We start from the raw sequence: 1,153,433 nt of genomic DNA, 5'->3' as shown, positions 1-1,153,433 counted from the left end.
AAACATGAGCATGCCTGCAATGGTTACAATGACACGAGAAGCACAAACTCATCGCTCTTTTGAGGTTGCAGTTAGGTCTGCAACTTGATGACTTTATATGGGTTTGTAGCTGTGGATGTAGACGAGACTGCACGTTTGTGCATGGCCATGATCTGTTTGCTTTTTTTCACTGATACGTCTACTGGGATGATGTTCCTATAACTTACTCACAACTTTGTTTCATCACCGGCTCCACAGTTTTCTTCGTTCTCAACAAACCCTTTACCCCAAAGTGTTATAACTTACATGTTTTTTCATCAGTATTCACTGTGTTTGTTTCTGGGTGGGCTGCTCATTAAATTTACTTTTGCCACATCTTTTTGTTAGTGCAGACTAATTGTGGTGATGCAACTCAAGAGTTACCCCAGGTGCAAGACCTTTTGTCTTTGCTTGATTGAACTGTTCACCTGGATGAGTGGCAATAATTGTACAACTGCGTATGTCTGTTGCACCAGCCAGTCTTTCTCGATGTTGTATTTCCATTCCTTAAGATGGCTTTTCTGGAAAATATCGTTCCCTCTACTAGTTCGTCTGCTTCCATGCCCAATCTTATTCTATTCAAATATTCTTCTCCTTTCCCGTTAGGTGTACTCTGTGGAGAGTTCAGGCTGTTCAACCATTGTGTTAACTGTTGCGCGTTCAGTCCCATTAATGTGGCACTTACGTCTACTGCTACTGATGGTTTCAGTAACATTTCTGTTTTTGAAGTTAGCGGTACTATTAGTGGTGGACCTGACCTTACCACAGTTGACGGAGCACAAGCTGGAATTGGACTGAATTCCAACAAGGACCCAGATCTATTTAGCAGTGTACCTACCGGAGTCGTTTCTTGAGTATTTTCTATGCATCTCCTTCCTGTCTCATTTTGTGTCATTACCCCTTAGTCGCACACATTCGGCTTTGCCTGTATATACAATGGCACTGGCGGACCTACAGTGATAGGCAAAGATATTGCATCCGGATTCTGTCTGTTCCCCGAATTCTGTGACATGTTAATTCCCACATTATAGTTCATCATTGCTGGCATGTCTAACTGGTTTTCTGCTATTTGAATGTATTTCGGCACTTCTTGCATCTGCTTTTGAGGCATCAAAATTTGCGTTGATTCGGCTTGAATCAATGTCGGTCTTTGGTAATTCTGTCCTCCCTGCACCATTAAATTAGAAGTCATTTCCAGATTATGCTCATCACAATAGCACCTCTGAACCTGTGGCTGATAATCATTGACAGGTTTCAATTTCGCCATGTCGGGGTATATTCTCTGAACTTGTGATATTTCTGGTGTAAAAGGCATATCGGGACTACCTTGCCTCTGCAATATTCTCAAATTCGGTATTACAGTACCCTGTATTGGTTCTGGAGGGGCAGTACTAGTGCTTGGGCCATTTTCGCTTTCCACATATGGTGGCGGGCAGTCATTTAACAATTGCAGAATGAACTCCTCATCGTCTGATTCGTCTGACCTTTTCGAATTTCTATTGTTTTCTCTATCTCTGGACTGACTCCTTTTTTTTTATAGGTAGCTTTCCTTCCTTCTGTCTCTTCTTCGTCAGTAATTGCTGGAAACAATTTAATTCCCTGCAATATGTCTGATCTCCAAACCTTTTGAGTACTATCCCATCTAGCATCCGCTAGTGTCTTTTCTACTTTTCTCACTCTTGTCTCAAATTTCTTTTGAAGCTGTCTCCTAACCATTTGCTCCCAAATTGCTAATGCTTCCAACTGTGCTGGTCTTGGAGGTACTTTCATGTCGTATAGCGCGAATCTTAGATTCTCCAAAACTCTTAGGTTAAACGACCCATGGATAGAGAATGCTACACTTCCATGCTTTTCTGTTAATTTACACCATTGCTTTAACCAAAGACATGGTGCGACACCCTTTTCTTCAATCACTATGTAAGCTGGTGTACCCTCAGGCGGTGTTTCTTCTCCTACATTTGCTTTAATATATACATCTCCCCTCAAGGCACTCTTAAGTGCTTTGAAAAATGTAATCTTTCCGTCTTTTATTTTCTTAAAAAATGTAATCAATAAGTGACTTTAATTCCCGGAATACTCTTCGCTTGCCTTTCCCCACCAATTGCGCTTCACGGACTGCGTCCAATCCGTGCGCGGCCCTTCTCACCAACCAACCTATCCCAGCATGGCTCCTAGAGACGTCACACCCACACACTGCGGCTGACAAAGTCTCGCGGCTTGTCCTCCTTCATTCAGCTGCACTCAAAACTAATTTCTGCAATATATCGCGAGCACTTACCAAAAAGAAGAAAACAAATCTGTTGGTTTACTACAGGAAGGGTAATACAATCGCTTCAGAAACCTTAGGGATTTTTCACTAGCCTCGGCAGTTATTCCATCTTTCTCGGTTTCCCACTTTCGCAAGCAAAATTTGACCTGCAAACTTTACTCTCAACTGATCAATGAACTATTCTAGCGCGCCTTAGAATTCGTCAAACCTCAAAGTCGAAAATATTCTTTCATTCCTCAATATTCATACTGACTCGTTGACCACGCCCAATCAACCTATTAAACCGAACAGATTACAACATCAATCAAGTGTCCCATACACTTTTCAACATACTCCGGAGTCTCTTGAGCTCGCAGGGCCTGTCTCAACATCAACAACCACTTGGACAATTTTTCTGCACAAAGCGCTACACACATATGAAGTTCGACGACTTCCCTACTCTCACACTTTGGAGTATCACTCCTCTAAAATTTTTGATTGGAGTTCGTAACCCCCTAAAATCCTCACAAACTTCACAATTCATCTGCGGCATAAGCAGTGCAAGCGTGAAACCCTAACTTCACTCATACCGTCACTAGAAACGCCGAAAACATCCTCACACCTCCATTTCCTCCATTCGCAAAGCTCCGAGATTCCGGGAAAGTCATTGGGGATTTAGGGCATCATCATCTCTCCAACTTGTTTTATCAAAGAAAATTCTAACTTCAATCCGTCTATTGTTCGGATGGGGTCCCAAAGGGCTAAACCATCAATCTCTGCTTCCATCTACTGATAGCGCGTCCAGTCTTTATAAATTACTTGTACTTGGACACGCCGGAGGTCGGTTAACCTTTTAACCGAGCTGGGTTCTCCTCATCCAAGAATAGTCGGATCACTTGAATCAATAATCAATAACCATTATAATCAATACCCAATACTCAATTAATAGATCAAACAACACATTAGGAATCAATAACAATCAGTATTTTGACACACCATGACCTTTCAGTAATGAATAACCACACCAGTTTATTAAAAGTTAATTTATTTATTTCCCTATATTAACAAAGCTAGCACAATATAAGTGAGTCTCAAAATCAAAAGATATACGTATACGAACATTACTAGCTGTCCATAGCGACGGAAGAAACGCAATCTACTCAAAATCTTGATTATAATGCACTCGGTTATAGCAATGCAAATCACTAATATAAGTAACTGAATTTGACTAATTGCATACATCGGTCAGCATAACAAGATTTCAATTCAACATGGTGCATCAAGTGAATATCTTAACTAACCTCTAATTAGATTGGCATGTGGGGCTTCATGCAAAACAAATTTAGTCAACACAAATTTCGAAAACTTCTAGCTTGGGCCCTATCAAAATAAGTAGTTGGTACCTAGGAAGGAAAACACAATGCATAATACAATTATCCTTTCATATTTACCAAATACAATCAGCATTCAAGAAAAGTCTTCGTCCTTCAGGTATCGGTTCGATCAGCATGGGGCAGATTTTAAGGGGCAAAGTTAAAGCAAGTTTCCTTGCGGCAGCAGGAGAATGGGGCAAAAGTTACTACATGGACAGGAAGGGGCAAAATTAAAGTTAAAGTCTCTAGGTGAGAATTCTTTAAAGTCTCTTTCTCTGCGACAGAGAAAAGGCATCAAAGGGCTCGTTCCAAAATGGTGTCTTGAATCGGGCTTCAAAATGGCATTGTAGAAAATGGCTGACTTCTCTTTGTCCGGTGGGTTTAAGTAAGAAACATTCCAAATTCTTCAGGGTCTTCCATTCGAGGGTTCATAGGGTGGCTTCAATTTGACCAATGAATAATGTCTTTCTCCTAGTACTCATTTTTACATACATTGTACTTGGAGGCTCGGAACACAAGTTGCAACAAAGTTTGCCAATCAATTTTATCTTAGTGCCTTTATTGTCATCAAAGAGGATGAAACCAGCCTAGCACGAAACCATGAGATAAGTGTATTAGTCATCTCTACTGGAAAAATACAGCCTTAAAGTAAAATAATGTCTTTGTTAATGCAAGTAAAAACCACGCAGTTAAAATTTTAGACCAGGCAACTAGGCCAAAGCCTCTGCTAAATTTAAGCTATGCATATAACAGTTTCAACAAGAAAATCATGGAATACATTTGCAATTATGACGGATTACTACATTTGGCAATTCTTCATGATTAATTAAGCCCGTTTATAATAATGGCGAACTACCCCGTGGGCACAAATTTCCCACGTACATAATTTTTCTTTGCTAAAATCACACTACCTTATACGATTTTGGTTACATAATATATGAATATTTGTTAGTCCTTCTTTTTCTGCGTCATCACTATCTTGTTCCCCTTTTGGATTTGTTGCCTCAGGGGTTCGCGCTTACTCTAATTAAACACTGCGTGAACAAGAACACAATAACCAAATTATAAATTAAAAGACTAAAAAAATGGATGGTCCAAACGAAGTAAAAATTATGAAAAATATACTAGCTTTTACCTCCAAAACATGAGTTTAAAAATGATAAAATGAAACGTGAGGAAATGGATACAAATGTAATAACTATAAAGCAAAAATCTCCAAAAATAAGAGCAAGAAGTGTCTGTTTAGGATACAAGTGTATTTGTCACTTATTAAATGTATTAATCGGAAAGTATGAAAACATTTTGCAGAAAAAACGAATGTTCAAATTTATTAAAAGTTTGCAACCAGATGTTTGTTAGTTTTGTAACCAATGCATAGTGTTATGCTGGGATTTACTATTGAATGCATCAGAAGTAGGATAGTTTCCCAATGTAACACTTTATGTTATTAAGCATCAAGAGAGCTTTACATAGGTGGTACATGAGCTTTGATGCAGATCCTTATCTTACTGAAAAGTGTAAGTTACCTATGAAAATCAGGCCTATAATGCATTGTACTAATCAGTTGTATTAACTTCATCCAAAAATGAGCAAAAGAGGGTGGTAGAGATTGGCCTTATTAAAGCTGTCACATTTATGCTGATGGGACAACATCTTGGCTCCTATTAATAGACCTCCATCTAGGGGCACCATCTGGGTATAACCACTGCTCAGGTTTACACTCGTAGCCACTCTATAAAACTCACCAGAATGTTCCCTTACAGAGATACTGCGCCTGTGCCTCCCCTACACAAGGACACTGTTTATTTGTGATTTGACACACCCCATTAATGTCTGAAAATTATAAATCTCTAGACAATTCTCATTTTCAGAAGCCCTTACTGACATACAAGGGAAAGCAACGCAAAGTACTCCTCCACACTGTGGCCTCTGTTACCCTGTTACCCTGGACACTCTTAGGCACGAGCTGAAGGAAATCTTCTATAAACTCAAAGGAACAAGCCTCTCAGAAATCCTACGAGAGATGAGAAAGATGCAATAAGAAATGTCTAACTTCAAGCTGCCATTGCATGGGCTTTTGCTGGAAGAAAGCGATCCGGTTTCAGTGAAGGAGGGGGTAGAAATAAACTTAATAAACCCACACTCTACACTTTGGTGGTCATTACAACCCTGGCGGTCGGTGCTAAAGCGGCGGTAAAACCGGCAACAGGCCGGCGGGAAAAAAAATTGAATCACAACCGTGGCGGAAACCGCCAATAAAGACAGCCACTTTAACACTCCGACCGCCACGGCAGTACAAACAAACAGCGCGGCGGTCACCGCCAACAGACAGGCGGGAGTCAAAGTACCGCCCACAGTATCACAACAGTCCAATCTGCCACCTTTTCCGGGGCAGATTCACCACTGATAAAAACACGGCGGAAACAGGCATTTCGAAGGGAAAACGCTCACCTCTACACACCCCACGAGGAACGAGGACACCATGGACCCGGAACTCCAAATCCTCCCAGCCATAGTCTTCCTGCTCCTCTACCAGGAGCACGTACGCCGGCGCAGAAGACAACGGTGAGTACTGCACCTACAACACAGGGAAGGGGGGAGGAAAAAAACACACACACGCAACACCCCCACCCCCACCCTCACCCACTACAACACACACACTAATACATATCTATTGATCACAGTTACACCCCCCAGACCACCTGGAAGAATGCAAAGACAAAAGGAAATGACTGTAACCATTGAAATATATTGAAATACAGCAATCAAAAATATATACACACTAAAAACTATTATATACACCAAATTTACAAGTCCAGGCATTGTACCAGGCATTGTCCGTGGACCACTGGGCCCAAAAAACATGGGCAAAGCCCACACCGGATACCTGACCAAAACGGAGAGAACACTGCAGGGGCATCAGATAGCAAAACTACAGGCACCTCGGGGGGAAGGGAAAGGGGGGCACCTCAGCCGGATGAGTGCACGACGCCAGATCCACGAGGGGGCTCCATGCCCCCTGTTCCATCCTGGGGAGTGCAAAGCCACAGTCTCACAAGTCTCTACAGTGGGTGGGTTTCCCACTGTTCCATCCTGGGGAGTGCAAAGCCACAGTCTCTCAAGTGGATAACAGTCTCCACTGGTTCTGGAGGGTGCCTGTTGGCCAGAGTGCTTCTTCCTGTGCAGGAATGAGGTAGTGGATGCATGTCTCCACTGGTTCTGGAGAGGGCCTGGTGCCCAGAGTGCATCGTGCAGCCCTGTCCGACACAGATGTGGCACTGCCCCTGCCGCTCATGGGCCAGCGCTGCGTGAGATGGCGGTCCCCTGTTCAGCGGTGCTTGAGATGGCGGTCCCCTGTTCAGCAGTGCTTGAGATAGGCGTGCCCTGTTCAGCGGTGCTTCAGATGGCGGTCCCCTGTTCAGCGGTGCTTGAGATAGGCGTGCCCTGTTCAGCGGTGCTTCAGATGGTGGTCCCCTGTTCAGCGGTGCTTGGGATAGCCGTTCCCTGTTCAGCGGTGCTTCAGATGGCGGTCCCCTGTTCAGCGGTGCTTCAGATGGCGGTCCCCTGTTCAGCGGTGCTTGGGATAGCCGTGCCCTGTTCAGCGGTGCTTCAGATGGCGGTCCTCTGTTCAGCGGTGCTTGGGATAGCCGTGCCCTGTTCAACGGTGCTTGGGATAGCCGTGGCCTGTTCAGCGATGCTTCAGATGGCGGTCCCCTGTACAGCGGTGCTTGGGATAGCCGTGCCCTGTTCAGCGGTGCTTCAGATGGCGGTCCCCTGTTCAGTGGTGCTTGGGATAGCCGTGCCCTGTTCAGCGGTGCTTCAGAAGGCGGTCCCCTGTTCAGCGGTGCTTCAGATGGCGGTCCCCTGTTCAGCGTTGCTGCCCATGCCGGGGTGCTCATGTGCCATCTGGCCTGGGCCTGGCGGGGCCCTCCTGCCCACCTGTCCTGTGGGTGCCGGGGCCCTCCTGGGCAGCTGTGCTGGGGCTTTTGGTGGCCTCCTGGACAGCTGTGCTGGGCCTTTTGGTGGCCTCCTGGCCAGCTGGGATGGGGCTTGCGGGGCACTCCTTGCCAGCTGGGCTGATGGCGGTGTTGTCGGGTGTGCTGCCCTTCCCAGCCTTTCCTGCTCTCCTGTGGCCCTTCCCCACCTTGGCCGGTGTCCCAGCTGCTTCGACACTCCCGCCTGGAGCCCTGGTAGGGGTTTTTGTCCCTGGTGTCTTGACCCTCTGCCGCCGTGCACTGTCAATTTTTGGATGTTTCTGAGGGTGGGGGCTGCCTGTGCTGTGGCTCCGTACCAGACTGGCTGCCCTGGTGGGCGGTGCACTCCAGTGACCATGTACGACATGCACCACCGGGCCCGGTGATGTAGTGGCTGAGGTGCTAGCTCTGGGCCTATGACATGGACGGGGTGGGGGAGTTGAGGGAAAGAGGTTAAGTCTGGAGAGGAAACATTTTTTGGGAGCAGTGGGATGGGTAGGTGTAGTGGGTATGGGAGTGGAGGAAGAGGTTGTGGTTGTAGGAGGTGTAAGTGGGGTGGCTTTGGGTGCAGGTGCCTGGGCTGTAGGCTGTTGTGAGGTGGATGGCTGGTGGGTGGGTGGCTGCCTGCGTTTGTGTATCTTGGGAGGGGGCGGCACAGACACACTGGGAGAGGACACAGGGAACGTGTAAATGGCAGTGGGGGTGGTGAGTGCACATGTGCGGGGTGTTCTGGTGTGTGTGCTGCTGAGGGATGTAGTGGCTGAAGATGCTGTGCATGCAGGTGTGAGTGGAGACAAGACTGGCAGGGAGGAGGGAGACTTGGAGGAGGGGGACACAGTGGAGGCAGTGGATGTTGGTATGTCTGTATGTGGATGTTGCTTGTGTGACTGCCTGTGGGATGTGTGGTGCTTATGTCTGCATGAACTGCCCTTGGGTGTTGAGGTGTGTGCAGGCTGGTCTGATGGTGTGCTTGGGATAGGCAGAGGTACAGGGGATTGGGTCTGGGTGTAGGAAGTTGGAGGGGGGAGGCTAGACACAGGGACAATGGCTGCCATCAGTGCTGAGGCCAGAGATTGCAGGGTTCGATGAAGGGCAGCCTGACCAGAATGAATGCCCTCCAGGTATGGTGCACTTCCCTTTCTACACCCTGGATGGCATTCAAAATGGTAGACTGCCCAACAGTGAGCGACCTCACTGAGGGCAGCAGGGGTGACTGGGGCAGGGCCTGAGGTGCCTGGGGCGAAGGAGATGCCCACCTTCCTGGGTGAGCGGGCACGAGGCAAACGCTGAGGGGCTGCTGGGAGGGCGGTGCTGGTGCGGGGGGTGGCGGCTGTACCTGTAGATGGGGGTGGCACAGATGTTGCCGCCACCACAAGGGAGCTCCCATCAGAGGACGAGTCCGTGTCACTGGTGTCAGCTCCTGTCCCCGCCGTGGAGCTCCCCTCACCCTCCGTCCCACTGGTGAGTCGGTAGTGTGGCCCTCCATGGCCATGTGGGATTCCACCCCCATCGTGCTCTGGTTCCACTGCTCCTCCGCCTGATGATGCTAATGCACACATGAACAGGAATACCACAAAAAGGGGGGGGGGGAACAGAAGAAAGACATGTTGAGTGCATGAATTCCCGCTACCGTTGGCGGACAGCATAGACACAGAAGCCCCCTGCACTACGCCGCGCACTTGGGGTCCACTTTGCAATCCCTGGGACATGGCCTACAAGGCTATGGACGACATCTGCACACATAGGTGACACAGGGCCATAAATAGCTGTACTTGGCACCCTACAATGGTGGGGAGCGGGGGCACAGGGCTGTGCCTTACGGAGGGGCCTCGCCTACGGAACTCGCCCTGGCCTAGGGATACCCACAGCCCTCCTCCGCCACCCAGACACCTCCACAGCGCACAAAGTTAGCAGAATGTGAGTGTACTCACCCCCTTGTGTCTTCTGTGAGGCCCTCACGCGCCCATCCACCTCGGGGTAGGCCACCGCCAGGATCCGGAACATCAGGGGGGTCAAGGTCCGACGGGCACCCCTCCCACGTTGGGAGGCCATCCCCAGCTGAGCCTCCGCCGTCTTCCTGCTCCAGCGGCGAATGTCCTCCCATCTCTTCCGGCAGTGGGTGCCCCGTCTGTGGTGGACCCCCAGGGTCCGGACGTCCTTGGCGATGGCACGCCATATATCCGTCTTCTGGTGGGCGCTGACCTATATGAAATGTACAGGGGCAGAAGAAAAGTAATTACCTTCTGCACCATCGATGTGAGTGGTCCCCCATCCCTACCCTTGCCATGTGGCACATGCACTCACCATCGTTTCAAGCATGCCTCAATCTCTCCCCCCCCCCATCTTTCATCCACCCCACTCAACACAGGCATAGTCCATACAGCATGCTCCCAGTGTATTTACCTGTTTGTCTGGAGGACCGTAGAGTAGCGCGTACTGGGGGAGGACCCCATCCACAAGCTTCTCCAACTCCTCCGATGTGAAGGCAGGGGCCCTTTCCCCAGTCGCATGAGCCATTGTCCCTTCCAGACCGAGGTCACAGCAGCACTTGCAGTGTAGGTCCTCTCCTGTCGAAGATCAGGTATCGAGTGAATAAACAGAGAGAAAATGCCGGTCACGTCCGCGGCGGTGCGTACCGCGACCGCCGGCCCACATCATCATTGGCTCCTGAGACCAATAGGGTCCAATGTTAACCAATGCAGCATTGCGCTGCGGTCTTCGACCGCCTACCGCCACGGTGTGCAACGCCAGCGCAGTTACCTCACATCCCATTGTCACACTTTACAGGTCAGGCAGCAGCCATTTCAGGGTCCCACATGCCTTACTTTTTGTACTGCGTCACACATACCTAGGCCTTGCATCCACACTCATACAAGCCATTCGATGGGTTAAGATCCGTGTTTTTTTAAAGCTGTGGTTACGTACCTCTGTGATGTTTGACTCTGTGCTCGCTGTTGTCCTTCATAGGCACCGTCCGCTGGGACATGTGAGGAGATGGCGGCATCCTCCGGTGTACAGACCGCTGGTGGACCTGTCGACAATGGAGGAGAGACATCTCATCCTGACAAACAGGCTTGACCGTGCCACTATTCTGGAACTGTGTGCCCAGCTGGAGCCAGACCTGATGTCACCTATCCGCCATCCCACAGGAATCCCCCCTCAAGTGCAGGTGCTGTCAGTACTCCATTTCCTAGCAAGTGGGTAATTTCAAACAACAGTGGCCATAGCATCAGGGATGTCCCAGCCTATGTTTTCCAACGTGTTGTCCAGAGTGTTGTCTGCCCTGCTGAAACACATGCAGAGCTACATCGTTTTCCCTGAGGTGGAGGATTTGGCTACAGTGAAAGGTGACTTCTATGCCCTTGGACATATCCCCAACATCATAGGTGCCATTGATGGGACCCATGTGGCTCTGCCCCCCCCCCACAGGAGTGAACAGGTGTACAGAAACCGGAAGAATTATCATTCCATGAATGTCCAGATGGTATGTTTGGCAGACCAGTACATCTGCCATGTGAATGCCATGTTCCCTGGCTCAGTGCATGACGCCTACATCCTGCGGAATAGCAGCATACCTTATGTGATGGGTCAGCTCCAGAGGCACTGTGTGTGGCTAATTGGTGACTCTGGTTACCCCAACCTGTCATGGCTACTGACCCCAGTGAGGAATCCCAGGACTAGGGCAGAGGAACGCTACAATGAGGCCCATGGGCGAACTAGGAGGGTGATTGAGCGGACCTTCGGCCTCCTGAAGGCCAGGTTCAGGTGCCTCCATATGACAGGTGGATCCCTATTCTACTCACCAAAGAAGGTGTGCCAGATCATCGTGGTCTTCTGTATGCTTCACAACCTGGCTTTGCGTCGCCAGGTGCCTTTTCTGCAGGAGGATGGTCCAGATGGTGGTGTTGTAGCAGCTGTGGAGCCTGTGGAGAGTGAAGAGGAGGAAGACGACATAGACAACAGGAACACGGTGATACTGCAATATTTCCAATGAACAGAGGTAAGAATACAAACCGGCCTACTACATGTACTTAACACTACCTCTGTACTGTCTGTCCTTTTCACCCAGTGTATGGTAACTGAGTTGTCACTTTCCCTTACGATTTCAGAGATCTGGGTCCCACAGTGTGACATCTGCTTTGTTTCCCCATGGACTACAGCTGTGTGACATTGGTATGTTGGCATCACAATGTAAATAAGCATTTTGGCACTGTAATTACAGATAACTATATTCACATTCACAGACAGACTCCTGATTGTTTTGTGCAATAACGGTGTTTATTAAGGTGCAAATTATTGGAGGGGGGTTGTAAATTGGTGAGGGGTGATGGTGGAGGAATGTCCATGGCAGAGTCCAGTCTATTAGTCTCACAGGTGCATTGTCCAAATGGGTCTGGGAAGTGGGGCTGGGGCAGTTTAAGGATGGACAGGGTGACAAAGTGGGACAGTGGGATGACTATCAGGGTGGTATCCTTTCTTGGCGGGGGTCTTGGCATCTTACTCTGTCCTCTTCCTGGATCTGTGGGACCGCTTGCGGGGTGGTTCTCCTTCTGCAGGGGGTGGGGTGCTGGTGGCCTGTTGGTCCTGTGTCGGTGCCTCCTGTCCACTAGCGCCGGCAGAGGTGGTGTGCAGTTCTTGGTCCATGCTAGTGTCAGGGGCCCTTTGTGGTGCCACAGTGTCCCTCAAAGTGGTCACTACCAGATTCAGCACCCCTACGATGGTGCACAGGGCGGAGCTGATGGTTCTGAGTTCCTCCCTGAAGCCCAAATCATGTTCCTCCTGCATGCGCTGGGTCTCCTGAAACTTGGCCAGAACCGTAGCCATCGTCTCCTGGGAGTGGTGGTATGCTCCCATGATGGAGGAGAGGGCCTCGTGGAGAGTGGGTTCCCTGGGCCTGTCCCCACCCTGTCACACAGCAGCCCTCCCAGTTCCCCTGTTTCCCTGGGCCTCTGTCGCCTGGACCGTGTGCCCACTGCCACTGCCCCCCGGTCTATGCTGTTGTTGGGGTGGTGGGTTAACCTGGGTGCCCTGTTGTGGTGAACACACTGCTGCTTGACGTGTCCTGGAGACAGAGGTGTGGGCCCGCTGGGTGGGTGCTGTGCTGGTGTTTCCAGAGGGGGGTAGGTCTGCAGTGGCCTGTGGCTGTGTGAGGGGAACCGACTGTCCCGAGGTCCCCGATGGGCCGGGCTGGTCATCTAGATCCAGGTCGACAGAGCTGCAGTCATCAATGTGGGCCTCTTCTGGGGGGGGGGTGGACATTTGTGGACCCTCCTGTGCGGTGACGTTGCGTAGGGGTCCTGCAGGGGTATAAAAGCATGATTATTGCATCTGTGTGTGGAATGGTGTGCAATGGGTGGGTGCCCGTGTCCCCCAGTGCTTGCATTCCTGTGTGGGGGCTTTTGTGTCAGTGGTTTGGGGGGGTATGGGTATGTGCAGTGGACATGCTTTGGTGATGGGTGTCCATGCTTTGTGGTCGCATGCAGGGCTTGGTGTTGGGGTGGGTGGGTTGTGATGGTGGGACATTTGCAAGGAGTAGGAGTGATGGGGGTGAGGCTGAGGATGGGGGTATGTGTTGGCATGCAGGTTAGGTGGGGTGGGGGGGATGAAGTAGTGAAGATGTGACTTACCAGAGTCCATTCCTCCAGATACTCCGCCGAGGCCCTCAGAATGCAGGATCGCCAAGACCTGCTCCTCCCATGTCGTAAATTCTGGGGGAGGAGGTGGGAGTCTTCTGCACTGCAAGCCAGTGTCTGGATACCACGAAACGCACCTTCCCCCGTAGGTCGTTCCACCTCTTCCTGATGTCATCCCGATTTCGTGGGTGCTGTCCCACTGCGTTGACCCTGTCGACTATTCTGCTCCATAGCTCCATCTTCCTTGCAATGGACGTCTACTGCACCTGTGCTCCGAATAGCTGTGGCTCTACCCGGATGATTTCCTCCACCATGACCCTGAGTTCCTCCTCCGAAAACCTGGGGTGTCTTTGCGGTGCCATGGAGTGGTGTTGGTGATGTGTGGGGTGGAATGTGTGGTGATAAGTGTGGTGATGTGTATTGTTGTGTTGTGTGAAGTGCGTGGTATTTGTGTGGGTGGTGGTAATATGTGCGCCTGGGTGCTCAATTCTTCTATATGGTCTCTCTCTCTGTGCGTCGTCCCGATTTTTTTGTGGTGGGTGTTTGTGGGTGATGTGGGTGTGTGTTTTATATTGTATTGGGTGTGTAGGAGTGGTGTTTGTATTTGTATCAGGTGTGTGCATTTGGATTTGTCCAATGTGGCTGTGTTTTGTAGGAGTGTGTGTATTTTGAGCGTGGCGGTGTGTGCCGCCAATGGGATACCGCGGTTGAAAGACCGCCGCATGGATTCGTGTGTCGTGATAGTGTGGGCGTATTTCTGTTGGCGTGACGGTGTCAGTTTGGTTATCGCCAGTTTATCGCTGGCCTTTGGTGTGGCGGACTTCTGTGGGTGTCTGTATTTTGGCGGTTTCCGAGTTGTGGGTCATAATGACTGTGGCGGTTTACCACGGCTGCGGTGGTGTGTTGGCGGTCTTCTGCACAGCGGTAAGCGGCTTTTACCGCCAATGTTGTAATGACCCCCTTTATCTTCTGTACCATATGTTGGGCTTCCCTTTTTAAGGTAAAATCAAGGAGGACAGTTACCATAGTAGATCAGTTAACCCCAAAGGCTAAGGCATCCTTTAATCCCTCGTGTAATCCCTCATTAAAGGCAGCTGCAGCAGATCCATCAGTCCAGGCCACCCCTGCTACTAGCTGTTGTAAATTACTCATATTGGAAGGAACAGACTGGAATAAGCTGTCTGCGTGTTTTGCCTCTCGCTGAAGATTGCTTTAAATTGAGTTAAAAACAGAGAATATTCAGATAACCAGGGGCTCCGACTAATTGTAATAGCCATATCCCAGGTTAAAGTGTCTTTATTGAGGCAAAAACTGGCATGGCAATGTCAGCGGTGAACTGATAAGAGTGAGAGAGGAAATGTAACTGCCATTGTCAAGAAAGGATTGGTATATTTGCTAGGTTGGGCTATCAGAATGTTTCCCCAGAAATCTATCAATTATTTACAGAAGAAGCCACTGCGCTGCCTCGCTTGATCTTTGATATGGCCTGTGGCATAACCTGTGAAGGGCATTCTACGAGATCCATAGCTCTGGCAGTCAGCCTGGCAAACTGCAAGAAGCTTGAGAAAGGGCTATGATGTTCTTGAGAATCCTATTCCTGTTGCATCTCTCTGTGGATGGATAGGGCATACGCACATCAATTAGAAAGAATAAGGGGAAAAAAGGGCAGAGAGAGAGAGACCCAGGTGCCACTCGTCTACATCTTTAGATCAACATTGAAGTCAGCAAGCTCAGGAGGGATCTGGATCTTTATTACAGAGAAACATACAATCATTAGATGGTGCTGTAATAAGCCCCTCGCTGACCAGGAACCATGCACAGAACCCCAGGACACCTAAGAGCCAGTATTACCTGATGAAGGAATAATGCATCGAAACAAATGAGCAAAACAAAAATAAATCTGCCTAACACCACCAACAAAAGGAAACTGGAAAAGGGAAAAAACAAGAAAGGTGAGGGGATGGGATATGTGCCAGACTATACCTGATAAAGAATGCCTCAACCAGGAAGCCATAAAACACGATAGAAATTTGCCAGACAGCTTCTGCATGTTAAACTCATGCTTAAATACTCTTGCTGGCTAGAATTCACAAGAAATGATTGTCCTAACCAGGAAGCAAGTACACAAAGTGGTTAGTTTCTAGTTCTTGAGTTTAACCTCCATTGCTATGTTTTTCACCTCTTCCCATCAACCTTGTGGGCAATTCCCCAATCATCAAGTGTATCTAGGAATATTTATATTGTTTCCTGTCCTTATCCTTGAATTGTATCTCTTCTCCCATTGTTAGAGCAAACATTTTACTAATGCTTTAGTTGCACAGAAGTCAGCATTAGGTGACTTTATATTTGCATGTAAATGCCTAACTGAGACACAAGAATATGTATCTCAAAATGTACATGTTTGATTCATAGTGGACATTGTGCCTACCATTGGTGGACATTATACCTACCTACTATGGCACAACTGTGTTTAATAAAATGCTAACCTAATTTATAACATTGTTTGAGAAGTATTACTCATTACACTGAATTATTATGAGTAAAAGATAATTATTATTTATATTGATTATATGAGTTATTAAAGTTACATATGAATTGTGTGCAGAAAAATAAATCCACCTCAATCATTTGTAATGTAATGTGTTAACAAGGATTGCAATTAATAGTGACATTCTATGATATAGTATTAAAATGAGATATATACATAAGTTTGCATAATAATGTGTTTTATTAGAAGCAATATTATTTCATTGAATTTCTTGTGTTAGCATAACTAGGCCTGAAGTTCTATATTTGCAGCAGCATTTAAGGACTGAATCATTTCTTTCCCTGTAACCTGAATTTTTCCATTAGGTTGTTTTACGTGTTTAGCAAAGAGTTCTATTGTATTATGTGTAAGTTAGTTCAGCAGCAACCTTGGATGTTGCAATACTAGAACATGAGGACTGGAAAGTAAAGCAGTACTATTGTTTAACTGCTTGTTCCCATGTGAAAGGAGAAAACTGTTGTTGGCCATGGGAAGGTTTTGGAATGTATCAAGTAATGTGCAGAGTTGCTAGTTATTGCCGATGTCACAAGGAAGGAGAGATGACTTCTCACCTACCCTGGCAGAGTTTGGAGATGTTACAAACCTAATGGGTTTTTTATTCTTCATTGGATATTGTTCTTACATGATGTTGGCCCACACAGTCAATCAATCAAAATGCTTTAGACATTCCTAGTTAGACAGATACTCTTGCAACTTTTAGTATGTCTTATTTTGGTCTTCACCCTGTTAGTTCCTTCTTGATCCCCATGCTGTTAAGCTCTTGTACTGTTACCTGTCCTTTTAACTTGTCCTTTGCATGTTCTTGATGTGCAGCTTGGGTTCTGCACTTTCCCCCAATGATACTTCTAATGAATGCTGCGGATTTTAAACTGCTCTGCTGAGGAACCTGTAATGTATGCTGATCCCAGAAAAGGTATAATCAATTGCAACGTTATTTGCCCCCTTGCCTTTATTTAATTAGTTTAGCACACTGACACCTGCTCATGCTTTTTAGTTAGTCTAATTTAACCCAAGATAGATTAATTTTTCAAATTATTTTTCTCTTCTTTTGCCTTTTGCTTTAGCCAGCATTTGTTAGCCCATTCCCACACATGCTTGCCCTAATTTTTAATAGTAATATGGATAACCTTGCCCAAAAATGTTGATGTATTCATCCGTGGATCCGGATTTGACTAATGTCACCATGGAATGATTTGAAATCTGTTTTTGTTTCACAAATTATATCATTGCTTGTGTGTGTGATTCTTTTGAAATGTTTAATGGTATTAATGTTGAGTAGATTAAACTTGTTTGGTCAGACTATGGTTTTCATTTATTTATACAACTTATTATTGCACACTATTTACGTGACTTTGGCTTTGTGGTTATAATAAAGTTTTGGAGCTTTTCACAGATTGGAGTTTTGTTTCCGTGGCCAAATTTGTCATGGTGTTTACATTTGTTGTTATATTGGTTGAGATTGTAACAAATGTATTTGGTTAACCACGCTCTTCACTGGGTCCAAAGATCCCATCAACCTCAGTGAAAGCATTTTCGATTCCTGACCCGGAGGAGAAAAAGTTTTAGCACCATCAAGGTTTGTGTGATATTACCCCATTGTGTCAGCAAGATAGTGCCTCAAATTTCTAAAAGGATTACCCGGTAAAAACTTGCAATTGTGGATCCTGTGGTCGTAAATACAGGTTGCAAATTGTATTTCTGTGTGTAAAGGTATAACACACCTGCATAACTTGTGACTCAACAAATGTGCCCTTACTGGCAAACCGTTCACCTCTAGAGACAGTTTTAAGCTAGCGCACCAACATGTTACGTTGTGCTACTGGGCAATTAGAAATAAGATGTGATTAACACTAGAATAAGCTTTCAACCTCCTGTTTCATGGTCAAACCTATGAATTCACCAATGATGGGAAAACTGAGTCATCTTTTGAAGTTGTCATGGACAATGGTGTGTTGCCAGGATGTGTCTCCTTCTTTTCACTCAAATGAGTAAATCTCTGGTTCCTTCAATCAGTGAAGCTTATCTCATTATTAGTGACACTCCTGTGGCTTATAAAATGAGAACAGTTTATCTAGTATTTCAAAAGTTGTTGCCTTCCCACAATCACTATATTCTATGTCATCTGTTTGCATTTCCTCATTTATTGAATTTCTCACAAACAGAACTAAGAAAACTACTTTCTACACAACAGAAAAATGTTGTAGGCTTCCTTTACCACATTAACAATATGCTTTCTGCTACTTTTATACACCTGCACAGTAATCAATACTCTCCAAGAATGCCATTTTTTAAAGTTGGCTGCCTTGGAGTTAGCCCTGTCTGCAAGGTCATCCCTAAACTTTTTGCCTTAACCCTCCTGTTTTCTGAACCTTTTTCCAATGGCCTTTAGGAATCTATGCACTGTGCCACTGCTAACCACTGTTAAAGTGCTTGTGCTTTATCCTTTCAACATAGTGAAATTGTCTTACACCCAATTGGTACATTTCACTTATGTGTAAGCCCCTTGTAAACTGGTACTACAGGTACCCAGGGTCTGTAAATTAAATGCAACAAGTGGACCTGCAGCACTCATTGTGCCACCCACTTAAGTAGCCTTTTAAAGCATGTCTCAGGCCTGCCATTGCAGCCTGTGTGCACATAACTACCAGTTCGTCATGGTAAAATAAACCTTGTTCCAGACCTCAACCTTCATTTTAATACATATAAGTCACCCCTAGAGTAGGCCCTAAATAGTACTTAGAGAAGGGTGCATTGTATTTAAAAAGTTGGACATGTACTTTTAAGTTTTACATATCCTGGAAGTAAAACATGCCTAAATTCATTTTTCACTATTGCAGGACCTACCTCTCCCCTATGATAACATTAGGGAATCTTATTACATGTAATAGCATTTAATTGGAACCAGGTGGGAATGTCCTGTTTGATATTTGAGGAATCACAATTTAAAACCCCAAAGCCCTTTTTATAGCAAAGTCTGATTTTAAGTCAAAATTCTGAAAATGCCACATTTAGCAAGTTGGCATTTTCTTGCCCTAACCATTTGATGCCTGCAGCCTTTTTCCTGGGTCACATGACTAGTTGTAGTTGGGATTTGGCCATTGTATATTCATCTTAGAAAGTATCACAATTGAAGGTCTGGGTGTTGGCAGGATGGGAGGTGGGAGAGGCTGTCACTTGCCACACTTGCACTTCAAGGCACTTAAGTGCAAGTGTGCTACAAGTGCTGAAGTCACTAAGGGCTTCACGCTAGCCTATTTTGTCCCAGAGAGACTGAGACCAGAGCGGGGAGAGGAAATTCAAGTCACTTCTGTAGGGGGAAACTCCAGAAGCTCTCCCACTTCATAGTAGGCATCAGGTATAAAAAGGGGACCCTCAGACCCTTGAGATGACTTCAGGACCAATGGAAGGTCTCAGAAGAAGGACTGCTCCACTGCCCTTCTGCTCTGCTACAAGTAGGACTGCCCAGCTGATTTCCTGCCCTGCTGCTCTGCCAGCAAAAAGGACGGCTCTGCTGCCCTGCAACCTGAGGAAGAGGGGCTGGACCTGCACCTTGAACCCACGAGTAATAGAGTGGCTCCAAGGGCTAGTTGGCTGATCTCCTATTCTGGGCTAGCAGGACACAACAAGCTCCAACACCCTTGCGCCTTGCACTTGGACTCTGCCTGCTGTGAGTCCCAACCATCCAAGTGATGCCTCCCCCGAATCCTGGATCCTTGGAATTAGGAATAAAGGTGCTCTGCCAGCCAATTTGTGGACCCCTACAGCATCAACACAGTGAAAAGCAACCCAATGCAGCCCTTGCAGCTCCTCATCGGAACAACACAGATCAACAAAGCTCAATGCGAATCTTGCATTGCAGCCCTCTCAGCTCCTCATCGGAACTGATGTAGTGCAATGCAACTCGATATGTATTTTACATCGCAGTCCTCACAGATCCCTATCGGAACCAACGCAGCATGATGCAACTTGACACATGACCCCACATCACTCATTGGAACCGCTGCTCCGTAGCCCACATCCAGGACATAAGGTACAGTTTTCAGTGGGACTAACCTGGTTCCTATATCCGGGCCATGCTCCATTGTGGTTGGGCTGTACTTGTGACTTTGTCCTGGTCCAGCACGACTAGATAACTACAGTTGGCACTTTGTGCTTTTGAGCACAATTTTTACCTAAACATTTCAAATTGCGTAGCTCAGGTTTTACTAACTGGATGTTTGTCATTTTAGTGTCAAATAATTAGTTTAGTAATCATTTACTTCATTTTTCTAAATTGGTGTGTGATTTTTCTTGTTGTGTTTTAAAAAAAAATGTTATTATTGTTTAGGTGATGCATAAATACTTTACACATTGCCTCTAATCCATGGATGCTCACAGACATCTTCTCAGGGACTAAAATGTACACTCTGGGGTTTGCATGAGGGCCCCATTAATACTGTGAAATTCCCAAGGAGACAGGGTAGGTTGGAAGATCATCAGGACAGAAAAGAAAAATTTACCATTTCTAAAGATAACTAGTAAAATGTTTTATTTGGAAAAAATGAACATTTTGCAGAAGCTTATCCTATACTGGGTGTAGCCTATACATTTTTGTAAATAATAGTGTATTCTGGGCTAGACTGTGTGTAATAAATTTTTAAAGTAATTACATGCATGCTTACTGTGCTGTCAATAGAAGGTACTGCATAGCATTATATATGCATATCACTTTTCCCCAGTAGACCAACCAGGATGTAACTCAGTGTCCCCCTAGTTTCACACATAACTCTGTAGAGAGCTCATTAACTAACTGCGCTTTCCTACCAAAACCATACATTTCCATAGATAAGTTTCACTTGCACTTATTTTTTATGTAAGGTGTTTGCATCACATTTTATATTCAGGTACCTGTAGGTTATAAGAACATCAAAATAATCACAGAATATTTTTCTTTTGAACTTCTTGTCTGCAACTGCTCCCGAAAATCACTGACCTGGCCCATTATACTCACAACAACATTACCCATTATTTGTTAAGCATGTTCACAACTCTCTCAACTAAACTTTCATCAATGAGTAAGTCTATCTTGTTCAAAGTAGAATGTGAAATGGTTGTAGAAGCAAAGACCATAACTAAAAGAGCAAAGCAAGTGCCTTGGCAACATCATTTTTATCTTTCTCATTTTAGGCTTTGTTTCTACAGTCATTTCTGTTTGTTCTATGAGCAGAATATTGCTGTTCCTAAAACAGGCTGAACTAACTATAGAAAACAAGCCCAGAATAACATAACAAGGTTTCTTGGTTAGCAGAATTAGCCAATAACAGAAGTGGAGCAGCTTTCTCTCCAGATTTACGGAGGCTCTCATAATATGATCAGCGGGTCACAATGCAAGGTCTGCTGGGTGGCTGACGGCCCATGGGCCGCACTTTGAGTATCAATGCTCTAAATTAAGCCTGACTACTTTGTGCAAAGCTACAGAGAGTTAAGCAAAAGCTTAGTGACATTTTGTGGTTCACCCTGACGAGATTGTGGTTGTTACTTCAGAAGGATTTCCCCTCTCTCAACCAAAAACACAATTTCTCACAGGCTGTATGCATGCTGATGTTAACCCTGTGGCAAGAGTCTTTGCTCTTTCTTGGGTTTTTTGGTGTATCGCTCTTTTCAGCTGGCTGTTGTTCACATTTATGCTGGAAATAAAGGAGCAAGTGGAGTGATTACTAGACTTAGAGTGCTGATTTAGCTCTTAGCGATCTTTATTGTGTCCATCAGGGTGGTGGAGGACATTATGTCCACCACCCTAATGGATAGAAGCCTGCCATGTTTTGTGTTCATTGCCAGCATGGTGGCGATCTATGTGCATTCAAAGGAACTATTGCCATAGCTCATGTGAAGGCACAGAAAGTTTGGTGTGTGGCCACCATCGTTTGGGCCAAACCTTTTCATTTTTCAGAAACAAACTTGTAACTTCTGAAAATCAAATAATGGCACTCAGGATTCATCCCAGTTTTCTCCCACAACGTGGGGTCTTTCTGTTTTTTTATGTTTTTGATGGACTGAAACAAAAAGGGCATCAGACTGTCTGATCCACTCTAAAAAGGACAGGTGGACTGATGCTCTTAATTCAACAGTTTATATTCGGGCTGATGATACAAGTACGTTTTTGGATGGCAGAGCCTGTGGGAGGTGCCGCCATCAGAATAATAATGGGCTGCCTGACTTTGTGACTTTATTTTTCGGATATATTTAGCCAAGTTGGATATCTACATAATATGATGAGGCACTAATGACCATTTAGTACAGCAATGGACAAAGTAAGGAATTGAACTCTGGACCCATTGACATTTGTAATTGTGTTCTGGAAAAACAGTACCCAAAATGTTATAACAATTGAAATAGCCCTTAAGAAGTCGATGGCAACAAGCTCCAATTACTAAACGTGGGTTGGCTAGAAATCTGATGAAGAATAAAACACACCTGCCTGTTAATCCAGTTTTAACATCCAAACTAATGTAAAGCCACTCTCTATCTCTAAATAGTAAAAAACAAAACTATTTGTTGATCTCAGTTTAAAAAATCTATTATTTATGAAAACCATATTTCACAATAAAGCAATCAATTACATCCATATAATGTTCCAATACACAAACTCATTACATATTCATATTGCACATCAATTCTCTTAAAAATCTGTTGATGTGGAGTTTTGGTAGGTTTAGATGTTGGTTTACACCACCAAGGATGGGCCAGTGGTAGGGATGGAAAATAAACTGGAGTTTTAAACCTTGGGGGTCCCTGATGAACTTGAGGGAATTGTGATACATAAAAAACAAATCCCAAGAGACAAAAACAACCACAAGATAATTGTTTTAAATGATATGTCCTGATGGAGGACATAGTCATACATGCAATGGGGGCCATCCATTTACGTCTTCGCATCTCACCCCCACAAGAAAGAGGTTCAATCTCAGCAAACAGCACCATTATTATCTTCAAAGAGATAATGAAAAAGATCAATGTTGTATGATATAATTTTTGGAATGTTCCATAAAATCACGGTGGATCGTATCAGAACAAGTAGCTGGCGGCTGTCTATGTAGGCCTCCCTTCTCCTCCCCCAGAAGGCCGTACTCTTAGCTTGCCCCCATTTGAGAACTTCTTGCCTCCACTGGGATTAGGGTGGAATAAGAGATTTACACCTTTTGGCCAGGTAAACGGATAGATCAATAAATCTCGTAGCAGGCTTCTTGCTCTTGGACGTAGGGAATAAACTTAGCAGACAGTGTTGGACTGTAGCAACATTTGTCCATTCAGTGACCTGTGTAATGCCAGACAACACCAAACTCCAGAATTGTCGCAGCAAAGGAAATGACCACAACATATGCAACATGACTGCCTTAGAAATCTGACAGCAGGACTAGGTGTCTGGCGTACTGGGATAATTTTGGTGCAACCTATAGGGAGTTAAGTAGACTCTATTTAAAGTTAAAAAAACTGGATACTTTTGAAACAGCATTCCTAGAAACTTTCCTATGGCATTCCAGGATTCTTAAACAGAGTAATTGAATGCATAACCTAAAGAGCCCTTACACTTATTCCTCAATGGAGCAAGGACCGTCAGTGTGTCTTATTGAAATGATATGTATAACCAAGTGACTAGCCACCAGTCATGCCAAATAGTGTGAAGTGTGCAAAAGTAGATTACTGTCAGGTTCCTGATCTACAACAGTTCAATGAATAGAAAGTATACTTTTTATTGTGCCGTTGAGCACAAAGGACCTGCTGTACAAGTTATAATGGTGATGTAGCTAAAATGTTATTGCTACTTTTGATGTCACAGTAATCATCTATACATGACAGGGTTTGCATTTTGTTGTTTAAATTCTAACACGTTAACTATAAAGTGGTGCACTGAAAGCCTATATTAATGTGCATACACTGTAGAATAGTAATCTAATGTGATGTGGTATAGCCCTAAAACTTTAAGTATAATCATTTGTTTATATTTTGTGTGTTTCCCCATGATGTTAATTATTAGGTTACACTAAAACAATAATGATTTTCTAAAAGAAAATGTTTTAAATGTCATATGTTAATGTTGGAAATGTAGTTCTCCTCTATAGCTAAAGACATATATTAACACGTTATTTTGCTTTTGCAATCACTGGAACATGATCCTTTACAAGATTTATTAATGATGGCATTACAATTATATTGTTATACATGTATTTTATATTTTCTGTGTGTTTTGTCTAAGGCAAATAAATGTGCCATGTTAATTCCATTTTTCTTCAGTTAAGCCATATTAATTTGATAGGTCTCTGGATTTGCAGAAATGTGAGAAAGCAGTTTTTTAATATTTTGCTAACATATCATTTCTTTCAGACTTCAGTCCCATATAATGTTAGCTTGGAAACAGATGTCCTATTGTTTTACGTATAGAGAGCCTGAGAAAGTAATCTTGAGTTTGTTGCATTGAGGAACTGTGGACATGGATGATATGCAATTGTTTCAAATCGTACAGGAGAGGAAAATGGGTGCTTTCCCCATGTTGATAATGGGAATCTTTCCTGATGTTGCACATGACTGTCATATGATGGACTATGACTGGGTAATTACATGTTCTGATTCATGTGGTGTGATGGATGGCCAAATCATCCTTCACTTTGGACTTTAATTTACCATTTCCCAATTGGACTTTGAGCATTTGGACTTTGAGAAGGATAGACCTCTTTGGCCTTGCCCCACACCTTAATGCTGAGATGAGAAGACCTAGATTTTCTTTTGACCAAACTTCTGACATGCTGACACTTTCCCTTTTTACTTAATTTTTGTCAACTTTAGTTAGCTTTATCCTGCCCCAGATGTTATTTTCCCAAATTATTTTTGTCCCTTATGTCCTTTTTACTTTTTGTCCCCATGTTTTATAGCCCAGCAATAGGAGAATTTGGGCACTTTATATCTTTAAGGGAGCCCCACCTGTTTAGAGAATTAATTGGATAATTGAGATTTATGCCAATACTTAGACGAAATGGTCAACGTTTATTCTCAGAGCATCAGGTACTAGTACTCTTGTTTTGTTTTGCATTGATAGCTCTCTTAGTGCCTGATTTAGTGACAGAGTATTCCATCGCCGAGATCTAAATCAGGCCCTTAGCATGTTAGATGTTAGATAAGGTTTGGTTGTTCCCAAGAGTTGCACATCCAATGGTAATTCTGTATCTTTGTAACATTGTCTTGAGAAATGTCTGCATTAACCTGAGTCTGAGTTTGTAATGAAACACTTTATTTCCAACTTGGGTTTTTCCATGTGTGGCCAAATTGGTCATACTGTAAATTTAATGTTGAGTGATTGTGCCATTGACTTTTTCACCACCCCTTCTGTTAGGGTGAAAAGATCTCTTAACCTCATTTAGAGTACATCTGAGAGGCTCCAGAAATGGTCTCTCATGTCTTGGAAGGACAAAGGGGTCACTTTAAAAAACAAATCCCTCACTGTGTTAATGCTGGCTTCCTACCCTGCCAACAGCATTCCAGCCATGGGCATTGTTCATCCAATAGGGCAGAGGCAGTGCTGGGAAATAAGGGCTCGGTCCAGCAGCTCAGGGAAAGCCTCACCTCAGGTAGCCTTGGGCCGTACTCAGTATGAGGAAATGTGGCCCCATATGGCTAGAGCCAGGGACCGGAGCTCTGGCTAGAGTACCCTCCCTTATCTGAGTACTCCAGAGCCCTGTCTTGTTGAGGTAATATCATCCAGCCAATACGTCACACACTAGAGTTGTGCAGTCAGGTAGTAATTTAAAAAATCTGAAAGCCTTATACCGGCTCCTGAGGTTGGGAGTTTTAGTCTAGCTAGTGCCACTCTCTAGCTGGTGCCACTCTTCTCCTTCCCTTTCCCCATAAAGGGTCAACTAGAAGGGGACTGATCTCATGAAATGCTCAAAGTGGAGCACAGACGAGGAGATTGTTGAAAAAATAAAGGAGCCAAGGGAGCATCATCATTTTAAAAATGGTTATACAACCTGCCATAGAAGTGGAATGGAGTTCAGAATGTAATTTGTGAGTGCAGTGATCTGATGGTCCTACCTAGATTGTCCTCCAACAAAACTGTGTTAGCGCATCTGACCTTAATAAGTAAAGTTACAAGGGAATGCGAAAAGTCGATAAACCTTTCGCAATTAAGATGTTCTTACCATAGCTCCAGTACGTAATCAATAATCAATACACAATAATCAATAATCATTAGTAATCAATAACATCAGCAATCAATGGAGTCAGTAATTCTCACGCACCATGACCTGTCAGTCATAAATAACCACACATTTTAGTAAAAGTTAGAATATTTATTTCCCTGTATTAACAATGCTAAGGTCATGTAGATTAATCTCAAAACCAAACGAAACACATACAAAAACAATACTGGTTGTCCAAAGCAGCGGAAGAAATATAATCTAATCAAAGCTTGAACTACAACATATTCTAAGGCTATGGTGCAAATTAGTAACAAAGTCAACTTTGTCAAAGTAATTTTATACATTAAATTTAGCAGCGAAATTCATTAAGCCTTAGTCCCTATTAACCTGATTTCATTAGTGAGGATCCTTAACTAACACCAGATTAGCATCAGCATGTTTGGCTTCATGCAAAACAATTTAGTAACATGAATTTGGGAAACATCTAACTATGGCTCTATCAAAACAGTGCAGTTGGTACCTAGAAAGAAAAAGCAAATGCACATCAATCAACAGTCATTTTCGTTATACCTATCCTCAGTGTGATTCAGCAAGCAGTGTCAGTCTTTGTCCTCAGGACATCAGTCAATCAGCAAGGCATCAAGATTCAGCATCAAAGTTCAGAAAACGCAAAGTCTCTAAGCATTAAAGTTAAGCACGACCCTTGTCAAGATACAACATCGACAAGAATGAGTCTTTCGGCTAGCAAGAAAAAGGGCAATGACGGTGACTTCTCTCAGAGTTATCCCGTTAAGTCAATCGCATGTTCACACTTTGTCCAATAAAACTAAAATTCCAAATCTATGAATTCAACTATTACTCCGTTCACATGTTGTTGATTGGTTCGTCTTGCAATGTCCTCATCATCCGGCTTGTCAGGTAACAATATTGTTTCAGCTTCCACTCTAGTCAGTATCTCCATTGTTCTTCTCCTGAGAAAGTTAGTCTCACACACATTACACACAAAATGTTACATTTGAAGGAACATCATCTTCTAGCAGTCGGCTCTCATGAGAAAGCTTCCGTTATGAGCACATTTAAACAATGCAATAGAAATCACAGTTTAGCTGTCTAGGACGGCCATTTCATTAAATGCTAAGAAATACAGCTTTTACATGCGGCCTGGCAAGTAGGCCAAGACACTCGCTAAGTTAAGGCCTACAATTAATAAAGCTGACGCTTACTGCATAACCCTTAATAAGACATATTACTATATTAATCAAACATATATTCAATATTTCATATTATTAAATCATTGATTAGTACATTTCGTTAACATTGATGGACATTCTTCGTAATCACATTTTCAAATGCGTGAATTATTTTTCTATGTTATTTTACTTTCTACACAAACTTATTATTCAGAATACATAAACATTTGTTAATAATTTTTATTAAAACACCTGCGCCTGCAATCCCTCCTCTGATGACTAAACGTGTCATCACACTAACTATTACCCACAATTTTTTGCATCAGCTAAAATTCTGCAATACAATCCCTTCATACTTTAGTTTCCCCTTTGAATTTTCTCTATACAATTTTCCCTTTTCTTTTCATCCCTCCTCTGATTATTCTTTGACTTTTTCAATTTAATTCTTTTGCATAATTTACACAATCCCCAAATTCCAATTAGACAAACCACAACAATTAATATGCCTTGCAAGATTTTCAATAGTATCCGATTCCAAACGTTGCTGAGACAATTTCCCACTGAAGCAAACCCTCTGCCAACCGTTTCCCAAACACCTGGTTCTTTCAATTCTTTCAAATTAGTACTTTCATTAGTCAGATTAGTAAGTAGGTCTCTTATCTCTCTACTTTTATCAGGAATATACGAACAGAAATGCCTAGAATTAATCATTCTACAGACTCCACCATCCTTTTCCAAAAGAATGTCTAAAGCAAGACGATTTTGAAGAGTCATAGCTCTATTAGCAGCTAATTCAGTATCTATCAGGAGTTTGGCCCCTGAAAAAAATGTCAACATGTTATCCATCTATGTTATAGTAGACAACATTCGAATCTTTATCAAATTCAGAATGACTCCCACTGAAGGAAGCACTGCTCCAAAACTATCTCCCACTATACCAGAAGAGGACTCCCTCCTCTGTCTCTAATGATGTAATTCAGTCACTTTCAGAAATTTCTTCAAATCCTCCATTTGATAAATCTTTGGAAAACTATCCCCAAATAATATGTTCCATACCATCCTCTTGGAAGATGGTAATAAGCATTAGGACCACAGATGTAATAAATCCCTGGAATAGCAGGGTCCTGTCCATTCAAAATAAACGTCCATTTACTCTGAAACAAAAACACATGCCTATATTCACTCGTTCCCACAAATAAAGTTTCCCTACGTGTTGTGCATCTAAAGCTAGTTTCCCTTGCGTTTTAATTGCAATAGAAGCATAATCATTCCTGTAAGTCCTTTTCTCTAAGCCTTTTTCTAATTTCTCCTTTAATGCCTTTCTACTGTGATCTAAGAAGCTTTTCTCTAAAGGTGTAAGCAAGCATGTCAGATTATTGTGGTTTGCATAAGCTGTGCCAAACGTCAATGTAGGTTCAAAGAAACCTCTAACTATTACTATGTAATTATCTTTAGCTACTCTACTCCACTACCTAATTATAGGAACAAACGAAAAACACTACATCATAATTCGAGCAAAAGTACTGAATGTACTCCTGGTTATAAAATCGTGTTAGTAACAGAGTGCAACTTATTCCGTAAGTTAAAGGCAAGCTATGGTAGGTAACTCCTTACTCGACTGATGAGGAAATCTGCGTACACACATAACAATTCTTTGCATCCATTGTCTCAACATACTCACTCAACAAGCGATAGAAAACATTAGACGAAAGTTCTCCTTGTGCATTAGTATCCCCATGCAAATATTTCTCATCTAACCTGAACTTCTCTATTGCAGTTAGTGCAGTAGTCATTTCAAAAGCAGAAGTATGGTTGGCTTCACTCTTATCAAGAACAGACATACCCACAATCAGCACCACAAACAATATCCCACACATAAGTGCCAAACCAATACTCATATATTTACAGAACCTAGCATTTCTAATGTCACTCATGGTCTGTAAAGAATCAGAAATCAGAAGAAATTTAGAAAAACTTGCAGCAAAAATCAAAAATAGGCAACTCTTCTTTCAGCGATTATTTAAGGCGCTCAATCTCTCTTCCTGGATCCCTTGTCAAAAATCAGTTAGAAGCTTTGTCAAAATCAGGTTTCAAAAGTCAAATCAGGTTATCAATGTCTCTTTCACCCCAAAAAAAATTCTCAGATTGTTTCAACAGTTCAGTTCATTAGCTTTTTTCAAGTGACAAAATATTGACCAGGAAAAAGACAAAAACACTTGTTGCCATTCATTCGTAGTTGCATATGCCCATTCAGGACCTGCGTATCTTTGAATTGCTATTCTCTTTCTTTTCAATTTTCAATCACCATTCAGTTCTCCTTCACTTAGATCCTCTCTCCTTGTGGTATCTACTTCTTCCTCGATTGTTGGTTCAACAACGACTTCTTTCCCTTTTTCTACTTGCGGCTCCGGCCACTTATCTCCTTTCAGTGGACCCTTTGTCAGTGTTCTCTTCAGTGTCCAACTTAAACTTTCTCCTTGTTCTGCGGTGTTTTCTCTTGACGGACCTGCAACCAGTTCAAGAGGAGTCAGATCACATTGACTTTGATCCACCTCAACTCCTTCCCCTTCTGGGTCTGGCAATTGCCTGTTTGTTTCTCAAAATCATCTGCTTATGGGAAAGACCTCCTCTGACTAGGCTCTCCTGCTTCCTCAGTTAAGATAAGCTCTCCATCACCCTCCTAGAGGTCTTCTCTCTCGTCTCTCACAGGAGTGACTGAACCATCCTCAACGGGCTCAGATCCGGTCTCAGTTCCTCTTCATTCTCCTCCGGCTCTGAGACCTGTCTCACTGTTGTTGGTACTCTCAACAATGCTTCTTCATGATCCAGTGGACCTGCCACTTTCTTTGTATGACTTGCGTGAATCCAGTTCAGAATTCCAGCACGCTTCACAGCTGTGGTAGTTGTCAAAACTACCTGATAAGGTCCCTTCCAACGAGGCTCCAAACACGTTTTCCTCACGTGTTTCCGGACCACAACCCAGTCCCCAGCACTCAGGTTGTGCTCTGGGTCATGGATCGGTGGCAGTGTGGTGGCTTCCACCTGCTGAGAAAAAGAGCAAACCACATCAGCCAGACCTTTGCAGTAATCCAAAACCATATCACCTGTAATGTTGACAAGTGCATTTGCAGGCACTGCTGGCAACCTCATCGCTCTGGCCATGAGGATCTCTTGCGGCGACAATCCTGTCTTCCTGTCGGTTGTGTTTCTCATTGACATCAACACTAAAGGCAATGCGTCAGGCCATTTCAAATTCGTGAATGCACACATCTTTGTAACTCTCGACTTCAATGTACCATTCATCTGTTCCATTAGCCCTGATGCTTCAGGGCGGTAACTACAATGCAACTTCTGCTCAATGTTCACTGCTGCACACAGTAATTTAATTGCTTCATTGTTGAAGTGACTTCCCCTATCAGATTCTAAAGAGATCAGAAATCTAAAACACAGTATCAGTTCCCTAAGCAGTAGTTTCGCTACTGTGAGACTATCATTTCTTTGTGTAGGGTAAGCCTCAATCCAGTGACTAAAGATGCAAACAATCACCAACACATATCTCAAACCTCCACACACAGGCATTTCAATAACATTCATTTGCATTCTGCTGAATGGACCTCCTGCTCTTCCAATGTGGCTCAAATTAACCACTGTCCCTTTCCCTGCGTTTAGCTGTTGGCAAATGACACAATGATGGCAAACTGCTTCAGCAGCTTGTCTAAACTTTGGGTTGAACCAATCATGTTTGAATAAACAAATCATTGCATCCCTCCCATTATGTGCTTGACCATGATAGTACCTCGCCATTTGAGACAACGGGCTATTTGGCAAAACCAATTGGCCCTCTTCTAAAACCCACAACTCATCTTGTCTTTGCACACATTTCATTTTGCTCCATGAACGTTTTTCCTCCCTATCAACCTTATTCTGCAACATTTTCAATTCTTCCAAAGTGTCAATTATTTTCAATGCATAGCTTGTACAAGTTTCATCTTCTTCAGGTAATAGTTCCCACTTTTCTTGGAATGATATACAGTTCAATGCGCAAAACATTGCAACTTGATCCACATATCCATTTCCCAATGACACAAAATCCTGCGACTTCAGATGTGCACTGCATTTCACCACGGCAATCTTTTCAGGCATTTGAATAATATGTAACAATTCTTTAATTCTTTCACCTTTTCTCACTGGTGAACCAGAAGAGGTCAGGAAACCGCTTTGTGACACAACTGGCCAAAATCATGAACTATTCCAAATCCATACTGGCTATCCATATAGATTGTAACTTTCAGATGAGCAGAAACATGGCACGCTCTAATAATGACTACCAGTTCCGCTACTTGAGCAGAATGCACTCCTCGAAGCCAAAAAGCTTCCAAAGTACCAGTAATCGTGCACACAACATATCCTGCTCTCAGTGTCCCTGTATTGTCTCTCAGACAAGAACCATCATCAAAGATAATTTGATCATTTTCTTCCAATCAGGTATCTCTAATGTCAGGTCTCGGTTTTGTGCACAAGTCAGTTACTTCAAGACAATGATGCTCAACATCTTCCACTTGCTCAATTTCGACATTTTCACTTGGAAGTAAGGTTGCTGGGTTCAGCACTGTACATCTTTTCAATGACACATTTGGTGAGCGTATAATACTTGTTTAATATCTGGTCAACCTCGCACCAGTCAAATATTGGGCTTTCGTCCTTCTAAGTAAAATCTCAATAGAGTGAGGGACCATTACAGTCAGGGGATGTCCCATCACAATGCCTTCACACTGTGTAAGGCTTTGACCAACTGCTGCAACTGTGCGCAAACAACCTAGTAAGGCTGCTCTAACTGGGTCCAAAGTAGCTGAAAGATATGCTACTGGGTGGTTTACACCTCCATGGACCTGTGTCAAGACAGACAAAGAAAATGCATCACGCTCGTGACAAAACATTGTGAAAGGTTTCATGTAATCAGGCATACCCAATGCTATAGTGCTGCACAGACTCTCTCTCAATTCAGTGAATGCTTTCATTTCATCCTGGTCTAACACTATGGGGTCAGTGATTTCCTTATGAGTCAGTTTCTGAAATGGTCTCGAAATGACTGAAAAAGTTGGAATCCATTGGCGACAGTAGCCTACCATCCCCAAAAACATCCTGACATCTCTCTGTGTGGTTGGGGCATTTAACTGCAAAATGGTTATAATCCTCTCTCTGGCTATCTTTCTTGAACCCTTCTCAATCTGGTGACCCAAATATTTCACCACTTTCTGACAGTACTCACTTTGTGACCATTCTTTCCCAAATGGTCCAACAGGGCAATCGTATCATTCTTGCACTCGTCCCTTGTCTTGGACGCAATCAGCAAATCATCAATGTACTGCAACAAGGTTGATTGGAAAGGCAATTCCAACGACTCTAAATTCTTTTGCAAGATCTGATTGAATATGGAAGGTGACTCTGAAAACCCTTGAGGAATCCTGCACCAGCAATAAACTTGATCCAGGAATTTGAAACAAACGAGAAATTGATTATCCTCATGAATAGGCACATAAAAGAAGGCTTGTGACAAATCGATGACAGTGAATCATTGTGCATCACATGGAATCTGGAACATTATCACAGCTGGATTTGGCACCACGGGACAACATTTGACGACAATCTCATTTATTTTTCTCAAGTCCTGAACAATTCGAACTTTGCCACAGGGCTTTTTCAAACCCATTATTGGTGAATTACATGGACTGCTCAATACTTCTTTCAGAACCCCTTGCTTTACAAAGTCTGCAATTATCTGGGCAACCTTCATAAGGACAACTTGCGGCATGTGATACTGTGGAAGTTGAGGATAAACTGCATTCAGCTTCACAGTAACTTTAACTGGCTCAACTCCCTTTATCAAACCTACTTCTTTTCCTGTCAAATCCCACACTTTCTCTTTAACCGATCCCTGCAATTCAGGATGAAGCTCTTTCACTGTGAACATCAGGAAGAATTCAATCAAAGGGTACTCCTCATTTGTAGTTTCACACTCTATCTCTGGGGCTTGATCATCTTCATCATCACTATTTGTCTGAATCTCAATTCCAGCATTTGAACAGGTAATCAAACACGTCATTTTACACAGCAAGTCTCTTCCCAGTAGGGATACCGGACTTGAATCGCAGGTTACAAATTTGTGCAATCCTTGAAGGTTGCCAATCTCAACTTGAACTGGATCTGTAATCGGGTTTGTTAAATACTGGTTCGCTACTCCTACAGCCTGAACTGTTCTACCTAAAAGGGGAAAATTTGGAACTTCTTCACTTCTCACTGTAGAGCGTGTAGCTCTTGTGTCAACCAAGAATGAAACTCTGTGACCCATAACCTTTCCCTTCACATAGACCTCTTTGATCTACTTCTAAGGAAGTTGCAAGCATACATGGCTCCTCATCCGATCAGTCACCCGTCCACTCATCATTTATTCCATTCTCACTGTGTAACAGGAATTGGTGCACTGTGTTACTTCTTTGGTTATGCCTCCGACCTGTGACCTGTTGAGAAAGCATCATCTCTTGCTGGTCCATCAGGGCTTGAGGTATTTGAATTTGCTGTCTAGGTACCATGGAACCTGCTGATGCATTGGCTGCAACTGTGACATTTGTGCACGTGGCATTTGCACCTGCTGCATGGGCTGAAAATGTTGCACTTGATTCAGATTATTCTGAAAATTTAGATTAGGACCTCTCACTCTCGGTCCTCTCACATTCTGGAATGAATTGATGTCATTACTCTGCTGAACGACAACTTCCTGCTCCATCATCGGACACTCCCATTTCTAATGTCCAACTGCTCCGCAAATATGCATTGGCAATAACTTCTTAATTCCCTGCACATCATTCTGAACCACTATAGTATTCAAGTCTGGACCACGATTCATATTTCCTCCACGACCTCTACCTCTCATCTGGGGCTGAAACATCATATTTCCCTGCTGCTGCTGTGGCTACTGATATGGAAAATTCCCTTGCACTTCTGTTTGAGCTGCTTTAATCTGCATCACCATTGCCTTCCCTTTCAACTTTTTCTGCTTCAACTCAATCCCATCACTACAGTATTTCGCATACTGCAACACCTCATCAATCGGCTGTGCTTGCCAACACGTCAAATGAATCTTAATCATCTGGCTAATTTCAGGTCTCAATCCTTCCACGAATCTGAACACAAAATGGAGCATGTCTTTCGCCTCAATTGTCTCTCTACCACTGTATTGTTTGAATGCCTGAAACAATCTCTCATAATACGCATGTATCGACTCCTTTGCTTCCTCAGCTGCCCTGTCAATCCTCTGCCAATCAATATTCTTTGGCGAAATTCTCGTTTTCAAAAACCCAATCACCGTATGGTAATATTTCATTACCTCAGGAGACGGTGCACCTGTATTTTTGTCTCTCTTTGGTTCACTTGTTGGCCAATCTACACTCCTCTTACACTCGATCCACAAATCAGCTGGAACCACTATCTCTAGTAATGTGTTCAAGTCTTCCCACAAACACTTCTCAAGTTTCACAAACCTGTCTATCTGCTGATACCACTCTACTGGCTTCTCTCTCAATTTTGGGTAATCATTTGTAAGCGACAGAATGTCACTTCTGCTCCACGGGACATAAACAAAAGTCCATGTGGTTGTTGATGTGTGGACCCTGCATGGTCTAAGACTCCAGAGTATATTGAAAAGTGTATGAGACACTTGGTTTTATATTGTAATTTGTCTAGTTTAGAAAATGCAAAGTCTCTAAGCATTAAAGTTAAGCACATCTCTTGTCAAGGAGCAACAGAGGCAAGAATTAGGCTTTCGGCCAGCAAGAAAAAGGGCAATCACGGTGTCTTCTCTCAGTGTAATCCTGTTAAGTCAAAACTGCTAAAACTTCCCCCAAATCCCTATTGGTCAGTTAATCACATGTTCATACTTTGTCCAATAAAACTAAAACTCCAAATCTTTGAATTATACTATTACACCATTCACAAGTCGTTGATTGGTTCGTCTTGCAATGTCCTCATCATCCCGCTTGTCAGGTAACAATATTGTTTTAGCTTCCGCTCTAGTCAGTATCTCCATTGTTCTTCTCCTAAGAAAGTCAGTCTCACACACATTACACGCAAAGGGGGTCATTACGACCCTGGTGGTCGGCGATAATTTGGCAGTAAGTACCCCCAATAGGCTGGCAGTGCTTACCCAACCCGCCAATGTACCACTCCGAACGCCACAGTGGTAACAGCCACCGGGCTGGAGATGTCCATTTCCAGCCCAGCTGCCGCCATTGTCCCATCTGTGGGATTATGACCCCACCTACAGCCATGGTTTTTGGGGCATTTGTAATGCCATGAAAACCATGGCAGTAGGCCATATCAGTGACAGGGAAATCCTTCACTGTCACCAATGGGGGTCCCCCCACTTCCTCTCCAATTACCCCCACCTCTCCAAACCACCCCTACATTCACACCCCTCCTTCACACACGCATACACACACCCATTCCCACATGCCTTCACGCATGCATACATCCAATCACACACATCCGCACACACTTCCAAACATACATGCAGACACGGATTCACATTCCACAACATACACGCACTCACACGTCTGTACATGCACACACACATTCCACACTCAACACACACCTGCATTCACACACACACATACATTCACACACCCCCACCATCCTCTGTCAGAGACCTGACTTACCTGTATCCAGGGGGTCCTCCGGTAGGAAACGGGACGGGGCACTGCTACCGCCAGCAGAACACTGCCAGGCTATATTATTGGTCATAATACGACTGGCGGCGGTCTACTGGCGTGGCACTCTTGGTGGTAGGAGCGCCATCTTACTGCCATCTGCCGGCATCCCACAGACGGATTTCCGCCATTCTTGTTGCAGAAATCTGGTGGTGGTCATAATATGGCGGACGGCTGCTAACCGTGGCGACAGTCTTTTGGCGGCCATCGTCGCGGCAGTAGGTGGTTTTTACAGCCAAAGTTTTAATGAGGGCCAAAATGTTACATTCGCAGGAACATCATCTTCTAGCAGTCGGTTCTCATGAGAAAGCTTCTGTTATGAGCACATTTAAAAAATACCATAGAAATCACAGTTTAACTCTCTAGGACAGCCATTTCATTAAACACTAAGAAATACAGCTTTTACATGAGGCCTGTCTAGTAGGCCAAGACATTGGTTAAGTTAAGGACTACAGTTAATAAAGCTAAAGCTTACTGCATAACCCTTAATATACTACATTAATCAAACATATATTCAATATTTCATATTCTTAAATCATTGATTAGTACATTTCATTAATATTGGTGGCCATTCTTCGAAATCACATTTTCAAATGTAAGCATTATTTTTCTATGTTATTTTACTTTCTACACAAACTTATCATTCAGAATACATAAACATTAATTAATAATTTGTATTAAAACACCTGGCTAGCTACTGTCTGTTCATGGTATTGACTGCCTAGATACTTAAAAGTGCCCATTCCACAATTGAACTCTATATTCTGGCAAATGTTTATGAAAAGGGAACATAATATACCTATTATAAGTTGCCTTGACCTTGAACTAAATTCCTGTAATGTGTTCACTGGGAAATTCAAATTACTGTGAGTGTGTCCCATACTTAGATGGCACAAAGAACTCATAATTACGAGGCTTGTCCCCTCAGATTTCGGCTTCTTTGTGGGCCACCAGATGCAAAAAAATGGGGCCCAGAAGGGCTTAAATGTCTTCCTGGGCCGGCACTGATGTGGGTCCTCAGCTGCAATTCACAATGCACGGCAGGATGCGACGTCCTCCGGACTTCCCCGGCCTTCCCCAGCACCCTCCCGCGCCTTGGGGTCCACAGGTCCAGTCACACCAGGACAAATCACGGCCTATGCCGCAGGAGCCTGCCACAGGAGTAAATCAGATGGTAGGCCCTCACAGCAGTCCACGAGGCTCATTCTATCTGCCATCTAGCTGGTCGGATCCAGGTCCAGATATTGTGCAGTCAGCTCGGGCTCCGATCACGGCCTCCCACGGGACTCTGGGCACAGTCAGGGTGGACTTCCAAGATCTGAAAGGCCAAGCCTCAAACAGTTTACTGAGGCTGCCTTAGGTACTTCATATACCAGTAATATGTATGCCTGCCATGTGTAATTTCTCTCGCGCCACCGAGTGTGAGCAACAGCTAAAGAGCAAGAGGTGCCATGGTATGAGAGGCATCTTTGGATTTGGGGGATATACATGCTCCTCTTGTAATAGTTTGCTCAGCCACAACATTTAAAATGCTAAACAATTTTGAATATACATTTCTGACAACTAATAATTCCGCGAATTTTGTGAATGTCAATGGTGTGTTTTTATTCTTTAAAACGATCTACAATTGCCTACTGTTCTGAGTGTTTCATCGTCACTAGAAACCTACGATTCGCAAAGAATTTTAAAGGAATTTGAAAATAACTTCATCACAGGTCCTCTTATGCTTTGGATATACTTTGAACAAAAATCTAATTCAGCGGTAAGCATCAATTTTTGTTAAACAGACTTTTAAGATGCTTTTCTCTGCATAAAGGCGTGGGCCATAGTTAAACGAGATCATGCAAAGCTCTCTCTTCTAAAGTGACAGTAATTAGCTTTGATGAAGAGTGAAAGCTCTTTCCTGGGAGACGATATAGGCCTGTCTTGCACGCAGGGAAATAGGGACAGAGAGGAGTTAATTATAAACTTCTACATATGGAATGTGGTAGAGAGGAGTGGACAGTTTAAGCAAATGACCTGGCTATGGCCTATATCAGCGGTTACAAACCTGTGGACCGGGGACCCCAGGGGATCTGTGAAGCCTCCTCAGGAAGTCCGTGGCTGCTTCGAAAAATTAAATAATATTAACACATTAATAAAGTGTGTATAAGTAGCTAAATGCACAATTGAAAATCTTAAAACGTGCACTAAATGTCAAGGAATTTGAAACTGGAGGTTAGGAATTAAATTAGTTTCCTCAGATTGATTTGTAGGAGCACTGCAGGTGCATCAGACAGAAAATAGCATGGATGGTGTTTGGCTTCAATTGAATTTAGAAAAGCTTCAACCTTCCTATTCAAATTATGTTTTAATGTTCTTATTTATATTTGTTTGTAAATGAAATAACATGCATTATCATGTGTGTATGTGTTTGATGAATGCTTGTTTGTGTATTTTCTGTATATTGTTTTGTATTTCAAATCATCAACACTGTTTAGGCTGGGGTCCGCAGCTTCCAGTAATGACTGAGGGGGTGGGGGTCCCTGGATTCTAATAATGATTCAAGTGGGGGTCTCCAGGTTTTAGTATAATAAAGTGGGGGTCCACAGAAGTCAAAAGGTTGAGAACCAATGGCCTATATACATGCAGATTATAAAGACAATAATAGTGTCAGGATTTCCTTTGACTGTGGTCTGGTCCCAACTTGTGTCTGTCAAAAACAAGAGGAAACATGGCCTTGAAAGCAGCAGGAGTTTGTTTTCAATTGAAGGTCCCTCATTGTCTCTCATTGTAACAAAGCAACGTGTGGCTCTGTAGTTCTGACATTTTGAAACCACATTAGAACAAGATCCTGGCATTGCTTACTAGAAAGCAACAGGATGGAATAGAAATGAAGACTGACTTGAACATAGGAATTTTCTTAGGAATGGACAGAGAGTTGTAATCAATCAGTGGCTAATGTAACTTACATAAAAAATATGCCCACTACTACCCTATCAGAACAAGACTTGTCAGGGGAGTAGAAAAGTAAGAGTGTGTTGCTGTGTTTTCCTGAAAGAGGGTTGAAGTGTGGATCTGCACTCCTTTATATTTCAGCTCTGGAAGTGCTGTATAGGGCCGGATCAGCTGGCCTTCTGTGGTCTTGAGCATATAAAAGGCTGAAGAAGGGCACCAGTAGACCAGTGAGCACTGGGAACTGTGTTGGGTACATGGCTGAACTCAGTGGCTGAGCCTGCTTCTCATTGAAGAAGTGTGTTGTGGGCCACAAACGCCTCTCACTGCTGTTAGGGAGCTCTAGGAATAACCAGGCAAATTTTATCCAGCATCTGAAGAAAATGTGAGACTGCTGTAACAGGAGTGACGGTTAGAGAACTGTTTCCTAGTAGCTTTTTAATTTTTGGGGCAGTGGTCTCCGGCATTCACGTTTGATGTTGCACAGGGTCTAAAATTGACTTTCATGACCCCATTGTTATTATTCTGAGTATTTGACATTTTTCTTCAGTAATTGTTTTGGCCTTGTGTTATTCGTTGGATTGTATTCTTTTTTCGTAAATTGGTTTTGGAATGTTACCAATTGGTTTACTGACTTCAATGTTGTTTTAGTGCTGCATAAATATTTCACGTACATTTCTCCCAGGAAACATAATCTGCTTTATGCCAGTGATATCAGGCACTAAGGGCCACATTACGAGTTTGGCTGTCCCAGGACTGCCATTTTGACACTCATACCGCCGACGACGGTGAAGACCCCCAAATTATGACCATGGATGTCTTGCCAACAGTTTACAGCTAATACACTCCCAGTTCCTCCAGTGCAGTTAGGCCGTTGCCGACAGCAGAAGGCACCGCCAGACTGGCAGGGACCATGTTTCTGCCGAACATATTACGAGGCTGCACACTGCCAAGCTTTCTGCCGCGGTCGCACCGCCACCAAAACCCTGGCGGAAACTAACTCAATAAAAGGAGACACTTAGGAGTCCTACCATATACTAGGGACTTATAGGTAGGTTGATACTGCCAGTTATAATTAGCCTAATTTGCATACTCATAGTACACAGAGCATAGGCCCTGGGACTGGTCAGCAGTACCCAGGGCACCATCAGAATCAGGAAAACACCAGCAAAAAGTGAAAAATGGGGACAAAAATTTAGGGGGCTTCTGCAATTAGCCCTTTTTTGTCACACACCCAAACACACACCCATAGCAACACACACACAACTACATACACACACGCACACACAAACCACACACACGCATACCAAAAATACACACACCACATCCAACTCACATGTGCCAACCACACACCACCCCGCACACACGCATCACCAGCACTAGCTAACACAAACACAACACCACTGAGTCACGACATCACAACAGCAACTACACAAAAGCATTGGCAAGCCAATGCACTACACACCTACACAGGACAACACATACTGACAACAACACGGAACGACAACTCAGAACCAATCAACACCATCACACACCCATACAACGTACCATATGCCACAAAACACCCACACAACACACAATGCATATGACATAGCCATCACCACACACACGGACGGATCAGCTGCCAATGGTTTTCTGCCATGGAAGGGCCGCTGTGCTGATTTGTGGGTTGTAATATGGTGGGTGGTAAGTTGTTGGCATGGCGGTGCTGGTGGTGGGACCGCATCTTTCCCACCCATCAGCATCCTGGCAGTGTCGGATTTGTGGCTACTTTTTGTCAGTCTTCATTGTGGACTCTTAATACGGCGGGCGGGGTACCGGTCTTTTGGCGGCTGCCATCGCGGTGGTCTCACCAAAAGACCACAAACTCATAATGAGGGCCTAAGTCCAGTGTTCTCATTGGACTGTGATCTACCTAACAAGGCACTGATTTGCTAGGTTTGTCAGACTCCCTGTATAGTACTCTCCTCGGTTATTAATCATGAATCAGACAAAGACTTAGAAATACCTCTTGATTGTCACTGAAGACAGACATAACTTTGGGTCTAAAAAGTGACTAAGAAAAAGTTTCAGGCCATCATCTGAACTTGACAAAAAGGGGTGAAAGAGAGCACCTACCCTGAGCTCTCTCTCTTTTAGCTGTTGTAATAGTCACATTAAAAACAGCCAGCCAAAGTCATTGTGAACTTTGGGTGGTATAGTTGGAAGGAATAACAGAGAGGGAATCGTGGGAAACGTAGAGATAAATATGGGTCTTAAATTAGCATTCCAGGACACCGGTCCTGTCGCTTCTGCATAGTGATTCACTTCGCGCTGGAGATTTGGGGGCTGCGCATATCCGATGGAAAGTCCATTTTATCATCCTAATGCGTGGCGAGAGTAAATCAGAGTGGACAGGATGGCTCATTTCATGTTGTGTTGTAGAACATACCAATGAGCAGCCTCGGACAACCCTGTCCGCATGGATATGTTCTGCTTCTCATTTAAATGCAGTATTCAGTCCATCGTCCCCAGTAAACACACACAGACATAGAAACGAGCGTGACTGTTTCATCTGTTGTTTACCGGGCTGATGGCAGTGTTTGCTGCCAAGATGACTGACTCCGGTGTTACAAGAAAAGTAAACGGCAGCGGGCCAGTTAGTCATACACATTGACTCGACTTCAGGGAAAGGCGAATCACATTCGGGATAACGAAGATGAGTAGGAAAAGCGACTTGCAGTGATTACACTAAAGTTCGTATGGCGGTAGAGAAATCTTAAGAAAAAAAACAAGCCTCGGCAATGCCAACCGGTCTCATTAATCTTTACATACAATGCTTGTTACATACAGTTGCTGAAATGCCGGATGCTATGAGGGGGCATTTTTTAACTATCCCGGAACTTCCATGGTGTGCTATCGTGGAAGGGTTAAGGGCCATATTTATACTCCGTTTGCGCCGAAATTGCGTCGTTTTTTTTGACGCAATTTCGACGCAAAACTAACGCCAACTAACGCCATATTTATACTATGGCGTTAGAGGCGAATAGCGCCAAAGTTCCCGGAATGTGCGTCATTTTTTAGAGTGAACCCCTTCCTTGCGTTAATGATATGCAAGGGAGGCGTTCCCGTCTAAAAAATGACTCCCAGGAGTTTACGTGGTATTTATACTCCCGGGCAAAAGAGACGCCCGGGAGTTGGCGTGGCTAAAAACGGCGCATTTGCGCCACTTTTTAACGCCTGCTCAGAGCAGGCGTTAAGGGGCCTGTGGGCTCAAAATGAGCCCACAGGTGCCCTCCCATGCCCCCAGGGACCCCCCCTGCCACCCTTGCCCACCCCAGGAGGACCCCCAAGGATGGAGGGACCCACCCCAGGGACATTCAGGTAAGTTCAGGTAAGTATAATTTTTTTTTTTTTTATATATTTTTTTGGTGGCATAGGGGGGCCTTATTTGTGCCCCCCTACATGCCACTATGCCCAATGACCATGCCCAGGGGACAGAAGTCCCCTGGGCATGGCCATTGGGCAAGGGGGCATGACTCCTATCTTTACAATGATAGGAGTCATGTTGATGGGGGATGGGCGTCGAAAATAAATGGCGCAAGTCGGGTTAAGACGATTTTTTCGACGTAACCTGACTTGCCCCATTTTAAGACGCCCATGCGCCATTTTCCCCCTACGCCGGCGCTGTCTGGTCTACGTGTTTTTTTCCCACGCAAACCAGGCAGCGCCGGTCTGATTGCGCCGTCTAACGCCATTCCATAAATACGGCGCCCGCTTGGCGCTTCAGAATGGCGTTAGACGGCGCAAAACTTTTTGACGCTAAACTGCGTTAGCGCAGTTTAGCGTCAAAAAGTATAAATATGGGCCTAAATGTCCCCCGCCCTAAGACCATTTCGAGAAAATGGAGTAAACGTGCATTTTTCGGCACAATTACGCCAAGAATGTCTAAAACCGAAAGCTGACATAGTCTTATCAGAAAAAGCAATTTCACGAGTCTTAGCATTTATCAAACCATTCTAAAATGTTGTATTTAATTCCTTTCTGTTTTTACTCTGAACGTGCAAATCAGATTCACATTTATATGTGAATTCCATTGAAAGGGTAAGGTGGAAAATTGAAAAATCTAAAGGACAACCGTACACTTTCAAACAGCACAGCAATACTTCACCGATTTTTAAAAGCCCATACAGCAGTACTACAATTGTTGAAATACTTTCTGAACCATTCTTTTTGCGTTGTGCTTATACTCAACTCAAGCACAAATGCATATTGAGAGGAAATTTCAATAGGATGCGTTGAAAATGACTTTGGGAAGACATCGCTGCTGGCAGTTGAGCGTAACAAAAGAAACATCGATTTGTGATGTTGTTTTGCCATCTATCGGCGAAAATGATTAGCACATAGTTAGACACAAAACGGCACAGAAATGTCACCTAAAAGTATGTGTCGAAGTGATACATGTGACGCCTTCTTAGCGGAGATTCGAAGCTAGGGTTGTAAAATCATAATGACTAGATCTTCTTTCTTCCTCCCTCTCTCTCTCTATTTCGCTCTCAGTTTAAACGTAACATTTTAAACTAAAAAAAAACGGAAATTCACCAGTTCTGGTTAACTGAAGTAAGTATAACAAGCGCCCTTCCCATGTACAGTGCTGTGATCAATAATATAATTTTAGATGTCATCAGGTATGTTATTAATGATGTAAGAGAACATGCCATGAGTGATGTAAAATGTGAGGTCATAAGCAGTGCCTGGTGAGAGTGGGAGTTTGAGTTATAGTTACTTCAGTTACTTCAGTTAACTATAATATATTACTTTTTAGTTTAAAATGTTATGTTTAAACAGTGATTCATTTGTGCTTGTTGTTTCTGGTGTGGAGCACCAGTACTTATTTTTGAGGGCTGGCACTTATTTTTCTGCCTCAAGCATTTACTGCGAGCAAAAGACACATATGGGAAACACGGAGGAAGCAAAAAACTAAAAAGCGCCACAGTGGGAGAAAGCAGAAAGCTGCAAGAGTGAGCTGAAGGGGCAGGGAGCGACTTTAAATGGATTGCAGAGGCCCGAGATGGCTTCAGTATTACGCTGCATCAGTATTCCATGTTTGCACATTTAATTGCAGCAGTCGCATGTTTAAAAGGAGGGCTTTAGGCACTGGCACATTTTTATTTACAGATTAAGCACTGAGTTTAAATCAACATTTTCATCTACATATAGCGTCATTTTAAACTTTGTTTTTTCTGCAAATTTCTATTTTTTTTTAAACATAAAGTAATAATTTATTACCATACATAACTATGCCAAGCACCTGAGGGCTGTCAAACCTCATGTGTGCACGACATTTGGCATGTGGTTAACCGCAGGGCATGCACCCAACTCCCACAGCAAACCAGGCCCTACTGTGCACAGCCTTTTGCCATGCTTGGCGATCATGGCCAACCGCCCATGCACAGTTAACCCACCACAGAAACTCACATCAACTTTTATTTTTTTTTAAATGGTATTCTGGGCCTATAAGACTCTTGCGGGAGCCAGCAAGGGCTCCTATGCTATTGCACAGATCTCACAGAAGCAAGTGGGATAAACTGCCCCCCCCTGAAGATCATGCAGGATCCTACTGGAGTCTCTCAGGATCACAGCAAACCAAAAAAAAAACATAAAAAGAATTTGGCTCCAGGGGGAGTCCCTCTAGGACCACTCAACAAAGTACCTCTACCCCACCCCATGTCCTGTAGCTGGTCAACAACATTTTTCTTCATGTTGCAGCCAACCAATCACACCGCGAGCTCCCTCAGTAGCCTCTCGTCAAGGAACTTTGGGTAGTTCCCAAATTTAGGTGGCGATCACCTCCTACATAAAGCATCCTACAACACCAGCTACATTCTGAAGTGGCTCACCTGTCTTTTTTTCTAGCAAATTTTTAGGCATAGGGGTAGTGCAGTGCCATCCATGCTGAGCTAGAAGGTGACAAAGTATTTTGCCATTTTTACAGCAGTCATTAAGAATATCACTGGGAACTACCCAGAGGTCATTGCTTTCTTTTCTGCAAAATGTATGCAACACTCTAGCCTGAAAGGGTATTGTTTTGACTTATGGTGGGTGCTCAATTGTGTCTGGACCAAGCTATATCTCTCTGAAGAGCTCATAACAAGAGCAAAACAAGTGTCAGGGGTTGCTTTTATTCATTCCAGGTTGGTTTGGATGGTATTTTACCAATCCAAAAATGCACTACTGTGCCCAGAGTCCTAAAAGGCTTTTCTTATTTTTATTTCTCTGCATGGCATGGCATGGCACTGGCTCATCCTGTGCTATAGAGGGGGAAGGAAGGGAGAAAGAACATCCTGTCATTATGATTGCTCTACAATTTGCAACACATACACTGGGCAGCGAGGATGAAATCAAAATTAAATGAATTCATTATTAATAAATCATTTGTCACACATTATAATAATGTTAACTTTGTAATGTAATCTGCTAATGTGCATGCAGGACGTGAAGTACATTCATAAACTCCATCATTTCGAATGAAGCCACAGGCAAAGGCTATGCATTCATGCTGAATTTAAACTGACAATATAAAGTCTGTTTCTTTTCTCCTGAATAACTCAAAGCTCAGTGTTTCAGGTTATATTGTCTGGAAACCAATCCAAATACAGAGAGCATGGGAGAATCAGAGAGAAATCTGTGGTTAGACAGAGACTCTACCAGAAGGAGTGTTCAGGAAGGTAAGTAACTTGTTCTTCTGATAGAGACTTCTAGCAACAGATTCCTCTTTTTTTAACAGATACCAAAGTAGAAACTATTTGGAGGCTGGTCTGTGAGTAGGCTCAAATCAGGAAGTCTTACAGGACTGAATGGGCAAAATACCCATCTCAGCGAACCTGATACTCTAGGCAATAGTGCCTCATGAATGTATGGGAGGAACCCCACATACCCACCTGGCAAATGTCTAGGACAGGGAATACACATGGTAATGCAGTGTTAATAGCTTTGGCCCTGAAAGAATGAGCATGCAGTCCATATGCAGGCTGCTTTTTAGCCACTGCATAGCAGATCTTTATGCAGAGTATGATCCAGGAGGAGATGGTCTGTTTCTGCATTGTCTCACCTTTTTTCGCTCCAGATAACCCAACAAAGAGCTAATCATCTATCCAGTGGTCTTTAGTACAATCGATGTAGAAGCTTAGCGCTCTTTTGGGGTCCAAGCAATGGAGTTTCTCAACCTTAGTGTGGTGAGGTTGAGCATAGAAAGCTGGCAGAGTACTGGATTAGCCAACATGGAGTGGTGTCACAACTTTCAGCAGGAATGATACCCACGTCTGAAAGCAGGTGGTGTAAGGCGGAGTGACATAAAGACCCTGAAGTTTACTTGTGCCATGGTAACAGCAGTAAGGAGCATAGTTTTGATGGTAAGGAGCAGTGTAGGACAACTGTAAAGTGGCTCAAATTTAAGTTAGGACCTACTAAGGATCCACTGGGGCATTACAAAAGGAGAAGGTGGAAACATATGCTGCAGCCCTTCTAAAAAACAAATCATAATGGGTGAATTAAACAAGGAGGGCTGGTCTGGAAATCTCAAGAGGGCTGAGAAGCATGAAATATAACCCTTAATTGTGCCTAAAGAAAAGGATTGCCAGGCAAGAGACAAGGTACAGAAGAATCCCAAGTTCCAATTGAGGCAGAATGCATCTCTGAGTAAGAGATGCCTTGGAAGCTCAAACACACAGAATTGATGACATTTTATGTTGTCAGCCTTGGTGACTGAGGCAAGGTTCTCCCCATTCTTGCAAGAAACCTTGCACCACCTCTGGATGTAGCTGCCACTTGAGATTCAATAGGCACCGATGGCTAAGTCAATCCACCTTGCATTCAGTGAGGTCACCAGGTGGTTTGCCCCCAGGAACATTTCTTGGTGGTCTAGCCATTTCTAGAGGTGCAAGGCTTCCTGGGACAGGGTCTGTGACCCCATCCTATCCTGTTTGTTGCAGTACCACATGCTGGTGGTGTTGTCCATGAGCACCTGTACCAACTTTTCCTTGATGGCTGGCAGAAAGGCTTTCAGTGACTAGCGAATAGCCCTCAGCTCAGAACATATATTTCAGAGCTGGGACTCCACTGAAGACCAGAGGCCTCTGATCTCCACATCTCTGAGGTTATATCATCAGCCCAGAAGTGATACATTTGTCAACACGGTCAGCTCTGGATGGGGAAGGAAGAGGGTTCTGTAGAAGACCCAATCACAGTCCAGGAGCCACCACTGCAGATGTTTTGCAGTCTCCTCTGAAATCTGAACATGGTCAGAGAGGTCCTGTTGATGTTTGGCCCACTTGGATCTCATTGTAAAGCCTGCATATTCCACCTGTTGTGCTTGACCATCAGAGTACAGGAGGCAATTATTTGCAGAAGCCTTAAAGTAGACCTCGCTTGTATCCAGGACCAAGGCTGAAAGTTTAGAATCATTATCTGAATGTCCTGGGCTCTCTTTCCCAGAGGAATGGGATGAAATCGAACCATGTCCAAAATGGTTCTGATGAAGGGGGAACATTTGAGAAGGAGTCAAGTGTAACTTTGACAGCTTGACAGTGAATCCCAAAGATGACAGGAGGTTTGCCATAGTCTGGGGGTGGTCGATGATTGCCTGGGGCAAGACTGCCTTCAACAGCCAGTCATCAAGGTAGAGGAAAACTGGCACCCCAGACCTCTGAAGATAACCTGATACCTCCACCATCACTTTTTGTGAACACCAGAAGGGCACTGGTGAGATAAAGGGGCAGCAGAGCAAACTGAAAATGTTCCTTTTCAGCCATGAACTGTAGGTAGCGCCAACGGACCGGCAAAATGGGAATATGAAAATTAGTGTCCTGCATGTCCAACATCACCATCCAGTCTTCAGGGTCTAATGCAGATGAAATCTGAGCCAGGGTAAGCATTTTGAATTTCTCCTTCTGGCGGAAGGCATTGAGTGGGTGCATATCTTGAATATACTGAAATCCTGTGTTCTTTATGGGCACCAGAAAGTAGCTGGAATAACAACCAAATTTTACTTCTCTCATCCGCACCCTCTTGACAGCCCCTCTGGCCAAAATGGCTTGCACTTCCAGACATAAAATGGAGAGATGGTCCTCTGTTAGTCTCTGGGTGGACAGTGGACGGTGAAGCAGGAACAAAAGGAAGGGTAAAGCATAACCTTTGCAGACGATCTGAAGGATCCACCTGTCTGATATGATTGATTGCCAACCCAGACAGAATCAGTGGATTCTGCCTCCCACCGGTTAGAAGTGACCCATTAAGGGTACACTAAAGGGGTTGATGTATGGGGCTAGGGGGGCAGTGGATGCAGCAGCATGCTGACCTTAACTATTAGCATGTTGTACACCTCAGTTCTCCTGTGAAACTGCTGGGTTCCTTGCTGGGGCAGAACAGGCTGGCGGTATGGGGCGCCTTGTACAAAGCAATGAAACAAATTATGGAATTGATGTAATTGGCAAGGCTTGGATGAGAGGCCTCACAAGTTAGTGGTAGATCTAATCTACTTGAAGCATTCAATGGCAGAGTCAGCCTTGTCACCGAAGAGGCAAGTCCCATCAAAGGGCATGTCCATCAGAGACTAGACATCCCACGAGAATCCAGTTGATTGCAGCCACACATGGCAATAAATGGCAACGCTCGTGCCTATAGATTGCCAACAGAGTTGGTGGTGTCAAAGCCAGAAAAAACATCTTGAATGGACTGTTAAAGGACAGGAAGAAAGTTTTCCAGCACACGAGGGAGGACTTGTGTCAATGTGTCCCAGATGGCATAAGTGTAAGGGCCGTACAAACATGAGGCATTGATCAAATGCAGGGCCAAACTGAAGGAGGAGAAAAGGTGCTTCCCATATGTCTCCACTTGCTTCGATTCCCTGTTAGGTTGAGGTGGTAGGAAAACTGTTGGGGTTGGTTTGACTAGTTGAAGCCTGCACCACAAGGCTCTATGGAGAAGGATGTTGCAACAAACATGCCTGGTCACCTAGAGTAGGGCTGGTTGGAGGACCTCAGTCAATCGATTAGCTTTTATCTGTATTGTGGGAAGTTGGAGGTGTGTAGGACTTCAGCTGCACTATGCAAAAACATAGTGTAGGAGGCAGTTTTTTTCTATGGCTTTGCCAGACTGGAAAACAGTTCTGTGTCCTAGGAGGTATCCAGTCCACTAGCCCCCTGCAAGTCCTCAAACCAAATTTCTGCGGCACAGGGCTGAGTGAACGCATTACCCTAGTCATAGTCATTATCAGAGTCAGTCCCAAAAATGAAATCAAAGGAATGTTGCTGGATTTGAGGTAACGCAAGTGCAGAAATATGCTTCTCGGATGGATCAGGTCACAACATCAGTCAAAGTCAAACCAGAGTCAGAAAGTACAATCAAACCACACCTCTTTGGGCAGCGAGTTCGGCATTGTCAGCGATGTGCCTTGGCCTGGTGTAGCTTTAGGCATCAGTGGCGACATCGGAACTGGAGTTCGGGGCAGAAGCGACTCGGGGTCCACCTAGTGCTGAGCGGGAACCCGCTGGCAGTACTCCAGGTGGAGGGCCTCTCAGCTCAGTGGAGCCCGAAGGTGCACCAGACTGAGTCAGTAAAGATCCAAAGAGCCAGAGCAAAGCTGCGCAGAACTCTTTGATTTGGAGCAGCATGGCTGAAGGCCCCTGATACTGGGATTGTGCTGGACCCAGCTGTGGAATTGGCTACCAACTCAGCCAAGAGCAGGAGAGCGAGAGTGGGATGGTTGGCACCACTAATTCACATCATCAGGGGAGTGGGAATGGTGTGAAAGAGCAAAAGAATGCTTCAACTTGTGTTTTTTGTGCTTACTGGGAAACTTGGAGCATAACTAAGACCAGTCTCTAGAGTGGCTCCAATAACTCCATAAACTGGAGCAGGACCAGGATTGAGTCACAGATTTGGAGTGGGGCTTAGAGCCATCCTGATGCTGTACCTTTTAGTGCATAGCATCATAAAGTTTTGCCTTACGTTCCCTGATGGCCTTTGAGTTTAGTGATGTGGAGTCTCCACAGGTCTTGGAGTCATGCTTACCTACCCCAGCCACCACAGGCAAACCTGGTGGGGATCTGTCACTGACCTCTGCTTGCAACAGTCCTTTCAGAGCTTAAAGCCTGTCAGCTTAGGGGTGACATCCCTACCAAACTGCATACATTTTGAAGAAAACTGAGAAGAAGTGTCTCAAAGAGATGAGAAAAGCTCTGTATTCGAATCTGGTGGCACAGAAAGAAAGGAATTGACATCAGCATGTGGGAGTGGCACCTTTATATGCACCTGCATGTCGCTTCTGCAGTGGAATGGCGTTAGTGCAAAGCAGGAATGTGTCATTTTCTGGCATACTGCAGTACTACGGAAAAAGTTTCTGGATTCAGTTTGATACCTGGGGCATATTTAAAAGGTGCCAAATCTGCAGCTAGAAATCTCAATCAGAACAGTCCAGCATTTCCTTGTGAAAGAAAACACAGTGTCAGTGAATCACTCTGTAATAGGTAATCAGTAACTTCTTTTGTCATGGTTGAGAGTAGATCCGGGGGGAGGTAACCAAATAACCCCCAGAGTCTCTGTGGATACTTTTACACTTTAGGGAGAGCTGGTTGACAAAAGAATGCTGCTAATCATATTTATTTTCATTTTAAAATGGTTAACTGAACATAATAATATGTGCATATCTGCACATTTTTTAGGATAATGGTGAGAAAATGTGTTTTTATAGGAGGCCCTGATGATATTTTTACATGAGGGGGCTGAGGGTACAGCATTAAAAAGTTTGAAGACCATTGCATAAGGCTATTTTCAAAGATGAAGTTCACACGTTAACACAAAGTCCATGCTTGTCCTTATGACCTATTTGGAAATGAGGCCTGGACGACTTTTGTTTACCTTGAAAGGATGTGAGGCTGCACATTACTGAAAGTTTCTCCCAAGGTGTATTCGAACCAGATTCAAATACATCACATGGTGGTACAATAGTGACTTCAATATACCAAGCTAGACCTTGTTGTAGCAGGTCAAGGACAATTCTTCCTCAAAGAAGTGGTGCGATTTGTAATAAAGGAAAATAAGTTACAATGAACAAAACAAAGGTAAAGGTGTTTTTAGCTTATTTAATTCATTTAATGCTCACACCATTGATATAGAGTCACTGCTAACATAGATAAACTCAGAGGTACATCTAGATTATTCCTTCTCATAAAAAAACATTTGTACCACATTCCATGTAAACAATGTCCTATTATATAGATTACAGTCTTTTGAGACATTATAGAGACAAACAGTAGAGAAGAGTGGTAAAACATTTGAGGTAGGTCACTGCCTTTGAGTTCTTTGAATGATTTCTTGTACCATAATGCACAAGCCTAATCCTCTGTGTTTTTACTTCAGTGTGTATCTAGGGAGACAGGCAAGTCTAGCTAGTTTCTCATATCTTCCACATTACCCGCTGCCCGTCTGTCGCTCTACTTTTTCCTCCACCCCCCCCCCAAGATTCAAAGTACTAGTAACCTAGTCTGACAGGGTGGATTATAGACCTTCTTCCTGTTCCTGATATCCCCTTGCAATCATAGCTCAATGACAAACAGACAGCTATATCCTAACCCCTTAATTGCTGGGTTTTCCTTCTAGTACTGAGCCCTTTTTTGGCTACTTGTGGTAGTTTGCACTTAGGGCTGCATACCTTTATTTCCACAACAGATATCCAGGCCAAATATGCATCCTTCTTTTCCAACAACCTGCAAATTTTAAAGGTATCTGGAGTTTGTGGATTCCCCTGGAGGGGACCGAGAAAATAGACTACATATAGCAAAATGTTGAGCTTTAAAAAAGAAATAGGAAAAAGGTGCCCCGGATAAAATTGCCTGCTTTTTTTTTTCAAAAATGGCATCAATAAATGGTTTTCTGTGCTAAAGTCACCATCTGCCCAGCTTTCATGAACATGCAGAGCTAAATCAGAAAACCTAAGTTTGTATCTTGATTTTGGCATATTTCAAAGAGGCAGACATTGTTCCTATTTTTATGTTCCGAACCTACTTCCAGTTTGTGGTGGAAAACAGTGTGGAACCCATGGGTGATTCAGGAAATTTATAGAGCTCTGAAAAGTAGAGAAAATTCCCAATTCAGCAAGTGGTCATATATATAGATTCCTCAAGGTTTTCCCAAGATAAATATCTGTTGAAATAAAGAAATACTGATAATGAGAAGGAAAAAATGTCCATCTGTGACGTTTTCATCTGTTTTTATTTTGTCAGAAGGCCATATATCATTATGTCCACTAGACCCTTTTGATTGTAGATTCTCCAAAAACCCAAAGAACCCAGAGCCATCAACTGGGCTGCGCCATACAATGATTTTTTATTGAGTGCTGAGTATAGATCAATTCATATGTTAAATATGTAGAGTGAAAAATGGGTATTCAAGAATCCTATGTATTTCTAAATTAGGCACAAGATATGGCATTTAGAAGCAGTGGTTATTTGTACAGCTTTGAACTAGTGTATGATTTAGAGGGTATTTTTCAAAAGTTCATCTTTCTTATACACTGTCTTACGTTTGAAAGGTTCAAAGGCAGTATAATCCAATTGGAAATACAAATGTTCTATTTTTCTACACCCCCAGTCTTCCGATTAAAATGGCACCTCTCTTATGTGGGTAGGCCTAGTGCCTGCAACAAGAAATGGTGCAAATACATCATGGACGCATCACATTTTTCCATTGAAAACAGACCCTTTTTTACAATGTGGCATTTGTAGGTTTTGAACACTAGCTCAGCCGGCACCCAGGAAAACCTAGCAAGCCTGTATATTTTTAAAAACTAGATGCCTAGTGGTATCCAGGGTGGGGTGACTTGCATGGATCTCCCCAGATTTTCTTATTTTTTTTTAAGTAGAATCCTTTGAAAACCTCAAACTTTCCCATATTTCTATGATATATAGTTCAGGAATCTGCAGGGAGACACAAACTTACTTCCACCAAGCATCCCCCCAAGTATCAAAATACAAATGGTACCTTACTTGTGTAGGTAGGCCTATAGCCTGTAACAGAATATGGCACTAAACCCAACATCAATGCATCACGTTTTCCACTGAAAACATATCCTTTTTTTCCAATGTGGGTAGCTGTAAGTATCGGACTCTAGCTCAGCCAGCACCTATGGAACCCTTGCAAACCTGTACACTTTTGAAGCTCTGGAATCTGTGGGAGCCACAAAGTTCTGCCCACCAAGCAGTCCCCCAAGTCTTCCAATATAAATGGTATGTCACTTGTGCGGGTAGGCCTAGTGCCTGTGACAGGAAATAGCCCAAAACACAACATGGTTGTAACACATTATTTCACTGAAAACTTACCCTTTTAAACTTTGGCTCTAGTTCACCCAGCACCTAGGGAACTGTGAGAAAAGGCCTCCTTTTGACATGGTTAGCTCCTCACTTTTTGCCTGATGTATGTTGTAACCTAGAAATTGTGGTGCTCAGGGCCCATGCTATCCAGGATCCCTGGGCTAGAGTTCTTTCCCTAAAACTGTTGTGATGCATTGGCACGATTGGATAGACCTTTAGCTACCACTATAAGTCCCTAGTAAAAGGTACTTAGGTACCCAGGGCATGGGGTACTAAGGGTAGGCACCTGAGGGCAGCAGCACTGATTGTGCCACTCTCTAGGGCCATGCATCCAGATGCTCCGAGCACTGCTATTGCAGAAACTCAAACTCAACATAGCACTCTGCCTGTGTGCCCTGCCCAACATACACTGCATACACTATGGATAAGACACCCCTCTGGCAGGCCTTCAAGCCCTAAGGTATATCATATATGTGAGGGCATAGTTGCATTAGCATTATGCCCCCACTGTGTCCTTGCCAAACCTGGGACATAGTGAGTGAACAGAGCAGCCATTTTAATACATGTGCTGGACACTGGTCAACACGAGTTTCCCAGGTACATGATGGCCACTCTGAACCCTGGGTTGTTTGGTATCAAATAACTCAGAATGATAAATCCAAACTGGTGCCAGTTTTGGATTTATCCCTAAATGTACCCTGGATTCACCTTTAAGGTGCCCCATGCAAAAGCTAACTACCCTGGCATGGTTGGTGACTGGTCATATCCTGCCTGCCAGCTCTAGACACCCAATCTACAAACCCTGGGGGAGAAATCCATCTCTCTGGTTTGAGGAACAATGCCCTTCCTGGAGTAGGTGCAAACACCCCCTCCCTCAGGAATGTGCACTGCCCAGGTGGCAAGCTTCAAAGGGCTTGCCACCTTTGAAACTTGATCCCCCAGGCCTCCTGCTAGCAGCAGATGGTCAACCCCCTTGGAAATCCACACTTTTGGCAGGAGCAAAGGTGGAAAACTACACAAAGAGTAGGGGGAGCGGCTACACATGGCATGCACCACCCCTAAGGTGTTGCCTGCAAGGTGGGCACTCAATTTCAGTTTCCTCCATCTTAGATGGAAGGAAAATAGCCAGTCAGGGATAGGGTGGTGACCCTTCCCACAGGAAGTGGTCACTGTAGTGGGTGTAGCTACCCAGAAGTAAGTGTCCCATTGGACATTACCAGGTTCCCCCTAAGACGCCCACTAAATTCAGTATTTAGTGGCCATCCCTACACCAGGTAATCAGATTTGACGGAAAAAAGACCAGCACCAAGAAGATCCAAGACACAAGAACTGTGGTCCTGCTGCACAACGAAAAAGGAGCCAAACCCTGCCTTCTGCACCCAGGACCCGACAATCGCCGTTGAGGAGCTGCTGAACAAGTGAAAAAACTCCGGAGAAACCCAAAGGAACCCTAAGCTTTGAAAACTGCCCAAGAACTTGCTCTAGAGTGGAGGTACCACTCTGTAACAGAAGAAACCAGCAAACCGGTGAGGGTCACTACACTGACCAGCCACTAACTACCAAACCAGAAGTCACAGCTGGACCTGATGATACACCTACAATTGTAAGGACAAATAATGCAAGTGTGCCAAGTTTGGTGGCACTGCAGCCTCCAGTGGTCAAACTGTATCAATACCCTGGGTAGTGGTCAGCTAACGCCGGACACAAGGAAAACCAGCCCACCCTGGGCTGAAAAAAGACCAGGAGGAAGCCCCAGTCAAGGGACTTCAGTAGCATCCTGGACCTCCCACCAGAGTGCCCCCGCTGTCCTGCAAATGACCCTTGAACAAACTTACCTCCAGCTCCAAACGGCATCCTTGCGTACAGCTCCTGGCTCACCAATTTGCTCTCAACCTGGCCACCCTGTGCCCTGCAATGAAGAACCTGCTATGCCCTAGGGGTGCCCTACCCCTTGTGACCTCAACACTCTAAGGGGACCCCAAGGAACCACCTCTAAACTTTCATGAGCAGTCCTTTTCCAAGTGGTCCCTCGCAGTGACCCTGCATTAGCTTCAGAAACCTTTTTATCGCTGCTCCCACCAGAACCGGGAGCCACCCACACTTCTCCAGCTGGTACCACCAATGATCTTAACCTACCTGAAAAAGAAAAACTTAGTAAACCAACTGTACGATTTTATATGTATTTTTAAAGGTGACTGTCCATTGATTCATATGGTGCATAATTACGCACAAAAAAGAAAATTTTTATTAAACTTTCAAAATCCATATTCCAAAAAGTACCTAATCAATTTTGATAATCTTGGTCTTAAAAATGACATAACAATCTGAAGTACTTTTTTTGGTCTCAAGTTATTCCTTGGAGTATGTGAGTTGCATGATTGATACTGTAAGAACAACAAATGCTTTGCATTTCTCCAAGATTAGCATAACTTCATGACCTAGCTACCTTAAACATTATAGCATTAGGTGATCTATTGTTTACCCCTGTAAACCAAAATGTGGTTGCCTGGACCCCCTGCACAGTGTGCCTAGCTTTGCACACCACATCGAGGGCCAGCCTCCTACATTTGGTGGATCAGCGGTGGGATAAAGACTTTGCATTTGCTGATACCACACATTTTTAAATCCTTGGTTTAGTTGGCCTACCCAAAAAGGGGATTGAGTCTAAGGGCCTGATTTATGAAAAGTTAGCACCACCTTTATGTCATTTTTTGATGCAAAAACGGCACTAACTTTTCATAAATCAGACCCTAAATTTCTAAAAAGTAAAACAATGACAGATGTAGAGACCAAGACCCAGGAGTTCGACCTGGAACCTTATGAGGCATTTAGCTATGACCAATTAAGGAGACTCTGCAGGCTGTACCAAATTTGTACTAGAAAAAGCCGAAGTGCTGAGAAACTTAAGTTTCTGGTGGCCCGGTATGAAAAAGATAATCCCCCAGATGATGGAGAAGATGATGCATCTGTGGGGTGAAGAAGATCCTGTGGATAACGGGGCTGAGGGTGGCTTCTCTTATACAAGAAGCTCTGGACATTGCCAGGCTGACCAAGAGGCTGGCCTTAGAGAGTCAGCTCTTGGAAATAGAGAAACAAAGAAAAGAGCTGGGACTACGATCCATCTCTGGTGGCAGCATACAAGTGCCGAGGGAGAAATCTTTCAACATCAAACTCCCAAAAGGAGTTGTCCCTCCCTTAACTGAAAGGGATGATATTGTTAAATGGTTTTCTGCCTTTGAAAGACCCTGCATTGGGTGTGAAATTGAGGAAAAACATTGGGGCACACCGTTGTGGGAGTTATTCTCAGGAAAGTACAGTGATAGGCTCCTTACACTGAATGAGGCAGATTCTAAATCCTATGACCTCATGAAGGGTACTTGATTGCGGGCTTTGGTTTTACAACTGAAGAGTACAGAATAAAGTTCAGGGAGGTTCAGAAAACCCAGAGCCAAACCTGGGTAGACTTTGTGGACTATTCAGTAAAGAAAATGGGTGGTTGGTTACAACAGGCTACATAACCTGTTCATGAAAGAGCATCTGCAACATAATTGCTTCAATGAAAGGCTACATCAACATCTGGTAGATTTAGGTCCACTTTCCCCTCAAGAATTGGGGAGGAAGGCAGACCACTGGGTCAAGACAAAAGTGACCAAAACTACCACTGGTGGGGGAGACCAAAAGAAAGAGGCCAATAAGCCCCCCAAGGGAAAGATGGGAACCAAGGCAAAAGTAATAAAGAGTCTTCCCAAGGCCCCCAAAGAACCTGCACAGGGTAGTGAGCCCAGAGACTCCTCACAGTCTAGGGGAAGGTACAAAGGTAGACACTTTGATCCCAGCAAGGCTTCGTGCCAAAATGGCAAAACTTAAGGGCACCAAACTGGAGACTGCAGCTGTAAAAACAAAAAGAATGTTTTTAGTCAATCTGTTTTAAAGTGCAGTTGTCAATCTCCAGATGGGATCAGAGGTGTGGCCTGACCATGTCAGTGACCCCACATAGGCAACATTAGTTAATGAGGGTGGGTTAGAATTATCCTGTGCTGTCCGGTCAAGTAATATGCAAAAATACAGGCAACACCCTTTGTTTAATGGGTAGAAAGTGGAAGCACTGGGGCACACAGGATCTAGTGTTACCATGGTAATCCAGCACTTGGTCCACTCAAATCAGTTCCTGGTAGGGACGTCTTATCGTGTCACCAATGCTGACAATGAGACAAAGTTCCATCCTATGGCTATAGTAACCTTTGATTTGGTGGGAGTAGTAAGGTAAAAAGAAGTGGTTGTGTCCTCATCCATCCCAGTAGATTGCCTGCTTGGACTTGACCTGGAACACTCCCCTATGCTGATGTGGAACTGAAGACCCATGCAGCAATTCTAGGGGTCCCTGAGTGGGCATGTGTCAAAACAAGGGCACAAAGCAAGCTTGAGAGAGAAAAAGGCGAGCCGGATCCTGAAATAGTGGACCAACCTCCCAAGACAAAAGCCAAGAATACGGGGGAAAAGCCAAGAATACGGGGAATCCCACATCAGGATCCCTCTTCCTGGGAAGAGGAGCCAAACCTTCTTAGAGGGAACTGAGCCTGAAGAGCTTGGGACGTACCACCCAGAGCTCTTGGGCCAAGAGGGACCCTCCAGGGAAGATCTGTGCCAGGGGCAGAGGACCTGCCCCACTCTTGAAGGCCTGAGGCAGCAAGCTGCACAGGAAGAGTTAGGGAGTGTCAGTAGTATCCACAGGATTTATTGGGAGGAAGGGCTCCTGTACACTGAGGCCAGCGACTTCAAGCCTGGTGCAACCAGGAGGGTTGTAGTGCCCCAGCAGTTCAGACAATTCCTCCTCACTCTGGCCCATGACATCCCCCTAGCTGGGCATCTAGGCCAAAACAAAACTTGGAGTAGGTTAGTTAACCACTTGTATTGGCAAGGAATGTCCCAAAAGGTGAGGGACTTTTGCTAGTCCTGCTCCACCTGCCAGGCCAGTGGCAAAGCAGGTGGGCACTTAAAGGCCTTCTTAATGACACTACCTGTGGTTGGGGTACCCTTTGAAAGGGTTGAGGTCAACATTGTTGGCCCCTTTGACCCTCAAACAGCATCAGGACACAGATATATACTAGTGGTAATGGTTCATGCCACTAGATATCCTGAAGCCATACCCCTTAGGACCATTACTGCACTTGCAGTTGCCAAAGCCCTCCTGGGTATCTTCACCAGGGTAAGGTTCCCCAAGGAGGAAGTATCAGTCAGAGGTTCAATACTTAAAACACATGTGGCAGAAATGTGGGATGGCCTATAAGGTCACCACCCTATACCATCCACAAACAAATGGGCTGGTTGAGAGATTTAATCAGACCCTAAAAGGCATGATTAGAGGACTCTCTGAAAAGCTCAGAAGGAGATAGGATGTCCTGCTTCCTTGCCTGCTGTTTTCCTACAGGGAAGTGCCACAAAAGGGAGTAGGTTTTTCTCCATTTGAACTTTCCTTTGGGCACCCTGTTAGGGGACCAATAACTCTTGTGAGGAAAGGCTGGGAGAAGCCTCTCAAAGAGCCAAGCAAGATACTGCGGACTATGTGCTTCGCCTGCATTCAAGGATGGCTGAGTACATGGAGAAATCCAGCAAAAATCTTCAGGCCAGCCAGGAGCTGCAAAAGCTCTGGAATGACCAGAAAGCTGCTATGGGGGAATTCCAACCAGGAAGGTGGGAACTTATCTAGTTGACCTAGGCAGTTGCAAAAATCCCCAAAAAATAATACATGTCAACCGCCTAAAACCCTTCTATGACAGAGCTGATATGACCATGCTTGTGGTTACAGATGAGGGACAGGAAGATAAGAGTGAGACTCTCCCTGATCTCCTCTCCAGCAACCCACAAGATGGTTCTGTGGATGGAGTGGTCTTACCAGACAGAACAACAGCAAGCTGATTGCAGGCAAGCTCTCAACCATTATGCTGAGTTGGTCTGTCTGACCCCTGGAAAGACAAACTGGTGTACCCATGATGTGGACATTGGTGTGACAGCTTGCCTGTCAAGAACAAGATTTACAGACAGTCAGGCCATGTCAGAGAGAGTATTCAAGCAGAAGTTAAAAAGATGCTGGATTTGGGTGTCATTGAATCCTCCAGGATTCCCTGGGCTACCCCAGTACTTTTAGCCCCTAAACATCACCCCAAATGAGAGAAAAAGGAAATGAGGTTCTGTGTAGACTACAGGGGCCTCAACTCTGTGACAAAACTGATGCTCACCCAATTCCAAGAGCTGATGAGCTCATAGACAGACTAGGGTATCCAAATATCTGAGTACTCTTATTTAACATCTGGGTACTGGCAAATTGGTCTGACCCCAGGAGCCAAAGAGAGGTCAGCATTTTCTACTCCTAGAGGGCATTATCTGTTCACTGTTATTCCCTTTGGACTAAAGAATGCAGCTGCCACCTTCCCGAGGTTGGTGAACCAAGTCCTTGCTGGACTGGAAACGTTTAGTTTTAGTTTAGGTAGGATCACCTGATTCAAATAGGGAAGGTCATTGAGGCTCTGCAGAAGACATGCTTCACTATCAAGACCAGTAAGTGCCAGATAGGGCAAGGAAAAGTTGTTTACTTGGACACCTGGTTGGTAGAGGCCAAGTACAACCCGTCCAACCCATGATTCAGATTATTATGGCTTGGGAAGCTCCCACAAAACAGACACAAGTCAGGGCATTCCTTGGTTTGACTGAGTACTGTAGGAGATTTGTGAAGGAATATGGCACTATAGCTGCTCCCCTCGCAGAGCTAACCTACAAGAAAATGCCCAAAAAGGTTAACTGGACAGTGCCTTTCACAATCTGAAGGAAGCTATTTGCTCTGCTCCAGTTTTACAAGCACCAGACTACTCCAGGCAATTCGTAGGCCAAACAGATGCTTCTGAGATGGGGACTGGACCAGTTCTTTCCCCAAAAAGCGATGATGGACATGACCAGCCAGTTGCCTTTATAAGCAAGAAACTACTCTCTAGGAAACAAAATTAGAGTGCCCTGGAGAGGGAAGCATTTGCTGTGGTTTAGGCCCTGAAGAAGCTAAGGCCATACCTGTTTGGCTTTCACTTCATAGTTTAGACTGACCACAGGCCTCTGAGATGGCTACAATAGATGAAGGGTGATCCACTTCCCTATGGAGAATGGACTTTTATGTAGAACACAGACCTGGGACTGCCCATGCCAATGCAGTTGACCTTTCCAGGTTCTTCCACATAGACGATGAAGAGTCACTATGGAAAGGGTAGTCTCATCCTCGTTTCGTTTGGGGGAGGAGGGTTAGTGTGAGAAAAGGCCCCTTTTTGACATGGCTAGCCCCCCACTTTATGCCTGATGTATAATATAGCCTAGAAATTGTACTGCTCAGGGCCCCTACTAACCAGGTTCCCTGGGCCAGAGCTCTTTCCCTAAAACTATTGTGTGCATTGGCATAATTGGATGTACATTTAGCTACCACTGTAAGTCCCTAGTAAAAGGTACTTAAGTGCCCAGGGCATGGGGTACTAAGGGTAGGCCCCTGAGTACAACAGCACTGATTGTGCCACCCTCTAGGGATATGCATTCAGATGCACCCAGCACTGCCATTGCAGGCTGGGTGCCTTGGTGCAAACCTAAACAAAAACTCAACATGGCACACTGCCTGTATGCCCTGTCCATCATACACTGTATATACTATGGATAAGACACCCTCTGGCAAGCCTTCCAGCCCTAAGGCAGGGTGCATCATATTATATGTGAGGGCATAGCTGCATGAGCAATATGCCCCAATTGTGCCCCCACTGTGTACTTGCCAAACCTGGGACATAGTGAGTGAATGGAGCAGCCATCTTAATACATGTGCTGGACACTGGTCAACACAAGTTTCCCAGCTACATGATGGCCACTCTAAACCCTGGGTTGTTTGGTATTAAACAATTCAGAATGATAAATCCAAACTGGTACCAGTATTGGATTTATCCCTAAATGTACCCATGGGTCACTTAGAGGTGCTCCTGGCAAAAGCTAACTACCCTGGCATGGTTGCTGACTGGTTCTATCTAGCCTGCCACCCCCAGACACTCAATTTGCAAACCTTGGGGGAGAGGTCCGTCTCTCTGGTTTGTGGAACAATGCCCTTCCTGGGTGTGGTGCAAAGACCCCCCTCTCAGGAATGTGCACTGCCTTGGTGGTGAGCTTCAGAGGGCTAACCGCCTTTGAAACTCGACCCCAGGCCTCCTGCTAGCAGCAGATGGACAACCCCCTTGCAAACCCCTACTTTGGCAGGAGGAGCAAAGACGGGAAACTACATAAAGAGTAGGGGGAGTGGTCCCACCAGGCATGCACCACCCCTAAGGTGTTGCCTGTAAGGTGGGCACCCCATTTCCTTTTCCTCCATCTTGGATGGAAGGAAAATAGCCAATCAGGGATAGGTAAGTGACCCTTCCCACGAGAAGTGGTCACTTTAGTGAGTGTAGCCACCCAGAGGTAAGTGTCCCATTGGCCACTATGCGGTTCCCACTAAGAGGCCCACTAAATTCAGTATTTAGTGGGCATCCCTAGACCAGGTAATTAGATTCAATAGACAAAAAAAGACCAGCACTAAGAAGATCCAAGGCACGAGAACCAAGGACCTGTTGCACAAAGACAAAGGCACCAAACCCTGCCTGCTGCACCCAGGACCCGAGAATCGCCGCTGAGGAGCCACTGGACAACTGGAAAAACTCCAAAGAAACCCATTGACAATCCAGGCTTTGAAAATCACCCAAGACCTTTCTCTAGGGTGGAGGTACCATTCTGCAACAAGAAGAAACCATCAGACCAGTGAGGGTCACTTCACTGACCAGCCACTAACTCCTGAACTGGAAGTCACAGCTTGGCCATACCACACACAGATGACCGCAAGGACAAACCCTGCAAGTGTGCCAGTTTTGGTAGCAATACGCCTTCCAGTGATCAAACCGTACCAATACCCTGGGTAGTGATCAGCTAACATTTGACAAAGGAAAACCAGCCCGCCCAGGGCTGAAAAAGGACCAGGAGGAAGCCCCAGTCAAGAGACTTCTGGAACACCATTGACCTCCTGCCCCCGTTGTCCTGCAAACAACCCTTGAACCGACTTAACTCAAGCTCCAAAGGGCACCCTTCCACACAGCTCCTGGCTCACTGATTCGCTCTGCATTTGGCGATCCTGTGCCCTGCAATGAAGAACCTGCTGTGCCCTAAGGGTCCCCCACCCCTTGAGATCTCGACACTCCAAGGGGACTCCAAGGAACCACCTCTAAACTTACTTGTGCAGTCCTTTTCCAAGTGGTCCTTCACAGTGGCCCTGCATCAGCTCCAAAGACTTTTCCATCACTGCTCACACCATTACAGGGAGACGCCCAAACTTCTCCAACTGGCACAGTATGCCCACCGATTACCTCGACCATCCTGCAAAAGAAGAACTTGGTAAACCAACTGTACAATTTTATATTCATCTTTAAAGGTGACTGTCCATTGATTCCAATGGTGCAATATTACGCACAAAAGACAATTTTTATTACACTTTCAAAATCCATATCCCAAAAAGTACCTAACCAATTTTGATAATCTTGGTCTTAAAAATTACATAACAATCTGAAGTACGTTTTTGGTCTCAAGTTATTCCCTGGAGTGTGTGAGTTGCATGATTGATACTGTAAGTACAACAAATGCTTTGCAGTTCTCCAAGATTAGCATAACTGCATGACCAAGCTACCTTAAACATTAGAGCATTAGGTGATCTAGTTTTTGCCCCTGTGAACCAACATGTGGTTGCATGGACCCCCTGCACAGTGTGCCTAGCTTTGCACACCACATAGAGGGCCAGCCTCCTACAGGAGCCTTAGAAAACCTGCATGTTTTTGAAAACTAGAAACCTAGAGGGATCCAGAACAGGGTGACTTGGGTGGCTCTGACCAGTTTTTTTTCTTCCAGAGAACCCCTGCAAGCCTCAAACATTGGGATAAAACACATTTTCCTCACATTTCTGTGATGGGAAGTTCTGGAACCTGTGTGGAGCCACAAACATCCTTTCAGTGGGTATTCTCCCAAGCCTCCCAATACCAATGGTACCTCACTTGTGTGGGTAGGCCTACACCAGGAAATGGTGCAACACCCAACATGGATGCATCACATTTTTGTTTGTGTCTCCCCAAAGATCTCAGAACTTTCTGCACAGAAATGAGTGGAACAATGTGTGTTTCTTACCAAAGTTTGATATTTGCAAGGGCTTCTGATAAAATTACCAGGTGAGAGCCACACAAGTCACACACCCATGAACTTCCCTTGTAGTCCAGTTTTAAAAAATGTGCAGATTTGCCTGGGTGCTAGCTGAGTTAGGGCCCAAAATCCACAGCTACCCACATTTCAAAATAAAAAACAAACAAAAAATAAAAAACAAGGCTTCTGACTAAGGGCCATATTTACATTTTGGCTGACAAAGAAGACATTATGCCCTGCCAGGGGACCTAACATCTGCCATGCTGAGACTCTATCCAACAAATTTAGAACTGCCCGTCAAACTGGAGGTCAATTCAGAAACATTGACATGATCCGCCGTCACAGCTGTTGCTGTAAATGCCTTTTTATGTTTGACACACTACTCCACCAACACGACCGAGCTATCCATCATTTTGTTTTCTAATTTTCAAAAACAACATTTTCTTTTTGAAAAAAAAATGCCCCTCTCATCATGGGAGTTATCTCTCATGGCCAGGGGGCATTAGACAGTTATCGCTAACCCTTACGGTTTTCCAGGTGCTGACAGACAGTAAAAACTGACCTGTGTGTCTAAATTATGTGGGCAGACATAGAGCTCAACCACAGATGGTCATTACTCAGTCAGGATATTGAAGGGTTGCAACCGTGCCAGAGGTGGAGTAGTCTTCCCCACAGTTACATCAATGGTCTATCCACATATGTATAAGGTGCCCACACCATTATCTTCACAGTAAGGACTCTGTTGCTATTGAATCTTGTATTAATTTTTTTAAGTTAGGTAACCACTTAGCGCCACCAGAAATGTTAGCTTGAAAGCACAAATATTTACCAAAGTACCTAAATATTGAAACCAAGACTACTGAAGGTGAGCCATATAGCAGTGTCTAGGCACCAGTGCCTTTATGGACCATTCACATGCCATTCGCGCACCACACACAAGACTTTCATATTGCTGGCCACAGGCCCAATCCAAGAGATCAATGTGCTCACATCAACATACCGCCACCCTGCAAGGGCCTATCACATTTATACACCACAGTACGGACTCCCCAGGCAAGAAAACCCCTCAACTAGTCAACAACCAAATTGCACACAAACAAACCTCTATATGCACATGTCTAAACATGTTGACAGTTGGCGCATCCACATCCTTCACAAAATGAAAAAATTGTTTGACTACTTTTTTACCACCTGTCAAGTAGCCATCGCCTTTCTGAACATTACTAAACACATTCCTAGTGAACCTTTACTAATGGCACCCATGACAGCCACATGAGGTTCAGGAAGGCATGTCTTTCATGTGTCCTTAGCGCACTCACTATGGTAACTCCAACTCATACGTGTTTGTAGATGCAAGCTGAGGGTATCTAAGAATCCCTTCAAAGGCCTACAGTGGTCAAACTGGGTGAGCATATCTACCTTTGAAACTAAGACAAACATGCTGAGGAATACTGCCTAAGTTCCCCAAAGTAATAAGCCAAACAGATGTCCTGTGACTCATTTACCAACACTTCTGCTTTTGCTTTGAAAGTGTGAAATCTCAATTATTAATTTGCATTATAACCAATGTTATTGAAAAAGGGTACAGGACACAATATCTTGTACACTGATTCTTTTCACATTTTTGGTATAAGGCCAATATACATTTCATCACCTATCCAAATTATTGCAGGTGATGTAGTGTTCAGACAATGAACAAGTATAAATGCAACATAAACAGATCCCAAGGTTGCATAGGATTTTATATAAAAACAAACATAAACGGCTAACCTGTCTGGTCATAACTGGCATGTCCTGGTGAATCACAGCATGTTTTGACAGCAACTTAAGGAGGGGACGTCAATGTTTTGACCTGCAGTTAGTTTTCGTTCTCACCAGCACAAAAGTCGTCTGACTAAAGTTCTGTGGTGGTCTGAAGATAAACAATGGATGCATTGCATGTTGCCATCTGGATCTGTTGGGTAAACAGCTTCTTATACCAATTCAGAGTTTTAGGACTTGCACTGTATGGTTGAAGAACCTGGTCATTCTGATCCACTCCGCCCATGTAATTGTTGTAATCAAATATACAAGTGGGCTTGTGAACTTCGACCATCTGAACTCAAACCATGATGGGAAGTTCTCTCATCATGAATTGTAGTGAGCAATTACTCACATCATGCCTATCGTTGGAATGCAAAACAGTGCTCTGGGATTTTTAGAGCTTCTTACAAACAAACTCCCAAGGGAATCCTTTGAGGTGGCAACAAACTGTGTTGCATGTCACAATGTCAGCTTTGTACAACTTACTGATGGCAACAAACTGTACTACATGCCACAGTGCCAGCTTTGTACAGTTCACTGAACAGCTCTACTCCTATGTAGAAGTTGTCCACATAAATGTTATAACATTTGTGAAGGAGTGGCTGGACGAGCTCCCATACAAGCTTTCCTGTGACTCCTAGGGTGGTTTTGGAGTGGAGTCCTTCACTGTACACACTCTCAAGCTGTACACATAGCCAGTAGAGCTCTCACACACCATGTACAACCTGATGCAATAGGAGCTCTTTTGCTCGCAATGTACTATCTGAACAGCAGTTGCCCTTTGTACAGGATTAAGGATTCATCAATGGCTATAGTATTTCCAGTACTATAAATCTCTGGAAACCCAGCCGACAAATGTTTAACAACAGGCCAAATTTTGAACAACCTGTCATGGTCTGGATGGTCCTAGGGCAATGCAGCAGAATTGTCACTGAAATGTAGCATGCACTACTGTAGCAAAAACACTATCTCTGCTTCTGTATGTTTCGAAGATGGGTGTTTTCCAAACCGTGCGAGTAGACCAGAAGGAAAGCAAGCTTGATTTGTTCAGTAACTCCATTTTGAGTGTAAAGTCTAAAAATATCTTCAAATCTTCAAGTGAACTGGCAGTCTACTGGTGTGCCCTAGAATTAGGCCTTAGAGTGCCTTCATGCTCCCTCAGAGATTGTTAGACATGCACATTTTTTGCTGCACAATTTGATCAAGGAAGTCAGCTTTCAAATAAAAGATGGATGTAGTTAATTGGAAAAACTTGCCCCTATTGACTTTATATCCAGTGTCACCAGTGTACACAGAATTTGGGGCTTAAGTATATTGGGGGCTTCCAAGAGAGCACTCAGTCTGTGCTGGCTCCCACACATGCCCTCTCTCTGGGTTGATCTACCCTGCTATGGTTGCTTGGCTGCACAGAGTGTGCTTTCAAAGGGACAGCATGACTGCCATCATCCTGTCTCTCAGAATCGCTGTGAGACAAGTCATCGGATGAAACTCACCAACAGAAAAATCACTTACAGATTTTGCTCCATTTCCTTCGCCCTCAGATGTTGTCTCAGTATCTGCTGCCTCATTCTCTGGTCCTCACTCAGAGCTGTTCTCCATAACCCGGGTTAGGGCCTGGGCAACAGTCACCCACCAACACGCCATCTCTGCTGACCGGCTAAAGCCTCCCTTCTAAAACCCTGCCCTACATAGATGGCAGAAGTTTTATTCCAAATCAGCCAGTGGGTGTGTGCATCTGTGAGATGTGTGCAACAATAAGTAAACAAAAACACTTAGGGCCATATTTATACTTTTTGACGCACAACTGCGCCAACGCAGTTGTGCGTCAAAAAAGTTAACGTCGGCTAACGCCATTCCAAAGCGCCATGCGGGCGCCTTATTTATGGAATGACGTTAGCCGGCGCAGCTGACTGGTGTGCGTCAAAAAAAATGACCCACATCAGGCAGCGCCGGCGTAGGGGAAAATGGAGCTTGGGCGTCAAAAAATGGGGCAAGTCAGGGCTGAGGCAAAATATTGGCCTCAACCCGATTTGCGCCATTTGTTTTTACTCCCAACCCCCATTGAAAGGACTCCTGTCTTAGCACAGACAGGAGTCATGCCCCCTTGCCCAATGGCCATGCCCAGGGGACTTATGTTCCCTGGGCATGGTCACTGGGCATAGTGGCATGTAGGGGGGCACAAATCAGGCCCACCTATGCCACAAAAAAATAAATAAAAATTACTTACCTGAACTTAACTTAAGTTCCCTGGGATGGGTCCCTCCATCCTTGGGTGTCCTCCTGGGGTGGGCAAGGGTGGCAGGGGGTGTCCCTGGGGGCAGGGGAGGGCACCTCTGGGCTCCTTCCGAGCCCACAGGTCCCTTAACGCCTGCCCTGACCAGGCGCTAAAAAATTGCGCAAAAGCGGCTGGACGTCATTTTTTTTGACCCGCCCACTCCCGTGCGCCATTTTTGCACGGGAGTTTAAATAAGGCGCACATGCCTTGGAGTCATTTTTTAGACGGAAACGCCTACCTTGCATATCATTAATGCACAGTAGGTGTCCACGCTAAAAAATGACGCTAACTCCAAGATCTTTGGCGCTAGACGGGTCTAACGCCAAAGTATAAAACAGAGTATAAATATGCCCCTTCTTTTTTCAATTAATCTATGGATACTCTAAAGATACTAAAAAAGACTAAAAAAGACACAGTATTACTACACCTTGTCACCCATCCAAAACAACCACATATTTTTGTCATGGCTTATGCAAAACGTTATTGTTGTGGCACCTGCTGGACCATTGCCAGTATGAACGTACTTTCACCAAAGCTACTAAACTACCATTGATTTCAAGAAGCACACATTCACATAGCAGCAGCTGCAACTTTAAGAGCAGGCCTGCTCCTTGTGAAAACTCAAAATGCTATCACTAGGGGCAATGGAATTATGCAGCACAAGAGTACCAAATTATGCAACAGGGTTGATTAAACTATGCGGCATGAAAAGGCAACTTATGCGGCGAAATGCAGCACTTTTTTAATAGTACGACTTCATTATTTTATGATTTGCAACCATGGTAATGCTGTCTGGGTAAAGATTCCACCTCATTAGTACCAATTTATCAACCAAATACAGAAATAAGCAACTGAAAGAATTATTGCATGCAAACACATGTTGCTACATCCATTAGTATATATTGCACATGTACATAAATCTACCATATACTGCATAGTCTTCAGGTGGTAGACATGTGGCATATGCAGTATATATTTATTTTAAGAAATGTGTGATTTCCCCTAAGGGGCACAATCTGCCCCCCAGGAGAAAACACACATTTGAAAAGGGAATACTCACCCCTTTCACATGGGGCCTCCCTGAAACCCGGGGAGGCTGTTTTTGGCTTTTTTCCACCACCTGAGTGTGAGAGAGCACTCACCTGCTCCTTTCTGCTATTTCAGTGAGGAAACGGTGACATCAGTGAGCAACGACACAGATGGGTGGGGGGCAGGGCCTGTCGCACTAAATACGCATGCTCCTGGCTGCTGAGATGAAATTTGCCCAGCTGATGATTTCACAGACCTGTCTACATGATCTCCTCAGCCTGAGAAAAGTAACTCAAGGCCCTCCAGCTTGTGATAAGCGGGAAAATCACAAATTGCTTCAGATCTGGGTGCTCCTGTTTTAAGACCTGAAGTGCCAGGGCCAGTGTCAATCAGTGACACCTCATCACAGACTGAAGTGGAGTTACCAATGTCACTGACCCAATCCCACTCTGTGACGAGTGAGGGGCTGCTGCCTTCCCTCATTGGCTGACCTTAGATCAGCCAGTGAGGAAAGACAGCACTCCCAACCCTCCTGGGGCCTCTGAGGCTTCACACTCTACAGTGAAGGCAGGGTGTTGGACCTGGCCCTTTCTGCAGGGTCATCCCCAAACTTTTTGCTGTCCTCCTCCTCTTTTTCTGTCCTAATTTTTGTTCGTTTGAGGGCACTGGGCCCTAAAGCCAACCAGTGCTAAAGTGCATGTACTCTCTGCTTAAAACATGGTAACATTAGCTTATCCACAATTGGAATATTTAATTGAATTACATGTCCCTAGTAAAGTGCACTTCATGTGCCCACTGGATATAAATTAAAGGCTGCTGGTGTGCCCACAGCCCTAATTGTGTCACCCACTCCAGTAGCCCTTCAAACAAGTCTAAGGCCCACCACTGCAGAGCCTGTATGTGCAGCTACAAACTGCCATGTTGGCCAGGCACGTTAACCCTCTTGGCAGGCCCAAACCTTCCTTTTTAATACATATAAGACATCCATTAGGTAGGCCCTAGAGAGCCCAAAGGCAAAGTGCAGTGTATTTAAAACATAGGACTAGTACTTTTAAATTTTACATGTCCTAGCAGTAAAAAACTCTTAAATAATTTTTTACTATTGCAAGGCCTATCACTCCCATAGAAGAACATTGGGATTAACGTATTACATGTTATAAGTGTAAATTCCAATTGGAAAGAGATGGGACTCCCACAAGTTTGGTGTCTCTGGAGTCACAATTTAAAATCACAACTCACGGTGAAGTCGAATTTTAAATTGTAATTCTGAAAATTATGCTTTTAGAAAGTTGGCATTTTCCTACTTTAACCATCGGGTGCCTTCTGTCTGTCTCTGAATACACATCTGGGTGGGTGACAGCTTGTGAATTCTGTCCAGACAGCCACAAACAAAAGGAGCTTAGGTGTGACTGATGGGCCATCCTGGGCAGGATGGGAAGGAGGAGCTGACGCTAACACCTGAATGGTTGTGTCCTGATCCCACACAAAGGGTTGCATAATCCCCTGTAGCGTGTCTGCATCCAGAGCAGGAAGGGAAGGGACTCTGCGCACTTCAAATGCCTTCTTTGAAGTGTCCCCTACTTCAAAGGTACCACTGGGAATAAGAACTGAACCTCAGACACCACCAACCCAGTACACTTCTGGACCTGTGGATACTCTTCTAGAAGAAGGACTGCTGTGCTGCTGAAAGGACTGTCACTCTGCTGAACACCTCCTCTGCTGTGCTGACATGCTGCCCTCCTTGTCTGGTAATGTGAAGAACTGGACCTGAATCTCTCCAACCCGGAACCAATGTGACTGCAAGGACTTGATGGCTTGCCTCCTGTTCTACAGAAGTCTCAGGGACCTCGAAGACTTCTCTTCATTCTGCAACATCACCTTGACTCTGCTTGCTGCAAGTCTTGCCCTGCAATTGGTGCCAGTCCAGTCTTGGGCCCTTGGAAATGGGTATAAAGTTCTGCAAATGCCAGAACCTGAGCAAACCTGGCCAATCAAACCTGGTGCATCTCCACTGATGCAGACACACTGCCTCTGTTGCGAGGGTCAGGAGCACTGCATTGCTGACTATGCGACGCATAGCATCCGTTCTCGACACATCTCCAAATGTGAACAGCTCAGAGCCAATGCATTGCCCTAATATGCAGAATCAATGCCAAAGCATTGCCTCCATTGCTCCTTGCATCTTGTTCTCATTGTCGGTGCAACTCCAAATCAAGGTACTGTTTTCAGCGGGCCAAGCTGGTCCCTGCATCTGACCCACGCTGCATAGCGGTTGCCCTGACTTTTCAGATTTGACCCGGTATAGCACAACCAGATAGCCACCGTTGGCGCTTTATGCTTTTAAGCACTACAACTGAGTTTATTCTTTAAAAATTCATATCTTGGCTTCCAATTATTGGGCTTTTGTTGTTTTGGTCTTGTTTTCTTCATTAACCTCTTGGGTGCCTTGGACGAGATGATCTCGTCCAAGGCTACAGTTCCCCTGTGCCTTGGACGAGATCATCTCGTCCATGGCACAGGGGAACTTGGGGGCGCGCTAGCGCGCCCCCCGTGCACCCCCCTTCCCCCCCCAAGTCGGGGATGGAAGGGGAAGACCTTCCCCTTCCACCCCCGACCCCCCCCCACACCCCCCTGTGACGTCAGCGCGCGCGCGCGCGCTGATGTGTCACAGGGGCCTCCCTCGTCGCGCTGGAAGCTCTGCTTCCAGCGCGATTGAAAAAGAAATGCAAAAGCATTTCTTTTTCAATCACTTGGGAGGCCCGGAGGGGCTTCAAAGGGAAGGAAAAGTATTTCCTTCCCTTTGAAGTCCCTCCGAGGGTTTCAAAAGCCGGATTGCTTGCAATCCGGCTTTTGAAACCCCACTAGACACCAGGGATTTTTTTTTTTTCTTTGAAATTGACAAAAGGGAGCGACCCCTTGGGCAAGGGTCGCTCCCAGGGGGGGCATTTTTTTGAAAAGGCCTTTTCTGCCCCCCCTTATTAGGCCGATCTGCCCCCAGGGGGGGCAGAAACCTCTAGGCACCAGGGACCATTTTTTTTTTTTTTTTTTTTTTTTTTTTCATTTTTTTTTATTGAGGTGGGGAGCGACCCCTTAGGCAAGGGTCGCTCCCCTTGGGGGAAAATTATATTTTGGCCATTTCTGCCCCCCTTGGGGGCAGATTGGCCTATTTTGATGAGGCCAATCTGCCCCCAAGGGGGGTAGAAACCACTAGACACCAGGGATTTTTTTTTATTTTTATTGTTATTGACAAAAGGGAGCGACCCCTTGGGCAAGGGTCGCTCCCAGGGGGGGCATATTTTCGGGAAGGCCTTTTCTGCCCCCAGGGGGGGCAGAAACCTCTAGGCACCAGGGACCTTTTTTTTTTTTTTTGTTTCATTTTTTTTTTTTTTGGTGGGGAGCGACCCCTTAGGCAAGGGTCGCTCCCCTTGGGGGAAAATTATATTTTGCCCATTTCTGCCCCCCTTGGGGGCAGATTGGCCTATTTTGATGAGGCCAATCTGCCCCCAAGGGGGGTAGAAACCACTAGACACCAGGGAGTTTTTTCTTTGCGTGAATTTCATGCAAAGGGAGCGACCCCTTAGGCAAGGGTCGCTCCCTGGGGGGGAGGGCAATTTATTTTAGGCCATTTCTGCCCCCCCTGGGGGCAGATCGGCCTATTATTAGGCCGATCTGCCCCCAGGGGGGGAAGAAACCTCTAGGCGCCAGGGCAAATTTTTTTTTTGTGTTTTTTTTTTTTGTTCTTTCTTTTTTTTAGAGATGGGGAGCGACCCATCAGGCAAGGGTCGCTCCCCTGGGGGGCAAATTGTATTTAGACCATTTCTGCCCCCCTCGGGGCAGATTGGCCGATTTTAGGTCAATCTGCCCCCAAGGGGGCAGAAACCACTAGGCACCGGGGATTTGTTTTTTGGCGCCAATGTCACGCAGGGGGAGCGACCCCGTAGGCAATGGTCGCTCCGGGGGGGGGGGGGTTGGGTGGACAAATTTATTTTAGGCCATTTCTGCCCCCCCGGGGGACAGATCGGCCTATTATTAGGCCGAACTGCCCCCGGGGGGGGGGGCAGAACACTCTAGGCGCAAGGGCAATTTTTTTTTTGTGTTTTTTTTTTTTGTTGTTTCTTTTTTTAGAGATGGGGAGCGACCCATCAGGCAAGGGTCGCTCCCCTGGGGGGGCAAATTGTATTTAGACCATTTCTGCCCCCCTGGGGGCAGATTGGCCAATTTTAGGTCAATCTGCCCCCAAGGGGCAGAAACCACTAGGCACCGGGGATTTGTTTTTTGGCGCCAATGTCACGCAGGGGGAGCGACCCCGTAGGCAAGGGTCGCTCCCGGGGGTGGGGGTTGGCGGGGCAAATTTATTTTAGGCCATTTCTGCCCCCCCGGGGGACAGATCGGCCTATTATTAGGCCGAACTGCCCCCGGGGGGGGGGGCAGAACACTCTAGGCGCCAGGGCAATTTTTTTTCTGTGTTTTTTTTTTTTGTTGTTTCTTTTTTTAGAGATGGGGAGCGACCCATCAGGCAAAAGTCGCTCCCCTGGGGGACAAATTGTATTTAGGCCAAGGGGGCAGAAACCACTAGGCACCGGGGATTTGTTTTTTGGCGCCAATGTCACGCAGGGGGAGCGACCCCGTAGGCAAGGGTCGCTCCCGGCGGGGGAGGGTGGGGGTTGGGGGGGCAAATTTATTTTAGAGCATTTCTGCCCCCCCCCCCGGGGCCGGCTGAGCTACAGGCCAAACACCACAGGTAGGCACCTTGCAAAAAACACCTCTGTTTTCTGTGAAAAAATATGTTGTGTCCACGTTGTGTTTTGGGCCATTTCCTTTTGTGGGCGCTAGGCCTACCCACAGAAGTGATGTACCATTTTTATCGAGAGACTTAGGGGAACGCTGGGTGGAAGGAAATTTGTGGCTCCTCTCAGATCCCAGAACTTTCTGTCACCGAAATGAGAGGAAAAAGTGTTTTTTGGGCCAAATTTTTATGTTTGCAAAGGATTCTGGGTAACATAACCTGGTCAGAGCCCTGCAAGTCACCCCATCTTGGATTCCCCTGGGTTTCTAGTTTTCAAAAATGCACTGGTTTGCTAGGTTTCCTCAGGTGTCGGCTGAGCTACAGGCCAAAATCCACAGGTAGGCACTGCTTTTTATAAAAAAATTTGATGTGTCCACGTTGTGTTTTGGGCCCTTTCCTTTCGTGGGCGCTAGTCCTACCCACACAAGTGAGGTATCATTTTTATCGGGAGACTTGGGGGAACGCTGGGTAGAAGGAAATTTGTGGCTCCTCGCAGATTCCAGAACTTTCTGCCACAGAAATGTGAGTAACATGTGTATTTTTAGCCAAATTTTGAGGTTTGCAAAGGATTCTGGGTAACAGAACCTGTCCGAGCCCCGCAAGTCACCCCTCCTTGGATTCCCCTAGGTCTCTAGTTTTCAGAAATGCACAGGTTTGGTAGGTTTCCCTAGGTGCCGGCTGAGCTAGAGGCCAAAATCTACAGGTAGGCACTTCGCAAAAAACACCTCTGTTTTTTTCCAAAATTTAGGATGTGTCCACGTTGCGCTTTGGGGTGTTTCCTGTCGCCGGCGCTAGGCCTACCCACGCAAGTGAGGTATCATTTTTATCGGGAGACTTGGGGGAACGCTGGGTGGAAGGAAATTTGTAGCTCCTCTCAGATTCCAGAACTTTCTGCCACAGAAATGTGAGGGACATGTGTTTTTTTAGCCAAATGTCGAGGTTTGCAAAGGATTCTGGGTAACAGAACCTGGTCCGAGCCCCGCAAGTCACCCCTCCTTGGATTCCCCTAGGTCTCTAGTTTTCAGAAATGCACAGGTTTGGTAGGTTTCCCTAGGTGCCGGCTGAGCTAGAGGCCAAAATCTACAGGTAGGCACTTCGCAAAAAACACCTCTGTTTTCTCCCAAAATTGTCGATGTGTCCACGTTGCGCTTTGGGGCGTTTCCTGTCGCGGGCGCTAGGCCTACCCACGCAAGTGAGGTATCATTTTTATCGGGAGACTTGGGGGAACATAGATTAGCAAAACAAGTGCTATTGCCCCTTGTCTTTCTCTACATTTTTTCCTTCCAAATATAGGAGAGTGTGTAAAAAAGACATCTATTTGAGAAATTCCCTATAATTCACATGCTTGTATGGTCACCCCGGAATTCAGAGATGTGCAAATAGCCACTGCTCCTCAGCACCTTATCTTGTGCCCTTTTTGGAAATGCAAAGGTTTTCTTGATAGCAATTTTTTACTCTTTATATTTCAGCAAATGAATTGCTGTATACCCGGTATAGAATGAAAACGCACTGCAGGGTGCAGCTCATTTATTGGCTCTGGGTTCCTTGGGTTCTTGATGAACCTACAAGCCCTATATATCCCCGCAACCAGAGGAGTCCAGCAGACGTAACGGTATATTGCTTTCCATAATCTGACATTGCAGGGAAAAGTTACAGAGTAAAACATAGAGAAAAATTTATGTGTTTTTCACCTCAATTTCAATATTTTTCTTTTTCAGCTGTTATTTTCTGTAGGAAACCCTTGTAGGATCTACACAAATGACCTCTTGCTGAATTCAGAATTTTGTCTACTTTTCAGAAATGGTTAGGTTTCTGGGATCCAGTATTGGTTTCATGCCCATTCCTGTCACTGACTGGAAGGAGGCTGAAAGCACAAAAAATTGCAAAAATGGGGTATGCCCCAGTAAAATGCCAAAATTGTGTTGAAAAATTGGGTTTTCTGATTCAAGTCTGCCTGTTCCTGAAAGCTAGGAAGCTGCTGAGTTTAGCACTACAAACCCTTTGTTGATGCCATTTTTGGGGGGAAATCCACAAGCCTTCTTCTGCAGCCACTTTTTCCATTTTTTTTTTTAAAAACGAAATTTTCACTGTATTTTGGCCAATTTCTTGGCCTCCTTCAAGGGAACCCACAAAGTCTGGGTACCTCTAGAATCCCTAGGATGTTGGAAAAAAAGGACGCAAATTTGGCTTGGTTAGCTTATGTGAACAAAAAGTTATGAGGGCCTAAGCGCGAACTGCCCCAAATAGGCAAAAAAAGGCCTGGCACAGGAGGGGGAAAAGGCCTGGCAGCGAAGGGGTTAAATTAAGCTCTATCTTTCGAGCCAGATGTTGTATCTTTTTATGTGGTATTTTCACTGTGTTACTGTTTGAAGTGTTGCACAAATACCTTATACTTTGCTTCTCAGGTTGAGCCTGCCTGCTCTGTGCTAAGCTACCAGAAGATGAGCACAGGTTAATCTAGGGTGTGTATCTGACTAACCCTGACTAGGAATGTGGTCTTGCTCAGATAGAGTTCATATCTCTGCCAACCCAAAACCCAATTTCTAACAAAGAGGATTACTGTTTGTTTTTAATACTTGCACACAAGCCCAACGTCTTAAGTACACAGAAAGTCACAAAGGTTTTGCAGCACACATCTGTTATTTATCCAATCCAAAATTAAAAGTGCAAATTGGTGGCATGAGTGACCATTTTCACAGGCTGTTTGTGGGAAGTGAAGGTGTATTGTGGAAATATTTGATTGTTAATTTAAGCAATTGTGTATTGAAAAACTTTTCACCTCCAGGACTATGTAAGTACAAACCAAAACATTGACTTTCTTAAGCACAGTAATCTACATATATTAAAGCAAAAGAAATACACTGCCTTGTTTTACACCCATCAAAATAAACATCTCTGCAAGGTAAGACATACTGGGGGTTATTCTAACTTTGGAGGAGTGTTAATCCGTCCCAAAAGTGACGGTAAAGTGACGGATATACCACCAGCCGTATTACGAGTTCCATAGGATATAATGGACTCGTAATACGGCTGGTGGTAAATCCGTCACTTTTCCGTCACTTTTGGGACGGATTAACACCTCCTCCAAAGTTAGAATAACCCCCACTGTCTGCTAACAGTGAAGGAATTTAGGCAAAGCAGGGAGTATCAAAAGAGGCAGATGACTAATCATTTGGGTGATGATATCACACATCACATTGACATATAATGCACTTAAATACATTACCCCAATGAATGTATAATGAATAACTATAATAATGCGTATAAACGAAACAGAATATTCACGAGAAGGGTGCACTTGTTTGAGACATCCAGAACCTTACCCCTGGCGAGCTGAAATATTTGTGACTCAAATTGTGTTTCCAATCAAGAGGAGGACCCAGATGTTCTTGACTATGTATATTTGAATATTCACCCTGTAAATAATACATACGTGTCCCACTAAGTGTAGAATCTTAGACACTATTTTTCATATACGCACTGTTATGGCTCTCCAGTGTTTCAGCATATACACTCTTGCCTCAGGAGGTTGTTATCCACTGTTGCCTGCTATTAGAGAGCCCCTTGATGTCTGTCACATCATATAGAATGGCCAAGCTGGACCAGATGGCAATTGCATGGTAACATGTAGAGGTCATGAGGTCTCATATGCCTTATCAATACAATGTGTAGAAAAAGTGACCCCATTTTGAGTGGTCGCCTTCAGTTCTTAATCTTTTTTTGCACTCACTTGCTGGTAACTTTGAACTCTAACAATGCTGTCCAGTGCCCAGTGTATCTGTTTCTACCCCTAAAACGTAATAGATATTGGCTTAAGCATATTTAATGGTATCAAAGTTCATTGTATGTGGTGTAAATGTCACATGTGAACTGAAGGACTATATTATGCCTTTCCCTTTATGACTCTGAACACATGACACAGGCCTGCACTTAGGTCTGATCGTTTGAACCTGCAAGATCTCAGGTTTAAAGACAGACCTGTAAAAATTATTTTAGAGGTCTAAGCACATGCTTCTAAGCACTACATAAGTAACGCCTAGAATTGTGTTATTGCCCATAACAGAGGGTGCATAGTGCCTAGAAGTTGCACGTGCCTACATTATTAGTTAACACACACCTATATAGAATAAATAACTAAACCCTATTTTCTCTATAGTGGGTTGAGCTGTCTCCATTGGAAATACTGGTGAAACATATTAAATCACTATGAGGGTCATTCTGACCCTGGCGGCCGGTGGCCGCCAGGGCCACCGACCACGGGAGCACCGCCAACAGGCTGGCGGTGCTCCAACGAGCATTCTGACCGCGGCGGTTCAGCCGCGGTCAGAAGCGGAAAGTCAGCGGTCTCCCGCTGACTTTCCGCTGCTCGTGTGAATCCTCCATGGCTGCGGAGCGCGCTCCGCAGCCATGAGGATTCTGACCCCCCCTACCGCCATCCTGTTCATGGCGGGAAAGCCGCCATGAACAGGATGGCGGTAGGGGGGGTCGCGGGCCCCTGGGGGCCCCTGCCGTGCCCATGCCAATGGCATGGGCACGGCAGGGGCCCCCGTAAGAGGGCCCCGCAAAGTATTTCAGTGTCTGCCTTGCAGACACTGAAATACGCGACGGGTGCCACTGCACCCGTCGCACCTTCCCACTCCGCCGGCTCGATTACGAGCCGGCATCCTCGTGGGAAGGGAGTTTTTCCCTGGGCTGGCGGGCGGTCTTTTGGAGACCGCCCGCCAGCCCAGGGAAAAACTCATAATACCCTCCGCGGTCTTCTGACCGCGGAGCGGTATAATGGAGGGCGGGATCCTGGCGGGCGGCCTCCGCCGCCCGCCAGGGTCATAATGAGGCCCTATGTATGCATTATCCAGTAAGAAACTACAACAGGAAAATGTATTTAACATTTCTCAACTGTTTTTAAAAATCCACTTCAATGGTAAAATCAGATTTTTTTTTCTAACTAGTTAGGAAATATACGTTTCAGAACATTATACTTAGTCGATTGAGTATCCGTAGGTTCAATAGTCTCAGTCTACAGCTGCTGGCGAGCTCTGCCCTGCCTGTAATGAGGTCTGCAATTTTCAGTAAGAAATCTCAAATCTCCAGAGCGCCAGCGGGACCAACTTGCTTAAAGTATCTGGCCTTGAGTTTCACAGCAGCAGCTAAAATGTCAGCGCTTCCCATTGGTAACGCCAGGTCATATACTAGGTGCTGATCTAAAATCCATGAACATGGTGCAGCGTCAGCTCTAGCAGATCGCTCATCCTCATCTTCTGATGTGAGTTACTCTGTCAAGCTGTGGGGTGATGACTCCTGGTGAGATGCTTCTGCTCCAAGCCAGTTTTCAGACCACCTCTCCTGCTACAACAGGATGATATAGACCTGCAGTCTAGAATCATGGCACGGTGCTGAGCCCCCTGATGAGTTTTAGGCTATTGCAGGGCTATTGCAAAAATCTTTCTATGTTCAACATCGGTGTTGCTCATCTCCGTAGCAGACATCTATTCCTCCCTCCCACCTAGGAAGAGCTGTTGCATTAGGGCAAAGCCCAGGTTTAGCCGACATCCTGCAAAAACTGATCTGCCATTGCCATTGTGGGTAAGATCTGCCTGGCAATGTTAGGTGAGGCAAAAGTTTGATTCATTGTAATTGACTTATGTACCAATTTTTGTGAATATGTTCTACCTATATTTCAAACTTAAGACATACTTACTTTAGATTTATGGCTTTGCCTTGCCAGGTTTCATGAACTGTAGGTCTAACTTAAGAATGAATGCATGAACATGATTGTCGTAAGTTATGTCTCTACAATATTTTTCCACAAACATAATCCTTGATTAAGGAAGCACGTAGATGTTTAGCCCCTACACAATTGATAGTCACTGCCACTGGAGAAATCTGGAAATATTTAACTCACAAATGTTCTCAACACTTTAACAGTATTAAAAATGAGTGGGGCCTACAAACAGGCGTCTTGATTTCACTTCTTTTTGGTAAAGCAAGTATTTAAAATTTGGCAAACAATAACAACAATAGCATTGAACACGTTTGTTTTTTCAAAGCCTTAAAACCTTTCTCCACTGTGCACAAAAACCATAAACCATCCTTGATCCTGGCAAATGGATCTTAAACAAAGAGAGAATGTAGGCCCCTGGTACCTACACAGATGGGAAGAGGCACAAACATCGTTAAAGCCATAAAATGCTCCCCAGCCACGGTGGTAAGAGTGACGACAATCACTTCTTGTTTGGTGCCTGCAGGTGAAAAGGTTCTTTAAAATACAGACAATGCAATGGCCTGGGGCCCGCACAGGCGCGGATTTGGATGCTGCCAGTCAGTCTCCCAGTTAGGTACAATATGCAGGTAACATTGGTTCAAGGCAACTTTCTGGACCTCTGCAGGTTCATGTCTCTCATCAGGTAGGATGCGTGAAGGTTTGGAAGGAAGAAGTAACTGCCTCTTTCCACCAACGTTAAATCACGACCTAAGGTTCTAGCAGGATTCCAGTTCTTACACTGGCTCACTGCTATATCAAAATCGTGTGTATTCCTAAATGGCTTGGAATGGAATGGTTTTAAGGCTGGAATTCCCATTGTCATTTCCCACCCTGAGTTGTTATGTGAGCGAACAGACGATTAGAGATACAGTTATAATGAATGCAGCAACAGGATGTGCTAAACATCCTCAGGTGTTTCTTGGCTGAGGAATCATAGCACAAAATATTTGCAATTTCTTTATCGAGGGGAAGATCTCTAGATGGGGCTAATTCTATTGTGAAGGTGCCAGAATGTTGCAAGATTACAGCCTGATGCGTGGTTAGGAGTGTGTTAAAATGGAGAGCAGAAGATTTGTTGAAAATATTCTGTAGATAACAGTATTTGTGGACAAAAAAAGAATTGTCGGAAAATATACCGACGTATTGCTTATGTTACTTCCCTAATGCTAGTGAGGGCGTTGCTATGGCTATTATTGTACGACTCATATTTAGATGTTTAGTCGTCCTTAGTAATATTGTTTGTTATGGAATCACATCTGGATTTGTAAGAATGATTTAAACCCTGCTCTTTTAGCCTGCCCGATCACTATAGCCTATGTGGTCTCTCTGAAGTGGTAGTTCTGAAGTCTGAGGTTGGCAAATTGGCCTAAACTGAGGTTTTAGGTCTGCGGTATAACTCTATGAGGGTCATTACAACAGTGGCGGTAAAAGCCGCTTACCGCAGTACAGAAGACCGCCAATACACCGCCGTGGCCGCGGAATTCCGCCACCGCTATTATGACACACATCTCGGAATCCGCCGAAATTCAGACACCCACACAAGTCCGCCACACCAAAGGTCAGTGTTAAACTGGCGAAAATAAAACCTCCACCTCCACGCCAACAGAAACACGCCCATGCTATTAGGACCCACGAATCCACGCAGCGGTTTTCACCAACGGTATTCCATTGGCGGTACACACCGCCGCGCTCAAAATACACACACATCTCCAAAACACCGCCACATTGGACATTTTGAAATACACACACCTGATACACGTACACACACCACTCCCACACACTCAATACTATATAAAACACACACCCACATCACCCACAAACCCCTACAACCAAAAAATCACGAACGAAGGCCAGAGAGAGAGCACAGAATAGACAACCCCACCACACAGAGGCACACAACACCATCACCCACACAACATCCACGCAACAAACACCACACACCACTACACATCACCACACTCATCACCACATACACCACCCTACACATCACCTACACCACCCCATGTCACGCCAAAGACACCCCTGGTTCTCCGAGGAGGAGCTCAGGGTCATGGTGGAGGAAATCCTACGGGTAGAGCCTCAGCTATTTGGCTCACAGGTGCAGCACACATCCATAGCCAGGAAGATGGAGCTATGGCGCAGAATAGTCGACAGGGTCAACGGTGTGGGACAGCATCCAAGAAATCGGGAGGACATCAGGAAGAGGTGGAACGACCTATGGGGGAAGGTGCGTTCAGCGGTCTCCAGGCACAACATCGCGGTTCAGCGGACTGGCGGCGGACCCCCACCTCCTCCCCCACAACTAACAACATGGGAGGAGCAAGTCTTGACCATCATGCATCCAGAGGGCCTCGGAGGAGGAATGGACACTGGTAAGTCAAATCTTAACTATCATATCCCCCACCCTACCTGCATGCTATCACACATCCCCACCCTCATCCCCTCCCCTATCACTACAACTCCTCACTAATGTACTCATAACACAAACCACACATCCCAACACCACGCCCTCCATGACACAACTAAGCATGGTCACCCCTCACCAAAGCATGCTCACAGCACATACCCAGAACACCCCCCAACCATCATCACACAAGCCCCCCCACAGGAATGCTTGCACTGGGGTACACGGTGAGCCACCCATTGCACACCATGACACACACATATGCAATAATCATGCACTTATGCCCCTGCAGGATCACGAAGGACCGTCACCACACCGGAGGGTCCAGACAACTCCACTCCACCCACAGAAGAGGACCACAGTGACGATAGGAGCTCTGCCCTACTGGATCCTGATGACCAGCCCGGACCATTGTGGGCCTCGGGACAGTCGGTTCCCCTTGCACAGGCACAGCCCAACACTGACCTTCCACCCTCTGGTAACACCAGCACAGCACCCACCCAGTGGGCTCATACCTCCGTCTCCAGGACACGTCAATCAGCGGTGTGTCCATCACTACAGGGAACCCAGGATAACCCACCACCCCAAAAACAACAGGGACCTGGGGGCAGTGGTAGTGGGCACACGGTCCAGGGGACGGAGGCACAGGAACACAGGGGAACTGGGAGGGCTGCTGTGCGACAGGGTGCGGACAGGCCAAGGGAACCCACTCTCCACGAGGCCCTCTCCTCCATCATGGGAGCCTACCACCACTCCCAGGAGACGATGGCGACGGTCCTGGCCAAGTTTCAGGACAGCCAGCGCCTGCAGGAGGACCAGTATTTGGGGTTCAGGGAGGAGCTCAGGACCATCAGCTCTGCCCTGGGCACCATCGTAGGGGTGCTGAAGGACATCAAGCAGACCTTGAGGGACACCGTGGCACTCCAAGGGGCCCCTGACACTAGCATGAACAATGAACTGCCCACCACCTCTGCCGGCGCTAGTGGACAGGATGCCCCGCCACAGGACCACCACACCAGCACCCCACCCCCTGCAGACGGACAACCACCACGCAAGCAGTCCCTGAGATCCAGGAACAGGACAGAGCAAGATGGCAAGACCCCCGCCAGGAAATGAGACCACCCCGATCGTCCTCCCACTGTCCCACTTTGTTTGTCCATACTTTAACTGCCCCAGCTCCACTTCCAAAGCCCATATGGCCAGGGAACCTGTGTGACCAATGGACTGGACTCTGCCATGGACATTCCCCCACCGTCCCCCATCACCATATTACAACCCCCCTCCATTTTTGAGCCCTTAAATAAACACCCTTGAACCACAAAACAATCTGGAGTCAGTCTGTGATTTTGTAAAATGTATTATCAATGACAGTGTCAAAATGCCTTTATAGTTGTAAAGCCAACATACCTATGTCACACATCACAAGTCCTTGAAGGATGCAAGCAGATAACACATGTTGGTAACCACACCTGTGAAACCGTAATGGAAAGGTACAACTCAGTTACCAAATAATGCTATGAAATTACACACGGGATAGAGGAAGAGGTGTGACAGTGAATGTAATGGTAAAAATGAAAATGTTCTCACCTGTGTGTCACTGGAAATATTGCTGTATGACTGACTCCCTGTTGTCGTTGTCTTCTTCCCCAGCTTCCTCTTCATCACTGTCCACAGGCTCCACAGGCTCCACGGCTACCACAACACCACCATCTGGACCATACTCCTGCAGAAAAGGCACCTGGCGTCGCAAAGCAAGATTGTGAAGCATCGAGCAGGCGATGATGATCTGGCACACCTTTCTTGGTGAGTAGAATAGGGATCCACCTGTCATATGGAGGCACCTGAACCTGGCCTTCAGGAGGCCGAAGGTGCCTTCGATCACCCTCCTAGTCCGCCCATGGGCCTCATTGTAGCGTTCCTCTGCCCTGGTCCTGGGATTCCTCACTGGGGTCAACAGCCAGGAAAGGTTGGGGTAACCAGAGTCCCCTAATAGCCACACACGGTGCCTCTGTAGTTGACCCATCATATAAGGGACGCTGCTATTCCGCAGGATGTAGGCGTCATGCACTGAGCCAGGGAACATAGCATTTACCTGTGAGATGTACTGGTCTGCCAAACATACCATCTGTACATTCATGGAATGATAACTCTTCTGGTTCCTGTACACCTGTTCACTCCTGTGGGGGGGGACCAGAGCTACATGGGTCCCATCAATAGCACCTATGATGTTGGGGATATGTCCAATGGCATAGAAGTCACCTTTCACTGTAGCCAAATCCTCCACCTCAATTATGTATCTCCTTACGTGTTTCAGCAGGGCAGCCAACACTCTGGACAACACGTTGGAAAACATAGGCTGGGACATCCCAGATGCCATGGCCACTGTCGTCTGAAAAGACCCACTTGCAAGGAAATGGAGCACTGAGAGCACCTGCACGTCAGGGGGGATTCCAGTGGGATGGCGGATTGGTGACATCAGGTCTGGCTCCAACTGGGTACATAGTTCCTGGAGAGTGGCACGGTCAAACCTGTGGGTGACGAGTAAATGTCGCTCCTCCATTGTCAACAGGTCCACCAGCGGTCGGTACACCGGAGGATTCCGCCATCTTCTCAATTGTCCCAGCTGACGGTGCCTAGGAAGGACAACAGCGACCACAGAGTCAACAAAGTTCCAGGTATGTACCCACAGATACACAGAACACAACACCAAACACAAAACCCTTCCTGTATGTGTGTTGAGTGTAGGCCTAGCTATGTGTGACGCAGTAGTAAAAGAAGCCATGTGGGCCCCTGAAATGGCGGCTGCTTGACCTCTAAAGTGGGACAATGGGATTGTGAGGTAACTGCGCTGGCGTTGCACACCGTTGCGGTAGGCGGTCGTAGACCGCGGCGCAATGCTGCATTGGTTAACATTGGACCCTATAGGTCCCAGGAGCCAATGAACAGGTGAGCCGGCGGTGATGATACGCACCGCCGCGGACGTCACCGCCGCGGACGTGACCGCCATTTTCTATCTGTTCAATCACTCGATACCTGACCTTCGACAGGAGAGGACCTACACTGCAAGTGCTGCTGTGACCTCGGTCTGGAAGCGACGACGGCTGCTGCGTCTGGGGAAAGGGCCCCTGCCTTCACTGCTCAGGAGTTGGAGAAACTAGTAGACGGGGTCCTCCCCCAGTACACGCTACACTACGGTCCTCCAGACCAACAGGTAAGTACACAGGGCGCACGTTGTATGGGCTAGGCCTGGGTGGAGAGGGCTTGTTGTAAGAGGGAAGGGGGCTGAGTTCAGAGAACATGAATGCATGTGAATGCATGTGCCACATGGCAAGGGTAGGGAGGGGGGACACTTACATCGACGGTGCAGTTGGTAATGACTTCTCTTCTTCCCTTGTGCATGTCATGTAGGTCAGCGCCCACCAGAAGAAGGACATTTGGCGTGCCATCGCCAAGGAAGTCCGGACCCTGGGGGCCCACCAGAGGCGGGGCACCCACTGCCGGAAGAGATGGGAGGACATTCACCGCTGTAGCAAGAAGACGGCGGAGGCTCAGCTGGGGATGGCCTCCCAACGTGGGAGGGGTGCCCGTCGCATCATGAACCCCCTGATGTTCTGGATCCTGGCGGTGGCCTACCCTGAGTTGGATGGGCGCTTGAGGGCATCACAGCAGACACAAGGGGGTGAGTACAACCTCTTTCTGGGTACTTGGCGTGCAGTTGAGGGGCTGGCTGAGGGAGGAGGGCTGTGGGTGTACCTAGGCCAGGCAGAAATATGTATGCTAGGCCCCTCCGTAATGCAGGGCATGTGGCACTCCACCCCACCTCAGTAGTGGCCCAAGTACAGGTATAGATGCCCCTGTGGCATCCATGTGTGCAGATGTCCACCATAGGCATGTAGGCCAGATCGCAGGATTTGCTTCTGTAGAGGCCAAGAGCACGGCGTAGTGCAGGGGGCTGCTGTGTCTGTATTGTCCGCCAACGGTAGCGGTAAGCCATGCACTCAACCTGTCTTTCTTCTGTCGTACCTTCCCCCTTTTTCTGCTCTCCCTGTTCTTATGTGCATCAGCATCATCAGGCGCAGGTACAGTGGCACCGGGGCACGAGGGAGCTGCATCCCACATGGCCATGGAGGGCCACACCACAGACTCAGAATGCACCAGTGGGACGGAGGGCGAGGGGAGCTACACGTCGGTCTCCGGATCACCAACCAGTGACACGGACTCGTCCGCCGATGGGAGCTCCCTTGCGGTGGCGGCACCATCTGTGCCCCCCACTTCTACAGGTACAGCCGCCACTTCCCCTACCAGCACCGCCCTCCCAGCAGCCCCTCAGCGTTCACCCCATGCCAGCTCACCCAGGAGGGTGGGCATCACCTTCGCCCCAGGCACCTCAGGCCCTGCCCCTGTCACCCCTGCTGCCCTCAGTGAGGAGGCCATTGACCTCCTCAGGTCACTCACTGTTGGGCAGTCTACCATTGTGAATGTCATCCAGGGTGTAGAAAGGCAGTTGCAACACACTAATGCATTCTTGGAGGGCATTCCTTCTGGTCAGGCTGCCCATAATCGAACCATGCAATCTCTGGCCTCAGCACTGATGGCAGCCATTGTCCCTGTCTCCAGCCTCCCCCTTCCAACTTCCTGCACCCAGACCCAATCCCCTGTACCCCAGCCTGTCCCAAGCACACCATCAAACAAGCATGCACACACCTCAACACCCAAAAGTAGCTATGGCAAACATAGGCACCACACAACCCACAGGCACACACACAAGCATCACCCACATGCAGACACAGCAACATCCACTGCCTCCACTGTGTCCCCCTCCTCGTTGTCTCCCTCCTCCCTCCCAGTCTCGTCTACACTCTCACCTGCATGCACTACATCTACAGGCACCAGGACTCGCACTAGAACACCCAGCACCACACCCCGCTCACCTGCACTCACCACCTCCACTCCCATTTACACGTCCCCTGTGTCCTCTCCCAGTGTGTCTGTGACGCCCCCTCCCAAAGTACACAAATGCGGGCACCCACACACCCAACATCCATCCACCTCACGACAGCCTCCAGTACCTGCACCTGCACCCAAAACATCTAAAGTGACACCTCCTACAAACACCTCCTCTTCCTCCACTCCCAGACCCCCTCCAGCTACCCATCCCAGTGTTCGTCAGAAACTGTCCCTCTGCAAAGTTGACCTTTTTGCCCCCACCCCTCCAATTCATCAGTCCTGTCGTAGCGCCTCAGCCAAAAAGCCTCCAGTACCAGTGGTGCGTGTTCAAGGTTTGTGGAGTGCACCAGCCACCAGGGCAGGCAGTGTGACACGGAGCCAAGGCACATGTTAGTCCACCCCCTGTAAAGGCTCTGGAGTTGGAAAGTGGCCGACGGGACCGGGTGAAGACTCCTGGAGGCAAAACAACTCACAGGGGTCCCAGGGGGATTGCAGAGTCAGCTGTGACTCCTCCAAAGGTGGGGAAGGGCCAGAAGAAGTCTGCACAGCCTGGTGTGAACATCACGGCGGAGAAGGGCAGCATCCTTCCCGGCGGACGGGAAGTCACCGCCAGCACCGTCGTCACTGGTCAGGAGAACACCGCCATTGGCTTTGCCCAGGAGGGCCCAAGTATCGTCACTGGTCAGGAGACCACTGCCAGAGTCATTGCCCAGGAGGGCACAAGTATCGTCACTGGTCAGGAAACCACCGCCATTGGCATTGCCCAGAAGGGCCCAAGTATCGTCACTGGTCAGGAGACCACCGCCAGAGTCATTGCCCAGGAGGGCACAAGTATCGTCACTGGTCAGGAGCCCACCGCCATTGGCACTGTTCAGGAGGGCCCAAGTATCGTCACTGGTCAGGAGACCACCGCCGGAGTCATTGCCCAGGAGGGCACAAGTATCGTCACTGGTCAGGAGAAAGGAGACCCACCGCCGGAGTCATTGCCTAGGAGGGCCCAAGTATCGTCACTGGTCAGGAGACCACCACCAGAGTCATTGCCCAGGAGGGCCCAAGTATCGTCACTGGTCAGGAGACCACCGCCGGAGTCATTGCCCAGGAGGGCCCAAGTCTCGTCACTGGTCAGGAGACCACCGCCATTGGCATTGCCCAGGAGGGCCCCGGCAGCCACAGCCCCTCTGGGCAATGAGGGACCGTCATGCCACACACCAATGCCCAGTCCAGAGACCGCCATGGCAAAGCACCGCTGAACAGTCCAGAGACCGCCATGGCAAAGCACCGCTGAACAGTCCAGAGACCGCCATGGTGAAGCACTGCTGAACAGGGCATGGACCGCTGAACAGGGCATGCACCGCTGAACAGGGCAAGCACCGCTGAAGAAGGAAAAGACAGCAACATCAAGCATCGTTATCCCATGTGCAGCTGGGACAGTGACGGGACAGGAACTGTCATGGGGAGACTAATCCAGTCTGGGCACCATTCCCCCTCCAGAACCAGTGGAGAGATCCATCCACTACCTCTGTCCTTCACAGGGTGAAGCACTCTGGGCACCAGTCCCCCTCCAGAACCAGTGGAGAGATCCATCCACTCCGTCTGTCCTTCACAGGATGAAGCACTCTGGGCACTAGTCCCTCTCCAGAATCAGTGGAGGCTGTTATCTACTTGTGAGACTGTGGCTTTGCACTCCCCAGGATTGAACAGTGGGCAACCCACCCACTGTAAAGACTTGTGAGACTGTGGCTTTGCACTCCCCAGGATTGGTCAGTGGGCAACCCACCCACTGTAAAGACTTGTGAGACTGTGGCTTTGCACTCCCCAGGATACATCAATGGGCATGGAGCCCCGTCGTGGATGTGGCGTGGTGCTGTAATCTGGCTGAGGTGCCCCCCTTTCCCCCTGAGGTGCCTGTTGTTTTTCTCTCTGATGCCCCGGCAGTGTTCTCTCCGTTTGTGGACATGTATCTTGTGTGGGCCTCGCCCATGCATTTTTGGACTAGTGGTGCACGGACATTGAGATGTGCATATCTGCACTGCTTCTCGTATTGTATATACCTTTGTATGAGTTTATATACATCTGTATATATTTGACACATGTATATTGATACATTACAATGTTTGAACTGATTTCGTTTTGTCTTTGCATTCTTCCGGGGGGGTTGTGGGTTGTTACTGTGATGTTTGTAAATGCATTGGTGTGTGTGTTGTAATATGCGAGGGTGGGGGTGGGGGTGTTTCGTGTGTGTCCCCCTGACTTTTGCCTCCCCCTCCCCTATGTCGTAGGTGCAGTACTCACCGTTGTCTTCGCCGCCGCCGGCGCTGGTCTTCGTAGATGAGTAGGAAGAGAATGGCAGGTAGGATTTGTAATTCCGGCTCCATGGTGTCCTCCTTCCTAGTGGGATGTGTTTAAGGTGAGCGTTTTCCCATTGCAGAAACTGTTTCCGGCATGTCTTTATTCACGTGAATCCGCCCCGGAAAAGGTGGCGGATTGGCGGGTTTTGATACTATGGGCGGTACATTGTCTTCCGCCTGTCTGTTGGCGGTGACCGCCGCGCTGCTTGTCTGTACCGCCGTGGCGGGCGGAGTGTTAAAGTGGCTGTCTTTGTTGGCGGTTTCCGCCACAGTCATGATTCCCTTTTTTTGTCCGCCGGCCTGTTTGCGGTATTACCACACCTTTAACACCGTCCGCCAGGGTTGTAATGATCACCTATATTTTATCTGCATAGTGGCAACTCTGTTACATCATTTTATAACTTTGCCTAATCTCAGAAATACATTTGTTGCATCTGGTCTGACATACTGAGAGCGGTGTAACTTTAAACATTTCTATACTGCACCTTCCGGGTGCATTCTCAATCATAACCTATTACTGAGAGGCAGGATGGAAAAAATAAGGGAAGTGGAAAGTAGAAGTGAATAAAAATGTGATAAAACATTTTAAAGCATAAGATCCCTATCAAATTGTGTGCCCAGATTTTTTGAACGACCTGTTAAACCTGTTTGTTCAAGTTGACCAAAACGATGTGCTACAGTTTTGTCACCATTAAACTAACCATTCTTGGAAAGGGTGGCCACTCAGCACCCCATGAAAGGTGAGCATTAACTAGCACACCCTGAAACCATTCATGTTTTTTTTTTTTTAAATGCATCATTTGACCTTTCTTGGGGGAAGAACACCCTCTACTTAGAGGAAGTCGGGCTGGTTCTGTGCAATTCGGAGTGGGTGCACATGCCGCACTTTCAATGTTCACCACTCAGCACCTGAGTAGTTTGCTTTCTTAGTGTGTGTCCTGTCACGGTGATCTATTAATGCGCCTGCACTGAGCCTATTCCTTCTATCTCTAACCTACCGTTTCCCATCGTACTCCAGGATATAGGGTCTCACAAACATGTCTCTAGAAGCAGCATAGGTTTAAATCCAGGCTGACTCAGGAGTGTGCCAACAATGCACTCCTCATGGATTCAACCATAGTGCCAGTAGACAATTAGGAATCAATAGCTCAGCAGTTAGAGACCGCTTCCAACCAGACCTTGGCCTCAGATCTGAATTACTTTCCTCAAAGTTCGTGGCTGATTTTAGCGCAAGTGCTTGACTCAGCTATGGACATCCCCTGTGGGCCAACAGTGGAACAGTTTTAGGAGATGCTCAGTCTCCGAGTCTATTCCAGGTGTAGAATCTTTCGTATACAGTGTCATTGCTTGTACGTAAGTGCCAAAACAGCTCCTTGCTTATCGATGTAATGAAATGATCACCTAGACTGAAAAGCACTAATTCTTGTCACATGGAAATGTGAGCTAAACATAACTGCAAGTTGGACTGTAAACACTTATGGAAAAATATTCTGGTAGCAGTTCTTCCTAAAGGTTGCATAAACTCCAGATGATTATAACCCGTTTGTGGCTCTGATGTACCTCCTGTAAGTCATCCTGTTGTTTGTTGCTAACTCTTCAGTGCCAGTCCCCGTTAATAATGTACAATCAAGTCTGGAATTGGAAATGTTCCTTGCTCTAGTGGAGGCAAAATTAAAAATGAAATAAAATTTGCATTAAAATCAAAACATTCCTTCATTTTCGAATTTATATCCAGAGGACAAAAAACTATTTTCTCAAGTGGTTTAGGCAGGAATCGAACCTACAGTGTGTATACTGTTACCAGGACTGTTTATTAACAGACAAATCAACTCAATAAAAATATTAACAAGCGAGAAAGAGGCGTCGGCTCTGCATGGTCCCGGTTATAGGACGCCAAGGCTACCAACTGACCGAGGAAGAACCTGTCATGTGGTTTAAAAGAAAAAAAAAGCTTTGAAAACAATGTAATATTAACGTATAGGTAAACGATGCATTCGCTTTAATGCAACGCCTATTTGTGATACAATTGCTCTCATTTTTATCGGCAAAGTAACAATTAACAAACAAAAGCTAAAACACAGCAGGCTATGGCAAAGCCGATTTGTTTTCCCTCGCAAACGCTGTCTGGTCACAGTTCTTGCCTTTTCCAGTGCCAGATGCTTTATTAAATTATTCTGGCATCGGCAAAGCCATTTCAAGCAACCAGCCATCCTGAAAGTATACAGTACTTGTTGTGCTTTCAAGGTGGCTGCAAAGTGGCGAGACGCAACATGGCAGCTATCTTGAATGCATAGAAAATAACATTTGTATGCCACTTTGTGCATCCAACATCTGCAAAGACAATAGCAGCAGCCAACATGGAGTCGAAGGGTGTCAGGGAACTGAAAGATATCTAGGACGAGGGGAGACATAGATGGAGAGGTGCATAATGGCTGCACACTGAGCCACAGCAGTGATCAGTGCCGAGCTCATGGAGACAGGGTTGCAGGACGGACACAAGGGGTGGGATGTTGACTGGGCGAGTGAGACAGTGAGTGCACCCTATGAAAGAAAGAGCAGGACATGCACTAATGCTGCCATACTAGAACCGCATGTGTAGCTTGGCACTGATCAGACCCGACGCTTCTGTGCTGAAGCCGTCTTGATTTTATTAAACAAGAAGGGATGAAGAGCTGAACATAAAGCACCTGCAACCGTGATGTCAACTACAGAATTCCGTAGCACAGACACGCCTACATTTGGGAAAGATTGATGGGAGAATTTGAAAAACAAATTGGGAGGATTTTATTTCCTCATTCACTTGTTTTGAAATACGCCAACCTGTAAGTGTGAGAAAACACTTTTATAGAAATATAGGGAAACTGAATGTGTTTCCTTGGTAAGTCTTTATAAAGTCTTATCGGATATGGTTATAATGCTGGAAGAGCAACTAGAATGGACGAATAATCTGATTACTATTAGCAAACTGATGTCTGTGACGAAACCCTGGCTCACCCTTGGTAACTTGGCACATGCAGGCTTTCATCAGAGAAAAGTCTATGTGGCACATATGCAATAAATCTAAAACACCATTAGCCAAGAAACAATTGACTTACGGTTTGCAAACCGAATAAACTACAATATTTAAAAAGAAAGAATAATTTCATCAAAAGGAAGAGCATAGAATGTAAGGTTCTGGAATGCTTAAAAAATGTTCCCTACAAAACAAGAGGAACAAAGTAAATCAATGGTTTGATCGAGGCCAGGCACCATCCAAGGTTAATAGGTGAAGAAGCACAATTCAATATGACCTGATGATTCATCCAAGTAAAATGTTACAGAGAGGCATGGTCTAGGAACCTTTTGTAGCTGACTGGTGATGGTTCAGTGAGGTCAAGGAGGATTTGATGGTTGGTCCCTGTTAGACCTGGCATCTTTTGGCGGGTTACCCCTGTCTTTTTGTCTTCTGACCTCCTTTTTTATGGTATGCTGGACTTTGGTTTTGCTGATTTACTGTCTTTGTACACTTTAACACTGCAGATCAGTGTTGAAGTGTAAGTGCTCCCTGTGTAAATTGTATTGGTGATTGGTTTATCCATGATTGGCATACTTGATTTACTAGTAAGTCCCTAGTAAAGTGCCTATGTGTGCCCAGGACCTGAAAATCAAATGCTACTAGTGGGCCTGCAGCACTGATTGTGCCACTCACATGAGTAGCCCTGTATACATGTCTCAGACCTGCCACTGCAGTGTCTGTTTGTGCAGTCAGGAACTGCCGATTCAAGCCCAAACCTTTCATTATACTACATGTAAGGCACCCTAACGTAGGCCCTAGGTAGCCCCATGGGCAGGGTGCAGTGTATTTAAAAGGTTGGATATGTACTGGTGTGTTTTACATGTCCTGGTGGTGAAATACTGCCAAATTCCATTTTCACTATTGTAAGGCCTATCTCTCCCATAGGTTAACATGGGACTGCCTTTAAATATCTTTTAATTGCAGTTTCCCAGTGGGAGCAGATAGAGATGTGGAGTTTGGGGTCTCTGAACTCACAATGTAAAAATACACCTTTTGGTAGAGTTGTTTTTTAGATTGTCTGGTTGAAAATGGCACTTTGTGAAAGTGGGCATTTTCTTGCTTAACCATTTTATGCCTCTGCCTGTCTGGGTCAGACTGACAATTGGTCTGTTTGTGAATTCCCTCTAGACAGTGGCACAAGGGGAGCTGGGGTGTGGCCTGCATATTATGATGGGTCTCCTGGGGTAGAGTGGTGAGGGAGAAGCTGACACCTGCACCTGAAAGGGTTGTGCCTGTCCTCACACAAAGCAGTCTTCGTCCCCCGGGAGTGTGTCTGGGGCCAGGCCTGGGCAATGCAAGATCTTGTGAACAACAGAGACTTTCCTTTGAAGTTTTCCTACTTCAAAGACCAGGAGTGGTATAAGTTGTGGACCCAAAACCCCAGACACTTAGAACTCTTCTGGTTCAAGAGGAACCTCTGCCAAGGAGTAGAGCTGAAGAGCTGGAGGAGTACTGCCGCTTTGCTGTGTGTGCTTTGCTGAGTTGGCCTGCAGTTGCTGCTTCTGCCTTAAAGAGGGAAAAGACTGGACATTGCTGTGTATCCTGCTTGTGGAATTTCTCCAAGGGATTGGAGTAGAGCTTTCCTCCTGTTGGAAGTCTCAGGGATATCAAAGAACAGTTTCACTTACCTACAGCACCGGGAACTGTGTGTTTTGTGGTGTAACAGAAGAAAAACCACTGTGACGCTGTCAACAATGCTGCTGACTGCATCGTGACCTGATGACAACGCACGGAGCAACCCTGGTCTCAATGATGCCGCCACCTGACGCCGTCACTGAGCTGCTGCTTGCACTGTGACCCATGCGCCCCGCACTCCGCATCACCTTGGCATTGGCATCTCCAATTGTGCGCTTCATGCTGACACCAGCGCCGCTGCCTGCACCGTGGTCTGAGGACACCACTCGTGAGGTACACAAAGCACCGTCCCATCCCGCACGCAGCCCTGGTTCACCGACGCCAGTGCCATCAACTCCAGCATTTAGCAGACACCCCTGCCTGCATCAGGACCCGTGTGCACCGCATGGAGTCCGCCCTGCGTTGTACCACCACCTTGGGCCCACCGATTACAATGCTTCAGCAACAACCATGCCACTGCCTGCACCCTGACCTGGAGACACCGCACGCCACACTGCCCCACTTCACACCGGAGCCCTGGTCTCACCAATGCCGCAGGATGCCATCACCCAGCCGCTGTCTGACTAATGACCTGCAGGCATCCTTGCATCGTCCCGCTTCGCACCGCAGCCCTGATGCCATCAACGTACGCACTCCTGACTTCATCATCAGCCCGGAGTTCAATCTTCAACGCATGTAACTTCAAGTTCCCGATGATCCCTGCACCGACCTCGGGAACTGACGCTGGACTTTAGATCACATCACCCTGCATTTCCAAAGTTCTGTTTGGGGGTCTTTCCGACAACATAAGTGGCCCACGAAGCCACAGCCAGCCTTAACTGTTGGATTTGTTGTTCATGACGCTGTGATAATCCCAGACGAAGCTATCGACTTCAACTAACTGTATTTTTAATTTAAATTCATATATTTATTATTGGATGTTGGATTGTTCTTGTTTTGATCTTGTTTTACAGAGATAAATATTGGCTATTTTTCTAAAACTGGTGTGGTGTATTTTTGTAGTGTTTTCACTGTATTACTGTGTATTACGTGCAAATGCTTTACACACTGCTTCTGAGATAAGCCTGACTGCTCATGCCAAGCTACCAAGGGGGTGAACAGGGGTTATCTGAGCTAAAACTCCCTTATCCTGACAAGAGTGAGGGTCCCTACTTGGACAGGGTGCAAACAGACTGCCAACGAGAGACCCCATTTCTTACAGTCCCACTCAAGACTTTACCTTCAAACTTCACATTTTTCCAGTGGTCAAATATGTTCTACAAGCCAAGTTTTGAACATGTAGCAGACCAAGGCTCCATAAACCTATATATTTCTTCTTTATGGTCATGCGGTGGCCTCCAGCTTTGTAGACAAATCTCTGATCTGGGCAAAACTCAGATTGTCTGCTTATTTTTCAAGCACTCTGTTCGAGTCCACCACAATTTTTTTTTTTAGGGTCCTAACTTTTAGAAATAGTTCTGTAACTTATTGGCAGGTACAGCAATGTTTCAACTCATTCAGGAAAATCTTATTTCCCAATGGACTGCAAATTCAAGTTCTGGTCAGCCCTACAGCAAAATGCCTTGTTGCAGTTAGTTCCTGGGATCTTAGCTCCTTCTCCCTGAGTCTGCAGGTCTTTTATAACTACTCACACACAAGGAAGAAGTTTCACTTGGGCTCGGTGTACAAATGTTCCACTGTAGATCAATGGCTCATTCTTCTTCAGGTAGACAGCTTTTTCCATCTCAGTGACTACCTGCATCTACAGATTTAATGAGAAGTTCTGCCCTGTTTGCATTATATTATACCCACAGGCCTTTTGGAAGCAGGGGTGGCCTAGACTTGGGAAAGTTTGAGCAGAGCAGAGCAGAACAGAACTTTTGGGGATGAAAGGAGTTGCCATTTCAGTTGAATGCACAATGGAATCTGGTAGTGCTTTGCCTTAAGGTGCCTTTCAGAAATAGGAAATGAAACACGTTGTAAATATTAGGCAGAAAGTTTTAAGAAATGTAGTTTAATTTGCCTGATAGCTTTCAGCATTTACAATCTAAATTCCCATTTAAAATAACTGCTGCCTATTCTCTCTCAGTGAGATAGCTGTCTTGAACAGAAGAAGAGGAAATTAATTCCCTTCAGCCTGATAGAGAACTATGCAAAGAATCTAATTTTCTCTAGCTTTATCATGATTCTCTGAAACTGGACAGTTGTTCACAAGGGTTATGGAAGATAGCCTTTTTTGGCACCACAACGACAAACGGATCCAGTAATTCCTTGGGCAAAGAATTGCATGTACTGTGCTCTACCTACTTATCTTTGCACAGCGTATTCACATGCGTAAAGTAAACGGCTCTATTTTTTTTTTTTTTTAAATAACTAAAGGTCGGTGAAGAATTTTGCTTAAACCAAATGATTGTATCAATGTTAGTTCCATTGTTAAATCCTGTGAAGAGTGACAGAGATGTATTTAACAGTATAATGGACACAGATTTTTATCAGGTGTTTTGGTGACCATAGCGGTAATGATTTCAAACAGAACATATTCAAAGTAATTTGTTTTCATTTCAAATTAGTTAAGCGGAAACAGATAATTAGTTGCCACCCTCAAGGATTATCCATATTCTACTTTGTCAGACATCTTTCAGGGCTATTACAAGGGTAACCTACGGTTGTGAGAAATTTACATGTGTAATTCATTCTTATACATTTTAGTAAATTTGCCACTTTTGGCTGTTGGCAAAATACATGTGTAGAGTTATTCAAAAAGTTTAGACTTTTTTGAGGAGGTGGAGCCATAATTATGAGTGTAAATTACTACTGCCAAAAAAAAGAAACAGTAGTATGTCCAGCACTACACAGAGCCTACCACTAATATTTCACCACCCGCCCATAGAAAATAATGGAAGTAAGGACTTAAAATAAAACCATATCAGAAATAATGTTGAATTAAATAGAAGGTTTTTAAATATTGAATATCTAAATAAATATAATTTTATTGGAAAATGCATAAATAAAAACATTTATTAGTTATAAAATATTTTTGCAACCTTCATGAATTTGTAAATTAATGTAACGTTAATTTGTTCTAAAATTTAAGGGGATTAATTGTATTGAATTCTGTACACCACTTTTGATAATCATTAACTCATAATAAAACAATTTTTTACTTTTAGTCTGAATTTATTTTGTGATTTAAACTTCAGAAAAAAATTAATACATTTATTTTAATAGCAGTTATATTTTGAATATTAGGTTAATAGCCCTTTCACGTCTTTATGTTGTTCTACATTTAAAATAAATATAGAAATGTGATTTACATTAATATGGAAAATAACATAATTAAAAAAATTGATTACAATGTTTATTATTTTGTTTTAAATGTTTCTCAATACTTTACCATAAGGGGGTCCCCATGCCAACTATGGAGTCTCCCTATAGTAAAGTATATTGAAAAGTAAAAAAAGCTTATATAACTTGAAAAAAATAAAATATTGTTATGTTAAATATTAATGCAAATATATTTTATATTTATTTCAAATGCAGAACAACAATAAAAAACTGACAGCACTATTAACTTTTTTTCAATACTAACCCTTGGGGCACCAAACATGACATATCTCGCTCCTCTTATTTCAGAATTACAGTTTATAAAATGTAACAAGGAATTCTCAATTTTATCCTGAGGGAGGGGTAGGCCTCACAGTAGTAAAAACATGAATTTAGGAGTTGCACATGTCCTACCTTTTAATTACATAGCACACCCTGCCCTCTGGGCTACATAGGAAGTACCTTAGGGGTGACATATGTAATAAAGGGGGAGTTTAAGGCTTGGCTTGGGGGTTTAAATGCCAAGTCAACATGGAAGTGTTGCATTGCATTCAGGCTGCAATGGCAGGCCTTGAACAAGTTTTAGAGTCCTACTTAGGTGGATGGCACATGAAGTGGCAGTATTTCTTAAATCGTGTGGGCATTATGCAACACAAATCTTCACCTTGCCTTGTTCTTTCACCTTGCAGGTGACAATGATTGGGATTAGACAGTGTCTGGTCACTTGCGATGCCTTCAATGCCTCTGCCATGCAAACTGGGTAAGTTGAAGGCCTTCGCTGTTGAGCAGCTGAATCGGGTCCCTGTTCCAAGTTTGATTCTGCGCAGAAAATGGCAGAGGAATCATCTGCTCAGAACTTTTGGTTCTCTGCCTCTGTTTGTAAATAGGTGGGTTTTGCCCCTCCAGCAAAGGCTTGGGTCTGTGTTGCTTTCATTCAGTGAGGGTCATCACATTTACAGTATTGCTTGTATTTACTAGGGCGCTGATCTCTGGGGCCTCGACTACTTCTGGCCATTTTTGGATTGCCCCTTTGTCCCTTGCCACGTTCGTATGACTGGTATCACATTTGTTTCTTTCTTATCCTATGGCTCCTGGTATTGCCCCTGCCCAGAAGTCATCATGTTGGCTGCTGCCCCTTTGGCTACTGCTTTACTATTTTCTCTGACCCTTAAGGCTTAGGGCCATATTTATACTTTTTGACGCAAAACTGCGCTAACGCAGTTTTGCGTCAAAAAAATTAGTGCTGGCTAACGCCATTCTGAAGCGCCATGCGGGCGCCGTATTTAATCAATGACGTTAGCCGGCGTTAGCCGCCGGCGCTGCCTGGTGTGCATGGAAAAAAACGACGTACACCAGGCAGCGCCGGCGTAGGGGGATATGGGGCTTGGGCGTCAAAAAATGGGGCAAGTCAGGTTGAGGCAAATTTTTCGCCTCAACCCGATTTGCGCCATTTTTTTCGACTCCCAACCCCCATAGAAATGACTCCTGTCTTAGCAAAGACAGGAGTCATGCCCCCTTGCCCAATGACCATGCCCAGGGGACTTCTGTCCCCTGGGCATGGTCATTGGGCATAGTGGCATGTAGGGGGGCACAAATCAGGCCCCTCTATGCCACACAAAAAAAATAATAATTACTTACCTGAACTTACCTTAATGTCCCTGGGATGGGTCCCTCCAGCCTTGGGTGTCCTCCTGGGGTGGGCAAGGGTGACAGGGGGTGTCCCTGGGGGCATGGGAGAGCACCTCTGGGCTCCTTCAGGGCCCACAGGTCCCTTAACGCCTGCCTTTTCCAGGCACTAAAAAACGGCGCAAAAGCGGCTGTACGTCATTTTTTTTGACCCGCCCACTCCCAGGCGTGAATTTTGCCCGGGAGTGTAAATACGGCGCACATGCCTCGGAGTAAATTTTTTAGACATGAACGCCTACCTTGCATATCATTAACGCAAAGTAGGTGTCCACGCTAAAAAATTACGCAAACTTCATGGACTTTGGCGCTAGACGCGTCTAACGCCAAAGTATAAATATGGAGTTAGTTTTGCGGCAGAATTGCGTAAGAAAAAACGAAGCAATTCCGGCGCAAACGGAGTATAAATATGCCCCTTAGACTTTCACAAAGTGGGCAAGTTTCCGCAATATAAGCGCCAAACGTTATATGATTATCGCAAGTGCATCCTTAAATTGTATCAAAAATTGTATTTGAACTGTTCATCGTAACAGGGCAAAATCGGTGATTTGTTAGACTATTACGATAAATGCAATAGTACCTTGATCAACGTAAACTACGTTTGACGTGTAAAATTAGGTAACGTAATCTTGAATAAATAATTTTATGTTATAATGTGCTGCAGCATAGGTCAGGTTACATGCTATATGTTTAATTCTGCCCGGTATTTCATTTCTCTTCTTATTACAAGTGGTGGTCTCAAACAGGGCTTATTCACTACGCAAAAAGTGAGGCGACACTGCCATCTTGTGCTTAGTTATCGTTCTGTTTGCAGCTTTCTTGAAAAGCATCTACCATGAGCTGTTTCAGAAATACATTTTAAATTATTTAAATATTATAACTGAATAACAGCATTCACAATGTAAGCGAAATTATTAAATAGAGACTCCAAGCGTTTTGATATATCAAACAAATGTGTGGAAAGACAGGGATCGTTTTTAAATTCGTTCTTACCCCGAACACAGTTGGATGAGGTTCTGTTCTCGATGGACTATCTGGAACAATATTGCACTCCATTAGTACCAATTTAATTCCCAAAGCAACTGGAAGATGGTCAGCCAACCTTTGTCTGCTTTTCAGTGCACAAAAGGGATCGTCATGATTTTTAGTAACTTTTGATCCGTTGGAACTAGAAACATTTTTGTTTGTTAAAATCTGCAGATTATGTACTAGAGGATGGATTACTTGGCAAATGTGGCAAATCCATAGTTGTACACAAAAACACGCCTTGGCCACAGATTTAAATAATTCCCATGGCCCTGATTATAGGACCTTGTTTCATAGATAGTGTATTTAAGAACCATATAAGAGCCGCCTTCTTCTGATTTTCATGCAGCTGATATTTCTAAAATCTGCATAATTTGGTTTTCTGCTGAATATATTTTAAGGGCAAAACAGGATATTTAAAATAGTGGAAACATAGTCAATCTGCTACAGTCACACCCAGAGCTAAAGCAGCTTTGCTCGGGAAGCACAGATGAAATAGAATTTATAAAATGAAAAACTGCATTCACTAAATGGTTTGACAGGAGTAACTAGAACTAGTCCTGATGCGGCTAAGATGGTTGGCGGAAAGAGGGCACTGTCTACCTCCTTGGCTATTAATCTTACTAAGGTTATTTGTTAGACCTGACATCTTTGGCGTTTTTTTCCCTGTCTTCTTGCCTCTGCTTCCTCTGTTTTTGACTGTGTGCTGGACTTCATTTTTGCTGGCTTTGGTACTCTGGGCTCTTTACCACTGCTGACCAGTGCTAAAGTGCAAGTGCTCTCTGTGTAAACTATATGTGTAATTGGATTTTCCATGATTGGCATAATTGATTTACTGGTAAGTCCCTAGTATAGTGGACTAGAGATGTACAGGGCCCGTAAATCAAATGCTACCAGTGGCCCTGCAGCACTGATTGTGCCACCCACACGAGTAGCCCTGTAAACATGCCTCAGACCTGCCACTACAGTGTCTGTGTGTGCAGTCTTGCACTCACTTGCCAGGCCCAAACATTCCCTTTTTGTACATGTAAGGCACCCCTAAGGCAGGCCCCAGGTAGCCCAATGGGCAGGGTGCAGTGTATGTTAAAGGTAGGACATATAATGATGTGTTTTACATGTCCTGACGGTGCCAAATTTGGCTTCCATTGTTGAAAGGCCTATCTCTCTCTCATAGGTTAACATGGGGACTGCCTTTAAATATCTTTTAAGTGCAGTTTCGGATTGGGAGCAGAATGAGATTTGGAGTTTGGGATCTCTGAACTCAGTTTAAAAATACATATTTTGTTAAAGTTGGTTTTTAGATTGTCAGTTTGAAAATGCCACTTTTAGAAAGTGGGCATTTCCTTGCTTAACCATTGTGCCTCTGCCTGCTTGTGGAATCCACGTCTGGGTCAGACTGCCAGTTGGGCTCTTTGTGAATTCCCTCTAGGCAGTAACACAAAGGGAGCTGAGGAGTGTCCTGCATAGCCTGGTGAGTTTCCTCATCAGGCTATGGGGAGGGAGGAGCTGACACTTACACCTGAAAGGGCTGTGCCTGTCCTCACACAATGCAGTCTCCAACCCCTGGTGTGTGTCTGGGGCCAGGTGTGGGCAAGGCAGGATCTTGCAAACAACAGAGACTTTCCTTTGAAGTTTGCCTTCTTCAAAGCAGAAAGGAGTATAAGTAGTGGACCCAAAATCCCAGACTTTTAGATTAATTCTGGATCAAGAGGAACCTCTGCCAATGAGAAGAGCTGAAGAGCTGGAGGAGGAGTACTGCTCCTTTGCCTGTGAGTGTGCTTTGCTGGGTTGGCCTGCAGTTTCTGTTTCTACCTGAGAGAGGACAAAGACTGGACTTTGCTATGTTTTCCTGCTTGTAAAGTGTCTCTAAGGGCTTGGACTAAGCTTTCCTCCTGTTCTGAAGTCTCAGGGCCATCAAAGACTCCTCTGCCAGCAAAAAGACTCTCTTGCTGAGACTCCGACCCTGACAAGTGGTGCAAATCCAGTCCCTGGGCCCTTGAAAGGAGAAGCTGGTGGATCCAAGACTGAAACCACACACAGGAGCCGAGCGGGAGAAAGATCGACACAGCACCTGCTTTGCTGCTGAAAAATTGAACCACCACCAGCATCGCGGCTGGGGAATCGACACACCACCCGCTGCGGCTGCCAGAATCAACGCATCACCCATGCAGCATGGTTCTTTACCACCGTGCACCAAGATTTCAAATGCATCGTCGCTGGGCGTCAAAACCACAGCGAACCTGTGCAGACCCGAGGTTGCCCGTCTGGAAATTGACACATCACTTTTCTGCGGGAGAGAAAAACGATGCATCATCTACCCCACTAGAGAAGAAATGACGTACAGCCTCACTTGCAAGTCAGCAATCAACGCTTCGCTGACTTTTCCAATGCACGCTCGCCCGTGCTGCTTTTGTTTTATGCAAAGAAGGTACTTTGTGTAAAAACCAGGCATCCATTGATTTCTATTGATTAAGACTCTTTTTAAATTTAAAAATTCATAACTTTGCTTGTGTGTGTTGTATTTTTGTCATTTTTATCTTGCTTGATTGAGATAACTATTAGCTATTCTTCTAAAATGGTGTTGCGTCCCTTTTGTAGTATTTTCACTGTATTACTATGCGTGTTGATACAAATACTTTACACAGTGCCTTTGAGATAAACCCGACTGCTTGTGCCAAGGTACCAAATGGGTGAGCAGGGGTTGTCTTAGGAGTGTAACTCCCTTACCCTGACTAGAGTGAGGGTCCCTGCTTGGACAGAGTGCAAACTGACTGCCAACCAGACACCCCATTCTAACATCATGTCTTCAAGGAAGTTATTCCCTTTGATAACAAACAGAATGCTGATGAGATGACTGCGCCTAGGGCACTATATGTACTAAATGGTGCTCAAGGACACATAGCCTACTCGGCTCTAACAGCTGGAAAGCTCCAAATTAATGGGAGCAGCTCGAAAGATTGTCACATGTTTACTAAAGAGGAGAATTCCCCTCAAGGCAGATGACTTCAGTTGGCTGGTTGAAGTGTTGAGCTTTTGTGAAGTCAAACGTGGGTAACATGGTAAACTGACTGTCAGCCACAATCCATTATAGTGACCAATCTGTTAGGTTTCCTTCTTGGAATGTGGTAGGATTATCACACATAATCAAAGAAGTGGTTTCTGTGGATTGTTTGGTAAAGTATGATATCCTATGTATTCAAGAACTGTGGCCTTGCTACCAGATTTCCTTAACAAGCTTACAGTGCAGATTCTGTCAATGCTTGTAACGTTAAAAATTAGGGATTGCGCGAAAGGAGATTGGCTATTTATCTCTCCAAATTGTTGAATTGCACTTTTAAGTCTATAGATCACAGCCCCCAATATGTTCAGGCAGTACAATTTAAAAGCACGGTACAATTAGGGTGTGTAAATACTCTCCTATTCATACATTTTTATCTGTATCCCTCTGGTAAATAAAGGAAACAAAATGTTTACAAACTGATTTCACTTGTAAGCTCTTTCTCTGATGACCATAAAAATGTGTGAGCCTTATTGAGCAGTGATGTTAATATTAATTGCGCCTACACTTTTAGAAGGTGATGAAGTATTTTTCTCTGCTGAGTGTGTATGGGGAACTCTGACTGTTACGTACCTTACTCAACGAGGGATGTTCAGGGTTCAATCTGTCATAATTTCTTCATTCTATTAGTTTGAGATCTGTGAACAGAAGACTACCCACTGATATTGCAACCGCATATACCTTTTTTCTAGTTATAGAAAGGTGGTTCTCGGTTGTACGTTTGTTACAGCAACCCCACTTTTGGAATAGTAGCAAGACTAGAGAGTGATCATGTCACCCAAATGGCGTCCTTTGCTCTTAACCTCCTGAGACACTAAGGCCCACATTATGAACACAGCGGTCCGTTCTGCGCCGCTGACGGTGGTGGTAAAAACCACCAAAAGAGGAGCGGGCCGGACTGCTAAATAATGAACCAAATGAAAGACAGGCATCCCGAAAACCACCCACCGCCAGCAGAGGAGTGCCGATGACGACGGCAGAGTCTACCCACAGGCCGGTGAAAAGGCCGAACCCGCCCATGAAATAATGAACCACCAGTCCGCCGCCAGTTCCGGGGCGGGATCCACCGCCACGCAAAGCCAAGCGGAAATGAACCTAATATAAGGAAACACTCACCGGAGGCCCACACAACGCGCCGAAGCAGACATGAATAGAGAGCTGCAGATCATGCCAGCCCTGCTCCTTGCCATGTACCTCCATGACCGAGACCACCAACGAAGACGATGACGGTAAGTACTGCAACCTACGAAACAAGGGAGGAAAGGGCACATTCACATACCCACCCACTCCACCCACCATGCAACGCGCCCCCCAACCCTTCACAGCAGCACAAGACATACACCCCACAGCAAGAGGTACTTACCCGACATAAGGCAAATCCAACTTGGCCATAGTACAAACAAATGCCCCACACCCGTAAACAATGAAACGAAAGACCAAGGTTCATCAGTGTGCCGCCAAAACACAGACCACACAGAAATCTTTAATGAAAGCTCACAGAGCCAAATAATCCAAACAGGGCCAATGGCCAGTCCGTACGGCTACAATTGCCATGGGCCACAACGGACCCAACCTGACTCCCAAAAGTGAACGGTACTCCACCTAATGGGGCAACGAAGGGGAATCCAGGCAACTCACAGAACGGGGGCATAGGGTGGTGGGTGGGTATATTTGCGATGGGGGTGGTCCTTGGACTTTCGTTTGGAAAGGTGGCGGGGGTAGGCTTGTCCTTTGAAGGGGGGGTGTTTTGAGCGGGTGGAGCCAGATGGACTAGGCTCAGCCCGGGCCTTTTTTTTCTCTGCGGAAGGGGCACGGGAATGTGAAGGGTGGACAGGGGTGGGCTGTGAAGTGGAAGGAGTGGAAAGGGCAAGGAGGTGAGCACGCTTGGGGACAAGAGGGGGTGGGCCATTGGGTTGGAAGAGGTCAGCACGGGAGAGAAAACGTTTCTTCGGAGCAATTGTGGTGGTCCTGGATGAGGGCGTGGGAGTGGAGGCAGAGGCAGTGGATATATGTGGTGTAGGGGTGTGTGTAGTGGGTGCAGGTGACTGGACAGTATGCTGTGGTGGAGTGGATGTGTGATGGGTGGGTGTCTTGGTGCGTTTGTGTGTTTTTGGAGGGTGGTGGACACAGTGGGAGAAGACAGGCAGCTAGTGTGATGTATGTTGTGTGGGTGTCTGCAAGTCGGGTGAGTGTGCTGCATGTGTCAACTACAGTAGTTGTGGTGAGTGTAGGTGTGGTGCATGGGGTGCATGTATGGATGTCTGCTATTGTGGTGAGTGCAGTAAGAGGAGCAGCAACAGTGACTGAAGGTGCAGTGCATGAGGGTGTGGATGTAGATGGAACAGACAGGGTGACAGAAGAGGTGGGCACACTGGGGGAAGTGGATGTTGTTGGGTGTGCAAGTGTCTGTTGGCTGTTTGAATGCTTGTGGTGGAAGGTGTGGTGCTTGTGTTTAGAACAGTGCTTCTTGTGTGTTGATGTGCTTGACTGCATGTCTGAATGTGTGCCTTGGACAGGTGAAGGGAGTGGGGTGCAGGAAGGGGCAGAGGGGGGACGGATAGCCAGGGAAACTGGCTGCCATCCAAGAGGAGGCCAGAGCCTGAAAAGATCTCTGTAGGGCAGACATGGCACCGTGAATGCCATCCAGATAGGCATTTGTCTGCTGCACCTCTGATGCTAGCCCCTGGATGTCATTGACAATAGTTGTCTGCTCTACAGAGATGGTTCTCATGAGGTCAATAGCCTCCTCTGTGAGGGCAGCAGGACTGACTGAGACAGGGGAGGAGGCACCTGGGGCGAAGGAGACGCCCACCTTTCTGGGTGAGCGGGCACGGGCAACTTGGTGGGGAGCAGAAGAGAGGGTGGTGATGGAATGGGGGTGGCAGAAGATGTCACTGTAGTGGTGTGGCCACTAGGGTCCGCCACCGCCAGGGAGCCCCCATTGGAGGAGGTCAAAGAGTCACTACCTCCTGTGGTAGTTGCCTCCCCCGTGGAACTCCCCTCGCCCTCCTACCCACTGGTCCCCTTGGCGACGGATGTCTCTGCCTCTGAGGATCCTTGGGCCGCTGCTTCCCCACTTGCCGGTTCCTCAGCTCCATCGCCAGATGTTGCTGCTGTACCAAACCAACACAAGAGAACAGGGATGGGGAGACAAAACAGGAGAGACAATTGGAAATAGCTGAATGGAAGTACATAATGGCCAGACATACACTCATCCAGAAGACACACCCAACAGGCAGAACCGTTCACTATGCCCATGGACATGCCCCTGACTACTGACCTGAATCCTGCTCTACACCCATCCCCTGGACTGCCGAAGGAGGCGATGTGTGGGAGACCTGACAAAGACACCCCTACACCCTTTGGGGACCATAAAGTAGATGGACACCAGTCAGAGTCCCTGCCTCTAAGCAGCATGAACCCTAATGCACACACATCCTTCCAGACTGAAGTTTGTGAAATGAGTACTCACCCCCTTGTGACTGCTGCGAAGCCTTCAAACACCTATCCAGGTCTGGGTGCGCCACCGCCAGGATACGTCGCGTGAGGGAGGACTTCCCCAGCTGGGCTTCACAGATCCTACGCGCTGCAGGTCCTCCCACCTCTTTCTGCAGTGGGTGCCCTGACTGGTGTAGACCCCCAGGGTCCGCACCTCCTTGGCGATGGCATGCCAAACTTCACTCTTCTGGTGGGCGCTGACCTAAAAGGGTGACATAGATATGGAACACAGAGTTCAGCCACTTGCAAGATAGGTACAGCTGGCTAATTGTCCACTATGGGACGGACAGTACCCTCAGACTTACATTCACAAGCAGCATGCCATGCACCACGGGCCCTTTCCCCTGCAACACGAGCCAGAGACAGGCCACAGCTGTACACACAGTGGAGTACCTGTCCGCACGAGATCAGGGAGTCAAGTGAATAATCGATGATGAAATCGGGTACGTTCCGCGGCGGTGTGCACCGTCACCACCAGCGGCGATCATCATACTCCAGGATTCCCCATTGGCATCCATGTTAACCAATGACGGTGCGAACAATGGTAAACACCGCCTCACACTGTGACGTCAACCGCTAGCGGTATGAGGTCACTTTCACAACGAAAGGCCTGGATTACAGTGGGCAGACATTTTGGCAGTAATTACGCATCTATGAATAAAACTTTGTACAATGCAGGCCCTACTAGCCACATGAAGCACCTAAGCATGTGTCCATTCCGTAATATACCACACATGAAATACTCTGTTCCCTTATTGTGATGTAGATGTAGATCTGTCAGGAAGCAGTTAATGTTGAGTCACTACAATGAACTATGCAGTGCACAAATGATGAAATGTGTGCCTATGTATGTGTTTTCATCACACCCTGTTGAAACCCCTCGTAGGTACCGACCCTTGTGGCGAGGAAAGGCACCATCAGTGTACAGACCACTTGTGTATATGAGGACTATGGTGGAGCGTCAGATCATAATCAATTACAGACTCACACGTGCAACAATTCAGGAACTTTATGCTTTCCTGGATCCTGCACTAACTCCGGGAAATCGTAATCAGCATGCCATCCCTACTGAAGTTCAGGTGCTCTCCGCACTCCATTTCCTGGCCACGGGCTCATTTCAAGAGACAGTGGGCATAGGTGCTGGATTTTCACAGCCAATGTTCAGTATGGTACTGACGAGATTTCTGAATGCATTTGTACGACACCTGCAGTCCTATGGAGGTTTCCCCAAAGTACTGACCTCCCTGCCATCAAGTTGAATTCTATGCCTTTGCCAACATACACCATGTTACAGGTGCCATAGATGGCACCCACATACCGATCATCCCCCCAAGAGTGAGTGAACAGGTGTACAGAAACAGAAAGAACTTTCACTCCATGAACATCCAATTGGTATGTACTGCAGACCAGTACATCTCACATGTGAATGCCATGTTCCCAGGTTCAGTCCATGATTCCTTTGTGCTGAGGAACAGTAGTGTGCCACACAGGATGGAACAACTCCAAGAGGACAGAGGGTGGATCATAGGTAAGTGTGCCGGTCACTAACTGACACATAGCAGATAGCCAGGCTGTCTGACTAAGAGGCATAACAATGACGACTCTGTATTGCACCTTTTTTAGGTGATTCTGGCTTTCCAAACTTGTGTTGGCTCCTGACACCAGTGAGGAATCCCAGGACGGATGCAGAGAGTAATTACAATGAGGCCCATGGATGTAGTAGGAGGGTGATAGAGCGAACTATAGGTCTCCTGAAGGCTAGATTTCATTGTCTACATATCTCTGGGGGTTCCCTGTCCTCCGGGCCTGATAGGGTGTGTAGTATAGTGGTGGCGTGTAGTATAGTGGTGGCCTACTGCATGCTGCACAACGTAGCAGTGAGACATTCTATCCTCCTCTTGGAGGTGGAGGGTGCTGTATGTCCTGACCAGCTACCTCAGAGAAGTGAGGAGAGTGATGGTGATAATGAGGAAGGGGAAGATGTCAATTCCAGGACGCAACTCTACTTCCTGTACATGTGTGGGACTTGGGCCTGACATTGGGGTTTGTGACACATACTGGCAGTGTGCTCAGTCATATGGGGGTGGTTGATAATGATAGGTGAAACATGGTCCACTTCTGCATTGTACAGATTGAAATTTTCTGCATTTACTTATTGCCAATATTTAGGCACACAGAACTCCCTTCATGCACAGATTTCACAATAAAGTAATTATCAGCCAGTTGCATTCATACTTCACTTTGTTCACAATTTAACACAGGGGACAGTGTTACAGGTGTGATATGTGTTTTATTGGTTGAAGTGAGCGAATCGTGCTATTTACAGTCGTAAGGGGTGGGCGTCCTCAAGACCAACATGGTGGCAGCCTTGTTGGTACTTATGATGGGTCCATCTTTTACTTCTTGAAGGGGGCCTTGTTCTTTGCTGGGGTTCCAGTGCCATATCTTGGCCTGAGGGTCCATTTGGGCACCTGCTGTTGATCTTCAGGGGATGACATGGTAGGCCCTTGGGTTTCCTGGGATGTTTCTGCTGATGGTGTATTCTCATGGTGGGCCTCCAGTGTTGTAGTGGGGGCCTCTTGTCCTGTGTGGGTGTCAGACTGGTTTTGGACCAGCTGCAGCAGTGCTCCTGCTATGGTGGCCATTGTGGCGTTGTGCTGTTTCCACTGCTCCATGGCCTGTTGGTGGTGTAACTGCTGCATCCTCTGACTGTGCTCCAGGGCGGACACAATCTGTGCCAACCTGTCATGGGTATCCTGGTAGGCCCCCAATATCTCTGATATCACGTCCTGGGCTGCTGCATCCATACTGTGGCCTCCCCCTGGCCCACTGCCACCCTTGCACTTGCCCTAGCCCCCTGTGCCTGTGTCCCCTGCACAGGTCTGGCAGTACCACTTGTACTGGGGCCCTCGCCTTCCGGCATGTTGGGAGTGGGAGACTGTGGCCTCTGTACCTGTGTTCCACCAGTCTGTGGCCTGGTTACATTGGTGTGGGGACGCTTGCCCTGGGCTGCTGGTCTTGACTTGGTGGTAGGGGTGACAGTGGTTTCCTGGGTGGGGCTGCTGCATGGTGACAGTCCAGGACTGTGTGAAGGGCCTGCCTGCTCATCAGTGTCCAGGGATCCTTCACCAGTGTCCTGTGAGGTGCCTCTGTCTCCCTGGGGGACTGGCACTCCTTGTCCAGTCCGTTAGGGTTGCATGGGTGGTAGTGCTTGTTGGGGGACATAGACATGTCTGTTACAGCTGCATGAATGTTTGAGTCCAGCTGCAGGACTGGGATATTTTGTGCTGGGGTTACTTTCAGTGGCCTTACAGGGTGCCTTTATGAGGTTGACACTGCATTTAGCGTCGGCTGTGGGGTTGCATTGTGGTAGGGGGTGTTGTTCCATTGTGGGTACTTGCAGGGGTAGGTGACTGTGCGCAGGGGGAGGGATGTGGGCCTGTTAGTGGGTTGTGGTCATGCAGAGGGGGGGTGGATCTAGTGGCTGATGCCTGGGTGGGGTGTTGGTCCTGGTGGGTGTGGGTGGGGTGGTGCATGCATTACAGGTATGGTGTATACGGGGTATATGTTGATGGCTTACCCGAGTCCATTCCTCCAGTGAGTCCAGTGAGTCCCTCAGGGTGCAGGATGGCCAGTACCATTTCCTCCCAGTCTGTGTATTCTGGTGGTGTTGGTGGCGGTCCTCCTCCAGTCTTCTGGACTGCGATGTGGTGCCTTAATGCCATGCCCCTGACCTTCCCCCGCAGGTCGTTCCATCTCTTCCGGCGTCGTCCCTGGTGCGTGGATGGTGTCCCACTGCATTGACCCTGTTCACAATGATCTGCCATAGCTCCATCTTCCTTGCGATGGGTGTGTGCTGCACCTCGGCCCCGAATATTTGTGGCTCCACCTTTAGGATCTCGTCCACCATGGTCCTTAACTTCCTTTCGGTGAAGTGTGGATGTTTGGGGGGTGACATGGTGAGTGTGGTGAATGTTGTCGGGGCTGGGAACACGGTGAGGTGTGCGTCTCCTGTATGCTGGCGTTCGATGTTTGCCTCTGGTGCTCTCCGTCTTCTTGGCCTGGTTTCGTTGCAAAGGATTGTGGGGTATGTCTGGGGGTGTTTGATGGGGTTATGGATGTGTGTCAGGTGTGTGGGTTACACGCTTATCCAATGTGTGCACTTCTTGCTGTTAAGTCCATTTGCCGCCCGTGGCGGTCGGAGCCGCCAATGGTCGTTCGGCTTCCACTGTCCGCCAAGGTGATTTGTGCATCATTATTTGGAGGGCGGGATGTGGGTGTGCTTGGCGGTGGCGGGGTGGGGAGGTCCGGGATTCCCGCTGACAGGGTCATGGCGGGGAGTGGTGGACTGGTGATTTTTGGCGGGGTTGGGATTTTTGTTTATTATATGGCGGGTTTCCATTCACCGCCAACGGCGGGATTCTACTCACCGCCGCCATGGCGGTCGGCGGAGTTTCCTGCCGTGTTCATAATGACCGCCTAAGTTAGGGAGACTGGGAAGGCAGATAACAGGAATAAAAAGGATCACGTACTAGATTGAGTTTGAAGGAACCAGAGATTTGTGTGAAAACGTAATTAAGTTGGGCAGTGATCCTTCCCAATGGTGCTCCTACTGGAGGCATATAACCAACATCATACTACAATACTGTAGTAATTCCATAAAGGGAGTAATCAACTCGCTGCTCAGAGGGAGTTAAAGAACAGTAGATTAAATGCTAAATTAAAAAAGGAAAGAAGACGACCAAGTAGAAGTTTGACAGTGCTTTGGCAATCACCATCCACCTAAAAGTTCACAGCAGAAAATCAAGACTTTAAAGGGCCAAGGCAAACAGCAGATCTCAAAAGAAATACCTGTTTAAAAAAACACATATTTTTGAAATTTGACTTCCAGGCAACAGCAAAAAGTGCTGGCAGTTTACTAACATCCTGCGCTCACATCAAGAATCTGATCTAGGTAGCTCAACCCCTGAAAAATCCTGGGTAGAGTACATTAAGCAAAGTCATTATATTAGACCTTTATACTTCACTCATTCCTGGACCTTAATAAAAACAGATGCTATCAGTAAATGAATACATTTTAAAGATCTAATGCGTCCCCCTGCACAAATGGACTACCAAATAATCATTTTAAGACAATCACAAGAATCTGGTCACTTTGGTTCTCTTCTTTTTATACTCGTCCATTCGTTCAATTTGGCATCTGATCTACAAAAAGAGCGACCCCTGCCTACTCTCAAGCTATAGTGATAGCTCTGATAGACATATAGCCAAAGTACTATGTATTCCTCATAATAAATTAGAGAAATGGGACAAAGCAAAGAACCTATTAGCATATAACCAGGCCTGATGTAAAGCAATTAGCAGTGCAGCTGGTAACATACTGGTACTGTCTACGCTGATTCATGAAACTGTAAAGTTAAAAACAAGATTGACTATTTGCATGTTTGATTGACCACCACATGGCCTTTCACTGTGTTGACTGTGTTGACTGTGAAATGCTTTGCGCTATAGTTGAAAAGTGGGGGATTCCCCCTCAATGCTTTGAGCAATTCAGTCACTGTACTTATGGGCGAACGATAAACTGGATTAGAACAGACACCTTTTGAACAAGAGACCAATACATGTTTGATATAGGGATGTGTGCTCGCCTGCTGCTCTTCTAACCTCTATACAGTACATATGATGGAGGCAATGTCTGAGAAAGGGGTCATTCTCCGAAATTAGGAGACAATACTCTGCAAGGTCTGCAAAGCCACACAGTATAATTGTACTAGATCACATGGTTGAGGGTTTGAAGCAAGGTGAAAAATAGCCAGTCTTAGTAATCAGTAGGAAAGTATGAAAAATGATTTAGTGACACATTGGTGAGGTTCTAGTGGGAAGGAACCGTGAATATAATGATCTAGAAGTTTGGAGATAGGAGCCAAATTCTGAAAATACACACCTTCCCACAATGAAAACAAAATCTGCGTCAGAAATGTATGTTTTTCCACTGCTCTATAACAATGTGCACTTCCTGTCTGTTAAGCTGATTGTGACAGTGATTGCTGAATGACGTCTCTTACCCGTAGTATTGCAGCTTTTCCAGGGATGTTGAGCTTATCGCTGCATCATTTATAATGAAAGTCCTTCAGATTGATGTTTGGTTTATCTATGTCCACCAGCCTTTATTAGAACAGACTCCAATATAATATGCAGCATCAGTGGCTTAAAACGATGTCACATCGATTTGCTGACATTTCTTATGTCATGAATCTAAAAATACCCCAAAACATATGCTGGTCTGGTCACAGTGCTTACATCAGCCTATTCGCAGGTGGTACAATATACATTACAGCTTGAATCCTTGTTTGAAACTCCAGTGCTTCCGGGCAGCTTTAAATTGTTCGTAGGAAAACAAATGAAGGCTTTGTAAAATATCTGGTCATTACTAAGAGTAAAGGCTATGTATGACCTGGGTATCAGTTTCCTTTTGAATGGCAAAGCACGTATCGCCTTTTGGTAATGTTACTGGAATTTAGATCATTGCCCAGCATTAAAAGCAGTGACAAACAATACTGTGTAGGAGACATTCCGAGCCATCACCTCCACGTCTTACCTTCCTCGTCACAGACCTGACAATGTATGTATTCTGGTACATGAAACCGTCTTTCTGTTAAGCACAATAACGTTATTTCTTTACTCTATATTTATTTTTAGAACATTGTTAATAGTCCTTTCCCTACTTCACTAAGGAAAACAAGCCCTTACCTTTTCTTACCCATAATGGTGGAGTTCATCAATCGCATTTCCTAAAACAAAGACTGGAGAAGTGGAGGAAAAGGAAGAGATTGTGTTTTTAACTTACAATGGTTTGCAGACCATAGTCGACAGAGCACTCCATGATGAATTATGAAGAACTACAAAGAAATCTGTTTTCATATCCGATGATGACGAGACTTCTGAAAAGAGCCACTAATGGAAAACTAATCCAAGGACCTCAGTTGTAAGACGTAATGCAACACATAAGATCATTTGTTTCATACGTGTGGTCCTGCTCCAATTGACGCTTTGTCGTTCATAATGCCGTACAAAATGCATTAATTCGAGAACAGAAAGACATTGGGAAATCAAGGCCTCCGCGTTTTATCTCAAAATATTACATCCTTTCCCTTTTCATAGATCATTTTGAAAAGGATTTTAATCCAAATATAAAAGTTGACTCTCTGTTAGCCAGCATGGCATCTTCTTTAGATATAGCGGACTCTTTACCGTCATGCCCAACAGATTCAGAGAGGTCTTTAAAAAGAGCAAAATGGAGTTGATTGCAATTTCATTTTAGTAACATTATTTTTGATGTTTTATGTTCTATTGCCACTTCAGCTGGAGCAATTTTGGCAAGTTTCTGCCTAAGGCAGTAAAACATAGATGCAGCAAAAATATAGTTGTGAATACACCAACCTTTTACAGGACAGGCATTATTTGGAGAGGAATTATGTGACATTTTAAAGAAATAGGCCAAAGAAAAGAAATTATTACAGGCTTTTGAGATAAAAAAGGCAAGATCATTTCTGTTTCACAAAATCACAATAGATCAAAAAGCCCTTTTGCTGGCAGGCTCATATTGGGGGAGCGGCCTGTGGAGACAAACCCCCAACCCACAAATATGAGTGGAACAGCTCAATTACCAAATGCATACCTAGGCCAGGAAAGAGGAGTTGCCTGCAGGGACATGAGTGAGACATTTTCCCTATGCTAATGAGAAAAGATAACGCACTAGTAAGCTGTAGCGCTTGCCACTTGCCCTCACAGCAAGATTGCACTCTCTAAGATGATAGTCCTTCCCCGCCAACTCTATTATTTCAGTAATGTGCTGGTGTTCCCAACTAACATTTCTTTCATGACCTGGACCATATTTTGGGGCATCTACTAAGGAATGGGAGGCGATGCAGGGTAGCCCTTAACAAGCAGCCGCTGCCTTTGGGACAGAGTGGACTTGGGAACCCATCCTTTGAGACCAACTAACTTGCGGCACAGCTTCAGTGGGTATCTCAGTGGTTAGCGGAAGTAAACTTATTTGAGACCAGCACTGGGGAAGGGCCTCTTTCCTTGCATATCCTTTGCCAGTTACTTTTTCCTGCCGTTAACGTCCACCGCTCCTGGTCACTTCATGTTTGGACGGCCAGGCACTGCCTTGTCAGGGTCACCCAACTGCCAGATGGGTGCTCACTTATTCCCCCATTATTCCTCTCCAGCATCTCCCATGGCCTCTGGGACACTTTACGGCTGACCAACTGGTGGCGTGGCACGATCGCTCTCCTGTCACAATGGGAAGTCTCTTCCAAGATGTCCATCTGGTCACATTTGATCATTTACGACTGGATCATGACATCCCCCAGACCAATTTCTGTAACATGGGCAATTCCTGGCAATGCTCCAGTCTGTGTGGCATGCGGTGGATGAGGAACCCTCCCACCGCCCATGCCATCATATACACCCTAGACACTATGGGGAGTGGCCTACTAGGGAGACACCTAGTAACTTGGTTCTATCAAGCAATTCGGGAACACAGAGATGCCCCTTGACCCACCTTTGCTAAGTCTAGGTAGGGATTTGGCACGACCCTTGCATGATACTGAATAGGCCAGAGCACTAGAGTTCCCCTCAGGTTATTTCACGAAACGCATGCTTCAAAAATATCCAATACACAGTGGTACTCAGGGTGTATCTCACACACTCGTGGCTGAACGGCATGTTCCCAGAGACTGGTCTCACCTGCCCTAGATGCCAGGTTTCAACACCTGATCTCCAACATATGCTCTGGTCATGCCCAGGCATAGCTAGCTACTAGCAAGCAATACACTCCACCTTGTTCACCATTGCCGACCTCACCACATGGAACTCTTTGGAGGCCAAGGCCTCAGCTATTTTCCCTAGAGGGAAGAAACTTAAAGTGCGGGCTTTCTTTCGCCAAACTCGCTCTCCTACTGGCTAAGTGACTCCTCACCATACACTGGAGAGCCCACTAGCCAACAACGCCTCTCCAATGGCACAGGCCACTTATCCGTTGGGGTGAAGCAAAAAGCACTGCATTGTACTGGGACGAAGCCCCAGGACTCCGCTGATGCCCCATTGCAGGAAACTGGGACACCATGCTAATCCAGTTTGGAGGTTATAGGAAATGCCCCTCCCTTTGCCTCACCCCCTAGGCTCCTGCAAAGTCCATGAGCCACCGAACCAGTCCAGAGCTGGTCCCATAACCCCTCTAACTCCCCTCTGCCGTAGCATACGGTGGGGCGAGAGTTCATATTGGCGACAACATCATCACCACCAATCCCCTTTGTCCCCAGCCTATGCTCTTCTTCTTTGCCCTGGATGATCACTTTTCACCTCCTCTCATGCCCCCACCCTTTGTTACCTCTCATGTTATGTGTTTCTCTGCCACAATTATGCTCGCTCTGTACGTTTCTCTGTTCTTCTACCCTATTTTGTTGCATCCCCCCTGAGGAATGCCCAAAAATTTTAAGTGTAGATAATGTATTATCCAACTCCGCTCATGACTCGATGCCAGATGTTTTACAATCTTTGGACTGTATTTGCGAGACACTGTATATTCAGTTTTGTCTATTTAACATGATTACTCTTTTTATTTGTCATTTTCTCTTCCATTGTTATGATGTGACAACTATCTTCTCCTCTTCCTATGACGATATACTGTAATCAAACCTTTTCATTAAAGAAAAAAAAATCACAATGACAATTATTTTTTAAAAACCGGACTAGAAAGCTGTACAAATAATGGAAAAGGGATATTAGTTGGAAGTTCAAGTCTCATCCTACACTAAATTATTTAAGAGTCACTCTGCGTCCTCCAGATCCTTCTAAAGGGAGGCTTTGTTAAATGCAGCATAGCAGTACTGGCTGTAGTACCTAAAATGACATCTAACACCTCTAATTTAACACCTGTTAAACTGTTGGCACCACCAATTCACAGTACAGAACCAGACATTCCAATTCAAACAAGGAAAGAGATGTGGACAGGAGGAGATGTGGCCTGGCGGTTAGGACGTCTGTCTTTGCAGCCAGGGGACCCAACCTTGGTGGTTGACTGAACATGCTGGGATGCTGGATAGATCACTTAATCTCCCTCTGTCTAAATATGTGTAAAAATATACATGTGTAATCGCCACTTAAATAACACGATTTAAAAAAGTTTAACATCAGGCAATGTAATACACCAACCAATTCCAGTAGTAGTGACTAGGGATGCCAGTTTAATAGGTTATGGAGTGATGCTAAAATGGCAGAACATTCAGGAGAAGTGGAATAAGAGGAAGCAAGACAGTTCTCAAATTGGAGAGCGGTATATGCAATCTACCTAGTCTTAAAAGCATTTTTCCCAATGGTTCAGAAAAGGGCAGTATTGGTTTGTACAGACAATCAGGGAACAAAAACGTACATTCGGAGACAGGGAGGAACAAAATGTACCAAATTGGCATCCCTAGCTTATTCTACAGACATCTGGTGGAAGAGAATTTAATGTCCCTAAATGTCACGTAAATGGTATAAATAGAAGAAATTGCCTTGACAATTTATCTTCTTCTTCTCCAAGACATGTTTCAAATCATTACAGACAACACAGGAATACCATGAGTAAATCCCTTTGCCTCAAGGGCGGATGCTCGCCTTCCCCTGTTCTGTTCCGCCTTCTTCCAGAGATTAATTCAAACTTTCATATGGAATATATAGTTCTTCTGGCGTTTATGTAAAGCCTATCGTCTTCGGAAGAGGAAATCTTGTAAACCCAAGACGTACAGAGGGCAAGTGTGATTTATTTAGTAAGAACTGAATCTTTCATGATAGTAACTCCCTCTTGGTTAATTATGAAAAAGCAACAGAGGGAAAATACGTACTACTGCTAGTGAGAGTAGATGAGTAATGTTTACTGTTTTAAATGCACATAGATCTATATAGAAATTAATTTGTGTGTTCATGGTTCACCAACAAGGATCTCTAAGGCTGTAGCAGAAAGTATTTTGATACGGAAGATTTGTTGAATGGCCTTATGGACTTCATCTAACACTTTTGTAAATCAGTATCTGTTGGACTCGGACCCCTCTCTGCATGTCACCCCCAGACTTTTTGCATTCAGTCCTCCTATTTTCCTAAATTTGTTTTTGGTGGCTTTAGGATTTTGGGCTGCTAACCAGTAATAAAGTGCTTGCGCTCCCTGTTTAAAACATGGTAAGATTGGTTTACACCTGATTGGCATACTTAATTTACTCATACATCCCTAGAAAAGTAGTATACCTTATACACAGTGCCTGTAAATTAATTGCTACTAGTGGGCCTCCAGCACCTATTGTGGCACCCACTTAAGTACCCCCTTAAACTTGTCCAGGCTCGCCACTGCAGCCTGAATGTTGTTTTAAACTGCCATTTCGACTTGGCAATATAACCCCATTGCCAAGCCTTACACCCCACTTTTATTACATACAAGTCACACCTGAGATAGGCTTTAGATAACCCATAGGGCAGGATGCATTGTATTTAAATGTTTGGACATGTACTTTTAAGTTTTTCATGCCCTGATAGTGAAAAACTCCCAAATTAGTTTTTCAGTACTAAGAGGCCTACCTGTCCCATGGGATAACATTGAGTTGTGTTAATACACTTAGTAAGGGATAACTTTTAATTGGGAACAGGTAAGCATTTCATGTTTGGGATCTAGGTAATTGTAATTAAAATCTTCTTTAACGAAAAAGTCTGAGTTTAAATTAAAATTTTGGAAATTACACTTTCAGAAAGTTGGCATTTTCCTGTCCTTGCTATTTGGGGCCTGCGGTCTGTTCAAGGTCACATGACTGGGTGTAATTGGCAGTCAGACTTTGTGAATTCCTCCCAGACAGACACACACTTGAGGGATTAGGTGTAGCTGGATTGGTCATCAACTGGTGGGATGGGAAGCGGAGCTGGGCAGTGCCCTAGTCGTAACTGAATAGGCTGTGCCCTGCCTTCATAAAAAGGACTTGGAGCCTGGGCAGGGGAGTCAGGAAACCTCTAGGACTTCTAAGAGAATTCTCTAGAAGCTTCTCCTAGTTCAAAGAAGGCACCATGTTTAAAAAAAGGACCCTCAGACCCACTCTTCAGTTTTCTTTATGGATCTGCAGAAGGACTCTCAGAGGAATGCCTTCTGCTGTGGCCTGTTGTGTACTCCATAAGACTACCTTGAAGCACCTGCAAGGACTTCTTTGCTGCCTGAAGTCTGCCTTGAAGTCTCAGAGGCCTGCCCTGCTGCATGAGCCCTGCTTCATCACTTGCACGTGGGACTACCAGAGTGACACCAATGGCTAATTTGCTGACCTCCTCTGAGCCTCAGGGACAGAAAAGGCTCCCACCATCTTGAGCCCACACCTGAACCCTCCAGGGGTGCTCCTCCCATAGTGGACCCTTGGTGGGGGTTTTAAAGGTGCTGAGATAGCCAAAATGTAAAACTTGGGACTTGATAATTTTTTGGCTAAAAACTGTTCTGAGAACCAAGGACCAGGACTCACCTTTTCGTCGATCCACCCAAGATTCATCACCAGTTGGCCTGAGTTTGTGGCTGCTCCTGCTACGTTCTTCTCCAAAGGAGCAAATCCTGTTCAGTGGTCCTTCGCCAAAGGGCTATCCTACCTCATGGAACTATCTTTGGCTTCAGCCACCTGCCTTGTCGGCTGGAGATTTTCAACTACCATAAAAGTGACTAAGTCCGAACTTACAAATCTTCAATGCAACTTCCTCCCACAGCTCCCCGATGACAATGCTCCCTCCTCAGGCAATGCCAGCACTCTTGCTCTGCTGAACCTTACCTTCTCGGACCTTTTTCTTCAAAATTTCTTCTAACTCCGAAGGGAAGTGCCGACCGGGCTTAATTAATTTCTTATATCCTAACCGCACTCCATCGCTGTCAGCCATATATTTCCACTTTGTCCCATTCTCGCTCAACTAGATGTCTGTGGTTGGCGCTTTGATCTTTCAGGTGCTAGTTTTTCCTCAAAATTAAAAAAATTCATTACTCCGATTCTACTAATTAGATTTTTGTTGTCTTGGTGTCAAATATTTTATTAAATTTTACTCTAGTGTTCAAAATTTGTTTGGGATTTTACTTGTGTTGTTTTTTTCACTTTATTACTGTTTGTGTGCTGCATTAATACTTAATACATTGCCGCTAAATTAAGCCTGACTGCTTTTTATGCCAAGCTACGCAAGGTTAAGCACAAGTTAATTTAGTGACTTATTGTGGTTCACCCTGTCAAGGATTGCAGCTGTTCTGTGACTAGGGCTTGCACCCCAGTGATCCAACAACCCAATTTCCCACAGAATCGATAGCAGATTACAGAAAAAGTTGAAAGATGTTTTTGGTTTAAGTCTATAAATACTATATGAAGATAAAAGCCAAGATCTGTTATCATTTCATTTTTGTCTTACAATTTACTATAAAATAAAAAAAATGACGTGTACTTTAATAAGATTTGGGATTGCTTCATAAATCCTCACATCGTTAGGAATGTGACAATGAAAATGAGACATGAAGGTAATGATCTGAAAAAATACCAGTAATCTCCTAGTTTTAGTCTTCTTCGTCACAGTTCAAATATCCCTTCTCACCATTAGGGGTGGTTCCTCCGCAGTGGTGGAGGAGCATCGCCCCTCTGCCAAGAGCAGGGAGATGAAAAATAAAACAATAGCTTACTATTATTTTATTTTTCATCTGCTGGTTCAGCTAGCAGTGCAGGTAGGGACGGGGTGAGTCATGGGAGGTGGGAGGGTAGAGGAGGAGAGAGTGCACCTAAGTAAACATGTGTGTTTGGCCAGCCGTCTCAGTCCCAAGGGCTGTGTCTGAGCAGCAGTCAGAGCCGTTCATACGAATCCTGGCGTTGCTTTCATGCTCGGTTTAGCATGAAAGCAGCACCAGGATTGCTGGGAAGCCAGTGCTGGTGTCCCAGTGAATGCTGGGACACCACAAGAAGAGAAGTGACGAGCGAGGAGGCAGGAGTACACAGGAGAGGTACATGGGTTTTTTTCTCATTGTTTCTACCATCCTCCTCACCCCCCTATTGGCATTTGCGGTGGCCGCCGCTGCTCACCATTCGCATGGTTTGAGGCAATTCCTAATTCTTGGTATGTCAGGAAGTACATTTGAAGAACTTCAGTATTATGGGCAGGCGAAGGGGGTGGGTTATTTTCCTTAGTGAAGCGAAGGGAGGATTATTAAAAACGTCCTCCTCTGTAAAAACAAATATGTAGATGAAGAAGAAACTTGCTTAACATAATGGCTGTCTCTCAATGGGTATGCGCACATCATCAGGACCGTGACAAGTAAGACTTGGACTGTGAGCAATTAAGATTACCAGCAAGTAAGTGATCATCAATCAATTTTTGTGCTCTCCAGCAATATTAGAAGAGTGCTGAAGGTAGTAAACATCCTTCATAGTAAAGGTATGTGGCCAAGCTATTGAAGCTGTGAAATTCGCTTTGCTTGGTCCTCATCTAAAAATTAACACTTTCTATAGCGAAATTCATGGCAATGCTTCACTCTAATGAAGTAAGTCAGTAAAACGTGAACACTTAATGGGTTTTTAATGTAAAAGGCAAAAATGCTGGTTTTAGTTTTTAAAATCCTTAGGGCTTTCCTTACTTTTTGCTTCTATATGCAACATTACCTTTTTAGACATCGCATTTTTTTCTTGTTTAGTAAGGAGTAACCACTGGGTTTTGGGGGTCACAGCATTGATACATAACGTTTGAGTATTTTTTAATAACTTGAAATTGTTTTGCTTGTTATATATGTAAATGATATAATTTGTGGTATGATTTAATTGCAAGACTTTAAATATTCAACAGCCAATTGCAATTTATTTTATTTTTATCGTACTGAGGCTTATGATACAACAATTGTTGATTACTGATTAGACTTTAACTGAATGTGTTGATTTTATTGTAAGATTTTAATTCAGTTACAATAAAATTCCTAGCACTACTTTCTATCCTAAAAATCACCATGTACAGTACAAAACTTGCTTCAAGTGTCTGAATCTCATTTCAGGTGAGTAGCTCTTTTTTTGTAAAAAGCTATATGCTTTGCAGTCAATCACCACAAACATTTAGAGAGGGCAAACTGAAAAATTAAACTTCACAAGAGCTGCTAAACAGAGCAACCGTTTGAATGGCCAGTCACCGCCCTGCTCAGGTTACTGGCATGTCAGAAGTCTTGGGGATTCCAGTATTGATATGCTTTGTATTAAGAGGTGTGTAGGTCAACATGTTGTACAAGATGGTGCTAACTTGGATTTTGGATTTTGATAGCTGGGCACCTTTCTTGGCACAACTGAAGTTAACTAACAGGCTATTTTGGACTTGTACGAATGGCTCTGTATGTTCAAAATAGCATGCTACCAATCTCCACACATCTTCATAGTGCTGCTTGACACTCCGAAGAGAGGATGGATTGGGGGTGGATTGGGAACTACAGGCTGAGAACCTTGCAATCTGAAAAACATTTCAGATAGTGGGTGCCATTTATTTGTGATCAAAATTCCCCTGGTTGTTTTCCTGAGGTGCTGACAAGAAGATCGTTTTACAGATGCAATATCTAGGGCCAGAATGTCAAGAGTGGGCGTGAATTAAAAATAATGAATTTTTTTTTTATTCAAGAGTTGACGAGGAAAGGGGTTGTTGCGCGTCTAACCTTAATAAGTAAACTTACAAGGGGACACACATAGGTCAATGAACCTTTTGACTCGCAATTAAGATGTTCCCACCATAACTCCAATACATGCAGATCAATAATCAATAATCAATCAATAACATCAATAATCAATGATAATCAATAACATTAATAATCAATGAAGTCAGAAATTGTCACACACCATGACTTCTCAGTCATGAATAACCACACCTTTAGTAAAAGTTAGATTTTTTATTTCCCTATGTTAACAATGCTAATGTCACATAAATTAATCTCAAAATCAAATGTTAAACATACAGAAACAATACTGGCTGTCCAAAGTGACGAAAGAAACGCAATCTAATCAATGCTTGAACTATTACACATTCTAAGTTTACAGTGCAAATCAATAAGAAGAAGAACTGCGCAAACTATATCACATACATTTAGATTCAGCGAAGAAAATACATAAAATGTTATTCCCTATAGCAGACTTTCATTAGTGAAGAATCCTTAACTAATACCAGATTAGCATCAGCATGTTGGGCTTCATGCAAAACAATTTAGTAAACACAAAATAGTGTGGTTGGTACCTAGAAAGAAAAATCAAAACGTACATTGCAAGTCACATTTAGTAATTTGAATACCTCTCCTCAAATGGATCGGCAAGATAAGATAGTCTTCGTCATCAGGACATCAGTTCGGTCAGCAAGGCATCAGGATTCAGCATCAAAGTTCAGAAAACACAAAGGGGGTCATTCTGACTTTGGCGGGCGGTGGAGGCTGCCCGCCAAAGTCCCGCCGTCAGAATACCGCTGCGCGGTCAAAAGACCGCAGCGGTAATTCTGAGTTTCCCGCTGGGCTGGCGGGCGACTGCCAGAAGGCCGCCCGCCAGCCCAGCGGGAAACCCCCTTCCATGAGGATGCCGGCTCCGAATGGAGCCGGCGGAGTGGAAGGGGTGCGACAGGTGCAGTTGCACCCGTCGCGATTTTCAGTGTCTGCTTGGCAGACACTGAAAATCTTGGTGGGGCCCTGTTAGGGGGCCCCTGCAGTACCCATGCCATTGGCATGGGCACTGCAGGGGCCCCCAGGGGCCCCAACAACACCCATTACCGCCAGCCAGTTTCTGGCGGTCAAAACCGCCAGAACCAGGCTGGCGGTAAGGGGGTCGGAATCCCCATGGCGGCGCTGCCTGCAGCGCCGCCATGGAGGATTCCCTAGGGCAGCGGGAAACCGGCGGGACACCGCCGGTTTCCCGTTTCTGACCGCGGCTGTACCGCTGCGGTCAGAATGCCCATGGATGCACCGCCAGCCTGTTGGCGGTGCATCCGCGGTCCCCGGCCCTGGCGGTAGTCAACCGCCAGGGTCAGAATGATCCCCAAAGTCTTTAAGCAGTAAAGTTAAGCACGTCTCTTGTCAAGACGCTCAAGAGATTATGACGGTGGAAAAAGGCAAAAACACAATGATAGTTTCTTCTCATTGCAGTCCTGTTAAGTTAAATTTCCTAAAACGAATTCCCAAGTCCCAATTGGTCAAGGGATCACATGTTCACACTTTGTCCAATAAAACTAAAACTTCAAATCTATAATGTCTACTAATACTCTGTTCACATGTCGCTGATTGGCTTCTCTTGTAATGTCCTCATCATCCGGCTTGTCAGGTAACAATATTGTTGCAGTTTTTTACACCAGTCAGTGTCTCCACTGTTCTCCTCCTGAGAAAGTCAGTCTTACACACATTACACTCATAATGTTACATTCAGCAAGAACAGCATCTTCTAGCAGTCGGTTCTCCTGAGAAAAACTTTTATCTACGAGCACATTTAGACAGTACAGCAGAGTAATTCTCTGAACAGCCATTTTATTAAACATTTAGAAATACAGCTTGACATGAGGCAGTGCAACTAGGCCAAGACACCGCTAAGTTAAGGCCCATAATTAAGAAAGCTAATACATAATGCATAACCCTTCATAATATGATGCATTACTACATTAATCAAACAAATGATCAACATTTCATATTAATAAGCCACTAATAAGTATACTTCGTGAACATTGGCGGCCACTCATCGTGATCACATTTTCAAATGCGTTCATGATTCTCTCTATGTTATTATATTTTCTACGCAAATCCATTATTCAGAATACATGAATACTCATTAACATTTTTATTAAACTCCTGCTACAGCAGAGTAAAGCTGGTCCCATTATAGCAAAGATGTGATTATTCTGTCCCTTTTCTACGTCAGTGCTATGGATTGTGATAATATATACTGTATATCGGGTGAGCTGAGTGTTTACAATGCATTGTCAAGCTCATTTGTATGTCCATATCGGAGCTGCTGTATGGAAGGTGATTGATTCCACATGCAGTCTTTGACCCTGGTGGATTACCACTTCAAACTGTTGAAGCCTTAGTGTCTCTCTGTGTGTTCATGCACATCAGACTCAGCACATTCATTCTGCATTCCGTTTACCAGTATGGAGGATCTGTGAAGAAAACTGTCACTTACAGAGCAGTGAGAGATTGTGAAGGCATTGTCCAAGTGATCCTGTGTGTCCTTTGTATGACATGCGCACAAATAGAAAATGTGGTGCAGTTTGCATTCTATCTCAAGTGGGATCTTCTCTTAAAACCATGTTTAGCCATACTAAAGAGTAATTAACAGTATTTGCTCTAAAATTATTTTCCATTCTGCTTTAATGCACTATCCAGGGGATTGCATTAGGATGCACGTATTCCAAATCTGATAAAAGGATGCCTGCTCCGACTGGCTTGGTATTTCTTCCAGTGCAAGACCTTCTGTGGGTCTATCCAGTCATTATTGAACTGAAGGGTACGTTTCCTAATCATACACAAGCCACGTGTCAGAGGGAACATTGAGTGCTACGATGAACACACGGGCCTAAGAGAGGAATTTGGGTGCTTAGTCAAGCATCACAAATTACATGAGGGGTACATTGGGTGTGACACAGACAACTTTGTTGTGAGAAGTCCTGTGTCTATTTGATACATGGAGAGAATGTTTGTTGCCTTAGCTAGAGTTGACAATGCAGAATATAAAAGATCCTCCATATTTTTTATACCCACAAGGGAAAGAAACAATGAACTGGTCAAAGTGGAAGAAGCCAATCCTCCATTATCTACCAATCATTATTGTTGTAAGTGTTGAGCAAAGGATTGCAATATTGACATGCTGTAACTATGTTTTTGAGAGCTGGTTTGAGCGAAGTGAATGAAAATGAATACAAAGAGTTTGTGCATGTTTAAATAAGTTAGGCAAGCCCCACACACTTGAAGCTAGTGTGGTTTCAGAGAGGTAACATAATTAAGAAAATTAGAAAAAACATGTGAATTTGAAGCAACAATGGGAAAGCATTTACAAGATCTTACTTATGGTTTACTGCAATGGTTCAAACTTTAAACCTTAAAGAGTAATAGTAGCTAAATGGGGATCCCAATCTGAGTGACATTTTGTAAGTAGATAAGAGGAGACATTAATGTCAGGTCTGGCAGAACTAGAATGAAAGAATGGATGCAAGAATGATTGTGTTAAGATAATCTCATTAATAAACGTTTGATCCAGTGCTATATTGTACATGACCTAAAGCTGGGCCCATTTTAACATCAAGTATCTGTCCCATACCAAAAGAGCTGATTTTGAGAGTATCCTTTCCTGAAAACCACGAACCTGGATTTCAAAATTCAAGATAAATTAAATAACTTCTTGCCAAGAAAGATGAGACCTATATATCAATGGTTTGCTGCTGCTGGGGGCATTCTTTCTGCGTTCTAAAGTCCTGAAATCTATGATTGCTATCCATTTTATTCTTGGTAATGAGCACTCTGTGTCAGGTTTCACTGTTCACTATTATTTTCCCAACTTCCAGATTTCCTGAATGACCAATTTACACAACCTTTTTTGTGATCCAGGCAGTTGGCAGAGCCACACACAGCAGATTGGCAGTCAATAGGGACCTGAAGGGGACTGGTGTCTTAGCTAAAGACCTTAACCATTACCATGCAGGGGCAGGGCGAGTGAAGCAGGCAGAAGACACTGTACACAGTCACATCTGGAGGCATCAGGAGGTGTGTGGAAAGTGGAAAGCACTAAGGGCACCCAATTTGGAGAGGCATGTAGGCCCCCTTTTGTGATGCAGACATGTAAAACAAGAAAGGGGGAATATTTTAAGGTGAATGTGAAGAGAAACATGCCCAGGAATCTGAATGCGGCAGATTGAAAGTGTTCAATATTAAGTTACATTCAGAGAACAACTGCGGGGCTTGTACAGTTTGGATGGTGAAACAGATTTTGACCAGCAATCATATTTGCGCTATGGGTGTTGCAGTGGATGTATGCCAGGCTTAATTTGTTGTGGTACCTTGGACAGGCAAAGGCAGAAGGCAGTAGTTCTTAAATGGTCCATTCCCAACCAGGCCAACGGTAAGTGTCATGGATTTGGAGGTCTTGATGCCAGGCCCACACCGGGCCAGCTAGTCCTTGGCCAAGTGAGCACTGTAACGCATAGCAGGTGCAACCCCCATGGGCTTATCATAAATTCAGTTGCTGCAGCCCAGCATAGGTCAGGTGCAACTTTGGTAGTTGTAGCCCCACAGGGCTGCTCCCAGCTGGGGTAGTTGCAGCCATGCACAGGCCGATCACAACATCAACACACATATTAAGTACTTGGGATGTTAGCAAAATGGAGGGGAACTTTACACAAATGGCTCAAAGGGCCTTCACTCATGTTACTCAGATAAAAAGGTCTACTCACAGTAGACATTCTCAAAACAAGGTATTCTGACACCACAGCTGTATATTCTAAAAACATGACAGGGACAGTAGTCCATTGTTAGCAAATATTGGATCGGTTGAGGTGCCCCTCCAGATCAAAGGGCAAACCTAGCACCTACTCGGGTAAGGTATAAGACTAGGCCTCAGCATACATGCTGGATAAGAGAGAAGCCAGGACAAAAATCAAAAGTCAAGATACCAGATACATCCAGTTAGGGACTAAAAGCAGGAGGACACACATGTATGCGATGCAGGGGACCTTCCCACTCCCATTGTGTGTGATTCCCCCAATTCCATGCCCTTCTCTCCTTCATCTTATTCTTCTCTTCCAGACTGTAAACCTGAATCACGATTCAAACATTCTCATCTTCGTTGGCACATTCAATCTGTGAATTACTCATCAGTGACATGGACTAAGCCCTGCAAGTTATATTTTAGTTGGGGGAAGGTGTAGTGTCTTCACTTATGTTAGCACGTCTGACCTTATTTGGCTTTTTATCTTTAATTTATAAGCAGACGCATTAGAGGTTTGATGGTACTTTTTGACTGCACTGAGAGAAAGTCCCACCATAAGATTCATTTCAATACCAATCAATAACAATATCAATCAATAGAATCAATAATTTTGGGAGTCAGTAATTTCCACGCACCATGACCCCTTTGGCCAAGAATAACCACACCTTTGTGCAAAAGTTAGAATGTTCCCTATATTAACAAAGCTAATATCCCGTAACTTAATCTCAAAATCAAATGATAAACATACAGAAACAACACTGCACTGATTGACCAAATCTTCTAAAGAATCTCAATTTAATCAGAGCATGTATTGTCACGCATTCTAGGATTACAGCACAACTCAATAACAAAAATAACTGTGAAATAGACATAGCATACATTTAGATTCAGCAAAGAAATTACATCAACTGTTGTTAATAATTAGCAAGCATCTTCTGTGAGTCTCCTAGCTAACCTTCTGATTAGAATAGCATGTTTGGCTCCTTGCAAAACAATGTAGTCAAAACAAATTTGGAAAACATCTAGCTATGGCTCTATCAAAATTAGCAGCTGGTACCTAAAAACAAAAGACAAATTACATCAACAATTTGATCGGGCTAGTACCTTTCCTCTGTATGGATCAGCAAGCTGCGACTGTATTCGTCAATTGGACATCTGTTTGGGTAGCATCAGAATCGGGATTTAGCAATAAAGTTCAAGATAGAATTCTCTAAGTAAAGGATCAAGGCGAGTACACCTCATGGTGAAGAGGGAAAATGGGAAAGTCTCTCAAGGAATGGGGATAATTGGAATAGCAGTTCTCACAAAAGATTAAGAAAAAGTGAGCTCTCCTCTCTTTGAGCAGTCAGGCTAAGTTAAAACCATCCAGAACACTTTCCATGTTGCCATTGGTCAAAGAATCATACGTTTACATTTAGTCCAAATCTAAGATACAACTAAAACTGTCAATCACATGTCGATGATTGGCTCCTCTTCTCCTGTTCCCATCGTCAGGCTCATCAGGTAACAATTTTGTATCTCTCTCTGTCCTCAAGTCAGTGTGTACACTGTCAGCTCCTGGGAACATCGTTTTCACACACTCTAAACTCTACAATGTATTGATAGCTAATGCAGCATTTTCTAGCAAGCAGTTCTCATGGGAAAGAAAATCATTTACTAGTGTTTGGTCAACACAGTGGAATAACACAAGTATTTATTTCTCTAAACAGCCATTTTGTGTGATTTTGGTAAGCAGTGCAACTTGAGGCTGTGCAAACAGGCCCAAGACCTTGCTAACGTAAGGCCTACAATTAATAAAGCAAACACATAATACGTAATTATTAATATTACATACAGCTACATTAACCTAAACATGAGCACGTCATTTCATATTAATGAGCAATTTATAAGGACACTTTGAGATTACTTGCGGCCACTCTAGTAGGCACATTTTCCAAGTCGTGCATTATTTTCTATATTAACTTATTTTCTATGCAGATTCAACATTCAGAATATATTAATATTTATTAGTAAAAATTCTGAGTTAACACAAAGCCTCAGAAGCAATGCTGACACTTCTTATGTACGTGTCTTTAAAACATGCAAGGTGGAAGCACATGGCAAGGACACAAGAGAGTTCCCAACCATTGCAGAGGTTGGTCATATCAAAGCTGTAGTCTTTTCAACTGCAAATACGGCTTTCTCTTGTCATGATATAGATTACCCTATTCAGCCACACCGATGGTAATTTATCTGTTATGTTGTATTTGGCTTCATTTGGAAGCCTTTAGCATGGACGTCATTTAGGGGTAGCCAGGGTTCGCAGCTGCGACCCCTGGCTTACCCTCTGTGACCCCTGGCACTGTCTTTGCGACCCCAGGCTTCAGAGGCTGCAAATTCAGTGCAGGAACACAGTGGCAGCTCTTCCTTCTGAATGTCAGCCAGGGCTCCGCTCCCTTTGATCACAAAAAAGTCAGTCCTGGTGCCAACTCAGCACCTCTAGTTGATTAGAGCAGTCCTGGACACAAGTAGTGGGAGAATGTTCCTTCCATCACCAAGAAAAGTGGATTTGCAAATTCCAGAAACAGCAACAGTCAGAGAATGGTTAACAGTACAGGGAGGCATGACTACTTCACATAATGTGATACTTTGGGCATGCAGTTCATCTACAACAGTCAGCACCATATTTCCTAGATCACTGGAGTACAGTGCCAGAGAGCTATGAGGAACACATTCCAGAGCCGCTTACCATGTCAGTCCCTTCTTTATTGGCTGAATGGTCAAACCCTGGAGAAAGGGGTTCATCTATTTCTACCTTCCCCTGTAATAATAATAATAATAACTACACATGCCATCACTAAAGGCAGGGGTGCAATTTTCAGGGCTCTCGAGGCCCAGCAATTATGGAATCAGGTAGAGAGAAGAAATGTGTACAAATGCAGGGAAGTGGCAGAGACTTTATGAGCCATTCTATTCTTCCAAAACCAAATCGGAGCCAAGTATTTTGCAAAAGATTGTTCATTTGAGAGACATGTTCGTGTTTGAACATGCAGGGCAGCATCAAGAACAGGTCACTATCAACTCCAGTGGGCCAAAAACAATGCCTTCCATCTCCAGGTAGTTCATCTTCCAGAGAACAAGAATGGGCCTTCAGACAGTATGATCAGAGTTTTTCTAACTTCGTTGACAATGTTACTAATACAAATTATTTTTCAGTGAGGCGATTCAGATGCCTGTCGCTAGATCTGTTCGTGTTGATGGACAATTCACTTCTTCCAAAGGTTTGTTCTCTAACTCCATCTGCAAGAGCCTGAGGCATGAATCTGTTAATGATTCAATGGCCCCTGGAGCTATTACATGTTGCCCCCTTTTCTGTTAATATTAAAAGTCTTGAACAAGATCTAGGTGCAGAAGGGCAGGGAGCTTCTAGTAGTTCCGTTCTGGCCTACAAGTTAACGGTACCCTCAGTTAATCCAGTTAGCTCAGAAATCTCAATTGATATTGCAGATATTCTTCTATCACAGTATTCATTGCCATCTAAAGATCTACCTCTTCCAGCCCTCAGATCTCTATGTCTGGGGTATGGTACTTAAAATGGTAAAGGATCTTCAAAGCAGGTTAGCTGAATGTATACATCAGCCTAGACAGACTCAAGATTTATTCTAGACATTTGGTAAATTTTGAAATGCGGTGTCAGCTGGCCAAGATTTTCTAAGAGAAGGGTTGGTTCTAGGCTTATCAGTCTCAAATTTGAAAAGTCAATCTGCTAAGATCTAAGCTTTTAGTGGGGGAGAAATTTGCAAATGTTCTATGGCTAGTAGGCTTTTGAAGACTAATTATTCTAAAAAAAAGGCCATATTACAAGCTTTACAGGAAACTCCTTTTGAATCCCTTGCTTCTGTCAGCTTGAAATTGTTAAATGCAAAAGTATCATATTTCTTTGCGGTATGTTCAGACTGGGAGAGTTGGGAGTTCCTGAATGTGAAAAGCCAAACCGAAGAAGTTTTCTGGGCAAGGTGGTACTAAGATTATCTCTTGTATTCTTCCCAAGCATGCTATAAGTCTTTTGTTATTGCATACAAGACTTGGTATTTCCAGTGTTTATTTTCTTCCCCGTCCTCTCAAGTAGAATAAAAGTTACATTGTTTGGATATTTGCAGAGGGCTATCTATTTATTTACAAAGAACATCTTCATTCAGGAAGCCCAATTTCTTATATGCAACATTTGTTTCACCAGAAAGGGTGGTTGCCCTTTTCCTGCAAACTTAACCAAATGGATGAGTGGCCATTTCTACTGCTTACGTAGCTAGGGGGATTTGTTAGAGCATCAGACCTTAATAAGTAAACTTACAAGGGAGACGCAAATAGGTTGATGAACCTTTTGACTCACTTCGAGGTTTTCCCACCATATATCCTGTACATGCAGATCAATAATCACTTACAACCAATAACATTAGTAATCAAGAAGAGTCAATAATTGTCACACACCATGACCTTACAATCATGAATAACCACACCTTTATGTAAAAGTTAAAATATTTATTTCCCTATATTACCAATGCTAATGTCACGTAGGTTAATCTCAAAATCAATTGATAAACATACAGAAACAACACTGGCTGTCCAAAGCAGCGAAACAAACGCAATCTAATCAAGGCTTAAGCAACTACACATTCTAAAGTTACAGTACAAATTAATAGAAAGAATAATTGTGCAAACAATATTATGTACATTTAGCTTCAGCAAGGAAAATACATCAGCTGTTATTTCATTTAGCGAACTTCATCAGTGAACTCCCTAACTAGCACCAGATTAGAATAGCATGTTTGGGCTTCATGCAAAACAATTTAATCAACACAAATTTGGAAAAACATCTAACAAAGGCTCTTTTAAAATAGTGGATGGTACCTAGAAGCAAAGGCAAATAGACATAGCGAACAAAATCAAAGTCAATATACCTATCCTCAGTTTGGATCAGCACGCTGTGACAGTCTTCACGATCAGGACATCAGACTGGTCAGTGAGGCATCAGGATTCAGCATCTAAGTTCAGAAAAGGCAAAGTCTTTTAAGCAATAAAGTTAAGCATGTCTCTTCTCAAGACGTAAAATGGGCAAAATGGTCTAAACTGTCAATAAGAATGGGGAGAATGGCATATGGCAAGTAGTAGTTTCTTCTCAGTGCAGTCTGGCTAAGTTAGATTTCCTAAAACTACTTCCCACGTCATAATTGGTCAGGGGATCGCATGTTCACACTTTGTCCAATGAAACTAAAACTTCAAATCTACATTTCTACTACTAAATGGTTCACATGTCAACGATTGGCCCCTCTTGTCCCGCTCTCATCATATTCTTTTTGTTCTCCTGAAATAGTCAGTCTATTTCTATTTCTCTTTTCTATTTAATAATTTATAGAGCACATGGGTGCCCGAAGGCCTCCCAGCGCTAATGGAGGACCAAATTAAACAGACAACACTGAATGCCCATAGAAGAAAATGGAAAGTCTTCAATAATTTACGGAAAGGAAGTTCAGAATCCACTAGGCGAACTTCAGCTGGAAGAGAGTTCCATAAATGGGCTGCCCTGAATGCAAAAGATCTACCTCCCCATCTCGACCTCTTGACCCCAGGTATATTAATCAGGGATGCAGATGAAGATCTGAGTAGTCGTTGGGGAGTGTAGGGAGTTATAGTCTGTCTAAGAAAGGCCGGACCTCTGTTGTGAAGAGCTCGGTGAACAAAGCAAGCTGCTTTAAGGTTTATACGCTGTTCAATGGGTAGCCAATGAAGGGAGGCAAAGACGGATTTCGCCGAAAGATGTCTAGGAATCCCTATCAAGAGACGGGCAGCGGCATTCTGTCCCACCTGCAGCCTCCTCAGAACATATTTGGGAGAACTCATAAACAAGACATTGCCATAATCAAGACGCTAAAGGATTAGAGCCTGGCTAAGAAAGGAAGAAATGCGAAGATTTTCCTACAGGTCCTCAAAGCACAGAAACAAGAGGAAGCTAGTTTCTTTGCTTGGAATTCCATTGTAAGTTGGGTGTCTAACCAAAAGCCTAAACTTTTAATGGTATCTTTAGACGGGGGGAGGTTGTTTAGTCCTACTGAAGCTAGTATATGGGTCTGAGGACACAAAGAGTGCCCTATCAGCATGACCTCTGTTTTTCCGTCATTTAATTTTAATTTGCTGTGGGACATCCAACCAGCAATGTCTGACAGACATGATGAGAGGACGGCAGATTCTGAGTTACTATCGGTGAAGAAGGAAAAGACCAATTGTGTATCATCCGCATAGGAGATAAGTGATAGTCCATAAGTTTCCACGGTTTTGCCAGCGAGGCCATATAAATATTAAAAAGTGTAGGACTCAGGGATGAGCCCTGTGGAACACCACATGACAGGGGGAAAATATCTGAGTAGTATGTCTGATTCAGCCCTTGAAACGTCCTCTGAGAAAGAAAAGAAGACAGCCATTTAAGGCATGTGCCTTCAATTCCCATTTGAGTGATTCTACGTAACAGAATCTTGTGGTCCACAGTTTCAAACACCGCACTCAGATGAAGAAGAATGATGGCTGCCTAACCGCCTGCATCTAAGTGGCGTCTAGTGTCTTCGGTAACAGCCAAAAGGGCAGATTCGGTGCTGTGGAATGGTCTGAAACCCACTTGGGTGTTGTGGAGAAGATTGTGTTTCTCAAGGAAGCCTGACACCTGGGAATTAACATGTTTCTCCATGATTTTAGATGCAATGGGGAGAAGAGCAATTGGTCTGTATTTGTCGGGTACAGTTGGGTCAAGATTCGGTTTTCTTAGCAGATGCTTGAAGACAGGGAATCATTAAGAATCTTAGTTAAAACTGGCATTACCACTTTTGATCCTGAGGCTAAAGTGGACAGAGGAGATGGATCTAGAGGGGATCCCGATTTTATAGAGCAAAGATATTTGTCCATCTCCTCTTCCTTCATAGGCTGAAAGGCTGAAAGTAGAATACGGGAGACTGGACCATCGGTGCGTGGGACCACATTATCCCCCTTTTCCACATTAGTGGAGTTGTCAGGAAGAGATACCTGAATGCCAGATATTTTTTACAGAAAGAAGCATGCCAATTCATTGCTGTATTCCTTGGAGCCTACTGTCATAGTTTTGCCCGGGGGAAGCTGAGTCATTTCTTTGACAATTGAAAAAATCTCTTTGGGGGAATGGGATGACTGTTCAATCCTAGCAGTATAGGAGGAAGCCTGCGCCGCTTTAATTTCTGAATGGAAAGATTGGGTCAGGCCTCTATAAACATTTTTTAAGCCAGGGTCATGTGATTTCCTCCATTTCCTCTCCACCTGCCTGCATTCTTTAAGCACAACAGATGCGGGGAAAACCAGGGAGATTTCTTTAGACGATTAGTCTTAGTAATGATCTTGGTGGGTAGTACGGTATCTGAGGATTGGGAAATCCATTTATCAAATCTATCTGCAGTGTAAGATAAGCCGGGGAATTATATAGCCTGCAAATTCGTGAAGGTGTTAACCCAGTCTTTCTTATTTAGTTTTGACCACTGACGAATAGTAAGGTGGCCACGCGGCTGGAGGACTGAGGGGACAGAAGTCGGTAGCGTCAGTGTGATTAGAAAGTGGTCAGTCCAAGTTAGAGGAAGGGGGGGCTCCACTACTGTATTACACAGGTTGCTGAAAACTAAATTGAGTGTGTGTCCTTTACAGTGTGTGGGGCCAGATGTAAGTTGTAAAAGGCCTAGAGCTGCTAGATTCCCTAGTAGTGTTGTGCCAGAGCCACTATGAGGATCCTCAGCGTGTATGTTAAAATCCAACAAGATAGTACAATTGGAGTGTTTACAAGCAAAGTCTGCTACACTCTCTGGTAGAGCCTGAAGGAACCTCCCATAAGGGCCAGGAGGCCAATATATTAGAATACCCGAGAAATTGAAAGTGGCATCTATTGCCAGTGAGAAGGCCAAACTTTCACAATCAGGAATGGAGAGGGAATGGTTAAGACATTGGATTGAGTTTTTATGAATTATTCCAATCCCTTCTCCTCTACCCATGGATCTGCCTAGGCGTAGGATCAAATAATTAGGGGGCATAACCATAATCACATCGGGAGTGGAGCCCACTGATAGCCAGCTTTCTGTTAAAAACAGAACATCTGGCTTGTATTTGTTTAGACGTGAATATATATATAATTTATGGGCTGGTAGAGAGCGGCAATTTAATAACATTAACTTGTTAATATGTTCCTTCTCCTTTGTTATGTTTAGAGGGGATATGTGTTTTAGAGTTAATTGACAGGGATTATGGCCCTCATTACAACCCTGGCGGTAAACGCACTTACCGCTGTGCTGACGGCCGCCAACATACCGTGACCGCGGCAGTAATCCGCCACTGGTATTATGACCCACACATAGAAATCCGCCACTATACAGACACCCACACAAGTCCGCCACACCAAAGGTCAGTGATAAACTGGCGATAGCAAAACCCACACCGTTACGCCAAGAGGAATACGGCCACAGTATCACAACCCACGAATCAACACAGCAGTATTTCAATCGCGGTAAACCATTGGCAGTACACACCGCCGCGCTCAAAATACACACACACTTACAAAACTACACCACATTGGACAATTCAAACTACACACACCTGACACACATACACACACCACACCCACACACCCAATCCAATATAGAACACACACACACATTACCCACAACCCTTTACGAGAAAAAAAAAATTGCGAACAGAGAGAGACACAAGCCAGGAGCACTCACTCAATCTGAGCCACAGAACACCATCACCGATACACCATCCACGCACCTCAACACAGCACCCCAGACGTCCTCACACATATCACTCACACCACATCCTTGGCACCCCAAAGACACCCCAGATTTTCAGAGAAGGAACTAAGGGTCATGGTGGAGGAAATCATCCGGGTAGAGCCATAGCTATTCGGATCACAAATGCAGCAGACCTCCATTGCAAGGAAGATGGAGCTTGGCAGAAAATCGTGGACAGGGTCAACGCCATGGCACAGCATTCAAGAACAAGGGATGACATCAGGAAGAGATGGAACGACCTACAGGGGAAGGTGCGTTCTGTAGTTTCAAGACACCAAATTGCTGTACAGAGGACTGGCGGTGGATCCCCACCTCTTCCCCCACAACTAACAACATGAGAGGAGCAAGTCTTGGTGATCATACATCCTGAGGGCCTCGCAGGAATAGCAGGAGGACTGGACTCTGGTAAATCAAAGCTTTAATCTATAGCCCCCCCCCCCCTACCTGCATGCCATCACAAACTCGTACCCCCCCCCATAATTCCACCAACTCACATATATCCCACTAACACAACCCACCCATCCCAAAACTAAGCCCTGCATGCACCCCCAATGCATGGACACCCATAACAGACCTGCATGGGCACCCATCACCCCAGCACGCCCAATAGAGAGACTCACCCAGCCCACAAAATCACCACTCACACAAGGCCAAGCCGACAGGGAAATCACTTTCATAGAGGGAAACACAGCTATGCACAAGATGACACACGCAGATACATTGACAATGCATTTTCCTCCCAACAGGACCCCTTCCCAACGTCACCGGAGAGGAGGTGCCAGTCACATCCAGCCCCCCCGAAGAGGCCCACAGTAATGACAGCAGCTCTGCACGCCTGGATCACAATGACCAACCTGGCCCATTAGGGACCTCCGGACAGTCGGTTACTCTGCCACAGTCCCAAACCACCACTGAGCCTCCCCCCTCAGGAAACACCAGCACAGCACCCACCCAGCGGGCCCATGCCACCGTCCCCAGGACACTTCAATCAGCAGTGTGTCCACCACTACAGGGACCCCAGGCAACCCCACAAACACAGGACGATCAGGGACCTGGGGTCATTGGCAGTGGGTACACGGTTCAGGGGACAGAGGCACAGGACAACAGGGAAGCTGGGAGGACTGCTGTGCGACAGGGGGAGGACAGGCCCAGGGAACCGACCCTCCACGAGGCACTCTCAAACATCATGGGAGCGTACCACCATTCCCAGGAGACCATGGGCCAGGTACTGGCCAAGTTACAGGAGACCCAGCGGCTGCAGGAGGGACACTACCTGGGGATGAGTGAGGACCTCACAAAAATATACACCATCATGGTCACCATTGCAGAGGTGCTGGCTGACATGGGCAAGACCATGAGGGAGGCAGTGGCACAACAACGGACGCCTGACAGTACCCAAACCGAGGAACAGCCTTCCACCTCCGCTGGTACTAGTGGACAGGAGGCCCCGCCACAGGACCAACAGGCCACTAACACCCCACCACCTGCAGAAGAAGAACCACCCTGCAAACACTCCCTGCAATCCAGGCAGAAGACAGAGAACATTGCCAAGACCCTCGCCAGGAAATTAGACCCTCCTGATTGTCACCCTTCTGTCCCACTATGCCACCCTGTCCACCTTGAACTGCCATTGCTCCACTTCCTATGTCCCCTTGGACAATGCACCTGTGATACCAATAGACTGGACTCTAACCGGACATTCCTCCACCATCACCCCAGCCCCTTGCACATACCCCCATACTTATTGACACAAAAATAAACACTCTTGAAACAAATACCATACTGGAGTCAGTCTCATGAATAAAAAAATGTATTAGTACAACATTATCAAAGCATTGCAACATACATGTTCAGTGAAATATACTGCAGGATGACCTTTGGTGGGCAGCAGTACATATAGCAGGAGCTAGAATGGGGCACACAGATCTGAGAATAGAGAATCCAAAGGGTACAGTCAGTGTCCATAGACAGAGGGTACGAGGCTGCCATGTACAATGTCCAAAAGATTACTGAAAAGTAAAGTTGAGTTACAGTCTCATACTTGTGTGTCACTGGAAATACTACTGTATAATGTTTTTTCTGTTGTCCACATCTTCTTCATCTGCCTCCTCTTCCTCACTGTCCAAAGGCTCCACCGCTGCCACAAGACCATCTCCAGGCTCATCCTCCCGCAGAAAAGGCACCTGACATCTCAAGGCCAGGTTGTGCAACATACAGCATGCCACGATGATCTGGCACACCTTCTTCGGTGAGTAGTACAGGGATCCACCTGTCAGATGGAGGCACTGGAACCTGGCCTTCAGGCGGCCGAAGGTTCTCTCAATATTGTACTCCCATGTGCCTCATTGTAACGTTCCTCTGCCCTTGTCCTGGGATTCCTCACTGGGGTCAGTAGCCATGAGAGGTTGGGGGTAACTAGAGTCACCTGTGAATATCGAGGGACAACTGTTAGGCACACACTAACCCTTAGGGACAACCCCATACCCAGACACCTACTTATAGTGGGTGGGGACCTTGGGCTCACCTAGTAGCCACACCCGGTGCCTCTGGAGTTGGCCCATCACATTAGGGATGCTGCTATTCCTCAAGATATAGGCGTCATGTACAGAGCCAGTATATTTGGCATTCACATGGGAGATGTACTGGTCCGCCAAACACACCATCTGCACATTCCTCGAGTGATAGCTTTTCCTATTCCTGTAAACCTGTTCATTTCTCCGGGGGGGAACAAATGCCACATGTGTACCATCAATGGCACTAATGATGTTAGGGATATGTCCCAGGGCATAGAAGTCAGCTTTCACTGTGGCCAAATCATCCACCTGGGGAACACAATGCAACTGCGCATGTGTTTCAGCAGGGCAGACAACACTCTGGGCAACACATTGGAGAACATTGGCTGAGACATTCCTGATGTCATGGCCACTGTAGTTTGAAAGGAACCACTTGCCAGGAAATGCAGCACTGATAGAACCTGCACTAGAGGGGGTATTCCTGTGGGCTAGCGGATAGCTGACATCAGGTCTGGCTCCAATTGGGCACACAGTTGGCACGATCAAGTCTGTATGTGATGATAATGTGTCTGTCCTCCACTGTCGACAGGTCTACCAGGGGTCTGTACACCGGAGGATGCCGCCATCTCATCATCTGCCTCAGCGGTTGTAGCCTATGGAGGAGAACGGTGAGCAGAAGGTCATATTTCCACATAGAACGCACAACTGTTGCAGAATTTAGATCACACAAGCAGTATGTGAAGTCAAGAGTCATTTGATGGGCCACTGTCTGCTGTGACACAGTTAGGTGCCATGCCATGTGCCCCCCTGAAATGGCTGCTGCCTGACCTGTGAGGAGGGACAAGTGGAAATAAGGTAAGTGCACTGGCGTTGTGCGCCGTCGCAGTAGGCGGTCGATGACCGCCGCGCAACTTCGCATTGGTTATCATTGGGCCCTATGGGTTCCAGGAGCCAATGGCGATGTACGCCGGCGGTGATGGTACGTACCACTGCGGACGTCACCGCCATTTTCCAACTATTCACTCACTTGCTACCTGACCATCAACAAGAGAGGACCTACACTGCAAGTGCTGCTGTGACCTGAGTCTGGAAGTGACAATGGCTACAGTGTCTGGGGAAAGGGCCCTTGCCTTCACTGCTGAGGAGTTGGAGAAACTGGTGAAAGGGGTCCTACCCCAGTACACGTTACTCTATGGTCCTCCAGACAAACAGGTGAGTACACTGTGAGCATGATGTGTGGGCAATGCATGTTTGGAGTGGTGTGGATGTAAGCCATATGTTGGGGGGTGCTGATGCGTCCTGGCCTGAGTGCTGCAAGAGAGGTGGTCTGTGCATGTGTGTCAGGGCATGGGTGGGAACTGGGGGGCAATGACCATGCCGGCCAGGACGGGTGAGTAATTTCCTTTACTGCTGTCTTTTCCCTCTAGGTCAGCACCCACAGGAAAAGGGTATTTGGCGTGCCATCGCCAAGGAGGTACGGACCCTGGGGGTCTATCACAGGCGGAGCACCCACTGCCGCAAGAGATGGGAGGACCTGCGCCGCTGGACCAAGAAAACGGCGGAGGCCCAGCTGGGGCTGGCCTCCCAACGTGGAAGGGGTGCCCGTCTCACCATGACCCCCCGATGTTCCACATCCTGGCTGTTACCTATCCGAAGTTGGATGGGCACTTGAGGGCATCACAGCAGCCACAAGGGGGTGAGTACAGATTCTGAATCCCCACTTTGTGAGCTTTAGGAGCTAGCTGGGTGGGGGATGTGGGCTGTGGGTGCTCCTAGGCCAGGGCGATCACGGCAGGGTAGGTCCCTTGTAGGCAGGCTCTGAAGCACTCCAAACCCAATGGTGTAAGTGGGCATATACTACTGGGCAGGGTCCACTGGGTGTCAGGTGTGCAGATGCTGGTGTTAGGCATTGTACCCCATGGGCTTGTGACTACCTTAGTGACTGGTTGGGCATGGCCTAGTGCATAGGGCAGTTCCCTGTGTGTTGTGTACGCCAACGGTAGTGTTGTTGCTGGCATTGACCAAGTGTATCCTCTGTATCCCCCCCCCCCATTTTTGTTTCGGCACCCTGTCCTTGTGTGCATTAGCATCATTTGGCAAAGGAGCAGAGGCACCGGCGACAGAGGGAGCTGCATCCCACATGGCCCATGAGGCAGAATCCACCGAGGGTGAAGGCACCAGTGGGATGGAGGGCGAGGGGAACACCACAACGGGGACAGGAGGGGAGACCAGTGACAGCGACTCCTCCTCCGATGGAAGCTCCCTGGCGGTGGCGGACACCTCAGTGCCAAAGTCCCTGTGTCTAGCCTCCCCCCTCCAACTTCCTCTACCCAATCCCAATCCCTCAACCCCAGCCTATCCCAAGCACACCTTCAGACCAACAATCACCCAAATCAACACACAGAAGTGGCTCAGGCAAACACAAGCACCACACTTCATCACACAGGCACTCACACAAGCACCATCCTCATGCAGACACACCAACATCCACTGCCTCTACTGTGTCCCCCTCCTCCTCCTAGTCCACTCCCCTCCCAGTATCGTCTTCACTCATACCTGCATTCACTACATCCTCACTCACTACGTCCATCACCAGCACACCCATCACAACACACCCTTCACGAGCAGTCACCACAACCATGCACATGTTCCCTGTGTCCTCTCCTAGTATGTCTGTGACCCCTCCTCCCAAAGTACACAAATACAAGCACCCACCAACCCAACAGCCATCCACCTCACAACAGCATCCAGCCCGTGCACCTTCACCCAAACTCAGCAAAAAGACACCTCCTACAACCACTCCCACTTCCTCCACTCCCTGACCCTCTCCATCTTCCCGAACGAGTCAGTCTAAATATCTTTTCCTTGCAAACTTTGACCTCTTCCCTAGGCCTCCCCCCCATCCTTCCCCTCGGGCCAGGGTGTCAAGATACCAGGCCAGTACCTCAGCCACCAAGTCAGCATCCGCTGTGGTACCTGCAAGTCCCAGGTGATCAAAGGGGGCACCCAGCAGGACCAACTCACTCCGCCACTTGCCAAGGTGAAGAAGGTGCCAGCATGCAGCACGGCCAAGAAGCACGACCCACCCAGCAAGGCCTCCTCAAAACTGCATCTGCCAGTGCCAAGGTCCCAGCAGCGTCTGCCAAGGTGGGGAAGGGCAAGAAAACCCAAGGCAAGGCACTTCAGGCCTCGGAGCCTCCAGGTGAGGGACTGGTGCCCACCATCAGTACTGACAGCCCAGCAAGCTGTACCACAGAAAGCACCACCGCAGGCACCGCCACCTGCACCGACATCTGCCCCACCACCTGCACCGCCCCCTGCACCGCCACCTGCACCGCCGCTGCCACAACAACAGTCAGCAGCATAATCCCCAGTGGGCAGCTGTCCAAGGCTGCAGGAGACGGCCTGGTGTCTCCCTCCACTAATACCAGCACCTGCACCACGGCCAGCACCGGCAGGATCTCCGCCGCAGCCACCGCCGCAAGCACCTTCATCTGCACCACCATCTGCACCGCCATATGCCCAGCCGGTGCCACTACATCTGTCATCAGCAGCATCCCCAGTGGGCAGCCGTCCCGGGATGCAGGAGGCGGCCTGTACCCTCCACCCACCACTTGAAGCACCACCACAAGCACCTGTACTACCAGCAGTTTGCAGCCTAAGTCGCCACAGGATGGAGTCTGGCTCTGCCTCCATGGAGTATCATGCTACCTGTTCCCTGCACATCTCGTGCCTCAGACACCCAGGTGAGGGAATGGGAACTGCCACACACCAGGTGCAGCATCACTGGGCACAAGGCCCCCTCCATATCCAGTGGAGATATGCATCCACTATCACTTTCCTTGGCAGGATGAAGCAGACTGGGTACAAGGCCCCCTCCAGAACCAGTGGAGATATGCATCCGCTGTCACTTTCCTTGGCAGGATGAAGCAGACTGGGCACAAGGCCCCCTCCAGAACCAGTGGAGATATGCATCCACTATCACTTTCCTTGGCAGGATAAAGCACACTGGGCACTAAGCCCCCTCCAGAACTACTGGAACATGTCACCCACTTGAGAGACTGTGGCTTTGCACTCCCCAGGATCAAGCAGTGGGCAGAGCACCCACTTGAGAGACTTGAGAGACTGTGGCTTTGCACTCCCCAGGACCAAGCATTGGGCAGAGCACCCACTTGAGAGACTTGAGCGACTGTGGCTTTGCACTCCCCAGGACCAAGCAGTGGGCAAACCACCCACTTGAGTGACTGTGGTTTTGCACTCCCCAGGACCAAGCAGTGGACATGTTGCCCAATCCAGGAGCAGTGGCGTAGTACCATCTTCTGGCTGAGGTGCCCTCCTCCCCTTCCCCCTGAGGTGCATGTGTGTTTTCGACCTGAGGCCCCTGCAGTGTTCTCTCCGTTTTGAGGCAGGAGTCAAGTGTGGGCTTCGCCCATGTTTTTTTGCCCACTGGGCCACGACATTTGCAAAGGACAGTGTACGGCCTTCTGTACATATTGTAAATATTTGTATATACTGTTGTTTACAATCGTTAACTTTATCTGCATATTTCTTAATATCACTATTTGCACTCAATTCCTTTTGTCCTTGCGTTCTTCCAGGGGGTTACGGGATATAAATGTAATGTTGATGCATGTTTTTGTGTGTATGGTGTTGTGGGAGAGGGTGGGGGTGTTGCGTGTTGCATGTGTGGGTCACTCTTTTTTTCCTCACCCCCTCCCCTGTGTGCTAGGTGCAGTACTCACTGTGGTCGTCACCGTCGCCTTCTTTGATATTCCGGGTGTATTAGCAGATACACCAGCATCAGCAGGACCTGTAGTTTGGGCTCCATGACGTCCTGGTTCTTCGTTGAGTGTCGAAAGGTGAGTGGTTCCCCTTCTGTGTACTGTTTCTGCCGTGCTTTTGATGGCGTTGGTACCGCCCCGGAAAAGCTGGCGAATTGGTGGGTTGTGATAGGGTGGGCGGTACATTGTCTTCCGCCTGTCTGTTGGTGGTTGCGGCCACGGTGTTTGTTGCTACCGCCGTGGCGGTCGGAGTGTTAAAGTGGCTGTCTGTGTTGGCCGTGGTCGTGATCCCATTTTTTTTTACCACCGGCCTGTTGGCGGTAGTACCTCTGCTTTATCACCGACCACCAGGGTTGTGATGAGGGCCTATATCTAGTAGCCAGGGGATCTGAATCCAACAGGCATTTACCCAGATTCCCTGTCTCTTTATTAAGATCTAGGAGAGATTCCCTTGAGTATACTACTCTATCAGGGACTGAAGTCAAGTTATTTCTGTACCCTGGACCCTGCCGGACGCGCACGGGCGCGGACGGGTGCAGATGGGCTTGCCTTTGGCACGCCAGCGGTGCGTCTGCTTCCAGAGGGGCATTGAAAGGTCTGGGGGGGCCTAAAAGGAGACAGCTAGACCGCTAACCCAGTAAAAATGGCGGCTCTAGCTGGAACCACCAAGGCCCACCAAGAGGAGAAATGGCAGCCCAGAGAGGGGTAAATGCTGAAGGAGAAACCCTCTCCCGACAGAATGGAGGGACAGAGACCTTCCCTAAGGACTACTGGCTCCACTGAACACGGGTGCCGGAGTCCTAAATGTTTCTAGTTCAAAAAAGTGCAAATTGCAAAAAGTTAAAAGGTATTAAAAGAACACAATCTTAGTCATAAAACAATTTAAGAGAGTACGGGCAACGCAGCGTTTACCTGTTGATCAGGTCCACTGTGCGTCTGCTTCCAGAGGGGCATTTAAAGGTCTGGGGGGGCTGAAAGGAGACAGCTAGACCGCTAACCCAGTAAAAAAGGCAGCTCTAGCTGGAACCACCAAGGCCCACCAAGAGGAGAAATGGCCACCCAGAGAGGGGGAAGTGCTAAAGGAGAAACCCTCTCCCGACAGAATGGAGAGACAGAGACCTTCCCTGAGTACTACCAGCTCCACTGAACACGGGTGCCAGAGTCCTAAATGTTTCTAGTTCAAAAAAGTGCAAATTGCTAAAAGTTAAAAGGTATTAAAAGAACACAATCTTGTTCATAAAACAATTTAAGAGAATACGGGCAACGCAGCATTTACCAGTTGATCAGGTCTCACACGCATTACATTAAACATTGTTGCATTAGCAAGTACAGCATCTTCTAGCAAGCAGTTCTCATGAGAAATACTTTTTTAGCTACGAGCACTTGGTGAGTACAGTGGAAAATCACAATCTAATTCTCTAAGCAGACATTTTATTAAACGCCTAAGAAATGCAGCTTGACATGAGGCCAGGCAACTAGGCCAAGACCTCGCTAAGTTATGGCCTACAATTAATAAAGCTAATACATAATGCATAACCCTTAATATGACATATTACTACATTAATCAAACATAAGCTCAACACTTCATATTAATAAGCCATTAATAAGTACACTTTGTGAACATTGGTGGCCACTCAGGTAGTCGCACCTTCAAATGCGTGCATTATTTTTCCCTACGTTATTTCATTTTCTATGCAAATTCAACACTTAAATTACATGAATATTCATTAATAATTTCATTAAAAACTCAGCGTCAGCAGGTTCTCTTGTCAGAAGCGGTTGAGGGTAGGTCAACAAGATCCATTGCAACTTTGTTGACAGCCTTCACCCGTGAGACATTGAGGGACATCTGTATACCCTGCACACCTTTGCCATTCACTAACCCTTAAAGGTGGGAAGGGGGGTATTCTGCTGAATTTGCAAGATATTTTGAGTGCAGTGAACTCAACTTGAGCTTTTAGTCACAGGATTGTTTCATTCTGATGGTGGTTATTGATAAAATAATTTCCTAATTAATCACCCATTTGTGATTTATAAAGTTTCATTTACTTATGTTATCAGTCCCTGAGATTATTTAGAGGCTTGGATACTGCCTCAGCAAATGAGTACCAAGATGAGGAAGATAGCAAGGAAGTAATGAGCCAGCTACTTACTGTTAATCTTCATTACTCTGAGGCATATTATTTCTCGACCAAGTAATAAATAAGCACCCCACTGTACAAAAGTAAATCAGAGGGATTTATGCTTTAAAAAAGCAGAAAACCTCATACCCTTAAGTTATTCTGATTGGTTTAAGTGTTTGCTTGGGCAGGCAAAAATCTGTCTGGTGCAGGGCGTGTTCCTCATCTGGTGAGGATAAGGAGGAAGAAGACTGTTACTCAAAAGAAAGAAAGTCACAAGTAAATAACCAAGTCATTTTCAAACAGGGTTTCTTTGCACATGTGAAAAAAAAAATACCATCCATTATTTCACTCTACAAAGGTATAGACATACTTAAAGAGGACTTTTTAGACAACATGCCTGTATTCATTTGTAATATGGCTTTTCTCTTTTTTTACTATATGAGTGAGAGATCACTAAGGCAGCTCTAGAATATATTTTAAGTGCTTTCTTCTTATATTTGCTGTTTGAAGTATGTACTAATAAGTGGGAAAATGTCAGCTGTAGGTGATTGTCCTAATGTTTGTACTAAGCAGGACATTAAAATACTGGCCATGCTGGAAGAAAACTGGCAAGGTGGTAACTTTATTCGAAAACATTGGTCATTCAAGAATCTGGCCCTGGAGGGTATGACTTGTACACCAGCATTTTATTTTCAATTTGAAACCCCTTTGTGCAGAGCATGGTGCAACCTCATGTAAAGAATGGGTAAAATTATCTTACCTTCTTGATAGAGGTGGGCAAATCACTGAAAGTCTGAGCCAGGATCAAGCCAGAAGCCTGGCCTTGGCTCAGTTCGAGGTCCTCTTGGGATCTCTTCTCATAACTAGCCGAGCTTTTACCTGGCTTCTGTCTGCCTCCCTCAACCAAAGATGTGGTGTTATGGTCAAAGGTGACAACTGTGGACCTGGTGAACCTGGTTTGAGTCTTGACGTCAGCTCAACTTCCTGTGATTCTGGGCAAATAACTTAACACCTTAGCTGCTGAGCCCTTTTTTTGGCTATTTGGGGTAGTTTGCACTTAGGCCCCGATAACATTTTGTGCACATAAACTGTCCATGCCAAATTTGTGTCCTTTTATTCCAACATTCTGGGGATTGTAAAGGTACCCATAGAATGTGGGTTCCCTTGGAGGAGCCCTAGAAATTAGCCAAAATACAGCGAAAGTTTTTTTTTAACAATATTAAAAAAGTGCTGCAGAAGAAAGCCTTAGCTTTTTCCCTGCAAATAGCGTCAACAAAGGGTTTGCAGTGCTAAAATCACCATCTTCCCAGCTTTCAGGAACAGGCAGACTTGAATCAGAAAACCACATTTTTCAACACAGTCTTTGCATATTACTGGGACATACCCCATTTTTACTATTTTTTGTACTTTCAGCCTCCTTCAAGTTAGTGACATAAATGGGTGTGAAACCAATGGTGGTTCCTGGACAGCTAAACATTTATGAAAGGTAGACAAAATTCTGAATTCAGTAAGGGGTCATTTGTGTAGCTCCTTCAATATTTTCCTACAGAAAGTAACAGTGGAAATGAACAAAATATTGAAATTGAGTTGAAAAAAAACAGCCCTTTCTGACTATGATTTCCTCTGTAACTTTTTTCAACTGTGATAGAATTTTGAAAGCAATATACCGTTATGTATGCTGGACTCTCCTGGCTGCGGATATTTATAGGTCTTGTAGGTTCATCAAGAAACCAAGCAACTCAGAGCCAATATATAAGTTGCACCTTGCAATAGGTTTTCATTGTATACTGAGTAATCAGCAATTGATATGGTACAATATAAAGAGTAAAAAATTGTCATCAAGGAAACCTATGTATTTCCAAAATGGGCACAACATAAGGAGTTTAGAAACAGTGGTTATTTGCACATCTCTGAATTCATACTAGCATGTGAATTACAGGGCATTTCTCAAATAGACTTTTTTCTTACACACTGCCTTACATTTGGAAGGCAAAAATCTAGAGAAAGACAATTGGCTATAACACTAGTTCTTCTATTCTGCGTTTCCCCAAGTCTTCTGATAAAAATGGTACCTCATTTGTGTGGATTGCCTCCGTTCCCGTGACCGGAAACACCCCAAAACGCAACATAGACATCACATGTTTCCATTAAAAAATGGTGTGATTTTTGCAAAGTGTCTAGCTGTGGATTTTGGGCTGTAGCTCAGCCTGCAACTTAGGAAAACCTATCAACCCTATACATTTATGGAAAGACGACACCTAGGAAAGTCCAGTATGGGGTGACTTGTTGGGCTTTCATTGGGTTCTGTCACCCATAATCCTGTGCAAACCTCGAAAATGGGCTAAAAAAACTCTTTCCTCACAATTTAGTGCTGCAAAGTTCTGGTATCTGAGGGGAGCCACAAACTTCTGTCCACTGAGCATTTCTCCAAGTCTCCCGATAAAAATGGTACCTCACTTGTGTGGGTAGGCCTAGTGCCCACAACAAGAAATGCCCCAAAACACAACGTGGACACATCACATTTTTCTAATGGAAACAGAGGTGTTTTTAGCAAAGAGTCTAGCTGTGGATTTTGGCCTCTAGCTCAGCACCTAGGGAAACCTACCAAACCTATACATTTATGGATGGAAAGTAGACACCTAGGGGAATCCAGAATGGGTTGATATGTGGGACTCTCTATGGGTTCTGTCATCCATAATCATTTGCAAACCTCAAAATTGGGCTAAAAAAACACATTTACTGCACATTTTGGCAATGGAAAGCTCTGGAGTCTGAGGGGAGCCACAGACATCCTTCCACCCAGCATTCCCCCAAGTCTCCTGATAAAAATGGTACCTCACTTGTGTGGATAGGCCTAGTGCCTGTGACAGGAAAGGATCACACAACGGTCAATGAAAGTCCTTACATGAGGGTAACTGTTGACCCTGGGGTGATCCATTCCTGACGCAGGCACTAGGTACGGGCACTCAAGTGAGGTAGTTATCAGACAGGTGAGGAAATACTGGGTGGTAGGAATTTTGTGGATCCCAGCATACTCCTGTAGTTTATGTGACAGAAATGCAAGAACAAAATAGAGTTTGTATTCAACATTTCACCTTTGCAGGGTATTCTGGGTAAGAAAACTTTGGGGAATCCACACAATCCACACCTCCGTTGACTCCCATTGGTGTCTAGTTTCCAGAAATGTCTGGGTTTGGTAGGTTTCCCTATATGGCCGCCAAGCCCAGAACCAAAAACGCAGATGCATGCCTTACAAAACCAGGATGTTTTATGATAGATAATATTTATGTCTCCACAATACAATTTGGGCAGTGGAATTTGGGGCTGAACTTAATTGGGGAGCTCCCAAGAGAGCACTCTCCATGCTTGCCGCCACATGCACCTGCTCTCTGGGTTGGGCTAACCCACTATTATCCCGCTGCACAGACTGTGCTTGCGAAGGGACAGCATGACTGTCCTCATCACCTCCCTCAGAATCACTGGAAGAGGAGTTGTCGGATGGGACTCCTCTGACTGAAAAACACTCCCAGAGTCTGCTCCATTGTCCTATTCCTCAGATGCTGTCTCAGAATCTGCAGTCTCTTTCTCTGATCCTACGTCAGAGCTGTCCTCCATAACCCGAGTTAGGGCTTGAGCAGCAGTCATCCAACCAGACACCATATCTGCTACTGGCTAAACAGTCCCTCTAAAACACTTGCCTATGTAGACGGTCACAGTATTGCTGGTGGGTGTGTGTGTGATGCATGCAACAGTGAAGGTCAGTCACCTTACCTACGCTTCTTCCCTCAATCAGCATGTTCTTTCAAGACACTCAAAAAAAATAAAAAGACAAACTATTACTTTACCTTGTCACATACCCATTGTCACAGTCTTTAGCTGTCACAGTATTGGTGCTCCCACTCCCATGACCTCCTCCTTGGATTCCCTCACTACCACCCAGCAAAAGTGCCCTTCATCTCTCCATAGCCCCCCTCGCAAATACATTTCATTTGTATTATAGCGCAGGTAATGGCTGGCTTTACTAATCCACTCAGCTATTCACATAAAAAACATATTTGATCTTTGCAGCAGACATATAAACCATCTGCGCTACTTTATGGCATCAAAACTGCCACTAGACATTCTTCTCTAGCAGAAACATAATTACAAGCGTTAGCTTGACCATTTTATTGCTGCCTAAAAGCTACTGTTGAAACTCGTGGGCTGGAGTATGTGCATTGCTTTGAAGACGCGCACTGCGAGACAACTGGTGGCATATATAAATATATATATATATATATATATATATATATATACACATGTTTATATACAACCAATATATATAAATAAATATATATATATATATATATATATTTATATGGAAAGAGATCACTTTTATATGTGGGTGTGGTCTCCGTGATGGCCGAAAGTTATATATATATAGTTTTATATATATATATATATATATATATATATATATATATATATATATTTTCAATAGCTGTATGGTTTCCCTTGGGGGGGGGAGGATCGTGTCCCTCAGGGAAACCATATATCTATTAAAAAAAAGAGTTTCCCCCACAGGGGGTCAGCCCTGCTCACAGGCAGTTTCATTCAGGAAATGGTAGCGCACAATGAATAACATGAATTAAGTACAAGAAATGAATTGCGCGTCTTGACGATTCGAATGCCACCATGTGAATGCCAGGAAATGGTAGCGCACAATGAATAACATGAATTAAGCACAAGAAATGAATTGCGCATCTTGCCGATTCGAATGCCACCATGTGAATGTCATGAAATGGTAGTGCACAGTGAATAACATGAATGAAGCACAAGAAATGAATTGCGCGTCTTGCCGTTTCGAGCGTTCAGCATGTAAATGCCATTAAAACACCAAGCACACACTCACACGCACAAGAACAAAATTGTTTCATCATGCAAATTAGGCTCAAGAACTCGAAAGCCTTCGAGAACAGGATCAGGGGGCCCAGCCCGACCTCCGTCTTACCGCCCTAATCAAGAATCACCAACAAAGTGAAAGGGCAAGGCCTGGAAGATCAAAGTAGGCCTCCGGAACTGGAGCTCAGGAAGTTGCTGCTGCTCTGCACCGGGACCTCTGAATAGTGAGCACGTGGAGCTGGGCTGGCTCCCTTATATAGAGTCTTGGCCCAGCCCACAAACCACACCCAGGCATGCTGAAGGGAAAGCTTCTAGAAGGCCCTGGAAAGGGACCACACCCTGACACACTCTGAAAGCCTGCAGCAATACATTGCAAATGAACAGTATTTATAAGCACCTTGAAAATAAGTCTTCAGGATTAAACTCTGCAATGCAAAAGGTTAAACAACAGCATATCAGCACAATGCATAAATTACGTTATCTTGAAAGTGCTGGGTTTTTGCATTCTAGTTGCCCGTAGAGCGCGCACTGCCCTGATGTTGACAGGTGACCAGTCTCTCTATATGAGACCTCCGTGCTTCCTGATGCCTGGTGTGGAGCTTCTCTCAGATGCATTCTCTCTCAGCAGGATTCCTCTTTCACAGGAATTCATTGGCGGTCCTTGCCCCTGGATTGCCACAGGACTGTGTGGGCTGTGCAGGTCAACATAGGCCTCGCCAAAAGAGTTGCTCGGAACTCCCAACAGGGCCACATCCAAGTCTTGTGCAACCCCAAGGGTGGATGGTCCAAATGATCTGGTCTGCTCTCACTGGCAGGTGTCTGGATCATGGGGCTCATGGCAGGTGTTCAGGTGGTAAGTTTCTACGTTGTCAGACATGCCTTGTCAGCTTTGGTTCTTGTTACTGACTCTGGCTCCAGTCAGGTGGTGCTGTGCTCCTTCGGTGTTTGGGTGATGCTCCTCATCATGATGATGATCTGTTTTGCATCCTTCTGCAGATCAGACAGGTGGTGGCATGTTCGTCGGTGGAAGGATCACTTGATGGACGTCGTGGCCACTGGCGGGTGTTGTGTGCCGTGTGCAGATGGCGACAGGGATACCATCGCAGCCAAGCAGCCGGTGACAAGTGACATGACGGTTGCAATGAGAAGCGTGAGGGTCCACCCGCGTAGCTGTGTTCAGTGACGTCTGCTCACCCCGGTGACTGTCTTGTGCTGATGGATACCTTCTCATCTGCTCACACGAATCTTCAGTTGTGTCACTCTACTTCCTTCTGCTTGCACACCTGTGATGGAGTCGATCTGTGGTGCAACCGGTCTGTCACACTCCTCTCTTCTTCTTCTTATTTCTTGTTGTGGCATCGTGCCACTCTCTCTCCTCCTTTTCCTCCTTGGTGTGGCGTAGTGCCACAGGGCGCATGTTGCGTCACATGGACCTTCCGCTGCAGCTCTGCTGGTGCATCTTGCTCGGTCACAGCCTCTTGCAGGCTGAGTCCTGCGGGTAGGACTTGATCCGCTCTTCTGGCAGACCTCTCCCGGTCTGGTCCACTCCCAAATCCTCTTGGCGGGAGGGTCACCGTTCTCTTCCTCCATCTCTTCACTCAAGGGCGCCACTCTTGCGCCTCGATGCTGCGCTGTTGCAGTGCTCACTCCTGCCTCCATCTGCTTTGGCAGGGTCGGTCGGAACTGATGACCTGCTCACTGATGGGCCAACGGTGGCCATATTCTGTCATTGTGTGGCCGGCTGACACGGCCTCTGGTCCTGTGCGTTACGTCACGCTCTCGGGTCCTCTCTACATCTTTGCGGGATTCTGCCCGTGTCGTCACGTTCTCTGGCATAGCTCTCTGCGCACATGTAATATAGTCTATTTTTCCTTCTGGGCATACATTACCGACCCTTGTCATGTCCATTTCGTATCTTGTGGTGATGTTCATCACTGCTGGGGACCTGTGATGTTCCTGCGGTGGCGGCGGACATCCGCCAGGGGCTACACAGGCCATGTGCACTCTCCTAGTGCCTCGCGTGGCACTTAAGTCCATTCCTCACCGTTGCAGCTTGGCTGGGACAGCTGCAGTCTTCTCCTTCTCTGTGCACCTCTTACAGTGGTGATAGACCCATCTTCCACATGCTCGGGTTCAATCTCAGGTTCAACTTGCTCTTGTTCTGGCTCACATACAGTCACTTGTTTCGCTGTTGTTGGTGCTCTCAATAACATTTCTTCATGATCTTGCGGACTAACCACTCTCTTTGTATGGCTTGCGTGTATCCAGTTCGGCAGTCCTGCACACTGTACAGCTGTCGTAGTTGCTAGCAGCACCTTTCCAACGCGGTTCCAAACAGGTCTTGCGAAAGTGCTTTTTGATAACGACCCAGTCTCCGGCTCTCAAATTGTGACCTGGGTCATGGATGGGTGGCAGGGTAGTAGCCTGCACCTGCTGAGAAACAGAGCGAACCACATCAGCCAGACCCTTGCAGTAGTCCAACACCATATCATCTGTAATCTTGACAAGTGCATTGGCTGCAATTTTCGGCAGTCTCATTGCTCTCCCCACAAGGATCTCATGGGGCGATAGCCCTGTCTTTCTGTCAGGTATGTTTCGCATGGACATCAACACCAGAGGTAATGCATCTGGCCATTTCAGATTGGTAGCGGCACACATCTTGGCAATTCTTGATTTTAATGTACCATTCATTTGTTCCACTAGTCCTGAAGCTTCTGGGCGATAGCTACAATGCAACTTCTGCTCAATGTTTAATGCTGCCCATAAGAGTTTAATCACCTCGTTATTGAAGTGAGTTCCCCTATCTGATTCTAAAGAGATCGGAAATCCGAACCGTGGTATTAACTCTCTAAGCAACAACTTTGCTACTGTGAGACTGTCATTTCTTCGTGTGGGGTATGCTTCAATCCAATGACTAAAGACACACACAATCACCAACACGTACTACAGAACACCACGTGCAGGCATCTCAATTCAATCCAATTGCATTCTGCTGAATGGACCTCCTGCTCTTCCAATGTGGCTTAAGTTCACCACTGTCCCTTGTCCCACATTTAATTTCTGACAAAATACACACCAATGACATACTGCCTCTGCTGCTTGTCTGAATTTAGGATTGAACCAATCATCCTTAAACAACCTGACCATGGCATCCCTTCCAATATGTGCCTGCCCATGATAATAACGGGCCAGCTGAGACAATAGACTATTGGGCAACACCATCTGTCCCTCTTCAGAAATCCAAATTTCTTTGGATACACTTCAGCTTAACCCAGAGTCGCTTCTTCTCTTTATCTGCATTTTCCTGCAACATTTTAAACTCTTTCAGAGTATCGATCACTTTTAAGGCAAAGCTTGTGCGATTATTCTCTTCCTCAGGCATCAATTCCCACTTGTCTTTAAACAATGTACAGTTCAATGCGCAAAACCTTGCGACTTGATCTGCATATCCATTTCACAATGAAATGTAATTCTGTGTCTTTTGGTGTGCACTGCATTTTACCACTGCCATTTTATTCAGGTAACTATATTGCGTACAACAACTTTTATTTTGTCGCCATTATTACTGGTGTTCCAGCCCTGAGCATTTTCTTCATTTTCTAGTGCATGAAAGCACCATCACGGCTTCATCGATGCGGCCCAGCAGCTGTCCTTTGAGCTGTGGGTCATGTGGTAGTCCTGAAGGTGGGGACGGCCGGCCTCAGCCATTAATTAAACATACATCTCAGTACTCGACTGCTCCGTTTGCCCACCTTATGCGCGGTCCCAGCAGCCTTTGCACACGCTGTGGGTCGCGTTGCAGCCGACACGGGGAGGTTGGCTTCTCATGCCTTGCACCTCAATTACGGTGACCGCAGCCGTATTCACAGTGCTGAGGGGCGCTATGCTCCTCACCTTTCCACGTGGTGCGTGTCTGCACCATAGCGCTTCTGCTGTCGTGGCCTCAGTAGCGCTTTCTTCTTCCTCCTAGGACAACGTCTTAGTTGCTACGTGCGGCCACGTGGGATCATCCCACTTGCCGCCAGCGTAGTGTTGGGGGCCCCAGGCCCTCATGCTACTAAAATAACGGACACAGACTCAGTAGCATGTGCTAGCGCGCCTGGTCCTTAGTAAGTAAACTTAGAAGGGGACGCTTACAGGTCGATTAACCTTTTGAATCGCATGGAGTATCCTAGTCTTGTAGTGACCGGTAATCAATAACTAACATCAATAATCAATGAACATTCTATAGAAAAATAGCTCAAAACCATCTACTCATGAATAACCACAACTCAGTAATGAGTTAAACAATATTTATTTCCCTATTGATTACAGTTCTAAATGATCCGTTAGTTCAATCTTTATTCAATTCACTCAATTTATTATTCCGTTAATGAAAAACATCATAACATAACTTTAAGAAAAACCATATGCATAAGCATCTACACAATTTAAGAATATCAGCATTAATTGCAGAGTTCAGCAACTTGTTCGTCAGTCAAGTCCAACTGTTAACGTTATCCCTAACAGCCTACCTAGCCAAGATTAGCATAAGGATGTGGGACTTCATGCAAAAACATTTTAGATAAAACATTAATTTGGAAAAATCTATCTAAGTGAGAAATCTATAATCAGCGCAGTTAGTACCTAGAAGAAAAGGCACAACTTGTCGGTCACATTTTCATAGCTACCTATCCAGGATGGATCAGCAACAAGTCAGTCTTCGTTTTCAGGTCATCAATTAGTCAGCCACGCATCAGACTCACAGAGTATGAGTCCAACGACAGAACCTCGAACAGCGTCTCCTGACGTCATCAATTCTCCCCTCGCATCTGCCTAAATTCTGAAATTCTAGCCCCTTGTCATGACTTTTTATTAGGGTCTCCCAGTCCATCCCCCTAATTCCTAATCAGTCAGTCAGTCAGAAGATATGACTTTAACCTATAATATTTGTTTACCAAATCTACTAATTTCAATATCAGTCTGTTCACAAGATGTGGATTGGTTCGCCATACGATGTCCTCATCATCCGGCTCTTCGGGTATCGAAATTGTTGCATGTTCCTCTTCAGTCAGTACCTTCATTGTTCAAGTCATGTGAAAGTACATTTAGCCTGCTCTACACATAATTGTATCAAATTGTCTTCATCATCTCCTGTCCGCCGGTACATTGCAGAAAATTCTAGCTAAGCAACTTTAACATCGGGTGGGTCAAGGTCGAACCATAGCAGCTTCTTTGCAAACGCGATTATTGTTTCTGCTCTCTGTTGTGCGAGGCCTAGGAAGACTAGGCCTTAAGTTTGGCTAAGTTAATACTACAAATTAAAGTAAAACATAGGTTATACATTTCAATATGACATATTACTACATTGTTTCACATATATTTTTCATTATTTCATACAGTTTCAGTTATATTAGTACAATCTCGTACACATGGAGGTCGTACCTTGAGGGCACAATTTCAAACGTGCACATTATTTTCTCTACGATTAATTTCTCTACATGTTTTCATTGTTAATCACACAGGAATATTAATCATTTTCTTAATAAGCATATCTGCTTCAACAGTCCCTCCTCTGATGACTAAATATGTCATCACACCTTTCTTTTACCAATATTTTACAATTCAGTTTCTGTCGTATTTTGTCTTCTTCTCAAACTTTCCCTATAAATTCTTCCTCTAGGTTGTTCTCCCCTCCTTTGATTATTTTTAGATTTTCTTAATTTTAATTTTTGCCATAATTTGCATATGCCCCATAATCCTAATATACAAGCCATCACAATTAGTATTTCTTTTACAATTTTTAATAATACCCCATTCCAAATTTGACTAAACCAATTGCCTACTGAAGCAAATCCTATTCCAACCTTTTCCCAAACCCCTGGTTCCTTCATTTCGTTCAAATCCTTACTCGAATTAGTTAAGTTAGTAAGTAAATTGCTTATCTCCTTATCATTATTGGGTATATAAGAACAACAATGCCTAGTTTTAATCATCCTACAGACTCCGCCGTCTTTCGCTAAAAGTATGTCTAAAGCAAGCCTATTTTGAAGCGTCATAGCTCTATCCACAGCTAATTCAGTATCTAGCAGGAGTATTGCACCTGTAAAATTCGTCAGCATGTTATCCACAATAGTAGACAACTTTCGTATCTTGATTGCATTCAAAATAACTCCTATAGAAGGAATTACTGCACCAAAAATATCTCCCACAATTGCAGAAGAGGTTTCCCTCCTCTGTCGCTTATGATGTAATTCAGTCACTTTTGGAAACTTCTTTAAGTCATCTATCTGATAGATCTTAGGGAAAACTATCCCCAAATAGCATGTCCCATACCATCCTCTAGGAGGACGGTAATAAGCATTGAGTCCACAAATATAGTAAATCCCAGGAATCGCAGGGTCCTGACCATTCAGGATAAAAGTCCATTTACTCTGAAACAAAAACACACGCCTACATTCACTCATTCCCACAAATAAAGTGTCAGTGCATGATTTTGGTCTATATATACAAAGCTTCCCTACATGTAATGCATCTAAGGCTAATTTCCCTTGTGTTTTAATAGCAGTGTAAGCATAATAATTCTTATAAGTTCCCTTTTCTAATCCTTTCTCTAACTTCTCCTTTAATGCCTTTCTTCTATCATCAGTATGCCCTATAAAGCTCTTTTCTAATGGTGTAAGTAAACATGTCAGATTATTTCTGTGACCGTATGCAGTGCCAAAGGTTAATGTTGGTTCAAAGAAGCCTCTAACTAATACTATATCATGCTCTTTAGCTATTTTACTCAGATTTCTAATAATAAGAATAAATGAAAACACCAGGTCATAATTTGAGTAAAAATATTGTGTATATTGTTGGTTAGAGAATGTTGTTAGTAGCAGACTACAGCTTATGCCATATGTTAATGGCAGACTATGGTACATAACTGCTTCTTCCATGGAGAGAGGAATTTACGTACACACAACACAATTCCTTGCATCCATTGTCTCAACATACTCATTCAACAAGTGATAGAATAAATTAGAAGAAAGCTCTCCTTGTGCAGTAGTATAGACATGCAAGTATTTCTCATCTAACTTAAACCTCTCTAAAGCTGTTAGTGTAGTAGTTTCTGGAACGGAAATAATAGTATCCTCTTTCCTTTCATGAACAGACATTCCCACAATCACTATTATAAACATTATTACACACATAATTGCTACCCCCACACTCCAATACCTACAATACCTAACGTTTAAAATCTGGTTATTTAACTCAGCCATGATCTGTAAAGAATCAGACAGTAGAAGTAACTCTTAGATAAAGTGCAACAGAAAAAATCAAAAGATGGAAAAATATTTCTTTTTCACAGTTCAGTTTCACATCCAGGAACCCTTTTCACTCTGTCAAATTTGATTAGCAGCTTGTCACATTCGGTTTTTCAATTGTCATATCAGTTTATCAATGTCTCTTCCAGTTTTATTTCAACAGTCTTTTCTTAGGTTTCTCCTTTAGATCAGCTCAGCAACTCAGTCTCTTGATCGCCTTCAGGTTACATCAAAGTACTGACTCTGAACTTCTCTTTCAAAACAAAAAGACATAAACTTGTGTTGCCATTTATTTGTAGCTGCATATGCCCATTCAGGACCTGCGTATCTTCGGCTTGCTATTCTTTTCCTTTTCAACCTTCATTCACCACCTAATTCTCCTTCACTCAATTCTTCCTTTATCGTGGTATCTACTTCTTCTTCTATTGTTTCATTTATGACCAATTCCTTTTTCTTTACGATTTGTGATTCTGGCCAATTATCTCCTTTCCTCGTTCCTTCTGTTAATATTCTCCTCAGGATCGGACTCTGTTCTTTTTCTTTCTCTTTGGTGCTTTCTCTTGATGGACCTGCAATGGGCTCAGGAGGATTCAAATCACTTTGGCTTTGATCCGTCTCAACTCTTTCACCCCCTTGATCTGGCACTCGATCTTTTTGCTTTTCAGCACTGTCTGCTTCTGGATGAACCCCTGCTGTGCCCGGTTCTCCTGCTGTATCCGTTGGATTAGGTTCTTGCTCACCCTCCTGTAATTCTTCACTCTCGCCTCTTACAGGGGTGATAGACCCATCTTCCACATGCTCGGGTTCAATCTCAGGTTCAACTTACTCTTGTTCTGGCTCACATACAGTCACTTGTTTCGCTGTTGTTAGTGCTCTCAATAACACTTCTTCATGATCTTGCGGACTCACCACTCTCTTTGTATGGCTTGCGTGTATCCAGTTCGGCAGTCCTGCACACTTTACAGCTGTCGTAGTTGTTAGCACCACCTTTCCAACGCGGTTCCAAACAGGTCTTGCGAATGTGCTGTTTGATGATGACCCAGTCTCCGGCTCTCAAATTGTGACCTGGGTCATGGATGGGTGGCAGGGTAGTAGCCTGCACCTGCTGAGAGAAAGAGCGAACCACATCAGCCAGACCCTTGCAGTAGTCCAACACCATATCATCTGTAATCTTGACAAGTGCATTGGCTGGAATTGCCGGCAGTCTCATTGCTCTCCCCACAAGGATCTCATGGGGCGATAGCCTTGACTTTCTGTCAGGTATGTTTTGCATGGACATCAACACCAAAGGTAATGCATCTGGCCATTTCAGATTGGTAGCGGCACACATCTTGGCAATTCTTGATTTCAATGTACCATTCATTTGTTCCACTAGTCCTGAAGCTTCTGGGCGATAGCTACAATGCAACTTCTGCTCAATGTTTAATGCTGCCCATAAGAGTTGAATCACCTCGTTATTGAAGTGAGTTCCGCTATCTGATTCTAAAGAGATCGGAAATCCGAACCGTGGTATTAACTCTCTAAGCAACAACTTTGCTACTGTGAGACTGTCATTTCTTCGTGTGGGGTATGCTTCAATCCAATGACTAAAGACACACACAATCACCAACACGTACTTCAGACCACCACATGCAGGCATCTCAATTAGATCCAATTGCATTCTGCTGAATGGACCTCCTGCTCTTCCAATGTGGCTTAAGTTCACCAATGTCCCTTTTCCCACATTTAGTTGCTGACAAATTACACACCAATGACATACTGCCTCTGCTGCTTGTCAGAATTTAGGATTGAACCAATCAACCTTAAACAACCTGACCGTGGCATCCCTTCCAATATGTGCCTGCCCATGATAATAACGGGCCAGCTGAGGCAATAGACTATTGGGCAACACCATCTGTCCCTCTTCAGAAATCCAAATTTCTTTGGATACACTTCAGCTTAACCCAGAGTCGCTTCTCCTCTTTATCTGCATTTTCCTGCAACATTTTTAACTCTTCCAGAGTATCGATCACTTTTAAGGCAAAGCTTGTGCAATTATTCTCTTCCTCAGGCATCAATTCCCACTTGTCTTTAAACGATATACAGTTGAATGCGCAAACCTTGCGACTTGATCTGCATATCCATTTCCCAGTGAAATGTAATCCTGTGTCTTTTGGTGTGCACTGCATTTTACCATTGCAATTTCTTCATGTAACTATATTGCGTACAACAACTTTTATTTTGTCGTCATTTCTTACTGGTGTTCCAGTAGAAGTCAAGAGACCTCTTTGCAACCACAACTGACCAATATCATGAACAATTTCAAATCCATATTGACTATCTGTATAGATTGTGACTCTTAGTCTTGCAGAAACATAGCATGCTCTAGTAAGAGTTACCAATTCTACAACTTGTGCAGAATATACACCTTGAAGCCAGGAAGCTTCTAAAGTGCCTGTAATTGTGCATACCGCATATCCTGCTCTCAATGTCCCTGTTCCATCACTGAGGCACGAACCATCAACAAAGATAATTTGGTCATTTTCTTCCAAATACGTATCTCTAATATCTGGTCTTGGTTTTGTACACACCTCAGTTACCTCAAGACAACCATGCCCAATTTCTTCTTCTTTTTCAATTTCAACGGTATCACTTGGAAACAATGTATCTGGATTCAGCACTGTACATCTTTTCAATGTTACATTTGGAGCACCCAATATGCTCGTCTCATACCTTGTCAGTCTTGCACCAGTCAAGTATTGCGTTTTCGTCCTTGTCAGTAAAATTTCAACAGAGTGTGGTACCATTACCGTCAAAGGGTATCCCATGACTACCCCCTCAAATTGCGAAAGACTTTGACCAACTGCGGCTACTGCACGCAGGCAACCTGGTAAAGCTGCTGCGACCGGGTACAAGATAGCTGAAAAATAGGCTACTGGGCGATAAGCACCTCCATGGACCTGTGTCAAAACATACAAAGAACAAGCATCACGTTCATGACAAAACAATGTGAATAGCTTTGTGTAATCAGGCATTCCCAACGTTGGAGCTCAACACAGACTCTCTCTCAATTCAGTGAACGCTTTTATCTGCTCCTTATCTAGGGTAATGGGATTTGTGACATCTTTGTGTATCAGCTGTTGTAATGGTTTGGCAATCTCTGCAAAATTCGGAATCCACTGTCTACAGTACCCCACCATTCCCAGAAACATTCTGACATCTCTCTGTAAGGTCGGAGGACTTCTCTGCAATATTTTGGTAATTCTTTCTCTGGAAATTCTCCTTAACCCATTTTCAATCTGATGTCCCATATATTTTACTGATTTCTGACATACTGCAATTTTACAGGTGACACCTTATGTCCACAATTTCCCAAATGATTCAACAGGGCAATCGAGTCATATTTACACTCATCCCTTGTCCTGGAGGCGATCAGCAAATCATCAATGTATTGTACTAGAGATGACTGGTAGGGTAATTCCAAGGACTCCAGGTTCTTTTTCAAAATCTGATTAAACATTGATGGTGACTCTGTATAACCTTGTGGAAGCCTGCACCAGATGTAGACTCTGTCTAGGAATTTGAAACTAAAAAGAAACTGACTATCCTCATGAAGAGGCACAGAAAAGAAAGCTTGTGACAAGTCAACCACTATGAACCACTCTGCATCGCAAGGAATCTTAAACAGTATCACTGCTGGATTTGGCACTACTAGACAACACTTGACCACCATATCGTTCACTTTTCGCAAGTCCTGCACAATGCGCACTTTTCCACATGGTTTCTTTGAGCCCATTATTGGTGAATTAGATGGACTGTTTAACACTTCCTTCAAAACTCCTTGTTTTAGGAAATCTCCAATTATTGGCGCCATTTTCATCAAAACATCTTGCGGCATGTTATACTGTGGAAGTTGTGGAAATACTGCATTGGGCTTCAAAGTGATCTTAATCGGTTCTACTCCCTTAATCAAACCCACTTCTTTGCCTGTCAGGTCCCAAACTTCTTCTTTCACTGTTCCCTGCAAGTCTGCATGCAATTCTCTCACAGTGAACATTGGGGAAAAACTCAATCAATGGGTATTCCTCACTAGCATTGTTGATCGCCGTTTCAGCCACCTGTTCTTCATCATCGCTATTAGTTTGTACTTCGATTCCAGTGTCTGAACAATTAATGGAGCATTTTGTCTTGCATAATAAGTATCTTCCTAAGAGGGACACTGGATTCGAATCACACACCACAAACCTATGCAGTCCCTGGTAATTGCCGATCTCAACCTGTACTGGTTCTGTGATTGGGTTTGTCAACTGTCTGTATTCCACTCCCACAACTTGAACTGTTCTGCCTGAAAGAGGTCAATTCGGGACTTCCACGCTTCTTACAGTAGAGCGTGTAGCTCCGGTGTCCACCAGGAATGAGACCTTATAACCCATCACCTTTCCCTTCACAAAAGGTCCTCTCTGATCTACTTCTAAGGATGCTGCAAGCATACACGGTCCTTCATCCGAACTGCCACTCATCCATTCTTTGTTTATTTCATCCTCACTGTAAAATGGGAATTGGTGTACTTCTATCTTGTCTCTGACCCGTGACCTGCTGAGCAAGCATCACCTGTTGCTGCTCCATCGGGGCTTGAGGTATCTGCATTTGCTGTCTAGGTACCATGAGAACCTGCTGCTGTATTAGTTGCAACTATGTTAATTGTGCACGCAACACTTGCATTTGCTGCACGGGTTGGAAATTCTGCACTCAATTCTGAACATTAGGAATAAATAATTTCATTCATGGGACTTTCACAGTTTGAAATGTACTGACATCACCTCCTTGCTGAACGACACCATCCTGTGCCATTAACGGACACTCCCAATTCCAGTGTCCCATGTTTCGCACAAATGACACAGTAACATCTTTTTCACCCCCTGCATGTCATTCTGACCCACTACAGTACCCAAATCTGGACCACGCATCATGTCCATTCCACGACCTCTACCTTGCATTTGAGGCTGAAACATGACAGTTCTCTGCTGCGGCGGCATAGGCGGCACTAAAGCTCCTTGCACTCCTGTTTGAGCTGCCTTTATTTGCATCACCATTGCTTTCTCCTTCAGCTTTTACTGCTTCAATTCAATCTCATCACTACAGTATTTTGCATACTGCAATACCTCATCAATCGGCTTTGCCTGCCGCAAATCAAATGACTCTTAATCATCTGTCCTAATTCTGGTCTAAAACCTTCAATGAACCTGAACACAAAATGCAACATGTATTTTGGCTCAATAGCCTCGTTACCACTGTACTTTTTGAACGCCTTCCACAATCTCTCGTAGCTGGTTTGTATCGACTCTTTAGACTCTTGAACCGTTCTGTCAGTTCTTTGCCAATCAATATTTTTCGGAGAAATTCTTGTCTTAAGGAACTAAATCACCATGTAGTAATGTTTCATCACCTCAGATGAAGGTGCACCCATTACTTTATCCCTTTCTGATTCACTTGTTGGCCAATCCACTGCTCTCTTACACTCGACCCACAAGTCAGCTGGAACCACTATCTCCAACAATGTGATTAAGTCTTCCCACAGACATTTAGAAAGTTTCACAAACCTGTCTGTCTGCTGATACCACTCAACCGGTTTCTCTCTCAGTTTTGGGTAATCATTTGTGAATGACAATATATCACTCCTGTGCCAGGGGACATTAACAAACTGCCCTCCTGGAATTTCTCTCATCTGAAGCATTTTTACTGATTCCCTTTCTTTCTGAACAATTTCAGACCCATCTTGTGAATCTCGTTTTCGCTTATCCTTCTTCTTCGCCCATCTACCTTCCCACTTTTCTAATGCTCCCCAGATCTGAGCACTCTGCAACAATTCTTTCAAGAGAGCCTTCATTCCCGCTGATCTCATATGCTCAGAATCCTTCACCTCGAAATCTAACCTGCAACTGTGTTTCAAATGTTTTGTTTTCTCAATCTCAATGTCATGTTTTTCTGCCAGCTCTGCCAATTTCTGATGTATTTTACCCACGTCTCTTGTAACCCTGGGACACAAATACCTCAGCTCTTCTTCTGTGTAAGATTCCAACCTATTCACTCCCATTGTTCCTTCAACTAACTCAGTTGCTTCTGTAGTTAACCTCACACGGTTTATCTGCTCTTCCCCCGTGGATGTATTTTGAGGTGTGTTTAGACTGTCTAACCATTCACTCAATTGCTGTGCTGATAATTCCTGTAATGAGATGTTACTCGCATTTGGCACTGGTACCTGTTGCATCACTGCACCTGGAGCTTGTGGTGTCAACATTTTCAAACTCTGACTCGCATTTGGACCATTTACTGCATCTGGAAGTGCTACAAGTGGACTAAGATCCATCAATGGTCTAGATCCGTTAAAAGTCTGACCCACAGACGACACCATCTGTACAGCATGACTCACTCCCCTTCTCACAAGACTCTGTGACATCTTGTTCTGCTCTCCCACACTTGCTTTCTTTTGCACAAATAAAGGTACCGCTGGACCAACAGTAATCAGTAGCGGTATTGCATCTGGAGCTGCCCTGACAATCGCACCTTGTGGAAAGGTTATCCCCATTGCCTGGCTCATGACTGGTGTAACGTCTGACTGTGTTCCTGTTATCGGTGTAAACTTCGGCAAACCCTGTGGTTGTGCCGGTGGCAATAACATTGGAGTCGGCTCTGTCGGAACTAGCATTGGCCTCGGGGGCACTTGTTCTGATAGCACTACTTAGTTTGAAATCATCTCAAGGACTCGCACATCTGGATAAATCCTTTGTATTTATGGTGGATGCATCTGCGCTTGAACCACAGTAGTAGTCACTGCATTAGGTGTACTCTGTACCACCCCCAGTATCTGTCCACTATCTGTCTGCAATGGTCCCTCTGTTCCTGATACTTGTGCTGGAGCAGTTGTAGCGGCACTAGTACTTGGACCCCCTGAATAAGTCCCAAAGGGTGGAGGTCGATCCCTCAACAACTGTGTAATAAGGTCCTCAACATAGGAATCCTCATCTTCTACATAAGATTTTTTTTTTCTTTGTCCCTGCTCTCCACTCTCCACTTTCTTTAGCATTTTCTTCTCTCTGTCTCGTCTTCCTCTGTGATTGCAAGAAATAATTTAATTCCCTGTAACGTCTCTGTTCTCCACCTTTTCTGTTCCCAATCACATATAGCTTCAGCTAAAGACTTCTCCACTCTCTTCATTCTCCTTTTAAATTTCCTCTCTTGCTGCTGCCTGGCCACCAGCTTCCAAACCGCTAACGCCTCAAACTGTGCTGGCCTCATTAATGGCTTCATCTCATATAATGCCTTTCGCAATTCGTCCAAAATTCTCAAATTAAATGTTCCATGCTTTGGAAACGCTAAGGGTCCTAACTTCTTTGTTAGCTTACACTATTGCTTTAACCAAAGACATGGTGCGACACCTCGCTCCTCCATTACAATATATGCCGGAGACTTTTCCGGTGGGGTCAGCTCCCCACTGACGCCTTAATGTAAGAATCACCTTTCATGTCACTTCTAAACGCCTTGAAAAACTTCATTTTGTCTGTTGTATTTGTTTCGATTCAATAATGAAATGACTTTTACTCCCAAGATTCCCTTCACTCGCTTACTCAACCAATTGCCTCTTACGGACGACTGCCAATCCGCTCCCGACTCTTCTTACCAACTAACCTATCCCGGCGCGGCACACTCTGATGTCATACTCACATACTGCGGCTGACAAAGTCTTGCGGCTTGTCCTCCTAAACTTCAACTCGTACAACTAATGCAGATTATTGCGAGCACTTTAACCAAGATCCAATAACTAAAACAAACCTGCTGGTTTACTACTGGAAGGGACACAACCATTTCAGAAACCTTACGGATTTTCACTGATGGCCCTTTCGCTCATGTAGCTATTCCTCTTTCTCAGTCTCCCACATTCGCAAGAAAAAATTTGACCCGCAAATTTCACTCTCAACTGGTCAGTGAGTCTATCCTGGTGCACATAGGACTCACCAAATCTCAGTCGAAAAGATTTATTTTATTCATCTAACTCACACACCACCAACTTGTTGACCATGCCCGATCAACCTACTAAACCAGACAGATTACAACATATAACCAGGTGTCTCCTACACTTGTCAATATACTACGGAGTCTTAGACCACGCAGGGTCCGTACATCACCAACAACCATGTGGATAATTTTTTAGCACAAAGCGCCACACACATATGAAGTTCGATGACTTCCCTACTCTCATACTGCTGAGTGCGCACACTCCTACTAAACCTTAACTGTAGTACGCAGACTCCCTACTTTACCTCACATACATCACAATTCACCTGCGGTTTGCTCAAGCTTGTGCAAGCGCAACCTACCAAGTTCATACTAACACAAAACACGCCGAGAACATACCCAACTTTACTAGCAGGATCCAGGATCTTGGAAATTCATTTCTGGGCTTAAGGGAACATCATCTTTGCTACAATTGCCATTTCAGAAAAATAAAATTCAAACCTCATAAAATACGAACAACTAACCCTAACTTAAACAACCACCATAACCAGTATCACCACATAACTAGTTCTCCAAGGAAACTAACCATCAAGCTGCTACCAAAAACTGCTAGCGCGCCTGGTCCTTAGTAAGTAAACTTGCAAGGGGATGCGTATAGGTCGATAAACCTTTTGAATCGCATGGAGTATCCTAGTCATTTAGTGACCAGTAGTCAAGAACTAACATCAATATTCAATAAACATTCTATAGAAAAACAGCTCAAAACCATCTACTCATGAATAACCACAACTCAGTAATGATTTAAACAATATTTATTTCCCTATTGATTACAGTTCTAAATGATCCGTTAGTTCAATCTTTATTCAATTCACTCAATTTATTATTCCGTTAATGAAAAACATCATAACATAACTTGAAGAAAAACCATATGCATAAGCATTTACACAATTCAAGGATATTGCATTAGTGGCAGAGTTCAGCAACTTGTTCGTCAGTCAATTCCAGCTGTCAACGTCATCCCTAACAGCCTACCTAGCCATGATTAGCATCAGCATGTGGGACTTCATGCAAAAACATTTTAGAGAAAACATTAATTTGGAAAAATCTATCTAACTGAGAAATCTATAATCAGCGCAGGTGGTACCTAGAAGAAAAGGCACAATTTGTCAGTCACATTTTCATAGCTACCTATCCAGGATGGATCAGCAACAAGTCAGTCTTCGTCTTCAGGTCATCAATTAGTCAGCCACGCATCAGACTCACAAAGTATGAGTCCAACGACAGAACCTCGAACAGCGTCTCCTGATGTCATCAATTCTCCCCTTGCAGCTGCCTAAAATCTGAAATTCTAGCCCCTTGTCATGACTTTTTATTATGGTCTCCCAGTCCATCCCCCTAATTCCTAATCGGTCAGTCAGTCAGCAGATATGACTTTAACCTATAATATTTGTTTACCAAATCTACTAATTTTAATATCAGTCTGTTCACAAGATGTGGATTGGCTCACCATACGATGTCCTCATCATCCGGCTCTTCGGGTATCGAAATTGTTGCATGTTGCCCTTCAGTCAGTACCTTCATTGTTCAAGTCCTGGGAAAGTACATTTAGCCTGCTCTACACATAATTGTATCAAATTGTCTTCATCGTCTCCTGTCCGCCGGTACATTGCAGAAAATTCTAGCTAAGCAACTTTAACATCGGGTTGGTCAAAGTTGAACCATAGCAGCTTCTTTGAAAATGCGATTATTGTTTCTGCTCTCTGTTGTGCAAGGCCTAGGAAGACTAGGCCTTAAGTTGGGCTAAGTTAATACTACAAATTAAAGTAAAACATAGGTTATACATTTCAATATGACATATTACTACATTTTTCTCATATATTTTTCATTATTTCATACAGGTTCAGTTATATTAATACAATCTCGTACACATGGCGGTCGTACCTCAAGGACACAATTTTAAACGTGCACATTATTTTCTCTACGATTCATTTCTCTACATGTTTTCATTATTAATCACACAAGCATCTCTGATAGTTTTCTTAATTAGCATATCTGCTTCAACACATGTTTGTTAGAACTGCACATGGGCCTGGACCCTTTTATTGGCAGGGTTACCTGACTGGTGACACAAGTCTTGGGTGGGTGTGGAGTAAGCATGGAAGACAAGCCCTCAGTGGAGAGGCTGGCATAAACACTAGAACGCGTCGATCAGGAAACAACAGAAATAAACTTTCTCATATTTTACATAACATTTGTTGCATGATTTACATAGAAAATATTTTCCGGGTTCGGCTCGAACACGAAGATCGGAGCTAGACCCTTGGCTCGGCTCGCCTTGTTAATTTGTTGGCTCGCACAGCTCTACTTGAACGTGGCTGTACCATGCCATCTACCTGTACATATTTATCTTATCTTATAAATATATTTAGACATACATCCGTTTTTTTTTTAGAGTCCTCTCTCTGTTTCCTTTCTTTTAGATTCCTTTCATGTTGCAGTTCACTTCCTGGTTAGTCCTGCCCTAGGATTACCTCTATCGCCTCACGTGATTTGGGAGAGATTAGTCACGTGATATGAGTTTATGTTCAATATACATTGCCGGTTTTACCACTGCAGCAGGTGATCGTTAACTGGCACCAATTGTGCCGGCTACACAAGCTCTTAGAGCTCGGCTGCACTTTACTTGCTGCTTGTACTTGACGAAGTGTACATTTCAAGGTAATTCTCTTAAAACTATCATTTTAAAAAGTATCCGCATGAGCTTGCCCTTATGCGTGTTATATAATTGTGATAAGTAAGCCACGTTCAGTGTATGTGCGTGCTTCAAGGTGACACGTTTTCTGCCGTCGTGTTTATAACTGAAACAAGTTTGTTATGTGCATGTGCGGTTCCACTTGCCCAACAGCGTACTACAACCTCGTTCAGTTTAAAGGTCGCGGGGACGGTATTGACATGTTTTCTTTGTTTGCCATCAACTTCTTTCTCTTTTGTGTCTAGTATAGTTTCATGAGGCTATTAATTACGCCGTTGCAGTTTCTGTTGTAATGCCATGTGTTTTTCTTTTTGCCGGACAGTTGTTTCACGGCGATGAAAAACTCCAGCAGATCATATTTTTCTGAAAAGATCGCACTTTAGGGCACAATTCTGTGGTCACAGGTTTGAAAGTATTGCTGTACCACCGCGTCTCCACAGCAGGTTTTGGTTTGTACGTACCTACATATCTGCTTGCTGAAGCTGTTATATGTGGCATTTCCAACCATTCATATTCTGGGTCTTGTCGTTTTGTTTTCTCATGAGCAGTAGGGGGCACAAGTGTTGGTAACTCAAAAAACCAGAGCTGGTTGATGGTTCCACACCTTATATTGCTGCATTGCTCGTATGGTGGCCTTGTTACTGGCTGGCTTTACGGACTCTCGTTTACAGCCCTTTAATTTAATCTGCAAATCATTGTTTTCAGGTGTGTTAGTCGAATTAATTAAAGCGAAGCAAAACAAGACTACAATACCCAGAATACATTAGGGTGCCAAATGAAAGTGCGGCAGCGGAATGAGTGTTCATAAGGACCTGGATAGAGGTGGTCTCCCCACACGCGGATACTTTGTATCGATGTGGCCGCTTAGCAGCTGTGACCAATGCACGCACATTTCTTTACTTTTCAGCCTTCAGATAATATACAGTTTAAGGAAACGATTTCAACTATACGTTGACGATTTTGTAAATGTGTAGCAGTACACAAAGCCGAATGGATTATTAAAGTTTGTGTATACTCTTCAGAAACCACTGGTGACTTGGGAACTGTAGTTCAAGGAGTACATTTATATGGAGTCTATAGCGAAAGGCCATATACTGAATTCGGACATGGAACATACATGCGGTGCGTGTTACGGAAAAGGTTCGTTGCGCATTTTATCGCTCCAAGAAACTAGACTGTTGGGTAGTGCTCCACAGCCCTGCACATAAAAGTAAACTGGTTTTCCTTAAAATTAGTAGTTCACCTTTAGTATCTTAGCTGTAGCAGCAAGTTAATCCTTGAAAAAATTTGTGCAGTGTTATGTATGAGAGCAAAAGGATAGGATCATTGGATAAAAAAGTCACAGGAGATGTGAATTGGATTAAACTAGTAGAGATAATTGGAAATGAAGGCGCACGAACATAATTCCTCTACCCAAATGGATTTGAAGGCTTCAGTGAGATTCCTTCCCTTACTGACAGAATGAGGTTATAAGAACACTTGCACCCTACACAGAGTGCTGGAAAGAGTGAGTTTAGTCCCCTGCTTTTGGCAATGGATAAAACTCTCGATGGCGAGAGTAAAAGTAAATGGTACTCGGTCGGACCCCTTCCAGCTGGAGAGAGGCACAAGGCAGTGCTGTCCATTGTCCCCAGTGTTATTTCCTCTCTTGCTGGAGCCGTGATCTGCTGAATACAGAATGACCCTTTGATCTGGGGACTGGGTGGGGAAGACGACTGCGAGTATAGAATATCTCTATCTGCAGATGATATCCTCTTGTACGTGGCACACACAAGTGAAACCACCCCTAGACTCCTACGCGTTTTCTGTATCTTCGGCTCACACTCCGGATACATCATTAACTTGGAAAAATACCTATTCTACCCACTGAAGGGTTGGCCCTTGAAGAGAGAACATACGAATACCTCTGGAGAGCCTTAAACATATATTGATATACGTGACGGACAAGGACGTCTTCCTATTGAAAAATCTACACCCCATATTGCACAGTTTCAGGACCGAGGTTCGCCATTCGAGAACTCTGCCCGTGTCGATGTCGGGCCACAATGTTCAAAATGATCACTCCTCCCAAACTCCTATATGTCTTCCAAAACACCCCTTATAAAACCTGCTGTCGTTTTTCTAGAACACTGAAGACTGAAATCAGATTGCTGAGGGAGGTGCTGCAGATAGCACTGCTCAAACCTACGAGGGGAGCTTACGATGGTGGGATCGCACTACCGGACAGCTGGAAATGCCACTTGGCATCACAGTTAGTGGTTACCAACTTGACCTTTGCACCCCAAGATGAGCCAGCCCTGAGAGCGGATAGACTGGCTATGGAAGAGAGGGTCTACTCGGCTGCTCTATTTGGACCTGGGACAAGGGCAGGCCTACCTGCACACACCGAGTCCTTGAGTAGAGCCTGGAAAGAGGCTACTAGATTCCCAGGGTGGGAGAAACATTACCAAATCAAACCCCTCATCTGGACAAAGCAGCATTGTGGAAGAAGCAGAGATCCAGGAGATGGGACAGGATAGGCATTAGTAACTTTGAGAGACCGTTCCGGTGGGAGTACCAGATGCCAGAGACTGAGGTCTTTACCTACATCCAGATTTGCCATGCTCCGGTGATTCACATTGCGGTGGGAGCACAGATAGCAGAAGTGTCCTCCCTGGAAGACCACCTGTTTTCAGAACTACTGACTAAGAAGGCCATCTCGATGACCTATGCAAAACTACTCAAGAACTCCCTGAATGTTCTAGAGCAGTTAAAGAGTGACTGGGAACAGGACCGAGGGAACATTGACGAGGAGGTATTGTGCGTCTACTGAGATAAAGTAATGCGGGTTGGCCTTTGCTTGGTCCAGCTGTGTATTCTGCATATATCCTACTATACAAAATCTAGGTTGTTCACAATGAGGAAAACAGGCCTGGATCTCTGTGCCAGGGGATGCAGTCAACTGGGAACTTGTATCCACACACAATGGGACTGCTTCCGTCTATTTGGCTGCTGGGGTGAGACATGCGTTGGTCTGAGGCACGTCCCCGGTTTCCAAGCTGAGCTATCCCCGAGGCTGGTGGTGCTTAACATCTGGGACGATGGAACACACTCCCTCACGAAAAGATTCACCTCAAACTGGGGCTCATAGTTGAAAAACGGATGGTGGCCAGAAATCGGGACCTTATACACCTCTAGACTTGACCTCCATAGAAAAACGACATATATTGGCAAAAAAGTAGGTCTTAATGGAGAGCTGCTCCCCTAAGAATTGAGGAAAAAATATGGCCGCAATGGCAAACCTACAGGGGTCTGTAGCAGGTTGGTTTGTGTCTGGGAAGGGGGCAGACAACAGAGAGGTAAAAACAAATTAAGGCTGATGGAAAAAGAAGGTTGAAGGTTATGTGAGAACCGAGTTACTGTGACCTACATGCTATACTGTATTACTATTCTGTACTATCTGCGATTGTGAATTGTAAGACTGATAACGTGTTATAAAAAAACAACCAGGAGGACTGGGTCACAGCCAATTTCCCAATTTTATGGTTAGACTTCCCGGTTTCCTCTCGTGCACATACTTGGCAGGAATTCACTACCTCTACTGCAACATTTTTCCATTCAGCTTCCTGTTTTGAACCCCTGCTAAGCCCCTGACCCTAACCGGTTGTCTTCTCCGTTTCATTCTCCTCTCTCCATACCATGCCACATTGCCTTTTTTGTAACGTACTACTTGACCAAACAACCGTTTGACCTTTAGTTGAAGTTTATTGATCAGGTACGTGTTCAGTAATGTTGACGTTTGTCCAAAGGACATAGACCCATCCTTTAAAGTAAAGTTTTTTTCTGTATATAGTTCATATTGTGTTACCCAAACAAGTGTATTCCCTTTCTAAGAACAAACTATGCAGGTCGGATAATCCTTTAGTCAGTGCATGTTTCTTGACTGTACCATAATGAAGGATTGTATCTAAATTGGGTCCACTCGTTTGCCCAGTCCTTATTTTACCTGAACACGTGCATGCTCTGTTCTACCTTCAGTGCAAATCTGCCCTAAAAAGACAGCCTACATTACCTAAGTTAAGCATTGCAGATAGTTTTGAAATGTTACAGTGTAGGTAGTCCAATAGGTGTATTTTAGTCTCAAGGAATCTACGATCGCCTTTAGCTGACACATAAAATAATCTAGTCTTGCAGAAGTATTTGTAGCCCCTAATACTCAGATGTTAGTAGTTGGAATTGTAGTTTAATATAACAGGAGTGTTTCAATGTCTCTCCAAAAGAATTCCAGTGTAGTAAATTTCACGCTGAGCCAGGGAATTAAAATGTTCTTAGAGTAAGTCACTGTTAGGCTTTATAGGTTACAGAGAAAATACCAGTCAAGTTAGAACAAAAGCGACCTAGTTTTGCTCAAGATCAAGGGAACCCTAATATAGCATCAAGATTTCATCACTTCTCACTTTTGCAACTCTGCAGTAGACATGTACATTTCTCCAACACCAGAGCATGATTCCTTTTTAATTGTGTTGCAAAATGTGTACTAAGTACTTCTGGATGATGGGTGTCCTCCAGTATGAAGAAGTGTATTTTTTTTCACTTTAGAACACTGTAATGTTGTCTGATCCAGTGAGGTATTCATGTATCTAGGACTTGGGCAAAACATTCTGGCATGAGCTGTAGGCTTTTAGGACTGACCCAACATTAAGCTCATTGCTGTTTCCCTAAACTGGTCCTTCATTGTCCTCTGAACCAAAAGGGTATAAAGTTAAATTATGGGATGGTGTTGATTGACGTAGGCTTTCTGTAAAAGCTGAGTAGTTTTAGTACCACTTACATATATAAAATGTGTGTTCCTTCTTAATGAATTTCTGTATTTGTTATCATTTCTCAAATCTCCATTCGCTAGTTCGCCTTAAGTGCTATACACTAAACAGACATTCATAAATAGGTCTACAAATTTGGCAGATTTTTTTTTTTTTTTTTAACCTTTTGGTGCAAGGGTATGCCAGAAATTGAACAAACCATTATCTGCATATGTTAGAAACTGGGGTAGCCAGTGGTTACTTGACCACAAACCTTTGGGTTGGGGCACTTTATCTTTGATATCTTGGACCATAACCTAACATGGCAGTACTTAGAAGAGTTGGGAGGACTGCATACAAACAGTTTAAACCACTTGCAGTCGATTTGGGTAGCATTCTATTCCATTGTTTGTGCTCACTGTTTGACTATAGACAGGGGACCACCCTATGCAACTCGGTACAGAGGACCCTGATCCATATGAGAACAATCCAAAATGAACCACCTGTCGAGGTCCCCTCCAGAAGGGAACAGTCTACAGAAAAGTATGTGGTAAGTCATACCACAACATCAGCTTGCTCCCACACCGCTCTCGTGTAGGCAGAGATGAAACAAGTTCCTTTGTCACAGGTTATAGTCTTGGGAAATCCAATTTGTGAAAAGCTATTTAGGAGTGAACTCTCAAGTACCTCTGCGGTTGTCCTCTCCATAAGTAGCTCTTTTGAGCAATTGGTGGCATGCCGCATCACAGCCAAGATGTCTGATGCTAAGGGGGAGGCTAAATGGACAAAGTACTACTGGTAATGGCACACCTGCCACAGGTAACCGCACCAGTAGCATTGTGGTCTTACCACCAGTTCTGCCACTCAGCAGGTTGAACAGGTCCTCTCTGTGGTCTGGTGTATCCCTGCCTAGTAAAATAAGTCTGCTCTTTTGTATTTCCAGTTTTCCTGCTTGCAGAACTTTGTGAGCCAGTGATAGCAAGAAATCCCTGTCCACTAGAGAAACCACTAGCCTCTTCATAGCTTCCCACTCAGAATTAATAGGCTGACTATAGAGCAGTCTATCCTACCATCCAACATAATATTTCACAACAACTCCCTCACTAACCTGTCCCTTGGCTTTCGTCTGAAGTATGGTACGCTACTTGAGCTCAGAGAACTCCTCCTGAACTCTGCAGTTCTTATAGTGACCCAGACTCCAACATGTGGCTCACTTTGGGTACTTCTTCCTCCTCTCCATCCCAGGAAGGGACAATGGGCACCACTGCAACTGTGGGGTGACCAGTCTCCTTCTGAGACTGACATGCAGTTTGTGCTCCGGTCATCACTTGATGTTGCCCAAGCCATGTAAACGTCTCCCCGTGGTACTAACCTGGGTGTAATGAGACCATTGCCCAAAAGACAGCCAACTGCCACTTTCTCTCTTACACCAATATTGACTATAACTCTCTTGCTATTGACCTTGACTACAGCTCTGGCAACCGGGTACTCTGTATTGTCTCTATAGGCTTCTAGGCCTGTGCCGTGGCATCAAGAGCGGATCTTCCCAGACTTCTTCTTTTTCTTCTTCTGAACCATTCTTCTGTATGTGCCAATATCTCTCAGAGCAGGAACCCTCTTCCCATTGATATCTACCTCCAATACAAACTCCATGGTGTTTGGGAAAATGTATTTGAGGGCATCTGGGTCCCTCGCCCAGATGTCCATTACTACCTGGTTTTGTGCCACAACACCCTCTTTGGCCCCTTTTCCCACAGATACTATTCTATCAGAGGAGTTTGGTACTTGAATATTAAAATATCGAACTCTTTTGTAATACCCTTCTCTGTGGCACTTATACCAAGTCACCACCTTGCGCATAGCATAATACATTATCCCCACTTTCTCCTTGTACTCTTGACCAGGAACCCAGCTCCTTTCTGCCCAGCCCTGGGTGCTTGGTAACTGCTCTGACTCTTCCCTTTGGTTTGGAATTATTCTGTTTTGGGATCCTGTCCCAGTTTGTGTTAGAACCATGGAGTTTCTGCCTTATTTTTAACCCTGTTTGCTAAACACTTGCTTGCATACATTGCAAGCTCCTCTGGATCCTCTTCGGGTAAATCCAACAAGTATTGCCTGGGTCTGAGTTGCTCGATCAAGTGGCTGAAGGTCCTGTGCGTCCATCATTCTCACCCATTCATTCTGGTCAAACAACAGCTAATAAATCCAGACCTCAATCAGAACGCCACCTACTATCATGTTCTTGTGAAATATCTCAATGTTTTGGGCTGGCTTCAACCCAAACGGTCTGGTCAGAGTCTCATTCACCCACTCAAGTTTCATGTTGTCAGCTACATACATTGTCGCACTGATAGCCATTTCTTCCATTGGCAAGCATTTCATTAGAGCTGTTGCTTTGGAAACTTAATTCAACCCCTGTGTTTTACTAGCGATCTCAAAACTCACAAATCATTCCTAAATATTTCAAGCTGCCAAATAGATAAGTATAAACTCATTTGGAATTCTGGCAGTAGGTACCTGGGATATGGAGGGGGAACTGTCCTTTTTGCATTCTAGACTTTTCTGCTGCAAATCTGAGCATTTCCTTTTCTAAGGCTATGTACTTTCTCCAGGTCTGTCTTTTTATTTTTTGCCTTTCCGTTCTTTTTCCCTCTCCTGTAAGGCCAATATTACCCTTTTCTCCCTTCTCTTCTCCTCTTGTTGAGGGCGAACCAGGCTCATTGTCTCCCTCACAAACTCTATGGTCTCCTCACCCTCCAGAGTCTTAGGTTTAAGACAGGCAAGCTGAAGCACTAGGGTCTCTGCTAAACGTGTTCAACCCAAAGGATGTCTTCTGGAGTCTGTTGCAGTGCAGCCTTTGAAACTGGAAGCTGAGGTATTTGTTTTCAGCAAACATCAGAAATGTAATCTTGGCACCAGATTAGATGTGTGCAGCTAAAACAGTTTAACATTCCAGCATACCCTCCGTTGGTTCCTCCCATGATACCCTCCCCACACCCGTTTTTTCTAATTGGTCTGTAACAAGCCACGCAGGGATTTCTCTGTCCTTATTGGAGGGAGCCCTGCATAATTCCCACAGCTTTCTTTACTGTCGAGGCCTACTCCCATTAATATTTTTTCTACCATTTATATATGTAACTATAGTCCTGTTGAAGTGGAACTTTTTGTTCTGATCAAGATGATTGGAATTGTGCACTGCTTAATACCAGTTATTAGAATCTGGCCCATGAGGTAAGCAAGGATTACTGGGCCCTAAACCTACGGGTTACAGCCTTTCACCACTCGAGTCCGGAGGCCTGATCTACTGTGGCATTACAGAGTGGAAGCTAGCTACAGCCTTTGTGCACTTGACTGTCAGGACGGGGGAGGCAGTGGAGGGCAAGCAGTCCAAGGTTTCTTATGGAGGTAGTGTGGGGGATGAGACTCAAAGCTCAAACAGCAGACACAGTACGTACTGTCCAACCCAGTGCCTTTGTTTGTAAAAAGAGACATACTTTAATAAAAAATAATGCTAAACTTAGGGATCGCTACTCAGCTGTACAGTACTATGACTGATGCTACAGGGTTTGGTACACAGAAATATTCAAGCATAAATCTGGCATCGGTGCATGCTCTCTGTATTATGGTGCAAGTAGCTTCCCTGGTCTCCGCTTTCCCTGAACAAAAGCTGAACAAGATTAAAGGCTCCTCTGTCTTAGTACAGTCCTGGTTTTATGTGTACTTCAAATAAATGGGGCTATAGTTGTGAAGCAGTTCCTCATGAATTGTGAAAGCACTCAAGTGGAGGCAGAAGGATACATCGAGACAGCCAGTACTCTTTAGTGCGGAATGACTGGTTCTCTGGGCTGCGACAGAACATGACGGGCAAAACGTTAAGTCAGTGGCTTGAAAGAGGCTTTTTTCAAAAAGAGACAATGGTTGGAAGAGGCAGACTTAAAGCCCACTATATTTATATCCGTAGCAGTATTTTTTTTTATACCTGTGTTGCCAACATCAAGACCTAAAATAAAGTTGTGCTATTGTGAACGGGCAAGGGTAATTTGCAGTTGTTCTTGTAATACATTGCAGGTTCCCCCTACGGTGGCTTTAGCAATGTGACCGAAGCATGAACAGGGAAAGAATCATAAGTGGACTGTATCAAGAAAAACACTTTTTATGATACCTGCTAGAGAAGACCTGTGTAGAGGCTAAATCTTCCTTAACCCCTTCGCTGCCAGGCCTTTTCCCCCTCCTGTGCCGAGCCTTTTTTTGGCTATTTGGAGCAGTTCGCGCTTAGGCCCTCATAACTTTTTGTTCACGTAAGCTACCCACGCCAAATTTGCGTCCTTTTTTTCCAACATCCTAGGGATTCTAGAGGTACCCAGACTTTGTGGGTTCCCCAGAAGGAGGCCAAGAAATTAGCCAAAAAACAGTGAAAATTTCTTTTTTTTAAAAAAAAATTGGAAAAATGGGCTGCAGAAGAAGGCTTGTGGTTTTTTTCCCTGAAAAGGGCATCAACAAAGGGTTTGCGGTGATAAAATCACCAGCTTCCCAGCTTTCAGGAACAGGCAGACTTGAATCAGAAAACCCAATTTTTCAACACAATTTTGGCATTTTACTGGGACATACCCCATTTTTACGATTTTTTGTGCTTTCAGCCTCCTTCCAGTCAGTGACAGAAATGGGCATGAAACCAATGCTGGATCCCAGAAACCGCAACATTTCTGAAAAGTAGACAACATTCTGAATTCAACAAGGGGTAATTTGTGTAGATCCTACAAGGGTTTCCTACAGAAAATAACAACTGAAAAAGAAAAAAATTGAAATTGAGGTGAAAAAAACATCCATTTTTCTCTAAGTTTTACTCTGTAATTTTTTCCTGCAATGTCAGATTTTCGAAAGCAATATACCGTTACGTCTGCTGGACTCTTCTGGTTGCGGGGATATATAGGGCTTGTAGGTTCATCAAGAACTCTAGGTACCCAGAGCCAATAAATGACCTGCACCCTGCAGTGGGTTTTCATTCTATGCCGGGTATACAGCAATTCATTTGCTGAAATATAAAGAGTAAAAAATAGCTATCAAGAAAACCTTTGTATTTCCAAAATGGGCACAAGATAAGGTGTTGAGAAGCAGTGGTTATTTGCACATCTCTGAATTCCAGGGTGCCCATACTAGCATGTGAATTACAGGGCATTTCTCAAATAGATGTCTTTTTTACACACTGTCTTACATTTGGAAGGGAAAAATGTAGAGAAAGACAAGGGGCAATAACACTTGTTTTGCTATTCTATGTTCCCCCAAGTCTCCCGATAAAAATGATACCTCACTTGTGTGGGTAGGCCTAGCGCCCGCGACAGGATACGCCCCAAAACACAACGTGGACACATCACAGAAAACAGACCTGTTATTAGCAAAGTGCCTACCTGTAGATTTTGGCCTGTAGCTCAGCCGCCACCTAGGGAAACCTACCAAACCTGTGCATTTCTGAAAACTAGAGACCTAGGGGAATCCAAGATGGGGTGACTTGTGTGGCTGGGACCAGGTTCTGTTACCCAGAATCCTTTGCAAACCTCAAAATTTGGCTAAAAAAACACATGTTCCTCACATTTCTGTGGCAGAAAGTTCTGGAATCTGAAAGGAGCCACACATTTCCTTCCACCCAGCGTTCCCCCACGTCTCCCGATAAAAATGATACCTCACTTGTGTGGGTAGGCCTAGCGCCCGCGACAGGAAACACCCCAAAGCGCAACGTGGACACATCACAGAAAACAGACCTGTTTTTAGCAAAGTGCCTACCTGTAGATTTTGGCCTGTAGCTCAGCCGCCACCTAGGGAAACCTACCAAACCTGTGCATTTCTGAAAACTAGAGACCTAGGGGAATCCAAGATGGGGTGACTTGTGTGGCTGGGACCAGGTTCCGTTACCCAGAATCCTTTGCAAACCTCAAAATTTGGCTAAAAAAACACATGTTCCTCACATTTCTGTGGCAGAAAGTTCTGGAATCTGAGAGGAGCCACAAATTTCCTTCCACCCAGCGTTCCCCTAAGTCTCTCCATAAAAATGGTACCTCACTTGTGTGGGTAGGCCTAGCGCCCACGAAAGGAAATGGCCCAAAACACAACGTGGACACAACATATTTTTTCACAGAAAACAGAGGTGTTTTTTGCAAAGTGCCTACATGTGGATTTTGGCCTCTAGCTCAGCCGGCCCCAGGGGGGGGGGGGAAATGCCCTAAAATAAATTTGACCCCCCACCCCCCCAAACCCCCCCCCCAAAAAAAAAACATTTGCCCTGGCGCCTAGAGGTTTCTGCCCCCCTGGGGGCAGATCGGCCTAATAATAGGCCGATCTGCCCCCTGGGGGCAGAAATGGCCTAAAATAAATTTGCCCCCCCAAACCCCCCCCACCTCGGAGCGACCCTTGCCTACTGGGTCGCTCCCCCTGCGTGACATTGGCGCCAAAAAACGAATCCCCGGTGCCTAGTGGTTGCAGATTGACCTAAAATCGACCAATCTGCCCCCAAGGGGGGCAGAAATGGTCTAAACACAGTTTGCCCCCCAGGGGAGCGACCCTTGTCTGATGGGTCGCTCCCCATCTCTAAAAAAACAAACAAACTAAAAAAAAAACACTAAAAAAAATTTGCCCTGGCAACAACAGGTTTCTGCCCCCCCTGGGGGCAGAAATGGCCTAAAATAAATTTGCCCCCCGAACACCCCCCCCAGTCCCCCCCCCCCCCAGACCGACCCTTGCCTACGGGGTCGCTCCCCCTGCGTGACATTGGCGCCAAAAAACAAATCCCCGGTGCCTAGTGGTTTCTGCCCCCTTGGGGCAGATTGACCTAAAATCGACCAATCTGCCCCCAAGGGGGGCAGAAATGGTCTAAACACAATTTGCCCCCCAGGGGAGCGACCCTTGCCTGATGGGTCGCTCCCCATCTCTAAAAAAACAAAAAAAAAAACAAAAAAAAAACACAAAAAATGTTTTTGCTCTGGCAACAAGAGGTTTCTGTCCCCCCCCCCTGGGGGCAGATCGGCCTAATAATAGGCCGATCTGCCCCCAGGGGGGGCAGAAATGGCCTAAAATAAATTTGCCCCTGAACCCCCACCCCCTCCGGAGCGACCATTGCCTACGGGGTCGCTCCCCCTGCGTGACATGGGCGCCAAAAAAAACAACTCCCGGTGCCTAGTGGTTTCTGCCCCCTTGGGGCAGAGTGACCTAAAATCGACCAATCTGCCCCCAAGGGGGGCAGAAATGGTCTAAACACAGTTTGCCCCCCAGGGGAGCGACCCTTGTCTGATGGGTCGCTCCCCATCTCTAAAAAAACAAACAAACTAAAAAAAAAACACTAAAAAAAATTTGCCCTGGCAACAACAGGTTTCTGCCCCCCCTGGGGGCAGAAATGGCCTAAAATAAATTTGCCCCCCCGAACACCCCCCCAGTCCCCCCCCCCTCCCCCCCAGACCGACCCTTGCCTACGGGGTCGCTCCCCCTGCGTGACATTGGCGCCAAAAAACAAATCCCCGGTGCCTAGTGGTTTCTGCCCCCTTGGGGCAGATTGACCTAAAATCGACCAATCTGCCCCCAAGGGGGGCAGAAATGGTCTAAACACAATTTGCCCCCCAGGGGAGCGACCCTTGCCTGATGGGTCGCTCCCCATCTCTAAAAAAACAAAAAAAAAAACAAAAAAAAAACACAAAAATTTTTTTTGCTCTGGCAACAAGAGGTTTCTGTCCCCCCCCCCTGGGGGCAGATCGGCCTAATAATAGGCCGATCTGCCCCCAGGGGGGGCAGAAATGGCCTAATATAAATTTGCCCCTGAACCCCCACCCCCTCCGGAGCGACCATTGCCTACGGGGTCGCTCCCCCTGCGTGACATGGGCGCCAAAAAAAACAACTCCCGGTGCCTAGTGGTTTCTGCCCCCTTGGGGCAGAGTGACCTAAAATCGACCAATCTGCCCCCAAGGGGGGCAGAAATGGTCTAAACACAGTTTGCCCCCCAGGGGAGCGACCCTTGTCTGATGGGTCGCTCCCCATCTCTAAAAAAACAAGCAAAAAAAAAAAAAACACACAATTTTTTTGCCCTGGCTCCTAGAGGTTTCTGCCCCCCTGGGGGTAGATCGGCCTAATACCAATAGGGCGATCTGCCCCCTGGGGGGGCAGAGATGGCCTAAAATATTTTGGCCCCCCCCACCCCCCCGGGGAGCGACCCTTGACTACAAGGTCGCTCCCCTTGTGTGACGGCGCAAAAAAAAGATCCCTGGTGCCTAGTGGTTTCTGCCCCCCTTGGGGGCAGATTGACCTCAAATCGGCCGATCTGCCCCCAAAGCGGGCAGAAATGGCCTAAATACATTTTGCCCCTCCAGGGGAGCGACCCTTGTCCAAGGGGGTCGCTCCCCATCTGTAAAACAGAAAAACAAAAAAATCCCTGGTGCCTAGTGGTTTCTGCCCCCCTTGGGGGCAGATCAGCCGAATCAAAATAGGCTGATCTACCCCCCCCCCCCCAGGGGGGCAGAAATGGCCTAAAATAATCCCCTCCCCCCCCAGGGAGCGACCCTTGCCTAAGGGGTCGCTCCCCTTGCGTGAAATTCACGCAAAAAAAACTCCCTGGTGTCTAATGGTTTCTGCCCCCCTTGGGGGCAGATTGGCCTCATCAAAATATGCCAATCTGCCCCCAAGGGGGACAGAAATGGCCTAAATATAATTTGCCCCCTAGGGGAGCGACCCTTGCCTAAGGGGTCGCTCCCCACCTAAAAAAAAAAAAAGAAAACCTAAAAAAAAAAAAAAAAAAAAAAAAAAAAGATCCCTGGTGCCTAGAGGTTTCTGCCCCCCCTGGGGGCAGATCGGCCTAATAATAGGCCGATCTGTCCCCAGGGGGGGCAGAAAAGGCCTTCCCCAAAAAAATGCCCCCCCTGGGAGCGACCCTTGCCAAAGGGGTCGCTCCCGTTGCGTGAAATTCGCGCGCAAAAACAAACTCCCTGGTGTCTAATGGTTTCTGCCCCCCTTGGGGGCAGATTGGCCTCATCAAAATAGGCCAATCTGCCCCCAAGGGGGGCAGAAATGGCCTAAATATATATATTGCCCCGTAGGGGAGCGACACTTGCCTAAGGGATCGCTCCCCACCTAAAAAAAAAAGAAATCATCACAAAAAAAAAAAAAAAAAGGTCCCTGGTGCCTAGAGGTTTCTGCCCCCCCCCGGGGGCAGATCGGCCTAATAATAGGCCAATCTGCCCCCAGGGGGGGCAGAAAAGGCCTTCCTAAAAAAATGCCCCCCCGGGAGCGACCCTTGCCCAAGGGGTCGCTCCCTTTTGCCAATTTCACTGGGAAAAAAAAAAAAAATCCCTGGTGTCTAGTGGGGTTTCAAAAGCCGGATTGCAAGCAATCCGGCTTTTGAAACCTGTGAGAGACTTCAAAGGGAAGGAAATACATTTCCTTCCCTTTGAAGCCTCTCGGGGCCTCCCCCATGGGATTGAAAAAGAAATGCAAAAGCATTTCTTTTTCAATCGCGCTGGAATCAGCTCGCGCGCTGACGTCACAGGGGGGGTTGGGGGGGTCGGGGGTGGGAGGGGAAGGGCTTCCCCTTCCATCCCTGACTTAGGGGGGTGGGGGGGAACCCCACAGAGGGAGCGAGAGCGCTCCCTCTGGGCTCTGTGCACAGGACGTAATGGTTACGTCCTGGGCACAGCAGCACTGTGCCTCAGGACGTAACCATTACGTCCTGGGCACAGAAGGGGTTAAGTAGAGCAGTGGTAAATGAAATTGGTAGGATGTACCCCATAATAACCTTTCTGTGGTAGCCAGGCTGTGGTGTGCAAGTTTGTACTCACTGTACAGCCCAAAGCCATATCGTCTAAGTGCCTGCCCTAATCTCTCACACACCACAAAGCCTTCCATTATTATATATGTGTGTATATATTTAGGGCCTAGTGCACAAAGGTAAACTTACACTCTTGTGTAAGTTTACTATTTTTTTGGTATTCTCAAAATCCGTTTTAATAGTAACTTCTCAACTGCAGAGACTGATAGTAGTTTGATAATTATCAAGGCATTGGATATAGAGCTGCTGCCAGTTTGTGGGGTGTAACCTTTTTAACTGTCCTTTCTTGACCTAATGTTAAAAAACAATTGAAATGCCTCTGCCTTCTTTGGCATCGTTGATGTGTTTTCTCCCTTGGGCGAGGGAGTCAGCGACATGTATGCTTGATTTATGATTCAGCATCTGGCAGATGCAACATAGGGGAAACTTATTTGTGAACTTGCCCAGTCAAAAGCTCACATCATAAAGTGGCTTGTTATTGGGTGCAGAGGTGTAGTTTGGTGTTGAGTGTCCAATGTTACTCAATGGGGATTGATCAGGTAGGAAAGATGCGGCAGTTGGGGATCCAGTCAGGGGAACTAACAAGGGGGTTCCACTCTTGCGATGTCTGGGGGCCAGGGGACATCTTCAGTCCGCTTCGCCACAGGCCAGGGGCGACGGGTGCAAAGGTGTCCTGAGGCATCGGGTGGAGGGGAGTCCACAGCAGGCAAGTCCAAGGTGGGCTTCATCACTGGAGGGCTAGGGAACCACCTTGGCCAGGTTGGTCCACTTCAACTCCGGCTCTGCAGCATGGGTGCAGTGATGCTTTTAGGTAGATGCAGGGTAGCAGCTCCTCTGCTGCACGGGAGTTCCTGGATCTTTAATTAAGGCTGGTGGTCCTCACAGGCTTTCGGAAGCACAGCAGCTTGCAGGACAAGTCAACTTTGGCGTAAACCAATGGGAACAGCAGGCAGGGCGTCAGGGCTGGGGACATGTTAGGTGCTTCTTCCTCAGACTTTGCGGCTCTTGATTTGACCTTCATAGGTCAGCAGGAATCTGCTTTCCTGGTGCCAGGGCTTGCCTAAATACTGCACTCGGTGTTTTGCGGAGTGTAGGGTATAGCCAATGGGCTACTAATTTGTGGGATCACTATACCCCCCTATACGACCACTTCCTGTGGGGAGTGGACATAACTGTGTCCCAGAGTTCCTAAATCTGCCAACTCCAAGTTGGCAGATTTCTAAATGTTGTGTCGAAATCAGGCAGCTCACTTTAGGAGTGGGACTGACCTGAGGAGTGGACACCTCCTTGAATACTAGATTTACCCCCTGTCCAGGTGCCAGATGGACCCTGGGGCAGAGGGATTAGCATCTCTCTTCTGAGTGAAGTCAGATATGCATAGCAAGAGTGGTGGGACTCTTGGAAGCCCCCTGTTGGGTGGAGTGTACAAAACATCTCACTCAGAGCAAACTTTGTAATTGACCGCCTGAGAGCACAGGCCCTCACCCTAGGAGGTCAAACTCATGTCTGGAGGTGGCAGACTGGCTAAAACTGGTCAGTCCCCAAACAGGTAGTTGTTAGGTTTTCAGGAGGCACCTCTAAGGTGCCCTCTGGGTGTATGCATTGATAAATCCATTACTGGCATCAGTGAGGGTTTATTAATACGAGATGTTTGATACCAAACGTCCTTATTTTCAGTGAAGCCATCATGCAGCTGGGGAACTGGTATTGACCAGTGTCCAGCACATTTGCTTAAAATGTCTTCCCTGCTCACTCACTTTGTCTAAGAATCGACAAAGACGTAGCAGGTGCAAATCTGCTCACACGGATAAGTCCTCACATATAATATATTGGACCCTGTCTTAGGACTGTAAGGCCTGCGGTGGGGGTGACCTATATATTGCATACAGTGTTAGGTGACATGGCGCGCAGGCAGTGTACCATGCCCTGTTTTCACTTCTAGCTGCACTGAGACATGCAGCCTGTAATGGCAGTCTGTGTGTGCCAGGTGAGGAGTCCCTGATGGTGTCTGCTGCTGAAGATAAGCCTTGCAGAAGCTGATGATTGAAGCTAAGAATTATTAGACAAAGGATGGATCCATAAAGCTAGCTTGATGTCCTCTTTATAAAAATAACGTAAAGGCCTTGCTTTCTCAGGATCTGTTTATGAGACATCATATAAATATTTATTAATGAAGGACTAGATACACAGCCTTTTGACACACTGTGTGTGGGTAAAAGAGAAAGAGCTCAACTACTACCTTTACAGCTTGTGCTCAGTCAGCAAGAAAAGATTCAGTCCACTGCAGAACACCATCTCTCTCCGCAGCTTCCCAGAGATCAGTGATCAAATATGAAAAGGCCCCATGGGGTAAAGAGTAAGCCCTAGATTGTTCAGAGCACAAATAGGATGGTTTCTATCCCATGGCCCATGCAAAGTCCAGATTCACAAGGGTCCACTATGGAAGTTTCCTCAAGTTGAGTAGAAAGTTAAGTATTGACTGCACCTTCCAAGATCTTAGACTTTATTGGAAGAATAATTTGGATCTGTTGTTTGAATCAACAGCTGGGTCAGTGTCTGGTTTCTTCAGTAGAGGGTGGATACCATAGCTCTATTCCAAGTCTTGTTTGTCAATTAGGTAGAACTTCTACACAATCGATAGACTCTGCTATAGTATTCCTAACTAGTTTCAAGTTTTTTGCAGGACTGGGGTCTAAATAAAAGCCTGAAGAAATGAGAGTAATTTGGCACATGAAAACTCGGGCTATAATTGTTAAAGCAGAGAGTAGGAACACGGCCGTAGGACAGGCTAAGTACGTTAGAATCTTCAGAACATGTCTAACTATTAAAGACCAGGAAATTGATTCAATTTCTTTAAAATTTATCATATAATTCTCTAGAGAAAGGAGTAACGTTTGGTTACAGCCTGGAAAGACCGTTTGTGACATTATTGCAAGCTTCCTTAGAGGCATTTGGTGTAGCATAATGTGAGAGAACAGGGCTGATTGCAGAGGCTCCCTAACATTTTGCCCCCATTTTCCACTTTCCGCTGGTGTTTTCCTGACTCTGATGGTGCCCGGGGTACTTCTAACCAGTCCCAGGGCTGATGCTCTGTGTAAAATCAGTATGCAAATTAGGCTAATTATAATTGGCTAAGTCAATCTACCTATAAGTCCCTAGTATATGGTAGGGCATGGAGGTTTAGGGACCCCAGCATAGGTAGTGCACCCATAGGTGCACTGCTGAGGTGCCCAGTGTCATTTTAAAGGCAGGCCTGCCTTGCTGGCTGCTTTTAAATTAAAGTTATATGCAAATTCGACTTTGGAATTAAAAGTAGTTCCAAAGTCTTGATCTACCTTATTTTTACATATGGGCCACCCCTAAGGTGTGCCCGTAGGGCTGGGGGCCTTGTAACTATAAGCAGGGACCTTATACAAATAGTTTTATAAGCCCTGGTGAGGTAAAACAGCCAAATGTTGTTTTTCCCTCATTGTAGTGAATGGCCTCCATAGGCTAGAATGGGGAAACTTTATTTTAATTTTTAAAGTCCCCTTAAGTAAAAGATACCAAGAGTTTGGTATCAAATTAATTGTTATAATCCCACAACCTTCAGTTGTTGGATTTAATATAACTTGTTCAGGTAAAGAGTTTTAAACTTTACCTAAAAAGTTGCCAACTTCAGCCCTGCAGTGTTTTTGCTGCTGTGCTCTGATTGGCCAGCCTGCCTTGATGAGGTGTGAAGTGGCCTGGCGTCACACGAAGAGATGTGCCTGTGGGAGGAGATCTCCCCTCAACAGATGGTGGGGCAGGAAGGGGGAGGGCTGCCAAACTGGTCTTCAAAGGCAGAGAAGGAATTTGGAGCACCCCAGCACTTAGGTGCCCCCTTGATTAGATTAGGAGAGGGCAGGAGAGTGGGTGGGCTCAGCTGGATGTGACCTCCCAAAAATCACTTTCAGCCATGATGGATTTTTGAGGAATGTTGCCTCCTGGGATTGATTTTTGCCACAATTCCCAGGAAGTGGTCATCACAGGGGAAAGGACCCTGCACCTGATTGGAGAACCAGGACCCCCCTGTTTTTCACCCAGGAGCCAGGATCAAACTGGCAGACCTGCACCCACACCTCAGTTCCCTACCAGATCCCCATCAGATTCCAACGAGGAGGAACCACAGGAGAAGGACTGCCCTGCTGGACCCCTGGCCTGCACCTGGACCCTGCACTTTGAAGGACTGCACCAGCTGCACACTTGGGCTTCACCACAAGAAGGACTTTGCCTGGCTTCAACTGGTTCAAGGAGGGGCTCCCTGTTTGCTACAGGTGAAAAAATGCTAACCAGAGTACCCTGCACCAACTCCTGAAGAAACCAACCAGCTGACCACTGTCCAGTGGTCAAAAAGGAGTTTGTGCCAGGTGCATTCTGGGAGTTGTAGTCCACACCCCCAAGGATCATCTCAGAGCTGCTGGAACCTTGGGGTGAGCTGTGGACCCCAAAAGAACCTTAAAGGAACATCTGGAAGAAGATCCAGAAGTTTGGAGAACTTTTGAAAAAAATCTCTATAGAGGGACCGACCTGCCGCGGCAACTCTAGCCGGCTTGCCTCAACCACGACCCGGCCTGACTTGCAGGTTCGTCCCGGTGAAGAAAATCTCCAAAAAAGAGACTAAGTCCGAACGTAGGAAGTTGACCGGGACCTCCCAGCCAGCGTATCCGAGGAGGGCTCCAAGGACGTCGGATCAAGATCCAGATTTGCCCCGATCGAAGGATTTTCACCTCGAAAAAACGACTAAGTCCGAAGGTAAAAATCTCCACCGAGGGCTTCCGCTACGCGTATCCGGAGAAGAGTTCCAGGAGGTCGGATTGGACTGGCAGGTTCGTCCCGCTGAAGAAAAACTTCAGAAAAACGACTAAGTCTGAAGGTAAACTTTTGACCGAGGCCTTCCTCTGGCTGTAGCCGAGCCGCGGTCGGCTTTGAACTTTGACACTGCCCCGGTCGAGGTGTGACCAGATGACCAGATTGGTGCTTTTTGTTACTAGGCGCTAGAAAACAATTCTTTAAAAATTCATATCTCCGGTTACCCTTATCCTATTTTATTCGTTTTTGTGTCATTTTAAAGATAGATTATATTTTTATTTTTATAGATTGGTTTCGGATTTGTAAACGGTTTCCTGTGTTTTATTTAATTACTGTTTTGTGATATTTGAATGCTTTACACTCTGTCTCCTAAGTAAAGCCTTGTCGCTTGTTGCCAAGCTGCCAAGGATTGAGGTGGGTTTAATTTACTGAGACCTAACTGGACCTAAGTGGAGGTTAGTGGCCTATTGCTAAGTGTAGGTACTTATCTGCCCTTATCAATAACCCATTTTCCAGCACATAACCTCTAAACAAGGCTGTACATTTTCTGCCAGCCTTATTACGCTGGTTTGCAAGCAACTTAGAGGATTTAAATCATCGTCATACCACAGAGCATGGGCAAATGACCTAGAAGATTTACCTTTATGAACAGGCATAATATTGAAGTCACCTAGAAAAATAACAACTGGGCTTTTCTTTATATGAGAAGCTAAAATGTCAAATAGAATAGCAACGAAGTTGGAAGCCGGTCCAGGATGGCAGTATGCTGTACAAAACAAGATTGTCTGACTGGGCTAGTTTAGGTTGTTTGAGAGTATGCTTTACAGTCTTACATTGAGGAGCCGACACTGGAGAGGTAGAACAACAAGATCTGCACATTACTGCTAGCCCTGCACCCTCACGATGAGGAAGGCCAACTGATAAGATGGTACAGCCGTCAGACATTGCAGAAGTAATTTCAGAAACAGAAGTCTTATCAAATCAGGTCTCAGTAGCAAACATTTTACGCTATTATACTGCTTGTTGTGTTTACCTACAAACCAAAAAATAAAGAAGTTATTATGAACATGAGGGGATTGCGCAACCAACGAACCAAAATTATACAAGTATTGACAAAGCCACTACTTCTGGATTTAATGAGCTAATAAATGCAAATAACATTTGTTATGCGTGTAAATACACGTGTTAGCTGATTGAAGTCAGACATATTGGTTGTGGTAGTGATCGTAATGAAAATGGTATCGGCAGTGGTCATAATGGTGGTAGTGGGGTCTCTGGTGTTAGTGGTAATGGTAATTGTGTTAGTAATCAGGGTAGTAATAATAATGGTGGTAGAAACAGTAGTAATAGTGGAGTTAGGTGACAAGGTCAATCCTGACAGTACCCTAGATTTCCCTTAGCCCTTGGGTAGTACAGCTACCGCATCTTACCATCCTGATGGGGAGAAACAAATGGGTGGTGTCCTGCAAATCTCTACTGAAATTAAAAAGCTCAGAGGAATGTAACATTACCTAGAAGATGAACAGATATTAGAAGGAGTTGCCTCTTAACCCTTCCCCAAACCAGCACATACAAGAATTCTGGACTAGTATTTTGTAAGGCTTTTTGAGTACACTCTAGTGTAGAACATATGCAAAAATATTACAATAGAAATCCAAAGAAGTACTGACTACGAATCGACAAAAACTAAACAATATAAATCAGCCAGTATGTTACATAATATGAATTCTCTTTGTAGTAAGCCCTTGCTAATAATATTTATTACTGAAAAATCTGTCATTGGGAAAGGTGCAGCACTCGTTGCATACTCGAATTTTGAAACCGGCAGCCCAAAGTCTTAAAGTTCAAGCATCTTTTATGAGAATACAGTGTGTCTTTAGTCAACAACCTTGATAGAAAATGATGAGGTTTCTGGAAGCTAAAAATTCTCCTCACGCGTTAAGAGAAGAGAGTCGAAGACCTTGTTTTATAGTGATTATTGTGATTTATGGTGATCACCAGAGCTGTTGTGAGAAAGTGTCCTCATAGTGTGTGGGGAAAAACAATGTGATTTCTCTTACAGTATTGCAGATCCAATTACAGCCCTTTTAAAATGTTAAACATTGTTGAATATATAAACGAAAAGCACACTCCGATCACAAGCACGTTGTCATAGTATAGCCACCATAAATGCAGAAGAACACCCAACTGTAAGTGAAAAACAAAACCCGTGGGTAGTAGATCATAGAAAGCGACTGGCAGGTAAAAAAAAAAAAAAGGCCAGTGCAGTAAAATAACTTGTTTTCTGACTGTGATGCATTGAACCCTTGATGAATGAGTTTATTTTTCAGATGTAAGACTGTGATGGCATAGTTATTCTCTATCCCAAAACAGCTCATTTTAGCACGAAAATAAGTTTAGGTTGAGGGGTGCATAAAGTCGTCGATTTGCCAATAACATGGAGATTTCCTCATCTGGGTTTCAAGCGCCTCCCTCTCATCGTCTTTTCGATGTCAATTGAACCCCTCCGTGGAAAACAACCCCGAAATTTACAGCTGGCAATCTATAATTCCATATACTTTATTTGTCGGATTCAAAATAAATGACTACAACGTTTTCTCAGTGTGCCCTTTTTGGTTTTCCATTGTATTAATATCTTGTATTGCTCTTTGTTTTATGTCCTAGCCTTCATGCTGGAATACCACTTGGGCTTTCTGATTCGAACAGTATCTGCGGGCAGGCAAAAAACACAAGCTACCTACATCCTTACATACGAACTTCAACAATTCTATATTACACATGGTAACATATAGATGTTAATTTCATCTCAATTTCTTTCTTGAAAATACTAAATAATTACAGGAAAATGTCCGAGACACCGAGAAGTCCCAGGGAAGATATTATTTCTCAGTTTCATAATCTGGCAGCAATTGGGGATACTGCCAGACTTTCTGTATTGCTTGGTCACTCCTCATCGATAATCAATGATACTGCTAAAAATGGGTGGACCGCCCTCATGTATGCAGCAAGAAATGGACACTTTGACGTTGTACAGATGCTACTTAAACACGGGTAAGGGTCAGTTGTTTTTCGACCTGTTCCTCTGCGCAGACTGTAACTCCTGTGTGTAGATGTATAAGTTTCCCTTATTTCTCTGCATTCTTTTATTTTATTTTTATTTACTGTATTTGAATGCCTCTGGAAGCATCTGTAAATTCACTATGTTACACAACATATATCATTTATGTAGTTTAGTTGATTGTCCATGAATGATTTTAAAATCAAAATGTAATGTGTCTGTTTAAAACGAAATATTCCGTATCATGTCCACTTTTCCTGTTGTTACAACAGAGGAGCTCAGCTAGTTTGGAGTTTCATCATGCTTGAGGTGCTTAGACAGGCAAGCACTGCATATAGATTAACTGCGCAGCAGCCTGACCTCCTTCTGGCAAAACCACAAGAGGTCTTCCTGGCTCAAAACTGGATATCTGTTTCTTATCTGCTCTATTGCATTGTAAAGCTAAAATATGCTCACCCAAATATTCATTTCAACATGGTGCCTCCAAGAAATTCAGGCTTATATTTGCCAACCCTTAAGTGCAAAGCCATTACATAATTTGCAAACTGTGTTTTATTATTTTTAAGCACTGACCAACAGACCTATAAAATAGTCTTTCTTTCAGCTTCAAAAAGTTCCCCAGTTTGGGGGGGGGGGGGGGAAGCATACCATGACGCCAATGGAGTCAGACGCTTGAGCCTTTTGATATGGCACCCTGTTTCATGGGCGTTTCCATTTTCCTGCCTTGAGCCAACGACCAAGGACAGAGGCAGGCTGAGAGGGCCCCTCATGCATTCCATGGTGTGGTGGGATAGGTGCAGCCGCAACTTGGGGCCATAAAGAACAATGCATGCTCTGACCTGACACTGAAGGTGGTGTCCCTCAAGAGTCAGCAAGATGGCGGAGGCCGCTAGGTGCGCTCAGGCCAGATCTGCTCAGTGGCGAGGAGGACAAAGATATGTTTTGGCCCCCAGTGGTGACAACCAGTAACCAAGGCAGCAATCAGGTTACGTGGGCCTGGACCTGGACCTGCAGGGGAATAGAGGGGCCACTCATGAGGGATGCCCAGATAGTCCGCAACAATCAAAAACTCACAGTAAGTGGCACAAGAGGGCGGGCGCGTGGCAGTAGGGTGCCCCAGAGGGCTGGCGATATCTTGAGTCCAGGTGATCCCCCAGCAGGTGCCATTGGAGCTGCTGTTACCACGTGGAGAGCTAGAGAACACAGCAGCATAGATGGTGAGGGAGAGGTGCTCATGCCTGCAGGGTTCGTTGCGGCTCTCTGCCCGGGGCAGGCCTTCCTGGGGAGTGGGGGGGACTGTGTAGCTGGGACCCTGGGGCCAGGGTGTGGGGTGGGTTGTGGGGATATGGCCTGAAGGGGGAGGTAAGGGGGCCCAGCTGAAAATGGACTCCCTCCAACAGAGGCATGGGACCCTGAGGAGTTCAGGGGAGGGGGGGTAACCATGGTGGAGAGGGCCACGGATGAAACACTCTACCTGGGGCTTCTGCAAACTGATCCTAAGAAACTTGCAGACAAGGTGAGAGAGTGCTACTGGCACTGTGGGCACCACCTACGCTGATAGTGGCCAGACTACTATATGTCCAAGACCATACCCTGTAAGTGGCGAGCTCTCAAGGCCCTTGGGAACCAGTCAGCGAAACAGCGAGCTTATACCTCGACTACACCACAGCAGTGTACTATATAACAGTCAGTTACCAGCTGTTGAAACTGAACCTTATGTATGCACTGTTTTTTCTCTGCAAAACTATGGGTCATTGAAGGAGGGACCCACATTTTTGGGTCTGCAGCCAAGCTGTGGAGTTCGCCTGAGGTGAAGGACCACCCTTGCCATGACCTGTGGGACAGAGAATGGCCTTCAGAATGGCAAAGGCAGCAACTGAAATGTAAGCCGTGCAGGAGGTCCCAGGCGGCCCTGACAACAGACCAGGCGAATTCTGAGAGTCATGGTTATGGCAGAATACCAATCCATAAAATGTGACAACAGGTGGGCAGCACTAGCAGCAGACTGGGATGACACTGCAGGAGACTCAGTGGCCACATAGGAGGACCTGTAGGAGATGGCCCTACCAGTATTCACTCTGATGACAGCAGATATCCGTGGCTGAGTGGCTTAGAAAATTATGAGGGGTCTCCTCAATATATATTGTTTGGTTGACCCAGGGAAGAATATGGCACGGACAGCTGCTGTAGCAAGGTGCCAGTACTATGTGGTATGACTGTGGAATCTTACCAAGTAATACTAGCACATTACCCAATAGTTGACCTTATCTCAGTCCTGGTAGTCTACTTAGAGAAACATGAGTAGAGCATTTCACAATATCAGTTTCGAAGATAAGTCAACACAACTCCAAGGAAATCTGACCCCAATTTAGGAAACATAAAAGATTTTTATATAAGTTTTAAACAACAAAAAAACATTTTCACAAAACTGGAGTTGTGAATTTTAGGAGCTTTTGAAAATAGGGTATTTTCACTGTTTAAATGGCTCCCATTAAAGTCAATAGAGAAAATCAAAGTATGAACTTGGGCACTTGCAGTGTGAGTTCTGGGAAACCTACCTGAACTTAAGGTTCTGCGGGGCCCTATACCAAGAGTCAGCAGTCAGTTTCTTATTACCTTGCCCAGGGAGGCAGGGTGCAGCGGTGCTTTATTTGGAATTGGTGCTGACGGGGTCTGTGGCTGTTGGCACGTTTGCACCACTTGGCAAACGGGTACGTAGAGGTGGACACGCTCTATCCTTTGGATGTACAGGTCTTTGGGGGACCAGGAATCAATAGATGGAACTTTGCCACCATGTCCGTTGGCTTCAGGTGCAGAGGCAGCTTCTAGCTGTCAATCACGGGAACTGGTTAAGTCAAAGCTGCTTTGCTGCTCTTCTCGAGGTCACTCTCTTCAGGATGCAGAACCATAGAAGAGGGGTAGTTGCCAACATCAGTCCCTATGCTGGTGTTCTGCTCTGGAGTCGGTGATGTCAGAGTGGCCGTCGGTTTCTGGATTAGTGACAGACAAGCCTTGGTATGTGCAAATGTTGTCCGCAGGTACTTCGGCTGGGCGTAGCCTAGCAGGTAGTAGTGGCTTGAAACTTGGCATAGACCTCACTCTTACTTTTTGGATGCTGGCCACGGAGTTTCCTGAGGCTCACTCACATGGAGCCTGTTGAGTCTCAGTTCTTTGATTTCAGCAAGGTGTATACTACTGCAGTTTACTGCGGATTAGTACCACCAGCAAGGGGAGTCCTTTTTTTTTTTTTTTTTAGCTTCTCAATGTATCCACTGGGGTCCCTATTGCTGGGACAAACGAGCTTTCACAATAGGCACACGTCGGTCACTTAGTTCCGGTGGTGGTCTCTAAAATCCAGGTCCCGTTGTCAGTGACAATGTCTTATTTGTGCCTCTTCTTTGTTGCAAGTAACAACTAAGATTCCGGTGCCAGGGGAGCCCCTTAGATCCTGGTTCAGGGGGCATTAAGGCTGTGGGGGATAGAGGTCATTGGACTACTGGTCCCTGCGGCTAGCCCTCCCCTGTAGTGACCACTTCTGCGGGAGTGGGTCATTTTCCTACCCAGAATCCACTAAACCGAAGGGTTGCATAGGTATCAGAACCCTCTCTTGGTTGTTCTGACTTCCTAGCCCACTCTAAAGGTGTGGCTAGCCTTTTGGAGGTGTATGCCTCCTGCATAGTGAATTTCCTCATGTCGGGCTGGACAGGGTAGGAAGGGCTTTATCCTTGATTGGGGGGGGGGGGACAAGTAATTACATTTCAAGGGCAGGGTGAAGCCTTTGAGGCTCACCGCCTTGATTACCTTTCATACTAGCCAGCCTGGGAGGGAGGAGGTGTGACCTCTGCCCAGGCCCTTTGTCTCCCTTCTGTGGAAGTGCTATCACAACTAGCAGGAGGGCAGACTTTTGTCTGTGGTGGCAGAGGCTTGAGAGAGCTCGCCAAAACAGTGGAGAGCTTGGTAACTTGGTGGGCATCCTCCAAGGGTGCCACCAAGGCACAAGCTAATTAATCCTGAGAATCAGAATCGTGCTCAGGATTAAAAAAAACAAGTGTTTGATATCAATCGGCCAGGGAATCACAGAGCTGGACATCTGGGAACTGCCCAGATGCCAGTCCATTTTATCCTATGGACCACTGGTTACTCATGGTAGCATTCCATTTTAAATGCCATCATGGGGTCATATATGCTTTTGCATATGTCCTCACTCATAGTACAGTGCACTCTGCCTCCTGTGTTATAGGAGGCCTTCCTTAGGGGTGACTGACTTGTACTTTGGGCAGTAAAGGGACTCTGCCTGCACTTGGTGTGGGCAGAGTCTCACTCGAGCAGCAGGCTGCTTGTGCAGGCTGACATGGCAGCTCTGCAGTTTCACTTTTACTTGGGTCACACAGGGTGGCACAATCAGTGCTGCAGCCCTAGTGATCCCTTTACCACCTTTGCCCTGGGTACCACTGGGACCAATTACTAGGGACTTACAGGGGTGGGCCTTGCCAATTGACCTATGCAATTCAAAATACAGTTTAGGGGAAAGAGCTTAAGTACTGAGGTCCGGTTAGCAGGCATCAAGCAGCAAAAAGTGTGTGTGTGTGTGTGTGGGGGGGGGGGTTTACCATTCAAAATGGACACTTTACAACAGCTGCGTAGGCAACGACCCACAACATCTCTGTTGCGCTGCACCCTCTACTGCTATTTCTATGTGAGAGACCTGTTTTATTGCTTGAAATAATAGATATGGTGGATAGTTTTAGGTGGTTGGAAGTTGGGTTCGGAGGGGCGGTTAGGGGCATACTGGTTGTCATCTAAGGCATAGACACACCACAGTAACACATCTAATATGGCAGAATGCAGACCACACTATGCAATCCAGGGATGACCCTTAAGATATTCTCCCGGAACGTTAGTGGCCTGGGCATCAAGTTGAAGAGACGGGTATTGTGGAAATACTTGGCTAGACATGGTCCTGATGTTATCCTGCTACAGGAAACCCGTCTTGGGGCAGTAACAGGAGGTACAAACAACTGGTGCATGCAGGCTTCTCCGCAGGATCTAGGGGGTTGGGGATCTTGGTCCGCAAATTCCTCCCTCTGCATTTGTGGGTAGATGGTTTAGGGTGTTATGTGGCTGTGAATGGACAATGGACCGCAGGGACCCTGGTACGGAGGTCATGGTACTTTAACACACATGAGTGAAAACCTCCTGACCACTCGCCAGTGGTCACACATTTATTATTATTATTATTATTATTATTATTATTATTGTGGAATCGCATGTCGGTTCTTTACCAACTTGGGCCTAATGGGCCCTGTGATACACAATGACAATTGGGCCTATCTCTGTGGGACAATGTACAACTAACACAAGCTAAGCTTACTGATATTGCCTGAAACGCACTATATTGCAAGGCTTGCCATTAGAACAGCCACCATGAAATATCATTGTCATTGCATGCTAGCTGAAGGAGTCTTCCTTCATGAAGATACCATTTGTGTACGTGCTGTTCTCAGTTCTGTCATAAGATGTATCACGTAATATTAGACAGGTAGGACATATTGGGTAACTTCCTTGTCTGTGCTTCAATTTACTATACATGGTGCGTTATGAAGAATAGACTGTAGCACCTTTGGCAATAGTGAAGAAATGATCATACGTCAATGTCAAGGACCAATGAAATGCTCGATTCTGTTTGTGGTTTGATATTATAAAAGACCATGTATTACTTCCTTATTCAGACTGTTCGAGCTTGACTTTTGCTGCTCAGTCTCCATGTGCATGTATCTGTTGTTTCTAAATAAACCTTTTTGTCTACCAGGAAGAGCTGGCTAACGGTTGTTTGTATCCTGAGATGGGTATCTAAAATTCAGCTTCTACATTATTATTATACTTTTGTAGAGCACACAGCTACTCGAGTGTCCTGGCGGTAGCTGATCTGTAGCCACTGATCAAAAGGAAAGCATTTCAGAAGGTGCTTAAAAACAGTCTTGCTTTGAGCCTGCGTTTGAAGGAACCTTCTTTGGTGGCCCTCAGTTCTAAAGAAACAGCATTCCAGCTTGAAGCGGCCAACGCTGAAAAAGAGCATCCACCCAATTTCTTCCTTTTAGTTTTTGGAGAAACCACCAACAAAGCAGGGGGATGCAACTTTCTGGTTGGAAGATAATGTGCTTTTCTGTTAGTCGGGTAGCTAGGGCTAAACCGATTTTAAAAAAAAATAATAAAAAAAAAAATAATAATCGACAAAAAAAAGAAAAAGCTCTAGACCCTTAAACTGAACATGCTACCAGATAAGTAGCCAGTGAAAGTCCTTCAGGTGCCGACGAATATAACGTGTTTACAGAGCCCTAACAGCAAACGAGCCGCTGCGTTCTGCACCAACTTGGTCTCTTAAGTTGGTATGCAGGCAGGCCCCAGTACAAAGCATTAGCATAATCCAAACCTGAGATGATAAGGGCATGGATTACCGTCTTCTGGCAATCTAAGGCAAGTAAGCATAAAACCTTTATTTAATGAACATAGCAGGCCAAAGCACATTCCCACCACATTGTCCACTTGAGGGACAATAGATAACTTATTATTAAATTTTACTCCTTGGTTGTGAACAACAGAGGCTGAAGAGGGAGGAGGTAAGTGTGGGGGTGGGGGGAGGTGCCAAACTAGGCCAGAAATTACCTCACCACACAGGAGTGGTGAAACCAAAAAGTAGTATTCGGTTTTACTTGTATAACATTGGAGATTGTTCTCACGCAACCACACTGAAACACTGCTGATAGACATGCAACACATTTATTTTACATAATGGGGGGGTGTTACCATACCAGGTAAGGGGGGGTCTGTGTATTGTCAGCATACAATTCCACTTGCACACCAAAGGATTCAGCCAGGGCTGCCAAGGGAGTCCTATATAAACATTGAACAGCACAGGACTCCATGCAGAGCCCAAGGGGACACCAAACCTGAAAGGTTTGGGATCGGACGTAAAAGGTGGCATCCAAACTGACTGTGTTCTATCCGTAAGAAAACATTTGAGCCACGGTAAGGCGGGCCCTCCTATTCCAGTCTTGTTCAGTCTTTGTAAGAGGATGGAATGAGAAACGGTATCGGATGCCGCTGTTAAATTAAGCCGTAGGAGGACCACTTGCTTCCCTTGATCCACAGCAAGTTTAATATTATGAGACTTCCAGCCCGATTGAGAGGAATATGGCAACCAGTTGAAGTCCAAATCCCTGGAAAATTTAGCATTTATAAATTTTTCAAAAAGTTTAGAGAAGGCCAGTAACAGAGAAATAGGCCTATAATTGACCAGGATGACATATAAGCTGAAGGCTTTTTCAGTAGTGAGATGTGCTTAGCTTTTTTCTTTTAACAGCTAGTACATTAGATTGGAGGAGGGACTCCTTTAGAATGGAGTTAAGAGTGGGATTGATTGCCATGTAGTTAGCCCCCCATAATGAGGGGAAGACTGGGATAATTCCAAGAACCAGATTTACAAGTTCTTAAAGCTTTCTCGGACTCCTGCAGTGAAATAGTAGCAAGAGCAAATAAAGAGGAGGACAAATTTGAAAGAGCTCACTGATGCTGAAGGCTGAATGTTCAGATCCAAACAGAACTAAGGTATTGACAATGCCGTTAACTTATCAAATACAACCTGACAATTGAGAGCTAAATTTATGGGAGGCATCCAAAGGCTGGGTTACAGTGATTGGATTAGAGAATTATTTCGTAATTTTGAAGATCTCTCTGCCCGTTCTTAGACATAGATATTTCACTGGCAAAGAAAGCAGCTTGGGCCATCTTAATGTCTTGGTAGTACCCATTAAGCTCCTTCCTGTAGAGTTCCTTATCCGTAGGTAAATAGAACTTTCTCCAAGACCTTGCAAGTCTTTTACATAATTGCTGTCTTTTGCTGAGTTCCTCATCAAACCAAGGGGCTGAAGGGTGCCTTAGAAGGCCAAACCCCGCCATCAAAGGAGCCAAAGTATCAGCCTTCCGTCTAAGCCAGGTATCGGCTGCCGTTGCATCCTCTTCTATAGATCCCAGCAGGTGTGGAACACTCTCACTTGATGTAGAGGTTATTTCCAAATTTGTGCTCTTTGGCCAATTATGATGCAGTAGGGAAGGGATTGCTCTTCTTCCTTTTGCCCCATGCTCAATGGTCCAACTAAAATAAATCATATTGGATCAGTCCACGTATTATATTTGAAATCCTTTATATTATCCTGTCCATTACAAAAAATGGGGTCCAGGATATGGCCCATCGAGTGGATGTGCTGTTTGACACACTGTAATAGGTTTCAAGCGGACAGATTGTCAAACAGACGGTGTGTGATGATCATTGACATTATCCAGGTGAATGTTCAAATCCCCCAAAATGGGGAAAAAAGTGAATATTTTTACAAGTATTTTGAGATACAGTCATCTAAGGAGGACAACAAAAATCTCCAGCATAGCCAGGAGGGTGACAGATAAGGTCTCCAGCTAAAGTTTTGGTTGCTGAACGGGAGAGGCAAAAACCCAGGCACTCTGCCCCTTGCAACATCTCCCCTCTTTTCCCCTCTCTCTCAGTATAGGATGGAAAAGCCCTCAGGAGTGGCTAAAGTAGTATCAGGATCAGAGCTCCCCTCCAACTAAGTTTCCGTAGGAAAAAGGCTGTCAAGACCATCCTCCCGGAGTAAACCATGAGTATGAAGTGCATTCTTGTGAAAAGAGCCAACATTAACCAAAGCTGCCTAAACCATAAAACTATATGAGGAAAGTATAGTGCTAATAGCTGAAATATGCATGATATTCTTGAATGGCTTGGGCCCGATAGCTTTAGCAAACAAGAACAACAGACTGGCGGCAAAGGAAGAATAGAAAGATCACACCGACCTGAGTAGGTAAGACCATGGTTTAAGGCTAGCGTTTCAGCAGAGGAATAAATCAAATTCTGGTTCTCACCAGGAGTAAATTGGGCAGCATTACTGGCACTGAGCACGGGACAAGCACGGAGGGTGCAGACTGTCTTACCTTAGGTGCGCCCTCGGCACTAATATGCTACACGTCCACACACCGGCTGTCTTAATATAGGGTGGAGGCATTCCCTGCCGTCAATTAGACCGTTGACCTCAATATGTCGGCAGAAAAGAGGAGAGTGACTAGGCCAGTCCAGGTAAACCGAAATATGTGAACCCACCCCCTACTTACCAGTACACCTTTCATGCCAATAGCCCCCCAAATAGCAAAAGATTTAGTATAGACCAACAAGAGAGCAAAAAACAAATCAGGAGGCAAGACGCTCTAGAACAAGATGTTTATGTGCCAAACAGCCCCAAGAAGTGTCCATATACTGACAGTTCTGCTGGGAGACAAAGGGGCGAATGAAAACTCGCCCCTGAGAATTGACCGATTCGAATATCTGGAAATTGCTTGTAGTGTCCATAGATCTTTATTTGAAGGAGAATAGAGGTATTGTAGACTCCGAGATAGATCTCTGGGAGGCACATAAGATGGCCATATGTGCGCAGATGATCACACATGTAATTGGAAAGAAGAAGGAAAGGGATAAGGAGTGAAAGGGGATGGAATCACAATTGACCCTCTAGGAGGGGGAATATGTGGAGTCCAAGCCCCCCTCCCCCCAACCCCTCTCCAAGTCTAGCCCATAAGATGCACAGGACAAGTGAAGAAGTGGGAAGCACTCTCCCACCGGAGGTGAGGGCACCTTTTAGAGCAAATCAAGGTAAACTATATAAGGTGAGCATCAAGGCGGGGAGCTTCTACAGTGGCTAGGCAAAAAAGAAGAGGTGCAAAGATGTAGCCTGGCTATACACACTAAGAAGGGGGAGGCCGCAAAAACTCAGATCACTATAGCGACGGTGTTCGCAACACGTTTGCGGGACCTTTACCAGAAGAAAATTACAGGCACGGAAAAAGATCTAGAGTGATTCATCATGGACATTCTGGCTCCCGAGTCAGAAAAAAGTTGAGCCAGGCTCTGGAAGAGGAGATCACAGAGACTGAACTATCGGAGGCATTGATGCAGATGAAAAGCAGTAGATCTCCAGGCCAGAATGGCCTGCCACCTGAATTCTTTAAGTGCATTAAGTTGCAAGTAGTGGGCCTTCTCCGTGCGCTATTTTACAGGGCAAAATATTATGATAGGCTCTGTCAGGAATCATGGCGGGCGACTATAGTAATGACTCACAAGAAGGGGACTGTGGTGGTCATTCCAAGTTTGGCGGGCGGCGGTTGCCGCCCGCCAAACTTATGCCGCCACTTGGCCGCTCCGCGGTCAAAAGACCGCGGGGGCCATTCAGACTTTCCCGCTGGGCCGGCGGGCGCCTGCCAAGGGAGCGCCCACCGGCCCAGCGGGAAAGGCCCTGCAACACAGAAGCCGGCTCCGAATGGAGCCGGCGGTGTTGCAGGGGTGCGACGGGTGCAGTTGCACCCGTCGCGATTTTCACTGTCTGCTATGCAGACAGTGAAAATCATGCTGGGGCCCTGTTAGGGGCCCCCTGCACTGCCCATGCCAGTGGCATGGGCAGTCCAGGGGCCCCCACGACACCCGTTCCTGCCATCCTGTTCCTGGCGGTAAAAACCACCAGAAACAGGCTGGCGGGAAGGGGGTCGGAATCCCCATGCCATGGAGGTTCAGCCAGCCAGGGGAAATCCGGCGGGAAACCGCCGGATCCCCTTTTCTGACCACGGCTTTACCGCTGCGGTCAGAATGGGCAGGAAAGCACAGCCAGCCTGTTGGCGGTGCTTTCTGTCGTTTACGGCCCTGGTGGGTTTTACCGCCAGGGTCGGAATGACCCCCTTTGTCTAATATAGGCCAATCTGTTTTTTGAATATTGAAACTAAGATCTTGGCAAATTAATTTGCCAATCATTTGTTGCACATAGTGGACACCCTTGTGCCCCCGATTACTCGGGCTTCATGTCTTACAGGGCAACAAAGCATAACCTACGAAGGCTAGCTGGATGCCCAGCTCCAAGGAAGCAGCTAGAAGAAGTAGTAGTTCTACTGTCATTGGATGCTATAAAGGCGTTTGATTGCTTAGGGTGACCCTACTGAATGGTGACATTGAGCAAGATGGGGTTTGGCCAGATTTTTTGTTGAGGGTGAAATTCCTTTACACAGAACCAGTGAACAGGGCATTTTCAGGCAAGTTTGATCTGAGTAGGGACACTGGAGAGGGCTGCTCACTGTCTCCCTTACTGTTTGCAATGGCAGTTGAGCCACTTGCTACGTAACTACAGAAAGATGCATTACTGAGTGGCATACGGTGAGATCTCGGGAGGAAGGATGTTGCATCACTCCACATGGATGACATCCGTCTCTACTTGGTGGATCCAGGACATTCCATTTCCAGAGCTGCTGAAATCCTGGAGATTTTCAGGTCCTACTCAGGACTTTGTAATAATTGGCACAAAACACTGGCATTTCCACTTTTCTGCCATGATCTCGGGAGGGCATGGGACTACCTGCTCAAATACAAACTAATGGGCTTCAAATACCTAGGGACCTTCATAACAAAGGACCTTGACATATTCTTGAGGAGAAACCTCACCAGAATCCTAGAGGTGTACCAAGTGGATGCAGGGGATTGGAGATGTCTACCTCTATCCCTGATTGGTGGAGCAGCCCTCTCTAAAATGATCTACCTCCTTAAATTTGTCTGTGTTGCAAAACACTACCTTTTAGGTCCCAGCAGGCTCTTCTGCTTAATAAACAAAGTGAGGAGGGGGCTACGAGGGGAGGGAAGAGTGCCAAGAATAGTCATGACTACTCTGAATCAGAAGGCCATAGAGGGCGTAACTGCCCTTCTTGACCTACGTCTTTACCACAGGGCAACAGAGATGCAAGTAATAAATGATTGGGCATTCTCCATACAACAAGAACCATCCCTATTGCCAGCTAGTTGAGTGATGGACTCGGGAGCTATGTTAGACGACTCTATGGGAGCAGGCGGCTGACATCCCTGCTATGCTGACTGCAATAGCAGTTAACCTATGGCACCAGCAACCCACAAAATGGGCTGGAGGGGAAAACTGTCATTTGAGACATGGGTCCCGTGCTCATTGTACCACTGAATTCAAGCTAGCCTGGCTGAGATTGGATGATACCCTGAAACCGATCCCAGAATGTTTGTTTCTGGTCTAGAGAGGACCTGACCTGGCAGTTGGGCTGGACTGTTCCAGTGGGGAGCAGGGTCAAGACTGATTTGCAAATGTCTGGGTCAAAACTGGGGTGGCGTGGCGAGCAAAATAAAACAAAAAACAATAGATTAATCCCAGATCTGTGACTGGAGGTGAATGTTTGCGTTCCGTCCATCACCTGATCTTTTTGCTTTTGTCGCCCCCAGTACCTACCATGTCTATTACAGGCACACATTCCTTTTGCGCTGGTATCTAGCAGGACACGTTTGGCTTTGATAATAAATAAAACACACATTTTTCAATCGGAGAAATGAGAAATGTTATGTTTGCAAAAGATGGCAAATGTATAAGGTTTGCATGGATACAAGTGAAATTACTGTTATTTCCTAGGGCTGAGGAGAGGTTTCACTGTATTTAGCAGTGGACATGTTTTTATACAGGCTAGCTCAGCTTCCACTATCCACAGGACTGCTGCATGCTCTTAAGCAGAGGGGAAAAGATCCATGGGATAACAAGCATCACTGGCAAGACATTGATCACTGTATCAGTAGGTGTCCGCAAGATGCTAGCAGCACTAGGCACTGGGTAAACTCCTCGGTCCCAGACATTGGAGACAACTGTCTTCTCAGCCCTGTCAGGCAACCACCCTGTCAGACAGAGAGCAGCGTATTAAGCAGACAATAATTTTCTTCTGTTTCAGTCAGCTGACTGAGTGGGTCAGGCAGGGTGCTTTAAAAGGTAACACCAAGCAATAATTGGCGCTGCCCTGTAAGTGATCAGGACTAAAATTCTCAGTCTTCACCTCCAATATTTTGAAGCACTGTGACCCATTCTATGGATATGCATGCTGGTAAATTTGTTCCCTTAGTTGTTTTCCCACTAGAAAACGAAAACAGGAAAACAAGGCAGTTACACAAATTCACTATGGCTCTGAAAGAGTAGTATGCCTATTGCCATATCTTCGACAAAAGCAAACCAGCACAAATGATGAACGAAATGCGGAACCAATGAAACATTCACCCCCAGTCACAGATCTTGGTTGAATCCATCAATTCTTTTGCTCACCATGCCACCCCAGTTTGATTTGCATATGGCTGGGTCCAGTCTTTACCCTTTTCCCATTGGGAGCAGTCCAGCCCAAACTGCCAGGCCAGGTCCTCCCTGGACCGGGAACAAGCATCCTGGGACCGGTTTTATGGTATCACCCTTCATCAGCCAGGCTAGCTTGAATTCAGTGGCATAGTTAGCCCGGGACCCACGTCTGGGCATATCTGGCACACTTAGAGCGACAAAAGCAAACAAACACAAATGATGGAAGGAATGCGGGCCCAATCACCCATTCACTACCAGTCGCAGATCTGGATTTAATCCATCAATTCTTTTGTTCACCATGCCACCCCAGTTTGGACCCAGCCATATGCAAATCAGACTTGACCCTGGTCCCATTGGAAACAGTCTAGTCCGAACTGCCAGGCCAGTTTCCCCCCCTGGACCATAAACGAGCATCCTGGGACGGTTTCAGGTTATCATCGAGGCTAGCTTGAATCCAGTGGCATATCTGCAGAAGGTTCCTCCACAAACATTCTTTAAAATCTGAGTATGGAAGTATTAGTGTGTCTTAGTAAAGAATGAAGTCCGTGGTAGTAAAAACAGCCGCTACTCCAGGGTTCCACAGAAAAGATCCCCTTTAGGAGAGGTGACTGCTCCGAAAATTTCAGAGAGCTTGTTGATACGGTCTGATAAAGTGTTGAAAATCTATAAAATACTCTGCACGTCATTTTCACAAGATCAAGGTTGCTCCATTTGTGTAGGATGAGACCCTAAACAAAAGTAAACCTCGGCAGGTTAGAAGATGTGGCATGAGCAAACTGTGAAAGTCAGCCCCTGTGTAATGAGGCACACTCCAGTTCAATGAGGTCCAAACTGTCCCTCAGGTAAGACATTCTCAGGCCTTTGTGTCTCATATATCTGTCCTTGAATCAGCCTAAGATTAGGAATCCTTGTCTTCCTCCATTGTGCCATAGAGAAGAAAAGGATGATAAAGGTTAAGAGGAGAAAAGGATTGACACGCCTTGTCCTCTTTGTACTCTTTCACCCTTTGTAGGAGTCTAGCCTGTTTTGTAGTGGGTACCAATGGTACTTACACCTTATACCAGGTCCAGTTACCCCTTATTAGTAGAGTGTAGTAGTGTTCTAGCAGCTTAGGCTGATCGAGGTAACTATAGCAGAGCAGCCAAGGCTGAACTAGGAGACATGCAAAGCTCATGCAGTACCACTTACATCATATAGGTACTATATCATAAGAAAGACAATACTCAGAGTTACTAAAAAATAAAGGTACTTTATTTTAGTGACAATGTGCCAAAAATATCTGAGGATATACTCCCTTAGGAGGTAAGTAACATACACAAAATATACACCACTAACTAAATCCGGTAAGTAAAACAGTCAGGAAGTAGTGCAAACACTGTAAAACACAATAGGATGCAATAGGCCTAGGGGCAACACAAACCATATACTAAGTAAGTGGAATGCAAACCACAAATTCACCCCTAGGAAAGTGTAGTGTGTAGACTGTCCCTGGGAGTGTGAGAAAACACCAAGGGTGTAAAGGAGACCCCACCCCAGGACCCAGGAAAGCCGGAGTAAAGTACTACTATTTCCCCCAAAACACACTAAAGTCGTGATAAAGGATTTTGCAAGGACCACCATAGACTGCAAAGCACTGAAGATGGATTCCTGGACCTGAAGACCTGCAAAGGAGGGGGACCAAGTCCAAGAGTCGCTAAAGTGTGCAGGGGGGCAGGAGCCCACTAAACCCCAGATGAAGGTGCAAAATGGCTGCCTCTGGTTGGAAGAAGATGCTGTTTTTGCACCAACGAAAGGAGGTAGGAGGTTCTTCTTCGTGCAGAAAATGTCCCGCGGCGTACTGGAGGATGCAGAGTTGTTTCCCTGGAAAAATACCGCAAACACGGTTGGAGAAAAAGGGTGCTGCCCGGGCCCAGGAAGGACCAGGATGTCGCCACTTGGGAGAGGAGACAGAAGGGGCCCTCAGCAATGTAGGGAGCCCATCGAAAGGAAGGAAGCGCCCGCAAAAGTCCTTGAACACTGGTTTAAGAAAACTGAACACGGCGGTCGTCTCAACACTGCAAAGAGAGGTCCCACGACACCGGAGGTCAACTCAGGGAGCTGAGCATCGCAGGACGGAGTGCTAGAGACCTACGCTCGGCTGTGCATGCAGGATTTCTTGGAAATGTGCACAGAAGCCCTTGTAGCTGCAGATCACATGGTGCACAGGATTACTGTCTGGGGAGGGGAGGCATGGGCTTACCTCCTCCAAATTTGGAGAGTTGGACCTCTGGACAATCTGGGTCACTTGGATCCACCACCTGGGTCCAGGGGCCCCGCTCGTTAGGATGAGAGGGGACTCAGGGTACCAGTGAAACTGAAATTTGGTGCCTGCTGAAGCAGGGGGAGGATTCAGTCGACCCACAGGATATTTCTTCGTGGCTCCCAGTGCAGGGTGAAGGCAGGCAGCCCCCAGAGCATGCACCACCAGGAAACAGTCGAGAAAGCTGGGAGGATTAGGCACTACAGTGTCGCTGGTAGTCTTCTGGCTACTTTGATGCAATTTTGCAGGCGTCCTGGAGCAGTCCGTGGTCGATCCTTGGCGGAAGTCGAAGAGAGAAGTGCAGAGGAGTCTTGCTGGATTCTTGCAAATCATAATCTGATGAGAAGCGCACAGGAGAGACCCTAAATAGCCCTCTAAGGAGAATTGGCTACCTAGTCCGGTATGCACCTATCAGGAGGGGTCTCCTACGTTACCTGCAGGCACTGGCCACTCAGAGGCCCCCAGAGTGCCCCCACACCTCTGAAAACAAGATGGCAGAGGTCTGAGACATACCGGAGGAGCTCTGGGCACCACCCCTGGGGTGGTGATGGACAGGGGAGTGGTCACTCCCCTTTCCTTTGTCCAGTTTTGCGCCAGATCAGGGACTGGGGTTCCCTAAACCGGTGTAGACTGGCTTATGCAAGGAGGGCACCATCTGTGCCCTTCAATGCATTTCAAGAGGCTGGGAGAGGCTACCCCTCCCCAGCCTTTAACACCTATTTCCAAAGGGAGAGGGTGCAACACCCTACCCTCAGAAGAAATGCTTTGTTCTACCTTCCTAGGACTGGGCTGCCCAGACCCCAGGAGGGCAGAACCCTGTCTGTGGGGTTTCAGCAACTGTAGCTGCAGAGGAAACCCCCAGAGAGCTGGCTTGGCAGTACTGGGGTCCATAGTGGAGCCCCCAGGATGCATGGAATTGGCTCCCCAATACCAGAATTGGAATGGGGGGACAATTCCATGATCTTAGACATGTTACATGGCCATATTTGGAGTTACCATTGTGAAGCTACATATAGGTATTTACCTATATGTAGTGCACACGTGTAATTGTGTCCCTGCACTCACAAAGGCCCTCATTATGAACACGGCGTTAGCAACCGCCGTGTTCATGCTGGCGGTCAAAACACTGACCGCCAGCATCCCCCGATCCCCGCCGGCCAAATAATGAACCTTCCTGTGGGCCAGCGGGCGGACACAATGTTTCTGCCCGCCGGCCCACAGGAAGGCCTGGCCGGGACATTGACGGCAGCTCCACATGGAGTCGCCGCCAATGCCTCTGTGTGGCGGGTGAAGCTGCACCCGTCGCACAGTGACCTGCACGACGGGGCACTGTACCGGGGCCCCTGCACTGCCCATGCAAAGAGCAGGGGCAGTGCAGGGCTCCAGGGGTGCCCCGGGGCACCACCTCTGCCAGCCTTTCCCTGGCGGGGAAACCAGCCAGGGAAAGGCTGGAGGATTCGGAAACATTCGGAAACTCGGCTGACGTAGGAAGCCTGGCGGTGAGTGAGGGCTGCCGATGGCGGCCCTCACCATTTTCATTATGTGGCGGGTTGGCCCGCCATGCCGGCTGGCGGTTTCACCCACCAATGCCGGCATGGTGGGCCAACCCGCCATGTTCATAATGACCACCAAAGTCCGGGGAAATGGCCCTGAACTATGTGGGGGCACCTTTGCTAGTGCAAGGGTGTCCTCACACTTAGTAACTTTGCACCTAGCCTTCAGCAAGTGAAGGTTAGATATATAGGTGACTTAAAAGTTACTCAAGTGCAGTGAAATGCCTGTGAAATAACGTGTGTGTTATTTCACGCAGGCTGCAGTGGCAGTCCTGTGTAAGGGTTTGTCTGGGTGGTAAAAGAAATGCGGCCGCCCATATGGATTTCCTGGAACCCCAATGCCCTGGGTACCTAGGTACCATATACTAGGAACTTATAAGGGTGTAGGGGGGTCCAGTATGTCAATTAGAATTGGTAAATGTAGTCACTAGCCTATAGTGACAAATTTAAAGGCAGAGTGAGGTTCTGATTAGCAGAGCCTCAGTGACACAGTTAGGCACTACACAGGCATACACATTTAGGCCACAAACTATGAGTACTGGGGTCCTGGCTAGCAGGAACCTAGTGAGACAGGCAAAAACATACTGACATACATGTAAAATTGGGGGTAACATGCCAAGAAAGATGGTACTTTCCTACACCCTTCCTTGTCAAAAAGCCTGGATAACACATCTATTATGAGGACTTCCACTGGGGGCTTAGAAATGTACCGCTAATCCTGCTTGATGTCCCTTCAGCAACAGCCAGAGAAGGGGATTGAGGGTGTATTCTTCTCTAGAATTCCTCCATCACCATGCATGACAAGACTGAGCACAAACAGCAGGGTGTCTGAAGTAAAGACAATGGATTTTCTGACATCCTTATGTTCCTGCTTTAACTTCATCTCTATGTACTCCGTTTTTAAAAACCCAAGGAGGAATGGTCGTCCTCACATATGAAGCCTCCACCACCATCTATGGAAGTTGGCAGAATAGAATACCATTTATCATGACCACCACACTTGCCCACTTCATCCCAGACAGCCATTCTAATGTTGGAAAATGCAAGGGTAAGGTCAGGAAACGTATTATCATCCTAATTCAGCAAATGAGACTGATGCAGTGAAGCAGGAACAATGCTGGATGCCCAACCAAGCTACTGGCCAGCAGACAGAGAGGCAGCACATCACCAGTTTCCCCAACATAACCTTGCCTGCCTTCATGTGGGACTGAGTTGGTGAAGACATGAGCAAGGAAGTGCATGCAAGCCACTACAATACCCCCTGTAAAAAGGTGAATTAATAATAGAAGTGGATGGTAGTCCACTGCAAGTAAGAATGTTATCAACTTGTGAGGTCTAACATCAGGGTTCAATAATTTACACCTGTGATCTACCCAGGATATCTATGACACAGAGCAAACAGGATTAATTTGGAGAAAATGTGTAAAGCTTCTAGAAGTACTGAAGCAGTTAAAAAGTAGAAAACACAGCACATTAAAAATTCTAGTCCAATTTATAAAATTTGAGAAAAATGTAATGTTGGAAAGTAGATTATTGGTAAGGTCCAGTAAGTACCTACAATCAGCAATAGGCCTCTAATCCCCACTAGGCTTAGTTAGGTCTCAATAAATTAACCCCTGCTCAACCCTTGGTAGCTTGGCAAAGGGAAACAAGGCTTAACTTAGGAGACAAAGTGTGTAAAGCATTCAGGTATCACAAAACAGTTAATAAATAAAACACATGAAACTGTTCAAAAATCCAAAACCAATTTATAAAAATAGGAAATATTTTTAGCTTTAATTTGACACCAACATGAATAAAATTGATAAGGAGAATCGGAAATATGATTAAAAAAAAACAGAAAGCGCCAATCTGGTCACACCTCGACCGGGGAAAAAGTCAAAGTTTCAGGCTGACTGCGATGGAGCCCTGCTCTGCTAATGCAAGCAGGAGTCCTCGGTCAAATGTTTACCTTCGGACTTAATCATTTTCTTCAGCGGGACGAAGTCACAAATCCGATCCAACCTCCCTGGTGCCATCTTCGAATACATGTCGCAGGAGACCTCAGTGAAGATTTCTATGTTCAGACTTAATCGATTTTTGGGGACAAATCTTCGTCTGGGCCAAAGCTGAATCTTGATCCAATGTCCCTGGAGCCCTCCCTGGATATACTGCGCGCGAAGTCTCACTCAACTTTTTACCATCTGGCTTGGTCACTTTTTTTTAAGCTTTTTCTTTCCAATGTCGAATGACCCTTCACAGCAAGCCAATTTTGAGTCAACGTTGTCGGATTGACTTTCCAGGAGCTCCATGCGAAATCCTGGAAGTCCAGGGCTCCAAAGCTTTTCCTCGAGATCAACTTGAGGAAGATCTCCCCCCACCACCCTTCCCCCTCACCCCCCCTCCCCCGGCACATCCTTTGTGTTCACCCCAGGCCACTTTACACCTCATCAAGACAGCCTGAACAGGCTGCCAGAGGCTGGCCAATCAGAGAAGGACACTACAGAGCTGAATTTGGCAACTTTTAGGTGGGGTTTTAAAACTTTACCTGCACCAGTTATATTGAAGTCCAACAATGGCAAGTTGTGGGATTTATTATAACAATTAACTTGATACAAAACTCAAAGTACCTGTCTCCTATGAGGACTTTGTTAATGAAAATAAAGTCTTCCTGTGTTAGCCTGTGGAGGCCATTCACTACAGTCAGGGAAAAACAAATTTGACTGTTTTACCTCACCAGGGCTTATAAACCAATTTTTGTAAGGTCCCTGCTTATAGGAACATAGCACCCAACCCTAGGGGCACATAGGGCACACTATGGGGTGACTTATGTGTAAAATGAAGGTACTTTGGAAGTACTTTTTATTCCAAAGTCGAATTTTTAGATAACTTTAGTTTAAAAGCAGCCAGTAAGGCAGGCCTGTCTTTAAAATGACACTGGGCACCTCAGCAGTGCACTACCTATGCTGGGGTCCATACACCTACATGCCCTCACTTATACTAGGGGCTTAGAGGTAGGTTGATACTGCCAATTATAAATAGTCTAATTTTCATATCCCCTTTACATTGAGCACGGGCCCTGGGACTGGTAAGCAGTACCCAGGGTACAGCCAAGAGTCAGTAACCACCAGTATCTGTCCAAAAAGTTTGTGGGTGACCAGGGCAAAAAGGAGGACTTTCCTACAGTAATAGACAAATTGACACCAAAACTTTACACAAATACAATAAGGGGAACCAGTCAGAGGAATTTTTAAAGATTGAAGAGAAGAAGCACCATGAAAAAGAAAAGCACCAGTAGAAGGTAACGTTCATGGGTGACTGATCTTGCCATGATTTCAGGCCACCTGCGATGAAGTGTGGGTCTGATGTTCCAGCCAGTTTGTACCGGTCAAAGTCTTTACCTTCTGACTATGTCTCTAAAATGGATGTTGGAATCCTGTAGCGGGGCAAGGCAGAAGTCCCTTTGAAATCAGATGGGCATGGAGTGTGATCCTGCCAAAGCCTTTGATTTTGGAGGGAAAGCTCCTAATGGGAAAAGTCAAATTTCACACCTAGGAAAGTCCTCTCATTGGTTGGATATCATTGGTTGGAAACTTTAGATGCCTTCACCTGGTCAAGATGTCTACCTGGGGACTTAATTGCTTTTTTTGGAGCCACTTTTTTTGTAGCTCTGATTCCTCCAGTGGGCCTAGACGTTAGGCTGTATAGGAATGTCACATTGAAGACAGATAGGCTTGGTGGAAGGGCTCACTGAACTGGATTTTCTGATAGAAAAAAGATCAGAGCAGGACCACCCTGCTTTTCTTACCCGAGGTGAGGTTGCACCTAGGGTGGATGGATGTGGGTAATTGGCCCACATCCTCTGGAAGTCTGGGAATGAAAAAATGTTTTTAAGTCCACATTTTTGATAGATTTCAGAATAAGGGGGTCATTATGACTCCAGCGGACGGCAGTAAAATGGAGAAAAGTACTGCCAACAGGCTGGCATACTTTTCCCTCTATTAAAACATTGGTGGTTTGGCTCAAGCTAAACCGCCAATGTACCACACCGTCCGCCACAGCGGTAATGACCACTGGGCTGGAGACTTCAGTCTCCAGCCAGGCGGCCGTCACTAGCCCACCCGTGGGATTATGACCCCACCTACTCCCATGGTTTTCGTGCTTCCTTACAGCCACGAAAACCATGGCGGTAGGCACTATCAGTGACGGGGAATTCCTTCCCTGTCACTGATAGGGGTCTTCCCCCCCCCCCCCTCTCAAGACCCCCCCATGACATACATGCACCTTCACACACCAACGAACACACACTCATACCCACATTCATCCACGCATGCATCCATCCATATACATACACGCACACATCCATATACACACACACAGACAACATGCATTACACACCCGCATACACGCACGCACAGACATACACACAACACCCCCCTCCCCTGTCGGAGCACCCAACTTACCTGATATCAGGGGGTCCTCCGGCAGGAGAAGGGAGGGGGCACTACTGCCAGCAGCAGCATCCGCCAGCAGAAGACCGCCAGGTTGTATCATGGGTCATGATAAGGTCGGTGGCGTTCTACTGGTGTGGCGCTGCTGCTGGCAGCAGCGCCACCTTACCGCCATCAGCTGGCATGACCACAGCTGGATTTCCGTAGCTGAATAAATGAAATTTGATCCGCTGTTCTTGGAGTGTCCACGTGTTTCCTACTTCGACATTGTAGGCTCTTTCTAAATATATATATATATATATATATATATATATGTATATGTGTATATATATATATATATATATATATATTAGAGAGAGAGATATGGTGTTTTTTTTTTTTTTTTTTTGTGAAGTCTAACATATACAATTACAGTAACCTCAGTGTGTTCTGTTTATACGACATATAATTGTTTCCAAGGCCCACTTAGCGATCGAGTCACTTATTAAATATCTCCCCGCATTTCTAAAATACTGCTTCTTTGTGGTTGTGTCCCGCCTGCATCCGTTTACGTATGTCTTCATTCCTTTCTCACAGCCTCAGTGTAGAAGACTGGCCATGTTTCTTTACGTTTCTTCTTGGTTCGGTTCTGCCACTCTTTGATCTTTAGGGATGATGCAGATCCTAATATCGCCTGAAAACTGACATACTTTTTTCTCCAGTTGTTTACCCTAAACATTATTTTGATGTAGAGACTGAAGCATCCCAGATTAAATTAATTTCTAATGTAGACCTTGTTCATTCATTATATAGTAGTACCGTCTTTGCTTTTAGAATATTGCTTAACGAAAATACATTTTATTGGCTAGCTCTTATTATTATTACTATTGTGTTATAATTTAATTATAGTTTAACATGTGAAATTATTTTTTTGATAAGGTTATTCTGATATTTCACAGGTGCGACAAGTCTTTGGTCAACAAATCAAAGCAAACTGCATTGGATATTGCCAAGTTCTGGGGCCATAAACATGTGGTTAATTTGTTGGCCTCTTTAAAAGGTGGACACAAGCCTTGGTTTTTGCCGGATGCATTGGAAGAACACGAGAATTATTTCAGCACCTCCCTGCTGGACAGGAAGAGTGAGAAAAGGACAGATTGTAATTGGCTGCTGAGCAAACAGGGCCAGGATGCCACGGTGTACGTTCTCTTTTCAAGTTTAAGCCCGTTGCTAGTTGTTGGGAAAGGAGAGGATAATACACAGGGAGCGGATGCCCAGCTCTGTAGGCTTCACCACGAAGAGGTCAAAGAATACCTGACCCAGCCTGGACAAGTGTCGCTGATATTTCTTGGCGTGGAAATACAGCAAAACGGGCATCATCGTGTTAAAGAAGAGCATGTTGGTGAAAAGGAGGATGACGGTCTGGTGGCCTGGTTTGCCCTCAATGTAGAAAACATTACAGCTGAACAATTCCAGAAAACCCATGACGGGTGCTTTTTCCCTCAACCTCTGATGCCGTCACTCTTTCAGCTGTCTCAGCCAGAGTCTGGTAAGTCCCGCCTAATGACATGGATTGTCAGAAATATTGCTTAGTTCTTGGGTACAGAAACATTAAAGGACCTCTTTGAGCATGTGACAAGCATTTGGAACACGTTTGTCTTACTGTAACCCTTTTTTTTTTCTTGAAATGCAAGAGAAAGAGAAAACGAGTTGTTCACCAGTGCACTCTAAACCATACAATTGTTTTGATTAATGTAAGGTACAATGATGTTATAAATTACGTTTCAGATGTAGGTGCTGAGCATTAATCCTGATTTGACCGTATGAAATTCTCTTATAACGCTTTAATATTATTATTGAGATATTTCAGTTGGGCACAGAGCAAACCCTTTTTGCGATCATCCGCTATCAGTTGTCCTTGTCTGCAGGATTCAGCCACGGCGCATCAGTAAAGCTTACGTTTTGTGACTATAAAACTGTCACTTTCTCCCTCACGGTATTGTAAACTAAAACAAGCCTTTGTTAATAAATGCTATAAAAAGAAAAGGTTGCTGTTAGGGCTCTGAGTGTGTTGTCCTCTCTTGAGGAGAATGCTTGAGCAGTACTCCTAGTACAAGGTGCCTCGCTTTGTTCTGCTCTCTGTAAAGCCACTCACATTATTTGGGAATCAGAAAGAAGTAAACCTTATATATTCCGTGCTGTCCTATTTTGATGCAATTAATGGGGTTCTGCAAAGTCTCCTGTTGCACATACGTGCTTTTTTACACTCTGTGGTTTAGTTTAAAATTCCTTGTAAATCTTCCATCTCTCTGGACTTCTCTGTATGGCAAAGTGCACTTTTGGCTTTTAACGCACAGAAAGGACGTTTTGTGCTCCCACTTAAACTATGAACCAATGCTTTCAGACCAGGGTATTTTCTGAGAGAAATATGAACACCAAGGATTTTACTGGCCTGTAGTAGAAAGCTGTATGCAATGCAATATAAAAGGCGCACATTTTATAGAAAAGACTGGGCTCTCACCTTAACCATGCATGCTTTTTACGTCTGGCGTAAGCCAAGACCTATTGATTTTACTAAAATATGTACAATATACTTACGTATAGGAGCTTTCAGTCACCTCTCTTCATTCATTGGTCCGCTGTTGTTATTCACATTTAGCTTCCTCCCACTCCAGCATATTGCATAGGGCAGTGGGGCAGCATACTTAAACCACTGGTTAGCTTCTTTTTGATTAACTGCATTTTGCTCTCACTAGGAGCACGTCCACAATCCAGCTAGTTCCCTTCAGTGCCCCTGTCTTTTTTTTTATTTTTTATAATTACTTTAGTGTGCTTTTTGTATTTAGATCCTGATGTGATAGCAGAATGCTTCTGATGCACATCCCATCTTTATCAGATCCCATCCCCTGCCAATGCTAGTGTAAATTCATTTTTGAGTGTTTTACTTTTCTGGCTGCTGCTATTTCAAAGCATACCAGATTGTGTCCAATTGAAACTGTTATGTATTCAGTTATCCACTTTTCTTTTTCTCCTTTCTTTCATTCTTTCTTTCTTTCCCTTTCATGTTCCTTTTCTTGCCTTCTTTTATTTTTGTTTTCTTTCCCTTTCTCTTTGCTTCTTTGCTTCTTTCCTTCTTTCTGTCCTTTTTTAAAACTTTTTTTTTTTTTTAACCAGCTTTATTGAGATTTATTTTATGTAATACAGCATGGTAGGTATAACCTTCTGCACAGATATCTTGAGCAATAACATTAGAGGAACTTTGCAGCATGATGCATTACTTACAAACTTATGTACATGTTGCCATGACAGTATAAATTTCAATAATGCAACAACCAAAAGTTAAACTGTGAGCCTGCAAACTGTCTGCAGGGTAGATTGCTTGCATTGGTACAGAAAGTGCAACGCGGTGATGCTGCCTTTGGTCATGGCCATATGATGGGAAAAATTGGCGAGGAGGGAGGTGGGGTTGCTGGTATGGGGTAGTGAGGTCTACATTAGGAATGCAGTCCCTACAGCCTTGTAGGCAGTGTAATTTGTTAGTCAGGTTGTCTCATGCAAACTCAATGGGGCAACAAAGTGCAGCGACTTAGGCCCGGCCCCACTTAATGGTCACTGCCTGCCTACTTCCCGCACTGGGGAGCGTGCTCGCCTTCCAATGCATTGAGATAAGTTGTCATGCGAACAGCAGCACTGTATCAGTGAATCAAGTAGTGGCACCGCCTGCTTTACAACGCTTGTACAGACCTAGGAGGCTGACGGTTATGCCATCTAAGTCCATTCGGCCTTTGACTGCGGTGATGGCACCGATGGCCTCCATCCAGAGGGTGCAAGTGGCGGGGCAACTTCAGAACAGGTGTTCTTTCTTTTCTTTCCTTTTATCTTGCTTTCACTCTTGCTTTCTCTCTGTTTTGTTTCTTCTGCTTTCCTTCCTTTCTTTTTTTTCTCTTGCCTTCTTTTTTCTTTTTTTCTTCTTTCCTTAAGGCAAGAGTTTTGCAGCCAATCGCAGAACGATTAATGTTTTTTGCTCTGTGTTAGACAAGACATTTTGAGTTTGTTAAAATTGTGCATATGACTTATTTACCCATAGGGGTTTTAGCCGGACTGCTTCCATTAGTCTGTGGTTGGTGTCATTCACAGTTCTCTTGCACCCACTCCACCATGCATTAAGGGACAATGGTTCAGCCCACTTCAGCCATTGGCTGATTTCACTATGAGTTACAGCATGCCGCCCTTTCTCAAGGAATCCACACAAATAAAGTACTTCCCTTCAGTGCCAGAAAGTACTTTTTTTTTTTTTTTTTTTTTCTTTTCTTTTTTTTTTAAGCTTAGCTGGAGTTGCTATGTCATAACCAGGAGCACAGGCAGTCAAAATTGTAGCTGTGCCAAGATACAACTAAGTAATTCGAATGCTACCTGTACTAATTTAAAAATCTATTCTTTCCCGAAGAGACTGTGATATCAAATAATTAATATATGGAGATAGGAGGCCAAAGTTCAAGCCCAGTAAACTGTATTCTTCTATTGAATCTGGTGACTGTGGATGCCCCATATGCGATTGCACTACTTTGCACGCCATCTCTCACAATTAACATAATGGCTGTCCGACACCTAGGACATATCACTTTGGGTGGCCATTGAGAAGAGGTATTGTATCCTATGATCATTACTTAGATGTTATAGACAAATTCAGAAAACATCCTTTCCCACCAAGAGAGGATAATTTGCTGGTTAAAGACATGCCTGCTGTCTGGAAATCTACATGTCACCTTTTAAAAATTAGCCATTGGCTTCACGCCTTTGCCCCTCGCTGGCATTCTAACAGACTGACAATGTGCAGTACTACTGTCCCTTGGACCAGATGGAAAATGGGATGCCTTGTGCACTTAGAGTAGCTTATATTTACTGATAGGCTGAAAATGTTTTGTGATTTACAAATTGCTTAAGGGACCCGTAGATATCCTCACTTCCCAAAACAAAAACATCTTGAGATTTGGAAGAAATTTAAATGGGGTGTATCTGGTATGTATGTTTTCTGAAAGAGCATGTTTACTCTACTTAAGTAAAAGAGGTGATGAGGGTCCTAATGCTGTGTGGAAATTGAGTGGTGCATCCCATCTGCTGCGTGGGATGCACCACTGACTTCTGCAATCCAGGGTTCATCGGGGCATGCTGAGGACCACAAGCGACAGACTCCTCCAGGCTCCTACGTCTGGCCTGCTCAGCGCCATATAAAGAGCCCTCATTACCCACAGCGTGGGACATGTTCAGGCCCCTGTCTGGGTGAAGGCCAGGCCAATAGCGCTCCTGTCTTCTCCGGTCCACAGCCATATGAGGCTAGGCCTGGCCACCCCTCTTGGCCCTTATATTTGTGAACTTGACTGGATCTCTCTGGATCCTTTGAACCTCGCACCAGGGAAACATCCTAAAGAACACAGACGTATCCCACGCAAGCGGGACAACGCTTGCCCAAACAACGAACGCCTTTTTCTCTGCCTCTACCATGCATGTACCTAAAGAATTTGAGTTTGGGATGAAGGTAGGTGTTTTCGAGAACTATCTCTGCTGCGGACGCACTTGTTGTGGCGGCAATTGACACAGTATTGATGGAGGAGCGGGTGGAATGCAAAGGGGTGACTCTAGCCGATAGTACTAAGGAGACGTAAGGTGCCTGCCACCTTGCGGATGCCCATACTTCGCTTTCCTGGTTGCTGGGGTAATGAAACACATGTAGCCCTGCAAGTGGAATGGTTCATCCAGCCAAGTTTCCTGCATTAATATAATGTCAAAGGTTCTGATGTATTGGATGAAGTCGGAGTCCTGAGCTTTGGAGAGGAGGCCCTTAACGTTCCATGAGCACATATGGAGGGTCTCCTTTGTCAATGTAGAGCCCACCTTTTTGTCTGAGGTTTGTCACCCTTGCCTGTTGCAGTTGTTGATTATTTTTGAAAACTACCTTAAATCATTATTGTTTAAGAAGAGGTTGACTGAGGTGATACATTTTTGGGGCCGAGATTCCCTCCTAGCAGTCATGGAGGAGCTTGAGATCGTCGGAGAGCAGCCCTGAGCGCTCCTGAGTACGAAGCGTGTTTCCCAGCACTGGTGGCCTGATTCTAAGGCAGGATTCCGGTGATAGCAGAGGAGTTGGGTAGCCAACCTCACAGTACGTAGTAATACTGATACCCCAGTGTTCGAAGGTTGTGCTTCCACCTAGGATTGTTTGGGCAATCAGGCTTGTCTTCCATGTGGCTTTAGTGGATTCAGGAGCAGGGGTGTTAGTTGGGTGGAGAAATTACACTGCTAGAAGATCAGTTGAGTTGAGGCCGCTTGTTGAGGGAATATGTGAGAGTATCCGAAGAATGTTCCCCCTGTTCAAGATGTCACCAGATCCCTTGGATTTATAATGATGATGAAAAATAAGGGAGTTGGTGGTTGCAGAATCTGGTCGAGTCTTGCATTTCTGCGGTGGATGCAGAAGGATCCCTGAGGGGCAGTCTCCTCCCTGATTCCAGCAGTTGTTAGACCTGCTGGTTGTAGAGTTTCCCGCTTGTGCGTGATATGTGGGGCTAGGAGATGTAATAGTTGCTCCCAGGGCCTGTGGAGGAGGAACCGTTAGCTGGGCCGGGGAGAGGTTGGGGGAAGTTACTTGTGTAGCTTGTTTAAATTTAAGGATGGGGCCACAGAGATTATTGTTGGGGCAGGTGACCCTGGAGACATAACTTCATGGAGGCCCAGATGTCAGGTATTGTTAGTTTGGGGACTGCATCTGGGATCGCTCCGTTCCCTGCGATTCACTTCTTGGGGCCTTTACTCCGCTGAGTACCTCTCTGCTTGGCGTTGAGTTTGACCATGGCGTTGCCGTCCCCAGGACTGCCAGTTGAGTATGTCCCTTGAAGGTGCTGGTAGAGTTACTGTTGGGGTCGGATTGCAAGAGTTTGTGATTGCCGGAGTCTCCTGGATGAGGCCAATTGCTCTGTCATCGCTTTTTGTTCCCAGGTTTTTGTGGTCTTGAGGTGATCCAAGTGAGTCTTTCCCAGGACTTGTGTGGAAAAGCCAGGAGAGGGATGCAAGTGTGGGTGCTGACTGGAGGCTCCCATCTTTAGAGATGCACAGAGGTTGGTTAGCATCAAAGGTAGTGTGGCTAGTTTGTCTATTATGGGGCCTCATGAGCAGCTTATGGGAAGGTTCATGGAGTTTTCTTGTGGGTGCATGAAGAGGGATTTGAGGTCGCCTAATTTCTCATCAATGCCTGCTATGAATACTGATAAGGTGTTGAGTAGGGTTACCTGAACATCCGTTATGTCCGATTGATAGTGGAGTGCTTCAACTACGAGCTGCATGGTGTTGAGCAGGAAAGCCCAGGTGCCATCCGTATGCAGATTAAGACTTTTTGAGGCAGGGTCCTGTCCAGTTGTTGATGTGGCGCTAGTGTCCATGCTTGCTCTGATCCTTGCACCGTCATTGGGAGACGGTTGGCTAAGAAGTGGAATGGCCAGGTTGTTCCTTGCTTTGTCATTTGGAGATTGCTGGCTAGGCTCTTAGGTGAGTCTAGTGGTAGAAGGGGAGTCTTGAGAATATGCATCAAACACATCTTCCCACTCCTGTGTGTTTAGGTAGGATAGGGTTTCTGTGTCCGCTTATGGAGGCACTCTGTTTTCATATTTACTAAAGGAGATGAAGGGGTGGGGGGCCGGAGGTCCATCCTTTGTTGCACTTTCCAGGCGGCAACCGTCGGGGGGGCCATCACAGGTGAGGCCAAAGCGTCTGTGGGCAGCTGTCCCACCTCATTGACAAAATCTGGCTGCGCCGTTTTCAGTCGACTGAGCGCTAGGTGAATTTGGTGGGCCGCACTTTGTTGGGGAGGGGGGGGGGGGGGGAAGTCCACCATGACTTCGCTGGAGTCCGTCTGGGCTCCTTGTGCACCTCTGCCCTGGCGAATTTGGCAGATTGCCTCAGAGGTGTTGAGATTGTGCTAGCTGCGGGTGGTTGAGCAGAGGTTGGGCTTGAGGAAGCCCCCCTGTTGTGGCAGAGTTGTTTCTTGATGGGAGGCTTTCTGCTGTATATGTGAAGATCAACTGGATTAGTGGTGACTGTAACCCATGTGTGTCGTTGCTATTGGAGATGAGGACAGGACTACCGTTTTTGAAAAAAGAGAACTTGGTGTAGATTTTCGGTTGGGAGTTGGTGGTGCAGTGTTTTTTGGATTGTTCCAGACTGTTTATCGGTTCCAGACTGTGCCCAGCATGAGGTCTGAAGCTGGGTTGCTCCTCCTTGGAGTGGGTCTGATTCAGTCTCAATAAGGAGTGAGGCATTCTGTGCCTCATGTTGGCAGTCCTGAGCTTGAGGTTTCCTCGTTCCTTTTTCTCATAGCAGGGCACAGACACGTGCGCGGGAGGGTTAGTCGGTGGTGCTTGTCCTGTCCACGGCACCCCAGCAGGGCACAGTCACGGGTGCCGGCGGTGCTCTGCGTTTTGATGCTTGGCGGCAGCTTACAATGCTGCTTCCGGGTCCGTGTTCACGCTTCCGGGTTGCTGCGTCACACAATAGTTTACCTTCCTACCTGAACCATTCACCTCTTAAAAACAGGATCAGAGATTTGTACTATCAAGATTGCCCACTTTTTTCTCCTCCAGAAGTGTATGAGTGACCATAACCCTTTGGCACTATGCATGATCATTAGTTTTGCACAGCCGCAGTATATTCAATCCGTTTCACTGATCGAGTTTAATAACACTAAGGGTATTCTGTGCAAATTGGTATCTGTGGAGTCTAGACACTTGTTAACTGAACTTATGGCCAGAAACAGAGCAGCTACTGATGTGCTTGGAGTTCCGGGCTCATGGCGTACAATTTGATCTGTAAAATTGTAACTGAAAGCTTAGCAAACACAAATTCCTGCATGGAGGCCACAAGACAGAAATGATTTGATGAGGGTTGCTCTGATGCACATAGCCATCTTATATATGCTCCTAAGAGGTCACCTAGGAATGTGAAGGAAGTGAGGCTATGAAGGCTGAACTACACGCAGGTGATCAAGAAGAGGAAGTCAGCATCACTGACTCATATATATCGCCTGAACACATATCAGAGCCCTCCAGCAGGCGGATCAAGTAAAGTGCTAGTAAGTATCTTGGAATTACCAATCTAAGGATTACCAATCTAAGGATTCCCATTCTAAGGAGAGGATAGGTCGCCAACCTTTTTTCTAATAAGAGCTACTTATGTTCAGTGCAACTCAGCCCATGCTACTAATATTATTAGTGTTGTAATAGTAACCACATCACAAAAGATTACATTAGTGACCGACCCATGCAAGTTTACGAGCAGAAATCAGCTCGGTGCATCGGCAGGGATGCCAGCAGTAATGTAAAACAGACTTTTTTTCATTCTTAAACACCTCTACCTGGGTAATACCTAACAGCCATGAGTGCGATGTACCAGGGTAATAATACGTCTCCTTAAATGGCATGATTTGTGTCTCAAATATCAGCTTTCATGATAACATAACAGTAGATATGTATTTGTAAACTACATGTTCAGTAGGAGGGGGTGTCTTGACACTGATAACACATATGTTTTTTGTTACGCTACTCATAGGGTGGGACGGTTGAATTGTAAATTCATCCATTTTTCTTCAAGCATCAGTTGACGAGTTCTGAAAAATCATAAATTTTCATCTTGAATGCACGCTTTTCAATTTTGGTATACATATATTAATACAACAAAGCAACCGCTTTTAATGCAGTAGGCTGGACTGCACACGAGCGCTACTTACAGGTAGCTGGAGAGCTATTAGTAGCTCACAAGCTACTCGTTGGAGAAACCTGCCTTAGACGAAGATAACATCAAGCCAGTAGGGTCCCAACCGGTGAGTGATAAATTAAACAATCGCTACAATGCCCTATGGTGATGGGGCTAATTGGTGTGGTATCTGTAGAAAGGAAACCGTGGCAAAGCAGGTGAATTACCATATGTTTTCAGGCAATGTAAATGATTCACAGATTTTCATTATGTTCAGGCGATGCTAATGAGTCCAAGATGGTTTTTTCTTTCGCTCCGAGTAACTCATTGTTCCCATGTCCAATTGGGCCTACTTGCCGTCCCCATCTCCCCTTCCAGTTTCGTGAAGGATGAACTCTCCCTGGATTGACTCCTCTTTCCATCCCCCCCCAAGGCAAGTGGTATTTTCCTCGCTCTTATTTAGCTATCAGGTCCATATTCACCGTCCCACGATTCTTATACATATGTCCTGCCTGGATAATACCCTCACATTATGTTGTATAAAATAACTCTAAGGAGTCATATGCCTTTTTTATGTGTGATGCACGTAATCTTCTCACTTCCTCATCACCTATCACTGCACCCTTCTTCACTTAAGTGTGAGCACTGGATCTTCATCATAGTGCCTGAAAGTAACATTAAGACTATGAAAGCATGTAATGAATAAATCAATTGCTATACAATATTGATTATCTGCCTGTTTGGCCCTTTACTGAGAAAACTGATAAAAGTTTTGTCTTCAACTACTATAGACATGTCACTGTTCTATTGGACCGACTGACCGTGTGAACCATTGTTTCCCCTAGTATATGGCTTTCCATTTGGTCACAAACTTGAAACGCTTCTCACCCTGGTTATAATTACGGATTGCCTTTGGCTTGATTATGCGCACAATTTCCCATTGCTGAACTATGTTAAAGATCAACTGAACTTGTTGGGGAGGCCCACACTTTTCAATAGTCCTCAGGATATTAGTGCTTCAGCTAAATCTCGATTTAACACAGAATTCCGTACTATGTTGTAAAGAAAAAGAGAAGACCTAGCGTATAGTAGAAATGTAGAGTGGCTGAGCATCAAAATTTAATTACAACTGACCGTATGGAGCCTTATCTATATTTCTTACCACACCATCACCAGAGATTTTACTAGGTCATGTTCATATTTAATTTAAAACAAAACATATAAGAGCGAGTAATGCACCATAGGGATACCCCAGGATATTTGCCTACATTGCTGGGATTCCCACAAACCTAATAAAGTGCACTGAGTCAGCACTGGACCCCCTTACAATTATCAATTGTTTACATGATCAAACCAACATCAGAAAATTAAAAAAAGTTGAAAGGTATGGCCTCACCCCCCCACCCCAGTTTTTGTTATGCTTCATCTTTTGCCATCCTTACCCACCCCACCGCATTCTTAAGTGGTGGGCCAGCTATTCCAGTGGACTACTTGAGAGCCTATCCTAATGAATGTCAGGGTGGGATTCACACAAAACACACATAAATAAAAAAAATCCCAGGAACCCTTACAAAGATCAGTCTTGAAGTGCTAAGAGAGGCAGGATGATTAAAACCCCTATAAATAGTGATGCTGGGGAGTTGTCATTACTCCTGCATCGGAAAATGGCTGACCGGTTTCAGCTGAATGGCCTAAAGGGTACCTGGCTTTTTTCAGGTCCAGGGATCCTGTATTCCCTAAATTCTGCCTATGTTCCTCATGCCTTACATGCAGGCACACATGCACACCATACCTACTGGTAGTTAAATTCTCCTGCTAAATGGAGATTCAGTTTAATCAACGTATTGTTGAAGGGGTCCTGTAAAAACATAATTGAACAAACAAAATAGATGAAGTGTTTTTGCTTCATATATTCACAAAAGTACATGCCAGACTAACAACAAGGTCAAACAGTCAACACTAGACATGTGACCCTGTTGGTGAATAAAACTTGTGAATGCACTGCACACTTCAAATCAAAGCACGATTTATAGAGTGCAATTTCTCACCCGTAAGGATCTCAAGGCGCTGAGTGGGTTTATTCTCTGAGCTTCAATTGAAGAGCCAAATTTTAAGGTCCTTCCTGAATTGAGGTAGCAGTGGTGACTGCCTGAGGTGCAGGGTGTTCTAGCTCTTTGCCGCGAGGTAGGCGAAAGATCTTCCACAAGCCGAAGTCTTCCATATGCGGCGAATGGCGGCTAGTGCTTGTTGAGCAGAGCGGAGAGGTCTGGTGAGGGAGTAGAAGGGGATGCGGTGGTTGAGGTAGGCGAGTCCTAGGTCATGGAGGAACTTGTATGCGTGGACGAGGAGTTTGAAGTTAATTACTTTCTCAATAGGAAGCCAGTGGAGATCTCTTAAGTGATTGGAGATGTGTTCGGGCGGAGAATATCCAGGATGAGTCTGGGGAGGCATTTTGGATGTGCTGTAGTTTCTTCATGTTTTCCTGAGTGGTGCCGGCGTAGAGGGCATTGCCGTAGTCAAGTCTGCGGGTAACCAGGGCATGGGTTAAAATTTTGTGGCAGTCCTTTGGGATCCATTTGCTGATCTGCCAGAGAAGTCGTACTGTGTGAAAACAGGAGTATGCGACTGAGTTGACTTGGCGCGTTATGGTGAACAAAGAATCCAAGATGAAGCTGAGGTTGTGTGTGTGGTTTGTTAGGGTGGGGGGTAGTTGAAGGTGTATGTCCACCAGGAGTCGTCCCAGGCTGATGTGGAGTGTCCCAGGATGAGGATCTCGGTCTTGTCAGAGTTGAGCTTGAGGCAGCTGTCCTTCATCCAGGCGACAACGGCTTCCATCCCGTTGCAGAAGTTCTTCTTAGCAGTTGTGGGGTTTTCAGTCAGTGAGATGATCAGCTTGGTATCGTTGGCATAGGAGACTATGTTCAGCCTGTGGTTCTTGATGATGGATGTGAGCGGGCCATGTAAATGTTGAAGAGTGTGGGGCAAATGGAGGAGCCCAGTGGAACTCCACAGCTGATCTCTGTAGGTTCTGACAGGGAAGGCGGGAGTCTGACTGTGTTCTGCCAGACAGGAAGGAGCATATCCAGTGTAGGGCCGTTCAATGGATGCCAGCTGTGTGGAGTCTGGAGCAGAGGGTGAGGTGTGAGACCGTGTCGAAGGCAGCCAGTAGGTCCAATAGGATGAGGGCTGCTGTATGGTTGAGGAGCGAGCGGATGTCATCTGTGGCAGCATGGAGGGCAGTCTCCGTGCTGTGGTTGCTCCTCAAACCTGATTGGGAGAGGTCCAGGATGTTGTTGTCCTTGATGTGCTTATGGAGCTGAGCGTTGATGGCCTTTTCGATGACCTTGGCTGGGAAAGGTGGCAGAGAGATTAGGCGGTAATTCTTGAGGTCCCGGGGGTCGGCTGTGGGTTTCTGCAGGAGCTGGCAGATCTCAGAGTGCTTTCAGTCCTCTTGGAAGGTGGCCATCTCTATTGAACAGTTGAGGGTGTGGCAGAGCTAGAGTGCAATGGAGGTGTTGGCTTTGTTGAAAATGCATTGAGGACGGGTCCATAGGGGATCCGGAGTGGATGCAGCTCATGATGGTGCGGGTCTCGTTTGTGGTGAGGGTGGTGCAGGATCTGTGACGGTTCGATGGGTCGGAGCTGGGGAGTTGTTGGAGGGCTCGGAGGATCTTGGGATCCGAAGCTGTCTATGTCTTTGATTTTCCTGTGGAAGAAGTTGGCTAGTCCGTCATAGAGGTCTTGCGATGGAGGGATGCTTGCCGTTTCCGATTGGGGTTTGGCAAACTCTTTGACCGTGGCAAAGAGCTTTTGGTGTTGTGAGCGATGGTGCTGAGAAAGTCCTGCAGGGCGGCTTTCCTAGTGACTCTGATGAGATGGTGGAGGGATTTGGTGGCAGCGTTAAAGGCCTCAATCTTCTGGGGACTTGCTGTTTCTCCATCTTTTCTCCAGCCGTCTGCAGGTGCACCTCGATTCCTGGAGTGCGGGGGAGAACCAGCTGGCCATCTTGAGGTGGTGTTTAGCTGAGATCTTACGGAGAGGTGCTTGGGTGTTGGCGCATTCGGAGATCCAGTGGTGGAAGTTCCGTGCTGAGATGTTAGCATCTGTGGTGAGGGTGTGGGGTAGACTTGCTGAGGGTGTTGGTGAGCTGTTCCTCGGTGATCTGGTTTTATTTTCTGCTTGGGGCTCTGAATGTTCGGAGGTGGTTGGTCGGTGAGGTGATGGTGAAATAGATGCAGTGGTGGTCAGTCCAGTAAAGCATGGAGGTGTTGTCAACGGTGATGTTGTTGCTGATGGAAAAGATGGCGCTGGGTGTGCGCGTCCAGAAATGTGTGTTGGCGAGGTGACCATTTTCTTTAGTCCTATTGTGCCGAGGTTATCAAGCAGGGAAGCTGTGTTGGTGCCGTTGTCAGTGTGGTAGGTGAGGTTTATGGAGTTGCTGAAGACTTGTCGAGGGCCGGGTGGCCTGTAGATGAGGGTGCCACAGAAGATTGACTTGAGGGTGGTATGTATCTGGAAATGGAGGTGCTCCATGAGGGGCGAGTGTTCTGCCATGTTGGTTGTCAGGTGGAGGGCGGATTTGTGTACAATGACCAGGCTGCCGCTTGGGCAAGAAGGCCGGACTTTGTGGAGAAGTTTGTTGTCACAGGGGATGGCGCTGTCTGGTGCAGATGCTAGGTTTGTCCAGGTTTCAGTGAGAAAGGCAATAGTCTGGGTGGATGGAGTATAGTAGGTCCCAGAGTTCTGTGGCGTGTTTGTGGAGGGAGCGGATGTTGAGGAGGATGCAGCTGAGGTGCTCCGGGTTGGTGTTTGATGGCTCAGTTACAGGAGGGTCTGGTGCTTGGTGTAGTGTGAGAATGCAGTGACAGTAGAGGCAGGAGAACGGTCCATAAGTGATGCAAGCTGGCAGGCTGTGGATTGTCCCGTGTTCATCGTGTGGAGGGTCTCCGCGTGGTAGCGATGGAAGGTCGGAGGACCAGTGTTCTTGATGCTGGGTGCGGTCCAGGTGCGGACGGGCTTGCCTTTGGCATGGCCGCCATTAAGAAGGGGAGGGTGGGATGGGGGGGGGATGGGGGGGGTTCCAGTCAGCTAGGAGGCGGGAGGGTGGGAAAGTGGTTCGTAGGGAGGGAGGGAGGGGCGGGCCCACAGGGGCAGGAGCCATGGGGAATGGAACATGGGGAAACACGGGGAGAATGAAAGGCTGAAGGAGCGAGAAAGACAAGAAAGAAAAGAAAAAATAAGGATGACAGAAAAATAGGCAAAAGTAAAAAGTGACAGCAAAATACTTACAGATGGGCAGTAGGCCACAAGCGATGAGGCACAGGCGGGAGCGTGCGGGTGGAGGTGGGCCTCAAAAACATGTTTAAAGACACCTGGTGTTTTTAAACATGTGGATAGTGGATGCGCAACTACTTGCAAAACTCAATTCATACTACATTCAATACATACCCTGCACAAAGCAAGGGAGTGCCCATGGAGGTGATAGATGATGGAAGCCTTATAGTCACACAGTAAACATACAAAAAAGGGTTATAAAAAGGCCATCACAAAAGTGCACAAAGAATGGTGGAGGAGCCCTGGTAACGAGATCAGGGTTTTTAGTTACTTCATCAAACACCCTGCCAGTACAACTATCATGGACATCTGGTCTCCTTCTGGCGATACAGGAGTTTGTGAAGTGCTCTGTTTTTGTCTCGTAAATTGGCATGTAAGACGGAGTTGCGTGGGCATAACCTGTCTCCTGACCCCTCATGCCCGTGGCCCCCTGGGAAGTGGAGATCTATAGGCTTCCATGGATATTTGACCGCAACATAAATCAACATGCTTGCTACTGGCTTTCCTGCATATTTTCTCTAGGGATTTCAGAATTAATTGCCAAAACCAGTAATGTGCTTTGGAATTCTCTCTATTTGTACAATATTGCATCTGGGTCACTTGGGCGTGTCGCGTCTCATCACATGGCAGACATGATACGTGACCCCCCCTCCCCCCCCCCCTCCCCCCCCCAGAAATGAAGTACCCCTAATTCCCTCATTAACACTGTTATTTGAACAGGACTTTGGCGCTAATCTTAGTAGAGAGGGTTCGTGTAAGTACCGATGTCAACTGGGCATGGCCCACCAAGATGGCCGAGTAGATATGGCCAGTTTGAGCTCCTGACATGGAGGATCCCGCTACATCCTGCAACACTTTGTGAGCTGCGCCTATGCACAGAAAAGCGGACTGCCCGTGCCCTCTTGCCTCTGCACCCTAATGTCATCATCCTGTTGTGAGCCAAGCCTCTGCATCCGGGGAACTTTCCAAGGAAAGCTTCTGCAGTGGCTAGGCTGAGATCATGGCCTACACGACATGTTGCTCCCAGGCAACAGTGTGACCCCATAGCCATGTTCATTGCCCTGCAGCGAGGGCCTGCATTGAATGCTCTGCTGTCACCCCCGGGGGACTCCCTGAGGCCCGCTGGTCTGCCGGAGTGAAGACCTGAGGTGAGGGAGCAACATCCCACAGCAGTTGTGCCTGGCGTGGCGGCCCTTGGAGTTGTTCGACGTTCGGAGCGCCAACCGCGTGCAGGCGGTGCTCCGGGGCCTTGTAACACCCACAAACAGACTTGTGCGGGCAGGGAAACACCTAGATCACATACTTCAGCAGGAGTCAGCCATCATTGTCACCACCACATGGAGAATGCGCTACAGTTGCGGGCTGCGAAGAGAGATAACGGCACTGAAATAAGCGGCCTGCGACTGGAAACATGGAAATCCCCTAAAAAGGTGTAAATGGAGCAGCATATGTTTTACAGGTGCGCCTTGCGTAGAATATAAAGTGGGCCTGTACTCTCCTCACCTGGGCCAAGGTTGTGGACAGCAGTGGAAACATCCTGGTCAAAGGGACTAATATCCCCCTGAAAGAGGCTACAGCTGGACCAGCCGACTGTGACTGGGGCCCTGGACACTGCCATAAGTGGCCTGGAAAACAAAAGAAAATACTTGAATGCGTCTTGTCTTCGGTGGAGCACTGGACTGGGTATTCCCCTGGGGCCTAGACAACTGACTAAAAGGAATTACCCCCCAGAGAGGGGCAGAGACACGCGCAGATGGCCAGTTGACAGATATATACCCTACTATACAGTGGAGTGGAGGTAGGGGAAACTGGGAACAGTGATCAGGTAACATCTTTTGCATTGGGTGCAAGATGCTCAAAATGTCTGTTCTCCTTCTGCTGGGACTCAGACTGATACTTTGGACTGTTGAACTTGATGTTTCAGTGCACATTATACCTCTATGCTGGGAGGGACCAAGGTTTGGACAGACTCAGGTTGCCGAGTGCCATTTTGGGTCCTGTGACTTGTGGAGGTCTCCCAACTCTATCTGTTTCTAAACTTAGTGCTTATAGCAAGCTAGTTGGGTGAGGGAGGGTCGGTAACCTGGGGTGGGGTTTGGGGTGCCTGTGGGACGGAAGGGGAAAGAAAGACTGATGTTGTGGGGGTTTGTTCTACTTTAACAAAAAAAAGTGGAAAACAATTTTGCTGTGAAAATAGTTTAAATAGTTGATTTGTTTATAGGGGTAGCGTCCATCATCACATCGCACCTTGGACTGGGGTGTGGATCAAATTAATCGATAGTAAGGTACTGGACATTTAGTCAAGATGAGTATGGCGAGTCTTGGGACTAAACACAAATTGGTGACATGGAATGTGAGGGGTCTTCAAGGTCCGGTGAAGCTAAACAGAGTCTATGCATATCTACGGAGATATTTTGTATTGGTAGCATTCTTCCAGGAGACCCACCTATAGGAGGGATTGTATTAAATACCTTAAGAGAAGGAGAAGGGTACAGGTATGCACCATGTCCTATACTAGATATGCTTGAGGAACCTAAATATGGGTGGCCCTGGGAGTCCCATTTAATCACACACGGGTGCAGACTGATGGAGATGGGAGATATGTTTTATTCTGGAGGGCACACTGGATGCACATGAGCTATGTTTTATTAATGTCTACGATTCCAGCGTTGATGTTGGTGCTTTGTTTGGTACAGTGTTGGTGGTGGTACAGGTGTCCCTGACAGGGAAGAAAATCATGGCAGGTAACTTTGTGTCCTAGATGGGCAAATGGACAGATCACCACCTCGGCAGAACACTAAACCCGCATGACATCGGCATTGCTACAGATACTGACCGGTTTGGGGCTTGCTCATATATCAGGGTGTTGACACTCTCACACACGAGCATACTCCATGTTATACCCCAGTAGCAAACACATAGCTGCCTTGGCTACTTCTTTACCCACTCGGAAGCCACACACAGGGTGATGGATGTGCACTATCTGTCCCACTATGAATCATACCACTCACCCCTGTAACTCACATACTCACTGGCACTGCAAACACCAGTGGTACCATGGTGGAGATTCCAGGCTGATGCCCTGACCGAGTATTTCGAGTTACACTATCAGGGGCCCTGACCAAATATTTTGAACACTCGGGCAGTACGGGTATCAGGGCTACAAAATGGGATGCCATGAAGGTGGTGCTCCGTAGGGTATATATGGTGACTACAGTCGATATGTGCCACACGCTGTAGGAGGATTTGACGCAACATTAGGCTGTGCTGAAGGTGCATTAGAAAGTGATGTTCAGTAATCCAGCGGCCTTACGAGACTGGGACAGAACACGGCACAAGGTCTGTGAAGTCTGGGATAACCTGGAAAAACATATCCAGCATACTGGACAGAGGAGGAGGTAAATGGAGGGTGACAAGGCAGACCGTCTGATTAAATCTAAAAATGCGATGCAGCCCATTTTTGCGGTCCGGGAAGAACGAGGGTGTGTGGTGCACACCCAACAAACGATAAATTAAGTCTTTGCAGCCCATTTGTGGAAAACATATACTGTGCCGAGGAGCAAGACCGAGGTGCATCTGGTTCTGAAGTATTTAGCAGTACTACCACTGCCGTGCCTCTCGTCACAGGACTGCGACCAGCTGGGGGCGCATGTTAACTCTGCAAGAATTGTTTGGGACGATGGATGCCTTGAATATATCCAAGCCTCCCGGGGGATATGGATTCATGGCAGAATTTTATAAGGCCTCCTCGGGGACCCTTGTGGACAGATTACTACCAGCACATGTTGAAGCGTTAGAATAGGGGTTCCTCTCGGACTCAGTGAGGAAAGCACATATAGTCTTAATACCGAAGCTCGGTAAAGACTACCTTTGAGGCAGGCTCTTATCAACCACTTTCCGTGGTAAATTGGATCAGAAACTCCTTAGTCGTGTATTACCTACCAGAATGCTCCCTTTTCTGCACCGCTTGGTCCACATGGATCAATCGGGATTTATACCACATCGGAATACACTACGGAACCTACGTGGATAGAGGCATGAATTGCATGCACCTGAACTGGATGATGATCCCTATGCACTTGCAATTTTAGACATAGATCAAGCATTCAAATCAGTGTGATGGAACTATATCTGGCAGGTCCTGGACAGAATGGTACTGGGTCCAAATTTCATCCGATGGGTTAAGTTGCTGTATAGTGGCCAGACTACAAGGGTGCAAACTGTTTGCTGTGCGTCAGCAGAGATCTTGTTACAGAGGACTGCGTCAGGGGTGTGTGTTGTCCACCCCGATCTTTCCTTTTGCGATGGAGCCCCTGGCTTGTCATCTCTGGTAGACATTACATGGCTGGGATGTGTGGGTGGGCCGCACAGTACATGTGGTGTCACTGTATGTAGACGATACCATGGTCTACCTACGCCATCCTGACATATCATCCCAAGCTTGCTTACTATCCTACGTGAATTCTGGGAATTCTTGGGCATACAAGTTAAAAATTCTGTCTCTTGCCGCTGGGACATTTGAGGGAACTACCGATTGACTGCCTGCCATATGCGTGGCTGCCATGGAGGAAGGACAGTGTTTTTCACCCACAGGGAACGACAATTGTGCAAGCTGAATATGGGATGTGTAATTTCCAAACGGTGCCCCTCCATTGCTTTCTGGAACACGTTGAGACTATTTCTAATGGGGAAGTAGCACTAGTAGAAATGGTGGTACTGCCACGATACGTATACATCATGTAGGGAGCCACGTATGAGATCCCACAAAGGGTGTTCCATGAACTTGACTGATTATGTATAGACCTCCTCTGGGTGGGCAAGCACTGTAGAATAAACCTACATACTGTTTAAAGGGAGGCAGGTTGGAGGTTCCAGATTAGAAACTTTATTATCTGGTGGCACATCTTCAACACATCATACATTGGCTAGATGGAGAGTCTAGCTGGGAGAGGGCACTGTTGAAGGATACACACAATGGGCATGAGGAGGAGGAGGAGGAGGAGGAGGAGGAGGAGGAGGAGGAGGAGGAGGAGGAGGAGGAGGACACACGATCAAACAATACCTGTAGGGACTCCTCCCAGCGCAATAGGTTGTCCGAGTGCTAGAAACCTCCCCACACAAAAAAAGACATGTCCAAGTCCTGAGTGGGCGGGCGTAGAGGAGGCACACATGCAGAGAACCCGCTGAGACGAGAGGGTGACAGATGACTTGCTTTCTTGGCCTACTATGATGTAGGCATTATTGGAATCCTCTCAAGGAGACCCGGCAGAGGTAGCAGAATCATTGCCTGAGCTCTTTCAATCAGAGCAAGGTCCCTCCTTTCTCCTGACACATAGGCAGAATCGCAGCAGCATGCACAGGGCGACGGATGTTTCTTTCCACCATTTCACACACACCCCTCCCTCCCTCCTCCTAAACTGGGGTCTCAGGCAGCATGAATACGCTGGCGCCCTCTGGGTCATGGTGCTGTATCTGTCGACAAACCTCCTCCCACAGCACAGCACCAAGGGTGGTAACCCTTTATTCTTCACCATGGCCCCACCATGCAAGAGGATCACAGACTTTGGCACTTGGGCTGGCAGCCCGATTGGTTAAGTGGGCCTAACAGGTGAGAATTTCACATTGTACTCCCCAGAACCATGCAACAAAATCATGACTGGATCTTGCTTCCTCTCTCCATCGATCTCCTTCACTTCAAAGGGGCCCGGTGGTCTTTGATAAGGCAGCAGGTGGTACTTCAGGCTCCAGGCAAGTATTCTGACCCTCCTGTGTGGTGTCCCCTCACCCAGCCTGGGAAACTAGCCGACCATTGGTCCTCCAGTTCTGGTCACAACAGACAGAACTTGTGCTGAGCTGCTTTATGCTGATGTAGAGCTTCAGTTTGACAATTTGGGAGTTTCAAGTTCCTCTTTTTATAATCCATTCCCAGATACATTCTTAATTTGGTCTTTGAAATTCCTGTTCTGGGGGTTGCCCCTTTTGAAGTGTCCATTCCTCTATTGGTTTGCATCTGGATGTCAGTGATATGTGCATTAAAAGGTTACCAAAGGACCTGAACCCTTCTCTTGATGTTTCTCTTATCAGCCCATGTCCTTCCTTAGATGAGCCCAGGCCACTTTGATTTTCAGAATCAAAGAACCCCTATTGACCCTGGCTCTTCCTTCCTCCAATGTGTGTCCCACCCACCTCTCGGGAATCCAGCAATCCATAAATCTGTTTAGGGATAACCTCTACCTCTCCCTGCTCTGCAAGCAAGACCTGGGTCTCCCAAAATGGACCCCAGTATCTTCCATGTGCTGGGTTCACGCAAACACACAGACACACATTCTTCTGCACAAAAACTTGTGTGTAGCCTCCAATGTACTAAAACCTTGCAGGGCATCACTAAATGCCAGAGTGCTCATGCAACACCTCAAGCTTTCTCTCGCATGCAGTACCATCTCACAGGCCCAAATATACCCCCTCATGTATAGATAACGATGCACAATATTTTCTGGTGCACTTACTCTCCAAATGGCACCATGCATCATGGTGTGGCACACAATCTAATGTAGGCCATGGGTGAGTTAAACAGAAAGAAGCAGAACTTTACCAGAGTAGACCGGAACACCCTTCTCGTGACATAGTTAAAACGCCCTGTTCACTCTACTTATTACAAAAAACACAGTATGTTGACACCACCATCACTCTCATGCTACCTACCTCTTGGTGAAGGCAGTAGCTTTTCACCACTTGACGGTAGCGTTTTGAACACCTCTCCCAGTCTAAGAAAACCACAGTCCTTCAGACAGGTCTCGGTCATAACTCACATGCACGATCAGTGTTTCCTCAAGACCAAAAATCGCTATCAAGGATACAGATATCACTGCAGCTGTGTAACTGGGTCAAGGAATGTGCCTATCACGATGCAAGGAACTTTCCCGTCCCAATTCCTATTAAAGTACGTCTCTTTTACAAAGATAAGCACTAGGCTGGACAGTCAAGGTATTACACTCTTGAATGTTGAGCTTGTTGTAGGGGTTCTTCTTGTCAATTTGCTGAGCCAATAAATGACGAACCCTGGGACATCAGAGGCAAACGATCACAACCCCAAGTGCTGAGGACCAGTAGTCCCTGCTTGTCCTGTGGCCTGACAAATGGGATTGATATCTGCTAACAAAATGTGCTGCCAGTTTGATAAATAAGAAGACTTGCTGGCTAAAATGAAATTATGTTTGTAAGCTCATAGTGTTAATTTAAATTATGCAACTAAAAAAGTAGTCCTTAAATATAAGTTTACTTTTTGCACAGAAAGTAGTAGCTGTCACTAAAATATTTTAAAGAGGACAGATTGTGGAATAAATAGTAAAACATCCTGTAGGATACAGATGTTCCTCCATGGCAGCTGTAATATTCTATAAACTCATTCCTTGCATTGTGTAAGTCCTTAACCCGTGTCACTGAAATTATAGAACATTTAGAATTACTTATAGCCATCGTCCGCAAGAATGATACTGAGAACCAACCCAAGTGCAGTGTTTGTGTGAATCTAGAAGATGTGGAGATGCTTGTGGACACTGGACCCAGAATCACTATCTTATCAAAGGACACTTACAATAATTTGGGATGCATAGCGCCATTAACAGCCAGCAGAATTAATCCAGGAGCCGATGGTGGTCTTAAAATAAAATTGGAAGAGGTGTTCAATGCATGTTTGTCATTCAAGGATAAAAACATATTCATAAAGGTTTTTGTGGTGCACTACAATGTCGACATCTTGGGCTGGGTAGAACAGCTAAAACTAAGAAGGATGATTAACCCATGTCAACGTCATTGTGTTTTCAGTGTCCAAGAAGATGATTTGGTAACACTTCTTGAGGAGTACAAAGGAGTATTAAGTGAAAAATTAGGATTTCAAACACAAAATAATCTTAAAAACAGACACGATCCCTGTCAAACAGCGTGTCAGGACTATACCCTTGTCAGCGTACACAAATGTTTAAGACATACTCAAGGATGGGTATAACATTGGCATAATTGAACCAATCAAGGCATCAGAATGCTATCACCCATAGTCATCCCAAAAAAAGAAAAATGGCACTATTCATTAATTGCATTGACCTTCGCCACTCAATCGCCATTTGATAGATGATTTTCAGCCCTTCATTCTAATAAACGAGATGGTGATGACACTGGACAAAGCTAAAAAGGATCAAAAAATTAAACAGCATTCATCTCTCATGAGGGAGCTTAGCAGTTTTGCAGTATGCCTTTTGGTCTATGCTCAGCGTCGTCTCCCTTCCAACGTGTGATGAACCAGCTTTTCACTGGTATGGAAGCTGTAAGGTCATTCCAAGGTGATATATTAATTTACAGCAGTACAAAGGAAGAGCACATATCTGTGTTAAAGATGGTCTTGCAAAGGATTCAGGACAGCGGGCTGACACAAAAAAAAACAATGTACATTTTTCAAAGGGACTGTAGAATACCTTGACACCTTATAGATCAACAGGGTGTTTGAACAAAACCAGCTCTGAATCCGTAATCTCAAGGTCTCCTGCCACAAGTAATAAGTAGGAACTTTCATCATTCCTGGACATGTGTGAATTCCACTATAAGTTCATACAAAACCGCACTATGAAGGTACAACCACTTCGAAAATTGATAAAGGAAAACACTGAATTTACTTGGAACGAGAAGTGTGAGCAGAGCATGAAGGACTTAAAAAGAGAATTTAAATTGGTGTCATCCTTGCAGTCTTTCAATGAAATTGTTACAAAGTATTGTAACCATGGATGCAAGTGTGAAATACCATTGCCTTTGCTTCAGTTAAGTTTAGAGGCCCAGAGACAAGATATTCAGTAATTGAGCAAGAGTTATTAGCCTGTGTTTAGGCGGTTACAAAATGTAACAGTTTTCTGTGGGGTGAAAGAGTTTATCATTGGTGCAGATCATAAACCTTTGGCATTTTAGAACGAAAAAGTTCTGGTAAAACGTCCCCAAGAATAGCAAATTGGCGTGCAAATTACAAGAGTACCAGATTATGATGGAACATATACTCAGCAGAATGAATGTTTCGGCTGACCACCAGTCGCAAGCCGCCTGTGATGATAAATCAGGCTGTAGTGAGATTGAGAATGATAATTTGCTGGTTGCATGCTTGCTTGACTGATGAGTCCAGTAGCACCATTACTAAAGAGTGGATGACAGGAAAATAAAACCATGACGACACACATGTGCTCCATGGCACGAGTGGAATTACTTGAGGGTCCCTGGATAAAAATTGCCGTTGTTGAGATAGATTATTTCAGCAAATGGATTGAGGTCAGATTTGTATCTCAATCCACCACGTTCCAAGTGATTGAGTTCCTGATGGAATTATTTTGTAAGGAAGGCTTCCCACATCAGTTAGTCACTGTCAATGGGGTGCAGTTTGTGTCCCAAGAACTAGTTACGTTCATGAAATTGAATGGCATATAATATATAAAGTCATCCTTGTAATTTCCCCAAAACAACAGCCAGGTCGAACAGGCCAATCGCCTAATCAAAGAAACCGTTCAAATGGCTTTGAGGTCTCACATTCCCATGGAAGCGGCCCTTAGAGCAAGACTGCGGCCCTACTGCACCTCTCCGCACAATACTACAGGTAGAACTCCCTTTGAGTTGCTCAGAGGAAGAGTGACCATTACACAATTGCAACTATACTGGTCATTGGCATGGAAGAAATGGGAACATGAGAACATGAGAGAAAAAGAGATCACAGTGAGAAGTTTAGTGGATAAGCGCCAAAAGCACATGAGCAGCATCAACAATGCTAGAACTGCAGTGAAACAAATGTTTTTGTGTACAGGTGACATGGTAAGAGTGAAATATCCTATAAAACGACCAAACACAACCAGATATAGTGAACCAAGGTGTGAGGTTAAAACAAAAGTCACTGCTGTTTTACTAGACAATGGTCAGTGGTGGAACTGATCAAATGCTGTCAGAATTAGATCTTCAAAACTAGTAGTTGATGGTAAAGCTACTCAAAGTAATGTTCCAAAGTTAATTAATAATGCAGACAGCAGTGAACAATGTAAAGCATGTGATACTGGTCCCAACAGTGAAATTTATGCAAATAACGCTGCCAATCCAAGTGGTACTGTTTCGACCAAAAGAACAATTGTTCCACCTATCAGATTCAAAGAATTATGTATTGGACTAATTGTTGAAAAAATGTAATATTCTGTAAACTCATTGTTGCAAGGTGGGTCATTAGTTGTGTGGTCTGCACAAGTAATGGGTCCGCACACAACCACCACTGGGAACCAAACACCCCATTGTAGCGCTTGACTTTCATAGATTAGCGCTACAGAGCAGTCCAAAGCTTACTCAGGGGAGGTGTTGTGGGCTCGTAATCCCCATTCTTGAGCACACAAGCATGACTCTCAATAAATGATTGTCCAGGCTGTGCTTTTTCTTTTGATAAAATAAAAGTACATTTATTACACACTCGCACTACTCAATACTATGCAACATTTTACCAATATACACAAATTGATGGACTTATTCTTGGATGACAATGTGTAATTTCTCATGTCTCCCCTGAGGGAAAATATAATCCAACAACCCACATGGCAAAACAATCCCTGGCATCCCAATGCAACATTTGACAGTAATGTAGAGTGAGAGCACCAAAATCTGGCAAATAAGTACATCTATTGTGCGAGAAAGTGGTTATCCGTCTCATTACGCAAATCAGCATTAACAAGCAACGTATAGAGACAGGTTTACATACCTTAATAAGTGAAGATTACTTCTAGATTACTTTTTGGTTACCTTGGATTAACCTTGTGTAATACCATCCTATGCCCCTAAAGGGTGCAGTCACACAAACAAAGACAAAAGTTCCAAGATGTTGATGCTTTACATTTGGTTGTAACCCTTGGATGGTTACATTTCTTTTGTCCCACCCAACCTAGGGTGGGGACACAAACATTGCGTTGGGAGGATGCTGCGCTGGTCCTGCAGCTCCCCCTGGCAATGGGCGCTTGGTTGGTGGTGACCCCGTCTTCCTGGGGCCACCACGAGCTGAGCACGCAGCTCAGAATGACGTTGGGCCTTGCAAGGCCTTGTGGAATATATGCACACCTAATGAGCGGCTAACCTGCTGTGCCGGGGAGAGCCCCTTTGCTTCAAGTCATGCAGTCTCGTGCTGCTGCATTCCTCGTGGTTTGCGGGGTGTCCGGTCCCACCTGGACACCCCCAGAATGGTGGCTTTGTTGGAGGACAGCACGGCAAACCTACCCCGGGCTGCCCTAGTGTTTGGGGGTCGGGGGTGTCCGGTCCCACCTGGACACCCCTGTCATCCGCCTCTTTGGTGGAGAGCATCATTGGGAGGCTACCTCCAGCTTCCCTCTTGCTGAGGGGTGTCCAGTCCTACCTGGACACCCCCGTCAGGTGAGTGCTGTTGGGGAGTGGCTCGGGGAGCCCGCCTCCCCCCCCCCCCCCCGGCTGCTCCCACCGACTTCCTGCATGGCCAGCACCATCAGAGCCGCCTGGGGGAGTACAAAGGCACTCCCCAACCTCTTCTGCTGCATCCAGGTCCCTTCCTCATTTGACCTCTTTGCAGGCCCCAGAATGAGGTCCGGGGCCCCTTTGTCGACTTTTCACACGGGGCGTGATGGCACCCCCTGACTTCCTCTTCCTAGTGGTGCCCGGGGATAGGATCTGGGGCCCCGGCTCCAGTTTTTCGGGGAGCGCAACGATGTTCCATGGCTTGAGCTTCATCTGCAGGCACTGCCTCAGCCAGCAGCCATCTTTGCGGGGGCGCAATGGCATCCCCTACCATTCTTCTTGGCGGGGCCCCAGGATGGGGTCCGAGGCCCCCTTCCGCCATTGTCGCTGGGAGCGTGACTGTGCTCCCTGCCTTCCTTCTCTGTGGGGCCCCGGGGAGGGGACCAGGGCCGTCCTAGCTCCTCTTCACGGGGGTCGCAACTGCGGCCCCGGCTTTACTTCATTTTGGGGCAGTCCCCAGGCCCTGGTCCACCCCAGGGGCATCGACCGGAGCAGCAGCGGAGCCCCACACTCTTTGCCACTCGCTCGGGCATAGGTCAAAGGTCACAGACCTTCTCTGTGGAATATCTCAGGCCCCCAAGGGCCGATTTTTATGATTCTCGTGTAGTTTCATTCCTGGTGATGGCCCTTGCCTCCTGGCCTAGAAGGGTCCCAGATTACAGAGTCCCACTGACTCCCTGCCTTCCTTCTGGAGGTCCTCCTTTTCTTCTGGGCTTAGCGCTCCCCTTGCGCTAGCCCAGCCTTTCCCCCAACTAGTCCTCAGGTGGAGTAAGGGAACCAGTTTACCTGGCCCTGGCCTGTGCCTCGCTGGGCCTGAAGTCCTTCAGGAGCTGAGTCCCTGCCCCAGGGGGCTGTCGGGGGGGGTCTTCTTTCCAGTTGTTTATTCCACCCGGCTGCAGTCTGTGTCCAGCAGTGAAGCACAGCCAAAAGAGAGAGCTCTACCCTGTGCAGGACCTTTCGAGTGGGGGTGGAATTGTCCAGCCTGTCTGCCCATCTGGCTAATCCAGATGTGCCACATCACTTCCTTGCCCCTGTCCCCACCTCACTGCACAGTCTTCTGGGATAACTCAAAATGGCGTCATCCAGGAGCTAGGGCCACATGTGCTCTGAAACTCAGCCCCTTCTTCCTAACATTCCTTTCAGGGCTTCTCCGCCCATTTCCTGGCAGGGGCTGACAGCTGACTGATTGATGCAAGGCCCTGCTCAGGAAGCTGGATAGAGCAGTAATTGACCCTAATCCTGAGCTGAGTCAGAGAAAGATGACATTCTTGGATGACCCGTAAGTTGTACAACTATGCTTTTGTAACTTGCTGCATCATTCTTTTCATACAGGTTAGGGTGTACATTGGTGTGATTCTGGTCTCTGTGGGCCCTAGGGGACCGGAGTTAAGCCCTAGGCTACTCTTTCCCATTGACATTGAAAGGAGTGACCCTACAGTGAAAAGACAGTAAGTACTCTGATGTTGACATGTACTGGACTATCGCTCCTCTGTGTACACCCATCTCATCAGGCCTACGCTGGGTCACCACCCACTCTGCAAAGTTCCTTTTGTGCCACACTCCCTAAGCACAGTTCTTGGGCTGCGCACACCAGGAACCCTCCCCGCGCAGCCCTTACTTGGGTGCACACGCGTCCTACTCTTGCTGCGCCACAGCAGCCTTTCCTTAGCAAGGTGGCACTGGTGGTCACACGCGCAGTCCATTTTTCCATGAGTTTACTGTGAGGGAGTCCCTGACTAGGAGGCTCCCTCACAGTAAAAGGGCAAAAACCAGGTGGTGAAAAAGCAAAAAATCAGGGCGGAGCAGATGCTCCGAACTGTCTTTTCGCACTCATTCCTTGCATTGTTTAAGTCCTTAACTCGTGTGTCTTATCTTCCCTTATTCCTCTCTGTCTACCCTTGTGTGTGCGTGCGTGCGGCAATTGGCGCACACCGTTTTTAGAATGTTGAGTTAGGCTGGAAGCACAGGTGAATGTTAACTGATATTCTGTGAGGAAACATGAGAGAATACAGCTGTACCTAATGCAACCTCTCGCCTCTTCATTACTACACATCCAAGGGCAGATTAGTGATATTTTTGTTGGTGTAGTTTAAATTTAAAAAAATACCACACAGAAACCTGTGACATGTTAGTATATGCAATGGTTTGGTTTTGCAACCAGTGGTGTGTAGAGGTAGAGACCTCTTTATATTTTAATTCAAGTATATTGCACTCTCCAAAAATGTTGGACAGAATAATTGAAGAGATTGTCAGAAACAGAGGTCCAGCAAGCATAGCCTATATGATTTCAACAGTGGGCTGTTGAAACTCCTTTAAGATTTCCTGGTGACAGAAAATGACCAGCAAAGTGTTGCAAATGAACCAAGTATCACTAGATAGTCAATAGATTTATGATGCTTGTGCCATGGGTTTAAGACCTACCTAGAGCTAAGTCACCTGGAAACTGTATTTTAGTTGGTGATGTAACATACTGTAGACCTCTTTCCATGTAGTCTCTTTCATAGCTCTTAACTATTAGAGCATAATGTCCTACATTGGCAGGCTGATGCAGCAGTTCTATATATTTTTTGTTTTTATCACTGGCATGTGCCTCAAAAATGAAAAAAATAGAAAAATATTGCTCCTTAAACAGGGCAGCTTTATAATTGAAATGAAATTAACATTGCATATAGTATTAGTAGGACTGACTGGTGCTTCTCAGTAAGCAGGCTATTTAGAAAGGGGTTAGGACACATCGAAGCCAACCACATCCTCAACCCCTCCCAGTCCTAATTCAGTAGCAATCACAGCACCAAAACTGCCCTCTTGTCAGCCACAGATGACATCCGTACCCTACTGGACCGCAACGAGACAGCTGCCCTCATCCTACTCGACCTCTCCGCCGCCTTCGACACAGTCTCCCACACCACCGTGTGCACCAGACTACAGGGCGCGGGCATACACGACAAAGCCCTGAAGTGGATCCGCTCCTACCTCACTGACCGAACCTAGAGTCAAGCTCCCACCTTTCACCTCTAAGCTGACGGAAACCAGATGCGGAGTTCAACAGGGCTCCTCCCTCTTCAACATCTACATGACCCCGCTCACCCAGATCGCCAAAGACACCACAGGCTCAACATCATCTCATACGCAGATGACACTCAGCTCATTCTCTCCCTCACTGATGAACCATCAACAGCCAAAAAGAACTTTAACAATGGAATGAAGGCAGTCACTGAATGGATGAGGGACAGCTGCCTCAAGCTCAACTTAGACAAGACGGAGATCCTCATCCTGGGGCCTGCCACTTTCACCTGGGACGACTCCTGGTGGCCCCGTAGTCTCGGAACTGCTTCACCTCTGACCAACCATGCCCGCAACCTCAGCATCATTCTCGACTCATCACTGTCCATATCCCGCCAAGTCAACACCGTCTCCTCAGCATGTTTCCACACCTTTTGCTTGCTTCGGAAGATCTTAAAGCGGATCCCCATCGACACAAGGAGAACAGTCACCAAGGCACTCATCAGCATAAACTCGACTACGGCAATGCACACTATGCCGGAATCAACAAAAAAACTTCAAGCAAGACTCCAGAGAATACAGAATGCCACTGCCAGACTGATCCTGGATATCTCCTGACACATCTCTGCCTACCTAAGAGACCTACACTGGCTCCCCGTCGTCAAACGCATCACCTTCATACTCCTGACCCATGCATACAAGGCCCTACACAACGTCAGACCTGTCTACCTTAACCACCACCTCTCCTTCTACGCCCCCTGGGGGCAACTCTGCTCAGCACAGCTGGACTTCGCCACCATCCCCAGGATCCGGAAGAATACAGCTGGAGGAAGATCCTTCTCCTACCTCACAGCACAAACCTGTAACACAATGCTGCTCCACCTCAGGCAGTCCCCATTGCTGGCTCAGTTCAGGAAGGATCTCAAGACCTGGCTCTTCGACTGACCCGCGTCCCTCAGCTATAGCCTTGAGACCCCATGGGTGATAAGCTGTGCTTTTCATAAATGTTGATTGATTGACTGAATAAAATATTAATTGTATTGGCATAAAAAAAAGATACTGTTGGCTTTGAATTACTGTAAAATGAATACATAGATAATGTACATAATGATGGTAAAAAAAGTAACAAGTATTGGCAAAGTAAATAGGTCTCGCCAGTGAAAATGTTTGACTTTACCAATGCATGTTTTTCCCTCCTGGAAGGCCATCGCAAATGTGTACACATTCTTGGTGGCCATCTTTGAAATTAGATTCCTATGCTTTGAGAAAATGTTAAAAGAAATTGTGACAATTAATGTCCGTCGATGCCAAACTCAAATATGTATGAATCTGTGGTATACTAATTACATTCAAACATGCCCCCACCCACGTGTGGCTGGTTATCTTGGAGTAGTCAACAAAAAAAATGTATATCTCACCAGGAAGAGAGAGAGGGAGAGAGAATAGTCCTCCACATGCTCTCCAAAGCTGTCTGATGTCACAAGCGGAAGGATATATGGCATCAAATTTAAACACTAAGACCGAAAAGGTCCTTGGGGATATAAATAATTATCAAGTATAGGGAGGACATCGGACGCAGGAAAGTGAGCTAAATAAGCAGGCAATCCAGTCATGAGTGATGGACAGGCATAATGCCCACTCTGTTTATTGTATGGTTCACAATTGGTCCAGGTGTAGGTGAGACCATAAAAAGGATAAAGAATGGACCTCCCCCCCCAATGCTGCCTGCTGTAGAGTACAGAAGAAAATAAATGACAGTTGAACATACTAATAGAAGAAGAAATGTAACATAAAGCCACTCTTTGTATGCATTTATCTATGTGCGTGTGTGTATATGTATGACATATATTTTCAATTATAAGAGGCTGCTGGATAGCTAAAGTTATCTCCAGGTCAATAATCAGTCATGCGGACAGGGCATCACAAAAAAGCCAGCAAACTTGAGAGGTGAGTAACTGGTATATTCTTTAGTTGACTTATGGTGAGGAAAATGTTAGTATTAAAGAGGAGGCAGCACAGCAGAGAATAGGGCAGAAGTGGTAGGAGAATAGATAAGGCAGAACCCTCAGCACTGTTGAGCTGCCAGGGATTTAGAGTGCTAGTAAGATTGTTACATTAATAGCCAGCCAAACGTATGAACACATCCCCATGACATTGACAGTGTCCGTTCCTGATTAAATTGAGGAAAGGGGAAAATTGCAGGGGAAGCTCCTTCACTAACGCGTTAGGGCATCGCCCCACTGGATTGTAGAAAAAGGAAAAATGAAATGATAATAATGCTATGTTATTATCAGTTTATTTTTCCTGGGATTAAGGGGGTGGGCTGGGCTGGAGTGGGCCGGAGGACTGGAGGAGGGGTTTGTGCACCACAAAGTGCACATGTCTGTTTGGCCGGCCATGTTGCGCTGGCCAAACAGCCATGTTCACTTTGCATGTTCTCTACCCGGCTGTATTGCACAGTTGAGTGGAGAACATGCACAGGCGTCCACTTCCAGTCTGAGCGGTGAAGCAGGCCACTCAGACCAATCACGACGCTGCTGTCATGCTGGTGACAGCAGTGTTGTGATTGGCTGGGAGCCTGTGTGCAGCTGGGAAGAGTGCGAGGATGGTGGGGAGACAAAAACGTCTCCCCAAGAAGGTAAATATTCTTTTTTTTTTTTTACAGCCCCTCCACCCCTTCCCAAGAGCACCCCACCCCGCCCTGCCTCCTCCATTCAGTGGCAGCCGCCATTGGAAAATCGGCAAAGATGAGGGAAAAGGGTGTTACTTCAAAAAATAAAAGAAGCATGCAAGGGATTTGTGGTGGAACAGAAAACATTACGAAGTATAACTAAAGCAGGTCCTGAGATCTAGTTAATTAGCCTGAACTTAGCTTTGTCACGTACATTCACAATGCACCGCTCGTGTGTGTGCTGTTGTCTTCGTTGATCCCATATGGCTGGTATCTCTGTAGAACTGGCAGCAGTCAGTTGTAGCTTTTTACATGGGAGCAAGCTGTTCAGCATCTCTATCCTTCTAACGAGTGGCATTGAACTCATTCGTAATACCCCATAACTCTACATGAGATCATTAAGAGGTACATTTTGTTTTGTATACTTACTGTCTTGCATGAGTGGGCATATAACTGTTTATCAATAATGTTTGAAGCCAGAAGAACAGATATTGCTTGTAAAACATTGCTTTTCCATCAATAAGTTCCCAATTGATCATGAAATTACAAAATATTTTCATTAAAGCAAGAAACAATATTGTTAAATATGTATACAGAACTAATAAATTACAATTACATACCAGAACAAACACATTAAATAGCAATTTAGATCTGGTTACAGATTGTTTTAGTTTGTATCTCATGGCAACGTACAATCAGAACTACTTAGAGAGTGAACTTTGAACAGCCCCCTGCAGCCATTGGCTTCCTGTGTTTTTCCTGTTTTGCTGTTGATTGAATGAGCTGTCGGTCAAGGCCATGGCATTTTGTGGATGGTAACATTGTAGATTTTTTTTGCTATCGGGTTTTGCTGATGGAGCTCAAGTAGTGCTCTTTAAGGCCAACCTACCGGATAGCACAACCTGTCTGGCTGCAAACAAATATTTTGTGGGCATCCCAAGAACATACAGTGGGTTTAGAGCCTGCCCATTGCTTACCGTTAGCAAAGCCAGCTATCACTCTTGTTTGCTTCCTTCTTATGCCTTCCTCTTCTTGTGTTTGTCCCTGTGCGGAAGCATAGCCTGTTTACCATCCTTATGATTGAGTGGCATTCATCCTTCCACTGCTTACGTACACAGAACTATGTTTTTCTTTTTGGTTTAGAACTCCATAAGAGTGCATGTTTTACTGGCTCTCTCTTGAGTGCTTCCCCCATTAATCACTCTGAGAGGGCATGTGTTTTCTAGCTCTCGCTCTTTTTATTGCACTGAATTGACAAGAAAAAACATTGTTTCTTGGCTTTCCAGTATTAGCTGTTGCTGATGGTGAAATTAGATAACTTCCACAATATTGTGTACCTAGATCGATCACATAGGCACTTGTGAGGCACGTGATTGTTTTTATAATCGCACTAGGGATTATTTTAGTAGGGTAACGTTGCAATTCTGATTGTTGTTTGTCCTTTAAAGGAGTGGTAGCACAAGCAAGATCGGTTCTGGCCTGGCATACTCGCTACAAGTTTTGTGCAACATGTGGAAGCGCAACCAAGATTGACGAAGGTGGATACAAAAGAACATGCTTAAGGGAAAAATGTGCCAGTCTCCAAGGTGTTCATAATACGGCATACCCACGAGTCGGTAAGGCTGACATTAAAACAAAGCTACTTGTTTTAGAGGATTCTACCTAGGACTGATATTGTAAAAACAAATTTGGTTATGTCACTTTGGGCTGTGGAGGTACATTGAGCTGTTTTTAAAAGCCGAATAACTACGAGTGTCCTGTTGTAATAAATAACTGAAGCACAAGGGCGATGGGTGTAATGCTTGCAGAAGTCTCGAACGCCTGGCAAACACTCGAGCTTCATTGCAGTCGTTTGTCTTTCTCTCCCTTCCATGATTCTCCAGACGGACAAAATTGCACCTTACCGATAACGCCAACAGTGCCGAAGGTGGTCTGGGCTGCTTGTGGTCCCATCATGAGGGGACCTGGCTTGGCTTTCCGGACTGGACTGGTTCTCTTGAAGGACCAGTGCTGACTGGAATGCTGCCCTGAGTAATTTCCAGTATTTGGGAGTTTTGCATGTAATCCACCCATCATATTTGTGTTTCATTGCAGAACCACAAGCATTTGTATGACAACAGTAAACGTTCTTATGACAAGATTCAGCCAATAGTGTATTGCCTCTGTGAAGTAGTTTCCTAAACACTCCTATAGCTGAAATTGTAAATGCACCTGTTGACTAAAATATGGCTAAGAAGCAAAAAATTACTACACAGTTTCTCCTTAGTATTCCCAACTGTCACACAAGATCTGGGTTAATGCACCTTTTCGAAGGCAGAAAGTAAAAACACAGCCATTTTGAAAACTACCTTCAATGTCTCTGGGCGATTTCATAAAATCCTGGCATATCCCCCTTGTTTATCGCCCGGGATGTATGAGATTAGTAAATGTATGTCAGTTTCATACAGCTTCTCAATCTTAACCTACGGTTTAAATTTACTTAGGATCGTTTAAGCTAACTACAGAAAGGTGCTGTTTCATACTGCTTTTTTTTTTTTTTTAACTAAGCCATCATATTTTGTGGATTCCTGTACGTTTCTGGAATGCAATGCCAGCTCTCTACCATACGAAGTAACTGTTAGGGTCAGCCTTTGGTCTACTGACTAGACTGACAGAAGACAGGTCGTGTGTGATATCCAGATAGGAATTCCAATCACAGTTGAGGAAAGCCAAAAGGAACTCTCAGGCCTGTAAGCAAGACACCTATATTTCAGCTGTGACCCATTATCCCCCCCTTTTGTGACTTTTCGTGGCAGTAATGCAGTCCTGTCTGTGGTGAACCATTGCCAGATGAAGTGCACCCTCCTTGTCCCGCGGCCGCTCCCTGCATGGGAGAGGACTCAACACCAGAGATATGGAAACTTTGGCTTTAGTGTCGTTCACTAAGCATATGCATGTCAGAGAGTTGAGACCGCTTTACACACGCTCTAAAGCTTTTACCCTCTTGAAGCTTACTCTGGAAGACATAATATGCTGTCAGGAAGTTTTACTGCCTTTATTTTCCATCTGCTGTGGAATTTATCCACACACTGAATATGAGAGAGTCAGATCCGAGGAAAAATACACCAGTAAGGTGACTCCTTTATTTTAGTCTGCAGAATGTCTTCCTTTCCCCAGACCCTCAGCCATCACACACAGCTACCACTGATAGACTTCCTTTTCAAACAACTGCTGTACTGGAATTAGTGGGCAAGTGGATCTGCACTGGGGAATGAATTTTGTGTGGCCCTTCTGTTTTAATATAAATTGATATTGAGCTGAGAGTGCTTCCTGTTGCTGGATGCTGTATAAATAACACAAATTTATTTCTGTTTGTTTCCTTCAGATCCTGCAGTAATAATGCTTGTCGTTCATCCTGATGGAAACCACTGCCTTTTAGGCCGACAGAAAAGATTTCCGAGTGGCATGTTTTCCTGTCTAGCTGGATTTGTTGAACCCGGTGAGGATTTCCTCCTGACTCCTCTAGGTCTGATTCACAGTACATTATAGTCCTGAGGCGCTGAGATCCTTTGAAGCATAGCAAATTAAAATTCCCCTTCTCGCTGATGTAGGAAAATGTGACTTGAGAACAAGAATATCAAACGACTCTTTCCCCACAAGTTATTATGGGTATTCTTCATAAATATATTTAATGTAATTTCTTCGATTTTTCTAAATATGACATCTTTTGTTAACCATCTTTTCTTCTTCCTTTTTGGCCTGAATATTCTAGCAGTGAGATAAGGCCAAACAAACCCACTGCATGATATTGTAGTATAACCGTCCACAGCTAACTGACAAAATATTTAGATTGTCTGTAACTAGACAAAGCCTCATTTGATGAGGATCTCACACACTATTAATGACGTTTTTTTTTTTTCAGTCAACATCAGTTTCGTGCCAGTGACAGCAAAAGTCGTGCTCCCATTTAATAGTCCAGAAGTGTCTGAGAGCCAGTGTTGTGATATAGTAACATTGCACTAAAAGGGAGATAAGGGGCGGGTGAGCTTATTATTTTGTTTTTGTATCTGTAAGGCCTCTGTTGCCCAGAAGTAACGTGACACTGTAGGAAAATAAGGGCAAGACTCGTGCTGCCAAACCATTATGTAACATTACGTTTGGATGTGATGCTGGAAGTGTAGATGATGGGTGATAGAGTGGCTATGAAGAGAAAGTGAAATCCAAAGTTTGGGCATGCCATGAGAGAAGGCTTTAATCTCCAGCCGGATGCAAAGGGAGTCAATAAAGTGATCTGTCAGATATGCGAGGCCTGAAATGATACTAAAGATAAAGTAGAAGTGTTCTGTAAAAAGGACAGTGACATACTCCAAGCACTTGCAACAGACTCCGGTTGGATTTAGCGAGCTAGCCTAGATTTTGCAAGCTGATGAAAATCATTAAGGTGAGAACCTGAGGAGTCAAGAGGGATACCAAGGATGAGATGAGCTACTGATTTTTTTTTAACAAGTTGTTGACGTTGCAGCAGATGGGTTGGGTGCCCCAGATAGGTGCTACAATAATTTAAACCGGTATGAGGGCCTGTAGAACCTGTTGTCTGTAGTTAGCCAGGAGAGAGTAAATTACCTTGTGGAACATTCATAGTATGAAGAAACGTGCTGGTGACTTGGGAGATTAGTTCCATAAAGCAAAAAAATAGTCTCAGTTGTTGCGAACAGCGGCACTAAGTTGGGGATGCGGGCCAAGTTCAGATGGCCACCAGTCAGAATTCCATACTTTGGAACTATCACAAAAGTTGAGAACTTAAAATTAATTGCTGTTATGCTTCAAGCAGTTACTGTACAACATGTTAAAACAGTGCACATATTTCTTGAAACTTGGATTGAGCATCAAATATGTTTTCATTGAAGGTGACTCCGATCTGAGTTTCCTCGGCCTATACAGTAAATGAGAAGCTGAAAGGGGGGGGTGGACTGCAGCTGAACGAGCATGGTTTTCGGCTGATGATCTCCAATGCTGGGCTACCCCATGAAGGCTGCTCAGAGAACACGCAACCCAAGGTGGTGGGACCTGCTCTGACACCAGACTTGAAGCGGACCGCAGGGAGCCACCTTCAGAGGCCATTAAGCGGTGGCAAGGCAGGAAATGTGAGAAGGCATCCCCTTGAGAACAAGCAATTAGCAGTGGCCATCTTGGCCTACTCCACACCACAGCATTGATAACGAGGCCAAACCCGAGTGAATCTGGAGGACTGTATAAGGGATACCGACATGTGTTGGGCATTGCTGGCATCAGAGCACCTCCAGGCTGGATAGAGATGTTCTCACTATTGCCGACCTCCAGGTGGGTAGCTGCAGTGCTCAAATGGAAATATAAAAGTGCAGATAGTCACTGTTTAGAGTACCTGTTTTCTCCAAACTGCAGGTACTCTCCCATTAAATGTATTGAAGTAGTGCAAGAAGTGCATGTACTCTTCCTTCTAAATTATAGAAGTGCAGGTACTCAGTACCGAACTGTACCCATTGAAAGCCCTCCGTTGCTCCTTAGTGAACAAATCGCCTGCCATGCTCCTCAAGGGGCATCCACATACCATAGAATGAAAGCCAGACTCCACAGTAAATAGTTACTTCCACACCTCTCTATAGCCTCATTGTTAGAAATGGGGTTTCTGGTTGGCTAGGGTATGCACCTCAGCCAGGCAGAACTTACCCACTCTAGTCAGGGCAAGGGAGTTACACGTCCAAGATAACCCCTGCTCACCCCCTTGGTAGCTTGGCACGAGCAGTCAGGCTTAACCCGGAGGCAATGCGTAAAGCGTTTGCACAACACACACATACATGTGACGCAATATCCCCACCACAAAGGAAACACAACACCAGAGTATATAAAAATACACTGTATTGTACACAACGTAATTATTAGACCAACATCACATAACAGTACTATCCTGCTACCTTAGCAGTTGTCAGAACACGTTACACATTAATTACTCTGCAAACTAGCAGTAGTCACACATAACACACAGGTTACTCAGTATTCTGCAACATAAGCAGTAGTCAGGAAACACGTTATTACATTAGCACATTTGTCATTAGAATATCATAAAACGCCCATAGTAGTAACATTAGAAAACCTATGGCAAGTGAGGGAAACATATTAGCAAGTCATGCCCATAAAAGGAACATGTGCACACATCTGTAAAATCATCATAGTACAGGCAGGTAATATAACACAATGAATAAAGTCTGTAAAAAGAACTTTAGAGTATCGGTATATTGGTCCCTTTAGAAAGTACCTGTTTTGATGAAGAGGCACTTCCAGTGCCTAAAACGAATAATGGGGCCCCCGGCGCCCTTCTGCGCAAAACGGGGGCCTCCCTAAACTTGGCAAATAGAGAGGGGCGGCACGCACCCTCTCTGCTTCCTTGGCGGGCCCCTTCTGGGACCCGGGATCATTAGGGGGCCCCCCGGGCCTTCACCGGCCCTCTCCAGGGGGGGCCCAAGTCAGGGAAATCCTTGCGGGTGGAGGGGGGCGCCTCGCGCTCCCCCCTCTCAGAAACGCGGGCCCCTCCGGGGACCCGCTAAACCCTGGGGTCTCCCTGGACCTCCGTGGGTCCTTCCACCATGGGAGACCCCGAAGTGGACTAATCCTGGCCCGCGAGGGGGCCAACACGAGCGCTGGGGCCAGGGCGAGCCTCCAGTGAGGCTGCCGCCCGGCGCTGCAGAGCAGGAGAGTCCTCCGGGACCCCTGCGTGTGAGGGAGAGGCGTCCTCCTCTCCCTCGACGTCGCGGCCCAAGGTGGGACCTGCTGGTGCCCCGGGGGCGCTTTGAAAAGCGCGCGTCCCCCGGGAGCACCGCTAGGAGCAGGCTTGCTCCTCGGTATTTTGGAAAGGGATTTCTCGTGCCCCGGGGGCACGGAGCTGAGCGCGATCCTCGCGCTCCACCAAATTAACTTCCCCGGGCTGCGGCGGTGATTTCAGGGCTCAAAATAAAGCGCTCTAGGAAGGCGCGATGGTCTTCCTTCATGCCCGGGTTGCGGCGGTGATTTCCTTGGGCACAAGAAAAGCGCTTTCAAAGCGCTAGGACCCCTCCAAAGCCCAGCAATTGAAAGGATGAATTTCTTCTCTTAAAGCATCCTGGGCAAAGATGTAAAAGATCTATGCAGGGGTCAGGGGCCACAGCACCCTGCCCCTGGGAACAAATAATCAAGAAAAAGGTACAGGGCTGGTGGATCCAGCTACAGGCCAGCACAAGGGGTGCAGATGGTGGCAGTTCCTCCTAGTGACCAGGCAGGTCACAGGTCAGCACAGCAGCAGCAGTCCATGGCGGTTTCCTGGTGAGTCCATTCATCAGCGTTCTGTGTCCAGTTTCAAGTTCCAAGAATGTTCAAATTGTGGGGAAAATTCCCCTGTACTTATAGTCAGTTCTTACAGTGTTTTACAGTGGTAGGGAGAGGAGGTTCCAGCCAGTTACAACTGGTTCTGGGAGTGCCCCCTCTCTCCTTTCAGCACAGGCTCCAAACATCAGTGGGGGGTTAACGACCCTATTGTGTGAGGCCAGGGCACAGCCTTTACAAATGTAGGTGTGCCCCGCCTCTCCCTTCTCTCAGCCCAGGAAGACTATTCAGTATGTAGATGCACCTCAGTGACACCTCCACCCTCCCTGTGTACAGGCTGTCTGAAAAGTATGCACAAAGCCCCAACTGTCACTCTGCCCAGACGTGGATTGGAGTCAAGCTGCAAAACACCAGAATCATAAGCACAGATAAATGCGCACTTTCTAGAAGTGGCATTTCTGTGATAGTAATAAAAAATACACCCACACCAGTAAGCAGTATTTATTATCACCATCACAACCATACCAAACACGCCTACGCTAGCCCTCATAAATCAGACAATACCCCTACACATAAGGCAGGGCATTTCTAATGCAATCCTATGAGAAGGCAGCACTCACAGCAGTGAGACACCAAGTTAGGCTGTTTGTCACTACCAGGACAGGCCATGCAATATGGCACATGTCCTGCCTTTCTACATACATGGCACCCTGCCCACAGGGCGTACTTTAGGGGTGACTTACATGTAGTAAAAGGGGAGTTCTGGGCCTGGCAAGTAAATTTAGATGCCAGGTCCCTGTGGCAGAAAACTGCGCACACAGGCCCTGCGCTAGCAGGCCTGAGACAGGTTTGAAAGTCTACTTCAGTGGGTGGCGCAAGCAGCACTGCAGGCCCACTAGTAGTATTTAATTTACAGGCCCTGGGTATAGAGATACCACTGTACAAGGGACTTATAGGTAAATTAAATATGCCAATCAGGTATAAGCCAATCATACCAACTTTAGATGGGAGAGCACCTGCACTTTAACACTGGTCAGCAGTGATAAAGTGCTCAGAGTCCTAGAGCCAACAGCGAAAGGTCAGAAAAACCAGGAGGAAGGAGGCAAAAAGACTAGGGATGACCATGCGTATGGCCAAAAGTCCAACACTCATGTACTGTCTCGTCCTAGCTTTCTGCTCGGTATATCAAGCTAAAGCTTGATTACTACTGGAGGTGCAGTGGTTCACCCTTACATCCTCTTAACCTTGGTTGTAAAACTTTGATGCTGTGCTGGTGATGCGCCTCCCTGCGGATTGTTTACTGGATTGTTCATGAATAAGAAGCTAAAAACAGAAGGGACCAAAAACGCTAAAGAAAATCAGCGATCGCTGGGGATCAGTACTCTTCACAGTGACAACACTGCCAACTTGTCCCATACAGATGCGTGAAAAAAAAGTTCTAACCCCCTCCCCCCCCAAAAAAATTGGGAGGTGGACTATGGGACTCCCATCTAAAAAGAAGATCTACAAGCTTCCCTAGGTGACCTTCATGACAAAATGTTGAACATGGTGACCATGCAAATGCAAGCTTTAAAAATGCATTTAGAATCAAACATCTCCGACGTTGCCAAAGAAATTCAAGCCCTTGGGGACCGCATGGCCACCATTGAGGATTGTGTAATAACCACGAGTCAAAAACTCAAAAAAACGCAAGAGACTAATGCCAAATTGGAGGAGGACGAGCCCAATATGTTGAAGGAGAAGTGTACCGATTTAGTAGATAGGCCAAGACATGAAGGAAGCCAGGAAAACAGACCAACTCACTTATCACGAGCAACATATCAACTAATTCAGGCCCTCTCTCAGTCTACTTTGAATAAAAAGCAGTCACTTGCCTAAGTAACGGTCAACGCTCGCAGGTTCCAAATTCCCTACAGATGGCCTTTCCATTTTGCTTTGTGGTTCCTAGTTGAGTTGTGGTAGTACATGGTACGCACTATGGAAGAGGCACAGGGAATTTGGGGATCATAGAGAGCATCCATGGACACAGCTGAAAGAGAAAAAGGGTCTCCACTGCAAGTCCAAGGAAAAATCGAGGAAACCTAAAATGACTCCACATATATACATGATATAGAGATTCTTCACCCGGGCTTGAGCTGGGGAACCCAAGTTATGGAAACACGAACATTTGCATATAGCTGGGATTCATTGGCTCTTAGAGAGTGTGGAACCCATAATGGTGATGAGGATCTGATAAAACTGTAAGGCGGAGAGGTTTCTGCATTTAGGGCCTTGGGACTCTGCCCATCTAATTGTGTGTCCTGTAAAATATTACCCTTCATCTAACTTTCAAAGGGCTGGCTGCCTCGTCTTTCTGCCGTTCCGAACATCATCGACTAGTTCAGCCAAGCATGTGTGCTTATTATTGTACAGCCCTTGATTATCATATGAAAGGCTTTCTTCATGACATCACATCAAGAAAATCCTGTCTCACAGGGTTGTGTACTCTCAGGCCCAGCGTAATGGAGTAATCGGCCACGTCAATCGTACAGTCTTAAACATTTGTTTTGTAGCAATCCATCTGCATTGTTTATGGATGACGGATTGCATATTTTAACTGTTGTGGCAAAGATGACTATAGAGGGCAATCGGAAACCTCCACTAAATGCTGGAGGACCAGTTACTTTATGTGCATATTTACAAATATCTGTAATGGTGCTTCGTGCGTATGCCATTCTTCCTATTTCACAGTGAGTGATGTCAGTATCACTTTGAATTACTAGATTTTACTGAGTGAAAGCTGTAAAAAGTCTTATTTTTGTATTACTACATTTCAAATACCTACATTTCTCTTGCCTTTTTTGTGAGAACATGCAAAACTGTTCTGAAGTAGTGTAATCGAACAGTGCCCCCTTCTGGAGTGTTGTGTATGATGTTTATTATAATGAAATTAATGCATAACGCTCGACACCACATTGGCGTGAGGTAATGTGCAGTTTATCCATTTCATTTACATACGAAGGTGGGCAAACACAAGCATAAGTAGCCCCGAATCGTTCCTTTAAGTGTTGGGACATGCTTCACTTGCACATTACATTTCAGTAAATATCATTTGTCTTCTTTCTGCCTCTCCATTTTCAAATTTCACCAGCCGCCACTGCCATAAGGGCCTTAGACAATACAGTTCATGGGTTATGACTTTGCATGCTCGGTGATGTAAACATCCTCCTGGGAGTTAGCTATCAGCAGGAGACTCAAGAATCTACTAAGGGGTCTAGGAGGCGGGTGCTAGGTTGAGGGTAGTCAGTTACAGCGGTGGATGGATCTGTTCCGTAACACAAAGTGCTTGGAGGCAGTTGGGAGAGTGTGTGGGCTGGGGAGACTGGTGGGAAGAAGAAGAGTCAATGGAGGAGGGTTTAAAGGTAAACTCTGGTCTGTTATGAAACCATTTCTGTTGTTGTGTAACAGTTCTTTTGTCATTTTCTTGTTAAGTGTACATCCCAACGAACGGCAAATGTATGTCATCAGTTTTGCAGGGCTTTTTAGAAGGGCAGGCCAATGGTTCAACTCCTATCATGGAGTATAAATATCCCGAACTCCCCAGTCAAGCGCCACAAGGTATGGAGAGATGTGAGGGAGGCTCTTCTGGAGGGCCTATGTCTACAGATGTATGTAAAGACCCTGATACTCACCCAATGAGGCACAGGCTTTACCCTAAATCAATACTTTGCAGGCACTAGCTCTAAGAAGGGGAGGCTCACAATGTCGTCTCCATAAAGATTTCCACTTTGAGGAGATAAGTGACTAAGACAGCTTAGAGGGGCTCTACATATATTTGGAAGGATGACACCAATGGATACCTTTTTAATATTAACAATGTACATATCCCCAATCAAGGCCAGAACCAGTATCTACTTAAACTACTGACAAAAATTGGGAAACGGGACCTGGTGACCCTTATCTGGTCCGGTGACTTTATTCTAGCACCAGAACCGATTCTAGACAGTCACTAGATACCTACATGGTATAATGTCCTAGACACTGATACAGAGGGTGAGGCCTCTCGACCTTAAGGATCTATCGAGAAGCAAATATCCAGATAGGCCAGAGTTTCTTATTTTCACCTGCCCATAGACTCTATTTGAGGGTTCATCTGGGGCGTACAGAGTATATTGAAACTCACTGGCTCCATTACACATCTTACAATAACATTGTCAGGCCACGCCATGGAGCGGGAGCAGCAAGCAAACTTAAATAAGCACCTTACCTGGAAAATTGATAAATGCCTACTCAGAGGTCGAATTACTAGACGAGCTGGGTGATGACAATACAGTACTTGGCGGAATTTGACACAGAATAGGTGAGCCCAAACATATTATTGAATGCCCTTAGAACAATCTTTATAGGGCAATGCATTGTAGAAAGAGCGAGGCAGCACCACACTAGCACACATTAACAGACTTCTCTAGAGGAAAATTAAAATTGGCGCTAGAGAGAAATAGAACAACTGGATCTTTGAAGTTCTACACAAGGCCACCTCTCTGAAGGATAGACTTGACCAAGCTACAGAAAAACCTGAGACAGCACGGTTGTGCTTACCAGAAAGGTTTATGAATAGGCCAGTAAGACCGGTTCACTTCTGGTGAGCCAGCTGAGGGTGCAGGATGCTTCTAGGCATATTCCCTCCTTGCTTGGGGTGTGGGGTCAATATACTTGGTAGTAACAAGGATGAAGTCCAGGCTTCCAATATTAGCATACCTCCATCTATCAGGCACCAAGAGGAAGTTAAGGCTTTTATCACTGCAGCACATCTCCCGAATCCTTTCCACGCCCGATAGGGACAAACTGAAAGAGCTAATTAGACAGAGGTGATTCTTCATTTACACTCCGATAAATCCCCAAGGCTGAATGATCTGACAAATTGATTTTACAAACAATTTCAATAAGCACTGGTCCCACACTAAGTTGCTCTGTTTAATCCTTGTTGCACTCTAAAACTATATCACCCTCACCGACTGCAGCAAATATTATATTAAACTGGGAGAACCAACCAATAAATGTGAGGCATACCTGCCTTTAGCACTTTTAAACTCTGACACAAACATCTTTACTGAGGTTCTGGCTAACATGCTTATGGCTCACTTGCCATACCTTATCAATCCGGAGCATGCTGGATTTATCCCCCAGAGGCAAACAGTGGGAAATATCAGGCAAGTGCTCTGTCTAATGGAAAACACCAATCACAAAGGGATCCCCATGGTGATCTTGTGATTAGACACCGAGAAGCAGTCAACATGGTTGGCTAGGACTTCACTCCCTAGTCCGTGTGGCAGTAGGCCTGGGCCCCCGGATGTTATCATGGCTAGCAGCTAGTCTTAACCAGCCAACACAAAGAGTAATTGTTGATGGAGAAAAGTCGAAAGAAATTCCCTTCACTAGAGGCTTGACTCGGGGATGTCCAATTTCCTCCTTTCTATTTAAGGTTGACCTTAAAAATTCAGAGATGCCGGGTATGGGCCGACCCTTCTAAATTAAAAAATAAACTCTCGACATTGACCCGCCCTGCACTGGGCCAGTAATAAGACTAAAATATATATGTGTGTGTGTATATCTCATATATATATAATACCAAAGCATTGCCTTCTTTAGGCAGCGAATTACTCTTGTGTGGTTAACACTGTTAAAAATGACCTCGATAAACATAGAAAACACTTTATATCCTGGTTGGGCATCTTACCCAGACTGCTATAACATTTATAAACGCTGCCAGTGAAGCTCCCTGATAAAGATATCAAAGCCCAAGAAAAAGGTATAGATTATTTCATCTGAGCCAGGAAGTTGAAAGCTTCAAAAGCTTCTAGGTATCTAGTGGGTTGGATTTACTCGACAAAAAGAAATACGGTCAAGCTTCCCAACTTACTATCTTCTTTGAATGATCATTGTTTGAAACCAAACACCGTTGGGTCCATATGGATGCAGCAGTGAAGGGACAAGCACCCTTGGCCATACCATGGCTATCTACTCAGCCAAGGCCCCCAGCCTGTTACTATTCTGATATCCTGAAACCGACCCTAGAAATCTGGGATTTAGTTACTGGGCATTAGAAACTAGCCGCACACCACTCCTCTTACTTTACTTCATTGTAGGGTAATTTAGATTTTACCCCTGGGAATGTGAAGGGCATCCACAGACTGGTCGGAAGGCAAGTTCAGAATGTTACGATATCTATTCCAGGGAGATGATATTAAGGCATTTGATCAATGATTATACAGTGAAAGAAACTGATTGCATGCACTGTTTTTAGTTACAATATTGGGTCTTCTCCCTAACAACAAAATGGTGGCAATACAACCCGTAACAAACTGGGAGAAGCTTTTGACAACCTATGCTGGTCCCAGAGGCCTTATTTCAGTTATCTATAGTATCATGGCAGAAGTGGGTTCTGACACAGAATGGTTCTATATGTAACAATGGAAATTAATTTTGGATGACTTTGTTTCAATAACACAGTGGTGAAAATTCTGGTCTGACATTCCTTTCTTTATGTAAAAGTGTATGTAACAGAGAGTCTTTGTACAAGCTCATGATGATATGACATGTTTCTCTAGCCAAACTGAAAAAGATGTTTGGAGCAACAGATGGTCTGTGCTGCAGGTGATGTGGACAGAAGGGGGACGTGTTACATACTTGGTGGGCATGCCAAGGCTAACTATGTTTTTAAATAGATTCTCCGACTCCTCAAAACATGGTGGGCTATTTACTACAGCCAAACACTGCTACCATCATCATCATTGGCCTAATACTAATGGAAATCATAATTATGCCAAAAACAGACCAATGTGCTTCTGGCTGGGAAACTTCTCCCAGCACTGCACTGGATGTAACCCTCTAAGCTAAAAAAAAAATGAAAGAATGGGTGGGCAAGCTTTGGCAACTGCTAGCCATGGCAAAATAGACATGGAGTCTTCTTGAGATGGAGCACGAATTTGATAGTCAGTGGCAGCTACTAGTCGATTATTTAATGGACGAGGTCTTTGTTTATGGTTTTCCTAGATCATTAAGATTCGTTGGGCTAACTAGCTAAGGGGAGAGGGCCTCTGAGTGTTCTGGGCTTATTGCTTTACAAAGCGAAAGATTCAGTGGTGGTGTAAACATGAGGGGAAAGTACACAAGGAAAGATGATGATGAGTTACCACTAGGAACTAGGTGGGAGGGGGAAGATTAGGGAGGGCAGGGTGTTGCTTCTTGTTTTCCACTTATTCATTTAATCCTTTGCAGATCTTTCTTATGCTTATCTTAGGGGAATTGTAGGCTTCACTTTCTTAGAGGTGTGTACTCTAAAAAAAAAAATTCACTAAAAATTTGGTGGAAACAAATTTGTGAAACCAAAGAAGGTAATCAATATGGCTAGAAGGAGCACATCGAGGCTGACAAGGGTAGGGCTGAGAGGTGGGACTTGAGGATCTTCAGACTGTCAGCAGTGGTCAAAGGAATGAAAAAGAGCAAGATAACTAGTCTGGATGGGATTGAGTTAAAATAATTTCAACCAGGAAGGAGCCTTGAATATCGAGTTGGAGAAGACAGCCACAAAGGATGCCATGAAAAATGGTATTAGGAACCACACTGAAGTTGAGAAGAATGAGAGCTGTCTTGCTACAAAAATCCAGGCAGAGTTGTATAGCATTAGCTATGCTACAGTAGTAAGAGCAAATTCATTTTCATGCAGATGGTGAAATCCACATTGAGTAGGATCCAGTACTTGTGAAGTACTAGTAGTGTAATAGAACAAATTAGAAAACTATGATTGCGATAAAGAAATAAAACTGACAGAAGGAAAGGCATATTGCAGCAATGTCTACATGTACACAGTTGAGGAAGAAGATGCCTGTTAACCACTTTGAAGAGAGGTCCTTAGCAGAGGGTGACCGATGGCACTTTAGGTTTATTAATGAAAGATTTTTTTTGTGTGAGCATTTCTATCACAAGTGCTGTTTAAAACAGCACACACCCAGCATCGTAGGTCATCATCATTTTGGTTTGATATATTGAGAGAAGGATTAAATGGAAATTTGCCCTCGGCAGTACAATACTGTACATATTATAACAATTTATAAAAGCGGGAGGTTACTGGACATAGAGTGTGCTTTGAGGTAGTTGTGTGGATTGCTGAGCTGCGTCGGGTGTGCTTTGAAGGCAGATGTAAAGATGAGAAAGGAGAAGGTTGCACACAGTCCAGCGGTTAGTGTGCCCCAGTGGTGAGGAATAAGACACTTGATGTGATGGGTGGGTCTGATAACAGAGTTCAAGTGAGTGTGTAGTAGACCTGTGTTGATGGATTAGGAGCCGAGATCCGCTTTTTCGCAGCTATCTTTTCTCACAGTGGGGATGTGGGAGAGTACCTAGGGAGGGTAACTGGAGTCTGAATAGCAAAGTTACCCACTTTGCCCATTTAGTCAGAATAATGTAGAATACAACGTAAGAGGCTGCTGCAGTTCACATATATAATCATTATATTATAGAGGGACTTAAATTCCTGTAAGATGAAGGGGGGAGGTGGGGTGGAGATTATGTTTTAATACATGGAACCCAGCTGCAATATTAGAGCTGGAGACGGAACTCTTCAACCTCATGATATAATTGATGAGCTTGCCAAGGTTCTGTGAAGACGGACAGGAGTAAAAATATTGGATGAGGGAACAAAATCAGTATTTGCGGATAGTTGGGCCAGAAGAGGCAGGGAATTAGAGCATGTTTTTATTAGTGTATATCAGTGGGTTATATAGTTCCAAATGGCTGTCAGTCATTCAATTAATCAAATTTGAAGAAGAGAGGCAAACAATCGACAGGTGAAAAAGATTTGTCGGTTGCTCACCTAAATGCAATGGGAAAAGTTTGGAGGACGGATGATGTAACTAGGAGGGATGCTGTTTAAAGAAAAGGACAAATCATTGAGAGGCATCCACTGTTAATGCTATAGATGATGGAGTATGAAGAATGCTAGGAAGGCGAATGAGAAGTCAAAAGGTAAGATGCAAGCCATTCTACTAGTGTGCCAGGTATATCTAATGCTTGTAGGGTTTTAGCCTATTGTGGTGTTTCACCTGTGTTTTCTACCTGAAAGAGGTCAAGGAGGATAAGGGTGGAAGAAGGGTGATGGTGGTGAGTTTAGATGATACATTTCATTACATTAGATGGAACATTTCAAGTCCATCAAAAATAATGCTGCCAGCCTGTATACTGCTGTAGCACATAGCTACTTTCTTAAACTGGCCACTATGGAACATCACACAAACACAACACAAGTTTAAAGAACCCATATATCTGTTTGTACTGAATTACAAACATGCCAGTTACACTGCTCCCACTTTGCAGACATCAGCATTACAAAGAAAATTACACAGACCAATAGCAAACACATGCAGGACCTTAGGCAGACCACCACACATGCCTGCACGCACCATAGCCAGACACTCAGACTTACCAAAACTGCTGGGAGACTGGTAATCTACTACCCTAAGATATGTACAAGCAATTGGTAAAGTCCTGCAGCCACAGTTGCACAACACCTAATTCATATGACCACTATCCAATAAATAAGATGGGCTGCCCATCCTAGAGATTTACCAGAGCAGAATGCCCTAATCATTGCTTCACAGACACCCCGGATTACTGATAGTTACAAGATGCTGCACTGTTGATAGAGCATGTACTATAACAATGCCAATACCCTATTACGAATAGGTGTCAGTACAGTACAGCGAAAGCCAGGTTGGATAACAGTGAGTCTGTTTTGAGTTGAAAGATTGTCAGTTAAGCAACAGTCATTGAAACCCCTTGGAAAAGGACATCTTTTGGGAGGGAGGGTGAGCAGTAGGGCAAAAAAAACTTGAAGGGGGTGAATCTTCATGCAGGATCTTTGTGGCGACGTTTTGTCAACCAGGCCCTGCAGTTAGATTGCAGACAGAAGGAAGTGGCTGAGTTGTGTGCTGTACAATAAAGTGTGAATTGCTCTAACAGGACAATTTAAAGTTCATAAACACACCAATAATAACATTTCTATTGTTATCGACAAGTATTGTTCTGATCATATTTGACTACTTTCCAACACATGTCTTAAGAACTGGATATCATTGCTATGCTTTGTTTACCACATAGGACAATACATATGTTGATGCATTAAAAAATCATCTATCTTGAAAACAAAGAAACAATCATAGAAATAATTGTACAAAAAAAGGAAAGAATATGTCTGAAAGAATGCACAATCCTTGCCCAGGCCATACGTTATGTTGGTGACAGTCAAACCTATTAATCAGGTATATTGTACCATCAATAGGTCGGCCGCTTAAGATACCAGACCATCTCAAAGGGTCATATATTTAATGTCTATGGTTATTTTGAGCAATAGCCCCTAACCGAATTGTATATCTTGTAGGTCTTGTCTGGCAGGCTCATTTTCTTTGTGGTCGACTCGTTTCGGCCTGTTTGTTTTATGGCCTTTTCAGGACTGAACAACGTTCTGAACATACACTAATCAATTCGCTAATACAACCACCATATAGACTATACCAAACCAACTTTACTGGGAGCTGGGACAATCTCAGTCCCGAAAACCGTCTGCCAGAAGGCTATGCACAGCCAGGAACCAGCTTACTAGGTCCTCTCTCTGCGGGGTAGTTAATTCAATGTGCAGAGTTGTGGTACTGGGCTGATAGCGTTGGTGCAAGTAATTTGGAATATTTTGGTTGTTAGCTCCCCTGGCTTTGAAGAATTTTTCTTGAGTAGTCTTTTCATTGATCATAATTGTTGTGAATTCAGAAATCTGTTTGTTGACCTCATCTAGGAGTGTTTTTGCATCAATAATAGTCTGATCTTCTAGGATTTATTTTTCTCCTTTAGCTCCTGGTCACTTCTTTTGAGAGTTGTTTCTTTCAAAAGAGCTAGCCAGTCTCTTCAGCACTTTGATCCTACACCGCTGAACTGTGTAAGATAGTTGATATCGTTAGTGAACATAACTGGGATATTTTTCACCTGTAAATCCCAGGGTATGGTGTTATTCCTAAGATGTTCAAGTAGAACCTGTGCGTGCTAATGTGTCCTGATTTGCTGTTTTTTTTCAATCTTTTCAATTGTTCTATTTTATCTAGTTTACCAGTAGCAATGATGACATTAGTGTCACTTAACAGAGCTGGATTGTCTAATAATTTGGATATTTGTTCCTCTGTATAACTTACTGTATATGGTTCTGACATACTGTTATTGTGTTGTAAACCTCCATGGCATGTATCTTGTATCTTATTTAAAACGTCCTCCTGATTTAAAAAAAAAAAAAAACTGATATCCCTGATATTTCTAAAGTTGTGCATATGCATTTACTTCTTTGTAAGTGCAACATAAACCCATACACCCACCCGGGTGTTATTTAATGGACAGAAAAATAGTAGGGTTGAGCCTATATACCCCTCTAGGTCCTAGGCTACATATAAACCATACCACAAAGTGTGAACAGCTCAAGCAGGATCAATTTAAGTGCATAAATTAACACAGTGACCTTATCGGCAAGGATTATTATGATCCTACTTTCCAACACATTTTTTATGAACTAGATATTATTGTTAAGCTTTGTTTAACACAGAGGACAGTGCGCACGTTGATGCATAAAAGATTTTTCCTTTATCTTGAAACCAAAAAACATTCATACAAATAAATATAGAAAAAAAGGAAAAAATTCAAATTATGTCTGAAATAATGCACAGTTCGGCAAGGATTTATTATGATCCTGAATGTACAGCAGCCCTGAATAATGGGTTTGACCGCCACCAGCATACTGCCAGGATTGTGCATTATTTCAGACATAATTTACTTTTTCCCTTTTTTGTAAAATTCAAAAAGAATCTATTAATCGGATTTTCTTTTTGAAAATAACAAAATAACGCTCCCCTCGCCATGAAAATGATCTCCCAAGGTGGGGGGGACCATTATTCACTTTTTACTGTCTATCACTGCCAGCTTTTGCTCGGAGGTGACTGTAAAAAAAAAAAAAAAATGCTAAGATGTCCACCCATCTAAACTGTTCAGGTAAACATGTAGCCATTTTTCAAACAGCCCTTACTCCACAGGCCTGTCAGAGAAGTGTGGCCATGGTGGAAGCATATTAGTCTCTGCTGTGGCAAAACTTAAGGTCCCCCTGCATATAGACTTGGGGTGGTGGGGACATAAATATAAAGAATTCATTAAGCATTGTATAATCACATTTTGTTTATTTGGTCTTGAAAATGATTGTCTTGATGCCATTTTAGGAGCCTTAAAGTCTGTGTACTAAGGAACAGGTCACAAAAACCTGCACAGACCCTTTGAAACTTGCACAGAACTTTTTAGCTGTTGGTGTTTTGGAGATCAGTGATGGACTTGTGGATTTGGACGTATATTTTTTTTCACCTATGGTAATTATTTGTTCTGAGGCTTTGCTGGCTTTAGCTTTGATGTTTTCTTATCAATAATCAAGAGCATCAAGTTCAAATATTGATAATTCCTCAAAATCTGAGTCAAGGATTTGGTCCTCCTGAGCCTCCATTAGCCTTGGCTTCCTGAAACCACATCTATGTCATGGTTGGCTGCCTAGTATGATACAGACAGTGTGCCCTTTGTGGCTTCATCGAGTTTTTTCAAAGATACTAGCCTAAATAACATGGGCACAAAACAAGCTCTGACTTCCCACTGGTGGCCGAAATAATTTGACGATAATGGTCACTTACTGGGGCATAGGGTTTACAGCCAGCACCCGAACGAGTCATACTGGCTGCTCCTACTGTCAACATCCCAAGACAAAACTATTTTTATTTAAAGGGAGAATTCTGACCCGATGATGAGATGTCAAAATAATGCAGAGCAGGTGACTAGAATATGTTCATACTACAAAAATATGTAACTTCAGCACCTTCAAAGCATGCAAAGAGACCTATCTAGGCAAATAATTCAGCACTGATTTGATTGACACGTTTCTGCCCACTTACAGCGGTATGCTGTCTGAACAAAGCTCATGAGTAGTCTCCTGCGCCATCTATGTGCTCATTGTTCGGGTCAACTAAAAGATAAGTCTATGCAAAACAACTATACGACTCCTTTACAGAATACAAGCCCCGCTGTTCACCTGCCACCGGCCCGGTAATGTTATGTACCCTATACTGACCATCAAGCCACTGCTTACAGCCAGACCATATTCTGTGCTAGAGTAGAAATGTCACTTATGCAGAGAAAAAATGTGCACGACAGCTTTATACCGGAATTTACTGCTTTTTCTATCCAGGTCAATTTCCTACAAATAGAAGAACTGACACAGGGAGATGAATAAATTGCCCGGGATCACATATTAGACTTAGGCATTCACAGACATCACCACATCACACCACATCACCACATCACCTCCATGAACGTGTTTAACAACAACAGCAGCAGCCACAGCATGTTACCCACAGAGCAGGTCAGGATTGCATCAGCTAAACAACTGAATTCCCAAGTATGACACACAACACCTAGGACCTCATTAAAGGGGCAGAGCCGCTTTCCACCCAGCCGTGGAATGCAGCGCTAAAAGTGACTGGTGCGGATACGCTGCCAATGAAAGCCTCTGCTTGTGGCCACCGTTGCCTATGGCATCATTGGCACTGGGGCACTCTCATTGTTCCCTGTCACCACTGGCGATAAATGTTGATTTAGCGTTAGGCTTTCGGCAGTGATAGGACAGACATTGCCCAGTAGAATATTAGCTCTTTGCTGCTCTTAAAGGGACAGTGTACGTGTGTAGTACAACCACTACCTGTTAAGGAACCACAGAGGACAGCACCCACCTTCGTGACGGGGGCCACATTGCCTTCTCCGTCCTTGGGGGTACTGTCTGCCTAATAGAGATGCTTCTACCCAGCTCTCTGATCAAACCATCAGGCAGAGTAACTGGGCCAGTGAGTAAACAGTGCACTCATCCCTTTCTTTCACCAGATGAGGAGTTGCTTTTTCCATTAAGGCAGGTCAGCGGGCTGATGCATTAATTGTTCAGATTTGTGTGCAACATAAAGTCACTGGTTCGAATCAGGATCCACTCGGGCTTTCATAGTTCTGCTATAAATAAATAAAAAAAGTACCGTTCAGTTGGATAAGAACACCTTTAATCAGGCAAATGATAAAGTTTGCTATATAACTGCAGTAATTATTAATAATTAGTATTTTGTAATCCCTCAATAATCCGACATTACCAGTAATGTCGAAATGTCGAAAGAGACCCAATTGTGTTGGTAGTGTCGTTTGAAACTAGGTTGGTAAACACAAAAATCTGTGTCTTGTCTATTTTAAATTTTTACAAACATTAGAAACCAAGTACTTTTAATGTTTTTATTCACTTTGTTTCCATGTAATTCTAAAAACCTACTTGCTCGGTTTAATATTGCAGCAGTTTACAACACTTTTATTACGTTACCTTGAATTGTACAAAAGCATAATGTACTATATGATAGCTTTTATGTCTAAATGGAAATATTAAACCAAATGGATTCATGTTCGCTGCATAACTTCTTATAGCCCAGCACTGACACATGATTTTGTGACATGATGCTAGGGCCAGCAAAGGTGGTTTTTGGTATTTTCTGATTGTAAATTAAAATACAGTTATAGGAATATTGCCTACTATCAATTATATATAGTAAGGTGTGACTACAAAGCTTAGAGTTAAACATACAAATCGTTTTTGAAGTTGCAAACGGCCTGATGCGGAGAATCGAACCCTTTTGTGAATGCAAAAAAGCTTTTTTTCTACTGTATCAAACCCAGCCTTCTATTCGGTAACACATTATCGAATCGCAGTTTGGGTTTGCAACCTAATAACGATTTGGTATTTGAAAGGGGCATGTTTAGGGTGTCCCTACGAAATACTAAACCTTAGTGGTATGTACTAATGTTTTGCAGCTGAAATGCAGTCTCAAAGCATTCGTTAACCCTTGTGCAAATGGGAAAGGGTCCCCTTGGGAGCCTTACCCTTTGAGAATGTTTAAAAAAAAGATTTTTTTTAAGGCCAGACAGTGGTCCCACGGCCCTCTGCCTACTCTTAAAAAAAAAAAAAAAAAAAAAAAACATTTTTTTTTTTATTTTAAAACGCATACAGTTTCCTTTTAGGAAAACGATCTGCAATTACGTCCCCGTCATGGCTGCAAATCGTAGTTGGTCACAAATTGAGACCTACCTCATTAATTTTCATGAGGTAGGTAAAATTGCGACCCACTACCAGTCAGTAATTTGCAAAACAACCTATTAGTACATAGGTCACTTTGTAAATTACCACACTAGTTTCAAAAACACTGGTCGCAAATTGCGACCAGTATTTTATGACCAGTTGTATGTACATGTAGCCTCAAGTTCTTTTAACTCTTGCTAATGATTTTTTTAAATTAAATCCGACTTCTAGTATACATATTGTCAAGTGTTTTAATCTGTTCGCTGCTCTGTTCACACTCGTATGAAAAAGTTATTTCTGTAGCTGGCCTTTTTTACGCCGCAGTAGACTTCTGTTTTGTGTTCTCAGAGTTCTTATTGTGATTTTTATGGAGCTGACGCCAGTAGATAACTTTTTTGTGAAGTTTTTCAATTCTTAACCCCATGTGAAATATGGCAATCATAAAGTGCTAATGGATTGATTGTTCCTCTGCCCTTTTGAATTAGGAGAGACGATAGAAGATGCTGTTCGGAGGGAAGTGGAGGAGGAGAGCGGTGTCAAAGTTGGCCATGTTCAGTACGTCTCTTGTCAGCCATGGCCAATGCCGTCCTCTTTAATGATTGGTTGCTTAGCTGTTGCACTTTCTACAGATATTAAAGTTGACAAGAATGAAATAGAAGAGGCACGCTGGTTCACAAAGGATCAGGTAAAGTTCAATTCAATTTCCCTCTTGTATTGATTGGTCTCTGTCTGCTTCGGCATGAAACGAGGTCGCACTGCTATAATACCTCTTATTCCAATACACAACATCTAAAAAATGTACATTCTAGCAGCGCGCTCATTGAACATGTCTAATTATTGCTTTTGTTAAGAAACTGTTTATAAGAAATCTCTCTCCGATCCCTCAAAAGTAGAACTTTTGTTAATTCCTCTGAAAAATATCAACCCTACCTGCCCAATTATGGATTGACTCATGTAATCTCCTGTGTTTAAAACTTGCTGTCACAGGTAATACTAGATCCCTGGGGTATGTCCTTGATGGCAGGATTAGCCTGCAGATCTATGTAATGATATTTTGTTCACGTTACTGGCTCGCATTGCTCGGGGCATTGGGCAGTTTATTCCTGATCAAGATTTTAAGACCTTATAAAATTAGAGCCCATCACTTATGCTTACCACACTAGATTATACAAATTTTCTTCTTACTGGCCTTCCAAAGTTTCATGTAGCGCCCCCCACCCCTCTTAGAGCTGTGCTTAACGCTGCTGCACTCTTTGTTTCTGAATGCAAGTAATGTGACCCAATTACTCCTGTCCTAGGATCACTGCAGTGGCCGCCCATGGAAGCAGAAGCAAGACAATGTGTATCACTCACAAACCCTAAACACCAAGCCTTCTTTAGCAGTGGAGCTAGTACCTGAAATTCACTTCCACCAGCTCTACATACCAACCTTTATTAAGAAGCCGAAAATCCTCTTGTTTCAAAGACTCTTTGATTGAAACAGAGAACTCTATCTTCTCTTCTGTTATCTAAACCTCATTGCCCAATTCAACAAACGGGACAATTCCCATACCTCTCTACCTTGCTGTCCCAACCTTCTCACTACTCTTAGTAGGTGCCTGCCCTTCTTTATAATCTGCCAGAATAACTTTCTTACTTACACCTTTTTACTCTTCCTAGTTATTCTTGTTGTCTTGCCCTTGTCCACTTGTTCCTATTTTCCCTATTGTCATCTTTCTTGTTGGCTACCTTTTATTCTTCCTTACACTGGTTTAGGTTAGTTCTAGTCCTGTATTGGGCATGATAATTGATTTTTGTTTATTACTCCAGAACTAGTTTTGACATTATGTAAAGCGCTCTAATCCCCTTAGGCCATGCTTGCACTATGGAACACCAGATAAATCAATAACTAAATTAATTTAATTTCACGCAATCCTTCTTACCATAGTGCACTTCTTTCCTTTTATTATGTTCTCCAAAGTGAGCATTATTCATTTTTTGTCATCATACTATTAAAGTGCTACAAGCCTTAGGTAAGGGTGGCATAGCTGAAAACCGGTATCCAAGCGGTTTGGAAATCTTAGTCCCAATTCCAGATCTCGAGATGGAGTTCCTCTGTGTCCTTTTGGTACAAGTTTTGTTGTAAAGCACAAGTGAAGTACTGTGAGTCCACAATAGCTTGTTGTTTCATTAATCCCATTCAGGAGATTTGAAGCATTCTTCCCCTTCCTAGATAGCCCCAGTCTCTATTTTTGTAGGTCAAAGCTTAACAGACACAGCTATCTGGTTTTCTGACATCTCAAAGGCATTTAAAAAGCTTCTCTGGGAATGTATTACACCCATTGCTTACCATTGGCTTGAAATTCACGTTTTCTTACTGTCTGTTTGCTGGCTTTATTTGTTTTAGACTGTCCAGCTTGAGTGTGTTCCTTCCATGGCCCTTACCTTATTTACTGTATCCACCTGAGTGCTCCCTTTCTGTAAACAGACTTTTAAACCTTCTTCTTATCTTGTCACATTTGCTGTGAATTCAGAGACAGGTCAAATGTCTGGCTTTGTCTTCCAAAGGAGCTTGGCGTTTACTTTTTGTTTCTCTGATTTCAAAGTGAGAGGATTTATGTGGCAGGCATGAGGCTACTGGGGGTAATTCTGAAGTGTGGTGGAAACATATATTTGAATACAAACAAAACAAATCAATACACTAGGTAATTACATTTCCACACATTATATTTTGTCCACAGCACACTTTTATCAGGAAAACTGTATATCTGTGCAAATCTAATGGTCATTTCAGTTGAAGATGTGTTGTATGTAATGGCAGCGTGCTACCACACCATGCATATGCCACTTTATCTCACTCCAATCTACTCTGCACAACTTGACGCCACTACACTCAACTATGCAGCACTCCACACTAAATCACTCCACACTGCATCATTGCACTCTATTCTGCACCATTCCAATTTATGCCTCTTTAGTCTACTCTGCATCTACTCTGTGCCAATGAACTTTAGTCTACCATGCACTCTTCACCACTGTACCCTACCCCACTACACTGTACCCTGACCCATGCCACTCTACTGTGCACCACCAGTGCCTAATTTAAGCTAATGGATTCCGGTGGGGGCACCTTCACTTATATTTTTGAGGGCCAGTACTTGTTTTTCAGCATCAGGCATTTCCAGCAAGCAAAAGACACATATGGGAAACACAGAGGAAGAGAAAAGCGTCACAAAAGGAGAAAGCAGAAAGCTGCAAGAGTGAGCTAAAGGGGCAGGGAGTGGCTGTGAATGGATTAGAGAGGCCTGATATGGCTTTAGGATTATGCTGCCTCAGTATTCTGTGCTCGCACATTTAATTTCAGCAGTCCCATGTTTCATAGGAGAGCTTTGGGCACAGGCACATTTTATTTACAAATTAAGCACTGTGCACCACTTCACTCTACTCTGAAACAATCTACTCTGTGCCACTCCACTCTGCCCCGCTCTACTCTAGGCTACTGCAATCTTTGCTATACCACGCCATTCTGCTGCACCCTACTCTACTCTGTACCACTCTACTGTAACCACTGCACTCTATACCAGTGCACTGTAAACAACTTCACTCAAAACCAATGCACTACTCTCCAGTCTACTCTGCACCACTGCCCTCTAGGCCATGATACTCTGCAACACTCTATGCCACTACACTGTACACCTTTGCAGTCTGTCACTGTACTCTCTGCCACTCTGTTATACTCTTCGCCACTGTACTCTACGCCACCCTACTCTGCACCACTCTACTATACTCCACTCTTTGCCAGTGCACTCTAAGCCCATGTACTCAGTGCCACTCTACTATACAGCACTGCACTCTGTGACCATCTACTTTGCAACACTGAACTCTATGCCACTGGACTCTTTGCCACTCTAGTCTGTGCCTCTGCACTCTATGCCTCTGTACTCTATGCCACTGCACTCTACTCTGTACCACTTCACACCACTTTATTCCAGTGCACTCTGAACCACTACACTGCCACTCTACTCTGCATCACTCTGCTCTGCGCCACTGCACTCTACCCTCCACCATTCCACTCTGAACTGCTACACTTTACTCTGCAACAGTGAACTCTCTGCTACTCTATGGCACTCTGACAATGCACTGTACACCATTCCACTCTACTCCACTCTGCATTGCTTCACTCTGTACCACTGCACTCTACGCCAGTCCACTCTAAGCCTCTGTAACCCACTCTACACCACTGCATTCTATGACCCTGCACTCTACCCCAATCTACTCTACACAACTGCACTCTACTGTAAAACAATCTACTCTGCCACCGCACTCTACCCTGCACCGTTCCACTCTGCTCTACACCACTGCACTCTTCTTCACTCAAAACCACCCTTCTCTGCACCGCTCTATGCCAATTTACTCTACTCTGCACCACTGCACTCTTCGCTACTGCACCACTCCAGTCTTGGCCACCCCACTCTGCACCACTCCATTCTATGCCAGTGCACTGAACACCACTCTACCCTGCCACTCCACTCTACCCTGCACCACACCATTCTACGCCACTTCACTCTACTCCTAAACAATCTACTCTATGCCACTCCAATGTACGCTGTCATTCTACGGTACACACCTCTACTCAATGCCACGGGTCTCCATGCCACTCTACTCTAAACTGTTGCATTCTATGCCAATGTGTTCTATACCACTTTACTCAAAACCAGTGAACTCTACGCCAGCTACTCTGCATCACTGTACTCTAAGCCACTATACTCTATTCTGCAACACTCTTTTGTACGCCACTGCACTCTGTGCCACTGCACGCAATGCCACTCTACACCATTGTGCTGTATGATACTGCACTCTGCACCACTGTACTGTATGCTACTGCTTTCCTCACCTCTACTCTGCAACACTACTCTCACTGCACTCTACACCAGTGCAAAGTATTCCACTGCACTCTTCATTATACTACTCTGTAAGACTGCACTCTACTCTACACCACTACATTCTATGCTACTGCACTTTACTCTGCATCGCTCAACTCTATGCCAATGCACTCTACTCCACTCTATGCCGCTGCACTCTTTGTCACTCTAATCTACTAAACCTTATGCCCCTACACCACTGCAGCCTAGGTCGCTCTATTCTACACGTCTGCACTCTATGCACCACTGTACTGTGCTCCACTTCACTCTACCCTGAAACAATCTACTTTACGTCACTGCACACTACGTCATTCTATTCTATTCTCTGCCACTACACACTGGGCCAATCCACGCCACTACAATCTGCACCACTCTACTTTACTGCACTTTACGCCAATGCACTCCACCACTTTGCTCAAAACCAATGCACTCTACGCCACTTCACTGTAGGCCAATCTGCTTTACTGTACTCCATGATGCTCTATTCCATGAAACTGTACTCCACCCTAGGCCACTGTACGGCGCTCTATGCAAATCCCTCTGCACCACTCCATGTCACTTTACTTCCCTCCACGTCACTGCACCTCACTCAGTTCCACTCCACTCTGACACTTTGGGGGTTATTCTAACTTTGGAGGAGTGTTAATCCATCCCAAAAGTGACGGTAAAGTGACGGATATACCACCAGCCGTATTACGAGTTCCATAGGATATAATGGACTCGTAATACGGCTGGTGGTAAATCCGTCACTTTTCCGTCACTTTTGGGACGGATTAACACCTCCTCCAAAGTTAGAATAACCCCCTTTGTGCCTACTACACTACTCTGACACGCCACTCTACTACACTACTTCAATCTGACACTCCACTCAACAACAATCTACTCTGCTCTATGGCACTCTACTTTACAACACTCTGCGCAGCACCCTCTTTTCCACTCCACTCTGCTCCACAACACTCTGCCACTCCACTCTGTGCTACCTCACTTCACTCCACACTATTCAACTCTGCTCTACATGACTTCACGATACTCGGTGCCACTCCACAACTCTCTCTGCCACTTTATAACACTCCACTCCACGACACTCCACTCCCCTTTACATCACTCACTTTTAGCCACGCTAAACAGCAAGTATGTTGGTGTACAGCAAGAGTAAAACATTGGCAAAACCAATATCTTTTGCATAGGCGAGAATTGTTGGCTATGCCATTGCTTGTTGTTTTTTCTTTCTCATGTGCAACTTAGGAGAGAAGGTAATGAATGGCAAGAGAAAGATCAGCAAGTGGTCATTGATTGTCTGGTGTCGCAATCCATGTGATGCTCTCATCTTTAATGCTGGAAAACACAGTACATTTGTGAGACACAGGAACCTAAAACATACACATTAGGTAGTCCTGACAAAGATATATTGGTATCAATGAGGTTGTATAAGGAATGCAAGTACTAGATAAAGTTTGGAAAACACTTGCTTTGGGGAATGTGAATTGTAAGGTTGGGATAACAGCGCTATTTTGAGTACAAGATGTATGTTTGTATTGTGACTTGGAATGAGAGATCTATTTTGTAACTGTAACTGGAGAAATGTACTTGGGTTGTGAATTTTGTTTTGGAATTTAATTTCCTGTATTATGTCGTAGCACATTGATGTTCTTCCAGGCACAGAATAAATGTCTATCTCTGAGAACTTTAATAAAAAGAATGAAATGGGGTAGTTTATGCTGAGCTGTGCAACCGTAACTCCGAGTTTGAGTTACATAAAATCACAGTAACCACAAACACCATTTATTACCTCAATTTGGATGTGGCCAGGTGCATGATAGTCGCTGATGTCCTATTATATACAAATGACATGTTGGTTTAAATTAGCAGTCTCTGTGACCAATAATAGTGACTGTATCAGTGATATAATTACTATATAAGATTGTAGATCATGCATGCAGAAAAGGTGAAATGTTAGATGATTATCCATGTATTTATAATCATTTGGAATTACATGACTGTGTTAGTCATAATATTCTCTTCTTTAAAATACAATGCCACATCCTAAGTGCATATTGACTTTTTTGATTGTTGTGAGGCCCTTTAGGGAGCTACATGTTAAACAGTTGCTACTGGGCCTCAGTTCTGGGTACTGGGGTCGGCCTCTGATGTTCCTGTGTCCATGCTGCTATGGCCCTGCAAAGTGGGCCAAGTACAACCCCCCCAGCACTTGACTCAGTGGTATTGGTGAGGAACAGTAACAGGCTTCTCAGGGTAGGAGTGTGGGGCTCTGTCAATTCAAAACCCAACAATCTCTTAGTGCTTTTCTTTAGAAAAGAAGAGTACTATAATCTGCACATGTAAACTACACAGAAAATGATAGCAGATACAATAAAAACACACTTGCACTTGGGTTACTGGACATTGCATTATTCCCTATCCGTCCCCTTTCTCAGGTGTTCTTCCCACCCCTTGAGTCTAGGCAGTTCCACCTAAGTTTTATAGTGTATAGTAGGTATGCATCAAAGGCTCAGGTGGAGATTACCCCTGTTCAGTATGTTAGCACTCAATTCCACATAGCCCACCTTTTTTTCAGTTTTACCAGAGTGCAGGTTTCAGTGTTCTCTTGCGCCAGCTGGTGGAGGCCCTACAGCACACGTCTGTCTTCTGTTCCACTTCTGGGAGAAGACATGTGGCTATAGGCTTTGCCTTGAATCTGCATAGGCCACTGTAAAATACAGCAGATGAACAAGGTGGATTGCTGCTGTTTGTCCTCGCAGATGGATGCAGGTACTGGACTTTGATGGAGACTTACTGCAGCAGTCAGACCTGTTTTGGGCCTCACGGTGAGGTGCAGCACAGGGTTGAGGATAACAGCAGCACAAGTGCATAAGAAAGTAATCCTTGAATGTGATGGCAGCATCCAGCACTAGCACAGTTCTTGGTTGTAGAAGCACAGTCTGCCTCATGTGCAGTTGTTGGTTGCGGCGGCACAGTCCGCTTGTGCACAACTGTGGGTGCAGCTGTGAAGACAGCTCTGGTCACAGCACTGGCATCTCCTCTTCAGGTGCAGTTCTTGGAACCAACAATTGCTTTCTACGATCCCCACTCAGAACTGTGATCTCGAAGAGACTTCACCCACCTCCTCAATTTGCAGAATGCTCTTTTCAGTCTTCCGTTTCCTGGTAGACCCTTGTGTCACTTGGGCCATGCTACTATTGGCAGTCTTGCCTGTTGCACAGTTGGCAGGCTCCTCCCTGCTCTCAGCAGACAGGCTGACCTCTAGGCGTTCAGGTCAGAGGAACAGTTTTTTTTCACAAAGGTGAGACTTCAAGCAGTGTCCCCTCATCTCTGGAGAGCCGATTGTCGGACACACCAGCTCTGGTTGCACAGCAGTACACTGCAGAGCATTCCTTTCCTTTGCTGAAGAAGCCAAACACAGTGCTACATGATTACTAGTCCACAGCTTCTCTCAGTAAAAAATCTAATTTAATTTCTCCTGAAGCCTTGTCTGCTCTGCCCCCGCTTCCATATCTAGGTCTCCTCCTTCCAGTTTCAGAAATGTCTGCAGTATACTTCCCTATCTTGGAAAACATCCTCACCCCTATCTTGTGAAGAGGAACAGGCCAGGGGCTTCCAAAGTAAAACCCACAGGCGTCAATTGCTCTCACTCACTCCTAAAGATAATGGATGTATCACACAGGCCACATACACGCACAGCATACAACTGAGAATCTGGAGCTAGAATCTGGGTTGGTGGATAGAAGCAGAACTTTAACGGATCAGCAGGCCTCCACTCCAGTGGCAGAGTTAAAATGGTCTGGTGGATGCACAAAAGATGTTATGCTGCCACCTTCGCTCTAGAGTCTTAATCCATGATAGAACATGAGTTTACTAGTAGTAAAATGAAGGCATGCTTTTTGCATCCCTCTGCATCACAGGACAGGTCCAGCACCTCACTCATGTCAAAAGACAGATATTTATACACACAGTAGGATAGTGTGAGACTAGTGCCAAAATCAAAAAGAGGACACAGTACTCACTGTCAAACTCAGGTTAGAGAAACACAGCTGTACACCATGCATGGACACCATGCATTCCTGTTCCAACATATTTAGAGAAAGTATTCCATAGCTTTCAAAGAACAGGATCTGGGCAAATTACACAATTTAGGAAGATAAGGTACATTTGGAGAACAGTTTACTTTTTATTCTAAAAACCATGCAACATAGAAAAAGGATTGTACTTTGTGCCCATTAGTGTTAAAGTGGTCATTGGTACTGCAGCACAGATTTGCTTCCCTATATCAAAGCAACTGAAGGAATATCTAGTAATGATCATTGGCACTCCTCTTTTTATCTATATTCAAAGACTTTTGGTTAGTTTCATGTCATTTAACATGTGCTGGAACATCCGTTAACTCTCAGTGGAATGTATGAAGTCTTGGTAAAGAAATCTGTATTGGACTGCAAGGTTTGAACTCTATGCATTTACTGACAATAAGTACACTACTGTTTAAAGTGTTGTCACCAGTTATGAACTGATGATATCATGTGTCATGTCTGGGCTGTGAGAAATTGTGTTTCGTACCTATAATGGTATCAAGTTAATGTTCCAAGCATCTAACTTCATTCTTTAATATATATGTTTCTCAGTGAATATTTTGGGATGTCTGTGTCATAATATTGAGGTTTTTGTATCGACAGGCCCAAAAGCTTAGCATAAGAAGTTAAAAAGAAAATGAGACACTTACACCTGCGAAATTCCTCTCTGAGGAATCTGTACTCACCTTTTCAAGATAAAACCTAGGTTTACATATTTTTTTGTTAAGATTGTTTGTACATATTGGTCATAAGGAGCTATTCCAAAAAAATGTGTTTCTGTGGTTGGATGTATTATTAGCATACTGGTGCTGGTAACAGGGCATGGTCCTTGGTCATGCTCTGTAGAGTACCTACCGTCATCACGGAGATTTGTGAAAAGGGTTAGGGCTATAGGAAAAAGGGATGATAATGGAAATAGAGATATTTGGCATATTAAGAAAGCATACAAAATTGTTCCTCATCCTGATGTTGAATTTGACATAGCAGTGGCCATATGGCACCATATGGTGTGGTGGGATAGGACGTTTTATTCAGGGTGTTCATACTGTGTCCCCACAAACACCTGCTTCAACAAGAAAGTTGTCAAGTCTGCAAATGGCATTAATTAAGTGATCAGCTCTTCTTGCCAATCAGATTTCAAACAGCGTCAACTGTAGGTTTGTGATCTGCTTCACGAACCAACCTCACAAAAGGTGATGAGAGGATTGCTTGAAAACAGTGTACACTCTAGCTAGATTTCTAACCTAAAATATTTTGGCCCAGTGGGCTAGTGTAGTCGGAGGCCAGCTTCATGAAGACTAGTACTGACCCTGCTCTTAGTACAAACTGTCCAACCTGAACTGCCAGGTAAGGCGCTCCAGAAGGGAACTTAAGTAACTGTGGATCAGTTCCAGCCTCAGTGGATATTGTCAGTGAATTATAGCTTAGATACTGTGACACAGCGAGCAAGTGATCGTGTCTGGGCATATCCTTGGCCACTTAAGGTGTTATGTAAAACAAAGTGTTGCAAGGTTACATGTGGTCCTCGCCTGTTCTTTTTCTTTTGTAGCAGAGGAAAAAATCCTATGGGGCATAAAGTGACAAATGCTACTTTTTGGTAAGCCCTAATAATTTTGTCCCTACTCGACTAAACTGCACAAAATTTGAATGAAAGAATCTGAGGTAAACGTGCCATCCATCTGCCAAGTTGCTTGCAGATTTATCAAGTGGCATGAACTTGATGTACGTGTATGTGTGCATCTGTCTGTCTAAAACCTGTAGAACGTCTGATTGATATATACAGGGAGTGCAGAATTATTAGGCAAGTTGTATTTTTGAGGATTAATTTTATTATTGAACAACAACCATGTTCTCAATGAACCCAAAAAACTCATTAATATCAAAGCTGAATATTTTTGGAAGTAGTTTTTAGTTTGTTTTTAGTTTTAGCTATGTTAGGGGGATATCTGTGTGTGCAGGTGACTATTACTGTGCATAATTATTAGGCAACTTAACAAAAAAAAATATATACCCATTTCAATTATTTATTATTACCAGTGAAACCAATATAACATCTCAACATTCACAAATATACATTTCTGACATTCAAAAACAAAACAAAAACAAATCAGTGACCAATATAGCCACCTTTCTTTGCAAGGACACTCAAAAGCCTGCCATCCATGGATTCTGTCAGTGTTTTGATCTGTTCACCATCAACATTGCGTGCAGCAGCAACCACAGCCTCCCAGACACTGTTCAGAGAGGTGTACTGTTTTCCCTCCTTGTAAATCTCACATTTGATGATGGACCACAGGTTCTCAATGGGGTTCAGATCAGGTGAACAAGGAGGCCATGTCATTAGATTTCCTTCTTTTGTACCCTTTCTTGCCAGCCACGCTGTGGAGTACTTGGACGCGTGTGATGGAGCATTGTCCTGCATGAAAATCATGTTTTTCTTGAAGGATGCAGACTTCTTCCTGTACCACTGCTTGAAGAAGGTGTCTTCCAGGAACTGGCAGTAGGACTGGGAGTTGAGCTTGACTCCATCCTCAACCCGAAAAGGCCCCACAAGCTCATCTTTGATGATACCAGCCCAAACCAGTACTCCACCTCCACCTTGCTGGCGTCTGAGTCGGACTGGAGCTCTCTGCCCTCTACCAATCCAGCCACGGGCCCATCCATCTGGCCCATCAAGACTCACTCTCATTTCATCAGTCCATAAAACCTTAGAAAAATCAGTCTTGAGATATTTCTTGGCCCAGTCTTGACTTTTCAGCTTGTGTGTCTTGTTCAGTGGTGGTCGTCTTTCAGCCTTTCTTACCTTGGCCATGTCTCTGAGTATTGCACACCTTGTGCTTTTGGGCACTCCAGTGATGTTGCAGCTCTGAAATATGGCCAAACTGGTGGCAAGTGGCATCGTGGCAGCTGCACGCTTGACTTTTCTCAGTTCATGGGCAGTTATTTTGCGCCTTGGTTTTTCCACACGCTTCTTGCGACCCTGTTGACTATTTTGAATGAAATGCTTGATTGTTCGATGATCACGCTTCAGAAGCTTTGCAATTTTAAGAGTGCTGCATCCCTCTGCATGATATCTCACTATTTTTGACTTTTCTGAGCCTGTCAAGTCCTTCTTTTGACCCATTTTGCCAAAGGAAAGGAAGTTGCCTAATAATTATGCACACCTGATATAGGGTGTTGATGTCATTAGACCACACCCCTTCTCATTACAGAGATGCACATCACCTAATATGCTTAATTGGTAGTAGGCTTTCGAGCCTATACAGCTTGGAGTAAGACAACATGCATAAAGAGGATGATGTGGTCAAAATACTAATTTGCCTAATAATTCTGCACTCCCTGTACAGTCCACATCACAAACCATCCATTAGAGAGTCAGTAAAACAGACAAATGGAGACCTAAAACTCACCAAATGAATCAATGCACCCAACCTTCTGTTAAGGGTAAAATTCATCTCATTTGATGATGTAGCAGCAGTCATGTTTCAACCACTCCCTTTTAACATTATTAACAAACAAAACATCAGTCCCTTGTTAGAAATAACCACTAAGGTCACTAAATTAAACTGAGCTCAACCCCCCTTCTGACTGCGTCACAAATTATACAGCCTTATCTTAGAGCAGTGCGTCCCAAATGTTGTAGAACGACAGCCTAATTTTTATAACAACAAACTTTTGCAACCCACTTAACTTTAATGGACATTAGGCAAGGTTGTTTTTTAAAGTAACTAAAACATCATGTGGTAGTGCAGATAGCATTTACAGATAGGTATTTGCAGATAGCACATTTTCCATTGAAATGGCCTCTAGGTTTGCACTGCCACACAGTTTTACTGATAAAACTACGTTGCACACAAATGATAATGCATTTAAATCGAGTTTCAGTAAATATTTATCAGTTGTGCATTTTCAGGGGACGTGCCTTGATTTGTTTTGATCCTATTCAAATCTTTGTTTCCATCACTCAATTTGCAATGTGTCAGAATTACAAGAAAATGCGTTTCATTTTTTCTTTAAGTGCTGAATGAGTACAGGTATTTACATTTTGTTGTGTGTTAAAAAAAGAATATTATATAGCTTTTCCTTGCACACTCTCCGTACCACAGCAAGATTGTCACATAATTCACTTTACTTTTCTTTCTCTGACTCAAGGTGAGAGGAATTTGTAAACACCAATCCCCATATTAATAATATAATTTGCAATGTGTCAGAAGACATAGCCTGACATTTGATCTCTGTCTTTAAAGTGCAGCAAATGTGACAAAATAAATACAGAACTTAAAGCCATCTTTATTTATTGTTTGGATTTTCATGATCCTCCCCGCTAAAAATCGGCTCACGATCCACAGTTTGGGAAATGCTGAGTTGGAAGCAATGCGTAATGTATTTATGTAATACCAAAACAATAATAAAGTCAAAACACAACATAATAAAAAATCTCAAACAATTTTGAAAAAGAGAGCAAAGGGTAATAACTAAAATGATACAACCATGACCGCTCCAATAAGGGGATATGAATATTTAAAGTTCTAAATAAAAATAGCACCAAAAGCGTTAATTGCTGACCACAGCCAACTGTCCTTGGTGTTCTGTGACCTAGTCGTTATTTAAGGCCGACCATGGTGGAGCAAGGGGCGGATACAAAGGCCAGGTTCAACCTGATTGGAGGATTTTCCTTGGGATTTAGAACCTGAATTAGAGTTGATGGACAGGTTACTATGTCACAAACATGACAGATAGACCCTTGCCTTACTTATATCCTATGACACTTGTAATTATACTGCATGGCACTTGTAAAATGACATACGGGAGATCATCATGTTTGTGTCTGAGTACCCCATCCACCAAACTCTAAATCAGGCCATTAGTCTCAAAACTGGAAGTCCTTCAGCAGGGCAAGGCAGCATGCTTTATCAGAGGAGGGCTTCATGAGAGTCAGATAGCCGTCTGAGGAGGTGTCCGTGATTTTGATGGCCGTGATCAGAGTGAGAATTTTATGCTTTTTGGTGCCAGTTTTGGTGCCTTCGTCCGGACAAGATTTCTTTGTTCGCACTTAGTCACTTTTATGGAGTACGGATTCCTTAAGCAGGGCAAGGCTGCAGGTTTACCCAAAGAGGTAGGCCAGAGCAGGCCGGATACCTGCTCTGCGAGGGCCTGCTGAATCAGATTTGCTGCTGGGTCAAACGTCATGTCTGCAATCTTAAAACACACATGGCAGGAATGTGGTGTGACACATAAGTTCACTACCCCATACCATCCACAAACCAATGGGCTGGTAGAAAAGTTTTACCAGACCCTAAAAGGCATGATTGGTGGACTCCCTGAAAAACTCAGAAGGAGGTGGGATGTCCTACTTCCTTGCCTGCTGTTTGCCTACAGGGACGTGCCAGAGAAGGGAGTAGGATTTTCACCCTTTGAACTTTTGTTTGGGCACCCTGTTAGGGGACCACTAAGTCTTGTCTCAAAGAGCCCAAACATTACACTGTGGACTGTGTGCTTGGCCTATGTTCCAGAATGGTCAAGTACATGGAGCAAGCCAGCAAAAATCTTCAGGCAAGCAAAGTTTAGGTGTTAAAGCCTATTGCTCCAAGGGCCCTGAAGGACAAATGGCCTGGGCCCTATCCCATTTCTGAAAGAAAAGAGAGGTCAGTTATCTAGTAAACCTAGGCAGTTGCAAAACCCCAAGAGAATCATCCATGTCAAACATCTAAAACCCTCCTTTGACAGAGCTGATGTGACCATGCTCATGGTCACAGATGAGGGACAGGAAGATGAGACTGAACCTCTCCCTGATCTCCTCTCTATAGCAATCCCCAAGATAGTTCTGTAGATGGAGTAATCTTGTCGGACACCCTCTCAGGACAACTGCAGACTGACTGCAGGAAAGTCCTCAACCAGTATGCTGGGCTTTTTTCTCTGATTCGTGGGACGACTAATTGGTGTACCCAAGATGTGGACACTGGTGACAGCCTGCCTGTCAAAAACAAAATTTAGACAGTCTGACCATGTCAGAGAAAGCATAGAAGCTGAAGTCAAGAAAAATGATGAATGTGGGGGCCATTGAAACCTCAGAGAGCCCCTGGGCTAGCCCAGTAGTGTTCGTCCCCAAACCTCACTCCAAGGGTGACAAGAGAGAAATGAGGTTTTGTGTGGACTACAGGGGCTTCAACTCAGTAACCAAGACAGATGCACACCCAATCCCAAGAGCTGATGAGCTCATTGACATAGGGGCAGCTAAATATAGGAGTACTTTTGATTTGATTTAACATCAGGGTACTAGCAGATTGGCCTGACCCGGAGCAAAAAAGAGGTGAGTATTTCCTACTCCTAGTGGGCATTATCAGTTCACAGTTATGCTCTCCGGACTCAAAAAGGCACCTGCCACCTTCCAAAGGTTGATGAACCAAGTCCTCTTGCTGGACTGGAAACCTTTAGTGCAGCTTACTTAGATGACATAGCTGTATATAGTTCCACCTGGCAGGATTTCCTGATCCACCTTGGAAAGGTCCTTGAGGCTCTGCAAAAGGCAGGCCTCACTATCAAGGCCAGTAAGTGCCAGTTAGGACAGGGAAAAGTTGTGTACCTGGGCCACCTTGTAGGTGGAGGCCAAGTACAACCTCTACAACCGTTTATTCAGACTATTCTGCCTTGGGAAGCTCCTACAACCAAGACATAAGTCAGGGCATTCCTTGGCTTGACTGGATATTACAGGAGGTTTGTGAAGGACTGTGGCACAGTAGTTGCCCCCTCACAGAACTCCCCTCCAAGAAGTTGCCCAGAAAGATCAACTGGACAGTGAGTTGTCAAGAGGCCTTTGACACTCTGGTGCTTGTAGTACTAGAGAAGAGCACATTGCTTTCTTCAGACTACTCAAGGGAATTCATAGTCTAGACAGATGCTTCAGAAATGGGGATGGGGCAGTCCTTTCCGAAAGGAATGATGATGGACATAACCAGCCAGTTGCTTTTCTTAGCAACAAGCTACTCCCTAGGGAACAAAAATGGAGTGCCATCGAGAGGGAAGCCTTTGCTGTGGTTTGGGCTCTGAAAAAGTTGAGGCCATACTTGTTTGCCTCTCACTTCACTGTTCAGACCGACAACAGGCCTCTAAGATGGCTACAACAAATGAAAGGTAAAAACCCCAAGCTACTTAGGTGGTCCATTTCCCTACAGGGGATGGACTTTAAAATGGAACATCGACTTGGGACTGCCCATGCCAATGCAGATGGCCTCTCCATGTTCTTCCACTAAGAAGATGAAGACTTACTAGGGAAAAGGTAGTCTCATCCTCTTTTGTTTGGGGACGGCTAATGTGCGAGGAGGCCTCTTTTTGCATGGTTAGCCCCCACCTTCTGCCTGCTGTTGATGTGTTCCAGACAATGGTAGTGCCCAGGGCCCCTGCTAACCAGGTTCCCTGGGCCAGAGCTCTTTCCCTAAATCTGTTATGCTTGGCATAATTGGATACACTCTTACATATCCCTGTACAGGCCTAGCAAATGGGTACCCCAGTACCCAGGGCATGAGATGACAGGCTTCTGAGGGCAGCAGCACTGATAGTGCCACCCTCTAGGGTCCTGCACCCAGATACTCTCAGCACTGCCAGTGCAGGCTGAGTGTACTGCAGCAAACCTAAAAACGCAAACTTGACATGGACACTCCCTGTGTGCCACACTACATATGTTATGGGTAAGTCACCCCTCTAGAAGGCCTTACAGCCCTAAGGCAGGGTGCACCACACTATATGTGTGGACATAATTTTCATGAGCAGTATATGCCCCTCCTGTGTCCTTGCCAGACCTGGGACATAGTGAGTGAACAGAGCAGCCATTCTAAGTACATGTGCTGGACACTGGTCAAACATGGGTTCCCCAGCTACATGATGGCCACTCTGTACCATGGGTTGTTTGGTATCGAACAGCTCAGAATATTAAATCCAAACTGGTACCAGTGTTGGATTTAACCCTAAATGTACCCAGAGGTCACTTTAGAGATGCCCCCTGCAAAAGCGAACCCTAACTGGCATAGTTTCTGACTAGTTCCATCCAGCCTGCCACTCCAGACGGCCAATATACAAACCTGGGAGCTCTCCGGTTTGTAAGACACTGCCCTTCCTGGGTGGAGGAGCTAACACCCCCTCCCTTAGGAATGTGCAACACCCTTGTGGTGAGCTTCAAAGGGCTACTACCCCTGAAACTCAAGCCCCCAGGCCTGCTGCTAGCAACAGATGGCTTCCCCCTTTGCAAACCCTGACTTTTGGCGGGAGCAAAGGTGGGAGACCAGACAAAGGTTAGGAGGACGAGTCTCACTGTGCATGCACCACCCCTACGGGCTTTCAGGTGAAGTTGACCCTCCATCTCATTTTCCTTTATGTTGGATGGTAGGAAAATATCCAATAGGGTTTAAGGAAGTACCCCTTTCCACAGGAAGTGGTCACTGTAGTGGGTGTAGCTATCCAAGGGTAAGTGTCCCATTGGATACTACCAGGTTCCCCCTGAAACTCCTACTAAATTCAGTATTTAGTGGGCTCCCCTAGGCCAAGAAATTAGATTAATCTGGAAGAAAAGAAGACTGCACCAAAGGACCCGCCAAGACAAGAACAGAGGACCTGCTGCATCATAATAGGCTCCAACACCCCTGATTGCTGCACCAGTGTCCTGACCATCGCTGATGCGGAGGAGCTGACAGCTGGACCGACCTCAAAAGACCCCTAGGACCTCTCCAGGCTTCCCAAATAGCCTGAAATCTCCCTCCTGAGTGGAGGCACCACTCAAGAAACTACAGGAACCTACAAGGAACCTGCAAACCTGTCAGTGACACTTCACCGACTGGACGATATCTCCACAACCGGAAGTCTCAACCGGACCTGACGACACACCAACAGCCCGGACAGGACCTGCAACTGTGCCCAGCGTGGTGGCACAGCGCCCTCCTGTGGCTGAGGTGTGGCAGTACCTCAGGTACTAACCAGTGCACGTCGGACATCACCAACAACCACTCTCCCAGGGCTGCAACTGGACCAGGAGGAAGCCCCAGTCAAGGGACTTCAGTGACACCCCGGACCTCCCACCAGAGTCCTATGAGAACCCAAGAAGAAGACTCCTCTCCAGCTTCACAGGGTCCCTTTGCGCACAGCACCCATGACCTCCAAAACGCCCTGCACCTGGCCACCCTGAGCCTTGCATTGCGGGTTTTACTGTGTGCCCCGGGTCCCCACCCCCTTGCAACCTCCACAGCCCAAGGGGACCTCCAAGCACCCACCTTAATCTTGCAAACCAGCTCCTTTTCCAAGTGGCCCCTCCTGGTGGCCCTGTGCTTGTGCCAAGAGGTTGTCCAACGCTGCTCCCGCCGGAACCGGGAGCCACCCAAGGCTCTCTAGCTGGCACAGTGTGCCCACGACCACTCTGGCCACCCTTCAAGAGAAGAGACTGGTAACCCTACTGTACTATTTTTAACACATTTTTAAAGATGACTGTGCATTGATTCCAATAGTGCGTAATTACGCACAGAAAGACTAACTTTATTGAAACGTAACTCAAAAAGTACTTAACGTATTCTAAAGATTTGGTCTTAAAATGTATAAGAATGTCTGAAGTATTTTTCATAAAATCGGGTCTTGAGTTATGCATTCAGTGTGTGTGGTGCATGATTGGATTTGTGAGTTCAGCACATCTCCTAGATTAGCCTTACTGCTCGACCAGCTATCTTAAAAACTGGAGCATTAGGTGGTCCAATTTTTACCTCTGGAAACCAACGTGTGGTTTCCTGGACCCCCTGCATAGTGTACCTAGTTTTGCACACTACATAGAGGGCCAGCCTCCTAGACTCAACATTATTCCCACATGTTTTGCCCCTGCTGTATGTCTTCTGCCTAAAAACATGACCCGCAAGACAGAGCTCTCAAGGAGGCCACCAAATTGCTCACCCCAAACTCCACAAAAAAAGGAAAGCAGCTTTAAACAATGCATCCTCAAAAGCATTGTCCGCCATTGTTTCAACAGCCCTCAGCAGCCTGACAAGCCTAGAATGTCAGTCAGGAGATTTGCATCTTTCTTAGTGCCCTCCAGACTTTCATGGCCATTCTCACATAGTGTGAGCTTGCTGGCCGTTACCAGTTTTGCAAAGTGAGTAATGGCTGAAAAGTGAGCTTGGGCCCAGGAATTGGTCTTATTCTCTTTGAATACCCGCTCAGTAAATAGCTCAACAGCCCTTGCTGTGGCTTTAGGATCCTTAAAGTCCAGCAACCCTCGTTTCGTGCCTCAAGTTTCTTCTGTATATATTTATTTCATTTTCCTGATTTTTAACTCCAATGCTTGCTCAATCAAGCATGACAAGCCTGGTCAGCCAGCTCATACAGCTCTTCTGGGAAAGGGGTCATCACAGTGCTAGCTTCCTGAATTTGTCCATCTAGAAGTGAGAAAGTTCATCTGCTTGTGGGTTATTTATTCCTGGCATGTACCTTGCATTGACTTCTGTACGGTGTCCTAGTTGGATCTTGACAATGTGCGGCATCAGCCTGATGACTTTGGAGCATCTAGTTGCTTTGCTGTTGATCACGTGGATCACTCCTTGATTGTCTGACTGTAATATCAGTTTCATATTGTACAAACAGTTTTGCCAAACCTTTTAATACCGCTACTATAAGGGAAGACCTCCAGAAAGTTAATTTTCTTGGTCAGCCTCTTCTCTGCCTAGCTATGGAGCCACTTCCTTGCGCTCCATGCTTTTGCCCCAGGATTTCTCTACAGCCTTGACTTCTCGCTACATCTATCAATAAAGCAATCTGTATGGTCGTTGCCCATCCTCTCTCCAAATGAATGCCCATTGAAGTTCTCAATGAAAGTCTGCAGCAAGTCCTGCTTCACTCCAGAATTCCACAGCTATGTTAGCCTTCTCCTCAATACTTTGCCTTCCAGAATCACTTGTGCTTTGAAGTTCAATTTGGGGAGCAACTTTTGCAGCTCCCAAGGCATTGCCTTGTCTTTCCTTAATATCCCCTTTATTTCTTCCCTAAAAGTTTCCACCTTTTCTGCCGGTATCCATGATCAGTCTGCTACTGAGTTTAGTTCTATTACAGAAACTCCAGGCTAGAAGCATTTCCCATTGTCTTACATGCTGCCAAGTGGACCACCCCCAAAGCTGTAGTTAGTTGCTTAAAGGCAGCAAGTGTGCTTTTACATTTGTTTGCATTACCTGGATGAATTCTTGCTTGAGGGAACGAAAGGAACAATTTGTTACCCGAGGATGCTGCTTGTACAGTGACCTTTCCAAGAACATGCTAAAGCTCTCAAAATAAGCACTTGATATAGAGCACCCCATGGGCAAGGCCTTGTCATAGGAGGTTCCCTCTTTAAAGGGGATGACTAGCAATGGTAACTCTTGTGAAGTACCATCAACAGTGTGAATGCATACTCTGTCTGCCTTTGCCATCCATACCTCTCTCACCTTTGACCTAACTATGTCTATTGATTGTCTGTGGATGGATAACCTACTGTGTACATCTCTGGGTCAATCCTGGCGTTCACTGACATGCCCTCTGGGAATGACAGGTGGTGAATCAGTGCCCTTGGTCCTTCTTTAGCCTTTCCATCAGGGGACCCCTTGAATGGGCCCGCAGTGTGCCATAGTTTGTTTTCTTTTTCAGTTTTTTTGGTGCATTACGTCAGTATGCTCAGCTCATATAGCGTGAGCTTGTGAGGTTGCTGCCCGTTGCCAGTTTTTAAAAGTGAGCAATGGCTGAAAAGTGAGCTTGGGCCCATGAATTTCTTATTCTCTTTGAGTACCTGCTCAATAAATTGCCCAACAGCCCTTGCTGTGGCTTTGGCATCCTCAAAGTCCAGCAACCCTTGTTTCCTGCTTCAAGTTTCTTGAGGTTCTTTACCTCCCTTACAGTTATTGTGCCTTGGAATGGAATTTTAAATCACTATTCGAACTCCCCATCAGCATCCAACCTGTTGTGCTAGTTATTGAGTAGTTCCTTCAGATTTGACCTATATGCAATTTTAACTCCTCCGTTATCCCCGAGGCCCCCCATTTCCGGGGCCTTCACTGCCTCTTTCTAGCAATTTCTTTGTTATCGCTCTGGCCATTGCTTTGCCCAGTCTGTTGCTAGGTGCCACCCGCATAGCTGTTGCACACATGCCAGAATTTGCATGACGGGTCCTAAGTGCACTTGTTCTGCTCATACGTCCAGCATATGGCTGAGTTGCATTTACCTGCTGCTAACCCCTTCCAGCCTGAGTAGGACCTGGTAAAACATCTTGCTTTCTCTTGCCTCCCGTTAAAAAAGGGGGTTGGTGAAAGGGCTGCTTCCATTTTGCTGCCACCTATTTGGCTGCCATTATCTTATGCATGTCCCTAGACACATGTCCTCTTGGTCCCACTCCATGGAGGGCCATGTCTGTACTTTTAGCCTGATGCCCTTGTCACACTCTAGCCAGGCATCTCCTGAAACCTTCCTATGCGCCTCAGGTCTGGCGTGCTTTATGGAAACCTTTCTACAATAACACACTGCATGATCTTGAAAGCATCTACCCAGTTATCAAAGTTTCTTCCCTTCCTGACACTTCTCTACTCTTCCTTATCTTCCTTTTTTCTATTCCTTGTTGTTAGTCCCAGATCCTGCAATTATAACATTAGGAGACAGAACATTTCAACTGACTTTTCAGAACTAAAGCTTTACTCTGTCTCAGTTACTCTTACTAGCTATCCAACTATCCACAACAAAGTAGCAGCCCAATTTATTCATACATTTGGAAAATTCTGAACAATGTTTCCTTGTAAAAAAAACATCTGGTCAATGTAATATAAATCTAACATTGCACACAAACGTTCTCCCAGCTCTCTACATCATACACGTGAAACATACCAGTGGTCTATGGGAATGCCTATACCTAATGCACATAGTCTGAATGGAGAATGCACTGCCTCCAGTTCGCATTTTTGGAATTTTGGGACTACTGTCTGGCAAAAGTGTACCGACTTTAATTCCATGGGTGGATGATATAACTAATCAACAGAGGATCTTTCGGCTTGTATGAACAACAATAAGGTAATCTTCCTTTATAATGTGACAAATGAATATTAGATACAGCTGCATTGTAGGATGGCATGCAACTCATGCATGATTTTTTGTGTATTTCATGAAGCACCAGTGGAATCATGGAAGATGTGCAGGCTCCTGCTCTTCAAGGCTCACACACAGAGAACAGTGAGAGTGAATTAGGGTTGGATGTAGTAAGGTTAGGGGGATTTATGTACAGGATACTTTGCCAAACTTGTGAATTTGTACAAGTACCCCAAAAGCAACATTTGTGTTTCTTTATTTCGACAGATATCAAAGGACACATTTAGCAGAAAGAGACCTGGAATGGCACAATTGTCTTTAATGTATCACTGTTGCAAACCTAAGTGTTGGAAATGGTCCTTCTCGCAGGGTTATCCCCAAACGTTTTGCCTTCTTCCTTCTATTTTTTCAGATTTTCTTTGCTGGTTTATTGTCTCTGTGCATTTTACCACTGAGGATCAGTACTAAAGTGCAGGTGCTTCCTGTGTAAATTGTATTGGTTTTTGGCTATCCATAATTGGCATATTTGATTTACTAGTAGGTCCCTAGTAAGGTGCTCCAGAGGTGCCCAGGGCCTGTAAATCAAATGCTACTAGTGGGCCTGCAGCACTGATTGTGCCACCCACATGAGTAGCGCTGTAAACATATCTCAGACCTGCCACTGCAGTGTCTGTGTGTGCAGTATAGCACTGCCAATTCCACTTGGTAAGTGTACCTACTTGCCAGGCCCAAACCTTCAATCAATCAATCAAGGATTTATAGAGCGCATTAATCACTAGTTAGGGTCTCAAGGCGCTGGGGGGAGAGCTACTGGTTTTAGAGCCATGTCTTGAGGCGTTTCCTGAATGTCAAGAGGTCTTTGGTCTGGCGAAGGTGGAGTAGTAGGGAGTTCCAGGTCTTGGCAGCTAGGTGAGAGAAGGATCTTCCTCCGGTGGTGGTGCGGCGGATGTGGGGGATGGAGGCGAGGGTGAGTCTGGCGGAGCGAAGATTGCGGGTGGGGGTGTGGAAGGTGAGTCTGTCGTTGAGGTAGGCTGGACCTGTGTCGTGGAGGGCCTTGTGTGCGTGGATGAGGAGTTTTGAAGGTGATCCTCTTTGATACTGGTAGCCAGTGAAGGTCTCTGAGGTGGGGGGGAACTGTGGTCGCGGCGTGGGATGTCCAGAATGAGGCGGGCAGATGCGTTCTGGATTCTTTGCAGCTTTGTTAGGAGTTTGGGTGTTATTCCTGCATATAGGGAGTTTCCGTAGTCCAATCGGCTGCTGACCAGGGCGTGGGTGACAGTTTTCCTGGTTTCGCCGGGAATCCACTTGAAGATTTTGCGGAGCATGCGGAGAGTGTTGTAGCAGGAAGAGGAGATGGCATTGACCTGCTGAGTCATGCTGAGTGTGGAGTCCAAGATGAAGCTTAGGTTGCGTGCGTGGGTGGTTGGTGGTGGGTGAGGGCGCGGTTCCTAGGGAGGTGGGCCACCAGGAGTCATTCCAAGTTGAGGGGTTGGTGCCAAAGATGAGGATTTCAGTCTTGTCTGTGTTTAACTTGAGGTGGCTTGATTCCATCCAGCTGGCGATGCTGTGAAGTCAGTTGTGGAGGTTGTTCTTTGCAGTTGTAGGGTCTTTCGTGAGGGAGAGGATGAGCTGAGTGTCGCCTGCGTAGGAAACTGTTGATGTGGTAGGTTTGTGCGATGTTGGCGAGGGGGGCCATGTAAACGTTGAAGAGCGTGGGGCTGAGCGAAGATCCTTGGGGAACGCCACAGATGATTCTGGAGGCTTCTGACAGGAACGGTGGGAGGCGGACTCTCTGGGTTCTGCCTGAGAGAAATGACGAGATGCAGTCGAGTGCCTTGTCGCGGATTCCAGCGTTGTGGAGGCATGTTCCGGAGAGTGTGATGACATACTGTGTCGAAAGCTTCGGAGATGTCCAGGAGGATGAGTGCTGCTGTTTCTCCTTCGTCGAGCATGGTCCTAATGTCGTCTGTGGCAGCAATGAGTGCAGTCTCGGTGCTGTGGTTTTTGCGGAATCCGGATTGGGAGGTGTTGAGTACCTTGCTGTCTTCCAGGAACCGGGATAGTTGGCTGTTTATGATTTTTTCGATGACCTTGGCTGGGAAGGGGAGGAGGGAGATCGGCCGGTAGTTCTTGGGGTCGTCTGGGTCTGCCTTTGGTTTCTTCAGCAGGGTGTTGATTTCCGCGTGCTTCCATCTTTCTGGGAAGGGGGCTGACTCGAAGGAGCTGTTGATGGTTTTGCAGAGGTGGGGAGCGATGATGATGTTTGCCTTATTGAAGATATGGTGTGGGCAGGAGTCCGATGGTGATCCAGAGTGGATGGAGGCCATGGTGGTGGCGGTGTCCTCTATGTTGACGGGGGTCCAGGTGTGGAGGAGGTGGGTGTTGCTTGGAGCATTGGGTTATTGGGTGTTTGTAGTCAGCTGGTGGGTCTGGGGTTTGAAGCTATTGTGGATTTCTTCTATCTTTCGATGGAAGTGGGTTGCCAGTGAGTTGCAGAACTCCTGTGATGGCGGGGGTTCATTGGAGCAGGTCCTGGGGGTGGAGAGCTCATTGATGATGCCAAAGAGCTCTTTACTGTTGTGAGCGTTGGCGTCAATGCGGTTTTTGAAGTGGGTCTTTTTGGTGGTGCGGATCAGTTGGTGGTGATTGCGTAGGGCATCCTTGAAAGTGATAAAAGACCGCTTCAATACTCTGATTAGAATTGTCACAGAGTGTTAGAGAGTCCAAGTGGGGAATAGGGGATTAGGAAGGGAACAGCTGGGAGGGAGACCTGTAGGAAGCAAAAAGGTTAAAACACACATTATCACAATTTTATCATATGAATCGATACTAGACTATGACTCTAAATATTGTCATTCTGAAAACATGGACAACCTAAGCATAGACTTAAAATGACTAGGCTTCAAGGTGACTGGGTACCTGTGAGGGAATCGAGAAAGGTTAAATGCAACTTTCAAATTCAAGTATCATCCTTTGCCTGAGGATCAGGAAACAATCTGAATGATTTCTAAACCATCACATGAATCAGGTTTTGAGAAAACATGTTAGGAACACACAACATTACATCTTGAACTCTGACTTTTTGTTCCCTCAAATTGACGGAACATGAATTGCGCACATTACAGATTTTCACATAGGTAGAAAATACCATTGAATGATTTGTGCACCATGAATAACACAAATTAAAACTCGGGAAATATATCACGCGACTTGCCAACTCGAAAACCACCAAGTAAATGCCTTAGAATGGTAGCGCATAATAAACACCGTGATTTTTTAACACAGAAAAGGAATCGCGCTGCTTGCCGATTCGAAGGTCACCAAACGAATGTGAGGAAATGGTAGCGTACAATGAATAACATGAATTACACACAGGGAAAGAATCGCGCGTCTTGCCGATTCGAGTACCACCATATGAATGGTACCGCATAATGAATATCAAAGGTTAAAGCACAAGAAAACGAATTGCGTGTCTTGCTGATTCGAAAGCCACCATGTAACTGCCATGGAATGGTAGTGCACAATGAATATCAAGGATTAAAGCACAAGAAAACTAATTGCGCGTCTTGCTGATTCGAAGGCCACCATGTAACTGCCAAGGAATGGTAGCGCACAATGAATAACATGAATTAAGCACGAGAAAAGAATTGCGCGTCTTGCCGATTCGAATGCCACCATGTAACTGCCTAGGAATGGTAGTGCACAATGAATATCAAGGGTTGAAGTACAAGAAAAAGAATCACGCGTCTTGCCAATTCGAAGGCCACCATGTAACTGCCAAGGAATGGTAGCACGCAATGAATAATATGAATTAAGCACGAGAAAAGAATTGCGCGTCTTGCCGATTCGAGTATCCACATGTAAATGCCATGAAACGACCAAGCGCACATTCACACGCACAAGAGTCAAATCGCTTATCATGCAAAGATTAGACCCAAGAACTCGAGCGTCTTTGATAACGGAGTCAGGGGCCCAGTCCGACCTCCGTCTTGCCGCCCTGATCTAGGATCACCAAATGAAGTGAAAAAAGGACGAGGCCTGGAGGATCAAAGTAGGCCCCCAGAACAGGAGCTCAGGAAGTTGCTGCTGCTCTGCAGCGGGACCTCTGAATAGTGAGCACGTGGAGCTGGGCTGGCTCCCTTATATAGAGTCTTGGCCCTGCCCACAAACAACACCTAGGCATGCTGCAGGGAACGCTTCTAGAAGGCCCTGGAAGGGGACCACACCCTGACACAGTCTGAAAGCCTGCAGCAGTACATCACATGTGAACAGTGTTTATATGTATGCTGAACATAAGTCTTCAAGATTAAACTCTGCAATGCAAAAGGTTAAGCTACATCATATCAGCACAATGCATAAATTATGTTAGCTTGAAACTGTTAGGTTTTTGCATTCTAGTCGCCCGTAGAGCACTTACTGCCCTGATGTTGACATGTGCTATGTTACACGCTCCCGATATCAGAATAATTGTTCCAAGGTACTGCTGACCTAGTTGGCTCTGACAAGGATATCTAGCCACCACCAGTGGTTCTGCACCTTCTGCTAATGAACACACTTTATTTCTGATAAAGGTTTAATGTATTCATAGAAACTCAGCCCATAATGCTTTGCAGGCATTCGGTTTACTACACATTTGTGCCCATAACTCAGCCTGTGGTGGTCCTAGGGCAATGGGACCACCCACAAAACATTTAGAACTATGTTCTCTTTCTGTTCCAGCAATCTTGTGGGTTACACTAGGTTGAGAGGGGCCCAAATATCACAACCTCTTCCACCACTCCGTGCTTCTTCAAATTCTCTCATAGCTGAAACTTTTGTTTCTACAGCTGAGGAGTATGTGTTAGTAATCTGACAATCCTGTTTGGCATGCAAATGTGTAATGCACTAGGCTTTACTCAAAAGGATAATTGATCCCAAGGCACTACTAATTCAGTTGGCTCAACAGGGACATCTAGCCACCACCAGTGGTACTGCACCTTCTGCTTTTGATTCTACAGGGACATCTAGTAATGACCTGCGGCACAGCACCCTTGTGCCACTGACTCCAGAGTTAAATGATATTTAAGAGGCCTGCTAGGCCTGAAAGAGTGTAAAACACTGTGCTCTCAAGGGGCTGATTATATGATTACACTGCTATAATCTTTATCATTCTTTTTTATGTGATTATGCCCTCTAGGGGCTGAATATATGTTTATATGACTGTGTTTCCTAAAAAATGCTATTTTTACTGTGGTGCTCTGTAGGGTCTGTTCAGACCATTATAGTCTAATGCCAATTGTATGAAGGAATGCAAAAACGCAGTTTATTTCTGATAAAGGCTTAATGTGATGCATGGCTAAATATTTATAAGGTCCTAAAGGCGAGGTGGTCATTATCATTTACAACTCCAACAACTTTAACTCTCACTAATGCGAGACCTATTGCATTGCTAATGCCTGTTTATTCTTTGGCACTGCTTTACATGTGGTGTTTAAACTGAGCATTGGTTCTTTACAGTGGCCATTCAAATGTTCCCTTTTTGGAATATAAATGTACTTTTTGTTAAGTCTTAAGGGGAATTAATGCTTCTCTAAGACTGCAGGAAGTCTTGAAGCACTGGATGAGTTCATGAGCTTTCAGAATAATCTGTCAGATTCTTACCAAATATTCTTTGTACAAAAATTACTCATCTAAAGCATTTGCTCCTATTTGCAAATTATGTGTTGTAAAATGTTGCTTTAAAATGCTTGATATGTTACTTTAGATATTATCCCTTTTATTAAAGTTGTTCTCCATCTTCACTTTTGCGTTTTATCCACCATCATTTTGTTTTGTTTTGTAGGTTGTCGACGTTCTCATCAAGGGAAAAAGTGGTTCGTTCTTTGTACCACCAAGACAAGCAATCGCACATCAGTTGATTAAGCACTGGATTAAAATGAACTCTAATCTTTGATATTTTTTCTCTGTATCGAGTAAGTGGTGACTCATAAGCCACTTATTTTACCATGGATATACATGTCAGGCCCGACCCACAAGGGTATCTCCAGCTGATAATGCTGGTGCTTGTCTGGAAAAAAAATCTCTTACAAATGAAAAAGGAGCAGTTGCATCAAATATATGACTGCTTAGATGGGCCAGTCATGCGCAGACTATACATATGTAGTTCACACCAGTGGGCATTCATTGGTATCTGTCAGAAGAGTGGTCAGGAAAATAGTATACAAATGTAATGAAAACACGAGTTTGAAATTAATGGTTTTGCCCCTCTAATTACCAATAAAATTAACAAGCTTAGTCGGAAAATGAGAGTGCACCCAAAACCGATTTTTTATAGGGGAAGGTGCTTTCAGTAGATGAATAAAGAAATCCAGCAATAAGTATTGTTTCTGAAATATCGTAAACGTAGTCATGCGTACTATGTATATTGCACAAGGAGCGCACATGCAAAGATAGAAACATAATTTCTCTGTCAGTATTTTTTATAGTCCATGCACATGCATGTATAGTTTGACATCTTTACATTGCAAAAATGTAATTTGGAAAGTGTTTTGAATTAGCCAAATGATGTTAAATAGGATCAAATGCATGCATGGCTTACCCATGTCTTTATTTACACGTATTTCTAATTTATAAATGTTTCTATCTAAGGTTGTAAAAGAAACATTTAATTTAAAATTTATGGCGATTCAGAGTTTGGCAGATAGGGTGCCCCTTTGCAATCAAACTCCTCGGAAAAATGTACAATCATGTAAAGGTTTGACAGACAGCTGACCGGTTTGATTCACCTGCCCGTCATAGTTTTTGCAACATTGACAGGAACTGCGGTGGCAGCGGTTTCTGCCAGTCTTAAGAGATGTCTGCAGGGCCAGTGGACATCTGTATATTTGGGCGAGGTGATGTCTGTCGGTTCAGCAGAGTTATTTACTCCGTCTCCCTGACAGGCATTACTCCATCATCCAAACTCTAAATCGGGCCCACTGTCTAGAAATGTTTCAGCAACAACAATGAAAACGATCTCCAGGCACCTGAATTATGTTGTGTGTAACTTCTCTTGCTGGTCACTTGAACAAACAGGCTCCTGAAAACCTGGCTAGGGAAAGACATGGCTAATAAAGCCTCTTGAAGTTTAAGGTTTTTGTTTTGTCAAGATTGGGGAAAAAAAGTACATCAAGGAAATGGAATCCTATCAGTGTGATCCAGTGTAAAGGTTCTAATCCAGGGTTCTGGTTTCACCAAATTGTGATCTTAGTCAAATCACTCTTAGTCAAAATCATAAAGCGTTTTTAATTGAATAGAATTTGAACATGAACTCCTAAAAACTAGAGGAATCACAAAGTTGAATTGCTTAGCCCCTCTTAGCTACCCAAAAAAAAACAGTCTGTGTAAAAACCACATTGTGATTCTAAGGATTGGCAGCATTTTACATTGGAGTCCTCTTATGACTACAGAAAATGTGTCGGAAAGGGGAGGAACACTCCTTTATTTTCTAAGTAAATCAGCAAACAGATTTTTGCACAGAGAAAAACATTCTCTATGGCAGAGAAGTGTGTGTGCTAATGGACATTTTCGCATAATTTGTTTGCTTGTGCAGTATTTTGTAGTTGGTGGAAATAATGCATCCTTACATTTTGCACAGTTTTCTTCTGGAAATCAATGAGAATAGACTACTGACTGTAGGACCAGTTTCCTTATTTCCCCTCTCAGCAGTTTCCTTTTCTTCCAAAGTTGAATACTGTCCAGAATACTCTAGATTTCAGTTTTATTTGTTTTTATTACTTAACAGGATATTTGTGATGTATGTATTTGGACAGCATCCCATAATAATGCCCAAATTGTGAAGTGTAAGATGTAAGTACCCCATGGTTTTAAACAGTGTGTGCTTTTTCCTACATTCTAATATAGTATCACTTTTTCAATCGAAAGGGGGGGGACCAAGTGCATCTTAACAATTAACAGTATGTTAAGCTGCCTTTCTGTAAAGTTAACTGCGCATATGGGTTGGTTTTGGACCCCTTCACAAAGTAATGCATAGCATTAAAAAAACAGATCTAGCCAATGAGATGAAGTGTATTCCTAATGTGTCAAAATTTGCAGCAGTAAAGCCAACCTATCCTTCACTTTAGCTTATGTATTTAGTTATTCAGATATTCATGGTATATATCTCAGGAAATTATGCTATTACATTGTTGCCTATCTCAGTGCAATGCTACACAGTTACAGTTTTTGCTCTGTTATTTAATCCGAATACCGTGATTCACTGGGGCATTGACCTATATTTATGGTACCTGTCTTTTCTGGTGTATCTCTAGGGACATTGACTATATTGTTTCGTAGGTATACCTGGAACTAGTGGCTAGACATTAATAGCAATTATGACAAAACATTCTACAAATATAACATTGTACAAATAAATGTTAAAATAAACTGTCTTACTGTCGGCTCATAGACATTTTTATTTAAGGGTGGATGGGAATGTGGCATCCCCATTTCAAAACGTTGTCATCTAATTACCAGGATTGGGTGAAAACAATTCCAGAGACCACACTAGCAATAAATTGAAGAACAGATAACACAGCTAACCACAAATGTCATCTGAGCCTAAATTAAAGTAATGTTTTCAGTGCCTCAGTGATTGCCATGGCCTGTTTCTATCAAAAGAAAGTGAGACTGGCTTATTGGTCAGTAATATTTTGATTAGTGTTCTGGATGGATCAGAGCATCCTATGGTGTTTTAGTGAGGGTGTTATGTGTTCTGCCTGTGATGCTCTAAACTGGTCATTGTGGATGAGAAAGTGTGATGATGCTTGGAATATTGGTGTGTGCGAACTGAGAGACGTCTGGTAGTCTGGTTCTTTTGGAGGGCAGATTAACCCTTCATTAGAGCAGTAGAGATGGCGCTGTTTTGAAGGGCTTAGTATGGATGTAAAACATTTCTGTCTTCTACTAGAATGGCTTCTGGCTCATCCACGGCAATGCTTTCCTTTCAGCAAACAATAAGTGATTTGCCTTTAAAGAGCCTGCATGGTAAAACTGGATCTCTGTGGATGAAGAGCGAAAATGTTGGTGGTTTGGAGAAACTGCACCAAAATGGAGGAAACACCTTAGACTGGGCATGAAGAACTCAAATGTTTGGTCTTGTGCGCTGGCATGTCTAATTTGGGTTACTAAAGAAAGCATTTTTATGAACTGCCTAAAATTGATGTTCTAGCATTTATGACTGTAGATACTCCTTCTACCTGGTGTTGGACCTGAATGTTAGCAACTTGTTTTTTCTTCAAAGAAGTTTCAGTTCACTACACCTGTTGTGACTCCTCCTTTAGCCCACAGTGCATCAGGGCAAAGAATCTGCCTCAGATTGTTTTCTTTTGCTATCAGGTTCAGAGTGGCAACTCCCGAATAGATGCATTCTTTTCTGGATTCTTCCAGACCATCTTTCAATAATTTGAAATTTGTCACTTTAAAAGCAATTATCCTATCCCCAGTTAGAAAGCCCAGAGGTGGTGTACACTGAGGCATCCATTGTCAGGCAGGAGGCCGAACACCCAGCCCAGAAGCACTTGTCTAAAGACCAGAGACACAGTTAGGGCCCTTCTTCTGACATAAAGGCAAAAAGGTCAGAACCTCCAAAGCATCCCCTGACCACAGCAGAGCACAGCTCTTGAGGGAGTCACCCTGAAAAAAATGGGTGCCAACATGTGTGTCTGGGCTCCATTCAACCCGAGAGCTTTCTTCAATGTCAATGAAGCCTCCATTTAAGGTTGCAAGCCATGCTGCCCGTCTATTCCCCCTTAGCATTGAGCTGTCAAAAGGCCAGCTTTCGAGCTGAAGTCTACACCGAAAGGCACACCCAGAATGGTGTCAGGTCCGGTGCAGATGTACCCTTAATGTGGAGATCTGACTTCCACTGTCCCCTCCCCCACCAACCTCTGGATGTTTCCCTAAACATTCCCTTTTCACTTCTCTCACTCCCATGCGCTTGCATAGATCCACAGCCTCACTCTTCATAATCCTCTCATGAGGCTTTGCACACAGATTCAGTCCCTGGCAGCCCATACTATCCTCAGGACCCATACTCTGAGCCCTTAGTACCAGGGGAAGGGGAAGACATGTGGAAGGGCTATAACGTTGATCTTACTGATGAACCTGATCTAGACCCTTAACACACCAAAGCCTCTCCCGTCTGATAATGCCAACTGCTTTTCACGCAGTAAACCAAAGTGCTGCGGACCGCCAGAAAAAGATGATGCATGTTCTGTGCGAAAAGGAGAAGCTCTTTCAAAGACTGAAAGTTTGGTGCTGTGCTTCCCATGCTAATGGCAGAATGAAAAATGCAACCAGAAATTTCGATAAACCAGGGAGGGCTAGATGTTAGACCTGTCAGCTCTTGAAGTGGTTCCCCTGTCTTTAGGCTTCTGACCTCCCATTGTTGATCCTGTGCTGAATTTCATTTTTGCTGGCTTTAGGACTCGGGGCACACTCTGCTGACCAGTGTTCGAGTGCAAGTGCTCCCTGTCTAAATTCTGTTGGTAACTGGTTCATCCAGGACTGGCATATCTAATTTACTAGTAAGTCCCTAGCATAGTGCACTGTGTGAGCCTGCATATCACATGCTACTAGTGGGCCTGCAGCACTGATTGTGACACCCACATGGGTAGCCCTGTAAACATGTCTTAGACCTGCCACTGCAGTGTCTGTATGTGAAGTTTAAAAACTGCCATTTTGACCTGGCAAATGCCAGGCCCAAACCTTCCCCTTTACTACGTGGAAGTCACTCCTAAAGTAGGCCCAAGGCAGCTCCATGGGCAGGGTGCAGTGTATTTAGCAGGTAGGATATGTACTGGTGTGCCTTACCTGCCCTGATAGTGAAATACTGCTAAATTCAGTTTCCACTATTGCAAGGCCTATCTGTCTCATAGGGTAACAAGAAATATCTTTTAAGTGTAATTTCCAATTGGGAGCAGATAGAGATGCGGAGTTTGGGATCTCTGAACTCACCATTTAAAAATATATCTTATGGTGAAGCTGTTTTTTTAATTGTGAGTTTGAAAATGCCACGTATCGAAAGTGGCATTTTCTTGCCTAACTATTCTGTGCCTCTGCCTGTCAGCTGAATACACGTCTAGGTCAGAATAATAGTTGGGCTGTTTATGCATTCACTCTATACAGTCACACAAAGGGAGCTGAGGTGTCCCTGCATATCCTGATGGTCCATCCCCAGGCTGATGGGTCTTCCTGAGCTAGAGTGTTGGAAGGGGGCTGACACTTGTGCCTGAATATGTCTGTACCTGCCCTCACACAAGTCAGCCTCCAACCCCTTGTAGTCTTGGGCCAAAGCAGGGAAAGGCAAGATCTTGTGCACCACAAAGTCTTCTCTTTAAAGCTTGCCTCCTTCAAAGACATAAATGGGTATAAGTACTGGACCTCTGACACCACATAGTTAGAATCCTTCTGGACTGAGTAAATTCTGCCAGGTAGAAGAGCTGGATGCTGGAGGAGGGACTGTCACTCTGCCTGTTGCATTGTTGTGCTGGCATGCTGTTTCTGTCCTGGGAGTGAAAGGACTGGATGTGGCTTTCTACATCCTGCTTTAAAAGGTTCTCCAAGAGCTTGGACTGGCTTTCCTCCTTTTAAGAAGTCTCAGGGACATCAAAAACTTTACCTGCCAGTGCCTAGTCTCTCCAGTTGAGAGTCCTGACTTGCCACATGGTGCCAAATCCAGTTACTATGCCCTTGGGAGTGAGTTGGGGCAACAAGGAAGAAACTAGTACATAGACTCTAGAACGACTTTCAAACTGGTGCTGCTATCTAACCCTGCACCGCTGCCTGCCCCGGAGCCCTTGTTCCCACTACGTGCAATGACCACACCCTGCAACGCATGCCCGATGCTGCTGCAGCACCTCCAAAGTCCCACCACAGCGTAAGGACAGAGTGCTGTGTCACATTCACAGCACCTGACTCTGCTGCAGCAGCTGTGGGCCCGCGAAAATGCAAAGTCGATGCCTCGTGCCTTGACTTGTAGGAATCATCGACCCAGCCTTGTCAGAAGGACCCGCCATCTCACTGCCAACACTGCATCACCTCGTCGGCAAACAAGGAACCAATGCCTCACCTCACCTCCCTAGCAGTAAGGAACTGACACCTCAATCCCACCACTGCCCCTAGTAGTAGTAAGAAACGAACACTGACCAAGGTCAAGCAAAGTCTCACCTTCCTAACTCCATGTAACGTGTTTCCTCATTGTTTTCCAAGGTACTGTAACCGGGATCTGCGCGACTCTGTGTCCTGCCACGCTCCCTAGCGGGTGGCGCCGTACTGTTCTGAGCAACAAACTGTTGGGATAGCCTCAGTTGGTGGTATTGTGTTTCTAAGCGCTATACTAAATTTAATCTTTGAAAATGTGTATATTTGCTTGTGTATGTTGGATATTTGTTGTTCTGATCTTGTTTTACTCAGATACATATTGGCTATTTGTGTGTGTGTGTGTGTGTGTGTGTGTGTGTGTGTGTGTGTGTGTGTATGTGTGTGTGTGAGAGAGAGCATGAAGTGCTCGTGGGCTGGCTTGACTCAGTAATCTGGTGAGCTATGCCAGTGGGATCTTAGTCTCCTGGCAGGGTCTGCAAGCAGGACTGGCCTTTTAGACCAGACGAAGTGTGGTCCTCTGGCCCTCTAAGTTAGGGGTACGGAATCCATGGCAAAAACCACTAAATCTTATGCGCATGACCAGAGTCTCCGAATGAGACATGTATGATTGACAGTCGGCAAAGCTGCGTAAAAATTACTGACAGGATGACTAAGGTTTTGAGTGCTAAGTTGAAGACCAGAATCCGGTTCTGTAATGTACAGTCTGTGTGACACAGGAAATCTGGCTCAAGTAACATCTGAGAGAAGGAGCTACAGCCTACACATTCTGGGGGCAGGAAAAGTGGTTGAACTGGAACTGGCAGAATTTTAAACCACCACAGGAGAGACAGTACTGATGATGACTGACATCAAGTAGGAGTAGCTATCTTCCTGAGCAAGGGGATAGGGAAATGCCTAACCAAGTGGAAGCCAGTAAACCACAAACTCATGACAGCCTGGTTAAAAGGCAGATACATCAGCACTGCCATTATCCAGTGCTATTCTTCAACAAATGACACTCAGGAAACAGTCAAGTACATATTCTACAAACAGATGCAAGTTGAACTTGATGCCACGTGAAACCACGACCTGAAGATTGTGATAGGGAACTTGAATTCATAAGTGGGAAATCACAACATGAACCATGACAGAGCCCTGGGAAAGGAAGGTTGTGGAAAAATGAATGACGATGGAGAAAGACTTGCAAATTTGCACCACACATTAACTGGTCTTAGGAAGGACTCTCTCCCCCACCCATGATATTTTCAAACTAACTTGGTGCTCACCCAATGGCAGAGACAGACACAAGATTGATCACCTGATGATAAGCTGCAGCTGGAGACTCTTACTGTCAGATGTCAGAGTAAGGAGGGGAGTAGATGACGGCAGTGATCCCCATCTACTGACCACTCTCGTGAAACTGGAGTTCTGACAAACAGAAAAACAAGTCAACAGGACAACAGCACTTCTGTGTGGCAACATTAGAGGATCCCAAGACAGTCGAGGCATTTGTCTTACAAATTGAAAACTGGTTCCAACTCCTGGCAGACATGGTAAATCAGTCTGAGCCAGCTGCAGACTCAGGCAAAATAAAATGGGAATAGGTCTCTTCAGTATATGTAACAAGCAGTGAAACATGCCTGTGAAGAAAGCTAAGGAAGAGGAAAGAATTGATAAGAGAAGACACATGGCAACGTATTAAAGACAGAACAGTAGTAAAATAGAAAATTCTTGGAGGCCAAACGTGAGCGTCTGCAAGAGACGTATAAGCAACACTATCTAGAAGCAAATAAAGCAAAAGAATGACAAGAGCAGGCATGCCGGTGTTGATGGATACCCTTGCCAGCCAAGCAGACGAGACACCCGGGGGAGGAGAATGATGGAAAGTCTTCAAGATCATGCTGATGGTCATTTGTAAATCTTGTGCAACAACTCTAACAAGCGAAGCAGACATCCAAGGACCAGGGACTGGGACAGACTTGGTTGTGAACTCCACCCCATCACAGAAAGAAGAAATCACTGCCATTGGATCTCCCAAGAACGGAAAGGCTCCTGGTTAAGACAACCTTAATGCAGAAATGCTGAAGGTCTTCCAACCGCTGTTTTCATTGATTTAAGAAGGAAACAAAATACCAGACAACTGGTACCAAGGCATCATCATAAAAATTTCAAAAAGGGAGCATTGACTTGGAATCACTCTTCTGTCAGTCCAAAGTAAAATCCTAGCGAAAATGAATATACATCACATTTCTGATGGGTTCCACAAGGGCAGAATGTGTTTTGATCATATCCTTACTATTCATAAAATTATAGAGTGGGGCAAGGAGTGGCAGAGACAATTATCCATCAACTTGATTGATTTTGAGAAAGCCTTTGCTGTATCTACTGAAACAGCCTCTGGTTTCTACTGTTAGCCTACGGCATACCACAGCAGATAGTTCTCATCAAGAGCTTCTGTGAAATGAAGACCCTGAACCACAGCTGGGGCATCACACAGAAACCTTTCCAAGATAGACAGAAGTGAAGGTCTATGCTGCTGCCCTGTAGGCCAGTCATCATGACATGCAGTAAATAAGTAAGCCTAATGTGCCTTTTAATGGGGAGCATCTCTTCAGCCCTCGGGTCTATTAGATGTTAGAGAAGATCTAAAAGGACATGGACATAACCAAATCAGTGGGTGCCCTTCAATCCCCCACACCCAGGTCCGCCTTTCAGAAGTACTAGGACAGAGGTGTCTCTAAGCCTCCAGCATGCCAAAGGCAGGATTACCAGCATCCGCCACAATCCTTTCAGGATACATAGCCCTCCAAGGCCTTTGAACGAGGCGGTTACAGAGGCAATGGCCACTGCAAGAGGTGAGGTGGCTCCAACCACCTCTAAAGGTAAGACCGAGATTTCCTCCTTCATTGAGAGAGAATTACTTCCAATAAATGGATGCACTCGATAGTACAACAGGGGCACTGCCTAGAGTTCGACACCATGCCAACATTCCACCTCTATGCCATGTCCTCAGCTCAGCCCATCTTTGTCTACTCACGGAGAAGGTGCTCTTAACAAATGGTGCAATTGAGCTGGTGCTCCCTCACAAGTGCAGCAAAGGAGGGTGGTCCCTTTTCTTCTCAACACCCAAGAAGGCTGAGGCCCTGTAGCTGCTGAACCCATACATTCCATCTGAGCACTTTCACATGTCCACCTTGCAGGACGTCATCCAACTGCTTCAACAAGAGGACTTCATTGTGGTGTTGTACTTAAAAGATGCTTATTTCTACATACCAATTCATCTGGCCCACCCCCAGTACATCAGTTTTGTGGTAGCTGAATAATACTAAAAGTAAAAATTTTGCTCCTTGGGGTCACTATGCTCAAAGGGTGTTCACAAAGTGCCTAGCGGTGATGGTCACTCACCTGCATTCACAACATTCCATATCTAAATGACAGGCTGATCAAGAGCAGCAGGAAACAACAATGCCATGCTCACACTCAAAAAGTGATGTCCTTACTCCACAACTTAGAGAGTTTGTCATCAATACCAAAATATCCCACATCCACTCCCAAAAGATCCGGTCTGTTTGGGTCCACCCTAAGTGCCGTCATCCGGAAAACATACCTCAGCCAAGAGAGGGAGATGGCATTCCAAAACCTGCTGCCTTTTTTTCAAGCAGGATGTCTTTTTACTGTGAGAATGGTAATGCAGTGGTTGAAGATGATGGCTTCATGCATTGCCATAGTGTTGAACTCCAGACTGGACTTGCATTCATTTCAGGGGTGCTTTGCAAGTCAACGGTCACAAGCAGCGAGTCTGTGGTAGGCACTAGTGCTGATAACGGCCAAAACTCAAGAGTACTATCTTACGGTAGAACAACTGGTTACTCAACTGGCCTTTATTCAACCCTCTTCTTTAGGTGACCATTACCATGGATGCCTTACTCACAGTCACCAGATGACTGTTCAAGGCACCTTGGCCCCAGCAGTGCTGGGGCAAGGGTGACCTTGTAAAGATGAACAACTTGACAGCTATTTACTAATTCAAGAAATGGGGACATCAGCTAACTGTCTGCAGTTACCCAAGAGATTTGGCTTTGGGCTCTTCGCAGTAACATTCATCAATTAGCCTAGCATTTGCCTGGGGGGAACAACAAAGTTGTGAACCTGCTAAGCAAGAAACATCGATAAGTCTATGAATGGGAGTTGTACCCATAGGTCCTCCAAAAGGTACTTCCATTAGTTGGCACTCTAACCAGCAAACTGTTTGCCTACCCAAAAAACCCCAACAGCAAGCTTGGGGGTTCTGCTCCACGTTTCAATTAGTCCTTTACTTTGGGGATCATATACAGATGAGTGGAAATGCCTGATCCCTTTATCCTATACAGACCTTTTCATGATGTAAGACACAAGCTGAACCCCTTTGTCTGTTTTAATGATCTTATTTATAACTTCACTGTCATACAGTTCACCAAGGAAGTCAATCCACTTTTCTGCCATGACGTGATTGATGAACTTGACCTCCGGCCACCATTTAAAATAATAAGCAACCATCATGGCATACCTAGAATATCTTCACAACAAGTTAAACTACCCAGAAGTATCCACAGCATTTTCTTTCCCAAGGGGCCTCAGACTGGTCTGAAACCACAATTATTTTAGACTTATCACTTAACATACACTGTATGCAATCCCTGATGTTCCCTTCTACACGCCAGTCAAGACCAGGCTACCAATATTATGCTCGAATATGTTACTTGGTTTCGCTCACTCCCATATGCCATTATGGCCAGAATACACTCTCAGATTCAATTACACCACCAACAGATCCCCTCCCACCATCACTTCATCCACTGGAGACAATTCCACACTCGTATTACAAAATGGCTTCACTGCCTCTGAAACTCTACCCCTTAATTGCCAACCGTCTAAAAGATACTATCTCACCTCTTGCAGCCCCACCTCATTTTTCATGGCATCACCCCATTCCTCATTAGAAATTCTATCCTGCATGATAACATTCACAATGGCCACTACAAACTCCTTTTCACTTTCCTTCTTATCACTGTTGCCCACTAGAATGTGAGACAAACAGTCTGTCGACACATTGTTTTCCTGGAGCGTAGTACAGGACTTAGATTAAGTACTATGTGATGATACACTGAGAAGTCCAGGGTGGAGAACACCTTAACCCCCCTTGATAGTCATCAGAATCTCACCAATATTATGTTAGGGATCTCTGTAAACTCATATGGCCAAGTTCAGGTTAATTAAATCCACCCACAGATGTAGTTCCCCATTACCCTTCTTGGCTATCACCACAGGGGCCTACTATTAGGATATTTTTATCTGTTCGGTGATCCCTTCATCACACCATCTCTATAATTCCTGGCTAAAGGTCTCCCTCATTATAAGTGGAACACCCTGGGTTTATATGCTCTAGGGACAGCTCCCTTCCTTAATTCAATTGTTTGCTTGAACTGCTTAAGCAGCCCTAATTTTTACTAAGTACCTTGGGAAGCTATTGCTGAAGACACACTCCCACCATGACATGTACTTCAGACTGAGCTTCCAAAATGTGATCCTGATGTGCTGGTCTACTCGTATGAATAGATTCCTTTCCTGGGGCCAATCCAAAAGATAAGACCCATCTTTGGTAAAATAAACTTTAGAGTGAATTTTTACTCACTGAAATTCCACAAGTGCTTCAAAACATCTTATCTGTTCACATATGTCACCAGCCTAATATCAGACACATTGAGAACATGTTTGGGGCATTTAGTAAGATATTCTTCTCCTAGTTATGCATACTGGTGCCAGAATCTGCTGTGAGTTTTAAATTTTTCCCATCATTCTTAACTGTGCAAAATGGATTACCGCTATCTATGTCCCCACTAGACTCGCATGCAAAATGACCTCTTCACCTACCCATTCCTTTTTACTTTTCTCAACAACATTAACAGATGCCTTCAGCCTTCTAATGTCACCCACCCTACCATTAGATACTCTGCCAAAAATGTCCTTTTAGCTTTCCTTTCCTGCAGATCTAACCAATAGTAGAATGTATCATCATTGCCAGATAACCCTTCAAACCACATATGAATTAGTTTAAATGTGTTCTGTCCCAAGATTTAGCAGATGTAGATGAGTAATCTCCTTTATCAGCCTTATTTGTCTGGACAATTTTCTGAGCAGCTTCCATTTTCCGGTCTATTTGAATGACAACTCTTTTAATCCTTTGTAGGTGTTCTCTGCTCTTTTCACGATATCAGGCACCATTAGGTTCTCCGTATTTAATATTCTTTCTTTTAATCTTGTTATTAACTTTCAACTCCAACTGGTCCCTTAACATTTTGTTATGAAAGCTCTTGTAGTTGCAAGAAACCACCAATAACCACAGTCCTTCTGCACCCCTTTCCTAGGAGTCACTGGACATTTCACTTTCTTTCAAAATCTTGAGTCTCCAACCACCTCATTCTTTGTCTTTCTGAAATGTATGTCCAATTGTCTTAAAGCAGTGTTCTATTCATTCATCTCTTCATCCTCTTCCAAAAGCGACAATAGGTATTTCAATACACATTTTTCTTCAGCACCTAATCAATGCCTGAGCTTGGCCAGTTTTCTAGATACCCTAACAATGTCGCCACCTGCCTCCACAGCATATGCTTCAAAACCTCCCATGGAGTCCTCCCAAGTAGTTGTGGGTTCATCTGGTGCATTTAGTAAAACTAATTATACTAATAACGTTTGCATAGCAGGGATGCTTGAACATTGCTTTCCCCTACAGTTCAGCCAAGCCCACATAGATCAAGGCAGAGAAACTAGCCAGCCTCATGTCTCCCATGACCCGTGAGTTAACAAAGCAGATCGTGTGTTGCATGAACGCCGGGTCCCGACTGTAGACAACAGCGAGACAAGCATATCAGTCAAATGCTACATGCTCATATTGGATATATATAAGAACAGGCAAGTTTTTGTTTTTTACAGTTCTGAGCATAGACACATGCGCCTCTCCCATTTGCACTAGGCATTGCTAGGTATGCTTAATAAGTGGAGTTGTCCTCTTACCACAATGTAGATGCTGCAAGGATGATCCCTCTAACTTTCAGGAGGTGCAAGACTGCCTTCACATGCGCAGAGAACAGCACAGCATGTGTAACTGATATCTGCAGATTCTAGTTGTGGCTCTCTTTCTAGGTACACGGTGAGTCCTCAGCTTCCCCTCTTCACTACTGTAAAAAAGTAGGGCTGCTATGTTGAGAGAAACAAGAATTTTGTTTTTAAAAAGCCATCGTACTAGGAGGGGGACTTCCTGTCAACTTACTCCTAGAATCAACCACAAATTCCACTTCAAGAATGGAATCTACCCTAGCCTTCCTGCTAAACATGCCAGGATGTAACGTCATGTCTCAGGACTCCATCAAAATCCTCCCACATAGTTCATAACTTCAACCTCTCTAAAAACAAGCATCCAGGCCTGCCAGTAATTGCTATCGAAAGTTAGAGTGCCACGCTACCGGTAGTTGAGTGCAATATAAGTGCCAGATAACATAACATAGCAAAGCTTATAGAAATACTTGGTTGTTGTCAAAATACTGGTGAGCCCTAATGTCTACATTACTCTGGATCACTTCTAGTAGTTCCATCAAAAAAGGTGATTCTTGTTACATGATATAATGTCAGTAATAGGGCAGAGCACTGTTTACCATCCTTCATCATCTCATAAGTATTTGTTAAGAAAATAAGTCAAAATTCCCAACTTGTTGTACCCCAACTGTCTTCCAGGATCATGTCTTCCAGGATGTCTGATAATATTGGCTAGTCAGTGATGTTAGTTGCTGCTGAGATGTCCAGGAGCACCAAAAGAGACTGACTTCTCATCCATTATGCTGAAGAATTCTTCAGGAATTTCAGTGGTGGTTCCTTCCGTCCTGTCCCCTGGCATAAAATAGATTAGTGGGTGTCCAAAAGGTTGTCCTTCATCATGAAGAAGTAGTTGTAAGGCTGTTTGAGGCTCAATGGTTTTACCAAAAGATTGGTGGTCAGTGGAAGGCTGTAAATGCAAGAACATCAGAACTCAGTAACAGCATTTTACGAAGGTCAAGTACTTTCAGCAAAAATATGTTCAGCAAGTCTCAAATAGTGTGCCGATCATGTATGTAATGGGTGTAAGGTTACCTTTGATGGGTTTCCCAGGTTCCAACGATTTCTCTTTTCAGGCACACTGCCCTTGTGCCATATCTGGGTGATTTTCCCATCAGGGAAGTTATTGTGCTTCAAAAACGTTTTGGTGCATAACATATGAATTGGCAAAGCTATTTTCCTTCCTCTTTTGTGTTGTCTGGATTATTAGGCACCACTTAGGACAAGCTAGGTTTATTTCTTTTAGTACTCTACCACTGTGACCTAGGGGAATAGAGCAATATGTCTACCCTTGTGTTTTAGGGTCGAGCCTGCTCTTGCGCATGCGTATCGCTTGCAAGACGCTTTAGAAGTTAGAAAAGGGCTCGGAGCCCCGTCCATGTCACGTCAGTGCCTTTCATTGGTTCGTGGGCTTGCCTTTTAAAATCTCCTTGCTTTCATTAGTGGAAGGCATGCATACGTCATGTCTTTTCTGGCGGTTAGCCCTCCTCGAGTGCAGCGACCAAGTACTGAAAACATACGAGGCTCACTGTTTTCCGTCCGGTTTGTGGACTACTTTTTATCTTTTTTCACAGCGCGATCTCGCTTGGCAGAAGCCGAGCGCTTTTGCATGACATCGACCCTGTTACATAGTTAATTGCACTTTTGCCTGTTGTGTAGATAATTGCCCTTTTGCCGATAGGTTTCACTACAAGTGAACTGTTGCAGCGCGATCGTGCTTGTTTTTTCCATTCAATGTGGCAGGAAATGTCTGGTTGGGGAGTTTACAACTGCTAATAGCGCTAACTCAGAGAAATGCGAGACCCGTTGCATTGCAAATGCTTGTTCTGGGTTGTACTTCTGATCATGAGTGTGCAATTGCTAAGCAACACGTGCATTCAGTACGCATTGACAGTTCTAAATACATTCTATTTTTTCAAGGAAATTATAGTTTTTAGAATGGCACTATACCAGAAAATAATTCCTTTTGTTCAGCCGTATATATTTCAGTAATCCAACAGTTTATTTACAAATAAAATAAATCACGATATATTTCATTTAGGGACTAAAATACCGAGACAGCTAATTATTTGAATAAAAGTGCATAGAAAAATACTTAATAAACCAGCATCAAACATGTTCTTCTACCATATATATCACATTGAAATAGACAAAAATAATCTATTTTATATTGAATCAGAAAACTGACATTTCCAAACCAAATTTCACTCGCTTTTAAATGAAAATGCAGCCCTAATTATCTTGTCAAAAACGATTAGCACACAATATTTTTGATCTCGTACACAAGTTGATCTTTGGCCATCAACAAATCAAATCTTACGTACTTTTGAAAAGTACAGTCAGTTTATACACGAGATAGGTTTGAAGAAACACATTCAAGAGGGCACTGTACGCGTTAACTTTCTAATCGCTAACCGACTGAGCGTCATTAGAGAAACTGGGTTTATATTTTCAAACTGTCTTGTAATATTGCTCCACTTTCTAAGCCAAGGACAAAGAAAAAATACGTGGCCCATATTAAAGAACATGTCGAATATAATTACCTATTCTTTTTTTTCTAAACAACTGGCCTGCTAGAATGTGTGCGTGAATGAATTATATGCCTTTTATAAAACACAGAATAGATTAGCTGCAAATAAATCCACAAATCTACTGCCCGGGTTTTTTACGTTAAAAATTAACAATTTTCAGCCAAAGCATTCAGGAAGTTATTTCCACATAGTTATGTGTAAGACATAACCATCTTTTCATGGAAAAAAATACATTTGTAGCAATTACAAGCTTAACATAACCTATCTCTGGGGTCCTGCAGCCAGCTTTCTTCACTCATTGAGCTGTTATGTGAATCGTGTTTTTCGTTTAGCCTTTGCAGCATGGGCCGGTGAGCCATCCCACATCAACCATTGGCAAACTTCACTGTTGAGTGACAGCATTCTGCTCTTTCACAAGGGCTCATTCACGCACAAAGTAGTTCTCATGAGTACCTGGGATTAGTATAGCAATGTGTTCTTTTCAAGTCCAATTTTTTTTTTTTCCAGCCATTTTTTAAAATTCGTAATGGCCTTGCAGCTCGCCCAACCAAACAAAACAGGCATTGAGGAGGCCCATTGACTTTGATAATGTTTGTCTTATTATGTTGTTTATACTTGCCTACTCCTGATGGGAACTAGGCCCCAGCTCCCACTTATCTTGGGCTGGTCCTCCGACCAGTCTAAGGCCCTTCTCGACCCGGTTGTCTTGCCTGAGGCTCAATCTCTTTGTGCTCTTCCATTCATGTCTGTCCCCATACTCAGCGCCCCATGAGTGTCCTCTTTGTTGCCCAAAACCTTTGCGGTTTGTGCCCGCCTTTTTTTTTGGACTAGTTTTTGCCTCATTTTGTCTTACTTTCTTTTGCGCTCGTCTTTGCCTCTGTGTCCGTTTCGCCTTTTCTCTTTTGTACTCGTTTTTGCCTCTTTCTTTTGTGCTTCTTTTGCCCATTTTGCTCTGTCCAGTCTGTGCTGCCCCCTCCTCCCTCCCATGATCTTCCTTCCTCCCCTTTTACCTGCTCCTGTGCGTGCCTTTCTCCTGCATGCCTCTCCTGCTGCCTTGCTGCCCCTCCCTAGCCCTGCTTTCCCATGCTCCTTCCCTCCTAGGACCTACTTAATGGCAGCCACTGCACGACAGCGCAGCGGGCGTGCCAAAGGCAAGCCTCTCCGTGCCCATCCGTACTAGGACTGCACCCACCTCCACACACCCTGGTCCATCCAGCTGCCTCAGCTACAGCCCTGCCGACCTGCTAGCGCTCAACACTAAATGCTGCCATCACCTTTTCCCCTGCGCTGCACCATGCTGCATCACACAGTAGGACGCACTTACTGCTGCTTCTCCTGCAGCATCCTCTCCACGCCACACTCCATGCGCAGCTCAGCCGGCACCACCTGCATGCTTCTCAACACCAGATCCCCCTGAAGGCACGCCACCAAAATCTGGGACCTCTTCACCACCCACTCCCCGGATATCTTCTTCCTCACTGAGACCTTGCTCAGCCCATCTTCTGAACCGTCAACGCCATGACCATCGCCCCTGGATACAGGATCATCTAACATGAAAGGCCACACAAACTAGGAGTCTCCGCAATCATCCACAAGGACACATCACCTGGCCACCTTGCTTGACAAACCTACAGTGCTCATTGAACACCTTAATTTCCAACTACAGAGCAGCCACTCCACAAGCACCCTCGCTTACCAACCGACAGGACCCGGCACCTCCTTCAACAGTCTCATCACCGACTTGATCACCCCGATTGCCATCAGATCCAATGACTTCATACTACTCTGCAACCTCAGCATTTATCTCATCGACACCACAGACTGAAATGCCACTGACCTCCTAGAAAGCCTAAACAACATCGGCCCACACAGATTGTACAGGGTTCGACCCACAGAGCCGGACACACACTCAACCCTATCTTCACGTCCAGCAACAAGATCACACCCGGCCACACCTTGCCACTCACATGGGCAGACCACTCCAACATTCAATTCTACATTAGCCCTCCATCTCAGCATACCCAAACCAACCATCAAACACAGCCACTACTTCAGCAATATAACGGAATCAGACTGGACCTATGCCCTCGGATCCAGCCCTCAGTGGCCACCTACTAAAAGACCTACCCACATTAGAACACTGGATCACAAACTGCACCAACAACTTGGCCCCCATAAAAAAAAAAATCAGACACTCCTGAGCTTGCACTCAAACATGCTGGTACATCCAGGACCACAAAGACTTCAAACACCGCTGCAAGCAGCTAGAAAGACGTTTGAGGACCAGCTGAGACAACACTTCAGAGACATCTATAGATCCACCCTCAGAAGACACCACGCACAGATCACAAAATACAGGAAAGCAGCCCTTGTGATCAGGCTCGAATCCTGCTCAAATACAGACAGAGAACTCTTCAACATCATTAAGGAATTCACTAACCAGATAGCCGCCACCGAAACCATCACTCCCTCACAAATCGTTTGTGACAACCTCTCAGACATCTTCCATGACATAATCTTCCATATCTACTCCAACTGTGCAACCCAGCCCACCGTTAAGGACGTCATCATGTAACCTCCCCCCTCTCCACCTGGAGCACCCACCTCCTAACAAGATGGAGTGCACTCACCACAGAGGACACCACCTGAGTCATGCAGGCCATACACTCAGGATCCCCCTCAGGCACCTAACCTCACCACTTGTACAACCTGGGAAGCACACTAATAGGTGCCAACATCACAACCATCTTCATCTTCTCCATTCTTAGCGGATACTTCCTGGACAGATGGAAACATGCAGAGGCTAACACTCTGCTGAAGAAACCCTCAGCCAATCCCAGTGATCGCAGCAATTACAGGCCCATCTCTCTCCTTCCGAGGCAAAGTCCTGGAGAAAAAGTTCAACAAGTAGCTCTCCACCCATATTGAAGGGCACTACCTCCTGAACTCCACCCAATTAGGATTCTGCAGCCACCACAGTATGAAGGCAGCTCTTCTAGCAGCAACTGACGAGATCCGCATATTCACAAACGGAGGAGAAACCTCTACACTTACCCTGTCCGACCTGTCAGCAGCTTTCGACTCCCATGGAACATTCATTGCTAAACTTCAGGAATTAGGAGTCCAAGGATCGCCTCCCTCCTCTCCAACAGAATGCAATGGGTCAGACTCTCCACTTTGACCTCCGAACCCAAAAGGCTATTTCCTTAGCCCAACACTGTTCAAGGTTTACATGCCACGTCTCGCCTGCATCATAAGAACCCACAACATCAACATTGTCTCCTATGCCAATGATATCCAGCTCACCCTCTCCCTCACTAACTAGAACAACATCTGAAACAATTTTGGTGCCTGCGTGATTCACATAGCAACCTGGATGAGAGAGAACTTAGCTCAACTTCAACATGGATAAAAGAGAGGTCCCGATCTTTGTAAATATTATCTCCCTCTGGGACTCCTCCTGGTGGCCACGCCACATGGGTCATACATCCTCCCCCATACACCATGGAGACCAGGAACCTCTGTACCATCCTTGACAACAAACTCTTGATGAGCAAACAAGTCAAAACTATATCATCCTGTTGCCACATACTCAGAATGCTTTTCAAAATCTTCAAATGGCTCACCACGTATACCAAACGCACGGTCATCCAAGACTTCATCACCAGCAGACTCGACTACAGCAACGCACTATATGGCAGTATCTCCAGCCACCTCACTCAAACACTTCAATCCATCCAAAACACTGCCGCCAAACTCATCTGAGACATCCCCAGTAGGGCACCCATCATGCCCCACCTTGCGGAACTGCACTGGCTGTCCATCCGCAAATGCTGTGTATGCAAGCTCCTCACCCACACCTACAAAGCTCTCCACAACACAGCGCCAGCCTACCTCAATGACCAATTCCAACTCTACCAACCCTCCAGACACCTATGCTGAACTTCTCTCTGCCCTGCACGAATCCACAGCATCCACAAAATCAAGACAGAAAGACACATTGTTTTCTTCAATCCGACCAAAAGCCGGAACAAACTCCCACTACATATCCGGACCACCACTCCACTCCTCAACTTCTGTAAGAAGTTGAAGCTTTGAATGTTCAACTAGGAGCACTTCCACAACGACACTCCTGCTCTGGGCCAACTGCACAAACATGGCGGACGCATAATCCAGAGGCTCTGTCTTGGCCTAACAGAATCCTGCCTGAATCTATTCCCCCTGTGAGCCAGTAAACCGGGCCATGTAGAGGGAGATAGAGGCCCCGGTGTGACGTGGCCAGCCGGCGCTTGGGAACTCAAAGGCGCCCACGGACGGCTTCGGGAGTGGACCTGGGTGTGGCTGGAGGTCTGGCCCAGACTGGCCCGCGGTGCGTGGCGGCGCCTTGCTGGGCCGCGGAGGTGGGACGCTGCTGTGAGGAGCTGCTTGCGCTCCCAGAGGACTTCCGGCGTGTCCGGACCTGCCGGGCTGGCTGGGGTGCTCCCCTTGGCCCTTGATGATTGGTGTGCTGCTGCGGCAGCCCAGGGCCTCCCGGCTGTCCTGACCTGCGGGTGCCGCGGGAGGATTGGAGCTGGGCCGGGGGCCCGCAGAGGGGTGCCGATCCTAGCGGGCGTGCCGGAGGCGGCTCCGGGCCTCTAGAAGTGAACCCTGGTGTGCGCTGCGGTCGGCCCAGGGAGAGCGGCACCGTGGTGAGGAGTGGAGCAGCAGCACCGCGAGGGGCGCCGGCGGTGGGGCCTATACTCTGGCCCGACCTGCTGTTGGGTGCCCGCGGAGCCGCGGAAGGACCCCATGCCCCCTGAGGTAGCAAGCGGCTGCATTTTGGTGGTTGAAAGCAGGGCCCCTGGAGGCACAACTGGACGGATGTCGCTGCCCGGCCTGGGGGAGCCCTCTCACTGCTGGTAAGCCGGAGGCCTCTGCTGGAGAGGGCAGAGTGGGCCGCTGGGGCAGAGCCGACGCAGCGACGCAGAGGGAAAATCGCGCTGGACCCATTTCCCCCCCTTGAGGCAAGTGGACCACAGCTATAGAGGGAGCCGGGAGAGAGCACACGCGTGGTAAATTGGGCGCCCTTAGATGGCCTATGGCGGCCTGCCCTGGGCCGCGGTGGTGAGTTAGAACGCGCCCGTCGGTGAAAGGCGGAGGCCCACGGAACTGAGTGCACAAGAGCACAATCCGAACTTGATCGAGGCCCTGCCTTGACGGCGCAGAGCCGGGGTGCCTGGTCCGATGGCGGAGCGCCGTACCATACAGCACCACGACCGCCGGGGTCCTATAAATAGACAAACCTTGGAAACAGTGCCTGATTGTTGAATACAACCAGTTTGTTGTCATGGCCTCCTGGGGGGCGCTCATGCCACATTACTGAAGATAGACAGTACTGGGACGGCGCCTGACTGGTGCCGCTGATCGGTGCGCCCCTAGTCTGAGACCTCCCAGAGGAACGTAGCGTCTGTACCGTGAAGAACAGCTGGAGGTGAATCTACAAGCCCCGGGACAAGGCACTGAGTAATCTTCCACCCACTTGACAACTGAAGTACAATTTACATGTCCCGGATGACCATCAGGTACAAGAGGCAAAACCCAGGGCCATAAAACCACCAGAGATTACGACAAAGAGAAGATGGAGGACCCCGCACAGTCCACGGTACAGACCACCCTTGACAAGATACTAGGTGCAATAGAAGACACAAAAACCACCAGGTAGTGGTCAAACTGGGTCTGCTGAGAGCCGGCCACCACAAATTGGTGGACAGAGTGAAAGAAACTGAAACAACATTGACAGAGCTCGCACCGAAACAAGATAACCTCGCCGCCATGGTCCTCCACCTGACTGAACGAGTGCAATGCCTAGAACGTAGGGTGGAGGATGCAGAGGGGAGAAGCCGCAGAAACAATATACGGATCGTGGGTCTTCCTGAGGGTGTCGAGAAACCAAACATGGTAGAGTTCCTTGAGGAATGGCTGCACACGGTTGTAGCCCCGGAGCTTCTCTCACCCTTCTTCTTCCTGGAACGGGCGCCAGGAAGGCCACCAAGGGTGGTGATAGCCAAACTAATGCACTACAGAGATAGAGATACCCTACTCCAAAGGGCCAGGGAGGCTGGGCCATTCAAAGTCAAAAATGCCAAAGTGACGCTGTTCCCCGATTTCACTATGGAAGTGCAGATAAAACGGGCTTCATACACGACAGTGAAGAGGACATTCCGAGAGGCTGGGATACCATACTCCCTTCTCTTTCCGGCCAAACTAAAGGTAATCCTAGACGGCAAAACCATGTTCTTTCAAACACCTGGGGAGACATGGGAGTGGCTGGAGGCGAAGGGAATGGCGGAGGGACCGCGCGGCCAGAACGAGTGCATGGACCACATGGGTCGAAGGCGTCCGAGGAAACAGCGAAACAAAAACAGATCACAGGCAAGACCAACCACAGCCCAAAAGGAACTGGTGAAATTAGATGCACTGAACGCAGCGGCCTCCGTTTGTAGGGGTGCTCCCTCGGTGGATAGCAGTAGTGGAGACTCGGATCGTGCATCTGTGTCCTCTGAGGGGGGCTCTGGCGGCTCAGGAGATGCACCCAGGGTAACCCCGCAGATGGCAGATGAGCTAGGTTAAGTAGTTAATAACCTGAACATGAGGTGAGGAGTGTCATATGAATGAGGCCCCGATGGACACGCACCCACCCCCCTACTAGTTTCTCGGCCACGAGACAGGATGGCGAGAACTTTAATCAACTTGTTGTTATTGCTTCACTTTTGCAATGTGTTATGGGCAACCTGCATTTCGAGAGGTGCCCTGGGGTCCGGGAGTTGGGGTTTACGTTTGTATTTTTTTGATGGTGATAGAAACATTGAGAACGTAATACACAATCCTTCACAACGAGAAGTGGGGGATGGGGCACAAATGGGCGCGACAGAACTCCGTTTCACCCTAATTAATCTAGCATGGCTGAATACAACTTTCTGAACTGGAATATCAGGGGAATGGGATCGCCCTCTAAAAGGTACAGAGTGTTATCGTACTTGAAACGGCGGGGGTGCATATCGCTATGCTACAGGAGACTCACCTTACCACCACTGAAATAGACAAACTTCGACATAGATGGAGGGGACAGATATTTGCCACCAAGTACTCTGCCAACGCTAGGGGAGCACTGATATGGGTGAGAGCAGGAGTCCCCTTTGAGGCCAAAGCTGTGGACATAGACCATGAAGGCAGGTTTGTAGTTGAGGAAGGTAGACTACATGGAGTTACAATTACCCTTAGCAGTATCTACGCGCCCAACCGTGACCAGATACCCTTCATGCAGCGCCTATCGAGCCACCTCACGCGCCAAAGGGGGGGGAGTTGCTATTAGCAGGGGACTTTAATAGTGTATTAGATACAGAGCTGGACCGCTCCACCCCACCACTGGCTGGAGCAACAATGCATAAGATAGCTAAACACATGGAGGAATGGATGCAGGGATGGGGTTTGGTGGATGTATGGCGCGCGCAGCATCCGCAAGATAGGGACTACTCTTACTTTTCACACTTACACCAGTTACACACCAGAATTAACAGGGTGATTTGCTCTGCAGCGCTAGCACAGAACATGATCCACACTGAATATCTGGGGCGCACTCTGTCTGATCATAACCCACTACTTGGCACATGGCGAGCCACTAGAGACAGACCCCCTATACCATTATGGAGATTTGGCCCATCCGCACTAGAGGACCAAGTATACAGGGAGACATTGTGTTCCTTTCTCACAGGTCACATCACCACCAACTCGGGCTCGGCGTCAACTAGAGGGGTGGAATGGGAGACGCTAAAGGTTGCAATAAGAGGGCATTGCATGAGCCAGACTGTTGGGATTACGTGTACTCTTGAGCGAGAGCTAATAGGTTTAGAGAAAACCATCCACGAAGAAGAAAAGAAAAAGAGCAGAACTGCCTTAGAATGCGATAGACTCAGAGAGGCGAAGGATTCACACAATAAGACTGAGGAACAGTTAAGATGCCACAACACACAAAGATATCTAACCTCAATACAAGCAGAGGAGGGCAGATGCTGGCATGGTTGGTGAGACCAGGAGGAGAGGGGATGCCTATAGTGAGCGTAAAAGATGCAAAGGGACTACATAAACACACACCTAAGGAGGTCAATGGAGCCTTTAGGCAGTACCACACCTACCTATACAGACAACCAGAGAACCTGGAAATTTAAAGGTTCAGTGATTACCTGGGGGCATTACCATTGACTTCTCTGATGGAACAGGACGGGGACAGCCTAGGGGGACTAGTGATGTTAGAAGAGGTAAAAGAGGCTATAGAACAGCTGGCAGCGGGGAAGACCCCGGGTACGGATGGTCTTCCGATGGACTTCTACAAGAAGTATTCCACACTGCTGGCTCCCAGACTAGTTGAAATGTATGCGGAAGCTCTCCAGCGGGGTTCCCTACCAGGGACACTGAGAGAAGCTCTAGTGGTCCCCCTGCCCAAACGGGTCACAGGTGAGCTCTCAGTGACAGACTTCCGACCGATGTCAATGTTAAACTGTGATTTTAAAATTTTGAGTAAACTAATGGCCAACAGACTGCTTAGCTACATCCCCAATTTAATAAATGAAGACTAAAATGGATTTATCCAAGCGCGAAGCACCTCCCTAAATTTGAGACGCCTGTTTAATCTTTTACATATGCCGCAAGCTGCAAAACCCAATGGGGCGCAGCTGTTGGCAATAGATTTTGAAAAAGCCTTTGACTCGATACGATGGGATTTCCTGCGCTCAGTGATGCTCCAGATGGGATGGGTGAGGGCTTGGTGCGCTGGGTGGACCTTCTATACACGACTCCCCTGGCACGAGTGAGAACGGGTAAAATAATTTCTGAGACTTACCCTGTACACAGGGGAACTAGACAAGGATGTCCGTTATCCCCTCTGTTGTTTGCTCTGGCAATCGAACCGCTAGCGGCCCGGTTCCGGACGGAGGGAAAAGGACATGGAGTGGAGTGGGGGCAAACTGAACACATCATTTCACTCTTTGCGGACGATGTATTAATTTATCTGAGAAATGGCGAAACCGGTTTGCCATGGTCATTGAGAATATTAGATGACTTTGGTGCTGTCTCTGGACTCCGTCTGAACCGTGGTAAGACCTTTGTCTTTCCCATGGTAGAGGGCAGAGAGCGACCTTCCTCTTGCCCCGGGGATGTAGTGTGGGCTCCACGCACCTTTTAAGTACCTCGGAATACAGGTGTTTCACGATTTAAAAGACCTCCACGAGGATAATCTTGGCAAAGCGTTGCGTTCGCTCTGATCCTCGGTGAGATTCTGGAGATCACTCAGACTAACCATATTAGCTAGGGTGTCCTTATCTAAGATGATCATGCTCCCACGCCTTTTCTACTTCTTTGCCAACCTGCCAGTGCTCGTGCCTTCGACGTGGTTTCACGAATTAAATACACTTCCCAGGGATCTGGTGAGGGATGGAGGCCGGAGGCGCACATCGCTGACGGCTTTAACTCGGCCAGTACTCATGGGGGGTCTGGCGGTACCGGACTTTGAGCTATACTATCTGTCCTGTCAACTCCAGTGGACAGCCGGATGGCTGAGGGGAAGAGGCCAACTGGACAGATGCACTGACGCCGGAGTGCAGGATATAGGCAAGTTACTAGCACACATGATTGCCCGTGGTGGAGCACACAGGGAGGAAAGCGTCCTAATGAAGGTTGCAAAATCCTGCTGGAAGCGTTGCTCGCGACAAGTAGAGGTGGGAGTAGTTTATTCATCAGCCCTTCCATTAACAGTGCTCGTACAGATCTCTCCAGATAAGCCACTAATGAGCCACGGGCTGGGAGTCTGGGCGCGGGCCGGAGTACAGACAATTGGAGATTTCTTTCAGGACGGGATAATGAGAACTTTCACAGACATGACCAATAAGAATAATGTCCGAGGTGGGAGGTTCTTGTTGTATCAATACCTAACACACCGCATAAAATCACTCTGGGACACCGTCAACGCGGAACCCTGGTACACAAGATCCTTCATTAGCTCTTGACACTGGGCGATGAAACCCACCTGGTAGCTAAATTATATAAGGCCCAAGTGGAATGCTGCATGGTGCCATTACAGGCGTTAAGAGAACGCTGGGCAAAAACACTAGGGGAAGACTTAACAGATTCGGCCCGGAAGAGAGCACTGTACTACCCCAAGACGGTATCATGAAACACACGATTGCACTATATCCAATACAATTACCTGAAAAGGACGTACCTCACCCCACATAGACTAAACATTATTTACGGAGGCAAAACTAGAGCATGCCCCAGGTGTAGGGAACTGGATGCAGACCTGGACCACATGCTATGGCAGTGCTCCGAGATCCGGCATGCTTGGGGAGAGGTACTGGACAAACTAGGGGCGCTACTGGAGTTAGAACTGGATCAGTCCCCATCGGCATGGCTGATGGGACTGCATACCGGAGCACCGGCTGGATCGGTAAAAGCCAGATTCTTGGACCTGGCTCTGGTACTATTTAGGAGGCAGATTGCCATTGGATGGAAATCTTCTGAAAGCCCCCCTCTAAAGATCTGGAGAAGGGATGTCTCAAAATGGGCGAGAGCTGAACGTCAGGTGCTGAGACGAGAGGAGATGAAAGGACTACGCTTGAAACCCATTGCTCCTGACTGGGAGGAAATATTAGATAAGTGGGAGGAAGGAGACCAGGAAATGGGAACTCACAGAGAGACGACTGACACCCCATAGAATAGAACTAGAGAGTAAGGAGTATACAGTAGTAAACCGGCATAAATAAGGAAAGAGGAGGCAGGTCAAGTACCAACATAGTAGGCACAAGAAGAAAGAGCCAGTTTGCACCACGACATAACAGACCTTTTAGAGGAGAGAACATGATGGCATCAGCACACAGTAAGCGCATGCAGAGACAATCCCCACTAGATTGCTAGATTCAGTAATTAAGGATTAACACAGAACTGAATAAACTAATATCAACAGACCCTCCCCGTCACAACACCGTACAGACACCACATATCACCATTGTGTAAATAGTTCTGAATAGAGTCAGACAGGTAATTGCTACGATAAATGACTATGAATAATTACTGTTCACATGCATAAGAAGTATCCCTACCATGAATGATTTGTTACCAAGAATTAGACCGATATTGATGCATAACCCAAGATGTACGATGAAGCAATATGTATGAACACAGAAACAAGTAATGTAAACAGTGCCAAAATTATGTCTGTTTGTAAGTAAAATGTTAATAAAAATATATATTAAAAAAAAAAACTACACTCCTGCTCTGGTGTCTTGATACCCTCACAGGCAACAAGCTGCATCCTTAAAATCTCATAACATAACAAAGCATAACTATGGTTCCCTGATTTCTTTCTTTCACATTAGCACTCTAGGAATCTACATTGAGTAGGAGCCAATAGTAGGAATCTGGGCCACAGATCAGAAACAGGATGAGGTACTAAAACCCCAGGACTGTAGAAGACAGACCAAAGGGAAAGACAAATAGCTATATGCAAAGATGACCAAGTCTAAAACCCCAAGGAGAACAGACCTAAAGCCTGGTGTGAGCCAGATAGAGCTCCTAGACCTACTGTATGAGCTAAGTTGATAGATAATTCCAGGTATTTTTTTGTTGGCTACTACAAGCGATGCTCCTCCATAAATGGCTACACACAATAAGTGAAATTAAAGTCTGTCAGACATACCACCAATATGAAGCATTTTATGTACAACTTTTTAAATGCACTGCACCCTGCCCTTGGGGTTAACCAGGGCCTACCCTTTATACCTTTCTAACCATGGCCATATGTCTTTCTTCAGTATCAGTCACCTACATTTAGGTGCAGCCCATAAAGGAGCTTCTGGGCACATGGAGGTGTGACAGTTTTCACCTGCATCTTTGGCTTCCGGCACCGTTGTGCCACATTTAGAAGTAAATGCTGTCTTGCTCACCTTCCCTCCACTACCAGTACATCATCTAGTACTGGGAACCCCTTGTAGGTGTTTGATAACATCTTGCATCTCGGGATCTGAGGGTGTTGCAAACCAACACATTGGCCATTTTAGCTGTGCTGCTGCATAGTATAGTTCATAGTTTGTGGTACCTCTTCGTCCCTCTGCCAATAAAAAAGTCCAAGCAGTATCAGCAATTTGGTGACTGCCACTCGGCATATCGTCAATAGCAACAGCGCACCCCAAAAACGGTACTGATTGTCTGAACAATGCAGTTGCTTTTCCTAAGTTGCTGTCTATTATGTCTGCCCCTCTGTGATGTACATGTATTGCTAGATATCTGATGGTGTCCAAAGTCAAGTATGGTCCCATTATGGGGAGAAGTTTGTGGAGTGTGAGCTTAAGGGGATTGTTGTCAGACATGGTGTTCCTCAAATATTCCGGTCAGTCTACCTCATAGCAGTCTCAAGATAAAACAGACCTATTCAACTGTGTAACACCTGCAGTCCTAAGTGGAACATATATTCTCTTTCCCTTGGATGCGTTGTTTTTGGAAATGGCTCTTTTGCTGGGTCACCCCTAAACATTGTTTTGCCTTGCTCCTCCCTTTTTAGCTGACTTTGTTTTTGTTGGCTTTAGGACTGTGAGCACTTTACCACTGCTGACCGGTGCTAAAGTGCAGGTGCTTCTCCCCTAAACATGGTATTATTGGTGTATCCACAATTGGCATATAATTCACCTATCAAGTCCCTTTTAAAGTGGTATACCATATACCCAGGGCCTGTAAATTAAATGATACTAGTGGACCTACAGCACAGGTTGTGCCACCCACTTAAGTAGTCCTTTAAACATCTCAGGCCTGCCACTGCAAAGGCCATGTGCGCAGTTTCACTGCCATCTCAATTTGAATTTTAAACCTCTTTCCAAACCTTAAGCTCCCCTTTGATTTCATATGTCACTCCTAAGGTAGGCCCAAGATAGCCCATAGGGCAAGGTGCTATGTAAGTAAAAGGCAGGACATGTACTTTCAAAGACTGCCAAAGTTATTTTGTTCACTACTGTGATGCCTATTCCTCCTATAGGCTACTGCATTGTTGCAGTAAAGAGAAGACATGTTTTGACTGTGGATCCAATCATTTGGATACTTACGACGTGCCACACTCAGCACAACTGTCTGCAGATACTTTTTACTGCCTCACTTCAAAGATTTAGGCTACAAACTGGACATTGTTCGTAAGCCAGTTTTCTCTCCATCCATTTTTAGTCCTGAGGAAGACCAATTTTGTTGTTTAAAGAAACGCAATCTATTAGGTTTGAAACATTGATGAGATATATGTGATGCCTCATAATTTCTTGCAACACAGCAAAGAGCATTGAATGTAACAGCTGACGCGTTGCACTATAGTAGACTTTCAGAAAGTGGGCATTTCTCTGCTCTTACTGCTCTGTGTGCCTTGCAACCTGTCTCCAATACACATCTGGGAAGGGTGATAATTACACTTTACGCATTCTCTATAGACAGCCATAAACACAGGAAGGTCAGGTGTGTCTGAGCACTCATCTGCATTCATCAGCATTCTGATAACTCTTCCTGAGCAGTAAGGGGGGAGGGCAACTGACACACTTGAATAGGGAAGTGCCTGTCCCCACACAAAGGGCTGATTACCCCCTGCTGGTAGTCTAGAGCCAGGGCTAGGAACAAAGGATCTCTGTGCACATCAAAGACCATTCTGTGAAGTCACCTCCCCACTTTTGGGTGTAAGAACTGGGTCTCTAACCCCACCAAATCAGTACACTTCTGGACCTGTGGATACTCTGACAGGAAGAAGGACTGCTGCTCCAATGAAAGGACTGCCACTCTGCCTAACTGCTATGTTCCCGGAAACCTTCTTTGATGTTCCTACCTGTGCCTGCTGCCCTGTTGCTTGCGAGTGAGAAGGATTGTACCTGCATCTCCCTCAACCCAGAACCCAGAGTGACTCCAAGGGAAAGCTGACCGGCCTCCTGTTTTCTGAAGTGTCAGGGACCCAAAAGACTTCCAACCAACCCGCTCCTGCATCTGGACTCTTGCATCTGTGAGGTTGCCCTGCAAAGTGGTACCACCCTGGTCCTGGACTTTGGAAGCGGGCCTAAAGTGCTCTACCTCTGTGGTCCTCTCTGGAACCACCACAAAGCCTCACGAAGCAACTCCACTCAGACAGTGCACTAGGATTTGAGGTACTGTGTTCAGTGGGCCCAAGTGGGTAGAGGTAGCTGGTCTGCTCTTTATCTGTGCCGGTCTGAACACCTGACTTTGTCCCAGTCGGGCATGACCAGACAACCACAGTTTGTGCTTTGTGCTTTTATGTGCAATTTTCACCTACGTTTTTAAAACTGCATACCTCAGGATCTACTTATAGGATTTTTGTTTTGTTGGTCTTGTTTTACTCCGATAAATATTCTCTATTTTTATAAATTGGTGCAAAGTTGTTTTGTGGCATTTTGATTGTGTTACTGTAATTTAAGCATTGCACAAATATGTTACATATTACCTCTTAAGTCTGACTGCTCTCTGCCATACTACCAGAGGGTGAGCACAGGTTAATGTAAAGTGTGTATCTGACTTACCCTGGCTAGGATTATGGTCCCTGTTGGAAATGGCCTTTCTGCAGGGTCACCCCCAAACTTTTTGCCTTCCTCCTTCTCTTTTTCTGACCTCATGTTTGCTGGTTTTAGGACTCTGCTCACTTTTCCACTGCTAACCAGTGCTAAAGTGCATATGCTCTCTCCTTAAAACATGGTGACATTGGCTCATACCCGATTGGCTTATTTAATTTACTTATAAGTCCCTAGTCAAGTGCACTACATGTACCCAGGGCCTGTAAATTAAATGCTACTAGCGGTCTGCAGCACTGGTCGTGCCACCCACAAAGTAACCCCCTAACCATGTCTCAGGCCTGCCACTGCAGGGCCTGTGTGTGCAGTTTCACTGCCACTTCGACTTGGCATTTAAAAGTAATTGCCAAGCCTTAAAATCCCCTTTTTCTACATATGTCACCCCTAAGGTAGGCCCTAGGTAGCCCATAGGGCAAGGTGCTATGTAGGTAAAAGGCAGGACATGAACATTTGTGTTTTATATGTCCCAGTAGTGTGAAACTTGTTTTACACTGCTGTGAGGCCTGCTCCTTTCATATGATAGCATTAGGGCTACCCTTATATACTGTTTGAGTGGTAGATTCTGATCTGAAAAGAGTAACCAGGTCATATTTAGTATGGCCAGAATGGTAATAGAAAATCCTGCTTATTGGTGACATTGGATTTAATATTGCTGTTCTAGAAATGCCACTTTTAGAATGTGAGCATTTCTCCACACTTAAATCCTTCTGTGCCTTACAATCCATGTCTGGTTAGGTTAGGTGACAGCTCCCTTGTGCATTTCACTCAGACAACCCCAAACACAGGATGCTCAGTCACACCTGCACACATCTGCATACTGGGAGGGTGGAGGGCCTGACACATTTAAAAGGACAGTGGCCTTCCCTCACACGATGAACTGCCAAACCCCCTACTGGGACCCTGGCAGACAGGATGGAACTGAAAGGGGACCTGGTGCACTTCTAAGTCACTCTTTGAAGTATCCCCCGACTTCAAAGGCACATTTGGGTATTTAAAAAGAGCCTCTGACCCTACAAACTCAGACACTTATGGACAAGATACCACTGGTAAAGGAACTCTGAACCAGAACCTGCAACCTGCCAAGAGGAACTGCCTGGCTGCCAAAGGACTCACCTGACTGCTTTTCTGCAAAGGACTGCTGCCCTGCTGTTTCTCTGCTGCTGCTTTGCTACTTGGCTGCCCTCTGGCTCTGCTGAGAAGTGCTCTCCAAGGGTTTGGATAGAGTATGCCTCCTGTTCCTTGAAGTCTCAGGACCAAAACGACTTCATCCCACAAAGAACTCCTTGTGAGGCGAAAATTCAGCGCACAGCCTCCCAGAAATGACACACAGCCTGCATCGCTGTGAGAAAATCACCACATGCCAACCGGAACAATGCAGCCTTGCTCCTTGAGAGGAGATTGACACTGCGCAAGCGTTGCGACCGGAATTCCACATGGCCCACTGGATCGATGCAAAGCCGAGCCGGAATGACGCAGCCCGACTTCCTGCGTGAAGAATCGATGCAGCGCCTGCTGTGCGACAGAAATTTCCACGCATCACCCACTGGATCAACTCAGCCCCTATGACTTCGCCGTGCATGCCCAGGATTTCTCCACATCATCCCCGGGGCATCGGAAAACCCCGCAACCCGAAGAAAATCCAAGTCAGTGCACCAGAAATCGACACAAAGCTTTCCCTGTGTGAAAAATTATCGACGCATCGTCTGTGCAAACCCAAAGAAACTGACGCACACCTCCCCGTTTTCCACGCATCTCCTCCTATGCAGTCCCTTGCACAGAATTTGAATGCAAACCAAGTACTTTGTGCTTGCAAAAGACACTTGTTGCTTTTTAAATACTAAAGATTATTTTTATCATTCTTTGAAGTGATAATTTAACTTGTACTTATGAAATCTTGATGATTTTGACCTGCATTTAACCAGATAAATTTGATATATTTTTCTAAACACTGTGTGGTGTATTTTTGTGGTGCTATACTGTGTTATTGCATGATTTATTGCACAAATACTTTACACATTGCCTTCTAAGTTAAGCCTGACTCCTCAGTGCCAAGCTACCAGAGGGTGGGCACAGGATAATTTGGACAGTGTGTGACTTACCTTGACTAGAGTGAGGGTCCTTGCTTGGACTGCCAACCAAAGCCCCCATTTCTAACAGTCCCTATTTGGCCAAGGTGCATACCTCTGTCAACTAGAGACCGAATTTCTCACCTTCATTCCCCATGTATTAGTCACCATATGGTCCCTTGCCCACTGTGTTAAGTAGTGGGAGGCCATCAACAAGTAGGTCCTCTACACTGTTGGTGTAGAGAGATCCAAGTTTATGACACAGTTGAGGTCTTCTCCCCACACACAAGGCATGTGTGTTGTCAAATAAGGAAGGTGTGAGGACAGTTAAGAAAGGGGCAGTGTTTGCTTTTGCGGCATATTGTGCTACTTACGGTATTAGTCAGGCATCCAACAGCCCCCTACTACTACATATCTACCCTCTGATTTTACCTTAGCATATTTTAGTACAAGTTGAACTCCCGGCTGCTACCCAGATAAGAACTCCCCTGGCTTAGCTGGAATAAGTGATTCCCACTACTATACCTCACCATTTCTTATGCAGCTTGACCAGCTTCTGGGGGGTGCCAGGTTTGTCTCCTACGGGAATGCAAACTGTACACGGCGGTACCTCAAGTAGGTGTGTATCCTGTACCTTTTTGAGGGTGTAGCCAAAAGCTGCACATTTCAGGTAAGAATTTTGTTCTGGGTTGGGGCCTGTTTACAATTCCAGCTATGTATCCAGTTACTCTGCAGCATCTACAATAACTGACACACACTTCTGTCATTCACATAACTCCCCCTCCCACAAATAGATAGAAAAGGTGCAAATAAATTCAGCTCAATAACCATCAAACTCCGACTGCCTGGTCAGGGTATTTAGAACTGCCCTGCTAAAAACAGCACTGTTAGCATGTGCCTACTGTGTGTCCTTTTCAGTATATGAAGAGTGACCACAAACCAAGAGTACACTGTTCTGATTACTATGTCCGCAGTGATTCGGCTGACAGAGGACCCTCTCTCAGTTCCAGTTTAACATCAGTGAGGACTTCACTCCCGCAGCGACTGTGCATATTCAATTCTGTGGTCGCAGACCATTTGTGGATTTGCTCTATGATTTAATATCCCCAAAACCATTTCTCTTTCCCTAGAGGCCTGCTCCATTTTGATTCAGAACATCTGTTTCACCTCTTGACTGTAGCCAGTCCCATGCTTCGGTCAGCATCACAGAGAAATGACATTTGTTGCAATCGTGCATTCTGAGGTTAGCTGGCAACATTAAGGAGTAGGGCTGGCTTTCTTGGCATAGCCACTTCCATGGTGTATGTAGTCGGGACAAAAGGTCACTTTGCTATTGTCAACCATTCAGGAGCCCTTACTCTGTGCAACCTGTAACACGTGGTCTCTGTGTTGATAATTGAATAGCCGTGGTGGCATCCTGGACTGGAGCCTGTGAGCCCCTTCCACAGAATTATTTTTGACATTTAACCATCTATCACTGTCAACAGGACACTATTCAGGAAACAGTCCCTTATTATTGTCCTCAGCCCCTTCCAGCAGTCATATAATGCACAGATTGTTTCTGTGCCAACTGCCATGTGGGTCATCCGCTTGCAATTTCAAAAACTACGCCTCATCCTGTATCTCTTTAAATTGAAGTTGCATGTCTTTCACTGATGGGCGCATCCTCACCAGTGTGTACTCATTTGTTTCCACTCTTTCAGTGAGTTTTTATGGCCTGCTCGAAGTAGATATAGAGCACACTGCAAATGTTTGGATTATCATAATGGACACCTAGAGTCCTAGGTCGACAAAAGACGAGCAATGATCACTTCACCCACTTATTGTTGTGGCATGCTTTATCATCTGTGACTTATCCACTCCAAAGTAGGTAGACTGATGTGCAGCAGTTCAGATAAAATCAAACTGGACAATTGCAGAGATCCAGGTTCTTTAAAATTATCTTGGAATATGCTCCTTATGGGAATTCCACTTTATTAACACGGTACCCCAGATGTGATTAAAAACAGGGGTATCATATGGATATTAGATTAGGCATAATGAGCTATCCATCCACTTCTATTTTTCCTACATGTTTCAGCCTTACATCCTGCCCCTATGGTCAAAGGCCTTAGTCAGGGCTGCAACTGATGTTGGTATCCCTGCCTTCAATTGATTTGTTCAATGCATCACACTAATGAATGCAGCTTGCGTTTCCTGACCTGCTTAGTAGTATTATGGAACACTGACTATGGGTTGCTATTATATCAAGGACTTGATAGGGGCCTTTGCCCTGTATTCACACACTCTCAAGGATCGGAAGCAATGAATTACCTGTAGATCTCTCATCAGTTCGTCGCAGACCTAAGCAAGTCAGGAAACGGCGAGTTGCATTCCTTGGTGTGATGCTTGCTTTCTTGATTATCATTGTCATTATTTAAAGTCAATCAATACTAGATAATATATCACAACAAGAAAGGAATGATTTGTGTGGAATATGGTATAGCAATTGCTGGTGCATCTGATCTTAATAAGTAAACTTGCAAGGGGATGCAAATAGGTCGATGAACCTTTTGACTACGCTTAGGATGTTCCCACCATATAAACCCTGCACCAACACCGATCAATAACAAATAATGAATTAACATCAATAATCAATAACAAACAATAACATTAGTAATCAATAGGAGTCAGTAATTGTCACAGACCATGACCTCGCAGACATGAATAACCACATGTTTATGTAAAAGTTATAAAATGTATTTCCCTATATTAACAATACTAATGATGTAGGTTAATCTCCGAATCAATTGGTAAGCATACAGAAACAACACTGGTTGACTGAAACGACAAATGAATCGCAATCTAATCAAAGCTTGAGCTACTAAACATTCTAAAATTACAGTGCAAATTAGCAAGAATAACTGCGCAAATGATATTATAAAGATTTAGATTCAGCAAAGACAAGATATCAGCTGTTATTTCATGCAACGAACCTCATTAATGAGCGCCCTAAGTAAAAGCAGATTAGAATACCATGTTTGGGCTTCATGCAAGACCATGTTAGTCAACACAAATTTGGAAAAACATCTAACTATGGCTCTATCAAAATAGCGGTTGGTACCTAGAAACAAAAGCAAATAGACATAGCAAACAGTATCATAGTCAATATACCTAGCCTCAGTTTGGATCAGCAAGCTGTGACAGTCTTCGTAATCAGGACATCAGTCTGGTCAGCAAGGCATTAGGATTTAGCATCAAAGTTCAGAAAGGGCCTATCCTTTTAAGCAATAAAGTTAAGCATGTCTCTTCTCTAGATGGTCAAGAATGTAATGGCCTTACGGCAAGATAGAAAATGGGCAAATCGTGTCTTCTTCTCAGTGCATTCTGGCTAAGTTAGAATTCCTAAAACTACTTCCCAAGTCCCTATTGGTCAAGGGATCGCATGTTCACACATTGTCCTATAAGACTAAAATGTTAAATCTACATTTCTACTAGTACATGCTTCACATGTCAACGATTGGCTCCTCTCGTCCTGTTCTCATTCATCCGGCTCGTCCGGTAACAATATTGTTGCACTTTATACTCCAGTCAGTGTCTTCATTGTATTCTCCTGAGAAAGTCCGTCTCACACACATTACATAAAACAATGTTGCACTAGCTAGTACAGCATCTTCTAGCAAGCAGTTCTCATGAGAAAGGCTTTTAGCTATGAGCACATTACGTCAGCATAGTGGAAAATCACAATCTAATTCTCTAAGCAGACATTTTATTAAACGCCTAAGAAATGCAGCTTGACATGAGGCCGTGCAGCTAGGGCAAGACCTCCGCTAAGTTTAGGCCTACAATTAATAAAGCTAATACATAATAAATAACCCTTAATATGACATATTACTACATTAATCAAACATAAACTCAACATCTCATATTAATAAGCCATTAATAAGTACACTTCATGAATATTGACGGCCACTCATGTGGTCACACTTTCAAATGCGTGCATTATTTTCCTCTAATTTAATACATTTCTACTCAAATCCAACACTCAAAATACATGAATAATAATTAATAAATGTAATTAAAACTCAGTGTTCACACAATATACAACAAAATGAACATTTGAGTTTGAAGTCGACTTCATGGTGACCGTTTTTTAGAATTAAATATGACAAGCTTTCAGGTGCTGGTGCACGATCTGGAAGAGCATTTGTGATACCATACTGAAACATGTCAATACATTCCTTAATCTGAGCATACTTGTGAGGGGGTAAAGCAGATCACAATAAGGTGTACTCTTCATATATTTCTGCTGTAGAGCACCAAACATCCAGTACTCAATTTAGCAGTAGGTCTAAAATTTAGACACAATATGACAGGTAATCACACACCATACTCTCAAGTTAGTAAAGTAATGCAGTTACAGTGATAACAACGAGATATCTGAGGATCAGAGGTTAGTGCACACCAGGCTGTACCTAAATACGGGATGTTGGGGGGTGGGGGGGAAACGCACCCTCTTACCCACCCCTACTCCCCACGGACGCCCATGCCTGTTAGCTTTCTGATATAAATTTCAGTTTATATCCCAGTTTGATACGTCTCAGACAGCGACACTCTTAGTTAAACACATTCTAAAGGTCTAAACTTCTTAATTGCTTTCTTTCAATGTTTTTATTATCTTCTCTTCATAAATGTCATCAGCCAACTATAATCCAATTCTTGATCAGCTCGTTATACTTCATAGTTTATCGTGATTACCATTAGACTTCGTGGCTGGTACAAGATTCACGGAAAATACCACTTAATCAAGACTGCAAGCAACAAAAACACCAGTTAATATAAGGCATGTGATCCTACCTAAGAATGTTGTAGACATTTACTTATGTGGCAGTAAACTCATTGAGAAACTTATTATACATATTCTTAAATACGATTTGTAGTTATAATCAATATATGTTATTAAGTATCAAATTAATGCAGTTGCATTCTCCAGAACCCTTATGTCAAAATAATTTCCAGTGTATAACTTCTTATTTACATTGCTTTGTTTTTCACTTGGCTGTCGGTACATTTTGTAACAGTATTATTACCAATAAAATAATTCACACTCAGTTATGCGCATGCCAAAGTCTTTCTTTTAATTTGTGTTCATTTGATTACTGGAAGCAAAATGGTTGGGTGTCCGTTTGTCTGTTTACATATACATGTACTGTCACTGGTCAGGTTTGCACTTTACATTTTCACCACTACATAACAAACTCTCCATTGCAGATGTCATTTTTGTGCTAGTTGGTGTAAACTTTGCTTCAAATTTACCCAAAACTGGTACAAATCTGGCTTCAGCGTGGAAGAGTGTTGTAGAATTGCCATGTTATTTACAATTTTGCAGTTCAAGCTATTCGGCACGCCAAAGTCAATATGAGGTCAATTTGGTTTGAAAATGCATTGTATTCCTCAAAGTAATCATTATGATGTGTAATCACCTTGAGTACTGGTCTCAAAAGGGTTGCTTTGAAAGTCTGTTATTTGCTCCCACGGCGTTGAAACACATTTCCAATTTCTTGAACTTCTCAAAGGCTGAGTAGTCCTCAAAACTGGAACCAGTTACTTACTTCCAGGAGTACTCCATCACATGACAATTTAATCTCATGAACATGTATAAAGTCTACATTTCCTCACGGATAAATGGAACACATAATTGTATTTACACTTTTTTATTATGTATTTTTCTTTGGTTTCCCTACAGTGAAAATCGTTTTAGGTAAGTGGAAAGTGTTCGCCACATACACCCACAAATTTAACCAGTTCCCTCACCTTTCCCATCCTGTAAACTAGTATAATCCCCTTGTTGATAGAGATAATACCCGACCATTTTCTAGATGGGGCGCTACCTGCAATATGTTTCTGAATGCCCATACGCTTACATGTGTGCAGGTCTCCCCATCCTGAAATGACACACACTTTTGTAGCAAATTTACTCCTGCTTTAAATTAGACCTTAAGAGAAGGACTTTCAGGCCCATATTTATACTCTGTTTGCGCTAAATTAACGTCATTCTTTTTTGCGCTAATGCAGCACAAACGTAACTCCATATTCATATTCTGACGCTAGACCCGTCCAGCATCAAAATATTGGAGTTAACATAATTTTTCGGATTTGTGAAACCTCCTCGAGTCAATGAGAGGCAACGTAGGCGTTTCCATCCAAAATATGACTCAAAGCCCCAAAAGCCATATTTATCAACCCAGGCAAAAATGACGCACGGGTGGGAGGTCGAACCAAAAAATTACATTAACTCCGATTTGCGTCAAATTTTAAGGCCTGGGTCAGACCAGGTGTTAAAATGAGGCTCATACACCACTACTTAAGGAAAACACACAGAAGCCACATTACAGACCTACAGCAGAAAATGGAAGTGCTACTGCTCTGGCTTCCGAGACGATGCAGAGGACAGCAACAACAACAGCAACCACCACGTCCACAACACGGCCATCAAAGGTAACGCAGAAGGCAGGAGAGGATATTCAGAAACAGGACAACCCTCCTTGACCTCTGGGAACAAGACATCAAAAGGACATTCAGACTCCACCGGCAAGCCATACTACACCTGCTGCACCACACTGAGCCACAAATCATAGCCAACCTGCAGACCCCACACAATATACCACCTGTGACAAAGTTGCTAGCTGTCCTGCACAATATGGCAAGTGGCTCATTTCAAACAATGGGTGTTGTGGTTGTTGGTGTGTCACAGCCGTCATTCTCTGCGTTCCTGCCAAAGTTCTTAGATGCAATTATCTCCCTGACACCCCGCCACATAAGCTTCCCCATCACCCAGCAAAAGTAGCAGGAGATAAAACAGTGTTTCTACCAATTTCATGGGTTCCCGCATGTGCGTGGTGCAATTGACTGCACCCATGTCCAACTTGTGCCACCTGCAGCAACAGAGCACTTATACCGGAACTGTAAGCACATCCATTCCATTAATGTGCAGGCCATAGTGGACCACTGGGCACTATTCACAATGATGTTGGCCAAGTATCCTGGGAGTTTCCATGACGCCTTCATATTCCGGCACAGCAGGATCAACGAACACTTCCCGGATGGACAATATGGAAATGGCCTACTTGTGGGTAAGTCAACAAACCTAGCAATATACACACTAAACACTAACGCTGTAGGACACACAAGACATACACCACTACAAAAACACATGGTCAGGGTAACACAGATGTGCAGCTAATAACACATATGTACCATGCTGCAATACAGCACAATCCGTGCACACCACAAAAGCATACAACCACATGTACATAACAGACCCACAACTTGACAGGCACACCACGTGAACGACAGGTGCAGCTATGTACCCTTTGCCAACAGAAGAACTACACAAACCACTACAAGTGCCCACAGGTTAGCTACTACTTACACTTCACACACAGTACACCAAACAAAGAATGGCACAGCAATGTCAGTGGCATACACCAGGCTCATGTCAGGTAAGTCTCACGTAGGCACAGATCCCTCTAATCATGCCATGCAAGTCACTGCCAGAACAAACATCAAATGCCAGGCAACTGGTGCCAATACCAACTACATCTCATCAACACATACCTGACTTACCTGTAGTGTGCATATACATCTGTCTGACGCATTGGGTCACACACATAGGAATGCAAAATTATTGCCCATCACATACCATGTGCCAGATTTGTGAGAAGTGGCACCACACCTACTGTAATGCCACCTCACATCCACCACTTACTGATCCACAACACCATCATGTCAGTACCATAAACAATAAAGGGCCCACCATAGGGCAAATTCACTGTTAGAGAGTGCAGATCGTGGATGCCAAAGTGGGACCCTGTAGGAGTATTTAGGACATCACTGACCTTATATGCACTGTGCCAAGGGACAAATGTGCTAAGTAGCTGAGCTCCATCCCATAGCCTGCACTGTGCATGTGTTGACAGTATAAATGCTGAATCATGTTTTGGAAGATAGGAGAGACACTGGTAGTAATGTAGATCATCCTGAAACAATGGGATACACACCCTTTGACACCTGATGGCTGGCACAGACATCAGCTGCCAATCAGGATCACTAAGGGACCCAAGTAAGAGCCCCCAGTGCCATTGTCATGGCCTGCACTGTATGTACAAGTTTGCCGATGACCACTCTTTTGTGACTTGAAGCCACATTGTAAATGGGCCACTCTAGCATGGAAGGGACGTGCAATGTGTGTTGCTGCAGGTCTGTCACCACAAGATACATAGCATGATGAGGCTGACTCAGATGTAGGTGTCACCTAAAACCTAGGGCAGGGCCATCATCAAACACCACCCCAGGGGTACCGTTTGCTGTTTGCAATAAGGAAATAGACTGTGATTTGAACTCATATGAATGTGCCATCCAATGCATGCTGCATACTGAGTTCTGCATACTGCTGCAGACACAGAAAGAGCAAATTGTCCATCAAAATAGCATATGTATTGGGAGGTGTCCCTTCCTGCACAGATACATCCACCTCCACAGGGCAGCTAGCCAAGCACCCTGGTGCAAGGTTGGTAGTGTCGGTGCACGGTTGCATATTAGCCACTGGTGCAGAGGACAACAAAGGGTTCCCTAGTAATATGTCACACATGGTGCATTCTTGCATAGTCAAAATGTTGCAGGACAGTGCTGCCAATGTTGGAGCTGTGTTGTGCATTGTCAGTTACTCATTTAAATGGGCCCAAGTGTCGCACTTCATCTCTAATGACACATGTCAAAATGGCTGGGATCTCTAGACTCTGTAGTGCTACCATGTTGCCACCACATCTGCCCCCATTGTGTTGTGAGAATGCGTCATGCCCCCTCTAGTGATAGCACACTGATACAAAGGTGCACTACACAATGCATGGTACATGCATACTGATCATCAGTTAGGATTCCAAATCATATCTCTCAGGTTCTTGAGCCAATACTCAAGATTGTCATGTCCAACAATACAGTGCTAAGAAAACTTTGCACAAGGCCAGGAACTCACACCATACCACAAACACATATGAGTCACAACCAACTCGAGGAGGAAGAGGAGGAGGAGGAGGAACAGGAGGAGGAGGAGGAGGAGGAGGAGGAGGAACAGGAGGAGGAGGAGGAGGAGGAACAGGAGGAGGATTATTTTGTAAATAAACACTTCACGTATACAATCAATCTTGCTTTGGTCTCTTCAATCTCTTCTATATATACCATAGGATTGTGAGTCCAACCTCAGGAAGCATGTTACAAATACTAATCTGACAAGTGCTGTTGCAACATCATATGTGATGTGTAAGATCGTACTGCCACCATCACACACACGTCACTAATAGCCTCATCACTGGTATGTGACAAATGAAGGACACAATCCATGGACCACAACATTTATTGTACAACCATGTTGCCAACTTGTTCATCAATAGCTCATCACACACAACTGCATCATGTCCAAATAGGAGTGTGCAAGGGGCCCACACATGAGGTGGTGGATGGCCAAAATTAGAAAGTTAGTCATGTTGGAACAGAACACTGTCCTAGCTCAGTGTGAGAGTTGCAATGGCTGCATGGAACATGCTTGACAAGGGGGGTACACCAGTGGTAGCAATGGTCATCATAATTTGCTGCGGTATAACAAGCAATGGAAGAAGTTGGGCCTGTGCAGTACATCCGTGGTAATCTGACCTGCCACTGCCACGGGCCCAGTCCTGGCACAGGGTACACATGACCTCACACATTGCACGGACACATCTGTGGAATGCACTTCAGTATAGCTGAGAACATATGCAGCTAGGGCTGCAGGTCCACCACACAAAACCAACAACCATTGGTAAATGCAATGAGTTAAATCAAACCTTTATGGTCAAAACATAATCTGGGTAGAATGTAGGCAGAGTGTGTCATTCACAGTATGAACACATGTCAGACATTTATGTAGGCCACACACAAGTCTCCATAAACTCCACATCTACATAAGGAGACAGTTATCGGGTAACATTTCCTAGGTAGCATTGGTTCACACATCATCAACAATGCTTGAGCTGTGTATGTAGTTTTAAATATTATGCTCTGTATGACAACATCACACATCACATACAAAAAAACAATACACAATCACAAACCAGAACTATTTGATTGTACTGACTGACAAACATATGTGGATACACTGTTGTCACACATGCATACATATGCACGACGTGCAACTATTTGCATGCTGTTGACTCTGCAACACACACATTGGTGGAACAGACCAATCACACCCTCATCACATTGTTGCATGGGCGAACACATGTGGCCATACCCAATATACCACACTGCAGCACAGCCCATGCCATATGTATGTTGATTCAGGGTGCATCTAAGGACAATGGGAAAAAAGCACACAATCGGGAATTGAATAAAAAGAAAATGACGCAAATGCATCTAAAACATCAGCAAAGAAAATGACACATGGGCCCTTAGTGTGAATTCCACCTCCGCACTCCTCTCAATTCTGATTTTCAGTGAAATCGGCGCATAACAGTCATTCTCAATATAAATAACGCATGTGTGTTATGCGTCTAAAAAATCCACACAAAGTCAAATGTGTCATATAAATACATGCATAACTGAACGTGGCGCACAGGGACAGGAAGTGATGTAATAGGAAATCCTGTCTACAAGCCTGGTACAGTAAGTGTAGTTTCACTGTCTCTACATTCTGTGCCTTTTTGATGGTGTGGTTGTGTTTTGGAGCTGGTGGTTGTGTCTTAGTTGCGTATTGTATCCTGTGGTGTACCTCCTCTCATGTTGTGTTAAATATTGTCTGCTTTTTGTCCCAGTATTTGTGATTTTGTGTGTTTTTTGTGTATATTTGTATTTGTACTGTGGGGTGTCTGTCTGGGCTAGTTAATCAGTTGGCATAGTTGGGATTAGTTAATGGGCTTAAGTTTCTGTTCATTTTTCTTTTTTCTACGTATTTGGGGTCAACCTATACCATTTATAACATGTCTGGTAGGGGTAGGTTGACCAGGATGGGAGAGGATGAGTTGGGTGGCTTTGTGTGGCTGGTAGCCCACTACCTGCCGATGATGCTGGAGAGGGGGGGGGGGGGCGGTTCATCCAGGGCTACCGGACCAAGGCCACGCGGCTGCGATGGGGCAAGGTGCTCCACCACCTGAAGAGGGTCTACAAGAGCAACAGGAATGAGTAGCAGCTCATGCATCGCTGGACAGATCTGGTGGCCAGGGAGCAGGATTTGTTCAATCATCTTGGTGTGGAGATCGGCAGACCTGTTGGTGAGTGTCCCATTGGCATACTGTTTACTGTTCACTGCTCTTGAATGACAGTAGCGGATTAGTTGGAGTGCTGCATGTAATGCTTGTGGGCAGGTTTTATGCAACCAGAATGAAGTGTATCTGCGCCAGTCTAGACACTGAGTTCACATGTCCAACCATGATACCAATGCAGGTCAGATGTCTGGTGAGTCAAGCACAACCATCACAAAGTCACACATTTCAGGGGCTATGGCGACACCTGTGCCCCGGCATGGTGTCATGTATGAGACTCCAACGCACCTCCAACCTACCATTTTTCCCTGGATTGTGTCAACAAAGTTGGGCAATGCATGTATAGTGCAACTTTGTCATCGTTCTACGCACATAATCCCTGCTCCTGCCATTATGTCAGCAAAGGGGGCTTACCTGCCTTAGGGGGCAATGTAAATGGGGCATTTGATACCATCAGACAACTTTGCCACATCAGTCATGGATTACTCAACGCATGATCATTGCATACTTATAATTGAGCCACATGTCTATCACAAAGTGCCTCTGGGTATCTTGCAGGACAAGCTTGAGTGCCTGAGTCAAATGTCTTGCAAAACACCAGGGTGGTGTCATGTATTTATTGCACAACTCCCCTTTACACCATGTAGTTCCATCTTCTATAGATTGCCCACATATGGCTGTCGCAGGGTGTAGCACTACATGAGCCTCTGGCCTAGTGTAAGTGTACAGATATGTGTCTCTCACTTACCTGAGTGTCTGTGTCATTGTGTGATCGTAGTAGTGTGTTTGTTGCACTGTTTTACACTAGGATAACGAGCTCACTCCTCTCAAATAGTACACACTGAAATTTATTGTCCACTAGTAGTGACTGTGATATGACACTAAGCATGGTTTTCCATTCATATCTTACATGTGCACCTGCCCCCTACACAATCAGTAAGGTGGCGTGACTGGAGGACCCAAATGTATCCAGTAAGTGTGACAATGTGTGTCCTGTGAAGTAATCCAGGGTTTGGTGTGACTGAGTCATGTGTGTTGCATACAGTTCTAGATGCGATAAGCTGTCCAATGATCAGATATCAAAGTAGGCAGGATGATGACATTGTGTCCCATTGAAGGGATCCCCATGCACCACCAGAGGGTCACTTCTTGTGAGACTCATGGTGCTTAATGACCTGCATCGTGTAAACAAGGTGATGACAAGCCACATGCAGGGCCATTTGTGACTAAGAATGACAGAGTGCAGTGCTGTGAGAATATTGGCAATGGGGCACTCCATCATTCTCGCAGCACAGGGATGCACCATTTTGATCCCAGTTTGGTGCATCCCTGTATTGTCATGAAGATGGAGGACTGGGCTGTCAATTGTCCCCCAGCATGGTGCTCCGTATTTTGCATTCCATGTATGTAACACTTATGTGAAATGTAATTGGCGTGCATGCAGGTCAAGGTTAAACGTGTGCTGGCATGGAAATGGGTGTGTAAAGAATTGTATTGCCAGATCAGGTATTGATGGTTGTCTACACCTGGACACATGAATGTAGATGTGATAGATCTATGGATACCAGCTTCCTAGTTGTCAGCCCACCTGACATATGGCCCACTCCCTTACTCATGTATGAGTGGGCATGCCTTGATGGATGATTAGGACAGTTGAGATGATGGATTGCATGGCCTCCCCCCACCTTAGTCACAGGAGGAGAAGAATACCAAATGTATAGGTAGATGTGATGCTTACAGTGTAGGTGACAGTCATATTGATGATCAGGTTTGCATGTGTACCTATCGGCACTGACCCCTTATGGTTAACCAACGTCATCCCATCCTCCCAATAACATGTTCAAGTTACTGGTGATATATGATTGAAAACTGAAGACACAGATGATAAGAAAGTTTGGGCCTGATCTATAGGAAGTTTGTGCTGCCTTTGCATTATTACATATTACACAAAAGCAATGTACACCTCTGTTTGTTTGGTTCATATTCTTGTTTTGCGTCGCTTTGGTGTCAATGAAATGATGCTAAGGCAGCATTGTCGTTACATTTATCAGGGCCATTGTGTTTTCTGGAATGTAAGTTGGAGTGCATATGTAATTAGATGTAGAAGTGTAAGCCACTAATCTATACATACTCCACACAATGCTGACACTGATGGTTGCCTGTCTCCATTTAACAGCTGCCAACATAACCAATGAGGAACTGCGTGCATTCCAAAAGAGGGCAGTCTGGTACCGCCATATCCTGGCAGTGGAATTTGGGTTCCAGAGAATGGCTTGCCGCTATTGTGCTGAGAAATCAACAGGGGAATGGTGGGCTTTCACACAAGGGGGCCCCACACTGGCAGATGCCACACAGAAAAGACCCAGCTCCACAGCAGTGCAGGGGGGCACCACCACCAATCAACCACATCAACACCCACAACTGCAACGGCTTCAACCTCGGTGCAACAGCCCACATCACCTGCTGCCATGGACCCTAAAATGCTGCAGGGTCTGCAGAGGGATGTTTCCCTTGTGTTGCAATGGTTGGACAGTTTGTAGAAGGAGGTGGCTGCCGACACAAAGAAACAAATATATTTAAAAACCCCTCAAGAAGGCCAAACTTTGAGTGTTATCGGAATTATTGCCTCCAAGTTCTGCCCCCCCCCTCCTTTTTTGTATTCATGTTTTATATAGAGTTTTGGGGGGTACTGTTAGTTTAGTGTAGGTATGTAGTTTAAATAGGATAAGTGGATTTGGGGGTGGGTTTTTTACTTTTTATGTGTTAATTGGTGGGTGGGTTAGGGGGGTCATGTTGGGGGTATATATCTGTGTAAAAAATTCAAATTAAAAACGTAAAGAAAAATACAAAAAATATATATTTGTTTAGATTTAGTTAGTATATTTGTACTATAAGTATCTGTTGTCCTGCATGTGTCTCGTAACGTAAAAGGGGTGGGGGGGGCAATGTTGAGAGTGTGGTGTTAAATGTGTTAGGTAAGTTTGGCATTGGGTAGTCAATATTAGTCGTTGGTTAAGTATAGTTAGAATAGGTTAGTTTAGGTTAAGATAGGTTTTCTTGATTTTCTTAGTTTAGTTTCAGACTTAATAAACATTTTTGGGTATTCTTTACTTTTTGTGTCATATGCTTGTGTCTCAGGGTCTTCCAATGAGTGCACAGTGAAAATTGTGTGTTGGCCTAGGGATTCCCTCCTGCCTCCAAATCCCTTTCTTGACATGTTCAACACCAGTGTACAACTGAACTGTCACATTGGCAGCAACAACACATCTACTTGTCCATGCATCAGCCATCTAGTGTACGCACCACTCAAGGTGCCTATGTTTACTTTGTTTTGGACAGGTAGGTGTGGTAATTCAGTTGTCAGTGTCAGTGTCCGGGTCCTGTGTAGGAATGTTGGGCACTGTGGCACCTCTGACAACAGCCTACATTCAAAATCTGACCTGCTAAACTGACCAGTGGCAATTACAGATGAGGTTAAGTACCTCTGTTTCACACCATTGTATTCTAAAGGGGTTCCCAACTGACGATATTGCCTGAGAACTGTGTCACAGCCGTTCCTGCCATATCTTGCAACTATCTCCTCCATCTTGTCCCTAGTTAACTAATCGGGCTCAATTATTTGCTCAATTTTAGGCAATCTTTGACAAGAGGCATACCATGCACTCTGCTCTTGCAGGTCTACAGACATTTCAAGAAGGAAATTAGGACATTGTTAGCTACATTAGTGAATACCAACAGTTGGCTAGTAAAGCAGCACGGGCCATTGAATCTGCAGAAGCGGCCTTCTATCAATCCCTTCCAGAGAAATTAAAGGAGGCTTCTCCTTGGTAGTAAATTGGCCCACCTCATCCACACCCTCAATCGACCGAACATTACAGACAGAATTACAACAGAAAACTGTTGCACAGAGAGAAGGAATGAATACTGCTGAACATGGATTCTGAAACCAATGGGGAACAGTGAAGGGCTGGCTTTGCCACTGAAGAACCTATGTAAATAGGAGAAACACAGAAGACACTCCAGAGAAAAAAGAGAGAAGGAGAAAAATAGAGGACTCTGCCTCTAATGTATGAAATCGGGACATTTGTTCAAAATTGCCTATCACTCCTGGGAAATATTTGCTTGACCCTGAAAGATGGACCAGGAACAAACTCGCTAGTTACAGAAATGTCTGCAAGCAGTTATGGCCTCAACCAGAGGCCCACTTGATCTACATGCATTAACAAATTCAGGCCCTTCTGGAAGTCTATGAACAATACGTTTCAGACTGAGGTCGAAATCCTACTCGAAATAAACCTGTAAAGAGAACGTCCTGGGAATAGATAGCACTTCTTTAACTTCCAGAGCAGTGAGTAGTGACACTTTACTGCTGGAGAAGGCCATCTAAACAAGCTATGTGAAAAAATCCGTTTTGACCCGATGGATGCACCTTCCTTTCCAATCACAATTGGTACTAGGGGGCTGAGGCTTCATACTCCCCAAATTGAATTGGATTGATGGGAGATTTACGTAGACTTCCTCCTTATGTATGAAACAGTGTTTTCTGACCCAGACACTTCAAGGCACTCCGTTTTTGGCCTGTATTGCTCTGTAGCAATTCTCCCCTGCTGACTCCTAATGAACTAGTTGGACGAGAATACTATCCCGGCATCCTATAATTAGTTCACCGTTTTGAGGTTTTTTGTTTTTTTTCAGGAAGAAAAGCACTGATTCTCTTCATCCCCAAAGATAATAGGATTGCTGAATCGCCCTTATTCCTGATTATCTTCATATTTTATTGAATAGATTTTCATTATCAGCCTTTTCTTGCATCACATAATATATGCAGTTTCCTGCAGATAAAAAAGATGAGCTGAAATGTTAAAGCAAGGTAAACATTAGTACGGAAAGTAATGGACAAATAGGCAAGGAATTGTAGAGTTTCACATCTACATAAATTGCAGTAATTGTTATGATGATTCGCATATTATTCTCCATACCAGATATTGATTATTACTGAGAGTTTTAGAAAACTGTTGGAAGATATCCAGTCATGCAGTAGGATAAAAATGATACCTCTATAAAATGTACTTTTGTTGATTGGGTATGGCCCATAGGTGCTCTTATCAGATCAGGTAAGTGGACAGAATCTGTCATCATGGGAAAGTGTGAGCAACCCTCAGTTTCCTTGGTAAATGTGTCATGCATTTTCTTGTGAAAAGCTTGCTCGTTGTTCATTTATTGTGGGGGCTCCAGACAGATGCTTGCGCTTTACTTGATTGACTTAAGGAACACAGATATGTTGCCCTCCTATGTGAACCCGGTTTAATGCAAAGCTGCATAAACAGCATATGATTTGCAAGCTGATATCTACATTGACCCTTGTGTAGCATCACTTCCAGCTTCACCAATATGCCTTCAATGTCCTTGTCCATGTGACTCAGCAAACCTGAGTGTAATCAGTGAGTGTGGGTACACCACAGCCTTTCCTGTGGTTATTAGTCAGAGAAGAAAAGTCTGACAGCTGTGACTGTGCAGCTGTGGCCATGTTAACTGCTTAAACATTGTCAATTGCCTTATGCAAAGGGCCTAACCCCTTCCACTATCAAAACTATGGCTATCAGTGTTTTACATTTCAGTATCTTAGCATCACTATGGCCAGCAGTAAAACTTCAAATCCTAGAGTACATTTAACTTGAGAAAGTAGCCCACTCAGAGCTTTTGAAGTTTGAGCTTCTTGCGAAATCAGGAAAATACATGCCTGGCTTTGTGATGCTCATATTTCTAAGTTTTATGTTATGCAGATATGTAGAGTGCACTATTGTCCGGGAGCGTATCCTGGTGATGAGCAGGTCTGAGTCTAGCCATATCTAGGGTGTAGTGGGACTACTCAAAAAGCCAAGTCTTCAGCTTCTTGAGGAATTCAAGATGTGAGGAGGAGTTTCTTATGTGTATCAGCAGGTCGTTCCATGCTTTAGGAGCAATGTAGGAGAAAGCTTGAGCCTCAGATCTGGTTTTCCATATGCATGGGATGTGTGCAAAGAGGAGTCCAGAGGAGCGAAGGTGTCTAAAAGGTTTGGGAAAGCATACACTATTGTTGAGAAATGCTGGGCCAGTGTTCTGTGATGCCTTGAATGTCTGGTTGAGAAGTTTGAATTGTGCTTGTTTGTGAATAGGGAGCTAGTGGCACTCCTTCAGGTGTGGCATTGGAGGTTGATAGTGATTCTGGCTTCTGAGTTCTGAATGGTCTACAGCCTTCCGGCAAGTTTTTTGTTGATCTTGGCTTGGAGGGTTGTTGGACTTTTTTGCTTATGCAGGGTCATCCCCAATCTTTTTGCCTCCTGACTCCTATTTTATCTGACCTGTTGCTGTTGGCTTTTGAACTCTGAGCACTTTACCACTGCTAACCAGTGCTAAAGTGCATATGCTTTCTGTGTAAATTGTATTGGTGATTGGTTTATCCATGATTGGCATATTTGATTTACTAGTAAGTCCCTAGTAAAGTGCACTGGAGGTGCCAGGGCCTGTAAATCAAATGCTACTAGTGGGCCTGCAGCACTGGTTATGCCACCCACATAAATAGCTCTGTAATCATGTCTCAGACCTGCCACTGCAGTGTCTGTGTGTGCAGTTTTAACTGTAAATTCCACTTGGCAAGTGTACCCACCCCTAAGGTAGGCCCTAGGTAGCCCCAAGGGCAGGGTGCAGTGTATGGTTAAGGTAGGACATATAGTAATGTGTTTTAAATGTCCTGACAGTGAAATATTGCGAAATTCGTTTTTCACTGTTGCCAAGCCTGTCCCTCTCATAGGTTAACATGGGGGCTACCTTTAAATCTGATTAAAATGTAGATTCCCTTTGGGAGCGGATGGACATGTGGAGTTTGGGGTCCCTGAGCTCACAATTTAAAAATACATCTTTTAGTAAAGTTGATTTTAAGATTGTGTGTTTGAAAATGCCACTTTTAGAACGTGAGCATTTTCTTGCTTATACCATTTCTGTGACTCTGCCTGTTTGTGGATTCCCATGTCTGGGTCAGTTTGACAGTTGGGCTGGTTGCACCTCACACTAGACAATGACACAAAGGGAGCTGGGGTGTAGTCTGCATTTCCTGATGAGCCATCTGTGCTAGGAGGGTGGGGAGGAGTGGTCACTTACACCTGAAAGGGCTGTGCCTGTCCTCACACAATGCAGTCTCCGACCCCCCTGGTGAGTGTCTGGGGCCTGGCCTGGGCAAGGCAGGATTTCACATTCAAAAGAGACTTTACTTTAAAGTAGGCCTACTTCAAAGGAGAAATTGGGTATAAGAAGGGCACCCAAAACAACAGACTTTAGAAACCATTCTGGAAACAAGAAGAACCTCTGCCTGGAGAAGAGCTGAGGAAGAAGAGCTGCCCTGCCTGAGACTGTGCTTTGTGGAGCTATCCTGCAGTTGCTGCTTCTGCCAGAGTAAGAGGGCAAAGACTGGACTTTGTGTGCCTTCCATCTTGAGAAGAAATCTCCAAGGGCTTGATTTAGAGCTTGCCTCCTGTTGTTTGAAGTCTCAGGGACAGCAAAGACTTCTCTCTGCCAGCACCTAGAGGCCCTGTGGTGCCCATCCAGTTTCTGGGACCTTGAAATGAGAAGCTGGCAGCCTCAAGACAAGGAAATCCATGCACAGAGCGCCGTGCGGGGAAAAGATTGACGCGACTCCGATCTGCGGCTGAAGAAACGACGCACCGCCGGCTCCGCAGCTGAGAAAGGACGCTCGCAGGAAACGCGACCTAGGAATCGTCGCACGGAGCAGGAGAAACGACATACAGCATCGCTGACGGAGGCTGGGAGATCACAACCCGCACTGCCGAGTTTTCGGATCCTCGTGCGACTTGATTTCTGACTCAAGTACCTCTGTGCGTGGAAAAACAACGCAAGGCCTGCCCGGACCCGAAAGTGCTGACCGGATCGACGCACTGCTCTCCTGCGGAGAGAAGAAATGACGCGCCTCGACCCAGCAAAAGGAGAAATGACGCACAGTCCCGCTCGTGAGTGGAAACAACGCATCGCAAGCCCTTTTTTAGACGCGCACTCGCCTGTGCGGGGTTATTTTTGACGCGCCCAAGGTACGCTGACTGCGTTAGTGTGTGTTTAAAACTACTTAAAGACTCTTTTAGTATTTTTATTGATGACTTGTGTATTGTGGATTCTTGTTGTTTTGGTCTTGTTTTGTTTAGATAAATATTTCCTATTTTTCTAAACCTGTGTTGTGTCATTTTGTAGTGTTTTCATTAGGTTACTGTGTGTGTTGATACAAATACTTTACACCTAGCGTTCTGAAGTTAAGCCTACTGCTCTGTCAAGCTACCAAGGGGGCAAGCAGGGGTTTAGCTGAGGGTGATTCTCTTTTACCCTGACTAGATTGAAGGTCCTTGCTTGAACAGGGGGTAACCTGACTGTCAACCAAAGACCCCATTTCTAACAAGGGTGTTCTCATACCCCAGCTTGCTTGTGACCAGGGCCTGCGTGACAGTTTTCAGAGTGCTGATTGGGAGCCATTTGAAAATCTTCCTCAGCATCTTTAGAGTATGGAGGCATGGGACAGTGACAGCATTGACGGTAATGTGAAGTTTGCTGTCGATGTTGATCCTGAAGATTTTGGCATGGGTGGTGGAGGTTTGTGTCGGTCCTAGCTCTGTTAGCCGCTGTTAGACCCGACAGCCCTTGGGTGGTCACCCCTAACTTTTTGCCTGCCTCCCTCCACTTTTTGGACACTGTTTTTTCTCGTTTTTAGGACTCTGCGCACTTTACCACTGCTAACCAGTGCTAAAGTGCATATGCTCTCTCCCTTAAAACATGGTGACATTGGATCATACCCAATTGGCCTATTTAATTTACTTATAAGTCCCTAGTAAAGTGGACTATATGTGCCCAGGGCCTGTAGATTAAATGCTACTAGTGGGCCTGCAGCACTGATTGTGCCACCCACTTAAGTAGCCCCTTAACACTGTCTTAGGCCTGTGTGTGCAGTTTCACTGCCAATTCGAGTTGGCATTTAAAAGTACTTGCCAAGCCTAAAACTCCCCCTTTTCTACGTATAAGACACCCCAAAGGTAGGCCCTAGGTAACCCATAGGGCAGGGAGCTGTGTAGACTAAAGGCAGGACATGTACCTGTGTAGTTTACATGTCCTAGTAGTGTAAAACTCCTAAATTAGCTTTCCACTGCTGTGAGGCCTGCTCCTTTTATAGGCTAACATTAGGGCTTCCCTCACATACTCTTTGAGTGGTAGCTGCTGATCTAAAAGGAGTAACCAGGTCATATTTAGTATGGCCAGAATAGTAATACAAGATCCTGCTGACTGGTGAAGTTGGATTTAATATTACCATTTTTGAAATGCCACTTTTAGAAAGTGAGCATTTCTCTTCACTTTAATCCTTCTGTGCCTTACAATCCATGTCTAGCTATGTTTAGTTGACAGCTCCCTTGTGCATTCACTCAGACAACCCCAAAAACAGGATGCTCAGTCACACTTGCATATCTGCATATTGAATGGGTCTTCCTAGGCTGGGAGTGTGGAGGGCCTGACACTTACATGCCAAAGGACAGTAGCCGGCCCTCACACAAAGGACTGCCACACCCCCTACTGGGACCCTGGCAGACAGGATGGAACTGAAAGGGGATTTTGTGCACTTTTAAGCCACTCTTTGAAGTCTCCCCCACTTCAAAGGTACATTTGGGTATTTAAAGAGGGCCTCTCCCCCTACCAACTCAGACACTTCTGGACAAGACACTTCCTGGAGAAGAAACCCTGAACCAGAACCTGCAACCTGCCAAGAAGAACTGCCTGGCTGCCCAAAGGACTCACCTGGACTGCTTTTCTGACAAGGCCTGCTGCCTTGCTGCTATCTGGCTGTGCTGAGAAGTGCTCTCCACTGGCTTGGATTGAGCTTGCCTCCTGTTCCCTGAAGTCTCAGGACCAAAAAGACTTCATTCCTGCAAAATAACTCCTTGTGTGGCAAAAATCGACGCACAGCCTACAAGAAATGACGCACAGCCTGCATCGCCGAACCGGAATGGCACAGCCTGACTTCCCGTCGAGAGATCGATGCAGCACCAGCGTTGGGACCAGAACTTCGAAGCACGGCCCACTGGATCGACGTGAAGCCGACCCGGAAAGATGCATCCCGACTTCTTGGGAGGAATCGACGCAACGTCTGCCATGCGACATAAATTTCCACACATCGCCCACCGGATCAATGCAGTTCCTGTGACTTGGTCCTGCAAGCGACGGATTTCAACGCATCATCCCCGGGGTGTCCAAAAACCCCGCAACCCGATGAGGATCCAAGTCCGTGCACCGGAAATCAACTCAAAGCCTTCTCTGCGTGGAAAACAAATGATGCATCGTCTGTGTGCGGCCGGAGAAATCAATGTACACCTCCCTGTTTTCCACGCATCTCCCCCTCTGTTGTCCCTTGTGGAGAATTTGAACGCAAACCAGGTACTTTGTGCTTGCAAGAGACACTTGTTGCTTTCTAAGAGACTAAAGACACTTTATATAATTTTTACAGTGATATTTCAACATATACTTTTTGAATCTTGATCGTTTTGACCTGCATCTTACCAGATAAATATTATATCGTTTTCTAAACACTGTGTGGTGTATTTTTGTGGTGTTCTACTGGGTTATTGCATGATTTATTGCACAAATACTTTACACATTGCCTTCTAAGTTAAGCCTGACTGCTCAGTGCCAAGCTACCAGAGGGTGGGCACTGGATAATTTGAATTGTGTCTGACATACCCTGACTAGAGTGAGGGTGCTTGCTTGGACAGGGGGTAACCTGACTGCCAACCAAAGACCCCATTTCTAACAGCCACCAAGTGGAGTCCCACAATGTTCAAAATTTCTGTCTTGCCGGTGATCAGCATTAGACAGTCTGTCTTCATCCAGTGAGTCATTACATCCATGGAGGCGTTGAATTTATTCTGGATACTGGGTGTCTTGTCCAAGAGGATGATAATTAATTGTGTGTCATAAGCGTGGGAGAGGACATTGATGTTGTGAAAGCAAATGATGCTGGATAGAGGGATCATGTATGTTTTGAAGAGGGTTAGGCTCAGGTAGGGTTCTTGCAGATCTCCATGGATGAGATCGCTGGCTTCCAAGGTGTACGGTACCAGACTGACTGGGTCCTTCCAGCCAGGAACGAGCAGATCCATCGGAGTGCGTGTGCTTGGATTCCAATGTTGTGTAGGCATTGGATGAGGATGGAGTGGGAGACTGTGTCAAAATGTTGTGAAGAGGTCCAGAAGGATGAAGGCCTTTGTGTCTTCTCTGTCAAAGTCATGTGAATCCATGGCGGCAATGAGGGTAGTTTCCATGCTGTGATTGGGTCTGAAACCAGACTGAGTGGTATTGCGGAGGTGGTATTTGGTGAGGTTGTTGCGGTGTTCTGTGAGATGTCTGTTAATGATTTTCTCTAAGACCTTAGCCAGGAATGTTAGCAGGGAGATCGGTCTGTAGTTGGCGAGTGTTGAAGGAACAGCAGTGAGTTTCTTCAGCAATGGGAGGACATTTGCATGTTTCTAGACATTTGGTAAGGTTGCGAAAGAGGTGGAAGCACTCAGAATGGGTATGAGCATAGCACTGATGGGTTGTAGTCCTCTGGAGTAGGCGTGGTGTGGGCAAAGTCCAATGGGGCCCTGAGTGGGTGGACCTCACTGTAACAATGGTTTCTTCTGGGGTGATGGTGGGCCATGTGGTTGACACTGATTCTTTGGATAAGATCAGAAGGTGTTTGGCAAGGTCTGTTGGGTCCAGTTGTGGGCTGAAGTTGCTGTAAATGGCAGTGATTTTGTTGCTGAAAAATTGAGAGAGATTGTTGCAGAGGTCGTGCAAGGGGGGGGGGACTATTTATGAGGTGAAATCTTTCGCAGTGGTGAAGATTCCTTTGCTTCTGTTGGTACTGACATCAATGCATTCGCCTGAACTGCACTTTTGGTGGTCAGGATCATTTGATGGTAGAGTCTTCAGGCATATTTGAATATACTCCTGTCTGCATTGTCCTGTCTCATTCTGCCACATTTGTCCTGGGCCATTCTCCATTTACGCTCCATTTGTTTGTAGTGGCATCTCATCAGTCTGAATTCCTCCATGTACCAACTGGCCTAAGGTCTGGATCGTATTGTATTGCTGTATTTTGGGGGGCTAGGAAGTCAGCATAGGATACAATTCTTTATGATGACTAACAGCAAATACTGGCTCCGCTTCACCTAATTGCTGGCTGACAGCAATGGGCCCCTAGGTCCTAGTCCAATCGAACTAATCTTTTTAAATACAACAGTTGCCCATACATCCTTCATTTTGAGTGAGATAGCAATCACATATTCTCCTCAGATCCTATTCTCATCTAGACTAAAATGCAAGAATATAAAAAAAACTAAAATATTTTATGTCAGTTGCTTCCATTTTCACAACCTTGTTCATCAACCCCTAGGAGCATCCCACAATTTTCCAGCTGCCCTACACTCATCTATTTTTTTAGCAGAAGGCCTCAACTATATAGACAACCTGGCTCACATTTCTGTGTTACATCTCTATGAGCCAATACCAGACCTAGGTCAACAAACTGTTTGTAATACATTGGCATACATTTGTATTATGCAGCTAAATGTGTTTTTCACTGACTTGCAAGTTTGCATTTGCATCTGATTTTGCATGTGAATTTTATTTTGTTCTTAAATTAGATCCCACAAGCCTCCTTGTTTCACACCAAGGTGACATGCAACTAAATGTGATTTTGCATACAAATGTGAATTCTCCAAAATATTTTCACTTTCCTGTTTCATTATGAGGACCTCATCATACTGCCAACTCAATGTCGTGTCGTATTTATTTGTACATTTAGACCCGTTGTGACATCTACTCTGACATTTTTACAAAGTTATCTGGTGTCCTGTTAGAACACAATGTAATTTTAGGTCTTTCCCATAAGTCACTACAGTTTACAGTGAGAGGTGTACAGCAAGAGTGAGTCGTGCACAGGGCTCAGCCAAGAGGATGAGCAGCCAGCTCTTAGACAGTAAGGATTGGGATGCTGTTCATGCAGTGCTAAGAGAGCCATATGGTAAGTTCATGTGTAGCTTGCACATGTGATGCCATATGTTATCTGCTGTTTGTGCATGGGGTTTAGCATGCACAAACATGCTATTTTGTGTGTGAAAGGAATGCTTGCACCCCACTGCACTCTGTACTTTTCTGAATACTTCATTCCTCCTTCCACTTACTAACCACATTTCTGACTTGCTAACCATGCTCCTCCCTTGTACTTTGTGCTTTTACTGAGCCAACTGTTCTCACTTGGACTCCCCTTTGCACCCTGAACTTCTCCCTTTACACTGTGCTCTCCTCTTGCACCCAGTACTCCTTCACACTCCCTGCACTTCCACATGCACCCCACATCCCCCATTCAATCGAATTCCCTATGCAACCAGCACCTTAACAATAGTTTCCTCCTGTGTCTGCAACCCCACTCTCCTGCAGACCTTCACCACGGACCTCCCACAATGACAATTGTTGCCACTTTTGCATAGTAATTAGTTACACACCAACCTAGACTTGCAGTGAAGTGTCCTCTAACACTAGGAACTATTACTATTCATGTGGTAACAATGTACATTTTCCCACATACACAGAACATGTACAACATACCACAGCAGCGCCCATCTACTACTGCTACCCATGCACTGTTTATTTCTATTATTACCCAGCGAAATAATGAAATGGGTAATGAAAGCTAAAACGACTGTCTTTTCCAAAGCTCGTTTCTGCTATTGAATAATGTTTATTAGAGACAAACATGTGAAAGGTTGCCGACATGTCAAGGGAACTTGCTTAAGCAAACAAGCAGGTGATAGCACAACAAAGTCCTTAGTGGGAGTCACGCAAAATTCGAGGGATGAGGGTGGTCTTATGGTCAGATCTGTGGCTCCTCATATAATCCCAAGATTTTATTCACATTGCATATTTAACCCTCTAAATTCACACACTCCTACAACAAATAAAAATTAAGAATGAGCCCTGCATCAGTGTGGAGCTCTATTTTTTACCATTCTAAATATTATAGAGCTTACAGCCTACAACTAGAGACAATCTTGGCGCTAAAGAAGCCTCACTATGATAGTAACGACAACATTATAGCAACAACAGAGGCCTGAAAAAGGTGTATTTTGAGAAGCTTTCAAAATGCAAGGCATATGCTAATTCAGATTTCCCCCGATAATCTGCATTGTGGCCTGGCAGGGTGAATTGGGCGGAATATATCAGTGTGAGAGCCTGGATGAAATGCCTATACGTGGGCCCTGTGCACTCTGCCACTGGGACCAAGCCATAACCTACAGATGAGACATAATAAGGGCGAAACTGGTCATGTGTTGTTTGTGTTCCAGTTCAGGTAGAACCTGGCCTGGCAGTTCGGGTTGGACTGTTCCTATAGAAACTGGGTCTAGACTGAATTACAAATGGCCAGGTCCAAATAAAGGTTGCATGGTGTGCAAAATAACCATGGACTTGGATGCAGCCTGATTAATTGGCAGTGGCTGAGATTAATTCAAGCATTCCATTCATCACTCATTCGTATGCTTCATTGAGTACAACTTCACAGGCCCTGCAAACAGCCCTGCCCAGCCACCCACTCAGCCCTCTCCATATAGTATTGTCAGACCTGACAGCTTTAGGGTGGTCTTCCCCACACTTTTTGCCTGCCTCGCTCCATTTTCTGACCTAGTTTTTGCAGTCTTTAAGGACTCTGTCGTGCTCTCAAGGCAGGGGAGATGTGGGCTTGTGGCTTTACATGTAATAGTAGCCTGGCTGCTGAGTTCTGGATACGTTGTAGTTTTTTTAATAATAGATAGAGAAGATCCATGGTAGAGGCCATTGGCATAATCCAGATTGGATAGTACAAGTGAGATAGTAGCTTGCACCTTGTGTGGAAATCCGAGGTGGGGGAAGATGCGTCGTAAAGTCTTCAAGGTGATCAAGCTTGTTCGTGCTAATTTGTCCACTTGGGCATTCATAGTTAACTTGGAATCCATGGTAATTCCAAGGTTTTTAACTTCCTTGGATAATTGAGGAGGTGGTCCGAGATCGTCAGGCCAGATGCACAGAGGGTCATAACTTTTCCAGTCACCACATATGAGTATTTCTGTTTTGGAGGTATCTAGTTTGAGATGGCTCCAGGTCATCCACTGATCAACGGCTCTGAGGCAACTGAAGATTTGTGAGTTTTCAATTTTTTGGGGGCATTCTAATTTAAGTAGTATTTGTGTGTCATCTGCATAGTTGTAGCATGTGAGATGGAAATCATTGATCAGTTCTGGTAAAGATATCATGTAGATGTTGAAAAGCAAAGGTGAGATGATTGATCCTTGGGGACCCCTGCTTTTGTGAGGTAGGGTTCGGACGAGAAGGGGGGGCGAGTGGATGATATTAGATCTTTTTTGAAGATAGGAAGTAATCCAGTCGAGAGCAATCCCTTGTATGCCGGCTTCGTGGAGTCTTTGAATTAGGGTGTCATGGTCAACCGTATCAAAGGCAGCCGAGAGGTCCAAGAGAAGTAGTGCAGCTACTCCATTGCGGTCAACTGTGTTTTTAAGATCATCCCAGTTTGCTATGAGTGCCGATTCAGTGCTTCTTCCTGGGCGGAATCCAGTTTGGAAGTCTGAAAGTATAGAATTGTCTTCAATGAATTGTGACATCTGAGCGAATGCTGCTCTTTCTATCAATTTGCCCAGGAAAGATCCATTTGTGATTGGTCTGTAGTTGTTGGAGTCTTGCGGGTCTAGGTTTGTTTTCTTTAATAACGGTTGTATGTATGCCTTATTCAGGTCTACAGGAAATGTTTCTGTAGTTAAAGAGTTCTTGATGATTCTTCTTACAGGTGTGGCAGCAGAAGTAGATAGAAAAATGTTCTTGAAGATTTGTGGTGGGCAAGGGTCAGAAGGGTAACCAGAAGGTCTGCTTGCTTTGACCAAATCCATAAATTCACCTTGGGATATTTGTTGGAAGGACTGTAGAGGTTAGATTGGTTTATTCTTAGAGGGTATTTTAGGAAAGGGGTTGGTGCTGATGGTTTTCTTCTTTTTTAAATAGGAGTCCAATGTGTCTGCCTTGGTTGTGTAATGAGTTGCCAATTTGTTTGTGAAATCTTGAGTAGTGGGATGACTTCCTTCCATGCATGTAGGTTTTCGAAATTCATGGAGAATTTTATAAAATTTCTTGGTTGTAGATTGAGTATTTTGAATTCTGTCTGAGTAGTACCTTTTTTAGCTTTTTTGATTGATGATTTATATATTCTGTTAAGTTTGTCTTGACTGTTGTTTGTTTTAAGCCAGGTCCGCTGCAACTTTCTGATTTGTTGTGTTTCTCCAAGGTGTTGGTTTTCTTTTGTCGTGTTTAGTTTTTCTGAGTGGTATTAGGATATCCTATATCCACTCAAAGTTTTGACACAGAATTAATTGTATCTAGATCTGTGTTGGCTGTTAGTTGTGTTTCTAAGTCATCCAAATTGAGTTTGCTCCATGATCGATAGGTGCATGTATGTAAGTAGTGTGTTGATTTGTGGAGTTGTATGTCGGAAAGTTATCAAATGGTGGTCTGACCAAGTGATTGGCATGATGCTATGAATAGTAATTAGTTCAGGCTTAGCAAAAATGTGATCTAGGATGTGTCCAGCGATGTGTGTGGGATTGTGTACAATCTGATGTAGGTTCAATGCGAGTAGGCCAGCGGTGGTAGCTTTTGGATGGGGCATATTGGGTTTGTGAAACCAAATGTTTAGATCCCCAAGAATGCATAGGTTGGAGTATAGTGTAATAAGGTTTGAGACTGTGTCTAGAAAAGCATCTGGGAATGTGGAGTTGTTAGGTGGAGGTCTGTAAAGGAGGAGAAAGTTACATGAGGAAGTTGGAGTAGGGTGGCATCTGGTAAGGAGGGCTTCACAACCTTGTATGGAGATGTTGTCTGTTTTACTGAGGTTCATTGCCTGTTTTGAATATAATAGCTAGTCCACCTCCTTTCTTGCCTATACGGTTTTGTGTGATGGTTTGATAGCCTGGAGGAACGGCTTCATGCAACACTGGGGCCATGTCATCTCCCAACCAGGATTCAGTTATGAATAGTAAGTCAGGTTGTGTGTCTTTGAGCAGGTTGTAGATGTGGTGCTTGCTTTTTTAGAGTGATCGAGCATTTATGAGCTGGCAGTTTAGAAAAGGTGTGTTAGTGGTAGTGCTGTTTTATTTAGGAGGAGGGTAAGTAGTATAATATGAGCTTGAAGCAGGAGTGTTGCTAGTTCTGATAACTGTTTGAGGCTCACAATAGTCTTGCTTTTCAATATAGTGTTCCTCTTCCAGCAGGTTAAGGAGGCATGTTGTTGGTTATGTGTGTGTGGATGGTGGACTTGGTGGCTGAGAGAGCCATGAAGAGTGTACTGTTTTTTGTAGGGTAGACTTATTATGTAATAGACAAGGGGATGCGAGGTTGCTAAGAGTGGTATGTTTTTAATTTTGTTTGCGTTTGTTTAGTGTGGATGGAGTATGGGTTAGGGGTGGTGGAGGAGCATGTGGATCATGATGTAAGGCTCTAAATTGTGCAATGGAGGAGAGGCGAGTGAATGAAAGTTGCTGGGTTGGGGTGCTTGTGGTAGGTGTTTGTGAAGAGTGAGAAAGTAGGGGTGAAGATAGGATGGAATTTGTATTCTTTGTCTAGTCCTGAGGGCAGGAGTGGGTATGACGATAAGTGTAATGTAAGTTTGTGTTGCTTTGATGTGCTGATGTGATGCGCCTTGAGACCCTCACGGGTGAGTAGCGCGCTTTATAAATGCCTTGATTGATTGATTGATTGATTGATGTGTGTGGTCTGTATTGTTTTTGTGGAATAGTGAGAGGGGATATTGGTGTAGCTGTTTTTAGTGAGGGATTTGTACATGTGTTAGTGCTGGTGAGTGGTATTTGAGTGTTAGATGTGGTGTTGATGTGTTTTGGAGATGAATGTACGAGGTGTGTAAGAGGTGATGGATGTGTGTCAGGGGAGTTAGTGTTAGTTGTGCTGACTGGAAGAGGTAATATGTGTGGTGGAGTGAAATGTGGGGATTGTATGGTTGTGTGTAATTGGTGAAGAGAGGGGAAGGGTGTTTGTAGATGGTGTGTTTGAAGGCTGGGTTTGGGCATTGTTATGATGACAGGTGGTCTGTGTGGAGCAAACAGTGGATAGTGTTGTTGGTTAGTATGAGCTGAGAGTGTGTATCTGGAAGGCTGAGACTGAGAGAAATGTATACTATAATTTTGTGTTGTGTGAGTGATGGCAGGTTGTGTTAGTGGGAGTGGACAGAGTAGTGTTTGCTGTGAGAATGAAGGTGTTTGACTGTTGTAGTTGTGGAGGATATGTGTATATGTGTTGTAGAAAGGGTATTGTGTTGGGTGATGGGACATTGCAATCTGTTTATGGTCAGTTTGTGATGCATGAGTTGGATGTCTTTGCAGAATATGTGTTTGCATGTTGAGGGATGTGTAGGAGCTGAAACCATTCCTGGTCAATTGAGAATTGGACACCATTTCTGGCCCTAGTCCCTACCTGTCCTGAACAGGCCCAAACAGGCAACTACCCTTTGCCTCGACGCCCGGGCTGAGACGCCCTGAGTCCTAGGCTTAAATAGCCCTACTGGCCAATAAGAACTGGTCCTAACCCTAGCCAATCCAATTCCTAGCCCTGATTCAAACAACTAATGGGAGACCCAGCCCTAATCACCAATCACAGCCCCAGTCCTGGAGCCAGCAACCAATGGAAAGACCATCTCCCAACAACCTATCACAACCACATATGCAACAACCAATAGTAATTTATATAAGGAGCAAGTTAACTGAAGTCCAGTCCCTGTGGGCAGGAAGGAGGCAGTTGCTGCTCTATTCAGAATCTCCTTGGATACAGACAGGCTGAATCCACACTTCCAAGATAGCAGAGTCTACTTTCCAGGTAAGGGAGAGATTGTTTAAAAACAAACACTGGAATACTGCTGGACGCGCACTCTGGAATCTAGCTTTTTTAAAGGCAAAAAACAGGGGGCAGGCAGTTTCTAAACACAATTTAAATCACAGAAACAGATTAAAACAGTCTCCTAAAAACACATTCTGCAAGATGTATGTAGCCTTTTTACTTAGAAGAAAAAAAAAAGGGGGGGGTTTATGTGCCACAAACTAGCAAGGTAATTCACACAGTCACGGCAAAAATGAATTTTAATCTTTAGAAATTCCTATCTTGACTTCTACTTATTGAATTTTCGTTGTCTTGATCTTGTTTTATTCATTAAACTAATCCCTATATTTCTTACCTGGGGTGTGGATTATTTTTGTGTGGTATTTTCACAGTTTTACTGTTTGAAGTGTTACACAAATACTTTACACATTGCCTCTTAAGTTAAGCCTGACTGCTCTGGGCCAAGCTACCAGAGGGTGACCACAGGTCAATTTATGGTGTGAATCTGACTTATCATAACTAGGATTGGGTTCCTTCTTGGACAGGGTGCATACCTCTGCCAACCAGAAAGCCAATTTCTAACAAGCATGCTCAAAGCTTTGCATACTTCCTGATCCTACACATTGCCAGTACCTCTGCTACTCGTATTTTAGTGAGCTATCAATCTGAAGTCCAATACTGTAAGCCCAAGGCACACTAAGGGAGAGCAGAGTATGTTTGAGACTGGCACTGAATGACAATGTGTTGGTGCTTAGTTTGAGGTGCACAGTAGTGCTGAGAACCACCTGCCTTTTACACATTTTTAGGGTCGAGTCTCCATAGCATGGGCTTGCGCATGCGTATCACTTGCGAGATGCTGTAGTAGTTAGAAAAGGGCTCGGAGCCCCGCCCATGTCACGTCAGTGTCCTTCATTGGTTCGTGGGCTTGCCTTTTAAAATTGCTTGCTTTCATTAGTGGAAGGCATGCATACGTCATGCCTTTTCCGGTGGTTAGCCCTCCACGAGCGCAGCGACCAAGTACTGAAAACATACGAGGCTCGCTGTTTTCGGTCCGGTTTGTGGACTACTTTTTCTCTTTTTTACAGCGTGATCTCGCCTGGCAGAAGTCGAGCGCTTTGCATGACATCGACCCTGTTACATAGTTAATTGCACTTTTGCCGGTTACGTAGATAATTACAATTTTGCCGATAGGTTTCACTAGGAGTGAACTGTTATTTCCATTTGTGTCTCTGCTTTGCACTGATGGCGGCCATCAGCTCGCTTATGTGAAACTTTTACTTTTTAGTTTATATGGCAAGAAAAGTCCAGTTAGTTATGTGAACCTGTTGTATTTTTATTTTCAATTTATGTGGCAAGAAAAGTCTGGTTAGGAGTTTACAATGCTAATTGCTCGAGCTCAAGTAAAGGCGAGTCCGTTTCCTTTTCCAATTCCATTTTTTAGCAGCGCGATCGCACTCGTTTTTTTTCCATTTAATGAAGCAAGAAAAGTCTGGTTGGGAGTTTACAACTGCTAATAGCTCTAACTCGGACAAATGCGAGACCCGTTGCATTGCAAATGCTTGTTATTGCGTGGCTGCCAGGCAGACGTATTAGTTTTGCTTCCATCTGGTCGGTCTGGCAGTCTCACGCTTTTTGCACTTTGTAATAATGTCACCTTGATGCTCGTTTGTGGCTACGTATGTGGCTTTCCCAGAATCTCACAGAGTCTTTGTCTTCAATTGTCTGCTGATACTCCATTATAATACTCAATGCTTAATTTGTAAATTAGGAGGTGCCGGTGCTCAAAGCCCTTCTCTTAAACACGAGGCTGTTGTAATTAAATCTGCAAGCACTGAATACTGAGGCAGCGTAATCCTGAAGCCATCTCTGGCCTCTTCAATCCATTTACAGCCACCCCTGCCCCATCAGCTCATCCTGGAACTTTCTACTTTCTCCCTTTATGACGCTTTTTAGTTTTTCCTTCTTCCGACTTTCACATATGTGTCTTTTGCTCGCAGCAAATGCTTGAGGCATAAGAATAAGCCCCAGCCCTCACAAATAAGTGCTGGTGCTCAGCACCGGAAACAAGAAGCACAAATTAAGCACTGATAATACTCCATTATAACAGACAACGTGACTACCCAGGCACTAAGCAGCTGGACTCACACCAACAATATCACTTTCGCTACAGTCTCAGCCGTCGATAGGCAACCACTTCATGAGCAGTGAATCTATTTTATTCGCCTTGAGAGGTAAATAGAGGGAGTATTTCACAATTTCAACCTGTCCTCTCTTTCGACAGGGAGGTTGGGTGTCTGCATCTCAGTCAAGGGATGGGTACCCTAAGCATGCAATGTGTTTCTTTTATGCAGATAATATACTGATATGTATGTGACGAGAGACTGAGGAGCCGTGATATATAAGACAGAATTTAGCTGTTCAAAGTTACAGAAATTGTTTTAAAAATGTCAGAAGACCGTACTATTCCAAAATGGTGCCAATTTGATACACACTCTGGACTTTTGTTAAAATAGATTAACTTCCTGCTCCTCTCCCTGACCATTTTTAATGCACACTAATGGGCAGTGAAAGAGAAATAATACAGTTTTGGAGTGTTGTTTCTTTGTAAAACAATGGTCATATATCTGCGGATTTGGCTGTAACTCTGCGAAATTTGAGTTTGAGTTTCCGAGCTCATCTACTAAAGTAAAAGCAGACAATCCATAACTTTCGCTGTTACCTATGAAAGATCGCTTATTTCTTGCATTGGTGTCCCTTCATTAGCTCCTGGTAGAGTGATGGTGCACTCATTGTTTCCTGCAAGCCTTCTACTAATGAAGTAGCTATACCCAGCTTCCCTGCTGCGATGAGTCCTCTTCTCATCATGTAATTTGTTTACATATCACCACTCTTAACTCTGTCCTACCTTAAAAAAACTCAAACTTAAAAAACCTTTTATTTTTTCTCACAGACATAGTTTAGGAGCCACCTCCAGGATTTATCCTAAATCCTACAAATACACGCTGAACACTTTCTCACTTTGCAAAAACAGGAGCTATATTGGTAGTACGGGTGCTTCGCTAAAACAAATGTGATACGAACAATATAAATCAGTTTTGAAATTCAATGTGGATATAATTCAGGAAAAGCTGGCTAGCATAATAAACATCTGATAATATAGTTTCACCCCGGGACTGTCAGTCTGGAACACATATGGATAAAAAAAAATATGCCAAACTCTACTCGAGGGGGCCATAGGGTAACTGGCTACTGTACCCCACCCGTAATGCTTAAGATTGTTTGCCACTGATTCAATGGGGTCCTTCCTATTATGGCTCTACAAACTAGGCCAAACAAAATCCTTTCCTCACTTGACTCTCAGGGCAGAGAGGGTGAAAAGCCACAGACATATCAGGAAGGAAGTGTGGGGTCAAGATCTCAGAATTTGGCTGTCAACCAACAGAAACAATATATTCTTGTGCCAACCAGTGCTTATCCATTATGTAAAATAAGTACTTTAATGTCACGTCAAAGCTAAATATTACACAATTCAATAGAAATGCAATACTGGGTTTGTAATCAAAGTTGCAATTATCAGTGAGGCGTTGTACCCCTCTTTTTGATACTTGATTGCTTTGCTCAAGATCACATGACTGAAGTCCCAAACTTTTAGAAATTGGCTTTCTGGCTGACAGAGGTATGTATCCTGTTCAATTAGGAACCACAATCCTAGTCAAGGTAAGTCACCTCACACCCTAAATAAACTTGTGCTCACCCCCTCGTAGCTTGGCACAAAGCAGTCAGGCTTAACTTAAGAGGCAGTGTGTTAAGTATTTATGTCACACTTCAAACAGTAAAACAGTGAAAACACTACACAAAAATATACCACACCGGTCTAGAATAATAGAGCCTAATTTCACAAACAAAATAAGACCGAAAAGACAAAAATCCAATTAGTAGAACTTGAGAAATTATTTTTTAGAAAATACAACTTAATTGTAGTGCTTAAAAGCATAAAGTGCCAACTGGAGCTATCTGGTCGCGCTGGGCCAAGTCAAATCTGAAAAGTCAGGCTGACCGCAATGGAGTGCAGGTCCGATTCAGGGACCAGCCTTGGCCCACCGAAAAAGTGGCTTAGTTTGTGGATGCGTTGAGGTCGAGAGCAAGATGCGAGGAGCAAAGGAGGTGATGAGTTGGCATCGATCCTGAGAGTGTAGGCAATGCTTCGGCTCCGAGCTGGGCAAACTCAAGGATGCATCTGGAATGGAAGCAATGCCCCATGCAGTCAGCAGTGCGATGTTCCCAATCCACACAGCAGCGGCTATGCATCAATGGTGATGCAGTGTCCTTGATCCTTAGAGTAGTGGCGATGTGTTGGCTTTGATGGAGATGCGCCGGATCTGAGTAGCGAAATGGCGTTGATACGTGTATATTGGCAGTTGTAGCACTTTATACCCACTTCCAAGGGCCCAGGACTGGATTTGCACCACTTGGGAGGGCAAGACTCTCAGATGGCAGAGTTGAGGTGCTGTTGGTGATGGGTTGGAAGCCTTTTGTGTACCTGAGACTTCAGAAGGACATGAGGCTAGCCAGAAAGCCCATGGAATCACTCTGGTTCTGGATTCAAGTGCTGTGCTTCCAGTCTTTCTCACTCAGGCAAGGAGGGCAGCAGGCAGCAGGTCAGCACAGCAATAAAGCAGTTCTTTCAGAGCAGCAGTCCAACAGAGTAGCAGTCCTTGTAGCAGCACAGCAGTCCTTCCTCCTGGCAGAGTATCGACAGGTCCAGAAGTGTACTGAGTTGATAGGGTCAGAAGTCCAGTTCTTGTAACCAGTGGTGCCTTTTTAGTGGGGTAGACTTCAAAGAAGGGCGTTAAGGTGCACAAAGGTCCTCTCTTCCTGCCCTGGCTCTAGACTCACTACAGGGGTGGTATGCAGCCCTTTGTGTGAGGACAGGATACAACCTAGTCAGGCTGTGGCCAGCTCCTTCCTCGCATCCTGCCCAGGATGGCCAATCAGGATGTTGATGGCCCATCAGTCACACCTAAACTCCTATTGTGTGTGGCTGTCTAGAGGGAATGCAGAGGACCAGCTGTCATCCCACCCTAAATGTGTCCTGGAGCCAAGATGCAGACACACAGGGCTAAGAGAAGAAGAATGACAAATAACAATAAATCTGACTTTACCATTAAAGAGGATTTATCATGACAATTAAATAGGTACTGAACATAAAAAGTTACCCCTTCCCAATCAGGAATTACAGCTTATTAAATGTACTAGGGAATCCTCAAATGTTATCCTATTCGAGGAGTAAGCCTCATAGTAGTAAAAACCAATTTGAGAGTTTTTCACTATCAGGACATGTAAAACTTAAAAGTATATGTCCCACCTTTTAATTATTTAGTACCCTGCCCTATGCACTACCTAGGACCTTCCTTAGGGGTGATTTATATGTAATAAAAGGAGAGTTTAAGACTTGGCATGGGGTTTTAAATGCCACATGGCAGTGTAACACTGTATTCAGGCTGCGATGGGCTGGAACAAGCAGTGCTGCAGTCCCACTAATAGCATTTAATTTATTCGCCTTGGGCCCTGTAATGCACTTAACTAGAGTCCTGTAAGTAAATAAAATTTGCCAATTAGGTGTATATCAATCAAACAATGTTTTAGAGAGCACATGCGCTTTAGCACTGGTCAGCAATGGTAAAGTTTCCAGAGTCTTAAGGCCAATAAGAAGAAATGAGCAAAAATATGAGGCAAGCAGTTAAAACTTTTGGGCAAAGACCACACTAAGGCTGTCATGTCTAACACCAACACACTATGTGCATAGGCTTTTATTAGGCGCAGCTACAGATATGATAAATACTCTCAATGATCAATTGCTCAACTCAGTTCAACATCTTTCACACCTTTCATTTACTTAGCAAAGTCTTAAATCTATGCCACTGACTTACCTTGCAGTGACGTCCGTCTCCTCTTCTGCGGAGAGCACTGCAACAGCCTTGTGATGGTACAGAGATTATTGGATTCAGTCACAATGCAGGCCAGCATAGCAGGACTCACCTTCTGCAGCAGCGGCTTTCCTGGACGTTTGCAAGCCGTTGCTCAGATTCAGCAATTGCAGGTTTTTTAATGTTAATTTTTTGTAAAGCGCGCAAATGGTGCTGCAGAGACATATAACTTACAGTGTTATGAAAAATGAAGTTATAGAACAAGTCTGAGATTAATTTGTAAAAAGTCAAGTTTTTAAGTCTCTTTTTAAACCAAAGCAGGGTGGCCTGTGATTTTTAGATATAGTGGAAGGCTGTTCCATCGCTTAGTAATACAGCCAATGAAATGCCTGCCTCCCCATTTGGCCGGTTTAAGCCACAGAATCAACACAGTGATATTCTGTCTTGCAAAGTCTTAATGCTGCTCACACAGGAACAAACTTTCAGGCAGAGTCACTTGTAGTTTGATATACTCGGCGGTTGCTACCTCCAGGTCAATAAAGGCTTTCCACTTCATTAATACCATTGCTTTACCTAGAAAACTATTGTCTTGCAAAGTTGTAATGCAGCTCACACAGGAACAACCTAGAAAGACTCGGGGGGGGGGGGGGGGGGGGGCTAGAGCAGGGCCGCACTTGCTTTGCTCTCTAGGATAATCTGCTATCTCTCCGTGCTTGACATACTGGGAACACTCTAGGCTTCTCTCCCTTAAGAGTCTCTCCTCCTGCGTGGCAAGGCATGCTCCTTCCCTATCTCAGCAGGCAGGCGCACTTCTATGTACATCGGCACACCCTCAGCTCCTTCAGCAGAAAGTGCAGACTTTAGGTAATGTACCCTCTTTTCTGGGAGACTGGCTGCCAGGCAGACCCGTCCTTGGTGTACTCCCTGGAGCACTGCCTTTCTTCGTCAAGAAGAACTTGGACCTGGAACAAAGTGGGTTGGTTTGAATCCCACTTTTGCACGCTTTTTCTTGACAGTGAATATGGATCCACTGCCCAATATTTCTGATCCGATTGAATTTGTTCTATTTTTAATGGCAGAATCAGACAAAACAGCAGGCTCTTCCTAGAAAGTTCTTCACCTTGATCAGAGACTGCAGTCTCTCCATTTACCCCTAATATCTAATAAATAAATGACAGTGCTCTTAAAGAACTAAGAAGTAGCCCTTTGGTAACTAGGTACTCATTGAATTTCCAAGGTTAGCTCCACATCACTTCTCTGTCACTTCAGCTCAGGGCATCAACCCTGTAGCCACATGCCCCAGGACTCTGACTCACACAACACACAAAGTCCTACTACCATACATGTGCTATAAACTCACTGCACAAATGTGCACTCTACATGCACATGTTATATCAATGCAAGATTATGGCTTTCACGTGACAGCAGAATTTTATGGGAGGATCCAGTAGACACACACTTCCATGATACAGGCAAAAAAGGTCTGGTCACACTTGTGATTCATAAAACATGGTGTGCTGCCACCACCTCTTTATTTAAAGCATCCCAGGCATGGACAGTTCTCCAAGGCCCACTATGAAGGCATGCTTGGTGCACCGCTCCAGGTCACAGAACAGGTTCTGGACAAGGACAAGCGTCGGCCTCAGCCATGGGCTAGACTAATGTGACACCAAGCCCAAAATAAGAGTCAAGATACCAGTTTCAAATGCAGTTGGGCTCTACTGGCTCCAGTACATGCCTGTATACCATTCAGGAGACATTCCCTTCTAAAAAAATAAATTTCCCTACCCAATCCACCCACCCTACCTAGGGCCATTGGTTGCAATGCCATTAGAAAGCAAGGAGCTCATTCCCCTGGCTGGTGACCCTCTCAAGCGATTGTGTCCGTAAGGTGGAGGAGTTTCTTATGCTTTCATAGACATACACATGACTTTTGAATGCCCTTGAGTAATCTTGTGGGTCCGTAGAGCTTGTCGTCAGTACTCATTCTGTAATTCTCTCCTCTGTTTTTCTGCTCCTGGTATCACCTTTCTTGCTGAGTGTACTCCTCCTGCAAACATAAGCTATTATTAAGAGCATGTCTCTTGCCTTTCCTATGTTACTTAAGGTACAGCTGTATAGCAAGCTACGTATGGAGCATACCATTTGCTAGCTGAGGTGAATTATAATCTTATTCGTGTGTTAGTCACTGCATATAGTTCGTTTTGTCCTTAGGGATGCAGTCTGGCATTTAAGCTCCAAGTTCAAAGCGTTTCCTAAAGGGTTTGCACAGATCGGCAACACTACATGCACATGTTGATAGAGAACATGCACACAGACAACACAGCCACACATGCGCACACAACACAAACTGACCCACAAAGACATGCATACAAAACATAACCTGACCCACAGACCGCAGGTTTACATTAGACACACATGCAGCGCATAGATATATGTTTGCCTGTGAGAGAGGTATGGCTGTATTTGTTGCCTATGTGTTCTCTGTGCACACATATCTCTAGCAATGTTGTTGGTCTGTTCATGCACTAGAGAAAAAAACAGACCTGTTGACAGCAAATGCTTGTTAAAACATGAAGATGGAAACTTATACCAAAAGCCTTTTGCTACTTAAGAACGATGTCTTACTTTGAAAGAATGTTCATGCACGTTTCCACTCCGTCACTCTGGCATATTTTTATTGCATGCACAAATTTATGACTAGGTTCGGAAATGAAACCAGCTGATTTCACACAACAAGGCAGACAACAGTGCTATACTAGCTTCTGTAAAGCTCAAGTGCCGCAGTGTCAGAAGGGCCTCAAAAATGGATTATCGAGACACTTAGGGGATATGGTCTTTACAACGTGTATAGTGTGTTTTAACTCAAGAGGTCACGAGCCTTTGTTAGCAATGGCTGGCAAGTTTGCAAGGGCTTTCAGTGTACGTGAATTGGGAGTATATGGATCACAGCTGCAATTCCTGATCCACCCTAAATGATGCTCCTACTCTCCATTACCGCGTCACATGATTCCAGACTCTCAGTTCCTTGTTTATTCCATCAGAAGGGGTCTGCTGCACAAAAGTGCACTTATCTTGACCCGTATGTATCTTGATAGCAATGGGTGGTAGAAACGCAAGAGACAGATTATCTGAAAGCTGACAGTCCCAGACTGAAGCATAATGGTTTCTGATGAATCAAAGGGGTTCCTGCTCACGAGCAAGCACTTCGATGTCATTAATACACACACTTTGGGAAAAGAAAGAATTAGAAAACATCTTGGCATATATTTGGAAGGAGACGTCTCTAACACTTGTAAATAGGAAGCATAACTATGAAAAGGTCTCTGCACGGAATGGATAATGAGCAATATTGTGGAGAGGTGCTTCACACCGCAGAACATTAGATTAGCATGCTTCTTGGAATCTCTTTGCCAGAGTATGCATCTCATAAGGTACACTCTATGGAAGTATTTTAGTTGGATGAGGCAGAGTCATGTCACAATTGCTGAGTGTCATGGGGCTGCCCTATCCTCCACCCACTCTTCATCAGCGAGGGTGCATAGGTTCAGCTCCCAAGCAGCACGTAGCAGGTCAATGGTATCTGGCATATGGCGCATCAATGAACTGTATACTTGTGTTATCTTGTGGTGTCCCAGTTCCCCGAGAAGCAGTTTTGCTTCCAGTCGATTGTAGTCTGGAAGGTCTTACAATCCCACTATGTGTGGTGTCAGGGCATGTCGAAGATGTAGGTAGTGATATAACTGGCTGTGGTGTAACACCTATAATGCAGCGGCGGCTCCTTCGCTAAGGTGGAGGAGCGACGCCCGCTGCTTGCAGCAGAAATAAAAAATAAAATGATAATAAGTGATTGTTATTATCATTTCATTTTTCTGTTGAGCCAGGTTAGGGCCAGGCGGGGCTGGAGGAGGATTGGTTTGTGCACCAAAGTATGCAGGTGTGTTTGGCCGGCCGTGTTGGGCCGGCCAAACACACATGCGCACATTGCATTTCTCATCCTGGCTGTAGAACAGACCTTCACTCCAACTGTGAGTGCCTTAAGCAGGCTGCTCACACCAATCACAATGCTGCCGTCATGCTGGTGACAGCATCTTAGTGATTGGCTGAGGGGAGTCTAGGAGCCTTAATGCTTCCGGATGAGGATGGAGGAGGCAAACTTATCTCCCGACGGACAAAGTAAGTGTGTCTTTTTTAGTTTTAAAAAAAAAACAATCTTTATCCCCGCCCCGCCACATCGTCAATGGCAGCAGCCACTGCTATAATATCCCACTTGTGGAATCCTTCCAGTGCTACTAACTAGTATAACATGGTGCCTAACCACAGTTGTATCTTTCCCTTGTGTTTCTGTTCCAATCCCATTGCTGTCAAGGCAGTTTTCCATGTCTGGAACTCCACCAACACTCACCCTGACGAGAAGGGTCACCACCTTACTTGCCAGGGAGAATGTTGGTGGATTATTTTCCTCCATAAAGTAGGTGTTGTATATGGCTGTCGTGGAGCACCCACTTCTGAGATGTAGGCGAGGTCTTCTTGAGTGTCATTTCATCAGTCATTAATAACCACTAAATGAAAGGCCCTGTAGTGTGATTTAACATCAGCTGCAATGCCCCTTTCATATGTAGATTTAAAGTATTTGTTGAATACTATGTGAGGGAAGCCCTGATTCCATAAAAAGCCACAAAGTATGGACTGCATGTAATGAAAAAAAGGCATGTGGTTGGGTACATGGGTAACTTTATTTCTAATATAAGAAGAGGGGTAGCAAAACCATTTTAAATATGGCCAAGTGGCCCGATAGAGATAGAAGGGAAGTTTGGACCATGCATTGACTATCAACACATAATAGTGGTCGGATGCTAATCTTCCATTCTGCTATGGTGTTTGGAGTAATGTGTACTTGCAGTAGCTGAAGCCTCATGTGATTGTGTATGTTGGATGCCCAGGGCCACCATGAACTCTCCAACTATCAGAGGTTCCTTAGAGGAAAGTCTGGTATAAAGCTAATCATTTGTGTAGTAGTTTACTTGCTTTGTCTTCCCACTGGCAGGGGCAAGATTGTACGGCAAGCCATACATTCCTGGCTTCATCGAGCAACATGTGTTGTAGCAACGCTTGGGCATGGGTTATATCTCTGTGCTGTCTTAGTTTCAGATTTTCACTGTAGCATGTTTCCAAAGCTTGGATCTACATCTCAAGTCATGTACCACTTTCCATTTCCTGCACTTTTCCCCTGTCAAATAACTAATAATGCCCCCCCCCAGAGATGGTCATCTTCAGTGCTTCCCACAGGGTACCTGGGGAATCTACAGATTCCTATTGAGAGTGCAGTAGGTGTCAATTGTGTTTCCTATATGTGAGGTCAATGTTTTAGCCCGGAGAGGCCAGATGGCTACCTTCCATTGTAAGGGGGGCTCAGAGAGACCAGGTGGCTAACCTCCATCACAGGGGAGCCAGTTCATACACAGGTCACAATAGGAGAGTGGTCCAAGAGGCCCTGGGTCAAAAATCTGTGCTTCTGTTAAATTTGTGTGTCTTTGGTTTGGGAAGGAGGAATTAGTTCAGGCTGGAAAGAGTGATGTGTGCCCTGGTATGGGAAGTGTATCCTCTCTCTTGCTAATGGAGTAGGAGGTAGATATCAGAGAGGCCAAGCTCCTCCATTAATGGCTTCAACAGGGATCAACTTCCGCCAGCTCCACCACACCCTCCAAAGTCTATCTATGGTGTCATGCACAACTCTGTTCCTGTCTTCCCACAGTATCAGGCACACTACCAGGAGATACCCTATAACTTTCCTGACCACACCCAGGAAGGAAGGGTTTAGTGGGGGTGTGGTGTCGATGTTTACCAGTGTCAGTGGTTCCCTGTGTAGAAGGCCAGTGATCACTATATACCTGCCCCACTGGTCTAACCATGTCTTTTTCACAAAAGGGAGATAACCTCTCAATAGTATACCTACGCCCTGGAACCCCTCATGAAAGGGTTGGTTGAACCAATGTTGTGCTAAGAAGGCAACATATTTCCCCGCAGGTGGGTTTCCTGGAGGAACAGCATGGCTGCTTGTAGCCATTTGGCAGTCTGAAGAACTGGAGTTCTCTTGACCTTATCCAGCAGATTGTTCACGTTCCAATACACTAAATGAATCTGGTCTTCCGGGGCTATGCTATAATTACCTGCCTTCTGAAAGTGGATTAAGTACCATGGTGGAGGATACAGTAGTGTCCACTGGGTGTAGTACTAGCACAAGTGACAGAAACAAAGAGCAACAACATCCTCACCCTTTTCACCCTACACTTTTGAACAGTGATGCTTCTGTTGCAGGCCAGACAAACATTCAGCACCAACAGGGAATCAGTGTTGTCATGCCCCAAATGTATCCCGACCCAACAGAACTAGTGCCAGTGCCTGAGCATGGTGTTGGGGCCCCGGGCATTTAGTGACTGGGAACTCCAGGCATTGTGGGAGAGGCAACAGGCATTGATATTGCATGATCAGCACCATCTCGCCTCAAGTGTGTGTCTAGATGATTGCCTCTTTGTGCCCAGTGTCAGCTTTTGCAGTGACATGGAGAGGGGTCATAGGTTGGACAAGGGCAGTGAGCCACCGCACATCCCCAGAGTGGCATCCGTGGGATTTGTTGTGTGCTCCCTGCACTGTAGTGTTGTACTGGTCAGTCCATCATCGATTCCAGTGGGGCGGGCCATCCATTGACCTTTTCATGCATCACCCGTGTCTGCTTCTGCTTCCCTGCAAGCCCCATGTGACCTCTCTGTTGTTTCAGGGCTACCACACCAGGATGAGTATGAGTACACATGAATTCTGGTCCATCGCGGTGAGGCCCAAATGAATTATTTCAGAGGGAGGCTGGTGTCAAAGGAGAGTGGTGTGTGTGGTTTGGGATGGAATCTTTTAACTGTTTATTGAGGCACTTACTTATGGGTAACAAAGAAGAGGGTCTTGGCTTGGTGTATAACTTCAAGTTTAGCAGGGTAAAACAACAAATATCAGACATTTAGGTCACAGTCCTTTTTTTTTTTTTTTTGCACCAATGAAAGAACTCTGCCTCTCTTGCACTAACTTAGTCTAGTCTGGGAAGATCATTATTTTGTGGGATTGGAACAGTATTTCTCATGGGAGCGGGCATAGTGAAGGACTGCATCTCTGTACAGACAGTTCAGTATACGAGCAATCATTCGTGTGGCAGGGATCCCCAAGGGGCAGCTTCTGAGGCAGACACCTGTGGCTCCTGCTCCATAATAAAGCAGGAAGAGATGGCTTCCATTGGCAGGACACAGAGTGCAACCACTGGTCCAAGAATTTCTTGGGGATAATCCCTTGCAGCCCTCAGGGAACCTCACAAACCGAATGTTGTTCCTTTGGGCCATTTCTTTTGTGTCTTGAATTTGAGTTTCTTGGAGACCGAGGAAAGCCTTGAGATCATTTGCTTTATTTTCCGGTACTGTGTCCTCCACATCAGAGACTCTGACCTCAGCCTCCATTATTCTGTCTACAGCCCAGCAAAGATCTTGGCGCAGGAATGTGATATCAGCACCTGCAGTGCTAATCTTGACCTCCAGTGTATCAATTATTGGCCACAAGGACCAGGGGATGGCGCTGGTAAGTCCATCTCCATCCCAAGATAAGGGATCTGTCACTGTTTTAGCCATATGTGCGAATTTCTCCAATGTGCCTTGTTTATTGTGCTGGAGGATCGTATCTTTGCCAACAGTTGATTTCTTGGAGGGATTGCATTGTGTTCAATGTCCAGATGCATGGTGACCTGTCCACCCTCAAATGGTCCACCAAGGTGGCACAAGCAGTGACCCTGTTCCATTCTAACAGGGTCAATATCCAGTCCATCTCAAGGCATGTCTGGACTCATTAGGCTCACTGCCACCTCTGGTTTTCCCCCAGGTAGTAGCAATGTCATTAATTGTGGGGTGACCCAAGATTCCCAACTTCAGGCTGACATGAGAATGTAGCCCCTGGAGCACCACTGGCCCACCAGGGGCCCACTGCAATCAGTGTAGGGGGTTCCAGGAGCTCTTTGACCTTGACCATTCAGGGACCTACCACAAGGGTAGACTCCACAGGAACCATCCCCCTCCTCTGGGGATGATGTCATCCAGACCAAGCAGCCTTGTCAGCTGCACGGGGATCACACAAGCGTAAGAACGAGAGCTGGCGCCCTCCGGTCCGCCTCTCTTTCTCTGCAGTTACAGAGCAACGACAATTCTGACTTCCGTTATTGGGTGATGGAGGCTACTGATGCTCTGCCCTGCTCAGCCCCCACATCTGAATCAGCAATCCGTGTCAGTCTATGGGAACGGGCCCTTAATGGTGTGTGCACATGAACAGGCTGCACCCTATTGTCTCTGGCCTATTCCCCAGGCCCTCACAAACGCCACAATGCCCTTCGCCTTCTGCTCAATGTCTGTGGATCATCTGGCACCACTCATCTTGGTTACCACTCCAGCAGTCATTCAAGCACCTCCCCCCCATTGGGGGGGCTTATAATCTGCTGCTGGACCCAGAGAGGCAGTATGGTAGAAGACATGGGGCAGGCGACGTGCATCTGATTTATTTTTCAACCATCATCTTAGGCATCCAAACCCCTCCTCTGCTGCTGTTATTTTACCTCTGTGCACTAGGGCACTGCTAAGTAGGCCCTAGTACATGTGCTCCAATCTCTAAAATATGTCAAACCTGGCTATACTCATAATTGGCATATTAAACTTACCTGTAAATACTTAGTATATGCTACAAAGTGTACCCACGGCTTGTAAGTTAAATGGCACGAGTGAACTGCAACATACACTGTGCCACACAAATTGGTAGTAAGCACTATATAAATGCTGCAATGCAATACAATGCAATACAATAAAGTGACAGTATCAAACATGACTTTCGGTCTGATAGGCATGCCACCTGAACCCCCTTTTGACATGCTTAAATTCTCCTTTTAAATACTAAGTCAACTGTAAGTAGGCCTTAAATGCCAAATAGGGAATGGTGGATAATATATAAATGTGGGACATGTAGAAGTTTAATGTAAAACATGTCCTTACAGTGACAGGGCCCCTAAAGCTATTTTCACTGTGACAGGGGTAGCTGTTCTGTAGGAAACCATAGAGAGTTAATACTTAAAAAAATGTATTATAAATCCAATTCATTGGCAAAGTCAGATTTGTACTAAATGCTTTACAAAAGATACTTTTAAAAAGTCACCTTCAACCTGCCTAAAACCTCTAGTAGCCCGTTTGCATGCATTTCCAACTGTCACCCAGGAGCTGAATAGTTCCTTGATGAGGTGTGGATTTGTTCCTGGAGCAGAGACAACAGCCTTTGGTGTGTGGATGTGTCCTGTTCCTCTGACAGGATGACCATGTAGGCAGTGCCAGGGCCTACTTTTTCATGGGCAGATGTAACTAATACCTGGGCCTGCCCCCTCTCTTGTCATTTCAGCCAATCAGTGACCAATTTCAGTTGGAGAGGAGCAGCCGCCAGAACCAGTGTTGAGTGACCATAGAGGTGGTGTTGCTGATTTCCGTGGCCCCACCTCTAGTGTGGACACAGGAACTCTGCACAAGGGAAGAAGGTTTCTGCCATCTTGGTTTTAGGTGGAGAGGGGCACAGTGGGATTGTTTGCAATAGGGCACACAAGAACTGCTGAAAATGTTGGTAGGGTTTCCCCTGGCAACGATTTCCCAATGGGTTAGGGGGGGCAGGAGTCATCCCCACTCATTGATTAGTCCCTGTATAAATGGTGCACCCCAGGCTACCTTCTTCAGAACACTACTGGACCTTTGATAGACAGAAGAAGGACTGCACTTGCTATTGCCCCCATGAGGAGAACCCTAAAGTCGGAACATACTGCCACTTGTACTGAAGGCATATAAGTGGACCACTTCCTGGAAGAGCTCAGTTGACCAGGTTCAACTCAACTTGCCCTGGACCCCGCTGGTGGCTTCTGTCTCATGAGTCCTGACCCCCAGGTGCTGTTGATGAGATCCTGGATCCCTTGGCTGGTGTCAAAGCGTACTCCTCCTGCCTAATCCTAAAGCCTGGAACGTAAACCCTTTTTAAAGAGTGTTTAAATGGAGAACCAACAGAAGACTGAGACCAGTCAACCAAGGCTATCCACGGAGGGCTCAACAACGGTGGGCCTGACTTAGCTTTAGCTCCCACTTTGTTCTTCTATGCAACAGCAAATCTTCTGTGAGCCCAGTGCTGACTGGTAACAAATGACATTGAAAGCTGTTTGCCTGCAGCTTGCAACCTTGCCCTGTTGGAGGAATCCAACTTCCAGAAAAACATCTAAATCCAACGGAAGAACGATAGAAAGCTTCACTGGATCCAAAGTTGAGCACCAGTCTATCAATATTGAAGTTCCTGGGGGCAAACTCCAGACTTCTCCCACTTGGAGCTTTTCTCTCCTTCATCGGCAGCTTCATTGAGACCCCATCCTGCTCCAACTTGTCAATGATCCAGCCTGCTACCTTGCCCAGCTGAAGTTTCTACCTTCTCAGAACATTTCTAAGTCAGAAGGTAAAACTATGGCCGGGCCCAGCCTTTTCCTTGTATCCGACCTGCACTCCATTGCAGCCTCAAACCTTACCATTGTTCCTTTTCAGCACGGCCAGTTGCCCAGGTTGGCTCATTATGATTTTTGGTGCTATTTTCATTTAAAATTAAAAAAATAATATCTCCAGTTCTCTTTATTGGATTGTTGTTGTTTTGGTGTCATTTTGTTCATTAAAATATTTTCGAATTTTATGAATTAGAGTGGGGTGTTTGTGTTATCAACCTTTTAACTGTTTTGCTACTTCTAAATGCTTTACCCCTTTTCATAAATTAAACCTGTCTGCTCTGTGCTATAGCTACTTGGGGGTTGAGCTTAAGTTTCAATTACCAAAACTTTTAAAGGACCTATAACAATAGTGTCTTTATTAGCTGCGGTAGACTATAATACATCCCAACTAATAGTCTACTTTCTCACAATCTTGATTTATCAGGTATCACTAGAGAAGGTAGGGAAAGAGCAGCACCCCACCATGGACTGTGTTTAGCATGGAGCGCTAAAACTTATATTATTATGGGGACCATTTAACTGATTGAAGACAGACAAACGTGCACCTTGTTCTATATGGATTTTAGTACAGTAGTTCTAGTGTTATGATAATCAAGATTTTCTTTAGGTCTTTAATAGTTTTTTAGTATAGATGTATATAATGATGTTTTATTTAATATAGATGTAAAAAAACGTTGTTTTTTATTAACTCAATATTTTGTTTTACTATAGTTGGTAAGTTTTTTTTATTTTTTTAAAATTTAACTTGAAATGTTTAGTGACAGGTTGTTTTTAATTTACAATAATTGTGTTCATAATTTCATTTTAAATTGATAATTATGTAAATTTATTGTTATTTTAATTATTTGTTATCTTTTAATTAGTGTCAATTTGGTTGATTAGTTCACTTAATTGTTAAATTGTGTTAATGTTATATTTTCATTTGAATTGTTGAATAGTTACTATAGTTTAATAAATGTTTTATGAATCAATTAGTTTAATTTATTTATTGAATAATTAATGTTAATACATTTTCATTTTAATAATTATTTTTATATATTTTAATTGTTTGTCAGTGTTCGCTTTCAGGGTGGTAAGGTGAGAGGTGTGTTAATTAAAATATATGTAATGTTTTTACTTTTAATTTTTTATTTGTAATGTAGATGTGTATTTTAAAAATGCTTTATTTAATTTTACACTTAATGAATATATTTAATTTTAAAATGTTTTTTGGTATGTTTAAATGTTTTCTTTAAAAAATATAGGAGTGGGAATAGTAAATATGACCCCCCTGAAAGTCCAACACGTTCCATATTGCTGCTCAGATTAGAGTGGGAATAATAAATCCATCCCCTTCAAAGTTGAACTCTTTCCCTACTTTTGCTTACCTCACAGTGGTAGTAGTAAATATGACCCTTCCGAAGTCTGATGCTCTCCCTACTTTTTCTTGAATTGGAGTGGAAATGCTAAATTCTATCCCTCCAAAGTCCTACACTTCCCTACTTATACTACGACTGGAGTGGCAATAGTAAATCTAACTCCTTCAAAGTCCAACACTTTTGTTTTTTAATAATTTTAGAATTAACTATAAAATTTAATATGCTGTACTTTTTATTTGACTTGATTGGGATATTCCTTTTAATTATATAAAATATATAATTTGCTAACTGCTTTTGTATGTGGATATATATACATATATACATATGTATTAGAGTGGGAATAATAAATCCAACCCCTTCAAAGTCCTACACTTCCCTACTTATACTACAACTGGAGTGGCAATAGTAAATCTAACTCCTTCAAAGTCCAACACTTTCTCTACTAATTCTCAGCTAGGATTGTTAATGTTCAATTTAATTTTTTGTTTTTTAATATTTTTAGTATTAACTATAAAATTTAATATGTTGTACTTTTTATTTTACTTGATTGGGATATTCCTTTTAATTATATAAAATATATAATTTGCTAACTGCTTTTGTATGTGGATATATATACATATATACATATGTGTGTGGATATATATATATATATATATCCATATATATATATACATATATATGTGTATTAACATTATTATTTTAAACGTTGACAGCTACATTCAATTAAACATTATGACCTCTGATTTCATAAGATGGGCCACCACTGCCCACAACAAGGAACCTGAGCTAAATAAGAAGAATAGCGAAGCGTTGTGTGAACTGAGGTAACTTGTATCGTGGTCAATGAAATGACCTCAGCGAAATAATTTCAAGTTTTTGTGTAGTTTCATATCCCAAGGCATCAATGTCTCTGCAGTGGCTTAAACTGCTACTAGGATCTACTACTTCTAGGAAGCAATCTTCTGGTAGGACACTTAGGCTATATACTGACTATTCAGCTGTGGTGGTACTGTCAGAGTATTAATGACATTTCTTTAAAAAAAACTAGACAAGACGTCTGGCTGAATGTTCAATACTTCTTAAATCTGCCCGTTGGGAAAAGGATTTGAGTATTTTAATGCTCACTTGATTTCACTAGAGGGAAGTTGGAAGAAAAAGGGCACTAATGCCGAGCAGTTGAAGAAATGTGCACATTTACAAAAACATGCAGTATAATATGCATTTATATACTGAATTTAATGGAAGCGATATGTAAACAGCGAAGTGCTCTCCTAAATTAACAGTTAAATATCAAAGAGGATATACTTACAAGTCTCTTGAGGGGACAGGGATACTGTACCTGCAATACCTCTATCTGGTTGCACTTAATAGCTTACTAATTTTGTGTAGCGCTATTTGACAAATTGCAAATCATTTGAACAACAACCATGTAGTGTGTATATATCTTTTTTTTTAAGTGCTAGCTTTTGACTAGTTTGTGAATGGAAAGTTTGCGGGAGTAAGACTGCTCTGGGAGCGAGCACTTTGATTGGCTGCCAGCAACATGAAAAAAAAATGCAGCCATTACAGGAGTTGGGTATTTAGTCCTCTGTCATGAACATGTTGCGTATACTTGATGCAGAATGGAGTGGTGCATATTGTATTGGCTTACAGTGGAGTGCTACACATATGTATGTGAAATTTAGCAGCAGTGTAGATTACAGTGTGCAGAGTAACTCAAACAGCAAATTGTTCTGTCTTGCATTTCTCCATATTTACCAATCAGCACAGGGACATGTATGGGGGCCCTTACATAGCACCACTTTAAAAGTGGTAATAGTTAGGGAAATGTATTTATATTTTTTATATGTTTAAAATAAATTTACAAAGTACTGCACCAGTACCTAGTAAGTCCTGTATTACTTAGGAAATGTTTTAGGTATTGCTGCAATGCTCTATACCTTATTTCTTTACTGAATGTAATATGTTGAAACTTTTAAATACACTGTATTATACTATATTTGTGAAATATAATCTATTAGTTTTTTTCACTTTTTTAAGATATTCATTTTTTAAAATAAATTGAAGCCCAAAGTGAATGAATTCCTATTTCTGGGAATCCTAGTTATAACCACAGTATCGCAATCAGATTTAATGTAATTTGTTTCTTTTTATCTATTTTATATGTTATGTTTTTGTTTATTGGTTTACATAATCATTTGGCCATAAATGTGTCTTTAAGTTGCTCATGTAGTAAATCTGAAACTTTACATATAAAATCTAGTTTATTTTTTGTGCTTCCTTGCTACTTGTAGTATTATTGTGCTTAAAAATTCATAACCCCTTCATTACATCACTTACATTAGCAGAAAGGATCATCCAATCTTAAGAGGAGCTGGGACTCCATCCCCCTGAGCCTAATCCAAGATAAGTGGGTGCCCCGTTGCCCACACTAGTTATTGTTTGACCCAGAGGATGGTGTCCCTGGGGCCCATTTGTGCTCAGGGATGGTGGCCATGCACCACCTCCCTAAAATCTGAACTGTTTGGCCCTGGGGGATGGGGTCTCCTTGGCTGCTACAGGCTCAGGAAAGGGTGCCACACACACCCCTCATCTAAAAAAGCAAATTTGGCCCCGGGAATAGGGTCCTCAGGGCTCATCTCTAGCTCGGGGAGGTAAGCCGAACAGCCTTACGTGAAATTTTGCAGGATTATACATTATGGTGCACAGATAATCCATCCAGTAGTTTTGAAGAAATTAAGCTCACCTAGAAAAGGATCATCACAAAATCACAAACAAGCATGCCTTCTGGACCAATATCTAGCTTCCTGTCAAATTTGGTGTCATTACATTCAGTAGTTTTTGCGGCAGTGCTTCTCAAAAAGTCAATGGAAAATTAATAGGATTTTAGATTTTTGGGAGCCCCCCTTTTCTCAGCTACCAGCTGATGGCTGTTCCTATGGATACCACTGGGTAGATATAGTTAGGCCCATGTTTCCACAGGTAATGGATTTTTTGGTTTGCTTATACCTTCTGTGCTGTTTGATGATTTTTCACATAAATTTTCAAACAAAGTGATATCCACCTCATCTTCCTGGAACGTTTTGGGATCATCCTTCAAGCCAAAGCTGAGAAAAAGGGGGGTGGGCATAAAACCTGTTTTCTCCATTCATTTTTCACAGGAAAATTAGAAACGGCTATAGCCCAAATAGCTGAATGGAATTGCCCCACATTTGGCAGCAACATAGATCTTGGTCCACAGAGGATGCTTTTTGTTGTTTGGTGTAAATCCATACAGTAGTTTTTGAGCAATTTAATTAACAAAACAGAGATTTTTCACACCTCGGTTCCACCATGGATCAGCAAATCCACAAGCTTCACTGGGCAGTTTGATTGGCTAGCCACAACATGAACAGCAGTCTGTGGCTGCCATCTTAGGATGGAGCAGAGGTACCCTAACATCCTGAATTGGTTAGTGCAGTTGCAAAGGGCTCCCCACCCATGGTTCAAACAGTAACCACTTGGCAGACCTTCATTGATGGATTAAAAGAAACAGTTTTTAAAATCACAGGTATACACACCAACACCCATTCACCCCACATAACCCCACTCACACTCACACATCTACACATCCCAACTTACAAACAACCACACACTCCCAATCTCACACACACACACACACACACACACACAACCACACACAGCCCCATACAGCCCCACACATGTGAATAACTCTATAGTCCATCTATCAGTAGATTTGTACAACGCACTTATCACCCATGAGGGTATCCAGGTGCTGGTCTGCTGCTGTGGTCTAGTCAAATAGCCAGGTATTGCAGCCCTTCCTGATGTCCAGGAGGGATGGAGATGCTCTAAGTTGGGATGGATGGGAGGCCTGTTCCAGGCCTTTGTCTGTGATGAAGGAAAAAGTGCGTCCTCCGTATGAACTGTGATGGGTGTGAGCAAGGGAGAGTGCTGTGGAGCGGACATGTCTCACACACACACTCACACAACCCTACACAAACACACTCATGTATACATCCACACAACCCCCCACGTGTACCCCCACACAAACACAAGTCTACTCACACACACCACCCCAACCCCACACCACCTCACAGATACAAACACACACAACCACACACCCATGTTACACCCATAAACCCCCACATACAAACCCATTCACACACAGTCACCCAACCCCACATAAACACCCCCATACACATAGCCACAAACACCCACACACAAAACCCCACACTCATGCACAAACCCACAGAACCTCACACACACATGCACACACAAACCCACTGATACAAACCCACACAACCCAGCCAAAAAACCCATACTGCACCGCACACCCACATAACTCCTAACTTCAAAATCACAAACATGCATTAAACCCCCACTCACACAACTCTACAAACACAGACCTATGCACACACTCACAAAAACCCACACTCACAGATACACACACAGACAAACTCATTCACACACATCCACACAACCTCACACACAGGCACATAACCCCACACCCACAAACACACACAACCCCTGCACACACACACACACATTCTCTCACTCACACACACACCAGCACTACCCTAAATTCAGACATTCACACCCACTCTCCCACACACAAACATGTGCACACACTTTGACGCACAAATTTCCTTGTACACATACATACACACAACTACTCCCACACACTCAGGCAGACACTCACACAATGAGGCACACACAGAGCTACATGAACACATATACACTCTCCCCCACAGAGAGAAACACACAGCCACATTCTCACACATTCACTTACACACGCACTGACTCATACACTTACACAGACCATAATACATATTTTCTTGCACACACACACATACAAACACTTTCAGACACAATTGGTGCACAATTTATTTTTTAAACGTTTGATTGGGTCCACTGCAGCACGTTAAATATAGCCAGATTTGTGCTTATTGCTCTGGTTATGGGCATTACATTGGATTAATGGATCCAACAATTTTGAAACAAGAAAATTATGTAATTTGTTCATTGTGGGGCTCTGAAAATAACTCTTATTGATAATATGTTGTTCACGCTTATTTGTAGAACTGGTTACATTCCTTGATGTTGGTAAAGAAGATCCAATTCTCTTCTACCATGAAATTGACTTCATCCTATCACTCCTGGCATGACAGAGCTGATATTATTCAGAGGTGTGGCCTGGCGCTGCATCAAGGTGGTGATGAATTAACTCGGCTCCACCGGCCCCAGCCAATATACTACAATATAGCCTGGTTTACCGCAAGTCATGCATCGGCATCGGGCTACTAATTAACTGCCAGCTGATCTGCATTCAGCAACTGTACCCATGAGCCTGACATGACGCCTGCTGGGCAAGAGCTGAAGGAAGACCTCCCGAGCTGGGCCTGCACTGCTGGGCTGCCACCTGGGTGCCCGTCTTCAATGGAGCGTGCCAACACCCTGGTTCCCTGGGCCGCTGTCTACACTGGTCTAGATGGGGTTGCCAGGTCCCTGCTTGCTGAGAATGCTGGGCAGGCTGGGGATGACCACAAAAGCCAGTCGGAGCATCCACATTTGTGAGACCTAGTTGCAGCCTGCTTTGCTGCAATCCTCCAACAAAAGAATAGTCTGTTAATTCCTGATGGCATCCAAACTATGGAGATGACATGAGGCTGTGGAGCAGCCATGCCTGCAATACCTCACCACCTATAACTGAGTGTTATGCCTGCATTGCTGCTTCACTGCGAATCACTGCCAGAGGGGGAGTCTGGACTTGCACTCTAAGCCCCTGTCCTTCATGCGCTAACCCATGCAGTGGGAGAGGAGGGAGTACTCTAATGCCGGCCAAGGGTCTTATGATTGCCTCAGGCCTACCCCGCAGAATCACAGTTGGCTTTAGTTCACCTCCCTTGTGCTGCGCCGGATAATTACACACTGATTATGGGTAAATCAGATGCCAAGTAGCAATGCCTTACATTTGAGGCAAAAAGGCAATTGTGACAACCTGTGGTCTCTACTGCCCAATCAATGGAGACTGACAGAGATGGAGTGAGTGCCTGCCCTCCTGCTGAAGATATTACAACGCTTCTGTTAGAGTTGACAACAAGTCTCACAACCATAGCTGGATTCCTTAACCATGGATGAGATGAAGGATCAAATGGACAAGCAGCACATGAGAGTGACCAATGCGGAGCAGCAAATTTCCGATGTGGAGGATTTCCATATGCAACAGGCCAAAACCCTAGAGGAACTTACGCTATAACTGTGCAAAGTACAGTTAAAAAATGATGATTTGGAAGCTAGATCCAGGAAAAATCACATACGCATAATTGGATTTCCAGAATCCATGACGATGGGACACACAGAGAATTATATTGAGAGACTGCTCATTACTCTGTTTGATGCAGACTGCTTTTCCTCATCATTTGTTATTGAACGGGCCCATCCATTGCTGGTTCTCGAACAGTTCCAGGAGCAACACCTAGACTGATTATTGCTCAGTTTTTGAATTATATGAACAGGGACCAAGTGCTCCGCTTGGCTCAAGAGGCAAAAGAGGTCCGGCATGAGAAGATGCACCTTACCTTACTTTCCAGATTTCACACAGGCTGTGCATGACGCTCATAGGAAATTCATGCATGTCAAAAAGAAACTGCAGGAGAGGGGCGCACTCTATGCCATGCATTTCTCCTTGAAGGCAAAGCCACAGATCTTCACCAAATCCGCTGAAGCACTGTCCTTCTTACAGAAATACCCACCATTACAGCGGTCATGTCCGTCTATAAACAACAAACTAATGACTCGTCTCTAGATGAGGTGGAATGTTCCTGTTTATTGCATAATTGTTCTGGTGGTAACTGTGCTACATGGACACTCAACTTCCTGTTAGCTCTATATGCTTTGGTTTTTTTTAATACACTTGCTGTCATTATAGAATTGCTTAGATTGTAGTGACTGAATTCTTGCCTAGACTAGTCTTGATCGAGATGGGTATACAGTTGCTGATTAGCATAGCATATTTTCTTAGCTGGTTCTTTTATCAAAACCAGTGCTCTGGCCGACCCCTGCTTAATGGTTATGCTTTATGTTATGTTGAATGTTGAATGATATTTATTTTCTGCCATGTTCTATAAGACATGATTGTTTCCAATGTTTGGGGCTATCACTGGGAAATTGGGTCCTGGTGTGGGAGGGTTGGGTGTGGATTGGGCTTTTAGACATATTAACAGTTGCACACAGCACTATGGCATTATATTAAGGGATTGTATGTCCAATCTCTGTTAGTCGAACCTTATTGAACTTACATGACACGTACACCTGATAGGTGAAGTCTTCATTTGCGATTTGTAACTTGGAATGTTCAAGTTCTTAATAATGCTTGTAAGATCAGGCAAAATCTTGCCTACCTCAATCGCCACAAGGACAATATTATATTTTTACAGGAGGCCCACTCATTGCCAGGTAGGGAGCCAAAGTCATTAAGGTCATGGGGCCCTTGTCACTACTTTGCCTCTTACTCATCTTTTTCTAGATGCCTGGCCATCAATATCTGAAAGCAGGTGCCTTTTCCAACACCTCATGACCATATCAGACCCCGAGGATCAATGTTTATTGGTGCGGGGACTCTTCAAGTATATGCATGTTACGTTAATAAACACTTATGAGCCTAACATGGACGGTCATGACGGTTTCCAATCTGTGCTTAAGCACTGTCTGACGGCAGATCCAGGTATGGTTATTTGGGGTGGGGGGGGGAATCATAACCTATTCCTAGATATTAACTTAGCCTTCTCTGACTGCCATGAGCAATGCCCTACCCATGCCCGTGCTGCCTTTCTAGATGTTATGGTGCAGTTTGATCTGCTTGACCCCTAGAGATCATTACATGGGATGACTCGAGAATACACTTTTCATGCGACTGTACACAATACATCCTCACATGTTGACTTATGAGTGGGCTCACAGGATGTGGTAGTCTGGTCGACATGTATTCAACACTTACCAAGGATGCTATCTGACCACACTCCAGTGATCTTACATATATTACTGCCAGACGAATGGGAGATGGTGACAGTGTGGAGACTCCAGCCTAAAAACCTACTGGATTCAGTATTTCAGGATGAAATCAGGCACAGAAAGAGGAATATATTAAACTGAATAAAGACTCTGCCGCTACCGTTGCTACCTACTGGGAAGCCTCTGAGGTAGTCATACGGGGCAAATGTATAGCCAAGGGACATGGCATTCTCAAATACATAAGCAATAGACTGGCTAAGTTAGAATGTGACATTCGGGATCTAGAACTCCGATATGATAAGATGAAAGATACCAGCTTCCTCGGCCCCATGCACTCCTGACTGGTGGATTATTTGGAAGAGGCAGAAAGGGAAGTAAGATTTTTGAGCAACCACTCCCAAGCTAGGAGGTATGGGGAAGGAGACAGACCGGGTCATACACTTGCTGCTATGCTCATACTCAAGTGGGCAGCTAATCATATTCCTTGTGTAGAGACACCCAATGGGAAATCTCCAGATGACCCTGCCGACATACAGTGGGTGTTTATTGCCTTCTACCAACAGTTATATACGTCATAGTCGATGGCAACCCCCATAGATGTGACTACTCACTTGGATAACGGGCAGAGCAAGAGGTCCTGGGTTAACCAACATTTGCAGCAGAGATTAAGCATGTTATTAAACAATTGAATAATGACAAGGTGCCAGGCAGTGATGGCTTCCCAGGTAAACCTTATAAAACATATGCAGAGGAACTGACACCCATATTACTGGCTATGTATGAGGAGGCCTTTCATGCGGAGAAACTGCCACCAACAATGAGGGAACCAATTAATTTTACATTGCTGAAACTCAATAAGCCTCTGAATCACTGTGAGTCCTATTGGACATTGTCACTTAATAATGTTGACAGTAAAATTCTTGCCAAGCTGCTGGCTTATAGGCTACTTCCGCTGATGCTGGGACTGATCCATCTGGCCCAGTCGGGTTTTATTCCCTGCTGCTGTACGGCAGACAATCTACTCCCACTATTTGCTCTTACACATTAACTAAACCCTAATATGTCTTTTGTTGTGGCGTTCTTGGATACTACTAAGGCATTTGATATAGTTGAATGGCCTTTTCTACTTACTGTGCTTTCTAGATTGGGACTAGGCAGGACAGTTTGTGAAATGGATCCAGGTAACTGTATACAGATCCTTCAGTCAGAATGCGCTTGAATGGCAGGGCAGGGTGTCGGAGCCGTTTATTTTACGTTGCGGCACGAGGCAGGGCTGTTCCTTATCACCCCTTCTATTAGCACTCCCTGTAGAGCCTTTGGTGTGTGCTTTGCATGTTTTCCACCACAGAGAGTATGTTAACATGGAGTTTTGATATCCACTATTATCCATGTACGCCGATGATGCAATGTTAGTGATTTCCAACTCTTCAGTTAATTTGGCTTCGATTGTTGAAAAAGTAATTGAATTTGAACATTGGTCCAGCCTCCAGATCAACTGGTCTAAATCTATTGTGGTTCCTTCGACAAAGACCACCACCAGACCAGATACACTCTATCATCTACAGTGGCAGAACAAAACTGCTGGATATTTGGGTATTATCTACCATACTGACATCACAACCATTATATGCGAAAACTATTTGAGACCTTGCAGTTTCAGCATTGTCTTGCCACTGTCATTGGCCGGCAGGGTCACACTAATGAAAATTATTGTTTTACCCAAGCTGTTTCATCTGTTTCAGAACATTCCAATTCCTTTAAATCAGGCCTTTTTTACTTAACTGCATCCCCTCATGATTAAACTAGCTTGGGCAGGCCGTCAACCACGTATTGGATGGTACACCCTACAGCTACCATACCAGAAAGGCGGTGTGCAGCTCCCAACTTCGAGGCATAATTTTTAGAAGCATAATTGTAGTTTATCCACCACTGCGTGTGCGATAGCAGGCATTCCCCTCACGTTGTTATTGAGAGAGGCCTCATTTCCTCCACTCCGCTCCCTGCTGCCCCATATGTGTAATTTTCTAGGCCAACTCAGGAAGTTCATTCAATTTGGTGTACTGTCTTGGCTTGGAATGGCTTGATGACTTTTGGCCTGATTATGACCCTGGCAATCTTCAGGCCACCAGGGTCGCAGTGGCAGTCTGACCGCCGCCAAAGCTGTGGTCCGATCGCTTTGGCGGTGGTCTGACCATCACATTACTACAGTGACAGTTATGCCGCAGTTGGACCCCCAGCAATGCCAGTTTTCCTCCACAGGAGGGACTGGCAGTCCTAATCCGCCAGGGAAGCACTGCAAACAGAGCTGCCCTGGGGATTACGACTCTCCTCTCCATCAGTGTTTACATGGCGGTAGTACTGCCATGTAAAGGCTGGCGGAGATGGGGTGCAGGGTGGCCCGGGGGGCCCCTGCATGGCCTATTCACTTACCATGGGCAGTGCAGGAGCTCCCCTGGCCAGCCCCGTCGCAATGTCACGTTGCAACGAGTGCTGGTGCACCCTACACACTACAGCATTGCCGCCGGCTCTATTAGGTATATATATATATATATATATATATATATATATATATATATATATATATATATATATATATATAATATATAATGTGTAATAGACCCAGGGTCAATGTTGTAGGCTGTTCCCCGCTGGGCCAGCGGGCGGAAACACGGTTTCCTCCAGCTGTCCCAGCAGGAAACTCTTAATGGGGTACCATGGGAAGGTGGCAGCACTGGTGGCAAGCTGACCGCCGGGACTTCCGAAGTCATAATGACCCCCTTTGCATAATGTCTCAATACCTTACTCTCTGCAAATTCCTCTCAAATTTTACTGCCTGATGTAGCTCAATTGTACCCCTCAGCTGCTACAATCTCTAGGCAAAAAGCACATAACAATATTGGGTGATTCATCCATTGAGGGTAAGTTCACAACCTACCAAGAATATTTAGGTGATTCCCCTCCCACCATGATAGATATTCTTGCCTATAGTAAATTATCCCATGAGGTATGTCACCTCTTCGATACATTTCCAGAGGAACCATCGGAATGGACAGTGCTGGCAAATTTACTCTCTATCCCCCAACCATTTAAAATCATTACGAGGTTGTGTAATGCGTTGATGGACTCTATGCTAACAGAGCCCTCTAGAGCTCACCTAGCATGGGAAGGTGATTTAGGAGAGAATATAGCAGACAATGTGTGGCAATATTGTTGCCAGCAAATGAAGAAGGTATTTCCTAATGGTAGATTCCATTTAATCCATTACAAGTGTTCGCATAAGGCTTACCTTTCTCCAGTGGATCTCACCCCGGTACTATCATACTGATGATACAAAGTATAAGCGCTGTGGTATTTGGAGTACCCAGCAGTGGCCTGATTTTAGAATCAGCTGAAGGCGATGCTGCATACCGTGATAGACCACACTTTTCAACTTACTGCTACTGTGATCTTGCTGGGCTATATTTTTTGTAAGTTCATTGCAACTGGATTGCTTTTGAACAAACTTGGAATGGCCATGAGGTGGGGAAGCAGACAGTTTTTGAAATCTCAAGATTGGCTCAAGGACATGTCAAAATGTGAAGATTGGTCATCAACTCATGCCACGAACTTGCCTCCATAGGTCAGGCCGCAAGATTTTTGGGCCCTTCTATGATCTTATTTATTGAATCTGATTCCTGACTAGACACTATATTGATACTAACTCTTGCCTATTTCATCAACACTTCTATCTACAGGTAGGTAGGTAGGTAATTACCGGTTTCACTCCTGTAAATTGTGTGGCATGTATTGTTAATTGTGGAGATACAAGTCTATAATGAAGAACCCTGTTGACATTCCATCTCACTGATCATTGAATTGCAATTGTTGTGTACTGTCTACCGCTACCTGATGCGCTGTCCCATCCAGTTATTATGTCTACCTTTATTTTGTTGCAATGCAGATTGTAATGTTTTCTCTAAATGCATAAATAAAACAAAAAGCAAAAAAGCTGATATTATTGTGGTAAATGGAGCCCATCCTATGGTCACAAAGAAATTGCCGAAAGTTTTTCATTGACATGTCTGCTAAATTTCTCAATCTTTGGTAAAAACTGAGATGACTATTTCCACTTCTGGCTTTGATATACTTCGGAATACACAACGCAAGTGTGAGGAATGGAATCCATCAATTGTGCCAATGTATCCTTATTTTCTACTTCAAGCCCAACCCCTGTGATTGTGCTCAGATTGTTGCCACCACAGTGCACAATTATGGGGTCTGGATGCTCACAATCCAAAATGCTGTTAATCAATGGCAGTAATTGATGCCACTTCATACCTCTGTGGCCACTTCAAGTAATGACAATGTGGGGAAACCCAAGATTTTTGTCAATGCCACATTTTTTCGCATGCTCTCTTGCCCAAAAGACAAACCTGTTTCCCACAATCCACACTCTAACCATGATGCTGGAATGCAGGAGCTCAATGCAAATTGTTTGCAAACAACATGGAGAGGAAAGAGAGTTTATTTTAATAAAAGGCAGTGCAAAGTTTGTGGTTGGCTGATGTAAGAGTGCTGAATAGTATGTTAGTTGGTGAAAAAAGAATATTCTGGTCATTGGCAGAGGTTTACATTGCGTAACTGTAGAAGGGGACTTCCAATTAAATCCTTAAACACACCTGCAGAGCAGTCAAAGCTTAATGAACGTTTGACCTGGAGCTTACTTGGATTTTCACATTGGTTGTCATGTAAACTGGGCTTGTGGAAAGGTCTATGGAGGAAGGATGTAATTAAAGAAAGTAAGTGGGTTGGTATAATATTCTGGTGAACTTTCAAAGGGAAGGGAGAGAATATGAATAGATTACAGTGAAGTAGATTACATTGACCTATCACTCGGTAACAGACTGGCAAAAATAGACACACCGCAACTAACTTGAAGATGGTAGGCTTTATTAAATCTATGGAAGTATGAGAATAAGGATAAGGGAGGGGAAAAAGAAAAAAAATTTTATTTTTATTTCTGTTCAATCACAAACTTGGCTTTTGATGGTGTTCAGGTGTCCTTTGGTTTCCCTTCTTGGTGTTGCTCTCTCTTCACAGGCTCCTCCTCTTGGTGTTGCTGCTCTCTGGAAATCAAAAGAGACCTTTAGCACTTAGTCTATTTTGTTTCTCCTGCCACCCGGTACTGGTGAACAATTACCAACACAACTGTTACAGGTGTGTATACACAATTTCAGTGCATTGTAGGAAACAATCTGCACAGAAGTGGCCCTTTAGCAAGCACCAAAATACACCAGCATTGTGATACCATTCACCATTCCACATGCAGATAATGAGTTACTTGCCTTGTGCTACGGCCCGTTGCCCGAGTCGCAGCATTATTGATCTCAGCATCCTCCCCCTGTAGGCTGCCAAGTGAATGCAGGGAAATGGATGCTGCCGGCCTTTCTTGCTGCTGCTGCTCACTTTTCAGTCCAGTCTCCACCCTCTTGTTCCTGCATGTTCCTTCCGGTGGTTCTTCCCCGTTCCTCTTGCCTTCTGACCTCGCAGTGTCTCCTTTCCTCTCCTCTCCATTCATGTGGGACCCCGGCTTTCAGTTTTCTGCTGCATATACCGGTACTTGGAACACAGCTATACGATTGAACACAGGTGCGAGTTTGTGACATCTAGACCTACACCCTCCCCCTCAAGGTATAGAAACTTGGCAGTCATCATCATCATCAGCTTTATTCGATCAATTGACCATGAAAGCAACAAGGAACAATAAATAGTAAATAAAATAAGTAATCACATTTAAATACAGCATCTATAAATTAATATGAAACATTGAATATGAGATAAAATCAGATTTACAAATAAAAATCGAAAAGATCTTATCTAAGTCGGTTATATGGGTCTTTGTCTTACTTTTAGAAAATGGCGACGTATGTGCCATGCTGCCACTACAAACTTGCTTACTGCAAGAGTTACATCAGTTGAGTTATGACTTTTTAGAACCCGTATAGCCGAAGAACAGTTTTTTAATCCCATGAAACATAGATTTTGCGGATCCATTTTGACTGCGGGATCACATATGCTGGGCAGAAGAACATGAAGTGTTCAATAGTTTCTGAAGAGCCACCACAAGCAGGACATATATCAGGAAGACGATTCTGCCCCAGCTATGGGTCAATAAAAACAAGGGCAGAGATCCAAACCGGAACCTTGCGTATAAAATTTTACCCTGCAAATCTGGTATAATATCCAAATAAGGTTCAAACTGTGGAGTCCATTTAAAATCGATAAAAGAATTGGTTAAACGACCATGTGTTTTGCAGGTTACATAATTATCCCTGACATAAGACCAATAAATTGACTTTAAAACATTTTTGTGACGTCTCTCTAAAATATGGGGATTTTCCCAATTATCACCCAGACCCAACAAACGAAACCAGTGAGATACATGTCAGATCCAAGGGAGTGTATTAACATTTTGACATTTTAGTAAATCGAGTAGTGAGGTCTTATATTTGTCTAGTTCAGGAGTGGTACATATCCTGATCCAATGAAGAAGAGGTCTTAAAATAACTAGGTCAACTACTCAACTTAAACCCAGGTCAAACAATAATTGAGACAAGGGTCTGGAGCGTGGACATGCAATCAAAGCCCTTGCGAAAATATTTTCGCCCACTGATATCTTGTTGCAATTAGAAAATCCCTATACTTCATCTCTGAACAGAGCTGCTCCTTGCGCCTTGGCTATATAAATTTTAATTGCTGGGGATACAACTTTTGTAAAAGAACTTTGATAAAAACACAATATAGATGAGGCTCTGTATTGTAGCAACCCTGCACTCTTTATGATCTGATCTTCCCATGTTAGTTTACTAGTTAGCCTGCCCCCCAGGTAATCTATAGAGCTGACTTTCTTCAGAGGGACTCCATCAATATGGATGGAACATCTTTTGCTAGGACCTTAAGAAAGCACCATCAGTTTAGTTTTGTTAATGTTGACCTCCAACCCATGTTCACTACAGAATGAATTAAATCGGTCAACAAGGGTTTGCAGCCCCATTGGTGTCTTTGAAATGAGGAGTGAATCATCTGCGAAGAGGAGAATGGGAATTTTTTGTGCATTCAAGGAAGCGGCATCATTCTGACATGTGGTCGTGGCCTTCACCACTTCATTAATAAATAAAGTAAATAGTAAGGGGGCTAACACACAACCTTGGCGAACCCCCATTCTTATTGGGATCTGTTCAGTCAGTTCGCCTTGATTGCCCCACCTCACTTGCGCATAGGTGTTTTCATGTAGTCGTTTTAACAAAAGTAGTATATCCCCTGGAACTCCCAGTCTACCCAGCACTTCCCATAATTTAGCTCTTGGGACCAGATCAAAGGCAAATCACAGATCTATGAATACTACATATAAGCGCTGCTTGGCAATAAGTACATATTTCCAATACAATATTGCCAACCTGAAGACCTGGTCAACCGTGCTAGTTTTCACACGGAATCCTGCCTGAAGTGAAGAGAGAATTTGGTGATCCTCAACCCAGCTATAATACAACCCTTGTAAGCGCAGTGGTCCCCCTCTGGGGGGGCAGGCTAGGGTTCAACCTATGTGGCATTGATGGAGGATGGACTACATTGGTGTCTGTTAGACCCTCTGGTAAAGCATAAAGACTGGAGAAATGCTCTACCCAAATATCGGGTTGTATATGATTATTAGGGCAATTCCTGCCTTCATTTTCTCTTTTAGACAAAAGTTCCCAGAAGTGCTTGTTGTTCTTCACTCTGGAGGCAACTAGTAGTTCCTGCCACAGGGAATCCTCCCACCGCTTTTTCGCATTGGTTAGGGTTCCTTTGTATGTGCACCTGGCTTGTTTAATCTCCTCCTGTAAACCAGACATTACTGCTGCTTTTAGCCCAGAGCAGATCTCATCAAACCATCCCTTGCGGGCCCTTTTCCCTTCACAAGGCCTTGGCCGGCCCACTTTATAGAAAAAGCTCTGTAGCTGAATGGCCAGGCTGTCATGTATTTTGAGGATTAGAATATTTTCCACAGCCTGGTCTTCATACTCAGCCAAGTTGTCTAAAAAGGTTTGATATATTGCCCTAATCAAATGGGGGTTGGACATCACTTTGGGCCAGGTAATTTTGGTGAAATTGTTATTCCAGCATGGTGGTGGAACCATTGTGACATGATTATTTAGTGTTCTCCTAAACATTTCCCCAGACAAGGTAAGAAGCAAAGGGAAGTGATCACTGTCACATCTTACTTCTACTCTCATGTCTTCCAAATAAGGCCACAGCCTAACATCTACCAAAAAATAATCAATAGTACTTGTGGACATACCCCTTTTAAATGTTGGTGCAATGTTCAGATCACATAATGTTCTACCATTGCAAGCCCTGAGGCCATGTTTTAAACATAATGTGGCTGTCATTACTCACAATCCGTGTCCCATCCACACTCTCCTTTTACCTTAGTTTTATACTATTTCTAAGAGTGTTCAGCACATCTGCGGATCCATTACAGAACTACACAGGGGTCCATGCTAAGTACCACAACGAATTAGCAGATTCCAATACATAAGGGTCACATAGTAAGGTTTGCAGGTGGGAAATTTGCGGTGGATCTGCGAATCCAGTGCATGTAAAGATAGGTTACATTAGGTTCAACCAATGTCATCTATTCCCAGTAAATATTTTTTTGAAATGCTGCTTTGGGATTGGGTATATATATTTACCCAATTCATAACCTGTCCCTCTTGAGTTTATCTCTGGTTGGTGAGGAAGTGCAGGAGGCGAATTCTTTTGGTTCTCCTTTCCAGAAATGTGCTACTTTGAGTATGGTGCAAATCTCTTCATTCAGCTCAACTGAATCAACAGTCTGCTCCTTTGTCAGGTGTTTGTGCTGAGTATACATTATTTACACTTTAGCTAATAGTGGCATTACCTTCACACAATGTACAAAATGATGAATGGGTACTGAAATGTTTTATGCAGGTCATAAATGGAGGAAACAATACATCAGTATAGATATGTATGTTCTGTGCTTGGAAAAGTTGTTGAATATTGGAAACATTGTATAGCAATTTAGGTGAACAGTTATAAGCTAAGATATTTATATATCCATTGTATTGTATTGCTATTGATTACATGATTATAATTGGTGTGGATGACAAGAATGTATTGAAATGATAAAGGTTGTATTTATTTCCCCTTCATTATGGATATGAACTATGTGCTAGTTTCTTTCCCATATATTATGTAGGTATGTCTGTTGAATTTGAGTTGCAAGTTTAATGTTAACATTACTTAGTATGTAGTAGGTAATAGTGTGTGCTGAATATGACTGTAGAACAGGAGAAGAAAGTGGAGTTATGCAAAGTCATTGTATGAAAAGGTTATGAAAATGTATTAAAAAGATAGTTCTACATAATATTAATATAATAGGATCAAATGATAAGTCCTCCACCAGACATGTTACCTATTAATAGACTGAAACAAACAGATAGTTCTACATAATATTAATATAATAGGATCAAATGATAAGTCCTCCACTAGACATGTTACCTATTAATAGACTGAAACTCTTTTACATGCAAATTTCTCCCTGAACAAACCTCATCTTGAACACTCCTGTCACCCACTATACATACCATATACAGGTAAGCTGAGCCTCTTCTACATTTGGCTGTCCGCTTAAACAAATTCCTGCATTAAGAGGCCAATCTTATAGTACACACATCACCTATTACAAGGCTGAGCCCCTTGAACATTGAGCTATCCACTAAACAAATCTCTGAATCAAGAGGCCAGCTCCCGACCAGACACACCACCTCTTAGTAGGCTAAGCCCCTTCTACATACAACTTTCTCCCTGACCAAAACACAGCCTGAAAACTCCTATCCCTCACCATCATTATCATGTAATGGTAGGGCAAGCCTCTTCTACATGGATCTGTTTTCATAAACAAATGTCTGCCATTACTAGATAGATCTCCATCACACACATCACCTTTTAGTAGTCTTTACCCCTTCTACATATAGTTGGCCCCTCTACAAAGCTCGGCATGAAGAGGTCAGTCTCCCACTAGACACATCACCTATTGCTAGGGTGAGGCTCTTTTGCATACAACTTTCTCCCTCAACTCAGCGTGAATACTCCTATCCACCACTATTCATACCATGTAATGGTAGACTCAACCTCTTCTACATACAGCTGTCCCCGTAAAAACAATCTGATTTAAGTGGCTAGTCCCCCAGTACCTATTGCTAGGCTGAGACTCTCGTACATACAGCTGCCCCACTAACTAAAACTCTGCATCCAGAGGCAAGTCCTTGGCTACACACATCACCTATTCCCATGCCCTTCGGCATTAAATTTTCTCCATGAGCAAAGCTCACCCTGAAGACTCCAGCCCCCTACCACACATCATGTATTGGTAGGGCAAGCCTCTTCTTCCCCATGTCTTCTTACACAAAGCTTTTTAGTAAGTGCCCAGTCCCCCACCAAACACACACCACCTTTTAGTGGGTGAAGCCTCTTCTACACCCAGTTGTCCACCTATACAAAACTCAGAATCAAGAGGCTAGTCCCCCAGTACACTCAACTATCACCAGGACAAGCCTCTTTTGCAAACCAATTTCTCTCTGAACAAAGCTCACCCTGAAGACGACTCCAGTCCCTTACAACTCATACCATGTACTGATAGAGCAAGCCTGTTATATATGGGGATGTGTCCCTAATCAATGGTCTGCTGCAAGTGGCCAGTCTCCCACCACACACTTTTAGTAGGCCGATTTTCTTCTACTTACAGCTGTCCCCTGTGCATCAAGAGGCCAGCCACCACTAAACAATCACCTGTAACTGGGTTGACTCTCTTTTACATACAATTTTCTCCCTGAAGAAAGGGAAGCCTGAAGACCCCTGTCCACCGCCATACATATCATGGACTGGTAGAGCAAGTCTCTTTTACATGGAGCTGTCTCCCTAATCAAAGCTCAGGATCAAGAGGGCAGTCTCACACCATATATACCACCTTTAGTAGACCCACCATCTTCTACATACAGTTGCTCCCCTTAATAAAACTCAGCATCAAAAGGCTAGTCACCCACTACACACATCATCTATTAAATGGCCATGGACTGGTAAGCTGAGCAGGGGCGGCTTCTCCATTATGGCGGAGGAGCGCAGCCCCCGCCAGCAGTGGCAGCTGCAAAACCTTTACAAGAAAACAATAATAAACTGTGTTTATTATCATTTTATTGTAAAGGAGCGAGGCCATGGGGGTGACAAGCAGTGAGGGGAGTGCACTGTGCACTCTCCTCAGAGCGCATGTGTGTTTGGCCTTCTAAACAAACTTGAGTATCAACATGCCAGTCTACAGTCATATGCATCACAAATGACAATAGCATTATTTTTGCTTGCTCTTTTTAACTATATTTTTTATTCTGGTGTTTGTGGATATACTATTCACTTGCTACATTCAAGCACCTCCAACATACTACTACAACACTGTGTACATGTATAATGAAATTAAATAATGGTATTACTGATTGAATAAATTATAAAATGTAAATTTAGTGAAAATATACTACTTCATCATCATCAAGAAAACTTTACTTCTATCACTAGGATAATAAAAGTACTCCAAGATAAATATTTCACCTAAAATACATACAACATAATAAAGATAAATCTCGCATACATAAATACAATAAAAGGGGCTCGCAGGCAATCCGATTTAAGAATAAGGATTAAAACGCATGAGCAACATTGTGAAAGAAATTAAGCTCAGCCTGTTTCTGGAGTTAATCCAGCTCATGGATTCAAGATGACACACACCTTACACCTCCGGCAAAATATGAACACCATGAGAAACAATAACAGCATTCATTAGATTGCCTCATTGTTAAGTGACCTGTACAGTTACAACTTGCATCAATCGGTGGACTGGACAGAGTGGTTCTTAGGCGACACTAGCAGCATATAATAGATTGTCTCAGTGTAAAGTGAGTGTAAGGTGAGAGGTGCAATTACGGACCAAAAAAGGATAATAGCAACATGCATAAATTAACTTAATATAAAATAACCTGTGCAATTACAGCTTGTATCAGTCAAAGAACTGGGGAAGCACACATAAGATTTCATAATCCCCAGGCCATCGACCCGGTTCGGTTCAAAAGTACACACATTAAACTATTTCAGTGTAACGTGGGGCGTAGAGTTCGAATCATCAATCTATCATATTCCACAAAAAGGATGTGATAAGAGGTCTCCTGCCCAGACCAATACCGCGTGTAACAATTTGAATACATTTCAGACAGTGCTGATATAATGTATAGAAGCCAGTAACAACATTTTTTAACCTGGCTTTGAATAAAGTGGCCTGGCCAAATACAACATGAATTGATGGAAAACTGGAGTGGAAAAATAGAGGTTGTCTGTCCCCACAACTATGTCCCAATTTATTTTGATCACTGGAGAACATGTACTGCAGAACATAGTGCTTTTAAACATGGATACCAATTAGCCATTTTCCATGGATAAACTTGCATTGCCTAATGCAACTGCCATCAGACATTGGCCATAGAAAATACCACTACTCTACTTGTAACAGTACTAAGTATTCTAAAAGCTTCTAAATGCTTTCGGGTACCAATATTTCTTGCAGAGAAGGACTATTCCCATAGACTATGTTGACAAAGGCAGAAAAGTAGAATATGGGTCAGTGTTTTGGGGACTCTACGCAAACTGGGCACATATCATGAACTAGTTCATTCACTTGCCATTTGCTACAAAAGGAAGGGTTCTATATTGAAACTGAGGTTACAGTTTGGGTGCAAGAAGAGGAGGGGTAATTTCATCAATACTTGGTTCGTATCGCGGGCAGGGTTTGGTGTCTATAAATTATAGCAATAGCATTCTCCTGCACTCAGTCACAGTTTCTATGGCTACAAACTCCCAATAGATTTCTTTTACCCTAGCTCTAGAAATTGAGCACTGCTCCTCTGGCGATGTCTAATAATTCAATCCAAATGAGAGAGAGGGACCCACATACTAAGGGGACAGTATGTGAACAAACAAAAATAAGATCTCCCCTTAGAATTTATAATTTGACATTTGCTACACAAGCACATACATTTCATTACTCTCTTAATCCCCAGACAAACCAAGTTTTCACAGGGGTCAGTACCACAACAATGTATAACAATACCACTTGCTTTTAAAAAGAAAAAAAATACCAAACATAGTATTGATTCTCTATTCACGTCACATATTTCACAAATGGCAGATATTTAAAAATGTACTAAATGGTCAGATTTACATACCTAAAAAAAAACACCCACAAAAAATACAGCGCACAATAGGAATAAAATCTCCAAATTAAAACAAATAATACACCCAGGGAGAACATATTGACAACCATCAGATATACAGATTAAATGGTGCTGATCTGTATTCTTGTTCCACCAAATACACAATGTAAAGCACAGTTAACATTCAATTGTATCCAGGTCCCTTGACAGATTCAGATTAATCAAAGCGTTGATGCGTTTCAGTGGATTACTTGAAAACTTACCACCTTTGTCAGGATGAATCAAACATAAACTCTCCCATATTAAAATCCAGACAGTGTGACCTGGAATATAACATAAACCAATTTAACACATTTTTGCACTTAACATCACTCTGGTGCATCACTTATTCAAAGAACAATTTGGCATGCTCTCACAAGTCCGTTTAATACCCCAATATGCAGCCAACACCCTCCTCTCTCTGAATTTTCACGCATCACACCCATCCCTATTCAAATAATCCACCACGCCGTTAATATAGAAAGAAAACAGGGTGGGCTGAGCACACCACTGCCTGACTCGGTCAGTTGCCCATCTTCCCCACCGTCTTACTTTGGCGAGGTTATTCGAATGTAGTTGCACCAAGATATCCAGCAGATTTGCTGGGATGCCCATTGGATCCAGCACCCTCCAAAGATTGTCCCTGTGGACCAAGTCAAAAGCGGCCCATAAATCAACAAAGGCAACAAATAATTGGCCCCTGTTGATTGCTACCACTTTACAAAATATTCAAATTAAAGGAAAAGCTTGGTTGATGGTACTGACGTTATTTCTGAAACCGGTCTGCAAATCAGACAAAACATCATTTTGCTGGATCCACTCCTGAAGATGTACAAGTATCTGTTTGCCAAAGATCATTTACAGGGAGTTGATCAGGCTGATACCCAGAGTTACTCTGATCTCCCTTCTTGAAGATTGGAATGATCTCTGCCCCTTTTATGATACAGTGATTTCCATGCCTGAGAGTATTTTCTTTTATGATAGGTTGATGTGGGGCCTGACCTCTTCAAGGTTGTCCTTATATAAATAATTTGGAATCCTATCTGTCCCCCGGGCTCTGAATGTGAGGCAGGTGTTAATGGCAGCCAAGGTTTCATTGAGATTGAATATTAGGGCCCATTGATTACTTGATTCAAGCACAGCTGGGTGAACTAATGGACTGTTTACAACATATAAGGCCTCATTCTGACCTTGGTGGGCGGCGGAGGCCGCCTGCCAAAGTTCCGCCGTCAGAATACCGCTGCGCGGTCAAAAGACCGCCGCGGTAATTCTGAGTTTCCCGCTGGGCTGGCGGGCGACCGCCAGAAGGCCGCCCGCCAGCCCAGCGGGAAACCCCCTTCCACGAGGATGCCGGCTCCGAATGGAGCCGGCGGAGTGGAAAGGGTGCGACGGGTGCAGTTGCACCCGTCGCGATTTTCAGTGTCTGCTATGCAGACACTGAAAATCTTGGTGGGGCCCTGTTAGGGGGCCCCACAACACCCGTTACCGCCAACCAGGTTCTGGCGGTCAAAGCCACCAGAACCAGGCTGGCGGTAAGGAGGTCGGAATCCCCATGGCGGCGCTGCCTGCAGCGCCGCCATGGAGGATTCCTCAGGCAAGGGGAAAACCAGCGGGAAACCGCCGGTTTCACTTTTCTGACCGCAGCTTTACCGCCGCGGTCAGAATTGGCCTGGATGCACCGCCAGCCTGTTGGCGGAGCATCCGCGGTCCCCGGCCCTGGCGGTCCATGACCGCCAGGGTCGTAATGACCCCCATAATGTGTTCCATTATGTCATCCTTGTTCTGCAGGTGTTAAACATCTTTAACAATGCCCACTAAGCACCAGAAGAGGATACATAATAAACATGAATACTAGTACAAAGTGAGCAACATTACATGTGAAAACATTTTAGAAAGAATAGAACAGAACAAACACAATAGCTCGCAAAGATTAAAAAAATAACCAGCAAAAGTAGTGTTAGAAATGAAGGTGTGATGAAGAAAGAGGGGCCTGCTATATTGAAATTAGGGCAAAATGAAATCTGTAAAATAGAGAATATTGGGACCAAGAAATATGACTATTCTGTTACAAGGAACAAGAAAGTCAAGGAGCTTCAACAAAAGTTTTTTCCACCCAAGGGTTATAAAGAGACTTCTGAAATTAATAAAGCCAGTAAAAAGAACAGGTGGTAGAATTCTACAGAAAGAGTTTGAGGAAAGTATTGCAGAGAAGGCTTTGGCAGTAAAAAGGAAGATATTAATTCTCATCCTGAACTGGATGACAACTTTAGACAGGTTAGGCGAATATCTAAAAAAGAAATGCTGTCAAAAGCTTTAAATCAATAAGACCAACTTTTGCAGCATCTTTGATGGGGAGTGGAAGCACACTTGGAATACTGTGGCTTAGTTTAATAAAATAGCTACTACCAAACCAAAAACTTATTGTTTGCTGTTGAGGCAGGTGGTCAGTCACATGATGTAAATCAAGGAGCATGCATACCAAAGGATAAATTAGTACCTAGAAATACTGATGAAGTAATTAGTGATTAAATGTTACAGCAATGTCCCCTGCTTCAGTGTATGAGAGGCAGTGCAGCAGTAATTATAACATGAGTCAAGAGTTGGTTGAAAAAGTTAGATTATTCCTAAGAAAGTTCAACAGTGCAGCTTTAAAACCGAAAATCAGAATTTTACAAACTCATGAACCCTGTGAAGTAAGGAAATTATCAAACAAGGACATTTATTAGCTTGCTTTTCAAAAGAGATATGTGACAGTACCTCTTATAATTTTCTAATAGTGTCTGTGCATCACTCCAAATGTGCAATCTAGTCAGAAGGTTGTATTTTGGAAATAAAACGTACTGCTCTTCGTTTTAGAAGCTTTGATTAAAGCTCTTTTACATGGTACTGCATCAAGATATTCAAATAGCTTGCTTTGGACGTGAAAGTAAGCCTGAAGAAAATGAAGTAGCAGTACCACCTACTGCTGAGACTGAGATAATTTGTTTTAATTTAGAAAGGTTCAGGAAAAACAAATAATTTAAAGCAACATATGCTCAAATTCCTAGCAAGATATGCATTTGTTGCCACTGTAAGTACTACAAGGTACAAATAAGAAAAATAGATATATTTGGAAAAACTGAAGCTGAAGACTTCATTCAGTGTTTTAAAAGTATTCTCTATTTGCTTGCAGAGGATTGGTTTGATTTATGTGTTTATCAAGTAGTCTGCTAGTACTTCATAACTAAACCTTATGATAGTAAAATGCCTGCCAGAGGTATTCACAACAAATTAGATGTTTTCCTGATTCCTCTTGAACTAAAAGAGCTGACTTTGTGTGAGGGTATTCTGATTTAAACAGTACCCACTAGTAAGAATGCAAGCAAAACAGCACAATTACCTTCAAATGAATTAGTGAATTAGTTAAAGGTCTTAAATAAAATGTTGTGTATCTTCCATTAGATTTTACAGAGACTGTTGAAACTCTAGGTGTAGATAGAGAAGTAGAGAAACCACTAGTGGTTCTAGTAAAGGTTGTCCCAACAAAGAGTATAACGTGTTGGCCACGTTTGGTTAGTAGAGAGCAAGTAAAGAAAGCTCTATAACACTAGAGAAAATCCAACATGTTTTACAATCATGTAGATGTAGATAAGCATGTCACTTCACTATGCACACCAACTTCAAAGTCACTCATATTGGTCAGTTTGAAAGAATAGATTCAGCAAAAGCAGAAGAGATATATGAATCCTGTAGCATTCATGCTGTACACTCTAGGGATATAATGGCTGATGCTTTAAAAATATAGCAAATGAAGCAAGCACAAGGTGAACTTGGAGAAGAGAACTAAGTTGTTATGAAGATTGCCCAGTGCAGATTCCTGCTTCAGAGTACAGATCAAGTAGACTAAAACACCGACTAAGAAAAAAAGTCCTTATATTTTTCACCTTCTCTTTGAAAGCACACTCTCTGTTTTGTCATATGCTGTTGCACATATTGTGAAAACAGGAGCACGTTTTCAACATATGAGTGCAAAGCATGCTATGTGGAACAAATGAGTACTGCTTCCATTGGCATTGTGCTCTCCAGTGCATGTTGCACAACTTATGTGCACCTACCTGATTTGTAACTCCTACCTGCGCTGACTATGCCTAGGATGATTTGCATGACTTCCTCAGAGAAGCTAACTTCAATATTACTCGCATCAACTTTAAAACACTGGGTGAACTGTGCTCAAAGGATCCAGAAAATATCTGCAGGTACATTAATCATAGATTTGAATCTATACTACACTTTATCAACAACAAAGAAATACTCCTCTTGGTGAGATCATTGACTACTTTCAGAGGGATGAATACTAAGCTAGGTGCTCCACACACTCATATTTTGCTGTTGATAAAAGGTCGACCAAAATTTGGACGTACTGTCATTCATTGAATTGAGCAGGAGTTAACAGATGAGATTCCCAATGAGGTTGATATTAAAGAACTTGGGGAACAAGTGTTGCGATGTCAGTCCCACAGAAGTGGCAAATACTATTGTCACTGATAAGGAGCCAAAGAAAAATACTACACCTTGTTTTGATTTAGATTCCCTAGGCCTGTAATCTCTAAAGGCAGAGTAAACAGTTTTATGTCTGCAGTCAGACACAGTGTCACTGGCAAATCTACAAAAAACACATACAACATTAAGAGAAGTGAGGCCTCAAAACATGTAATTGACAATAATTCTACAATGTCTATGTGAAATGTAAGCAAGGATAGTCAGTTTACCGCTGACAATGCTATTGCCTTTGCTTGATATGTTACCTCTTACATTACAATGTCTGAAAATACAGAAATGAAAAAGGTGTGGGAAGAGATTTCTGCTGAAAAGATGTTAAGAAAGAAGTTGCATAGTTTTAATATAAAGATACTTTTCAACAGGGAAGTCACTTCTTAGGAGATTTGTGACCGATTACGTTTGGCTAGTTTATATGGGAAGTCTAAGTATTTTGTCTGGATTGGTTAAGGACTTGCTTCTACTCGTAACAGAGTGTTAAAGTCTTTTGATTAGTTTGACTATCTTGCACACTCTCATCCTGACAGTACAGAGATTATGAAAATCAATAAGATAGACAGTACCCAAACTTCTAGGTAAAATAGACTCCTATGAGGATGCTTTCTATATAATTAAATATCACATTGGGTGTTCAGTGTTTTCTACTTATGTTCAATTATGAGATTTAACAAGTGGAGATAATAGCAACTGAGGTTGTGAGGAATAGCTCACAAGGCAGATGGAGTTCAGGACCCCATAGTTAGGCTCCTTTTGGCCAGCCTATTATTGACAATAAGGTAGCCATTGCTATAAATAAGGTGCAAAATGCTGTTGATTAGATGAAGATTCAATCAATTGAGTTAGACAATTTAATAGGTCAACAAAATAAATGAATGGCGACTACAGATTTAGCAGGAAATAACTGCATAAGTGAATCATAGAATTCTACACAATAACTCTAAATGTATGTGCACCAGATTTAGCTCTACGTTTGTCTATGCTAGTGTACAAACAACACTGGCAAAAGTTTCCTGATAAAAGTACTTTCTGTATCTGTCTGTAAAAAGACAGATTGCAACCTTTCTTGTGTCAAGGCAGCACCCACTGGACTAGCCTCACACAATATAAAAAGTATAACTTTGCATCAATATCTGATGTTGCCAGTTGAGTACCATAAGTGATCCAGTGATGCTTGTCATGAAGAATCAAGGGTTCCTAATAAATTGAAGGCTCTGATCATAGATATTGTTTGGGGATCTCCTTCAGCTGCCCATTGTGAAAGATCAGCCAGTTATAAAAAAAAACTGCTACACAAGCAAACGCAGAACTCTTTAGAGAGGATTGGAAATGTTAAAATTTGTTTGAAATTCCAATGCAAAGAACTAACTAGGAGTTTGAGATAGGTTGAATATATGGAGTACGGTTATATATTGAATAGTTATAAATAGATAAAGTCAGTACTAGAGACTTTTAATTGAAGTACTCTCTATCCGCAACACAAGTCTGCAGGACTTGTAATGGAGGAAGTTCTTAAATGTTACAAACTGATTGTGTGCCTGATACCAACCTGAGGCAAGTGTGCACAGTTCAATTCAGAAATTAGATGTTAGGGAAAGAGGATGTAATTGACCTTCAATGTAAAGATAAGATAAAGCATCAAGACATAAATTTACCACTATGTCAATCAGGAACTACGGAAATCATTGTCTCAAACAACAGGTTTAGAGAAAAATCTAAGCCTTTGTAAAAATTGTAGAATCATTCTGTGTTGGAATTTGAATGTCAAGGAGGGCTTAGTGAATGGTGCCTTGGGAGATGTGATAGACCTCATTACCCATCCCAACAAAAGTGAGTTTAAGTACAGTTTGATACCAATTAACCATATAAAGGAGCCAGAACATATAGAAAGGTGTAGTGCTAGATGTGTTTGTGAAAGTGTTATATTTGCATAGAGAACCATTCATCTATGTTTGGCATATACCATCACCATACATAAATCTCAAAATGTATGTCTCGGTGCAGCACTAAATATATGCCAAAGATTCTTCAAAGATGGAATGTTTTATGTTGCAATGTCATATTTTAAGTCACTTTTCAGGGCTGTACCTTCTAGCTTTTGCTGAGAGCAGAGTAAATGCAGACAGCTCGTGTCAGATTGTATAATTGATTAAGACATCTGTATGCTCCTCATATGGTTAAATAAACAATCTATGAAAATAGAAGTAGAAGATGTATCAGAAATAGTTGGATGCCAGTTTTCCAATTTATATCTGGGTTACCACCAGTGCTGCAGGGAATTGAGGATAACACAGAAAAAAACAATATGTAGTGCACTGTCAATTCTCCTGAGAGCTGTGCGAGGCCAGAACGTTGCATGTCACTCAGCAACAGGTATACATGATTGTGTTGACATATGTACAGGTGTGACACAATTTAATCCCAATTCTCAAGAAGATTCTCAAACATTTCTAATAGTGTGAAGATAGACATTCTGGAAAATGAGCAAATATCAACATCTAATTTGTTTGGTATTAGCTATTCATGGCAACATGAAGGTGAGAATTGTCAATGTACCATAACAACTCACATTCACTCACAGTGGTTTGTGTATATAACCATACCAAAACAGAAATTACTCACTTTAAAGCTGGTCAAAGTTTACTTTTAGAAAAAACCACTACTACTGTCACCATAATTTTTCATGATGGAGAGTCTATTAGATCAGTCATTACACAGTCCATTTAAAAAAATAGATCTGGAAGGGCACAGTGTAATGACAGTTCTCTTACATGCACTCAAAGATTGCCTTATAGGTTACCAAGCTCCTATCTCATTGTCCTTTGAACCAAAGATCAAGTGTTGATTGTATTAGAGGTAGGTGTTCAACAGGTAGTGGGTATGCTCTGGATATATGTTGTTATGCATCATTTCTTTGAAATGTTGCCAATGTTAGGTATGTGTGGGCTGTTGTATTGAGTGTGACAATTCACTCGGTGTGAGAGCCCTGTCTGACAACACAAAACATAATTTTAAGTTTGTTAACATTGAATTTGTAATGGTTATTAGTGCATTTAAATTAAAAATGTTTGTGAAACTGCTTGTTATTTCTAAATGATTTTAAAGAACCTATTGACCTGTTAATAGGTTCATGAGCAGTTTCTCACTCCAAAACTGTGTGATATTTAAAGGATGTTAAAAGGCCCTATCTTCATAGAGTTACACAAAATGTAGCAATATTTGTGCTAGCAGTTCTCTTCAACATCACTAGACAAGGGTGTATTCTTAAGGGAGAATTACCACAGTAATTAGCACCAAGTGTCGGAAATTGTATTTGTTAAACCCTCCATCTGCAACGGTGCAATGCAGTGGGGAATACACCCACAAAACCCCTACACTGATTAAACTAATCCATCAATTATGGCAAAACCTAGGCTGCGGCACTCATTGATCTCATATCAATTAACAGTAGTGCTCCTAACGATTTACTATAGTTTCAGATGCTGTACAGCCATGCATAATAGTGTGACTAGAGAAAGGTACTCGCAGTAAAATTACTAGAACTCAAACTTTGACAAATAATACCATGATCGACCCAAATATTCATTAAGTATCTCCTATCATAACATCTATAAGATTACAACAAAAATATATAATTCAAAAATTGTTTAATACACATTAAATCAAAGCAAAACTCCTCTCATGGATTTCATGGATCTTTTCCAACCTTCTCCACCAAGGACTGGGACTTGCAATCTTGATGGGGGAGAAGGTCTCAAGTTCTTTTTCAATAGCTTCCTGTAAATGAAATGCAATTTGACAGTGTGTTAGACAAACAGTTTGAACGTCCTCATTAATATGTAGTTGTACTTTCATGGTCTTAAGTTTTTCTAATCCATGCAACAACAATGGAAACAGACTCACTATTTCATGATGAGCATTTATGTTGTAGTTTACAGATATCAGTTTCATTTCAGCAGCAGTACTGAAGCTGAGTAAGCAGGTGCTTGAAGTAGTACCTTGAATCATATGAATGGGTGCTTGTACTTTTGTTTTTTTGTATTTCATGGTTGTTAAGATTGAACCTTGACTTTTTAATGGTGTCAGTGCAGCCCATGTATACACTTTAGTCCTTGTTGGTATGAGAAGGGGCATTGGAGTCATTTCGTGGTACTTCTCCTCAGGCATGATATTTATTGATACACCACTGCCTGTCATAGAAGGTATGAAGCAACCATTCACTTTTAGGACAATGTGTGAATGACTTTTGTAATCTGACTTGATAAGTTTTTTTTTACTTTTCTTCTTCCTTGCGTGCGGCCAGCCAGAGATGCACATCTTTTTCTAAGGTGAACATCGACATCCATCTTCTTCACTGTCGCTTAAAAGTTACACCTAAGAACTTTGTTTAGTGTCAAATTTTCCACAGCTGATGTTGCTGCTTGGCCTTGTGGGCCTGAGTAGAATGCCGCTTGTAGAACGTTCCAGCGTCCATTTTGTTTGATTGGTATGATGCACTTAGTTTTCCTTCACCTTGCAAACCGTAGCAGAATGGTTCTCTTGTCCACAGCCCTTGCATACATGTCCAATGGTGGGACATTTACCTTCATGTGGAATCAAAAATCTCCATGTGTAGCACCGTTTTTTTTTTCTTGTGGAGACATTACTTTGTGTCCTTCAGCCTTGTGTCTAAAGGACACAAAGATATTTGATAGTCTTTTTGTCATTGGCTTCTTCCAGGGCATTGATGAAGTTGTCAAAAATTTCTATCCTGGCAGTCCATCCTGTGCCAATATTCTGCTTCCTTTCAGTATCAAATAGAAGTGGTGGTTTCAAGAAAACGACGTTAGAACCTGTGGACCTTTCTGCTGTCAAGAGCAGATCCTGCTCCAGTGATGCTGGCTGCCTGCTGGGACTCATTCCATTCATGCCATCTATGAGCCCCTGCAACATGCTTGCATTAGAGTCATTGCGGCAAATTTGAGATTGTATGGCCTCTTTTACAGTAAGAGCTTGTTTTGTCTCTTTCAGGTGTTCATCATTATTTTCAATCTTCCGCATCATATCTGGTTTCCACTACGTTTAGTGTTCCTTTGTATCTGGTTATCTCTCTTCCAACACTTCCTTGTGTCTTAGCCTCCTGTTAAAGTAAGAAGACTGCTGGATTTTGGGTGGCAGCACCACTGAGTATTGGGGAGTGATTCTGATCCCACACTGTGTGGCAGTTGTCTGCCTAGCACTTCTGGCTAGCTAGCAGCACCTCACCAATACCAAAGGTAAGCGTGATTTGTGGCAGTGTATCACATAACACTCAAACTCCTCAGAGAAGTCATGGTGGAACATACCCCTTTCTCTCAGTTATACAAGTCTCATATATGCAAAGACAAACAGAAGCAGAATCTTGGTTCAATATATATTTTATTGAAGCAATTGTGTTCTATGTAAAAAGGCATGAATTGCAATTATGAGGATAATGAAAAACAGCCTCATTACAGCAGAGGCCAGGAAAGTGAAACTCAAAAAGAGTCCCACCATAATGTCATAATAGTGTCCCTAATATCCCTACCTACACTACTAAGTTTCTACATGACAGCAAGTAACAGTGGTAGCCCTAATCCGCCCTTCTGGCCCTGGAAAGGAAGCCCAACCTCCATACTTGTGTTCAGAGGTGAAGAAGAGGTTTGTTAGTCTGCTGGGAGTCTTCCCACATAAACAAAGAGGAACCAAAAGGTTTCTGCAGAAACTGCGACGACGTGCAGCATGAGGTGAGAAGCTGGCTGTAGTGTCTCCTCCACTCTGGTAAGGGCAGTGTGATGTTTTATAATAATATATCTGTTATTCTAAGAACTACCCTGATGTGACAACACATATTTTTCTGTGGAGGGTAGACAATGTACTCTTTGGACCGGCAATACCCGGTAAATATCGTGTACATCCTTGACCTGAGCACAGGATGACGATGTTGTACAAAGAAATAAATAACAAGGATAACTGATAAAAGAATTAAAAACATCTCCACTAAAATAAAGCTTTGCTAAAATAATAAAAGGAATAAAACAGAAATGTAACTAGGTGAAATGGCACAGGCCTCAGGCCCAGGACTAAATAATGTGCCTGTGTAAATACTAAAATAACCTCACGACACTTGCACCTGGTCATCACTGCCTTTTAGCGATTCTCTGTACCTGGTTGTTGCTGCCTTTAGTGTTATTTTTATGGCTTATGACTCTGTTGTGGGTTGTGGCACAGTACCTCTTTCATGGTCTCACTAGCAGGTTTCTGACCAATAATACACCAATTTCTCTTTAAGGACCTGTGTTCTTCGAAAGCTTTGCTCTGGCTGGAGTGCCTCATTGACTCCACATATGCCAATCATTGATCTTCACTTTGACGGAAGCATGTGTGGCATGCACAAGCAGTTTGCTGGATGACAACAAACTCTCTGGAGAGCACTGTTGGTTCTTTGGGGTATGTATCCCCTATCTCACCATCAGTTGTAGTGTTCGCCACAGCCTTGGTACTTGTAAAATATTACGCCACACATGGAGATGGGTATTACACATCTTTATTCTTCAGCGCATAACCACGAACTCCACATTCTAAGTCATGAATTCTATTCACCACACCCAAACACTTACGTCACAGTAAGAGTGTGCCAGGAACCAAAAGGGTCCCATCATCTTTAACTCACAAGGCACACAAATTTCCATTTTCAGTTAGGTAAAGCAGATAATAGTTGTTCATTTGAGTTTTGCTACATAACTTATGCTATATGCTGTGATACTGCATCAAAGGTTATGCGCTGATAGGCCCATTAGTATAGAATGCTGAGCTGTGATTTGTTAACCTTTGCACTGATTGCACTGGAATTGCCTGAAATGTTATAGAGGCTGTGTCATAATTGGTTCTTTGTTTTAGAAGTTCGCATCCAAAGTGCTCCATGCCAGTAGCCCTAGGCACTCCTCAGATGTATAGCACAAAGCCTTATTCCAGAGCTAGTAATTGTGAGCACTTCCCAGGTACAAGCAATTGTGTGCTTCCAACAGACTCTCCAAAAGCATAGGTAGTCACCCTGCACTAAGGACCACTGAGAGTCTACAGATGTGTTAGGAAGAGACAGTGCCACTGCAGATGCAGCACCTGAATCATCTCCTCATCCTATAGAAAATAGCCCCAGAAGAGTAATATTGTGAAGTTGAAAAATGAGATTGAGGAGATTTTGAAGGGAAATTTTGGTATATATTTTTTATGAAAAATTATAGCACATGTGAGTTGGTGTATATGAGAAAGGAAGCTTCTAGAATTGCATGTGAGGCATATGCAAGGATGGAGGTTTTAACTGAAGAGCTCTGGTTTAATTTGTCACACAGGAAGAAGTTACAAAAGAATTTCAGAATGACTGAGTGACACAGATTTATAGCCAATGCGCAGTGTGAAAACTCAGGTAAAGATGCAATTGTGGACAGTGTCAGAGAGTGGACACCTTTAGAAAAACAAGGAGAACGGTGGTCAAAAAAGGAAAGCTCAAAATTGTGAAAGGCGAAAGTGGAGACAGAAGGTGAGAAAAGTGACAGTACCAATTGTGCAGATGCAATAGAGTTGCTTTTGAGAGAGGTACAGGGAGAAGTTCTGTAGACTCAAGCAGAACCTTTCCACTTCACAAAGCCTTTTAATGTTGAGAGAGAGCCTAGACAAATGGCATTCCTAGGTAGATAGACCTGTGAGTATCTCAAAGATCTTGTGGGAGAATCTAGATATGTTTTTGAAGCGGTAGTTCCCAAAAGCTTGTGTATGGAGTGTAAGAGAGCCATAGCTTGGCCTATCAAGAAAGGGAGAGAGTAGCAAATACCAATGCCGCTTCTCTCCTAGTTAAGGCTAAATATGATGTTGTGATCACACATTTGAAAACAAAGATACTGCAGTAGGAAGTAAATTGGCCAAAGAGTTTGAGTATGACACAGAAACCAAAATAGTTGGTACATGCTTTCTGTGACAGATTGATGCAAGTTTACAGGGATGTAGTGAAATTGAGGACCTTGTAATTGTAAACAATCTTCCATTGTTCTTACAGGACACCAGGGATGTCCTTACTAAGATGGAAGATGTACTATGGACACCGAAGATGACATGGGTAACACTTGATGTTTGCTCACTTTACACATGTATACCCCAAAACAAAGGATTGGAAGCAGTCTGCCATTTTTTATCAAATCGATCAGCATCTCATTTAAAACATAATGAAATGCTGATCTAGATGATTGAGTTTATCTTGGATAATAATGTGTTTCTACATGAGGATGTTTGGTATCACTAGGGTCAGGGAGTAGCCATGGGATCCCGCTTTCACCATCCTATGCGAACCTATACATTGGTCACTTTGAACAACTTCATATTTGGAAAAAAGTTCTCCCACATCTGACAGAACATATATTTTTCTGGGGGAGATATTGATGATATCTTACTAATTTGGACAGGATCCATACTCCTATTAGAGGAGTTTTATACTTATCTCAATACCAATGATTTTAATATACAAATGACATATGAATCGAGCAAAAGTTCTATATGTTTTTTGGATATACAGCTTATGGCTAAGGATAAGACAATCCAAACAAGAATCTATCGCAAACCAACAGCATGTAATGCATTATTACATGCGGACAGTTTCCATCCTAAATCACAACTATCAGCCATACCATTTGGTGAAATTACTAGAATTAAAAGAAACTGCAGTGAAACAGACATGTGAAATGGAACTAAACAATTTGGAGTACAGATTTTTACAAATAGGATACAATGAAAAAAAATTATCAGTAGCCAGACGGAGAATAAATAAAGTATCAAGGGAATCACTGTTGCATAAATCGAGAGATCAAAGAGGTCGGATGTTGTTCAACTCTGTCTGTTTCTGCACACCCTTTAGCCAAAAAAGCAATGATATTTACAAAATATTATGTAAACACTGGGATGATTTATGTACAGACGAGACTCTCTCCCGTATCATCCCCCATAGACCAAGGATGATACACAAAAGAGGCCATACTATAAGAAACATTGTTTGTAAGAGTTATTTGCCTCCACTGAGGGATAATTTCATGACATGGTTACCTACAAAACCTTATGGTTTCTATAAATGTGGCAGTTGCAATATGTGCAGCATAGCACTACATAAGACATTTAGCTTTAGCTTCAATGACAGCAATACTTATAAAATCAATACTTTCATCAATTGTAATTCAAAATATGTGAAGTACATTTTATTATGTGAATGTGGTGATATATATGTAGGCTGCACAATCCGTTCTCTTAAAGAGAGAATAAAGGAACATATGCGGTCACTTAAAAGTAATGATCCTTTATCTCCAGTAGTACGTCATGTTAGTGATAAACACAGGACAGCAGAGATTCTATTAATTAAATACATGGGGATTGCACAGACCAATACCAACCCCAGAGGCATTGATCGCACATTAGAACTAAGGAAAAATGAGGCTAAGTGGATGATCAGATTGAAAGCAGTGGAGCTAGGCATGAATGTGGATAATGAGATGTACCACTTTTTAATAAAATTTTCTATAGCAGTTGATCTTTCGGTGTAAAATATGTATTGAAGAGTACGTATCTGACAGAATGTCATTCTGTTGAAGACTTGTCAATCTTCAATGGTAGGACGTGTATCTAATGTGACTAAGATAACAAGAATTATCATATGTGGTAACAGAAAGGAGATCTGCTATATACTGTAAATGTTTTTACATACAGGACCTATGTTTTTTTCTTTTGACTAATGAGCGATTTATGGTAATGACATACCTAACATAATTATGACATACATAATATTAAATACATATGGACACAAATATATAATTAATTGTTCCTAACATACTAATAACCCACATTTGACTAATTATTAACAATAACATATACTTGCTTTGATCATGATACATTCATTATCTATATATTTGTGGACATAGCACGTGTAATTGGCTGCATAAAAAATAACAATACTTTGTTAATTGAATACACTTAGGATCGTTTTAGGGAAGGTAACCATCTAGGACCTTTATAAGATCTTGGCAATTTTGTAAGGAACTATAATTTATAATGGAGGAGTAAGATATGATTTTCTCCTGTTGGAGTATATGAACCATATAATGCATGTCAAATAGGTACTTCCTTAAAGTTACAGATTGCTAAAAGTGGGAATGTACATCACTGTTTTCATTTAGGAAGCTTTACATGGATGAAGAATATATATTTGTAACATTCCTTGAGCAGACATCTTAATATATTACATATACCGTTTTGGTTTATTAGAAATATTGATGATAACATCAGAGTTATTTTACATATTATATACATGGCAAATATGAATGGTACTTTCTTTGTACTCAATATATGGTTAGATATAATACGTTACAAGATGGCAAACGTTTTCACATTGTTTGTATACCGCGTCCTCCTTGTGCACCAAATATACATGATGCGAGCTGCGAGGATAAACTCTTGGTAACGTTACTTGACAAGGGCATAAATTCCTTTTTATTCTGACTTACAAGATTTAAATATTCAGTTATTTTGAAGTCATAATGAGATCAATATAGTTGTACATATCTTCACGTTAATATTATCAAATAGATATTTTTCTAACATATTCTGTTAATATTGCTTTTATGGCGAGGTATTAAATTGTACAAACTAATTGCAATAAGGTTTCAGATAGATTATTCTGAAAAGTGTTGACATTGACGCTATATGGTTACATAAACACACTTGAAGATGGCGACTGTATGGCAGTTTTCTTGTATACGGTGTCCGCAATTATGTCTAATATACCAAGGCATACATGGATTGGATGTACAGTAGTTTAAAATGTACGGAAGCGGGTTGAATAAAATCTTTGCCAGACAATTACGGCAACTTTGCTGCTAGGGACTGGTTCCCGGTTGATCACCACCACTTGTATTTTCACACAGGTAAGAAGCATATGTCATGAAAGCAACAATATATATTTGGTGGACATAACAACTTAATTGGTATACCGTATATTTGATTAATAAGTAACCAACATGTTATGAAGAGGTAATGTTGGTTCTTCGTAATGTCAAACAACACTTATAAGAATTGAGCATTGTTTGGTCTGTGACTATTTGGGTATACACGTATGTATTATATAGTTCGTTCCTCAATGTACTTATATTTAAAGTTTCGGTGAAATTAATATACGCATTCAGATAAATATCCCAATCCCAATTATCCCAGCACGGATTAACTGACAATATGTAATATATATTTATATTGGCTGCTTTGGATAATGACAGTTTAGTATAACATGGGGGACGCGTGTTGGTACATCAAATTGGAGCTTTTTGAGGGGTAATTATCAACATTGATGGTGCATATTGATTTAATATTTAATAGGTTAAGACATATTAGGGATATATATACATTTATGAGAATATGTTTTTGATTTTGGTAGGCTTCATAATTCTATCTATGTGGAATTTAAATTTGAGATGTGATAAATTTTCGTTTCCACACGGGATTGTGCTTTTTATAGTATCATGAAGATTTTGGCTTGTTTTACATACATATGACAAATGTTTTTTGTGTTTCTTCAGTGACTGTGCTCTTTGTGTTACTATGAAGATTCCTATTTGATTGATATAAGGTAACTGTGCTGATTGGATTTGGTGACGGCTTTTGTGTTTTGAACAAGTAGATAATAGATAGGGTTTAATTTCAACTTAATTTTGTTCCTCTCCCATATTTTACTTTTATATTTTTGGTTAATTCAAGATAAAAATACAATAGGTTTATATGGTAGGTATATATACATAAGCAAGTATATGGATTTTTATTATATAATTTCCCACTTTGGTGGACACAAATTTGAATATTTGTAAATTACAGATATGGATAGATACATATTTTATGTGTTCTTTTCTTTGTATCAGTGTAGTTTCTAAATATCACAAACACTCAATTATGTACTAACTGATATAGTCTTTCATTTTTTGAAATGGTGTCATAAAATCAACTCTATATCAAAATACAAATGTTATTTGTTACCAGCCCTGAAGAAGTCCTATGTTAGGACGAAACACGTGTTGGCTATTCTTTTTAAACGTTGGGTCGGTTGAACATTTCCCTAATTGTTGGATTGAGGCTCCAACATCAAACCAATACGAGTGGAAGATCGATGTTACAATCAGCGAATCATATAAGTTTGAGACTGAAAAGAATTATCAACTTTTCTTCTCTTTGAGAGCACACGGTTTGGTGGACACCATGACCAAAACTGATGTTTTGGATCAACGGTTACAAAGAATCGTCTGAACAAATCTAACATCATGTTGAATGAGACTAAATAAATTTCATATTTGAGATTCAGGAATTAACTTCTTTCCTATGGTGATTTACTATGTTAAGTAGGCTTCTGAATTTGAATGTTGATATGACTGTACAACTATTTGTGTAACTTAACAATCGTTTACATATGTGTGCCTCACTTGTTATTAGTTAGTAAATTACTGGTCCTTTTTTAGGCTCCAGTTCACACACATTGGCAACAGGTGTGTACTTAGTGTTGGCAGCACTGTATGTAACATTACACTGTTTGAAACTGTAGGGATGTGCACCTAGGGTAGTCATTGTTGCCATGAGGTTTATTGAAATTGAGGACCTGACTGCTGAAAATTTGAACAGATATGTCTAGACTTTTGTTCTTGCTTTGCGACTGGAAATTAGTATTCAGATGCAACAGAATGTGTGTTGTTGGCAAACAAGATCTCTCAATAAGATACTTCAGTATGCACAACTCATGTAAAACAGAGGAAATAAAAGGAGAGGTACATGATAGCACAAATGAAGCTGGTACAGAAGGGTAGTCTGAGAGGTTAAGTGATAATGGATTCAGGTCATGATCCTGTAATTGGTGTGAATACAAGCATCCAAGGAGTCGCTATTCAGTATGTGCAAGAAGGGAATGTAGTCCCATAGGGGAGAGGCAGAGTAAAAGTTGGTGGTACAAAAATTAGCTATTTAAAGAAGGTTATCCCTTGCTACTCCTGTAATAAGGTTGCACACTGGAAGAAAGAATTCAGATTGAATCGTAACAGAGTGCAATTTAATGCTCAAATGTAGAAAGTCTTGCCACAAGATGGGGCGATGCAAGTAGGATTCTCAATACCGAAGGCCCTTGTTAGAAACTGCAGTCTCTAGTTGGCAGTGGTATGTACCCTATCCAAGTAGGGACCACAATTCTAATCAGGGCAGGTCACAACACAATCTAAATAATCCAGTGCTCACCCATGGGCAGCTGGAATTCTAGAAAGCAATATCATCTGAGTAGGTGGCACAGAAAGCCTCCATACTAGCCAGTACCCTGTTTACCAACCGTTGGAAGGTAGCACGGGCATTCTTCAAGCTAAACGGCATCACTCAAAATTGGTAATGGCCTTCAGGGGTGGAGAATGCCAACTTATCTTTTGCTTCCTCAGTCAAGGCAATCTGCCTGTACCCTGATGCCAAATCAAAAGTACTGAGGAATTTTGTAGCACCTAGCCTGTCCACATGCTCTTCAACTTTGGGAATGGGGAGTGCATCAGTCTTGGTGGCGTAACTGGATCACCTATAGTCCATACAGAACCGGATTTCTGTTTGGGTGCCCGGGGAGGGGCCGCCTTTGATACCAACACCACAGGGCTGAACCAGGGACGGATAGAGGGCTCAATCACCCCTAAAGCTAACATCTTGGTGATTTCCGCCTGTATGCTGACTTTCACCCTATCTGACAACCTGTATGTTTTGTTTTTTACAGGGGAACTGTCTCCTGTGTTGATATCATGGACACACATGTGTGTGTGAGTCGAGGGGTGAGTGAGAACAGTGAGGAAAACTGTCACAGCAACTGATGACAGTCACCTTGCTGCTCTGGGTTAAGGGAGGCAGAGAGGTTAACACCCTCCATAGACACATCTTGTTCCTTCACAGACACTATGAAAGGGAGAGGTTCACTCTCTTCCTCCACACCCTCATCTGTCACAAGGAGCATGCTCACTTCGGACCTCTCAAAGTGAAGCTTGAGTCTATTGACATGAAGCACCCTTAGGGCATTTCTCGGGGTCTGGAGGTCCACTAAGTAAGTGGCCTCTCCCTTACACTCCTTGATTTTGCATGGGCCAATCCAGCAGTCCTTGAGAGCTTTGGGCTCTACTGGCTCTATGACCCATACTTTTTGGTCATGTTGAAATTCTACCAGCATGGTCTTCTGGTCATACCAGCATTTCATGACTTCCTGGCTGGCTTTGAGGTTGCTCTTGGCCTTCTTATAGAAGTGATGCATCTGGTTCCAGAGGGCCAACATGTAGCTGACCACATCCTAGGGGGTTTCCTGGGAGCTTTCTCGTACCCCTCCTTGATGATGCCCAGAGATCCTCTGACAGGGTGGCCATAGAGGAGTTCAAAGGAACTGAACCCCACTCCTTTCTGTGGCACCTCCCGGGAGGCAAAAGAAGACATGGCAAGAGGACGTCCCACTTATGCCTCATTGCCTCGGGGAGACCTGCAATCATGTCCTTCAAAGTCTTGTTGAATCTTTCATCTAGACCATTGGTTTGTGGGTGATAGGTTGTGGTGAACTTGTACGTTACACATGGTGAATTTGTATGTTACGTCACACGTATCCCATATGGACTTCACGTCCGCAGACATGAAGTTAGTGCTTCTGTTAGACGGTATCTCTTTGGAGAACCCCACTAGGGTAAAGATTCCTATCAGAGTTCTAATCACCTCAGGTGCAGTCACTTTCCTCAGAGGGATTGCCTCTGGGTAGCGTGTGGCATGGTCCACCAAGACCAGGTTTAACCATGTTGCCTAACGCTGTCTTGGGGTCCAATAGACCAATGACGTTGATGCCCAGCCTTTCAAAGTGGATGCCAACAACGGTAAGTGGGACAAGGGGAGCTCTTAGCTCCTTCCCCATCTTCCCACTGGTCTGGCAGGGTAGACATGACATCCAGAATATGTCTAAGGCTATCTGCATTCAGGGCTAGTAAAAGTGGGCAGCAAGCCTGGTGAACATCTTGTCTTGCCCTAAATGTCCTGCCAGGAGTATGTCAGAAGGAAAGTCCAGTAACACTGGGGGCCACCAGCACATGGGCTGACCCAGTACCCGGAGTCTTAGGCTCGCTGTGGAGAAGACCATTCTCCTAGTAGGTTAGGTGATCACCAGAGGCTTCACCTGCTACAGGATCTGAGGCCTGTCGCCTGAAGTTCTCAAGAGTGGGACACTAAGACTATGAATGGACAACAGGGAGTGGGCCGGTGATGGAGCACGCAGGCCCGAGTAAGTCAGTAACTGTGTGAGAAGTGTGGCCATACTAAGCTGCAGACATGATCAATAGGCAAACCCACTTCTCCTGTGATGCTTGTTACAGTCCACCAGGTGGGGTCCCAGTTGCAAAGTGGTTCAGAGGGTTCAGGTGGCACCACAGTGGAAGAGTAGCGGACAGCTGCGAAGAGGCACCGCACACGCTAACGGGAATCCACAGCAGTAGACACATCTCTTGGGTGAGCTGCTCATGGGCTGTAGAGAGGCTGGCACTTGATTACTGTGATCCCAGGCAGTAGGTACAACTTCAAAACAGTAGCACGGGGCTGCAGAGGGGTTCCACGCTCGCTAGCAGTAATCCATGGCAACATGCTCAGTTCAGAAGAACGATGCAGGGGCTGCAGAGAAGCACCATGCTCACTAGTATCGTTTTGGGACCAGAGGCACAACTTGAGAGGAGCGACGTGGGAGATGCAGAGAAGCATCACGCTTAGTGGCGATAGTCCATGACACAGTTCCATCTGGTCCAAGTGGCGCTGAAGCTGATGGAGCACAATTCCTGAGGTCTTTGATGTCCCTGAGACCTCGAGTTAAAATGGGGGACAAGCCAGCAAGCCCTTGGAGATCTTCTCTGCCAAGAAGGCAGAGTCCTTCTTGCAGGGTCAGAGAGCAGCAAGCAGCAGGGCAACAAGCAGCAGAGCAGTCCTTCCAGGAAAGCAGTCCAGATGAGTCCTTTGAACAGCCCAGCAGTTTTTCTGACTGGGTTTGAGTTTCCGATGTGTCTGATTTGAAGCGGTCAGAGACCCAGTACTTAGACCCAAATGTGCCTTTGAACTAGAGGAGGCTTCAAAGAGCGGTTGTGAAGTGCACCAGTTCCCTTTTAGCCCAGTCCTGTCTGCCAGGTTATCTGCAGGGGTCATCAGTCCCTTGTGTGGGTTCAGGCTACTACCCTTTAAAATGCAATTGTGAGCCCATCCACTCTTCTTGCCCAGGAAGACCCATGAGTATGCAGATGAATGCAGGTGCAGCTTAGTGTCCTGTGTTTATGGCTATCTGGAATGCACAAGGGGATCTGTCACTCAGCACAGACTTGACGTGGATTGGAGATAGGCTGTAAGGAACACAGCACAGTAAGAGCAGAGAAATGCCTACTTTCTAAAAGTGACATTTCTAAAATACTACTATCAAATCCAACTTAACCAAAAAAGAGGATTTATGATTACCATTCCACTGATATAAAACATGAGGTAGCCACTCCTTCCTGATCAGGAATTACAGGTTACAAGTATTTTCAAGGAATTCCCAATGCTGGTCTATGAGATGAGCAGGCTTCCCAATAGCGAAAAATGACTTTGGAAGTTTTTTTTACTACCAGGGCATATAAAACTTAAGATGACATGCCCTGCCTTTCATATACTCTGTCCCCTGCCTACTGGGTCACCAGGGACTCCCTAGGGTTCACTTATATGTAATAAAAAGGGGGTTTTAGGGCTTGGCAAAGGGTTTTACATGCCAAGTCGAGGTGACAGAGAAACGGCCCACACAGCCCTTGCAATGGCAAGCCTGCGGCATGTTTATGGGGCTACTTATGTGAGTGGCACAATCAGTGCTGCAGGCCCACTAGCAGTATTTAATTTACAGGCCCTGGGCACATGTAGTGCACTTTAAGAGGGACTTATATGCAAATTAAATATGCCAATTGGGTAGGAGCTAATGTTACCATGTTTAGGAAGAGAGCACAAGCACTTTAGCACTGGTCAGCAGTGGTAACGTGTGCAGAGTCCTAAAACCAGCAAAAGCTAGATCAGAAAAGATGTAGGGAGTTAGGCAAAAAAGTTGGGAGAAGACCACCCTAAGGCTGCCAGGTCTAACAGCCCCTATGCATAACATGCAAAATCAGAGATACATGAGGCCCAGTATGCTCCAAGCCCCATGGTACAACCGAAAATGCAGAACAGAGGTTTACATTTTCAGCCTCCACCAAGAGCTCAGAAAAATGTGTTCATGATTAATGATCACACTTCTCAGAACCCCTTGAAGTTTGAGAGTTCCACTGGAGTCGATCAGTCAAAATGATGTTGCCGGATGGGGAGGAGGATTGTGTGCTTGGTGCAATTCTAGGAGTAAACCAGAGTGGCCCATATGTAGAAGGTGAGGTGAATGGCCACCCCAGATCATTCTTTATCAATACTGGAGTTACTCGCTCGATTGTTAGAAAGGTTGAGTTCCCAAACCTACCCCGCCCGATAAAAGAGATCTGAGTTGTAGGTCTCACCAATAAGCAGTATACAAATAAAGGCTCAGCACCATTTCTGGATAGAATAGGTATGATCAGATACAATCACCAATTTGTGATATGCGTTCCATGAAGCTACTGGGAAGGGACTTGCTCTGTAAATTAAAATGTGTTATCTATTGCACATCGGAAGGGATTGAAAAGGAGACTCAGATAGCTGATAAGAAATTCAAACTAAAGTCATGAGAATCATTAGTCAAGCTATTTCTAGTCCTTATGAAGCAGGATTTACCCCTTGATTTGAAAGAGGCAGTGAATGAAGAAGTATGGGATTTCAGTTGAAAGGAAATTAGGCTCATCAAAGATGCAAAACCGTTGAAAATCACATTGAGGCAAGACAGTCATTCGGCAGATGCCCCAATACAAACTCTCACCAGGAGCAATAGCTAGTATAAGGCCTATCATTGGAGACATGTTAGAACAACGCATTTTAAAAGAAATAATGGAGGGTCCATGTAACTCTCCAATGATGCCACTTCAAAAACAAAAAACAAAATGGAGAATAGTGCATGACCTTCAAAAATAATCCAAATTGTCAATCTTTGCTGCCAGTGGTACAGAATCCTGATGTTATCATTTTCCAAATTCCCCTGATGCAGAGTGGGTTCCAGTCACTGATTTATGTCAAACATTCTTTTTCATTCTCTGTCAACTCCCTCCTTGTGCCCATCCACACAGATGGAGGTGAGAATGGGTTTGGGAATGATGCTACTGTCACCAGCAAATTACCAACCTTTACCTAGAGGCATAGCCATTACAGGGGCTCATGCACAATGAAAATAATGACCCAGTACCATGTGATAAGGAATGCAAGGAAGTCTTCATAGAGCTCAGAAACGTACTTTGCAATGCACCCGCTCTAGGAATGCTAGAATACAATAAAGGTTTTACTTTGCACCGTTACAAGCGCTATCTGTGTTGGCATAGAACCATAGGGAAGCAATTCTCTCGGTCCAGTGGCTGCTGAGCTTCCTGGTTGCATAAAACAGCTCATACTGTCAGTTTGATCATACAGCAGATTGAGAGCATCATGATGGGCTGCCCACACATTGTGATGGTTCCTCATTCAATTAAAATCCTTTTGACCCACACTCAAACTCACCACCTGAAGAGTGGCTGCTTTACTAAATATGAACAGGTGGTTTGGGCATCTGAGAATGTGTCATTAAGGCATTGTAATGTACACACACCTGTTACCTTTTTGCCCATTCCTGACAGGTATTCTGAAGCGAATGAGTTTGACCATAGTTGTGTCGATATAACCGAGTTATGCTCTCAGCTGAGACCAGACACATCATCACACATTATTTGTAGATGGCTCATGTTTGAGAGACAGACATAGGATTTTGAAGGAAGCATATGCCATTTCCACCATGAATGGAGTAGTGGCAGCATCATATTTGTGCAATGTAGCCTCTGCACAAGTGGCTGAACTGAAGTGTTGCATGTCTTTGGGCAGCTGACGACACAGAGAGGTTTCTTGTCCTCCTCTGGGTCTCCTAAACGAAATAGTATGCATGTCAAGTATTTACTAAATGTACTTCATTGCCCAGGGAAATAGCATTTATGAAATGTGCTGCCCACAAGAACGCCGATGATTTTGTCATACTGGAAATCGTTATGCAGATGAGATTGCCAGTTATTGCACTCTTGAGTCCAGCACATTCAACTTGGACACAGTATGCAATGATGAAAAGGAAAATGTCCCAAATATGTTATTAAACACTATAAAAATCTTTAGGGAGGTCAGAGAGCTTCAAAATGAAGTGCAGCCTGTGTGAAAGGTACCAGCAAGACCTTGGCACCTAGTGATAGGAAATGAGTTCTGTCCAATTCCATGTTGTCAGCTATGGTTCAACATTTACATGGCCCGACCCACCTTGGTAGGGATGGAATAGTGCAGGCCTTAAACAGTATTGGTACAACCCACACTTTCGTGCCATGACTGAGAATTTCTGTCAAAGATGTGTTGTGTATCAGAACGTAAAGGAGGAGGGAACCACTGTTGTGACCATGAGTCACATAGGGAAGTCAGATGGCCCATTCAATTGCCTTCAAATTAAAATGAGCTGTGGTACATCTTAGTGATAGTGTGCTTGTTCTCATGCTGGGCTGAGGCATACCCGACTAGTGGATGAAACAGTTTGATTGTGGCCAAACTGATTTTGAGGTAGTTGTGTCCTAGGTTCGGCATGCCTGTTTATTTTGAATTGGATTAAGGCAATAGTTTTAGAAAGTATGATTATACAGCTGTTATGCATATCCTTAGACATCTACCAGAAGTTCCACTGCAGTTACAGGTTGGGAGTATCTGGAGTTGTAGAGAGGGCCAATGGGAAATTTAAGAAATTGGGTTACTATTGAGGGTATGGAACCCTTCTCAAGCAGAGATCACAATCCTTGTGAGGGTGAAGTTACAAGCAAACACCAGATCAACCTGTTCTGAACCTTTTGGTAGCTTGTCACAGAGCAATCAGGCTTAGCTTAGCCTTAACGTAGAGGCAATACGTAAAGTATTTATGAATCACTTCAAACAGTAATAAAGTGAAAATACAAGTAAATATCCACACCAATTTAGTATAGAGCAAAATGTAATAGGTACATCAAGACCAAAACAACAAAAAAGTAGACCTGGAGATATGTAATTTTAAAGATGTAAGTCAAAATAGCTCCAAAAAGCCCAAAGCACCACTTGCGGCTATCTGGTCATGCAAGTCTGGGAGAAAATCACAAGTCAGGTCAATGACGATGAAGGAGAGCTTGGATACAGGGACCAGGTTAGTCCAACTGAAAAGCTACCTTCTCATTCCAATGCAAAGAGCCCTGTTTGTGGGGGAGGGGGTGACAAGGAGCATAGAAGTGTCATACGCAGTCTTCTTTGTAGCGCGAAGAGCAAGCTGGGTGTCATGGACGGGTGGCGCTGTGCATTTTCACAGATGGTCAGGCTAGAGCTTCAGAGTGGTGCTCCCCACAAGCAGTCAATTCTGTAACGTGAAGGGTTGGGTTGGCGGACCTTCACAATGGTGGGTTGTGCAAGGGACAAGGTTTTGGCACAGAAGGGCCTGTTTTCAGTCGCAGTTAGCCCAGAAACTTCAATTCAGCTCCACTGAGGCCACACCAAGAGTCCCGGATCTGAGTGGCATCACCTGGGGGTCAGGGCCTTACTCCAGCTGGACTTGGGTACTGGTTCAGGTGGTTGGCAGCCTGTGATGCCCCTGTGGCTCTGAATAGGAGGCCAGCAGACTAGCCCCTGGAGTCACTGTAGGAGTCCTGGATTCAGGTGCAGGTTCAATCCCTCTGACTCAGGCAGGAGGGCAGCGGGACAGCAATCCTGCAAGACAGCAGTCCAAAAAGGCAGTGGTCTATCTGGGCAGCAGTTCACTGAAGTGGCAGGCATTTCAGCAGCACAGCAGTCTTTCTTCCTGACAGAATTTCCACACATCCAGAAGTACATTGAATACTTGGTGTCTGAGGTCCAATCTTTAGAACGGGTGCCTCTCCTGAGGTGAGTGAAGCTTTTAGAGGCTTCCCTTTGAAGTGCACAGATTTCCTGCCTCTCCTGCCCTGGCCCTAGACTAACTACAGGGGGTATGATGTAGCCCTTTGTGTGGAGGTAGAACAGAGACTAGTGTTATTTTATGTGGCTTTGTATAATACAGATTATCACCGTGAGGGTATCCAGGTGCTAGAGCAGGACCACAGTCCCGACACTGCTCCTAGTTGTGCAGCCAGGTCTTCAGTTTCCAGTTTTTCTTCAAGTATAAGTATGGTTGTACCTTGCTCCACCCTCACCATCCTGTCAGTGGCAGGCCATGCAGGCACACCTCAGCTCCCTTTGTGTGTGCCTCCAGGAGGAATACACAAAGCCCACCTATTGGCTACACCCAGTCAAGTAACCCAGAGAAAGACTGCAGGCACTAAATGGTTAAGGTAGGAAAATGCCAAATTCCTAAAAGTGGCATTTTCAAAATTGTAATTTAAAATCCGACTTCACCATAAGAAAGACTTTTTCATTATAATTTCAAATACACTAAACATGAACTGTTCCCATTTGGAAGTTACAGTGTATTAGATATAACAAGGTAACTCCAATGTTATCTTACGGGACCAGTAGGCTTTGCAGTAGTGAAAAACAAATTCAAGAGTATTTCACTACAAGGACATGTAAACTTTAAAGTACATGTTGTACTTTTTAAATATAATGCCCCCTGAATTATATGTATCGAAAAGGAAGGTTTGGGCCTGGCAAAAGGTTTGTTTGGCCAGGTCGAAATGGCAGTTTAAAACTGCACACACAGGCTGCAACATATTTATAAAAAAACAAGGGAAACCCATTGGTATTCAGGGACCAGGGGACCAGTGGTATAAATATTTTTAACAATCAGTGGTCCCTTGAGTATAAAATGCAACAAAAGGTTAAGTATAGAAATAAAATGAGCTCTATGTCTGATATCCAAATGGGCAATTATATACATTTATTGAATCAAAGATAAGTGCATTACAGTGGGGAACCAACCACAAGGAAGGTCACAAAGAATTTCCACGCTCAGCTGTTTCACATGTGGCATAAATAAAAACCAAATGGTGAAGTCACTAACTGCAAGTGCCTATGCTCATCTTCACAAATAAACAATTACAACAATTTGAGTCAGGGTACTGTAGTCAATGATGTTTCGATCCATTACCAAATATTGGGATCATCAGGACATAAGAATGTATGTCTGAGGTTCGATTGGGGGTTACTGCATATGTAACCACAAGCCTGTTAGGGAAAAAAGAAGAAAAGAGACAAAGATGGACGAAGGGGGGAGTCAAAAAGAGAGAAGAAAGGAGAGTGAGACCACATTAAATAACATATGGGATAAAATGCCAAACCATGCAAAGGGATGCAGGTGCAACCAATCGTGTTGTTCCACTATATGGTTATAGCAGAAGAGTGCAGATATTGAGAAACATGCAGAATATAGCCACTATCATAGCAGCGAGCTTTCTGGAAAGACAAAAGATAAAAATGAGTCCATATTCCATAGCTAGCCAGTATGGTCAGAAAAAGCCAGACTGCCCACTGTAGTATATACCAACATGTGGTTGTGTGAACGTTCTTGATACCATGCACGGTGATGTTGATACCACAACAGCGTCAATGGTGAATAGTTGCAAGCAGTAATAGGAAGGGCACACAATGTGGTGATACCAATTATAATGACCACAAAGAAACACACAACACACATGCACGGTAATGCCAATATGCAACAGCATGGTGAATAATGACGAGCCATAATTAGAAGGGCACACAGCATAGTAATAAAATAGAACTGACCACAGGTAAACACACTGGTCCGCTACACCGTCATACAGGGCAGGGTGAGAAGGTGAGGCAATCTAAAATTTAAAATGGCTCCAACCAATCACTTCTGGAAAATAAAGAAAGTACGTGAGGGGAAGATACAAGAGCACACACTTCTCAAAAAGCCAAATGGCCACCTCAACAACCCTGATAGTTAATGGGAGAGAAGAATTAGGCAAGCCGCAAAGGCTAATGGCAAACTGCATCAATTTGGTAAACTCACATTTCCAGGGGTAATCCACCAATCGAAGCGGAACAAGGTGAGGATAAACAGGGATGCAGGCAATCTAGAAATCAAGAGTGCACAAATGAGTCTACGCCCAAAATGCCAACCGAGAGCCAAAACAAAGTATCATGAAAATATTGCTTACCCAAATGCATCCTGTATAATGAATAGAGACCCTGGTCCGCAGTTAGGAGCATGCGTGCACCAGTAGGAATGCCCGGAACTGGAACAAATAGGCATGTGCTTGTGAGCGCAAGGGAGTAAATTACTGGCAACCATGATAGAGATGAACTTTGGAGACTCAATCAAACTAAAATGCTAGCCATGTTGGAATAGTGCCAGATACACTTGGAGCATGAATAAAGTTAAAAAGATAAATTGCACGGAGAAGTAGTACCCTAGTGAACACACACACAGGAACATATAAACAGTCTTGCAGCCATGTGGGGGTTGTGCTGTATGAATTTGGAAAGAAGTCTAAGAGCGAGGCATAATGAGAGGAAATAAAGTATCCAAAAGGTAGGAACAGCATAATAGCAACAACCAATATTGAATACAAGACATTAATTTATGGAGACTTCAAGTCATAAAATATTGATCATTAGCGCAATGTCAAAGGTAAACCTTCACAAATCATGCAGTTTCAGAACTGTATAATAGGTCAAAGGTGTGAAATGGGATGAAAAACTGCAGCTATCTTACAGTAATGTCAAATATCAGACCACAATGTGTGTGAGCAAATACTTGATAATAAATACAAATAAATTAAGCTGACAGAAATTGTGGCAGCTAATTAAGAGTAGTGTCAAATATCAGACCACAATATATCTGAACATAAAAGGAACATCTTAGTAATTAAAGGGAAGAAACAATATGAACCAGGAAAAAATAAAGAGCAATTTATGTAATGAACCGAAACACAATGGAGTAATATCATATCAAAAAGGAGTCATCTGAAAAATTGATGAAGGTCATCTCAACCAATTAAACATCAACGACCCTCCATGTGGGGATCAAGCACAGGAAATGAAGTCAAAGTGAAAGCTGTTATCTGAGAGTAGCAGTGCCGGCCTGCAGACTAATTTTGTGTAATATCAATTTGAGTTCCTCCTTATTAAATAGAGCTGTAATGTCAGTGCCTCTTGAGGAGGGTTTGATCGCAGTAGATCATTTTCAGTGTGCATTGGCAACTCTGCAGCGTAGCCGACTTCTGTGTTGACAAATGCAAATCCGGATCTTGTGAGTTTTCTGACCATTGTAGATTTTGTTACATGGGCATGTAATCACCTAGACAGTGTTAGCAGTATTACAATTAGAGAACTGGTTCAGGATGATCTTTGTGTTACCATATACAAACCCTTTAGTCTCAATAGTAAATTAACATACACTCTAGTTACCACATCTAGAATGACTCATTAATGTGGGTAATCCCCATAAATCAATCAGTGTTTGAACTATTTCTTGGGGGGTATACTTGCTCTGACCGAATAGTTGTTAATATTCTTATCCTTACGGAATGTAAACAAGGGACGTTTGACACTGCGTGCCACTGCATTAACAACAGGAGAGTGTTTTGAGGATACAGTTTTTTCAACTGGTTAGACACTGGGGAGTAAGTGGTGACACAAGCCAGGCAGTCATTATCTTCTCTTGCTTTGGGAGTTAGAAGTACTTCTCTCGGGCAACACCATGTTCTTTTCATAGACTGTTTCACTTGTTTCTGTGGGTCACCAGAGCATAGAGTTTGTTGGCAAGAATGTTGGCCTCCAGAAAGAAGTCCTGTTTGAAGAAAATGAGGATACAGTAAGAAGTCCCTCAGTGCTCTCGATTGCTGGCTGGTATAAGAGAGAAGAGTGTTCCTGTCTGTAGGTTTGTGATGCAATGATGTAAGTAATTCGCTGTCATAGGATTTTATCAGGACGTCCAAAAAGACAATTTTACGTTTACTGTGTGTATGTGTCAACTTGAGGCCACTACTGTTGGCATTGAGCCACTGGCAGAGATCTAAGAGAGTGTTTTCCAATCTGTGCCAAATCATAAAAATGTCATCAATGTATCATTTCCAAATACTCTCATTACTATAGAATGGGTTAATATCTGGTAAAACATTGTTAACTTCTAGGTTATCCATAAAAAGAGTGGCAACATTGGGGGCAAAAACGGCCCCCAATGATGTCCCTTTAATCTGTTGGAAAAAGTGGTCATCAAAGTACAAAAAACTTCTGGGTCAGGCACCATTCGAGAAGTTTTATCATGAAGGAGGTAGGAACAGGATAGGGCATGTCATACCATCAAGGATTTTTTTAATGACATTAATGCCCTATTCCTCTTGTTTCTCAACATCTGCACTCTTCCAATGTAACCGTAGAGTGGAACAAAGCACATGGTTGCACCTGCATCTATGTGCATGGTTTGGCATTTGATCCAAGATGTTATTTAATGTGGTTCTCACTCTCTTTTTTTCTTCTTTCTTTATGCCCTCCTCCTTCTTTGGTCTTTGTCTTTTATCTTCTTTTTTTCTTACACAGGCTTGTGGTTACACAAGCTGTAATCCCCAATTGTACATCAGGCATAAATACTTCTGTCCTGATGATGATCCCGATATTTGGATAAGGGATCGAAATGCCCTTGACTAAAATACCCTGATTCAAATTGTTGTAATTGTTTAGTTGTGAAGACGGGCATGGGTGCTTACAGTTAGTGACTTTATCATTTGGTCGTTATTTATGTCACACGTAAAATGCCTGAGCATGGAAATTCTTTATGGTCTTCCTTGTGGTTTGTTCCCCACTGCAATGCACTTATCTTTAATTCAATAAATGTATATAATTGTCCATTTGGATATCAGACATAGACCTCATTGTATTTCTATGCGTAAACTTTTGTTGCATTTTATACTCAAGGGACTGTTGTTCACACAGGTTGCAAAGGCAGGTCTGAGACATGTTTAAATGGCTACATAATTGCATACCCACTAGTGGCATTTCATTTATAGGCCCTGGGCATAGGTAGTACCACTTTACAAGGGACTTAAAAGTAAACCAAATATGTAAATCAGGTATAAGCCAGTTCTACCAGGTTTTAACCAGTTTGGTGCATCGGACGGCCAGGAGCCATCCGACGTTAAAGTGCACATGTGCGTCAGATGGCTCCTGGCTGTCCACACTCATGGCACTTGAAATCCCTCTGGTGTAGGCACCACAGGGATTTATCTTAGAAGGTATCAGCCTCAGGAGATGGAGGAGGGTTTCCGCATCTCCAGAGGTTGTTTCTTTTTTTCCCAGTGAAATGATTACCAGCTCATGGGGTGCTCCGACATCATTTCACTGAAACTGAAAGTAAAATGAGCAGATCGGCTCATTTCACTTTCACTGCCTCGGTGCTCAGGGGGCTATCACAGCCCACTGAGCACCGAGCCAGGTGAGAGAGGTGTCATTAGAAAGGGGACACTCTCCCCTTTCCAATGGTGTCTCTCCCTAGTGAATCGCTACAGGGTGGTCCCCAAGCAGAGATCCACCCACTAGGCACCAGGAAGGGGGGAGCGGCCCCTTGTGCAAGGGCTTTTGCTCCTCTTTGGGCATTTTCAGTCTTTCTGCCCCCCTGCGCCTGGGGGGGCAAATGGAGGGCAGTCGCCCGAGTCTGTCCCCTAGGGTGGCAGAAAGGCCTCTAGAAACCAGGGATGTATTCTTTATATAGATCTAGGGGTGGGGCCTGACTAAATGGGCATTGTAATGCCCCTACCCCTCCCAAAAAGCGGCACAGTCTTTGTGCCCCCCCCCGAGGCAGAAAGCCCACTAGGTGTCAGGGATTTTTTTTTTCATTCATCTAGGGGTGTGTGCTGCCCAGAATGGGCATTGCAATGCCCCCCCCCCAAAAAAAAATCACCACAGTCTTTTTCCCCCGGGGGAGGGGCGGGTAGAAAGCCCACTAGGTACCAGGGATTTTTCTTCTTCATCTATGGGTGGGGGCTGCCCAGAATGGACATTGCAATGCCCCCATCTCTCCCTCAATGAAATAAATCAGCACAGTCTTTTTACCTCCCATGGGGAGCAGATGGGGGCAATAGGCCCCCATCCTAACACTCCTGACGGCAGAATGCCTACTAGTTACCAGGGATTTATTTTGGTAGCATAGGGGTAGGGCCTGTCGAGAATGGGTATGGCAATGCCCCCTCCCAAAAAAAGAAATGTGCACAGTCTTTTTGTCCCCCTGGGGGAAGATAAAGGTTGTTAAGTCTGATCTGCCCTCTCTCCGCCCCCCCCAAGGGTGAGCAGAATACCCACTAGATTCCAGGGATACCTTCTTTTAAAAAGAATAGAGTGGTGGGGCTGGCTACCACCATGGGCATGGTTATGCCCCACAGCCCAACTGAAGTGGGCAACAGTCTTTCTGCCTCCACCTCTCATGGAATAAAGCATCTCATCCCAATGGCAAGCACGAGGACATTTGATTCTTTTGGACTTTACAAATGGGCCAAGAAAGCTTAGCTAACTCCCAATATCATTCCACTTGCAATGGTGAGCAGCTGCACTTTTTGGACTTAGGTGTGCTGCCACCTGGTAAACCTTGCCAGACCCAGGCACTTTTGAAAACTAAACATCTAGGGGAGTCCAGTGTGGTGTGCTTCACATGCACCCCACACCATTTTCTTACCCACTTTGACCTGCAAACCTCCAACTTTTCCTGAAATAATGTATTTTCCCTACATTTCTGTAATGAAAATTTCCATAAACCGCTGGAATCCACAAAATTCCTACCACCCAGAATTTGTCCCATCTGTACTGATAAAAAGTCTGCCCCACTTGTGTGAGTGCCCAAAGCAGAGTCAGCCTAAAAACATATTTAAAAAACTGCCCTTTTGGACCTGCTTTGGTTCCCCAACCTCAATTTCTACATGTTTTTGGCCCTTTCCTGTTGCAGGCACTTGTCCACCTACACAAGTGAGGTATCATTTTTATTAGGAGACCGAAGAGATTTCTGGGTGGTAGGAAATTTGTGGCTCCCCTCAGATTCCAGAACTTTCCATCACAGAAATATGAGGAAAATGTGTTGTTTGGGGTTTGCAAGAGAGTCCAGGTGACAGAATCCGGTGAGAGACACACAAGTCACCCCATCCTGGCTTCCCGTGGGTGTCTAGTTTTCAAAAATTACAAGTTTGCTAGGTGTTCCTAGGTGCCAGGTGAACTAGGACCTAAAAACAGGTCAGTTTTGTGTGGTAAAATTTGATGTATCCATATTACGTTTTGTGCCGTTTCCTGTCGCATGCACTGAGTTTACCCACAAAGGAGGTACTATTTTCATCAGAACACTTAGGAAAATGGTGGGTGGAAGGACGTTTGTGGCTCTGTGCAGATTCTAGAACTTTCAATCACAGAAATGTACAGCTTTGCTTGGTTATCCTAGGTGGCAGCTGAGGTAGGGCCAAAAAAACCACAGCTAACCACTTTGCAAAAAAACGGCTTGTTTTGAGTGGAAAAAAATGATGTATCCATGTTGTGTTTTGAGCCATTTCCTCTCACAGGTACTAGGCCTGCCCACACAAGTGAGGTACCATTTTTATCAGGAAACATGGGGGAACACAGAATATAGAACAAGTATTATTACGAATTGTCTTTCTCTGCATTTGTGCTTTCCAAATGTAAGACAGTGTGTAAGAAAGAAGTCATTTTGAGAAATGCCCTCTAAGTCACATGCTACTGTGGGTAACCCCAAATTCAGAGATGTGCGAATAACTACTGCTTCTAAACTCCATATCGTGTTACCATTTCGGAAAAAATTGGTTTTCTCAGTACCTATTGTTCACTCTTTACATTTTACCAAATGAATTACGGTATAGCCGGTACACAATGAAAAACCATTGCAAGGTGCAGCTCAGTTATTGGCTCTGGGTACTTTGGGTTCTTGGTGAACCTGCAATCCCTATATATCCCAACAACCAGAAGGGTACAGCGGACGTAACGGTATATTACATTTGAAAATCTACTATAATTAGGAGAAGCTACAGATGAAAGTCTAGACACGAATGGCTGTGTTTTTTCACTCAATTTCAATATTTTTTTAGTAAAACTGTTACTTAGGAAAACCGTGAAGGCACTTGCTGAATTCAGAATTTTGTATACTTTTCAGAAGTGTATAGCTTTCCAGGATCCACCATTGATTTCATACCCATTTCTACCATTAACAGGAATGTGCTTGAAAGGCCAATAATAGGCCAAATAGGAAAAATGGGATATGTCCCAGTAAAATGCCAAAACTGTGTTGAAAAATGTGGTTTCTGATTCAAGTCTGCTTGTTCCTGAAAGCTGTGAAGATGGTGATTTTAGCACGGCAAACCCTTTGTTGATGTCATTTGCAGGGAAAAAACAGATGCTTTCTTCTGCAGCATTTTATTCCTATTTTTCCCCAAACCCCCAAAATGTAGTTGTATTTTGGCTAATTTCTCAGTCCACTCCAGGAAATCTTCAATCTCTGGATACCTTTAGAATACCCAGGATGTTGGAAAAAGAGGAACAAATTTGGCACGGATAGCTTGTGTGGACAAAAGTTATGGGACCTAAGTGCTAACTACCCCAAATAACCTAAAAAAAGGCTTAGAGGGGGAGGCTTAGCAGCAAAAGGGTTAAGAAGACAGCACAAACAGTCAAACACTGGTTAGCAGTGGTAAAGTGTTCAGAATCCTAAGGCCAGCAACAACAGGTGGGTTAACCAAACAGGAGGGATGAAGGCAAAAACGTAGGGGGATAACCACATCAAAAACATGCACCTCCACATCTTCGAAATGGCTCAACGCACACCAGCTGGTACATATGACCATCCAGCATACTCCCTGCAAAAAACAGGACTCTGCCCCAAAACATTCTGATGCGGAGGGCCATGACACTTCCTGTAACTGGAAATGAAACAATTAGAAATTAGATAGTTCTTGATTAGTGCAGCAGATGGGCTGATGATGTGTGTTCAATCTCTTATCAGGTTGACTTGGCAACTCCTGCAGTGCGATCTGAATCTTGTCATGATTTAAACCCAGGTGATTGGGTTCTCATGAAGAAGCACATGTGAAATCATGCCTAGACGCCCGAAGGATAGGACCTCACTTAGTAATCCTTGTGACCAACATTGTAGTGAAATATGCAGGCTTGCCAAACTGGATACATGCGGAGACGAGAAGAGAAATGGGCACAAAATCTACTGATTTTGAGTCCAAGTCAAATCAAAGTATTGGTGGCATCAGAGGAAGAAAAAGAAGTACTTCAAAGGAGAGTGCATCATGAAGACAAATGGCCAAAGAATAAAGTTGCAAAAAGGAAAGTGCTGACAAGATTAAGAAGGCCAGATACTATTAGAGAGTAAAGAGGTCTAGAGGAGCAAGAGGATGCAAAACAGGTAGAGCTAAGTGGTAGCGCAGCGAGCAGCCAGAATTCAAGAGACCAAGAAGGTTCAGAAAACTGAATTAAAAATGCTCAGACCCTCAATGGACTTACTTTGCAAAAGGTGATGCTGACTTAAGTGACTATCAGACTGATTTTAAAAGGCTCCTATGAAATGCAGAACCCGTAGTCAAAGTGAAAGAATTATGTCAAAGTGAAAGAATTATGAGCTTGCAAAAGCTCACTGGAAGGAGGAACAATTTTTTCATTTGTACCTTACGCCATCAGTTGAAAGTCTCTAGCACCAATAGGGATCCAGATGATGTTCACTCCAGAGATCTAGACAGAATAAGGACTGTAGAATAGAGTGTAAACTAAGCTGAGTAAAATAAAAGAACTAAACTGATACTGAACGTCGATGAGATGAAACTACAAGCTTTACTTTTGTCTCTGTATTGAACTATAAAGGGATTAACATGGTATTTAAAACACAAGAGTATTTTAAGTAGTCCTGTCTGTTGCCTTAATAACCTCTTTACTTGGCTTACTGTTGGACCTCTATTTTCTATACCGATATGCCTCACCTAATGTTAAGGTAAATCAGACACTAATAAATAGGAAAGAGAAGTTAGAAGGGAGATTAACACATAAAGCTAACTATGAAAGTGTCTTTAGTTACAATGGTAATTATCCAATGTTGACATAATATGTAAGACTAATGAATGTAAAAAAAAATTACATATGTTTTCCTTTACCCGCACCTGCAGCTGAGAAATCTACTTATTTTGATCTTTTGTCCTACCTGTTCACTGTAGTGTGTTTTAATTTGTTATATTATCAGGAAAACATCAAGCTATTTTTTCCAATTATGAGTCACTTTGGAGACATTGTGTTGTTAGTTGAGGCGGGTGTGAGCCCTTCTTAAGCAACAGCCACAATCCTTGTCAGGGTGGATCTCAAAAAGTCACTAATTAACCTGTGCTAAACCCTCTGGAACCTTGCCACAAAATCACTCAGGCTTAACTTAGAGGTAATGTGTAAAGTATTTATTAAGCATTTAAACAGTAATAAAGTGAAAATGCAACACAAACAAAATCCCACACTAATTTAAAACATTAGAGTGAAATGTACTTAATTATTTTACAACAAAATGACAAACATCCAGTCAGTAGAACTGGGGATATGTAATTTCAAAGCCTTAGGAAAAAGTAATGCCACATTGCACAAAGTCCTAAATGTGGTTATCTGGTTACGCCAGAACAGGACACAGTTACAAGTTCAAGCCAACTGTTATGGAGCATGGGCTGGATACAGGACAGAGTTTGGCACACTGGGCAATGTACCTAGTTGTACTTGAACTGAGATGCAGAATTCTGGGTCATGCTGTGTTGAGTGCATTGGTTCCGACAGGGTCTCGGATCAGGAGCTGCAAGGTGCTGCTTTGAGTTGCACCACACTGCTTCATTTCTGATGAGGGTGCCAATCAGAAGCTGCGAGGTGCTGCAGTTAGAGGTCTTGCGTTGAGATGCGCCTCACTGTTTTGGTTCCAATTAGACCACCAATCAGGAGCTGTGAGGTCCCGCATTTACATGTGTCACACTGTGTCATTTCCAATGAGCCAGTCAATCCGGAGCAGCAAGGTGCTGTGATCCGAGCTCTTGCGTCTAGATGGATCATGCTGTGTTGGCTCTGAAGAAACCCGCAAATGGTCCAGGAGGAATCCAAGCAAGGGTGCAGGACCTGGGAGATACCTCTTGGAGATCAGGACTCACTCCAGTGGTGGCCAGCAGCAGGGCACAGGCAATTCCAGTTGGGCCTGGCCAGCTGGACAGATGTAGGACAGGTCTCTAGAGCTTGTTATGTCCCTGTTGCTCAGAACAGGAGATCAGTCTGCTAGTCCTTGGAGTCACTCTGGTTGTTCTGAGTTCAAGAAGCAGGCCCAGTCTTTCCTCAGGAAATGCTTTCCTGTCCTACTGCCTGGGCAGTAGGACAGCAGGACAGTCCTACCAGCAGCAAGGTAGCAGAGCAGTCCTTTGTCTCAGTCTGGGGAAGTCCAGAAGTGAACTTAAGAATGAGTGTGAGGGTGTTAATTTTATACCTTGTGCCTGCTTTGAAGTGGAAGAAACTTCTAGAGTTTTCCTCCTCAGAGGTCCTGGAATTCCCTGCCTCCCTGTCCAGGATCCACTGGGTCTGATGTCACAGAAGGCTAGTGTAAAGTTATTTGCGCATGTGCTGGGGCAGCTCCTTTCAAATATAAGTGGGGCTATGCACAGCTCCACTTATCCCATCCTGTGAGGATGGCCCATCCTAGCCCCCTTTTGTGTACATGTCTGGGAGGCATACACAAGGGCCAACTACATCTAATCATGTGACCCACGATACAGACTGTAGGCACTAAATGGTTAGAACAAGAAAATGCCAACGTTCTAAAAGTGCCATTTTCAGAATTGTGCCTTAAAATCCAATTCTACCATTAAAGAGGGTTTTAAATTAAACTTCCTTAGTCACCAAACATGATATTTCTACCTGTTCCCAAACAAAGGTTATCACCTATTAAACTAAATAAGGTGGCCATTGTTATCCTAAGCGACAGGCAGCCTTCATAGTAGCGAAAAATTAATCTGTGATCATTTCACTACCAGGACATGTAAATCTTAAAAGTACATGTACAAATATTCAAATATACTGCACCCTGCTCTATGGGTTATGTAGGGACTAACTTAGGAGTAATTTATTCATAATAAAAAGGGAGATTTTAGACCTTGCAAAAGGTTTATTTTGCCAAGTCGCATTGATAGTTTACAACTACACAAAGGCTGCCCTGGTGGGCAAGAGACATGCTTAAAGGGGCTACCTAAGTAGATGGCACAATAAGTGATGCAGGCCCACTAGTAGCATGTAATTTACTTGCCCTGGGTATATAGTATACCATTTTACCTGGGACTTATAAGTAAATTAAATATTCCAATCAGGTGTAGGACAATTTTACCATGTTTAAGGGAGTGAGTATAAACACTTTAGCACTGATGAAAATGTGTACAGAGTCCTAAAGCCAACAAAAACGAATTCAGCAAAACAGAAAATGTCTATTTTAGTGTATAGGCTTGTCACTTACCCTAAAGGAGGACTAACAATCATTAACAATGAATTAGTTGCCATGATAATGCAAATCACCTTGCTTTAGACATGCTTCTAGCAAACGTCAGTGGTGTCTGCTGAATGCTTCCCTTGCAGCAGTGCTGTGCATTCATATGCAAAGCAAATAAACAGATTAACAGTTTTGGGTTTAATATAACCAACAGCACCCGTGAAGTCAAGCAGTTAGGGGAGACTGGTGCATGGGAGGAAATACCTTCTCTGGTTTAGTTCCATTAGAAGACGGTTTGTCAAGGTAGGTGAGTAATTTGAAAATGCAGCAGGAGGAATCCCCAAACTAATCCTAACCTTCAGACTAATAATCCTAATCATAGTAGTGTGTGTTCTTCTCTGAGTTAAAGGTTTGGATATATTCAATCAAAGTGTGGAACAGGATGTGGGAAAAAGAAGCTATCAGCAAAAAGTGGAAGGAAAAGGAGCTATATTGAATTGGAGGAACACCAAAGCCAAATTTAAGACGACATGAAGGAACTGGAAAAATTGAGAAGCAAACATTGAAAGCTGATGACTTCTGTTTTGTGAAAGTGTGTTTTGAAGGGCAAGATGAGATGATTCTTGTGAGTCACCAGAGGGGGTTAACTTTGTTTTTTCAGAAAAATGCTTAGCACTAATGAAAATTCAAACTCAAGTTAATATAAGGCTTCTTACTCCATAGAGTTTGTGAAGTTTGCTGTCAATGTTGTGTATCTCATTAACAAACTTGTATTATCATGTCTCAGTAAAATAATTTTTGAATGTATTTTCACTGAGAAGGCAAGGACCTCCACAGAAATGTCAAATGTTGTTTCAACAGAATTGTACATTTTCAAGGTTTCATCTAGTTGTTTGAGCAGAACCACGTGAGAGGCTTCTTGTTGTAGAATTGTAAGAGACATTTGAAGTGTATTTCCTTTCAACTGTTTCACTCTATTTAGTTCTTATTGGTTTATTCTACAGTATGGGAACCATGTACAACTGTATCAAATATGTGAAATTCTTTGATCAGAACACTATAAAGGTATGCTCTTTGTGGAATATAATACAATGCCCTTTCTTATTAGTTTTGGAGGCAGATCCACTTCAGATTGCTCTTCCATTGATATCCCATTTATAGCGCTCTATATTTTTCAGGCCTGAACTTTTTGAGTTCTTTGATTGCTTTTGTCCCCTAACTGAGCTCTGCACTTACATTTGTTGATTCACTGATTTTGACTATATAACTTATTTATACATATTTTTGTACAATGTATAATCTGAAAATAAACCTTTAAGGTTAAAACCTTCCCTGTCTGTCATTCTTGTAGAATCAAATGGGTTCTATGATTTAAATTGAAATTTGAGTGCTTTACTAAAACTCAGGTCCAGAAAGGAGGACCAAAATCTGATGAAAATGATTAACTGGCCCATCAGTCATGCAAGATAACAAGACAGAGTGCAGCAATAACCCCAATAGGCTTGTGTGTGGGGGATGACCCAAAATGTCTCCCCTCCCCCCCACTCCTCTGCTTAGCAGCCAGAACATGGACAATATTTTGTGGCAGTCATTCCTGGACTTTGGTCCCTATTGAAATGCATTTTACTGTACAGCAGGTTTTGACAGTGATAAAAAGGAGTACATATAACGGGTGACAACAGATTTTAGTCACAATATAAATCACTTGTTGTTGTTACTAGTCTAGTTTTAGGAATATTGGTGTGTTCTAAGGTGATTTGAAAACTGCTGACCCTCTGATTAGATTTTATAAACTATGTTTGAAAGATAACTGTTTTCTTTAATTATTTTTTCATGGAGATCATGAAAGGTCCAGAAACCAAAATGAGACCATGTTTGCTATAAATTCACTCTGTCTTCCTCAGCCATCTGAGATTCTGAAATTTGGAGGAAAACATTGTACTTTGAACGGAAACAGTAGCCCTTTGGTTGATTCTCCAAGGTTCTACTGCAGCCTCCCAAAATGTTCTAATGAACAACTAGAGTGCTAACATTCTGTGTGTAGGATAGGGAGTGGCAGCCCTGATGCCATCTTAATGGATTCAAAGTTGTAAAATGTAAAGTATTTCCCTTAGAAATAAACCATATGAGGGGGTTCTTTTTCTCATACAAATTATGATTAGTGCTCCAAAAATTTGAAATGAGGACAAGGAGATGTCAGGGGCAGTGGTGGCACAATGGGCAGCAGAGGGTAGAAGATAGGGTACAAGGGATTGCTCACAGACAACGGAGAGCAGCGTGGAGGAGGCAGAGGCATCAATCTGACCACAGACCGCATGGGCAGTGGCAGCACAGTGGACCACAGATTCTAGGAAGGAGGGAGAAGGGGCATGCACACAGAGAACTGAGGGAAAAGGAGAGGGGGCAAGGGCAGCAGGTTGAAAACAGAGGGCTGGCTGGCATGAGCAAGAGTAGCAAGCTGATCATTAAGATCAGGTGTGTAAGGGTGCAGGGGCAGGCAGATTATGAACAGTAACATACGAGCATAAGTGCCAACAGACTGGAGACCCGTGATTTTTAAAGCTAAAAATAGTTTTAATTTAGCTTTCTCCAACCTGAAATCTGCCCCACTTCACTGCAAGCCAATAGGAAAAATACTTTACCCAGATTATCTTTTTGAAATTTCTCTTTTCCTGCTGTCCCAGTGTTGGCATGTATGCAGAGGGCAGGTGTGTGGGTGTCAGGGGCACGATGCTGACCACAGAGGTCAGGCCGGCATGGACAGAGGAAGCACAATGGACAACAGAGGGCAAGAGGGAGGGAGTGGTGGTGGGAGTGCAGCAGGCTGACCACAGATGGCAGGGCAGGCATGAGCTGCGGCTGCACAGCAGACCACAGAGGTCAAGAAGGAGGGGGCAGTGACATGCACACAGGGAATGGAAGGCATGGGGGAAGGGACAGCCAGGTGAAATGGAGGGAAGGCTGGCAAGGGTAGCAAGCTGGCCTAGAAAGGCAAGTGGGAGTGGCCAAGTGTATGCAGATGATGGACAGAAGGCAGGCATGAGGGAGGCAGGGGCAGCATGCTGACCATGGAGGGCAGTCCAGCAGGAGAAGGGGCAGTGCAGCGACCACGGAGGGCAGCGGGAAAGGGGCACACACTTGGAGAACAGAAGGCAGGGCAAAGGGGAAGGACAGGAAATGTAAGCTGACCACAGAAGGCAGGCCGGCATTAGAAGTACAATGAACCATAAGGGGCAAGATGGAGGGAGCAGGGGTACGCACACAGAGAACAGAGAACATAGGGGATGAGGGTGAAAATTTGGCCTAACAAAAGCCACATTTAACTGTGCATTTTCCTTCCTGAACTTCACATGACCTGTATTTGCTTGACTTGCTTGATTTGCTAAAGGTGACAAATTCCAACAACCTTTAATTCACCAGAAATATTTCTATCTTAACTTTTGCATGGCCTTTGCATGACGCAAACTTCCTATGCTAACAAAGACAGTTATATTATTTTATTCTTTCTACCTGACCTGCACTGCAATTCCAAAACTTGAAAGGAATGGCACGATCTAGATTTATTCTTGCAAAATATTTACATGTGTGTCTTTTCTTTCAGAGACCGAGAGAAGTGGGAAAATAGTAATTTATTACAACTTGTGTAGAAATGTTATCAATTGTATTTTGCAGTGGTTCTGTCTTTGTTAAACATTGCCATTCGAACTGAAACTGACCTCATTGTCCGAATTTCATTGCTTTTTGATTGGCTGTCAAATACCTGAGATTAAACTATGTAGTAAATTGTATATTTTTGTATTCATGTATAAAGGTGTCACAGAGAAAGAACAGGAGAGACTTGAATAACTTGGCTGTTGCTTCTGCTTCTTTTGGAGCAAATGTGCACACTTGCTTTCATACCCAGAGCCTCTCTCTGAGCTCTTGACACAGTCATATTTGCTTTGTTTCTACAGTATTCTCCATTAGAAGTTTGTTACAGTATTCTTTATGACTACTGATAGCTTCACAGACCAGACTGCTTCTTAAAATCTGTTCTTTTTGCTATTCATTGATGGAAATGTTTTACTTTTACTGATTCAGAATAATAGAATAGGGATAGATTGCGGGGCATACTTTATTCAATGCCCTGTAAATTTTAATTGACTAATAATGAACGACCTAAAACTTAAGATAAAATACAACTTCAAAAATTCAATTAAAACTCTCACTATTGACTCCTGAGAGAATATTAAATGTATTGTTTATGAAAATTGTGACTTACACTCACAACCCATATCCAAGATCCCGTCCTGGGTATCTAAGAGAACAAAAGTATTTTATAATTTTAAAATTCTCAACTCTCTCACGGACAGCAAGCTGTACACAAAGAGCAGAATCTGACCAAAGAGGCGTATGCAGATGGAGAACAGAGGGCAGTCTGAAGGAGGTGAAGGCGGGGCAACAAACTGACCACAGAGGGCAGACCAGCGTGGATATGGGCAGTAAGCTGACCTTGGAGGGAGGTAGCATGTGCAGTCCAGCAACTGACCATATATGGCAGGCCTGCATGCACTGGGACAATGTAACAGCCCAAGGACGGAGTTTGAGGGGGACAGGGCACTCACACTGAGAATGAGGGAAGAGAGATGTGGCGGGTGCAGAAAGCTGACCATGGAGGGGAGGCTGGCATGTGCAGGGGCAGCAATCTGACCATGGAGAGTAAGTGGGAGGTGGCAGGCACTTGCAGATGGAGAATAGAGGGCCAGGGGAAGGAGGCAGTGGCAGCAAGCTGGCCATAAAGGGCAAGCCATCAAGGGGAGGGCAGCATTGAGGACCATGGAGGGCAGGAAGGAGGGGGCATGGTCATGCACATAAAGAACATAGGGCAAGTGGAAGGAAACAGGACCAGAAGCTTACCATGGAGGCCAAGCCTGCAGGGGCAGCAATCGGCCACAAATGGCAGGCAGGATGTCACAGGGGCACGCAGATGTAGAACGGAGGGCAAGTGGGAGCGAGAAAGGGAGACAAGTTGACTTTTTAGGGAAGGTTAGCAGAGGCAGCAAGCTGACCATGGAAGGAAGGCTGCTGTGAATTGGCCAACCCCCAGCTGTGCATGGCAAAAAGCCTGGCGCAGTCTTGGTGGAATTTGCAAGGGTGGCTCCTCCGTTAGGGCAGAGGAGCGTGGCCCCCACTAGCAGCAGAAGCTGCAAGCCTTTCAGAACGAAACGATAATAAACTATGTTTATTATCGTTTCATTCTGAAAGGGGCGGGCCATGGGGATGACTAGCGGTAAGGGGGAGTGCACAGCACTCCGCCTCAGAGTTCATGTGTGTTTGGCCGGCCATCTCGAGCTGGCCAAACACACAAGCGCAGTAGGCTTTCTCCAACCCAGCAACACAGTTGCCGGGCTGGAGAGAGCCTGCACAGGCTCCCAGTCTGCCTGGGAGTGACCTGGCTAGGCGCTTCCAGCCAATCCTGACGCTCCTCTGAGCAGCATCAGAAGTGGCCTCAGGGCAGGCTGGGAGCCTGTGCCTGCAGCGACGCTGGAAAGGAGTAAGTATGTTTTTTTAAATAATTTAATGTACCTCCCGCTCCCCCGTCTCATCTCCCCCCTTGCGCCACACCCGCCCTGCCCCTTTTTAGCGCTGCAAAACACGACTGCAAATATGATTTTTTTAAAACAGCAATTCGCAAAAAAAAACAAAAGGTAGGAGATGTTATTGTTAGGTATAATAATGTGATCTTCCATTCAAATAATAAAATTGAGGTTCACTGAAAAAAACAAAAGTTAAAAGTGATGTAATCGTTAGGTGCTGAAATGTGTTACAAAATATAATTTATTAAACAAAAAAAATGAAATTTGCTAGAGTTTAATGAGCTAACTAAACATGCTCCCCCGCTGTGCACCGCCTCTGTCCTCATATATTACATCACACATAACACTCTAATTGAGATTATTGATGGCATCACCAATGATCTCTAATGACATCATTGATTACATCACTGATGACATTACTGACCACATGCAGATTACAACTCTTCAAATTGCTCTACAAACCCCTGGTGGGGCGCAAGTTGTGGTGAGTTCACTGAATTGTAACTGTCAAATTCCATTTTTTTTTGTTTGTTTATAAACTTAAGTTTTGAGCCCTTTTTAACACCTAACTAAAACGTCATTTAAACCTTTGTTTTTTCTGTGAATATATCGATAAAGACTGATACAATAGGTCACTCGGTGCTGCTTTGCTGTTCGATGTGCACTAGATTAGTAAATAGCTATGGTGCCTCCTAGAGGATAGAGGGCTGGTTGTCCATGTATACATACTTACCCTGAATTAGTCACTAAGGGGCTTATTTACAAGCCACTTGCGCCGCCTTGCGTCGCTTTCTCCCATATAAAAAGTGACGCACCGGCAGCGCAAGGGGCTTGTAGATAAGCCCCTTAGGGCCAGATTTATCAAAGAGATTTACCCATTCTATGTCTATGGAAAAATGTGTTGGTACATTTGGCCCATAGTGGCTTCATTATTGTGTTTTTAGTTTAGCAATTATTTAGGATGACTGATTAATGTGGATCTCTGTTGCCCAGCACTGCCCTAGAACCCTAATCTTTTTCATCGAAAAAAGAGGTAGTTGAATTACAGACTTCTAAAATCCTTACCATAATCCAGCAAAATAAATACAGTAATCTAACTTCCTGCTATCTGTAGCTGTTTGGTAAATAACTTACATCATCTTTTCTTCGACGTCTCCTACATGTGCTTTGTACATCAAGTGGCCCGAAGGTGAGGAGGAGCCTTCGGGGCAGGTGACAACAGACCTCTAGGCGGGGGTTTAGTCACACCTAATCCATAAAACGTGCAATACCAATGGAAAGGCGACGAGGCCGACTGCCTACAGACCACGTAGACTATCCTTGATGCTGCATCGGATTAAAGGCACTAATCAGATTCAGAGCTTACCAGACAAAAATAGAGATCCCAGGAAGTGGAGCGAGCAAAGATATTGATCGGGGTTACGTGTCCTCTACCTTTCTCTCAAAGGTACATCATTTTTTGGGGTACACCTTCCAGACGAGTGAAGGGTGACCGAAAGGTCTATCCAGGTGAGTTGATTATTCTGTGAATGCCTTGTTTTTTTCTACTCTTTAGTGGTTAGGGGGTTCATTGATTCGTTGTATTGCTCAGAAAGTATGTGAGGTCCTTATTTGCTGCGTGTCATCACTGGTACACCGTAGCACAGAAGGAGCAGGGTAAAACACCATCTACAAATTGAAAATCGGTATACTGTGAATCTTTCAGTCTTTTAGCTCAAAAACAGTGCTTGTAGCCAGAATATCTCAATAATAAGAAGGCGCCATTTATAGATCTCGAATAATACAGTATTCAGCTGCAGTAAGCGAGTGTAGTATTGGCAGTAACAGTATTTTAAGTTCCGTTTCTATAGTATTGTGATTTAGAAACTAAAGCTGTAAATTCGTTCACAGAAACTTTGGGGAATAATCGCACTCTTTTAACAGATACTTTGTTCATACAGTAAAGTTTGATGTAATAACTTAAGACATGCATTGTATCCTACATTAAAATAGTTTTTGAGCCATAATGAATTTTCACAGCATTGGATTTAGGAATAGGATGCTCTGTGAAAGAGGTAAAACGTTTACTTTATTAAGGGGTAAACTGTTTAAATCCTGGCTGTTGATGTATCATTTGTACTTATAGATAGAGCAAGTAAGAGAAGATATTTAGGGTCATATGTACCAACACTTTTTCCCACAGACACAGAATGGGTAAAAACCTTTGCTACATCTGGCCCTTAGTTTCTTACGTAATATATATATATTTGTTTTTGAGTATGTCTAGGAATTCCTTGATTATTTCTAAATATTAAATTTTTATAATTATGCGTTCTTAACAATCGGTGTGCTAATCAGTCTGTGAATTAAATGAAAATATTCAAATGTAAAAGCAGTTGTTGGAAAAGCATAAGTACTCAAATTTTCAATGCCAGCTTTTCCCGCTGAAGCTAATCGCAGTTATTACGTTGATGAGAGCGGAAGTCCTTTAGTTTTGCGTTTGTTGTTGGGCATTCAGGTTTGATAGAGAAAGTCACAACTAAGGCCCCTCTCAACATATTTGAACACATATACAGAAGGTTTACTAAGTAGTGTTTGTATTGACTATGGCCCTAATTATGAGTGTGGTGGGTGGAAAAGGCCCACCCCGCAGTCAGGTTACTTCCAGTGTGGTCCCCTTCAGAATGGCAGTAGGTAGAGCCTCATCCAGAAATGTTTGTAGTACCATTTTTACACCCCTGTTGGACCTGGCCCTTTTTGCAGGGTAATCCCCAAACTTTATGCCTCATTCCTCCTATTTTTTCTGACTAGTTTGTGTTGGCTTTAGGACTCTGGGCACTTTACCACTGCTAACCAGTGCTAAAGTGCATATGCTCTCTATCTAAATTGTATTGGTGATTGGTTATCCCTGATTGGCATACTTGATTTACTAGTACATTCTTAGTAAAGTGCACTAGAGGTGCTCAGGGCCTGTACATCAAATGCTACTAGTGGGCCTGCAGCACTGGTTGTGCCACCCACATGAATAGCCCTGTAAACATGTCTCAGACCTTCCCTTGCAGTGTCTGTGTGGGCTGTCTTGCACTGCCAATTCAACCTTGCCAGGCATAAACCTTCCCTTTGTCTACATTTAAGCCACCCCTAAGGTAGGCCCTAGGTAGCCCCATGGGTAGGCTGCATTGTATTTAAAAGGTAGGACATGTACTATTGTGCTTTACATGTCCTGATAATGAAAAACTGCAAAATTTGGTTTTCACTATGGCAAGGCCTATTGATCCCATAGGTTAACATGGGGATAGCCCTCAAATATCTTTTAAGTATTGTTTCTCTTTGAGAGCAGATAGAGATGTGGAGTTTGGGGTCTCTGAAGTCACAATTTAAAAATACACCTTTTGGTAAAGCTGTTTTTTAGATTGTCAGTTTGAAAATGCCACTTGGGCATTTTCTTGCTTAACCATTCTGTGCCTCTGCCTTCCTGTGCAATCCACCTCTAGATCAGACTGAGAGTTGGGCTGTTTGTGAGTTCCCCCTAGACAGTGCCACAAAGGGAGCTGGGTAGTGTCCTGCATATCCTGATGAAAACCACAGAGTGCACTGCAGTGCACCTGTTTGATATTTGCTTCTCACAGCCTTGCTATCACAATAATAAAGACATTTAATGATAATTACATAGCTGCTCCATTCGGTAACTGGCAAACTTTATAATGGACAACAGTACATAGTTCACCACATCGTTATTCAAATACCTTTACAAATAAAATCTACTAAGAAAATATAAGCTATTGTGATTTGTCAGACTGGACGCAATGCAACAGCAAGACATAAACCTTCAAGGGCACCCTCCTCGCCATTCCACGTCTTGTTCAAGGGATGAAGAAATATGATCACATCACCCTGATGGAACTCCACTGCCTCCCCTTGCTGCACCACTTACAAACATAGTAAATGATGCAGTTGGTTGTGGTGAAGTAGTAGGCCAACAAAACCGCCATGATCAGCAGCACCCCTCTTATCTTGGGGGCAGGCTCACCATCTCTGGTGGCTCTCGCAATCCTTCAGCCAGTACACCATCACTGCATACTAAGAAGCATGGAAAGAAAGAAACAAGACTCCAGACTTTTTCCATCTGTGCACTAAGGCTCAGGAAGAACATATATGTATCCATCAACTTCACTCCAACACTACCTGCTGCAAATAATGTAGGAAAGATGTAAAAACAGTTATTTGAAGAACACAATATCACAATGAGGTAACAAACCACTAACCAGCTACCAGTCCTATCACTCCTTGGCTTTAAGTATGCTTGCCATTCTTTGATCTGACCACAACTCCACTATTTGTGGGCCAGATTGACACTATACCAATAGTCCGTGTATACATACATACATAAATATTATAATCAGCATACTACTCTCTGCACTGTCGCCCCCCACTCCTCACAAAACGATTGACTCAGAGAAGGCACTGTGAGGTTGTGAACACAATAACAGCGCCCCATTCTATCTGTATTCCAGCTTGAAAATAATCAACTTCACAGTCTCCTTTTTAATGGTTTACCGAGGCCCTCTGCACATGGCATGAACAAGCCCCTTGAACAACCCTGATTAGGAGAGCAGGGAGGGAACAGCCACCACACTCAAGAGGCCCCTCAGAAAGAAATACATGTCCACCTATTGTTCCTGGATAGGCCCCGCTTTGCAAACATGCATTCGGAAGCACTATGAGGCACTCTGAGGCACACCAGCGGAGGCCAGTGGAAACAAGCACACAGGACCAACTCATTCCACAGAACAGGAATAGGTCCCGAGGAAACCTTTATTCTTAGTGGTAATAGGTACTACCACTTTTCTGAGGAAAGCGTTTATAGAGCATTATCACAACAGTATTCTGGTACCTTACAGGAACATGCTGAGCATGCAGTTACTCTAGTCATCCATGAGGGACATAATTTCAATGTTTGGTTAGTCTTAATGTACATGCTTTATAAACCCCAAAGACATATTCTGATATATTGCATAACAAGTTAAATACAATTTAAATTACTGAACGTACCTTCCTGACATTTTTGGGACCTATGAGGGCAGGGCTGTGCGAGTGGATCAGGGATGATGGGAGAACGGGGAAGGGGGGATAGAGAGGAGCTTTACTTTCAGGCCAAACCTTATTCAGGGCCTCATGTATAATCTATTGAAATATATTGAAGGCAGCCCTATTTATTTATAAATAGCTAAAGCCATCAGAAGTCAGTAAACAGAGATGCTTTTTCAAAATAGAAGTCCATATTAGAAAAACTGGGAAAATTCAGGACATGCCAAAACATTCAAAATGATACAATGTGTAATCTCAGAAGTCGCTGCAAAATTGAATAGTTAAGCAACATGCCATATATCAAGTGTGGCAACAGTGACACACCATACCGTAGGTAACTTAAAACACTAACCTACAGAATTGAAATTCATTTCAGTCATTACATTTTTACTTCACTTATGCTTTTTTTTAAATTCAGTGACTGACTGTCTCCGACTTAGCCATTCCAAATGCCAAAGTCTGACCCACTACTGCCTTTCATTTTGGCCAGGCGACTGCAAGCCGAAGCAAGGTCACTGGGTCAGGACCTGCTGAGCTGGGAAATTTGAAGTTGCTTTCCACCACTCTTTGTGCACAATGCTATTGCTGGTGCTGTACACCAAGAGGGAGGAGGAGAGCAAAAATGCAAATCACTGCATGGCTTCATAATTAAGCCATGCAGTGACTGGCCATTGTTCCAGCATGGACCTGATTCTCCCCACTTCCGTGCTGCCTCATGTAGGACCACTAGTCAAGATGCCTAACCACTTGCCCTAAGCCAATCCAGGTGCTGCTCTCCTGCTGTTAAACCATGAGAGCAGCACAAGGATTGGCTTGGTTCGACATATCCAGTGCTCATTAGCAGTTCCGAGAGACTGAGACTGTGATTCCCCCGGCTCACTAATTGTGCAGGGTGTGAGGCCTCTAGACTTCAGTGCGCATGTCAGGCTGACCACCAAAAGCCAGTTGGCCAACCTGACGTGTGCACTTGTGAGTGTTTAGCATTCATGGCAACTATAATGCTGATGTCAATGATTAGCCCCACCACTGCATGCCACGCAACATCACTGTTCTGCTGCAACCAGACCTGCAGCTATAAAAAATGCTGTAGCCCAAAACAAAAATTAGAAATTAATTTCTCATCTCATAAAGGGACTAAGGGAGCCACTAAAGGGGGGGGTTACATAAATAGAGGGTCAATGCCCTGCCACCCCAATAAAGGAACCACACTTCCTTCTTTTCTCCCCTTTTCTCAGATTTAGCGCCTCAGTAGTCGTCTCTCTGTTACTGTGATAGAGTAGTGAACAAAATGTGCTGCTGCCATCGGTATTAAGAGAACTGTGACAACACCACAGATCAGTTTAAATTCACCTTGAGATTTCGTCTGCCATGGTCCCTAGAAAATACACTGTGGGAAAATTAGAATTTTTTGAGGGAGTTGGGCATAGATTTAACGATTCCCCTGGTAATTTCATTTCTAATGGGACCCACAGGGACCCACTGGCAGGGCTGGCATTAGCACTGGTAGCGTTCAGTGCTACAATATTTTTTGGCACCTCCCCCAATGACCTTCTTCTCCACAGATTCCCTTACTACTATTCTCTAGCAGTACCCCCATCTCTCTCATGCATTTCATTTTTTTATAGCGCTACTCATACCAGTGTCAGAGCACTTCACACCACAAACCCACATTATAGAAAGAGATTTAATCGTATGTGTGTAAATCAGTCAATTGGAAGTGTTACATGAATATGAGAATTGTAAAGTGTAGAAATAATGTTCTCCATACTACTAGGCAGTATATTTTAAGCATGTTCGGTCTGAAGAAGCACAAACTCCGGATTTAAAATGTACTGCAGTGCTTGGGTGGCTTTATAAATGAGAATGTACTCCTACTCAAGCTAACCCTTTTTAGCAACACTGGAATAATGACAGACTGCGTGAAAAAAACATAACGTTCTAACCTATTCCATGCAGTTTACGTGTAGCTCTCTGTTGAAAGTTCATAGGTCACTGTGCCATAATAGCACTGTAACAAAAGGATCTGTGTGACAAAAGCTATCACTGTCACTAAGCTATCCACATAAAATACCGTTATGGGATCTGCATGATACATGTTCTTTGCAGAAGGTATTTCATCTCTCTGCACTACTTTATGAAGAGTCAAAACTGCCACTCGACAAAGCTGCTTCTCTCTCCAGCAGGAACATGAATCCCCAGAGTTATCTTTAAATTTTTACTGTTGCCTGAAAACTGCTGGACACACAAGAAACTCTGCAGCAGGTGCTTTTAAAAGTTATTTCTAAACAAAGTGCCTCCTCACAACTGCCCCCGAGCTCAACGCCAGATGCAGATGCACCAGTCACACAACCCTAAAGTCGGCCTGGCCCACTGGAGTTACTAAAGCCCCTGGTATCAGGAGATTCAGGGGATGGATTTACCTGGCATGACAATGGGGACCTCGTAATGAGAGCCTTTCTCATGTAGAAAAGTATACAGAAGCGTACAGATAAGACAGATAAACTTTTCCACATCAGTAAAAAAATACAAACACTAACAAAAAAGTCTTGTGACTGAAGCCCCAAGAGTTACACTCTGCAGCCTGTCAAACATAAAGAACTAAACCTGTATTTTGTGGATTTAGGAGCAGCATTCGACCATGTTGACCAGGGTATCCTATGGAGAAAGTTGGAATGGTGGAATGTTCCAAATAGAGTACTGCGAGGAATAGAGCAACTATACACAGATACCTGGGTCCATGTAAAGTTGGGTGATGGTACACATATATCAAGAAAGATTCCAACTAATAAGTACTTAAAACAGGGGTGTGTTCTGGCTCCACATTTTTTCAATCTATTTATGGCAGATTTAACACCTCAAATAGACCATGCCAACTCACGTCCCCCTTGTTTGGGTACCCTCCGACTGACGCACATTGCTTATGCAGATGATGTGCTGTCTATGAGTCTAACAAAGGTGGGTCTGCAAAGGTTGCTTAACGAGTTAAGGAATTACGTAAAAAGTAATACACTAGAAATAAATGCCACAAAAGCAAACATCAGTAGGTTGAGAGACTGGCTCAACTAAATTGTGGTTGGATGGACTCCAACTGGCAGAGGTTACGTATTATAAATACTTGTTCATTTACATTGATACTATTTAATTTTTAGGAACAGAAGCAATATCTGTTGAAAAGGGGTAGAGCCATGTGTATGGCCATCTGTACATTAGCAAATACATTGGATGGTCCGTTGTATAAACCATTGCTAATCATAATAGCAGCAAAAATGCTGCCTTCACTGTCTTATGCAAGTATTGCCCTACATGAAAAAAATGCTGACTTACTGAATAAACTTCAGGCAAAGGGTCTATAAGAAGGTGTTTCAGCTCCCCCAAAATGCATCGCCTATGCAGGTACGCTTGGAATTTGGTCTGATTAATGAAGATTTGGGGAAAATGTATGTGTATATATATAAAAACTGCTACAAAATCAAACTAAGTAAAGCGCAATCTCCATTAAGTAATGCAGTATGGTTAGTATTATTCAATTACCACAATTCGATATACAATCAATATCTTCAAAAGGCACTACAGGACACAAATACAATGGAGTTATGGGACATACAATTACTTTTTGCTTCATTTAGGAACTTAATAAAGCTGCAAGACAACATTCCTTATTGGAGGACAAAAACAATTTTAGCATCTGCTCGCTTATAGGTATGGATCTCAACTATTACAAAAGCTTGAAACCGGCAGAGTATTTTACCCTGACTTCCGGCCTACATTAAAAAAACATAATGATCGTCCAGTTTGGTCGTTTAAAAACACTGGCTGATGAACCATCAGGGAACTATAGCGGTGATGTTTCATGTATAAGTTGCGGTTATAAGCAAGAGGACTTAATGCACCTGATTTGCATATGTCCCCATTTGCACATTTCTAATGTAAATCTATTTAAAAAAAGGTGTTAAGGCTCGTGGTATTAGCACGTGCAAGAGGCAATAATGAGATGCCTCAACCCAGCCAATCTCCAATTAAATTTAAAAAATACGTACATTTTTACTATTACATACACAGTTTATAATTTAAGCACGTGCTCCTCATAGCAGCAGTGATATTACCTACTTTGCACAAAACTCAGTCAGGGTAAGTTGTTGTATTGATATAAGAACACAATTATTACAGGTACTAATGCTGGTTATCTCATACTGTACATTTTAGGTCCGTTGTAGAACTGGTCAGACTATTACATGCACTAGTAATTTTAATTTAAGCATTAGCACTTCAGAACAGGATAAATATTGCTAAAGTTGCACAAATTCATTCTGGGCAGTTTGTTAGATCATCAGTAGAAAAATAACATGGCAGCTACTTAGCTCTCAGTTGTGCAGTTTAGGCAGGCTAATTGATGTAAAATGTGTTATATTTGTAAGTTTAATGAATGTTAACTGTTTAGGATTCTGTGCTTTCAGTGTTTTAGAATGAAGATTGGTTAGAAATCTGCCTGTTGCACTTCAGTGTAGTAACAATATCCAAAGACATAGTTTTTGTCTGAATTTGAAATAATTTATTTTATATGGTTTTATATTTTGAATACAAACCGCATTTTGGGCCAGATGTATCAAAGGTTTTTACCGATTCTGTGTCTATGGGAAAATGTGTTCGTACATATGGCCCTTTGTTATTATTGCAATTAACTAAACAATAAAGATATATTTGGTTTGGCTCTGCAGCCAGTGGTTGGTCTTGTCATGGAATCCCTCAAGGTCTGTTGGTACTACAGTGGAATTACCAGGGTTTAACAGATGTGAGTTTTTCTACAGGGAAATCTTTCTAGGGTAGGAGCAGGAAAGTGGATTTGGCATGTGAGCGTGTTCCTCTGTTAGACTTAGGACAAATGCAAACTGTAATCTGCAACCTGCAATATACATGAACTAATCAAACATGCTTTTAGGCATTCGTTTAGATAGAAGAAGTTTGACAGGTACCATTTGCCCTCAAAGCCACAATAAAAGGAAACAAATCCTTGTATCCACGCACAATATAAACAGATGCTAAATTGAAGCTGGAAGGCAGTATTTGTAGGTATAGGGGAGGGGCAAGCACTGAACAACTGAGAGCTATGAAAGACATATTGTGAATAAGGCAGTTATGTACACTGAAATGCATATGTCAAACATTAGGGCGGTCTCAATTTCCATTTAATTTCTGTTCTTAAGGCAGAAATTGAAACTGTGTAGAAACGCATAACACATTTGAAAAAGTACTATTTTTAAAGAAAATTGAGCTTATATGAAAAATGCATCTTCTATATTAGTCAACTTCTTAAAAAATTCTTTATAAAGGCGCGCAAACTTTTCATAAATCAGACCCTAAAAGTGCAGTTGTGTTTGCCTCGGTCCGCTTTATAACTTTTCCTTCTATCAAAGCACGCTTGGATTTAAAATAGTAAATACACACTTCATTATGGTCAATGACCGGTCCTCTTAATTATAGGTATGTCATGTTGTGTGTGTTTGACAATTTTGCCATTATTTTCTGTTTATTTTAATCCCTTAAGTGCTGTGGCTTTAACCTTGCCCCATCCCCTCTCTTAATGAATCATTCGATCAAGTTTGTGGCTTAGTCCTTCATACGTATTTTTACACAAAATGTATCCATACCACAAATTTGCCATCTTTCCCCACATATTGGGGATTCTAAAGGTACAGGAAATTGTAGATTCCCCTAGAGGGAACTGAGAAAATAAGCTAAATTTTGTGGGTTTTTTTGGAAAATTGTAAAAATGTGCTGCACAAGACCATTTATAGCTTGTTTTATGAAACTGGCCTCCACACACGTTTGCCTAGGTCACCCTCTTCCCAGTATTCAGGAGCAGGCGAAGTTGTAAAAAATACTTTTTACCACAGTTTCCACTTTTCTAAGTGGAAGTTCATTTTTCCTAATTTTGTGGTTTCAAGCCACTTGAATTTGCAGGTGAACCAGATATGAAACCTATGGGTGAACCTGGAAAGCTATGCATGTTTGAAAAGTACACAACATTCTAAATTCAGCAAGGAGTCATTTTGTCCAGATCGCTCATGGGTTTCCCAAAGGAACTAATTATTGAAATAAAAAACTACTGAACATAAGTAGGAAATAAATAGAAATGGGCAACAAAGTTTTTTCCGTTAATTTTTTCACGGGTAGCCAACCTGCAAAAGTAATAGACCATTACATCAGTCAAATTCTCCTGGTCACTGTAATTTCTAGGATTTGTTGGTTGTCCAAAAATATGGGATGTCCAGAGCCGTCAGCTGAGGTGCAGCCTATCATTGTATACCAACCATACATCATTTCATATGGTGAAATCGAATGAATGAAAAATAGATATGAAGTAAATTATGCATTTTTTAAATGTGCCCAAGACAATTTCTTTAGCGAATAGTGCTTATTTGTGCATCTGTGAATTTGCCGTTACCAATTTCATCATGTGATTCAGGGGGCATTTTGCAAAATGTGTTCTTTCTTGCACACTTGTTTACATTTGGAAGCCAAAAAAAGAGATAATTGTAATTGGCAATAAGAAATGTTCTGCTATTTTCAGTTCCCAGACTTCTCCTGATAAAAGTGGTACACACCTCTATGGATAGGCATGTCATCCATGACAAAAAAGGCTCCAAACACCACAAGGAAATATCTTTTTTTCCTTTGAAATGTACTTGTTATGGCAATATAGGTAGCTGAAGAATTTGGGCATTGGTTTGACAGGAATCCAAGGAGGCCTGCCAAACCCAGATTTTTCTGAAAACTAGGCACCCAGGGGAGTCCAGCATTGTGTGATTTGCATGAATCTCTTTACATTTTCTTACACAGAAGTCCCTGCAAATGTTAAACTTTAGCAAAAATCCCAGATTTTACTAAAATTCTGTGAGAGAAAGTTGCAGAATCTGTGAAGATCAACAAACTTCCTACTTTCCAGCATAGCCACATTTATCCTGATGAAAACATGACCTGGAAGCATCAAGATCTGTCTTTTGCAGCTCACTATTTCTCACAATGTTGGTAGCTGTGGTGTTTTGGCCCAACGCTTGGCGGAACCCAGGAAATCATATGAAGCCCAGTGTTGGAAAATGGGTTATTGGTAAAGGCAGGTAGGTACCTACACTTAGCAATAGGCCACTAACCTCCACTTAGGCCCAGTTAGGTCTCAGTAAATTAAACCCAGCTCAACCCTTGGTAGATTGGCAACGAGCGTCTAGGCTTAACTTAGGAGACAGAATGTAAAGCATTCAAATATCACAAAACAGTATTTAAATAAAACACAGGGAACTGTTTAAAAATCCAAAACCATTTTATAAAAATAGATTAGATTTTTATCTTTAAAATGACACAAAAACAAATAAAATCAGATAAGGGGAACGGGAGATATGATTTTTTAAAGAGTTTTTTTAGCGCTTAGAAACAAAAAGCGCCAATCGGGTCATCTGGTTGCATCTCGACCGGGGCAAAGTCAAAGTTTAAGGCCGACCGCGATGGAGCCCTGCTCGGCTACAGGCCGTGGGAGGCCTCGGTTAAAAGTTTACCTTCACAATTAGTCTCTTTTTCGAAGATTTTCTTCAGCGGGACGAACCTGCCAGTCCAATCCGACCTCCTGGAGCCCTTCTCCTGATACGCGTCGCAGGAATCCTCGGTGGAGATTTTTACCTTCGGACTTAGTCGTTTTTTCGAGGTGAAAATCCTTCAACCGGGGTAAACCTGGATCTTGATCCGACGTCCCTGGAGCCCTCCTCGGATACGCTGGCTGGGAGGTCCTGGTCAATTTTTTACCTTCGGACTTAGTCTCTTTTTCTGAGATTTTCTTTACTGGGACGAACCAGCAAATCAGGCCGGGTCGCGGTTGAGACAAGCCGGCTAGAGTTGCCGCAGCAGGTCCTTCTATGGAGCTTTTTTTCAAAAGTTCTCCAAACTTCTCCAAACTTCTAGGGCTTCTCCCAGATGTCCTTTTAAGGTTCTTTTGAGGTCCACAAGGGTCCAGAAGTTCTGAGATGGTCCTTGGGGGTGCAGACTACAACTCCCAGAATGCACCTGGCACAAACTCCTTTTTGGCCACTGGGCAGTGGCCAGCTGGTTGATTTCTTCAGGAGTTGGTGCAGGGGACTCTGGTTAGCAATTTTCCACCTGTAGCAAACAGAGAGTCCCTCCTTGAACCAGTTGAAGCCAGGCAAAGTCCTTCTTGTGGTGAAGCCCAAGTGTGCAGCTGGTGCAGTCCTTCTGAGTGCAGGTTCCAGGTGCAGGCCAGGGGTCCAGCAGGGCAGTCCTTCTTCTCCTTTGGTTCTTCCTTGTTGGAATCTGATGGGGATCTGAGGTGTGGGTGCAGGTCTGCCAGTTTTATCCTTGCTCCTGGGTGAAAAGCAGGGGGGTCCTGGTACTCCAATCAGGTGCAGTGTCCTTCCCCCTGTGATGACCTCTTCCTGGGAAGTGTGGCAAAAAAATAAATCCCAGGAGGCAACATTCTCCAAAAATCCATCATGGCTGAATCTGATCTTCGGAGGTTACATCTGGCTGAGCCCACCCACTGGTGTGGCTAAAAATCATAAACACACCCCTTTCCTGCCCTCTCCTAATCTAATCAAGGGGGCACTTAGTTGTCTGGGGTTGCAGGATGTGGGGGTGTTGCTGGTTGCTCCAAATGTCCTTCTCTGCCTTTTAAGACCAGTTTGGCAGCCCTCCCCCTTCCTGCCTCACCATCTGCTGAGGGGAGATTCCCTCCACAGGCACATTCCTTTGTTTGAAGCCAGGCCACTTCACACCTCATCAAGGCAGCCTGACTAGGCTGCCAGAGGCTAGCCAATCAGAGCACAGCAGCAAAAACAATGCAGGGCTGAAATTGTCAACTTTTCAGGTAAAGTTTAAAACTTTTTACCTGAACAAGTCATATTAAATCCAACAACTGGGAGTTGTGGGATTTATTATAACAATTAATTTGATACCAAACTCTTGGTATCCATCATTTAAGGGGACTTTAAAAATTAAAATAAAGTCTCCCCATTCTAGCCTATGAAGGCCATTTACTACAATGAGGGGAAAACAAATTTGGCTGTTTTTACGTCACCAGGGCTTATAAAACTATTTGTATAAGGTCCCTGCTTATAGTTACATAGCACCCAGCCATAGGGGCACATAGGGCACACCTTAGGGGTGACTTATATGTAAAAATAAGGTAGTTTAAGACTTTGGAACTACTTTTAATTCCAAAGTCGAATTTGCAAATAACTTTAATTTAAAAGCAGCCATCAAGACAGGCCTGCCTTTAAAATGACACTGGGGACCTCAGCAGTGCACCTATGGGTGCACTATCTATGCTGTGGTCCCTAAACCTACATGCCCTACCATACACTAGGGACTTATAGGTAGGTTAACTTAGCCAATTATAATTAGCCTAATTTGCATATTGATTTTAAACAGAGCACAGGCCCTGGGACTGGTTAGCAGTACCCAAGGCACCATCAGAGTCAGGAAAACACCAGCAAAAAGTGGAAAATGGGGGCAAAAAGTTAGGGGGCCTCTGCAATCAGCCCTGTTTTCTCACACCCAAACATTTATAAAAACTAAACACCCAAGGGAGGCAGAAAGACTTTTGGGGATATTAAAGGGTGGCAAGGCCTGAAGCCACAGCCGACATACTCCTTCCCCATGTGTTTATAGAAATATAAACAGCCCTGGTGTTTATTGGGCTTTCTGCCCACTCCCCACATCAGAACGGAGGATTAATAATAAATTCTCCAATATGCTACCAGGGACCGAAAGACTTTTGGTGTGTTACGGATGGGGCATGGACAAATGCAAGGATGGGCCATCACCACCCCTTTATTATTTAAACAAAAACAACCTGCTGTCTAGTGGCCTTTCTTCCCCCTTCCGGGGGTCAGATTGCAAGTAAACTACCCAATATGACCTCTCCGCGGGGTAAAGAGATCAGGCAGGGCGCAAGACATGGGGGCTAAGGTCTGATGCCGGAATGCCCGGGCTCCTACCCCATTTCATACAAATATCAACTGCCCTGGTGTCTACAGGGCTTTTTGCACCCCTAGGGATGAGAGATTGGAGGTAAATCGCCTAACTACAGAAGTGTTTCACAGCATTATAAAGTGGGTAGTTGTCAAGGGCCTCCACATTCTGGGGGGAGGGGAGGCTAGCAAAGTGATAATGATGTGCATAAAAAGCAGATTTTTTTCAATTTGGCAGCTGCACATGCCTTGTCTGCGCTAGAATAATTTTGTCCTAACTTCACCCTACCTATTCTACCTCACCCCTCTCTAGGTACATTTCTTTATCTGAATTTTGCTACATCTCTGTGGTCCAATTTTTAAAGGAAGTCATACATTTGCACTTTCAGATTTACCTCTATATGCAAATGAAGATGTAGAACTTTTTAAGATCCACAAACATGCCCCAGAATCCACATGGAAAGTTGCACCAGACTCAGGTTTCTATGTGTTTTCCAGAGAAGGTAATGTGACATTCCCATTGTGAGCCTACTCTTGCTGTCTGGAACTCTACATGGTGGAAAACTCCACACAGCCACAATAGGGCTCTCTGAGCAAATGCACACTTGTTTGCTCCACAAGGAAAGTATATTTATAAAAAGAGGTTTATGACAGTCATTGATTGGAGTAAAAATCTGACTGTTTCCAGGATGGAAGTGGAATAAGAGGAGATTGTGAATGCCATCAAGCATCCTTGTTTGTGGATCTTTACAAGCTTTCGATGCTAATTATGCCTTGAAACACCCATTTCTTAAGTGGAATTTAAGTGTGTGCAGAAAGACTCTTGGGGTCTTTAGTGTGTTGGGGGTATGGCCTGGTGTTGAGATGGGCTGTCCCACCTTCTTTAAAAAAATAATACAAAAATCTTGCATCTAGTGTACTTTCTGTCCCATGGGGGCAGATTGAGGGGAAATTGAATATATATTTTCAATTGCTGAGATGTATCTAAATATTAACTCTTTGATGCCCACCTGCCACCTTTCTCTATCTCAAAACATAATGAACAGATTTGCACCAAACCACAAAAAAGAGAGGGGCAAATTTATACTCTGGATGAGCTAAACTAGCATCGTTTTTTACGCTAATTCAGCGCAAACTCAATGCCATATATCTTGCGTCAAAATATAGGTTTTAATGTCATTTTTCAGATGCGTGAAACCTCCTTCCTTCAATGAGATGCAAGGTAGGTGTTCCTGTCCAAAAAATGACTCAAACAACGTAGCACCGTATTTATCCACCGGGGCAAAAATGAAGCACGGGTGGGAGGCAGACCCAAAAAATGAAGTTAACACCAATTTGCATAAAAATTTAACACCTGGGTCAAGGCAGGCGTTAAATTGAGGCAAACACACCACCTCTTAAGGAGAACACACAGAAGCAACATAACAACTCACAGGAGAAGATGGAGGTGATCATGATCCAGCTTGCTAGATGGTGCAAAGGATAGCAACAACTCCTGCACTCACCACAATGACAACGCGGCCCACAAAGGCAATGCAGAAGGCAGGAGAGGGTCTTTAGAACCAGGACAACCCTGCTTGGCCTCAGGGACCTGGACATTATTAGAACCTACAGACTGAACCGGCAAGCCATACTACACCTGCTGCACCACATTGAGCCACAAATTGCAGCCAGCCTGCAGACCCCACACAACATACCACCTATGACAAAACTGCTCGCTGTCCTGCACATGCTGGCAAGTGGTTCCTTCCAAACAACGGGTGCACTGGTTGCTGGTGTCTCACAGCCGTCATTCTCTGCATTACTGCCAAAGGTGTTAGACGCTGTCATCTCCCTGGCACGCCACCACATCATCTTCCCCAGTAAAAGCAGCAGGAGAACAAACAGGGGTTCTATCAAATCCAAGGCTTCCGCATATGCTTGGGGCAATTGACTGCACCCATGTCCGGCTCGTAACACCTGCAGCAACAGAGCACTTATACCGAAATCGCAAGCACAAGCATTCTATTGATGTGCATGGCATAGTGGACCACCGGGGTCTATTCATAAACATTTCGGCCAAGTATCCTGGGAGTGTCCATGATGCCTATGTATTCCGGCACAGCAGGATCAATGAACAATTCCAGAATGGACAATTTGGAAATGTCCTACTTGTGGGTAAGCCAACAAATCTAGCAATGTATACACAACACACCAACCCTATCGGACACACAAGACATGCACCACCACAGTAACATATGGCCAGAGTAACACACATGTTCAGGTGATAACACATATGCACCATGCTGCAGTACAGCACAATGAGTGCACAACACTAATACATACACCCACATGTACGTAACACACCTACAACTTGACAGGCACACTACGGGAAGGACAGGTGCAAACATGTATCCTTTGTTAACAGCAGAACTACACAGACCGCACTACAAGTGCCCTCAGGTTGCCTACTATGTACACATCACACACACTACACCAAACAAAGAATAGCACAGACATGTCAATGGCATACACCATGCCCATATCATGTAACTTTCAAATAGGCACAGATGCCTCAAGTCAAGCTGTACAAATATCAAACACCACACAACTTGCGTCTATATCAACTGCATCTCATCAACACATACCTAACTTCTCTGTAGTGTGCAGAGACATCTGCCTGACGCATTGGCTCACACACAAGATCAATGCCCATCACATACCATTTGCCATATGTGTGAGAAGTGGTACCACACCTACTGTAGTGCAACCTCACATTCAACACTCACTGACTCACAACACCATCATGTCTGTACCAGATACAATAAATGGCCTAAAAGGGGTCAGAGTCACTGTCAGACAGTGCAGATCATGGATGTCATAGTGGGACCCAATACGAGAAAACAGGACATCATTGACCTCACATGCACTGTGCCAAGGGACACATTTGCTAAGTAGCTGAGCTCCATCATATAGCATGCACTGTGCATGTGTCGACAGTATACATGCACATTAATGTTTTGGAAGATAGGAGAGACACTGGTAGTTATGTTGATCATCCTGTGACAATGGTATACACACTTTTGGACACCTCATGGCTGTCACAAACATTAGCTGCCACTCAGGAACACCAAGGGACCTATGTAATAGCCCACAGTTCCATTGTCATGGCCTGCACTGTATGTACAACTTGGCAGATGACCATTTCATAATGACTTAAAGCCACTTTGTAATTTGGCCACCCTTCCATGCTGTATGTGGTGTGGAAGGGGTGTGCAAAGTTTCTCGCTGCAGGTCTGTCACCACAAGATAGATAGCATAATGATGCTGACTCACATGTAGCTGTCACCTAAAACCAGAGGAAGGACCAACAACAAATACCACCCCGGGGTGCTGTATGCAGGTTTCAAAAAGGAAGTAGACTGTGCTATGAACTCAGATGATTGGGGCACAATGCATGCTGCATACCGCTGCACACACAGAAAGAGCAAATTGGCCATCAAAAATTCATATGCACAGGGCAGTGTACCATTCTGCACAGATACATCTACCTCCACAAGGCAGCTAGCCAAGCACCCTGGTGCAGGGTAGGTAGTGTCATTGCTCGGCTGCACATGAGCAACTTACAGCACAGGGGACAACAAAGGGTTGCCAAGTAACATGTCACACATGGGCCATTCTTGCATTGTTGAAATGTTGCAGGACAGTGCAGCCAATTTTGAAGACATGTTGTGCATTCTCACTTACCAATTTCGAGGACCCTAAGGCCCATATTTATACTTTGTTAGCGCCGCATTGGCGTCATTTTTTACTACTTTAATCTTTTGCAACGGATCAGGGTTATGGTATACAGCCATGGATAATAACCCCAATTCCCAACCAAAGCACAGCAGCAGAGCGTGCATATAATAATGGGACATCGTAGGACACGGATTATTGTGGAGAGGACATTTGGCATCCTGAAGACCAGATTCAGGTGCCTGGACATCACAGGAGGCAGCTTCCTATATGCCCCACACATCGTCTGCAAGATAATCTTGACATGTGCCATCCTGCATAACATATGTGTGCGGATGAACGTCCCCTTATCTGATCAGGTTTGTGACCTGCCTGAGGAAGAGGAGGAGGATGGTGGAGAAGAAAATGAGGGGGGACAGCAAAACACAGCTGCTGTGATACGCCGCAGACTGCACATTGTTGAAAACTTCTTCACCCAAAAATCACTTAACTGACCTTGTAGATTTTGTCAATATACTTATTCACTCAATCCGGCTTTGGTGTCTTCAGTCTCTAAAACAAATACCTCAGTATTGTGAGTCTAACCTCAGGGAGCATGTCACAAACACTAATCTAAAGAGTACTGCTTCACATAGTAACATCATATGTGAAGCATAAGAGTGAACTGCTACCATCACACACATCACAATTAGCCTCATCACTTGAATGTAACAACTGAAGGACACAGTCTATGGACCACAACATATTAATCACATCCACGTTGCCAACTTGTGCAATAATAGCTCATCACACATAACTACAACATGTCCAAATAGGAGGTAAACAAGGGGCCCACACATGAGGCAGTGGATGTCAAAATATGGTGAGACTGTAATGTTTGAACAGACCACTAACACAACTCAGTGTGAGAGTTGGAATGGCTGCATGGAGCATGTGTGACAAGGGGGGGACATCATTGGTGACAATGGTCAGCATGATTAGCCCAGGTATGACAGGCAATGGGAGAAATGGAGCCTGCACAGTACATCCATGGAAATCACTCCTGCCACTGCCATGGGGCCCAATCCTGTCACGGGGTACACATGACCTCACACTTTAGACAGACACGTCTATAGAATGCACATCAGAATGGATGAGAACATAAGCAGCTAGGGCTGAAGGTCCACCACAAAAATATTATTATTACTATGCAAAATGTAATGATTTTCAACTGTCTATTGTGTTCAAAACATGATATGGTTGGAATGTAGGCAGTGCATGTCAATCACAGTATGTACCAAATATGTACACATGTCAGACATATGTATAGTCCTCACACAAGTCATCCATATACTCAAGATCAACATATGGAGACAGTTGTTGAGTAACATTTGCCAGATTGCATTCATCAGCCTTCATCAACAATGCCTGAGCTGTGTATGTCGTCTGAAATGTGATGCTCTGTAAGACAACTACACACAGCACATAAATGAACACAATTCACGATCGCATACCATGACTCTTGCATAGTACTGACTGCCATACATATGTGGATACACAGTTGTCACACATATATACATATGCATGACCTGTATACATTTGCATGCTGTTGATTCTGTAACACACACATTGGTGCAACAGACCAATCACACCCAAATCACATTATTCCATGGACTACCACATGTGACCATACACAAAATTCCTTACTGCAGCCCAGCCCGTCGAATGCGTATGTTGATATAGGGTGCATCCATTAACAATGGACAAAATGCATGCAATCAGGAATAGAGTAAAAAAAATGACACAAAAGTGTCGAAAACATCTGCAAATGCAAGTGACCCATGGGTCCTTACTGTGAATTCCACTTTCACATTCATCTCAATGCTGATTTACTGTTAAATCGATGTATAAAGGTAATGCCTCAATATAAAAAGACGCATGTAAGTAATGGGTCAGAAATACTCACACAAATATCAGATGTGTCAAAAAGTACACGCATTACAGAAAACGTGACGCAAGGGGACAGGAAGTGATGTAATAGGAAATCCTGTTTACAGGCATGGTACAGTGGGTGTACTTTCACTTTCTCTTTACAGTCTGTGCCTCTTTTGACTGTGTGGTTGTGTCCTGGAGTTGGTGGTGTCTTATTGCTCTGTTTTGTATCTTGTGCTGTCCCTCCTGTTGTGTTTTCTGTTTTATTTGATTGTTATTTGTCCCAGTGTCTGTAAATTTGTGGTTTTTTTTTTGTATTTTTCCTTGTACCTGTGCTGTGGGGTGTCTGTCTGGGTTAGTTGTATAGGTGGGTTAATTGGGATTGCTATTTTTGGGGTGTTAATTTTCCTTTACTTACTTCTGTTTATTACACTTTATTTCTCATTTTCAACCTGTACCCCAGTGCAATGTCTGGTAGGGGGAGGTAGACCAGAATGGGGGAGGAGGAGCTGGGAGGCTTTGTGTGGCTGGTAGCCCACTACCTCCCATTAATGTTGGAGATGGGTGTCCATGTGATACAGGGCTACCGGACGGAGGCGAGGTAGCTGCGGTGGGGCAAGGTGCTCCACCACCTGAACCACAGCAGCCACAACAACCACCAGCTCACGCGTCGCTGGGCTGATCTGGTGGCCAGGGAGCAGGATCTTCTGGACCATATTGGTGTGGTGATCGGTGGCCCTGTTGGTGAGTCTCCCATTGGCAAACTATTTACTGTTCACCACACTTGAATGGTACAGTGAGTGTAGTTGCAGTGTCTCTTTACAGTCTGTGCCTTTTTGACTGTGTGGTTGTGTTTTGGAGCTGATAGTTGTGTCTTGGTTGCGTATTGTATGTCATGTTGTGTTAAATATTGTCTGCTTTTTGTCCCACTATGTGTGATTTTGTGTGTTTGTGTGTACTGTGGTGTGACTGTCTGGGCTAGTTAATCATTTGGGATAGTTAGGATTAGTTAGTGGGCTTCAGTTTCCAATACTTTTTCTTTTTTCTATGTATTTGGGGTCAACCTATATCATTTATATTACATGACTGGTAGGGGGAGGTTGACCAGGATGGGAGAGGATGATTTGGGTGGATTTGTGTGGCTGGTAGCTCATTACCAGCCGATGATGCTGGAGATGAGGGCCCGGGTCACCCAGGGCTACCGGACCAAGGCCAGGCGGCTGTGGTGGGGCAAGGTGCTCCACCACCTGAAGAGGATCTACAAGAGCACCAGAAATGAGTACCCTCTCATGCATCGCTGAGCAGATCTGGTGTCCAGGGAGCAGGATCTGCTCGATCATCTTGGTGTGGAGATCTGCAGACCTGTTGGTGAGTGTCCCACTGGAATACTATTTACTGTTCACTGCTCTTGAGTGACAGTTGCAGATAAGTTGGAGTGCTGCACGCAATGCTTGTGGACAGGTTGCATGCAACCAGAATGAAGTGTCACTGTGCCAGTATAGACATGGGGGTTCACATATCCTACAATTTTACCAATGCAAGTCAGATGTTAGGTGAGTCATGCACAACCATCACTAAGCCACCTATTGCAGGGGCCATGGCAACATCTGTGCCCCAGCATTGTGTTATGTATGGTAGGCCAAGACACCGCCAGCATACCATATGTAACTGGATTGTGAATACAAAGTAGGCCAATCCATGTATGGCGCAACATTGTCAGAATTTCACATACCTCATTCCTGCCATTATGTTTACAAAGGGGGCATACCCGCCTTAGGGGGCACTGCCAATGGGGCATTTGATGCCATAAGCCAACTGTGACACATCAGTCATGGATTACTAATTACATGAAAATTGCAGACTAAAAATTGAGCCGTTTGTCCTCCACAATGTTCCTCTGTGTGCCTTGCAGGACAAGCCAGAATACCTGAGTCAGTTGTCTGACAGAGCACCAGGGTAGTGTCATGTATCTGTCACCCAACTACCCCTCATTCCATTGAGTTCCATCTTCTACTGATTGGCCACATATGGTTGTTGCAGGGTGTACTACAAGAGTCTCAGGCCCAGTGTAAGAGTGCAGTTGTTTGGCTCTCACTCACCTGAGTGTCAGCCTCATTGTGAGTTTGCAGTGGTGTGTCTGTTGCACTGTCCACAACCTGGATAATTAGCTCACTCCTCTGAAATAGGACACATTGTAATATGTTGTCCACTAGTATGTGAAAGTGAGATGATACTAACCATGGTTTTCCATCCATATATTTCAGGTGGACCTGCCCCCTAACCATAGGCAAAGTGGCAAGATTTGAGGACCCAAATGTATCCATTAAGTGTGATTTTGTCTGTCCTGTGATTAAGTGTTTTGTGTGAGTGAGTCATGTGTGTTGCCCCTAATGCTAGAAGTGATGAGCTGTCAAATGATCAGAAATCAAAGTAAGCTGGATGATGACACTGTCACATTTAAGTGGTTCCCATGCACATGCAGAGAGTCATATCTTGTGAGGCTTGTGGCGCTCAATGGGCAGTGTTGTGTAGACAAGGTAAGGACAAGCCACATGTCGGCCCATATGTGACTTAGCTGTGCACTGTTGTGAAAATAATGGCACTGGGACACACTTTCATTCTCACAACACAGTGATGCACCATTCACTAGACATATTGGTGCATCCCTGTATTGTAATGTACATGTAGGACTGGGTGGGCAATTGTCCCCCAGCATGATGCAACTTATATTGTACTCCACTTACATGACATGGAATGTAATAGGCGTGCATGTAGGTCAAGTACTATTGTGTGCTGGCATGGATATGGGTGTGTGAGGAATGGTATTAGCTGATCAGGTATTGACACGTGTCTACACCTGGGTACATGAATGTACATTTGATAGATGTATGGATACCAGCTTCCTAGTTGTAATCACCTAACATATGGTCCACTCCCTGACTCCATGTATGAGTGAGCCTGCCTTGGTGGATGACCTGCACAGTTGGGATGATGATCTGCATCGCGAACCCCCCTGAGGCACAGGGGGTGGGAACAACACATTTGTAGGGATATGTGATGCTCACAGTGTAGGTGACAGTCATTTTGATCAGGCTTGCATGTGTACCTATGAACACTGACCCCTTATGGCTACCAACTGCATCACATACTCCCAATAACAGATACAAGTTACTGGTGATGTATGTTTGAACATTTGACACAGATGATGAGGAATAGTGAGCCTGATCAATGTGAGGTTGATGCTGCCTTTGCATTACCACACATGGTACAACAAAAATCAATACTCATCTAATTGTGTTTGTTTCCTAATGTTCTGGGTGGCTATGGTATCAAAGAAATGGTGCTAAGGCAGCGTTGTCATTTCATCCATCAGGGCCATTGTATTATCCGGAATGTGAGTAGGAGTGCATGTGCAAATCGATGTAGATAGTAAGCTAATTATCTGTACATACTCAACACAATGCTTACACTGATGGTTGCCTGTCTCATTTTAACAGCTGCCAACACGAATAACAATGAACTCCGTGCCTTTCAGAAGAGGGCAGTGCTCTATTGGCACATATTGGCAGTGGAATCCGGGCTCAGGCGGATGGCAGGCCACTATCGCTCAGAGCGATCCACTGGTGAGTGGCTGGCATTCAGCCAAGGCGGACCCACACTGCCCACACAGGGTGGACCAAGCACCATAGCTGTGCAGGGGGCCACAGCTGCCAACATCATTATTTCCCCAGCTGCTGCACCCTCAACTTCTGTCCCAACCAAACCTGCTGCCATGGACATAAGTGTCATCAGAGACTTGCAAAGGGATGTGACACAGGTCCTCCAAAAGTTGAACTCAATTGAGAAGGAGGTGGCCAAGAACACAAAGACACTCAAGTACATTAAGAGGAAACTCAAGAGGACCAACCTTTGAATGGCATGATGTCAGTCTTCTCAAGTTCTGTCCCCTCCCTCCATATTTTTTCTAGGTTTTTAGTGGGCATTAGAGGATTAGTTGTAGCTTAGAATAGGTTAGGGGGTTAGTTAGGATAAGTAGGTTTGAGGGGGTGGGTTTTCTACTTTTTACATTTTACTATGTTGGGTGATGTTGGGGCTTTTATATATATATATATATATATATATATATATATATATATATATATATATATATATATATATATATATAAAACACAATTAAAAAAATCAAAAATATATTTGTTAGAGATATTTAGTAAATGTGTAGTTTAGTTTATATTGTCCTGCATGTGTCTTGTGATATAAGGAGGTGGATGGCGAATGTTTAGAGTGGCGTTAAAATTGCGCTAGTCAGCGTTACAGCAGTTTTGCATCAAAAAGTATCAATCTGGGCCAAAGTGTTCTGAACACAATTCTCTTGTCACTGATCTTTTTATAAACCTCTCCTCCATTAAAGTTTTCATCTGTAACTTAGCCAGTTTTGGAAGGGGTGTGCCAAATGTTGTGTAGATTGTGGTATGGGGTTTTATGTTGTAAGGCTTCTACCCTTTGTTTATGTTCATTAATTTGTATGGTTCCATGTTCTGGAGTGTGTGTGGGGCCTGAGGTTCTCTGAGCAGCAGTTAGCGGCTGGGAGACCACGGGCTGTACATGGACTGCATTTACCTAATAAATACTTCATTACCTACCTGGTTGGTGTCCTTAGCTCTTCCTCTACACAGATTAATCAAATGATAACAAAGTTATGAACAAACGACAAAGATCAAGTTATTGATACATGACTACAAAGCCCTGCACAACCTAGGACCAGCATACATCAACTACCGACTGAACCAACCATCCAGACACCTTTGATGTTCTGCCCCCACCCTCACACAGATACCACTCATCTGCTGAAGCCACAGTGAAGGTCATTACTTCTCCTACCTCTCTGCCAAGTCCTGGAACAGCCTTCCCCTTCACCTCCAAACATCACCCTCACTGGTGGACTTTGGGAGGAAACGCAAGACCTGGCTTTTCGAGTGAACCCTGCAATTCATTGCCAGGATATTCTCATGGGTGATTGGTAGATCTATAAAAATACTGACTGATTGACTGTCGAAAGCATTTTCAATGGAAAATGTGACACTGTAACAAAAATTGCTATCACTCACTGTGTATGTGTGTGTCGGCATAGATGGATAGATAGATAGATAGATAGATAGATAGATAGATAGATAGATAGATAGATAGATAGATAGATAGATAGATAGATAGATAGATTACACAATGGCGGTTGCCAGTGCGGGAGCAGAGATTCTTGTAACTTAATCTTTGAATATAATCATTAAATAGCCCCTGACCCCTTGGCTTTTGAGGTCAAAGAGAAAAAAAAAATGTTTTCATTCACCGTGGACTGTCAGTATTCTTGAGGGAGTACCTCATCACTCCTAAGGGATTACAGAGGGACAACTGGGGTTTCATTTTAAGTCTCTACCTCCATATTTTCTATGGGAGGGTGTTGCAGTACCAGTGATTGGCCAAAAGTAGCTCCTCAGGACTATGGTGTTGCAGTACCAGTGGTTGGCCATATGTAGCTCAGGACTTACTACTTTTTTTAGTAATAACTTACACTGGGTGTTTTTTAATACCAAAAAGTAGCATGGTTGCTCAAATGTGAAAATTTACTCAAAATTGTGTGACTGAGGCCCATAATGTTTTTACCTCAAAATGTACTGATTGCTTGACATTTGCATTATATTGTTTGAAAGAATTTGCACTTTGTGTGTTTTACACCCTTTACTTTGTAAAATACCAGATATGAGGTTATGTTATGTTATGTAGATTTGTATGGCACATCTTATCACCTATGAGGGTATCCAGGCTCTGAGGCTAGTTATTTTCTTATTTAGTGTTACTTTTTACTGAATAATCTGTTTTTATTTGGGTTTCTTGAAACATCACTTAGTATGAAGCTGCTTTTTTCATGTTGATAGCTGTTTTTGTGGTTTTTCTTCTTCTATAATACTGCCCACAGTTTCCTTTTTACTAGTAAACAGATTTTCGGACGTTTATCTTTAAGTTTCTTTTAAATTTTTTTAGTAGCTTTGTATTTACCAACGTTCCTTTTACATGTTTAACCATGTGATAGCTTTATTTGAGTTGCTAGTTATTTTGAGTCTCTTTATGCCCACAGTTCTTTCCTTTGGTGGATGTTTTGTGTGTAGTGGTTTTTGTGATTGCTCATGTTGTTGGTTTTTTCTTGGTAAGCTTTCACAAGATTTGAAAACATTTATTGTGTATATGTTGTTTCCTAAATATTGCTTAAAAGTTGATTTTTCAGTTGTAGTCTTTGTAGTAATTATTGCTCGGACTGTGTTACAATAAGTTGCTAGATTTCTTTCTATTGTTCTAGACCTAGGGGAAAACTCACTTTCTGTTTGATTCTTGTTTTCCGGAGTTAGTTTTTTTACATATTTTCAGGTGTCAAGGTTTAACTGGTATGATAGAGGATGTTTGTGGCACCCATTGACGTCACTGTTCCTGTAAGAATTAATGTCGTGTAATGACATCTGCAGTGCATTGAGGCACAAGTTACTGCTTGTGGCGGATTTCATTGCTTTTGAGGTTTTGCGGCAGAACCTTTATTCTACCTAACTATGGGGCATATTTATACGTCCTTTTTGCTGAATTAGCGTCATTTTTTAAAGCTAATTCAGTGCAAACGTAACTCCATATTTATATTTTGACAATATTGGAGTTAAAGTCATTTTTTGGATGCGTAAAACCACCTTGTGTCAATGAGATGCAAGGTAGGCGTTCCTGTCTAAAAAATTACTGTAAGGACCTAACGCCTTATTTATCCTCCCATGCAAAAATGGTGCACGGGGGGCGTGGGCCTAAATAATGGCGCTAAGTCTGCTTAGCGCCATTATTTAACACCTGGGTCAGGGCAGGCGTTAGGGGACCTGTGGACCCATTTCCATGGTGAAACACCATGGAAAGAGCCCACAGGTGCCCACCTCAAGCCCAGGATCACCCACACCAGAGGGACACCAGAGGATGGGGGGACCCCATCCCAGGTAAGTAGGGTAAGTAGGGGTAAATATTTTAAAATATTGTTCAAAGTGCCACTGGGGGCCCTGAAATGGGTCCCCCTACATGGCACTGGGTGCAATGGCCATGTCCTGGGGACCCTTGACCCTTTTATAAGACAGGAGTCATGTGGTATGGATGGTTTTCCGACAGGAAATGACGTTAGGCTGGTTAGAGCCATTTTTTTGCCTCCAACCAGCCTAACTTCATTTTTTGGTGCCAAACCCCCTTCTCCCATTGCGCCACACCCACCCGGCGAACGTTTTTTTTTTTTACGCTAGCCCACCCTTTGCGCCGGCTTGCAGGATTCCATAAATTTAGCGCTCGGCTGGTGCTTTTGAATGATGCAAGGTGGCACTATACTTTTTGACACAAAACTGCGTTTGCGCAGTTTTGCGTCAAAAAGTATAAATATGGGCCTATGTGTTTTTGAGTGGATTTCTAGGACCGCTTATGCTCAATGCAATCTAATTTTGTCTATGTGCATGCATTTGTGAGTGATAGCCTATGAGTGTGTGTGTGTACATGTGTGGCTGTATGTGTATTTTTATGTGTGTGTGCGCGTCTTGGTGTATGTGTTTTTGTGTTATAAATGTGTTTACTTTCCACGAGCTTCATGTCCTCCTTCTTCTTTTCTTTACCTTGCTACGTCTTCCCTATCAACCCTCCTTCTCTCTTTTCCTCCTTTTCAGTTCTGTATGTTTCCATTTACTGGAGTTCGTGATTTTTATGGAATTCACATAGTCCCTAAAATGGCATCCCGTACCTGAAAAATGTCTGCTGTGTGTTGAAATGTTATTTAAATTTGTGAAGTTATTATGACATTTTTTTGCTGTTTTTCTTCAACATTTTTCATGCCTCTGAGACCCCACCAAGCAGTTATGTGATGTGGAGACCCATTTTGGTTCCTATCCTTAGCTGTACAATTTTTTCATGGTTCTAAAATCAGACCATAGTCCGAAGTCTTAATTTGCAAGATGTTGGAAACACATTTTTGATCTCCTTTATCAACCAATCTCATCTAGAAATATTCTATGTGATTGACAAATTCAGGAATTCCGAAATGACAAATTTAACACAGAAAACGTACATGAATTTTAACTCTTTCACACTCACTTGGCACTTTCTTCAAATGATGTCAGTTACTAACTATTGAAAAGATTTACACTAACCCATGAAAACCATGCTTTCTGAGCTAAGGTCTGCTTTCCAGACAAGTCTCGAATATATCCTTTCAGAGGTGAGCAATGTTTCCCATGGCATCTATAATATAACATTGCATCTTTTGGACCCTCTCTGTATGTATTTCATGAATTTGGACAACAATTGCACACTGGAATACTACTCAAAAATGTTCCAACTTGTTAGTAAGCACTGGCTCATATAATACAATTTGTCTTCTTAGTGAGTAACCGTAACTGGTATCTAAATACGTCCATGTGAATATATTGTGGCTAAGGCCTCAAGCTTAACCTCACTAATAATGACTAGTGCTAGCGCGTCTGACCTTAATGAGTAAACTTACAAGGGGACGCAAATAGGTCGATGACCTTTTTGAATCGCATTTAAGATGTTCACACCGTACATCCTGTACATTCAGATCAATAACCATTCAATACAATCAATAATCAATGATAATCAATAGCATTAGTAATCAGTTGGAGTCAGTAAGTATCACACACCATGACCTTTCAGTCATGAATAAGCACACCTTTTAGTAAAAGTTAAAATATTTTTTTCCTTTATTAACAATGCTAATGTCACGTAAGATAGTCTCAATATCAAATGATAGACATAGAGAAACATCACTGGCTGTTCAAATCTGCGAAACAAACACGATCTAATCAAAGCTTGAACAATTACACATTCTAAGGTTACTAACAAGAACAATTGCACAAACGATATTGCATACATTCATATTCAGCAAAGGAAAGGCATCGAATGTTACTCCATATAGCGAACATTTTTAATGAGGATCCATATCTAACACCAGATTAGCATTAGCATGTTGGGCTTCATGCAAAACAATTTAGTCAACACAAATTTAGAAAACATCTAACTATGGCTCTATCAAAATAGTGCAGTTGGTACCTAGAAAGAAAAAGCAAATAGGCATAGCAAAACACATGCATAACAGTATACCTCTCCTCAAGTGGATTAGCAAGCTAAGATAGTCTTCGTCATCAGAACATCAGTTCGGTCAGCAAGGCATCAGGATTCATCATCAAAGTTCAGAAAACGCAAAGTCTTTAAGCATTAAAGTGAAGCACGTCTCTTGTCAAGAAGCTCAGTAAAGTAATGGCCTTTCGGCAAGAAAGAAAATGGGCACATGCACTGTCTTCCATCAGTGCAGTCTGCTAAGTTAGATTTCCTAAAGCTACTTCCCAAGCCCTTATTAGTCAAGGGATTGCATGTTCACACTTTGTCTAATAAAACTAAAATATAAAATCTACAGTTTTTGCTAGTACACGGTGCACATGTCGCTGATTGGCTTCTCTTGTAATGTCCTCATCATTCGGCTCGTCAGGTAACAATTGTGTTGCAGCTTATACTACAGTCAGTGTCTCTACTGTTCTCCTTATGAGAAAGTCAGTCTTACACACATTACACTTATTATGTTACATTTTTTAAGAACAGCATCTTCTATCAAGTAGTTCTCATGAGAAAGACTTTTAGCTATGAGCACATTTGGTCAGCACAGTGGAAAATTACAATTTAATTCTCTAAGCAGACATTTTATTAATCGGTTTAGAAATACAGCTTGACATGAGGCCGTGCAACATGGGCAATACCTGCGCTAAGTTAAGGCCTACAATTAATAAAGCTAATACATAATGCATAACCCTTAATATGACATAGTACTACATTAATCAAACATAAGCCCCATGTTTCAAAATAATAAGCCATTAATAAGTACACTTTGTGAACAATGGCGGCCACTCACGTTAATACATTTTCAAATGCATACATTATTTTTCTCTATATTAATACATTTTCTACGCACATCCATTCCTCAAAATCTGCAAATATTCATTAATATTTTTATTAGAACCCCTGCTCCATCACTAGCGAGGCCACAATATCGGGTATTCTCTTTGTTACTGTGCTGCAGGGACATAGCCTACCAGTCCATGCTTGGTTGCCAGTTTGAAATGGCGCAATAGTTCTATTATATATGGTTCTTCTCTTTCGTTAAAAGCCAACAGGAGCTATCAATCAACAAACTATCACGCTAATATATAGCTATAACTACCCAGATGAGTTTTCAGTAACTAAGAACCCCCGATTTAAGCATTTCTATCCACCCCTTTTTTGTTATTTTACTTGGAATGTATCTATAATTTCTGTTCTGTTTTTACAGAAGAGTCGAGAATCAATGTAGTGGAGAGGTGTGAAATGAGCAAAAAGAGAAGGAAACACTGCAGGAGGCGAAGCAGTTCAGAAAACCCAGAGTGGAAGTCAAGTAAGTTTCAAAAATTACATTGCTTGGGCAGCATGCAATTGAACTGCACAAACATCACATGCCCTTTTTACAGTACAAAACTAACTATCATTAAGCCTATGCCCAGCAACACTTGTAGGAAAGAGCAATGGGTTCGGAATGGGCCAAAATATTAGGTCTATTTTAGCATATGCATTAAAGCAAGAGCAGGGACGATCGCTTAGCTCTTGCTAATGTGTCCAATAAAAAACAATTGCGTAAACAAATATTATGGAAAAGGAAACTTGAGCATTTGTTTCTGTTACTTTCCATAGGAGCTGATTCAGAAAAGCATTTATGGGTGTGGAAAGCTGTTCTACAGGAGTACTCATTTACATATTCTTACATGGGTTTATGGTTCAGCCCTGAAACATCCAGCTCACTATTAGTAAAAGTGCAAAAAGGACTGTGAGAAAGTAACTTCTTAGTTGGGGTTGATGGTAGTCCACCACAAGTAATAATTAAACTATTCTTGTCAGGTCCAGTAAAGGTTTCAGCAATTTAAATCTGGGCTGACCCTTTAGTTGCCATGGCATAGTGCAAGCAGATTTAACTTATGGAAATGTGCAACCATTTACAAGTACCAAAAACAGTTAGAAAGTCAAAAATAAAACACAATAAAAATTCCCTCTCCAATTTCTAAAACACAGACCATAATTTAATGTGAGTTTTTTAAACTGTAAAAGAAAAATAGTGCCAAAAAGTAATAAGTACCAACCACGGTCATCTGGTTGCTCCTGACTGAGTCAAGTGTTAGTTTTAAGGCCAACAGCAATGTAGCGCAGGCTGTATAATAGGGGCACATTTGTCCCAGTGGAAAAGTCACCTCCTGACATTGACTGACTTTAGTGAGCAGAGGCAGTGTGTAGGTGTTGAACGTCAACTGATTCTCATCTCTGAATAGAGCCTCTGTTAAATGGTTGGTTTTAGACAAGAAAAGCTCTGCATGGGAGAAGTTTGTCTCAGGTCTCAGGCGTTGATCTGTTCTTCTTCAACAATAGCACAGGTGAAGCTGTGGTTTGGAACCAAGGAGGACTCAGCATCAACGGATTTGGGCATTGAAAGAGGAATGTAGTGGTAGCTACTGCACAGTCTGGCCCAGAGGAATACACCTTCTTCAATTGGCTGGACATGTGGTCCCAACCTCCAGATTGTTCTCTAGGTGAAAAGTTTGAAGAAAGTCCCATGTTTTCTCAGTGTATTAGAAAGAGAACACTTTGACACAGATAAGGGTCCCAGGATCTTAGGAACACCAATCAGCTGTCATGACTCAGTCCAGGGCAGGTCCAGTTGGAGCTGGTTACTTGGGCTCTTCAACGGGGTTCTTCAGGAAAATTGACTTTTGCAGCTTGTTGTATGCCTGTAACTTAAAATGCGTTCAGCCAACTGACCCCTGGAGTCCACTTTTTTGTTATGGGTACAAGTGAGAGAAGGTCCAGCCTCTCAAGTCTCCTCAGAACTCTCAACAGGTGATGCAGTCCTTCTTCTGTCTTCCACATGTCTTCCACATGTCCAGTAGTGTTCTGAAGAAGGTGCCCAGGGTGCCAACTACATTTATACCTGTGGGTGTGGGTGACTGCTGGAACCTTCCTACCCAACAGAAAAGATCACAGGGGTAACCTTATCCACTTTTGCAGCAGTTTCTGTTTGCCCTACAATCCTACAATGAACCTCTTTGCTAGGTCCAACATGGCAGAAACGTTCCTCCAGTGTGCAAATTCCTATGCCCACTCTAGATGTATGGCCAAAGAAATTGGCAATCCCTCCACTGGGATCACTCAAAATCAGTTCTTGTGGCAGCTTCTCTCTCACTGCGATTGGTGCCTAGCTGACTAGAGAGACAAAGGAGGGGGAAGGTCCAAGTGTTAACTACATGTGCCTCTGACAAGGTTGTCCCTGGTTCCTGAGCACTGCCCAATCGTCATCCTGTCAGAGGAACAGACACCTCCCCACATCCCAGCCCTTTGTTTCAACTCTGGGAGAAATTTCATCAAAGGAGGTATTAAGCTCCAGGGTGACAGCTGGACGCACATGCAAATGTGATTCTTGAGTCTTCAGCAAGTAAAAGGTGGCTTTTTAAAAGTACCCTTTGTTAAATATTTGTTACAAATCCAACTTTAGCAATAAATTGGGCTTGTAATATTTTAGAAATTCCAAGAAGGAACTTTGTAGCTGTTTCCTAAGTAGAGATTGCATTATGAATTTTAATATTGTTTTCCAGTGCTTTCCTACGGAATAGCTAAAACTGTTACAGTGAAACAGTATTAGGGCCTTGTCTCTGTAAGATATGTTCAGTATTAATCTTTTACATGCCCTACTATTAAGTACCAGGCACCATGCCCTTTGGGCATTTAAGGCCTACTTATGGGTGAATAATTCATATTTAAAAAGATTGTTTAGGCCTGCCAAAAGGGGTTATTTAGGCAGGTAGAATCTGTAGTTTTAAAACTGCACAGACAGGCTGCAGTGGTTTGCTTGCAGTCATGTTTTTCATTGTCATTCTATTGTAGCACATTGTTTGCTGCAGTCCACTAGTGACTTTAAACAGGCGCTCTGAGTACACTTTGCACCATATAGTACAGGAATATAGCCATTTTTTATACCTTTTAGGGGTCAGACCACATGTACTTGGGTGTGGTTAGCAGACTCCCGAAGTGAAATTTAGAAGACAGCACCATCACTCCAAATAATGGAGGGAGAGGCATTTTCCTAACAGGCCACAGTCCTTTGTATTTGTACAAACTGTATATGAATGGTACCTAAATATTCCCGATGTATTGCTATTTAAGATTTTTTAGGGCCAATCTCCAAAGACTTGTACAAGTACATAAATGCACAATGTAAGAGAACTTTTTTACTCCAAGAGGGATTGAACAGACTATGGGCCTCATTATGACTTCAGCGGTCTTCACAGAAGACCACTGAAGCCGCTGCAGCCAGCATACCGTCAGTACTGGCGCAATGCTAGCCGCCCTAGTAGGAGTTTTCTGCTGGGCCAGCAGGCAAAAACAGTGTTTCAGCCTGCTGGCCCAGCAGAAAGCTCACCACAACATTGACGGCGGCGGCAATGTTATGGTGCGTAGGGTGCAACAGCACACGCCGTGCATTTCACTGCCGTGATTCAGGCACTGAAAAACGCGATCGGGCTGTCCATGGGGCTCCTATCATTTAACACACTTTCGCCTACTTACGTTTCACTATAAAACGTCCTTTCCAAGGAAAACAGGGTGGGGATTCATCATGCAGAAATGCCCCTGTGATAGTAGGTCGGACCAATCAACAATGCACATTGCACTTTTTTGTAGGTTTTATCATGCACCAAGGAAATTTTATCTAAAGCCCTTGTTTTTAAAACAAAGAATTGTCTATCATTTGGTTGTTTTGAAATACTTATACTACATATGGTCTTAGTGATGTATCTATTTGCAAAAGGGTTGCCATGTTCCTTTCAAAGGTAATCGGGATTAGAAAGACATTGAGAGATGAAGGAATAGAACTGATTTAGTGTAAGCTCCTTTTTAGTTAAGAATAGCTTTGAGATAAGTAGGGTAGATTATTTAATATTTAAGATCAGCTACAGTGGGGGAAGTATCTTCTGATTGTTTTCTTATAATGTATGTGATCTCAGATTTTATCGTGCCTTATGGGGTTACAGAAATTATTATATGTGATGATGTGCTGCATTTTTATTTATTTGAACCGAATAAAGATAAAGAGCGAGAGGGAATCTCTTTGCTTACCACAACCTGCCTTTTTGATTAAACACCATATTTGGCATTACTTTTCCTGGTACTCAGAATTTGGGGCCAGATGTACAACGATTTTTCTAGTCCCAAAGGGTCCGATTTGCGGATTCGGCCCGTTTGCGACTAGAAAAATGCTTTTTGGGATGTACAAAGCCCCAAACTGCTATTCGGTAACTTGTTACCGGAGCGCAGTTTGGGTTTTGCGATTCAGTATTAGGAAGGGGCATGTCAAGGGTGTCCCTTCCTAATACCGAATCAAAATGGTATGTGTTAGACTTTTCATCCTTGTCGTGGTCTCCCTTAACTTTTTGACTCTGTTTCCCAGGTTGTTGATGTGTGCTGGACTCTGATTTTGCTGTTTTTGTTACTCTGGGCACTTTACCACTTCTAACCAGTGCTACAGTGCAAGTGCTCCCTTACAAAATGTGTATATAATTGGCTTATCCATGATTGGCATATTTGATGTTTTAGTAAGTCCTTAGTAGAGTGCACTAGAGGTGCCCCGGGCCTGTAAATGAAATGCCACTAGTGGGCCTGCAGCACTGGTTGTGCCACCCACATAAGTAGCTCTGTAATCATGTCTCAGACCTGCCACAGCAGTGTCTGTGTGTGCAGTTTTAACTGTAAATTCCTCTTGGCAAGTGTACCCACTTGCCAGGCCTAAACCTTCCCTTTTCTTACATGTAAGACACCCCTAAGGTAGGCCCTAGGTAGCCCCAAGGGCAGGGTGCAGTGTATAGTTAAGGTAGGACATATAGTAATGTGTTTTATATGTCCCGACAGTGAAATATTGCTAAATTCGTTTTTCACTGTTGCAAGGCCTGTCCCTCTCATAGGTTAACATGGGGGCTACCTTTAAATATGATTAAAGTGTAGATTCCCTTTGGTTGCGGATGGACATGTGGAGTTTGGGGTCTTTGAGCTCACAATTTAAAAATACATCTTTTAGTTAAGTTGATTTTAAGATCGTGTTTTGAAAATGCCACTTTTAGAAAGTGAGCCTTTTCTTGCTTATATCATTTCCTTGACTCAGCCTGTTTGGGGATTCCCTGTCTGGGTCAGTTTGACAGTTGGGATGGTTGCACCTCACCAAAGACAGTGACACAAAGGGAGCTGGGGTGTAGTCTGCATTTCCTGATGAGCCATCTGTGAAAGGTGGGAGGGGAGGAGTGGTCACTTACACCTGAAAGGGCTGTGCCTGCCCTCACACAATGCAGTCTCCAACCTCCTGGTGAGTGTCTTGGGCCTGGCCTGGGCAAGGCAGGATTTCACATTCAAGAGAGACTTTGCTTTGAAGTAGGCCTACTTCAAAGGAGACATTGGGTATAAGAAGGGCACCCAAAACCACAGACTTTAGAACACTTCTGGAAACCTAGAGGAACCTCTGCCTGCAGAAGAGCTGAAGAGCTGAGGAAGAAGAGTGTTCCTGCCTGTGACTGTGCTTTGTGGAGCTATCCTGCAGTTGCTGCTTCTGCCAGAGTAAGAGGGCAAAGACTGGACTTTGTGTGCCTTTCATCTTTTGAAGATCTCCAAGGGCCTGATTTAGAGCTTGCCTCCTGTTGTTTGAAGTCTCAGGGACAGCAAAGACTTCTCTCTGCCAGCACCTGGAGTCTCTGGAGAGACTCCTACTCTGGCAAGTGGTGCCCATCCAGTTCCTGGGATCCTGAAAGGAGAAGCTGGCAGCCTAAGAGGAAGAAATCCATGCACAGAATGCTGTGCGGGGAAAAGATCGACGCGACTTTGATCTGCGGCTGAACAATCAACACGCCACTGACTTTGCAGCTCAAAATCAAGGCTCACCTGTAACGCGACCGAAGAGTCAACACACGGAGCTGGAGAAACGACATGCAGCATCGCTGACGGAGGCTGGGAGATCGCAACCTGCGCTGTGTGGGTTTTGGATCATCGTGTGGCTGGATTTCCGATGCAATTACCGCTGGGCGTTTAAAAACAATGCAAGGCCTGCCCGGAACCTAGAGTGCTGACCGGATGGATGCATCACTCTCCTGCGGAGAGAAGAAACGGCGTGCCCGACCTGAAGAAAGGAAAAACGACACAAGGTCTCGCTCGTGAGTGAAATCAACGCATCACAAGCCCTTTTTGAAGCACACTCACCCGTGCAGGATTATTTTTGACGCACCCAAGGTACATTTTCACGCTAACAGTGTTAGTGTGTGTTTAAAACTACATGAAGACTCTTTTTGCTTTTTAATTGATAACTTGACTTGTGTATTGTGGATGTTTGTTGTTTTGGTCTTCTTTTGTTTAGATAAATATTTTCTAAGTTTCTAAACCTGTGTTGTGTCATTTTGTTGTGTTTTCATTAAGTTACTGTGTGGGTTGGTAAAAATACTTTACACCCAGCACTCTGAAGTTAAGCCTACTGCTCGTGACAAGCTACCAAGGGGGTAAGCAGGGGTAAACTGAGGGTGATTCTCTTTTACCCTGACTAGAGTGAGGGTCCTTGCTTGGACAGGGGGGTAACCTGACTGCCAACCAAAGATCCCATTTCTAACAGTATGTATGATTGTTTTGTGACTGTGAATGCAGTTGCAAAACAATCGCAGTTAGCACCAATTTGAAATTGGTGCTAACCTAATCGCAAAAGGGAAGGGGCATGGGACCCCTTTGTGAATCCATGCAAAAACATTTTTTCAGAGCAGGCAGTGGTCCGGGCTGCATTTAAAAAATAAATGCTGCTTTATTAAAATTTTTATTTAAAAGCAGTCACAGACATGGTGGTCTGCAGACACTAGCAGGCCACCATTCCTATGACTGCCGCCATTACCAATGGGGTCGCAAATTGCTACATACCTCATGAATATTCATGAGGTAGGTCATTTGCGACCCCACTGTGAATCGAATTGACACTGTTGTACATCCGAGTCGCAAAACTGGATCTTCGTACATGTCGCCCTTGTTTCTAATGCTGAATTAAGCCTGATATCTAAATCAGGCTTAATTCTGGTGAGAAGTTTAATATATTGATGTAAGCATGATTAGCTAAGGAACGTTAGGTTCACTTGCATGCAGGAACGGATGATGTGTTTGTATGTACAGAGTATGTCCATGTAGTCTGAAAGTAAAAGATGTGTTGTATGCTTTCCAGATAACTCCATTGTAAAATTGGGTTATTTTTCTTCAGTGCTAGGAATAATCAAATAATGGACAATAACCACTTTGCCATCACCACACCAATTCTTGAAACTATATCACATTACCACACCAATTCTTGAAACTATATCAATGATTGAATGTATGCCATGAATTTGGGTTTATTGGTGGGCCAGTGTGTCTTATTCCCTCAGGAAGGTCTCATCCTTGCATAAAAGAAGATCAGAGTCCAGGTATTTTGATATAATCCTAGTTATATCCTGGTGATTTGTTCAGGTGGACAGAATCCTGTCAGTAAATCAATAGTACAATCTAGTGTTTGTGACTTGTAAAGTACCATGACAGTAGCACATTCCCTGAGATTCAATGAGACTTCAAATACTGTTTTACTTTCTGGTCAGGCATGACCCTCACTGTGAAGCAGCCCAGGAGGGACCTGGAAAATAGGTACGGTTGAAAAGCTAGGTTTTGCACACAGCATGAGGGCTGAAATCAGATAAGTGAAGGTTTATTACTGGCCAGCAGAACAGTGGTTTATTTCTGCTCTGTTAAGCCTCTCCTTTATGTAAAGGTATTCTTATTTGTCCAATCAACATGCATTTCTACTTTTAAAAAACAAATATATTGAACTAAAGTAAACTACTACCATCACTTTTAATAGATTTCAGAATAACAAGCTACATTTTTCATAATCATTTTTACCTTTTTTTGAAAAAGCAATAATGTGAAGCATTCAAAATGAACAATTTCTACTTTTGGAATTCTAATAACATGAATAAGAACTTTTTGCATTTTTCTGGTGGTAACGAGAGAGTTCACACTTGTTGGTCATGTAGTGGATTATTTCTTTAGCAAAGAAGGTTTGGAGGTTATTGAATGATTTACATGTGCCAGGGAAGAGTAGTTAAAGGTTTATATATAGGACGAATTGGTCAATAGAAAACCAAGTGCAAAAATAATTGAGTAAGTTGGAATGTGGGAAATTTCCTGGTCTTCCCAGTCCAGAAACAATGAGAATTATATATAATTCAAGCAAATAGAAATGGTTGTACATGCCTCTTAGCTCGGGTAAAAGTACAGTATGTTTCTGAGATGTTAACAGAAATTTTAGCTGATCACAGCCAAGAGCATTTATTTAGAACAATGGAAAGTGCCAATATCTAAAAAGAGGTCTTAGAGGATAGTTTTCAACGCCTGAACAATACCAGATTAGGATCAAGAGAATTATAATCTAAAAGGTAGGGGACACTTTTATTTCATAAGTTGCTACGTGTAGGACTTTCCTAAGGTCAATTATACATGCTACAATCCCTTTTCAGGAGACAAACTCTGCATTGAAAGAGAGTTACAACATTTGAGAGTAAGAGTGGCCCATTATTAGAAATAACCCTCCCCATATGTGTGTGTGATCTATGGATAAGACTCAATTGGATTATACCATCCTAAGGGAGGGGAGTCTGTGTATCATGTAACTGGCAAGGTAGCCTACTGAGTCAAATATCTAACTTCTTTCAAACGTTTCAAATTTGAATGCAAGCAAGGCAAATGCAAACTTGAATCCTTCTGAGATCCATACATTGAGTCCCATCAAATATTGTAAGGATGAAAGTCTCTGAACTTGTTTTCAGTGGTTCTGTTTTCCCATTTACACTGATATGTGCCTGCAATGTTGCCCTTTTTGGCAATGTTTGTGGGTACCCTTATCCCAAGGATCCACTTAAATGGCGTCTGGGAGTCCAGAGGAGCTCCATTGATGTCCTATGAATTAGGTGAATGCTATTGGTTTCCCCCATCAGCCTGCATGTAATAGCTTTTATTGAGCCCAGCTCCTAGCTGATGGCAGGCATTTATGGTATTTTGAGGTGTAGTAGATGTACAGCAGGGGTGGTGATGCTGTCTTTCCTCCCCTTTTGAATTTAGTCTAGTGGCTTTGGGTGAAAGCGCTCCTGTGTTGTTTAATAATTATTTTAACAAATGTATGGGAACATTATATGGTTGAGTTTTGCAATAATGATTACATGCTTTGGGGGGGGGGGGGGGGTGAATGAAAGATAAACCCTTGATACACCTACTGTCAGAGTAACCCTCTGCAGATGGCAAATTCCTTTTTGTGTGAAATTGGAGGATGGCTACTGTCTGCATATATTCAACCATGACAGCCCCACCCCTCTCCTTCCTTCGCAATTCTTTTAAGTACCTACCTCATAGGAATATGCAAAGCTTCCCACCACACTGGGCCATTGTAGATTGCATATAACCGTGTAGGCAAAGTTTTTGGGTGAAATACCAGGCACAAAGTAGCAGAAATAACTGCAGAAACCCCGATTCCCACATTTTTTCCCAAATGCTCATTATGGCAAGTAATTCAGTCCGCCACGCCCCCGAATTGCCAATAATTGATACACCAGATGAGACTTCCAATATATGTGCAGTTGAGACGAGGTCAGATGATTAGTGTTATGCATTTAAGAGCCCACCAAGTATGCCGAGGTTTGTAGGGGATGATAGGTTGATTGATTAGTCTGCTGAATAACTCTCCTGGATCTGGAATTTGATACTGAAGCTAAAACACCCAAAAACATACACACACATTACACTATTCCTGTTCCTTAGCCCACATCCTCCAGAACGAACATACTATACTGATTAAAATATACACTGTCATTTCTCTTATCATTAAAGTTCTAGCAAAATAAACTTATTAGTCAGCAATACAATGGATAAATTCAATTAATAATCAGTTTCACAGTTTAACGTTTCAGCCAAACAACATGCTATTGAAAATCAAATTGATAAGTGTAGTTACTCACAAACGGAGCTAGCCTCTTGGATGGTAAAACTTTAATTATAAGTGACTTGAGGGGTAGCTGTGTTCTCAAAGTTGAGGTAGACTATTACTCCATTATAATATAGGGTTCTGTAAATATTTGTGTTGTCACATCATTTCTAAATTGAAACAGAGTTGGGACAGTCCTGATGGATACTGTTAGGTGTGAACAAATTCCTTCTTCACTAATCCGCAGGGAGCAAATGGAAAACTTTGAGCAGTTTTGTCTATTTCTGATAGCATCATATCTGCCGAAAAAGTGAAATGGAGGTAAAATGCCCTGGAGCACAACAATTCATGGTTCTCCACAATGAGTAAAAGCAAAAGATAATTGTGCAGTTTTGCACTGTCAGGGGTCTTTCAAAGTAACTGCATTATTAATATTTGCATTAAGTTAATTACACTGCTTTGCCCCTGACAGTGTTTCCTGCTACAGTGCAAGGTGTTAGCCTCTGGAGTTGAGAGGACTTTATATCAGCCTTATTCTGTTTGAGTGTTTCTGAATTTAGAGGTTGTTATTGATTAGGAAAGGCTCAAAGTGCTCCATGCAGAGGTTGACAATGATGAAGGACACAGTGGAACCCTAGGGGGCTCCACAGGTCATAGGGATCTTCTGGAAGGTGCCAATATGAAAACATTTAGTTGATTATATATGTAGGAGAAAAAACAATAAGGACTTTGCCAGTTAATCTCATTCAAGACTTCAGGGCGTGAATGAAATTTGAATGATTGAAGGTGCCATGGGGGAGGAGAGATCCAGTAATATGAGGCAGGGGTCATCTTTATCTTTGGTCAGAATGATGTGGTCTATCATTTGTAGGATAGATGTCTCAGTACTACAGTGTTTTCTGAAGTAGAATTGGTAGTCATGCAGGATATGGTTGGCTTAATGTGATCCTGGAGTTGTGCATAGTCTGATTTTTTAGTGATCTTGCAGATGAAAGATAGGTTAGTAAGAACCAGTAGTTGGCAAGGTCCTCAGGGTCTAGCATGGGATGCATTGTTTATTCATTTGAACACTTTCTTAGATTCCTAACTAAAAATTGGAATAAAGACTGCCACATCATCTTTCTATTAATTAAGAAAAGAGTACTTTCTATTTAACCTCGTCTCTTTGAGTTGGTTCAATGTTTCAAGCTAAAGTTCAATATGTTTTTGGGAGCGTTTATATGTTCTTTAGTGCTGGCGCACTAACTGTCCTGTTCCTATTCTCAGACTCATCCAACTTTCACAAAAACGCAAGGTCCAACACAAAAAAATTTGATTCGTAACAAGCAGGTATTTGTATTTTCAGCCCACATTAAATCACACTCTTAATCAGAAAACTTTGTCCCATATGTGTTTTAAAAGTGGCGCATCAGAGCTGATGAGCCACTTTTTCCGGGCCCACCCTACCGGCAAATAATGACACCATGGTTGTGCTGTATTTATGATACGGCACACCATGGCAGTCGTTAGCACAATAGCATCAACATTTTTTACACTATTGTGACGCTTTGCTACCCTAGCATCAAGAATGTTGACGCTAGTGTACCAAAGTGCAAGGATGCTGATAGGTTCCTAAGGGAGGGTAATTTTAACGCCTACTCTGAGCAAGCGTTGCAATGATGCCAAAATGGTGCAGAGAACTCTGTAAAACTTAATTGGCACCAGAATAGCCCCCTTGCATTCATTATGCCTGGCGCAGGCATTACGTGGCACAAGGGTTTACAAAGTGGCGCAATACATGCATTGTGCCACTTTGTAAATATGGCGTGGGAAAAATGCCACTTTAGCGCCGCCTTAGCATTAAAAAGTTACGCTATGGCACCACTAAGGTGGCACCAGGAGCTCTTAAATATGCCCCTTTGTGTCCAGAATTTTCAGGACATAGTTTGTGCATCTGTGCACATTTAGAAAAGCACTGATATATGGACGTTGTTCCAAACACAGATTAATAACATCGCAGCATGCAGGCGTCATTCTCTGTAAATCAGAGGTTAGGCAAACCAGTAAGTCTGTGACATGAAACATATTTGCTTGTTAGTACTCTTTTTTTAAATCTTAGATAGCCTTCACATATGTGGGCACATTCCCCTTTCAACCCTTTTTCAAAATAGTCAGGGGGTGTTTTACTTTCCATAAAATATTCCAGGATTGGAGTTAGAATATTAAGTAAGCCTCATTGGCTATTTTGTAGAACGTTTCCCGTTCCACAATATTCTAGGACTGGCGTTAGAATAGTAAATCAGCCTAAGCAACATCCACAAAATCCTCTGCATACATGGGAAATTAGGAGCACACAGGGGCTAGAGGAATGGCCAGAATAGAGGAATGTGCGGGTGTGATGTGCAAGAGCAACTAGATTGATCAGAGAGGAGGAAGAGGGAGGCGCTGGAGGTAGGAACAAGAGTGGGTGGTGGGCAGAGGTAACATTCGAACATGCAGGGAAACGAGGGAGCAGTGGGAGTAAGGAACACAAGGGTGGTGGAGCAAGACGTAGGAGTACGGGAGGGAGCAAGCAAGAAACAAATTGTTGTAAACTAGCCATTCATGTAGTTCACTGCATTGGTTTTGGAAGGATGCATCCTAAAAGCTAATAGCATCAATTGATAGAGAAATACTAATTTGGGCTGAGCCACAATGTTCCCAACAAATCGTCATGCCAAAAGCTGAAAGATGCTGGTCAAGAAAAGCCAGTGAATGAAAGGGGTAGAACTAAAGCCCACTCCAAATATATTGTAAGGAAATGTTTGTTTGACAGCTGTGCTGTAAACTTAAACCACAAACCCCTTTAGAACTAAGATGATAAGATGCACCACTAAATGTACAAAACATTCCAGTTCTCAGGAAATAATTATTTATAGTGTATAAATAAAGTATCTCAGTTGATAATCTGTCATTTTGTTTTTGCAGATAAACACCTTCCAGTTGGTTGTAAATGTAAGCAAAATTGCATAAAAATCATAGTAAACAAAGATGAAATGGATTTAGAAGAAAACAAATGTGCCACTACTCCGTCCCTAGAAGTGTCTGATGAAAACAGCAACATTTCCCATAGTACTTATAGGAACAGGAATCGGAGCACAGCTGAGGTACTCAGTGCTGAATGGAATGTGCCAGACGATATAGCTAAAGACAGCTTGGGAGGAATTCAATACCCAAAGTGCCATCCCAGCACCAGTGATGATATACACGAAGAGGTCATTGCCGTAGTCACACTAAACGAGTCAAAATCTTCAGTAGGGGGAAGAATCACACTCCAGCATTCTCCAAGCCCGGTGGAGTCCTTCCCTTCTTCAACAGGGCCAATCACCACGGAATTTAAATGTGACTGTTTGAATGTGAATGTGGAACTAAAGAAAGGTTTTCTATCAAATAGTGGGACTCACCTTCTCATAGAAAAGAGAAAATGCCCAAAGAAAAGCAGGAGCTATCATGACAGGCAGCACCAGAAGAGTCAGTGTTTCAGAAACCCCTGCCATGAGAATGTCACAGATGCTCATGGAAAGCATAGACCACACCCTAACAACACAGCTGCCAACAAGGAAAGCACTGTACTCAAAGTAAGCATTACTGAAAAGGATGTTGAGGTTAATTACAACAACAAACTTCAGTCTGTAGTAGTTCACATTGAACCTACCGAAACCAATAACCAATTTGACAGCAAAACTAAAAAGCGGCATAACAGCTATAATTCAAATGACACAGACTATCCTATAACAGATGGCTCTTGCAGCACAAGCCCATACTCAGGTGACCGACACAAAGGAAAAGATGACTCTTACATCAATTACATGCGCCCTGAGTGGCACTCAGATATCCCTCCACCTAAAGAGTTTGCTGACTTTAAAGATCCATATTCAAATTCCATTAGGGAGGATGGATGTCCACTTCTAAACAAATCTAGTAATAAACATTGTAATATATCAGAGTTACCATCTTGGTTGGTGGATAAACGTGATGTGCCTCAGTTACTACATGTTAATCTCACAGACTATGATGGGGACAGAGAGGATTCACATATTATAGAGACCAGGCCATCCCAATCCAACCATAGTGTGCACAATCAGCAGAAGCCAAGCACATCAGGTCACGTATGCTTAAGTTCTCAAACTACAGTTAAGTCATGGAATGATGAACAATTAAAAAATATCACTTTCGTCCCCTGTCCGCCTGCTAACAAGAAGTCATATCTTGGCTCAAAAGCAGTTAGAAGAAAAACATTCCCGGAAGCTTCAACTGAAACATTTCTTTTTTATCAACGTCAAAAAGATTCAATCTTTGCTCACTGGTCATCACCTTTTTGTAAGATACTGCTGGAGGAAGAACAGGACGCGAGAATTCCCACTATACACTCCCATCCTCAAGAAGCTGAAGGGGAACTCAACAAGTCTTTAAGTTGCACATCATCACTTAGTAGTCTGATAGAGTCAAAACCGTCTCAGACACATGACTCCACACTTTCTGATCATGAAATGACCCTTTCCCTCTCTGAGCCGGAGGAAAGTGCTGATGACATCTTCATGAATGATGTGGACTGTGCCATGAAGGATGTGAAAGACAATGGCGATATTCCTTCTTTTCATTCTTGGCCAAGTGTAAATTCTAACCAGAAGAAGGAAGATGAGGAATTGGAGCCTTTGGTTAGCCTTCCAGAAGAACCACCTGAATTAACTGAAAGCGGGTTTGATGAAGAGCCAGTTGACAGTGACCACCACAATGATGCACATGATCCTACAGAGAATCAAAGTATTCCTTTATCAAGCAAAGCAACATCATTTTTTGAAAGCCCTGTCATCAGTCATAGTCCAGGAAAGAACAGCCCTGGAAGTGCCCACCCAGAGTGTTACTCAGGACAGCCGTTAGAAATACAGTCACGATTCAATAAGGTGTCTCTTGCTCTGGAAGAGGAGGTGAAGGCGAAGAGGCGAAAGGGCTCAGTCGTGACTGTTGTAACTGGAGAGCAGGAGCAGCGTGTAATCATTCAAGGGGAAAGCCAATCACCAGCCAGTGTCTTGGGTTCTGTAGAGAATGTTGGATGCAACAAAGATGGCAGACAGCTTGGCTGTGCAAATAGAGATCCAGTCACCATGTCTGAGAAAGATAAAGGGGACCCATTTGATAAAGAATTCCACAGCTGTTTTGAGATCCAAAGCATGTTTCAGAATTCTCTTGTAATAGAAGAGGATACTTTACAGGGCGATGGCTTACAAGCAACTCAGATCTCTGACTCCTTAGGGTCTCCTGAAGATAAAGATTTTACTCGAGGTGAGATCCTGAAAGAACCACCAGAAAACCAAAGCAGTCAGCAAGAGGAAGAAAACAGAGCTCTTGGTGAATGTATAGTACCTGGGCATACCCCAGGAACTAGTCGTGACAGTGAAACATCACTCACACTTTCAGAGACTGGGGCCTGCCTGGCTCTTCGATTAGTCAAATCTGACTCTGAAAGTTATGATCAGAAGAAGACTGAAAAAATCCAAGCTTACAGTCGGAAAGCAGAAGTGACAAGAAAACAGTTTGGTAGGAAAGGTATGTTTTAGCAATTGTTTGAATTGCTAACTTTTTCCCATTATCTTACTTCAGTTTATTATATGAGCAAAACATAAATTATTTATAACTCATAGAATTATAAATATTACATTGAAATTATTTTGTTTCGTAACAGAAATTATCACAAGGCTTAAGTGAAGTATGTCTTTACTGTGAAGATTAATGTTCAGTTCAGAGTAACACTCAGACTGTGCTTGGGCAATCTGATGTGCGTACTGTCATTTATTTATTCAGTTTGGATGGGGCCTTAATCAAAAGTGCTTCAATACAGCAGAACTCTGTACCGCAAAATATAAATTTAAGGTAAGATAAATATAAATATGGTTTTCTGGGCGCAAAGCAGGGGTAGGTTATCCACCCGGTGGCCACACGAGCGGGGTCCATGGCTGTCTCCAGCGATTAAAGGAGTCCAAAGAAACATCCGGAGCAAAATTGAAATCCCCCTATTAGAAAACCTCCTGACGCGCTGATTGGAACCGGCAGGGGCAGGAGACAAGCCCCCTTTGAACTGAATGCGCGCCCCCTGCTGCGGGACGCGCTGATTGGAACCGGCGCCAGGGGCGGGAGGCAAGCTCCCTTTGAAATTGAACGTGTGCCCGCTTCCGCGGGACGTGCTGATTGGAACCGGCAGGGGCGGGAGACAAGCCCCCTTTGAACTGAATGCGCGCCCGCTGCCGCAGGACATGCTGATTGGAACTGGCGGCAGGGGCGGGAGGCAAGCCCCCTTTGAAATTGAAAGTGCGCCCGCTGCCGCAGGACACGTGATTGGAACCGGCGGCAGGGGCGGGAGGCAAGCCCCCTTTGAAACTGAACGTGCTCCAACTTACGCAGGACGGGCTGATTGGAACTGGCAGGGGCGGGAGACAAGCCCCCTTTGAACTGAATGCGTGCCCGCTGCCGCGGGACTCGCTGATTGGAACCAGCGGCAAGGGCGGGAGGCAAGCCCCCTTTGAAATTGAAGGCGTGCCCGGTTCAAGGGTGGGCCCGTCAGCGACCGGTGGAGGCCAGGCTGGGCCACACCTCTTTATTTCTTCATCTTTGTGCCCAGCATCGCTAATCTTGTCCGACAATAGCGGGGTCTGAGGAGCTTCAAGTTCATTCCAGGTGAGGGGTTTCTAGTAGGGCCACAGCCGGTGGGACTAGAAGGGACAACTACATTTTCACCAAGTGTTTGAGTGAGGAGGTCTGAAATAAGAGGAAAAGATGGGCAGACGGAAGGGGGCGGGAGCTGAAGAAAAGCACGGGAACAACAAAACCCTAGATGGATTTCTTCGAAAGGCCATTGGAGCACTAGAAAAAGAGATAGAAATGGTACAGCGCCGCTTATCTGCCCCTACATCCTCAGCCCCTAGCTGTCAAACCCGACAGCCACCTCTGCCAGTAGACTCACAGTCCGCATCGACCACCCCTCCCACTAGCCCCTCCAGAAACCCTCAGGAGCAACCAGTCGAAACTCCGGATGAGTCCACTGCTCTTTCTGCATCGATTCTGCCAATCCGGGGCCCTTCTAAAGGTGGGCCCCAAATTATTGTCGATTCCAATAACAAAGGGAAAAGGAAACAAAGGGAGTCTATTATAAGGAATAAACAAACCTGTATTTCGAACTCCCCTAATCCGGGCCTGGCTTCCAGTAATGATCATATTACAGCTCCCCTAGAAAGTGTTAATGGACGACCAGCAATTGATTATATAATGGAATCCATAAAAGAAGAGTTCACCAAGATGCTCCACCCTATAGCAGCCCGTCTCCAAGCGATTGAGGAGAAATTGGAAGGGCTCATTAAGATCCACTTGCCGGTATCTCCTCCCCCTGTAGAAATTCAATCTTACTCTTACGAGGGGGACTCATTTGATAGAGCGGCCAACATCTCAAAGGACAAGTATCCTAGGGTCCCCGCCCCTCTTTCAAAAGGAACTGGAGGTCCTGCTTCTTGTAACAACACAGCAATAAATGTTAGTGCAGCTAATTCCATTTATGAGCATCCCCAAGCAGGCCCCCTGAAGACAGTGCAGATCAACGGCAGGTCTAGACCGAGAGCGTTACATCTTCCACCGGAGTCATGCCCACACGTCCTTGTTATCACTAATGTCCCTGAACTTAAAACCAACACCCCGGAATCTTTCACCGAACTGAAAAACAAGGTTATACATTGGTTGCATGTAAATGCTAGGTTTGCATTTCATATGATACCCTCGATACTGTTGGTGAAGAGGGTGGGGTGGGTGGGATCGTTGGAGAAGCTCGGCACGGGGGACTGCATTGTTATTAATTTTAAATACCCGCTTTTGTCCAGCAGCTCTTTTCAAATGTCCATAGACCTTATCCTTCAGCAGGGGAAGTTTCTCTGTGTAGACTGCAAGTGTTCAACCCCCCCGCAGCTACAGCTGCTAATAGTGAGCCGTTAATGGCGCACAGAGTCTACCCCGGTAGCCAGCCACAGTCTGACCTTGAGTCAGTCCTTAGACCATCCTCAGCTTCTCTCTCTGAGGTAGATTGACTCAGTGATGGACTACGGGGAGCAGGAATGAGTTGCTATGAGACCAAGCATATTGTCTACCCAGTTCCTAGTGGATTTACTTCATCCATATCATCTACTCTGACAGATCCATGCAATCCGGGAATTAGTGAGAATATCACATTCGTAGCCAGTGAGGAGGGGGGATCCTTTGCGACAAGCGTTCCCTGCTATCCTGCGTTTATTTCTTCTGTCAAGTTACTAGACATGAATATGACTGGTCTTGTACCTAGTGGGGTGAATAATCTACAGGGTAATAAAGAAAAGGGTCAAGGTACGATCATGGGGGACACTAAGCTTTTTAGCTGCATCCCCCTCTCAGTGAGCAACCCCCGAGTGAAGCTTGGCAAGCTAAAACAGACGCATCTGATACTGTTCTTAGCTGGAACATAACATGGCTGGAGAGAAAAATGCAAATCCCAGGATGGGGCCAATTTATAGACGAACATCAGATATGTCTATTCCAAGAAACATGGGCATTTGAGCCCAAATATAGACCAGGCTTTAAAAGCTAGTGGGTTGCAGCGCGCAAGGTGTCTTCTGGGAGACCATCTGGAGGGTTACTTATATGGCTAAGCTGTTCTCTCAGGTGCAAGGTTGAAGTCGTAGATATGGGCTGCCCCGACTTACAGGCCTTACTAGTATCGACCCTTAAGGAGAGACCTCTACTAATAATTAATATTTATAACAGGAGTGTGGGCAGTAATTATGATTCTGATGCCCTGACCCTACTGGACAGCTTTCTCCATAGCAACATTTCATCCTATTTTATCTTAATTGCAGGGGACCATAACGTTACCTTCGAGCCCTACCCTCTGGTCCAAGAGCTATATAAAGGAGAGGACGCCTATTGGGGCATCCCCCAGTTAGTGTCAAATAAAAGACCCAGATTGAATAGAATAGCGCACCAAGTTGCTGATATTACACTAACACATGGTCTTCGATCTTGCAACGGCCGATCCCGTTCAGATGCCAATTTGCACTTCACCTTTAGGCGTGGAGCTCACAGGAGTCAGATCGATTATATTTTACTTGACATCCGACTGTGGGGCCATATGTCTGACATGACGGTGCAAGAACACGAAGAGAGTGACCATGACCCACTGATTTTAACGATTAGGGGTCTGCTGCCTTCGCTTGAAGCTTCCCACCCTAAGGCATATGCACAACAGCTCGCCCTGACAAATAAGAGACATAATTTCAAATGGGAGTCTGTTATTACCTCCTCTGAATCCCTTTCACTAATATACAATTTATTAGCAGACCAAATGAAGCGCATGCTTTTACACTTAGAGGACGGTGACGGGCTATTAGCTGCACAGACTGAACTGTTCAACTCTTTAAAGTACCTTCTCTCAGAAGAGATCATCAGTAAATCCAGGACAAAGTGCAGTGCAAGGTGGTTTAGCAACACATGCAGGGAAGCCCAGCATAAGCTATTGAGAACACTGAAAGAGGGTCATGTAGAGCTTATAAGAAAAGCAAGGAAGGACTATAAACAGGAATGTTCTAGGGCGCGCAGGAGCTGGGAGGAGGCAAGATGGGTAGCTATCCTGGAGACTGCAAAAGCAAACGATATTTCTAGGTTTTGGAAATTGATAGCAGATGACAGTAGAGATTCATCCTCCCCACCCGGTACCTCAATCCTCTCTGCAGCGTGGGCTGAGCACTTTGGTCGACTATATGAAGGGCCATCCAAAGCTACCTTTAGGACCCTTGACAATAGCTCAATCCATGGGGCTACCCCAATCAAATTCACTCTAGCTGAAACTACAGCTGCAATAATTTCATTGAATTGGGGAAAGGCCCCGGGTCCTGATAAGATCCCGGGCGACTTATATAAGACAAGACCTGACAGATGGGCCCCTTACTTAAACTTAATCTGTAATGCATTTGCAGCAGGAGCTCCTGTTCCACCCTCTTGGAAAGGGGCCGAGATAGTTCCCATCTTCAAAAAAGACAATCCTAGAAATCCTGCTAATTACCGCCCGATATGTCTACTTGACAACTCCCAAAAAATTTATGCAAAGCAACTTTTGTTCCATCTTGACGAATGGATTTCAGAGTCTGAAGCTATATCCGATCTACAGGCAGGGTTTAGACCCGCAGTTAGCACCATAGATCAAGCCCTGAGGTTCCTGGCAATCAAATGGAAGAATGTGGACCTGGGGGGGGCGAATCTGTATGTGGTTTTCATTGACCTCAGAGCTGCATTTGATTTGGTCCCCAGGAACTTGTTATGGTTGACACTATCCAATATGGGCGTTCCGATAGGCCTCCTGAAACTCATTGTTCGACTACATGAGAATACCTATGCACAAATTAGGTGTGCAAGGATGGCGAATTGACAGATTCTGTAGCTATCAAAAGAGGAGTCAGACAAGGTTGTGTCCTAGCCCCTACCCTCTTCCTCCTATACATAAACAATTGTATCCAATATTTAGAGAATTGCACAAATGATTTGCCCAAACTGGCCAGAAAGAAAATACCGTGTCAGCTATATGCGGACGACACTATCCTGCTAGCTAAATCACCGATGGGAATTAAAAATGTGGTCAACCAATTCTGTGTCATCTGCAGAAACCACGGGTTGGATGTGAATACTAAGAAAACAAAACTTATGATATACAGTGCCTCAAGAAAAAGACCGTGCAAGAATAGTAATGAATTCAATTCCGTTGGAAAGAGTTGCAGAGTTCGATTATTTTGGCATTAGACTAATGGACACTGGCAATTGGGAGGCTGCTATTGGCAAAGGGGCACTCATTATAAGGCAAAGAGGTGTGGCATTAGTACGTAAGGCTAGAACTGCAGCGAGCCCCCCCTTGAATCCAGTCTCTGAGATCTATAAAGTACAAATCCGTGCGGCGGCCCTGTATGGAGCGGAACTTTGGGGTTCTCACAGAAAATTAGATATCTTACAAACTAAACAAAACCATTTCCTTAGACACGTATCCAGGTTTGGGAAGGGTACACCAATGACCCCTCTCAGACTCGACCTAGGGCTAAACAGCATCAAAGCCACAGCGGGTCTGAGACCGCTCTCTTACTGGATCCGTCTATGGAAAACTGACGAACTTGAACCATTCAGGGTGGCGAGAAGAGAACTTATAATATCCTCACAGGGATGGGAAAAAATCCTTTGGCTGAAGGAGATGAAATCTGCCTGGGATAAGCTAGGTTTCCCTCAATACTGGAAGTATCCCGAGCTGATCCCTGCTAACGCTGGGCAGCTCGTCAAAGGGAGATATTGGGAGAAAATCAATGAAGATCTTTTACGCTGTAATAGGGTGGGCAGGTTAACACTAGAATTTCTGCAAGTCAAACATGAACCCCGGCCGAGAACCTTATGGACCTTCCTATACCTGCACGTGCCCGCGCCCTATTTCTCCAGCTAAGATACAGCACTTTGCCCGTTAATAGCTTCACGGCCCGCTGGTCATCAAGCAACCCCATGACCAACAGATGTATATTTTGTCACCAATGTAAGGAAACAACTGAGTACGTGCTGTTCTTCTGCCCCCTATACAAGAGCCCCAGAGGGAGGTGGATAATTCCTCTGTGTAAAGTCTTACTACTGCAGGACCGAGCTAATGCTATCAGAATATGCAAATATGATACATCCATATTGGTAGTAAGCTCAGTTACCAAATATCTGTCTGAAGCTTGGTCCATTCGTCATAGGTTCACCTCAGCCCTGGAGCTCTAAGTCGGCTAGGTATTCTTTTGCCTACAGATGGGGATTTTAATTAGATATATCTATTCTCGCTTTTTAACACTTAGATGTGCCATGTATCTTGACTTTGATGGGAATCTCATTGAACCTTTGTGTGGTTTTTAGAAATTTTAGGATCATTGGGTCTCTCATGTGAGAAGTTAAGGCCCTACTAGTTCATATAGATGAATTTTTAGTTCAATCGCCATGGCACCCTACAAATTATATTGACATGACAAGAAATGTATCAGTCCACAAATCGATCATGTTATCGGCTTCAGTTTTATGGAATGTATTAACTGTATTTATTCAACTCAAGTTTTTACTATTGCCATGTATAATTGTTTTATTGTATCCATAAATTGATTATGCTACCGGTTTTAGCTTTAAGGAATGCACTAACTGTATTTATTTGAATGTCGGCCACAAGTTTTTATTACTGTTATGTATGATTGTCATATTGTATTTTAATGGTCTAAATTTTTAGACCGAATAAATAAATAAAATAAATACAAAATATAAATATGACATAGTAAGAGGAAAACATGCAGCAGAAAAAGCCCAACAAATTGTATTAAAATGGGAAAAACAAGAAAGAGGAATATTAGTGAATTGAAAGCTTGCCAGTGAGGAGAGGCCAAAAGGGCAAAGAAAAGAAATCCAAAAGTTGCGGATACACTGGAAGGACCGTGAGTCACAGTTGAGAAACTGAAGCAGTTAGAACCATTATATAAGGAGAGGAAGAGAGCAGGGAGGAAAGTAAAGAACAGATTAGAAGATTATAATTTGTATTTATTGAGAATTAATGAGCAAGTGAAGTCGGTGAAGTGCAATACAAGAGAAAAAGTAGATTAAAGGTAAAGAGAGCTGTAAAATTCTGGAGTGCAGAAACCGAATAGACCGGGAATCGAAAAAGAATAGTTTTAATGGTGAAGATGAGAGGCAATAGAGGCATGAAGCAGCATCTTGAGAAAGTTAGGTGAATGTGGAAATGAATGAATCAGTAGAAAAAGAGAGGGAAAGGTAGAATACAACTACACCGTTGGGATGGGACAATCAACAGAGTTGGGATGGATGACTAGCGGAAGGCATGATGGAGGTCAGGTCCAAGATGAAAATAAAAAAAACAGATTTGTGATGAGTTGGCGGATAATAAACAGAAGTGCAGCCAAGGGTGCACAGCAGACAAGCAGGTGGTGCTATGAGACTGAGAAAAGCCAGAAAAGAAAGGAAGAAGAAGAGGAAAGCATGATACTGTCTAAGGCGCATTAAACGCCAGCCAGTCTGCATCGATCAGCAACCAGATTGCAACCAGAACCACCGCCCTTTACTGGCTAGGATGACTGATAAGATAAACCAAAGTTTAAATTCCAAGTAATTATGCCCACTGGCCAGAAATGTTAAGGTCCCTGACAAAGATATGGTCAGCAGAATTTGTCATTTAGGCTTTAGCACCCTTTACTAATCTTATAAAACTGCCTGGAGCAGCAACGGCAGAGAGTACAGTGTTTTTAGAAGCAAATTCTATGAAGGAGACACAAGGCTCTAAAGTTCTGATAAGGTGTAAGGGTCTGTTGATCAATGCCCATTCAGCAATTAGTAATTGCCACAATATATTTGATTTAATCATGGAGAAAATTCTGGACTTCATTTGTATAACAGAAAGAAGAAAGTGTTTTTTTGACAAATGACTTCGCCCTACCAGGTTATCAGATAAATACTGCTTGTAGAGGTAGAAAACAGTGGAGTAGTTGTAGTAATTGTTCCACGCTATCTGCAATGTGTCACAGTTCAGAGGATACACATGCAGACTTGCAGGTATTAGTGATAAGACTAGTTGATTCAAGGAGACACAATTTGCCATTATTCATATGCTATAGCCTGCCCAGTGATCACCTGGGTGCTGCACTGGAGCGTTTAAGTGCACACTTGACTTTGTCAACACAAGTAAATATTAGCAATATTCTGCCAAGGAATTTGAATGTACATTTCAAAGATCTTACTGATACACACGCAAACTAAAATTTAGGGCGATATAACACTGTTTAACTTCAACTTACCAGAAGAAGTTCCAACACATAGATTTTGAAACATGCTCGATGTGGTCTGTAGCAATAATGATCTATGTGCTATTAAGTCAGTTTTTCTGGTTCCTAGGATCAACCACTTTGTCATCCGAGCTGGCAAAGGCATCGGCCAAGCTGGTAAAAAATGTCACAGTTTAGATGTGTCCAAATTAGCCTCAATAGTAAGTGAGCCGAATGATTCAGTTGGTGCTGCAAATGACTCCAATCAGCTACTAGAACAGTGTAATGTCCATCCAAGGACAGCCATTAACACTTTAGTCATGTACAGAACAATCTGTAGCTGGTCCAAGCCCAAGGGAAAGAAATGGTTTAATTAGGAATTAGCCAGAATGCAAAGTAAATTAGGCCAAAGAGAGCACACTCCGGTTGTTGGGAGTAAGGGGCAGGAATTCAACAACATATCGAAAAAAGTTGCAAAAGCTGCCAGGTCAACCTACTAATCTAATAAAATTTGTAGCGTCCTCCCCAGCCTGGGAGAATGCAAAGAACCATGCCACACACATAGCTCTGTAGCAGACATCTTTATTCTTCAGCATACATCACACACTGCACTATGATTACATCATAACCATTAATAACCACACATTGACACCTGTCAGCGAGTTACGTAAGTCCTCTATTGAGTCTGCTGAGAGCCACAAGGGTCCTAGCGCATATATTCTCACAACACCAAGGGCCTGATTTTAGAAAAGTGGTGCTGCATTCAATGCAGCACCACTTTTCTTGCATCCCTTAGCACACCCCTAACTCCACCATGCGTATTTAGCATACGGCATACCATGGCGGTAGTTAGGTAAGTAGCGTCAAAAAGTTTGACGCTAGTTTAGCGGTTTTCAGGATTAGTGTCAAACATTTTGACGCTAATCCTGCATAGCACATTGAGGCCCATAATAACTAATGGTGTGCCTCCTTTTAATACCTGCTCTGAGCAGACATTAAAAATGCTGCATAAAATGCCACAAAGACATCTTTTAGATTTTTGTGCACCATTTTTTTCACAACCCCCTAATGGGGGAACGCCCCTATTTAATACATTATGCCTGGCACAGGCATAATGTGACACTAGGGGTTACAAAGTGCGCCACTTTGAAAATCTGGTGTGGTGATTCTGGCCTTTTTGGGTCACATTAGCATAAAAAAATAACACTAATGTGGCACAAGGAGGCGTTAGGCCCTCCTAAATCAGGGCATAAGTCTCCCACTTCTTAAATAAAAAGTAAAAACAACTGTTACATTATATTTCTTCAATAAGTCATCAAGATGCTTGCACTAGTCGGCAAGATCTAGTGATATGAGGTAGCTAGGATTCACTCTGGTTATGTACCAAGGGCACCGGTTCCCATGCTTGACCTGGACTGTTAGGGAGGGTCACCTAATTCATAATTGCAAAAGCTGACAAACGTTGAAGTAGTCCCGTATGTTGTACTGGCCGGGACAATGTCACTACGTGCCCTTTGCACAGCACCACCGTCAGAGGATCTACAGTAAACGGAGAGTCTGTTTTCCATTTAAGTTTCTGTTTCACCAGGACCCAGTCACCTTTATCGAAGACTGTTTCCTGAGCTTGTCCACGCCGGTTGGCATATGTTTCCATTTTGCACTTTTGATAAGTGTCTGTGACACGAACCTTATCGGCATTCAAAAGTCAGTCCTCTGTCCACCACAGAAGTTTGGTTCCAATGGCTCTCCCAAATATCATGGTGGCAGGACTCTCATCAGTCGTGGAGTGAGGAGTTGCATGATAGAAATGGAGAGCTTGGCACAGGGCCTGGTTTAACTTGATTCCCTCCAGTGATCCTGGTTGAATTACCCCCATAAATTGCTCCATGATACCATTGGCTTAGAGCCATAGAGGTGTACTCTTTTGTTGCTTGACATTTAGTCTGACCAGAAACACCTTGAATTCTTTGCCATTGAATGGCGGACCATTGTCAGATTTGAGAATGGCGAGGATACCCCATGCTGCATAGATGTAATCCAGCCACTCAATGACCTTGCCATGGGCTGTTAATGATAGCTCTTTTACTAAAGGAAAGCTTGAACATTCATCATGTGACTACCATGAAATGATGGCTGCTACCTAAGGGCCTAAAGAAATCAGGAGAAACTCTTTCTCAAACGTATTCAGGAAGGTCAGACATTGTCAATGTTTGCTGCATCACTTTTGGGGGCCTCCCGCAAATTGATGCAAAGGTGGCACTCATTTAGTTCCCTCTCAACTTGCTCGTCTGAGCACGGGAACCACACTTCGGGGGTCATATTCTCGGTCAGACTGCCAACAAAGTGGCGGTCCGGCTGCAACATTATGACCGTGGCAGAGTCGCCACGGTCAAACCATCGACACCGCCAGGCGGCTGCCAGCCTGCAGCCTGGCAGTCCCGGCTGTCCCAGAAGTCCCGGCGGTTGCAATCCACCAGGGCAGCGCTGCCTTGGGGATTACGAGTCCCCATCCGCCAGCCTATCGATGGTGGTAAACACCGCCATGGAAAAGCTGCCGGAATGGGGGACTCGGGGGCCCTGTAGGCCCCTGCACTGTCCATGCACTTGACATGGGCAGTGCCGGGGCCCCCATGCACAGCCCTATCACGCATTCCACTGCCCGAATTGTGGGCAGTGGAATGCACAGCGGGTGCTGTTGCACCCGCTGCACCGTCACATTGCCGCCGGATCCACTAGGAGCTGGCTGCAATGTTAAGACCCTGTTACCCCCTGGGCCGGCGGGCAGAAACTCTGTTTTCGCCTGCCGGCCCAGCAGGAAAGCCATATTAAGGCCGGCAGGGTTCAGGCTGTACAGGCGGGGTGATGGTGGGATGGCAATGGCGGACAGCCTCCGCCACCCGCCAATGTCAAAATGAGGGCCGAAGTCTCCTAAGGCTCTTTTGGTGGCTACAATGCCAGGGTGTCCTTCACAGGCTAATTCAGTGACTCACTGTCTTAGGCTTTCAGTTTGACAATTCTCAATCCTCTCAATACAACACCATCCTTAGTCATGGACACTTCATCCTGTACATTTCCGATTTTTTTTAAATTGTCAACAATCGGTTGAGTTTTTCTTTTCCACAACTGAGTTTAAATGATGGCTTTGAGGACAAGCATGTACTTTTGGCATTAATAGCATTAGTAATCTGTTCAGTGGACAGGGTTGCTGGAATGATGGACTGCTAAATGAAGTTAATGTACTTCTCGGCCTTTTTGGATGCCGAGCTGTGACAATGTAGTGGCACTTGTGAAAAGTAATCCGTTGAGTTCTGATGTTTACCCGGGTAGTGTACAATGGCATAGTCATACTCTTGCAGTCACAACACACACGTCTCAATGGGAGTGGGCATCTTGACTTTCTGGTTTCCAAAAATAGTGAGCAGCACATGGTGGTTTGTAATGATAGTAAAAACTTTCCCGTATAGAAACACATGAAAATGTGTGCAGGCCCACACCAAACTCTCCTTCTCTGGCTGACAATAGGCACTTTCTGTGTCAGGCAGGTTTCAACTGGCAAAGGTCACAATGTGTCTCTGAGCATTTGGATGGCCATTATGTTGAGCAAAGATTGCCCCTAGCCCCCCTGGGCTCACATCTACTATAATCTCAGTATGTAGCTTGGGGTCAAAAAAGGTAATCTCAGTTGCATTCTAAGTCACATGTTTTATTCTTTTGAAGCTTTGATACAATTCAGCAGATCACTGGAAAGAGACATTTTGTTTTGTCAAGACTCTTAATGGGGCACTCACTGTAGCAAAGTCATGAATGTACCTTGAGCAATAACTGGCCATGCCTAGGAAGGATAACAGCATGGTGACATCTTGTGGGGTCAAGTTGCCGACAGTGTTTGCACTTTATCAGGGTTATTCCCCATTCAGAGAATATGTGCCCAAAGAACTCAAGTTTGGTCTAGTGAAACTTACACTTTACTGCATTCAGAATGAGACCTGCATCAGCAAGTAACTGGTACACTTGTGTAAAAGCTTTGCATGCTTCTCTTGCTTTGCTCTAAATAAAAGTATGTCATCACTATAATTAAAAGCATGCATTGCAGGTTAATTTACACAACACATAACATCCTGAAATATTTCTGCAGCTGACAGCACTCCAAAACTCAACCTGTTGTATCTGAACAAACCAACATGACTCGAAAAAGTAATGATGTACCTGCGGTTTTCTTCCAACTCGAGTTGATGGTATCCTTTATTCAGGTCAAGGCAGGAGAAGTCTTTGGCACCGTTCAGTTGCATGATCATATCTGCTATGTTTGGACTACAATGTCTTTCTCTCTCAGTGACTTTGTTGAACTGGCACATATCAACACAGATGCCCTCCACTGTCCTTTTTTGGCAACACCACTATGGGTGAAGCCCATGCTTCAGGACCGGTGGAGCACTCAATGATGTCATGCTTCAATGGCTTTTCTAGTTCTTTCTCAATGGCTTCCTGTACTCAAAAGCAACTCTGCTGACCCGTTGGGCAACAGGGTGAATTTCCTCATTAATTTGAAGTTGAGCTTTCATTGTTTTGAGCCTTTCTAGGCCATGAAACAACAACCAAAACTGATTTACAATTTCAGATTGAGTGTGAAGGTTGTAATTGAGAGATACCAGTCACATGTCAGCAGCAGTGGCAAAACTGAGTAGGCTTGCACTGGATGAAGGACATTTTCTTTCTCACTGTAACGTATTTGGGCCCGGATTTAAGAGGGCCTAGTGTCACTTTAGCACCGCCTTAGTGTCATTTCTTTTATGCTAAGGCAGTGCTAAGGTGGCCTTTTCCCCGCGCCAAATTTACAAAGTGGTGCAATGCATGGATTGTGCCACTTTGTAACCCTTTGAGCTACAATATGTATGTACCATGCATAATGAATGCAAAGGAGGCATTCACCCATTAGGGGGACCAAAAAAAAGATGCAAAGAAATCTAAGAGATTTCTTTGAGTTATTTCTTTAGGCACTTTTAACACCTGCTTAGAGCAGGCATTAAAAAAGAGCACACCATTGTTTACAATGGGTCCCTATGTACTGTTCAGTGTTAGTGCCCAAGGTTTGGCCCTAATTCTCAACAGCACATCAATAGCATAAAAAATGTTGACGCTATTGCCCCCTCCATGCACTATGGTGCACCAAATCCTAGATATGGCGCACACATGGGGGGTAGTGGGTGCTAAGGGCTGCAAGGAAAGTGGTGCTGCATTGGGTGCAACACAACTTAAATCTGCCCTCTGGTTTCTCATTCACTTTTCAAACTGTTATGAAGTGGTTTCCTTTTCCGCAACCTTTGCACGTCTGTCCTGTGGCTGGACATTTACCTTTATTGGGACATGAAAACTTACATCAGAAACACAACTTTTTCTTCTTTGAAGATGTCAACTGGCGTGCATCTACCTTGTACTTGTACTTGCTTTTCATGATGAATGACGATTTTTCACTGTTCCAGCTTCCTTATCAGCAACTTGTCACTCTGCTCTTTCTTCAGCTCTTGCAGCATTAACATTTTCTATAGACTTTATTGTACACAACCAGGAATTTGTGATGGTCAGGCTGGATGGTCGGTTTGCAGATTGAAGGCGGTGGGCCATGCCACCACTTTTGGGAGATCTGTACCAAGATGGGGTCACATTGGGTAGTGAGACTTATAGGCAGCACTTCAATCTGGCCACTGCAGGTGAATTTAGTTTCAACCAACTGTGGCCGAACACAACTTCAATGAAAGATAATGGTAGTAGAGACAAAATGCTTCTGGAACAACTCTTCGCCCAGGGATTTCCTGAGAAAGGTACCACTCGCCTGCATGCAGCTTTATTTAGCCTTCCTAGCCACTATACACCCCTATCGATCACAATGGGAGAAGGATTTAGGAATAATCATTGCCTCGATCTGTCTACTGCATAAGGCCAATGCCTACAAAATCCTCACAGTATGCTTTTTCACTATGGTCTAACTTCATACCATGGTTGGAACTTTTGATCTTTCCTGGAAGGGCTGTAAGCCAGAGACACTTATCTACACACATGGTGCACTGTATACCTGTTATACACTTCTAGTCTTGATTCAATCAATCAATCAATCAATCAGTGAATTTATAAAGCGCGCTATGTACCTGACAGGGTTTCGAGGCGCTGGGGGGGGGGGTGCTGCTAGCGTTCGAAGAGCCATGTCTTGAGGAGTCTCCTGAAGGTGAGGAGGTCCTGGGTCTGGCGTAGTGAGGTGGGGAGAGAGTTCCAGGTCTTGGCGGCGAGGAAGGAGAAGGATCTGCCGCCAGAGGTCTTGCGCTGGATACGGGGGACGAAGGCGAGGGCGAGGTTGGCGGAGCGGAGTTGACGTGTGGGGACGTAGAAGTTGAGTCTGGTGTTTAGGTAGGTGGGTCCGGTGTTGTGTAGTGCCTTGTGTGCGTGGGTGAGGAGTTTGAAGGTGATCCTTTTATCCACCGGGAGCCAGTGGAGGTCCTTCAGGTGGGGGGAGATGTGACATCGGCGGGGTATGTCGAGGATCAGGCGTGCGGATGCGTTCTGTATGCGTTGGAGTCGTTTGATGTCTTTCGTTGGGATGCCTGTGTAGAGTGCGTTGCCGTAGTCAAGTCTGCTACTGACGAGGGCTTGAGTTACCGTCTTCCTGGTTCCTGTTGGAATCCACTTGAAGATCCTGCGGAGCATGCGGAAGGTGTTGAAACAAGAAGACGAGACGGCGTTGATCTGTTTGGACATGGTGAGGGCAGAGTCAAGGACGAAGCCGAGGTTTCGTGCGTGGCTGGCTGGGGTGGGTGGGGGTCCGAGGGCGGTGGGCCACCAGGAGTCGTTTCAGGCCGAGGGGGTGCGTCCGAGGATGAGGACTTCCGTTTTGTCGGAGTTGAGCTTCAGGCGGCTGTTGTTCATCCACTCGGCGATGGATTTTAGTCCCTCGTGGAGGTTGGTTTTGGTGGTGAGCGGATCTTTGGTCAGGGAGAGGACGAGCTGGGTGTCGTCGGCGTAGGAGATGATGCTGAGGTTGTGATGACGGGCCAGTTGTGCGAGGGGGGCCATGTAGACGTTGAACAACGTTGGTCTAAGAGAGGAGCCTTGGGGGACGCCGCAGATGAGGTTTGTGGCTTTGGAGCGGAAGGGTGAGAGTCGGACTCTCTGGGTTCTGTCGGAGAGGAAGGATGAGATCCAGTTGAGGGCTTTGTCTTGGATGCCGGCTTCGTGGAGACGGGTTAGCAGGGTGCGGTGGCAGACTGTGTCGAAAGCGGCTGATAGGTCGAGGAGGATGAGGGCTGAGGTTTCGCCGTTGTCCATTTGTTGTCTGATGTCATCTGTGGCGGCGAGGAGTGCGGTCTCAGTGCTGTGGTTTCGTCTGAATCCAGATTGTGAGGGGTCTAGGATGGAGTTGTCTTCTAGGAAGTGGGCGAGCTGTGCGTTGACGATCTTCTCGATGACCTTTGCTGGAAAAGGGAGGAGAGAGATCGGTCGGAAGTTTTTGAGATCGTTGGGGTCAGCCTTGGGTTTCTTGAGGAGGGGTTGGATTTCTGCGTGCTTCCAGCTGTCCGGGAAGGTGGCGGTGTTGAAGGAGAGGTTGATGATCTTGCAGAGTTTGGGGGCGATGGTGGCGTCGGCTTTGTTGAAGACGTGATGTGGGCACGGGTCTGTGGGAGATCCTGAGTGAATGGAATTCATGGTTGTTAGGGTTTCGGCGTCGTCTACTTGGGTCCAGGTGGTGAGGCGGCAGGCGTGGGAGGAGTCGTCGGGGGTGGGGTCTGGCGGAGGTGCGGTGTTGAAGCTGTCGTGGATGTCTGCGATTTTCTGGTGGAAGAAGGTGGAGAGATCGTCGCAGAGTTTCTGGGAGGGAGGGACGTCGTTGACGTTGGCGTTAGGGTTGGAGAGTTCCTTCACGATGCAGAAGAGTTCTTTGCAGTCGTGGGCGTTGTTGTTGAGGCGTTCTGTCAAGTGGGCACGCTTGGCGAGTCAGATCCGTTGGTGGTGTTCACGGTTGGCGTCCTTGAGGGTGGCAAGGTTGTCGGGTGTGCTCTCGAGGATCCATTTCTTCTTGAGTTTCTGGCAGGTGCGTTTGGAGGTGGTCAGTTCGTCTGAGAACCAGGCTGGTTTTTTCTTTTCTTGGTTGGCGGTGGGTTTCTAGAGTGGGGCTAAGGTGTTGGCGCAGTTGAGGATCCATTGATGGAGGTTGATGGCGGCGGTGCTCGGGTCGGTGGGTTCGGGTGGTGGGTATTTGGCGAGTGTGCTGGTCAGTTGGTCTTCGGTGACTTTTCCCCAGCGGCGGTGAGGCGGTAGAGGGATGCGGTGGTGTTCGGTGTTTTTCTTGAAGGTGAAGTGGACGCAGTGATGGTCGGTCCAGTGGAGTTCGGAGGTGTGGCTGAAAGAGATGTGGTTGCTTGAGGTGAAGAGTGGGTCAAGCGTGTGTCCGGCGATGTGGGTGGGGGTGTTGACCAGTTGACGGAGTCCGAGGTTGAGGAGGTTGGTGGTCAGTGATGCGGTGTTGGCGTCGTTGTTGTTTTCCAGGTGGAAGTTAAGATCTCCCAGGAGGATGTAGTCTGGAGAGGCGAGGGCGTGGGTGCTTGCGAGGTCGGAGACGGTGTCGCTGAAGGGGGCTCTTGGTCCTGGAGGGCGGTATATGAGGGTTCCTCTGAGGGTAGTGTTGGGGTCCGTGTGAATCTGGAAGTGGAGGTGTTCGGCTGTCTTGAGGGTGTCGTCCGTGTGGGTGTGGATCTTGAGGGTAGATTTGTGGGCGATGGCTATCCCTCCGCCGATTCCGTTGGTGCGATCTCTTCTGGTGATCTTGTATCCGTCCGGTATGGCGATGTCAGGGGCCGAAGAGTCGTTCCACCAGGTTTCGGTCAGGAAGGCCACGTCTGGGACGGAGGTGTCGAGCAAGTCCCAGAGCTCGATGACGTGTTTTCGTGCGGAGCGTGTGTTGAGGAGGATGCAGTGCAGGTGGTTTGTGTTGGTTGTTGCTGGCTTCGTTGTTCTGTTGCAGGAGAAGTTGCAGGAGCGGCAGGAAAAAGGTCCTTTGGTGTGCTTCGGGGTGGCCAGGAAGCACTTTGTGGAGGGGCCAGGGTTGAGGGCGAGGAGTTCGCGGGCCGAGTAACGGAAGCAGGAGGTGCGGGGGGCGTGAGGACCAGGGGGGGTGGCGCTGGGCGCGGTCCAGGCGCGGACGGGTGCAGACGGGCTTGCCTCTGGCGCGCCTCCGGCGCGCCAGCGGCGCGGACGCACAGCGCCAGCCATTAAGAAGGGAGGGGGGAGGGGCAGGGGGAGGGGGGAGGGAGGAGCAGCTGGGAGGCGGGAGGCGGGAGGGAGCGGCGAATGGGGGCGCGAGGGGGGCGGGGCCGCAGGGAGGCAGCGGCAGGGAGCGGAGAGCAAGGGGGAGCGCACAAGGGGCGAAAACACGAACAACAAGGCAAAAAAGTCGGGCACAACAAACAGTCACAATTTGAAAACAATCGGAGAAATACACTAATGGCACAGTCTAACAATCGGGGAAACAGCAATCAGAGGGGCACAACAGGGGCAGAAGCGCAGGAGGCGAGGCGCTTGAAAAAACAGTAAAACGCACTACAGGATGGCGAAAAGTGGCACAATCAGAAGGGGCACGGCGGGGGCAGAAGCGCAAGAGGCAAGGCGCTTGAAAAAACAGTAAAACGCACTACAGGGCGGCGAAAAGTGGCACAATCAGAAGGGGCACGGCGGGGGCAGAAGCGCAAGAGGCAAGGCGCTTGAAAAAACAGTAAAACGCACTACAGGGCGGCGAAAAGTGGCACAATCAGAAGGGGCACGGCGGGGGTAGAAGCGCAAGAGGCAAGGCGCTGAAAATGGAAAAACACTTACAGGACGGCGGAAAAAACGGCACACAGGTCAAGTGAAGCCTCGAACACGCTAGCAGCAGTGTGGGCGGGGGTCAGAGGCAGGAGACAGCAGGTTGGTGCTGCGGACGTGGGGGGCGAGCTCAGGACCTAAAACAGGTCAGAGGTCGCTCACTCGCGACGCGCAGCGCCAGCCATTAAGAAGGGAGGGGGGAGGGAGGAGCAGCTGGGAGGCGGGAGGCCGGAGGGAGCGGCGAATGGGGGCACGAGGGGGGCGGGGCCGCAGGGAGGCAGCGGCAGGGAGCAGGGAGCAAGGGGGAGCGCACAAGGGGCGAAAACACGAAAAACAAGGCAAAAAAGTCGGGCACAACAAACAGTCACAATTTGAAAACAATCGGAGAAATACACTAATGGCACAGTCTAACAATCGGGGAAACAGCAATCAGAGGGGCACAATGGGGGCAGAAGCGCAGGAGGCGAGGCGCTTGAAAAAACAGTAAAACGCACTACAGGGCGGCGAAAAGTGGCACAATCAGAAGGGGCACGGCGGGGGCAGAAGCGCAAGAGGCAAGGCGCTTGAAAAAACAGTAAAACGCACTACAGGGCGGCGAAAAGTGTCACAATCAGAAGGGGCACGGCGGGGGCAGAAGCGCAAGAGGCAAGGCGCTTGAAAAAACAGTAAAACGCACTACAGGGCGGCGAAAAGTGGCACAATCAGAAGGGGCACGGCGGGGGCAGAAGCGCAAGAGGCAAGGCGCTGAAAATGGAAAAACACTTACAGGACGGCGGAAAAAACGGCACACAGGTCAAGTGAAGCCTCGAACACGCTAGCAGCAGTGTGGGCGGGGGTCATAGGCAGGAGACAGCAGGTTGGTGCTGCGGACGTGGGGGGCGAGCTCAGGACCTAAAACAGGTCAGAGGTCGCTCACTCGCGACGCGCAGCGCCAGCCATTAAGAAGGGAGGGGGGAGGGAGGAGCAGCTGGGAGGCGGGAGGCCGGAGGGAGCGGCGAATGGGGGCACGAGGGGGGCGGGGCCGCAGGGATGCAGCGGCAGGGAGCAGGGAGCAAGGGGGAGCGCACAAGGGGCGAAAACACGAAAAACAAGGCAAAAAAGTCGGGCACAACAAACAGTCACAATTTGAAAACAATCGGAGAAATACACTAATGGCACAGTCTAACAATCGGGGAAACAGCAATCAGAGGGGCACAATGGGGGCAGAAGCGCAGGAGGCGAGGCGCTTGAAAAAACAGTAAAACGCACTACAGGGCGGCGAAAAGTGGCACAATCAGAAGGGGCACGGCGGGGGCAGAAGCGCAAGAGGCAAGGCGCTTGAAAAAACAGTAAAACGCACTACAGGGCGGCGAAAAGTGGCACAATCAGAAGGGGCACGGCGGGGGTAGAAGCGCAAGAGGCAAGGCGCTGAAAATGGAAAAACACTTACAGGACGGCGGAAAAAAACGGCACACAGGTCAAGTGAAGCCTCGAACACGCTAGCAGCAGTGTGGGCGGGGGTCAGAGGCAGGAGACAGCAGGTTGGTGCTGCGGACGTGGGGGGCGAGCTCAGGACCTAAAACAGGTCAGAGGTCGCTCACTCGCGACGCGCAGCGCCAGCCATTAAGAAGGGAGGGGGGAGGGAGGAGCAGCTGGGAGGCGGGAGGCCGGAGGGAGCGGCGAATGGGGGCACGAGGGGGGCGGGCCGCAGGGAGGCAGCGGCAGGGAGCAGGGAGCAAGGGGGAGCGCACAAGGGGCGAAAACACGAAAAACAAGGCAAAAAAGTCGGGCACAACAAACAGTCACAATTTGAAAACAATCGGAGAAATACACTAATGGCACAGTCTAACAATCGGGGAAACAGCAATCAGAGGGGCACAATGGGGGCAGAAGCGCAGGAGGCGAGGCGCTTGAAAAAACAGTAAAACGCACTACAGGGCGGCGAAAAGTGGCACAATCAGAAGGGGCACGTCGGGGGCAGAAGCGCAAGAGGCAAGGTGCTTGAAAAAACAGTAAAACGCACTACAGGGCGGCGAAAAGTGGCACAATCAGAAGGGGCACAGCGGGGGCAGAAGCGCAAGAGGCAAGGCGCTTGAAAAAACAGTAAAACGCACTACAGGGCGGCGAAAAGTGGCACAATCAGAAGGGGCACGGCGGGGGCAGAAGCGCAAGAGGCAAGGCGCTTGAAAAAACAGTAAAACGCACTACAGGGCGGCGAAAAGTGGCACAATCAGAAGGGGCACGGCGGGGGCAGAAGCGCAAGAGGCAAGGCGCTGAAAATGGAAAAACACTTACAGGACGGCGGAAAAAACGGCACACGGGTCAAGTGAAGCCTCGAACACGCTAGCAGCAGTGTGGGCGGGGGTCAGAGGCAGGAGACAGCAGGTTGGTGCTGCGGATGTGGGGGGCGAGCTCAGGACCTAAAACAGGTCAGAGGTCGCTCACTCGCGACGCGCAGCGCCAGCCATTAAGAAGGGAGGGGGGAGGGAGGAGCAGCTGGGAGGCGGGAGGTGGGAGGGAGCGGCGAATGGGGGCGCGAGGGGGGCGGGCCGCAGGGAGGCAGCGGCAGGGAGCGGAGAGCAAGGGGGAGCACACAAGGGGCGAAAACACGAAAAACAAGGCAAAAAAGTCGGGCACAACAAACAGTCACAATTTGAAAACAATCGGAGAAATACACTAATGGCACAGTCTAACAATCAGGGAAACAGCAATCAGAGGGGCACAGCGGGGGCAGAAGCGCAAGAGGCAAGGTGCTTGAAAAAACAGTAAAACGCACTACAGGGCGGCGAAAAGTGGCACAATCAGAAGGGGCACGGCGGGGGCAGAAGCGCAAGAGGCAAGGCGCTTGAAAAAACAGTAAAACGCACTACAGGGCGGCGAAAAGTGGCACAATCAGAAGGGGCACGGCGGGGGCAGAAGCGCAAGAGGCAAGGCGCTGAAAATGGAAAAACACTTACAGGACGGCGGAAAAAACGGCACACGGGTCAAGTGAAGCCTCGAACACGCTAGCAGCAGTGTGGGCGGGGGTCAGAGGCAGGAGACAGCAGGTTGGTGCTGCGGACGTGGGGGGCGAGCTCAGGACCTAAAACAGGTCAGAGGTCGCTCACTCGCGACGCGCAGCGCCAGCCATTAAGAAGGGAGGTGGGAGGGAGGAGCAGCTGGGAGGCGGGAGGCAGGAGGGAGCGGCGAATGGGGGCACGAGGGGGGCGGGGCCGCAGGGAGGCAGCGGCAGGGAGCGGAGAGCAATGGGGAGCACACAAGGGGCGAAAACACGAAAAACAAGGCAAAAAAGTCGGGCACAACAAACAGTCACAATTTGAAAACAATCGGAGAAATACACTAATGGCACAGTCTAACAATCGGGGAAACAGCAATCAGAGGGGCACGGCGGGGGCAGAAGCGCAAGAGGCAAGGCGCTTGAAAAAACAGTAAAACGCACTACAGGGCGGCGAAAAGTGGCACAATCAGAAGGGGCACGGCGGGGGCAGAAGCGCAAGAGGCAAGGCGCTTGAAAAAACAGTAAAACGCACTACAGGGCGGCGAAAAGTGGCACAATCAGAAGGGGCACGGCGGGGGCAGAAGCGCAAGAGGCAAGGCGCTGAAAATGGAAAAACACTTACAGGACGGCGGAAAAAACGGCACACGGGTCAAGTGAAGCCTCGAACACGCTAGCAGCAACGTGGGCGGGGGTCAGAGGCAGGAGACAGCAGGTTGGTGCTGCAGACGTGGGGGGCGAGCTCAGGACCTAAAACACCGGATTTCACCGGATTTGATCAGTGATCCTGCCAATGGACCCTTTGGTGCCCTTTGGTGCTCTTGTTAGAGGAGGCTGCGGAGGATTCAGTTTATCTATACACTACCCCTAGGAGCAAGCTGCTCTCCTTTTTTCTCCTGGTGGCAGGACTAACAGCTCACAACTGGAAGAACCCTTGCCCTTCAAGCCTTTTGTTATGATGATCTAAAATGTGGCATATATATGCCATGGAACGCAGTAGTCACAGACAGGATGTATAAGTATGAACAGATCTGGCTGCCTTTCAAGACCATATCACAAAATAAAATGATGGCCGGAATGTTGAAACTTTTCAAACACTCACCCCTAGTCACAGATATGGGTTTAATCTATCGTTATTTTGCTTGCCATCTCACCCCAGTTCGTACCCAGCCAAATGCAAATCAGTCTTGACCCTGCTACCTATGGGAGCAGTCCAGCCCGAACTGCCAAGCCAGGTCCTCCCTGGACAGGATTCAAGCATCCTAGGACCAGTTTCAGGGTATCACCCTTCATCAGCCTGGTGAGTAAAAGAACGATGGATTATTCCCAGATCTATGACTGGGTTGCATTGTTCAGCACTCTGTCCATCATCCTTTTGTGTTGCTAAAGTTGCCTTTCAAGACCTAACTAAGAAGGATAGGGCAGGGGTGATCCATCTACCGCCATGCTGGATATTCTGAAACAAGCCAGACTGGGAGGACTTTTGTTATCTGATAGCGAGTCTTAAAGGGGTTGGTGAAGATTACTCTCTATGATGCGTACCTGATCATATGACTCTGTGTACTGCTGATGTACCCATGTTTCTTCTTATAACTGTACCATGAGACACTGTATGTTGCTCAGATTGCCACTGCATTGACACAATCTCATGTGTTCTCCTCCTTTTGTTTTATAGTGTGCTGAGACCACCCTGGACCTCCCTCCCCCTTTCTTTCTAAAAACCCAATATATAAATGTTTCCAAAAACAAGTTACTGTTGGAATCATGTATCATTATAAATATATATTATAGTATTCAAGTACATCAAATATTTTAACATATTTGTGATAGAGACAGACCCTAATAATTGTAGAACGTTGGTAGCTGCAACTTCAGAGCAAGAACTTATGAAGTTGCACTATTCCCCCAGTACCTAAGTATTTTGTGGGCATTGTTGCAACCTGGACCTTTTTAGCCATTTACGGTATCACCACAAGGCAACTGTCTGCGGGGCACCAGCCCTGACTGTGAAGACACAACCATGCGATACCCAAATCTAGATAAATGAATCTAAAAATACCATTTTATATTTAACAGCAAAGCTAAATAAATGAATCTAAATATACGTATTATATTTATACTATGATAAATATACTAAGACCACAAGAAAACTAACAATTCAGCAATGCATTTTCACACTAACAACTCTTACTTGATTGTCTGCTTCCAATTTAGATGTAAAAGCCGGATTGGTGAGCAAGCACTTAAAACTGCCCAATACGGATCTGGGGTTGAAAGACACGAGAAGCAATGACAGTGCGTACGAGGAAGCATCCGACCGCTGGGCCAAGAGAAGGAAACAATTTAAAGAGAGCAAGAACTGCAGTTCGACTGGAGGTAGCTCGGCCACAAGCAACTTCACACAAGAATCAGGTTAGCCTTTTCAGCATTTCAAAGTAAAACATATTTTAATTACATTTTCTGTATTATAAATTAACTGGAAGTCTTTTTAGACAACCGAAAATAAACTGCTTTGCTCAGCAGCAGTTGGTGTTTGCAAGTTGTCTCAGCTCAACTAAAAACAAGCACCGTTTTTCTTTTTTTTAACTTTAATTTTTTGCTAACGATATAACACAGTAAACATTGCCAATTTTCACAACCTTTTTGAAAACTGTTGTTTTCCATTTCTCTAATTATTTTACATTTCTAGTTCGCATGAGGGTTTCTTTCTCAATATGTCCTCTATCTTTAATTATTTTTTCATCAGTTTAGCCTACTTCCCTTCCAGGGGCTGTATTTATTACAAACAAGGCGCACTGTCTCCGATTAACGCACTTAATTACCTTCCACCGGGCGCAATGGGCGAAAACATAGATATATACATGTATGTGCAGCCCACAGCACAGCGACGAACCCACGGCTGCTCTTAGAGCAACGCCTTAGTGAAAGGCAGGGCAGCAGCTGTTGTGCAGGTGGTACCTATCTGTACTCTAAAGGAGAACAGACACCCCTCTTCAGGCGGGTGCAGTGAGTTTCTCCCCTTTGCAGGGGTCACCATCGGAGGGCACAATGACTGTGCGCCATGTCTTTGTGATGCACAATCAGTGCGACTCCAGGTAGCCTCTTTGTCTCTGCTCTCACCTCCTTAATACTGTGCAGGCGCAGAAGCAAAGTGTTTCCCTCGTTTACACGTGGCCATGACTCAGTGCAAAGGAGGGAAGGCTCCTTTAGAGAATATCTCTATTAATGAAGGGGCTTCCCAAGCCGATGTTGTCCCATCTGCACTGCCAAAGTGCAGTGGGGGTGTAGAAAGTAGGTATACATGCCCCCAGGGCTCTATATTTATATAGGCCCATGTGTCGCCTCGGTGACTAACTCCTTTGTTTTCCTACTCTCCCACCATACTCTTCATCTCCGCCCATTCTGTTATCTCCTCTGCTACTTTTTCATCTCTTCGTGTGCTTATCACGTGAAGCTCCTCTGACAAGGACCAACAAATGTCCTTCTTCCACGCTGTTTTGTCAGGGATCTATAGGTGCAGCAAGTGTATAGCTCCTCTCCATTTTGCCAATACTGTCAATGGTATCACTAGCTTCTATTTCATTTTCTTCCAATATTATCCCACTTTACCACCGGTCAAGGTCATATGCAAGGAGGCCACTAATTCCCCACAACTCGGGCAACATGAGGGTCTTTCAGGGTATACTCGGCATAGCTTTTGTGGTGTCATGCATTTGTGGTGCAGGTAGTGAATGTGAATGAACTTAAACCTTGCATTGCTTGATGCCTTTTTGACCTGGGCATGTCACTTTCCGCCCCTCGTCTGTAAGAGGCTTTCCTATGTCATCTGCTGCTGTTCAGTCACTTTCATGGAAGTCTGGACTCTATATTCTTTCAATGTCTTATATAGCTTTGATACAATTGCACATCCTCTCCCCGTGTCTGTGTAATCTTCTCTAGGGAAAACACCTGGGGTTAAAATGGGCAGCCTTGTCTGGTGCCACACTCTCCAGTTTTCCGATATCATACCCCCAGTTATAATTTGGACAGTGGGTGCAGAGTAGAGCAAATGCACCTATCACTCAAATTTAGACCCAAATCCCATAACTTGTAACATCAAGAACTAATAGTGGCAATGCTGATGTATTAAAGGACCTTCTATGTTGATGGATATCAATATGTGCTCCTCTTCCTACTGTTCTACTGTGTTTCTTATGCCATTAACCTTTCTCAGATTCATGAACATTCTCTGACCAGAATAAAAACACAATCATCCTCATGAACCATAAAGCTTATTATTTTAAGCATCCCATTGGCAAGTGCTTTGATCAACTGTTTATTTTTGGTGTTGATCACCGACAACAGCCTATCGAGGAAGGACTCTGAGGGTCTCTATCTGTTTTTGGTATCATTACTGTATTGGCTTCCCTCATTGTATCAGGGAGTTTTCCCTTGACGTCTGCTTGTTTAATACTTCTAAGAGTTTATCTGCCAATGACCATGCGTAAAAACTATGAAAGTCTGCTTGGAAGCCATCTCCACCTGTCATCTTCCTCTTTGTTATGTACTTATTGCTTCAGCTATTTCCATCATCTAGATCACCCACACCAGTTTGGTTCTATGCTTTATATTGAGTATAAGAAGTCTAATCTTCTTAAAATAACGTGTACTATGTTCCTGAGTGGTGCTCTGCGACTTCCTGTACATACCCACTAAATATTTCTGGAGTGTGCCATTCATAACAGTTTAAGTAATTGCCAACCCATCAGACTCCCTCCTGTCAGCATTGCCTAACATGCTGATACTCAAAGTATGGCCCATTGGCCGCATGCAGCCCTCTGACCTTTATATGTGTCCCCTGGTCAACAGCAACACAGGAGTACTGTTTACTCAGCTCAGCACCAGCATTAAAATAATGTTAAATAAATGGGCAATCATTTATCTAAAGGTTAACGGAAGTTATTAGATAAAGGAAGTAAATAGGTTGTCCTGCATCGCTTACAATTAGAAACACCGTTATTTTTAAATACATTTTTCAGCAAAGGTTAAAAAAATATGATAAAGCCTTTTCAAAATTCAACATTTCATTAACATGTAGAACCATTTCACCTTAGTAAATCAGATTATATCAGTGCATTGAAAAGTATTTTTTTGAAGTGATAGTTTTCATAAATGAGTTTACAAACATCCCTTCTTCCCTCCACCCTGACAACAATGTCAATAGTGAACTAAGAGGTAAATTATTTGTTATGGGCACTCTTTGGGTAGCCTGGGTTTCGGTTACATATGAACAATAATATAGTTTATTAAACCAAACACAAGAAAAGGTTTTGTACACCCCACATCCAGAAGTCATGTATTACATGGTCTTCGTATATATGATGATGGAGAAAAAGGTGGGAAACTTAAATAAAACAATTGCTTAGGATCACACAATTTGGTAAAGTGGGCAAGCTGGGATTTATCCAGGTTTTCTGGTTTCACACTGTGCAGTTCAGCCACTATTAGATGTACATGCTTTGCTTCCTCTACACCCACCTTACTGCACACACCCTCCTCAACAAAACTGTCCCCACAGTGCCCCCCCAACTACACTGTTGGCATCAATGTGGCCCCCCAGGCACATCATAGGCCTAACTTTTTGGCTCCTGGGAAAATGTTTGCGAGTACTCATTGCCTAACACATACAGGACTGTGCTCGATACTAATGGCAAAGAGGTGGGAAAGGGGATAGGGATATGAGAGAAGGAACACAGGAGACGCCTTAAGGTACTAAACAAAAGAGGGGGGAGATAAGAGAAATATCAGACCTCTGAAACTGATATACCACTTGATTCCCCCTGGGCTATTTTAAACAAACACTAGAAGACAGACGGTTTCAAGGGCTGTCAATTCATATTCATTACAACAATAACGTTTATTAAACATCAGTCAGGCATGTGAGGTTTATTCTTGCTCAGTTTATTCTTTAATACATTGATCCAAAACTCAATTTCCTGAATTTTACCAGTTAACTTAATTTTTACAGAACTCAACTGGCCAAAATGTGTTTTGCGACCATACACAATCATAGGGCCTATATTAAAAATAGATTGCAAGCCAAAATCTCACAACAATAACAAACCAAAAGGAAAGAGACAATAACAGGTACGAGAAAAATAAATCTCAGAAAAATAAACAACATCAAATATAAGTTGACAGGCAATGCTTATGGTACAGTTTCACTGAATAACCAAAAGGAGATAAGCAAAACAAATGTGTCTTTCATCCATTAGAAGAAATAAAAAGTGTGATAAAATGAGGAAAGCATTTGTGAAAAACCCTTCAGAAGAAATTTATTCAAGATGAGAGGGTCAAAACGTTCAAGATATTACCAAGCCAAAGTTGATCTCAAACCAGGAGGAAAAAGTTATAACAGACCTGTGTTTTATCAGACAAAGGGAACAAAAGCAAAAGACCAAAACCTATCATATGGTGGTGAGCTGAAGAGCAGTCTCCAATGCTAGCAAGTAGAAAGAAAGAATCATATTGAGGCCGAGACTGGGAACCCAAAGCAGCCCTTGCAAACTTTGTCAGACCAGCCCCCATAGGTTGCATAGCGAGTGAGCCTTACCACTACAATGTGGTTTGGGTGTGTTCCCCCTCTAAGAAAGTTTGGGAATAAATGGCAAAAACAGTGCATTCTACAACATATTTCTCATTGTATATTCAATTGTATTCGTTTTAAAGCATAGATAATGATGACCTTACACTGCACCAGGATAAAGCAAACTTTATTGGAGTTCTTCAATGATTCCCTCACCATCACCCTCTAACAGTGCTTGTCATCTCTGTATAGCCCCTCTATCACATGTATTTTGTGAGAAAGTCATCCTTTTTGCCCTGATCATCCCCATTTTTGTTTGATAGTGGTGATTACTGACTCTCACTGTGCCCTGGGCTCTGCTAATCAGGCCCGGGCCTGTGCTCTGCTTAAAAAAGGTATATGGTAATTAGGCATAAATATGATTGGCTTTGAAAACCTACCTGTAAGCCCTTGATATATGGTAGGGCATGTAGATTTAGGGACTCCAGTAGAGTTAAGGCACTTGTGGTTCCACTGCTGTGGTGTCTGCTGTCATTGTAAAGACAGCCCTAAATTGCAGGCTGCTTTAAAAAAAAATAAGCCCAAATTCGACTTTGGAATTAAAGTTACTTCCAAAGTCTCAAATTACCTTATTGTTACACATGTCACCCCTAAGGTCTTCCCTATGTCTCCTAAGGGTAGGGTGCCTTGTAATTATAAGCAGGGTCATTATAAAACATGTTTTGTATGCCCTGGTAAGGGAAAAACTGCCAATTTTGTTTTCCCCATTCCAGTACATTAGGTCCATGTGCTAACATGGAAAGGCTTTAATTAAAATTAATAAAGCCTATCTTTTGATAGGAGTGAGCTGAAAATCTGATTCAAAGTAATACTTCAGATAAATCCAAACTGCTTGATTTGTCAGCTTTCAACAGAACGGCCAAGCTGCCCTGATGAGGTATGAAGTGGCCTGGCCTGAAACAAAGGAACCATTTGGGGGGATGAGACCCGCAGCCGCAGATGTCCGATCAAGAAGGGGACTGGGTAACCAAACTGGTCTTCAAAGGGGGAAAGACAGTTGGGACAGAAACCAGACCTCACCCATTTCTTGCACCCCCGCCAGGTGGGGGAGCTCTCTAATTAGATTAGGAGAGGGGCTGGAAGGGAAGTTGAGGAAAAGGTCAGCCACAGCTGTGGGTGGGCTTAGCCAGACCTGAACCTCCAGAAGAGCTTTTCTTCATCTTGAATTTCTGAGAAACTGTGCTTTGTAGGACAAAAATGTGCCACATTTATAAGAAAGTGGTCATCAGAGAGGGTGGCACACTGCACCCCATTGATCAGGGGTGCCCCCCTGCTTCCTAGCCCAGAAACCTGAATAAAAGATGAAGAGCTGCCCAAAACTCAGATCCCTGCTGGAGAAATCAGAGGAAGGACTGCCCTGCTGAACCCCTGGTCTGCACCAAGAAGGACTACACTCTGAAGAACTGCACCTGCTGCACTCTCTGGGCTTCACCACAAAGAAGACTTTGCCTTCCTTTAAAGATCCAAGAGTGAACTCACTATGAGCAACAGGTACAAAGGAGCTGCCAAGAGTCCTCTGCATCAACTCCGGCAAGAAGAGCCCAGCTGACTAGCGTCCAGTAGACTTTTAAGGATTTGACCAAGTGCATTGTAGGAATTGTAGTCCCAACTCTTCAAGGGGCAACTAAGAGCTTCTGGAACCATACCAGGTGTTGTGGACACTTCAGGACCCCAGGACAAGATCCAGAAGTTTGGAGTCAATTGCATAATTTTTGGAAATAAGCCCCATAACGTGACCGACCTATCCACTCTACCTGAAATGGAGATTCATCCCTCTTAAAACTTCAGAGCTCTGTCCATTGATGACAAGAACCAGACCTCCATTATTTCACTGAGGCCTCGATCTGAACCAAGCCAATGACAACGGCTCACAACCTGGCCTGATGTGGAGCTTCGCTCGATGTCAAGGAAAAAAGACCCCAAAAAGTGACTGAATGTAAAGGTAATATTTGGACGAAGACCTACCGCTCAGTGTATCTGCTCAGTGTATCTGACTTTGCTCCATGGCGGTTGGCCTCAAACTTGGACTTTGACCCGGTCAAGCGCGACCATATAGCCGCAGTTGGATATTTTCACTTTTAGGCACTAGAAAGTAAATTTTTTGATTCATTTTTTTTAAAATTAATTTATCTGGTTCCCTTTATTGGAGTTTTGTAATTTGGTGTCACTCTAAAGATAAAAATATTTCCTATTTTTATGAATTGGTGTCAGATTTTTATTGTATGGTGTGTTTTACTTATTTACTGTCCTGTTGATATTAAATGCTTTACACACCTGTCTCCTAAGTTAAGCCTAACTGCTCATGGGCCAAGCTTCCAAGAGCTGAGCGAGGATTAATTTATTGAGACCTTGACTGGACCTTATTTGTGATTGTGGTGTTATTACTAAGTGTAGGTGCCATCCTGGCCTTACAAATAAACCAATTTCCAACATATTTAATTTCTTTTATAGCGCCTCTCTTCCAGCATAAGTTGTTGGAGCACCTTACATCACACACACATGGAGAGACAATGAATCATATGTGTGTAGATGAGTGTATAAAAAAGTTGCATAAGACAAAAAGGACTACAAGGTGTAGGATTCACATGACATCCATAATGCAAGGCATTTTGTATGAGGGCTTGCTCTGAGGAAGCATAAGATCAAGATTCGGAACATAACATACTGGTTAGGGTTGACTTTACTAATAACAATTTATTTCTACCCAAACAAACCCTTTATAGCAAAATTAGGATAATCAAAGACTAGGAAAAACCTAACTTTCTAACATGTTCCATGCAGTTTGCATGCAGCTCTTTAAGGGTAGTTCGTAGCTCACTGTGCTAGATTATGCTTGCAAATTATAAACTGCACAGTAACAAAAACAAGTCTGTGGCAAAAGCAGTATCCTACTGAGCATTGCACATAAAATACTATTCTGTGATCTGCACAGTACATATGGCCGGGTATCGCTGAGGCCGCCTACCACCAGCCACCACTCACCACCCCCCCAAGCCTACTTTTAAAATTCAGACACACTTCTCTTGGGATTAGTGGTCATAAACCCCCGGCCATATTTTTAAGTTTGACAAGACACTGTTAATCATAATCCTCAAAATTATACACAGTAACCACAATCATATTCACACAGTATTTACAGAGTTTTCCAATGGATGCCTAGCCTTAACAGAGTACACTAATACATCCACATTCCTGACACTGACTGAAAAACAGTTTGTTCCTGCGTACCCAATGTTGGTGGTTGTAAATTTGATCATGACTGTTTTTCTAGTACCCCCAATCCCTGCCCTGCCTCACGCTATGAATCCCAGGGGTAGGATCTCCATCAGGGAGTTCTCATCCCTTCCCAAACTGTATTACTGTGGAGGGGGCCCGTCTGCCCACCAGGGTACCTACCCCAGGCCCCCTGCCATCCTCAGACTCCACCCCCTCAAGGGTCAGTGCTCGCTTCAGACCTTCTGCATATGCGGTTGGCCCTAAGGGCCATATGCCAGCGACCGCTCGCAACCCCCCTGCGGCCCTGTATGTCATCCTCACTTCCCAGCCAGCACCTCTTGGAGGGTCCAATTAGCTTGCCGCCCAGTTCCTGTAATAAAAGGTACCCATTTATATTCCCAGTCATGATCTCACCCCGCCCACCCTTACACATAAAATATGACAATCCACACCTGGCCCATTCCACCGCGAATCAAGTCACTTGAGAAGAAACAAGGGGTTAGCACACAGACTATAATTGCACGTTTGGAGCACTCTTATTTAACTGTCGAAAAAACCTAGTTCAGTAGAAACTGATGTCCAAGAACGGGGAGAGGCGGGTGGGTATTTATTCTGGGGGTTGCTGGGTCCCTGGTCTGGTCGGCAAGTGTGAGCAAGAGACATGCTCGCCGACCGCGGCTGCCTTTTGAAGGCCAGCCCCGTGACGTCATTCTTGTGCGTGACCCCGGAAGCACAAACAGTGCATCCAGGGCTGTAGCATCACCACAGCCAATCGGCTGTTACTTTGTAACAGGGTGGGGGCTGGGAGCCTGCCGCTCCCACACCCCGACTCTCCCTGGCCCGGCGCCATCGTCATAAGCGGGCCCCCCTGATTGGGGTGGCCCGTGCATGTTCTTTACAGCAGGTATATTAACCCTCTGCACTACCTTAGATGAGTCAAAACTGCCACTAGACAAAACTCTGATCCCTCTCCAGCAGGTACAATAATCACCAAAGTAATATTAGCGCTTTTATTGTTGTTTGAATACTTTTGGATATACAAGGAACTCTGCAGTGCTTTTAAAATTGCTGCACTTCTACAAAAATGGGCCCCAGTAACAAAAGCGGCTTTCCACCCTTCCAGCCTTCCGGGGAAAAACCTGATTCGGGTGAAGGCGATGACACGATGAATGGTTAAGTTCAGTGTTCAAGTACTTCTTCTCATTACAATTGCAATGTTCTGAAAAGTTGCAACAATTTGTATCACACTGCATCAACATTCAAAACATTTGTTAAAGCATGTTCATATGATGGTATGTGCATGCTAAAATGAAAACACTGCATTTTATATAACTGTCCATTCAATTTGATTAAAACAAAAAAAGATCATTAAACACATCTTATCACCAACCTAAAGAGACAAAAAGGACACTAAATAAATCCCCATTTCTGCCTATGTACAAATTCAAAAAACAGAAAGCAAACCGGGTGCCCAGTAGCTAAACAACAAGAAAACAATCACGGGGGATCTAAACAAGGTTGTGCAACCAAAAAACCTTGTTGTAACCATCACTAAATTTCAACAACACCACCATACTCTTTTTACCAATACTTATGGTAACCCAATTTATAATATTATGTCGAACAAGAATATTGGCGAGATTGCCTATTCCCCGTTATAAGAAATTTAACAAACAACAAACAAACTAGTACCAAAAAAAGCACAAATTGCCTCTCCATGCTGGCAAATACGGCAACTTCAGTTACCAGTATTTAACAAATGTGATACTACTGCAACAAAAACTAAGAAGCCTAGAATTAATCCCTATATGCGAGCTTTAAAAACACTAAAAGGATCATTTTAGACCTGATTCCTAAAGGCACGTGTGCTTATGACTTGCAAACATTTGCACATTTTTGTGGCCTAAATCTTGTTACGGGTAACCAAAGAAACTCTTGAAAATCGTCCGTTTACAGGCGCACGCATTTCTCCAATGATAGTGTGAAGGTAGATTCTTCAAAAACGCAGATTTTGGTTTTGGCACTTCCCACAATGTGCTGCCTTTGATGTAGAAATTTTGAATCTTCCTCTTTCAAATATTCCTTTCATTATCACTTTTTTAATCTTCTTTATGTATGCAGTTTACAATAAATCCAGCAAAGAACATAATGCATTCTCATTAGTCGACCAAGTATCAATGCCATGGTTGCCTGTTCCATTCCCCATGCCTCCTTTACCCACAAAAAAATAATATTGATACATACTCATGGAATGCCATATACACCAAGTGAGACCCGGTCCCTCAGTCCGTCCAGTGGTGGGAGCTCCTATTATGCCTTAGGGCCTGATTTAGAGTTTGGCAGATGGGTCACTCCATCACACCGTGACGGATATCCCGCCCATCGTATTACGATTGCCAGTCTATTATGTTTGTGATGAGTAAGCCCCCCAAATTCTAAATCAGGCTGCTCACTCCAACCCATTGGACATATGATGTACTTCTTTGTGCAGTCTCTCAGCAGAGTCTTGCTTGAGTTCCACCAAGTCATCTACCACCCTGCCATTCTGATGTGAGTCTCTTCTGCCAGCGCCCACTCCAGCATGTCTCTGACCCTCAGGTCAATTGTCAGGTCATGGTTATTTAACCAGCCAGTGGCTATACACCGAGTTACCAGCTGTAAGAATTTATACTGCATTTTTTGTGATGACAAATAAACCCCAACAAACATTGCTGCAGAAGAGAAGAAATCACAATTCCTGGAACAGTCTACCACTCCTGGACAGGCCTGTGAAAGATGGAAAAAAATCACTCTGTCTGACCTACTCCTCGGACAATCTGCAGATCTGAATAGGTATATCCTGCTTAGTATGATCATTGTGAGATAGATGTGGTGAAAAAAAATTGAATAAATTCATTTAAAGTGGGCTTTGCCCAAGACCCTCCTGACCATTTCATATGCCTGATCCCCTTCCTTGTCTGTCTACAGGGTACCTATGTCAGTGTACTAGGAGCAGAGGGATTTATATATGGGCCAGGATTTATCCGCTTTCAGAGCTTTATACATTAGTGTAACCAAGTGTCTCCTTGAGCCAATCTGCAAGATGTCATCCATGATACTCGAGCTGGGAGAGGCATCCGAGAAGCCCATACAGAGCTCTAGGGTCATGCCAGCCAATTTGTTGTATTGTAGAAATTGCCTGGGGCCCACTCCAAATGTAAGTTGTGCTTCCTGAAAGGAGATGAACGTGTCCCCAGGATATAGGTTCTCAAGCAGGTGGCAGCCCCCCTTCCTAAGACATGCAATTGCCATATCACAGCTGTTACCTTGCAACGGCTGTAAATCCCAGAAATGGAGCTCTCTCACAAAGGGAGACCATTTGATAATCCTAACCACCATATATTCCTATATACATGCGGTCTACAGCACTATGTAGAGGTATGTATGTTCCAGGTCACCACCCCTCATTGGCAGTACTGGCAAGGGATCGCCACCGTATGTCTCGCATAATCAATTTGTTTTATTTTTGGCACCAGAAGTTCTCTATCAAAGGCAGTGCATCTTTGGGACTTTTTGTTATTTAACATATAGCATGTAAATATGATTATTTTTTAGACTTCGGAACAGCAAAGGCTCCCAGAAGGCATACTAAAAAGGACTGTGTCGCAATAGCAAAATTATGTAACACAGGCTTAATTCTAGATTATGCACACTAGGAACAATATACAACAGTTAGTAATTTTACATTTATTTCATAGTCATTTTTTTTCTTCAGTTTTTAGATGGTCCCAAAACGTCTCCTCTGTATTTGCTCAAATGTTCCTGCTGTTCAACTATACGTCCTACTGCAGCACTGCCACAGTTGTAAATTTAATTTATAAATGCAAATATTGAAAGATTCTGATGATTTTGTGACTCGCTGTCCGTCATATCTGCTCGCATAGTGTACCATTTATCTGCCTATGTGAAACTTACGTGTGCAAAAAGTTCTGTGGCTCAGACCTGAGTCTGAAGAATTTAATCCATACTTGTGCCTGCTGTTCAAATACTGTTAGTTTATTTGAATGAAACCAGGTAATTTAAAATTGTCTGTGTTTGACGGGGTAATGAAATTAGTGCATTTGTAAATTAATTTACTTTAATGTAGTTTGTGCTTTTAGTACATGGACATAAATTAATAGAATTTAGTGTATCTCCAAAAATACATTCGCAAGAACTGGATGATTTTAGCTGATGTACAAAAATCAATTGATTTTGGTTAAGCCCGAAAAATTGAACACGTGCAAAACAGCACCCATGCAAAATGCAGAATGCACGCCAAACTACAGGACTGGAGAAAGAGGAAAAGAGCGCCATGAGGCCCCAAAATTAAAACAACATTAATTATTTCAGCTAACAGAGTAAGCAGCCTGGAGTAATCATTCCATTTGATCTCTGCAGCACCGCTACCTGGACAAAGGCCACAATTTCCTTAACAAAATAGCTGTGTCAGGCACATTAAATTCAAGTTTTCAAATGTGGAGCTGAGAGGTCTGGCTGATGAGATAGTTCAGAAGAGCCACACCTCTTTAGAAGCCTGGTAACTAGTGTAAGTGCATCTGACCTTAATAAGTAAACTTTCTAGGGGACGCGTATAGGTCGATGAACCTTTTGACTCGTTTAAAATGTTCTTACCATAGCTCCAGAATAGGAACAAATAATCAATACGCAATAATCAATAATCATTAGTCAAATCAATAATCAATGGAGTCAGTAATCATCACACACCATGACCTTTCAACCATGAATAACCACACCTCTAGTAATAGTTTAGTAAGTTTATTTCTCTTAAATTAACAATGCTAAAATCATGTAGATTAATCTCAAAATCAAATGAAACACAGAAGAACAATACTGGTTGACCAAAGCGACGAAAGAAACGCAATCTAACCAAAGTTTGTATTACAATATAATTATATATTTTTTTTTAGTTTATTCGGTCTGAAGTTAGACCATTAAAAAGCATAAAAATGAACCATACATACAAAAAAATACAAAAATCATAACCATCCCGAGAAGAGAAAAGCAGTAACAATGAATACACTAGACTATTCCGGAACAATTTATACTTGAAAAGTGGTTCGTAATACTTCATAAAATACTTCGGACTTGTGAGATTTAAAAACCAAGCATTTAAAAGGGTACCATAAGATTAGCCTCATGTTTTAGGTAAGTTATTCAGGGCAATTTAGTCTTACCATTTGCGAAGTGCTATGTGCTAGGATACTATGAATCGGTTTAAAGCAGATGATATAGCAAATCATTTCTAATGATACCTATATAGACTGTTCTAGAGAAAGTTATACATACAAAATGATTCATAATACTGCATAAAATACTTCGTACTTATGAAAATTAGATACCGAGCATTTGAAAAGGTACCATAGAGATAGCCTCGTGTCTTAAATAAATTAATCAGGGGAATTAAATCTTACCATTTGCAAAGTGCTATGTGCTGAAATACTGTGAATCGGTTTAAATTAAAAAATCCGCTAAAAACAAGGCCAGAATAAAATCTAGTATCATAAATAAATCGACACGGATAATTATATTTAAATTCCCTAATTTGCCTAAAAATCCTAGTCTTCTAGCTGTTGAACCTCTCTTCAGCCAGTAGACTAGGGTCTAAGGTAGTCCTGCTACGAATTGACCATGCTGCTGACAGAAATTTAGAAACAGAGCTTACTATCAGCGTGGAGGTGTCATATTTGCATAGTCTGTAGGCACTAGTTCGATTTTGTAATAGCAATACCTTACACAAGGGAATAATCCACCTTCCTCTAGGACGTTTATACAGGGGGCAAAAAAATAGAACATGCTCAGGAGTTTCCTTGCATGAGTGGCAGTTTATGCATTTGTCAGACATGGGACTATTAATCGGCCAGCGGGCCGTAAAGCTGTTCAATGCTAGTGTTCCGTACCTGAACTGAAGGAATAAGGCTCGGGCACGTGCTGGTATAGGGAGGTCCAAAATATTTTCAGGCCAAGGTTCGTGTTTGACCAGCAGGAACTCTGCTGTCAGGCGACCTGGCCCATTACAGTGAAAAAGCTCCTCGTGGATTTTTCCCCAATATCGTTCTTTGATCAGCAATCTGGCATTAGCGGGAATCATCTCAGGATTTTCCCAATAATGGGAGAAACCCAGCTTGACCCAGGCAGTTTTCATCTCCCTCAACCAACGAACTTTTTCTCATCCCTGGAATGGTGAAGTAAGATCTTTGAATGCTATCCTGAAGGGCTCAAGTTCTTCCGTTTTCCAAAGTCGAACCCAATATAGAAGCGGCCTTAAGCATGCTGTGTCTTTGATGCTGTTTATACCCAGGTCTAATCTTAGGGGAATCATCGGCGTGCCCTTCCCTAGCCTGTCTGAAAAAGTAGTTTTCTTTGGTTTGGAGGGTATCCAATTGTCTGTGTGAACCCCAGAGTTCCACTCTGTATAGGGCAGCAGCACGAATTTGGACTTTATAAATTTCAGAGATAGGAATCAGAGGGGGACTTGCTACAGTATTTGCCTTTCGTTCTAGCACTCCGCTTCTTTGGCTAATAATGAGTGCACCTTTTCTTATGGCTGCATCCCAGCTACCCTTATCTGATAATCTGATGCCCAAATAATCATACTCTGTTACCCTCTCCAAAGGGACTGAATCCATCATTATATTTGCTTTTAACTTCTTGTTCGGAGTACTGTATATCATAAGTTTGGTTTTCTTGGCGTTGATATCCAGCCCACAATCTCTGCAAAATGCACAGAACTGGTTAACCAGATTTTGGATTCCCATGGGTGTTTTGGCCAGCAAGATGGTGTCATCCGCATAAAGCAGGCATAGCACTTTAGTCCCGGCCAGCTTAGGGGAGTCATTGGTGCAGTTTGCTAGATAGTTAATGCAGTTGTTTATATCTAGGAGGAAAAGGGTAGGGGCTAGGACACAGCCCTGTCTGACTCCTCTTTCGATGGCAACTGGATCTGTTAAATCGCCATCCTTGCCACTCCTAATTTGTGCATAGGTGTTCTCGTGTAGTCGTACCATAAGTTTCAAAAGACCCTTTGGGATGCCCATGTTGGCTAATGTCAGCCATAACTGGTTCCTGGGGACCAGATCAAATGCGGCTCTAAGGTCAATGAAGACCACAAACAGGTTGCCCCCTCCTATTTTCACAGTCTTCCATTTGATTGTTAGAAATCTTAAGACTTGGTCTATGGTACTAACTGCTGGCCTAAACCCTGCTTGCAAGTTGGAGATGGCATTAGTTTCTGAAATCCATTCTTCGAGATGAAACAGGACTTGCTTAGCAAAAAGTTTTGGGAAATTATCAAGTAAGGAGATTGGACGGTAGTTGGCAAGGTCAGAGGGGCTGCCTTCCTTAAAGATAGGAACTATCTCTGCTCCCTTCCAGGAGCTCGGGATAGGCGCTCCTGCAGCTACTGCATTAGAGACCAGGTTCAGGTATGGGGCCCTTATATCCGGACTTGTCTTGTACAGGTCCCCTGGGATTTTATCAAGGCCTGGGGCCTTTCCCCATTTCAATGAAACAATCGCAGCCTTGGTTTCTGCCAGGGTGAATTTGATCGGGGAAGTCTCAAGGGTCATAATATAGTTCAGTTCCCTGGTAGTAACATCTGTAGGCCCTGAATATAATCGGCCAAAATGATCTGTCCACTCTACAGGGAGTATTGAAGCACCGGGCAAACGGTTTGGTTCTTCACTAGAGTCGGCCACCAGTTTCCAGAATTTCGAGGTATCATTAGCTTTTGCAGACTCCAGAAGAGAAGCCCATCTGAACTCATCCCATCTCCTGCGGGCTCTACTAAGTTCTTGTTTGTAATTTTTCCTTGCTTGTCTTATGTGCTCTGTCTGGCCCCCTCTTAGAGCTCTCAGTAGTTTGTGCGGTGCTTCCCTACATGCCGCACTAAACCACCCTGCATTACACTTTTTTGTTGCTTTACTAGCAATTTCTTTGGTAAAAAGATATTTTAAAGAATTAAATAATGATGTGTGGGCTGCTATAAGCCCTTCACCATCTTCTAAAAGCAGGGGCATACGCTCCATATTGTCGGCCAACTGGCTATACAAGGAAATCATGGTACCTGAATCAGTGCTCGCAAATTCCCATTTGACATTTCGTCTATTGTTTGTCAGTGCAAGCTTCTGTTCGAAAATCTTAGGGCAAGGAGATTCAAGTAGAGGTAATAGGCTCCTAACCCATAAAATCAGTGGCTCGTGATCACTTTCCTCATGTCCTAAAATCTTCATGTCAGCCATGTGACCCCACAACCGAATGTCAAGCAAAATATAATCAATCTGGCTCTTCTGGGCTCCGCGCCTGAATGTGGGATGAATGTCAACGTCCGAGCGGGAACGACCGTTACAGGCTCGAAGACCACAATATATTCCAAAGCAACGGTACAGATCAACAGTAAAGTTAGCTGCGATAGAGATATGGCATACATAGAACTCAGCAAGATAATTCGTCAAAAATTTAGTCCCTGTAAATTGTCCAATGTCATGTGAATACCCTCATCTAACCCAGATTAGCATCAGCATGTTGGACTTCATGCAAAACAATTTAGAACACAAATTTAGAAAACATCTAGCTAAAGAAAACTATTAAATCAGCGCAGTTGGTACCTAGAAAGAAAAGGCACAAATATGCATTCTAGTCATATTGTCATATCTACCTATCCACGGTGTGGGTCAGCAAACAGAATCAGTCTTCGTCCTCAGGTCATCAATTGATCAGTAACACATCAGGCTCTCAGTCAGAGAGTATGAGCCCAATGACAAAATCTCGAATCACTTCTAAGTCTCGACAGTGGTCTGTCTAAAATCTCTCTCTAGTCTTGCAATCCGTCTAAGTTCCCTCTTTCGCGTTGTTATATCAAAGTCACCCAAACTATCCCCTAATTCCCAATTGGTCAATTAATCGTACATTATTGCGCTACCCAATAAAAATTCCATACCAAATCTATGAATTCTAATATTTCACCCTTCACATGTCGTTGATTGGTCTGCTTTACGATGTTCTCATCATCCGGCTTGTCAGGAATCAATTTTGTTGCATCTTCTTCTCAAGTCAGTGTCTTCATTGTTCGCGTCCTGGGAAAGTACTTCTCCCACACATTACACACAATTGTTACACTTTTTAGGACACTGTCTCCTGTTAGTTGGTTCTCATGGAAAGCTTCTGCTAAGCATTTTACTAAAACAATGAACATTTCACAGTTAGTTCACTCTGTCAGCATTTTTTGTTAAACGCTAAGAAATACAGCTTCTGCATGAGGCCTGGCAAACCTAGGCCAAGACACTCTCTAAGTTAAGGCCTACAATTAATAAGCTTGATCATACTTCATGACCCTTAATATGACATATTACTACATTAATCTAATAAATTTTCAATATTTCATACGTATTAATCATCAATTAGAACATTTCGTGAACACTGGTGGCCATTCTTCAAGGTCACAATTTCAAACGTGTTCATTATTTTTCTCTACGTTATTCATTCTCTACATAATTCATTATTCGAAACACATAAACACTCATTAATAATTTCTAATTAAGATATCTGTTTCAGCACTAGGACCAACAGAGCACCAGGTATATGCTGTTGCTTGTGAAAATAAATGCTATGTCCAAGGTAAAAAAGTTGGAAAAAACATCTCCAGAGGTGTGTGTGTGTGTGTGTGTGTGTGTGTGTGTGTGTGTGTCAGATCAAAAGCTTATGGGTCCGGCAATAGCTAGTGGCTCCGAATTCTATCTGGCCCCTGGGCCATGGGAAATATACACTCTGACCACAATGAACTTGACAGGAGTGACTGAGGAGTGAATGAGGAGGCTTGAGGTCTTCCACAATGTCACAGTCTATGGAGGTTGAACATCCAAAGCACTAATAAAGCCAGTATGGGAGAAGGTTTATATGTGTATATAATATATATATATTATCAATGTACGGGTTTAAAATTAGTTCAAGTGGCAGCAGGGAAATTGTTATTTCAAAAATTTCCTGAAGGAAAAGTGGTTATTAGGTTAGGTACCCAGTTGAGATAGAAGGGTAGAAGTTTTGAAATACAGAGTTTCCACATGAAATGTGTCTTTTTTCAAGTTTTGGTGAACATGGATTTCTGATAAATATCCCGCTAAAATGATTTTATAAAAATGTGTTTGTCTCTGCCTGAGACCCCGTGTAGTGCTTGAGACATTCTGAACAAGTGCTGCCCTCTAGCTTGGCACCTCTTTGATACAGTGTGAAATAATGTTTCTGGGAGAGAACAATAGGCTTGGAGTGCTGGCAAGAAGGCAGTAAGGAGTTAATGACAGGTCATCCTTTGGTACGAACATTGGAATGTGGGAAAGGGGAGTCAACAGGAAAAGCAGATGGTCTTTACAAAGAGCTAGCTAAAACCTTCAATAGTAGCATATTATAGTGTTGGGGTAACTCTGAAGTTCCTCTGATCTCTCAAAATAAGGAAAACCCTGGCGAGCAATCCTCAGCTCACACGGTGCAGTCCATGGCTGAATGGCTGGGTTAATGACTGGGCTAACCGAGGAGCTACAACTCCCTCAAGGAAACAATGCTTCCCTCTGCCTCAGACACATCATGGCAACATATTTCTATTATTTTTAAAGGAGGACATAAAAAACTGTCCTTAAATCGGTGATCGACCATGTAATGAATCTCATGGGATTTTATTCAGCCCTGCATACCTATTGATGACCATCACAGCCAAGCAATATACTATACCACATTTAACATATAAATATATCAATAAAAAGCACAGAACAATAATGCTTAAAAATGTGTGCAACAGGGTATACTGTTATATCCATAGTGCCTTAGAAACTCTGAGCAGTAAGGACCAAAGGCCACAGATGAATAGTGAGTTCCAAGATAAATAAAGCATATACACAGAACAAGCTTGAAATCGTACCCATGTGTTAGTCAACCACAGTCATTGACGCTTTCCAGTTTCTTGGTGCTTTTTTGACTTAAAAACTTTAGGGCTTCAAGTGTCTGGTTCCCTTAATGTGATTTTGACCGATTTGTCAACATTGTTCATATTTGATTGGTCTCCATTTTACTAAGTTGTTTATCCAGTGTACGCCAAATTGGTGGCAATCACTCGGCTTATGGGCTGCCAAGTAAAGGATTGGTCAGCAGAGTCGACTGAGACTGAGCTCTCAGAAACTTAGTGGTGATGTCACCTCTAAATGGGCAAAGGGATTCTTGACCTCAGCAGACTGCGAGCCCTGTCAGTATATGGCAGAGTTACTGCTATGCCAAACTGTATCTCACCCTAATATGTTTCAAACATACTCTTATAATTTCATCACTTTTTCCCATCGAGTGTGGAATTATGTTAAATTTCCAAAGGCTTTTTAGAGATAATGTCAATCATTTACTGACCTTCTTTATTGTGCACATATTCTGCATCACACATTCTACATGATAACATAGTAATGTACTTTGTTAGGTCACTTGCAATGCCATATGTGAGGTCATCAGTGATACATAAATGAAGTAATTTAACATATCAGTGATGTCACTGGTGTGGTCATTATGATATCATAAATCATATCTTGGGGTGCATGGCAGGAACACAAATTAAGGTTCTACTTCATGCCACTCAAAGTGAATTTCATTAGTTTTTTTGTTTTTTGCACTGGAGTCTTGACGTCACTTCAACTGTGTTTTTTTCTGTGAATTTCTGAGGGTTTTACTAATAAATGTTAACAGGGTGTTCAATGAGTTTTTGGGAGCTTACAATGGTGTCCTATGTCCTATGTCCAATGTCCATATTGTTATATTCTACTATGTAGAATATAACAATATACATGTCATTCAGCTGTGTACCGTGGGGTTGGCCACAGGATTCAACCATGCACAGCTGAGGATAAACAGAGGGTCTGGTCTGTGGCCTACAATGTGGCTAATGATCATTGTACTCACTCTTTGGTGATGCACAGAAGAGCATACCTATGAGGTTTGCCTGTGTTCATGCCATGTACCCAAGCTCTCATGAAGCCAATTTCAACTGCAGGGAGAGGGGGGCAGACAAAGGGGCTTTATCGGTCAGCAAGAACTGCATCCAACCCAATATGCAGCCAAGGCCCATTACACAGTCAAGCCCCATGCAGCCAAACTTTCACTTTGCATGGCCTTAGGGTAATTGAAAAGGGATTCTGACCTAGTACTGCTTCCACCCTCCTACGAGGCCAACTCAAGTTGTACACCTTTTCTGAGGATTTAGGTGTACTATATGGTATGGCTGGGAAGCCCTAATGTGTAGTACACTCACAAAGCAACAGAATAAGAAAGACATACAACATGAAAAAGACAAGCCACCAATGGAGAAAAATAGATCAGATTTATGTGAATCTTTAGAGACCTTAATCATCAATCTCTGCGAGCTCTAGAGATATAGGTTTTTAAAATAATAAATCATTTTAGCATCAACCACAAACAAACATTGGCCAACAAAAAGTTTGGAAACTTTTGGAAAGTTTGTAAAAGTTAGTCGACAACTGTTGCCCAAGTTGGGTGACCAAACCCGGCAGGTCAGAGGTCTAGGGGGGCAGAGAGGATACTTAGGACATTTACCTGGCCACAAGAGCGTTTTTAGAGCACCATCCAAACTTGACCACCGTAGACAACAACAGAGTGGTCATGATGCTCACGGATGCAGGCTCAAAGATGCTCAAAGAAGCTGTGCGGTCCACAGGGGTGAAGTCCAGTCGAGTCCTTCGTCTACTGGTGAGTGGGGTCAACTCTGTCTATGGATTTGGGGGTCACAAAAAGTCCTCTTTGCAGTGTTTTCAAGGGCTGCCAATGCAGATTTTGCACTTTAGCAAAACAGAGGTCATTCATTTTCAATTTCCCCCATTTCGTAGGAGTTCAGTTTATCTTACAGATGAATGAGACTTACCCCCTTTGGGTTGCTGACATTACATTTCTGTCATTTTTGATTGTGTATGTGTTGTTTCTTCTTAAATATCAGATTATACTGCACTTTCTACAATATAGTGGCACCTAGTTGTTACACAGTAGATAGAACTTTCAGTATTATGATGAAGTTTGGTGCCCTGTGTATGCCGACGTATCTCATATGTCAACATTTTAGAAGAGAAAAGTGGGAGATTTTGAAAAACAATTGGAGGAATATATTTTTCCTGTCGACTTGTATTGAAGTATAGACAATTTCATGCAGGAGAAAGTGAAAATAAAACAATTTTCTGCTTCAAAAATTTAGTCTTCTGCCTGAATCAGGTCTGTTGACATGTAGGGCTGCCCATGATTTTAGTTCGTATTCTGATGCACTGTATTTCTGTATTTTCTGTATTTCTGTATTTTCCGAGTAATTTTGTAGTAGTTTGTTCCTTTTTTGATAACTGTGGATCTAGTCTTCTTGCGCCATATTCTTCCATTCATTTTGCCTTCCCAAAATGGCTGCTTTATTGCTTACAAGCTATATTTCCACTCCCAACCTACATTTATGTGGGTTAATCAGAGTCTTTCATTCATTAAGTGTTTGGACACCATTACGTTGCCCCGGTTTCCCTTTCCAGAAGATAGAGGGGTTGATCATGAGTTCCGCGGGCGATTTACACCGCCAGCCGAACTTTCGACGGGGAGGTTGCCGTCATACTGGCTTCCTCTCTGCCGGCCCCATTAAGAGTTTCCTGCTAGGTCAGCGGGTGGAAACCTGAGTTTCCGCCCACTGGCCTAGCAGGAAATAGCCTACAGCATTGTCCCTGGCTCGTAATCAAGCCGGCGGCAATGCTTTAGAGCGCAGGGTGCACGAGCACCCTCACAATGTTTACTGTCTGCAAAGCCGGGGAGGGCCCTCCACCTGTTCTCTGCCATCATTTTCATAGTGGTAGTAACACCATGAAACCGCTGGCGGAGAAGGGGATCATCATCCCCAGCGCTGCCCTGGTGGATTAGGACCGCTGCCACTTCCAGACCGCAAGGATCGGAGTTGGCGGTTACCTGGCGGGCCAACCACGAGGGTTGTAATGTGGGGGTTGGACTGCTGCATTGGCGGCGGTCTGATGCCATTCGTGAGTCTGCCAGACTTGTATTAAGGTCCATAGTCTCATTGGTTTCTGCTTTCCTGCTTTCTGTTTTACTTTGTTGAGTTTTAGTTAATATTTAATTTATCTTTTTACAATATTAAACATTTTGAATTTTGGACTATAGAGCTATTGTGGATCTTTTTGGGCTAATGTATATGTGCCTATGTAATAACAAATCTGTAAGTTTTTTTTCTTTTTGTCTCTACTCTACTGTATATAGTAGTTTTGAGGGCCACACTTTTGCAGTGTATTGGGTGATTTATTTGCTAAGGGAAAACAGTGTGTTCACTCCATTTTGTGTTTGCTTTTGCTTTCTTAACGCATTCACCCTACTTAACTTGATATTTTCCTTCTACTGAACTTTGGTTTCAGAACGTATTTCACCAGTTTTGGTATGATTTTATCGTTTTGAACTGATGTACTTTGTCTGTACTGTCAATAATTTCTGAGATGCTCTTGCCATACATTTGAAATAGGCAGGGGCTAGCCCTATTAACATACACCTACACTCTTAAGGATTGTATTGCCTATTCATTAACACAGAGATCATTACGTTAATGGTTACTCCCAATCTTGCTTTGCACACAATTAAGTGCCATCTTGCTGTCAACTAAAGCAACTCATGGAAACTTATGGAGACTAATGTATGTCTTGGTGGAGTAGCATATATATGTACCTGAGCATTCTGTATGGCATTTTTAGTTTACGGTTGTACCTATATGTGTGTGCATGCTTCAATTGAACTCTCTCTTGTTCTATTGAATTAGCATTGACCAAAAATGATTAAAATAAACCTTTCTTATACGTACTGTAGTCTATGATTTATTTCATCACGTTTATGTTACTTGCTTCTTCAGACATACACTTCCCTTTCAGATTGATTCAACCCACTGTTTAAAATTAGGTAATAAGTAATTGGTAGTGAATATTTATGTTGTATGCTTTATATGCTGCATCAATATATGCAAGACAGAGGGAGCGGTGGTATCCACTTTGAACCTTCCATCTTCCACATCCCTAGTAGGTATTCAGTGCGATGTGAGTTATGGGATGTGTTATCTGGATAGGCATTTGAATTTGAGTGGTTTTCCATGTTTGAGCCAAAACCATAACTGTTTTTAATTGTTGTTTTTTCAATGAACTTCATGGATTTTTATGGTGTACTTAATTTCTAACTCCAGATACACAGGTCTCTGGCCATTTATCTCTGGCCAATCCCCTCACTTAACCCGGCACAGACAGCATCTGGGATTGACCTGTGGCCAGGTCCTGCGCCCAACCCCCTTTCAGCGACCAACCACTGGAGCACAGGTTGTGCACTGGACCTGCTTTGGGTTATGTCAAATTGGGACCTGGCCTTGCACCAATTCTGCTGAAGACACCCTAGTTTTTCCTGCACGACTACATTCCTACGACCTGTGCCTGGGACTCAGACACTCATTACAGAACCTCCCCTTGCTTGCAGAATTTCTTAATGGAAAATCTCATAATGTCATCGCAAATTGTTTACAAAATGGTGGTTGAATCCAGTACCTAAATTGATGGCTTGTGGGATTACAGGCACTTTTGCATTCACGATTGCTGCTTTCTTTCCTGGTGTGGAAGTCAAAATTCCATGCCTCTGAGGACCCCTTAGCACCCCTGTGTGGGTGCCCTTTCGCCCTATTGCTGTGGACAGTTTTTTTCCACAGTGCAAAAATTACAAATTGGAGTTACCATAATTTTCAAGATAGCAGAAAATACATCTGAGCCCTTCTCCAGCCTGGCACATTTGTCCAAAACATTAAAATGTGATTGACTGACATGAGCTGAGAATCATAATTCAGTGATGTAATTTGAGTTGTCATCAGTGATGTTATTTAACATCGCATGAGCAACATAATATGTAGGATCATAAGCAGTGCATGGCTGGGGCGCAAGTTATAGTTGGTAGTTAGCTCAATAACCAATAACTGGTCAAATTCAGTTTTTTTATTTCTAAACATTAGTTTTTATGTCATTTCAATACAAAGCTATAAAGTCACTTTCACCTTTGTTTTTTTTTCAGTGAATATATATACGTATATAAATATAAGTATGTGTGTGTGTGGGCGTGTGTGTTTATTTGCTAGTGGCGGTTGCCACTGGGTAGCTATAGTTAGGACCACGCTTACATAGTAAATGGATGTTTTGGTTTGCTTTGGTGCCGTTTGACAAAACTTTCAAAAACTTTCAAAAATAAGCCTTCTACACATCACCTCCGTGTTCTAAAGTTCTTGGGTCATTCATCAAGCAGAGGCCGAGGAAACAGAGGCCTCAAAATGCGCTTTCCCCATGCAATTTTCAATAGGAAAGTTGAACAGCAATACAGAAAAAACAGCTGAACGTAATTACTCCAAATTTGGCAGAAAGTTAGACCTTTACCCAGGGAAATAATGTGCTTTTTTAGATCTGGTTTAAATCCATTCAGAATTTTTTGAGTCATTATGGTTCTAAATGTATGCATATTTCAGGCTGCTGAGGGTCCGCGGACCTAGCAGATCAAAAGATTAGATCTCACTGACTGCCATCAACATCAACAAAGATGGTGTGGGAGCCACTGTAGCACTCGGGGACTCAGTTCTTGTGTCCTGAAAAAATATATTTTTTAAAGCATATAGTGGGGGGTGGGGGTGATACCCTGACCCCTAGGCCTGGTGGAGGGGTCTGAGAGGGACCTCCTTGGGGGTCAAACATGCATTTTCTAAGCAGTAGTTTGGTAGTACTGTGGTCTCACAATAGCAATTTTATTTTTTACAAAAGGCCCCTTTCATTTTGAAGCCGCTTCAGGTGGGCCAGGGCCTGGGTGATCGGTGCATTTAAAAAACAAAGAGAGGGCATGCAGCCCACCTTGTGAACCAGCAGGAAATAATTAAAACCTGTACGGAACACTCACTCAGTCAATCTTTAAAGAAAGTGCACAAGCAGGGCCATCTCTCCATGCTCTAAAATAATCAGGGACAGAGACAAAGCCAGTTATCCTCTCTGACGTCATCTGCCTTTTCTAATAATGACACAGGTTTTTGTGAAGGTGAGCACCTTGCTTTGTAAAATCAAAATTTGAGACAAGTTGTCCTATGTTGGCATCAGTGCTTAATTTGTAAATAAAAAGGTGCTGGTGCCCAAGCCCTCCTCTTAAACACACGGCCTCTTCAATACATGTATAGCCACTCCCTGCCCCTTCAGCTCACTCTTGCAGCTTTCTACTTTCTCCCTTTGTGAGGCTTTTTCGTTTTTCCCTCCCTCCGTCTTTCCCATATGTGTCTTTTGCTCACAGCAAATGTTTGAGGCAGAAGAATAATCCCCGGCCCTCAAAAATAAGTGCCGGTGCTCAGCACAGGAAACAACAAGCACAAATTAAGCACTGGTTGGTGTACGTCTCCAGACACAGAGCCTGATTTTGTAAGCCTTTTCCGAGGTAAGAGCCAAATAGAATTTTACCACACGGCACATTCCCTATACAATGTAATAAGAACCATTTCTGTCTTTTACAGTAATTTAGCACCACCATTGGATGGTGCATTAAACATAGAGGGTCATTCTGACCCTGGCGGCCGGTGGCCGCCAGGGCCACCGACCACGGGAGCACCGCCAACAGGCTGGCGGTGCTCCAACGAGCATTCTGACCGCGGCGGTTCAGCCGCGGTCAGAAGCGGAAAGTCAGCGGCCTCCCGCCGACTTTCCGCTGCTCGTGTGAATCCTCCATGGCTGCGGAGCGCGCTCCGCAGCCATGAGGATTCCAACCCCCCCTACTGCCATCCTGTTCATGGCGGGAAAGCCGCCATGAACAGGATGGCGGTAGGGGGGGTCGCGGGGCCCCTGGGGCCCCCTGCCGTGCCCATGCCAATGGCATGGGCACGGCAGGGGCCCCCGTAAGAGGGCCCCGCAAAGTATTTCAGTGTCTGCCTTGCAGACACTGAAATACGCGACGGGTGCCACTGCACCCGTCGCACCTTCCCACTCCGCCGGCTCGATTACGAGCCGGCATCCTCGTGGGAAGGTCGTTTTCCCCTGGGCTGGCGGGCGGTTTTTCAGCAACCGCCCGCCAGCCCAGGGGAAAACTTGTAATACCCGCCGCGGTCTTTTGACCGCGGCGCGGTATTTCGGAGGGGGGAATTCTGGCGGGCGGCCTCCGCCGCCCGCCAACATTGGAATGACCCCCATAGTGCCTTAACTTTATTTGAGGAAGCTCTGGCCCTGGGTGTAAAGCATCAAGGCAGTCAATAAATCTTCAGTAGCTGAGCTAGCTGGACAGGAATGCATATTTTGTCAAGTACCAAAATCTCCCATTTATGCTTGAAAACTAAGCTAGCAGGAGCAAAATACTTTGCTGCCATTGGCTCAGTGGTATATTTGACCGTACATGGAACAACGCAGATCATCCTGGATATGGTAATCTGTTGACAACACCTGATTTCAAGACTGACTACATAATGTACTGAATAAGGGGTAGATAGTAATATCTGTTTATTATTGGGGTAATATAATTTATTCAGTATATACCATGCTGTCCCTTTGATGATAAACATTCATACTAGATTAACTTGAATCTGGTTTGTATCTTTATGACTAGGTTTTAAAGGGACAGATGTTCTGAAATTTCTGATAAATCGGATGTTCATCTCCCTTCAGCTGCTTCTCTTCTGGTTCTTCGTGATGTACATGATCTGCAGCTCTTTTCACAAATATTTTGTGTGACTCTTGCAACCTTTATACGTTTTCTGCAATGATATGAACACTAGATAGATTAATGAGACTACACTGAAGATCAAGTGTTTGTGGGATGTAAACTAGAGTGTGCAAAAGACCTCACTGTGCTCTCAACTGAACTAGCTAAATATGTTTCAAGATTATTTGGATCTTTAAAGATGTAAATTGTTTATGAAACAAAATTTTAAGAGGAGCACATTCCATATCATTTCCGTTCTTTTCGTTTCTTGCTGCTTTCTAATCAGGTTTCGTGTTCATGGTAACTGATTACATATACCTTTAAAAATAATATATAAATATTATTTATCGTTTAATCTGCTTTGTTAGGCATATGGTCTTCAGTTTTATTCTTAAAAAAGCCTCACCATTTCTGTTTGATGGCTCATCATCAGACAACATTTTTAAACAAATCTTTCCACCTTCTGATTTAGGTTACTGGCTGACATTCACTCTCAATTAACCACATTGAATTACTCTTTTTTGTAAATTAATGACATTTTAAGCTTCTGAAATCCATTGTCTGTATATGTGAAATGTATTGCACGTTAGCCCTCTTGAAAAATACACCACATTCAAGTGGCTTGTGAAATCGCGTGTATGCAAAACAATGGTTTACCAAGAACTCATTATATCAGATTACTGTTAAGCAGGAACAAATACAATCATTTTTATGAAATCTTTTTTTCCACTAAACAGTAATCTGGTCTAAAGAGTTCTACTACAGTTGTATATATATATATGTGCCCAGATTTGGCGTAAAAGCTGCTCTGGTTTATTACAATATTGGGAACTCGAGGCATGAAAGGGCAGCTGGAATACATTATGGGCCTGATTACAACTTTGGGGGACGGTGTTAAACCGTCCCAAAAGTGACGGATATACCACCTACCGTATTACGAGTTCCATAGGATATAATGGACTCGTAATACGGTAGGTGGTATATCCGCCACTTTTGGGACGGTTTAACACCGTCCTCCAAAGTTGTAATCAGGCCCTATGTATTTTATTGTTATCACACTCAAGAAAATATTGATGTGTATCTCTTTCCTATTTTAATAAACCCTCCTTTATTTGGGACTCATGTATCAGGTGTGATCTTTGCATTATTATTAATGTGAACTATGCATTATCTCTTTGTAACATGCCCTGCACACATCTATGGCGGAAAAAGCACAGAATAAAAAAAGTGCATCTGTATGTAAAGATCTGTTTGTGTAACTAATGCTCTGGTGTACCCTCGGACTCCTGCAGAGCACATGATGTTTCTCAATGTTGCTACATCCTTGTGCCATTAAAAACAGCTCAGGTCTAATTTCTTGTTGATATTAATTGATATGAATGCTTAAACCAATAATGTAGTTAGTGGTATGAGTTGGAAGTCCACTCTAGGGTATTTCACTGACACAGCCATTCCGGGAACACTTTGAGGCCACATGCTAGAGAAGGGACACCACTGCTTAACACATTTTGAGCCGAACCGGATATACATTTTTCTTACAAAAATGTTTTAGTAACACTGATGCATTTTTTAATTAGATGTACTTATCCCTTTCATTTATTTTTTTGATTATACAGTGGCACCTGCAAAATACCAAGCCATTGAGTAGCATTGGTGTAAGGTGTAGGCATACTAAACCTGTTCCAATTAACTATTAAAAGCTAAAGCATTGGGCTAAAAATGTCAATAAGTTTTATTAATTTCAACATCATCATGAAGGAAAGGTTACAGCGTATCCTACCTAAAATTGAAAAAAAAAAAATTATGTATATTGGTGATTTAGATAACACAAACTTGATACAAAGCTTTGCCCTACAATGGAGGGTGGGGAAAAGGCAAGGGTAGGCGCGGGGCAAACACGTATAACAATAGAAAAGGAGAGAGAGGGCGGGATAAAGAAAGCCATACAAACAGAGCCTGTGAAGCATGAGAAAGAGAAAGTTGATGCGTGAGAGAGTAGGCAATTAGAAAGTTAAGATATAGGGACAAACCCTGTAGACTTAATGTGAGTTGTGATGAAGCTTTCACAAGTCCCAAATAGATTGACCTCTAAAAGGCAATCTGCTTTTTGTGAGTAATTTCGTTTCCATTTAGTAATTTTGCTCCAGAAGTAAGGTTTTCTTCAGATAAATGCATGAGGTGCAAGCCACCAGATAAACAAAACAGCACAGTTAGGAAGGAACGTGACAGTTACAAACCAAGTCAGATAATAATGGATACATTTAATGAGGAGAATGTAGTGATCAAATATTACAGTAAAAAAAATAAACCTGTTACAATAGAAACAAAAAAAACTAAGTAAGTCAATGGGGTGCGGTAGGTGGGACATGTTCAACCTTTGAGGCTATATCATGATGTGCCACAGCTAGATTACAGTTGGTTTATAAACAATTGGAAGTCAATGATGTCCATAGGGCAAGGTTGTAGGCTGTAACTGAAAGGGCTCTAGGATCAGATATATCTGTTGAATAGCCTACTGTTGCCATTAATAAAATAAACAAAAAATGATGAACTCGTAAATCCATTTAAATGACGTCACAAAGGTTGTCTTTCTCTCATGTTAGCTTGGCACAATGTCCTGGTCTTCTAAAACATCCCGTAACAGTTATAATTAATGTGCTAGTCACATGCAGGCAAGTGAGAACAAAGCTGTTTAATGAAGCACTCCCTTTGACATATACACCAGTGGAAAGTAACAGATATCTGTCAAAGCGGAGCAATCAAAAAAGCACTGGCAAAACCAATAGGTGTTACCGAGGAAGAGCTATTGGCTTCGACAATATTTTGTATCCATGCTGCACAGCAATGCAGCAACTTTCAAGAATGGCTAAAACTAATTTAAAAACAAAAGCGATAGGACACAACAAAAGTCTTATGAGCCTGTGAGAAATTAGGCTGTTGGTTTCACTAGATTGTTAACCCTGCTCCAACAACAAGCACCAGAGGAGTAATGAAACTTGAGGGGGCCCCCTGCACAGTACATGAAAGGGTTTCTCTCTGGACTCACTTGGGAGGTCCCAGGTCAGTGTACTGTGTTGAGGGGGCCCCCGGGAGCTCAGTGCCCCGCACTGTGGGGGCTGTGGGGGCCTTTGTTGCACCACTGACAACCCCCATCCTGGTCAGGGTGAACCACTCAAGTCAGTTAATTAACCTGTACTTAACCCTCTGGTAGCTCGGTACAAAGTAGTCAGCCTTAACTCAGAGGCAATATGATTAGTATTTAGGCAGCACACAAATAAAGTGAAAACACAGCATAAGAAATATTCCACATCAATTTAGAAAAATAGAGTACATTTTTATAAATTATTTGACACCAGAACAACAAAAATCCAATCAGTTGAACCTGAATTTTGAATTTTTAAAGTTTAAGGTAAAAACTAGCACCTAAAAGATCAAAGAGCAAACCACAGATACCTAGTCTCGTGAGACTGGGTCAAAGTGAAAAAATATGGCCGACTTTGGTGGAGCGTGAGTTGGATACAAGAAGTGTATTGGGCCCAGTCAGGACTTAGCTTTGGACTTAAATGAAATTTCAGCAAAAATGTCCTGAAAAGGTAGACGTTCAGAAGGGAAAGGCTGCATGTGGAGCTCAAGGAGTAAGCTGTCATCTGGGAGTTTCTGGATGAAGTCATGGGGAAGATTTCCATGTTTGGACTTAGGGCCTGATTTAGATCTCGGCTGATGGGTTACTCCGTCACAACGATGACAGATATCCCGTCCACTGCAATATAAATCCATTATATCCAATGGGATTAATGTTTCGGTGGATGGATTATCCATCACCGTTGTGACAGAGTAGCCCGTCCTCCAAGATCTAATCAGGCTCTTGGTCTCTTTTTTGGAAGTCCAAAATCTCCAGTGGTATGAGGCTGGAGGCTCTAGCCAATGAAGGCCCCTCAAGGCCAGATGCCCCTTCTGCAAAGGACCGCGGAACAGGATTTGCTGCTGCAATGAAGAACGCAGCAGTCCTCAGAGTCCTTTGGCAGGTCCAGAAGCTGAAGAGTGGGTCTGAAGGTGAATATTTTGTATACATGGTATCATCTTTGAAGTAGAAGACGTTTCTACAGAATTCCATTAGAAGTGCATGGAGTTTCCTGCCTCTCCTGTCCTAGCTCCAGGCAGGCTGAATGATCAAAGAAGTGATGTCAACTCATTTATATGAAGGCAGGGTACAATCTATTAATTTGCAAGTGGGGCTGTGCCCAGCACCGCCGCCCCTCCCATACTACCAATGATGGCCCAACTAGGCACTCCTAATCCCTCTACTCTGTGGCTTTTTGGCAGGAATACATAAAATGCAACTACATCCAGTCATGTGACCCAAGAATAAGCTGCAGACACCAAATCGGGCAGGAAAATGACAACTCTGTAAAAGTGGCAGTTTCAAAATTGTAACTTAAAATCCAACTATACCACTAAAAATGAATTTAAATGACAATTTCTCAGACATCAATCATAAAATGCTTACCTGCTCCAAATCAATAGCTAGCACTTATTAATTGTAATGAGGCAATCAAATGTTATTCTATGGGAGAAGTAGGTCTTAGAGTAGAGAAAAACACATTTAAGAATTTTTCACCACTAGGATGTGCAAAAGTACATTACAATGAACCCTGCCCTATGTACTACCTAAAGCCTACCTTAGGGGTGCCATACATAATAGAAGAGGAGTTTAGGACATGACAATGGGGTATTTTGCAAGGGCGAATTGGCAGTTTAAGACTGTATTCAGGCTTCAGTGGTAGAGCTTGGACATGTTTTGAGGGGCTCCTCAAGTGAGTAGCATGATGAGTACTGCAGGCCAACCGGTAGTATTTAATTTACATGGTCTGGGCATATGGTAAACCACTTTACTAGGGACTTATAAGCAAATTAAATATGCCAATCAAGTGTAAGCCTATTTTGAAAAATGTTAGGTAGTCAGCACAAGCACTTAGCACTTGTTAGCAGTGGTAAAGTGTACAGCATCCTAAAACCAACAGAAATGAACTCAGGAAAATAGGAAGGTGAAGGCAAAAGGTTTTGGGGAAGACATTGGTTTATAATACTTGGTGCATCAGGTTATTGCCAGTGGGATTAACTAGGGGATTTATTCTCTGACTTGTTATGCACTTTAGTAGGATGGATTGGGTACAAGAATGTAAAATGTGAAATATTAGCTAACAAACAATCTAGGGATTACAGATTTTGATTTTCTAATAGCTTTATCAGAGCACTTTATTACTGTGAGCTCTGTGCAATAATGGGAAGGAAAACTAGGAACTACAGATTCATGTTGGGGAAGGATTGCATTAGAATGTCTTTTATGCACTAATGGGAAGTGTGCCATTTCGATTGCAGATTTTGATTTGCTAAGAGCTTTATCAGAGCACTTTGTTAGGATGGGCTGTGTGCAATAATGTGCACTATGCAATTTCAACAGAAGGATTACTAAGACCTAGAGATTTATGTTAACCAACAATCTTTCTAGGCTAGGCCATGCACAATAATTAGAAGTGTGCATTGTGATTAAAGGACTTATTGGAGGTCCCTCTCCTCAAACTGAGGTTTTGTGTGATTATGCCTGTAAAAATACAAGCGCCCATATTTATACTCGGTTTGCGCTGAATTAGCGCTATTTTTTTATGCTAATTCACCGCAAACCTAACTCCATATTTATACTTTGGCGGTAGACATGCCTAGTGCCAAAGTTATGAAGTTAACGTCGTTTTCTGGACGTGAAAACCTACCTTGCGTCAATGAGTTGCAATGTAGGCATTCCTGTCCAGAAAAGAACGATATGGCCTTAGCGCCAAATCCAGCACTGTGGCCTTAAATAATGGTGCTACGTTTGCTTAGCACCATTATTTAACACCTGGGTATTTTTCAGACGTTAGGGGACCTGTAGGCATATTTCCATGGTCAGAGCCCATGGAAAGAGCCCTCAGGTGCCCTTCCCTGGCCCTAGGGACACCCCCACCCACCCCCACCTACACCAGAGGGACACCACAGGATGGAGGACCCATCCCAGGTAAGTCCCGGTAAGTATTTGTTTTTATTTTCACGTTCGGGGGGTCCTGACTTGGGGCCCCTGCATGGTGCTGGCCCCAATGCCCATGCCCAGGGGCCTTTTGTCCCCTAATTCAGTGCACAAGCTCCGGTTTCCCCTACACCTCCCCCACCCTGTTTGCCTCTTTTACAAGGACACTAACAGAGCAATAATGCCGGCTAGCGCCATTCCATAAATATGTTGCCCGACCGGCGTCTTGGAATGACGCTAGCCGGCGCTATACATTTTCATGCAAAACAGCGCTAACGCTGTTTTGCGTGAAAAAGTATAAATATGGGCCTAAGGCCCGTATTTATACTTTTTTTAGCGCCGCATTTGCGTCGTTTTTTGACGCAAAAACGGCGCAAACTTGCAAAATACCATTGTATTTTGTAGGTTTGCGCCGTTAGCCGTCAAAAAGCGGCGCAAATGCGGCGCAAAAAAAAGTATAAATACGGGCCTAAGTATCCTGGAGTGGGGGGAATTACAACTCTGGGAGGAGTTATCCTATTTGCTAGGGTGGGTTATGAGCAATACAGAGTATTGTGCAGTTCTAAGTGTAAGTTTCATATGTTGGCATGTGTTTTAAAGCAGGTTTTCAATTAGGCTTCAGGTATTCCAATATGAAACCAGGAAATGTATTGGCTACATTTGAATTATTTGAACTGGTGCTATAAAGAAAATGTGCAAATAATTATTTAAAGCCTGTGTAAGGAGGGCTTTATCGCTACTTAGCGGGGAAATTTGGGAGGGGTTTGGGGGGCACACATATTTTGAAAAATAGAACAGTTTATAAAAATTTAATAATTGAATTTGGGGGAAGATCACCCTAAGGCTGACAGGCCAAGCATTGACTTTTTTTTAAAGCACATTAGCACTGACCACATCAAAATGTCTTTGTATTCTTCTTAACCATTCTCCCTCACCTTTTTATTTACCTGTACAGTACTGTGAGGAGGTAACATCCTAAGTGATTCCATTTCTGAAATTTCTGTGATGTTTGGCAGAAAATAATACATTTCATTAACGATGTAAATCTTTTTCATTATTCATGGATACTCTTAATTTTACAGTGTGTTATAAAATGTGTTTAGGTAAATGTTTCCAATCTACAGCTAATAGCTAACTAGACAACTAGATTGCACCCAACAATTATAATTTTCACAAACCAGGGTTGTTAAAAGTTTGTTGTCATTCAGTGGCAATTACACCCTGTACATTGCTCCAAGTGCTAAATGTAGTTTTGAAATACATCCATTGAGAGGTGACTATTCACAGACCAGTTCTACAATACCACTGATGTAATTTGGGTAAACAATGACGTCTAACCTAACTGCCTTAAACTCATCGTACCACAATCCCCACTCATATTCAAATATACATAAAATGTATTTTTCAATTCAATTTATGTACAGTCTTTATCACATCAGCCATCCATAATCCTAACACACCTAAATGCACCAAGTCAGAGGGACGATATTCTTAAGCACTGTAAGTTTCCTCTACAGAGGCCTTCCGGTTCTAAAGATCCAATGCTTCAATGATTTTAATACAATACAATCACCCATCTTTGAAAACAATGTTTTGTCAACACTGAAACTTCACATTGATATTGATATTATGGATTGCCTAATGAACACATATATATTTGCCACCTCGACTGTCATATTTCTTTTTAGTGTTCTCACTTTCATTAGTAAGGGTTTTAATTATAGTTCAGTGGGTGGGCTACCAAACCATTGGAGCTAAGGGGGCCAGCCTCCCCCAGCCCTAGGATGACCCTAATGCCACATTTATAGTTCCATGCCAGATATGTGTGGAATCTTCACTCATGATCATACACTGGTTTCTTACCTGGCATTGGCACACTGTATGTTTTTTGCCATGCCCAAGACTGCTGTGCATGGCAGTCATGGGAAGGGAAAAATAGCATTGAAAACCTAGTCCTAAAAAGGAATGGTACTCCAGTAGCATGAAGATGGCTTTCCTGCTGTGCCTGACCATCCACAATGGTATTTCAGTTGATAGGATAGAACACAGGCTCTTCTGTTGGAAACAAAGTAGTTCAAGTAGTTCCTCCACCTCTAAAGTAAGTGGAAAAACAGAGGGGTGGTTGGATTGGGAATCCCTGTTTTGAGATAGATGCCCCATTCCGACACACATCTGAATGACTTCCTACATTTTTTACTGTATAGATGTGTGGTTCAAAAAGTTTCTTAAATGAGCTGTCAGGCTTTAGTAGAGGAACATGTGTTAAGCATTTCAGAGCACCAACATGGACGATAAGTAATTGACACAACTCAAAAGAAATCCAACACCAATTTATCTTATCTTATTTTAGATACCACAATGAACAGAGTTGCATCAGTATAACCAGAGTTATTGATTTTTGAAGCAAAATTAAATAATCAAAAATGGACATTTAAGTGGAAGGTTGCAATCAATGAAGAAAAACCACTAGTGACAGTCGCCACTTCGAGGTCGAGTTACGTGGAACCCTGCAGGGGTAAGGTGGTGCGGGTCCTAGGACCAGGCCACAACAGTCAGTTCAGTTTTACCAGGCCATGGAGTCTGGGTGCAGATTTGTCCTGGCTCTCCAGGGTGCTGAACGGGACCCATGCTGGTGCTGATTTAACTGCTTACTCAGTGCTGCAAGAAACAAGATACAAAAACACAGTGGGGGCTGGGTTGTTGATGTCAGATGCAGGCTGCACGGTGTGCTCTGCTGATGCAGTGTCAAGTGTGGGGGTCAATTACTGGACTGGAAACCAACAAGCCTTGGCAGCAGTAAGCACAACAAAAAGCTTTGGGAGCTTCACAGGGTCAGGAGAGTGTTATAGCGACCTGGAACTTTGGGACGGTGAGACTACAGCTCCCAGAAGACACTGGACCACCTGACTGTGGGCAATCTCCCAGAGATTGTCAGTGAATATTCGGATCCTGAGAGTGTCTTTTTTGTCTGCAGTTTGCAGGGGACTAGTGCCACTAGTCCAAGGTAGACTGAGGGCATCCACAGGGGTCCCTCTGGTTGGGAGTGCAGACTTTGAGCCAAGGATGAGTGTCATTCACATAGTTCCAAGGCTGTTGCCTCAGGGACAGAATATCCCTCTTTTGCATTGCTGCAGTAGGCAAAGTCCTGTTGTCCGCAACACGGGGCTCCTCTTGGTCCTTCCTTGAAGTCAGTTGTTCCGATCTGAGGTTATGGTCTCAGAGAAGTCCCTTAAATCCTGGATTTAGGGGAGTTAGGCGTATGGAGGGTAGTGGCCAGTGGGCAGCTAGCTCCTGCAGCTAATCTGTCCCTGAGGTGACAACATCCAGTGGAGTGGGTCACCTTTCACAACCAGGAGCCCTTTATTCTGCCACTCCTAATATGGCAGAAATCCAAATTTAGTGCACAGACCGGGATGCTCAACCTAGAAGTGTGGTCAGCCTTCTGGGGGTGTGCACTGCTCTGCATGGCTAATTTTTCACCTGTCCACAAGAAGACATGCCTGGGGCAGGGGGAGACCTGGGGTCAACACAGATGCCAATCAGGGGTGATGAAGCCTTTGAAGCTCACAGTCCTGAAGTGCTAATTCACTAGCCTGACTGGGGGTGGAAGGTGTGACCTCCTTCCTGCCTCAGCCTTTGTCTTTGTCTCCTGGGAGTGTTCACAGTAACCAGCAAGAGGTCAGAATACTGTCTCGGCAGCAGCAGGTGCTAGAAAGCGAGGACTGACCAGCCAGCGCACAAAGAAGTTGGGGCAAACAGGTGGGTTGCCTCTAAGGTGCCACCTGGGTACATGCCAGCCATTCCTCATCACCAGATTCATGTCAAGGGAGAGAAGGCACATTGTTTGACCCCAAACTCAACATATCTAGGCAGTACCATAATGGAGCTAGCAATCCGTGTCTGCCCAGGTGCAAGACTCATGTTATCCTATGGACCGGTAATCATTTTAGTGTACTTTAATGGTAAAGACACTATAGAGACATATAAGCTTGTGCTTGCATGTCTACACCTTAAATATAATGCACCTTTCCTCCTGGGCTGAAGCGGCCTTCCCTAGGGGTGGCTGACATATATGTAAGGCAGTGCATTGGACTGTGCCACATATGGTGAGGGCACAGTCAAAATCAAGCAGTTTGCACTGCTCCTGCAGTCTGCAATGGCAGGCCTGTTATCAGTAGTTTGCATGGGTCATCCAGAGTGGTACAAAAAACTTGTGCTTCAGCCCTGGGGATCCCTTTACCATCTATGCCTTGGGCACCTCAGGTACCATATGCTAGGGACCTATAAAGGGGTAAAGTATTTGCTAATTAGGGAATTACCAAGTTGACAGATCAGTTTTAGGAAAGAGAGTATGTGCACTGGGGCCTGGACAGCAGGTCATAACCATCAGCATTGGGGCAAAATGTAGGGATTGACCATTCACAAAGGGGCACTTTCCTTCACTCTGCTCTTGAATCATCAATGTATCGGTAGTCTTCTCCATACATCATTGAATTTACATTTATAATATGACGTGCTCTGATCCAGCTTAATAGCTCCTACTCTACTTGTCTTTGTTTATAGCACTGTTTGGTCACAGAATACCACTAAAGTGGGCGACCTTTGGCTGCTATTGATCCACTCATTCTTCAATGCAAGAAACCATCCATGGACGTAAACACCTAGTTTAGTGATAAATTGCTCCCAAATATTGTCAAAATAAAATACAAGTGGAGTACAAATGTCATTTTGGATCACAGCAGGTTATATAATGAATACATAGTCGGAGTTTGTTAACAGTCAGATAAGACTACTGAGCAATAAATGACACACTTACAAAGCAAAAATAGAGCTTATGGAGTGGGTAAAATGACAGTTATACATGAGCATCAATGAACTTGAACACCGAGATATGGCCTGAGAAGACAGAAGCTGTCTTTTGTTGTGTGACAGACTTGTCTAAGTATTTATGTGGAGACACTTCTGTTTGTGCATGTGTGTGCTTAGCCGGAGTTGCTGCACACATCAGGAGAAGCTGATTTGAGGGCTGTGGTGGGGTAAACACATGGAAAAGTAAGACTTAAGAGCAACACTTCATCACAGACACCCGAGACTCTTATTTTGACCCGGATTGATACTCAGTACCCCAGAGGCCAGGTAACACCTTAATCTTGGCATGTAATATGAATAGATGCCTGAGAGAGACTGCTTTTACTGAGCCATGAGAATGCATGAAGTAGAGAGTCATGAGGGGTGTAAAGTGTTGGCTGGCTATACGCTGAACTGTGAAACTTGTTAATCCATAGCCAATGCAAATATCTATCAGGAAATGACAAAGAGAATATACATTTGATTTTGTGGTTACCCTCAGTGTATGAGAAAATAATATCAACCCTGTGAAAACTCATTGGTCTGGTATCTGAAACAGTGCAAAGATGTTCTTTCCTGAGTGGCATTGCACCTTGTAACACTTCACTTTGTAAATACCTAATTTCATTTAATGAACAATAACTGAACCTTTGTGCCTGACCTGACAGAGGGGACTAACACATAGAACGTTTACATGACTAAATGTTTGCTTTCTAAACACAATGTTTTTGTTTACCACTTATGTTTGTTTATAACAGATTGACCTACTTACTTAGATTTGTAATCATGCTTTATCAGTTTGAGACATGCATATTTTAACACGTGATACTCCTACTATTGCTAATGTCTGTGTTTAGTGAGATCTAATGCACCCCCATCAATAATACCAGGGAATTTTGATTACAGCAACTATTAGGGGTAAAGTGTGAGATATGTCTCAATAGTCTGCCTAGTACTAGTAACATTATTCCAAAATAATATAAACAAGTCTAAAAGTAAGAGTTGGCCTATAGGAAGAAAACATAAAATGTAGTTATGTTAGCTGTGGAATAAGTCATGAGCACTAAAGAGTGGGTAAAACAGCAAGGGAGGAGCTCCTATTAATGAAAAATTGCCATAATATTGGGAGCGTGGAACCTAACTGACATTAACGAGCCACGTTTTCCTCTCCACTTATCCCAGTGATTGGTAAACATGAGTCATTCTGTATCATACATAGAAGAGGAAAATGAGTCTAAGGATTGTTTTTGTAAAGGATGATGTCCCTTCCTGCACAAGCAATCATACCTGCAATGCAGGCTCCTTTGCATTATGATGTAAGGGTGCCTGCATTGGTGCTAGGTGGCAGCAGCATAAGGAGAGAGCAGAAATGCTCCATATCTTTTTAAATATTGAGCACTTCTGCTCTCTCCCTTTCACACAACACAGCACAGCAACTTTGTGTGCTGCCTTGCATTTTCAGAAAGATTAGTAAATGTGACACTTACAGTTAATATTTGCTCCCAATATGGCAACTAGGTTTAGCATGCTTTTGAATACTGATGAGGCACTTTTCTTATTTTGGAGGTGCGAACCAGTCACATGTCTGTAACCAGAAGAGGTCTATGGCTTTGTGGATTCTACAGACAAATCACTTTTTTAAACCTAGATTACAAATTAACATGAACATTTTGTCAAATATTTTGGCAACGATTCTTAGCTAAGTCATAAATATAGCAAGGTTTCTTACAGGTTAGTAATTGTTGTGACAATACAGAATCTGCACTGGCAATTTTGTTTTTAGGAATGAAAAAGGCCTTTAACCTCATGAACTGACATTACGGAGGAAGTAATGAAATAAAAATATTCTTTCAGAGTTCCTCAGGATGACTTGTCTTTATATTAAGGGGGTGCTAATAAACTGTTTGCTAATGGAAAAGTGTGTGGGGGTAAATCTTTGTGGAAAGGGGTACGCAGCAGGATCATTGATAATTAGGAATAGTGTGGAAATCCGCACTGGCCAAATTAACGTGGGTGCAGCAAAAAACTGTCTATTCTCGGGAGACATTGTGTATTTCTGGAATTTAAAATTATAGAATTTTGGTACTGTCTTTACTGATATAACCAAATTCTCTAAGAGTTCCAGTTACTGCCTAAATATGGGCAAAACCAATGTGATTCTATGCAATAGTGATACAGATGATTTGCCACCTAAGCATGCAATAGTGATACAGATGATTTGCCACCTAAGCACCAGAATTGTTGTTGAAGCAAAACTGTTAGATACTTGGGAATATGTTTAATTAAAAAAATAAGGATACTTCCCATATGGACTACTGGCAGCATCTGATAAGAATATTGTTGGACTTTCAGATGTGGCAGCATATCTCCCTGTCTTTGGTTGAAAGAATGAATGTATAAAACTTAACCTTCTACCACATTGTATTTCATGTTTCAAGCCCTTTCATGTTTTCCTGGGTTTTCGTTTTCAAATACTTTGAATGGTATGTTGACTTCATTTTTCTAGGAAGGATAGCTCTCTGAATGTCCAAGTTAAAACTCTGTGCCAGGGTGCTATACTGTGGATAGACACTGCCTTATATTTAAACGACTTTTTAGCTTCTGTTTCACTGGAAATCCAACTGGTGGTTATTCTGCATGTGGACAATCAGTCTGCAATCAAGATACTTGATAAATTTGGGTTGCTTCTAAAGATCAATGTTTTTTGAGGAAATTAAGGTTTCAGACTTTAGAAGCCCATTTCCAAAGATACCGTTAGTGGCACAAGAAACTACTGCCAAGTGGTGAGCTTGAATGACACCCTCTCTGAAAGAATTTGATGGTCCCACCAGAACTTAACCTGGAGTATGGAATGGGTTGAAATGGGATAGTAGAGATCAGCCAACCTATTGATTTGGAAGGTGTTCTGTCCTTCTCTACGCTATATCAAGAGTTTGGAATCAAGTTTCAGTAAAAACCTGTAGATACGTAGCTAATCTATGGGAGCTAGAAGATTTTTAAGTGCACATATTTCTGAGTTATCCGTTTAGAAGCCCACTGACAAAGGGGACATTTTATTAATTTATGTAGAATTGAACCCTTCAACAAAAACCTCTCATGAAAAAACAATTAAGGAGCGCAGGGAGTATGGGTTTTAAGTTCTCTTAGCGGAAGAGCCTGAACACCTAGATGAACTCTCTACCTTTGAATTCACCCTTTAGAGGAGTGCATGTTTACCTGATATATCAGGTTTATTATAACCCAGTTCAGTTATATAGTTTTTTGGAAAAATGTTTACGTACGTATAACAGGTGCTGTTTGGCAGTGGGAAAATGGCAGCACATGTTGTGGCCTTCCTCTTTCCTCGAAGAATTCTGGCATGGGGATCAAGGTTTTAATAAAGTGATTGTACATGACACCCACCCTTCCCCGTGGAATTACTGGGATACCATCTGGAATATATACAACTACCCACCCACATAATGATTTTTTTTTTTTTTTGGTGGGAGGATCCCTTGTGGCAAGAATAATGATCACTCAAAGGTGGGGATTGGTAGAGCCTCCTTCACCATTTTGTGCTGGAGAAGATTGTTCGGAAACACAGATGTATGGGTTAAAAGTGCTGAAATCTACTGGACAAAGTTCAATAATGCTTATGGTTTGTTGAAAGTGCAATACATTAAATTAAGATTATTCTATTGTCCTTCTGATGTACTATAAAATGATACATTAGGTCACCAGTGAACTGCTTACTGAAATGGTCTGAAGTTGGCATCTTCATATGCATAAGCTAGTGTAATGTTAAAGTTAACACTGAGTTGGGTTTAAAGGACTCTTGCCTCCTAATGTCTGTCTATAATTTTAAACAATGTTCTACTGCCTTTATATGTGAACTAGTGGAATAGTTTTATTAAAATCCCTTATATTGGCTATTAGGACAGTGCATACATTTCAATGTGTGTTGTTAACTAACTATCTAACTAGGATAGAGAGCATTTGTATTTTAAAATAACAACAACAAACTAATACAGTATATCCCAATGTCACAATTGTTTTTTTTTAAGTGGAGGATGCAAAGCTGCACATCATATTGCTAACTTATTTTTCACAAGCATAAGCAGGATGATCACTGTTCCTTTAGCACCTATATCATGTGATGTGTTAACTGCTGATCTTTGATGTTGTTGAGAGCACCGACCTTACCAGAAGCTTGTCTTATGAGGAATGAAAAACTGCTAATGTAGGTTCAGGACCACTGCTCCTAACATGCATCATTTGATGACTATTTCTGGGATGGTTGCTTGCTTTTCCCTATTGACTATAATTACAACATTTAAGTAAACAGATATTATTAAAAATCTGTTGTATTGTCTTTAAATAAGTTGCACTCATTTTGAGTCATGTTGATTTGTTTATTCGGCAAGGATGCACTGTAGGATATTAGAGCAACAACGTGCACCTAGATCACAGTTATTACAGCGGCATGCTAAACAATGTGAAAGCTCTCTTTCCCTAGGGCACGAGAACATGGGTGGAATTACTTTGTTTAGTTATATGATGAGTTCACGCATGCCTGAAACATGCATGCCTTAAGAAGGTGGTCTTAACAACGACTGCATCTTTATCACGCATGCCTTTACCAAGCATGACTTTACAATGAACTTCATTGTAAAAGCATGTTTTGTAAAGTAATATGCGTGGTAAATTGTCCCCCGTCCTGCCCCCTTACAGAATACTTTGCAATCCACCCTGCCCCAGCCCTTAAAACTGCCCCTTCCACCCTTTCCCTGAGCCCTACACCCTCTGCCCTAAGCCCTAAAAATAACCCCACCCTATCTAAAAAAACGACCACCCCCGCCCTGAACCCTAAAACCTACACCGCCCTTTCCTAAAACCTGTCCTGTCCTAAAAGCTACTCTGACCCCCCACCATGAATCCTAAAACCTACCCTGCCCTGTTCTAAAAACTACTCTAAACCCCCTCCCCACCCTGAACCCTAACACCTACCCAACCCTGTCCTAAAAACTTCCTGACCCCTATCCCCGCCTTGAACCTTAAAACCTACCCTGTCCTAAAAACTACTGTGACCCCCGCTGTAAACCCTAAAACCTACCCTGCCCTGTCCTAAAAACTACTCCAACCCCAACCCTCGCCCTGAACCCTAAAACCTACCCCACCCTGTCCTAAAAACTACCCTCCACCCTGAACCCTAAAACCTACCCCACCCTGTCCTAAAAACTATGCCGACCCCTGGCCATGCCTTGAACCCTAAAACCTACTCTACCTTGTCCTAAAAACTCCCCGACCCCCACCCCGAACCCTAAAACCTACCCCGCAATTTCCCAAAAACTACTCTGACCTCCCCACCCCTGTCCAGAACCCTAAAACCTACCCTGCCCTGTCCCAAAGGCTACCCTGACCCCCCAGCCCTGAACCTTACAACCTACCCCACCCTGTCCTAAAAACTACCCCAACCATCTTCCCCTGCCCTCAACTGTAAAACCTACCCCCCTCTGTCCTAAAATCTACCCTGACCCCCCACCCTCTAAAATCCACCCTGCCCTGTCCTAAAAACTACCCCCCACCCTGAACCCTAAAACCTACTCCACCCTGTCCTAAAATACTACCCAAACCCCCCCGCCCTGAACCCTAAAACCTACCATGCTCTGTTTGGAAACTACCCTGAACCCCCGCCCTGAACTCTAAAACCTATCTCACCCTGTCCTAAAAACTATCCCGAATCCCCGTCCCTACCCTGAACCCTAAAACCTATCCCGCCCTGCTCTGAAAAATATTCTGACCCCCCCCCCCACCCTGCCAACAACTCTAAAACTTACCCTGTCCTGAACCCCAGACACCTCCACCTACCCCGGCCCCACTTACCCGGCTGCTGCTTTCCTCTCCTGGCTGTTCCCGTTGTGTGACTGAACCGTGCATATGCCTGGTGTCTGAACCACGCATTTGCAATTTTCAGGCACATTCGTGGTTCAGACAAGCATCTTAACGCTTGCGTGGGTATGGCCTGCATGATTATCGCCACATAGTAAAGGCCGTTTTGTTCAGTTCTGTGCAGTGGAACACAAACTGAAGAAAGTCTAGTCTCGCATTTTTTATTGGTTCTTTCAAATCACATTGGAAGTGATTAACATAGAGGCGTCACTATTTCAAGGATGTGCCTTACATAGTTATTTAAAGGGTGACTTGAATTGTGTGATTTCAACCTTTATTTGCTGTCTTCTGCTTTTGAATGTCTAGAATTACTGTTGGGTATACTTAAAGTGGTTTCTCAATGATGTTTTGAATGGTAAATTAAATATTAGGGAGTGTTAGCTGTTGTGCGTTGGCAGACGTCCACCTTTTTATGGTTTTAAACAATAAAGATTTTTATTTATTCATGCATTCCTAAGTACTGGGTGCAGCTAAAGCTGATGCATGGCTACCGAGAACATGCTAAAAAGAACACCAATGTAACATATTTAATTATTGCAGACAGTCAAAAAAAATTTCAACAGAAACGTTGTAGATAGCGTCACTGTGAGACTTACGTAGTGTATTTTGGGATTTATAATTGCGCCAATGTAGCACTCAGAATGGCAAACACAACAAGCAGCTCCAACATCCATCAGGTAGTCGAACGCAAAAGGAACTTAAAAAATATATTATTTAGATACTTATGAATATGGGTATTTATCCAGGTTGTATTTCAGTTTGCAACAGATTCTTTAAGGGCAATTTTGAACCCTTGGAGTTAGGCAGTAGCAAAGGAGTATGACAGTAGGAAGTTCCAGTGATGAAAGTATAACAAACAGAAAGTTCTGAACTTGGAGGTTACCTCTACAATTACTAGTTGGTGTATAGAATGGAAAGGGGTCCAAAAGATAACTTGTTTATTGATTTGAGTACTAACAATAGTAGTTTGTATAGGGCCCTCTTCAGCCTAGCTTGGTTAAATATAGTACAGGTAGCACACTTTAAAACATTGGTTAGAGGTACACAGCAATAGCTGGGAGACAAATGAAAGACTATAGGAGTATTCAACTCAAGATCAGTGAATGAATGTTTTGCCTGTCTTGAATGGTATGAGTGAGTGGGTCTTGAGAATGTTAAGTAATTGAAAGTATGTTGCAGTGGCTGTACTGGTGATGGGCCAAAGGGAACATTGATGTTTCAAGCCCAAAGACTGAAATTTAGTAAGTAAGGGGGGAAGAGGCGAGTGCCGGTAAGAGGAAAGAAATAATGAGACCTCCGTTTAGGAGGAATACAGCATCCGTGACTGAGGTCCCATCCTGCGATGGATGGCTGTGAAGAAGTTAGACATGCGTGGCTACAGGTGACTGGATGTGATGGGTAATAATTGGGAAGGGTAGGATTTATAGTTTAAATGGTACATTGGAAAAAAAGAAAAGTAAACAGAAAGTATAAACCAGACTAAGCTCCATCCGACATGACTTTCCTGAAACATCCCACTTACCACTATCCTACTTTCATGATCAGTGGTGCAACAAAATTGTAGGCCACCCTGCAGTGTACAGTAAGTGGGCCCCCACATACAATTATCCTGCCACTTGTCACTTTCTAGCAACTTACCCTTATAACCTACGCCCAGGATACCAGCGCAATTGGCTGTGATAATATTGGTTTCAAGGAGATTAATATGTTCTGCAGTCTATGAACTATCAGGAGACAACAAAAACATTTTTGGTGTAATTTATTTACAAAATGGGGGGTTAGGGGCGGCAAAAGGAGAACTGCTTGGTGGAGTGAGAGGCAGTGAACAAAAGTGCTGCTTTTTTGCTATTGAAAATTGTTCTTGCCTGTGGACCTTGCTAATGACCTTTATATCTCTTACATTTTTGAGTCTTTATTTCTGAGTCTACCTCACATCTGTAGATCTCATTCTTTCATCATGTGTTCTGCTTCAAACATATCACCCAATCTCTTTTTCATCCAATACTGATATTCCTTTCCAACATATTTAAGGCCCCACTCATTTGCACTACTGTAATCTTCCTCTGTCATTCTGATTTTCTATCTTTATTAGTTTTTCTCCCTATCTCCCAAATTGTGCGCTCCCAGCATCCAGGTACCTTCTTAAGTTTCTCTCTGTCCTCCTATTACATCCAGTTCTTCAAGTTTCCCCTTCATACTCAAATATGACTCTCTCTGACAGTTTTGCCCAATGGTTTCACTTGCTTTATTTGCATCTCCATCTCTTATTACATTTCTTTATCCCTTCCAGCTGGCTACCTATCACCAGTTCAACAACTCCTGTTCTCTAAACTCTATCCCTGCATGTCTTCAGCTTTTTCTTCTAGTTTCTATCCTTTCTACACCTTTCATTCTTCCCTCAATCATCTTATTTGCCAGCAACCTGCTCATATCATGTTCTCTAGTTTCTACACCATTCATTCACCCTTTCACATTCCATTCTAACTTTGACCACTAAGGCCCTTATTTATACTTTTTGAAGCTGAACTGCGCTAACGCAGTTCAGCGTCAAAAAGTTTACCGCTGGCTAGTGCCTTACCAAGACACTGGATGGGCATCATATTTATGGTGTGACGCTATCTGGCGGTAAGGCCCGGGTTGCGTCATAGAAAAGGACGCTAGCTGGGTGGAGGAGGAGTGGGGGGAACAGGGGGTTTAGCATCAGAGGATGATGCTAGTAGGGGCAGAGGCAAAAAAAATACCTCTGCCAAGACTAGTGTCATTTTCTGATGTTAGAACCCCATGGACATGACTCCTATCTCGGTTAAGACAGGAATCATGCCCCCAGCCCTATGGCCATGTCCAAGGGACTTATGTCCCATTGGCATGGCCATTGGGCCCAGTGCCACGTAGGGGGGCCCAAGTTAGGCCCCCCTATCGCACTTTGAAAAAAATATTTACCCATACCTACCACTACCTACCTGGGATGGGGTTCCCCCATCCTTAGGTGTCTTCCTGGTGTGGGTGGGGGTGGGTGACGGTGTCCCTGGGTCCAGGGAAGTGCACCTGTGGGCTCTTTCCATGTTCTCTGACCATGGAAAAATTCCCACAGGTCCCCTAACACTTGCCCTGACCCAGGCATTAAATAATGGCGCTAAGCAAGCTTAGCGCCATTATTTAAGGCTCCCATTCCCCCGTGCTAGATTTTAGCATGGGGATAAATATGGCGCTAAGGCCATATCATTGTTTTCTGCAAGGCAACGCCTACCTTGCATCCCATTTCCGCAAGGTAGGTTTCCACGTCCAGAAAATGATGTAAACTCCATAACTTTGGCGCTAGATGTGTCTAGCGCCAAAGTATAAATATGGAGTTAGGTTTGCGCTGAATTAGCATTAAAAAAAATACGCTAATTCAGCGGAAACCGAGTATCATCATCTTACTTTCTCTATCATTTCTGCCCCTCACTTCATTTTTCCAACTTTTTCCTGCCAGTTCCTTTCTATGTATTTTCCTGTCCCTTTCATGCTCCTTTCATGTTGTTTGTTTCCCATTCTGTTTCTTTTGGTTATTTTGTCTTCTTTTCATATCTCTTTTGATCTTCATTTTACTACTTGTTTTCTTCCTCATTCTAGTTATCCCCATTCCTTTCAATCTTTCCCTCTTAGGTATCTTCCCTCCTTTTTCTTTCTTCCCCTAATTTGTTTTTTTCCCCTTCCATATCCTCTTCTTTGTATCTACTCCAATGCTACCTTTTCACTGTTCTTTTTCTTGAGTCTCCCTTCTCTTTTGCTCTTGTTTTCTTAGTCTTTCTCTTTCACCATGCTGAGACCTAATTCCCTTTCAGCCACTCTATCCTCAGTTCTGTCCGATCTATCTCTTCGCTAGGTTATTTATTAGTAAGTGCTATGATCACAGTTAGGGAGCATAGGATTCATTCTAACACTTTCATTCTACAGAATGCGATAGCAAAAGCAGCAATGGAGAGGAATTCTCTCTTGTAGAGCAGGTACAACAAAGGTAGGATCAGTTAAGGGTACCACACTCACAAGAGGTAGTTCGTAAGTAGCAGCAAGTGCAACGTTTCCTTAACAATCTTCTTTCCTTTGCACGTGAGAGAAATGGCACACAAAACGACATCGCAAGTTTCCCTCAGGCAAAAGAGGTACAGCACAGGAAGTAGCTGTGTAAGCTTTGTTCACACAGAACAAGCTCACCACTAACAACAGCACTGAGTGTGTAGAAGCTTTAAAATAACTTTTAAACAAATTGGTGTGTTACACTGGGCAACAGTGCAACCCTCCCTAGCAAAACAGGAACATTATGAGCAGCAGCTGTGCAAGCTACTCTCACACTAGACATGAAAACTAAGAGCAACAGCTGTAGGAGTCTCCCTGGTGAAACAGATGCAGGATGGGCATAAAGGAGTACTGAAAACATCCTTCACAAAAGTGATTCTGCCATTGCAAACAAAGAGCAACAAGAGCCACCCTTACAAAAGTGGTAGAGTATGGACTGCAGTTGCCCAAGCACTTCTCACCAAACAGGTAAAATACCACAAGAAGAGTAAGCCTGTCTTACAAAGAGATGATCCATGAGCAGCATGAATGCACAGGTATGCACAGCAGTAGCAACATGTAATGTGTGATACCTTCAGCCAACACAACGGAAACAGGATTCGTAGACTTAAGTCATCTCAATAAAGAGGCCAGACTGGGGCTTCTGGAGCACCATGCAAAATAATCTGTTGATAGGTCACTGGCACTGCTTCTCTCAATGCAAATTGCAATTTGCTCTTTCTATCCCTTTCAAGCTAGCCAGCTCGAACTGTGTTGTATCCCCAGTTAGAAATTGAGTTACTGGTTGACTGGGATGTGAGCCCTGGTCAAGCAACAACCACAATCCTACTCAGGGTAATACATAAGCAATCCCATATTAACCTGTTACCAACCCTCTGGTAGCTTGGCACGTAGCAGTCATGCTCAACTTAGAGGAAATGTGCAACACTTCAAACAGTAAAACTGAAAAGACCGCACAAAAAGATCCCATGCCAGGTTAGAAAGATAGAACAAGGTGTAATAAATAAAACAAAACCAAAACAACAGAAATCCAATCAGTAGAACCTGAGGTATGAATTCTTAAAGAATAAACTGCAATATAGCACATAAAAGCATAAAGAGCCAGCAGTGGCTATTTGGTTGCACTGAACCGGATGAATTTCAAATGTTTAGGCCGGCCGCGATGGAACATGGGTCGAATACAGTCCCAGATTAGTCCCACTAAAGGTTTACTAACTCAAGTGTTGTTCCAAGAATCCTGTTCACATCGAGATAGATTGCCAGGAGCAAGGAAAGCCTTGCTGGTGATGGTCAGTATGGCATGAGGAGCAGACCGGGCATCTCAGACGGGTGGGCTGGAGCCTCACATTGGTGATCCACAAGGGCGGACAATGCTTTATGTACAAAGAGACAGACTTTCTGTAGCTCACACTGATTTTCCATGTGAGCAGCGTGGTTCTGGCCTATTTGCAAAGACCCCAAAAGCTTGACTTTCAGAGCTTGAGATCCACACCAAGGGCCCAAGACCTGTGAGGCACCTCTTAGGGCCAGAAATTCATTTAAGACAGTTCCAGGGGCTGTGGGGAGCTTGGTATGACCCTGAGGGTCAGATCAGGAGGCCAGCAAACTAGCCCTTCCAGTCACTCTGGGGTCCTGGGTTCAAGATTAAGTTGCAGGTCCAGTTCTTCCTCCCCAGGCAAGAGCAGCAGGTCAGCACAGCAAGTGAGCAGCTCTTTCAGAGTAGCAGTCAAGGAGAATGGCAGTCCTTTAGGCAGCACAGCAGTCCTTCTTCCTGGCAGAGCATCCATCTGTCCCGAAGTGTACTGAAGTGGTAGTGTCTGAGGTCTCTGTCCAGGTTCCATACTAACTACAGGGGGTATGCATCCCTTTGTGTAGAGGCAGGACACAGCCTATTCAGGTGTAAGTGAGGCTGAGTTCAGCTCCTTCATCCCATCCTGCCAGTAATGGCCAATTAAGCCACACCTAAATGCCCATTGCTTGTGGCTGTCTAGGAGGAATACACAAAGCCCCACTGACAACTACGCAGAGGCATGGGACCAGAGACAAGCTACAAGCACCAAATGGCTAAGGAAAGAAAACACCAACTTTTGACAAATTTAATTTTCAGTATTGTAACTTAAAATCCGAATTCACCATCAGGTAGGATTTTAAATTAGGATTCCAGAGACACTACACTTGAAGGGGTTATCGCTTCCCATTTGGAAATTACACTTACAAAATGTATTAAGGCAACTCCAATATTATCCTACAGAAGAGATAGGCCTTGCAGAAGTGAACAGTGAATTTATGAGTTTTCACCACCAGGACATGTGAAACTTAAATGTACATGTCCAACTTTTTAAATACACTGCACACTGTTCTCTAGGGCCCACCTTAGGGGTGAGACATGTTTTAAAAAGGAAGGTCAGGGTCTGGCAAAAGGTTATTTTGCAGGTCAAAATGACAGTTTAAACTGTGCACACAAGCTCTGCAATGGTAGGCCTGAGACATGTTTAAAGGGCTACTTAAGTGGATGGCACACCCAGGGCTGCAGCCCACTAGCCGTATTTAATTGATAGGCCGTGGGTACAGCTAGTGCTACCTTACTAGGATCTTACAAGTAAATTAAATATGCCAGTTAGTTTTAAGCCAATCGTCTCATGTTTTAAGGAGAGTACAAGCTCTTTAGCACTGGTAGCAGTGGTAAAGTGCACAGAGTCCTAAAGCCAACAAAAACAAATTCTGCAACAAAGTAAGGAGGAAGGCAAAACATTTGGGGATGACCCTGCAGAAAGGGCCATTTCCAACAACCTCTATGATATATAAAGTATGGGCCACTGCAGGGGCAACTCCGGCCTCCATTACACCCATATATAGGCTTTAACTAATAGTAAGAACACTGTTTTGCTAATCATAAACCCATAACATTATTCCAGTCTGGAGAAAGCAGTAGACTTCTGTTAGACCTGAAAGCCTTAGAGAGTCTCCCCCAAACATTTTGCCTGTTTGCCTTACCTTTATGCTGATTCCTTTTTGTTGGCCGTAGGACTCTGAGCACTTTACCACTGCTGACCAGTGCTAAAGTGCATGTGCCCTTTCCCCTAAACTTGTATTGATTGGTACATCCAAAAGTGGTCTACATAAATGTATTTATAAGTCCCTAGTAAAGTGCACTACATGTGCCCAGAGCCTGTAAATGTAATGCTAACAATGGGACTGCATCACTGCTTGTGCCACCAACTCAAATAGCCTGTAAACATGTCTCAGGACTGCCACTGCAGAGCGTGTATGTGCAGTTTACACTACCATGTCGACTTGACATTTAAAATCTCTTGGCAAGCCTTAAACTCCATTTTTATAACACATGTCATCCCTAAGGAAGGCCCTAGGTAGCCCTTAGGGCAGGGTGCTATGTAATGAAAAGGCAGGACATATATTTTTAAGTTTTACATGTTCTAGTAGTGAAAAACATCCAAACTCGTTTTTCACTACTGTGAGGCCTACCCCTCTCATAGGTTAAAAAGAGGGATTCCTAATTACATTTAATACGCTGGAACTCTTAATTGAGAAAGAGTAGATAGGTCATGTTTAGTACCTATGGTTTAGTAATAATACATCCTCTTTAATGGTAAAGTTGGATTCATTGTTACAGTTTTGAAAATGCCACTTTCAGAAATTTTACATTTTCCTGTGTGCCTTCAGCATGTCTCCAATACACTGTGTGCTGAGTGACAGCTGTACTCTGTGCATTCTCTCCAGACAGCCACACACAAAGGGAGTTTAGGTGTGACTGATGGGCCATCAACATCCTGATGGGCCATCCTGGGCAGAATGGGAGGGAGGAGCTGACACGTACACCTGAATAGGCAGCGTCCTGCTTCAACACAAAGGGCTGCATAACTCTCTGTAGTGAGTCTGGAGCCAGGGCAGGAAGAATAGACCTCTGTGCACTTCAGAGCTTTCTTTGAAGTCACCCCAACTCCAAAAGCACAACTGGGCCTCTGATCCTACCAAATCAGTACACTGGTGTGAAGAACTCTGCCAGGAAGTAGGACTTCTGCGCTGCTTTAAGGGTAGCCACTCTGGACTGCTTCTCTAGAAGAACTGCTTTTCTGATGTGCTACTCTGATGCCTGCTGCCCTCTGACCTGTTGAGGAAGGATTGGACACATCTCAATTGAACCCATAGTAACTCCAAGGGCTCGCTGGCTTGCATCCAGTTCTTCTGAAGTCTCAGGGACACAACCGACTTTCAATTTGTCAACCACAGCACCTGGACTTTGCTTGCTGCAATTTGTGCCCTACCAAGTGATGCCAATCCAGTCCTGTGCCCTTAGAAGTTGACAGTCATTGTGCTGATTGAAACCGATGCATCACTTGTGCAAGATCGGTGCAACAACCTTGTTGCAGGGACCAGACCGGAGCATTGCACTTGGAACAGCTATATCGCCTCCAGAACCACCAGTTCAGAACCAATGCATCACTACCACTGCGTGGAGAAGATTGACGCATCGCCCCCTCCAACATGGATTGACCTGGTGCATTTCAATCAGAAGAACCACTGCAATCAGAACCGGCACTTCGCTCAACAGAACTGACATATCTCTGCAGATGCATGGAGAAATTCAGTCCAACACCCTGACGGCGTGGGGATCAACAATGCATCTGATGCTGCAACAAGCATTAAGGTACTGTTGCTCAGCATTCCCTGCATGAGTCCTGTAGCCAGCCTGCGCTCCATCGTGGATGGCCTGAACTCTTGACTTTGTCCCGCTCCAGCACGACCAGGTATCCTAATAGGCACCGATTGCTTCTAAACACTGGTTTCACATTAATTCTTTAAAAATTAATATATTGACCTCTACTTATTGGATTTATGTTGTGTTTTATTTATAACAATATAATCTATTTTGCTACTTTGGTGTGGTGTCTTTCTGTGGGGTTTTCACTGTGTTACTGTTTGACGTGTTGCACAAATACATTACACATTGCCTCTTACATTAAGCCTCAGTGCTTTGTGCCAAGCTACCAGGAGATGAGCACAGTTTAATTTAGGGTGTGTACCTGACATACCCTGGTTAGGATTGCGGTTCCTGCTTGGACAGGGTGCATACCTCTGCCAACTAGAAACACAGTTTCTAACTTTGGTGATCAGCGGTGAGGATAGGACTTGTGTTTGTGCAGTGCCATACAGTAACTTGGTGTACACTACTGTCCCACATCTAAAGACCATTACACGTTTTTAAATTTTCCTTTAGTGTTTTTTTAATTGGATTTTCCACCTTTTTGTAAATTTAAGTGCCATAAACCTCCTTCTTGTACCATGGATATGGATGCCTGCAACCTTGCCACCCTGAGCAGGGTTGAGCTGCTGAAGCTCTGCAAGCGGAAAGGGCTAAAATCAGACATACATGCTACAAATATGGATCTCCAGGTGGCCCTAAGGGCTTTTGAGGAAGTACAAAGATGGCAGGCCAACTCAGAGGATGATGAGTTGGATGACAATGAGGAGCAGGAGGGAGCAATATGGGAGGGGGGGGTATTAGGGCCTAGACCAGAGTATCCACTCAACCCCAGCAGCTGAAATGGATGCCCTTGATGCCAGGATGGAGCAGTGTGTCTGACAGAAGTGTGTCCCTACAGGAGCTGGAGGACAGGAAACTTAAATTGGAACTGGCCAAGCTATCGATGGAGGAGAAAAAGTTGGCCCTTGAACTTAAGCTTAAGGAACTGGACATCAAGCCCAGACAAGCAGAATCCAATAGTAGTGATGACAGCATACCTTCAGTATCCCATGGAGAGGGTAGGGTCTGTATACCAAAGGACTTGCTGAACAACTCTGTGTGGGAGATGACATTGACAAATGGTGCTCAGCTTATGAAGTAGGTCTAAAGGTGCATAGGGTTCCTGAGGAGTACTGGGGGCAGCTTGTGGAGGTACATGCCCACGGTGGAGAGGAACGCTCTCCTTACACTAGATGTGGAGGAGTAGACACAGTACACCACTATGAAGGCCATTTTTGTCAGGAAGTTTGGGTTAACCCCTGAGAGATATAGGCAGACGTTTGTGGGTAGCTACAAGCTCCGTATACAGACCTGGGTGGATTTCTTAGACTATTCCTGCAAGGCACTGACGGGCTGGGTGAGGGGCAGCAAGGTAGATGATTTCACTGGACTTTACAACCTCATTTTGAAGGAACAATTTGGGATATCTGTTGTCCAGAGCTGTACCAACACCTTTGTTGATAGCAAGCTGACTGACCCCAGGAAGCTTGCTAAAGAAGCGGACCTCTGGGTCAGCACCAGACTATCCAAGAAATCATCTAAGGAGGTTTCCAGAAGGGTGGTCAACATTCTCACCAGAAGAAGGACTGGGAGGAAATAAAAAGAAAGAGTTCTATCAATGCCCCAAAATGGTTCACAGGGAAAGAGGGCCCATCCTCAATCTGGCCACCAGGAAAAGATCTTCCTTGACAAGAGTCAGACAAAAATGCGCAAATGCCATGAGTGTTTTGAGTATGGGCACCAGTAGAGTTTTGGGACAAGCTTGTTCCAGTAAGTGGAGAGGAGCTCAGGGAGGTTACCATAGTATCCCTGGGTGATGAGGAGATGGTGCTCAAATCCCTGTGGTCTCTAATGCAGCAAACTATAGGGATGAGTTGCTATCAATGGGCAAGGTGCTGAGTCTCTAACGGAAACAGGAGCCAACATGACTATTGTAAGGAGTCAGCCGGTGACCCCAGCAAATTATACCCAATACATTTCACCAGGTTTTGCTGGCAAACAACTGTGAGGGTCACTATCCAGTGACCCTTGCTCCATTTGAGTGGGGGGGTCTCAAGTCTTCTGAAAGTTGCAGTGTTTGTTAGAAAATTAACTTGAGCCCACTACCTAGAAGGAAATGAAGCTCAGGTCACATCTGGAAATGCTGGGGTTACCTGAGTAGGTGTGTGTAACCACCAGGTCGATGGCTGCCCAGGAAGGGAGTCAATGACGTCTGGGGCCTTGAATAATGGCCCAGGCAGCTGCAAATAAGAGAAAGAGAAAATGGTGTGGGAAACCAACCCCTGAGTGTCTCCTAGCTGTGGTGGATGGGGTGCCAGAGGAGGTGGCCCTGGAGCCCAGTGGAGAGGACATAGCCTCCCTTGGTGACCTGCCTGAAAATGCTGAATAGCAAGTAGAAGAAGGACTTACCAGGTAGGAATTCTTCAAGGTGCAGTGGGAGTACCCTACCTTTGTGGACATGAGCCAGCAGGCCAAAGCCCAGGCAGCAGGTAAAGCCTTGGTAGTCATTGCTGTTACTAGCCTAAGGCGTCTGTGCATGGGGCAACAAGTGCCCTGGTGTTCCCCCAATGCTGCAAGGCCTTCCTATTAGAGCTGGTGCATAGGATACACCTGGTAGGACATCTGGGTCAGGACAAGACCTTTGATAGGCTTGTTCCCCACTTTTACTGGCCCCAGGTGAAGGTTTCCTCAGATACCTTCTTTAGGATCTGTTTGACCTGCCAGGACAGTGGGGATATAGGGCAGAAGCCGAAGGTTCCCCTGAATCCCTTATCTGTCTTTGGCACCCCCTTTGAAAAGGTGGGCATCACCTTTGTTGGGCCTGTTGACCCACAGATAGTCTTTGGCTGCAGGTTTATCCTGGTGGATCATGTCACAAGATACCCAGAGGGGATACCTCAAGAAATGGAACTGCACCTGCAGTGGCTAAGACCGTGATGGGGATTTGTACCCAAGTGGGTTTCCACAAGGAAGTGGTGTCTGACAGGAGAACCAACTTCATGTCTGCTTATATGCAGTCAACATGGAGAGAGTGTGGAGTTAAATATAAGTTCTCCACAACCTACCATCCCCAAACAACTGGACTTGTTGAGAGATTCAACAAGACCCTGCAAGCCATGATCAAGGGCCTGTCTGCCGTCCTCATGCCATGCCTACTCTTTGATGATAAAGAGGTACCACAGAAGGGGGCTGGATTCAGCTGTTTGAGCTTCTGTATGGTCATCCTGTAAGAGGACTTCTCAAATGGATGAATGAGGGGAAGGAGCAAGCTCTAAAGAAATCCCCGCAAAATGTTGTTAGCTACATGCTAGCCTTCAGAAGGCAGATGGCCACATTGTGGACGCAAGCTTCTGACAATTTAGAGGCTAATCAGGAGGTAATGAAGCATTGGTGCAACCAAACGGCTGCCCCTGTGGCATTCCAACGTGGACAAAAAATGTGAGTTATGGAGCCAATAGAGCCCAAGGCCCGCCAGCATTTCTAGACTGGGCCTTATGAGGTGATTGAGAAGAAGGCAGAGGCCACTCACTTGGTGGACTATAAGACCCCAAAACACCCTTTAAGGGACTTCCATATTAACAACCTTACACCCCACTATGAGCGGTCCGAGGTCACCATGTTGCTGGTGATGTGTGGTGGTGACTAAGAAGAAAGTGAGAAGGATGGGTCAGTGGAAGGTGTAAACCTTTCCACTATCCTAACCTTGGAACAGCAAGGAGGTTGTCACCAGTTACTGGGACAATTCTCCTCTGTGTTTTTCCTCACTCCTGGGATTGCCCACCTGTGTGCACATGCTACTGACACAGGAAACAGCCGCATGTCAAGAATAAAATCTATAGGCTGTCTGACAAAGTGAGGGCCAGCATCAAAGATGAGGTTTATAAGATGCTGGAGTTGGGGTTGATTGAACTCTCCAGTAGTCCCTGATCCTGCCCTGTGGTGCTGGTACCAAAGGATGCCTCACAGGGCACTGCACCTGAATTCAGGTTCTGTGTAGATTCCAGGGGTTCTCAATTCAGTCACCAAGACTGATGTTTATCCCATCTCCCAGGCGGAAGAGCTGATTGATAGGTTAGGGGCTGCTCTGCTCCTGAGTACCGTTGACCTTTTATCAGGATACTTGCAGATAGCCCTAACTGAAGGTACCAAAGAGAGGGCAGCCTTCTCCACTCCAGAGGACCACTACTAGTTTAGAGTGATGCCCTTTGGACTAAAGAAGGTCCATGTCACCTTCAAGCAGCTTTTGAACCAAGTCTTCACTAGGATGGAGGTCTTCAGTGCTGCTAAATTGGATGAGATAGTTGGCTTCAGTAGCAGCTAGAAGAACCACCTGTTTCACTACAGGAAGTGCTTCAGGTCCTGCAACAGGCAGGCCTGACTATCAAGGTCAGTTAGTGCCAGATAGGGCAGGGGTCTGTGGTGTATGTGGGACACCTTGTCGGCAAGAGTAAGGGCCAGCCTCTCTAGGTCCAGATATAGACTATCATGGCCTGGGAGCCCCCCAAAACCCAGACTGAGGTAATGGCCTTATTAGGCCTCACTGGGTACTATAGGAGGTTTGTCACGGAATATGGCACCAATGTTGCCCCCTTGACAGAGTTGACTTCGATGAAGCAGCCCAGAAATGTGATTTGGATAGAGGCATGCTAAAAAGCATTTGACCCCAGCAGTTGACCCCCTTGAGTAGGCAATGTGCACAGCGCCTTAAGGCCCCTTACATTTTACAGGGAATTCATTGGTCAGATTGATGCCTCAAAGCATGACATAGGAGCAGTACTTTCACAGCTCAGTGATGAGGGCCTAGCGCAACATCTAGCTTTCATCTCTAGGAGGTTACTTCCCAGGAAACAGAGGTAGAGTGCTATTGAAAGGGTTGCCTTTGCTGTGGTCTGGGAACTGAAGAAGCTGAGACCATACCTGTTTGGGACTCACTTGTAGAATCAATCAGACCGCAGGTTCCTCAGGTGGCTAAGGCAAATAAGTGGTGAGAATCCAAAATAGTTGGGATGGTCCATCTCCCCAAGGGTTATGAACTTTATGGTGGAACACAGACCTAGGTCAGGCCACGCCATTGATGATGGTCTCAGGAGGTTGGGGAGTTCTCCCCACTTTCTGCTGCGAAGGACAGGTGTTAGACCTGGCAGCCTTAGGGTGTTTGCCTCACATTTTTGCTGATTTCTTTTTGTTGTCCTTAGTACTCTGAGCACTTTACCACTGCTGACCAGTGCTAAAGTGCATGTGCTCTCTACCCTAAACATGGTCTGATTGGTACATCCAAAATTGGCCTATTTAATTCACTTATAAGTCCCTAGTAAAGTGTACTATGTTTGCCCAGGGCCTGTAAATTAAACACTGCTGCTGGGACTGCAGCACCGCTTGTGCACCCACTCAAGTAGCCCTTAAACATGTCTCAGCTCTGCCATTGCAGAGCCTATATGCACAGTTTACACTGCCATGTCAACCTGGCATTTAAAACCTCTTGCCAGACCTTAAACTCCCCTTCTATTGCATATACATCACCCCTAAGGAAGGTCCTTGGTAGCCCATATGACAGGCAGGGTGCTATGTAATTTAAAGGCAGGACCTACATCTTTAAGTTTTACATGAAAATTATTTTTTCAGTACCATGAGGCCTACCACTCTCGTAGGTTAACACTGGGGATTCCTTATTACATTTAATAAACTGCAATTCCCAATTTAGAAGGAGTAGGTATATCATGTTTAGTACATATGGAATTGTAATAATAAATCCTCTTTAATTGTTACAATTTTGACAATGCCACTTTTAGAAAGTTGGCATTTTCCTGCTCTTAGCCCTGTGTGCCTGCAGCCTGTCTTCAATACACGTCTGAGATGGGTGACAGTTGGACTTTGTGTATTCCCTCCAAACAGCCACAAACAAAGGGAGCTTAGGTGTGACTGATGGGCCAGCAACATCCTGACAGCCCATGCTGGGCAGTATGGGTAGGAGGAGCTGACACTTACACCTGAATAAGCAGCGCCCTGCTTCAACACAAAGGACTCCATAGCACTCTGAAGGGAGTCTGGAGCCAGCAGAGGAAGAAAAGACCTTTGTGCAATTCAAATACTCTTCTTTGAAGTCATCCCTAATTCAAAGGCACAGGTGGGTAAAAGTACTCAGCTCTGACCCTACCAAATCAGTATGCTGTTTGACCTGTGAAGAACTCTGCCAGGAAGTAGTACTGCTGTGCTGTTACAAGGACTGCCACTCTGGACTGTTGTTCTGGAAGAACTGCTTTTCTGTTGTGCTGCCCTGCTTCCTGATGCCCTCTGACCTGCCGAGGAAGACCCATCTCACTTGAACCCAGAGTGACTACAAGGACTTGCTGGCTTGTCTCCTGTTCTTCTGAAGTCTCCTGTTCTTCTGAAGTCTCAGGGACACAAAAGACTTTCAACTCTTCATCAATACCTGCAATTAATTTGCTGCAAGTCTTGCCTTGCCAAGTGGTGCCAATCCAGTCCTGGACCCTTGGAAGTGGGTATTATGTGCTGCAACTGCCAGAACCTGTGCATCAAAGCTGTTGTGCCTATCGGAGCTGACGCATCACCTGATGCGAGATCGACATATCACCACTGTTGCAGGGACCAGACTGGTGCATTGCACTTGAAACTGCTGCATCGCCTCCGGAACCGCTTTGGAACAAACTTATCGCTGCCACTGTGTGTAGAAGATCGATGCATCATTCCCCTCCAGTGTAGATTGATCCAACGTATCTCATTCAGAACCACTGCAATCAGTACCGGTGTTTCGCTCAACAGAACCAACGCATTGCTGCAGTTCCGTGGAGAAATCAGGCACAACTTCCCAACTGCATGGGGATCAACGATGCATCTTGTGTTGCAGCAAGGATTGAGGTACTGCATGGGTCCTGTAACCGGCCTGCACTCCATTGTGGGCAACCTGAACTCTTGACTTTGTCCCTTTCGAGCACGACCACATATCCCTTTCTGGGCAACTTTGTCCTGATCCAGCACAACCATATATCCCAATTGGTGCTTATTGCTTCTAAACACTGTTTTCACATCTATTCTTTAAAAATTCATATCACGACTTCTACTTATTGGATTTTTGTTTTTTTTATTGTGTTTTATTCATAAAAATATAATCTACTTTCTTATCTTGGTGTGGAGTCTATTTGTGGTGTTTTCACTGTGTTACTGTTTGAAGTGCTGCAAAAATACTTTGGCCCTCATTACAACCCTGGCGGTCGGTGGAGAAGTGGCGGTAATACCGCAAACAGGCGGGCTGTAAAAAAAATGAAATTACAAGTATGGCGATGACTGCCATGCAAAACCGCCACTTCTCCACTCCGACCGGCAGGGTGGTAACGACCGCTGGGCTGGAGACTTCGTCTCCAGCCAGGGTCCGTCACTACACCGCCGGCGGTATAACGACCCCGCATACCGCCATGGATTTCGTGGGGTCTGTACTGCCACAAAATCCATGGCGGTCGGCACTATCAGTGCCAGGGAATACGTTCCCTGGCACTGATAGGGGTCTCCCCCACACTCCTCCCCCTCCCCAGAGTCCTCCCCCCAAACCCACTGCCCCCCTACTACCCCCCAAAGGTGGTAGGACCCCCCTCCCCACACCCCCCCAACATTGACACACCCCCACACGCACACTCACACAACAACTACACATACACGCACACACACACACAGAAATTCACACAGACATACACACAGACATACCCGCACACATTTTCCATACACACAACTCACCCCCGCATGCATACATGCACTCACACACCCCCTCTACACACTCACACGCACAGCCCCATGCACGCACACAACACACAACATCCTCCTCCCCTAACGGACGGTCACCTTACCTGGTCCGGTGATCCTCCGAGAGGGAATGGGATCCATAGGGGCTGCTCCGCTACCAGCTCCCCATCACCAGAACACCGCCACACCGAATCCTGGGACATGATTCGGTGGGCGGTGTTCTGATGATGTGGCGGTGGAGGTGGAGCAGCCTCCACTTCACCGCCGACCGCCATTATGGCTGCTGACGTCTCTCCGTCTGGAAAAGGGCGGAGGGCTGTCAGCAGTCATAATACGCAGTGCGGAAAACCGCATGCACTGGCGGTCTTCAGCACAGCGGTACCTCGGCGGTCTTGCGAAAAGACCGCCGAGATCCAAATGAGGCCCTTTGTCTCTTAAGTTAAGTCTCACTGCTCTGTGTCAGACGACCGGAGGAGGAGAGGGCACCAGTTAATTTAGGGTGTGTATCTCACTTACCCTGACTAGGATTGTGGTTCCTGCTTGGACAGGTTGCATACCTCTGCCAACCAGAATCCCATTTTCTAACAGCTTGCATGCCACATAAAGGGTGACACATATGATGGTTGTACTATTGTGAACATAATGGAGATGTATAATATTGTAGGAATTGCTAAAGATTAGTTCTGTTTAGCACTGCTTTTGATCAGATGCACAATCCTGTTGATGCTTGTCCTATAATTGGTATTCAAAACCCTAGCAGTCAATTGTAAAATTGTTAATTGACTGTTTTGGTCCAAAGCAATTCCTGTATATGTTTATTAGTTTCCTAATGATGTTAATTGTTCCATACAACCTTCTATTTTTTACATTATTTCTGACAACTCTTAATTCACAGGTCTCTCATCTGGGATAAATAATTCTCATAAATTCTTCAAGATATATTGATGATACATTTAGGAACCCCTTGGCTGCTATGCCTTTTCGCTCTAGAATGCTGAGCTCTTCTTTTGGTGTTTGGGATACTTAGGGGCATATTTAAGAAAAGTGGCGCTGCACTTTTCTTGCAACGTTTACCGCCCTCCTACAGCCACCATGTGTGCGCTGTATTTAAAATAAGGTGCACCATGGCGCAGAGTAGGGGACAATAGGGGGCCATTATGAATAATGGAAGCCCCCTTTTAACACCTGCTCTGACCAGGCATTAAAAGTGCCCTACAAAATGACACAAGGAAATCTGTTAGAATTTCTTGCATCATTTTGTACAGCCCCCCGAATAGGGGAACGCCCCCTTTGCATACATTATGTCTGGCACAGGCATAATGTAGTGCAAAGGGTTACAAAGTGGCATGCATTGTGCCACTTTGTAAATGTGGTGCAAGGAGCTTGGCCCTGTTGGTCCACATTAGCATAAAACAAAATGCCGCTAATGTGGTGCAAGGCTGCGCTAGGGACTTATCAATATGCCCCTTAGTGCTTTTACCTTCATAACCTTTATTCCACTTAAGGTATCCACACCGAATTTGAACACTTTCCCCCAACATCATGGGGGTTCTAGAGGGCACCAAGAAAATAGCCATTACACAGCTAACTGTGTGGTTTTTAAAACAAAATTGGGAATATTGTTCTGCAGAAGAAAGTGTCTGTTTTTCCTAAGAATGGCACCAACAATAGGTTTGTTGCATCTCCCAGGGCTGAATTTTTAAAAAACTTTTTTATAACAATTTTGACATTTTTTTAAGGGGTAGCCCATTTTCATAATTTTTGTTCTTTGAACAAACTTACAGTTTGTGGTGGAAACCAGTGTGAAACCCATGGGTAACGCCAGACAGCTATACATTTATGAAAAGTAGATGCAAATTCTGAATTCAGGAAAGGGTCATTTGCGTAGATTTCTTAAAGTTTTCCCAAATAAAGTAACTGTTCAAATCAAAAATATTGAAAATGAGTAGGAAAAAACAGCCATTTGTGACAAAATTATTTTTATCTGTAACTTCTTGTCAAGATGGCCAATTTACAAAAGCAGTATACCCTTATGTCCGCTAGACCCTTCGGGTCGCGGGGATATATAAGGTTTGTAGACTGCCTAAACGCTTGTGATACTCAGAGCCAACAATCAATCTGCACCTTACAAGGATTTTTCATTGTGTACTGACTATACAGCAATTCAGATGGCAAGATGAAAACTAGACATGAAGGAAACCTATGTACTTCTGAATTCTACAGAAGATACTGAATTTAGGAACAGTAGTTATTTGTACCCTCTGAATTTGGGGTTACCATACAATCATGTAATTTAGAGGATATATTGCTAAATATATATTTTTTGTTGCACACTGGCTTACATTTGGAAGCCTCAATTGCAGAGAAATCCAATCGGTGATAACACTGTTCTACTATTCTGTCTTCCCACATGTTCCCCAATGAAAACAGTACCCTATGTTTGTGTCTAGGCCTAGCACCTGGGACACAAAATACCCCTAAATGTGTCCTGGTGTCATTACATTTCACCCAGCACAATCCACTCTTTTTTGCAATGTGGGTAACTTCAGGTCATGAGCCCTAACTCAGCCGTCATCTAGGGAGACCTCCCATACCTGTTCATTTCTGAAAATTAGACAACTGTGGTGTCCAGGATGGTGTTACTTATTTGGTTCTCATGAGGCTTTCTTACCCAAAAGCCCTTACTAACAAAAACCACTAGCTAAAAACAAGCATTTTTCTCACATTTCTGTCAGGGAAACGTCTGGAATATGCATTTCCCCACATCTCACAAAAATAAGGTACCTCACTTGTCTGTAAACCCATGGCAAGGTGACAACCTCTTTGTAGGCCATTCACACGCCTTTTATGCATCACACACAGAAAACCATTCACACTGCCAGCTCTACAAATTGCTTCAATTAAGGGCCTGTCACTCCCACACGCTCCGAGGACTGATACACCAACACTGGGGAACAGGGTCAAGACTGATTTGCATATGGCTGCATATGGCTGGGTCCAAACTGGAATGGCATGGGCAGCAAAAAAGCGATGGATTTAGGCCCAGATCACTGTACTGGGGGTGAATGTTTGACAATGTTCAGCATTCCGTCCATCACTTGTTGTTTTTACACCAATCAACCCACCAATCACCCAGACATCAAAGACATCAACCAAGTTACAAGCACATCAGCAGTAACTCACTACACACACACTGCCAGCCAGCCGTCACTATACAAACACACTGCCAGTCAATCACCAAGACACACAAACACATCACAAGTCAACCTCCACTTGGCAAAAACGAAAGCCTCCAGCACCTTGCTGCAATTCAGCTTGATCCTGCTGCACTACAAGTATACCAGTGTCCTCCTCTAAATTAGGCATTTCATCCATGCTAAAAGTCGATTTGTCATCTGATGATTCCTCACAGAAAGAAAATTCACTGCCAGAATCTTGCACTTGGTCCTCTTCCTCAGATGCAGTCAGTGGCAAAGCCATATTCAAGGCAGATAAAAAAATAAAAAAATAAAACATGCTGGTCGGTCAGCCTGCAGGCAACCATAATGCTTACTAATAAAACTATCACAAAAATAGACAATAGACAACACTTTGTCAAAATAGAACTCAACAAACTGAACTGTACAAATCCAAATATGAGTTTGAAAAACAATAAAGCATAAGCTAAATATGCTAACATTATTAGATCAGTAAAAGCATACTTAAGCAGGGCAGTAATACTCATGTGAAGTAATCATTACAAAAATAGTTTCCCTACCAAAGTCATGCAACTACATACACTGCAGATGCTGAAACTGCAAGCAGGATTCGCCACCAAGGAATTCAAAAGCTTTGCACTACAGTAAAAGAAAAAATAATAAAGTTAACTAATACACATGATGATAAGAAAAAAACAGTTAACATAAAACACAATAATGTCTGTCCCATTGGGCAGATTGGCATCCAACGCAGCCGATCTGCCCGCAACCGGGACACAAAGCAAAGGCAAAAAATGGGCACCGTAGAGGGGAGATACACTTACCCCAGGGTCAACTCCCCTACAGGCCTAAAAAATGGCTAATATGCCCCCAGCAAGAAAAGAAAATGAAGGACATCTTGGGCTCCAAAGGGGAGGAGCAACCCTTGCACATCGCTCCCTCCATAACAAAACATCCCTGGTGGTTCAGTGATTTCAATCCTGCTATGTGATTGCGGTTCTACTCCTGAGTCAGCAGCAGGAATGGCTTCAAGGGAGACACAGGGGAAAGGAGAAACTCTCCATTCTCCTGGCATGTCTCTTGCTGCCCGATCACTCTATTCCACCTCCCAGGTGAGAGGACTTACCTGAAAGGCCCTCCACACCTAACGGACTGAAATAAAATTACTTTTACCACATCCCCAGTGAGTCATGATGATGACGTGCCATGCATGTGCTGGCATCATTATTGCGCCGGGGAAGGAGTCAAGGTGACATCAGAAACATTTCCGCTCTTTGCTTCGGTGAAGGCATTTGGAGGGGGGGCGGCAGGGAGGAACGACAGTGCTCCCCACACGGGTGGGTGGATGAACGAGCTGGTCTCGTCCTAAAAGACTTAAGCCCAAAGTACAGTACAGTTAGGCTTTTGGTTGTTCGGTGTTGGTAAGCACACTTTAGCCCTTCAAAGATAGCAGGTGTAATACATTCATGCCTCAAGTGCACTATGGCATGGTGGTGGTATTAAAACAGTGAACTGACCATAAATACTGATGGCAAAAAGGGAGAAGTGCTGAATCATTCCAAGCAGCTCATGCACATGAGTAAAATGCTAATTCTGTTGTTCGAAGGACAGTGAGTCATGCTTCACTCCAGTTGGTTAGTAAGTGACTCATGCGAAAGGTTCTAAGGAGATTTACATGCTATTGTGGTTAATCACAGATTAAGTATGTCTCGAACACGAAATCAACAAACTATCTCCATTTGTAAGTAGCAGGGGATTAGCATGCTAGTGTTGCTTAAGTGCAAATTAAAACACAGCAGTGGCTATCATTCCACTTACTTGCCTCTCCTGTGGTAAATCGATCGTAAAAAGCAACGCACCAGTGGCTACTCCCTCAGCTGAATATAGACAATGAGGTTCCTTTGATAAAAAGCTACGGTATAACGAGAAAAAGATGTTTGTGTGAAGAGACAACGCTCTATATTTATATAGGATGCTAGTCTAACTGCAGTTGCTAGAGACAAGCACGGTAATCATTCTTAACTTATTAATGGAGAAGAATTGGGTAACAGTCTGTCTGCTGGTGGTATGCATCTTCCCCACCATGTGTCTGTTCAAAGCACTGAGCTCCCTCTTGCATTATTTACACCTACCATCCAATCAGAGTGCAGTTTGTGGTCTGAAACAAATGATGGACTCCAATCCCAAAGTGCTTGTAAACTGGGGTGTCACGTTGAACTACTAGAAACTCCAACCGCACTAGCCTAAGCTATCATGTTGGTTACTATCCTTTGTACTAAATGTGTTAATGCTTGGTTTCATGTGGGAGTATCCCTAGCTTGGACAATAAACTATACATACTCAAGTAAAGGATGTGTATTTTGTATTGTGAAGTTGTACCCATCTAGTGTGTTTATTTTTAGTGTTTAGTTGCCAGCTCGTTGAAATGTGCTGGATTGGTTAATGAGGTGAGACCACATCCAAGGATTATTGGTTGAACTGCTGTTCTCATAACACATAAACCAATCACTACTTGCAAATGCCAATAAAAAATTACAATGGGAGAGTTCTGAAAATTAAAATTACAGAGGTTTTATGACGATTGAGATAAAATCACTTTCCTTATAGCGTTGTTCTAATAACTGACATATTTTATTCAAATAAAAACAAATCTCACTGAATGTGATACATGTACAAAGGTATGCAAAATATTAAATAATATGAAAGAAAACAGGATAGCTCTTGGATGGATAGTGTCAGTTCTGTTACTCAAGTTTATTTGTTTATGTAGCAGTACTTTTATTATGTTAACTTCTGACCTGCTGAATACTGTCTTCAATACCAGGAACTTTAATTGCCCACATTATGTCCTTGTGCTTTAAAATGTACAGCCACATTGTCTACAAATAAGAGTCCACGTTGGCATTTTAATTTATATATAAAATTTGTGGTGTCAAAAGTACTCTAATCTGTGATAGTAATTTTCACTTTGGACAAAGAAAAGTCAACAAAATTATCATGGTTTTTCAAATCAATGCTTGAGTTTTGAATACCAATAACCGGACTAGCAACAAAAGGGACCATGCATCTGATCAAACACAGTGCTGAAGGAAGCATGCCCCTCTCCTGTGCATTGTGCTGTGCCAAAATGAGAGCAGAAATCAGAATCTTTTCTCATGTAAAATTAACACTCCCAATTGTCATATATTTAATTTCAATATATTGCCCTTATTGACACAGGCCTCTCTTTAGAGCTCTATTATGAGTCTTCTATCTCACCAATACTTCTGATATATAAAAGTTGTCATTCCTATATGTTTGTTTTGCTTCTTTACTATTAATAGCCTGTTCCCTAGTGCTCACTGATCTAGCTACCTTGATGATCCTCCTAACATATAAAGATGTGCATGTAAACACATTCAGGAACAAAATAGAAATCAAGGGGAAATTCATTGGAACGTGATCAATGGAGTTGCAAATGTACACGTCTTTGTTTGTATATATGTGTTTGACATGCTGTATAACTACAGGTCTAACTATGTAACTACATAACTACATCTAAACACCAGTGTATATCTGTATAAGAACGGGTTCTTCTTTCCTGACTTACTGGGATTGGCATTAATGTTAAAACCAATATCAGCACTTCAAATTGAATTTCCTTTTTTAAACCTTTCCATTCTTTTTAATGCTCTGTGGAATCCTCTCTCCTTTATTCCTTGAAAAAGTGAATTTAATTTTTCACTTGATCGATGTTAAAGGAAAGACTTCAAATCCCTATTTTCTTAAATCAATATAACCTGGTAACCCTCAGCTTCTTTGGTCAGTTAAGTGGATCTGATTTAAGAAGTACTGAAAGTCTTCAGTTGCTTGGCCATGTGATTCGTCATTAACAACTTAGTGCAAAGTGTTTATTCATTTCAGTTTCTAAAACCCTCTGAGGCTATGTCATCCCCAATTTTTAACTTTGCATCTGAAATGTCCCATGTTTTGTTGCTTTTTAGCAAGAGTTTGTGGGGTCCCTGATCCTAAGGACCCTGTTAAACTGCAAACTGGTGCTCCTCAGGGAAATCTTTTTAGTGTACCATGAGAGGGGAACCGTTGATTGGTCTCTCCACCCTGTAGCCTCAAGCACCATCAACTCCTTTACACAATCACAGGCTGGGGGCAGCATATGTGTAGTGCAAAACTACACCCATGTGGACTACCTACTGCTCCCTCATGAAGGCTACGTCCAAAGGCTTGGGACAGAATAAAATAATTTCATTTTCAACATGTCTGATGTTTGTGAACAGTATATCAGTTACTTAATACTCAATAACTAATCACGATTAAAGGATGAGTGCACACTACCAGTGTGCCTTCCGTTAGGCTTACCCATAGCTAGTGATAAGGATGTACCTTTAAGAGACTACACATGATTTCCCTCTAGAGCACCCCTTGCAAGGTACTAGCTTATCTGCATGTAGGCAGTGACTTCTGTCCTTGGATTGTACTTGATAGTCTGGATCATTTGAACATGCAGGGTGCAATAACTGTGACTGGCAGTGGGTCACTGCTCAATTGACTGAATTGGACCTATAAGCTAGAGCGTCCCGCTAGCAACTTGTTGAACAATTTTGGGCCAGTACGTACGAGGACCCTGATGCTGATGATGTATGTGGAATGTGGAATGGAGTGTTACTCCTCTACTCTGGGCTAGGAACACGCGTTGAAGGGCCTTACCGTAGCTCTGCTAGCCTGCTCTGCTGCTGTTGAATTTGTCTGTGTGTAATCATCTGCCCAGACCAAGATGTCTAGAGATTTGGATGTGCATACATTTTAGCCTTTGCGACCCCTCATCAGAAACTGGAGGAGGGCTTCTGAAGAAACCTACAAGAAAACTTTCAAGCACACTCAGAATGCCTGGGGAGCACGCACCCTCCTTCCACCACCTATGACTATTTCCTTTTCTTTATTAATCCTGCTGCTATTGTGGTGATCCAGCAGTCTGTGAGCATACAGCTTGCCAGATTGTGAGAAACCTATGTGGCCTGGGAGAAGCTTTTCTGTGGCAGCTGTCTTGCCCATAATCATTGAAATAGCTCCTCCTTGAGTGTACAACCACTGGCCCATAGCTTCAAGTCCCCCAGTTTGTGTGATATTCCTATTTGGATGATTGACACAGCTAAGCCTAAGTCCCAGGAGGGAGGCTTACTTTCAGGAGCGAGTAAACTCACTTTTTGACCTCCAAGACCCCTTTTGTAAATGTTACCAAGTATACTGCCTGTTGTTTGCCATTTAATTTTTCCTTTTAAATAAATACCTCATTACGTTGGAGGATTACGAATCCTCCATTTTGCAGTATATCTCTATCATAGTATACAAACCAGACAGCTGTCACATTTATGACAGAATATTCCATCCACTAAACTCTAAATAAGGCTCTTGGTCCTGTTTTTTTTAGGTTAAAATTCTCCATTGATATAGGATTGCAGCCTTCTGAATCCGGGGAGATCATGCGGAAGCTAGATACCTTTGCTGGGGTGGGGGGGGTTCTGATGAACATCAGGAGACCTTGGAAATTAAGAGAATCTTCAAGTCCCACTTTTCCTATGTAGTGAATCATATCTTGTTTTAATGGGAAGCAGGAGTTAGCTTAGCCTTTTGCCTTGCAGGCCTGTGCCCCTGTCACCCAGTGACTTTTACCCTACTTATCTTGCTCTGTTTTAGCTCAATTATTTTATTATATCTTTCTAAGATGGCTGCATTGTTTTTAGTTAGGACAGTGTTTTATGCTATCAGTGCCACTCTGCTAAGGCGTCACTATCAGCGTCAGAGATAGATAAGATGTACGGATTCACATTAGGTACTTTCCCATTTCGTGCTTTTGAGTGAATTTTTTATGTAATAGCTGCCCCAAGCATGTCTTGTTATCTATTGTTTGGGAACAGTCCTACGTCAGGGGTCTGATCAGATCTGTACAAATACCCCTCATACAGACAGATAGTCAGAGTACTAGCTAGGGATACAATGTATAACATAATATGTGTAAGAATGACCTTCCCAGGGAAGGACAATGGATGCACTGATCATCTGCATTGGACATCCAATTATTAATCCTGTTTTGGGACCAAACAGGAATTTGCATCAGAAATAGGATTAGCTCTCCCATTTCTGTCAGGGCCAAAGGCATTGTATAGCTGGGCTTTAAACTACCAAATGAAGCCTGAAGTTTATATTTCCCCCAAAGAGAGATGCAAGGGCCTGAGTCGGGAAAGCTTGGCACAGGTGGTGGTTCCAATGCGGTTGCAGGGTTGATGCTGAGTCCTTTGCATCAGGAGAACCCTCCCAGCTGAGGTGATGTGTCTATTATGTTTGGGTTTGCAACACACAGCAGAGAAGATGCATCAGTTCTGCTGCTTCCATAGATAGGCTAGCAGAGCATCTTCAGCCCCACCACCAAAAGGTCCAAGACTGGGATGGCACCACTTGACAGGGTAGGACTGACAGATGCTAGAGTCCAGATGCTGGGTTCAAGGTTGTTGGAGCCTTCTGTCCCTGAGGCTGTAGTCAGGAGGCCAGTCAACTAGCCCCACACTGGCTGCAGGTCAGAACAGCAAGGCAGCAGTCCAGCAAGGCAAAGGTCCATCAGGGCAGCAGCCCAGCATAGTGACATTCCTTTCAGCAGCACAGCAGTCCTTCTTCCTGGCAGAGTATCCACAGGTTCAGAAGTGTACTGAAGAGTTGGTGTTTGAGGTCCAGTATTTAAGCTGGTTCTGCCTTTGAAATGAGAGAAGCTTCTATAGGTTTCCCTTTGAAATCCCCAGGCATCCCGTCTTCCCTGTCCTGGTGATAGAGCGGTCCGTAATAATAATTTACCTGTCTTCGGACGCTCTTTAGGCCGATGAATCTTTTGACTAAGTGGGAACTCTCTGTACTCTTAATCGATCAGTCGCATCAGATCAATAATCAATAACGTACATAAGCAATACCTTGATCAACATAACACTTAACAATTAATCCAGAATACATTTCGGCGAACCCTGACCTTTCAGCCAGGAATAACCACACCAGTTTATTGCGAAGTTAGTGAATTTATTTCCCTATATTAACAAAGCTAGCACAATATATATGTGTCTCAACACCAAATGATAAACATAAATGAACATTAATAGCTGTCCATAACGTCGAAACAAGTGTAATCTATGTAGCATTTGAATCACAAGGCATTCGATAATGGCAATGCAAAGCACTAATACGATAATCTGTAATGAGCTAATTGCATACATTTAGTCAGCATAACAAGATCTCAAATTGCATCGTGCAACATATGGAATCCTCATCTAATCTCAAATTAGCATCGGCATGTGGGACTTCATGCAAAAACAATTTAGCAACATAAATTTAGAAAACTCCTAGCTAGGGCCCTTATCAAAATCAGCAGTTGGTTACCTAAAAGAAACACAATGCAATTGTACAATTTCCTTTCATATTTACCAATTACGATCAGCATACAAGGAAGTCTTCGTCTCACAGGTACCGTTTCTCGATCAGCATGGGACGGGGCAAAGGGGCAGGGGTGGACGGGCAATTGCCTCACGGCGGCAAGGTAAAACTACTACTTCATGCAAAGGGCATTTCAAAGTTAAAGTCTCTAGGGCAAGAATCATTAAAGTCTCTTCCTCTCGATTAGAGAAAGCATCAAAGTCTCTCAAAATGGCGTTGCAGCAAAGTGGGCCATAATAGCTACGAAGTCAAAATGGCGGGATGTCCGATGATAGAGCGTGTTTCCTCTCGTGCACCTGGGTTTTATAGACAACAGTTCCAGTCCAGTAGGGTCTTCCATTGGAGGGTTCATAGGTTAGCTTCAAATTGACCAATCAAAAACAACAGTTCTCAAGCCTTTACTTAAGCATACATTATCCTTGGAGATGGGTACGCAAGTTGCAACATTGTCTACCAATTAGCTCACTTTCAGAGCCTCCATTGTCCGCACCTGCAAGTCGACCGTGAAGTAAGGAGAAAATATGCCAGGCTGGCACGAAACTTTAAGATAAGCATGTGAACAGTTTCTGTGGAAAAGTACAGCTTCAAGCAAAAATACACGTTTATTAGCACAGTGGAAAAATACGAGCACCTAAACCGTGAGACCAGGCCACTAGGCCAAAGCCTCCGCTAAAGTTATGCTAAGCTAAAACAATTCAAACAAGCAAATCGTAGCACACGTTTATGATTATGTCGGATTAGTGCAATTCTAATACACCACGTTATATAAAGCACGCATATAAATGATGGCAAACTACTCTAAGGGCACATTTTGTCCCCGTACAATCTTTATTAGTTTGGTTAAAGTCACACATGATTATTTCACACTACGTTTATGCGTTAATAAATCAAAACCTTCATTTTCTGCTTCATCACTGGCTCCAGACTAACTAATGAGGGTATGCAGACCTTTGTGTGGAAGCAGGAAAAAGCTTATTCAGGTGTAAGTAGGTCTTTGGCCAGCACTGCCGTCCCATCCTGCCAGTGATGGCCCATCCAGGCACACCTATGCTATCTATTGTGTGTGACTGTCTAGGAGGAATACACAAAGCCCAACTGTCAGCTACACCCAGTCATGCGACCCAGAGACAGGCTACGGGCACTAAATGGCTAAGGCAGGAAAATGCCAACTTTCTAAAGGTGGCATTTTCAAAATTGTAATTTAATATCCAACTTTACCATAGAGAGAATATTTCATTACAATGCCAAAGACACCTGACATGAGCTAGTTACCTGCTCCCATTTGGAAATACAGCTTATTAAGTGTAATAGGTAACTCCCATGTTATCCTATCGGAGAGTAGTAAAAAACGAACATAAGAGTTTTTTACTACCAGGACAGATACAACTTAAAATTACATGTCCTGCTTTTCAAATACTTTCCACCCTGCCTTGTGGGCTGTTTGGGACCTACCCTAGGGGTGACTTGTATTAAAAAGGCAGGCTTGGCATGGCAACTGTTTAATTTGCAAATTCGAAATTTCAGTTTAAAACTGCAGAAACAGGCTGCCATGGCAGACCTGAGATATGTTTAAAGGACTACTTAAGTGAGTAGCACAATAAGTGCTGCAGGCCAACTTGTGACATTTAATTTACAGGCCCTAGGGTGCATGTAGTACCACTTTATTAGGGACGAACGAGTAAATTAAATTTGAGACAAGCCAGCGTTACCATATTTTAAGGAGGGGGCACATACACTTCAGCACTGGTCAGCAGTGTTAAAGTGTGCCGAGTCCTAAGGCCAGCAAAACGAGATCAACAGAAATGGAGAAGGAAGGCAAAGTGTTTAAGACCAACCTATGCTGACAGGTCTAACAAAGGGTTACTGCAAGACTTTTCCAGCAATTTAATCTTGAATGATGAGAACTAACACCCAGCGATGACTTATGTCTTCAAAGCCTGTTCATAACTCTATTTGTCGAATATGCCGTTTTTTATACACTCTTGTAGTCATGTGACAGGTCAATGAATCAAGCTGGGTTTTTTTTTGCAGTGACTTAAATATGTTCCGTTCTTAATCAAAATTGTGATAGAGCATGAAATAGGCAAAGAGGCAATTCTTTAGAGCCTCACTAATGCCAGTGTAAGTTTAATTAAAGATTGTGCCCCACCTGCCACACCCCACATATTTTATTAACAGACCTTTAAGAAACTCCCACCTTGTGTTGCTCAGTTGGTCGCACTGTTGATGTAGCTTTTCAAATATTTTAATCTGCAACTCAAGAAGTATCCAAGATTAATAGCTTCATCAAGAGAGGCCTTGCAACACACAGAGATCAAGAGAGTTGGGGAGCACAATGTTAGTCACATTGGTGCTAGCTTAACTGGGCACCTCCATAGAATTTAATCAAGCGAAGGAATGGTCACTGCCTGCAAATGAGGAAACAGCTGACCAATGTCCTCCACTCATGGAAGAAAGAGCCACATCATTGCCAGTGCATTGTGCCTGAAAACAATTATCAACATCAATAAATATTATAGAACAACAGCTTTATTCTTTTAAAACAAGGTAGCAGATGTCATGCTGAAGCATCCTTCTGTTGGTCAATGCAGCAAAACCTAGGAGCAATAGCCATTTGTAATGTAGGCAAGTAGGGGTCTTCTAAAGGGCGCCTCAGGTTCTGCGCAGCTGATGCTGCCCTGCCTTAAGCTCGCCCCATTTTCCTGTCCACAGATGAGGAAGAACCTTGTACCGGAATTGTCGTCATATATTGGTCAGGCACCATGTACATGTGTGATGGCACATCAATGTTGGTGCCGCTTAGCTATCTCATGCTTCTCCTAGAGCGATTTGAATGGCTTGGTGGGTGAGCCATTCACCAACAAAGTATGACATTTTGACACTTGCTGCCACTTCACATAAAGATGTAACCCAGGAAGTATTTCAGAGGACGGACTAGTTAGTGGCTGTTTCTTTCATTTTGCCACCTTACTATACGAAAGGCTACTTTTGTTAGTCCCTCGCTTTAGTTCCTGTGAATGTTTTCAAAAGCTATCTTTATGGGGCATAAGCACCTCACAAACATGATAAATGAATAGATGTAAAAATTGATCTACTATATTCCTCCGAAATGCTCATGCTTACTAACACAAGAGTTACCACAAACCGTTACGGCGCAACCTCAAGCATGTTTTATCTTGGAAATGTGACTATTGCAATATTGATGGACATACTAAATTGAAAAAGGCCCTTTTAATGACACATGTTTGTGATTCCCTATGAAAATTCAGCCAGGTTGTGCAGCTCTTAGGGTTGTGAACGGGAACCACCTTTTTACCGCCAGCGCCAGGTATTTACTTTCAGGAACGTTTGTGCCTTGATAGTCCTTCCTGGACCACAAGCAAATGAATTGTTTTCCAAGCTCGGTAAGTCTCGTAAATGCCACAGAAGACACAAATGGGAGGACAAAGAGAAAGCCTAATTAACAGGATAAACAGTGGGATTTGAGTATCTGTCTTAGAGGAGGAAAGAAAAATGTGGCAGCTTGGAATTAAGCTCGGCTATTTGGGTCTTAAAGCCCTTCCCTTCAACCGCTGAGATAAGCTGCAGGCTCCAAAAATAACACCTCCCCCACAGACTCTAAACTTCAGTGACAGGCACATTTTGTTAAGATGTTCTAGACACAATATTAAATCCATGTGCGCAAAACTAAAACAAAAAAAAACCAAATTGTTTGAAAAATTCAAAATCTTGGAGAGGTCGTTTTAAAAAAAGATAAAGTCAGGATGCGTAAACCACTTTTATGAAAACATGTTGCAATTACCCATTAAATGATAGCTCAAAGCTGCTCGGAAGAGGACTCGTGCAGGCTGGTAGCTCTGTGGTGGTGCGTTGCACTGTACGGATGATGTCCTGACTGGTGCGTGGAGACGGAGCGCGGCCCCCACAGGGTAACAATATCATGAACACCCCCCGACCCCTCTTCCGCCCCTTGTCAGGGATGGAGCAGTGCGTCGCTTACTCAGAAAATGCAGTCTGCCTATCGAAAAACTGCCCTCTTGTAAGACCAGATTGTTGAATAAAAAGAGGCACAGTCGAGGAAGTGGAGTTAGACGGTTCGGCAGAGGGCAATGGACTGATGGCAGGGAACTCATGGATAATCACTTTCTGGAGGAAGGGCTGAAAGGTAGGGCATGTTATAATCTCTGTCTTGGTGCATCTATTTTTAACTTTTATAATGCATAGGTCTGCCAGGAGCCACTGGTACTTGGGCATAGGTCAAGATTCATTAATGTTTTAATGACAATGATAACATATTGCATATTTCCCTGCCTATGTCTTTCGCATGTCATGGCTAGTCAAGAAATATAAAGAATACTTCTGTCACTAATTACAATAGTGTACTGAGCGGCTAAGTGAATAGGGATAAAGGAGTCAAGTGTCATTGTGCTATTTTAATATGTTTATATTCAGCCAGCCCCGCATGACTCAGGGGCTGATTTATATCTTGGTGGACATTGAGTACTCTTTCCTCCAACATATTGGTCCCATGCAGGAGGAACTTTTGTGTAGGCTAATCCATATCCTGCTATGGTTACACTCCTCCCATGGCCCCACAGACTCGGGGTCATCAGAGACTGACCTGTATGTCTGCCCACCTAATTTAGATGGGTGCACATACAGGTCAATTTTCACTGCCAGTGACAAAGGTAAGGGGAAGTCAAAGCTGTAAAATGCCCCCGCCATGGAAGATCCTGCTTTGGGGAAGTTTCTAAATGGTACTATCAAATTAGTAAAATTTTCTAAGATTGAACATTAATAGAGGTCAGTTGTTACACTTGTAGTGGTAACCATTAGCGTAAAGACCTTACTGACATTCGTAGTTCTCAACTAGGGAACTTTTATTCACTTGTGGTCCTGAAGAAGTGCCGTGGAACGATTCTCCTGGACCGTCAGGCGTGAAAAATGTTGACCTTTACTCACTTTTGACTTTTATGGCTACATGAGTTCATTACTTTCCCAAAGTGGCACTCAGCGCCTTTTTTGTGACTTTTTTTAATCCAGCCAGGAGTACTGTGTAATTAATTGACTTCTTTGTAACCTGTAGAGGGTTTGAGTTATTCACTTCTCCTTTCACTTACGTTTAGTTCTGCATATTTGACCTCATATTTTAGGACACCCTCACACTTATAGGCTTCATAATATGGCGTCTAATAAAAGGCTCTCCTCTAAAGTGACCCTTTGTGGGAACCGTAGTACATTGCAGACCGGTCCTATTAGGAGCAGACCGATGATGAGGCATGACATCCCTTTTGGTATGTGTGAGGGCACCAAAAATGAAGGGAGCAATTTCCCTACTGTTTGACCTGAGTGAGTGTGTAGCCTTCTAGGATCTTCTCTGTTACAATCAATATCCCGTCATTTTTGATTAATTATTGTACTGAGCCAGGGTACTGGACCTTTTCGGCTCCTGGTCCCCTCTCTCTCTAACTTGAGTTTTATTGTTTGAGACTGCCCGAAAATAGCAGGATATTGGACCTCTAGTAATGCATATTACATGCATGAACTCAATATAGATTTGACCCAGGATATTCAAGGTATTTTGATGGTGGTTTCTATGACTACAAAGCTGCAAATGGCTGATAAAAATAAAGTTTTTTTGGTCACATAGACAGCCAGATCCTTAATCCTTCAAAAATGGAGGACAAGGTCCCCTCCAACCTTCGCACACTGGTGAGCTAAAATGGAAAGAATTAAGAGTCTCAAATGTTGTTATGCTTTGAGGACAGGAGCATATAGGAAATGTAGGCAGCTCTGGGCCGGGTTGTGATTCATGAAGCTTTGTGCATGCAGGTAACTGGATTTTTTTGGCAGGGGGTGGCTCAAGTTAGCTAATTGAGATTGTGACAAAGGACTGAGAAAAAAGAGTATAGTTGGGATAGAAAGTTCTAGAAATGGAGTCTACAAATGTATTAGCTTTATCTTTCATTTATAGTGGAGAACAGCTCTGAAAATCATCAGGATTGGAAGTGCTGCATCAAGTGCATATACTTTGAACAACATTTTAAGTAGATGTGCTATTTCCCTCCCAAGAAGGACGTTCTGATCAAACAAAAAACAAGCTACAATAAAGCATTTATAAATGTATCTTATAATTATGAAACACATATTGATAGCCAACTTTAGATGTTCAATCCATTGAATATTAAACATAATGACACACCCCATTATACTCTGCTACTGTGCAAGGAGGAATACAAAGGGTAGGGTCTGAGCACAATTTATTGCCACATTCTTGAGGAACATATTTCTCAGATACCTGGTACGACAGAACCTAAGGCAGGGGCATACAAACAACACCTGCTTTAGATTCTGTACTCCTTACATAACAAAGATTTACGCTACTGCTAGCTCAGTCTTTCTCAATATCCTGTATGTGATTTTAGAAGTAGATCTTATGACTAAAAGTTCATAAACAAACCTACGTATTTTATGATCAATTGAAATAAGCAGACATGGTTGACTTTGCTTAAGAATTGCAGATTGGCCAATGTAATATAGGGCTTTAATATACATGCTGTGTTGATTGTATTGCAAGAAGATTAATTTCTTCTTGGGTTCCTGATTTTCAGATTTAGCTTTATTAGGGTTGGGCAAATGATAGCACTCTAGTTATCAGAGTGCAAGGCTTAGAAATGATTGTATTATATTTTTTCATGACGTGATCAAATATTATGATATTATCAGCAAGTAAGGTTTGCATTACATAGGTACAAAGTTTAGGTGGAAGCATTCTGGATTTCTCGACAATGGAAGTTGTGGTGTTACACTGAGAACTGTGGGGGTATGGCAAATGACAAACCCCTTACCCTGCAGCTAACCCAACCACCAGTTAAGATCATTGTATGTAGATATTAGCCTGCTCTGTCAGCATTTAGTAAGATTTAAAACAATATATTTGTATGGAGTGCTATAAGTAGTCTGCGCGATCCATCTGGAATTCTAAGGGCAGCCAGTTTGCATCATAAAACTGTGGTCTCCTTGTCAAAAGCAGTAGAAAAGTCTTTTGATGCAGTGTAAATCCTTTCAAGACAATGGCCCTCATTACGAGTCTGGCCGCCAGACTCCACGGTCATGGCGGTCGGACCGCCACATTACGACCGTGGCAGAGCCACCAAGGTCCGACCACTGACACCTCCAGGTTGCTGACAGTCGGCAGCCTGGCGGTCTCGGTGGTTGTAATCCCCCAGGGTGGCGCTGTGGCAGTTGGACCACAATGGAAAGGCTAGAGGCATGGGGGCATTGGAGGCCCCCTGGGGGCCCCTGCACTGCCCACGCACTTGGTATTGGCAGTGCAGGGCCCTCTATGGACAGCACCATTGCCCTTTCCACTGCTCAAATTATGTGCAGTGTAAAACACAGCCGGTGCTGCACTGCCAGATTGCCGCCGGCTCATTTACGGGCATGCGTCGATGTTAAGCCCTGTTTTCCCACCGGGCTGGTGGGCAGAAACGCTGTTTCCGCCCGCCGGCCCAGCTGGAAACTTGTATTAGGGCCAGCGGTGTTCTGGCCGCACTGGTGGTCAGCTGGCGGGATAAGGTCCAATCTATTTTTCTGCAACCATGTATAATATGGTGATGTGATCTAAACATAAGTTTTTTTTTCGGAATCTGGCCTGTTATTTTGCAATTATTCCTTTTTCTTCTACCCCATCAGACTGCAGACTAAGAAGTGTAAAAAAGCAAACACAAGACAGCAGAACGTTTCCTTTTGTGCACACAAGATATGGAACAACTTTGCTGTGTCCATCAGGACCACCTCAACTCTGCTCAAATTAATAATATCATTGAATACTCACCTCTTTAATGAGCACCACATCAGAATGCATTAAATGTCCATGTTAGAAATTGGATTAGTGGTTGACTGGAATATGAGCCCTGGTCAAGCAGCAACCACAATACTAATCAGGGTAAGGCTGAAGCAAACCTCAAATTGACCTGTGTGCACCCCTTGGAAGCTTGTCACAGAGCAGTCAGGCTTAACTTAGAGGCAATGTGTAAAGTATTTCTACAACACTTCAAACATTAAAACAGTGAAAACAATACACAAAAATGATCCCACACCAATTTAGAAATCAGTAGAACCTGAGTTATCAATTTTTGAAAAATAAACTGCAGTATAGTGCCTAAAAGTATAAAGCACCAACCACAGCTATCTGGTTGTGTTGGACGGGGTCCAAAACAAAAGTTCATGTAGACCACGATGGAGTGACGGTCAGATACGGTCCCATATTAGTCCTGCTGAAGTTTTACCTTCTCATGTTTGTGCTAAGAGTCTTGTTTGCATTGGAGAGGGTCACTGGGAGAAAGTAGAGAGTTGCAGGTGGTAGTCAGTTTGGCACAAAGAGCAGGCCAAACGTCGCGGACAGGCAGGCTGGAGCTTCCCGTTGGCGGTTCCCAGCAGGTTGGCGATGCTGCTGAGCAAAGAGACGGGCTTGCGGCAAATCATGCTGATTCGAACAAGGGCATTCACAAAGATCCCAAAAACTTGAATTTAGGAGCTCAAGGTTCCAGGAACTGAGCGACACCTCTTTGGGGTCAGGAACACAGAAGGATAGGCAGCCTTAGTGTTCAGAATCCCAGCATTCGGCAGCATATGTGATAGGTAAAATAAAACTTTCAACCCCTTCACCTTTTGTTTTTATATATTTGTACCATTTGAATTTTTTGTAGTCTGGTGAAAGCAGGCTTCTTCATGGACCATAAAGTACTTAAACCATTTGTGAAGGTTCCGTTTTGATATTGGTATATAATAAGGTTTGAAACAGCTAAGCCATCTTCAGTGATGAAAAAAATAACTGGATGTGAGACAGAGTGGTATACACATTTTTGTAATTTTATTTGAATATTTATAGTTACTGCATTTCATACTCTGGCACTAGAGTATGAGGTCAAGTAACTTGAAAAGTTCACTCTTACAGAGTCTTATTCATAAACTGTCTTCTAGACATCTGTTCACTTTAAATGTTCAAGAGATACCGATCTGTGTGAGCAAACTGCACATACTGAGGTATAAAAGTAGGCTCCGCATATGCCAGCCAAGAAGGCTGCTGCAAGTTGATTTAGCTCCTGAGGTCCCACCACTATCAGTGCCTATCCTGCCTGGCAGCAGCTTCCTAATCCCCTCCCCCATAGGTATATGGGGCCGTGAAGATCTCTGGAGCGCGGTGCTCCTGGGCAGTGTGGCAGCATCCCACAGGATCTCCTTGTTGCCGTGGCTGATGTCAAGATGGAGGCCCAGGCAGGTGATGTGATCTCAGATGCCCCAGTTGGTGAGGGGCTGTTGCCCATGGTCCTGGAAGGAGGAGGAACTGCTGGACAGTGGCACAGGAGACTGCCACCTACAAGACTGCTGCAGTGCTGGTGACAGGGCTAGCAGGGCCTCCATGTCGCAGTGAGGCCTCATGGCTCAGGTGACTGCTTCGGGGCGCTGGGGACCCCGGGTTCAGCCTGGACTTGTAGGAGGACTTTTGTACCAGAGACTTGGGGCTAATGGGTCTCTCTCAACCCTGTGTCCCTCTCATGCTTTTAGCATCCTCCACCTCCTCATTGCTTTGCCAGGGCCCGCTGCACCTGAGGGGAGCAGGGGCTGTGTTGGACCCCTACTGCTGCCTGCATTTTGTTGGGCCTGGTGAGTGGAGCTGCCCTGAACTCTTGGATGGGGGCACCGGCACCTTCTCTCTTCCCCCACCCAAGCCACTGTGTGGGTGGCTGCTAACTGGACTAGGGGGCTGTGCCCATCTTGGGATTTGCACTTGACATCATCGTTGCTGCACCTGAACGTCACCTGCTTTCTATCTTCTTGGGGCCTGATCAGATGGTGGGCTCTTGTGGATGTGGCACTACTGAGGCATCGTGACTCCAAGTTGACAATGAACTTCCCAGCTCCCCCCAAACCCCAGATGGCTGGTTATCTGCTACCTTATGTGGTTGCTGCTGTTCTGGCTGCTTGTGTTGCCCCTTGGGGTAAGTGGGCCACTAGTGGTGGAGTGCAAACAGTTTCTTAACTAGTCAGGGACATCTTTGTGGAACTGGATCAGGACAGGCTGCCCTTACGGCTCCAGCCCAAACGAAGATTGACCAGTTTACTAAGCCTGCATCCAGGGCATCTGTGGCCATTGGTAGGGACCACACCCATCCCCTGCATGCTTGGACCTTGCCACCATCCTTCAGGCAATCCAGGACTCGAGAGAGGCGGTTGAGAATAAGGTGGGTGAGGTGCAAGTCGATGATTCGTTATTGATCAAGGTCCTTCAACATGTTGCTGGCCATGTAACAGAGGAAGAGGCCAGGGTGTCCCCATTGGAGGAAGAGGTAGTCACCCTTAAACTCCAGGTTTCTCAACTGCTCTCAACCACAGCAGTGCTCGCAGACCGGGTCAAGGATGGCGAAAATCTCTTGTAGTGGAACACTCTTCAGTTTGTTGGATTTCAGGGGTCACGGAGACCTCGGGAGTAGAGCGGTTTCTGGAGGAGTGGTTGCGTTCTTGGACAAGCTCTCACCCTGGTTTATAGTAGAGAGGGCACATAGGTCCTTGGCCCACAACCCCATCCTGGGACCCAGGCCCACCCGCTCATAGCATGTCTCATCGTAATAGAAATGTTGGCCTTTGAGAGGTGTGGGCGCACGCTGACCTTCACTTTCACAACCAGAGGATTATGATCTTTCCTGATTATACTCGGGTGGTCCAGCAGAGCAGGTGCTCTTTTGAGGCGGTGAAACAGAAACTCCAAGCCCTCAACCTGCAATACATTCTCCTCTTCCATGCCTTTCTAAAGGTGATCTTCAACTCAGACAGGTATTTCTTCGATATGCCAGAACATGCATGGGAATGGGTGGAAGAGAGGAAGGATCTTCGACGACCTGATGGACTGGGAGGATCTAGTTCTCCCCCTAGGATGGCCCAGAGGAAACTAGCTTGATCCTGGAGGACTCAAGTGCATCCCCGTAGGCCTTAGTGCTCGTCTGGTTCAGACAGAGGAAGTGTGGAACCGGGTGCACTGCCCTTGACAATGCCTTGACAGACACGCCAGAGATTTTCTGATTCAGAAATGATGCTGATCCTGGTGTTCTTACATAGCTTGATTTAGACTCCGGCTGATGCTGGGGGTGGGGGTAGGGTACAGGTGTGTGTGTGTTCTTTTTTTTATGAATTCCATTCTTTTGGTCCTAGCTCTTTATTGTTTTGCACTGTTTATCTTGATGATGTTTCCTGCAGGTCTTCTGTGGGACTGTATTTTTGCTTGCTGCCAGGCAACAGGAACCTATTGTTACAGAGGACCTTTAGGGCTGTACGGGGGGTAGTCTTCGGCCTGCTTGCTAACTTTTTGTGTGAGGTTAAGGCAACAGATACTTCCAGGGTAGAAGTACAGCGTGGCAGGGACTTGGGGGTCTGGGTGTTCTTTTTGTTTTCAAGAGTTTGACTGCACAATTCTTAGTCAGTCTTAGGCAATCTAAGCCATGCAATGCTACTGTCAGTAACACTGCTGCTCTCCCTGGAGTTTTGCCCCTATGGGGCCTTTGAATGTCACCGCTTCTGGGCCTGGCCTGATTGCTCTTCCATTCTGAAGGTTGGTAGTTAGGATACTGTCTTGGAATGTAAATGCCCTACTGGATCACATTAAGAGGCCTGCTGTCTTTCATTATGTTCGGCGATTCCAGCCGGTAGTTTTTATGCTCTAGAATACCCACCTACTGGGCACACATGTTCCTCTCCTGGGTCACTTTGGTTACAACAGGATCCATCATGCTGGGTTCTCCCAGTGCCCTTGGGGGAGGGTATTTTGCTACATAGGGGATTTCCATTGGTGGTGTCTGCATCCCACGTGGGCCCCCAGTTATGTGGGGATAGAGGGTCTTTTGGAAGGCCAGCAGTACGACTTCCTGTCCGTTTACACCACACAGCCTCAGCTGCAAGGCAAATTGCATACCCTTGGGGCTCTACTCTTGACCCTTTCACATGCTGTCACTGTGGTGGGGGGAGATTTTAATACCGTTCCTAACCCTGCATTTGACATTTCTGGCTCCTCGCTTCTGGGTCATCAGGTGCACTTCAGTCAGTACATAGCTTGGGCGGATTACATGCAACTTTATGATGTGTGGTGTATATGCCATTCCTTTACCCATACCTCTGTGGCGCATAAAACCATGTCACGCATTGACCTGGTCTGGCTTCCTGCGATGGATGTCATCCAACTCTTAGGTAGTGAGGTCTTCCCTCTGGGTATTTCGGATCACATACCCCTCTTGTTCCAATTTGGTTTGTCCCCCACTGTTTTGTGCCCTGTGTGGCAGATTAATGCATGTTATCTTATGGATCCTGTATATTCTAGATTTATTGAGGAGGATATTTGCTCCTACTTTAGGTACTTTAGGATCAATGGGGGCACAGTGGAGTTGGTGGGCACAGTGGGGGAACTAGCTACCCCGACTTCTGGGGTTTGGTTAAGAGTTACATTCGGAATCAAGAGGCCCAAAGACTACAGACCTAGAGGCTCAGATCTTCTCCTTGGAGTGACAGGTGCTGCAGTAGCCGCCCTCCAGATTTGAACATTGGCAGGTACTGGCCCATCCACGTCAGATTGAGCTAGAGAAAGTGTAACAGTGCTGGAGGTAGATGGTGATAAATCAGTTAGGGTTCTCTACTGGGTGGCCACCAGGGACGCTGCCTCCAGGGTGGTGCCCTCGATCAGGGATACTGGGGGACAATTCCATGAACGGGCCCTTGAGATCGTGAATGCCTTTATGGCTTACTATGGATCACTATATGCGTGTAGACCTTACTCTCCCTGGGAGATGATGCACCCGGTGCTGCAGGATATCCCGTTGCCCCCAACCTACCCCCATTGGCAGATTATCATGACCAGTCGCTCACAGAGGAAGAGATTGGGGAAGCGCATTATGAGTTATTGTCATAGAAAACTCCCAGTTGTGATGGGTTTCTCGTTGAGTACTATCTTTTGTTCCTCCACCTGCGTGTAATGTTTAAGGAGGCGGCGGACCGTGGCACAATTTCCCGCGGGTCTGGACGAGGTGTGTTGATTGAGAACGTGTTGATTTCTAAGCCGGGCAAACCGCTTGACCAGTGATCTTCCTACCAGCCTATCTCACTCCTTAATGCTGAACTGAAGGTGTCCTAGCCAACCAACTGCATCATACCTTGTCCTTTCTGGTTTACCTAGATTGTTGTGGCTTTATGCCTGCCAGCAGCACACAATAACAATACTGCATCAGCAGGGTCCAGGTGGCCCTGCCCCATGCCCATTACATTCACTGCCCCTTAGCTTAATATTTAGTTTATTTTGAGAAGGCTTTCAAAACTGTGGACTGGCCCTTCTTGAAGGCAGTGTTTGCGTGAGTGGGATTGGGACCCCGCTTTCATGGACATGTTGGTTTCTTGTACGCTTGTCCTGCTGACTGGGATCCGGACAATAGAGTCTTGTCACCTTCCATCCCCATCCATTGAGGCACCCTTCAGGGATGTCCCCTCTGTCCTCTTTTGTTCACCTTGGCAAATGAACCCCTTGTGCTCCTCATCCACTGGGATGCCCCTATACAGGGGTGGTCCTGGGATGATGGTTCTGAGGAACATATCACATTGTATGCTGATGATCTCTTGGTGTCCCTTGTGGACCCCCAGACCTCAGGCCCACACTGCCTGGTTTATGGGGATTCATCTCGCTTTAGGATTAACAAGGTAAAGTCCCTGTTGGGCCCCCTAGCTGGTGATGTGAGTACCTGCTCGTGGCAGTCCATGATCACTCAGCATCACTTGTCCTTAAAATATTTAGGCATTCATGTTTCATGCCTCCCAGACTTGGTCTTAATCTGATCCTACTATTTACTAAAATGAAGCTGGACTTGAGGAGGTGGGGTCGTCTGCCATTGCATGTCCTAGGGAGAGTGGGCCTTTTTAAAATGATGGTTCTACTCAGGTTTTTACATGTCTTTTTGACCTTTCATTTTCCAATCTCTCGTGCTGGTTCCAGTCCCTTGCTGCGATGATCCACATTTTCCTTTGGGCCGGTGACCGTTCCTGCCTGGTCTTTGTGAGTTGTCAGCAGTCTCCCTTTGATGGGGGGATGGTAATGGCAGCTATTTACTGCTATTACCTGGCCTTGCAGCTGGTGGAAATCAACAACTGATTCTCAGTGTGGCTGGATGACCCAACTTACTTAGTGGACAAGTTGCTAGGCCCCGATCCCACCCTCAATCCTGACTGCACCTGTGTGTCTCTGTTGTGCTGGAGCCGTCAACCAGCAGAGATAAAACCGTCAACTTATCAGGCTGAACTCCTTATAGCAGGGGATGCGGCTGCACCATACTGCAGGGTTGGAAGGCTTCATGCAGTGGGATAGGATTGAAATCTCTCATCTCAGGGATGTCTGGGCGGGTACTCACGTGCTGCGTTTCAAGAGCTGTAGGAATATTATCAGCTCTCCACCACACAATTCCACAAGTACCTTCAACTGTGCCATGCCCTGTTGGCAAACATTTTTCTGAGTACACAGCTCCCAGGATTCAGTCCCCTTGAAGCTAAACTATTGATGGGTAGGCTGCAGACAGGAACTGTCTCCACGATATACCACTCCCTGATTATCAATGCTCCCAATTACTTCTCCAGGCTGCGTCAGTGGTGGTAGGCCTGAGTGAGTGACCTTGAGGATACAGACTGGTGAGGGGCTTGGTTGACACCCCGAGAATTGGCTATTTCTATACGCCTCTGATTGGTTCAACTAAACTATCTGTAGTTTACCTACATGATCCCATTGCGGCTCCACTGGGTGGGTAGGACATCCCAAGCTAATTGTGTCAGATGTTCCTTGCACACTGCAAACTTTTATCACATAGTGTGGTCCTGCCTGGGCATCATCTCCATCTGGGATGGCATCAGGAGGGAGCTTTTTGTCATCTTGAACCTCAGCCTCGTTCTTACCACCAGAGTGACGCTGTTGAGAGTATTCAAGGATGTCGGTGGCCATAGGATGGAGTGTGTTGTTATTAGGGTGGTGACATTGCTCGTGAATGGAGGCCCCTGACCACTCTCACATTAGTGGCGTGGTGGCGGGGAGGGGACTGGTGTGTGCAACAAGAGTGGCCCATCTACGGGGCCGAGGGCTGTCCCCATAGGCATGAGAAGATCTGGGGTGGGTGGTAGGCTCATCTCGGGTTTGATGCTGATACTATCTGATTATCACTGGTCTTATGCCTGGCCGACTATTGATTATCTCTTTGTAATCCTTTTTGGCATGTTGGATTGTGGCCTTTGTTTTGTTTATTTTGTTATGCAACTGCATAAAGCAATAAATATTTTGTTATAAGAAATAAAAGTAGGATCCGCAGAGGGAATTTTCAGTTGTACTGTATGAATTAGACAAGTGTAGGGTGATCTTCCAAATACGTAATTTTAGGATTGGGGACAGGTGCTCAGATGGGAAATGGTTAGCCTTCTGTAATGTTGGAAAAACAACATTAATACTTCATAGCTATTCATCATCACTTTCTGTGGGTTTTACGACCAATATGTGCATTCAATTTTAGTTTCAAAAGAGGATGAGTAAGTGTGCAAATTGGGATTTGAAAATAGCCACACATCCTCATAATGTCTGCAGTTGTTAAGAGAAGGGAGAGTTCTGCCGAAAAAAAAAAATTCAGAGTGGAAACATAATTAAAAATAAATTAAGAATAATTCGAGGCCTATTTGCAACGTAATCCTAAATATAAACCAACAATTTCACGTTAAACACAAGTCTCCTTGATAAAGGTTCAGTCTTATTCATGGAAATCTACAAAGCTGTAGGACCTTTGTAAATCTGTGTAAGCTTACGACTGGTCAAACAATTTCTCTGGCACTGCCTGGTTGGAGTGCACTTGCCTGAGAATCACTTACCATATTGTTGGTTTGAAATACGGAGCCTAAACTGCTTGCCGGCTCCTGCGGCTTAAGTAGCAGTCTGACATAAGGCCTGCTGCTTGTGCGTCTGGTGCCTACCTCAACCAAGGGGCTGTCAGCTCAAATAAACTTTGCTGATCTTTGTAGTAAAGTGGTGGTTGGGTTGCTGGCCTATCTGCAGCCACAGATGTTGCGCTATGTTAGTAATTCTCAAAACCAGAGTACCCAGAAGGTTGTGTTCCCTGGTGATAGGTTGTGCCTTGCTAATGTTTGGAATTGCAATTCCTAGGATGCTGAGTCTTCCAGCATTGTATCACAAAGTTGTGGAAGAAGAATAGGCCAATAAAATACAGAATATTCTGGAAAAATAAGCCATATTAGTTAAGAGGCTCACTGTGCCACTGGATCCTTGCTGGCTAATCTGGCTCCATGAATTTCTGCCATATTCTCAAAAAATATGTTTCTTCTGTTGAGTAAAGGATTCCTATTGCTCTGAGAGAGTCTTCAACACTTGAAGGAGTCAGAACAATAAATTAATAAGAAACATCTTTTAATATATGATTGTTTTCTGGATGTGATCCGGCATTACCTGACATTGTGTAACAAGAAGTAAGCAGAACTCAAAACCTCTTAATGCGGATTGAGTAGAGTGCTGTGAAGTGATGGTGGGTTGTGAGGACGGTCCTCAGACGAGGTACTGCTGTGGACTACAGCAGGGTGACAGCAGCCCAAGGAACACAAGTGGACATCAGGTTGAAAGCTGTAGTATGGTGGGGCCACACAGCCAACCCAATGACCAATAATAAGGTGTGCCCTCCACACAACTCTCCTAACTCCATTTCACTTCCGTCTCGCTGTGAAGAATGTCATTCTTCAGAAAAGGAATTGATCTATGTGTGTTGGTCTACTGCCAGTCAGCAGCTTTGTCTTTGTTTTGAAAAAGTATTCCTAGACCTTACTTATATGACCCTAGTATATGGTACCCAGGGTATGTAAGGCAGAGTGTACAGTCAGGGCTGTAGCACTGTTTGTGCCGCCCTGTGTGTGATAAAGTACAAAATAGCTCTCAACTTGTCACTGCAGACTGAAAGGACAGCATTTATACTGCCAGGTCAACTTTGGCATTTACACCAATGGCAAAGCCACCCTTTTTCTTAACAATGTCTCCCGTGAGGAAGGGCTGTAGAGTCCTATAGCAGGGAACTCTACATTGTTAAGTAGGACATATACTTTTCATATGTCTTGACAGCAACACTTCCAAATTGTCATTTTGTTGTGGATAGGTTAGTAGCCCCATTGGTTAGTACAGGGTTACTGGTTGGCACCTTAAACTTGCTAACTCCTGAATGGTACTACCTAACTGGGTCATGCAAAATATCAAAGTAAGCATGGCATTAAACGCGGCCCGATGCCCAGGTTGAAGTAAATACCACAATTAAAGTTTTGCAACTTTTAGAAAGTTGCCTCTCTGACCTCCAGGTAGCGGCCTCACAAAGGATCTGGTACACAGACAGCTTTCTGACCAACTAGGGAGATGTGTGCATGACTCCTAGGCTCAGGAATGTAGGCAATTGCTGCAGAGTGAGGTGTTACCTCCTTTCCCAGGATGGCCACCCAGGGTGTTAGCCCAAAAGGTGAGCTTCAAATGGGAGGCCATCTTTTTTATGAAAGTAGTGATAACACCCCTGAGCAGGATGCATTTTGTTTCTGCAGGCAAAGTGGAGGCAGGACCAGAGAGGAAAAACTTGCCCCCAAACCAGTTCTACTGTGGGTGTGTAGCCTTTTGGTAGCCACACCTCTAGGGTGGGCTACCCAGCTCCTGATGACTGAGGAAGGGTTGTGACAGCCTGAAAGAGGCAAGAACGTTGCACTATGTAATTTCCAGATGCCACACATCACAGGAACTTTGTCACTAGGTAGGGGGGGACCTAGCAGCACATTGGCTAGATGTTGTGTAGTCCCCCGAGGGCACTTCCTGAAATAAATATGACACCCCTGGCATTCTGCACAAAGAGAGGCTGCACTGTCGGAAGGACTGCATCTTCTGCACTTTGAACTAATAAAGATTGGACTGCGCCTGTGGCTCCTGGCTGGGGAAAAAAATAATTCCCAGCCCCAGATCAAACCAGTGACTCCAAGGATCAGTCGGCTGATATCGTAGAACCACCTTCAGTGGAACAAGAGCTGAAGAAGCCCAATCAGACAAGTTGGTATCTACTGCAGAGTTTTGCAGCTAACAGACACCTGGCACCGAAAAGTACAAATCAGAGATAGCAAAAAGTTGCACTGAGTCTGCCTGCCCCAGGAGTACTATCCAAGAAGTCCATATTTGTTACAGCAAAATGACACTAACCCCCACCTAAGGATTTCACCCCAACAGCGGTGCAAAATGACCAGTAGCCAAGCACTGGCTGGCCTGCTACTGCCATGTAGAGGACTTTGAGGGACCCTGGTCTCTGTGGCCAAGTTTGCCCCACTTCACTCATGGACAGAAGAGCAACAACAAAGACACTCCTGTCGACCGCACCACAACCGGAGCATCCTTTGAGCATCTTTTGCGTGTATCCTCAGCAGAAGGACCACTCCATTGATGTCCATGGCAGTCATCCTGTAAAGTTGGAAATCCCCTAAAAAAATATTGTGGCCAGGTAACGGTGCAAAGTATCCAGTCTAGCCCCCAAGACCTCGGTCCAGCTTGAATTAACCGCCCATCCCGGGCCGGAGTAGTCAAACTAACTTTTCAAACATTCCAAAAGTTTACAAACATTTTGCTGGCCAAGGTTTGTTTGCTGTTGCATTTAAACGTGATAATATCTTCTAAAATATGTATCTCTGGAACTCTCAGGTGGATTTTGTTCATTAAGGTCTCTAAAATTCATAAAAATATAATGCATTTTTATAAAATGGGGTCTAATTTCTTTCATGTTGTATGACTTATTTCTTTGTTTGGTGCTGTTAAATGCTTTACATTAAGCTCCCTTGACAAGCCTTACTGCTCACAGCCACATCTACCCAGGGAAGAGCCTAAGGTTAAGTAACTAGCCTGACTGGACCCAAGACAGTATTTGCGAATGTACTGTACAGTGAGGCCCCACAGACTATCATATAGTACACCTAAAACCTCATAAGTTATTGCACTTCACTGGATAAAATAGATTGTATATTACACATGATCAGTGAAACCAGTGAATCACAAGGGACCCTTTGCCTTCTGAGGACTAACCAGAAGAAGTTGGAGAAGAGAGTGCTGACTACATAGACATTGTTGGGGGGATTCCAGCCTAGCATTTCAGATATGCAGACGTGAATATCAGGGTTACATGAAATAATAACAATTTTGGAATACCATGCAGAAGATGCGGTTCACCGATAATGAGGAAACAATGTACAGATTGTCGGTCTCTCTGAGAAGGGTAAATGACATGGCATGGAGCTATATCTGGAGAGGTTGTTCAGCAGATAGGTTGCACATGATGGTCTCAAAAAAAAATTCTCAGAGGAGAGAAACCAGAGAGTACTTTGCACCTGGAACAGCCCTACAACCAGTGGTGGCAACATTGTTACCATACCCACAAACTTCTGCTCTAGAAAGCCAGAAGTAACAGTTCCTAAAGCCTTAGTACCTGTTTTGGATTATGCAATTGTACTGCAGCATAAAGTCAAAATGAAGGTGTGTGATTTGGGACAAAGATATATGCTGATGTTGCCAGCTAACTTGAAGGTACTGAGGGCACTTTCCTGGGATAAATATGACACCCCTGGCACTCTGCACCTCCGATCATGTGGGTAAGTTGATAAGACACATTCAATTCATTTTAATGAATCTAAAGATATCTTCGACTGGGCTAAACAATGGGTGGCCAAAACAATATAGAAAAAGTCCGGAAAAATGTGATGTGTCTGATGCATGGGATGAGTGTGCATGTTGTAGAATGTATTTCATCGTGGAGCTGTGAAAATATGATGGTGCTTCGAAAGCTGCGGTCTTTGTGCAATATGATCCTTGAGTGGTTAAGGAACGTTCAAGGGAATATGGAGCCTTAAGCACATTTATCAGGCTCCTTCTGTAATCTTACAGTCTATACCTAAGTGGCTCCATATTCTTGTGTGAAAACACTGTCCTAAAACTACAATATTTTTGCAATAGGTAGGTAATAGTAAATATAGGGGAAATTAAATGTAGTACCCACCTGCATGGCATTTGGAGCTACATACTAGTTATGCATGTTATGGTGTGTGAGCGTGGGAATGTGTGGGAATGTGAGAGTCGTGGTGTGGATGTCTGGATTATGCGTGTATGTTTTTACTCAGTGTGTTGTGGTTTAAATTTTGTCAGTCTAATGGCAGATTGAAGGAATGTAGCCTGTGTGATGTTTTGGAGTCCGTCTTAATTATGCATGTTCTGGTTTATAAGTGTAAGGAAGTGCAGTCCACTGGTTTCTGGTTCAAATGTGGGAAAGTGTAGTTCCCTGTGCTTTTTTGAGCTGTGAACATGGGGAGAGCAGTATTTTGTAGCATTGTGAGTATTGTAGTGTTGCAGATGTAGGGAAAAATAGTACCCTCATAAAATGTGTTTAGGTGTTGTGTATAAATGTCAAACAAAAGCGCCCTGTTGTGTAGCATGTATTTTCGTTGCGAGTGGGAGTTAGGAGAAGTATAGTAACCTATGAATTTGTGGCTGATAGTCACAATTTCTGCCTGTATGTGTTCTGGAACTAGTCCTCACTTTGCAAGTGCAAAGATTTGACACATTCATGGTACTAGAGGCATAGTGAGTTAGTGTTAGTGTGAGGTAATCTGTGCATTTGTGTTTTATCTATATGTGCTTGGAGACCAGTCATCACTTTGTACAAATAGGAAGATTTGACATATGCATGGTAATGCAGGCAGAGTACATTGAGGACTTTCTTGTTTGTGTATTTCAGGTTAGTTCTGCTGAAGATAGTCATCATTGGATATCAATAGAAAGACTGTGTATTCTTGGCTTCAGAGGATGCAACTGTGGGTGTATTAAATCAATGGCTCCCTACCCAGTCACGTTGTACTTGCAAGGATAGGAGTTAGGGGTAGAAGTATTGGACTGTACCAAACTGTGTATGTTGTGTTTGTTTAAGAAGTTCAATCTGTGCATAATGGGGTATGTCATGATAATATATGGGAAATGTTCTGCATGATGTTTTTGCAGCATCCAGAGGATTTGGTACTTTGTGCATATTCAGATGCATTCTTTGGTCTGGTACCTGATGATGTTGGTTTGCCAGCTAGTGTGACTTGGAGTTGGGCATGGTGGAGTTCCTGGCTTCATGTTTGTGTGTCATTGTGAACATGTGTGTTGTTTCAAGAAAACAGAGAAAGATGAAAGATCTTCATGTAGTTTCTGGGTGATTGTTTCATCTCTTTGACATTTGTCCTGTTTGTAAGGGCAGAGGATGATTTAGTGACATGGTGTCTGTTTTTCCTGTGCATAAGGAATCGAGCTGATGTAGTGACATGAGTTGTCTATGAACCATGGTCGGAGTTTGCATGCTGTAGAATGTTGTTGGTTGTGGAAATGTGAAGATGTATGGAATGTTGGGGGTCTGTGTGCTAGGTTAAGCCCGGGCACTTGAGAACAGTTGGAAAGAGGATGAGCCCTAACAAGAGCCATCAGGCTATGGCTACAACCTATGGGCCTAACCTGAAATAAAGGACTTATCTCCATTATTAGTGGCTCCAGACTCTTGTGTGAAGACACTGCCCTCCAACTACAACAGAAAAGCCATGGATTATAGCTCAGACACTAAAAGAAACACTACCTGAATCGAATGAGGAAAAATCATGTTGCGAGCGCTAGTGAAGCAGCACAAGGGATTGAAAATTAAACCATTCTAGCTGAGACAAAGAACTCAGGCACAACATACACAGCTGTTGAGACTAAGTTGGAGGACTCTGAGTCAAACCTTAGGATGGTGTTACAAGTGACACCAAGGGCCACAGACGAAATAGCACGATTAAACTAACACCCAATGAGTAAGTAGACTTGAATAACGAAAATCATTATTAGTGAATTACTTCCTACCTTAAAGTGTCAAACATTGCTAATGAAAGAATGGCTGCTGGAGTTTAAAACAGACAGTTCTGACCTACTCCAACAAATCTTCAATGGGCTAGAAAACTATTTTTGTTATTGCAATGACTGCCATAGGGATGACGTTTTGAGGGATATTCTATTTAGGTTGCATAGGATGTTTTTGTAGCAATGTTTACCACCTAGAACACATGGATTCAGCATTTTACCTTGGGTATTGGAAGATGAGACATGAAGCAGCATATTGGCAGGGCGATTGCCAACTGGGATGTAGCCACTAACAAGGGCATACTCTTTCATAGCTAACATTTGGGACTTGCAGACCTTAATACATTTTGCTGAATTTAATGTCCGAGGAATGGGAAATCCAGACAAAAAACATTGAATACAAGCTTGTATAGGAGGCCAGACATATATTTTACGTTATTACCAGAGGCACATTTAACTGAAGGGTGAGTGAGAAGCATCAGAGGAGAATGAGGGATCAATTCATTTCAGAGCCTTACTCTTCATATGCTAGGGGAGTCCTTGTGTGGGTGAGACCCACTGATACTATGCAGCAAGGTGGAACCACATACACAGGTTAGATATGTGATACTGGAAAAGAGCTTGGATGCATATAGACAGCCAACTCCTCATTGATAGAATTCCTAGATATGGTCTCAACATGTAGGACCCATTTGCTTACTGTTGGAAAATGGGTTATTGGTAAGGGCAGGTAGGTACCTACACCTAGCAACAAGCCACTAACCTCCACTTAGGTCCAGTTAGGTCTCAGTAAATTAACCCCAGCTCAACCCTTGGTAGCTTGGCAACGAGCATCAAGGCTTAACTTAGGAGACAGTGTGTAAAGCATTCAAATATCACAAAACAGTAATTAAATAAAACACAGGAAACAGTTTAAAAATCCAAAACCAATTTATAAAAATAGTTTATATTTTTATATTTAAAATGACACCAAAACGAATAAAATCGGATAAACGGAACCGGAGATATGAATTTTTAAAGAATCATTATTTTTCTAGCGCTTAGAAACAAAATAGCCAATCGGGTCATCTGGTTGCACCTCGACCGGGGCAAAGTCAAACTTTCAGGCCGACCGCGATGGAGCCCTGCTCGGCTACAGGTTGCGGGAGGCCTCGGTTAAAAAGTTACCTTCTGACTTAGTCTTTATTTTGAAGATTTTCTTCAGCGGGACGAACCTGCCAGTCCTATCCGACCTCCTGGAGCCCTTCTCCGGATAGGATACGCGATGCTGGATTCCTCGGTGGAGATTTTTACCTTCGGACTTAGTTGTTTTTTCGAGGTGAAAATCCTTCGACCGGGGTAAACCTGGATCTTGATCCGACGTCCATGGAGCCATTCTCGGATACGATGGCTGGGAGGTCCCGGTCAACTTTTTACCTTCGGACTTAGTCTCTTTTTCGGAGATTTTTCTTTACCGGGACGAACCACCAAATCAGGCCGGGTCGCGGTTGAGGCAAGCCGGCTAGAATTTCCGCGGTGGGTCGGTCCCTCTATGGAGCTTTTTTACAAAAATTCTCAAATCTTCTCCAAACTTCTGGGGCTTCACCCAGATGTTCTTTTAAGGTTCTTTTGGGGTCCACAGCTCACTCCAAGGGTCCAGAAGTTCTGAGATGGTCCTTGGGGGGTGCGGACTACCACTCCCAGAATGCACCTGGCGCAAACTCCTTTTTGGCCACTGGACAGTGGTCAGCTGGTCACTTTCTTCAGGAGTTGGTGCAGAGGACTCTGGATAGCAATTTTTCACCTGTTGCAAACAGGGAGTCCCTCCTTGAACCAGTTGAAGCCAGGCAAAGTCCTTCTTGTGGTGAAGCCCAAGTGTGCAGCTGGTGCAGTCCTTCTGAGTGCAGGTTCCAGGTGCAGGCCAGGGGTCCAGCAGGGCAGTCCTTCTTCTCCTTTAGTTCTTTTCTTATTGAAATCTGGTGGGGATCTGAGGTGTGGGTGCAGGTCTGCCAGTTTTATCCTTGCTCCTGGGTGAAAAGCAGGGGGGTCCTGGTTCTCCAATCAGGTACAGGGTCTTCCCCCTGTGATGACCACTTCCTGGGAAGTGTGGCAAAAATCCATCCCAGAAGGCAACATTCTCTAAAAATCCAACATGGCTGAATCTGATTTTTGGAGGTTACATCTGGCTGAGCCCACCCACTGGTGTGGCTAAAAATCATAAACACACCCCTCTCCTGCCCTCTCCTAATCTAATCAAGGGGGCACCTAGTTGTCTGGGGTTGCAGGATGTGGGGGTGTTGCTGGTTGCTCCAAATGTCTTTCTCTGCCTTTGAAGACCAGTTTGGCAGCCCTCCCCCTTCCTGCCTCACCATCTGCTGAGGGGAGATTCTCTCCCACAAGCACATTCCTTTGTGTGAAGCCAGGCCACTGCACACCTCATCAAGGCAGCTTGGCTAAGCTGCTGCAGGCTGGCCAATCAGAGCACAGCAGCAAAAACAATGCAGGGCTGAAATTGGCAACTTTTTAGGTAAAGTCTAAAACTTTTTACCTGAACAAGTTATATTAAATCCAACAACTGGAAGTTGTGGGATTTATTACAACAATTAATTTGATACCAAATTCTTGGTATGCATCTTTTAAGGAGACTTTAAAATTTAAAACAAAGTCTCCCCATTCTAGCCTATGAAGGCCATTTACTACAATGAGGGAAAAACGAATTTGGCTGTTTTTACCTCACCAGGGCTTATAAAACTATTTTTATAAAGTCCCTGCTTATAGTTACATGGCACCCAGCCCTAGGGGCACACAGGGCACACCTTAGGGGTGACTTATATGTAAAAAATAAGGTAGTTTAAGACTTTGGAACTACTTTTAATTCCAAAGTCGAATTTGCATATAACTTTAATTTAAAAGCAGCCAGCAAGGCAGGCCTGCCTTTAAAATGACACTGGGCACCTCAGCAGTGCACCTAGGTGTGCACCACCTATGCTGTGGTCCCTAAACCTACATGCCCTACCATATACTAGGGACTTATAGGTAGGTTAACTTAGCCAATTATAATTAGCCTAATTTGCATATCCATTTTACACAGAGCACAGGCCCTGGGACTGGTTAGCAGTACCCAGGGCACCATCAGAGTCAGGAAAACACCAGCATAAAGTGGAAAATGGGGGCAAAAAGTTAGGGGGCCTCTGCAATCAGCCCTGTTTTCTCACACTTACAAATGCGGCTCACCCTTTGAGTATTCCCTAGACGTGTTCCTTGACAGATTACACCTGCTGCTCCAGAGAACAGTGATTGCTGCAGTGGCTGAGAAATTTCAGGAATGGGCCAGAGGAAGGAACTTGACAGAGGCCGAAGGCTTGTGATCCAGCATTGTCCTTTCTGTCTCTTTCTAGGTCTGACAAATCTTTTTAGGAGTCCACAGAGGCAAGGGAAAACACATTCACTTGCTTCATTTAATTACAGTATAGTCTAGTTGGTTATGCAATAAGGGCCTCATTATGAGTTTGGTGGGCAGCAGAGGCCACCTGCCAAACTCCTACCGCCATCAGGCCGCCTGTGCAGCCTGAACCCCGTCGGCCCTATTTTAAGTTCCCCACTGGGCCGGCAGGCGGAAATAGCGTTATTTTGCTCAGGGCTGCCTGAACTGAAACAGCGTTTCAGCCCGCCGGCCCAGCAGGTAACAGGGTCCTAACATTGCAGCCGGCTCCTAATGGTGCCGGCTGCAAGTGGCGCTGCGGCAGGTGCAGCAGCACCTGTGGCGCATTCCACTGCCCGTATTTCGGAATGCGTGACAGGTGCATGGGCAGTGCAGGGGCCCCCAGGGGCCCCGAGTATCCCATTCCACCAGCCTGTCCATGGAGGTGTAAACTGGCATGGACAGGCTGGCGGATGGGGACTTGTAATTCCCAGGGCAGCGCTGCTTCCAGAGCTGCCCTGGAGGATTATAACCGACAGGACCACCAGGCTGCAGGTTGGCAGCAGCCTGATGGTGTCGGCAGTTGGACTGTGGTGGCTCTGCCATGGTCATAATGACACAGTGAGACCACCACTTTGGCGGCGGTCCAACTGCAACCGTGACCCTGGCAGTCTGGTGACCACGAGGGTCATAATGAGGCCCTAAATCTCAGAGACAAATTGGAAGTTTAGAAAGGGATTTATTACAGACTCAAAGTAAAACGTACATAAATGATTTTCAGAAACATGTTATATATATTCATAGAATCACCAAAGAAGATTCAAATTGTCACACAATATCACATTTCACTAACATACAAAAGACCAATAATGCAATACTGACAATACAGAAAATGAGGAAAAGCATATGGTGCTTCGAATCCAGACTCAGATTTTCCTGCCTAACCATTCAATCTAAGTTGCTAAGTATTCTAATAACTAAAGATAAATTCAGAGGAAAGCATCAGCATCACAGAAAACTTCGGTAGACTTGTGAGATGTGATTAGGATAAAGCCACTTAGTCTAACAAAGGAAAGGAGATCTCTCTCCCATAACGGTCTGCTCTAGTCAAGGGGCAAAGGGAATCTGAATCTCAGACTAACTACGTAACATTTTAATCAACCTCAGAACCTGCCAGTAGCTGACATCGCAAGCAAGGAAATTTCCACTGATAAGACACCTTTTTGAATTATATCTAATTAACTTTTATCCTCTTCTGTACACATCTTCTCAACCTTGGATTATGTCCATGCTCAGTAATTCTAAAGAGAAGTCTGTTCTTACAGCTGCTTGCTACCGGTTCTTGTCTCCGGCAACTCAGCTCACATTTCCTTATCTGTCACCTACAGAGGAAAGAAAAATAATGCACAAAGAAAGCAAGCTTCATGTTGAAAATTAAACAGGAATCATCTAGGGCTTAACTCCAGCCTAAACAATGGAAAGGAAATGCACATTTAAGTTATGCACTTACACATACAGCGTCTTTAAACACAATAAATTAAGAGTGATTATAAAATACATAATTTATTAAGATAATAAGGTATTTATGCATTTGGTTAACATTGCATAAAGGCAGTTTACATGTAACGCAGCTATTGTTTACTCATAAAGACACTGTAATGTTGTGGTCTTTCATTGCGCTACATTTAATTGGATATATTTTTATGTGTTATATATGGGATTGAATGTTTCATTAATTTTCTTATGCTCCTTCACTTGTCAATCTGCTGTCCAGGGAATAGTTGTTTTATTGCTCTTTATTTTGCCTATATTCAAGTCTGGATATTTTATAACACATCTCAATAGCTCTGTAAGGTTGCACATACTGAATGTATGGCTAAGGCAATGTTTGACCACAGTCTTTTAAGCTGATATTGCAATGGACAGATTGCCTACATATATACCAACATGGTGATTACAAGTGGCAGGGTACTCGTTTTTAAGGGTACCAGTAAAGGAAGCTTCCATTTATCACTTTAGGGTGAATACAGATACTGTAGGTGATGTCTCTGCAAATTGGAGGCCTTCAAGGATTGCATTATATGTACTTGTATAAACAGATAGCATAGCGAAAGTGATAAGGCAGGACGCCAGCTTGCCCAATTAACTGAAGCAATACAAGGAATGCAGTTATTGCTGAAATAAGAGGAAAAGAGGGAGTAGAGCCCCCTTATATAGTGACAGAAATGCAGTGTTCATACACTATTACTCTTGCTTGTAGAAGATACATGTTGGTCTAAGTGTTATAGTGTGTGAACATATTTTCTTATCTGTGGATAAGAACTCTTTCATACCAACATAAAGAAAGCACACAATGCCCCTGTAAATGTGGCTGAAATACAAAAATGCAATAAAATGTTTATCCAACTGCAAATACCTGGGTGGTGATGTTGTGCTGGAAGGAAGTTGTAATAGGGATTCTGCCTAAAGCTAACAGGGATCTATTGCACCCCACCTCCTCACCTCATACACACAGCTCTCAATGCTAAATCTAGGTTATAAAATGTAAAGTAAGTGTTTGTCAACCACACCATTGCAAGTTCTGTTGAACCTGGTTCATCCAGGCAAGAGAGGGTTTGTGCTGGGAAGAAACATGTTACCAAATATTAGAAGGCTATTTAATCTATTAGACAACCTGAATGAGAGTGACATCACAACCGTGGGGGTGTCAACAGATATGGAAAAGGCATTAATACCCTGAGCTGGAATTTCTTGTTCGCTGTACTAGACGAGATGTGATTTGGGGAGGAAATACTTGCTTGGATCTGACTTTTTAACATCATCAGCCCAGGCTGAAACTGACCGAATAAGTTCCAATTCATGGGCAGTGGAAAGGGCCACAGGCATTGATGCCAACTGTTTTAGTTGCTGTTTGCTTTGGTGATGGAATCTCTGCCATGTCATGTCCAGAGAGACAGGGCTATATGGTTGTATGACGTTGCAGGTTCACTTCATGCAATATCACTTTCTGTAGATGACAGTCTTATTTATCTGAGAGATAGTCGGACAGCCTTAGACCCAACCTCTCAGGATTCGTAAGAACATCCAGTTTTGCCTGGATCAGAATTCATACGTAAAATTGGGCTAACGAAGAATGGAGCAGTCAAAGAGGTTTAGGCCAATTAAGACACAATGAAGGATTGGGTCGAAGGGAGGTTGCACATCAGTCAATGGTAATGAGTGGGGGTGACAGGGAAACACACCAAGGCACTTACGCAGGCTCTTCTGCAGTTTAGAAAGACAGGATAGACACAGGAATACTTATGTGGCGATAGGAAAATAGATAGGATGAGAAATAATGCCTTACCAATATCATTGCCTCGCAAAAATAGATTCTCACACCCTTGCGTGCTTACGCCTTCTTTTGCTTTTGCACTAGGACAGCTTTCTCATGGATTTGTTGCTCGATACTTTGCTGCTGTGGCCCATCCTTTGGGGCCACGTCCCCCCACCTCTTGCCCCTCAAGAAGAGTCTCTGTCAAGCTGAGCAAAGGTCAGCCTGACAGCACTCTTAATTTTCAGTTCAGGCAGACAGGAGGTAGACATGCGCTATTTTGCTCAGGGCTGCCTGAACTGAACTTTGCTGGGCTGAAGAAGTCACAGCCCTGTGGCTGTGACCTCTTTAGCCTAGCAAAGGTGCCTCAAGGCCCTACCCCTCATGACAAGGGGGAATGCCACCGATTGCTTCGGACCTAGGCACTTCAGTTTTAAGCCCTGAAGTGCCCAGGGCTGAATGTCAATCATCACAGAGTGGGGTCGGGTGGGGTTAGCAGTCTCACTGACCCCATCCGACTCTGTGACAAGTTGGGACTGCTGCCTTCCCTCATTGACTGATGCCTTCCCTCATTGGCTGACATTAGGTTAGCCAATGAGGGAAGGCAGCAATCCCAACCCTCTTCGGACCTCCGAGGCACAGCTGAAGGTAATTGTGTACGTTTTTTTTTGTTTTTAATGAATATTCGGTGCATGCATGCGTGTATGTTTGAATATTTGATAATGAGTGTTGTGAATGGATGTGTGTGTGCATGCATGCATGTGTGAATGAATGAATGTGAGTGTGCATGTGTGTCCCACCCTCCCTCCTAAAATTACCGGCTGCCACAGATGCTCTCTTGTTACACACCCTGTTTCATTGTCCTGTGTTTCTGAGAGAATTTCTACCTTTCCACACCTCTCCTTCAGTGGCCTCTGTCACGCTGCTCCTGCTGCATCCCAGTTTTTTATTAGCATTTGTACTCCATTGATCAGTTCTCTGGCAGTCTACAGATAGCCAGAGAGCCTGTTACTGCAACTTCCACTACTATATTGAGTAAGAACTCCACTTCTATATCATGCATGCATTACCTGAAATCTCATAACTAACTGTCCTCCATCCTTCACAAGACCATCCATTGTTTGGACAAACACCAGCACATCCTGACTGATTATGATCTTCTATTGCCAGTCCTGAAGGTACCAGCTGCCTGTCTCCCTCTGTCTCCATCACCCTTAAAGGTTGTTTCTTAGCTCTGATTTGGACAGGCTCTGGAAACCACCAAAGGGGACAGAATGAGATTCAGTCTGTTCCCACCAACAACTGCTGTGAAGTGAAATTTGGCTAAAGCAGGTGCAGTAGCAGTGTAGACATGGTTCTGTTTCTTCCTGGAGCAGACGACTCCTTTCAGTGATAGTCAGAATGGCCCTATCCAAGATGATACTACTACAGCTCTTGCACCTATTCTTGACAATGCCAATAAAGATATCAAGGAGGGTTTTCAAGGGCTTCAACTCTTTATCAGTTCACCTTATATGGGGCACGGGGAGGCCAAGATTGCCCCTGAAAAGTTGCATTTGCCAATAGCTAAAGGTGGTCTGAACGTACCTAACTCAGAACGACAAATCCTGGCTGCACAGGTGCAGTGGGCAGCGCAGCGGCTGAACCAGGCCACATCTGCTGAACTCCACTACATCTTGAAAGTAGTGCAGTGCTCAATGCTTGCAGAACTGTTATTCAACAAACTAAAAACTCTGCCATGTAATTAATAGCAATTAAATGGAGAGATGAAACATACAATTGTGTAACGCAAATGAATGTGATATTGTACAGCTAATCCTACACGAATCCAGCTGTGTGGACATCTATATTATTGGTTGCTTCCATTTGGCATTATATACTTACCCCACTGATGAGCGTTATTTAAGATGAGATACCCATTTGTGAATGTGCCACGAAAAATTATGATCTTTTCTCTTTTCCTTTTCATACCAAACCTCAGTATGGCACCAGACTTCAATTTGTTTTAAAGTTTGAGCAGTATGATAGGACATACTATGTACTGTCCAAATGTATTGCTAACACTGCTGTCCCATCATATGCCGAGATTGATTGTGATCTCAGAAAATCGTTATAAATGGTTTTAAAAATGTGCCAGAGTATCCTGCCTGACGTAAATGTTTTGCCGTAAATATCCATTAAAAAAATATTCTCTAATTGGAGTTAAAAATTGAAAATATAACACATGAGATTCTGTAATTCCTGTATAAAAAAACATTTCCAATTTCTTCATAATAGGCAACTTGTGACACATCCGGTCGCCTATTTTAGGGAAATGATGCAGCCACTCAGCTATAATAACGTATTAAAGTTGAGGTCTTACATCACAGTGACTGTGGCCACAGCCAGCAGCAAGGGGGGAAGGCTCGTCAGACCACACAGCATAATTAAAACAGCACTTTAAAGAGCAGAATCAAAACATGCCTTTTCTTTTTTCTGCTGTTTTTTCAGCTGTACGGTGACAAGCAGAAGGGAGATATTTATGTTAACATATTTATTTTCTGCACTTTTAAAGTATTTATAGAAAAGTTAGATTCTTTCTGCATGTTTCTACACATTCCCTTCTCTTGTGCCATTTCTAAAAACTTACCTGTATTAAACTGATTCAATTTTATTTAAAAATATCTAACATCTTGTTGATGTATTTACTTTTGTATAACAGATTCTCCCTTTATTCTTTATGTTTGCAAATAGGCTCTTTTTTTTATAAGAAAGAGCTACACACAAAGAATTTAAGTGGTGTTTGGGAAAAGTGATGGTATGACCATTTATTATAAGGAATAAGATATCTTTTGCCATACATGATAAGGATATTCCAAGTCACCTCGGAGTTCTATACCTTATAAAGGAACTTGGCCCTCGGCCTCATTCCTGTAGATGGTCTCCTCAGGGACTTGCTGTATCATTATAATATATGGCAAGGACGATTTATCCCATATGCACATTCACTCCGATGATGTTTATATAAATGTTGCTTTCCTGTCAGACAATCATGTTGATAGATATTCTAACATACGCCAACATTTTGGTGATTCCCTTGGATCATATTTGTATGCAAATAGGTGCAAGAAAAATGTGTTCTGGAGTCAGACTGACTGTCATTCTTGACTTGAAAAGTTACAGGTGACGTTAGAATGCCATTTTATAAGTAAACAACTTGTTGGTAGGTTCAATCCACAGATTCTGTTTTTCGGTTGGGCAGTGTGGAAATATGCGTTCAGAAGTGGAGGGCCTCAAGCAAAACGCAAAACTTATGCACGACTGCATACTTTTCATTGTTTAATATAAGTCTTGTCTATTGTTTATAGGTAGATGTTTTCGATCCTTTTTGCACTCTTTTTTGCATTGGGCAGTAGTATTTCTAGTTAAAGGCTTGGAAAGTATGAAGTGAATCATACGACTATCGCTGTAAATGTCCTACTCTGTTGTGTTTCATTGCTGTTTGCCAAAAGCAGGGAATGATTGATAGAAGGATGAGGACACGTAGTACTCCGAAATGTAGCAGCATGGCAGTTTCCACTATAAATGTAGTTTCCACAGAAGGGTTCCCTGCCGGAGATATTATTAGCAATAAGTAGCGAAAATAATAATGAATAATTGTATGTTTTCTAGTGAACTCCGAGGATTCGCGCTCGGTGGACCTGGGAGTCCGTCCTGATCATGAAGAGAAGGGATTCTACTCAGAGAATTTTCATTCTGCTTCTTGGATTTTCAGAGGGGATGACGGTAGCCCAGACAACAGTCCTAGATGCTTAAGCAAAAGGCCAAGGCCTGTGGCAAGTAAGTGGATACGTAATACAACATATGTTAACGATATGTTCTTATGAGGCTTCAATAACAGATATAATACATGAGATTCTGTAACCCCTGTATAAACCTCAGCCACTAATTTCTTTATATTCGGCCACTTGTGAGGCACCAAGTCACCATTGTAAAGGATTATAAAGAAAAGATATGAGAACTCGACTGTTATAAGGTTATTACAGTCGAGTTCCTATGTCACAATGACTGCTGCCAGAGCCAGCAGCCAGGTGAAAGGCAGGCACATGAGGTCATGGAACATAATTAAAGCAGCAGTATAAAGTAACAAATGTTGATTTTCTTTCTTCTGCTCTATTTTAATAGGTTACAATGACAAGCAGAGAGAATATGTTTTTTTTTTTGTCTCCTTAGATAGAGAAAAGCTAGAATCTTCCTGCATGCTTCTACAGTTCCTCAAAACTGCAGCTTTCTTTTCAACTGCCCTGTATTGAGATGTTGCAACAAATATCAAACATATTTTTAATTTGTTTAACTGTGCACTAGTGGATTTATTTTATTCTTTATGTTTGCAAACATGTTTGCTATTTTATATAAAAGAGCTATGTACCAAATTTTGAAGTGGTTTGTGGGAAAGGTGATGATGTGACTGCTAGCGCACCTCATCCTTAATAAGTAAACTTACAAGGGCACGTGCATAGGTCGATGAACCTTTTGATCCGCATAGAGTATCCTAGCTATGATGTGACCAATGCTTCTCATTAATCAATACACAAAATTCAATAACCATTGATCTAGTCATTAATCAACAATTAATAATCGTCACACCATGACCTTTCAGCCATGAATAATCACAACTCATTATACGTTTAGTAATTTTTATTTCTCTATTTGTTACAACACTAAGGCGGTCATTCTGACCGCGGCTGGCGGCGGTCGCCGCCCGCCATGCGGTTACCGCCGAATGACCGCCCCGCGGTCAAAAGACCGCAGTGGCCATTCCAACTTTCCTGCTGGGCCGGCGGGCGACCGCCAAAAGGCCGCCCGCCGGCCCAGCGGGAAAGCCCCTGCAACGAGGAAGCTGGCTCCGAATGGAGCCGGCGGAGTTGCAGGGGTGCGATGGGTGCAGTGGCACCCGTCGCGATTTTCACTGTCTGCTAAGCAGACAGTGAAAATCTGTATGGGGCCCTGTGAGGGGTCCCCTGCACTGCCCATGCCAGTGGCATGGGCAGTGCAGGGACCCCCAGGGGCCCCACTACACCCGTTCCCGCCATCCTGGTTCTGGCGGTGAAGACCGCCAGAAACAGGCTGGCGGGAAGGGGGTCGGAATCCCCGTGGCGGCGCTGCAAGCAGCGCCGCCATGGAGGATTCCATGGGCCAGAGGAAAACCGGCGGAAAAACAGGCGGGAAAACCGGCGGGAAACCGGCGGTTCCCATTTTCTGACCGCGGCTTTACCGCCGCGGTCAGAATAGCCCAGGAAGCACCGCCATCCTGTTGGCGGTGCTTCCGCTGCCCTCCTCCATGGCGGTCATGGACCGCCAGGGTCGGAATGACCCCCTAAGTCATGAGGATTATTTCAAAAACTTTATTCTATTCAAGCAATTCTTTCATTAATTCATTTGTAAACGCCAAAAGCATAACCTAATCAAAACTTGCATCAGAATATATTCTAGAGCATTAGCATAAGTTATCAACTGAATCAAAGGCAAATGTGTCAACATAAATAGCAGAAGTCAATCATTTGTCTCTGTAATTCTGTCAGTGTCACAGAGTAGGGAACCTCACTTAACCCAGATTAGCATCAGTTTATGAGACTTTGTGCGAAAACAGTTTAAAACATGAATTTGGAAAACATCTAGAAAAGAGAAACTAAACTAAACTATTAGATAGTGCAGTTGGTACCTAGAAAGAAAAGGCACAAAAGGTGATTCATGTCACATTGTCATATCTACCTATCCTCGGTAGGGATCAGCAACAAAGTCAGTCTTCATCTTCAGATCATCAGTCGATCAATATCACATCACGCTCTCAAAGAGTATGAGCCCAATGACAGAATCTCGAATCTTCTTCAATCTCGCATTCTCTCCAATAACATCTCTACTCTTTTCCCTCTGTCACGTTGTTATATCAAAGTCACCCAGACTATCCCCCAGTTCCTAATTGGTCAATTAATCATATGATTTTACTCTACCCAATTAATTTTGTAACTCAAATCTATGAATTCTAATATTACACAGTTCTCATGTTGTTGATTGGTTCAATGTAAAATGTCCTCATTATCCGGCTCGTCAGGTATCGAAAATGTTGCATCTTCTTCTCCAGTCAGTGTCTTCATCGTTCGCGTCCTGGGAAAGTACACTCCAAGAGCTTTACACGTTTAGTTGCTACATTTCCAGTTCCATCATCTCCTGTCCGTCGGTTCATGCAAAGGTTTCAGCTAGGAAAATTTTGTTAAACAATGAGCAGTTCACGGTTAGTTCAGCTTGTCAGCATCTTCATTGCACATTAAGGATTCAGCTTCTGCACGAGGCCTGGCAAAACTAGGCCAAGACTTTAGCCAAGTTAAGCCCTACAATTCAATGCAAAGCATTGAATATATCTCTTAATATGACATACTACTACAATAATCTAATACATTTTCAATATTTCACATGTGTTAGTTGCTCCTTAAATGTAATTCGTGAATTCTGGTGATCGTTCTCCGAAGTCACAATTTCAAACGTGCACATTTTTTATCTACCTTTATCATTTTACTTCGTATTTCATTATAACATTTAATTAATAATTTCTAATTAAAATATTTACATTAACATGACCGTGTACTTTATTGGATTGGCATCGTTCCTCTATATGGTTATGGAACTCCTCGGTATCCCTACAATGTATGACGGGGGCACTTTATCCCTTATATCATGGCAGGCAGGCGTGAGCGAATCCTCAAACAAGTGGCTTTCACTGAGAATATAGCGGGTACGGACTAAATATAAATAATGAAATAACAGATAGTTCTCCATTACTCAGGTGGAAACATTAAGAAGCAAATTTCTCGATAGTCAAGTAATGTGTCTAAGGAACTCAGAGTGATATTGACATCCCAATCTAGCATAGATCCTTTAAGGAAGAAAGAGTACAATTCAAGTTGTGTTTGGTACTCAGAAATAAAATAGCCTAAAATTCCACTGAGAGTCTCCTTACTGAATTATAACTGTTCAGCAGAAAACTGTGTATTACATGCAGGATGTAGTTTCAAATAGAGCTCGTTATTTTCTACATTGATTGGTAAAGTTACAACTAAATAGTGGAAATAATGACATATGGCATCACCGCAAAGAGAGACTCCAAAAAGTCTTCACACGGAGGCAAAAGGAATATTTCTGTCATCACTGCTTCCACCAAGCACTTATTTGAATGTTTTTTTTAAATAGGGTATAAGAATTGCAGCAACACAAAGTTAAATAAATAGATAATATTGTGTTTACATTATGGGACTGATTTAGATCCTGGTGAAGGGATTACTCTGTCACAAATGTGACCTTTATCCCATCTGCCGTATTACAATCTCCATAGGATATTATGGGATCGTAATACAGCAGACGGGATATCCATCATGTTAGTGACATAGTAATTCCCTCCGCCAGGATCTAAATCAGGCCCTATGTCCCCCTGATTTGGCACCTGGAAGTATTCATAAAGGGGCAGATGACCATTTACATTTAATTCTTCTTTGCCAAAATGAGTCGTACTCAGCACTTCCTGTATAGCTTGCATTGTACTGTAATTGTATTTATATAGCACTTAGAACACCTGATCAGATGCTGAAGTGCTTGGGGTGTAGGTAGCATACTGCTCTATAATTTGCACTTGCTTTGCACGGGTGTGGTTGTGTAACATGGCCATTGTGGGAAGTGGTCAATGCCATGTTTGATGAGCAGAGCTGGGCTTCTGTTGTGTTATTTGTAGGTTCCCCATAAAGAGTGACATTAAGTGCACTTTCTGGCACACCGGTCTATTTAAACGTAGCATGTAATTTGAATTGACACAAATAAACCCAAACACACTATAACATAAACAAGCAGAGCCAACACCCCGTGAACTGACACCCCTAGCTGATATTTAGCTCCTGCTCATGAAAAAGATAGAGGCAGACTTTACGAACACTTCAAAGTGTTTAAAAACATACTTTTCAAAGCAAGAGGTATTTAGGGCTAAAAAGGGACCCCTTTTTAATGTAAATAGCATCAAGGCAGTGTTCCATGGATGTGAAGCGGCCATACCTCAGCAAACAACTATAGCTTTTGACACAAAGCTTGATCTACTACGATATTCAGACCAAGCTTTCCATCGAAAATTACTTTGGGGGTCATTCTGACCCTGGCGGCCAACGACCGCGGAAGCACCGCCAACAGGCTGGCGGTGCTTCCATGGGCATTCTGACCGCGGCGGTACAGCCGCGGTCAGAAACGGGAAACCGGCGGTGTCCCGCCGGTTCCCCGCTGCCCCAGGGAATCCTCCACGGCAACGCTGCAAGCAGCGCCGCCATGGGGATTCCGACCCCCTTCCCGCCAACCTGGTTCTGGCGGTTTTCACCGCCAGAACCTGCACTGCAGGGGCCCCCTAACAGGGACCCACATAGATTTTCAGTGTCTGCGTGGCAGACACTGAAAATCGCGACGGGTGCAACTGCACCCGTCGCACCCCTTCCACTCCGCCGGCTCCATTCGGAGCCGGCATGCTCATGGAAGGGGGTTTCCTGCTGGGCGGGCGGGCGGCCTTCTGGCGGTCGCCCGCCAGCCCAGCGGCAAACTCAGAATGACCGCCGCGGTCATTTGACCGCGGTGCGGTCATTCGGCGGCTCCCGCTGGGCGTGCGGTTACCGCCGCCGGCAGGAGTCAGAATGACCCCCTTTGTCTTGAAGCAGGTGTTAATGTTGAGAAATCAGCTCCAGCTGCACCTGGCCTATGACAGCGCACAGCATGGGGTTGGGCACCTTCCACTGGCACCCAACCACCAACTGAGCACGGCTGACTTTGTCATGTAACAATATAAAGGGTGTCAATTTAAATGAGGCTGACCTATTGACTTTGGGTCAGAATAGCAAAATTTAAAACGTGGGCCTATTGGCTATGTGAAGAGGTTAGCATATTAACATATATAAAGCAGGCCTTTTATCTTTGTCAAAAACTCACCAATAATTATAAGCTAATGCACATTATATAAATTAACATTTTGCAATATTTATTACAAGTGATGCTTATATATATATATATATATATATATATATATATATATATATTGTTTTTGTAAAGATTTATTTTTAAAAAAAAATCAACATCTCTCTTTATTATTTCTTTTCAAAATTTTCAGACCAAAAAAAGCAAACATACCACCCACGGATATACCACCAGCCGTATTACGAGTCCATTAGATCCTATGGAACTCGTAATACGGCTGGTGGTATATCCGTCACTTTACCGTCACTTTTGGGACGGATTAACACCTCCTCCAAAGCTGTAATAACCCCCTTATTAATTTGAAAAAAAGCATTGTGCTCTGTATTTGGGAAGAAAGGATTGTTTAGCTCAAAGAGGTCTGTCCAAGGACATTAGCACTCACACCACACATAGGGGCTTATTTGCAAGCCCCTGTGGGGCAGTGCAGTACAGCAAGTGTCTTGCTGTGCTACCCTGCACCACTGGAAAAGGGCAGAAATGTGCCCTATCTACAAGGTATGGTGCATTTCTGTCCTCTCCCCCTGCGCTAGCACTAAAATTGGCTGCTTAGCGCTAATGCAGGCACCCTTGCACCATAGTGCAAGGGTGTCTGGGTAGCAGGGAACGATTGTTTATGTGCAGGAAGGAGCAAAACACCATTAATGATTGTTTATATGCATGAAAGTGACCCTCCCTGCACATAAACATTCAATAATGGTGATTTGTTACTTCTATGTGTGCTGCAGGATGCAACACATATAGAAGTAGCAAAGCGGCATTATTTAATGATTGTTTATATGAAGGAAGGGCCACTTTCCTGCACATAAAAGTCATTAATGGTGTTTTGCTCTTTCTGTGCGCTGCAGAATGCAGCACATACAGAAAACAAAAAAATGAGGAGAAATAAAAGTATTTCTCCTTGTTGCACCACTCTAATGCCATGCCTGGGGTGGCGTTAGTTTTTGGTGCTGCCTCAGGTTTTCGATTTCCCATAAATATAGGGAAGTATCTAAAGCAATGGGGGTTGCATGGAAACACCCACAGCAACACCCATTGCACGCCACTCTGCCACAGAAAACTGCATCGGGCCATAATTACAAGACAGCATTAAGCCACGTAAGGTGGCTTAGCGCCACCTTGTAAATGTAGAAAATGGCACAGAAAGTGATGTCCCAGTGGTGTTAGGGGTTTATAAATAAGCCCCACAGTCTGCTACTTATACTGGGCTCTGTTGGCCTTAGCTGAGCTCAGCCATTACATCCAAGTATACTCATTCCATATCTCATCTCCCGCTAATTACTATTAGGCTATGTATGGAGAAATATATACCAGATAATATAATTTTTCATATTGTATACATTGATCATGATTGTAATATTTATTATCATTGTTCAATCCGTTTATTTTACAAGATTGGTGTATAGCAAAGCATTTTTAGCTCAATCCTTATGGCTCTTTGTTTGTACTAACCTGAGATTTAAGCTAAAGGGAACTCACCAACAACGTAACCACCCTCTGGAGTCAGTGGACATTCTCTGATGGGCATTTTATCAGGTATGATAGAAGGGTGAGGTCATGGGATGCCTTCTAATTTTCTCAGCTCCACATAGCATGAAAATACACTTTAACTGACTGTGGAGTCAAAAGAAATTTAGTGGGTGGAACTCAATACCTTGGCACAAAATAGTCTGATTAAAAAAAAAAAAAACGTTTTAAAGCAGCTGCTTTTCCATGACCAATCTTTATACCATGGAATGTTTTCATTTTATTCCATTTTATAGAAAGATACTGTTTTGTCCAATTGAAAAGATATGAGTGTATCAGACCATGTTACAAACTGGTGACAAGCTCATTATTGTTTCATCCTGTAACTGAGTGTGTGTGTGTGTGGTGGGGGGCACTGTATTTTGCATACAAGTATTTTTCCTCTGCATTTGATCAGCAGGATTGCATGGGATCACTAGCAAAATTAAAGTGGTCACAAATCCTGTCTGTCCTGCTTTTTCAACGGCAGGTATAGTATACACAGAGACTGGGCCTAGTCAGAATTGTGTGTCAGCCCCCTTCTTTTTCAACAAATGTGTCGTACAGTACAGTAGGCAAGACAAAAGATACGTAGCTTGGGACTTGGCACGTTCCAGTATACTAGCTACCCTCTGGTCGTACTAGTTAATAAAGACGTAACATAAAATTGTGGGAGGGGCCAATAATCTACAGTTAGTAGACAAATTTGCCTCACCCAAGCTGACAATTGCTTACACAATATTATAAACCATTCTTTCAAGGCTGTAAAACTAGATTAGCATAAGCAAATATTCACACATATATTCTTACATCAGTAATACCGCACCCTTTTTGAAAGACATTTACCATTCATATCTAATACACATTTTCTGTAATTGCTTGATGCCATTTTCTAACAACTAAACAATTCTATTTTTTATCACCCTTTCAACTGTATTGCTATATTTACATATCCTATTTTGTAAGCCAATTAATTTTCATGTGCAGGTTAAAATTAATATATTCACAAGTACCAGTATATTAGTACCTCACTGTTTTAGGGTGGTTACATAAACAATGTTTTAATGCTTTGCAGTGGTACCAGTGAAAACTAGGGGCCAGGTGGCACAGGTGTAAATAGAATAAATGGTGGAAGTGTCTTTTTTTGTGGAATGTTAGGAAAATGAGGGACCATCGTGAAGATGGTAAGGGGAACTTTCAGGTGTGAAATTTTTGGGAGTAGCTGTTCCATGAGCTGCCAGCCAGCGTCTTTAAAGTCAGTAATGCATTTCAGTTTAAGGTCTGAGGTGAGGGGGTTGTATGCAAGTGCTAAATTTGTTTCACACAAATGTGAGTTTGTATTCATATTGGGATTTGATTTAGATCTGACTTTCACTTTTGTGTCCTGCAAAGGGTTTATGAGATTTTCAGTATGTTGGGTGCACTGCCGCAAGGGATAGTTGCTGGCCTTTTGTCCTCTTGTGCTTGTATCAAAGCTGTCTGCAGAGATATCATATGGCATGTCAGTGTGGTTACAGAATGATAGATATTGGTGGTAATCAGCATTGAGGCTGTAGCCATGGAAAGGAGTGTATTTGTAGAATGCCCACTTTAAAGTTGGTCTTGAGTGCTGGTTCTCGTGTCTTGGAGCCCGTTTTACTCTTTGGTTTGTGGGTGCGTGTGTCTATTCATATCTGTCCTTCCAGGCACTTTACTCCCAATGGCATTATATTCCACCAAGGTTTCTTTCATGAGTTTTACTGTTTCTGGGTATCGCAATGAATATGCGGTAATCATTGCATATGAGAACAAATAGTTGATCGAGATCTCAATCATCGCTCAAATCCATATCCTTCTGTACAGCCTATAGTCAAAATAGCTATGACATTTACAAACACTGGAAGGTTTTACATACTGACCAGACTTTATCTAAGATCTTACCCTCTACCCTCTAAACCTAAAATGATTCATAAGATGGGGAAAACAATCAGAGAGTTGGTATGTAAGAGTTATCTACCTCCGATTAAGGACAAGACTGAAACTTGGCTTCCAAATAAGACCTGCGGGTTTTACAACTGTGGACACTGTAACATGTGTACTAAAGAATTAAATAAAACAACAGAATTTAGTTTCAATGGGAGCAATAGTTACAAAATTAAGACTTTCATAAATTGTAATACCAAATATGTTGTTTATCTACTGGTATGTGAATGTGGAAAAATATATGTGGGCAGTACCATCAGGCCACTCAAGGAAAGGATACAGGAACATATGCGGTCATTACGGAATAATGATCTTACCTCACCATTATTACGCCACATGAGTCAGAAGCATTGCGCACTTGAAATCCCTGCATTTAAATATATGGGTATTAGTCACACTCCAGCACACCCTCCAGGAGGTGACAGATTGTTGGATCTTAGGAGAAACGAGGCCAGATGGATTATTAGATTGCAATCTATTAAAAAAGTATCAACATAGATTATGAAATGTACAACTTTTTATGATTATCAGAGTTTGTGTGGATATCAGGTTGAATAAACCATGATGTGTACTTAGATAAACATATGATAATATGACAATTGATATTGTATCTATTGAAAATACTTATCTAATTTAATAATATAATCGTCCTGTGTTATATATACCAGAAAATATGATTGGATAAGGTAAAATATATTTAAATATTTCAAAGGAAAACATAATTAAAAATCATTTAGTATTGGCAAACATTATGTTATGAGCTTTGTAAATTATTGTCCTAATTTCTATCCACATATTTTTATTATCACACTTGGGTGTTTTCCGAGATCTAAATACCAACAGAGGATGGCCTGACTGGATAAGGCTAATGGTTCATCTGTTCTATTTTTATTATCACACGGGGGTATTTTGAGATCTAAATAACAATGAAGGATGGCCTGACTGGGTAAGGCTAATGGTTCATCAGTTCTATTTTTACACATCTCTCCATCTTGATCTGAATTACCAATCATGTCTCTCATTTTAGGGGATAGTTAGTATATGTTGAATATGTAGAATTGTTATTGATAGTAGCCTTAAAAAGGAAGCTCGTATTGCTTACTAGCAATACCGATGTGACGAGGTAAAGTCATCACTTTAAAGTTATAGTACATTTCTGATCACTTACTTACACTGCATGAAATAGCCCTGAGTTCATGAAACCTTGTGAGGAATAATCTTAAACTGGTGTGATGAGCTTTAGACACAGATTTGTCTCTGAAGAAGAAACTGATCATTTTGCCACTATAAAATGGCTGCCGCGATATTTAGGGCAGTCTTCGGTCTGTCCGCCACACTTGACAATTAACAGATCGCTTGTTGGTTAGCTTTCTCATGATTTCGCTCATATTAATATGAAACCATGTGGGGAGTATTTCAATTTTTATGGGTTCACGAGCTTTAAATATTGAATCATTTCTGAAGTAAGAACTATTATTCCGTGTCATTACAAAATGGCCACCGCGGTATCAATGGGTACTGTACGGTCTGTTTGACACACCTGACAACCAACAGATCGCTCATTGGTCAGCGTCTACCTAAATCCGCTTGTGTTTAACGATCGGGTTTTGCTTATACACAACAAACTTCTCACGCAGAACTTGATCGGTTTTCATATATATATGGGATTTTTTTCAAATAAGTACTCAACATCTTGAAACTGAAAGGTAAAATTTATTTGACAAACTTTGACTATGATGCTATATGAGAGATATATGTATTTATACCAACTTATAAATGCGGTGTTCCTGCTTTTGAGCAATTTAATTACGCATACGAATAAATATATTACATATCCCTTTGGATTGTGGTAATATTCATTTCTACATCCATGGATTCTTATCTTCATTATGATCTACACTTTGTAGTATATTAAAACATAAAAGGGGTTTCCAATGCATTCCATGCGACAACTATATATATTTGAAGATATTGGCCCTCATTACAACATTGGCGGTAAAAGGCGCTGACCGCCGTGCAGAAGTCCGCCAATACACCGCCGCGGCCGCGGAATTCCGCCACAGCTATTATGACCCACATCTCGGAATCCGCCGAAATACAGACACCCACACAAGAGCGCCACACCAAAGGTCAGTGATAAACTGGAGAAAACAAAACCTCCACCGTCACGGCAACAGAAACACGCCCATGCTATCACGACATACGAATCCACGCGGCGGTCTTTCAACCGTGGTATTCCATTGGCGATACACACCGCCGCGCTCAAAATACACACACATCTACAAATCACCGCCACATTGGACATTTACAAATACACACACCTGATACACATACAAACACCACTCCCACACACCAAACACAATATAAAACACACACCCACATCACCCACAAACCCCTACGACAATAAATTAGAGACGCACAGCAACTGAGAACCCCACCACACAGAGGCACACAACACCATCATCCATACAACATTACACGCACAATATACCACACACCACTACACATCAACACACACATCAACACTTACACCACCCCACACATAACCCACACCACCTCATGTCACGCCAAAGACACCCCAGGTTTTCCGAGGAGGAGCTCAGGGTCATGGTGGAGGAAATCCTATGGGTAGAGCCACAGCTATTTGGCTCACAGGTGCAGCACACATCCATAGCCAGGAAGATGGAGCTATGGCAAAGAATCATGGACAGGGTCAACGCTGTGGGACAGCATCCAAGAAATCAGGAGGACATCAGGAAGAGGTGGAATGACCTACGGGTGAAGGTGCGTTCAGTGGTATCCAGGCACAACATTGCGGTACAACGTACTGGCGGCGGACCACCACCTCCTCCCCCACAACTAACAACATGGGAGGAGCAAGTCTTGACCATCATGCATCCAGAGGGCCTCAGAGGAGTCGGTGGAGGAATGGACACTGGTAAGTTAAATCTCAACTATTATATCCCCCACCCTACCTGCATGCTATCACACACCCCCACCCTCACTCCCTCCCCTATCACTACAACTCCTCACTAATGTACTCATAACACAAACCACCCATCCCAACACCAAGCCCCGCATGCAAAAACAAAGCATGGTCAGCCCTCACCAAAGCATGCTCACTGCACATACCCATAAAAAACCCCTAACCATCATCACACAAACCCACACACAGGAATGCTTGAACTGGGGTACACAAACACCCACCCATTGCACACCATTACTCACACAAATGCACTAATCATGCTCTTATATCCCTGCAGGACCACTACAGACCGTCCCCACACCGGAGGGTCCAGACATCTCCACTCCACCCACAGAAGAGGCCCACAGTGACGACAGCAGCTCTGCCCTACTGGACCCTGATGACCAGCCCGGACCATCGTGGGCCTCGGGACAGTCGGTTCCCCTTGCACAGGCACAGCCCAACACTGACCTTCCACCCTCTGGTAACACCAACACAGCACCCACCCAGCGGGCCCATACCTCCGTACCTAGGACACGTCAATCAGCGGTGTGTCCACCACTACAGGGAACCCAGGATAACCCACCACCCCAACAACAACAGAGACCTGGGGGCAGTGGTAGTGGGCACACGGTCCGGGACGGAGGCACAGGAACACAGGGGAACTGGGAGGGCTGCTGTGCGACAGGGGGCGGACAGGCCAAGGGAACCCACCCTCCACGAGGCCCTCTCCTCCATCATGGGAGCATACCACCACTCCCAGGAGACGATGGCCACGGTACTGGCCAAGTTTCAGGAGACCCAGCGCCTGCAGGACGAACTGTATTTGGGGTTCAGGGAGGAGCTCAGAACCATCAGCTCCGCCCTGGGCACCATCGTAGGGGTGCTGAAGGACATACAGAAGACCATGAGGGACAACGTGGCACTCCAAGGGGCCCCTGACACTAGCATGGACGATGAACTGCCCACCACCTCCGCCGGCGCTAGTGGACAGGACGCCCTGCCACAGGACCACCACACCAGCACCCCACCCCCTGCAGACGGACAACCACCCGCAAGCGGTCCCTGAGATCCAGGAACAGGACAGAGCAAGATGGCAAGAACCCCGCCAGGAAATGAGACCACCCTGATTGTCCACCCACTGTCTCACTTTGTTACCCTGTCCCGATTGGAACTGCCCCATCTCCACTTCCTATGCCCATATGGGCAGTGCACCTGTGTGACTAATGGACTAGACTCTGCCATGGACATTCATCCACCGTCCCCCATCACCATATCACCACCCCCCTCCATTTTTGAGCACTGAAATAAACACCCTTGAACCACAAACAATCTGGAGTCAGTCTGTGATTTGGTAAACATGTATAATCAATGACAGTGTCAACATGCTTTCCAATTTTATAGCCAACATACCTATGTCACACATCACAAGTCCTTGAAGGATGCAAGCAGATGACACACGTTGCTAACCACACCTGTGAAACCGTAATGGAAAGGTACAACTCAGTGACCAAATACTGCTATGAACTGACAGACAGGATAGAGGTAGAAGTGTGAAAGTGAATGTAATGGTAAAAAGAAAACTGTTCTCACCTGTGTGTCACTGGAAATATTGCCGTATTTCTGACTCCCTGTTGTCTATGTCTTCTTGCTCAGCGTCCTCCTCATCACTGTCCACAGGCTCCACAGGCTCCACAACTGCCACAACACCGCCATCTGGACCATCCTCCTGCAGAAAAGGCACCTGGCGTCGCAAAGCAAGATTGTGAAGCATCGAGCAGGCGATGATGATCTGGCACACCTTCTTTGGTGAGTAGAATAGGGAACCACCTGTCATATGCAGGCACCTGAACCTGGCCTTCAGGAGGCCGAAGGTGCGTTCGATCACCCTCCTAGTCCGCCCATGGGCCTCACTGTAGCATTCCTCTGCCCTGGTCCTGGGATTCCTCACTGGGGTCAATAGCCAGGACAGGTTGGGGTAACCAGAGTCCCCCAATAGCCACACCCGGTGCCTCTGGAGTTGACCCATCATATAAGGGATGCTGCTATTGTGCAGGATGTAGGCGTCATGCACTGATCCAGGGAACATAGCATTTACCTGCGATATGTACTGGTCTGCCAAACATACCATCTGTACATTCATGGAATGATAACTCTTCCTGTTCCTGTACACCTGTTCACTCCTGTGGGGGGGGGGACCAGAGCTACATGGGTGCCATCAATAGCACCTATAATGGTGGGGATATGTCCAAGGGCATAGAAGTCACCTTTCACTGTTGGCAAATCCTCCACCTGAGGGAAAACAATGTAGCTCCTTACGTGTTTCAGCAGGGCAGAAAACACTCTGGACAACACGTTGGAAAACATAGGCTGGGACATCCCTGATGCCATGGCCACTGTTGTCTGAAACGATCCACTTGCAAGGAAATGGAGCACTGACAGCACCTGCACTTGAGGGGGGATTCCTGTGGGATGGCGGATTGGTGACATCAGGTCTGGCTCCAACTGGGTACATAGTTCCTGGATAGTGGCACGGTCAAACCAGTAGGTGATGAGTAAATGTCGCTCCTCCATTGTCAACAGGTCCACCAGCGGTCGGTACACCAGAGGATTCCGCCATCTTCTCAAATGTCCAAGCTGACGGTGCCTAGGAAGGACAACAGCGACCACAGAGTCAACAAAATCCCAGGTATGTATCCACAGATACACAGAACACGACACCAAAGACAAAAATTCTTCCTGTATGTGTGTCGAGTGTAGGCCCAGGTATGTGTGACGCAGTTGCAAATTAAGCCATGTGGACCCCTGAAATGGCGGCTGCCTGACCTCTAAACTGGGACAGTGGGATGTGAGGTAACTGCGCTGGCGTTGTACACCGTCGCGGTAGGCGGTCGTAGACCGCGGCAAATGCTGCATTGGTTAACATTGGACCCTATGGGTCCCAGGAGCCAATGATGAAGTGCGCTGGCGGTGATGATACGCACCGCCGCGGACGTGACCGCCATTTTCTCTCTGTTCAATCACTTGATACCTGATCTTCGACAGGAGAGGACCTACACTGCAAGTGCTGCTGTGACCTCGGTCTGGAAGAGACAATGGCTGCTGCGTCCGGGGAAAGGGCCCCTGCCTTCACTGCTCAGGAGTTGGAGAAGCTCGTGGACGGGGTCCTTCCCCAGTACACGCTACTCTACGGTCCTCCAGACCGACAGGTAAGTACACAGGGAGCACGTTGTATGGGCTATGCCTGGGTGGACAAGGCTGGTTGTAAGAGGGAAGGGGGCAGAGTGCAGTGAACATGAAGGACTATGAATGCATGTGCCACATGGCAAGGGCAGGGATGGGGGCCACTCACTTCGACGGTGCTCTTGCTAATGACTTCTCTTCTTCCCCTGTGCATGTCATGTAGGTCAGCGCCCACCAGAAGAAGGACATTTGGCGTGCCATCGCCAAGGACGTCTGGACCCTGGGGGTCCACCAGAGACGGGGCACCCACTGCCGGAAAAGATGGGAGGACATTCACTGCTGGAGCAAGAAGACGGCGGAGGCTCAGCTGGGGATGGCCTCCCAATGTGGGAGGGGTGCCCGTCGCCCCATGACCCCTCTGATGTTCCGGATCCTGGCGATAGCCTACCCGGAGTTCGATGGGCGCTTGAGGGCATCACAGCAGACACAAGGGGGTGAGTACACAATCATTTTGGGGACTTTGCGTGCAGTTGAGGGGGCTGGGTGGGGGAGGAGGGCTGTGGGTTTCCCTAGGCCAGGGCGACTTCCATAGGCTAGGCCCCTCCGTAATGCAGGCCATGTGGCACTCCACCCCACCGCAGTAGAGTGCCAAGTACAGGTATACATGCCCCTGTGGCATCCATGTGTGCAGATGTCCACCATAGCCATGTAGGCCATATCCCAGGAATTGCATCTGTAGAGGCCAGGAGCACGGCGTAGTGCAGGGGGCTGCTGTGTCTGTATTGTCTGCCAACAGTAGCGATATGCCCTGTACTCAACCTGTCTTTCTTCTGTCCCCCCCCCTTTTTCTGCTCTCCCTGTTCTTTTGTGCATCAGCATCATCAGGCGGAGGTACAGTGGCACCGGAGCATGAGGGAGCTACATCCCACATGGCCATGGAGGGCCACACCACGGACTCAGAATGCACCAGTGGGACGGAGGGCGAGGGGAGCTTCACGTTGGGCACCGGATCACCAACCAGCGACACGGACTCGTCCGCCGATGGGAGCTCCCGTGTGGTGGCGGCACCATCTGTGCCCCACACTTCTACAGGTACAGCCACCACCTCCCCTACCAGCACCGCCCTCCCAGCAGCCCCTCAGCGTTCGCCCCTTGCCCGCTCACCCAGGAGGGTGGGCATCACCTTCGCCCCAGGCATCTCAGGCCCTGCCCCTGTCACCCCTGCTGCCCTCAGTGAGGAGGCCATTGACCTCCTCAGGTCACTCACTGTTTGGCAGTCTACCATTGTGAATGCCATCCAGGGTGTAGAAAGGGAGTTGCATCACGGTAATGCATTCCTGGAGGGCATTCATTCTGGTCAGGCTGCCCTTCATCGAACCCTGCAATCTTTGGCTTCAGCACTGATGGCAGCCATTGTCCCTGTGTCTAGCCTCCCCCCTCCAACTTCCTCCACCCAGACCCAGTCCCCTGTACCCCAGCCTATCCCAAGCACACCAACAGACAAGCATGCACACACCTCAACACACAAAAGTAGCTCAGGCAAACATAGGCACCACACATCCCACAGGCACTCACACAAGCATCAGACACATACAGACACAGCAACATCCACTGCCTCCACTGTGTCCCCCTCCTCATCGTCTCCCTCCTCCCTCCCAGTGTCGTCTACACTCTCACCTGCATGCACTACATCTACAGGCACTAGGACTCGCACCAGAACACCCAGCACCACACCCCGCTCACCTGCACTCACCACCCCCACTCTCATTTACACATCCCCTGTGTCCTCTCCCAGTGTGTCTGTGACGCCCCCTCCCAAAGTACACAAACGCAGGCACCCACACACCCAACATCCATCCACCTCACGACAGCCTCCAGTACCTGCACCTGCACCCAAAATACCTAAAGTGACACCTCCTCTTCCTCCACTCCCAGACCCCCTCCAGCGACCCATCCCAGTGTTCGTCATAAACTCTCCCTCAGCAGCGTTGACCTCTTTGACCCCATCCCCACCCCATACGTCCCGTAGTAGCACCTCAGCTAAAAAGACTCCAGTACCAGTGGTGCGTGTTACAGGTGTGTGGAGTGCACCGGCCACCAGGGCAGGCAGTGTGACACGGAGCCAAAGCACTGCCAGTCCACCCCCTGTAAAGCATCTCAAGTTGGAAAGTGGCCGACGGGACAGGGTGAAGACTCCGGGCGGCAAAACTGCTCCCAAGGGTCCCAGGGGGATTGCAGAGTCAGCTGTGACTCCTCCAAAGGTGGTGAAGGGCCAGAGGAAGTCTGCACAGTCTGGTGAGAGCAGCACGGCGGAGAAGGGTGCCATCCTCCCCGGCGGCCGGGACGCCACCGCCAGCACCGTCGTCACTGGTCAGGAGACCACCGCCAGGTCATTGCCCAGGAGGGCACGAGTATCGTCACTGGTCAGGAGACCACCGCCAGAGTCACTGCCCAGGAGGGCACGAGTATTGTCACTGGTCAGGAGACCACCGTCAGAGTCACTGCCCAGGAGGGCACGAGTATCGTCACTGGTCAGGAGACCACCGCCAGAGTCACTGCCCAGGAGGACACAAGTATCGTCACTGGTCAGGAGACCAGGGCACAAGTATCGTCACTGGTCAGGAGACCACCGCCAGAGTCAGTGCCCAGGAGGGCCCCGGCTGCCACAGCCCCGCTGGAAAATGAGGGACGTCATGCCACACACCAATGCACAGGTCAGAGCCCGCCATGGCAAAGCCCCGCTGAACAAGGGAATCACCGCCATGGTGAAGACCGCTGAACAGGCACAGCACCACTGAACAGGGCAGTGAACCGCTGAACAGATCAGAGCCCGCCATGGCAAAGCCCCGCTGAACAAGGGAATCACCGCCATGGTGAAGACCGCTGAACAGGGCACAGCACCGCTGAACAGGGCAGTGAACCGCTGAACAGATCAGAGCCCGCCATGGCAAAGCCCCGCTGAACAAGGGAATCACCGCCATGGTGAAGACCACTAAACAGGGCACAGCACCGCTGAACAGGGCAGAGAACCGCTGAACAGATCAGAGCCCGCCATGGCAAAGCTCTGCTGAAGAAGGGAATCACCGCCATGGTGAAGACCGCTGAACAGGGCACAGCACCGCTGAACAGGGCAGAGAATCGCTGAACAGATCAGAGCCTGCCATGGCAAAGCCCCGCTGAACAAGGGAATCACCGCCATGGTGAAGACCGCTGAACAGGGCACAGCACCGCTGAACAGGGCAGAGAACCGCTGAACAGATCAGGGACCGCCATGGCAAAGCACAGCTGAACAAGGAAACACCGCCACATCAAGCATAGTTATCCCATGTACAGCTGGGACTGGGACGGTACAGGAACCGTCACGGGGAACTAAATGTAGTGTGGGCACCATTCCCCCTCCAGAACCAGTGGAGACTGTTATCCACTTGAGAGACTGTGGCTTTGCACTCCCCAGGATTGTTCAGTGGGCAAACCACCCACTGTAGAGACTTGAGAGACTGTGGCTTTGCACTCCCCAGGATTGTTCAGTGGACAACCCACCCACTGTAGAGACTTGAGAGACTGTGACTTTGCACTCCCCAGGATGGTACAGTGGGCAAACCACTCACTGTAGAGACTTGAGAGACTGTGGCTTTGCACTCCCCAGGATTGTTCAGTGGGCAACCCACCCACTGTAGAGACTTGAGAGACTGTGGCTTTGCACTCCCCAGGATGGTACAGTGGGCAAACCACCCACTGTAGAGACTTGAGAGACTGTGGCTTTGCACTCTCAAGATGGTACAGTGGGCAAACCACCCACTGTAGAGACTTTAGAGACTGTGGATTTGCACTCCCCAGGATTGTTCAGTGGGCAACCCACCCACTGTAGAGACTTGAGAGACTGTGACTTTGCACTCCCCAGGATGGTACAGTGGGCAAACCACCCACTGTAGAGACTTGAGAGACTGTGGCTTTGCACTCCCTAGGATTGTTCAGTGGGCAACCCACCCACTGTAGAGACTTGAGAGACTGTGACTTAGCACTCCCCAGGATACATCAATGGGCATGGAGCCCCGTCGTGGATCTGGTGTGGTGCTGTAATCCGGCTGAGGTGCCCCCCCCTTCCCTTCCCCCCTGAGGTGCCTGTTGTATTTCTATCTCATGCCCCAGCAGTGTTCTCTCCGTTTGTGGACAGGTATCTCTTGTGGGCCTCGCCCATGCATTTTTGGACCAGTGGTGCACGGACATTGATATGTGCATACCTGCACTGCTTCTCGTAATGTATATACTTTTGAATTTGTATATATATATATCTGTATATATTTGGTAACTGTATTTTGATACATTACAATTTATCGACTGATTTCCTTTGGTCTTTGCATTCTTCCGGGGGGTTGGGGAGTGGGTTGTTACTGTGATGTTTTGACATGCATAGCTGTGTGTGTTATACTGTGCAAGGGTGGGGGTGGGGGTGTTTCGTGTGTGTCCCCCTGACTTTTGCCTCCCCCCTCCCCTATGTCGTAGGTGCAGTACTCACCGTTGTCTTCGCCGCCGCCGTTGCTGGTGTTCATAAATGAGCAGGAAGACAAGGGCAGGTAGGATTTGTAATTCCGGCTCCATGGTGTCCTCCTTCCTCATGGAGTGTGTAGAAGGTGAGCGTTTTCCCATTGCAAAAGCTGTTTCCGCCGTGTTTTTATCCACGGTGAATCCGCCCCGGAAAAGGTGGCGGATTGGCTGGTTGTGATACTGTGGGCGGTACATTGTCTTCCACCTGTCTGTTGGCGGTGACCGCCGCGCTGCTTGTCTGTACCACCGTGGCGGTCGGAGTGTTAAAGTGGCTGTCTATGCTGGCGGTTTCCGCCACGGTCATGATTCCCTTTTTTTGTCCGCCGGTCTGTTTGCGGTATTACCGCAGCTTTAAAAACGTCCGCCAGGGTTATAATGACCTCTATTATGTTTCACTAATTATGTAATTTGGTTATGTGATATACTAAGGCGGTCATTCCAACCTCGGTGGTAAAAGGTGCTTACCGCCAGACAGAAGACCGCAATAACACCGCCGCGGTAAACCGCCACGGTCATTCTGACCCACAACAGGCAAACCGCCAAAATACCGACATCCACAAAAGTCCGCCACACCAAAGGTCAGCGATAAACTGGCAATGACCAAACCTCCACTGTCACGCCAACAGAAATACGCCCATGCCATTACGACCCACGAATCCACGCGGCGGTCTTTCAACCGCGGTATTCTATTGGCGGTACACACCGCCGCGGTCGAAATACACATACTCGTACAAAACACTACCACATTGGACTATTCTAAATACACACACCTGATACACATACACACACCACTCCCACACACCCAATACAATATAAAACACACACCCACATCACCCACAAACCCCTATGACCAGAAATTCTGAGAGAAGGCGAGAGAGAGACAGCACAGTCAACTACCAAGCATCCACAGGCACACAATACCAATACCCACAGAACTTCCACGCACCTCACACAACACACCACTAAATAGCACCCCACCTATCACTACACACTCCACCCCACACATCATCCATACCACCCCATGGCACCTCAAAGACACCCCAGGTTCTCAGATGCTGAACTCAGGGTCATGGTGGAGGAAATCGTACGAGTAGAGCCCCAGCTGTTTGGGACACAGGTGCAGCACACCACCATTGCCAGGAAGATGGAGCTATGGAGCAGAATAGTCGACAGGGTCAACGCTGTGGGACAGCACCCAAGAAATAGGGACGACATCAGGAAGCGGTGGAACGACCTACGGGGGAAGGTGCGTTCCATGGTATCAAGGCATAACATCGCGGTACAGCGGACTGGCGGCGGACCCCCACCTCCTCCCCCAGATTTTACAACATGGGAGGAGCAAGTCTTGAACATCCTGCATCCTGAGGGCCTCGCAGGAGTCGGTGGAGGAATGGACTCTGGTAAGTCTCATCTTCACTACTTCATACTCCCCCCACCCCACCTGCATGCCAACTCATACCCCCACCCTCACCCTTACCCCCATCACAACTACCCCTTGCAAATGTCTCACCATCACAACCCACCCATCCCAAAACTTAGTCCTGCATGCGGCCCCAAAGCATGGACACCCATCACCAAAGCATGCCCAATGCACATACCCATCACCCCCCCCCCAAAACACCATCACAACAGCCCCCACAAAGGAATGCCAGCACTGGGGTACAAGGGCACCCACCCATTGCCCGTCATTGGCACACACAGAAGCAATAACCATACTTTTATACCCCTGCAGGACCCGAACGCCAGGTCACCGCGCAGGAGGGTCCACAAATGTCCCCTCCACCCCCAGAAGAGGCCCACAGTGATGACAGCAGCTCTGTCTCCCTGGATCTAGATGACCAGCCCGGTCCATGGGGGACCTCGGGACAGTCGGTTCCCCTCAGACAGGCACAGGCCACAGCAGACCTTCCCCCCTCTGGGAACACCAGCACAGCACCCACCCAGCGGGCCCATACCTCTGTCCTCAGGACACGTCAATCAGCGGTGTGTCTACCACTACAGGGAACCCAGGCTAACCCACCACCCCAACAACAACAGGGACCTCGGGGCAGTGGTAGTGGGCACACGGTCCAGGGGACGGAGGCCCAAGGAAACAGGGGAACTGGGAGGGCAGCTGTGCGACAGGGGGGGGACACGCCAAGGGAACCCACACTCCACGAGGCCCTCTCCTCCATCATGGGAGCATACCACCGCTCCCAGGAGACGATGGTGACGGTCCTGGCCAGATTTCAGGAAATCCAGCTTCTGCAGGAGCAACAGTATATGGGGTTCAGGGAGGAACTGAGAAACATCAGTACCGCCTTGGGTACCATCGTAGTGGCCCTGAATGAGTTAATCCCCACATTGCGTACCACTGTGGTACCTCAAAGGGGCCCTGACACTAGCATGGACCAAGAACTGGCTACCACCTCCGCCGGCGCTAGTGGACAGGAGGCCCCGACAGAAGACCAACAGGCCACCAGAACCCCACCCCCTGCAGAAGGAGAACCACCCCGCAAGCGGGCCCTGAGATCCAGGAAGAAGACAGAGTAACATGTCAAGTCCCCCGCCAGCAAAGGATACCGCCCTGATTGTCATCCCACTGTCCCACATTGTCACCCTGTCCAACCTTAAACTGCCCCTGCTCCACTTCCCACAGGCTTTTGGACAATGCACCTGTGAACCTGATAGTCCGGACTCTGCCATGGACAATCCTCCACCATCACCCCTCACCGATTTGCAACCACCCATCCAAATTAGAGCACTTAAATAAACACACTTATTGCACATAAACAATCTGTGATTTTAACAAATGTATTAGACATGACAGTGCCAAAATTGTTATTCACATTGTGATGCCAACAAACCGCTGTCACACAGCTGTAGTCCATGGGGAAACAAAGCAGATGTCACGCAGTGGGGCCCACAGCTCTGAAAACGGAAGGGAAAGTCACAACACAGTTACCATACACTGAGGGAAAAAGTCAGACAGTAGAGAAGTAGGAGTCTTTAAGTAAATGTAATATGCCGGTGTGTACTCTTACCTGTGTGTCACTGAAAATATTGCTCTATTACTGTGTTCCTGTTGTCTATGTCGTCCTCTCCGGCTTCCTCTTCTTCACTCTCCACAGGCTCCACAGCTGCTACAACACCACCATCTGGACCATCCTCCTGCAGAAAAGGCACCTGGCGGCGCAAAGCCAGGTTGTGAAGCATACAGCAGGCCACGATGATCTGGCACACCTTCTTTGGTGAGTACATTAGGGATCCACCTGTCATATGGAGGCACCTGAACCTGGCCTTCAGGAGGCCAAAGGTGCGTTCGATCACCCTCCTAGTCCGCCCATGGGCCTCATTGTAGCGTTCCTCTGCCCTGGTCCGGGGATTCCTCACTGGGGTCAGTAGCCAGGACAGGATGGGGTAACCAGAGTCCCCTAATAGCCACACCCGGTGCCTCTGGAGTTGACCCATCACATACGGGATGCTGCTATTCCGCAGGATGTAGGCGTCATGCACTGAGCCAGGGAACTTGGCATTAACATGGGAGATGTACTGGTCTGCCAAACAGACCTTCTGTACATTCATCGAATGGTAACTTTTCCTGTTCCTGTACACCTGATCACTCCTGCTCGGGTGTACCAAAGCCACATGTGTCCCATCAATGGCACCTATGATGTTGGGGATATGTCCAAGGGCATAGAAATCACCCTTCACTGTAGGCAAATCTCCCACCTCAGGGAAAATGATGTAGCTCCTCATGTGTTTCAGCAGGGCAGACAACACTCTGGACAACACCTTGGAAAACATAGGTTGAGACATCCCTGATGATATGGCCCCTGTTATTTGAAATGACCCACTTGCTAAGAAATGGAGTACTGACAGCACCTGCACTAGAGGGGGGATCCCTGTGGGTTGGCGGATGGGTGACATCAGGTCTGCCTCCAGCTGGGCACACAGTTCCTGTATAGTGGCTCGGTCAAGCCTGTATGTCAGTATGACATGTCTTTCCTCCATTGTCGACAGGTCCACCAGCGGTCTGTACACAGGAAGATTCCTCCATCTCCTCGCATTGCCCAGCGGACGGTGCCTAGGAAAGACAACAGCGAGCACAGAGTCAATCAACCCACAGGTACGTTGCCACAGCTTGCACACAACACGATTCACTATGCATTGAATGGTTTGTATGAGTGTTGAGGAAAGGCCTAGGTATGTGTGACGCAGTAGAAATTAAGCCATGTGGGCCCTTGAAATGGCGGCTGCCTGACCTGTGAAGTGTGACAATGGGATGTGAGGTCAATGCGCTGGCGTGGCACACCGTGGCGGTAGGCGGTCGAAGACCGCGGCGCAAAGCCTCATTGGTTAACATAGAATCCTATGGGTTTCACGAGCCAATGACGATGTGCGCCGGCGGTCGCGGTATGCACCGCCGCGGTACGCACCGCCGCGGGCGTGACCGCCATTTTCTATCTACTTAATCACTTGATACCTGATCTTCCACAGGAGAGGACCTACACTGCAAGTGCTGCTGTGACCTCGGTCTGGAAGAGACAATGGCTGCTGCGACTGGGGAAAGGGCCCCTGCCTTCACTTCTGAAGAATTGGAGAAACTCGTGGATGGGGTCCTCCCCCAGTATGCGCTACTCTACGGTCCTCCAGACCAACAGGTAAGTACACTGGGACCATGCTTTGTGGGCAATGCCTGGGTTGAGTCGGGTGGATGAAAGATGGTGGGGAGGGGAGCGATTGAGGCATGCATCAGACGACAGATGAGAGCATTGGCCATATGGCAAGGGTGGGGATGGGGGGCCACTCACATCAAGCATGCAGAAGGTGATGATTTTTTTTCTCCCCCTGTACATGTCACATAGGTCAGCGCCCACCAGAAAATCGCTATTTGGCGTGCCATCGGCAAGGACGTCCACAACAGACGGGGCACCCACTGCCGGAAGAGGTGGGAGGACATCCGACGCGGGAGCAGGAAAACGGCGGAGGCTCTGCTGGGGATGGCCTCCCAACGTAGGAGGGGTGCCAGTCGTCAATTGACCCCCCTGATGTCCCGGATCCTGGCGGTGGCCTACCCCGATTTGGATGGGCGCGTGAGGACATCACAGCAGACACAAGGGGGTGAGTACGCTCTTATTCTGGTGACTTTGCACGCAGTGGAGGTGTCTGGTGGGGGAGGTGGGCTGTGGGTATCTGTGTGCCCCCGCCCCCCACCTCTGTAGGGTGCCAAGTACAGCTATTCATGGCCCTGTGTCATCTATGTGTGCAGTTGTCATCCATAGGCTTGTAGGCCATGTCCCACTGATTGAGTAGTGGACCCCAAGTGCGCAGCGTAGTGCAGGGGGCTTCTGTGTCTGTCCTCTCCGCCAACGGTAGCGGTAATCCATGCACTCAACATGTCTTTCTTTCTCCCCCTCCCCTTTTTTGTGGTCTTCCTGTTCATGTGTGCATTAGCATCATCAGGCGGAGGAGAAGTGGCATCGGAGCACGAGGGAGCTGCATCCCACATGGCCCTGGAGGGCCATGCAACGGACTCTGAGTACACCAGTGGGACGGAGGGCGAGGGGAGCTCCACAACGGGGACTCGTGCTGATGTCAGTGGCAGCGACTCGTCCTCTGAAGGGAGCTCCATTGTGGTGGCGGCAACATCCGTGCCCCCCGCAACAACAGGTACAGCCGTCACCCAGCGCACCAGCACCGCCCTCCCAGCAGCCCCTCAGCGTTTGCCCCGTGCCCGCTCACCCAGGAAGGGGGGCATCTCCTTCGCCCCAGGCACCTCGGGCCCTGCCCCTGTCACCCCTGCTGCCCTCAGTGAGGAGGTCATGGACCTCCTGAGGACCATCATTGTTGGGCAGTCTACCCTTTTGAATGACATCCAGGGTGTAGAAAGGGAGGTGCACCGGAGTAATGCATACCTGGAGGGCATTCATTCGGGTCAGGCTGCCCATCAGCGATCGTTCAACGCTCTGGCCTCAGCACTGACGGCAGCTATTGTCCCTGTCTCTAGCCTCCCCCCTCCAACTTCCTCCACCCAGACCCAATCCCCTGTACCTCTGCCTATCCCAGACACACCTACAGACCAGCCTGCACACACCTCAACACCCAAGGGAAGCTCATCCAGACATAAGCACCACACTTCACACAAGCATTCACACAAGCAACATCCACATGCAGACACACCAACACCCACTGCCTCCACTGTGTCCCCCTCCTCCTCGTCTCCCTCCTCCCTCCCTGTGACGTCTCCACTCACACTTGCATGCACAACATCTTCAGCCACTACGTCCATCACCAGCACACCCACCAGAACACTCCGCACATGTGCAGTCACCAACCCCACTACCATTTACACGTCCCCTGTGTCCTTTCCCAGTGTGTCTGTCACCCCCTCTTCCAAACCACACAAACGCAGGCAGCCACCCACCCAATAGCCATCCACCTCACGACAGCCTCCAGCCCAAGCACCTGCACCCAAAGACACCAGACTTCACACTCCTACAACCACATCCTCTTCCTCTTCCTCCACTCCCATACCCACTACACCTAGCCGTCCCTCTCTTTCCAAATTGATTTTCCTTTCCAAACTTGACCTCTTTCCAACAACTCCCCCACCCCGTCCATCGAATAAGACTGCAATCAGCACCTCAGCCACCACCAAACCAGGACCTATCAGGACTGTTGTCCAAGGACTGTGGAGTCCCCCACCCTCAAGGGCAACTAGTTCTGGTAGGAGCCAAGGCACGGCCAGCCCACCCCTGGAAAAACACCCAAAGATCACCAGTGCCCGGCGCGAGAGGCCAAGGACACCAGGGACCAAAATCCCTACCCTGGCTCAGCCTGGAAGTGGGGTGCCACCTGGCACACCGCCAAAGGTGGGAAAGGGCCACAGACAACCAGGGAAGGGTGGGAAGGGCAGCACGCCCGACAAGTCCGGCAGCAGGCCAGCTGCCCATGAGGGCCCCACCAGCCCCATCCCAGGTGTGCAGGAGGGCCCCGCCAGCCACAGCCCAGCTGCCCAGGAGGGCCCCGCCAGCCACAGCCCAGCTGCCCAGGAGGGCCCCGCCAGCCACAGCCCAGCTGGGCAATGAAGGAGCGCCAGCCACAGCCCAGCTGGGCAATGAAGGAGCGCCAACTCAAGCACCGCTGAACAGGGCAAGGACCGCTGAACAGGGCAAGGACCGCCAAGGCAAGCACCGCTGAACAGGGCAAGGACCGCTGAACAGGGCAAGGACCGACAAGGCAAGCACAGCTGAACAGGGCTGGGACCGCCAAGGCAAGCACTGCTGAACAGGGCAAGGACCGCTGAACAGGGCAAGGACCGCCAAGGCAAGCACCGCTGAACAGGGCAAGCACCGCTGAACAGGGCAAGGACCGCCAACTCAAGCACCGCTGAACTGGGCAAGCACCGCTGAACAGGGCAAGGACCGCCAACTCAAGCACCGCTGAACAGGGCAAGCACCGCTGAACAGGGCAAGGACCGCCAAGGCAAGCACCGCTGAACTGGGCAAGCACCGCTGAACAGGGCAAGGACCGCCAAGGCAAGCACCACTGAACTGGGCAAGCACCGCTGAACAGGGCAAGGACCGCCAAGGCAAGCACCTCTGAACAGGGCAAGGACCGCTGAACAGGGCAAGGACCGCTGAACAGGGCAAGGACCGCCAAGGCAAGCACCGCTGAACAGGGCAAGCACCGCTGCACTGGGCCCTTCATCTCAAGCACCGCTCCGCTGGGCCCTTCATCTCAAGCACCGCTCCGCTGGGCCCTTCATCTCAAGCACCGCTCCGCTGGGCACCGCCGTCTCAAGCACCGCTGAACTGGGCCCTTCATCTCAAGCACCGCTCCGCTGGGCCCTTCATCTCAAGCACCGCTCCGCTGGGCACCGCCGTCTCAAGCACCGCTGAACTGGGCCCTTCATCTCAAGCACCGCTCCGCTGGGCACCGCCGTCTCAAGCACCGCTCTGCTGGGCCCTTCATCTCAAGCACCGCTCCGCTGGGCCCTTCATCTCAAGCACCGCTGCACTGGGCCCTTCATCTCAAGCACCGCTCCGCTGGGCCCTTCATCTCAAGCACCGCTCCGCTGGGCCCTTCATCTCAAGCACCGCTCCACTGGGCACCGCCGTCTCAAGCACCGCTGCACTGGGCCCTTCATCTCAAGCACCGCTGCACTGGGCCCTTCATCTCAAGCACCGCTCCGCTGGGCCCTTCATCTCAAGCACCGCTCCACTGGGCACCGCCGTCTCAAGCACCGCTCCGCTGGGCCCTTCATCTCAAGCACCGCTCCGCTGGGCCCTTCATCTCAAGCACCGCTCCGCTGGGCACTGCCGTCTCAAGCACCGCTGAACTGGGCCCTTCATCTCAAGCACCGCTCCGCTGGGCACTGCCGTCTCAAGCACCGCTGAACTGGGCCCTTCATCTCAAGCACCGCTCCGCTGGGCACTGCCGTCTCAAGCACCGCTCCGCTGGGCCCTTCATCTCAAGCACCGCTCCGCTGGGCCCTTCATCTCAAGCACCGCTGCGCTGGGCCCTTCATCTCAAGCACCGCTGCACTGGGCCCTTCATCTCAAGCACCGCTCCGCTGGGCACCGCCGTCTCAAGCACCGCTGAACTGGGCCCTTCATCTCAAGCACCTCTCCGCTGGGCACCGCCGTCTCAAGCACCGTTCCGCTGGGCCCTTCATCTCAAGCACTGCTCCGCTGGGCCCTTCATCTCAAGCACCGCTGCACTGGGCCCTTCATCTCAAGCACCGCTCCACTGGGCCCTTCATCTCAAGCACCGCGCCGCTGGGCACCGCCGTCTCAAGCACCGCTGCACTGGGCCCTTCATCTCAAGCACCGCTGCACTGGGCCCTTCATCTCAAGCACCGCTGCACAAGGCCCTTCATCTCAAGCACCGCTCCGCTGGGCCCTTCATCTCAAGCACCGCTCCACTGGGCACCGCCGTCTCAAGCACCGCTCCGCTGGGCCCTTCATCTCAAGCACCGCTCCGCTGGGCCCTTCATCTCAAGCACCGCTCTGCTGGGCACTGCCGTCTCAAGCACCGCTCCGCTGGGCCCTTCATCTCAAGCACCGCTCCGCTGGGCCCTTCATCTCAAGCACCGCTGCGCTGGGCCCTTCATCTCAAGCACCGCTGCGCTGGGCCCTTCATCTCAAGCACCGCTGCACTGGGCCCTTCATCTCAAGCACCGCTCCGCTGGGCACCGTCGTCTCAAGCACCGCTGAACTGGGCCCGTCATCTCAAGCACCGCTGGCCCATTGGCGGAAGGGGCAGTGCCGCATCTGTGTCGGGCAGGGCTGCACGAAGCACTCTGGGCACCAGTCCCCCTCCAGAACCAGTGGACACTGTCATCCACTTGAGAGACTGTGGCTTTGCACTCCCCAGGATGTAACAGTGGGCAAACCACCCACTGTAGAGACTTGAGAGACTGTGGCTTTGCACTCCCCAGGATGGTACAGTGGGCAAGCCACCCACTGTATGGACTTGAGAGACTGTGGCTTTGCACTCCCCATGATGGTACAGTGGGCAAACTGCCCACTGTATGGACTTGAAAGACTGTGGCTTTGCACTCCCCAGGATGGGACAGTGGCCATGGAGGCCCCTCGTGGATCTGGCGTCGTGTACTCATGTGGCTGAGGTGCCCCCTCTTCCCTTCCCCCTGAGGTGCCTGTAGTTTTTCTATCTGATGCCCCTGCAGTGTTCTCTCCGTTGGTGTGAGGTATCCTGTGTGGGCCTTGCCCATGTGATTTGGGCCCAGTGGTCCACGGACAATGACAGCTAAAATTATCGGACTTTTAATATTTATGTATATATTAGTTTTAAATGTGTGATATTTTTATATGCCGATAATACAATATATTCGACTGTTTATGATCATTTCATTTTGTCTTTGCATTCTTCCGGGGGGTTTGGGGGTTGTAACAGTGATGTATTGCTATGCATTGATGTGTGTGTTGTAGTGGGTGAGGGTGGTGGTGGGTGTGTAGCGTATGTGTGCCCGTAATATTTTCTCCTCCCCCCTCCCCTGTGTCGTAGGTGCAGTACTCACCGTAGTCTTCTGCGCCGGCGTTCGTGCTCCTGGTAGAGGAGCAGGAATACAATAGCTGGTAGGATGTGTAGTTCGGGTTCCATGCTGTCCAGATTCCTTGTGGGGTGTATGGAGGTGAGCGTTTTCCGTTTGAAATGTCTGTTTCCGCCGTGTTTTTATCGGCGGGGCTACCGCCCCGGAAAAGGTGGCGGATTGGTGGGTTGTGATAGGGTGCGCGGTACATTGACTCCCGCCTGTCTGTTGGCGGTGACCGCCGCGCTGTTTGTTTGTCCCGCCGTGGCGGTCGGAGTGTTAAAGTGGCGGTCTCTGTTGGCGGTTTCCGCCAGGGTCAGAATTCAATTTTTTTAACCGCCAGCCTGTTGGCGGGTTAGCCGCCTCTTTAACACCGACCGCCAGGGTTGGAATGACCCCCTATGTCTCTGAGTATCACTTTGCGGAACGTTATTTTAAGAAAGTGGATTTTGGAGTAGAGTAAGCACAAAATTGAAGGTACAGTCAGCATCCTCCTTTGGTATGTTACTCTTTTGAGAACTCTTTATCCTTGATTCCTAACTACTTACTACAAAAGCATGTGTCACGTTTAACGAGTTGCTTTATGGTCACTTACTTTCTTGGTGAATATATGGGTGTTTCATTATATCTAATGGTTTTTTTCTTTTATGGTGGTATGGTTTTATAATTTTGGGATCCATGGTTTCTTTACTGAGTATTTGGTACACTGGACTATAGGGTATCTTTGACGACTATCACTCAGTATACACTAATTTGGGAGTGTTAAATATGAATGTAATCAATAGAAATATGATATACTATAACAAGACTTTCTTTCTTCTATTGTCAATGTATTACCAGCCTTGATAATGTCCCGGTTTGGGGCGAAACACGTGTCGGCTGTTATAGGCTTTTATATGGGCTGAAGTCTATTATCATCTATGGACAGATTTATAGAGATTGGATAACTAGATACACATCATATGAACTGGAGTTACGTTGATTGGCTGATGCCTTGCAGACAATGGACTTTTTGAATGGAACTTCATTTGAATGGACATTAGCTTTTTATTGTTCTTTTGGAATGAGCAAAAATCATTTTTGGTTCTCCCATACCATATATGAATTTTTGACTTTATATGTAATGTGTTTAATTTTTCTTTCTGTATATAGAAATTTATTAATATTAAAGTTATTATTGATTGAATAGAACTTGGACATCCATATGATTCCACTTGTTTGACTATATTTTTCCTCTTATTTACTACTGTTTTTGAAATGTGTCTCCCCAAATGGTCCTATTAGGTACTGTATTCGAGTTTTCCAATACAATATGGGAGTGCTCCACTATTATCCTATGTTTATCATTGCATATTATGCATGCCCTTCAGTGCTGCGCCATATTAGAATTCTTTTTTCACAGCTCGAGTGCAAATTGTTGCATTTGTTGGTATGGGAACTTGCCTGCATGAACTGCCTGTGTATGTGATCTGTGATTTCATTTTGCATAGAGACTTTGGTTTATTTGCAAGGGTGCAGGTTTTGAAATTGTATTTGAATAGCTTTGTCTTCCAGTGTTTCTCGTGCATTGACTCTTACAAGATGTATTTCTGTTGTAATTCGTATAATGCCAGATCAGACTCATCATCATTACCTGGACGTCTACACGGTGCTAACAAAAGGGCACCATTGAATTCAAAACATAGATGCAAGCAAAGTATATCGGTTCTATTACATTTCCTGAGTTGCAGCAGTCCTGTGGTTTCGTTTGAATATGGGGCGAGGGGTTAATTACAGCATTTGATGGCATGGTGGACAAAAAATGTACCCACCTCTCCCCGTTTGCATATAAGGTTTCTCCAAACGTTAATGCCAACTGGAGTTTAGGTTCCGACCTCCACTAACCTGCATCAGTGATATTTCAGGTAACTTGGCGCATGTCCATGCAGAGATTTATTTACCAGGATCCGATGTGGTCATGTTTCTAAGGTGATGCCAGAATATGTCAGGTGGTGTGTGAGTGTGGTTTTGATGTATGCTGATGGCTCTATCTGTGGTTGTGTCCTTGTGCGGTTTTCACCTGAACGTTATGATTTTGGTATCCTCAGTTGTACAAAGCATAGGCAATGTCTTTCATGTATTTGCTCACATGACACAATCGTTCTCTTCAGCTCTGACATAACGTCCCAGTGTTTCTTTTTTGTTTTTGTGGATTGTGAGTGATCACTCGGACCTCTGATGCCATGCATTGTTTCATAATAAACATACAATGAATGATGAACAGTCCCACAACAGACCCGTCACAATAATGTGCATATTTTCTCGGTGTTATTGAATGTTCTCAGTTAAATACGTCAACAAAACAGACATCAATTGTTTTTAAAGGTCTAGTTAATTCTGTGCAGGTCTGTACAGAGACAGAGAAGTAGCCTGCACTTCGCTCTTTATAAAAGTCAATTAAGAAAAAAATCTGTTATTTGTTCCTTTGAGTGACACTTGTATAATTGTTCTCAAACGTGGACTGTTTTTCTTACCCAACTATGAAAGGTAGGTCAAGTTTTTATTATCTTTATAATATTATTTGGTTATACCTTTCATTGTTGAATAAGTCATTCTGACCACAGATGTCTAATTTGCTTATTGAATAAACCTCCTAGACCACATAAACTTCTTAAGTAAGTATAAAGCTGTGATCTTTAGAAAGATGCAAGCTAATACTGTTTGACTTACTTAAACCCAGATAAGGCAGCAGTTGTCTAGACAGCAAAAAGTCAGCGGTAAATGGATTTGCAAGGTCAAGGTGTGTACACCTCATTTGCATTGCTTCCTTAGATCACTGTTATATCCCTTGCTACTTGAAATTTCAGACCACCGCTCCTTTGGAAAATGCACAGTTGTTTTTCTTCAACATGTAGACTGCCCCAAAAACTGCCATTTTTCAGCTCCATTTCCTTTCAGATGAAAATGGCCTTTTTATGGTCTGGCTGGACTCTGCAGCTGTTGCCAGACAATTATGTGGGCATCACTATAGTATAGAGGGACTTTGCCTCCATCCACTTGTTGGTAGCCAGGAGTACATGTTTTGGTTGAGGAGAAGTTGTCTGCTTCCACAAAAAAGTCCTTGCCCTCTACACATCTGTGATCATTTTATTTATCCAGCCGCCTGAGTCTGAACTTTCTGAAGCACACACCTGACATTATAATGCTATTAGAGTGTCTTAGAAAATTAGATATTTTTTTTTTTGTGGCAGCAGCACTGATAGGAAGATAGGAGTAGGGCAGTTATTATCCTACATTGATGTTTAGGTCTCCCTTGACAGTGCAACTGTTACCTGCCCTTTTAACCCACACAAGTATGTCTGCACAGTTATTTGCTTCTACACAAATACACATCAGTTTCCATGATACTTACTGGTAATGCTTGACATTACCATGCAACATTCTTTTAAAGTCGGAATTTTTAGCTTTGTTAATGCTTGTTTCCAGTCGTTGTCTCAGGATAGATTAGAAAAAGAAAACAGCAATTAGCTGTATCAAGAAATGATGGCACTGTAATGCAGGATTCACTCCGGATACCTTGAGCCCGATTAACTTGTTAACTGATTGAACAAGGATAATGAGGCTCTGTATGAACTGTTCTTAAGAATATTTGGAAAGCCCCGAGAAAGCCCCAGGTACAACTACCACTAGGGGGCGAAACATGTGCCGGCGTTTGTTCCTCCTTCGTTGGCACTTGTTCACCTCCCTTGTATCTCATTTCAATCCTTATTCTTCTTATATTCAAAATAAACTTCCACTGGATGTAACAAACTGATTGGATGTGTTATTCCAGATTTGAACTGTGAAAAGCAAGAAATGATCTAACCATCTTTTATATGGGCTTACCTACATTTTGATTTCATTTCATATACTGAGGTCATCTTCAAAAAGGGGTCCAAACCTCAATGGTAACCCATATTGCTTACATTAGGGCATTAAGTAAGAGAGTGCTGGGCCCTTTCTGGATTTTACATAGCAATGAGCTCTAGGTTTGGAAGAAGTCTTGTCCAAATGACTGAAGGGTATGCGCATTAATGCTGTGCATTTGTAAATTACTGTTTAGCTCATAGGTACAAAGAAAGCAAATTTACTTTGGCATAACATCTGTGTGCTGTCTCTAACTGTTTAAGATTGACACATGTATTTAGTGCAGATTACCAAAGGTTAGACATGGTGACAGAATAGGTGTCATGCTATGCTACGGTAGGTAAAATAATGTGCACAAGTATTTGTATTATATTATTATTATTAGTTTACTTCGAGAAAAAGCTCTCATAAAATGTATAAGCACACAAAATGCAGCTCATTAAAACAATAAGATATATACATGCATAAATAAAATAAAATGAGTTCAATTTTAACAAATCACTAAAACACAGTATGTGCAGGGTAAACGTCAGCTTAAAACGATTACTTTAGTTCATATCTTAACAGCATGCTAAATATAAAAATCTAGACAGAGGAAAAATGATCACATCATTATCATCTGCTTTAAAAATCCTGAGCACAATTCCACATTGCCCTACAACCAAATTCTGATAAATCGGAACAATCCATTTCCACCTGATATTACGGTAAACTTTAGAAAATAACTGTAAATAAGACTCAGGGCCTAATCACAAGTCTGGCGGTCTCAAGACCGTGAGACTCACAGTGGCAGTCGGATCGTCCCACTCCTGGTGGTCGGACCACCAGATGACAACCCAGGAGACCCTCGCCACCACTAGGAACATAGTTCCCGACAGGGTGGCAGTGGTCGGAGTTGTGGTCAGACACAGCACCACGATGCTGATCATGAGTCCACTTTCCACCAGCCTGCTTCAGCAGACAATGCACATTCCAGGGGGGCTGGGGGCACCCTCTGTGTGACAGCATTGACCTTGGCTCCATGAGGAGTCAAAGCAAATGTTGCCACACTGTTTCCACTGGGCTGACCAGCAAAAACCTCTGATTTCAGGGTTTTGAAATGCCAGACTTGTAATGAGGTCCTCAGTCTCTGCCTGATCCTTACACACAGGACAAACATCAGTTTCCAAGGATGAAGTATTCCATTTACTAAGAAAACTATTGATTGGTAGGATCTCAATCCCGAACTTTATATATATATGTTCCTTGCCTCCACAGGATCAATTCTATCAAGAAACGGTTCAAATGGCAGCATATATTTGATGTGTGTGAAATTTCCCACCAGAATACCTTTCATGGACTCCCTTATCCAACCTTTCCAATACCAGCAACCAATATCTTTATCCTATCATAGGCACTGATTCTTTCATAATGGATTCAGGTGTTGTAGGAAAGTACCATCTTGCCTGGCATGTTACCCCCATATTTCACTGTATATATGTTGTTTTAGTGTATGTGTCACTGGGACCCTGCCAGCCAGGGCCCCAGTGCTCATAAGTGTGCCCTGTATGTGTTCCCTGTGTGATGACTAACTGTCTCACTGAGGCTCTGCTAACCAGAACCTCAGTGGTTATGCTCTCTCTTTGCTTTCCAAATTGTCACTAACAGGCTAGTGACCAATTTCACCAATTCACATTGGCATACTGGAACACCCTAATAATTCCCTAGTATATGGTACTGAGGTACCCAGGGTATTGGGGTTCCAGGAGATCCCTATGGGCTGCAGCATTTCTTTTGCCACCCATAGGGAGCTCTGACAATTCTTACACAGGCCTGCCACTGCAGCCTAAGTGAAATAACGTCCACGCTATTTCACAGCCATTTACCACTGCACTTAAGTAACTTATAAGTCACCTATATGTCTAACCTTTACCTGGTAAAGGTTGGGTGCTAAGTTACTTAGTGTGTGGGCACCCTGGCACTAGCCAAGGTGCCCCCACATCGTGCAGGGCAAATTCCCCGGACTTTGTGAGTGCGGGGACACCATTTCACGCGTGCACTATACATAGGTCACTACCTATGTATAGCGTCACAATGGTAACTCCGGACATGGCCATGTAACATGTCTAAGATCATGGAATTGTCATCCCAATGGGGAGACAATTCCATGATCCCCGAGTCTCTAGCACAGACCCGGGTACTGCCAAACTGCCTTTCCCGGGGTTTCACTGCAGCTGCTGCTGCTGCTAACCCCTCAGACAGGTTTCTGCCCTCCTGGGGTCCAGCCAGGCTTGGCCCAGGAAGGCAGAACAAAGGACTTCCTCAGAGAGAGGGTGTTACACCCTCTCCCTTTGGAAAAAGGTGTCAGGGCTGGGGAGGAGTAGCCTCCCCCAGCCTCTGGAAATGCTTTGATGGGCACAGATGGTGCCCATCTCTGCATAAGCCAGCCTACACCGCTTCAGGGATCCCCTAGCCCTGCTCTGGCGCAAAACTGGACAAAGGAAAGGGGAGTGACCACTCCCCTGACCTGCACCTCCCAGGGGAGGTGCCCAGAGCTCCTCCAGTGTGCTCCAGACCTCTGCCATCTTGGAAACAGAGGTGCTGCTGGCACACTGGACTGCTCTGAGTGGCCAGTGCCAGCAGGTGACGTCAGAGACTCCTCCTGATAGGCTCTTACCTGTGTTGCTAGCCTATCCTCCTTCCTAGGTAGCCAAGCCTCCTTTTCTGGCTATTTAGGGTCTCTGCTTTGGGGAATTCTTGAGATAACGAATGCAAGAGCTCATCAGAGTTCCTCTGCATCTCTCTCTTCACCTTCTGCCAAAGGATCGACCGCTGACTGCTCAGGACGCCTGCAAAACCGCAACAAAGTAGCAAAGACGACTACTGCAACCTTGCATCGCTGATCCTGCCGCCTTCTCGACTGTTTTCCTGGTGGTGCATGCTGTGGGGGTAGTCTGCCTCCTCTCTGCACTAGAAGCTCCGAAGAAATCTCCCGTGGGACGACGGAATCCTCCCCCTGCAACCGCAGGCACCAAAAGAACTGCATCACCGGTCCTCTGGGTCCCCTCTCAGCACGACGAGCGTGGTCCCTGGAACTCAGCAACTCTGTCCAAGTGACTCCCACAGTCCAAGTTTGGTGGAGGTAAGTCATTGCCTCCCCACGCTAGACTGCATTGCTGGGTACCGCGTGATTTGCAGCTGCTCTGGCTCCTGTGCACTCTTCCAGGATTTCCTTTGTGCACAGCCAAGCCTGGGTCCCCGGCACTCTAACCTGCAGTGCACAACCTCCTGAGTTGTCCTCCGGCATCGTGGGATCTCCTTTTGTGACTTCGGGTGAGCTCCGGTTCACTCCTCTTCATAGTGCCTGTTCTGGCACTTCTGCGGGTGCTGCCTGCTTTTGTGAGGACTCCCTGTCTTGCTGGGCACCCCCTCTGTCTCCTCACGCAATTGGCGACATCCTGGTCCCTCCTGGACCACAGCAGCATCCAAAAACCCTAACCGCGCCCCCTGCAGCTAGCAAGGCTTGTTTGTGGTCTTTCTGCATGGGAACACCTCTGTAAGCTTCTTCACGACGTGGGACATCCATCCTCCAAAGGGGAAGTTTCTAGCCCTCTTTGTTCTTGCAGAATCCACAGCTTCTACCATCCAGTGGCAGCTTCTTTGCACCCTCAGCTGGCATTTCCTGGGCATCTGCCCAATCTCTACTTTGTCGCGACTCTTGGACTTGGACCCCTTGTTCCACAGGTACTCTCGTCCGGAAATCCACTTTGGTTGCATTGCTGGTGTTGGTCTTCCTTGCAGAATTCCCCTATCACGACATCTGTGCTCTCTGGGGAATATAGGTGCACTTTACACCTACTTTTCAGGGTCTTTGGGTGGGCTATTTTTCTAACCCTCACTGTTTTCTTACAGTCCCAGCGACCCTCTACGAGCTCACATAGGTTTGGGGTCCATACGTTATTCGCATTCCACTTTTGGAGTATATGGTTTGTGTTGCCCCGATACCTATGTGCTCCTTTTGCAATCTATTGTAACTATACACTGCTTGCATTACTTCCTTTTGCTATTACTGCATATTTTTGGTATTGTGTACATATATCTGGTGTATATTTGCTATCCTCATACTGAGGGTACTCACTGAGATACTTTTGGCATATTGTCATAAAAATAAAGTACCTTTATTTTTAGTATATCTGTGTATTGTGTTTTCTTATGATATTGTGCATATGACACCAGTGGTATAGTAGGAGCTTTGCATGTCTCATAGTTCAGCCTAAGCTGCTCTGCTATAGCTACCTTCTACCAGCCTAAGCTGCTAGAAACACCTCCTTTACACTAATAAGGGATAACTGGACCTGGTACAGAGTGTAAATACCCCTTGGTACCCACTACAAGCCAGGCCAGCCTCCTACAGGTGTTTTCTAAAGTTTATGTAATTTTTCATAAAGAAGACTAGGATGTTACATTAGCAAAACATAATAACCTGTACTCTTGATTCAGTGCTTTTGATTTCTTACACAATTCTTTATAGGAGCCCAATTGTCTATTCAACCAGAATATTACCCTGTATAAAAGTACTGTAAATTTGCAACATGCAATATATTTTTCATCCCTAGGTCCAGCCAAAGAAGAATCATAGGAGCATTTTGGGGCATTCTGAGTAACACTCTTATAAGTTTGCTTTTCATTTTTATACGGTTGGTTAAATTGCAGTTGCCCCAATGCTCCATAAGGCAGTGCATAACCCTTGAGCCCTCTATTTTTCAAGCATTCTAAGTTTATATTTATTGCAAAGTTAATAGACCCGTTGAAAAGGTATACGATTCAGCAAAGAACAAAAAGAGAGACTATAATCATACTATGTTAAGTGCACTTCTAAAAGCCTTTTTAATAGCATATTAGGCCAAAGCTAGATATAAAATATAATCATAAAATATCATCTTAAACTTGAAATCATTTGTATTTCATGAAACTCCACATTCTGAGGTATGCCACGGACATCACGGTGATAGCTTTGAGGGAATTTTAATTTGTTGGGTTGGAACAAATGCTTTTGTTTCAGCCCTTATAAAGACCTTGTATACACACAGATATGTGCAAAAAAGCTTTACTTTTTTTGTTTTCTTTTTTGTTATTGCTATCGCATTACAAGAAAAATCAGTTAAAAAAAATATGAAATAATAAATCTTCCAATGCAATCTTCCCTACTACATATACCTGCAACGTGGGCCAGTGTTATCATAAAACTAAAGTTTAAGGCTTGGGATGTCAAGATGGCGGTCACAATCTAAGAGGGCTCCAGACCCCTCCATCATCCGCCGCTATCCGAGGACCATCAGGACACCCCTCAACCCAGCAAGGTAAACCCAAAGCGTCCCCAGACCTGCCCTATGGGATAATGTAGCATGGGCGGCTGCTGCTGGCTCCCTCTGCCTGCCAAGCCATGCATTTCCCCGTCCCTCACTCAAAATGGTGGACCCGCGTGGATGGAATGCTGCTGTAGAACCACAGCACTGGTGAGCACTGAAGCCGCTGGCCCTGGCCGCACACATCACCTGAAGCTGCCTTGCCTGCGGTCTCAGCTGCCTTCCACCACAGGACTAATCTCCCTGCCTCCTGTGAGACTTCCTGCGCTCTTGTCTGGGGGTTGGCTGGCACAGATGCAGACATCCTCACGGTCTGGTGTGCCACGGGAGAGCTGCCACTGGACTTGTTGCAGGGAGTCTAGCCTTCACGCTGAACTTACCAAAGACTGAGTGCTGGTCTCCTGGCTGTCTCTGGGATGACCTGGGAGGAGAAGAGACCCCATGCCCCCCAAAGCCTCTCGGGCCTTTGTGACTTACTTGCTGGCCCTCTTGGAGAGAGTGGTGGGCCAGGTTGCCGGGTTCGGACTGTCCTACCTGGAGCTGCTAACTGGAGCAGTGTGCAGGTTGCCCACCTGTGGGACGTTTCCCTGGAGGTCACAGACTGCCCTTGGGACACAGGTACGTGGACACACACGGGGGCCTCATCCAACCAGGCTTGTGGAAGTCATTGAGTTCACACGACATGGGGGCGCCCATTTCTGCTGTTCTTGTGGCCCCCAGCAGCCTCCATCCCTATCCCCTGGAACTGCCGTGGCCCTGGGACTTCGGGGCTGTCCTGTGGCCCTTAGTGTGATTGGGCCTGAGCACCTAGTGGCAATAGTACAAATATATAACAGTATAAGTTAAGGCACTAACAAAACTGTCTCTGTGCCAACTCAACGGTTCTACAACAGTGTACATATTTTAACATGAGGAAACCCTCAAAGGATGATTCTGAAGTGGTCCTCTCTTTTGACCTTGACATCCAATTGCTGCCTCCTCCTGTTGTGGTAACAAGACGTTGAGCAACTTGGCCATCCCCACTAGGACACTGAGTCACCCGAGTATCTGTACCAGTCACAGGGCCTGTGGGGACCCAGAGACCTTTCTACTGGACTCTGCACTGTGTCCGAGGGTCCAGGATCCTGCTTGTAGAGGATGACTGAGTCACCTTAAGGGAAAGCCCTGGCTCAATCGATTTCCGTCACATGCTCATCACCTTATGTGTGGTACAGAAAGGAGTAGGCTGTAACTAGCTGCACAGCCTCTCCGCCAGGCAAAGGAACTGGCGCTCCTTGAGGCTTTGGTGCCATCCACTGCTGGTTTCCCCGCACATTCCTGACAAACCCTAACCTCCTCCTCTGGTGCCCTGAGGCCCAACTTCACTGCATGAAAAGAAAAGCCCACTCATCCAGCTGCCCCCAGACCAGAATGGACCAATATACTATGGGCCACGGACAAGCAGGGAGTGCTACAGCGGATTAAACACTGTACCCAGAAGGTGACCTGGCCACAAACCTCCAGGTGATCCCTACCTTCCAGGCAGCAGTGGAAATAAGATTGGTGAAGTCCATGCCGACGTGGCCCTTCTACACCAAGACCTGCCTAATGCCACAAGTAGACTTACCGAAGCTGAGAGCTGCCTATCCACAGTGGAAGATGGCATTATGGATCTGAAATTCAAGGTCACCCATGGCCTCTCAAACACAGTGGAGCTCCAACGTCACCCTGAAGACGCCGAAAACAGGGCCTGGCAAAACAACCTATGCTTTGTGGTAATACCCGAGGGAGTGGAGCCACTACAAGTCACAGAATTCATCAAAAATTGGATCAAGTCTTGGATACACTAACTGTCCCCCTGGTTTACAGTTCAAAGGGCACACAGGGCCCTGACCACTAAGCCACCTTTGGGAGCTCCGCATAGGCCCATAATTACTTGCATCCTAAACATCAAAGACCGAGGCTCCATCTTACAGGAGGCACGTTCCTGCCCAAACCTCAGATGCCATGACATGAAGGTTCTCAGCTTTCCAGACTATACCAGACAGGTACAACTGCAGCACCATTCATATGCAGCAGTCATACAGAAACTCCAGGGGCTCAACCTCTCCTCTAGGCTGTTGTTCCTGGCCCGCCTTAGGGTTGTACATTCCAACAAAACCTATTTCTTTGATACCCCTGTGGCGGTCTGGGCATGGCTCACTGAAGAACGACCACTCTAGAGGCCATGTGACTCGCGCCTGCAGAGAATCGGTCCTCCAAATCGACACATATGGCTGTTGCTCCAAGACAAAAAAGGCATAGCACCCGCTCGCATAGGGGTCGTGGCACCACAAGAGTAGATTTATCCTCCCTACACCATCAAGTCTGGGACCCACCACCAACTGCCTCGAACCCCTGTTTGCCTGGTACCACGGTGGACTTCCCACCGAGCCAGGATAAACACCACACGTCGACTTCCTCCCTTCCTACTGAGCATGTGGCTGACTCTGACCTGTCCCGTAACCCCACGCTGTGACCTGCTCCATTTCCCTGGTGTCCCGGTAGTAACCAGGGCCTACACTTTGCTGCGTACTATGTGCTACATTTACATATGGATGCATCTGATCCTGTTTTTTTCCTAATTTGTGGGGGACAGATGCGTCTGGGGTGAAAGTATGGGGTAGGGGTTGTTGGGGGGCTGGGTTTGAATGCTGTTATGTTAACATTCCTGTTTCTTTGTGTTTTTCATGCCACAGTAGACTTAGGGGCATACTTATACTCTGTTTGCGCCGAATCCGGCGCAAACCTTGCCCCATATTTAAAGATTGACGCCCGACCCCGCGGACGTCAAAATTCCACCATGAGCGTCATTTTTTGGAAGCGGGAACCTGCCTTGCGTTAATGATATGCAAGGTAGGTGTTCCCTTCCAAAAAATGACTTTAAGGCCTGTGCGCCTTATTTATACTCTGGCGTCATTTTGACGCACAGAAGGGGTGGGCCTTAAAAAACCCCGGCGTTAAGGGACCTGTGGGCTCGGAAAGTGTCCAGAGGTGCCCTACCCTGCCCCCAGGGACACCCCCTGCCACCCTCGCCCACCCCAGGAGGACACCCAAGGATGGAGGGACCCATCCCAGGGAAGTTGAGGTAAGTTGGGGTAAGTATTTTTTTCCGGTTTTTTTAAGTGGCATAGGGGGGCATGATTTGGGGCCCCCTACATGCCACTATGCGCAATGACCATGCCCAGGGGACAGAAGTCCCCTGGGCATTGCCATTGGGCAAGGGGGCATGACTCCTGTCTTTGCTAAGAAAGGAGTCATGTCAATGGGGGCTGTGCGTCAAACAAAATGGCGCAAGTCCGGTTTGAGGCCTGATTTTTGCCTCAGACCTGACTTGCACCATTTTTTGACGCACAACCCCCATTTTCCCATACGACGGCGCTGCCTGGCGTGAGTCTTTTTTTTTTACTCGGACCAGTCAGCAGCGCCGGCTAACGTCATTCCATAAATAAGGCGCCTGCATGGCACGTTGGAATGGCATTAGCCGGCGTTAAAACTTTTGACGCACAACTGCGTTGGCACAGTTGTGTGTCAAAAAGAATAAATATGGCCCTCAGTCATGCGAAGGTGTCACAACACTTTCAACACACTAACGGGTACACCATCATTCACCACATGGACAGGGCATTCCCCATCTCCTCCATCTGCGCGCTATGTCCCCACACAGATATGATGGCCTTACAGGTACTGTCATGGTAAGTTAATGGGATGCTAGACCGTGTGAAGCACACTGTAGTCTTGCGCTATGCACATCAATTCCTCCCTGCCACCCTGATGCTGCAGGAGACACAACTACTGGGGAATCACTGCCCATTCCTGATGCATCAGGGCTATGACAAGATCTATCATTCTGGACATACTAGAGGTTCCTGAAGGGTGCCGATTCTGCTATGTCATTCTTTTCCTATGGTTGTCACACAGAGGTGAGGGGCCCACAGCGTTGGTATCTTGCCCTTACTGGTACTGTTGAGGGGGACACCATTAATCTTGTATGCACATACGCACATCCCATGGCCTTGGGTGCTGTCTTTGGGGACCTCTCCAAGGTGCTGTTAGCACTCCTCGTAGGGGTAATGGTGGTAGGAGGTGACTTCAACCCAGTTCCCACCCCAGACATGGATGCTACTAGCATTCCTTCTGCTACTCACCAAGCCTGTGCTTGTCACCTCTCAGACTATGCTTCAGCTCTCAGCCTCTGTGATATTTGAAGGCTCTGGAATCCTTGACAGCACCAATACAGTCACACTTCCGCAGAGCAACAGGCCCACTCCTGCATTGACCTTATCTTTATGCCAGCTGCTGACTGCCGCATGGTGTAGCAGGTCCAGATCCTCCCTTGCGGGATCTCGGATCATGCTTCCCCTTCTCCTCCTCCTTGGTTCCCCCACAGCCAATCCACATCCCATATGTTGACTCAGTTCCTGACATCTCCAGGATGAGTCCTACACGCAGGCACTGGAGCCCACTTCCAAACAAATGAGGGGTCAGTGCGGTCAACTGGCACCTTATGGGCAGCCAGTAAGGCCACCCTTAGGGGTCACACCAGAAGCCGAATTAGCTAGCAGGAGCGCATTCGCTCTCAACCCATAACCCAGGTGGAGGCCAGTTCCCTTCGTTTGGAGGTGCGCTTTTCCACTGATCCCCAGAGAGACATCTGTAGGAGGCTGGCTCTCTATATAGTGTACAAAAGAGATGTTCACTGTGCAGAGAGTCCAAGCAACTTTTTTGGTATTCAGAGGTAAAAAGCAGACTACCTAATGCTCTATTTTTGTGGTAGTGTAGGTGAGCAGTTAGGCTTATCTTGGAGATGTGCTAAGCATTTGTTGTACTCACACTATTAATAACTGTAAGAGTAACAGTAACTTGAGACCAATTTAGAAAAATACTTCAGATTTTTAAAAAAAATTTCAAGACCAAGATCATCAGTATACGGTAAGCACTCCTTTTGTTATGATTTTTCAAATTTTAGAAAATATATGCTTTTTGTGCATAATTACGCACCATAGGAATGAATGCGAACAAATTTAAAAATGCATTTAAATGCATTTAAAATCCAGCAATTCTCTTGTACTGACCTTGTCTGTAAATTGCTTCCCTCACCGCACAGCTCCGCCTGGTAGCTGTTGCCCCATGACCCTTTCAGATCCTTAGTTTGAGGCCCTCCTCCACCTGCAGGCACAAGCCTGCGCCTCATCCCTGGTGGTCCTGCCCTCTGTTTTTACTGCTTTCTGCCTTTTTGATCCTCAGCTCTTTTTTTCCACCTTCCTTCTCATCTATTACTGCTTTATTTCACTCTCTCTAATTGCTCCTCTTTTTTTGTGGGTTATTTTCTTTCGTGCCCTTGCCGTTGCTCGTCCCCCATAACCCCACTCCCCTTAGCACAGTTTTTCCGCTTCTTGCCTCTCAGCTGTCCAGCGTTCTTGCCTCAATGGACTACATCCTCCTCGGCGACCTCAACTACCACCTGGGCAACCGAGACAACCACAACACCTCATTCCTACTAGAGAACCTCGCCACCATCGGGCTGAAACAACTAGTCACAACTCCAACCCACTCAGCAGCGCACACGCTCGACCCCATCTTCTCTGTAAGCAACAACATCTCCGTCAGCCACACTTTCAAGCTACTTTGGGCCAACCACCAATGTTTTCATTTCTCCTTCACCAAATTCACCATACACCACCACGCCCACCGCGATCCTCGCAGAAGCTGGAACAAGGTCACTGAAGAACAGGTCACCACCTCCCTCAGCAAAACCCCACCACTGTCATCCACGGATGCCAACACCTCAGCACACAAACTCCGCCGCTGGATATCCCACTGCGCCAACACACTGGCTCCCCTCAGAAAACCCTCAGACAAGAGGCCCTCCAAGAAAGCCAGCAGGTTCTCCTCTGCCCTCCAAAAGTCCAAGAGCACATGTAGACAGCTTGAGAAAAGATGGAGGGGCAGATAGACCTTGGCAGACCACACAGTCTTCAAAACTGCCATCATCGCACACCACCACCTCATCAGAACAACAAAGAAAGCAGCCATACAGGAATGAATCAACACCAACGCACATAATAGCAAAGAACTCTTCTCCGTAGTTAAAGAATTCGCCAAACCCAACACAGACAGAGCAGACACTCCTCCCTCCCAAAACCTCCATAACAACCTTGCCACCTTCTTCCACCGCAAGATGAAAGAGATCTATGACAGCTTTGCAACCCAAGACTTATCCACCCCACCTGCAACCACAGCACCCAATGACTCCAGACACCAGCAGATCTTATCCAACTGGACCACCCTCACCTCTGATGACACCCTTGGGATCATGAAGAGCATCCACTCCGAAGCCCCCTCGGAACCCTGCCCTCACAATATCTTTAACAGAGCCAGCAACGCCATTACACCTGAACTCTGCTGCACTATCAACTGCTCCAATGAGAAAGCTATCCTCGGTTCTTCAGACAACATCTGCACCATCCTTGACCGAGGGGAAACTGCTCTCCTCAACCTCTTGAATCTCTCAGCTGCCTTTGACACCGTCTCCCACCACTCCCTCTGCTCAAGACTTCATGACGCCAGCATTCCCAACAAAGCCCTAGAATGGATCCGCTCCTTCCTCACCGGCACAACACAGAGCGTTAGACTTCCACCGTTCAACTCGTAACCCACAGAGATCAGCTGCAGAGTGCCTCAGGGTTCCTCCCTGAGCCCCACCCTCTTCAAAATCCATATTGCCTTGCTTGCAGCCATCGTCAAAAGCCACAGACTCAACATCATCTCCTATGCCGACGACACCCAGCTGATTTGCTCCCTCACTGACAAACCCACAGTCGCCAAGAGCTACTACCACAACGGATGTAGGCAGTCACCACCTGGATGAAGAACAGCTGCCTCAAGCTTAACTCAGACAAGCCCCACCCCCTCTCCCTGGGACGACTCCTGGTGACCACAGTGCTCTGAACGCCCCCACACACACCAAAAGACTATGCAGGAAAACTCTGCATCGTCCTGGACTCCTCACTCTCAATGAACCACCAAATAAACGTCATTTTGTCCTCCTGCTTCCACACGCTCTGCTTCAAAAGATCATCAAGTGGATCCCCACTGAATCCAGCAAAATGGTCACCCATGCGCTCATCAGCGGCTTACTCGACCACGGCAATGCACTCTACACCGGCACCACTCTTAAAGAAACTGCAGAACATCCAGAACTCCTATGCGAGACTTATCCTGAACATACCACACTGCAGCCACATCACCAGCCACCTGAGAGACCTTCACTGGCTACCTATCAACAAAAGAATTACCTTCAACCTCCTCACACACACCTACAAAGCCACAACACCGGACCTGCATACCTCAACCACAGTCTCTCCTTCTACATTCACACCAGACATCTCCGCTCTGCCCAAATGACCCTGGCCACCATCGCACAGATCCTCAAGACCACAGCTGGAGGAAAATCCTTCTCCTACCTCGATGCAAATACCTGGAACTCCATGCCTCTGCACCTCAGACAATCTTCATCCCTACCACAATTCAGGAAGGACCTCAAGACCTTGCTCTTCAACTAAACCACAGGTCCACCCCCCACTCAGCACCTTGAGACAGGTGGGTAGTTGCACTTTATAAGAACCTTGATTGATTGATTGACAAGTGTCACTTTCTATTCTTTGACCGAGGTCATGAAGATGTCCTGTGGTCCAACCGGAGAAGTTAGGGTGGTTCCCGGTTCAAGCAGGAGCAGCAGCTGAAAGTCTTGGAGCTAGTGCACAAAGGAGAAGGGGACCACTTGGAAACACACTGCACAGATGGACTTAAAGGTAAGTCTGGTAGGTCCCTTTGGAGGATAGAGGTTGCAAGGGGCGAGGGGTCCGTCAAGCACAGCTGGTTTGGCATTGCAGGGGCAAGGGAGGCCAGCTGCAGTGCAGATAGGTCAGCCAGCAGTCGTGCACATCATGGATTCCTTGGAGCCAGGAGCAGGTCACTTGGAGTGTAGATCGCAGGTCAGCAGGGCCACTCTGGGGATGGCTCTTGGTTATTTTGAAGTCCCTTGACTGGTGCTTGCTTCAGGCTTTTGGGAGTCCGGAGCGGACTTTCCTTCTTGTTGTCTGCTGCTGGGGGGGTCCAGTACCCCAAGCAATGTACGTCTCAGGCCCTGAAAGTCACCGTACCACCAAACTTGACACTGGTAGGTTTTGTCCTTAGGGTCCGTTGTTTGGATTTTGCTAGGCTGCTCTGTCCAGTTTGTTGGTCAGTGGCCGGTCAGTGAACTGGACTTCACTGGTTCCTTGCTTTCAGGTTGCAAGACAGTGATACCTTCACTGTGAGGGATGTTCTTGGCAATTTTTAGAAGGGTGGAGTGCTCTGGGGTTGTGTGGAGTCCTGCGGGCTTCCAAGAGACACCTCAGTGGTGATTGTCGAGTCCTAGGAGCAGTGGCAGGGTGTGGTGCCTTTTTCTTTGTGAAGCAGGATGTCTGTTCTTGTGCCTTGATTCTTCTTTGTTCCTGGTCTTCTTGTGTCCGCCAAATCTGATCTGTAGGTCTAGGGATGCTCACTAAATACTGCATTTGGTGGATGTTAGGCAAAGTACCTGGGAGTGGCCAATGGGCCACCTATCTTGGGGTGCCTACACCCACTAAGTGGCCACTTCCATACCCCTTATAGGCTATTTTCCTGCCATCCAAGATGGAGGAAAAATTAAATGGAGTGGTCACCTCGTCTGCTGTGCCAGAGGGGTGGTGCAATTTTCCTACCAGTTTCCCCACTCAAATTGGGAGCAAAACTGTTGGGCAGCCATCTGCTGCTAGCAGCAGAGGTGGGGGTCAGATTTCTAAGGCGGTAAAACCTTTGAAGCTGACCGTGGGTGCAGGGTGCCTGCCTGGGGGAGGAGGTGTAACACCTCAACCCAGGAAATGCTTTGTGTTCTGATTCCTGAGAGCCAAGGTTCCCACCCGAGGAGTCCAGGCTTCTGTCTGGTGGTGGCAGGCTGGCTGAGACCAGTCAGCAACCATGCAAGGGCTGCTAGGTTTTGCAGGGAGCACCTCTAAGGTGCCCTCTGGGTACTTTTTATAATAAATTTAACACTGGCATCAGTACCGGGTACCATTTACTAGGGAGGCTGAAGTGCCAAACATAGTACAGTTTAGGGGAAAGAGATCTGGCCCTGGGAACCTGTTTAGCAGGGGCCCGAGTCACTTACATTTTGTAACCACATCATTTTTCGGGCAACAAGTGGGTTGCTACCATGTCAAAAAGGCCCTTTCTCACAACATCCCCTGGCAAGTGGACCTAGTATGCGAAGAAATCTTACTCCTGACGCTTGAGGAAACTAAGCAAATGTGGCTCACCTCAACAGTTAGGGTTTATGGGTGGGAGGACAAGAATCGCAAGTTGTTGTTCTGGTTGGCCCCCTGTCTTCAGGTGGATAGGGTAGTACCAGACATAACAGATGAGTATGGCTGTACACACTGCACCCTTCAGGGCAGTGCCCAAATATTAGCAGATTACTGCAGCCATCTTTATACCGCAGTCCCTAGATTAGAGGCTGAGTCTGACCCTCACTTCCTGGATGAAGTACCCCTGCATCGGTTATCACACTCCCAGACCTTAACGCTGGATAAGCCCTTATCGGCCGAAGAGAAGAGAGCAGCCATTTCTGCCGTGGCCCCAGGGAAGACCCCCTGATCCTGACAGGTATCCCACATAATATTATACCACATTCAGAGAAATCCTTACTCCTTACTACTTGCTCTCTACAAAGAGTGCCTTTCTGCCCGAGATTGACTCTGCCATCATCGCAGTTATCCTGAACAAATGACCCTTGTCAGCCTCCTGCTCCGATTATCATCTGATATCCCTCATTAATGGGAAGGTCCCTTAACCTCTGTCCCGTGACATGGAGAGTCAAGAAGAACCTCAGGAAATGGCAACCCCTCCTGCTGAATGAGATGGGTAGGATCGCCCTTTACAAAATGGTGGTGCTTCCGAGGTTCATCTATGTCTTCCAAATTATTCCAATCTTGCTGTCTCACCAAAGGTTTCGGGAACAGGATAGGTTGGCGTTCTTGCTTCACTGGCACAATTCCAGGCCACGCTTGGTGCTTACACACTGTCAACGTGCCCCTTATGACAGGGGACTGGTGATGGCCAGTCTTTATCTCTACTATCTAGCTTCACAGCTCTTAATGATCAACGATTGGGTTAGTGAGGGGGGTCTGACCCTACATATCAAGTGGAGCTGGCCTCATTGGGGTTCCCCCGGATTATGGCCATGCTATATGGCCCCCATCCCTTCCTCTATGCTTGTGCTGACCCAGGTGGTTTTCCTTGTCTGGAGGGCTGCACTCTGTTATACTAAATGAGATGACAAACCCATGTTACAGACTGCCTTATGGCACAGCGCATGGCTGCGTGGGGTGGCTAACTTGGCGGGCTTTGTGAGATGGGATCTCATTGGTATAGCACAGTTGTAAGACATGTGGTCTGGGGCACACATGTGTTTCTTTCAAGAGCTCCAGGACACCTACACCCTCACCTCTTTGCAGTTTTACAAGTAGCTGTAGTTACGGCACGGGGTCCACACTTACATACCACAGGAAACCCCTCCTTCCTATTCAATCCTCTGGAGGCTAAACTCCTTATGGGCATCCTGGGCAGGGGAGGCATCTCTCAGATTTATCGTATCCTTGTTATCAACGCCCTCAGCACATTGAACCACCTCAGAGCACGTGATGCTCTGATGGCTCCTCGAGTCATAACAATTTCCTCCAGGCTATGCCTGGTCCAGACCTACTGCCTCTATCGTACCTACCTTACTCTGGCCGGGTTACACCAGGCAGGCCTTCTTCCCGATCCTGCCTGTCCCCGCTGATGGAGTAATGGCAGACAAGGTGGAGGGTGGAGAAGAACTTTAAGTCAGCCACCCTTCCTTTACCATGCCCTATTAAATATATAGAAGTCTGCTGGCCTCAGAGACATCTTTGTTTTTGGCAAAAATGGCTGTCATTGTGGTTCCTGTCAATGTGGGAAAAGTTTTTAATTTTTCAAGAACAGTCTTCCAAAATGGCGTTGGGATTATTGTTTCTCACCAGCAGGATATACCTGGTAGTGACGGACAGGAAAAGAAGAGCCATCTGACAGTCCACTCTAAATAGGGTAGATGGTCAGATGACTTACCTTCAATGACCCCTACTCCCTTGGGCAGTCCGAAGCAGACCATCCGCATCTAAATTCGGTAAGCGGCCCAAGAGTTTGGCAGATAGGTTTCTCCATCACCATTGTTCTTGAAGGCTCCTGCAGGAGAGGAGAGTTGGGGAATCATCACAAAACAGAGCTCCACAAAAATGGTCTCCATCATGACAGAGCTCTCTGTCACAGGCATGACAATGTCTAAACCAGATACCAAGCTGTTGGGTTTGTCCATAGAGATTGAGCCACCCTGCACAAAGATAATATCCATCCATGTGTGCCTGGATATGATTGAGAAAAGTTTGGAGCCTGTGGAGGAGAGTCAGGACAAGACCACTGATTGGGTCCAGGACATATGGTGTCTGTGCCACAAGCGCTGCAAGATAATTCAAAGTATGACAGCATATGTATTTAAGTGATCCTGAAAAAATCTAAAAGTGATGATTTTGGCCTTTTCTGTAGGCTTCCTCCTCACCTGCCTGATCTACAATTTAAGGAACACTTCAGAATTTTGAAGGTCACAGCGGGCCAGCTAACGGAGGCCTAACCATGGAGATAAATTCAAACCAATAATTGCCATTTTTGTCCCACACATCAGAGCAGTCCTCTCCACATTTAGAAATAAGCATGGACAGTTCATATTTGAGGACCAAGCAGTCTCCATGTCAGGAGAATACTCATCATAGACAAATGTTGAGAAGAAAAAGATTTTGTGGTGAACCACTATCTAAGGAAATGGCATATCAAATATGGATTACTCTGCGAGCATGACTGTTACTGTGAATGGAAGGACTACACAATACACACAACCAGATTAATTAGATTATCTCAGCTAACTGGATCATCTCTGGGGACCTCTGTGACAGCCATGTCAATCCTAGAGCCCCAACCACTGGCCCAGCCTCTTCCTCCTCACTGTAACTTTCATCTTCAGCCTATCGTACAAGACTGTAGAATTGCTCAGCAGGAACAGAGACACGTCCAGATTGCACATGAAGGGGGATCAAGGTTCTTAGGCTGGACAGCACTGTGTCATTTTGGCCTCTTTGATGTCATTTGCTTAGGGGCCTGTCTGATCGTGACGTAGGATCTTGTCCCTTTAAAAAAACTTAAATTATGAAAGTAATTATTCTGATTATGCAACCAGTAAGCTGTTTTGGTTATTCGCTTCTCAGATGAGACATACGTTTTATGGCTGGGGAGAATTTCTCACTTTAAAAATATGAAATACTTCCTGATCCAGCATTGTTGTGTTTACCTTCTTAGATAAATGACTCTTCGTCAATGGAGACAGCAAGACTGACCACCTGTAGGTAACCAAAGAGTTCCATGCCAGCTTAGGACCTATCACTGGTTCTACATGTAATATACTCCAATATTTTATATTTTAACTGATATACATCAATATAAGTCTTGGAGCAGGTACATCGATATCACCATTCCCAGAGCCAGTGGATGTTGTCCCATTTTCAAAAATAAGTTCTTCTGTCTTTATCTTATTGACTCACTCAACTGCTGTGCTTAGAACTTTCTCCAGACATCCTCTGGCTCTAAAACACTCCAGCATTAGATCTCTCTCATTAGAGCTCTCTCCGTCAAGTAAGTCTTCTCTGTTTTACAGTTTCTCAGGAGTTTCCCATGTGTAATGTTCCATTTTAAGCAAAGAAGATGTTGGCTAGTGCCACAATGGATATTGTCAGCCTCTATTGTCTTGCAGAATAGTCCTGTTTGCTCTTCACCTTTGTTATGTTATGTTACCGAGTTGTGTAATGCGCTCGTACACTAAACGGTTTCATGGCCTCTACCACTGGCAAACCTCACATCCAAGTTGTCAACTTCTGAAGATCTGAACCTACTAATAAACTGAAGATTGAGTTCATTCTGATTTGATTGATGTATAAGATCAATACCCAACTGTTCCCCAACATTCCATACAACAAACAACTTGGTTGTGTAACACAGAAACATAAGGATGTAAAACAATAGTTGCATTCCTATGGCCATAGAACTTGCTCCTCCCGCTAGCCAATAAAAAGATTGCATAGCTGGGGGAGAAAGAGGAATCCATGGCTGTCTCATTGACCTTCTAAAAAAGAAGATGTTATTTTCAAGACAAAACCTTAAGATGTATTCTACCACCTAAGCAAGTTCAATCATTGTAAGGGGATGGGCCTGCAGAAAAGACAAGCCTTTATGCTAGCCTCATGACTTAAGGGTATACAGTGACGTGATATCCATTCAATCTTAACTCACCTTCAATGTAGTTTTTTTTTAAATGATAATGTCATTTTTTTTCAGTCCAAAGTAGCGTTACACTTCAAGTTTGTTTTGTATATTGATAAACATGCTTGTGTGAGTGTGAGTAAATAGGGTGTATTATATGGTGATGTTGTGCAACCTCAGTGTGTAATACACTTACCATCCCCGTTAGGACCCTTGGGATTCATCTGTCGAACCCTCAGCTCATTCCTGGGTAGCTGTGGCACTGGGCAGCAAGGCTTATACAGAGGAATGAGTGTTCAGCATTTCAACTGAACTAAAACCACTGAAGAACAAATCAACATGACACACAACAAATGCGACACCAGTTTCTAAAAATGAGTTACATTTTTATAAGAATTTAGGCACTAGAGTGAAAAAGATCCACCAGAGGATTCTAGAGATATAGATTTCACAAGAAATAATAAATCACTGCAATTTCACTCAATTATGAACAAGCCTTGGCAACATCAATGAATTGGACAATTAGAAAGGTTTTCAAAGGAAACTTAGGCAAGGGTCAATGCGGGTGGTTAGAAGTACTTGGGGTTACCAATTCCAGTATGGAGCTAATCAGGTGGATCAGCAGGGTCCTCAAGAACAGTTACCTTCCCAGAGGCAGCAGTCCTTCAACAGTTCCAGTCGCTTTATCCGTGTTGCAAAGGATTCCTATGGAGTTGTCCTGATGCAAGGCATAAAGGATGATGAAGATACTCTAAGAATGCAGTGGATGTGACATGGTCAATAGGAGTCTTCCTGCAGGTATTCCCCAGTCCATGGAGATGCTGAGGGGGTCCTGGTTGCAGATTCAACTTCCCTTGAAGTCCTCTTGGGTCTGGCCAAAGTCCAGTCACCACTGAACTACCAGTCACACGTTGTTGCAGTCACAGGCCAATCCTTCCTGATTCAATATTTGCCTTTGGAAGGTCTCAGCACCTCTTGGACAGCACTCCTGGATTCAGAAGACTCGGGGGCAACTCTGTGTGTCGGGTCTTGGTCCTCGGTGATACACAGCAGTGGTGGTAGCAACTTAAAGACTTTGGATTACCAGCTTGCCCCAGCAGGCTTCTTCAACTGTTGTGTCCCTGTGGTGTAAACATTAGGGCAGTCAGCTGAACCTTGGAGTTTTCTTGGCTTGACTGGGCTCTGGAGACAGCTTCTCACTGAGCAGGACACAGCAGGCACAGTCACTTCACTAGCCACTAGGTGTAGCATGTGCAGTCCTCGTCGGTGCAGCCTTTTTTGCTGGTCCCTCAGTGCAGCAGGACAATCCTTCAGTCCTTCTTCTAATTCAATCGAGTTCTGAGTGCCAGAGGTGCCCCCTTTATTCTCGAGAGGTGCAGTCAGGGCAGGATGCAGTTGGTAGCCAATGGGCTTCCAGGTTCCCTCCCACCTTGTGACAATCCTGTGGAGTGTGGCGTCTGGATATCCAAGGATGTACCATTCTGCCCACTCCCAGGATGGTGAGAGTTCTCTCCTGCTGTACACACCAGAGAAAGTGATGGCCTTTCCATTGCTTGCAATGTCAAAGTTGGTCTAAAAGTACATGATGGCTCTACCATTCTGCAGTGGTGGACTGGGGACTTGTTTTACTTGGGGGACCACCAGGGTGGCACAATCTGTGCTGCAAGGTCTGAGGTACCCCTCTAACTTACATGCCCTCAGTACCAGGGTACCATTTACTATGGACTTAGCAAGTTAGTCATTTCCAGCTAGGTATAGGCAGTTCGACACCGAGGTCTGGTTAGCAGGCCTCCGTGCACTCTCAGAGTCGACAAACCAGCAACATCAGTCGAAAAACTTGGGGGTGATCAAACAAAAAGAAGCATTTCCTTACAGTGAGGTTTACATAATCAATGTATTCTTGCCATTGGTGCACATTTTTTTTGCATTGTAGTATGTTTTTGGGTGTGAAGATATCACATTCACTGGATGAAAAAACAGAGAAGTGAGTTCACTTGGAAGTATATATACAACATTGACAGTGATCATTTATAGAGAGATGCATTTTTTTGTTTGGCTTTCAACCATAAAATTATATTTTCTAAGTATATAAACATTTGGCAGAGGGTTACCTTTTGGAAAAAGCAAACATCGTAATGGATGTTTGTTAAACAATCAATTATGACATCACATACTTACACATAAAATGGGTTGTTTTGGTGTCAGTACATAAAACATCGCCAGTCTATGGTAACATGCACGGTAAATGTTACTTTATTTACTTGGTGACTTTTAAATAAAAAGGTGTGACTGAACCATTTTACAATCTTGTCCTTGTATTTTGATGTGTTCAATAGTATGAGGAAGCTAGGGTTTATAATGTCCTTTCTGCCTAGGAATTTGTGCTATCCAGTGTGATGATATTACATGTTTAAGGAAGTTACTGGGTATATTCCAAGTTGCCCTTTTTGTTACAAAAAGAAGGGTGACCTCTCCATTTTGCATGCCTGGTATCCCTATACACACGTTTTTTCTCCTATTTTATGGACTGTCAGAAGTGGCTGTTCACTTTTGGGAACAGCTCTATGATTGAGTGTGTTTGATAGAAAATGAACCACATTATGGGGGTCATTCTGACCCTGGCGGTAAATACCGCCAGGGCGGAGGTTGGCGGTAGCACCGCCAACAGGCTGGCGGTGCTCCGCTGGGCATTCTGACCGCGGCGGTACAGCCACGGCCAGAAGCGGAAAGCCGGTGGTGTACCGCCGACTTTCCGCTGCCCATGGGAATCCGCCATTCTGACACCCCATACCGCCATCCTGTTCCTGGTGGTTCGCCCGCCAGGAACAGGATGGCGGTATGGGGTGTCGAGGGGCCCCTGGGGGCCCCTGCAGTGCCCATGCCAATGGCATGGGCACTGCAGGGGCCCCCGTAAGAGGGCCCCACAAAGATTTTCACTGTCTGCTGTGCAGACAGTGAAAATCGCGACGGGTGCCACTGCACCCGTCGCACCCCTTCAACTCCGCCGGCTCAATTCTGAGCCGGCTTCCTTGTTGACGGGGCTTTCCCGCTGGGCCGGCCGGCGGTCTTCTGGCGGTCGCCCGCCGGCCCCGCAGGAAAGCCAGAATTACCGCTGAGGTCTTTCGGCGGGAACCGCTTGGCGGGCGGCGACCGCCGCGGTCAGAATCACACCCTATATCTGTGCATTTTGGTCACTCCAGTTGGGCATGGTCTACTATAATAGTGTGTGTTAGTATTATTGATGGTATGATGTTTTGGAATGTTAGGGGAATGCAGAGTTAGTGGAGAGGTGAAGTGTGTTTTATTTTTGTGGTGTGAAATAAGGTGTGTTCCAATCCCATAACTTAGTTACCTATATTTTTTGCCTTTGTCTGCTTTTTCCCATATCACAGATATCACATTTGTTTTAATTAGTAGTTAATTTAGTAGTCCGTGTCTATCTCTGAAGGTGGGTTTGTTAGAAAAGGTTAGAGAGAAAGAAAGAGAGAGCGATATTGATATTTCTTTTATTCAGGACCAGGGCCCGCTTTAGCACTGGTGGCGCCCTGTGCAACAGTTTCTTCGGCACCCTCCCACCCCATGACCACCTCCTCGGATTCACTCACTACCACCCGGCAAATGCACCCCTCATCTCTCCATAGCCCCCCTTTCACATATATTCATTATTTTAAAGCGCTTGTAAAAGATGGCTTTACTAATCTACTCAGCTATCCACATTAAATATAGTTCTGTTCTTTGTAGCAGGCATATTAACCCTCTACGCTACTTTAAGGCGAGTCAAAGCTGCCCCTAGACAAAACTCCCATCTTTCCCCAACAGGAACATTAATCATAATAGGTATCTTGCCATTTTAATTGTTTCCTGAAGGCTGGACGCACAAGGAACTTTTCAGCAGGTGCTTTTAAATCGCAAGTTTCTTAAGTCATTGCTAAGCACAGTGCCCCCTGAGGTCAGCACCCCCAATCCAGGGCAGCACCCAGCCCTAAAGCCGGCCGTGTTCAGGACTACGTACTGGTCTTCAGCCGGAACCATTGTCCATTTCCTAGAAAAGATTGACTTAATAAGAAACATAGGGGGTTATTACAACTTTGGAGGAGGTGTTAATCCGTCCCAAAAGTGATGGTAAAGTGACGGATATACCACCAGCCGTATTACGAGTCCATTATATCCTATGGAACTCGTAATACGGCTGGTGGTACATGCGTCACTTTACCGTCACTTTTGGGACGGATTAACACCTCCTCCAAAGTTGTAATAACCCCCATAGTGTACTTTTCTGTACTCCTTCAAGGTATTTACATTAAAGCTTAAGTCACTTGAAACGTGTCATGAAATTAAGATTCGCTAACATCTAAACAAACATCAGAAAACAACTTTTGTCTTTATTAAAGCTACATGGCAGATGTCCCGAAAGTGAAAATCCATAGTTAAGTGGATTAGCACACTGACCTGGCTGTGTACTTCATTTACTTTAATTGGCGGCTTATGTCATGAGTCCCTGTGTTGCTAGACATGTTGGATTTTCGAGCTTAAAATAGAAAAATTGGGAAAAACAGATCACTGAGTTACTAGTCATTTAAGGGGTGAAATAAACTTTTTGTTGTGCATATACACATTTAACTTATTCACATTGATTTATGAGTTCAAAGATTTTGCAGGGGAGTGAATGAATGATAGGCTTTGTAGAGTGCACTGTTACTCTCCAGGGAGCATTCTAACGATGTGGAATACAGACCAAGCCTAAAAACAGCAGGAGGATCCCTACCTTACGGAATCAATGAATAGCAAAGATCCAAGTTTTCAATTGCTTTTGAAAGATCTCTTCAGAATTAGATCGCAGCGCCATATTGAGATTATTCAATTCCTTAGCCCCCAGGACTGCAAAAGACTTTCCTCCCTTTGATGTGAGTTTAAATCTTGATCAGATTTGCCATAGAGGACCTGAGCAAGCGGAAGGCAATATAATGAGCGACCCTCCTGATTAAATGTTTTGGTCCCACGTTTCTGTAGGCTCTGAACATTAAGAGGAGGATTTTAAACAAAATTATTTTATGGATCGGCAGTCATTGCAAGACTCTCATGGCAGTTGATGCTGATGAGTGGGAGGCAGGTTCATGACCAATATAGTTGCCCCATGTTGGACAGTCTGTAATTTTTTAATCGTTCACTTAGCTGAACCTGCGTACAGTCTGTTGCAATAATCTAATCTAGGAGTTATTAGCTCCACCGCTACTGTTTTTCTAACCTCAAGAGAAAGAAGATCAAAAAACCTTTGAAGGGATTTGATGTGGCTAAAACGTCTCCCTGCTACTGTGGATGCTTGTGGGTGGAAAGACAAGGTGTTATCAAATTTGACTTTGATGTTCCTGGCAATCTGGACTGCAGGTGGGGGTGGTGAGGCGGTGGGAGTAGAGGAAGGCCGCCATACCTAGGGGTCAAATATATTTGACTCCCCAAACAGCATAACTTCAGTTTTGTCGGCGTTGCACTTGAGATGATTAGCTTTCATCCATCGAATAACTTCAGATAGACAGTGTTTGAAATTGAGGATATCAATGTAATCAGAGGAGCCAATTATATATATATATATATATATATATAACATAGTGCAGGGTTCAATGGGGAGCCTTGTAGAAATACTAGGATGATTGCTTTTTCAGGGTAATAAAAATATCCTAACATCACTGTTTCCCTCCAATTAGATACAAATTATTTGATCAATGCCCAGGCATGATGGGAATGCCACTTTCGTTTACTTGTTGCAGCAATATCTTGTGTGAGATGTGTCAAATGCTGCAGATAGGTCTAATAAGATCAGAACTGCATTGTTCCCTGCATCTGGTGTCATTTTAAGCATGTCTGAAACCTCTAGCAATGTGGTCTCAGTTGAATATATGTGAGGAGGGCATGGGTCTTGAGGGGATCCTGATTTACAGGCTAAAATTACTTGGGCGGTTTGAGTGAGTATAATTTCTTGAAAGGCTGTCAGGGTAGGTCCTCAATGTATGAGGTTACATGATGAGGGAATCTTAAGATGGGAAGGGCTGTCAAAGGTGTCATAAATCCTCTGTATCTTTTCATCAAAATATGTGGATGTTTTATTACATAAATCTTGTGACTGGGGTATCTCCCTCCAAGTCGCTGTGGGCTGTAGAAAAGATTTAGCAATCTTAAAAATAGCTTATTGGTCAGTTTGGGCATTCCATATTTCTATGGACAATATTGCCTTTTGGCACTTTTAATTTGGGCATGATAGGTTTTCAAAGCGTTTCTAAAGTTCAATGAAACTTCCTCAGCGTAGGCCTTCCACTATATCCTCTCTATATCATCTCTACATTTGCTGTTCGGCAAGAGATGATGAGAACCATGGGGCAGAGGGCTGCGGTTTCCAATTCTGTTTGGCAGGCTTTAGCGGAGTCAATTTATCAATGGTACTAGTGAGCCAAGTGTTAAAAGTGGTGACCTTTTCAGATATGTCCCCACTAAGAGTGGGAATAGTAGTAGCTGACTCAATGGGAAAATTGGGATTGGAAAGCAGTTTTCTCAATGGACGCAAATTGGGACCTGGTACTGATGATTTGGTGGTGCTCTTATTATCATATACGCTTAGCCTAAACGGGATTAACATGTGGTTGGACCAAACTTTTTTTACGAGAGTATCAACTTCTAAGTTGGGGTTGTTAGAAAATATCCTTCTTCTGTGGATAAGTGTGGCACAATGGTTAGAGCGGCAGACCCTGATGCAGAGATCTGGCATGGGACCAGGGTTCAATTCCCGCCTTGGCAGGTCTTGGGCTTGATTCCCTTGGACCAGATTATTCTTGCCTCAGTGCCTAATCTAATTAATGGGTCCCACTCTGTAACTCTGGGCAGTAGCTTACTTAATCTCCACAACGGCCCTGACAGCAATTGGATGCCTGGTGTTGCCCAGGAGGTGTTCCACAGCGGTATGCGTACAGCACCTTGAGACCCTAACAGGTGAGTAGTGCGCCATACAAGTGCTAAGTTTTATCCAGAGTGTGTCCAGCACTGTGTGTGGGCAAGGTGGTAAATTGATCCAAACCTAGAGTATCAATAACATTAGTCATCTCAGTGTTAGCTTCAGATTCTAAATGAAAAAATGTAAATCTCCCAGTAAGGTGAGGTTTGCGTACCTTAATATAGAAGGGGCAATGGCCTCGCCCAATTAAGTTAGAAAGTTGTTCCCATGACTAGGATGACGATAAATTAAGTTCTCAGCAAACGATGTAGAGGGATTAATTTTAACACAGAAGACCACACATTCTCCACCTTCAGAGTGTCACACTCAAATGTGTGGCATTGAAACACCTCCTGAATGATAATAGCAAGACCTCCCCCTAGATGCTTAAGTCTGTCCTGCCTAATGATGGTGTAACCTGCGCAATATCAGGGTTACACCATTTCTTGAGCCATGACTCTGTAATGAATAGAACATCTAGCTCAAGTTCACTGATGAGATCGAATATTTCTTGCATGTGTTTCGTTGCAGAGCGTGCATTTATGAAGCCTCCTATGAAATGCACCCCCCGGGTGGTTGGTTTATACCAATAGGAAAGATGGAGGGGGTGCGGTACAGTGTTCTGCACTTTATGCAGGACAATGGTACTTCAATTAGATCCGGGAAAATGCCAATTCACAAAGCTTACCTGCCACATTCAGGATATACATTCATAAACTGACATACACATTTGTAGATCTCCTACCACAGGAGGGGCGTGGCCATTATCGACAGGAGAGCTCTAGAAGGTTTGAGAACACTTACAAACCTCTCGACAACACATTTCCACCCTGCAAGTGTCTTACTATTAAAAAGGAACAAGAGTACATTTTCCCCATGTAGAAAACAAAACTAAAATTGCAGAAATGTGAAAGAATTTTTGCACGTTCAGTTTTACTAGTGGAATGTGGAACGCTCTTTACATAAATGTATAATTTACGAAGGACTCACTCCATAAATTGCAGTTATTTACATTTACCTTGTGATGTATACCAGAAACTCGATTGGTTCCATATGTCATAGTCCACCTCCAGTCCAGCTTCAACCCCAGCTCTCATAATGTCAAGGCCCCTGCTGATGCAGCCTGAGTGAGTTGACTCGCGACCCTCCTCTACATGTCAAATGAAATGCAAACGTCCTGGCACAGTAAGGATGAAGGTGTTTCAATTCACTGTGTCATCAGACTGCAAGGTTTGCATTGACGACACTGTCTCTTTCATTGCTCTTCCTTCCCCACCCCATTTCCGTGCCTCCTCTCTGGCGTCAAATGCTGATGCACATGTTGGAGAAAAACATTACTCGGAAGTAAGGGGATAGGCAGAGAGAGCTTGTAACTGCTCTGATGAAGCCTTTGGTGGATATTGCATAATAGCTGCCTCTTGAGTGCAAATAGTTATTTAACCTAAAAGTATTTCTCTGTCTTTTGTTGCTAATATATTGCAAGGCTGACAACTACGGAGACTGTAGTGTGTGTCACCACTGGTTGTCCTTTCAACACATCGCTGCGCAGTTTTCTTGTCTTGATTGATGTATTACTTTAAGGAGCAAAAACTTTCTCAGATACAGTGCTCATTGACGTCATTTAGGGGTCGCCAGGGGTTCAGGTTGCACCTGCGATCCCTGGCTTGCCGTTTGCTACCCCTGGTACGCCAGGGACACAGTGGCAGCTCGTCCTTCAGTTGGGGCTCCACTCTTTTTGTTTTCTGTCCATTTTTATCACACGAATAGTGAATAATAACCATTATTCACTATTAGTGTGATAAAAATGAAGTAGAACTAGCTGGAATATGCCCTTCCGTGGCAGCTGAGGTAAGTAGAAAAAAAAACGTAAGTGTATGTTGTGTGCATGCTTGCTGGTAAATGTGTTTATGTGAGAGTGTGTGTAAGTGTGAATGTATGTGTAAGTGTGTGAGTGAAGGTCAAAGGGCATGTGATGTCACTTCCGCTACCCCTGGCATTCGGTGAATCGACATCCATGACCGTGCTGTGTGATGAATCTCGGCCACTCCCTGCTCTGATCTAGTGGGGCTTATTTGACACTATACCAAAAGGTAAGATGCATAAATGCAGTGACAGAACAGTGAGGCGATTGTACTGGATTCTCATGAAAGAAATAATACACTTATTTTCTGCGCGTAACAGGTTCCACCACACCTGGACAGCACAGCCTACCTTTATTCCCCCAAAAAATAAACCACTTCAATCCATTAAACTTCTGCAGCTTTCCACATCAGTATTTAAATATGAAGGCAGGGAAGGGCATATACTGCTATATGGTAAATTACATTTGAAGCATAGTTGGCTTCATTTAGGACTGTTTACACACCCTAGTGATTAGTTGCATTCCTTAAATGCCAGGTGATGCCATAGGACTGAAAAGGGCACCATCTTAAAAGCAGCGCAGGACTGATTCTTTCCATAGGACACTTCCAGCAAAATGTGCTCCGAAATGGAATTTGATCTGCGTGGAACTAGATTTTCTGGCACATTTTGACACCAGACACTGCGAGGCCGTGTCAGTGCATGCAATCTGACTCTTAATTGTGGTAACAAACTGATAATTCTAGCTGGTATAATCTTTAATGTGGCCACAACAGTATAACACAGGACGAGCCCGCCTAATCGTGAAACTGGTTCTGCCAGTGTCAGTCCTCCACTGTGACAACAATTACATTTCTCCACATCTCTTTGAAAGGTGTGATGGACACCCAGGAAAGAATAAAGGGCCTTGTGATCAACTGACCTGTTAGCAGGGATCACGCGGGAAGGCAGGAGGAGGTTAATTCCAGGAGCACCCACCCTTTGTTATCCATAATGGGAGAGGAGGGGAATGCAAATATGATTTACAAAGAACAGAATGAGAATTCGATAGTTTATCTGCGTACATTATATAAGGTTCTTGTAGGAGCTCACATTTAAAGCTAGTCTTCTCCACAGTCAAAGCGGCCCCATTCATCATATTAACTGTCATAGACTCAGAACCTGTGATTCTTGAGCAAATCACTTGCTACATACACTTATTATGAATATTCAATGAAGAAACATTGCATACAATCACATAAAGGCAATTCATTCTCATAAAGACTGTTCATAAAAACTTCAATCTTTAACTGAGGTTAAAAGAATTCAATTATAACACACAAATTTAACAATATTTAATAAGAGCAACTCATTGGATTTCGAGCCTAATGTAAAAGGGGGAACTCACATTTCTCAATGGTCATACTATTCTCATAAATTATCTACAAAATAATTGTCCAGTAACAGGCTTCACAGGCTATTGGTCAATGCGTGGTGCGGACTGGACCAGTTCAGCCTGCAGAACATAATGGGCCATATTTTCAAGCCCCGAAGCACAGCACAGCATGTGACCTTGCTGTGCCACAAGTAAAGGGCAGAAATGCACTGTATTTACAAAATGCACTGTATTTACAAGACATGTTGCATTGCTGTCCTTCCCCCTGCACTGGTGCACAAATTGCTGTCTAGTGCCAATGCAGCCACCCTTACACCATGGTGCAAGGGTGTCTGTATTGTCAGCAGGATTGTTTAGTGCAGGAAGGGACACCTTCCGGAACAAAAACAATCCAGAGAGGCATTCTCCTCTTTCTGCAGCGCACATGAAAAGAGGAAACAATGACTACAAATAAAGATATTCCTCCTTGAGCCTACCCTGGGGAGGTGTACAGTTTTGATGCATTACCAGGTTCTTCTAAATCAGAGAATGGATCAAAACCCATAGGTGGTGCATGGGAACACCCCCCAATGCCCATGGTATGCCACTCTGATACAGTGTAAAGGAATACAGTGACTTACAACATATCTACAAGGCAATGAAAAGCCACGCAAAGTGGCTTTGCGTGGGTTTGGAGATATAGGTCTGCGCTATGCAGCACCAGTGCAGCACAAAAAGTGACACACTGGCGGTGCACGGGGCTTGTAAATAAGCCCCTAAGTTTCTTTGCCACGCAGTCCAAACATTTTACACAGTGAACAGTTAGTCTATTGTCAATGAGCTGCAAGGACTCAATCACAGCGCTGCACAAGTGTGTTTCCCTCCTGTTATGAAGATGAATTTTAGCCAGTAACTCTGTTCAGTTTGTAGAGCTTTGCAGGTGCATGTTATATGTTCAACTGGCTCACTTGGTAGTTTCATAACCTGCACCACTTTCTGTTATGTGGGTTGTGACAGCTCAGAGCCAGGTCTAGGGTTGGAAGGTCACCAAGCCGGTACCTGGTGAGCTCCAGTTTTACTGTTGCTGACAGGCGGCTGCCAAATCAGGTTGTGGATGCAAGGCGTTATGACTGTTGATCTTGAGGCGGCTATAGTGCCGCCTTGCTAGAGTGTTCTTGTCAGTGATAAGGGACAGCCATTGGATAGCTTTGTTGGTTAATGTTTTAAAGGTAGTGAAGGGGTCTGGCAAAGACCAAAGGTCTCAGAGCTGTAGGGCTGTGATATCTTGATTGAGGTAGGCCAAGGCCAGGGATGACGAACATTGGTACGAGATTTCGAACCATAGGAGGTAGTTTAGGGTGTCAGGCAGGTTAGGGTGTCAGGCTTTGCACTACAGAGCTTGTAGTAGAGCTTCATAAATGATTCCTGATGCATTATATTTTGACTAACAAGCCGAATTCTAGTCTTATTCGGGCTGGAGTGCACTTTGTGGTAGTCAAAAGGCCTTCCTATATGTATTTGAAAGAAGGCTGTTGAGAAGGAGCGAGTCCCTGCCACACAGTCTTTAGACCCATAAGGGATGGTCAGTATCATTTTTGTCTTTATTACTTCTATGAGAGACATCAGTGAAGTTCCCAACGTGGTTTGCCAGGTTGCAAATGTGTTATGAAGAGCTCCTGCTCTATTCCTGATAAATTGCTTTTGGGGCCGAAATGAGCTGTGGCTGTCTATCAAAATGCTTAAATACATGTATCTTCTTGTTGCAAATTTTACTTATGTTTAAGAGCCATTCGCCTTCATTTTTTATTGTGCTCCCGCTAATCATTGTTTTAGTCTTTTGTAGATTCACCACCAGTTGGTTCTAGTCAGTCTATGTTAGTAAGGTATTTAGCAAAAGCTGGAGGCCTATTTTCATCTGACATCGAAGGAGGGCATTGTCTGCGTAGAACAGACACTCCAAGGCCCATTTTAATACTTTTTTAGCGCTGCGTTTGCGCCACTTTTTGACGCAAAAGCGGCGCAAACTTACAAAATACAATTGTATTTTGTAAGTTTGCGCTGCTTTTGCGTCACAAAATGACGCAAATGCGGCGCTAAAAAAGTATAAATATGGGCCAAATGTTTTCCACCTATTTTGGGAGAATGAGCAGTGATGTTTAAGGAGATTGACATATCTACCAGAAAAAAGTTTAAGAGAACCTGGGCTAGGGTGCACCCCTGATGAAGGCTGGTGTTGGTGAGGATTCTTCGAGAGACTGTGCTCCCCTCGCCCACCTTTATGCGCATCCTTGTGTTCGTTTGCAGCTGCATAGTCGCTCTGAGAAGATGTTGTGGGATCTCGAGTGCTGCTAGTTCTGCCCATAGAGGCAGTCTGGGTACCAAACTAAAAGTAGTGTGGAAATCTATGAAGGTAGAGGAGAGTGCAGTTAGATTTAATATTGTGGATCATGAGGGAAATGGTAATTAAATTGGTGGTGGTGCCCATTCACCATAGTATTTAGCATCCTTCTCCAACAGGGAGATTTGACAATAGTTTCCCAGGTTTGAAGTGTTTCCTTCTCTAAAAATAGGGTGTATCATGGTACCTCGTCATATGTGCAGGATCTGACCTGGTATTGATGAGTGGTTGTAAAGTGGCATTACAATTTTTGCCCATGTGGACGGGTTTGCTTTAAATAGCACCAGGGGACAGTTGGGGCCAGTGCTCCATCTGCCCTACTTGTGTTAATGATGTGCTCTGATTGGGACTCAGTGGAAGAGGTGGATGGTGCAGTTGGAGCTCGTGGAATAACTACCGCATCTGAGGATGGGGAGCCTGCTCAGTGGCTGTAATTTGTGCATGTGTGAGGCCCAAACGTCTTTGGGGCTATCTGCATTGTTGCCCACCAAGTGACCTTTTCCTACTTTGCTGATTATTCCTCAGATTTTTTTGAAGTTGCTGCTTTTGCAAACAAAGTGTAATTTTCCCCAAAAGGTGTTAGCATGGTTGTTCATTTGCTCCCAGAGTTTTCTTTAATAATCTTTAATATAGTTTGCGTAGCAATCTGCCTGTATTGATGAGATACTGATTTGAACAATTGTGTTCCAATAAATGCAGGTCCTTTTTTAGAGCCCTTTTTTGACACTTTAGTGCTGGAGGGAGATGGCATGGACTTGTCTGGCTGAGAGTCAATGAGTGAGCTTTGCGGGGCAACGTTTTTTTGTGCAGAAGTAAGGTTTTTACCAGGTCTTCCCACAAGACAATTAGGCCCGTATTTATACTCCGTTTGCGCCGAATTAGCGTCGTTTTTTTCGACGCAAATTCGGCGCAAAACTAACGCCATATTTATACTTTGGCGTTAGACGCGTCTAGCGCCAAAGTATGGGCAAATAGCGTCATTTTTTTGCGTGAACGCCTTCCTTGCGTTAATGAGATGCAAGGAAGGCGTTCCCGTCTAAAAAAATGACGGCGACGCAAATGCGTCGTATTTATACTCCCGGGCAAAAATCACGCCCGGGAGGTGGCGGGTCAAAAAACCCTGCATTTGTGCCACTATTTAACGCCTGGGTCAGGGTAGGCGTTAAGGGGCCTGTGGGCTCAAAATGAGCCCACAGGTGCCCTCCCCTGCCCCCAGGGACCCCCCCTGCCACCCCTGCCCACCCCAGGAGGACACCCAAGGATGGAGGGACCCACCCCAGGGACATTCAGGTAAGTTCAGGTAAGTATAATTTTTTATATTTTGTAATTTTTTTGGGGTGGCATAGGGGGGCCTTATTTGTGCCCCCCTACATGCCACTATGCCCAATGACCATGCCCAGGGGACATAAGTCCCCTGGGCATGGCCATTGGGCAAGGGGGCATGACTCCTGTCTTTACTAAGACAGGAGTCATTTAAATGGCGTCTGGGCGTCGAAAATAATGGCGCAAATCGGGTTGAGGCGATTTTTTTGCCTCAACCTGACTTGCCCCATTTTAAGACGCCCTAACGCCATTTCCCCCTACGCCGGCGCTGCCTGGTCTACGTGGTTTTTTCCCACGCACACCAGGCAGCGCCGGTCTGCTAGCGCCGGCTAACGCCATTCCATAAATACGGCGCCCGCATGGCGCTTCAGAATGGCGTTAGACGGCGGTAAATTTTTTGACGCTAAACTGCGTTAGCGCAGTTTAGCGTCAAAAAGTATAAATATGGGCCTTAGTTTCTTGGAGATGTTTGTTGAGCTGGCAAAAAAAGCTTCTAGCTCATATTAGCCGGTTATAATAGCTTGATGCCTTACCTGAAGGCAATTTTGTTAGATTATCTTGGGTGTGAAAATGGGAAAGAGCTTATGCTGTTTTGTTCCCTTGGGTCCTTGTATTGAACTCAGGAGTATATTTTGGCTCTTGAGCTTACTTTTCCTTTACCTTTTGGAGAGTGGTTTGTCATCCCACCAGGTAGGCCCATTGCTTCTTGAGGGGTTTGTCTTGCTGATGTTCTTGAGGATGGCCTCTTTTGGTGGAGTAGGGGGCCTCAATTAAGGTGGTTGCTACATCAGTGATAGGAGCCTTGCTGAAAGTTGGCAAGCTAAGTGCCATGAGGAGTTCCTCTTTGGGTGAAAAAGGGAGCTTAATAAGGCTGAATTGTACTTTGAAGCTGGATTCCAGCAATACAGGGGTTTTGGTTGCTTGTGTTAGAAGGGAGTCACTGGTGAGTGCCACAAGGTTCAAGACATGTTGTGTGGACACTGAGATCTTGATTTCAATGCCAATATTAATTTAGCCATATAGGGGGGAAGTTCCCTCAACTTGTTATTTAAGGGAGAGCTCCCAGAGCTGTTAAAAACACTTGATTATGTTTTGTGTGCCCTTGTTACCAAACTGTTCAGGACCTCCAGTTTTGCATCCATGCCTGACATAAATACGGCTAGAGTATTTAGGAGGTCTACTTCGTTTTCAACGTTTAGTGAGTGATAAGATAGGACTGTTACAACTTCTTGAATTGTATAGAGCAGGGCCGCCCAGCTTCCAGTTCAATGGCTTGATTGCAGTTAGGTACGCAGTCCTCATTGCTACTGCCTGATTGTAGCAGCTCCTTGGGGGAGCTTTGTGCGCTGATATGGTAACTGGTCACCTCTGCTACGGTCAGTGTTTATTCTTTTTAGGTGGCTTTGAGCGTTGATATACTGTGCCGCTCATAGTTGGGAGGCAGTGGGCGGACAGTCCAAGAGCAGATCTGGTGCATGATGATATGTCTCCTCAGAGAAAAGATTGGATGCCTGGCCAGTGGGCAGTGCTGTGGCAAAAAAAAGTGTTTTCGGTAGAGGCCAGGATTGGGGAGTTAAGCTGAGCTTATTCTGTGGAGGGGTCCAATGCTGTCATGCCCCAAGTTAAAGGTGCTTTAACAAAAATATGCCCGCTGGGTCTAGGCACCGTGCCAGGACATAGAACAGCCTTGGTAGGGGGTATACTTTTTGATTCCTTCTAGTCCTCATGCTATGCTAGGTTATCTGAGGGGGGAACAGGTTGTGCTTTGGGTCCCTGTAGAAACTGTACAGGGGACTCGTTATTCAGCCAAACTGTTGGCTGGGATCACTACTTCAGCCTGGTGGAGGGGGTTTGTTGATGCGTTTTGTTCTGAGGAGCTTCAGGATTAGTGGTTGTTGTGCCCTTTTCTGCAGGAGGGGTAGGCTTGGGCTCTGCTCAACCCTGACCTTGAGCGTATTAGGCAATGGTTATTTAGGTTATTTGGTTTTACAGGGGTCATTGGCTACTTTGCTGTTCTTAGCCTAGTTTGTGGCCCCATGTTCTTTTTAAATTGTTTTTAGCATTGTAGACCTTTTTGATTGACCAGGCTGTGTTTTCGGAAAAAGGGCAACTAGAGCGGCAAGTCTATTGAGATTCTGTGAGATACAGTTTCTTTGTTGACCTTCCCTTTGCTCTACTACAGGGTTTGCCATGCCAAAAAAGTGAGCTTGCTTTGCCTTTATACTGAGGTGGATTTGAGGTTCTGGACAGAGAGGTGAGGAAGGAATCCTTCAGTAGGCCGGACCCCCAGTTTGGTGTTCACTCTAACCGTTCTGTTTGTTATCTGCTGTTCGCTGCCCCCTCTTCCCTCCTTATGATTATATGCAACATCTAGGCCTCAATAGTGACTCAGTGCTTGTAGGGAAAAGCAGTTGAGTGCTAAATTGCAAGGGTTATGGTTTTGGTGTCCTTCTGAGGTGCCTGAGTCTGAGAGATTGTCCTTCTTGTATTCCTTCATGTGTGGTTTTGCAATCAAGGGGGCACTTAGAGCAGTCTAGGAGCCATAGATGATTTAAAAAAGACTTTAAGGCCCATATTTATACTTTTTGACGCAAAACTGCGCTAACGCAGTTTTGCGCCCAAAAAATTAGCGCCGGCTAACGCCATTCTGAAGCGCCATGCGGGCGCCGTATTTATTGAATGGCGTTAGCCGGCGTTAGCCGACCGGCGCTGCCTGGTGTGCGTGAAAAAAAAACACGTACACCAGGCAGCGCCGGCGTAGGGAAAAATGGCGTTTGGGCGTCCAAAAATGGTGCAAGTCAGGCTGAGGCAAAAAAATCGTCTTAACCCGATTTGCGCCATTTTTTTGGGCGCCCAGACGCCATTAACATGACTCCTGTCTTAGCAAAGACAGGAGTCATGCCCCCTTGCCCAATGGCCATGCCCAGGGGACTTCTGTCCCCTGGGCATGGTCATTGGGCATAGTGGCATGTAGGGGGGCACAAATCAGGCCCACCTATGCCAAAAAAAAATAAAAAAAAATACTTACCACAACTTACCTTTTCTTCCCTGGGATGGGTCCCTCCATCCTTGGGTGTCCTCCTGGGGTGGGCAAGGGTGGCAGGGGGTGTCCCTGGGGGCTTGGGAGGGCACCTCTGGGCTCATTCTGAGCCCACAGGTCCCTTAACGCCTGCCCTGACCCAGGCGCTAAAATCCGGCGCAAATGCAGGTTTTTTAGTCCCGCCCACTCCCGGGCGTCATTTTTGCCCGGGAGTATAAATACGACGCATATGCATCGCAGTCATTTTTTAAGACGGGAACGCCTACCTTGCATATCATTAACGCAAGGAAGGTGTTCACGCAAAAAAATGACGCTAACTCCATGAACTTTGGCGCTAGACGCGTCTAACGCCAAAGTATAAATATGGAGTTAGTTTTGCGTCGAATTTGACGCACAACCCCCATTCTTCCCTACGCCGGCGCTGCCTGGTCAGAGTAATTTTTTTTTACTCTGACCAGCCCACAGTGTGGGCTAACATCAATTCATAAATAAGACGCCCACCTGGCGCATTGGAATGGCGTTAGCCAGTGGTACATTTTTTGTCGCAAACCAGCGCCGGTGCTGGTTTGCTTCAAAAAGTATAAATATGGGCCTTAGGCGGCTGAGAATTTTCCCCTGCCTTGCTCCAGTCTTCTCAACTCCTCGCCTGCAATGCGATAGTCCAGGGGACCATGCAGGCCTGTTTGGGATGGCAACCACCCTTCACGTTTGCCCCTGACTGCTAGTTCCTGGCTCCACAGTTCTGCAGCACCATAACTCTGCTTTGCCTGCCTGTTTGCTGCTTGCTTCTGGCTTGTGGCATCATGTGTCCGTGTCCATCACTTAATCTTCCAGTGCTAAAAAAATAATAATAGTAAAAATTTGAGCTTGTGCATTTAACTGATGCTCTTGTAAAGCAATGCCTTTGAGTTGAGTTTGCACTATATAAAACTGCAAAAATAAATATATGTACACTTATATTACCCAGTGGCAGTCACCACTGGATAGTTAGAGTTACAAGCACATTTCCGTAGGAAATTAATTTTTGGTTTGCTTAAAACTTTGGAGCCATTTGATGAATCCTTGTGAAACTTTCCCCAAAAAGTCTCATCTACCTCAGCTCCCTCCTGGAAAGTTTGAGTGATCCGTCAGACGAGGGCTGTCAAAAAGTGGGGTCCAAAAGCGTGTTTTCACCATGCAATGTACGATAGAAAATGTAGACACAGTGAAAGCCAAAATGACTGAACAGAATTGCACCACATCTGACAGAAAGATAGATCTTTACCCAGAAATCATGCTTTTTGTGATTTGGTGTAAATCTATTAAGTAGTTTTGGAGAAATTACAGGTTGAAATGTATGTATTTATCACACTGCGGAGGATCCGCAGAGCCAACACGTTAAAGATATTTATCTGATTAGCTGCCACAACAAAGATGTTGTGGCAGCCAATTTAGGACTCGGGGACAGCAATACTGAGCCCTGAAAAAAATGTAAAAAATCATATTGGGGGCAGAGTAAGGGTACCCTGATCCCATCAGCTTGGTAGGGGGTACCTCTGGGGCCAATATGTATGGAGGCTCCACAGTAAAAACAAATTTGTTGTTTTTTAAAAAGAATCGACTCACACCCTTTTTAAATAAACCTCTTCCTGCATGGGCCAGGGCCCAGGGGATCACCATATGTATAATGTTTGGGGAGGGGATGTGTGAGGACCCCTTCTACAAGCCATAAGAAGGCCGCGGGGAACCCACCACTCCATGTGCCAAAGATAGACAATGTTCCAGGATTCCATTCTCTGGGACAGTGTCTTGTACCCTGCTTGGGAGAGTGCCACAAGGGATATAAATGCAATTCCCTGCCTATACTCTCCTAGGCAGGGAACATAGCTTTGCTTTCCCCAGGCAGGAACAAAAATGAAAGCTATTCATGCCCGGCAAGAGCAAAAGAATAGAGCTGGTGCATTCTAGCATGGAGGATGGGTGCTGTTTGAGAAGCTGGCAGGGGCTTCATGGACCTGAGGCACCCCCTAGAGCTCCCAACATTTAACAAAGTAGCAAATGCCTGGGTGACACCAGGCAACCACTGTAAGTAAAGAAATGGCTGGCTCCTGCCAGCACCCAGGTTGTGTGCTGGCTGGGAAGCCAGAAGGGGCCACAGGAGCCTCAGTGCTCCCTCCACACAACCCAACATTTAACAAAGGTGTGGGTACAAAGCATCCATGGTAAATATACAAATGGCTGGCTCCTACTGGCACCCAGGGCTGGTGCTGTCTAAGAAGCCTGCAGGGTCCACCGGGGCCTTGGGGCTCCCTGCCCCCACGGTCCTCAAATGTGCATAAAATGTGGGTGTCCCAGGTGGGACTGGGACACCCAAAAACTATTTAAAAAAAAGTAATAATAAATGAGTATAGGAGCCTCTAATTCATTATTCACTGCTCCAGATAAGGAGCACCCCATAATATGAGGGCTTTATATTTATATTTTTGGATGCTAGTTGTGCTCCTAGAAGGGGCAGGGGCAACACCAATCATTTTTTTAATGTTGTGGGTGGCTGCAGGAAGTGCTTCAGCCCCCTAGCAATATTGAAAAAGACACACTAAATCTCAACGTCATTAAATTTATGATCCAGGAGAGCTTACCATATTTATTTTAAGACTCCCAGCTGGAGCTGTATGCTCTTCAGCTGGAGTGCAGGGCATTTTTGTTGTGGCTTCTAAGGCTGCAATATATGGCTAGTAAAAAATCTGAAAGAAAACTCAAAGATAAATTGGTTTCTTTTTTAATAAGGTGTTATTAAAAAAATGACAATCACTTTTATTAGCCATTCCAATGTGTGAACTGAATATAATGTACATTTGACTATAATTATTGGTGACTTTTTTACAAAGCCAATAGGCCCACTTTTTATATTTTAGCTGACCCTTTGACAAGTCAGTAGGTTCACCTTACATAAAATGACACCCTTTACATTGTAACATCACATAATCAGGTCTGCGCACCTGTGGGAAATTAAGTGCAGGGCCTGACCACAGGCCACACCCTGAACTCAACTCCATGTTGAGCTTGGCCTAAGGCTGTGCTTGGTGGGGGGGTTGTGCACCACTTTGGGGAGATGGGTGCAAGGCCCGGCTTCAGCCCAGGCCCTGCACCCACCATCACTGTGCATACTGATTGATATTTTACTTTACAGTAAAAAACATAGACATTTGTTGAAAAAAACAAAGGTTAAAGTGCCATTATAGTTAGGAATTGTAAAAAAAAAGTACAAATTCCGTTTGAAAAAAACAAAGTTTAAAGGAACGTTATAGTAAGGTGAAAATGTCACTTAAAACATACAATTTTGAATGAACAAAACCACTGAAATTTATCAGTTATATTATTCTCAAGTAAATATAACTTGCACCCTCACCGAGCACTGATCATTCCCTCACATATTACGGCACTTCTGACATGTTCTTTGACATTATTGATAACATCATAGCAACATCTAAATTGACATTGATGACACCACTATGCATGGCGGGTGCGTGAGATATAATTAATTTAGGGCATGAGTTATAGTTAACTTTAAATGTAGACTTGTAAGTTTTGCACCTTATGCTTTGAAGTTTCTTACAGAAATGAATATTGAAATCAATTTTATGCAAACAATCATTGCTGTATGACCTACAGATCTGTATCATTTGATGATTTATAACAGTATGCTGGCAGTATGTTATCCTATAGAATGCAAAAGCAAGCTGTAACAGTTGCAACAGAGTTGGGTGGCCAACGCATATCAATAATGCAATTTCAGCTAGTCACGCTGGGATAAGCTGTTGAGCTAGCTCTTTACCGCAACATTACCTGCTCCACCACCCTCCACCCCTTGTGCGATTGACAAGGTAACCAGAGGCTGTATTACGTGCTATCTACTAACTTTACATATTACAATGCTAGTAAATGCTTTCTTTCGATCTTTTGCAGTTCGTGAACGCACAGTAAGAATTACTAAAGGAATTGGTGATTATCCATGGGGATTTCGGATTCAATTTTCAAAACCTATTCTAGTGACCGAAGTGGATACTAGTAAGTGATATAGTCTACCTTTTTACACTAATTAGACAGCAAGGTATATTTACAGAACTGAGCGTAGTTAAACAAAATATAAAAATGTTCTTACGAATATGCCTATAGATGATTTCACAGTTCTGTTATATTTTTTGAAAATAATCTCAAATCTTTAAAACTGCATTAAATAAAGGTATTATATAGATATTATAGAAATGTTTTTATGTTTTCAAGCATACATGTCATTATGTGATTGTAGTGAATAGTATAAACAGCAACAAACTAATTATATCCTAACTAAGAGGCCAGTTATGTCACTACTGATATGTGAATTGATGACGTGTGGAGTTTGTTATCCCGATCTGTGAGGATATGGAGCCTAAGTCAGAAACAAGGTTTTGTATTAACTCATATCTCTGCATTGTTCAGTCAGTATTTCTGTGTAATGTTAAAATGTGTGGTTATGCATCCTGAAAATGTACTGAGATATTAATTGTGCATTTTAGCATAACATATATCCAGATATAATGAGCAATACCTACTAATGCTTAGTGATAACATCTGTTATTATGTATAGCTAGGTCATGTATAGCATGCACTGTTATTAAGAATGTAATTGGTCAATAGGAGCAAATTCTGAACATCATGATGAGAAATCACTGAATTCAAAATAAATAATATGTCCTGCCAACTTATGTTTTTATCTTATTAAACCCGACAATTTGTGCATATTTACATATTCGGCCTATGCTTTATAAGGTATTCCTTTATGTAGCCAATTCTTAATGGGAGACTTAAGAAAGCTGATGAAGGCATAGAAGGCCACATATTTCTTTCAGGAAGACTCATCATATGCAGGGAATAGCCATAATTACTGGGTGCAGTGGGAGCACAGACTCCTGTTGTTCTTAAATGGAGAACAAATGAGTAAAGACCTATTTTATCACCTTTACAAAGTCTGCATCCGCAACCAGATATTGGTAAATTTCAAGTGGTAGGTTGTATGCCTCAAAGACCTATTTATGATGGTGTTCCATGTAATACACACACAAGTATTTGTATCCAAACTTGAACCCCAGTCTGGTAAAAACAAAACAAGCATTTGCAATGCAATAGGCCTCGCTTTTGCTTGAGTTAGATCTTTGGCATTGTAAATTCATAACTGGACTTTTCTTGCCACATAAATTGGTCAACCCTGCCTCATAGTTTTGTCTTTTCCTGTGATATAATTCGAGTGGTCCTGCATATAACTAAAGCACTTCCATTTACCTTCTTTCTCTATCTGCAGCAAAAAATAAAAATCTGCCATGCTAATTCCAATAGAATAGCACTTTCACCACCCCACCATCAGGGTTGCTGGCTGGATAACACAATTCCCCCCAAAAAGACACACGATTGTCACAGAGAAGAAATAAACTAGAGGGGTCACCAAACCAAGAGTGTTCAAACAGTTCACATGAAAAAAGAATGTGAGAAATGAATGCAGTGTGTAACCATATATTGAGCCCCAAAGAGCATAGTACATTACACATTTTCAAGGCTAGCAGGACTTGTTGCAGTGATGTTACTGAACAAGGTTCATATGGAAAAAAAACATCTCCCAGCTGTAAGGTTTCAGCCACAAGAAAGCTTTAAAAGATAATGAATGGTAGTAGGGGTTATTATTTTGGAGTCCCCACGAACATAGCCCCATATTTATACTTTTTTAGCGCTGCATTTGTGCCGCTTTGTGGCGCTAAAAAAGTATAAATATTGGCCATAGTCTGGGGATCCAGAAATGATGTAGACAGAAAGAGCACATTGTGGTCAATGTTTTGAAGGTGGTCCCATTGTCCTAGGACCACCAAAGGCTGAGTTAGGAGCAAAAATGTTTTGTAAAAGTAATGCCCTGCAAAGCACTGTTGGGCAAGTTTCCCTGCCACAACTATTTTAATGTAATGCTTAGAACTGCCACTAGGGGAAACCACAATGAAAATAGCATTTGTAAGAAAAATGGTCATGTAACTATATGGTTAGCCCCTAGAGAGCATACGCAAGCGTAAATATATATTTATCCCCTAGAGGGCATTGTGCATTAAACATTTTCAGGAATAGTAGGCCTATTACAATGATATTACAAACAAGGCCATTAAAACACAAACTACTCCCAATTGCAAAGTAACATTTCCAGCCATGAGAGAGCTTAAACAGACACTGAATGGTGGGAGGGGTTATCATTTTGAAGTCTACATCACCCTAGTGTGGATACCCAAAGATGTAGATCTAGATTTTTACATCTTCTAGACAAAAAGATTCTCAATTAATTTTATTCATGTCTGTGTTTGTCTATTGCTGTTAGTGCCACTATCCGTGTCTAGTAAAGGCGCTGCGCGTAATGTCTTCCCACAAGCGTGAGCACACAATGCTGTACCTGTGGGGGCATAGGGTGGCTGTGCACAATGGCTAGTGAATGGTGCCCGTGGAAGTGCACACTTATGTGCATGTAGGAAATTAAAGTGTGAGCATGTGTGGTTAGCACTACTAGAAGTGAAGCTTAGGCCAGGACTAAATGTTTCAATACATGCGACTGATTCTGTAAAACAGCAGAGAGAGTTGTGGGTGTGTTGTCTGTGCGTGGCTATGTGCGTGTCTGCGTTTTGTTGTGTGTGCATGTTTCCATGTGTGTGTGCGGCGTGTGTGTGTTTGGCTGCTGTTTGTGCATGTTTCCTTGTGTGTGTGTGTGTGTGTGTGTAATAGCCTGAATTATAAAGTAACTGAGGTTTGTTCTATCCAGAAAAGTCACCTCCTTTTTTTTGTTTACATGCTCTAGAAAACTTTTCTTGCCACACAAACTGAAAATAAAAAGTAAAACAGTTGACATAAGCGAGCCAATTCAAAGCGCCACAGCCACCATGAGTGCGAGCGTAAAGGAGAGACACAAGACGGAAAAAAAATGTGCTCGCAATCATAGTTATTGGCAAAAGTGCAATTATACATGTAACAGGGTTGAAGGCCAAGGCGGTAACAAAACTGCCCCAACGAGAAACAAACGTAAAGCATTTACCAATGATAACAAAGGATTTTTTAAAGTCAAGCCCATGAACAAGTGATAGTGATGGGCGTGGTTAAAAGCCCAGATACGTAACAAAACGTCGGAAAAGCAGCACTTTCGAGCTGCTATGCTCGACCTAAAAACATGTACTGCGCTCCTACAGATTCCAGCAAGATGGATGCACCATATTTATGGTATGGCGCACCACACTGCAAGCTCCCAAGGTGCATCAGAAATTCTGATGCAAATGTGGGAAGGATGACGCAACGCATCTGCCCCAAAAGTGGCGCACTGCTGAAGTTGGGCTTACAACAAGTGCACACATACCACAGTTGTGTGGCTTAACTAGAACAGCATTCAGTAAAATCCCCAGCACTACGGTAGATGTAGTCCTTGCAGCTTTAAGTTTGCCTTTTAATCTCCATTTGGCAGTACTATATGAATCAGTTTTCAGTGAGGCAATTCCCTTTCCAGTGTGACCTGCAGTAGAGGAAACATTATATCAGAGGCCATTTCACACTTGCTGGGAAATAACACATGAACGTAATTCATGCTACGGGATACAAAATGGTTGAGCTCTGACCCCTGAGGGAAGAAAACTTGTATACTCTTCTACAAATCGGGAATTTAATTAACTACAGGTGTTGAGAGGCTGTCAGTTGCTGTTGCATTTAGAAAAAAAACATGCATTCATTTTTAACGTATTATGTCAGTCGTATAAAACATTACTTTTATTGGCACAGTTACCAATGTACCCATGTAGTAAAATGTCCTAAAGGAAATCAATAGCTTTTTGATGAACGATTTTGGTGTACTGTCACACAATTAATCTCAGACAATTGAACTAACAGTGAAAGCCTTCAAGGTGCAACCTCAGTATTAACAAGCATTTATTTACATGCCTTCCTTTCCATCCCCAGGTGGGATAGCTTCTAAATTTAAGCAAATCTGTTTTATGTGAGGAAACAATATTGGTTTGTTAAAGTTTCATATAATAGCAATAGCGGGCGGTTGATGTTCTAAGGATAGTGTGGTGGAATTTAGCATATGGTGAGGAGATCTGTGTGTATCTTACAGTTCTCAGGCTCAAAATACTTGAAGGGCTGGCGCTGCCTTTCATTCTTCTACGACGGGTAAAATGGGTGCGGCCATCTTCGTCCTAATAAAAACACTTGGGATGTACGAGGCTAAGAAGCCTAGCGCCTACAGCCGGCAGTGCTATACCAACACTACATTTCCATCGTTACCACGGATTTCCATTTATCTTGAAGGCCAGCAGTGATGATTTGAGGCCGTCATCGGAAATAAATCAATTAACTGCTCACAGCAGATTCCTGCCTCACGAGGAGGCTGAGGAGCGGGAAAGCTTCCAAAAAATCATTTATTCAAAGCAACGAAAGCATGACAGGCATCAAGAGCGTGCGAACGGCGACTTTCAATAAGCATCTCTTGCTTTCACTAAACACTGCGCAGAAAAAAGAACACGCGTGTTCCTGCATCTCAAGCGCTTAGAAAACAAGCCAAAAGGTGACAGACAGAAAGAGAAATTATTGATGCAGGGAAGGGACGACAGGAAGGACAACACGTAGAGAGCGAGGGCGGTTTCAAGGGACCCCTTAAAGGGGCAATGCCAGTAATAGCCTTGTGGGGCCCAGAGCTGCCCTCGCAGTGTTTTCTGTAAGTTTTTGTGCCTGTTTCTCGTTTTTTACAGTGTATTTAGTTTGTGTAAATAAATTGTAAGTTGCATTTTCGCTGTATTTAAATGCAGGCTTGTTGGATCATACTCATACAAACATCGCACTTTCAGTCACTAATCAGCAGGGCACTCCCTTGAAGCAGCACCAATCGGAGAACAGCAGCTGGTCTTTTATGGCTATGTCAGGGGCACAGAGGAAGTTAAAGCTCGCCATTACAAGCTAAGCGTGAGAGCTAGGATTAATGAGGAGGACTGGAAAAGCCTCCCTCTGCTGTTGGTTTTATGTTGGCAGAGGGGGCTGGGGAGCTGGTGGGGAGGAGGTACTGAACACACACCCACAGGCAAATACCTAAGACCAACAGGCAAATACTAAAAAAAAAGTCCCCTACAGAAGAGATAAACAGGACATAGCGTAATTATACAGTAGTTGGTGCTGCTCCCAAAGAGAAAAGGGCAGGACAAAGAGGCAGAACTGACCACCAGCAAGCAAGGATTTGTAAAGGACACTGGAACCAACAAATTAAATCACTTTAAATCGCTTGAACCCACAGTATAAGTTTACTTAAAAGTATACAACACGTTGAGCGCTACACTCTAAAAACTATTCATCATTGTGAGATAGCAGGCAAGCACCCAGATTACGAGTGATCTGGTGACTAAGGTGATATACATTGGACCCAGATGCGTTAAATAACAGCAGTTATGGTAAGGTGAGCAGACACCGATCCCGAGGAATATGTTGTAACGGGTAAAAGTAAGAGCAGCAACACACTGCAAGGTTATCTTTGCTCTGCTATGTATCAGGGGGCCAGATGTAGGTAGGTTTCCTTTTCCAAGTTGCAAATTGCAAGTCCCAGCGACTCGCAATTTGCAACTCGCAAAAGGAAATGCAGAAAGGTGTCTCAGACACCTTCTGCGACTCGCTATGGGGTCGCAAAGACCCACCTCATAAATATTTATGAGGTGGGTCGCAGTTTTCGACCCCATAGCGCGTCTAGGCACTCACGGGGATGGTGGCCTGCTGGAGACAGCAGACCACCATGTCCGTGACTGCTTTTAAATAAAGCTGTTTTTTTTTCCTCTTTGCAGCCGGTTTTCCTTAAAGGAAAACAAGCTGCAAAAAGAAAAAATACCAAAACCTTTTTGTTTCGTTTTTTTTCAGAGTAGGCAGTGGTCAATAGGACCACTGCCTGCTCTGAAAAAATAATTTTGTTTGCATTCACAAAGGGGAAGGGGTCCCATGGGGACCCCTTCCCGTTTGCGAATGAGTTACCATCCACTTCAAGTGGATGGTAACTGCGAGTTGATTTGCGACCGCTTTCACGTTCACAAATCAACTTTACATCGCGATGCGGTCGCAAATAGGAAGGGAACACCCCTTCCTATTTGCGAGTCGGAATCACATTTTGCGAGTCGGTACCGACTCGCAAAATGTGATTCTGCATCGCGTAAGGGCTTTTGCGCCTCGCAAACGGCGTTTTTCGCCGTTTGCGAGGTGCAAAAGCCTTCCTACATCTGGCCCAGGATTCGGCAAAAAAGGATTTATGTTGAATTTGGATGTGAGCTCATTGGTGCACAAAAAACAACTTGGACTGTAAAGAGAAGTGTGTAAAACGGTCTATGTTGCAGTGTACACCTTTTTGCTTGCTTCATAGTTACGTGTGTGAACATGCTTTTGTATATGTTTTGATAATGTTTCGTCTCACAGGTCATAATGCTGCTAAATATAGTCCACGTTCGTGCACTGAATGAATGTTTAGTATTTAAATTAACTTTGTTAGGCATGGATTTTTGCCCTCCAATAACGTGAGATTCTTAGCTCATTTTTGTGCAACTAACAGTGATTGTATGTGCTAAATTGTCATGTACTTTCTAATGATCTCATTGTTACATCACGAGAAGCACTCATATTGGCAGCTTTGTTCGTAGTAGCTAAATGTCTCCTTATCGATTTGCCTTTGTCAAACCTGTGGCTTCTGCATGCTTTCTAATAAACTAGCAAATGCATTGTTTTCAGACCAATGTTCTAAAAGCCGTTTCCTAGCAACAGGGCCCCATAGACAATAGTAGACAAAAGAGCTATGAAAGCCCCTAGTTATTAGGTGAGGCTTGATTTACCGGTTGCTTGGGAGAGGTGCTGGCAAACAGGGACCTGTTTTGAAGTCTTTTGGCATTCATGTACGCAGGATGCATTAGGTGACTCCGCTAATATTATGAATCAATACAAGGCGCTGCAAGGCAGCTTAGTATGATACAGCAAAGGTGGATGTGTGATGAACAATGTTTGAAATGTATTTATTTTTCACATCTGTAGTGTTGTGCATGATTTAGAACAGAACCTTTCTGACTCCTGGAGGACTTCATATCAGTGTGACAATCGCTAGGATGGAGTGTAATAAAAGCTTGGTTTAGAATCTGTAAGTTCACAGGTACACACAGAGGAATAAGGACATGTGATTTACAGCTCTTTGTGGGCGAGTCATTCAGCGGATGCTTGGCTGGGGTACACGCTACAACTGGTGGGGGAAATAGTTCAAAGAAGAAAGTGCTCTTCTGGAGAGTTTGCCTTGGTCAGAGCAAATTGCTTGTGCATGCCACATGTGCCTACCTTGAAGTGCCTAGTCAACAATTGGCGTATGTGGAGACAAAGCACAACTCCAGCCGGTGTCAAGCGGGTGAATAGAAAGAGATCTCATGGAAAAGTCTACCCATTGCTGGTTAAGAAACTATGACCAACATCCGACAAAAAAGTCCCTCACTTCCATTCAAAATAAAGTGATACAGTATATGGAGTGTTAACACTGAAGGCTGATTCCACCAGGTTTACTAAGCATAGTTAAAGTTAATTATCAGATACCAAATAGTGCTGCAAGGCAGAGATCTACGAGGTGTAAGACATAAAAATGTAAGTGTAAGAAAAATAAAATAGATAAATTACAGAGCCGGCTAAAGTGTGTCGTCATGTCACAGCAGTCACTGAAGTGGCTCAAGGAGAAGTGGTCTGGGTTGTGCTCAGAGAGCTGTCCATACCAGAAGTGGTTGCTCATCAAGCTACAGAGTGGGGCTCAGAAATAACTTCATAGGTCTTCCAACAGCACAAACGTTGAAGGCAACAGTTGGAAATGTGAAGACTGAAGATGGCAACTAAGAAAGAAGATACCATTCCTATTAATATTAAAGATGATCCTGAGACTCACATGTCAAAAAAGTTTGGATAGCATTTGCACAAACATGATCATTCACAGCATCAGGGAGCGCAGTACTCTCAACATCAGTATTTTCCACACTGGTCTACAATGCTGCTGCCTTCCTCAAGCTACCACCACCCTTTAGCACTGCCAAAAAGCAAAATATTGGCGATAGATGGATGGAGACATTTGAAGATTTTATAGATGCACTCGAAAAGACTGATAACCGGTAGCTTATCAAATATCTAAAAAAATAGCTGATGATGGTGTGAAAGAAGTCATAAAGAAAATACCAAGAACCGACGAAGAAGTCACATACCATCAGATTAAGAATGCGTTGAATCTGAAGTTTAATCCCGTACCAAATTTTGACGATGAATGATATGCTTTTGGTCAGGAGTTGACAAAACAATCAATGAAATAATGGAAAGACTCGACACACTCATCAAACACTGGAAATTCAATTAATTTAATGATGAAGAATCCATGCGGCTTAGAGTGATCGATGGAGGCTTGTGTGATTTACTCAGATGATGAATGCTGAGAGAAGCTCGTAGTCTGGAGCGAGTGTTGATGGCTGCCGAAGCTGAGGAACGTGCTGAGAAACAAGCTGCTGACATGGAGGCTAGAGGTACCCAAAGCAAGTCAGTCATGAGTGTGAAAAGTAATTTGAAAAAAAAGACTGAAGGCCACAAAGTGATGTGTACATGCAAAAAGAAGTTGTATTTCAGGTGTGGATTTGTGTTTGCACACGAACGAAAGTGTCCCGCCATTGGTCAAGCTGTGGTAAAGAGAACCATTTTGTGAAGCTGTGCAGAGTGAAGGAAAAAGTAAGTGTGTCACGGCACAAAAACAAAATGACTGCCAGAATGTTCCGAAGCAACATGTCGCCGCATGACCACAAGGACAAGCAGCCACATCAGTTGAGGCAAATAGATACTAAATGAAGTATCGTCATCTAAATCATTGTCAAACAGTTTGTCCGCCTCAAGAATAAGTGAAAGTGAAGAAAGTGATAGTGCTGTGTGAATGTTTACCTCAGAAAAATGTGCACATGTCAGACTGGTTGCCTGTTAGGAGAAAAGTCAGTCAAAGAAAAGTCCACCTGTTAAAGCAACAAAATCATACAAATACTGTCTAAAGATTACATTGAAAAAAGAGATGTTCAATACCTTTCATTACTGACAGTGGTTCCTCGATAAATATAAGACCTGAAGAAAAGTACCATGAACTGTCTCCATTATGGCGGCTTATGCCGTGAAAGGCCAAAGTGTACACTTGGCCCACATCGACACCCATCAAGAGTCACGGTTCATGTATAGCAACAGTGAAACATAAAACAAAAGTACAAGCATTGATCCATGTGCTTCAAGGTACAGCAGCAAGTGACTTCCTGCTCATTTTCAACACGGCTGCTGACATAGGTCTGAGTCCAGTGGATTACAACATGAATGCTTATCATAAAATAATCAGTCAATTCCCTTCATTGTTTCATGGTATAGGAAAGTTAATTAAAAACTATGAAGGTAAAACTGCATATTAATGAGGAAGTTCGCCCTGTTACTCAGAGACATAGACAAGTTGTTTTTCATTGACAAGAAGCTGCTGAAAAGAAACTTGAATCATTACTTAAGTATGACATTATTGAACGTTCCACTGGTGCAACGCCATGGGGTTCTCTTATAGTAGTGCCTACAAAGGACCACGATGGAGCTGTGTGCCTATGGGTTGACATGTGCCAGGCAAACAAAGCGGTTGAACAAGAATGACATCCAGGGCCATACATTGCTGACATGATCACGCAATTGAATGGTGCCAAAGTCTTCTCTCAACTTGATTTAAATAAAGGTTATCATCAGTTACAGCGTGAAGAAAGCTGCAGATATATTACAACCTTTTCTATACATATTGGTTTGTTTAAATACAAGAGAATTAGTTTTGGTGTGTCAGGGGCTGCAGAACTTTTCCAAGACGTCATATCATGCATCATGCAACCTGATGTGAATACATTTAACTATAGTGATGGCATTGGATTTGGGAGCTACACAGAAGGTGCACAATAGAGCCCTCACACAAATATGTTAGTAACTTAATGTTGCAGGTTTGACTTGTGTGAGTTCAACAAAACGAAATGGAAGTTCTTTGGCGATATCGTTTTGGATGAAGGCATGCTGAACCCCCACAAGATGTTTCCATGCTGTACTCTTTTCTTGGAATGGCCAGCTACTGTTCATGATGCATAAAGGACTTTGCCACTGCCATTGCTCCATTACAAGAGTTGACAAAGAAAAATGTTTCTTTTAAATGGCCACAAGAATGTGAAAAGAGTTTCAAGAGAATCAAACAGGTCAATGAAAATGTAACAGAAATGGTGTACTTCAATCCATAGCTCCATACCGAGATTGTGGTTGGCGTTAGCTCTGTTGTGTTAGGTTCTATGCTTGCCCAACATAGTGGATGCCCAAATGCAAGTTGACATATTGTGGCCTATGCTAGCAGAAGTTTGCCTCAAATGGAACTTGCTTCGTCACAGCCTGAGAAGGAAAGTTTGGCTGTAGTATGGGCTTGTGAACATTTCCATGTATTTCTCTTTTGAAAACCTTTTACCCTGGGGATTGATCTTCAAGCTTAGCTGACCATCTTTTTCAATCCAAAAGCCAAGATACCTCCTCAAATTTAACCATGGGGACTACGACTGCAAGAGTAGGATTATACAATTGTGCATCAGCCAGGAAAGAATCAAAATCCTGCTGACTACTTTTTGAGATTGCCTATTCAAGGTCAGGGTATTCCATTCAAAATAGCTGAGGCCTACATCAATTTCATTGTCAAGTCCAGCTGTTGTGTTGTTAGCCCACATTGACACTGTTACGAGTCACAATAGTGAGATGCTAAATTCACAGGACATAATTACACATCAGTCATGGAATAAACACGTTCAGCTTCTCAGTAATGATGGAGAATATTAAAAGTTCAAAAATGTCAAAGATTAATTGTCCATAACTCAGGAAGGAGTTGTATTGCGAGGATCATGGATCCTGATTCCTTAGAGTCTATGACAAAATGTGATAGAAGTGGCTCACGAAATACATTGTAGTATTGTTGCTGCAAAGAAAGCTCTCTGAGAACTAGTTTGGTTTCCATAACTACATGAAAGAGTTGAAAAGAAACTTAGAGCCTGTCACATGTGCAATTGGCTGTCAACCAAAATCACTCAACATATTCCAAACATGTCAGAACTCCCTATACATGCCTGGGAAAGAATAGCCATAGGTTTCGTTGGTGCACATGACAATGCACATCATTTATTGGTGATTGTAGATGAATATTCACATTTTCCTTTGGTTGAGATCTATCATCACATGAACTTGATGCCATCTTTGCAACATGGGGATTACCAGCCATTGTGAAGTCTGACTATAGTTCCCCCTTCAACAGTAAAGAAATTAAAGAATTTCAATCAGGAATTTGTAATGCGCACTATTCACCCGTGAGGGTCTCAAGGCACTGAGGAGGGTGGGAGAAGGAGGATGGTGCTGCTACTGCTTGAACAGCCTGGTCTTGAGAAGTTTCCTGAAGGTAAGGAGGTCGTTGGTCTGGTGCGGGTGTGTGGGAAGAGTGTTCCACATTTTGGTGGCGAGGTGCGAGAATGATTTACTGCTACTTATAGTTCTGCAGACACGTGGGGCGGTTACGAGGGCGAGGTCAGTGGAGCGGAGATGCCAGGTCAGGGTGCACAAGGAGAGCCGTCTGTTGAGGTATTCGGGTCCGGAAAAGACTTTCTGGAGCATCTGAACGTAAAGCATCAGGCGATCACACCCTTATAGCCACAGGCCAATGGACTTGATGAGCGTTTTATGAGTACAGTAAATAAAAGCAGTGAACTCTACTTTACAAGTTTATTTTTTGACACCCTACTCAACCATAGGTGAAAGCCCTGCAATTCTGATCTTCAGGAGACCAATGGCAACCAAGTTACCTCATTAGTATTGAAAACCTGATTTATACAAGGGGCTTGGTACAAAAAGAGAAAAATATAAGTGTATGCAAACAAGAGGCGACATGCAAAAGACCTCTCATTTAAACAAGGAGATTTGGTGATTGCTCAACAAATATGCAAGAGAAAAACTGATGCTCCTCACAATGCTGACATTTTCCAAGTAGTGTCTACCAAAGGACGCATGGTGACTGCCCAATAACCTGGGAGGTCCATTACCAGAGTCTCTTCTCATTTCAGGCCTGGATTTCATTGGTCTTCAAGATGGTGAACGAAAGACTGGTTCTGAAAACTCATTGACTATTGGTGATACCTTACCATTATTTGCAATCTCCATCATTGAAGATAACCGTTTACAGCTTCTTATAACCGGATCGGTTTGACAGATCAAATGGCAAGAAGATTATTGAACAAATAGAGCTGTATATATATATGTGTGTGTGTGTTACCTAGCGGCGGTCGCCACTAGGTAGTTATAGTTAGGACCTAGATTCTATTGAAAAAAGGTTTTTTGACTTACCTATATCTTTTGCGCCGATTGATGAACCTTCACAAAATGTTCCCAAAAAATTTAAAACTAACTTCAGCTGCTGTCTGGAAAATTTTGGAGTGATCCATCAAGCAGTTTCCGAGAAAAAGGGGGTATCCCAAAACGGGTATTCCCCATGGTAATTCCAATAAGGTTTTTGAACACTACTGCAGCTCAAAACCACTGGACGGAATTAGACCACATTTGGCAAAAAGGTGCCTTTTGGTCTACTGATTGCCTTTTGTTATTTGGTGTAAATCTGTTAAGTAGTTTTCAAGATATTAAAGAAAATCCAAATTTGTATTATCTGAGTGGCGCTTAAGCACAGATGTCATAGTCAGATCTGATTGCCTTCCAACATTTCAGCCAGGAAGTGCTGGTGGCCATCTTGGGACACAAACTCACAGGATGAGACCCTGAACAAGGATAAATAGTGTTTCAGTGACTTCTATCTCAGTGTCCCCAGTTTTTTACTATGCATGTTCAAATATGTCAATTCATAATACATTGCTCGCACTGGAAAATTGTACCTTTCATAATCTGTAAGACTTTACTCAAGCATGATCGTTCTGACAGGCCGACACTTAGAGGTGTAAAAATCTGTATTTATGACTCGAAATAACTGCGTACAATGCCTCAGCTGTGACTGTTCTTTAACCTGAACTACCATGGGTCAAAGTGTTTTTTAAGGGGGTCAGGGGGTATTGGGGAGGGAGAGCAAAGATACGCTGAACCAGAACCAAGGCTGCTTTATTTGCAGCACTTGGCGCACTTCGACAACGACCTTAGGATCTCCAACACTGACTTAGAGAAACCCAAGCGTTCCCCTCTGTCCTAAGGCACCCTCGTTTCTTACTGTGCTGAAGGAAGGTCTCCATTCTAAACATATACATCATATTTAAAAGATCAGTAGCATTGTTTTAGAGCACAGCCAGGCCTTCGAGCATCTGTGTTCTGCTCTAATCGTCTCCTGGCAAACCGTTCATGTCAGCAAGCCTCACGAGAGTATTTTGATATCAGGTGATCTTTTTTAGACCAGATAGTGTCCTCTGCTGGTGGGAAATCCGGGTGCACTTGGCATTGATTCACAAGCAGCAACCTTGGCAGCTTGTAATATTCTACTGCAAGTGGTGCTATAAAATGATAAATTGGGTAGGGTGTTTTATGATATTGTACTGCAGTATGGCATTACAATAAGCTGTATACATGAAAATGGCAATATAGCTGCATGTTCCTGCACAGAATTGTGACAAAATGGACACTTATCTGGGAATAGAAAGTAAGGTGCCCTGTTACCTGCATTGATGACATGATCCATATCACTGGGAAGCAAATTCACCGCCATAGAAGCAGAAAATCAAAACGTTATTAACAGTACTCACAGAATACAAAAACCTCATGCTGCATCCTATTGTACAAACCCCAAAGACTCAGGAAGCACAAAACGGCTGGGTTCACTGCTTAGTTCCAGTGCTATCTTACTGTGACAGGGGGGGATGCATTGATTAGTTTGCTGTTGTCTCTTCCTGTATACTAAGTTTCATTAAGTACAAAAATGAGAAAAAAGTAAAATTCAGTGCAAAAATCAGTGCTGCTAAATGGCAAAATCACCAGCAAGTGTTACATAAAATAGTTATTAGAATCTTGTACTTAAACATATTCCTGATAGGAAGCCAGTATAGAGTCGGCAGTAGGGCACGGGATAATTGGGTGTGTGGGATATTGAGAATTAAACAAGCTGCAGCATTTAGGACTGTTCGGGGGACAGGAGATGTGGTATTGTGGCAGTCTCAGAGAAAGGTTGTTGCCATTGTCCCGATGGGAAGAGATCAGAGCCTGGATCATGGCTTTTCAGTATTCACCTGTCTGAAGAAGGATTTTATTCAGGGATCTGATAAAGGAAAAGCAGACTCCAGCTACCTGTTTAGTTTGCTTTGGATTGGAATGTACTAGGAAGCCCGGAGACCTTTTAGCTAGACTTAGCATTTATATAAAACTTAGAAATGCTCCAAAAAAACAAAGATTACAGGGACATTATAGTTAGGATCAGAATTTACATGCACAAAACCATAGAAATTCAGCTGTTATAGTCAGAGTTATTTCAAGTAACTATAACTCGTGCCCTAAGGTAATTATAACTTGTGTCATCATGCACTGCTAATTACTCCACATATTAAATCAGTAATTACATCTTGACATCATTGATATCACTGCAACATTTGCAGTAAAATTATTGATCTAAAAACTGTGCATGGTGGGAGTGGGAGTTAAAGTTACCTTATGGCACAAGTTATAATTACTTCAAATACGTTTAACAACAATAATTGACAAGTGTGTGCCTTTTGTGGGCTGCAAAGGTTTGCAGCATTTGAGAGGTCTATCTGATTGACATTTTTCAAGCAGGAACTAGTTTGAATTCTTTTGCAAGGTTATTCATACTGGTTTGTAGGATTTTGATTGCCTTTATTTGTTAAGCCTTTTGGAACCGAGACCTCGTCTATGGGTGAACAATGCCATGCTTGGTCATTTAAATGCACTCTGGGTCATTTGGTAAGGGCTATTGAAAAAAATACTCAGAAACTTAAATCATATTTGAACATTTCGCTGGGTAATTATAACAAGGGCCAACACCTGGTTGGTGGATGTGTGAGGATCCAATATTCATTTGCCCCAGTATTTGATAATTTTCTTGAGATATATGATTCCGTTGGTGGATGTTAATTTTTAGAAATGGCATTTCAAGGACTACTGTGTTGGTATAGCTTTCTAGTCTTCAGTCCACATCAACTTTGAATAGCTTGCAAAGACTAGGGTACTAAGTTATATGAAAAATGTATATTGACCATGGCTTTAACTTAATTATGATCAGCCACTTTCAGAACCGAATAATGCAACAAACAACCTCTTATTACCATAAAAATTACATTTATTTTAAATAATATTTCATACACACTGAGTTGAATAAATCAGCACAACAGTCAGTCACGTTTAGATATCATTAAGAAATGTCACTATATAGCACTAAAAAGTTCCTTAAATTGAAGATCAAAATTATGAAAATCAGGCCAGTGTTGAGGCTGTATTTTGAATATATAGGGAACAAAAGCACAGAAAATGTAAGATTGCTTAAAACTAAACAAAATAAACATTGAAGAAAAATCAGTTCAGTAGGTCATGTTTCAGGAAACTAGTACTGTATTAAACCATGCTTTAGAGATGATTGGTCATCCCAATGCTGGATATATTGCTATGTAACACCTCAATAGCAGTTTTACCATCTTATGTTAATGTACACTTTAAAACATTCAGATGATTGGATCCCAACTTCAACACAAACTTCATGTGGTAAAAAATCACAAAAAGAGGCAATGGGATGTCAGGCACACTGCAGACAATGTGCTGATTTATTTATTTATTTACATATTTGTTTATGTATTTATTTAATTATGGGATCTGCAAAGCACTACTAACCACACTGTAGTGTCATCAGAGTGCATTTGAAGATGGATACCTATGGCGAGTATAGCATATTCTTAGGGATTCAACTAATAATGTAAGCCTAATTTAGAAACATTTTGTCAATAGATGATGATTAAAGACAACACAGAGCACCAATCAGCTGCAGACCTCTCAGACCCAAACGGCAGTCATAGACCTAAATGGAGGGCTTCTACACCAGCTGAAACTAATTTCCTGACCTTGTGCTTTCTGTCCCAATACAAATAAGATGTCAACTGAATGAAATGCATAAAACTCTTGAGGGAATGTGCAGACCCTTACAGAAATTACCAACCTATCCTTGGGAACCATTAAAGAAGTAGTGTCTAAATTAATCAATGTAATAGGAATTCTGTAAGTGAAACATATATTTTCTGCATCCACACGCAAATCATTGAATCCGTACCTAAAATGTTTAATGGTAAGATCACCAGTAAGAAATGCCAAGCTTCCCATAACTTTCATGAGAGATTCTGTGTTACTATGAAACTGGCAGACAATGGTGAAGAGGGCATGGGACTACAGATAGTTCAAGAACTTGCAAAACTTGAGGTACAGGCCTCATAAAAACATGAAAATTAAAAATGTGGCTGTGAAATACAGACACCTGGACTCATTGAAGAAACAGCAGCAGAAATATTTGTTTTCTGAAACAAAGATCTGTAAAATCGGAGAAGCTTCCCAAAACAAACAAAATTAACTATTCTGACCAGTCCTCTCTAGCAATGATGCAGCTATGTATTTATTAGTTGACCATTACGCCCAGCCCATTGCCCAGGTGTCTCTTTCACTTGTTAAGTATGCCAGTCACTGCCTTCAAATTATTGAAAACCAACCGAAGCTAAAAATTTGACATAGACATTCCCCTGGTAAATTGTATTACTATATCACTGTAAACCACTAGAGACCAGCCTACCACATGGTACTGGAATTATGGCAATATCTAAAGCATTTGATAAGAAATCTTTGAAACATATACACTGTAGCTTTACCAACTTGGCAAGACTGGCTCTAGCCTTGCTTACAATGGTAAACATTATTGCCAGATATGGGACACATGGCTGGTACTCGATGGCTCCATCCTACATTAATATATACATTGGCAAACTGGAGGACCTCATACTTGCTACGTCCGCAATTAAACCCCATGGGTGGCTACGGAACGTTGGTGATACATTTATAGTTTGCAAAGCACTATTTAGTACATTGGTAGCATCACTCATATAAACTCTGACATTGTAGAAAAGGCCTATTATTTTTCATGAAATCATGAAATATTAATTATAATTGCAAGAACGTGATTAATACAAATTGAAAATACATGAAAACTATGCTTATCATTTGATTGAAGGGTAGCTTTCCAAATATGTTTTCCGTTTTTGATTTACTTTCTCTTTACTGATGTCTTGAAGTACATCGGAGTTAATACACTTATTTATATGAGAGTTCAGAGCTACTGTGTTGAGATTACATTTATGGTATTTGCTGATCTTTGTGTACAGTTAATGAAATCATTCCTTTTTAAGTTGTACCACTCATTGTTGGTGGCATGTTCTTTTAGCTCAACTTTCACTCTATTTAATGTTAGTCCAGATAAAACAGCAATGATAAACCAATGGTTCTGTTAAAGATAATTCTTAAACAATATGGCCCTCATTACGGCTTCGAACCGCTGCAGCCAGCACACCACCAGTGCTGGTGGTATGCTGTCCGCACTATTGTTTTTTTTTCCACTTGGCCAGTGGGCAAAAACAGCGTTTAGGTCACTACCAAACCTAAGCATGTTTGCTATCAAACATGTCAGAATCATACCCCCAATACTGATGCCAGTATTGGTGGCATGATTCCATGCACTCTGGGGGCTCCTTAAAGGACACCCCAGTATTGCTCCTACCAGTCTTCCAGGGCCTGCGAACAGCCCACAGGGTTCTGCCCTCCTGCTGCTTGACCAGTGCAAGCAGGGGAAGGTAGAACAAAGGATTTCCTGTGGAAGGAGGATGCAACCTCCTCTCCCTTGGAAATAGGTGTTACAATGCTGGGGAGGGGTAGGCTCCCCACACCACCGGCTTGCTTTGATGGGCACATTTGGTGCCCTCCTTGCACAATCCAGTTTGCACCAGTCCAGGAATCCCTGGTCCCTGCTCTGGCATGAAAACTCCCAAAGGAAAGAGGATAACCACTCCCCTGAAAATCACTACCCCAGGGGTGGGTGGTGCCCAGAGCTCCTCCAGGTGGCCACTTGATTCTGCCAACTTGGAAACAAGATGTGCAGAGACTCCTAAGAGCATCTGGTTGGTCAGGACAGGTAACTGACATCAGTGACCCCCTCTAATAGGTTGTCACCCTACAGGGTGACCAAGCCCCCTGTTAGTGCTATTTAGGACTACCTTGCCAGTAGGTCCCTATGTTCGGCATGCAAGACTCCACCAGGACTCCTCTGCAGTGAACTCTTCTGCTCCTGGCCACCGGAACTGCTGCTGGACTTTACAAGAACCAAACAAGCCTGCAACTCCTGAGACGACCTCACCTTCTAACATGGTTTCCTCAGCTCCTTCAAGCAATTGCAACATTTCCATGGCTGTGCATCCTATGGTGTCTACAATACTTCAGCTGCACCAAAGAAGGAAGAAGGAATCTCCCTTGGAGTGAAGAAGTCACTCCCCTGCATCCGCAGGCACCTAAGGCAATGACGTACGCCTGCTGTCATCTGCTCTCCACTGGAAGTTCATGGAACCTCCAACACAGGTGGTGGTTCTGAGCAGTCCTCTTGGCCCTCTCTGTTTTCTGTCCAACTTGGGAGATGGTGAGCCCTTGCCTCTTCCTCCAGGACAGAATTCCTGTGCACTGCGACTGTTGCAGCAACCAAGGCTTGTTGACTCCTGCTCAGAATAGATTTTCAGGCTCTGAGTAGCATCGGCCTCCAGCACTCTACCTCTGCAAGGACAGCCTCCTCTCTGCTGCTACAGCAACGTGGGACTCCTCTTCTGGTGTGCTGCATGGGCCTCAATGTGACTTAGTGTGCCTGCTGCCACTGGGTTGCTTGTGGGGGCTCTGACTGCTTCTGCTGGCTCTCCTGTCTTCCTATGGTCAGCCTGGACTCCCCACTAAGGGTCGGGTCCCCAGGACCTTGCTGGTCCTCTCCAGCCCTGCAAATCTTCTTCAGCTCCAACTTGGATTTGCTGGTGCTTGTTGTTGGTCCTCTTGATCACTGACCCATCTGTTGGAGGACAGCTCCTAGGTGACTTCAAGGACTTTTCTTGACTCCACATTTGGCCTCCAGTCATCAACACAGGCCCGAATCTTCAACCCACAGAATGGTGGGCATTGCCTCCTGCCCCATCTGGACACTCCAGTGTGGACTGGACTCTGTCCCCTTCTTCTACAGGTCCCCTTCATCTGGAATTCACCGTTAGGTTCCACTGGCCCAGTCCTGTTCTTGCATGGTACAATCCTTAGTCCCCATATTAGCTTATGGGATGACCAGGTCACTTACCTCTGCTCTCCTGGGGATCTTCTAGATGCTCACCTCTTGGGGTTCCATACTCTCCCAGCCCTTGCCCAACTACTCCATTTACTGTGGTGGGAGACCCATTCTCACATTCCACTGTTTTAGTATATGGTTTGGCCCCCCTATAGGGTCCTTGCTATTTCTTGCTATTTGTAATGTTTTTTGCTAATCCTTAGTACTTACCTGTATATATTTTGTGTGTATTTACCGCTAAAGAGGGTGGGACTGCCTATAGTATTCTAGTTCAGAGTTACTATAGTAAAGTCCTTTATTTTAGCAACACTATGTGGTTCATTTCATGTGTGATAAGTTACTATGTGACTAACGTCAAATCAAATCAAATCAAATCAAATCAGGGTTTATAATTCGCAACTACTCACCCATAAGGGACTCAAGGCGCTAAGGGGGTTTGTGGTATTGTGGTATTGCAAGTGCTTTTCACTCCTCCTAGATACGTCTTGGCTGCTCACCACAGCTACCACTAGAGAGCACTGGCTTCCTAGACACTGTTACACTTACTAACAAGGATTGCCTGGACCTGGTATAAGTTGCCGACACCATAGGTATCCACCACAGACTAGACAAGCCTCCTACAGCCAGCATTTCCATGGCGGTTTTCCCACCATGAAAAGGCTGGCAGAGAACAAGGGCTGGCAGCCACAGGGGGACCCTGCACTGCCCATGCCAATTTCCAAAGGGTACGCCTAACTATCAAGGCCAGTAAGTGTGAGGTAGGGCAGGATTCAGTGGCCTACTTGGAACACCAAGTGGGAGGGGGCAAGGTACAGCCCTTATAGGCCAAGATCACTATCATTCTGGCTTGGGAACCCCAAAGACCCAGACAGAGGTGAGAGACTTCCTAGGCCTCACTGGATACTACAGGTGATTTTTCAAGGGTTATGGTACAATTTTTGCTCCCTTGACAGAGCTGACTTTTAAGAAGCAGCCCAGACAGGTGAGGTAGGTGGAGGCGTGCCAGAATACTTATGACACCCTGAAGAAGGCCATTTGCACAGCACCAAGGACCCTAACTTCTCCTAGGAATTCACTGTGCAGACAGATGCCTTAGAACGTGGCATAGGGACCATGCTCTCACATCTGAATGAAGTGGGCCTGGGTCAACCTGTAGCCTTCATCAGCAGGAGGTTACTTCCCAGGGAACAGAGGTGTAGTACAGTAGAAAGTGAAATCTTTGCAGTGGTCTGGACAATCAAAATATTGAAACCATTCCTGATTAGTGCTCACTTCAGGGTTTAAACAGACCACATAACCCCAAAAAGGCTAATGCAGATGAGGGCTGAGAATCCCAAACTGTTGAGGTGGTCCATCTCCCTACAGTAAATGGAATTTACAGTGGACCTTCATCCTTGAAAAAGACCACGCCAATGCTGATGTTCTCTCCAGGTGTTTCAGCCTTAGTGATGAGAACTCCCAAGGGGTTGGGTAGTTCTCCCCACTTTCAGCTGGGGGGACACATGTTAAAACTGGCATCCTTGGTGTGGTTTTGCCTTCAACCCTCCGGTTTTGCTGATTTTGTTTTTGCTAACTGTAGCACCATGCACACTTTACCACTGGTAACCAGTGCTGAAGAGCTTGTGCTCTCTATCTAAAACATGGTTGAATTTGGTGTTTACCCAATTGGCACATTTAATTTATTTATAAGTCCCTAGTAAAGTAGCACTACCTGTGCCCAGCAGCTGAAAATTAAATGCTACTAGTCGGCATGCAGGACAGATTGTGCAGCCCACTTAAATAGCACTTTAAACATGTCTCAGGTCTGCCATTGCAGCCTGTGTGTGCAGTTTTAAACTGCCATTTAGAAGTGGCAAAATAAACCTTTTGCCAGGCTCATAATTTCCTTTATAATTCATATAGGACACACCTAGATTAGGTCCTGTATAACTCAATGGACAGGGTGCAGTGTATTTAAAAAGTTGGACATATACCTTTGAGTTGTATATGTCCTGATAACGAAAAACATGTACTACTGCAAGGCCTACCTCTGCCATAGGATAATATTGGAGTTACCTTATTACATGTTGTAAGTGATAATTTCCAAATGGAAGTAGGTCAGCAGTTCATGTTTGGTATCTATAGAATTGTAATAAAAAGTCCTTCCTCATGGTGAAGTCCGATTTTAAATTACAATTTTGAAAATGTCACTTTTAGAAAGTTTAAATTTTCCTGCCTTAGCCATTTAGTTCTGGGTATCATGACTAAGTGTAGCCTATAACTGGGCTTTCTCTATTCCTCCTATCCAGCCACATGCAATAGAGAGCTTAAGTGTGCCTGTATGGAGCATCACTTTCAGGATGAGAGGGCAGAGTTAGGCACAGCCCTACGTGCACTTAATTAGGCTGGGTCCTGCCCCCACACAAAGGGCTGCAAACCCCTTGTAGTTAGGCTGGAGCACAGACGGGCACCAGGTGCCCATGGACTTCAAAGAGAAACCTCTGAAAGCTTCTCCCACTTCAAAGGAAGGCTCAACTCTTCAGTACACTTCTGTACCTTTGGATTCTTTGCCATAAAGAATGACTGCTGTGCTGCTGATAGGACTGCCACTCTGTTGGACTGCTACACCAAAGGACTGCTGGACTGATGTGCTGAAATGCTGCCCTCTTCCCTTGGTGAGAAGGACTAGACCTGCATCTGTTGAACCTAGGACCCCAAAGTGATTCCTTGGGCTAGTTGACTGGCCTCCCGACTAGAGCCTGAGGGCCAGAAGGCTCCGACAACCTTAAACCCAGCACCTGGACTCAGCCATCTGTGAGTCCCACCATGCCAACTCATGCCACCCCAGCCCTGGACCCTTAAAAGTGAGTCTGAAGGTACTCTGCCAGTCCAACTGTGAATCCAGCAGAACTGACTCATCACTTCTCTGCTTCTCTCAGCGCAAGGACTACGCATCAGCCTCACAGCCAGCATTGGAACCCCTGATGTGCAATGCTTCACCGGCACAGGCCCTCACATCGCACATCTCTCATCAATGGGATACTCAATAACAAAGGAGGACCTCTCATTGAAGCTTCGTAGCTCCTCAGATCTGACGCCTCACCTCAGTTCTGCAATGCATTATTGGTGTGGAACCTCATAACACTCTGCAACCAGGACTTAAGCTACTACTATTCAGCGGGCCTACACGGGTCCCTGTAGTCAGTTTGCACTCCATTGCAGTTGAATCTGATGCTTCACCTCGGCTCTGCGATGCATTATTGGTGTGGAACCTCACAACCCTCTGCAACCAGGACTTAAGGTACTCTATCTCAGTGAGTCTACCTGGGTCCCTATAGCCAGTCTGCACTCCATTGAGGTTGGCCCTAAACTTGTGATTTTGTCACAGTCCGGCATGACCAGATATCTACAGTTGGCCCTTTGGGCTATGTGGTACAATTTTCACTGAAGTCTTTAAACTTGTATACCTCAGATTCTGCTGACTGGATTTCTGTCATTTCGGTATTGTTTTATTTATTAAAAGTTACTCTACGTTGCTAAATTGATGTGGGAATATCCCTGTATGGTATTTTCACTTTATTGCTCTTTGAAGTGCTGCACAAATACTTTACACATTGCTTCTAAGTTAAGCCTTAGTGCGCTGTGCTAAGCTACCAGAATATTGAGCACAGGTTAATTTGTGGTTTGCTTGTGCCTCACCCTGACAAGGACTGTAGTTTCTGCCTAAATAAGGATTCATGCCCTATCCAGTAACCCAATTCTTTCCAGTGAGGTATTTACCCCTCTCAATAAATAATGATACTGCAAGTTGATATATTTACTAAGTGTGATAAATAGTTGGTATTCTGAGTTTTCCTCTAGATAATTGAGAATGAATGTGGAATTGGTGTTTTCTGCACTAAATTTTTTATGTCTATATGTACTGCATCTTATTCTACAATACAGTTTGGTTACTTTGACCTAGTGAAATATAATATAAATTTGAAGTGCAGTGCTTCCAGCAAATCTCAAAGTCCTGATCCTTGTGAAAGTCAGAATTTGCATAGGGGTCCAAATGTTTGAATCCCCCTGCTCACCTGAAATCAGGGTGATAGTATATGTTTGTGGTGTTTTGGTTGTGAAATTACTATTTGCAAACCAAGGTGTATTTGTTGGTATGTAAGGAAAATAATGTATTGTTTATCAGTCTATAATAAATAAATACCAAGTGTACTGTGAGTTGAGAGCCTGATAATTAAAAGAGGAGACAGAGAGTAATTAAACTCTTAATTTGCGGCTAACTACACAAAGTCAAAAGATATTGAAAATATTAGGTTGTGACAAATTGAGTTATTTTTCATCACATAGAGACACCATTTATATACTACTATCATGTATATCAAGTGACATTTCCAACAGGTAGCATGTTCCAGTTAATTATCTGCAAATAGACAATGTATCTAGTGAGTACCTTACCTTCTGCATGCCATCTAGTCACAATACAACTTTCTGTTGCATTCTGATTGTTCATAAATCTATAGAAAATATATATGATACTACTGTATACTTCAGTGATTTGCCCTTATGCTCTATTGCAAAACCTTTTCCTTGTAGTCATATTCTTGTGTGACTCATAAATCATAAGTCCGTGCTTTATCCTACTCAGTACAAGTGACATCTGCAGTACAGCCTGTATGTGTGCAGCTGCTAGGAAGTGTTGTCTGTATGATTTTGGGTCCTCATCATTACTTCATTGCCTGCTTTCTTGAGTGATGCGTCTAGCCCCGTCATCGAAACTGCTGACCTGTAAAAGGCATGTGTTCCAGTGTTGCAGAAATGTTTAAGTATTAGATCGTCGTTTGTATGGAGTCATTTGGTACCAGACCTCAAACTAATTATAGCAGTTGCCTTAATAAAGCAAAGACATTCTTTTATGCACAGTGGTCCAAAGTACCAAAAAGCAGAGACATCGTAAATCATTCCTCTACATAGTATCATGTGATCCAAAAGAAACCATTGAGGTGGCAGGAAAGTGTGTATCATTAGTGCCAAGTGAAGGGTCCAGTCTCACTAGAGACATGGTATGTAACAGAGTGTGACTTAAAATCCTTTATACTGTGCCTATTGAGCTAATAACAGGAATGGTGATTAGTTAAATGAACAATACAAAGTAGTGTTTAAGGCAAGGTATCTTAATTGCATGTTTATTTATAAACACAATTGATCTGTTTTGCTTTCTAGGCACTATCCTCGCCTGTTTAATTTTCTGAACTTTAAAGAAGCAACATGAAGTTTTATTCACAGAGTGAGAGTCCAGTCACTACATCTCTCCCTCTGTTAATTGAAAAATTGAAAAATTTTGAAAATCATGAGCGAGACACCAATATCTACATATACAGAGAAACATGTACACAACTATGGCCCTCATTAGGAACATGGCGGGATGCCCCGCCGCAAACCGTGCCGACAGTCAATAAAAGACCGCCAGTGTTGGTGGCCTGCATCCCACCAAATAATGACGGATGTTGGGTCACCTCCATTGTTGGCGGTAAGGCCCGCCATGAGCCATGCTGGCGGTCATTGGCAGGGTTGGATGCTGCTCCACCCTCACTGCCACGTCACTCCCTACACTGCCTATTATGAAGCCATTTTAGGCATGCCGGTGTATGGAGAGGTGGCGATGGTGGCAGAGCAGCATCCGGTGAGCCCATTCCCTCCCAGAGCAGCGCGATGGATAAGGTAAGTGCTGTCTGAGAGGGAAGGGGGGAAAAGGGTCTGTGTGTGAGTGCATGGGTGCATGGGGGTGTGCGTGGGTGTCTGCGGGGGAGGATGTGTGTCTCGGTGCATGTATGCATGTGTGCATGTCCGTTAATGGGTGAATGTGGATGTGGGGGGGTTGAGGTTTGGGGGGACCTGTATGTGGGGTGGAGGATGGTGAGGGTCGGGGTGGGGGGACCTGCATTGAGATTTGGGGTGGAGGGTTGGTGGGTCTGTTTTTGGGGCTCGGGTGGGGGTTAAGGGCTGTTCTAGGGCCTTTGGGGGTGTAGTGGGAAGGGGGGGAGGGGCCAGGCATGTCACATCCAGGTGACAGGAATGATTATTCCTGTCACCCGTATGCATTCCACCAGAGATTCTGTGGCGAGGTAATTCGCCAGGGAATCCCTGGTGGAATAGGGATCGTAATCCCATCGCCTGTCCTGCCTCAACCTCCGGGCCGAATGTGCTCACAGTCGGCCCGGCGGTGAACTGTGGCCTGATGGTGAGTGGTAGTGAACTGGCTGCTTTGCAGCCAGTTCCCTACTATGTTCAGAATATGGCGGTCTGGGCCGCCATGCCGTTGGCGTTAATGACCGCCACCGCCGGTGTGGCGGTGCAGACCACCATGTTCATAATGACCACCTATTTCTCTTGGCGCTTCCATCTGTCGGCCTGATCTGGTTACTAGGAGCGGTCATCTTCAATGCAGGAAATTGCTAATGATGGTAAGGAGCAACAGTCATTGAGTTTTCAGAATCAGTCTTTCTTTCACTAACTCGAGTGAGAAGAGTCTCTGGTAAGGGACTTCCCAGGAGTTTGCCCGGTCACTGTGTGCACTTTGGTAGACTTTGAAAAGGTTTAGCACCGTAAGGAGCATCAGATTTTCTTTTCTGTGGCTGTTGAGTGATTACCAAATCTCCTTTTCTTAATGAGATCTTCCGCATGTCTTCTCGTCTGCATACACTTTCATTTTCTGTTTTTGAACCAAGTACCTTGTACGAATCAGGTTTTTATTCTTATCTCTGTCTGTGGTTCATTGAGGTATCTTGTTTCCCATTGCTTTTCTGAACATCAAAGTTGCATAACTTTCACCTGTGGTTGAGTGGGGTGTTGAACAGTATGCTTGTAGAATAACGTTTGGTACTGTTTTCAGACTGAGCGTCTCAAGAATTGCACACTGCACTGCTTTCTTTAGTATACTTATAAAACACTCAACAAGTTGATTGGCCTGTGGCCATAAGGATGTGATCTTTTGATGTTTTATGTTCGGATGCTCCAAAATTTCTCTAAGTCCTTTGTTATTGAAGAGCGAACTATCGTCAAAATTCACAATAGCTGGTAACCTTACTCGCTCATGTTTCGTGGATGAGAGATCTTCAACCAAAGGAAAGCATGAATGTTCATCTACAAACACCATTAAATGATGTCCAATGTCAAGTGGACTAAAGAAATCCATACCAATTCTCTCCCAGGCATGTTTAGGGAGTTCTGACATGTTCAGAGTATGCTGACTGAGGTTGGTAGACAGGCAGTTGCATATGTGACAGGCTTTAAGTTAATTTTCAACTCTTTCACCTAGGTATGGAAAACAAACTCAGTCTCTGAGAGCTCTTTTTGTAACAACAATACTACCATGTCGTATGTGAGCCACTTCTCTTACCTTTTGTGATAGATTCTCCTTGTTCCTCATAGTATAACTCCTTCCTGAGTTATGGACAAGTCATCTTTGACATTATTGTTCTTTTGGTATTCACCATCATTACTGAGAGGTCGAACGTGTTTGTTCCATGACTGATGTGTAATTATGTCTTTTAACTTTAGCAGGTCGCTATAATCTCTCATAGCAGTAACATTCCAGGCTAACGATACAACAGCTGGTGTACTCGACTTAACAATGAAATGAATGTAGGCCTCAGCTGTTTTAGATGGAGTACCATGACCTTGAATAGGCAATCTTGAAAAGTAGTCAGCTGTTTTTTTTATCCTTTCCTAGTCGATTCACAATTGTATAATCATACTCTTGCAATCGTAGTCCCCGTCTTAGCTTTTGGATTGACAGAGATGGTCAGCAAAGCTTGATGATCAGTCACCAGCATAAAAGGCTTTCCTTAAAGGAATACATGGAAAGTCCATACCACAGCCAAACCCTTCCTTTTCAGGCTGTAAGCATGTTCTGTGTGAGACAAACTTCTACTAGCATAGGCCACAATATGCAGTCTTGTATTTGGGCATCCACTATGCAGTGCAAGTATAAAGCCTAAACCCAAAGGGGCTAGCATCAACCACAATCTCAGTGTGGAGCTTTGGATAGAAGTACACCATTTCTTTAGCATTTTCGATGGGGTATTTGATGCTCTTAAAACTCTTTTCAGATTCTCTTGACCATTTAAAAGAAAAAAAATTCTTAGTTAACTCTAGTAATGGAGCGCTGTCAAGGCTTACATCAGAAACGTTATAGCCAAACAATTTCAGTTTTGCCTTATTGAACTCACGCTTGTCTGGATTCATAGTCAAACCTGCATTATCGAGTAATTGACGTACTGTGTGAGAGCTCTATCATGCTTTTTCTGTGTAGCTCCAAAAAGCAGTATATCTGTATTTAAATGCATTCACAACAGGTTGTATGATGGGTCGTATGTCATCTTAGAAAGGCTCTGCAGCTGATAATACACCACAACGAAGGGCCTTATTATGAAGTTGGTGGTCCCCCTGCCGGACCACCAACACGAAAGTGAGGATGCGCCCGCCAAGCTGGCAGCCTCCCCATTACTGTATTACAATGTTTCTATTGGCCGGCAGAGAGAGCCGAGGCTTATGCCGCCTCACACCATGGCATACAGTGCACATTCCGAGTGTGCTAACAGGGGACCCTGCACTGTCCAGCACACAGCCATGGCCAGTGCACTGGCCCTCCCTGTGGCCCCAAATCTGCCTTTTGACCAGCCTTTTCATGACAATGACACTACCATGAAAAGGTTGGTTCAAAGGGAAGTCGTGGTCAGCACGGCGGTGCTGAGGCTGACCACGACTTGCACCACCACCAACCTGTTAGGATCTCTGAGCCTAGTGGTGGCAGCGGTGTGCTGGCAGACCGACCGCCTGCTTCATAATGTAGAGGTTGGAAGTCCAAGGTTGCAGTGGTCCACGGGTACACGTAGGCCATAAGTTGCTTGTATCTAAATAACCCAACAGGTGTAGCACATAATGTAATATATCTGTAGCTTTCTTCTAGTTCTAGCTGATGATAACCTTTATTCAAATCAAGTCAAGAGACGATTTTGCCGCCATTCAATTGTGTGATCATGCCACCAATGTGCAGACCTGAATGTCACTCACCAGTGCTTAATTTGTAAATAAAAACGTGCCGGTGCCCAAAGCCATCCGCTTAAACATGCGGCTGCTGCAATTACATTTGCGAACATGGAATACTGAGGTAGTGTAATCAAGCCACTCCCTGCCCCTTCAACTCACTCTTGCAGCTTTCTCCCATTGTGACAATTTATCATTTTTCTCTTCCTCTGTCTTTTCCATATGTCGTTTGCTCACAGTAAATGCTTGAGGAAGAAAAATAAGTGCCGGGCCTCAATCATAAGTGACGGTGCTCCACACCAGAAACAACAAGCACAAATTAAGCACTGTCGCTCACGTTCAATTTCTTTGTTTGCTTGGTGCATGTCAAGCGCATATGTGCATTGCTCCTTCATGGTCCTTTTTAGGCACTACTACAATGGGAGAAACCCATGTCATTGAACCAGTGGAACATTCAATTATGTCATGCTTAAGTAGAGGGTTCAAGTTTTCTTTTTTAACAGCTTCTTGTAAATGAAAAGCAACTCACTAATATGCATTTTTACTTTCATAGTCTTTAACTATCTTAAACAATGAAACAATGAAGGAAATTGAATTATTATTTTGTGATGAGCATTCATGTTGTAATTCACTGAAATCAGTCCAATGTCAGCAGCCGTGTTGACACTGAGCAAGCAGACACTTGCTACTGTACCTACAGGCACATGTATCTGTGTTTCTGCCTATGTTTTCATATGTTTTTCTGTCGCCATAAACAAACCTTTACTTTTCATGGGTGTCAATGCAGCCCAAATGTACACCTTGGTCTTTGATGGCATAAGCCGCGGTAACCGGGACAGTTCATGGTACTTTTCTTCAAGCGTTATATTTATTGAACCACCACTATCAATAATGAAAGGTACTGAACATCCATTTATTTTCAATGTAATCTTTGGACCGTGTTTGTACAATTTCATTACTTTGACATGTTGACTCTTCTTTGACTGACTTTTCTCCTCAAAAATGACCAGACCAAAATGTGCATGTTTTCCTGAAGTAAGTATTGACATGACACAATCACTTTCTTCACTTTCACTTATTATTGAGGCTGAAGAACTGTTTGACGATGATTTAGAGGACGTTTAGTATCTATTTGCCTCAACTGAATTTGCCACTTGGCCTTATGGGTATGTGTCTAAGTTTGCTTCTGGGACGTTCCGGCAGCCATTTTGTCTTCACGCTGTGCTGCTCTTACTTTTTCCTTCAAAATGGTTCTCTTTACCACACCCTTTGCATTTCTGACTACTGGGGAGACAATAGGGAGACACTTTCCTTTGTATGGAAACGCAAATCTACCTGAAGCACAATTTCTTTTATGCATGTAGACATCACTTTGTGTCCTTCAGTCTTTTGTCTCAGATTACTTTTCACACTCATGATTGCCTCGCTCCGGACACCTCTGGCCTCCATGTCAGCAGCTTGTCTCTCAGACTAAGAGTTTCTCTCAGCATTCATCATCTGAATGAATTGGACAAGCAATTGTCGATCACTCTAAGCCTCATGGCTTCTTCATCAATAACTTCATTGACCTTACAGTGTTTGATGAGTGTGTTGAGTTGAGTTGATTGTTTTGTCAACTCTGATGTTCTTGACTGAAAACATATCATTCATAGTTGACATTTGGTACTGGAGCAAACTTAAGATTCAACGCCTCCTTAATCTGACAATATGTGACTTTTTCTTCAGTTCTTTGCATTTTCTTTATGACTTCTCACACACCATCACAAGCAAGGTTTTTGAGATATTTGATAATCTTCCTGTCCTAAGTCTCTTCAAGTGCAATCCTCTGATGCGTCTATCCTGCAGTCCATCTATCACCAATATTTTGCTTTTTGGCAGTGTTGAATGGTGGTGGTGGTTTGAGGAAGGCAGCAGCATTGTAAACCAGTGTGGAAATGACGGAGTTTGAGAGTAGCGCTTTCCCCAGCCTCTCTGTTTGGAAATCAGGATCATTTCCTGCAATGGGCCTGTCTCTGTATCATCCTTGATGTGCTCCATTGGCAGAACGGCCTTCTGCCAAGTTTCTGCCCACTGTAAATATGGACCGCTCCCCTAGCACAACCCTGGACACTTCTCTTGGAGCCGTGTCAACTGGGGTATGATTACTCTGTTTATTGGGCTCGGTTATTTACTTTATTCTCCCTGCCTTGCAGCACTATTTGGTGTCTGATATATATTGTATATTGTGTAACTTTTGTTTGCGTGGCAGAGCTGTACCTTTTTGTGGGATGTTGGTCATAGTTTCTTGACCAACGATACGTAGACTTTTCTGTGAAGCTCTCTTTCCATTCACACACTTCACACCAGCAGGAGTTGCACTCCTCCACACATGCCAACTGTTGAATGGACACGTCAAAGAAGGCACATATGGCATGCATGAGTTGCTTGGACCATGGTAAGCTCTCCAGGAAAGCACTTTCTTCTTCAGGTTACTTATCGCCTATCTCGTGGTCAGTTGTAGCGTATTCCCAGGCCTGGTACTCACTGTATAACTAGGCCAAACACGGAGCAGTAAATCACAGAACTTTGTTTCTTTGCATGTACCTGTGAACTCCCACACTCTAAACCAAGTTTTCATTACATTCTGTTCTAGCAATTATGTCACACTGATCCAGAGTCATCAGGAAGCCAGGAAGATTCCATTCTAAATCATGCAAGACACTACACCAACCATACCCAGTCATGTGACCAGAGACAGGCTGCAGGCACCAAATGGCAACATTCTAAAAGTGGCATTTTCAGATTCCGAACTTAAAATATGACTTCACCATAAGTTAGGGCTTTAAATTGTGATTGCAGAGAACACCAAACATAAACCGGTTATCTCTTCCCATTTGGAAATTACCCTTATAGAATGTAATAAGGCAACTCCAATTTTATCATACAGGAGAGTTAGGCCTTGCAGTAGTGAAAAATGAATGTAAGAGTTTTTCACTTGCACCCTGCCCTTGGTGCTGTCCAGGGTCTTCCCTGGGGTGACCTATTTATATTACAAACAAAGATTTGAGCCTTGGTTTATTTTGCCAGGTCGAAATTGCAACACACACACAGACTGTGCAATGGCTACCTAAGGTGGTGGCACAATCAGTGCTGCACGGCTACTAGTAGCATTTGATGTATGGGCCCTGGGTACATGTAGTACACTTTAGTATGGACTTATAAGTAAATTAAGTATGCCATTTGGGGATAAGCCAATATTACCACATTTAGAGGAGAGAGCACAAACACTTTAGCGGAGTCCTAGTACAAGCAAACATGAGGTCAGAAAAGTGGATGAGGAAGGCAAACAGTTGGGGGGAAGCCCACTCTAAGACTTATAGGTCTAATACTTATGTCATGTCTCAAATAGCTCATTCTCCTTTAGTCCTGATAAGGCACCAATTGCTTTTCCTTCTTTGTTTGCACATCTCATATGAAGTTTGCAACTTTTCTTGTGTCTCTATGGAACGGGTAAGTTAGCAAAACGTGGGGTTCATTTTTGTGAATCTAATTGTTTTGTTTCATGAGAAGAAGACAGTCTCTGAGGTATAATCACTTACAGCAAGGAAATGTCCTCCGGTTGGGGTTCACTTGGCTGGGTGAATTTCTGCAGGTGTGTGGACTCTATCTTGTAGACCCTAGTTGTTCTTGCTGCCTACACAACACCCAACCCTGTATCATGTTGTGGCATTGGGGTGTTGATGTGAGACATCAGTTTGCTGTCTTCACAACCTAATCATTGTCTGCCGGATGGGTGCCTATATTTATCGTGCTTACAGCCACAATTTTGTTTTTGGAGGGGTGCCACAAGAGCGAGTCACAGTAAGCTATAACAAATATCCCATTCATCATTAATACAATACTTCTAAAAACATTAAATTGTTTGCACACATAGGACATACAGTTAACATTCACAAAGATTAAGGGGCATATTTATAGTCTGTCTGCGACAAATGTGCGTCAAAAATTTTGACGTACATTCAGCGCAAACCTTGCCCCATATTTAAACTTTGAAGCCTGAGCCCGCGGACGTCAAGATCCCGCCGTGTGCGTCATTGTTTGGATGCGGCAACCTGCCTTGCTTTAATCATATGCAAGGTAGGCATTCCCGTCCAAAAAATGACTTAAACGCTGTGCGTCGTATTTATGCTTTCGGGCAAAAATGCTGCATGGCCGGGAGGCGGAGCCGGAAAATGACGCATAGCCCGATTTGCACCAAAATTTAACGCCTGGGTCAGGGCAGGAGTTAAAATGGGGCAAACACACCTGTATTTAATCAGAACACACAGAAGCAATAGCAGAGCAGCAGAGCAGCAAAAGGGAGACATGGAGGTGCTTCTCATCCAGCGTGAACGCAGATGCAGAGCCCAGCAACAACAACAGCAGCTACCACAACACCAGCAGGGACCCCAAAGGCAGCGCAGAAGGCAGGAGAGGATATTCTGCACCAGAACAACCCTTCATGGCCTCAGGGAACATGACATCATCCAGAGGTGCAGGTTGAACTGGCAGGCCATTCAGCAGCTGCTGCGCAACACAGAGCCACAGTTGGCACCCACCTTGCTGACACCCCGCACCATCCCAACAGAAACCAAGCTGCTTGCCGTACTTCACATGCTGGCAAGTTTTAAGCACTGGCGCCCTGGTTGCCGGAATATCACAGCCATCATTCTCTGCCTTTTTGCCCAAAGTACTGGATGCCACCATTGGACTCACACCCCGCCACATCTGCTTCCCTAACACACTGCAGAAGCAGCAGGAAACAAAACAGGGGTTTTACCTCATTAGTGGCTTCCCACATGTCCTTGGTGCAATCGACTGCACACATGTACGTCTTGTGCCACCTGCTGTAACTGAACACCTCTACCGCAACAGGAAGCACAAACATTCCATCAATGTGCAGGCCATTATCGATCACCAAGGATTGATCACCAACATCGTGGCAAAATATCCTCGGAGTGTCCATGACTCATTCATCTTCCGTCACAGCACCATCAATCAAGACTTCCAGGGTGGATGGAATGGCAATGGACTACTTGTTGGTAAGTACAAAAACCTATTTATATACACACTGCACAGCAATCCTCTAGGACACACAACACATACACCACAACAGCAACATGTCGACAGGAACACACTGAGGTCGTGACATCGCTAGCCATGTTTCATAGGTCAGCATTGAACCTGTCACAGATCTGAAATGAGTGTACAGTCTAATGTTAAGACGTCAATGATCACAATATTTGGAGTGGTTTGCCTAATTGTCACCTTGCAAAATGTAAGCATCTCAATGGTGTTTAAATTAATCCATTGCATAAGTCTAAAGGTATGGGATGTCCAGGGTACATAGATGTGAATGTGTTAACAACACTGTCAAAATGAATCTGTATATGGAACTATCATCTCACCCCCAGTAAAGACACAGGAACACCTGTATCACAAGTCACAATGCTAGGGAGTGCACACTGTACTGCAAATCCCAAAACATACTGCTGACAACCGGTCAGCAGCCAAACACTCGTTCAGCCAAGGAAACAACACAATGCAGATGGTGCATCGTACAAGCCTAGGATGCAACACAATAGCACAAAAGAGTCATAGACAACACAAGACACCTACTGCATTGCAAGGTGATATCAATGGGGCAAGCTACATCAACACCATCCCATTCATTTTCTCTTTCAGCTGATCAGGGGTATGGGATCCAGACATGGATAATGACACCATTTGGCAACCCAAGCACTGCAGCAGAGCGTGCCTACAATGACACACATAGGAGGACACGCAGCATAGTCGAGAGGACCTTCGGCATCCTCAAGTCGAGATTCAGGTGCCTCGACATCACTGGTGGTAGCCTCCTATATTCCCCTGAAATGGTCTGTAAGATCATTCTAACATGTGCCATCCTGCACAACATTTGCATAAGAAGGAACATTCCCCTCTTGGAACCAGAGCCACACATGCCTGAAGAGGAGGAAGAGGAGGATGGTGGCCTGCAACATGAGGGGGAACAACAAAACACGGCTGCTGGATTGCGTAGGCACCAACATATCGTGAACAATTTCTTTAAAAAATAATCACCATCACCACTGTATGAACTAATGTAAATAAACACCGATAATAATCACTATAGCATGGTCTGGCTAATCATTTTTGCTCACCTTTATCTCTAACTATCAGAATAAGAGTGTAGCCTCATGGAGCATTGCTGATATACCGATCAGGACACAGAAAATCCCAGAGCAATTGTGATGCGTATCATACAACGGTCACATACACAAACACTGTAAATGACATATATCCTGTACATTTCACCTTTGAAGGGCAATAGCAGAGGACCACACCTATTTCACAAATACATGTTGGAAACATGGTTCATCGCAGCATATGGCACACAACTAAGACACCATCACTCAATAAGGGGAAAACAAGCCTCATACATGAGGCAGTTGATGTGCTATTGCATTGGTAACAGGAATGTATGACCAGACCCTTGACAGCAGTAAGTCCAACTGCATCCAATCTTTGCAAGGACTATCTGTGACTAGAGTTCCATATAAGCAGAACATAGACAGCACAAGTGCCACACATCTGACAAGCATTGCGCACATGACATTCCATGTACATGTCAGCCCATTTCCTAACTCCTGACACACCCATGCTCCTGGTCACAACCCACCTGTCTGAAGAGGTCCCTGGAATAGTAATATGTGCACCCCGATATTCCCTCCTCTACACACACAGACAAGCAATAGTAATCCAGTGTGCTACACCCTTTCCTATGGTATACCATTGTCATAGTACATCTGACTGCATGGACGTCAGGTCAATTAATACACTGGCTTGTAGTTACTACGCCCTGTTAGCACCTGTAGATTTCTTCCTATGTGAAAGGTACTGTTGGCCATTTGAATGCAAATCTCACATACAGGACTTGTGAGAAACTGATGCAGCACACACCTGTGATCACCTCCATGCGCACCACCCATCTGAACATGCACTGCCCCTGCTGATGCCTGGAACAGCATAGAAGTTGCCATTTTGTCAAATACACCGTTATGCATTGCTAGTAATTAAGCTGTGTAACACAGCCCTTGGGTTCGTGTGTCACCTTCAAAAACACAGGACATACACAGTTTTACATTTCAACTGTCTTGTTCTTTCTCCTACCAGTCTTAGTTAGACCACTGATTATGTAACTTGTGAAATTGCTGGATCCTGATTGGCCCTGCATCCTGTCAGCCTGACCGGCACCTGTCTGTGCATTACCCTAAAGATTCCTTGTGGCTACATATGTACCACACTTGCTATACCAAACCTCTCATTCCTCAGAGGGTATTTTGTCATGTGCTTCATCAATGCATACCCAAATACATTGTACAGCATCATCTGCCTTTTAATTGTACCATATTTGTTAAATTGTCTTTGAATACCAAAATCATGGCCCATCCCTTGTCTGGTTCTCATGTATGCATGAACGACAAAGTGTGACAGTGTCCCAGGGCCGTATGCAGGGATTGGGTACGGTGCCTCCAGCAGAACCCGCTACCTCCGATAATGTCCATGAAAAGTCCACACATGTTAGGACCCTGACAGTTCACACGCTGAATCACATTGCTCACAACATATTGATGGGCCATGCGTGTTGAAAAGCTGCAAGAATAATCAGCACAGAGGCTATGATGTTCCCATATGCAGTGGGAATTTTAGAGGCCAACCTGTGTACAAATGTTGTAATGACACCTGCCGGAACATGACACCTGAGACATTATCTCACTCAGCACACCAAGGTTGCCCTGTTGACAGTCTCATTACACGTCTTCAGTGACAGGGTGGGACCATCCCCATGTAGGTTCTCATGTCCTCATTGACTTTACTCACATTGATCTCTGAAGGATACTCAGTAGATACAGGAATAGCTGCCACTGACTCATGATGAGACCTGGACGTAACTGTGACAACGTACACCCCTAAAAATATACAGGATCAACATTGGACCACACACATGAACACAACACCTCTGTGCAATTGATCACTGGAAAAATGTGGACACGTGCTGCCTCGTCTGCTGGTCCACTGCAGCCACTAGAGAGTTGTGGCTCAGTTATATGACCTCAACTGTGGCGTCATATTACATTTGTGGTTCACCTTTGGCTGTCTGGGCCAATTACATGGTACCCACTTCATCTATGCATGTGCCTGACTCACTGTGGGATTCACCAACAAGTGCCTAGGAAGCAGTTACCAAAAATCTAGGACATGGGATGGCCAAATTGTGGACCATTGACATGAACAAGAGTCTGCAATCTATCTGGTGCATGCTTTGTCATTTGTGGTGTCTATGAATGTTGCTACATGTATGACTGACACATGTCCTCTCTCATTTCCACAATGACTTGCATCTAAGGTTTGGACACATTGACTTGACATTCATACAAGCATATTTGCAATAATGCATCTTGTGATGCACACACACTGGGTCGACTAATACATTAGTAGCCGCTGCACACACATTGAGCCATAAGCATTGAGGTATTGTACTCATGTGTGTCACCTTGCTAGCCTCTCCTGATGCCAAACATGGCCAAATTTTGCAATACATATATGTAGGCCACACATATGGCCATCTAGTGCGTCAGACAAGCGTCAAAATCCTGTTAATGAAGTAGCGGGTCCTGGTCCGCTGCAGTATGATGTCTCACATGTGAACATGCACCATCAACACCAAAGTGGGTGCAATCAGCCTATCTCAGTTGTGTCCCAAATGTAACATAACATTAAAATGGAAAAAATACGCAAAACCAGTTCATGGCCGAAATTTCGTCATTTTTATTGTTATGCGTCATATTTTTTCACGCATACAGACTGTACGTTATAATTGTATTTACTATTATTTGGATGCGGCCTAATTTTCACTCCTGTGTGTCGAAAAATATGACGCACAATCTGTATGCGTGAAAAAATATGACGCATAACGATACAACCGGAGACCATTTTATGCCCGAAGTGATGTAATAGGATATCCTGTTTACAAAATATGTACAGTGGGTGTACTTTCACTTTCATTTTGCAGTCTGTGAATCTTCTCGACTGTGTGGCTGTGTTCAGAGTATTGTCCAGTGATTTTGTGCTTTTGTGTCCTGTGTGCTATCTTACTTGTTACTTTGTGAAATAAATATTGTTGTTATATACTGTCTGAGTGTGTTTTGTTTACAATTGTCCAGTATTGTATTGTATTTGTTGTTTGTGGGAGTCTGTTGTGGGTAGTGCTAGGTTGGGGATAGTTGGGCTCTTTTAGGTGTTAAGTTTACTTTTTTTTTGTATTTCTACTTTCCCCCTTTTCTCCTTTCTTCTTCTTTATCCCTTTTCCCCTTTACGGTGCTGAGATGTTGGGTAGGCCACGTCTTGGCAGGATGGGTGAGGAGGAGCTTGGGGGGTTTATATGGCTGGTGTGCCATTTCTTCCCACTCATGATCGAGGCAGGGTGATACAGGGGTATCACACTGAGGCACAACAAATCCGGTTGGTAAAGGTGCTGCATCACTTGCAGCGCGTGTATGGGAGCCAGAGGAATGACCACCAGCTGAAGCACCGCTGGGCTGACCTTATCACCGGGGAGCAAGATCTGCTGGACCAACTGGGAATAGTGATTGGTGGCCCTGTTGGTGAGTACAAATCATGTAAATCTGCACAATTAAAAGCTCTGTAGTGACATCAGATGATTTGTACAATATCTGCCGGCTAAGTTGCTGACTGTGTGGAATTCTTTGGCAACATACAAGGGTCATTGATGGACTATGTGAAGGACCACAATTGCTAGCTGTCAGGAAGCACCTGCTCCGCAAACTTACAGAATACTTTTGCTTAATGTAATTTGGTGCCGCTTTTGTGTCAGAGAGCAACACAAAATAGGAGCCAATTATGTCTATATAGGTCACATTTGCCAGTGAAATATAGATTTACTAAAATATTGGCAACCTTTGTTGACGCAATAGCTAGACTGACTTTAGAAACACTACATGTTGCAGAAAATGAGTGCTGGCTTCACGTCAATTGATGATAGCAATGTGGCCCAGACATATGTCTCATGTGTGTCTGGTGAGTGTGTAAGGAAAGCGTTTTTAGAAGTTCTATGAATGTTAGGGATTATTGTGGTCCTTCATCTTTTTGGATACATGTCAGATCTGGATTTGAAAACATCGGGAAAAGGTGTAAGGTGCCCTCAGCTAACATCTTACACTGGTATTTGGAGTTTGTTGTGCCACATTCCAATTAGGGATGGCAGTCCAAAGGTATGCAAATGGGTTCATAGCTCTGTTTGGTGCAAATCACCATTGCTGGGCCACATTAAATGAAGAAACTGTAACAACACGAGGGCTTACAAAAGTCCCTGCCCCTCTTTACATTGTACCTATGTGTCATAAATGTGTCATGGCCACATAGGCTGTTTGAAAGGTAATGCAGTCCTCAAGTAACCAGGCTTTGGATGTCTCTCTTGGATGCACATGATGAGACGATTACACACCATTATTATTTCTGCTCACTAATGAAGGAGCATGTTTGCCACCACATGATAGTGCCACTGCATGTGTACAGATATGTGTGTAATTGTCACAGGAGACCCATGCTATGTACATGTTAGCCATGATATATCAGATGCAGTGTCATCATGTCTGAATGGCTTTCATTACTTATGTCATCTTACACATTGTTTTTGTCTTTGGAAGTGTTGGTCAGTGCACAGATTTTGAGCACATTTCTTCCTTCCATGCCTTACAGGTGGACCGGCACCCTACACTGTGGGAGAGGTGGCTACATTTGAGGACCCCAACCCCTCCAGTAAGTGTTGATGAGTGGGATTTCAGTTTCTCACCTTTTTTAAGTTGGCCAATGCCTATCCTATTGTATTATCTAGGGATTGTAGGTCATTCCTGTAGGCCCCACAATGAGAACTGGGGTGAGTCATGTGGATAACACTTGTATCAACAAGAGTCGCACTGGAACTCATCTCAGATTTAGTCTGCCTGTCAGATCCACATTCTCTCAGATTGGGACTGCAAATCGCTTTCCAACAGACTTCTGCTTCCCTATTCACCAAAGTACTTATTAAAATGTAGGTAGAACTTCCTAGCAGCATGTAGTTCCATATGTAGTGCTACAAGTATGTGGCACTTGAGTGCAATGGCATAGGTGTGCATGCAAATCATGATCATGGGTGTTCTTGCAACTCTGTGTCTGTTGTAAGTCATGCCTTACTGGAAGTATATGATGTGGACAAAGGTCTTCATTTCCTGACATGTGTGGCGCTAGGATTGGTCAAGGGTTTGCTGTCTCCTATTTGTTGATAGATCTTACCTGTGGTGTGTCTGTAGAGCCAAACACATGTCCAGCTTTCTGTAGACTCCTGGGTGTCCATGTTGTTTGGAATTGTTCGTTGTTTCTCCACTCCCCCACCCTTAAACACAGGCATGGGTTTGTGAATAGGGTACCTAGGACTGATGCCACCAGTATGTTACACAGACATGTGAATAAGTGAATGTTTGGTCGGAACCTAGTATACACACTCAGGTATGGCACATGAGTACTATACTAGCAAGTCCAATTACAACTTGCAGATCATGTGGCTTTAGATTTCCATCCTGTACACTGACATCTGTAGCCCTGGCATTGGCGGAGGATGTGCAGCATGATTGTTAGTTGACAACTGGCAGAACTCTGATGCCAAATTAATGCCAGTTGTTACCCATCTTGTAGGGTTTGGATGTGCTATGTGTGATATGACCTTTGTAGGCTGCCCTGCCATGTACTTCATCTGGGACATTCAATGATCTGTATGATGATATGAGCTGTTACAAGTACAGTAGATGTACTGTCTGATTTACTTCTTGTGCCATTTCACACAATGCAGTTCCTAATGTAAATTGTTTGCCTTTGTCTTCACAGCTGCAAACATGACACCCATCCAGGTCCGATGGTTCCAGAGGCGGGCTATGAGGTACCAGCATATCCTGCTGGTAGAGTCGGGGTTCAGACGGATGGCCCGAAGATACCGGAATGAACGGGCCTCCGGAGCATGGAGGGCTTTCCCACATGGTGACCCTACTTTGCCCACCACAGCCACCACCAGCACAACCACCACTTCCACCCAGGTGGCACCACCCACAGCTGGGACTGTTGTCCCAATGTCTGCAGTTGCTCCAGGCCCCAGCAGTGGAACACCTTCAGGGCAGCCCACAGGCATTGACTCTACACGCCCACACACATCCTCCGCCGGTACCCAGACTGCTCCAGCTGCTACAGTTAACCCTGCAGCTTTTCAGGCAATGGAAAGAAAAATGGACCGCGTGCTACAGAAAATCAGTCACCTGCAGCGAGATGTTCGACATATGAACAGGCGCGTGCGGTTCATAAAGCGGACCCTCTGGAGGGCCAACCTCTAGACTTTTGATATGGACATGATTCCCTCCCCTCCCTCCTCTTTCCTTGTTCTTATATTTAGTGGGCTTAGGGGGCTTAGTGTTAGGTTAGTATAGGCTGTTAGTTTAGTTAGTGTTTGTGGGTGGGGGGTCCTGATTCTTTCTATTTTTACTTTTTAAGTGTGTGGGTGGGTGGGTGGGTATAGGGGTCTATGTTGGGGTTCCTGTGTGTTTACAAAAAAAAAAAATATATATATATAATTTTTTTAAATAAAACAAAAATAAAAAAATATATACATTTGTTTAGGATAGTATAGTATGTGTTTAGGTTAGTATCAGTTGTCCTCCATGTGTCCCGTCTCATAAGTGGGGTGGGGGTTGATGTTAAGAACATTTCATTACATGTGATAAGTAAGTTTAGGTTAGGTTAGTTAGGGACAGTAGTGGGTAATGAGTAGTTAGGGTAGATTAGGGTAGGTAAGACTTTTCCCTGCGTTTCCTCTTCTGTGATTACCGTTTAATAAATATATAGTGAACCCTTTACAGTATGTGTTAAATGCTTGTTGATCAGGGCCTTGGCATTAGTATACATTAATTTTGTTCTATTACATTTGTGTCCTATGCTACTAATAAATCCCAACTTAGCTGTAAGATTGGCAGCTACCCCAGAGCTACCTTGCAAAGATTCCACCATTCATTGCATCCACCAATCACAGTTAATATGGATCCCAAAGTGTTTTTGTCAATAAGTATGTTTTCAAAGTCACAAACAGTGCTTCCAGATTTGGTATTGAGGGAACTGTTTTAGGTGTGACTGCAGTGTGATGTTCAAGGACACCCTTATAAGGTGAGTTGTCGTAAGCACTCTTGTAGTATCGTCTTCATGACTCACAGACATCATTTGTGACACTGTTCAGCATGATTACTTATTTGGATGTATACTCAGACACCTTCATTCATGCAGTTTTTGGAGTGTTTGCTTAGATTTGTGTGCACTGTTATATGTGTTAGTATTGCATGGTGACAACATTTTGTTGCCACTATTTGATGACTTAGATATCCCTTGAGGAAGCATTATTCTGTCCAACACAGCATGATGGTGTATGGTTTCTCACTTCATCAGATATTACCCTCAGGAAGGGCAGAGTATGATGCAATCCTGGCCAGTGTGCAAATTTATCTGACTACATAATTTCAGGACAGTTGTATTGTCAAGCTATGTAATTTGACAGGAGTCACATTTCAGTTATCTACTGCATAGTTGATGTGTCACATTACACAGAGGCAAAGTTGTTGTGTAAGTGCTATTTATTGAAAAGTGCTGTAGTGCTATATGTACGTTGACCATGATTGTGAGTCCATTATAGTGACATCTTCCATTGTGATCCTACACAAGTGGTAAAGGAAAATGCTTTTGACATACTGGGGTGATGTGTCAGACAGTGCAGAGGGACAGGATTTGCCAATGAGTAAGTGAGAGGCAATCACTGGGCAGGATGACAAGATTAACAGTGGTTTGCAGAACAGTCATTAAGTACAGTTGTTGTAAGACTGGCATGTTACAAAGCGCTGGACCTTGGTAATAGTTGGCCATGTGGCAGGGACTAATGCTTCTGGGTACTTTTCCGTGTGAAGGTGATCTGTTCCATGTCTTCTTCTTCTGGTGTGTGTGTGGCCTTCTCTGTCCTTGGTGGTGAAGGAGCAACAAACACCTCAGTGGAGTTAAACATACCGGTCACTGCTACCTGTGAAGGTCTTAAGGGCAGTACTGCTGCAAGGAGGATTAGCTGATTCTTAAGAATAGCAGCTACATCACGATGGTAGGCAGCCAGGTCAGCCCTGAGGGGGTCATGATTGCATTCGTGCATACAGTGGAAGGTTTGGGGTGCAAGGTGTTGTGGCAACTCCCTGACTGCAGTGGTGAATTCCTTGACAGTTTCTTGTAGTCCTTGCAGGATGGATGTTAGGGCTTGCATAGCTGCTGCCTGATCTACAGATGACATCATGCACGAACGCACCCCCTCTAGGCTGGCTGCCATAGTTTGCATCTCCACCCGCACCTCTTTGGCCAGCTCCCGCTGTACTACAACTACAGTTCTCTCAAAGCTGGTGCTTGTGTCATCTGAGTCCTCTGCTGTATTGGAGCTGGCAGGTCTTACAATTGGGGTGGTGGGTGGATCCTCTGCGATGGCTGCTTGTTCTGTGCTCCTCCTTGTGACTGAAGGTGGGGTCTGGAGGGTTCCAAGGACATCTTGGATGGTCTGCTGGGGAATGTTTGTCAGCTGTCATCCATGTCATCAGGGTATTCCGGGACAGGCATATCCGCAGGAGATCCATTGTCCTCTGATATGAAATGGGGTACAATTAGTGTGTGTGTGTTGTGGCATTTGTGATGTGACATGCCTGCCTTGTGATGATTTCACATTGTGATCTTGTTTCCTGTTCATTGCTCCAGTCTTTCATCTGGGCATTCTCCCAGGCCTATGGCCCACCTGCATGTCACATGTATAGTATTAAGTTATTGGACTTGTCAGCCTCATCTCCTCTAGTGTTGTTTTAGGCCAAATAGTGAATTGCCACCTTCTTGTCCTACTCAGGCCTCCGTCTACATCCATTCTCATGGTTAGACCTTTCACTGGCTGTGGGTGCTCTGATGGCACTGGCACCACACTTAACAATCTGGACCTGCCCCAGTCTCTGATCTTTCACATCCACTTATATTTAGTTGACATGTAGCATATCCTATGCATAGCATTGTTATGGCACGATATGGATGTTGGCATTGGTAAGGTGTACAGCTGATGTAGGGGAATGTGTGGTACATTGGATTTCCCTGATAGTCGTAGCAGTGTCCTATTTCCTCCTCTGACTGTGCAGGTTTATTTCAGTGACCAGTTACATTTGTCCTTCCCCTCAATGCTGTTGTCTGAGCAGTATGACATTTGGGATGTTGCATTGTGAGCCAGGCACAGGATGGACCCTGACATATGCAGCATGGGTGTGACCTTAGTGCTGTGTAGCTCCTAATGTGGATGACATTGTCTGATGCTTGCGACAACTATGGGCATTCATATTTGACAGTACTGGAGCCTTTGTCTTGTTTCAGGGGATTATTGAAGTTGTCATCCTCAACCCTCTAATTTAGGTGTGTATGATCCATCGGGATGTTACTGCCATGGGCTACTTGAGCTGCACATAGAGCAGAGGTGGTAGTGGCAACTGTCGTCACTGTTACATTCCAGTTGTCGGTATGACTAGAGGTTGTTAATTGGGCCCTAGTTATTGTAGGGTGTATAGTGGCTGATGTGTGCCGGGATGTCAGTTTGACATTGTGCCCTTCCCTTTTGGCGTGGCTTTACCTTTGCTCCATCGTTGGCATGACAGCATGCCCCCATGGGACTGTTGTTGGTGTAGTGTTATGGTGTGCCCCAGCTTCTCTCTGTGCGGGCCATGCCCCCATGCCATACCCCTTTACCCATGCCACTCCATGTATATGATGACTTCCATGCATTTTGTGGTCCGTATCCCCCCCCTGCTTACAGTTGACATTAGTGCATTATAATTCCCCATGCGACTTACCGTGCATGTGTGTTGTCTCCTGGTAGTCTGTGCTGTCCTGTCCTTGAATCCCTGTGACGATCTCCTCAGGGATGACGGCTGCGACCATCTCCTCCATGTGGTACAGGGCCTCCTGGTGTGCTGGACTCCCACCTCCAGTCTGCAGTGCTGCCTTCCTGTTCCTGGCCATCTTTTCCTTGGTCCTGCGTTTGCAGTCATGTCAGCGTTTCTTGCACTCAATGACTGCCATATTGCCTCTCTCCTACTGATTGGCAACTTTGAGGTGACAAACAGTTGGTGCCGGTGTTCCGTCACCTCTTTAACCAGAATTTCCTGCTCCTCTGCACTGTAGCGACACTTTCTTTTCTTCTTCAAATTGTCCTGGTTCTGGTGTGGGTCCTCCTGACTGGTTCCTGGTCTGTTGTCATCTTCCTGGGGTCTGTACAGGCATCTGGGATCCATTTTGTCTCTCCTCTAATGAAATTGCTGTGTTCGCAGGGAATTTTGACGCTATTGCGTCAAAAAACGCCGCATATCCAGTGTGCGGTGTCGTAAATCGACCCACAGTCATTACCGCCACGCTAACGTCATTTAGCTTTACGACGTGACGCTGCAGTGTGCGTAAAAAAAAAATGACTTACACCTGTGGTTTGCGCCGCCGTGCATCAAAGTGTAAATTTAACGCCCGCATGGCGCACCGAAATGGCGTTAGCCGGCGGTAATATTTTTGATGCAAAACTGCGCCGGCGCAGTTTTGCATCAAAAAGTATAAATCTGGCCCTAAGTTTCTCCCACGCTTGATTTGCATACCAGCATCAGGGCTGATGCATACTCCCACCAATTACCTTTTTCAATGTGCAACACTTTCTTACATCATGATAAATGTCCACTTGAATGGGAAGGGTCGTAATGCTGTCAAACTATGAATGGGAAAGCAGGTCTTCTGTCCTTTGCCTCCGCCTATGCTAATGCTATTACTCCTATGTACAGTAATACACACATCCAAGCCCATTGTAATGAATTATGAAACAGACCTCATTGCGCACAACCCCTGTGTCCTGCAATTCATTAGCACATTGCAGAAGGGAAAGACCTGTTACTAGCACAATGATGAGGAAAGGTAGTGCTGCTTTGCAACAGGTCCGGTCTGCGTATCTGGGCATGTGTCTTTATTTATTACAAAGATTGTATTTTAATGTTGAAAAGGTGTTCCAGGATCTTTGCAAAAGTGCTTTTGTTGTGAGCGGGAGGACATTTCGAAAGGTCAGGAATGTATGGACTCTTACTATAGCACTAGTGCTACAGGAAGTAACTTTTATATAATCATTTATTTCTTGAAACTGCAGTCATCATTACGAACTCTTTCTGAAGAGTTAAACGCTGAATTGCTGGACACAGGAGTTGCTTCTCAGCTCATGCAGGTTGAGAATCATACCGAGACACAGATGGCTTTGATGCCCTGGATGCTTTGGAGAAGGGATGGGTGCACATTTCTTACCTATTCCCCCTTCCAAACCATGACACCTACTAAAGTACAAATACATCACACAAGGCAGAAGTCTAACCACTGCAAGGGAGACATCTTGGAGCCGGAAGACATCAACGGCATTATGTTCTTTGAGGGGCAATAGCGTATAGCCCCATTCAGATTCTGACTCAACAATGCATATGATGGTTAGCAAAACTCACCAGCAATTCTGTAATTGTTTCATTTCACTTTTGGAAACAGTAGTGCTTGATAGTCTGAAATACAGATGAAAATGATGTAGAGCACATTCTTCACTAAAGAGAGCATCTCTGTACAACAATGACCAATAATGTCCTTCTGTGATGTAGATGGTGCCGCGGACGAGGCAGGCCTTCAGGTTGGTGATATAGTGATGGCTGTGAATGGAACAGATGTCACCAGTATTGCACATTCGGAGGCGGCAGCCCTAGCAAGGCAAGGTAAGAATGAGCTTGGATAGCCATACAACTTCATTGCTTTAAAACAAACTCTGAATGGTGGTTTTTAGAATAAAGGCCTGATTAAGAGTTTGGCGAACGGGTTACTCTGCCACAAATGTGACGGATATCCCGTCCCCCATATTACGATGTCCATAGGATATAATGGAATCGTAATACAGCAGACGGGATATCCGTTACGTTTATAGTGGAGTAAAGCCATCAGCCAAATTCTAAATTAGGCACTAAGCTATGAGCTGTACAACAGGTTTACATTACAAACATTTCATTAAATGTAGCTGAAAATGTATGTTTTAGGTTAGAAGGTAATTTTTTTTAATTCTCAACAGTGATTATCTCCTAAGTTGGACCACTAACTGCTGTTAGTGCAGAAGGAATTGAAGAGAATTTTTATCAATCACAGCACGCACCGTGCCCAAGGAGCGGGCGGTGCATGGGGGGGTAAGGGAAAATAAACATTAAATACATTTTTTTAAGCGCTTACCTGGATTGTCACCATTGCCGACACCACCACGCCTCTCCTCTGCTGTAGGCACAGGCTCTCAGCTTGCCCTGCAGCCAATCCTGATGCTGCTCAGAGCAAAAAACGCCGCATATCCAGTGTGACCCACAGTCATTACCGCCACGCTAACTGCCCGAGACGGCCAGCCAAACATACATGCGCACTGAGGGAGACTGCTGTGCACCCCCCTTCAGTGCTTGTCAGAGCCCGTGGCCCCGCCCTTTTACAAGAAAATGATAATAAACCCAGTTTATCGTTTTCTTGTAAAGGTTTTACAGCTGCTGCAGCTGGCGTGGGGACAACACTCCTCCGCCCTAGCAGAGGAGTCGCCGCTGATTGTTATCCAGCTATAATTCTATTTCACATACTTCTCAAACAAATGCTGACTCTGTGCATGTCTGATGCTTGTAAAACCGAATTCACTTCTTCAGGTAACACCACACTATAATATTTACACCTGTGCATTCAATTGTTGTACAGTTATAGACGGATTACCCTTTTGTGAATACCAGGCCAGCCACTTTCTTGTGTAAACATGCTTACAGCTGAAATTACCTATGGGAATGGGCTATACACCTCTTACGAGACACTTTTAACAGAGAATCAAAATATTAAAAATGCAACTTAAATTTACGAATGGCATATTTTTATATTGTGACAGGTTATGTATTTAGAAAAATCAATTAATTCGAGCCAACAAAATGTAGACCTAATTCACGCTTCTCTTTATGCCCCTAAATTCAACTTCACTGTCATGTTAGACCTGGGTTTATAGTAACATAATCTCTAGAAATGTAAGGCAGAAAAAATAATTTATGACCATTTAAAATTTACAAGTGGAGTAGTTTTTTAGCAGTTTACTGTTAATGGTGAGCTATAATTACTGACAGATGGTGAACATCTATAAGTTCTGGGAATCCTCAAGACTTCATCCTGAACTTCCTCATGGAGTTCATATACATACACGGATGCCCTCATTCTGAGTGGCCTGATATTAGGATGCAATTCTACCACCCTGGCGAATACCAATGCCACAGGATGCGATTTTCCCCAGTGGGATATTGCCTTCCTGTTATTAGCTTGTTTTCCCTTGATCTTAGCTACAAAACATAGAACCTCATTTACAAGGCCCGTGGCAGAGGGCAGCGCCCTGCACCCCCGGGGAAGGCCAGAATTGCACCGTTTCTACAAGATATGGTGCATTTCTATCCTCCCTTCTCTGCGCTGGCTCATAAATTGCTGCCTAGCGCCAAACCAGACACCCTTGCACCATGGTGCAAGAATGCCTGTGTTGCGGGGATGATTGCTAACAATTACAAAATGTGTTTTCCTCTTTCTATGTGTGCTGCAAAATTCAGCACGCATAGAAAGAGGAAAAAACAGGGAGAAATAAAGATATTTCTCCCCGTTGCATCATTCTTATGCCACCCGTGAGGTGGTATAGTAATCTGACGCATTCCCAGACTTATAAATCTGAGAATGCATCAGATTCCTTCAGGTTCCATGGGTGTTGCGTGGGATCGCCCCAAGCAACACCCATGGAACGCTGCTTTCACACAGTGAAATGCATTAAAGGGGTCCATATGCACAAGGCCATGAAAATCACGCAAGGTGGCTTTGCATGGACTTTTTAAATTTGGGCTGGCACACTGTGCCACCTCACTGTAAAAGAAATGACACTCTATTGGCACAGTGCGCCACTAGGGCATCGTAAATGTGGCCCTTGGAGTCTCGTGGCTTTTCGCAAAACAAATTTCATCAGGAACAAGCTGGTGAAAGTTGTACAGAGAAGTACCATCATGTTGGAGCAAAATATGCCAACAATCTGTAATGGTGATTTGAGTGCAAACCTCTATTCGCCCGAGTCTACATTGCTGAGCAACTTAGACTGATAAACCTTAATTGCAAAAAAATGTTGCAGTAAGTATGCAAAAAATGCTGTGCAAAATTCCCAGACATCCCAATATTTTCATGGATAGAGAGCAGGAAAGTGATTTACCCACATGGAGAAACCTATTGAATTAAAACAAGAATGAAATAGCAAATGTATTAATTCCTTTGTTTGACTATAAAACTAGTAGTTTTTCAGTTTAGGTTGAAGTGAATGCTTGCAAACAATATGTTTTTTTGATTTGTGTTTCTTGAGCTTGGGATGCTTAGGTTTCTCGCCTTAGGGAAATTTGGGAATACTCAACAATAGTATGTCCAAAAAAGCAAACTTAGGACTTGTAAATTTACTATTTGGGTATCAATACCTATACTCTCTTTACTAAATGGCAACTTAGAATATAGCTGCCAGTTTTCCAGTCTACTCAGACCACAGACGCCAACCTCCAACTTCCAGGCAGTTAACTGCCCCCCATATTATCACAATCTTGACTGCTTTGTAAGGGCATTATCGCCAAAAGTGGATCTGCAGAGGTAGTGGAAGCACTTTTTATGAAAACGTTTACCAGGCTAGTTGCTGCTTCATAGCCCCCAGCTTTTCTTTCAAAATATTTTATTAGGTTTTAGTAAATGCAACATACAAAAATTTAAATTCTGTGGTAAAAGCACATGCATTGCATTTATTAGTCCTTCACATTAGTCATTGTTGCACATAATTAATTTAATATGTCTGATCATTACATTATTCTGCACTAAGAAGCACAAAAAGTGTATTCCTACAAAATATTGTGTGAAAAATATTGTGAGACACAAATATTGTGCCAAAAATATTGTGATGTCAATAATATAATGGGGCAGAATATAGAAGGGATGAATATGTTTTAGGTAGTTATACGTAATATTCTTTTTATTTATTTAGTTACTTTTGATTTTTTGTGTTATTACTTTAATCTTAAGTATGTTTAATTATTTTTAGTGTTTTTTGAAAATTTGGTAAAACGTTTTAAGTTTTCAAAATTTGATGTCAATTTGATTTTTTTGGTGTGTTGTTGGATTTGTGGGGGAATGGGATTGGAAGTATTATAAATATTCATTTTTTAATTGATTATAATTAATTTGTTAATTAGATAATTAATGATGTATATTTGTTTAATTATCTCATAAACAATTTTAACAAAATGGTAATATTTTTTTACTTGTTTGTTAGGTAACTGAATGATTGTGTTATTAATTGATTTTAATAAATTGGATATTAATTGGATAATGTTTCAGTTTTGTTTAATAAATAATTTTATAGTTTTATCATACTTTTAAATAATATGTATTGTTATTGTTTTTGTTGTTGAATTTGTTTTGTGGTTGTTGGAATTTTTGGGGTCATAGGGTGGGAGATATTTTAAGTCTATTTTTCATATGTTTGATTTAATTTTTAAATATTGTTTTATGTACTTTATATGCTCATGTGGTGTTTTTAGTTGTTAATAACGTAAATGTATTATGTGGTGTTAAAATGTAATTATTTTTATTGGTTATAAACACAAATTGAAAATAATAAACAAGAAGTAACAGCAGGCATGACACAGGTTTGACATACAGTTTCCTTTAGGTTATACCAGTAATGTTAACACTTTGGGCATTAGATACTGTGGGACTGGCCTGACAGGTTGGGCCAATCGTCTAAGCGATAGTTTTGGGCTCCACCCTTCCACTCATCTCCCCTCTGTAGGCCTCCTGCGGGGACCATATTTTCTCCTACTTCTTAGGGTATCCCCTGCTTTGATAGATCATCTTATTGCGAGCACGCACCAGTCCACATCATGCTTGCAGTCTTGCAAGGCCAGGAATTCTGGTACCCCCAGTTTTGTGCTGTGTTCCGCTTAGCAACCCCAAGGCCCAAGGATAGCCACAGCTTGTTGTATCTGGGTGGTGGGTCATCATCCCACATGTTGACTATGCAGGATTTAGCTGTGTCTGGTATGGAGCATCCCGTTACCTCTCTCAATGTTTCCCTAATGGATGCCCAGTATGTTTGCATCATAGTGCAGCTCCATGCCACATGTAGGAAGGTTTCCACCTCACCACAGCCACTCAGGCAGATAGTTGTTGGGCATCTGCCCATGGCATGGAGGGTTGCTCAGTAGTAGTAGGAGCTACAAAGTATGCATAGCTGGACTGATCAAAACCTTGACTTGATACCAATGTCTCTGGACACCCCAAAGGCCTTCTTCCCACTCCCGCTCCTCAAAGTCACCAACCTCTGCTTCCCATTTAGCCTTATGTGTTCTACAAAGAGGTTGACACTGGGACCCTTTGCCTTCTTGGGACCCCAACCTAGCGCAGATTGTTCCTTCGTGATCGTCCTTTGATGTCTTCCAGCTTGGACTGCATTTGAGTGTTGTCTTTCAGTGGGAGATCAACTTGTTGGCACAGTGTGGTGCTGGAGCCCGCAATTTCCATCACTGCTGCTTCTGTGTCCTTTACTCTGTCATTGATCTTTTTGATATCCACCCACAATAGATACATTTCCACCATCAATGAGTCTAATTTTGGTTCCAGCATACATTTGATCCCCTGAAATGCCGCCATTATTTCTGTGAATAGTGAGTTGCAGGACAGTATTGGAAAGGAGGGTCTCTGGGTGGTGTCTCTTAGTTGCGTAGGGAGGTGTCTGGGATCACATATTTGTCTACTTTGTTGGTGTGGTTTGCCTTCTCTTTCACCCACCTTGTAGGTGTGGGACTCTGTTAAACCTAGGAGAATGGGAGCTAATCACCACTGCCTGCCAGAGGGGAGAGAAGGTAGGGGAAGAGAAAGATTGAAGAGTGTCCTCCTGCCCTTTGCGGTCTGTCAGTTTTGCACTGTTTGCTTGTCCCACATCAACTCTGCGTTTGCTGTTCCATTCTCAGGACCATTTGGGGATTCCCCTTGGTGTTGTCCCTGAGCCACCACTGCTCCATGGGAAGATGGTGGTAGGAAAGGGGGTTAAAGTGGTGACGTACCCCTGCCCACGGTGCCCCCTTCAAGTGAGTTGTGAGGCAAGTCCTTGCTGCCATTATGTCCCTAATGGAAAGTCCTGTGGATGGGGCTTATCAATGCTGCTTCCAGCAGGGGGCTTCGCTCCTGGCTCACAACGTTATAGCTAATCCTCTGTCTTTATAATGGGTAATTGAGGCTGCACTGGAGTTAGTTCCTGTGGGGCATGTACAACTGGCTTGTCGAATGCCATGCCCACTACTTATGTCGCTGGACTCCGTCTGTCCTCCTTCTGTCCTCCTTCTGTAGCCAGGCAGTCAATGAGGCCTCAGGCCCATGTCGGGTCAGGCGGGGCCAGTGCCTCACTTTACCATCTCCAGTGTGGGTTAGGGTCCTATCAGGCTGCTCTGCGTCCCACAGTGCCTCCCCACACTTGTCAGGATCCTGGAGGGGAGGGGAGATGGGGAGCAGGCGGGCAGAACATCACCAGCTTCACAAGCGCTCCCCGGGCCCAGCGTCAATATGGGGTCCTCTAGGTCACCTTGTGGGTATAATCCAGCCACAGCAGCCAGGTTCAGAGGTGTATTCTCACTGGCGAGTTGCTCCAGTGTAATCTGGCATGTTCTGCAGGAGCCCCAGGCTAGATTGAGCAGGGGTCTTGTCGGATTAGTGTGGGATTTTACAGGCGATTGCACCGGGGCATCCGAGCTCGCTTAGGAAGCAGCTAGCATGCTTGGCTACTAGCCTCGCCCCGTGTGAATAATAAATATAACCATTTACAAAGTTTAGCGTTCCTCATTGTTGCTCAGTTTGGAGTGGGAAAAGTAATCTAAACCCACATGTGAATATTAAATCTAACTGTTCCAAGTTCCAGTGCTTTCTCTACTGTTGCTTACATTAGTATGGAAATAGTAAATCTAACCCCTTGAAAATTCAACATTTTCGCTATTGTAGCTCAGGTTGGAGTGGAAATAGTAAATGTGACCCCTCCAAAGTCCAACACTTTCCTTACTGTTGCTCAGGTTGGAGTGAGAATAGCAAGTCTGACTCGTTCAAAGTTCAACGCTTTCCAAACTATTGGTTATATTGGAGCGATTATAGTAAACCTACTCCTCCAAATTTGAACATTTTCTCTACTGTTGATTATGTTACTGTGGGAAAAGTAAATCAGACTTGTCCAAAATCCAACAGTTTCCCTAGTGCTGCTCAGAGCCTTAACGTAAGCAGCTCAGGATGCAATCCCTACAACCCCCGTCCTGCCTGGTGGTTGGGTGGGACAGCCACTTGTCTGGAGAATTTTGAAGTAGTGGTGAACATGGGAGAGGAAAAGGGCCCCATTCGTCTCCCCTATATCATTCTGAAATGGTAATCCCTCCTGCCTTCCTAGCTGTTAATCACCACCTCGGCTGCTCGTGCTGCTCCAGTTACATTTTTGGGCAAGCAAGCCAAGAGCAGGTACTTCTGGAAATTCCCTGGAACCTTGACACCAACATCTGGGCAGTTGAACATACGAGCCTCCGATCCAGTTTTGTCACACTTTACCAATCTTTCCACCTCTGTAGCATTGTACGGCCTGGCTCCCCCTCCACATATTAAAATGGGGAAAGACAAGGCCTTGATGGTGGGAGCCCAGTCAAAAATTGACAAATTCAAAACATGCCTTTCCGACTCCAATAGGCAGCAGATAGCCAGAGAGCACAGCCCACTACCTCCTGTCACCACAGATGTGGTCTAAATACTACAAGTCATCCAAACCTCATAAGAAGCCTTTGAATCAAGGTTCTGCGAAGTTGGAACCGACATCACTGTACTCTGTCAAGACCTGTGCAATGTGGCCGGGAGGTTTACTGCAGTGGAGGACAGGGTGTGCACCCTCGAAGATGCTTTAAGGAACCTCAAGACCAGGGTGACTGCATTGCTCTCAACGATTTGCACCCATGAGAATAGAGTTGAAGACTCTGAGAATGACTATTGTTGGAGCAACCAGCAGTTTGTGGGCTTCCTTGAGGGAATCAATACCCCTCACCCATAGACTTTTATTGAAAACTGTCTTAAATCTCAGGTTCCTGAAGAGGCTCTCTCACCCTTGTTTGTTGGTTGAACAGGTGCACTGGGCCCTGGCCTCCCCCAGAGCACCACCGTGCCCTATCATCGCCAGGATACTGAACTTTCTCAACCAAGACGCGATCCTCTGGTAAGCATGTATCCAGGATAAGCTTCACTTTCAATCATCCTACATCATTATTGGAAATGGCTCTTTCTACAGGGTTTCATCTGTCTTTTTGGCTTCAGACCTCCTGTTTTTGATCCTGTGTTGAATTCAATTTTTGCTGGCTTTAGGACTCTGGGCACTTTACCGCTGCTGACCAGTGATAAAGTGCAAGTGCTCTCTGTCTAAATGGTATTGGTGATTAGTTTATTCATGATTGGCTTATTTGATTTACTAGTAAGTCCCTAGTACAGCGCACAGTGTGTGCTCAGGGCCGGTAAATCAAATGTTACTAGTGGGCCTGAAGCACTGATTGTGCCACCCACATGAGTAGCCCTGTAAACCTGTCTCAGACCTGCCACTACAGTTTTAACCTGACATTTCAACCTGGCAAGTGCCTGGCCCAAACCTTCCCTTTTATTATATGTAAGCCACCTCTAGGGTGGGCCCAAGGCAACCCTGTGGCCAGTGTGCAGTGCATTTAAAAGGTAGAACACATATTGGTGTTGTTTACATGTCCTGATAGTGAAATATTGCTATAGTCGGTTTTCACTATTGCAAGGCGTATCTCTCCAAAAGGGTAACATGGGGATTGCCTTGAAATATCTTGTAAGTGTATTTTTCCATTGGGAGCCGACAGAGAAATGGTGTTTGGTGTCTCTGAACTCACAATTTAAAAATACATTTTTTGGTGAAGTTGTTTTTTAAATTGTATGTTTGAAAATGCCACTTTAAGAAAGTGGGCATTTTCTTGCTTAACCATTCTGTTCCTCTGTCTGGCTGTGGAATACACATCTGGGTCAGAATGACAGTTGGGCAGTTTGTGAACTCTCTCTTGATAGTCACACAAAGGGAGCTTAGGTGTTCCCTGCATGTCCTGATGGGGCATCTTGGGCTAGAGTGGGGGGAGGAGCTGACACTTGCACCTGATAGAGCTGTGCCTGTCCTTACACAAAGCAGTCTCAAACCCCCTGGAGTGTGTCTGGGGCCAGGACACGTAAGGAAGGATCTTGTGCCCTACAAAGACTTTCCTTTGAAGTTTGCCTGCTTCTAAGGTAGAAATGTGTATAAGTACTGGACCTCTGAGCAGGTGTGGCTCCTCCGTTAGGACAGAGGAGTGTCGCCCTCCCGCCAGCAGCAGCTGCTGCAAACCTTTTACTTAAAAACAGTAATAAACTATTGTTTTTTAGTAAAAGGGTGGGAGGCCACGGACTGTGACAAACACTGAGGGGGAGTGCACAGCACTCCCTTTCATTGTGCATGTATGTTTGGCCGGCCGTCTTGGGCCAGCCAAACACAGATGCGCAGTAGGCTCTCTTTAGCCCAGGATGTTGTTGCCGGGCTGAAGAGAGCAGGAACAGGCTCCCAGTCTGCCTGGGAGTGCCCTGGCAGGGCACTCCCAGCCGATCCTAATGCTGCTCTAAGAAGCATCAGGATTGGCCGCAGGGCAGGCTGGGAGCCTGTGCCTGCAGCAGAGGAGCGGTGCAGTAGTGACCGCAGGTGTGGCAGCGGCAGCAGCGGCAAGAATACAAGTACGTTTTTTCTTTATTGATTTGCACCCCCCCTGCGCCCGCTACCCCACCCCTAATAAGCTCTGCGAGCTGCTCCTGCCTCTGAGCCTGCAACTTTAGAACACTTCTGGACTGTGGACATTCTACCAGGAAGAAGAGCTAGATGCTGTAGGAGAGACTGCCACTCTGTGCTTTGCCTCGCTGGCCTGCTGCTTCTGTCCTGGAATTGAAAGGACTGGACTCTGCCAAAGCACCTGTGGCCCTGTGGTGTGATTGCGACATTGAAAAGTCGACGCCTCATGTCTTGACCTGCTGGAATCACGGCCCGCTGGTTCATAAGAAACCGATGACTCTCCACTGATGCTGCATCACTACGCCTGCAACTGAAAGGATCCGATGCCTCACCTCCCCTACCTCACGAGGATCCAATTCTTCACATTCCCAGTAGCAGTAAGGAACCAATGCCATATAGACTCCAGTAATGCCTCTCCTCCCCAACTCCATGCAACGTCTTTGCTTCCTTGTTTTCTAAAGGTACTGGACCTGGAGTCCGTGCCACTCTGGTACTGCCGCACACTCCCTTGCGAGTGCATCAGATGGTTGGGAACAACTCCATAAAGATGTCTTGATAGCCCCAATTGAAGCAATTTAATCTTTAAAAATGTGTTTCTTTGCTTGTGTATGTTACATTTTTGTCATTTTAATCTTGTTGTACTCAGGAAAATATTGGTTATTTTTCTAAACTGGTGTGGAGTACTTCTGTGGTGTTTTCACTGTGTTTATGTGTGTGCGTACAAATACTTTACACGTTGCCACTGAGATAAGCCTGACTGCTTGAGCCAATCTACCAAGGGGTTCAGCAGGGTTTTTTTTAGCTGTGTGTCTCCCTTACCATGATTAGAGTGAGGGTTCCTAATTGGACTGGGTGCAAACAACTGCCAACTAGAGACCCCAATTCTAACAATCATGCATCTTCCCAGACTACACAAAATCAATGCAAAAACAGTGCAGAAGCAGAAACTCAGGATAATGGGGGTCATTACAACCTCGGCAGTCTTTTTACAAGACCGCTGAGGGACCGCCGTGCTGAAGACCGCTAGTGCAGGCGGTTTTCCGCTCGGCGCATTATGACTACTGGCAGCCCTCCGTCCTTTCCCGGACGGAGAGCCGCCAGCAGCCATACTGGCGGTTGGCGGAAAAGTGAAGATTGCTCCACCTCTACAGCTACATCAACAGAACACCGTTCTGTTGACGGGATGCTGGCGGCCGAGCAGCCCCCATGGATCCCGTCCCCTCCCAGAGGATCAACGGACCAGGTAAGTTGATCGCCGTTAGGGGAGGGGGGTGTTGTGTGTTGTGTGCATGCATGGGGGTGTGCGTGTGAGTGTGTAGAGGGGGTGTGTGAGTGCGTGTATGCATGTGGGGGGTGTTGTGTGTTTGGAAATGTGTGCGTGTCTGTCTGTATGGATGTGTGCCTGTATGTCTGAATGTGGGGGTGTGTGTATGACTGTGTGTGTGGCTGTTGGCATGTTTGTTGGTGTGTGTGTGCGGGTATGTGTGTTGGTGGTGCCTGCGTGCGTGTCGGGTGTGAATCTGTAATGTGATGTTGGGGGTGGGGGTGGGGAGGGGTGTCCTGCCACCTTCGGGGTTGGCAGGGGGGTGGGGGGTGTCGGGGAAGGACTCGGGGTGGGGGAGACCCCTATCAGTGCCAGGGAAGGAATTCCCTGGCACTGATAGTGCTCACCGCCATGGATTTTATGGAGGTTCCCAACCCCATGAAATCCATGGCGGTCAGCCGGGTCATGATACCGCCAGCGGTATTGTGATGGCCGCCGGGCTGGAGAACCATGTCTCCAGCCCAGCGGTCATCTCCGCCCTGGCGGTCTGATCGGAGAAGTGGCGGATGACCATGGCAGTCATAATTCCAAAATTCTTACCGCCAGCCTGTTGGCGGTAAGACCGCCGCTTCTCCGCCAACCGCCAGGGTTGTAATGAGGGCCTATGTCTCTTAAGTATATGCTGCTCTTCCTGGCATGGCGGGATGTCAACCACGGATCCCGTTCCCACTTTTTCAATACTCCTGAGGCAGTGTAGGAGTTGGCGACTGAACAACAAGTCCCCAGCAAGTCCCCAGATCGCACTACTGAATCGGGTCCTGACTGTCACCTGTTCCTAGAGCCGGAGTAGTCATAAATCAGAAACTTTGCCATTAGCAGATAATTTACATTTTCAAAGTTTTTCCTTTGTATTTTTTTTCAAATACATATTTTATTCAGCTGCGAACCTGCACCTAGTTGATCTCATTCATTCTCTAAAATGTGGTAAACTTACCTTTAAAGTTTACCCAACTTCTTGCCTCTTGTCTTCTAACTCCTTTTCTAGGTGGTTCTGGTGTTTCATCTGGACACATTAGGGCCCATATTTATACTTTTTTAGTGCTGCATTTGCGTCGCTTTTTGACGCAAAAGCAGCGCAAACTTACAAAATACAATTGTATTTTGCAAGTTTGCGCCGCTTTCGCAGCATAAAATGATGCAAATGCGGCACTAAAAAAGTATAAATATGGGCCTAGATGCGCTTGAACGGACTTTCAAGGGGTATTTAGTCCTACCATAGAAGTAAATATTACTGCCACAGGTGTCACACAGAATGCTTACAGTCTGTCTGTGTGGCAGCACTTGTATAGACACGTTTGTGTATGTTTCAAGATACATTGAAAAAGTCATTGTATTTATTTTTCCACTTAATTACTTTATTTAACATAGAAGTAGCCATAAGGGAAAGTCTCTATTAAAATAATCTAAGCAATGGCCAATGAAGTAACAGAGCTCAGTTAAGTGCTAGGTACGTTGTGTCTGTTAATCCCCTTCATTGCAGTGTGAAGCTTTAGTTTATTGGTAAAGGGTAAAATGTATTTCCTTCAGAAACATCTAGGTCTTTTAGGCCCGTATTTATACTTTTTTACTGCCACGTTTGCGTCATTTTTTTACGCAAAACCGGCGCAAACCTACAAAATACAGTTGCATTTTGTAAGTTTGAGCCGCTTTTGCGTCAAAAAATGACGCAAATGCAGCACTAAAAAAGTATAAATACGGGCCTTAGTTGTCTTTTGTACTTGCAGTTGTGAGCCTTAGGAAAGTCCTTTTTAGGTTGAGCTTACCAGCCAGAGCAAGCTGCCTAGCTGGAAAAGACTTATTATGGGCTTACCAAGAACTTTTAATGGGGGTCTACATCCCACCTATTAAGTACCATTGGTTGGCTTTATTGCTACTCTCATTTACTTGTTTCTTTTCGATGACTTTGCCTGTCCATTGTATGTTTGTGCCTCCCTAAAAGCATAGCATCTTTAGAATCCTCTTAAATGGCTGACTTGTGCCCTTTTTATGCTCACAAAAAAAGAAAAACAATAAAGAAATTGGTGATCCCTGGAGAGTATTAGTTACTTCCCCTCTTAGGTTATAGTTGATAGAACACAAAAAGAAAATAGGCCCAAATATACACTGAAAAAATAGGATTATGTAGTGGCATGCACTCCAGAGAATTATGTGTCGGTGATTTAGAAGACCAGTCAGTGCTCAAATGGTGGAAAACCACATTGTTGTCCTCGAGGAAGGATTTTGACTGAATGGAATGGAATCATTCTATGGACTCCTGTCGAGGGCTAGCTTTCCAAGAATGGATGTTACACTCTCTCTTGGATTTAGCTCAGCATTTCCCAAACTGTGGGTCCCGAGCCCACTGGCGGGTCATGAGCCAATGTTTGGTGGGCCGCAAAAGTCCAAGGGATAAATAAAGGTGCCTTTAAGATCTGTATTTATTTTGTCACATCAGATGTGCTTCAAAAACAGAGGACAAGTGCTAGGCTATATCATCTGGCAAATTTGCTCTTACCTTTTTAACATGGGAATTAATGTTTACAAACTCCTCTCAATTTTCCGTCAGAGTAGGTAAAGTAAAGTCAAATATGTGACAACCTTGCAGGGGTGCAGAGTGTGAAGGAAAAGTTTGTAGGGTGTCGTTTTTGTAACAAACAGCAATATGTAAATAACTAGAAATGAAAGTACACATTCACCAGTTAGGAACGCCAAAATGAAGCACATTGTTTTGCAATTCTGAAGTGTGAAGAAAACAAAGAATTTATAGGATCAAAGCAAATCAGGAAATTATTTTTTTACTTTGCTAAAAGAGATACAAAAAAATATGGGACTATTTTTGTGACGCACAAAGATGTAATCATTCATCAGTGATGGTACACAATACCTTATAATCAAGTCTGTATACATTTTATGTTTATCTGTAATAACGTGTCATTGAAGACCTTACAGCAGAAAAGCAATATAGTAACCCTGGGCATTCCTTTTCTTCATCAGAAAACAGTGACAGCTACAGTGTGCCACTGGCAGTGCTTGCAAAATGCTCATGTCCCTGATATTGTCAAACAATAGGAAACACGCACAACTCTTTTTCTGTTGGCGTAGACTATGGTAAGGTTGTGTTTTTTAAATCTTCCTATTATTGCACACATTCTCCCCAAGAAAGTATTTTACAACGTTTTCAATTAGAACCAGTCCTGTCCCTAATATTGACTTTAAACCCTGCGGGTGTGTGACGGGATACACTCTTAGCAGCAGAAAGACATTTATTGCCATCTCTTTCCCAAATAATGAGGGGCAGCAATTTCTATTCTATTCAATTCTTCTCTGAACCTTCTAATGTAAAATACATACCCCATATTTCAAACCATGTTGCATAAACTCTCAACACCCACACTACAATCGCTTTCTTCCGATGTCCATTTAAGGCAGTAGGACTTTATTATTATTCAAAGGAATTCGACATTCTGTAAATTAATCTCGAAGAAAAAGGTCCGATCCACAAAGGTATTGGCCCAGCTAAGTGGTTCTTCATTAACAGTGAAAGTGCATTTTAACGAATAACAAAACATGAATTGTCGGTCGTAAATGGATATACTCATACTTGAAGGTCTGCCACAATAGCAGACCTTTTCTGTGAATAAATCTGCCCAATGGGACAGGTTGCGAGTGCTCCAGGGAGGGATACTGATTGTAGGTTGTGGGTATGCACAAACTGTTAGCAGGCACATTCCCACCATCAATATGGATAAAGATTTACTTTTGTCAAGGACTGTAGTAAGTTCACAGTGGAATCAGGAGTGTACAACTTAACACGTAGGGAGAAACAAATCATAATCATGAAATGAAAATGTTTTACATTTTCCAATGTGTAACCTGTAGGAAACATAAGCCAAGACTTATCTAGGAGGAATATAAAGCACTTGGAATACCACCGCATTCACACAGCAAGGTATCTCACATGAAAGGAACCACGCAGTGTTACAAAAATAAAGGTAGTAGAACTGAACTAGATCAGTTATAGGCAGCCCCACAACTGGAGGTAAGTACACACTATAGCTATATATATATATATACACACACAATAAGTATTAGGCATTAGCATTGGCATGAAATAGCAGAAAATAGCTAGGGCCCAATGGGGGCCAAACCATATACTAAAATAGTGGATTGTGAAGTGAAGTTCCCCACCCAAGGATGTGGAATAGTTAGAAGGGAGCTGGGAGAACTTGAAACCCTCAAAGGTGAGTACCTAGATGACCCCCAGTGACCAGGAGAACAGAGGTAAGTTACCTGGTCTTCCCAGACACTAACAAAGGGACTTGGAAAAGGAAGATTGCTAGACTAGGACCAGTCCAGTGGAACCCAATGATGGATTCTGGATGAAGAGGACCTGCCAAAGAAGGGGACAGAGTCCAGTCCACACAGGAATGTCCAGTTGGGGCAGGAGCCACTAACCACCCTTCTGTGGATGAAGATCCGGGTCAACGATGGAAGATGAAGATCAGCTGTGGAGCCCAGGATCTGCAAAGAGGTCCTTGGAGTCATGCAGAAGATGTCCCATGCCTGTCGCCGGATGGCAGATGGTCAGTGGTCTGGAGGACTACCAACAAGCCTTGGCTTGGCATATCTGGTCAGAAAAGGATTTTCAGAGAAGAAGAGGACCAGCAAGGTCCAGGGGACTCGACCCTTGGAGGGGAGTCCGGGCTGACCCTCAACAGTCGGGAGAGCCACCAGAAGCAGTCGCAGTTCGCACAGGCAACCCACTGGCAGCAGGCACAGTAAGTTGCAGTGAGACCTAATCAGCACACCTGGAGAGGAGTCCCACATTGCTGGAACAGTAGAGAAGAGACTGTCCTTGAAAGGATGAAGTACTGGAGGCTGGGGCTACTTGGAGTCTGAAGATTTCTTGGAGCAGGACTCGACAAGCCTCGGTTGCTGCAAGAGTGGTGGTGCACAGGGGCATTGTCCTGGAGGAGGAGGAGGCAAGGGCTCACTGTCTCCCACGTTGGACAGAGGGTAGAGAGGACCAAGAGGACCCCTCAGGACTACCACCTGTGTTGTAGGATCCAGGCAGTTACTGCGGAGAGCAGATCCCAGCAGCTGAATGTCGCTGCCTTAGGTGCCTGCGGATGAAGGGGACCGATTCCTTCACTCTAAGGGAGATTCCTTCTTACTTCTTTGGAGCGGCTAAAGTCTCGCCAACTCCAAAGATTGCACAGCCATGGAAATGTTGCAATTACTGTTAGGAGCCGATGAAACAATTTTGCAAGGTGAGGTCACCTCGGGAGTTGCAGGCCTTTTGGTTCCTGTGAAGTCCAGCGGCGGTTCCGGTGGCCAGGAGCAGAAGAGATCAATGCAGAGAAGTCCTGGTGGAGTGTTGCATGCTGAATCTGGGGACCCACTCATAAGGGAGTCCCTAAGTAGCCCTAACAGGGGGCTTGGTCACTCTGCAGGGTGACCACCTATCAGAGGGTGTCACTGATGTCAGTCACCTGTCTTGACCAACCAGATACTCCCAGGGGGCTCTGCACATCTTGTTTTCAAGATAGCAGAATCAAGTGGTCACCTGGAGGAGCTCTGGGCAACATCCCTGGGGTGATGGACAAGGGAGTGGTCACTCCCCTTTCCTTTGTGTGCTTTCATGCCAGAGCAGGGACCAGGAGCCCAAGACTGGTGCAAACCTGATTATGCAAGGAGGGCACCAAATGTGCCCTTCAATGCAAGCCAGTGGCATGGGGAGGCCACCCCTCCCCAGCCTTGTAACACCTATTTCCACAGAGGAGGGTGTTGCATTCCCTCTCCCACAGGAAATCCTTTGTTCTGCCTTCCGCTCCTTGAGCTGGTCAAGCAGCAGAAGGGCAGAAACCTGTCTGAGGGGCTGCAACAGCGTGGGCTGCCCTAAAACCCTAAAAGACTGGTAGGAGCAATACTGCAGGATCATCTCAGCAGCCCCCAAGTGCATGGAATGATGCCACCAATACTGGCATTAGTATTGGGGTATGATTCTGACATGTTTGATATCAAACATGCCTAGGTTCGGAGTTACCTTTATGTAGCCAGACCACAAGTCCTGTTGACAATACTCGCACTTACAAAGTCCAGTGCATTGGAACTGGAGTTTGTAGGGGCAGGTCTGCTCATGCAGGGGTGCCCTCACACATAGGAACCTGCACCCTGCCCTTTGGGCTAGGAGGACCTACTTTAGGGGTGACTTACAGTGACCTGGGGCAGTGACCAGCAGTGAAAGGGTGCATGCACCTTTTCACGCAGGCTGCAATGGCAGGCCTGCAGACACAGCTTGCATGGTCTCCCATGGGTGGCCTAATACATGCTGCAGCCCATGGGGGATCCCTGGTGTACCAGTTCCCTGGGTTCCAAAATACCATATACTAAGCACTTACAGGGGTACAACAGTATGCCAATTTTATGGGTGAAATGGGACCAAAGCAACCAAATTTAAGGAAGAGAGCACAGTCACTGGGGTCCTGGTTAGCAGGATCCCAGTGAAAACAGTCTAAACACACTGATAAACAGGCAGAAAGTGGGGGTAACCATGCCAAAAAGAGTGACTTTCCTACACAACCCCCCCCAAAATGAAGGACAATAAGACTAACCTTGCCCAGTTGAGTCTTCATTGTCTGAGTGGAAATATCTGGAGAGCCCATCTGCATTGGAGTGGTTACTCCCAGGTCTATCTTCCACTGTATAGTCCATTCACTGTAGGGAGGTGGACCAACTCAACAATTTGGGATTTTCACCTTTCATCTGTTTAAGCCATAGGAGGGGCTTGTGGTCTGTCTGAAAAAGGGAGTGAGTGTCAAGCAGGTATGACCTAAGCTTCTTCAAGGTCCAGACCACAGCAAAGGCCTCCATCTCAATGGCTGACCAACGCTTCTCTTTGGAGTTGAACCTTCTACTTATAAAAGCAACAGGTTGATCCTGACCCTCTCTATTTAGTTGTGAAAGAACTGCTCCTATCCCTACCTCAGAAGCATCTGTTTGGACAATTAATTGTTTGGAGTAATCAGGGCCTATTAGAATGGGAGCAGAGCACATGGCCTGTTTCAGGTCATCGAAGGTCTTCTGGCAGCTAGCTGTCCACAAGACTTGCTTTGGCATCTTTTTGGATGTGAGGCCATCTATGATACAATGGACCCACACCATATAATGAACCTGCCGTAGTACTTAGTCAGACCTAAGAATGCTCTGACTTGGGTTTGAGGAGTAGGGGAAACCCAATCCAAGATTGTCTGGATTTTGCCTGGAGTGGCTGAATGTGGTCTCCACCTACCAGGTGGCCCAAATAAACCACTTTGCCCTTCCCATCTGGCATTTTGATGCCTTGATAGTGAGGCCTGCCTTTTTCAGGCCCTTAAGTAAATTTCTAAGGTGGAATAGGTGATCCTCCCAGGTGGGGCTAAAGACAGCTATATCTTCTAGATACGCTGCAATAAAGCTTTCCAAGCATTGGAAAACTTTGTTTACCAACCTTTGACATGCTGCAGGGGCATTCTTCAAGCCAAAGGGCTTTGCTGTAAAGTGGTAATGCCCACTAGGTGTTGAGAATGCTGTTTTAGGTTTGTCATCCTCTGATAATTAGATCTGCCAGCATCCAGCAGTCAAATCAAAAGTACTGAGATACCTAGCAGCAACCAGAGTATCTTTCAGCTCATCTGCCCTAGACATTGGATGAGCATCTGTCCTGGTGACTGCATTGCGGTCTCTGTAGTCGTCACTGATCCTCATCTCTCTATTACCATTTTGAGAGTGAGGCTTGGGCACTAAGACTACAGGACTAGCCCAAGGGCTGTCTGAAGGCTCAATGACTCCTAAGTCAAACATTTTTTCCACTTTGATGCATTCTCTGACATAATCAGGCTGCCTACATTTTTGCTCTTCACAGGCAGACTGTCACCCGTGTCAATGGTGTGTTCACACCATGTGGTTTGACCAGGGGTCAGGGAAAACAGTTCAGAGAACTGACCCAGGAGATTTCTACAGTCATCTTTTTGCTGGTCAACGTGGCAGTAAGCAAGAACTACTCCCTCTACTGAGCCATCTACTGGGTTGTGGGAGAAGAGGTCAGGGAGGGTGTCACTCTCTTATTCCTGACCTTCATCAGCAGCCATGAGCAAAGTCATGTCAGCCCTGCCATAGTAAGGCTTCGAGTGATTCACATGAAGTAGCCTGTGTGGGCTGATAGGAGTGCCTAGGTCAACCAAGTAGGTGACCTCACCTTTCTTCTCCACAATAGTATGAGGACCACTCCACTTGACTTGGAGCACACTGGGAGCCACAGGTTCCAGGATCCACACCTTTTGTCCTGGCTGGTAAAGAGTCAGCACAGCCTTTTGGTCATGCCTCTGCTTTTGTAGTTCTTGGTTGGCCTCAAGGTTTTTGGATGCCCTCTTCATGTCCTCAGCCATTCTGGATCTTAGGCCTAGCACATAATCTACTATGTCCTGTTTGGGAGGCTTAACAGGTTGTTCCCAACCTTCACTCACAAGGCAAGTGGATCCTACCAGGATGTCCAAACAAACGCTCAAAGGGGCTGTATCCCACTCCCTTCTGTGGAACTTCCCTGTAGGTAAAGAAGAGGCACGGCAGTAGGACGTCCCATCTACTTCTGAGTTTTCTGAAAGTCCCATGATCATGCCTTTGAGGGTTTTGTTGAATCTTTCAACTAACCCATTTGGTTGTGGGTGATAAGGGTTGGTGATTTTGTATCTTCCCCCACACTCCTTCCATATGGCTTTAAGTTATGCAGACATGAAGTTGGCACCTCTGTCTGACACCACCTTCTTAGGAAAACCCACCGTAGAAAATATTCCCAGGAAGGCCTTGGCCACTGCAGGAGATGTAGTGGTCCTAAGAGGAATTGCTTCTGGGTGGCATGGTCCATCACCACCAGTATAAACCTTTTCCCAGAGACAGTTGGGTGGTACAGGGGGCCAATAATGTCTACCTCTACCCTCTCAAAGGATACCCCAACCACTGGTAGTGGAATTAGTAGGGTGTTTAGAGTGCCACCTGTCTTGCCCTGGCTTGACAGATTACATAGGAGTGACAAAACACCTTTGTATCCTGTCAGGAATAAGGCAAGGCGCTGTCCAGGTCTCACCCAAAATTCCGCTATGCAACTCTGTGGTGCTTTATGCACACCACTGGTCATCCCCGCTTGTTCCAAGAATGGCCATTAGCGTCATCTGCCCTGTGGTAAAGCTCACATAGCTGCAGGTTCAGGGCATTGGTGGTCAAGATGCACTTATCAGTGTTATCCTATGAGACGACTACATTTCCCATGTTTTTAGAGGCAGCGGCCATCTAAGGGTGTGGCAGGCCTACAAAGTCCAGCCACACCCAAGCACGTTGCTCACTATTTTGAACACTTCGATGCAGCCAGACCTCGTGGAGGTTTCTCTGGAAAAGTCCTGAGTTTCTGGATGGCAGAGTATCGTCTAACCAGAGTCCATGGTGCATCCAAAAACGAGTAGGTCATACTCGAAGCGGTAAGGCCTTGCAGAATCCAAGTTTGGAGGAAGTTAATACTTCCAAGAGGTAATGCATTTTGAGGGCACGTGATTCATGGTTTTTCTGTTCATAGATGTAAAGCGCTCTTTTGGCTCAGTGAATTCAAAGCGTTTTAGTTCACAGAGATAACGCGCTTAGTGCACAAGTAATTCATGGTGTTTCTGTTCACAGATGTAAAGCGCTCTTTTGGCTCAGTGATTCAAAGCGATTGAGTTCACAGAGATAACACGTATTCTGCACAAGTAATTCATGGTGTTTCCGTTCACAGATGTAAAGCGCTCCTTTGGCTCAGTGATTCAAAGCGATTCAGTTCACAGAGATAACGCGATTAGTGCACATGTAATTCATGGTGTTTCTGTTCAAAGATGTAAAACGCTCTTTTGGCTCAGTGACTTAAAGCGTTTCAGTTCACAGAGATAACGCGCTTAGTGCACATGTAATTCATGGTGCTTTCCTTCACAGATGTAAAACGCTCTTTGGGCTTAGTAGTTCAAAGCGTTTCAGTTCACAGAGAAAACGCGTTATGTGCACAAGTAATTCAAGGTGTTTCAGTTCCCAGATAAAAAGCGCTTCCTGGTGTTATTAAGTAAGGCGCTTTAGGTTTTGATTAGTAAAACCTTTTTGTCAGTTATTATTATGAATGTGAAAGTATTTTGGAGATAAAACTAATAAAAGTTTTCATTGGTCTTTGAATAACTTAAGATATGAAAAAACATTTAAGTCTTTGAGATTTTCTAAGTCATGATCAAAGGTTTATGATGTGAATACATAAATGTTATAGGATTGATATTCTGTGTAAAATCATAGTTCATTGTTCTTGCCATCTCTTGAATCTGAGGTTGTGTTTTCACAAGGGGCTCACCCCCATTTAGAAGAGATCTCCACCTGATATCTTGGAGACACATTTAGTCAAAAGTCTATAAACGATTTACGTTTTCTATGAATGAGTAAATGCATATTGTTCTAACCTTTCCTTTTCAGATCTCTCTCCCTGCTGTTCCCTTCCTTAAATTCCCTTCCCCCGACTGTCTTCACCATAACTCTGTGCTATAATAGCTTTCTGAATTGGTGACGCTGGGAAGTGGACCTTTTGTTCAGCAACGTGCAGATCCTGAGGAAAGGACCTTGTGACAGAATAGTGAGCCCATGAGTTTTATAAGTTCCTCTTGATCTGTACGGGGGCTGCGCAAAATGGCCTCGTTAGATACCCTTATGCAGGTAGTAAATCAGATGCAAAGGGATTTGACAGACTCTAAAAATTTTACAGCTGATTTAGTGAGTAAAGTAACTCAATTACTGTGTAAAGTAGATGGTTCTGAATCTGAGTCTCGTCCTACACCTCCCTCATCTACTAACATAGCTGTGAATGTGCCGACACAGATTCCTTTAGCTGCACCAGAGAGGTTTTCTGGGGAACCCAATAAGGTTCAATTTTTTTTGACAAAGGTGGAATTACATTTTACATGTCGGCCTAGTGCTTTTCTGGATGCACAATCTAGAATTGCATTCCTTATATCATACCTGAATGGTGATGCAGCCACTTGGGCAGTGCCATTAGTCTGATTAGACAGTCCTCTTTTATACAACTGGCATCGCTTTCTAGAAGAATTCGTAAAGGTTTTTGACAGACGCGCAATCACTATGACTGCAGACAAAGAGTTATTAGAATTACGTCAAGGAAATAAAGACTTGATAACGTATTTGTCCCACTTCAACCGGTTAGTGGTGGAAACTGCTTGGCCTGAGGAAAAAAGGTCAGCAGTATTTTATCAGGGGCTAAAAGATGAACTAAAAGATGTATTGGCCCAAGTTGAACTACAACCAGAAACTTGTACTGATTTAATTAACCTAACCCTACGGATAGATCACAGACTTTCGGAAAGAAAAGGAGCAAGGAAAAAATGGGAAAAAACAAATTGGCGAATGGAAAGGTCCAGACACTTTCAATTATCTTCAGATTCTATGATTGAACCAATGGATATCGGAACTGTTTGCCCACCATTGACCAAAGAAGAGAAAGACTTGTGACGAAAAAATGGTCAGTGTTTGTATTGTGGAAAAAAGGGTCATTTTATAAGAGAGTGCCAAAAGAAACCCAAAGGCAAGATTGATCCACCAGTTGTGACAAAGAAAAAGATAGCAGTTGCTTCAGTAAATTCACAGGAAAAATAAAGTGCCCACGAAAAAAGGAAGGGGACCTCTTGGGCAAATTGACAATCCCTTCAGTGCATTCTTGCACAAAGCGTTATGTCAAACATTTCCGAATCTTAGTACAAATGAATGTGCAGGGAAAAAGACATAGGGGGTTATTCCAACCCCGGTGGTCAAGGACCGACGGGGCCGGGGATGCGGGAGCACCGCCAACAGGCTGGCGGTGCCCCGCAGGGCATTCTGACTGCGGCGGTTTGGCCGCGGTCAGACAAGGAAAACCGGCGGTCTCCCGCCGGTTTTGCGCTGCCCTGGGAATCCCCCATGGCGGCGCAGCTTGCTGCGCCGCCATGGGGGATTCCGACCCCCTCACCGCCATCCTGTTCCTGGCGGCTCCGACCGCCAGGAACAGAATGGCGATGAGGGGTGACGTGGGGCCCCTGGGGGCCCCTGCAGTGCCCATGCCAATGGCATGGGCACTGCAGGGGCCCCCGTAAGAGGGCCCCACTTTGTATTTCAGTGTCTGCTTTGCAGACACTGAAATACGCAACGGGTGCCACTGCACCCGTCGCACATACCCACTCCGCCGGCTCCATTCGGAGCCTGTACTGCCATTTGATGGAGTTTGTTTTGACCAATGACTTTGTGTTTCACCACTGCGCATATTAGTTGCTCAATGTTCACCAGTAGCACATGGTATGTTTTGTTCAGTTTAGCCGCCTATGGGCTTTGACATTGCATTAGTCATTACATTCTGTATTCTGCCTATTGGCTTTGACATGGCATTAGCCATTACTTTCTGTATTCAGTTGAGCCGCCTATGGGCTTTGACATTGCATTAGCCATTATATTCTGTATTCTGCCTATTGGCTTTGACATGCTGTATCCAGTCTAGCCGCCTATTGGCTTTGACATTGCATGCCTATTGACTTTGACATGATGTATTCAGCTCAGCTGCCTATTGGCTTTGACATGATATTATACATTGCATTTTATATTCAGCTCAGCTGCCTATTGGCTTTGACATGATATAAGACATTGCATTTTGTATTCAGCTCAGCTGCCTATTGGCTTTGATATGACACTAGACATTGCATTTGATATTTAGGTTAGCTGCCTATTGCCTTTAACGTGGAGTTAGACATTGCAGTTGAGAATCCAAGCTGTATTTTTCCAAGCTGTGTTTTTGAACCAAGATGTTTTTCTCACAGTAGACTAGACATGATAAGAGAGAGTACATGGGTGTTTTTCTCTTCGCTTGAGCTTGGGAACAGGAGTAGTCTTGGAGACCTGGCCAGTCTCCAAAAGGCTTGCTCAGTTTCCCAGGTCTGAGAGGAGGGGGCACACCTTTGTAACGAATGTAACAGGCTGCAGAGGGTCAGATTCGAATCTGCCGGACCTCGTGCTGGAGCTTGGCGCCAGCTGGCAGCAATCCCGTGTGGGTAGATGAATCTCTTTCTCGCGGCTGACAGGGGTCATCAGCTTGCAGACCTTAGAAAGATGAAGCTGTAGATAGTTCCCACACGGTGAAGTATTTGTTTTGCTTTGCATTCAATATCTTATAAATATAACCTGCTGTGTATATTGCAAACTGATATATTTTGTTTGATTAACGCGGACTTGAAAGCTACTAATTCGTCATTCATAAATATTGTGGTTGGGGAAGAATTAACAACAATAAAAGTCTTCTTTGACCTCAGAAGTGCATTTCTGTTGTGTTATGTTAGTGCTTAGAAACTAAATAAGAGGAAAGCACTACAATTGGTACCAGGAGTCGTGGGGTCGGTCATTAAGAGGTGATTAAGAGGGTGTTGACGAGTTGGTAGATTTCTAAGTGCACACTTTAAAAGTGTAATTGTTTTTTTGTTGTTTGGAGAATTACAGAAATTGATTTTTTTGGAGAATCACAGTAGCACGGCAGACCATGTCTGGGAATGCATGTATTGGTAAACTGCCTGATGGTGCTACGAAAAACTGTGAATTGTTTTCTGTTTGGGGAATTACAGAAGAAAATGCATGTGTAGCTAAAATGCCTGATGGTGTTTTGAGAAATAATTCCTGTTGTACATATGTAGAAAAAGTGTCTTTTGGAAGTAATGATGACAGAAAGGTCTGGATACCTTTATCTGCTTACAGAGAAATGCAGGAGAAATGTAGGAAGTTGGAACATGAAAATAGGAATTTACGTGAGCAAATTAGCCCGACTGAAAGTTATAAAAGGGCTGTTTTTGAAGAATCTTTCTTGTCCCATTCCAGTAATGAGGGGGTTAAGACAGCTCCGAGCTGCACTGAGTTTTCGTGTGAGCCAGGGTTTTTGGCAGACAAAATGCATTCCTTAACTGATAACACGGACGAGAGAGCCCAGAATGTGATTTATGAGTTACCGTTGCAAAATGCACAAGTAAAACGAAAGATTTTAGAGCAAGAGCTGACTTTCATTAGCTTGTTTGATTTTTGGAAAAAGAATAGCCTTCATTTGAGTGAAATCCTAACACTTTTGTATATGGTCACTGTGAAAAATTATTTGCAGCTGCGCGCTTGTGATTTGGCAAATGAAATAATGCAGACTTTAGGTTTCTGCGCAGTGCAAGAGGGAAATACTTATGTACATGTAATTCAAGAACAAGGGAAGAAAATAGTGCCCCTAGCTAGAATCATACAATGGATCTGGTACTTGCAAGACAGGGCTAGAGTACCACAGATAAAAGAATTACCAATGAAATTGTGTGCACCATTTGAATTCGTGTCCACTGAAGATAAAAAGCATGTTTGTTTTACTAATGATTCATTGACTGAAATGTTGTTTTCTGGCACAGGAGAAGGAACAGCGTTGTATAATGTGTGTTAGATTTTAAAGCAAGAGCTACGTGAGATGTGTCATTTTTACGCTGATTTTTGGTTTATTGCTAATGTTTTAGCACCTAACTGGTTCAATTACCTTGCAGATGTTAATGAGAAAAATTCAGAGAGAGAAGTGTACACCCAGAATTCTGCCTTAGTGGGGATGGCTAAGTGGGTGCCCCAGAAATGTGAACAGCTGAGAGAAAAAGCCACTTACAGGTGGGCAGAGATGAGAGAGATGCACATTCCCCTAGATTTGATAAAAACTGTGCAGTACGCCCAAAAGCAATTTGTCATGCAAGCAGTCACAGAGCAGTTGGGGAGAGGAAAGTTACCAGGACAGAAATGGCAAATTGATCAGGTTTTAGGGAAAGTGATTGCTGCAGATTACCAAGGAAAAATCGAAATTATGCTGATACCTAGAAAATAATCTGATTCATTCATACAAATTGGAGACAGAATGGCCCAAATTGGCAAAAGTGCAGTGAATGGAGGTTTGTTAAAGAAGGAGTATGCCCCAGCCCTTCTGACAGTGCAAGAAAAGGGAAGCTGTGGCGCAGCAGATAAAAACCTCAGTGCTGATGTGATCCTCCAGAACCTGCAGTGAATATAACAAAGGGCCTCAAAAACGTCCTGCTGATTATAAAACAGGGAAAGAAAGAGGAAGGGTGCAGTTTAAATGAAAAATGTTATTTGCAAGAAAAGTCATACTTGTTTCTTTTGCAGATCCTACCACGTTTCGCCACTGTCCCTGAGTGTGCTGTGTGGTCCCCCTTCCGGTGTGTGCGTGTGGGGTCGGGGAAGGGACCGAATCCCCAACCTGAACCTGGCTGAGTAAAGTGCCAGCACCATGGATCCATTTTGCGCAAACTGCGCCTTCAGTTCAAGTTCAACTTGTTTGATTGCATTCTTCCACTGGAACTAAGCTGTGATTTATTTATTTTTTTTCTCCCTCTCATATGGAACTCTGACTTTTGCTTATCTTCCAGCAAACCTTTCAGGTGGACCGTGCACCTTTACATGAGTAGAACTCATGCCACATCAAATTGCTAACACTGTTGAATTAGAGACTCATTCAGAGTACAAATTGCCCAGTCTTTTCTATGTAGATGTATCTGATGTGAAAGGTTATGAAATCAATGTGTTAATTCACTTCTATTGCTTTACAGGGATTGCTTTGATCATTCAAATGTGACTTGCTGATAATGTTTTTTTTTGTGCTGATGTTTTTTTGTTTTTGTTTGAAACAAGAGATATGTGAAACAAAAATTCATTGGTCAAAGGGCGGAATATACTGCCATTTGATGGAGTTTGTTTTGACCAATGACTTTGTGTTTCACCACTGCGCATATTAGTTGCTCAATGTTCACCAGTAGCACATGGTATGTTTTGTTCAGTTTAGCCGCCTATGGGCTTTGACATTGCATTAGTCATTACATTCTGTATTCTGCCTATTGGCTTTGACATGGCATTAGCCATTACTTTCTGTATTCAGTTGAGCCACCTATGGGCTTTGACATTGCATTAGCCATTATATTCTGTATTCTGCCTATTGGCTTTGACATGCTGTATCCAGTCTAGCCGCCTATTGGCTTTGACATTGCATGCCTATTGACTTTGACATGATGTATTCAGCTCAGCTGCCTATTGGCTTTGACATGATATTATACATTGCATTTTATATTCAGCTCAGCTGCCTATTGGCTTTGACATGATATAAGACATTGCATTTTGTATTCAGCTCAGCTGCCTATTGGCTTTGATATGACACTAGACATTGCATTTGATATTTAGGTTAGCTGCCTATTGCCTTTAACGTGGAGTTAGACATTGCAGTTGAGAATCCAAGCTGTATTTTTCCAAGCTGTGTTTTTGAACCAAGATGTTTTTCTCACAGTAGACTAGACATGATAAGAGAGAGTACATGGGTGTTTTTCTCTTCGCTTGAGCTTGGGAACAGGAGTAGTCTTGGAGACCTGGCCAGTCTCCAAAAGGCTTGCTCAGTTTCCCAGGTCTGAGAGGAGGGGGCACACCTTTGTAACGAATGTAACAGGCTGCAGAGGGTCAGATTCGAATCTGCCGGACCTCGTGCTGGAGCTTGGCGCCAGCTGCCAGCAATCCCGTGTGGGTAGATGAATCTCTTTCTCGCGGCTGACAGGGGTCATCAGCTTGCAGACCTTAGAAAGATGAAGCTGTAGATAGTTCCCACACGGTGAAGTATTTGTTTTGCTTTGCATTCAATATCTTATAAATATAACCTGCTGTGTATATTGCAAACTGATATATTTTGTTTGATTAACGCGGACTTGAAAGCTACTAATTCGTCATTCATAAATATTGTGGTTGGGGAAGAATTAACAACAATAAAAGTCTTCTTTGACCTCACAAGTGCATTTCTAGTGTGTTATGTTAGTGCTTAGAAACTAGCTAAGAGGAAAGCACTACAGAGCCGGCTTCCTCGTGGGGAGGGGTTTACCGCTGGGCTGGCGGGCGGCCTTCTGGCGGTCGCCCGCCAGCCCAGCGGGAAAGCCAGAATGGCCTCTGCGGTCTTTCGACCCCCATAATGTTCAAGTTCTAATTGATTCAGGGGCAACGGGAAATTTTGTGGACCAACAGACTGCTCTAGACCTGCATATACCCAGTGTCAAGAAAAAGATTCCAGAATTCGTATATGAGGTTGATGGAAGTGAGTTGGCAGGAGGCCCCGTTACTAACCAAACCTCACGAATACAAATGATTTGTAAAGATGAGAAGAATCAGAGTCACTATGAAATAATTCGTTTTGATATAATCCAAGCACCTCAATATGGTTTCATCCTAGGAATGCCATGGTTAATGTTACATAATCCATGCATAGACTGGCGCAACCAGGTTTTGCGTTTTTCCTCTTCTTGTGCAAAGAAATGTTTTCAATCAAAACGAAACAAAGAAGGAAATCTTCAACACTCCATAGCTACTGCAGTTGAGAAGGAAATCTAGTTACCATCACAGTATGCTGAATACACCGATGTTTTTAGTGAAAAGAAAGCAAGCTCTTTAACATCTCACAGGCCGTACGATTGTCAGATCAATCTTGTACCTGGCGCCAATATACCAAATTTTAGGATCTATGCTCTATCAGAGAAAGAAAATCAAGTCCTACGAGAATACCTCGATCAATTTTTTGCCAACAAGCTAATCCGGCCATCACAATCCCCAGCGGCTTCTCCACTATTTTTCATACCAAAAGCAAATTGCAATTTGAGACCGTGTATTGACTTTAGAGCAATTAATAAGATCACAGTTAAGAATAAATATCCACTACCTCTCATACAGGTCTTGTTAGACCAGTTAAAATCCGCCGTCATCTATACTAAACTTGACTTACGAGGTGCTTATCACCTAGTTCCTATTCGAGAGGGAGATGAATGGAAAATGGCTTTTAAGACTCGATATGGCCTTTTTGAGTATTTAGGGCCATATGTACGAACACATTTTCCCATAGACACAGAATGGATAAAACCCCTTGCTACATCTGGCCCTTAGTGATGCTGTTTGGCCTGGTCAATGCCCCAGCAGCCTTTCAATATTTCTTAAACGATGTTCTAAGAGAATGTCTAGACATCTTTGTCATCGTTTACATTGATGATGTTCTGATTTATTCAAACTCTGAAGATATACATGAAGAACATGCAAAAAAAGTGTTAAAAACTCTACAAAAACATAATTTGTTTTGTAAACAGAGTAAATGTGAATTCCATACCAAAGAAGTTGAATTTCTAGGAATCATTCTAACACCTGATGGCATGCAAATGACTGAAAGAAAAATTCAAGCTGTATCCGAATGGCCTACACCAAAATCAGTGCGTGATATTCAATGTTTTCTGGGTTTTGCAAACTTTTATAGAAGTTGTTCAGAAAAAAGGCCGTCTTCAACTGGTCCCAAGAGACAGAAAAAGCATTTCAAGATTTAAAAAAGGCCTTTACTACTGCTCTAATTTTAGCTCACCCTAATGTGGAAGAGCCATTCCACGTGGAAGCTGATGCATCTGATGTTGCCGTTGGGGCCATCCTGTCTCAACGTCATCGAGATACTGGACAATTGCACCCCGTAGCATATGCATCAAGAAAATTGAATGAAGCAGAACAAAATTACACCATAGCAGAAAAAGAATTACTAGCAATTCGTAATGCTTTTAAAGAATGGAGACATAGGCCCTGATTACAACCCTGGCGGTCGGTGTTAAAGCAGCGGTAAGACCGCCAACAGGCAGGCGGAAAAATGGAATTACGACTGTGACGGAAACCGCCAACATAGACAGCCACTTTAAAACTCCGACCGCTCGGCGGTACAAACAAACAGCATGGCGGTCACCACCAACAGACAGGCGGAAGACAATGTACCGCCCACACCATTATGAGAGGCCAATCCGCCACCTTTTCCTGGGCAGATTCAACACGAACAAAAACACTGCGGAAAAAGGACTTGGAAGGGAAAACTCTCACCTCTACACACCGCACAAGGAACCAGGACGCCATGGAGCCGGAACTCCAAATTCTCCCTGCAATAGTCTTCCTGTTCCTTTACCAGGAGCACGACCGACGGTGGCGACGACCACGGTGAGTACTGCACCTACGACACAGGGAAGGGGGGAGGGAAAAGAGAGTGACACACACACACGCAACACCCCCACCCCCACCCTCACACACAACAACACACACACCAATGCATGCTGAAACATTACATTCCCCCCCAACCTCCCCTGGAAGAACGCAAGGACAAAATGAAATGAGTTGAACGATTGTAATCAGGAAAAATTAATCACTCAAAAATATACATACACTATTAACAAATATGTACACCAAGGATTCAAGGACTGCACCTACATAGTCTGTGGACCACTGGGCCCAAAATGCATGGGTGAGGCCCACACTCAATACCCGATACAAATGGAGAGAACACTGCAGGGCATCAGATCGAAATAAAACAGGCACCTCAGGGGGAATGGTAGGGGGGGCACCTCAGCCGGATGAGTGCACAACGCCAGCTCCACGAGGGGGCTCCATGCCCATTGAGGTATCCTGGGGAGTACAAAGCCACAGTCTCACAAGTCACTCCAGTGGGTGGTTTGCCCACTGCTTTATCCTGGGGAGTGCAAAGCCACAGTCTCACAAGTCTCTCCAGTGGGTGGTTTGCCCACTGCTTTATCCTGGGGAGTGCAAAGCCACAGTCTCACAAGTCTCTCCAGTGGGTGGTTTGCCCACTGCTTTATCCTGGGGAGTGCAAAGCCACAGAATCACAAGTCTCTCCAGTGGGTGGTTTGCCCACTGCTTTATCCTGGGGAGTGCAAAGCCACAGTCTCACAAGTCTCTCCAGTGGGTGGTTTGCCCACTGCTGCATCCTGGGGAGTGCAAAGCCACAGTCTCACAAGTCTCTCCAGTGGGTGGTTTGCCCACTGCTTAATCCTGGGAGTGCAAAGCCACAGTCTCACAAGTCTCTCCAGTGGGTGGTTTGCACACTGCTGCATCCTGGGGAGTGCAAAGCCATAGTCTCTCAAGTAGATAGCAGTCTACACTGGTTCTGGAGGGGGCTTTGTGCCCAGAGTGCTTCATCCTGCCAGGGACAGAGGTAGTGGATGTGATACTCCACTGGTTCTGGAGGGGGCCTGGTGCCCAGAGTGCTTCATCCTGCCAAGGACAGAGGTAGTGGATGCCTTTCTCCACTGGTTCTGGAGGGGGCTTAGTGCCCAGAGTGCTTCATCCTGCCAAGGACTGAGGTAGTGGATGCCTTTCTCCACTGGTTCTGGAGGGGGCTTTGTTCCCAGAGTGCTTCATCCTGCCAAGGACAGAGTTACTGGATGCCTTTCTCCACTGGTTCTTTTAGGGGCCCTGGTGACCAAAGTGCTTCATCCTGCCAAGGACTGAGGTAGTGGATGTGATACTCCACTGGCGGAGGGGCAACATGGAAGCTGTCCAGGCCCCTGGAACTGACCACAAGCCTCGTACGAATGACTACTGGGGATGGCAGCCATGTCTGCGGTGGTGCCACTGGCACAGGATGTGGCGTGGCCGCTGGCGGTGCTGGCGGCGGGCTCAGTAGCGGCGGGTGCTTGCGGCACTCATTGGGCAGCGGTGCTGGTGGGGGCTCACTGAACGTACTGCTGGCGGCCGTGTCCTGAGCAGCGGTGGTGGTGGGGGGCTCTCTGAGCATGCTACTGGCAGCGGTGTCCTGAGCGGCGGTGCTGGTGGGGGCTCACTGAGTGTGCTGCTGGCAGCGGTGTCCTGAGCGGCGGTGCCCGTGGCGGCGGTGCACGTGGCAGTGCCGGTAGCGGTTTGTCTGCCGTGCAGGTTGGCGGCGGCTTCCCTTTCTTTCTCTGGCCCTTCCCCACCTTGGATGGTGGCGCAGCTGTCTTGCCACTCCCAACTGTTGTCCTGGCCGAGCCCTTGGTGGCAGGTGTTTTGGGCTTCCCCCTCCAGGCTGTGGACAACTTCTTTTGTTTTGGAGGTGGGGGAATGTCATTGGCCTCACTCCTTGGGACACTGGCTGCCCTGCTGCTTGGCGCACTCCAGAAGCCGGTTACTGCTGGCACCACTGTTCCCGGTGATGTGGTGGCTGAGGTGCTGGGTTGGGACCTGGAAAGGCGGGCCCTAGGGGACGGAAGGGGTGGGGGAGGTCAAGGGAAGAGGTCAAGGTTTGACAGCAAAGTTTTTTTGACACACTGGGACGGTTAGATAGAGAAGGTTTGGGAGTGGAGAAAGAGGTAGTGGTTATAGGAGGTGTTTGTTTGCTGACTTTGGGTGAAGGTGCATGGGCTAGAGGCTGTTGTGAGGTGGATGGCTGTTGGGTGGGTGTGTGACTGCGTTTGTGTAGTTTGGGAGGAGGGCTCACAGACACACTGGGAGAGGACACAGGGGATGTGTGAATGGTAGTGGGGGTGGTGAGTGCACGTGAGCGGTGTGTGGTGATGGGCGTGCTGGTGATGGAGGTAGTGGCTGAAGATGTAGTGCATGCAGGTGTGAGTGGAGATGTGACAGAGAGGGAGGAGGGAGAAGTGGAGGAAGGGGACACAGTGGAGGCAGTGGATATCGGCATGTGTGCATGGGTATGATGCTTTTGTGAGTGCCTGTGGGATGTGTGGTGCTTATGTTTGCCAGAGCTACCCTTGTGTGTCGAGGTGTGTGCATGCTGGTCCGATGGTGTGCTTGGGATAGGCTGAGGTACTGGGATTGGGTCTGGGTGAAGGAAGTTGGAGGGGGAGGTTGGACACAGGGACAATGGCTGCCATCAGTGCTGAGGCCAGAGTCTGAAATGCTCGCTGTTTGGCTGCCTGGCCAGAATGAATGCCCTCCAGGTATTCATTTGTCTTTTGCAACTGCCTCTCTACACCCCGGATGGCATTCAGAATGGTAGACTGCCCAACAGTGAGGGATCTGAGGAGGTCAATGGCCTCCTCACTGAGGGCAGCAGGGCTGACTGGGGCAGGGGCTGAGGTGCCTGGGGAGAAGGAGATGCCCACCCTCCTGGGTGAGTGGCCACGGAGCAAACGCTGAGGGGCTGCTGGGAGGGCAGTGCTGGTAGAGGGGGTGGCGGCTGTACCTGTAGATGCGGTGGGCACAGAGGGGCCCGCCATCGCAAGGGAGCTCCCATCAGAGGAGAAGTTGGTATTGCTGGTCTCAGCTCCTGTCCCTGCTGTGGAGCTCCCTTCGCCCTCCGTCCCACTGGCGAATTCTGAGTCCGTAGTCTCGCCCTCCAGGACCATGTGGGATGCAGCTCCCTCCTGCTCCGGTGGCACAGCTCCTCCACCTGATGATGCTAATGCACAGAAGAACAGGGAGACCACATAGAGGGGGAAAGAAAGTAGAAAGACATGTTCAGTGCATGCAATACCGCTACCGTTGGCGGACACTACAGAGACAGCAGCCCTCTGCACTACGCCACGCACTTTGAGTTCCCTAATTGATTACAGGGACATGGGTATACAAGGCCTATGCCCGATTGCTGCACACATGCAAGTCACAGGAGCCTGACTAGGTGTAGATGGCTCTTACCACTGACAGGGATGGGGTGCCACTGAGCCTGCCTCACAAAGGGTCCTTGCCTACAAGGCTCACCCTAGCCTTGGGGAACCCACAGCCCACCTCCCCCACCCAGACACCTCCAATGCACGCTGAATCAGATAGATGTGAGTGTACTCACCCCCTTGTGGCTGCTGTGATGCCCTCAAGGCCCATCCAACATGGATACGCCACCACCAGGATCCGGAACATCAGGGGGGTCATGGTGCGACGGGCACCCCTTCCACGTTGGGAGGCCATCCCCACCTGGGCCTCCGCCGTCTTCTTGCTCTAGCGGCGAATGTCCTCCCATCTTTTACGGCAGTGGGTGCTCCGTCTGTGGTGGACCCCCAGGGCCAGGACATCCTTGGCGATGGCACGCCAAATATCCTTCTTCTGGTGGTCGCTGACCTACAGGAATAGTACAGGGGAAAAGGAAAAACTATAACCGTCCGGACCATCACAGTCATTGAACCACATTCCCACCCTTGCCCTGACGCACATCCACTCACCGTTGTTTCATGCACGCCTCATTCCCCCCCATCTCCCATCCACACCACTCCAAACAGGCATTGCCCATACAGCATGCTCACAGTGTACTCACCTGTTTGTCTGGTGGACCGTAGAGTAGCGTGTACTGGGGGAGGACCCCATCCACTAGTTTCTCCAACTCCTCCTATGTGAAGGCAGGGGCCCTTTCCCCAGACACTTGAGCCATTGTCGCTTCCAGACTGAGGTCACAGCAACACTAGCAGTGTAGGTCCTCTCCTGTCGAAGATCAGGTATCAAGTGAGTGTACAGGCAGAAAATGGCGGTCACAGCCGCGGCTGTGCCTGGCGTCACCGCCGGCGTACATCCTCATTGGCTCCTGTGACCCATAGGGCCCAATGTTAACCAATGCAGGATTGCGCTGCAGTCTTCGACCGCCTTCCGCGATGGTGTACAACGCCAGCGCAGTTACCTCATAGCCCCTTGTCCCACATTACAGGTCAGGCAGCCGCCATTTCAGGGGGCCACATGGCATTAATTTTAAATGCGTCACACCAATGTAGGCCTTGCATACACACTATGACAGGCACATATTGGATTGACAAATGTGTGCAATAAAGTTGTTTATTTCGTACCTCAGTGTTGGCTGACCCTCTGCTTGCTGTTCTCATCCATAGAGCACGTCCCCTGGGGCAGATTAGGAGATGGTGGCATCCTCCAGTGTACAGACCACTGGTGGACCTGTCGACAATGGAAGAGCGACATGGAATAGTCACCTACAGACTTGATCGTGCCACAATCCAGGAACTGTGTGCCCAGTTGGAGCCAGACCAGATGTCAGCTATCCGCCATCCCACTGGAATCCCCCGTCTAGTGCAGGTCCTGTCAGTACTCCATTTCCTGGCAAGTGGGTCCTTTCAAACAACAGTGGCCATTGCATCAGGCATGTCCCAGCCAATGTTCTCTAACGTGTTGTCCAGAGTGTTGTCTGCCCTGCTGAAACACATGTGCTGCTACATCGTTTTCTCTCAGGTGGTGGATTTGCCTACAGTGAAAGGTGACTTCTATGCCCTGGGACATATCCCCAACATCATAGGTGCCATTGATGGGACACATGTGGGCTTGGTCCCCCCCCCACAGGAGTGAACAGGTGTACAGAAACCGGTGTGTTTGGCCAACGATTACATCTCCCATGTGAACGCCAAGTTTCCTGGCTCAGTGCATGACGCTTACATTCTGAGGAATAGCAGCATCCCTTATGTGATGGGGCAACTCCAGAGGCACCGTGTGTGGCTATTAGGTGAGGACATGGACCCTATACAGTGTGAATAGTTGTCTGGGTCTGGGGTTGTCCCTAAGGGTTAGTGTGTGTCTAACAGTTGTCCCTCGACATTTGCAGGTGACTCTGGCTACCCCAACCTATCATGGCTACTGACCCCAGTGAGGAATCCCAGGACAAGGGTAGAGGAACGCTACAATGAGGCACATGTGCGAACTAGGAGGGTTATAGAGAGGACCTTTGGCCTCCTGAAGGCCAGGTTCAGGTGCCTCCGTATGACAGGAGGCGTATACTACTCACCAAAGAAGGTGTGCCAGATCATCGTGGCCTGCTGTATGCTGCACAACTTGGCTTTGCGACGACAGGTGCCTTTTCTGCAGGAGGATGGTCCTGAAGGAGGTGTTGTGGCAGCTGTGGAGCCTGTGGACAGTGAAGAAGAGGAGGAAGAGGACATAGACAACAGAAACACTGTGATCCATCAATACTTCCAGTGAGAAACAGGTAAGAAGACATCACAGCCTCCTACATCTGATAAAATTGTCCGACCTCTCATCTGTCTATCACTTTCACCCAGTGTATGGACCCTGATTTGTCACTTTGCCTTCCGATTTTGCAGATGTGGGTCCCACTGTGTGACCTCTGCTATGTTACCTAATGGACTAGAGCTGTATGACATAGGTATGTTGACAATACAATGGACATTGCTATTTCCCTCAGTTATTGCAAATACACAATTGTGAAAGTACAGACTGACTCCAGATTGTGATTTAAGGGTGTTTATTTAAGTGCAAAATAGTGGAGGGGGTTGTAAAATGGTCAGGGGTGATGGTGGAGAAATGTCCATGGCAGAGTCCTGTCTATTAGTCTCACAGGTGCATTGTCCAAAGGGGCATAGGAAGTGGAGCTAGGGCAGTTTAAGGATGGACAGGGTGACAAAGTGGGACAGAAGGATGACAATCAGGGTGGTCTCATTTCTTGGCGGGGGTCTTGGCATTGTTCTCTGTCTTTGTCCTGGATCTCAGGGACCGCTTGCAGGGTGGTTCTCCATCTGCAGGGGGTGGGGTGCTGGTGTTGTGGTCCTGTGGTGGTGCCTCCTGTCCACTAGCGCCGGCGGAGGTGGTGGGCAGTTCATCGTCCAGGCTAGTGTCAGGGGCCCCTTGTTGTGCCACAGTGTCCCTCCTGGTGTTCACGAGGTCCTTCAGCACCCCTACAATGGTGCCCAGGGTGGTATTGATGGATTTGAGTTCCTCCTTGAACCCCAAATACTGTTCCTCCTGCAGCCGCTAGTTCTCCTGAAACTTGGCCAGTACCGTTGCCATTGTCTCCTGGGAATGATTGTACGCTCCCATGATGTTGGAGAGGGCCTCGTGGAGAGTGGGTTACCTGGGCCTGTCCTCCCCCTGTCGCACAGCAGCCCTCCCAGTTCTTCGGTTTTCCTGAGCCTCGGTCCCCTGAACCGTGTGCCCACTACCACTGCCCCCAGGTCCCTGCTGTTCTAGGGGTGGTGGGTTAGCCTACATTCCCTGTAGTGGTGGACACACTGCTGCTTGACATGTCCTGGGGACAGAGGTATGGGCCCGCTGGGTGGGTGCTGTGCTGGTGTTTCCTGAGGGGGGAGGCTCTGTGGTGGCCTGTGACTGTCCCGTGGTCCCAGATGGGCCGGGCTGGTCATCTAGATCTAGTTGGACAGAGCTGCTGTCATCACTGTGGCCTCTTCTGTGGGTGGAGTCTGGAACCTCCTGCCCAGTGACGTTGGGTAGGGGTCCTGCAGGGGTGTAAAGGCATGATTATTGCATCTGTGTGTGCCATGGTGTGCAATGGGTGGGTGACCCTAAACCCCAGTGCTTCCATTCCTATGTAGGACCTTGGTTGATAATTTTTTAGGGGTCTGTGTGGGTATGTGTAGTGGACATGCATTGGTGATGGGTGTCCATGCTTTGTTGTTGCATGCAGGGCTTGGTGTTGGGATGTGTGGGTTGTGATAGTGGGACATATGTGAGGAGTTGGAGTGATGGGGTGAGGGCGAGGGTGAGGGTATGTGATAGCATGCAGGTAGGGTGGGGGATGAAGTATTTAAAGATTTGCCTTACCAGAGTCCATTCCTTCAGCTACTCCTGCGAGGCCCTCAGGATGCAGTATAGCCAAGACCTGCTCCTCCCATGTTGTTAGTTGTGGGGGAGGAGGTGGGGGTCCACCGCCAGTCCTCTGAACCGCAATGTGGTGTCTTGAGACCACGGAACGCAACTTCCCCCGTAGGTCGTTCCACCTCTTCCTGATGTCATCCCGTGTTCTTGGGTGCTGTCCCACTGCGTTGACCCTTTCCACGATTCTGCACCATAGCTCCATCTTCCTAGCTATGGTGGTGTTCTGCACCTGTGATCCGAATAGCTGTGGCTCTACCCGGATGATTTCCTCCACCATGACCCTGAGCTTCTCCTCAGAAAACCTGGGGTGTCTTTGCGGTGCCATGGGGTGGTGTGGGTGATGTGTGAGGTGGTGTGTGTTGTGATGTGTGGGGTGCTGTTTAGGGGTGTGTGGTGTTTTGTGCATGAATGTGTGATGGTGTTGTGTGCCTCTGTATGCTGGTGTTGTCTGTGCTTTGCTGTCTATCTGGCCTTCTTCAAAATTTTGGTAGTAAGTGTTTGTGGGTAATGTGTGTGCGTGTTTAATATTGTATTGGGTGTGTGGGAGTGGTGTGTGTATGTGTATCAGGTGTGTGTATTTCGATTTGTCCAATGTTGCTGTGTTTTGTATATGTGTGTGTATTTTGAGCCCGGCGGTGTGTACCGTCAATGGAATACCACGGTTGAAAGACCGCTGCGTGGATTCGTGGGTGGTGTTAGTGTGGGCGTATTCCTGTTGGCGTGACGGTGGAGGTTTTGTTATCGCCAGTTTATCACTGACCTTTGGTGTGGCAGACTTGTGTGGGTGTCTAGATTTTGGCGGTTTCTGAGCTGTGTGACGTAATAGCTGTGGCGGAATTCCGCGGCCACGGCGGTGTGTTGGCAGTCTTCTGCACGGCGGTAAGCAGCATTTACCGCCAATGTTGTAATGAGGGCCATTATCTGCTGGGAGCAAAACACACCACAACTGTATATTCTGATCATAGAAATTTACAATTTATGAGTTCTGCCAGGCTACTAACTCCAAGGCAACTAAGATGGATGCTCTTCTTCGCAGAATTTGATTTCATAGTGACTTTCAGACCAGGAATAGATAATCGTAAGGCCAATGCATTATCTAGACAAGATTCTTCAATCACACCTACTGAACAAAAACCCATGCCTATTATAACACCCTCAAAAGTGTTGTGTTTAATAGCTGCCGAGAAATTTTTCAATCTCATTCGTAATCATTTTCACATCACTAAGTGGCAAGAGTGGTTACAACAAGACACCAAGAGGTCTATTTTTGCCTACTGAAGAGTTAAGAGAGACAGCTTTGCATTGGTTACACAAGCATCCTCTGGCAGGTCACCCAGGTCCTCAAAAAACAATAGAACTCATGAAAAGGTTTTTTAATCATGTGAAGTATGTGCAAGATGCAAAAGCGAACATAGTAAGCCCAAAGGTCTATTGATACCTCTACCTGTTACCAATCATCCATGGGAACATATCTCTATGAATTTTATCACTGATTTCCCACAGATAAAACAATTTACAACTAGTGCATATGTGATTCATGGTGCTTCGGTTCACAGGTGTGAAGCGCTTTTCTGGCTCAGTGATTCAAAGCGTTTCAGTTCACAGAGATAACGCGCTTAGTGCACATGTAATTCATGGTGCTTTCCATTCATAGTTGTAAAACGCTTTTTGGGCTTAGTAATTCAAAGTGTTTCAGTTCACAGAGAAAACGCGTTATGTGCACAAGTAATTCAAGGTGTTTAAGTTCAGTTCCCAGATAAAAGGCGCTTCCTGGTGTTATTAAGTAAGGCGCTTTAGGTTTTGATTAGTAAATACTTTTTGTCAGTTATTATTTTAATGTGAAAGTATTTTGGAGATAAAACTAATCAAAGTTTTCATTGGTCTTTGAATAACTTAAGATATGCAAAACATTTAAGTCTTTGAGATTTTCTAAGTCATGATCAAAGGTTTATGATGTGAATACATAAATGTTACAGGATTGATATTCTGTGTAAAATCATAGTTCAATGTTCTTGCCATCTCTTGAATCTGAGGTTGTGTTTTCACAAGGGGCTTCACCCCCATTTAGAAGAGGTCTCCACCTGATATCTTGGAGACACATTTAGTCAAGAGTCTATAAACGATTTACGTTTTTCTATGAATGAGTAAATGCATATTGTTCTAACCTTTCCTTTTCAGATCTCCCTCCCTGCTGCTCCCTTCCCTGAATTCTCTTCCCCCAACTGGCTTCACCATTACTCTGTGCTATAATAGCTTTCTGAGTTGGTGATGCCGTGAGGTGGACCTTTTGTTCAGCAACATGCAGATCCTGAGGAAAGGACCCCGTGACATATCCTTAGACATGTGGGGCCAGTAAAAGTGGAGGACAGGTCTGTCCGAAGTCTTGCTTTGCCCCAAATGGCCTGCATGGCGAGTTTCATGTGTCAAAGTCAACAAAAACTCCCTAAACTTTTGAGGAATGACCAACCTCCTGGTGGCACCAGATTTCGGGTCTCTTGTCTCAGAATAAAGGAGGTTGTTGTCCCGGTATACCCTATGGGTTCCACCGACATCCTCTGCTTCCTGAGCTGCAGCTTGTTGCCTCAGACTTTCTAGAGTAGGACAGGACTTCTGTTCTAGACTAAGGGGGTCATTCTGACCTCGGCGGTAAAAGGCCCTTACCGCCGGTCAGAAGTCCGCCATTCTACCGCCGCGTCGGCGGTAAACCGCCACGGTCATTCTGACCACCAACTGTGAAACCGCCAACAATCCGACATCCAAGGAAGGCCGCCTCATCAGCGGGCCGCGGAAAACTGGAGATGACCAAACCTCCACCGTCACGCCAACACAAACACGCCCATGCCATTCTGACCCACCAATCCACGTGGCGGTCTTTCAACCGCGGTATTCCATTGGCGGTACACACCGCCGCGCTCAAAATACACACACAGCTCCAAAACACAGCCACATTGGACAATTTGAAATACACACACCTGACACACATACAAACAACACTCCCACACATCCAATCAACTATAAAACACACACCCACATCACCCACAAACCCCCACTAGTTGGAAATCGGAGAGAAGGCGAGAGAGATACAGATAGAGAGAGCGAGCACAGCAATAGAAAACCCCAACACACACAGGAACCCAACTGCATCACCCACACCACATCTACGCACACATCACCACATATCACCACGCACATCACCACAAACACCACCCCACACCTCATCCACACCACCCCATGGCACCCCAAAGACACCCCAGGTTCTCGGACCAAGAACTCAGGGTCATGGTGGAGGAAATTATAAGGGTTGAGCCCCAGCTCTTCGGCACACAGGTGCAGCACACCACTATAGCAAGGAAGGCTGAGCTATGGCAAAGGATCGTAGACAGGGTCAACGCTGTGGGACAGCATCCCAGAAATTGGGAAGATATCAGAAAGCGATGGAATGACCTACGGGGGAAGGTGCGCTCGATGGTGTCGCGACACAACATCGCTGTGCAGAAGACTGGCAGCGGACCCCCACCCACTCCACCCCAATTCACAGCATGGGAGCAAGAGGTGGTAAACATCCTGCATCCTGATGGCCTCGCTGGAGTACACGGAGGAATGGACTCTGGTAAATCGAATCTCAACTACTTCACCCCCCCCCCCAACCACCAGCATGCCAACCCCCCCCTCACCCCCAATCTCAACCCCCAGCACACAACCTCCCTGCCAATGTCTCACCAGCACAACCCACCCTAAACAACACCAACCCCTGAATGCCAACACAAACCAGACAGCCACCACCAAAGCATGACCATTGCACATACCCATACACCCCCCCCCACCACCCTCACAACACCTCCCACAAGGGAATGCCAGCACTGGGGGACAAGGGCACTCGAAATGCACGCCATGGCACACACCGAAACAATAACCATACTCCTTTACCCCTGCAGCGCCCGAACGCCAACACACCGCCACGGAGGGTCCAGATTTGTCCATCCCACCCCCAGAACAGGCCCCCAGCGAGGACAGCAGCTCTGTCGACCTAGAACCTGATGACCAGCCCGGACCATCAGGGACCTCTGGACAGTCGGTTCCCCACACACAGACACAGGCCACAGCAGACCCAACCCCCTCTGGGAACACAAGCACAGCTCCCACCCAGCGGGCCCATGCCTCTGTCTCGCGGACGCGTCAATCAGCGGTGTGTCCGCCACTACAGGGCACCCAGGCTGACCCAACACCCCAACAACAACAGGAACCTGGGGGCAGTGGTAGTGGGCACACCGTCCAGGGGACAGAGGCCCGGGGAAACAGGGCAACTGGGAGGGCTGCTGTGCGACAGGGGGGGGAGGACAGGCCCAGGGAACCGACTCTCCAAGAGGCCCTCACCACCATCATGGGAGCATACCATCACTCCCAGGAGACGATGGCGACGGTACTGGCCAGGTTCACCGAGATCCAGGCACAGCAGGAGGAACGGTACATGGGGTTCAGCAATGAACTCCAGAACATCGCTACCGCTATGGGGACCATAGTCCAGGCCCTCAACCGTATAGAAACAACATTGCGGGACCATGTGGCACCACAAAGGGCCCCTGTCACTAGCCAGGAACAGCCTACCACCTCCGCCAGCGCTAGTGGTCAGGAGGCCCCCACAGAACGACGGGCCACCAGAACCCCACCTCCTGCTGAAGAACAACCACCCCACAAGAGGAACCTGAGATCTCAAAGGAAGACAGAGTAGGATGCCAAGACCCCCGCCAGCCTAATATCCCCCCGGATGTCATTCCACTGTCCCACAGTGTCACCCTGTCCAACCTTGAACTGCCCCTGCTCCATCCTTCCACAGGCATTTGGACAATGCACCTGTGCGACCGAGAACTAGACTCTGCCATGGACCTAACTCCACCCTCACCCATCACCGTTTTAATATCATGTACCAATATCTAGCACTAAAAATAAATCACTCATTGCACTGAAATCATTCTGGAGTCAGCCTGTATTATTTACAAATGTATAACACATTACTTATCAATAATGTTCTGTTATTTATGTGATGACAACATACCGATGTCAATAAGCATTAGTCCATGGGCTAACCAAGCAGAAGTCACGCAGTGGGTCATACAGCACTGAAAAGGGAAGGGAAAATCAAACATCAGTTTAAAAGAACTAGGGGGAAATACACAAAGTAAAGATGCAGGGGGCTTTCAGTAAATGTTAAATGGCGTGGGTGATTCCTACCTGGGTGCTACTGAAAATACTGTTGGATAACTCTGTCCCTGTTGTCTGGGTCGTCCTCTTCGTCTTCCTCCTCTTCACTCTCCGCAGGCTCCACAGCTGCTTCAACACCACCATCTGGACCATCCTCCTGCAGGAAAGGCACCTGACGTCGCAATGCCAGATTGTGAAGCATACAGCAGGCCACGATGATCTGGCACACCTTCTTTGGTGAGTACATCAGGGATCCCCCTGTCATATGCAGGCACCTAAACCTGGCCTTCAGGAGGCCAAAGGTTCTTTCAATGATCCTCCTAGTTCGCCCATGGGCCTCATTGTACCGTTCCTCTGCCCTGGTCCGGGGATTCCTCACTGGGGTCAATAGCCAAGGCAGGTTGGGGGTAACCAGAGTCACCAATTAGCCACACACGTTGTATCTGTAGCTGTTCCATCACATAAGGGATGCTGCTATTTCGCATCACATACGCGTCATGCACTGACCTAGGGAACTTGGCATTCACATGGGAGATGTACTGGTCAGCCAAACAGACCACCTGGACGTTCATCGAATGGTAACTTTTCCTGTTTCTGTACACCTGCTCATCGTCTTTTGGGGGTACTAAAGCCACATGGGTCCCATCAATGGCACCAATTATGTTGGGGATATGTCCAAGGGCATAAAAATCACCCTTCACAGTGGCCAAATCAACCTCCTCAGGGAATACAATGTAGCGCTGCATGTGTTTCGTCAGGGCAGACAACACTCTAGACAAGATTTTTGAAAACATAGGCTGAGACATTCCAGATGACATGGCCACTGTTGTCTGGAATGAGCCACTTGCCAAAAAATGGAGGACTGACAGAACCTGCACTAGAGGGGGAATTCCTGTGGGTTGGCGGATGGGGGACATCAGGGCTGGCTCCAGCTGGGCACACAGTTCATGTATAGTGGCTCGGTCAAGTCGGTATCGTAGTATGATATGGCGTTCTTCCATTGTCGACAGGTCCACCAGCGGTCGGTACACGCGAGGATTCATCCTTCTCCTCGCAAGTCCCAGCGGACGGTGCCTAGGAAGGACAACATGGAGCACAGAGTCAAGCAAATCACAGGTACGTTCACCACTGCATGCATAGCACACGATTATCTATGTATTGAAAGGCGTGTATGTGTGGCAATGCAAGGCCTAGGCCTGTGTGACGCAGTACAAATTATGCCATGTGGGCCCTTGAAATGGCGGCTGCCTGACCTGTGAAGTGGGACAATGGGATGTGAGGTCAAAGCGCTGGCGTGGCACACCGTGGCGGTAGGCGGTCGAAGACCGCTATACGAAGCCGCATTGGCTAACATTGAGGCCTATGGGTTTCAGGAGCCAATGACGAGGTGCGCCGGCGGTCGCGGTACGCACCGCCGCGGGCGTAACCGCCATTTTCTATCTGCTTAATCACTCGAGACCTGATCGTCCACAGGAGAGGACCTATACTGCAAGTGCTGCTGTGACCTCGGTCTGGAAGTGACAATGGCTGCTGCGACTGGGGAAAGGGCCCCTGCCTTCACGTCTGAGGAGTTGGAGAAACTTGTGGATGGGGTCCTCCCCCAGTATGCGTTACTCTACGGTCCTCCAGACCAACAGGTAAGTACACTGGGTGCACATTGAATGGGCTATGCCTGTGTGGAGTGGGGTGGACGTAAGTTGGTGGGGTGGGGTGCGAATGAGGAGTGCAACGCACGACAGATGAGAGCATGTGCCATATGGCAAGGTTGGGGAGGGGGGGCCAATCGCATCTAACATGCAGAAAATGTATGATTTTTCCTTCCCACCCTGTACATGTCAAATAGGTCAGCGCCCATCAGAAAGTGGACATTTGGCGTGCCATCGCCAAGGAAGTCCGGGCCCTGGGGGTCCACGTCAGACGGGGCACCCACTGCCGCAAGAGGTGGGAGGACATCCGCCGCGGGACCAGGAAGACCACCGAGTCACTGCTGGGGATGGCCTCCCAACCTAGGAGGGGTGCCAGTCGTACCCTGACCCCCCTGATGTCCCGGATCCTGGCGGTGGCCTACCCTGATTTGGATGGGCGCTTGAGGACATCACAGCAGACACAAGGGGGTGAGTATCAGCACATTCTGCTATCTCTCTGCGCAGTGGAGGCGTCTGGGTGGGGGAGGAGGGTTGTGGGTGACATTAGGCCAGGGCGCTTTCTGTAGTGTAGTCCTCTCCTTTAGGCATGGCCCTGTGCTCCCGGCCCCCACCTCTGTAGGGTGACAAGTACAGCTATCGATGGTCCAGCATCACACATGTGCGCCTTTGTCGTCTCTAGACCTGTTGTCCTAGTCAGAAGTACTGAGTAGTGTACCCCAAATGCGCGGCTTAGTGCATGAGGCTCCTGTGTCTGTCCTCTCCGCCAACGGTGTTGACATTGCATGCACTCAACCTGGTCTTCGTTTTTCTCCCCCCACCCTTCTTCTTCATCTTCTTGTGCATGTGTGCATTAGCATCATCAGGCGGAGGAGAATTGGCACCGGAGCACGAGGGAGCTGCAAGTCACAAGGCCCCGGTGGGACCAGGAACAGACACTGAGGGCACCAGTGATCCGGAGGGCGAGGGGAGCACCACAACGGGGACCGGTGGTGACACCAGCGACAGCGACACGTCCTCGGATGGGAGCTCCCTAGCGGTGGCGGCAACATCCGGGCCCCCCGCCTCTACAGGTACAGCCGCCACCCAGCGCACCAGCCCCGCCCTCCCAGCAGCCCCTCAGCCTACGCTCCGTGCCCGCTCGCCCAGGAAGGCGGGCGTCTCCTTCGCCCCAGGCACCTCAGCCCCTACCCCTGTTACCCCTGCTGCCCTCAGTGAGGAGGTCATTGACCTCCTGAGGACCATCACTGTTGGGCAGACTACCCTTTTGAATGCCATCCAGGGGGTAGAAAGGGAGGTGCATCGGAGCAATGCCTACCTGGAGGGCATTCATTCGGGTCACGCTGCCATCAACGATCGTTCAATGCTCTGGCCTCAGCACTGACGGCAGCCATTGTCCCTGTTTCCAGCCTCCCTCTTCTGACTGCCTCCAGCCTGTCTCTGTCTCCTGTTCCTCAGCCTATCCCATCCACACCATCAGACCAGCCTGCACACACCTCAACACCCAAGAGCAGCTCATCCAGACACAAGCACCACAGAACCCACAAGCATTCACGCAAACAACACCCAGATGCAGACATTCCAACAGTCACTACCACCTCTGTGTCCCCCTCCTCCTCGTCTCCCTCCTCCCTCCCTGTGACGTCTACACTCACACCTGCATGCACACCACCATCAGCCAGTGCTTCCATCACCAGCACACCCTCCAGTCCAGTCCGCACATGTGCAGTCACCACCCCCACTACCATTTACACGTCCCCTGTGTCCTCTCCCACTGTGTCTGTCACCCCCTCTTCCAAGACACACAAACGCAGGCAGACACCCACCCAACAGCCATCCACCTCACGACAGCCTCCAGCACAAGCACCTGCACCCAAAGACAGCACACCTGACTCTCCTACAACCACATCCTCTTCCTCCACTCCCATCACCACTTCTCCTACCTTTTACCTTGGTCCTAAGAAAGTTTTCCTCGCTAATCTTGACCTCTTTCCCTCCACTGACCCACCCCCTCCATCTGCAAAGAGTCCCAAGAGCACCTCAGCCACCACCAGCCCAGCTTCGAGTGTCACTGTGGTGCATGGGTTCTGGAGTCCACCCTTTGCCAGCAGTGACACTTCAATCAGCAGCAAGGGGACATCCAGCCCCCCCCCAGGCAAGAGGACCCGGAAACTAAAGGGCCGCCGTGAGAGGACTGACACGGCTGCCCCCAAGGAGCCAAGTTCGCCCACTTCACCAGCCACAACAGCTAGGGGAGGCAAGGGCCCGAGAGCCCCATCTAAGGAGCGAAAGGGCAGCAGGGCGGAGAAGTCAGCCAGCAGGAGCGCGGAGCAGGAGGGGCCCACAAGCCCCATCCCGGGTGTTAGGGAGAACACCAAAGGGCCCAGGACTCCGTCACTGAAGGGTCCAGCAACAGCACGGTCGGAGGGTGACTGAGCAGGGAGTCCAGGCCAGGTCTGGCTCCCTTGACTTACTGGACGAGCACCGCTGAACAGGGCCCCGCCGTGCAGAAGAGCACCACTGAACAGGGCCCCGCCGTGCAGAAGAGCACCGCTGAACAGGGCCCCGCCGTGCAGAAGAGCACTGCTGAAGAGGGCCCCGCCGTGCAGAAGAGCACCGCTGAACAGGGCCCCGCCGTGCAGAAGAGCACCGCTGAACAGGGCCCCGCCGCGCAGAAGAGCACCGCTGAAGAGGGCCCCGCCGTGCAGAAGAGCACCGCTGAACAGGGCCCCGCCGCGCAGAAGAGCACCGCTGAACAGGGCCCCGCCGTGCAGAGGAGCACCGCTGAACAGGGCCCCGCCGCGCAGAAGAGCACCGCTGAACAGGGCCCCGCCGTGCAGAGGAGCACCGCTGAACAGGGCCCCGCCGCGCAGAAGAGCACCGCTGAACAGGGCCCCGCCGTGCAGAAGAGCACCGCTGAACAGGGCCCCGCCGCGCAGAAGAGCACCGCTGAACAGGGCCCCGCCGTGCAGAAGAGCACCGCTGAACAGGGCCCCGCCGCGCAGAAGAGCACCGCTGAACAGGGCCCCGCCGTGCAGAAGAGCACCGCTGAACAGGGCCCCGCCGCGCAGAAGAGCACCGCTGAACAGGGCCCCGCCGTGCAGAAGAGCACCGCTGAACAGGGCCCCGCCGCGCAGAAGAGCACCGCTGAACAGGGCCCCGCCGTGCAGAAGAGCACCGCTGAACAGGGCCCCGCCGCGCAGAAGAGCACCGCTGAACAGGGCCCCGCCGTGCAGAGGAGCACCGCTGAACAGGGCCCCGCCGTGCAGAAGAGCACCGCTGAACAGGGCCCCGCCGTGCAGAGGAGCACCGCTGAACAGGGCCCCGCCGTGCAGAAGAGCACCGCTGAACAGGGCCCCGCCGTGCAGAAGAGCACCGCTGTAGAGGGCCCGTCGTGCAGAAGAGCACCGCTGAACAGGGCCCCGCCGTGCAGAAGAGCACCGCTGAACAGGGCCCCGCCGTGCAGAAGAGCACCGCTGAACAGGGCCCCGCCGTGCAGAAGAGCACCGCTGAACAGGGCCCCGCCGTGCAGAAGAGCACCGCTGAACAGGGCCCCGCCGTGCAGAAGAGCACCGCTGAACAGGGCCCCGCCGTGCAGAAGAGCACCGCTGAACAGGGCCCCGCCGTGCAGAAGAGCACCGCTGAACAGGGCCCCGCCGTCTCAAGCACCGCTCCGCTGGGCCCCGCCGTCTCAAGCACCGCTCCGCTGGGCCCTTCCTGTCAAGCACCGCTCCGCTGGGCCCCGCCGTCTCAAGCACCGCTCCGCTGGGCCCTTCCTGTCAAGCACTGCTCCGCTGGGCCCCGCCGTCTCAAGTACCGCTCCGCTGGGCCCTGCCGTCTCAAGCACCGCTCCGCTGGGCCCCGCCGTCTCAAGCACCGCTCCGCTGGGCCCCGCCGTCTCAAGCACCGCTCCGCTGGGCCCTTCCTGTCAAGCACCACTCCGCTGGGCCACGCCGTCTCAAGCACCGCTCCGCTGGGCCCCGCTGTCTCAAGTACCGCTCCGCTGGGCCCCGCCGTCTCAAGCACCGCTCCGCTGGGCCCTTCCTGTCAAGCACCGCTCCGCTGGGCCCCGCCGTCTCAAGCACCGCTCCGCTGGGCCCCGCAGTCTCAAGCACCGCTCCGCTGGGCCCCGCCGTCTCAAGCACCGCTCCGCTGGGCCCTTCCTGTCAAGCACCGCCAGTGGGCCCCGCCGTCTCAAGCACCGCTCCGCTGGGCCCCGCAGTCTCAAGCACCGCTCCGCTGGGCCCCGCCGTCTCAAGCACCGCTCCGCTGGGCCCTTCCTGTCAAGCACTGCTCCGCTGGGCCCCGCCGTCTCAAGCACCGCTCCGCTGGGCCCTTCCTGTCAAGCACCGCTCCGCTGGGCCCCGCAGTCTCAAGCACCGCTCCGCTGGGCCCCGCCGTCTCAAGCACCGCTCCGCTGGGCCCTTCCTGTCAAGCACCGCTCCGCTGGGCCCTGCCGTCTCAAGTACCGCTCCGCTGGGCCCTTCCTGTCAAGCACCGCTCCGCTGGGCCCCGCCGTCTCAAGTACCGCTCCGCTGGGCCCTTCCTGTCAAGCATTGCTCCGCTGGGCCCCGCAGTCTCAAGCACTGCTCCGCTGGGCCCCGCCGTCTCAAGCACCGCTCCGCTGGGCCCTTCCTGTCAAGCACCGCTCCGCTGGGCCCCGCCGTCTCAAGCACAGCTCCGCTGGGCCCCGCCGTCTCAAGCACCGCTCCGCTGGGCCCTTCCTGCATGCACTGTTAACGGTTCACTGTGCCCGCCATGCCTCCTCCTTGACCAGTGGAGACTGTAATCCACTTGAGAGACTGTGGCTTTGCACTCCCCAGGATGGCACAGTGGGCAAGCCACCCACTTGTGAGACTTGAGAGACTGTGGCTTTGCACTCCCCAGGATAGCACAGTGGGCAACCCACCTACTGTAGAGACTTGAGAGAATGTGGCTTTGCACTCCCCAGGATGGCACAGTGGGCAACCCACCCACTTGTGAGACTTGAGAGACTGTGGCTTTGCACTCCCCAGGATGGCACAGTGGGCAATCCGCCCACTGTAGAGACTTGAGAGACTGTGGCTTTGCACTCCCCAGGATGGCACAGTAGGCATGGTGGCCCCTTCGTGGTTCTGGCGTCGTGGACTCATGTGGCTGTGGTGCCCCCCCCCTTCCCTTCCCCCTGAGGTGCCTGTAGTTTTTTCATCAGATGCCCCTGCAGTGTTCTCTCCAGAGGACTCAGGTCTCCTGTGTGGGCTTTGCCCTTGTGTTGTTACACTTTGGCCCACGGACACTTCGATTTTCTTTTGATGTGCAGGACTAATTGCCTCGGTTATCCATTGCACTGTATATAGACTTATTTTGATATTGATTTTTTGGCTAGTTGACCATAACTTTTCAGAGCCTATTTTGTACATAAATTTGTATTCACAATTTAATTATGTCTTTGCATTTATCAGGGGGGTTTGGGTGGTGTCACTGTGACTTGTTGCTCTGCATTGGTGTGTACATAGTTTGGGGGGTGGGGGTCGCATATGTGTGTGCCCGTAAGCTTTCCTTCTCCCCCCTCCCGTGTGTCGTAGGTGCAGTACTCACCGTTGTCGTCTGCGCCGGCGTTCGTACTCGTGGTAGATGAGCAGGTAGACGAGAGCAGGTATTATGTTTAATTCGGGTTCCATGCTGTCCTCCTTCCTCGTGGAGTGCGTAGAGGTGAGCGTTTTCCCGTTCGTAGTCTGTTTCCGCCGTGTTTTTACTGGCAGGGCTCCCGCCCCGGAAAAGGTGGCGGATTGGTGAGTTGTGATAGGGTGGGCGGTACATTGTCTGCCGCCTGCCTGTTGGCGGTGACCGCCGCGCTGTTTGTCTGTACCGCCGCGGCGGGCAGAGTGTTAATGTGGCAGGCTGTGATGGCGGTTCCCGCCAGGGTCAGAATTCCATTTTTTGGACCGCCGGCCTGTTGGCGGGTTGGCCGCCGCTTTATCACCGACCGCCAGGGTTAGAATCACCCCCTAAGTTCTTCCCTGGTGGGTCCTCCTGCACCTAAGAGCTCAGCTGCATCAGCTTTCAGCTCCTCTAGTGTAAATTTCACCCAAGAGGCAGGTTCCTCTCCCTCAGGAATGGAATCATCATTGGAAGTTTGAACGTCTTACCCTGCCTGTCTCTCTTTTTGGAAGCTTCTTGGGTCATTTTTCCAGGCTCCAGTGTGCCTTGCTCTCCCTGCTTCTTGGCCTGTGCTCTTGTTAAAGTAAGGATGTGCCTAGGGATACCCAGCATTGCTGCAGTGGCTTCCAATGCTACGTCAGACCACTCTGAAGCATCCAAATCATTACCCAACAGACACGCTACAGGTAGGTCAGTGGATGCCACCACTTTCTTTGGGCCAGTAATCCCCCCCCCCCCCCCACCAAGCTAAAGTCAACAACAGCCTTGTGTTGGCACTGAGTGTGGTTGTGAGCGTAAGTAACTTGGTAAGTGTGACCACGTAGGTATTGTTCAGGTGAGACCAGGTTTTCAGTCAACATTGTGACACTGGCACCTGTGTCCCTGTAGGACTCAGCCTTAATACCATTTATAAGGGGATGCTGCCTGTACTTACCCATATTAAGGGGACAAGAGCTATGGTGGCAAGGTCATTTCCACCCTCAGAGACCAAAACTGCCTCAGTGGTCTCCCTGACTAGCCCAGAACCCACTACAGTCCTGTCGCGTGGGCTCTCATTATTCTAAATGAGACTACTGGATTTCTAGGTAGCAGGATCTATAACGGTGTGGGGGACTGAGTCTGACCACCGTGTAAAGAACTCTGTCACCCTAAATCCGGTTTTTGCTCCGGCTAACTAGCAGTGCCTCATTTCTCCCATGTGGAAGGAATGATTTGGCAGCCGAGCGCATGACATCTTTGGAACTTCTCAGGGAAGTCGTGGTTACTCAGATCCAAACCAACTCTCTTATTTCCAATATGATCTCATATACAAATGACAAAGACAGTATAAGTTTTATATAATGTTTTAATAAAACGACTGTATTTTAGATATTAAGGCGTGAGCCGCAATAACCAGAACGATACAACACAGTAGGATTGTAATAGTTACCAGGAGAGTAAAACATAAAAACAAAGCTATCATATTGTCAAACAGTTTCTACTCTCCCTCTGCTTGTTCTATCTAGAGCACAGCATGTTAAGCTTCTAGCTTGCCCATTAGAATCACTGTGGAGACATCAGCCCTCATACCTGAGCAAAGACCTGTGATCTTGGTTCAGCATCTGCAACGAGGCAGTCAGCGTCTAGTTGTGGTTCCCTGGTCGGAATCTAACCTCTTGCGTGGATTGGGACAAGGAAGTGATTTTATAACTAACATGTCATTGTGATCACAAAATGTCCCTACGCAGGAATGCCAAGTCTAAACTCTTACCACATCTATCGGCAATGTACCAGACTGTATCCTTGACTGAAGCACAGAGTAAATATGTTATGGAGAACTCCAGTGCTGAAGTAGGCAAAACAGTGTGATATGAATAAAAAAACAACACCGTAGAACTGGCTATTTGAAAAATAACAGTACGAAGCCTAATAAAAAGCATATAGAACAAAGTGCACAGAGGCTCTAAGCTGTCAGCAAATGAATAAAATATATTCAGGGCAAAGTGCACAAAGGCCTAAAGCCTGAAGCTAAAGCGCAATGAATACGTAAAACTAACCACACTACACCCTCCCCTTGTCGGTAGCAAGTGGTTCCAATAATATAAAAGGATGCCCCAAATATAAACAATACCTAAAACAATTATTTCGACAAAGTGAGAAGACAACAAAGTCATAAATTTAGGTAATATGTGACCATAAAGCCAAATTCAATATAGTGTCAATTTCGTAAAAATCCAATCGTCAGATAGAAGCAATAGAACGCAGGAGTTCCTCCACTTCGATATATGTCAATATCGGAAGATCCACGCCACAAAGCACCATGGAGCAGGTGTGATCCAAAGCCCCAAAACCATTCAGGGCGGCACCCCGTGCAGGGCCTATGAAAGAGACAATACCATCTTCCTCCAGGAAGGGAATCTCATAAACTGCCTCACGAAGCAAGCGCATCCGTAGTGCACAAGTCTGGGAATGAGCCCTAATCGGGAACATCAACAGATCAGTATCGACCATTGGAGGGCGCTGCAATGAGAGACAGAGAGCCAGTGCATGTTCAAACGAGCACCAAAGGCACCGAAACACGGGTTGCACACAATCCAAAACCGGTCTGAATGACAGAGACCAGTCACACTCCAAATGTCCCAGGAGTGTCGCCCCAAAATGCTGCATCATGCGTTCACGACACAGCTGCGCTGACGGGAGCAGCAATACAGGATCTTGTTGTGACGGGACAGCCATTGCGAAAAAATAGCAACAACAGCAAGACTCCAGCCAATAAAGCCAAAGTAATCGGGAAACCCCCAAAAATGCTTCCGAAAATAGAATGTATAGCCGAAGGTATCAAACCGAATATGGAAAAGAAGGTGTGAGCGAAACCAACACCAACGACTTTGAAAAAATGTGCAATACCAGCAATGCTGGATGCATTAAATATACATCCCACAAGTTCACCGCAGTGATTCGGAAAGTTAGTATTCAAAAGGGACTGTATCTCCGCCGATGACCTTGCCACCTGAAGTGCGTAGGTCTCGCTAGCAGATGTAAGGGCCACATGCTTTTGAAACAACAAAGTTTTAGCCGACTCAATTTGTCAAAATCAACCTTGGAAGTAGCAATATGAGGCCAGATGTCCGCTACCTCCCTAATTTGAGTGGGGGGAAACAACACATTCCCGCAGCACGTAACGGCCTTGTTGACAAAGACGATGTAAACTATTCCGGCACGCATGCCACAGCAGCGTTCGCTGTTAAGAACAATGTAACTGCCGTTAGAAAGCACCTGGAAAGTGTTTTTAATAACCGGGACTGGAACTCCCTTCAGATAACAAGCTAAGTTAGCAATCGAAGCGTTACACGCCCCGTGCAAGGACAGCTGTTTACAAACCATTGAATGGCTGACAGAAGCTTCGCAGTCGCTGCCGCTAAGAAAAACCTCCTTCAAACCATTAACACATCTGTACTGAAAGGGAAGGTCCCACACCTCGTGTATGTATCTGTCTCCCAATAGTTCATATCTACCCACCGGAATGTGCTTCAAACACGAAGTAAATTGCAAAGTAGAGATAGGCAAATTAATAACCCCATGGATCAACCATTCAGCTGACGGAATCTCAGCTACCGTGAAAGGCAGTTTCTCTAATTTCTCAATATTTAACATAACATATGTCGCTTCCTTTTTAGCCATCAGTTGTTGTTGACGAGTCAAATTAAAAGAGATAAAGATCTCTCTGGCACGAACGTGCAGCCATGGAACGCGACCCGCCTTCAAGGTCTGAAGAGTCCAACCCAGCTGCATGATGGACCGCGTATGACTCTGCCCATGATATAAAGAAGACATGTCCGATTTAATAATGTCAATGGCAGAGGAAACAATGCTGTCAATCATGTAAACATGGTCAGAAAGGGTATGCATGCCATTATCAACAACAGACAAAGTCTGCATCAGATTTTCTTGATCAATCTGCCTCAACCGGGCTGCAGCCTCTTGTTGTGAAAGCTTCCAAATCTCATTATAAACCTCGTATAAGAACCTTTTCTTCCGTGGTACTTTGGGACCTGACAAAAAATCTTGTAAATCAGTATCATTAGACAGTAACGTGAGATGTGACTTAACTGCATCCAGCGTGGAAGACTTCAACCATTGCTGACAAAGCTTCCCCACACTGTATGTAGTTATTATATCAGCATGTTCTGGTGAAACGTAACGAGGGTCTGCCCTACTAGTCCTGAACCCCCCTGAAGAGGTGACATAACGTTGATGACACATATTAGTGTCTACAGGCCATAATAACCACCCGCCTGGATGTAACGATGAAGTGTTAAGCGTACCATTCTGGACCCAATGTGTAAAGTCACTGAAAGTAGCATTCACATAGTGCTGCCAATTTTTTAATTTAGAAGGGACAGGTATACTAGGCAAAGTCAACTCCCTAATCTTTGCTAAGCCCAAACAGCTAGTCTGTTGTACTGTGTCATTGAGGAAAATCATCTGCACAGGGATAATACATGCTCTAAATAACATGTCCCTGCCTCGCATTTGCCAATTTTTCGTACCCCAAACACTTTTTAAGTCAACAGTTTTAAACCAGTATTCATATCCCTCGACCGACAGTTTAGATACAAACAAATTGGAATACAGTAATTTAGTATCGGTCAATAACATTTGCTTATTAGAATACGGTGTAACTTTAAAATAGTAGGACTTAGCATTACGTGGATCATGCCCAGCAAAATATGCAAATTTATCATAATACGTTTTTGAACTCCCTTGTGGAGGAGTCGAGCAATGTTCCCATTGCACATAGTTAAACATGGACTTTGGGCTACTAGCTTTATGAATAAAGTGGTGTCCATAATAGTTGTAACAAAACATGTCACCATGATTATCTCTAAACTGGTAAGCATCATCATCGTCATAGACAGTATAATATTGCAAATCCGTTAGCATAGAATCTACTGTCTTCACATCCCAATCATCAGAAACAATGCCAGGTATAACAATATCATTCATTGATAATTTGAGGACATACGGTATTTGAATCAATTCAGTGGGACCATATATATCAAACATTACTTTATCCCACACAATTCCATCCGGAACTGGTATAGCAGAAATGTTCACTGTGGACAAATCTCTTCGAACCATATGAGACGAAAAATGCGGTTTCAACACAGTCTCTACGTGCTCAATGTCAGAGCGATCAGGAAGAAAATGACCATGTATTATCAGAAAAAAAGTAACCACAAATCCCAACCATAATAAAACAGTCATCACGGCCAAAAACAGCCAAAAATAGTTCCAAGGAAAAACAAAATATGTTTGTTTAAGCCATCCCAGCAGCCGTCGTGGACCGTGGACAGAAGACATCGAGGACGAGGAGCCGGACCCATCATTATCAGCGTCGTTGAAGCAGCCAGAAGCAGTTCTAGCAAAAGGTGCAACTGTGAAAGAAGAAGCAGATGGAGGCTCTCGCCGTGGCACGCTATAAACCACATGTTCAGAAACGTCAGTAGAACGTACAGCAATTTGATCACAAGATTCCATATTAATCGCCGTCGGTGGAACAATCGCAAGATCATCATCCACCCTCCCCAAGCTCGGACAGGAAATAGTGTCGGTGAAAATCACCTGCAGCGGGACTTCCTCCGCAGTAGTGAGAGGGATTCCGGAACTACTGGGTGTCCCTCTTGGTCTGCTGTGCAGAATCGGCCACATGTTGTAACTTGACATTATCAATGGAAACAAAGCGATTTCCTTTGGCCCCTCGCAGCGGCGGTAAAATCACAGTTCTCGTGCCGCTCACCCCCAATACAGGGACAGGTTCTCGATAAGAAGGACCAAATTCTTTTTTAACTGCGACCTTTTCACGCACTAGATCCCCAATCCTGGGTATCCAACCAGTAGGTGTTACTGGCTCATCCTTAATTCCTGAGGAGGCAGCACTGGCAGAAGAGTTATCTTCACGGAATTGTTGTAAATCCTGCAAAACAGTGACACGATCATTTATGTCAAAGGGCGTATCTGCCGCCTCCACACCAGGACCATCTAGATCAGGAACATACATTCGTGTTCCAAACAGGCACTCATATGAAGTACGACCCCCCAGTGACCTTCTAGGCAAGTTATTAAGTGCTCTCTGTACTCCATATAGGTGGGCTAGCCAACCACGACCCGTACCTATAACTCTGGCCGTTAAGGACTGCTTTAAATCACGATTTAAACGCTCCACGACAGAATTTCCCTCGGGATGAAATGGAGACGAGAATTGGAGTTGGACCCCCAACGAAGCCATGGTGTCCCTGAATGCCTTAGAGGCAAAAGCAGGGCCATGGTCCGAATGAAAAGCCGCAACTGCAAATATATCGACAAAGATGCGCAAATCTTTAATAACAGTTCGAGCGTCAGCTGAGCGTTGTGGCCATACCCATACAAATCTGGAGCACGAATCTACAGCAACCAATATATATTTGTATGCACTATCTGGTGTCAGCGGACCACAATGATCCAAGTACACACACTGTAATGGTTTATTTGAAATCAGAAGGGGCGTCTGCTGCGGGCGTCTAGCCGACGATGCTTTAATTTGTTGACAAACGTCACAACAAAGGACATATTGCTTCGTCTCTTTATAGAGACCAGGCCACCAGTAACGAGCCTGTAAAAGTGAAATCGTGGCAGCCACCCCAGCATGTGCAGAAGCCACCCCCTCATGTGCTGCAGAAATCAATCGAGGTCTCTCAATTTTATTGGGAATTTCACGTACACCAATGCCTGGAATTGTAACAGTAGCATTTAGCGCACCATTCAAGCAGTAACTATATTTTGAAGGAAATCCTTTAGGAAAGGGCGTGCCATCAGCGGTAGCCTTAATGGCAGCCGAAATATCTGTGTCTGGTTTGGAACTCAAACGAGTCACTGCGGCTACAGTGGCGACCGCCACTGCCGATCTTGCGGCTTCATCAGCCAAAGTATTCCCAGCAACGTGTATCCCAACGCGCTGGTGTCCAAGTGTATGCACAACATGGACTTTAGGAAGCGTTTCCTTCAGATCCGCAACCTTACCCCACAACATTTTATGTTTAATGGTGTTGCCTTTAGAATCTCTAAACCCATTCATCTTCCAATAGTGTAGATATTCGTTGAAAGACTGCACACAGTAGTAGGAGTCACAGACCAGCAAGGTTAAAAGCGCCGGATCCGCGTGCTCCAACGCTAACAATAGAGCTTTGACCTCAGCCAGCTGTGCCGTGCAATCTCCCAAGGTTTTAGTATAAGTATGTCGGGGGCAGAACACTTCCCCCTCCATAGTGCCGCTCACCACCGCACATGCAGCAGAATACTGTTGTTTAGTCCCAACCGCTGGTTGCGCAGAGCCATCGGTATACATGACCACTTGATATAGGTCAATAGGCAACGTACCAGCAGGAACAGGGTATTCCATTTCATATTGAAGAAATTCTTGAGTCTGCAGTTTAGGGTCAAATACATAATCTACATCAGTGGCTGTCAAAGACGTAGCCCATTGTATCCATCACGGGTGTAAAGCTTTCGAATTAGGAACACTCACTTTTGTAATAGCCTCTAAGGCCGGAATCGGGGAAACGACAATGATGCGTTGACCCTGGGCCAGTGGTCTTTCTTTAATAACAGCCATCTGTACTGCAGTGAGAATTTTCTCAGTTTGTGCAAAACGTTGCTCTGCAGCAGAATACAAGTGAGACTTGTATGCAATCGGGACTGTCTCCCCTTCATTAAAGGTGACATAAGTAAACCCAACAGCCCCAGGTATCACCCTGATGACTAAATGTGTCTTATTGTCCCGTGTGTGTAAGTGTTTAACCGCCAAGAGATCACTCTGTAACTCTCGCAGTATGTGTGTATGTTCAATCGTCCAAAATCTACTCGAAAAATTCGGGCGAATTAACTCGTATAAGGGTTTTATACGCGTCGCATATTCAGGAATGTAAGTTCTGCCAAAATTCAGAAACCCCAACAAGGACTGGAGCTTCCGAACCGTATTAGGAGGCTGCAATAAAGCACATTTCTCCAAAAAATGTGGCGCTAGGCTCTTGCCCTCACTCGACAACTCATATCCCAGGAAAATGACGCTGAGGAAGGCAATCTTTGATTTCTTAAAATTAAATTTATAGCCTATATCAGCAAACCCCACAACAATGCGCGATACACGCCTTAGATGTTGCAGAATCTCATCATCTGTCAGATATATGTCATCGACATATGATAACGCTTCAGGGTCGAACTCATGCAGCATTTCAGTTACACGAGCCGAAAACAATCCTGGGCTATTCTTATACCCCTGAGGCAAACGACAAAAAAAATTCTGAGAGCCAAACGCACTGAAACAGGTATAGTCCCGACTCTCGGGCGCTATATTCTGGCAGAAAAATCCATTCGAGATATCCAATGTTGTTTTGTATTTTTTACGCACTATATTATTCATAAGCGCAGCGCTGTGTGAATTTTGTATTGCATATGTGCGTGTATGACTATTCAAATGTCTATAATCCACCACTATCCTATATGAATGGTCTGGTTTAGCAACCGGAAACAAGGGATTATTAATCGGCGAGACACAGGGCTCAATTACACCCTGATACTCCAATTGTGTAAGAATTTTTCTAACCGATGCCCTTGCTTCAAATTTGATAGGATACTGCGGTTGTGGCTGAGGTTCGCCCTTTATTGGAATTACATGATAAGGTGATTGTCTGTCCCACCCCACATTATTTCTATACAAGGCGGGAGCTTGTGCTAGAGCCCATGATTTACTATAGGACTCCGCTAGTTCTCTCGGAACAAGTGGTGAGAAGGAAGGTGTAATAACCTCCTCCCCAACTGGACAGTCGTGAACAAAGTCAGGTGGCCAATCTTGTTCGGCCAGCAGAACATCATATGATTTTACCACATGGTCCCAAAAAATGGCGTTTATAATACGGTCAATGTCCCCTTCCAATCGTATAGTCACTTCATATACTCTATCAGGATCAGAGACTCGCATATCCGCCGTCTCGACTTGTATGAAGTCATCAGTTGCTTTCACCTCCAGATGCTCTAGAAGACTCTGGCGAACTATTGTGACCTCTGCTGCGCTGTCTATCAGTGCTAACGCCCATGTCTTGTTCGTCAAGAGAACTCTCTTCTTGAGCGGCATGTCTGACTGAGACCATCCCGTACGGCAAACACATCGTCAAAATTCTATGTTTATCCTGAGGTCCCGTATGGGGAAATACTGCTTCCAGCGTATTAATTTTTTGCGCCAGCCAAAATAGAGTCTCCTCTCGTTTAGCCGGCACTTTACCCATGACCGAGTGCACAGTGGCCGGATTAATACCCGGAACCACAGCCTGTGGGTGCGCTGGAGCAGCACGCGCTGCATTCGTATTTAGTGTCTGCATGACAAACTGAACTAATCGTCTATATGTAGCCGTTAATTCTGTATATAAACGACGAACTTCAACCACTGCCAATTGAGCAACCGCAGGATGTGGTGTATATGTAGCCAATAAAGGCCAGGTAGGACCATCATTACTCAGTGGACCTAACCTAACTTGTGTCACTGTATGTGGGAGGGCGCCATCAAGCCAATTATGGTGTACTTGATAAGATAGAGGTATCTCTAAATAAGCGTAAGCCCTGTATTGTCCAGGGACATTCGCAACTGTGTATTCGTGAAAAGTATTTGTTCCCCCATCCACTGCTGGAAATCCGACCCAAGAATAGAAAAGTTCCGTTCTATAGGCTGCATGGGCGTCCACCACAAAAGTGACTGGACCCCCCTGGACTGTCAGTCCATGTGTCAACAGATGTCCCGTGAGCGGATGACGCATATTAATTGCTATATTCACTACATTAGGATTCGCCATTTTATAAAAAATAGCTTCAGGTCAGAGAAGGCACACCAATATCGGGGTCTTTCCTTTCAAAGTTCAAGCTTGAACAACCAACCACTAAGCAACAGTAAGCACCTATGCCGTGGCGGCGGAAACCCTCAGCCCCACGGACGTCTCCGTATACGGAACCGAGGAGTCAAAATATATATGAGACCAAGAGAGTCAGTCGGACCTAATCATTAGAGCCAGACCAAACGTTGGCGGCGCCATGTCGCGTGGGCTCTCATTATTCTAAATGAGACTACTGGATTTCTAGGTAGCAGGATCTATAACGGTGTGGGGGACTGAGTCTGACCCACGTGTAAAGAACTCTGTCACCCTAAATCCGGTTTTTGCTCCGGCTAACTAGCAGTGCCTCATTTCTCCCATGTGGAAGGAATGATTTGGCAGCCGAGCGCATGACATCTTTGGAACTTCTCAGGGAAGTCGTGGTTACTCAGATCCAAACCAACTCTCTTATTTCCAATATGATCTCATATACAAATGACAAAGACAGTATAAGTTTTATATAATGTTTGAATAAAAACAACTGTATTTTAGATATTAAGGCGTGAGCCGCAATAACCAGAACGATACAACACAGTAGGATTGTAATAGTTACCAGGAGAGTAAAACATAAAAACAAAGCTATCATATTGTCAAACAGTTTCTACTCTCCCTCTGCTTGTTCTATCTAGAGCACAGCATGTTAAGCTTCTAGCTTGCCTATTAGAATCACTGTGGAGACATCAGCCCTCATACCTGAGCAAAGACCTGTGATCTTGGTTCAGCATCTGCAACGAGGCAGTCAGCGTCTAGTTGTGGTTCCCTGGTCGGAATCTCCCTCTTGCGTGTATTGGGACAAGGAAGTGATTTTATAACTAACATGTCATCGTGATCACAAAATGTCCCTACGCAGGAATGCCAAGTCTAAACTCTTACCACGTCTATCGGCAATGTACCACACTGTATCCTTGACTGAAGCACAGAGTAAATATGTTATGGGGAACTCCAGTGCTGAAGTAGGCAAAACAGTGTGATATGAATAAAAAAACAACACCGTAGAACTGGCTATTTGAAAAATAACAGTACGAAGCCTAATAAAAAGCATATAGAACAAAGTGCACAGAGGCTCTAAGCTGTCAGCAAATGAATAAAATATATTCAGGGCAAAGTGCACAAAGGCCTAAAGCCTGAAGCTAAAGCGCAATGAATACGTAAAACTAACCACACTACAGTCCCAAGGGTGAGCCTAGCTACACTCTTGGACTGGCTACTACTACCATTGCTATTACCATTGCTAGGGGCACTAGGAGTAGAAGTGGTAGTGAAAGTAGCAGCCTTGGGGCTCCTTTTAACACAGGTGCTGTCTTAAAAAGAAAGAAAGTCTGTGGTCTTTCTGTCTACAGATGTAGCACTAAGGTTTCTTGTGGGAAGAGGAAGAGGACTTAGACCCACCCACAGAAGATTTTTGTGGACCTGATGAAGTCTCCTTTTTGTGTGATTTGTCCTCACCTTTGTACTGATTCTTGGAAGAATCATTTTTGTGGTCATCCCCTGTGGAAGTGTTCCTACTGTAGGAAGTTGGCTCCATATATACAATATCAAAATGAGACTAGTGTGCACAGAGTCCAGGGGTTCCCCAGAGGCTTACCAGAGGCTAGAGGAGATAACAATAATGTCCCCTTTTGTGGTAGTGTGGTTGAGCAGTTAGGCTTATCAAAGGGTTGTGCAAAGCATTTGTTGTACACACACAGGCAATAAATGAAGCACACACTATATGACTGACTCCAGGCCAATTGTTTTTATATAGCAAAAATATATTTTGTTACTTTATTTCTAGAACCACAAGACTCAAGTTGCAGGTAAGTACATTTGCAAGTAAGTATCCAACATATGTATCAATACCACTTTGTTTCAAATTGACAAGTTATATGTTTTTTTTTTAATAAATAGCAATAATCTGTTTTAAAAGTTGACACTGCAATTTTCAGAAACAGTTCAGGGGGAAGAAAAGTTTTGTGGACCTGATGAAGTCTCCTTTTTGTGTGATTTGTCCTCACCTTTGTACTGATTCTTGGAAGAATCATTTTTGTGGTCATCCCCTGTGGAAGTGTTCCTACTGTAGGAAGTTGGCTCCATATATACAATATCAAAATGAGACTAGTGTGCACAGAGTCCAGGGGTTCCCCAGAGGCTTACCAGAGGCTAGAGGAGATAACAATAATGTCCCCTTTTGTGGTAGTGTGGTTGAGCAGTTAGGCTTATCAAAGGGTTGTGCAAAGCATTTGTTGTACACACACAGGCAATAAATGAAGCACACACTATATGACTGACTCCAGGCCAATTGTTTTTATATAGCAAAAATATATTTTGTTACTTTATTTCTAGAACCACAAGACTCAAGTTGCAGGTAAGTACATTTGCAAGTAAGTATCCAACATATGTATCAATACCACTTTGTTTCAAATTGACAAGTTATATGTTTTTTTTTTAAATAAATAGCAATAATCTGTTTTAAAAGTTGACACTGCAATTTTCAGAAACAGTTCAGGGGGAAGAAAAGTTAGTACAGTTTCAAGGTAAGTACAAGACTTACAGCTCCAGTCTCCAGGGGTTAGGATGTCCACTGGGTGGAGTTCAAGTGAACCCCAAACACCCACACCAGCAACATGAGGCCAGCTGGGTGCAGAGGTCAAAGTTGAGGTCGATTTAACATGGCCTTCTATGGAGACTAGGGGCACTAGGAATCAGGCCTGCTTGCAGGTAAATACCCGCGTCTTCAGAGGGCAGACCTTGGGGGTTTAGAGGAGCACCAGGGTGCCATAGGTCATCACCAAACAATCATACTCAGCGGCACGGGAGTGGCCGGATGCAGGATGCAAACACAGCATTGGGCTCCCAATGCTTTCCTAAAGGAGGACCCCAGGGGTCACAAATATGCTGCAGATGAAGTCTAGGGGGCAGTTCCGGTAAACCAAAGGCTGGTCAAGGAGGGGGGCTGCCTGCTGGATGTTGCTGCACCAAAGGTCAGATTCCCCAAGGCCAGGGGGGTGCGGGTGCAAGGGTACCTTTTGGCTTCAGGAATCTTTGGCCAGTTCTGTCCCAGTCAGGAGGGTCCTCCGGATTCAGGCTGCAGACGTCATCGTGTTGGAGAGGAGGGGTCACATCAGAGTGAGCACTTGCTCAGAATCACCTGGGGACCAGCTTTAGTCAGTTGCTCCACCTGGACACCGTTCGTGGGCATCAGGTACAGAGTGGGCAGGACTCGCAGTTCCGGCATGGTACTGGAGTTCTAGGATAGAGTTTCTTCTTGGACAGGGCCACTGTCCACTGGAGGTTTTGGTCCTCTGGAGTGCAGGCAGTCCTCTGGAGGCTTTTCAGAGGTCACTGGTCCTGCAGGATGCGTCACCTTCTGTAGCAGGGCTTTGGCAGCTGGAGACAGGTCGGTAGCGCTGGGGCCAAATCAGTTGGTGTCTTCAGTCTTCTCTGCTGGGGTTCAGCTTAGCAGTCCTTCCTCTTTTATTCTTTCTTCTTCTTGTCAGGAATCTAACAAGCTAGGTTCATGGGAGCCCTTGAATCCTGGATTTAGGGGCATTACAGGGGTCAGGGGGCTGTAGCCAATGTCTACTGTCCCTGTGGGTGGCTATACCCTTCCTGTGTCCACTCCTTTTGGGGAGGGGAACACAGACCTAGCCCTATTGGTCCCTGTCCTCCAAACCAGGACTTTGCATGGAGGGGGTCACTTCAGCTCTGGACACCTTAGGGGTGATACCAGCTGAAGTGGTCACTCCTCCTTGTTTTCCCTAATTTTCCAACCAGACTTGCCACCAAAAGTGGGGCTTTGTCCGGGCGGGAGGGGGCATCTCCACTAGATGGAGGGGCCTGGGGCACTGTAACAAGAGGCCTGAGCCTTTGAGGCTCACTGCCAGGTGTTACAGTTCCTGCAGGGGAGAGGTGTGAAGCACCTCCACCCAGTGCAGGCTTTGTTTCTGGCCACAGAGAGCACAAAGGCTCTCACCCCATGTGGTCAGATACTCATCTGGAAGTGGCAGGCTGGCACAGACTGGTCAGTTCTGCACTAGAAGTTTGGCTAAAATACAGGGGGGATCTCTAAGATGCCCTATAGGTGCATTTCCCAATAAATCAAACACTGGCATCAGTGTGGGTTTATTGTGCTGGGAAGTTTGATACCAAACTTCCCAGACTTCATTGAAGCCATTATGGAGCTGTAGAGTTCGTAATGACAAACTGCCAGCCCATTTACTTTATATGGCCACACTGCACTTACAGTGTCTAAGAATGGACTTAGACACTGTAAGGGCATATTGCTCATGCGGCTATGACCTCACCAGTGGTATAGTGCACCCTGCCTTATGACTGTAAGGCTTGCTAAAGGGGTGACTTACCTATGCCACAGTTTGTGGGCATGGTACCCTGAGAGGAGTGCTATGTTGACTTTGCCTTTTTCTGTAGCCCTTGGGGATCTTCCCTGGCCACAGGGGCCTTGAGACCATGGAAATCTTTCACAAGGGACTTAACTGTGTGCCAGGAGTGTGCCAATTGTGGAAGCAATGGTAAATTTTTAGGGAAAGAACACTGCTGCTGGGACCTGGTTAGCAGGATCCCAGCACACTCTCAGTCAAGTCAGCATCAATATCAGGCAAAAGGTGTGTGGGGGGTAACCATGCGAGAAGAGGCACTTTCCTGCACCTACCACCCTGGTGCACCCCCAGTTGTCTGCCTTCTTACCCAGTTCTTTGGGAGAGGTCAGATCTGAGTCCACCAGGAACTGATGCAGTCCCTCAGATGTGCAGTTATTAAGAATGTGCTCTCTCTCAAGAAGATTTTACAAGCCCTGAAAATCATGCACATTGCTTCCATGTAACCAGCCTTCCAGGTACTTGACAGGGCAGTCTTCAAAATCTACCCATTCCTGGGAGGACTCCTTCCTAGTCTCCCTGAATTTGATTCTGTACTCTTCTGTGGTTAAGCCAAATCCATCAAGGAGTGCTTTTGTAAGTGCCTCATAGTTATCTGCATCATCTCTGACAGTGAGAAGTTTGTCCCTGCCTTTATCAGAAAAGGAAAAACACAAGATGGATGCCCACTGTCTTTGAGGGACCCTCTGAACTTTACAGGCCCTCTCAAAAGCAGTAAACCACTTGTGGATATCATCCCCAACCCTGTAAGGTAGGACAGTTGTACTTAGGTTCCTGGAATCATAGGAGTCCTCTCTGACCCTGGTGTCCTAAAGTTGTTGCTGCCACAATGGGGTGTTAGTCCCAAATTCTTCCTTTCGATTTCTACTGCCAAGACCTCCCTATTTAGGGCTCACTGTTGGTGCTGCAGCCTCAGTGGGAACTTCTAGCTTCAGTTTGCTGAACTCCCTCTCTAAGGACTCCCCCTCTGAGCTGTTGAGAGTGGTTGGTCTCATCAGATACTGCTGAAGCATTGGTATGGGCAGATAAGGAGGACCAACCCCTCCTCCTGGAGGCTCTTTGCACTCTCCCCCTGAGAGTAAAAGTGGGTCTACTGTTGTGTCCCCCCTTTTCACTGCCACCAGTGCTCCCTGTAGGACTAGTGTGTTCCCCATTTTCTTTCTGGCCCTCCCCGGTGAAATCTAGGGCTGGAGGGTCAGTCTAATCTTCCTGCGCTTCCTGGCCTGCAGTGCTATGGCTATCAGCCCGGAGGGACAATCCTAGGAGGAGAGATCAGTTGGGATTTCTCCCTGTCTTCAGCTTCCTAGAAGCACACTTCTCCCTCAAATCCTGAAAAATAAGGCCCTCACACTGAGAGTCTGGGGCCTGAGCTGTGTTTTCTGCTGAAGACATTTCCATAGGGTAGTTTGGGTGCACCTACATACTTTAAGTAACTAGACTTTCTAAAGATCTAAGAGACAGGGCTATGCCAGACCCCAACTTACGTGAACTAGATGTTTAGTGATGCTTACTACTAAGTGTGGTGTACCCTATAGACCAGTGGTGGACATTCCTGTGGAAAGTTACCACTGACAGAGTGGTAAGGCAATTGCAAGTGTCTTATTCCACCACTGCACTAACAATATAGGAAGCTGGCTTGGTGTGTGGTGCACACCTATGGTGTTTGCACCTTATGCCAGGTCCAGGCAACCCCAATTAATTAGTGAAACAGTGTCTAGGAAGCCAGGGCTCTCTAGTGGTAACTTTGGTGAGCAGTTAAGACTTATCTAGGAGGAGTATAAAGCACTTGCAATACCACAGCAGTCACACAGCAACTTATCTCACATGAAAGGAACCACACAGTGTTACAAAATTAAAGGTACTTTATTACAGTAACACTGATCTAGATCACTTATAAGCAGCCCTCCAACTGGAGGTAAGTACACACTATATATATACAATAAGTATTAGGAATTAGCATAGGTAAATAACAAGCATTTGGCCAGAAATAGTAGAAAATAGCTAGGGCCCTATGGGGGGGGGGGGGCAAACCATATACTAAAATAGTGAAATGTGGAGTGACACCCCCTACCCAAGGATGTGGAATAGTAGCTGGGAGAACTCGGGAACCCCAAAGGTGAGTACCTAGATGACCCCCATCGACCAGGAGAGCAGGGGTAAGTTTTCTGGTCTTCCCAGAGACTAACAAGGGGACTTGGAAAAGGAAGATTGCAAGACTAGGACCAGTGCAGCAGAATCCAATGGTAGATTCTGTTTTAAGAGGAAGTGCAAAAGAAAGGGACAGAATCCAGTCCACACAGGAATGTCCAGATGGGCAGGTGTCACTACCCACCCTTCTGTGGATGAAGATCCGGGTCGACGATAGAAGATGAATATCAGCTGTGAGCCCAGGAGCTGCAGAAAGGTCCTTGGAGTCATGCAGAAGATGTCCCATGCCGTTCACCGGATAACAGATGGTCAGGAGGACTACTTACAAGCCTTGGCAACTAGAAATCTGGTCAGAAGAGGGTTTTCAGAGAAGAAAAGGACCAGCAAGGTCCAGGGGACTTGACCCTTGGAGGGGATTCCTACTGACCCTCAACAGTCGGGAAAGCAAGGAGAAGCAGTTGAAGCCCCCACAGGCAACCCAATGGTAGCAGGCACAGTAAGTTGCAGTGAGGCCAAATCAGCACACCTGGAGAGGAGTCCCACATCATTGCAGCAGCAGAGGAGAGACTTTCCTTGCAAAGATGAGGTGCTGGAGGCTGGGACTACTTTGAGCCTGAAGATACTTTGGCGAAGGAGTCAACAAGCGTTGGTTACTGCAAGAGTCGCAGTGCACAGGGGCACTGGCCTGGAGGAAAAGGCAAGGGCTCACCATCTCCCAAGTTGGACAGAAGGTTCAGAGGACCAAGAGGACCACTCAGAACCACCACCTGTGTTGGAGGATCCATGCAGTTTCTGTGGAGAGCAGATCCCAGCAGCCGTACATCATTGCATTAGGTGCCAACAAATGCAGGGAAGTGACTCCTTCACTCCAAGGGAGATTCCTTCTTGTTTCTTTGATGCAGCTGAAGTCTCACTGACCCTAGAGAATGCACAGCAGTGGAAATGTTGTAATTACTGGAAAAAGCCAAAGAAACAATGTTGCAAGGTTAGTCATCTTAGGAGTTGCAGGCTTGCTTGGTTCCTGTGAAGTCAAGCAGTGGTTCAGGTGGCCAGGAGCAGAAGAGGTCAAGGCAGAGGAGTCCCGGTGGAGTCTTGCATGCCGCATCTGGGGACCCACCTGCAAGGGAGTCCCTAAATAGCTCTAACAGAGGGCTTGGTCACTCTGCAGGGTGACCACCTGTCAGAGGGGGTCACTGACGTCAGTCTTGTCCTGACCAACCAGATGCTCCCAGGAGCCTCTGCACATCTTGTTTCAAGATGGCAGAATCAAGTGGTCACCTGGAGGTGCTCTAGGCACCACCCGTGGGGTGGTGATGGACAGGGGAGTGGTCACTCCCCTTTTCTTTGTGTGCTTTTGCGCCAGAACAGGGACCGAGGGACCCTGGACTAGTGCAAACCGGATTATGCAAAGAGAACAGCAAATGTGCCCTTCAAAGCAAGCCGGTGGCATGTGGAGGACACCCATCCCTAGCCATGTAACACCTATTTCCAAGGAAGAGGGTGTTTCATCCCCTCTCCCACAGGAAATTCTCTTTTCTGCCTTCCCCTGCTTGAGCTGAACAAGCAACAGGAGGGCGGAAATGTGTCTGAGGGGCTACAAAAGTGTGGGCTGCCCGTAAACCCTGAAAGACTGGTATGAGCAATACTGGGGGTCCTCTAAGAAGCCCCAGAGTACATGGAATCATACAACTAATACTGGCATTAGTATTGAGATATGATTCCAACATGTTTGATACCAAACCTGCCTGGGATCATAGTTACCATTATGTAGTTTGACCACAGGTCCTGTGGCCAGTACACAGGTAAAATTGCTTCCCGCAGTTACGAAGTCCAGTGCATTGGAACTGGGGTTCACAGGGGAACCTCTGTTCATGCAAGGGTGCCCTCACACACAGGAACCTGCACCCTGCCCTCTGGGCTAGGTGGGCCTACCATAGGGGTGACTTACAGTGATCTGGTGCTGTGACTAGCAGTGAAAGGGTGCATGCACCGTTTCATGCAGGCTGCAATGGCAGGCCTGCTGACACAGTTCGCATGGGCTCCCATTGGTGTCATAATATGTGCTGCAGTCAATAGGGGACCCCTGGTGTACCAATGCCCTGGGTACCTAAGTACTATAGACTAGGGACTTACAGGGGTACATCAGTGTGCCAAGTATGGGATGTAAAGAGTACCAAAGCAACCAAATTTAAAGGAGAGAGCACAATCACTGGGGTCCTGGTTAGCAGGATTCCAGTGAAAACAGTCTAAACACACTGATAAACAGGCAAAAAGTGAAAGAAACACTGCCAAAAATAGTGACTTTCCTTCACAACCCCCTTAAGTGCTGAAGCTTTTCAGAAAAAGTGCTGGGCCCATCTTCTATATTTGGAGCAGCTCGCTGTTATGCCTTCCTAACTTTTTTTCCACAAAAGACACCCAGGTTAAAAGTACATCTTTTTTAACATACTCTGGGTATTGTAAGGATACCCAGGGTTTGTGATTTCCTCTAAAGAGAATCAAGGCAATAGCCAAAATATGGCGGCATTATTTTTTTAAATAAATGGGGGAAAGGAATGTGCAAGAAAGTGTGTTTTGTAATAAAATTGCATCAACAAAAGGTTTGCTCTGTAAAGTTCATACTCTTCATGTCTGTCAAAAATATTTGAAAAGTAAAGATCATTTTATTCACCATAGTTTTTGTAATATTTTGAACTATGGTCAATATTTTCTATTTTTGTAGTTTCTGCTTACTCAAGTTAGTGGGAAAAAGAGGTGTGAAACCAAGAGGTGAAAGTTGAAAGTTTCACTTTTCAGAAAAAAACAGACAAACTTCTAAGTTCAGCAAGGGGTAATTTGATTACATGGCTTATGGTTCCCCAGAGAACTTAATTGTTGAAATATAAAAAAGGAAAAATAGAAATAGGTGACAGTGTTTTCACCTCTATTTTTTTGCACTCGAGGTCAGTCCACAAGACTATCATACTATTATGTACATCACATTCTTTCACTTTCAGGGTGCTTGTCGGTTGTCAAAAACACTTTATACCCAGAGCCATCAACTGAACTGTGGCCCATAATGATTTTTTATTGTGTTTTGATCGTATGTCAACTCATAAGGTAAAATCTAATTAATAAAACTGGGCACAATGGAAAGTTATAAAAAATTTTAAAATGCACAAGAATCTGAGTTTAGAAATTGGGGTTTCTACTAGTATGTTTACCCAAAACATCAAGTGATTCTAAAGGTTTATTACATAATGTGTTCTTATCCACACTCCAGCTTACATTTGGGAGATAACATTGTAGTGAAAATCACTAGATAATAACAAATACCCTACTCATCTAGATTGCCACTCTTTTGATATAAATTGTACCCCACATGTGTTAGTGGGCCTGTGGCACAGGAAATGTACAAAAAACAGCATGAGCATGTTAACATTTTTGATGCGAGTTACATTGTTTATTGGGGTAAGGGAATATGTGGTGTTTGGGAATGGGGTTGGCAGGTTCTCAGGGAAGCCTAACAACCCCAGATATCTGAAAAACGTCACATATGTGAGTACTGGCTAGTGTTACTTGCATGAATCACACTACATTTTCTTACCCAGAATGTCCTGCTAATGTAAAATTTTGGCTACGTTCAGAGAATTTCCTCATAATTCTGTAAGGAAAAGTTCAGAAATCTGGTGGGGCTCCCAACACATACCATTCCTGTGCTTCTCTTGACAAAAGGAGTGCTCCACTTTTGTGGGTAGGCCTAGCTCCTGTCACAGAAAAAGGCCCCAAAATGCAATCTGGAAACATCAAGATTGTTCCTTTGAAATTCAACCTTTTTGGTGATGTGGGTAACTGCTGTATGTATGCCTGAGGTTGTCCAGCACCCAGAGAAACCTACCAACACCAGATGCATCTGAAAACTAGAAACATGTGTGAGTCCAGGGGGGATGTAGCTTGCTTAGATCCCACTCAATTTTCTTACCCAGAATATCTTGCAAATGTCAAACATGGGATAAAATCACATAAAATCATTTGTGTGAGGAAGTGTAAACAAAACACACATGAAGGGGGTCCAGGCATGTGTGTCTTATGTGGGTCCCATCACTTTTTCTTACCCACAATTCCCTAAAAATAATTACATTTGAGTGTTTTTTACCTGGCAGAAAAGTCCCAGAAGTTTCAGCCAACAATAAAAGTGAGTCTTTCCAGCAATAACACACCTCACATATCCTGATGAAAATGATACTCCACATTTGTGAGTTGGCCTAATGCACAGAACAGGAACTGGCCAAAACTTAGACCATATATGTCACCATCTGTGATCAACAATATCCCCTTCGCAGAAATGGTCCGCATAAGACGCAATTGTAGCACCAACAAGACATTCACTACACATTTCGATAAAGCCAAACAAAGATTCAGAAATCGAGGCTATGGAGAACATATCCTGACAAAAGCAGAAAAGCGAGCAGAACAACTAATGAGAAGCAATATGCTTGTAATAAATAATAGTAATAGTGACAAAAGAGGAAAGGAGCAGACCCTTGTGAGATTTGTTACCCAATTCTCTACATCAAGTAATGACATATATAAGATCATTAGGAAGTATTGACATTTACTATTGGAAATACCTAATATTCGTAATTGTATCTCCGAAAAACCTCAGATAATCTATCAAAGGGGTAGAGCCCTTGGGGATCACATGTGCCCTAGTTATATTGCTACAAATAAATCATCTATGTGGCTACCTATGGGCCCACTAGGTGTCTTTATATGTCATGAGTGCAACATCTGTAGCTTGGGTATTGATAAGATCAAAATGTTCTGCTACAATTCTCATAAAAGCTATGAAATCAAACAGTTCATCATCTGTAAAACGAGATATGCTGTTTACATTGTAGGATGTGGATGTGGTAAAATCTATGTTGGCAGCATTATAAGGCCTCTCAAACTTCGTATACAAGAACATGTCTGTGCAATTAAGAATAAAGACATTAGATATCCTCTGTCACTGCATATGTTGGAACAACATACAGATCACAATAAGATCTGGTTTCATGGAATTGATACGGTACCACCAAACAAAAGAGGGGGTGACAGAGAATTGACCCTGCGGCGCAGAGAGGCAGCATGGATATGCCACCTGCGCGCCGTGAGTATGGGCCACAATACAGATGAAGAACTCCATTATTTCCTTTAAATAGGCATCGCTTGTTAGGTCTCTGTTCTCTCTTTTTTCACCTGTTGGCTAATTTCTTTTTAGAATTTCACAATTTTAGGGTTTTCTGAATTGGATACTCACCCCCATAGATGATGGGCCATAATTGTCATATAATCTATATACATTTAGTATAATTGACACCACTTCAAAATGGCTGACGCCTTTATCCATTATGGCGAATATTTCAATGGTACTATGGTCGCTATAGCGACGGGTATGTTTCCTGTGTGTTATTCATCACAGATTATCTTTCTCTTCTTATCTTGTAGGGCTTTATTAAAATCGTTTTCAAGCCCCTACTATGTCTTATCAATATTCCTCCTTGTTTTGCCGCCATCTACGTTATTGATTATATCCTTCTAAGATGGCTGACACCCCATTTTAAAATGATCAGTTTTTCGTGGCTCGTCCTATGTCATGTTAATATAACATGGCATAGTCTGTAAGCTTTATACTTTAGGGCTTTATTATAAGAATGTCTTAGGCTCCGTTGGTTCTCAGTATAGTTGACACCAGTTCAAAATGGCTGAAGTATTTATGCGATATGAAGAGTAATTTTATCATATGATAGTCGCTATAGCAACGTATATGCATCTTGGGTCCTGTTTAGTATAGAGTATCGGTTTCTTTTTACTTTTTAGGGCTTTATCAAAACTCTTGTTAAGCCCGTATAATGCTAGATGGATACTATACATCTGTTTATAGAATGGATGACACCATTCAAAAATGGCCGATCTGTTTACCTAAGATTGCGACTATTCTTATTCCAGAATGGTTGGCATAGCAATGAGTATGCCACCTGTGTCAAATAATCTCGTTATCTAGATTGCCCAGGGTTTAAAAGCGGATGTCAAGCTGGGCTCAGTTTACTTTCTTTGCTGACCGGGAAGGACATGGCTGATCCCATATGTTATGGGGTAAGCGGTTACTAATTGATTGCAATTTCACATGCTTCACGGACCTTTCAGGCAGTATTATTGATGACTAGGCATTTAAATTTAAATATACCGCAAATGCCTTTTCTTTGTAAATGTCATCCTGTGGAACGCTGTTTTGTAGTATGCCTATTAATTTCCTCTCCCATTGGGATTGTTTTGTAGTAATAACACGAATTAATAGCATATTAGTACGTGTGGTGTTAGAATTTATAAATATATGTTTTTGTCTAAGCACTTGTAGGTTTGTGGGGTTATGGTTTATGAGCTGTGTTTTTTTGTAAAATAGCTATATTTATATATTTATTATTAAAAGTTTGGTTATTATCTTTAGAGTGCAATTTCTTATGTTTTTATTTTTTTAAAATTATATTATGGGCTCTTTTGGTGGTCTTTCTTTGTGGCATTTTTGGCCATTTAGGTAGGGCTATTTGTTTATGGAGTTTGTTGACCTCTTTTTAAATTCTCCATCTTTTGAAAATGTTGAAAATATTAAATTTATGTGTGGGTAGTCGATAATTTTGGTTGTTACTCGTTTCTCAATCCGTGGGATATTACATAGTGTTGTCATTCTTTTTTAGTAATAATAGGTTGGACATTTAATTCTAATAAAATGGAAAGACAATCAATTTAAATACCATGCAAATATAAGGTATGATGTGTTTGATATCATTTATTTCTTTATATATAAAAAAATTATATTATTAGTTTTTCTTTTCAATAAATATATTGTTAAAAATTACAGAATGATGGCGATATTATAAAAATCTTTAGATTATATCCTTTTTTTTAAAAAAAACTAGTGTTTATATTTTGTTTTTTGTATTTTGTCTTTGTAAATATTAGCAATATGTGTCATGTGATATATTAATATATATGTCTTCATCAACTATATGTGTGAACACCAGGATGGAGGAGTATTTGAGATGTGTTCGGTGAGATGTTGCTCATTGGCATTGAGGACTTGACTCACTTTGCATAAAATGTAGTTGAACTCGTGACCGTCAAGTGTATTTATTATTGTGATATTGAGGCCCTGATTTCAGAAAAGTGGCACTGCACCTAGTGCAGTGCCACTTTTCTTGCACCCTTTAGCGCCCCCCTAACACCACCATATGTGCTCCGTAACTAAGATACGGCACACCAAAGCAGTAGTTAGGGGAACTACCCTCAAAGTTTTTGATGCTAGTTCGGAGCTTTGCAGGATTAGTGTCAAATATATTGACGCTAATCCTGCCAAGCCCTTTGAGGCCCATTCAAAACAATGATATGCCTCCTTTTAACGCCTGCTCTGAGAAGGCGTTAAAAGTGCCAAAATAAATTATGCAAAGAAAACTTTGGGATTTTTGGTGCCAGTTTTTTAGCCCCCATAATGGGGGAACGCTCTTTTTGCATACATTATGCCTGGCACAGGCATAGTGTAGTGCAAAGGGTTACAAAGTGGTGCAATGCATGCATTGCACCACTCTGTAAATCTGGCATCATGATTTTGGCCTCGTTGGGTCACATTAATGTAAACAAATTACGCTAATGTGATGCAAGGAAGCGCTAGAGGCTCTTAAATCAGCACCTGACTGTTTAAGTACTATGTCAAGTTATACAAGTTTTGCACAGGGTTATGAAATGTGTGTTGCCAGAATATTTTGTTTTAGCATGCATGTGTGTGCTGTTGTGTGTGTATAATAGAGGGGTGAGTAGACCCTCATTTTTGCAGAAAATAATTGGTAATGTTGTTACTATCATACTGTCTTGAATTTTATGAATGCCAATTTGAAATTCCGTATGCAGGAGAGGATGTGTGTACGTGTAGTGTCCCTGGTCCTGCGTGGTATATAGTGGAGATTAAGGTACTTTATTTTGAGGTGAGTGGTTCTAAGTGCATGTAGTATCCTGTGCTACAAGCATGAGCGAGGGTTGAGAGATGCCTTTTGCCTACTGTTTGAGTGAGGGTGAGTGGAAGACACCCGTCAAGTTCAATGTTTTGTAGTATCCTGTTGTTTGGGATGAGCTAGGGTTGAAGTTGCTTTTGCCTACTTTTGTTATGTGTGAGAGTGGGTGGTAAAGTTACCCATTTTGTATTAGTGGTTGCAGTTGGTTCTAATTTTATGTGGAATCCTGTGGCGCATGGATGTGCGAGGGTTGGAAGATACCCTTTGCCTACTGTTGTTATGCACTTGAAAGAGACCTGTTTATGAATTGCTACCTAAGTACATAAGGTGCTCTCTGTTTTGGGGATCAGTGTGGGAGTGAAAGAGACCCTTTTCTCTGGTCACAAAATTCCCTGTGTTTCGGAGATGAGTGTGGGGTGAAAGAGACCCTTTACTATGCTCACAAGATGCCCTGAGTTTCAGGATGAGTGTAGGTTAAAAGAAACCTTTACTTTGTCTTCTACAGTGAGGTTTGAAAGATACCTTTAGTTTCTCTACTGCAACGAGGGTAGAAAGATAACCTTTTATTATGCATAAGATGCTGTTGGGTTGTAAGAGACCCCTTGCTTACTTTTTTGATGAAGGTTGAAACATACCAATTATGTATTTTTTATTTTCTAAGGGGAAAAAGGTGTTGCATCCTGATTTAGGTATAATGTATTCTCTCTCCCTAGTTTTCCTGATACTTGCTGCTCAGCCAGGATGTGTGTGATGTCATAAAATATCTATGTAGGTCTGAAGAAATCAGTTGGAGAGATTGGGCTGAGCACCAGGATGCTGCTCCAGGTGTGGCGTACATATAGCTTTGAGATGACACCTGTAACCTGTAACTAAAACTTCATTTTTCAAATAAACTTCATCATAAAACCCATGTTGCGTGCCTACTGAGGATCAAGATTTGAATGCAACACTAGTTTCCATGAAAACCACCATATTTGTTAACAATAGTTTTTCTTGTTTAAGGTGTTGGAAGTGTTCTTGTAAACATCGAACGAAAATGATTACTGCTGTCCCATCCATTTTTTTCCGCTTTATAATTTTTAAAAACTAATGGTGCTTGAGGTTGACCGTTATCAAGTGCCATGAAGTGACTTTCTCTCATTTAAAAATAGCTGAGACATACTCCCTTGAATGGCCTAACATCTGATTGTCTGCCGTGAGGGATGCAGCGCTTTTCGTGAAGATATAGCGATCTCCAGTGACTTTACTGTTTGGAATTTTGTTTTGAATCCAAGGCGTGGTGTAGAGTGGTAATTGCCTGCTCTTTTGTGCCTGGATTTGTTATCTCCAAAAAGGGCAGGGTCTTTCAGCCTTTTGAAGGGCTGTGCTTAGCAGTTAGAAGACATGCATTGCAAGGGTACAGAAGGATTCCTTGCGGAATGATGTGCTACAACTTTCAACAGGTAAAATGTGTGCATGATTTCCCCTGCAGTCCGGCTTTCTTTTAGAGGCTTCAACGTTTATATGGGGTCAGCCAAGACTGCATCTAAAGGTGGAACTGTAGGGATTCTGGGGACTATTAAAAAATTTAACAATATGTTGTCTTGCCTTTATGCGAAAAAGGGTGAAGAGATATTTTTATTAAGTCGTTGCTCAGAAATTCTGATTTTATAATCCTGTCGTACATCTTAAATTTATAGAATTATAGATAGGTAAAAGGGATGTTTTCACTGAAGTGTTCTGTGTGACACTGGATGGACAATGAGAGCTAAGCTCCCGACATTTGACTCTTTAAAAAAAAGAAACAAAGCCCAGTTCCACCATTGTAGAAACTACAGTCCCATTGATGACTTCTCTGTTATTAGCAAGGCATTAGAGAAAGCAGTCACCAGTTATATTCAGTTTCTTCTCGATCATTTTTATGCAGTCAAAAGAGACTTGAGACTTCTGGTCCTCTTGGATTTCTCTGCGGCATTTAGTGGACACATAATTTATTGGTTTATGTCTCGTGCTAGTCACGAGAAACAAAGGGTCCTCACAAACTTGGCTTTAGTCCTTCCTTACTGATCAGAGTTTGGACCTCTTCTGTCCTAGATTTCAAATGTTAAACAACACAGATGTCATTCCCAAAGGTTATGTTTCTCTCTGTGTATCATGAACACTTGATCAACCAAATGTGGATAAACTTAGGCCCATATTTATACTCTTTTAGCGCCGCATTTGCGAAATTTTTTGACTCAAAAGCTGCGCAAACTTGCAAAATACAATTGTATTTTGTAAGTTTGCACTGTTTTGCGTCAAAAAGTGGCGCAAACATCGGCGCTAAAAAAGTATAAATATGGGCCTTAATGGGGCAACTAGGACATACTGTTTGTAGGGGCATAGCTTCCATTGGTGCAGTTCCCCAGGGTCCAGAGGCGTGAGGGACCCACTGAACCATAATTATTGCTGTATTTTATAATTCAAACAGAAGCCAGGGGGCCATTTCCTTCCTTGTACTAGGTCCCATGACACTGGCTACAGTACTGACTGTTTGGAACCTCAGCTATGATCACTAAGATCTATCAGTCACCTCTTCCTCAGTCATCTTCTTTAGTGGAGACAATAACACATCTCAAGTTGCTCATGACATTGTCCCTTCATAAGATCTCCATCACAAGACTTATTAATCGTGTCCCTCCTTGATGGAGGGCAATTATAATTGATAAGGTAGTAATCGGCTATATTTAGTCATTGCAAATCTTTCAACACTAGCGGAACATAACGTGTGGCTCCACCTGGAAGAGAGATAGTTGTAAAATATCACGATCTAAACTCTTCATTCACTTGATGAACCATGTACAAATAGAGACGTATGAATAGGTTCCCAGGTTATTGCGCTAATGATTTAGTTCACAACAAAGGTAAACCTCGTCCTCTTGATTATCTCTGCACAACATTAAAACGTACAGGCTTTCAATTTTATTCCTGTTCCATAATTGACTTTGTAATTATTCTTTATCTTTCACATATATTCTATATATTGATAAATACATTTTGTAGAAGGTGTACCTTAAACGTTTTATACATTTTCTATTTTTACAGCTCGGGAGACTTAAATATAATGTGGAACATTCTCGTCTTCTTGGATAAACGGAGGGCATTTTGAATTTCTACAGTCCATGTTACTATATTTATCACAATTGCCTCTATCCACAGCTCTCTTTATGTTGCACAAAGAGGAACACAGAGTGCATTGGCAACACTTTGGCCCATATTTATACTTGCTAAATGCCATTCCAATGCGGCAGGCGGGCGCCTAATTTATGGATTGACGTTAGCCGGCGCTGCAAGTCAGGTTATCATGGCTCTAACTGGACTTGCGCCATTTTTTGACGCACAAACCCCATTGAAATGGCTCCTATCTTAGCAAAGACAGGAGTCATGCCCCCTGCCCAATGGCCATTCCCAGGGCACTTCTGTCCCCTTGGCATAGCCATTGGGCACAGTGGCATGTAGGGTGGCCCAAGTTAGGCCCCCTAAGCCACTAATTTTTTTTTTTAAATACTTACCTCAACTTACCTGTACTTACCTGTGATGGGTCCCCCCATCCATTGGTGTCCTCCAGGGGTGGGTGGGGGTCGCAGGGGGTGTCCCTGGGGGCAGGGAAGGGCACCTGTGGACTGCTTCCATGGTCAGAGACCATGGAAAGGAGCCCACAGGTCCCTTAACGCCTGCCCTCATCCAGGCATTAAAAACTGGCGCACATCAGGCTGGGTGCCGTTTTTTAAGGCCCGCCCCCTCCTGTGCGTCAAAATGACACAGGAGTATAAGTAAGTTGCACAGGCCTTAAAGTAATTTTTGGGACAGGAACGCCTACCTTGCATGTCATTAACGCAAGGCGGTTTCCCGCATCCAGAAAATGACGCACACGGAGGAATTTTGACGTTTGCGGGGTCGGCCGTCATAGTATAAATATGGTGTAAGGTTTGCGCCAAATATGCATCAATATTTGTGACGCACATTCGGTGCAAAAAGAGTATAAATATGCCCTTTTGTATTTGTAATCAAAACATCTCTAGGACTTTTTTCAGAGGGTTATAGTACTTGTTATTTTGAAAGAAAGAGAAATACAAAGCACATTTTCTCTCTTCGGGCCTGCAGCTGTAACGTAATTTTGGAACACTCCTATTTCCTCCTGTATCATAGGGAAACGGGTCTGTGAATCTTCTCAGAGATCCTGCTTGGAGATTACTGTGCACGGCATTATGATTAAAAACAGTTTTACAAGTTTTGAAATGTATTTATTTAACTGTGCTTTGCATAAAATAATCTAACCACCACGGCACCTAAATTGGAACAAGAGGGTAGTAATACTGCTCTGACTTGTGTGTTTTGTAATGGAATACGTGCTAATTACAGAAGTGCATGTTGGATGCACAAAGCAGTCCAAATGCAGGCATACATTACGTCGTGCACAGCCCACAGTGAGGAGGCGCTCTTTCCCTGGGACGCTGTAGGGCTGCCAAGTGCCGAATTACTGCAAGCGGAGGAAAGATGCTAGTGCACCCGATGCTCCCCGTCAACAATGGCAACTCCTGCTGGCAGGGGCAGTGGCAACCCAACCATGGGCGTCCATTCTGGTGTGCCCCGTTTTAACAGCCAGTGATGCGCTCCGCCCACCCAGTGTCCAAAATGCATCTAGACAGTTTATCATATTAAACAGATATTGAGTGTTTGCCTTTACTCCATTAGCAAACATCCACTGTCCAGGAAAACTGATGAGCAGTACTGAAGCTTGAAAAGCCCTGATGATCTTAGTCAGTAAAGGAAAGAAGCATTGGCAAAACTAAAATGTTTTTGCCATGTTGCACATCAGCGTGGCTGCTGTTCACCATGGCTAAAGGTAATTGGGATAAAGGAGAGTGAATGGCTTGGAGTTGAGTGTTTTAAAGTGAAGTAGAGTGGAGTGGAGTGGAGTGGTGTAGACTGATGTTCAGTTGAGGGGTGTGAACTGGAGTGTCATGGAGTGAGTCAGTGGTGTAACATTAGCCCCCTCAGCCCTGTGGTGCTGGGGGCCCTCAGCACAGCCGGGCACTGGGAACAAACGGCAGGCCCCTGATCTGAGAGCTCCTGACATAATTTGCAGGAGGGGTGCCCTCAAGTTTCATTATGCTACTGGAGTAAGGAGAGTGACATACAGTGGGACAGCATAGAGGGAAGTAAAGTTGAGTGGCATAGAGTGGAGTAGAGTGTCGTAGAGTGGAGTGGCATAGAGTGTCATGGAGTGTTGTAGAGCACAAAGGAGTGGCATAGGGTGTGTTGCACAGAGTGGAGAAGAGTGTTGTAAAGAAGAGTGGGTTAGAGTGGAGTAGATTGTCGTAGAATGGAGTGGCGTGGAGAAGTGACGGAAAGTGGAATGCCATAGTGTGGAGTAGAGTGTTGTAGAGTCAAGTGACATTGAGTGGAGTGGCATAGAGTGGAGTAGTGTTGTAGAGTGGCATAGAGTGGAGTGGAATGTTGTAGAGTTGAGTGTTGTGGAGTGGAGTGTCATAGAGTGTTGTTAGAGTTTGACAAAGTAGAGCATCATAGAGAGGAGTATCGTAGAATGCAATGTCATAGAGTGGAGTAGAGTGGCCTAGGGTGAAGTGGCATAAAGTACAGTGGTGCAGAGTAGATTGGCTTAGAGTGCAGTGACATATAGAGCACTGGTCTAGATTAAAGTGGTGTAGAGTGCATTGGCGTAGAGTAAATTGTTTCAGAATAGAGTGAAGTGGCTGCTGGGTAGAGTGTAGAGGTGTGGAGTGCAGTGGTGCAGACTAGATTAGTGTAGTATGGAGTGATGCAGGGTGTAGTGGCATTGAGTGCTTTGGAGTAAAGTGCAGTAGAGTGGCATAGAGTAGAGTGGTGCAGAGTAGAGTGCAGCGGCATAGAATGCAGCAGAATAGAGTGCAGTGGCATAGAGTAGAGTGGTGCAGAGTGGAGTGGAACAGAGAGCAGTGGCATATGGTACAGTGGTTCAGAGTAGAATATAGTGGCTTAGCATGCAGTGGCATCGCTTGTAGTGGCGTAGAGTGCTGCAGAGTATAGTGGTATACAGTGCCATGGTGCAGAGTGGTGTTTAGTGCATTGGCTTAGAGTTCACTGGTGTAGAGTGGCATACAGTAGTGCAGAGGAGAGGAGAGTGGAGTAGAGTAGTGCAGTGTAGAGTGCAGTGGTGTATAGTAGAGTGGCATTGAGTGCATTGGCATGGAGTGCAGTGGTGAGAATGGTGCAGAGTAGAGTGGCGTAGTGAGCAGTGGCTTACAGTGCAGTGGTGCAGAGTATATTAGCGTATAGTGGTGTTGAGTGCAGGGGTGCAGAGTAGATTGGACTAGAGTGCAGTGGCGTAGAGTGTTTTGGTTTTGTGTAAAGTGATGTAGGTACCAATGCAGACAGCCTTGTGGCATGTTGCCAGCATTACGGGCTGGATTGTTTTTGTGCAGGAAGGCCTACCTTCCTGCACAAAAACAACCCTAAGAGGCAATTACCTCTTTCTATGTGTGATGTGGAATTCATCACACATAGAAAAAGGAAGTAACAAGGAGAAATAAAAATATTTCTCCTTGTTACACCATTCTCAGGAGGCGCTTCATTTTTGGCGCAATCCCAGGTTGACTGATTTTAGTAAATCTGGTATTGCGTCAAATTCCATATTTGATTGTATAGGAATGCCCATGCTCCACCCAGGGAATGCCTACCACTAAGAAATGCAATGCAACACAGTGAGTTGAGAGAGGAGATGGTGTTGATACATAACATGACTTTAGAACAGGGTATAGCTCTTTAAGTTTGAGTATTAAGATGTTTGTACAAATGCGTTGTGCGGGTTAGTGCCCATACCAGGAAACTGCAGTGATCTTGCCCATGCTGCGTGGCCCTGACCCTGTTGCTTAGATGTTCGTCCAAGAACCGAGTCTGACTTTGAAATGGAGAAGGCAACACTTCAATTAGGTGCAGTTCATAATAGCATCCCCTTAGTATGGTCAGATATGGCCTGCAGAGCCTCTGACCTAGGATTGTGGGGTCCAAATGAATGTCCCGTCAGCGGTTGTGAACAGTCTCCTCAGACGTATATTCTGTAAAAGGAACATTTGTCTAAGTGACACACATTGGCTCATTATCATGAGCCATGCCCCCTTTCATATCAAAGCATGCTACTTGTAAATGCATACTTGCCTTAACCGTCTTTCCATCTAGCCACCAATTGTGAATTGGTGCTGTAAATGGAAAATTCTGTGCTCGGAAGAGGGGTGCCATGTGATATCCTCTACAGGGACCTGTTCATTCCTCCCTTGGATAGATGTAGTCCACCTGAACCTCCAAGTCCAGAAAGAGTTTTGTACACCATCCAGCACAACTTGAATACGCCACTCATATTCTGACACACAAAATCCTGGTCTAAATGTAGGTGGTGTGTGTCCTTACATCACTGCTACTGTAACACCAAATTAGTATACAGAGTGGGCCTTTTGTGCGTTACAATCTGAGTGAGTTCTTGCCAGGAAACAGGTGTAATCAAACCATCACTCCCTCAGCTCCTGACCATCAATGTCGGCAAAAACCAGGTAGTAGAAAATCAAGTATCCCAGGCCATTAAAGATGTAGCCCTGTAATTGAAGTGGTTGAAGATGAAAAAACAGCATCTTGATATTGGAATTTGGATGTGTCAGTTATTTGCAAGAAAAATGGATCAGGGGTGAGATCTAAGAATTCTTTTTTTTACTCAAGTCTGATTCCCTATAAATGATTGATCTTTATCGGACTCCCTAAAAGAATCTCCTCAACTTCACTGAAGATTATTGGAATCATAAGCAGTACATGACATAGCAATAGGCCAAAGGATGCAACTACGTAGTAAGAAGGAAATGGAGATTATAGTGACTACTGTCAGTGGCTTGATTGTATAGAACAGAGGGGGAGAAAGTCTTGTAACAGGAAAAGGACTAAGCAGTGTCTCACACTAGAGTATAGACAGGCACTGTCTCATGCCATGGTAGGGAAAAGCAACGTCTTGCACTAGTGTTGGGATAAGGCGCAATCTCATACCATTGTAGGGACAAGACAAAATTTTGCAGAAGGTGCAGGATAAAGCAAAGTGTCCTACCAGAGTAGGGACAAAAAATGACAGGGCTTAGTCAGCTCAGGGCAAGGGCCAGAATCAGAATGGAAAGTCATATACCTAGGAGAGAAAAAACCTCAGCAGATTTAAGGACGGAGTAGGACAGTTCACACAACAGGAAGAGAAACAGCTGAGATGCTTAGGTTGTGACATTAGAGACATTAATGGTCTCAATATACCAGGTGTCTTAAAGTGGCCCCTGAAGATGACACCTAGATGGCCATTCTTACATTTGCACATGCGCAAGCTGCAGCAAATTTGCTATTCAGCCAAATGTTTCCCCATGCAAATGGACACTTAATTGCAGCGCATGTTCCCCTCACACGAGAGCCACAGCCAACAATGAAGGCCCCGTTTGAGGACATTCTGAGAGAGTGAAAGAGAGAGAGAAAAGAGAGACAGAGGAAGAGAATCTGCAGGGAGCCACCTGTAGACCCGACCATCATGCACCCACAAACTCCATGCCTCTGTTTCTCCACTTGAAGATGTTGAAGCACTGCAATACATCCTTGCACATCTGTCCTCCCAGGGAGACGGCAATGCATTCGCTATGGAGAGTAGGTGAGTAGATAGGACAATGTATTATGGGCCTGTGGCCCCAGCTCCTATGAGGTTCAGCAAGCACTTCAATGTGGAGCTGATCGGCTGGACATGTAATTCCAGTCACCTGGCCCCAGGCTGACTCTAACTGAGAGTACTTTTTCCAACGCCAAAAACTCACAACAAATCACAACCTCCACCTGTCCCCTGCCAAAGCATCAATCACCTTTCCTCATGAACTTAATAAATTAACTCAGAATAGGTACATGTCGACTATAACATTTTCTGCTTAACTATACTTAAAACGTAATTCTCAAGGTAACATATTTAATACTAATTAAGGAAATTAATTTTAAGATTAGGAACACAAGACAGATATTGCAGGTGACCGATGTACTTGGCACCTAACACCAATAACAGCAATTATACCAGCAGAGTAATCCCGAATTCTTGATAATTGTAAGCTAGTTATGGCATTTAGAAGCACATGACTCCTAATTCACAAAGATTGTTTGCTATTCACAAAGGTATTTTAATGGTAATATCTTTACTCCTGTGGAGCCTATGCACATAAAAAGATAAGGCAGTCCTAACTTTCTATGTGCGGAGACTGCACAGTCATAAATATACTACCTGTAAAATATCTCTGTGAATAGCAAACAATCCTAAACTTACACAAAAGTTTATGTTTACCTTTGTGAATCAAGTCCAATGATGTTTCTAGACCTATAGGGTGGAAGGTGTTGGTGATGGGAAGAGTCTTTTAGGATTTCTAATGATGATAAGAGTAGCTTGGTACAGCCCTTAGCATCTTCTCTGGCTGAGGCTGTTCATCTTTATATAGTGCATTGATCAGACTGTCGCCTTGTGCTGGTGCTTTCAGGCAGTATATTGGACACCTGACGGTACTACCAAATTTAAATATGCATACCTATGTAGATGAAACCACCAACAGTATATAAAATGTGCCAATTTATCTGTTATTTAGGCCCATATTTATACTTTTTGACGCAAAACTGCGCCAACGCAGTTTTGCATCAAAAAAATTAGCGCCGGCTAACGCCATTCTGAAGCACCATGCGGGCGCCGTATTTATTGAATGACGTTAGCCGGCGTTAGCCGCCGGCGCTGTCTGGTGTGCGTTAAAAAAAACGACGTACACCAGGCAGCGCCGGCGTAGGGGGAAAATGGCGTATGGGCGTCCACAAATGGTGGAAGTCAGGCTGAGGCAAAAAAATCGGCACAACCCGATTTGCGCCATTTTTTTACGACGCCCATCCCCCATTGAAATGACTCATGTCTTAGTAAAGACAGGAGTCATGCCCCCTTGCCCAATGGCCATGCCCAGGGGACTTCTGTCCCCTGGGCATGGTCATTGGGCATAGTGGCATGTAGGGGGGCACAAATCAGGCCCCCCTATGCCACAAAAAAAATAAAAAAAAATACTTACCTGGACTTACCTTTATGTCCCTGGGGTGGGTCCCTCCATTCTTGGGTGTCCTCCTGGGGTGGGCAAGGGTGGCAGGGGGTGTCCCTGGGGGCAGGGGAGGGCACCTCTGGGCTCATTCTGAGCCCACAGGTCCCTTAACGCCTGCCCTGACCCAGGCGCTAAAATCCGGCGCAAATGCTGTTTTTTTAGTCCCGCCCACTCCTGGGCGTCATTTTTGCCCGGGAGTATAAATACGACGCATATGCATCGCAGTCATTTTTTAAGACGGGAACGCCTACCTTGCATATCATTAACGCAAGGAAGGTGTTCACGCAAAAAAATTACGCTAACTCCATGGAGTTTGGCGCTAGACGCGTCTAACGCCAAAGTATAAATATGGAGTTAGTTTTGCGTCGAATTTGTGTCGAAAAAAACGACGCAAATTCGGCGCAAACGGAGTATAAATATGCCCCTTATTCTTTTGGTATCAGCAAAGTTGACCGCATTTGCAGTGCACCTTTAATATCAAGTATCAATTCTTTTACATTCTTTTTTCATAAAGCTGATGATATTTCTGTTGGAGCCACTTCAACCACTGCCACCTCCCTCTAAATTGTAATATTGTGGAGGAGAGAAGCATGATGTCCACTTTTGTCATTGTATGTGTGGGGCAATGTAACACCTTGTGGACATACGAACTCCAAAAAATGTGGTATTTAACAATATTGTGGGCTAAATAAATTGCAACTAACATTAACACTATAGTATATGAAATTCTGCAATCCCTGTATAAATGCCTGTCTCCAATTTCTTTATAATCGATGACTTGTGATGCACCCAGTCGCCAATTATAAAGAAAGGATGTTAGAAATCAACTGTAATACCTTATTACAGTCGATTTCTGACATCACAATGACAGAGCCGGCAGCCGAGGTGAAAGGCAGGTCAGGTCACGGAGCAACTGTTTAAAGCAATAAAAATGAAACATTGTTTATCTTTCTTCTGCTTTATGTTTCTAGCCACTTCAGCTTTCTTTTTAAACAAAAAACTAACTTATATTGAACAGTTTACATTCATGTAGCTTGGTGAGTAAGACTGGGTGAGGGGGTTGGCTTCAGATTTTCGACAATCACACAGGCATAACATGTTAATCATTATATGAGAAGCAGCACATAAGGGGGATTGTGTGTCAGTGGAAAGGGAAAGAGGTTCAGGTTATCAGGGGTACTTAAAACATAGGCCCATATTTAAGAAAAAGTGGTGCAACAGCTATGATGCGCCACTTTTCTTGCGCCCCCACCCCCGCGGCACCTAACGACCCCGTGGTTGCACCGCATTTCTAATACGGTGCACCATGGCGGTCCTTAGCACAACAGCATCAACATTGTGCCAGAACACCCCCCTTGCATACATTATGCCTGTCACAGGCATAATGTGGTGCAAGTGTTACAAAGTGGTGCAATGCATGCATTGCACCACTCTGTACATATGGCCCTGCAGAAAAGCCACTTTAGTGCTGCCTTAGCATAAAAAAATTACTGTATGGCGGCGCTAAGGTGTCACAAGGGGCTCTTAAATATGCCCCATAGTATTTTGTAAAATAATCATGATTTAAGACCTTTAAATTAGAGATCAGAGTGTATGTGTGTGTTTTTGTCTGAAAAATCCTTTAAAAATCCCAGGTGAAATCCGACAGACACCTTATCATACCCAACTGAAAGTTTCTGTACACAACTATTTATTAGGTAATACATTTATTTGGGGAGTTGTGTACCACCGCCCCACCCCACCGAAGCTACACCCTGACTGGTTTTAATATATTTTTGCAACCAATATCTAACAGATTTCAGATGTGTTTAGTGTTGCACTAGAGCTTGTATTTTTATTTTTCATGTTTGCAAACTTTGGGGGTCATTTCGACCTCGGCGGTCTTTTGACAAGACCGCCGAGGGACCGCCGTGCTGAGGACCGCCAGTGGTGGCGGTTTTCCGCTCGGCGTATTATGACTGCTGGCAGCCCTCCGTCCTTTTCCGGACGGAGAGCTGCCAGCATCCATACTGGCGGTCGGCAGGGAAGTGGAGGTTGCTCCACCTCCACCGCCACATCAACAGAACACCGCCCACCAAATCACGTTCTGTGATTCGGCATGGCGGTGTTCTGTTGAAGGTGTGGTGGCGGCGGAGCAGCCCCATGGATCCCGTCCCCTCCCAGAAGATCAACGGACAAGGTAAGTTGATCGTCCGTTAGGGGAGGGGGGCGGGTGGTGTTGTGTGATGTGTGGGTGCATGGGGGTGTGCGTGTGAGTATGTAGAGGGGGTGTGTGAGTGCGTGTATACATGCGGGGGTGTAGTGTGAATGGAAATGTGTGTGTGTCTGTCTGTATGTATGTCTGTATGGATGTGTGCGTGTATGTCTGAATGAGGGTGTGCGTGTATGACTGTGTGTGTGTCTGTTGGCATGTTTATTTGTGTGTGTGCGGGAATGTGTGTTGGTGGTGCCTGCATGCGTGTCGGGTGTGTGTCTGTGTTGTGATGTCGGGGTAGGGGTGGGGATGGGGGTCCTGCCACCTTTGGGGGGTGGCAGGGGGGTGGGGGGTGTCGGGGACGGACTCTGGGGAAGGAGTGGGGGTGTTGGGGACGGACTCGGGGGAGGGGGTGGGGGGTTGCGGAGACCCCTATCAGTGTCAGGGAAGGAATTCCCTGGCACTGATAGTGCTTACCGCCATGGATTTCATGGCGGTTCCAAACCCCATGAAATCCATGGCAGTAAGCCGGGTCATGATACCGCCGGCGGTCTTGTGACGGCCGCCGGGCTGGACACCCAAGTCTCCAGCCCAGCGGTCGTCTCCACCATGGTGGTCTGATCGGAGAAGTGGCGGATGACCATGGTCATAGTTCCAATTTTTTTACCGCCAGCCTATTGGCGGTAAAACCGCCACTTCTCCGTCAACCGCCAGGGTCGTAATGACCCCCATAATATCTTTCTTTCACATGAAAGAGCTATGCAAGGTTTAAAGTGGTTTGCGTGAAAACTGATGGTGTGACCATGCATTATATGGGATAAAATACCACCTGCCATACAAGATATGGATATTGCAAGTCACCTCAGGGTTCTATAACCTTGTAAGGGAAGTCAGCCTTATAATTTATAGCAGGGGGTATTTTATCCCTTATATTACTTGTGACTTGTTTTTATTGTCAGCTCAGTCCTCACAGCATTTTCTGTGATTTGTTGTATCTTATTCCTGATATGCGATTGAAATACTCCTAAAATTAAACATCTACATTTGTAGTTGTGGCTTACTTCAGACTTAGATATGATTTACTCGGGAATGTGTAGGAGTTAAACACTCTACTTAGTGGAAGAAATCTTTATGAGTCATGTCTCTGAGTCAGCATGATTTACTTACTTATGGAAATTCATGAGTAATTCATATGCTGGACTAGAATAAGACAAGACTACTGTAATGGGATCTGTAACAGTAATTCTAAAGCTGGGAAATAACAGGGATTTTAACAGACCACTAGTAATGGGGGCTAAATCCAAAAGTAATTCACCCCTGATAAAGAAATAAATACAGCTACAACCATAAATCTATTTTAGACAGGAATCATCTATATTGTCAAAAAGAATATTAAAAAGGCCCAATTTTGTTTCAAGAAATAAAATGTGATGTAGTACCTATGCAAGAATCCATGCAGGTGTCATAGTACTTTTCTACACCTCAGATAAGTGTATCCAAAATATGCTCACAAACAAAACAATAATATCAGAATCAGTTTGACTCTCCATGTCCAGGCAAAACAATTAGTTAGCAAAATAATGTATTTTTTATGTTCATATAAAAATGGTTAAGATGACAATGTTAAAAAATTGCACTTCACAGGTCCTGATCTCCTGGTTCTGGTTGTGGGCTCGGATATTAGTCGTTGCCCAAACACCCCTAAACCAACATGCCGTGGATACCTACACAAGCGAACACACTCAGGAATTCTAAAGGGCTGGAGGAAGAGATGGTTTGTTCTAAAGCATGATGGTTCCCTTTATTACTACAAGCAGAAAAAGGTATCAAATACTGTATTGTTTTAATTATATGTATGCATGATTTTAGAAAATATTACTACAATTGTTGGTGTCAGAAATTGGTCATTAAATTGGGAGGGCAATACCTCTAATAAACACAATTTAATAACCACAAACTGGTTAGCTCACAATATAGTTTAACAAGAAACTATGCTTAGCCCCCAATAGCTATGGTACATGTGGCAGGCAATGTCCCAGAGGAATGCATATTAAGTTCAAGCAGTATCAACTGGCATTAAAGTTTAGAGTGCTACCCAAACCAATTTAGAAAATGTAAGAAAGATGTAATTGACAATATGATGTGACATGATTAACAAGCATTTGCAATGCAATAGGTCTCGCATTTGCCTGAGTTAGAGCTATTGGTGTTGTAAATACATAACTTGACTTAGAGCTATTGGTGTTGTAAATACATAACTTGACTTTTCTTCCCACATAAATTGGTCAACCATGTTGCATAATGTGGTCCTCTCTGCCACATAATTCCAATGCCCTGCATATAACTAAAGCACCTCCATTTACCTTCTCCTCTATCTGCAGCAAAAAATGAAAATATTGCCATCATTTATTATATTTTTTATACTATTTTGTGTTTTCATTATACCTCTCAGATGAAGTTTTCAGACTAATTGTTAATGTAGGAACATCGGCCCTCAGTGCAACATTGGCGGTAAATCCCGCTTACCGCCGTGCAGAAGACCGCCATCACACCTCTGCGGCGACGGAATTCCACTACAGCTATTACAACCCACAGCCCGGAATCCACCAAAATCTAGACACCCACACAAGTCCGCCACACCAAAGGTCAGTGATAAACTGGCGATAACAAAACCTCCACCGTCACGCCAACAGGAATACGCCCAGACTATCACGGCCCATGAATCCACGCAGCGGTCTTTCAACTGCGGTATTCCATTGGCGGTACACACCACCGCGCTCAAAATACACACACATTTACAAAACACAACCACATTGCACAATTCAAAATACACACACCAGATACACATACAAACCCCACTCCCACACACCCAATCCAATATAAAACACACACCCACATCACCCACAAACCCTTATGACCAAAATTACTAAAGAAGGCCAGAGAGGGACACCATCATCAACAAACTAGCATCCACAGGCACACAACACCATCACTCACACAACATCCACGCACCTCACACAACACACAAAAAAACACATCCCCTCACACATCACAACACACACCACCTCACACATCACCCACACCACACCACGGCACCACCGCAAATACACTTCAGGTTCTCTGAGGAGGAGCTCTGGGTCATGGTGGAGGAAATCATCCGGGTAGAGCCACAGCTATTCGGATCACAGGTGCAGCACACCTCCATAGCTAGGAAGGTGGAGCTATGGCACAGAATCATCGACAGGGCCAACGTAGTGGGGCAGCATCCAAGAACACGGGATGACATCAGGAAGAGGTGGAACGACCCTGGGTGGAAGGTGCGTTCTGTGGTCTTAAGACACCAGATTGCAGTTCAGAGGACTGGCGACAGACCCCCACCTCCTCCCCCACAACTAACAACATGGGAGGAGCAGGTCATGGCTATACTGCATCCTGAGGGCCTTGCAGGAGTAGCAGTAGGAATGGACTCTTTTAATTCAACTCTATACCACTACTACCCCCCTACCTGCATGCCGTCACATACCTCCACCCTCACCCTCACCCCCATCACTCCAACACCTCACATATGTCCCACTATCACAAACCACCCATCCCAACACCAAGCCCTGCATGCAACAACAAAGCATGGACACCCATCACCAAAGCATGTCCACTACAGATACCCACACAGACCCCAAAACAATTATCACACAAGGTCCTACACAAGAATGTAAGCACTGGGGTACATGGTCACCCACCCATTGCACACAATGGCACACACAGATGCAATAATCATGCCTTTACATCCCTGCAGGGCCCCTACCCAACGTCACTGGGCAGGAGGTCCCAGACATGTCCACTCCCCCCACAGAAGAGGCCCACAGTGATGACAACAGCTCTGTCCAACTGGATCTAGATGACCAGCCCGGCCCATCTGGGACCTCGGGACAGTCGGTTCCCCACACACTGGCACATGCCACCACAGAGCCTCCCCCCTCAGGAAACACCAGCACAGCACCCATCCAGCGAGCCCATAGCTCTGTCCCCAGGACACGTCATGCAGCAGTGTGTCCACCACTACAGGGAACCCAGGCAAACACACAAACCAAAGAACAGCAGGGACCTGGGGGCAGTGGCAGTGGGCACACGGTTCAGGGGACAGAGGAACAGGAACTGGGAGGACTGCTGTGCGACAGGGGGAGGACAGGCCCCGGGAACCCACTCTCCACGAGGCCCTCTCCAACATCATGGGAGCGTACCATCATTCCCAGGAGACGATGGCAATGGTACTGGCCAAGTTTCAGGAGACCCAGCGGCTGCAGGAGGAACAGTATTTGGGGATTAGGGAGTAACGCAAGTCCATCAACACCACCCTGGTCACCATTGTAGGGGTGCTGAAGGACCTTGTGAACACCAGGAGGGACACTGTGGCACAAAAAGGGGTCCCTGACACTAGCCTGGACGATGAACTGCCCACCACCTCTGCCGGCACTAGTGGACAGGAGGCACCGCCACAGGACCACAACACCAGCACCCCACCCCTTGCAGATGGAGAACCACCCCGCAAACGGTCCCTGAGATCCCGGACAAAGACAGGGAACAATGCCAAGACCCCCACCAAGAAATGAGACCACCCTGAATGTCACCCTTCTGTCCCACTTCGTCACCCTGTCCATCCTTAAACTGCCCTAGCTCCACTTCCTGTGCCCCTTTGGGCAATGCACCTGTGAGACAAATAACTGGAATCTGCCATGGACATTCCTCCACCATCACCCCTGACCATTTTCCAACCCCCTCCACCAATTTGCACTGAAATAAACACCCTTGAATCACAAAACAATCTGGAGTCAGTCTGTGCTTTCACATATGTGTATTTGCAATAACTGAGGAAAATAGCAATGTCCATTGTATTTCAACATACCTATGTCGCATAGCTCTAGTCCATAAGGTAACATAGCAGAGGTCACACAGTGGGACCCACATCTGTGAAATGGAAAGGCAAAGTGACAGGTCAGGGTCCATACACTGGGTGAAAGTGACAGACATATGATAGGTATAACAACTGGATGAGGTGTAGGAGGCAGTGATGTCTTCTTACCTGTGTCTCACTGGAAGTATTGCTGGATCACGTTGTTTCTGTTGTCGATATCCTCTTCTTCTGCCTGCTCTTCTTCACTGTCCACAGGCTCCAGAGCTGCCATAAGACCTCCTTCTGGACCATCCTCCTGCAGAAAAGGCACCTGTCGTCACAAAGCCAAACTGTGCAGCATACAGCAGGCCATGATGATCTGGCACACCTTCTTTGGTGAGTAGTACAGAGAACCACCGGTCATATGGAGGCACCAGAACCTGGCCTTCAGGAGGCAGAAGGTTCTTTCTGTAATCCTCCTAGTTCGCCCACGTGTCTCATTGTAGCGTCTGCCCTTGTCCTGGGATTTCTCACTGGGGTCAGTAGCCATGACAGGTTGGGGTACCCAGAGTCACCTGCAAATGTCGAGGGAGAACTGTTAGACACACACTAACCCTTTGGGACAACCCCAGACCCAGACAACTATTCACACGGTAGAGGGTCCTTGTCCTCACCTATTAGCCACACACGGTGCCTCTGCAGTTGCCCCATCACATAAGGGATGCTGCTATTCCTCAGAATGTAAGCGTCATGCACTGAGCCAGGAAACTTGGCATTCACATGGGAGATATACTGGTCGGCCAAACACACCATCTGCACATTCATTGAATGATAGCTCTTCCGGTTTCTGTACACCTGTTCACTCCTGCGGGGGGTACCAAGGCCACATGTGTCCCATCAATGGCACCTATGATGTTGGGGATATGTCCCAGGGCATAGAAGTCACCTTTCACTGTAGGCAAATCCTCCACCTGAGGGAAAACGATGAAGCTGCGCATGTGTTTCAGCAGGGCAGACAACACTCTGGACAACACGTTTGAGAACATAGGCTGGGACATCCCTGATGCTATGGCCACTGTAGTTTAAAAAGACCCACTTGCCAGGAAATGGAGTACTGACAGGACCTGCACTAGAGGGGGGATTCCTGTGGGATGGCGGATAGCTGAAATCAGGTCTGGCTCCAACTGGGCACACAGTTCATGGATTGTTGCATGATCAAGTCTGTAGGTGACTATTACATGTCTCTCTTCCATTGTCGACAGGTCCACCAGCGGTCTGTACACCGGAGGATGCCGCCATCTCCTCACCTGCCCCAGTGGACATGCCCTATGGACGAGAACAGCGAGCACAGAGTCAGCCAACACTGAGGTAGTAAAAAAAAAATGTATTGCACACATTTGTCAATCCACTATGTGCCTGTCTCTGTGTGTATGCAAGGCCTAGATATGTGTGACACATTAAAAAATAATGCCATGTGGCCCCCTGAAATGGCGGCTGCCTGACCTGTAATGTGGGACAATGGGATATGAGGTAACTGCGCTGGCGTTGTACACCATCGCGGTAGGCGGTCGAAGACCGTGGCGCAATCCTGCATTGGTTAACATTGGGCCCTATGGGTCCCAGGAGCCAATGACGATGTACACCGGCGGTGACGGTATGCACCGCCGCGGACGTGACTGCCATTTTCCCTCTGTTCACTCACTTGATACCTGACCTTCGACAGGAGAGGACCTGCACTGCAAGTGCTGCTGTGACCTCAGTCTGGAAGCGACGATGGCTCATGTGTCTGGGGAAAGGGCCTTTGCCTTCACTTCGGAGGAGTTGGACAAGTTAGTGGATGGGGTCCTCCCCCAGTACACGCTACTCTACGGGCCTCTAGACAAACAGGTGAGTACACTGTGAGCATGCTGTGTGGGCAATGCCTGTTTGGACTGGTGTGGATGGAAGATACGGGGGGGACTGAGGCCTGCATGAGCGTACAGTGAGTGTATGTGCGTCAGGACAAGGGTTGGAATGTGGGTCAATGACTGTGACGGTCCGGATGGTTACAGTTTTACATTTTCCCCTGTACTATTCCTCTAGGTCAGCGCCCACCAGAAGAAGGATATTTGGCGTGCCATTGGCAAGGACGTCCGGGCCCTGGGGTCCCACCACAGACGGAGCACCCACTGCCGGAAAAGATGGGAAGACATTCACCGCTGGAACAAGAAGATGACAGAGGCCCAGCTGGGGATGGCCTCCCAATGTGGGAGGGGTGCCCGTCGCACCATGACCCCCCTGATGTTCCGGATCCTGGCGGTGGCATATCCGGAGTTGGATGGGCGCTTGAGGGCATAACAGCAGCCACAAGGGAGTGAGTACACTCTCATTCAGCTGACTCTGCGCGCATTAGGAGATGTCTGGTTGGGGGAGGTGGGCTGTGGGTTCCCCTAGGCCAGGGCGAGCTTTGTAGGCAAGGACCCTCTGTGAGACAGGCTATGTGGCACCCCAACCCCACCAGTGGTAAGAGCCATCTACATGTAGTCAGGCTCCTGTGACCTCCATATGTGCAGCAATTGGGCATAGGCCTTGTACCCCATGGCCTTGTGAATAATTAGGGAACTCTAAGTGCATGGCGTAGTGCAGAGGGCTGCTGTGTCTGTAGTGTCCGCCAACGGTAGCGGTATTGCATGCACTGAACATGTCTTTCTCCCCCCCCTTTTTTTGTGGTCTCCATGTTGTTGTGTGCATTAGAATCATCAGGCGGAGGAGCACTGCCACAGGAGCAGGAGGGAGTTGCATCCCACATGGCCCTGGAGGGCGAGACAATGGAGTCTGAAGTCACCAGTGGGATGGAGGGCGAGGGGAGTTCCACGGCGGGGACAGGAGCAGAGACCAGTGACACCGACTCCTCCTCTGATGGGAGCTCCCTTGCGGTGGCGGGGCCCTCTGTGCCCACCGCATCAACAGGTACAGCCGCAACCCCCCTCCCAGCACCGCCCTCCCAGCAGCCCCTCAGCGTGTGTCCAGTGGCCGCTCACCCAGGAGGGTGGGCATCTCCTTCGCCCCAGGCACCTCAGGCCCTGTCAGCCCTGCTGCCCTCAGTGAGGAGGCCATTGGCCTCCTGAGATCCCTCACTGTTGGGCAGTCTACCATTCTGAATGCCATCCAGGGTGTAGAGAAGCAGTTGCAGCAAACAAATGCATACCTGGAGGGCATTCATTCTGGCCAGGCAGCCCAACAGAGAGCATTTCAGGCTCTGGCCTAAGCACTGATGGCAGCCATTGTCCCTGTGTCCAGCCTCTCCCTCCAACTTCCTCCACCCAGACCCAATCCCCTGTACCTCAACCTATCCCAAGCACACCATCAGACCAGCATGCACACACCTCAACACACAAGGGTGGCTCAGGCAAACATAAGCACCACACATCCCACAGGCACTCACACAAGCATCATACCCATGCACACATACCAACATTCACTGCCTCCACTGTGTCCCCCTCCTCCACGTCTCCCTCCTCCCTCCCAGTCTTGTCTCCACTCACACCTGCATGCACTACATCCTCAGCCACTACCTCCATCACTGGCATGCCCATCACCACACACCGCTCCTGTGCAATCACCACCCCCACTACCATTCGCACATCCCCTGTGTCCTCTGTCAGTGTGTCTGTGAGCCCTCCTCCCAAAGTACACACCTCTGCCACAGACACCGCCGCCAGCACCCCAGACACTGAGCCCTTCACCAGCACCGCCGTCAGTGAGCCCACCACCAGCACCGCCGATACTGACACCGCCGCCAGTACCCCAGACACTGAGCCCGCCACCAGCATCGCCGTCAGTGAGCCCACCACCAGCACCGCCGCTACAACACCGCCGCCAGCACCGCAGTCAGTGAGGCCGCCACCAGCACAGCCGCTACTGACACTGCCGCCAGTACCTCAGACACTGAGCCCTTCACCAGCACCGCCGCTACTGACACTGCCGCCAGCGGCCCCGCAACATCCTGAGCCAGTGGCACCACCGCACACATGGCTGCCATCCCCAGTGGTCAGTCGTACGAGGCTGGTGGTAAGTTCAAGGAGCATGGGCAGCTTGCATGTTGCACCACCGTCAGTGGAGTGTCACATCCACTACCTGAGTCCTTGGCAGGATGAAGCACTCTGGGCACAAAGCCCCCTCCAGAACCAGTGGAAAAAAGGCATCCACTACCTCAGTCCTTGGCAGGATAAGCACTCTGGGTACAAAGCCTCCTCCAGAACCAGTGGAGAAAGGCATCCACTACCTCAGTCCTTGGCAGGATGAAGCACTCTGGGCACAAAGCCCCCTCCAGAACCAGTGGAGAAAGGCATCCACTACCTCAGTCCTTGGCAGGATGAAGCACTCTGGGCACAAAGCCCCCTCCAGAACCAGTGGAGAAAAGCATACACTACCTCAGTCCTTGGCAGGATGAAGCACTCTGGGCACAAAGCCCCCTCCAGAACCAGTGGAGAAAGGCATACACTTGTGATACTATGGCTTTGCACTCCCCAGGATAAAGCAGTGGGCAACCCACCCACTGGAAAGACTTGAGAGACTGTGGCTTTGCACTCCCCAGGATAAAACAGTGGGCAAACCACCCACTGGAGAGACTTGAGAGACTGTGGCTTTGCACTCCCCAGGATAAAGCAGTGGGCAAACCACCCACTGGAGAGACTTGAGAGACTGTGGCTTTGTACTCCCCAGGATAAAGCAGTGGGCGAACCACCCACTGGAGAGACTTGAGAGACTGTGGCTTTGAACTCCCCGGGATACATCAATGGGCATGGAGCCCCCTCGTGGAGCTGGCGTCGTGCACTCATCCGGCTGAGGTGCCCCCCTTCCCTTCCCCATGAGGTGCCTGTTTCATTTCGATCTGATGCCCCAGTAGTGTTCTCTCCGTTTCGAGTCTGGTTTCTAGTGTGGGCACAGTAGTCCATGGACTATGAATGGTGCACTACCCGGACTTGATTGGTTGGTGTACATAATTGTTTATACTGTATATAAAGTTTTGACTAATGGATTTTTATTGATTACAATCGTTCAACTAATTTCTTTTTGTCCTTGTGTTCTTGAAAGGGGGTGGGGGAGTGTAAATGTAATGTTGCAGCATATATTGGTGTGTATGTTGTGTGTGAGGGTGGGGGTGTTGCGTGTTGCGTGTGTGTGTCACTCTCTTTTCCCTCCCCCTCCCCTTTGTTGTAGGTGGAGTACTCACCGTGGTCGTCGCCGTCATCTTTCGTGCTCCTGGTAGAGGAGCAGGAATACTATCGCAGGGAGTACTTGGAGTTCAGGCTCCATGGCGTCCTGGTTCCTCGTGGGTTGTGTAGAGGTGAGTGTTTTCCCTTCCAAGTCCTGTTTCCGTCGTGTTTTTATTTGTGTTGAATCCGCCCCGGAAAAGGTGGCGGATTGCCCTGTCATAATAGTGTGGGCAGTACATTGTCTTCCGACTGTCTGTTGGCGGTGACCGCCATGCTGTTTGTTTGTACCGCCGTGGCGGTCAGAGTGTTAAAGTGGCTGTCTATGTTGGCGGTTTCCGCCATGGTCGTGACTCCATTTTTTTTACTGCCAGCCTGCTGGCGGTCTTGCCGCCGCTTTAACACTGACCGCCAGGGTTATAATGAGGGCCATAGTATGTTAACATACTTACTGCTGAACATGAACGGACACAGACCCATATTTATACTTTTATGTGTCGCGTTTGCGTCACTTTTTGACGCAAAATCAGTAAAAACTTGCAAAAAAGGTATAAATATGGGCCATGGTGTTCAATAAAAACTAAAACATGACCAAATATAAACCCTTTTACCTCAGCCCATCTACCACGTAAATCGCATACATAGGTGGTCATTCTGACCCTGGCGGTCTTTGACCGCCAGGGCGGAGGACCGCGGGAGCACCGCCGACAGGCTGGCGGTGCTCCAATGGGGATTCCGACCGCGGCGGTAAAGCCGCGGTCGGACCGGCACCACTGGCGGGGTCCCGCCAGTGTACCGCGGCCCCATTGAATCCTCCGCGGCGGCACAGCTTGCTGCACCGCCGCGGGGATTCCGACCCCCCCTACCGCCATCCAGATCCCGGCGGTCGGACCGCCGAGATCCGGATGGCGGTAGGGGGGGTCGCGGGGCCCCTGGGGGCCCCTGCAGTGCCCATGCCACTGGCATGGGCATTGCAGGGGCCCCCGTAAGAGGGCCCCTACATGTATTTCACTGTCTGCTGTGCAGACAGTGAAATACGCGACGGGTGCAACTGCACCCGTCGCACAGCTTCCACTCCGCCGGCTCGATTCCGAGCCGGCTTCATCGTGGAAGCCTCTTTCCCGCTGGGCTGGCTGGCGGTCTGAAGGCGACCGCCCGCCAGCCCAGCGGGAAAGTCAGAATTACCGCCGCGGTCTTTCGACCGCGGAACGGTAACCTGACGGCGGGACTTTGGCGGGCGGCCTCCGCCGCCCGCCAAGGTCAGAATGAGGGCCATAGTCTCCCTATCTCATCACTAGTAACACTAGCTGCAACCACAGACGTCCCAGTTCCATAGAAGAGGGCACAGCATAATGGTTATTTACGTCATAGTCTTGTTTTCTCAGTACGAGCTGGGATGATAACTCCACATCAACTCATAATTGGCTACAAAATTACATCTTGTTAAAGCAATACAACCATCTCTATTGCCTATGAATAATGCCATCATGAATGGTGACAAATCAACGGTGACTCATACTTGAAAACGAAGATTTACAAAAAATAGTGGCAACTATACAAGATCAAAAGGAATTACATTTTACACACTGATCTGCATTGAGGAAAAAACAAGTTTCAATTTTTTGCCTACAAAGTGAAATGTACATTTTCAAGTAACAGATTAAAGCAAAGTTTGTTCTCCCTTGCTACCATAAAAGTCGAATAAGTTGAATAAACAAGTAAATGGTGAAAGCAGAAGAGCGACTGTGAGCAGTGGTATGTGGGGCCAACAGCAGCAGTTAATTAAGCAGATTTTATCAGATGTCTGCTGTTTCATATTACAGCACAAAAAAACAATAATGACAAGCAGTTCCTCGAGTTAGAGCTATTAGCAGAGCTATTAGCATTGTAAATTTCTAACTGGAACTTTCTTGCCACTCAGACTACAAACAAAAAGTAAAACAGTTGACATATGCGTGCCAAAGTGCCACCATTTGCACCGAGAGACAAAAGGAACAAGGCGGTAACAAAAGCCACTCCAAGGAGGGTCAGTCGTAAAGGATTTATCTATAAATGATTTTTGAAAGGCAAGCCCACGAAAGAGTTAGTGATGGACGTGCGGTGGGAGGGTTTAAAAGCCCTCAAGACTTAACAGGTCAAATCGCTTGAGTGCTCGCCCTGAAAATACACGGCTAATGGAATGCATAACGATATCACTTTAAAATGATGGCTTTAATTTCCTCCCAGGCTGACTTCTCATTGAACACACATTCTAAACTCAGCATTTCTCCATGTTTATTATCACAGAAAATAGTTTTGTCCCTTGACCTGTATAGTATTTCTTTCTAATAGTTTTCAGAAAGACTGAAATTGGTCGCACTTGGAAATACTTTTGCTTTAAAAGAAATGTTTTGAAATTCGTTTCTTTTTGCAAACCAATTCTAACGGAGACATCGAATTGCAGAGAACATTTCCTTCCAGCTAATGTGCTTAAATGCCAGGGGACATGATACGCATGTTTAGGAGTTAACGGTCGATTATTTTCTAGCCGCATCCACTAGGTGGTGCAACGTGCGCACATTTAAAGCTTTTTTTTTCTTTTACCTAATTATAGCAAACGAAAGGCAGTACTTCTCTGGGGATTTATATGAACGTGTATATACGAATGGTGAAGTTGGGTAACACCGTTTCTGCTAAGTTTTCAGATTGCTTATGTAAAGTGCATTGAAAGAGTTAAATATAAAAAATGACAACATTGTGAGCAATGAGAAGCTCTAACAAGCATTTGCAATGCAAGAGTCTTGTGTTTGCTCGAGTTATATCTCATAGCATTGTAAATTACTGGCTGGACTTTTATTGCCACACAGACTGAAAATAACATAAGTAAGAGAGCAAGGGTGAGCTGGCCCTGGAAAAGCCCCCCTCTTCTGTTGGTTTATGTTTACAGAGGGAGCTGGTGGGGAGGAGTAACTGAACAAGCACTCACACTGTTGAGGTGAAACAGGCAAGTGCCAAAAAAAAGTCCCTTACAGAAGAGATGAACAGGACATAGTGTAGTTACACAATACTTTGTGATGCTCCCAAAGTGAAAAAAGGCAGGACAAAGAGGCAGAAATGACCACTAGCAAGCAAGCATTTTTGAAGGACACTGCAAGTAACCAATGTAAACACTGGAACTCACTCTATACTATACTTAAAAGTATACAGCAGGCCGAACGCTAACGCTCGACCTAAAAATGGACTTGGGGGTCTGAAGATATGGATTTTAAAACTTTTAAGACAAAAAGTATCAAGAAACGGCAAGTGTCAATGAAAATCAATGTTCATGGTAGACAAGAACCTGAGTGCAATTTCAAGCAAGTGCTATAGAACAGGAGTCGTTTTTTTCCTTAGGACTTTGTAACTTTTCTGTTTCTAAAACTCCCTCAGTGAGGCAAGTAAGCCAAAGTTGGATTTTGTAGCTGTCAATGGTGCTTTGGTATGGGGATGGAGCCTTTTCCTTGCCCCAGTCTCAAAACCGAAGTTTAGACTTTGTCACAGTTTGATTTTTATTTTTCTGCAGCAAGGCAGGGATGCATAGGGTCACATACACTTCAGTCCCACAGGCGCCATAACTACCATATGAAAAAACACTGAGAGGGAGAGACTGGCAGTCTATGGCCTGCTAGGCAACACTTTCCTTTCAGAGCTTTGGTATTTTGCATGGTCCTCCAGATGTCAAAAAGATTACAAAGTGCTAATATTTCTTAATGTTGGGAAAACCACTCCTGGACTCTTCTATGGTCTCCAGATCTAAATGGCAGACTCCTAAGAACTAGGGGCCTGAGTTAGATCTCAGCAGAATGGTTATTCTGTCACAACGGTGATGGATATCCCATCCGCTGAAATCTAAATCTCATTGAAAACAATGGGATTTCGATTTTGAAGGACGGGGTATCCATCACCATTGTGACAGAATAACCAGTCCACCAAGATCTAAATCAGGCCCTAGGTCTTTCCACAGACAGATCTTTCACATGGACTAGTACAATCCACTCACCAATTGGCCACTTTATCTTCTTCACTTACTTTTGAGTCCCTCGGAGGGTAGCTTCAGCCCGTGAGCACTAATGGGGATCAGCAGGCTTTCTGTTTTTTTACATCTCCAGCAGCCACGCAGAATTCTTCTTTTTTCTAGGTCCAGGAACATTTGCAGGAGCTGGTTTGAGGTGCAATTTGTTTCTGTGCACTAGTCAGTAATTTGGTGAATTCCTTAGACCCAATCATGTCAAAGTTCCCCCAAAAGCTTAACCTTCATTTGTAGCATTACCTCTTTTACCTTACTTACTACAAACCTTCCTAGAGTCCCTCATTCAAGATGACACAAGTCAGGCTTCCCTGCAATGGATTTCTGTGCCCCTCTCACAAACATCTTCATGCAAATGAGAGAACAGCCATTCTCCCTTTTCTGGAAACAACTCCCCTTCCTGCTGTGAGAAGAGACAAATGTCAGAATGACATCTCTGGCTGAAATGATTTATGTTACATGGATCCCTATTTCAGAGATGTATATGAAAATAACTAAAGTTCTTTGTGATAACCAGCAGTCGACAATCTCTCCCAGGGGGCACACCACTACAAAGTAGCCATACTTCCTTTTAGAACAGTGTTCCCGGTGTTAGAAATGCTTATATTGTTTTCTGGCAGGCCAGCATTTTACATTTAACTGAGGAGCTAATCTCAGATGCTAGCTGAAAAGAAACCAGCAGATCTTGTTCAGTTCAGTTTGCCTTTTATACAATATGAAATATGCATTTCAAAAGTGAATTTTCAATTACAGATACTAAGCATCTACCACTTTTACCACTGAATTAGATTTTTGATAACATAGTGAAAATAACTTATAAACAAGTTTCTACAATTTACCTGGGCTGGATTGTAAAAAAAAATACTTTTATTCAAAATTAGGCCTGCCTAAGGAAAATATAAAAGCCTCTCAGTACAAACAACTTTTGGTAACTTTTCACTGTGGGGTTATAAATTTGTTTAATGTTTAGCATGTCACATTTTTTACACTGAGCAATTACTATGTGCGCATAAAGGGCACACTAACTGGTAACTTACCTAATGTCTTAATGTAGGTTTTCTACAAGTCAGAACATATTCTTATGCCATGTGTTACTGTAGTGACTTTAAATTGCAGTAGCCAGGACGCAATGGCATTCTTGGTTATTTCTGTGTGCAGGGTAAATGAATACTGTGTAGATATACCTATGTTAAAAGCTAAGCTAAAATATACAAACACTGCAGAGAAATTCTGAATTTGCTGAATGTAATACTTTCCCACCAACTTATGAATAACCAAGTAATCACCCATACTTAAATAAAATCTTTCTAAATTTCCATATTGACCAACCACATTTCCGAGGTTACAATTATGCCAACTGTGATTCCGTGAATCAGAGTTGTGATTTTAGCTTTTCATGTGTATTTATTTGAATGCTTATAATGATCTCAGCTGTGCATATTAGCTTTGTGAATCAGACCCATTGTGTCTCTGGCTTTTCTAACAGCAAATTCAACTTTTCAGCAGATTGTTCTGGCTATGGGAACAACCATCGATAACCCTATCTTTTCTCTTTGCACGCCAATAATTTTAAAAAAAGAAATCTTTTTTGGTTCTAAGGGGGCTGATTGCAATATAATCCTGGGAATTATATCACCCTCCTGACCAGTACACTCTGTAGCTCTTATTTTCATCCATGAGGGATTATAAAAATAGGTGGGCAGTACAACCATTGATCAGGCACATAAAGTAGATGCTGAAGAAGTGACAAAGGCAAGCCTATCTGGGCCAATCCAATCCCAACCAAAACCAGGGGCTGGCCACTATGGAAGTCAGAATCCAGGGCAACTTTCTGTTCTGTTCTCCCCACAAACAAGAACTCCTATACAACTACCAGGGTACATTGCCTAAGAACAAATTCTTTATATTAATTGAGACTGTACACTTATGTGCAATGGTATTTTCTTGCCAAACAATAATTTGCAAATAATCCTGTTCTTCTTCTCAGTCAGTTGAATAAGCCTTTAACTGCTAAGTAAAAAATATTTGTAAAAAATGGTTCTTCTCAATGCTCGTTGCTTAGTGAAATATGCCCTAGAACCTAATTATTTGATCCAGACTCATCATCCTCAGAATTATAGGGTCCTGTTTAAATGAGTGCTTTGAAACACATATTAACAACTTTAGAACATAGAGAAGAAGAGGTGGTAGAGAGGTTTTGATAGTAAAATACAATTTTAAAGTTTTGACAATTGGGACCAAGGTAGCATAGCAGGTCTTGGCAAAAGAGAACTGGCTAAATTGAGCATAAACATTCCCATTGATTGATTTGCTGAGAGCACTTCTCCAAAACACTAAGACAATAAAGAAATTGGCTTAAATATTGCTGTAGTTCAGGCTATAGGTTCATTATATTCTTCTTGTGCACTCATCTATAAAAGAAAGAAACATACCAATTCTTTATCTTTGAATGTTTATAATTGGCACATATATATCCACCATATGAAATTCCTGGTCCAGACCAAAGCTATTTATCTGATTGTCAAACGTTTCTTTCTTTCTTTGTGCCTGATGTGCACAATTCTCTATGTATATTGATGGAGTTCAACCAGAATTTTCGGAGGACTATCCATATTCCTCAAAACACTTGCCCAGTTAGCTCCATTAAAGGTTGAATCATTTAATGCAATATTTCTCCATCAACCATTGAAAGACCTCTTAACCTCGCAAGTATAAACTGTTTTTTCTCAACCCTAGTTGAGGAACTTTTCCTAGTTATTGGCCTATTTTATGTACTGGAACCACTACTCGCAATTGTCTAATTAATCTAGGATTAATGTGGGAGAAGCCTGCATTCAAATACTGAAAAAAACTAATTGTCTACCTCTGTATTTATTTAGAGTATAAATGGAAATCCCATTATGGTCTTTATGCATAGAAGATTCGGTTGTCTGAATTAATCATACTATACTCTTCTCAAATATGGGGCTCATCTGCATAGTACTCTCTTCCATTACTATTTAGTCATGAGTGCAGGGAATTGCTCGAGAACATCTACTTGAATGTCCTTGTCAAATGCTCTTTTTATACTGAGCTATATGCTTTTTCTGAGATTGGTGTAGCAGACTCACCTTCTAGGTAGTTCATGCTGCAAAGCTCTAAAAATCGTTTGTGTTCCTCTTATAAATAACATTATACATTGTTAATTGTTATGTCTTACTAACCTCATGTTTCTTTATTTTAACTGGTTTCCTAAGTACCTGTTTACATTCCCCTCTATCTACTATCAAATCAGAAATGTAGGACATCAATAGCTCTTTTATGTATTTATCAAATAAGTCAAAACCACGAAACAGTTCTTGGTCATACCAATCCTCGCATTCTCTCGACTAAACTAATTACTGCATTTAGCAGGGTTCTCCCTTTCCTTTCAATATGCCTAAGCAAAATCACTTAATTTCTGAATACTTGATCCATGGGCCCTCATGAAAAAACAAAACAAAACACTCCTCAAGGTCTGCATATTTCTCAAAATACCTATCTTTCTTTCTTAGGTTATTTTGGAATGTTTGCGCTTGAGAGGTAGCACAAATAAAATTCTATAAATACAGGATGAAAAGACAGAGGTAAGTATTCCATAGTGATCATGAATTAATCAAATATTGCTTTCAAACTTTAAGAGATATACGTGGTCCACACAGGTATATCCTCAGTACAATGCTATCCTGACTCCTTCAGTTTATTCTAACAGTACATGCTCTAGTTTGCGGCCTGGCTTATTTTCTTTTTGTGAGGGTAAACTCTTATCTGGGATCATTCTTTGTGACCTGCCATTATGAGAGGGAATTTAACATCAAAATTCTGAACTGATAAAATTATCAGATTTCTTAAATACTCATTGAAGAATACTGTAACAGGAATTCCGTCATTTCTCCAACCAGGCAGGACAGAGTTAGTGATTAGTTGTATTTCTCAGGTCCGACAGGCCAGACCAGGCATCAGGCATTTTCCAGGGAGGCTGGAAGTGTGGGGGTCTGCTTTTGTTACTAAGATGCCGGTTTTGTAGATGTGCAGATGTTTTAAATGCAATGCGGAGTTCCTTGTAAATCCAACAGTGTTCAGGCAAACATAAAAAGTGACAAGATACCTCTGGTGATTAATGTAGATTTTAGAACAGTATTTTATGTGCAATGCTCAGTGGGATATTGCTTTTGTCACAGAGATCCTTTTGATAATTTGCTGCTCATAAATTCATAATCTAGCACAGTGAGCTATGAACTACAATCAAAGAACTACATGCAAACTGCATGGTGCATGTTAGAAAGTTATGTTTTTCTCCAAAGTCTTTTATTATCCTAATGTTGTTAAAAAGGGTTGTTTGGGTAGAAATACATTGTTATTAGTAAAGTCAACCCTAATGACTGAGTTACGTTCTGAACCCTGAGTTTATGATTCCCCAGATCAAGCACTCTTAGAAAATGCCTACCAGTATGGATGACATGTCAACCCTACACATTGTAGTCTCCTTTGTCCTTTGTAACATTTTCTACACACAGATAAACAAATTTATGATTCTTTGTTTCTGCACACATGTGTGTTGTGACAGAAAGTGGTCCAACACCCTATGCTGGTAAGAAAGGTGCTATAAAACAAATGAAATACATGTGAGAAAGAGGCTATGGAGAGATGAGAGGCACTGTTAGAGGGTAATTATGAGGGAATCGTTGAAGTGCCCCAATGAAGATTGCTGTATCCTGGTGCACTATAAGGTCATCATTTACTATACTTCAAAAACTAATACATTTGGATATATAATGGAAAATGTGTTCTAGAATATACAGTTTTTGCAGTTTTTTTTCCAAATTGTCTTAGGGGGAGAACCCCCCACATTTCATTGTAGTGGGCAGGCTCGCTCGTTATGCACCACTCATTCCAGCAGGTTATTTCAATTTAAGATAGATGAGCTAAAAGCTATCCAGATAACATCACTCATTTTTAATTGAGCATTGATGAAAATGGCCTAATCATCTTTAGAGTACCATCCTCCCCTTTTGCCTCACACTTGACGTACTGATAGAGGCTAGTCACTACCATAGGTTAGTTTTGAACCCGTGTAAGACTCTTAAAGAAGACAGAACTCTACCTCCACTGAAACTAGATGAAAATAGGATCTACAGGCAGAGTGGAATGCAGGGTTGGAGGGGAGATCCCATGTTCCTACACATGGTTTGGACATTTAGGGGGTCATTCTGACCCTAGCGGTCGGTGATAAAGCGGCGGCCAACCCGCCAACAGCCTGGCGGTCCAAAAAATGGAATTCTGACCCTGGCGGGAACCGCCAACAGAGCCCGCCACTTTAACACTCCGACCGCCACGGCAGGACACACAAACAGCGCGGCGGTCACCGCCAACAGGCAGGCGGCAGACAATGTACCGCCCACCCTATCACAACTCACCAACCCGCCACCTTTTCAGGGGCGGGAGCACCGCCGATAAAAACACGGCGGAAACAGACTACGAACGGGAAAACGCTCACCTCTATACACTCCACGAGGACGGAGGACAGCATGGAGCCCGAATTGAACATCCTACCTGCTCTCGTCTACCTGCTCATCTACCACGAGTACGAACTCCGGCGCAGACGACAACGGTGAGTACCGCACCTACGACACAGGGGAGGGGGGGAGGAGGAAGGGTTACGGGCACACACATACGCATTACACCCACCCCCCAACTATCTACACACCAATGCAGAGCACCAAGTCAAAGTGACCCCACCCAAACCCCCCGGAATAACAAAAAGATATAATTAAAGTGAGAAACTAAATTTATGTATAAAATAGGTTCATTGAAGTCATGGTAAAATAGGAAAATGAATAAAAAAAATCCAAGTGTAAACATTGCGTAACCGATAATTAGAGGCAATAAGTCCAGCACAGTCACTGAAATTTCAACTGTCCGTGGGCCAAAGTGTATCAACACATGGGCAAAGCCCACACAGGAGACCTGAGTCCGTTGGAGAGAACACTGCAGGGGCATCAGATGATAAAACTACAGGCACCTCAGGGGGAAGGGAAGGGGGGGCACCACAGCCACATGAGTCCACGACGCCAGATCCAAGAAGGGGCCACCATGCCCACTGTTCAATCCTGGGGAGTGCAAAGCCTCAGTCTCTCAAGTCTCTACAGTGGGTGGCTTGCCCACTGTCATATCCTGGGGAGTGCAAAGCCACAGTCTCTCAAGTCTCTACAGTGGGTGGCTTGCCCACTGTCATATCCTGGGGAGTGCAAAGCCACAGTCTCTCAAGTCTCTACAGTGGGTGGCTTGCCCACTGTCATATCCTGGGGAGTGCAAAGCCACAGTCCATCAAGTGGATAACAGTCTCCACAGGCAATGAAGGAGGCAGGGTGGCCTGAGTGCAGCGTGAACAGTAGCACGACACAGAACCGGCACTGTCATTGGGCCAGCGGTGCTTGAGACGGCGGGGCCCAGTGGAGCGGTGCTTGAGACGGCGGGCCCAGCAGAGCGGTGCTTGACAGGAAGGGGCCCAGCGGAGCGGTGCTTGAGATGAAGGGCCCAGCGGAGCGGTGCTTGAGATGAAGGGCCCAGCGGAGTGGTGCTTGAGACGGCGGGGCCCAGCGGAGCGGTGCTTGAGATGAAGGGCCCAGCGGAGCTGTGCTTGAGACGGCGGGGCCCAGCGGAGCAGTGCTTGAGATGAAGGGCCCAGCGGAGCGGTGCTTGAGATGAAGGGCCCAGCGGAGCGGTGCTTGAGACGGCGGGGCCCAGCGGAGCGGTGCTTGAGATGAAGGGCCCAGCGGAGCGGTGCTTGAGATGAAGGGCCCAGCGGAGCGGTGCTTGAGATGAAGGGCCCAGCGGAGCGGTGCTTGAGACGGCGGGGCCCAGCGGAGCGGTGCTTGAGATGAAGGGCCCAGCGGAGCGGTGCTTGAGATGAAGGGCCCAGCGGAGCGGTGCTTGAGACGGCGGGGCCCAGCGGAGCGGTGCTTGAGATGAAGGGCCCAGCGGAGCGGTGCTTGAGATGAAGGGCCCAGCGGAGCGGTGCTTGAGACGGCGGGGCCCAGCGGAGCGGTGCTTGAGACGGCGGGGCCCAGCGGAGCGGTGCTTGAGACGGCGGGGCCCAGCGGAGCAGTGCTTGAGATGAAGGGCCCAGCGGAGCAGTGCTTGAGACGGCGGGGCCCAGCGGAGCGGTGCTTGAGACGGCGGGGCCCAGCGGAGCGGTGCCTGAGACGCCGGGGCCCAGCGGAGCGGTGCCTGAGATGAAGGGCCCAGCGGAGCGGTGCCTGAGACGGCGGGGCCCAGCGGAGCGGTGCTTGAGATGAAGGGCCCAGCGGAGCGGTGCTTGAGACGGCGGGGCCCAGCGGAGCGGTGCCTGAGATGAAGGGCCCAGCGGAGCGGTGCTTAAGATGAAGGGCCCAGCGGTGCTTGAGACGGCGGGGCCCAGCGGAGCGGTGCTTGAGATGAAGGGCCCAGCGGAGCGGTGCTTGAGACGGCGGGGCCCAGCGGAGCGGTGCTTGAGATGAAGGGCCCAGCGGAGTGGTGCTTGAGATGAAGGGCCCAGCGGAGCGGTGCTTGAGACGGCGGGCCCAGCGGAGCGGTGCTTGAGATGAAGGGCCCAGCGGAGCGGTGCTTGAGACGGCGGGGCCCAGTGGAGCGGTGCTTGAGATGAAGGGCCCAGCAGAGCGGTGCTTGAGATGAAGGGCCCAGCAGAGCGGTGCTTGAGACGGCGGGGCCCAGCGGAGCGGTGCTTGAGATGAAGGGCCCAGCGGAGCGGTGCTTGAGACGGCGGGGCCCAGCGGAGCGGTGCTTGAGATGAAGGGCCCAGCGGAGCGGTGCTTGAGATGAAGGGCCCAGCGGAGCGGTGCTTGAGACGGCGGGGCCCAGCGGAGCGGTGCTTGAGACGGCGGGGCCCAGCGGAGCGGTGCTTGAGACGGAAGGGCCCAGCGGAGCGGTGCTTGAGACGGCGGGGCCCAGCGGAGCGGTGCTTGAGATGAAGGGCCCCTGTTCAGTGGTGCTCCTCCCGGCGGGGCCGGTGCGGGCCCCTTTCAGCGGTGCCTTTCTGCACGGCGGGGCCCTGTTCAGCGGTGCTTGTTCTGTAAGTCAAGGGAGTCAGACCTGGCCACGACTCCCTGCTCAGTCGCCCTCCGACCGTGCAGTTGCTGGACCCTTCGGTGACGGTGTCCTGGGCCCTTGGGTGTCCTCCCTCACACCCGGGATGGGGCTTGTGGGGCCCTCCTGGTCCGCGCTCCTGCTGGCTGACTTCTCCGCCCTGCTGCCCTTGCCCTCCTTCGATGTGGCTCTCTGGGCCTTGCCTCCCCTGGATGTTGTGGCAGGTGAAGTGGCAGAACTTTGGTCCTTGGGGGCAGCCGTGTCAGTCGTCCCACGGCGGCCCCTTACTTTACGGGTCCTCTTTCCAGGGGGGGGGCTGGCTGTCCCCTTGCTGATGACCAATGTATCACTGCTGGCAAAGGGGGTACTCCAAAATCCATGCACTACGGTGACCCTTGAAGCCGGGCTGGTGGTGGCTGAGGCGCTCTTGGGACTCTTAGCAGATGGAGGGGGGGGGTCAGGTGAGGGAAAGAGGTCAAGAGTGGAGAGGTAAAGTTTTTTAGGACCAGGGTAAAGGGTAGGTGTAGTGGTTCTGGGAGTGGAGGAAGAGGAGGTGGTTGAAGGAGAGTCAGGTGTGCTGTCCTTGGGTGAAGGTGCATGGGCTGGAGGCTGTCGTGAGGTGGTTGGCTGTTGGGTGGGTGGCTGCCTGCGTTTGTGTGTCTTGGAAGAGGGGGTGACAGACACAGTGGGAGAGGACACAGGGGACGTGTAAATGGCAGTGGGGGTGGTGACTGCATGTGTGCGGACTGTACTGGAGGGTGTGCTGGTGATGGAAGTACTGGTTGTTGGTGGTGTGCATGCAGGTGTGAGTAGAGACGTCACAGGGAGGGAGGAGGGAGACGAGGAGATGGGGGACACAGAGGTGGTAGTGGCTGTTGGCATGTCTGCATCTGGGTGTTGCTTGGGTGAATGTTTGTGTGATCTGTGGTGCTTATGTCTGGATGAGCTGCCCTTGGGTGTTGAGGTGTGTGCAGGCTTTTCTGATGGTGTGGGTGGGATAGGCAGAGGAACAGGAGACAGAGACAGGCTGGAGGCAGTTAGAAGAGGGAGGCTGGAAACAGGGACAATGGCTGCCGTCAGTGCTGAGGCCAGAGCATTGAACGATCGTTGATGGGCAGCCTGACCCGAATGAATGCCCTCCAGGTATGCATTGCTACGATGCACCTCCCTCTCTACCCCCTGGATGGCATTCAAAAGGGTAGACTGCCCAACAATGATGGTCTGTAGGAGGTCAATGCCCTCCTCACTAAGGGCAGCAGGGGTAACAGGGGCAGGGCCTGAGGTGCCTGGGGCGAAGGAGACGCCCGCCTTCTTGGGCGAGCGGGCACGGAGCGAAGGCTGAGGGGCTGCTGGGAGGGCGGAGCTGGTGCGCTGGGTGGCGGCTGTACCTGTAGAGGTGGGGGGCACGGATGTTGCTGTCACCACTAGGGAGCTCCCATCCGAGGACGTGTTGGTGTCGCTGGTGTCACCACGGCTCCCCGTTGTGAAGCTCCTCTCGCCCTCCGTATCACTGGTGGCCTCGGTGTCTGTGCCATGGCCCACCGGGGCCTTGTGAGTTGCAGCTCCCTCGTGCTCCGGTGCCAATTCTCCTCCGCCTGATGATGCTAATGCACACATGCACAAGAAGATAAAGAAAAAGGGTGGGGGGAGACATAAAAACAGGTTGAGTGCATGCATTGTCAACACCGTTGGCGGAGAGGACAGACACAGGAGCCTCATGCACTAAGCCGCGCAATCGGGGTACACTACTCAGTACTTGTGACTAGGCCAACAGGTTTAGGGACAACAAACGCGCACATGGGTGATGCAGGACCATGGATAGCTGTACTTGTCACCCTACAGAGGTGGGGGGCGGGGGCACAGGGACATGGCTAAAGGAGAGGACTACACTACAGAAAGCGCCCTGGCCTAATGTCACCCACAGCCCTCTTCCCCCACCCAGGCACCTCCACTGCGCGTAAAGATAGCTGAATGTGCTGGTACTCACCCCCTTGTGTCTGCTGTGATGTCCTCACGCGCCCATCCAAATCGGGGTAGGCCACCGCCAGGATCCGGGACATCAGGGGGGTCAGGGTACGACTGGCACCCCTCCTAGGTTGGGAGGCCATCCCCAGCAGTGACTCGGCGGTCTTCCTGGTCCCGCGGCGGATGTCCTCCCACCTCTTGCGGCAGTGGGTGCCCCGTCTGTTGTGGACCCCCAGGTTCCGGACTTCCTTGGCGATGGCACGCCAAATGTCGACTTTCTGATGGGCGCTGACCTATTTGACATGTACAGGGTGGAAATTGAAATATCATCAATTTTCCGCATGATAGATGCGATTGGCCCCCCTCCCCAACCTTGCCATGTGGCACATGCTCTGATCTGTCATGCCTTGCACTCGTCATTGTCTCCCCACCCCACCATCTTACATCCACCATACACAACCCAGGCATAGCCCATTCAACGTGCACACAGTGTACTTACCTGTTGGTCTGGAGGACCGTAGAGTCGCGCATACTGGGGCAGGACCCCATCCACAAGTTTCTCCAACTCTTCTGTAGTGAAGGCAGGGGCCCTTTCCCCAGTCGCAGCAGCCATTGTATCTCCCAGACCGAGGTCACAGCAGCACTTGCAGTATAGGTCCTCTCCTGTGGATGATCAGGTCTCGAGTGATTAACCAGATAGAAAATGGCGGTCACGCCCGCGGCGGTGCGTACCGCGGCGGTGCGTACCGCAACCGCCGGCGCACATCGTCATTGGCTCCTGAGACCCATAGGGTTCAATGTTAACCAATGCTGCTTTGCGCCGCGGTCTTCGACCGCCTACCGCCACGGTGTGCCACGCCAGCGCAGTGACCTCACATCCCACTGTCACACTTCTCAGGTCAGGCAGCCGCCATTTCAAGGGCCCACATGGCTTAATTTCTACTGCGTCACACAGGCCTAGGCCTTGCATTGCCACTCATACAAGCCATTCAATGCATTGAGAATCGTGTACTGTGCAAGCTGTAGTTACATACCTGTGGGTTGCTTGACTCTGTACTCCATGTTGTCCTTCCTAGGCACCGTCCGCTGGGACTTGCGAGGAGAAGGATGAATCCTCCCGTGTACCGACCGCTGGTGGACCTGTCGACAATGGAGGAACGTCATATAATACTTCGATACCGACTTGACCGAGCCACTATACATGAACTGTGTGCCCAGCTGGAGCCAGCACTGATGTCCCCCATCCGCCAACCCACAGGAATTCCCCCTCTGGTGCAGGTTCTGTCAGTCCTCCATTTTTTGGCAAGTGGGTCTTTTCAGACAACAGTGGCCATGTCATCAGGGATGTCTCAGCCTATGTTTTCTAAGATTTTGTCCAGAGTGTTGTCTGCCCTGACGAAATACATGCGGAGCTACATTATTTTCCCTGAGGAGGGTGATTTGGCCACTGTGAAGGGTGACTTCTATGCCCTTGGACATATCCCCAACATCATTGGTGCCATTGATGGGACCCATGTGGCCTTAGTACCCCCAAAAGACGATGAGCAGGTGTACAGAAACAGGAAAAGTTATCATTCTATGAATGTCCAGGTGGTCTGTTTGGCTGACCAGTACATCTCCCATGTAAATGCCAAGTTCCCTGGGTCAGTGCATGACGCGTATGTTATGAAATAGCAGCATCCTTTATGTGATGGAACAGCTACAGAGACACCGTGTGTGGCTAATAGGTGACTCTGGTTACCCCAACCTGCCGTGGCTACTGACCCCAGTGAGGAATCCCCGGACCAGGGCAGAGGAACGGTACAATGAGGCCCATGGGCGATCTAGGAGGATCATAGAAAGGACCTTCGGCCTCCTGAAGGCCAGGTTTAGGTGCCTGCATATGACAAGGGGATCCCTAATGTACTCACCCAAGAAGGTGTGCCAGATCATCGTGGCCTGCTGTATGCTTCACAATCTTGCATTGCGACGCCAGGTACCTTTTCTGCAGGAGGATGGTCCAGATGGTGGTGTTGTAGCAGCTGTGGGGCCTGTGGAGAGTGAAGAGGAGGAAGACGACGGGGACGACACGGACAACAGGGACACAGTCATACAACAGTATTTTCAGTAGCACCCAGGTAAGAATCCCCCACGCCATTTTACATTTACTTCTGGCCTCCTGCATCTCTACTTTCTGTGTTTCCCCCCAGTTCCTTTCAACTGAATTGTGACTTTCCCTTGCCTTTTCAGAGCTGTATGACCCACTGCGTGACTTCTGGTTTGTTCGCCCATGGAGTAAAGCACATTGACATTGGTATGTTGTCATCACAATGTAACTGAACATTTTTGAACCGTTATGTGTAATACATTTGTTAAGAATACAAGCAGACTCCTGAGTGTTTTAAGTGCAATTAGTGATTTATTTAAAGTGCTACATATAGGTCCATGATAGTAAAACGGTGATGGGTGGGGGTGGAGTGATGTCCATGGCAGAGTCCATTTCTCGGTCGCACAGGTGCATTGTCCATATGCCTGTTGAAGGATGGAGCAGGGGCAGTTCAAGGTTGGACAGGGTGACAATGTGGGACAGTGGAATGACATCCGGGGGTATCTTCTGCTGGCAGGGGTCTTGGCATCCTACTCTGTCTTCCTTTGTGATCTCAGGTTCCTCTTGCGGGGTGGTTGATCTTCAGCAGGAGGTGGGGTTCTGGTGGCCTGTCGTTGTGTGGGGGCCTCCTGTCCACTAGCGCCGGCGGAGGTGGTAGGCTGTTCCTGGTCCGGGCTGGTGACAGGGGCCCTTTGGGGTGCCACATGGTCCCGCAATGTGGTGACTATTCGGTTCAGGGCCAGGACGATGTTCCTGAGCTCCTCTCTGTACCCCATGTACCGTTCCTCCTGCTGTGCCTGAATCTCCTGGAACCTGGCCAGTACCGTTGCCATCGTCTCCTGGGAGCGGTGGTATGCTCCCATGATGGTGGTGAGGGCCTCTTGGAGAGTCGGTTCCCTGGGCCTGTCCTCCCCCCCCCTGTCGCACTGCAGCCCTCCCAGTTGCCCTGTTTCCCCGGGCCTCTGTCCCCTGGACGGTGTGCCCACTACCACTGCCCCCAGGTCCCTGTTGTTGTTGGGGTGTTGGGTCAGCCTGGGTGCCCTGTAGTGGCGGACACACCGCTGATTGACCTGTCCTGGAGACAGAGGCATGGGCCCACTGGGTGGGAGCTGTGCTGATATTCCCAGAGGGGGTTAGGTCTGCTGTGGCCTGTGTCTGTGTGTGGGGAACCGACTGTCCAGAGGTCCCCGATGGTCCGGGCTGGTCATCAGGTTCTAGGTCGACAGAGCTGCTGTCCTCACTGGGGGCCTGTTCTGGGGGTGGGATGGACATATCTGGACCCTCCTGGCCGGTGTGTTGGCGTTCGGGCCCTGCAGGGGTGAAAGAGTATGGTTATTGCTTCTGTGTGTTCCATGGCGTGCGATTTGTGGGTGCCCTTGTCCCCCAGTGCTGGCATTCCCTTGTGGCAGAAGTTGTGAGGGTGGTTTGTGGGGGGGATGGGTATGTGCAGTGGTCATGCATAGGTGATGGGTGTCCATGGTTTGTGTTGGCATTCAGGGTTTGGTTTTGGGTTGGGTGGGTTGTGCTGGTGAGACATTGGCAGGGAGGATGTGTGCTGGGGGGTTGGGGGTGAGGGTGGGGGTGTGGGTTGGCATGCTGGTGGTTGGGGGGGGGGGGAGTAGTTGAGACTAGACTTACCAGAGTCCATTCCTCCGCCTACTCCAGCGAGGCCCGCAGGATGCAGGATGTTAAAGACCTCTTGCTCCCATGCTGTGAATTCGGGAGGAGTGGGTGGTGGTCCGCCGCCAGTCTTCTGCACAGCGATGTTGTGTCTTGAGACCATCGACCGTACCTTCCCCCGTAGGTCGTTCCAGCGCTGTCGGATGTCTTCCCGGTTTCTGGGATGCTGTCCCACAACGTTGACCCTGTCGACGATCCTCTGCCATAGCTCCGCCTTCCTGGCTATTGTGGTGTGTTGCACCTGTGTGCCGAAGAGCTGGGGCTCTACCCTTATAATTTCCTCCACCATGACCCTGAGTTCTTGGTCCGAAAACCTGGGGTGTCTTTGGGGTGCCATGGGGTGGTGTGGATGAGGTGTGGGGTGGTGTTTGTGGTGATGTGAGTGGTGGTGTGTGGTGATGTGTGCGTAGATGTGGTGTGGTTGATGATGTTGGGTTCCTGTGTGTGTTGGGGTTTTCGATTGCTGTGCTCTCTCTCTCTCTCTCTCTATCGCCTTCTCTCCGATTTCCAACTAGTGGGGGTTTGTGGGTGATGTGGGCGTGTGTTTTATAGTTGCTTGGATGTGTCGGGGTGGTGTTTGTACAGTATGTGTATCAGGTGTGTGTATTTCAAATTGTCCAATGTGGCTGTGTTTTGGAGCTGGGTGTGTATTTTGACCGCGGCGGTGTGTACCGGCAATGGAATACCACGGTTGAATGACCGCCGCGTGGATTCGTGGGTCGTAATGGCATGGGCGTGTTTGTGTTGGCGTGGCGGTGGAGGTTTGGTCATCTCCAGTTTATCGCTGCCCGCTGATGAGGCAGCCTTCCGTGGATGTCGGGTTTTTGGCGGCTTGGCAGTTGTGGGTCAGAATGACTGTGGCGGTTTGCCGCGGCGGTAGAATGGCGGTCTTCTGACCGGCGGTAAGAGCCTTTTACCGCCGAGGTCAGAATGACCCCCTTAAGATTTATAGCTGAATACTGAGTAGTAGTCACCGCAGATATGAGGCGAGTAACTTCCATCAGACTCGAGAATACCATAAAACATTGTTTGCTTGGTATCATCCCAAAACCTAAAAAACAAAAGATCCAATATAAATTCGCCACCCTAAGTCTGCTGCCGGGCAAGCTCAGAACAGCAATAAATTGCCTATCCATCTGGATTGCCATGGTGTGTGTTTGGGAATGGGACATACTGGAATGGGTCTGTGCAGAAGAAAGACTCATGAAGGAGGTCAGGACAGATGAGGGGAGGTTGAATAAACAGAGATGTGGGTAGTAATAAATAATTGATTGATCAGACCTCCAGATGGGGAAGACTAGAACAACGTGGTGTATTACAGGATTATCCAATCGAGGTATAAGTAGAGGCAACTGAATTAGTTAGCATCCTTGGTTAATGGCAAGTATTGCATCACAAAGCTATACCACTCTCTCTTATGTTAACAGAGTATGCATGTAATTACAATATTATGGTGAAAATGCTGCTGTAGTGTCATGAATAGGCATCAACAAATGTGACATGTGACCAATAAGTTAAAGTGCTTTTTATAAGATTGCTAATGTAAAGTGTATTATGTTAGTTTTAGTTCAACAGTTGCTGATGCACAGCAAAATGAACAATTACATTATAAGAAAAGAGAATGAAGCTTATTTGAAAAGGCGCTGTTTGAGGAGATGCTGTAGAGGCTAATACTAAAATTGACTGTGACTGCTGTGGCTGCTTGGGTGCAAACCAATTAACCTTCCCATATTTTCAATGACATTAATAGTGAGCGAATAAATTATAACAAGCATTTGCAATGCAACGTGTCTCGCATTTCTCCGAGTTAGAGCTATTAGCAGTTGTAAACTCCCAACTGGACTTTTCTTGCTTCATTAAATGGAAAAAAAAACAAAACGAGCGTAATCGCGCTGCTAAACAAGCGAGATCGTGCTGTGAAAAATTAGAAAAAGTAGTCCACAAGCCGGACGGAAAACAGCGAGCCTCGTATGTTTTCAGTACTTGGTCGCTGCGCTCGAGGAGGGCTAACCACCGGAAAAGGCATGACGTATGCATGCCTTCCACTAATGAAAGCAAGCAGATTTTAAAAGGCAAGCCCACAAACCAATGAAAGACACTGACGTGACATGGGCGGGGCTCCAAGACCTTTTCTAACTACTACAGCGTCTTGCAAGTGATACACATGCGCAAGGGCATGCTACGCAGGCTCGACCCTAAAAGGGGCACACTTAAGAGGACTGTGCATTGAGCGTTTGAAAATGCGTGAAGTCTCCCATATTTTAAGATCTTGTCCTTGTAGCCACCATTGATGCTAAGGAAATATTTTTTTGTAGCTACTCTGTACCATCACTGGTTGCTAACCTGCTAGCTACTATCGACAGACCAGCAAAGAAAGACAGCTCAATCAATAGAGAGAAGCATTTCAATACTATAATGAACCACTTGTGAACAAACAAGCTTTGGAGGAAGCGACACCTGGAAAGAAAGAGTAGGCTGCTTTGTCGGAGTACAGCAGCATACATCTTGTTATAATATACAATCAAAATATGCCTTCTCCATTGAGTAATAAAAGTAACCGGAGAGCCCAATGCACAAACCCACTTAACAGCAAGCACAGCTCTGATCCTCAAAATACCATGTAAAACAGAGACAGCAACGATAAAAGCTCTGCTTAACAATAAATGTATAAAAATAGCAACCAGCAGCTGAATGCAATGCACCACAAATAAGTTAAAAATGAAGCCCACCTCAACAGGCAGGATACAACATTGTTGGTTTGCCTGTGTACCTGTTCGCTATCTGAAGCAGATGCACAGTGATCATAGCCTTCTATAAGAAGATCTGCTTATTCAGCAACCTTGGCAGGAGGTGGATGGTCTATATATTTACAGAGCCTGCACACAAAAATGCCTCACTTGAAATCACAGTATTTTTTAACAATTCCGCAGAAAGTATATTGTTGCCACATGAGGAAGGTGGAACTAGAGAAACTGAATCATGATCTCCACTCTTTCTGTGGGGGGAATAGAAACCTCTATAAAGATCCTGAATACTGACATAGCAGGGTAGGCTTCTGATGAAGAGCAAAGAGCAACAGCAACAAATAAAAGTGATGTTCCCCACTCACAAAGAAAGATTTGCAGCAACACCTTATTGACATCCATGACAGGTTGCATAAATCCTATGCTAAAAAGCTAAATGCTGTGTAGCCAGAAATGAAATGACATGCAAGCTACAGGTGAGAGAGTAAATTCAGTTGAATAATTTGTTGCCCAAATGAATGTGACTCTTTACAAAACACAGTCTACCTCTGTAATGGCAGGCAAACCATGAAATCTGAAAAAAGTATGATAATATTGAGGACAGGTCCAGAAGGGACAATATTATAATCCAAAATGTGAACGAATCACTTGGAGGATTTGATATAGGAGCTTTTTGAATGAACATGTTCAAGCATGAATGTAACAATGAAAATATTAACTTTGAAAGAGCACCTAGAGTGAGGGTTCTCTGATCCTCTCCTGGTTTGTGACCAAGGGGCATAATAGAAAGATTAGCTTTCTTGCAAGTTACATTAGACAAGTGGAGGACTCTACAGGAGGTGACGAGGAAGCTGAGCCGCTAGCAGATGGGATACAGTTGGGACTTCCCTTTTGCCTTTGTATTTCAGATGGAAGGGAGGAATTGCATTATTTGATACACGGTGGATGGGACGGCTTTTCTGGAACCATCGGAGACTGATGGCTCTCGGCCCACAGAAGAACCGTAATGACAGACCATACAACCAAGTGGGAGAGAACTCATAACACCAGAAAGAGAGACTGTGGGGGTCATTCCGACCCCGGCGGGCGGCGGAAGCCGCCCGCCTGGCGGGAACCGCCAAAAGACCGTACCGCGGTCAAATGACCGCGGCGGTCATTCTGACTTTCCCGCTGGGCCGGCGGGCGACCGCCAGAAGGCCGCCCGCCGACCCAGCGGGAAAGGCCCTTCAACAATGAAGCCGGCTCCGAATGGAACTGGCGGAGTTGAAGGGGTGCGACGGGTGCAGTGGCTCCCGTCGCGATTTTCAGTGTCTGCAAAGCAGACACTGAAAATCTTTATGGGGCCCTGTTAGGGGGCCCCTGCACTGCCCATGCCAGTGGCATGGGCAGTGCAGGGGCCCCCAGGGGCCCCACGACACCCGTTCCGGCCATCCTGTTCCTGGCGGTACTACTATTAAATAATAATGTATTGTTAATATACTTTTATTTTTGGTAAGAACCGCCAGGAACAGTATGGCGGGAAGGGGGTCGGAATCCCCATGGCGGCGCTGCTTGGAGGATTCCTTTGGCCAGGGGAAAACCGGCGGAAAACCGGCGGGAAACCGCCGGTTTCCCTTTTCTGACCGCGGCTTTACCGCCGCGGTCAGAATTGGCCAGGAAGCACCGCCAGCCTGTTGGCGGTGCTTCCGTGGTCGTTGGCCCTGGCGGTCCATGACCGCCAGGGTCAGAATGACCCCCTGTGTTGTTTCCATTGCCAACTAGTCTTCATGAACCTATTACGCATTGATAAATACCAAAGTGGAAGGGGTGGTGGGGCATTTCACAGTAAGACAATTTTTTCTTTGTCTGTTCTCATTGGCCTAGTTCAAATATATTATATCTGATGGCCTCCTGCCACATAACGTTCTAGCACTCTTGGGATGAAAGGTCGCCATGGAGGGCTGGCAGTAGGGGTGGTTCCACCAACACTTCAGGTGTGTTTCAATGCCCCATGGAAGTCTATTACAGTTAGTGTTGGTGTATGGATTTACGGTTTATAGTAGAAGAGGAGAGAGGATGTGGAGGTTGGATGGACTGGCATAATTTTTTTATCTACCTTCAATGCAGAGCTTTAAGAGAAGGAGCAAAAGAGCATTTAATCATCACTCTCAATACTGATCGTATATGTGTTCACATGGAAGGTACGAAGTATAAATTGTCCGGTCTAAGGACATAATTTGTAGAGAGCTTTATTACAGGAGGCACCAACATAGATACATATGTGGCTTGTTAGAGATGGATAAGGACAAAATGAAAGGAGAAATCCTAAAATTAGAAGATTTTATTGCAGGCCAAGCTGCGTCAACATGTATATAACTACTTGTATGGTATGTGTGGTATATCTCATTCCTTACTAAAATTATTCTCTGAATTGAAAGGCTCAGACTTATGGAGAAGCAAACAGCCCACAGAAAATGAGTTTATTTCTCACATAGCCATAGGACCTACAGGAAGATAAATGTAATTTGAAACACAGATGAGGTTACTAGAAACTATATATAAAATGGAGATATGTTTGATCACTATATTGGACCACACACCAGTGATATGGAGCTGCAGTTTTGGGGACAGAGTAAACAAAGAAACAGCTGGGGATTTGAAAGATATGATATGAGTTGGATATTAGGAATTAGTTGAGGAATAATTTTGGTTAAATGACACTGGTGAGATACACATATATATGGTCTTGCTTAATGGCAAGATGAGGGGCAAATATATAGCAGCTCGGACTGATGAAACATGTAATATAGTGCTGAGGAGACAGAGGATGCAAGCAAAGCTGAATAAGGCTGAGTCCTCTTCAAAAATACAGGATCAGTAAAGGCTTTGAGAGCAGCTATTAAGCTGAGGGAGCAGCTTAATGCACTTGTGGCAGAGCGATCAGAGAGGGAGGAGTACTTAAATTGAAACAATGCTTCTAAGAAAAAGCTAATAAAGCAGATGAATTCCTAACAGTGAGACTGTGTGTGGCAAAGGAAAGGGCTAGAATGCCAAATGTCCGTGCTAGTTATAGGCCTTTGATAAACTCTGAAGGTAGTAAACAAAGGGTGTTCACTGAGTTGTTGCGAAGCCCTCTGTCAGGCTGTGGTAGACTTTCAGATCTGGCCTATTATTCCGGTTCGAGGCCTTTAACAACTGGGACATCACTCGCCAGTGGGCTGTAAGGCTATATTAGAACATTGGAATGCTGAGAGCTATATTGAAGACAATTAAGGGACTCCGGGCCGATAATAGCAGGTATCAACCTTCCACTTAAACATTTAAATGTTTTGCTTTCTATTTCCCCCTGCTTAAATTAGATAATTGTTCCCTCAGTGGGTGAAACGTTCCATTGGCCTTCTAGCCCTTCTTCTTCTGGTTGTACGATTGATAAAAGCCCTGTCCCTCGTTATAGGCCCTCACCTCCCTGATTGAGGCCCGTTAGTAACCAGTGTAGCAGACTTCAATTGGCTGAATGCAGAAATAAGCCTGTTGAAACATTCAGTAGCAGATTATTTGAATTTGACTTTTCTCTCCACTGAAAACATATTTTTCTTTATGGATGACCCTTTTCACCTACACCATTGTCAAGCATGGTGTATTCCCTGCTCTTGGAAATACACTTGCTCCTGTATTTTTCCAGAGTAGTTTCATGTATATTACCAGGGTAGAAAAGGTAATGCCAACATTTTGACAATACCCATAGACTTAGATGTTTGTATTTTTTCTGTGCATTTTGGATAACACCCCCCGCACCCTTTAAATGCTCCTTCCCACGCATACCCTGAGCCTAAATGCCATCTGCCGGTGCAAACATCTGCTAATCCTGATTCTGTGAACGTTATTATTAAAAACTTTGTGAACCCATCTGACATTGGAACACATTATACTTTAGTCCCAAATCAGCAGCCAGTCATGCGAATTCGAGTACTGTTATAGCTGATTTTGCAAACAATTAAATTACTTTCAGTGGGACTGTTGTTTTAAGTTTGATATCGGTATAGGAAGGGTTATGCCATAATCTACTCTGTTGGCTATGCTTGTTTTGAGTGTTCTGCATGTTAGTGACCTTTAAGAGTGGCACCAATTTTGTGCACAATAGCCAATTATTCCCCGCAGTCGTCAAAACGGCAGAGAGCTCCTGGAAAAAAGCTTGGGGATACCGACATGAATGAAAGTATTTATTATTTAAAAATTACTATACACAACATGTTAAAGAACAGCAACAAATTAAAGCATTGTGGTACTAAGAGCGAGTTCTGAAACCGATTTCCCCCTGTTACATTTTAGAGGCATTAAGTTGATTATTAAAGTGAAAATAATAACTATTTTAGTTCAGTTAGTGTTGGAAAATGGGTTATTGATAGGGCAGGTAGGTACCTACACCTAGCAACAAGCCACAAACCTCCACAAAAGTACAGTTAGGTCTCAGTAAATTAATCCCAGCTCTACCCTTGGTAGCTTGGCATCGAGCGTCAAGGCTTAACTTAGGAGACAAAGTGTAAAGCATTCAAATATCACAAAACAGTAATTAAATAAAACACAGGAAACAGTTTAAAAATCCAAAACCAATTTATAAAAATAGCTTATATTTTTATCTTTAAAATGACACAAAAACGATTAAAATCGGTTCAGGGGAACCGGAGATATGAATTTTTAAAGTATTATTATTTTCTAGCGCATAGAAACAAAAAGCGCCAATCGGGTCATCTGGTTGCACCAGGACCGGGACAAAGTCAAACTTTCAGGCCGACCGCGATGGAGCCCTGCTCGGCTACAGGTCGCGGGAGGCCTCGGTTAAAAAGTTACCTTCTGACTTAGTCTTTATTTTGAAGTTTTTCTTCACCGGGACGAACCTGCCAGTTGGATCCGACCTCCTGGAGCCCTTGTCCGGATACGCGAAGTCGGTTTCCTCGGTGGTGATTTCTACCTTCGGACTTAGTCGTTTTTTCGAGATGAAAATCCTTCGACCGGGGTAAACCTGGATCTTGATCCGACGTCCGTGGAGCCCTTCTCGGATACGATGGCTGGAAGGTCCCGGTCAACTTTTTACGTTCGGACTTAGTCTCTTTTTCGGATGTTTTTCTTGACCAGGACGAACCACGAAGTCAGGCCGGGTCGCGGTTGAGGCAAGCCGGCTAGAATTTCCGCGTCGAGTCGGTCACTTTATGGAGCTTTTTTCTAAAATTTCTCCAATCTTTTCCAAACTTCTGGGGCTTCACCCAGATGTTCTTTTAAGGTTCTTTTGGGGTCCACAGCTCACCCCAAGGGTCCAGAAGTTCTGTGATGGTCCTTGGGAAGTGCGGACTTCAACTCCCAGAGTGCACCTGGCGCAAACTCCTTTTTGGCCACTGGGCAGTGGTCAGCTGGTCACTTTTTCAGGAGTTGGTGCAGGGGACTCTGGTTAGCAATTTTTCACCTGTAGCAAACAGGGAGTCCCTCCTTGAACCAGTTGAAGCCAGGCAAAGTCCTTCTTGTGGTGAAGCCCAAGTGTGCAGCTGGTGCAGTCTTTCTGAGTGCAGGGTCCAGGTGCAGGCCAGGGGTCCAGCAGGGCAGTCCTTCTTCTTCTTTAGTTCCTTTCTTGTTGAATTCTGGAGGGGATCTGAGGCGTGGGTGCAGGTCTGCCAGTTTTATCCTTGCTCCTGGGTGAAAAGCAGGGAGGCCCTGGTTCTCCAATCACTGACAGGGTCGTCCCCCTGTGATGACCACTTCCTGGGAAGTGTGGCAAAAATCCATCCCAGAAGGCAACAGTCTCCAAAAATCCAAAATGGATGAATCTGATTTTTGGAGGAGAGATCTGGCTGAGCCCACCCACTGGTGTGGCTAAAAATCATAAACACACCCCTCTCCTGCCCTCTCCTAATCTAATCAAGGGGGCACCTAGCTGTCTGGGGTTGCAGGATGTGGGGGTGTTGCTGGGTGCTGCAAATGTCCTTCTCTGCCTTTGAAGACCAGTTTGGCAGCCCTCCCCCTTCCTGCCTCACCATCTGCTGAGGGGAGATTCTCTCCCCCAAGCACATTCCTTTGTGTGAAGTCAGGCCACTTCACACCTCATTAAAGTAGCCTGGCAGAAGCTGCTGCAGGCTGGCCAATCAGAGCACAGCAGCAAAAACAATGCAGAGCTGAAATTGGCAACTTTTTAGGTAAAGTCTAAACTTTTTACCTGCACTAGTTATATTAAATCCAACAACTGGAAGTTGTGGGATTTATTATAACAATCAATTTGATACCAAATTCTTGGTATGTAACATTTAAGGAGACTTTAAAATTTAAAATAAAGTCTGCCCATTCTAGCCTATGAAGGCCATTTACTTCAATGAGGGAAAAACGAATTTGGCTGTTTTTACCTCACCAGGGCTTATAAATCTATTTTTATAAAGTCCCTGCTTATAGTTACATGGCACCCAGCCCTAGGGGCACATAGGGCACACCTTAGGGGTGACTTATATGTAAAAATAAGGTAGTTTAAGACTTTGGAAGTACCTTTAATTCCAAAGTCGAATTTGCATATAACTTTAATTTAAAAGCAGCCAGCAAGGCAGGCTTGCTTTTAAAATGACACTGGGCACCTCAGCAATGCACCTAGGTGTGCACCACCTATGCTGTGGTCCCTAAACCTACATGCCCTACCATATACTAGGGACTTATAGGTAGGTTAGCTTAGCCAATTATAATTAGCCTAATTTGCATATCCATTTTACACAGAGCACAGGCCCTGGGACTGGTTAGCAGTACCCAGGGCACCATCAGAGTCAGGAAAACACCAGCATAAAGTGGAAAATGGGGGCAAAAAGTTATGGGGCCCTTGCAATCAGCCCCAGTTTCTCACACAACCCCCCCCCAGCCCACACGCCCAGGAGACTCAGCCCAACCCTGGGAGAGTCTTCCTGGCTTGTTAGGCGAGGAAGACAGTGAAGAAAACTGGCTGTCCCTTTGCAGGGCCTACTCTGCCTTATATCCTCCTGTCAGGGTCACTCCCTCTGGGTAGTGAACCCACCCCAACAATGAAAGGACCCATTTCAAACTGAAACTTCCCTCTAGGGGGGTCTTCCTCCTCTCTCTCTGCCAACTTGGGTAGTGAGGTGCCCACCTCCCCTACTCCTAACTTTGCTAGGGCAACACCTAGCTTACCCAAAGAGGTCACCCAACACTTGAGCAACCCCACCATGACCAATAGGGTCAGGGGGCCTACTTTGCTATTGGCCCTGGGGTCTGCCTCCCAGGCCAAGTACAGTGCTGCCAGGAAGGCTAGCACCCAGCAGAGGCTACTGACAGCTGTCAGTACCCAGAACCACACCCTAAGCTCTCCACTGACAGGTGGCTGAGCTGCTTTAGGGGCATCTTTGGGGTCCTGGTACCCCTCTTGCTGTCTAGAGTGGGGGGCTACCACCTCCTGTGGCAGACACCCTCCTTCCACTCTCCCTTCTGTCAGTGCAGGGGCAACACCTTGCATCTGGACAGCTGCCTGACTACTCAGGACTTCCTTGGGGTCAGGTGAGGCCTCACCAGTGCCAACTCTGGGCTCCCCCCCTACTGGGGCAGAAGGCCTTTGGCTCCTTGGAACTCTCTTTAAGAGTGGCCTACCCTTCCTTTTCTTCTTTCCTTTTCTTGGGGACCCCTGTCTCCTAACTGTAGGGACTGACTCCCCAGGACTTTGGGTAGGGGGGGCGCCCTGGGCGACCACCCCATCTGTGACCAGACTCACCTCTGGGAGGTCATTGCCCAGGATACAATCTAGGGGAAGGTCAGCACTGACTACCACCCTAATCCAGTCAAGGATACCCTCCCTCTCTAGGGGCACTATGGCTACAGGTTTGGAGGTGACCTCCCCTGTGGCTATCCTGACTTTCTTTGTCTTTCCTGGGACATACATGTCTGGGGTCACTAACCGGTCACTCACTACAGTGTGACTGGCACAGGTGTCTCTCAGGCCAGTGGTAGGGATCCCATTCACTTGAATGTGGTGGAAGTGCCTACTCCCACCCTCAGGGATCACCAGCTTACCATCTGGTCCTGTCTCCCAGCACAATGCTAGGAGGACTTCATCATCTGAGGAATCCTCCTCTATGGCTACACTGGACAGCCCAGTGCTAACCACCTTCTTTGGACAGGCTGCATCTCCTCTGAAGTGACCTGTCTGCTGACAGTCAAAGCAAGCCCTACTGTCCAAGAGCTTTTTTAACCCTGGGTCTCCCTGTCTCTGCTGGTCAGAGTGGGAGTGGGATTTACTCTCCTCCTTTTTAGGGTTCTGGGGTACAGAGGGAGTCTCTGTGGTGGGCTTACCACCTCCCTCCTTAGGTTTTTGGGGACCTGACCCCCCCTTCTTGGAGTCTCCCCCCTGGGACTTGACAACCACCCTGGTTCTCAACCACTCATCAGCTGCCTCCCCTAGCTCTCTAGGGTTGGTCAGCTTAGAGTCCACTAGATGCTGGCGTAACCTTTCTTGGATACAATTGGTCAAGATGTGCTCCCTCATAATCAGATTGTACAGCCCCTCAAAGGTACTTACCCTGTTGCCCTGTATCCAGCCCTCCAGTGCTTTCACTGAAATGTCCACAAAGTCCACCCAGGACTGGGTGCTTGTCTTTTGGGTGTCCCTAAACTTAAGCCTATACTGCTCTGGGGTTAGACCAAACTTTTTAGTCAAGCATCTCTTCATACTGGGGTATGAGTCTGCATCCTCCCCACTCATGGTTAGGAGCCTATCCCTCCCAGAGTTGGGAACTAACTCCCAAAGGAGTGAACCCCAGTACTGAGGCTTGACTTTCCTCATCTGGAGGGCCCTCTCAAAGGCCCCCAGCCACTTATCGATGTCATCCCCCTCTACATAGGCAGGAACCACCCCTTTGGGTAATCTGGGGGCAAAACCCCCACCCAGGGACACCTCAGTTTCTTTCTCGCTGCTTCCATCTTTTTTTTCTTTGCTTGCCCACTTCTTTTTTTCTAGGGCAAGCTTATCTGCCTCCAAAGCTATGTAGGCTAGCTGGGCTTCCAGCTCTCTCTCCCTGATGGATGGGTTCTCTCCTCCTGAAAGGACCCTCTTCCTACCACTAGCTTTGGGTCTGCCCCTAGTGACTGTGTCCAGTGAGGACCGTTCCTCCTCTTCCTCACTTGGGGTCTGATGCCTTTCCTCCCCTGAATGGTTAGAGTTAGCATCATCTTCTTTTGGTTCCTCCTCTGGAGCTTCCTCTGTCTCTACCTCTTGGGCCTCAGCCCATGCTGTCAGGGATTTAATCAGGATTTCCTTCCTGAGATTAGTGGTTGCAGGCAACCCCCTCTCAATACACAACCCCCTAAGCTGGACTACTGTCAGTGTGGGTAGGCTAGCCAGATCAAGTTCCATGGTTCCCTAGTTTTGTGTCAACAAAAACTTTTTGCAAAAATTGGTAACAAGAATTTAGAAAAATTACAAAAATTCAATAATTGAAATTAATCCAAATTAATTACAAAAAAAAAATTAAAATTAAAAATTAAAAACAATTTTTGCACTTGGACAATTTAAAGGATTTTTAATTTGTTTTATCTAAAACTGTAACGTGATATTGAACACAAGTACAGGATCCCGTCGCTGCTTCCAATTATGTTGGAAAATGGGTTATTGATAGGGCAGGTAGGTACCTACACCTAGCAACAAGCCACAAACCTCCACAAAAGTACAGTTAGGTCTCAGTAAATTAATCCCAGCTCTACCCTTGGTAGCTTGGCATCGAGCGTCAAGGCTTAACTTAGGAGACAAAGTGTAAAGCATTCAAATATCACAAAACAGTAATTAAATAAAACACAGGAAACAGTTTAAAAATCCAAAACCAATTTATAAAAATAGCTTATATTTTTATCTTTAAAATGACACAAAAACGATTAAAATCGGTTCAGGGGAACCGGAGATATGAATTTTTAAAGTATTATTATTTTCTAGCGCATAGAAACAAAAAGCGCCAATCGGGTCATCTGGTTGCACCAGGACCGGGACAAAGTCAAACTTTCAGGCCGACCGCGATGGAGCCCTGCTCGGCTACAGGTCGCGGGAGGCCTCGGTTAAAAAGTTACCTTCTGACTTAGTCTTTATTTTGAAGTTTTTCTTCACCGGGACGAACCTGCCAGTTGGATCCGACCTCCTGGAGCCCTTGTCCGGATACGCGAAGTCGGTTTCCTCGGTGGTGATTTCTACCTTCGGACTTAGTCGTTTTTTCGAGATGAAAATCCTTCGACCGGGGTAAACCTGGATCTTGATCCGACGTCCGTGGAGCCCTTCTCGGATACGATGGCTGGAAGGTCCCGGTCAACTTTTTACGTTCGGACTTAGTCTCTTTTTCGGATGTTTTTCTTGACCGGGACGAACCACGAAGTCAGGCCGGGTCGCGGTTGAGGCAAGCCGGCTAGAATTTCCGCGTCGAGTCGGTCACTTTATGGAGCTTTTTTCTAAAATTTCTCCAATCTTTTCCAAACTTCTGGGGCTTCACCCAGATGTTCTTTTAAGGTTCTTTTGGGGTCCACAGCTCACCCCAAGGGTCCAGAAGTTCTGTGATGGTCCTTGGGAAGTGCGGACTTCAACTCCCAGAGTGCACCTGGCGCAAACTCCTTTTTGGCCACTGGGCAGTGGTCAGCTGGTCACTTTTTCAGGAGTTGGTGCAGGGGACTCTGGTTAGCAATTTTTCACCTGTAGCAAACAGGGAGTCCCTCCTTGAACCAGTTGAAGCCAGGCAAAGTCCTTCTTGTGGTGAAGCCCAAGTGTGCAGCTGGTGCAGTCTTTCTGAGTGCAGGGTCCAGGTGCAGGCCAGGGGTCCAGCAGGGCAGTCCTTCTTCTTCTTTAGTTCCTTTCTTGTTGAATTCTGGAGGGGATCTGAGGCGTGGGTGCAGGTCTGCCAGTTTTATCCTTGCTCCTGGGTGAAAAGCAGGGGGGCCCTGGTTCTCCAATCACTGACAGGGTCGTCCCCCTGTGATGACCACTTCCTGGGAAGTGTGGCAAAAATCCATCCCAGAAGGCAACAGTCTCCAAAAATCCAAAATGGATGAATCTGATTTTTGGAGGAGAGATCTGGCTGAGCCCACCCACTGGTGTGGCTAAAAATCATAAACACACCCCTCTCCTGCCCTCTCCTAATCTAATCAAGGGGGCACCTAGCTGTCTGGGGTTGCAGGATGTGGGGGTGTTGCTGGGTGCTGCAAATGTCCTTCTCTGCCTTTGAAGACCAGTTTGGCAGCCCTCCCCCTTCCTGCCTCACCATCTGCTGAGGGGAGATTCTCTCCCCCAAGCACATTCCTTTGTGTGAAGTCAGGCCACTTCACACCTCATTAAAGTAGCCTGGCAGAAGCTGCTGCAGGCTGGCCAATCAGAGCACAGCAGCAAAAACAATGCAGAGCTGAAATTGGCAACTTTTTAGGTAAAGTCTAAACTTTTTACCTGCACTAGTTATATTAAATCCAACAACTGGAAGTTGTGGGATTTATTATAACAATCAATTTGATACCAAATTCTTGGTATGTAACATTTAAGGAGACTTTAAAATTTAAAATAAAGTCTGCCCATTCTAGCCTATGAAGGCCATTTACTTCAATGAGGGAAAAACGAATTTGGCTGTTTTTACCTCACCAGGGCTTATAAATCTATTTTTATAAAGTCCCTGCTTATAGTTACATGGCACCCAGCCCTAGGGGCACATAGGGCACACCTTAGGGGTGACTTATATGTAAAAATAAGGTAGTTTAAAACTTTGGAAGTACCTTTAATTCCAAAGTCGAATTTGCATATAACTTTAATTTAAAAGCAGCCAGCAAGGCAGGCTTGCTTTTAAAATGACACTGGGCACCTCAGCAATGCACCTAGGTGTGCACCACCTATGCTGTGGTCCCTAAACCTACATGCCCTACCATATACTAGGGACTTATAGGTAGGTTAGCTTAGCCAATTATAATTAGCCTAATTTGCATATCCATTTTACACAGAGCACAGGCCCTGGGACTGGTTAGCAGTACCCAGGGCACCATCAGAGTCAGGAAAACACCAGCATAAAGTGGAAAATGGGGGCAAAAAGTTATGGGGCCCTTGCAATCAGCCCCAGTTTCTCACAGTTAGGATCAGTGGCAGTGAATGTAGTGGAAGTGAAAGGGAGACCTGTAGGTTTGCAAAGAATGTATATTAAAATGATCTTCCATGTTGCTGTCAGACCTGGGGTTGAATGTTTTGTCACTGGTGCATCTGTACATCGCGGGGTGCTAAATAAAATGTTACACATCAGGCTGGGGGCAAAATGTGTTTTTATATGAACTGTATGGCTTGTCTCTTGGACGATTCAGCTGGGTGAAATGTTTCTTTTTAACACGTGTGGTACTTAAAACTCTGGTAAATACTGGGGCCCATATTTATACTTTTTTAGCGCTGCATTTGCGCCGCTTTTTGACGCAAAAACGGCGCAAACGTACAAAATACAATTGGGGCATATTTATACTCTGTTTGCTCCGAATGTGCGTCAAAGTTTTTGACACACAATCGGCGCAAACCCTGCCCCATATTTATACTTTGACGGAAGGGGGAACCAGCCTTGCGTTAATTATATGCAAGGTAGGCGTTCCCTTCCAAAAAATGACTTTAAGGCCTGTGCCCCTTATTTATACTCTGATGTCATTTTGACGCACAGGAGGGGGCAGGCCTTAAAAAACGGCGCACAGCCTGATGGGCGCCATTTTTTAACGCCTGGGTCAGGGCAAGCGTTAAGGGACCTGTGGGCTCGGAAGGAGCCCAGAGGTGACCTCCCCTGCCCCCAGGGACACCCCCTGCCTCCCTTGCCCACCCCCCCTTTTCCCATACGCCGGCGCTGCCTGGTGTGAGTCATTTTTTTTTCACGCACACCTGTCCGCAGCACCGGCTAACGTCATTCCATTAATAAGGCGCCCACATGGCGCGTTGGAATGGCGTTAGCCGGCGGTAATATTTTTGACGCACAACTGCGTTGGCGCAGTTGTGCATCAAAAAGTATAAATATTTATACAAAAAGTATAAATATGGGCCAATTGTATTTTGCAAGTTTGCGTCGTTTTTTCATCAAAAAATGACACAAATGTGGCGCTAAAAAAGTATAAATATGGGCCTGGGTTTCCCATTGACAGTTGCACCTTTAAGGGGCTGGGAGAACAGGCCGACTTATCCTGTGCAACAAACACTCACTCTTGGGAAGCGCTGACACACGGGCATTTTGTGTTGTGTTTTAGATGGAGTGGGTAGGGATGGATTGCTTATGAAATTGTTAGCATCCTTTGTGAGAAAATTGTAAAAACGTTTGTAACAAAAGTTGAACCCGCATTTTTTGATGAGCTTTATTGAACTTGACAGGCAATCCGTGGAAACGCAGTATTTGGCCAGATCAAAGTAAGCATACTGCAGGTCTTTTTGTCTTTGGTCACTGACCTCCCACTCAAGAATTCCCTCCCTATAAAGTTAAATATATTTAGTGTTTTTCTCTATAAAATAAAAATCCTGTCTTCACAAAGGATGTAAACTAATGTTTTACACTAGCACTCATTGCAGAAGTCCATGTAAGGTAGGCCTTAACAGCGCCTTCGCAATGTGATAAAGTTTTTGTTTTATTTTTGTTTTTGCAAGGAAGCAGCTGTGCACACCATTTTGACTCCTTCCAGGTTAGGTTGAGAGAACACAGTTGACCTAGCATTTGGCTGAAATGATGCATAAGCTTGGGAGGAAAATAGGAAAATATTGACAATAGAGAACGATTACTCTGATACTCGTGGGAGAGCTCGGCAGAAAGGCTGTAGCATCTTTTAATGGAAGAGAAAAGTTTAATCAGTAAAATGGCATATTTATTCAGAATTAAGATATTTAAACCTCTTTAGCGATTTATAATTTTAACCTACCCCAGGTATTCATGCTATGGGTTTTGTAAATAGCTCAAATAAGGAAATGCATCCTGGGTGCTATTTAGTCGATGCTGCATTTATGTTATAAAACATTGAATTAAGAATTTAAACTTGATCAAAATCAAATTATACGCCAAGTGAGACCATTACCCGTAAGCAGCACCAGGAAACAACTGAACAGTACTGCCCTGTAAAGCAGATAAATGTATATAAGCACACCCATTATCAAAGGAATCCAATAGAAGCGATTCATAGCTGGGAAAGTGCAGTGACCTCCAGCGCCCACCTTACTTCCATCACAGCCAGGTAGATAGGTCATGTGTGTGCCTGCCATACAATGTGCCCAAAATCGAAAGCAACAACAGCCCTTTTGAAACAGGAAGGCCGATGAACGGTCCTTGTGCTGGAGATAAAACAGACACGTGTTCGCTTCAGCCTTGTGCCTCACGCTGAGCTAGATATTTTTTTTATCGGAAAATGGTGCCTTCAGTGAACTGCACTTTTGAAGTGAACTGGAAAGTCTTCAAGTAGCAGCTGCACTTAACAAGCATTTGGAATGCAATAGACTTGTGTTTGCTCGAGGTAGAGCTCATAGCGTTGTAAATTACAGACTGATAATAACAAAAAGAAGAGAGGGAGGGTGAGCTGGCCCTGGAAAAGCCCCCCTCTGCTGTCGGTTTATGTTTACAGAGGGAGCTGGTGGGGAGGAGTAACTGAACAAGCACCCACACGATTGAGGTGAAACATGCAAATGCCCAAAAAAAAGTCCCTTAAAGAAGAGATAAACAGGACATAGCGTAATTACACAGTACTTTGTGCTGCTCCCAAAGTGAAAAAAGGCAGGACAAAGAGGCAGAACTGACCACTAGCAAGCAAGGATTTTTGAAGGACACTGCAACTAACAAATCAAAAAGCTGGAACTCACTCTATAGAATACTTAAAAGTATACAGCAGGCCGAAAGCTAATGCTCAACCTAAAAAAAGACTTGCCAGAAATAGTCCAATGATATACATTCACCTACTGCCAAAAAACAAAATCTGTATTTGATATTTGGATAGCAGAGCTCTTCAAAAGGTGAGTAGAATCCACTGGTAAAGTGGTCAATGAAAGTTTGTTGTGAGTCGGAACACACTTCTTTCAAGTATCAGCTCTTCCATAATTCAAGGGATGGAAGACTTTGGAGATATCTACTCTCGGGTAAGTAATCTCCCATCATCGCTTGAGTCTTTTACTCAACTCCTGGAAGAATTCACAGTTCTCTGGACTCACTTTTACAAATACCTTCAGCTCCAACTAGCCTTCTCTCTCTATATTATCAATGTTGATATATCAAGGGTGTAGTCTGTAAATGCTGGACTGCACCCTTTACAGGTGAAGCTCATCATCTTAGAGATATCATAAAAGAAGGAAAATTTTTCCAAAGTTTACTAGTCATTAATTATCCACCTTCCTGGCACATTCTCCCAAGCAAGTTTGGAAAGCAGATCTGAAACCTCTCATGGATGTGGACTAGCTGGAGACCCTCATATCTTTTAGTGAAATTCCCTGCTTTCCAGACTAAACTGCCTAGCCAGTTCCTCCATGAACCTGAAAACAAGCAACCCAAGACCACTTTCAGCCTATTTGGGCCCACTCACACACAGTGCAGCACAATGAAAACTACAAAAATTGATGGACTGAAAGCTGGAATTAATCCCGGCCACTAGTAATTACCTGGGGCTGCATGCCATCCAAGTCCAGCCATGTGCAAATCAGCCTTTTTCCTGCTTCAACAGAAACAGTCCAGCCTGAACTCCCAAGGCAGGAGCTCCCTGAATCAAAACACAAGCAGTTCAAGACCAGATTTGGCCTAATTGGCCTTCAGGTGGGTGAAGCCTGCTTTCCTTGGCACAGTGAGCACCAGACCAATGTCTGGGCATCCCTATCACACTTAGAGCATCGCCCTAAGTGCCCTATTACTGATAATGCAGCACCCCTAGGGCAGCTGGAATGTGAGCTCCCTCTGCAGACAAGTGCAGTGAGTGACTGCATCTACCTGCAGGGTGAGTATCTTGAGTAAGGTGGACCCTGGTACCTCCTTTCCAACCAGGAGAACATCCTCAGGGGGAGCACTGGCTTTATGCCTCCTCTTTATGGCACACAGTACCTGCACCTCCTTATGGACTATTTGCATCTGCACCTACAAAGTTGGAGCACAGGCAGCAGCAATGGAAAATAACTGTTTACATAGGACATTTTGTGCGATAGGCAACATCTGTGCAGGCTGGAACCTTAAGCCTATTGCTTAAGACACTGTCAGTCACAGCTTGGAGCAAGCCGCAGCAGTATTTTAGTTTCATAGTTTTCCGTTGGTGAACAGCCCAGCAGCACTGGGATGTGTGCACTGACAAAAGGATCTGAAAGGAAACTACAGCATTCATTTTTCAAATGCTTTTGTCTGTGCAGACACCAATCCGCATACCATACAAACACCAAACCTGATGGATTTGGCAATGATTGTTTTCTTTTGCAGTGAGAACTTCATGGGAGTGCATGTGCCTCCTCTCTCTGCTTGCACCTCTGCCCTTCCCCACATGGTCCCTACATGGTCCCTTTTACCTTCCCTTTCCTAGTCCATTCCATTCCCTGTTGCAATTTTTTTATTTTGTTATTTTAATGAGCCCAGCAGTTGCAAATGCTACTGGGCTGTTAGCTTTGTTTTTTTAGGTTGAGTGCGCAAGTGCTCTGACGTGTTGTAATCTGTCTGTGAGCTTTTAACCACGCCCACCGCACGCCCATCACTATCATTAGTTTATGGGCTTGCCTTTCAAAAATCCTTTGTTATCATTGGTAAATGCTTTACATTTGTCCCGCCTTGGGGCAGTTTTGTTTCCACCTTGGTCATCAACCCTGTTACGTGGATAATTGCACGTTTGGCGACACGTTTGACTGCGAGCGAACTTCTTTTTCTTTTTGTATCTCCTTCGCGCTTATGCTCATGGTGGCCACTGCACTTTGAACCGGCTTGCGTATGTCAACTGTTTTTCTTCTCATTTTCAATTTATGTGGCAAGAAAAGTCCAGTTAGGAATTTACAACACAAATAGCTCTAACTCGAGCAAACGCAAGACAAATTGCATTGCAAATGCTTGTTTGCACTGGTGTGCAATTCGTTTTAAATTTTATTACATTTTAACTGACCATTCATATAACATGGCTGTCTGTATGTTAATAATAAATGCCCTGCATCACAACACATGTGCATGCCCACGTCACAGAGCCCATGCTCACATGCATCATGCCACAAGTGTGAGTATTGATCACCATCTCTGAATGTGTTATCGTTAGCCATTGCAAGATTGCCAGCCATACATGCATATGTATCTTGATGCATGCATTCACATGAGAATGCGAAAGGAATTGTTAAAGCCAATATCTCAGCCTTTTAGAGACAAGATATATTGATTTAATCCAATGCAAGTTTTGTACATGTATGTGAGGGGCACTGGTACATTAGTCCGCTCCTTCAGGGTGAAAATACCTTCAAAATGGAATACCCACTAACGGTATTCTTAGTTGATCTTCTTTTACCCTGTACTCCCCAAAAACCCTTAACATGTTACCTTCTATACATTTTTACAATAAAATGTTTTTGAAACAGAAGCATCTCAATTAACCCCTTAGCTGCTGGGCCTTCCCTCCCTCCTCCTACATCCCCCCCAGTGTTGAGCCATTTTTTAGCTATTTGGGGTGGTTCGTGCAAGACCCCCATAACTTATTGTGCACCTAAGCTATCCACGCCAAATTTGCGTCCTTTTTTCCAACATTCTGAGGATTATAAAGGTTTGTTACTGGAAACAGGTTGTTGAAAGAGCAAACGATAAGGCAAGTGTGCGAGCAGGCAAAGTTACACAAAAATAGGGAGAAAGACCAACAACAACGAAGAAACGAGACAGCCTTGGCCTACTGCGCACAGGTTGGGAAATAAATTGTAAGGAGTTGTTTGTGTTGGAAGAATAAAAGTATTTTTAGTATGTGAGTGTTGGGTGGATTTCTGTTAAATATTACCTAATGGGCAGATTCCAGGCTATTTCACTTCCCCTCTTCCAATCGGAGTTTATAAAGCTGAAACATGGGGTCCCACAAGGATCAGTGATAAGTCCTATTCTTTTTAATATATATTTGCAGCCCCTACTTAAATTGATTAGATCATGTGGGATCTCCTTTGTTAACTATGCTGCCGACACTCACATTATTCTATCTTTGGACAACAACAGTACTCCTCAAATACACAGAATACATGATTGTTTAAAATGGTAAGATGGCACAAACAGAATGAACTAAAATTCAATGAGAGCAAAACTGAATTTTGTATGTTGTAGACTAGCAAAATTGTTCTTCCCTCTCCCATGAAGCTTTTGGCGACGAAAAGTTTGGATGCTGCTCAAAGTGTGTGGAATCCCAGAGTGCAAATGGATGATAACCTTAAGTTGAAAACCTATACAAATATAACATTAGCAATTTGATTTGGGTTTCTGAGGAATTGGAGGGAAATTGTCAGCTTCCTACCCCAACCAGCTAGGAAGCTAGTTGTAGGAAGTTGGCTCGGTATATACCATCTCAAAATGAGAGATAGTATGCACAGAGTTCAAGGGTTCCCCTTAGAGGTTGATAGTGGCAAAAATTTAATAATACCAATGCTCTATTTTGTGGTAGTGTGGTCGAGCAGTAGGCTTATCAGAGGGTAGTGTTAAGCATTTGTTGTACACACACAGGCAATAAATGAGGAACACCCACTCAAAGACTTAACTTCAGGCCAATAGTTTTTTATATAGAAAAATATATTTTCTTAATTTATTTTAGAACCACAAGATTCAAGATTTGAAGTAAATACATAAAATGCAAGGTACTCCTCACAGGTAAGCAAGGAACTTTGAATTAAAGCAGTAGTACACGCAGCATAGCTTAAAATGGCAATAAGCTATTTTAAATGGACACTGCAAAAATCAACAGTTCCTGGGGGAGGTAAGTTTGGTTAGTTTTTGCAGGTAAGTAAAGCACTTACACAGTCTCCTGGGCATAGGCAGCCCACCGTTGGGGGTTCAAGGCAACCCCAATGTCACCGCACCAGCAACACAGGGCCGGTCAGGTGCTGAGGTCAAAGGAGGGCCCAAAACACATAGGTGCCTATGGAGAACAGGGGTGCTCCGGTTCCGGTCTGTTGGCAGGTAAGTGCCTGCGTCCTAGGGGAGCAGACCAGGGGGGTTTTGTAGAGCACTGGGGAAGACACAAACAGGCAAACAAAACACACCCTCAGCGGCACAGGGGCGGCCGGGTGCAGTGTGCAAAGTTGGCGTCGGGTTTGCTATTGAAAGCAATGGAGGGACCAGGGGGTCACTTAGGCGATGCAGGCAGGGCACGGGGGCTTCTCGGGCCAGCCACCGACTGGGCTAGGAAGAGGGCCACCTGCTAGTCACTCCTGCACTGGAGGTTTGTTCCTCTCGGTCCTGGGGGCTGTGGGTGCAGTGCTTGGTCCAGGTGTCGGGTTCCTTGTTACCAGGCAGTCGCGGTTAGGGGGAGCCTCTGGATCCTCTGTGCAGACATCGCTGTGGGGGTTGTCTCAGGTTACTCACGAAGTCGCAGTCATCTGGGAGTCCTCTCTGCGGTGTTAGTTCTCTGGAGCTCGAGCCGGGGCGTCGGGTGCAAAGTATGAAGTCTCACGCTTCCGGCGGGAAGAGTTCTTTAGAAGTTGCTTCTTTGTTGCAAAGAAGTTGCTGTTGGTGAACAGTGCCGCAGTTCTCGAGAGTTTCTTGGTCCTTGGGTTTCAGGGCAGTCCCCTGAGTCCTCAGAGGTCACTGGTCCCTGTCAGATGCGTCGCTGTGCAGGTTCTTTGAGTCTGGAGACAGCCCGGTAGGGCTGGGGCCAAGTCTGTTGTCGTCTCCGTCGTCTCTGCGGGGCTTTCAGGTCAGCAGTCCTTCTTCTTTGTGTAGGCTGCAGGAATCTGATTTCCTGGGTTCTGGGTCGCCCCTAAATACTAAATTTAGGAGTGTGTTTAGGTCAGGAGGGCAGTAGCCAATGGCTACTGTCCTGGAGGGTGGCTATACCCTCTTTGTGCCTTCTCCCTGAGGAAAGGGGGGCACATCCCTAATCCTATTGGGGGAATCCTCCAATCTCAAGATGGAGGATTTCTAAAGGCAAGGGTCACCTCAGCTCTGGACGCCTTAGGGGCTGTCCTGACTGGTGGGTGACTCCTCCTTGTTTTTCTCATTATCCTCTCCTGCCTTGCCAGCAAAAGTGAGGGCAGTGGCCGGAGGGGCAGGCATCTCCACTAGCTGGGATGCCCTGGGGTGCTGCAACAAGAGGCTCACCACCAGGTGTTACAGTTCCTGCAGGGGGAGGTGAGAAGCACCTCCACCCAGTACAGGCTTTGTTTCTGGCCACAGAGTGACAAAGGCACTCACCCCATGTGGCCAGAAACTCATCTGGTTGTGGCAGGCTGGCAGAAACTGGTCAGCCTAGCACTAGGAAACCGACTGGTATTGAGGGGGCATCTCTAAGATGCCATTTGGGTGTATTTTACAATAAATCCCACACTGGCATCAGTGTGCATTTCTTGTGCTGAGAAGTTTGATACCAAACTTCCCAGATTTCAGTGTAGCATATGGAACTGTGGACTTCATGTGTGACAACCTCCCAGACCATATACTCTTTATGGCTACCCTGCACTTACAATGTCTAAGGTTTTGCTTAGGCACTGTAGGAGCATAGTGCTCATGCACATATGCCCTCACCTGTGGTATAGTGCACTCTGCCTTAGGGCTGTAAGGCTTGCTAGAGGGGTGACTTACCTATGCCACAGGCAGTGTGAGGTGGGCATGGCACTCTGAGGGGAGTGCCATGTTAACTTAGTCATTTTCTCCCCACCAGCACACACAAGCTGTGAGGCAGTGTGCATGTGCTGAGTGAGGGGTCCTCAGGGTGGCATAAGACATGCTGCAGCCCTTAGAGACCTTCCCTGGCAACAGGGCCCTTGATACCAGGGGTAGCACTTACAGGGGACTTATCTGTGTGCCAGGGCTGTGCCAATTGTGGGAACAAAGGTACAGTTTAGGGAAAGAACACTGGTGCTGGGGTCTGGTTAGCAGGGTCCCAGCACATGCCTTTCAATCATAACTGGCATCAACAAAAGGCAAAAAGTCAGGGGGTAACAATGCCAAAGAGGCATTTCCTTACACTAGTAATACAAAGTGTAGTACTCAGCAGACTTGATTATTGTAATGCGTTATTAGGCATTCCTGATTATTTATGGAAAAGATTGGAAAGGGTGCAAAAAGTGGCTGCTAAGCTGGCACTTAATAAATCCAGGTTTGACTCAGCATCGGGAGCCCTGAGAGACTTGCACTAGTTGTCAATGAAGGAAAGAATTCTGTTAAAAGCTCTACATAATGTTTTTAGAGGTGTGAATGGGAGATGTCCGGCTACCCTCATCGGCAAATCTGATCTGTGCTCCTAGATGGCAGAGATAAGATCCTAAATGGAAATACTCTGGCTCCTGTGTTGCATTTTAAGGTTGTGTTTATTGGTTTTCAGCGCCAAGATACCTATGAGGTGAAGTGCACTTAATAAATGCGGATGAATAATAAAAATGAATTAATAGAATAAAAGTATGGAGGTTAGACAGTGGTGAAGGAAAATATTAGGGGTGAGGGATGGGTTAAATTCAGGTGTCAGTACAAATGTAACGGTTGGTATGTGTGACATGGCCGAAAGTTTCCTCTTTTAGCTCTGCTTTCTTCCAAATAAAGCGGCCTTTTTGTTACAAAATGAAAGCGAAATTTAATTGTGAATCATTTTTCAAGGTCCCTTTGTTAGTCACAAAACGAGTGCCGCTCTCTGTTGAAAACATAAAACATTTAAGTGTAACAAACGAAGACAAAAGTGAAATTTGGTACGTTTCGAAAAATGTGAACAAATACAGTTTTTCCAAATTCTGCCTTACGCTGCATACGAAGTTTAAAATCGGGATATTAACAATTTGTAGTAATGAATGGTTGGCTAACATGCATGCCTTCGTAGGGAAAACATTGTTTTAGTTAAATGATAATCCACTAGATGGCGCGCGGTACAAGATCATGATTTAGACACACTTCACAGTGTATTGTGGTAGTAATATTTTATTTTTTTGTCGAATATTTCTTAGCTGACGTCAGAGAACTGTAAAGAGCTGCTTGGCGAAGGTCGGTGGTGCGACAGCAATAAGATGGACAACAAAAAATGAATATCAATAAGAGCAAAGTGATGATTTTTTGTGCTAAGGGAGGAAGAAAATTGGAAAAAGTATAATTTGTCTATTAGCCACCCAGGACTTGGAATGTGTTGACTAATATCCATATTTGGACAAAATATTCTTTCCTTAAATATTCCCATACTAACGCACTTTTAGCACTTAAAACAAAAATATATATATTTTGAGGGTTTTGCAAAGTGCTCGCAAGAGACAGAACAATAATTCTATCATCTCATATACTTATCATTCACCATCCCATTACAGTCAATCACTAGAACAGTTGCAATAACTTTAACCCACCCCCAGCTCCTCCTCCCTCTCTCCTCTCCCCCTTTCTTCCTGAGTCCTTCCCACTGTACGTTCCTATTAGTCTGGGCACTTAGGCGTTTAGCTGAAAAAGTTGCAAAGGGAAGTCAAGCATGGCCCGAGAGGGGCTTTCTGTATATCTAAGCCAGTAGTTACTGATTGTTGTGTTGCAGCATGGACTGGTCTAACTGGGAGAGGGATCCTCCCGAGTGCATGTCACGTTTCCCCCTGCCTGCGGAATACAAGTGGTGTGAGCCCCTGACATAAGGGGCGAGGAAATAAAGGGGGACTCCAGTTGTTGCGCTGGCAGTCGGAATCCAACCTGGTGTCCTGTCATTAATTCAGTATGTTACCCGCACCTACCGTCGGGCGGGAAACACAACAAATTGGCGACGAGGGTGGGCGTTCCCACCCTCCATCATCGCACGGTGTGTCCTCGTGGCTGTCACGGCTGCAGGGGGGTGCCGGCTTACACGCCTTGCGGACGCCATGTCGCAGCTCTGTGGACGGCCCTGCTGGACGCTTTCTCCAGCGTGTTCTCGGCCTCTGTGCTTGCTGGCCTTGGGTCCTTCGACCTGCTACGGGGCTGGGCGCGCTCAACTGAAGGAGTGCTGGCCCCGCCCCCATCGTGATCCACGTGCTGCGAGGAGGTTTTTCCCAGGCCTGAATACAGCCTGCTCTGGTTGCGGCAGCATCGTGGGCTGGACTGTGCCAGAGATCGCCTGTCTGTCGGAGGGCAGGAACACGCTGAGCTGCTGCTCCTCCACCTGGCACCAAGTGAATGGAGCACTCTAAGGGCAGGCTGAACTGCTGCTTCTCCACCAGGCACCACATGAGTGAAACACCATAAAGGTCAATAGCCCTGCTATTTGGTGCAATAAAGAACACGCTTCGCACATGCTGAGCTGCTGCTTCCCCACCAGGCACCAAGGGCGTTAGGCACACCAACGATCAATAGAGCTGTCATTTGTTGAACTAAAGGATACACTTCCTCCATTCAACACCACCCATCATTTACCCTGCTATGGGCTTCCAAGGAGGCGCCTGCCCATCACTGGTAGCGCACAAGGACATCACTTCACGGGTGCGCAGAATGCTAGTTGCAGGACAGGTCACTAGGAGGGGCGCTGTCATCGCCTGTGCTGCGTTATGTTGTCCATACCGATGCTGGAACCCTTCATAATTGACGGCCGACCATCAGCCCAGGCAGCTAAATAGAAAGAATGGGTGGAGAGACTGGAAACATACTTTGCAGCCGTCGCCCTGGACAATGACCAACGTCGTCCCATGCTCTTACATCTAGGAGGGGCGGCCATCCACAAGATCAGTAAGTCCATCACAGAAGAGGGGCCACCTTTCAAGTACCAGTCGCTAAAGAGAGCCCCTACGTCAGGCTCAACAATATCCCGAGGAGTCGGTGCATACTGCTATGCGAGACTTCGAGAATTGGCAAGCACCTGCACCCTGCCAGATGAGGAGGAAGAGATTCGGGCTCAATTTATACAAGGCTGTCCCTCGGTCAAGCTGAGGGAGAACATTTTACAAGTCCCCAGAATGTCCATGGCTAATATACTCACACTGGGGAGATCCAAGGAGTTACCAAAGGCACGCGCAGCTCAGATGGAGGCAGCCCTGCAAAAACCGGTAAAGACTGAACCAGTGAACGTGGTTACTATGGCCCTGGCGGATTGGTAGAAGTCACGCATGAAGTCCAGTGAAGCGACACAAGCCTGCTATATGTGCGGAGGGTCTTACCCATATCAAGGACAGTGCCCTGCCCAGGGGAAATGTGGTACAAATTGTAAAAAACCAAACCATTTCACCAAGGTGTGCAGATCTGATTCCTCCAAGAAGTTAAACTAACCCAAGACAGTGCAGCGGCACAAATTCACATATCAGACGAAGGTGATGGAGATATGGATGACAATGAATCAGAAGGTGTCATACATGTAATACATGCTATGCAACCGGGAGGCCATCCTAGGAAACGCATCCCTAAATGCAGCATATTGGTGGGAGGCAAGCCAGTGGTGGTGCTAATAGACACGTATAAGGAAATTCCTCCTTGGCATGGTTACCCCCTGACTTTTTGCCTTTGCTGATGCTAAGTTATGATTTGAAAGTGTGCTGAGGCCTGCTAACCAGGCCCCAGCACCAGTGTTCTTTCCCTAACCTGTACCTTTGTTCCCACAATTGGCACTCCCTGGCATCCAGGTAAGTCCCTTGTAACTGGTACACCTGGTACCAAGGGCCCTGATGCCAGGGAAGGTCTCTAAGGGCTGCAGCATATCTTATGCCACCCTGGGGACCCCTCACTCAGCACAGACACACTGCTTGCCAGCTTGTATGTGCTAGTGGGGATAAAAAGACTAAGTCGACATGGCACTCCCCTCAGGGTGCCATGCCAACCTCAAACTGCCTACAGGTATAGATAAGTCACCCCTCTAGCAGGCCTTACAGCCCTAAGACAGGGTGCACTATACCATAGGTGAGGGCATAAGTGCATGAGCACTATGCCCCTACAGTGCAAAACCTTAGACATTGTAAGATAAGAGTATATGGTCTGGGAGTTTGTCATGCACGAACTCCACAGCACCATAATGGCTACACTGAAAACTGTGAAGTTTGGTATCAAACTTCTCAGCACAATAAATTCACACTGATGCTAGTGTGCATTTTATTGGAACATACGTATGTTTTATTGGAACATACACCCCAGAGGGCACCTTAGAGGTGCCCCTTGAAACCTTAACCGACTACCTGTGTAGGCCGACTGGTTTTAGCAGCCTGCCACACTCCAGACATGTTGCTGGTCACATGGGGAGAGTGCCTTTGTCACTCTGTGGCTAGTAACAAAGCCTGTACTGGATGGAGTACACAGCACCACTTTGACCTCTGCATCTGACCGGCCCTGAGCTGCTGGTGTGGTAACTTTGGGGTTGCTCTGAACCCCCAATGGTGGGCTACCTTGGACCCAAACTTGAACCCCGTAGGTGGTTTACTTACCTGCAAAAACTAACAAACACTTACCTCCCCCAGGAACTGTTGAAAATTGCAGTGTCTAGTTTCAAAATAGCTATATGTCATTTATGTGAAAACTGCATATGCTATTTTGCTAATTCAAAGTTCCTAAAGTTACTAAGTGAAATAGCTTTCATTTAAAGTATTGTTTGTAAATCTTGAACCTGTGTTTCTTAAAATAAACTAAGAAAAGGTATTTTTCTATACAAAAACCTATTGGCCTGGAATTGTCTCAGAGTGTGTGTTCCTCATTTATTGCGTGTGTGTGTACAACAAATGCTTAACACTACCCTCTGATAAGCCTACTGCTCGACCACACTACCACAAAACAGAGCATTAGAATTATCTCTTTTTGCCACTATCTTACCTCTAAGGGGAACCGTTGGACTCTGTGCATGCTATTTCTTACTTTGAAATAGTACATACAGAGCCAACTTCCTACAACACAGGAGCCTCTATCAACATCATGGCTCTCCAGATGATGAAAAACCTTCAACTTAAACCAATACTTCGCACTACCACCACCAAAGTGTTTGCGTTTGGGTCATCCATTCCGCTTCCTCTAGTAGGACTGTTCAAAACTGACATTACGCACGAGGCTCACACAGTTAGCTCCAACATCTACGTCACCAAGACTGGGTCAGGCATGCTGTTGAGCTGCCGGACAGAAGAGCAGCTGGGTCTGGTGTCTTTTGCATTCAGGGTGCATCAAGAAAACATTGAAGGGTTGATAGCTGAATATCCCAAGCTGTTCAATGGAATTGGGTGTCTGAAAGAAAGACTAATACATCTTCACATTGACAAATCCATACAGCCAGTGGCCTTGGAACATCGCTGGGTCGCTTTCCATCTACGTCCCAAAGTGAAGGAGGAGTTGTGAAAACTGGAAACAGCTGGCATCATTGAAAGAGTAGCGGAATCTACTCCTTGGGTCTCGCCGATTGTGGTCACCCGGAAGCCCAAACAGCCTGGGGAGGTGAGGATTTGCTTAGATATGAAGCTACCCAACACGGCTATTCGTCGTGAACGCCACCTAATACCAACCATTGATATTGTGGCCAAAGGGGGTGGATTGAGGTGGTTCTCAAAGATGGACCTGAGGGTAGGCTATCATCAACTCATGCTTGACCCTGAGTCCTGAGCAATAACCACATTTTCAACCCACGTGGGGTGGAGCCCCCAGAAAAATGATAGCCAAAGAAAGCAATGTGATTCTGAAGAAACTAAAAAATTTGCTCTTGGAGTCGCTTGAACATGGCTCGCAGTCTGTCAAGATGTCCTTCCAGGGTAGGGGCCTGTACCAGTATGTCATCACTTACGTCCCCCCTCCGTTTTGGAATCTACAGTGCTGTAGAGGTTTTTCAGGACACTATCAGAGGGGTACTAGCAGGACTGGATGGTGTCATTAACGTAAGTGATGACATACTGGTACAGGCCCCTACCCTGGAAGGACATGCTGACAGACTGCGAGCCATGTTCAAGCGACTCCAAGAGCATGGTCTCATGGTTCACAGAGAAAATTTTTTGTTTCTTCAGAATCACATTGCTTTCTTTGGCTATCATTTTACTAATAAAGGGGTAATGCCCGATCCGGAGAAGGTACGTGATATTCAGATGGCGTCTGCCCCCACCTCAGTCACCGGTGTCCGTAGCTTTCTTGGTATGGTCACGTACTGTGGCAGATTCAACTAGAATCTGGCATCTCTCACAGCTCCTCTCTGAGAACTAACAAAGCCCAAAACCACCTTGGAGTGGGAATCCACCCAGGAAAGTGCCTCTGTGCCACCAAGAATGCGGTGTCAGCTCATACTACATTGAGGTACTTCAATCCGGCCAAAGAGTCTGAACTGGCGGTGGACGCAAGCCTGATGGGGCTGGGCGCCATTCTGTTTCAATGTGGTGAACAAGGGGAGTGGGCCCCGGTGGCATACGCCAGCCGAGCCCTAATGGAGACAGAACAAAGATATTCACACATTGAAATAGAGGCTATCGTGGTCCACTGGGGCTGTCGCCATTTTCACCTCTATCTATACGGCTGTGAATGCACAGAGGTGACAGACCACAAACCCCTTCTTCCGCTTTTCAACAGGTCCACTTCCACTTCTCCTCCTCGGATAGAAAAGTGGATTCTCCAACTACAAGACTATCAATTAATGGTGCTTTATCGATCAGGGTCCCAAAACCCTGCAGACTACCTGTCGAGACATGCCAGACCGGCTTTAGCACAGGAGGAGGATGAAGCAGAAGCCGTGGAAGAATACATTCGTCTGGTGGTCGAGCGATCCATGCCATTACCAGTGTCAATGCAGGAGTTCATGGAGGCCACACAAGAGGATGAATGTCTCCAACTTGCCATAACAGCTGTTCACACAGGGAGGTGGCATGAAATGACACACAATCTATCCAGGCGGACGGAGGAGGCTGGACACACCCTGGCTGCCATGCATCAGGTTCGGCAGGAGCTGTCGGTATCGCCAGAGGGATGTCTGCTGCAGGGACTGCGACTGCTGGTTCCACGGTCCTTGCAGTCCCACATAGTGGATTTGGCTCATGCCGCTCATCAAGGAGTAGTCAAGAAGAAAGCCAGACTTTGTTGTAAAGTGTGGTTCCCAGGACTGGATCACCAAGTGGAAGCAGGCCAGTGCTGACTTTGTGCTTTGCTTGACAGCCGGCACATGCTGGTGGTCATTGATGATTTTTCCAAATATCCTGAAGTGGAGATACTGGACACGACTACGGCTGGGCAGGTCATTCCTCATTTGGAAAAAGTCATTGGCCACTCATGGCCTCATTCAGGAACTCAGAACGGACAATGGCCCACCTTTTTCTAGTCAAGAGTTCGCAGAACACCTCGCAAGACATGGTGTTGTCCATAGGAAAATCACACCCTGCTGGCCTCAGGCCAATGTTGAGGCCGAACTCTTCATGCGAACCCTGAATAAAGTACTGAGGATAGCGGTGGCTAACGCCAACAATATTGACTGTGCTTTGTACGCATTCCTAAGAGAGTATAGACTCACCCCTAATACTACCACAAAGATATCACCTAGTGCTCTGTGTATGAACAGACAGGTAGAAGACACCATTCCGCAATGCGAGGTATCCACGGCCCTGCAGGAGCAAGCGAGTGAAAGATTGTGCCAGCGTAAAGCCGCCAATTATTGAATGTCAAGGAGGAGATGAGCGGGATCAGTGCCTCTGCAAGTGGGTGACCAGGTATTGGTCCAGAATAGACATCCCGGGGAGAAGTTTAGATTCCTATTTGAGGTGAATGACATTGTGGACTGTTGTGAGGATCAGAAATACCCTGGTCACTGCCGAAAAGGGCCACGAGTCAGTGACTCACAACATATCGTTTTTCAAACAATACCGATCTGACACTGCCACTACTGCTACTGATGCTTCACCACCACCCACTGACTCTGATGGCCTGGAGTCGGGTGATAATTGCCCCGGCAGACCGGAGCTGGAGATCACTACACCTCGAGGCGAGTGTTTAGAAAATAATGGGGGTTCTCAAAGTGTCACATCTGATGGATGCGAGGGCGGTTATCAGCCAGAGGCATCAGGACTAGATGGTACTGCCGAGATTGTGGTGAGTGTTCCTCTGCAGGCTGGGGCTGGGAGATACCATCTCCGGCCTAGACCATTACCAACCAGTAAGCTACGAGATTTCATAGTGACTTAATGAGGCAGTGTGCAGAACCTTTTTTTTGCAGGGATACGGATGTGCAGGGGATTTTGTGAAGACATGTTTTGGACGCTGGGTTTGTTGCAGGTTTTTTGGTTCTTTTTTACAGAAGGGTCTTGGGTTTTGTTTTTCTTTATTTCAGTTTGGGGTAAAGGAGGAATGCTATGTTGCAGCATGGACTGGTCTAACTGGAAGGGGGATCCTCCCCACTCCATGCCGTGTTTACCCCTGCCTGCGGAATACAAGTGTTGTGAGCCCCTGACGTAAGGGGTGAGGAAATAAAGGAGGATTCCGGTTTTCGCGCCGGCAGTCGGAATCCAACCTGGTGTCCTGTCATTAATTCAGTGTGTTACCCGCGCCTACCGTCGGGTGGGAAACGCTACACTGATCAGTCTCAACACTCAGCCCATCTGAGTAGCTCCGCTCCCCAGAGTTCCTAGGAAGTTTGGAGTCGGTGATCGGGCCAGCGAGGGGCCTCTGGGATTTCAGATCTGGTTCCTTCAAGCTGTGTACTAGAACTTCCCAGGCTCTCGCCACTTCTAAGGGCCTGAGGCCTCTCCTGGCTTCTCTAGGTAACACTTCCCCCTCATTTCCAGCCCACCTTTCCAGTTTCCTTCACCAAGCTCCTATGTGGGGTCCCCTCAATGCCTTCCGGTGTTGGGTGATTTCTGTTTTGGCCAGGATGTACACCAAGTCCTGAAACTGGCTGGTTACTATTGTCTTGGATGTGTGGAGAAACCACCCCAGTAAGCAATGCCCAGGTGTGCATGGAAGCTCCTTATCAATAACTTCGGCTACTATTTGTGTCACTTCATCCCAGTACGTCGCTAATTGGGGACAGTCCCATAATATGAATTTAAACTGGGCCCCTTCCGCTCCACACGGTGGACAGGATGTTCCTGTCATATGAAAATGTCTATTTATCTGTCTGGGGTTAGGTAAGCCCTATGCAGAATAAAAAAGTTAATTAATTTAAATTGGGCATTTCGTTAAACCTTCTGAATCCTTTCAAATATGTGTGACCAGAAATAGAGGCACCTAAGTCCTCCTCCCATTTTGTTCTCAAAGTTTCTAAAGGTTGAGCCATGTCCCACCCTCAACATCCCACAGAGGCATGTGACTGCTGCTTTGGTTCAGCAAGACCTGACTTCCAATATTTGTAGAGCATTGCAGTGATGGCTCCATGGAGCAGGAAGTGGCCCCGTGGTAGGTCAAACTCTGTCTGGAAGTCCTCAAATGAAAGTAGTACCCCATCCGAAACAAGTCACCTATTTTTATCACCCCTGCTGTAACCCATTCAGCCAATCCCTCCCAGCTGCCACCATGAGGCAGCGAATGTAAGAATGTCAGGGGAAACTCTGGAATGTACAGGATGGTAGTCTTTGTTTTCTGCAGGCACCTCCCCAGCAGTTGCGTATAACTCTGAGTTCCGGTGTATTGCCCTCCCACACCTGTCCCACTCCCAGCAGCACCTCCGTCAATCTCGTCAGTGTGAGAGTCCGGGGTTCGCCTGCTCAACAATCACTGAGCATACCATTGGAGCTGCACGGCTAGGTAGTAGGATTCAAATTCCGGCACTGACAGGCTGTCGTCTGTCTATTGCTGCCGCAGTTTGGATAGAGTCACTCATCTCCAGCCCATCCCCCAAATGTATGTCATCATCAGGGCAATCAGGTCCTTAAAGAGAGGTCCAGGCAGCCGTATCAGAAGCACTGTGAAAAAGTGCAGCAGGCGCCGGTGGACTATCATCTTAATAATGACGACTCTTCCCGTTATCGACAGTGGGAGCGTTTGCTAGGTCATGGCAGATCTAGTGGAACAGATCGCCAGTACCACATTCCCCTCCAATATGTCCTGCTTGCCAAGGTAAATCTTAGTCCCCAAATATGATAGGCAACTTGGTTCTCACAGTAGAGTACCCAGTCCACTCGGTGGATCCCTGTTGGCATTCAAAGGGAAGAGGCGACACTTCTGCCAGTTTACCTGAAGGCCCGACAGAGTACTAGAGTCTGCCAGCAAGGCCCTCGCTCCCCCTAGTTTGAGATGCATTCTACAAAGGAATATTACCACCAGCATATAGGGCATGTGATGATGCAAGGCACCTATTTGTATCCCTTGATATACGTTTCCTTCCCTTGTCAGGCTTGCTAGAGGTTCCATGGCCAATGCGAATAGCAAGAGCAACAAAGGGCAGCCCTTTTGCGTCTCTCGCTCCATGGTGTAACTTCCCGATATCGTCTGGCCTGTACATACCTTGGCCATTGGGGTGCTATATAGTAGTCAGACTCATGCTATGTAACTCTCTCCTATTCCCATTTGGGCCATAACTGCATATACAAACTTCCATTTAAAAGTCTTCTCTATGTTGACCGCTAGCACTGCGGCTTCAGCTTTATCATATGAGGTGGCATCTAGTACTGCTAGCAATCGAAGACTATTAAGAGCGGTATTCCGTCTGGATATGAATCCCCCTTGATCGGAGTGGACTAGACGGGGTATGAATGGAAGGAGACTTGTGGCCAGTATCTTGCTGAGAATCTAAATTTAACATTGATAGGGATCTGTAAGCCCTACAGTCATTGGCTGTATTCCCAGGCTTTAACAAGGGTACCTCTAATGCCTCCTGCGTGGTGGTTGGCAGTATGCCCTCTTCTCTTAAAGCCTTATATAAGCTCATACGTTTGGAAGCCAGGGTTACCACATATGCAGCATAAAATTCAACTGGAACCGATCAGTGCCAGGTGTTATACCACGCGCTACCCCCTTAATTGCTGCATGTATTTCCTGTATGGTGATTTCACTCCCCAGAGTCTCTGCCTCATCTCTTGTGAAAGTTGTGCGGGGCAGCGGCACCAAGAATGCCCGAACTGCTCCTGCATCATGGCAGATAGTGCTTTTATGGAGCCTAGTGTAGTAATTCATTAAATGGTTGTTTATTTCTTCCTGCCTATAAAGCCTATGTCCCCCATCTGTTTTCATTTCCTTTATTATGGAGCCCCTATGAGCTGGGTTTGCCAACCAGGCCAATAAGGATCCAATCTTGTACTGTTCAATACATGGGCCATGTATTTCTTTAAAATCAAAACTGCATAGTCTTTCTATTTGTCTCGCTACAGATTCTTTGGCCTCCAATAATCTATGTTGTAGGTCTGGACATCCTGGTCTCCAGTTTTCCTCTGCCCTCAACCTCTCCTTGGCTGCTATGACTTCCTTCAGCAGAGTGTGTCAAACCCCCTTTGAGTCTTTAAGGCATCGTCCCCTAATCACTGCCTTGAAGGTGTCCCATTGTACCAGGGATTTGTTTAGATGTACCATTGTGAAATAGTGTATAATATGCATCCTCATCACCTCTAAATATTGTGGGTCATCTAACTATTAAGGCTTCAGTTTCCAAGTAGGAATGCATGCTTTAGGGCACCCCCATCTCAAGTGGAGTAGGACTGGGTTGTGATCTGAGACTGTGTGGTTGTTAGAAATGGGGTCTCTAGTTGGCAGAGGTATTCACCCTTGTCCAAGTAGGGACCACAATCCTATTCAAGGTAAGTCACACACAATCCAAATTATGCTATGCTTGGCACTGAGCAGTCAGGCTTAACTTAGAAGGCAATGTGTAAAGTATTTGTGCAATAAATCATGCAATAACACAATCAGAACACCACAAGGTTTAGAAAAATATAGGATATTTATCTGATTAAATTAAGGTTAAAACGATCAAGATGTGATAATCACAAGTTGAACTGTCACTTTTGTAATGATAAGAAGAGTCTTAAGTTCTTAAAAGCAACAATTGTCTCTTGCCAGCACAAAGTACCTCGTTTGCGTCAAAATTACACACACGAGGACCGCAGAGAAGGAGATGCACAGATGATGCGTCAACTCTTTTCCACACCGCAAGGGCTTTGCATCGAATTCCGGCACGCAGGCTTGAATCCTCTGTGCGATGCGGGTCTTTTGATGCCCAGGGACGATGTGTGGAAATCCTTGGTCTGCGGGATGAAGTCACAGCTGTTGCATCGATCAGGTGGGTGATGTGGTGGAAATTCTGTTGCGCGGCTGGTGCTGCGTCGATTCCTCTCGCAGGAAGTTAGGTTGCGTCATTCTGGCTCAGCAATGCGTCGATCCGGTGGGCTGTGCGTCAAAGTTCCGGTCGCAATGTTGGCACTGTGGCGATCTCCACTCAGAGAGCCGGGCTGTGTCATTCCGCTTTGGCGATGCAGTGATTTTCTCACCAATGGACAGGCTGTGCATCAATTCCGGCAGGCTGTGCATCGATTTTCACTGCACAAGGAGTTTCTTTGCAGAGATGAAGCCTTTTTGGCCCTGAGACTTCAGGAACAGTAGGAAAACTCAATCCAAGCACTTGGAGAGCCAGAGGCCAGCAAGGCAGCAGGGCAACAGCAAAGCAGCAGTACTTTACAGCAAGACAGTCCAGGTGAGTCATTTGGGCAGCCAGGCAGCTTCTCTTGGCAGATTTCAGGTTCTGGTGCAGAGTCTTTCACAATAAGGGCCATATTTATACTCCGTTTGCGCCGAAATTGCGTCGTTTTTTTTGACGCAATTTCGACGCAAAACTAACGCCAACTAACGCCATATTTATACTATGGCGTTAGAGGCGAATAGCGCCAAAGTTCCCGGAATGTGCGTCATTTTTTAGCGTGAACCCCTTCCTTGCGTTAATGATATGCAAGGGAGGCGTTCCCGTCTAAAAAATGACTCCCAGGCCTTTACGTGGTATTTATACTCCCGGGCAAAAGAGACGCCCGGGAGTTGGCGTGGCTAAAAACGGCGCATTTGCGCCACTTTTTAACGCCTGCTCAGGGCAGGCGTTAAGGGGCCTGTGGGCTCAAAATGAGCCCACAGGTGCCCTCCCATGCCCCCAGGGACCCCCCCTGCCACCCTTGCCCACCCCAGGAGGACCCCCAAGGATGGAGGGACCCACCCCAGGGACATTCAGGTAAGTTCAGGTAAGTATAATTTTTTATTTTTTATATTTTTTTTGGGTGGCATAGGGGGGCCTTATTTGTGCCCCCCTACATGCCACTATGCCCAATGACCATGCCCAGGGGACAGAAGTCCCCTGGGCATGGCCATTGGGCAAGGGGGCATGACTCCTATCTTTACAATGATAGGAGTCATGTTGATGGGGGATGGGCGTCGTTAAAAAATGGCGCAAGTCGGGTTAAGACGATTTTTTCGACGTAACCTGACTTGCCCCATTTTAAGACGCCCATGCGCCATTTTCCCCCTACGCCGGCGCTGTCTGGTCTACGTGGTTTCTTCCCACGCAAACCAGGCAGCGCCGGTCTGATTGCGCCGTCTAACGCCATTCCATAAATACGGCGCCCGCATGGCGCTTCAGAATGGCGTTAGACGGCGCAAAACTTTTTGACGCTAAACTGCGTTAGCGCAGTTTAGCGTCAAAAAGTATAAATATGGGCCTAAGTGTCTAGTTTGGTAGGGTCAGTGACCCAGTTTATATACCCAAAAGTGTCTTTGAAGTGGGGGAGACTTCAAAGAATGGTTCTGAAGTGCACAACGTCCCCTTTCAGTACAACCCTGTCTGCCATGGTCCCTGTAGGCGGTTTGGAAGTTCTTTTTGTGAGGGCAGGCCACTGTCCTATGAAATGTAAGTATCAGGCCCTCCACCCTTCCAGCCCAGGAAGATCTATTCAGTATGTAGATGTGTGCAGGTGTGACTGAGCACCCTGTGTTTGTGGTTGTCTAGGTGAAATGCACAAGGGAGCTGTCAACCATCCCAGCCCAGACGTCGATTGGAGACAGGCTGTAAGGCACAGAAGGATTTAAGTGCAGAGAAATGCTCACGTTTTAAAAGTAGCATTTCTAAAATAGTAATATAAAATCCAACCTCACCAGTCAGCAGAAGTTTGTATTACCATTCTGGGCATAATAAATGTGACCTGTTTACCCCTTTCTAATCAGAATCTACCACTTAAACAGCTTATGAGGGTAGCCTTAATGTTAACCTATGAAAGGAGAAGGCCTCAAAGCAGTGGAAAACAAATTGAGGAGTTTTCCACTACCAGGACATATAAGATACACAGATATATGTCCTGCCTTTTACCCACAAAACACCCTGCCCTCTGGGTTACCTAAGGCCTACGTTAGGGGTGACTTATATGTAGAAAAAGGGGAGTTTAAGGCTTAACAAGTACTTTTAAATGCCAAGCCGAAGTAGCAGTGAAACTGCACAAACAGGCCTTGCAATGGCAGTCCTGAGACATGGTTAAGGGGCTACTTATGTGGGTGGCACAATCAGTGCTGCAGGCCCACTAGTAGCATTTAATTTACAGGCCCTGGGCACATGCAGTGCAATTTACTAGGGACTTACAAATACATTAAGGGCCGTATTTATACTTTTTGACGCAAAACTGCGCTAACGCAGTTTTGCGTCAAAAAAATTAGCGCCGGCTAACGCCATTCTGAAGCGCCATGCGGGCGCCGTATTTATTGAATGGCGTTAGCCGGCGCAAGCAGACCGGCGCTGCCTGGTGTGCGCGAGAAAAACCACGTACACCAGGCAGCACCGGCGTAGGGGGAAAATGGCGCATGGGCGTCTTAAAATGGGGCAAGTCAGGTTACGTCGAAAAAATCATCGTAACCCGACTTGCGCCATTTATTTTCGACGCCCATCCCCCATCAACATGACTCCTATCATTGTAAAGATAGGAGTCATGCCCCCTTGCCCAATGGCCATGCCCAGGGGACTTCTGTCCCCTGGGCATGGTCATTGGGCATAGTGGCATGTAGGGGGGCACAAATCAGGCCCCCCTATGCCACAAAAAAAAAAAAAAAAATACTTACCTGAACTTACCTTAATGTCCATGGGATGGGTCCCTCCGTCCTTGGGTGTCCTCCTGGGGTGGGCAAGGGTGGCAGGGGGGGTCCCTGGGGGCAGGGGAGGGCACTCTGGGCTCATTTTGAGCCCACTTGTCCCTTAACGCCATCCCTGACCCAGGCGTTAAAAAGCGGCGCAAATGCGCCGTTTTTGGCCACGCCCACTCCCGGGCGTCATTTTTGCCCGGGAGTATAAATACCACGTAAAGGCCTGGGAGTCATTTTTTAAGACGGGAACGCCTCCCTTGCATATCATTAACGCAAGGAAGGGGTTCACGCTAAAAAATGACGCACATTCCGGGAACTTTGGCGCTAGACGCGTCTAGCGCCAAAGTATAAATATGGCGTTAGTTTTGCGTCGAATTTGCGTCGAAAAAAACGACGCAAATTCGGCGCAACCAGAGTATAAATATGCCCCTAAATATGCCAATTGGGTATGAGCCAATGTCACCATATTTTAAGGGGAGACAGAATATGCACTTTAGCACTGGTTAGCAGTGGTAAAATGCGCAGAGTCCTAAAAACAGCAAAAACAATGTCAAAAAATGGAGGGAGGGAGGCAGGCAAAAAGTTGGGGGTGACTACCCTAAGGCTGTTAGGTCTAACAGTGGTCATGGAGGATCGAACAAAACAGGAGTAGTCCTGTGTCTGTGGGTGTGTTTGATGCCATGTACCAATGAGGCCTCATTGTGTTTGCCAGGATGTAAACTGCTGTGCTGCCCATATTGCTGACAAATCACGGAGCGGGGGTGAGTGCAATCTAATTGGGGGTCTGCCACACAATTAAGGCCTGCCCCAAGACTGCAGTCTGTACCAGACATGGCTCTATGGGATCTGATAAGTTCTCCAGGAAGGCACTCTGCTCTATGTTAGGTGCATAAATGTTAACCAGGGCTGCATTGCGTCCCTCAAACTGGCCCATCACCACCACATATCTACCCTGAGGGTTGTTGATGTCCCCTGTGTGCTGAAAAAGGGTCTCCAGCTCTAATCCAAATCAGGGTACCTCTTACATCGGCAGAATAAGTGATGTAATATGCCTCACCTCTCTATCGTCTGTGGAGTGTCGCTCCCTCTCTAGCCAGTAGGTGAGTTTCCTGCATCATTGCCACATGAATGCTCCTCCTATTCAAGTATGAGAAGACTTTGTACCTCTTTGTCATCGTATGCATTCCTCTTATACTCCATGTGAGAAAATTGTAATTCTCAAGCGTAGTCATCCGATCAGTGTCCATACCTCTCCTCTGCCTCTCCCCCTCATTAGAGCTCCCCTCTCAAAAACAGCAACCCAGCGTGCATGAATGTCTACAACCCAAGTGGCATAGGAGTACCCGTACACAACCTTCTAGGAGGGGTCAGTTAATCTTGTGAATCCTGCCTGGCGCTTCCCCACTCAGCTTCTTCTTTGATCTGTCCTCATCTGGCTGTCATGTGCACCTTTCCTAAGTCCCCTCTCTCTATTCCTTTTATGTAATGTAGGAAATCCTGACAACTCTCCCCCTAAATGATCTGCACATTGTGTCTGGTTCATACTGTTGAAGCATCACAGTCAAATGATGTCATCAGTTGTCCCCTGGGATCAGCGCCGGCATAACAGTGTCCAAGTCCTGGGAAATGCAAGTATTACAATCAGACTCTGAATGCCCCCCCATCATCATCCAGCAACAGTGAGGGGCTCTGCCTATGACTACTCAATGACGCATCCACTTCCACAACTTTTTGGCATTCCTGCTGGGCCTTTCCATTGAGGCGGACTGTCGTTCTGCGTGTGGAGGGCCTGTGTCACTGTCTGGATTGGCACAGATTGCTTCTATGGGGGCTCTGGCTTGACCCAGCTGGCTGGAGTAGGTCAATTGAGTTCCAGACCTCCTCTGGAGACTGAAAAAACTGTGGGGGTGATTCTAACCCTGGCGGTCGGTGATAAAGCGGCGGCCAACCCGCCAACAGGCTGGCGGTCCAAAAAATGGAATTCTGACCCTGGCGGGAACCGCCAACACAGCCCGCCACATTAACACTCCGCCCGCCGCGGCGGTACAGACAAACAGCGCGGCGGTCACCGCCAACAGGCAGGCGGCAGACAATGTACCGCCCACAGTATCATAACTCACCAATCCGCCACCTTTTCCGGGGCGGGAGCCCCTCCGATAAAAACACGGCGGAAACAGACTACGAACGGGAAAACGCTCACCTCTACGCACTCCACGAGGAAGGAGGACAGCATGGAACCCGAATTAAACATACTACCTGCTCTCGTCTACCTGCTCATCTACCACGAGTACGAACGCCGGCGCAGACGACAACGGTGAGTACTGCACCTACGACACACGGGAGGGGGGAGGAGGAAAGCTTACGGGCACACACATATGCGACCCCCACCCCCCCCCAAACTATGTACACACCAATGCAGAGCAACAAGTCACAGTGGCACCACCCAAACCCCCCTGATAAATGCAAAGACAGAATTAAATTTTGAATAAAAATTTATGTACAAAATAGTCTCTGAAAAGTTTTGGCAACTAGCCAAAAAATCAATATCAAAATAAGTCTATATACAGTGCAATGGATAACCGAGGCAATTAGTCTTGCACATCAAAAGAAAATCGAAGTGTCCGTGGGCCAAAGTGTAACAACACAAGGGCAAAGCCCACACAGGAGACCTGAGTCCTCTGGAGAGAACACTGCAGGGGCATCTGATGAAAAAACTACAGGCACCTCAGGGGGAAGGGAAGGGGGGGCACCACAGCCACATGAGTCCACGACGCCAGAACCACGAAGGGGCCACCATGCCTACTGTGCCATCCTGGGGAGTGCAAAGCCACAGTCTCTCAAGTCTCTACAGTAGGTGGGTTGCCCACTGTTCCATCCTGGGGAGTGCAAAGCCACAGTCTCTCAAGTCTCACAAGTGGGTGGGTTGCCCACTGTGCCATCCTGGGGAGTGCAAAGCCACAGTCTCTCAAGTCTCACAAGTGGGTGGGTTGCCCACTGTGCCATCCTGGGGAGTGCAAAGCCACAGTCTCTCAAGTGGATTGCAGTCACCACTGGTCAAGGAGGAGGCATGGTGGGCACAGTGAACCGTTAACAGTGCATGCAAGCGGTGCTTGACAGGAAGGGCCCAGCGGAGCGGTGCTTGAGACGGCGGGGCCCAGCGGAGCGGTGCTTGAGAAGAAGGGCCCAGCGGAGCGGTGCTTGACAGGAAGGGCCCAGCGGAGCGGTGCTTGACAGGAAGGGCCCAGCGGAGCGGTGCTTGAGACGGCGGGGCCCAGCGGAGCGGTGCTTGAGACGGCGGGGCCCAGCGGAGCGGTGCTTGACAGGAAGGGCCCAGCGGAGCGGTGCTTGAGACGGCGGGGCCCAGCGGAGCGGTGCTTGACAGGAAGGGCCCAGCGGAGCGGTGCTTGACAGGAAGGGCCCAGCGGAGCGGTGCTTGAGACGGCGGGGCCCAGCGGAGCGGTGCTTGACAGGAAGGGCCCAGCGGAGCGGTGCTTGACAGGAAGGGCCCAGCGGAGCGGTGCTTGAGATGGCGGGGCCCAGCGGAGCAGTGCTTGACAGGAAGGGCCCAGCGGAGCAGTGCTTGAGACGGCGGGGCCCAGCGGAGCGGTGCTTGACAGGAAGGGCCCAGCGGAGCGGTGCTTGACAGGAAGGGCCCAGCGGAGCGGTGCTTGAGACGGCGGGGCCCAGCGGAGCGGTGCTTGAGACGGCGGGCCCAGCGGAGTGGTGCTTGACAGGAAGGGCCCAGCGGAGCGGTGCTTGACAGGAAGGGCCCAGCGGAGCGGTGCTTGACAGGAAGGGCCCAGCGGAGCGGTGCTTGAGACGGCGGGGCCCAGCGGAGCGGTGCTTGAGGCGGCGGGGCCCAGCGGAGCGGTGCTTGAGACGGCGGGGCCCAGCGGAGCGGTGCTTGACAGGAAGGGCCCAGCGGAGCGGTGCTTGACAGGAAGGGCCCAGCGGAGCGGTGCTTGAGACGGCGTGGCCCTGTTCAGCGGTGCTCTTCTGCACGGCGGGGCCCTGTTCAGCGGTGCTCTTCTGCACGGCGGGGCCCTGTTCAGCGGTGCTCTTCTGCACGGCGGGGCCCTGTTCAGCGGTGCTCTTCTGCACGGCGGGGCCCTCTTCAGCGGTGCCCTTCTGCACGGCGGGGCCCTGTTCAGCGGTGCTCTTCTGCACGGCGGGGCCCTCTTCAGCGGTGCCCTTCTGCACGGCGGGGCCCTGTTCAGCAGTGCTCTTCTGCACGGCGTGGCCCTGTTCAGCGGTGCTCTTCTGCACGGCGGGGCCCTCTTCAGCGGTGCTCTTCTGCACGGCGGGCCCTCTTCAGCGGTGCTCGTCCAGTAAGTCAAGGGAGCCAGACCTGGCCTGGACTCCCTGCTCAGTCGCCCTCCGACCGTGCTGTTGCTGGACCCTTCGGTGACGGAGTCCTGGGCCCTTTGGTTTTCTCCCTAACACCCGGGATGGGGCTTGTGGGCCCCTCCTGCTCCGCGCTCCTGCTGGCTGACTTCTCCGCCCTGCTGCCCTTTCGCTCCTTAGATGGGGCTCTCGGGCCCTTGCCTCCCCTAGCTGTTGTGGCTGGTGAAGTGGGCGAACTTGGCTCCTTGGGGGCAGCCGTGTCAGTCCTCTCACGGCGGCCCTTTAGTTTCCGGGTCCTCTTGCCTGGGGGGGGGCTGGCTGTCCCCTTGCTGCTGATTGAAGTGTCACTGCTGGCAAAGGGTGGACTCCAGAACCCATGCACCACAGTGACACTCGAAGCTGGGCTGGTGGTGGCTGAGGTGCTCTTGGGACTCTTTGCAGATGGAGGGGGTGGGTCAGTGGAGGGAAAGAGGTCAAGATTAGCGAGGAAAACATTCTTAAGACCAAGGTAAAAGGTAGGAGAAGTGGTGATGGGAGTGGAGGAAGAGGATGTGGTTGTAGGAGAGTCAGGTGTGCTGTCTTTGGGTGCAGGTGCTTGTGCTGGAGGCTGTCGTGAGGTGGATGGCTGTTGGGTGGGTGTCTGCCTGCGTTTGTGTGTCTTGGAAGAGGGGGTGACAGACACAGTGGGAGAGGACACAGGGGACGTGTAAATGGTAGTGGGGGTGGTGACTGCACGTGTGCGGACTGGACTGGAGGGTGTGCTGGTGATGGAAGCACTGGCTGATGGTGGTGTGCATGCAGGTGTGAGTGTAGACGTCACAGGGAGGGAGGAGGGAGACGAGGAGGAGGGGGACACAGAGGTGGTAGTGACTGTTGGAATGTCTGCATCTGGGTGTTGCTTGCGTGAATGCTTGTGGGTTCTGTGGTGCTTGTGTCTGGATGAGCTGCCCTTGGGTGTTGAGGTGTGTGCAGGCTGGTCTGATGGTGTGGATGGGATAGGCTGAGGAACAGGAGACAGAGACAGGCTGGAGGCAGTCAGAAGAGGGAGGCTGGAAACAGGGACAATGGCTGCCGTCAGTGCTGAGGCCAGAGCATTGAACGATCGTTGATGGGCAGCCTGACCCGAATGAATGCCCTCCAGGTAGGCATTGCTCCGATGCACCTCCCTTTCTACCCCCTGGATGGCATTCAAAAGGGTAGTCTGCCCAACAATGATGGTCCTCTGGAGGTCAATGACCTCCTCACTAAGGGCAGCAGGGGTAGCAGGGGCAGGGGCTGAGGTGCCTGGGGCGAAGGAGACGCCCGCCTTCCTGGGCGAGCGGGCACAGAGCGTAGGCTGAGGGGCTGCTGGGAGGGCGGGGCTGGTGCCCTGGGTGGCGGCTGTACCTGTAGAGGCGGGGGGCTCGGATGTTGCCGCCACCGCTAGGGAGCTCCCATCCGAGGACGTGTCACTGTCGCTGGTGTCACCACCGGTCCCCGTTGTGGTGCTCCCCTCGCCCTCCGGATCACTGGTGCCCTCGGTGTCTGTTCCTGGTCCCACCGGGGCCTTCTGACTTGCAGCTCCCTCGTGCTCCGATGCCAATTCTCCTCCGCCTGATGATGCTAATGCACACATGCACAAGAAGATGAAGAAGAAGGGTGGGGGGAGAAAAACGAAGACCAGGTTGAGTGCATGCAATGTCAACACCGTTGGCGGAGAGGACAGACACAGGAGCCTCATGCACTAAGCCGCGCATTCGGGGTACACTACTCAGTACTTCTGACTAGGACAACAGGTCTAGAGACGACAAAGGTGCACATGTGTGATGCTGGACCATCGATAGCTGTACTTGTCACCCTACAGGTGGGGGCCGGGAGCACAGGGCCATGCCTAAAGGAGAGGACTACACTACAGAAAGCGCCCTGGCCTAATGTCACCCACAACCCTCCTCCCCTACCCAGACGCCTCCACTGCGCAGAGAGATAGCAGAATGTGCTGATACTCACCCCCTTGTGTCTGCTTTGATGTCCTCAAGCGCCCATCCAAATCAGGGTAGGCCACCACCAGGATCCGGGACATCAGGGGGGTCAGGGTACGACTGGCACCCCTCCTAGGTTGGGAGGCCATCCCCAGCAGTGACTCGGCGATCTTCCTGGTCCCGCGCCGGATGTCCTCCCACCTCTTGCAGCAGTGGGTGCCCCGTCTGACGTGGACCCCCAGGGCCCGGACGTCCTTGGCGATGGCACGCCAAATGTCCACTTTCTGATGGGCGCTGACCTATTTGACATGTACAGGGTGGGAAGGAAAAATCATCAATTTTCTGCATGTTAGATGCGATTGGCCCCCCGTCCCCAACCTTGCCATATGGCACATGCTCTCATCTGTCGTGCGTTGCACTCCTCATTCGCCCCCCACCCCACCAACTTACATCCACCCCACTCCACACAGGCATAGCCCATTCAATGTGCACCCAGTGTACTTACCTGTTGGTCTGGAGGACCGTAGAGTAACGCATACTGGGGGAGGACCCCATCCACAAGTTTCTCCAACTCTTCTGTAGTGAAGGCAGGGGCCCTTTCCCCAGTCGCAGCAGCCATTGTCACTTCCAGACCGAGGTCACAGCAGCACTTGCAGTATAGGTCCTCTCCTGTGGATGATCAGGTCTCGAGTGATTAAGCAGATAGAAAATGGCGGTCACGCCCGCGGCGGTGCGTACCGCGGCGGTGCGTACCGCGACCGCCGGCGCACCTCGTCATTGGCTCCTGAAACCCATAGGCTTCAATGTTAGCCAATGCGGCTTCGTATAGCGGTCTTCGACCGCCTACCGCCACGGTGTGCCACACCAGCGCATTGACCTCACATCCCATTGTCCCACTTCACAGGTCAGGCAGCCGCCATTTCAAGGGCCCACATGGCATAATTTGTACTGCGTCACACAGGCCTAGGCCTTGCATTGCCACACATACACGCCTTTCAATACATAGATAATCGTGTGCTATGCATGCAGTGGTGAACGTACCTGTGATTTGCTTGACTCTGTGCTCCATGCTGTCCTTCCTAGGTACCGTCCGCTGGGACTTGCGAGGAGAAGGATGAATCCTCGCGTGTACCGACCGCTGGTGGACCTGTCGACAATGGAAGAACGCCATATCATCCTACGATACCGACTTGACCGAGCCACTATACATGAACTGTGTGCCCAGCTGGAGCCAGCCCTGATGTCCCCCATCCGCCAACCCACAGGAATTCCCCCTCTAGTGCAGGTTCTGTCAGTCCTCCATTTTTTAGCAAGTGGCTCATTCCAGACAACAGTGGCCATGTCATCTGGAATGTCTCAGCCTATGTTTTCAAAAATCTTGTCTAGAGTGTTGTCTGCCCTGACGAAACACATGCGGCGCTACATTGTATTCCCTGAGGAGGTTGATTTGGCCACTGTGAAGGGTGATTTTTATGCCCTTGGACATATCCCCAACATAATTGGTGCCATTGATGGGACCCATGTGGCTTTAGTACCCCCAAAAGACGATGAGCAGGTGTACAGAAACAGGAAAAGTTACCATTCTATGAACGTCCAGGTGGAATGTTTGGCTGACCAGTACATCTCCCATGTAAATGCCAAGTTCCCTGGGTCAGTGCATGACGCGTATGTGATGCGAAATAGCAGCATCCCTTATGTGATGGAACAGCTACAGAGACAACGTGTGTGGCTAATTGGTGACTCTGGTTACCCCAACCTGCCTTGGCTATTGACCCCAGTGAGGAATCCCCGGACCAGGGCAGAGGAACGGTACAATGAGGCCCATGGCCGAACTAGGAGGATCATTGAAAGAACCTTTGGCCTCCTGAAGGCCAGGTTTAGGTGCCTGCATATGACAGGGGGGTCCCTGATGTACTCACCAAAGAAGGTGTGCCAGATCATCGTGGCCTGCTGTATGCTTCACAATCTGGCATTGCGACGTCAGGTGCCTTTCCTGCAGGAGGATGGTCCAGATGGTGGTGTTGAAGCAGCTGTGGAGCCTGCGGAGAGTGAAGAGGAGGAAGACGAAGAGGACGACCCAGACAACAGGGACAGAGTTTTCCAACAGTATTTTCAGTAGCACACAGGTAGGAATCACCCACGCCATTTAACATTTACTGAAAGCCCCCTGCATCTTTACTTTGTGTATTTCCCCCCAGTTCTTTTAAACTGATGTTTGATTTTCCCTTCCCTTTTCAGTGCTGTATGACCCACTGCGTGACTTCTGCTTGGTTAGCCCATGGACTAATGCTTATTGACATCGGTATGTTGTCATCACATAAATAACAGAACATTATTGATCAGTAATGTGTTATACATTTGTAAATAATACAGGCTGACTCCAGCATGATTTCAGTGCAATGAGTGATTTATTTTTAGTGCTAGATATTGGTACATGATATTAAAACGGTGATGGGTGAGGGTGGAGTTATGTCCATGGCAGAGTCCAGTTCTCGGTCGCACAGGTGCATTGTCCATATGCCTGTGGAAGGATGGAGCAGGGGCAGTTCAAGGTTGGACAGGGTGACACTGTGGGACAGTGGAATGACATCCGGGGGGATATTAGGCTGGCGGGGGTCTTGGCATCCTACTCTGTCTTCCTTTGAGATCTCAGGTTCCTCTTGCGGGGTGGTTGTTCTTCAGCAGGAGGTGGGGTTCTGGTGGGCCGTCGTTCTGTGGGGGCCTCCTGACCAATAGCGCCGGCGGAGGTGGTAGGCTGTTCCTGGCTAGTGACAGGGGCCCTTTGTGGGGCCACATGGTCCTGCAATGTGGTTTCTATACGGTTGAGGGCCTGGACTATGGTCCCCATAGCGGTAGCGATGTTCCTGAGTTCATTGCTGAACCCCATGTACCGTTCCTCCTGCTGTGCCTGGATCTCGGTGAACCTGGCCAGTACCGTCGCCATCGTCTCCTGGGAGTGATGGTATGCTCCCATGATGGTGGTGAGGGCCTCTTGGAGAGTCGGTTCCCTGGGCCTGTCCTCCCCCCCCTGTCGCACAGCAGCCCTCCCAGTTGCCCTGTTTCCCCGGGCCTCTGTCCCCTGGACGGTGTGCCCACTACCACTGCCCCCAGGTCCCTGTTGTTGTTGGGGTGTTGGGTCAGCCTGGGTGCCCTGTAGTGGCGGACACACCGCTGATTGACGCGTCCGCGAGACAGAGGCATGGGCCCGCTGGGTGGGAGCTGTGCTTGTCCGCTGTGGCCTGTGTCTGTGTGTGGGGAACCGACTGTCCAGAGGTTCCCGATGGTCCGGGCTGGTCATCAGGTTCTAGGTCGACAGAGCTGCTGTCCTCGCTGGGGGCCTGTTCTGGGGGTGGGATGGACAAATCTGGACCCTCCGTGGCGGTGTGTTGGCGTTCGGGCCCTGCAGGGGTAAAGGAGTATGGTTATTGTTTCGGTGTGTGCCATGGCGTACATTTTGTGTGCCCTTGGCCCCCAGTGCTGGCATTCCCTTGTGCGAGGTGTTGTGAGGGTGTTGGGGGGGGGGGTGTATGGGTATGTGCAATGGTCATGCTTTGGTGGTGGCTGTCTATGGTTTGTGTTGGCATTCAGGGGTTGGTGTTGTTTAGGGTGGGTTGTGCTGGTGAGACATTGGCAGGGAGGTTGTGTGCTGGGGGGCTGAGATTGGAGGTGAGGGGGGGGTTGGCATGCTGGTGGTTGGGGGGGGGTGAAGTAGTTGAGATTCGACTTACCAGAGTCCATTCCTCCGTGCACTCCAGCGAGGCCATCAGGATGCAGGATGTTTACCACCTCTTGCTCCCATGCTGTGAATTGGGGTGGAGTGGGTGGGGGTCCGCCGCCAGTCTTCTGCACAGCGATGTTGTGTCGCGACACCATCGAGCGCACCTTCCCCCGTAGGTCGTTCCATCGCTTTTGGATATCTTCCCGATTTCTGGGATGCTGTCCCACAGCGTTGACCCTGTCTACGATCCTTTGCCATAGCTCAGCCTTCCTTGCTATAGTGGTGTGCTGCACCTATGTGCCGAAGAGCTGGGGCTCAACCCTTATAATTTCCTCCACCATGACCCTGAGTTCTTGGTCCGAGAACCAGGGGTGTCTTTGGGGTGCCATGGGGTGGTGTGGATGAGGTGTGGGGTGGTGTTTGTGGTGATGTGCGTGGTGATATGTGGTGATGTGTGCGTAGATGTGGTGTGGGTGATGAAGTTGGGTTCCTGTGTGTGTTGGGGTTTTCTATTGCTGTGCTCGCTCTCTCTATCTCTATCTCTCTCGCCTTCTCTCCGATTTCCAACTAGTGGGGGTTTGTGGGTGATGTGGGTGTGTGTTTTATAGTTGATTGGATGTGTGGGAGTGTTGTTTGTATATGTGTCAGGTGTGTGTATTTCAAATTGTCCAATGTGGCTGTGTTTTGGAGCTGTGTGTGTATTTTGAGCGCGGCGGTGTGTACCGCCAATGGAATACCGCGGTTGAAAGACCGCCGCGTGGATTCGTGGGTCAGAATGGCATGGGCGTGTTTGTGTTGGCGTGACGGTGGAGGTTTGGTCATCTCCAGTTTTCCGCGGCCCGCTGATGAGGCGGCCTTCCTTGGATGTCGGATTGTTGGCGGTTTCACAGTTGGTGGTCAGAATGACCGTGGCGGTTTACCGCGCCCGCGGCGGTAGAATGGCGGACTTCTGACCTGCGGTAAGGGCCTTTTACCGCCGAGGTCAGAATGACCCCCTGTGTCTCCTCCTTTGTCACTACTCATAGTCAGGCTGGAAACATCATGTCATACTGTATGCCCAGCTCTCTAAGTTTCACCTTGGCCTCCCAGAATGTGCACTGGGGCTTTTGTACTTCGTGTGACAAATCTGGAAAGAGCCTGACTGTGCTGTTCCTGATGGTAATGTCACCTATCTTCCTAGCCTGGCTGAGTATAAAGTCTCGATCCCCACAGTGAAGCAGCCTCACCACCACCAGCCGTGGAGGCGCTCCCGGGGGCTGCGGGCGTGCCAGCACCCTGTGCGCACATTCCAAGGTGAAGAAAGGGAGAGTCCACCACCTCCTCCTGGAGCCAACACTCCAAGTAGTCCACCATTTTCCTTCCCTCCACACGCTCCAGCAGGGCAACTATGTGGATGTTATTGTGCCTTGACTTGTTTTCAGCATTCTCTGCTCTTCGTTCCGGGCCACTAACCTTTGTTTCCAGATCCCAATGTTTGTCTGTTACTTCAGTCAGTGTCGGTGACACATTCCTCATATCCTACTTGTTCCGCTAAGCGGCAATGGTCATCGCTCAGTATCCCCATGTCTGTTGACAAAGTTTCAATTTTACCCTCTAGGTCCTCCCCGGAGGTGGTTATAGCTTGGAGTATGTCCTGTATGTTGGAGTCTCCAATAGACTCCAAGTGGTCCGGTCGACTGTCTTCATCTTGCAGGAGTACGGAGAATCCCGCTATGTGGCCTCCTCTCGTTTCCTGCTCTCTCTTGCGGCTGAGTTTCCCTATGGTCCCTGGGGTGGGTGTATTGTTTCCAACTTGTGCAAAGCAGTCTGCAGGCCGTGTTACCCATCCCCTTGGGAGGTGGCAAAGAGCGTCTCATGCAGTGTCGGGGAGTGGGGTGGAGAGTGCCCAATCTTATGTGAGTTAACCAAGTTTGTAGCCCTCTGGTACCTTTGCTGCATGCTCGGGCTTGTCAGGCACAAAGCTCCAGGTGTTCGGTGCAAATCTATTGTCGCAGCAGTCAGTCACTCATGCTACAATGGCTCTGTAGGAAGCTGGCCTAGTGGGTGGTGGACACCTACGGTTTTAGTTCCTTACACCAGGTCCAGGCAACCCCTATTAGAGAATGAAGACAGTGTCTAGGAAGCCTGGGCTCTAGAGGTAGCTATGGATGAGCAACCAAAACGTATCTAGGAGGAGTGTAAAACACTTGCAATACCAAAGCAGTCACGCAGCAATTTATCACACCTGAAAGGAACCACACAGTGTTGAAAAAATAAAGGTACTTTATTATAATAACACTGAACTACAGAACTAGATTACTTATAGGCAGTTTCCCCCAACTTGAGGTAAGTACACACTACAGTAATAGTTGGGAGTTAGCATAGGAAACAACAAGCATTGGCAAGAAATTGTGGAAAATTGATAGGGCCCTAGGGGAGGGCCAAACCATATACTAAAATAGTGGAATGCGAAGTGAAGCCCTCCACCAAAGGATATGGAGTAGTTAGAGGGGAGCTGGGAGAACTCGCAACCCCAAAAGGTTATTCCCTAAGTGACCCCCAGTGACCAGGAAAGCAGAGATAAGTAACTGGTCTTCCCAAGGACTAACAAGAGGACTTAGAAAAGGACCAGACCAGAGGAACCCAAAAGTGGATTCTGGATGAAGAGGACATGCAGAAGAAGGGAACAGAGTCCAGTCCACAATGGAGTGTCCAGACGGGGCAGGAGCTACTACCCACCGTTCGGTGGATGAAGATCCAGGTCGACAAGGGAAGATGAGGATCAGCTGTGGAGTCCAGGAGCTGCAGAGAAGTCCTTAGAGTCATGCAGGTCGCCGGGTCACAGTCAGCCAGCGGTCAGGAGGACCACCAACAAGCCTTGGTGAATGCAAGTTGGAACAAAAGAAGAATTGCAGGGCTGAAGAGGAACAGCAGGGTCCAGGGGACAGGACTCGACCCTTGGAGCGGAGTCCAGGCTGACCCTCAGCAGTCAGGAGAGCCAGCAGAGACAGTCACAGCCCCCACAGGCACCCCACTGGCAGCAGGCCTAGTAAGTCACAGTGAGGCCCGTCAACACACCTGAAGAGGAGTCAGTCCCACGTCGCTGGAGCAGCAGAGGAGAAACTGTTCTTGCAAGGATGAAGTGCTTAGAGCCGGAAGATCCCTTGGAGCAGGAGACAACAGGCCCTGGTTGCTGCATGGGACGTGGTTCACAGTGGTACTGTCCTGCAAGGAGAAGCAAGGGGTCAACATTTCCCAAAATGGTCAGAGGGCAGAGAGGACCAAGGGGACCACTCTGGTCCACCACCTATGTTGCAGGATCCATGCAGTTCCAGAGGAAGGCAGGTCCATGCAGCTGGACGTCGTTGCCTTTAGGTGCCTGCAGATGCTGGAGAGTGACTCCTTCGCTCCAAGAGAGATTCCTTCTTGCTTCTTGGTGCAGCTGAAGTCTTGCCAACCCTAGAGAGTGCACATCCATGGAAATGTTTCAGTTGCTGGAAGAAGCTAGGAAACTAATGTTGCAAGGCAAGGTTTTCTCGGGGGTGCAGTCTTATTGGTTCCTGAAGTGTCCAGTTGTGGTTCCGGTGGCCAGGTCGATGCAGAGGAGTCCTGGTGGAGTCTTGCATGTTTCGTTTGAGGACCCACAGCATGGGAGTTTATAGATAGCCCTTACAAGGGACTTGGTCACTTTGCACGGTGACCACCTATTGGAGGAGGTCACTGATGTCACCTACCTGACCTGGCCACTCAGATGCTCCCAGGGGCCTTGGAAAATCTTGTTTTCAAGATGGCAGAATCAAGTGGCCACCTGGAGAAGCTCTGGGCACCACCCCTGGGGTGGTGATGGACAGGGGAGTGGTCACTCCCCTTTTCTTTGTCCAGTTTCATGCCAGAGTAGTGCAAACTGGTTTATGCAAGAAGGGTGCCAAATGTGCCCTTAAAGCAAATCAGTAGCTTGGGGACCCCAGCCTTGCAACACCTATTTCCAAGGGAGAAGTTGGCGCCTCCCTCTCCCACAGGAAATCCTTTGTTCTGCCTTCCCCTGCCTGAGCTGGTCAAGCAGCAGAAGGGCAGACACCTGTATGAAGGACTGTAGCAGCGTGGGCTGCCAGCAAATCCTGAAACACTGGTAGGAGCAAAACCGGGGGGTTCTCTAAGAAGCCCCCCAGAGTGAATGGAATCATGCTACCAAAACTGGCATTAGTATTGGGGTATGATTCCAAAATGTTTGATACCAAACATGCCTTGGTTTGGAGTTACCATTATGTAGCTGGACCACAGGTGATTGACCTGTGTCCAATACATGGGAAAAATGGGTTCCCACACTTACGAAGTCCAGTGCATTGGAACTGGAGTTCATTGGGGTACCTCTGCTCAAGCAGGGGTGCCCTCACACACAGGAAACTGCACCCTGCCCTCAGGGCTACGAGGGCACATAGAGGTGACTTATAGTGACCTGGTGCAGTGACTAGTAATGAAAGGATGCACGCACCATTTCAGGCAAACTGCAATGGCAGGCCTGAAGACACAGTTTGCATGGGCTCCCTTGGGTGGCACCATACCTGCTGCATCCCTGGTGTACCAATGCCCTGGGTATCTGAAGTACCATATACTAGGGACTGACAGGGGTACACCAGTATGCCAATTGTGGGGTGTCAAGGTGTTGAAGTAAGCCTCAGCAAGGCCTACTAGTGCAAGGGGTTCAGCCTTCTTTGCACAAAGTCCTCAGACCATATAGGAAGAAGTTTGCACAGAAACTGAAATAAAAGACAAAGTTTATTAAACCTCATGAGGAGGTACTACAGTTCAAACAGCACCCTTCAGTAATGTTTGAAGTAGCACACTGAACTAAGAGAGCATGCTCCTTTTATACCCACGCAGGGGCTAAAAGAAGGTGGTACAATTATAGAAGCAAGACTTACATACATGTAAGGTCATATGGAAATGCACAGTCGACAGGTAGGAGGGGCTAACAGTTTCAAGGACTAGTTGACACATTACTGTCTGTTACTGATTACTAACAGCTGCAGATCTTACTGGGCATGTGCGAAAGTGGGAGATGCTGAATATAACTTGTCACTAGACAGATTTTCAAGAGTAGTTAACAGAAAGGTAGGACAGAGCACATGGCGAGCACATGGCAGAGAAAATGGCTACCATGAATACAAAATGGATTCCGCCAAATGTTCACAATAGTTGCTAAATACAAGATGTCTTCTGCTAATGCTTAATCTAATCACTATTAAGTTACAACAGACGACCTTTTCAGCATTAGCTGAAGACATTAGTCTTTCTGGGATAATCTAAATATTCATCTTGTATATTTATGCTCATCATTTCAGCTATTTCCTTATCTAACATATGTTGTGCTTTCATTGCTGTAATATTTCTCTTGGTAGGCATACAAGCAGTAATACACATGGAGCAGAACATTGGACCACACTGAATACAGATACAGCATGTGAAAAATATTGCAATCATTACACACAGGATAGTCAGTAGTTTCCAGCCCCAAGCGGAAACAAGAGCCCAAAACCATCCAGAAAAAGTCCAAGTACCAGTCTCTGTGTGGATTTCTGTAGCAATTTTATGCAATTTAGATATTGCATCATATACTGAAGGTGAGTGATCTGGAATAAAAACACAGCAACTACTACCGATGATGCGACATGCACCACCTCGATCAGCTAATATCACATCTAGTACCATACGATTTTGGAGCGCTACAATCCTCGCAATTTGGAGCTCCTCGGTAATATTCCCAAGTGGCCGAGATGCCTGATTGGTAACAGCTTCCACAACCCTAGTCAATCGTCTCACTTTCCTACTGTTTAACGCAGCACCCACAAAGGAGAACAACCCTAAATTAAAATCAACATATTGTTGAAGGCTAGTATCCGTTTGGTCTACCTCATTTGTACTTATTGTCCTTTTATATCTATTTTTAGTGATGTCATTGAACAGTTTAAAATCTCGGTGATATGAATCAGGGGCCAAAAACACAGGGGGTAATAGAAAAGATACATAACACACACCTGACCACCCAACAGGTAGTTGGTAATATCCATAGTTACCACAAACAAAATATGTATTATGTGAAGCTGTAAAACTACTATTATTTACACCCTCAATCATTAAAATCAAGGTACAATCGCTTATCCCTACTGGAATTCGCCCAATGCTACGTATACATAAATCTGCTTTAGTTTTTGTAACAGAAATCACAAATTGTTCTTTCTTGTCAGAGTCTCTTATATTTGTGAAGACATATGGTATTGAAACATTGTCCAGTTGATACTCTTCCCATTCCCATTTAGTTCCTTTGGCTTGGGGATACCCATCTTTGTCTTGGTAGCATACTTTATTAAGGCGAAAAAGAAGTCCGCCCTCTGTACGTTTTCCAGATGCAAACAAAAGCGTATACCAAGCTTGACAAGAACCATTGTGTGAAAAAGGAAGAGGAATGAAAGGTGTTCCTCCTTTCTTTTGATGTGCAGGTATCATTCCACATACCCAACAGTTAGTAGTATTTGAGTATGATGCAACATCTGAATGAAAGTATTATTGAAGTACGATTGATGGTGCTTCTGCTCCTGATAGGGGAGCGTAAAGTAATAGTGATCCTCTGGTACTGGAGTAGTGGCAACAAAAAACTCACGAGCAGGAGCCTTCTTTTCAACAAACCAGGTGATTATTGCTATAACCACCAAAACAACAACAAACCCCATAGTACTAATGATTAGTTTGTTATTCATTTTAGCAACAGTGATAATCGACCCTTTCAGAAATTAATTAAAAACAATCGTTGGAGCTCTTATCCCTGGGCAGCCGCTGATTTCTTCACCACGGGCCAAGACGGGTGTCACTACTCTAATGCATGGCTGATCCCCCCCTTGCCACATTGGCTCTCCGTTTCACTAGCCCAGGGCGGTAGCTCAACCAGTTTTCTCCAGCACTACGTTGTCTTTCCTCGGTCTCAAATTATATAGCGACACTCCAGAAATCGTATGGTCCGGGAAGAACTCCGCAGATTCGTCAGGTGATATAGCACGGCCTTTCTCCGTAGTCAAAATCTCTCGATGATCGGTCAGCACAGCAGGTTCCACCAAGGTAGGTAGCACTCTCTTGCAGTGAGTACTGTGGACCCAATTCTTTCGGTTCTTCACTCGAACTGCTGTCCTTGTCGCAAGGAGCACCTGTTCTGGGCCTCGCCACCTTGGTTCCAAGCTGCTTGATCTTTCAAAATACTTAATCATCACCTGGTCACCAGGTCGGAGTTCATGGCCGTCACCTGTAGATCTGTCAGGAAGTGCTTCTCGAACCTGTTGATGAATAGAAACCAAATTGTCGGTTAACTGTGCCAAATAATCATTCATCAGGACACAAGGTACATCATATACAGAATTTGGCTTAGGAACTCCCCAAATGTTCATTGGCCTTCATAATACCACTTCGTAAGGACTAAGGCCGATTCGAGAGTGTGGCACTGACCTAATAGACAATAATGCCAACGGTAATGCATCCGGCCAAGTTAAGGATGTGGAAGCCTGTATCTTCGCTATCTTCAGCTTCAAAGTAGCATTATACCTTTCCACCAACCCTGCTAATTGTGGGTGGAAAACCGCATGGAACTTCTGTTTGATCCCTAATCCTTTCAGGACGTACTTAATAACTTACCCAACAAAATGAGGTCCGTTATCATTCCATAAAAGTCTGCAAACACCAAACCTAGGGAAAAATTATTTCAAAAGCACCTTCGCTGTGGTAGTGGCAGTATTATCCTTTGTGGGGTACGCCTCTATCCATTTACTGAAGGCACATACCACCAGCAAGACATACTTTAAATTGTTGCAGCGTTCAAGCTGATATAATCCATTTGTAGAACTACTCTCTTAGCTGTACTGGAAATTTCTGGATGCTCCCAAACTTGCGTAAGAAACTTTGTTATTGTTGAAGCTCCAACATGTGCCAGCCCAAGTGCCATCTGAACCATAGGTTGTACAAAAGCTATAGGCAATTTCCATTTATCCAGCCCTCATCATCCAATTCTCCTTCTTCAGACCATTGCTCATGTTCTTTCACAGAAGCAGATTTCTGTATATCTAATACGTCTTGTCTAGCATTATGCCAACGTTCAGCTTGTGACTTCACTACGTACATAGAAGTAGTACATCGTTGCATCGCAGTCTCACGTGCTACACGGTCCGCAAGGGCATTACCTTGCCCTATCTTATCGGTCACTTTCTTGTGTGCACTACATTTCACAAAAGCTAGTTTCTTTGGATATGTCAATGCAGTCAAGAGGTTATGCACTAATTCTCCGTGCATTATCTGCATCCCGTGGGATGTGAGAAAGCCTCTCTCCTTCCAAAGCAAACCAAAATCATGAGCCACTCCAAAAGCATAGCGGCTGTCTGTATAAATGTTCACACATAAGTCAGTACTAAGCTCACATGCTCGTGTCAAAGCTATTAGGTCAGCTGCTTGAGCTGACTTCTGTGATATACGAGCTGTCTCCACTACCGTGTGTATTGTGGTGATTGCATATGCAGCTGAGGTCGTATCGTCTGGCAACTTCAAACAAGACCCATCAACCCACAATTCCCCGTCTACATCTGGAAGGGGCGTATCTTGTAAATCAATATGACCCTTTGTCTGTTCTTCGGTAAGGAATATACAATCATGTATTTCTTGTGACTGAGGCTGAGTCACCGGATATGGCAACAAAGTGGCTGGATTTAGTGTTGCAAATCTCTTCAGTGTAATGTGAGGAGCCAGCAATGTCAATTCATATCCTGTCAGGCGAGCGCTAGTTAAATGTTGTGTCTTTGTTTGATTTAAAAGAGCATCAACCGCATGGGGTACTAACACCAACAGCTTATGTGACAAAACTATCCCTTCACTCTGACATATTGACACAGCTGTTGCGGCAACTGAACGAAAACACCCAGGCAACGCTCGAGCGACAGGGTCAAGTACTGCTGAAAAATATGCACAGGGACGCTGCTTATCGCCATGTGTCTGTACTAAAACTGACAATGCACATCCATCTTTCTCATGTACGTAAAGTGCAAAAGGCTTCATGTAATCTGGAGTACCTAACACTGGTGCTGAACAAAGGTCTTGTTGTAGCTGCCGGAAAGCAGTCTCACATTCATCTATCCATGGGAGGGGCATTGAGGTATCTTTAGTCAAAAGTGCTAGCAAAGGTTTGACAATGTGTGAAAACCCTAATATCCATTGCCTACAAAAAGAAGTAAGACCAAGGAATACACGAACATCTTTCTGAGTAGAGGGTACTGGTGTGTCTAAAATTGCTTGAATACGATCTGATGCAAGTGCACGGCCCTCCTTAGACAAAAGGTGACCTAAATAGGTTACCTTTGGTCTACAATATTGCAATTTCTTTTGTGACACTTTATGATGTTGTGAAGCAAGAAAAGAAAGTAAGGACAAAGTGCACTTTTCACATTGCTCAGAGGTATCAGCTGCCAACAAAATATCATCGACATATTGTATGAGAGCCACACCTTCAGGTAAAACAAAAGAATCAAGTTGTCGTTTTAACGCTTGAATATAAATACTAGGACTCTCAGTATAGCCTTGAGGAACTCTGCAAAATCTATATGATTGTTTATTCAAAGTAAAACCAAACAAATATCGGCTGTCAGGATGAATAGGGATCGAAAAGAAAGCATTCTTCAAGTCTATCACAGAGAACATAGTTGCTGTCGGGGGAACCAAAGTAAGAAGTGTTGTGATGTCAGATACCACAGGATATTGTGGTATCACAATCTTATTGACTACTCGTAAATCAATAATGAATCGGTAAATCCTAGTATCAGTATCCTTTTTCAGAATAGGAAGAATCGGACTGTTACAAACATTATACGTAACTTCCTCAACAACTCCAACTGCAATAAGATCATGCACAATTCGTGTGAGTGCTTCTTCGCCCTCCTGTGAAATTTTGTATTGAGGCAAACGTGGCAATACAGCTCCCTCCTTGACACTAATATGTACCGGTGGAATAATCATTTGTCCCACATCAGTATCTGAAGTAGCCCACAAAGTACTAGGGAGTGAAGCTAATGCAATATCCTCTTTAACAAGACAAACTCTTTCCATCACAGGATGATTATCATTCAAAATAACACGCACCCCTTCAGGAGAGCATCGTATTGTAGCCCTGAAATACTTGAGCATATCAAGACCCACAATATTGTCTGGTGTATTTGGAGAAAGCAAAAATGGACATGGAGCAGTAAATTTATCAACATGGAATGCAAGTGGTTGTGACAATGGGCTTGGGGAAGGTGTTCCATCGAAACCTATCGATGTAATGGTTAAGCCAGACAGGGGAGCCCATGGAATCAATTGTTTAGAGAAGGCGCTACGAGTAGCTCCTGTATCAACCAGAAACTGATCAGTAGAACCCAAAACATGTGCTGTAACATAGGGACCCCTCTGATCTACTGGAACTTCAACTGATTCCTTACCCCATCCTGGGCAATCCTATGCATAAGCAGAATCTTGGAAATCAGGCTGCACATAGTTAGATATCTGGTATTGGTTCAGTCTATCAAAAGTGTTAAACCCATCCTGCCCTCGTACATTAGCATCAACCCTAGCATGATCATTTGTGCTTCTTCTAGGCCCTGAATATCCTGAGCGATTTCTCATTTGTCCCCGACCACGTGAACACTGCTGAATACGTAGTGCTGGACAATCGGCAGCCCAATGCCCAAATTTCTTACAATACGCACACTGATCAACAGACAAATTCGAACGAGTGTAAGAAGAACCATAAGATCCACATCCACCTCTATCACTACCTCTAAAAGGCGGACCATAAGCTTGAGCCAACATAACCTTCGTCTTTAATTCTTTAATCTTTTTATCCCCGCTCCCTTTTGCTTCTAATTCCTGACGTTCATAATACTGAGCCATAGTCAACCGGAGTAGAGGTAGTCCATGAACTTTCACTAGCTTTTAGACGCCTAGCTATTCCTGGTAACAGATATGCAACATATTTATCGACAAACAAATGTCTGCCCGTATCATCTGACAATAACTGGCCGCTAAAATCATGAAATGCTTCTTCAAAGCGTGTAAAGAAATCAGAGACCGATTCATCTGCCTTTTGCTTACAAGACGCTAAAACAGTCCAATCTATCTTTTTAGGGGAATAATCATTTTTAACTTAACTAATATGGCTGCGGGAAGATCTAGAATCAACTGATATGGCTTTTTTGCAGGTTCCCTATCCCCGTCCATCTGTTCTAATTCTTTCCATGACGCTCCAAAAACTACACAATCATCAATTATACGAACAGTTCTCCACATATCTGGCGGTAATATCAATCCGAAAAATAAATCAATGTCAGCCAAAGTCATAGTACAAGAACTAATTGCTCCCTCAACTTCCTCATAAAAGGCGGCTGGATTTTTCCGTGGGTCAGGTAATGCTGTTTTAAGTGCCATTACATCTGCCCTATTCCAAGGAGTATACACCCAATTATAAATAAAATAACCCTTAGCATCAACAGAAGTTTTATCATCACTTGTACCCAATCCTTTAGGAGGAACATACAAAGGCGCAGCCTCCCGCATTGGTTTCGCGTGAACTATCATAGTCTTATCTGTTCCGAAGATGGAAGCTTGTACCCCCCTAGTCTGAGATGTCCGTGCAACTACGTCCACAGCCCTTTTCTCCTTTACAAACGGACTGCCCCAACACATAATTTCACCAAACACCTGATTGCATCAGCCACCTGGGAGAAAACAAAAAGACCATCACGAATTTGCTTATGATCAGCTGCTACATCATTGGGCTCTAACTCATCAGAATATTTCCGATATAGTTCAATAACTTCTGTGCCAAATGCCTCAGTAAAATATAGCTGCTCCTTTTCCGTCCACCGTTTCATGTTGTCTAAAAGTTCAGAAGCAGAGACAATGCTACAAATTGTTTTACAAGCAATAGATCTAAGCTCAGACGCACGGTCAGCAGGCAACATAGAGCGACTGTCTCGCATCTTCTGTCGCTCCGAACCAGAGACCTTAGCTAACTCATGAGGGGCAGAAGGAACGACATTCGGAGGTGGAGGGCGATCTAGCAACAAAAAATCATTGTGTGGTTTATTCAGGATAGGATAGAGAGGTTGCCTAACGGTGTATTGGCCAGTTACCTGTAATTTACGTTCTTTCTCTTCTAGCTCCTTTAAGTCATTTATTTATTTATTTCTCATTTCCAATGCTTTCACATATACATTCTTCTGCTGCTCTTTCTCAAGCAAGGCTTGCTCACGCTTCACTCGTCCATGGACTTCTTTCTCCCACATTCGTACACAGTCAAACATATCTTTCCTAGATTTTCGCTTACACATACATTGTTCCACATACTCAATCTTTCGCAAATCAAATGACCCATGCATAGGCCAACGCAACTCAGGATCCGCACGAGTGTATTTATTCCATAATGTGCTGTACATTATAGAAGAAAGACCATGTTTAACATACAAATCTCTATTGGGCGTCCCCTCTGGGGGTGCCGGTGGCGATTCTTCCAGTCTCAAATTGATACCATTACAAAAGCAACACATCCTATGAAATGCGCTAAAAACAGGCATGCCAAAAATAGTGCAGAATATGAAATATTATAATCAAAGTAGCACTTAAGGTGCCGTTCAAATCAAAATTAAATTGGAGAAAATTCTCCTCATTACCTGCCTATATAAATTGCAATTTATATATCAATTCAAAGGACACAAATTGACTAGTCACACAAAATACGAGAGCCACAGTAAGTCGTGCTAAATTTCATTACCAAAGGCATCAAAACCCACAGCAAGTGCCATAAAACGGCTCTTACCAATCATAGGGTGTCCAGGTTCCAACTGCCAAGTTCTAAAATCGACCAAATGGTCACTGCATGACAAATGAACAAAAAGAATCTCAGTCAAGGACCGGCACCACCTGGATGGTCAAATCAGAAAGAAGGGAAAAATGCTGTGGTTGCCAAGTCTCGAGTCTCCTCAGGCATTGATCGTCCGCAGCGAGATCCCAATCCTTCGTCGCGACCAATCCGTTGGGCGTCCGAGTCGCTGATGAGACCCTGTTCGGGTGCCAATTTGTTGAAATAAGCCTCAGCAAGGCCTACTAGTGCAAGGGGTTCACCCTTCTCTGCACAAAGTCCTCAGACCATATGGGAAGAAGTTGGCACAGAAACTGAAATAAAAGACAAAGTTTATTAAACCACATGAGGAGGTACTACAGTTCAAACAGCACCCTTCGGTAATGTTTGAAGTAGCACACTGAACTAAGAGAGCATGCTCCTTTTATACCCACGCAGGGGCTAAAAGAAGGTGGTACAATTATAGAAGCAAGACTTACATACATGTAAGGTCATATGGAAATGCACAGTCGACAGGTAGGAGGGGCTAACAGTTTCAATGACTAGTTGACACATTACTGTCTGTTACTGATTACTAACAGCTGCAGATCTTACTGGGCATGTGCGAACGTGGGAGATGCTAAATATAACTTGTCACTAGACAGATTTTCAAGAGTAGTTAACAGAAAGGTAGGACAGAGCACATGGCGAGCACATGGCAGAGAAAATGGCTGCCATGAATACAAAATGGACTCCGCCAAATGTTCACAATAGTTGCTAAATACAAGATGTCTTCTGCTAATGCTTAATCTAATCGCTATTAAGTTACAACAAAGGGTACCAAAGCAACCACACTTAGAGGGGAGAGCACAATCAGGGGGGTCCTGGTTAGTAGGATCCCAGTGAAACCTTTGAATCCCAGTGAGGTCTGTCCACCTTCCTAGGGGAGGAGCTGGACACGGGGGTGGTCACTCCCATGTCCTTTTTGTGGTTTCTTTACTATTGCAAACCGGTTTATGCCAAATAGGGCAACGAATGTGCCCTTCAAAGCAGTCTGGTAGCACTTAGAGGCACCCCTACCCCCAGCCCAGAGACACCTATTTCTAAAGAAGAGGTGGTCACACCTGCATCTTACAGGAAATCATTTGCTTTGCCTTCCCCTGCCTGAGTTAGGCTCAGCAGCAGAAGGGCAGAACAGTGTCTGGGGTCGGCAGCAGCACGAGCTAACATGCACACCCTGCAAGGTTGTACAGGCAGACTTTGGGGGATTCCCTAGGGAACCCCCAGAGTACATAGCATTGTACAACTAGTACTGGAATTAGTGTAGATGCATGGTTCCAACTTGTTCCGTGAAGCCATTATGTAGCTGGACCACTCGTTTTGACTAGTGTCCACTACATACCTTAAGATGGTTTCAACGCACGTACAAAGCCCAGGGAATGGATTCTGGGGATTCCAGGGGCACTCTGCTCATGCAGGGGTGCAATCTCACTTAGAACCATGCACCCTGTCTTTGGGCTAAAAGGCCTACCATTCGGGTGACTTATAGGGACAGAGTGCAGTGACCCTGATATAAGGCAAACCTTATATCTGGAGTGAAAGATGCATGCACCTTTTCACGCTGGCTGCAATGGCAGGCCTGCAGACATAATTTGCATGGGCTCCTATGGGTGGCATTATACATGCTGCAGCCCATGCTGCAGCCCATGGGGGACCCCTGGTGTACCAATGCCCTGGGTACCTAAGTACCATATACTAGGGACTTACAGGGGTACACCAGTATGCCAGTTGTAGAGTGTAAAGTGTACCAAATCAACTAAATTTGGAAGAGAGGGCACAATCACTAGGGTCCTGGTTAGCAGGATCCCGGTGGAGACAGTCTAAGCACACTGATAAGCAGGCAAAAAGTGTGGGTTACCATGTCTAAAAGAGTGACTTTCCTACTGCCCCCCAGGTCGCACTCAATGATGGGGGTTTCCAATTGTGCCCCCATAATAGACTCTCTTTCCTGTGCAGGCTTTGTGCTCTCTTGACTCTGTGAGTGAGACTAGTATAGGGGAACTCTAATGCCTTCCGATCATCACCAGCTCCAGTTAGAGAGGTAACTGTCAGATGAGTTCACATACTGGCAGGTCCCTCAGTATCCTTATGTAGCCCATGGTGGAGCTTTAACTATATGTCCCAGCAGGGTCCACAGTTGGGTGTAACCGGGCTAAGGATTATGGGGGTCATTACAACCATGGCGGTCTTCGACCGCCAAGGCTGTTTTGGAGGAAGCACCGGCAACAGGCTGACGGTGCTTCCAGGGGGGATTCCGAACGCGGCGGAAGCGCCGCGGTCGCACCGCCGGGACCGGCAGTTTCCCGCCACTTTTGTCCCGGCTGGAGTAATCCTCCAGGGGAGCCCTGCTTGCAGCGCTGCCCAGGGGATTACGAGTCCCCCTCCCGCCAGCCTTTTCATGGCGGTAAGAACCACCATGAAAAGGCTGGCAGAAAGGGGAGTCGCGGGGCCCCTGGGGGCCCCTGCACGGCCCATGCTAGTGGCATGGGCAGTGCAGGGGCCCCCTGCCACGGACCTGTGGCAGCCGGATCCTGTGTTGCGGCCGAGATCCCCGCTGGGCCGGCGGGCAGAAACCACGTTTCCGCCCGCCGGCCCAGCGGGGATCTCATTATGGCCGCGGCGGGAGTGTGGCTGCATTGGCGGCCGCCCGGCGGTCCAACCTTGGCGGGCAGCTGGATGTAATGACCCCCTAAGTCAATTGATGGACCTTTAATCTCCTGGTCTGTGCCTCTATGCTGTGCAGTCACTCACCGCTGTGGCCCCACTGTATAATTCAGGTCTCCAGGTGCAGGCATGCTGTTCCCGGTACGCTCCTTCTTGCACGGCCACCGGACACAGCCATTTATGCTTCAGGGCACTCTCACACTAGTAGTATGGCAGGGGGAGCAGGTCAGCCAGCCCACCCAGAATCCTCCTGCCACTGGTGCCTCTCAGGATCTCTGCCTCTCTCTTACGGCTGGTGGTTCAAACTAGTGTGCGCCCTCTGCCAGGCGCTTCCCCGGCTGCAGCCATGATCCCAGCAAGGTCCTTCTTGCAGTCGTTCCGACTGCCTTCGTGTGACCAGAACACCTCCGCCAGCGAGCCCAGGCAGCTCCGGTCAGCGGTGTTCTTTAGCGGCGCTCTCCTTCTCTGCTCAGTCCATGCAAGCCCCACGGGGGCAGAGCCGGGTCTGTTTACAGACTCACGACTGCCATCTTGGATCTGACGCATGACAGGAGGCCAATGCTGGATCTAGCTGCCACAGTTTTCACAAGCGGCGTTTTGGAGTGCCGTTAAGTTTAGGGGCATCAGGAGTTTGGAAGCCCAGAAAGCCAGTTTTTTGTATAGGATGGCACTGGGTGGGAGGCGCCAGCAGGAGCCCCTTTAGAAAGCCGCCTACTCCATTGGCATTAGACCACACCCAGAACTTTTAATTCTTTATAGAGCGGTAGGCCATTGGCACTTTATTCATTTACTGTTGATGTATAATGTTAAAAAAAAAACTTGACCTTACTATATGGATTGAAATAATGGTTTTGAAATTTTGGAGCCTTCTCCAAACAGTAGAGGGGGAAACAGTGTGAAGTTGGTAATGTAAGTACCCTTGCACCAGTTGAAGCCTTAGGTTTAGAAATGGGGCACCCGGGTATCTATATTAAGAGTCTAGCTGCCAACCTCTGTTGGGGTCACAGTCTTTTGTTTAGTAACATGAATACCCTTAGAAGCCTACTTTGTTTAGAAGCATTTGACCAATGTAGGACTACTTACTAGTTTCTTAGGAATTGTAATAAAGCCCAGCAGCACTTTAACTTGAATAGGGGTGAACTTATGGCAATGTCTCGCCCAGCACCCTTGGGTATAGCAGCAGGTGGCCTCACCTATGCCTGAAGCTGCATTTTGTTAAACCCTTGTCGCCAGTGTAGTGTTAAATGTTGGTGGTCAGCTTAGCCACAGAAACTACATGGACATCAGAAGATTTGGCAGGTCATCTGACCTTGTGACGTGTGTATGGAGGGATGTTGACAGTGGCGACAGCTGTCTAGTAGTGCTGGCTGTTCTGAGCCCTTCTGCCTTCACGGGGACTACTTCCTATAGTCTGTGACGCTTATAAACTGTCAGTGAGTATGAGTTCCATATCAAATTTCTCTTCAATTTCAGTTCACTTGAGGGCCTTTGTTTGAACATGTTGCTTATTGTAAGAGATGAGTTGCATGCTGCCAGACAAATGAGACCAATCAAATCGTTCATCATCCGAATCAAACACATGCCTCAAAATATTGTGTTAACTTGATCCATCAAAACAAGTGTTTTTATTCCAACACCCATTCCCATCTAGAAGGGAATTTTTGACATTTTGGCAATTTTAACAAGAGACGTTCATTTTAGTAAACCCTTAAAAACCTTTCACATTTCTTGATGAGAACACCATCTCCACTCAATGTCTTTGACATGCTTAACTTTGCCATAGTATTGCTTAACTTAACTTTGTTTCATAAAAATTCTTTTGACCTCTCCAAGCTCTTAGTAAGAGATAGGAAAATCACATTTTTTTTAAATTTACAAGGCGTGAGTTTAATTCGGCCATTACGCCCTTGTAGCAGAACAAAAGGAGCTAGACCAGTGTTGGAATGTGGTTTGTTAACATAAATTGTAACTTTTTCTCTCAAAAACATTTCTCGTCGAACCCATTAGCAACGGCAGTCTGTGCCCCCTCCTTCTAAAATGTATTTGCCCCTTCAATGAGACAGTTCAAAGAATGAGTATAAAAGTGAGTTTTTAATGATATAACTTCCGATTATACCCTGTTGGCTCGAGAACGGTTGCATCTCCTCCTGGCAAACACAAAAGTGAGAAACTCAAAGCTGGCAAATGAAAAAACACATCAAAGATCCACCCAGAAAAATAATCACAGAAAACCACTTAACAATAATACCAGAAGGCAAAACTGATAAAGGACCCATAAAATCCAGTGCAGCCATTTTCCAGCGGTTGCCTGGCAACTCAACATTGTATAAATGCTTCTCAACACATTTCCAATGTTTGTCGAAGGACAAAGACACTTTATCACAGCTTGACCTATCTCTCCACTTGTACATTCATAGCAGGCTACCAGAAAATTCCCCGTACCAAATTATGCGCAGATGTGATGCTTAAATGTCCTGAGAGTGTCAACAAAATTATTCCAGTACAGAACGACTCAGATCTCACAAACAAGTCCTCCAAATAACTATTATGTGGACCCCAGCAACAATTTTTGTTTTTTTACTTTTTTTCAAAATAGCATCCTTCCTACTCTCTTCAGGCCATTCATCGCAAGATGTAGCACCCCTACAATCAGACTGCATCAATGGCTGTACCAACTCACTCTTCCCAAACAGTTTCTGCATAAATGACACTACTCCCATCAGCAGGCACGTCCATGAGTCCAGAGACATATATGTTTCTGAAATCAAACTCTCGCAGTCTTGAAAAAAGCTGAATCAATCATGTTGAAGCTCTGTGGACACCATCAAGGTTCATAGGGAAAACTAAAGGATTGTGATCTGTTACCACTTCAAAATGTTAGCCTCATAAATCTGTATTAAGTCTCTCAATGGCGTAGTGCGTGCAAATGCTATCTATTGTACTATTATCCACACTAAGGAGCATATTTACAAGCCCATCGCTCCTTTTTGCGCCACATTAGCGTAATTCTTTTTACGCTAATATGGCATTAGGTAGGCATTTCCAACGCACCACATTTACAAAGGTGCCACATTTTCATGCGGCCCAGTGCTTGCATTGCACCATTTTGTAACCCCTTGCGCCACATTATGCCTGCACCAGGCATATTGTATGCAAAGGGGGCGTTCCGTCACAGGGAGGCCCTAAAAAATGGCGCAGTGAAATTTACAACATCTCACTGCATTATTTTTTCCATCATTTTTAATGCCTGCTCAGAGCAGGCTTTAAAATGACGCATCCATTATATTCAATGGGCCTCCCTGTGCTTTGCTGCACTATCATCAACATTGTTGAAGCTAGTGTAGAAAAGCGCCACAATAGCGTTAAAAATGTTGACGCTATTGTGCCAACGACCGCCATCGTGCGCCGTATTGTAAATATGGTGGAACCATGATGTCGTTAGGTGTGGTAGGGGGAGCACAATAAAAGTGACACATTATCTATGATGTGCCACTTTCTTGTAAATATGCCCCTAAATCAAAACATATTTATCTTTGGGGAGAACCAATGAACACAAAGTTCCACACTCACTAATAAACGAAAGATATTGATGATTTATTAACAGAGTAGAAAAAATGGTTATTATTAAACAAAATACAGGAACTATTTTAATAACATTTGTAACATTTCCAGCCATTGCACTTTAGTTTCACGTGACCTAATACTGTTCATATATCCATATTGTGGTTTCCACATATTCATAGATTCTGTAGCTGAGGTCAAAACATTATTTTTTTCAGTTAAAACGTTTCCACTGCATTTTGTTGTTATTTCTTATAGTTCCTTGATTCCTTTTGTTCTGCTCAGTTATAGACATTTGACTAATTACTGCAAGCTTCTGAATAAACACCCCAAGTTCCAAAAAGCACCTCATTGTGGTTCAACATCTGGAGGTTTATCAAACACTCGCTTTTACTCCCTTTCTTTTATAACATCTATAGCAATGAAATACTTTCCAAATTATCTTATCCAAAATGTCCATTTGATATTACGCTTCCCTGGGAATGGTTGGAATACGAATAGTTGCAAAAAAACTATTGTTTGAAGTCACTAAGAATCAATTATGAAAATATCCTGGGAGGAACCGGATGTGCTTTGTCAAAAAGGAATAAAGTACTTACACAGTCCTTGGTGGTGAATGAAATGCTCTGCTAGGCCCTTTACAATTAATTTGCTTTTTATTTTATTTTATCTTTTAAGGCACAAGTCTGCTCAATGGAAAGGCTCATACATTGTTCTTGTTATGTCAACTCGACCATGCTTGTTGGAGGAGTTATACACCCCTGCATGAGCTTACTTGTTGACATTTTGGTTGCATATAGTCAGTACTGTCATATACAGTGCTGCAAATGGAGTGTGGAATCTGCATTCTCTTGTGGAGTTGTTGCTAGGTCATCAGCAGGTTTGAGCTGACCAGTAAATCTATTGGGATAATGGCGAATGGCCAAACTGTATATTAGTCTTTAGGGGAAGTTCTGAGCTCGTTCATGGCTGCTTCACTGTAGGTTTTCGCATTTCTCCTTGTCTCTAATGGTGAAAACAAGTGGTTGCAAAGCCAGTAGGTCTGGGTTTAATGTGCTAAAGATTTCAGCATTAGCACATTTGAGTACGACACACAGAATGGATCCACATAAGTGGACAGAAAGCTGTAGTTGTGAAGGAGGCCCTCATGCAGTTCAATGCAAGTACTTGACTGGAGACAAAGGGATACCCAACTAGACCACAGCATTAGCTGAGAGATGAATACTCCTCTGGGCTTATCAAAGACACAAACGACAAAGTCTCATGCCAATGGCTGATAAAGGTTGATTCAAGAAAGCCAGTGGGTGATGGGGTATGTGAATTGTGTATTGCTACCAGTAGTGGCTCAGGTTTGATCTTAGATTCACAATCAGTTTTGTTCACGAATATTGGCCCCAGTGGTCTTAATATTCTGCCTCCATGCTTTTCTTTGGAATGTCTGCTCACTGATAAGGTGAGGATGTGGCTCCCACTGCAGTTGAATGTAGTACTAAGCAAGTGCAGATACATTTGTTAGACCCACTAGTTCGGATATTACTGAATTTACTCCTACCCACTAAAATTACTCTCAGCAAAAAACATTATTATGTCCAATGCATATGTTTTCTATTCCACAATGTCGCAAAGCCAATGTTCAGTCCAAGACTGTACACACTATTTTGATGCAAAGGCTTTTTGACTTCTTTATAGACTGTATTCCTTGTTCAGATACTCCTTGTTACTTGGTTTTATGTGATTGTTTAGGGTCGAGTCTGCGAGTGCATGCGCTTGTGCATGCATCTTGCATGCGAGACACTGTTGTGTTCAGTAAAGGGCTTGGAGGCTATGTGTCGCTCACCATTTGTTTGTTTGCGTGGCACTCTTCTTTACAGCCTCGTAATTCGTAAAGGCATGTCTGACATAATTTCCATTCCTCTGCCGGTCCACTGCTCCTGACGTGATTGAGGCACTATTCTGTTCTAACTTCCAGTCCCCCGCAAACAGAAGGCTTGTGACTTGCAAAAACGTGCCCAGCAGGACATACAAAATTGCAACTTTGTTTTTTTTAAAGCCAACTTTATTTTATTTTGTAACATTATCTTCTCTTAGTTTCCACTCATTTTTTTTGTTTATGCTCGTGGGCGCTGTTGTCAAAAGATGACAATTAACTTGTTCAAAATATGCAAGACCTATTGCATGGCAAATGCTAAGGGTTTTTTTGGGGAGGAGATCATAATATTGGATTGTATTTTACGTTAGGGAGTCCTAGAACGTGTTGTGCAGAGTGACTACGCATTTGTGTTAAATTGGACTGCATCACTTGAGAATGTCAGGTGGTGGACAATCTTTAAGTCATCAGAAAGATTATTTTCGGACAATTGTGTGATAAATGTTTGTATTGCACATTTGCCCTCATCAGGCTGCTGAGGCTAAAATACTACATAAGTAATTCGATATTCTGTCATACCTTTATTAGTCGTGGCTGGTGGCATGCAGTGTTTTACAAAGATCTCAAAAAATCTTTCCTTAGAGGAAAATGTGGTGACTTCTCGTCAACCTTTGCGCAAGTAAAAACCTTCGAGTAAAGATGTACATAGAAAAGTACAGGCCTCCACAAGCCCAGATTCCTAATTGCTAAAGCTCAGCTAAGATCGTGCTTCCGGAAAAGCTCTCAAAGGAAAGGTTTGTTAATGTTACAAGCCACAGCTAACGGTAGCTTCCTGTTGCACCAATACTTTCTTATAGGAGATGGAATGACTGCCTCAGACAACTCATTTTGTATGTAGCATAACTCCCAGGAAACTCTAACACTAAAAAACGACGTGGCTCCCACTCAGTTTCTATGTCGCAGTAAACAAGTATACATCTTTCCGTTATACTCACCAATTCTAACACTCCCATCGCACTGCTTAATTTGTAAATAAAAACGTGACGGTGCTCAAAGCCTTTTTCTTAAACAAGAAGCTGCTGCAATTAAATGAGAGAATACGGAATACTGAGGCAGCATAATCCTGAAGCCATCTCGGGCCTCTTCAATCCATATAGACTCTATATGGATTGTAGAGCCACTCCCTGCCCCTTCATCTCACTCTGGCAGCTTTCTGCTTTCTCCCATTGTGACACTTTTTCGTTTTTCCCTTCTTTCGTCCTTCCCATATGTGTATTTTATCGCAGCAAATGCTTGAGGTACAAGAATAAGCCCCGGCCCACAAAATTAAGTGCTGGTGCTTCACACCGGAAACAACAAGCACAAATTAAGCACTGTCCCATCGGTTCTAGCTGCCCTAAGCCATGCCTTTTAAAGACAATACGTCCAGCATGCATTATCTTGTAAGTTTTGCATTGGCCTCCACCTCCTTGCATACTGCAAGATATCCTGTAATCACTGTAAACATTTGAATTACTCCTTTATGTGTAATTAATCAATTTCTAATCCATCACCTTTTGGCACTTCATTATACTGTCCATGTACCCAATGAAAAAGGTAAAAGGTAGTGATAACTTTCCCTTACTGAATTGAAGGTTGTCTCTAAAGCCAGGTAAAGGCCAAGGCAGCACCTAGTCAACACGCAGAGGGGGGCAGGCCTCTTGCAAGAGGGAGGATGCAGACGGTATGGTGGTCTATGCTATGTAGGCTGTTCCCTTTTCACTGCTGATTTTTTACCTTTTTTCCTTCATTATTGGCTCGATGCTGTTTGCATATTGATGACTCATTTGTACTGTTCTTTTCTTTTCCTTTGTAATTGATGCTGTGCAAACAAGACTTATCCGTAGCATTTTGGCACTCTTTTAACACCTTAAGATCAGAAACCCACAGATAGTATGCCTTTGAACAGAGCATCCTCCTTTCCCGTTCACTGTTTTGGAATATTGTATGACTACTCCACTGGTTCATTGAGTGCAGTGACACTGCATCTCTACTAGGAATGCATTTAATTTGCGTTATTCCATGTTGTGTAATCACGTAGAACCAGCTACAAAGTTTGGGCGATTATGCTGGATTGCAGGAGAAGAGTAATTTGGCATTTAGAGCTCTTTTTTTTAGCACAAAAGTGCCCCTTGTGTCCAAAGAGGAAGCAAGATAGCAGTGTGCACTTAAGGGAGAATTTTCCCCAACTAACTCTCGTTTTCTTAGCACAGAATGCAACCCGGCATCCAAAATGGGAGTGAAGATACACTTTGTGTCAAGAAAATTGCACTAAATTTAACAGCACATAAACAACAGACAATCGTGCTTTGTAAATGTACCCTCGCAGTAGGTATTTCCCCCAAATTACTCTTAGTTACGAGAGAGTGCATAACTGCATTATTAGTGGTAATTCTGAGCCAGTTGTGACACAGAATTACCGAAATTACTCCGATTACTCCAGTGTAATTAAATTTACTTCTAAGCCTAATCGCTACACTTAAATAGGGTCTCACATCTTCCTTGCCATCCATTCCCTCTAATATCAGACTCTGACAGATGATGTTCTTCAGTAATATTGATTCCTGTTACCCACAAACCTAAATCTTTATTGTTGCCATGGAGTTGTTTTGCTTCTATCACTCTTCTATCTCCCATGCTTTTCTCCTTTTCCACCTGATACCCCCTCCTTTAGCCTCACTTGGCCTCTTCCCTTCTTCTTTTCTCATGCCATCAAGCTTGTGCATATTATGTCTATCTTTTGTTTCACATATATGTGTTGATTTGTATTATTCCTGTTTTCTCACCTTATTTCACAATTTTTTTAATATATGTTTCTTTTTATTATCATGTTTTTCTATATTCCATTGTGAATTTGCACTATCATCTATCGTTTCTCGTGTTGGTTGACTTGGGTGTAAACCCTGGTCAAGCAGCAATCATAATCCTTGCCAGGATAAGACACAAGCAAACCACAAATTGACCTGTGCTGAACCTCTGGTAGCCTGGCACAGGGCAGTCAGGCTTAACTTAGAAGCAATGTCTAAAGTAGTTTCGAAACACTTCAAAGAGTAACACAGTGAAAACACACCACAAAAGGAGCCCACAACAGAATTAGAAAAATACAGTAGATTTTAATAAATAAAGCAAGACCAAAACAACACAAATCCAATTAGTAGAACCAGAGCTATTGAATTTCCAAGTTATAGGTAAAAATAACTCCAAGAAGCACAAAGCACTATTGGAGATATAGGGTTGCACCGGACTGGGACAAAGTGAGAAGTTAGGTTGATCACAATGGAGCTCAGGCAAGCTACAGGGGTCCAGTTAAGCCTGCTGAACAAAGCATCTTAAATCCTGGTTGTGGAGCATTGTGTGGATCCGCAGTGAAGATGCATCATGCAGCCGAGGCAATGCATCTGTTCTTAGATGCCGCGAAGATCCAGTGTGCAGTACTATTGCACCGACGTCAAGGACCCTATCAACAGGGCTTGCGATGCGAAGGTGAATGCTGGGGATGCATTGCGTAGTCAAGACGGTGCATCAGAAGCATTGCACAGCAGGGGTTCCCAAAGCAATGTGTTGAACCCAAGATGCGGCGGCAATGCAAGTTTTTTGCGATGGGTGCAATCCAAGTTGCAGCAGCAATGCTTTCATTCTATTCAGGGATGCATCGCTCAACCAAGGAGATGCATCGGTTCTACTCAGGGATGCATCGTTCAGCAGAGAGGATGTGTCGGTTCTGCTGGCAAGCACCATAGGCCCACTTCCAAGGCTCTAGGACTGGGGTGCCACCACTTTGCAGGGTAGACTCACAGATGGCATTGTCCAAGGGCAGAAGTAGGTTGTTTGAAAGTGTGTCCCTGAGACTTCAGATAAGTAGGCTGGCCAACTAGCCCTTCGAGTCACTCTGGGTTCAAGAGAAATGCAGGTCCAGTCAGTCTCACTCCCAGGCAGGAGGGCAGCAGGGCACAGGTCAGCTCAGCAAAGGGGTCCAGCAGAGTGCATGCCATAAGAGTGGCAGTGCTTCAGCAGCACAGCAGCCCTTTTTCATGGCAGAGTATCCACAGGTCCAGAAGTGCACTGAAGTGGTAGTGTATGAGGTCCAGTTCTTCTACCCACTGGTGCTTCTGAAGTTAGGGAGACTTAAAAGGCATGCCATCCATTGAAGAGCACAGGTGTCCTGCAATGGCTCCACACTAACGACAGTGGGTATTCAGTCCTTTGTGTTGGGACAGAACACAGCCTATTCAGGTGTAAGTGAGGTTGTGCGCAGCTTCTCTCCCCCACCCTGCCAGGATAGCGCATCAAGTCACACCTAAGCTCCCATGGGGTCGCTGTCTGTGGGGAATACAGAAAATCGAACTGCCAACTACACTCTGTCATGTGACCACAGACAGGCAAAATGCACCAAATGGCTGAAGCAGGAAAATGCCAACTTTGTGAAAGTGGCATTTTCAGAATTGCAATTTAAAATCTTACCTCACCATAAGTTAGGTTTGTAAATTGTTATTTCAAAGACACCAAACTTGAAAAAATTATCTCTTCCAGTTTAAAAGTATACCTATAAAGTGTAATAAGGCAACTCCAATGTTATCTTATGGGATGTGAAAAATTAATGTAGTAGTTTTTCACTACCTAGACATGTAAAGCTAAAAAGTAAATGTCCAAGTTTTAAATACATTGCACCTTGCCCTCTGGGCTGACCAGGGCCTATCCTAGGAGTGACATATATATTAAAAAAGATGGTTTGGACCTGGCAAAAGGTTTATTTTGCCAGGTCGAAATGGCAGTTTAAAACTGCACACACAGGCTCTTCAATGGCAGGCCTGAGACCTGTTTAAAGGGTTACTTAAGTGGGTGGCCCAATCAGTGCTGCAGTCTGACTAGTGGCATTTAACTTATAGGCCCTAGGTACAATGTAGAACACTTTACTGGGGACTTAGAGGTAAATTAAATATTCCAATTGTGGAAAAGCTAATATTACCATGTTTTTAGAGAAGTGAGCACAAGCACATTGGGCACTTGTTAGCAGTGGTAAAGTGTGCAGAGTCCTAGTACCAGCAAAAACATGGTCAGAATAATAGGGGAGGAAGGATTTAGAGGATTTATGATGTCACAGTGCATGCTGCCAGCAGCCGAGGGAAAGGCAGGTCGGGTCACAGAGCATAATTAAGGCAGGTGTTTAAGAAACAAAATTAAAAGTTTTTTTTTTCTTTTGCTCTGGTTTTCTAGCTCTATAGGAGAAATTTATGCCAATCTGTTTATTGTTTGCGCTCCTTTGGTCATTCTAGAAATAGAAAAGTTAGAATCTTTCTGCATGTTTTTACACATTCCGAGCTACTATGCCTTTTAAAAAAAAACGGACTTACATTTACCAGATTCTAATAACTTTTTGCAACAAGTATCTATCAGATTCTGTGTTTATTCTTAATGGTTGCAGACGTGCTCTCTCCTTGTGCACCAAGGTCCAGATTTAATAAGCTCTAGCGCCATATTAGCTTCATTTTCTTGACGCTAATGTGGCATTAGGCTTCAAAAATCGCTGTGCCATATTCACCCCGTGCGAGGCATAATGTATGCAAGTGGGGCGTTTCCCCATTAAGGGGGCAGAAAAAATGGCACAATGAAATCCAGAAGATTTCTTTGCGCCATTTTTAGCGTCATTTTTTAATGCCTGCTCTGAGGAGCCATTAAAAAGAGGCACACAATTTATCAAAATGGACCTCGTCCTGCAAAGTACATCAGTAGCATTAAAAAGTTGACACTATTGCCCCTACCATGCACCATGATGCGCCGTGTATGAAATACAGCACACACATGGTGGCAGTAGGGGGCGCTAAGGGGCGCGAGAAATGTGGCACTGCATTGAATGCAGCACCACTTTTCTTAAATATGCCCCAAGTATTTAAGTGGTTTCTGGTGAAGATGATGGTGTGACCATGTATTAAAAGGAGTAAGATACCCCTGCTATAAATGACAATGATATTGCAAATCACCTCTATGTGGTCATAGACCTCCTTGGTGACTTGCAATATCCGTATAATGTATGGAAGGGAGTACTTTATCCCATATATGTATTTGTTGTGATTAAATGGTATGACATACAACATCATAATAAAAGCAAAAATAGTTTTACAAAACAAATTAACATGTAAAGTATACTATAAGAAAACCTATTTCAAGAACAATAAAAGGATGACTGGATGGTCTTCAGTGATGAAAATAAAAAATAAAAAGCAAAAGGCCTGGTCTGCATATAGTCACACTACACCTCTCTCAAAGAGGAGTACTGCATGCTGACGTGGCTTCCATTATTTTTGCCAAAAACAGGATGCACTAATCTTGACTTTGGTAAACAAGTTTAATTTGCTAAGTGGCATTTGACTCCTCATGATTATTCATTTAATGGGTAGCGGCTATACCACTTAACCCACATGACTGCTAGTGCAGAGATCAATGCATGTTGGAAACATAGTTGTTTTATGTTATAAAAATTACGATTACTTACAATTGTTGATCATTTTAAGGTGGGGGAGTAGGGGAAACTACTACCCAGAGGACTCCCTGGGTTCTTGTCAACACTACCTACAATGGGAGAAGGCCACCGCTGAACACTTACACAATGGAAATGGATACCTGTGTATATTATTAATATTTTCTTTTAAAGCATACCAGTTAGAGATACAGTTAGTATTTTAGGTATCAACAAAAAAAGCATAAATATCATTTAAAAGTATATTCTTTAAACATATCAGCATTAAACTCCTACTACAGACTCCAAATTACCAAATTACAATCAAGAATCTATAGGATAATGTATTCGAAAAAGATCTTGTAATTTGGATTGCTGGCAATTCTGATCAAATATACTTTATATAGCAGCTAGAGTGGTTTTTGAAGTACTTGTAAAGAGTTGACCAAACAGGCGTACATTTCTTCAGTCCTTCAGGGCCCTTGCAGCATGATTGTGTGCTATTGATATATTATATCAATCGTGATCAAAGGAGTGCAAACAATAAACCGATTGGCTTCACTTCTGATTAACTTCATGTGGCAAAGCCACTTGCAAAACTGTTGACACAGTCTGCTTCTTAATTTTAAGGTCTAAGTAAGATCATCTAATAATACATTACCTGAAGTTGGTCAATTAAAATGTTATTTTACCTTCTCATGTTTAACCACAGCCCACATCAGCGCTAGTATGTGAGAGCCTACTCATGTACCAGTCCGTGTATCATGATTCTTATTTCCTCGTGTGTGTATAGCTTCTCTCCCTCTGGTAAGGGATGCAAATAAGACATTTATCATTTTTTAGAGTGAAACCGTGTGTAATAACCCTGGATTTTAGTCACTGAAGGAAGCCTTTTTGGACTTACGGAGCACACAATGTCAGTTGGTTGAACCACCGCCAAGGTTACATTGACCAGTCCTGCCCTTTAGCTTTGATTAGTGGATGTTTATTACGGCTGACCTAAGAACTATAAATGGATGGGAGGGTTTCAATTTCTATCATTTTTAAATTTGCACAGTAACTGCCAGTTTACAAACATGATTTGATCATTTCTTTGTAACGTGATAATATATGTATTTTTAGGGATCCTTAACCCGTGCTGAACATGAGTATATTGTGAGCAGTGTAGTAACATCAGAGAAATATGCATTTGGAATATATGATCTGCATTCAGTTTCAAAATGCTACAGGCTTCAGTGATTAAACTGTATTCAGTTGTATTGAACTTGAGTAATTTATGACCTCATTACGAGTTTGGCGGTCGGATAAGCTGACTGCCAACCTCGCAGGGAGGACACCACAGTCATACCGGTGGCATCCCCCCCAAGCATATTACAAATTGTATTATGTGTTCAAGCTGGGCTGACCAGCAGCAACACTGCTACAGTGTTGGTCTCTCCTCCCTGAAGGGAGCCGGGGCCAAAACCATAGCACACAAGTACCACCGAAATGTGCACTGTCTGCCATGGGCATTGGCAGTGCAGGGGCCCCTGAGTGGCCCCCGGAACAGGGTTTCCACTAGCCTTTCCATGGCGGGGTGACCACCATGGAAAGTCTGGCAGAAAGCTGAGTTGTAATCGGAACAGCGGCGCTGACTTCAACTCAGCCCGCAGTCAGCACGTCAGGAACGATGTTCATAGCGGTGAAAACAGCCCCCTGGTGGGTCCACCCATCAGGTTTGTAATGTGGCAGACTGCCTGGAGTGCGGCAATCCAACTGTCACCGCAAGTGGGGACCACCACACTCGTAATGGGGCCCTTAGACTAGGCCTGTATGATGTTTTTAAATATATTTTTCTTTTATGTTAAAACCAGCTGAAGGAAAAAACATTACAGTGATTCGTGAAACACATCAATATTGTCAAATAAAGTATCCAAGGTACAGAGCATAATGTGGAAGGAGCAGTATATCTTTCGGTACAGCCAGCACACAAGTCAATAACATATCTTAGTATGAAGGCATGAAGCTTTCGATTCTGAGTTGAATTATGGTGAGTTAACAACAGTGTCATGGGCTGACTCATGAGTGTCCATCGTAATACCCAGCCACTAGTATGTTCTTCACCAGCTCCAGATTTTGTCAAACTTGCGTGGGCAGCCTTAACTACGGTAGACCACCTTTTCCACTGCCATATATCAGTCCACGCCCTTCTGTCATTTGTGTAGGCTAGGCACCTCCGGCACGTCCCAGTATTTAGCTATGTCCACCTTCACCACCACCAATCTAAGCACACTGAATAAGAGTTTAAATCACGGGATGTCTACATCATTTAGGATCCTGAACAACACAAACCTTGGCTCAAGTGGGAGTGGCACCTCTAATATAGCTGTGAGTTCCTGAATGCTAACCTCACAATAAGGCTGTAGATTGGGGCATTCTCAGAGTGTGTGTATAAAGGAACCATTCGCTTCCGAACATCACAGACATAACGGTGTGGGGGACCTTTCCCATATGGTGCAGACTTTGACGGTCATAATATGCCCGATGGAGAATTTAAAATTGAATCAGGCATAAAAGCAATTAAATGGCTACTTCTCAAGGGAGTATCAGTGCTGCTTCCCAATCCAAGTTCTCGAGCTCCCCCATGTTCTGTCCCCATCTATCTCTCAGCCTACCCAATGTGTCAGGCATGTTATTGCTTAACATTTTATATGTGCATGAGATGGCAGCCTTCCCCAGCTTTTCCATTAGTATCCTCCCTTCCAGTGGAGCGTATTCTGGGATCTCAAGTTCTTTGAACCCCTCAGCCTGTCATGGCTGCAGCAGCTGCGCATATTTCAAAAATTGTGACAGGTGTAGGTTGTATTCTCGCCATGCCGTTGAGAAGTGCAAAATGTCTTTATTTTCAAGGATGTCTCCCACAGTTGGAAATGCCCATTGTGTCCCATAATTCAAAACCCAGCAGTTTAGCCAGTTTTTTTTAACCATGCTCCTTTCCATAGAGGTATCTCTCTAGTAATCTTGTGTGCCCAGCCACGTTTTTGGTGGTCTCATGCCAGGGCATAAGTGCAACTTTTGTGGCCTCAAAGAGGCTACAAGAGCTTGGCCCTCCATACAGAGATTGTAGATGGGATTTCTACCCCATAAGCACCCGCTCAAGATGAAAGGTTGGGTGGTTTTGTGAGACAAAGATCAAATCATTAATATTTACCTGGTGTGCTGCCCAGTAGTAACCCTCAACGTCAGGGAAGGTGAGCCCTCTATTATAAGGGTTACGCTGTACCATCCTGGTCGCGATCCATGGGTGGCCATCGTTCCACAACAGTGTCCTCAGCTGTGCGTTGATTTTGGTAAATACTGTTTGAGAGACTGAGTAGTATGTGTTCTGGAGTGCATTCAGCAATTTGGGGAGGGTAATCATTTTGAAAAGGGCTGCTCATTCTATTAGCATGAGTGGGAGCCCTCTACATCTAACCACATTGGAATAGAAGTCTGATAGAACTCTACCTACGTTTCGGCTGGAGCATAGCTGCCGCTGTCATGAAGATCCCTAGGTATTTAAACCCATCCTTGGTGACCCAAGGCCCCAGTGGCGTCAGGAGGGGATCTTGCAGTTCCTGTGGAGAGTATAATACAGATTTGTCCCAGTTGATTCTGTACTCCGAGTGGGTCCCATATTCCTGCAGGGTCCGGAAGAGCAGCAGGATATTATTCATGGGATCCATTATGTAGAGGAGCATATCGTCTGCACAGAGCAACATCTTTTCCTCTTGTTCATTTGTTACTGAAATCCAGAATCTATATATGCTGGGGTGTTGTCTCACCATACAGTCCAGTGATTCTAATGTGAGGGCAAACAGGAGGGGTGACAGAGGCACTCCTGTCTCGACCCCTACCTATCGAGAACTCTGCAGAGATCTTTCCATTAACCCTAACTACTGTGAAAGGGTTGCCATACAGGGGTGCAATCAATTTTCTTAATTGTGGGCCAATCTTGCACAATGTCTGGTCCAAAAAGGGCCAATGAACTGCATTGCACTCTTTTTCGGCTTCCAGGGATCGAAAAATATGTGGTGAGTCATGTGTTTGCACCGTGGTGAGCCAGTTATGTTCTCGCTGGAGATTAAGCTGTGTTGACCTACTCGGCATGAAACGTGGTTGATCATGATAGATCAGTGGGGAAATAACCTGCAAGAGACGTGTAGCCAAAACCGTGGTGAGCAGCTTCATTGCATTTAACAAAGAGATCGGGTGATAGGACTCACACCTATCGCTCAGCTTCAACTCCTTGTGTATTTTTATAATTAACAGCCTTCCAGGGATTTGGAGGGAGTTCCCCAGACTCTCTCACTTCCTGGCACACACCCAGTAGATTGGGTCCAAGTAAGTTTGCATATCTCTTGGCCAGGAGGTTGTTTGGCTCTGATGTTTTCCCAGAGCATAATTTGGTAATTGCTGCCTGTATCTCAGTCAGCATCAGGTCTAGGGATTCTCTTGCTGTCTCATTTAGCCCAAGGCAAGTTATTGTCACCAAGTAGTGTGTGATTTTGTCAGAGCCATGTAGGGGTCGGGCCTTACTGATCTGCTCATAATAGCAAGTGAATTCCCCCACAATTTGGGCGTCTGTATCATAGGTCTGCCCATGTCAGCCCAAATCCTCTGTACCTATCTAGCTTCTTGTTGTGTTGTTGTTTCCTACTGAGCCACAGCAGCAGTCTACCAGCCTTGTCCCCTGAATCGTATAGCTTGTGTAAAGTGGCCAAAATGTTTTTTTGGCCCTTTCTTGTGCTAGGTCTCTGTATTTCACTTGTAGAGTAGTGATCTGGCTAAGGAGGAGCAGTTCCGTTCTCAAGCCTGGGGAGCCTTCAAGTTGTAGTATCCGAGTTTACAACTCTTTGAGCTCATGTGCTTCCCTTTTCTTTCTCTGTGTGTAGGAGGGTGGCTCAGTTTATAGTGTACACCTATGGTGTGGCACCTTATACTGAGTCAAGGCAACCCTTAGTGATAGTGTTTAGGTGTACAGGTAGCAAAGGCTCTTTAGGGGTAGCTGAAGTGAGAAGCTGAAGCTTATCCAGGAGGAATGTAAAGCACTTGCAATATCACAGTAGTCAGACAGTAACTCTCACACAAGAAAGAACCACACAAGTGTTGCAAAAATAATGGATTATGTATTACAGCACTAACTACTAGACTAGCATTGGTATCCCTCCCTTTGGAGGTATCTACACACAATAAATACTCCAAATAAAAAGCAGAATTAGCATAAAATACATAGTGCAATGTGAAATAGTGAACCCAACCAAAGTAAGTGTGGTAGTTAGCTAGTGGCTGGGGGTAGATGAAAACACCAGAGGTAAGTACAGTAAGTGCCCCCAGTGACAAGGTGCAGAGTGGTTACCTAGCCAGTCATCCCAAAGACTAAGACAGTGAAGCAGTGGTTGGAGTTTGTGTGTGTCAGGATCCTTCCCAGTGGACCCAGAGGAAACCAACAGACGTTGGAGACTGTCCCACCCGAGGATACCCAGAAGACAGGAGTACCTACACCAGGGGACACAGATGCATAGGGGTGAAAGTGCGTTCAAAACCCTCGCTGAAGTCAATGGAAGCCTCGGATTGTCCAGCTGCTGTCGTGACCCATGGACCAGGGCGGTGGAACCCAGGGATGGATTCCAGATGTGGAAGACCTGAAAAGGAAGAGGACAGAGTCCAGCACCCTTGGAGGTGCCCGGGTGGTGCAGGTGGTAATGCTCACCCTCCTAGAGGTGAAGTTCCTGCAGGTTAGTGAAAGAAGTCCAGCTGCAGGGTCGAGGAGCTGCAGAAGATCTTAGGAGTCAACTACAAGCTGTCCCTTGGTGGTTGCCGGATGGCAGGAGGGTCAATGACCAGTCAGGTAACCAACAACCACTGGCAAATGCAAGAAAATGCTGAAGATTTATTTGAAATGTTTTGGGGACCAGCAAGGTCCAGGGGACTCTACCCTTGAGGGGGAGCCAGGGCTGGCACTCAGCACACAGGAAGGCCAGCAGAAGTCATCAGAGCCCCCAGAGATTGAAGAGTGCTGGAGGCTGGGTCTTCTCGGTGCTTGAAGATCCCTTAGGGGAGGAGCCAACAAGCCTTGGCAACAGTCGCGGTGCACAGGGCTGCTATTCCAGTGGCTGCAGCACAGTCCTGCAGTCTCCCAAGTGGATCAGAAGTCAGGAGGGACCCAAAGAGGACCACAGAACCACAACCTGTGAGCAGAGCCTTCAAGTTTTCTGTGGGATAGCAGGATCCACCAGCCGGTCTCGCTGTCTTGAGGTGCCTGCAGATGCAGGGGAGTGTCTCCTTCACTCCAATGGAGATTCCTTCATACTTCCAGGTGCAAACAGAATCTTTGTGACCCTGGAAGATGCACAACCTTGGATGTTGCAGAATTCTTGAGGGATCCAGAGAAACAATGTTGCAGTGGGAGCCTTCCCACCATACTCTTTTGGTTCCAAAGCAGAGCAGCAGCAGTTCCAGAGGCCAGCAGCAGAAGATGTCTTGCAGAGAGTTTCTTGTAGAGTCTTTCTCGATGAATCTCAGGACCCACTTGTGAGGGAGCCCTTAAGTAACACAAAAAGGGGGTTGAACACTCTCTGGGGTGACCCACCTATCAGAGGGGCCCAGGGACGTCATCTACCTGGCCTAACCAGTCAGATGCTCCCAGGGGCCTCTGTCTACCGTGTTTCCACCTGGCAGACCTCTGTGCACCTCCCTAGGGAAGGAGCTAGACAGTGGGTTGATCACTCCCCTGTCCTTTCTGCAGTTTCACACCAGAGCGGGAACCGGGGGTTCCTGAAGTGGTGCAAACCAGATTATTCAAGAAGGGCACCAAATGTGCGTAGAGCTCCTTGTAGAGTCTTGTTCGACAAATCTGAGGACCCACCCTCGGGGAGCCCTTAAGTAAAATTAAAAGGGGGTTTGTCACTCTGTCAGAGGGGGTCGGGGATGTCATCAACCTGGCGTAACCAGTCAGATGCTCCCAGGACCCTCTGCGCATCCTATTGTCAAGATGGCAGAAGCAAGTGGCTACCTGGCAGAGCTCTGTGCACCTCCTTACCGTGGAAGCTGGATGTGGGGTGGTCACTCCCCTGTCCTTTGTGTGGTTTCACGCCAGATTGGAAATCGGGGGTTCCTGACTGGTGCAAACTGGGTTAGGCAAGGAGGGCACCAAATGTGCCATTCAAATCAGTCTGGTGACGCTCAGGGGCCACCCCACCCCAGCCCAAAGCCATCTATTCCAAAGAGGAGTGGTAGTCACACCTTCCCCTTGCAGAAAATCCTTTGTTTTGTCTTACCCTGCTTCAGTTAGGTTCAAGAGCAGAACAGTGTCTGGGGCCAGCAGCAGCGTGGGCTGGCAGCCAGACCCCGTAAGGCTGCACAAGCAGAACTGAGGGATCCTGTAAGGAACTCAGAGAGTACATGGGATCATGCAACCAGCACTGGAATCGGTGTAGTTGCATGATTCCAACAGTTTTGATACCAAACATGTCTAGGTTCAGAGAAGCCGTTATGTAGTTGGACCACTCATGTTGGCCAGTGTCCACTACACACCTTAAGATGGCTTCCCCACACTTACAAGGCCCAGGGAATGGAGCCTGGGGTTTGTAGGGGTACCCTGCTCATGCAATGGTACCCTCACACTTAGGGACATGCACCCTGCCCTCGGGCTGAAGGGCCTACCAGAGGGAGACTTATAGTGTCCAAGTGCAGTGACTAGGATATAAGGAACGTTTTATATCTTTGGTGAAAGGATGCATGCACCATTTCATGCAGGCTGCAATGGCAGGCCTGTAGACACAGTTACATAGGCTCAGATGGGTGGCACAATACATGCTGCAGCCCATGAGAGACCCATGGTATACCAATGCACTGGGTAACTAAGTTCCATATACTAGGGACTTACATGGGTGCACCAGTATGACAATTGTGGGGTGTAGAGTTTACCAATACCCATATTTTAGGGGAGAGAGCACTGGCATTGTGGTCCTGGTTAGCTGGAACCCAGTGCACTACAATCCGAAACATAGTGACACCAGGCAAAGAAGTGGGAGTGTACTACAACCAGAACCCAACTTACTACACTGTGCAATTAGGTTTTGTGCCCTATCCCATGGAACAACCATATAAGCTTCCCAAAGCATCACCTTAGAAGTCACTGTCCCTTGATTTCTGCAAACTATAACTCAGTGTCTACTCAGAGCACATGCGCCACCACCCTGTCTTCTAGGTCTAAAGTATTCCATCTCCAACCTGTGGCTTGTCTGTCCTTCAGCCACCCCAGTGTGACTAACAGCAGCAAGTGGTCCAATAGGCCCATGGCCTGGTGGTCTGTCTTTTTGATATCCCCCACCTCTCCCATGCTGTAAGGAAATGCCTTCCTTGGCATGGTTACCCCCTAACCTTTTGCCTTTTGTTGATGCCAGTTATGACTGAAAGTGTGCTGGGACCCTGCTAATCAGGCCCCAGCACCAGTGTTCCGTCCCTAAACTGTACCATTGATCCCACAATTGGCACAGCCCTGGTGCACAGATAAGTCCCTTGTAAATGCTATCCCTGGCCAGGGAAGGTCTCTAAGGGCTGCAGGATGTATTATACCACCCTGGGGACCCCTCACTCAGCACATGCACACTGCCTCACAGCTTGTGTGTGCTGGTTGGGAGAAAATGGCTAAGTCGACAGGCACTCACTGCCTGTGGTATAGGTAAGTCACCCCAACAGCAGGCCTTACAGCCCTAAGGCAGGGTGCACTATACCACAGGTGAGGGCTTAGTTGCATGAGCACTATGCCCCTACGGTGGGTGTCTAAGCAAAACCTTAGACATTGTAAGTGCAGTTTAGCCATAAAGAGTATATGGTATGGAAGTCTGTCAATTACGAACTCCACAGTTCCCTAATGGCTACACTGAAATCTGGGAAGTTTGGTATCAAACTTCTCAGCACAATAAATGCACACTGATGCCAGTGTTGGATTTATTGTACCCTGAATACCCCTGAATACCAGTCCGACTCATAGTGCTAGGCTCACTAGTTTCTGCCAGCCTGCCACAACCAGACGAGTTTCTGGCCACATGGGGTGAGTGCCTTTATCACTCTGTGGCCAGGAACAAAACCTGTACTGGGTGGAGGTGCTTCTCACCTCCCCCTGCAGGAACTGTAACACCTGGTGGTGAGCCTCAAAGGCTCATGCCTTTTGTTACTGCACCCCAGGGCATCCCAGCTAGTGGAGATGCCCACCCCTCCAACCACTGCCCCCACATTTGGCGGGAAGGCCGGAGGAGATAATGAGAAAAACAAGGAGGAGTCACCTACCAGTCAGGGCAGCTCCTAAGGTGCCCTGAGCTGAGGTGACCCCTACCTTTAGAAGTCCTCCATCTTGAGTTTGAAGGATTCCCCCAATAGGAATAGGGATGTGCCCCCCCTCCCCACAGGGAGGAGGCACAAAGGACAGTAGCCATTGGCTACTGTCCCCCAGACCTAAACACACCCCTAAATTGAGTATTTAGGGGCAATCCTGAACCCAGGAAATCAGATTTCTGCAACCTGAAGAAAGAAGAAGGACTGCTGACCTGAAAGCCCCGCAGAGACGATGGAGACACCAACTGACTTGGCCCCAGACCTACCGGCCTGTCTCCAGACTCAAGGAACCTGCACAGCGACACATCTGACGGGACTAGCGACCTCAACTTTAAATCAACTTTTAAAGAGACTCCACTTCCCGCCGGAAGCGTGAGTCTTCACACTCTGCCCCCAATGCCCCAGTCTCGAGTTTGGATAAACCAACACCACAGAGAGGACTCCAAGGTGACTCCAACAACGTGGGCACCCTGAAACGAACCCCGTACACCCATACAGCAACGCCTGCAGAGAGGATCCAGAGGCTCCCCCTGACCACGACTGCCTGGTAACAAAGGAACCCGACACCTGGACCAAGCACTGCACCCGCAGCCCCCAGAACCGAGAGGAACCACTTACCAGTGCAGGAGTGACCACCAGGTGGCCCTCATCCTAGCCCAGTCGGTGGCTGGCCCGAGAACCCCCCCTGTGCCCTGTCTGCATCACCTAAGTGACCCCCGGGTCCCTCTATTGCTTTTAATAGCAAACCCAACGCCTACTTTGTCCACTGCACCCAGACGCCCCTGTGCCGCTGAGGGTGTGTTTTGTGGGCTTGTGTGTCCCCCCCAGTGCTCTACAAAACCACCCTAGTGTGCTCCCCGAGGACGCAGGTACTTACCTGTAAGCAGACTAGGACCGCAGCACCCCTGTTCTTCATGGGTGCCTATGTATTTTGTGCCCTCCTTTGAACTCTGCACCTGGCTTGCCCTGTGTTGTTGGTGCAGTGGCTTTGGGGTTGCCTTGAACCCCCAACAGTGGGCTGCCTATGCCCAGGAGACTGACTGTGTAAGTGCTTTACTTACCTGAGAAACTTAACCACACTTACCTCCCCAGGAACTGTTGATTTTTGCACTGTGTCCACTTTCAAAATAGCTCATTGCCATTTTAACCAAAACTGTGTGTACTACTGTTTTAAATCAAAGTTCACAGTTACCTGTGTGAAGTACCTTGCATTTTATGTACTTACCTTGTATCTTGAATCTTGTGGTTCTAAAATAAATTAAGAAAATATATTTTTCTATATAAAAACTATTGACCTGGAGTTAAGACTTTGAGTGTGTGTTCCTCATTTATTGCCTGTGTGTGTACAACAAATGCTTAACACTACCCTCTGATAAGCCTACTGCTCGACCACACTACCACAAAATAGAGCATTAGTATTATCTATCTAATTTTGCCATTGACTATCAACCTCTAAGGGGAACTTTGAGATACTATATACAGAGCCAACTTCCTACACATGGGTACTAAAATGCAGTCAATGGGCCTCTAAAAAGAAGGATTATTTCTGGTCTGTTGGGTGTAGTTTCTGACATACATCAGTCAGGTCCACTCTGTCTACTAATTGTGAGAGTGCTGTCGATGCGGGGGGTGGTCTGTGTGCTTGAACAGTCAATGCTCACATTCATAATCTCATTGAAGTCTCCACTAGGATATGTAGGGAGGAGGTTGATTCAAGAAGAAAGTATGTGATTTTGGCCGGGGTGGGTGCCTGAATTCACGGCGGAGCGTACATGCTCAAAATGGTCATCTCCATCCGCCCGACAGCCTTGTACACCGCCCTACCTACTGCCTGGGTCCACCCATGTTTTAATCACTTGAAAGGGAGAGTTCTTTCTCACTTTTATAGCAACCCCACAGGCTCCACTAGTAAATCCTGTGTGTACCAGTGTATGGTATGCCCCTTGCCGCAGAAAGCAGCAATGTGTTCCTTGTAAGTGTGTCTCCTGAAGGAGAACCACATCAGGCTGAAGTGCTCCTGATATATTGGGGCATATTTATACTCCGTTTGCGCCGGAATTGCGTCGTTTTTTTTGACGCAATTTCAACGCAAAACTAACTCCATATTTATTCTTTGGCGTTAGACGCGTCTAGCGCCAAAGTCCATGGAGTTAGCGTCATTTTTTAGCGTGGACACCTACTTTGCGTTAATTATATGCAAGGTAGGCTTTCCCGTCTAAAAAATTGACTCCGAGGCATGTGCGTCGGATTTATACTCCCGGGCAAAAATCACGCCCGGGAGTGGGCGGGTCCAAAAAAATGACGTACGGCCGCTTTTGCGCCGTTTTTTAGCGCCTGCAAAAGGCAGGCGTTAAGGGACCTGTGGGCTCTGAAGGAGCCCAGAGGTTCCCTCCCATGCCCCCAGGGACCCCCCCGTCACCCTTGCCCACCCCAGGAGGACACCCAAGGCTGGAGGGACCCATCCCAGGGACATTAAGGTAAGTTCAGGTAAGTGTTTTTTTAAAAAAAAAATTGTGGCATAGGGGGGCCTGATTTGTGCCCCCCTACATGCCACTATGCCCAATGACCATGCCCAGGGGACATAAGTCCCCTGGGCATGGCCATTGGGCAAGGGGGCATGACTCCTGTCTTTGCTAAGACAGGAGTCATTTCTATGGGGGTTGGGAGTGAAAAAAAAATGGCGCAAATCGGGTTGAGGCGAAAAAATTGCCTCAACCTGACTTGCCCCATTTCTTGATGCCCAAGCCCCATTTCCCCCTACGTCGGCGCTGCCTGGTGTACGTCGTTTGTTTTTAACGCACACCAGACGGCGCCGGCGGCTAACGCCGGCTAACGTCATTCAATAAATACGGCGCCCGCATGGCGCTTCAGAATGGCGTTAGCCGGCGCTAATTTTTTTGACGCAAAACTGCGTTAGCGCAGTTTTGCGTCAAAAAGTATAAATATGGGCCATTGTGTCACTAACCCTCTCTTAATTTTATTGCCCTGGCCTCAACATTCCATTTCAGTACCGTTAGGGGGGAATCCTCCATCTAGCAAAAAAAGAAAACACTCTCACAAAGATCCCGTAGATAACTGGGGGGAGTAAATTAAAGTGTGCCAGTCACATTCTGCTACTTCAGCAGCTCTGTGCCCTGTATCAATTGCCAGTCCTGTCTTGGATTTGTTGCACCCCCTCCCCTTGGCGCACAATGTCCAAGTGGCCTTGTTCCAGATCGGCAACCACTGCTACCAGTAGGTGCTCAGAGGCCGGTGGGAGTCTAGCGTCAGGCAGCACAGGGTAGTCTCACCCAGCGCAGACCCCTTCTTAGACTTTTTCATGTACAGGGTTTGTTCATACTCAGTGCCCGAGGAGATTCTCGTTCTGCGTGCCTGCCGGTGATCAGTCAGTGGAGTTCCCTTATGCCATCGCTGTTGTGTTTGTACCCGTTGCCACCTTCCAGCTTTGTAGACTTTAGGACGTGCCCCTCCTATGGGCAAAATGTTCCAACCAAAGGCCTCCCCTGGTATGGTCCATTGAGGCGGTCGCTCCTAGATCCAAGTCCATGCTTCTTCCAGCGAGTGAAAGAAGTGGGCCTTTCCCTAAAAAAAAGAAGTGAGTTTTGCCAGGTATAATAGCATATATTGTAAGTGGAGGGTCCTCAGAGTCAAACGTATGATGCTGTCTCTGGACGTCTTGCGAGTAGTCCGGGAAAACCATGACCTTTGTGTTTTCATAGTGGACCTTGTCCAGGCATTGCACTTCTCGTAGGATCATGTCTAGTTCCAAACAATTGAGAAATCGGGCTACCACTGGTCACAAAGGGGCACAGGCAGGGTCTGGCATTTAAGGCCCGGCGGACCCACTCTATAACAAATTATGGTGAGAAGTGTTCATGTGGGAACGAAGCTCTCAGCCATTAATTCAGAAAGGCTGCCAGGTTAGGTCCCTCTACCCCTTCCGAAATGTCCACAAAGCATAAGTTGTTCCTCCATGCCAGGTTTTCTGCATTGCCTACCCTCCATAGCAGATCTATAGTTAAAGCGTGAAGTTTCATAACTTCCTTATGCAGTCCCTGGGCTGTATCTTACACATCGGAGATCTTAGTCTCTGCTGTCCTCACCTTTTCATTCACATTCCAGAGATCCTGACAAAGGAGGAATACTTCAGATCTCTCCTCCCCTATCCTCCCTTCAAGAACCTTGCAGGAGGACTGGATTGCCATGTTGCATTATCCAGCAGTGGCGGTGTGGCAGCCTGTGTTTTCCTCTGGGGGCTCGCCACCCTCATGTATCGGTCAATCTTGCCCCATCTGAGGTGTTTGGGGTCCTTGTTTTTGGCCATTGTTTGGGTGTCCGTTCTTCACCTCTGCCATGGGCACTCTGCAGACAACATCCCCAGGAGCAATCCGCAAACACGATATCCAGTGACTTATGTGTGTATTAGCACCAACTTTATGTTGTGTAGGTTATCACCCCTAGCTGTAATTGAGGTTACTGTCCTCCACTCCCCAGGCCAGCCCAGCATGTATCTCCAGGGAAGCGCCCAAAAAGCGTGTTCCAAGTCACACTCGTGGAGCCCCCACCCACACTCGATCTCCCGCGCCTGTGGGTTATCACATTGAGAACTGCTCCTTTATCCTCCCTCCCATGTCCTGACTGCTTAGACCTGGCTCCTCCAGGTAGTAACACTGCAGTCAGGGAGGTCAGTGGCAATCACAGCAGAGGAGAAACTGGGGGGAGGACTCGCCCACTTGCCCGACTCACAGTCCCACGTCGATTAGCGGCGGGCCTCCACCCTGTTGAATTGCACTAGGGTGGGGAGAGTCTCCCCTGCAGCATCACAGGGATCCATCTGATCTCTGCGAACCCCTTTTATATGACTTTGTGACTGTCTGAAGATGAAGTGCAAAAAATAGGGAGTTGGAGTGGAGGGCCCCAAGAGTAGAGTCAATCCAGACCAAGTGTGTCTCCCACTCCCCCAATTCACCTGGTGTTAAGTGTTAAGGTTCAGCTTGGTTGGCAAGGTGAGCCCTCAGGCCGCAAGATGCTTGGCGCAAGGTGCTCTACCCCCATTCCACCAGCTGCCACAAGGACGTCTTACTATCTCTCCGTTCTCCCGGGGGCCCCCAGCCATCAGCCGCCCTCACCTATGCATGTCCATTTTTTAGTTGCCGGAGTGGCGGAGGTCTTGCGTGGGCCCCAGTTGCAGCAGTCTCAGGCCCATAGTTTCGCAGTACCGGCAGTTCTTTGTCAGGGGACAAGGGTAGCCAGGGAAGGGGTCCACATCAATGTGTGCAAAAGATTGTGGGCACTTCTCACCCTGGTGGATGCCATAGCTACCTCTCTGCCACATCAGGGTCCCAGGCTGCATCCACCTCAGCCACGTCTTGCTTTGTCCGTCACTGGGTCTTGTCCGCAGGGTGGCCGCCTCTTCTGCACTCTAGCGAGAAGGTCCGGGCTGCTCCGTCTTAAGTGGTACGGCAGCGAAGAGAGGCACGCCGTAACCCACAGGGTCCCGGGTGCACCAGCGGTCCCTGAACCATCTCCCCAGACACAACTGTGCTGGCTATCAGATCAGGTGGCCTCCTACCACTATTTTCTCCATCTTTGCCCCACTTAGGCCACGGGTTGTAGTTGGGATTATTTCCTCATCTTCAGACCATGGCATTGGGCTCCAGGCATCCCCTAAGTTTACTGAGTCAGGGCAGCAGCTGGGATTGTTTCAATTGCAGATGGGTGGCAGGATATTGCTAGTATTAAGAAGGGGTCGCCAGAGCTTCCCGCAGACACATCTAGTCAGCAATCTTGCTGGCCTCTCCTTCCCCTGTATATTTGCATTGTTTATCCATGGCACATTGGATGCAACAGCTGGTGTGTTCCTGTGAGAGTGACATACAGAAGTGACAAAAGCTGAGAGATATATTAAGATCTCAGCACACGCTGTACTGAGACATGAAACAATCACTAAATCAGGGAGGCAGAATATTAAGCTAAAACTATCTTTCTGTTGCCTTAGAACGGAAATAAGTATTTTGTTCCAAATCTGCACATAAAATGTGTAAGGAAGTCAAATAGACTAGATTTTTAGATTCAGTATATGCAGAAAGTGTATCAAAGATATTTGTTATATGTGCACACAGAAGCAAGCTTTGGGGCATATTTAGAATTATTTCGTGCCAACATGATGCAAGGGTGCCTGCATTGTAGGCAAGATTGTTTTTGTGCAGGAAGGAGCACCTTCCTGCACAAAAACAATCCTCACGGCCACTTTCCTCTTTCGAAGTGTGCTGCAGAATGCAGTACACTTAGAAAGATGTAACAACGAGGAGAAATAAAGATATGTCTCCTCCTTGTGCCTACCCTTTGGAGCCTTACCATTTTGATGCATTCCTAGTTTTTCCAGTGTTGGTAAATCTCTGAATGCGCCAAAATCCATTGATGGATGTGTGGGAACACCCACGTTCCACCCATGGAGCATCTCCCTGGGGCAGTGTAACACTACATAACGATTTGGGTTGTATTACGTTAATACGAATTGATCAAGTCACTGAGGGCCACGCAAGGTGGCCTACCGTGGCTTGATAAATCTTACTTTACCTTTGCATCGCCGTGTGCCCCCCTTGCATTGCGCAAGGGTAACACCCCACATTGATAAATATGACCCCCATTTTATAAAAAAGTAGAGACAGACCTGGATATTTCACCAACTTATCTTTTATTGAACTAGAAAGTAGTTTATGATTCTAGCCACAACTCAAAGCTAGAAGGGTATATTGTAGGATTAGTGTTTACATTTGTTTTGAGGAAACAGCCAGCAAAATAAGAGTCTACATCGAAAGTTACTACAGTTCCTATAACCTTAAACACTGCAAATGAAATGTGGAGCTGTTATTTTACAATGACTGTGTTGCTTCTTAGCATTTCAAGTGACCGAATAGCACATATTTATAAAACAACTGTTTTTTATGAAACTGATAGTTTGATGCAGTGAGCAATTTAATGCACTTGTATATTTATATATTTTGTATTAAATCATTTATTTTATTTTGTAACTCTTAAACCATGTTTCCACCCGCATTAATGCTGTTTGTTTATACATTATGGCTTCATAGAGGTTTTTGGCTAATTGCAAATGCAAGTATGTTTACATTGTTTGCATTGTTTTAAAGCAGCCCTGATTTCTTAAGGGAAAGTGAGCTGCTTAAATAAACTCTTTTCCCATTTTCAAATGCAATCACATGGACCGTAGTAAGCTGTCCCTTGAGAGCCACCATTCTTCTGATTGTAGCTATTCATAGGTTGCTACATATTATGACAAGACTAATGAGTATTGTTTGGGCAGGTCCTTCTGCAACCCCCTGCGATTCCCTATTTTGCAAACTGACCTATTATTATTTAGATAATTACATAATCAGATAGGATTTGTAGTTGGTGCACAATTTGTAACCGCTTTTGGAGAACCCAGTCTTAGTGCATCTGGCCCTAAGAGACCATGTACTAGCTTTCAACATTATTCCATGTCAATATTGAATACCTCATGCTGCACTGGCTAGAATACTAACAAACACAAAATGGAAATTGCATCTGGAAGATTGAAATTATATGCAGGTGGTTTTATACATACATTTATAAAAATAATCTCATTTCGCAAACTCAATATTAAGTTGAAATCTTATATTATTATTTAACACCCTCCAAAGAATGCCGACATCGACGCTGGATTGCTCAGAATCTTGGCACTAACTAGAGTTGCTTACATGCTTTCCTAGTTTAGCAAAGAGTGCGAAGAAGGGACATAGAACAGGCAAGGACAGTTCATGTCTTTGTCTGCCAGTTTTCAGTCAAATTAGTGGGACAGGTGCTAATGGTTTTATTACCCATGTGCTGTTGAACTGTGCAGCTGCTAATTGCCATCAATATGCATTCTCACCTTAGGTTTGGGCAGATAATGGAAGGGTGGGCAATTAACAGCAGCTACTTCCATCTTGACAGTGTGTTATCCACTGTTAACAGCTTGGCAATAAGGCAGAATTATTATTATTATTTGTTCACTTAGGTATTTATTCTTATTTTAAATACAAATTGAGCAAAAGCAAAGCATTTTGCCATCTACTGATTCCAATTAGAACTCATACACTTTTGCGATCTGTCATACATTATCTGTTCACCAACGCTACTCCTTTATGTATCTGTACAATTTCTGAATGCAAAAAATGCAAATAAATTGCTGCATGTATTTTAACTGCAAACTGGATTAATATTTCATACTGCTAATGTCATAATGAGCTTCATTTCTCTTTTTTTAGGACGAGGGAAAGTGTCGACCCCTGGAGGTGATGAAGCTGGAGGGCTCAGACATTGGAATTGATACCACTTTGGGCAAGCCATTTGTGTTCAAATGTGCGCCACAGTCGGGAAGCAGGATATTCTACTTTTGTGCCACTTCGAATCAAGAGATGAAGAGGTTACGCCTTCTTAGTAATGTTTTACTACAATGTCCCTTCTGTTTGGACCAGCTCTTTCCGACATATCCTAAATCTGTTGTGTATTCTGAATGATTCGTTATTTGCTGTATTTATCCCATCTATCATTGGGTGGTCCACTAATTTTAGATTTTCCTACAATATGATTTTGGGTAGTATTGATTACTGTGGTCTGTGTAGCTGCCTTAACCGTTGCTTGGTTGTTCAATAGACCAAACAGTCTCTCATATTTGGAATGAATTGTTAAAAAGAGTAGGCCTAACAAAGGTCAGCCCCTTATCATGCATACGAGGCTCATTTGTATTAAAAGGGCATAAAGGGAATTTGTTGGTGGTATGTGAACCATAATCCCTTTCACATTTATGCAAAACTTTAAAAAGCATACAGAGAGAAATTGGATCTGATTTAAAGAAGTTTATTCCCGAATCAAGGCACCATTAATATTAGTAAGTTGTTCCCTGGTTTAAGACAATCTTAAACATGTGCTCCCTGGTTTAAGGTAAAACAAAACCGTTATTACCCGACCCATCTTTCTTTGTCTTCCTAGTCTTAAGACTACCTATATCTAGTAAATTCTGTAAACCAAGTCCAGTTTCCTTCCTACCTCGGGGCATATATAAGAGCCCCTATTGCCACTGGAGGGTCACTTTACGTGACGCTCCAGTGCCGCTAACCTCTGCTCCATATTTACAAGGAGGTGTAATGCCACTTTTTGTGACGTTACACCTCCTTGTAAATATGGACCCCTCCGACACAGTTCTCTGCGTCAGAGGGGCGTGCAATGGGTGTTGCTGTGGGTGTGCCCAGGGGCATAACAAAGGCCTCCACAGCCCCAGTGGTGCGGGGGGCCCCCAAGCTCCAAGGGGCCCCATCAGCACAGTACCATGTGCCTAATTGGGTCAAGAGGGAAGGGGCTTCCTACGGGTACTTTGCATGGGGGCCTCTTTAAATTTTGTTACACCATTAGCCCTGTCCTGAGGGCCACCATGTGCTGAATGCCCACATTCTGGCAAATAGCCTCTTAGGGGTCCCACCGATTTGCGACAGGCTGGGGAATGAGCCAATAATTCCTTCAGGTGGAGGAGTTCCAAGAAGCTTGCTGACAAATGTGTCAGAGGCCACGCTCAGGGTGACATGATTACTTTTTGCAAAGGGCAGCGAGATCACGTCCAGCGGAGGGTGAGGGACCTCGAGGCGCACGTGCTGAATCTTGAGCGAAATTAAATTGTCACTGGGGAGGGCACTCTTCTCCAGGACTCCTTGCATGCTCAAACTGTGCTCAAACAGGTGCTCACACAAGAGACAAGGGAGGCATGGCTTGCCACACACAGCCGGGTCTAACAATGGGACGAGAAAGTGAGCAAGACATTACATTTGCTTTGTACCCCTCAAGTTGTGACCATTCCTCCTGCGTATCTCGAAACCGAAAAGGGCCCCCAAACAACAGGCAGTGAGGCCATACTGACTGCATTTGCATCCTATTATAGAGCATTATGTGGTTCAGGCTACATGGGCACCTGGGCAAAACTTCCCCAGTTTGTGGCAGATGTGCCAGCGCCACTCTTGTCCCCCATGGATCGTGAGTCCTTGGAGACAGCGGTCACTTGTGAGGAGCTCGGTACAGCTCTTCCACAGCTCCACGTGGGCAATGCACTGGGGCCTAACAGTTTCCCAAGCAAATTGTGGCATCTACGTTGGCCCCACACAAGCCTTTTGTTGTTGAACACTTTCAAAGAGGCTCTTAAAACAGGCAAACTGCCTTGTGACCTTAGAGCGGCAGAGATCGTGGTGATCCCAAAACCAGGCCCTGTTGGCATCAAATGCAAAGACTTCCATCCAATCTTGTTACTGAACATGAAGGTAAAAATTTGGGCCAAGATGCTGGCCAATCGGCTTGCAGCAGTGATTACTTGTCTCATGAACCTGGATCAGTCCAGGTTCATGCCTCGCCTGGCCACTCTGCACACCTTCTGCAGGATCTACAATGCCATTGAATTGAGAGGTAGGCTACCCGACCACCAAGCCCTGCTCACGATTGACTTTTGTAAGGCATTTGACTCGGTCGAGTGGGATTATGCGTTTGCCCTCCTGGATCTATTCAGCTTTGATCCGCAGTTCATCAGATTGGTGTTTTTACTTCAGACCAACCTCATGGCGTGGGTGCGAGTTGGGGGGGAGCCATCACAAATTTGTTTAACATATAGAGAGGTACTTGTCAGGGCTGCCTCCTATCCCCCCTCCTATTTGCCTTGGCAGTCGAGCCATTGGTACCGTGGATACGCTTCCATGCCTTGTTTCGCAGCTTTCAATAGTCTCTGGAGGTGAGCAATAGGATATCTCTCTACGCGGAAGACATCCTGTTGTTTTTAGATGACCCAGAGAAGACAGGACCTCAGGTCCTCCAAATCCTCCAGATCTTTGGGTCTTACGCTGTTCTCCTTCTGAACGAGGCCAAATCCTCCACATATGCTAATGGTCCCTGCCCAGCTATTCATGCTATGGACGTCGGCACTATGGGTGCTCCCGAAGGGACTCAAGTATCTAGGGGTCTTTTTAACATCTGACAAGTCCTTCTTGCAGCCTCAGCTGATGGCCTTGCTAGGGATGTGAAGCATTGGCCCTCCGGTTGTCCTTGTCAGGCCGTTCCACCATTTTTAAAATGGTCTCCCTTCTGAGGACCCTTTATCACCTCCACAAATATCCATTTCTGGTGAGCTGTCCCTTTTTCACCAGGGTTTTTGCCCTGATTCTTACACTGTTACAGGATGACGGGCACCCCTGGATCTCCTTTGGAAAGTGCTGCCGCTCCACGTTTGAGGGGAGGATCGCTGCCCCAACATACTCTCATATTAGAGAGCACGGGCATCTCCTTGTCTTAAATGACTGGTTGTTCAAGGGGTTTGATGACCCGGCATATGTGATGGAGGGGTGGATCATGGGCCACAGCAATCTACTGCATTTTCTCTATGGAGGCGCGGAGTCAGCTCCTCTGCCCACTCCCACGAAAGTTGTGCTGTGGGTGTGGTCGAACGCGCTGAAATCTATTGGCTGGGAAAGTGAACTTACATTGGGGATGCGCCGTGGAGAGGGAATCGATCGCTGCAGGTTGTGGCTCTCTGCAGATTTTTTGTATGGGATACTATAGGTATCTCACTCCTGGGAGACGTGCTTCGAAATTGGTCGCTGATATAATTCCAAGACCTGCAGGCAGAATAGGCCTTACACTGCACCCAGTCCTTTTGGTACCTCCAGCTCCATTATGCGCTCACACCCTACCTACAGGCTGTAGTGGACATCCCAGTACACTCACCTCTAGAGGCCGAGTTCCTGCTTACTAATATTCAAAGCCATAAATTCTCCACTGTTTACCAGATGCTTCTTCGCAACCTGACGGACACGATGGAGGGGGTGAGGTAGGCGTGGGAGTGTGACTTAGGCTCATTGAAGAACAAGGAATGGATAGAGGAAGAAGCTGCCCCCAAGAAGGCAGTGATAGCTTCCCAATTCTGACTAATCCAACTTATAGTCTTCCACCTTACTTATTTCACCAGGGCCTGACTGTTCAAGATGCAGCTCATTGCCACAAGCAATTGCTTACGGTGCAACGACCCTACTGGGGATCTGCTGCACATATTTTGGCACTGCCCTGTCCATTTGTCCTGTTGGAAGGGGGTACTGGATACACAATATGGGTTTTTCGGCTGGAAGATACCCAGGGATCCCAAGTTGATTCTGCTGCTTGTTATGGAGGGTGCTGACGGGAACAGATATCAGAAGGCACAGCTTTGGTTGGGCCTTATAATTGTCAAACGTGATATAGCATGAGCATTGAAGGGCACAGAGACTTTGTCTGTTGACAAATTGGCTGTGGGTATGGACCATTGATTGGGCATGGAGAGCCTTGTATATCTTGTGAGAGGATGCCCTCAGTAACACCATAAAATTGTAAAGGGTTGGGCCAACCTTAGAGGTATTCTGCTGGAACCCTCTCTGGCCACGCCATGGTCCATGAGTGGGAACATGTTCTTCCACAGAGATGCTTTGGATTGCTTAAGAGGGGTGGAGGTGCCTTGGGGTCGAGCTACTGTGCCAGAATGAAACTGAGCTTGTGCATACACTGTCATGGCAAACTACTGGTCGGACATAAATGTGTTGTGTTATTCTGTCACTTTACATTTGCTTTGTACCAACTGTGGGAGTTGAAAAATAGTTAAAACTCAATAAAATGGTTTATAAAAAAGACCAGATTAATCTGCTAACAATGTCTATTTGGGGACAGATATGCAACTAGAGGTCTGATTCGCAAAACCGCAAAAAGGCTTCTTGTTATTTTTTAAACTTAAATTGTGATTCAGGAACATGTTATGGAATCACAGTTTGGGTTTATGACAAAATATGATTTGGTATTTGGAAGGGGTGTGTCTAGTGTATCTCTTCCAAGTTTTGAATGGGATGTATTAATGTTCTGCAACCGAAATCAGGATGCAAAACTTTAGTAGTTTAGTGACTACACAAATGTAGTGGTAATCCATTTGCAAACTGTCCCATTCCCCCATGTGAATGTTGATAAAAAAAAAAAAATTATTAGTAGGAAATGGTCCCATGGATCATTGCTTATTCTTAAAAAAATGCTGCTTTTTTTTTTTTTTAAAAGCTCATCCTGTTTTCATTTAAGGAAAACAGGTTGCATTTAAAAAAGAAAGGCTGTGATTCATAGTGGGTTGTTGGTAATTATTCATGAGGTAGATCAAATTGCAGCTCAGTATGAATCAGGATTTTGTGAACCAACCTTTTAATACATTTGCACAATTTGTAAACATTTCTATAGAATCCAATTTGAATACTGTGGGTGAGGAAAACCCCCGCAATTTTGTCACCCCAAAATTTTATCTCAAAAGAATGCCCACAATTTGGTGAATCAAAGACAGTGTTAAACCTCAATTTCATGAGGCATGTGTTCCTGTGGTAAGGCAACTCCCAACACATGAAAAATATCAGCAATACAGTGAATTCAGTAAAAGGGCATACTCAGTAACTACGTTCTAAATCAGCAGAATAGTTTAGTGCATTTATTTAAAAAACATGATATAGAATAATTACCATGAAGGCTCTCAGCAAATAGAGTATCTCAGAGAAGTACAACATTGAAAATATTCTAGGTCCTAGCTGGGCAGCAAATCAAAAGAGAAAGAGCCTTCCTAGTCTTCAGGAAAGTCTTCTGGCTCACCCCCAAAATCAAGGGTTTTAATAAATTATTTTCACATCTAAAATAACTAAAACTGCAAATTCATAGTGGGATGATCAAGTGTGTTACATTATCATAACCTCAGAGCACAGTTTTACTAAGCATCATATTGCCTTAGCACCTATGCACTATCCAGCTACAGGATATTGATTCTGCCCACTCTATGATAATGCCATCCAGAGATGGTGGAACAAACTAGATACATGAACAACAGAAAGCTATTGTGAATGAATAGAGTACATTGAGCTTGCAGAAAGACCTTGAAATAAAACTGCAGTTTTGTGACCTACTTCATAATTATTCATGAGCTAGATCGAATTGCAACCCACCACGAATCAGGTTTTTGTGAACCGACTATCAGTACATAGGTCGGTTTACAAAAACAAATTGGATTTGGTAAATGTCAGTTCGCAATTTACAAACACTTTTATAGAATCCAATCTTAATATTGTGGGCACAGGAGAGTCCCGCAATCCTGACACCCCAAAGCTTTATCTAAAAAAACACCTACAATTCAATGAATCAGAGCCAGTGTTAAACCTCAGTTTCGTGAGGCTATGTGCCCCCGAGGTGAGGCACCTCCAAACACATACAAAATATCAGCAATACAGACAATTACATTAACTAGATACATGAAAAACAGCAAGCCATTATGAATGAATAGAGTACGGTGAGCTAGCGGAAGGACCTTGAAGTAAAGCTACTGGGCAGAGGAAGAATCATTGAGATCAGTATGAGCAATGACAATGGAAATAAACAAACCTACTTCTGCTTGGCTGTGGTGGTGCAGAAATATCGATCAGTGAAATCTGCAGGGAGAAGACAAGGGAGACATCCATTTTGAACAAGATGGCTAATAGCCCAAATTGAGGCATAGTTAACAGGGGCCAGAAAAAAACATTTCTACACATCATAGAAAATTAGATTTAAAGACAATATTATCATATCACTGAGCACATATGTAATCGAGTGTACAAAAACACATTCTGAATACTACTAATAAAAAAAAATCTTAAAAAGTACATCTGGCCCATTTTCTTTTAGTACATATATATTATTAATGAGTGCTGACTAACAGATAAACCTTTCTAGTATACATATTCTTTCAAATAATTTATTAACTGCACAGGCTCCCTAAGTGGTTGTGGATGGAAGCTGATGTACTCTTAGCCTCCTGAAGTGTCTTTATGACATATGGAAGTGACATCATTCAACACCTGTCAGTCTATATTTGTGTTAGTAATGCCCAGTGCTTAATTTAAGCCAGTGGTTGCCGTGGGGGCCACCAGCATTTATTTTCAGGGCCCTGCACCTATTTCTCTGCAGCAAATATTTACTGAGTGCAAGAGAGGGATAACACACATTGTAAAGATGGAGGAAGAGAAAGATGGCAAAACCGGCACAAAGGGAGAAAGTAGGAACCTGCAGGAGAGAGAAAAAGGGGCAGGGCCTGTATGGTAGTGGGTTAAAGACTAGTAGCGTTGGTAGTCGGCACACCGATGTTTGATTGCAGTTGCTCCTGGCTTTTTAGCGAAGTTTCGGGCCCCAACACTCTTTTTCAACAAACTAAGCACTAGTAACATCCATTATCTTCTTTGGAAGATTTATGAGTTAACAGCTAGCCAGTCCCAAATGACACTGTAGATTATATGTGTTTGTCAGTCCATCCTTTACCTTGAGAGGAGTGTTTTTTCTCCACTGATAACGTAGTTTCCTCTCTCAAAAAGTTGATAATTACCCCTACACAAGTAATGTGAAGATGTAAGTTTCCTACATCTCACTGAGGCATTATTGAGCTAATGTGTTAGTTAGTTGCTGAACCTTTCTACATATTGCCAGACTGCTAAATTCTATTACTAGACAAGGCTTTTTTTAGAAAAGGTTTTTCTCTGTTTTAACCTATTTTATTGCACTCTGTCACTTTGTTTTATGGGCACTTTACGTACTCGCTTGTGAGAGCGAGGAAGCACCATTTTGGGTGGTTGATGGTCTAGTTAGCGTAAAGAAGGAAGTATTTAGTGTGCTCCATAGAGCAAGCGTGCAGCAGCAGTGTGATGACGTGCAGAAGGCAAGCCCGCCCGTGCGCTCCCGGACTATGCCTAGCACCAGATCCCCTGGCGATTTGTCGCCAAAAAGGTGCTCAAGGGAAGTACTCCTCAACCTACGTCAGGAAGGTAAGATGATGAGCGGTTGTACACGTATAGGCTGCATGAATAGTAAGGATCATTTTTATTGTAACGGTTGTGATTTTAGTTGGAGAAGCAAAGAATCGCCGCCTTATGCTAAATTACTTCTTAATAGGGTTGCCTTTTGTGGGAAGCTGGCTCTGTATATACTATCTCAAAGTGAGAGGTAGTGTGCAGAGTCCAGGGGTTCCCCAAGAGGCTTGACAGCGGCAATAATAGATAATACTAATGCTCTATTTGTGGTAGTGTGGTCGAGCAGTTAGGCTTATCAGAGGGTAGTGTTAAGCATTTGTTGTACACACACAGGCAATAAATGAGAACACACACTCAATGACTTAACTGCAGGCCAATAGGTTTTTAATTTATTTTAGAACCACAAGATTCAAATTGCAGGTAAGTACATTAAATGTAATGTACTTTGCATAGGTAAAGATAGGATTTTGAATAAAAACAGTAATGTACACAGTTTGGCATAAAATGGCAATAAGCTATTTTAAAAGTAGACACTGCAAAATTCAACAGTTCCTGGGGGAGGTAAGTACAGGTTAGTTTTTGAGGTAAGTAAAGCACTTACAAGTACAGTCTCCGGGGCATAGGCAGCCCACCGTTGGGGGTTCAAACACCCAGCAACACAGGGCCGGTCAGGTGCAGAGGTCATAGAGGGGCCCAAATAATATTGGCGCCTATAGAGACTACGGGATCTCTGGTTCCAGTCTGCTAGCAGGTAAGTACCTGCGTCCTGATGGAGAAGACCAGGGGGGGGGTTGTACAGCACTGGAGGGGTCTCAAATAGGCACACAAAATACACCCTCAGCGGCACAGGGGCGGCCGGGTGCATTGTGCAAACAAGGCGTAGGGTTTTGTATAGGAATCAATGGAGGGACCCGGGGGTCATTCAGATGATGCAGACAGGGCACGGGGGCTTCTTGGGCCAGCCACCGACTGGGCAAAGGCGAGGGACACCTGCTGGTCACTACTGCACCAGTAGTTTGTTCCTCACAGACCTGGGGGCTGCGGGTGCAGTGCTTCTTCCAGGCATTGGGTTCTTTGTTACCGTGCAGTCGCGGTCAAGGGAGTCCTCTGGATTCCCTTTGCAGGCGTCATTGTGGGAGTGCATGGAGGTCGGCTCAGGGTGAACATGTCGTTGGAGTCGCTTGGGGGTCCTTTCTGTGGCGTTGGTTTCTCTGGACAAGGGCTGGGGTCGTCAGTTGCAGAGTGGTAGTGACTCATGCTTCAGGAGTGAGGTGAGAGTCCCTTTAAAGATGGTTTCTTCTTGTTTCTTTGCCACTGTCCACAGGTGTTTCTTGGTCTTTTGGAATTGCAGGGCAGTCCTCTGAATCGGCAGAGGTCACTGGGCCCGCAGGATGCGTCGCTGTTGCAGGTTCTTTGAATCTGGAGACAGGCCGGTAGGGCTGGGACCAAAGCAGTTGCCGTCTCCTTCTTCTTTGCAGGGTATTCAGGTCAGCAGTCCTTCGTCTTGTTAGGTCGTCAGGAATCTCATTTCCTGGGTTCAGGGTCGCTCCTAAATACTAGATTTAGGGGGATGTTTAGGGCTGGAGGATAGTAGCCAATGACTACTGTCCCTGAGGGTGGCTACACCCTCCTTGTGCCTCCTCCCTTTGGGGAAGGGTGGCACATCCTTAATCCTATTGGGCTAAATCCTCCTTGCCAAGATGGAGGATTTTCTAAGGAACGGGTCTCCTCAGCTCAGGACACCTCAGGGGCTGTCCTGGCTGGAGGGTGACTCCTTGTTTTTCTCATTAACTCCTCCGGACTTGCCGCCAAAAGTGGGGGCTGTGTCTGGGGGACGGTCATCTCCACTAACTGGAGTGCCCTGGGGCATTGTAACACCAGGCGTGAGCCTTTGAGGCTCACCGCCAGGTGTTACCATTCCTGCAGGGGGAGGTGTGAAGCACCTCCACCCAGGACAGGCTTTGTTCCTGGTCACAGAATGCACAAAGGCACTCACCCCATGTGGACAGAAACTAGTCTGTAAGTGTCAGGCTGGCAGAGACCGGTCAGCCTAGCACTAGCAGTTGAGCTGGCATGCAGGGGGTATTACTAAGATGCCCTCTGAGTGCATTTATTTCTCAATACATTCCACACTGGGATCATTGTGGATTTATTGTGCTGAGAAGTTTGATATCAAACTTCCCAGTATTCATTGTAGCCATTATGGAACTGTGGAGTTCGTGTTTGACAAACTCCCAGACCATATACTCTTTATGGCTACCCTGCACTTACAATGTCTAAGGTTTTGCTTAGACACTGTAGGGGCATAGTGTTCATGTAGCTATACCCTCACCTGTGGCATAGTGCACACTACCTTAGGGCTGTAAGGCCTTCTAGGGGGGGTGACTTACCTATGCCACAGGCAGTGGGTTGTGGGCATGGCACTCTGAGGAGAGTTTTCTCCCCACCAGCACACACAAGCTGTGAGGCAGTGTGCATGTGCTGAGTGAGGGGTCCCCAGGGTGGCATAATACATGCTGTAGCCCTTAGAGACCTTCCCTGGCCACAGGGCCCTTGGTACCTTTTACAAGGGACTTAATCTGTGTGCCGGGGGTGTGCCAATTGTGGAGACGAAGGTACAGTTTTAGGGAAAGAGCACTGGTCTGGGGCCTGGTTAGCAGGGTCCCAGCACACTTTCAATCAAAGCTGGCACCAACAAAAGGCAAAACGTTAGGGGTAACCATGCCAACAGTGGCATTTTCCTACACTTATTCTATTTATTTAAACTGTTTTCAGATTAACGCTCGCTTGGTTGTTAGCACAAATATGAGCTATGAGACCCACGCTCCCCACCTAATGTTTCTTACTGAAACCTAGGCCATTGAAACTTCAGACCCAGATTTCATAGCAGCACTCCCTTCTTTTTACCGATTAGATCACATAGGTAAGAGGGGACACAGCATTGCTATAGTCCATTTCAAATCATTTGAAGTGTTTTGTTGACCTAGAAGAATGTGAAGCGTTGTCATTTAATTACCATTTAACATGTCAGGAGACGTTTCATGGAGCTCTGTTTTATAGACCTCCAGACTCAAAGGCGAAGTCTTTCCAGTCACTATGCTACCTTATGAAGATGAGTGTCCGGCACCCCAATTACACTATTTTGGGGTATTTCAATTTTCATTTAGAAAATAATGAGAATAAATAGTCTTTATAATTACTGGAGACATTGGACTATGGCAATCTGAAACAAATGGTCACGATAGCCACACATAATGCTTGCCATATTTTGGATGGTACCTTCCCGCTTCCCGTTTTCCCGCCGCTGCCACCCGTGCGGCCCTGCCCCCCCTGGTCTCATTCGTCGTCCTCCCTCCCGCCTCCTGCCCCCCAGCTGACCCCTCCTCCCCCCCTTCCCCTCTTATGGCGGCCGCTGCGCGCCAAAGGCAAGCCCGTCTGCGCCCGTCCACGTCTGGACCGCGCCCAGCGCCAGAACCCCTGGCCCCCAGCGGTCCCAAAACCCCCAGCTCAGCTACGACGCCGCCTCCCTCCACGCACTCAACCCCGGACGAACTACCACCTGCTACCAAGCCAGCCCGAAACGCACCCATGGACCCTTCGCCTGTCACACATGCAAGCATTCCTTCCACCTCGACTGCAATCCGTCCACCAGCCCACGCTCCAACAACCACCTCAAGTGCATCCTCATCAACGCACGCTCCGTCCACAAGCACGCCATTGAACTATGGGACCTCCTGGACTCTACCGCACCAGACGTCGCCTTCATCACTGAGACCTGGATGAACGCCTCATCGGCCCCCGGCATCGCCCTAGCCATCCCTGACGGATACAAGATCACCAGGAAAGACCGCGCCAACCAAATCGGAGGAGGAATCGCCATCATCCACAAGAGCTCCATCAACGTCACTACCTCCACCGAAGACACCCCCCTCGCCGCAGAACATATGCACTTCCAGATCCACACCGACCCCAGGACCACCCTCAGAGGAACCCTCGTCTACAGGCCCCCCGGCCCACGCGCCCCATTCAGCGAATCCATCACAGATTTCATCTCCCCGCACGCCCTAGCCTCACCTGACTGCATCCTCCTCGGAGACCTGAACTTCCACCTGGAGAAGAACAACGACCCCAACACCACCACCCTACTCGACAACCTCGCCAACCTCGGACTCAAGCAACTGGTGAACACCCCCACCCACATCGCCAGACACACGCTCGACCCCATCTTCTCCGCCAGCAACCACGTATCCTTCAACCACTCCTCCGAGATTCACTGGACCAACCACAGATGTGTCCACTTCACCTTCAGACGCAAGACCCAACACCTTCGCACACAACCTATCCCCCGCAGACCCTGGAACAAAATCTCCACAGAACAGCTACTCTCCACTCTCAACCATAACCGACCTGCCATCACCTCCGACGCCAACAACGCAGCCCTCAAACTCACACAATGGATCACCAACTGCGCTGACAACCTCGCCCCCCAAGACGCCTCCCAAGACAGACCAACATCAGGAAACCTCCGTGGTTCACAGACGCCCTCAAAGAATCCAAGAAAACCTGCCGTACCCTAGAAAAAAACGGGCACAAAGAACACACCGCAAAAAATATGTCAGCCCTCAAAACCGCCACCCACGAACACCACCAGCTGATCTGCTCCATCAAAAGAGCATCCTTCAAAGAAAGACTGGACAAGTACACTCACAACAGCAAAGAACTCTTCAACAACATCGTCAAAGAGCTCTCCAATCCCAACGCCAGCTCCAACTCCATCACGCCCTCTCAAGAACTCTGCAACTCCCTCGCTACCTTCTTCCATCGAAAGATCACCAACCTGCACGACAGCTTCGGACCACAGATCCCACCGACCACCACGGAACTCGTAGCCCCAACCATCACCCTCAACACCTTGACACCCATCAGCGCCGAAGAGACTCGAACAACCATGAACACCATTCACTCCGGCGCCCCCTCGGACCCGTGCCCACATTACATCTTCAACAAAGCCGACGCCAGCATCGCCCCCTATCTCCAGAGCATCATCAACAGCTCGTTTGCATCTGCCACCTTCCCCGAGAGCTGGAAACACGCAAAAGTCAACGCTCTCCTAAAGAAACCTACGGCGGACCCCAACGACCTGAAGAACTTCCGTCCCATCTCACTCCACCCCTTCCCGGCCAAGGTCATCGAGAAGGCCGTCAACAAGTAACAGACCAACTTCCTCGAAGACAACAACCTGCTCGACCCCTCCCAGTCCGGCTTTAGGGCCAACCACAGCACAGAAACCGCCCTCATCGCAGTCACCGACGACATCCGAACACTACTAGACAACGGAGAAACAACTGCCCTCATCCTCCTCGACCTTTCGGCTGCCTTCGACACCGTCTGCCACTGCACCCTAATAACCCACCTCCGCTCCACCGGCATCCAAGGACAGGCCCTGGACTGGATTATCTCTTTTCTCTCGGACCGATCCCAAAGAGTCTACCTCCCGCCCTTCCACTCGGAACCCACCGAGATCATCTGCGGCGTCCCACAAGGCTCCTCGCTCAGCCCTACTCTCTTCAATATATACATGAGCCCCCTCGCCGACATCGCTCGCAAACACAACATCAACATCATCTCCTACGCCGACGACACCCAGCTGATACTCTCCCTCACTAAAGACCCAGCCACCACCAAAGCCAACCTGCAGAATGGAATGAAAGACGTCGCAGAATGGATGAAGCTCAGCCGCCTGAAACTGAACTCAGACAAGACGGAAGTCCTCATCCTCGGAAACTCCGCGTCTGCCTGGGACGACTCCTGGTGGCCCACAGCCCTGGGCACCGCACCAACCCCTTCAGACCACGCACGCAACCTCGGATTCATCCTGGATCCCCTTCTCACCATGACCAAGCAAGTCAACGCTGTCTCGTCCTCTTGCTTCCACACACTTTGCATGCTCCGTAAGATATTCCGCTGGATCCCCGCCGACACCAGAAAAACTGTAACCCACGCCCTTGTCACAAGTCGCCTGGACTACGGAAACACCCTATACGCAGGAACCACCGCAAAACTTCAGAAACGTCTTCAGCGCATACAAAATGCCTCTGCACGCCTCATCCTCAATGTACCCCGCCACAGCCACATCTCCACCCACCTGAAGCACCTGCACTGGCTACCCGTCAACAAAAGGATCACCTTCAGGCTCCTCACCCACGCACACAAAGCCCTACACAACAAGGGCCCCGAATACCTCAACAGTCGCCTCACCTTCTACACGCCTACCCGTCATCTTCGCTCTACCTGCCTCGCACTTGCCACCGTCCCTCATATCCGCCGAACCAACGCTGGAGGGAAATCCTTCTCCTACCTGGCAGCCAAGATGTGGAATTCCCTCCCTACCCACCTCAGGACTACCCAGGATCACCTCGCCTTCCGGAAGCATCTCAAGACCTGGCTCTTCGAGCAGCAGTAACCCCCCCTCCCCCCCCAGAGCCTTGAGACCCTCACGGGTGAGTAGCGCGCTCTATAAATACCATGATTGATTGATTGATTGATTCTCTAATTATTCTAAGCTGAAAGTGGAAACTGTTTTCCCCATCATATGGTCAGAACATAGTGTGGTGTATTTTAAATTAGACCTTGTGTGTTCAAACTCTATAGAACCTGCGAAGAAAGTAATACAAAGCTACTGGGACTGGAATAAAGTGAATTATGCGAAATTTGAGGAATGCCTGACAGCTTATATGCTGGATCTTCTGAGGATGCTAATTCTTAGGCAAGTTTGTACAACAATTGGTTATCTGAAGCAGTCTTCAAGGTGGTACCTGAGAAACATGTACCTTTTTTTAGAAAAGCGCCAACCACACCTTGGTTTTCTCAATCATTATGACAATTCAAGCAAAAATGACGTAGGCAGGAGAAACTATGGATGTTAAACTACAATGAGGAAGAAAGAATTAAGTATAAGAGTATGATCCAGGATCATAAGAGAGCAATAGCTGATGGGTAAACTAAGTACTACTCTGAGAAAATCAGTCAGGCAGCTAACTCAACAAGAGAGCTCTTTAAAACAGTTCAGAGTTTAGTCAGGGCAGTCTTTCGTCAGGCCCCGCTCCCACTCAGTCCTTTTGTGATAAGTTAGCACTCCATTGTGAAGATAAATTGGGAACAGTTTGTAATGAATTTGATCCTGAGAGATCGGTATGAGAGCAAACTGCTGTGTCTGCTACCCCGGTACGTAAAGATATGGAGCAATGCTGTTTTCCGTTTCTTACAGGAAATCAAGTGACTGAGTTGATTTTGCACAGCAAGGGCCAGATGTACGAAACATTAGCGACCGGGAAAATGATTTTTTCTATGTACCAAAGCAAAATGTGATGGACTCTGTAACTTGTTTACGGAATTGCATAATACCAAATCTCACTGGCATGTAGGAATATTATGCGACTGTGACTGCGGTTGCAAAACATTCACAGTTACCACCAACTTCAAGTTGGAGGTAACTCATTCACAAATGGGAAGGGCCCCTTTCCCCTTGTGAAAGGAAGTGTAAATATTTTTTCAGAGCAGGTAGTGGTCCCATGGACCACTGCCTACTCTGAAAAAATGAAAAGAAAACTTTTCATTTTTTTTGTTTGAAATGCATCCCGTGTTCCTTTAAGGAAAACGGCCTGCATTTAAATAAACTGCTTTATTTAAAAGCAGTCACAGACATGGTAGTCTGCTTGCCCCATCAGACCACCATCCCTGTGAGTGTGGACATTCCTGACTAACTGCCAATAGGCAATAATATATATATATATATGAGTGTGTGTGTATACATATATACACACACATACATACATACATACTCAATTGCTAATATGTCCATGTAAAAGCAAAAACCACACAGACCTGACACGCAATATCAGTGATGCACTTTTAAAACGTTTGTGCACATAGATGTGCAAGATGATGTAGTAAAGGAGGTCGGCACACTGAGTGGGACCGTGGTGCTAATGGTGAACAGTCGCCATTTCCCTAGGCTTGCTGGTAAAGCTTTGCACACACGAGCTGTGCAAGCAATGAAGTCTGAGACACCAGCAGGCCAAATGACACGTGGATTAGTGCTAGATGTGCATCATCACACTGTGCACAACCTCAGTTGTAGTTTGATAGTGCATGGTCAATGTGCACCTTGCACGTACTGAAGTCAGAGAGGTTGGCAACACAAGTGGGCACGTAATGCCACTAAATCATTTTCAAAGAATGTGTGCACAAAATAAGTGGCAGGTTGATACATAGACTCCCTCATCGCAGGCCAAGATCACCTCTCCCGAGAAGACCTGATTTGAAGTGACAACACCTTGGTCCTCCACCTTGCAGCACTACAAGCTTCCTACCTGAGAGCGCAGACTCCAGGTTCACCATCCTCCAAGCAAGGCTGCCCACAAGATATCCCTCAACACCTGCCTCTTGGCACTGCCCCACTCCTCGGCTCTGCAGTTGAGCCTGAGTAAGGAAGAGCCGTTCCCCGCACCGCACCCACTTTTGGCCGCATTTGCATACAGTGGCTCTCCCGCTTGCTCCCAAGGCTGCTGCAATCTCTCTGGGAGTAGAAAAGTGATAAAGATCCCAGTACATCACATGTAGAACCACCCTTAGCCGCTCCAAGCACCCATCAACCCTCAGGATTGTGTGGGATAGAGGCGGAGGATGTATGCGCCCATTACACTACTCCTGCCAGAGCCAAAATCCCCAAAATTTCACACAGTGAAAAGGAAATGCGGTGCAGTCTAATAGCTGGGAACCAGTAAGCCATAGCCTAGTGTGCCAGAGGCCTGTTGAATCCTGCCTGCTCTACCCTGCTCGACTGATCCAACACCACACGCGGCACATGGATATCCTCCTCAGGAGCAGCGGCCTTCCTTGTCTTGGGATGGAGGCCAGCATCTGAAGTGCTGCCCGATTCCTTTAGCCTTCTCTAATCATAACATTTCCCTAAACCAAACCCTAACTCAAAACATTCCCTTCTTTCAAATCTGAATATTGAAAGTACAGTAACATCACACCTAAACAAAACATTAGACTGACCACTGATACTAACCCTTTACCCATCTATAACCATAAATTATGTTCATGGCCCCTGGAATTACGCGATTCTGCCGCTGCAGCATTTTCCTCATAAGTATAGATTTACCTCATTTGCCGCTTAATCTACCATCTGATGCATAATCTGCAGATTGTAACAAAAAAAAGTTTCTAGTTCAGCCGATCAAAGTTATTAAAAAGAACACGTGTTCCCGCCCAGTGGACGGCTTTTTACAACAGTTGATTGACCATCTGTCAGTTGTTTGTTATTGGCTGTTAAATTGGTACTAATGAGGTTAAATACTTGCCTAGGCAGAGTTACCAGGTGTAAAAACACAAAGTAAAGCAATGCTAACTCAAAATGTGCCGTCTAACGCCTCACAATTCGTCTTTTTTTTAAATAATAATTTAGCAAAGCCTGCCACATAAATTGTCCCTGTCACATATTTCTAGTAGCCTTGACTGTGTTTAAAATGTGACTGCTAAGCATTGTTGCAACCCAAACACCTTTTCAACTGAAGTCACTTTGATACATTTTCAGAACTGAAAAACTAGATTATATCAATGACCCTTTTTTCTTCAATAATACCTTAACCTGGGCTTCATTTTTTCATTCTGGATTGTACGTTACGGTATATTTTAATGGCTGTTTATTTTCACATAATCACATAAGGCAGAACGAGAGGCATGGGCTCTGGGTCATGTGGGCACCCTCAGTTTTACAATTGTATTTTGTAGGTTTGCGCAGATTTTGCACCAAAAAACGACGCTAATGCGGCGCTAAAAAAGTATAAATATGGGCCTTAGATAGGAAAAATTTAATTCACACCACAGAAACATTTAATTTTTACTGAAGCAAAAAAGTATAATTGGCTTTGAAATATTGTAACCTGAAGACTATTCAAACACACAAGGATGATTTAGAAAATAAATATAAATCTCTAAAGAATGGAAGGGAAAAACAGTGCCAACTAAAGTACTAGTCTACCAGTTCTGCCACTGAAGTACACCTCTTTTTAAGCAGGGACCTACATGTGTGCAACTAAAATGCTGTCACCAACAGTGTAAGAGAGCAAACTGCTAATGAAGGTGGAGCATTACCCCATGCAATGTGTCACGGTGCATGAAAGCAAAATGTGAATGGCAGGGAACAAACTAAAGCACTAAAGGATGACAATGTCGAACCCAAATCCACTCTATATTACCTACTGGCGGTCACCAGTAGGTAGTTATAGTTAGGACCATATTTCCATAGAAAAATCGTTTTTTGACTTGCCATATTTATACTTTTTGACGCACAACTGCGCCAACGCAGTTGTGCGTCAAAAATGTTAACGCCGGCTAACGCCATTCCAAAGCGCCATGCGGGCGCCTTATTTATGGAATGACGTTAGCCGGCGGAGCTGACTGGTGTGCGTCAAAAAAAATGACCCACACCAGGCAGCGCCGGCGTAGGGGAAAATGGAGCTTGGGCGTCAAAAAATGGGGCAAGTCGGTCTGAGGCAAAAAACTGCCTCAACCCGAGTTGCGTCATTTTTTTTTACTCCCACCCTCCATTGACATGACTCCTGTCTTAGCAAAGACAGGAGTCATGCCCCCTTGCCCAATGGCCATGCCCAGGGGACTTCTGTCCCCTGGGCATGGTCATTGGGCATAATGGCATGTAGGGGGGCACAAATCAGGCCCCCCTATGCCACAATAAAATAAAATAAAAAATACTTACCTGAACTTACCTTAAGTTCCCTGGGATGGGTCCCTCCATACTTGGGCGTCCTCCTGGGGTGGGCAAGGGTGGCAGGGGGTGTCCCTGGGGGCATGGGAGGGCACCCCTGGGCTCCTTCCGAGCCCACAGGTCCCTTAACGCCTGCCCTGACCAGGCGTTAAGAAATGACGCAATAGCAGCTGGACGTCATTTTTTTTGACCCGCCCACTCCCGTGCGCCATTTTTGCACGGGAGTTTAAATAAGGCGCACATGCCTTGGAGTAATTTTTTAGACGGGAACGCCTACCTTGCATATCATTAACGCAAGGTAGGTGTCCACGCTAAAAAATGACGCAAACTCCAAGATCTTTGGCGCTAGACGGGTCTAACGCCAAAGTATAAATATGGAGTTAGCTTTGCGTCGGATTTGCGTAAACAAAAACGACGCAATTCCGGCACAAACAGAGTATAAATATGCCCCTTGGTGTCTTTTGATGAATCTTCATGAATTTTTCCCAAAAAAGTGTGCCAGAGTTCTTGTTGCACATGGAAAGTTTTGGGGTGATCCGTCAAGTGGGGCTAAGAAAAAGTGGTGGGGGGGGTGTTAAAAAACATGAGTTTCCAATGTTAATTCCCTTATACTCTTTAGACATGCCTGCAGCCCAAACACATAGAGTTACACCAAATTTGGCAGAAGGTTAGCTTTCAGTACGCAGATTATGCTTTTTGTTATTTGGTGTAAATCCATTCAGAAGTGTAAGAGAAATTAAAGGAAATTCAAATGTGTACATCTATGGCTGTGTTTCCTTCGTGATGAATGCGCGCAACAGAAAGAATGCTGTGATTCGCTGGCCGCAACCCGCAAAAAATTGTGGCTGCCATTTTAAGGTCCTCAGAGCTGAAAAATAAAATCAAAAGAAGAATAAGGGGTCAGGGTGGAGGTAGCCTGAGACCGCAGGGGTGTGATATAGGGGTCTTTGATGGTGAATTTATGACCTTAGAATCATTTTTTTTCACAATGTACGATATTTGTAAATATGTCACAATGCTCAGCACAATCACCCCATGTAATGGCATGATGAATCTGCGAATATCAGTTGCGACGAATTCACAAAAAAAACAAAAAAAAAACATTCACAGACTCATTCATGCACAAATTCAAGGCCAGGCCCTGAGGCCAGCCCCTTACACGTGCTGAAGCAGATTACCTAATTAGAAACTATTAAAGAGTGTTTACGTATTTTGAATAATGACTTATGTAGAAAATGAATAACATAGAAAAATAATGTGCATGTTTGAAATTGTGACCTCGAAGAATGGCCACCAGTGTTCACAAACTGTACTAAATAATTATTAATACACATGAAATATTGAAAATGTATTAGATTAATGTAGTAATATGTCATATTAAGGGTTATGGAATATGTTCTACCTTTTTAATTGTAGGCCTTAACTTAGCGAGTGTCTTGGCCAGTTTTGCCAGGCCTCATGCAGAAGCTGTATTTCTTAGCGTTTAATAAAATGCTGACAGCGTGAACTAAACTAACTGAGAAATGCTCATTGTCTTGTTAAAGTGCTTAGCAGAAGCTTTCTATGGGAACCAACGGACAGGAGATGATGTCTCTAGTAATGTATCAAAATGTGTGTTAGAGGTTCTTTCCCAGGACACGAACAATGAAGACACTGACTGGAGAGGAAGATGCAACAAATTCTATACCTGACGAGCCGGATGATGAGAACACCGTAAAGCAAACCAATCAACGACGTGTGAAGGGTGAAATATTAGAATTCATAGGTTTGGTATAAGAAAATAATTGGACAGAGTAATAACGTACGATTAATTGAACAATTGGAAATTAGGGGATAGTTTGGGTAACTTTGATATAACAACGCGACAGAGGAAACAGACAGACGATGAGACCAGAGATCTAGAGTGACTTTGGGAGAAGAAGAGATTCGAGATTCTGTCACTGGGCTCATACTCTCTGACTGAGTGACTGATGTTTTGCTGATCAATTGATGACCTGAGGACGAAGACTGAGTCTGCTTGCTGACCCATACAGTGGAGAGGTAGATATGACTATGTGACTGAATTACATTTTTGTGCCTTTTCTTTCAAGGTACCAACTGCACTGTCTTTATACTTTCTCTGGGTATACGTTTTCCAAATTTGTGTTCAAAATTGTTTTTGCATGAAGCCCCACATGCTGATGTTAATCTGAGTTCGATAAGGTTATTCACATGACGACTGGCAAATTGCAGGGACAAATGGTTTGACAAATTATTTTGCTGAACCCTATGGATGTCGTAGTAATATTGAAATTGGTTTCACTAATGGGTTGTTCTGATGCTCTGAAATGCCTTGTTGTTCAAGCCTTGATTAGATCATGCTTCTTGCGTCTTTTGGTTAACAATTATCATTACTTGCGCTTGATTTGACTTGGAGATTAATCTACATGACTTTAGTATTGTTAATAATAGGGAAATAAACTCACTAAACTTTTAATTAAAGGTGTGGTTATTCATGGCTGAAAGGTGATAGTGTGTGAAATTTACTGACTCCATTGATTATTGATTTGACTAATGATTATTGATTATTGTGCACTGATCATTGTGTTTCTGCTCTGGAACTATGGTAAGAACATCTTAAACGAGTCAAAAGGTTCATCAACCTATACGCATCCCCTCGTAAGTTTACTTATTAAGGATCGACATGCTAACACACGCATGGACAAAAGGTGTGCCATGCATGAGTTTGGGTTGTTATGGGGGTTAGCCACAGGACCTGGCCTGGAATTTATAGTTACTTGGAGTTATAGTTACTTCAAATAGCTCTAATTATAACTGCTAATTTCTATGGTTTGGTACGAGTAAATGACGTCCATGTAAACTTTGCTTTTTTCAGTGAACATATAGGTATATTTTACCTACTGCCAAAAGCTTTTTTTTAACTTGGATAAATCTTTGGCGTCGTTTGACGAATCTTCATCAAATTATCTAAAAAAAAGTGTTGTTGGCTCTTACTGTGCATGGAAAGTTTTGGGGTGATTCGTCAAGTGAGGGCCAAGAAAAAGGAGGTGGTCAAAAAGTGTGTTTCCCATGTTGATTCCCATAAAGACTTTAGACACAACTTAAGCCCGAACCACTGGACAGAATTACACCAAATTTGGCAGAAAAGTAGCTCTTGGTCCAGAAAGCACGCTATTTTAGGTATGGAGAGATTAGGGGCATATTTAAGAGCCCTTAGCGCCACAGGAGCATCACTTTTCGTGACTCTGTGGTGGCGCTATGCACTGCGATTACAAGGTGGCATTAAGTCACTTTTTGTGGCTTAAGCCACCTTGTAAATACAGCCTCTTCACACGAAGCACTTTGAGTGGAAGTGGCATGCAAAGGGTGTTGATGAGGCTGTGCACACAGCAACACCCATTGCATTTTGACGCTGCCCCAGATTTACGAGTCGACGTAAACCTGAGGCAGTGGCAAGATCTAACACCACCCCAGGGGTGGCGTTAGCAGGGCGCAACGAGGAGAAATGCTTTCATTTCTCTTAATTTTTTTCGGTTTCTATGTGTGCTGCATCCTGCAGCACACATAGAAAGAGCAAATCACCATTTAAGATTGTTTTTGTGCAGGAAGGTCTACCTTCCTGCACAAAAACAATCTCCCCCTCAACGCAGCCATCTTTGCACAGTGGCGCAAGGGTTGCTGCTTTGGCGCATGGCAGCAAATTCAGCGCCGATGAAGAAGGAAACACAGGGGTGCACCGTATTCTATTAAATACTGCGCATCCCTGCATTGTGAAAATGACGGTGCACAATGCTGCCAAATTTGGCGCAGCAACGCGCACCATCATTTTCACTTAAATCTGTCCCCAAGTGATTTGGCCAGACTCACAGGATGTCAATCTGAAGTTGAAACTCAAACCTGGTTCCCAGGTGCAAAGTCTGTAGCTCTGGCCGTAACTCACATTCTCTCCCCTAAGTGTAACGTATAATCATGTGATCAACTGGATAGAAAAACATCAAGAAAGCAAATAATTTAAAAGTACTTTGTCCCTATTTGAGAATTAGAAAATTTGCCCTCATTTTAGTTTTTTAGACACTAATCTTCATTTCTATGGGACTCAGATCCTCTCATTTTTATAATTTCTAAAGGAAATGCTTTATGTATTTTGATTACATCAAGCTAACATCAGGTGTGGCATACTTTTATATTAAATATAGAATTATAGTAATCTAGTTGTTCATTAGAATACTATGGGGAGGCAGATGTCAGGGGCACGGACTCGGATAATTGAGGGCAGTGAGGAGGGTGCAGAGGCAACAAGTTGACTATGCTGGGCAGGTGGGAGGGGCGGCAGCAGCACAATGGACCATGGAGGGCAGGGGGAAGAGGGGGCAGGGGCAACAAACCAACCTTACAGGACACGGAAGAGAGGCTGTGGCAATATAACAGACCATTGAGGGCGAAGAAAGAGGCAGTGACAGTACAACCGTACATGCCAACAGACCTGATTGAGGCAGGAGACTCCCAATTTTTCTAAGCCCAAAAGGGCTTAATTTTATCTGTCTGCTGCCTAATATCTACTCTTCAATGAAGGCCAGTGGGGAAAATCAATTCACCAGGTTTATTATTCTAAATCTCCCTCTTACCGAGTTCAAAATGTTGGCAAGTATGGCACATTGGATCACTGAGGGCAGGAGGAATGGGTTAGGGATATGGACTGGGATAACAAAGGGCAGGAGGGAGAAGGGCATGGGCACCAAACTCACCTTGCAAGCCAAGAGTCAGGGGTTGTGGCAGCACAATATATCACACAGGGCAAGCAGGACGGATGTGCAGCATTACGTACCATGCATAGCAATAGGGAGGGGACAGGGCCATGTATATGGACAACAGAGAGCAGGGAGGAAAGAGGCGAGTGCAGCAAGCTGACCATACCGGCCAGACAGGAGGGGCAGTTGCAGCATAACATGAAGGGCAGGAGGGAGAGGCAGGGCACGACAACAGACTAGACAAGGTAGGAGAGAGGGGATAGGGGCCAGCACATGGAAAACAGATTTCAAGGGGCAGGGCTGGAGCAGTAAGCTGACCATTGAGAGCCTAACTATAACATCTCTGTAACTTTTGTTTTTTTCAGTGAATATATATATATGTATATATATATATATATATTTTTGCACTTAAAAAACAAAAGGTTACATGGATGTTATAGAAGGTTTCTAAATTTACATGCACAAAACCACAGAAATTCAGCACGTATAGTTTTGGTTATCTCAAGTAATTATAGCTCGTGCCTTAAGGTAACTAAAACTTGTGCCCCTGCAATGTACAGTTATCTCATCAATAATTCTACTGTTAATGTTACATTGCGATTTTTAATGATATTATAAAAAATGTCATGAGTGCTGTAATATCTGGGGAAATTAGCAGTGCATGGCAAGGGTCCCAGTTATAGTTTCCTTAGGGCACAACCCCAGCCAACCACGCACCATGCATGAGTTTAAGTTACCTTAGGGCACGAGTTATTGTTACTTGGGATAACCATAACTATAACTGCTGAATTTCAATGGTTTTGTGCGAGTAAATTCGGAACCTTACTATTATGCCCCTGTAACCTTAGTTTTTTTAAGTGAATGTATATGTTTTTTTTTAACATTAAGTAATTTTAATTACTTGCTTGGAGGGGTTGGTCGCTGGGCCTGACCTGTGGCCAGGCCCTGCAGCCAACCACCTATAACCACCCAATCGTACACCACTCATAAAGTGCTTCTTTGTTTGTTGGAGATGTGATCATATTCCTATGCATCAAGAACGCATCTACAAAATCGGCAGATAACACGTTCTGTGTGTCCTTTAGTAAGCTGTCCATCTTCCTGAGAAAATGGGGGAATGATGCTGCATCCCGCTAATGTATATGGGGCAGGGACAAATGGGTGGGTGTCTAGGCCATTTTACATACCTGTAATTTTTAAAAGGGAGAATACGATTTCTGGTTTCAGCAGCAGATGACAAGAAAGAACCCACTGGTCGCAGTCACTACCTAAGATATTGTGCTCAAAAAAGCAAGGCGGCAAACACCTCACTCAAGGTTTACAGATAACTTTTCAAGGTGGAAATGAACAGAAAAACAATTGCTTTGCCTTGGTCATGCGCAATAAGCTAGGAAGATTGGTACTTTACTGTAGTGGAGCTTCAACTTGGGCACCTGATTTGTTTGTACCTGTAAGTGCTTCCCATTGATGTTTACTGTATGAAATGAGCATTTTGCCAGAATGAATCCTGCCTTGTGTATTTATTCAAATTATTTTTTGTTTTTAAAACATCTCGGGGACCGTGGGGTAATCCTCAAGGGCCCCACGCTCCCAGCCAGCTCCTGACTTCCTGCCGGAGCTGGCATTGCTTCCACATGGAGGGAACTGCTGGAAATGAACCTCCCTGCATGCAGGAGCAATACTTTAATCTCTTTCACAACCCGTATGTCTGCAAGCATCTAAAAAGATGAAAACTCTGCTTCCACCAAGCAGGAGCATTTTGACACCTTCCACTTGCTGTAAGAGGAGTTAGGCCCTCATTCCAACCCTGGCGGTCATAGACCGCCAGGGTGGCTGTCCACGGAAGCACAGCCAACAGGCTGGCGGTGCTTCATGTGGTATTCCGACCGCGGCTGTAAAGCTGCGGTCGCCCAGCCGGGTCCGGCGGTTTCCCGCCAGATTAGCCCCGGCTGGGAGAATCCTCCATGGCGGCGCTGCAATTCAGACCCCCTTCCTGCCAGCCTGTTTCTGGCGGTTTTCACCGCCAGAAACAGGATGGCGGGAACGGGTGTCCTGGGGCCCCTGGGGGCCCCTGCACTGCCCATGCCACTGGCATGGGCAGTGCAGGGGCCCCCTAACAGGGCCCCAGCATGATTTTCACTGTCTGCATAGCAGACAGTGAAAATCGTGACGGGTGCAACTGCACCCGTCGCACCCCTGCAACACCGCCAGCTCCATTCGGAGCCGGCTTCTGTGTTGCAGGGCCTTTCCCGCTGGGCCGGCAGGCGCTCTCTTGGCGGGTGCCCGCCGGCCCAGCGGGAAAGTCTGAATGGCCCCCGCGGTCATTTGGCGGCGTAAGTTTCCGCCCGCCAAACTTAGAATGACCCCCTTAGTGTTTGCTTTTGCTTGGCAGGCGCTGTCACAGCTCCCGCCAAGCAAAAGCGAACAGCTATCTCCTGAGGGTGGGCACCATGGGAGATAGTAGGAGCTGGCCCTGGGGGCGTGGAGGTACCCAGGGCCATTAATGGTTCCAGGAGGGGGGCCATTCAGCCCCCCCCTTTGATTGCATGGGCCAGCCCTGGGAAGGTGGTTGTCTCCGGGGCCATATACGGCCCAGGAAGGGGGTCACGCTGCCCGTCTCTCTCTTCAAAAAATGTAAATAGTCCCAGGGAGGTGGGGGACCCTGGGGCTTAAAACAGCCCCATGAGGTGGTCTCTGCTGCCCCTCTTCATAAATGAATAAAGCTCTGGGGAAGTTGTGGTCCCCAGGACTCATTAGAGCCTTTGGAGGGGGGTCTGTGTGGCCCCCTCCAACATTAATATTAAGCCCTGGGGAGGTGGTGGTCCACAGGGCTCTTTGTGCCTGGGGGGTGACGTGGACCCCTCACCTTTTACTTCATATTTTTATATATGCCCACGGGACCAGACTCAGCTAGGGGCTTTCTTTGAAAACATGCAGGGGAGTCCATGCTTGTTTTGTTTCTGCCACGAATTTGCAGCAAAAATGAAAATGTGCTTTTATGCCTTGGCGGGATCCCAGGATCAAGGCTAGGGGGTCAGGCCATTTATACCCTGCCCCTTTCCTTTATTTTTTATGTTTTTGTTTGGGACTCAGCTGAAGCCGAGTCCCAAAATTGCTGCCATTTCTTCCTAGTTGAAGTGTTGGCAGCCAATCAGATCTCTGCATGAGATTAGAAATATTCACAAATTCATTGCGATCCTAGATATACACATTTGGATTTCCTTTAATTTCTCAAAAACTACTAAAGGGATTTACACCAAATAACCAAAAACGTGGGTTCTGAACCAAGAGCTACCTTCTATAACTATAACTACCTAGTGGTGACTGCCACTAGGTAATATACGTACACATATATATGTATACCCGTAGATATGTATGTATATATACATATATATACAAATACACACACACAGTGTTTTACAGTTTTCAGTTTCCATTGGAAGAGCATTTTATTGCTAATAACTCAGGAAACATTTGACAAATTTGTGCACAACTTTTAAAAAAAAAGGTGCATCAACCTCGCTCTTTCATTAAAAAATATGCGCTGATCTATCAAGCTGGGACCGAGAAAAAGGGGAAAGGGGTCTCAAAACATTGGTTTCCCATGTTGATTCCCATACGAAACTCTGCTTTCCAATAGAGAAAAAATGGCTGTATTGAATTACACCAAATTTGGCAGTAAATTATAAATTCAGTCAGAAAGCAAGACGTTTGTGATTTGGTGTAAATCTGTTCATCTATTTTCAAAGAATTTAGCATTTAAAGAGGTGCTTGGAAGAGGCATGAAGGGGTTAAACAGGTAGGCATATCTGCACAATTGCTCCGACTAGAGTCTTGCGGTTCCGAAAATTAATAAAAAGAAATAGGCCAATTGGCCAATACCAACTGCCAGGCCCTTTGGACAACCCTCTGTATTTTGGTGAAACAATGGCATACAACCTAATAGCCATGTTTACAATGCCAGTGTGAGATAGATCTCTAAGTGGGACACCTCTCCATTCTAGATCATTCAACAATCTGCAGTGTCTCAAAAAATTAAGCAAAGTTCTGGAAATAACCATCCGCACATATTAAAGTCCTCACTACACAGAATTGTATTGTAATAATGCTATTTAACATGAGCACATGCCCAGATATTCCCTGGTGCATATTTATTGTCCACAGAAAGCTTTGGCCTTTCTCACAGATTTTTTTAATAGGCTTTGGCTTTAAACCAAAACCCACTTTGAAATATACCTCTGCAACTCACACCAGGTGTGCTCAGCCTTACCTTGATTTAACCCTTAGTAATACTAACATCCCAAACTTTAGTGATTTGTACATGGTGCACCACATCACTTCCAAGGTGCACAATCACACTTGCCTCCAGAACTTACCCTATTCATATACTAGGGACCCACACATTTACATTCAGAAACTCTTGCTGTATATGACTATGGTGTTATCAGTGAAGTCCTCAGTGATGTCATCAATTATATGATTTGGAATGTCATCAGTGATGTCATTTACCATGTCTTGACTGATGCAGTATATAAGGTCATAAGCAGCACATGGCAGGGGCAAAAGTTATAGTTAGTTCAGTAACGTATAACTGCTGAATTCCAATATGTGTTTTTTTGGGGGTTTTTTGGCCTCTGGCCAAGCCTTGGGCCCAATCCCCTATTGCTTATGACCAAAGCAGCCAGGCCCCAGCAGCTCATGCCCTTCAGACATCCGAGATGAACAGTTGGCTGCAGTGCCTGTGCTTTAACCCTCCATGGGCACCTAACCCTCTGCCATGCACAGCCTTTGGACATCCGTGGCTAATAGTTGAACACAGAGCCTGTCCTATGACCAGGCCCTCCTTTCAACTCCCTGCCATGCACTGCTGTTGGTTGACCATTGGAAAGGGTTAGCCTCAGGTCCAGGCCTGCAGACAGGGCTGTCACCCAGCCCACAGCAAGAGCATAATTCTCCCCTTCCCTCCCATCTATGTATGGCCTTCAAACACCCCAGAAGTGTATTTATTAGCTTTCTGAAAAAAAAATCACATTGCCATGGTACTGCAGCAGTATCACCTCCAAATGTCACCTCCATGGTACTGCAGGACCATGCTTTAAAATTCACACAGGCCCATGGTATGTCTCTTCTTGAGGTATAGCAGTACTTCACTGGAGGGCCATGATGAGTTCTGGAAGAGCAGAGTGGTACAAATATTTGTTTTATTTCTTGGTCCCTGGGGCGGTGCTTTGGGTCCTCTAATGAGTGACAGAGGTCAGGGTGTCCCTACAAGTTTATGTCTTTGTGCCCCTTATAGGGACTGCAACATTTTTCTTCAACTTGTGGCTAATCAGATCATTATGTCCTGGGGGACCAGTCTTAGTCCCGTGGGTCCAAAAAAACTTATATAAGAAAAAGTTCTCTCAGCCAACCAGAGGTCTTTATTTCTTCAATATATGGTACCACAGGACTCCCAGGGGAACAACCATCCAACTATAATTAAATTGTGAATCCCTTCATAACCATCCCAAACATCTCTTTAAATACACATTTTTCAGCAATGGCTGAATGGATTTACACAAAATAATGAAAAGTAAACTTTAGGAGTAGAGCTCTAACTTTCTGACAAATTTGGTGTAATTCTGTTCACCCATCTTTGCTTAATTACTTTTCAAAATATTCTATGGCATAGTTAAAGTTAGGATCATGTTTCCATGGGAAAAGCATTTTTTGTTTTCCTAATAACATTAGAGCAGTTTACAAATCTCCACAAAACTATTTAAAAAAAAGTTCTTCCACCTTAGTTCCTTCCTGAAAAGTGTTGGAGTGATCCGTGAAGTGGGAACTGAGAAAAAGAGGGATCAGAAAACACATTTTCCGCATAAATTTTGTTCAGTTGAACTTTAGACAAAGCTACAACCCAAACGGCTGGACAGATTTACACCAAATTTGGCAGAAAGCTAGATCTTGGTCCAGAAAAAGTGTTTTTTTATGATTTGGTCTAAATCCATAAAGCAGTTTTTGAGCAATTGATGCTCAAAAACTTTTAATGTTTCATGCCCTTCAGTATCCATGGGCTGACAGATCTCATGGTGAGATCTGATTAACTGTAACCACATCAAGAGGGAAGTGGCGGCAGACACTATAGGACTTGGGACTCAGTCCTGAGTCCCAAAAAGAAGGTAAAAAAAGGCATAAGGATTCAGGATAGGAAAACTCTAACCTCCCAGCCCTAGTGACCAAAAGCATTTTTATTTTGCCACAAATGTGTTGAGGATCTGTGAATCTGCTGTGAAATTCAAAAACTTGCTACTGCTTAAAACCCCTGCAGTGTGGGAAGGGCCAAGGGGTCAGCAGAAAACATTACTTTTGGGGAGGGGTGTGTGGCCCTATCACTGAGCCTCAGTGAGGCCCCGAGACCTCATCCCTAAGGGTTGTTATTAAAAAAAGGGAGGGGCGCATGGCCCCCCTATATGAGCTTTAATAGGCCCTGGGGACCTAATTACCATGGGCAAAAAAAGGGCATGGCCCATTGAGTCTTCTTCTATGAGCCTGTAAAGGGCCCAGGGATCCCATCCCCCGGGATCAGTTCAATTACTGCATTCCTGAGAGCCCACATTAACTCCCACCTGGCAGGAGCATTTTTAAAGGTCCCGCCAAGTTGGAGTAGACATGCCTTCTGTGCGGCAAAAGCATGGGCAGGGAAGGCGTATCTGCTCTCACTCAGTGTGAGCTTTAGAAATACTCCAGCTGGGTGGGAGTAGACTTTTGTTTCTCTGACCGTGCTTTTGCGGGCAGGAAAACACACATTGCTCAGCTGGGCAGGAGCAATGCTGGCTCCGGCAGCATCTTGGATGCACCCACCCAGAAGTTGTAGAGGCCTCTGGGGATGGGGTCCCTGGGCCTGTTAAGTGTCAGGGAGGCTGACGCTCTGCCTCTCATTAATGAAAAACAAAGGCCCAAGAAGATGGGGTCCATGGGGTCACTATTAGTTTGAGGCGGGGGGGCTGTGCGACCCTCCCCCTAATTAAAAAACAACCCTGAGGGAAGGGGTCCCCGGAGCCTAAGGTGTATTGGGGAGGGGAGCTGCACGCCCCTTCTACTTCATTACAAAAAGGCCCTGGGGATGTGGTCCCCCAGGCGGCTCAGAAAGGGTGGGCACCCCTCCTCTTTAAAAAATAAAAGGTCTGTGCAAGGGGTACAGAATGGCCTGAGGCGGCTTGAGGAGAGGGGCTGAGCCAATGGGTTGGATGCAGGGCTGTAGCCAGCCCTACCCTGCGCATGAACTGAGTGGGGTTGGCTGCCTGCAGGGGTTGGATGCAGGCCTGGCTGCAGGCCAGGCCCTGCTGCTAACCCCATGCCACACATGGCCCAAAGGCCATGCACAGCATCGAATTGGCTGCCTGCTGGGGTGTTGGATGCAGGGCGTGCCACCGGCAACGCCCGGCAGTCAATTCCACGTCATGCCAATGGCTAAATGGCAGGGAGCTGGTGTTACATATGATAATACATTACTTTTCGTTAAAAAAAAACTAGAAATGTGCTGAAAAAGTCAAAGGTTAAAGTAATGGTATATTTAGGTGAAAATGTCAGTTAAAACATACCATTTTACATGAATAAATCCACTGAAATTCACCAGGTATAATTATCTCAATTTACTAACCTAGATTTGTATCACTGGGCATCCCACCTGTTGGTAGTGAATGACTGGTTGAACAGGGGATGGTAATATCCTGCATTTCACACTGAAGTGTCCTTACTTGGCTGGATAATATAATGGGGATGCTATATGGACCACCACCATCTCCTGCTTACTCCCTGATGTGTCCAGGGTGCATATCCTGGATTTTGCGGTCAGCCCTAAGGTGGGTCATATGCAATCAAAAGCTTACATTTGAGACCTTCGTCTGGCAGGGCAGATGGCTCAGTCATATTGCCCAGTTGGAGGGCTTTGGTAGATGGGATCCCATTGGGATTATGATATTAGGGGATATATGGCAGGGCTCAGTACATTGAGGGACAGATTTATGGAAAGTGTCCCTTAGCACCCCCCTACCGCCACCATGTGTGTGCCGTATTTAAAACACGGTGCACCATGGTGCAGGGTAGGGGGCAAAAGCGTAATTTTTCATGACGATATTGCTGTACTCTACAGGAGTAGTGTCAAAATGCTGGTGCTACTCCTCCTGCAGAGTACATGGGGCACCATTCTAAAGAATGGAAGCCCCCTTTTAACGCCTGCTTTTGAGCAGGCGTTTAAAGTGCCGTAAAAAAATGGCACAAGGAAATCCCAGATTTCCTTACGCCATTTTTTCTGGCTCCCCTAACAGGGGAACGCCCCCTTTGCGTACATTATGCTAGGCATAATGTAGCTCAAAGGGTTACAGAGTGGTGCAATACATGCATTGCGCCACCCTGTAAATACGGCATAGGGATTTCGGCCTCCTTGGGCCACATTAACGTAAAAGATAATTGCATTAATGTGGCTCAAGGTGGCGCTAGGGCATTATAAATATGTCCCTCAGTCTTTTCAAGATCTCCTGATGAAGATTGAACTGCATAGAATCTTATTTTATAAATATCTGCAGCTTTGACATGCACAGGCATACCACCAAGATTTACTGTCAAATGTACCAAGTTCATCACAAACAAGGTCAAAATTAAAAATGTGTCTCTTGGGGAAAGGAGGGTATTACATGTTTATTTATCCCTGCTCATTAACACCTGGACCTTTTCCTAGCTTTAAAAGAAAGACAGTAGGGCTGGTGGGCCCACTACATGAAAGTGATTATAAGGTGGCAAAATTGGCACCACGTGAGCTCGTCGTTTCAGAGTGATTCCAGATTATTAATCTAAAATACTTACATACTGCTTGTCCTAACCCTGTAAGACTATAGCATGCAAACAAACTTCCCTCCCTAATGTGTTTTGATGGCAATAGTGACTTCTTCCATGTGCTTTGGGGATGCCCGGTTATAACCAAATACTGGTTGATCATTTTAACCACTTTGGCTTGAATATTGAGAGCTAGAATTGCTCTCTTGGGTATTCTGGATGACTTTGTAGGGAGCTAAGGACAGCATATGTCAGTTGACATTGGTAAATTGACAGCCAAATGAGATAGTGCAAGACATTTGAACTCTCCAGACACCCATTCTTTCACTGCATGGCGTACTGCCATGGATTGGTGTGAGAAACAAGAATACACTATATTCATGGCTAGTGGTTGTCCACATAAACATCTGGGGGAAATGGTGGCACAATTAAGGCTCAGGTCCTGATGTGTACTCTGTTTGCACTGCATTTGCATCATTTGTCTTATGCAAATTCGGCGCAAACCTAATTCCATATTTATACTTTGGCGCTAGACCCATCTACAGCCAAAGTTTTGGAGTTAAAGTCATTTTTTGCTTGCGGGAAACCACCTTGCGTCAATGAGAAGCAAGGTAGGCGTTCCTGTCCAAAAAATGACAATATGGCCTTAGAGCCATATTTATACCCCGTGCTAAAATCAAGCACGGGGGGAAAGGGGCCAGAAATAATGGCGCTAGGCTTGCTTAGAGCCATTATTTAATGCCTGGGTCAGGGCAGGCATTAGGGGACCCGTGTGCCTTTTTCCATGGTCAGAGACCGTGGAATTGGCCACAGGTGCCATTCCCTAGCCCCAGGGACACCCCCACCCACACCAGAGGGACACCAGAGGATGTGGGGACCCCATCCCAGGTAAGTAAGATAAGTACAGGTAAGTATTCTAAATAAAATTTTAAAGTACCACAGGGAGGCCTACTTGGGCTCCCTTACATGGCACTGGGCCCAATGGGACATGTGTCTCCTGGGCTTGGCCATTGGGGTGGTGGGCATGACTCCTATCTTTACTAAGACAGGAGTCATGTCCAAGGGGGTTGTACGTCAAAAAATGACGCTAGTCTGGTAAGAGGCATATTTATGCCTCTAACCAGACTAGTGTCATCCTTTGACGCACAACCTCCCGTTGCCCCTACGCTTCCCCCACCCAGCTAGCATCCTTTTTCATGACGCTGGCCAGGCCTTACCGCCGGCTACCGGCATTCCATAAATAGGATGCCCAGCCGGCGTCTTGGAAAGATGCTACCGGCGGTATACTTTTTCACGCAAAACTGCTTTAGAGCAGTTTTGCGTGAAAAAGTATATATCTGGGCCTCAGTGAGCTAACCATGAAATGGGTGATGATGTATTTGTATGGGATACATTGTAATACCTTAACTACACTTATTTATTGTTATGTTGTGTTTTTAAGAAAATAGAAATAGAATTGGTTTAAAAAAAAGAAATGTGCACAATTCTCTATGATGCCCTAGAAGAAGATAGGTGATTAGTTGAATCTTGGGGTTTGACTGGTTAGGCATCAGTCACTTATAGGAGCCCCACCAGCTTTAGAAAAAGTGGCACCCTATGGCCCTATTACAAGATATGCAGAATAGACTAAGGTATTTATCACACGTGGTGAATACCATTACCCTAAGGTGAGGTTCTTAACCTGTGAATGAGGCCTAACATGTGAAATCAGTGGTGAGCACATCAAATTGCACGTTTTGCCTTTTTTATGGCCCTTTCCCTGCCCTTGCCCTAACTCCCCCTATATGTTTGCAGCTGGTTTGGCCTGCAGCAATCTATCAGGGGAAAACTGCGATAGTATGATAATTAATCACTGTTTGCACAGGGATCAGATTTTAGCCTCCGAGGAGTGAGAGTTACTAACCCTGCAAAAGCCTGTAGTTGCTTTTAAGATGCCGGGCAGGGCTTTTCTGTGTCGTGGGTGTATGAGGGGGGCATCGTATTTTGGGTTCTGAGAGGTTGTTAGACGAACTAGTTTAACAGTAGAACAGGTCTTTCATTAAAACATTCACTCTTATTACGTGTGTACATTATTTTAATTATTAAAAGTGGGTCTATACCTATATGGCTGATGAAATGTCCGCATATCTGTGTAACAACACTGAAATATCATTGATTTTGAATTGTTCATTTTTCATTTTTCATTGTTGATTGTATGTTAACACTCTTGTGACAAAGCCAGTAGACCTGACGCTTCACAATTGCATACCTTGCATGATTTACTACAAACATATATGGCATATTGTGGTTTTATGAGTTAGGGTCTGCTGGCATACAAACTATTAAAGGTGCCTCAGTGAGGTCGCAATGTGATATAATCTGCATTAAACAGGTTAGTTGACCACTGTGATCTTTCTTTAGTGTACACCCCTTGCAGTGTGGGCAGCCCTTGAATGGTGTCACCATTGGTTTTTTTTTATATATACTATGCACATATGTGTAATTGTGTTCATGCTATGCATTTCTGGATGTATTAAATATGTTTCCTTTTTCAAGGAAAATGCACTTACTAGACATTGATTTATTGAGTATTTTTGTTGCACTGATGAGCTGAGGTTCTAGCCTGCAGCACCTCCCTGAGTCAGCCTTAGATTGCCCTGTCTCACTAACCTGTGAGTCAAGTGCTAACATTTGGTCCCCAGTTTGAGGTCCACAGCATGGGGACTCAAGGACATAGAAGCAATAAACACCAGTGTGCACAATTAGGGCTTTTAATAGCCCTGTGACCTCTTGACCCTGATTTTTCACATTATGTTTACATTTAAGGGTGAGAACACGGGTGTTCCCAGGGTGGGAGCTTTAGGGTAGCCCCTGAGAAGGCAGTGCATTCATGTAGCATCCTTTTGGGAATTCACAAAACTTCTCAAATGTTTTTACACCCAATTTACCTATGGTGCGCCAACAAAGGTTGAAGTAAGTGTATTGTGAGGCAAGAACAAGTGTATACCTCCAAACTTTATTAGGGTGTACGAGAGGAGTCTTCACAAGGAACTTAGACCCATATTTATACTTTTTTAGCGCCGCATTTGCGTCATTTTTGTGTTGTATTTTGTACGTTTGTGCTGTTTTTGTGTCAAAAAATGGCGCAAATGCGCAGCTAAAAAAGTATAAATATGGGCCTTATTGTCCTAAAAAAATACTATCCCTGGCATATGGTGCAGTGTCACCTTTAAAGAAACCATACCCTAGTGGATTGTCCTTTGGTGTTATATCCACCAGTTAAGGGTTAGGCATGTTCATTGAATTCTACAATTTGCATCTCTGTCCATGTGCAGTCCTGGGGATTTCTGTAAAATACCTACGTGCAATTCGCATACAAGCCTACTGGAGAGTTTGCTTCTGGAAAGAAGTTAACCTCATTTATTTGTTTTGTGTCATAGGTGGTTGGAGGCAATGGATAAAGCTGTTCATCCTGTCAATCAGGTACTGGTCTTTTTTTAATGATTTTACGTGCAGAAAAAAGGGGCTCTGGTGGGGTGATAAATCAAAATGATGGGAAGATAAATTGCAAATAAGGCCATCTCTTTGAAAAGGTGATGTAAGAAGACACCAAGAAATCCTCCAGCTGGAGAGATTACTCCACCGTTGGGGGACCTTTTACCAGATCAAAGAAAATGAGAAAAGGCAAGATGGCTGGACTAACCACAACAGTGTTGTCACTCATGTCTGCTCCAGCTCATCGGGGAGGTGCAGGCTGCAGTTAATGTCTGCAGGTCTTCTGAGTCCCTTCATTAGGTGTCACTGCCAGACCCTGAGCATGTCATGTGAATCTCATGACACTGGATTAGGGCACCGCACCGCACATGCTTCACAACTGGTGCAGCAGCAGCACCCTCATTTGTCTTGCAGCTGGCAGTGGGACCTGGACGAATCTTTGGACTTACCAGTAAATTATTTGTCTGCATCATCTCAGCAATGAACCACACCACACATATTTAATCAGTTGACTCCTACACCTGACTGAGGGACCTGTGTGTGATGTACAGATAAAAGGATCAGATTCTGTTATTGTCTACTTGATGTTGCATCATTCAAAGTCAATACAGTTGAGAGTTATAAATTCACACTACAGTTTAAATAAAGATCGCAACACAAGTAAAAGTTTTTATCAATACAATGTAACACATCATCCTCGCAACCTGGGAAGATAATGTTCCAATTACTTCCTGGTTATCTTCATTACTCTGAATACCATTTTCTTGTACCAATACTTCCTACATGCTGTGTCCCACTTCCCCTCCAAACACCATGGGGCCCAGCATAAAAAAAGTATTTTAAACCATCTAACCTCTTGTTTACCCCCACATTGGGCAATAAATGGGGAGAAGACCCCGCATACTTCCTCTCACACCGAAGTTTAAAGGAATTGAGATCGCAAATGAGTGAGAAAGGGAGGTAAGTACAGGTAAACACTGATAAGAAGAAAGGATATACAAAGCACTGAAGACTACAGGTCATTAATCAGGACATTAACTCCTCAACCTCTTGCTTGTCCCATTACTTATTAAATCAGGATATACCACAGCAGTAATAGCAATCTGATTCCCAGAACTACACAACTTCAAGGTGATGCAAAGTAAATCATTATGCTTAAAAACCTTTTACAACATACAAGGGAACAATCATCTAGGAAATAGTAGTCACCAAAACTCTCGCTCTTAAATCTTTTTAGTTCTGGTCCCTTACATCCAACCTGTAACAAGTAATAAAGGTGGCTAAAGTGGCCATGTTGCTGCTTTGCCTATATTTGTAAAGAGACTCAATGTTTCCACCACTCAACATGTTTCCACCCAGAAGTCAGCCGCCCCTCGGGTGGCTCGCCACCAATATGCTCTCTGAAAGAGTAACAATCTTCTAAGAAGTATAAGCCACAGAAATCAAATCCTTAATCCAACTACATAAGGTTACGCTGGATGCCTTTTAACCATGTCAAAAGACACCAAAATTGGCAAATAAGTTTTCACATTGTCTTGTCAAGTTACGTTTGACTGCTCTTAACATATCAAGTGTATGCAAAGATTCCTCTTCAGGGGTTGAAGGAATTGGAAAGAAAAGTGAAATAATTATCTTTTGTTTTTGATGAATGGCAGACATTACTTTAGGAGAGAATCTTGGTCCTACCACGAAAATCAGTCTATCTGAATACAGCCTCAAATCTGGAGTTCTGATAGATAAAGAATGTAGAGGCATATTTACAAGGAACTGGCACATTGGCTCCGATGTGACAGTTTCCTCGCATCACCTGTGCCCCCTTAGAGACAACATGGTAGCGATGTATTTACAATACAGTGCACCATGGCGCACGTTAGGACAATAGTGTCAGAATTTTTAACACTATTGTGGAGCTTTGCTGTTATAGCACCAAAAATGTTGGCGCTAGTTCAGCGAAGCACAGTTAGGCCCATAGGTCAATGTCACTTTAACGCCTGCCCTGAGCAGGCGTTATAAAATGATGCTAGAATGGCGTAGTGAAATCTTGTAAATTTCACTGCACCATTTTTTGGACCTCTTGTGGGGGAATGCCCCCCCTTGCACACATTATACCTGGCGCAGGTATAATGTGGCGCAAGGGATTACAAAGTGGTGTAATACTTGCATTGAGCCACTTTGTAACTGTTTGGGGACTGGTTAGCACTGCCTTCGCGTTAAACAAATTAAGCTAAGATGGTGGCAGGGGCTTGTAAATATGCCCCATAGTTCCTTTAATCTATGCACTGGAGTTATGGTAACTAGAAAAGACATTTTAAGTGTCATTAGTTTAAATTCCACATCAGAAAAAGGCAAGTAGGTTGTAATGCCCTCAGAACCAAGGGAAAGTCCCATGAAGGAGCTATCAATTTCACCGAAGATCTAAGAAGAGAAAAATCTTTTAGCAGCCTACTGACAAATAATTCAATGTCATTAATTTATATATTTCCTTTATTGTATAAGGTGCCAGACAAACTTGTGGGAAGGAGGAAATACTCTGCTTACTGGAGGAGAAGATGCGAAACCAACAGACCAAGATGCAGTTTGGTCCAAGGTATCACAAAGGCACTCAATGCCTGCCAAGGGATATAACAAACATAAACACATTTTGTGGGATTATATAAAAAGCATACCACAACACATTTCCCCCTTTTAGACAAGGCTTACCATGTGCCATTTTATTCTGAGCCACTACTTCATCAAAGCAGCTCTCTGCCTCCCCACACACGATTTGACAGCTCTTGGCTGAGGAAGAGACATGTGGCCCGGGTGAGCCTGGAACTAGATCCAGATGAACTCCAGGTAATGGGTTGAAACCTGAAGAAAATCTTTGAATTTGATCATAAATCTGTGATTTTCCAGTATTTGACTGCTTGGCACTATCAATAATGTCCCTCCACAAAAAACTCAGAAATCTCTAATCAAGAGGAAATATTGAAATATGCAGGTAAGCATCCAGAAGATCTAATGCAGTTATCCATTCCCTGTGGACATCAATGGGATTTTACATTGTAATATATCCATCTTGAAAAGAGTTTCCTCAAGACTTGTATCAGTCTTTTTAGATTTATTATGAATTTGAAAACTCATGACAATTTCTGCACCAAGAAGACACAGAAATAGAAGCGTTACCCTGTCTGAGACTTTGGTACCAGACAGATGACATTATTTTGTTCTGAAATCCTCTGACAAAACTTTTAACTTTATAAGATCATGAGTGTAGCTTAAATGTAGTGGTGTTTATCTGAAGGTAATTCCTTGAATTCCAGAGAGTATCCCTAATTTAGTATTTCTAGAACTCAGGCATCTGACAAACTTTCTGAAAATATGAGAGGTGACCGCCACTGGTATGCAAAAATAGTCAGGATCACTTATTGTGTTTAGCAGTCACTCCTAAAGCTTGCCAAAGGACTCGGTGCCTCATTTATCAAAGAGTAGCAAACTACATACTTGCAGTACTGAGCACTCGCAGTGAATAAGAACCCAAAAGATCATTTCAGTGTGTAGAATAAGCTAGATTGTAATTGAACAGGCCTAGGTATAAACATAATATTTATTTTGTAACTCTGCTTTGGAAAATGCTAACAAAATGATTCAAAGTTATTGTCCACTCAGCTTAAAAAATCTAATGTAATGGTGAAAGTAGTTTTTTGATAACTTTAGTGGAAAAGTAACCTTCTAGAATCTTACTTTGTACTGCCTGAGCCGAAAACTGGTTTAGAACCAGTTTGCCACTCAGCTCCCTTTCAGATGATCAACACACATACCCACCTGAGACTTAACAACCCTGTCAATGGGGGCCAATGACATGGCCTCTATTCTCAGAAAGGGAAGATTGCACCATTCAGGAGGGTTTAGCCATCTGTAAGTAGGATGGTAACAGTTGGCAGAAAAGAAGACTACCTTCACACTTCCTCTTTTGACTTTGAAATGCCAAAATGAGCTGGCATAATCTGCTTGCACTCATTCCTATGGCTCTCCAAGATTTTCTGGCTCTAGGAGGAAGAACCACTTCTTGACCCTGACAGATGGGATGATACGGTATCTAAATAGATGAGAGGCTAAAAAAAGAGTCAGAGAACGTGCATACGGATGAAGGCAATTTTGGTTTACTGATTCTGGGATTTTTTTTTACAATCACATTACAGAGAAAGTGCTGAAAAAGAAGGGTGGCACATAGCAAGGACGTAGACAGGTTTCGGTGGAGGAAATTTTCTAATCATTAGCTAGTGTACAGGAAACAATGGCTCCTCACTACCACATCTTTAAAACATCAGCTGGAAAGGCAGCACATGAAGAAAGAAGATCCTAATGGAACAAAAGAAACCAATAATTACTGAGTGCTGCTGGAACCCAGGGACTGGAAATATTCCCCAGAGTAAAGTGCTTTACTTCTTGTTTGCATGTTTCAGGGACCCAAACATATGTATGACTCCTGACTCCAAAAGGTCCCAGCAGACCACAGAGTACAAGACCCTGCAGAAGTCCTGTCCTGTGAAAGGCCTGGTGCCTGAAAGCCCTCCCTGAGAACCCAGGGGCTGTAGAAGCAACCAGGATGAACTTTCACAACAAGTGAATTAAAGTGGATCTCAGTTGCCCTTCCAGGGAATCAAGACAAGTTGCAGAGGCTTGCCCAGGAAGAGTGCACCCTTGGGGGAAAGAAAACCTGGGGGCTTATTTACCATCCCTGTGGCGAATGGCAGTGCATCAAGTTACCTTGCTGCACTGCACCACGGGGAAAGGGCAGAAATGCGTTCTATCTACAAAATACGCCGCATTTCTGTCCTCTTCCACTTAGCTGGTGCACAATGGGCTGCCTAGCACCGACATAGGCACACTTGCCCCGTAGTGCAAGGATGCCTGCATTGCAGACAGGATTGCTTTTGTACAGGAAGGGACACCTTTCTGCTTAGAAACAACTCACAAAGGATTTTTCCACTTTCTAAGTGTGCTGCAGACTGCAGTACACATAGAAAGAGGAACAAAATGAGGAGAAATAAACATATTTCTCCTTGTTGCACCTCTCCTGGAAAGAAGAGAGAAGATTTTGACTCATGCTCAGGTCTACAGATTCTTGTAAATCTGGGAATTTGCCGAAACCCAGGGAAAACCCACTGCAACGTCCATGGAATGCCTACCTGATGCAGTGACTTGCACTGCTTTGCCTTACACCATATCTATAAGGCCATGAAAAGCCATGCAAAGTGTCTTTGCGTGGTCTTATGGATATGGGCCTGCACAATGTGCCACCAATGTGTCACAAAAAGTGACACATCAGCAGCACACAGGGCTTGTAGATAAGCCCCCTGGTTTGTTCCACATGGAGCTTTACATTGCACTTTAAACTAGTTCAACATGGCCACATGGTAAAGGTTTCTGAGCTCATGGAGCCCTACATGGCCTCAGCAACTAAGTCTGACACCCAAACATAGGACCGGGATGAGGCAGCTAATCAATTTCAGTCATGAAGCGACGTGACTGGCTATGAAATCCAGCTTTCTCCAATTAGGAACTTTTACTGCCAAAACCATAGCCTTCAGTAGGAGTTTGATGAGGACTGACTACAAAGGACTCTGGGGCATATTTAAACTTTTTGCGTGAAACTACGCTAACCCAGTTTTGCGGCAAAAATATTAGCGTCATTCCAAAGCGCCAGCCTGGCACCATGTTTAAGTAATGGCGAAAGCTGGCTCTAAGATTGGCCTACCTTCATCAAAAATTATACTAGCCGGGTGGGTGTGGCGGTATGGGGTAGTGACATCTGCCATTATCCTCAGCTTGTGAATGCACCAGTTCCAGGTGCAGATGACACGTTTTGCATGCCTAAGTTCTGTTAAAGTATTCAGAAATGTTTTGTAAGTCGTGCAACAAGAATTTCAAATATACTTTTCAAATACACTTTTAAAACAAAAAAAAGTGAAAATCTGGAGCCTCCAGTCTTGATCGGTCTGCTGGAGGTACAGCAGAAGCCAGTGACTGTGTGCAAGCAGCGAACCTTTCTTAACACAGTTTAGATGAAAAACGTCAAAGTAAATGGAAAGCCAATGGTTCTGACTTTGACAGTCATTACGGGAAGCCAATGATCCTGGTTTTGACTGCCAAGACTTGTTTTCTATTAATGTTTTTTAGAAGTATAATAATAACTATTCCACAATGGCTATCTCTTGGTGTGCATGCATTCGGGCACCATTGAGTAAGGGTTTACTTTTGCTTTATGAAAAGGCAGTGTAAGAAGTTTGCCAGGGCATGCGCACACATGCCCACGCAAAGGTGGCCATCTTACACTGGTCTTTGTATTTGTTAAAAATGTAGATTTCGATATTTGACAAGAGTTCCCTTTCTTGCTCCCCCATGCACCAGCTTCCCAGACCTATGTCAGTATGAATTGTGCATTGAGGGGTTTCCTTCCTCATGTACAAATGTACTGAGGGGCAAATGTATGAGAAATGTGTCACGGGGTGGCGCAGCAAGTCACCTTGCTGTGCTGTTTGCATCACAGGGAACGGGCAGGAATGCACCCTATTTACAGAATACGCTGCATTCCAGTCCTTTCCTCCTGTGCTGGCAGACAGTGAACTGGCAAACACCAACACAGACACCCTTGCATCATACAATCCAGAAAGGCCTTTTCCTCTTTCTATGTATGCTGCAGTATGCAGCACAGATAGAGGACAAAAACGAGGCAAAACAGTGATATTTTTCCTCACTGCACCTCCCTGTGGCAGGTGTAGGATCTTGGCACATTCCCAGGTTTACCAGGATTGGTGAATGCCAGGATTGGTGAATTTGGTAATGTATCAAAAATCATGTAAGTTGCGTGGGAACACTCATGCAACATCCATGGAATGCCTTCCTAAGGCAGAGTAATGCAGCGATGTGTGCTGCAATTAGTCCAGATTTATGAAGCCATTCAGGGCCACGCAAGGTGGCCTTCCGTGGCTTCATAAATCTGATTTAGGGCTTGCGCCACTTTTGAACCAGGCAACAACACGTTGCGTGGTTCAAATGTGATATAAAGGGGGCACATAAATATGCCTGAGTGTTGATTGACCTGAGTTTTTTTAGATTAGAGCAATGAATGGGCAAGTTCTACATATATACCAGTCCCTAGTGCAAAATAATTAACAGTACACAAGAATTGGACATTAGTTCTGGCTGCAACCAGGGACACTGGAAGTATTTTACACTTAATAGCTGCGGAACAATAAAGTGATTTATTTTGTTTTCATTCTATACTCAGTATAGCCTGTGGATCATTGAGGTAGGTAGGCCCGGACAGTCCTTTTCATGACAACTGGTCAAGTGTCCAACCGTGCCAAGTCCATTTCCTCATTACAGTTTTTATGCACATTTGTGTGTGTTGTGGGTTGTTTTTGCGTTGGTATTTTGTATCATGTTTGTTTTATACACAATAGTGATCTCACATTGCTCGATCAGTAACACAAAGCAAAGAATAGATCGATTTGGAGATGCCAGAAGTCTTATCCTTGATCAGGAACATTGGAAACTTTCGTTGAAGATAAAGGCAGTGAATTGTGAACCCCACAGGTAGCTCGTTGTTTAGGAAATGGAGCAAAACACAGGACAGCAGCATGTAGGGCACTTTATAATAGTTTTACTTTCGGAATTGCGCATAACATAAAGGAACAAATTACAAACCTTAAAAGTACTGTGACGTCCCAAGTATTATCCAACAGCGGGTATTACTGCTGGAAAGAAAGAGCTCTAATACCTGCCCCTGCCATTACCATTTAATGCCCTCTTTCAGGCCGATCAGAAATCCCATCTTCTTGAAAGCATCAGTCATTCTCAAGTACCTCCAATGGGCACAGCCAGCACAAATGAAGGGCGCCACTAATGCACGTTCTACGTGCTGCACCTCCGTGACCCGCCCCTCTCCCCTGGCATTCTTTCAGCTAATGCACAATTTATTAATCCACTGAACGGTACATCGGTGAGTCAGCGCCAGACCAGCTTTTAGTCCTTAACATCTCAGGGTTGTTGCAATTACCAGAACTGTAGAAGCTATTTTCATGATAAGTACAGAGCTGAGAGCAGTACTTTTAGTTGTGGTATACAGTATGTGCCATTAACAAACCATAGACAAATGCTATCTTCCAGAAACAAGAAGGATATGTACTCGAGATGTTTGTATATTATTACTATATTCTTCGCTGTGTATCTACACTTACTGCTGTTATAAGAAAGAATGCCAATGATTTGCATACAAAATCAAACTAACAACAGTAGACGCATTTTCTGTTAGCGAGAGGTTGTAAAGGCTGTGAGTTTCATGGTTTACACCACATATTTAGGAGTCTACAGATGTGTAAGAGCATCTTACATTTCTTTTTTTTACATATGCATTATTTGTAGAACCATGTGTGGGTAGATGTCACCCTGCATAACAACAGCCTCCCACCACTGGCAATCAAAAATCCCGAGTGCCTGGGTCTCCTTCACCAGCTGGACAGGAACATGGACTTGTGGGTGCCACACTACTGCATCCTGAAGGACGGCTGCTTGTACTTCTATGCCAGCATGCGTGCCACACACGGCCAAGGTAGGTCACCAGGGTGAACAGGGTCTTCACACGAGGGATGCTCATTATTAAACCGGCCTGGCCAACAGGTGCAAGTGCATAAATATATCATGTAAGAAGTAGCCTCAACTTACAGAACATAAAAGGTAAGTGTTTAATTGCCATTGAAACTAAAACAAAACATTAACTAAGGCCAGGGAAAAACATCGTTTTTATTCACTAGCCACTTGAAGGGTAGTGATTTTCTTCAGCAGGTTGGGGCGGGAGGGGTGTCAGCACATTTTCCAAACAAAATAATTCACAAGAACTTGCAAAGCTTAAAACTCCCACCATCTGTGTTCTCCTCCATCATGGTTCTTCCCAGCAACACATTTTTTCTCAACTTTTTGCTCTTGAGAAAATATTTTGGTTTCAAGTTGTCAGCAAATGATAGCTGCCTGCTGTCTGCCTTCCAGTTGGAGTCCTCATCCTGTCCTCTCCTGCAGCCTCTGTCCGAATCCTGCTTAGTTGCCCAACAGTATTATGGATGCAGTTGGTGTACCTGTGGAAGCGAATACCTAATTTTTAAGAAATCACGCTGTGTACAGCACAAGCACTAACTCAATAACTATAAAAGTAAGGGGCCTATTTACAAGAGGCCTGCACTGCTGGAGCATCACTTTGTTAGATGCTCCGGTGGTGCAGGCCTCACAATCATATCTATGACGTGCAGGAAGGCCCCCCCTGTGTGGCTTTGCATGGCCTCATAGATATGGAGTAAGGCAAGGCAGCGCAAAGCGCGACGTTGCTTTATTGTGTGTTAAGGAGGCATTGTATGGGTGTTGCAGTGGGTTTTCCAATGCGACACCCATGGATTTTGACGCTGCCACAGATTTACAAAATGGCATAAACCTGGGGCAGCACAAAAACCTTATGCCTCCCCAGACCAGGCGTAATGAGGAGCAATGTTTTCATTTTTCCTCGTGTTTTCCTCTTTCCATATAGAATGACAAAAAAGGTGTACCTTCCTGCACAAAAACAATCCTGCCAACAACTCAGACAACCTTGCAACATGGTGCACGGATGCCTGCATTGGCACTCAACACCAAATTGTGTGCCGGAGCTGGCTCAACAGACAGGAATGCACTGTATCTTGTAAATACAGTGCATTTCTGCCCTTTCGATTTGACGGGCAGTGCAGCAAAAAGGCTTGCAGCACTGCCCTACTCCAAACTGTTGTAAATGAGGCCTTGAGTGCATCTGCTCTGGGGCATAGCAGCTTGGAAACATGGAGCTGCAACCTCTGCTCGGTGTTTCTGAACTGTGCTGTCTGCAGCGCATGCACCAATTTCTGAAGTTATCTGGCAAGTGTATGTCTGTGTTTCTGAGCTGTGCTGCCTGCAGTACATGTTCCAAATTGTGAAGGTACGGAGATAGTGCATGCTGTATTTCCAAGCTGTGCTGTCTGCAGTGCATGCACCAGTTTCTGAAGTCACCAGGCTGATGCATGTCAATGTTTCCAAACTGTGCTGTCTAAAGCACATGCACCAGTTTCTGAAATTACCGGGGTAACGCATGTCAATGTTTCCCAGCTTTGCTGTCTAAAGCTCATGGACCAGTTTCTGGAGTTACCTGGCTAATTCATGTCAGTGTTTCTAAACTGTGCTGTCTGCAGTGTATGTGCCAAATTGCGAGGGTCCCGAGCCAGTACATGTCAATGTTTCTGAGGTTTGCCGTCTGCAATAAATGCATCAAATATTTGAAGATACCTGGCTAGTACATGTGCACTTGAAATTCATCTTCAAAGTGAATTTAAAGAAAAGGAATCCCAAAAAGTGTGGGCCCCTTTGATCTCTTTACTCAGAATCCAATCCTTCCTCCTGCCCTACAACTATATGCGCTCCTGCGTTAGATGTCAGCAAACCTATCCACCAGCTTTGCCAATATCTTCCTGGTGAAATCTTGTCATGCATGCTGCCACACGTCTTATCGCGGACCAATAAGAATTCAATCACTTCATCCCCGCCTCAGACAACTCCACTGGCTAAATAACCTCTGGCCTGATAACATTTACATTCGATGAGGAAGAGCACTCTCACCTCGCTGACAATTGTTCATCTAAAGGCCTACGAACCGCCCTCCAAACGAGGCTAAAGATTCCCAAGAGAAAGAGACACAACTGTAAAATATAGAAACCAGGCACCGCTATCAAAGCAGCAAGACTCTGGCATGCATTAATGCTCAAAATAAAATACTTTCCATCCGAGATGCAATTCACGGTGCAGCTTAAAGGCATTTGTTTTCCTGTTGTCTTTATTCGTGCCTTCATTCAGCTTCCTCGACCAGATTGTACCTTGCCCTCGACCCCCTTCAGCTCTCCTACCATTCATGAACAATGTAGTTAACCTTGGGGAACCCTGCGACCTTGCACACCTGTTTCAGATCCCTGCTGCAGTGGAAAGTGCTCACTTGCCCCTTGGCAAGTATAGCGCTGTGTAAACACTGTCAATAAATACACTTAAAAAATAAATACACAGGTGAGACTGCAAGACCCTTACAAAGGTTCTGCAGTCCGCGAAAAATAGTTTTTCAGCAGCAGAGTACTGATCGAACCAGGGTTCATTCTCTGAGTCTGAAGGGAAAGGCTAAGAAGTGACATATGAAAATATGTTTTCACCGAAATAGTATTGAACGCTTGCTAGAGTACCCCAGCAATGCCCCAATAGTAGTCGTGGATACATTAACAATGACATCAGAATCAGTTACTGATTCAGCGAGGATAAAGCTAGAGGCCATAAAAAGTGAGTTAAAAAAGAAGGCAAGACAGTGGCCGACTATAACTCTTTCAGTCTTATAAGCTGTCATATTGTACATATTCTATATATGTATGTACAATTAAAATATATTTTTCAGTTTTGAGTCTCTTAGGGAGGAATTCACTTTAGCGACCACTGAATACTATTGACACTTACAGCTGGGGCATACCCTGAGGAGGTATATCCAGGAAGGGGATCAGCTGCTGGGGGCTTCTTTCCTAGAACGTAGGGTCCTGTCTAAACCGTTTCCCAAAAAGGGGATCTGGGTCATTTACAGGAAATTAATCATAACTCTCCAGACCTGCTGAGTAAATTGAGGGAGGCTTGGGAGGCCGATCTGGGACGTTTAGAAGATGATAAATGGGTGGAGGCTCTCAGAGGCCCCAGGGAAATAGCCAGCAGGGCTAGGTTCAGACTACTTCAGTTAAAGATCCTACATAGAGCCTACTATTCTCGTATGCTACTACACAAAATTGGTGGAGTGGTGAACCCATTACACTTGAGGGGCTGTAATGAGGAGGGCACATCCATACACATACTTTGGGGATGTCCTTCAATGTGGGAATACTGGTCCAGCATAGTCCGGGAGATGTCCTAGACCACCACACTAGAGACACCTCTGGACCCTAAATGGTTCCTACTGTGAATTTCGGGGGAAAACACATGGCCCAGATATCAGGAAATGTGGTTGAGACTGGCATGGGGAGTAGCCATGTGCACCATAGCAAAAGCCTCTGCCTTTGCCACCACTCGGCTAATAGTCTGGCAGACTGACCTAGACTGGTGCCAGAGAGCCGAGAAAGCTATATACAAAGGAAGGGGATGCCCCAAGAAATGGGAGAAAGTAAAGGGAGTTCAGGCAACTGTCTGAGGTGGGTGAGTAGAGGGGGACCTTCAGGGGAGTCCTGAGAATGGAAATTAAGGATGGGAAGCAGTTTTGTCTCAGCAGTGATGTGGCCGTAAAAGCCCCATAGGGGTTTTAATGGCATATTCACTAGGATTATGCAAAGTGTTCTGGATTATTAAACATGTACTCTCTATGCTCCATTGTATATAACAGTGCAAACCCTGTATTCTGAATCATAACAAAAAGATTGTTAGAAAAAAAAATTATACCATGAGCCAACTGAGATGATAATTGCTAGTTTAAAGACAAAAAAATCACTAACGTTTGAGAAAAAAGTAGGGTGCACTTGGTTTAAAATGTTAAGGGGCAGATTTAATAGCCCCTAGCGCTGCCTTGCACCACATTAGTGTCATTTGTTTTACGCTAATGTAGCCCAATGAGGACAAAATCGCTGTGCCAAATTAACAAAGTGGCACAATGCATGCATTGTGCCACGTTGTAACACTTTGTGCTCAGTGCCTAATTTGTAAATAAAAAGGTGCGGTGCCGAAAGGCCTCCTCTGAAACATACAGCTCCTGCAGTTAAATGTGCGAACACGGAATACTGAGGCAGCGTAATCTCAAAGCCATCTCGGACATCTATAATCCATTTAAAGCCACTCCCTGACCCTTCAGCTCACACCTGCAGCTTTCTGCTTTCTTCTTTGTGACGCTTTTCGTTTTTCTGTTCCTCTGTCTTTCCCAAATTTGTCTTTTACTTGCAGCAAATGCTCGAGGCAGAAGATTAAGTGCCGGCCCTCAAAAATAAGTGCCGGTGCTGAGCACTGGAAACAACAAGCACAAATTAAGCACTGTTTGTGCTACTTTATGCCTGTGCCAGGCATAATGTGTGCAAAGGGGGCATTCCCCCGTTAGGGGGGTCGAAAAAACAGCGCCAAGAAATCTAGAAGATTTCTTAGCGTCATTGTTTTCACCACTTTTAATGCCTGTTCAGAGCAGGCATTAAAAGGAGGCAGAGCATTATTTATAATGGGCTTCAATGGGCTTTGCAGGATTAGCGTCAAAACGTAATCCTGCAAAGCTGTGAACATCAATAAAAAATGTTGACACTAGTTCCCCTAACTACCGCCATGGTGCACCGTGTTTTAGATATGGCGCACACATGGTGGCTTTAGGGGAGCGCTAAGGGGTGCAAGAAAAGTGGTGCTGCACTGGGTGCAGCACCACCTTTCTTAAATCAGGCCCTAAGGTATCTCATCCACTCTTTCTTACAAAATCGTCTACAATAGCAGGCCATAGAAAGAAAATGATTGATCAGTCAGCTGGTAGCCTTCAACCTCCTTAAATGCCCATTTTTGTTTCTATATTTTGCAGCTTTTCTCATCAGACTATAGGAATATCTGCAAACGTCTCATCAGGGGTAATAAGAGCTGCATAAATGCAATTACAATAAAAGTCAATGAATATAGGAATACTTTTTCAAGACATTAAGTACATCTGTCCCACGAAAGCAAACTAATTTATTGAAAACTATCTTTAAAAATGTAATTTGTTGTCACATTGTTCTAAAAGGCTTTATTTGAAATGCAGACTGCTTGTAAATATGTTTCTATACTTCCCTTACCTCTTTTGGTTTTATTTGGAAGGTACACCTACAAGTAAACATGCATGCAATTCAAATTTAATGTCATAATGCTGTGAACTGTGAAATAAAAGGGTTAGACGCTAGAACCTAGGAAATTAGCAAACTGACACTGGTTTGTTTTTGCAGTTGATTCAGACAGCTCGTAGCTTTACTTCACAATCATGAGTAGTATACTTTAGTCCGAGCAATTGCTAAAGATCGAAAGGGAAAAAGTGAAGGGTGTTAGACTGAGAAAATAATTGTATTGTGAGATTTATCTATGAAAGACAGACCACTATGATCTCTGAAAATCAAAGGCTGCTGTTCTTCTTTTGTGGTAATTTTCACACACCCATTTCTATTGTTCCTTTGTCTAGACCAATTTTGTGTTGACTTCATAGCCTCATGTAACTTCAGGGCAAAGTGTGTTGTTCACCTAAAAACCAACAATTGGTTATAAGAAGCTATGTCCTTTCTGTTTAGACTTAGGCCCTCATTACGAACATGGCGGTCCAGACCGCCATGCCTGTGGTGGTAATTTCCGCCACCGGATTGGCAGTCTGGACCGCCCTATTCCAAACACAGGGGGACCGCCACAGGCAGCCCTCCGCCACCACCAGGCTACCGCCGCCAGGCAGCCTGACGATGGCGGAGTTCTCTATCCGACAGGGCAAAAGAACCTGTGTTCCTTCAGACTTTCCCTGGAGTTTTCCCCCGCCAAGTAAAGGCTGGCAGAAGGGGTGCTCTGAGGCCCCCTTGCACAGCTCCGTAGCGCAGGTCACTGCCCGATTTACGGGCAGTGATAGGCACGAAGGATGCTGCTGCACCCGCTGCACTGCGGCATAGACGACGGCTCCATGTGGAGACGTCGGCAATGTCCAGGCCCAGGATTGTGCTGGACTGGCTGGCGGAAACACTGTTTCCGCCCGCCCGCCCAGTGGAATGTTCATTATTGGGCCGGCGGGGTCTTCAACAAGCTGGCAGTCTGTGTTTAGACCACCAGCATGAACTCGGCGGGGAATCCCCCCGTGTTCATAATGACCCCCTTATTTTTGCTGGAACTAGTCCAGTTCATGGGTCAGAGTACTGCACAAAGTCCGTGAGCACAAAGATTTTGTATTTCAACAAAAACAATAAAACAAACAATTGCTAAAAAAGAGTTATGCCTGTGTATAGCAACATTTAATGCTCCCATATAACTATTTGCAGTGAAGATTCTCAGTGGCGGCCACCGCAAACCTCAAGGGGAGGGGTGGGCGGGAAGGGGAATGGATGGGAAATAAAAAAAAAAGTACCTCTTCCCGTTGTCACTGACTCCTGCTGCCTCGCTAGTCGCTCCTCTTCTTCTGGTGTCCCAGCATTCACTGGGACATCAGCACATGCTCCCCAGCAATCCTGATGCTGCTTTCATGTTAAACCTAGCATGAAAGCAGTGCCAGGACTGGTATGAGCGGCTTGGATTTCCACTCAGACACAGACCTGGGGTCTGTGCATTTTTCCAGCCCAGCTGTTCAACACAGCCGGTTTGGAGAAACCTAAGTGAGCATGTGTGTTTGGCCAGCCAGAGATGGCCAGCCAAACACACATGTGCACTTAGGTGCACTCTCTCCTCTCTCCCACCGCCCATGGCACAGCCCCGCCCCTCCCTTCACGTGCTACTGGCTGAGCCAGCAGCTAAAAGATAAAACGATAATTAACTATCATTTATCTTCAGCTCCTGGCTTAACCAGGGGGCGACGCTCCTTCACCATTGCGGAGTCGCCCCTGAAGATTCCTGAAAAGAAATATATGTTGTTTGCTGCTTTGAAACATCATCAGGCAAGATCAGGCATTCTCCTGTACATGGTGCATCACTTTCCAGCACAGATACCGCAAAAGTCTGGCTCAGTGTAGATGATAGACTGAGGGAGAATTCAAGGTACCAACACCTCCCAGACCAGTCATCAAGAACTATATCTCTGTAATCTACTTGCCCAGTGAAGGGCTGTATAATGTTGTGGGTGGTAGTTTCCTTGATTGTCAGCCTGTAACATGCGGGTTAAAGTAGAATAGTTCTTTTTTTCATTCTCACTTTAAGTTCTTAACCCTCATAATTCTTCTAAAGAGCGGCGTATATTTATTGTGCATCTCCCTGTTTTCAATTGCACTTTCTTCATTAACTAATCCATACCACTTTACTCATGGTTTTGGTGTGTAGCTCTGTAGTTATTGTTCATCATTTCTTACTGACTGTGGTGTTTTACTACACTACGGTTTAAATGTTATGTCCTAGCCTTTCTTTTTCCTCCATGACCAGTGCTGGGAGTCTGATTTTATCTTGTGACACAAAGAAACCTGAAGTTTTATCTCATTAGCAAGCAGATAGAATGCCTTGGTGAGGAGACACTTACACATGAGTCATTTACAATGTGTGAATAACTTTTCACACGTTTCTGTAGAAATAAGAAATGCAAAGCTCCCGGCCCATCTGCAAGTATAAAATTCCCTACATAGGATGTCAGCTCATACCGTACTTCTAAAGTACTGGAAATCCAATCAAGTAATTAAGACTACTGACCTGCTCAGTATAATTTACTCCAAAAGGCAACAACCCTCAGGGTCGGACTACAAATAGACCTGGGTACCAAAATAAAAGTAGCTTCCATAAGTGAATCAGACAGCTAAAAAGTGACACATTTGGAAATTGGGGCAGCTTTGAACGTGTAAAGACACACTGTAGAGGTAATCTGCAAGCTATGGAAGATGTGTGCTCGCTGCAAGCATCGTTTGTGGTAACATCAGAGAAATCAACAGCAAAATCCAGCCCATCAGGCCACAAAAACAGGCCGACAAGCAGCCCAATAACTGGCTCACACACTGATCTGTGAGACTAGCCCTTCTGGCACTGCCAAACTGGCCTACAGGTCAACCCGACCCTCTCACACCCCAGTAGTACCTGGAGAGTATGTGTCCTTTAACACCCATAAAATACAGACTCCACGTAAACTACTCACTCAAACACATACACCCAAGTCTCCTACTTTGCAACTTTTCTCGAGTAAGCATTTTCCACAGAGAACTGGAAAGGACAGAATTAGGCCATTCATGCACCTTGTTACCTTCTCCGGTGAAAATCTCTCTAGATTTTTATCAGTAAGGACATAACGTTTTAGATGAATAGTGCATTTTTAAAGCAGAGACCTCGCCCATTTCTAGTGCAGCACTGTATAACCATTATAAAGAAACAGGATTAAACTGAAACTGTCAAAAACATCATATTTAATAATCATTGACAGAGTCAGTGGGTCTGGATTTTGGATAATTAAATAGGTTCTGTTTTGAACATAGATACCGGTTTTGAATCGTTTGGTTTTCTGGGTAAATAATCAGATGGCTACAGTTGAGACATAGCCCCCACATGGCCCAAACAATGCAAACCCCAAAGGTAGACCCGTTTGTGTGAGAAATCCACAGCTTAACCTTGGAAGTTTGGCTCAGTCAGCAAGTGAATCAGCGAGGCAAATAAAATGCAATTAAGAAGTACATAGTTTAAACGATCTTTATCACGTTGTTTAAGAAGACAATTATAAATAAAATGGCACAAAAGAGAAGACAATTAATTACAGGGATCAAGAACAAGAAAATAAGAACACAGCAATAGCAAAGCATGGGAAAAAATGAAAATTCCACCCAAAAAATTGAAAAATTCAAAGAGTATCCTCCATGTGGATGTCCCACAAGTGAACAGGGTGAATACTAGTTGGTGAATGGTCCCTCACAATGTTCTTATCTTCAGACTTCAAACTATTTTCCTGCAGCTTTTTTGCTAGGTTTTTGCAGTACAAATGCCACAGATATATATAGGAAAACATATCTTCAGCAGTGCAAACCTGAAACGTTCGTCTGATGTAGCAATCCACACAAGACCACCTTGCACGGCCCTGAGTATCTTGATGAATTCAGAGTAATGCAACTCAGTGCAAACTGTTGTATTGCGTTATTCTGCCCCAGGGAGGTATTCCGCAGGTAGTGTGTGGGTTCCCACAAAACACCCATGGATTTTGACACATTCCTACACTTACCATAAGGTGGTAGGCCTAGGAGTAGGTCAAAGCTACTACGCCTCCTAGTTTTTTCAATTTTCCAGAATGCAGCACACATATAAAGAGGAAAAAGCCTCAGGGACTTGTTTTTGTGCCGGAAGGTGCCCCTTTCGGCACAAAAACAATCCTGCTAACAATGCACCTGTGCACCATGGTATAATAATGCCTGCATTGGAGCTAGGCAGCACATTGTGCCCCAGCGCTGGGAAAAGACAGGAATGTGCCATAAAATGTTAGATAGGGTGCATTCCGGGCATTTCCCTGTTGTGCAGTGCAGAAAGGTGACACACTGCACTGAGTGACTTTTTGGTAAATGTGCCCCTAAGACTGGGCAGACCCATGGTAGTACTGAATTATTCACCTTAAAGCTTATTGGAGTGCAAATCACAAAGATGAGCTCACCAAGGCAATATATTTTCAAAATAAATTTGCAGATTGTATAGTTCCTCGAGGGGAAGGCTTTCACAAAGTCCTAAGGTTTTTTACATGTATAAAACACAATATTATTATTAAATTCAGGATTGGATTCTCAGACTCAAGAGCACTTTGTTAACCCACAACTCATCTTCCAGGTCTACAAGAAATGACGAGTACCAACTGGTTCACTAGAATCGTTTCTAGCTTGCTGTCAGTGGACCATCTGTGCTCTCCAGAGTCATAGGTTCGCAAGCACACTTTATTAGTAGTAACCTGGCTGTTTGAAACAGCAGAAAACTGGCAACCCCTGCCCTAGAGCAGAATTCTGGCAAACATCCAGGCAGATCAGGAGACAACTCTCTTCAGTGGTACCTATCAGATGGGTAGAGAAGTATTCTCGCCTCTTAAAGTCAGGGCTAATTTTCTTCTTAGAGTGGGTCAAAGAGGCTGCTTAGAAAATATTGCTGCCATCCACTGGTGGTGATATTTAGTCATAACTAACACATTTGGCGTCTATTTGTTCTGCAAAGTAATTCACTTTATGCTTTTGGTCCATGCTTTGTGCTTTCAAACCTATACAAGAATGCCTTGTTTCAAAAATCCAAAATCGAGACTTTAGGGCTGAACGTCCTTGTCACAGTGTTCATGTGACAATCTACTCCTCAGTTTTTAATTCTTACCAACCAAGTATATTTTTAGTGCAGTTGATCCATGTTACAAGACTCTTCTTAAGCATGTTGTTTTACAAAAGATTTACAGGCTCTGTCATGTGGCAGGGTGGACCCACAGTTATGTCTCCTTCAGCATGGGTGGTGCCCACTAGTGTGACTAGGCCGCTGTAATTACTCCTGAATCCCTAGATGAGGGTTCCTGTGCACACAGGAGCTTCTGTGATCGACCAAGATGCCCCATCCGCGGGCCCATGTGCTTCAGTTTACAACAGTGCACCTAAGAGCTGCTGTGAAAGTCCACAATTAAATGTTGCTGCCATTGTGCCAATGACTCAATCGCTACTGAAGGGCACCTCCAGTGAGTGGCAGAGCCTAGGGGGTATTTGAGTTAAGGAATTGTTTTTTCCAAAAATGCATCCAGTTTCAGTGCTTATTAAAGCCCTATAACATCTAGTACTGTCATCAGGATACAGAGGGTGCCCACATCACACAGTATCCTATCTTTTCATAATTACTGTTCTCAGTATTTGGTTTTATAAGAAAAGGTTACATAGGCATGCCTATCAATAGTACAGGCACTGATAATCCCTTCTCTCCCTTATTTTAAATTATTATTGCAATAAAGTGGGACTGGGTACCTCTTGTTCAAGAACTCCAAACAAGTCAGTGTAATCTCTTGAAGTAAGCTATAGCCATAGCAATTTTGCAAACATAGAATGTTGTATTTTCGACATTCTTCACAAACAGTGCATTCGCATGATTTGAAACATAACTGTTTGAACCCTGTGACAGAACAGTATTGATAAAATGGAATTACCTGGAATCACTCATTTTCAATTCTGAAGGGTGTATTTTAAAAGAAGGGCAAGATACATAAAAGTGGATGCATTATTAATCAGTTAGTCATTCCGAAATCATTAGCAGTACATATAGGGCTTGGGTCACTCTTACTAATTTCAAAATGTGTAATTGAGTAGGTCGACTATAAACCTGATGTTCCTCACTCCGACACGAGCTAGTTGTGTTGCTAAACAGTGGAGAATCCTATCAGAAAAGTGATAAGGTAAAGAGGGCGATAATCTCCTATGTTTAAGCATAGCAAAGGGTATGAGGTTTCCCAGTTTCTTCATGTTCACTAATTACTCCATCTCTTGGCAGTCTACAGCAAAAACATGCTCATTGGTACTCTTTGTTGATAAAGAATTATGGAGAATACTAGCAAGATGTGGCGGACGGGTGTGACATAATAAGTACCGCCTAGGTCAATTGGTGGGAGATCAGAATGTCACCTGGAAAAATCAAGATTATATTGTTAGTGTCATTACAGAAATTGAGTTTATTCAAATATGTGGTAAATTAATATTTGCTACTAAAACCAGGATGTTTAGAAAAGGGAATTGTCACCAAGCAATGTCACAGGTCACAGATTTGGTGGTTGTGGCATGTGTTTATCTTGGTATAATAATCTGGCAAGGCAAGGATATTAATGAGGTAATCACCACTCTCGTTCACAAAGATCAATGTGGCTTTATACCACGGCGGTGCACACTTCTCAATCTACACAAGCTCAATCATATATTGCACCGTACTGCCCAGATGGAGGAAGACTGTGTCACAGGGAAGGGCAAAAACAATAAAGCAAGAGAAGCCTGTAGGAGGTAGGCAGTCGAAAGACCAGTGGTATGCTATGGGAGGATGTAAGCTCACTGAATAGTAAACAATACATCTCGTTGCAAGCGCATGCGCTGTGGTAGGCAAAACCTAAAAAGGTAAAGTAAGGTGTATATTTGTGAGTGTGAGGTAGGGTTTGGTGAGATGCCGGATTGCCATGTGATGGCTATGTCACCAGGGTCCCGTAGTGGCAGAATAGGAGAAAGATATTACTGAATGGGCCCTAACGGGGAATTCTGCATGATGGCTACTAGGAAGGATCCAAAAGTGTTAGACAATCTACCAACTTGGTGGAAATAGTGGACAAATTCACAGATCCACAGCAGGATGCAAACCCCCAATAGGAGAGGTCAAGGAATGTAGGTGAGAACCAAGCCAGATTTGGAAATGACTCAACAGATGTGGAATCCTGGAGGACCACAAGGGCTCAAGGGGCTAACGTCAGACGATGTAATATTGGGATGTTTTCTCCTGTAAACAAAAGTGACATTTAGAAGCGATATAAAACAATAGGTGGCGCATGGATGATATGTGTTGCTCACTTTTGGTTCTGAAAAGCAAAATAATTCGTTTTCGGAAACAAAATCTTTAAAAAAGAGTTATGTTGAGGAGAGGGTATAACTTAAGCGAGTGTTAAAGTGAAAAAGAAATAGAAAGGGTAGGGTTACGAAAAGGAGGTACAATGGGTGCACCCTGTGATTAATAAGTAAATATCAAGTATATTAAATGAAAAATCAGGTACAATCAGACAAATTAATGAATGAAAAACACATTTAAAAAAACAATATTAACATTAATAAAAGAAAGATAACGTTAGGGATTGTGGGAGTCTGCCCGTAAACATATAAAAAAGCATAATATGATGCAATAATGTAATGTAATGTTTGCTGTAATAATCCGACATTTACATTGGGTTAAACCAAAATAAAAAAAACTGAAATTATAGTGGAATAATAATATAATACTGTTTCATATTAATCAAGCAAAATTAATGCAAAGTGATTAATGATTCTGAAAAAATAAAATGGAACCACTAATGGAGCAGCAAATGACGTTTACGTTGTTTTCTACCAGTCATTTAAGGTTACGACCTACAGACCATATCCTACAGGTTGATATCTGTGTTCCTTTGATCCACACATGAAGCATCAAGGTTCTTTTTATAAAGCTCTTCCTTTCCTTTCATGACGTAAGCATCGTTGAGGTATTTATAAAAAACGAAGAACCAAACTGTTTGTTTACTGCTCTCCTCCATTGTCTGAATTAGTCAAGCACTGTAACGAAAGACCTATGGGACACTGGCTGAGCACTACATCCACCTCAAACAAAGCTAAATCACCAGTGGCATGATCCCACACGCTCAGTGGAACCAATTTAATTATTTTCCTGATGCCAAACGTCTATTTTTAATTTGTGTTTACAGCATGGACGATGGGAAGAAAATGTATAGAGTTTGTACAGTACGACTCTAACCTGTAAAATATGTAAATCTTTGGCCATTTTAAAAGTCGAAATCTTAAGGTTCACCTGTTGTTTTTGTCTTACAGAAAAAATGTCTTTTACCAGGCTGAAAAAATGCATGAATGACCTTTTTTTGTTGGTTCTTACACAAACATCTACCATCTCATGTCATGTGCTCTGTTTCATTGTCTAGGTGGCCTATACCTGCAGGGGTACACCGTGAGTGAACAGTGCATTGGCTCCAAAGGACGCTGTGTAATTGAGGTCAAACCCCCATCAGAAGAGTTTAAAACCTTTTACCTCAGTGCAGAGAATGTGACGGAAAACAAGCGGTATGATTATTCTTTCACATATGCTCAACTTTTCAGAACTTGCACTATCACAGCAATCAACAAATGCTCGTGTGCCCCATTCCTTTATTTACCCACCCCATTCAAAGCGTATTGTTTGCTGCAAGTATAGGGCATAGTATGAATATACAGATCTGAGTACAGAGGGCCTCATTTACGAGGCCCTAGCGGCACACCACGTCACTGGGGGGTAATTTGTTTTGATGCTCCGGTGGCACAGTGTGCTGGCCCATATTTACAAGGCCACGTAAAGCCACCTTGCGTGGCTTTTCATGGCCTTGTAAATATGGACCCCTTTCATGCAACAACAAAAATGCAACACTCATGGAATCTGATGGAATCTGACTCATTCCCAGATCTGCAAGTCTGGGAATGCGTCAGATTCCAACACCACCTCAGGGGTGGCGTTAAAGTGGGTCAACCAGGAGAAATAACATTTTTCTCCCTGTTATATGCGCCGCACACATAGAAGGAGGAGATTGCCTCCATTGATAGTTTTTGTGCAGGAAGTTATCCCATACCTGCACAAAAACAATCATCTCCACAACGCAGGCACACTTGCACCATGGTGCACCCTTGCAACATGGTGCAAGGGTGCTTGTGTTGGTGCATGGCAGCAATTTGTGCACCAGGCACAGGGGAAGAGGACAGAAATGTGCCGTATCTTGTAGATACAGCGCATTTCTGCCCTTTCTCAGTGAATCTTATGTTAAAAATTGATGAAAACACAAACTAAAAAGGAAACAGATCTGCCAAAAACTCACAACAAAACAGTAGCAAATCTAACACAGTTAGTCTTAACTTCAGTCTTTCTTCCTTATTAAGCATTTTGTGGCTGCATTCCTCATTTACTATGCTATCCAACTAGGAGGTAGTCCTTATCACAGTGTTGGGCAATCCTGCCCCAAGTCATTTCAATTAGTATTCAAAAACGTATTTCAAGATTTCAAATTGGATGACTCCTCCAAACAGAACAGTTGACGGATTTTGGCCTCACTTTACTTCTGGGTCTCTTCAGGTCTTAAGGAGCAACAAAAGACCTTGGCAACAGGTATGTCACTCCAGGCACTGTTACAATGGTTTCCACAAATATCACCTGACACCAACAAACTATTAGTGTATGTGCTTTTTATCCAGCTTTATGAATTGGATAGCCCACCAAGGAAAAGCAGCAAAGGTTCTCGTCTGTTTTCAGTGCTGTTCCACGTCTCTGCAGCTCCTTGCTCCTCTAACTGGAAGCATGTTCCAACTGCTGCCATGGACGTCTTGTGCAGGCCAGCTATTCGCATAGTTTGTCCAACCATGGTGAAAATATTGCATGACCTATCGCCATTATGTACAGCATTTATGTTGAACTGGGGCTATCTGGTCGCGCTAGATCAGGTAAAATCCAAAATTTCAGTCCGACTGCGATGGGGCGCAGGTCGGATACAGCCCCAGAGAAGTCCAGCTGAAGTTTCTCCTTCTTCAAAAAATAAAACCAAGAGTCCCATTAGCAGGGAAGACGTTCTCTGGGAGCAAGGAAAGCGTTGTCCGGTCGTGTGAAGAGTCGGCCTGGCATCAGAGAGGGGCGGACTAGAGCCTCACAGTCACGAGCGGCGATGCTTACTGTGCGCAGAGACAAACGTGTAGTCACTTGCGCTGCTTCTTTGGGTGAGAGGCACTGTGCAGGAGCAAACAGGCTCATTCACGGTTGCAAAGACCCCCAAAACACTTCTTAGGGCCCAGGGCCTTAAAAGCACCTCTTGGAGGTCAGGAGCTTGTTGAAGATGGGTTCAGGAGCTGTGGGTGATGAGATAGAAGTCTTTTGTGTCACTGAGACTGCAGAATAACAGGTGCCAATCCAGCAAGCCCTTGGGGTTACTCTGGTTCTGAGTTCAGGTGATGTGGGTCCAACCCCTCTCACCCAAGCAAGCAGGGCAGCAGGTCAGCACAGCAAAAAAGCAGTTCTTCCAGAGCAGAACCCCAGCAGAGTAGCAGTCTTTGTAGCTTCTTCCTGGCAGAGTATTCACAAGTTCAGTATTGTACTGAGTTGGGTTAGAAGTCTAGTTCTTATACCCAGTAGTGCCTTTGAAGTGGGGGAGTCTTCAAAGTAGGGTTTTGAAGTACACACAGAGGTCCTCCCTCCCTGTCCTGGCTCCAGACTCACTACGGGGTTAAGCAGTCTTTTGTGTGGTGTCAGGAAACAGCCCATTCAGTTGTAAGTTTGAGGCTGTGACCAGCTCCTTACTCCCATCCTGCCCAGGAAAGCCCATCAGGATGTTAATAGCCCATCAGTCACATGTAAGCTCAACTTGTGTGTGGCTGTCTAGAGGGAATGCACAAGCCTAGCTGTCACTCCACCCCAGACGTGTATTGGTAACAAGCTGCAGGCACACAGGGCTAACAGCACGAACATGACAACTTTCTAAAAGTGGCATTTTCAAAATTGTAATGATAAATCAGACTTTACCATTAAAGAGGATTTCTCATTACAATTCCATAGGTACTATACATGACAGATCTTCCCCTTGCCAATCAGGAATTGCAGCTTATCAAATGTAATAAAGAATCCCCAATGTTATCCTGTGAGAGGAGTAGACCTCAAAGTAATGAAACTGCCCTTTCACTACAGGGCATGTAAAACCTAGGAAGCATTCAGGCTGCAATAGTAGGTCTGGGGCATGTTGTAAAGTGCTACCTAAGTAGGTGGCATAAGTAGTGCTGCAGACCCACTAGTAGCATTTAATTTACATGCTCTGAGCTTATGTAGTGCACTTAACTAGGGACTTATACGTAAATTAAATATGTTGATTAGGTATATACCAATCAAAGCATTTTTTTTATGGCAAGAGCACAAGCATGTTAGCACTAGTTAGCAGTGGTAAAGTGCAATGAGTCCTAAGGCCAACAAAAACAAGTTCAACAAAAAGTGGAGGGAAAAGACAAAAGGTTCAGGGATGACCCTGCAGAGAGGGCCATTTCCAACAAGGGCCAAACATGTCCTGACTGCACAAATTTTACACATGTATGCTTGCATTTTAGTAGTGATTGTGGGAGGTATGGTCTGGGTAGCTGGAAAATAGGGACTGCTTATTACTGGATTGATGAGGTTTTTGGAAGCATATTAAGGGGTTAAGGGAGGGCTTTGATCTGTGGGACCACTGCCTGCTCTTTAAACCTATGGCCCATATTTATACTTTTTTAGTGCCGTATTTGCGCTGCTTTTTGACGCAAAAACGGCGCAAACTTACAATGGTATTTTGCAAGTTTGCGCAGTTTTTGCATTAAAAAATGACGCAAATGCGGCGCTCAAAAAGTATAAATATGGGCCTATATTTTTTTACATTCTCAAAGGGGAAGGTGTCCCTTGGGAACTCCTTCCCATTTGCAGATGGGTTACCACCTCCTTTGAGGTGTCAGTAAAAAATGAATGTTTTGTGACTGGAATTTGGTTGCAAAACATTCATACATACCACTGCTATTTGGTATTTGGAAGGGATCCCCTAAACACTCCCTTCGAAGTATTGAATCGCTAAACCAAGTTATTATTCAGTAACAATTTACCAAATCGCAATTTGGTATATTTACATTACAGAATGCTTTTCTGCAAATCAGCCCATTTCGGACCACCAAAAATATTGTACATATGCCCCCTAGGAAGGGACATGACCCACCCACATAAGCATAAGTCTATTGCTGATCACAAACTGTACTTCAATAGTTACTAGAGCCAAAAAGGAACCAAAACACTGGTAAATGTAAGCCAGCTCAGATCTGGATCAAGTCCAGCACCACACATGGCCAACCACTGGTATTGCAACAAAGGACTTAAAATAACACCCCCTAAGAAATAAGAATAAAATACATTAATTTAGGTACACTTCTTAAAAATATATATAATTGTAATTAGATTTTGAAAAATGTGTATGATAAATAAAAATATTTTTTGGGAAATATTTTAACAACCTTTTTTACTTTAAAAATAAATGTAACCTAAGCCCAATTTTTTTAAGTGAGTTCCATTAATTTAAATGAATTCTATGCATACATTTTGATAATTTGTACTACATAATAAATAATGTAAAGATTTTGCTTTAGGTGGGTTTTGTAATAAATCTTTAAAAATGTAATTTAAGTGAACATATTTATATTATTTAAATATCTATTTTAAAATTAATAGTGTTGTAGCGTTTTCTATATTTAAAACAAATATATTAATTTACGATAATATGTGACACTAAAATATTTGTATTTTGTTTAACTTTAATAAACTTTTTTATTTTTCCCTATACTTTACTACAAGGGCATCCCTGCCACGGTGACAGAGCTCTCTGCCTATATGTGAAAAGTTACAAGTAGTATCTTTGCACTCGTAAATCAGGTTACAGGGAATACAGACATGTAATTGTATACTTTTTAGTACAATGTAACTAGTGAATAGCCAAAAGTAGCAAATTTACTACAAAGTGTAAGAGTAAACTTACACATGTAAATTTAGCCTTGTAAATTTACCTGTGAGTAGCACCTTTAGTGACTGGTTATACACCATTGACAGGCAACTCTGTTGTCTATGAAGAGATGTCTCTACACATGTTTCCTGGGATATTGAATACAGGCTTCACTTAACACTTCTAAGCCATGGGACAGCAGCTTATCTCCCTGGCTTGCCCGTTGGCACCTGTTGCCCTGGCTTTGCTGCTCCTTATCACTGGGATGCTCCCACCCTCATTCGGGTTCTGAAGTTTTCTTTTCTTCCTGTCGGCTTCTTGTCTGCCCCCCCCCCCTGTCGTGCGCACCCGGCTGCGGGTTTCACAGGATTAGACCTGCGGTTTAACAGAGTTTAGCTCACATGGAGTACCCTTCCTGATCACAAAACGAACCTAGGTTACCTCTTCTTTTCTCTCTGTGAGCCTTGTAACTTTCTCTCCCCCTTTCTCTTTGTTTCTTTCTTTACTCCCTCATCTTCCCCCCCTCTTTTTTCCTTCTTTTTCCTTCTCTTCTTTGTCTGCTTTCTATCTCCTGAGTGCGGACGCGGACCCCCTTCGTACCTTCCCCCCTCACTCTCTTTCCTTTTTGCCATCTACTCCGACATAGATTGTTCGAATCGGCACTCCGTGACTCCTAGACCAGGTAGTACCTCCATACAACAGCTATGAATGGGGACTTCCCTGCCATTGAAGACAGTATTGTGGAATGTTCATGGCCTCACGCACTATATCAAAAGAAAGAAGGTCCTCTCCTATTTACAATCCAAACGTATGGATATTGCCCTCTTGCAAGAAATACATCTATGATTCTTGGAATCCGAAAAACTGCGCCGGACTGGGTAGGCTGGGTGCTCTATAGTGGTAGTCCACTGTCCTTGTCGGCAGGCTCAGGCTAAGCACACAAATGTGGGGTTGCGATTCTTCTTAGCTGTTCCCTACAGTTTAAGGTGCCCAAGTCGTGGTCCGACCTGGATGGTCGATACATTCTTACCAAACTCAAACTCGGAGAATGTACACTTTGCATTGGGTCCATGTATGCCCCTATGGGCTCTAGGCATTCCTTCTTTCTACGTTTAAACTGTCTCTTGACGGAGATCGGAGCCTCCCAATACCTCCTAGGTGGAGACTGGAACCTGGCTCGTGACCCGGTTCTTGATAGAACGGGCAGATCGGATATCGACAACAATGTGGACAGAGCACTAGGGAAAGACTTAATATCGGACCATGGGCTGGTAGATCACTGGTGCCTTTCGCATCAGCTTGACCGGGAGTACATTTTTATATCACCGGTCCAGGGGACACAGTCCCGGTTGGACTACTTTCTCATTTCCCATAAACTTGCTCCCATCTATACCCCCGAAACGGAAGCGGACCACAACAGACTTGCTGTGTTTTTTGAGGAGGCCCAGATCCCAAGTCTCACCGTGGAGGGCAGAGGGCTACTGGGGGGAGAGATCAGCAAGGAGGAGATAATGCAAGCCATATCCAACTTACCCTACGACAAGGCTCCTGGGGAAGGTGGATTCCCAGCAGAATATTACAAATGGACAGGAGCGGAAACAGTGGATTCCCTCTATGAAGCCTTCTGGGGTATGGAAAGTACAGGCTCTCTGAATCCTATTTCTAATAGGGCATCCATAGTGGTCCTCCCGTAACCAGGGAAGGAACCCTTATTGTGGAGAGCTATCGCCCCATTTCCCTACTCAACGGGGATGTCAAGATACTGGCTAGCGTCTTGGCGGCCTGCCTCAAAAAGGTCATTCCATCCCTTATCCATCACACCCAGGTGGGCTTTGTACCCGGACGGTCCTCCAGGAACCACCTTCGCACCCTAGCACATGGACTCTGGGCCACCAGAGACTCTAGAAAAGAGGCCGTGGCTCTCTCCCTTGATGCTGAGAAAGCCTTCAATAGGATCGAATGGTGGTATCTCTTTGAGACTCTGAAACGCTTCAGTCTGGGAGATGGGTTCATTAACAAAGTCCGTTGGCTGTATGACTCACCCACGGCATAGGTCAATTGTGGGGGATTCCTCTCTGATGTGTTTTCTGTTAAAGGAGGAAGTCGGCAAGGCTGCCTACTGTCATCGCTGCTATTACTTCTGGCAGTTGAGCCTCTAGCAGCTTATATCCAACGGTCACCCCTCATAGCCAGCTCCCCATACCGGGAGGACGTTCCACAATCTACTTATATGTGGGTGAAATATTACTCACACTCACAGACCTTCAATGTTCCCTCCCAGCACTGCGAGCTATCCTGACGGAATTTGAAGCACTATCAGGGTATAAAATAAACTGGAATAAAAGCGAAGCTGTACCCCTTTCCCCGGTGACTAGGAGTGCAGCTATAACGGCCTTCCCAATTTCCTGGAAACAATTCAGGCTTGAATATCTAGGGATCCTCGTCAATAGGGGCTTAGACCAGATGGTGCAAGTTAACCTGGAACCTCTGCTCAACCGAACCAAACGAGATTTTGAAAAATGGTCGGAACTAGGGTTTTCCCTTTGGGGGAGAGTACAGGCTATACGCATGGTTAACTTGCCATGATACACCTATGTGCTAGGGATGTTACCGTTGCTAGTACCTCTGACAATGCTCAGGAAGATAGATACCTGCATACGTAAATTCATATGGTGCTCTGTAAGACCACGGCTTTCCAAAGCTAAACTCATTGCCCAACGGGAATGGGGGATCTGGGATAACCTTCAGTGGAAAACTATGCACTGGCGCTACACCTCTCGCAGCTGGCCTTCATGCTTCCGGGTGTACCAGACCCACCCCTGTGGGTAAAGGCAGAACGAGCACTCTCACATATGCCACCGGGCGTGGATGGGCTTTATGGCACAACAGCTCCCCTGGCCCAACCCATTCATCCAATGATGCAGGCCATGCTACACTCTTGGCGCTGGGCTCACCATCTTTTAGGTGTGGATCCTCGGATTCATACACATGCACCGCTCTGGGGCAATGCCGGTTTCCTAATAGGTGGATAAGTGATTGACTGGGAGGACTGGGGCATTAAGGGCATCTTATCTATTGATCAACTCCTAGATAATAAGATGCTGAAGCCGTTCCCGGTGTTACAAGCTGAATCTGGGCTCCGTAGCCAATCTTCTTGGCAATACCGACAGCTCTCACATTGCCTTCAGGGCTGTTTGGGGACCCACCTATGGACCCTACAGCATTCACCGGTGCTTGAGTATTTACAAACCCGGGGTTCCTTCCGAGGAATGTCGTCGGGGCTGCACAATCTACTAAATCTGCACTTATTCTCAATGCCCCTTCTAACCTCCCTCAGGGCCAAATAGCAAACCTGATTACAGGTAGAATATGATATGCAAGAGTGGCCTCCCTATTAGAGGCACGGGAACGGGGGCTCTGGAGGCACAAATGAAATTCTATCTTTTCAAAGCCCTACATGACTGGTACTGTACACCCCAGAATCTTAGAACAGCAGAACTATTGCCCCACGCCACTTGCTAGCACTGCCTCCACCCACATTGCGACTTACTACATGTACTCTGTGACTGTCAAATATACAGCCATGCTGGGAGGCAGTTGGGGTTACGGTGAGGGGGTCTTGCCAATACCGCCTTCTCTTCTGAGAACCCTGCTCCTTTTGCACGACAGGGCGATATCCAACACATGTCCTGCACACAACTCTGCCTCTTGCATACGGCACTGGCCATGGCTAAGATCGGTATTCTTTGACACTGGCACGCAGTATTGCCCCCTCACATGATGAATGGCTGTCAGCAATGTTCCAAACAGCTGCCCATGAACCTATTATTTATAACCTACAGGATAGGACAGAGGTATTTCTGCAAATGTGGGCCCCTTTCCTCCGGCTAGCAGATAGCGGAACTTCTCACTCATTTCTCTATCCCTTTCTCCCCCACCCCCTCCACCCTTTTCCACCCCCATTTACCCCCCTGGTCACGCTCCCTCGCTCTCTCTCCCTCTCTCTCTCTCTCTTCCGCATTGTATCTCTCCTTCCCCTCTTCTCTATCTCTACCCTCTTCCTACCTTCTTTCACTTTCCCTCTGTCTTGCTCTCTCTCTCTTCATCTCTTTTCTTTTTTCTCTCTTTACCCTTACTGCTTTCTCCCCTTTCTCTCCCCTCATTATTTCTCGATACTGTCCCTCCTATTCTCCTCTTACCTCTCTGCATTTCTTTCTTCCCTCTGACCCTCCTCCCTCTCATCGTTTCTCTTTCTTTCTTTCTTTCTTTCTTTCTTTCTTCTCCTTTCCCAGGAATTTGATTATAATCTCCGTCCCTATCTACTCTTCAAACAATGCACACTCATCTCCTCTAGCTCTATAATGAGATATTAGCTCCCAGCGATTGATATTGTCCCTATGACACACTCACCCTCTTCGTCGTGCTGCTGAATCCCTCTGCGATCCCCACATACCAAGGGTTCTGGACCTGTCAATGATATCTCCTCCCTACCACTGGGCGAGCAAACTAGTGATCCCTCGGGTCAGGTGTCCCTATGAGTTTTGGTGTTGAGCCTTGCTCTGTTCCTCCGCCTGCAGTTGGCATTGTCATCTCCTGGTACCTTTCCTTTACCGCGGCTGGCAAAGCTGTGGCCTTACACAAGCAATCATATACGACCACGCCCATACTGTTCAGTTCTTGTAAAATCATAGCACTGTATGTCTCTGCTGAGGTTCCGGTTATTGCTCATGTTCTGGGATTACTACTAGAGGAGGCTTGTTATGTTCCTTTCTAATGTCAATGTCATGCATGACGCTGTTTTCCTGTTTATAATTTTCAATAAAGAATTGCAAAACAAAAGAAAGTGTACACTAAAGGAGATGATGCATGGAACATTGAGGTGTGTGGTAATACAAGCCTTTTGGTTAGTTACAACTGCAGGGAGGGTGGACCCTGATGGGAGTTATGATGCTGCGGCTGTAACAACAAATCTAAGATGTAGGAAAGACCTTACCTTCTACCCAGACCATATAGCAGCAATTCGCCCCACTCCCCAACCCTGTGCAAAGATTTACTCATGTTAAGCTTTGTCCAAGTAAATCCCCGTACTAGTACTAAGCCAGAATTTCTGAATTAGAAAAGTGGTTTTACATTTGTAAATAAAGTTGTTTGCTCATGTAAATGAGACTGAAATATGGATATAGCTTTGAGAATAGTATCAGCTTTGCTTCATGCTTCAAATCCAGTAGTATCTATGATTCCAGAAGTGTTTTGAGATAATTTTCACCTGTATTTCCTAAAATGCATAATGTCCATGCAGTAAGTATCCTATCTTTAGTTAACTTTGCAAATGGCGAAGCATGTTAACCATAAGATTCTTTCATCCACTACACTTTACTACAGTTGACTTTCCTTCCTCATAATCCACTATCTCTCTGCAGACTTCAACACAGTGGCTATTTTTCCTTTCTCAAAAACCTTTTGCCCCTTCGAAAATCCAGTATGGCACCAAGGGCCTGATTTAGAACTCGGCGGACGGCATACTCTGTCACAACAGTGACGGATATCCTGTCTGCCAAAATCTAAATCCCATCGGATGGAATGGGATTTATATTTCGGCGGATGTGATGTCTGTCACTGTTGTGATGGAGTGACCCATCCGCCGAGTTCTAAATCAGGCGCTAAGCTGGTACACAGCCTACCTCTCAGACCACTTCCTCTGCAGACCCAAGTGTTCCACCTCCACTAACACACCTTATCCACTGGTGTCTCCCAGGGCTCAGTCCCTGGTCCTCTGTGTTCCCTACACCACCTTTCACAATACCTTTCCTGAACGCCTTCACTGACACCACTACCTGACCCTCCTCCTTCGGACAAGAACCTTGGAGTTCACTGCTACTACACCCGGGTGAGACCATTCGACCACAGGTATTAAGTAGTGCACTCAAGGCCTCACGCCATAATCTTGTTGAATTACACAAAACAATTTACAATCAATCCATGTCAGGCCTAATGATATATCACAGGCATTTATGTTATTGATGCATGTACCAGCATGTGATGTTTACCACCCCGCCATCCCCTACTCATCTCCGCCGTGGCACCTTCTCACTAGTGACTGCTTCACATTTAGGAGGAGACAGAAAGTATGCAAGAAGCCCAAAGAATAAGTAAAGTGAGAATGACGTTAGATAGGCCATGCACATACAAATGGCAGGAGGGAGTCAGCTGGGGGTGACTTCCTAGAAGCACAGTCCAACCCTATCCCAAAAAAGAAACATTAATGGCATCAGTGCAAAAACATAGCTGCATATTCGTGCACTCATTTCAAAAGCAAGATATAGAATCCTGTGTGGTCCGCTTTTAAAAGCTAGTTTTATGTGGTGGCTTTATATGGAGCTTATTTTTGCTACTTCCTTGTTAGTTTTATCATTCCCGCATTCCCCATATACTTTGTTTTGTAGTTTCCCTACACTCTATAACAGTTACTAAAGCACACACATTGATTTTGGTGTGAACCTCTTCTCTTTTCTAATAGTTTTCTATGTACAGTGAATGAGCTCTTAAAGCCATTCATTCATTTATCACCGGTTTAAAAAACTCTTCTTTGTGCAAAACCTGAATCCAGCTTGTCAAAAATATCCAACGATTGGTTGGTGTTTCATCCAAAAAGATGATGTGCATTGTTTTCTGAGGAGCAGCGTAGATTTCAATGTAAAGTTGAATCTATTCCACCCAGCCTTAAATTACACCAGAGGAAAAATGCCATTAAGATTGAAATGCCATTACGATTGGTACTGTTAACACCATCTCACAGCCCTGGCTGGGATGGACACTTTCTTAGACTGTAAGTAGTATGCCAATCCGTGGTATCATTTCAGTAAATTCTCATCAACCTCCACACAGAGAGAAAAGCTGGACCGTCACCCACATCGAAATCCAGTAATAAAAGTAATACATTAGGATAGATAGATTTAACCCTTTCTCCTTCTCCTCTCTTGTTGATGTGGAGTGTATACTCCAATTTAAAACACAAAAAACATCTCTGTCTTGTGGTAGAGCCCACCTTGGACTTATTTGGGTCCAGGGTGCGGGATACCCGATGCTGAAGCATGCCACATTTCGATGTGGGTGAGGGTCCTGCTTTTCCCAGAGAGGTCTCTGTGGGGATTGATGAGCATTTTTGAGACAGTAGTGGAACCCTTTTGATGTGGCTTTACATAGGATGGGAGGACAAGGGTTTAACTTTCTTTACCTCTCGCCCTTAGGCGTTTTAGATACCATTTCAGTGAAAACATGGGGATAAAGACATGGCACGGCATCACATGTCTTTTTAACACAGATAACTTCCTTTTAACCGACATGTAGGCAAAATTATAGCTCCATTGACCATGATGATGATCCATAGTACTTTTTAAAGAAATATTTATTTAGAAACTCTAAGTCATAGCATGATAGTACATAAACAGTGAGCAACTAGACGTACAAACATTCAGATCAAAATTTTGAAGGTATACATAGAAATCGAAATTCATAGTGGGAAAATGAGAAACGCTATAAGGCAGTGTACAAGATTTGCAAGAAACCCTGATGTAGACGTAGCAATTGCATCCCATATGGACTCATATATGATGGTCCCATTGCCTCTGTTTCACTGTCCCATTCCTGGGTAAAGATGTTTTACAATAAATAATGTGGAACGGATTGTAATGGTCATATTTTTCTGCTTCGTTAGAATAGACCAATCTGCGAGATATAAACTAAATGGAATTGTTTTGTTTTTTTGCAGCTGGATAACAGCTTTGAAAATGTCAATCAGTAAATGGCTGCCTTTACACCAAGCAATTCAAGACTTCATGAACCGACCCTTAGAGGAAACCAGAATGTGAAGGAAAAGTCAATTATTAGGCATTTTATTGGCTGTGGCGATGAACCAACTGTATTTATTTAAGGCACCATGTTCTGCACGGGCACATCAATGCTAAGGCATTCAACAGACGCTTATGCATAGCACTTTACAAAGTACTTTCTACAACAATCCAAAAAGACTACAAATCAAATAGAAAAATAAAATAAAATGTGTTTTTTTACCTGGTGTTTGCCAGTCGTCTTTTATATATTACCTTGCCTCGAAGACATATATAAAGGGACTCCCCCATAGTGGTATGACTTTTTATTGACAGCAGCCTGATCAGCTGTTCTATCAAAGCAATGCCTCTGAAGTTTAGATCTAACCTTGTCTTTCAAGACTACAGATGATGAGGAAGTGGCGTCAAATCACTTCTTTTTCCAGTCACTTCCTATTGTAATTCATATTGTGTTCATATGTATCTAAGTGTGAAAGAAAGTAGTTGCCAGCAGTAGGGCCTCTGTGGGGGACGGGAGGGGGTCCTAATGCCCCACCATCTGCAATAGCCATAGTCAGCAAAAGCAAACACTACCCCCTCAGCCTGGGAGCAACAATTCTGTGCCTATTTACATTTCACGTTTAGCTTACTGTTTCATTTTCTAAGAGTATTTGCTTTTCCCAAGATGATATGTTTCTCTAGTTTTTATGAAAAATATGAATCATTTATAGTGCGAAAAGGGGCGCTCGAATGTAGCTGTATGAGTTCAGGTTGTGGGTGGGCCACAAAGAAGAGCTGTGGAGTTCAGACTCAACATATTCCGAATTGCACACAATGCCTGCCTGTGGGCCATAAAGGGGTTCTGAATGCTTTATTATCCAGTCATTCACCTCTCTGAAAAGCTGCAAAGCACACAGAACAATAGTGAGGTGTGTCAGTTGTAATTGTGATTATATGCAAAAGTGTGAGAAGGAGGCACTCCTCGTAACAATATTAACAGTTGTAAATTAAAGGAAATGCAGAGACATACTTATTAATGTTTTCATGAATGCAAGGCAGAAAGCAACGTTGCACGAAAAGAAGTGAGCCGAAATTCGCCATATCTATTATAATATCATACCACATATTAAGATATGGCATTCTACTGCTCCCACCTAATGCTGGCGCACTGTGCACAGCCTAGCACCAATGTGGGAACCCTTGCACCATAATGCAAGGGAGCCTGTAATACGGGCAGAATTGATTTTGTGTTGTAGTGCAGGAAGGCAAACCTTCCTGCACAAAAACAATCAATTCAAAGAGACATTTTCTTTTTTCTATGTGTGATGTAGAATGAATCACACATGGAAAGAGGCAATAACAAAGAGAAATAAAAGCTGCTCTGTTGTGTTACATTTCTTTAACAAGTCATGAAAGGCAGCTCAAATGACCCCTTGCATTTCTTTGTAAATCTTACTGATGCCTTTGGGTTGTCCCTGCATGGCCTTGCACTACACAAGGACAACACAAAGGCTTAGTAAATATGGCCCTCAGTGCGTACAGCTGAGTGGGTGTGTTGTGTGTGTGAGGAGGTTTGGTGAAGTGAAGGAGTTGGAAAGAAGTACATACTGGACAGAGTAAAAAGAGGGTGCTTATAGGAGGCTGGCCCTCTATGTATTGTGCAAAACATTGTACAATGTGCAAAGGCTCTGGGAAACCACACGTTGATTTACATAGGTAAAAACTAGACCACCTAAGGCTCTAATTTTTATGGTAGCTTGGTTGAACAGTTAGGCAAATCTTGGAGAAGTGCAAAGCTTTTGCTGTTTTCATAGTATCAATAAATGAAAACACACAATCAAAAGAATAACTCAAGACCAATTTACAAAAATACTTCAGGTTTTTATAACATTTTTAATACCAAGATCATCAAAATCGGGTAAGTACTTTTAAATTTATGCATTTTCAAAGTTTAGAAAATGTCTTAGTTTTGTTCGGAATTACGCACCATGGGACTCAGAAGGGAGAAATACTTTAAAAATACATATAAAATCAGGCAATGTGCTTCCAACGTCTCTTCTTGGTTGTAGGTCAAGGTCATCGGTGGGCCCTATGGACCAGCTGGAGAAGTTTGGGCAGTTCCCGGTTTTGGTGGGAGCAGCTGCAGAAACTCTTTAAAGCTTGTGCAAGGCCACTGGGGGGACCACTTGGAAAAACACTGCACAGGTAGACTTAAAGGTGAGTCCAGTGAGTCCCCTTGGAGTGTTGTGGTTGCAAGGGGTAGGGGACCCTTAGAACACAGCTGCATCTTCGATGAAGGGCACAGGGCGGATGGGTGCAGAGAGAATCTATGAGCCAAGAGCTGTGCGCAAAGGTGCCCTTGGAAGCAAGAGGTAGGTCACTTTGAGGGTTGCTTGAAGGTCAGCAGGGTCACTCTGGTGGGAGCTCTTCGTGTTTTCGGAAGTTTCTGAAGTCCTGTAGCTTCCTCCTGGTCCTCTTGCAGTCCAGAGCGGACTGTCCTTCTGGGTGTCTGACATTGGTGATCCAGTATCGCTGGCTATTGCATGGTTCAGCCACTGGAGGTCACAGTGGCACTAAACTTGGAACACTTTCAGGATTCATACTCTGGGCCTCCCAGGTGAAATTTGGTCCAGTTGTTCTGTCCAGTTCCTTGGACAGCAGCCAGTTAGTGAACTTGACTTCACTGGCTTTCCGGTCTTTGATGGAAAAGAGTGATGCGTTGACTCTGAAGGGAGATCTTCAGTGATTTTTAGAAGAGTGGAGCTCCTCTGGAGGTTTTTAGAGTCTCTCAGATGTCCTTGCAACCCCTCAGCAGCGATTGTCGAGTCCTGGGTGCAGCAGGCAGGGTTTGGCACCGCTTTCTTGATGCAGCAGGACTTCTGTTCTTGAGCCTTGGGTGTTCTTTTTTGCTGGTCTTCTTGTGTCCTTGGAATCTGAATCTCTGGTCCAGGTGTGCCCACTAAATATGGTATTTTGTTTCTGGTCTTCTTGTCTCCTTAGAATCTGAACCTCTGGTTTAGGAGTGCCCACTATATACCCTCTTTAGTGGGCGTTTAGGGGAGTACCTAGCAGTGACCAATGTTTCATATACCTTAGGGTGGCAACACCCACTATGTGACCACTTTCTGTTGGCAGAGGTCACTTCCCTATCTCTGATAAGCTATTTTCCTACCATGCAAGATGGACGAAAATTAAATGGAGGGGTCACCTTGCATGTAACACTTTAGGGATGGTGCAAGCTGGTGGTGGCCAATCCTCCTGGCCCTTTTGTGCTTTCCTGCTGTTGCTTCCACCAAAGGTGGGGGTTTGCAACAGGAGCGGCCATCTGCTGGCCTGGGGGTTGAGTTTCAAAGGTGGTAGGCCCTTTGAAGCTCACTAGCAGGGCAGTGCACATTCCTGAGAAGGGAGATGTGACAGCTCTACCCAGGAAGGTCTTTCTTCTGGGACCCAGGCTCACCCCAAGGTTCCAGAATCTTCTCTGGTGCTGCAGGTTGGTTGTGACTGCCGAGCACCATTGTGCAGCAGTTGCAGGGCAGAAGATGTTTTTCCTCATGGAAGTTGTTTTTCTCTTCCTTCCGTACAAAGTCAGACACTGCTGGAATATTCTATGTGGGAAGCAGACTCGATAAGCGCTCAAAAGGCTGGGGCTGTTTTTACCAGAGGAATGTATTAATCTGTATAAGAACAAGCATGGGAGTCTAGCCAGCTTGTATGGGTGTTTTTGATGTAGGAAAAGTACAGCCAGCATTTAGTTTTATAACAGAAAGGAGAGGGCTCTCGAATTCTCTCCTTGAGCTTGTTTCAGGTATAAAAGACAGGGAGACTTGGCTCTCAGACAGGAGCTCGTCTGTGGAACGGACACGTTGCCCAGGATCTACTTGTGATCCTGATTGGGTCTCCTGGCTCACTGATTTGATGGCTTCTCCAGGTGCCCTGGTGAGGATGATGACTTTAACTCAATTGGTGAAGTATTTTTAATCTTGATTAGCTCACATATACATGCTCTGTTGATTCAATGCACATTTCTTTTTAACTTTTGACCACTTGATATATTAATTTATCTTTGCATATACACATGTTCTGCTGCACTTGAGTTATATGCTTATTCTCATATATTTGTATGGCCTTTATTTGATATGTGGGAAGTGCCTTAATACATTAATTATTCAGACTAAGAGTGCTGAATTTGTTGACATTGTGTCCTTTTAGTTTAAGGGAAAGCAATACATTTTAGCGTCATTTGCAGGATACAAAGTAAAAGATTAAGGTGAAAAATGTTTGGGAAAAAGACAAAGGCAGTTTCCCAAATCCCATATGAAATACTGTGGTGAAAAACAGCCCCTTACAGTATGCTTGTGCATGAGTGGTCTCACTGTGCTGGCTTGAGTGAAAACTGAAATGCATGTACGGCAGTTGCAGAGCCAGCAGATGTATTGGCTTGTTTGCAGAAAGTGCCAGCAGAAAAAGGAAAAGAACTGAGCACATTAGGATGGAGAGGCTGGGTCCTCTTTTGTGCTTATCATAAAATGCATTAGAAATGTGCTCAGTTACAACAGGAACATGAGCAGATGGAAAAGCAATTAGTAGAACCCAAAAATACTTCCACAGTGGTATCATGTCAGAATAAATTGTTAGACTATTTGCAAACTTATCAAACTGTGGCTGAGAGAGCTACAGTGCAGGTGGTGCAGTACAAATACAAGAAGAGACAGGGAAGAAGTTAATAAAAGGAAGGTTCATTTAGCTATTGCTAAGGAAGAAGCGGATAGACTGTAATCATGAGGAATGGGATGGTAATATTTGGGATTCTTCTGAGTTTTCTGATTCTAGGGAAGAGTGTTGCCAAAATAGTAGTCAGGGTGAGCCGGAGGACCAAAAGGTCATCCATGCACAGCCCATATTCAGGTGGAAAATACAAGGAGGGTTCGCGATGCACGCTCTGGAAGATTACTCTTAGCAAGAGATTAGTGATATCATGGGCAGGTTACGTTAGAGACCTAAGAAACAATACTTAAGCAGATGGTGTGATTATTTGATACAGGAGCCTCTGATTGATTTTATGCTTAGGAGATGCATCAAAGTTTTGCATACTTAACACTTACCCCATAGTACAGGCAAAATTGAGGGGTTATCAGGATGACAATCAAATTAGTCTGTTACAATTAGCGGTTCAGGTACATAATCAAAAATACTGTATGGAGTCAGAAAGGCCACCAAATGATAAACCCTGGTATACATTGAGAGATGCCATGCAAAGAATTAAGGAAGAAGGTATGAAAATTGCCATCCTCCTAAACGAGGCTCACAATTTGATGGAGTCACCACTGATGGTATCAGTGGGAAAAAATAACTTGTTTGGTTCCCCCAGCTTACAAGTAGGAGATAATGACTCTGCTAATCATTCAGACAGGATGTGAACTAAAAGATATACTTGCAGCTGCAGTGTGCTTTCGAATTGGCAAAGGAGGCCATACAACATGCTTTAGACTTGTGGCCAGTACAGGAAGGAGACATTGAGTTACATGTGACAATTCAGGGGCAATACCCAAAGTAGAGTATGTGGCAAAAACAAAGAAATAAGAGGGTGTCCCTAGGTTTCTGGACCAAAAGATTGCCAGACGCTGGAGAGCAGTACACTCCATTTGAATTTGAGAAACAGTCACTTGTGTTATTGGGCTCTGGTGGATACTGAACAGATGACAGTAGGGCTTTCTGAGACCTGAGATTCCAATAATGCAGTGGGTGATGAGTTCACCCAAAACTCACCAGATAGGGCATTCACAAGAAGCAAGTGTCATTAAGTGGAAATGGTATTCATAGAACAAGGCCCGGGTGGGACCAGTGGGAACTGCAGCCCTGCATGAAAAGGTGACACCGGCCCTGTGGAAGATGAAAAGATGTTACAGGAGATAACAGAGGTAAGAGAGTCTCCAGTGAAGTGGGGTGAGCCATTCTAGAACTTGTCCCCTGAGGACAGGAAGCATGTATGGTTCACCAATGGTTCAGCAAAGTATGTTGGGGCCAAAAGTCATTGGAAGGCAGTGTCATACAATCCAGTGATAAAAAAAAAAGCTGTTTTCCACTACTGGGGAAGAAAGAGTAGTCAGTATGCAGAATTGTATACTGTATATTAAACTTTAAAACATTGGTCTACTGCCAATGGGCTAGCTACCTTGCTCTCCGTGTGGCATGCACATCTCTGGCAAATACAGTTGAAGAAGGTGTGGGGCAAAGAACTGTAGCAGGAAATTTGGGAAATGTTAGAGCAAAGTACAGTCACTCTATTTCATGTAGATTCCCACTGTCCCACTGACTCATTAGAACAGTGGTTTTATTGCCTTGCATATGAAAAAGCCAAAATCTCAGAAGGAGAAGTGGCGACACAGGATTCTGACTTGGTGGGGATGGATAAGTGGGCTCACCAAAAATGTGGACATATAGGAGAGAAGGCCACTAATAGGTGGGCAGAGGTTAGAAAGATGTACATTCCCTTAGACTTGATTAAATCCATAATCATAAGATATCCTATTTGTCAACACACACAGCAGCGATCCGTTCTGCAGACAGTCAGGGGCCAACTGGGGAGAGAAAAGTTGCCAGGACATATATGGCAAATTGATTACATCGGGCCAATACCAATTAGTCAAAGATGTCAATATACATGTACAGTGGTAGATACTTATTCTGGCTATTTGACAGTGTATCCAAGCAAGCGTGCTACCCAGTTTAATAGCAGTAAAGCAGTAGTTTTGTTGATTTTGTATTATGGAATTCCAATTCAGATTCAAAGTGATAACAGATCCCATTTTAAAGGCAAGTTGGTACAAGACTATTGTCCAGCGCACGATATAGAGTGAATGTATCATATTCTATATTACCCACAAGCTGCAGGACTGATTGAGAGAATTAATGGATTGTTGAAGTCTCAGTTGGGGAAATTGTCATATGGATTGTTGAAAAAGTGGAGAGATCACTTAAATGAAGCATTACAAATACTGACAAATAGACGTTTGACAAATGGAGAGGCTCCTTTGATGCAAATGTTAACTCCAGTGTTGCAAATACAACCCCATGTGGCAACCAATACTGTTACTTATTGGGAGGCAATGAAAGTAGCTTTAGCTCCGTATGGAGCAACACTGGAGGATACAGCTCTTGATTTGCATGATTTGAATATTTGCAGACTGAAACCAAGAGATATGATACTCATTGAAACAGGAGTTGGGATACAAATTCCTGCACAGAATTTTGGATTAATTGCTCCTATGTCTCGGCTAGCACTTAAGGGCATTCAAGTGTTGTGGGGAGTGATTGATGCAGACTATCAAGGAGAGATAAAAGTGATATTGTTGAACAATGGAGAGGCTGATTTGATAATACAAGCTGGAGACAGAATTGCTCAAATTGTGATTCTTCCAGTGTCTGGAGGAATAGTCAAAAAGGGGACTGCCCCAGCCTTTCTTACTGTACGTGGGGAGGAAGGCTTTGGCTCCACTGATAAGAACCCCAGTGCCAAGTTGTGGGTAGACTCTCCGAATCGTCCCCCTGAACCAGCAGAAATCATAGCCAAAGGAAAAGACAATATTCTGTTAGTCAGGAAAAGGAAAGTGGGAGCACGTGCCAGCTGATAAATGTTACTTGCGAGAATAAGCATACTAGTATATTTTACAGATCATACTAAGATGTGCCTGTGTGCTGAGTGCGCTGCTTGGAGTGTGTTTGGTCATGTCCGAGTGAGGTTGAGAGGGACCATGGGCCCACAGCTCCGAAGTGATTGACCAACAGCGTCGATCAACACCTCTGCTGCATCAACCTGAAAATGTGTGGACCTACTTGGTGCAGACTATTCTTAACTGGTCGGACCTCTGCATGATGAATATGAAAAGCACTATGGATGTCATTTACACCTGCCTAGTTGCCATAACAACTCCTGTTAGTGTTTTGCTGCAAGTATTTAATTCTGCAAAAGCAGACAGGGCAGTCTAGGAAAGTAACATACAAACGTATCTGTCTTTATATGAATATTGCAGGTTTTGCCAAGAAACCACTGATGATAAGTGGAACTTAACTCAGATGATACTTGCAATGTGACCGCAAGTGAAGCTTGTTATTACCTAACATACAACACCAACAAAATTGGCAAATGAGATCAAATGCACCTTGAAGCGACAACAGTTCCCCCTCAAGAGATTCCGTGGGAACAACAAATCTTATGCCAAACTCGAAAGGACAATATGTGTAAAAATGTAAATAATATTGTGTTCAGTAAGAATGTGGTGTCTGCTGCCAGTCATACTAAGCATGTTAATTTCCCCATTGCATGGTTATTTTCTTGTGGTAATGTCACCTATACCTATATACCAGCAAATATAACAAGAGGGCCATGTAATTTTATGTGTCTAGAACTTATGATGTTTCCATTACAACCAGTATTACATACTTGACACACAAGGGAAACAATGCAGTTTGATGAGGATTGTGACTTGCAAATCAGATTATTGTTTAAAGCCAAATATATAACCTTATGTGCTTCTCTGGTAGGGGTCCTAGGATTAACTATTTATAACTTTTGGTGTTATTAATAAGATAGCATGTTTAATGGTTAAAAATATTAATCACACATTTGTTGCTTTGGCAGAATTATTACTAGATATGCGCAGAACAAGGCAAGCTGCTTTGCAAAATAGAGCAGCAATTGATTATTTGCTTTTAAACATAATCATGGATGTTCAGAACTTGAAGGAATGTGTTGTTTCAACATGTCAGACCATTCTAAATCAATCCAGTCTCATACTGAAGCACTAAATGAACTGTTCATGGGAGTGAAACAAGATGTAGATAGAGGGTGGTGGGACTAGCTATTTCGATGGTTACCTGATTTTGATCAGCTTCTTTCTATTTTAGGTGGGATAAATATGGTAATCTGTGTCATAGTAATGCTATGTTGATGTGTTCAATGAGTGCCCAATCTAACATTCATGATTTGATCTAAGAAAGATGATTTCAAACCAATATGTTATGAGAGTCAAAGAGAGGAGTGTGATGCTATGTAGATTTGACCATCATTTGATCATCTACTCCATCTTGTTGGAGTGACTCCATTTTGTGTCCTGTGGCAGTTGCAGGGCAGCGAAAGTGTTTTTCCTCACAGAAGCTGTTTTTCTCTTCCTTCAATACAAAATCAGACAGTGCTGGAACATACTATGTGGGATGCGGACTCAATGAGATTTCACAAGGCTGAGGCTGTTTTTTTTATCATAGGAATGTAAACATCTGTCTCAGAACAAACATGGGAGTCTGGCCAGCCTCAATTGTTCTTTTTAATGTAGATGAAGTATGGCCAGCATTTAGTTTCATAACAGAGGGAAGGGGGTTTTAGAATCCTCTCTTTGAGCCTCTTTTAAGGTATAAAAGATGGGGAGACTTGGTGCTCAGACAGCAGCTCGCCTGTGGAATGGACACGGTGCCCAAGATCTACTTGTGATCCCAATCGGGTCTCCTGCCTGACTGATCTGAGGGCTCCTCCAGTCGCGCTGGCAAGGATGATGACTTTAACTCAATCCGTGAAGTATTCTAAACCTTGATTATTTAGCTCATGTATACATGCTCTGCTGATGCATTGCACATGTCTTTTTAAGTATTGACCACTTGATATATATATTTATCTTTGTATATACACATGTTCTGCTGCACTTGAGTTATATGCTTACTCTCATATATTTGTATGACCTTTATCTGATATTTGGGAAGTGCCTTAATAAATGCATTATTCACACTAACAGTGCTGAATTGTTTTGGCATTGCGTCCTCTTAGTTTAAGTGAAAACAATACAACCATGCCAGTGGTAGCTTTGCCTGGGTAACCTCTAAGGTGGCCCCTGGGTACATTTTGTAATAAATCAAATACTGGTGTAAGATTGGATTTATCATTCTTAGCTGTTTGATACCAAACAACCCAGGGTACAGAGTAGCCATCATGTAGCTGTGATACTCGTACTGACCCAGTGTTCAGCACATGCAAAATAGCTGCTCTGTCCACTTACTATGTATCAGGTTTTGCAAGGACACAGTAGGGGCATATTGCTCATGCATCTATGCCCACACATACAGCATAGTGCACCCTGCCTTAGGGCTGGAAGGCCTATCAGAAATGTGACTTACCTATATTGCATGCAATGTGTAGTGGACAGGACACACAGGCTGTAGGCCATGTCAAGTTTGCATTTTAGGACTGGACTAGAACACTCAGCCTGCAATGACAGTGCTGGGGGCATCTGTGTGCAGGGTCCATGAGGGTGGCACAATCTGTGCTGCTGCCCTCAGGGGCCTACCCTTAGTACCCCTCTGCGCTGGGTACCTAAGTATGATTTACTAGGGACTTATAGTGGCAGCTAAAGGTGTTGCCAATTGTATCAATACCTTTGCAATTTTAGGGAAAGAACACTGGCACTGGGGGCCTGGTTAGCAGGAACCCAGTGCACTCCAGTCCAAGTTGCATCCGGAAACCAGGCAAAAAGTGAGGAGGTAGGGGTTACTGCAACTGGGTGCCAGTTTCCCACAGTGCTGAAGAGGAAATAGATGAGGTGTGAGCTAAGTAGATTGAATGTTTTCAGAAACATTGGGAGTAAGAGTAAATGCATATTAAAGAGACTGCAGAAGAGATTGATGTGAAGAGGAGAGCAGATGTGATTGAGACACTTTGTAGCCCATAGAACTATCCCTTTCTAAAGTTTAGAGGCACCCCCTGGTTATTTATATCTAAGGATGCTCAAATTAGGATGAGCATGTGGACTCTAGCTATTGCCTTCACAACTGCCTCACTATTTGTCTTATATTTGCCTTCAAGTATTCACATTAATTATCCTGACTAAATAGTTGGTATTTAATATGAACAGCTGATCGGTTCAGTAGGATCTGCAGAATTAAATAGCCCATGTGATCATCATCCCAGAGGCTTAAGGGGCCAGATCGAGCCTTGATGTAAATTAGGAAAAAACTGCCAGGGTATTAACTGGCATCCCCTACCGTTTGCTAGCCTTAGTCTCAGATATGATGAACAGAAACAGAAGTTGAAGAAGGAACTAAGGACACTTTCTATACTTGTTAATTCTTTGCTCGTCTCCAAACATTTAGCAGCAAGTAGGAGGGTGTTGATGGTCAACCAGAAGGGCAAGGTCTGAATCCAGTGATGTCATCTGTGGTGATATCATGTGTGATGTCTCTTTACTAACCGGCGGCATATAAATAAACCAGCATGTATTTGCTTCTGTACTGTGAGTAGAACAAAACCCACACTGGTTAGGGCCAAACAGTTTCTAAAACTCCAGAAGAATATGTAACTGGGTCTTGACTTTCAACAACATTTTTGAAGGATATATGCCATGCATAGTATGTTTGGAATTGGTTACAAGCTTTTCAGATGTGAAAGGCTGCATACAGTTTTTGTTTGATAAAAGACCAATGAGACTGTTAACAATAGGGTACACAACCATGCATTGAGCAAAGAATGAGTTAGTAAAGTTGTGTATTGAAAGACATGTATTTTGCAGACTGTTTGTATTTGGTTGGGGATGAGCGCAATAGCAATTAGCCTGGTTTTAGCTAGGAGCATGCAAGGATCACCAAGGTTTTCCTTCACAACTTCATGCAGATTTTGTTTTACACCTTCATGAAATTCACTAAAGAGCAAATTAAGAATACAGTTGGAAATTGTGCCTTACTCCAGAACATAGGCGTGACTTATCAGGATATTTTAAATACGGCACACCATGGTGCAGGGTAGGGGCAGTAGCGTCAGGAATTCTGACACTATTGCTGTACTGTCCAGGGTTAGCGCCAGAATTTTGGCTCTCACCATGTACAGTACACAGGGGCTCATTGTAAACAGTGGCATGCCCCCTTTTAACGCATGCTCTGATCAGGGGTTAAAAGTGCCGAAAACAATTACGCAAAGAAACCTGTTAGATTTGTTTGCACCATTTTTTTGGCATCCCTAGGGGCGGAATGCCCCCTTTGCATACAATATGCCAGGCGCAGGCATGATTTAGCGCAAAAGGGTTACAAAGTGGCTGAATGCATGTATTGCACCACTTTGTAAATATGGCGTGGGGAAAAGGCCACATTAGCACCAAACAAATGACGCTAAGGCACCCCTAAAGTGGCGCTAGGCCCTGTTAAATCAGGGCCTTATTGTTTTGTTTTCTCTGGGTTTTTTAACTCCACAACACGGGGGCAAGGTAAGGGGAGCAACCACAACCTTTCCATACTTAGGCAAGTCCAGGAACGGTGCTGGACATTTGTCTGAAGGGCATCAACATCCCCAGTAGAATACAACAAGTGTTTGGCAAAGCCAGTAGGTTTTGCCAATGTGAGATCTTTTGGCTATGTCAGTATCTTTTTACATGCTCCACAGCAGCATGAGCTGATCTGCAACAAGGCTTACAGTAAACCCCAAGCATTTGCAATGCAATAGGTCTCACATTTGCTTGAGTTAGGGCTATTGGCATTGTAAATTCATAATTTGTCTTGCCACATAAATTGGTCAACCCTGCCTCATAATTTCATCTTTTCCTGCTATATAATTCCAGTGGCCCCGCATATAACTTAAGAACTTCCATTCACTTTCTTCCTCTGGCTGCAGCAAAAAATGAAAATGTTGCCATTTAGCATCCTAATTTCAACCTGCCTTGCTAATTCCAATAGAATACCACTATCAGAGTTGCTGGCTGGCTAACACAATTACCTAAAAAAAGACACAAGATAGCCACAGAGGAGAAATAAACTAAAAAGGTCACCCAAACATATCAAGAGAGTTCAAACCGTCATAGTGTAATAAGACTGTTAAGTTAGCGTGAATCGTGGCCATAACTATGATAAGGAGAGATTATTGAAACATATGCAATTATCATACATAACTTTATCAGCAATAATCTTCTGGCATAAGACTGACCATATCACAAATATCAATTGTAAGAAATATGGTCATGTAAACTTGTTTTTAGCCCCTAGAGGGCATAACCCCATGAATAAAACAGGAGAAAGTAATGCAATGTAACTGTATACTTAGACCTTAGAGGGTGTTTTTAGGGCTAGCAGGCCTACTGCAATGATATTATAAACAAGACCTTTAAAACAAAACTTCTCCCAGCTATAAATCAAACGTTCTAGCCATGACAAAGCTTAAAAGACACTCAATGGTGGGAGGGGTTTAAATTTTGGGTTCACCACTAACCTATTGTGGGGACCCAGAGATAATGTAGACAGAAAGAGTGTTTTGAAGGTGGTCCCATTGGCCTAGGACCACCACAGGCTGAGTTATGAGCAAAAATGTGTTGTAAAAGTAATGTCCTGCAAAGCATTATGGGGCAAGTTTGCATGCCACAAATATTATATTATGTTGACTGCAATGCTTGGACCAGCCCCTAGATGACTCCACAATAGAAATAACACTTGGAAGAAACATGGTCATGTAACCATACAGTCAGCTGTCAGAGAGCATTACCACATGAAAAAATGGGAGAAAGTAATGCAGTGTAGCCATATATGTAACCCCTAGAGATCACAGTGTATTACACATTTTCAAGGCTAGCAGGTCTACTGCAATGATATTACAAACAAGGCCCAGAAAACATAACTTCTCTCAGCTATAAAACAAAAGTTCCAACATTTGAGAGGTTAAAAAGATAATGAATGGTGGTAGGAGTTATTATTTGGGAGTCCCCACTAACATAGTATGGGGACCAAGATATGGGCTTGACAGAAAGAGCACATTGTGATCAATGTTTTGAAGGTGGTCTCATTGTCCTAGGACCACCACAGGCTGAGTAATGAGCAAAAATAGTTTGTAAAAGTAATATCCTGCAAAGCCCTTTGGGGAAAGTTTGCGCCTCACAAATATTCCAGTATGTTGATATGATTGTACTGCCCAGAACAGCCCCTAGAGGACACCGAAATAAAAATAGCATTTGTAAGAAACATGGTAATGTAAGTATATAGTTAGCCCCTAGAGGGCATAGCCGCACAAAACAAAAAAGACAATAAATAATGCAGTGTAGCCATATATTTAGCCCCTACAGGGCATAGTGCATTACACATTTTCAGGACTAGCAGGCCTATAGCAATGATATTACAAACAAGAGCCTTAAAACACGAGCTATTCCTAGCTGTAAAACATTAGTTCCAGCCATGAGAATGCTTAAAAAGACTCTGAATGGTGGGAGGGGTATTATTTTGAGGTCTCCACTAACATAGTGTGGAGACCCAGAGATGCCTTGACATAAAGAGTGCATTGTGTTGAACGTTTTGGTGGTGGTCCCATTGTCTCAGGGCCACCACAGGCTGAGTTATAAGTATAAAATGTTTTGTAAAAGTAATGCCCTGCAGAACATTATGGGAACGAGTTTCTCAGTGCCAGTGAATATTGTAGTATCGGCTCTCCTGCTGTGCCAGGAGAGCTGCTTTCCCTTTGAGGATTTCTTTTTTACATAAAGCATTTACCAGTTTCAAGTGTTTTAAGGAGAGAGCCACAAGAAATTACTCTGATTAGGTAACTGTGAACAATGTGACCATTGCTCCAATAGTGTTGATCGAGTTCACACTGTTGGGCCCGTTTGTGCTGTGAGCGCCATAGCCATCATGCAGCACGAAGTGGGAGACAAAAAATATATAGTTTGCCAATACTGAAGTATATCGGCAATTGTGCAATAATCCATGTAACTGGAGTCTCCAAGGCGTGATGAAAACAGCCTCAAGGCAGGACAAACGTGAAGCATTTACCAATGACATCAAGTGATTTTTGAAAGGCAAGCACAGGAACGAATGAAAGTGATGAGCATGAGGTGGGCGTGGTTAAAAACCCACAATACTTGCAACAGGTCTATGTCCTTGCGCGCTCAACCTAAAAAAAAAAGATGAGGTCAGAGTTGAACACATCATATCACTTTTTTACCCTTTAATCCATGTTGCACAGCAGCCTACGATATTGTGCAATATATGTAAAAACAGTGCAGCTGGCAGGGGAGCAAGTACCATGAGAAAGGTGAGCAGGGGGTTGAGAACAGCAAACCACGGACAGCAGGAGGAGGGCAGGGGTAGGAAACAACAAACCACAGACAGCTGGAGAAAAGCTGGTGGATGGAAGCCAACAAAACAAGAACACTGGGAGGAGGACAGGATTTGGCTAGCAGGAATCTTACCGTCTATAATGCAACTGGTGCTCCTTCGGGTGAGTTTGCATTGCATAGAACAGCAAAAAAAATTAAAAGAAAACAGAGGAGGGCAGAGGTCAAGCATTTCTTACCCTCCTCCCAAGGCAGCTGGATTAAGTAAGTTTTAAACTTTCTCTCTGTAAATGAACACACTTGAGAAAGGCATGTGGTGCAGATGGCAGAAACAAACAGATATTGGGCAAGGCCAGGTGGGTCTAGTAAAAGCAGGGCCGGCTATAGCGTTGGTGGCGCTCTGTGGGACAGTCTGTTTTGGTGCCCCCGCCACTCCTTGACCACTCCTCAGACACCTTCACTACCACCTGGCAAATGTGCTCCTCATCTCTCCATAGCCCCCATTCACATGCATTCATTTGTTTTAAAGCGCATGTTAAGGCTGGCTTTACTAATCCTCTCAGCTATCCACATTAAATATAGTTCTGTTTTGTGCAGCAGGCATATTAGCCCTCTACACTACTTTATGGCGAGTCAAAGCTGCTGCTAGACAAAACTCCCATCCCTCTCCTTAGTAGGAGCATTAACCACAAGAGTTATCTTGACATTTGATTGCTTCATGAAGGCTTAGGTGTTTTTAAATCCCAAGTTTCGTAAGTCATTGCTAAACACAGCAACCCCCTGAAGGTCAGCACCCCTCCATCCAGGTCAGCACCGGGTGCGGTCGGACCGCTCGCCCCGACCTAAAGCCGGCCCTTAGTAAAAGGGACAACTCCCCACCATTTGGTACATACTGCGGATCTAGAAAACTAAGCAACCTATGCACAAGGCAGGTTTAATGGCACACATCGCCCACCCAACGACTCTACATAGCCAGGACGGTACACGCACATCACGGAACCTATAAGCTTCTCCAGTACAAAAAAATAAAATAAACTGAGAAGTCTCCCTGACCCTTCGACAGAGCAAATACAAGGAGCCCTAGTCAAAATATTAAATGAAAGATAGTATTCCTTTCCCTACCTACGGGTACGGTGTGGGAGAGTGGGGGCTCAAAACACCTTCCCGGCCCTTCCACAAATATAGAACGTGCAGGCACTGAGAAACTCACAGCTGCTCCAGTTAAACACGTTAACAATAACCCGAGACAGCAGATATACGTTTTATCAAATGTCAACACACATACAGCGAACTAACACTTGTTCAATCGGCAGCTCGTTTTTCAATTACATCTCATTAAACAGCTGAATAAAATTGCACCAAACCATGGCTAATTTTGGCTAAAAGAGTACTCGTGTTAAAGCAGCAAACTACTTATTTTGATATATTGAGACCTCCTTATAACCTTGCTTTGTCCTCCCCTTTTGGTCGAATTTCACCAGCCTGCTCCAAATTCAGAAGAATTCAGCATTCTATTTTTGCAAGTTTTTGTGCAAATTGGTCAAGGGAATACAAAGTTATTAATAATGCAGCAGTGGGTTTTGCTATGTCATTCTTACGTATAGGGGAACAAATCTAGCCTCCATATTTCAGTCTGTAAGGGATTCACTAATTATTGGGGATGGTCAGAGCAAGGTAAATGAGCAAAGTAAGCAACTTGGGTACAGATTATTGGGTGCAATGGAATAGCTGGAAAAAACAATTCCCCCCACTTTGAACCAAAGCTCTTATGGCACCAAGCAAGCACAATTCACTAGAAGAGCTCACATGTCTCTCACATCCAAGCCTCTATCCATTCATTCTTCCATCAACCCACTGTTATCCACCATTTCACCTTTATATTCTATCATCCATTTATTCTTTCATCCATCATTCAGTCTTTCATCATTCTGTCAATCCATCCAATGCCTATCCATATCCAAATCTATCAACCCCATCCATCCTTCCACCCACCCTTTTGCTCCATCCATCCATTGACCCATCCCTCCTCGGTTTTACTCATCCCTCTATCCTTTTACTCAGCCACCCATCCTTTCACTCAGCAAACCACCCTTCCATCCATCCATTCATCCATCCAGTTACCATTTCACTCATCCATCCATTCTTTCACTTACCCCTTTAGCTATCCACCTTTTCACACATCCATCCATTTGTTGACTAATTAATCCATCCATCCATCCACTATTCCTTTCACTCATCCACCCATTCTTTCACTTATCCATACTTACACCCATTGTTTCACTCATCCATCCATCTATTGAGCCACCATTCCACTCACCGATCCATCCACCCTTTTATTCACACATCCATCCATCCTTTCACTCACACCCTTCCACATTAATTATGAGCCTTGTCTGAAGAGTTGCAGATAGAAGAGGCCCATCAAGAACTCCATCCCCGCTGTAGCTGCTAAAATGGGCGATTTATTGCGCCTGTCCAAACTTATCCAACAAACCTATCAATCCACCCACCCTTTCACTCACCCATCCCTCCCTCTCTCCATTCTTTCAACCATCCATCCACCCTTTCGCTCATCCAGTCCATCCACCCTTTTACTCCATTCGTCTTCCCTTTCACTAATCTATTCATTCTTTCAGTCATCCATCCACCCTTTTACGTAACCCTCCACCCACCTATCCATCCACCTACCCATTGATCCACCCATCCACTCACCCATACATCTACCCTTTCACCCATCAATCAATCCCCCTTGCACTCATCCATTCATCTGCTATTTTACTCAACCATTGACCCTTTTACTCAACTATCCACTTCTCTATCCATCTATCTAGCCACTTATCCATCCACACTTCACTCAGCCATTCCTCCACCCTTTCACTCACCCATCTATTCACCCTGGCACTCACACATCCATCCATCAATCCATCCTTCCTTTCACTCACTCACCCACCCACCATTTCATGTTGATTGTGAGTCTTTTTCTGCCAAGCTGCAGATAGAGGAGGCCCACCAAGAACTCCACACCCACTGTAGCTGCTAAAGCATGGGGATTCATGATGCCAAACTGGGTGACAGGAGACTTTTGATTGCAATACTGCACAAAACAAGTTTACTTCTATTTTTTTCAGTGGGCCATTTACCAGCAACAGGATTATTTTTCATTGTAAAGCATTAATAGCTGAGCATGTGAGTCTATTTCATCAGCATGATTATTTCTAGATTATTGATTATTTATTTTATGACTCCTGGACTTGGGACTGGACAAAAGTGTCTCACCTTCCCTGTGATTGATCGCAATAAGCAGTAAGGCAATAGGTAGAAGTATGTTGGTGCTAACGCGTTTTCTTTATGACTAATTTACTAACTCTGGGACTCGTTTTAGGCCAATGAATCTTTTGACCTTGATTGAAGGCACCTTAGTACGAGATAACTAGTCAACATGTCAATCAATATATCAATAACGTCCTCAATATTTACCATAATAAGACAATTCAAATTAGTCAAAGACATTAATAAAACTCAGAAACCACCATGACCTAGCAGTCATGAATAACCACACCAGTTTAGTACTATTATATGAAGTTTGTTACCTATTGATTACAATTCTATTAGTAAGTTTATTAGTCTCAAAACCAAGAAACACATTAGCATAGTCACAATGTGGCAAATCAGATAAGATTTCATCAAAGCAAGAATCACAAATATTAGAATACGGCACGACGTCAACATAAGTTATCCTTAGCAGAGTAGCATTATCACGTTATTCAACAAAGCATAGATTCAGTCATTTGTCTATTTGCGTCTGTTTAGTGTACCCCTCATCTAACCTCGAATTAGCATTAGCATGTTGGGCTTCATGCAAAACAATTTAGCAACACCAATTTAGAAAACATCCAACTAGGGTCTCTGTCAAAAGAAGCAGTTGGTACCTAGAAAGGAAAAGCAAACAGACAATTACAATTTAATTGTCATATAGTTACCCTCCGTATTGGGTCAGCATACAGGTTCGGTCTTCGTCCTCAGGACATCAGTTGATTCGCCATCAGCCAGGAATTCAGCAGTCGGGTAAAAGGGACACTTCCCTCATAAGGAGGTAAAGTGTAAACGGGCAATATAAGGGCAAGGATGGTTTGAAGAACCAAACAGCAAAGTCTCCATGCAGTGTAACAAAGTGTCTGGGTCATAGCAAATCGCAATAGCATCTCCCTAACTAACTAATTTCCTTGTGTCAAGGGTTTTTATCCATTTTCTGTTGTATAGTCCCCTAAATTTTAATTGGTTGGGGTTGGCACCCCACTATCTCCCTCCAATAGGGTTTCAATGACTTCATTAAAATTGTAACCCCATAACAGTTCTCACGTAGTTTATTGCTCCTTATGATTGACATCTCCAGTGGGTAGAATGTCGGGTATGATTTCATACTCTCGTGGTCCTCTTTGCATTTTTAGTCAGTGGTTCCATTGTCTGTACCGGTTCAGGCGACCTTGTACCTGCGACTAGTCTACACTGTTGCATTCAGCAAGAATGTTTCACTAAGCAAGTCGAATTTCATGAGAACGGATCTACTACAGTTACATTCATCTTCTAGCTTTGGAAAAATATGAGTTCATGTCCTTCAGCAAGTCAGCACACTGCACGTTAGAAAAACACATTTAATATGAAACTGGGCAGCTAGGCCTCGACTCATGCTAACTGAGGCCTAATTATTTATTAGCAGAACTTTAACATATAGGCGGTCATTCTGACTGCGGCGGGCGGCGGGCGCCGCCGAATGACCCTTCCGCGGTCAAAAGACCGCGGCGGCCATTCCAACTTTCCCGCTGGGCCGGCGGGCGACCGCCAGAAGGCCGCCCGCCGGCCCAGCGGGAAAGCCCCTTCAACAATGAAGCCGGCTCGGAATAGAGCCGGTGGAGTTGAAGGGGTGCGACGGGTGCAGTGGCACCCGTCGCGATTTTCAGTGTCTGCACAGCAGACACTGAAAATCTTTATGGGGCCCTGTTAGTGGGCCCCTGCACTGCCCATGCCATTCGCATGGGCAGTGCAGGGGCCCCCAGGGGCCCCACGACACCCGTTCCCGCCATCCTGTTCCTGGCGGTAAAAACCACCAGAAACAGGATGGCGGAAAGGGGGTCGGAATCCCCATGGCAGTGCTGCTAGCTGCGCCGCCGTGGAGGATTCCCTGGGCCAGGGGTAAACCGGCGGGAAAACGCCGGTTGCCCTTTTCTGACCGCGGCGGTCAGAATGGCCCAGGAAGCACCGCCAGCCTGTTGGCGGTGCTTCCGCGGTCCCCGGCCCTGGCGGTCATGGACCGCCAGGGTCGGAATGACCCTCATAATCTTTTATATTAGTGCAAAATCATACTTTAACATAACATTTCATCATTATTAATCAGTTTCATTAGTCAGTGAATATATTGAAGGCCACTCCCCGTGGGCACATTTCAAGCGCACGTTTAGCAAAATACATTAATCTATTTTCTATGCGGCATTATTGCGCATTAGTTCATAAACATTTCATATTAATTTCTAAGTATATATGCTGCACTCTATCAGTCCCTCCTCTGATGACACTTGTCATCACACAAACCTTTCCTTTCACAGCCTTTCATTTTTCTTAATATACGCATTTCAACATCTTCCCCCTGTGTGATGTTTCCCAAATGTCTTGGAACATTTTCTACTTTTCCTTCTCTTCTTTTCTTTTATTGCGTTTTGCCAAATCTCTTTTAATTCTTTCACTAATTTTGCATGATAACCATAGTCCGAATAAACAAGTCAGGACAATCAATATACCCCCTATTATTTTTGCAAGAACCCCATTCCAAATACTACTAAACCAATTCCCTACTTTAGTAATTCCTTTCCCAACTTTTTCCCAAACTCCAGGTTCCTTCAGCTCCTTCAAATCTGCACTATCTCTTGTTAGGTTAGTAAGTATAACCCTAATCTTTTTACTATTATCAGGAATGAATGCACAACAATGGTGCTCATTAAGCATCTTACAGACTCTGCCACTCTTTGCTAAAAGAATGTCTAAAGCAAGCGGGTTTTGAAGAGTCATAGCTCTTTCCGCAGCAAGTTCAGTATCCATCAGGAGTATAGCCCCTGTGAAGTTTGTCAGCATGTTATCCACAATAGTAGACAACTTTCGAATCTTTATGGAGTTTAAGATAACCCCTACTGAAGGAATTATGGCTCCAAATATGTCACCAACGACAGCAGCCGCTGTCTCTCTCTTTTGTCTAGTATGCTGTAATTCAGACATTTTAGGAATTTGCTTTAATTCATCAAGACGGTAATAAGCATTAAGTCCACATATATAATAGATCCCAGGGATCGCTGGATCCTGTCCATTTAAGATGAAAGTCCATTTACTCTAAAACAAAAACACATGCCTGCATTCACTCGTTCCCACAAATAAAGTGTCATGCTCAGATTGCGGCCTATATATAGAAAGCCTTCCTACGTGTAATGCATCTATAGCTAATTTGCCCTGTGTCTTTATTGCAGTGTAAGCATAATCATTTGCAAGCACGCATTTGTCTAATCCCTTTTCCAGCCTTTCCTTTAATGCTTTCCGTCTGTCATCAGTGTGATCTAAGAAGCTCTTTTCTACAGGTGGTAGTAAGCAGGTTAGATTTTTGCGGTGCGCATAAACTGTCCCTAATGTCAGTGTCGGCTCAAAGAAACCCCTAACTAATTTTATGCTATGTTCTTTAGCTAATTTATTTAGAAACTCAATCACAGGCACAAAGGAAAACACTACATCTAAGTTAGAATAGAAGTATTGAACGTGTTCTTGATCATAGAATCTTGTTAACAGCAAACTACAGCTTATCTCGTAGGTTAATGGCAGACTATGATGAGTAACCCCTTCTTGTACTGATGAAGGAATCTTTCTGCACACATAGCAATTCTTTGCATCCATTGTGTCAACATACTCATTCAGCAAGCGATAGAAGACATTAGTAGATAGTTCCCCTTTTGAATTAGTTCCCTCATGCAAGTATTTTGTATCCTGCTCAAACTTCCCCCATGGTGTTAGTGTAGCAGTCTCAGGATTTGAAGCATTGTTAGTCACTTTCTTATTTACCAATGGCATTCCCACAATCACAGCTATTATCACTACCGCCCACATAATTCCCACACCAACAACCAAACATGCATATGTCCTACCCCTATTACTATTATCTCTAGTGTAACTCATGATCTGTAAAGAATTAGATAGGAGAATAATACAAAGCAAACAATCAACTTGAGGACGATATAAAAGTTTTTTTTTTTTTTTCTCTGTGCAAAGTTTCTCTCTTTCTCTGCGAGTATTTACAGCGTTTCACTCACTCCAGGACCCCTTTGTCAAATCAGGTTAGCAGCTTGTCATAATCGGTTTTTCAGAGTCAATTCAGGTTAACAGTGTCACATCCGGTAATTTATCAGTCTCTTTTCTCAGCTTTTCAGCTTTCAATTTCAATTTAAATTTAACACAGTCTCTTTTTAAAGTTTAATTCAGGTGCCGTAGTATTGACCTGGAACTTCTCGATCAAAACAGAACGCCAAGAATTCTTGTTGCCATTCAGCTGATGTTGCATACGCCCATTCAGGACCTGCGTACCTTCTGTTTGCAACTCTCTTTCTTTTCAGTTTGTGATCACCCTGCAACCCTCCTTCACTAAGATCTTCTTTCCTGGTTGTGTCAACTTCTTCCTCTGTTGTTTCATTAGGGATCACTTTCTCTCCTGCAGCTTGTGGCTCTGGCCAATTATCTCCTTTAAGTGTTTTCTTTCTGCTCGGCCTTTGAGGACATTGAACAGCGCCCTCCTCTTGTGCTATGGTGATTTCTCTTGATGGCTCTGCAAGTGGCTCAGGAGGAGTCAGAACACATCGACTTCCTTCTGCCTCACTCCCTTCACCTTCAGGATCAGTTATGGGCTCAACTTCAAACCTGTATCCGTCTGCTTCTGGGAGAAACTCTCTTTGTGTCGGCTCCCCTGTTGCCCCAGCTGAGATAGGCTCACTCTCACTGCTCTGGATCTTGTTTACGGTTTGAGTGATTAAGCCATCCTCAGCGGGCTCTCCTTCAGTCTCAGTTCCCCTTCGAATACTCTCTGGCCCTAAGACTTCCTTCTCTGCAGCTGTTGTTTTGAACACTTCAAGTTCCTCATCAGTTGGACACGTCACCTTCTTTGTGTGACTGGCATGTATCCAATTTGGAAGACCTGCACATTTCACAGCAGTAGTAGGTGGCTCCAAACACGACTTCCTCACGTGTTTCTTGACAACAACCCAGTCACCGGCTTTCAGAGTGTGACCTGGATCACTTATCGGTGGCAATGTGGTAGCCTCTACCTGGTAAGAGAAAGAGCGGAGCACGTCAGCCAGACCCTTGCAGTAGTCCAACACCATATAATCTGTGATATTCACAAGAGCATTTGCAGGCACTGCGGGCAATCGCATAGCTTGGCCCATGAGAATTTCATGAGGAGACAGTCCTGTTTTCTTGTCAGGTGTGTTTCTCATTGACATCAACACTAAGGGCAATGCATCTGGCCACATCAAATTGGTAGCTGCGCACATTTTTGCCATTCTCGACTTCAAGGTACCATTCATCTCCTCCACTAGTCCTGATGCTTCAGGGCGATAGCTACAATGCAACTTCTGCTCAATGTTTAATGCAGCACACAAAGCTTAATCACCTCATTGTCGAAGTGTCTGCCCCTATCTGATTCTAAAGAGATCGGAAACCCGAAGCGTGGTATTAACTCCCTAAGCAGCAGCTTTGCTACTGTGAGACTGTCATTCCTACGTGTAGGGTAAGCTTCATTCCAGTGGCTAAAAATGCACACAATCACCAACACATACCTCAATCCTCCATACACAGGCATTTCAATAAAATCCATCTGCATTCTGCTAAATGGACCTCCTGCTCTCCCAACGTGGCTCAAATTCACCACAGTCCCTTTTCCTGCATTCATCTGCTGACAGATGATGCACATGTGACAGATAACCTCTGCAGCTTGTCTGAATCTTGGATTGAACCAATCGATTTTGAACAACCTGATCATCGCGTCTCTCCCAACATGTGCTAGACCTTGGTAAAACCTTGCATACTGTGTCAAAAGACTTATTGGCAAAACCATTTTTCCCTCCTCTGAAACCCATAAGTCATCAGATCCCTGTACGCATTGCATTCTCTGCCCGGAACGTTTCTCCTCTTTGCTGGCACGTCCCTGCAAGGATTTTAGCTCATCTAATGTGTCAACTACCCTTAATGCGTAACCTGTGCATGTTTCATTCTCAGTTTCAGGTAACAACTTCCACTGATCTTGAAACGATATACAGTTCAATGCAAAAAACCTTGCGACTTGATCTGCATAGCCGTTTCCCATTGACACAAAATCTTGGGCCAATTGTAGCATTGTTCCAAATTGCGAGTTGCAATTTGCGAGTCCCAGCGACTCGCAAATTGCAACTCGCAATTTGGAATGCAGAAAGGTGTCTCAGACACCTTCTACGAGTCGCTATAGGGTCGCAAAGACCCACCTCATTAATATTAATGAGGTGGGTCGCAATTTGCAACCCCATAGCGATTCAGGGCACTCACGGGGAAAGTGGCCTGCTGGGAACTGCAGACCACCATGTCCGTGACTGCTTTTAAATAAAGCAGTTTTTTTTTTTTCAAAGTGCAACCAGTTTTCCTTAAAGGAAAACGAGCTGCACTTTGAAAAAAAAAAACGAAACCATTAGTTTCGGTATTTTTCAGGGCAGGTAGTGGTCCATTGGACCACTGCCTGCTCTGAAAAATTATTTTTAATGCCAGACAGAAAGGGGAAGGGGTCCCATGGGAACCCCTTCCCGTTTGCGACTGGGTTACCATCCACTTCAAGTGGATGGTAACTGCGAGTCCATTTGCGACCGCATTCGCGGTCCCAAATGGAATTACATCGCATTGCGAGTCGCAAATAGGAAGGGAACACCCCTTCCTATTTGCGAGTCGGAAATGCATTTTGCGAGTCAGTTCCGACTCGCAAAATGCATTTCTACATTGCAAAGTGGCTTTAGCGACTCGCAAACGGCGATTTTCGCCGTTTACGAGTCGCTAAACCTTTGCTACATCTGGCCCCTTGTGACTTAACATGAGCATTGCATTTCACCACGGCAATTTCAAGAGGTAACTGAATCACGTGCAACATTTCCTTAATCTTTTCGCCATTTTTCACTGGAGAACCAGAAGAGGTAATGAAACCCCTCTGTGACCATAACTGGCCAAAATCATATACAATTCCAAATCTATATCTGCTGTCAGTATAGATAGTGACTTTTAGGTTTTCAGCTGCGTGGCATGCCCTAGTAAGAGCAATTAATTCAGCCACTTGAGCAGAGTACACTCTTTCGAACCAGGAAGCTTCTAAGATACCAGTGATTGTACACACCGCATATCCAGCTCTCAGTACTCCTACTGCGTCTCTCAGGCATGAACCATCAACAAAAATAATGTAATCATTTTCTTCCAGTTGGGTATCTTTAATATCAGGCCTTGGTTTGGTGCACAGACCTGTTACCTCAAGACAATCATGTTCTACCTCTTCAGCATCATCAATGTCTGCATTTTCAATAGGAAATAAAGTTGCCGGGTTCAATACAGTACATCTTTTAAGGGATACATTAGTTGACCCCAGTATAATTGTTTCGTATTTTGTTAACCTCGCATTTGTCATGTGCTGTGTCTTGGTTCGGGTTAACAAGATTTCAACTGAATGGGGGACCATTACTGTTAAGGGATGTCCCATCACTATTCCTTCACACTGTGTGAGGCTTTGACCAACTGCTGCAACTGCACGCAAACAACCCAGTAAGGCTGCTGCGACTGGTTCCAAAGTAGCTGAAAAAATATGCTACTGGGTGGTTTGTACCTCCATGGACCTGTGTCAGGACAGACAAAGAACAAGCATCACGTTCATGACAAAAGAGTTCAAAAGGCTTTGTGTAATCAGGCATACCTAAAGCTGGTGCCCTGCACATACTTTCCCTCAGTTCCATGAATGCCTTCATCTCTTTCTCGGACATGGTTATGGCACCCAGGCCATCCTGAACTTCTTTAACAGTCAGTCTCACCAATAATTTAGAGATAATCGAGAAATTGGGGATTCACTGACAACAGTAGCCTATCATTTCCAAAAACATTCTGACGTCTCTTTTTGTTGTTGGGGGATTCATCTGCAGTATGGCTGTCACCCTTTCTTTGGATATTTTTCTCGACCCTTTCTCAGTCAGGTGACCTAAGTATTTCACCTCTTTCTGACAGTATTGCAGCTTCTTTGGAGACACTTTATGTCCGTTCTTTCCCAAATGGTTCAGTAAGGCAATTGTGTCATACCTGCAGTCATCTTTAGTTCTGGACGCAATTAACAAATCATCAATATACTGCACTAGAGTCGAACTGAAAGGCAGTTCTAATGATTCCAAATCCTTCTTCAATATCTGATTGAAGATGGAAGGTGACTCAGAAAACCCTTGAGGAACTCTGCACCAACCGTACACCTTATCCAGGAATTTGAAACTGAAGAGAAATTGGCTATCCTCATGAAGAGGCCCCGAAAAGAATGCTTGAGACAAGTCCACAACTGTGAACCACTCTGCATCACACGGAACTTGAAACATAATCACAGCTGGATTTGGCACTATGGGGCAACATTTTACCACTATCTCATTTATTTTCCTCAGATCTTGAACAATTCAAACTTTCCCACAATGCTTTTCAGACCCATTATTGGTGAATTACAGGGGCTACTCAGCACTTCTTTTAGAACTCCTTGCTTCACAAAGTCTGTAATTACCTGCGCTACTTGAATGAGGACGTCTTGTGCCATGTGGTACTGCGGTACCTGGGGAAACACTGCATTTGGCTTCACCTCTACTTTAACCGGTTCTACTCCTTTTATTAGTCCCACTTCCTTTCCTGTCAGGTCCCACACCTTCTCTGTCACTGTTCCCTGCAACTCAGGTGGTAAGTCAGTCACTGTAAGCATCGGGAATAGGGTTATCAAAGGGTATTCCTAATTTGCGGTCTCCATCTCTAACTCTGGAAACTGACCATTGTCCCCTTCATCATCACTGTTTGTCTGCAGCTCAGTCCCTTCACTGGAAAAGATAATTGAACACCTTGTTTTGCACAGTAAGTCTCTTCCCAGTAAGGATACAGGACTCGAGTCACAAACTACAAATTTGTGTAATCCCTGGAAGTTACCAATCTCAATTTAGACCGGATCTGTAATCGGATTTATCAGGAACTGATTTGCTACTCCTACCACCCTTATGGTACGCCCCGAAATTGGTAATTTCGGAACCCCTGCACTTCTGACTGTAGAGCGTGTAGCTCCTGTATCAACTAGGAACGAAACCTTATGACCCATTACCATTCCCTTTACATAGGGTCCCCTCTGGTCTACTTCTAGGGACGCTGCAAGCCTGCACTCCTCACTGTCTGAACAATCATCCGACCATTCATCGTTTATTCCATCCTCACCATGCAATGGGAACAGTTGTACTGTGTTATTTTGACTCATCGTTTGACCTGTGACCTGTTGAGGAAGCATCACCTGTTGCTTTCCCATTGGAGCTAATGGTATCTGCATTTGCTGTCTAGGTACCATGGGAATCTGCTGTTGTGCCTGCTGCATTTGTGCTGGTTGAACACGTGGCATTTGCATCTGTTGCACAGGTTGGAGACCCTGCATCTGCACCATGTTATTCTGGAAATTTGAACTTTGACCCCTCATTTTTGGACCCCTCACATTTTGAAATGTACCGACATCATTGCTTTGTTGAACAACACCATCCTGCACCACCATTGGGCATTCCCGCTTCCAGTGCCCCACGCCCCCGCACGCATGACATGGTGACACCTTTTTCATCCCCTGCACATCATTTTGAACCACAACAGTATTTATATCTGGACCACGGTTCACAAAACCTCCTCGTCCCCGACCTCTTGGTTGTGCCTGAAACATTCCATTCCCCTGCGGTTGCTGCTGTACCATCTGCTGTATTCCCATTTCCCTGCATCCCTGCTTGCGCTGCCTTAATCTGCATCACAATCACCTTCTCTTTCAACTTTCTCTGCTTCTACTCAATCTCGTCACTACAGTATTTCGCATACTGCAATACCTCATCGGCTTCGCTTGCCAACAGATCAAATGATTCTTAATCATCTGGCTAATTTCTGGTCTCAGCCCTTCAACAAACCTGAACACAAGATGATTCATGTCTTCCGGCTCAATTACCTCAGTGCCACTGTAGAGTTTGAATGCTTTCAACAATCTCTCATAGTAAGCATGAATCGACTCTTTGGCCTCCTGTGATGTTCGATCAATTTTCTGCCAATCAGTTACTTTCGGCGACACTTTCTGCTTCAAAATCTCAATCACTTTATGATAATACCTCATCACTTCTGCAGATGGTGCTCCAGTAACCTTATCCCTTGCCGGCTCCTCTGTCGGCTAATCTATGCCCCTCTTGCATTTAAGCCATAAGTCAGGTGGAACTATAATTTCAAACAGGGTATTCAAGTCCTCCTTGAGACATTTCGCAAGCTTCACAAATCTGTCTGTCTGCTGTTACCATTCTGTTGGCTTCTCTCTCAACCTGGGGTAGTCATTTGTGAATGTCAGGATGTCACCCCTAGACCATGGTACATGGACTAGAACCCCTCCAGCTATTTCTCTCATTGGTAACATTTTTATTGTCCCTGTGTCCGGTGCGGCTTTAGCCTGCTTTGGTCCCAGACCATCACCTTTCTCTTTATCTCTCTTCTTTGCCCATCTGCCTTCCCATTTCTCTAAAGCTCCCCAAATTTGAGCACTCTGCAATATTTCTTTAAGATGTGCTTTCATTCCGGTAGATCTCATGTGCTCAAAATCTTTAGGCTCAAAGTCTAATCTGTAGCTTCTTTTCAAATGTGTAGTACTCTCAATGTCTATGCTGTATTTATCTGCCAGGTTTGACAACCTCTGATGCACCTTGCTCACTTCTTTGGTTATTTTGGGGGCACAGATACCTCAATTCTGCTTCCGTGTATGACTCTAGTCTGTTCACCCCCATTGTTCCTTCCACTAGTTCCATGGCTTCTACACCCAGTTTCACAAAATTCAGATATTCTTCCCTTTCTGACCTCTCTGTGGTCACTGTAGTAGTCTGCAGAGTGTTGAGTTTGTCTAACCACTCGTTCAATTGTTGCGCTGTTAAGCCTTGCAACAAAATATTTCCAGACTGCACCATTGGTGTCTGTGTCGTATTTATACTCATTACCTGTGGGGTTAGTGTTCCCAACCCTGCTTGCCTCATTGTCTCCAAAGGAACCCCAATCGGACTAAAGTCTAACAAGGATCTACACCTTTCACCTGCAAGTGTCCTGTGGACCCTCCTCTTATTGCCTCTTGGGTCATTATACCCTGATCACATATGCCAGGCTTACCTTGCGCATACAGCGGTACTGGTGGACCAACAGTAATTGGTAATGATATAGCAGCTGGTGTCTGACCAAGTCCCAAACCCTGTGGAGCATTAACTCCCATAGCTTGATTCATCGTTGTTGCTGTAGCTACTGACTGCGGTCCTGCAACTGAAGTGTAACTCGGAACCACTTGTTGCTGCGGCTGGGGCTTCAATTGCGGAGTTGGCTCAATCTGCACTAACTTTGATCTCGTGTATACTGGATCAGGCGGCACCATCAGACTCATAGTTGTCTCTAATACTGGAACATCAGGATAAAGCCTCTGAATCTGTGGTGGCTGCAACTGTATCTGTGTGTCTGGCTCAGTGGGTACACTGACACCATTTTGTATCAAAACTGTATCACTTGTCTGCACTGTACTTGTGATGCCTTTTGTGCCGGGTCTTCAGAACCCACACTAGTGCTCTGTACGTTATCATTTATGGCATATGGTGGCGGGCGATCATGTAACAACTGATTTAGAAACTCTTCATCGTCTGAATCATCTGCGTCTACCCAAGACCTCTGAGTCTCCTTTGGCTTACTAGTGGCTTTCTTTCCCTGTGTCTCATCTTCTTGTGTTATTGCCGGAAACATTTTAAGTTCGTCAACTATTCCCCTTCTCCACATCTTGGTCTCATTATCCCATCTAGCCTCAGCTAAAGTCTTTTCTGCTCTTTTCATTCTCCTTTCAAATTTTTGCTGTCTCTATCGTATGGCCATCAAATCCTAGATTGATAATGCCTCATACTGAGCTGGTCTTGGAGGTGGTTTTTGCACACTTAACATCATTTGTAAATTTTCCAAAATTCTTACATCAAATGTTCTGTGTTCCGGAAACGCCAAACATCCCTCCTTCTCTGTCAATTTGCACCATTGTTTTAACCAAAGACATGGCGCGACTCCCTTCTCCTCCATTACAATATAAGCTGAAGTACCCTCAGGCGGTGTAGGCTCCCCCACACTCGCAGTAATGTATGTATCTCCCCTCAAAGCACTTTTCAGAGCCTTGAAAAACTTCATTTTTGCATCTTTTATTTTGTTTTGAATCTAATCAGGAAGTGTCTTTAATTCCCAGAACACCTTTCTCAACCAATTGCCTCTCACGGACGGCTGCCAATCCGTGCGCGACCCCTCTCAGCAACTGACCTATCCCAGCGCGGCTCAAATGACGTCACACTCACGCACACTGCAGCTGACAAAGTCTTGCGGCTTGTCCTCCTCACACAAAACTAATACAATATATTGCGAGCACCTTTAACAACAACACCCAAATTTGCTGGTTTACTAAAGGAAGGGTAACACAATTGCTTCAGAACTTTACAGAGATTTTACTTGAAGCCTCTGCCGCTACTCTCTCCTTCTCAGCTCCCGCACTCGCAAGCAGAATTCGACCCGCAAATCCTACTCTCGACTTGCCAATGGCCAAATCTCCATCGAAGGTTTCACTCACACAACTTGACTCAAACTTGACTTGTCAACCACGCCCGATTGACCTATTAAACCACACAAATTACAACATAAACCCTTATGTCTCCTACACTTGTCAATATACTCCGGAGTCTTAGACCACGACGGGTCCGTACATCACCAACAACCATGTGGATAATTTTTTAGCACAAAGCGCCACACTCACATGAAGTTCGCCGACTTCCCTACTCTCATACTGTGGAGTACGCCCACTCCTACTAAAACAACATTACCTGACCTAAATGCACACAAACTTCATGAAATCACCTGCAATATGCATAAGCTAAGGAAGCGCAAATTCTACACCACACATGCTAGAACGCCGAGAACATACCCAACTCACTTAGGCGAGCTCCGTGATTCCGGGAAAAGTCATAGGGAATTTAGAAACACATCATACCTCCAATTTGCATTATTTCGAAAAACACTTTTAAACAATCGTCCTAGGGCCCCAAAGGGCCAGAAACGTCGCTCTGCTACCAGAACTGCTAACACGTCCCTTTATGACTAATTTACTCACTCTGGGACTCGTTTTAGGCCAATGAATCTTTTGACCCTGATTGAAGACACCTTAGGACGAGATAACTAATCAACATGTCAATCAATATATCAATAACGTCATCAATATTTACCATAATAAGACAATTCAAATTAGTCAAAGACATTAATGAAACTCAGAAACCACCATGACCTTACAGTCATGAATAACCACACCAGTTTAGTACTATTATATGAAGTTTATTCCCTATTGATTACAATTCTATTAGTAACTTTATGAGTCTCAAAACCAAGAAACACATTAGCATAGTCACAATGTGGCAACTCTGATAAGATTTCATCAAAGCAAGAATCACGAATATTAGAATATAGCACAACGTCAACATAAGTTATCCTTAGCAGAGTATCATTATCACGTTATTCAACAAAGCATAGATTCAGTCATTTGTCTATTTGCGTCTGTTTAGTGTACCCCTTATCTAACCTCGGATTAGCATTGACTTGTTGGGCTTCATGCAAAACAATTTAGCAACACCAATTTAGAAAACATCTAACTAGGGTCTCTGTCAAAAGAAGCAGTTCGTACCTAGAAAGGAAAAGCAAACAGACAATTACAATTTAATTGTCATATAGTTACCCTCTGTATTGGGTCAGCATACAGGTTCGGTCTTCGTCCTCAGGACATCCGTTGATTCGCCATCAGCCAGGAATTCAGCAGTCGGGTAAAAGGGACACTTCCCTCATAAGGAGGTAAAGTGTAAACGGGCAATATAAGGGCAAGGATGGTTTGAAGAACCTAACAGCAAAGTCTCTATGCAGTGTAACAAAGTGTATGGGTCATAGCAAATCGCAATAGCATCTCCCTAACTAACTAATTTCCTTGTGTCAAGGGTTTTTATCCATTTTCTGTTGTATAGTCCCCTAAATTTTAATTGGTTGGGGTTGGCACCCCACTATCTCCCTCCAATAGTGTTTCAATGACTTCATTAAAATTGTAACCCCATAACAGTTCTCACGTAGTTTATTGGTCCTTATGATTGACGTCTCCAGTGGGTAGAATGTCGGGTATGATTTCATACTCTCGTGGTCCTCTTTGCATTTTTAGTCAGTGGTTCCATTGTCTGTACCGGTTCAGGCGACCTTGTACCTGCGACTAGTCTACACTGTTGCATTCAGCAAGAATGTTTCACTAAGCAAGTCGAATTTCATGAGAACGGATCTACTACAGTTACATTAATCTTCTAGCTTTGGAAAAATACGAGTTCATGTCCTTCAGCAAGTCAGCACACTGCACGTTAGAAAAACACATTTAATATGAAACTGGGCAGCTAGGCCTCGACTCATGCTAACTGAGGCCTAATGATTTATTAGCAGAACTTTAACATATAGGCCCGTATTTATACTTTTTTTAGCGCCGCATTTGCGCCGCTTTTTGACGCAAAACGGCGCAAACCTACAAAATACAATGGTATTTTGCAAGTTTGCGCCGTTTTTGCGTCAAAAAACGACGCAAATGCGGCGCAAAAAAAGTATAAATACGGGCCATAACCTTTTATATTAGTGCAAAATCATACTTTAACATAATATTTCATCATTATTAATTAGTTTCATTAGTCATTGTATATATTCACGGCCACTGCCCATGGGCACATTTCAAGCGCACGTTTAGCAAAATACATTAATACATTTTCTATGCAGCATTATTACGCATTAGTTCATAACATTTCATATTAATTTCTAAGTATATATGCTGCGCTCTCTCACTGGTGTGAGGGTATAACCCTCCTGTGTTTCCTAATTGGCCACAGAATGATTGGGTATCAGACATAGTTTAGGGGGCCACAGTCCAGACAGGAGCTCCTGAGATCCATCTTCCTACAGTTCTGCAAAGTAGGCCACGTGCACCCTTTCTGCAATTGACTCAGGACAGCGAGGCCGGAGCAGGCTTCTCAGGGAGGCAGTGTGGGGGCAAGAGCTCAGGGCTCAACAGCAAACCAACAGATGCAATGTATTGTCCCGCTCAGTGCTTATCTTTTGGTTTAAGAGAAAGCACTTTAATCACACAGTTAACGTAATACAGTACAGTGAAATTTGGGGTCTCTGACCCAAAGTTGAAATAAGGTTTGTGGTACCGTTCCCCTGCTGAGTCTCCTAGTCTCCTTAATCCCTGGAGTGTAACATGGGACAAGGCATTGATTAGGCTCCTCTGATGGCAGCTGCTGGACTTGAGGCGCTGCAGCTGTGATCTCACTCAGAGCATGCAAGCAGGATCAATGCAGAGGCTTAGACGGTATCACTCATCTTCAACAGTAGCTGTTGGGTGAAAATGGGAAGATTCAATGGTAATTGTGGTCTCTAGGCTCCTTGTCAATGATTGTGTGTCAATCAGTTGCAGACTCTAGGCTAATCTGGGCTCATGCCATGGAAACAAAGAGGAATTTCTGAAGTTGGCATTACAACCACAAGTCTCTTAGGGATACAGCAGGATGCTGACCACATATGTTTCTTGGCCTTTGTAAAGCCTTGATGCAGTTCACACCAAGAACCGCTTACGGAGACTCAGGACCCCTACACAGATGGATTGCTCTTGGCTTCATTCCCTTGTAAGTGCTTGTTGTCTCTGTATTTCTCCTCTTGCTGTGAACATGCTGGGCTTCTTCTAAACAGTCTCTCCTTATGCAGGGCCAAGCACATCCCGTCCTTCTCAAAGCAGGTAGATAGGCTTCTAGGCTCCAGACAGACCCTCAGCTCCTCCAGCAGAAAGTCCAGTCTTCAGGTGATGACACACAGTCCTAATACTGTACAGGTGCAACACACTCACTCAACATACATGATTTGAGACAGGCATAGAATGTCAGTGCAAGAGATTGTGGATTCATGTAACAATGGAACTTTATGCAATAGGGGTCCATAGATCACACTCTCCTTGGCACAGGGATGGCACAAAGAATGTACCAAGGGAGCTCCTTGAAACATACTAAAGATTCACAAAACTCTGTATGCTATCACCACCTTATGAGACTTACACGGGGCATGGGTAGTATGCTTGGTGCACCCCTCAAGGTAGCAGAACCTGTTTTGTACCTCACATTTCCAGTGACAGGGCTAAGCTCTGTGCACACTCTATATTAGCATGGTGCCTGGACCAAACAAAAAGTCAAGATATAAGTTTCACAATCAGTCATGACAGGGTACAGGTCTTTTACTATGCAAGAAAAATTCCTTTTCCAACATTGGACTTGCCTACAGTCCATAGATAGGAAAGCTGGGTTGTACTTGATTGAAAGTAAAGTCCGGACTGGGCACATCTCCTGCACAATGCAGTTGGGGCCTATGTGTGTCCTGTATCAAACACATTTCCTGGTAACTACAATCATGGGTACCTGTAGAGCATAGCCTCATTATTGGCACCTAGAAGTCTTTGGTCCATATTTATACTTTTTGACGCAAACCAGCGCCGGCGCTGGTTTGCGTCAAAACATTTATCGCCGGCTAACGCCATTCCAACGCACCAGGTGGGCGCCTTATTTATGGATTGACGTTAGCCAGCGCTGCGGGCTGGTCAGAGTAAAAACAAATGAGTCTAACCAGGCAGCGCCAGCGTAGGGAAAAATGGGGGTTGTGCGTCAAAAAGTGGGGCAAGTCAGGTTAGAGTAAAAAATCATTGCTCTAACCGGACGTGCGCCATTTTTTAACACACAACCCTCATTGAAATGACGCCTGTTTTAGCAAAGACAGGAGTCATGCCCCCCTGCCCAATGACCATGCCCAGGGAACTTCTGTCCCCTGGGCATGGCCATTGGGCACAGTGGCATGTAGGGGGGCCCAAGTGAGGCCCCCCATGCCACTTTAAAAAAAAATACTTACCTCAACTTACCTGGGATGGGTCCCCCATCCATGGGTGTCCTCCAGGGGTGGGTGGGGGTGGCAGGGGGTGTCCCTGGGGGCACGGAAGGGCACCTGTGGACTGCTTTCTGGACAGAGACCATGGAAATGAGCCCACAGGTCCCTTAACGACTGCCCTCACCCAGGCTTTAAAAAACAGCACACATCAGGATGTGCGCCATTTTTTAAGGCCCGCCCCCTCCTGTGTGTCAAAATGACACAGGAGTATAAATAAGGCACACAGCCCTTAAAGTCATTTTTGGGGTGGGAACGCCTACCTTGCATGTCATTAACACAAGGTGGTTTCCTGCATCCAGAAAATGACGCACACTGAGGAATTTTGACGTCCGCGGGGTCAGGCGTCATAGTATAAATATGGTGTAAGGTTTGCGCCGAATTTGTGTCAAACTTTTTGACACAAATTCGACGCAAACAGAGTATAAATATGCCCCTTTGTATTTTAGTCCTCCTACTCTTTTGCATCTTTGTACGTCATGATGGTCTTGGCCCCTGTGCAACCCCTGGAAATCTGCCTGCAGCATACCTGGAACTAGTCTTGTTCTCAACCATCTAACCCTTGTTTGTTGGTGGTCTGGTCCCAACTCCTAGACACAGCCATCCGTGCTTGGGCATATTAGAGATCTTCCTTCCTATGCCAAAGGCACCAAGGGCACAGGAGAGTATCCTGGCAACTCTGCTGCAAATTCTGGGTTCCAAAATCAGTCTCATATCTGACTCTTCAAAGCATTCATTCTTCTCACACTACCCTGCAAGCACTGCCATTCAAATAAGTGTCAGTCTAGTAAACAATCACTTTTCTGTCTTTCCTATATGTCAAAGATACAATGGTACTGCCATCTTTTGGGACACACGAACTCTGTCAGCCTCCAAAGGGTCTGCACATTCACTGCACTTTACTAGATACATGCCCGTAGCAGTGGGGACGACATCCCTACAACTGATTCTGCAGTTATGTGTTTCTGTTTCTAAAAGTTATGTTTTTACATTTAATAAGGTTATTTAGGTATTTACATTTTTTGACAGTAGTCAAGAAGATGAAGTATACAATTACAATGCGGTTTGTCCAGTGCCTCAGGTTATGGGTACTAAGGATAGTTTGTATGAAATTACAAAATACAGGATACGGCATGTCCATGTGGAGTCTTGAAAATGTTATGAAACAATTCATTGTTCTGTAAATTGTTCGGAATACTAAACTATCAATGCAAGAAGTTCAACAGAAAAATCCAGTAATTAATTTAATTTCCATTGAAATTAAGGGCCGTATTTATACTCTGGTTGCGCCGAATTTGCGTCGTTTTTTTCGACGCAAATTCGACGCTAAACTAACGCCAACTAACGCCATATTTATACTATGGCGTTAGACGCTTCGGGCGCCAAAGTGCCCGGAGTGTGCGTCATTTTTTTGCGTGAACCCCTTCCTTGCGTTAATGATATGCAAGGGAGGCGTTCCCGTCTTAAAAAATGACTCCCAGGCCTTTACGTGGTATTTATACTCCCGGGCAAAAATGACGCCCGGGAGTGGGCGTGGCCAAAAACGGCGCATTTGCGCCGCTTTTTAACGCCTGGGTCAGGCATGGCGTTAAGGGACAAGTGGGCTCAAAATGAGCCCAGAGTGCCCTCCCCTGCCCCCAGGGACCCCCCCTGCCACCCTTGCCCACCCCAGGAGGACACCCAAGGACGGAGGGACCCATCCCATGGACATTAAGGTAAGTTCAGGTAAGTATTTTTTTTTTTTTTTTGTGGCATAGGGGGGCCTGATTTGTGCCCCCCTACATGCCACTATGCCCAATGACCATGCCCAGGGGACAGAAGTCCCCTGGGCATGGCCATTGGGCAAGGGGGCATGACTCCTATCTTTACAATGATAGGAGTCATGTTGATGGGGGATGGGCGTCGTTAAAAAATGGCGCAAGTCGGGTTAAGACGATTTTTTCGACGCAACCTGACTTGCCCCATTTTAAGACGCCCATACGCCATTTTCCCCCTACGCCGGCGCTGTCTGGTGTACGTGTTTTTTTTCCACGCACACCAGGCAGCGCCGGTCTGGTAGCGCCGGCTAACGCCATTCAATAAATACGGCGCCCGCATGGCGCTTCAGAATGGCGTTAGACGGCGCTAAATTTTTTGACGCTAAACTGCGTTAGCGCAGTTTTGCGTCAAAAAGTATAAATATGGCCCCTAGTGTCAATAAATGTATTTCTCTGATCCATCAGTGTTCCAAAAAAAAAATATAATAATCTGCTTGTAAACTGTCACCCTGGATAGCTACTAAAAATTACACTGAGCATGCCAGTCTCATGTTGGTTCTTGTATCCCTTTGTAGTGGTAAACTCCCACTCCAAGAGCAAATGATTTTTTCCACCATCCCATTGAATACCCTGCACAAACTTTTGAACATTCACACCCTATTTGACTTTTCCTGTTTAATAAGTCACGGTCACCTGTTTTTTTTTGTTCCACCATGTCACGTTCCGAAAATCCCCATTTTTCTGAAGATGAGTTTTGAGTCATGGTGGAAGAAATCATAAGAGTAGAGCCACAATTGTTTGGAGCACAAGTACAGCATACTCCTCTCAGTAAGAACATGGAAATGTGGGACAGGATCATTAACAGAGTGAATGCTGCAGGCACCACCCTGCGCACAAGAGAGGACATCAGGAAGAGGTGGAACAACCTTAGGGGAAAGGTCCGTTCCCTGGTCTCCAGGCACCAGCTGGGTGCCATAAAGAGTGGTGGTGGCCCTCCAGTGCCCATTAATATTCTTTCCCTGGGAGTAGACGATCTAGGCAATCCTGCATTCTGAGGGATTAACAGGAATACCTAGGCAAGTGGAGTCTGGTAAGTTACAAAACTAAAAAGTCACAAAAATGATATGTCATGCATGCTCATAGCTCACCTTTTGCCTTATTTATTGTTACTCCACTCACCGGCCCAGTGTTCTCCTGTCCAAAGACCTCTATTGGACAACTCATAATTGAAATGTAATCACCTGGGGAGATGACATTTGTATAGTGTGGGTAGTACAGGCACTGATATGACTACAACTCCCAGCAGGCACTATTCCTGTAACCACAAACACTAGCACAATGGTCACATGATACAATACATCTGTTAGTGAACTATCAATTACAGTGTACTCACCTGGGGGGGAAGAACAGTGGTCAAGTGTGTGTAGCAGAGAGAGTGACCTGACTACCACTCTCAGGAGACACTGTTTCTATAACCTCAACCACGAGACCAGTGTTCCATTGCCCAAATACCCCTGTTTGGCAACTCCCAAATGAAGTTTACTCACCTGGCGGGATAACATTGGCCAAGTGTGTGAAGAAGATGGAATAACCTGACTGCAACTCACAGGAGGCATTGTTTATCTGACTCCATACACCTGATCAGTGTTCATTTGTTGAAAGAATCCTGTTTGGCAACTCTCAATGTAAGTTTACTCAGCTGTGAGGACACCATGTGTATAGTGTGTGTAGTGCAGTGGGTGGCATGACTGCTAAGGCCAGGAGGCGCTGCCACTGTTACTTCACTTACCAGCCCAATGTCCTCTTCTCCAAACACTCCTGTTAGGTAACTCACACATGAAGTGTACTCACCTGGGGGATAATATTTGATTAGAGTGTGTAGGACAGAGACAGACATGATTGCACCTCCCACGTGGCTCTTTTACTATCACTCCAATCACCAGTCCAGTGTTCTCTTCATCAAATACACTTGTTTTGTAACTCACAAATGAAGTGCACTCACCTAGGGGGATGACATTTATCAAGTGTATGCAGTAGATGGAGTGGCATGGCTGCTAAGGCTAGGAGGCTCTGGTTCTTTAACTACAAACACAAGCCCAGTGTTCATATGCCCAAATAACCATGGCCCATATTTATACTTTTTGACGCACAACTGCGCCAACGCAGCTGTGCGTCAAAAATTTTAACGCCGGCTGACACCATTCCAAAGCGACATGCAGGCGCCTTATTTATTGAATGACGTTAGCCGGCGCTGCGGACTGGTGTGCGTCAAAAAAAATGACTCACACCAGGCAGCGCCGGCGTAGGGGAAAATGGAGCTTGGGTGTCAAAAAATGGGGCAAGTCAAGTCTGAGGCAAAATTTTGGCCTCAACACGATTTGCGCCATTTTTTTTTTACGCCCAACCCCCATTTAAATGACTCCTGTCTTAGCAAAGACAGGAGTCATGCCCCCTTGCCCAATGGCCATGCCCAGGGGACTTATGTCCCCTGGGCATGGTCATTGGGCATAGTGGCATGTAGGGGGGCACAAATCAGGCCCCCCTATGCCACAAAAAAAATACGGAAAAAAAAAATTACCAGAACTTACCTTAACTTCCCTGGGATGGGTCCCTCCATCCTTGGGTGTCCTCCTGGGGTGGGCAAGGGTGGCAGGGTGTGTCCCTGGGGGCATGGGAGGGCACCTCTGGGCTCCTTTTGAGCCCACAGGTCCCTTAACGCCTGCCCTGACCCAGGCGTTAAAAACGGCGCCCATCAGGCTGGGCGCCGTTTTTTAAGGCCTGCCCCCTCCTGTGCATCAAAATGACGTCACAGTATAAATATGGGGCACAGGCCTTAAAGTCATTTTTTGGAAGGGAACGCCTACCTTGCATATAATTAACGCAAGGCAGGTTCCCCCTTCCAAAAAATGGCGCACATGGTGGAACTTTGACGCCCGCTGCGTCGGACATCAAAGTATAAATATGGGGCAGGGTTTGCGCCGAATGTGCGTCAAAAATGTTGACGCACATTCAGCGCAAACAGAGTATAAATATGCCCCCATGTCTTTTAACTCTTAATCAACGTTTACTCACCTGGGAGGATACCATTTGTATAGTGGTGGGAAATGGAGGGAGTGACCGGAATGCAAAGCCCAATAGGTCCTGTTTTTTTTACTCCAACCACAAAACCACTGTTCACTTGCCCAAATCCATCTATTAGTGAACTCAGAAATGAAGTTTACTCACTTGGGAGGATAACATTTTTCAAGTGTGTGTAGTATGGAGTGTGACATGACTACAACTCCCAGGAGGCATTGTTTCTCTAACTTCATACACCAAACCAGTATTCATGTGTCCAAATACCCTTGTTTGTTAACTCTCAATTGAAGTTTACTCACCTTGGAGTGACCAAGATACAGATCATGCACAACTCTGAGATCTGTCTGGCTACCTAGCTCCATCTTGACCTGCTAACGTAAGATGAAACTATTGAGGACAGGAAGGACAGCTAATCCAGTGTGCAAAACAATGATCACAAAGGCTTCAAGGTGCATACCCAGAATGGGTTTGGGAGCAGACATATTCACACTGCACTGAACACATTATAACTCCAGTCACATATACAACAAACTTCTCTGTCTGCCTGCATCACAATCAACTAGGCTTCAAAATGGCCAAAGGTATATCTTGCCTAGCCACAGTTTTTGCCTGTGCTGGTGGCAAGATGGCATTCTCAGGCCATCCTCCCAAGGGCTAATGATATGTACATTTCAGCAGCTGCTTCAGTCAAAAAGATCTGCGATGCTTCACAAATGTCATACCAATGTGTGTCTTAGACTCATGACAGGTCCCTTACTCCCACAGCTCTGATGGCACATTCACACAGGTCTTTTCTGTCCTGTATAGGCTCATTGCATAGTTAACAGTCTCATAGTACAGACCGTGTGTTGATTATTGAGAGGCCATGATATGTGACTCAGTAGCTTGGTCGTCACAAGGCAGAAACTGTTCAATGCATGCCTTTGTATGTTGGATGCCATCTCTTTGGGATAGACACATATGTTCAAAGGTCAGAGACCCAGTTTATATACCAATAAATGCCTTTTGAAATGGGGGGAACTTCAAAGAGTGGTTTTGAAGTGCACAAGTTCCCCTTTCAGTACAATCCTGTCTGCCAGGATCCCTGTGGGGGGTTATCAATCCTTTGTGTGAGAGCTGGCCATTGGCCTTTGAAATTTAAGGGTGAGCCCCTCCACCCTTCCTGCCCAGAAAGACCCATTCAGTATTCAGGTGAATGCAGATGTGATTGAGTGTCCTATTTTTGTGGTTGTCTGGGTGAAATGCACAAGGGGAGCTGTGAACCAGCACAGATCAGATGTGGATTGGAGACAGGTTGTAAGGCACAGATGGTAGTAAGTGCAGAGAAATGCCCACTTTCTAAAAGTGGCATTTCTAAAATAGTAATACTAAATCCAACTTCAACAGTAAGCAGGATTTTCTATTACCATTATGGCAATACCAAACAAAACATGGGTACTCCTTCCAGATCAGAATCTACCACTTAAGAGTATATGAGAGCAGTTCTAATGTTAGTCGATGACAGAAGCAGGCCACTACCAGGGCATGAAAAACACATAAGTACGTGTCCTGTCTTTTACCTACATAGCACCCTGCCCTATCCCTTACATAGGGACTACCTTAGGGGTGATTCATATGCAGAAAAAGGGGAGTTTAAGGCTTGACAAGTAGTTTTAAATGCCAAGTCGAAGTGGCAGTGAAACTGCACACATAGGCCTTGGAATGGCAGGCCTGAGACATGGTTGGTACAATTAGTGCTGCAGGTCCACTAGTAGCATTTAATTTACAGGCCCTGGGCACATATAGTGTACTTTACTAGGGACTTACAGGTAAATTAAATATGGCAATTGGGTAGGAACCAATGTTACCATGTTTAAGGGAGAGAGCATATGCATTTTAGCACTGGACAACAGTGGTAAAGTGTGCAGCGTCCTAAAACAGTGTCAGGAAGATAGAGAGAGGGAGGCCAAAAGTTGGGGGATGACCATCCTAAGGCTGTTAGGTCTAGCATGTGCCCCTCCCCAGGTGAAAGTGGGGAGATCTACCCAACCCCTTGGGTGCTCTCATCACTAAGGTAAAAGAATCAGGGAGACCATCAGTATTAGCGTTGTCAGTCCTCAGGTGATGCTTCACCATAAAATCCATTCCCTGTAGAGATGGCCCACCTCAAGAGTTTCACCCCTCATCTGTACCAATTATCTGAGGGGCCTGTGGTCTGTCTGAAGCCGGACGTAAGTCCCAAACAGGTATGGTCTCAGTTTCTTCAGTGACCAAACCACAGCAAACACTTCTCTTTCAATGGCACTTCACTTCCGTTCATGTGGAAGAAACCTACTGCTAATGAAGGCTACTGGTTGGTCTAGGCTCACCTCATTCACCTGTGCTAAGACTGCCTCTATGCCATGCCCTGAAGCATCCATTTGCATTATGAATGAAGTGGAGTAATAAGGGGCCCTGAACACAGATGCTGTGCACACGACTTCCTTGAGAGAATCAAAGGCTTTCTGACAAGCCACTGTCCAGATTGCCTGGCTGGTTTTTGGAAGTCTGCTCAGCTAAGGGGGCCACCATGGTGCTATATCCCTTAACAAATCTGCGGTTGTAACCAGTGAGGCCTCGGAAGGCCTTCACTTCAGTTTGAGTTTTTGGCTCTGTGCAGTTTATCCAGCACACCTGGGCTGGAGAAACCTAAGTGCGCCTGTGTGTTTGGCCGGCCTCAGACGGCCAGTCAAACACACATGCGCACTTGGGAGCACTCTCCTCTCCTCCCCCACCCACCTTCTGTGGCCTAGCCCAGCCCCTCCCTGCACTGCTGGCTGTGCCACAAGCAGAAAAATAAAACAATAATAAACTATTTTTTTATTTTTCTGCTTCTGGCTCAGCCAGTGGGGCGACACTCCATCGCCATAGCAAAGGAACCACCCCTGCTATCCATACACGGTTGTTCCAGTTTTGTAAGTGAATGTTGTGCTTTGAAAATTATACCACTTACTCACGATCCATTGAATCATGATGTGGAATTTCGAATTCCAAATTGATTGCTTGCATATGTAATTCACACTTACGTTGCACAATTGTTTGGGAATTCTCTAGACATAGCATGATAAAGGAGTAGGAACTACCACATGGATAATTTCCACTGCTGAAGGCTTTCTGGCCTAGAATCTATTCCATCTACCCATCTGCTGCCCACCGGCAGTGAAACTAGCTTGCCTGTGTGCCCACGACTTTGACAGCTGCATGGGATGTTGGCTCCTGTTGACTTATTCCAGCCCCACCTTCACTCCTGGATCCAGAAACTAGGTTTCTCGGGTCTACACGATGGGTGAATGGAGCACTTCCTTCATGCAAAGTGTGATACCAAGGGCTGGCCTGTCCTGTTGGTCCTGTGCTGCCCAGGATGTGAGACACTGAGATTCACAGCAGGTGTAGAGTGAGACACTTTACACCGCCACCATCTGTGGCATGCCTGAAGCCTGACATGGAGGAGAGCCCATTGACCATCCAGTTTGGGTCTGCAGGAGAATGTGAAGGCCTGTGTGTTTTTGCATGAGCAACTTAGAAATCATACACATTCATCCGAGGCTAACATTTTACCATTGTACTGGGATCAATACACAAAAAAAATACACTGCCAGCTGATCATGACAAAGCCCCAGCTCTTGCAAGATATACTGTCAGCCATGGTGAGTGAAGGCCAATGGCTTGTCTCCCACCTCCCCTTTGCTCATAACCCACATAGATCAAACCACTAGCTCAGCATGAATCTACTGCTCTTCAGTCTTGAAACACAAAACAGCACTCTAGTCTGCTTTTGGGGGAAAAAAATGCACTCTTCTAATGCATAATATCCTGTCTCCACCCTGAGATTCTAAAAAGGTTCTCTTCCGATGGCTCTCTTCTAATGCAGTGCCGTTGTCTTACTGTATTCAGCAATGGTATGTCATTAAAATGCCTGTTGTCTTTAGTTGCCCATTTATGACTGGTTGCTCATTGACACTTCAACCTACACTATGGGCTTTGCACTGCAGACCACCACTAGGCACTAATAGGGAATATTTATGAGTGGATTGTGCCACGCTTGCACACGCAACATGATAAATAAGTGGCAAAAACCACTAAGTCATATTTTTTAAGCAGGGTAAAGCCACTTTGCGTGGATTTGAATGGCTTCAAAAATATGGAGTGAGGTAACGAAGTGCAAATCACCACGTTGCCTCACTCTGCCCTGGGTAGGTGTTCCATGGGCATTGCACTGGGTGCTCCCATGCATTTTGACGCATTCTCAGATTTACAAGGATTTGTAAACCTGGGAATGCATCAAAATCTTATACCGCCCCAGGAGGGACATAACAAGGGGAAATATAATTTCTCCTCGTTTTTTCCTCTTTCTGCAGCACACATAGAAAGAGGAAAAAGACTCTCATGATTGTTTTGGGCAGGGAGGTGTGCCTTCCTGCACAAAAACGAACCTTGTACTATGGTGCAAGTGTGCCTGTGTTGGTACTAGGCGGTCAAAAGGTCGTCCCCACAGAGGGAAAGGACAGGAATGTGCTGTATTGGATAAATAGGGCGCATTTCTGCCCTTTCCGCTACCAGAGACATACGTATGCCCCAGAGTGACCATTTAGCAATCCTTTACCACTCTGCATGCACATTCGGTCTTGGTGATTTTTATCTTCGTGTGGTATAGATGTTGGAAATAAGGGTTTCTGGGTTTGATCTCACGGTGACACATATTCTTTTTCTTGCATGTTTGGATTTGAAATAGCGGAGTATTGGATAAAGAAGTTCTATAGACCTTCATGTCGTCGTAGTAGGCATCTGTTGCCTGCTGTGGTGCTGGATCTTTCGATTGCTGCCCAACACTATCATTCACAAGACTTACCGATAACTTCCTCTCTGCAAATGAATACTTTCGTTCAGTTGCCCTGTCGCCACTGGATACCACCCCATCTTCGGTTGCAGTATACAATCAATGCCTTGCAACTGAAACAGAGGTTGTAAACCATTAAGACATATCTGTACGCACCACAATGAACTGTGGACATCCCTATCATGCGCCATCTTTATGGTGAATCACAAGGTGTCACAAACTGGACACTGAGCGTCCCACATGCATATATGACCAGTAATCTGCCATTTTAGCTTTTTTGGATATGTCTCAGCCCCAAAAGGAAGTATGGCTATGCACAAGGTTCAAAGGTTGACCGTAATCCATTGCAATCCGATTGAAAATTTAATCGACAAAGGGCCTCGCGTAGGGATGAGGTGGACTGGGCAGCATTTTTCAGTCACAAAAACGGATGTCATCTGGGTTTCTGGGACTCCGGGACGGCAGGGACATGCCATTTAATGGAGCACGATTCAGCCAAGGAATAAACCAGATTTGTAACGGCATTACCCTTACTAACACCAAACCGAGCTCGCGTCCTTACTTAGAAAGAACTCGAAATTTAAGCAGAGAATTGTTTGTGGATGCAGCGGTGAGTCACACGCCGAGGCGCTGATGGACAGATGGAGAAACAGAATGATCTCAGTTGTGTTAACTGACGGTTTCACATCACTCTGAAGTGTGCAGGCTGCTGCTCTTTTAAGTGCACACATGACAAAGCGTTTAACTCTCAAGGCTGCCCTGGCAATGCAGTCACACACAATTGCAGTCTAGTGCGGCGCCTAAATGGGGAACACTGGGGTTGCTAACTCATTACGTTCACACAGAACTGGACCTTTGTGCTCGTTCTTGCACTGATGCAAGTATCTGAAAAGTAAAGCTATTAGCCCTGGATATTATCCTGGATATGAATAAACTGTGGGCTATTTATTTTCATTCTTTTAATCACAGTCCATACATTTATAAATGCATTGTATAGGGTTTTTACTGCCTAGGGTTACGTAATATATAGCCTTGGGCATTCGTTGCGGATAGTTTCAATTCTGTAGGATGGTTATTTCCGTTCTGCCGTCTCCAGAGAAATGCATGTCTGCGCTACTAGACAGTAAACAACAGCTGAGTCCCACGAGGGCTCGGGCGACCGAACCTTGTGTTCGAGAGAGAAAGGGGGGCAGGCAGAAAGAGGGGACAGTGAAAAAGAGAGAGCGAGAGAGACAGGGGGGATCGAGTGAGGAAGAGAGCAGAGCTAGAAACAGCCAGCTAGAGTCTGCGTCTTTGTAAAAATAGTTCCGTTTAAATTTATTTGTTAACTTAAAGAACTATTTTTCTTATGGTATGACTAGACAGTCATTTTGTAACTCAATAAAAATGCAGCTATTGGTGGCCTTTTATTATGCATGCTTTGATTAAAAAAGTATCACTTCCTCCCCTCAAACCCTATGTTTACATAACTGCCCAAATAACGTTTTCTGTTAATGTAATTTCGTCAAAGGAATGGATCTCACTAGCTTTACACTATACAAACGCTTGGCTGGCAGCCATATTGTCAAGGTTAATCCACGTGGCCCCTTGCCACACTGCTTTATGACTTACTTATTCAGAACAGTTTAAAATAAGAGTCCTTACAGAGATACGTTTCTGGATGGTACCCACAAAGGCTGAGCATTTCATCCAAACGCGGGCTAAACATTTCTACATTACAACGCAATATCAGTGCACAGCAGAGTTCTTCAAACATTTTTGGCTTGGAGCACTTCTAAGCAAAATGTTTTGAAGTCGGTTCCCCACCAACTTTTGTCGGAAGAATTGGGGAAGTGGGTGAAACAGAGCTGGGTGCAGGGGGTGGAGTTTATGACATTATTTAAAGGAGCAGACTGACAGCTCAACTGCACAGCAGACCTTCTTCCTGTCAGAGTATCCACAGGTCCAGAAATATACTACATTGATGGTGTCTGAGATCCAGTACTTATACCCAGTGAGAGAAGGGAGCCTTTTTCTAGCATTGTTACCCTCACTTTTGACCTGTTTGTGAGTATATGTCAGGGTGTTTTTACTGTCTCACTGGGATCCTGCTAGCCAGGGCCCTAGTGCTCATAGTGAAAACCCTATTTGTCAGTGTTTTTTGCCTGTCTCACTGGGACCGTGCTAGCCAGAACCCCAGTGCTCATAGTTTGTGGCCTGAATGTGTATACCTTTGTAGTGCCTAACTGTGTCACTGAGGCTCTGCTAACCAGAACCTCAGTGTTTATGCTCTCTCTGCCTTTAAATTTGTCGCTATAGGCTAGTGACCACTTTTACCAATTTCAATTGGCACACTGGAACACCCTTATAATTCCCTAGTATATGGTAACTAGGTACCCAGGGTATTGGGGTTCCAGAAGATCCCTATGGGCTGCAGCATTTCTTTTTCCACCCGTAGGGAGCTCAGACAAATCTTACACAGGGCTGCCACTGCAGCCTGAGTGAAATAACGCACACGTTATTTCACAGCCATTTTCACTGCACTTAAGTAACTTATAAGTCACCTATATGTCAAACCTTCACTTGCTGATGGTTAGGTGCAAAGTTACTAAGTGTGAGGGCACCCTTGCACTAGCAAAGGTGCCCCCACATAGTTCAGGGCCATTTCCACGGACTTTGTGAGTGCGGGGATACCATTACATGCGTGAACTACATATAGGTCAATACCTATATGTAGCTTCACAATGGTAACTCCGAATATGGCCATGTAACATGTCTAAGATCATGGAATTGTCCCTCCATGCCAAATCTGGAATTGGGGTGCCAATTCCATGCATCCCGGGGCTCCACTATGGACCCCGGGTACTGCCAAACCAGGTCTCTGGGGTTTTCTCTGCAGCTACGGCTGCTGCCAACCCACAGACAGGGTTCTGCCCTCCTGGGTCTGGGCAGCCCAGTCCCAGGAAGGCAGAACAACGAAGTTCCTCTGAGAGAGGGTGTTACACCCTCTCCCTTAGGAAATAGGTGTTAAGGGCTGGAGAGGAGTAGCCTCCCCCAGCCTCTGGAAATGCTTTGAAGGGCACAGATGGTGCCCTCCTTGCATAAGCCAGTCTATACGGGTTCAGGGAACCCCCAGTCCCTGCTCTGGCGCGAAACAAAGGAAAGGGGAGTGACCACTCCCCTGTCCATCACCACCCAAAGGGTGGTGCCCAGAGCACTTCCAGTGTGTCCCAGACCTCTGCCATCTTGGATCCAGAGGTGTGAGGGCACTCTTGAGGCCTCTGAGTGGCCAGTGCCATCAGGTGACGTCAGAGACCCTCCTGATAGGTGCTTACCTGACTAGGTGGCCAATCCTCCTATGAGGGCTATTTAGGGTCTCTCCAGTGTTTTTTTTCTCAGATAACGACTTGCAAGAATTCACCAGAGTTCCTCTGCATCTCTCTCTTCGACTTCTGCCGAGGATCGACCGCTGACTGCTCCAGGACGTCTGCAAAACTACAACAAAGTAGCACGAAGACTACCAGCGACATTGTAGCGCCCAATCCTGCTGGCTTTCTCTACTGTTTCCTGGTGGTGCATGCTTTGGGGGCTGCCTGCCTTCATCCTGCACTGGAAGCCACAAATAAATCTCCTGTGGGTCGACGGAATCTTCACCCTGCTCCAGCAGGCACCAAACGTCAGCGTCACCAGTATTCTAGGACCCCTCTCATCCTGACGAGTGTGGCCCCTAGATCACAGGTGGTGGACTCAAGTGGCCCAGACTGTCCAGTGGTCCAACTGTCCAAATTTGGAGGAGGTAAGTCCTTGCCTCCCCTCTCCAGACAGTAATCCTGTGCACCATGTGAACTGCAGCTACTAGGGTTTTTTTGTGCACATTTCCAAGAAATCCTTCATGCACAGCCAAGCACAGGTCCTCAGCACTCTGTCCTGCAATGCTCAGCTCCCTGAGTTGATCTCCGGCTTCGTGGGACCCTCTTTTGCAGTGTTGAGATGACCGCCGTGGTCAGATTTCTTGAACCCGTGTTCAAGTACTTCTGCAGGTGCTACCTTCTTGTGCATGGGCTCTCTATGTTGCTGAGGGCCCCCTCTGTCTCTTCTCCTGAGCGGCGACATCCTGGTCCTTCCTGGGCCGGGCAGAACCCTTTTCCTTCAACTGTGACTCTTGCAGCTAGCAAGGCTTGTTTGCAGTATTTTGCCATGGAAACAACTCTGCATCCTCCAGCACTCCATGGGAAAATTTCTGCATGATGGAGAAGTTCCTAGCACCTTTTGTTGTTGCAGAATCTTCAGCTTCTTCCCTCTGGAGGCAGCCATTTTGCACCTCAATCCAGGGTTTAGTGGGCTCCTGCCCCCCCTGGACACTTTCACGACTCTTGGACTTGGTCCCCTTCCTTTGTAGGTCCTCAGGTCCAGGAATCCGTCTTCAGTGCTTTGCAGTCTGTTGTCGACTTTGCAAAATCCTCTATCATGAGCTTAGTGTGTTTCTGAGGTAATAGTTGTACTTTACTCCTACTTTCCAGGGTCTTGGGGTGGGGTATCTTGGACACCCTTAGTGTTTTCTTACACTCCCAGCGACCCTCTACACACTACACTAGCCTAGGGGTCCACTTGTCGTTCGCATTCCACTTTCTTAGTGTATGGTTTGTGTTGCCCCTAGGCCTATTGCATCCTATTGTATTCTACAGTGTTTGCACTACTTTCTGACAGTGCTACTTACCTGATTTCGGTTTGTGTGTATATTTTGTGTATTTTACTTACCTCCTAAGGGAGTATATCCTCTGAGATATTTTTGGCACATTGTCACTAAAATAAAGTACCATTATTTTTAGTAACTCTGAGTATTGTCTTTCTTATGATATAGTACCTATATGATATAAGTGATATAGTAGGAGCTTTGCATGTCTCCTAGTTCAGCCTAAGCTGCTCTGCTATAGCTACCTCTATTAGCCTAAGCTGCTAGAACACTACTAATCTACTAATAAAGGATACCTGGACCTGGCACAAGGTGTAAGTACCATCAGGTACTCACTACAAGCCAGGCCAGCCTCCTACACCCAGTTGTGCCTTTGAAGTGTGGGAGACTTTGGTGAGAAGCCTTTAAAGTGTACAGAGTCCCTGTCCTTTCTGCCCTGGCTCCAGACTTACTACAGGGGGGTATGCAGCCCTTTGTGTGGGGATTGGTCACAGCCCAATCAGGTGTGTCAGCTTCTTCATACCATCCTGCCCAAGATGGCCCATTAGGTTGTGGATGGCCCATCAGTGACACCTAAGCTCCCTTTGTGTGTGACTGTCTCGAGGGAATGAACAAAGCCCTGCTGTCTCCCACCCCTGATGTGTATTTACAGACAAGCAGACGGTACCAAATGGTTAAAATAAGAAAATGCCAACTTTCTAAAAGTGTCCTTTACAGAATAACAATTTAAAATTCGACTTCACCATAAGTTGTGATTTTAAATTGTGATTCCAGAGGCACAAATGTGGGGGTCCCATCCTTTCCCAATTGGAAATTTCACTTATAAAATGTACTAAGGTAGTCCCAAAGCTATCCTATGGGAGAGATAAGCTTTGCAGTAGTGAACAATGAATGTAAGAGTTTTTCACTACTAGCACATGTAAAACTTAAATGTACTCCTTAGGGGTGGCTTATATGTACCAAAATGAAGGTTTGGGCCTGGCAAGAGGGTTAACTTGCCAGGTCGACATGGCAGTTTAATTTTGCACACATAGGCTCTGCAATGGCAGGCCTAAGACATGTTTGAAGGTCTACTGGAGTGGGTGGCATAATCAGTGCTTCAGGTCCACTAGTAGCATTTAATTTACAGGCCCTGGGCACAGGTAGTGCACTTTACTTGGGACTTAGAAGTAAATTAAATATGCCACTGTCCCCTTCGTCTCACCTCAGATGACATCTTGAAAGAGGTCAAAGTGAACGGGATCTATGGGGACCAAGATGCTCACATTTTTTGACTTTACAAAAACAGTTTCCATACTTTTTGTTAAATGGTTAATGCGTACCTTGAGATGACTCTAGGTGAAATTGAAAGGAAATGGGTGGAATAGGTTTGGGGGTCTCCTGTGCTGTCAAGCAGAAAAAGGGACAGAGAGCTAATGAAGAAACAGGCCTTTTCACCAGAGAGCCCACTACCCAACAGAAATTTAAATATGTGCATTTCGTTAACCACCAAATGCAAAGGCTGCTTGGGAGCTTTAATAAATGGAGTCACTTAAATCTTTATGGTGACAAAGGCTTATTCTTTTTGAAAATTAATGTAAGTGTGTTATCAGCTACGGTCGGCAAAGCGTACCTTTTTGTGGACACTATAAAAAGTTTGCACTTATACAGTTAACCTATAACCTATTACTAAAATATATACTTTGAAAGCTCTTGTTGTGTCCTAAATACTAAGGGCCTGATTTAGAACTTGGCGGACAGGTTACTCCATCACAACGGTGATGGATATCCCATCCGCCAAAGTCTAGATCCTATTATATTCTATGGGAATTAGATTTCAGCAGACAGGGTATCCGTCACCATTGTGATGGGGTAACCTGTCTGCTGAGTTCTAAATCAAGCCCTAATCATTTTGCAGAAGCCCATCTTATACTGTGTGTAATACAATTTAAAAATAATGGCACATATTCATCTCACGTACTAGAAATATGCAAGTCACTATTCCCCAGCGCACCAATCAGCATTGGCCCTCTGATCACACCAGTGCTTAATTTGTAAATAAAAATGTGCCGGTGACCAAAGCCCTCTTAACCGCGGGGCTGCTGCAATTAAATGTGCAAATACGGAATACTGAGGCAGCGTAATCCTGAATCCATCTCGGGCCTATTCAATCCATCTAAAGCCACTCTCTGCACATTCAGCTCCCTCCTGCAGCTTTCTGCTTTCTCCCATTGTGACGCTTTTTCGTTTATCTCTTCCTCCGTCTTTCCCATATGTGTCTTTTGCTCGCTGTAAATGCTTGAGGCAGAAAAGTGCCAGCCCTCAAAAATAAGTGCTGATGCTCTGCACCGGAAACAACAAGCACAAATTAAGCAGTGGATCACACATACAGACATCTGCAGTAGTCACATCAGCCAACTGAGATTTCGTAATATAAAAGACTGCATTTCCCACTGATTAGTTTATCTTGCATTTAAGGGTTATGCGTTTTTTTTTATATGCAGTTACTTGGAGATGAAAATTCAACAAGACACAGAATATCTGATTATTTTTAGTTAAGTCTTTGATCACCCTCGCTATGGTACGGATGACAGTTCCTACTTATTTTAACTTATTTTATACACATCAACCCAGCATGTCAATAAACGAAGCCTAGAACCACACCATATAAACAAAGTTGTCATCTTTATTTACAAATACTTACAGAGGCATTTGTATCCTGCTGGAGATGTAGTCATAATCCACCAGTGGAATTGCCCTACAGTTTGAAAACCTCTGGTGTATGATGTGCTGTGGGTTGGTTCTCGTAAAATGGGATGTGATGAGATGTGGTTCTCATAAAATATTTTCGGACGAAAACCATTATTGAGGGAGATAAGGTTTAGGATTAGCATGCATTACATTTGTATACAAGTAACAGGCGACCAGAAGTTTCACAATGCAGCTATGAAATGTCCATAAACCCCACGCGCAGAAGATGTTCTTTTCAAATAGAGGCGCAATTGTCTGGAAGGGGCTTATAAATGTGTGTACTCGGGGGCAAACCACATCCACGCCATACCGGGAGCAATGCTAGCATGACAAGAAAAACAAAGTCCGAGATGAAATTGTTTACACTGTTATGGGACGGACGAAAAGTTAGTAAACTGGAGTATTGTTTTAAATGCGGTGTATAGCTGAAGATGTCCTCGGGTGAAGCAGTAATGTGCCCTTAATTTCCAAGCATCTGCATAACTAACAGTTTGCCCAATGTTATGGAAATAAACAATTAACTTGTTTCATGAAATTCTGGAAAATATATACATAGATATATATCTATATAAGAGAGAGCGAGAGAGAAAGAGAGCGGTGATTGTATAATGCAACCTAGCCGGGACGCAACAGAGCACTGAACAAGGGTATAAGTAACAGAAAAATTAAAATTGATTATATTAGAAAGACGACAGATAGTGTAGGGGAATAATGGTCCTCGAAGTGTTAAACATTCAGCTTCTTTCTGAATTGAAGGAATGTTGGAGAAGTTCTGATGTTGGATGGAGTTCCTCATCTTAGAAGTACAAGAGGTCTGTCTTCATTTTTTATTGCACATCTTGATCTCATTTCTGGCAACATCCTGGCTGCTAACGTTTCACTGTCTGCTGGTGGTGGTTAGCATGTCTAAGTATTACTTCTGATATTGATTTGTACATAGTAAAGCTGTCTTGAAGATTATGGGGGTTTGGGGGAGGAGCTAGTGCAGTCTACTTCGTGTTGAGGTGATGTGGTTGAACTTCTTCAAACACTTGATGTGTTGGTCCACAGTGTGTAGGGTGCTTTTTAGGGATGCCAGCATGGACACTGATGACCAAATCAAGCTATGCTTCCCTTGATGTTGGGGGGATGCAAAGCTTGCACTGTTGTCCTAAAGCTGACATTTGAAAAAAAGTGTTCCACTTTTTCAGGATGGAAAGCTAGTACTATGCTCTATTGGTTTTCCCGGTGAAATGTTCTTTGAATATGAGCTTGTGGGTGAATCTAACAGATTTTTCATTAGCTGTCATTTGGAAAAGCTAGGCTTGAATTTGTGGTTGTTTCAACTGTTGGTAAACAAGAACATGTCGCTCTTATATTAGCTATGCTTCGGATAGGTACTTGACATCAAATTATATATTAGTTCAAGTTACAATTTGAGTAGCTGAATGTCATTGATTTTTATGCAGAGGTGAGTGATGGCAGATTATTGATGGATCTTGATGTTGTTGCTTGTGAGTGTGGATCAAATGGGTTCATGTTAAGATTAAAGATGATATGGGAGAGAATAGTGTTTGGCAGGAGACTGGGAGTTTCTGGAATGCTGGAGTTTCTGTCTCTATGAATTGGTAGCAGTTGGCCAGGACGGAGGTGAACTATTGCATGAATACATCACATAAGGCCAAATGGGTTTCCAAGGTGTTAATCAGTGATCAAGAGTTGTCTGTGTAGAGCGCAGCAGTAAGGATGAGCATGACTAGGAGGCAGGAGTGATTTCTCTCACTGGTGAGAAGCTATATCTATGCTGCAGTCTGGTCTGAAGCAGGATTGGCAAATCTTGGAGAAAAGGGTTCCTGCTGATCTCTTACTGTAGCTGAGTGGAGATGACTTTTTAATGATTTTCATGTGAAGGGACAATGTTTGATTGGGCAGAAGTTAACAAGATCATCTGAGCCTAGGGTTGATTTCTTCAGCAGGCATAGTATCAGTCTTGCATGCATCTGGGAAGGTACTGTCTGAGGGTGGTGCTGAAGAGGAGTATAAGGACATTGCTTTGAAGACATATGAAGATAGAATATAGGAGGTGGCCTTAAAACAATTTATGATGTTCATCATGTGAGATGAGAATGAAGGTAGTCCATCTGGGGATGGAGTGGTGTGAGATAAGTGGTACTGTGAATGTGTTGTCGATGTGGGTGCTGATTTTGTTGATGATCTTTTTGAGGCAATGATTGATGATATTACCTTTATTCACAGATTGAGGGATTGAAGGGCCTGAGAGTAGGGTGAGGCAGTTTTGGATATCTTCAAAGAGTGTTTTTTCTCTGCAAGTTGCTTCCTTTGCAGTAATCTTGCAGAAGGTAGTTTTAGGTTTGGTGAAGAGTGATCTGCATACCGAACAGTGCATTCAGTTGGGTCAGGCCATCGAATTGATTGATCTGTTCCCATTCTTTTCTTGTCTACATATGGTGTGGTTTTTCTCGGGAAGTTCTTGGGAGCACCAGGTTTGAGGATCATTTTTGTAGAGAACCAATGAGTTCACAGATAATAAGGAGTATGTTGACATCTGATGAGGGTTGGGAGGAGTTTAGCAGGTTGGTTATTTTTCCCAAAGGGCATCTGTAGGGAGGTCTTTAAAGTAATGGAATTATTTTTTTCTTTTTAGTTGGCATTAATGTAGACACCTGGTTTGAAGATGGAGAAGGTATTGGCAACGTGGCATGGTCAGTACAAGAATAAAAGAGAAGTGCAGTGAATTCAGAAAAAAAATTGAAAGAATGAATTTGAGTGTGTTGGCTTTGGGGTGGGTTAATTTGGAGATGTGTTTCCAGATTTTGAAGCAAGTGAGGAGGGGAGTGCAGAGGGATTCCTTATCCATTTTTGTGCTAGAGGTGCTGGGTAGGATGAAGTCTTTGAGGAATGTCTGATGGGTATGCTGGATGAAGGGGGTGGTGGTGAGATCTGAGAGCTCATCAATAAAATTGATACAAAAGACATGTAGATCAAGTGGAATAAGGCTCCTCAGATGCTGTGTAAGGGAAGTGGCAGGTGAGCTGGAAAAACTTTGCTGTTGCTGTGTAGCTCAATGTGTAGGGACAGAAACTCTTTTGGATGTCTGCAAATCATCCTCCTGTTTTCTGTGCGCAGGTTCTGTGTTGTAGACTGAAGGGATGAGGATATTAAAGATGTGATTAGTCATATCTGAGCCATGTTTCTGTGACAAACAGAGAATCTATCTGGTGGTGTTTAATGATGCACAGTGTGCAATAATAAGCGTGATTAATGATACTGCCATTTGCTTGCGTCTCACGACTCTCAAAGAGCTAAATGCCGATAGGTGAAAAATAATTTATGTAAAATTGGGCAAAATTTCTAGTATTCATTTGAAACATGGCACTTATACTGCTGTTTGCATTAGCAATCATTAAGAATTCATTTTCACAGTTCATAAACACTTCAAGTGTTTTTAATTATCTTTATAGTTTTAGATGTATATTTTGCAAGGGAAAAATTATTGTATTTCAATGCTTTTTCCTATTTTTGTACATGCATGACCTGAAAACTAAAGGCTAGTAAACAAACCAGCCAGGTTGCAACCCTAGCTGTATAGCCTGAAAGAAAGAACAGTGCTGATGGGTCATCTGAGAAACAGTTGTTCTGGCTCTAGGCCATATCCAGTCCAAACAAGAGATGCCTTTGTCTTGCTCAGGGATACTGGGCAGGGGATGTCTTTGAGGTCTCTAGAAGAAGTTGAAAGGATTCTCTAATTGCCTGAATTGGATGTACGCCAAGAGGGCATACAATGTTGCCTGCTTGCAGAATTCCCCGGGGCAATGTTGTTGCCTGGAATGTATTGAGTTACTCTTAGTATTTTCTGTTGGTGGTATGAAGCAGGTTCCCAGAGTGGCTGAGGAGATTGTGTGACCTGTCTTCCTTTAGTGCACTCTGTACTGATCGTGCGGTTTTGAGTGTGATAATCAAGAAAACAAAACGTTGATGGGTGGAATGATTGATTTAATCTCACTCACTTGTAGTTACTAGGGCCACATTCCTATTCATATGACAGAGTAAGCAAGGAATCCATGTCTGGGCGTACCATTCACAATGAGCATCACGCTGACGAAAAAAAGTTGCTGAGTAGACTGCTTGATTTAATTTCTGTCACTGATAATTACTCAGAACTGCATTTCAGTCCATCATATTATAACGCACCCTGCCACTCTAGAAAGAGATCAACCATGTGTATATTAGCGTTGATTATGCTTCAGTAGGAATAATTCAGCCCAAACTGGCAGGTCAGATCAATTCTAGACAGGAACAGAAGAAATTCCAGACCAGTTTTAGCCCACATAGGCTTCATCAGCGAGGTATGTGTTTTCAATGGTATAGTGAGCATGCAGCCCATGTCTTGGCATATCCATCACACTTAAGACATCGCACAAAAAAAATGTGACAAATACAGTGCTTGAATTTATCTCAGCCACTGCTAATTACTTGGTGCTATATTAACATTTTATTGCCTGCTATGATACTCTAGCCAAAGACCAGCCATATGAAAATCAGCCTTGGTCACGCTTTAGTAGGAACACCCCTGTTTCAGTAGCAACAACCTGACCTGCCAGGCCAGGTTCCTTCCATATAGGAATAAGAACAACCCAAAACTGATTTGGTCAATTTAGACCTCATCGGGGAGGTATTGTTTGATTCTTATGACAGAGTGAGCACAAGATTCATGTCTGTTTATTTTGTACACCATGCCACCTTAGTTTGGACCCAGCCATATGCATATCAGTCTCCATCCTGCTCCAATGTGAAGAGTCCAGCCCGAGCTGCCAGGCCCCGCCCTCCCCTAACCAGAACACAAACATCTTAGGACCGGTTTTGCCCTAGTTAGGGTGCATCAGCCACAATTTGCATCTGGGCATACCTGTCACACTTAAAGGTGTTGCACCAAAAAGTACATAAAGGTGGTGACTCAAATGCTTCACTTATTATCAGCCCCTGGCAATTACTTGGGAAGGCATTCCAGTCCATCGTTTGTGCCCACTGAACACAAATCACTGTTGGTCTTGCTCCACCAGCAGCATTCCAGCACAAACTGCCAGGCAAACTTTCCTCTAGACAGGAACACAGGCAACCCTAGGCAAGTTTCAGTCTATCTGGATCTAATCAGTGAGTTATAGCTTAATTCTTATGGCACAGTGGGCACGGAATCCATGTCTGGGGACTGCATTTCTTCAGTGTGGTTATCAGTTGTTTTTGTACTTTACTGGTTGTGGGAACAGAGCATTGTCTGTGTTTCGATGAGGGTGGACAAACATCAGGTGGTAAGTGTGCTGCTTCCCGGCATCTCTTGCAATCTGGGGTGAAAAGATACACCACATGTAACATTCCAAGGCTAGGCAAACTTAGTACAAAACAAGTTTTCTTTCTTGCTGCATAATATAGGCCATCAAAACAGCATATTGTATGGCAGGCAATTTATTAGCCCACAAAGTCCACACAAGTCTCTGTACCTGGCGTCTTGGCTGAGGACTGCCCACCATATTTAGAAATCCCTATCAGTGTGGCAGGAAACTCTGTAATGATGGATAACTCTGTTATAAAAGTGCATATGCCAAAACAAGAGATGCACTTTATTGTAGAATACAAAGCAGGCCAACATACTGATGCAGGCCATTCAGCATTATATTTTGCTTTCCAACAAGAAACGCCAAAATCGGGGATTTGTTGTTGATAATAAATGTCCCCGATGTGCAGGAGGTTTTCCCCCTCTAAGTCATGGAAATTTCAACATTTTAACTTTTAGGATCAACATTCATCTAGATGGCAAGGAGGAAATGTGAGTTTACAAATGAGAAATATGCTGTTTTATGGCAGATGCCTTGCACCCCAAACTCTGTGTTCCTATTTTTTTTAATTTTATTGTGTTTGTGTGTGTGTATTTGGAGGGGTTCAGGTGTTCTTCATTTCTTTCTACAAATGATCACTCGCAGCATCATCACAGCGGTGTCTAAAACAAGCTGAGATTAGTCCACTGCTGAATGAGCAATCTCCTGAGGGCTCCCTCTGTGCTGTGCTATTATGAACCTATTTGTGACTTGCTTTAATTAACAAAGCTACTCAGGGTTGAGACACTTTAAATTGAAACGGTTATGAAGCCCTTCGGCTCCGGTCCAGTATCAGACTGGATTGTACGCAGGAGAGGGAGAGTTTATTATGCTCAGTGGTAGTGGGCAACAGTGTTATCTGACCAGCTAGGTGAGCAAACCACGTGTGGTAATAGCACATCCACAATTTCTGCTACTGTGGGGTGTGGTATTTAGCTATAACGACAACATTCTGATTTGTTCACTCCAAAGGGATTGCACACACTTTTGCCCATGTTTTCACATGTTCCAATATGCGCAAACGTGTATGTGTTGTTTGTCCACTAGAATATTCTCAGGTGAGATTTGGTAGACGCACAGCACAAGCTGCGTGAGGTAACTTGCACAAAATGTGTAATTTGTGCAAGGGAAATGAGGCTCTTGCACTTCCTCATCGTTCAAGATTGGCCAAGACTGGTCAGCTGAAATTGAGTTTGTGAGCATCACTTATAACCAATGATTGCACAAAAGGACACCTAAGCAGCTTTCATTCAATTGAGTCAGAATACCCTGTGGAAGTTCCATATTGCTCATTTCATTCCCCTACTTTGTTAGACTGTCATCCGTGGCTTGGTTTCCCCCTAACTTTTTGCCATCAGACCTCCTGTTTTTGCTGACTTTGTTTTTACTGGCCTTAGAATTCTGCACACTTTACCACTGCTAACCAGTGCTAAAATGCTTGTGCTTGTTTCCTAAAACTTGATAAGATTGGCGTATACCCAAGTGGTATATTTAACTTACTTGTAAGTCCCTAGTAAAGTAGTACTACATGCGCCCAGGGCCTGTACATTAAATGCACCTACTGGGCCTGAGCACTGGTTGTGCCCCCCACTTAAGTAGCACTTTAAATATGCCTCAGGCCTGACATTGCAGAGCTTGTGTGTGCAATTTTAAATTGCCATGTTAACCTGGCAAAATAAATCCTCTGCCAGGCTAAATCCTTCCTTTTAGTATATATGTCACCCCTAGAGTAGGCCCTGGACAGCCAAGAGGATAGGAAGCAATGTATTAAAAAAGCAGATCATATTCTTTTAAGTTTTACATGTCTTGGTAGTGAAAAACTCTTACATTCTTTTTCCACTACTACAAGGTCTATCTCTCCCATAGGATAACATTGGAGTTGCCCTATTACAATTTATAAGTGTAATTTCCAAATGGGAAGAGACAACCAGTTCATGTTTGCTGTCTCTGGAATCACAATTTAAAATCCTAACTTACGTGAAGTCAGATTTTAAATTGTAATTCGGAAATTACATTTTTAGAAAGTTACCATTTTCTTGCCTTAGCCATATGGTACCTGCACCCTGTCTCTGGGTCACATGACTGGGTGTAGCTGACAGTTGGGCTTTGTTTAGTCCTCCTAGACAGCCACACATAATGGGGAGCTTAGAGGTGACTGGATGGGCCATCACTGGCAGGTGGGAGGGAGAAGCTGGGCACAGCCCTATGTACACTTGAATAAGCTGTGTCCTGTCTCCACACAAAGGGCTGCATACCCCCTGTAGTTAGTCTGAAGCCAGGGTCAGGAAGGCAAAGCACCTATGTACTTCATAGGCATTTCAAAGACACCAACTCTCCAACACACTTCTGGGTTTGTGGAAACTTTGTCTTGTCAGGAAGACGGACGGCTGTACTGATACAAGAACTGCCATTCTGCTGGACTTCTGTCCTGTTGTGCTGACCTGATGTGTGCTGCGCTCTAGCTTGGGAAAAAAGAACTGGACCTGCAACTTCCTCTTGTACCCAAGACCCTAAAGTGACTCAAAGGGCTAGTCTAATGACCTCCTGATGTGAGTCTTAAGGGACATAAAAGGCTTCTCAACCAGCTCCTGGACTTAGATGCAGTGTGTTCCTGGGCCTCAAGAGGAGCTTCTCAGATCCTAGATCCTTGGTGAGGCTCATGATCTCTTGAAATCAGGCATTTGGGCTCCTCATGGCCGCAAATGGGCCTGATTGCATTGAAACCGTTCCACTTGCACTGAAATTCAGCTCAAGCCTCCACCAGCCTGTCTCTTCTCACAGCAAGCATTGATCACCAACGGAGGGCCACCACTGCGAAGGTCCAGCCTGACCATCCACGACATCTGACCTGCTCTTCATGCCACGTCAACCACCAACCGCAATGCTCTCCTTGTTCCTGTGACCCACTCCAACGTGAACAGGAGTCTTGTCACAAAACTTGAGAAGGTAAAACTTCAGCTGGACTAATCTTGGACTGTTTCCGACCTGTGCTCCATTACAGTTGGCCTAAACTTTTGACTATGTCCCTGTCCAGCCCGACCAGATAGCAGGGGTTGATGATTTCTGCTATCAGGCGCTATTTTATAGTTAATTCTTTAAATTCAGAACTTGGGTTTCACTGATTGGATTTTTGTTGTTTTTGCTCGTTTTATTTATTGAATTATATTCTATTCTACTAACATGGTGCAGGATTATTTTTGTGTGGTATTTTTACTGTTTTACTGACTAAAGTTGTAGGAAAGTGTCACTGCTGGCATGGTTACCCCCCCCCCACACACACACTTTTTGCCTAGTGTTGATGCCAACTTTGATTGAAAGTGTGCTGGGATCCTGCTAACCAGGCCCCAGCACCAGTGTTCTTTCCCAAAATATGTACCTTTGTTTCCACAATTGGCACAACCCTTTCACAGAGTTAAGTTCCTTGTCAAAGGAACCCATGGTACCAAGGTCCCTGTGACCAGGGAAGGTGTCTAAGGGTTGCAGTATGTATTATGCCACCCAGGGGGACCCCTCACCAAGCACACGTACACTGCTTTGCAGCTTGTGTGTGCTGGTGGGGACAAAAATACAAAGTCAACATGACACCCCTTTCAGGGTGTCATGGTGTCATGCCCACAAACCACTGCCTGTGGCATAGGTAAGTCACCCCTCTAGCAGGCCTTACAGCCCTAAGGCAGGGTGCACTACACCACAAGTGAGGGCATAGCTGCATGAGCAATATGCCCCTACAGTGTCTAAGTCCATTCTTAGACATTGTAAGTGCAGTTGCAGCCATATTGAGCACATGGTCTAAGAGATTTTCATTAAAAACTCCACAGCTCCATAATGGCTTCACTGAATACTGGGAAGAGCATTATCAAACATCTCAGCACAATAAACCTGCACTGATGCCAGTGTGGGATTCATTGAAAAATGCACACAGAGGGTATCTTAGAGATGCCCCCTGTATGTTAGCCAAACTGCTAGTGTAGGACTGATAGGTCTGTGCCAGCCTGCCACTTTCAGACATGTTTCTGACCACATGGTGCGGGAGCCTTTGTGCACTCTGTGGTCAGAAACAAAGCCTGTCACTGGTGGAGGAGCTTCACACCTCTCCCTTACAGGAACTGTAACACCTGGCGGTGAGCCTCAAAGGCTCTAGCCTCACATTACAGTGCCCCAGGGCACTCACGCTAGTGGAGCTGTCTGCCCCCTAGACAAAAATCCACTTCTGGCAGCAAGTCAGATGGGAAAATTAGGGAAAACAGGGAGGAGTGACCACCCCAGCCAGGACAACCCTTAAGGTGTCCAGAGCTGAGGTGCCCCCCTCCCTGCAGAATCCTCTATCTTGGTTTGGAGGACAGGGACCAATAGGATTAGGTTTGTGCCCCCTCCCTGAAGGGAGGGGGCACAAGGAGGGTGTAGCCACCCTCGGGGACTGTAGCCATTGGCTACTGTCCTATGACCCCAAAAATCTAGGATTTAAGGGCCTCCCTGAACCCAGCTTACCAGATTCCTGGCAACCTACAAGAAGAAGAAGGACTGCTTAGCTGAAACCCCCAGCAGAGAAGAAGTCAGATTACAACTGCTTTGGCCCCAGCCCTACTGGCCTGTCTGCTGCTTCAAAGAAGCTGCAAAAGAACAGTGACGTGTCCAGCGGGACCAGCGACTTCTGCCAAGCTCCAGAGGACTTCCCTGCACCTAAAAGGACCAAGAACTCCTGAGGACAGTGGCCCTGTCTAAGAAAAACCAACAACTAAGGACTCTCACCTCACTCCGGATGCGTGAGTCCTGACCACTCTGCACCTGACGCCCGGGCCTGTGTCAAGGTGGTCCATCCAGCTAGAGAGGGTCCCCAGAGAGAGGGTGCAAGCAAGTGCCCACCCTGGGTTGACCTCTCCACCCCTCCATGACAACGCCTACAGAGGGAATCCTGAGTACCCCCCCTGACCGCAAAGCTCCAAACGAAGATATCTGACACCTAAGGACATACTGCACACACAGCCCCACACCTTGGAGAACCTGACCTCTGGTGCAGAAACATTCAGCAGGTGGCCCTCCTCCCTTTCCAGCCTGTGGTCTGTCCACGATGATCCCCTGGACCTCGCCCACAGCCTCTGAGGGACCCCCAGGGTCCCTTGACAGACCAGCATTGGAAGCCAGACGTCCTGTTTGCACCGTGTACCCGGCCGCGCCTGTGCTGCTAAGGTTGTGTGTTTGGTGCCTACTTGAGGCCTCTCCAGTGCTCCTCTAATCCCCCCTGGTCTGCCCTCTAAGCCGCAGGTACTTACCTGCAGGCAGACCAGATTCAGAGTAACCCCTGTCTCCATAGGAGCCCACGTTAAATTAGCTCATCTTTGACCTCTGCACCGGCCGGCCCCGTGTTGCTGGTGGTGGGTGTTTGGGGTTAACTTGAACCCCAACCAGTGGGCTTCCTAAACCCCAGAGACTGAAACTGTAAGTCTTGTACTTACCTGCAAATTGAACTAAAATTTCTTCCTCCAGCAACTGTCTCTGAAAGTTGCAGTGTGTCCATTTTTAAAACAGATTATTGCCAATAATTCAAAAACTGTATAACTTGGCGATTTCAAACAAAGTACTGTTGATACATGTGTGAAATACAAATATTTTGAAGTACTTACCTGCAACTTGAATCCTGTGGTTCTAAAAATAAATTAAGAAAATATATTTTTGCTATATAAAAACCATTGGTCTGGAGTTGTCATTGAGTGTGTACTTCTTCTATTGTCTGTGTGTGTGCAACAAATGCTTTGCACTACCCTCTGATAAGCCTAACTGCTCGACCACACTACCACAAAAGAGAGCATTAGTATTATCTACTTTAGCCTCTGTTAAGCCTCTGTGGAACCCCTGGACTCTGTGCACAATATATCTAATTTTGATATATTATATACATAGCCAGCTTCCTAAACTGGTGGATCAGCGTTGAGGTCTACGACTTTGCATTTGCTGGACTACTCAGCCAATACCTGATCGCATGACTAAATTCCAAAATTGCCTTTAAAAAACTGTTTTTTGAATTTGGCATATGTTTTCAAAATTTGTAAAAGTCCTGCTAGAGCCTTTGTTTAAGTCCCTTTAGCATCTCTTTCTTAGATGTAAAAGTTATTTTAAAGTTAGGATTTAGTTACTAGAAATAGTTTCAGTTTCTAAAACGTAATCCCATCTTTTAGTAACATAATGATCAGCTCAGAGGAAATAGTGGTGTAACCCAACCTCACCCCTTACCTCCATCTATGGATGGCAGAGTTAAGTTCCCTCTGTAAGCTGAAAAAGTTTAAAACAGGTTCCAACCCTACGAAGGTCAAGCTCCAGGGGCTCTTGGCAGAGTACACCAGGGACCACCCTGCTGAGAAGGAAGAACTCCACTCAGACAGGGAAGATGTTAGAGATGAGGAGGATAACCTTTTCCTCCTCACCTAATTAGGGAGACAAGGATCCCAAGATCCCCGTCTCCAGGGATAGAACTCACTTGATCTGGATTTTCCACAGGGGAGTCCAGCTCCTCTGGGAACATTGGGGACACTTTCAGTGAAGAGTACATCCTTATAGCAAGGGTGACCAAAAAGTTAGCCTTGGGGCAGCAACTCCTGGCTACAGGAAGGGAGAGAGAAAAAATGGGCTTAGCACCCATTAATGGTGGCAGCAATACAAATAGGGTCAGAGAGAATACTGAAATCCTAAAAATCCCCAAAGGGAATTGTCTCTAAATATGAAGAGGGCGATAATATCTCCAAGTGGTTCACAGCTTTTGAGAGGGCTTGTGCAACCAGAAAGTTAAACAGGGGAGCTCTCTTTGGGGACTGTTCACTGGTAAGTTTGGGGATAGACTGTTCATACTCACTGGTAAAGTTCTGAATTCTATGACCACGCAAACGCTACCTTGATTGAGGGCTTTAGATTCACCATTGAGGAGTATAGAATTAGGTTTGGGGGGCTCAAAAAACCTCGAGCAAATCCTGGGTTGATTTTGTTGACTACTCAGTGGAAACACTAGATGGTTGGATAACTGACAGTGGAGTGCACAACTATGATGGGCTTTATAATCTGTTTATGAAGGAACACCTGTTAAGTAACTGCTTCAACGACAAGTTGCATCAACATCTTGTAGACCTACGTCCAATTTCTCCCCAAGAATTGGGAAAGAAGGCAGACCATTGGGTCAAGACTTCCACAGGGGGTGACCAAAAGAAAAGGGTCACAAAGCCTCCCCAAGGGAAGGGTGGTGAGACACTTAAGGGCAAAAACAAACAGCCTTCTCAAGGGCCCTAAAAACCTGCTCAGGAGGGTGGGTCTGAGCCTCTTCACAGTCCACAAATGAGTACAAGGGTAAACACTTTGATCAGAAGGAGGCCAGGTGTTACAACTATAAACAGCATGGACACCAAACTGGAGACATGGCCTCTCCAAGAAAAATCCCACTAGCACTACTCCAGTTAGTACTGGAATAGCCAGTCTCCAGGTTGGATCAACAGTGTGCCCAGAGGAGATCAGGGTTCACATTGAAGCTACTCTAGTCTCTGAGGGTGGGGTGGATGTAGCCACACTGGCTGCCTGGCCGTCTAACATGCACAAATACAGACAGCGCTGTTAATTAATGGGACAAAGGTAGAAGCCCTGAGGTATACAGGTGCCAGTGTCACCATGGTGACAGAGTAGCTGGTTTCCCCAGGACAGTATTTGGCTTGACAAACATATACAGTTACCAATGCTGACGATGTGACTAAAGTCCATCCCATGGCTATGGTGACTTTAGAATGGGGAGGGGTTACTGGCCTGAAACAGGTAGTGGTCTCTTCTGCAATTCCAGTGGAATGCTTGCTAGGTAATGATCTGGAGTCCTCTGCTTGGGCTGAGGTAGAGGTCAAAACCCATGTAGCCACGCTGGGAATCCCTGAACTGGTGTGTGTGAAAACCCGAGCACAGAGCAGAGCACAGGGTGAAAAAGAAGTGTTGGAGCCTGGAATAATGATGGCCCAACCTTCCAAGAGAAAAGGTAAGAGGACTAGGGGACCAGCCTCTAATCAGCAAAAGAAACAAGACCTCTCTTCCTGAGGGAACTGAGTCCATGGAGCTGGAGCGTTATCAGGTAGCGCTCTTGGGCCCAGGGGGACCCTCAAGGGAACCGCTGTGCAAGGGACAAAAGACTTGTCCCACTCTTGAAGGCCTAAGGCAGCAAGCTGCTGAACAGGAAAAGGGAGATGTCAGTGGTTCCCATAGGGTCTATTGGGAGGATGTACTCCTTTACACTGAGGCTAGAGACCCCAAACCTGGTATCACTAGGAGAGTGGTAGTGCCTCAGGAGTTTACAGAGTTTATGCTCACTTTGGCCCATGACATCCCTCTAGCTGGGCATTTGGGACAGACCTAAATGTGGACCTTCCATCAAAGAGGCATGAAACGGTGTTGGTACTCAAACCCTTGTGTCTGCTGTGCTGCCTTCAAGCGCCCATCCAAATCTGGATATGCCACTGCCAGAATGCAGCACTTTAGGGGGGCAGGGTCCGACGGGCACCCCTTCCTCGTTGGGAGGCCTACCCCAGCTTGGCCTCGCAGGTCTTCCTGGCCCAGCGCCGCAGGTCCTCCCTCCACTTCCTGCAGTGGGTGCTCCGCCAGTTGTAGACCCCCAGGGTCCACATCTCCATGGCGATGGCCTGCCAGAGTCCCCTCTTCTGATGGGCGCTGACCTGTATGGGACACACAGAGAAGAAAAACAGATGTCAGGATATGGCCATTTGATAGAGCTGACTATACGTCCCCTATGGGAAGGACGCTTCACAGGATCCTTTCACCACCTCACTCATAGTACTTGCCATACAATCTACGCCTCTGCAGTTACATACCGACCACACATGCATACAGGCATCCGCCACCATCACACACATCCATGCAAGGCAACCACCTACTCACCTGCTCCTCTGTTCGCCCATATAATTTGGCATACAGAGGTAGGACCCGGTCCACCAGCTTTTCCAGCTCCTCCATGGTGAAGGCCGGGGCCCTTTCCCCTGTGACTCGTGCCATTGGAGTAACCAGAGTCAGGACACAGCAGCACACTCAGTGGAGTACTTGTATGCATGGGATCCGGGAGTCAAGTGAATTTGGGGTGACATGGCGTACGCTCTGCGGCATTGTGCCCATTGACAACCATGTAAACGAATTAATGGGTGCACGGCGGTGAACACTGCCTTACGCCATGACAACAACCGCCAGCAGAATGAGGTCACTTCCACTCCTTCATATCTGGATGGCAGGAGGCTGCCATTTTGCTAGCATGACGTACATAGTTCCTGTTCAGGGGCCCCATTCAGTGCCTATAAATCCCAGCCCTTAGTCGCCTGCCCACATGAGTGTCTGTTCCTCACCTCAGTCCAGAGGTATCACTGCATACATGTCCCTAAAGTTGTACATCATACATCGCTTGTGTGTGGAACCTACGTATTGTACAGCAGTTATTCTTACACAACATGTTTTGCATGTGTATGTGTGTCCCTCATATGTGTTCTTTCCTCCCCATAGGCACAGACCCATGTGGCAAGGGTGGGCCCCATCTGTGTACAGTCCTCTTGTAGATTTGGTGACCATGGTGGAACATCACATCATTGTCACCTACAGACTCAATCATACAACAATCCATGACCTATGTGCTTTACTGGATTCTGTACTGAGACCGGGTAATAGGAATCAGCATGCCATCCCTACTGAAGTGCAAGTGCTCTCTGTACACCATTTCTTGGCTACGGGCTCATTTCAGGTGACAGTGGGCATGGGTGCAGGGTTCTCCAGCCAATGTTTAGCCTCGTCCTGTCAAAGTCCCTGGATGCATTTGTACAACACCTGCTGACATATGTCAAGTTTCTTCAAACAGCTGAACACCCTGCCATCAAGTCTGACTTTGATGCCTTTGCTAACATTGCCCATGTGATAGGTGCCATCGATGGCACCCACATAGCTCTCATTCCCCCAAGAGTGAATGAACAGGTGTACAGGAACAGGAAGAACTTCCACTCAATGAACATACAATTGGTGTGTACTGCTGACCAGTACATTTCACATGTAAATGCCATGTTTCCAGGATCAGTGCATGGTCCCTTTGTCCTAAGGAACAGCAGTGTCCCACAAATGATGCAACAACTACAAGGGGACAGAGGATGGCTCATAGCTGAGTGTGTATGACACTAGGGGCCAGATGTAGGTAGCCTTTTGCACCTCGCAAACGGCAAAAAACGCAGTTTGCGAGGTGCAAAAGGCCTCACGCGATGCAGAAACACATTTTGCGAGTCAGTACCGACTCGCAAAATGTGTTTCTGATTCGCAAATAGGAAGGGGTGTGCCCTTCCTATTTGCGACCGCATCGCGATGTAGAGTTGATTTGTGACCGCGAAAGTGGTCGCAAATCATCTCGCAGTTACCATCCACTTGAAGTGGATGGTAACTCATTCGCAAACGTGAAGGGGTCCCCATGGGACCCCTTCCCCTTTGTGAATGCAAACAAAAATATTTTTTCAGAGCAGGCAGTGGTCCTATGGACCACTGCCTACTCTGAAAAAAAACTAAACAAAAAGGTTTCGGTATTTTTTCTATTTGCAGCTCGTTTTCCTTTAAGGAAAACGGGCTGCAAAAAGAAAAAAAAACTGCTTTATTCAAAAGCAGTCACGGACATGGTGGTCTGCTGTCTCCAGCAGGCCAACATCCCCGTGAGTGCCTAGACTCGCTATGGGGTCGCAAACTGCGACCCACCTCATAAATATTTATGGGGTGGGTCTTTGCGACCCCATAGCGAGTCGCAGAAGGTGTCTGAGACACCTTTCTGCATAACATTTTGCGAGGTGCAAATTGCGAGTCCCTGGTACTCGCAATTTGCACCTCGCAAAATGTTTTCTTCCTAGATCAGTACATAGCTGACAGCCAGGCTGTCTGCAAGTAATGGCAGTTTGTTACAATCCTGTTTCAACCACTTTTGCAGGTGATTCTGTCTGCCCCAACATGCAATGGCTCCTGACACCTGTGAGAAATCCCAGGACAAATGCAGAGAGGAATTATAATGAGGCCCATGGACGTACTAGGTGAATGAGCGCACTATAGGTCTCCTGAAGGCTAGATTTAGTAGCCTACATCTCTCTGGAGGATATCTGTGCTATGGCCCTGAGAAGGTGTGTAGAATAGTGGTGGCCTGCTGCATGCTGCACAACATGGCTATGAGGAGAGCTATCCCCCTGCTAGAGGAGGGGGGTGCAGTACATCCAGACCTGCTTCCTCTGAGAGGGGATGAGAGTGATGGTGAGGAGGAAGAGGGGGAAGATGTCCACTCTAGGAACCAGCTGATCCAACTATACTTCCAGTGACTATGAGGTACTGTTCAATGATGATGTTGTCTGCACTGCATAATGTTTGTCTGACTCATTTGTTTGGGGATGTGGGGTCTGTAGTCATTGACACTGTTACCTGACGAATAGGTGGCATGTGCCATGGAAACAAACATGGTGCACATTTTGGTTAACTCCAGACGATGTTGTGCGTGGGGTACCATTCCTGCAATAAAGGTCTGATTATGATATTGACTGGCAAATGCATTCACATTTACAATTGAATCTACATAATGACAGGGGACATACGAATTGGTGTAAATGTGTTTTATTTGGTGTCACAAATGCATTGGTGAGCTGTACAGTGATAGGGAGTGGGCTAATGGTGGATGTCCGTACTAGGTACATGGGCTCAGAGATTGGTGGCAGTGGGTATAGGTCCATATGTCCCTTGCAAGTTGTTAAGTTGGTATTTGCGGAGGAGGATGGTAGCACAGTGGCACACTTGGGAGACTGTTCAGGTAAAAGTAACTTTTTTGTGGGAGCCTTGGTCTTGGCAGGTATTCCTGTGCCATATCTGGGTCTGAGGGACCGTTGAGGGTTTGGTGCTAGGCTGCACAGGTAGGGGTGCTGGTCTCTTGTGTGTTCTCTGCCAATGCCACCAGTCTAGTCACTGCTGCTGATGTAGAGGGCTGGTCTGTGTCCTGGGCAGTGGTCGGGGCTTCCAGGTTTGTGGGGGTCTCAGACTGGGTTGGGTAGTGGTGCTGCAGCACCCCCTGCAATAGTGGCCATGGTGGCATTGAGTTGTTTCCACTGCTCCATGGTCTCTTGATGTTGGGCTATCTGCAGCCTTTGACTCTGTTCCAGGGTGGCCAGGATCTGGCCCATCCTGTCTTGTGTTTGGTGGTATGCTCCCAGGACCTCCGAGATAACCCCATCCTGGGCTGCAGCATCCATTCTTTGACCTTCCCCATTGGCAACTGATGCCCTCCCACTGGGCCTAGCCCCCTGTGCCTGTGTCCCTTGCACAGGCCTGGCAGTCCCACTTGCACTGGGGCCATCATCATCCTGCCTGTTACTAGGTGGAGACTCTGCCCTCTGTACTTGTGGTCCACCAGTCTGTGGCCTGGAGACACTGGTGTGGGGTCGTTTGGCCAGCGCTGATGTTGGTGGCTGGGTGGTAGGGGTGTCAGTGGTATCCTGGGTGGGGCTGCTGGAGGGTGACAGTCCAGGACTGTGTGACGGGCCAGGGTAATCCTCACTGTCCATACTTCCCTCTCCACTGTCCTGAGTGGGACCTCAGTCTCCATGTGGGGCACTGGCATTCCTTGACCTTTCCGTCAGGGTGACATGGGTAGTGGTGCCTGTGGGGGGGGAATTGACATGTATGTTACATGTACTAATTCAAATGAGGATGCACAGCTCTGCCCTATTTTGTGCTGTTTATTCCCCTGTCGGGCCATGCAGGGACCTATTGTGGGGTTGTCCTTACATTTTGCATGGGATGTGAAGGTGCATTGTGGGTGCTGTAGTGCCATTGTGATTCCTTGCAGGGGTAGGTGGCTGTGCACAGGGGGAGGGATGTGGGCCTGTTGGTGGGTCTGTGGGCATGCTGGGTGACTGGATGTAGTGATTGTGGCCTGGGTGGGGTAGTGGTCCTGGTGGTAGTTGGAGGTGTGGGGTGGTACATGCTTTACAGGTGTGGTGGATATGAAGTAATTGTAGATGACTTACCCGAGTCCAGTCCGCCAGTGAGTCCAGTGAGGCCCTCAGGGTGCAGGATGGCCAGTACCTTTTCCTCCCAGTCTGTGTATTTGTGGGGTGTAGGTGGGGGTCCTCCACAAGGCTTCTGGACCGCAATGTTGTGGCTGGATGCTATAGACCTCACCTTCCCTGGCAGGTCGTTCCATCTCTTGCGGATGTTGTCCCTTGTGCGTGGATGGTTTGGATGGTTTCCCACTGCGTTGACCATGTTTACTATAGTCTGCCACAACTCCATCTTCCTGGCGATGGGTGTGTGCTGGACCTGTGCATACGAAGATTTGTAGGTTGACCTTCAATATTTCGTCCACCATTGTTCTAAACTCCCTATCTGTGAAGCGGGGATGCTTAGGGGGTGCCATGGTGTGTGTTGTGGGTGGTGTGTTGTATGAATATTGGTGAGGGTGCTCTTGTGTGGTTGGCTGTGTGGCTTTTGTGATGTTGCATTCAGTGTATTTGTGTTGTGTTGTCAATCTCAGTTGTCCTATTGGCGATGAAAAGGATTGTGGGGTGTGTGTGTGAGTGTTTTATAGTGTTGTGGATGTGTGTCAGGTGTGTGGGTTTCAAACTTTCAAATGTGTGCATTTCTTGCTGTTGGGTCCACTTGCTGGCCATGGCGGTCCGTACCACCAATGGTTGTTCGACATCCACTATCCGCCGTAGTGATTTGTGCATCATTATTTGGAGAGTGGGAATTTGTCTGCTTGGCGGTGGCAGGGTGGGCTGTGCAGCGTTTCTGCCATCAAGGGTCTAGGCGGTGGCTGTAGGTAGCAGAATTTTTGGCATCACTATATGCGGTGTGCTGTTCACAGCCAATGGCAGTCTTCTGTTTACCGTCGCCACGGCGGTCGGCGGTGTTTCCCCCCATGTTCATAATGACCACCTATATCTCATTTTGATATAGTATAGGCAGAGCCAAGAGCAGGTATTAAAAAGAGGCTCCTGTTGTATTCAATTGGCCTCTGGGTGCTTTGCAGGATTAGCGTCATACATTTTGACCCTAATCCTGCAAAGTGCCGGACTAGAGTGCCCCCTGACTACTGCCACAGGTGCGCTGTATTTTAAATAGGGAGCACACATAGTGCGTTAAGGGGGTGCTAAAGGGCTCACGAAATGTGGTGCTGCACTAGGTGAAGCGCCACTTTTCATAAATCTGCCTATTAATTCTAGAGTAAAGCACATAGACTGTCCATATGTCTGGACTTTTAGAAACAAGATTGTGTAACTCATAGTGAGTTGTTGTACATGCCACCCAGACCACGGAGGAAAGGGATTTGCCAGACATTGACCCATTGAATAGGCAAACAGAGAAGTGGATGATGTCACCAGTGTGAGCCTTATCACATTCCACACCAAAGTTTACCAACACCACATAATCTAAGATACAGGCAGATGGCAGTGCAACAGTCCCTGATCACGGTCTATCATGATTCAGTTAGCAAGTATCTGGTGGTATGACACACACATATGTCAGTGTTGTGACAAGGGCACTGTGGCCTGCAATGATGAAACACATCAACAGCTACATATCAGCCATGCAAAAGGTGTTTAGCCAATCTAAAGGAAAAAAGATGTGTTTGCAATCTATGGCTACATGTGTCATGCCCATATGATGACACACATGATGCAAGTGGCCCATCCACAGCAAATTCAACAAGTCCAATGTGCACTTCTGACCTTCCACTAAGACACTGTGCAAGCTGTCTTGGAACAGCTCTCCTACACCCATACTCTGTGACCTACATTACCTGGAACAATCCTTGTCCACTTCATCTGTCCTAACAGCATCACAATCCTGCCAATGTTACAGCTCTGAAATGCCCACATGAGGAAGTCATGGTAAAAGTACCTATACAAAGACGAAATAAGGAGCATAGGCTTGGAGTCATAACTATGACACAAATCACAACTTGGAAGACACTTGCAGGGAAACAATCACAAACAAAGCAACATCCTCAAGGTGGGGATGTGTCAAATGCAAATTAACCAAACTGCTTTTGGCTGGCCATTGCAGTGTATCAGCTCCTTAGTTTTTTTGCATAAAACAAACTCTCCACATTCTCACAACTACAGTCCATTGTACAGTCAAAGTCATATCATCACATGACATACTTACACTCATGAAATGTAGCTGTTGATGATCTTCCCACAAGTTAGCCCCTTCCACTTCACTACTGTCATCCTCACTTGGCATTTCAGGAGTCTCACCCAGTGGCACTATAGGCTCACCCTTCTCTGGGATGTATGGGATGTTCTAGGGTTAGGTTGTGGAGCATGCAACATGCCACAGTGATCTTACAGACTTTCTTGGGTGAGTAAAGGAGGGCGCCACCAGTCCGATCATGGCACTGAAATCTAGCCTTCAGGAGCCCAAAAGCCCTGCCACCCACCATGTTCTTCCATGGGCCTCATTGAAGTGGCGTAGTTGGATTCCTTAGCGGTGTCAACAAAAAAGGATGGTTGGGATATGTGGGTTTCCTGCCAAGGAATGGGACATATTTGCATCACGAGTCCCACACGTCATGATTGTAGCACCTAACATTGCACACACAGAAACAGTACAGACATGACTTACCAACCAGTCAGGCCCTCTCTTGTCGCAGTTGTGACATCAGCTGGGGTATAGTGCTGTTCTGCATAATGAAGGAGTCATGGACTGAACCCAGATAACGGGCACGCACATGTGAAATGTAGAGATCCAACAAACAGACTACTTGGACGTTGATGGAATGGAAGTTCTTTCTTTTCAGATAAGCTTGTTCATTGGCATGTAGTGGCACTAAGCCAACATGTGTGCCATCAATGGCTCCCACAACATGTGGTATGCGTTGAAAACCAAAGAAGTCAGCCTTCACACTGGCTAAATCCTCATATCAGGGAAACTTGATATACGTGTCAAGGTGTTTCAACATTGCAGAGAGGACATCCCTCTACACTAGACTGAACATAGGCTGGGACATACAAGCTGACAAAGCCACTGCATGCTGGTAGGACCCTGTGGCCAGGAAATGCAACACTGACATGACTTGTACAATGGGTGGTATGCTGGTTGGATAACTAATAGCTGGAATCACATCTGGCTTAAACTGGCGACACAAGTCCGCTAGTGTTCGCCTATCCAGATGGTACATTAGGATGTAGGATGTAGAGATGCTCCATGGTCTGCAGGTCTGGCAGTGGATGGTAGACAGAAGGTTGATGGCTCCTCCCTTTTCCTGGGTACCTGTGTGTGACAAGACATGATTTGTAATATTGGTCAGTGTGTCCACAGCAACATACATGATGCATGCCAAGTTTATCATGTGACATAGCATTTCAGACTGCATAGACATGGCAACCAGTCCACATCCCAGTTGGTAACTACGTAAGAGTCACATGTGAGCCACGTTTTCACACACCTGTCCACTACATGGTATTGGACCAAATTAGTATTTGTGCAACACAATTGCCTCTCAAAATGTGACTGCCTCCCCAAAGTGCAAAAAAGACCGTCGGCGGGGGTGTACAATGCATTGCTGTTTAATGCCATCTGTAGCCTGCAACATGCCAAAATGGTGTTTGATGAGAAGGGCCTACTTGACAATACAACATAAGGGTGCATGTGAGCTTTTATCATGTTTTTAGGGTGTGACACAGTGCAGACAGTCCAGTACAACATTTCATGCTGCTAAAATGGCGGCTGCGTGACCTACTCCAGTGGACATTGGGAAGCCCCAGCGACCATAGGCTAAAGTTGTTGCCAGTGGCAGTCGCGGGCTAATGGCTGTGTCCGCTGGTGGTGACGACTGCATATGTGGCAGACGTTACCACCATGTTTTGCAGATCCACTCACTTGACTCCTAACACTGCTGCCAGCAAGACCATCACTACCTGAGCTGCTGTGTATAGCCTCTGGGAGCAATCATGCTATGTCCAGCCGGTGGTAGGGCCCTTGCCTTCTCTCCAGAGGAGCTGGAGAGGCTACCAGACGAGGTCCTACCCCTGAATGGACAGGTCTATGGTGCTCCAAGAGAGCAGGTAAGTGTTAGAAACTAGCCTCTTTCTAGCATGGTTACCCCCATTTTTGGCCTGTTTGTCATTGTTTGTCAGTGTGTTTTACTGTCTCACTGCAACCCTGCTAGCCAGGACCCCAGTGCTCATAGTTTGTGAACTCCAGTGCTTATGCTCTCTCTGTGTAACAAATTTGTCACTATAGTTTAGTGACTCCATATTCCAATTCTGATTGGCACACTGGACCCCCCCTTACAGAGTCCCTAGTATATGGTACCTAGGTACCCAGGGCATTGGCGTTCCAGAAGATCCTTGTGGGCTGCAGCATTTCTTTTGCCACCCATAAGGAGCTCATACAAACCTTTCTTCAGGATTGCCACTGCAGCCAGAGTGAAATAGTGCACACACTATTTCATAGCCATTTTACACTGCATCAGGTAACTTATAAGTCACCTATATGTCTAACCTTCCTTCACTGAAGGCTAGGGGCAAAGTTACTGTGTATGAGGGCACCCTTGCACCAGGACACCATTATAAGCATGCACTACATATATATCAATACTTATGTGTAGCTTCACAATGGTAACTCCGAATATGGCCCTGTGACGTGTCTAAGATTGTGGAATTTAACCCCCAATCCAAATCTGATATTGGGGGGGACAATTCCATGCACACTGGGGGCTCCACCATGGACCCCCATTACTGCCAACCAGCTCTCTGAAGTTTCCACTGCAGCCCCAGCTGCTGCCACCTCACATACAGGTTTCTGCCCTCCTGATGATTGAGCAGCTCAATCCCAGGAAGGCAGGACAAAGCATTTCCTTTAGGAGAGAGGTGTTACACCCTCTCCCATTGGACATAGGTGTTACAGGCATGGGAGGGGTATCCTCCCAGAGCCTCTAGAAATGCTTTGAAGGGCACAAACGGTGTCCTCCTTGCAAAATCCAGTTTACACCAGTTCAGGGACCCCAAGTACCTTTATTTTTGGTATTTGGTAACACTGAGTATTGTCTTTTATTGTGTATAAGTACTGTGTGACTATAGTGGTATTGCAAGAGCTTTGCATGTCTCCTAGTTCAGCCTTGGCTGCTCTGTTACAGATACCCCTAGACAGCCCAAGCTGCTGGACACTGCCTACATTTCACTAATAATGGATGACTGGACCTGGTATAAGGTGTAAGTACCCACTACAAACCAGGCCAGCCTCCTATAGTAAGAACCTCATGTGCACAGTTTTCTCTGTAATTCACCATCCTTTCCCTCCTCACAGGCTAGAATGTGGCCATGTGTGCCAGGTTGACTACTCATGTGCCTGTTGTTGCAGTCTGTGTGGCATCAATGGGATGGACAATGTGCAGGTATTGGGGGCCAGTGCTATATGTAAAGTTCATTCACATTGTCTTGTGTGGCTTTTTTGGGTTCCAAGATCCTCCTTGTGTTGGATGTACATAACTAGGTGAAGAGACATTACTGCAGTCCACTGACATGTCTTTCCTCATTATTGCTGTAAATGTCAGACAACATGTATGCATGACAGCATGAGCTGAGTATACATGTTATGAGTCAGTTGTGAGTAATGGGAGCAATGTGTATGGTGCCACAGAGATTCATTAACACATCTGTCCTTGCTAAACTGTTGGCAACATGGCAGGATTTTGTATCTTCATTTCTCAGTGTAGGGTCATTATGCATGTGACGAATGTGTGCATGACCTTGTGTGGGATCTGTGGGAATGCATTTGGCATTGGCGTACTATTGAACGCCAATAGGTAACTGGGGTTTGCTCCAGGGGCCAAAGGTTTGAGGGGGATAGTGTCCCCTATTTGTTGAAAGGTTATTGTGATTGCACAACTTCAGTCATGCAATTGTAGTTGTCTGTGATCCTGATTTATCTGCGGGCAACTGTTTATAGTTCAGATGGCATGTATGCGTATAGTACAGTACATGTATGGGCCACTTAGATGGAGTTTGATGCTGGGGCCTCCTTGATATCCTGGTAATTTTTTCTGATCAGAGCTGTTGTTCAAGTGTGATCATGGACATGTGTAACTAGACAGAAAGGCACTTAACGATAACCAGAGCACAAGGGGGTAAATCTGTGCAGTGAGCTAGCATCACAATAACTACGGCTTCTGAGGAAGATCCCTGTTCTGCTCTTTTATAAACTAATTCTAGAATGGGGCCTGGGTAGCAATATACATTGTTTTCTCAAGCAGGCAATAATGTGCTGTGGTAATCACATCGAATTTGACCTCAGCACTGCAGTAATACATGCGTCAGTCCGTGTTTTGTGTGTCGCTGCAAATAAGACATGTTATTGGATTACACTTACTTTCACTAGCATGGCATGGCCACTAGCATGGCATAAAGAAATGTATTCTTTGCAAAAGGAAATAGCTAAAGTAAAACAGCAAAGTTTTCCCATACTAGATGTATGAAAGAGACCAATAAGGTTGTAAAAAAATAAGACACTGACAAAGTGCATCAAGTGAAAAAGACACTGGTAAAGTGCATCACTCGTAGGGGAGTTCCACTTCACTCACTGAACTGAACAGCAGTAGGTAGTATCACCTGCACTTAATAATTCCTTTACACAGATTTACTGAAATAAGTAAGCACCAATATATTAATTTAGGCCTTTACATAAAACCCTCAGTTAGGGTAATGAGCAATGATTTCGCAGTGGACTGGCAGAAAGAAAATAAATTAGCAGAGTACTATGTGAGGCTTTATTCTGTAGCAGTTGTTTTATTATCAAAACCTCAATAAAGAAATGCGCAAAAAAAGAAATTGTTGAACTGAAGAGAGGAGTTCCCTAGTAACTAACTTCTGTTGGTGTCTGCATGTGGTGGGCACCAGTGTCCATTTTCGGGATCAAAACTAATTTTTCATCAGACTGACCCAGGGAAGGATATAAAGGGTCAAAAAAAGGAGAAAGGAGGAGGCCGAAAAAGACATGAAAACAGCTTTTATTTATTTGTATTTTTGCTGTTCATATATATCACAAATGTGGGCCAAGGGCATTACAGTGCTCTTTAAGATAATGGCAGTTTGTAATAAAAGACTAAACATTAGACACAAAGCACCATATCAATACAGTCAGTACGATGCAGTGAAGATTAGGAAATATTGTTAGGAAACTACAGTAACTAAAATATCTCTGGGATATTAGGTACTGAAGATCCTATTTAAAGGTAATAAGATATTGCGTCACACAAAGAGTAAGATGGAGAGGGTTCTAGATAGATTCAACATTCTGCGAGCCCTGAATGGCATCTGAAGTTTCTAATATGTCAGCCAGATAGGTAAGTGTGGAGTTGTGCAGGGCCTTCTTGGTGATACATGCAGTCTTATATTGAGAACTTGCCCAAGTCGGGAGACACAGAATAGACAGAAGAAAAGGAGAGATGTCAATTGTGTGTACAGGGAAACAAAGTGGACATGTGGAGGACAGCTCTAACCAGATAAACATTTGAGAGTATGGCTAGAAGAGAGCTTCCACAACTCATTCTGAATGCAAGTGCCTGGACTACAAACCTGAAGTCTTGATCATGGATGAACTGCCTCGTGCCCCAAAGAAGTCCGAGTTGGTATTTTGCATTCTTGGGCATATTGGAGATTTGCTTTTTTGGATTAAGCCTAATGTTGAGGGTAAAATCAAGGTACTTGATGTTCTCCACACAGATAGTTTGAAATCTAGGGGATAATATAAATTAATCCACGCTTGGATTGGAAGATTGTATTTTTGGGGAGAGATTGATAGGAATTCTGCTTTATTTGGTTTTCGATTAAGGTGGTTGCTTGACATCAACTTTTGGAATTTGTTCAAGGTGTTGTCAAGCATATAGATGTCTTTTGTGGAGGAAATCTTCAAGTTAACCTAGCTATTATCTACATAATGGTGAGAAAGGATGCCCGAGTTTTTAAGGATCCCTCCAGGTAGTTCAGGTATAAGTTAAAATGAACAGTGGACAAAATTGAGCCATGTGGAACCCTTTGTGGAAGGCTGACTTTGTTTGATATGGAGTTTCCTATTTTACTGCTTAAGAACAGTTTGAATGATACGTGGTGAACCAGCTTAGAACTGCTCCATCAATATCCATGCGATCCTTCAAAATGTTAACCAGTGTGCTGTGGTTAATTATATCGAATGTTGCCAAGAAGTCAAAAAGGAGACATAAACAAGAAGTCCCCTTAGTCAAGGAAGTGGAGTGCATCAGCAACCACTTGTAGAAGTGCCATCCCAGTACTGTACACCTACCTGACCCCAGATTAGCTATCCTTGAGGAGGTTATTAGTCTAGATAGGAAGAAAGAGTTGGGAGACCACACAGCTTTCAATCACTTTCTCTGGTAAGGAAAGGGAAGAGAGAAGGCATGTCAATAATCGTTTACATCACCAGTGTTAGCTTTTGGTGTTTTTCAAGAGGGGAGAAACCTGACTGATTTTCACACATTTGGTGATGGAATCTAATTTAAGTGCTGAACTTACCAGGGAGAACCAGTAGGGAAGCAAATATTTGGTATCTACTTGCTGATGGGTCAGAGCACAGTGCGACTGAAGTAATTTGAAGGTTTAACTTTGGGAATAGTTTTCAGAAGCTCAGATTTCAAGATTTCTTCACAATAAAACCAGCTTGACTGTGCCTTGCAGATTCATCTGGGGTCAATAGAGTTGACAGACTCTTGAGGAAGAGAAAGCTCAATGGACTTGACTTTCTTAGAGAAGAAGTTCACAAAGTCTTTAGAGAAGAAGTTCACAAAGTCTCTGTACTTGTTATCCGGAGGATGATCAAACTCAGTGGAAGTAGTGTTGGTTAACTGTTTGATCACTTCAAACAGAAATTTAGAGCCAGATTCGGAGGGAACCAGAAGCAATTTGATGTGAGAAGACTTGGCTGTCAAGATGTAAGATTTATGGCTTCTTCTGGCGGTCCTATAATGAGCCAGATTCGAGGTGAAAGGTAACTTTTCTAAGATCTTTTCTTTCATTATGAAGTGTTAATATCTATCTTTTTGGTGTCACAAAAACCCATCATCTTTTTTATATACTGCCCTGAAGTTTTCTTTGTAGACAAAGACCACAGTGAATGGAATATTCACATGATTATGCTACTGCATCTTTATGGGGGTCATCGGCAGTCAATAGAGTAAGTAACCTCTGAAATGATCAGATCTATAATAACTCCTTTACAGAGCATGAGGGTGATCATTTTACAAATTGAGCACTGTATCCCTTCAACCATGCCAAAGTGTGTAAATACTCACTTGCCATGGCAGGTCTCAAAGAGGCCAATCAGAGCCCTGCAACCCACACCAACAACTACCCTGGATAAAATCAGAAAAAGGCCATTCTTTGTGAGTTGTTTTCTTTCTACCGCTAGCAGAATTTTACTTTCTAAATTGTGCAGGGCAGAGGAGGGTGCAGGAAGTGGAGATCATTTGCATGGAATAGGTCTCATGCAATGTGTAACTTCCTCTGATGAGGAGACGCCAGTGCGCGGCTGAAAATCTAGCAGCCATCACACATCACCAGTAATGGCAATACAGAGTAAAGGGCCATAGGTCAAAACAACAAATCCAGTTGACTGCTAAACTGCAGTTCAAGATTATTGTTGTTTGAAACCTGCTCATCATTTTGATGACTGGCAACAAAATGTTTTCTAAATCTTGGAAAACATGATCTGGTAAGATCTCAGTCAGTCACACAGTAATTATTCAATTCCACCAATGCTGAAAAACAAGAGAGAGTTTGTTGCATTCACATTGAGTGTGCTCGTCCTCATGCACATATCTGCTCCCAAAGTAGGGCAGAGCTGTCTCTCCAAAAATGGCAATGTTGACGGATTTCAAAACTGTCATAGAAGAAAAAATGCACAAATGTGCCAATTCACAAAGAAAAATTATTGTGAGGAAAATATGCCATTCATACATTGCTGCCTGTAAATTGTGCAAAGTGTTTTTGAATACTGATTCACACAATTTCAAAAAGAATGATGCGGAAATAAACTTCACTGGTGATCATTTTTACCTGCGCAAATAACTCAGAAAAAACTGGCGATTCTAAGGGGTGGTGGGTTAGTTTTGTCATGCTCACACATGGAGCCTCAGAGACCTCGAAATGTTCTTCATGCAAAGACAATGGTCCTGTCCCCCTCGAATGTATGGTCTAAAGATTAGTTAATCGTTGATTTAGGATGAATACCACACTGAAGGTATTCATAAAGTTTATTTTTGGCAAATGTATATAGTACAGTTCATGGAGTTGTCATTAATTGGCATTTGTAAATTAATTCACTTTCCTTTCACCTTATTCTCGATCCCCCAGTGCAATGACCTAAGCCACTTATAAAAATTCTGCTTGAAACCTAACTCCTTTTGAACTGCGATCCTGTTTGGGGCACGTTACAGTGAACAATATTTACAGCAAATTCTTTTTTTCGTTTTTAGGGTCGAGCCTGCGAATACATGTGCTTCCATATGCGCCTCGTTTGCGAGATGCTGTTATGTTCAGTAAAGGGCTTGGAGCCCACCTGTCGCTCACCATTTGTTGGTTTGCGTGGCACTCTTCTTTACAGCCTTGTAATTCATCAAAGCATGCCTGGCATCATTTCCGTTCCTCTGTTTAGAGCAGGGATAAAGCACTAATTGATTTCAACTTCATTAATGCCCGTCCGCTGCTCCCAACGTGATAGAGGTACTATTTTGTTCTAACATCCAGTGCCCCGCAAACAGAAGGCTTGTTTTTCGTTTGTGTTGCTTCTTCGCGATTATGCTCATGCCGGCCATGTCGCTTTGAATCGGCTCGAGTTATGTCAACCAGTTTAATTTTCATTTTCATCAACGCTGGCACAAAAAAAAGAACTTTCATTTAGGAGCAAAAATGTTGCCTTATTAACGTCTAACCTGTTCCAATTTTACTTTTTAAATCCCTTCATCTCCTAACGTATGTAACAAAAACTTCCCCCATCAACTTCAACATTGCACCGAAAAGTGTGTAACATCGGCATCACACTCATAGAACTGTCGGCCTACTGTCTCAGCGGTCTGAGATGGCATCTTTTGTAGTATGTCAGCATGCCGTACCTTAGAGTCAGTGTAAAGTCACACCTGAGTCATCTCACACAGGATCTTATTGACCCCAGCACAAAGGAGTGTCTCTTACTCATCAGAGCCATCTTTATAGAGAGGCTCCTGGCGGGTAACCAGCTTGGAAGGGTCATCACTCCACCGGCAGCCCCCTTCCCACCCAACACAGTACTGGCCATTAACTCATAATTAGTGTGCAAAGATATCTCTGAAATACAGCACGTGCAGAACCAGTTCACCATGGATTGGCGTGATATGATCTCTTGTGCCATAAAACCTATCATGAGACTGCGCAAGCATTGTGGGGAATGGTACAGGGCGCGGGCCAGCTGGGGGCGCCATTGAAGCAAACAAAATTATTTCTATACTCTTGTCCACCCTCCTCCACACACACACACTCTAAACTTATTTCCCTATGACTTATCCTGTTAGTGTGGGAGAGGGGCAGGGTTAAGGCATGGAGGTTTATGTGGCAAGAAAAGTCCAGTTAGGAATTTACAACTCCAGTAGCTCTAACTTGAGGAAATACGAGACCCATTGCATTGAAAATGCTTGTTTTATGTGGCGTCGCTTATTCTTTGTGCTCTACTGCATGCCATATTGGGTGATGAGGTGTATTTGATATGCCTTTAATTCTCCAATCTCATTGTTCACATGCTGGTGATGTCATTTGTTTACATCACCAATTCACTGGGCAAATGGAATAATCATGCACACATTTCTTTACAAAAGCTTCTGGTTTATAGGTGCTATTCTTCTGTTTAAGTTCAGCTATCACAGCGTGAGCTTCTGCCACAGTACGGGGTGCATGGTGCGAGCTCTCGCTGGGGTGCGTGCTGTTTACAGAACTACGATCACTGCAGCAACGCGCACTGTATATTTTTAAATAGCATGCTTTTTCTTTTTAATATAGATTGGTGACATTCAGTTTAGAATGGGGGTTTGGGGGGAGTAGAGGGCTTGCCCGGTCTCCCCCCGGGCTTGTCGGGCATCCGTGGTACAGTCCACGGCCCGAGTTTATGGGGATTGGTGGTAGGGCAGGATAGGGCGGGCATTGGGCAGGGGTATAAATGGCAGGGGCTGGGTGTGGGCGGCCTCTTTGGCCGTCGTCACACCCAGTAGGCGTGTTGTGCTCGTGTCAAAGGGGTAGGCGTGTGGTAGGCGTTTTTTCAAATGGTTGGAAAGTATAGTTGTTGTTGGTGTTATCACTGTGCATTAATTTGAAGCAGTGTAGTTATTAGTAGTTGGTATTTTCTTGGTAATTATGGAGCCTAGCAAGGTTGTACAAGCCCTAAAAATTTTGCAGGACGAGGGCAGGGAGGACCTGATTAAAGAAGGGGTTTTGGAGGAGGCGTGGGTGGGTTTAAGGAGACCGAAGAGGCTGTCTTCTAGAGGCGTGAGCGCGGTGGTCATCGCGTGCTCATCCTCGCCGCAAAAATGTAAAAAATTTAAAGCGAAGAGCGCTGAGGGCAGGAAGGCATCGCGCTCACCTGATGAATTTGCGGAGACTTCTGCGAAGGTCCAAGGGAGCCCGACGTGGTTTGCGCGCAAACGGGGGGCCGGCAGGTCGTCGCAGCGATCAGGGGGCTCTTTAGCCCGGTGGGTTGCGGCTGGGGGGAGAGGCCCCTCTCGAGTGCGGAGGCGGTGCTACAGAGGCAGGGGGCGCAGCGTGAATGTGTGCGAGCGGGAGGGGCGGGGCGCATTAAGACCGACGTGCAAGCCCAACCGACTAAAGAAAGAGTTGGGCGTCCGGCAGCCATTTTAAAGGAAAGACAGTTAGGAGGCATTCTCAAAATGGCGGCGCCCATCGCGGAAAGTAAAAAGGTGCCGGTTTCATCAAAATTAAAGCGGAATGCGGCGGATTTGGAGGCTCATGGGCAATTAGATAGGTCAGAGGATGTGATTGTGATATCAGATGAGGAGCAGGAAGGGTTTGAGGCATTTGGCTTAGAATTTAGTGAGGGAGAATTGCAGTATGATAGCCAGTTTGTTGCAGGGTTTGAAGGATATGGTTTTGTTGATAAGGATTCGGTGGGTAGTTTTTCCAAGGAGGGGAGGAAGAAGAGTTTGGTTGCTGAATCAGGTTTGGATTTAGGTGAGCAGGTGGAATTTGTTGATCAGGATGGAGTTATATTTAAGGGTAGATTGTGGGGTAAGTCTAGTGGAGAGTTGAATAAAGGAAGGTTTCAAGTTTTGCAGGAGGTGAGGCAGAGAGATGCAGAGGATGTAGGTGTTGGGTGTGGCGCTCTTCGGTTTCAGGGCGGATTGAAGGGGTTGACGGTGCATCTGGAGGCTGGGCGGCCTTCAGATGGTCAGAGTCGGCCGGTTAAGGCCAGGGGGCCTTTGGCACACCGGAGAGAAGAGAGGGTGAAGTCCGGAGCGGCTTACCTGACAGCCCGGGAGTCAGCAATGTCGCTAATGGGTCACGGTGCGGGCTCATTAGATGAGGCCCCTTCCACTAGCCGGGGCGCTACGGGAAGGTGGGAGATCCAAGAAGAAGAAGATTTGGACTTCGAGGAGGAGATGGAAGATCGGGCTCTTCCGGTTTCTTCGGCTGTGGGTACAGAAATTGCGCCATCAGTGTCAGAGGTGGTCCGGGGCGATCGCCCTCCAATGCGACGTCAGGATGTAGCGGGGAGTCTACCACGAGGTGAGGTGGGAAAGGGGATTGGGTGTAACTTGAAGGGTGCTATTGGGGGTTTACTAACAAAGGGTGGGGTGGATGCCTCAATACAGGTGGAGTCGGTGGATTCTGGTGCAGGTAAGTCGGAAGTTGTGCTGAAAGAGGATGCCTCGAATGTTGGAACTGATGCGGTACATAATGTTGCGGTGGTTAACTCAGGAGTTGCAGTGAAGGGTAAAAAATTACCTTATATGGGGGTGGCGATGCCTTGGGGGCGCATCTCACCCAGAATCTAAAGGAGAGGATTTGGAAAGGGGAATTTGTTGATGTTTTCAAATTACTGCATAGAGAAGTTCAGGCAAAAGAAGGGTCCAAGGAAGAGGAGTGGGAGTTGCTTAGGAGGCCTAGGGTGCCTACTAATATAGAGAATTGGACGTCTGCTTTTCTTATTTATGCTAGTGTTTACTGCGAGCGGCATGTGGATTCTAGTGTGGCTCTTTTTAAGTTTAAGTATATGGACATAGTGCGGCGAGCGCAAATGGATTATGGTGGTTTCAGTTGGTTTTGCTACGATGAAAGCTACGATTGCTCGGAAAGCTATGGATCCGTCTAAGGCTTGGGGTGAAATTGATAATGAGCTGTGGATGCAGTGGTTAAGGACAGCGAGGTATGCTCCAACCACGCACATAGCTAGTGGTTTGCCAGTGCAGTATAGGCCCTTTCAAGGGCGTCCCACCCAGTTTGGGGTGGGGTTTGGACAGCGTGGCCACTTGCAAGGGAATGGATCTTGCTGGGCTTTCAACAGTGGTTTCTGCAACAGGCAGCCATGCAGATTTCGCCACGATTGTTCCCACTGTGGTGGGAGGCACCCAGCCTATCAGTGTTTCGGGGGTATGCAGTGGGGTGGTCAGGGGCAGCAGTTTAGGGGTGGAGAGAGGGGTAGAGGCCAGACTCAGCATGTTGGGGGAAAAGGGGCCTTCTCCTATTGATTTAAGGGTAATTTTGTATTGGCTACAGTGCTATCCTAGGGCTGAGGAGGCAAAAGTTCTGTTTTATGGTTTTAAGGAAGGTTTTCGGTTGTGTTATCAAGGTCCTAGGTTGCGTAGGTGGGCTAATAATTTGAAATCTGCGAGGTTGTACCCAGAAGTGATTGAAGAGAAATTGAAGAAGGAATTGCTTTTAGGCAGGATAATTGGCCCCTTTTTTGAATGGCCGTTGCATAATTTGACGATTTCGCCGCTAGGTGTGGTCCCTAAGAAGCAGGCGGGTGAGTTTAGGCTTATCCATCATTTGTCGTGGCCTGCAGGTGTTTCGATCAATGATTTCATCACGGTTGAGGACACTGCTGTGCATTATGCGTCAGTGGATCAAGCGGTTGCTTTGGTGAGGAGATGTGGACGTGGTGCGGAAATGGCAAAATCGGATATTCAGTCAGCTTTTCGTTTATTGCCAGTTCATCCAGAGGATTTTTCCCTTTTGGGAATTCAATTTGGGGGTGCAATTTATGTGGATAGGATGTTGCCTATGGGGTGTTCGGTTTCCTGTTCATTATTTGAGATGTTTAGCACCTTTTTACAGTGGTGTTTTCAGGCTTTGGAGGGAGTGGGTTTAGTCACTCATTATTTGGATGATTTCTTTTTCGTCGGAAGGGCGGGGTCTGGATCATGTGGCAGATCGTTGTTGGAATTTCAGAGATTGATGGAGGAATTTGGTGTGCCGCTGGCTCTGGAGAAGACAGAGGGTCCATCAACTTGTATTAGTTTTTTTTGGGTATTGAGTTGGATTCAGAGAGGATGGAGCTGAGGTTACCTCAGGATAAAGTTCAGCAGTTGATTAAGTTGTTAGATGAGGCAGTTAAGAAGCAGAAGCTGGAGTTGAGGCAGGTTCAAGCTCTGCTAGGTCATCTGAATTTTGCGTGCAGAGTAGTTAGAGTTGGGCGGGCCTTTTGTAGGAGGCTTGGTTTTTCGATGAGAGGAGCGTGCTTGCCACATCAGCACATTCAGATTAAGGCCGCCATCAAGGATGATTTGAGGATGTGGAGGTTTTTTTTGCAGGAATTCAATGGGGTATCCATGTTGGTGGAGGATGAGGATTGGTTTTGGCAGGTGGAGATATTCTCTGATGCATCAGGAGCGAATGGTTTGGGATTGTTTTGGGATGGCCATTGGGTGGCGGAGGCCTGGCCAATCAGATGGAAAGAGGCAAAGCATAGTATTGCGTTTCTGGAGTTTTTCCCTTTGGTGGTGGCATTGGTGATTTGGGGATCTCATTTAGCCAATCGGAATGTAGTTTTTAATGTTGACAATCAGTCTGTGGTGGCATTAGTTAATTCACAAAAAGCTAAGGATGACAAGGTGCTGAAGTTGCTGCGAATCTTCCTGTTACACTGTTTGAGGTTCAACGTTATGTTTAAGGCTAAATATATTCCAGGCATTAATAATGATATTGCTGACGCACTATCTCGTTTTCAGTGGCAGAGGTTCCGTGGTCTGGCACCGGGAGAGGATTTGGAGAAGACTTTCGTCCCGGGGGAATTGTGGGAGATAGGAAATTGAGCCTTTTGGAGTTGGTTCAGATGTCTATAGCCCCGTCAACGCGAAAGAGCTATTGGCAGGCCTGGTTGGAATTCTTGGATGCAGGTGCGGTAAAAATAGTAAGGGGGAGTGATGTCATTGGGAGGAGAAGGGATGAAGCGGTTCGTTTCATAATGCAGCTCATTGAGAGGGGCTTATTGGCTGTTACGATTGCTGGTAAGTTGGCTGGGATTGCTTTCTACGGTAAGTATTTTTGGGGTTACGATCCAGTGGAGGGGGAGATTTGTAAGAGGGTATTGGCAGGTTGGGCTAGGGCGGGGGGGGATCGGTGGGACAGAAGAAGGCCGATTACGTCCCAATTACTTAGGGCCATTTTGCGGTGTTTGAAGAGGGTTTGTTTTTCAAGTTGGGAAGTTCGTTTGTTCTCTTTATGTATGGCATGGTTATTTCATGGTGCCTTTCGCATTTCGGAGTTGTTGGGGGTGAGGGGGAGGGGGTTTTCTGTATTGAGCCATGATAACATTCTGGGTTCAGAGGTGGCTTTGTTCAGACAGGATGGGGTCCATCATTCTTTTTTGGGTAATGAGATTTATTTACTGGATTTGCGTATGTTGATTGCGGATTTATTGGGGTTGAAGCTTTGGGATAGATAGTAGGGCTTGGGTGGGGCAGGAAAACGCCTACCGGGTTTTCCTGTGTGGCGGGGGGTTTGGGCCAAGAAGCAGTTCGGGTGGGGAAGGGAATCGACATAAGATGACTGGACAGGGATTTACAGGCAAGGGTAATTTTAGTAGGGAGGGGTAAAGGGTAGGTCAGGTCAAGGTGTTTGGGTTAAGGGGTAGTTGTGGAATGGGTATTAGAGGGAGGGGGAGAGGATAGGAGGTAATTTATGTATTAGTGAGGTTCAAGTAGTTTTGTGAGGCTTTTGCCAAGGTTATTTGTTTGCCAGACCTGTTCTATTAAAGCGGCCTTTTATCCCTCAAGACGAGTGTTGTGGTCTGTTCATGGTTATGCCCGATGGAGGCTTGGGGGGAGTAGAGGGCTTGCCCGGTCTCCCCCTGGGCTTGTCGGGCATCCGTGGTACAGTCCACAGCCCGAGTTTATGGGGATTGGTGGTAGGGCAGGATAGGGCGGGCGTTGGGCACGGGTATAAATGGCAGGGGCTGGGTGTGGGCGGCCTCTTTGGCCGTCGTCACACCCAGTAGGCGTGTTGTGCTCGTGCCCTCCCGCCCTCCCAGGATTTTATTTATTTATTTTGGTTTTTGTATTGTTGTTTTGGGTTGGGGAGGGGGGTTTTATGGTGATATTTTAGGCCTTGTGGCATTGGTTTGTAATAGGTTATTTTTTAAGAGGGCAGGTCTGTGCGGGGTAGTGTATTATGGTTGTTTTTTGTGGGGGGGAGGTTGGGTTGGCTGCCGCTGATAGTCAGGTCTGGCTGCGGGGGGTTTGGGCCAAGAAGCAGTTCGGGTGGGGAAGGGAATCGACATAAGATGACTGGACAGGTATTTACAGGCAAGGGTAATTTTAGTAGGGAGGGGTAAAGGGTAGGTCAGGTCAAGGTGTTTGGGTTAAGGGGTAGTTGTGGAATGGGTATTAGAGGGAGGGGGAGGGGATAGGAGGTAATTTATGTATTAGTGAGGTTCAAGTAGTTTTGTGAGGCTTTTGCCAAGGTTATTTGTTTGCCAGACCTGTTCTATTAAAGCGGCCTTTTATCCCTCAAGACGAGTGTTGTGGTCTGTTCATGGTTATGCCCGATTGGTAGTTTTAAATAATAGCTCACATGTATGTAACATGTTGCATAACATTGGTTTATATTAATGCTGCATCGGTTATGGCAGTTCACCCAGTCTCACCGATGCTCATGTCATCCTGGTTATGGGCTCCGATTTTTGGAGCTCAATAAAGAAGCTCAACTCATTTCTGTTTGGTCAGCATCATTTATATTGAGATGCAACAGTTGACAATTTTCTCGACTTTGGCATTGTTGCTTTACTTTTCGGAGAGCTCACAACCACGGAATAGTATGTTTTCTTACATAATATTTTTCCTGCTGTTAAGAATTTTGGAACATGATCGCTTTGAGCTGCCCTGCAGCCTTTCATCTGGGCTTCTGGTGTGGTCAGAGGTTAAATTCTGACTTCGCTCTCGTTTCACGCTTCCACTGAATTGTTGCTGGAGTTCCGGTTTCTGAGGGGATTGCTTTGGCTGCTGTTCTCACCTGGCATTGGAGCTGACGACAGGGTTGGTTCAGCTGTCTGAACCTCCTTCCTCATTGGCTCATCGACATTTCCGTGTTGTGCGCGCATGCGTACTTGGTTATCTTCCATCCAGTACTGTGTTAACTCTTTCACTGTCGGGCACTCTGGTGCACGGATTTTTCCTGTCAGTTTCACACGTCAGGAGAGCACCCTTCGCACCAGTGATAATTACAACTTCAAGATTATGTCAACTTGACCCTGAAACTTTACTAATAGCCTATTATGCAATGATAGGCACACCAGGGTGATGTGCACACTATATTCTTGGTAACTATGTGCTTGCACTCCGGTGACAGGCACACCTTTGTCATCTATGATATAAATAAAAAGTTCTGTATCACAAGTGTAATATTAGTGCTTATTTTTTTTGTTGTTGCAGTAATTGACATTTTAAATTATTACAGAGAGTGGTTATTTTGGAGTTTTTAAGGGAATACAAAATACAAGTTCTAGTTGTTATGGCTTCTGAACCTGCCACAAAGTTGACTAATATTGCTTCACTCCTACAGTGTCCTGGAAAACCTCCCCTTAAATTGAGTATTTGGTTACATTCCTTGGAGAACTATCTGGTTGCAGTAGGTGCAGATGGTTTTCAGCCTAAGCACAAAACTGCCATTTTATGCGCAACAGGTGTTTGACAATTTGCCCAAAGTAATTCCTTCTGAAGAAGCAGCTGGTGATTGGAAAGAAGTTGCAGATGCTGTTGCACATCTTGAACACAAATTTTTGTGAAGAACCAAGGGGCATATTTATAAGCTTCTAGCGCCACCTTGCACCACCTTGCGCCACATTAGTGTCATTTATTTTGAGGCTAATGTGGCCCAACGAGGCCAAAATCCTAGCGCCATATTTACAAAGTGGTGTAATCCATGCATTGCGCCACTTTGTAACCCTTTGCATTACATTATGCCTGCGCCAGGCCCCATCAGGGGGGCTGAGAAAATGGTGCAAGGAAATCTATGAGATTTCCTTGCATCATTTTGTACCGCACTTTTAACTCAGAGCAGGCGTTAAAATGGGTCTTCCATTATCTAGAATGGGTCCCTATGTACTCTGCAGGAGTAGCATCAATATTTTGGCACTACTCCTGCTGAGTACATCAATAGCGTCATGAAAAATGACCCTATTGCCCTCTACCCTGCGCCGTGGTGCATCATATTTTAAATACGGTGCATACATGGTGGTGGTAGGGGGGTGGTAAGGGGCACAGGGAAAGTGGCGCTGCACTGAGTGCAGCGCCACTTTCCATAAATCTGTCCCAAGTGTTAGAAAGTTGTTGTTTTTTTTTAAACGAAAGACAGCAGAAGAATCTGCAAAGGATTTTATTTCGGTATTGGGATACTTAGCTGCCACATGTAATTGTAGGCCAACATTATATACGTATTTACGTGATCAATTTGTTTATAGCTGCTTTTCTAAGGAGATTCAAGAGAGATTATTAAGCTGCAGGCATCCATTGTTAAGTGAGGTGTTGATGTTAGCCAAAAGTATTGAACGCTCAATTGTATCAACTCAGGTCATAGCTCTAGAATATATCAACTTAACTTCAGTTTTGGTAAATTCAGGTGATAAAGGAGAGCATGTGGATTTAGTTCATGTCAAAGGAAGGAATTTTAAACCTAATGCTAAGAAAGCCAACCAATTTTGTTTTTGATGTGGTTCCTAATCACATTTGAGCAATTTTGCACAAGGCCCTGCTATAGGTAAACGCTGCACTAGCTGCAAAAAACAAGGACATTTTCACAGTGTTTGCAAGAGCAGTAAAAATGTAAAGGTACATAATATTGAAGTAACAGAAGATTAGGATTTATTGAATCTGTCTAATATGGTGCTGATTTTAGAAACTGGATTTGTAAAAATGAAGAAATCAAACACCCTGTTTACCAAGTAATTTTAGGTTAAACTATTACTATTGATATGATCTGTGATTCTGGTGCACCCATCACATTAACTTCAGACACATTGTTTGACTCTCATTAGAAAGGTAAAGTGAACTTAAGTAAACCAGATGTACACTCTAAAGCGTATGGGGATCAAGATAATGATATGATGGGGCATTTTGAAGAAAAAAGGGCCATATGTAGCAACACATTTTCCCATAGACACAGAATGGATAAATCCACTTGGTACATCTGGCCCCAAGTCTCTTGTTTGGAAGAAGTATATTCTTGAGATATAAAGAACACTTGCAACAGCTTCTTTTTAGGAATAGTGTTCACTTAGCTATTTAACACTATATCCATATTACGGGTCTGTTCTGTAGTTGCCCAGTGTCCCCCAACTTAAAGCTTCATATTAATAGAAAAAGAAGCAATGTTTCTATTGGACCAAACTAAAAAGGAAACATTTACTTTACATCCTTCTTCCATGTCCTATTCATTGCTTGTGAAGTGAATCACACCTCGAGACAGGAAACTTCAAGACTGATTAAATTAATGTTTATCAAGACAAAGCAATATCCATCACAAATACACTAAAATCAACATTATATTTTAAAATTAGTTTCCAGAAAAATGAAAGAAGCTGGGTGCTTTAAATGGAGTGGTATTCCAGCATCCGATTGTTTTTTCTGACCCTAGCCAAGTTTCTTCCAGATGCTACTGGGGCACCAACCAAACTTGGGCCCCCACTTTTGCTTCCTTCGTCTCCCCTCAAGGTTTTGGGGGACAATGGTAGCCCTATGCATTAATTTGTGGCATTGGGAGTTTCTTGGGTGAATGACTTCCTCCTACGGGAAGCAGTCAGTGGCAGGTGCCTACCATGCTCTCATCTATTGAGCCCCTTCGGCCTGGGGACTTTCTTTGCCAGTGACTGGCCTGACCAACTCTCGTATTCTCCCCGTGGCGAATGTTGTTAGCAATCCTGCATGCATTTATGGCTGGTTGTGCTTTTGATGGGGACCATTGAATGCAAGTGGAATATCAGCTTACAGCACTTAAGGTCTGCAGAGTATGAGGTAAGCTTTTATTGATGGTGATGAGCTGGTGCCACCAGATCTGATTCCTGCCTCCTGAAAGGAATAACGTGCTGTTATCCATCAATCATTTCACCTGTAACACCTAATAATATGGGTAAACACTCCTGAAAACATCGCCTTCACCCATGCTGTAAGTGGGGCAGACATGCTCTGGCGTGTGTGGAGACAGAGGAAGAGCAGACACATGACACAAGTAACACCCCTGAAGGGGTCTTAGGCTTTGACTTAACAGACTTTGAAGAGAGCAATGTAAATTTGGAAGGTCTTGCTCCTTGGGGTGTTCCTTCAGATCAGAGGGAATATTGCATTCCAGGTTTCTAATGTTCCAGACACTTGTTCTCAACACATTCGTGACATGGTTCTCTGGCTATGGAAATGCCAAGCTAGAATTACTCTACCTCCCTTCATTGCTTGCCTTCATCTTTTGGCGTACACAGACCAAAAAGAACCCGATTGTCCCTGTGAACTCCTTGGTGATGAGTCTGGTTGGTCGTACTTCACTGTGTGAGAACGTTATCCTGAAGGATTCCATTGAAAAAAAGGTGAAGTCTGTTTGCCCTGATTCTCATCTGGCCTGGTGTGCTGGGATCTGTGGTGCTTATGCTGCACAATTTCCCATTTCCATATTTAAGAAACTTCTAAGGCTGTGTGGCCTGGGTTTGAGTGCTTTACCCTTCTCGAAGAAATTAAGTGGCAGGTTGAGCTTCTCATAGATATTTCCTTTGATGCAGCGCATGCCATTACCTTTGATAATGAGGCTTCTGGGGCTGTTCGATTAAATCTTCTTCAGGAGGACTGGCATGCGGATATGGACACTTCATAGAAGGCTCGGACCTCTGACTGCTCTTTGAAAGTATTGAACTCTTTAGGGCCTGAGGAAGAGATACACAAACTATTCAAGGACAAAAGGAACTCCCCATTCAAACACCACTGGCTATTTTCTCAATCTGCACTAGTGGAGGAGACCTCCCTTGAGTAACCTTCATATAAGCTGCAGCAACCTTCCAGTCTCATAGGTATCTGAGAAAAACGCTTTTTGCAGCAATCTTCACAGAAGCTGTATTCACTTGCGAAGCAACGATTCTCTTGGCTATGCCAAAGTTGGCCCCAGCTTTCAGCTAGGAGGTCACAGCCATCACTTTATGGGCCCTGAGAGCAATCTACTTCAGATGCCTGGGTTTTCAATCTCACCACACCACAATATGATGTCAGGCAAACTCTGTTGCAAAAGTACTTTGCTAAAAGGGTAGCACTCTGGCTCTGCAGAGTAATAGACTGGTTGTCCTGGTTCTGGTATAGCAAAGGATGAACCAGGGTTTACTTTCTGGTGCCCAATGGTGGTGGGAGGAATGAGGGGTTCCAAATCGTCATACTTCAACGCTGTCAATCAATAGGTGAGAACCAATACCTTTAAGAGAGAAATGCTCCGGAGGATCATTTCAATGCTACTGTCTAGAAACTTTATGGTGACAATCAATCGGATGTATGCATTCCTTCACACCTCTGTGGCATCCCGGTATCCACTGTTTCTTCATTTCTGTCAAGACCACCCAGAGTCCCGTAATATACTCTTTTCTGAGTCACTGTGATCCCTGCAAGAAAACCTGGAGACCCCTAAAACCTCATAGTCATACACAACACAAGGGGGTTTTGTCACAGCCAGTAGGAGCAATCAGGAACACAGTACTCACATGTGTAGCTCGAGGCGCACATACAGTGGCCAGGCTTAACATCATAGGGCCATCTGTCCACCAATTTCACCACCAATTTGATTTGGGCCACTTGTACTAGGTTACCTACCTTGAGAACTTTCTGGAGCCTTCTGGAAACTTCTCATGGGTCATTTTTGAAACCGGAAACTTCTATATTTTACATGGTGGCCATTTTTAATCCAGAGCCTTCTGGAATTTTCTCAGTTACCCTTCTGAATCTAGAGCCCAAAAAAGGCATGCCCATCTGCCACACCTGCTTGGCAATGGAATCTCAGCAGCAGTAGAAGCAAGGCTCCAGTTCGGTTGTCAGACTTACTGGCTCAATCCTGTCTAGTTTCCGGGAACCACTTCACTCTTAATTGTTCAGTTATCCCAGTGGCAGCATCCCAGAATCCCTGGTCTTCAACGATTCTGGCACTACAAAACCTGCAAAAGAAAAGACTAAGGATGAGTACAATTCATCCTAAGCTACATTATGCATTTAACATCTCACTTAATGAGAAATAGGAAATACAAATTTTCTATTTAAGAGAATGTGAGACATTATGTGAGACCAAGTCTGATTATTTGAGGAGGTTGCTGCGACAGGAACTGGACCTAACAATAAGAAAAATTTAACAACTCCTTAGTGCGATTGAGGGTGCAAGGTTCTAGGTGCTCAGAGACTAAAGCACATTTAGGCAAACTCTCAAGCTTCAGGTCCTGAGTGTGGAGCTAGAGCTGAAAAACTCTTCAGGTTGGCCATTTATACTTTGACCACCAGCTAAAAGAAGCTTGAAGGAAAAACAATATAGAAGGAGTCAGGATGGTTTGCACACACAAGAGAGGCCACAAAGGGGATTGAGCATCCAGTGGTGGGGGTAATGTAAAACTTGTCTTTCATCCTTGCAGTGATATGCCCAGATAATTTAACTGAAAGGAAGAGAGGCTGAACATTAAAAATCATGAGTGACATCACTGAGCAGAGCAGTGTGAAAGGACACAGCAGTGCAGGCACTTGCAGACACAATTGCCATATCATCCCATCTCCCCTTTCCCCTCTGCATCCTCTCAGATTAAGGGTATCTGACACTTGATCTGGAGAGCACAGGTGAGATCAGAAATCTGGTATTATTCATCCCCTCCTGCTGGACCCAGGATCTCAGGTTAGACAATCTAGTGAGTTTACTGGCTAACCAGCCTCTGACACTGGTAGATTCATGGGCTTCACTTCCAGTTCTTAGTTCTGTTTGGTCTCTGATCAGCCACTATGTCTGCCTCCAACATCGGGGACTGGTCAATGTCCACGAAGACCAGAAGAGCAATGCATTTTTGCCCTCGGAGGTGCTCTCCTTCTGTCTGGTTATCTTTCATGAGGTCTGCAGGAGATTTACGACACAGTTACTGGACTTTTCTTAGCCACTTCTGTTCCTACTTTCTTGAGATGGATCCACTGGGGAGTTGCTGCCCTGACATTGAAGATTGACAGAAGGTTTCTGTATGCTTTTCCTCTATACAGCTTAACCCCCAAGTAAATGGCTCTGAACTACAAGGTGGAGGGCAAGGTGACTGTATCCTTTTGACCTACAGATCATGGTTTCCTCTCCTTTGTGGTATGTCAATCCTCCCTCCTTAAAGATCGCCTTCTTGGGCTATCCTCTGCCAGGGAGTTTGTACTTTTCAGCCTGCAGGTTATTTAGCCAAAGATATACAGACATCTAACCGGCCCTCCAACTTGAAATCTTCTGCTCATAACTGTGGGGCTTGCCACATGTGGTGTTATGCCCATTTGGCATCACCTTTAGGATGCTGTTTCCTTCTCTACCTGAAATGAAAAGCAGTATTTTAAACACAGATTTGCAGAGTAAGCTTCCATAGTCACATGTATTTAGCGAACATCAGTGGCTAATGCATTTTCATTCTTTCTTTATTTTACCCTGACCGAGGTCAGGAATATGAGATATAAACCTTCAATTATGCAATGCATTTAGAGACAATAGAGTAAACAGATTTAGTATTATACTTCATCTTTCTCACCCGCATAGTTTAATAAAATATATTATTGTATTAAAATGTTCAGTTTAATTTCCATAGAATGTTTCTTTAGGAGTATGTTTTGCCAATACAAGTGTATGGGAAAGGGAATGACTTCATTTGTTAATGTAATGCTCTAACCATGACCTGGTTTGTCTTATAGTAAGAAACATTGGGAAACCAAATCAACTCGATAGTCATGTTACAATTTGTGGCACATTTGTATCTTATGTTTAGAAGCTCTTTGTTTAGTGTGCTTAGTCGATGGAATCTGTCCTGTTCCCATGATGAGACAGCTGCCTGAACGGGTTGATTGACTACTGCTACAATTTGTTGCATTTGCTGAGACAAGGAATATTATGTAACTGAATGTTCCTAGAGTAAAGGGAGAGATATTCCTTTGACTTCTCAACAGACCCAGACTCTTTGCTGATGCTTCTTGGATTCACTGTGAGAGACTTGTTATTTATTTGCCTGAATTAATGCTTTTCTGAGACCCTATCGAGTTTCTTGAACCTCTTTTTATGGGAAGTTTTGCTTATGCTCTATGAAAAAGCTTAATGCTTTCACATCTTTAAATGAGAACTCTCCATGGGTTTTAATTGATACCTCACACTCTCCTTAACTTAGAATAGGGATGAACTTATATGGAACATGTTTTATGCTTTGTTCTGTATTGTATTGCTATTTTTATTGATTACTATCGATGCCTTTCAATAAAGAAATATTTACTAAAAATGTAATAAAGCTTTGAAACTCACATCAAAATTTCATAATTGACTCCCATGAAAACGCAATTGATTGTGATGTTAGAAAGACATTTTTGATTTGGGTACTTTCATCTACAAAAAAAGAGGTGCTGCAATAATAAAAAGTGCCCCGAGATAGATAAATGCCCATGCCCCAATGCCCAAATCCTGAGCTTCAAGATTGAAATAGTGCAGTGTTCTGAAGCAGTTGCAGATTTGGAGGTGTATCAATAGCGCTATGCACTGAAATGGATTGCTGATTGTTGATTATTGTGGTTTTGCTCAAGGAATTGAGGTGTATGTAAGTGGAATGTTTAATTGAGACTTATAAAATTGTGCTTATGAATTGCTGATGCTTATTCACTTTTGTTGAGAATATAAAGAGGATATGAGACAAAGAAGTAGTGCACGATCCCAGATTTCAATGTTGTGCATCAAACTCTTTCAATTGAGAAAAGTCGGAAGGTGTAAAAACCTGAAAATTCGGATTGTTGAATTGTTCTTTTGTGTTTTATTTTTATTTTTTACAACAGGCAGACAAAGATTGTAATTTTATGTTGCATAGTTTAGTAGAATTGATGCTCTCTGTGAATACAAAGAAATTGTAAAGGACGGTGAGCCGCTGCAAGGAGCAGGTTGTTGCGTCAATTTGTGCCACGCTCACATTGGTTGGTTAGTGTGAAACATCGTGCTGAGACTGGCTAAGCTGTGAGAAGAGCTGTATAGTGATTGGCTGTTTGGTTTAAAGAGCCGTGCTGAGATTGGGCAAAGGTCTTACTGAAATCTGACACATATGAAACAAAACTTTGAAGATTTGCATTTTATTTGGTTTTCCTTTTGTGATTTGAATTTGAAATTATAAAATGTTTCAAAGCTATTAGGAGTCTGAGTGATCATGTGACTATTGCTGTGTGAGAGGGTGAAGAGGCACCTCCCAAGGGTAGCCCAGCTTACCACATGATGATTGAGGAAGGGTTGCACACGTGAATAGCTTTGTCATCGGTGCAGCATCACTGAGAAAGACGGTCCATTAAGGTTTCCTAGATGAGGTACATTAAATCTGAGGATTATAGACAAATTACAAGAAACACTTTGTGAAATGAAGCCTCCTCCTAGATCTACACAATTTGAAACACTAAGAGTATGGAAGAAGATGGCTCATAACAGGGATAGAGAGAGATATCAAAGACAAATAAAAATTAATATGAAAAATGATACCGGTGCAATTTGGGACATTCAACAACATAAATGGAGCAAGAACATAGTGAAGGGAGCAAGATTATACCCTGCAATTACAAATAAAATAAATGAGCAGTCCGAAAAACATGAAAAACCTAACAGTAAAAAGATTAAGGGGGGAAAAGGAGCCAAAAGTTGAAATGAAATCAGACCCGATACTAATTCTTGAGATGATATTTTAGATTAATTATTGTCTGCATGTTCACCATCTTCTGTGGGTTCTGGAACAAGTACTTGTGCAATGACAACTGATAGTGGGACAGTGGCTACAGCCCCGGTTGATCCAAATGCATATCAAATTGAAAGACCATTACCTATGCCCAGCCTGCGGTAGCACAGCCTTTTGTAGCTCATTCTGTTCTAGCACAGCGTGATAGCTCAGCCTGTTATGAAACAACCTGTTGCTCAACCCGTTATACCAAATAATGTGTCTGCTCAAGTTAAAACTGTACAAGCAGTGATAACCACAAATCTTACTGCTTTCATTGTGACAGTACCAGCAGCTGTTGCTAGGGTTGTGACGGCACAACCGGTAGAGGTGTGTGCATCATTTGTACCAAACATACCAAGTGCTTCGATTAATATTGTCTCAAATGCAGTAGCTCAATCAGCTGTTGAAGAAATAGCAACAGGGTTTGTCCCAACGTCACAGAATTCACAGATTGTTGTGCAGACACCACCACAGACTATAATCATTATTGGAAGAGAGAACTGTTTTCATGACAAAAACAAAACAAGGTGAAACAAATCAAGTTGAAGGTGGGATATTTCCCCTAAGAACTGAGGAAGCTGTCAAGAAAACTACAAAAGCTGAGAGCACAGGTAGTAGCCAAAATACAGGAGAAGACAGACAATTAAGTGTCCCGAGATCTAAAAGAGAATTAGAGGAAATCATTAGAGAGTATCTAGATGTGGATCATGTGAATCAGCATCAAGAAAAATAATTGAATGATGTGTGCAGAGAAGTTACAAGACGATCTGAAACTGTACAAGAAAAATTGTCTGAATTAGAAAATAAATATGAAGTCGATATTTAAAAAAGCATCCGTTTGCAGAAAGGTTTCAGAGTACAGTTGGATGATAAATCAGTTGAGACCATGTGTTCTTCAGGAATGCGATTGCATCTTATTTAATTAGTGAAATCTGTCATTAGATGGAGTGACATCAAAAAATTGGAAGGCAAATAGAGAAACATGAAAATAAAAAAAACCAGAAGAGGCAGTTCGAGTTACAAATAATGCCACCTTCAGAAACCCTAGATGATGGACAGGCTTCGGCTTACTCATTAAGGGAAAAACCAAATAGAGGGTATGTACATGTTCCTTGAAGTAGAAAAGACCTTGCATCATTTACAAACAGTATTCCCAAGTTGACAGAAAATCCCATGCAGTGGCACACATAGCTTGAAAGATTTGTTAAGATTTCAAAGGTGTTGTGGATTGATTTGAATAAGTTCTTTAAGACATTATTGTCCTGAATGATTTGTGGTTCGGAATGCAAAATTGCTGTTCATTGGCAAGATACAGAACCACTGAGAGATTCTCACATTGGTGCACCATCACCTACTGTGATGGAAAAATGCAAGGGGATTGCTTTCCTGAAAGGCAGAGTTCCTCCAGAGGATTTAGATTATGTGAAGTTGACAGGATTCCGCAGGAGGTGAAAGAATCTGTACATGAGTATGATAAGAAGTTGTTGAAAGCGTTTCAGCAGCATACAGGTCAAATGCATCTTGAGCCGAATTATATGGGATTACAGCAGAATGTAATTTGTTGGCAAAGTTGTTGGATGAGATCCTGAAGTATACTAAGTACTGTTGTGATGAACAAGAGATGAAGCAGAAAAAGCTTAAAGAGAAGTCGATATTGGCCCGAACAAAAATGTCTCAGAGAGTATTTCAGAATCAGTAGTTTGCAGAGAATGTTGGTGCGAAGGAAGGCGTCTTTTTTCAGAATGGTATACAAGGTGTTCAGGGAGGCATTATTGCCTCACAGGGTAGAGGTTGAGGATTTCCAATTGAGCCATGTACAGGTGTAGATATTGCAACGTTGAAGAAAACGACTGCTTATCACCTTTGTAACAGGGAAGCGTGAGAGTTGGCTTAATCCAGCACAATAACTAATACACAAATGTAGGGAGTAAATCAGATGCAAATGCAGAATGTGCTTAGTCAGCAGATGCAAGTGCAAAACCAAGTTCAAATGATGCCAGTCCCACAGGCCCCTGTGTTTCAAGTGAATGTGGGAAATCCTAAAATGAATGTGAACCAGATACCCCAAATGAATCAAAATTAATTTCAGGTCTAGAATCAGAATGAGGTTCAACAGTCTCCTCTGACTGACAATGAGAGCTTTGACTCAGACACATTGCAATGATGATGCCTGAGAGGGGAGGCAGATTGCGTGCTTGTCACAATCTTAAAGGAAGACCAGAGTGGACCATTTGTAGGGGAGGTAAATAATCTCCAAATGTCATTCTTGGTTTGATACAGATGCTACCCGTTCCACTATTAGAATAGCGGACCTCTCAGACCTACCCCTCTCGGGAAAGAAGATCCATGTTGTAGGTGTTACAATCAAGTCGATTACTCATCCACCTTCAAAAGAGGTACCTGTAAAAATAGTTCCATTTGAAGAAAATCACCAATATGTTGTTGGTGATTCAAGTGTTGTAAATCTGTTGGGACGTGACCTGCTGTGCAAGTTAAATTGCACATTTTAATGGAGGTCGAGCTCCAGACACATGATGGAGATGATGAATTTAATCTAGCTCAGCTGCAAGATGCATTACTCTGAGTACAGAAGAAGCATTGCCCCCTGAGTAAAGAGACAGTGAATCCAGAAGTATGGGATTTTCACAGGGAAAGATAGCGGAGTAATATAAGGGGTAGAACAAGTCCGTATCACAATCAAGCCCAATGCAGTTTTCCCAAGAACACAACCATATCACATGACCCCAGAAATAATATATTGGGATAACACCAATCATTGAAGACATGTTACAGAAAGGAATTCAGAAAGAAAGAAATGAGAGTCCAATCAACTCACTGACTATGGGATTACAAAAGCCTAATGGCAAGTTTAGGATAGTGCACGATTTACGTAAGGTGAATTACATTGTACTCCCATGTGTCCTGTGGTACCGAATTCAGCCACCATTCTTTATCAAATTCAGTGCACAGCAGAATGGTTCACTGTTGTGAATCTTAGTCAAGCTTTCTTCTCAGTTCAATTGCATGAGGATAGCCAGTTCTTATTCTCATTTGTGTTTCAAGAGAAAGTCTTAGCATGGTGTTGAGTCTCACAATGGTATACCGAGTGTTCTTCAATCTTTAATCAGATCCTAAAGAAAAATCTTGATACATTGAACATGCCCTAGGAATCAGCTCTTGTGCAATACATTTATGACCTACTTGTGGCATCAAGCACAAGAGAAGCTTGCAAACAAGAGATAATTGCTGTATTAAATAATTTGGCTGAAAGTGGGCATAGTGTCCCCAAGCAAAAAGTAGTCCAAGAAAAATGCCACGTAAAAGGGTAGTGGTCATTGTGCGGCTAGGTCCTCCAAAAATGCAATGAGAAGTCAGAATGATTTTGGAAATGGGTGGCTACTGTAGACAGTGGATACCTGACTTTTCCTTTGTGGCTAAGCCTGTACTGAGGCTGACACACACTGATGTGCCTGATCTACTTCCATGGGACAATGAATGCATCATGATCTGAGAGAAAGTCTCTGCTGTGCCCCGACACTGGGAATGCTTAATTATACCAAGAGATTTACTTTGTTCTGCAGTGAGAGAGAGGGCCGCACTCTCTCAGTGCTTACCCAAATGCATGGAGATGCAAGAAGGCCTATGGCCTATTTTTCAATAACCCGTGATCCTGTCACCACAGGGCCGCCTGGTTGCCTAAAAGCAGAGGCCATAGTGAGTGCATGCCTTGAAAGATGTGAAAGCATAGTGATAGGACATCCATTTACTATAATGGTCCCTCACTCGGTTGAGGCTTTGCTTACCAGAACCAAAACCTATTACATGACCACCTTGAGATTAAATATGAGCAGCAAATACTTGCCTCAGAAAATATTGAGTTAAGACACTGTCATGTTTTGAATCCCAGCGCTTTACTGCCCTTACCCAAAAATAATGTATCTGCTTAATTTGTGCATGACTGTCTTGATATGGATTTATGCACCAAGCCAAGACGTGACTTAAAAGATGAGCCTTTAATTAGTCCCGATTATGTCCTGTTTGTTGATGGTTCATGCTTAAGAACAAATGATGGTTCCCTGCGAGCAGCCTACACTGTCTACATAATACAAGTTATTGTTGAAGCCTACTGGCTTCAAGGAGTTTCAGAATTAATTCCTCTTACTCAAGCTTGAAGCTTTACATCGTGACTATATATACAGATTTTCAATGTTGATGTCTATAGCTGACCAATGGGAAGAACTCAAAGTGGTGCATGAAAATATTACAGAAGCAGAACAACAGGGCAGAATCAGAGCAGCATGTGGAAAAGGTGCAAATGACTCTAGGGTTTTGGGAGATGGGTAACCCATATTGCCAGATAGTTACTATCACCCAAGATACAACATTTCCATGGTCCCACACATTTAGGCAGAGATGCAATGGCTAAGTTATTCAGACAAAATTGGTTTGACCCCAGATTTAAGGCTCATGCAGAATACTGTGCAAACGCTGTGTGACATGCCAACAGATGAATTTAGGGAAACTAACACTAGTCACACTGAGTCAAGTAGCGAGATGAGCCCAGAAACTGTAGTAGGCACCACCTGGCGAGTTAGGGTCCACAGCAAGAGAACACAGACGCTGGTAGGTGTCCTTTGATGTCCTTGAGACTTCTTAACAGGATTCACGTTTAGTCCAAGCCCTTGAAGAAACTTCACAAGCAGGATACACAGCAAAGTCCAGTCTTTGTCCTTTTTAAGGCAGAAGCCGTAACTGCAGGCCAACACAACAAAGCACACACAGCAAAGGGGCAGTACTCCTCCTCTAGCTCTTCTCCTTGGTAGAGGTTCCTCATGATCCAGAAGTGTTCTAAAAGTGTGGGGTTTTGGGTCCACTAGTTATACTCATTTCTGCCTTTTAAGAAGTGAAACTTCGAAGGAAAGTCTCTGTTGTTCACAAGATCCTGCCTTGCCCAGGCCTGGCCCCAGATACACACCAGGGGTTGGAGACTGCATTGTGTGAGGACAGGCACAGCCCTTTCAGGTGAAGGTGTCAGCTCCTCCCTCCCCACTGTAGCCCAGGAAGACTCATCAGGATATGCCAGAGACACCTCTGCTCCCTTTGTGCCACTGTCTAGAGGGAATTCACAAACAGCCCAACTGTCAGACTGACCCAGACATGGATTCCACAATCAGGCAGAGGCACAAATGGTTAAGCAAGAAAATGCCCACTTTCTAAAAGTGGCAATTTTCAAACAGACAATCTAAAAACCAACTCTACTAAAAGATGTATTTTTAAATTGTGAGTACAGAGATCCCAAACTCCACATCTCAACCTGCTCCCAAAGAGAAACTGCACTTAAAATGTATTTAAAGGCAGTCCCCATGTTAACCTATGGGAAGGAGAGGCCTTGCAATAGTTAAAAAATGAATTTGGCAGTATTTCACTATTAGGACATGTAAAACACACCAGTACACATTGCGCCCTGCCCACGGGGCTACCTAGGGCCTATCTTAGGAGTGACTTACATGTAGTAAAAGCGAAGGTTTGGGCCAGGCAAGTGGGTACACTTGCCAGGTCGAATTGGCAGTGCACAGCAGCAGAGACAGTTCTGAGACATATTTACTGGGCTACTCATATGGGTGGCACAGTCAATGCTGCTGGCCCACTAGTACTATTTGATTTACAGGCCCTGGGCACCTCTATTGCACATTACTACGGATTTACTAGTAAATCAAATATGCCAATCAGGGTTAACCAATCATAATCACAATTTACAGGGGGCACTTTAGCACTAGTGAGCAGTGGTAAAGTGCCCAGAGTACCAAAACTAGCACACAGCCAAAAATACAGGAAGCAGAGGCAAAAAGACAGGGGAAACCACGCCAAGGATGCCAGGTCTAACACGGATGAACATGGCAGATTTGATAGGGAGATGATCCAAATATACCTGGAGTGTATTCTATATGTGGTGGAAATGCATACTTTAGATTTCATCCCAAAAGACACCCCTCCCAGACCTGACTACCTGGGTCCTTAGTCCACCATGTCAGAAGTTCAGTCGTTGGATTTGTAAAAAACCTATGGGAATGTCAATCTGCATTGCCATGTGTTATTACCGCTTTGTTCTCCACTGTGAAATCTAGGCTTTGCAATAAAATAGACCACCCCAGCAAGTTGGTATTCTTATTCATCACTGCCATCACACACTTGAATGGTTTGTAGCTGTCTGGACCAGAACCTTGGTACTAAACAGGTAAGTCTGGAACCCTCCTCAAAGCCCATCCTATGGTTGTCCACCTAATTCTGTTTTCTATAGAGTAGTTTGCAACAGACAAAGGGCCAGTGGATGCTCTGTAATCTTGTCATCAAGGTGAGCCAGCACTGCTCCAACTCCTTTATCTGAGGTGCCAATCTGTACAATGAAAGGCTACAATAATTTAAAAACAGACACATTCCATAGTGCTCTGGTCAGGTCCTCAAAAACCTTCTCACACTCTCAGTCCATATCAAATTTTCAAACCATTACCTAGATGTCAGGGATGCAATGGCGCAACTATGATCCCCCAGTTTGCCACAAAGTTCCTACCATAGCGAGTGTGTCATAAAATGGCTCTCACTGGGGTCTAGGTGGTTGGAACCTCCCACCCTAACACATGATTAATCTTGACACTGAACAGGCAGATCTTCTCAAAGCCCACCTGATGCCCAAGTTAGACTGCAGAGGATTGTTCTAAATGGCACTTGGTTGCTTTGATGATTGTTTTTGCTAACTGTATGCCTATCAAAACCTGTTCTAGGTGTTTAAGGTGTTCCTCCTGTGAATTGCCTAATATTACAGTATCATCCAGGTAAACAATAAGGAACTCTTCTAGCCCAGATGAAATATGGCTCGAGAGGCACTGGAAACTGACTAGAGCATTCTTCAGCCAAAAGGACTCAATTCTGAAATTATACAATACCTTTGGCATAGAGAATGCAGCATTCTCCTTGGCATTACATGCTAAAGTGATCTGTCAGTATCCACTAGTCAAATCAAAGGTGCTTAAGTAGTTTCACAGGTTCATCAGCTCTGTGGATTGTGTGTGTGTGTGTATCTGTGTCTGTCTTGGATCACCTCAATGACTGCCTGTTCATCCACACAAATGTGCCAGTCTGTGGATCCTTGGTTGGGCCCCATCTTTAACCGGTTGTCCCAAGGGCTTGGACACCCCTAAGTCCAACATCTGGGCAGTCTCTACCTTGATACACTCCTGGGCTCACTCAGACATCTTGTAGGTCTTTCTCTTCACAGGCAAACTGTACATTGCATCTCTGTCATGAACACAGACAGGTGTCAACTTTGGAGTCAGCTAGAAGGGATAGGACAACAGTTCCAGTACCTCTCTACACTCTCTCTGCTGCTCAGGGGCAAGTTGTACCCCACCCACAGAAGCATCCTGCACATCACTATGCAGTAGGCCGGGGAAATGTCACAGTCTTTCCCCCCACCTCCTCTGCCATACCCATAATGTTCAAGGTTTAATCTCTCTGGAAATATGGCTTAAGCAGTACACATGGAACATCCTCCTGGGTACCCTTCTGGCACCTGTGCTAACCATGTAGTTGAACTGTTCTGCTCTAACCCTTAAGGCCCACACCACCTGTACTTCAAAGCCAAAGGTGTTTCATCTTAAATACCTCCTAGCCATTCAGCCAGTGCTGTTTTCTGGTCATACATTCCTTTATCACCTCTTGGGTTGCCTGAAAAATTTTCTTCACCTGACTCATGTAGGCACCATCAACGTTCGAAGGCAAATCACATACTTTAAGTGACTCAAATCTTCCCATCTTACTCTGATTAAGATGAGTGGGCCTTGCACTGGGTACCTAAACACAAGTTCAAAAGGAACAGAACACAAACCCATTCTGCAGATTTTCTCTATAGAATAAAAGGAAACAGCATGAGTAGACATCACTTTCTCCTGATTCCCATCATGCTTTTAAGGGCCTATTAAATCTTTACAGCAATCCACTGGTTTGGTGGATACATGGTAGGTTACACCAGAGTGCTTCCACATCTCTCTCATGAATGAGATTAAATTTGGTCTTTGTTTGGAAATCATTGTCTTAGGAAATCCAACCTTAGAAAAGATTGCTTTTAGTGCCCTAGCTTTCACCTTTGCAGTTGTGCTCCTAAGAGTGACTTACTCTGGAAACCTGGTAGCATAATCTGCCAGAATCAAGTATTACCTGGGGGGCATAGCCAACCTAGATGGCCGAATAGATGCTCCACTGTGAACTACCGTTCATTACTAAAAGGTCCTACTGAATCCTGACCTGCTCCTGGCCCTCTGATCTCCCTATGTACTTATATGCCGGCTATATTGCAGGGTAGAAGCTACTGGGGACAAACGACGATTCCTAAGAATAGAAACGCCGGTCTTGAAACTTAGGAGACGTGGGCTCAGTCAGCTGCTCTACTGGGGGGCGATTCAGTCTAGGGAAGAGCTACCCGGCAAACTGCGAGTTATAGCGGATGATTGAGCAGAAGCGGCCTCATCCTGGGGTGCAGGCGGGAGAAGTAGCATTGCAGCCTTGAAGTGAGGCCTACTGTTGGCGGTGCCCCTGGGCCTGGGGGCACTGCAGGAGAAGTAGAGACCTATACGGACTTCAGCCTCATGTGCTGGGGGCGCGGGATCTCCTGTGTAGGCCCCCCTGCGGAACTCGCCCAAAGGTAATGTTTGCACTGATAATTGCTGTGATCTCTACCTACGGACTTGCAGTGCTGGCTATCTTGGATCCGCACCGCTAGTGATAGCACTGGTGTGGAATAACTTAAAAGTTTTACCCACTGAACAGTGAGTACTGTGTAAACTTAGGTCTATGCCCCTACTGCATAGAGCACTGGATGAAGACACACCCAGCCAAGACAAATATTCACTTGAACATTCAATCCAGCAATAACCTTAGATTACAGGAGAGAGCCTGGATGGCTAATTTCATTGTAAATTGCATGTCTATCCTATGCTAAATCCGAATTACGGGATACTTTAGGAGAGAGCTGTGTGATATGGTGAGGGAGCTTGAGTGTGTTTGGCCTTGCACTCTCTCATGTCCACATCTCTAGCAAAGAAATTCAGATAATTATTTTGCATTATTTCTGATCTAATTTGCCTTTTTTGTTTTAGGAAATGGGGCAGCTGTTGTCGTCCCCCAACTGAAACGGCACTGGGTGGGTGTAACAAGCCCAAGGGGAGGATGGGTGTTAATTATGGGTTAATGGGATTGTGGAAATGGAATGTTGTATCTTGCTCTTGTGCAGCACAGACACAATTGCTACCTCAGCAAGCCCTAATGGGAGATTAAAGACAAGGCACTCCCATACTTGAAGGGAGGGGAACGAGTATCACTAAAATGGCAGACAATACTGCTAAGTTTATGACATGGAATGTCCGTGGTATTGCCCAACTAGACAAATGTGGAGGGTTGATGCCTACTTAAAGCATTATAAGATATCCATTGCATTTTTACAAGAAACCCATATCTGTGGAATTTGCATTATCCCTCTTCGGAAGCGTTGGAGAGGACAGCTATATGCCACGTCCTACTCTGGTTACGCCTGAGGAGTATTAATTTGGGTGGCCCCGGGGTGCCCTTTTTCCAATTAAATCATATCCTGCATCCAGAGGGACACTATGTAGTCCTATATGGTACCCTAGATGGACAGGAGGTCTGTCTTATTAACATATATGCACCTTACAATGATTGGATGGATTTTTACTCTACTGTGGCACAGGCTGCCTCCCCATATTTAGCAGCTTATATCATTCTGGCAGGCAATTGGAACTGTGTCTTAAACGGCAACTTAGACCATGTTCCACCCCGGCCGCACATCAAACCTTGTATGACAGGGGCATTACATGGCCTAATGCGTGAATTACACCTTAGGGCTCTCTGGTGAGTTAGACACCCACATACTTAAAATGTTCTTGTTATACACCTGCCACAGGCACTGTCGTTTCCAGGCGTTTTGCCTGTCTTCAACGTCCAAACTACTGGGAGAAGTATGCTGCAGAATCTGAGATGGCTCTCCCATGTATATCATACCTCGCGAAGTCGGGATTACAAGCTGGCACTGCCCCTTTTGGAAGTCGAACAAGCATTCAGCTTTCTGAGATGGACGTATCTATGGCAGGTCCTCAGGAAGATCAGGTTGAGGCCCAAATTCATAAATGGAACAAGCTCCTATATATGAACTCATGTGCCCGGGTACGCTCAGGTGGGGAGGTTTCTGGCTTGAGCAATCTATGAAGGGGTACTAGGCAAGGTGTTTTGCTTTAATGCTGGCAGAGCTGAAATACACACACACTGAAAAGAATCTCTGGAAAGCACCTCTTAGTCTAGAGAAGCCATTTATTAAATCACTCTGAAAGGCTCGTAAAGGAAGGTCAGTACAACCAAAAGTGCTCGTTTAAAATGTGCACAACAATGAAATGAAAACATGTACAAAGAATCTTCAATCTAGAAACAGCAAATATATATGCAAAGATACAGATATATATATATTTAAATATAAACATGCACAATGCAAAGCAGATAATTAGTAAAAAGTCATCACCATGGGGCACAGCTGCTCCTTCATCTTTCTCTCAGTTGCTTCAAGCTGTAGTCCCCCAAGATCGGCTGTCAGGAGAGAGCTACCCTCACAGGAGATGTCAGGCATTGACGTGTCAGTCCTGACTGAGGTCTCTGAATCTCCCCACTGTCAATCCTGGGTCTCTTATATACCTTAAACAAGCCAGAGAGAAGATTTCTAGAAAAAAAACCTTGCTCTGCAATTTGTTATTCAGAAATACTAGCCACTTCAGGTCAGTTTTAAAAGGAACACTAATCCGTTCTCTGCTGTACCATAAACATCATCCTACTACATTCTTATCAGACTAACTCCCCCACGTTATACCTTAGCTCTTGATGAGAAAGAACATACAGACACGTAGAATAACAACATGAGCGAAAACATGTTGTGCACGGAAAAATACTTGCAGTTTTTAACGGGCGGTGAAGCTAAGGCTAAGCTAAAAACAAAATGGAGTCTGTAGATTGGTGACTGCTAATGTGACGGTGGACAAGCTAAGCTATGTGCAAAATGGTGCAACATTGAGTCAGTGGTCAAAATACAAATATTACTCAAGGCTGACCTCTTTCACCATTCCTGTTCGCGCTTGCAATGGAGCCCCTGTCTGTCAGAGTTCGTAAAACAAGAGATCCCTGGGCGATTACTATAGGGGAGACCCTAGGAAAACATGGTTTCCCTTTATGCAGATGACGCCCTAATGTATCTTCATCACCCAACCTACTCCATTCTGATACTCCTGCAGGTTAAGCAGAAATTCAGGGAAAGCCTTACTTCATCCTATGGGCTCCTTGACAGGAACTCCCCTCAAGGATCTTGATGATCTTTCTTTGGTAGGGCTTCCCTGGGAACTGAAGGATATCCGATATTTGTGAATTCACCTGCAACCCACCATACGTTTCTGGAGAGACTTGCTTCTCTCCCTTATGAGGATTAGCCATTGCAAGAATTATATTGCTCCCCAGAGGATTATTTGTCCTTCAGGCTACATTCTTTGTGATTCCACCCTGCTACTTCAAGATGATTTCTAGCCTGCTGGTCGACTTATTATGGTCAGACAAGTGTAGGAGAGTGTCTCAATGGGGTATTGAGGTCCCTTGCTAGGAACTTTATTATATGGCATCCCACTTACAACATGCTGTCTCATGGCTAAATACATAGAACTCCTCTGGAAAAAACCTTCTGAGGGGCTCTCTTGCAGATGGAGCTCTTCCAGCACTATTGATCAGTGGCTTGCAGGTCCCCCTTGATACTTCTCATCCGATACATTGTGTCCAAGATTGGGGCAGGAGTCGTTAGAAGGGTGATGTAATGGACCACATGTGCTCCAGACTTGCCCCTCTGGGTACTGCAACCTTTCCGCGGGATAGCAGAATCCATGTCGATCCAACGGTGGAAGGATAGAGGCTGTCACACATTAGGGGATTCATAACTGGAGGGGAACTTTATCACATATCCCAAGGCGGTAGAATCCTTTGCCTTAGGACCAGGTCAATTCTTGCCATATGAAAAACTCACCCACGGCGAGAGACATATGGCCCACATTTCCTGAAGCCCCACTCAACTCTGTCACTGTTACTGCGTTAATGGAGATGACTGGGGGTCGACGCTTGGTATCACATCTATATAGGGCATTTTGTGAGGACCTCCATAAGAAACCCCTCCAGATTCAGGCTAAGTGGGAAGGATTACTTTTGGACCCTATGACAGAGAGGGACTGGGTACGTGTCTATGAGGGAGTCCGCAAGGCTAGCTCCAATGCTAGGTTTAAACTCACACAATAACTTTATTCATCAAACTTACCTCTCTCCCAAGACTCCACATGTCATCTACCCTACACGTTCTGACACATCACCAGTGCTGAAGCCCCACAGCGGACTTCATAAACATGATCTGAGATTGTGAGGCCCTCTCCTTATATTGGCGGCTGATACTTGAGAATCTTAATACAGCCTCTTGATGGAGGGCACCACCGGAAGTTCGTCAAGTGATACAAAGCACAATTCTCTCCCCCTCTGGTAGGAATCTTAGCAGTAGGTTTGTCTTGCTGGGCCTCACACAAGCAAATCGCTGCATAGCTATAAAATGGATGAGTGCTTCCCCGTCTGAATATGCTGACTGGCTCAGAGATATCGCTGAATAGGCCATGGCAGAGGCGGTCCGCATGAAGCATGTCCACAGTGATGATAAATTGGAGGACGATCTCCAGGCCTGGGCAGCCAGGATCACAGACCTTTCAGAATCCTGTACTGAGACACCTACCTAATAGTGTATGTCCAAAGAGTTGGATAACTTTACTGGACCATTATTACATATCTGTTTCTGATTTCTATTGAATGAAACATCTTGTGCAAGAGCTGGGTGGCAGAGGGGGAGGTGAATGTGTTGAAATGATCTTATTGATAGATTATTTGATCCACCACAAAATGTCTTCTGTTTCCACATACTCCATTGTTGTTTGCCTCATCATAAAACTCAATAAAGATCATTACAAAACAAAAGCATACCTGTTGCCTAAATCTGAGGGGGAGGGGGGAAATCAAATGGAACAACAATGCCAGTATAACAAACAGTCCAACCTTTCTTGGGTCTTTCTGATGCCGAAGTGTACTGCTAAGGGCACTTCAAGGGCTACTGACAATAAATTCCTTTGCTATAGTTGAACCACTAGTGCCTTGCTGGCTCTGAATTCACAGGCTCACTATATATAAAAGTCTACCCACCCAGCCAACACAGTGCCTTCGATCACTCCCTTGCAGGCCAGTTCCTGTGTTTACTTTTGAAGTCCCACAAGTGTAAGGCAGTCAACCTGTGCCTAGCGGAACTTCTACTAGGTAGGTCCTCCAGCAGCTACCACCTCATTCAGCTCGGACAGTGAGCTAGACTCCAACACACTCTGTTTCAGCTGTCACATCCTCCTCTGCTTCTGGAACAGGGTGATGGACAGCACAGCAGTCTCTTCTGATCAACTTACTAATTTTCTCTGATCTAGGCAAATCTGGCATGACGTCAGCTTCTTCCAGAGAGCTTTGGTCAATTTAGTTCTTGTGGTCCAAACTAGGTAGACATATGATCCTGGTATTAATCTATGTGCAATCAGGTCACTAACCAAGAGATAGCGACCATCTTGCTTCTCTTCTATTCGTACATTATCCATCCATGGTCAACTTGTCACTGATTTCCACCTCAAGCCAGGCAATCCAGTACTCCATGTCATCCCCATTGGCTACCAAGCCTGTGACATTAGCATCAGGAAAAATCCCTTCAAGTTGGACATACTTCCACTCAGCTATGGTCACACACGTACCTCTATCCCTTTAGGCAGACACTTTCCTCCTATTGATACTTGCTTCCAACAAAAAACATTTTTATTTGGATGGATATGCTTAAGGGCATGCTGGTCCCTTTCCCAAATGTCCAATTCTACCAGGTTGAGTCAAACAGAGCACTACCAGGTATCTTCATGCACATTCAACACACTCACAATTATCTGTGCAGTTATATCGGTTTGTTTATCTGGGTCTCTTTTATAAGGCCCCACCCATAATTAGTCACCATGCGATTTGAAGAAAATTCCTGGCCGCTTCCCTTCTTTCATGTTCCCGATTTGAAAATCAATTCCCTTTCCGATAGTTTCCCTCCCTTGGATTTTTGGGAGCTGTCTTGGCCCCAGCCACCCTGTTTAGAGCCAGTCTGGTGAGAGCTCCTTTCTACCTTTGGCTTAGAGGCATGCTGCTCCAGCCCTTTGTTAACCATGTAGGGCAATAATTTGTCAGCCAACACTGCAAGTTTCTCTGGATCCTTCTCCTTCAAGCGTGATATGTATTATTTAAGTGGGGAAGTGTACCCCTCCTTGAATCGCTCTAGCACCAGCAACTGGTCAGGGACATAGCAATTCTTATCTCTATCTTACACTCATTCTAGTCATGCAATACAACATAAATCCATGTCTCAAATTGTACACCATCTGCTCTCTTGCTTTCCTTGAACCTCTGAAGGTACTGAGCTGGCTTCAGCTTGCATTACATGGTGGTTGCAGCACATTCCCCACCTGATTTAACACACTGACTAGTGGGCGGTGGCACCATTTAAGGATGTTCCGGTGGTGACAATGCAAGTAGGTGGACAGAGGCCTCCCCTCTCAGGACTGTAATCACTTGACAAAAACCTGCAAAATACAAAAATATCCTTTATGTTCTACTTGTTTTACCAAGCCACAAGACCAACAGCAAGGTGACGGGTTAAATGTATATAATTTGTAATAATATGAATGGCCTGAAAAAACTGTAAACCCGCACCTGGTTTCCAGATATGAAAACAACAGTGTTATTTAAGTTCTCATCTTCCCTTGCTTGTTCTAGATCATAAAATCAATAAGAATTTGTTTGGAAAAAGGGGATGAATACATGAAGGTGAATGTGGGAATGTTGCAAAAAGCTATGAATCACAAAGCGAGGTTGAATAACAGGGTTATCGACTTTGTATGTATATGGTATTTCTGCAGCGCAAATGTAACCAAAAGGCAGCAGAGCGCTGTATTTGGTCAAAGACAAGCATAAAGTCAACGATCAACAGGAAAGGAAGCTGGTTGTGGATAATCAATACATTGTGAAATAGTGTTCTTTAAAGAGATGAATCTTCAACTCTTTTCTAAAGGTGCAGCAGTGTGGGCCAGTCGTGCTGGATATGGGGATGCTGCCTAGATCCTGGGTGAAATTGGAAAAGGCCTACTGGCTTGTGTTTTTCACACTTCCTGGTCTGCAATCTGATGGTGTCCTGGCTGCAGGCGGGTGTGCCAAAAACCACCAGAGATGGTGAGCAAGCCTACAAGATAAGCGGGGGACGCTGCTCTTGTCAGCTTTGCAAATTACATCACTGGTTTTGAAGAGGGTGTGGGCTGGCAAGGGGTGCCATCAGATTGGGGTGATGTGATCATATTTCTTCAAGCCCTGGATAAGATGTGCTGCAGTGTGTAGGATTCACCTAAGTGCTGCCAAAGTGGAGTCAGAAGCTATGGTGCACAGCATTACCACCATCTAAATGTGATAGAACAAGGTCTTGAACAGCAGTTCGGAATTTATTTTCTGCAATTAACAGTTTGACTTTCTTTAGAAGGCACAGCTGGTACAAGGTCATCTGCTTTTTCGGTAATGTGTTCCTTCAGGGTGAGGTTGCTGTCCAGGATGAATCAGAGTGACTTGGCATTCAGTGGAAATTAGCACTTGCAGTCACCAATTTTCAGGTCATTGAGCCAGGTTTGTTCTACATCTTGTTTGTTGTTCTTAGCAAATAACATTTTTTGTTGAGTTGAGCTCCAGGTAGACACTGGACAACCAGGTGTGGATGACACACAAGCAACAGTAGAGGTGTTGGATATCTGAAGAAGAGGGAACTTTAAGTAGAGTTGTGTTTTACAGGCATATAAGTGAATCTTGATGCTGTTATCCAAGTAAAGCACCAAGGAGCTCCATGTAAAGGTTGAAGATCACAAGAGACAGAATGGAACACTGGGGGGACTTCACTGGTGATAGGGATCGTTTGTGACAAGGAGGTGCTCATGTGAGCAAATTAGTGTCGGATGGAAAAGTAGAAGGAAAACCAGTGAAGAACATTGCCGGTAAATCCCATTCAAGACTACAGTGTGCATATGAGGGTGGGATGCTCGACTGCATTTGAAGGCAGCTGAGAGGTCTAGCAATATCAGGAGGCAAAGGTAATTTTCATCTGTGGTCAAGCGGGCAACACATTCATCATGGTCAAAGGTAGCAGGCTCTGTGCTGCAGCATGATCTGAAACCAGAAAAGTAGTCATGCAGAAAATGGCTATCAATGATATGATCTTGGAGTTGAACATAGAATGCTTTTTCAATTATATTGTCGATGAATGGTAGATTAGTGATGGATCGCTAAGTGGCGAGGTCATTAGGGTCTCGAGTAGGATTCTTTGGGAGTGGTAGGACAGCTTGTTTTGACAGATTCTAGGAAGATGCCTTGATGAGGGATCATGGACAAAAGTAAACAAGGTAAAGAGAGCACTCACAGAGAGAGCTTTCATGAAGTATGATGGCAAGACATCTTCATAAGAAGTGGCTTTGACAAAGTTGAGTATGTCAGCGAGATCAGTGTAAGAGAAGGCTTTGAAGGGGAACTGTTATGGGTTTTTTTTCGGAAGGGGTGCCTGTGAGAGATGAAGCAGGCTTGGTGTCAATGTGCTGTTGGATCTTCTGTATTTTTGCACTGAAAAAGAGATTAATAGCATTGCACTTTTCTGTGGAGTAGGCCCAGCAGGAAATGCAGTGCTTGATTGTCTTCAACAGCATTCTACTTCTGTTGGTGGCTTCATTGATGATGTTGCTAAAGTAATTTGGTTTGACTGATGTGATGAGCTGTTTCTGTATTGCCAGACTGACTTCAGTACCCAAGAGGTCCCCAGGATGTCTGTATCCTCCCATTTTGTTTTCTAATTTCAGATGGATTGTTTATTTAAGCATGGTCTGTATAGTACCAGGGTACTATACAGCTGTGACTTGCATTTGCATGCTGTATTTCTACAAATTGTTCCAGGTGTTTAGAAGGGTGTTGTCATTCGATGAGTTGATAGGGTGAGAGATGAGTTCAAGCATTAGGTAATCTATGGAGAAGTCTTTGAAGGATCTAAAGGTTTGGCCTTTGTTTTTGTGTTGGCATTCGTTTGTTTGCAGGAAGCTGAGCAGGGATTGCAAAGTGGTCGGTCCAGTCCAGGGGTATGGGTATGGGTGATTTGTACTGGATTGTTGGTGATATTGAAAAGACAAGGCCAAGCATATGTTCTTTGTAATGTGTTGGTTACAGTCAAATCCACTGACCTCTCTGATGCAGTACTGAAATGTTTGTTGTACCTATTACAGAGAACAAACTTTTTAGCACTCTTTGCCCCAGTCACAAAGTTTGATCCTTGCTCGGAGTAGAATTTTCCTCAATGATGTGCTCTCAAACAGGTTCATTTGCAGTTCCTGAATTAAACCACATCCAAGATCAAAGGTAGCATGATGTGATGATAACTCACTGGGTTAATGTATCTGATTCACAAGTAATTTATATGCACATCAAGTCACTGAGTCAAATCCAAATTAATATACTTGAATTTGACAAATTTTACAATGGGTAAAAGTAGCAACTGTTACTCACATCACCTAGAAACTGAGGGGGATTGGGAGCCCAGCAAGATAGCGTTCTTTGCTTAGCTCCTGTTGACCATGTCTGATACAGTCACTGACATCCTGCCTCTAGTCATCTCATGCGCATCTATGTAAAGCTGCAAAGCCAGATGTTCTTTGTGATTATGGTATTAAATAGACTGCAGTAGTGTTGCAGGCAGAACTTGTCATTCGGTTTGTACAGTTCCTTCAATTATCTTTCATGGAAATTATATCCAACATGAATTTCCTTCAAATCTTTAAAATATTAGTCAGTTTAAAAAGATGGTTTAGTCTGAGTAGAGGCTTTGAGGCAGATCAATATGCCAAAGACAGAAGGTAGCTAGTAGTCGTTATATTAGTTTATTAGTGAATCAGCTATAGAGGTTGAGCAGCACTGATGTTGAATTTATTCTATAGTCCAGTTTTATGGCTTAAATGACATTATAGTCCCAGCAATGGGAAAGTCAAGGCAGAGGTCAATAGAGTGATGGCAGGTCCAGGAGAAATGAGGGTTTGCCATGACCGCGTTGGCCCTGGGGAGATAAAGATTGCATTCAGAATGTGTACACGGCTGGGCCAGTGAGCTGCTTATGCAGCTTTAGCGCTCTGGGTTACACAGTTGGGATCTAGATTGGGAAACATCACATTTGTGTAACCAATGTTGAGTCCACTCGAGATGCATAGCTTTTATGATCCTAAATGACAAGTAAGGCATTTAAGACAAATGGATTCAAGCAGAGGGTGTCTGAAGAGTAGCAGGAATGACAAGAAGACTGGAAGAAAGTGACCATCTGATGCAAATGGAATTCTACTTTGTAGTGGAGAAATCCAAAAAGCTGGGGGTGGCTAAGGAACTCTTAAAATAAGTACTCATTTAAAGGTTTTCATTGTAGTGTGGTTTTCTTGTCAAGATGAGGTAGCAAAGTCTTGGAGGTGAATACAGGCTAGTGTCCATGATCAGGTCATGGACAGTCAAACAGTTCTTATTTATTAATGGATCTAGTGGCCTCCTGGAAGCTGGAGAAAGATTTGAGAGGGTAGGAGCAACGGAGAAAGAGGAGATGCAATGGGGAGGGAGAGTAGAAATGAAGGACTTGACTGGGGACAGGTAGGGGGGTGCTCAGATGTCCAGGCCTGACAGAAGATTGAGGAGGGAGGTCTGCATCACCTGCTCTGGCACTCCTGGGATGGAGTATGTGTAAAGGGAAAGCAAATGTAGGAGGTAATATGGGAATAAGAGATTTGGAAGCAGAGAAAGAGCATCTGGTTGGGATATGTGGTAGGAGGGAAAATGAGTGGATGCTGACTGAGGCAAAAGCATCACAAGGTCAGGTTAGTATGAGGATTGGGAAGAGATGGAGTGAAAAAGGGAGCAGGAAGGCCACAATAGTCTGCCACCCTCTGCTCTTAACCAGATCACTGTCTCTTTGTTGCAAGGGCAAGGAGTTACGTCACAAGATTGTTCTCTTTCCTGCCCAAATTCCTTCATTTTGCAGAGAGATGAATTTCGAGTGCATGTGCTTGTGAGTCATGAGAATACAGCAATACCAGCTGCTGGCTGACCTACCTTTGTTCAAGCAAAAAAAGGCAGCACTTCTCAGGAAATCGGGATGATTTCAAGGGATCTCCATTGTAGCTCTGCAGGAGGGGCCAACTTGGCTGACTGTGTCAGAATACATATGCTCACCACGCAGCTTCTTTGGATCAAAGAACCAGCCACTGGCCTGCCAATAAACCATACTAATTAGGGAAGTATGTGCCTTTATTAGCAGACCACTTTCCTTGCCTGAACTCGTTTTCAGAGCTGTTCACCAATGAAGTACTGCAAGGAATTTTTTTGACTTGCCTGTCATGAGCTATACAGAGTTTACCATTCACCCATTTTTCAGGGTAGTTAAAAATTAGCCCAGGCATGATGCAGAAATCCACTGATAGCACATTAATCTCAATCATAATGTGCTCGACACATGTCAAGGTTTTAGGCTACTTGTGAAAAGTGGGTATCTACCTCGTACCAATTTAGAGTCACATTTCAGCAAATGCCCTAAACGAAGATCTACAAAACACATTCTCAGTCAAAACGTAAGGAAGAACAATCACAAACAGACTATACACTAGCAAACACATTGGTATGGAACAAAACAGTTACATTTGTGAAGAGTGTGTCATAATTAAGAATATAAAATGTTTATATACAGTTTATCACAGTTCTCTCATTTCTAAGCACAACGCTTGAAGCAGCTGGTTGCATCAAGATATCACTTGAATCTTGACACCATTAACCGATTTATTGGGGCCAAACCACAACGATGATCACACCCTTCGAGATAAAGAACTATGAAATACTGTACATCATTCCTCAAGTAAAATGGGGTTTGCAACAAAACTCAAACTCCTGTGAGCAACGATAATATTGTTTACCAATGCATCTTAAATTAAAACACGCAACACAATTTTAATTACCCATTTTATTTCAAAGTCAAAATTGACACAGGTTTATCGGGTAATCAATAAATAACAATTTTGAGGCTTCAAACAAAGTAATCTATTAGCATTCTTCATATAATGTCAAGGATAGCAAAATTAAAAATTTTTTTTTTTTAATAATCAATGTGTTAATTCACTTCTTTGAGAAAAAAAAAATGACACTTCAATGTTAAAGCCTTGTCCGTAATAGCAATCTTTTGCACGCTCAGGAGAAAAGGGTAGACCCGTCGGAGAATCAGACTGTATCAGTCATAGTAAGTGAGATCACAGATACAAAAATCTGTTATTTTACAAAGTACAGTGCATATTTTAAATAGGCTCGAGGGAGAAAGCTCCCCACAAGAAAATAGCAGGTGTAAAAAGAAATACCATTTTCATAAAGGGATAAATACAAATGAACACATTATAAAAGGTGCTGGTCAAAAGTTATGGACACATTTCAGCTTAATGTGTTGCCCGTGAATCATTTATTCAGAAAGATAAATAGCTGGCACACGTAACCACATGTACATGGCTTATCAGAGGCCATTTCCTGCTCCAGCACTAGAAATGACCCAGGAATCAAAAGTGCTGTATCTTCACGGCACAAGCAATCCTGCATTTTGCCCAGTGCCTGAAATAATTCAACATAAAAGCTGCGCATGTAGTCCCTTATTTTAAACCTGATGTACAATTTGCTGTACATTATGGCTTATGCTACTTCTGAATATAGAGTTTAAAGTCGTAAAGTGGAATTACAGGTTGCATAGCGGCCTTTACACGCTATCATTGCTTCCACAGTGACTAAAGGCAGTCCGTTCATTGTTCGCATTCAAGACAATGTAGGTATTGAGTTAGTTGTAAGTGAGCGTTTACCAGTGTGGACAATATCAAAAGTGAGAGTAGCTTTAGTCACAATTTGTAACAAAGCATATGCATTTTTTTTGCAGACCAGCAATCATATACCCCCTTTTCAAGAAAGGTCTAAATGTAATTCCTCATGGTAAGCCGAGAGCTTTGTGGCTACAATAAATTACAATACTCTTCCAAAGCTGCTATAAATAGCAGTATTAAATAAGAAAGTTGGAAAAACAAGTGTAGCTGTGACATCTGCAAACATTTTTCACAATCTAAGATTTAAATAATTAGTTTATTGTATTAACAAAATAGTACTTCCCGACTAAAATACCATCTTCATTTTGAAACAGATCCTTAATATTAGAGTAGTGTGTGTGCAAAGAAAGGATGCATTTGTGCACATGACAGACCTGCCAGTATTACCATCGACCAATGTAGATTTTATGGTCATTCCACTGGAGCTTCTGCACCATACCGTCCAGCTTATTCTGCAATTGTACAAGGTTGCACCAGGGTGGTAAAACGTCATGAACGTCTTTGTACTTCGAAAAATATTCTCCTTTTTGTAACCAATTTTTCCTTAGAGGTTACACATATCCACTGAAAGTAATTACAAAGGTCTCAGTGAAATTCTGAGCTGGCTGAAACTAAATTGACACGAAAGTTGAATATGTGCTGTGAATGCTAAATTTGGTTAACAAGTGAAGAACCATAACAAATAAATTGCGCTGTACATTTGCCTAAAAAACTGACAGGCAAGCCTCTTACCTAAGCAAAGTGTTGCCTTGGCTTTTCCTTTAGTTGATTGTGCGTCAACTACAAAGAAGAATGCCAGGGGAACAAAATAACCTATATTATTAGTCAACTGTATATGAACGCTGTCTGCTATTATTTGACATACAGAGGGTACACAACTGTAGAATAATTATGCGTAACTCCCCAAAAACACATTAAAGCGTGAGCATCAAGGAAATTCAGTAATCCTCAAGTGAATTCCGTGCTCAGTAGTGGCATAAGAAAGGAATGAATGAATGAATGTCCCACTTAAGATCGAGTAAGGAGTGATAATGCGGGCCAACAGGTCTGTCAGGACGCACATCCTACAATCTAAAGCTTTTGGGACGTTTCATACTCCAGGAAAAACAACCAACTAGCTGCATTCTTGACATCGAAGCAGAAACGGCCCTCCTATGCCCTCAGAGGAGAATGGAATTGGCCTTCCCTTTCTTTCCACTCTCGCTAGCTCTCATGAATATTCAGTCGCTTAGTAAAGCCCTAAAAAACAATCCTCTCAGCTAAGTAGAGATTTCACCTGGTCTTCCTCACTTTGAGCTTTCAGCGCCGGAACACACCCTGGAGTAGCCGCGAGCTTTTCCAAATCCCCCTGTTTTGTTCATTCACTACTTCCATTGTACCAGCTTCCTATCCCACAACAAATGCAGAGGCCAACTGCAGAGTTTGATACCTGGTAAATTTATTTGAATTAAATACTAAATTCCTCTATGCGTCTCCAAAAATCATATTTTAAGCCAGTGTATTTAAAATGGTCATCTGATATCAAACTTTACCATTTCAGTCATCAGTTAAAACTTCAGCAGACTTCTTCAACATGTGAATAAGGGCACCAGTGTTCCTGCAGATGCCAGAGTTCAGGCAAATTACATCTGTTAATACAATGTGAAGACAAAGATGCAGGACAACCAATTTGCTACATATTTATTATACTTCCCCATTAGGCTATGCTAAACACTATTGTAGGATAGTCCCGGCTTACTTCATGCAGAATGTAATTAGGTTTTACATTTTTAATCAGCTGCAGTAGGAGGACCAAGTATAAGTCGTCCAGTTGCTTGAAACAAAAATGCTGGGACTGGAGCATCCTTTGCAAAACTGTAGGTTGGCTTAAATGGTTCGACATGCATGAGTAACATTTATAGTGGTTTTATATCTGTTGGCCCTGGACCTTTTTGCAGGGTCACCCCCAAACATTTTGCCTCCTTCCTACTATTCTTTCTGACCAGTTTTTGTTGCCTTTAGGACTCTGCTAACCAGTGCTAAAGTGCATATGCTCTCTGTGCAAATTGTACTGGTGATTGGTGTAACCATGATAGGCATATCTGATTTACTAGTAAGTCCCTGGTAAAGTGCACTAGAGGTGCCCAGGGCCCGTAAATCACATGCTACTAGTGGGCCTGCACCACTGATGGTGCCACCCACACGAGTAGCCCTGCAAACATGCCTCAGACCTGCTACTGCAGTGTCTGTGTGTGCTGTCTTGCACCCACTTGCCAGGCCCAAACCTTCCCTTTTTATACATTAAGGAACCCCTAAGGTAGACCCTAGGTAGCACCATGGGCAGGGTACAGTGTATGTTAAAGGTGGGACATGTACTGATGTGTTTTACATGTCCTAACAGTGAAATACTTCCAAATTCGTTTTTCACTGTTGCAAGGCCTCTTTCTCTCTCATAGGTTAACATGGGAGCTTCCTTTAAATAACTTTTAAGTGAAGTTTCCCTTTGAGAGCCGATAGAGATATGGAGCTTGGGGTCTCTGAACTCACAATTTAAAAATACATCTTTTGGTAAAAATGTTTTTTGAATTGTCTTTTTGAAAATTACACTTTTAGAAAGTGGGCATTTTCTTGCTTAAACCATTCTGTGACTCTGCCTGCTTCTGGATTCCCTGTCTGGTCAGACTGACAGTTGGGCTGTTTGTGAATCCCATCTAGACAGTAACGCAAAGGGAGCTGGGGTGTAGCCTGCAAATCCTGATGAGCCATCTGGACTAGAGTGGAGGGAGGAGTGGTTACTTACACCTGAATGGGCTGTGCCTGCCTTCACACAATGCAGTCTCCAACCCCCTGGCGTTTGTCTGGAGCAAGGCCTTGGCAAGGTAGGATCTTGTGAACAACAGAGACTTTCTTTTGAAGTTTGCCAGTGAGGTTTCCCTAACAACGTGCAGCCGGATTTCTCATGCATAATCGCTGGGTGTCAAAAATCAGTGCAAGCCTGCGCATGTTCGAGGTGTCCGCCCGCAAACCGACGCACCACTCTTGTGGGAGAGAAAAATTACGCATCGCTGACCCGACCGGAGAAGAAACGACGAGCTGCCTCACTTGCAAGTAAGGAGTCAACGCATCGCTGACTTTTCCATCATACGCTTGCCTGTGCTGCTTTATTTTTGACGCAAACCAGGTACTTTGTGTAAAATCAACGTTTTCATTGTTTTCTATGGAGTGAGACTCTTATTCTTTTGAAAATTCATATCTTGACTTGTGCATGTTGAATGTTTGTCGTTTTGGTCTTGTTTGTTTTAGATAAACATTCTCTATTTTTCTAAACTGGTGTGGTGTTCATTTTGTAGTGTTTTCACTGTATTACTGTGTGTGTTGGTACAAATATTGTACACAATGCCTTTGAGATAAGCCTGACTGCTTGTGCCAAGCTACCAAGGGGGTGAGCAGGGGTTATCTTAAGTGTTTATCTCCTTTGCCCTGACAAGGAGTGAGGGTCCCTGCTTGGACAGTGTGCAAATTGACTGCCAACCAGAGACCCCATTTTTAACACCATTGTTATAAAAGTTCTTAATTCCCAAATCTACTTCTTTGGGAGTAAAAGCTACACACTTGAGAGAGGGGGAAATTATACGGCAGAATCCCCAAATTCATAGCTGCTCTTTCTAGAGTTAACAGGGAGCAAGTGCAGTTCTTACAAATCAATGTTATGCATTGAGTGCATATATGTGTGTGTGTGTGTGTGTATGAATGTGTATGTGTATGTGTATATATATATATATATACACACACACACACACACACACACACACACACACACACACACGTGTACAGAGTGATATGCAATTTATTAATATTGTTTTTAAGGTGCCATGACACAAAAGTGCAAAGCCTCTCTACTGTTGTGATGATGGCCCCTTTTGTCTTTTGTACCCCGAGCGTCTGTGTTTGTGTGCTGGTTGTGATCGCGCTCCCCTCTTGCCTTTTTGCATCCCGTATTGGGCCCAAAATCGCCGTTTTTCTCCCCCCGCCGACTTTTTTCCGCACTTTTTTCAAGGCCTCCTCACTGCTTTTCCCGCCTTTTTTCCCCCGCCTGCCCGCCCGCCTCCCAGCTGACCCCTCCTCCCCGGCTACCCCTTACATGGCGGCCGCTGCGAGGCCGCGCAGCGGACGCGCCGCTGGCGCGCCTAAGGCAAGCTCGTCTGTGCCCATCCGCGCCCAGCGCCCGAACCCCTGGCCCCCGCCACCCCCACCTCCCCCGCCTGACCTACGACTCCACCACCCTCACCGCTCTCAACCCCGGCCGCACGCCGGGCTGCTACCGCGCTACCCCGAAGCGGACCCACGGACCCTTCACCTGCCGCAACTGCCGTTTCACCTGCCTACGAACACACATCGCACCCAACAAGAACAACTCCCCCGGAAACAACCTCGACTGCATCCTGATCAACACCCGATCCGTACACAGGCATGCCATCGAACTGTGGAACCTCATCGACACAACAAACCCGGACATCGCCTTCCTCACCGAGACCTGGATGAACCCCTCCTCGGCACCCGACATCGCCATAGCCATCCCCGACGGCTACAAAATCATCCGGAAAGGCCGCACCAACCGCACCGGAGGAGACATCGCCATCGCCCACAAAAGCTCCATCCGCATCTCGACCTACGTCGACGACTCACTCCCCGACGCCGAACACCTCCACTTTACGATCCACAGCGACCCCAAGACCACCCTCAGAGGCACCCTCCTATACAGACCACCAGGACCACGCACAAAGTTCAGCGAAGACATCGCAGACTTCGTCAGCCCACACGCACTCCCGTCCACCGACTACATCCTCCTAGGGGACCTCAACTTCCACCTGGAGAGCCACACCAACAACAACATCACCGCCCTACTGGACAACCTCGCCAACCTGGGACTGAAACAACTAGTCAACACCCCCACCCACTACGCCGGACACACGCTCGACCCCATCTTCTCCTCAAGCAAACACATCTCTTTCAGCCACACCACGAGCTCTCCTGGTCGGACCACAGCTGCGTCCACTTCAGCTTCAAGAAGACCACCGTGCACCACCACACCCAGCAACCACCAAGAAGACAATGGAATCGAATCACCACGGAACAACTCACATCGACCCTCTCTCAGAACCAACCCACCAGCACTACAGACCCCAACGAAGCCACCAACAACCTCACGAGCTGGATCTCAGACTGCGCCAACCTCCTGGCCCCCCTGAAGACCCAAGCAAACACTAACAACCACAAGAAAAACTCATGGTTCACCCCGACCTCAAGGACTCCAAAAAGGAATGCCGCACCCTCGAGAAGACTTGGCGCCTCAACCGGACCGAGGAGAACATGTCTTCTCTCAAGAATGCCACCCGCCAACACCACCAACTCCTCCGCGCCGCACGAAAATCAGCCTTCCAGAACAGACTAGACAACAATGCCCACAACAGCAAGGAACTATTTGGCATCGTCAAAGAACTCTCCAACCCCGACGCAGAAAACAACTCCATCCCCCCCTCACAGGACCTCTGCGACTCCCTCGCAGCCTTCTTCCACCACAAGATCATCGACATCTACAACAGCTTCACCACAACCAACACAAACCCACCACTGGAACCCACCACCGACAACACCACCATCCTCACCTGGACCCCAACCACCACAGAGGAAACCAACCGCATCATGAACTCCATCCACTCAGGATCTCCATCCGACCCCTGCCCGCACCACATCTTCAACAAAGCCGACAACATCATCGCACCCCACCTCCGAGACATCATCAACGCGTCCTTCACCACCGCAACCTTCCCGGAGCACTGGAAACACGCCGAACTCAACGCCCTCCTAAAGAAACCAACAGCAGACCCCACCGAACTCAAAAACTTCCATCCCATCTCGCTCCTACCGTTCCCCGCCAAAGTGATTGAGAAAATCGTCAACGCTCAACTCACCACCGCCCTGGAAACCAACGACTCACTCGACCCCTCACAGTTCGGCTTCAGAGCTAACCACAGCACCGAGACCGCCCTCATCGCAGCCACGGACGACATCAGATCCCTCACCGACAAAGGAGAAACCGTGGCCCTCATACTCCTGGACCTCTCTGCAGCCTTCGACACGGTATGCCACCGTACCCTGATACGTCGCCTCAGCAACGCCGGCATCAGAGGCAAGGCCCTGGAATGGATCATCTCCTTCCTCTCCGGAAGAACTCAGAGAGTCCGCCTCCCCCCCTTCAGATCCACAGCTACAGAGATCATCTGCGGCATCCCCCAAGGATCCTCCCTCAGCCCCACCCTCTTCAACATCTACATGACCCCCCTGGCGAACATCGCACGAAAACACAGACTCGACCTCATATCCTACGCCGACGACACCCAGCTCATCTTATCCCTCACCAACAACCCCACCTCAGCAAGAACCAGACTACACGAAGGCATGAAGGAAGTAGCGAACTGGATGACAGACAGCCGGCTTAAACTGAACACAGAGAAGACGGAGGTCCTCATCCTCGGCCCTACACCCACCGCCTGGGACGACTCCTGGTGGCCTCCCGCCCTAGGCAGCACCCCCCAACCCACTGACCACGCACGCAAACCTCGGCTTCATCCTGGACTCATCCCTCTCCATGACCAGACAGGTCAACTCGGTGACCTCGGCATGCTTCAACACCCTCCGCATGCTCCGCAAGATCTTCCGCTGGATCCCCACCGACACCAGGAAGACCGTCACCCACGCCCTCGTCACCAGTCGCTTGGACTATGGGAACACTCTGTACGCCGGCATCCCCATCAAGCTGCAGAGGAAACTTCAACGAATTCAAAACGCGGCCGCACGACTAATCCTGAACATACCCCGCCACCACCGCATCTCCGGACACCTGAAAAAACTTCACTGGCTCCCAGTCAACAAGAGGATCACCTTCAGACTCCTCACCCACGCACACTAAGCCCTGCACAACCTCGGACCAAAACTCATCAACCACCGCGTCTCCTTCTACACTCCTCCGCGCACCCTACGCTCGACCGGACAAGCCCTGGCAGCCGTACCCCGCATCCGCAAAGCCACCGCCGGAGGCAGATCTTTCTCTTTCCTGGCAGCGAAGACCTGGAACTCTCTTCCCAGCCACCTTCGCGCCATACAGGACCACCTCTCCTTCAGGAGGCAGCTCAAGACCTGGCTCTTCGAGCACTGACCCCCTCCTCCCCCCAGCGCCTTGAGACCCTTACGGGCGAGTAGCACGCTTTATAAATGCAATTGATTGATTGATGGCCAGTAGTCCAGTTATTGTGGTCTGTAAAGTGATTGAAACCTAAAATCTGTAAGGTATTAAGTAATGAGTTTTTCAATTACACTGTATTAACAAGTGAGTGAAGAGAGGTGATATTAATTAAACTGTCCAAAATAACATGTTTTATTGGGATTTATTTATTTTTTCTTTCAGGAAGAAATTAAGACGTGTCTTACCTTCTCTAACACCCTTTTTGTCAGAGACTAGTCGCAGATTACTCACCTTCTAAAAATTCTCCCATGTCAGACTGGATGCAGAAACTTTTCAGCAGTACCTTACGCATCGGTAGATGGTGCTGTGTGGTTCCACATTTATAGAGTTTCGCTCCAGAAATGACGTGTGGGGCCTTTATAGGTGCCACCCTTGCATGCTGATGTCAGTTGCCTTCAAAAGTGTTTATGGCCCAGATGGAGAGCCCCAAAAGCAAATTGGTGTGACCAGTCTGCAGATTCCCAGACGGGATCTTATTAATGGATGAAGTCCTACCATAGAATGGGGAGGATGGAAGGATCAGTGAGAAATATGTGGCTTGATAGTGTCTCCAGTAAAAGTATTACCGAAGTTAAGTAACTTGTTTTTCTAATACAGACTGCTAGCCACAAATTCCTCACCTTTTGAGCACCTACTAAAGCAGTACTTATTCAGAGGTGGGTCTATGAATGGACTCAAACCAGACTGCAAGACCAAGTAGGCAAAATGCTCTGCTTGGAGAACCAGACTGTTAAGACAATACTGCTTCGTGAACATCTAGGGGACACTCACGTAGCCTTCTGGCAAATGTCTAGGACAGACACTCCATGTATCAACGCAGTAGTAGCAGCTTTGGCCATGGCAGAATCATCATGCAGTCCTTCCGGAGGCTGCTTTTAGCCAATGTGTACCAGATCTTAATGCAAAGCATGATCCAGCAGGAGATTGTTCTCTTCTGCACAGCCTTCATTGTTTCACTCCTGAGAACCCCATAAAGAGCTGATTGTCTACCCAGTGTTCTTTGGTACGATCTATGTAAAAAGCTCAATGTGCTCTTGGGGTGAAAGGAGTCTCCCCTTCTCCTCTGAAGGGGGATGTGGAGCAGAGAGCGCTGCAACGTGATGGTCTGACTGACGTGGAACAATGTCACAATTTCAGGCAGGAAGGATGCCCATTTTGGCAAAAAACTAGCCTGTCTGGGAAGGAGGTGGTACCCGGCGGGGGGGACACGGAGTCCTTGAAGCTCGCTCACATGCTGCACTGTTGTTATGGGGATGAGGAACACTGTCTTGAGGGAGGAATGCCACAAGAAGCAGCTGTGCAGCAGCTCGAAGGGGGTACACATCAGAAACTTAAGACCACGTTAAGTTCCCACTGTGGCATGACAAAGGGAGAGGGGGGAAACTAATGTAAAACTTTGTTAAAGCATATAACAACTTTGGACTTAAACAGTAAGTGCTGATTCGGCAAAAGCAAAAACTGCAGAAAAGCAGAAAGAGGCCATTTAAATGTGCTCAGAGCAAATTCTTGATGGACCAGGGACAAAACAAATAAAGCACCAGATAACTTTGTCTGGAGGGGAGTCAATCTCATGAGTACCGCACCAAGTCACAAAGTTGTGCCAACAACAGGCGTATACAGGTTATTTGTTAGACGCATCTCTGCCAAGATGACAGAAATCACCTCCAGAAGAAGGTTGAAAGTGTTCAGATGTCACGGGTCAATCTTCAAGCATGAAGGTGGAGACTGCAAAGGCCCATGTGCAGAACTCTGCCCTGCTGCTGCAACAGCAGATCCTCCCGTAGGGGCAGCCTGATCCAAGGACATATGCTCAAGCCCAGGAGCTCTGGGTACCATACTTTTCGTGTCCAGTCTGAGGCCACTAAGATAACTTGGGCCCAGTCAGTACTCATCTTCTTGAGAACTCAAGACAGAAGTGGTATTGGCGCAAAAGGCATACAGGAGTGCAGAGTGCATCCACCCTGACATTTACATATTCTTCCAGTGGTTCACCATCAAGAACATTTCTTGGTGGTCCAGCCATTTCCAGAAGAGCAGGGCTCCTGACACAGGGTCCCTTAACCCATCCCACTCTGCTTGTTGCAGTACCACATCTCAGTTGTGTTGTCCAAGAGCACATGTAACAGCTTTCCCTTGATGGATGGAAGGAAGGCTTTCAACACCAAGCAGATGGCTCTAGAAGGCTGATTTGGAGCTGGGATTCCACTGGAGACCAGAGGCCTCTGATCTCCACCTCTCCCAGATGGCAGGCTCAGAATAGATGCATCAGTCACCACTGTTGGCTCCGTGTGGAGAAGGGAGAGAGGTCTACCGCTGACCCAGCTGCAGTCCAGTAACCACCAATTAAGTTATTTTGTAGTCTCCTTCAAACTCTGAAAGGGGTCGGAGAGGCCCTTTTGATGTTGGGCACACAGACTTCAGATCCCACTGCATAGCTCACATATGCCACCTGACGTACTTGATCATCAGGATGCCATTAATCCCACAGCGTCCATCTCACTGAAATCCAGGACGGAGGCTTAAAGACTGGAATAATAGCCTAAATGTCCTTAACTCTTTCCCGGGGGAAAGGCATGAAACAGAAATGTGTCCAGCATGTCTGCGAGAAACGGAAGAGTCTCAGATACAGTCAGGTGTGACTTCAGCACACTGATAGAGAACCTCAAAGATGACAGGAGATTTGCTGTAGTCTGGAGGTGGTTGACAGCTGCCTGGGGTGAGCCCGCCTTCAACAGCAAGTTGGCAAGGCTGGGAAAGACAGGCACCCCTGGCCCCTGAAGGTGTGCTGCCAGCACCCCCACAATTTTTTGTGCACACGCGAGAGGCACTAGTGGGACCAAAATGGGAGCACAGTGAACTGAAAATGCCCTGCTCCGTTACAAACCACAGATGGTGCCAATGGGACTACAGGATAGGTATATGGAAATATGTGTCTTGCAGGTCCGATGCCACCATTTGCCCTTCAGGGCCGAGGGTAGACAAGGCCTTGGTGAGTGCTCTGAATTTCTCCTTCTGGAAGGCCCGCTCGATGCAATTGGTATCCAAGCCACAACAAATTGTGAACCTGGTTACATCACAACCATCTTATCCTGTATAGCCTAGGCAAGGGCATAGGCTAGGTTTCAGATCTTGGAAATCTTCAGGAACACCTGGGCGGACTTGAGCCATTGAATCCTCAAAAGACATGGGAACAGCGTGCCCCAGCAGGCAGCTGGCATTTATAGTTCTAAGCACCAAGCTGGTGGACGAGAAAACCCTTGTTCCAAACGTCTCCACCTATTCTGACTATTGCCAAAATAATTGGCAACATGTTGGGGTTAGTCTTACTTGCAGGTGCCTGCATGACAAAGCTTTCAGGGGAGAAGCGCTGAGATAAAGTGCAGGGTTGCATGGGACAGGGTGGTGGCGTTGTGCAATATGGTGGTTGACCACTGGGCCCCTCTCCACCAAAGTATCCATAAGGGATGGGTTAAAAGGTAAGAAAGTCCCTTGCCTTGGCTGAAGGACCTCTGAAAGAACAGTGATCTTGACCGTCAAGGTGAGGAGCTGGAGGTCAAAGACTATAGCTTTTCTACACATTAAAATGATGTAAGAGGCCCTCTCCTTAGTGGCAGGATCATGGGGGGGGAGAAGAGCCCAGACTTAGGAGAGGTATCAAGGCCACTAGCCTACAGTAACTCATAGTACCAATTTTGTTCATGTTATAGCTGGCCAATTTCATCACCCATGTCGTAATTGTTGTCAGAAACCATGCCAGGTAGGGAATGCAGAGCATGTGTTCTCCCTTGAGAAAGCTTGGGTGCAGGAAACGTCGCCTCAACAGCAGCCAGGTGTTGCCTCAATTGAGGCTGAACCGGTACTAACTAGCAGCCAGAGTGTTCAATAGGTACCTTGTCTTCTGGCATTAACAAGTCAACATTGGTGAGGACCTTGACGCCTGAGGTGGAGTCAGAACTGAAACTGAAGGCGGACCCGTGGTGGGTTCGAAAGGTCCAACTGGCACCGAAGGCTAACCCGTCAGTGGGACTCCAGATGGAGGGCCTCTCGGTTTCATGGGGCCCAAAGTCACGGCAAAGAGATCAGCAAGGACCTGAAGAGCTGAAGCATGGCCTCACGAAACTCTTAAGTCTGTTCAGGAGTGGCAGATAGCCCTGGAAAACTCAGGCTGTCCCACGTCAATTTCAGGAGAGAGACTGAGAGCTAGGTGCCGCCTCCGCGCTGCCTGAAGAGATTGAACCCTAGAACGACTCTACGATGTTGAAAGGGACCGGGGTCAAACTTTCAACTTGGCACTATCTTCTAATGCTTGGGGGTGTAGAGTTTCACCTTGCAGTCTCGTATGGCCTTTGGGTTGATCAAAGCAAACCACTGCAGGCCTTAGATTTCCAAATCAATCAAGGCAGCACTGGCAAACCTGATGAGGCCCTTTCACAGACATTTGCTCACAACATTTCCTACAGGGTTTAAAACCTGTTGTTTTGGGACGTGACATTCCCCCTGCACACTGTTCTCCAATATTTTGAGGTGAACAAGGATTTTAAAGAGACAAGAGTAAGCTCCAGAGGTACATCTAGTGACGTGGAAAGGAAGGAATCTAAGTCATGGGAGTTGCACCTATGTAGGCTCTGCGCATGATTTCTGGAGCAGAAAGGCGTCAGTGCAGGGGCACACAGTGCCACCTACCGGCACGCAGAGGTACTGCTGAAAAGATTCTGGATCCAGTCTGACGGCTAGGGAATATTCAAAAGGTGTGGAATCTGCAGATAGAAGTCTCCATCAGAAAAAAATTCTGATTACAAATAGACAAAAAACGATTCTTGTAGACTCCTTCCAGTAAACTGGTCCAAAAGCTAACATCCACTTTCTAAAAAATTATGCAGGGTGTCAGACATTCACTGGTTACTAGGCAAATATATAAAGTGGACACTGGGGAAATAAAAAGATGGGAGGAATGTTCATGTGTGATGTTCACCCACTGAAGGGCAGATGGATCCACGAAATTACACTCAAGTGGACTCCAAGCTTAACAATCCTCTCATAAAATCAAATCTTACTATAGATGAGCCTATCTCTGTGCCACTAAGTATTTTGCGACATCCTCTCTGGGTGCTAGGGTCAGGAAGCCAAAACCGCAGCTGCCTACAACTGAATACCCTTGCTGTCTACACGCCTAATGCATTTGCAGCACTACTGTGCCACTCACCTATGAAACTTTTGTGAGAAGTACATTGAAGCACTTTATTAAGCTCACTGTCCACAAGAGTAAATTCTACAGTTTCACTCACTATTCTAATGAGTCATTGTAAGAGTGACTGTTACCCTATAGAGTTTTTATCTTGTACAAGTATACTCACAGATACTGCCTAGATGGAACTTAACAAGCCAACAGCACCAAGATCAGTGCTGTGTTTCAAGGTCAGCTAGGAGGCATCAGTCTGGGCCACGGTTGTCCCAACGTTGGGCCAGATCCATGTTAAATTTCACTACTATGTTAAGAGTGGTATTTAGATTTATTTTATATGAATTTATCCTAGGTGGAAATTCTAAACATCTGTCATGAACTGGGTATACTGGCCTAAACTGGACAGTCTTGGCATAAAGTAACAAGTAAAAAACAAGCATATGAACACACTGTTTTGAAAGGGTATATATTTCACCAGGTTTTGACTAGGTAATGCAGAACAGCAATGGAAGGATGCAAATAGATTAGATCAAAGGGGCTGTCCTACCGTACAAGAAGGTATGCATGCTCAAAAAATGCAATTACCTAGGAGGCCACAGCACTCCAAAACTCATCGTGGTTCTGTATTCTATTAAACATTTATTCTGTAAACATATTGAAACATCTGAGAAGTACTTGTACTAGATTAATCAATTATCTTAATTAAATGAGTGTTTCTGCATTCGGTTGGTTGTACCCATCCGTTGTGGCAATACTTTAAACAGACCAAAATCAGGAAGCTTACATCTACACAGAAAGGAGAGGTATTACAGAGAAAGCCTTCCATTAACTAAACCCAGTACCAAATAATGATACTGCAGCTAATCAACGAGTGACGGACTACTAAAACGCTACTTCTTGCAATTCTACTTGCTTGCGCCACAGTTTCAGTATCACTGGAGAACAAGATTTTCATTTCAATCTAATGAAGTGCCTTGGTGAAGCACTTTCAAACAGACTAGCTTTTGGCGGGTTCGGTGGCGTTTTAGGGGTTTGTGCCGCCCAGGCAGCCGATCTGGTCCCAATATTCAATAGGAGGTCCTGCGCTGCTGCATGAGGTGAATGGGAAACTGCCACTCCTTAGGGAGACCAGGAGCCACGGCCCCTTCTGGAGCCCGCACAGTTTTCAGATAAACATAAAAAAAAATCATATTTCTTTTAAGTACTTCCACTAAACCTAAGATATTATTCATTCTGAAAAGGGCAGTTCAGAATGGGACCAAACATGTCTGAATCACCAGTGTTGAGCACACTTGAATAAGGAATGGTAGGCCAAAAACCCAAACCACAAAAGACAATGTAAAGAATACATCTCTCACAAGGAAAATTAGCATCTCTCCAGTGGGGTACGTGTGTTTTTTTTTTCTAAGAATGCAAATAAATAGAAGTGATTGCATTATTAGTCCAAAACACAAAATTTGATTTCAGTCACAATAACTATTGACTACAACCTATTTCAACCAGATCAATCTAAATAAAAATGCGCCCAATTTAATTGGGCTTACTTTTCCTTAAAAGTTGTTAATGACTTGCATATCCTTACTGTGAATTCTCATATATAGCAAACAAGTACATGCAAGTGCCCGTTTCACAGCACTTCCCAAAAGCAAGTTGAATGTTTCCAACAATCAAGCAGACGCTTTCAAATTGGTAGGGCGTTTCAGATTCAATATATGTACATCAAGATGTGATCTTATAAATTTAAGAAAAACATTGTGCGTCCAAGTATATCTTCAAAAACCCTTCTAGACTTTGCTTCTCTCAGCCGTTTTTTTCAATATCGAATTCTACATTGTTCAAACCCTTTTTTTCATTTATCAAAATTGCACATTTCATATAATCCATTACAGACACACCCACACGGGATGGATACAGCAGAGCGTTGGATTCTTTCATCAGTTTGGAAAGCTTCTGCTACCACATCAGAATCCAACTGGTTTCAGCTCCAAGCAATAGCTGCCACCTATGTACTGTTTCGCGCAAACATACGGTCCCCTCGAAGAGTGAGGTGTTGAAGTTGGTACTGTAGGACTTCTGTGTCTGCTGGCTCTTTGATGTTCATTTTATCTAAATTGAGGTAGTCCAAAGATTTCGAATGTACCCTTTTACCTTTGAGGAGGCACAGAGGCAAAGGTCCATGTAGGGCCTTGCAGGGTTCATATGTCAAAGTCTTAGTACACTTATCACCTGAACTTGGCATCCGCCGTCGCCTGCGTCCATTAACAGCTGGGATCTCATATGGCTGATAATACCTACTTCTGGTTCTGTATAAACGTGACGCACGGGAAAGTCCTGTATCAAGTGGTTTGGGACGAAAAGTAGGTAAAAGATCTCCTGCACTCTCTTCTGTTCCTGTGCACTTCTGGGCTAACTTCAAGAGCTCCTCACCTGTTGTGAAGCCAACCAAGTAGTTAGAATCCATGTGGAGGATCTGGTAACCAGATACAGTCTGTCGCATTGGGGAGCATGGGGTACTCGAACAGCGAGGCTTCTCCAACTCACATTTGACTGGGGAAAGTCCTTCTCCTAATGTTGGTTTGGGAAGAGTACTCCTCGTGTCTCCACCAATGTCCACTTCCATCCTGAACGCACCAGCTCCTCCTAATGTAAAAGAAGAGAGGAGTTGGGTGAAACTTTCTTCATCTAAACAGTAAAATGATTCAGTATAACAGACTCCTCAAACCACACTCAAATAGGTTTAAATGAATTCTTCTGTCATTCAGTAATAAACACTGTAATACACACAGCCATGCTCTCTTTTGGACACCCAATTACTATCATGAGCTGGGAAGAGATATTGGGTATGCAAGTACAAAAATCATGGGCCTTCATGGAAAGTATGATATCTACGACTGTTATTCAGTACAAAAGAAATGTGACAAATATTGCCATCCCTGGTAAAATATTTAGAAGAGGAGCACCGATCTGCTGATTGGGTGTAGGTACACCAAATGAGCTTTATCTTCACTCTCAACAATCAGGCTACAGGTTCCCTGTGCCAGTTGGTAGATCGATGCTGCCCGACTTCCACCTTATTTCGCAAGCCCACTAAGATCTTCTTTGAAATTCGCTGCTGCAGTTTGTTTAGGGTCCAATGGCAGCACCACCTCTTAGGTTTCAGCCAGTGCTTTAAATGGGCCGGTACTCTCCGGTACTGAGTACCGGCACTTTTTTATTTTGAGAGGGAGAGTACCGGCATATCTCAAGAAAAACGTAATACTTTTAATTGGAGAGTACCGGCACTTCTCAGAAACAAGCAGGTACTCTGGTACAGAGTACCTGCACTTCTATTTTTCCATTTAAAGCACTGGTTTCAGCATAATATTCTGGGATGCAAGCTCAGTTACAGAGTAGGAGCTGAATCCCGGAAGAGACACCCTGTACCTGTAAGTGCGGGCGTAGCTTCAATATGAAGATAGGACGCTTTTACAAAATGGACAGAAGTGAAATGCAGGGGAGGAGCAGGGTGGGCAGCTTGAGCAAGCTAGTATAGCTGGATCTGGTGAAACCTTTAATGGAGGAGAAGGTTTGTGGAGCATGGGAAGGTGCCAATAAACTTAGTGACCCCAGATGGAGTCAATACCACTTTATGCATGCAAGCCATATTGGGCAAGTGGGCAATTAACATGAGACGGCTCGAAGCTGAAGGAAAGTACACCGACATAATACACATTTATCATTAAAAAGAAATACTCCATAACTTGGTTACAAAAATTGAACTAACTATTAACGTGGTTTTTTCGATCAACATTACTTAGGTACCACAGTCACAATAAAAGTGGTACTAAGACGTAGCGATAGCTGACTTTCACATGAAGAGGTTTTGTATTAAAAATGCATTCAATGGGGACGTGGCTTCGGGCGTCAAGATGGCGGTCGCACTCTGAGAGTGCTCTGGACCCCTCCGTCATCCGCCCGAAATTACCACGATTTGGCGATCTGGAGGTGCCGCGCCGGCTGTCCCCGCGGTCTCCCCATCTTACTGGGGCCCCGCTGATGTGAGCGGTGGTTGGGCCGGACCCCGTTCGCGGGCCGCGGCCCGAATGCTAAAATGGCCGCTAGAGCTGGACTGCCTCGAGAGGGCCGTTGCTGAACGACCTGGCCCCTGAGGTGGATGCTCTGGGTGCAGTGGAAACGAGGAAGACTTGGCACTGGGCCTCGGGGCGTGGGGCCCGTGAACTGGTGGGGCGGCGCTGCCCTGGCCCACGGGCGGAGCCTATAGTGCCCCCGGCTGCGCCGCGCACATACCTGGTGGCGCTGACCCGGAGCTGCGGCGTCCGAACCGCCTGGAAGACGGGATCCTACGAGATCCGCCCGAGCAGCGTGGGAGCTGCTAAAGGGGGGGCCCCCTGCGGCGAAGCCCCTCCGGATCCCCGAGAGAGGTGAGCGGGGGTACCGGCGGCTGACTGAGAGGGCGTTGGCCGTGCCGGGGCCCGTGCGCTGGGACCGCGCAGCGCTCGCGGCGCCTTGAGAGGGGTTCCCCCGGGACTCCACCCGGATGGGAAGGAGAGGCGCGGGAGGAGCGCCGGCCCACGAATAGGCGCTCGGTGCCCTGGTCCGGACCGCCTCAAGGGGGGGGGGCCCCCGGGACTTATCTGGCGGCCGGGGAACCAAAATAGGGGAATCCCCCGCACACCCAGGCGGGGTGGGCGGCGTGCCGAGGGCCCGCGGTGAACTGAGAGGGCGATTGAAACGCCGGGCCCAGCTGCTGAGACGCCACAATCCCCGGGACGCATCGGGGAACGGGGAGACCACCCCCAGGATTCGCCGGGCGGTGAGAGAGAGGCGCAAGAGGAACGTCTCCCGCAACGAGGACCCCTGGCCCCCCACATGAGGAGAGTGATACGCCGTGAAATGCTGTGAAATGCGATGAACCAGATGAGTGGCAGTTGCGCAGGAGCCCGAGTAAAACAACCCTCCAAAGTGAGAGGAGCCTGGAATCCTGGTCCGCCTTCTGGGGCCCAGAATAAATGGGACCTGCCACAAAATCCTCTGAGGTGGGAACGAGCCGAGCAAACAATAGCAAGATCCTTTGAACCCTCCACTGGCCCACGCAGTAGCAGCTCAATCAATATATCCCCATCACCCCGGCGAGCCAGCGCGACTGCATAAACCTACTCATCGCGAGAAAACTTCACCGACGGTTGTCTGCTCTGACACACGTGCCGGAACACCCCAAGGAACCGTACACTGACCTCCGCCCCCCGTATCAAGATGGGGAAAGACAAGGCAAACAAACAACCCCCGGTCTCCCAGCAGAAGATCGACCAGTTCACGACACCGGCGGGTCCCCGGGGGGGAGGCGACGCGGCCAGTGGGGGTCCCGCTATAGACGGAGTGAATGCTATCCTCCAGGCGATCCAATCTTCGCAAGCAGCCGTAGAAACCAAAATCGGGGAAGTGCGAGAGGACATGGGTCTTATTCGGCAAGATCTCAGAAATGCGGTGAGTCGCATCACCGACGTAGAAGCCCGCGTCTCCCAGACTGAAGATGAGCTATCCGATCTTAAAACTAAAGTGGCCCAGCTACAAGCCCGAACCAGCGAATTGCACTGCCGTGCAGAAGATGCCGAAAACCGATCAAGGCGTAACAACCTGCGCTTTATCGGATTCCCCGAGGGCGTGGAAGAAGACAAGGCCTCCGAATTTCTGGAGCAGTGGATCAGGTCCTGGATGCCAGATCAAACCCTCTCGGCATGGTTCGCAGTCGAGCGTGCCCACAGGGCCCTCACCCCACGCCCCCCTCCGGGTGGCCCCAAACGCCCGCTGATTGCACGCTTCTTTAATTTTAAAGACCGAGACAATATCCTTAGGGAAGCCAGGCGCACCGAGGGCCTCCAATGGGAGAACCATAAGATCTTAATCTTCCCAGACTACACCCGTGAAGTCCAGACCCGCCGCCGATCATACGAGCACATAAAACAAAAACTCTGAGCAATGCAGCTCTCGTATATGCTCCTCTTCCCCGCAAGACTTAAAGTACTCATGGCTGGGAAGGCGTACTTCTTCGAGTCTCCTGAGAATGCATGGGACTGGCTAACAGAGGAGGGCGTCGGAGCCCGGAGGGGACCTGTGAAACCAACTGGAGGGGCCCCTCGCGAGGGCCCCCCCGTGGAGGGACCCCGGAGGAGCCGGAGGCGCACCAGATCCCGTAGAGGAAGGCAGAGGGACTCCGGTATCCTCCCCAACAACGAGGCGGCTCGGGACCCCGATACACAGACTGAGGGAGTCCCTGTCGGGCCCTCGATGCCCCGGGACACAACACAAGCCGCGGATGACACCAGATTGAGCCAATCCCCGGTGCTTGGATAGCTTGAACCGATGGACTCCCACTGAGTCACACCTGAAGGAACTGGGACCCGGACTCGCATCCGTGGACTCCGGAGGGGACGCCGCGGGTGGCGCTATTGCTCCTAAGCGCACATTGCGCAGAGCTTGATCCAGACTCGCTAATTGCAATTGATCCTACTAAATGGAGGGGTCCATCACTCCACCCCAACGACAGTCCATCTGGCTGTTAAGTTTTGGTTGAGAAGTTGGGCAACAGATGCTTCCAGGGAGGGAGTATGGGGTGGGGGGTGGTTGGGGGGCAAAGAGTTTAAAACGGGTTTAGATAGAACGTTTACCGTTTTTTCTTGTTTTTTTCATTATTTTAATATTTCAATGTTATGTCTGAGACGGTCGTCCCGGGGACCACAAACAGGCATCCAAAACCACACAATACCCACACAGTCCACGCCCGACCCCCACTGACCCACATTCTCTCATGGAACGTAAATGGTCTACTTGATAAGATCAAGAGATCCGCAGTATTCAATACCCTCCGCAGATACTCCCCCTCAGTGGTCCTACTACAAGAAACCCATCTCCTTGGGACTAAATGCCCCATGCTCGCACGAGGAGGATATGACAGGGTTTACCACGCAGGCTTCTCCAGAGGATCCAGGGGGGTGGCCATTCTGCTCCATCTATCACTACCTATGGTGGTTACAGCCACACAATCCGACCCCCAGGGCCGATTCGTAGTAGTTAAGGGGACCCTTCATGGGTCACCGATAAACCTCGTATGTGTGTACGGACCCCCGGCGGGACTAGACGCATTCTTACTCTCGCTTCGCCGTGTGGCAGCGAGTCTCCCCCAGGGTACCACCCTGCTGGGAGGGGACTTCAACGTCGTCCTCAACCCCAGCTTGGATGTATCCGGTGACATCTCCACCAATAGATCCGCCCGGGCCGCGAGTCTTAGCAGCTGGGCAGATAGCCTTGGCATGTGCGAGGTGTGGAGAACCTGGCATCCCAGGGAACGCCGGTACACACACCTCGGCTGCCCACTCAACACAATCCAGAATTGATCTCATATTCATGCCTGCTCTTGACATCAATAACGTCACGGGTGCGGAGCTGCTGCCCCGCGGGGTCTCAGACCACGCGCCAGTGCGCGTCTGGTTGGGTGGCACAGACCCCACCAGACGCCCAATATGGCGCCTGAACGCATGGAATTTACAGGACAGAGATTATACCCAAGAAATTAAGAACCACCTTACCCAATATTTCGAACTGAATCTGGGATCGGTCCAATCTCCGGGCACCCTATGGGCCGCATGCAAAGCCACTCTTAGAGGACAAGCCAAATATCTCCTCCGCTCACGCGAACGTGCCAGAGACTCACAACTGTCCAAGCTGGAGACCAAAGCACTAATCCTAGAGCACCAACAAGTGACCTCAGCGTCAGCCTCTGTTCTGAGACAGCTCACTAGGGTTAGAGAAGAAATTAAGCACATAGCACTGGAATCAGCAAAGCATATTTGGAGGGCCTCAGCAGCGCGAATATATGGTTGGGGGGACAAAAACGGGAAACTCCTGCACTGGCTGGCCACCCGCCCTCAGGCCAACAGGGTCATACCTGAAATCATGGAGGACTCTGGTTCCCTTTCCAAAACTCCTCTTGAAATTGCGCAAAGGTTCGCCTCCTATTACACGCACTTATACGCAGAACACCCCGACCCACTGCCGAGATAGAGTCCCCCCTTTTAAACGACATCACTCTTCCCAGTGTTCCTCTGGCGATAAGGGATAGACTAGATTAACCTATTGACCTCGCTGAGGTCATAAATGCGATCACCAGCCTGGCGCCGGGCAAGACCCCCGGGCCAGACGGATTCCCTGCGGAGCTGTATAAAAGATGCAGCGACATTCTGGGCCCCCACCTGCTCAGCATGTACGAAGAAGCCGAAAAACAGGGCCGCTTCCCCAATGAGATTGACCAAGCCACAATTGTGGTGATCCCTAAGACCCAACCCCCATCGCGACACTGCTCGGCATATCGGCCCATCTCACTTCTAAATACAGAGATCAAAGTGCTGTCCTCGATCCTAGCTTCTAGACTAAGGGAGGTGATACCCACCCTGGTGCACCCCGACCAGTGCGGCTTTATGCCCACCCGCAGTACCCGACACTGCATCAGACGACTACACCTAGCTTTGGCACATCACACGACATTGTCACACACTCCCCTGGCGCTACTCCTACTTGACTTTGAAAAAGCATTCGACACGGTGGATTGGTCCTTTCTGGACCAGGTGCTACTAATAAATTGACTTGGGCCTAAATTCCAAAGACTGGTGAAGCTCCTCTATTCCAACCCGACGGCCCGGGTACAAGTGAACGGGGTGGTCTCCGACCTGTTCCCCATTGGCCGCGGCACCCGACAGGGATGCCCGCTATCCCCTCTGCTCTTTGCACTAATAATAGAGCCCTTGGCAATATTGCTGCAAAATGACCCCCTGATTGAGGGTTGGCCCTGGCCCAACTGCCCAGAGGACCGAGTGGCGCTATACGCGGACGACGTTCTACTGTACATTTCCAACCCGGCCAGAAGTGGTCCCCGTGTCCTACAACTTCTAAACCTCTTTGCGGAAGCCTCAGGACTGATCCTAAATTCTAATAAATCCTTACTGGTCCCTTTACACCGCTCCCGGGACTGTGTAGACTGGCAGCAGAGCATCCCAGTGCGAAGGAACAGCTTTAAATACCTGGGAATATACATCTCACTACTACCCGAGCTGACTTGGGAGCTCAATATCACACCACTAACCAGAAGAATTAGAGCTGACCTACAGCGCTGGAGGGCTCTCCCCTTAAATCTGCTTGGCAGAATAGCTCTCTACAAAATGATAATCCTCCCCAGACTCCTATATTTACTGCAAAACTTCCCACATCCCATCCCCAAGAAATGGTTTGGTGAGATGGATTCACTTGCGCGTCAATTTATGTGGAACGACGCCTGTCCGCGACTCGCGCTTAAAATCTGTCAGAGACATTTACGACGGGGGCTGGGCATGTCCAACATCCATTATTATCTCCATGCGATGCACCTGGTCGTGATCAATGACTGGGTGGGGGGCGGGTGGTCGGACCCGGTGTATCGGCTGGAGCTCTGGTCGCTGGGCTACCCGCGGATCTTCGACATCCTGTACGGGGCCCGATCTCACGGGACATCCCAGACGTGACCAAAGTGACTTTACTGGGTTGGCGGGTGGCCCAAAGACTGTCGGGGTGGTGGGGACGCCTTACCCAGCAGACCCCGCTGTGGCAGGGGAGACACCTAAGGGAGGTGGCGAATCTGGAGGGCTTTCAGAAGTGGGATAATATAGGCATCTCTACTCTGGGTGACGTATGGCAGGGGTCACATATGCGATCATTCGAAGACCTCCAAAAACTCTTCTCCTTAAACAGAACGCAATTTCATAAATATCTCCAGCTCCGCCACGCCCTACTAGTACATGTACAAACTGGGGACAGGATACCCGAATATGGCCCCATGGAGGCGAAGGCACTGATGGGAATCTGGGTAGGGGAGGTGTTTCCCAGACATACCGCGCTCTGATAGCCAATACCACCTGCCCCCTAGAGGGGCCCTGCCAGAGATGGGAGGGATGGGTGGGCCCCATGGATGAGATGGAATGGAGTGAAGCACTGATGGCCCCCCGTACCCTGACAATGGCCACCCGCTTCCGGTTAATTCAGACCTTTTACCTCCACACAGCCTACCTCACACCAGCCAAACTGCGTCGGACGGGCCTCCAGTCCTCAGCGGAGTGCCCGCGATGCACGAACCCCGCAGCCGATTTTTTTCATATGGTATGGACATGCCCAATTATATCGGCCTACTGGGGAACGATCGCACACGAGATCTCAGGAGTCCTACAGGAGAACATAGAAAGGGAACCACTACCTCTCTTATTGGGGATTATGGAAGACACTGGGCTGAGAAGATCAGATCGAGCATTTCTTGGGATGGCATGCCTGGTAGCTAAGAGGGACATAATGGCGGACTGGAAAGCCAGATGCGCCCCAACACTTACCAAATGGAGGCGGGGTTGGACTGGTGTGCACACCGGGAAAAACTGGTATACGAGGCCAGAGGATGTCCAAATAAATATGATAGGGTATGGGGGAAGTGGGAGGCCGCAGCAACCACGTAGGCGATGTGTGACTCTTATTTACAATATGGTGCCTGGTAACTAAGACTTGAGACCGTCTACTGTTAGGCGCCATGTTGGCACCTTGTTAATAAGTATGTTTTCATTATCTTTTTCCTTCTGCAAAATCAATAAAATATCTTTATAAAAAAAAAAAAAAATGCTTTCAATGAGCGATTAGTGACTTTTTATTATAAACAAACCCGGGCAGAGATCCTGTAAAAAGCAGTTTGAAACAGCCTGTTACATAAAGCACCACATACCTCCACCTGTAGACCACAGACTCTGGCAATTCAACCCCTTCCGAATAGTTATACATCGTCACCTCTTTCAATAACACTGAATAATCCCTATTTGTGTCTTTCTTTTGATGTTGGCTATACATGTTTGTTTCCAGCTTTATGCAATGACACTAGTCACTGGTTGCTATGACAGAGGAGTCATGCTTGTGAAT

At 45.2% G+C, this 1,153,433-nt stretch overlaps 3 protein-coding genes across 6 annotated transcripts in view; 2 read left to right on the top strand and 1 right to left on the bottom strand.

The window, feature by feature from the left end:
- The first annotated feature begins 167,490 nt into the window (after positions 1–167,490).
- On the top strand, positions 167,491–297,075 carry NUDT12 (nudix hydrolase 12). 3 transcript variants are annotated; one of them, XM_069226231.1, is made up of 7 exons: positions 167,491–167,652; positions 189,755–190,141; positions 212,592–213,181; positions 245,365–245,532; positions 247,281–247,394; positions 266,912–267,111; positions 294,293–297,075. In XM_069226231.1, the coding sequence occupies exons 2-7, from the start codon at positions 189,936–189,938 to the stop codon at positions 294,401–294,403; spliced, it is 1,389 nt and encodes a 462-aa protein (XP_069082332.1). In that variant the 5' UTR covers positions 167,491–167,652; positions 189,755–189,935; the 3' UTR covers positions 294,404–297,075. The 3 variants fall into 3 exon arrangements, with proteins under 3 accessions (XP_069082332.1, XP_069082339.1, XP_069082349.1); XM_069226238.1 differs by having other exon boundaries at positions 167,501–167,652; positions 189,932–190,141; positions 294,293–296,888; XM_069226248.1 differs by lacking the exon at positions 167,491–167,652 and adding an exon at positions 168,086–168,139 and having other exon boundaries at positions 189,932–190,141; positions 294,293–296,888.
- A 144,447-nt stretch (positions 297,076–441,522) lies between these two features.
- LOC138285815 (uncharacterized) lies at positions 441,523–1,010,771 on the top strand. The gene is made up of 13 exons (XM_069226216.1): positions 441,523–441,642; positions 471,190–471,291; positions 483,892–486,510; positions 509,821–510,018; positions 612,642–612,809; positions 685,766–685,867; positions 732,122–732,232; positions 820,111–820,289; positions 940,371–940,528; positions 975,725–975,767; positions 984,189–984,375; positions 998,116–998,254; positions 1,010,471–1,010,771. Exons 2-13 carry the CDS (start codon positions 471,225–471,227, stop codon positions 1,010,568–1,010,570), a joined length of 4,071 nt encoding a protein of 1,356 aa, XP_069082317.1. The 5' UTR covers positions 441,523–441,642; positions 471,190–471,224; the 3' UTR covers positions 1,010,571–1,010,771.
- A 118,317-nt stretch (positions 1,010,772–1,129,088) lies between these two features.
- Positions 1,129,089–1,153,433, bottom strand: part of MACIR (macrophage immunometabolism regulator) — a 131,987-nt gene continuing 107,642 nt past the window's right edge. For both annotated transcript variants that reach the window (XM_069226196.1, XM_069226204.1), the window contains exon 3: positions 1,129,089–1,145,099. In XM_069226196.1, the coding sequence (XP_069082297.1) occupies positions 1,144,462–1,145,099 (638 nt within the window). In that variant the 3' untranslated portion in view covers positions 1,129,089–1,144,461. The remainder of the gene's footprint in view (positions 1,145,100–1,153,433) is intronic.

Source organism: Pleurodeles waltl, chromosome 1_1, assembly GCF_031143425.1.
Source record: "Pleurodeles waltl isolate 20211129_DDA chromosome 1_1, aPleWal1.hap1.20221129, whole genome shotgun sequence".
NCBI classification, from domain to species: domain Eukaryota; kingdom Metazoa; phylum Chordata; class Amphibia; order Caudata; family Salamandridae; genus Pleurodeles; species Pleurodeles waltl.
The sequence above is the reverse complement of the archived record's forward strand: the minus strand, read 5'-3'. Positions and strand labels throughout refer to the sequence as shown.

Coding starts and splice junctions, on each gene's coding strand:
- NUDT12 (XM_069226231.1), top strand. CDS start 189,936: ATGTCCGAGACACCGAGAAGTCCCAGGGAAGATATTATTTCTCAGTTT. Junction 190,142..212,591: donor CAGATGCTACTTAAACACGG/GTAAGGGTCAGT, acceptor GATATTTCACAG/GTGCGACAAGTCTTTGGTCA. Junction 267,112..294,292: donor GCTGGTTCACAAAGGATCAG/GTAAAGTTCAAT, acceptor TTTGTTTTGTAG/GTTGTCGACGTTCTCATCAA.
- LOC138285815 (XM_069226216.1), top strand. CDS start 471,225: ATGAGCAAAAAGAGAAGGAAACACTGCAGGAGGCGAAGCAGTTCAGAA. Junction 612,810..685,765: donor AAGGCCAAGGCCTGTGGCAA/GTAAGTGGATAC, acceptor GATCTTTTGCAG/TTCGTGAACGCACAGTAAGA. Junction 685,868..732,121: donor AGTGACCGAAGTGGATACTA/GTAAGTGATATA, acceptor TCTGTGATGTAG/ATGGTGCCGCGGACGAGGCA.